Here is a 1,153,433-nt window from a genome sequence, read left to right as displayed (position 1 = left end):
GGCTCAGGATTGAGAGCGCACTATGTACATTTGAGGTCTAAATTCGTGATATTGTTGATTTTACAGCGGTTCTGACATAAATGCCCACATGTGACTCCATTTTGGAAACTACACCCCTCATGGAACGTAACAAGGGGTATAGTAAGCCTTAACATCCCACAGGTGTTTGATGAATTTTCGTTAATGTTGGATGGGAAAATTGGAAAATAATTTTTTTTACTAAAATGCTGGTGTTACCCAAAATTTTTCATTTTTACAAGGGAAAATAAGAAAAAATCACCCCAAATTTTGCAAAGCCATTTCTTCTGAGTAAGAACATACCCCATATGTGAATGTAAAGGGCTTTTGCGGGTAAACTACAATGCTCAGAAGAGGAGCGCCATTGTCCGGAAAATTTGTCTGGAATTGAAGGCCACGTGTGTTTACAAAGCCCCCATAATGCCAGAACAATGGACCCCCCCCACATGTGACCCCATTTTGGAAACTACATCCCTCACAGAATGTAATAAGGGGTGCAGTGAGCACTTACACCCCACTGGCGCTTGACAGATCTTGGAAACAGTGAGCTGTACAAATGAAAAATAAAATTTTTCATTTTCACGGACCACTGTTCCAAAAATCTGTCAGACACCTGTGGGGCATAAATGCTCACTGCACCCCTTATTACATTCCATGAGGGGTGTAGTTTCTAAAATTAGTTCTAAAATGTTGTTGGGGGGTCCATTGTTCTGGCACCACGGTGGGCTTTGTAAATGCACAAGGCCCCCGACTTCTATTCCAACCAAATTCTTTCTCCAAAAGCTCAATGGCGCTCTTTCTCTTCTGAGCATTGTAGTGCGCCAGAAGAGCACTTGATGTCCACACATGGGGTATTTTCATACTCAGAAGAATTGGGGTTACAAATTTTGGGGGGCATTTTCTCCTCTTCCTATTGGAAATTTTTTTATTTACACATCCGAATTTAACGAAAAGTCGTCAAACACGTGTGGGGTGTTAAGACTCACTGTACCCCTTGTTACGTTCCTTGAGGGGTGTAGTTTCCAAAATAGTAAGCCATGTGGGTTTTCTTTTTGCTGTTCTGGCACCATAGGGGCTTCCTAAATGTGACATGCCCCCAAAAACCATTTCAGCCAAATTTGTTTTCTAAAAGCCAAAAGTGACTCCTTCTCTTCTGAGCATTGTAGTGCACCCGCAGTGCACTTGACGTCCACACATGGGGCATTTCCATACTCAGAAGAGATGGGGTTACAAATTTTGGGGTCATTTTCTCCTATTACCGCTTGTAAATAATGTAAAATTTGGAGAAAAAACTGAATTTTTGTGAAAAAAATAGGGGCTCCCTAAATGTGACATGCCCCCCCAAAACCATTTCAGAAAAACTCACACTCAAAATCTCATTGTCGCTCTTTCCCATCTGAGCCCTCTAGTGCACCCACACATATGAGGTATTTCCTTACTCGAGTGAAATTGGGTTACAAATTTTAGGGGGATTTCTCTCCTTTTACCCCTTGTAAAAATTCAAAAACTGGGTATACGAGAACATGTGAGTGTAAAAAATGAAGATTTTGAATTTTCTCCTTCACTTTACTGCTATTCTTGTTAAACACCTAAAGGGTTAACACACTTACTGAATATCATTTTGAATACTTCGAGGGGTGCAGTTTTTATAACGGGATAATTTATGGGATATTTCTAACATGAAGGCCCCTCAAAATCCACTTCAAAACTGAACTGCTCCCTGAAAAATTCCGATTTTGAAAATTTTGTGAAAAATTGGAAAATTACTGCTGAACTTTGTAGCCCTCTGATGTCTTCCAAAAGTAAAAACATGTCAACTTTATGATGCAAACATAAAGTAGACATATTGTATATGTGAATCAATATGTAATTTATTTGGGATGTCCATTTTCCTTATAAGCAGAGAGTTTCAAAGTAAAAAAAAAAGCTAAATTTCAAATTTTTCATCAGATTTTGGATTTTTTCCAAATAATCAATGAAAATTTACCACTAACATAAACTGGAATATGTCACAAAAAAACATTCTCGGAATCAGAATGAAAAGTAAAGGCATCCCAGAGTAATTAATGCTTATGCTTGTACTTTTTGATCAAAAAAGTATACTAACTACCTGTTAGTTTTTGATATTATGCTGAGAAGCAAGCAGATCATTATACAAGATTGTAGATGTGCGACCATGCCTGTTTTTCAATTTTTGTTGTTTAAAAACGCCAGAAAAACTGCCACAGTTTTTCCCTGCGTTTTGGCGTTTTTTCTGCCGTTTTTACCTTTGTGTGGAATTTGCCGTTTTTGGCCCCTTTTTTTTTTTCAAAATAGTTGGGTACCAAAAAAATAAATAAAAAAAAGGATGCAGTAGGGCAGTAGGGATGTAAAAATGTATTTAACTAAATGTTTATTTTTTATAACAACATTTTAATAAAAAAAATTTATAAAGTGTGTGTGTGTGTTTAACTTTTTTTTCGCTTTTTCCCCAAATTTTTTATGTAGTACTACTACTCCCAGCATGGAACAAGACTGTTCCATGATGGGAGTAGTAGTACCTGTACTATAGACATATCGCCTCGGGTGTCAGTCTGACACCCGATGCGATTGTCCATAATATAGCAGTGATGTGGCTCTAAACAGAGCTCACATCTCTGCTCTATTCACATCACTGGCCATTCATATTTTCTGCCCAGAGCTGTGATTGGCTGGATGGTTTCAGCCAATCACAGCTCTGAGGAAAAGATGAATGAATGCGCGGCCGGCCCGGAGTACAGTGCAGAACAGGGATGCGAGCGATGTATACAGCCGCTCTGCATCTCTGCTATAGACAGGACGATCACATCGGGTGTCAGTAGTGACACCCGCTGTGATGTGTCCTTTAGCAGGCACTACTACTCCCAACATGGAGCACACTCTGCTCCATGCTGGGAGCTGTAGTACCTGCATTAATAAACAGATCTCAGTGAGTGTAACTTCTGACACCTGCTGTTATCTGTCTATTAATGCAGGTACTACAGCTCCCAGCATGGGGCAGAGTGTACTCCATGTTGGGAGTAGTAGTATTTGTAGTTAAGGAAAGATCACTCCTGACACCCGCTGTGATGCTCCTGTATAATGTATGGATGCAGCGGCCGGCACTCTCCTAGGGTCCCCTGCACGCCGTATATATACACATTCTGATTTCTCACAGAGAGCTGTGATTGGCTGGAACCATCTGACCAATCACAGCTCTCTGCGGGAAATATGAATATGTGTATATATACGGCAGTGCAGGGGACCAGAGAAGAGCGGCCGGGCCGCATCTGTACATTATACAGGAGGATCACAACGGGCATTCTGTCAATAAGTACAGGTAACTACCACTCCCATCATGGAACAGTGTGTTCCATGCCAGGAGTAGTAGTACTACCTAAAAAATGTTTTAAAAAAAGTGAAAAACACGCACAAACTGCATTTTTATTATTGTTGGATACATTTTTATTCCTTTACCCACTCACATAAATTGATCCCTGTTTAAAAATTTAACATTTCATAATAAAAAAGATACATTTTGTTAGGTACAATTTTTTCCATCACTACTGTATCTTTTTTTATAAATTTTTTTATGGTACCCTACGAAATTTTAATAAAAAGGTATCCCCATAATTTTTTGGGATCGCTAAAGTCCAAAAAAGAATAAAAAACGCCTGCTAAAATGCAAAATTTAAAACCAACATGGCGTTTTTCTTGGCGTTTTTGCTCTCCCATAGACTTCTATGGGAGGAAAATGCCATAATTTCAGGGCAAAAAACGCCAAACAAGGTTTTTGCAGGGTGTTTTGAAAATCCAGCCTCTGAGCCCGAAATTGCTGAAAAACGCCAAAAGGATTAAAAAACGCCAAACTGAAAAACGTCAAGTAAATCTAGCATTTTGCAGTTTACCATTGACTTGCAGCTAACATCTGGACGCTGCGTCTTTTCAATGAAAAAACGCAGTGCGGTAAAATTGGCGTTTTTAACGTTGTTTTTGCAAAAAAACCTCAGTTGAGTTCCAGCCTAAAGGTGTCGCTATTAGTATCACTGTCGCAGAGCAGCACAATGACAGAGCCTGGAGGTGGCATCAGTATGAGGAGACCATATAGTGGCTGAATGACACAGCGTGGAGGTGGCGGCAGCATGAGGAGACCATACAGTGCCTGAAAGACACAGCTTGGAGGTGGCAGCAGCATGAGGAGACCATATAGTGTCTGAATGACACATCGCGGAGGTGGTGGCAGCATGAGGAGACCATATAGTGGCTGAATGACACAGCGTGGAGTTGGCGGCATCAGTATGAGGAGACCATATAGTGGCTGAATGACACTGTCTGGAGGTGGCGCAAGCTTGAGGAGACCATTTAGTGGCTGAATGACACAGCCTGTAGTTGGCAGCAGCATAAGGAGACAATATAGTGGCTGAATGACACAGCCTGAAGTTGGCGGCAGCAAGACTAGACCACATAGTGGCTAAATGACACAGCCTGGAGTTGGAGGCAGCATGAGGAGGCCATATAGTGGCTGACTGACACAGCCTGCAGGTAGCGGAAGCATGAGGAGACCATATAGTGGCTAAATGACACAGCCTAGCATTGGCAGAAGCATGAGGAGACCATATAGTTGTAGAATGAGACAGCCTAGCTTTGGTAGAAGCTTGAGGAGACCATATAGTTGTAGAATGAGACAGCCTGGAGGTCGGAGCAGCATGAGTGTTACGCCGTGCGCTCCGGGTCCCCGCTCCTCCCCGGAGCGCTCACAGCGTTCTCCTATTCGCAGCGCCCCGGTCAGACCTGCCGACCGGGTGCGCTGCGATAATGTCCTCAGCCAGGATGCGATTCGCGATGCGGGACGCGCCCGCTCGCGATGCGCATCCCGACTCGCTTCCCGACTCGCTTACCAGACCCGTTCCCCGTCTCTGCTGTCCCGGCGCGCGCGGCCCCGCTTCCTAGGGCGCGCGCGCGCCGGGTCTTTGCGATTTAAAGGGCCGGTGCGCCACTGATTGGCGCATGAGGTTTTAATCAGTACCATCACCTGTGCACTTCCCTACTTATACCTCACTTCCCCTGCACTCCCTTGCCGGATCTTGTTGCCATTGTGTCAGTGAAAGCGTTTCCGTGTGTGTTCCTAGCCTGTGTTCCAGACCTCCTGCTGTTGCCCCTGACTACGATCCTTGCTGCCTGCCCTGACCTTCTGCTACGTCCGACCTTGCTCTTGTCTACTCCTTATCTCAGCAGTCAGAGAGGTTGAGCCGTTGCCAGTGGATACGACCTGGTTGCTACCGCCGCTGCAAGACCATCCCGCTTTGCGGCGGACTCTGGTGAATACCAGTAGCAACTTAGAACCGGTCCACCGACACGGTCCACGCCAATCCCTCTCTGGCACAGAGGATCCACCTCCAGCCAGCCGAATCGTGACAGTAGATCCGGCCATGGATCCCGCTGAGGTCCCGCTGCCAGTTGTCACTGACCTCACCACGGTGGTCGCCCAGCAGTCGCAACAGATAGCGCAACAAGGCCACCAGCTGTCTCAACTGACCGTGATGCTACAGCAGCTACTACCACAGCTTCAATAATCATCTCCTCCACCAGCTCCTGAACCTCATCCAGCCGCATCCAGCCTCCGTTTATCTTTGCCGGACAAATTTGATGGGGACTCTAAATTTTGCCGTGGCTTTCTTTCACAATGTTCCCTGCATTTGGAGATGATGTCAGACCAGTTTCCAACTGAAAGGTCAAAGGTGGCTTTCGTAGTCAGCCTTCTGTCTGGGAAAGCCCTGTCATGAGCCACACCGCTCTGGGACCGCAATGATCCTGTCACTGCCTCTGTACACTCTTTCTTCACGGAGATTCGAAGTGTCTTCGAGGAACCTGCCCGAGCCTCTTCTACCGAGACTGCCCTGCTGAACCTGGTCCAGGGTAATTCTTCTGTGGGCGAGTACGCTATCCAATTCCGTACTCTCGCCTCAGAATTGTCCTGGAATAACGAGGCCCTCTGCGCGACCTTTAAAAAAGGCCTATCCAGTAACATCAAAGATGTGCTGGCCGCACGAGAAATCCCTGCTAACCTGCATGAACTTATTCATCTTGCCACCCGCATTGACATGCGTTTTTCCGAAAGGCGTCAGGAGCTCCGCCAGGATATGGACTTTGTTCGCACAAGGCGGTTTCTCTCCCCGGCTCCCCTTTCCTCTGGTCCACTGCAATCCGTTCCTGTGCCTTCCGCCGTGGAGGCTATGCAAGTTGACCGATCTCGCTTGACACCTCAAGACAGGACACGACGCCGCATGGAGAACCTTTGCCTGTACTGTGCCAGCACCGAACATTTCTTGAAGGATTGTCCTATCCGGCCTCCACGTCAGGAAAGACACACTCTGACTCCGCACAAAGGTGAGACAGCTCTTGATGTGAACTCTGCTTCTCCACGTCTTACTGTGCCTGTGCGGATTTCTTCTTCTACCTTCTCCTTCTCAGCTGTGGCCTTCTTGGATTCCGGATCTGCAGGAAATTTTATTTTGGCCTCTTTCATCAACAGGTTCAACATCCCGGTGACCAGTCTCGCCAGACCCCTCTACATTGCCTCTGTTAATAATGAAAGATTGGACTGTACTGTGCGTTACCGCACGGAACCCCTCTTAATGTGCATCGGACCCCATCACGAAAAGATTAAAATTCTGGTCCTCACTAACTGCACTTCGGAAATTCTTCTTGGACTACCGTGGCTTCAACGCCATTCCCCAACCCATGATTGGACCACCGGGGAGATCAAGAATTGGGGTACTACTTGCCGCAAGAACTGTCTTAAGCCTGCTCCTTGTACTGTCAGTCAAGACCCTGTGGCCCCTCCAATATCTGGTCTCCCCAAAGCCTATCTGAATTATGCTGATGTTTTTTGCAAAAAACAAGCAGAGACTTTGCCTCCTCACAGGCCTTATGACTGTCCTATTGACCTCCTCCCTGGTACCACTCCACCCCGGGGCAGAATCTATCCTCTGTCTGCTCCGGAAACACAAGCCATGTCGGAGTACATCCAAGAGAATTTAAAAAAGGGGTTTATCCGCAAGTCTTCCTCCCCTGCCGGAGCTGGATTTTTCTTCGTTTCCAAAAAAGACGGCTCCTTACGTCCTTGAATTGATTACCGCGGACTTAATAAAATCACTGTAAAAAAACGCTATCCCCTACCTCTTATCTCGGAACTCTTTGATCGCCTACAAGGTGCCCACATCTTAAGAGGTGCATATAATCTCATCCGCATCAGGGAGGGGGACGAGTGGAAGACCGCGTTTAACACCAGAGATGGACACTTTGAATATCTGGTTATGCCCTTTGGGCTTCGCAACGCCCCTGCCGTCTTCCAAGACTTTGTAAATGAAATTTTTCGTGATCTTCTATATACCTGTGTTGTGGTCTACCTAGACGATATTTAGATTTTTTCTGCTAACCTAGAAGAACACCGCCAACATGTCCGCATGGTTCTTCAGAGACTTCGGGACAATCAATTATATGCCAAAATGGAAAAATGTCTCTTTGAATGTCCATCTCTTCCCTTCCTAGGATACTTAGTCTCTGGCCAAGGACTCCAAATGGACCCAGATAAAATATCAGTCGTATTGGATTGGCCACACCCCTCCGGACTCCGTGCTATCCAACGTTTTTTGGGGTTTGCCAGTTATTACAGACAATTTATTCCGCACTTTTCCACTATTGTGGCCCCTATCGTGGCCATAACCAAGAAAAACACCAACCCTAAGTCCTGGCCTCCTCAAGTGGAAGATGCATTCAATCATCTCAAAACTGCCTTTTCTTCTGCTCCCGTACTCTCCAGACCTGATCCATCTAAGCCCTTCTCGCTGGAGGTAGATGCCTCCTCGGCGGGAGCTGGAGCAGTACTCCTACAAAAAAATTCTTCCGGACATGCTGTTACTTGTGGTTTCTTTTCTAGGACCTTCTCTCCGGCGGAGAAAAACTACTCCATTGGTGATCGAGAACTACTGGCCATAAAATTGGCGCTTGAGGAATGGAGGCACCTGCTGGAGGGATCCAAATATCCAGTTGTTATATACACTGATCACAAGAACCTCTCTTATCTTCAGTCTGCCCAACGGCTGAACCCTCGCCAGGCTAGATGGTCGTTGTTCTTTGCCCGTTTTAACTTTGAAATTCATTTTCGCCCTGCTGACAAGAACATTAGGGCTGACGCCCTCTCTCGTTCATCGGATGCCTCTGAAGTGGAAGCTTCCCCGCAACACATTATTCCTCCGGACTGTCTGATCTCCACTTCTCCAGCCTCCATCAGACAAACTCCTCCAGGGAAGACCTTCGTCTCTCCACGCCAGTTCCTCAGGATTCTCAAGTGGAGACACTCCTCACACCTCGCAGGCCATGCTGGCATAAAAAAATCCATCCAGCTCATCTCTCTATTTTATTGGTGGCCTACCCTGGAAGCTGATGTTGTTGATTTCGTGCGGGCATGTACAGTCTGTGCCCGGGACAAGACCCCTCGCCAGAAGCCTGCTGGTCTCCTCCATCCTCTGCCTGTTCCTGAACGACAATGGTCTCAGATTGGTATGGACTTTATTACTGACTTACCTTTATCCCATGGTAACACAGTTGTTTGGGTGGTCGTTGATCGATTCTCTAAGATGGCACATTTTATCCCTCTTCCAGGTCTTCCTTCTGCGCCTCAGTTGGCGAAACAATTTTTTATACACATTTTTCGCCTTCACGGGCTTCCTACGCATATCGTCTCGGATAGAGGCGTTCAATTTGTGTCAAAATTCTGGAGGGCCCTCTGTAATCAACTCAAAATCAAATTAAACTTCTCGTCTTCTTATCATCCCCAATCCAATGGGCAAGTGGAAAGAATTAATCAGGTCCTGGCTGACTATTTGCGACATTTTGTTTCCTCCCGCCAGGATGACTGGGCAGATCTTCTACCATGGGCCGAATTCTCGTACAATTTCAGAGTCTCTGAGTCTTCCGCTAAATCCCCATTTTTTGTAGTGTACGGCCGTCACCCTCTTCCCCCCCTTCCCACTCCGATGCCTTCTGGTTTGCCCGCTGTTGATGAGGTGACCCGGGACTTCTCCACTATATGGAAAGAGACTCAAAATTCTCTCTTACAGGCCTCATCCCGGATGAAAAAACATGCCGAAAGGAAAAGAAGAATTCCCCCCATTTTTTGTATGGCTCTCCGCCAAGTATGTCTGCTTTCGTGTCCCCAGTTATAAACTGGGACCACGTTATCTTGGTCCTTTCAAAATCAAGTGCCAAATCAACCCTGTCTCTTACAAACTCCTTTTTCCTCCTTCTCTCCGTATTCCCAATGCTTTCCATGTCTCTCTCCTTAAACCACTCATCCTTAACCGCTTCTCTCCCAAGGTTGTTGCTCCCACTCCAGTTTCCGGGTCCTCTGACATCTTTTCGGTGAAAGAAATTCTGGCATCCAAGACAGTCAGAGGTAAAAAAAAAAAAAATTTGGGTTGATTGGGAGAATTGCGGCCCAGAGGAGAGGTCATGGGAACCTGAGGACAACATCCTGGACAAGAAACTTATCCTCAAATTCTCAGGTTCCAAAAAGAGGGGGAGACCCAAGGGGGGGGGGGGGTACTGTTACACCGTGCGCTCCGGGTCCCCGCTCCTCCCTGGAGCACTCACAGCGTTCTCCTATTCGCAGCGCCCCGGTCAGACCTGCCGACCGGGTGCGCTGCGATAATGTCCTCAGCCAGGATGCGATTCGCGATGCGGGACGCGCCCGCTCGCGATGCGCATCCCGACTCGCTTACCAGACCCGTTCCCGGTCTCTGCTGTCCCGGCGCGCGCGGCCCCGCTTCCTAGGGCTCGCGCGCGCCGGGTCTTTGCGATTTAAAGGGCCGGTGCGCCACTGATTGGCGCATGAGGTTTTAATCAGTACCGTCACCTGTGCACTTCCCTACTTATACCTCACTTACCCTGCACTCCCTTTCCGGATATTGTTGCCATTGTGCCAGTGAAAGCGTTTCCTTGTGTGTTCCTAGACTGTGTTCCAGACCTCCTGCTGTTGCCCCTGACTACGATCCTTGCTGCCTGTCCTGACCTTCTGCTACGTCCGACCTTGCTCTTGTCTACTCCCTTGTGCCGCGCTTATCTCAGCAGTCAGAGAGGTTGAGCCGTTGCCGGTGGATACGACCTGGTTGCTACCGCCGCTGCAAGACCATCCCGCTTTGCGGCGGGCTCTGGTGAATACCAGTAGCAACTTAGAACCGGTCCACCGACACGGTCCACGCCAATCCCTCTCTGGCACAGAGGATCCACCTCCAGCCAGCCGAATCGTGACAATGAGTAGAACATTTGGTGGCAGAATGAGACAGCCTGGAGCTGGCATCAGCATGAGGAGAGCATATGGTGGCAGTATGAGACAGCCTGGATGGTGGCATCAGCAGTATCAAAAGGCCTGAAAGTGACCCGGTGACATAGTGAGGAAGTAGGTGGCAATACCAGTACCTGGTGATGAAGGTTGGTGAAAAAAGGAGAACTTGGCATCAGAGGTGTGGCATCAGGTTCAGAATAGTAGCTGAGGATGGTAGGCAGAAGAAAATGGTCTCTTTTGTAAAAGTGTTAGTGTGCACAAGTAAGTATTAAGGATATGCATCACGTAAAACTTAACTTTAAATAATATTATTAGGATGAAATATATGTACCCCAATTTTTAAATCAAACAAAAGGAAAGGTGTGAACAAAACACCATGTGCCACCTACACCACCAAGTATTGATGTGATGCAAACACCTCTTAAAGGTAAAAGGGAAAAACGCATGGTCTATTGTAACGGGTGGGGGTAAAAACTTCCCCTGTGAGGCCCTACTCTTGCATTATTAATTCCCTTCTTGGCAAGTGTTACTTACCCTAAAAAGGGCAGCTCCACACAGGAACCTCTCCCTATTTCCACCTGCAAACACTGCCATTTCCCAGGGTTTTTAGGTGGAAATAAAGAGAGGTTCCTGTGTGGGCACACCACTGGCCAGGCAGGACAGCTTTTCCAGGGCAAACTCTGCAAGTTTGGCTGCCCAAAAGTCCAGCGGATCTTAAAGGTGTGTTGGCATGGTCATGTCAAGGTATCCCACCACTTGCTGGTTCAGGTCCTGCTCCAGGTCTACCTGCTGCTGATGAGTTGCTTCACTATGTGGGTGAAGAAAGTTATTCATCAGCGACTGTAGACTCAGGCTGCTGCTGATAGAGCTGATACTGCTCCTGCAAACCCACCCCTCCCCAGTAGCCATGGCAGTGCAAGGTGAGTGCAGAGGACCCCCCGAGTCAGACCTGCGAGAGGATGGACGATGGAGCAGATGGGCATCGGCCAACTGACTACGTAGGATGTCTCTGTAGTAGGTCAGTTTGTCCTCCCTATCAGTGGGTGCAAAAAAGTCCCCCATTTTGTGCAGGTAGCAAGGGTCCAATAAGGTGGAGAGCCAGAAGTCATCCAGCTGCTGAATGGTGACAATTCGCCGGTCACTACGCAAGCAAGTGAGCATGCATCGTGCCATATGTGCAAGTGACTCAAAGGTACTCCCTCCCTCCATCTCTGTTGCATACTGCCACGGTGTGTCTGGGTCCTCTGTCTCGCCTTCCTCATAACCCTCTAGCTCCTCTAGCTGCTCCTGCTCCTCCTCTCCTGTCAGATTACTAAAAAAACTGCCCATCTCGTGAAACCTAAACTGAACTCCACTGTGCCCCTCCCCCTCCTCCTCCTCCAGATCAGACACCACAGGGCTCATGTGGCAGTGAAATGTATGCCCCACGTCTCTAGTGCCCTGACCAGCCATCGTTTCCAACATGTGTTGTAGTAAATGAAGCAGTGGAATGACGTTGTTCATCCCGCAATCCTGATGACTGACTAATAAGGTGGCATCTTCAAAGGGCCTGAGCAAACGGCAGGTGTTACATATGAGCTGCCAATGGTTGACATTGAAGTTACACAGGGGAGTCAAAGGAGGGTGTGCTGCCCATTCCCATTGTTAGGATGTCTTGCAGATGGGGAAACACTTCAGGAACCGCTTGACAACCAGATTGAACACGTGACATGCACGGCACATGTCTCAGGCTTCCTTATCGCAGTGCAGACAAGATGTTCATCCTGTTGTCGGTCACCATGGTTCCCATTTCCATTTTTCATGTAGTAAGCCATGATTCGATTTCTTGATGAATGACTTTTAGCAGTTCCTCCCCTGTGTGACTCCGTTCGCAAATGCAATGCTCTGCACACAGACACTGCCATGCTCTGCACACATGGTGTGATGGAGGGGCAGTGAGACTTGTTCGTGCACTGGAGGCTGAGGAGGCAGAGTCGCACACTGTCACAGGACCAACGTCATAAGATCATGGAGGTGGAAGCGGCGTGACCTGTCCAAGTTACTGTTTTTGCTGTGCAGGAACCACATTCACCCAGTGGGCCGTGAAGAACATGCATTGTCCCTGACTGTAGTTACAACTTCACAAGTTGGCGCTGCCGTGCACTTTGGTACACACCGACAGGCTCAAGGACTGGCCCTACTTCTGTTCCACAAAATTCTGCAGGGCTGATACTGCCTTTTTTGCAAAGAAATGATGGCTTGGGACTCTCCACCTTGGCTCGGCACAAGCCATCATTTCTCTGAAAGGTGCAGAGTCCACCACTTGAAAAGGGATGGACTGCAGCACCAGCAACTTGGACAGGAGCACATTCAGCTTCTGCACGGTTGCATGAGTGGGCGCATACTGTTGTCTTTTGAACATGGCTTCACCGATGGATTGTTGGCGGAATGACTGACTCAAAGTAGGAGAAGCAGGAGCATCTGGAGCGACAGAAGATGGGTATGACACACAGGATGAGATGATAATGTAACTATAAATATTACACAATTCATACCAATAGTTGATATAGTAACCATAAATAATAATAAATATACCCATAATAAATGCCAAATGATAAATAATGACTCAAAAAAATCAATCAATCAAAATAAGTAATAAAAAGTAAAAATTAAAAAAAACTAATATGAATGAAAATAAAAATTATAATAAATGTAAAAATATAAAAATTAAACAAATACCATATTTATCGGCGTATAACACGCACTTTTTAGGCAAAAATGTTTTGCCTAAAGTCTGTGTGCGTGTTATACGCCGATACACCCCCAGGAAAGGCAGGGGGAGAGAGGCCGTCGCTGCCCGCTTCTCTCCCCCTACCTTTCCTGGGGTCTAGAGCGCTGCTGTAGGCCCTTTTCACCCCCTGGTTATCGGCGCCGCTGCCCGTTCTGTCCCCCTGACTATCGGTGCCGGCGCCGATAGCCAGGGGGAGAGAAGCGGCGCCGACAGCCAGGAGGAGAGAAGGGGCAGCGGTACCCATTGCCGGCGCCGCTGCCCCGTTGCCTCCCCCCATCCCCGGTGGCATAATTACCTGAGTCCGGTCCGCGCTGCTCCAGGCCTCCGTCGTGCGTCCCCGGCGTCATTGCTATGCGCTGAACGGCGCGGCGCATGACGTCAGAGCGCCGCGCCGTGCATAGCAACGACGCTGGGGACGCACGACGGAGGCCTGGAGCAGCGCGGACAGGACTCAGGTAATTATGCCACCGGGGATGGGGGGAGGCAACGGGGCTCTCCCCCGTGCTGTCGGCGCCGCTTCTCTCCCCCTGGCTATCGGCGCCGGCACCGATAGTCAGGGGGACAGAACGGGCAGCGGCGCCGATAACCAGGGGGTGAGAAGGGCCGGCAGCAGGGCTCTAGACCCCAGGAAAGGCAGGGGGAGAGAAGCAGGCAGCGACGGCCTCTCTCCCCCTGCCTTTCATGGGGGTATATCGGGGTATACACGCGCACACACGCACCCTCATTTTATCATGGATATTTGGGTAAAAAACTTTTTTTACCCAAATATCCTTGGTAAAATGAGGGTGCGTGTTATAGGCTGGTGCGTGGTATACCCCGATAAATACGGTAATAAAAATAAATATAAAAAATTAAACAGATAACAATAAAAAATTATAAAAATTGAAATTTCATTCAAAAATAAAAAATAATTAATAAATAAAATGAAGCCAATTCATAAGAAATATAGGTGCTAACACCCAAAAGTGACATGCTTAATGGAACATATAGTCTTCTGTCCACTCCTCAGACTCCTGGTGATTTATCCGGCTGAAAAAAAGATGTTCCACATCAGGCCAAGACAGAGCAATTTAAATATATGTCATATCTAATGATGAGCGAACTTACAGTAAATTTGATTCGTCACGAACTTCTCGGCTCGGCAGTTGATGTCTTATCCTGCCTAAATTAGTTCAGCTTTCAGGTGCTCCTGTGGGCTGGAAAAGGTGGATGCAGTCCTTGGAGACTCTTTCCTAGGACTGTACCCACCTTTTCCAGCCCACTGGAGCACCTGAAAGCTGAACTAATTTAGGCAGGATAAGTCATCAACTGCCGAGCCGAGAAGTTTGTGACAAATCGAATTTACTGTAAGTTCGCTCATCTCTAGTCATATTTATCAAGGCAGAAAAAAGAAAATAATTAATATCATGGATAATGGCAAGCTAGCTTCACAATAAAAATTAGCATTGCAAATATTCACATGCAACACTATCAGTCATAAGCATGGGGAAGGGGGGTGGTTTAAAGGCAAGGGCTGGGACAGGCGGTAGCTGCCCTCACAGCGGACCGCCAGCTCTATTTTAAGATGCAACTAGGAGCTTTTCCATAGTTTACACTGCAGTAATTACCGTATACACTATTGGAGCTGGAATTACAGTGGCTGCTGGCACCAGACTTGCCTCAAAAAAGTATTTAAAGTTTGCTCATTCCAATTACCAGGCTCTGTCATTGTGGCGCTGTGCAGCAGTGATTCTAATAGCGACACCTGTGATCTGCATGTCATATTGAATAACAGAATTATTTCACTAACATGGCATGTGTTCTACACCCCTACTGAGGCTCTCTGTAGCCCAGAAATAGCTGTTTTTAATATTGATTCGCCATAAATAAATTTGGACCGAACCAAATTTTTCAGCCGAATCAGCCGAATTGAATTTTTCAAAAATTCGCTCATCTCTAATTCGTAATGAATTTGGATTTGTCAGATTCGATTTGCTCATCCCTAATCACCATGTACCCATAGCCTAACTCAAATTTAGCCACAAAAAAGCAATGGTTAATAAAGAAAAGATTTATGCAGGGCATTTTAAGGCACTTTTTGGCTGGCAATAACACTTCCATGTACTGGGATATTATTTTTCTATTGCCTTCTTAAAAAAAAGAGTATTGGAAAAAAATATTGTATGCACTTCTATATAATCAGTGTTTTCATAGCAACGAATAACACATCCCACACATCCCAGAAAGTTATTCCTAGATGTTTAGTGGCAGTACAATTATTATAGCCATTTATATAAGATTTGCTGCAGACGAGACTGATTCAGACATCTGCAAAATTTCCACACTTGGCGTCTGAAGCATTGAAATTCACCCTGAATCAGCTGAGACCTCCAAGAATACAGGAACATGCCAACTGCAAATCTGCTTTGTGCAAAACCACACAGCTTCATTTGCATTTTTCAGAATTATAAATAGAGCTAAGTGAAAATTGGCACTAATAAGTATAATTTCCAAACAGTGAATAGCATGATTCAGACACAGCTTTTATCCTAGTCTAGGAAAATTAATATGTATTTTTTTTCTAAATTTGATTTCCATGTTTGCATGTTTGCATGTGTTGCACTGTCAACATTATTTTTAGGGATGAGCGAATCGAATCTGACGAATACGAATTAAACTCCTGTAGTGTGCTCCAGGCTCCAGGGCATCTAAAATGGCGGATCCACTTGTGAGGACATGGGGCAAGGAATCCTGGGATGGCGGGAACAAGGGTCAGTGGGATGACCCTGAATCACATGCAGGATGCAGCCTATCAGAAGCCAACCACCCCTGTGATGTAACAGCCCTATACAATCGGCAGCCATATTGCTGCCACTCACATCAGCATTCTATTGCAGAGAGAGGGACAGAGAGCAGTGTGTTGCACAGAAAAGCCTTTTTACAGCATCGATTCACCTCAAGCCCAAATCCATCCTAGAATCAGTGATAGGGAAGGGAGTGAGATTGAGAAACTGCAATTGTGGGTGTAGTACACAGCGACTGTGTGCTGCAGCACTGGTGTGTACAACAAATGAAAAGCTAATAGTAGCCAGCCAGTTAGGGTGAGCTGGAGGTAGGCAGGAAAAAAAAACTTGAAGTCGGCGCTGCTGGCTTTTGTAGGAAGGATGAGGTGGATGCCAGAGATAGTAAAAACAGTCCTCAGCAGGACATTTTACTTAAAGGTAATGATTACGCGTTTCAGGAGGATCCCTCCCTTTCTCAGATCAGGGTGAGTGAGTAACAGTAGTGTCTGGTTTAAATAGCCCAGAAGAGGGTGCCAAAAACAAAGGGGAGGGGTATACAGTAAAAATTTTAATCACAGTACAAAACAAAAAACTGTAAATTTACACAGTACATGTTGTAGACATACATAAAAATACATATTCATTAGGTACTAGTGGAGTACCCGGCATTGCCTGGTTTTTCCTTCCTAATCCTTGTTGGGGAGGAAAATCAACAAAGGAGGAAGCTTTTGACTTCATATCCCGTCCTCATATATTGTTGTCATATCCCAACCCCATATCCTGTCCTCATATCTCAACCTCATATCCCGTCCTCACATCCTGTCCTCATATCTCGACCTCCTATCCCGTCCTCCTATCCCGTCCTCATATCCCAATCTCATATATCGGCCTCCTATCCCGACCTCATATCCAGTCCTCCTATTTTGACTTCATATCCTGTCCTCATATCCCGTTCTCATACAGTATCCTGTCCTCCTATCCCGTGCTCCTATCGCGTCCTCATATCCCGACCTCCTATCTCGACCTTCTATCCCGTCCTCCTATCCCGACCTGCTATCCTGACCTCATATCCCGACCTCAAATCCCGTCCTCATATCCTGTCCTCACATCCCGACCTCACATCCTGACCTCAAATCTCTTCGCATTCGCATTTCAAATTTTGTCACGAATATCGCAAATTCGCGAATATTGCGAAAATATTCCCTATATATTCAAAATTACGAATATTCACTTTTTTCTGCATATTTGCATATTTCACTTGTGGGCCAACTAAAATGATGCAAATACACTTGTCAGAGGTTGTCGACAACATCCCTAGCAACCAATAGTAAAGTTGCCCACCCCCTCACTGTTTTCTTCCTCGAATACGCGAATAAGCGAATATGCGAAATTAGCGAATATAGAACGAATATTCGTCTATATATTTGCAAAATATCGCAAATTCGAATATGGGCAATGCCGCTCATCTCTAGTGGTTATGAGTATCCATCGGCGATTGTATAGGTGGATAATCAAGATGCAATATAGGTGGTATGTACACAGCATGAGGGTAACACATGAATAGGATTCTGGATATATAAATAGTAAGGCTGTAAAAATGGTTATTTAGGATTATGCTGTTGGTTAAGCTCCACTTTTTAGTGAGGACCAGCTACTAGAGGACAGTCAGCAACTACTGCGCAGCCAAGAAGTGTAGGAGACATTCGTCGCTTCCTCCACTAGGCGGGCAAGTAGTGATGAGAAGAGTAGCGTGGGAGGTGGTGTTGTGAGCATTCAGGCTCCTGAAGCAGACACTGTTGAGGAACCTGAGGAGATGTGCAGACACAACTTGATGATGGTGAAGCCGATCACACATGGGAGCCGAGTGCACAATTGGCTTCATCATCATCAGGAGAAGAGGGTTGCAGGTTGCCCGTGAGGCAGTACCTGAGCCAGCAAGGTGGTAGTATGGTTGGCAGTCAGTATGATGGCAGAAATGAAAAGTCTGGAGCCAAATGTGTCCGGGGTAGACCACCTGCTTCCCGGCAGCCTACCTTCCCAGTAGATAGTGGAACAGGGGTTCCTTGAGTTGGCATTCAATCAGTATGAAAATCAGCTACTTAGTAGTGTGGCAGTTTTTCATCAAACCTCCGGAGACTGTTAATCCGGCCACATGAAAGATGTGTCGGCAGAAGCTGAATGTGCTCCTGTCCAAGTTGCTGGTGCTACAGTCCCTCCCCTTTTCAAGTGGTGGACTCTGCACCCTTCAGAGAACTGATGGTTTGTGCCGAGCAGAGGTGGAGAATCCCAACCCGTAATTTATTTGCGAAAAAGGCAGTACCAGCCCTGCACAATTTTGTGAAAAAAAAGGTGGGCCAGTCCTTGAGCCTGTCGGTGTGTACCAAAGTGCATGGCAGTGCCGAAATGTGGAGCTGTAACTACGGTCAGAAACAATACATGTCCTTTACGGCCCACTGTGGGAATGTGGTTCCTGCACAGCGATAACAGTAACTTAAAAGTTCACGCCGCTACCGAATTCACTCTCTCAGGCCGTTGGTCCTGTGACAGTGTGCGACTCCGCCTTCTCATCCTCCACAATGTCCTCAGCCTCCACAATGTCTCAGTGCCCCTCCAGCATACCATGTGTGCAGGGAATGGCTGTGTCATGCTGATCTTCACATGGTTTGCCTTGGCGAACAGAGTCACACATAGGAGGAACTGCTAAAAGTCATTCATCAAGAAATCGAATTATGGCTTACTCCACGAAAACTGGAAATGGGAACCATGGTGACCGACAACGTGAAGAGCATTTTGTCTGCGCTGTGACAAGAAAGCCTGAGACATGCGTCCGGCATAGAACACGTGTTCAATCTGTTTGTCAAGCGGTTCCTGAAGTGTTCCCCACATTTGCAAGACATCCTAACAATGGGAAGGAAACTTTGCATGCACTTCAGCCACTCGTACACCGTAAAGCATAACCTCCTTAAGCTGCAGCGTCAGAACGGTATCCCGCAACATAGTCTTGTGTTGTGCATTTTGTTTGGATCAGAATTTAACAAAATTTAACCACTTAATTGTCATATTATGGTAACAGGCATGATTTGTGGTATGAATTTGTCACTACCCCGAAGGGGGTCTTTCTACGTCCATATTGGTCAAGAGTCTTCATACCCAGGGGCATATGTCACATTCATCGTCTCTTTCCTATTACTTAAAGTTAGAGGCCTCACATATATCTGGTAATGCACTAATACTTAATTGATTGTGCTCATTTTTACAATGTGGATGAAAATTATATCAATTAGTACGTACCATGTAAGATCCTTTCTAAACACCTAATAGAAGTGATGGGTATAGAAATAATAAATCATTGTGCATACCAACCCCAGTCAGCAGGGTTTGCATATTACACCCATATCGGTGAAGCTGGAAGGAAAATCAACATGGAAACACGCCCACACACTGCAAAAGGGTTCCTACACCATGTTCCTGATATATATATATATATATATATATATATATATATATATTTATAATTTTTTTAAAGTAAATAATGGCCTAATAAGTGACAAAATAGATAATTTCATGGGATAAAAGGTAATCAATATTTGCAGTAATGCCTTTAGTAAATGTAAAATATTGCTGTATTAATGAAAATTCTGGTGTATGTAAACCTGCTTATGTTTTTTTCAAGGATATGTAACGGGGGGAAGGGGGGGATAGCAGCCCACGTACCCAGCTGCAGCACTGAACTCCTGTTTATACGGGAACAATCAAAAGAGATAAACTCCAGTCTCTTCGGGGGTGTTTTTTAAATCCAGAGGGCTAGTAATCTTTGTCTTCTCTCTCTCTCTCTTGCTCTCTGTTTTTCTCAGTTAAGAGCACCATTCCTATTTTTTTTTCTCAGTATAGCTTATCTCTTTGGCTCACAGATACTGTTAAGTCACCTTTCGGTTTTGCATAATTTTGCTTTAACTACTTGTTATACTTGTTAGGCCCTCTAGAACATACTGTACTGTTTTTGTCAGTTTAAAAGTGCTGCTATTAAATCATTGTTGTCCCATTGGGTTAAATGTACATTGCATTCACTGACATGTAGCAGTGTTGGTGCTTATTAGTAGCACCAGCAGAGTAGGGCTAATATAGGAGTCCCAGGTGAAGTATCAGTCTGGGTACAAAGGGGGGTGGTTCATAAGGAGCCACTCGTCTCAAACCAGTGAAGCATGCCATACCCCTTTTTCCACCTGAACCTGAGACTATTAGGCGGAATATATTATAGTAGGGGAAGATTAAGTCAAATAATATTTTTCTAGGGGGGAATGATAAGGATGACCCTTATGATTCTGATTTCTGATCTATATATTAATACTTATATGCCATTGCTAATGCTGCAGAAAAACATTATTTTCCTTATGAGACATATCAGCTTGCTATTTGCTTGCAAATAGGATGAAGACCTTGGGATGATGCCAGAAGAAGCAAGATAAAGAAAAGATTGGAAGCAAGAATCAAAACATATGAAAAAATATAGACTGTGCAGAAGGACAGATACATCCGGAATTTTCTGGTAGAATCAGGAAAAGGCAACATAAGTGAACTATGGCCAAGAAAGAAATTAATGCTTAATATGCTAATATATACAGACTCAAATAACCAATCAAAATATAACATGAGGATTTTAACATGATAACTAACCTCCCCTTTTTGTCAAATGTAAAAACCAATGTGCTTCCATATAATAAACAGAACTCCTTGGGACAGCTCCTTAGCCAGTATACTGAGAAGGAGATATATACCAACATTTTGTCTGGTGTTTATTTCTTGTGTTGACACTCAGCAGTATATAGCGGCAGTCATGCACATTTTAAGGCCTCACCAGCAGCCAACCTTAACAGTCTGATTTGCGAAGTTTCCACACATTGGAATTTCACCCTCCACATGTTGGACTGACTATACGAACAGAGAAAAGCCATCTCCGATTTCTTGATGATCCAAGCGGTTAGGGAGACTCCCCTGTGTAACTTCAATGTCAACCAATGGCAGCTCATACGTGACACCTGCCATTTGCCCAGGCCCTTTGAGGAAGCCACATTATTAGTCAGTCACCAGGATTACGGTATGAACAACGTCATTCCACTGCTTCATCAACTACAACACGTGTTGGAAACCATGGCTGGTCAGGGCAATGGAGAGGTGGCGCCTACATCTCACGGCCACATGAGCCCTTTGGGTGCTGAACAGGAGGAGGAGGAGGAGGGGCACAGTGTAGCACAGTTTAGGTTTCGCAAGATGGGTGGTTTTTCTAGTCATCTGACAGGAGAGGAGGAGCAGCCAAAGGAGCTAGAGGGTTATGTGGAAGGCGAGACACAGGACCCAGACACACCGTGGCAGTATGCAGTTGAGATGGAGGCAGGGAGTGCCTCCGAGTCACTTGCACAAATGGCACGATGCATGCTCAGTTGCTTGCGTAGTGACCGCCGAATTGTCACCATTCGGCAGCTAGATGACTTCTGGCTCCCCACCTTATTGGTCCCTTACTAAAAGCACAAAATGGGGGCCTTTTTTACTCCCACTGAGAGGGAGGACAAACTGACCTACTACAGAGACATCCTACGTGGTCAGTTGTCTGATGCCTATCTGCACCATCGTCCACCCTCTTGCAGGTCTGACTCGGGGGGCCCTCTGCGCTCACCTTCTACTGCCATGGCTGCTGGGGAGGGGTAGGGTGACAGGAGCAGTACCAACTCCATCAGCAGCATCCTGAGTGGCTGTTACGCCGAGCGCTCCGGGTTCCCGCTCCTCCCCGGAGCGCTCGCTTCACCTCCTCCGCTGCAGCGCCCCGGTCACGTCCTCTGACCCGGGGCGCTGCGATCCTGCTGCTAGCCGGGATGCGATTCGCGATGCGGGTAGCGCCCGCTCGCGATGCGCACCCCGGCTCTCCTACCTGACTCGCTCCCCGTCTGTTCTGTCCCGGCGCGCGCGGCCCCGCTCCCTAGGGCGCGCGCGCGCCGGGTCTCTGCGATTTAAAGGGCCACTGCGCCGCTGATTGGCGCAGTGGTTCCAATTAGAGTTATCACCTGTGCACTCCCTATATTACCTCACTTCCCTTGCACTCCCTTGCCGGATCTTGTTGCCTTAGTGCCAGTGAAAGCGTTCCTTGTGTGTCCCTTGCCAGTGTTTCCAGACCTTCTGCCGTTGCCCCTGACTACGATCCTTGCTGCCTGCCCCGACCTTCTGCTACGTCCGACCTTGCTTCTGCCTACTCCCTTGTACCGCGCCTATCTTCAGCAGCCAGAGAGGTGAGCCGTTGCTAGTGGATACGACCTGGTCACTACCGCCGCAGCAAGACCATCCCGCTTTGCGGCGGGCTCTGGTGAAAACCAGTAGTGGCTTAGAACCGGTCCACTAGCACGGTCCACGCCAATCCCTCTCTGGCACAGAGGGTCCACTACCTGCCAGCCGGCATCGTGACAGTAGATCCGGCCATGGATCCCGCTGAAGTTCCTCTGCCAGTTGTCGCTGACCTCACCACGGTGGTCGCCCAGCAGTCACAACAGATTGCGCAACAAGGCCAACAGCTGTCTCAACTGACCGTTATGCTACAACAGTTGCTACCACAGCTTCAGCAGTCATCTCCTCCGCCAGCTCCTGCACCTCCTCCGCAGCGAGTGGCCGCTCCTGGGATACGCTTATCCTTGCCGGATAAGTTTGATGGGGACTCTAAGTTTTGCCGTGGCTTCCTTTCCCAATGTTCCCTGCATCTGGAGATGATGTCGGACCTGTTTCCCACTGAAAGGTCTAAGGTGGCTTTCGTAGTCAGTCTTCTGTCCGGAAAAGCCCTGTCATGGGCCACACCGCTCTGGGACCGCAATGACCCCGTCACTGCCTCAGTACACTCCTTCTTCTCGGAAATCCGAAGTGTCTTTGAGGAACCTGCCCGAGCCTCTTCTGCTGAGACTGCCCTGTTGAACCTGGTCCAGGGTAATTCTTCCGTTGGCGAGTATGCCGTACAATTCCGTACACTTGCTTCAGAATTGTCCTGGAATAATGAGGCCCTCTGCGCGACCTTCAAAAAAGGCCTATCCAGCAACATTAAAGATGTTCTGGCCGCACGAGAAATTCCTGCTAATCTACATGAACTTATTCACCTAGCCACTCGCATTGACATGCGTTTTTCTGAAAGGCGTCAGGAACTCCGCCAAGATATGGACTCTGTTCGCACGAGGCGTTTCGTCTCCTCGGCTCCTCTCTCCTCTGGTCCCCTGCAATCTGTTCCTGTGCCTCCCGCCGTGGAGGCTATGCAGGTCGACCGGTCTCGCCTGACACCTCAAGAGAGGACACGACGCCGTATGGAGAACCTCTGCCTGTACTGTGCTAGTACCGAACACTTCCTGAGGGATTGTCCTATCCGTCCTCCCCGCCTGGAAAGACGTACGCTGACTCCGCACAAAGGTGAGACAGTCCTTGATGTCTACTCTGCTTCTCCACGTCTTACTGTGCCTGTGCGGATGTCTGCTTCTGCCTTCTCCTTCTCTACAGTGGCCTTCTTGGACTCTGGTTCTGCAGGAAATTTTATTTTGGCCTCTCTCGTCAACAGGTTCAACATCCCTGTGACCAGTCTCGCCAGACCCCTCTACATCAATTGTGTAAATAATGAAAGATTGGACTGTACCATACGTTTCCGCACGGAGCCCCTTCTTATGAGCATCGGATCTCATCATGAGAGGATTGAACTTTTGGTCCTCCCCAATTGCACCTCGGAGATTCTCCTTGGACTTCCCTGGCTTCAACTTCATTCCCCAACCCTGGATTGGTCCACTGGGGAGATCAAGAGTTGGGGGTCCTCTTGTTCCAAGAACTGTCTAAAACCGGTTCCCAGTAACCCTTGCCGTAACTCTGTGGTTCCTCCAGTAACCGGTCTCCCCAAGGCCTATATGGACTTCGCGGATGTTTTCTGCAAAAAACAAGCTGAGACTCTACCTCCTCACAGGCCTTATGATTGCCCTATCGACCTCCTCCCGGGTACTACTCCACCCCGGGGCAGAATTTATCCTCTCTCTGCCCCAGAGACTCTTGCCATGTCCGAATACGTCCAGGAGAATCTAAAAAGGGGCTTTATCCGTAAATCCTCCTCTCCTGCCGGAGCCGGATTTTTCTTTGTCTCCAAAAAAGATGGCTCCCTACGTCCTTGCATTGACTACCGCGGTCTTAATAAAATCACGGTTAAGAACCGCTACCCCTTACCCCTCATCTCTGAACTCTTTGATCGCCTCCAAGGTGCCCACATCTTCACTAAATTGGACTTAAGAGGCGCCTATAACCTCATCCGCATCAGAGAGGGGGACGAGTGGAAAACGGCATTTAACACCAGAGATGGACACTTTGAGTATCTGGTCATGCCCTTTGGACTGTGCAATGCCCCTGCCGTCTTCCAAGACTTTGTCAATGAAATTTTTCGTGATCTATTATACTCCTGTGTTGTGGTATATCTGGACGATATCCTAATTTTTTCTGCCAATCTAGAGGAACACCGCCGGCATGTCCGTATGGTTCTTCAGAGACTTCGTGACAACCAACTCTATGCCAAAATTGAGAAATGTCTGTTTGAATGCCAATCTCTTCCTTTTCTAGGATATTTGGTCTCTGGCCAGGGACTACAGATGGATCCAGACAAACTCTCTGCCGTCTTAAATTGGCCACGCCCCTCCGGACTCCGTGCTATCCAACGCTTTTTGGGGTTCGCCAATTATTACAGGCAATTTATTCCACATTTTTCTACCATTGTGGCTCCTATCGTGGCTTTAACCAAGAAAAATGCTGATCCCAAGTCCTGGCCTCCTCAAGCAGAAGACTCCTTTAAACAACTCAAGTCTGCCTTTTCTTCGGCTCCCGTGCTCTCCAGACCTGACCCTTCCAAACCCTTCCTATTGGAGGTTGATGCCTCCTCAGTAGGAGCTGGAGCTGTTCTTCTACAAAAAAATCCTTCCGGGCATGCTGTCACTTGTGGTTTTTTCTCTAGGACCTTCTCTCCAGCGGAGAGGAACTACTCCATCGGGGATCGAGAACTTCTAGCCATTAAATTAGCACTTGAGGAATGGAGGCATCTGCTGGAGGGATCAAGATTTCCTGTTATTATCTACACCGACCACAAGAACCTCTCCTACCTCCAGTCGGCCCAACGGCTGAATCCTCGCCAGGCCCGGTGGTCTCTGTTCTTTGCCCGATTTAATTTTGAGATTCACTTTCGTCCTGCCGATAAGAACATTAGAGCCGATGCTCTCTCTCGTTCCTCGGATGCCTCAGAAGTTGATCTCCCTCCGCAACACATCATTCCACCTGACTGCCTGATCTCCACTTCTCCTGCCTCCATCAGACAGACTCCTCCAGGAAAGACCTTTGTTTCTCCACGCCAACGCCTCGGAATCCTCAAATGGGGTCACTCCTCCCATCTCGCAGGTCATGCGGGCATCAAGAAATCTGTGCAACTCATCTCCCGCTTCTATTGGTGGCCAACTCTGGAGACGGATGTTGGGGACTTTGTGCGAGCCTGCACTATCTGTGCCCGGGATAAGACTCCTCGCCAGAAGCCCGCTGGTTTTCTTCATCCTCTGCCTGTCCCCGAACAGCCTTGGTCTCTGATTGGTATGGATTTTATTACTGATTTACCCCCTTCCCGTGGCAACACCGTTATTTGGGTGGTCGTTGATCGATTCTCCAAAATGGCACATTTCATTCCTCTTCCTGGTCTTCCTTCTGCGCCTCAGTTGGCTAAACAATTTTTTGTACACATTTTTCGTCTTCACGGGTTGCCTACGCAGATTGTCTCGGATAGAGGGGTCCAATTCGTGTCTAAATTCTGGAGAGCTCTCTGTAAACAACTCAAGATTAAATTAAATTTTTCCTCTGCATATCATCCCCAGTCCAATGGACAAGTAGAAAGAATTAACCAGATCCTGGGTGATTATTTGCGACATTTTGTTTCCTCCCGCCAGGATGACTGGGCAGATCTCCTTCCATGGGCCGAATTCTCGTATAACTTCAGGGTCTCTGAATCTTCCTCCAAATCCCCATTTTTCGTGGTGTACGGCCGTCACCCTCTTCCCCCCCTCCCTACCCCCTTGCCCTCTGGTCTGCCCGCTGTGGATGAAATTTCTCGTGACCTTTCCATTATATGGAGAGAGACCCAAAATTCTCTCTTACAGGCTTCTTCACGCATGAAGAGGTTCGCGGATAAGAAAAGAAGAGCTCCCCCCGTTTTTTCCCCTGGAGACAAGGTATGGCTCTCCGCTAAATATGTCCGCTTCCGTGTCCCTAGCTACAAGTTGGGACCACGCTATCTTGGTCCTTTCAAAATTCTGTGTCAAATTAATCCTGTCTCTTATAAACTTCTTCTTCCTCCTTCTCTTCGTATCCCTAATGCCTTTCACGTCTCTCTTCTCAAACCACTCATCCTCAACCGTTTTTCTCCCAAATCTGTTCCTCCCACTCCTGTTTCCGGCTCCTCGGACGTCTTCTCGGTCAAGGAGATTTTGGCTGCCAAAAAGGTCAGAGGAAAAAATTTTTTTTTAGTAGACTGGGAGGGTTGTGGTCCTGAAGAGAGATCCTGGGAACCTGAGGACAACATCCTTGACAAAAGTCTGCTCCTCAGGTTCTCAGGCTCCAAGAAGAGGGGGAGACCCAAGGGGGGGGGTACTGTTACGCCGAGCGCTCCGGGTTCCCGCTCCTCCCCGGAGCGCTCGCTTCACCTCCTCCGCTGCAGCGCCCCGGTCACGTCCTCTGACCCGGGGCGCTGCGATCCTGCTGCTAGCCGGGATGCGATTCGCGATGCGGGTAGCGCCCGCTCGCGATGCGCACCCCGGCTCTCCTACCTGACTCGCTCCCCGTCTGTTCTGTCCCGGCGCGCGCGGCCCCGCTCCCTAGGGCGCGCGCGCGCCGGGTCTCTGCGATTTAAAGGGCCACTGCGCCGCTGATTGGCGCAGTGGTTCCAATTAGAGTTATCACCTGTGCACTCCCTATATTACCTCACTTCCCTTGCACTCCCTTGCCGGATCTTGTTGCCTTAGTGCCAGTGAAAGCGTTCCTTGTGTGTCCCTTGCCAGTGTTTCCAGACCTTCTGCCGTTGCCCCTGACTACGATCCTTGCTGCCTGCCCCGACCTTCTGCTACGTCCGACCTTGCTTCTGCCTACTCCCTTGTACCGCGCCTATCTTCAGCAGCCAGAGAGGTGAGCCGTTGCTAGTGGATACGACCTGGTCACTACCGCCGCAGCAAGACCATCCCGCTTTGCGGCGGGCTCTGGTGAAAACCAGTAGTGGCTTAGAACCGGTCCACTAGCACGGTCCACGCCAATCCCTCTCTGGCACAGAGGGTCCACTACCTGCCAGCCGGCATCGTGACAGTGGCCTAGTCTACAGTCCCTAATGAGTAGCTTTCTTCACCCGGGAAGTGAAGCAACTCATTAGCAGCAGATAGACCTGGATCAGGACCTGAACAAGCAGGTGGTGGCATACCTTGACATGACCATGCCAACACACCTTGAAGATCCGCTGGACTTCCGGGCAGCCAAACTTGTGTGGCCGCAACTAGCAGAGTTTGCCCTTGGAAAGCTGTCCTGCCTGACCAGTAGTGCGCCATCAGAGCAGGTGTTTAGTGCGGCGAGGGCCATAGTCACCCCAAGGAGAACTTGTCTGTCCACGAAAAATGGGGAGAGACTGACCTTTATGAAGATGAATCAGGCATGGATCAGCCAGGATTTCCACCCACCAATGCCTGATGCATCAGAGTAGACTGATCATGGTGTCACACCAACACTTAACAAATATAAATAGTGCAAAACCTATTTAATGCTGCTCCACAGTTACAGACATTCCTCTGCATCAGACCACAAGTAAGTATTGAGGATATGTATTAGCTAAAACTTAACTTTTCTTAGGATAAAATATATGTACCCAAAGTTTTTTTGAAATCAAACAAAAGGAAAGGTTTGCAAAAACACCATGTGCCACCTATACCACCAAGTATTGATGTGATGCCAAGACCTCTAAAAGGTGAAAGGGAACAACGTATGGTCCATTGTAATCGGTGTGGGTAACAACTTCCCCTGTAAGGCCTTACTCTCGCATTATTAACTTCTTAGCAAGTGTTACTCGCCCTAAAAAGGGCAGTCCCACAAAGGAACCTCTGCCTATTTCCACCTACTTACACTGCCATTTCACAGCATTTACAGGTGGATATAGGGAGAGGTTCCTGTGTGGGGTCTGCCCTTTTTAGGGTGAATAACACTTGCCAAGAAGGGAATTAACAGGGCAAGAGTAGGACCTTACAGGGGAATTTTTTACCCCTACCTGCTACAATGGGCAATATGTTGTTCCTTTACACCTTTTAGAGGTCTTTGCATCACATCAATACTTGGTGGTATAGGTGGCACATGGTGTTTTTCGCATACCTTTCCTTTTGTTTGATTAAAAAAATGTTTTGGGTACATATATTTTATCCTAAGGCTGTGTCACTAAGCCACTATATGGTCTCCTCATGCTTCCGCCACCTCCAGGCTGGGTCATTCAGCCACAATATGGTCTCCTTATGTTGCCGCCACCTCCACGCTATGTCAATAAGCTACTATATGGTCTACTCATACTGATGCTACCTCCAGGCTCTGTCATTGTGCAGCTCTGCAACAGTGATTCTAATAGCGACACCGCTAATCTGCATGTTATACTGAATAACAGTATTTTTTAATAACCCAGCCCACACCCTATGCATGTTACAGCAAGGCAAAGTGTTCTACACCCCTATTGAGGCTCTCTGTAGGCCAGAATAAGCTGTTTTTAATACAGATTCGCCGCAAATAAATTCAGACCGAACCAATATTTTTTCGGAAAAATCTAATTTTTCAAAAATTCTCTCATCTCCAAATATTTTCATTGTAAACCTCTTATTGTAAACCCAGGTCAAATGATCGGTAAGTGTATGTTCCTGACACTATGAAACAACTTAAAGAGTACCTTTTATGATCTTGTTAAATTTCCTAATCTTCTCAATTCACTGCCCCCATCATGATAAACCAGCCCCTGCCTTTATTTTTATTATTTTTTTAGTTTTCTACCTTGATATTGCTCGGTATTTTCTGCTGTCTCAATCAGATTCACAGACTGGGAAAGGGGCTTTACCCAGCAGGAGTGACATCATCTGAAGCCATACAGGGGAGAACTTCCTCCCTCACTGCTACACACAGCTGAGAGCAGTTCAGTGTGAGATGAGCTATGATTGGATAAGGCAGCACCCCCCCCCCCCTCTGAATTTCCTGATTTTGGACTTCTGCCAGGCAATCAGGAGTCCAAAGCCTGAGCAAGAGATGGGGGAAATGTGCTCAACACAAGTAGGGAGAAACCTAGTTGCAGCTTTTTAAAACACAAATTAAACATAGAAAACATATTTTTTTTTAAAACAAAGTACATTAGAAAGATTATTTTTATACCATAAGGAGTGCAATAGCAAAAATTTGTTTTAATGACAGTGCCCATTTAATATTAATTATTTTTAAAGTAGGTATTCTATGAAAATCAACTAAATATCTTCATTTACCCTGAAGTGCTTCTGATACAACTTATTGTTATTGGTATAAACAATGGCATAAATAGTTAAGTAATAGTTTACTTTAGTAAATGTGAACCAATATGTTTTAAAAATAAGTATGAATTACACTTTAAACTTTGTTTCAAACTTATGCAAACTTATTTTTTAGGGGTCATTTAAATTGTTACTCTGCTACCCAGCGTCTGGAACATTGAGTTCCGAACGCTGTATGCGGGCTTCCATGTTCACGCCCCCGCCCCCTTGTGATGTCACACCCCGTCATCTGACATCACCTCCCACCCCCTCAATGTAAGTCTATGGGAGGGGGCATGACGGTCGTTGCGCCCCCTTCCCATAGACTTTTGTGGTGTCCCAGTACCGCATTCTATACTGTACCTATTGATGTATGGGTCCCCATAGCCAGAGTCCCTAGGACGTAGGGATCCCTGTCATCCAGTCTACCCCTAGTCGCCTCTATTCCAGTGTATAAATCAGTAATTTATTCAAGGGTTAATGTAAATAAAATAACATGTGTAAATAAATGGTTAATTACTTGTTTCCATAGCGTTGCAGGACCTGCGGGTCATGTGACCAGGTGAACTCTATGGTATTAGGCTTAAGGACCTTTGGAGGCCCTGTGACATAAGCAATCCCATTACACCATGTAATGGTGAATGGCAGATGTTAGGACCAATCAGATTAGCCCCGCCCCCTGCCCATATAAGGGAGCAGCGGCCATCTTCTCGCTCTCTTGCTCCTGTGCTCTTGATGAGAGAAGACCTGTACAGCAGGTCTTCTAAATCCGGACAGATCCACGCACCAATTACCTTGATTCCATTAACCTGCAAAAGACGCAGGGTCCACAGCAACTGTCAGTCATTGAAGTCTATACAAGTGTATTACAGAGACTGTTACTGTATTCTGAATGTACCGCAAGTTCAAGAGTAAAGTTTACTTCAGTTCAAGTCTAACTCCAGTGTGGACCTTCAGTCATTATCTGCATACGCCTGTCGTTTCTGGGAAGGGCCGCGATAGGCCGAAGCTATACCTCAATAATACCAGCCCTCACCCTGGCGTCACGGGTGACAGGGTTAATATTAATCCCTCATATACCGTTACCATACCACCACTACCATACACCCCCCCCCCCAAGGGCTACCACACTTTCATTGAGGGGGCCGGCCGTGACATCACGAGGGGGCGAGCGTGAATACGGAAGCCCGCACACAGTGTTCAGAACTCAATGTTCTGGACGCTGGGGAGTGGAGTAACCCTAACCTCTCCATGCACACTGCAAATATTAGTTTCACAGCAACCAAATTATTATTATTATTGTTATTATTATTATTGTAACTGTTATCATTGTTCTATAATGCTAAATAAGACAACTTTTATTTCCTGGACCTGAAAATAGCAAAAGAAAATTTTATACACATAACCAAAACCTATTTCAACAAGGTTGCCTCTGGTAGCTTTAACCTCAATGCTGTAAATGAACGTATAACCTCCAATGTAGTGAGAAAGAACTGCACAAAACCCACTTACCTCACCACATAGTCCCAAACAATAAAGAGAAGATTCAAAGGAAAAAAGTATTCTGTAAAATTAAATCACTTGAGCCTTTGGAAAACAACCTAAGGCACTCACAGTAAGAGTGCCTGGGGGTAAAACAGAAAGGCTTTGTTGAACAAGAAGAATCATTTCATCACTACTCGTGTTAGCAGGTATAAGTAAAAATGGGAAAAGGCTTAATAAGCATGGGGGTATTTTGGCAAAAGACTCACAATAAGGAATTTGATGCTAAAACAACTATTACTTTCTGCAGAGCAACAATTGCATCAAGCAGAATGATAGAAATATCTAAATTTTTCACCTCTATCAGCTGAATGTTAACTTCATCAATTGGTTCATTAAGGAGACCAAACTCAGGAAGTGCTGTCTGGCCATAGGCAGTGAATAGCACACTCTGTTTGCCTATATATGAAACATCAAGTGCTATTCACTGCCTATGGCCAGACCGCAGTTCCTGATTTTGGTCTCCTGCAAGTCCACCAGGAGACAAAAGTCTGTGCCTTTGAGCTGACGGAATGCGGTCTGGACCAGAAGGGAGACCCCTAGTGGCAAGATTTATAAGGCCATGAGAGTGACATAATTGTTTTTATTTATTATTTTACAGGGAGTCAGTTACAAATCTTATTTATTTTACCTGTTGTATCTGCCAAAATATAATTTTAATGACTGTGCCCATTTAAGGGGTAATCTGGTGAACTAACCTTTTGTAAAAATCCACCCGAGGAGGGAGTCAGTAAAAAAAGAAAAAAAATCTGCTTCCTTACTCTGGGTTTGGTGACATAATGTCATATGGTCAGGCATCCAATCAGCTGATGATGCGGGATATTGCTGAAGTTGCTGATTAAATTATTGTCCCTGCGGTGTCACGTCATCAAACCTAAAAGTGCTGGACAAAAGGAACTGAGTTCTGTGATTTCCTTGGCAAAGCAAGAAGAGGACGTTGAGAGAATTTTTTTAAATCACCAGAGCACCCCCTGTAATGTGTGCATTTAGCCGTTTAGTGAAAATGAATCAATGTCTATATTTAAGTTACACATTAAAGTGAAACAATGAAAATGCTGATGACAAGAGCCAGAATACACAGTGCCCAGGCATGGAATAAGCTTTTCATATTAAGACTGAGGAGGTAAGTAGGCTTTGGAGAGCATCTTTGTTTGCTAATTATTATAATGATAATCAAAATAGTAAATAATGTTCCTAATCTCTTCGCAATTTGCTAAAATAGACTAAGAATAAATAAATATATTTACATGCAAACGACCCTTTAAGGCCAAATGTAGTTTGTCATTGGACTAACCTTAATGGCAGTAACTGTTTAGGAGTTATATAAAGACTCAGGATCACATACTCAAGATATGATTTATTTTTTTAAACGCCTTTGACCTACAAGTGAAGTTCACCCTATACCCAATGGTCCTATCAACCTCTAGAAATGCATGCAAGGTTGCTTAGGAGTCTCCCATGGATACTTATGCTTATTGCTCCATGCAGCATATTCCTCAGTTCACTGCATTTTCATTCCATCTATTTCAACCATTTAAATATTATATTCTAAGCTTTCTTTGTTTTATTGATATAACAGGATTCTGTAGACAACTATGCATCCAAATCACATTAAGTTATTAAGTCATTTATTTTCTATTGATAAAATAATGGACAGAGGGTAAAATTTATCATTATAAGGATTTTGTTGCAACATAAAGCTTATGTTGCCGTTCTGTTTACGCAAGATTACATTTAAAGGCTGGGCTCATGCATAGTATTTCGATCATTATTTTGGTCAGTATTTTAAGCCAAAACTAAGAGTGGAGCCTATAATGCAAAGATTTTAATATTTTTCTGTATTTTGGACCAACTCTTGGTTTTAACTAAAATACTGACCAAAATACTAACCAAAATAAGGACAAATACTGAACAAAAGACTATTAGTGAACCCAGCCTAAAAGTAACAACACGTTAATACATCAGCCACTGGTAAATTGGACCAATGTCTTAATGTTCTATTCACACGTACAGTATTCTGTGCAGATTTGATGCTCAGGATTTTCTGCGGCAGATTTCAATGTAAACTGAATAATTGAACACAGCTTGAAATCCTGCGCATCAAATCAGCGCATCAAATTTGTGCCAAATACTATACTCGTGAATAGACCCTAAATGCGCAAGTCAAGCGTTATGAAAGTATGCTATATGGCCAAAGCTATGTGACCTCCTGACCATCACACCTGTAATCATAAAAACAGGTTTATCAACTTATCAAAAAAAACTGTCTGATTTGTTCATACCAATCACAGCTCAGTTTTCTGTTCTAAAATTACTCTGGAAAAATTAAAGCTGAGATCTGATTGGTTGGTATGGACATAGGGGGAGATTCATCAAAACCTGTGCAGAGGAACAGTTGACCAGTTGCCAAAAGCAAAGACCTCTAAAAAATTAAAGAAGCAATCTGATTGGTTGCTATGGGGAATTGGTCAAATTTTCCTCAGTACAGGTCTTCATGTACTACTTTGAAAAATCTGCCTCTTACAATGAGTGTTCATATGGAGTTGGGCCCCCTTTTGTGGTTCCATTACTCTGGGGAAGCTTTGCATGAAAAGAGTTACTGTGTCAGTTGGCATCTGTGCTTATTTGACCTCTTGGGGATGCAGGGCGTAACTGTACGTCCTGAGCCTGCTCCCGCTATATAACGTATAACACGTCATATCAGGTCGGTCCGGGCAGCTAATGGTAGCCGGGACCCGGGGCCAATAGCGCGCATCACCGATTGGAGTGACGCATACTATAAACCCTTTCTAAAATGTAAAAAAAGCATTCCCGGCAGCTCAGTCAGGCTGATCGGGATCACCGCTGTGAAACCACTGTGTCCCGATAAGCTAGGATGCAGCAGGAGGGTCCCTTACCTGCCTCCGGCATGTCCGACCGGTGATTGATTGCTCAAAGCCTGAGATCCAGGCTTGAGCAATCGACCGCTGATAACACTGATCAATGCAATGCCATGGCATAGCATGGAACAGTGCTGGCAATCGATGTACTGCATGTTATAGTCCTCTATGGGGGCTATAACATTGCAAAAAAAAAAGTGTAAAAAAAAGTTAATTAATGTGATTTAACCCCTTCCCTAATAAGAGTTCAAATCACCCCTCATTTCCCATAAAAAAAACATGTAAATATAAACATATGTGGTATTGCCGCGTGCGTAAATGTCCAAACTATAAAAAATATATTGTTAATTAAACCGAATCGTCAATGGTGTACACATAAAAAAACATTGCAAAGTCCGATCAAAACAAAAATGGTACAAATAAAAACTTCAGATCACTTCAGCAAAAAATTATCCCTCATACCACCATGTACACAGAAAAATAAAATAGTTATAGGGGTCAGAAGATGACAATTTTAAACGTATACATTTTCCTGCATGTAATTATGATTTTTTTCAGAAGTAATACAAAATCAAACCTATATAAGTAGGGTATCATTTTAACCGTATGGACCTGCAGAATAAAGATAAGGTGTCATTTTTACCAAAAAAATTTACTGTATATAAACAGAAGCCCCCAAAAGTTAAAATGACTGACATCATTACAAAGTAGAATTGGTGATGCCATCATATGAGTCTGTAGGTGCAAAATTGAAAGGGTTAGTATTTTTAAAAGGTGAGGAGGAAAAGACAAAAGTGCAAAACGGAAAAACCCTGAGTCCCCAAGGGGGTTAAGTCTTAAGGGTATCAATAGATGAAGTACTGATAATCGACAAGAAAGTCTGGCTTACAATTGTTACTAGTGTTACTATTGTTATTATTTTTCCATAGGTGTTGAATGGGTCAGAGCCCTCTGCAGCCACTTGTGTTTATCCACATCACATTCATCAAGCCATGTAAGAACCTCTCATTGTGTACTAGAGCCATGCTTGAACAGAAAGTGACCTTCTCCAAACAGTTTCTACAACATTGGAGTCATAGTATTTATTTTAAATGTCTTTGTACTGGAAATAAGAAGCCAAAGCAAATCTCTAAAATGCAGTTCCATACTATTAAACCCATTTAAAAAAATGTTACAGTAGGCACTAGAGATGTGCAAATTTTTGAAAAAAAACAATGTTTCGGTCCGAATTTATTTCTGGTGAATAGCTATTATAAACGGCTATTTCTGGCCTACAGAGAGCCTCAAAAGGGGCATAGAACACTTTGATTTGCTGTAACACGCACAGGGTATGTGCTGAGTTAGTGAAAAAATACTTTCATTCAGTAAGACATGCAGATCAGAGGCATTGCTATAAGAATCACTGTCGCAGAGTGGCACAATGACAGAGCCTGGAGCTGGCATCAATATGAGGAGACCATATAGTGGCTGAATGACAGAGCATGGAGGTGTTGGCAGCATGAGGAGACCATATAGTGGCTGAATGACACAGCGTGGAGGTGGCGGCAGCATGAGGAGACCAAATACTGTATGATTTAGTTCCACCTTTTAGAAGTCATTGCATCACATCAATACTTGGTCGTGTAGGTGGCACATGGTGTTTTTTGCACACTTTCCTGTTTGATTTAAAAAAAAATTGGGGGTACATATATTTTATCCTAAGAATATTATTAACCCCTTAAGGACTCAGCATTTTTCCGTTTTTGCATTTTCATTTTTTCTTCATCACCTTCTAAAAATAATAATGCTTCCAATTTTGCACATAAAATTCCATATGATGGCTTATTTTTTGCGCCACCAATTATTTGCAGTAACATTAGGCATTTTACCAAAAAATCCACGGCGAAACGAAAAAAAAATTCATTGTGCGACAAAATTGAAGAAAAAATGTCATTTTGTAATTTTTGGGGCTTCGGTTTCTACACAGTGCATTTTTTGGTAAACATGACACCTTATTTTTATTCTGTAGGTCCATATGGTTAAAATAATAACCTACTTATATAGGTTTGATTTTGTTGTACTTCTGAAAAAAATCATAACTATACGCAGGAAAATTCATACATTTAAAATTGTCAATTTCTGACCACTATATCTTTTTGAATTTTCTGCGTATGTAACGGTACTAGGCTCATTTTTTTGCGCTGTATTCTGAAGTTTTTATCGGTAGCATTTTTTCATTGATCGGACTTTTAGATCGCTTTTTATAAATTTTTTTATGATATAAAAAGTGACCAAAAATACGCTATTTTGGACTTTTGAATTTTTTTGAGTGTACGCCATTGACCGTGCGGTCTAATTAACAATCTATTTTTATAGTTCGGACATTTATGCACGCGGCGATACCACATATGTTTATTTTTATTTATATAGTTTTTTTTTTATGGGAAAAGGGGGGTGATTCAAACTTTTATTATTGAAGGGGTTAACTGACCTTTGTTAACTTTTTTGTCACTTTTTTTTTTGCAGTGTTATAGCTCAAATAGGGGGCTATAACACTGCATACACTGATCTTTTACCCTGATCCCTGCAAAGCCATAGCTTTGCATGGATCAGTGAGATAGGGACTCGATTGCTCAAGCCTGTAGCTCAGGCTTGGAGCAATCAAACGCCAATGCGACAGAGCAAGGTAAGGGGACCTCCACTCGCGTCCTAGCTGATCAAGACATTGCGATTTTATCACCATAGTCACGATCAGCCCGGCTGAGCTGCCGGGAAGCATTTACTTTCATTTTCAGCGCGGAGATCAGCTTTGATTGCCGCGTCTGAAGGGTTAATAGCACACGGTACAATGGGGCCGCGCGCTATTAGCCCAGGGTCCCGGCTATGAATAGCAGCCGGGACCGACACCTGCTCTGATGGCACACTACTGGCCGGGCAGGACAGCTTTTCCAAGGCAAACTCTGTTAGTTGCGGCTACAAATCAAGTTTTGCTGCCATGAAGTCCAGCGGATCTTCAAGGTGTGTTGGCATGGTCATGTCAAGGTATGCCACCGCCTACTGGTCCAGGTACTGCTCCAGGTCAACCTGCTACTAATGAGTGGCTCCACTATGCGGGTGAATACAGTTACTCATCAGCAACTGTACACTCAGGCTGCTGCTGATTGAGCTGGTACTGCTCCTGGCACCCCACCCCTCCCCAGCAGCCATGGCAGTGGAAGGTGAGTGCAGAGGGACCCCCCAAGTTAGACCTGTGAGAGGATGAATGATGGCTCAGATAGGCATCGGCCAACTGACTATGTAGGATGTCTCTGTAGTAGGTCAGTTTGTCCTCCCTCTCAGTGGGTGTAAAAATAGCCCCCATTTTGTTCCGGTAGCAAGGGTCCAATAAGGTGGAGAGCCAGTAGTCATCCTGCTGCTGAATGGTGACAATTCTGCGGTCACTACGCAAGCAAGTGAGCATGCATCGTGCCATTTGTGCAAGTGACTCAGAGGCACTCCCTGCCTCCATCTCCACTGCATACTGCCACTGTGTCTGGGTCCTCTGTCTCGCCTTCCTCATAACCCTATAGCTCCTCTGGCTTCTCCTGCTCCTCCTGTCTTGTCAGATGACTAGAAAAACTGCCCATCTCATAAAATCTAAACTGTGTTTCACTGCGCCCCTTCCCCTCCTCCTTCTCCTCCAGTTCATCCCCCACAGGGCTCATATGACTGTGAGATGTAGGTGCCACATCTCCAGAGCCCTGACCAGCCATTGTTTCCAACACATGTTGTAGTAAATGAAACAGTACAATGATGTTGTTCATTCAGTAATCCTGGCGACTGACCAATAAGGTGGCTGCCTCAAAGGGCCTGATTAAATGGCAGGTGTCACGGATGAGCTGCCACTGGTTGACATTGAACTTACACAGGGGAGTTCCCCTATCCGCTTGAATCGTGAAGAAAATGGGGATGGCTTTTCTCTGTTCGTGTAGTCGTTCCAACATATGGAGGGTGGGATTCCAAAATGTGGAAACGTCGCAAATCAGACTAAGTTGGGGGATACTGTTCTGATGCTGAAGCTCAAGGAGGGTGTGCTTTGCGGTGTAGGAGTGGCTGAAGTACATTAAAAATTTTCTTCCCATTCTTAGGATGTCTTGCAGATGGGGGGAACACTTCAGGAACCACTTGATAACCACATTGAACATGTGTGCCATGCAGGGCGCATGCCTCAGGCTTCCTTGTCGCAGCACAGACAAGATATTCTTCCAGTTGTCGGTCACCATGGTTCTCATTGCCAGTTTTCGTGGAGTAAGCCATGATTTGATTTCTTGATGACTGTTAGCAGTTTCTCCCCTGTGTGACTCTGTTCACCAAGGCAAACCATACTGTTGTCTCTTGGACATGGCTTCGCCGATGGATTGCTGGCGGAATGACTGACTCAAAGTAGAAGGAGCAGGAGCATCTGGAGCGACAAAAGATGGGTATGACACACAGCTCCCTTTGGATGATGTGGTGGAGCTTTGGCTGGCTTAAATAGGGAGCGGCGTGCCCCTGGGTGATGCAGCAGGCTGGACCACCACATCGGAGCCACGGTTCTCCCAGGCCACTTTATGGTGACACTGCATATGTTGACGCAGGGCCGTGGTGCCAACATTGGGACCCTGGCCACACTTAACCTTCTGCTTACACATCATGCATGTTGCCAGGTTAACATTCTCCGGATGCTTGATAAAAAACTGCCACACCGCCGAGTAGTTGATTTTCCCATCAACAGTCTGCACTGATTGACTGCTACTGCTTCCGACTCCAGGAACCCCTGTTCCACTTCCACCCGGGAAGGTAGGCTGCTGCGAGAGGAAGCGCCTAAGGTTGTGTCTAATGAACCCACCGAATATTGACTGGGGGAGTCAGATATTACTTGTGATGAAGTGGACGACCGTTTTAACCATTCAATGACGGCAGATGGGTTGCTGATCGAGACACGACCGCTAGCTGATACTGGGAGCTCAGGCCTCTCGCTGCGACTCCTGCTGCCACTCGCACCTAGTCTGCTGCAATCTCTGCCTGATGAATTTAGGCCTCTGCCATTCCTCTGTGCACGTCAGGGCACTTATCTGCCTGACATACTTAGTGCGTATATGAGGGGAGTACAATACGCTTCACTACGCTTAAAACAGTATTTGTCTACAACACCAGCAGGTGTGTAATTTTCGTTGGTTTTTCACAGTATCTAGGCACTTAAGACTTTAACAGGAACAAAATAATACACCACTTAGATGTATGTATGTGGTATGCACGTATGAGGGGAGGACAATGCACTCCAGTACACTTAAAACAGTACACAACACCTGCAGGTGTGTACTTTTTGCTTGCCTTTCACAATATCTAGGCCTTTAACAGGAACAAAATAGTACACCACTTAGATGTATGTATGTGGTATGCACTTAGGTGGGAAATGATAATGTGGAGTCATTATGGGTAGAAATATATGAAGTTGAAAATAAATTTGCTATAAGCCACCAAACATAATGAAAGAGCCAGAAGATCAATTACTGAGGCAAATAAACAAGGCAGCAAATCAGAATGATGTGATAATAATGGGGGACTTGATATAAACTGGAAAACTGAGACCTGTGAATCTCATAAAGGAAACAGGTTTCTGACTATATCTAAAGACACTTATCTGTCCCAAATGGTGCAGGGCCCCGACCAGAGGGGGCGACCTACTAGACTTTATATTAACCAACAGACCTGACAGACTAACTAATGTGCAAATAAAAGGACACCTAGGAAATAGTGATCATAATATAATACATTATAGCTTGTTCTTCAATAAGGGAATCTCTCTGGGGGCCACAAAAACATTTAACTTTAGAAAGGCAAAGTTTGATCATCTCAGAGGAGCCCTTAACAATATAAATTGGGATAGTGTCTTCAAAAACAAGAATACTGACACTAAATGGGAGACTTTTAAAAATATCTTAAATTCTCACTGTAAGATGTATATAAACATTATGGGAATAAAAGGGTCAGAAATAAAAGAAAACCAATATGGATGAATAAGAACGTTAAGGGGGCAATAAATGACAAAAATAAAGCATTTAAACTACTAAAACAGGACGGCAGTGAAAATGCATTAAAAAGCTATAGAGAAAAATGTAAAATATGTAAAAAACTGATAAAAGCTGTAAATGTAAAAATGTATGTAAAAAATGATTAAAAAAATTGAGAGAGAAAGACTTATTGCCAAAGAGAGTAAAACTAACTCCAAAAGGTGTTTTAGCTATATAAATAGCAAAAAGGTTAAAAATGGCCCTTTAAAACAGGATGAGAAAGAAATTATAAACGGGGACCAGGAAAAGCTAATTTATTAAACAAATTCTTCTCCACTGTATTCACCGAGGAAATTGAATTGCCAGTACAGGTCACCTGTCTAACCCAGGAAGAAGTACAGCGCCGCCTACAAACATCAAAATAGACAAATCACCAGGTCCAGATGGCATTCACCTCCGGGTTCTAAAGGAATTAAGTAATGTAATAGACAGACCCCTATTTTTAATAATCAGGGACTCTATAGTAACAGGGACTGTTCCCCAGGACTGGCGCATGGCAAATGTGGTGCCAATATTTAAAAAGGGGTCAAAAGTTGACCAGTGGAATTATAGGCCTGTTAGTTTAACCTCCGTTGTATGTAAATGGTTTGAGGGTTTTCTAAGGGATGCTATTTTGGAGTATCTTGATAAAAATAAATGTATGACTCCATATCACCGTAGCTTTATGGGGGATCGGTCCTGTCAAACTAACCTGATCAGCTTTTATGAGGAGGTGATCTCCAGACTGGACCAGGGGTAATCGCTGGATGTCGTATATCTGGATTTTTCCAAAGCATTTAATACTGCTCCACATAAAAGGTTGGTGCATAAAATGAGAAGGATTGGGCTCGGGGAGAATGTGTGTAAGTAACTGGCTCAGTGATAGGAAACAGAGGGTGGTTATTAATGGTACTTATTCTGATTGGGTTACTAGTGGGGTACCACAGGGGTCAGTCTTGGGTCCTGTGCTATTTAATATATTAATTAATGACCTTGTAGAGGGGTTGAATAGTAAAGAAGCAATCTTTGCAGATGACACTAAACTCGGTAAATAGAAGATAGTGCACTGTTACAAATTGATCTGGATAGGTTGGAGATTTGGGCTGAGAAGTGGCAGGTGAGGTTCAACACTGATAAATATAAGGTAATGCACATGGGGAAGAAAAATCCGGGCTGGGATTATGTATTAAATGGGAAAACACTTGGGACGACTGATGTGGAAAAGGACTTGGGAGTCTTAGTTAAAAGTAAATTTAGCTGTAGTGACCAGTGTCGGGCAGCTGCTGCCATGACAAATAAAATCATGGGGCGCATCAATAGGGGCATAGATGCCCAGTCCACAACAAGGAAATAATTCTACCACTGTACAAATCACTAGTCAGACCACACATAGAATACTGTGTACAGTACTGGGCACCAGTGTACAAGAAAGATAAAGTGGAGCTGGAGAAAGTTCAAAGAGGGGCAACCAGAGTAATAAGGGGAATGGGAGGACTACAGTACCCAGAAAGATTATCAGATTTAGGGATATTTAGTTTAGAAAAAAGAAGGCTTAGGGGCAACCTAATAACTATGTATAAATATATCAGGAAACCTTGCAGAGCTCTCTCCCATGATCTATTTACACCCAGGACTGTATCTATAACAAGGGGGCATCCTCTACGTCTTGAGAAAAGAAGGTTTCTACACCAGCACAGACGGGGGTTCTTTACTGTAAGAGCAGTGAGACTGTGGAATTCTCTGCCAGAGGAGGTGGTCATGGTGAACTCTTTAAAAGAATTTAAAAGGGGTCTGGATGCATTTTTGGAGAGTAATAACATTACAAGTTATGGATTCTAGATCTATACCAACTCAGTAGGGACTCATTGGGTTATATGTTAAACTTGATAGACTCAGGTCTTTTTTCGACCTTATGAACTATGTTACTATGTTACTATGTGCAACACACTGCTCTCTGTCCTTCTCTGCAATAGAACGCTGACGTCATTAGGAGGTGAATTGCTGTTGTAAAAATGCTTTTCTGTGCAACACACACTGCTTTCTGTCCATCTCTCTCTCTCTGTAATAGAACACTGATGTGACTGGGAGGTGAATTGCTGCTGTAAAAATGCTTTTCTGTGCAACACACACTGCTCTCTGTCCTTTCACTGTAACAAAAGGCTGAAGTGACTGGCCGCAAGATGGCTGCCGATTATATAGGGCTGTGACATCACAGGGGTGGCTGGCTGCTGATAGGCTGCATGCTGCATGTGATTCAGGGAGGGGGCATGGCGGTCGTCACGCCCCTGCCATAGACTTGTATTAAGGGGGCGGGTCGTGATTTCACGAGGGGCGGAGCCATGACGTCACGCTGCTCCGTCCCCTGTATCACCCGTCATTACACACAGAGCGAACTTGCTCTGTGCAGTAATAACAGCGGGGTGCCGCAGCGGCAATTCCGGGGGTCCCCAGCAGCGGGACCGCGGCGATCTGACATCTTATCCCCTATCCTTTGGATATTTGGTATTACACCATTGACTTAAAAATAACTTGTACAGGTTGCTGAGGCTACCTGTGCAGATGGAGCACTAATCGGACATCCCAAACAACTCCACAAAGCAATCGGCAGCAGGCACAAGGCATGTGCCCTGTGTCCTCTAGGAGATCATTCTAACAACTTGGAGAAGATAGTGAAGAGTACAGAGAAACATGAGGGAAAAAAAGTAGAATACCAACCTTAACCTCTTCAGGACATAGGGCGTATGGTTACGCCCTGAATCCCGAGTCCTTAAGGACCGAGGGCGTATCCATACGCCCGTGGGAATTCCGGCCCCCACCGCTAGCCGGTTGGGGACTGGAGCCGGATGCCTGCTGAAATCGTTCAGCAGGAATCCCGGCATATCGCCCAGGGGGGTCATTATGCCCCCCCATGTCGGCGATCGCCGCAGATCGCTGGACATTTCAGTCCAGCGATCTGCGGCGATTCTGGGTCAATCGGGTCTCCAGTGACCCGGTGACCCGGAATTACTGGCTGTTCGGGGCCGTCTCTGACAGCCCCGAACAGCCAGAGCCTGCAGGGGTGAGGTGGCCCCTCTTCTGGAGGACATGAGCGGGTGCGGGACGTGCCCCCCGGGTGCTGGGGACCCCGATCCCCGGCGCCCCTGTTGGGATCGGGGCCCCAGGAGCAGCTGCGGCGGCGGGACTGACCTGCAGCGTCTGGATCGTTGGAGGTGAGTGACAGCCTCCTGCTGCTGCTTAGCAACAGCTCCCAGCATGCAAAAAGGGCATGCTGGGAGCTGTAGTTATGCAACAGCAGGAGGCAGACCACCACAACTCCCAGCATTCCCTTATGGGCATGCTGGGACTTATGGTTTTGCAACAGCTGGAGGCACATTCTTTCTATGGAAAAGTGTACCTTCAGCTGTTGTCTAACTACAACTCCCAGCTTGCACAAACAGCTAAAGTGCATGCTGGGAGTTGTAGTGGTGCATCTGCTGGTTGCATAACTACAACTCCCAGCATGCCCGTTGGCTGTCGGTGACTGCTGAGAGTTGTAGTTTTGCAACAGCTGAAGGCACACTGGTTGTGAAACTCAGAGTTTTTTTTTACCTAACTCAGTGTTTCACGACCGGTGTGCCTCCAGCTGTTGCAAACTACAACTCTCAGCAGTCACCGTACACCATGCACCGTACATGCTGGGAGTTGTAGTTTTGCAACAGCTGGAGGCACACTGGTTGTGAAACACTGAGTTAGGTCACAAACTCAGTGATACATAACCAGTGTGCCTACAGTTGTTGCAAAACTGCAACTCTCAGCAGTCACCGACAGCCAACGGGCATGCTGGGAGTTGTAGTTATGCAACAGCTGGATGTCCCCCCCCCCCAATGTGAACGTACAGGGTACACTCACATGGGCGGAGGATTACAGTAAGTATCTGGCTGCAAATTTGAGCTGCCGCAAACTTTCTGCTGCAGCTCAAATTGCCAGCGAGAAACTACTGTGAACCCCCGCCCGTGCGACTGTACCCTAAAAACACTACACTACACTACCACAAAAAATAAAAAGTAAAAAACACTACACATACACATACCCCTATACAGCCCCCCTCCCCTTCCCAATAAAAATGAAAAACGTCTGGTACGCCACTGTTTCCAGAAAGGAGCCTCCAGCTGTTGCAAAACAACTCCCAGTATTGTCGGACAGCCGTTGACTGTCCAGGCATGCTGGGAGTTTTGCAACAGCTGGAGGCACCCTGTTTGGGAATCACTGGCGTAGAATACCCCTATGTCCACCCCTATGCAATCCCTAATTTAGGCCTCAAATGCGCATGGCGCTCTCACTTTGGAGCCCTGTCGTATTTCAAGGCAACAGTTTAGGGTCACATATGGGGTATCGCCGTACTCGGGAGAAATTGTGTTACAAATTTTGGGGGGTATTTTCTGCTTTTACCCTTTTTAAAAATGTAAAATTTTTGGGAAAACAAGCATTTTAGGTAAAAAAAAAATTTTTTTTTTACATATGCAAAAGTCGTGAAACACCTGTGGGGTATAAAGGTTCACTTAACCTCTTGTTACGTTCCCCGAGGGGTCTAGTTTCCAAAATGGTATGCCATGTGGTTTTTTTTTTTTGCTGTTCTGGCACCATAGGGGCTTCCTAAATGCGGCATGCCCCCAGAGAAAAATTTGCGTTCAAAAAGCCAAATGTGACTCCTTCTCTTCCGAGACCTGTAGTGCGCCAGCAGAGCACTTTTCACCCCCATATGGGGTGTTTTCTGAATCGGGAGAAATTGGGCTTCAAATTTTTAGGGGTATTTTCTGCTATTACCCTTTTTAAAAATAAACATTTTTTGGGAAAACAAGCATTTTAGGTAAAAATTTTTTTTTTTTTTACATTTGCAAAAGTCGTGAAACACCTGTGGGGTATTAAGGTTCACTTTATCCCATGTTACATTCCACGAGGGGTCTAGTTTCCAAAATGGTATGCCATGTGTTTTATTTTTGCTGTTCTGGCACCATAAGGGCTTCCTAAAGGTAACATGCCCCCCAAAAACCATTTCAGAAAAACGTACTCTCCAAAATCCCCTTGTCGCTCCTTCCCTTCTGAGCCCTCTACTGCGCCCGCCGAACACTTTACATAGACGTATGAGGTATGTGCTTACTCGAGAGAAATTGGGCTACAAATACAAGTAAAAATTTTGTCCTTTTACCCCTTGTAAAAATTCAAAAATTGGGTCTACAAGAACATGTGAGTATAAAAAATGAAGATTGTGAATTTTCTCCTTCACTTTGCTGCTATTCGTGTGAAACACCTAAAGGGTTAAAACGCTGACTGAATGTCATTTTGAATACTTTGGGGGGTGTAGTTTTTATAATGGGGTCATTTATGGGGTATTTCTAATATGAAGACCCTTCAAATCCACTTCAAACCTGAACTGGTCCCTGAAAAATACTGAGTTTGAAAATTTTGTGAAAAATCGGAAAATTGCTGCTGACCGTTGAAGCCCTCTGGTATCTTCCAAAAGTAAAAACACGTCAATTTTATGATGCAAACATAAAGTAGACATATTGTATATGTGAACCAAAAAAAATTTATTCGTAATATCCATTTTCCTTACAAGCAGAGAGCTTCAAAGTTAGAAAAATGCTAAATTTTCTAATTTTTCATCAAATTTACGGATTTTTCACCAAGAAAGGATGCAAGTATCGACAAAAATTTACCACTATGTTAAAGTAGAATATGTCCCGAAAAAACAATCTCGGAATCAGAATGATAACTAAAAGCATTCCAGAGTTATTAATGTTTAAAGTGACAGTGGTCAGATGTGCAAAAAACGCTCCGGTCCTTAAGGCCAAAATGGGCTCCGTCCTGAAGGGGTTAAAGGGGTACTCCACTGTTCAGCGTTTGGAACAAACTGTTCCGAATGCTGGAGCCAGCACCAGGAGCTTGTGATGTCATAGCCCCGCCCCCTCATGACATCATTCCCCGCCCCCTAAATGCAAGTCTGAGTAGTAGTACTACCTAAAAAATTTAAAAAATTGAGAAAAAAAGTGAAACACACAAACATTTTATTAAATGCAATATTAAATGACATTACTAATAAAATAAATTTTAAACATTTATCATAAAAAATATATAATTTTTACATTTAAATGGCCATCTTTCTACATTTTTATTTTTGTCGGTTCCATTTTTAGGTCCCTGCCTGCCCACATAAATTGATCCCTGTTTAAAAATTAACATTAACATTTTTTCGTTTTTTTTGTCCTTCAATTTTAAAAATAAATGAGGAGTGCATTTCATAATTTTTTTTTTTCTAGTTTTCATTCTAAATCATAATTTTTTTTATTTTCCCTTTAATTTTTAGCCCCATTTTTAATATTGAGCGCTGAATTTTCTGGCCCCTGCCTGATCCCAAAAATTGAAAGACAAAAAAAAATTATGTTAATTTTTAAACAGGGATCAATTTATGCGGGCAGGCAGGGACCTAAAAATTTAGCCGACAATAATAAAAATGTAAAAAGGGGCCATTTAAATGTAAAAAAATATATTTCTTTTTATGATTAATTAAAAAAAAAATCTTATTAGTAATGTATTTTAATATTGTGTTTCATAAAGTGCGTGTGTGTTTCACTTTTTCTCTCTATTTTTTAAATTTTTTTAGGTTGTAATACTACTCCCAGCATGAAACAGACTGTTCCATGTTGGGAGCTGTAGTACCTGTACACCCGATGCGATTGTCCTTTCTATTGCAGAGATGGAGCGGCTTTTCCCTGCGCTCGCATCTCTGTACTCCGCTGGCCAAATTTGGTTTAGTCAGAATTCATTTGCGGCAAATCTGTATTAAAAACAGCTCTTTCTGGCCTACAGAGAGCCTGAATAGGGGTGTAGAACACTTTGCCTTGCTGTAACATGCAAAGGGTGTGTGCTGGGTTAGTGAAATAAAACTGTTCTGCAGTTTGACATGCAGATTAGAGGAGTCGCTGTTAGAATCACTGTCCCAGAGTGGCACAATGACAGAGCCTGGAGGTGGCACCAGTATAAGGAGACCATATAGTGGCTGAATGACACAGCGTGGAGGTGGCGGCAGCATGAGGAGACCATATAGTGCCTGAATGACAAAGTGTGGAGGTGGCGGCAGCATGAGAAGACCATATAGTGCCTGAATGGCAAAGTGTGGAGGTGGGGGCAGTATGAGGAGACCATACGTTTAAAACAGTATTTGTCTACAACAGGAGCAGGTGTGTACTTTTGGCTGGCCTTTCACTGTATCTAGGCCCTTGAGACTTTAACCTCTTAAGGACCAAGGATGTATGAGTACGTCCTTGGTCCCGGACCCGCTCCCGTGATATAACGCGGGGTCCACAGTGACCCTGCATCATATCACGGCAGGCCCGGCGTCATAGTGAAGCCGGGACTCGCCTGTAATAGCGCGCGGCACTGATCGCGGTGGAGCGCCCTATTAACCCTTTAGCCGCGCTCTCAAAACTGAGCCATGCAGCTAAAAGTGAAAGTAATAGTGCCCGGCTAGCTCAAGGAGCTGTTGGGGATCGCCGCGGTATAATCGCTGCATCCCGAACATCTGTACTACAGGAGGAAGGTCTCTTACCTTCCTTCCTGCAGTCCGATCACCAATTGAATGCTTCAAGCCTGAGATCCAGGCTTGAGCAATCAATCGCCAAAAACACTGATCATTGCATCTGTATGGAGATGCATTGAACAGTGTTAAAGATCATTAAATGCAATGTTAAAGCCCCCTATAGGGGCTATAATATTGCAAAAGAAAAGTGTAAAAAAATCATTTAACCTTTGAATTATCCCTTCCCCTAATAAAAGTTTGAATCACCCGGCATTTCCAATAATAAAAAAAAAAACTGTGTAAATAAAAACAAAAATAAACATATGTGGTATTGCCGCATGCAGAAACGTCCGAATTAAAAAAAAATATACTGCTAATTAAACCGCACGGTCAATGGCATACGCGCAAAAAAATTCCAAAGTCCAAAATAGCGTATTTTTGGTCACTTTTTATATCATGAAAAGATTAATAAAAAGCTATCAAAAAGTCATATCAATGCGCCCTGAACACGGAAAAATAAAAAAGTTATAGGGGTCAGAAGATGACAATTTTAAACATATAAATTTTCCGGCATGTAGTTATGATTTTTTTCTGAAGTAATACAAAAATCAAACCTATACAAGTAGGGTATGATTTTAACCATATGGACCTAGAGAATAAAGATAAGGTGTCATTTTTACCGAAAAATTTACTATGTAGAAACGGAAGCCCCCAAAAGTTACAAAATGGTTGTATTTTTTTCAATTTTGTCGCACAATGATTTTTGTTCCCATTTCGCCGTAGTTTTTTTGGGGTAAAATGACTGATATCATTACAAAGTAGAATTGGTGGCTCAAAAAATAAGCCATAATACAGATTTTTAGGTGCAAAATTTAAAGAGTTATGATTTTTTAAAGGTAAGGAAGAAAAAACGAAAGAACGAAAAGGGAAAACGCCCGGTCCTTAAGGGGTTAACAGGAACAAAATGGTACACCACTGAAATGTATGTATGTGGCAGTGGCGTACCAAGGGGGGGGCGGGGGGGGGGGGCCGCCCCGGGTGCCACTCTCAAGGGGGGTGCCACGGGCGGACTGACCCGCCGCTGCAACTACTGAGGATCTGGGACACTCGTCCCAGATCCCCAGCAGACAGCGCTACATTCTCCTGTATGCGCGAGACACGCACATACAGGAGAAGGCGGCCCCTCTGTGTGAGCCGCATCTGAAGCTTACACAGAGGAGACGTGACCTCCGCCCCCACGCAGCACGCAGTACAGGTGACGTCACTCATCCGGCGCCTGTACTGTGGAGGGGAGAAGACGCGGGCCCTGCTGCTGAGGAGATCGCTGCGTGGGACATCAGGTGATCATCCGTTTTATTTATTTTTTAACCCTGGGAAGGGGGGGGGGGTGCTCTGCATATACCTATGGGGAAGGAGGGGGTGCTCTGTATATACCTATGGGGAAGGGAGGGAGTGGGGGGTGCTCTGTATATACCTATGGGAAAGGGAGGGAGAGGGGGGTGCTCTGTATATACCTATGGGAGAGGGGGGTGCTCTGTATATACCTGTGGGAAAGGGAGGGAGAGGGGGGGTGCTCTGCATATACCTATGGGAAAGAGAGGGAGGGGGGAGCTCTGCATATACCTATGGGGAAGGGAGGGAGAGAGGGGGGTGCTCTGTATATACCTATGGGAAAGGGAGGGAGAGGGGGGGTGCTCTGCATATACCTATGGAAAAGAGAGGGAGAAAGGGGGGATGCTCTGTATATACCTATGGGAAAGGGAGGGAGAGGGGGGGTGCCTTGTATATTCCTATGGGAAAGGGAGGGAGAGGGGGGGGGGTGCTCAGCATATACCTATGGGAAAGGGAGGGAGAGGGGGGTGTAGCTCTGCATATACCTATGGGGAAGAGGGGGGGTGTAGCTCTGCATATACCTATGGGGAAGGGGGGTGTAGCTCTGCATATACCTATGGGGAAGAGGGGGGGTGTAGCTCTGCATATACCTATAGGAAAGATGGGGGGATGTAGCGTAGCTCTGCATATACCTATGGGAAAGAGAGGGGGTTGTAACTCTGCATATACCTATGAGAAATAGGGGGTTACCTGGCTACCTACCTACCTGCCCTTTTACTGTTCAGGACACCAAGGAGGGCATTATTACAGTTTGTGGGCCTATAGATGGGCAGATTGTGTATAGGAGGGGGAGGGCACTAAAAAATGCAGTCTGACATGTTTTTCCTGCAGATTTTAAGAGATCGACATGGCGGTCTTATCCGGACGGAGAAGAAAAGGAAAGAGGACACCGCTGATCAGAAAATACATAATTGTGAGTCCCAAAATGTAACTGCAATCACTTATATGGTGTACAGATCCTGTGTGAAGCTGAAATCTACCGCCATATGGTCCTGTATATAATCACTTATATTGTATACAGATTCTTTATAGTATACTGGTCTGTGTATAGTGGTTTTATTCAGTACAGTATGGCGGTATTATTCAGTTATTGTGTGGTGGTATATATTTACTTGGTCATTGAAATTTACCTACTTGAAAGTGTTTCTTACATACCGTATTTATCGGCATATAACACGCACTTTTAAAACATAAATTTAAGGCAAAAAGTCTGCCTGCGTGTTATACGCCGATAAGTCTTCTGGTCGCTGATTTAAAGCGGCCGCAGCAGCGTCTGCTTGTTAAGTATTAACAGCACGGCCGCGGCCACTTTAAATCAGTGACCAGCGGCGTCTCCTCCCCGCACTGTCACTTGTTTTCTCCCACGCTATTCACAGGTACTGGACTGGTGGATAGTGCGGGAGACGCTGATTAAAATAAGCCCTACCTTGTCCGGATCTGCCCTACCTTTTAATCAGCGTCTCCCGCACTATCCACCAGTACCTGTGTATAGTGCAGGAGAACCTCCCTCATCATTCCCCCTTTTCCTGCTTTTTATAGTTTTGTTTATTTTCCTTACCTGGTTGTGCTTTGGCAGGTCAGGTCAGGCGGAGGGTCTTGCGGGGTCAGTGAAGCAGATGAGTTACGTCCTCTGCCGGCTTCTCTGAGCGGCATCACTGACGTCACTTTTAATTTCCTGTAGTCGCCGCCGAAAAGTGACATCCCTGATGCCGCACAGAGAAGCCGGGAGAGGATGTAACTCATCTGCTTCACTGACCCCGCAGCCCGCAAGACAGCCGAAGCGCAGACAAATAAGGAAAGGGGAAGAGTGGTCTTCAACCTGCTGACCTCCAGATGTTGCAAATCTACAACTCCCAGCATGCCCGGACAGCCAACTGCTGTCCGGGCATGCTGGGAGTTGTAGTTTTGCAACATCTGGAGGTCCGCAGGTTGAAGACCACTGGATGCCATAGGAGGAACATGATGGGGGGATGATGAGACAGGGAAATTATGAGGGGGGGAATGATGGGGGGATGATGAGACGAGGAAATGATGAGGAGGGAATGATGGGGGGATGAGACGGGGGAAATGATGAGGGGGGATGATGAGGGACATGATGAGACAGGGTGGGGGGATGATGAGACAGGGTGGGGGGATGATGAGGGGGGAATGATGAGGGACATGATGAGACAGGGTGGGGACATGATGAGGGGGATTGATGGGGGACATGATGAGACAGGGTGGGGGGATGATGAGGGGGGAATGATGGGGGACATGATGAGACAGGGTAGGGGATGATGAGACAGGGTGGAAGGATGATGAGGGGGGAATGATGGGGGACATGATGAGACAGGGGGAAATGATGGTAGGGGAGGCACTAAATGCTTAATGTCTGTATGGCTAGTGGTGGTCTATGACAGGGGGAAATTATGAGACATGGGGGGATGATGAGACATGTGGGGTGGTGATGAGAGAGGTAAATGTGGCACAGGGACTGATAAAAGGGAAGGAATGATGTGGCACTGGAGGGGACGGGACCAAACAGGTGCAGTAGAAAATGAAGTAGGGGTGATGATGTAGCATTTAGTCCAAATCATTTATTTTACATTTTATTTTTTTAACTTAAATTTCCCTGTTAAAATGGGGGTGCGTGTTATACGCCAGTGCGTGTTATACGCCGATAAATACGGTATATCAATTTTTATTTATTGTGTGTGGGATTTGGGTGGAATAGGAGCGTGGCAGAAGATTGACGAGCTGCAGAGCCTAGCAGGGGCCCTTGCCTTTTTTTTGGTGTGGGGGCCCCGAGAGTTATCAGTCCGCCCCTTGGGGGAGGGCGTGTAATTAAGGGGGGGGGGTGCATGTGCGTGTGTGTGTGTGTGTGTGTGTGGGGGGGGGTGCCGAACAAAGGGTCCGCCCCGGGTGCCAAATGCTCTAGGTACGCCCCTGGTATGTGGTATGCACTTATGAGGGGAGGGCAAAGCGCTCCAGTACGCTTAAAAAACAGTATTTGTCTACAACACCAGCAGATGTGTACTTTTGGCTAGCCTTTCACAGTATCTAGGCCATTAAGACTTTAACAGGAACAAAATGGTACACCACTTAGATGTACGTATATGGTGTGCACTTATGAGGGGAGGACAATGCGCTCCAGTATGCTTAAAACAGCATTTGTTTACAACACCAGAAGGTGTGTACTTTTGGCTTGCCTTCCACAGTATCTAGGCCCTTAAGACTTTAAAAGAAAAAAATGGTACACCACTTAAATGTACGTATGTAATATGCACTTATGAGGGGAGGACAATGCGCTCCAGTACGCTTAAAAACAGTATTTGTCTACAACACAAGCAGGTGTGTACTTTTGGCTGGCCTTTCACAGTATCTAGGCCCTTAAGACTTTAACAGGAACAAAATGGTAAACCACTTAGATGTACGCACAGGTTTCACTTAATAGAGGACAATAAGCTTACAGTTCTCTGCTCACACTATCTGGCTTGCTACTATTAGGTTTTCTGTTGTTGTACACACCAGTGCTGCAGCACACAGTCGCTGTGTACTACACCCAAAATTGCACTTTCTCTCTCAATCTCACTCCCTTCCCTATCAGTGAGTCTAGGCTAGATTTGGGCTTGAGGTGAATCGCTGCTGCAATAAAGCTTTTCTGTGCAACACACTGCTCTCTGTCCCTCTCTGCAATAGAACGCTGATGTGGCTGGGAGGTGAATTGCTACTGTAAAAATGCTTTTCGATACAACACACACTGCTCTCTGTCCCTCTCTCTGCAATAGAACACTGATGTGGCTGGGAGATGAATTGCTGCTGTAAAATTGCTTATCTGTGCAACACACACTGCTGTCTGTCCCTCTCTGTATTAGAATGCTGATGTGACTGGCTGCAATATGGCTGACGATTATATGGGGCTTTGACATCACAGGGGCATGTGATTCAGGGTAATCCCACTTACCCACCGTCCCAGGATTCCTTGCCCCATGTCCTCACATGTGTATCCGTCATTTTTCATACCCTGGAGACTGGACTGCACTAAATGGAGTTTAATGAAGCGAATTGTGTGATTTAATCTCGGTGATATTCGCATTCATTCTGAATCAAAATTTTCCTGAAATTCGTAACGAATTCAGATTCCTGAGATTCGATTAGCTCATCCCTACCTGCAACCCATTTGTCTGCAAGTTAGGTGTGGTTTTGCAGCCTGGTTCCCTTTAACCCCTTAAGGACCAAGGGCGTACAGGTACGCCCTTGGTCCTGCTCTCCTGATATAACGCGGGGTTACACAGTAACCCCGCGTCATATCATGGCGGGCCCGGCGTCATAGTGAAGCCGGGACCCGCCTCTAATAGCGCGCAGCGCCGATCGCGGCGCCGCGCGCTATTAACCCTTTAGCCGCGCGCTCAAAGCTGAGCCGCGCGGCTAAAAGTGAAAGTGAAAGTTCCCGGCTAGCTCAGTCGGGCTGTTCGGGATAGCCGCGGTGAAATCGCGGCATCCCGAACAGCTGACAGGACAGCGGGAGGGCCCCTACCTGCCTCCTCGCTGTCCGATCGCCGAATGACTGCTCAGTGCCTGAGATCCAGGCATGAGCAGTCATCCGGCAGAATCGTTGATCACTGGTTTCTTATGAGAAACCAGTGATCAACATAGAAGATCAGTGTGTGCAGTGTTATAGGTCCCTATGGGACCTATAACACTGCAAAAAAAAAGTGAAAAAAAAAAGTGAATAAAGATCATTTAACTCCTCCCCTATTAAAAGTTTGAATCACCCCCCTTTTCCAATAAAAAAAAAAACACAGTGTAAATAAAAATAAAAATAAACATATATGGTATCACCGCGTGCGGAAATGTCCGAATTATAAAAATATATCATTAATTAAACCGCTCGGTCAATGGCGTGCGCGCAAAAAAATTCCAAAGTCCAAAATAGTGCATTTTTGGTCACTTTTTATATAATTTAAAAATGAATAAAAAGTGATCAATAAGTCCTATCAATGCAAAAATGGTACCGTTAAAAACTTCAGATCACGGCGCAAAAAATGAGCCCTCATACCGCCCCATATACGGAAAAATAAAAAAGTTATAGGGGTCAGAAGATGACAATTTTAAACGTATTAATTTTCCTGCATGTAGTTATGATTTTTTCCAGAAGTCCGACAAAATCAAACCTATATAAGTAGGGTATCATTTTAATCGTATGGACCTACAGAATACAAATCAGGTCTCATTTTTACCGAAAAATGTACTACGTAGAAACGGAAGCCCCCAAAAGTTACAAAACAGCGTTTTTTTTTTCAATTTTGTTGCACAATGATTTTTTTTCCCGCTTCACCATAGATTTTTGGGCAAAATGACTGACGTCATTACAAAGTAGAATTGGTGGCGCAAAAAATAAGCCATCATATGGATTTTTAGGTGTAAATTTGAAAGAGTTATGATTTTTTAAAGGCAAGGAGCAAAAAACGAAAATGCAAAAACGGAAAAACCTCCGGTCCTTAAGGGGTTAAATGAATGCAGACAGGTGTGGTGCTTTTTTTTTTTAAATAACTTAACTGTTTTTCTTTTGCTGGATAACCCCTTTAATTAATTTTTTGTAATCAGGAAGATGCATGCTGGCCAAGTAAGAGTTATATACTGTAGCTCTCTGGTATCTTTCAGCAACAAATACTGGTTTTGGTACAATATCTTAAGTGCCATTGTTTCATTTCTGTAGTTATGAGAAAATTTATGATCATGAGATAGGAGTGAACATTTGCTCCAAGAATAACTTCATATTTTTTGATGTCAATGAAAATGTTAACTTCAGGTTCACTTTAAGGGTACGTTCCCACCTGGAGTATACGGATCGTTTTTCACTCTACGCAAAATCTGCAGCAGCAGCGGGAAATACGCTGCGTATCCCTCGCTCACCATACACACAAGGCTTTCCGGCGGCAGCCCTATGTGTGTAGTGAGTTTTGGAGGTGGAGCCGCTCATCACAGTCATGCGGGCACACAGCCTTGCCTCCAAAACTCACTGCACACATACGGCTGCCGTCGGAAAGCCTTGTGTGTATGGTGAGCGAGGGATACACAGCGTATTTCCCGCTGCTGTTGCAGATTTTGCGTAGCGGGAAATATGTTGCGTATACGCCAATCTTTTTATTATATAGATTTATAGATAGAATAAAACTGTTTTCTGTATATAATGTCAACATTTTTGCTGTGGGTAATATTAGCTTCTTGTGGTAGCCTTTGAGCATATAATCCACATGAGCAGTTCATGCTATTTTTCATCAATGGAAATCTTTCATCTGCTATTTACATTGCCAGCTACTGACACTGTTATACAGCTGACCGGTCAAGCAGACAGATGGTATCTTTCATATATGTGTTTATACTTCCAGAATGTAGAATGCTTTCACTGTCTACTGTCAAGAGTCAAAAAGGTGTTTCCAAGGCCCTGAAGTGCTGAGGGCTAAAATGCCTCCTCTCTCCTCCCATCCCTGTCCCTGCATGATTGACATCCACCAAGAAGCTGATCCCTTTTTCCAAATCTTACACCTGCATGTGATTTCTATACACAGTACAGGGATGAGATTTGGAAACAAGGTTGAATTTCTAGCTGACTGTAAATCTGGGGTGAGAGGGGAGTGAATCGGCATTCCAGCACTTCAGGGTCTTGGGAAAGCCTCTTTGACTCTTTGCACCAGGGAATAAAAGCATTTTTCTACATTATGGAAGCGCAGACACATAAATAATGTACCATGTGTCTATTTATCTTATCTATCTGACAATATCAGCAGTTTGGAAAGTGAATTGCAGCTGACATATTTCCTTTAAATGTTGGATAACAGAGGATCTTGATGTTTAAGTGCTTTTTGTATTTGCAATTATATTGGATTGTGTAAAATAAATATGGACAGTGTCCAGAAAAGGATTAGCAGAATGTGACAAGTATTGTTTAATTTCCTAAGAGCCCTGGTAAAGCCTGTTATTTGCTTTCTGATAGAGAATAAGGCATGGGCAAGGAGGACTGCTGAAAGTTACACTAGCTATTTAGATTGATCTTTCACTACTTCCACATATCTAGAATTTTTTTTTATATTTTTTTTTATCTGGATCAGACATTTAAATTTAGCTGAAAACATTTATGTTGTGTTCTCATACAACCTCTCTACTGTTATACTAGGAATTCCTCACCTATAAAATAGGGAAGCTTGCATTTAGGACAGTACAGCTTTGGATTTGGATGCTTATGCTTTGTGTAAAATAATTGTCTTTAATAAGATTTCTCTTTTGTATCATTGTCATGATATTAGTCACTAAATTACCCACATATAAAACTATTGGAGGCTAACAATACAATCATTACTAAAGTTTTATATTAACCCCTTGGGGACGAAGCCCATTATGACCCTAAGGACGGGAGCATTTTTTTTTCAAATCTGACCTCTATCACTTTTTCCATTAATAACTCTGGGATGCTTTTACTTATAAATTTGATTCCGAGACAGTTTTTTCGTGACATATTCTACTTTATGTTAGTGGTAAATTTTCGTTGATACTTGCATCATTTCTTGGTGAAAAATGCCAAAATTTCAGAAAAAATTCAACTTTGAAGCTCTCTGCTTGTAAGGAGAAGGGACATGTCAAAGAAATTACATATTGATTCACATATACAATACGTTAACTTAATGTTGGCATCATAAAGTTGACATGTTTTTACTTTTTGAAGACATTAGAGGGCTTAAAAGTATAGCAGCAGTTTTAAAAATTTTCACAAATTTTTCAGGGACCAGTTAAGTTTAGAAGTGAATTTGAGGGTCTTTATGTTGGAAATCCCCTATGATGGACCCCATTATGAAAATTGCACCCCTAAAAGGATTCAAAATGACATTCAAAAAGTTTGTTAACCCTTTAGGAATAGCAGCAAAATGGAGGAGAAAATCTAAATCTCAATTTTTTACACTAACATGTTATTGTAGCCCCATTTTTTTCATTTTTACAAGGGTAAAAGGTAAAAAGGCCCCCAAATCTTGTAATTAATTTTCTCTCGAGTAAGGAAATACCTCATATGTGGATGTAAAGTCCTCTGTGGGTGCACTAGAGGGCTCAGAAGGGAAGGAGCGACAATGGGATTTTGGAGAGCAAATTTTGCTGAAATGGTTTTTGGGGGGCATGTCGCATTTAGGAAGCCCCCATGATGTCAGAACCGTAAAAAAAAACAACACATGGCATACTATTTTGAAAACTACACCCCTCAAGGAACGTAACAAGGGGTAGATTGAGTCGTTATACCCCACATGTGATTGACAAACTTTCGTTAAAGTGGGACGTGAAAATGAAAAATTTGATTTTTAACACTAAAATGCTGGTGTTACCCCAAACTTTTAATTTTCTCAAGGAGTAATAGGAGAAAATGCCCCTCAAAATTTGTAACCCCATTTCTTTAGAGTAAGGAAATACTACATATGTGGTTGTAAAGTGCTCTCTGGGTGCACTAGAGGGCTCAGAAGGGAAAGAGCGACATTGGGCTTTTGGGGAGCAAATTTTGCTGAAATGGTTTTGGGGGGGGGGGGCATGTCGCATTTAGGAAGCCCCCATGATGCCAGAACAGTAAAAAAAAAAAACAACAACAAAAAACACTATTTTGGAAACTACACCCCTCAAGGAATGTAACAAAGGGTAAAGTGATCCTTAACACCCCACAGGTGATTGAGAAACTTTCGTTAAAGTGGGACGTAAAAATAAAAAAATTTCAACAAAATGCTGGTGTTACTCAACATTTTTCATTTTCACAAGGGGTAATAGGAGAAAAAGCCCCCAAACATTTGTAACCCTGTTTCTTCTGAGTATGGAAGTACCTCTTATGTGGATATAAAGTGCTCTGCGGGCGAACTACAATTCTCAGAAGAGTTGGGTTGGAATGGAAGTCGGGAGCCATGTGCGTTTACAAAGCCCCCATGGTGCCAGAACAGTGGACCCCGCCACATTTTTGAAAATACACCCCTATTGGAATGTAATAAGGGGTGCAGTGAGCATTTATACCCCACTGGCGTTTGACAGATCTTTGGAACAGTGGGCTGCGCAAATGAAAAATTAATGTTTTCATTTCTACGGACCACTGTTCAAAAAAATCTGTCAGACACCAGTGGGGTGTAAATGCTCACTTCACCACTTATTACATTCCGTGAGGGGTGTAGTTTCCTAAATGGGGTCACATGTGGGGGGTCCACTGTTCTAGCACCATGGGGGCTTTGTAAACACACATGGCCTTCAATTCCAGCCTAAATCTCTCTCCAAAAGCCCAATGGCGCTCCTCCTCTTCTGAGCCCTGTAGAGCGCCAGCAGAGCACTTTACATCCACATATGGGGTATTTCCATACTCAGAATAAATTGTGTTCAACATTTTGAGAGGCTTTTTTCCTATTACAACTTGTGAAAATGAAAAATTTGGGGTAACACCAGCATTTCAGGGGGAAAAAAAAACAAATTTTTAATTTTCACGTCCAACTTTAAGAAAACTTTGTCAAAGACCAGTGAGGTTTTAAGGCTCACTATACCCCTTGTTACATTCCGTGAGGGGTGTAGTTTCCAAAATTGGTTCACATGTGGATGTTTTTTTTCTTTGCATTCATGTCAGAACTGCTGTAACTATCAGCCACCTCTGTGCAAATCACCAATTAAGGTCTCAAATGTACATGGCGCTTTCTCACTCCTGATCCCTGTTGTGTGTCCGAAGCATTTGAAGTCCACATATGGGGTATTTCTGTACTCGGAAGAAATTGTGTTACAAATTTTGGGGGTCTTTTTCTCCTTTTAACTCTTGTGAAAATGAAAAGTATTGGACAACACCAGCATGTTAGTGTAAAAATGTTTATTTTTTTACACTAACATGCTGGTGTAGCCCCTAACTTTTCCTTTTCATAAGGGGTAAGAGGAGAAAAATCCCCCCAAAATTTGTAACACAATTTCTGATGAGTACGGAGATACCTCATATGTGGCCCTAAACTGTTGCCTTGAAATACGAGAGGGCTCGGAGTGAGAGAGCACCATGCGCATTTGAGGCCTAAATTAGGAATTTGCAATAAGGGCGGACCCAGATACAAGGATGGGGCTTGTCTCCACCAAAACCCTACGGCAGTGTTTCCCAAACAGGGTGCCTCCAGCTGTTGCAAAGCTCCCATTCTGCCAGAATCGTCAATGACTGTCCAGCAATACGGTGAGTTGTTGTTTTGCAACAACTGGAGGCTCCGTTTAGGAAACACTGCCGTATGAGACATTTTTCATTTTTATTGGGTGGGTGGCGGGGGGGGGGGGGGGTACTGTGTACGGGTGTAGTGTCTATGTAGTGTTTTACTTTTTATTTTGTGTAGGTGTAGTGTAGTGTTTTCTGGGTACATTCACACAGGCAGGGTTTCACAGTGAGACTGTCTGGGCATGCTGGGAATTGTAGTTTTGCAACATCTGGAGGGCTACAGTTTGAAGACCACTGTATAGGGGTCTCCAAACTGTGCCACTTCAGATGTTGCAAAACTACAACTCCCAGAAAGCCCAGACAGTCAGTGCATGCTGAAAGTTGTAGTTTTGCAACATCTGGAGGACCACAGTTTGGAGACCACTACACAGTGATCTCCAAATGTGGCCCTCCAGATGTTGCAAAACTACAACTCCCAGCATGCTCAGACAGCCTTTGGCTGTCTGGGCATGCTGGGAGTTGTAGTTTTGCAACTTTTAGAAGTCCACAGTGAAGATCACTTACCAGCATTCTTCACTGCAGCCTCTTCCACTGGCGCACTTTACGGCCTGCCTCCTCCTGCCGTCCGACGAGATTTTTCAGAGATGAGTAGTGGCCCAAAGAAGACTTTGGCCCTCATTTACTATTGCAAACCTGCCAGAATTTGTGCCAGAATTTGCACCAGAATTGAGAAAACCTGACTACCTCTCCTTTTTACTGAGAAAAAGGGGCGTGCCCGTATGGGAAAGTGGGCGTGGCCCCCGAAAAGGGGCATGTTCCAGACATTTTCATAAAAACCCGACATATTTATTAAGGTTTCCACAGAAAATGTGGTGGATTTGAGCTGAGGTAAACCTGACAGATCATAGCATGTGTAAAAAAAGCTAAATGTAGGGAAAAGTGCAAAAGGTAGGGAAACCTTAGTAAATGCCGTGGAAAATCAGGGCTTTTATGATGGCCTGGGCTGGATAGAGAATAAAAGGAAAAGTGAACGACTCTCATCAGAGAAAAAACGCCATCTGTGTGTCATTGGATGTAACTGCAATCACTTTTGTCCAGGGTCCAATCATAATTAAATATAGCCCTGATGTTTTCTATATTGCTCCTCATTTCTTTTGATGTCCAGTGCTTTTTACTCATTATCCAACTCCTTCTTCAGCTTTCCTCTCCCAATATCCACAGTTAAGAGTGACCAGACCAATAGGTAAAGGTGAGTCCCCCTAACAAATTGATGGTTTCTTGTCAGGAAGGGACAGCAGTGCTCATGTGATTGTTGCAATGTATTTCATGTTTACAAGTGCTTGTACCTGTACTATTAGTAGTGCAAGATACTGCAATTTGGTCTCATTCAGTTTAAAAGTGAAAATAATAGAGAAAGTGCAAATGTAAGCACTTTTAATCAATAAAGAGGTTTTAACGCTGGTAAAAAAAAAGCTGGGGTGCCAGGGTATCTTAAGGATAGCTCATTCATTTTAAAGCCCGGATAACCCTTTTAATTGCTTGGCCCATGTATAGCTGCTATGCCTGCTGCCCAAGTACTTGACTTCAACTTTTTATTCAGATGTTAAAATAGAGATATTGATCACTATAGAAATCCAGATGTCAATATGTTCTGATAAGTTAATGCTTGAAAGAGCATGAACAACACTTGTTTCATGATCATGCTCTGTCAAGCATCCTGAAAACTGTCACTGTATATTAACATTCATTGCAAAGAGCAAAAATAAGGTTTTGTATGGTTCTAATTTTGCATAGAGTAAAACTGCAGCCTAAGCTGCAGTGTGTGTGTGTGTGTGTAGATATGAATACAGTATCTCCCATAAGTGATCCACCCCTCACATTTTTGTAAATATTTTATCTTTTGACATGACAACACTAAAGAAATCACACTCTTCTACAATGTAAAGTATAAGTGCACAGCCCATATAACAGTATTTAATGTTATGTCCCCTCTAAATAACTTAGCACGCAGCCATTAATGTCTAAACCTTGACAACAAAGTAAGGACACCCCTAAGTGGAAATGTCCAATTTGGGCCCGATTACCCATTTTCCCTCCACGGTATCATGTTACTCGTTAATGTTACAAGGTCTCAAGTGTGAATGGGGAGCAGATGGCTTAAATTTGGTGTTAACGCTCTTACACTGTCTAAGACTGATCACTGAAAGTTCAACCTGGCACCTCAAGAATATGTGAAAAAAAACAGTTGATCTACATAAAAAAAGAAGATTGATCTTTAAAATGAGCTGCAGCAGGATGGGCGAGACCAAACGGCAGTTTTACAGGACAGGTTCTACTCAGAACAGGCCTCGCCATGGTCGACCAAAAAAGTTGAGTGCATGTGCTCAGCTTCGTATTCAGAGGTTGTCTATGGGAAATAGAGTTATAAGTGCTGTCAACTTTGTTGCAGAGGTTAAAGGGGTAGGGGGGTCAGCCTGTCAATGCTCAGACCTTACACAGCAAACTGTGTCAAATTGGTCTGCATGGCTGTAATCCCAGAAGAAAGCCTCTTCTAAACATGAAGCACAAGAAAGTCTGCAAGCATAAGACAACCAGACTAAGGACATGGATTACTGAAATCATGTCCTGTGGAACTATTAGAATACAATAAACTTTGGTTCAGATGGTGTCAAGCGTGTGTGTCGGCAACCAGGTGAGAAGTACAAAGACAAGTGTGTCTTGTCTACAGCATGCTATGTGGGAGTGTCATAATCTGGGGCTGCACAAGTGTTGCTCACACAGTAAATAATATTGGAGCCTTCTTTGGACCACAAGCTGGAAGAAGGGAGGGATGATCACTTTTTTTTTTGCACAGTACACATCATTGTTGTGATTAGGGATGAGCGAATCGAATCAGACAAATCCGAGTTCGTTACAAATTTCAGGAAAAATTTGATTCACAGCGAATGTGAATATCGCCGCTATTCGATTGCACGAATCGCTTCATTAAACTCCATTTAGAGCAGTCCAGGCTCCAGAGCATCTAAAATGGCGGATCCACATGTGAGAACATGGGAAAAGGAATCCTGGGAAGGCGGGAACAAGGGTAGGCGGGATGACCCTGAATCACATGCAGCATGCAGCCTATCAGCAGCCAGCCACCCCTGTGATGTTACAGCTCTATATAATTAGCAGCCATCTTGCGGCATGTCACTTGAGCCTTCTATTGTAGAGAGAGAGTGAAGGATAGACAACGCTGTGTGTTTCACAGAAAAGCATTTTTCCAGCAGTGATTCACCTCCCAGTCACATCAGCTTTCTGTTGCACAGAGAAGGGGACAAAGAGCAGTGTGTGTTGCACATAAAAGCAATTTCACAGCAGCGATTCACATCCCAGTCACATCAGCGTTCTATTACAGAGAAGAACAGAAAGCAGTGTGTTGCACATAACAGCAGCGATTCACCTCAAGCCCAAATCCAGCTTATAAGCACTGATAGGGAAGGAAGTGAGAGAGAAAGTGCAATTTTGGGTGTAGTACACAGCGACTGTGTGCTGCAGCACTGGTGTGTACTGTTGGTGTCACACACAAATACTGTTTTAAGCGTACTGGAGTGCATTGTCCTCCCCTCAAAAGTGCATACCACATACGTACATCTAAGTGGTGTATTATTTTGTTCCTGTAAAAGTCTTAAGGGCCTAGATACTGAGAAAGGCCAGCCAAAAGTACACACAGGCTTATGTTGTACACAAATACTGTTTTAAGCATAGTGGAGTGTATTGTACTCCCCTCACATACGCACTTAGTATTTCAGGCAGATAAGTGCCAGGACATGCCCAGAGGAGTGCCAGAGGCCTAAATTCATAAGGCAGAGGTTGCAGCAGACTAGGGGCGAGAGGCAGGGGGAGTCGCAGCGAGAGTCCTTAGCTCCCAGTATCAGCTAGCGGTCGTGTCTCGATGCCTAGACTCCAGCCCAGTGGTGAGTGCATGCTATTGCTTCTTCGTGTTTTGTTATATGATACTTTATCTTGATTGCATGCACCCCACAGGTGTCACAGTTACACTGGTTCTTCACACTGCTCAGCGCATTTATCCTTTAGCTTGATCCAATTAGAGCAATCGAGCCCCTAGAACTCTGATGCATGCAAAGCTATGGCTTTGCAGCGATCAGGGTAAAAATCAGTGTTTGCAGTGTTATAGCCCCCTATGGGCGCTATAACACTGCAAAAAAAAAGTGAAAAAAAAAAGTTAATAAGGGTCATTTAACCCCTTCCCTAATAAAAGTTTGAACCACCCCACTTTTCCCATAAAAAAAAAAAAAACTGTATAAATAAAAATAAAAATAAACATATGTGGTATCGCCGCATGTGTAAATGTCCGAACTATAAAAACATATTGTTAATTAAACCGCTCGGTCAATGGTGTACGCGCAAACAAATTCCAAAGTCCAAAATAGTGTATTTTTTGTCAATTTTTACATCCTTAAAAAAAAAATTATAAAAAGCATGAAAAAGTCCAATAAATGCAAAAATGGCACTGATAAAAACTTCAGAACACGGCACAAAAAATGAACCCTCATACCGGCCCATACACGGAAAAATAAAAAAAGTTATAGGGGTCAGAAGATGACAATTTTAAACAAATACATTTTCCTGCATAAAGTTATGATTATTTTCATAAGTTCAACAAAATCAAATCTATATAGGCAGGGTATCATTTTAACCGTATGGACCTACAGAATAAAGATAAGGTGTCATTTTTACCAAAAAATGCACTGCGCAGAAATGGAAGCCCCCAAAAATTACAAAATTAAATTTTTTCTTCAATTTTGTCGCACAATTAATTTTTTTTTCCGTTTTGCTGTGGATTTTTGGGTAAAATGACTAATGTCACTGCAAAGTAGAATTGGTAGCGCAAAAATAAGCCATCATATGGAATTTTATGTGCAAAGTTAAAAGCGTTGTGATTTTTAGAAGGTGATGAGGAAAAATTGAAAATGCAAAAACGGAAAAACGATGAGTCCTTAAGGGGTTAATATTTCAGGTACAACTATTCCACCCAACGTTACCATGGTTTTGTCTAAGGGCCTTAATTATGGGCTTTAAGAAGATTTAAACTTCACTCAGTTTGAAGTTGATTTATTTAGAGCAGTTCAAAAAATTGTATTTGTATAAAATGTTTAAAAATAAGAATAAAGATCTTGTGCATGCAAATATCCCTGAGAGTGAATCCCCTTGCAATATAGGCCTACTGGGCTTTAGTGCAGTAGAGGGATTTAATAAGCTAGATAATCAATGCATAAGGGACCTCGCTAAATTAGCAGCTGAAGCAACTTTTATTACTGAGACAGAACCCATAGCAGATAGATTCACAGGAAGTAAGCCATTCTCTTACAATCCTCGAGTAATCCTAGGAACCCCCCCTTGATCTGTTTACTAAGGCAGTACTAAGGGATGTTAAATGTCTCATCTATCCAGAAAAAGATGCCAATTTGACAACAGGAGAGAAACGAGCTTTGGATTGGCTGGCAATGCAGGACAACCTTACAGTGACAAAAACAGATAAAGGAAGAGCAATAGTGGTGATGCGCACAGAACAATATGATAATGAACTAATAAACAACTTTCTGACTTGAATGTGTATGAACGTCTAGCTAGCCGCTGACCCATCCATGAAAATTCTTAATGCATTAAGGACAATGTTGAGATGTTATGCGGAGAAAGGAGTGTTGGATCGTCACACTGCAGAAAAATTGCTGCCTACTCACCGTAAAAAACTGACTTGTTACCTCCTTCCCAAAGTACATAAGTCGCAGTCCGATCCCCCAGGCCGCTCGATTGTGGCCGGGATCAGACCCGCGACTGAGTACCTGTTCAAATTTACGGCCTTTACTCCAAGCGGTTCCATCATATTTTAAAGATTCCAACGATGTTTTGAGTTTCTTTCATAATTTTTTCTGGCAAGACACATACTGTCTAGTATCAATTGATGTGGAGAGCCTGTACACCCACATCCCTCATGATGCAGGTGTACGGGCTATACGTCATTTTCTCGAATTCAGAGAAAAATCTGCAGATTATATCAATTTAATCATTAAAACCATTAATTTAATTCTCTCTAATAACACGTTTAAGTATAAGCAACAATGGTTCAAACAGAAAACTGGCACAGCAATGGGCACGCCCATCTCATGCATTGATGCAAATTGATTTTTAGCCATTTTTTTAAGTAAAATCAATTTTTTCAATTCATAAGACATTTGCAAAACATATTAAAGTGTATAAGAGGTACGTAGATGACATCTTGATGGTATGGGAAGGATTGGAGGAATTGTGTTTGGAGGTTTTCAGATAGATTTTCTAGACATGAGAATTTTAGCCACACCTGAAGGGATATTCATGGAAGGATATAGGAAAGATATTGCTAGAAATTCTCTCCTACACTATAATAGCTCACATCCAATATATATCAAAAGGGGTATTCCCTTCAGCCAATTTATTATCAAAAGGGGTATTCCCTACAGCCAACTTATTAGACTTAAAAGAATTAATAGCAATCCCGCTAGTTACGAATGACAGGCTGAAGAACTAAAAGTCTGGTTATTGGAAAGAGGATATCCTGTGTAATTGAATCAGCGTACGAGACCGAGACAAGTCAAAGCCACGTAACGAAAAGATGTGCTATATAATACTTGGAAGAGAATCCAGGCCAAGAGGTTTATTTTCTCCTTTATTAAAGGGGTACTGCTGTGGAAAACTTAATTTTTTTTAAATCAACTGGTGCCAGAAAGTTAAACAGATTTGTAAATTACTTCTATTAAAAAATCTTAATCCTTCCAGTACTTTTTAGGGGCTATATACTACAGAGGAAATGCTTTACTTTTTAGATTTCTCTGATGTCATGACCACAGTGCTCTCTGTTGACTTCTGCTGTCCATTTTAGGAACTGTCCAGAGCAGGAGAAAATCCCCATAGCAAACATATGCTGCTCTGGACAATTCCTAAAATGGACAGCAGAGGTCAGCAGAGAGCACTGTGGTCATGACATCAGAGAAATCTAAAAAGTAAAGCATTTCCTCTGTAGCATATAGCCCCTAAGAAGTACTGGAAGGATTAAGATCTTTTTAATAGAAGTAATTTGCAAATCTGTTCAACTTTCTGGCACCAGTTGATTTAAAAAAAAAAAGTTTTCCACGGGAGTACCCCTTTAATAGCCAAACAAACTTGCAAGTCAAGAATGCAGTGAGGCACCATTGGTATATTCTTGAAAAAGATAATGACTTAAAAGAAGTAGCTGATAAACAACCGGTAGCAATGTATAGGAAAAATAAAACAGTTTCTGATTGCATAAAGATCAAAAGGAAAAGAAGAGCGAATATCAAACCAGCAATTGGCTTACAGACCACAGCCTGGTAAACAATCATAAGTGCCAATTCAATACATGTGCAGAGTTCTACAGATTAGAAGGCATTTCGCACAATATTACCCAATGAATTACATGTAGGAGCACCTTTGTAGTGTACTATATAGTGTACCCGTGTAATATGTTTTATATTGGGAAAACCAAGCGCCAAATGTGCATATATGTTTCTGTAAACATCTGTATGCCCTGAAGACAGGGAAGGATATCCCTAGATTAGCCGAACATTTGACTATATGTTGTGCTAATGATACCAGTGTCCTCAGATTAGGATGTCTTGAACATGTGACACATCCATATGATGGGGGTGATAGACATGCTCTGCTAATGCAGAGAGAAGCTCAATGGATTCTAAGGGTGCGTTCCCACAGGGCGTATACGCAGCGTATTTGACGCTGCGCAAAATTTATGGCAGCAGCGGGAAATACGCTGCGTATCCCTTGCTCACTATACACACAGGGCTTTCCGGCGGCAGCCCTATGTGTGTAGTGAGTTTTGGAGGCGTCACAGACACGCCGGCATATGGCTCCGCCTCCAAAACTCACTACACACATAGGGCTGCCGCCGGAAAGCCCTGTGTGTATAGTGAGCAAGGGATACGCAGCGTATTTCCCGCTGCTGCCATAAATTTTGCGCAGTGTCAAATACGCTGCGTATACGCCCTGTGGGAACGCACCCTAAAATGTAATGCCCAAGGTCCCGCTGGTTTTAATGACCGCATAGATATGTCCCCGTTTCTATATAAAATCTGATCGTCTAGTTTCATTTCTATATAGCTCACCTTAGCTTCATTATGCTAATATGCTCCATATCTTTTGTTTTTAATTCACTCATTTTCTAGTTTGTTTATTTTAACTAGTACCTATGTTACGCATGAGCAGAGCATCATTGTCTATCTGCTGCCATGGTTACCTTTATAGTCACATGACATAAAAGACGCAGCGCGATGACTTAGTTGGAGAGGCCGGAACCTCTGAGCACTTTGGCGAGTCTTGCTATGCTGTCGCGTGATCCCGGACCTCCGGATGCCTAGACACCAGCCAAGTGGTGAGTGCATGCTATTGCTTCTTCGTGTTTTTTTTTTTATAGCTAACATTAATTTCTCAGCAAATATAGCTAACATTAATTTCAGGCAAATATTATGTCCACTGAATGTAGGGATCTTTCATCTCGTCAATCCACCTCCCCCAACCACAACCTACCCCCACCCCCACCGCCGAGCTTGTAAGTTACCAGCTGGGCTTGATTCCCTTTGTTGTTCAAGAAGGGCTTATATGAATCCGTAGGGCTAGCTTCTCTGTATAGGCGACTGAATGACTTGATTCTGTTCATGGTTGTATAATCAAGATTTTAAATACTTGCAGCTTCTGTCAGCCCACCTTTGGGATATCCGCTGTTGATTTCCTATTCCTTTCTGCGAACAATTGACCAGCGCACAATGTTTTAGGGTCACTTGCTCTTACTCAGGCATGAGCAAGGTGGAGAGACCCCATTTTGCTGGCTGTGTAAGGAGTATGAACTTTTGGCAGTCTTTATTTTAAGCCATATAAATCCACTCTGTGGATCTGAAATATAAAGATGTGCCTATAAATAAAGCATTACATATATGTTTAAGTTCCTGGAAGTTCACACTGCGTAATATTTCCTGACATATTTTATGCACACATTTTTATCCATAATCATTGACATGATGAACTTTTACGCAGTATGAACTTAACCTACAACAATTCTAAAAGATCTAAACTGTATTGTGAGGTCTAGCCATTAAGATGTATGCAATTGTTCTATCTAATGCACTACAGCTAGCCACTCAATAGGTAAAATGACTCAGTATTGGTGCAGAAAGTCTTTCTGTAGCCCAGGCTTTTCTGACATAGTCAGACTGTATAGTGACACAGCCCTTTGGCAAGGAGAATGAAAACTGCCAGATGTCAATTTATTCATAGATTTCAGTTTTAATAAGATGTTCTAGAATTGTTATCTCATGAGGAATACAAGTATTATATAAATCAGGTCAGGAGAGCAAACTGATCCTCTTCAATTCATTCATGCCTTTTGTCTGTAACTGATCAGTTATGTATTCTTTTGTATAGTTGGCAGCCTAGTATTAGTCTGCATAGTGTCTGTGTAGTCCTGGTATCCAATATATATGGTCAATTTACGGTGGCATAAGTGGTTATATTGGTGCTTGTAGAGGAGTGATGTACACTTGTCTCTTCCTGAAAAAGTGTATGCCTTAACGTGGTTAATATATTTAGGTCAGTGGTGACGCAGGGATTGTTGCTGGAACTTCACCCAATAAGGTGCTACAAGTGTGGCAGTCCCTATGTAACCCAACCCTGCAGGTGCTGATGGAAGTCCCTCGGGGCACATCCCTGTTTACTTTGTATTGATTATGTTGGTCAGCATGTCCTTGTTGTTATGGTTTATGCAGTTAACCAGGCACAGAGAGATGAGGAGCAAGGGCAACTGACAATTTCAATGTGGCCTTAAAAAGGAAGCTGTTAGCTGTTTTTGCTTGTAAGAGCTGCAGACACTGTTGGATAACTGTAAGGGTATAAAAGCAATCTGTTCCTTTCCTGGAGCTGATGGTGGTCATTAGGGATGAGAGAATCGAATCTGACGAATCCGAATTTCAGGAAAAATTTGATTCACAACTAATGTGAATATTGCCACAATTTGATCTCGCAAATCACTTCATTAACTCCATTTAGTGCGATCCAGGCTCCAGGGCATCTATAATGGTGGATCCACATGTGGGGACATGGGGCAAGGAATCCTGGGAAGGTAGGAACAAGGGTAGGCGGTATGACCCGAATCACATGCAGCATGCAGCCAGCCACCCCTGTAATGTAACAGCCCTATAAAATCGGCAGCCATCTTGCGGCCAGTCACTTCAGCATTTTATTGCAGATAGAGAGGGACAGACAGCAGTGTGTGTTGCACAGAAAAGCATTTTTCCAGCAGTGATTTACCTCCCAGTCACATCAGCGTTCTGTTCCACAGAGAGAGGGGGACAGAGAGCAGTGTGTGTTGCACAGAAAAGCATTTTTATAGCAGCGATTCACCTCCCAGTCATATCAGCGTTCTATTACAGAGAGGTACAGAGAGCAGTGTGTTGCACAGAAAAGCTTTTTTAATGCAGCGATTCACCTCAAGCCCAAATCCAGCTTAAAAGCACTATAGGGAAGGGAGTGAGATTGAGAAAGAAAGTGAAATTTTGGGTGTAGTCCACAGCAACAGTGTGCTGCACCACTGGTGTGTACAGTGGGTGTTGTACCCACATACTGTTTTAAGCGTACTGGAGCGCATTGTCATCCCTTCATAAGTGCATACCACATACGTACATCTAAGTGGTGTATTACTTGGTTCCTGTTAAAGTTTTAAGGGCCTAGATACTGTGAAAGACCAGCCAAAAGTACACAACTGCTGGTGTTGTAGACAAATACTGTTTTAAGCACAATGGAGCGCATTGTCCTCCCCTCATAAATGCATACCACATAGTACATCTCAGTGGACTACTATTTTGTTCCTGTTAAAGTCTTAAGGGCCTAGATACTGTGAAAGGCTAGGCAAAAGTACACACCGGCTGGTGTTATACACAAATACTGTTTTAAGCGTACTGGAGCTCATTGTCCTCCCCTCATATATGCGCTAAGTATGTCAGGCAGAGAACTGCCAGGAGTGGGTTCCTCAGACACAACCCTCAGTTGGCATGGCCCGGGAGCAGTCCCTGTCCTCCCATTGTCTCTGTCCTATGCTGTTCCCTCCCCCACAGAAGTATCTTCTGCAGTGGGGTCAGCTACACTATTTAGTGAGGACGATATACTAGAGGACAGTCTGCAGCCGCTGCCAAGACGAGAAATGGAGGAGACATCTGCCGTTTCCTCCGCTAGATGGGCAAGTAATGATGAGGAGAGTGGCGTGGGAGGTGGTGTTGCGAGCGTTCAGGCTCCTGAAGCAGACACTGTTTTGGAACCTGCAGACAAAACTCGATGATTATTAAGCCGATTGCACTTGGGAGCTGGATGCAGAAGGGGCTTCATCATCATCAGGAGAAGAGGGTTGCAAGTTGCCCTTGAGGCAGTAGCTGAGCCAGCAAGGGGGTAGCATGGTTGGCAGTCAGCACGGTGGCAGAAGTGGAAAGTCTGGAGCCAAACGTGCCCGAGGTAGACCACCTGCTTTCCTTGAAGGTAGTGGAACAGGGGTTCCTGGAGTCGGTGGCAGTAGCAGTCAATCAGTGCGGATTGTTGGTGGGAAAATTAGCTACTCAGCGGTTGGGCAGTTTTTCATCAAGCATCTGGAGGATGTTAACCTGGCCACATACAAGATGTGTCGGCAGAAGGTGAAGCGTGGCCAGGATCCCAATGTTGGCACCACGGCCCTGTGTCAACATATGCAGCATCACCATAAAGCGGCCTGGGAAAACTGTGGTTCTGATGTGGTGGTCCAGCCTGCTGCATCACCCAATGGAACGCAGCTCCCTGTTTCAGCCAGCAAAGCTAACCTTAGCCGAAGGGAGCTGTGTGTCATATCCATCTACTGTCGCTCCAGATGCTCCTGTTCCTCCTACTTCGAGTCATTCCGCCAGCAATCCATCGGCAAAGCCATGTCCAAGTGACAACTGTATGCACCCACTCATCCATAGGCACAGAAGCTGAATGTGCTCCTGTCCAATTTGCTGGTGCTGCAGTCCCTCCCTTTTTAAGTGGTGGACTCTGCACCTTTTAGAGAACTGATGGCTTTTGCCGAGCCAAGGTAGAGAGTCCAAAGCCATAATTTCTTTGCAAAAAAGTCAGTACCAGCCCTGTACAATTTTGTGGAACAGAAGGTGGGCCAGTCCTTGAGTCTGTTGGTGTGTGCTAAAGTGCACGGCAGCGCCAACGCGTGGTCAGGGACAGTACATGTCCTTTACGGCCCACTGGGTGAATGTGGTTCCTGCACAGCCTCAACAGCAACTTGGACAGGTCACACCACTTCTGCCTCTTCTTTCTTAGGCCATTGGTCCTGTGACAGTGTGCGACTCCAGCTCCCCATCCTCCATCATGTTCTCAGCCTCCACTGCACGGACAAGTCTCATTGGCCTTCCAGCATACCATATGTGTAGGGCACGGCGGTGTCATGCTGTTCTTCACATGGTTTGCCTTGGTGAACGGAGTCACATAGGGAAGGAACTGGTAAAAGTCATTCATCAAGAAATCGAATCATTGCTTACTTAACGAAAACTGGAAATGGGAACCATGGTGACCGACAACGGGAAGAACATCTTGTCTGCCCTGCTACAAGAAAGCCTGAAACATGGCACACATGTTCAATCTGGTTGTCAAGCGGTTCCTGAAGTGTTCCCCCATCTGCAAGACATCCTAATAATGGGAAGGAAACTTTGCATGAACTTCAGCCACTCATACACCGCACAGCACACCCTCCCTGAGCTGCAGCGTCACACCCTCCCCCAATATAGTCTGATTTGCGACGTTTCCACACGTTGGAATTCCACCCTCCATATGTTGGACCGACTATATGAACAGAAAAAAGCCATCACCAATTTCTTGATGATCCAAGCGGATAGGGGGACTCCCCTGTGTAACTTCAATGTCAACCAGTGGCAGCTCATACATGACACCTGCCGTTTTCTCAGGCCCTTTGAGGAAGCCACATTATTAGTCAGTCGCCAGGATTACGGGATGAACAATGTAATTCCACTGCTTCATCTACTACAACACGTGTTGGAAACGATGGCTGGCCAGGGCACTGGAGACATGGCGCCTACACCTCACGGCCACATGAGCCCTGTGGGGGCTGAACTGAAGGAGGAGGAGGAAGGGCACAGTGGAGCACAGTTTAGGTTTTGCAAGATGGGCGGTTTTTCTAGTAATCTGACAGGAGAACAGGAACAGGAGCAGCTAGAGGACCTAGAAGGTTATGAGGAAGGCGAGACAGAGGACCTAGACACACCATGGCAGTATGCAGTGAAAATGGAGGCAGGGAGTCCCTCCGAGTCACTTGCACAAATGGCACGATGCATGCTCACTTGCTTGCGTAGTGACCGCCAAGTTGTCACCATATTGCAGCAGAATTACTTCTGGCTCTCCACCTTATTAGACCCTTGCTACCGGCACAAAATGGGGGCCATTTTTACACCCACTGAGAGGGAGGACAAACTGACCTACTACAGAGACATCCTACATAGTCAGTTGGCCGATGCCTATTGGCACCATTGTCCATCCTCTCGCAGGTCTGACTCGGGGGGGCCCTCTGCGCTTACCTTCCACTGCCATGGCTGCTGGGGAGGGGTGGGGTGGCAGGAGCAGTACCAGCTCCATCACCAGCATCCTGAGTCTACAGTTGCTGATGAGTAGCTTTCTTCACCCTCATAGTGAAGCCCCTCATCAGCAGCGGGTAGACCTGGAGCAGGACCTGAACCAGCAGGGGGTGGCATACCTTGACATGACCATGCCAACACACCTTGAAGATCCGCTGGACTTCTGGGCAGCCAAACTTGTGGCCAGATTTGTGGCCAAAGCTAGCAGGGTTTGCCCTGGAAAAGCTGTCCTGCGCGGCCAGTAGTGTGCCATCAGAGCGGGAGTTTAGTGCAGGGGGGCCATGCCCCAAGGAGAACTCGTCTGTCCACAAAAATGTGGAGAGACTGACCTTTGTGAAGAGGAATCAGGCATGGATCAGCCAGGATTTCCACCCACCAATGCCTGATGCATCAGAGTAGATTAACCATGATGCCACACCAACACATCACAAATATAGATAGTGCAAAACATATTTATGGTGCTGCTTCCCAGTTACAGACATTCCTCAGCATCAGACAGCAAGTAAGTATTGAGGATATGCATTAGCTGAAATGTAATTTTTCTTAGGATAAAATATACGTACCCAACACTTTTTTTTAAATCAAACAAAAGGAAAGGTGTGCAAAAAACACCATGTGTCACCTATATCACCAGGTATTGATGTGATGCAAAGACCTCTAAAAGGTGAAAGGGAATAGCGTATGGTCCATTGTAACCGGTGGGGGTAAAAACTTCCCCTGTAAGGCCCTATTATCACATTATAAATTTCCTTCTTGGCAAGTGTTACTCACCCTAAAAAGGGCAGCCCCACACAGGAACCTCTCCCTACTTCCACCTACAAACACCATTTCCCAGGGTTTTAAGTTGGAAATAGGGGTTGGTTCCTGTCTGGGGCTGCCCTTTTAGGGGGAGTAACACGTGCCAAGAAGGGAATTAATAGGGCAAGAGTAGGGCCTTACAGAGGAAGTTTTTACCCCTACCTGCTACAATGGACAATACGTTGTTCCCTTCCACTTTTTCGAGGAAAGTGTTACTCGTCTTAAAAAGGGCAGCCCCACACTGGAACCAATCCCTATTTCCACCTAAAAACCCTTCGAAATGGCAGTGTTTGTAGGTGGAAATAGGGAGAGGTTCCTGTGTGGGGCTGCCCTTTTTAGAGCGAGTAACACTTGCCAAGAAGAAAATTGATAATGCGAGAGTAATAATTACAGGGGAAGTTTTTACCCCCACCGGTTACAATGGACCATACGTTGTTTACTTCCACCTTTTAGAGGTCTTTGCATCACATCAATACTTGGTGGTGTAGGTGACACATGGTGTTTTTTGCACACCTTTCCTTTTGTTTGATTTAAAAAATAAATTTTGGTCCATATATTTTATCCTAAGCATATTATTAAAAGTTACTTTTTACGTAATGCATATCATCAATATCTACTTGTGTACTGCCAAGCCGCCTGATGCCACACATCTGATGCCAATTTCTCCTTTTTTCACCCACCTGCATCACCGGGTTCTGGTATTGCCACCCACCGTGCCACTCTGTCACCTGGTCACTTTCAGGACTCCTGATGCTGCCACCTCCAGGCTGTCTCATTCTGCCACCATATGTTCTCCTCGTGCTAATGCCACCTGCAGACTGTCTCATTCTGCCACCATATGTTCTCCTCATGCTGATACCAGCTCCAAGCTGTTTCATACTGCCACTTTATGTTCTCCTCATGCTGCCGCCACCTCCAGGCTGTGTCATTCAGCCACTATATGTACTTCTCATGCTGCCACAAACTTCAGGCTGTGTCATTCAGCCACTATGTGCTTCCGCCAACTTCAGTCTGTGTCATTCAGCCACTCTGTGGTCTCCTCATGCTGCCACTAACTCCAGGCTGTGTCTTTCAGCCACTATATGGTCTCCTCATGATTTCTCCACCTCCACACTGTATCATTCAGCCCGCATACGTTCTCCTCATGCTGCCACAAACTCCAGGCTGTGTCATTCAACCACTATGCTTTCTCCTCATGCTGCCGCCACCTCCACGCTGTGTCATTCAGCCACTATATGGTCTCCTCATGCTGCCGCCATGTCCAAGCTGTGTCAATAAGCCGCTTCATGGTCTTCTCCGGCTTCCGCAAACTCCATGCTGTGTGATTCAGCCAGTATATGGTATCCTCATGCTGCTGCCACCTGCAAGCTGTGTCATTCAGCCACTATATGCTCTCCTCATGCTGCTACAAACTTCAGGCTGTGTCATTCCGCCACTATATGCTGCCACCAACTCCAGGCTGTGTCATTCAGCCACTATGTGGTCTCCCCATGCTGCTGCCAACTCCAGGCTGTGTTTTTAGCCACTATTGATTGATGTAATGGGCTTTATGTGGCACTTGAGCAATTTGGCTCTGCCTCTTTGACAGTTCACTGAGATATAAATAGATGTATTAATACGATTGGCAACCACCATCAGCTCCAGGAAAGGTACAGTTTCTTTTTTACCCAACAGTATCTGCAGCTCTTACTGCAAATACAGCTGACAGATTCCTTTTAAAGGTATAGTAAAGGGCATGACCAAATAAAGGAAATACATTTGCTTCCTCCCTGATTCTTGCTTTCAAACCTGGCCCCTTCCCTGTTAAGGCTGCACTGACTGCAGGGGCTCTAAGTTAAATGAAAAATTGAGAGGAACAAATTTTTTTGGGCTATGCCGGTTATTTCAGTGTAGCCCTTTTTAAACAGTACTGCAATACCAGTGACAATTTTCTAGAAATAAACTCACCCATATCAATAAAACCCTTTAACTCAATGTGCATCACACTGGAAACAAATTGATGACCTTATGCAAATGGTCATGTTCTGTATTACGGAGGAGCCCTGAGACACAAGGTCATTTCTTTACTGCATACTATAATTCCAAATTCATAAGACATGCCTTGTGTTCCATATTTTCCTGCACTTCTTCTTTTGTGACTGCTGACTTATTAAAACTTTGTCTATCAGGTGTTCAATCATTCAGCTGCAATGTTTTGCAAATCACATCAATTTTTTGTGTCATCGCACACCTGAGGATACTCTCAGACAAGATTTATTTCACAGGGTGTGCCACAATGAATTCACCACTCCAGAAGATTTGAAGTTTTAATTCAAACAATCTTTCATCTGTGTATGCTCTTGTAGGATGTTCAGAAGTGTCTCTGATCCAACACAGAATCATTGCTATCTGTACCCGCTTGTCATCCTGCGGACATCTCATTTTGCTGCAATATATGCCAGACTCTAAATCAACCAATGATTACAGACAGTTTTTTTTTTCTAAAAGCAATCAGACAAATTTCACAGCGGTATTTAACATTACTGGAATAGACACGTTGCGGTTGTTTTTGATGAATATAAACATTATATATATATATATATATATATATATATATATATATATATATTTCTACATTAACTTCTTTACTGCAAAACAACATGACTGTAAGTTGAGTTTTTAAGTGACTAGACACAACTCAATATACAGTTACACTGAGTGAATAACACATACACAGAATCTATGTCTGCGCCATCTGCAGCTGTATATAACAGCTGACACTGCTGCAATGGCTAGTATTGGGGCTACTGCTGATCATTGCTATTTAGCTCATTAGTTGCCATTTAGCTCAATAGCAACCACAACATTTGAGGGTAGGGATAAGCAAACTGATATGAAATCATTTGGATTTGTTCTGAATATTTCAAATAATTTGGATTCAATCAAACTAAAATTTTGTTTTTGCTTCTGGCAAATCTAGTATAGGAGCAAGGACTGTGAAAGTTAGGTATCTCTGCTCCTCTATGTACAGTAGGTACCATGGTGTAACAGGAGCCTTTACCTGCTGAGTGGCCATGCTATATGCCTGTGCGAAAGCAAAGAAAATTAACTTTTCGGTCCAGGTGCTCGGAATTGCAAAAGTTTAGAAATAACTTTAACTTGTATTCTACACACCAATAATTGGTGTAAGAATTAAATGGTAAAGTAATTTTTATACTTCCACGCTTCCTGCCAAGGTCAAATTCATCACTTTTTTGCAGTTTCACTACAGGACAACTAGCAGCTGTTCCTGGGACCGTCTGGCTTGAACAGATCCTTTTAATTTATCAAGTACCATTAATAAGCGTATTTTTTGTACACTTAAGATGAGAGGTCAATTTATAGAGCCCGCTAAGTCCCTACGTAGGGGACCTCTATATCCAGGGTAACACACGAGGGGGCATCCTCTGGTCTTTTTGTTTTTCAATTTACAGATCTGCTATATGCTTGATCCTTCAGCCCTATCAGATGTAGGGTAAAATACTCCCCCACTCCCAATCCTGTCTCTGGCCAGGCCTAGACCAGTGTTTTCCTCTGCAGTGCTCATGTGACCACTTTAGCCCATACTGATGATAAGTGGTCACGTGAGCAGTACAGCGTAAAATACTGGTCCAGACCTGGCTATAGAGAGAAGTGGAGTGCTGGTGAGTATTTATTTTTTTTTTACACTACAACCGATGGGGCTTCTTAAATAGTACTACATAACTAAAGAAGCAGGGACTCCAGTCAACATTAGAGTAATCCCTGCTTCTCTGCATAGTTTCTAGCTTCTGTGGTCCCTATTATGCTGTTTTTTATGTTCAGAATTGTTTCACTGTTTGGATTGAATTACCAGGAGAAGGTTTACAATTTGTTACTTGTTGTGCATTCTCATAAATGAGAAGTTGTTCCAAATAGAGGATTAACTAGTTAAATCCTGAAAACTATTGATCACAATAGGTGTGAAAAAGTGGTGGTGACACTTGCAGTTTACCAGAAAACAGCCCACTTGAAATTAATCGAGACATCACTGGCTCTTAGAAGATGGGTGTGGGACCTGTGAGAGCATGGAATAGGTGGAAATATTACTGAAAAGGGGACTTTTGAGATGCAATATAGTTTTGAAAGTCAAATTGTAAATTGGGTTTGGTATGGATTTGTTACAGATTTTTGGTACAGATTATGTAAAACGGAAACAATAATTGTTGAAAATCTATTAAGGAAACAATTGCAGCAACATAAATTGACATGCCAGAGATTTCAAATAGGGACTGCTGGTCAGTTTTGCATTATTTTTTTTTTTCTACATCATAAAAATAAGATTTCTTAAAATCTTGTCCCCATTGCTGCTACTGTAATATGCTATAGATTTTTCACATGCAATTCCACAGTTCATCCATAACATAGGGATATATCCTTAAAGTATAATTGTGCTCGAGGCTTTACACTCGTGCTCGTGATTACAACGATGCATACATACCTGTATGAAAAACATTAAACTTAACAAAGCGGTCATATTTGTGCCCATAACCGTGAACGGAGGGCACTCCATTAGAAAGCATATCCTGTAATAGATAAATTGAAAAAAGGGAGGGTCGGGAGAGGTCCGCAAAATGTCACGTATGCCCCACCAGTAGGTGCAGGGGCGATATATACCCCCGCCCCTACACAAAACTCCCTGATTCCCTCCCACAAATTCAGCCTGATAGGCTTAACACTAGTGCTCGGTGCTTCACACTCGTGCTCGTGATTACAACGATGCATACATACCTGTATGAAAGACATTACACTTAACAAAGCATTCAGATTTGTGCCCATAACCGCGAACGGTGGGCATGCCTTTAGAAGGCAAAAAGTTAACCTGATAGGATAAATTACAGAATTCCTAATCATAAACCAATATCACAACAACTACTGTATATCTTTAACAGAGAAAATTCCAGCATCTTTCCAACTTGCAAGATCCAACCCCGGTATACAGAGAGATAAATAATCTATCAGTATAGATCTGGGGGGACATCTGATGAGATTGGGGAATTCCTTAATACTGGACTTCCACACCTTTTCTGTCTTATCGATAGCAAAAAGATGTGTTTTGGCTAGGAGTCGATGGGGTAATGTAGCTATCATTCTGGATTTCAGAGAACATTCGGGGCTATAAGACTGTTCTAATTCAACCCATCACTTATCATCTTCACCCCACCACCAGTGTCTCATCTGATGTAAAATACAAGCTTTATAGTAACCCTCAATATCAGGCCTGCCTATCCCTCCTGAAAGTCTATTATGAGTCATGACCTTTCTGGAGATTCTAGGACGTTTCTGGTTCCAGAGAAAGTTATCCACTAATACGTCCACAGACCTAAAAAAGGATTTAGTTACCTCTATCAGGAGGGTGCAAAATAAGTACAATAATTTCAGAAGGAAAAGCATTGTAAATGCCACCTGTCTTCCAAACCAGGAGAGAATCTTCATCTCAAAAGCAGTGAGAGTTGAGGAAAGAGTAGATAACAGTGGAAGATAATTAGTCGGAAACAATAAATAAGAAGGATACGTGAGTTGTATTCCCAAATAGGAGATGGACCGATGCTGCCAATCCAGGGGAAATCTGGGTTTTAGAATATTCAATATTGGGGGATGGATGCCTACTGAAAGAGCCTGAGATTTAGTAACATTCAGCTTGTAGTAGGATAAATGACAAAAAGCAGGGAAGATTCAGGATTTGTTAATGATAAAAGTACATCATTGGCAAAGAGTGCCAGTTTATGTTCTACTCTTCCAATTGTAACTCCTGTGATAGTATCCTTCAAACGTATGGCCTGTGCCAGTGGTTCTATGGTGAGAAGAAAAATTTGCGGCAGGGGACAACCCTGCCTCGTGCCGTTTGACAGGGTGAACCGGCTTAAAAGTGCTCCATTAGTGAACACACTTACTGCTGGATTAGAATATAAGGCTTGTATTGCAGTAAGACTAGGGCCTTCAAAGCCAAAAGTCTTCAAAGCTGAAAAAGTATATTGCCAGTTAACCCTGTCAAAGGCTTTCTCAGGATCCAATGTTAAAAAAACGCAGGAATCTGGCCTCTCTCACATTGTTGCAATAAGGAGATAACTCTCCTCTTATTGTCTGGAGCCTGTCTCACCAGAGTAAAACCAACTTGCTCACGTCCCAATAGAGCAGGTATGTATGGGCATAAACGTGAAGCCAGGATCTTAGCATAGATCTTAGCATCTCCAGTTAAAAGAGACATCAGGCGATAACTCAAGGTTTGGTCAGTAGTGTTGCTCGCGAATATTCGCAATTCGAATATTATTCGCGAATATCGCATATTCGCGAATTCGCGAATTTCGCGAATATAGCGCTATATATTCGTAATTACGAATATTGTTTTTTTTTTTTTTTTTTTTTTCTCCACAGTACACATCACAGTGATCACCCCTCTCTGCTTCCAGCTTGTGTGGTGTAAAGAAGGCTCTAATACTACTGTGTGAGACTGGCGTGCGGAAATTCGCATATGCGAAAATTTAACATATGCTAATTTTCGCATATGCGAATTTACGCAAATGCGAAAATAAAACGAGAATATAACGAATATGCGAATATTCGCGAATATATGACGAATATTCGTCCATATATTCGCGAATATTCGCGAATTCGAATATGGCCTATGCCGCTCAACACTATTGGTCAGTAGGCTTACCCGGCTTGGGGATAGTCGTAATAAGGGCAGCTAACATGTCGGGGGTCAGAGAACCAGTCTCCATAGCCGTATTGAAGACGGGTAACATATGAGGAAGCAGTAATGGAAGAAAATGTTTATAGTACTCATTTGGGAGGCCATCAGGGCCAGGAACCTTTTGAGTTAGGAGGGACTTGACAGCATCGGTTATCTCCTGGGCATTAATAGGAGTATTCAAAGAGTCCAAAATAGAGAGGAAAGTCTAGAAAGGTGTAGAGTGGAAAGAAACCTATCAATGGCTTCTTGAGTAGGCTGGGGGCATGAAGGATCTGTGTTTAAATTATACAGAGAATCATAATAGTCCCTGAAAGCATTAGCGATATGTCGGGGAGGACATCTGAGGAGACTTTGTCTTAGAACTGAAATCCGCTGTTTAAAAAAAGCAGGTTTCAGTTTCTTAGCAAGAAGTGAGCACGCCTTATTATCATGTAGGTAGAGTGATAGTTTAGACTTCTTAATAGTTTTTTCCTAATCATATAAGAGCAATCTCCTCATATGCAGCCATTCAGAGTGTAAATGACGCTCGGTATCTTCAGAATAGTTTGTCTTTTATATGGCCTCCAAGGTAGCTATCTTATTCAAAGATTCAGTAAATGCCCGAGCTCTACGCTTTTTCAGGGTAGCTCCCAGTTGAATAAATGAGCCCTGAATCACTGCCTTGTGGGCCAGCCAAGTGGAAGTGGAGCTAACATAGATTGAATAATTTTATATGCATGGTAAACGATAAACGTGAATACCGTATGGTAATGTCTGTACGACAAGTGATTAACAAATGTATTGTGTTGGTGAATAGGGTTAAAGAGTTGTAAAGTAAGAATCCTTAGACGTTCCACGAGACTGCAGCATGTAATTTCAATAAAAACTGCGCCAATTCTCACATTAGAAAGTCTATTATGAGTCATGACCTTTCTGGAGATTCTAGGACGTTTCTGGTTCCAGAGAAAGATATCCACTAATACGTCCACAGACCTAAAAAAGGATTTAGTTACCTCTATCGGGAGGGTGCGAAATAAGTACAATAATTTCAGAAGGAAAAGCATTGTAAATGCCACCTGTCTTCCAAACCAGGAGAGAATCTTCATCTCAAAAGCAGTGAGAGTTGAGGAAAGAGTAGATAACAGTGGAAGATAATTAGTCGGAAACAATAAAGAAGAAGGATACGTGAGTTGTATTCCCAAATAGGAGATGGACCGATGCTGCCAATCCAGGGGAAATCTGGGTTTTAGAATATTCAATATTGGGGGATGGATGCCTACTGAAAGAGCCTGAGATTTAGTAACATTCAGCTTGTAGTAGGATAAATGACAAAAAGCAGGGAAGATTCAGGATTTGTTAATGATAAAAGTACATCATTGGCAAAGAGTGCCACATTAGATACCCTGACCACAGCCGAGGCTCGTTACAGTATTTTTGGTTTTGTTTAGGTCATTTGGGTCTAAACAAAAATTTGTTATGTGAGTAATGTGATTTCCTAATGCACATGGCAAACAGACACCACAAACATGGCATGAAATCAGTCTTAGGCAAGATAAAGGAGATCTAAGTTATGGAAGGAAAACTATTCACAACAAGATTACAATATAATTATTTATTTTTGGTAGAAGATTTATGGTTTTAAACCGGAGATTTAAAATACAATCTCTTGGCAGACAGAACCAGTAGTAGGCAGAAAATGAACTGGATGAAATAAATAGATTTCTCTTGGGAAACTCCTCCTTATATGTTTCTACAAAACCAAAACAAATTAAAATCTCCTAATTCACACAAGGGGTGAAACTGAGAAATACAGTGATCCCCCGACCTGTGATGGCCCCAACATAAGATAATTTCAACATACAATGGCCTCTCAGAGGCCATTGCATGTTGAAGGCAGCATCAACATACGATGCTTTTGTATGTCGGGGCCATCACATAAACTGCTTCAGCTGCCGCCGGATGGCCGTTTAAGGTGCCCCGTGTGGTCCGGTGATAATCAATCACCTGTCGCCCGGCGCTCCGGACCGTCCTCTTCGGGCTCCACTGCATCGCCATCGCTCTCCTTCATCGTCATCACGTCGCTGCGCACGCCATCCCATCATCCAATCGGAGCTGTGTGTGCAGCGACGTGATGACGGTGATGAAGAACGACCATCCTGGCCAACAGAGACGGTCCGGAGCGGCGGGAACAACCCCGGGGACGCGGTGACAGCGATGGAGGGCGACATCCAGGGCAGAGGTGACGGTCCGGAGTGGCGGGGACAGGTGTGTATAATTTCCTATACTTTACCTTGCACGGATCCTTTAACATACAATGGTTTCAACTAAGGATGGTTCATTTTGAATGAATTACCATCGTATGTTGAGGGACCACTGTACTTTTTGGAAATATTTCTTAATGATTTAACCTGACATGTTTGCATTTCCTCCAATAGGGCTAGTTCAGTTTCATTCTGTTGCCTTTATTATTATTTTTGTTAAAAGGAACCTGTTAACTGCAAGTTATGTTTTATATAGCTGACACTGTTAAATAGCTGAGATACATGATGCGGGATATTCATCAAGAGTGGTGTAGGTGAACATCTTTTTACACCATTAATTCATGTGGTAGAGAATGTGTACCTGCACCAAATGTATTACATGACGCAAGGCAAAAGATACATCTTGTTACGCCGAGCGCTCCGGGTCCCCGCTCCTCCCCGGAGCGCTCGCAACATCCTCGCCACTGCAGCGCCCCGGTCAGATCCACTGACCGGGTGCGCTGCGATACCGCCTCCAGCCGGGATGCGATTCGCGATGCGGGTGGCGCCCGCTCGCGATGCGCACCCCGGCTCCCGTACCTGACTCGCTCTCCGTCGGTCCTGTCCCGGCGCGCGCGGCCCCGCTCCCTAGGGCGCACGCGCGCCGGGTCTCTGCGATTTAAAGGGCCACTGCGCCACTGATTGGCGCAGTTGTTCTAATTAGTGTGTTCACCTGTGCACTCCCTATGTATACCTCACTTCCCCTGCACTCCCTCGCCGGATCTTGTTGCCATCGTGCCAGTGAAAGCGTTTCCTTGTGTGTTCCTAGCCTGTGTTCCAGACCTCCTGCCGTTGCCCCTGACTACGATCCTTGCTGCCTGCCCCGACCTTCTGCTACGTCCGACCTTGCTCTTGTCTACTCCCTTGTACCGCGCCTATCTTCAGCAGTCAGAGAGGTTGAGCCGTTGCTAGTGGATACGACCTGGTTACTACCGCCGCTGCAAGACCATCCCGCTTTGCGGCGGGCTCTGGTGAATACCAGTAGTGACTTAGAACCGGTCCACTAGCACGGTCCACGCCAATCCCTCCACCTCCTGCCAGCCGGCATCGTGACAGTAGATCCGGCCATGGATCCCGCTGAAGTTCCACTGCCAGTTGTCGCCGACCTCACCACGGTGGTCGCCCAGCAGTCACAACAGATAGCGCAACAAGGCCATCAGCTGTCTCAACTGACCGTGATGCTACAGCAGCTACTACCACAGCTTCAGCAATCATCTCCTCCGCCAGCTCCTGCACCTCCTCCGCAGCGAGTGGCCGCTTCCGGCCTACGACTATCCTTGCCGGATAAATTTGATGGGGACTCTAAGTTTTGCCGTGGCTTTCTTTCACAATGTTCCCTGCACTTGGAGATGATGTCGGACCAGTTTCCTACTGAAAGGTCTAAGGTGGCTTTCGTAGTCAGCCTTCTTTCTGGGAAAGCTCTGTCATGGGCCACACCGCTCTGGGACCGCAATGACCCCGTCACTGCCTCTGTACACTCCTTCTTCTCGGAAATTCGAAGTGTCTTTGAGGAACCTGCCCGAGCCTCTTCTGCTGAGACTGCCCTGCTGAACCTGGTCCAGGGTAATTCTTCCGTTGGCGAGTACGCCATACAATTCCGTACTCTTGCTTCCGAATTATCCTGGAATAATGAGGCCCTCTGCGCGACCTTTAAAAAAGGCCTATCCAGCAACATTAAAGATGTTCTGGCCGCACGAGAAATTCCTGCTAACCTGCATGAACTCATTCATCTAGCCACTCGCATTGACATGCGTTTTTCCGAAAGGCGTCAAGAACTCCGCCAGGATATGGACTTTGTTCGCACGAGGCGTTTTTTCTCCCCGGCTCCTCTCTCCTCTGGTCCTCTGCAATCCGTTCCTGTGCCTCCCGCCGTGGAGGCTATGCAAGTTGACCGGTCTCGCTTGACACCTCAAGAGAGGACACGACGCCGCATGGAGAATCTTTGCCTGTACTGTGCCGGTACCGAACACTTCCTGAAGGATTGTCCTATCCGTCCTCCCCGCCTGGAAAGACGTACGCTGACTCCGCACAAAGGTGAGACAGTTCTTGATGTCAACTCTGCTTCTCCACGCCTTACTGTGCCTGTGCGGATATCTGCCTCTACCTTCTCCTTCTCTACTATGGCCTTCTTGGATTCCGGATCTGCAGGAAATTTTATTTTGGCCTCTCTCATCAACAGGTTCAACATCCCGGTGACCAGTCTCGCCAGACCCCTCTACATCAATTGTGTTAACAATGAAAGATTGGACTGTACCGTACGTTACCGCACGGAGCCCCTCCTAATGTGCATCGGACCTCATCACGAAAAAATTGAGTTTTTGGTCCTCTCCAATTGCACTTCCGAAATTCTCCTTGGACTACCATGGCTTCAACGCCATTCCCCAACCCTTGATTGGTCCACAGGAGAGATCAAGGCCTGGGGTACTTCTTGTTTCAAGGACTGTCTTAAACCGGTTCCCAGTACTTCCTGCCGTGACCCTGTGGTTCCCCCTGTAACCGGTCTCCCTAAGGCTTATATGGACTATGCTGACGTATTTTGCAAAAAACAAGCTGAGACTTTACCTCCTCACAGGCCTTATGACTGTCCTATTGACCTCCTCCCGGGCACTACTCCACCCCGGGGCAGAATTTATCCTCTGTCCGCCCCAGAGACTCTTGCTATGTCTGAATACATCCAGGAAAATTTAAAAAAGGGGTTTATCCGCAAATCCTCCTCTCCTGCCGGAGCTGGATTTTTCTTTGTGTCCAAAAAAGATGGCTCCCTACGTCCTTGCATTGATTACCGCGGACTTAATAAAATCACGGTAAAAAACCGCTACCCCCTACCTCTTATTTCATAACTCTTTGATCGCCTTCAAGGTGCCCACATCTTTACCAAACTGGACTTAAGAGGTGCTTATAATCTCATCCGCATCAGGGAGGGGGACGAATGGAAAACTGCATTTAACACTAGAGATGGACACTTTGAGTATCTGGTCATGCCCTTTGGCCTGTGCAACGCTCCTGCCGTCTTCCAAGACTTTGTTAATGAAATTTTTCGTGATCTCTTATATTCCTGTGTTGTTGTGTATCTGGACGATATTCTGATTTTTTCTGCCAACTTAGAAGAACACCGCCAGCATGTCCGCATTGTTCTTCAGAGACTTCGAGACAATCAACTTTATGCCAAAATGGAGAAATGTCTGTTTGAATGTCAATCTCTTCCTTTCCTAGGATACTTGGTCTCTGGCCAGGGACTACAAATGGACCCAGATAAACTCTCTGCCGTCTTAGATTGGCCACGCCCCTCCGAACTCCGTGCTATCCAACGTTTTTTGGGGTTCGCCAATTATTACAGACAATTTATTCCACATTTTTCCACTATTGTGGCTCCTATCGTGGCTTTAACCAAGAAAAATGCCAATCCTAAGTCCTGGTCTCCTCAAGCGGAAGACGCATTCAAACGGCTCAAGTCTGCCTTTTCTTCTGCTCCCGTGCTCTCCAGACCTGACCCGTCTAAACCCTTCCTATTGGAGGTTGATGCCTCCTCAGTGGGAGCTGGAGCTGTCCTTCTACAAAAAAATTCTTCCGGGCATGCTGTTACTTGTGGTTTTTTTTCTAGGACCTTCTCTCCGGCGGAGAGGAACTACTCCATCGGGGATCGAGAACTACTGGCCATTAAATTGGCACTTGAGGAATGGAGGCATCTGCTGGAGGGATCAAAATTTCCAGTTATCATTTACACCGATCACAAGAATCTCTCCTATCTCCAGTCTGCCCAACGGCTGAATCCTCGCCAGGCCAGGTGGTCTTTGTTCTTTGCCCGTTTTAACTTTGAAATTCATTTTCGCCCTGCCGACAAGAACATTAGGGCCGATGCTCTCTCTCGTTCCTCGGATGCCTCGGAAGTAGAGCTCTCTCCGCAACACATCATTCCTCCTGACTGTCTGATCTCCACTTCTCCAGCCTCCATCAGGCAAACTCCCCCAGGGAAGACCTTCGTTTCCCCACGCCAACGCCTCGGGATTCTCAAATGGGGTCACTCCTCCCACCTCGCTGGCCATGCGGGCATCAAAAAGTCCTTGCAACTCATCTCTCGTTTCTATTGGTGGCCGACTCTGGAGACGGATGTTGTCGATTTTGTGCGGGCCTGTACTGTCTGTGCCCGGGATAAGACTCCTCGCCAGAAGCCTGCTGGTCTCCTTCATCCTCTGCCTGTCCCCGAACAGCCTTGGTCTCTGATTGGTATGGACTTTATTACAGACTTACCCCCATCCCATGGCAACACTGTTGTTTGGGTGGTCGTTGATCGATTTTCCAAGATGGCACATTTTATTCCTTTTCCTGGTCTCCCTTCAGCGCCTCAGTTGGCAAAACAATTTTTTGTACACATTTTTCGTCTTCACGGTTTGCCCACACAGATCGTCTCGGATAGAGGCGTCCAATTCGTGTCAAAATTCTGGAGGGCTCTCTGTAAACAACTCAAGATTAAATTAAACTTCTCTTCTGCTTATCATCCTCAATCCAATGGGCAAGTAGAAAGAATTAACCAGGTCCTGGGTGACTATTTACGGCATTTTGTTTCCTCCCGCCAGGATGACTGGGCAGATCTTCTACCATGGGCCGAATTCTCGTACAACTTCAGAGTCTCTGAATCTTCTTCCAAATCCCCATTTTTCGTGGTGTATGGCCGTCACCCTCTTCCCCCCCTCCCTACTCCCTTGCCCTCTGGTTTGCCCGCTGTGGATGAAGTAACTCGTGATCTTTCCACCATATGGAAAGAGACCCAAAATTCTCTTTTACAGGCTTCATCTCGCATGAAAAAGTTTGCCGATAAGAAAAGAAGAGCTCCCCCCATTTTTTCTCCCGGAGACAAGGTATGGCTCTCCGCTAAATATGTCCGCTTCCGTGTCCCCAGCTACAATCTGGGACCACGCTATCTTGGTCCTTTCAAAATCTTGTGCCAAATTAATCCTGTCTCTTACAAACTTCTTCTTCCTCCTTCTCTTTGTATTCCTAATGCCTTTCATGTCTCTCTTCTTAAACCACTCATCATCAACCGTTTCTCTCCCAAACTTGTTTCTCCCACTCCTGTTTCCGGTTCTTCTGACATCTTCTCCGTGAAGGAGATACTGGCCTCCAAGACGGTCAGAGGGAAAACATATTTCTTGGTTGATTGGGAGGGCTGTGGTCCTGAAGAGAGATCCTGGGAACCTGAGGACAATATCCTAGACAAAAGTCTGGTCCTCAGGTTCTCAGGCTCCAAGAAGAGGGGGAGACCCAAGGGGGGGGGGTACTGTTACGCCGAGCGCTCCGGGTCCCCGCTCCTCCCCGGAGCGCTCGCAACATCCTCGCCACTGCAGCGCCCCGGTCAGATCCACTGACCGGGTGCGCTGCGATACCGCCTCCAGCCGGGATGCGATTCGCGATGCGGGTGGCGCCCGCTCGCGATGCGCACCCCGGCTCCCGTACCTGACTCGCTCTCCGTCGGTCCTGTCCCGGCGCGCGCGGCCCCGCTCCCTAGGGCGCGCACGCGCCGGGTCTCTGCGATTTAAAGGGCCACTGCGCCACTGATTGGCGCAGTTGTTCTAATTAGTGTGTTCACCTGTGCACTCCCTATGTATACCTCACTTCCCCTGCACTCCCTCGCCGGATCTTGTTGCCATCGTGCCAGTGAAAGCGTTTCCTTGTGTGTTCCTAGCCTGTGTTCCAGACCTCCTGCCGTTGCCCCTGACTACGATCCTTGCTGCCTGCCCCGACCTTCTGCTACGTCCGACCTTGCTCTTGTCTACTCCCTTGTACCGCGCCTATCTTCAGCAGTCAGAGAGGTTGAGCCGTTGCTAGTGGATACGACCTGGTTACTACCGCCGCTGCAAGACCATCCCGCTTTGCGGCGGGCTCTGGTGAATACCAGTAGTGACTTAGAACCGGTCCACTAGCACGGTCCACGCCAATCCCTCTCTGGCACAGAGGATCCACCTCCTGCCAGCCGGCATCGTGACACATCTGGTGCTGATCACATTTCTTACTTCAGTACACCACTTGGGCCCTCATTTACTATTGCAAACCCGACATGTTTTGTCGGGTTATGCACCAGATTCTGTCTCATTGCGCCAGAAATTCTGTCTGTGCCAGAATATGCGCTAGAATTGAAAAAACCCCAACTAACTCTCCATTTTGCGAAGAAAACCCGATAAAGGGGCGTGGTCTCTGGGGAAAGGGTGCATGGTCTCCGAAAAGGGGCATGTTCCCAACATTTTCACACAAAAACCCAGCATATTTACTAAGGTTTCCACATAAAATGTGGTGGATTTGAGCCGAGGAAAACCAGACAGATCAAAGCATGTGTAAAAAAAAGCAAAGTGTAGGGAAAGTGGAAAATGTAGGGAAACCTTAGTAAATACCGTGGAAAATACATTGTAGGGAATTAAAACCCACAAAGAAACCTACACTCCACTCTTAGTAAATGAGGGCCTTTGTATGTTACCCCTCAGTTACTTTTTGTGCAACTTTTTATCCCGTTCTACAAAAAGTATGACTTTTTAATAATGCTGTTTGCAGTCAGTTTGTAAGCCAATTCAGGGCTGGTGTAGATTTCTGCCTAAGTTTGTGCAGTTGCGGCCAAAGGTGCAACAAAGTGAAAAGTCGCACATCATAAATTCCTTAGCACTTCATGATATCCACTTAAATAATGACTTGGTTCCTTTTGAAAAACTTTCTAAAGCAAAAGTTGCAATGAAAAGCCTCAAATCAGCATCTGAGACTGAAACTGTGCCACAAATGTACTCAACAAAACCCGAGTAAAATCAATGATATATATATATATATATATATAGACAAAGGATAAGTCAGCCAGCACTTTAGTTGATACCAAACTATTATATGGACCTGGCCTACAGGTGCACCCTACTAGGCTAGATATACAGCAACAGAAGAATGCAGCAGCACACTGCCAGCACAAAGATATAGGTGCAACATGAATATGCAGTTAAAACATGGAGAGCTATACAGCTATGGTGTAATAGATGCAAATGTGAAACTATGAAATAGTGAGGCACTTAGCTCGCAAATTTGTCTCCGCCGGCGGTCAAATAGCTTGGACCGTCCCACCGCGATAAGGTGGCCTCCAAGCTATTTGACCGCCAGCGGAGACAAATTTGCGAGCTAAGTGCCTCACTATTTCATAGTTTCACATTTGCATCTATTACACCATAGCTGTATAGCTCTCCATGTTTTAACTGCATATTCATGTTGCACCTACCGTATTTATCGGGGTATACCACGCACCGGCCTATAACACGCACCCTCATTTTACCAAGGATATTTGGGTAAAAAAAGTTTTTTACCCAAATATCCATGGTAAAATGAGGGTGCGTGAGTGCGCGTGTATACCCCGATACATCCCCAGGAAAGGCAGGGGGAGAGATGCCGTCGCTGCCCCCTTCTCTCTCCCTGCCTTTCCTGGGGTCTAGAGCGCTGCTGCTGGCCCTTCTCTCCCCCTGGTTATCAGCGCCGCTGCCCGTTCTGTCCCCCTGACTATCGGTGCCGGCGCCCCATTGCCGGCGCCGATAGCCAGGGGGAAAGAAGCGGCACCGACAGCCAGGGGGAAAGAAGGGGCAGCGGCACCCATTGCCGGCGCCGCTGCCCCGTTGCCTCCCCCCATCCCCGGTGGCATAATTACCTGGGTCGGGTCCGCGCTGCTCCAGGCCTCCGGCGTGCGTCCCCTGCGTCGTTGCTATGCACGGTGCGGCGCACTGACGTCATGCGCTGCACCGTGCAGCGCATAGCAACAACGAAGGGGACGCACGCCGGAGGCCTACCGCAGCGCGGACCCGACCCAGGTAATTATGCCACCGGGGATGGGGGGAGGCAACGGGGCAGCGGCGCCGGCAATGGGTGTCGCAGCCGCTTCTCTCCCCCTGGCTATCGGCGCTGGTACCGATAGTCAGGGGGACAGAACGGGCAGCGGCGCCGATAGCCAGGGGGTGAGAAGGGCCGGCAGCAGGGCTCTAGACCCCAGGGAAGGCAGGGGGAGAGAAGCGGGCAGCGACGGCCTCTCTCCCCCTGCCTTTCCTGGGGCGGTATCGGCGTATAACACGCACATAGACTTTAGGCTAAAAATTTTAGCCTAAAAAGTGGGTGTTATATGCCGATAAATACGGTATATCTTTGTGCTGGCAGTGTGCTGCTGCATTCTTCTGTTGCTGTATATCTAGCCTAGTAGCGTGCACCTGTAGCCCAGGTCCATATAATAGTTTGATATCAACTAAAGTGCTGGCTGACTTATTCTTTGTATTGCACATACAGGGGAGTGGCTACCTCCATGTTGGCCTTGCACCCCACCCACCTCTATCAAGTGTGTATATAAGGTGTCTTGGATGTTCCAGACCCTGCCATGCTTACTGAACTGTTCACACAGAGGCATATTCACAGTGTAGGGTCCGTCCCAAGGAGGCCACCTTATCGCGGTGGGACGGTCCAAGCTATTTGACCGCCGGCGGAGACAAATTTGCGAGCTAAGTGCCTCACTATTTCATAGTTTCACATTTGCATCTATTACACCATAGCTGTATAGCTCTCCATGTTTTAACTGCATATTCATGTTGTGTGTGTGTGTGTGTGTGTGTGTGTGTGCTTCCATAACATAGAAAAAAGCTTTTCTACTCTGCTGAAAATTGTCATAGAGGCATTCCTAAGTTCCTGATGTGCTGAGGGCTGGAACTTCTCCTCACTTCCTCTTCCTTCCTCTTACAGACAGTCAGGACTCAGCTTCCGGCACCCAGCCTTCTTTCTAAATATTGCCCCTGCGCTGTGCATGCAAATTGTGCTCAGGAGTGAAGTGTAGAATCAGTGTTCGACTTTCATCAATCAAGCTGGGATAGGGAATGGGAGGAAGAGTGAGGATGTGTTCCAGTCCTCAACACTTCAAGGGTCTGGATATGGCTCTTCCACATAGAACCAGAGCATAGATGCATTTTTGTACATACTTATAGCTATCTAACAGTGCCAGCAGTTTTGAATGTGAATTGCAGCTGATACATTTAAGTACAGTGTCGTCATTTAAGAATAGGGAAATATTTAGTGTGTGAGGGATTTGTAGGGTTGAAGTCTATTACTTGGTATATTGGTGGTATACTGGAGCGGAACACCACTGTCTACCTACTCTGTCAGGTGGATGTCATGATATGGTGCCTGCTTCTGCCACCAAAGCCTTTTGATTAATGCATTTTGTCATGAAAAAAATGCTTTAATGGTGTTTCTCATTTTTATTGTACCTTTAATATGTGAAAAGTTTAACTGTATTTCTTTGTAAGGATGAGTAAAGAAACCACAGGGGCAGTTGCAGCCAATCAGGGCCTTCCAGCCCTTCTTCCACCCTGGTCTGACCAGAGAGAAAGGAGTTTAAGCAAGTCAGTACAGAGTAATGTGGTGTAGAGAGAAGATCTCTTGTCTGTCACCTGTCCCATATCTCATGGGAACAGGCCTATAATCCACTTGCTAAGTATTGGTTGCAGAGTGACTACACACTTCTCACACGGATCCCGCTGACCAGAAGTGTCGGTCTATGCTTTGGAGACAATAGATACTGTCTGACGGCCCCATAGTGAAGTCAAGGATAAAAGTGTTAAGATCCTCAGGGCAGTGGCGTAGCGTGGATTGTCAGCACCCGGGGCAAGGCAAGTAATTTGCGCACCCTAGCCCGTGGATTTTAGCACTGGAGTCTCTTCCCCTAGATTAGTTAAAGAAACCCTTACCCCCTAAGCACATGTATTGTTTACCTCTGAATTACTATGCCTCTGAAATGCAAAACACTCTGTGCCCCGCACTTATAGTAATAATGCCCCATCCTGTGCCCCCACATATATGTGAGCCCCCTCAGGGGGCATTATATGTGAGGGGCACAGGACATTGGTAACAATAGAAAGAAAAAGTTTATCAGCTCACCCAGTTATCTCCAAGGTATATGGAACGTGGCACAATACACCTAGACCGACGGGAGCTTCGGATAATCTCTGAGGCCAAGTCCTCAGGTGAGGCAATCAGGAAGGAGACAAGGAAGTTCCAGCTCCCAAAGCTGGGTAAAAAATCCAAATTTTATTTCTTCATGTTAAAATCCAGTGCATGAGCAAGAATAAAAGCATGGAAAAGGTAGCACAACACAAAACGCACCGACGCGTTTCGACTTAACGCTAAGTCTTAATCATGGTTGCCACACATGGTTCTCCCCACAGGACATTGGGCATTATATGTGGAGGTACAGGACAGCCCCCTGTCATATGCCCATATAATGCACATATAATGCCCCCCTGACATATGTCCCTGACTTATAATGCCCCCTGTCCTTTGCCCCTCACATATAATGCCCCATGTCCTGTGCCCCTCACATATAATGCCCCCTGAGGGGGCAGGACAGGGGGCATTATATGTGAGGGGCACAGGACAGGGGGGCATTATATGTGAGGGGCACATGACTTTGGGTATTATAAGTAAGCGGCAAATGTCAGGGGGGCATTATATGTGCATTATATGGGCACATGACAGGGGGCCCCTGTCATGTGCCCCCACATATATTGCCCCCTGACATGTGCCCCTCACATATAATGCCCCCCTGTCATGTGCCCCCACATATAAGGCCCCCCTGACATGTGACCCTGACTTATAATGTCCTCTGTCCTGTGCCCCTCACATATAATGCCCCATGTCCTGTGCCCCTCACATATAATGCCCCCCTGACATTTGCCCCTCACATATAATGCCCCCTGAGGGGGCAGGACAGGGGGCATTATATGTGAAGGGCACATGTCAGGGGGGGGCATTATATGTGAGGGGCAAAGGCCATGGGGTATTATATATGAGGGGCACATGACAGGGGGGGGGGTCCTGTCATGTGCCCCCACATATAATGCCCCCCTGACATGTGCCCCTTACTCATCATTTGCCCCTCTCACTTATAATTTGCTCCCCTCTCCCCTTTCTCACGCCCGTCACCTTTCTCCAGCGCTGCGGCTGCTCCATTCCTGCAGTCAGTGAGAGCCGCGGGGACGTGATCTCTGGGCGCCAGCGCGATGATGTGATGTGATGTGATGATGTGATGGCCTGCCGTGATTGGCTCTAACTGACTGCAGGAATGGAGCAGCCGTGGCGTGTGATGGTGCAAGGTGACGGGCGTGAGAAAGGGGTGGTGGAGCGGGACAGCTGACAGCTCCCGCTCCACCATGCGATAGATCAGGAAGAGGGGCAACAATCTCGGGGGGGAGGGGGGGAGGGAAATTGCCCCGTTGCCCCCCCCCCTGGATCCACCACTGCCTCCACAGTGGGCGGCGACCCGACGGCTCGGATTGGATTCGCACAGCCAGCACTGCAGAGAGAGTGAGTGAGCCAGGCAGGGGCAGAGAGCTGCGTGTGCGAGCGTGCCCCCCAAGATGTTGTGCCCGATGCGGTCGGCCCCCCCTGCACCCCCCACGCTACCCCTCTGCCTCAGGGCACATCTGTCGGTTGGAGTCAACCCTAGCGATATGCACTAAATTGGTATTCCTATTGTGAAGAAGCTCAAGTCAGTGTTAGTCTGCTCCTCTAAAGTAAATTAAAGTCATGTCCTAGTCAAGTTAGTCAAGTCAGAGGGAACCATTAGTACAAGTTTCAGCAAGCCCATTAGAGCATCTGTGGTTTCCAGCTCATCCATTGCTGCTATTGTTATCCTGTCCGTAATTCATAGGTTCAATAATGGTTATCCTATACTCCAGCATTTGAACAGTTATTTATTTCCTGTGATCGGAGACAAATTACCTCTACATTGGAGTTGTGGTAAGTGATACCATCTTGCAGGACTATTATTTCATCATTCATTCACTCCATACTCCTGGTGTTACAAACATTTTCTCTAGCAACCATGTATCCAATCGGTCTACACCATTCATTCACGCCACCATATTACCAGCTGTATTAACTTTGTAAGACAAATCACTCATGTATTCTTTATTCTCTGAGTAGATTTCAGCTATACTTTAAAGTACGTTCAGGAGTAAATTATAGTAAATTTGTTGCCCCCCACACACTCGAACATTAAGTGTCACCAAGTTTGCAAAAAAGTTTTATAAGCTTGAATGTAAAGAATGTAAATAGGAAGAAATTTGTAGAATATTCTGAATTGTATTTATTTGCTAATGGTTTAGCGACTAGTAATATGGAACATGTGAGGTTTTAATGATTTGCTGGAAAAAAATTATAATAACAGACTTTTTTTTAACCCCTTCACGACAAGCGACGTACATGTACGGCGCCGCAAAGTGTCACTTGGCGCGCGGCGACGTACATGTACGTTGCGGGGTTCCGGGAGCGCCGTGTCACCAGTAGCGGTGATCGGACCGGGATGACTGCTGTTATCTAACAGCAGGCATCCCGGCACATCGCCGAGGGGGGTCGTGAGACCCCCCCATGACCGCGATGCGTGCAAATCGCAGGTCAATTCAGACCTGCGATCTGCGCGATTCCGGGTCATATGGGTCACTGCTGACCCAGTGACCCGGAAAATAAGAGGGATCGGGGGTGTCCGAGACACCCTCGATCCCCCTAAAGGGATAGGAGTTTGGTGGCAGGGGTGCCACCCCTCCTATCCCTGCTATTGGTCGGCCGAGCGACCGACCGATAGCAGACCGGGGGAGGGGGGGTTAATGTTCGGTTCCCCCGCTTTGCCCACCTGTCGGTGTCCGGGCAAAACGGGGGAACCGTCCAGGGAAGGTCGGCGCCGAAGGTCCCTACCTGGATCCCGGATCCCCATTCGCGATCCTCCCCCACGTGCGGCGGCGGCGGCAGCAATACTTCCGGGTCCTGCTAGGTGAGTTGTTGCCTAGCAACATCTGGAGGGCCACAGTTTACAGTGGTCTCTAAACCGTGGCCCTCCAGATGTTGCAAAACTACAACTCCCAGCATGCCCAGACAGCTGTTTGCTGTGTGGGCATGCTGGGACTTGTAGTTTTGCAATATTTAGAGGGGTTCAGGTTGTAGATCCCTAAGTGGTCTCAAACTGTAGCCCTCCAGATGTTGCAAAACTACAACTCTCAGCATGCCCAGACAGCAGTTTGCTGTCTGGGCATGCTGCAAGTTGTAGTTTTGCAACATCTGGAGGGCCACAGTTTTGAGACCACTGGACAGTGATTTACAACTTGAACCCCTCTAAATCTTGCAAAACTACAACTCCCAGCATTCAGGAACAGCATAAGGCTGTCTTGGCATGCTGGGAGTTGTACTTACGTGCCTCCCGCCATTGCATAACTACATCTCCCAGCATGCCCTTCTGCAATCAGTACATGCTGGGAGTTGTAGTTTTGCAACAGCTGGAGGCACACTGGTTGGAAAATACTGAGTTAGGTCATAGAACCTAACTCAAGGTTTTCCAGCCAGTGTGCTTCCAGCTGTTGCAAAACTACAACTCCCAGAATGCATGGTCTGTCAGTGCATGCTGGGAGTTGTAGTTTTGACCCCCCTCCCATGTGAATGTACAGGCTACATTCACACTGGCGGCAGATTACAGTGAGTTCCCCGCTACAAATTTGAGCTGTGGGAAATTTTTTGCCGCAGCTCAAACTCCTAGCGGGAGACTCAGTGTAATCCGCCGCCAGTGTGAATGTAACCTAAAAACACTACACTACACTAACCTAAAATAAAGAGTAAAACACTACATATACACACGTACACTGCCCCCCCACCACCCTCCTTCCCCAATAAAAATGAAAAACGTATTGTATGGCAGTGTTTCTAAGATGGAGCCTCCAGCTGTTGCAAAACAAAAACTCCCAGCATTTCTGGACAGCAATTGACTGTCCAAGCATGCTGGGAGTTTAGCAACAGCTGGAGGCACCCTGTTTGGGAATCAGTGGCATAGAATACCCCTATGTCCACCCCTATGCAAGTCCCTAATTTAGGCCTCAAATGCGCATGGCGCTCTCACTTTGGAGCACTGTCGTATTTCAAAGCAACATAATAGGGTCACATATGGGGTATCGCCGTACTCGGGAGAAATTGCCTAACACATTTTGGGGGGCTTTTTCTCCTTTTACCCCTTATGAAAAGGAACAGTTGGGGTCTACACCAGCATGTTAGTGTAAAAAAATAATTTTTACACTAACATGCTGGTGTTGCCCTATACTTTTCATTTTCACAAGAGGTAAAAGGGAAAAACGCCCCCCAAAATTTGTAACGCAATTCCTCCCGAGTACGGAGATACCCCATATGTGGGCGCAAAGTGCTCTGGGGGCGCACAACAAGGCCCAGAAGGGAGAGTGTGCCATGTACATTTGAGGTGATTTGCACAGGGGTGACCGATTGTTACAGCGGTTCTGACAAACGCAAAAAAAAAAACACACCGACATGTGACCCCATTTTGGAAACTACACCCCTCATGGAATGTAATAAGGGGTGCAGTGAGAATTTACACCCCACAGGTGTCTGACAGATCTTTGGAACAGTGGTCCGTGAAAATGAAAAATTTTGCACAGCCCACTGTTCCAAAGATCTGCCAGACACCAGTGGGGGGTAAATGCTCACTGTACCCCTCATTACATTCTGTGAGGGGTCTAGTTTCCAAAATGGTATGCCATGTGGGGGTTATTTTGCTATTCTGGCACCATAGGGGCTTCCTAAATGCGACATGCCCCCCGAGCAAAATGAAGATTTTGAATTTTCTCCTTCACTTTGCTGCTTTTCCTGTGAAACACCTAAAGGGTTAAAACATTTACTGAATGTCATTTTGAATACTTTGGGGCGTGCAGTTTTTATAATGGGGTCATTTATGGGGTATTTCTAATATGAAGACCCTTCAAATCCACTTCAAACCTGAACTGGTCCCTGAAAAATTGTGAGTTTGAAAATTTTGTGAAAAATTGAAAAATTGCTGCTGAACTTTGAAGCCCTCTGGTGTCTTCCAAAAGTAAAAACTCGTCAATTTTATGATGCAAACATAAAGTAGACATATTGTATATGTGAATCCAAAAAAAATTATTTGGAATATCCATTTTCCTTACAAGCAGAGAGCTTCAAAGTTAGAAAAATGCTAAATTTTACGTTTTTTCATCAAATGTTGGGATTTTTCACCAAGAAAGGATGCAAGTTTCCACAAAAATTTACCACTATGTTAAAGTAGAATATGTCACGAAAAAACAATCTCAGAATCAGAATGATAGCTAAAAGCATTCCAGAGTTATTAATGTTTAAAGTGACAGTGGTCAGATTTGCAAAAAAGGGCTTCGTCCTAGAGGTGAAAATGGGCTCCGTCCTTAAGGGGTTAAAATGTTGTTGACATTTTTATAGTTACTACTGCACTTTAAGTGAGAAACTTATTGTTATAATCATACAAAAAATGACATACTTGTCTATTGTGTATGTTATGCTAGGTATCTGTAAACCCTAATTTAAATTTTTATTTTACAGTTGTAACAATAGAGATATAGGATGCCTCTTACTAGTTTATTTAGAGAATCTCAATAACTTTTTGTTTATTTGAGATTGTACTTACTACAGATGGATGTAACGTCACTTATCAGTGCAGAAGATTATAGTAAAGTTAATATTCCAGGTAAAATCAGGTATAGTTTTTTTGGAGATCAGAAAGACTATAATTGTATTAGGAATAGAACAACACAGATAAAAAATGTTGTATTAGATTAGAGATGCTTATTCATATTTAGGCCTGTTTTTGGAACTCCATTCCCTATTTCTATGTGTTAATGGAAAGGAAACAGTGCTAAGCAGAGTGATAAGACATGGGAGGTTTTGTGCGTGAATCTGTAGCAGCCTTTAAAACAAGAGTAGACAAGAATAATAAATAATATAAACAAGTTGTCCAGTGTAGTAACAGATATTTGTCTTCTCATCCACTTTTTTTCGCTCTGTAAACTCACTCAACTCTCATTCTTCAGCATGCATGGCAAGGAATGCTTCAGTCACAAAAAAAGTATACAGAAAATAGCAGCACTAATTCTAAGTTACACCTAGTTAAAGCAATCTTGTACAATTGTACTTTGAAATGACACACTTACATTTTACTTTAATAATTTTTTTGTGGGGCCATACATTTTAATTGGGGTGGAAAATTGAAAAGAAAACCACAATTTAGTATTTTTTGGGGGATTTTGTTTTTACCCATTGTCAAGGACTATAGGCTCAAGCGATAGCTCATAGGGACAGTTATAGAATGTCCATTACAATCAGCAATACTGATATTCTCTGTGACAATATTTTCTAGCTACAAGAATGAGAATATTGGTGTTTATTCCCATAGAAGAATGTATTAACAGAGTATATTAGTCCTGAAAGGATCTGCTACTCCTCACTATACGCCCCTGGCATAAGTGCCCTGGTTCCACCTTGGTTTGTGTGACCCTCCCTGGTGCCAGGAGAGTGTCTCCCTCATGGGAAAAGATGACAGACAAGTAGGTATGAGGAAAACACTGTCTTTATTTTTGTCAAACATCAGTATATAAAAGCGAAGGGCGTATCTATCAATTTGGGGAGTTGACACAAATATATGGTTGGTACAATAGTTGTAGTTAACTAATAACAAAAAGTTTCAATTCTTCAGCAATCGAGGTCAGCTACGAAAAAAAACTTATTAAGAACAGGACCTTGAAAAAGACTGAGAACTTGGAAAAAGGGATAAGGAAAAAAAAAAAATTCCGAATGAGAGTTCTCCTCCAGCCTTTCAAGTTCCAACCTCTAGTTGTAGTGATTGTGGTTTTAGAGAGTCTTACACCAAGTAGTGTTTATTAACATTTTTTTCTAAGTGATCTAATAAAGATTAGATTTTAGGAGTGTCTCTAGTTAAGGGTTTACCCCACAGGAGTGACACTAAGGGGGTGGTTATTTCATCTTTAATGGTTAAAGACCCAGCCTTTCTCTCTCAAATAGTTACACATTTATCTGTGTAAAAGTCTTTTTCTTAATTAATCCTTTAAAATATGCCTCCGAAACTGCAAAAAGTGATGTGGTAACATGGAAGTACAGCATGAAGGAAGTCATTTTGGTCAAGGTGTTTGCCAATTGTGTCTTTTGCACGTACTACCAAAGGGCTTGTTGATGTTGTCACCATATGAACCTTTATTTAAAAATTATGAAGGTTGCATCCCAAGCAATTGCCAATGGCTCATGTTAAACATTTACTCTATTGATACATCTCCCTCAGGCAGATTTTCATAGCATGTTTACATGTGTTTTGGTGGGATTCTATATTTTTTTACATTACATAAATCTTGCACAACCTCTCTTCATAATCCAATTTACAGACACAAGTGGTGTATGAGAGTCACCCTTATTGCTCTCTTTCACTGTGTTTGTTTTAACTCAACTGTATATGTATATACCATTGTGGGAGAATAGGATGTTACCAAATATATTGATCAACCTTTAATGTGTCATTCAGCATACAGAATAATATCAAATAGACTTGTGCAATTCGTCTCTGCACGAATGTCTAATTTACCGAATGTTACCATTTTCGGGCATTCGGACCGATCCGAATGCACGAAAACATATTTTGAACATTCCCGAATAGCCACGATAATACGAATAGCAAAATAATGAATGCATTAGTTATTTATCGAATGCATGCGGTAAATAACGAATGCATTTGTTATCCATAAACTAACGTAAAGAATTCATTCTAATTGTTTTATTGGTCCTTGCGCTAACACTGTTGCGCTACACACTGCATCTGTTACTATTACCAGGCTTCCTCCAGCTGTTGCAAAACTACAACACCCACCCAGCATGCCCTGACAGCCAAAGGCTGTCTGGGCATGCTGGGAGTTGCAGTTTTGCAACAGCTGGAGGCACACTTTGGCAAACATGCACAAAGCTTTTTAATTCAGTTTCAAATTCCGCTCGCTTTTTTCAGAAATGGGTTAGTAGGTCTATGACATGCATAGTAATTGCCGTGGGAAAATTTTTCATTCATAAAACCACAGGCTTAATTGGATAATTGACGTGTAGAATGTTGCGACCCCAAACATTGTAAATGGCAATTATCCAATTAAGCCTGCCTGTCTTCCAATGTTCCGATCTCTGCGGCTGCCCTCTTTTCCAGCACAAACACGCTCCCGATAATGGTCCCCTGCTTAAAAAAGATTTACCCGAATGTACCCGAATACCAAATGTATCCAAAAGAAAATAAAAACCCGAATACCGAATGTATCCGAAAAATCAAACCGAACACCCGAATACCGAATGTATCCAAAAAATCAAAACCAAAAATATTACCGAACCGAAAATTTTATCCAAAACGAAAAGACGAAACTAAACGAAAATGTTTCTTGTGCACAAGTCTAATATCAAATGTGGATGAAATTTGATTTCAGAAGTATTTTTTTATTTTTTGCTTGACTCCATTTCAGAGTTTGCTATAGATTTTATTTGCATGTTCTGCAGCAAAGATCTGAAGCAAAGTATAGATGTATTAATTCTTACCTCAAAGAAACTCTATGGGTTCTTTTTAGTTATTAATTTTTTTTCTGTATAATGCACACTCGGCATTATTATTCCTACAGCACCATTAGTTTTATTCCAGTGCTTCTGCATCTGTGTGTTTTATTACTCTGATTTGGTCATGTGATCAAATCTTCCTGTGTCTAATGGTTACAACAGGATCTTAGAAACTGATTCTGTGGACTACAGGATGATCACCTACCAGATCCCTTCTATTAGCTCCCAGACCACTCCCCTCCCAGCTTTATCTGCTATATTTATGGGATCAGGATATATAGTAGTTAAACACCTCCTGTGAGTGTTTCTTGCTACTTTTTTTCTGTTTTTGTTGTGATTTTCCCCAAATCATAGCAAAAATGGAGATTGTACCATAATTGTGCAAAATATGGTAAAACATATAAGTGGGGAGTTTCTCACTGTAGGTGTGCTGTGGGCTGTTTTGTTTAAAAAACATTTTGTGCAAAAAGCTTTGTGCTGAGCTGCATCAAAATTATCAAAATAAAGTCCAATTGAAGAGTAAGCACAAGTCACCTCCCGCTTGTGCAGGTGACCCACCAGCATGCCAAAGCTGGAATAACAGACTCAGCAAAGTGTCTGTGGTCACAGCAAGACAGCAGAGACCTGGATTTTCAGAACAGGATTCAACTTAATTTGCATCACAAAGTGAACAAATGCAACCTTCTCAAGCATAACCAGATATGAATTGCAGCAATCTTAAAGGGGTTATCTACCATAAGGTTGATTTTAGTACATACCTGGCAGACAGTTATGGGCATGCTTAGGAAGGATCTGCTCTTGTCTAGGGGCTAAATTGCTATGTTCTGAGATTACCATAACACTGTGGCTAGCTTTTTGTGAACTGGTATTTCCTGTTTGATTTTTCTTTTTTTGACTACAAATCCCATAATTCCATTTTCCTCCCTCCCACGCATCAGCCACCCAACCCAATGAAACATAAATGAGCTGCACCCATTCAAAAGACCTGTGGTTTTCAATCAGGGTGCCTACAGCTGTTGCATTAGTTTCAGTTTGATTTCTCTCGATCGCTCCAGGTCTCGCCGCATTGCATCCAGGGAAATATCTGAGACAACAGTCATTTTGTATGCTGTTAAAAATAAATATTGGGGTGAAAATAACTTAAGAATTGTGAGAAAACCATCACACACAGGTACAGACACTGTATATTATGAACTACACTAACTTTACAGCCCCTGTAGCATAGTCGAATAAAAAAAAATTCCGGAATACCCCTTTAATGATAGCCAACTACTTGGTGATGGGCCATCAATTGTGTTATACATAGAATTTAATGAAAAGTTCATCTCACCAACTCTCATTGGTTAAATGTCACAAAATCATGTGATCAGTGCTTGTCAAAAAGTCATAACAATTTAATAAAGCGCAAATTCAGTGCATCCGTGTATCATATAATAACAGTGAAGACAGAAGGAGACAGGATTTACACATAGACAAGGCCAGTGGCCCTATTTTACTATTGTAATTCCCCACCTGTTTTGTCGGGTGTGCACCAAAATGTGTTGCATTGCGCCACAAATTGTGTCTGTGCCAGAATTTGCACCAGAATGTGCGGCAGAATTAAAAAAAAAAACCTGACCAACTTTCATTTTACTTGGAATACTCGAAAAAGAGGTGGGGCTTTCAGGGAAATGGGCCGTGGCCGTCTAAAAGGGGGCATATTCTTGACCTTTTCAAAAAATCTCAATATATTTACTAAGGATTCCACAGAAAATGTGGTGGATTTCAGTTGAGGAAAAATCCCACAGCTCAGAGCATGTGTAACAGAAATCAAAGTGTAGGGAAAGTGCAAAACGTAGGGAAACCTTAGTAAATACTGTGAAAAAATACCTGTCGGGAATTAAAACCCACAGATAACTCCACTCCACTCTTAGTAAATCAGGGCCAGTGTATATATAGCAGATGTCTGTAACTCATGTTGTTGTAAAAAGATTGTTATGTCATAACCTACATCTTTCCACCTTAACCTCTTGGGGAGGCAGGGTGTATGCATACGCCCTGCATCCCTGATCCTTAAGGACTCAGGGCATACCTGTACGCCCTGAGCATTTCCGGTCCTCGACGCTCACCGGATGGGGACCGGTCCAGGATGCCTGCTGTAATCATTCAGCAGGCATCCCGTGCAAATGCCGAGGGGAGTCCTGAGACCCCCCATGTCGGCGATCGTCGCAAATCTCCGATCAATTCAGATTGCCGGGTGCCACCTCCTCCTATCTCCTGCGATTGGCCGATTGGCAGACTGATCGGCGAATCAAATTGCAGGGCAGGGGTGGGGGAAATGCTAATTTCCCCCAGCTCTGCCCTCCCCTGGATGTCGGGGCAGAGCGGGGGAAGATGGCGGCAAGGTGCGGGGGCCGTTGATGCGGCGGGGACCGGTGGCAGTCACGCGGGGACCAGGATCGGCAGCAGGCAAATGGTGCGGGTGCGGTGACAGATGCTGCAGTGAAGACCGCCTTGATCTTCACTGCAGCTTCTAGGAGTTTCAAAACTACAACTCCTAGCATGCCCAGACAGCCTTTGGCTGTCTGGGCATGCTTTGAGTTGTAGTTTTGCAACATCTGGAGGGCCACAGTTTGGAGACCACTGTGCAGTGGTCTCCAAACTGTGTCCTTCCAGATGTTGCAAAACTACAACTCTCAGCATGCCCCGTCTGGGCCCAGGCATGCTGCGAGTTGTAGTTCTGTAACATATTTCCCTTCAGATGCTGCAGAACTACAACTCCCAGCATGCCTGGACAGTCTCAGCATGCTGGGAGTTGTAGTTTTGCAACATCTGTAAGAGCACAGTTTGGAGACAACTATACAGTGGTCTCCAAGCTGTAGACCTCCAGATGTTGCAAAACAACAATTCCCAGCATGCTGAGACTGTCCAGGCATGCTGGGAGTTGTAGTTCTGCAACATCTGAAGGGACAGTCTGGGCATGCTGAGAGTTGTAGTTTTGCAACATCTGGAGCGCTACTGTTTGGGCACCACTGTATAGTGGTCTCCAAACTGTGCTCTTCCAGATGTTGCAAAACTACAACTCCCAGCATGCCCGTAGGCAGTCTGGGCATACTGGGAGCTGTAGATTTGAACAACTGGATGCACAATGGTTGTGAAACATTGTCTATTTCCTAACTCGGTGTTTCCTAACCAGTGTGCCTACAGCTGTTGCAAAACTATAACTTCCAGCATGCACTGGCAGACCATGCATGCTGGGAGTTGTAGTTTTGCAAAAGCTGGAGGAACACTGGTTGGGAAACACTGAATTAGGAAACAGACAATGTTTCCCAACCTAACTCAGTGTTTTGCAACCAGTGCGCCTCCAGCTGTTGCATAACCACAACCCTCAGCATGCACGGACAGACAAAGGGCATGCTGGGAGCTGTAGTTTTTCCAACAGCTAGAGGTTTGCCCCCACCCCCCACCCCTCCCCATTCACACAGGTGGGGGTTTACAGTTAGACTCTCGCTGCAAGTTAGAGATGCAGGAAATTTTTCGCTGCAGCTCAAACTCCCAACGGGAAGCTCGCAGTAATCCCCCGGTAGTCTGAATGTACCCTAAAAACACTACACTACACTTACACATTATTTAATAAAATAATAATAATAATATATATATATTTCTTGTTTTCTGTTATTTCAATATATATATATATATATATATATATATATATATATATATATATATAACAGAAAGCAAGAAGCAGACATAAAAGTGTTTGTATAACTCAGTCTCCAGTAGCTTAGCATTTTTTTCTTAAAATTCGACTGAATACTTGACCTATTTGAATAAGCTTTGTTCATTTGAATAAGATTCTCATTAGTATTCATGAATTATGTCAGGTTCCTAGGTGTTCCAAGGCAAAAGCCTACAGTAGAAGGCACTGAGTAGGAAGATTTGATGAATAAACTGATAAGTTCCAGCTTCAGAATGAGTCACAAAACAGGAAACAAGCCAGACATTTATAATATTGGTCCAGTGCCATCATTTGCTGTATTGTAGCTAAGACATCAGGATTACAAGGAAACATGATGCTGATGTGTTCTTTTATGCTACATTGATTTTCATTTCTGCTACTTTCACCCAAGGCAAAAGAATAAAAGAGAACTCTATGATTGGAATAAACATTTTCCTCTACTCATTATGGTGCCCTTCATCAAACAGCTAAAATTCCTTTAAGTATTCTCTCCAGCCCCTTGGATATTGCTAATTGTTGATCATTTGCTGCAGTCTTATTAAGTACTCTCTCTTATCAAATTAAACTGGTGATACACTGAAGAAAAAATAATAAAAAAAACATTATTGATCTGGTTTTTAACTCAATATAGTCTTGATGCTTTGTTGTCAGCGTCTTAGTGAAGAGTGTTATAAGAACTGATCTTTATCAGGCTTATTTTGCATAATGTAGAGTGGTTTCCTTCCAGTCATTCATGAACAGCAAGAAGCAAAGATTTGTAATGCTTCAGATTGTGACTGTGTGATAATGTTTTTTATTGGGATTTGAGCAGAATTTGCTAGAAAAAAGAGAGCACATTAAAGCTATGATCCATATTATTTGTTTTTTCTTGGTCCCTCTATCCTTCTTTTAAAATGACATAATACTGTTCTCCCCCTGCTACCCTTCTTACCGGGCAGCTCTGTTTCCCTGATCCAGTACCATTCCCAGTCATTCTCCATCACTCTCCAGAATGACCAGAAATTTTTACACTGGGTTTTTTTTTAGGGACCAGAGGGGCCACTTTTTTTTCTTTAGAACTCTATGAGATTGACTGAGCATCTCACAGAGTTACATTAAGAAAGTTTCTTACAGTCTACACTACTTACGCAGCTGATTTTGCTACCCATTGACTTCAATGGGTAGGAAAATATGCAGCAGCAAATATGCAGCAAAATACAACGTGTGCTGAATTTACTGCTAACAGCTGCAGACATTGTTGGATAGCTGTTAGGGTATAAAAGCAAACTGTAGCTTTCTAGGAGCTAATGGTGGTCGAAACACATAGAAAACTGCCATTTTATGTATCAGCCAAGTGTCAAAGAGGTGGAGCCGAACTGCTCAACTGTGACAGCCTGGCACTCCTCATTTGCCATCACCTACCAGCTTCTTCTTAACTGACATACAGAGCCCTATAGATCAGTAAAGGAGGGGCTGGGAGGTAAGATGGAGTGACAAAGCATGCCAGGCAGCTCTTACCAGCAAATATAGCTGACAGACTCCCTTTAAGGTTTTTGTTGTTGGTGGTGGTGTGCAGAGAAGTAGGTGGTGGTGAAGGATCTTGACATAATGTACCAATAAATAATACATTGATGTTTATATTGTTAAAAATATGGACAGTTATTGGAGCAATTAAAAACTTGAATAATCCACATTATGATCAATGTTCCCTCTAAGCTCTTGCCGTTAGTAAGCAAGGCAGTAAGGAACCTGGATCCCTGTTTCCATATGAAAGAACAAAAAGAAGGAAACACAGGGGTACTAGGTAAAGCATCCATTAACATAAATATATGTAGTTACATCTGTATGCCTATATGCATCTAACAGTGTCTATAATATAAATGGGGATAATTCAAACCAGCAGACAAAGTAAAAGTACTGATAAAGAAAAAATAAAAAGTGCATAATAAATCAATCTGTATTATCAATTAAGGTATATACAGGATGGGTGAACACATTCCAGTAATCCATCAATCCTCCAACGCGTTTCACCAACAGGCTTTGTCAAGGCATGGTGGGCAACTAAACAACGACAGTGTTTATATGGTGGTAAGCCAAAGAAAATTGCAGCAACACACTTGGATGAGGGTAAGTAATAAGGCCACAAGAACAGCCCGATAGAGCAGATCTGACGCCAGATGCCAGGGGAGGAGTTATGACATAATGGATGCTGTATAGAGTTACACTGTGGACTTTGATAAAATGGCCACCGTTTCTTCACATCCACCATGGGTTGCCTAGGGGACAACAACTGGAATAGATACTAGCCAAACGTGGAAGTGCACTTGGGGTCTGCGCATGGCAAGGGGGACACAGACAGCAGAGGACCCCTGTGCAAAGAATGTGCCTGCCCCCCCACAAAAAAAAGAAAAAAAATATGCTACAAAACTGCACTGCAACTCACATTAATCTGCAGCATTAGGTAGGCAGCAGTTTCACCACATTAAGTAGCATAGTTTCCCCACATTAGGTAAATAGTTTCCCCACATTAGGTAGCAGTTTCCCCACATTAGGTAGCATAGTTTGCCCATATCAGGTAGCCTAGTTTCCCCACATTAGGTAGCCTAGTTTCCCACATTAGGTAGCATAGTTTCCTCACATTAGGTAGCATAGTTTCCTCACATTAGCTAGCATAGTTTCCTCACATTAGGTTGTATAGATTCCCAACATTAGGTAGCATAGCATCCCCACATTACATAGCATAGTTTCCCCACATTAGGTAGCAGTTTCCCCACATTGGGTAGCATAGAATTCCCAACATTAGGTAGCAGTTTCCTCACATTAGGTAGCATAGATTACCCACATTAGGTAGCATATATTCCCCACATAAGGTAGCATAGTTTCACCACATTTGGTAGCACACACAGACACACAGACACACACAGACACACACACAAAGACACAGAGACACACACACAGACACACACATAGACACACTTACCTGGCATGCGCAGCACTTCTCCTCTCTGGCGGCAGCCTGATTAATGATGTCACTGACGTCCTCCTGCTCGGGTCTGCGGAGACACATAATTTGCGCGATGTCCCTCATCAGACCCAGGTCGGTCGGCTGCAGACTCATTGTCTAAAGTGCCTGCTGCGCATAATAGCGCTAGAACAGTGAAATGGCGGCAGGCCTCCTCACACGCTGGAACCCTGTGCAGCTGAACCAGCGGCACAGGTGATATGTCCACCTCTGGCGCATGACCATATATATGTCTTTGCATTTAGACATGTGAAGAGTAAAACTACATTATCATATATTTTAGTAAATATTTACTGAGCTATTTACTGAGCTTTAGTTCTGCCTGTTACTGCCACAATGGAAGTTCTCTTTAACCCTTCAAGGACACAGCCAATTTTATTTTTGTATTTTTGTTTTTTCCTCTCCGCCTTTTAAAAATCATAGCTCTTTTATATTTTCATCCACAGACCCATATGAGGGCTTGTTTTTGTGTGACCAATTGTACTTTGTAATGACTAATTTTACCATAAAATGTATGGCGCAACCAAAAAAAATATTATTTGTGGCGGAAATTAAAAAGAAAAGAAAATTTTGGAAGGTTTCGGCTGGAGCAGGTAAGGGGACCTCTGGCCGCTATGCTGGACGATCGGATCCCTGTGGCGGTGACGCGGGTGATCTGATCATTACATGTAAACAACTGTCTTGTCCCAGATGCCGTGATCTATATTGATCACAGCATCTGAGGGGTTAATGGTAGACATCAGCAATATTGCTGATGTCCGCCATTGCCAGTGGGTCCCTGGCTGCTGATGGCCGCCAGGACCTGCCATGCATAATGCGAGCACCGCTCTGGTGCTTACGTCATGTACAGGACGTAAATGCACATCCTGATGCATTAACCCCTTGCCGCAAATAGACGTACATTCACGTCCATTTGTGGCTCCAGAGGTATGACACATACTCGTCAGGTGAGCGCGCATCATATCCGGTGTGGCCCGGTTGCTATAAGCAACCGGGACCCACGGCTAATGCTGGACATCACCGATCGGACAACTTGATCGCTGCTTCTAAAACAAAAGTAAACATTGCCGGTTAACTCAGTGGTGCTGTTCGGGACTGCCACAGTGAAATTGCAGAATCCCGAACAGCTTGCTGGAAGCGAGAAGGATCCCTATCAGCGTCCTCAGGGTCCGATCGCCTAATGACTGCTCCATGCCTGAGATCCAGGGAGGAGCAGTCAAGCGGCAGAAACACTGATCAATGCTATGCTATGACATAGCATTGATCAGTATGAGAGATCAATGTACTGCATGTTATAGTCCCCTATGAGGGCTATAACACTGCAAAAAAAAGTGCAAAAAAAGTTAATAAATGTGATCTAACCCCCTTCCCTAATAAAAGTTTGAATCACCCTCCTTTTCCCATTTAAAAAAAAACTGTGTAAATAAGAATTAAAATAAACATATGTCGTATCGCCGCGTGTGTAAATGTCCAAACCATAAAAATATATAAATAATTAAGCTGCACGGTCAATGGCGTACACGTAAAAAGTCCAAAACAGCGTATTTTGGTCACTTTTTATAAATGAATAAAAAGCGATCAAAAAGTCCGATCAGAACAAAAATAATACTGATAAAAACTTCAGATCACAGCACAAAAAATGAGCCCTCATACCGCCGGTACACAGAAAAATAAAAAAGTTATAGGGGTCAGAAGTGTTAATTTTTAAACGTATTAGTTTTCATGCATGCAGTTATGATATAAGTAGGGTATCATTTTAACCGTATGGACATACAGAATAAAGATAAGGTGTCATTTTTACCGAAAAATTTACTGCATAGAAACGGAAGCCCCCAAAAGTTACAAAAGTCACACAATGATTTTTTTTTGTTTTGCTGAAGATTTTTGGGTAAATTGACTGATGTCATTACAAAGAAGAATTGGTAGTGCAAAAAATAAGCCAGCATAAGAATTCTTAAGTGCAAAGTTGAAAGGGCTATGATTTTTAAAAGGTAAGGAGGAAAAAACGAAAGTGCAAAAACACAAAAATGCTTGGTCCTTAACGACGAAGGACGTATATTTATCTTCTGCGCCTGCTCCCACGATATGCCGCAGGGCCATATCGAGTTGGTCCCGGCGGCCATCAACGGCCGGGACCCATGGCTAATACAGGACATCACCGATCGCGGTGATGCCCTGTATTAACCCTTCAGACGTGGCGATCAAAGCTGACTGCCGCGTCTGAAGCGAAAGTGAAACTATCCCGGCTGTTCAGTCGGGCTGTTCGGGAACGCCCCAGTGAAATCGCGGTGTCCCGAACAGCTTACAGGACACCGGGAGGGCCCTTACCTGCCTCCTCGGTGTTCGATCCGTGAATGACTGCTCTGTGCCTGAGATCCAGGCAGGAGCAGTCAAGCACCGATAACACTGATCACAGGCGTGTTAATACATGCCAGTGATCTGTGTAAAAGATCAGTGTGTGCAGTGTTATAGGTCCCTATGGGGCTATAACATTGCAAACAAAAAGTTAAAAAAAAAGTGTTAATAAAGATCATTCAACCCCTTCCCTAATAAAAGTTTGAATCACCCCCCTTTTCCCATTAAAAAAATAAAACAGTGTTGATTAAAATAAAAATAAACATATGTGGTATCACTGCGTGCATAAATGTCCGAACTATAAAAATTAAACAGCACGGTCAAAGGCGTACACGTAAAAAAAATTCCAAAGTCCAAAAAAGCGTATTTTTGGTCATTTTTTATACCATTAAAAAATTTATAAAAAGTGATCAAAAAGTCCGATCAAAACAAATATGGTACCGATAAAAATTCAGATCATGGCGCAAAAAATGAGTAATCATATCGCCCTGTACGTGGAAAAATAAAAAAGTTATTGGGGTCAGAAGAGGACATTTTTAAACACATAACTTTTCCTTCATGTAGTTATGATTTTTTCCAAATGTACGACAAAATCAAACCTATATAATTAGGGTACCATTTTATCCATATGGACCTACAGAATAAAGATAAGATGTCATTTTTGCCGAAATATGCACTGCGTAGAAACGTAAACCCCCAAAATTAACAAAATGGAATTTTTTCTTCGATTTTGTTGCACAATGATTTTTTTTCCCCCTTTCGCCGTGGATTTTTGGGTAAAATGACTAATGTCACTGCAAAGTAGAAATGGTTCCGCAAAAAATAAGCCATAATATGGAAAATTTTAAGGGTTATGATTTTTAAAATATTAGGAAGAAAAAATTTAAATGCAAAAACTGAAAAAAAACCTGCGTAGTTAAAGGGGTACTTCACTGGAATTTTTTTTTTTTTTTTAAATCAACTGGTGCCAGAAAGTTAAACAAATTTGTAAATGACTGCTGCTGGATGTTCCAGAGGTTGTTCTTTTCTTTTTTAATTTCCTTTATGTCTGACCACAGTGTTCTCTGCTGACACTTCTGTCCATGTAAGAACTATCTCCATAGCAAACCTCTCCTGCTCCGGACAGATCCTAAAATGGACAGAGGTATCAGCATAGAGCACTGTGTTCCGATAGAAAGGAAATTAAAAAAGAAAATAACTTCCTGTGGAGCATATAGCAGCTGATAAGTACTGGAAGGATGAAGATTTTTAAGTAGAAGTAGTTTACAAATCTGTTTAACTTTCTGGCACCAGTTGATTAAGTACCAGGACACCAGGATGTACATTTACGTCCTATGTTGGTTAGGGGTTGAACATCTCCTAATTAAGTGGATGTCTACTGAGTGGTATACAAACTGGCCCCCTAGTGGTAGCAACAAACAGCTGAATAAGTGTATTTTTCCAAAGCATAGCCTATATATGAAATGTATTAGGAAAAAACTAATCTAATCTTCGATGATTCAGTTTGTATTTGTGAAGGTAAGAACGTACATTTTCAGGACTTCTCCGTGAGCATTTATTTGCTTTCCTAAACTTTTTATAACAGAAAGTAAATGGCAAAAGTATAATTAGAAAGAAAAATACAACTGGGTTCTGAAGTCTATCAGTCTAATAGCTGTCATCATATTTTTAGGGTAACTTAAAAATTCATTTTCAACTATTGAAAATTAATCAGATGTTCTTATTACTTCCAAACAAATGTGCTTGTTTGGGGAAACAACTCATTTCATCACATTAATGAAGTGTGACTCACAATGCCATGTTTATTTTCATTCAAAGAGATATGTCACTTATTTTTCTGCCTGCCAATTCTGAATGCATTTCCTTGAGACTTTTTGACAAAATGTACATACTCGCATGCATATCCAAAAGCTACGGAATAATTTCAGTATTTTTATCCTTTATTACGGCAGAGCAGAAAGAGCTGCATTTATGATAACTGAATATGAGAACTATAGAATGTTCTCTGTACACTTTTATTTTTTAAGAAAAAATATCTGAAGATTTATCATATTACGTAATGAGAAAATTGCATTGGCCTTTTGTCTAATTTAGTGGAAGCCTGAAGTTTATAGAAAACAAAGGACAAAGTTACTAGTTCTGATCCAAGCCGGCCTGTCATATTTGATTAATCTCTGAAATGTGGGGAAGAAAAGACCAGGTGAGATGTTCTCAAGGAAACAGCATACCTATCACACAATATGTATCAGCTGGATAAATGTGCTGCACATAGCCATACTAAGTTTCCAAGGAAACAACGGTGAGTGAAAAATTAGGTAGATAAGGTTCACGGTAACTAATCTCACAATACTATTTGTTATTATGATTAGCCTATTTTCTTCTTTGTCCTGTTGACATATTAACTTTCACACATTTTTATTATTATATTAAAGTAGACCTGTGATAATGGGTAAAAGTAATCAAGTGGGCAGATAGATCTTATCAGGATTCTGGACATACCTTTATAATGTCCATAGCCCTTTCCAACGCCAAGGGCCCAGGATACAGAATGGGCATCCAGGACTTGCCCTGTATCTGCTAGATACTGGAAGCGTAGTCCCTTTGATGATGTCACCATTTTGTGACCAGTGTGACCATTAACATGTTAGGGACAGAGCTTAACGGTGCAGGATAGTAGAGATTGTTACAGTATGCTAAGTCCCCCCAACAGTAAGGTCATTACATGAGAAGGAGGTTTGGTACAGGGAGTTATGTCCCCGTAGCAGTTAGGGAATTACACGAGGAGGCTTTTTACAGTGTGATATGTCCCTACAGCTGTTAGGTCATTACATAAGAAGGAGGTTTGTTACCATGTACTATGTCCCCCCAACAGTAAGGTCAGTGCATGAGCATGAGGTTTTTGTTACAGCATCTTATGTCCCTCCAGTATTAAAGAAAGTCTGTCATCAGTGTTACCTGCATTAACCTGTTGGCACAGACAAGTAGTGATGGTGACACTGATGACAATGGCACTAACCTTGTCCTGTTCCGTGCTGTGGTTCTCTGGATCCTCTTCGGTATCTTCAGCTCCAGGCCCGAATTGGAGCATGGGCGGAGCTTAGTGACATCACTGCTGCTGTTCTCTGCTGGGTCACGCTGCTAGAAAAAAGCAGCAGTGACATCACTAAACTCCACCCATGCTCCAATTCGGTCCAGGAGCTGAAGATACCGAAGAGGATTGCCAGAGAACCACAGCACGGAACTGGACACGGTAAGTACCATTGTCATCAGTGTCACCTGCACTACCCGTCTGTGCAGGTGACACTGATGACAGATTTCCTTTAAGGTCATTGCATGAGGAAGAGGTTTGTTACCGTGTGTGATGTCACATGTGAGTCACTAAATGTAACTGTAAACACTTGTGTGGTCTGCAAGGCCTGGGAAGAGCTGGTAGTTACCCAGTGTTGGGGGAGTTGTGGGATATTGGGCTGTATAATGGATGCAATTTCCTTGAAGTATAGCGGTATTATCCAGTCTCTAGTCACTTTGTGGTGTAATTTATGTCCCTTGTATATGGGTATAATTGGTAATATTGGTCTTGGTATACTGGAATTATTAGAAATATTGGTCTTAGTATACTAGATTTGATTAGGTTACAATAATGTAAGGTGGTATTTGCTCCTTATGTAGTGGCATGATTTGGTAAGTGTATGACTAGTATATTTAGGTATATGTATTGTCATGCATAGATCATGCCCCCTCTCCAAGGGTTGTTCCTTTGTTTATTAATGTTAGTTTGCACTTTTGATACTTCTGTCATATATTTACAACAGTGACCTTTAAAGGGGTACACCGGTGGAAAACTTTTTTTTTTTTTAAATCAATTGGTGCCAGAAAGTTAAACAGATGTAAATTACTTCTATTCATAAAATCTTAATCCTTCCAGTACTAATTAGCTGCTGAATAATACAGAGGAATTTATTTTCTTCTTGGAACACAGAGCTCTCTGCTGACATCATGACAACAGTGCTCTCTGCTGACATCTCTGTCCATTTTAAGAACTGTCCAGAGTAGAAGAAAATCCCCACAGCAAATACATGCTGCTCTGGACAGTTCCTAAAATGGACAGAGTGTCAGGATCCGGACTGGTGTACTGAAAGGACACGGGAGTGGATCCTCTGTGTCAGTGAGGCGATGGCGTGGGCCGTACCAGGGAAACGGAATCTAAGGGGTTACTGGTTTTCACCAGAGCCCGCTGCAAGTAACCTCCAGGTCGTTCTACCCGATAGCGACTTAACCTCACTGACAGCTGAGACAGGCGCGGTACACAAGGACTAGGCAAGGTGAGGTCAGACGTAGCAGAAGGTCAAGGCAGGCAGCAAGGTTCGTAGTCAGGGGCAACGGCAAGGGGTCTGGATACACAGGCTTGGGAACACACAGAAACGCTTTCTCAGGGCACAAGGCAACAAGATCCGGCAAGGGCAGTAAGGGGAAGTTGGTTTTTATAGTGTGGGAAGTGATTTTTACTGATTGGGCCAGGCACAAATTAATGGCGCACTGGCCCTTTAAATTTCAGAGAGCCGGCGCGCTCACGCCCTAGAGAGTGGGGCCGTGTGCGCTGGGACAGGACAGCAGGAGGACGGGGCAGGTGAGAAGATTGGGATGCGACCCGCGGTGATAGCAGAGCAGCGCTCCCGGTCAGCGGGTCTGACCGGGGCGCTGCACCCTGAAGAACGCCGCGAGCGCTCCATGGAGGAGCAGGGACCCGGAGCGCTCGGCGTAACACAGAGATGTCAGCAGAGAGCACTGTGGTCATGATGTAAGCAGAGAGCACTGTGTTCAAAGAAAAAATAATTTCCTTTGTAGTATTCAGCAGTTAATAAGTACTGGAAGTACTTACTTTTTTATAAAAGTAATTTACAAATCTGTTTAACTTTCTGGCACCAGTTGAATAAAAAAAAAAAAAGTTTTCCACCGGATTACCCCTTTAATGTGAAATTGTATCCCCGTATTTTTACTGCTCCCAATCCTGATAAAAAAGGCAGTGTAGCCATAGCAGTCGGAAACGTTGCTCTCACATGTTTTCTAAACAAGGTGTCTCACATGCTTCACATGTTATATATGCTCCCATTAGGTTATAATGCTGCTTTTTGAAAATGTTATTAACTAAACTGTTGCAAGATAGGAATGGTTACATCATTGTAGTTAATGTTTTCAATAATACTTCATGGCCTTCTGTTGATTCCACTTTAACACCACCTGTTGTGGAACCTACTAAAGCTTTCTCCCTTCTATCTAAGTGGAGGTTATACAATATATTGCATATACAGCACTATGGAAATTGACAAACTGTTTAAAGGAGTAGCCCAGTTTAAAAAAAAAACATATTCCTTTTCCCCTGATTGGACCTCGGTCTCTCCTCATGAATGAAGTGTGTCAACCAAGGCACAAAGTGATGGCCTACATGCCTCCTCCATGCATCTTTATGGGAGACCTGAAGATACATGAGCACTGTGCTCATGTATCTTTGGGTCTCCCATAGAAATGCATGGAGGGGACATGTAGGCCATGGCTTCGTGCTGAGGTTGACACACTTCATTCATGGGAAGAGACGTGGTGCCGAACAGGAGATCATGGGGAGTACCTGCGGTCGGACCCCGTCACAATCTGACACTTATCCCCTATCCGCACAATAAGTCTTTTATACTTGATAACTACTTGTATGTCTTTTGTTTGACTCCTGAATACTTTTAGCTGACATTACCCTTCATGTAAACAGCAGACGCAAGCATATCTGTTAGAGTATTTTCAAACTAGTGGTATTTGATGCCATCATGACTATACATGGGCACTTTGTTAGTTATGCCTCTTTTGATAAGAAATCAAGGCAGACTGAGCAACTGCAACTACAAAACCAACTAGCTGACTTACATAGACAAAACAAGCCTCCCTTCTCCCCACCATGAAAGCTGAAATCTTTTTCTAAATTTGGCTTTTTCCTGTTAGAAACAAGCTGAAAACCATGCAAAAGACCAGTGTTTTCTAACCAGGGTGCCTCCAGCTGTTGCAAAATCCCTGTGCTTACTCCACCCATTAAAGCAGAACAGGCTCCTTGTCATCACCTGACTAGTGAGGTAGTGTCTCAGTCACACTGCATTCTGGGAATACCTGAGACAGGTGTCATTTCGTATGCTGTTAAAAGTGAACATCCAGAGCAAAGATCACATAAGAATGCGAGACCAGCCGTTAGAGACAGGTACAGACACTATATTATGAACTACACTAACTTTACAGCCTCTGTAGCATAGTCAAATAAAAATAAATCCTGGAATAGTGTTGAGCGGCAAAAGCCATATTCGAATTCGCGATATTTCGCGAATATATGAACGAATATTCGTCATATATTCGCTAAAGACCCAGAAGAAGAGAGAAAGCTAGCAGCCATATATACATTGCACACCACAAATAGTCAATATGTTCCAAAAAATATATATAAATCTTTATTTCTCACAAAACAGACAGATGAGTACATACAATTAAAAACAGTTAAAAACACATAATCCAAAAGCGGAGGAATATAATCCTACTACGCCCACCCTGCAGTAGGTACACATAACCCTAAGATGTAAACCAGTCCCGGACAAATAGAACACAAACCAATCTATGCAGCAACTTCTAAAGATTGTACCAATAAGTAGAACCTGGCAAATGTAAATATAATATATAAAACGCCTAGCAGCCTGACCAATGTCAATATAATGAAAAATATATGTGAATCTCAGTGCATATAAATCTGACCAATATAAGGTGCAAAGAACTAAATCTCAGTGCATGTAATAAGTCTGACCAATGTAAAGTGCAATACTATGACCTGAGAAAAGTGCTGTATGTCCATCAAGTCTGGCTGTCAGGCTCAGTGCTAAAGTGCTGCTACCGGGACTCCTCACATCCAAAGCAGGGAGAAGCTGACCCCACGCGTTCCGCCTCCAGCTACGGAGGCTTCCTCAGGAAGCCTCCGTAGCTGGAGGCGGAACGCGTGGGGTCAGCTTCTCCCTGCTTTGGATGTGAGGAGTCCCGGTAGCAGCACTTTAGCACTGAGCCTGACAGCCAGACTTGATGGACATACAGCACTTTTCTCAGGTCATAGTATTGCACTTTACATTGGTCAGACTTATTACATGCACTGAGATTTAGTTCTTTGCACCTTATATTGGTCAGATTTATATGCACTGAGATTCACATATATTTTTCATTATATTGACATTGGTCAGGCTGCTAGGCGTTTTATATATTATATTTACATTTGCCAGGTGCTACTTATTGGTACAATCTTTAGAAGTTGCTGCATAGATTGGTTTGTGTTCTATTTGTCCGGGACTGGTTTACATCTTAGGGTTATGTGTACCTACTGCAGGGTGGGCGTAGTAGGATTATATTCCTCCGCTTTTGGATTATGTGTTTTTAACTGTTTTTAATTGTATGTACTCATCTGTCTGTTTTGTGAGAAATAAAGATTTATATATATTTTTTGGAACATATTGACTATTTGTGGTGTGCAATGTATATATGGCTGCTAGCTTTCTCTCTTCTTCTGGGTCTATAGTTAATTGCAGCCTATTGCACCCTTTCTTTATTGAGGTGGTGCCCATCGTTTTTTTTCTCTTTTTATATATTCGCTAAATTCGCATATTCGTAATATTCGTGTTTTATTTTCGCATATCCGAAAATTCGCGCATGCGAAAATTAGCATATGCGAAAATTAGCATATACAAAAATTAGCATAAGCGGAAATTTGCATATGCAAAAATTTGCATATGCTAATTTTCGCATGTGCGAAAATTCGCGCGCCAGTCTCAAACAGTAGTATTAGAGCCTTCTTTACATCACACAAGCTGGAAGCAGAGAGGGATGATCACTGTGATGTGTACTGTGAAAAAAAAATAAAAACGAATATTCGTAATTCCAAAAATATAGCGCTATATTTGCATTTCGAATATTCGCGAGCAACACTATCCTGGAATACCCCTTTAATCTACCTATTATTACTCTACATCAGGGGGATCTTCTTACTGCTAATTTAGTGTCTCTCTCTATTAAATGCCTTAAATCAGGGAAATCCTCTACCTCTGATGGCCCTGATAAATTATTTTTATAAACTATTTAGCCACCTCCTTACCGCTATCTAGCCAGAATATTCAGGGAACGTGCCAATAATAGTACCTAATAGCAAAACAATTCAGATGACCTAAACAAATCCGCTGCATGTGTATATACTCTTGATGGTGGCCATTCAAATGTATGGTCTTCCCAGTAATACATACGTATAAGAGTTTAGTGTCCCGCTTGAAGTGGCTCTTTCTGCTCTGGCTAATAGAAGGGATTCCCCTTCTATTATATCTATATGTCCCAGTGGGTTGTCTTTATTTGATAGTGCTTCTCAGTGGGAAAGCGGCCCAAGTTAAACCTTGTAAAAAGAGTTACTATAAATACCCCTTTTTACGTTTTCCAATGTGCAGGTTAGCTAATGTTTTAAAAGAATAGAAACATTGCAAGTGTTATTGTAAGACAAAAGCTTTCAATCAGGTTTTTAATAACTTTGTAGCTTAACATAGGAAAAAGACATTTTCTAGGAAGGTGGCACATAGCTATCTAATATCACTATTTTTCAAGCCAAGTTTTTGAATTTCCCTTTCTTGGTGGAAGAATTGCAGACAAATAAACCACAGTGTTTTTTTTTAAATACTTTCTATGATTCAAAGGAATGCTTTCTGAATAGCAGTATCATTCTTTTTAGTATAACTAAGCCCCTGTTGTTCTAATCAGCCTCTTCTTATCTGTTTCCATTCATCCACTGTCTCTCTGAGGTGCACAGGTAGAAACTTTTTCTCAATGTGGTCAGATCTGGTTCACAAAGCTCAGCAGAAGTCTACACATTTTTAGTAGCCTTAGCAACACACGACAAGACTTAATACATGCCACTCAGGAAACAAAGCATGATACTGACACAACTATCCTACGGTCCTTCCATGGTGACTGAATTGCTGATTTCCTCTTACTCATTTGTATTATTTTATATATAGCCCTGCATGACACCTTCACCACAGTTATTTTCCTTTCTGTTGAAGCATTTTTGTTACAAAACAGGAGCTTGAATTCTGAGAAGACAAAATACTTGTTTATCACTTTTTATATTACTATTATATATTATTTTATATAACTATTTTTTCCTTTATTTTCCTTTATTTCAACAACAATTACCGTATATACTCGAGTATAAGCCGACCCGAGTATAAGCCGAGACCCCTAATTTCAACCCAAAATCCCAGGAAAAGTTATTGACTCGAGTATAAGCCTAGGGTGGGAAATACCTCATCCCCCCCTGTCATCATCCAGACCCGTCATTAACATCCTCATCATCCCCTTGTCATCATCCCACACATCCCCCTTCATCATCCCCTTGTCATCATCCCACACATCCCCTTATCATCCCACACATCCCCCCTTCATCATCCCCTTGTCATCATCCCACACATCCCCTTATCATCCCACACATCCCCCCTTCATCATCCCCTTGTCATCATCCCACACATCCCCCCTTCATCATCCCCTTGTCATCATCCCACACATCCCCTTATCATCCCACACATCCCCCCTTCATCATCCCCTTGTCATCATCCCACACATCCCCCCTTCATCATCCCCTTGTCATCATCCCACACATCCCCCCTTCATCATCCCCTTGTCATCATCCCACACATCCCCTTATCCCACACATCCCCCCTTCATCATCCCCACACCCCCCCCCCTTCATCATCCTCTTCTCATCATTCGCCCTCAGTGGTCTTCAACCTGCGGACCTCCAGAGGTTTCAAAACTACAACTCCCAGCAAGCCCGGGCAGCCATCGGCTGTCCGGGCTTGCTGGGAGTTGTAGTTTTGAAACCTCCGGAGGTCTGCAGGTTGAAGACCACTGCGGCCTTCAACATGCGGACCTCCAGAGGTTTCAAAACTACAACTCCCAGCAAGCCCGGGCAGCCATCGGCTGTCCGGGCTTGCTGGGAGTTGTAGTTTTGAAACCTTCGGAGGTCCGCAGGTTGAAGACCACTGCGGCCTTCAACATCATCCAGCCCCCTCTCACCCCCTTTAGTTCTGTACAGTACTCACCTCCGCTCGGCGCTGGTCCGGTCCTGCAGGGCTGTCCGGTAAGGAGGTGGTCCGGTGAGGAGGTGGTCCGGGCTGCTATCTTCACCGGGGGCGCCTCTTCTCCGCGCTTCCGGCCCGGAATAGAGCCGTTGCCTTAACAACGACGCATCTGCGTCGTTGTCAAGGCAACGTGACTATTCTGAGGCCGGGCCCGAAGCGCTTAGAAGAGGCCTCCCCGGTGAAGATAGCAGCCCGGACCACCTCCTCACCGGACCACCTCCTTACCGGACAGCCCTGCAGGACCGGACCAGCGCCGAGCGGAGGTGAGTACTCAGAACTAAAGGGGGTGAGAGGGGGCTGGATGATGTTGAAGGCCGCAGTGGTCTTCAACCTGCGGACCTCCGGAGGTTTCAAAACTACAACTCCCAGCAAGCCCGGACAGCCGATGGCTGCCCTGGCTTGCTGGGAGTTGTAGTTTTGAAACCTCTGGAAGTCCGCAGGTTGAAGACCACTGCGGGTGGGGGAGTTCACTCGAGTATAAGCCGAGGGGGGTGTTTTCAGCACGAAAAATCTTATATATACTCGAGCTTATACTCGAGTATATACGGTATACATTTTATTTAAAATCACATTTCCATTTTTCTTTGTCTATTATCAACACTTTAACAAAATTTTCCCTTTTTACCCCCCCCCTATCCAGTTCCAGTGCCCTGTCAGACCCTCGCCATCTCAATATTACTTTTTCCTTATCTAATACTACCTCTCCTCCTCCTCCCCCTTTAATAGACCTTCCTATCGCTAAAACCAAACAAATAAGAAAGTAGCATTTGGCTCCTCCCCCTCTCAAAATCCACCTCTCACGCAAAGCCCATAGTATGACTAAGGCCCCTTGGTGAGCTGAAACGCGTCACCTACCTGTGACTACTGTGCCTTCTGTACCTGTTGGTGTCATGTTTGAATAAAGAATTCTACTTTTATACGGGAGCAGCGCTGGACATCAGTTTTTTTTCTTCATTGCATACACTTGGGTACGGTCCGTACCAGTCCGCGCGCAGCAGGACGTGGGAGGTGAGCTGAACACTTCTCTACACAGCTTCTATTTTTTTGACTGCCTCTCTTAACTGTGCATACCTAAATAGCGACATTATATTACTAGGAATTTTATACTGTGCGCTCAAATCCTCAAACGTTCTAAGTTTCTCTTCTTCAAAGAATTGTGCTACAAAATGTAAGTTATATTTACTCCAAAATCGCCATTCCTGTCCCTCTAATTCTTTAAGTCTTGTGTTATTAAATAACCTCGTGTATACAAATGAACCTTTCACCTTCATTACTTTTTTCATTTGTTCCCATACTTTACCCACCATTTCCTCTATGGGATCCTTTCTGCCCAACTTAGATTCATGGAATTCTCCCATATCCTCACATGCATCTTTTTTTTCTCCTTTTACCATATTCACAAAAACATCTATTTATTTCCATTTCTTTACATACCTCAACCTCTACTTAGATAACTTAATTTTATTCTTGTTTTTTTCCCTTTCCAGACAAGTTCTCTTTCCATGGTTTCAATTGTCTTAAATATTCGTTCTCCTAACCATATCGGACTATTGGTCAGCATTAACAATATCTGGGGTAAAATTATCATCTTCAATAGGCCAATCCTATCCGCCATACTAAGTGGTAGACCTAGCCAGATTTTTATTTTCACCCTTATTTTTCTTAGGGTGGGCCAGACATTTAGTTCCAGATATTTTTGGACTTGCCTTCCTACATTTATTCCTAAATACTTAAACGTCTCTACATCTCTTATTATCTTAAGTCTCTCATGGGACATTTTCTTATCTAATGGCATTAATACAGTTTTATTCCAGTTTATTCTTAATCCTGATTTATTCCCAAAATCCTCTATTACCTCTATAATCTCCTTCAATGTCTGCTATGTATTCCAAATAGAAAGCAATATATAATCCGCAAAGAGTTATATTCTCTCCTCTGTCCCCCCGACATCCAAACCACTCTAGCCTCTCATTATTCCTTATCCTTATTGGCAATGGCTCGATATATAGGGCAAAGATATGGGGGGACAGAGGGCAGCCTTGTCTAGCTCCTCTGGTCAGCTGGAATCCTTCCGATTGCACACCATTTATCAAAACCGCTGCCCTAGGGGAATCATACAGAATTCCCAGCCATTTCATAAACCATACCCCAAACCCATATCCACTCATTACCGTCCAGAGGTAGGACCACTCCACCCTGTCAAAGGCTTTAACAGCGTCCTATGACAGGATGGAGCGGTCCCCCTCCCCCTGTCTCATCTGCAGGTTCCCAAACAGTCTTCTCATATCATCTGCCGTAGTTCTTTCACTCATAAATCCACATTGATCTTTCGAAATTAATAAGGGCATTACCTTCACCAATCTCACCGCTTAAACCTTTGCCAATATCTCCGTGTCGGTATTAAGCAGCAAGATTGGCCTATAAACGTCTGTCTCGCATTCATCTTTTCCAGGTTTAAGAATTAGAATTATTACTGCTTCCTTCATTAAGGGGGGCAATATTCCTCTTTTTGGAATATCTTTAAATAATTTCACTAACCTAGGGACTAAAATACTTGCATACATTTTATACAGCTCGAATGGTATCCCATCCGGGCCCGGAGCCTTTGATCTGGGTGCTTCTTTTACCACCTTCCATACTTCACTTTCTGTAATCTCTCCCTCTAACATCTCTACAGCTTCTTTTGTTAGTTTTGGTAACTCACATTCCTCCACATAATTCCGCATTTCTTCTTTCCCTACTTTTACCTGTGATGTGTATAACTCTTTGTAGAATTCTGAAAATACTTTTATTGTTCCTTTCTGTTCTTTCACTATCCGCCCCTTTTTGTCTTTAACAGCTGCTATTAGCGTTTTTCCTTTTCCTTCTTCTATAAACCTAGCCCAACCACCTTCCTGGCTTCCCTCCTTCTAAATATTTCTTCTTTTCTGCCTGAAACAGTGTTTTCCTTGCTCCCTATGTTAATATTTCTTTATACCTCCCTACTACCTCCTCCCATTCTTTTTTATCCTTTTCCAACCCTGCTTGCTACAAAGCGCTGTTCTGCTACCTCTACTTTCCTTACCATCTCTTCTTCCTCTTTTTTTGATCTTTTCTTCATCCTTACTATCCTATTTTCTCCTTACAAATACCTCGAAATACCGCCTTGAAAGCATCCCGAACCATCCCCTCCAGAGCTATTCCATCGTTAATCTCAAAATATGCTTTCATTTTATCCCCTACCTCACTATCCTCCCCCCATACTTCTATCCAAAATGGATCTTTTCTCATACTTATCTGGTGTGTTTTTCTGCTCACCATTTGAAGCATTATCGGTGTATGATCGGATATGCTCCGCGACTCGTATTTTATACCCTTTACCCATGGCATGATCTCCCTATCTCCAATTATCATGTCTATGCGAATTCCCTTGGATTTATTATAGCACAAATATATTCTTAATTCTGGATTCCTCTCTCTCCAATAATCCACTCATCCTAATTCCTCCACCATTCTCTTTAGTTCCGTTATCCCGCCATTCGGATTTTGTTTTTCCTATCCTTAATCTATCTTTTCCTTCATCCATTACTGCATTAATATCCCCCATCACCATAATTGGGATACCTCCTTTATCATTGGCAAACCTGCATAATTCCTGAAATACTCCTAATGAAAAGGGGGGTGGCACATAGACGAAAGCGAACAGCAATCTTTTCCCCTCCCAATTTAACACCAAGAATACATACCTCCCTTCTTTATCTATTTTTGAATTTAACACCTCTACCTTCAACCCTTTATGTATTAACACACTTACCCCTCTGGAGTAACAAGTGTGTACTGAATGAAATTGTTTTACAACCCATTTCTTCTGCAAAATATGTATTTTATCTTTTGTTAAATGTGTCTCTATCAAACAAATAATACCTGGTAAGTGTTTCTCAATTACTTTATAGACTGCTGCTCGTCTCACCCTATCCGCCAGCCCCCTTACATTCCAAATCAGTACCTTCATTCAGGTGTCTGGAAAAGGAAAAGGATAGAAAACAACCAACAAAAAGAAAAAAAAAAAAAGGAAGAAAAACCCCACCCTTCTGCCAACCCTCCCCCCCCCCCCCCCTCGGCATTGCCTGCCAACCCTCCCCCCACCCCCTTCCTTGGCATTGCCAAAAACTTTTCCTGGCAATCCTCTATCTTGAGCCCCCCACACGGTCAGCCAGCCAGCTAATACCTTTTTCCCCTAAAATTACATCAATATTTAGCTTCCCTAGGGGGAACTAATACATTACATTTTAGTTGATCCCTTCCTTTTCCAGCCACTCATTTACTTCATCTACTCAGGCAAAGAAAACATGATTTATCTTTATATAACACCCTGAGTTTGGCCGGGAATAGTAATGAATACTTAATATTTGCTTCTCTTAGCCTCTTTTTAACATGTATGAAAGTTAATCTCTCCTGCTGTGTTTCCCTCGAATAATCTGCATAGAGCATTATTTTGTTACCATCAATTTTTTTGTCCACCCCTCTAGCTGCCCTCAAAATTACATCTCTGTCTGTCGCCGATAGCAACCTAACCAGAATAGTTCTAGGGTGGGCCCCTGGTAGGGGAGGTTTCGACGGGACCCTGTGCGCCCTCTCTACTTCAAAAAAAGCGGATAGACCTTGTCCATCAAAATTTTTTAGTATCCAATTTTTAACAAACCCTCGGCAATCTTCTTCTTCTAACTTCTCTGGGATCCCCACTATTCTTACATTTGATCGTCTTCCTCTAACTTCTAGATCTCTGAATTTAGCATTCAGTTCCTGACATATTCCTGATAGTTTACCCACCTTTCTCTCTAACTCATCTGTCTTGTGCTCTATCCCTTTAGTTTTGTCTTCTACCTCGTTCAAACGTTCTCTGATTTTCTTAAAATCCTGGCTTAACATTACAGTATCCTGTCTTACCTCCCCAATCTGGTTTTTAACCTTGCTTATTGCTTTGTTTGTTTTTTCTACTCCCTCAAATATTTTACTGAGCATTGCTTTAATTCCCTCTTCCTCCTCGATATCTTCTATCTCCTCCTCAGTATTTTCCGCTGTTGGTATTTTTCCTTTCCTTTCTAATTCCTGTTGGTTCAGTCGTCCCCCCCCCCCCCCTTTACCACCGATATCTGAAATTTTTTTCCATCGACCTTCCACCCACCACTCCTTCTCCTTCTGACGGCTCGATGTCCAGCCGCCTGATGTGGGGCTGGGTGCCGAATCATCTTTTTTCCTTTCAACCATTGTGTTCCCAAAAAGAAAAAAGAGGAGTACAATTCAAAAATTTAATTTAAGAAACGCAAAGTGGTCCATATAACCCATAAATACACCACCACTACACAGCCCCACACTTTAAATTCTAAGACACCCCAATCATCGTTCCACCACTCAAGGGCAATACAATAGTGGTGCTCCAAGGTCCATACAAATTTGGAATCAAACAGGAGTCTTATGTGTGCATCCAGAGAGTCCAGTATGGATCGACCTCGGCTCACTCTACTTTGTAGATGGGAAAACTTCTCCAATCAGTGCACCGATATAATCAAGCATTCTCCTCTCAAATGACACAAAAAATTGTCTCTTAGATGCAGGCCAAGCGACTCCAATTTGTAACTGGTAATTGGTTAATAACGGGTCAATAACAGTAGAGAGACAGGTCAATAACAATATTGAGAGCTTTTCTAAATGGTTAATGATAGGTTAGTAGCAATATTAAGTATGTTTCTTAATAGTAACTGGCAATAGAGAGGGCATTAATGGTGGGTTCGTAGCAGTATTGAAAGCGTTTTTTGATAGTCAATAACGGGTTAATAGCAATAGAAGAATGTCTCTTAATGATTCATGGCAGGTAGAGTGCTTCTTAATGATTAATGCAGATTATTAACAGTAGAGAGAGCTTCCCTTTGGGGGACTCAATCATAATTTTAAACCACAAAAATTGCTCAGCAAGATTCCATCCTAGTCCCAACACCTCAGAACAATGCAGCAAACAACCACAGGAGGGTTTTAGTATATATATAGTATCATCAAGCTCAGTTTATGATTAATAGCAGGTCAATAGCAGTATTGAGATAGCAGGTTAATGGTAATATTGCGTGCTTTTCTTAATGGTTAATAACAGTAGAGAGTACGTTCCTTAATGGTTAATAGCAGGTTAATAACAGTATTGAGAACCTTCCTTAATGGTTAATAACAGGTTAATGGCAGTAGAGAGAGAATGTCTTAATGGTTAATAGTAGCATTGAGCGCATTTCTTAAAGGTGTACTCCGGTGCTTACACATCTTATCCCCTATCCAAAGGATTTCAAACGGGGTGCCGTGTGCATGATCATGGGCGTCCCCATCTGCGGGACTCCCGCGATCAGGCATCTTATCCCCTATCCTTTGGATAGGGGATAAGATGTGTAAGCACCGGAGTACCCCTTTAATGGTTGATGCTAATTATTAGCAGTGGAGAGAGCATTTCTTTTGGGGACACAATCACAGTTTCGAACCAAAAAAATTGCTTAACAAGATCTCCTCACAGTTCAAATGACTCAGAACAAGGCAACAAACGAGCAGTCTCCCAAACCGTCCGATTTTCAATTACATTCACTTGTCTCAAGTCCCAGACGCCACTTCACTTTACTATTCCGTTGGAGCTCCGCTCCTCTCACCGTTTAACAGCAGAATTTTACACCATCCACTGATTCATAAAATACTCCCCAAAGTTCAAATTCCTCTACTTCAGTTAGATAGATAAACTATTTTGAATTATGAACTGGAGCTCAGCTCCTCTCACCACTCCCGTCTGCATACACTCTTCTCTGCTCTCCCACGCTCTGCATATCCTTCTGCTCCGAGAGACCCAGCGTAGAGACCCAGCGTCCTTCAGCGTCCCACGTGGGTCACAGCTCCCCCGGCCTGTTCCTCTCCCCTTCAGTTCTCCAGTACTTCACCGCAAATCATTAGTTCTCCTCTCCTGCTCTGATGGCATGGCCCCCCATCCTTCAATCCGACACCTGCCGGCTTGCTCCCACAGCTCTTAGGGGTTCAAAACAGCAGCAGCCCAACCGCAACAATCGCTTCACACGCAGCCTCCTCGTACTCCCCGCTTAGATGGCATCAGTTCACCGAATTCAGGCCTCAGGTACAAAATGGGATATCCATCTAGCAGCTGGATGTGCCGGGCCGGTTAGAGTGGCGCGTGTGCTCGCGTCTGCTCACATGCTTACCCCCCCCCCCCCCCTCTACAGTGTATTATTTATCACAATTCTGAAGCGAGCATATTGATAAATGATTGTTATAAACTATTTAGCCACCTCCTTACCGCTATCTAGCCAGAATATTCAGGGAATGTGCCAATAATAGTACCTAATAGCAAAACAATTCAGATGACCTAAACAAATCTGCTGCATGTGTATATACTCTTGATGGTGGCCATTCAAATGTATGGTCTTCCCAGTAATACATACGTATAAGAGTTTAGTGTAAAGCTTGAAGTGGCTCTTTCTGCTCTGGCTAATAGAAGGGATTCCCCTTCTATTATATCTATATGTCCCAGTGGGTTGTCTTTATCTGATAGTGCTTCTCAGTGGGAAAGCAACCCAAGTTAAACTTTGTAAAAAGAGTTACTATAAATACCCCTTTTTACGTTTTCCAATGTGCAGGTTAGCTAATGTTTTAAAAGAATAGAAACATTGCAAGTGTTATTGTAAGACAAAAGCTTTCAATCAGGATTTTAATAACTTTTGTAGCTTAATATGGGAAAAATACATTTTCTAGGAAGGTGGCACATAGCTATCTAATGTCACCATTTTTCAAGCCAAGTTTTTGAATTTCCCTTTCTTGGTGGAAGAATTGCAGACAAATAAACCACAGATTTTTTTTTATTTTTTTATACTTTCTATGATTCAAAGGAATGCTTTCTGAATAGCAGTATCATTCTTTTTAGTATCACTAAGCTCCTGTTGTTCTAATCAGCCTCTTCTTATCTGTTTCCATTCATCCACTGTCTCTCTGAGGTGCACAGGTAGAAACTTTTTCTCAATGTGGTCAGATTTGGTTCACAAAGCTCAGCAGAAGTCTACACATTTTTAGTAGCCTTAGCAACACACGACAAGACTTAATACATGCCACTCAGGAAACAAAGCATGATACTGACACAACTATCCTACGGTCCTTCCATGGTGACTGAATTGCTGATTTCCTCTTACTCATTTGTATTATTTTATATATAGCCCTGCATGACACCTTCACCACAGTTATTTTCCTTTCTGTTGAAGCATTTTTGTTACAAAACAGGAGCTTGAATTCTGAGAAGACAAAATACTTGCTTATCACTTTTTATATTACTATTTTATATTATTTTATTTTATATTCCTAATGCATCTATCTTTTATAGATTCATTCTTCCTGCTTTCTTCTTTTTTAGAATAATACTATCAATTAAAAAAATTATATAAAATAATACATACTAGAGATGGGAGAACCGAAGTTGATGAAGTCGAATTGGTACCGAATTTCATGAAAAATTAGATTCTGAACGAATCCGAATTTCCTTAAACTTCTTGGTAACGAATCGCTTCATTCACTACATTTTGTGCGGGCCAGGGGGCTAAAATGGTGGTTATACATGTGAGGACATGGAGCAAGAAAGTCTGGGAAGGCGGGTAAATGGGATCACCCTGAATCACATGACAGCATGCAGCCTATCAGCAGCCAGCCCTGTGATGTCACAGCCCTATATATTCGGCAGCCATTGCCGAAGGCGGGCATTTCTGGTATGTTTTGCTGAGAGAGCAGATACTGTGTGTGCGCACTAATCACCATTACTGACAATACAGATCTTTACAGCGGCAAATCCATTCACCTCAACCCTCATTCGTTCTTGCTAGACAAAGAGCAGACACTGAGTGGTCACTAATCAGCGTTACTGACAATACAGATCAGCACAGGGGAAATCCATTGACCTCAAGCTCACATCACTGCAGGCAGGCAGGCAGGGAGAGTTTAGAGGTCGTTTCATAGTCTGCCAATTGAGATCATCACAGGAAGTACTCCCCATTCATAGACTGCAAGCAACCATTGTGATTCCATATAGTCTCCCGACCCTGCTGCCACATCCAGACATTGTGCATCTCTGCAGCAGTGATTCTAATAGTGACGTCTGTAATCTGCATGTCATAATGAATAACAGTATTATTTCACTACCCCAGCACACTCCCTATGCGTGTTATGGCAAGGCAAAGTGTTCTACACCCCTATTGAGGCTCTCTGTAGCCTGGAAATAGCCATTTTTAATAGTGATTTGCCGCAAATATATATGAATCGAACCAAACTTTTTCTGAAAATTCGGCAAATCGGCCGAATCAAATTTATGAAAAAATGTGCCCATCTCTAATACATACTTGCCCCTGCCATCTAAATATCTGGTACATGGCTGTTTTTATATATAGAAATAGGACCACTCTTTCCATGGAACAATTCTGGTATTGCAGCTATGCTTATTCACTTGAATGTGGCTGAGCTAGATCCCTTTAAGGCTAAAGTTACAATTACAAGGCTAAAGTTACAAATACAATAGCTGTCTATAGGGATGTGTTCTTGCTAAAAAAAAATTCATTTGGAAATCACTACAGACAAGCAACTTGCTAGCATTTTCTGTTCAGGCATTACCTGATGAGAATGCGTCATTTATTTTAATGGTAGGAGCAATTTTTTCACTTTGTAGAGTAAGGGTGAATTCCACTTGTTTTTTTGAGGGGGGGAAACACCAAGAAAAACGCCAATTCTGCCGCATGAAGTTTTTTCGGCCAAAAAACGCTGCGGGCAGGTGTTAGCTGTAAATCAATGATAAATCGCTAAATTCTTATTCCACTTGGTGTTTTTCACTTTGGCGTTTTTTGTTTTTTTTATCCTTTTGGCGTTTTTTCACTTTTTTGGGCGTTTTTCAGATCGTTGGTAATCGCAGCATGTTAAGCCACTGGCAATTTTTTAGTCAAAATCATGGCGTTTTTCTCCCATAGAAGTCTATGGGAGTGAAAAAACGCCAAGAAAAACGATATGTGGGTTTTAACTTTGGCGTTTTTGCACGCGATTTTTATTCTTTTTTGGACTTTAGCGATCCAAAAAAGTGATGGAGATAAATAAAATTTCATATTGTACCATTAAAAAAAAAAAAAGATACAGTAGTTAAGAAAAAAATTGTATCTAACAAAATGTATCTTTTTTATAACAAAATTTTTATTACTTTTTAAACAGGGATCAATTTATGTGGGCGGGCGGGGACCTAAAAATGTAGCCGACAATAATAAAAATGTAGTGTGTGTATGTTTTTCACTTTTTTTCTTTATTTTTTAAATTTTTTTATTGTGTTCCATGCTGAGAGTAATAGTACCTGTACTAATTGACAGATCGCCCATTGCGATCCTCCTTTATAATGTATAGATGTGGCGGACGCTCTTCTATGGTCCCCTGTACTGACGTATATATACACATATTCCTATTTCTCACAGAGAGCTGTGATTGGCTGGAACAATCTGGCCAATCACAGCTCTATGGGAAATATGAATAGGTGTATATATACGGTGTGCAGGGGACCATAGAAGAGTGGCCGGATCTATACATTATACAGGAGGATCACAGGGGGTGACACCCAGGGCGATATGTCTGTTATAACAGGTACTACTCCCATCATGGAACAGTCTGTTCCATGCTGGGAGTAGTAGTACTACCTAAAAAATTTAAAAATAGAGAGAAAAAAAAGTGAAACACACACACTTTATTAAAAAACAATAAAAATGTTGTCATAAAATATATACATTTCGTTTAATTATTTTTTTTCCATCACTGCTGCATCCCCTTTTTTTTTTTTTTTTTTTTTTTGGTACCCAACATATTTTGGGTACCAAAAAAAAAAATTGTCAAGGTGCAATTTCCACACAAATGAAAAAATGCCAGAAAAAATGCAAAAAAAACCCCCGCCAGAATCAGGAAATTGCACTGGCGTTTTTTCAGGCGTTTTTTTCTACCCAAAAAATGCAGCACAAAAAAACAAGTAGAAACTTATCCTAATAAGGAAAATCTCTTGAAAATTATGTAATAATGTTCTTTTTGTGGGAAATAAGTTATAGCCTAACAAATCTGATCTATCGTTGTGTCTATTGGTTAAAATGGTAACATGACTAAGTAACATGGCAAGCTCTTTTGGTATAATGTATAGGGTAGAATGGGATGATGAATGTAGGGGCAGCAAGCAGCTTAGGTGAGGCAGAAATGGGAAGAAGGCAGGATAAAAAATTTTTGGGGAGATATAGAAAGCTGATTATTAAAAATAAAATATTGTAGTTCTGGACAACACCTATAAATTTCCAAAGAGGAAACATGGTTAAACTACACTGTTTTGGAAGTTTGCCAGATCATATTATACAGTAAATCTCTCTCAACCGGTTAAAGGAGAACTGTAGTGCTTACAACTTATACCCTATCAGAAGGATAGGGGATAAGTTATAGATTGCGGGGGTCCGAGCGCTGGGGCCCCCGCGATCTCCTGTACGGGGCAGCGGCAAAAAGCCACGTCAGGCACACCCCCTTCATGTATCTCTATGGGATTCATGGAGGGGGTGTGCCGGCTGCCGCTTCATGCAGGAACGGAACGCCCCCTTTTCTGTACATTGCCACGGCCCCATACAGGAGATCTCGGGGGGCCCCAGCGCTTGGACCCCCCGCAATCTATAACTCATCCCCTATCCTTCGCACCTTAAGCACCTATGGGAAAAGGGCATGAGGGAGGTATTTGTATACAGGTCCACAGAGCCCTTATGAACTGCAAGCATGTCCTTAGGCATTGGAGCTGGGAATAACTTAAAGAGTAGCTCCCACCATCCTTTTTTTTTCTGTCCCTGCCTATTGCCCATCTATACCTAACCACCTCCCTGCCTTAAATTTTTTTTTCTATATTAAAAATGGCTTTTCGTCTGCCTGGTAGTGTGCTCACTTACCAGGCAGACTTCCTCAGCAGGCATGAGGTCACTGATGCCTGCTGGGGGGGCCAACTTCCGCTTCAGGGCATGCTGGGAGTTGTAGTGGGGAAACAACTCGAGGGACCCTGCCGCACATCCCGCTCCCCCCAACCTCGCCACGCAACCCACTCCCCCCCACCTCCGCCCGCCCGTGCAGGGTGAAATTCTACCCCAGACGGGGCCGGCATGCAAGGCCAGGGAGCCTGCGCGTATCCTCATAGTTCAAAGCGCTCGCTGCCGCCTGTCTGATTGAAAGGCCGTGAGCGAGCGCTGCCTGACTGAATTCGGACTGATGCCCGACCAGGATCGGTCCGAATTCATCTGTGACGTCACAGCAGGCTACAGTCGGCCCCTAGGAGGGAGACCCGTGCTGGCCGGATTTCAACATTAAAATAAAGTATTTTAATTACAAAAAAAATAATTTAAGTATATTAGAAATATGAATTCGGGTAGAAAACAGACATGGTGCACATCTACAATCTTGTATAATGATCTGATTGCTTCTCAGCATGACTGGGAGAGCTTGGTAAGTGTGCTATTACACCTTGTTCACACTGGTGTGGTGCTGTGCGGCGTCCGTTGCTGCCGTGGCGCCGTGTCTGCGGGGGGGGGGTGCGGCCCATAGACTGGTTTGAGTGGCATTGGGGCCGCTCTGCCAGTGGGTCGTTCCCCCCCCGTGGGCACTGGTGTCACGGCGGTGGTGGTCGCCACCGGGTGCTACGCCATTTTATGCTAGGGACATTAGGGACCCACTCTAAATAGGTGGCCTTGACGTGGCGAGTGGGCTTGTACTTTTTGCTAAAAAATGTATACTAACAACCTGTTAGTTTTTGATATTATGCTGAGAAGCAATCAGATCATTATACAAGATTGTAGATGTGCACCATGTCTGTTTTCTACCCGAATTCACACTTTGTTTTCTATCCCCTCCTTTTTTTTTTCCATTTGAACATGTGTTTGCACTCTTCCCCACCCCCTTAGCCCAAACCTATATAAGTAGTAGTTAGCTACACAAGGGCCATTTCTTTCCTAGCAGCCTCCTCTAGATGTGCACCAAGTCTTTTTTCTAACCGAATTCCCATATTAGAAATATGTTGTAGTACATCAGTACTACAACATATATATATATATATATATATATATATATATATATAAAAAGTTCATGACATTTAAATGGGCACTGTCTAGAGATGAGCGAACTTACAGTAAATTTGATTCGTCACGAACTTCTCGGCGCAGTAATTGATTACTTATCCTGCATAAATTAGTTCAGCTTTTAGGTGCTCCCGTGGGCTGGAAAAGGTGGATACAGTCCTAGGAGACTCTTTCCTAGGACTGTATCCATCTTTTCCAGCCCTCCGGAGCACCTGAAAGCTGAACTAATTTATGCAGGATAAGTCATCATCTGGCGAGCCGAGAAGTTCGTAATGAATCGAATTTACTGTAAGTTCGCTCATCTCTAGCACTGTCAGATACCCAAAAAATTTATATGTTGTTCATCTTGGCAAAACATTGACCATTCCAATATACACTGCTCAAAAAAATAAAGGGAACACTAAGATAACACATCCTAGATCTGAATGACTGAACTAATCGTATGAAATGCTTTTGTCTTTACATAGTTGAATGCGCTGAAAACAAAATCAAACAAAAATTATCAATGTAAATCAAATTTATCAACCCATGGAGGTCTGGATATGGAGTCACACTCAAAATCAAAGTGGAAAACTACACTACAGGCTGATCCAACTTTGATATAATGTCCTTAAAACAAGTCAAAATGAGGCTCAGTAGTGTGTGTCCTCCACATGCCTGTATTACCTTTCTACAATGCCTGTGTATGCTCCTGACTAGATGGTTATGGTCTTCTGAGGCATGTCCTCCCAGACATGGACTAAAGCATCCTCCAACTCCTGGACAGTCTGTGGTGCAATGTGGTGTTGGTGGATGGATTGAGACATGATGTCCCAGATCTGCTCAATCGGATTCAGGTCTGGGGAACAGGTGGGTCAGTCCACAGCATCAATGCCTTCCTCTTGCAGGAACTGCTGACACACTCCTGCCACATGAGGTCTAGCATTGTCTTGCATTAGGAGGAACACAGGGCCAACTGCACCAGCATATGGTCTCACAAGGGGTCTGAGGATCTCATCTCGGTACCTATGGCAGTCAGGCTACCTCTGGCAAGCACATGGAGGGCTGTGCGGCCCCCCAAAGAAATGCCACCCCACACCATTACAGACCAACCGCCAAACCGGTCATGCTGGAGGACGTTGCAGGCATCAGAACGTACTTCACGGCCTCTCCAGACTCCAGTCACGTCTGTCACATGTGCTCAGTGTGAACCTGCTTTCATCTGTGAAGAGCACAGGGCGCCAGTGGCGAATTTGCAAATCTTGGTGTTTTCTGGCAACTGCCAAATGTCCTGAAAGATGTTGGGCTGTAACCACAACCCCCACCTGTGGACATCCGGCCCTCATACCACCCTCATGGAGTCTGTTTCTGACCGTTTGAGGGGACACATGCACATGCTGGAGGTCATTTTGCAGGGCTCTGGCAGTACTCCCCCTGCTCCTACTTGCATAAAGGCTTGGGTAGCAGTCCTGCTGCTCCTACAGCCTCCTCCACATCTCCTTATGAACTGGCCTGTCTCCTGGTAGCGCCTCCATGCTCTGGACACTACGCTGACAGACAGCAAACCTTCTTGCCGCAGCTCACATTGATGTGCCATCCTGGATGAGCTGCACTACCTGAGCCACTTGTGTGGGTTGTAGACTCCGTCTCATGCTACCACCAGAGTGAAAGCACCGACAGCATTCAAAAGTGACCAAAACATCAGCCAGGAAACATAGGAAGTGAGAAGTGGTCTGTGGTCACCACCTGCAGAACCACTCCTTTATTGGTGGTGTCTTGCTAATTGCCTATAATTTCCACCTATTGTCTGTTCTATGCACAAGAGCATGTGAAATTGATTGTCAATCAGTGTTGCTTCCTGAGTGGACAGTGTGATTTCACAGATGTGTGTTTGACTTGGAGTTACATTGTGTTTTTTAAGTGTCCCCTTAATTTTTTTGAGCAGTGTACTTCATAAGAAGTATGTTGGAATGCAATATTAATGATTTTATTTCCTTTTTATTTTTATATATATATATATTTTTTTTTTAGACATCATGGCTTATAAAACCATGGCTTTGTCCAAGCTGAAACAAAGGCATGGACAAAGTCCAGTAAGCGATGGTGTCTGTCTGATAGGACAGGAGAGAGCACAGAGGTGTCCTATCAGACAGGAGAGAGCACAGAGGAGTCCTATCAGAGAGAGGAGAGCACAGAAGAGTGCTGTCAGACAGGAGAGAGAACAGAGAAGTGTTATCAGACAGGAGAGAGCACAGGGGTCCTTTCAGACAGGAAAGAGCACATATGAGATCTATCAGACAGGAGAGAGCACAGAGAAGTACTATCAGACAGGAGAGAGCACAGAAGAGTACTCTCAGACAGTAGAGGGCACAGAGGAGTCCTTTCAGAAAGGAGAAGGCACAGAGGAGTCCTGTCAGTTAAGAGAGCACAGAGGAGTCCTGTCAGATAGGAGAGAACACAGAGGAGTCCTATCAGACAGGAGAGAGCACAGAGGAGTCCTATCAGACAGGAGAGAGTGCAGAGGCATACTATCAGACAGGAGAGAGCACAGAGGAGTCCTATCAGACAGGAGATGGCACAGATGAGTCCTATCAGACAGGAGAGAGCACAGAGGAGTCCTATAAGACAGGAGATGGCACAGATGAGTCCTATCAGACAGGAGAGAGCACAGAGGAGTACTATCAGACAGGAGAGAGCACAGAGGAGTCCTATAGATAGGAAAGAACACAGAGGAGTGCTATCAGACAGGAGAGAGCACAGAGGAGTCCTATCAGATAGGAGAGAGCACAAAGGAGTCCTATCAGACAGGAGAGAGCACAGGGGAGTCCTATCAGACAGGAGAGAGCACAGACAAGTGCTAACCCACTCTCACTTACTGTACTTCGTCCATGCCTGTGCTTCAGCTTGGTAAAAGTCATGATTTTATAATCCATGATTTCTATAAAAAGTTAATCAAATTTTCTTTTGAAGTATATTAGAAAGGTTAATGTTTTGCCAAGATGTACAACATATAAAAAATTGTTGTATCTGACATTGCCCATAAGTGAGTACGGTGGGGTTGCTTTAGTCTTTGTAATCTTGGCAAGGGGGGGCTGACTGATGAAGGAAACTACATACATGAGGATGTGGTTAATGGCAGAAACTACCTATAGAGAGGCCTGGCTAATGAGGAAAATTACCTATAAAAAGGCATCTACCTAATGGTAGACTCTTAGACTACTCACTTTCCCCTAAGTATTATAAACCGGACATGGGCAGAGAGAAAAGTTTTTACAGCACAGCCTTGGTGGGACCATCTGACCTTCCTCTTCCCAGAAAACAATTATAACCCTACCAGTGACAATAATATTGAAATTCTCATTTTTAACTAAAGAAGGGTCATTTCCACTACTAACAACAAGGATAGCAAGAATTTAACAGTATCCACCTCCTACTTTAAGTTTAAGTAACTTTCTGTTTCTAGCCTCTTAAGCTAAATAAAGTGTTTTGTCTGTATTTGCTGCTTTAGGGTGCATACACACTGCGGAGTGAACGATGAATCTCTGTTTGCGGAATTCAGTAAGCGGAGACTCAGCCTGGCAGACACCGTCAGCGGTAGGACTCCACGGCATTGCGCCGTCAACATTGACAGCTATGCATGGCTCGCTGAATTCCGCACAGAGAATGAACATGTTCATTCTCTGTGTGGAACAATTTCAGCGGTGGAATTTTCCGCCGTTGAAACTACTTACTATGAACGGGTCTCGTGGAAACCCATTCACACTGATGTAAAAGTTCACCGCGTGTAATTCCGCTAGCGGAATTCCGCCCGTGGAATTCCCCAGGAATTTCGTAGTGTGAGGGCACCCTAAGAAAAACTCTGAAGAGAGTGTAAACGTTGCTGCTGTTCACATTAGAGTATGTTCACACGAGCAAAACCACAGTGTATTTTATGCTGCGCATCTGCCGCTGAAGGACCGCTGCATGGTGGCTTTACATGTGCCTGCTCGGAGCGTCAATACTCCACTATGAGCAGACACACTGCGATGTGCAAGTTGCAGTGCGCATGAGTAGTATACTCACACATGTCGGGAGTGCTCAGCCTTGCTCATGGAAAAGGGGAGCCGCTGCGATGTGTGCGAGTACACCGCTTATGCTTGGCAACTCGCATATCGCTTCAGTGTGTCTGCTCGTAGCGGCGTATTGCCACTTCGAGCAAGCACAAGTAAAGCCACCATGCAGCAATCCTTCAGCGGTGGATCAGAAGCGTAAAATATGCTGTGGGTCCGCTTGTGTGAACGTATTCTAATGATATATTTTTTTCACATTTTTTTTCACCACACAAAAAAGCTGCATTGAATTTCATTTTTTTTCCTTTAATTTTATAGAGTGGTGTAGGGCCTCTTGTAATTTACTCATTTACTTCATCAGTCTTAGCCCTGGTTAGTGATAGCCCAGAAAAGCATGAACTATTATGTTTGTTTATCTTGTGTTTGCTTATTCCATTCCATTTATTGTAGCAATTTTGTTCTGTATGGTTTTCATAAAAAATGAATCAGATTACACAAACATTTGAGTTGCATAATTAATGGATATCACAGAGAATATTATTATGGCATTATGGAAAGATAGGTCATTAATCATTAGAAAATCTTATTGGAAGCTGTATGTGATAAGAATTGTGTAAATATGCTGCTACATTCCTTACTTAATTTACATAATTAAAATCTTCCCATCCATTACTACCTTTGTTTGCAGCCTGTGTTATGATATAAATAGGAAACCATCAATTATTTTGTTGAAAAAAACAGCAATTGTAAAATAATCACAAATCCTTTGTAAATTGTTTTTTTTTTCCCATCTATTAAATTTTATTTTATATAAATTTCAGGCAGTAAAATGCTAAATTTTCTTTTTATTTTTATAATGATAATAAGATCAAATAATGCATGAAAATTACTATCTTTGCACTCAACTGCACAGAATATATATATATATATATATATATATATATATATATATATATATATATATATAATGAGTTCAGACTAATTCAGGCTTCCCTGATGAACTTCAGTAGGAGAGGGGTACATTGCACTGGCCCTGATGACTGCTTCCATGTCCCTAGGTAGTGGAGTTGGTTAAAGGGTTATCCAGGAATAGAAAAACACAGCATTTTTTTTTTCAAAAACAGCTCCATTTCTATCTCCATGTTGGGTGTGGTTTTACAACTTGTCTCCATTCATTTCAATGGAAATGAGCTGCAGAAGTACACCGAACCTAGAGTCAGACTCCCCGTCTGTCTCCAGGTTCGGTGTAGTTCTGCAGTTCAGTTCCATTGAAGTGAATGGAGCCACTTCAGAAAGTAGCTCTTTTTGTCTATTCTTGGATAACCCCTTTAATGCCACTATTCTTACCTTTCTAAACACTTGAGGTAGTTCTGTTAACTTCCCTGTGAAGTTAAATAATGGAGTGGATAAAATCTGCTTTCATAGTTGTGTAGTGGCAGGGGCATAACTGTAGTGATGTTTTGGTAACAGTCACATCTAGGTCTTAGTGCCTTATGGTGCCTAAATGCTCCTCTGCCACATAAAAACATATAATTGTTATATATTAAGTATAATTGTTATATAATAGCTGGGAGCACTATTGCAGATCTTGCATTGGTGCCCAGAAGGTTCTACCTATAGGTAGTGAAAGGGCTAGTGTTTACTTCCTGGAAGTTTTTATGTTCCCTAGAGTAATGGAATTTAATGCCTTTTTAACTGACTGTATAGGGTAATTGGGTGGGGGGGGGGTGTTAATATTTGTAAGGTAAGGAGAGGATTAGAATTTATCTATAATGTTAAAGAGGCCTACATAAATATACAGTATGAGATTGCATTGTCATAAAAATCTTAGGTTGTCTTGAACAAACACACCTTTTTACAATTTTATTTGAAATGCCCTCCCATTCCTGAGATATGACAAGACAAGACCTGACTCACTGACTCATCAACGCCCAGCCTAAACTCTTGGACCTAGAAAGCTGAATTTTTTCACAGGTGTTGTTTTTAAGACGTTTTTAAGACCATTAGTAAAGCCCATACTATTTTATCAGGCGGGTTTCCCAGCATCTTATATGTGCACCCCACAAACCACTTACACCCAGGGCTCCCCAAGAAACACAATGCCAGGTCATGTAATAGTTGATATTTTGGCCAAGATACAGAAACTCTCAACCCCGTCAAGGGTCCTCAGTCGCTTGCAAGTCCCTACACTAACATTAAAGAAAAAAAATCCCAGAAAAAAGAAAACACTTATTGGTTACTGGCCTTGTACCAGAACCAGTAAGTCTGGTATACATGTCCCTCAATGAATATTCACACCACTTGACTATTTAACCACGTCCATTACTTGGTCACTGCCATTATTTAAAGGGGTTCTCCGGTGCTTAAACATCTCATCCCCTATTCAAAGGATAGGGGATAAGATGCCTGATCGCGGGAGTCCTGCCGCTGGGGACCCCCCGGGATCATGCACGCGGCACCCCATTTGTAATCAGTCCCCGAAGCGTGTTCGCTCCGGGACTGATTACCGGCGACTACAAGGCGGGCGGCGAGACATCGCATGCCGCCCGCCCTGTAGTCTCCGATAATCAGTCCCGGAGCGAACACGCTCCGGGGACTGATTACAAACGGGGTGCCGCGTGCATGATCCCGGGGGTCCCCAGCGGCGGGACTCCCGCGATCAGGCATCTTATCCCCTAACCTTTGAATAGAGGATGAGATGTTTAAGCACCGGAGAACCCCTTTAAAATAAGTGAGTGGTATTGACAAGGAATCCGGAGTCCATGCTACATGTACTAACCAGTAATAACGGAACAAACAAGCAGTGATTTAGGGACTACGCACTTCAGATTGGTTCTGTCTGTGGAAGAGAAACTTGAATTAACCTGTATCTCAGTAAAAAGATAAGCAAATGGCACACTAAAAGTGTCATCTTATTTCACTTTCTATTTAAGGGGTTATCCACCATAAGGTGATTTTAGTATGTTCCTGCCAGACAGTAATGGACATGCTTAGGAAGGATCTTCGCTTGTCTTGGGGCTAAATGGCTATATTGTGAGATTACCATAACACTGTGGCTAGCTTTTTGTGAACTGATATTTCCTGTTTTAGTTTTCTTTTTTTGACTACAAATCCCATAATTCCATTTTCCTCCCTCCCACACATCAGCTACGCCACCCATTGAAACATAAATGAGCTGCATCCATTCAAAAGACCTGTGGTTTTAAATCAGGGTGCCTACAGCTGTTGTATTAGTTGCAGATTGATCTCTCTCCCACCAAGCGATCTCTCCATCCATTGAAGCAGACAGGCTCCCTGTCATCAGCTGACTAGTGAGTCAGGTCTCGGCCGCATTGCATCCTGGGAAAAATCTGAGACAACAGTCATTTTGTATGCTGTTAAAAATAAATATTAGGGTGAAAATCACAGAAGAATTATCAGAAAACCGTCACACACATGTACAGACACTACTGTATATTATGAACTACACTAACTTAACAGCCCCTCTAACATAGTCACATAAAAAAAAATCCTGGAATACCCCTTTAATAAGCCACTAGTACTATTTGCTTTATTCCAACCAGAAATCTAAACTTTCAAGGTTATACAAGGGTTTACGGGTGGAAGAGGGGGTTATCATCAAGTGGTATGGATGCTTCTTCAACAGCCCAGGTGTGGTACTGTGATGTGGATTGCGGTTTCTGCCTCTGACAGTACTCATTTCGTTGAGTACTGCATTGATCACATAGTTGCACAGTTTTTTCTATGTATTACAGAGCACACTATGAGTTTAATACATTTAATATATAATATAATAATATAATAATTCTGCTCCAGTTGGTGAAAAAAAATTTCGAGGAAAAAAAGAAAAAAAAACTATACTCACCTTCTTTGCCGCAGCCTTCCTGGTGGAGCCAAGTCATATTGTACAGCACTTCCATGGAATTGCCCACTTACTAGCTTAGACAGGACACCACAGTGACCAGTGATTGGCTGAGTGGCAATTCCTTGTGATGTACCTGACACCAGGAAGAAATGTGCAGTGGAAGCTGGACTTCGCCAGAATGTTGGTTGTTGGCCAGCAGGGAAGGTGTGTATTATTTTTTCTTTTTCATATTACTCATATTTCATAAAAATATTTATCAAAATGCCCCTTTAAGTAGATGGTCATGGGTTTTGGCACTGTGCCTTCCCACTTTCTATAAGGGTTTTTTCTTGTACTTGTAAATAATTGGTATAAACTTCAAATGTAACAAATTATGTTATTTGGTATTTAATAGCTGTTTGTCTTTCTTTTGGTGTCAAGTGAATGGTTTATTTATCTTTAATAGTATATGCAGGGCTGTCATCAGGGGGGGGGGTACAGCCAGTACCCCAAGTCAGGGGCACGGGCACCCAGGGGGACCCGGGGCCCTAGGGCTGCAACATGCTGGGACCGGTGCTGGCACAGTCCCTGCATGTGCATAACCGGACCCTTCACGTGTGGGCCCCATCGTGCCCCCTGCAACTGGGCCAGCAGGTGAGGGGGGGCTGCGCCCGCTCATCTGGGACACCGAGCGACCACAGCTTTTAACACTGAGTGCGCCTTTAAGCCACACACAGCGTTGAGCATGCTCTCGGCTGCGACAGCTGACATAACAGGAAGGAGCCGGCGGCTCCGTCTTGCTACTCCATTCACTCCAGCTTCCTGTGCAGCAGCAGCTCTGCGGAGGCTGTCACCACAGGGAGAAGAGGAGAGAACAGGAGCTGCGGGGAAACAAGGCAGAGGTGAGTGTTTTTTTTTGTTAAATGCATTACTATATGGGGGCCATGTGAGGGGGCATTACTTATATGGGGGCAAAGTGAGGGGGCATTACTTATATGAGGGCAAAGGGAGGGGGCATTACTTATATGAGGGCAATGTGAGGGGGGCATTACTATATATATATATATATATATATATATATATATTTATATATATATGGGAGCCATGTGAGGGGGCATTATTATGTATGGGGGCCATGTGAGGGGGCATTACTATATATTGGGCAATGTGAGGGGGCATTTCTATACATGGGGGTCGTGTGAGGGGGCATTACTATAAAAGGGGTCATGTGATGGGACATTACTATATATGGAGGCAATTTGAGGGGGCATTACTTATATGGGCCAATGTGAGAGGGCATGATTATATATGAGGGCCATGTGAGGGGGCATTTTATGTGTGGGGCAATGTGAAGGGACATTATAATCTATGGGGGTACTGTAAGGAGGCATTGTTATGTATGGGGACAATGTGAGGGGGCATTATTATGTATGGGGGATATGTTTGGAAACATTATATTATATGGGGGCAATGTGAGGGGGCATTATAATGTATCAGAGCAATGTGCGGTGGCATTATAATGTATGAGGACAATGTTGGGGCCTAATACTATACAGGGGCACAGAAGGGACTACTATATGGAGCAATAAGACATATAGGGGGTTTGTATAGAAGTAAGGAATTTGCTGTAGCAAGAAGCCTAAAATGTTTGTCTGGCAGAAAGAGAAAAGCGAGCGACTCAGATCAGAGTCGACGCCAGGCCGCCATCAGGGGAGTACAACCCATACAACTGTACGAGGCCCGGAGCCTGGATTAAATTGGCCTGTCAGTGAGTGACTGCAACTGTCACTCACTGACCGCTGTGTGCCCCCCCACGACTATGACCGGGCCTCATAGTCCGGTGGGCACATTTCAATAAAATTACCTTTTTGTAGGGCGCGGGCCCCTTAAGAAACAAAGCAGGGCCGGACAGGTCAGGGGCTGATGGGAGTAGAGACGTCACGTGCCCCGTGCAGGCACGCACGTCCACTCCAATCACCTGACCTGTTCCTGCTTACGTCCCCACGCAATCTCCAGCATCTTCCCTGTGCAGTGACAGGAGCAGCAGCCTCACGCCGATGCATCGATCCCCGGCAGGGTAAGTAAACTGGCTTGGGGGGCCCGGGGGGAGGGGGGGTTATGGGGTGATGAGAGGTGCAGGGGGGGGTGATGAGAGGTGCAGGGGGGGTGATGAGAGGTGCAGGGGGGTTGATGAGAGGTGCAGGGGGGTGATGAGAGGTGCAGGGGGTGATGAGAGGTGCAGGGGGGTTGTTATGGGGGTGATGAGAGGTGTAGGGGGGTGTTATGGGGTGATGAGAGGTGCAGGGGGGTTATGGGAGTGATGAGAGGTGCAGAGGGGTTATGGGGGTGATGAGAGGTGCAGGGGGGTTATGGGGGTGATGAGAGGTGCAGGGGGGTTATGGGGGTCATAAGAGGTGCAGGGGGGTTAAGGGGGTCATAAGAGGTGCAGGGGGTGTTAAGGGGGTGATGAGAGGTGCAGGGGGGTGTTATGGGGGTGATGAGAGGTGCAGGGAGTTATGGAGGTTATAAGAGGTGCAGGGGGGTGTTATGGGGGTGATGAGAGGTGCAGGGGTGTTATGGGGGTGATGAGAGGTGTAGGGGGTTATGGGGTTGATGAGAGGTGCAGGGGGGTTATGGGGTTGATGAGAGGTGCAGGGGGTTATGGGGGTGATGAGAGGTGCAGGGGGGTTATGGGGGTTATAAGAGGTGCAGGGGGGTGTTATGGGGGTGATGAGAGGTGCAGGGGTGTTATGGGGGTGATGAGAGGTGTAGGGGGTTATGGGGGTGATGAGAGGTGCACCCCCCCGTAACCCCCCCCCCTGGTTATAGTAGTGATGAGGAGAGGTTTGGTGGGGGGTTATGGGGGTGATGAGGACACAGAGGATAAGAGGGGGTGTATATGTATATATGATGTGTATGCATGTGTGGCAGTATTATATTCAGTGGGTACAGTGTATGGCAGTATTATATTTAGTGGGTACAGTGGGCGGCAGTATTATATTTAGTTGGTACAGTGTGCGGCAGCATTATATTTAGTGGGTACAGTGTGTGGCAGTATTATATTTAGTGGGCACAGTGTGTGGCAGTATCATATTCAGTATGAGTGGTAGCGGGGAAAAAGGAATCCGATCCTGGCGCTCACCCGTGCGGCAGCTGAGGAAATGATGTCAGGAGCCGTGATGAGGTAAAAGATGCACTTTATTTTGTATAAAGCAGGGACTACGCGTTGCGAGGGGACAGGCTCCCCTCTTCCTCAGGTCCAATCATAAGGGCTAGGGGGTAGGGCTTGTGTTTTAAAGGGAAAAAAGCCCGCGAATTTGGGTGCTCATAATCACAGAATACACAATAATGCAAAAAATAGCAGACAAATACATAATATATAAGGATCGTGAGCGATACAAACATGTGGGGCACAGAATGTTACAAAGGCCCCATGTGAAAACAAAAGATAGGATACGTTCTATATTTAGTATAGTTTCATGCACCAAGTATTGGGCAGTGATACTATACGACATGGTGCACAGGAAGTCCCAGCGGTATGGGGCCATGGACAGATGGTGCACTTAGTCGCTGTTCAGGCATGGCAGGGACAAACCTCTGGATGGGAGACATAGGAACCGACAATCTAAGCCCTTCCATTGAATTCAGCTGATGGAGGTACATGGTTTAGGCAGAAAATAGGCTGGCAGACCTAAGGGGGGTGGTAATGTCTATAGCTTGATATTAGCAGATGAGCTCAGTTGCCTCATTCAGACCCCTAGGGTGAAGTGTCTGGAGGGAGTAAATCCAGAACATCTCTTTTTTGTTCAGTATTGCAGACCTGTTGTCCGCACCAATGGGGATCTGCTCAATTGGTGTGATGGTAATTGGGTTAGGGATGTCCTTATGATGAATACTGGTATGTCTGGATAAGCTGTGGAGGAGAAAACCTTTTCTTATATTCGTCCTGTGCTGGTTCAAGCGTATGTGAAGTGGTTGTGTGGTCCGACCAATGTATTGTTTGCCACATATACAGTTTATCAGGTAGACCACGTAAGATGATTGGCAGGTCATGCGGGATTTGAGGTGGAACGTGGCACCCGTTGCTGTGCTCGTAATGGTTGATTGCTTATGGCAGATGGTAGTGCAGCATAAACATCTGGGATGACCACATTTAAAGGCTCCATTCTTCGTGGTCATGGTATTGAAGGTACCCCTATGGTTAGATGTTTTTTCTTTTTCTTACCACGGCTAGGGGCGATCAGATTGCGTAAAGTAGGAGCCCTACGGTAGGTAAACCTAGGTTTATCTGGAATTATTCCAGAGAGATGGGGATCTGATTTCAGAACATTCCAGTGTTTGTTGATGATTTGTTGTATAATTCTGTGGCCTCCAGAGTATGTGGTAATAAAATTCAATGTTGGATTATTTCTGTCTGACTTTGCCTGTTTCCTTTTTCTGGGGCCAGGAGATATGGGTACTGGTGTTATTTCATTCCCCTTTGTTTCCAAGGGATGGACTAGGGAAACAACAGGATCCATCGCTGCTGGTTCCGGGAGAGCCACCCAAGCCGAGGATCCTGCTTCAGGAACCGGTAGGCAATCTTCCTGAGTCAATTTGAGGGTTGTCTGGTATGCATCCCTAACCAGCTGTTTGGGATAGCCCTTTTCGTGGAAGCGATCTTTCAAGATTCCTGCTTGTTCTTTGAATATTTTTTCTTCGGCACAGTTTTTTCTAATCCTGCGGAATTGGCCGTACGGAATATTCCGTTTCCATTTCTTGTGATGTCCACTCTGGAAAGGAATATAACTGTTTGAATCCACTGGTTTGAAAAACGTGGACGTAGTAATCCGATTCTCAGTGTGAGTTATCTGTAAATCCAGGAACTCTATGGATGTTCTGGAGATGTTGGGGGTCAGTTTGATACCCCAGGTGTTTTCGCAGCAAATCAACGAATGACTTCAATGGTCTGCAGCACCTGTGTACAGCTCAAATCTACTGCTATATAGGGGTTATTGATCTTTTGTATAGTGTTTTTTATCCAATAACATAGCAGTATTAGTCATTGGTAATGGTAGGGGTCTTGGTGTGGCGGAATTACTGTATATGTGCCTTGTATTGTGGTGCTATTAGTGATACTGGTCTGTGCATAGTGGCTTTTTATTTCCTTACAGTATGGTGGTATTATTTAGTCACTGCAGAATTAATTTGGAGTACCAATATTATTTTATGTTTCTAAGCTGGATACTAAAATAAAATCTAGCGTGTGATACAGTGAGGGGGGGGGGGGGGGCTTCAGACTACAAGCTGTGTAATGGGCCCCAAAATTTCTGATGGCAGCCCTGAGAATATGCAATATTTTTTGGAGACTTGGAATCAACTTGAGACCCAAGGGGCATCTTCTGCCTTTTTTGGTTACGTACTATCAGAGTTATATCAGTTCTTTTCAATACGATATTTATAGGTAGGTGACTGAATGAGTTGGCACTTTACAGTATTAACAATAGTGATTTATTGAATTAGATTAACGTTTCATTCCCTGAAGGGACTCCGGTCATGATATTTAGTCCTGTGAATCACTACAATGTTGATTGCTTTTAATAAATCAGCAATGGTTATAATTTAAATGTAGCAATCCATTCCCTTATCTGTAAATCAATCCTTGGCTTCATGTCATGAACACTACTGCATATCATCTCATTCAGAAGCCATCTTCACAGAATGAAGTAAGTACATATTATGTTACAGTATTCATAGTATTGGTATTTGTAAAGATGAGGAAACTTTGCTATCTTGTCCCAGGTAATATACTATGTAAACTAAGTAAGGAAAGTTGAGCAAACTTTTCAAAAGTTTCTGAAAAAGTTTGGTTTGTGACAAATAAGTCCTTCACTATTTGGCAATAACATTAAAGGGGTACTCCGGTGGAAAACGTTTCTTTTTTAAATCAACTGGTGCCAGAAAGTTAAAAAGATTTGTAAATTACTTCCAGTACTTATTTTCTTTTTGGATTTCTTTTCTGTCATGACCCCAGTGCTCTCTGCTGACACCTCTGTCCATTTTAGGAAATGTCCAGAGCAGCATATGTTTGCTAAGGGGATTTTCTCCTGCTCTGGACAGTTCCTAAAATGGGCAGAGGTGTCAGCAGAGAGAACTGTGGTTGTAACAGTAAAGAAATCCAAAAAGAAAATAATTTCCTTTGTAGTATACAGACCCTAATAAGTACTGGAAGGATTAAGATTTTTAATATAAATCATTTACAAATCTGTTCAACTTTCTGGCCTCAGTTGATTAAAAAAAAAAAAGTTTTCCACCTGAGTACCCCTTGTGTATAACACTGCCTAAGAGCTCAAGCCCTGTATAACACTACTAAGGTAACCTAGGAATGCATTAAAGTTGTTTTAAGTAGTTTTAAGGCTAAGTTAGGGTCAAAGTTACAGTAACATGCGATAACCCATTGTAACCAACAGCTTGTTTAAAAACAAACTGCACTAGCGGATTTTGTATACTTTTTAACACTAATATAAAATGCACACTGAAATATCGGAAGATGCAATGGCTTTTTCTAGGCGTTCAAAAAATTCGCCCGTTTTGGGAGTTGCAACAGGATTGGTGACGGCATCTCAAAATAGTGAATAATTGTATACAGTGAAGCAATAGTTTTTAACCCCTTAACAACCACGGACATAAATGTACGTCCTGGTTTGGCAGTGCTTAGCGCACCAGGACGTACATTCACGTCCTGTGTATGACCTCGTGCATCGGAGCATACTCTGCAGGTCCCGGCTGATATTAGCATCAGAGGACCCGCAGGTAATGGCCAATATCCGCGATCACGTGGATGTCCACCATTAACCCCTCAGATGCCGTTTTAAATACAGACCACGGCATCTGCGGCAATGAGCATGCTAAAATAGATGAACGGATTGCCCGCAGCGCTGCCACGGGGATCCGATCAGGATCCGATCATCTGTAATGGCAGCCGGTGGTCCCCTCCCCTGCCTCTGGCCGTATCCTGGCGTCTCCTGCTCTGGTCTGAAATCGAGCAGACCAGAGCAGAAGATAGCCGATAATACTGATCAGTGCTATGCCCTATGCATAGCACTGAACAGTATTAGCAATCAACTGATTGCTATTGATAGTCCCCTATGGGGACATAAAAAGTGTAAAAAAAAAAAAAAAAGCTGAAAAATCCCCTCCCCCCCCCAATAATTTTACCCCCAAAGCGTTAAAAAACATATTTGGTATCACCACATGCGTAAATGTCTGAGCTATCAAAATATAATGTTAATGATCCTGTACGGTGAGCGGTGTAAATGTAAAAAGTGGTCTAAAAGTTTTATATATGCAAATGTGGTATCAATAAAAAGTAAAGATGATTGCACAAAAAAAGGAGCCCTCATACCTCCCCATATATGGAAAAATGAAAAATTTATAGGTGGTCAAAATAGGGCGATTTTGTATTACTGATTTTGTACAAAAAGTTTGAGATTTTTTTAAGCCGTACAAAAATAAAAAAATATCTAGCCATGGGTATCATACTAATTGTATTGACCCACCGAATGAAGAACACATGTCATTTTTACTGTAAAATTTACAGTGTGAAAGCGAAACCCTCCAAAATGTGCAGAATTGTGTTTTTCATTTAAATTACCTCCCTAAAAAATTAATTATTTGTGTTCGCCATACATTTTTTGTTAAAATGAGGGTTTCATTACAAAGAACAATTGATCTAGCAAAAAACAAGCCCTTATATGGGTCTGTAGATGGAAATATAAAAGAGTTATGGATTTAGAAGGCAAGGAGAAAAAAAACAAAAACGCAAAAATAAAATTGGCCTGGCCCTTAAGGTCAAAATGGTCATTAAGGGGTAAAAATATTGAAAAGTTTAGAAAAATTATTTTAAAAAACTCCTTTTTTGGGAGTTGCATGAGGTTTTGCAATTTTGTTGGGATCATGGATTTTGTATGTGTAGGCGTGGCCGCTAATAGTAACAACAAGGGTGATGAAGAAAGCAAGCAGTGGTGGACTAGTGCTATTAGAAACCAACAGACAGCAGGCAGTTTTGGACTGTGCAAAATTGTAGTTTCCAGCGGAAAGCAGGCAGTGGTGGACTATTGCTAGTAGTGGCCAGCGAACATATGCTTACGTAGAGCCATAATTCCTAAATTCAGCTATCCCATACTTTTTATTTTTTTTTGCAGATACCACACTGTGCCTGGTTTTCTGTATATGGTAAGATTTTTTTAAAATTTAACATGGCAGAGATACACCCCCAACCAATTGTGCCAGTTCTCTGGAAGGCTTTTTATTTTTTTTTCAAGCCTAAAGATGCAGCAGAGTACCTGTCACCTGCTCCTAAACTTATCAGACCAACAGGCCTACGTCTGGTATGTTTGACAGATGTTTTGGCCCTACTTCGGCTCCGCTCTTAATCGCTTACTTCCTCATTTAATTCCTCATTGTCCCCACCACTCTTCTCAGTATGACCATCTAATGTCTGATCATGGGCTCCTTGCTTTTCCTCAGCATGTCCACTATGATGTCTTACAGCAAGCATGTCAAACTTAAAGGCTAACATGGGCCAAAAAAACAAGGTTTAAGTTTATGTGGGCCGCATCCAAAAAAGGACGTAGTAACGCCGGCCCTTGAATTCTGGGAGCGTGACATGAGCGAATGTCAATATGAGGCCCCCACATTAGGTGCCTTGTACAGTTCCCCCACATTAGGTGCCCAGTACAGTTCCCCCACATTAGGTGCCCAGTACAGTTCCTCCACATTAGGTGCCCAATACAGTTCCCCCTTAGTAGGTGCGCAGTACATTTCCCCCACATTAGGTGCACAGTACAGTTCCCCCACATTAGGTGCTCAGTATAGTTCCCCCACATTAGGTACAGTTCCCCCACATTAGTTGCAGTATAGTTCCCCCACATGAGGTGCAGTTCCCCCACATTAGGTGCAGTATAGTTCCCCCACATTAGGCACAGTTCCCCCACATTAGGGGCCCAGTACAGTTCCCCCACATTAGTTGCCCAGTACAGTTCCCCCACATTAGGTGCCCAGTACAGTTCCCCCACATTAGGTACAGTTCCCCCACATTAGGTGCCCAGTACAGTTCCCCCATATTAGGTGCCCAGTACAGTTCCTCCACTTTAGGTTCCCAGTACAGTTCCCCCACATTAGGTGCCCAGTACAGTTCCCCCACATTAGGTGCCCAGTACAGTTCCCCCACATTAGGTGCAGTACAGTTCCCCCACATTAGGTGCCCAGTACAGTTCCCCCACATTAGGTGCAGTATGTCCCCCCACAGACATACAGCCTCCAGCCATATACACTGTCTACCAACACCAGTCGCACTAGTGCTATGCTCAGCCACAGCTTCAACCACCACCTCTGCAACAAAGTGGGGGGAAGCAAAGACAGAGATGATGGAATAGACCATCTATTATGTACATTTTCACCATGCCATGTAACTGTAGACAATGAGGAATCCATTGACACCAATGAGTCAACCCGTCCACAAAGGCCTTATTAGAAATGAGTGAATCGAAGCAGAAGAACCCAAATTCGATATGAATTTCAGGATTTATTCAATTTGCAACGAATGCGAATATCGCCGCGATTCTATTGCGCAAATCGCTTAATTAAACTCCATTTTACTGTATTCAAGGCTCCAGGACACCTAAAATGGCGGATCCACATGTCAGTACATGGGGCAGGGGATGTTGGGAAGGCGGGAAGGCAAGGCGGGAAGCGAGGTAGGCGTGATGACCCTGAATCACATTCAGGATGCAGCCTATCAGCATTCATTGACCCCTGTGATGTCACAGCCCTATATAATCGGCAGCCATTTTGCGGCTGCTCATTTCTTGCCATGCACTGCAGATGGAGAGAGGATGGACTGCGTGTCTCTGTGTGTTACACAGACACGCTAAATTGATCATACCGCAGCGTTCCACTTCCAACTGCTAGTCACATCGGCATTGTGGACAGAGAGCAGTGCAGTGCTTTGCTTGTTCTCACTGCTAAGGATTTTTACGCTAGTCATTAACCTCCCAGTCACTTTATTCAGCATTTTATCAGAAAGGGGCAGCTTTTTGTTGCCTCATAGATATCAACTTTCTTAACTTCATGAACCGTATTACAGGAGGCAGGAATGATTTTTCAGCGCAATTCTGTGTATTTCTTCCACAAGAAATCATCTGCTGCTTATACTAGTCTGTAGATGGTATAATAACCAGCAGTTCACGCCGTTCTTAAGACTCTGTGACAGAGTGCAATTTTTTTTTTTTGTGCTGCACTGTTGTGTCCTGCTGCTGTGCAAAAATGTTTTTTCAGTGGACTTTAGTGCATTTTTCTGCTCTCATACGTGCATACCACATACACACATCAAAACAGTCTACTATTTTGTAGCTGTAAATCTGTAACAAGTCTAGATACTGGGAAAGTCCAGGCAAAAGTAATCACCGGCTGGTGTTTTACGAAAATAAGTTTTCCAAGTGAATTGCAGCGCATTTTTCTGCCCTCCTAAGTGCTTACCGCATACGTAAATCTAAATAGTGTTCTATTTTGTTTTAATTTTAATCTGTCAAGGGCCTACATACTGTGAAAGGACAGCCAAAAGTAATCACCGGATGGTGTTTTACAAAAATTACAGAGTTTTTAGGCTCATTGTAGCACATTTTTCTGCCCTCATAAGTGCATACCACATACCTTCTTCAAAGCAGTCTACTATTTTGTATCTGTAACAAGTCTAGATACTGGGAAAGTCCAGGCAAAAGTAATCACCGGCTGGTGTTTTACGAAAATACGTTTTCCAAGCTTACTGTAGCGCATTTTTCCCCCTCATACGTGTATACCACATACCTAAATCTAAGTAGTGTACCATTTTGTACATTTGTACCTGTTAATCTGTCAAGGGCCTACATACTGTGAAAGTCCAGCCAAAAGTACTCATCGGCTGGTGTTGTACTCAGATACTTTTTTAAGTGTACTGTAGAGCATTTTTCTGCCCTTTCTGCAACTCGATGATACCACATACCTATATATAAGTGGTGTACTATTTTGTTCCTGTTAATCTGTAAAGGGCCTACATACTGTGAAAGGACAGCCAAAAGTAATCACCTGCTGCTGTTCTAGACAAATACTGTTTTAAGAGTAGTGAAGCGTATTGTACTCCCCTCATATACGCACTAAGTATGTCAGGAAGAGAAGTCCCAGGACATGCACAGAGGAGTGGCAGAGGCCTAAATCCTTCAGGCAGAGGTCGCAGCAGACTAGGGGTGAGTGGCAGCAGGAGTCACACCGAGAGGCCCGAGCTCCCGTTATCAGCTAGGGGTCGTGTCTCGACCAGCAACCCATCTGCCGTTGTTGATTGGTTAACATGGTCATCCACTTCATTACAAGTAACATCTGACACCCCTAGTCAACAGTCGGGGGGTTCCTCAGACACAACCCTCAGTTGGCATGGCCCGGGGGCAGTCCCTGTCCTCCCATTGCCTGTGTCCCATACTGTTCCCTCTCCTACAGAAGTATCCTATGCTGTGGGTTCAGCTCCACTATTCACTGAGGAAGATCTAATAGAGGACAGTCAGCAGCTACTGCCCAGCCAAGAAGGGAAGGAGACATGCGCCGCTTCCTCCACTAGGCGGCCAAGTAGTGATGAGGAGAGGGACGTGACCTGGTGGTGTTGCCAGGGTTCAGGGTCCTGAAGCAGACACTGTTGAGGAACCTGAGGAGGACATCAGTGACGTACAGACACAACTCGATGATGATGAAGCCGATCGCAATTGGGAGCTGGGTGCAGAAGGGGCTTCATCATAATCAGGAGAAGAGAGTTGCAGGTTGCCCTTGAGGCAGCAGCTGAGCCAGCAAGGCAGTAGCTTGGTTGGCAGTCAACATGGTGGCAGAAGTGGAAATTCTGGAGCTAAACGTGCCCGGGGAGACCACCTGCTTTGCGGCAGCCTACCTTTCTGGGAGGTAGTGGGACAGGGATTCCTGGAGACGGCGGCAGTTGCAGACAATTAGTGCGGACTGTTGGTGGGAAAATCAGCTACACAGTGTTGTGGCAGTTTTTTATCAAGCATCCAGAGGAGGCTCACGTAGCCACATTCAAGATATGTCAGCAGAAGGTGAAGCGTGGCTAGGGTCAAAATTTTGGCACCATGGCCCTGCGTCAACACATGCTTCGCCACCATAAAGCAGCCTGGGAGAACTGTGGCTCCAATGTAGTGGTCCAGCCTGCTGCATCGCCCAGTTGCCATCCGCTCCCTCCTTCATCCAGCCAAGGCTCCACCACCTCAGGCGAAGGAAGCTGTGTGCCATACCCTCCTACTGTCCATCCGCGAAGCCATGTCCAGGAGACAACAGTATGCGTCGATTCATCCAATGTCGCAGAAGCTAAATGTGCTCCTGTCTAAGTTGCTGCTGCTGCAGTCCCTCCCTTTTTAAGTGGTGGACACCTTTCAGAGAACTAGGGGCTTGTGCCGAGCCGTGGTGGAGAGTACCAAGCCGTCATTTCTTTGCGAAGAAGGGATTACCAGCCCTGCACAATTTTGTGGAAGAGAAGGTGGGCCAGTCCTCGAGCCTGTCCGTGTGTACCAAACTGCATGGCAGTGACGAATTCTGGAGCTGTAACTACGTTCAGGGACAATACATGTCCTTTACGGATCACTGGGTGAATGAGGTTCCTGCAAAGCCACAATCCCAACTTGGACAGGTCACGCCAATTCCTCCTCCACACTGTCAGTCCTTTGGTCCTGTGACAGTGTGCGACTCCGCCTCCTCATCCTCCACTGCGTCCTCAGCCTCCACTGCCCTGACAAGTCTCTGTGGCCCTTGAGCATACCATGTGTGCAGGGCACGGCGGTGTCACGCTGTTCTTCACATGGATTGCCTTGGCTAAAAGAGTCACACAGGCGATGAACTGCTAAAAGTCATTCATAAAGAAATTGGAGCATGGATTACTCCACTAAATCTGGAAATGGGAATGATGGTGACCGACAACGGGAAGAACATCTTGGCCGGGCTGCAACAAGGAACGGTGAAACATGCACCCTGCATGACACACGTTAAAATTGATTGTCAAGCAGTTCCTGAAGTGTTCCCCCCATTTGCAAGACATCCTAAGAATGGGAAGGAAACTTTGCATGCTATTCAGCCACTCGTACACTGCAAAGCACACCCTCCTTGAGCTGCAGCGTCAGAATAGTATCCCCCCCAACATAGTCTGATTTGTGACGTTGCCACATGTTGGAATTCCACCCTGCATATGTTGGACCATCTGTACAAACAGAAAAAAGCCATCACTGATTTCTTGATGATTTCTTGATGATCCAAGCGGATAGGGGTAATCTCGTGTGTAACTTCAATGTGAACCAGTGGCAGCTTATACGTGACACCTGCCGTATGCTCATGCCCTTTGAGGAAGCCACATTATCCGTAAGTCGCCAAGTACGTGATGTATGACGTCATTCCACTGCTTCACATCCTACAACCAGTGTTGGAAAAGATGGCTGCTCAGGGCAATGGAGACGTTGCGTCTACATCTCGCGGCCACATGAGCCCTGTGGGGGCTGAACTGGAGGAGGGGGAGGCGGATGAGGGGCACAGTGGAGCACAGTTAAGTTTGATTAGATGGGCAGTATTTCTAGTCATCTGACAGGAGAGGAGGAGCATGATGAACTAGAGGAGCTAGAGGGTTATGAGGAAGGTGAGACAGAGGACCCAGACACACCGTGACAGTATGCAGTGGAGATGGAGGCAGTGAGTCCTTCCGAGTCACTTGCACAAATGGCACGATGCATGCTCACTTGCTTGCGCATTGACAGCCGAATTGTCACCATTCTACAGTAGGATGACTTCTGCGTCTCCACCTTATTGGACCCTTGCTACCGGCACAAAAGGGATGCCTTTTTTACACCCACTGAGAGGGAGGACAATCTGACCTTCTACAGAGAAATCCTAAGTATTCAGTTGGCTGATGCCTATTGGCACCATCGTCCATCCACTAGCAGGTCTTACTCGGGGGACCCTCTGCGCTCACCTTCCACTGCTATGGCTGCTGGGGAGGGGTGGGGTGGCAGGCGCAGTACCAGTCCCATCAGCAGCAGCCTGAGTCGCTGATGAGTACCTTTCTTTACCCACATAGTGAAGCAAATCATCAGCAGCAGGTAGACATGGAGCAGGACCTGAACCAGCAGGTGGTGGCATACCTTGACATGCCCATGCCAACACACCTTGAAAATCCGCTGGACTTCTGGCCAGCCAAACTTGATTTGTGGCCGCAACTTGCAGAGTTTGCCCTGGAAAAGCTGTCCTGCCTGGCCAGTAGTGTGGCATCAGAATGGGTGTTTAGTGTGGCGGGGGCCATAGTCACCCCAAGGAGAACTTGTCTGTCCACGAAAAATGTGGAGAGACTGACCTTTGTGAAGATGAATCTGGCCTGGATCAGCCAGGATTTCTACCCACCAATGCCAGATGCATCAGAGTAGATTGACCATGGTGCTACAGCAACACTTCACAAATATGGTTAGTGCCAAACAGATTTAGGGCACTGCTCCCCAGTTACAAACATTACAGCCACCTTCATCACCGGGTACTGGTATTGCCACCCACCGTACCACTCTGTCACTTTCAGGACTCCTGATGCTGCTGCTACCACCTCCAAGCTGTTTCATTCAGCCGCAATTTTGTCTCCTTATGCTTCTGCCAACTCCAGGCTATGCCATTCAGCCACTATATGATCTCTTTATGCTTCGGCCAACTCCAAGCTGTACCATTCAGACACTATATGGGCTCCTTATGCTTTCCCCACCTCCAGGCTGTGTCATTCGGCCAATATATTGATTTCTGATTCTGCTGGGACTGTCTTGGATAGTACAATTTTTTTTTATGTTAGCACTAGCAAACATACATGCTCAATCGAGATTTAGGGGTTGTGAAGCCCTCTTATGTACGCATCCTGCTGCCTGCTTCAGGCTGTGTGTTTCAGCAACTATATGGTTTAGTGATGCTGCTGGGCTTGTGCCTAAACATTTTTGAGGTTAGCACTAGCTAACATACATCTTGTATACAGATTTCAACATCAACATTTTAATGTTAGGAGTTGGGAAACCCTCTTGTAAACTCATGCTGATACCTACTCCAGGCTGTGTGTTTCAGCAACTATATGGTTTATTGATGCTGCTGGGCCTGTGCCTAAAATGTTTTGAGGTTAGCACTAGGTAACATACATCTTGTATACAGATTTGAACATTAACACTTTAATATTAGGGGTTGTGAAGCCCTCTTGTAAACTCATGCTGATGCCACCTCCAGGCTCTGTCATTGTACTTCCATGTAACATGTGACTCCTTGTTAGGTTTGGCCCTTTGTACCCACATGCTGGGGCCCGGGAGACTAAAGCTTGGGAGTTAAGAGTTCAATTTCAAAATCCTTAATTTAAATTTAAAAATAAATAAAATCATACATTTCAATGGTCTCCTCATGCTTAATCCAACTCCAGGCTGTGTCATTCAGGCAATATATGGTTTATTGATACTGCTGCTGGGCCTTGGTCTGGGAATAAAAATGTTGTTATGGTAGGTAGCACTAGCTATCCAAAATCTTCATTTTCAATTTCAAAAATTCTTCAGTTTTTTCTTTGGGATTGTGAAGCCTTGGTGTGTACTCATGCTTCAGACAACTCCAAACTGTGTCATTCAGGCAATATATACTCTCCCAGCATTATTGCCATGTTGATACCAGACCAGTATTAGTAATATTGCCAACGACAAGCAGAAACAAGGAACTGTGGACTGTTGGACTGACTATCCCAGGTGGTAGATTTACCATTTGGAAGTTCCTTAGTTCCAGTAGGCTTTAAGTCATTCATTCTTTGTTGTGGTTCTTCAGTTGCAGAACTAAGTTGTATCATGTTTTCCTGTTCCTCCTATGGAACACACAATACTTATATTGTCATCTAATGAAGGATCCTTTTCTATCATTTTATTATTTTGAATGTCAGGTGGTATTCTGACAATTTTTGTGAAGCCCTGGGGTCTCCTCATGCTTCAGCCAACTCCAGGCTGTGCCATTCATATGGTCTCCTCCTACTGATGCCACCTCTAGGCTCTGTCATTGTGCTGACATTGGACTCCGTGTTAGATTAGGTCCTTTGTACCCACACACCGGGGCCCGGGCCACTAAAACTTGGGAGTTAAAAGTTCCATTTGAAAATCCTCAATTTCAATTTCAAAATCTTAGATTTCTATTTAAAATTCTTGTATTTCAATGGTCTCCTTATGCTTCAGCCACCTTCAGGCTGTACCATTCAGACACTACATGGGCTCCTTATGCTTTCCCCACCTCCAGGCTGTGTTATTCAGCCAATATATAATTTTCTGATGCTACTGGGACTGGGGTATTATCTCTAAATATGTTCTGGTAGCACTAGCTAACATAAATGCTTAATTGAGATTTCAAGATTGATCTTTCAATGTAAGGGGATCTTTCATTTTTTGACCAAGTGTGCTGCTGCAACCTTCCTTTTTTTTGTTTACTCTGTATTTGCCACAGCAGCAAGCACCCGTGTATCAGGTAATTGTGCTGGCTATTTTTGTGTTTTTTTTTGTTTTGTGCAACTTAAGGGGAATGGCAACCTCTGTAGCCGTGCACCCCTCCCCTTTTTCACAGGAGTATTTTAAATTGATAATGGATTCAGCATGTCACCCAGTCAGAGGCTATATGCACAGCAGAGGGGGTGTTATGAGTTTTAGACTCATAATGTATGTTAGGGACCCATCCGAAATGAGGCCACCTCCACGTGGTGGATGGGGGGGACATGTTTTGATCAAAAAGTACGCTAAGAACCTCCATTTTTTGACCAAATATGCTGCTGCAACCTTCCTTTTTTTGTATACTCTGTATTTGCCACAGCAGCGTGCACCCGTGTATCAGGTAGTTGTGATGGGTATTTGTGTGTTTTTTTTGTAAGGGGTTATGAATCCTTCTGGTGTACTGCTGATGCTTGCTTCTGACTGCTCCTGTGTCTTTCCGGAATTACTTGGCTTACTGATGCTTCAGGGCTTGAGCCTTAAATTTTTGCATGTTTAGCACTAGCTAAATACATGCTTAATAGAAATTTCAACTTGATCTTTCATTGTAAAGGGTTATGAAACCCTCTGTTGTGCTGCTGATGTCTGCTCCTGACTTCATCTGTGTCTTTCAGGAATTACTTGGCTTACTGATGCTTCTGGGCTTGGGCCTCAAATTTTTTGATGTTTAGCACGAGCTAAATACATGCTTAATAGAAATTTCAACATTGATCTTTCAATGTAAAGGGGTTATGAAACCCTCGGGTGTACTGCTTCATTATTCATATCTTCCACAGAGAGCTGTGATTGGCCGGAACCATCTGGCCATTCACAGCTCTCTGCGGGAAATGGGAAATATGAATAAGTGATGTGAATTCTATTCACATCACTGGCCGGCCGGAGTATTGTGCAGGGATGCGAGGGCAGGAGAAAGCCGCTCCATCTCTGCAATAGACAGGATGACAAAAGGAAAGCAAAACAGCTCCAAAAAGAGTCACTTTGATGAAAGAGTAAAAACAAATTTTATTGGTATGCACTAAAATTAGATACACACAAAGAGGAAGACAATGCATCACAAAAAACGGCACCACCGGATATCCTGCAGGGGAGATGGTGGTATGGGGGTATTGCACATAAATCCATAATCAAGCTGTACATATAAATATATATATAAGCACCATTAAAAAGTAAAAGTAACATATATACAAACAGTATGAAAAGTGCAACACTGCAAGTCAATAAGGTGCTATATATTACGATGTATAGGCAATCTATACATCAGAATTGAAATATATAATAGTGCAAATAATCCTAGCAAGATACCCACAACAGATATGGCAGTCACTAAGAAGCTGCAGGAACCGGGGTGCCGCCACTCCAACGTGCGTTTCGGCACGCTGACCTTTGTCCGGGAGTGGCGGCAACCTCAGTTAAAAGACCTTATATAATACTGAGTACCCAATGGCAGGTCAAAACATAATCAAAAGTATGTGAAACACGTGTATGGGACTCACTGTGTAGCTGTTGATTGCGCGCGCCAAGCTGCTGACGCCATCTCCGGCGTCCGGAGAGGCCGCGTCACATGACCCGGCCATGTAAACAAAGGTCACATGTCCGGAAACACAAAGACGCGAACCCCCGGATGCCTGCGAGAGGCCGAAGCCAGACGCACGCCACAGCAACACATTGAGTACACAGTGACATCTAGTGGTTGGCGGACAAATTATCATACAAATACTCCCCATACCACCATCTCCCCTGCAGGATATCCGGTGGTGCCGTTTTTTGTGATGCATTGTCTTCCTCTCTGTGTGTATCTAATTTTAGTGCATACCAATAAAATTTTTTTTACTCTTTCATCAAAGTGACTCTTTTTGGAGCTGTTTTGCTTTCCTTTTGTTATGAGATACCAAAAGAAAAGATTCCCACACAGTAGGTCCTACGGGACAAGACATAGAATAATTCACAAAGAAAAAGGCGTCAAACAGGACATAGATATCACAAAGTATACTTTATTAACATGAATCCAAAATGACAAGACATTTAAAATAATTTAAAAGAATACATATATAGTAGTAAACATGAATCCAAAAAGTGCTGAGAGAGAAACGGGGGCTATGCTTGTCTGCCAGGGGAAGGGTTAAATAAATAGTGCACAATAAGTATTGACTCCCATGGATTAATGAGGGAGGCTACGGCTCATAGGTTGTGGATTAAATATTACAGTCGGATCCAGCAAATATGCTCGGATCGCAAGTAAGTACAAAAAATCAAAGAGCAGATAAGGGAGCCTCAGGGGATCAATAACGCATTATAGGTAGGACAAAACCTGAACTAGACAGAAATAACAAAATACTTTACCAAGTGGAGCAAGGAGTACAGCGCTACAGCCAACCGCCACCCAACGTTTCACCAATGAAGGCTTCTTCCGGGGTCGACCCCGGAAGAAGCCTTCATTGGTGAAACGTTGGGTGGCGGTTGGCTGTAGCGCTGTACTCCTTGCTCCACTTGGTAAAGTATTTTGTTATTTCTGTCTAGTTCAGGTTTTGTCCTACCTATAATGCGTTATTGATCCCCTGAGGCTCCCTTATCTGCTCTTTGATTTTTTGTACTTACTTGCGATCCGAGCATATTTGCTGGATCCGACTGTAATATTTAATCCACAACCTATGAGCCGTAGCCTCCCTCATTAATCCACGGGAGTCAATACTTATTGTGCACTATTTATTTAACCCTTCCCCTGGCAGACAAGCATAGCCCCCGTTTCTCTCTCAGCACTTTTTGGATTCATGTTTACTACTATATATGTATTCTTTTAAATTATTTTAAATGTCTTGTCATTTTGGATTCATGTTAATAAAGTATACTTTGTGATATCTATGTCCTGTTTGACGCCTTTTTCTTTATGAATTATTCTATTTCCTTTTGCTATATTTAGTTCTGAGTCACATTTAGGGGTTTAATATGTTTAGGGAGGGTGTTACAGTGGTACATTATTGATTTTTGTTATCACACACCTATTTTTCTCCCCCACCTTTTTTGGTCTGTCTTTTTCTTGCATTATTAATAGACAGGATGATCACATCGGGTGTCTGGAGTGACACCAAGGGCGATCTGTCTAATAGTACAGGTACTGCAGCTCCCATCATAGAACAGTCTGTTCCATGCTGGGAGTAGGAGTACTACAAAAAAAATGTAAAATATAGGGGAAAAAATAGTGAAACACACACAATGATAAAATACATTACTTATAAAAAAAATATATAATAATTATAAAAAATATATTATTTTTACATTTAAATGGCCCCTTTCTACATTTTTATTATTGTCGGCTACATTTTAGGTCCCTGCCCGTCCACATAATTTGATCCCTGTTTGAAAATTAACATTTTTTTTTTGTCTTTCAATTTACAGGAGCGGGCAGGGACCAGAAAATTCAGCGCTCAATATTATATTTGAATGAATAGTGCATTTTTTCTAGTTTTTGTTCTAAATCATATATTTTTTTATTTTTACTTAGCTTTTTTAGCCCCATTCATTTTTATTTTTTTAAGGCATTTAGATGTGCTGTCAGATAAACATATCTGTTTATGTGAAGTTCTGTGTTTTATATTTCTGTTTTCCTACTGGGCCAGCATCCTGGCCACACTGCGGTGTGTGTGTACCACTGGTCAGTAGTCTATTTGGATTTATTATTAATGGCTATTCCTATAGTGTCCAGTTTGTGTGTCCAGTGTGAACAGTGTCCTATGTTAGGCATCCCTGTTTTTGCTCCATGGGGACAATCCTGTCTACTGGAGGTTTTCTGAGGGATTGCGATTCCTGTCTTGCTCAGTGTGTACTGTGTTCTATAATTATATCCTGTGCATCTAGATATCACTGTTACCTGTCCATGGGGATTCCGGGGAATTGAGAATTAGTACAAGATATCTCCGTGCTCCAAGGTGGACTCTGGGAGTTTGCGTTCTGGTATCAAGACATTCCTGTTTCTACTGTGGGTTATCTGGGGGATTGCGACAATTCCTGTTTAGCTATTGATTCTGTTTCTGGTCCATTGGGACTTTGTATTCTGGATATTCTGGGGATAATGCTATATTCCTGTCTGTTCCTATAGTCTGTTGACTTATCTGTTTTCCTGTCTGGTGTTTTAAACTCTATTTGTTTTTTAGTTCTTTATTCAGATCTTTGGAGTTCTGTTCATGATCACTTATCTATGAGTCCTCTGTTCATGACCACTGATCTATAGAGTCCTCTGTTCACGGCCACTGAGCCCCCTGTTCATGTCCACTGATCTATGGTGTCCTCTGTTCACGACCGCTGATTTGTGTCCTCTGTACTGCTCTCTTATCTGTGTCCTCTGAACTTATATACTATAGAGTTGTATATTCCTTTTAGTTTTCTGGTTGGTGACCGACTATTTATTAGTGTGTTTTTTTATTAGGCCCTAGATTTGATAGTTGTCGATTCACCATTTAGGGTGGATGGGCAAGTAGGCAGGGAGAGATGGTTTTAGGGTCGGTTTAGGGCTCACTCTCCCTGTCCCCCAGTCGGTCCCTGACATGTACATTGTAAGGGAATATGTAATTGTAATTATACAGTATGAGCTGGTTTTAAATGACAAATTACTGTAAAACTCTTCTTGTAATTCCAATCTTCTTGTAGATATATATATATATATATATATATATATATATATATATATATATAGAAGAACAGATTTGCTGCAGCACACGAGATAGTGATAGTGACAAGTGGTTTATTTCATTCCAATTGCTACGTTTCAGCTGCACATGCGGCCTTTTTCAAGCACATGCTTGAAAAAGGCCGCAAGTGCGTCTGAAACGTAGCAATTGGAATGAAATAAACCACTTGTCACTATCTCGTCTGCTGCAGCAAATCTGTTCTTCTAGCATTACGGACCCGGGACCTGGGACCAGCTGCTGCGTGCACCCACCTCTTCATATTTCTGAGGTGCAGCCCACCCTGTATTTCCTATATATATATATATATATATATATATATATATATATATATATATATATAGTGACAGTGTAGCGAAGAAAGGGTGTATTTCCCTACTTGATCCTGGAGAAACCTCCCCCTGGGGCCTAATCAATGAGGCAGCAGTGAGGGGAAGTCTGTTTAAAAAGCAGAAAAACAGAATAGTCTGGGCTCTCCCTTAGACAGAAGTGGCTGTTAGAGGGGGAGACATCGTATCCATTGCCAGGCGGCACAGGAAGGGTTGCAAAGGACACAAGCGTGGACTCCCGGAGTGACTGTATGAATGGGACTTTATGTTCAGATGTGAACTGTATCTTATAAGGCTGCAGGACTTATTGTGTTTAAACTGGCAGGGAAAAGCCCCCCAGTTAATAGTCAGAACGTGCTACATGTGTAGTGAAGTGGCTAGATATTATTTTTATGTTTTGTTTCTTTTTGTTTATCCTGCAACCTGTTCAATAAACCTTGTAAAGAGCCAGAATTGCAGAAAGTACTTGCTGTTTGCCAGTTTATTTTGAAAAAAAATATGTCCTTTGGCTACAGCAAAGAATGATCCCAGAGTGAAACCTCTACAATTGGTGGAGGATGCAGGCATCACATTGGAGTTGTTGCTAGAGGCAACAATCCTGCTGACAAGTAGCTGTCAGTACTGCAGGAGTGTCTCACCAGTGTGTCAAAGCAGCGGTAAGCCGTGTAAGATTTTAAATTTTTTTGCAAAGATGAGCCAACCTCGCAAGGCCGTTGCTAGGAGCAACCGATATGGACAGCAACCAGTTGTAGCTAAGACAGATGGTATGGTGAGCACCTTAAAGAGATCAGCTGCAGCTCAGCAAATGGACCTCTTCACACCTGATAATCCTCTGGTCAGGAGGCCAGAAAAGATGGATGTGAGGACCCGTGAGTTACTGGTGCGTGGAATCCCACTGTTCGTGGATTTGGATTGTCACCAGGCTGTATCCAGAGTCATGCCGGACATAATACCCTTTTTGAAGATTGGACCAGAGCCTGGTAAGACTGTTCTGATTGACTTTGAAACCTGTTATGGGACAGTGTGCCTTGTTATGGAGATGTGTGCTGAGCTTGCGATAGAGATTATACTGGGCAGAGACTTCCAATATTTTTGGCAGTTGTGGCATGGGGAGAGTGTGCCAGAGAAATCACACACAAAGGTTCCTGAGGTAATGATGGGTGATATGTCGCTATTTGACTGTAGGAACTCTGTCCAAAGCGACTCCAATCAATGTCTAGTTGTGAAATCATGTGACGATGGGGGACCCCTCTTGAAGACTGATAGGAGAGTTCACTCTCTGCAGGTTGGACTAAAAAAGTCTGGTGAACAGAAAATGTTGAATGCAGGACTGGGAGAAAAGTTTACAAAAGGTACTTTGCATGAGTTAGGTCATGTTGCTATGAACTGTCCTGTAAATTTTGAATATGTGCAATGTGATACTGTTTTGTGTGAAAAATGCATGCCTATGTTTTCTAAAGTAATGTGTACTGCTGCCAACTCAGACGGGACAAAAGAAAACCGGTGTGAGCTAACAGTAGATTGTAAAAAGATGATTGTTTTGCTAGAGCCTAGGGTCCTATTAAAGGGGTATTCCAGGCAAAACCTTTTTTTTTATATATATATATATATATATATATATATATATATATATATATATATATATCAACTGGCTCCGGAAAGTTAAACAGATTTGTAAATTACTTTTATTAAAAAATCTTAATCCTTCCAATAGTTATTAGCTTCTGAAGTTTTCTGTCTAACCGCTCAATGATGATGTCACGTCCCAGGAGCTGTGCATGATGGGAGAATATCCCCATAGGAACTGCACAGCTCCCGGGACGTGAGTCATCAGAGAGCAGTTAGACAGAAAACAACAACTCAACTTCAGAAGCTAATAACTATTGGAAGGATTAAGATTTTGAATAGAAGTAATTTACAAATCTGTTTAACTTTCTGGAGCCAGTTGATATATAAAAAAAAGTTTTGGCCTGGAATACCCCTTTAAGTCTGGTAAAAACCAGTAGCAGAAAGCCGGACCTTGTCATAGTGTTTATACAGGCAGATATTTGGGGTTATAAAACTGTTAGTGTCTGTTTTTATACTTCCTATGGTACCGTGAGTCACAAGGTTGCAATAGAGCCCTCCTTGGAGTATGATGTAATACTGGGGACACGTCTTCTTTTTTTCAGCAATTATGGGAAGACTGTCAGGTAACTAGAGCGGGTACACCTAATAGGCCCACAACACTTACTGAAGATTCTGTTTCAGTCAAACCAGAAATGGAGCAGGTACAGGAACATGGGTTCCATCCGCCAGTTAAAGAGGAGCTCAATGGGGGGGGGGGGGGGGGGACTTAAATTGCATGGTCATCTGGAAGAGGTGATGTTGACCGAAAAAGAAGCTACAGTGGATGTGGATGATGAAGAAGTACTGAAGAGAATACATGTGATACGGGCGCTGCGCCTACTGTCACTGACATAGTCCTGAGTGAAGGATATGTGACATCTGGACCAGAGATGGATTGTTGTAGAATTGACTTTAAAGTCATTTTTTTTATGTATGAATTATCTGTTAAAGGTAAAAAAAAAATTAAAAAAAAATAAAAAAAAAGCTACTTGGGAAAAAATACTCTTATACTATTATATCAAACAAATACAGCACCCATTTTCACAATTCAGCATAAAATTTATAGAAAATGAATTAAACAAACTTTGACAATAGCAAAGGACAGGATTAGCTAAAGTAAGAATACAAATATATAAATATAAATACAAATATAAAGTAAGAATAATTCCTGTGTATCCATAGGGGTAATGTTATGTAATCTAAGTTGACAGCCCGACTTCAGAAAAATAGATGTATCATCTCTTTCCTTTTTACTTCTCTACTGCATAGATGAGTTAACTATGGGAATTTATGTGAATTATATGCTGTTAAATAGCTGATAAAACATTGCTGTTACATTTACAAGAAAAGCATAAAAAAAAATAAAAGAAAAAAAGCACTGAATGAAAAAGCATAGTGTGATACCTCAGCTCTTATATGTGCAATTGTAAAGAAAAGACACTCCAAATGAATGTGAGAGCTAAAAGCACAAAAAGTGTTGGAAAAAAAAATCACATGGAACAACTTATCTTGGAAACTGAGTTAAATTTGGAATAAAGATAGGCTTTATTGCTTCATAGCACTTTGCAAAGGTTTAGACATTGCTTATCTTGTATTGATCCTCGGTTATTGCACGTCTAGTTACATAATGTTAGTCTGAAATCTCCCAGCAGTCATTTCTTGTTCAGGAAATTTACTGAGTTTCTCCGATAATTAACATTGTAATAAATGTTGTCTTCATACAAATCGTGAAATAACTGCTGTAGGAAACAAAACTACCCAGAAGGCAGTTCAGCAGAGGGTCGTTATTTTACTAGTCGAGATATGTCTATAAACAACTTGTATGTCTGTAGCAAAAATAGAATTATGAATGCAGCTCTGAGACATTACGAATTTACTCTTCTTTTTGTACAAAAAAAAGTATCTACAGTATATATACAGTATGTTGTGAAAGAATAATAATCTACTTTAACCCTTAGAGGGCATTGGATGTAAATGTACATCCTGGTGCTCTGGTACCTAAAGTACCATTATTTACTGAGCAGTGGTCCGACTATGAAGCGAGTGCAGGAGCTGCGTTGTCTTCATAGACTGTAAGTGACTTTGATGGAGAATGACAATCATGCCCCTTAAGCACCACAATGACAGTCCCCCAACTGATCATCGCCCCCGCTACGTATATGCAAGTGTTCAATCAGTTTGTTTGCCCACTGAAGATCCTCTCACCTGCTCTGGGCAGGTCCCACTTTCAATCTGCTGATAAAGCCTGCTGAGGCTCTCATTTTTCAAATTAATTTTTCAAATTAAATAAAAAAAAAATTTTTTTCAAATAAAATAAATCGACAAACTACATATTTGGTATCACCACTGGCAGAAATGTTCAAACTATTAAAACAAATGTTTCTGATCCTGTACAGTAAATGGCATAAATATTAAAAAAAATTAATAAATAAATACATTCTGATAGGTAAGAAAGCTTTTCCAGTAGTTATGCAATTGGAGTCAGTAGTCAGTAATATTGTATTTGTAAACTCATTTTTTTATTGTTTAAACATTGGCATGTTACCTATTTCTATGACATTCTTCAGAACAAATTAGAAGATCATAATACAGAATGAAACAAAGACATTGTAAATTGCATTGTCATTAATCATATTGTAGTTATTCACAATGATGATGGTGATAAAATAAAAATATAATAAGCAGTAGAGATGAGCGGGCCCAGTTTGATGAACCTAGTCTCGCTAAGAACTTTAGGGTAACAGAACTTTTCAACTTTGCCAGGCTCAGCTTACGTGCGCCTGGTATTAGCACTATTAACATAAGGGATGAGGAACACATGGTGTTTTGTCACCTGAATGAATAGAGGAAGTATTAGGAACACTGAGATGATGTCAGGATAACCCAGAATACCTTGCAGCTTGCCACAAGAGCACACCCTTGGGCTAAGTTGAGGCCCAAAAAAACACAAAAAAAAAACGCCAGTAAAAATGCCAGAGCATTTTACCGTGTTTGTCTTTTTTTTCTTGCTTTTTTCTGGCGTTTTTTGCCTTGGAGTATATAGTGCATTTTTGGCCCCTTTGATGTTTTTTCAAAATTTGTTGGGTACCAAAAAAAAGAAATGCAGGAGTGATGGAAAAAAAATATTTAACGAAATATATATTTTTATAATGAAATTTTCATTCATTTTTAATAAAGTGTGTGTTTCACTTTTTTTTTCTTTTTTTTTTCTTTTTTTTTTTTTTACAATTTTTAGGTACTACTACTACTCCCAGCATAGAACAGACTGTTCCATGATGGGAGTAGTAGTTCTTTTACTAATAGACATATCGCCCCAGGTGTCACTCCTGACACCCGATGCGATCGTCCATAATATAGCAGAGATGCGGAGCGGCTCTATACAGCGCTCACATCTCTGCTCTCTACTCCAGCCCACCAGTGATGTGAATAGAACATTATTCATTCATATTTTCCGTCCAGAGTGGGGATTGGCCAGGTGGTGGCAGCCAATCACAGCTCTCAGAGGGAAATATGAATGAGTGAGGTGAATTTCTATTCACATCACTGGCCGGCTGGAGTACAGAGCAGAAATGCAAGCGCTGTAGAGAACCGCTCCACATCTCTGCAATAGATAGGATGATTGCATCGGGTGTCAGGAGTGACACCCGCTGTGATCTGTCCTTAACTGCAGGTACTACTACTCCCAACATGGAGCACACTCTGCTCCATGCTGGGAGCTGTAGTACCTACATTAATAGAAATATTGCAGCGAGTGTAACTTCTGACACCTGTTGCGATCTGTCTATTAATGTAGGTACTACAGCTCCCAGCATGGAGCAGAGTGTGCTCCATGTTGGGAGTTGTAGTACCTGCAGTTAAGGAAAGATCCCAGCGGGTGTCACTCCTGACACCCACTGTGATCCTTCTGTATGATGTATAGATGCGGGCGGCCGCTCTTCTATGGTCCCCTGCACTGACGTATATATACACCTATTCATATTTCCCACAGAGAGTTGTGATTGGCTGGAACCATCTGTCCAATCACAGCTCTCTGCGGGAAATATAAATAGGTGTATATATACGGCAGTACAGGGGACCATAGAAGAGTGGCCGGCCGCATCTATAAATTATACAGGAGGATCACAGGAGGTGTCAGAAATACAGGTACCACTACTCCCATCATGGAACAGTGTGTTCTATGCTGGGAGTACTAGCACTACTTAAAAAATGTAAAAATTAAAGAAACAAAAAGTGAAAAACACACACACACTAAATTTTTATTATTATTATCAGCTACATTTTTAGTGCCCTGCCCGCCCACATAAATTGATTCCTGTTTTAAAAATTTATAAAAATGTTGTTATAAAAAAGATGCATTTCGTTTTTCTCACGCTACTATATTTTTTATTTTTATTTTTTATGGTACCCTACGAAATCTTATTAAAAAAGGTATCTCCATCACTTTTTTGTGCAGAAAAGAATAAAAACCGCCTGCAAAAAAGCCAAAGTTAAAACTTACATGTCGTTTTTCTTGGTGTTTTTCTTACTCCCAAAGACTTCTCTGGGAGAAATCGCCATGATTTCAGGGAAAAAAAGCCATAGGCTCAACAGGATGCACCTTAGCAAAACCACCAAGGAGCTGAAAAAGAGTGAAAAAACGCCAAAAAGATAATAAAAAAAAAACACCAAACTGAAAAAGGTGGACATTTTTTTTTTCCGATTTCTCATTGGTTTACAGCTAACATCTGGCTGCAGCGTATTTTCAATAAAAAAATGCCATGGGGGCCATTTTGGCATTTTTTGGGGGAAAAACGCACACACAAAACAAAACAAGTAGAAACTTAGCCTTGATGTTTCAATTTTTTTCAACCTTTCAGCCCAGATTCACCTTCTCAGTTACTTCATAAATGAGACTTCCCCTGGTGTGTACAGTATGCACTAAAACTGGCAGGTTAAATTATATTTACATTAAAACAATTTTTTTAATGTTTTCCAAAGAGCATAGTGAGACTGGTGGTGGTAGATGTGATTGTGATAGTAAGGAATAATTGTGGCTATGCTGAGGGGGAGAAAGGAGCCCATGATCAGACATCAGAAGATTATGCTGGGAGGAATGGTGGAGATGATGATGAAGAGTTTGATATTGATGGTGTTGGACACGACGTGGGAACCAGGTGTGAAGGAGGAGGCATGTTTAAATAAGGATGAAAGTGATACAAAAAGCGTAGCCGAGGTACGGCAAAAACACCTGTCAAGCGTAACAGGCATAGTCCTGCTGGTCTGATCAGAATCAGGTGGCGGCTATGCTGCTAATCTATAGGCCCGAGAAAAAAAAGTAATTGAGGGAGATTTGTCAAAACCTGTCCAGAGGAAAAGTTGCTGAGTTGCCCATAGCAACCAATCAGATCCCTTCTTTCATTTTTCAGAGGCCTTTTCAAAAATGAAAGAAGCGATCTGATTGGTTGCTATCGGCAACCTGTCCTCTGGACAGGTTTTGATAAATCTCCCCCATTGTGTCTTCCAATACCTCCATGTGCATTTTAACACCAGTAGGCATCTGCCAATAAAAAGGGATACTTTATGCACCTTTATTTTAGGGTTAAAAAAGCCTACTAAATCTGCAAGTGCAGTGTGTTTTAAAACAAGCTTTTAGTTACCATGGGTTACAACATTCCGCCGTAACGTTGACATTAACCCCTTGAGGACGGAGGTCATTTACTGATTTTTAAACATGACATTTCAAAGAAAGGTACGCAAAAGAAGACGAATAAAAGTTTACCCCAAATTTCTGCACACATTCCGCAATATTTAAGCTTAAAAAGTGTCTTTGTGGTCTTCAGCATTTCTGTTCTAGTTATTTGGGTTTTACAGCTATATAAGTCTGAAAGATGATACTCGAAAAAAAAGTTCTCCGTTATTAAAGGGCATACCTAAGGCAAATAAATATGACTTTGCTGGTTATAAGCATCTTGAAATCCTTTTTCAGAGCTTCTGAAAAGTTCAGATTTGGAATAATGTAGTGGTAAGTATCTACATGGAAAAGTTTTCTTTCCTTTTTTATATTCTTGACATTTTAAAAGCTTTCCCATATTGTACTAATGCATTGCAGAGAAAATACTTCATTTTGTCTAACCTTTGTTATTCATGCTCATTGATTTTCCACCTTTGCTTCCATGTTCTCACTGTTTCCCTGAGGTTTTTTTTATCTGTGTCTCCTCTAATCTTAGCTTTGTGACTATCCCCTTGACTTCTTCTACGTGAACCTGCACTGTCTCGATTTGTACTACCTCTAGATCACTTCTCTATGGGTCAGTGCTGCCATGGCTGAACTTTAGTCAATGTTTTATCTGTATCTCTTTCTTTATTCTCCATCCTGTTCTAATTCCCCCAGTTACCTCTGTTCTTTCTAGTGTTTAATGTGGTATGTCTACAAGACCTATCCTGTGTCCATTCTGTTCTTCTTCTTGAGTATACGTAATAGCTTATAGATTGCTGTTCATACACTCACATTGTATTTTACAAGGGCCAGGGTAGCACAGTATTAAATTGCACAAAATACCAGTTGCCTAATGTAATATGACAGACATTTTTGCATAGATGGGTATAGTTTGTCACGTTTCATGTTATGTCCTTTTTTGTTTTGTCTTAAATTCTAGGAATACATAATTGTTATAGATCCATTGCCAGCAGACCAATGAAATAATCACATTTTTTTTACTTACAAGCTGGAAAAGAGTTAAAGGGGTACTCCCGTGGAGTAATCCTTCCAGTACTTATTAGCTGCTGAATACTACAGAGGAAATAGTTTTCTTTTTGGAACACAGAGCTCTCTGCTGACATCTCTGTCCATTTTAGGAACTGTCCAGAGCAGCATATGTTTTCTATGGAGATGTTCTCCTACTCTGGACAGCTCTTAAAATGGACAGAGATGTCAACAGAGAGCACTGTGGTCATGATGTCAGCAGAGAGCTCTGTGTTCCAAAAAGAAAACCATTTCCTCTGCAGTATTCAGCAGATAATAAGTACTGGAAGGATTAAGATTTTTTAATAGAAGTAATTTACTAATCTTTTTAACGTTCTGGCACCAGTTAATTTAAAAGAACAAAACCATTTTCCATGGGAGAACCCCTTTTTAAGAGGTTATCCAGGAATAGAAACACAGAGATTATTTTTTTTTTCAAAACAGCACCACCCCTGCCTAGACACAGGTTGTGTGTGGTATTATAACTTGATTCCATTCACCATAATAGAACTGAGCTGCAATACCACACACAACCTGAGGACAGAGGTGGTGTTGTTTTTGGTAAAAAAATAGTTAGGTGTTTCTATCCCTGGATAACCCCTTAAATAAGCAATTCCATGTATTGCTACTTAACTCTTTTGATGTTATGCAGTGACCTTTGATCTCTGTCCCCCCCCCTTCCTCCTTTACTGGCCTAAGCACTCTGCACTCTGCATGAGTTAACTTCTTGGGGGGCCATACAGTGTGTGGAAAGAACTTTAACCTGTCATGTTCCTGTCTGTCTATCTTCATCTGCAGTCCTATATCTAGGGACCAGAATGGACAGTCAGGATCAAGAAGAGGTGGTACTAAGGCTCTGTTCAGACATTGCATTTTATGCAACAAAAAAGCATTTTAAAAATATAAACATGCACCCCACAGGTGTACAATTGTTCCCCTTGTAGCACCCAAACTGACCTGATAATACATGACACCCAATTATTCTATATATTTACATAAGATTCTTTTTGACACAGCCTATTTAGCCTTTGCAGCTTCACGATGGCCAATTGTAGAGGTCTTTACAAATACATTATTATGAGCGGTCCAGCGCAATCTCAGGTGAATGCTTGTTTATTGGATTTTCAACCAGACGTTACAGATGTAAAAAGGTAACCTGTTTCAGCCACAGTATGTCATACATATTCATGCATTTCTTCGTTGGATTGTTGCTGCAGGATTGAAGTCCATCCTGGACCATGTAGCAAGGATGCTTTGGGGTGAGCTGGTATGTTTCGCTTTGATCAATATTATTAGTGGTAACAGAATAAAGCAGTGATATGAGAAGTACGATATGGTAGATTGCAGAAGAGCCCTGTGAATAAAGATCCTTGGGACTTTATTCTAGATGTCAGATTTTGGTAGATGCAGGTTAACATTGGGATGTGATTGTAGTGTTTTAGTGATATTAAATAGTGTGATGATATGGAATTTATGCATGTATGATTTGTTTGCTGTGTGATGTGTGTATTTAGGACATTATAATGATAATAGTTAATACTGAATATACTGAGAAGTGCTGCTATCAATTTAACAGTGCTATGAAAAATAATACTAGAAAAAGATCAGTGCAGGCAATATACATATTCTCAGAGATGAGCATGCTGAGCCCAGGGAACCCAGTCTTGCTCAGTACTTACGGGTGACAGCGGCTCACCAAACTTACCAACATTTCCAGGATCGGCTAGCGCAGAAAGGCGAAGGAACGCATGCTGTTTTGGTGCCTGAATGAAATTAGGAAGTAATGGAAACACTGAAATGAAGTCAGGGTATCTCAGTACACCTTAAAGCTATCAGAAAGAAAGCCAAGGGAGAGAACTACTGATCCCAGAAGGCCTGCACTAATCCAATAGAATTTTAAAGCAAGCTAAGCAAAGCATCAATCAGTGAGCTGACCTCAGACAGTGATTTTCTGTTATCTTATGTGCTGTGTCCAGTTGGTGCACTACAAATCCAAGCCAGCAGTGAACAAGCTCAAAAAAGCTATCACATTATAATACCAGTAAATACGCAGTAAAATAGTTGTGAACATGGAATATGTATTTTAGGCCAAGTTATGTGTATTTTCTGGGTTTAATTGAACATATAGCATTTCTACCTGGGTTGAGAGTGAACATGGAATAGCCAGCTAAGGATGATTAAGTGTATTTTCTGGGTTCCTTCAAACATATAGTCATATTTCTATCTAGAGTTTTCCAACATATACAGTAATATTTCTATCTGAGTTTAACACAACTATGCATTTAAAAGTGTTAAGAGTGAATGCAGCATATCCATCTAAGGAAAAGTTATTTCTATTTTCAGTTTTTTAAAACATTATATTTCTACCTGGGTTTAACATAACTATGCATTTAAAAGTTTTAAGAGTGAACATGGCATATTGATCTAAGACTAAGTTACGTATATTTTCTGGGTTTAATCGAACACAAAGTATTTTTACCTGGATTTAGCATAACTATACATTTAAGAGCAGGGCGGTTACTGCCCTGTCTGCAACAGATGGTTTCACTCTGCTTCTCTATTCATAATCTGACATTGGAAACCTTGTCACCAAAAAAAGAGGAAAAACATTGTAATAGCACTGACTCTAGGTGGCATGACAGATATACCCTGTTTGGCACATGTGCTAAATCTTGCCCTTAAGAAATGGTGTCAGTTTCAGTAATATGCTGGCTATGTACAGAAAAGTTTACTTTTGGTTTTGCCATTCTTATGCTTTAAAATATGCCCTCCTTGACCTATAGGGCCAAAATGGTCTTCATTAACACCATCTCATCTGCAATGTTCTAACACAGTGGAACTCAACATTACACATGTTTGAATGCTTGTTCCAGTAGAAAAAAACGGTGACAGACCTAATAATGCAGCAGATGGACAGTTTTGGAGCCTGTGGGTCTTTCAGCTAGGGCACTGGCAGTTAATTAGAGACACCTGTAGCTTTAAAGTGGTTTTAAGGATAAGTTGATGCCAAAGTTACAGTGACATGCAGTGACCCATGATATCTAACAGCTTGTTTAACTTGTTCAAGATGCAGGGCATATGGGTACGCCCTTGCGTCCTAGTATTTAAGGACATAGAGCGTACCTGTACGCCCTGGTCCCGTTATCGGTGTTTCAAGTGTGCTTATGAGCTGAGCATACTTCAAACTCGGTGGGTCCCGACTGCTTTCGGCAGCAAGAACCCAGAGTTAATGCCGGGTATTGCCGATTGGGCCAATGTCTGGCATTAACCCTTTAGACGTCACAATCAAAGCGGAGTGTGAGCGTGATGTTATACGGGCGCGGAGCCGTGACGTCACTATGCTCCATCCGCGTGAACGCCAGTAATCATACCCGGAGTGAGCATGCTCCGGGGGCTGATTCTAATGGGGTGCGGCGTGGAAGATCATGAGGGTCCCCAGCGGCGGGACCCCCGCAATCAGGCATCTTATCCCCTATCCTTTGGATAGGGGATAAGATGTCTTAGCGCCGGAGTACCCCTTTAAGGGGTTAAAAACATACTGCTATAGACAATTTGGTATGATTTTTAACATTAAAATAAAGGTGCATGAAGTATCCCTGTTTGTTGGCAGATGTTTTATGACAAGATTTAGCATGTGTACCTACAAGGATAGTGTGCAGAGTAGCCACAATATTTGTGCCATTATCCCAATCTCAGATTATGAGCAGAGAGCCGATGGAAAACTTCCTGCTACACACAGGAAAGCTGTGTGACATTTCTCTCCCAGGCTTAGCAGATGTAATACAGCATGGCAGCGCTTATAATTGCACTAGTGAAAGGAGGGATGAGTGTAAGCTATGCTCTGTCCTGGGGGAAACTGCAAGATTTCTGTGGGGGAAGACCTGGATGAGGATAGTACAGATGAGAGGAACTTGGAGGAGCAGCAACAGGGGCAATGTTTTCATCTCGACTGTCCAGCTTGACCTTGTGATGTTGCTGCACGTGCTTACGTGGAGACGTAATTCCTGGCCACTGCTTATTTTATGTTTGCAGAGATGACACTGTGCCATGTTCTCTGCACAGTGTCTGGCAAGGTAGTTTGTTTTTTGTTGAGCCTATAAAAGCAGCAGCATCGCTGTTACCTGTTCCTGAGCTGATCAGACCAGCAGGCCTATGTCTGGTATGTTTGATAGATGCTCTGGTCCTACCTCTGCTCTGCTCTGTATTGCTACCTTTGCTACCTCTGAACACATAACCTCCTCGTCACCTGGTTTCTATGTTCTGTCCAAAACAACATATTCATCATCAAATTCCTCCATATTATCCCCTTCATTCCTTCTAACATGAACTTCAGATGTCTGATCATGGGCTTCTTGCTCCCCCTCAGCCTATCCACCATGATGGCTTACAGTATCACCACTATGCCTACGCCCACCATCCCATTAGGGCTATGCTCACTTCTTCACCAACTCTGCAACACACTGCAAAGGCAGGACTGTCCTCACACAACTCTATCCCTTGGTTAATGCTATCCTTCTCCTCAGCCCTAGGGTATAAGCAAAAACGCGGATGATGGAACAGACTATCTAGGACTGACAATTCCACTGCACCATGTAAATGTAGATGATGAAGAATCCACTGATTCCTGGCTCAACGGCATGTTACCAGACTCTTCCTCTTCCTGAGATGACCTAGAAAGAGTCAAATAAGCAATGGCATGATAATTCTAAAAAATGTACAACTCCTGCTTGCTGCTGCTGCTGCTACTAGCACCAGATGCCTGGATGCTGCTGCTACCTATATTGGGTCTAAGAAAATAGGTTGTACCCACAGTGATGATACTGCCATCAACATTGTTACTGGCAGAGGACATGGCAGGGGTGCTCTTCCTTCTACCCCATTTTTGTTTAACCATTTCTTTACCAGACATTTATTTATATTTTTAATTGAATAGAAATGCTCTATATCTGATTAAATCCAGAAAACACAGGTAACATGGTCTAACAGGCCCAGTGAGATTTCACTCCCACAGCTAGAAATGTTTTAGTTTTTTTTTAATCCAGCTAAAAATGCTCTGTTTGGATAAACCCAGAAATTTTGGAAACATGGCATAACAGCCCAAGGGAACTTTCACTCTTACCACCAGAAATGTGTTTTTTATGTAACCCAGCTAAAAAAAAAAAAAAAAAAAAAAAAAGCTCTGTATTTGGTTAAAGAGATACTCTGCCGAAAAACATTGCAGGAACCCTGTATTTTCCGCTGTGACACCCCAGTCATCTGGTGCACGGAGCGAACTCCGAGATGGATGACTGACGACTACAGCCCCCTCCATTCATGTCTATGGGAGGAGGCATGACAGTTACGTACTAGCAGTCACACCCCCTTCTATAGACATGAATGGAGGGGGCGTGGCGTGACAACGAACACGGAAGCTCCAAGCTTCTGTGTTCCAGACGCCGCTGCTGCTGGCCCGGAGATCGCAAGGGTCCCCAGCTGCAGAACCTCCGTGATCAGACATCTTATCTCCTATCCTTTGGTTAGCGAAAAATATGTTTTCCGGTGGAGTAATCCTTTACACCCAGAAAATGCACATAACCTGGCGTAACAGGCCTAGTGAACATTACTTTTCAGGGGGTAATGTTTTTGTCAACCCCCTACAAGACCCTGCAAGATTAGATTTTTGGATCAGGTTTTCTTGCTTATCACCTTCTAAGACACTTAAAGGGGTACTCCGCCCCTAAACATCTTATCCCCTATCCATACAATCCACTGGGACCCCCCCCCCAGCCCGCAATCTCCCTGCAGCCCCTGTTTTTTTCTTTAGAATGCCGGCTGCTGCACCGGAAGTTTGGGACTTCATGGCCACGCCTGCCCAATGCAAGTCATGATGCCCCCTCCCATAGTTTTGCTTTGAGATGGAGGGCGTGAAGTCATGAAGGGGGCATGGCTGTGACGTCAGCGTGGTATAGCAATTTTTTAGGCACAGAGCGAAGTTCACTCCATGCACCGGGTGACTGCGGTGCTGCAGCAATGACAGCGGGGGTTCCCAGCGCCGGGACCCCCACGATTATTTGATTTTTCTACCAACAAAGTTTTATAATGGCTTTTTTTGTGTCTTTTCATTGGAACACTTTATTTTTATCATATAATGTATTACGAACCTAGAAACAAATTATATGTCGGGCAAAACTGGAAAACAAAATTGGAACTGCACAATTTTGTGGAGCAATAATTATCTCAGAGTTCCCAATACGGTAAGACCGACATGCAAATTTTATTCTATGGGTCAGTTTGATTCCAATGATATCACATTTTTGTTTTATCAGTTTTATGGTAAAAAAAATGGAAACTTGAAAAAAAAATGTTCATTGTCATATTCTGACCCTAATAATTTTTTTAGATTTCCTCCCACAGACCTTTTTATAGTTGTTTTTTTTTTTCACCATGAGTTTTAGTTCTGGTAACATTGTGTATGTTTGGCAATGGGAGGATGGGACTACTAGACACCAGGGATTACCTGCATTTAGTGTTTAAATGCTGTAATTGCAATTGATCATGTAATTTTAACAGTTAAATGACAGACATAGAGACATACTGTCCATCATTACCATCATAAGACAGCTGCTGATATTAGAAGGCATCTGCAGCTTGTGATTTTTACCGACTCACGGGCACGCTCCATATACTGTACCCGTCAATGGACCCATGAACTACATGTATGTCATGGGTTGGGTATGGATTAAATGGGTTCTGAGGGTTCTGCTTGCTCATTTCTACTAAAGTAGAAACATTTCTGTATTGAGCACAATGTTTGTCTGATAATCATCAACTTTGGTTTGGGTTCACATGTACTATTTTAGTCAGGATTCAGTTCTTATTTCAAGCTCATTATGGTCCAGTATTTTTAGAAACAAACAGGAGTAGAACCAACAGAGAGAAAAGTATATTAGTAATATTTTCCAACTAAAAAGCCTGTGTGAATCCAGCCTTATTTAAACTAGTATTATTTCATTTCCTTTTAAAATATCTAAGAATCTGAAACTGCTGCATATTCACCAACAGCATATATTACATTTTTGCCTTTGTCTTTTTACTGGCTTTCTTTTATTCATTTATATGGGAAACTGCTAATGACCTATGATGTGACATGTAATTATTGGTTCATTTGTAATTACAGGACTTTATTTCCCTGCATTATTTATGTCATTATGTGAATTATTATCAAGATGAAGAAAAATTGTAATGAGTTGTGTCTGTTGGCAGGATGGTCATAAAAACTGAGACACTAACCCATTAGGTAATGCTACAATGTCTAATCATAATGGATTAAGGACCATTTTATCAGCTCTATGGTCACTAATTAGAGGGGTTATGATTCCTCATGAAGAATATCTCTTTATTCTTTACATTTCTCTATAGCTGCTCTTTCTTCAATTTGCATATCTCCATCACTGAATGTCGCTGCCATCTAATGTTTCCTGTGGAGTGATAATTTTAAGTATCACTGGGCATTTAAAGAGAATCTGGGTTAGAGTGTGAATGAACAGCTTTACAAAGAGAGGTCACTTACCTAAATCAGGCCAGTATATTCTCCTTCAGTCCAGTCCCCTTCATTATTTTTCTAATGACGGTTGCGAGTGTGTGCACAGAGAACAGAACATTAACCTGTAGCTTTCATTAGCATAGTAATAAGGGGGCGGAAAGACCTAGAATATAGAGTAGGCAGGGGAGCTGGGTGAGCTGGCTCCCTGCCTCCATTGTGCCCTGGATAGCAATGCAGCAAAAAGTTTAAAGTTTACAGTGTCAGAACTCTTCATATGCTCAACAGATTTAAGTAAGTGATCCTCTTTGTAAAGCTGTTCACCTGCACTATAATGAGGTATATTGGGTTTAGTACAGGTGAACAGAGTGTCAGATTTTCTTTCTCACCTTTTTAAAATTGAACATTACCTTTCAAATTCTTCCTGGATTTATCAAAATTTTATATACACTGGGTTATAGTGTGGGTGAACAGGACTAGAAAGATGTAATACTTACTTAATTTCGTCCAGTAGTTTAGAAGATATTGTTCCCCGAGCTGTCCAGAGTATGAGCAAATCGCCATAGCAAACCTCTTCAGCTCTGGACAGTTCCTGACACAGACCAAACAGAGGTGTCAGCAGAGAGCACTGTGATCATATAGGAAAGAACTACACAACTTCCTCTGGAGCATACAGCAGCTTATCAGCACTAAAAGGGTTAATTTTAAAAAAAAAGTAAATAACTATTTTTTATAACTTGGCACTAGTTGATTTGAAAACATTTGTTTTCCTCCAGAGTACCCCTGAAATCTCAGGGTCCCTATTCCTGTAAATACAGAGCTAAAATGTTCTTTAAACCTTATATACAGAGACTGTATTGTCTACCTTATATAAAAGGAAGCTGTATAAACAATTAGAATTTCTACAGTACATACTTTGTTTTACAGGTAATCGACTGCTTTTCAGAATGCTCAATATATCCTAACTTTAAATAGTTTGATGCAAGAATATATTTACAGTACTAGCACTGACCATATTGGTAGTTACCCTTTGGGATAAATTCTGGCAGCTACATTTTTCTATGGTTATAACATTCACAGGGATATTCTTATAACTTTAGTCATATGAATAATTTTGTTCCGGTTTCCTGTGGTGTGTACCCTCTCATGGCATTGATAACACTACAAAAGCTTTAAAATGCAGCCCAGAATTTACTGATGCTAGCACAGAATGGAAGCAGTAAGGAACAATACAATGCTGTAATAATCATGCCTTTAGTTTCCTTTTGTCCTATAGAGAAATGCAGAACTTCAGTTTTTATTGAGTTTTGATGATGGTCACACTGCTCTTATATACTAGTAGAATTATAGATGCTATTCTGCTGTCATGCTCACTGAAAGTATTATTATTATTTTTTTGTTTTAAAGAACCTTTTTCCTTACTCCAAGTTTAATAACATTTCAGTACTACTAATATCAGCATATAAAGGTGGACAAAGAGGGCAGAGGGCCCCTGTATAAGCTTGGTAGATTGGACCTTTGATCTTGAACAGCATAGACTAGCCTGTTAAGGACCCAGGGCGTACCTGTATATCCTGAGTCCGCTCCCGTTCTATAACGCGGGGCCACGGCAACGGCCGGGACCCGTGGCTAATAGCGCGCGGCATTGATCGTGGTGCCGCGCGCTATTAACCCTTCAGATGCGGCGTTCAAAGTTGAACGCCACGTCTAAAGTGAAACAAAATCACTGCTGGTTAGCTCAGGGGGCTGTTCGGGATCGCTGTGGCGAAATCGCAGTGTCCCAAACAGCTGTAGGACACGAGGAGGGTCTCCTACCTTGCCTCCTGGTGTCCGATCGCCGAATGACTGCTCAGTGCCCGAGATCCCGGCATGAGCAGTCAAGCGGCAGAATAATCGATCAGTGGTTTCTTATGAGAAACCACTGATCAATGTAAAAGATCAGTGTGTGCAGTGTTATAGGTCCCTAAGGGAGCTATGACACTGCAAAAAAAAAGTGAAAAAAAGTGAATAAAGATCATTTAACCCCTCCCTAATAAAAGTTTGGATCACCCCCCTTTTCCCATAAAAAAAAAATAAACTGTAAAAAAAAAATATATAAACATATGTGGTATCGCCGCATGCTGAAATGTCCGAATTATAAAAATATATTATTAATTAAACTGCATGGTCAATGGTGTACGCGCAAAAAAATTCCAAAGTCCAAAATAGTGCATTTTTTGTAACTTTTATATCATGAAAAAATTTATAAAATGATCAATAAGTCCTATCAATGCAAAAATGGGACCGCTATAAAATTCAGATCACGGCGCAAAAAATGAGCCCTCATACCACCCCATATGCGTAAAAATAAAAAGTTATAGGGGTTAGAAGATGACAATTTTAAACGTATAAGTTTTCCTGCTGTACGACAGCATTTTTTCCAGAAGTACGACAAAATCAAACCTATATAAGTAAGGTATCATTTTAATTGTATGGGCCTACAGAATAAAGAGAAGGTGTAATTTTTTCCGAAAAATGTACTGTGTAGAAACGGAAGCCCCCAAAATTTACAAAATGGCATTTTATTTTCTGTTTCGCCGTAGATTTTTGGGTAAAATGACTGACGTCATTACAAAGTAGAATCAGTGGCGTAAAAAATAAGCCATCATATGCATCTTTAGTTGCAAAATTGAAAGAGTTATGATTTTTTAAAGGTAAGGAGGAAAAATTGAAAATGCAAAAACGGAAAAACCCCAGGTCCTTAAGGGGCTAGATCACTCTCACATGTCATCACTAGTCATACACCGCCATTTGTTTTATTCCAGTGCAGCTACATTTATAAGTTTCATTACTCTAACTTTATCATGTAATCACCAGTCAGTTCTGGGTCTGAGTTCCTGTTCATTACTAGATGACATCATCACCTACCAGATCCCTCCAAGCCCTCCAAGCAGCTCACAGATCACCTACCAGTTACATCTGCAATATCTTTGGTATCAGGTTTATAGTAGTTATACATCTCTAATGAGGCTGTGTTCACACATTGCATTTGTTGCAGCATTTTAATGTTTTTACCATGATTTTACTAAAATTGTGGCAAAAAAGGTGCTAATTTACAGCAGAAACTACCTAAATGCAGCAAAATCATGAAAAATGTAAACACAGTCTAAATACTTCACTAAACATCTCAATTGTGATAATGGGTTAAAAACACTTGTTGCTCTACATGAAGATGGCCTAGGCTATAATATTGCCAAGACCTTGAAACTGAGCTGCAGCACGATGAGCATACTGCAGTTTCACAGAACATGTTCAACTCAGAATAGGCATATCCAAAGATTGTCTTTGGAAATAGACATATGAGTTCTGCAGGTAGAAGGGGTGGTGGGGGTAAGGGGTCCTGTTAGTGCTCGGACTCTACGCCGCACTCTGAATCAAACTGGTCTGCATGGCTGTCATCCCAAAATAATGTCTCTTCTAAAGATGATGCATAAGGAAGCCTGCAAACAGTTTGCTGAAGACAAGCAGGCTAAGGACATGGATTACTGGAACCATGTCCTGTGGTCCGATGAGACAATTATATGTATGTTGTTTAGATGGTGTCAAGCGTGTGTGGTGGCAACCAGGTCAGGAGTACAAAGACAAATATGTTTTGCCTACAGTCAAGCATGTTGGTGGAGTGTCATGGTCTGGGCCTGCATGAATGCTGCTGGCACTGGGGAGATACAGTTCATTAAGGAACTATGAATGCCAGCATGTACTGTGACATACTGAAGCAGAGCATGATCCTCTCCCCTAGGAGAGAGGGCCGCAGGGCAGTATTCCAATATAACCCCAAACACACCTTCCAGACGACCACTGCCTTGCTAAAGACGCTGAGGATAAAGGTCCTGGAGATAGGTCCCGGCACTGCCGCCTGCTGCGGATCCAACTGCACTATGCACTTTGCACAGTCTCACGAATAAAGAGCAACGCTTATACAGCAGAAGCGTGGTGAATGCATTCCTTATTTTTCTCTTGGAATCATGGTAAAGGTGATGTACTGACCAAACATGTCTCCAGACCTAAACCCTTTTGAGCATCTGTGATCTTATCGTGGAGGAGTAGAAGAGGACTCCAGGGGACGTCTGTGAAGCTCTGGTGAACTCCATGCCCAAGAGGCTTAAGGTAGTGTTTAAAATAATGGTGGCCAATGTTGACACTATGGGGGAGATTTATCAAAACCTGTACAGAGGAAAAGTTTCTGAGTTGCCCATAGCAACCAATCAGATCACTTCTTTTATTTTTCAGAGGCCCTTTCAGAAATGAAAGAAGCAATCTGATTGGTTTCTATGGACAACTCAGCAACTTTTCCAGGTTTTGATAAATCTCTCCCTATTGGCCCAATTTGGACATTTCCACTTAGGGGTGTACTAACTTTTTAGCTAAGGTTTAGACATTAATGGCTGTGTTGAGCTATTTTTAGGGGACACAACATTAAACACTGTTATACAGGCTGCACACTCACTATTTTACATTATAGCAGTGTGTCATTTCTTTAGTGTTATCACATGAAAGAATATAAAAAATATTTACAATAATGTGAGGGGTGTACTCACTTATGTGAGATACCGTATATATTTTTTAGTGCTGTGCCATGCACTTTTGCTTCTTGTTGTTTGAGTCCTTTAAAGGCGTATTCCAGGATTTTTTTTATTTGACTATGTTTCAGGGGCTGTAAAGTTAGTGCAGTTCATAATAGTGTCTGTACCTGTGTGTGTCGTTTTCTCACAATTCTTCTGTGATTTTCACCCCAATATTTATTTTTATCAGCATACAAAATGACTGTTGTCCATTACTGTCGGCCAGGTACGTACTAAAATCACCTTATGATGGATAACCCCTTTAATTATGCCCCCTTTGAAATAATATTCCCCCTACATAAGGTAGATGGGTTAGTATTGCCCCTATTTATGCAATATTCTCCAATATCGTCTTCATATCTCTCATGTGCCCAAACACGCTAATAAAAAACAAAAGAAAAGCAGAAAAATTTGTAGTCATCTCTCTCGCTCCCATGCAAAACAGTAGGGTCCTTTTCTCCAGTGAAGGCGATGAATGGTGTGATCATACTGCCAGTGCCTGGATGCATACACTTAAAGCTGTTCTCACTTCTTGTAGGCTACAGTAAGAGACAAGGTAAGGAGCCAATAGGTTTCTGTTCCATTTCAGATTTTTACTGCCTGTGTATCCTAACAACACACATACAGTTAATTATGGCACTCGCTTGCACAGTGATAAGGGGCATATTTTCTGGGTTCACAGTGCAAGAAACCACTAGTATTTGTTATGCTCTCTTCTTTTATTTATGTTGGCACAGATAACTAATGTTTCCCTGTTCGCTCCTTCTGATTCAATATAATGTCTGTTCTATGTATGCATGTAAAAGACGTTCCGCAAGTGGGCCCTGCTACCAGTAGGCCTGATACATTAGAATTTGTACATTCCCATATGTTAAAGCAGCCCTAAAGTCAAAGCATACAGTATCATCACCAAGATGTAAATTAATGCCCTATTGGAACATTTATATTGAGTACAATAACTGATGGTTCTAGGTTTTTGTAGGTTTTTAGGTGACAATTTTAATATGGCTCCTACCTCTGCTTAACAAACAGGGAAACATTACTAAGATGTTCATGGGCCTCTAAGCCTAGTGGGCCCAGTTTTAACACTAACCCTAAGTATTTCGGATGCTATATATAACAATCACGAAAACTCTTGATTCTAAAACTGTGGCAACAGCAATGCTAGTTTTCCGGAAACAAAGTAAAGCCTTTAACATACATTGGCCCTGATTTACTATTGCAAACCCAACATGTTTTTTCAGGTTGTGCGCCAGATTCACATTGCGCCAATAATTTTGTCTGCGCCAGAATCTGTGCCAGAATTTGCCCAAGAATTGAAAAAAAAAAAAAAACAGACTAACTCTCCATTTTACTGAGAAAACCTTAAAAGGGGCATGGCCACAGTGAAAAGGGGCGTGTCCATTTTTGCAAAAACCCTACATATTTACTAAGGTTTCCACATAAAATGTAGTGGATTTGAGCTGAGGAAAACCCTACAGATCAGAACATGTATAAAAAAAGCAAAATGTAGGGAAAAGTTCAAAATGTAGGGGAACCTTAGTAAATTCCGTGGAAAAAATAAATAGTAGGGAAATGAATAAAACCCACAAGGAAACCTATACTTCATTCTTAGTAAATCAGGGCTATTGTGTGCAATGGTGCATTTAACAAAAAAGTGATAACCATCACAGAAAAATAATGAACCAGTGTTTTTTTCTGCACATACAATGTGTAATAATTGCTGCCTTCATATGTTGATTCCTTAAATGAGCCCAACTATTCCCTTGCAGCTTGCATAGGTTTTAATAAATCACTAGCATGTTAATTTTCTTATTGCCAGACCATAAAGTGCTAATTGCTTCATAATTGCCAAATATGCTAATTAATGCTTTCCTCGGGGCACTTTAAATAAACTAGCACTCTGAGAAAAAGGCAAAAGGAAACAGAAACAAACACAAAAAAATCAACAATGTCAGGCAGAATTGGCTCAATTTATATATTTAATAACCCTTTATTATTTCAGTCTTAAAACAAGTCGATTTATACAAAATACTCCAGAAAAATTAACAAAAGCGAACACAGATATTAGTTTGTTTATCATCGTTTCATTTTGCAGTTTAAGCCCTTTGTTGAAAAGGAGCATTTACTCTTAGTCAAAACCAGAAGCTGAATATCTCTGCCAGAGACTTCTAGTGGAAAAAGGAAGAGTAACAGGATAATTACTGAAAGCAAATGATCGCCATCCCTACAAGCATGCCTAGCTCTTGGGACATCACTCTTCACTGCTCTGCTGAGCTTTGGTTGACAAAAGAAAGATTCGGAATAAATACCAGTGCATGGGCACATACTCTAAAAAGAAATATATATACAGGGCTTATTGTGGTTGTTTTTGTAATGTATATTTCCTATGAAACAAATGATAGGAAGTCCACTCTAGGGAGTACCTCCACGTTACACAAGTATGCTGAGGCAATGCAAGATTTTAAAAAGTTACTGTCATTTAAAAATCTAGTTTTTGAAGTATAAATAACAGGAAATAAGATCTTCCATATGGACCCAGATTTTGGTGATAACAGCAAAACAATGGTACAAATGAAAGTAAACTTTAACATAAAATAAAGCATAGGGCTTTTACATTTACTATTATAGGCCCCATAAAAAGAGATCCCACCTCCTTGGCTGATGGGTGGCAAGTGGTTAGTTAGTTAGTTAGTTAGTTAGTTAGTGGGTGCAGTGCTTCCCTCTTTAGAAGATCTGCAGTTTTTGCAAACAAAAGCGAATTGGCAAAAGATCATAGTAAAGGCAAAAAACAAATACCAGGTCCTTTTCTTGGGTGTAAAAATCTTAGCACATAATAGGGCCCATTTGATCTTTGCTATGTATGCCACTGGATAACTTACCTTTGTTATTTTCTACAGAAACTGTTCTGGAGAGTATTTTTTATCTTATCAATTGAATTCAATTGATAAGGAATGTGCTATTTAACAGCTCTATTGGTGAACATATTAGTCGTCACCTTTATTTTGGCACAGTTTTACCATCCAGGTGACTTCATATAGTGTCTGAAAACTTAAAAGAAGAATATAGTTCTGGAACACAAATTTATATTACAGATGACCATTGTTGGTCCCAACAGCTCCCTTTGGTAATTTTTTTGTCTTTCAAATAAAAAGGGCTTGTCCAAAGAGCACACATTTTAAACTTTCTCTTGATGAATCTCATTCTCTGTTTTTTAGACTTACTGTAGTACAGGTTTATGGTGAAACTGGCAATATCTACCAGATGATGCACGAAGAGAAAGAAGTAAAGGGCTTGTAGATACTAGTGGCCATACACTATGGAACAACTGCTGACAGCATGTCCGGTCAGCTGACAGTTATCTCCCAACCTCCTCATACACTTGAATGTTTGGTACAGCTAAATGTTTAGGTTTACTTAAATGGGAGGGTTAAGCCACTTCCAGACAACTCAATCTCTGGTGCTGGCTTATCTTTCCAAGTACAATAGAGTAGGGTGGTGAAAACCCACATACCTAAACCATCCCACCATCAACAATTGGGTGGCCACCATACACCTTAGACAGTATCCTCCGAAGGTGGCTGGTTTTCTGACTTATGTCTTAGGTGTATGGGCACCTTAAGGTGTAAATAGACTGTCAACGTTGATAACTTCAAAGTCCAAAGCCTATATGGATAAAGTAGCCAATGGGAATTCTTCTCCAAAGATTGAACCACCCTGTTAGTTTCAGAGTACTCACTATTTGTCTATGCATTAGCAACTTGTCTTCTGAAAAGAAATTGTGCTTAAAATTAAAGTTAAAAGGACGAGGCAAATGTAACATTTTATAATTATTTTATGGTTCATTTAGATGATGTATTGACCTTTTCAGATGTTTTCAGAGTAAAACATAAAGGCATATTGTGTAGCAAATTGTTAGACTTGTAAACGGCTTTGATCTAAGAGTAAATGCATGACAAGTTGTTATTGGCTGTCACTGTCAATAAAACGGTTTAATGTTTTTCTGCTAATGCTATGCACTGTTTACCCTCACATTCAGGCTCCCACACTCATCAGAAAACATAGAAAAATATAGTCTTTTTTAAACTGTATATTTACATTATTTAACAATAAGGTTAATGCATATGTATATATATCATATAAAATGAATACAATTATCAAATATAGTATGAATGGAATAAGTTTTTAGGCATTTTAACACACAGTCTTTATTTGATACCACAGCTTGACCTGGAATTCCATAACTACAAATGTATTTTTTTCATTTTTTATTTCTTAACCAATTTGGAAGAGTAAATCTCTCAAGCATATTCCATTATAAGAACATTGGACAACTGTAAATAACATTGTTAATACTGAAGAGTATTTTTATTGACTGAGTGCTCTAAGACCTTATTCAGACAGGTGTATAATATTTGTTTTTAACTGTCCACATTCTAGATGTAACACCTGGACCAGTGGAGATTCTACTGATGAAAATTTACAGCACCATGGATCCTGATGGTACTATAAATCTGTTTCAGTAGAACCACAGTTGATCTGGGACTTGCATACAAATTACAGGCTGTGAAATGCAAGTACAATATTATCATCTAAATGAAGCCTAATGCTAAATGAAGCCTAATGCTAACTTCAGAGATCAATGTAAAATAACAAATAGATGGCATTAGGTCTCATCTCATCTGTGATACACTTTAGAGAATTCTTCAAATACTATGCAATGGCATTGTATGTAAACAACTTGTGTGGACAGGACAAGTGTTCCCCTACCACATTATGGCCCCCCTTTATATTTCCTCTGCAATGTAAAATAATACAGTATTAATACATTCTCCAATGTGCAAAACAGCATGAACTAGCACAGGTGCTTAAATCTTAGTCTGGGACACAGTTCTGAGCTTGCTTTATTTGAGCGTTTCTTTGAAAGATAGGCAACTGAAAGAGAGTTATAAAACAGGAGATATCTGCTGTGCGGAGTGACTTGTGTGAGTACTTACATTTGCACATAGAGGGATCACTGATAGAATTTTAAACAGCCTTTCACTTTTTTTTTCTCTACTCTACCTCTAGGGGGAGGGGTAGATTGGTCACAGGTGCTTAAATCTTAGTCTGGGACTCAGTTCTGAGCTTGTTCTGCCTGAGTGTTGCTTTGGAAGAGTGGCAGCTGAAAGAGAGTTGTAAAACATGAGTTTGAAAGTAGGAGTTTGTGATCGCTGTGAGTGTTACTTTCCTTACACTGTAGGGATTTTAAACTCACAAGGTCTACTGAGAATTTAATTGTAATATTTACTGTGAAATACCCATAGCTAAATTGCCTCCATGTTGGAAAATGCAGTCCGGTGAACATCTTGCGCGATGTATGCAATCCTTGAACAGCAGTGTGAGGGTGCATATTGCTGTGCAAGATGTGTATGAGTTTTTCATTTGGAATCCCAAATCCTGGATCTAGAGGAGCAACTGGCAACACTGAGACGCATTGACAACTTGGAGAGGAGTCTCCTGCTCACTGAACAAGTACACTCTGGGGTATAGGTTGGGGAGGATAGTGGGACGGAGGTGCAGGACAGTCAGGCAGCTAGCTGGGTTACAGTCAGAAAATGGGGTAGAGGGAAAAGTGTTAGGGAGGCTAGTCCTGATCTGACACACCCCAACAAGTTCGCCCGGTTGGCAGATGAGGGGTATGCCATTTCAGAGCTAGCAGTACTGCAGCAGGACTCTGCCTCTGACAGCCAGGGGGGGCGTGTCTGCTCCAGTAAGGAGGGAGGGAGGAGTGCAGGGCAGGCCAGACATATACTGGCAGTGGGGGAATTATAGGCCTGTTAGTTTCACCTCGGTTGTATGTAAATTGTTTGAGTGTTTTCTAAGAGATGCTATTTTGGAGTATCTTGATAAAAATACATGTATGACTCCATATCAGCATGGCTTTATGAGGGATCAGTCCTGTCAAACTAACATGATCAGTTTTTATGAGGAGGAGAGCTCCAGACTGGACCAGGGGGAATCACCGGATGTCGTTTTCCAAAGCATTTGATATGGTGCCACATAAAAGATTGGTGCGTAAAATTAGAAGGATGGGGCTGGGGGGAGAATGTGTGTAAGTAGGTAAGTAACTGGCTCAGTGATAGGAAACAGAGGGTGGTTATTAATGGTACTTATTCTGATTGAGTGACTGTTTCTAGTGGGGTACCACAGGGGTCAGTCTTGGGTCCTGTTCTATTTAATATATTCAGTAATGACCTTGTAGAGGGGTTGAATAGTAAAGTAGCAATCTTTGCAGATGATACTAAACTCTGTAAAGCGGTAAACACAATAGAGGACAGTGAACTGTTACAAATTGATCTGGATAGGTTGGAGATTTGGGCTGAGAAGGGGCAGATGATGTTCAACACTGATAAATGTAAGGTTATGCACATGGAGAAGAATAATCCGGGCTCGGATTATCTACTAAATGGGAGGGGAGCACACTTGGGATGACTGACGTGGAGTCTTAGTTAACAGTAAATTTAGCTGTAGCGACCAGTGTCGGGCAGCTACTGCCAAGGCAAATAAAATCATGGGGTGCATCAATGCCCACGACAAGGAAATAATTCTACTGCTGTACAAATTACTAGTCAGACCACACATAGAATACTGTGTACAGTACTGGGCACCAGTGTACAAGAAAGATATAGTGGAGCTGGAGAGGGTTCAAAGATGAGCAACCAGACTAATAAGGGGAATGGGATTACATTATATATATAATACAGTACCCAGAAAGATCAGAATTGGAGTTATTTAGTTTAGAAAAGTGAAAGCTTAGGGGCGACCTAATAACTATGTATAAATATATCAGGAAACCTTACAGAGCTCTCTACCATGATCTATTTATACTCACATTTAGAGGAAAGAAGGTTTCTACACCATCACAGACGGGGGTTCTTTACTGTAAGAGCATTGAGACTGTGGAACACCAGTCCTGCACATAGACTCGCCATGTGTTACTTATTCTAATATATTAAAATATTCACATTTAATACTCCTATAATAGCTTTTTTATGTCTCAATATTAATGGAAAATACTTGTATCAGATTATGCAAATACTTTAGGAAACTAACCCTGTTTGCCCAGAAAATAAGTGTTTTGTGCAGGGTACATTATCTTCCAATTTTAGCTAGATAAGTATGAAAGATTGTCTGTGTAAAAAGAAAAACAAAAAGGAAAAGAAAAAGAAATGAACTTTGAAATAAAAGCCTATGTGTATAAGTCATACAAAACAGAAATGATAGCTTATTACTCAAATGGAAAGGTGATAAAGGTTTACTGGGAGGTTCGTGGCTAATTGAAAGTAAATTTATAGCTGTCTTGAAGTGACAACTAGACTTCAAATTAAAAAATACTGTTTTAGGTTAGGTCAATATATGAGATCAATAAAATTACAGCACTGAGATGAGTATTATGCCCTTAATGACACAGCCAGTTTATATTTTTCCTTTTTCATTTTTTTCTCCTTGCCTTTTAATAGCCGTAACTTTTATTTAATTTTTTTCCATCTACAGATCCATGCCCTTTGTATTCATACCCTTTAATTTTCAATAAAATATGCTAAGGAACAAAAAAATTGAGATGAAAATCAGTTTAAAACAATTTATTAAATATGGGGGGCTGTTTGTTTTTTGCAGGTCACTGTGCAGTAAGGCTCACTTCACATCATGATTTGTGCCCCCATCGCACAGGTATGATGGCAGCTGATTTCAGCTTTAAAAATCATATCTATGCCACAGAGTTACTAATCGTGATGTGAACATAGCCTTAAACAAACATGTTATTTGTATTCTTCAGGTCAGTACAGTCACAATGAAACCTAATTTATGTACCGTAGTTTTCATTTTATTTTACTTAATGTTTTGTGTTTTTTTTTAGTTTTTTTACTGTTTTTTTTTTCAGTCTAGATGGAGTTTTTGATTACTTTTTATATTGTATTTATAATATATAAAAAATTAGCAGTTCTGCAGAATCCTAAAATTATATTTTATTAGTTCAGACAATTCCATACACAGCAATATCAAGCATTTTTTATTTTTTGTAAATTTTTTTTTTAATTAAAAACATATGTAAAGGTGGGTGATATTGATTTTTATGTTTTTTTGTTATATTTTTAAAAAACAACTTTTAACTTTGATTTAAGACTTATTTTAGTCCCTCTAGGGGATTTGTTTGCGCAGTTATTTGTTTACTATAGTATTACATTGATCCATTAGATCGGAACGCTATTGCTACAGCCTGCTGTAGACAGAAATTGGTCATGGCAGTATGTTTATGCTATTTGTTTACTTATTTAATGTTGGCTCTCCCATGTTGTGTATGTACATATGTATTTCTTCAGATATTCTGTAATATCATCTTGTCATGCCAGAAGAAGAACCCTAAGCAGGTTTGAAAGCTCACCATGTAACATTGTGTTAGCCATTAAAATATATCATATCTGCAAGACTGCTATTCTGACTCTCTCTTAGATAAATAGAAATTTTAGGGCAATTTACACTAAAATGAGAGTGTTTCTCTTCTATTATTATCATTTTTATTTTTTTATTTTTTATTTATTTTATTCTCTAAGTGTCTAGTAGCCTACAGTTTAATTTGCACACTGCCACAAAGGATTTTCCATCTATATAATACATTTCAGATAATAATAATAATAATAATAACGTAGCTACACAATGGAAACATTTCTTCTGAATAACAACTTAAACAATTGATGATGGCCACTTAATATGGTTTAAGCATTTGAATTAAGAACACAAATGTATATCGCAGTACATAATAAGACACTATAATTAAACAAGGGCGGCCTAAGCCATTTCAAATGTGCATAAAACAGTAAAAATGTTCAGATACATTAAGATGCCTAGCAGATTATTTCTCTAGAATTTCTAAAAGCAAGTGCCTGGAATGAGTTTACATCAGCTATGACTGATATTCTATTCCTTTCAAATCTTACCAAGCGAGGTGCTATGTTACATGAATAAAATTTATGTATTCTAAGTGTTTCTCAATACTTATCATAAATTTAAATGTCAACAGGCCAGAGAAGGGGGTTCTCTTTTATTAATTTAGTATGCAAATTTGAAAAGGAAATAAAGCAGTTGAGCAAACATGCTTTTGTAAGGTTAGCATCTTTCCCTAAGGTAAATGCAGATTACTTCTACTGAATGCATATAAAGCAGCTTTAAAGTATGTGCTGGGAATCTCAATTCTTTACACTCTATTATAATCTTGTTGAAAGCCTAATAATGGGCACCTGTAGAAATGTTAGATATGTGTGTATACTTTTGGAGCGGTTTTGGTGTCTCTCCTAGGTATTAATAACTTTCCGTACAGTATTTGAACGCACATTGCTCACTACACATGAGTTTAAGATATAGTGTATCCTTTAGCAAGTTATGCTTTGGAAATCAATTTGAATATTTGGGGGGGGGGGGGGAATAAAATAATATTTCAACCACCCAACAGAACTACCAAAATATCTAATTTAAAGCCATTCTAGCATGTTAAAACATACAGAAATGTTAAACTAATACTGAGCTGTTAGGGCAAAAAGGCAGGGAAAATTGTCATAGGATCCTAAGCATCAGCCTGTAGAATGTTTTAAGACTCCCATAATTATCTTCAAATATCATATGATCACAATACTCATTAATGTACAATATGTACAGTATGTGTGCTGGTAGTTTCAGAACATTTTACATATATGGTGCTGCTTTCCTGAAATTTCGAGTATATGCTGGTAGTTCTCACTTAAAGGAGTACTCTGGGATATGAAAACTTATCCCTTATCCTAAGGATAGGATAAGGGATAACCCACCACAACCTCCCTTATGGGGCCGTGGCAGTCAGCGGCAAGGGGACATGTCCGACCACCGCATGACACAGCGGCTAACAGGCCCCCTCAACACATGGCTCTGCCATAGAGATGTATTGAGGGGGCCTGTTGGCCGTTGCGTCATGCGGTGGTCAAAACGCGCTATTTCAGCAAAGAGCCGGGGGCCCCATATGGGGATCGCAGGGGGGGCTCAACGGTTGGACCCCCCCTGCGATCTGAAACTTATCCCCTATCCTTAGGATGGGGGATAAGTTATCACGTTTCGTAGTACTCCTTTAAGGAGTTCTATATAGATTGGTGATAAATGACTTAATATCCCAGGGCTACTTATCAGAACTCGAGAAGATTTACAAGAGTCCTTCATTAAAACTATATATAGCAGAACAGTTGAAGTTAAACCTTCCTAAGTCACATGGCAGAATTTCAAGCTGATTTTAGCATGGAATCCACATGTATTCTGTAATGAAATTTGCTCTGAAACAGCATACTATTATTTATGAGAATAATGTACAGTATGGATTTTACCAATGCATATTTGGAAATTGACTTGGAAATTCGCAAAAGTACTTGCCACTTATTGATGTTCTTATGTGCAGATTCTATGAGGAAACCATGTAGGGTAGCGAGTACGTGGATGAGCCTCATTGTATTTGGCTACTTTACTGTATTTTCAAAGCTGTGGAGGAATCTGTGGCATGCAAAGGAAAATTTAGATTTGCATCAGAAATCCAATGGTATGCCTTAGACTTCTGCTGTGGATTCTGTGGCACCTTGTGAACATGCCCTTAAAGTAAACATCTTAAAGGGGTTATCCAGGATTAGAAAAAACAAAGCCAATTACTTTGGGGGAAAAAACAAAAACAAAAAAACAGTATTGCACCTGTCCTTGGGTTGTGTGTGATACTGCAGCTAAGTTCCAATGAAATGAAGAGAACCAAGTTGTTATGCCATACACAACCTGAGGCTTTTTTTTTTTTTTTTAAATGGCCTTGTTATTCTATTCCTGGATACCCCCTATAAGAAAAATCCAGGATTGAAGCATCCTGAAATCCCAGTAAGATAGGTTTCACAAACAACTGCAATTTTATTGCTATTTTTGAAGCCAAAGCCAAAAATGAATTCAAAAGGAGTGAAACATATAAATGGACTTATGCTTCTCCTTAATGTTTGATGTAGTTCTCAAAGTCATTGCCATGATTCAATAATCAAGAGAGGAAAGATATACCAGAAGGATTCTGCTTATCCTGTTTTTTTTTATTTATTTATTTTTTAAATGCCCTTTTAGCTTTGGTTGTAAAACTGCATAAAATACTTACATTAAAAAGGCATGTGTGAAATCCTTCTAAGGCTGATGTCAAACACAGCATTTTGAGTAATTGTAATGGCATTTTAGGCAGTGTTCTGTGGCATCTTCTTCTGCAGCCAGATGGCACTCTAAAGTCTATAGTGAATTATGAAACACAATAAAATGTTTCCAATGCTATTCTTTTATTATTTAAAGGGGTACTCCGCCCCTAGACATCTTATCCCCTATCCAAAGGATAGGGGATAAGATGTCAGATCACCGGGGTCCCGCTGCTGGGGACCCCGGGGATCACTGCTTCAGCACCCCGCTATCATTACTTCACAGAGCGAGATCGATCTGCACGTAATGACGCGCAAAACAGGGGCCGGAGCATCGTTACGTCACGGCTCCGCCCCTCGTGACGTCACAACCCGCCCCCGTCAACACAAGTCTATGGGAAGTGGCGTGGAGGTCGTCACGCCCCCTGCCATAGACTTGCATTAAGGGGACGGGCCGTGATGTCATGAGGGGCGGAGCCATGATGTCACGCTGCTCCGGCCCCTGTATCGCCCGTCATTATGCACAGAGCGAACTCGCTCTGTGCAGTAATGATAGCGGGGTGCCACAGCGGCGATCCCTGGGGTCCCCAGCAGCGGGACCGCGGCGATCTAACATCTTATAGGGGATAGGGGATAAGATGCCAGGGGCAGAGTACCCCTTTAAGGGCTGCTTCCTCAAGGTATGGTGTTTATTTCAAATGTTTCTCCATTGGCTCCTCTATAGAAAATAAATGCCTGAAAAAAGCAAAACAAATCTTATCTTGTCTTTATTAAAAAAAAAACACTAAAATAACCTGGCAGTTTTATAAGCATAACAAAAACAAAAACTGTAAAAAAGTACCTAAAGATCAAATGTTAACCAAAAAGACTTCTCACATTTCATTCCACTACTCAGACACTGCTACAGTTTAAAATGTCCACATATTTAATATACTGAAATATTCAGTCAACCAAAGTTCTTCACAATTAAACTGGAATTTTTTTATTCTCGTCTCTGGTAATGAATTTGCCCATGCCTATGAAAAGAGACAAGCCTCTGATGCTACACTTGAAATATTCTTTTATCTATGGTAAAAGTTACATGACATTTATAGTAATGTTGCATTCCCACCATCGTAAAAGAAGATGAATTGTTGTTAATTATGTCTTCCATTGAGATTAGACTAAAAAAATAACTTAATTTCACAAGTTCCATTGTATTTTCTGATTTTAACAATTGCATTAGCAGGGAAAAGAGAAATATAATGTACTTTTAATGTTAAGTTTAATAACCCAAAACACTCTATCATTTGACTTTTGCTGGGAGTATAAAAGGTGCTGTTAAATATAATTAAACCCTAAATGAGATTTTCTTGCTAGAAGCTTAGCTTCAACAAAATACATGGTAAGGACAGACTTCAATTACAAGCCTACCTCTAAGGAAGGGAATTTAACAGAGATGGAAAACCTGGTTATGGCAGGCAAGTGCTTTTCTATAAGTGGCTTAGGACAGTCCTCTCCATAGAAGAAAGAGTAAGTTTGTAGGATCAATCAATGTTGAAAACTATTACGTTATTTTGACATGAGGCCAGAGCTAGATCAATTGATGTACATGGGTATATAACAAGGTCACACGGTTGCTGAACAAACACTTTTTCTACGGGAAATGTTGTTCCTAAAACACAGTACTATGTCAACATTTTACTGTTATTTGGTTAAAAATACAAAGTGGTCAGATGTTTGCTGGTAGTCCTTAAGAAAATATGAATGTTTCTACACAAATAGGGTATGTTTGTGGTTTTATAGAAACTTATTGTTTCCCCTACTATCATTTTGCTCCCTTTTCAGACCTCTGAAAGTCTTGGAGAAATCTAAATTGCCATATTCAGCAGTGTCCTCTAATGCTCAGGGCACTTCAGAAATTCAAAGATTAGTTGGGGACTGGTTCACCCACCTTTGTGTAACCTACTTTATTTATAAAACATGGCTAGACCATTTTACTAATAAAGCACTTTTTGCCTTTTGTCTCAACCCATTCCTCATAGACTTCAAACAATACCCTTACCCCTCCTATTTGAATACTTAGTGTATATTATTGTAATGTCTAATAATTGTCTTTATTTGTATCTTTGAACTTGTAAAGTGCTGCAGAATCTGTTGACACTATATATAAATAAATATTATTATTATTTATATTACTTTTATCCCTAGTTACATTTTTCTTTCGAAGACACAGCATGCTCTAGGTTTGGCATTTTTTAAGTTAATTTTCTTTAGGTTAGTTTTCTCAGAAATTGCTTAAAAAATGGAACCACTTGCCAGGGGTACTCTGCTGCTTAGCGTTTGTGTTCCGAATGCTGGAGCCGGGAGCTTGTGACATCATAACCCCTTCCCCTCATTACATCACGCCCCTCCCCCTTAATGAAAGACTATGGGAGGGGCATGAAAGTCATCACGACCCCTCCCATAGACTTGCATTGAGGGGGTGGGGAGTGACGTCATGAGGGGGAGCTATGACATCACAAGCTCCCAATGCCGGCTCCAGCATTCGGAACAGTTTGTTCCAAACGCTGAGCAGCAGAGTACCCCTTTAACCTTTGTTGCAATTTTTGGAGTCATTTTAGCACAGTAATTGCAAAATATACAGATGATTTAGAAGATGAATATAAGATTTCTTATGAGCTATTTGAAGCGCTCTAGTGACGCACCATAGTCGACTTGGTGGTCTAGTCTATGCCTTTACAAATTGCTTGACTTGCATGAATTCTCTGTTTCTGCAAATAATTTGAATTATCTTTGAAACTTCTACTTAACTGCAGGGAGCGTATCCATGTGAACAGAGAGAGACACACTGTGGCATATGTTTTTTGAAGACTGTAAGATTATAACAAGCACTCCCTATTCTTTGAAGTGCTATCAATCACTCTTACGCTCGGCTAAGAACAGGTACACTTTCTACATAATTATGAATCACAAGTGGCAGTCAGAAGAGGTGGCCAGTCAACCGGCACTTTCCTTGCACATAAAAGTAGATAGGTTAAAAACAACACGTTCCAAATTAAATTGAGTTATTGGCAGAAAGAAGAGAGGAGACCTTGACCCTAGGGGACATGGCTATTATCATTCATACAAGTAGGGACAAATCGGTTATGGAATGGCTTCAGGTAAATTTCTCATCACCAGCCACTTAATGATTGAATGAATGAATAAATGAATGAACAAACTAACTTTTTAAAGTTTTGCATTTTGCTTGTAGAGGTGAAATGGAGCATATGAAATACAATAGTGTTATGCATTAACACTTGGGTAAAAAGAAGTTATCTGGCATACCCTGTATGAAAAACCATTTGGCTGCAGCGCTATCTTCCTCCAGGTACAATGCCATACACTATAAATGTCAGACACACATATTTTGTAATTAATTTTCTCTCCCATCAACTACCGTATGTATGCTTAAAAGGCTTTCTAACTATATTATTGTCTTTTTTTTCCTGTTATGCTTGCCTTATTCTCCATTTCACCTCCCCGCTGATAGAAACTGTCAGACAAACCTTTGCAAAGTAAGCGATTGCTCACATTGAACTTCAACTACAAGACAAATTGCACCACTTCAGCTTCATTGCATTTGCCCCACGAGAGAGATGCCATCATTTCATGCCGCCGAGGAAAAAGTGCTTAGTAAGGAGGAGAAAAGAAAAAGACTAGCACTTTCTGCACCAAACACATATCACTTGGACACTTGATCTGGTATAAAAAAAGTCTTTTTTTTTCTTTTGCATCCTGTAAAAATAAAAGCTATTTATGGGAGTCAGTACAACACAGTTGCTGTTAGAAAAATACTTAAGTACTTAGAGTTAATGGAGTAGTTGGCATCACAATATTACAACAATGTACCCCATGTAAAAACAAGTGCACACGTTTCCAGCTCACCCTGTATGCCTAGGCGTCATACAGACAATTGGCCATGTTAAAGGCTGCTAAAATCTGCCTAGTCTGTGGCTGGTTTGTAGATACACAGCCAGATTGATTTCGCATCTTCTTGATGTAAGACATAAAATCTTCTTAGTGACTGTGCCATCTTCACCACATGGCGATTTTTGTAATTTCTTTCAAAAGTTTAGAAAGAATTTGACTCCAGTGTAATCCTAGATAGATTTGCCTCCTCTTGTATGTTGCCTTTTTCTGCTCATTTTTCTTGGCCAGATATGGGGGGCGGTACAGCTCTCCCTTTGGATTTTTCAGTTTTAGAGCTTGTTTTGTGACCTTGCATGTCACACCTGCACTCCCCGTCCATGCATTTGTATAACTTGAGCACGTAAGGTCTGAATGCCACTCAGAATAGTTTTCTGATGTTCCACTGAAGTGATTCCTAGACTCATGACATCCCTGCAAAAAAAGATGAAACAGGAAGCTTACAACCAGTACAATTGCTATGTTACAATTTAGGGTAATACAGTACTATACTTTATATGTTACATAATTCCAGTTTTTCATTTTTCACAATGTGCAAAGTCTTAATTTTCTCCTATGTGTACATTATGGGATATTTTATAGGATTGTAAATTCATCAATCATATGGGCACGGTTTTACTACATATTGCAGTTGTGGGGTATAGCAATAGACTCAAACCTAATGATTAGGGGAAAACAAGCTAAAGATTTCAGACAAGAATTGTTAGGCTGGTCAACTTAGTTCCTATGGGCTTGTATACCATAATAACTTGCACCCTTAGTACATACATAAGTAGTAATCCTAGCTTTTCCACATAGGCAAGTATTTATTGTATTGTTTAGCCCATCTACATGTGCAAAAAAACTACTATGTTGAGAAGGTCACCCTTTCTCTAGACTAGATTGTTTTATGACAGATCTTTTTTTTTTTATACTATACATAATGGCCCTCTTCTTTGGGTGAATGACCTCCCCAGATGACCCTCCTCCACTGCAATTTTACGGTGTCATTCCAAAGAGATGCAATGATGTTGAAGAAAAAGAGTAGACTACACCGTTTATTTTACATCATTGTTTTGTATGCCAACATCTTCTCATTGGCTGAGCAACACAGTGTACCCTTAATCCTTTGGTTCCCCAAACTGGACTTCATTGCAGTAGTGTCACTCTCTGCTTCTCTGTGCCAAGTGTTATTAATTACAAAAAGGTTTCACTAATTGTTGTGTCTATCTATCTCCTATCATCTATCTATCTATCTATCTATCTATCTATCTATCTCTCTCATATCTATCAATCTATCTAGTGTATCTATCTCATATCTATCTATCTATCTATCTATCTCATATCTATCTATCTTTCTATTTATCTATCTCATATCTATCTATCTCATATCTATCTATCTTTCTATTTATCTATCTCATATCTATCTAGCTCATATGTATCTAGCTCATATCTATCTGTCTATCTATCTATCTATATATCTATCTATTTATCTATTATTGAAATATTGTAATGGTCTACTGTTTAAAGTTCACAGTTGTCCATAATAAATTTGTCCATAATAAATCCATATATATTTATTTAGGTAAAGTCTTGAGTTTATGGATATTAGTACAACTTACTGAACTGTCATCCTGGCCACTGACTCCAGGTAGCAATACCCTGCTGCTGTGAAGTTATCCTTGTATCTCTCCATTTCAATGGCTTCCAGCCATTCTCCCACAGAACTAAATGAAGGGAATGATGTAAATGTCCGCTCAATTAATGGAATGGAAGTGCTCAGTGATCTACAAAATAAAGAGGAACAAATCAATTATACAGTTAGTTTTATCACCCAAAGCAGGAAACATTTAGAAAGTATTTTCATTTAACTTTTATTGATTTGTAATGTTTCAGACATCAAAATATCCCAATGACACAATCATAATACATACTCAAGCAGAAGGCCTCAGGGGACGGCTAGATAACTGGTTACAAGTACAGTACAATGTTAAACATAAACTAGATTTACTTATACAGTACATGTGCTATTTTTAAGCACAGGACAAAAAAGAGGACTATAGATTGTAATAGGTCTTTTGTATAGGAAACTAAGTGCTGCTTAAACAGCTCTGACTAGTTGAGGCATGGACTTAAAGGGGTACTCTTCTCTAGACATCTCATCCCCTATCCAAAGGATATCTGGACCAGCAGCGGCGATGTCCAGAACATGGAAGCTTGCAGCTTTCATGTTCGTGACGTCACGCCACGCCCTCTCCATGTTTATGGGAGGAGGTGTGACGGCTAGTACATAGCTGTCACACCTCCTCCCATAGACGTGAATGGAGGGGGTCTGGCGGTTGGCATCGCCAGTCATTGTGCACCAAATGACAGGGGTGCAGCAGCGGAGATCACAGGGGTCCCCAGCAGTGGGACCCCCGCAATCTAAAATCTTATCCCCTATCCTTTTTTTCAGCAGAGTACCCCTTTAACAACACCTCTAAAGGTGTCCTTTGGTATCTGGCAACAAATAGTTATAAAAAGTTAGTAGCAGATCCTGCTAGTCCTGTGGCTTGCAATTTAGGCCTCAGGGCATCAGATTTATTTTTCTAACACATTTCACAGATGCTCAGTCAAATAGTATCTCTAGAATTTGGGGGCCGAGTCAATACCTTTGACTCTTTGTCATGGTCTTCAAACCATCCCTGAATAAGTTTTGTGGCAGGGGGCATTACAGTTGACACAAAAGGATATTCTTGGTCTGCAACAACATCTTCCCACCCCATATATTGGGACTGATATCTTGGTACTGGAAAGAACTATGGAGAAAAAATATGTCTGGAATCATGATGGCTAGCCCTATGGAGCTATCTGCTTATTTATACCCCTATTTTGTGTTGACAGGTCTGCTTTAAACTTCAGACCACTGAGCTTTGGTGAGCAATTCATCTAACCTTGTCATAACTTACCAGTAATAAACCCTACATTTCTCCCTATGAATATTTCAGAAAGAAAAGAAAACTATGTAATTTTAGTTTCTTTCCAAAACACAGGACACATTTTTATTTTTATAGAGCTATAAATTTATATGAAGAAGAACCTTGTAAGGAAATGTTTTGTTATAAAGTTGGAGGATGAGAGAGAAAAAAAAACCTGAAATGATCAACTAGGATGCATAAGAGCTGTCGCAATCCACAAATTCATGTCCTTGGAAGGGTCAAACAGTTTGATGTAACAAATATTCTAACCATGTACTAGCTGACTTTCAAATTATATGTAATGTTTCATTTAAATAGTATAAGAAAAGAACAATGAAAATTTCCATTGCAAAACACGTCTGCCTCTTTTTGTCTGACATATTTTACAAGGTATTAAAGCCTAGTGACAATGAAAAATGATTTTTACATACGGGGCTGGTCACATTGAAGTTAAATAGTTGCACTAAGTTTAAGGGTGCAGTCTGTTTCTACAGCTCACAAGGGATCATTTCTTCCATGCCTCACCCAACAGAGTTGGTAAGAGCTTCATCTCTTTCATTTAAAAACGCCATTGTTATGCAGTGTGTCTTGTGTGTCATTTGCTCTGAAGATTGGGATGCTTCCCCACAACATACTTTGATTTACTATGCATAAACTCCTCCCATTATCTGGAGCTATATTTAAAGGGGTACTCCGATGGGAAAAAAATGTTTTCAAATCAACTGGTGCCAGAAAGTTATAGTAATTTGTAAATTACTTCTATTTAAATATCTTAATTCTTCCAGTACTTATCAGCTGCTGTATGCTACAGAAAAAAGTTAATTTCAGTTTGCACACAGTGCTCTCTGCTGACATATCTGCCTGTGTCAGGAATCGTCTGAGGTTTGCTATGGGGATTTGGAATCTGACACACTGGCCAGACTGGAAAGAACTACACAACTTCCTCTGGAACATACAGCAGCTGGTAAGTACTGGATGGATTAAGATTTTTAAATAGAGGTCATTCATAAATCTGTTTAACTTTCTGGCACCAGTTGATTTGAAAACATTTGTTTTACACCGGAATTCCCCTTTAACACTGGAAGGGAAAGAGAACTAACACAGCCAGCACATCAACCAACTAAGTGAATGATTAAGGGTGCATTCACGCTACGGAATTCTCGCGGCTGAATTCTGCGAGCGGAGATTCTGCCTGGCGGCCGCCGCCGTAGGTGCTCGGCGCTAGGGGGCACTGAGCCGTCACCATTGACGGCTATGGTCCGCTCGCGGATTCCACAGAAAGAATGAACATGTTCTTTCTTTGCGCGGAACACTTTCAGCGGCGGAAATGTCCGCCGCTGAAATTCCGCAGTGTGAACGGGTCTCGCGGAAACCCGTTCAGACTAATGTTAAAGTTCCCACCGCGAAATTGCGCCCTTGGAATTCCGCCTGGAAATTCCACGGCAATTCCTTAGTGTGAACGTACCCTAACACGGACTCTACAGCAGCAAAATGATAGAGTTTTTTTTAAATAAAAAAATTAGAAAGTTATTTAATATGATTTTTGTGAAATAAATGAATAATAAAAAAAACGTTTCCATTTCCATTAGCTGTCATATTTAGAATAAAAAATAAATAAATAAATAAATAAATAAATAAAACTTAAAACATCATCCATATTAAACCAGTTGTATATTTTAGCTCCTGGGCCTGAATATAAAATGTGTATCATGTCCCATGTACTAAACTAGTGTCTTGTTAAGTGACAAAGAAGCCTTTGGACCCACTCATGCACTGGGGACCCACCTAAATTAGTTTTAAGATTAGACCTTTTAGACTTGAATTTCTAGAAAACATGCTATAAAGCACAAAAGGCTTCAATATGATTACTCTGCAATTTGTTGATAGGTAAAGTTTGTTCAATGTAGAAGATGACACTTATAGATCCAGTTTGCTATGAATTCCTCAGGCAATTGATCATAGAGGACTGCATTGCTTATTTATTATCCATAGTGGTAATGTAGCTATATACTGGCTTTGAAACACAAGGTTATAAATTTACTAATCTAAACAAATGAATCTCATAACAACCATAAATATGCTGAGGGAGCCCGGCAGCTAAATTACAGTGTGGGGAAACAGCTGCCTCTTCTGCTGTTTTATGTTGCTACATAGCTCAGGAAGCTTTTTGTAAATGAATTACACTAAAAGGGGGCAACACTGTGACTTTCAAATAAAAAATTCCGAGAACACTGCCAGCTACACCTTACAGCAGATCACCCATATATCTACTAGCTGAGTGCCTGGTTTTTCCTTCATAATCCTTGTGGGGGAGGAAATGCACCATATCCTCTCCTCCATATCACCACCCCATATCCCCTCCTCATATCCTGACCTCATATCCTGTCCTCTTATCGCAGCCTCATATCCCGAACTTATATTCTGTCCTCATATCCTGACCTAATATCCCGACATTATACCCCATCCTTATATCCTGACTTCCCCTTATCCCCTCCTCATATCTCTTCCTAATATTTTGTCCTCATATCCTGACTGTTACGCCGAGCGCTCCGGATCCCTGCTCCTCCCCGAAGCGCTCTCGGCGTTCCTCTCTCTGCAGCGCCCCGGTCAGACCCACTGACCGGGAGCGCTGCAATGACTCTGCCGGCGGGGATGCGATTCGCATAGCGGGATGCGCCTGCTCGCGAATCGCATCCCAAGTCACTCACCTGTCCCGGTCCCCGGCTGTCACGTCCTGGCACGCGCGGCTCCGCTCCTTAGGGCGTGCGCGCACCAGCTCTCTAAGCTTTTTAAGGGCCAGTGCACCAATGATTGGTGCCTGGCCCAATCAGTCTAATTAGCCTCCACCTACTCCCTGTCTATTTAACCTCACTTCCCCCTCACTTCCTTGCCGGATCTTGTTGCCTTTGTGCCAGAGAAAGCGTTACAGTGTTTGCCTTACCAGTGTACCTGACCTCTTGCTTTTGCTATTGACTACGAACCTTGCCGCCTGCCCCGACCTTCTGCTACGTCTGACCTTGCCTCTGCCTAGTCCTTCTGTCCCACGCCTTCTCAGCAGTCAGCGAGGTTGAGCCGTTGCCGGTGGATACGACCTGGTTGCTACCGCCGCAGCAAGACCATCCCGCTTCTACCGACCGTGTCGGTAGAACCGGTCCACCGACACGGTCCACGCCAAACCCTCACTGACACAGAGGATCCACATCCAGCTAGCCGAATCATAACAATTTCTTGGTGGATTGCCCTATTCGTCCTCCACGTCTGGGAAACGCATGCACGCACCCAGCTCACGTGGGAGTGGCGTCTCTTGGTGTGAAGTCTGCTTCTCCACGTCTCACTGTGCCTGTACGGATTTCTCCTTCTGCCAACTCCTCCTTCTCAGCTATGGCCTTCTTGGACTCTGGTTCTGCGGGAAATTTCATTTTGGCCTCTTTTGTTAATAAGTTCAACATCGCTGTGACCCGTCTCTCCAAGCCGCTCTACATTTCCTCGGTCAACGGAGTGAAATTGGACTGCACTGTGTGTTACCGCACAGAACCCCAGCTCATGAGCATTGAACTGCATCACGAAAAAATTGAACTTTTTGTTTTGCCCAACTGCACCTCTGAAGTCCTCCTCTGTCTGCCGTGGCTTCAACGCCACTCTCCTACCCTTGACTGGACCACCGGGAAGATCAAGAGCTGGGGTGCTTCTTGCCACAAAAAATGCCTCACGTCTGCTCTCAGTCCTGCCTGTCAAACCCCTATGTATCCTCCTATACCTGGTCTCCCCAAGGCCTATCAGGACTATGCCGTGCCTTCTCATAGCCCCCGTCCTGGTATCACTCTGCCCCGTGCCAAGCTTCACCCTCTGCCCCCCCTCCCCATTCCCACTCCTTCTGAACTGCCTGCCGTTGATGAACATACCCAGGACTTCATTGTCCTCCAGAAGAAGACTCTACAACCGCTCCCAAAGTCCTTGTCCCTGGTGGAGCGACAACCGGACAAAAAGAAGGGGAAACCTAAGGGTACTGTTACGTCGAGCGCTCCGGGTCCCTGCTCCTCCCCGAAGCGCTCGCGGCGTTCCTCTCTCTGCAGCGCCCCGGTCAGACCCGCTGACCGGGAGCGCTGCAATGACTCTGCCGGCGGGGATGCGATTCGCATAGCGGGATGCGCCTGCTCGCGAATCGCATCCCAAGTCACTCACCTGTCCCGGTCCCCGGCTGTCACGTCCTGGCACGCGCGGCTCCGCTCCTTAGGGCGTGCGCGCACCAGCTCTCTAAGCTTTTTAAGGGCCAGTGCACCAATGATTGGTGCCTGGCCCAATCAGTCTAATTAGCCTCCACCTACTCCCTGTCTATTTAACCTCACTTCCCCCTCACTTCCTTGCCGGATCTTGTTGCCTTTGTGCCAGAGAAAGCGTTACAGTGTTTGCCTTACCAGTGTACCTGACCTCTTGCTTTTGCTATTGACTACGAACCTTGCCGCCTGCCCCGACCTTCTGCTACGTCTGACCTTGCCTCTGCCTAGTCCTTCTGTCCCACGCCTTCTCAGCAGTCAGCGAGGTTGAGCCGTTGCCGGTGGATACGACCTGGTTGCTACCGCCGCAGCAAGACCATCCCGCTTCTACCGACCGTGTCGGTAGAACCGGTCCACCGACACGGTCCACGCCAAACCCTCACTGACACAGAGGATCCACATCCAGCTAGCCGAATCATAACAATTTCTTGGTGGATTGCCCTATTCGTCCTCCACGTCTGGGAAACGCATGCACGCACCCAGCTCACGTGGGAGTGGCGTCTCTTGGTGTGAAGTCTGCTTCTCCACGTCTCACTGTGCCTGTACGGATTTCTCCTTCTGCCAACTCCTCCTTCTCAGCTATGGCCTTCTTGGACTCTGGTTCTGCGGGAAATTTCATTTTGGCCTCTTTTGTTAATAAGTTCAACATCGCTGTGACCCGTCTCTCCAAGCCGCTCTACATTTCCTCGGTCAACGGAGTGAAATTGGACTGCACTGTGTGTTACCGCACAGAACCCCAGCTCATGAGCATTGAACTGCATCACGAAAAAATTGAACTTTTTGTTTTGCCCAACTGCACCTCTGAAGTCCTCCTCTGTCTGCCGTGGCTTCAACGCCACTCTCCTACCCTTGACTGGACCACCGGGAAGATCAAGAGCTGGGGTGCTTCTTGCCACAAAAAATGCCTCACGTCTGCTCTCAGTCCTGCCTGTCAAACCCCTATGTATCCTCCTATACCTGGTCTCCCCAAGGCCTATCAGGACTATGCCGTGCCTTCTCATAGCCCCCGTCCTGGTATCACTCTGCCCCGTGCCAAGCTTCACCCTCTGCCCCCCCTCCCCATTCCCACTCCTTCTGAACTGCCTGCCGTTGATGAACATACCCAGGACTTCATTGTCCTCCAGAAGAAGACTCTACAACCGCTCCCAAAGTCCTTGTCCCTGGTGGAGCGACAACCGGACAAAAAGAAGGGGAAACCTAAGGGTACTGTTACGTCGAGCGCTCCGGGTCCCTGCTCCTCCCCGAAGCGCTCGCGGCGTTCCTCTCTCTGCAGCGCCCTGGTCAGACCCGCTGACCGGGAGCGCTGCAATGACTCTGCCGGCGGGGATGCGATTCGCATAGCGGGATGCGCCTGCTCGCGAATCGCATCCCAAGTCACTCACCTGTCCCGGTCCCCGGCTGTCACGTCCTGGCACGCGCGGTTCCGCTCCTTAGGGCGTGCGCGCACCAGCTCTCTAAGCTTTTTAAGGGCCAGTGCACCAATGATTGGTGCCTGGCCCAATCAGTCTAATTAGCCTCCACCTACTCCCTGTCTATTTAACCTCACTTCCCCCTCACTTCCTTGCCGGATCTTGTTGCCTTTGTGCCAGAGAAAGCGTTACAGTGTTTGCCTTACCAGTGTACCTGACCTCTTGCTTTTGCTATTGACTACGAACCTTGCCGCCTGCCCCGACCTTCTGCTACGTCTGACCTTGCCTCTGCCTAGTCCTTCTGTCCCACGCCTTCTCAGCAGTCAGCGAGGTTGAGCCGTTGCCGGTGGATACGACCTGGTTGCTACCGCCGCAGCAAGACCATCCCGCTTCTACCGACCGTGTCGGTAGAACCGGTCCACCGACACGGTCCACGCCAAACCCTCACTGACACAGAGGATCCACATCCAGCTAGCCGAATCATAACAATTTCTTGGTGGATTGCCCTATTCGTCCTCCACGTCTGGGAAACGCATGCACGCACCCAGCTCACGTGGGAGTGGCGTCTCTTGGTGTGAAGTCTGCTTCTCCACGTCTCACTGTGCCTGTACGGATTTCTCCTTCTGCCAACTCCTCCTTCTCAGCTATGGCCTTCTTGGACTCTGGTTCTGCGGGAAATTTCATTTTGGCCTCTTTTGTTAATAAGTTCAACATCGCTGTGACCCGTCTCTCCAAGCCGCTCTACATTTCCTCGGTCAACGGAGTGAAATTGGACTGCACTGTGTGTTACCGCACAGAACCCCAGCTCATGAGCATTGAACTGCATCACGAAAAAATTGAACTTTTTGTTTTGCCCAACTGCACCTCTGAAGTCCTCCTCTGTCTGCCGTGGCTTCAACGCCACTCTCCTACCCTTGACTGGACCACCGGGAAGATCAAGAGCTGGGGTGCTTCTTGCCACAAAAAATGCCTCACGTCTGCTCTCAGTCCTGCCTGTCAAACCCCTATGTATCCTCCTATACCTGGTCTCCCCAAGGCCTATCAGGACTATGCCGTGCCTTCTCATAGCCCCCGTCCTGGTATCACTCTGCCCCGTGCCAAGCTTCACCCTCTGCCCCCCCTCCCCATTCCCACTCCTTCTGAACTGCCTGCCGTTGATGAACATACCCAGGACTTCATTGTCCTCCAGAAGAAGACTCTACAACCGCTCCCAAAGTCCTTGTCCCTGGTGGAGCGACAACCGGACAAAAAGAAGGGGAAACCTAAGGGTACTGTTACGTCGAGCGCTCCGGGTCCCTGCTCCTCCCCGAAGCGCTCGCGGCGTTCCTCTCTCTGCAGCGCCCCGGTCAGACCCGCTGACCGGGAGCGCTGCAATGACTCTGCCGGCGGGGATGCGATTCGCATAGCGGGATGCGCCTGCTCGCGAATCGCATCCCAAGTCACTCACCTGTCCCGGTCCCCGGCTGTCATGTCCTGGCACGCGCGGCTCCGCTCCTTAGGGCGTGCGCGCACCAGCTCTCTAAGCTTTTTAAGGGCCAGTGCACCAATGATTGGTGCCTGGCCCAATCAGTCTAATTAGCCTCCACCTACTCCCTGTCTATTTAACCTCACTTCCCCCTCACTTCCTTGCCGGATCTTGTTGCCTTTGTGCCAGAGAAAGCGTTACAGTGTTTGCCTTACCAGTGTACCTGACCTCTTGCTTTTGCTATTGACTACGAACCTTGCCGCCTGCCCCGACCTTCTGCTACGTCTGACCTTGCCTCTGCCTAGTCCTTCTGTCCCACGCCTTCTCAGCAGTCAGCGAGGTTGAGCCGTTGCCGGTGGATACGACCTGGTTGCTACCGCCGCAGCAAGACCATCCCGCTTCTACCGACCGTGTCGGTAGAACCGGTCCACCGACACGGTCCACGCCAAACCCTCACTGACACAGAGGATCCACATCCAGCTAGCCGAATCATAACAATTTCTTGGTGGATTGCCCTATTCGTCCTCCACGTCTGGGAAACGCATGCACGCACCCAGCTCACGTGGGAGTGGCGTCTCTTGGTGTGAAGTCTGCTTCTCCACGTCTCACTGTGCCTGTACGGATTTCTCCTTCTGCCAACTCCTCCTTCTCAGCTATGGCCTTCTTGGACTCTGGTTCTGCGGGAAATTTCATTTTGGCCTCTTTTGTTAATAAGTTCAACATCGCTGTGACCCGTCTCTCCAAGCCGCTCTACATTTCCTCGGTCAACGGAGTGAAATTGGACTGCACTGTGTGTTACCGCACAGAACCCCAGCTCATGAGCATTGAACTGCATCACGAAAAAATTGAACTTTTTGTTTTGCCCAACTGCACCTCTGAAGTCCTCCTCTGTCTGCCGTGGCTTCAACGCCACTCTCCTACCCTTGACTGGACCACCGGGAAGATCAAGAGCTGGGGTGCTTCTTGCCACAAAAAATGCCTCACGTCTGCTCTCAGTCCTGCCTGTCAAACCCCTATGTATCCTCCTATACCTGGTCTCCCCAAGGCCTATCAGGACTATGCCGTGCCTTCTCATAGCCCCCGTCCTGGTATCACTCTGCCCCGTGCCAAGCTTCACCCTCTGCCCCCCCTCCCCATTCCCACTCCTTCTGAACTGCCTGCCGTTGATGAACATACCCAGGACTTCATTGTCCTCCAGAAGAAGACTCTACAACCGCTCCCAAAGTCCTTGTCCCTGGTGGAGCGACAACCGGACAAAAAGAAGGGGAAACCTAAGGGTACTGTTACGTCGAGCGCTCGGGGTCCCTGCTCCTCCCCGGAGCGCTCGCGGCGTTCCTCTCTCTGCAGCGCCCCGGTCAGACCCGCTGACCGGGAGCGCTGCAATGACTCTGCCGGCGGGGATGCGATTCGCATAGCGGGATGCGCCCGCTCGCGAATCGCATCCCAAGTCACTCACCTGTCCCGATCCCCGGCTGTCACGTCCTGGCGCGCGCGGCTCCTCTCCTTAGGGCGCGCGCGCGCCAGCTCTCTAAGATTTAAAGGGCCAGTGCACCTACTCCCTGTCTATTTAACCTCACTTACTCATGAAGAAATTGTAAGGGGTGTGGCTTTGTAATGGTGGGTGTGATTTGCAAGCTAGACCAATACACAGGCAGACTCTACTAGCAGAGCGCCAATTACAATAAGCAATGCTATGTATTGTTCAGTATTATAACTCTAATGATTGCTTATAAAATTCCTTCTATGTGGAGCATAAAGTATAATTAAAATAATAAACAAATGAAACATAAAAAATCCCATCTCCTAACAAAAATTTTAATCACTCCCCTTTTCCTATTTTTCAAACAAAAATAGTAAATAAAAAGAAACATATTTGATATCACTACATGCAAAATTGTCAAAATTGTTAAGATATAACAATATTTACCCTCAATTGTGAATGCCAAAAGCTCAAAACAATATCAAAAGTTCAAAATTGCTGATTCTTGGTCACATAACATCCAAGAAAATAATGAAAATAAAAAGTGATTAAAAAGTTTCTCATATACAAAAGTAGTACCAGTAAAAACATACAGTTCATGGTGGAAATAATTATCCCCTAAAGCAGCCCAATAGACAAAAAAATTAGGGGTCAGAATACTCCTATGAGTTTTTAAAAGTAGTACAATAATATAAAAACCATATAAAATTGGAATTATTATCATTATAATTGTTGTGAACAACAGAAAAATATAGCATGTTAGTTTGACTGTAAAGCACACTGTGTGGAAAAGAATACCCCTACCCTCAAAACTGCAAAATTGGGTGATTGGTTTTCAATTCCCCCACAAATATTTAAATTATTTTTTGCCGTACATTTTATAGTAAAATAAAATATGTCATTGCAAAGTATAATTGGTTGTGCAAAACCTAAGTTTTCATATGAGTTTGTAGATAAAAACATAAGAGTTATGTTTCTAAAAAGGAGAGGAGGAAAAAAACGAAAACACTATAATGAAATGTCCTCAAGGCAAAAACCTGCTAAGTCCTTAAATGGTTAAGAAACAATGACATATACAAACATGGAAAGATAGGTGAAGTCAAAGAATAGCGGTTACCAGTTCATTACAAAGTAATGAACACAAAATAAAAGCAAAGTCAACATTATAAGAGATGTGTGTCATTTCTACATTGTCACATTGCTCACCTTTTTGAGTGGACTGATTTTCTCTTTATTTTTCATGACTTCCATCTTCAGCCCTAATGCTTCTTTGGTCAATTCTATATAAGCAATCAAAGAGCAATTTGCACCCAGTCCACCCCAGTTTTTAAACACAGATCCCATACTTCTTAAAGCCATGACAAAAAAAAATATGGATATACCGTATTTTTCAACCTATAGGACGCACCGGCGTATAAGATGCACCCAATTTTTAGGTGCAAAATCTAAAAAATTAAAGATTTTGAACCCAATAGTGGTCTTCAACCTGCGGAACTCCAGATGTTGCAAAACTACAACTCCCAGCATGCCAGGCAGCCGTTGGCTGTCCAGGCATGCTGGGAGTTGTAGTTTTGCAACATCTGGAGGTCCGCAGATTGAAGACCACTAAGAGTCTTGTCTGTGCGATCTGCTGCTTGCATATTATACATTGTAGTACAGATCTGTACGTCAATGTATTATGCTTGTTGATGTCAAACTGATAGGCAAAGCAGATCAGACTCTGCCTTTAACCAGGAAACCAGAGGCCGTTCGCAGGTCCCTGGTTGCCATGGCTACCATCAGGACCCTGCAATCGCAATACGGGGTCCCGATGGAAAACAGAAGGAGCTCCCTCTATCTACCACCCTGATAAATACTGCAGTCACACTGACTGCTGCATTTACAGGGCTAACTGCCAGGGTCAGAGTGCAGCTTGCTCCTGACAATAGCGGCAGGTGCCCAGCAACACTTGGCAGCTGGCTCCCGCTGCTGATGACTCAAAGCATTGGGAGCCAGCTGCCACGTATTGCCGGGCACAAGCCACAAATGTCAGGAGCAGGACGCACCACTAAACTGTATATATATATATATATATATATATATATATATATACAAAGCAGCTCATCACACCACCCTTTCAGTGGACCACCCACCCTGAGATGCTTTGCATATTCCTTACCCAGAAAGCCAGCAGAGTGCTAATGGCTTATATATATATATATATATATATATATATATATATATATATATATATATATATATATTATATATATATATATATATATATATATATTTATATATATATATATATATATATATATATATATATATATATTTTTTTTTTTTTTTTTTTTCAGAAGGGATTAGAGCCCAGAATCTTCATTTTCAAATTATATCAGGCAGGGGCATAATTATAGAGATACAGAGGATATAGTTGTACCTATACCCATGAGTCTTAGGGGGAGTAACAAATCTTTATTTTCTTACATGAACAGAAGAGTTTTATAAGAAAAGAAAAAAAATGTATATAATTGTTGGCCCTGATACAGAGTTTGCATCGGGGTCCAACATCTTTAAGTTATGCCTCTCATACTAGGCAAAATATATTCTAGGTGTGCAGCCCTGATTTGAAGTCAGGAAGCAGATGAAACATTTTAATTCCTGGTTCTGTGTAAAGGCCCTAGTACAATGGGCAATTATTGATCACACAGACTGTAATAGGCACAGCAATTAACTAGCAAATGAGCGAATGCTTATTTGTCGGTCAACCAGACTGTGTTGTGTCTGGATTTGCACAGAAGGTTCTCTAAGTTTTAAGTTGTTTTCATGTTATTCAAGTGTCCTGAGTTCTCATTTCTGTACTTCCACTACTGGGACAACCTCACTGACAAAAGATTGTTTTGGCTCAAAGGGCAACATCAGGTTCACTACATTCCCCTGCCACTTGACATCATCACCATCTCCTACCTCCCCTGTGTGCTACACTAGTAAGATCTTTTGTGTGACAAAGCTATTCAGTCATCCCATTTCTCCTTGAACTGTCCCACTCCACATCCAAACTACCTTAGTGCTAGATAGGCTAACTATAATGATTAGAAATGAGCAAATTTTTAAAAAATTCGGTTCGGACGATTTGCCGAATTTCCTGAAAAAATTTGGTTTGGTCCGAATTTATTCGAGGTGAATCGCTATTAACCTCTTAAGGACTCAGGGTTTTTCCGTTTTTGCACTTTCGTTTTTTCCTCCTTACCTTTTAAAAATCATAACCCTTTCAATTTTCCACCTAAAAATCCATATTATGGCTTATTTTTTGTTTCGCCAACTCTACTTTGCAGTGACATTAGTCATTTTACCCAAAAATGTCCCCATCCCCTAGGGCGCACGCTCGCTGGAGAAATACTGTCAAACTACAGGATCAATATAACAAGGATATCACATGGCTGTACAATGACAGAACCTAGAGGTGGCAGCAGCATGACGAGACCATCGGGCGGCACTATGATAGAGCCTCGATGTGGCAGCAACATGAGGAAACCATTTGGCGGCACAATGACAGAGCCTGGAGGCGGCTGCAGCAGCATGAGAGCCATGCCAACTGAGGGATGAGTCTGAGTAACCCACCGACTGTTGACTGGGGGTGTTAGATGTCACTTGGGATGAAGTGGATGACAGAGTGAACCAATCAATCACGGCTGCTGGGTTGCTGGTTGAGACACGACTGCTAGCTTACACCGGGAGCTCAGACCTCTCGCTGCGACTTATGAGAGGAAGACTATACGCTCCTCTATAAACTGTATAATGCTACAAAAACAAGTGTGTAGCTTTGGCTGGCCTTTCACAGTAACTAGGCCCAAATTAGTTTAACAGGAAAAAAAATGTACACCACTTAGGTGTATATACAGTTTACAATTATGAGAGGTGGACAATATGCTCTGCTTAAAACTGTATTAGGCTACAAAAACAAGTGTGTAGCTTTGGCTGGCCTTTCACAGTAAGTGGGCCCAATTTAGTTTGACAGGAAAAAGAAAAATGTACACCACCTATGTACGCACAGGTTACATTTATGAGAGGACAACACACTCCGCTACTCAACCTGTATTAGGCACTGAAATCAGGTGACTATGGCTTTTCATGCTCACCCTAACTGGCCCCTGTTAGCTTTAGAGTTGTAGTACACACTAGTGCTGCAGCACAGAGTCGCTGTGTAGTACAGCCAAGTTCAGTATTTTTATGCAATAATAGCAGGTGACAATGGCTTTTAGTGCTCAGCCTAACTGGCCCCCATAAGCTTTAAAGTTGCTGTACACCACACTGCAGCAGTACAGAGTCGCTGTGTCGTACACCCAAGAGTGTACTTTCATTCTCTCTCCCTTCCTTGTCAGTGCTTTTCTACAGTGATTTGGGTTTGTGGTGAATCGCTGCTTTGAAGCTGTTTTTCTGTCCATCATACACACTGCTCTATCACTGTCTGCAATACAATGCTGGAATGGCTGGCCGCAAGATTGCTGCCGATTATATAGGGCTGTGACATCACAGGGCTGGCTGCTGATAGGCTGCATGCTGCATGTGATTCAGGGTCATCCCGCCTTCACCTTGCACATACAAACAACCCAACCCAGCCCCAACAACACCCTCCCCCAAACACACAATCCGTCTCTACCCCCCACTAAAAAATCATCAGACAGCTAAAGAGCAAAGAAATCATTAAGCAAAACATACGGCACTAAATGGAGTTTAATGAAGTGATTTGTTTCATCGAATTGCGGCAAAATTCGAATTTATTGAGAAGCAAATTTTTCCTGAAATTTGCAACATATTCGGGTTTGTCAGATTCGATTCGCTCATCTCTAATAATAATCACACCTGGCTAGGCATCACATATTGTGCTCTGAATACTCAGGATCTACAGGCACCGGGCAAATCAGCAGAGATAGATGGGGTATTTAAAACCCTGCAGTGTGTCCCAGCATTGCTTGTCATTGCAGTTTATCCTTGTTTATATTCTATCTGTCTTACTGGTTTCATTCTCTGTGTGTTTGCCTCTAGTTCTGTGCCTGTTAACCCTTTGTGTCCTTACCTCCTTTTCTGAATTGCCCGGTGTTTTGTTTTGTGTATTTTGCTATTCTCCTGGTACTGACCCTTTGAATTGTCTCTGGTTTATTCTTTGTTTACTGTATTTGTACTGTTTTGTCCATTTAATATTTATACAGACTGTCTGACACTTTTGAGGCTCCTGCATTTAGTTCAGTTAAGTTGGGGGGGGGGGGGGCGTCATTTAGGGTGGATCATCCAAGTAGTTAGGAAAAGTGGTTGGGGCAAGTTCTGGGTCTGTATTCTAGGTCTCATTTAATCCACTGGAAGTAATAAAGTTATTATTATATGAAACCTGTGTTTTACACATGGCAGGGGAAGACCTTCTGCATCTGTTTTTTATTGTGGAGTCGGTTGCTGGCAGCAGCCTCTGTTTATGCTGAAGTAATGGATCCATACGTATCGTTTGCTTTGTTTTAACCCATCAACATATTTCTTGGACATCAAAGTTTTTTTGAACACTGAAGTATTTTAAGCCTGCTAAGGGGGAAGCTGCGGCACGTATACTTATTTACACTTATATAACTTACATGAGTTCAATACCATGTGGTTCCTATATGAGATAATACACTTGGCTCTTATATAATACATTTCTAAGGGTGGTTTAATTTGTAGAATGGTCACACTTTATTCTGCTTTACTACAGACATAACATCCGGATCTCCCACTTTTTTACTTAATGGAAATCAAATCACCACAGGGTTCTATTGTGATCTAAGGTCAGTTTTGTAGAATTGTGGAGGGAACTAGGTGTTGCCGCTTTTTTTTTCCAGTTATCTGACATCTACATTAGATGTAGAAATACTTAAATTACATTTCATAGATAATAGTCTTTGTAACAAAATGATCCATGATAGGCAAAGACTTTTTCCACATCACTGATCTATATTTAATGATTAATTTGTGTATATAGCAGCTTTACTCTGTTCTATACATTTCATTTTTTTTTTTCCTTTTCTGTACGGTGATACACCACAGCCAAGTCCTGTTTTCCATTTCTTTTTTACTCCATGGTTGAAAAATCCCATTCCAGTAGCCAATCACTATGAAAATGATAAAGCTGTAATTATATTAAAAACTGCTATTATATTCCACTATATAGGAAGCATTTAAATATAATTATACATCAGTATAAAGAACACAGAAGCATTGTGAGGCAATCTATACAAACCAAACCAATTGCACAGCAAGAAAGGGAACATTTGAGAGGACTGAAGGAGAATGCAGGTATTGTAAAGATCGCAAGGTAATCAAAGTGTGAGGCATTTCGTGACTGTAAAATAGCATGGAAAATTGCATGTTTTAAAGCTGAAGATGCTATCTTGTTTAAATAGTAGAAAAGATTTATTATGAAAGGCTATGTAATAATCTAAAGTAAAAAAAACAATGTCTTGAAAGATGACAAATGTAACCACACTGCTCCATTATATAGGCAGACTAGAGGTAAAAGGTCAGTTCCTAAAACTGAGATCCGTCTATGTGTGTTAATTACTGTAAAGACACCAAAATGTAGACAAACCTCCAATTCTCTGGAAGTTAACAGAAAATGTTGACCGTGGTTTCCTGGAGAAGTGGTGTGCTGACATCCCTGTGTCCATTGCATTCAATCACTACCCTCCATTACACCAAAGCCTAGAGAATGATGTACAACTATTATTGTAATGTGTTAAATCTTTGCCCAGACACCATTAACGTCCAGGAAACAGAAGCTCAAGTTAGTACAGCTGAAGAAGAACAAAGATAGTCAAGATACCAAAGTGACACATAATAACCTGCTCCCATAAGAGTTATTGTGAGTTGACTTTAGAGCATGAGATTCCAGGTGGTGATTCCAAACTCAGCCTTACTGCCACATCTGCCCAGTCGACCTCCAGCAGATGAATGCTCTAGACTTGATGAATGTATGCTTTTTTTTATTCTTTCTTTACAAACTATGTTATTTTCATAACTCCAATGGGAATGTTTGTGGATTCCTATTGGCACAGTAATGCTTCTGCAATTTGTTCTGTGAATTGGTGAATAAAAGCACTACTTTTTTTTAACTACATATTAGGACGCTGTGGCTTCTAAACACTTTAGCTGAAGTTGACAGGTTCCATGAATAAGGGTTTTTTTCTGCTTAAACTTTTGTTTATGTTTTTTGAAGGCAATGATTTTGCTTTTCCTAAAAACTTTTCACAGACTGATGGAGTTATATCTAGAAAATCTGAATTTTGAGTTATTTTTTGATTTGCTTTCAAAACATCATAGTCTTCTAGGCAGCAATACCAGGGACACTGACGTAGACATTGTGCTAACTTGCTGAAACAGCATGGCTAGAATCAAAAGCTAAGAATATGTTATTTTTTTCAAGAAAAGCGACAAGTAAGTTGGACATGTTTTCACCTGAGATTGAGGAACATCTTGAATTTGGGCACCAAAAAAGGACTTTAAAAGGTTGCTTTTTAATGCTCTCATCTTGGCTTATGAAGACTGTACAAAGCTGGTAGAATACTAAGGAATTAAGATAACAATTCTCCAAAATTACAACTACTAGTTGTTATGTGGGCAGTCACCAAAAAGTTTGAAGGAGTTCCTAATGGGCTAAGAGTTTAAGTGGTAGACTGATAACAATCCCCTGGCTATTTGGATTTTGTCTAGTTTGGTGACTTAGAGCACAGATGGTAGCCAGGCTGGTTAAGTTCAATAATCTGTACGGACCTAGGTGCAGCAACAGAAACACTGATGCCCTGTCCTGCTACTAAGTAAAACCTGCAAGAGTCCCCACTGATAAGGCACTATAATAGACAGGAATAAGTGCAGGCTGCATGCCAAGAGATATAGTGGTGGTTTACAAGTTATGAAGTAAGCAGCAACAGAATTGTCAGCTAAAAACAGTCAATTGGCGGCTTGTAACTGTTGCCAACCTTGCCATTAAGAGGAACAGACGCTGTTAGTGATGGGGGTGGGTGTTTACTGCTCTCCAACATGGGACTGTTGGTGGTTCATGAGAGCATGCTGAGCTATTGGGTTAACCTTCAAAAATCTGACTTCTTGTCAGATTTTGTAGTCAGCAAAGAAGGTCAGAGAAGTGGTGGCATGAATGCATGGGAAAAATACATGAACTGAATGCAGAAATTGCACTGAATGCAGGAATTTGTTTGGCCATAGAGATTGGAGCAACATGCCCTATTAGGCCCCTGGTCTCCTATTATTTATAGTTGATGCTAATGATCCATCATCACCAGTTAAAGTTCTATGAGCTTTATACTGCCATATGGGAGCCCGGTACAGCCACATTAATGAGATCTGTTTGGAAGGTAACATTTTGGAAGAATTGTGCTGCCTCCTATCACTCACAAACACCTGATTGTACATTGGTGCTGCTGCTATAAACAACTGGAAACACAGATTGGAGATTTTTTTTAAGACTGGAAGTGGGTCAGTTGAAAGGCTTGGAAGAGAAAAAGAAGGAGCTATGAAGCAGTAGTGGAAAAAGTATAATATGAGTAGTAGACATGGAGTGTACTTTGGATTAGTGAAGTTGGATTAGAGGTATATCAGCAGTGTTAACCTTTTCAGAGCATGGGCACACCATTATGTGAATACCATATAGAAGATGGAATGAAATAGCATACCATATACATCTGTTCATTTTTCTTTATAGAAACATGTGCAGATGGACCATTAGACATTTCCTTCCCATTGTTTTACTTATTCATTCCTATGTTTATTCCCCCTTAAGGTCGAAGTCCTTTACTGTTTGCTGATACTGTCCTGATACTGATCTTCCAGAAAAAGTTTTATTCTATAGCCTATAAAAGTCAATTTCCTGTGCAGCGATTTTAGCTCTAAGAATAAATCAATTTAATAAAATCTTCTTAGTTCTTACATTTATTTATAAGTCATGAGATCTATCCCGATAGCATGGGCTCATTGAAAGAGTCTCAGCTTCATCTTTGTCCTGGATCGCTGCTTAGGTTGGCAACATTTTAAAAAGTGTTCTAACGTGTAATAACTTTATGTGTTTGTGCAATGAAACATGCATATTGATCAGTAACTTACAACATATTACAATACTTGATTTAGTACTTAATTTTGAAGTCAACTAGTGATATAGGATGTGGTAAGTTTACAGCTGATTTTGAGAAAACATTGCAATCATTTCACTTAGATCCGCAAAACATGTGTTACAAAAAGTTACATAGTTACATAGTATGTAAGGTTGAAAAAAGACAAGAGTCCATCAAGTTCAACCTAAAGCCCTACTGTGTTGATCCAGAGGAAGGAAAAAAAAACATGAGGCGGATGCCAATTGCCCCATCAGGGGTAAAATTCCTTCCAGCAATCAGAATAAGCCCCTGGATCGACGTTCTATCCACTTAAGTCTAGTATCCATAACCTCTAATAATTTATTTATCTAGAAAACCATCTAGCCCCCCCTTGAACTTGTTTATTGAGTCAGACATCACAACATCATGTCGCAGAAAGTTCCACAGTCTCACTTTACAGTAAAGAATATGTATGTGATGATGGTGAAACCTTCTTTCCTCTAGACATATAGGATGCCCTTTTGTCATGGTTACTGGCCTAGGTATAGAAAGGTCACTAGAAAGATCTTTGGAGTGTCCATTCATATATTTGTACATTGTGATCACATCACCCCTAAGACACCTTCTCGCCAAACTAAATAACCCCAAAGTTGATAACCTTTCTTGGTCCTGTAACCCTTCCATATTATTAGTCATCTTGGTCGCCCTCCTCTGCCTTCCTCTGTGATGTGTGAATGAGTCCGGTTTAATATAGTGAATCATGCCAACATAGCAGATCATATTTTCTGCTAGTCTTAGTTTTCCTTTTAATGCCAGTCATAGTGTTTCCAGTCACATTATTTAACAGATTGATTGGTCACTACATTTCTGCAATCTTGTGATATAGTTGATGTAGTAAAGGAGTTGAAAGGAACACATTACAAAGTAATAAAGTGCAGTCATTTGACATGCAAGGTTTATGCTAATGGTTTTCGGTAGAGTATGGCAATGATCTTTTGTACTGATGCATAAAAATGTAGTTGAACAATGCGTGGTATCTAAATGAAGGTTAAAAAGCCATGGAAGCCACAATATTAGCAGTATAAACATTTATCTAAAAACAGAGATATATGTAATTTCCTTTTTTTTCTGGGTGATGGATCAATAAAAGGCCTTGAAAAAAGTGTTTTGTCACTGCATCAATGCACCATCAGCAAAGTGTTAGGGATAATCACTTCAGTTTTTGCTTGTTCTGGAAATCTTACATTCTCTACTTAACTTGATAACCCTCCAGCTGGGAATAGGATTTGTGTATGGCAAGACCTCTGGGCCACTGAGGATGTACAGGCTGATGATGAATAAAATATCGAGCGGTGAAGAGAGCGAGACAGCACACAAAGCAACAGGCCAATATTAGACCACATAGAAACTAAGCCAATAAATGTTCCCATAACTGGTAAGATCTAGGCTCGTGAAATACCAACAACATAACAAGTCAGCAGGAATCTCAATTTTATAGAGAGTGAAATGTGAAAAGAAATTATCCTGTACAGCCTTATACTACATGGTCGGTTTCACATGAATGGCTTCACGGCAGTCTGCTGGACAGCTTATTTCTAGGAAAAATAGCCAAAACAATATCTCAGTGTGTATGTATAAGAGTATACAACTTAATTTAGGGAACCAGTTCTGTATCATTATTTGCAGATAAAGTAATGGAAAGTAAGATTGCCACCTTGCTCAATTAAAGGGAATGTCTTGTGTGCTTATTGTTAGGTCCATTCATTAGATGGAAGTCTGTTCAAGAGATATAATACACTGTTTTTTCATTTTTTTTATAAATACATTGTAACTTTTAAATACTTCCCTTGGCATGACATATTGAAAATACACACTTCATTCCTGTATTGTAAGCATAGACAATGCAGCAGCATGTGTGTGTGCTTTATGGCTGTAGAAATGAATGCAAATCAATTTACAGAGTACTTTTATAGATAGAATAGAGAAAGTGATGATGTACTGTACATCCTATGTTTGTAGAAAGTGACCTGTGTAGTTATCTGTGTTTATAGTATATTGTACATAAACAATATACTACATAGGGTGTAAACCCCCTAAATAAAGCAATTTTCATTTCTTTATGTCTCATTAAAATTCAAAAGTGACCTTTAAAAGCAAGGTGCCTGTAAACAGTGTGCATGCCCCTAGAAAGAGGTTCTATAGATCAGCATCTGCAGTATGCTACATAGACAAGACACCGGAGACCTAACTTAAACATCCACTTACACAGCCTCCCATGCATGTTTCATGGCACCAAACATGTCATCAGGGGCAATGAGGCTATAATGGCTGTTAGTAAACATCCACTGCCTCTTCCCCTATCAGTTGTGATGTTACTCTACATAAGGCAGCATAGCAATCAGAAAGCAGACGTCTCACACCGCAATAAAGATTTAAGTGCATTGGACTTACCGGATGCTATGGTTTCTCTACACTGAACTTATTGATTGCTGCTATTTCCCCGCTGAGCACCGGTCTACACCAATACTGTGAGGCATACCCCCCTGGAACTGCTACACAGTTAGAGTTAGTGCCGACCAACTACACCTCTATTTGCATTACTCTAGATAAGACCAAACATAAACACAAACACAAGTCTCTATTCTCTAGGTGTTTATGCCTTATCAAAAATCATTAACAATGGCCTATAAAAGATCTTTCTTGGAAGACAACATGAATGACCTCCTTGGAATGCATACTCAGTCCGTGCTTAGTGATGCACTAATTCTACATACTGGTCCGCGCATGTCATTCGTCTTAGAAAGAATCTTATTCCAGGATACCTATTGCCAATATCAATCCCTTGATAATAAGACCAATTGAACAATGATAATAAATGGAGTTGAGCGAACTCTCTGAAAATGTTTGATTCATGCCTGATTTGTTTTAACAAAAGTGAATCTTTCCATGTTGCTGGCAGACAATCTTGTTCGCTTAGGGTTGACAACTCTGCCTGCTGAGCTGAACACTCTCTCTGATGCTACATTAAAGGGTGTACAGGACAGAATGCCCATAACAAACTGGGAAAGTTCTGGCCAATGTTCTAATCTAGTGACCTAGAAGTCCATGGGGCAAAGCTTAGGTATGCATCAACCTGGTTGTTTAGATGTTTGCATAAATCCCTTTTATAGTCCTGTCTCTTCAAAAAGCCTTAGCATGTGAGAGGTGTCTGTGATTAGCTGAAAAATGCCTTGGCTGAAAGTCCCACTGGTTCCAAAAACTGTCTGTCTGCTGCATTAGGAAGTATGTCACTGCTTTGCGCTGATAGTACAGGCAGTCAAACATGTGCAATTGGAGCCTCACAAAATTAGCAGTGTTGAAAAAGACCATTTTGGCGCTGTAGGTCAAAGAGGGCATATTAAAAAGCATAAGAACAGCTAAACTGAAGGCAAACCTTCCTGCACATATCCAGCGCATCACTGAGACTACCACAATTTCTCAAGAAATATTAGAAAGATTTAGCACATGTGCCATACAGGGAGAGTTTGTGATGCTACCTAGATCAGCAACAATGGCCTTAGATGGCTATTCTGCACTTACTGACAATGCTTTCAATTCATATTTATGTTAAACCCAGGTAGAAATATTATATGTTTGATTAAACCAAGTAGATACAGGTAACTTAGCCTCAGATATTCTGCATGTACACTAACTGATTTATTCCATATTTATGTTAAACCCAGGTACAAATGATACATGATTATTTAAATCCAGGAAATGCATTTAACTTGGCCTTAAATACATCCTAAACACACCTTGAAATCCACGGGGGATTCCGTCAAGAGCCGTAAACTGAAGGTTTTGCCATGGCCTTCACAATCGCCTGACCTCAACATAATTGAAAATCTATGGATAGACCTTAAAAGAGCAGTGCGTGACAGACAGCCCAGAAATCTCAAAGAACTCGAAGACTTTTGTAAGGAAGAATGGGCAAAGAAGAATTGTAAGACTCTTGGTTGGCTACAAAAACCATTTACAAGCTGTGATACTTGCCATAGGGGGCAGTACAAGAGATTTTTTGTTTTCTGTTATTTTGAAAGTGTAAATGATGGAAATAAAATCTAACTTTTGTTGACATATTATAAGAATGTCTAATCTGTAATTTGATGCCTTTTGGAGATTTTTTCCATCTTTCCATGGCTTCTTTGTGCACATAATTACAAATTTTTACCTGGGGTGCCCAAACTTTTGATCCCCACTGTATAGAGCTATGTGTACTCCTAGCTAGCATTTATATTGTATCTGTTATATCTGGCATTTTGACCCTTTGGCTCCACTCTCTGACTCTTCTCCTGGCTTTGCGAATTTGCTTATCTGTAACCTCTTGGTATTGACTCTGACTGTGGACAGCCACTTATTGTGTGTATGTATAGTGTTTTTTCTGTTAGTCTGAGTGATTCCATTCCGTGTCCTGACCTCCGACTGCATTATAGTTTATTATTTTGAGTGGACTGCCCTCACTTATTGTAAGTAGGGACTGTCACGTAAGTAGGCAGGGTTAGGGGGTGTGGGCAAGTATAGTGTGCACTCCTTCCCTGCCCAGATGTGACACTATAGCTGACCCACATACCTGTATTTGCCTTGTTCCTGCATTATGGAAGCCATGTCTGCTTTGGTGGAGTAAATGCAGGGCTTGATTCTGCTTGTCCGTGATTTCGCTGAAAGACTTCAGCAATAAGAGTCTTCTCAGTCAGTATTAGTCCAGACCTTGACTCAGAGCTTGCAAGATCAGGAGCAGTTAGTTCAGAGCTTGCTAGCCATAATTCAGGAGCTGGAGTCTGCTCGAACTCATTTTTCATCTGTTCCTGTTTTAGCTCCTATGGAGCCACAAGTTAGTCTCCCTGACCAATTTTCTGGTAACCGCAAAATGTCCAAAACCTTTTTGTGAGAGCTACAAATTGTATTTCAGGTTAAGGTTTTACATATCTGGTACTGAAGCCCAGGGAGTGGGAATTATGTCTCTTTTGCTCGGGGGTCCCCAGAAATGGGTATTTTCCCTTGGTCCCGATGCTCCGGAGTTGTCCTCAGTGGATGCCTTATTTGCAGGATTGGGTCTCTTGTATGCTGAACCGGACCATGCTGCGTACGCTGAAAGTCAACTGCGTACATTAAAGCAAGGTCTCAGACCAGTAGAGGAGTACTGTGTGGATTTTAGAAAGTGGTGTGTGGTCTCCAACTGGAATACTACAGCCTTAATTTGACAGTTCAGACTAGGGTTATCTGACACCTTAACGACGCAGGACGTATATTTACGTCCTGCGCCGGCTCCCGCAATATGAAGCGCATCACATTGCGTCGGTCCTGGCGCTCATCAACGGCCGGGACCCGCGGCTAATACCACACATCGTTGATCGCGGCAATGTGTGGCATTAACCTTTTAGAAGCGGCGGTCAAAGCTGCTTCTAAAGTGAAAGTGAAACTATCCCGGCTAGTCAGTCGGGCTGTTTGGGACCGCCGTGGTGAAATCGCGGCATCCCGAACAGCTTACAGGACACCGGGAGGGCCCTTACCTGCCTCCTCGGTGTCCGATCGACGAATGACTGCTCCGTGCCTGAGATCCAGGCAGGAGCAGTCAAGCGCCGATAACACTGATCACAGGCGTGTTAATACACGCCAGTGATCAGCATGAGAGATCAGTGTGTGCAGTGTTATAGGTCCCTATGGGACCTATAACACTGCAAAAAAAAGTTAAAAAAAAAGTGTTAATAAAGGTCATTTAACCCCATCCCTAATAAAAGTTTGAATCACCCCCCTTTTCCCATAAAAAAAATAAAACAGTGTAAATAAAAAAAATAAACATGAGTGGTATCGCCACGTGTGTAAATGTCCGAACTATAACAATATATTATTAATTAAACCGCACGGTCAAAAATTCCAAAGTCCAAAAAAGCATATTTTTGGTCACTTTTTATACCATAAAAAAAATGAATAAAAAGTGATCAAAAAGTCCGATCAAAACTAAAATTGTACCGATAAAAACTTCAGATCACGGTGGAAAAAAAAGGAGTCCTCATACCGCCCTGTGCGTGGAAAAATTAAAAAGTTATAGGGGTCAGAAGATGACATTTTTAAACCTAAAAATGTCCTGCATGTAGTTATGATTTTTTCCAGATGTACGACAAAATCAAACCTATATAAGTAGGGTATCATTTTAACCATATGGACCTACAGAATAATGATAAGGTGTCATTTTTACTGAAATATGCACTGCGTAGAAACGGAAGCCCCCAAAATTACAAAATGGTGCTTTTTCTTCGATTTTGTCGCACAATGATTTTTTTGTTCCGTTTCGACGTGAATTTTCGAGTAAAATGACTAATGTCACTGCAAAGTAGAATTGGTGACGCAAAAAATAAGCCATAATATGGATTTTTAGGTGGAAAATTGAAAGGATTATGATTTTTAAAAGGTAAGGAGGAAAAAACGAAAGTGCAAAAACTGAAAAACCCTGAGTCCTTAAGGGGTTAAAGGACATGCTTGTAACTTATCCCTTTCCTGACACCCATGACCAAGCCATGACTTTAGCTGTGCATTTGGATAGACGTTTGGGAGAATGAAAATAGGAGTATTCTTCATCCTCTGTCTCTCCTGTCCTGCTTGATTCCTCTTCTGTCTTTAAATCTGTGCTGGAGGATGAACCTATGCAGATAGGGTCCATTAGTACTCCAGAAGAACACAGGAGGTTTCATCAACTCTATGGCCTGTGTTTTTACTGTGGAGAGGACACTCATTTCATCGGATTCTGTATCAATTGTCCGTGTCCAAGTGGTAATCGGGAAGGCTACTTAGGCACACAGATATGTCATGTCCCTCAGAGAACTACGCCTGACAAAGTTATTTTGGGGCATTGTTTCATCTTCAGTGCAAACTGGTGTTATACCTGAGACTGTCTTAGAACCAGTTTTGCAGCAGCCTCTGACTTAATCTGTGCGTTGTGATATCTTAAGCAATAAATGTTTGGAGAATAATCATGTGGATTTGGAGTCTGAAAAGAGTGAAGATGATTGTGAGGACACCAATGAGTGGAGTGACATTGAGGATGAGGATACTGATGTAGAAATTGATGATTCATCTGTACTTCTTTACTCTCAGATTCTGAAGGATCCAGTGGCCCCTCCTAAAGGGGGGGGGGGCTACTGTCAGAACCTGTGGGGTTAAATTATTCTGACTGCTCTCTCTGTTTTGTTTTGGTTTGGGCTACCCCTAGCTGTCTGGACTGGTCAGCTGACCTTGATTTTGAGCACCTAGTGTTGACCTATATAAGATGGCAGTCTACTCCCAATCCTTGGTAAGAAAAAAGAAAAGAGAAGGACCACGCCACATGTATTACCCAATGTACCAGGAGGGGTAGAGGGTGGACTGTATCAACCTTTCGGTTGGCCACTCACCTAATGGTAGAATTTCAGCGCTTTTCATCCCTGGAAGGGGGTATAGTCAAAGCCTGGAGTGAACTGAAAAGCTCAAAGGGTCACAGGGATGGAGGATCCGTTCCTGTTCAGTAGAGCAGTAGTAGTATAGTAGATGCCAATCTGAGGAAGGAGGGTTCTACCTCTGAAACAAGTCATTGGTGATTTCCTAAATAAACATAGCACCTAATGGCCCTTTAATGGACATACCTGCATTTGAATATTCATTCAACCAATGTAACTCTGAACAGCGCCTGAAGTATGGGTCATTTTACTTCCCTTACCTACTCTACTCCCAATCCTTGACCCTCTATAGAGCTCTATGTACTCCTAGCTAGCATTTATATTCTATCTGTTATATCTGGCATTTTGAGTCTTTGGCTCTACTTTCTGACTCTTCTCCTGGTTTTGGGAATTGGCTTATCTGTAACCTCTTGGTATCGACTGTGGACAGCGACTTATTGTGTGTATGTTTAGCTGTTTTGCTCTCAGTCTGAGTGATTCCATTCTGTGTCCCGACCTCCGTCTGCATTATAGTTTATTATTTTGACTGGACTGCCCTCACGTATTGTAAGTAGAGACCATCACCGTGGTCACAGACACGTTAACTAGGGCGGGTACATAAGTATGCAGGGATAGGGGGGTGTGGGCGAGTATAGTGTGCACTCCTTCCCTGCCCAGATGTGACAGAAACACTGTATGTTTAATTAAACCCAGGAAATACATGTGACTTGGCCTTAGATGACTATTCCGCTTTCACTATCAGCACTTTTATTTAATTTATTTATTTAATAATTTATTTATGTTAAACTCAGGTGGAAATATTGTTTTTGATTACACCCGCAAAAATAAAGGCAACGTGGATTAAAATGCATATTGCACGTTAACTCTCAATGCTTTCAACGATTTTTCATGGTACACCCAGGTAAAAATTTTATATGTTTGATTAACACCTCCAGGACATCAGGCCCACTGCTTTGCTCAGCTTGCTGGGTCACATTGCTGGCTGGGATTTGTAATGCACAAATTGCACCAACTGCAAGTAATTCGGGCAACAGATCACTATCTGAAGTCCGCCTACTGCTCAATGCTTTGCTCAGCTTGTAATGTGATAGATTTTATGAGATTATTCTGCTGCGACACTGCTAGGCTAGCTGGGATTTATAGTGCGCCAACTGTACACAATAATACAGGTGACTCAAGTCACTGTCTGAGATCAGCCTACTGCTCAATGCTTTACTCAGCTTACTTTTAAATTCTATTAGATTTGTAAAGGCAGTAGTTTCTGTGCACTGCTCTCTCAGCTCTCTCTGCACTGCTCTCTCTCCAAGATGGTGGTGCATAGGGCTTTATCGGTCTCTTAAACCTATCCTATGCTGTCTCCTGATTGGTCTGGGAGCTGTATGTAACATAAGTGCAAGCAATAACTGGATAACCTGGGGTCATATGATCTTGCTGCTAGCTAACCTGATGTCATCTCAGTGTTCCCAGAACTTCCTGCTTTCATCCGGTGCCAAAACGCCGAATGCTCCTCTTCCCTCGTTCAAATATTACTACCGTCGCCAGGCTTAGGTGAGCTGAGCCTGGCTAAGTTTGAAAGCTTGGCGATCTGCTGTCACCCCAAAGTTCAAAGCAAGACTGGGTCTGCCGAGCTCAGCTCGCTCACCTCTAATAATGGGATGATGCACGCGTTGTCTCCTTTAGCAAAACTATCCAGTGAGCTACAGAAGTCATCAAGTCTCTGCCTATTATGAAATATATATTTTTAATAAGGATAGAAACACGAGAAATAAGTTCACGAAAAAAAAATATGATTTAAATAAAATGCCACTGCTTAGTGATACATTATTGCCACATTGAACGTTAATGATAATGTTGTTCTCTTTGTATACTTTTTTGATATTTAAAGAACAAAGAGTCATGTACTATCAGGTCAATGAATTGCATGACACCTGTAAATGCCCTTCGTACCAGTCAGTCTTTCAAAAATAGCCCATGCCTAAAAGCATTAACTGAGAAAGGTCACTTCACATTTAATTTAGCAACAGTCCAAAGTTAGTGGACAATATCCAAACAATATACTTTATTTTTTCTGGTTGTAGTGCCAAGTCAGAGGACAAACAGAGGAAGAAGCAAACATAAAACCATTTTTTATGCAATCTTTTGAAAAAAATAAAATAAAATAGCAAAGGGCTTATGAAATTAATTAGTCAAAGTATATACAAATACAAAGAACAGTACAGGTGCCAAAACACCATGTGCAAAGCCAATGTGCAAAGCAGACCATACACATTAGATGTGTGTTGGCCAGACTTGCCAATCATCTAATAGTTTAATGTACTACATTACACCAACAAATGATGTAGGGGAGGCAAATGATAGGAAATTTTGGATTCACTATGCTGTTTGCGCAACCCCCAATAAAGTAATTGGGAGTTACACAAATTAAGTAACTTCCCTGCTTTGGCTGCTTTCGGCTTACCCAACAACCTCCGATGGCTGCAAACAGGGAAGGTGAATTGAAAAGATGAGAATAACCCTTTCGCAATAAATATTAACTTAATGTTTTGGTCATTCCTGCACTTTGTAACATTTGCCTTAACAACAGTATTATTTCACTTTATTTCTTTTAAAATCTACTTAAAATCTGTAACAATGTAAGGGTGGTTACTCACCTTGTTGATGTCAATGTTGCAGATTTGCTTTTTTCGGGGCTTTGGCCATGTTTGCTTAGTATATTGTGAATGTGAGTAAATTTCGGTCTGTCATTCCTGTCCTTCTGCCAACAATCTAACATCAACTGGTGTAGAGGAGGAGGACAGTTTATTGGGGCTGGAAGTCTGAACCCATCCTCTATAGCCTTGATGACCTACAGTTGGACAGAAAATAAAAGAAATGCTATTTATTATGAGAAAAACAGACAGAGTATATGAATTCACAAGTATATAAATATTTAAAAATATAAAATTTTAACTTATTTTTTAACCGTAGAAACATTAAGCATTGTTTATAAAACATTCAATTTCATTTTGGTTTAAAATATAAACCTAATAAGAATCAAAAATCATTACAAACTTACATCTTGATTGGACATATCCCAGTAAGGTCTTTCACCGTAGGACATGATTTCCCACATGACTATGCCAAAACTCCAGACATCACTAGCAGTGCTGTATCGGTGATACTGGATAGCTTCAGGTGCTGTCCATAAGACTGTGCTCTTGCCACCCTGAAATAAAATGCAGCCATAAATGCAAATTACATATATAAAATCTCCTATATGAGATTTCTCTGCATATGAAGATTTCTTTATATATCTCTTAATGTAATTAGAGATGTCTATTATCTCTCCTGACATGTCTGTTAGAAAATACTTTGAAAATATATTCGACCTGAAGAAAGAGTTCTGTAGCAATCTTTTTTAGTACTCTGCATTGTGCCATTTATTGTTACTTCTAGAAATCTATGAATATATTTACAGATATACTGCATATTTCCCTTGTCAATGTGGTATGTACAGGGCTCAAGTCCTGCAGGAACGCATGGGAACTGAGTTCCTGCACTTTTTCCACAGCAGGAACACCGTTCCCATTTGCAGGAGTCCTGTAGGACCAGCCCTTGAGTGGAAATATTGGGTGAGTTCCTGCACTTTTTTACCCAGGACTTGACCCCTGGATATGTACCTATACACACAGACACAGGTGGATCAATAAAAGGTGCAATGCAGAATTCATAAAGAAGCTACAGCATTGTTATTTTATGGTGTATAGAAGCATTCAGTAACCCAAAGATGTCAGCATGGTACCCCCAGAATAAGGAGTTTCCCTCTACTGAACATCTCATTTTGTGCTCATAACATGCTAAAAAGGTTCTTGTTTAAAGCAACAAAAAAAGCTCAAGCAACTAAATAGACTAGGCCTGAGGCCATGATTTTCACAAGTGTCTATAGCATATATATAGTATTATTATTTTTTTTTTTTTTAAGATACAGAGATACACATGAACTGGGGTGGAAAAAAAAAGTTTGGTCCCTAGGAGGAGGTGGGGCTGAAATCCAAGAAGTTTGCCCAAAGAGGAGCATTAATCCATTGGGGACAGAGCCCATTATGACCATAAGGACGGGAGCATTTTTTTCAAATCTGACCTCTATCACTTTATGCATTAATAACTCTGGGATGCTTTTACTTATAAAATTGATTCCGAGATTGTTTTTTTTCGTTATATATTCTACTTTATGTTAATGGTAAATTTTCGACGATACTTGCATCATTTCTTGGTGAAAAATTCCAAAATTTCAGGAAAAATTTGAAATTTAGCATTTTCCGAACTTTGAAGCTCTCTGCTTGTAAGGAAAAGGGACATCCCAAATAAATTATATATTGATTCACATATACAATATGTTAACTTTTATGTTGGCATCATAAAGTCGACATGTTTTTACTTTTTGAAGACATCAGAGGGCTTTAAAGTATAGAAGCAATTTTCAAATTTTTCACTAAAATATCAAAATCAGACTTTTTCAGGGACCAGTTAAGTTTTGAAGTGAATTTGAGGGTCTTTATGTTGGAAATCCCCTATAATGGACCCCATTATGAAAACTGCACCCCTCAAAGTATTCAAAATGACATTCAAAAAGTTTGTTAACCCTTTAGGAGTTTCACAGGAATAGCAGCAAAATGGAAGAGAACAATCAAAATCTCCATTTTGTAAACTAACATGTTATTTTTTCATTTTTACAAGGGGTAAAAGATAAAAAGGCCCCCCAAAACTTGTAAATAATTTACTCTTGAATAAGGAAATACCTCATATGTGAATGTAAAGGGCTCTGTGGGTGCACTAGGGGGCTCAGAAGGGAAGGAGCGACTTTGGAGAGCAAATTTTGCTGAAATGGTTTTTGGGGGGCATTTAGGAAGCCCCATTGTCAGGCCCAAGGCCTGATTATGGAAACATAGATGTGTTTTATAATTGCATCTATGTATAAACTAAGACCTGGGGGGTGAGGGGTCATTCAGACGGTGTATCCTTTGTTTTTGTGTATTGCAGTCAATTGGGGCCTGTCTGCTGTTTTCCTCTTTTGAATTCAAAGGCCCTTTGAAGCAGCAGGATGTAAGTGGTCTCTGGTCCCATATATGAGATAAGAGATGCCCCCACCTGGTGGGATCAGAGGGGGAAGGGGGAATGGAGTCCCCCCAAAAAGGAGATAGATATATTTAAAACAATGCTAGACTCAGGGAGTTCAATGCTGTGGCACAAGCTGACAAGACCATCCTAAGAACAGCTGGAACCTCACTCTCTCTCATGGACTGCTAATATCATTGTGCTGTAAGAACTTAATTTTTGCTTTCTGAACTTGTCTTGCTAAACTCTTTTATACATTTTTGGAACTGTATGTCATTTGTTTATTTTTATGCATAGCACTGTGATACCTTTTATCAGATTAAATGTTTAATTAATCAGCTCTGGTCTTTGATCTCTAAATATATGAGTTCACCTTTATGAAGGAGGCTCTGGTAAAACACGTTTATCTAAGGGTTAATTTGGGGACTTGCTGGGACTTGTAGTGGATACTCAGAGGTCTGGCGGCTTTAACCCTTGGACCATCACACTCTCTCTAGCGTCTTAGCTGGACCGATAGGGTGTAATCGTGACACCCATGATGCCAGAACAGTAAAAAAAAAAAAAAAAAACCATGGCACACTATTTTGGAAACTACACCCCTCAAGGAACGTAACAAGTGGTAAAGTGAGCCTTAGCACCCCACAGGTGATTGACGAACATGTTCGTTAAAGTGGGACATAAAAATAATAATTTTTTCAATAAAATGCTGGTGTTACCCCAAATTTTTCATTTTTACAAGGGGGTAATAGGAGAAAACGCCCCCAAAAATGTGTAACCCCAAAATACCTCATATGAGGATGTAAAGTGCTCTGCGAGTGAACTTCAATGCTTAGAAGAGATGGAGGGCAATTGGAGAATTTGGTTGGAACTCAGGGGCCATGTGCGTTTACAAAGCCCCTGTGGTGCCAGATCAGTGGAGCCCCTCCCCCACATGTGACCCCATTTTGGAAACTACACCCCTCACAGAATTTAATAAGGGGTGCAATGAGCATTTACACCCCACTGGTGTTTGACTGTGGACTTTGGAACAGTGGGCTGTGCAAATGAAAAATTTTATTTTTTATTTTTACGGACAACTGTTCAAAAAATCTGTCAGACAGCTGTGGGGTGTAAATGCTCACTTTACCCCTTGTTACATTCTGTGAGGGGTGTAGTTTCCAAAATGGGGTCACATGTGGGGGGGGGGTCCACTGTTCTGGCACCATGCGGGCTTTGTAAACACACATGGCATTCAATTCCAGCCTAATTATCTCTCCAAAAGCCCAATAGGGCTCCTCTTCTGAGTCCTGTAGCACTTTACATCCACATATGGGGTATTTCCGTTTTCAGGAGAAATTGCGTTACAAATTGTGTAGGTCTTTTTATACTTTTACCTCCTCTGAAAATGAAATGCATTTTTTTACATTTTAACTTTTCCTTTTCATAAGGGGTAAAAAGAGAAAAATCCCCCCAAAATTTGTAGCACAATTTCTCCTGAGTACAGAAATACCCCATATGTGGCCTAAACTGTTGCCTTGAAATATGACAGAGCTCTGAAGTGAGAGAGAGCCATGCGCATTTGAGGACTAAATTAGTAAATTTCAAAAGGGGCGGACCAGGAGACAAGGATGGGACTTGTCTCCACCAAAACCCTACGGCAGTGTTTCCCAAACAGGGTGCCTCCCTGTTGCAAAACTCCCAGCCCACCATGACAGTCAATGGCTGTCTGGCAATACTGGGAGTTGTTGTTTTGCTACAGCTGGAGGCTCCGTTTAGGAAACACTGCCATATGAGATGTTTTTCATTTTTATTGGGGGAGGGGGGGGCATGTAAGGGTGTGTATGTAGTCATTAACTTTTTATTTTGTGTAGGTGTAGTGTAGTGTTTTTAGGGTACATTCACACAGGCAAGGGTTCACAGGGAGTTTTCAACTGGGAGTTTGAGCTGTGGCAGAAATATTCCTGCAGCTCAAACTTGTAGAAGGAAACCCACTATAAACCCATTGCCTGTGTGAATGTACCCTGTACATTCACATTGGGGGGGGCACACCCCAAACCTTCAGCTCTTGCAAAACTAAACTACCAGCATGCACTGACAGACCGTACATGCTCGGAGTTGTAGTTTTGCAACCACTGTAGGCATACTGGTGGGAGTTAGGAAACAGACTCTAGCTTAGTATTTCCAACCCATGTGCCTCCAGCTGTTGCAAAACTACAACTCCCAGCATGTACGGTCTGTCAGTGCATTCTGGAAGTTTTAGTTTTTTAACAGCTGTAGGCACACTAGTGGGGAACCACTGAGTTAGGAAACAGACTCTAGCTCAGTGTTTCCCAACCAGTGTGCCTCCAGCTGTTGCAAAACTACAACTCTCAGCATGTACAGACAGCCAAAAGGCATGCTAGGAGTTGTAAATATGCAACAACTGGTAAGGAACAGTTTGGAGACGGCTAAGTAGTGGTCTCGAAACTGTAGCTCTCCAGACTACAACTGAAAGCATGATCAGACTGTCCAGGCATGCTGGGAGAAGTAGTTTTGCACCATCTAGAGGGCCACAGTTTGGAGACCACTGTGTAGTGGTCTCCAAACTGTGGTCCTCCAGATGTTGCAAAACTACAACTTTGAGCATGCACTGACTGTCTGGGTATGCTGGGCACTTTAGTTGTGCAACATCTGGAGGGCTACAGTTTGGACACCACCATATAGTGGTCATCAAGCTGTGCCACTTCAGATGTTGCAAAACTATAACTCCCAGCATACCCAGACAGTCAGTGCATGCTGAAAGTTGTAGTTTTGCAACATCTGGAGGACCACAGTTTGGAGACCACTACAGCCTTTGGCTGTCTGGGCATTCTGGGAGTTGTAGTTGTAGTTACTTCAATCCAAGGGCAGAGCGGGGGAAATGAAATTGCCTGCCTGATCGTCTCAGAGGCCATCGCATGTTGAAGGCAGCATCTACATACAATGCTTTTGTATGTCGGGGCCATCGCATAAACTGCTATCCGGCAGCGCAGACTGCTTCAGCTGCCACCGGATAGCTGTTTACGGCGCACCGTGTTGTCCGCTGACGATCACTTACCTGTCCTCGGGGCTCCAGCGCATTTCCACTTCCAGATCCCCTGCATCGTCGGCGCTCTCCATCGTCTCCATCACGTTGCTGCGCATGCCGTCCCGTCATCCAATAGGAGCGGCATGCGTAGTGACGTGATGGTGGCGATGGAGAGCGAGGATGCCGGGGAAGCAGAAGCCTTGCTGAACACCCCGGGGACACGGCAACAGGGATGGAAGGCGACAACCAGGGCAGCGGTGACGAGCGGTGATGGTCCGGAGCGGCGGGGACACGTGAGTATATCCTCCAATACCAGTGGTCTTCAACCTGCGGACCTCCAGATGTTGCAAAACTACAACTCCCAGCATGCTGGGTGTTGTAGTTTTGCAACATCTGGAAGTCTGCAGGTTGTAGACCACTGTCCTATACTTTACATTGCATGGATCCCTCAACATACGATGGTTTCAACAAACGATGGTCCATTTGGAACGGATTACCATCGTATGTTGAGGAACCACTGTATTAAGTTGGTGGCCCATCCATCTGAACTGTATATAGTGAAAAGAGGGACAAAGTTGAAGCAGAGATAAACCTGTGAAATGCAATGTGTCAGGTGAGCAGCACATACAAGTCCATCAATGAACTACTGCAAAAGTTAAAAGGATTAAGAAGGTATAAGGAATATGCAGATGAGTTGACATCTACCATTGAGGAGCATGAAGGCTCAAACGGAAATCTGTTCTACATTGGGATGCCAGGAGACACGATCATCTTGACAGCTCTAAATTATAATAATTGTTTCCTGGGCATATTGTATAGCTGATAAATTCTAAGCTGACAAGAATGGACATTAAGGAATGAAGAATTATTAAATAATATATGGTGCTTGTGGGGCACAATGATCATGAATATAGAGTACTTGGAAGACCAAGATTTTCAGTGATACTGTAAAAATAAAAGTATCAGGGTGTTCTACCAGTTCACCATTGTGAATAGAGCATTTATTGTAGTAATGTTTTAAAAAGGTAGTGTAATGTTGTTGTAGGAATACAAGTGACACAAAGGGAATTATTTGGGGATGTGGAATGCTATTCTTTATAGCTTTGTCTGTAGCCTCTGCCTTAATGGGGTTATCCACCATATGGTGATTTTAGAACGTACCTGGCAGACAGTAATGGACATGCTTAGGAAGGATCTGCGCTTGTCTTGGGGCTAAATGGCTATGTTGTGAGATTACCATAATACTGTGGCTAGCTTTTTGTGAACTGGTATTTCCTGTTTGAGTTTCCTTCTTTGCCTACAAATCCCATAATTCCCTTTTCCTCCCTCCCACACATCAGCCACCCCACCCATTGAAACATGAATTAGCTGCATCCATTCAAAAGACCTGTGTTTTTCAAATCAGGGTGCATGCACTATTCTTCCTGCTACTATCGCCCATCACAAAATAACGGCCATTATTAATAACGGGCAATAACTGGTAAAAACGGCTATTGGGAAAATCCCATATACTATAATGGGATTTTCTAACGGACATTTAACGGCCAATTTCCAGGGTTTTTATAACGGGTGTTTATAGCTGAGGTATTTTTATAGTGTGAAAGCAGCCTTAGTCTGCTCATGCTGCCTAGCACCTTGTTGTTGCAAGGCAGAGCATGATAAAATATAAGCAAGTCTTTGTTAAACATGTGTTGGCCAGACTTGCCTATTTCTAAGGGACTGGCCGGCAATCCGATATAATAGGAACGAAGTAAGGAAGAAAAGGATTAAGCACATTCGATTTCAACTGGCTAATCCTTTTGTTTTTGGCCAGATACACTACTTGCAGAGGAGTCTGCAGCAGTTTACCCCCTCCTCAATTCAGAAAATATATACATTTGGTAATGTGTATGGTGAGATTATATATATATAATTATATATAATTATATACATTAACTGTGTCCTTTGTTACACAGCCAGGTACACAAATTAATGGGGAGACTGCTGTGTTCCGGCCCCGTGACTGTATTATTGCAAGTGATAATTGTATGTATGTAGGGGTTTATTGGGAGTTACCTAATGTTCCTATGTTCACTTTATAAGTTAGAACATTTGAACCGGTCATGTATTAGTTTGCCAGTACCCGCACTTCTATATTGCCCTTTTCCAAAATGGCACCCGCAGCCTTAAAATAGCTAATGTACATGCGCAATAGAGTGCCATTGATTGGCTCTACACTACGATACACTTTAGCTAGACTCCTCCTGTTGAAGCCTAGCAACCATGACGCCACACTGTTATTGGTTAACATTCTCCTTACCCGGAAGTCCACATCCGGCGATGTTAGCCGGGGCTCCAAGGTTGCGGACAATGGCGGGGCACACAAGGTCAGTGGCGTGGTTGGCACCATGACAATTAATGTTTTTAATTTCCCACACCTGTACACTGTCACTGTTGACACTTATGTTACACTTTTTTATGTCGATCCATAGAAGTGTGTTGGTAGATCGACACATATAATAACGTGCTAAATGCATGTTTAGCGCACTAGGAATATTATGTATAGTCATTATACCATATATGACTGTATATCACGGTTTTTATACTTTGTTTATATTTTGATTTTGATTTTGATGTCACTGATTATGCTAATGTGTGATGATGTCATTAATTGGGGAAGTGTGTATTTAAACCTCTCTGTATCACTTGTATGCACTTGAAAATGGCGGTGAGAGATCGCCGAAACGTTGTTTTCTACATCATGGAATAAATTCACAGTTTTTGGATTACATCATCGTGGTGTGCTGTCTTTATCCATTGCATATATATATATATATGGAGAGATTTATAGGAAGCACAATCTGAACCATGTTTACATGTGAACAAGCCCACAACATTGACCAGACATAATAATGACTTAATAATGAATAGAACAGTATATTATTCATCCTCAGTTTTGCTTACATTTGAATTCCGTACCATGGTGGTAAACACTGTATCAAGTTTATCATCTTGAAATTGTCGAAATCCGGATATCTTACAGACTAGGTTAGAATTGACAAGGACTTTATGTGCAGCAAGACACTTGTGAATGTAACTCATCTCTGTCAGGTACTTCATTCCTGCTGCTATACCAGTTAACATTCCCACAAGTTGAGGTACTGAAAGTTGCCCCTCATTTTTCTGTAAAAACACAAAGATTTTTTTTACACAACCTTAATCACATATGGAAATATATGTTCATGTTTCATCATAATACAACATGTGTTTTTTTAATCAAAACTGTTTTGAATTATTGAATAAACTATATATATATATATATATATATATATATATATATATATATATATCTATATATATATATATATATAGATATAGATATCCTTTAATTAAAAAATAATTTTTGCTGCTATATATTTCTCCCTAAAATAAATTAAGCCATACTGACCGCAAAGTTTTTGATCATTTTTTATTTATTACATCCCAGGAGTTTTATAAATGTTTGCATTTTCAATGTGGGTAACACATGCACCCAGGTACTCTGCTTGCTTAACATGCACAGCCAAGAATGAATTAACTTGCTGAGGGTTTCAAGCTGAACTTTAATCTACCAGTACCAGAAAGGTTTACAACATGTGAGAAGGTAGTTTTACATTTGAATATGTCTTAATTTTGCATATGCTCTCATTTTTAGGAACAGTTGCCCCTAAGTAGAGCTTTATATCCGTTCTCTAGCTGCGCTTTTAACCTTTAGATGACGTAGGGCATTCATGCACACCCTGATCACAGTAGGTGTGTATTAAGCCCACTCACAAGCTGAGCAAGGTTCATACCAGTAAGTTCCAGCTGTTGTCAGCAGCTGAGATATATGGCTAATATGTGAGACATCAGTCAACTCAATGATGCCCGGCATTAACCTTTAAGATGCAGTGACCAAAGTTGATTGCAGCATCTAAAAGTAGAACAAAAATGTATCTGCCAGTTGCTCAGGGTAGCTGTTTGGCACCACGGTGGTAAAATCTTGGTGTCCTGATCATCTCAGAGGTCCCTTACAGTCCCATCGATTGGTGCTCCAAATGTGCAGGCAGCCTTGGCAGCCTCTACAAGTGGAACATCTATAACACTGATCAACGCTGTGCTATCGTGTGTAATAGAACCCTATGAGGACTAAAAAAAATAGCAAAAAGAATGTAAAAAAAGTTAATAAATGTCAATAACACCGTTTCTGGATTAAAGTTCAAATTACCCCCCTTTCCTATTTTTCAAATAAGGTAATGTTAACAAAAATAAGCATAAACATATGTGGTATCGCCATGTGTAGAAATGCATGAACTATTAAAATATCCCATTAATATAACCAAGCGGTAAATGATGCAAATGTAAGAAATACCAAAGTCCAGAACTGCTGGTTTTCGGTCCCTCAGTATACCAGAAAATAATTAATAAAAAGTGATCAAAAAGTCCCAGCAAAAATGATACTGATAAAAACAACAGATTACCATGCAAAGAAATCAAGCTTCAAAATGATTCATGCATGCAAAAATAAAAGTGCTATAGGGGTCAAATGGGGAACATTTTAAACATCCTTATTTTCTTATAAAAAAAAAATTAAAGTAGTAAAATACAACAAAACCTACATAACTTAGGTATTGTTGTAATTGTATTGACCTATAGAATAAAGATAGCATGTCACTTTAACCGTGTAACGAAGCACACTGTGTAGAAACGTTAACCCCCAAAATTTGCTAAATTGTGAGGGTTTTTTTCAATAGTGTCCCACAAATAATATTTTTAGCTACATCGTAGATCTTGTATTAAAATGAGTGTTGGCATTACATAGTACAATTGGTCCTGCATAAAACAAGCCCTTGTATGGAAAGACTTATGACTATTCAAATGCGAGAAGGAAAAAATAAAAACACAAAATAAAAAAACTATGTGTCCTCTAAGGGTTAAAATAGTAACAGAACTAAAATATTAAACTGAATCAGAAGTTGAGGTAGGAAGAGGAAGATAACAAGGCAAAATGAGAACAAACATTAATAAAAACAGTGTACAATTTACTCTTTTTGTTTTGACAGTTGGCCAATCGGACAAAAATATCTGTAAACCTTTAGAAATGGGACTCTATAGAAAGAATTACTGTGATACAAAAGTGTCTCCTGCACAATCTTGCACCCTGAAGCTTATATGCTAATGTGTGTTGTCTTGTAAAAGCTCTCTGTGTTCCGTCATAATCAGCTCACACAACATTCTCTAATGTTTTGCTTTTGTTTTCCCACCTCCAACCTTCTATTTTCTTTACACCTTTTATGTTTTCCTGGGCACAAAAATGCTATTGTCGATTGTCGTTTTCATGTTCTGTGTAAGTGCTGAAGGGGAGGCAATTTTAATTTCCTATCTTTAAATGAAATAATGCAACAAACCGAAGCAGCACACAAATATCCAGCTTAAAAGCTTCAAGATTTTGAGTGGACAACTGTCCTTGATGTATTCTACTTAGATAACAGCCATAAATTGATAAAAGATGCCTGTGTTCATCTACTGCTGGCACTATACACAGCTTAAACGAAAGATAGCTATGGGGTAGAAAATAAGAGGGAAAAAAGACATAAATTGGAAGAGAAATCATATATATTCCTTCCAGAAAATGTTTTAAACAATCTAAAATAAATATGTCATGTAAAAAAAAAAAGAAACATACTGTGAGCTTTTTTATATCATTTTAAAGCCTTGGGTGCCCTGATTCCAACAATATTTTTACTTTTTTGCTACATCTCCTTCCCATTCTTGAGATATAGAGCTTTTATTATTTGGTTGACTCTGTACTTTTTAGTGAATAGTCAGATGTGTGGGAACTTTATTGCAAAATGGTGTCCCCCCCCACCCCCTAAATCCTGATTTGAACCAGACTCTTAATAACACTCCATAAGCTTGGCATTCACACCCATTTTGCAATAAAGTTCCCACCTGTCTGACTATTTAGTGAAATGTATATACAGTGACCCCCCCGACCTACGATGGCCCCGACATACGATAATTTCAAGATACAATGGCCTCTCAGAGGCCATCGCATGTTGAAGGCAACATGAACATATGATGCTTTTGTATGTCGGGGCCATCGCACAAACGGCCACCCGGCACCGCAGACTGCTTCAGCTGCCACCGGATAGCCGCCCCGTGTGGTCCGCTGATGATCACTGACCTGTCCTCAGGGCTCCGGCGCGTCCTCTTCGGGATCCCTGCATCGTCGGCGCTCTCCATCGTCATCATCACATCGCTGTGCACGCCGTCCCGTCATCCAATAGGAGCGGCGTGCGTAGCAACGTGATGGCGGCGACGGAGAGCGAGGATGCTGGGGAAGCAGAGGCCTTGCTGGCCACGTGGCCAGCGGCGTATGACGTCACACCTCTGCCCCTGTGTGACATCACGCTCCGCCCCTCAATGCAAGCCTAGGGGAGGGGGCGTGACAGCTATCACGCCCCCTCCCGTAGGCTTGCATTGAGTGGCGGAGCATGACGTCAAACTGGGGCGGAGGCGTGACGCCACACGCCGCTGGCCGTGTGGTCGCCGGTAATCAGACCAGGAGCGAACACGCTCTGGGGACTGATTACAAACGGGGTACCGCGTGCAAAATCCCGGGGGTCCCCAGTGGCGGGACTCCCGCGATCAGGCATCTTATTATAAGATGTCTAAGCACCGGAGAACCCCTTTAATGTGACAACCTAAAATGCATATATATAATGTTTTTCTTTTGAGGTTCCAAATATACATACCCTCAAAAAGGAATCCAACACACCATTGCCCATATATTCCATAACCATCATCATCGTATTGCCTATAAAGTAGAAAGGCATTTTTATAAATGTCAAATAAATAGACATAATAACAGAGAGATGAAAGGGTGGGATCTAATAAAGCTAAAGATGACACTAGAGGATGATAGACTCAGGGGAGATATCAGGAAGAGCTATTTGGTGGAAATGGAGCCTGTAAAGAAAATTATTTGACATAAAGAATATGTGATGAGATATATAAAGTTTATAAAGCTACAAAAAAGAAAGCATGCCATATGTTGGTGCAATTATATGAAGTATAAAACAAAATAAAATAGAAAAAAAGAATAAAAGTTTGTAATTGGGAAGAATTTGTCCAATTGAAAGATCAAGGGAAACCTGTCATGGTGAAAGACCAAGGAGAATCTGTCCTATCATCATTTCATTCTTACCTCTAGTGATAACTCCTTCAAGACGTATGATGTTCGGATGATCAAACTGTCCCATGATGCACGCTTCTGCCAGAAATGAGCGCTTCTGTTTTTCTGAACAGCCTGCTCTTAGGGTCTGTATGGCTACAGGAAGCTCTCTTTTGCTTGGAAGTTTCAAACAGCCCTTGCATATTTCACCATATTCTCCTAAAAAGCATAGAATTAGTTGTAGGATGTTTATCTAGATAGAGTTGCGTCAAATATTTTATCACCAGTATGGATCTTGATATGAATTCAAGATATATGTCCCTCATCTTCATGGCTGTATCAGGCAGTGTAAACATTAGCCAAGAAATGAGTGTCTTTGTCACTTACTGGTTGTTCGATGATAATAAGCCCCTGTTCATACGCTTATCCCTGTACAAAATAAATTGTTGTAATATGCCTCTCCTTTTTTTCATTTTTTAATTATGATTTGTTATTGATGTAAGGGGGTAGGGAATCAGGAATATTAGATTATTAAAGGGTAAATAAACAATGGGATTAAGGATTAAAAGCTGACATAAATTGTGGTGGGAAAAGGCAAATTATTGATAGAATATTTTAGCTCTCAGCTTCCTGGCACCCTGCCCTCATTGTCGATTGATGATTGTAGGAAAGGGGTACTCTGCCTCTAGACATCTTATCCCCTATCCAAAGGATAGAGGATAAGATATCAAATCGTGGGGTTCCCGCCACTGGGGACCCCCGGGATCTCGGCTGCAGAACCCACCTGTTGCGGCTTCTGGAAACGCTGGAGGCTTCGGCTCCCGACCACGGCGATGTGAGCTCGTGACGTGGCGGCCATCAGAGCCACACGCACCTAAAGGAGTGATGAGGACACGTACCCGCAAGGAAAGCTCATAAATATCCCGGAGGAATCCAAATGGAAAAAACGCGTAGGATAGAGGGCCAAGACGTGTGAACACCCATCTGACCGAATGCAGTGTTCTTCACAACAGGATAAGCTAAGTGGATTTTACGCTTGTGGAATATGTGCAATATATTAAAACAGAGACTTTGTGCAATATATGAAGATACAATAGTGCAATAAGGCCAGTGTGCAATACTACAGTGTGCAATATATATATATATATATATATATATATATATATATATATATGTGTGTGTGTGTGCAATCAAATAAGGTGCAATATCATTGAAGTTAAGCACAATTGGGAACATGTGCTATAATAATAGGTACAATAAACCTAAAGTGCATTAAGTACGGACAGTGCAATATAAGTAACAGTTACGGGTTATGTGCAAATAGTAAGGAATAAATTACTAAGGAGACTATCCATAAGACACAATATTTATATCCCGAACATCACCAACATAACCGCACAGACTCAAGGTTACAGTTTGAACCAACACCTATGTATGTAAATTGATGCCATATAAAAGACGCACATGCACTTAAACACTGCCAACTGGACCGGAGCAATCATTGTACAGAGACACTATTTAGCACATTCCACTTTATCCACAGCCATTGCTATAATATAAAACTGGGCACCGCAGCAGTTATTAAAAAGGCTGAAGAGTTTGACAGTACAAGATATAATAACGCATGAGGATAAAAGAACCAGTGACACTGATGGGATATTAAGAAATTAATATGTGTGATATTTTAAACAGTGTATAAGTAAAATAATTTTTTTTAAAAGGTTCCCTACTCTCCATAAAAATTTGTGTGTATATATATATATATATATATATATATATATATATATATATATATATTAGTGAAGACAGATGTGACAAGGTCAGCGTCTAGATCACTGTTTCCCAACCAGGGTGCCTCCAGCTTTTGAGAAAGAGCAACTCCGGGCATGCTGGGAGTTGTAGTTTTCCAACGGCTGGTTGTTTATTTTGCATCATAAAGTATGTGGTGCGATTGATGCAGGAAATATCTTTTTTTATTTTTTCATTCTTGTCAGGTTCTATTTACATGAAGAAAAAAAAAAAAAAAAAAAAAAAAATATATATATATATATATATATGTATATACACCTCTCCTGAAACATTACGGTAGATTTGGCAATAATTTATTTCTTCTTATTAAAGATTACCTGTCATGATCTTGTTAAATTTTATAATCCTCCCAGTTCACTGCCCCCATCATGATAAACCACCCCCTGCCTTTAATTTTTTTATTTGATAGTTTTCTACCTTGATATTGCTCTATATTTTCTGCTCAGTCAGATTCACAGACAGGGAAGGGGTGTTACCCAGCAGATGTGACATCATCTGAAGCCATACAGGGGAGAACTTCTTCCCTCACCCTGCTACACACAGCCCAGGGCAATTCAGTGTCAGATGAGCTATGATTGGCTAAGGCTGCACAAACCCACTTCAGCACTCTAGACTGCATTTCCTGATTTATGACTTCTGCCAGGCCAGCTGGAGTCCAAAGTCTGAGCAAGAGATGGGAGCAGCTTTTTTAAACACAAATAAAACATAGAAAACTTCAATTTTTTTAAACAAAGTACATTAGAAAGTTTTTTTGTTTTTTTTTACCATAAGGAGTGCGATAGCAAACACATTTTAATGACAGTGCCCATTTAAAGTAAATATCAACAGCATTCCTATGTTGCTTCTGTCAAATAGTATAGATAGACTTGACACTCTTGCATTTGATCAATGCTTCAGATCTTTATGTGCAATCCACAATACAATTTGCAACTTTCTGGTCTGTGACTTTTATTGAACATTTGGATTGCAAAAGAGAATCAGTAAAACTGAACAGGAAAACGGCATTGTAGCCAAGCACAGGTAAGGCAACAGCATCGTTGCAGGAGATAAAGGAACAATGTTGCTCCTTAACAATCCAAATGTTTGAATGTCACTTACAGATATGTTACATAGGGGGAGATGTATCGAAAATTGTAAAGAGAAAGAGTGGTGCAGTTTCCTCTAGCAACCAATTAGGTTCCGTTTTTTATTTTTCAGAGGACTTTTTAACCCCTTAAGGACGGAGCCCATTTTCACCTCTAGGACGAAGCCCTTTTTTGCAAATCTGACCACTGTCACTTTAAACATTAATAACTCTGGAATGCTTTTAGTTATCATTCTGATTCTGAGAATGTTTTTTCGTGACGTATTCTACTTTAACAAAGTGGTAAAATTTTGTGGTAACTTGCATCCTTTCTTGGTGAAAAATTCCAAAATTTGATGAAAAAATTAAAAATTTTGCATTTTTCTAACTTTGAAGCTCTCTGCTTGTAAGGAAAATGGATATTCCAAATATTTTTTTTTTGGATTCACATATACAATATGTCTACTTTATGTTTACATCATAAAATTGACGAGTTTTTACTTTTGGAAGACACCAGAGGGCTTCAAAGTTCAGCAGCAATTTTCCAATTTTTCACAAAATTTTCAAACTCGCAATTTTTCAGGGACCAGTTCAGGTTTGAAGTGGATTTGAAGGGTCTTCATATTAGAAATACCCCATAAATGACCCCATTATAAAAACTGCACCCCCAAAGTATTCAAAATGACATTCAGTAAATGTTTTAACCCTTTAGGTGTTTCACAGGAAAAGCAGCAAAGTGAAGGAGAAAATTCAAAATCTTCATTTTTTACACTCGCATGTTCTTGTAGACCCAATTTTTGAATATTTACAAGGGGTAAAAGGAGAAAATGTATACTTATATTTGTAGCCCAATTTCTCTCGAGTAAGCACATACCTCATATGTCTATGTAAAGTGTTCGGCGGGCGCAGTAGAGGGCTCAGAAGCGAAGGAGCGACAAGGGGATTTTAGAGAAATGGTTTTTGGGGGCATGTCACCTTTAGGAAGCCCCTATGGTGCCAGAACAGCAAAAAAAAAACACATGGCATACCATTTTGGAAACTAGACCCCTTGAGGAACGTAACAAGGGATAAAGTGAGCCTTAATACCCCACAGGTGTTTCACGACTTTTGCATATGTAAAAAAAAAAAAAAAAATTTCACTAAAATGTGGGTTTCCCCCCAAATGTCACATTTTTGCAAGGGTTAATAGCAGAAAAGACCCCCCAAAATTTGTAACCCCACCTCTTCTGAGTATGGAGGTACCCCATAAGTGGACCTGAAGTGCACTATGGGCGAACTACAATGCTCAGAAGGGAAGGCGTCATATTTGGCTTTTTGAGAGCAAATTTTGCTCGGGGGGCATGTCGCATTTAGGAAGCCCCTATGGTGCCATAACAGCAAAATAACCCCCACATGGCATACCATTTTGGAAACTAGACCCCTCACAGAATGTAATGAGGGGTACAGTGAGCATTTACCCCCCACTGGTGTCTGACAGATCTTTGGAACAGTGGGCTGTGCAAAATTTTTCATTTTCACGGACCACTGTTCCAAAGATCCGTCAGACACCTGTGGGGTGTAAATTCTCACTGCACCCCTTATTACATTCCGTGATGGGTGTAGTTTTCAAAATGGGGTCACATGTGGGTGTGTTTTTTTTTTTGCGTTTGTCAGAACCGCTGTAACAATCAGCCACCTCTGTGCAAATCATCTCAAATGTACATGGCGCACTCTCCCTTCTGGGCCTTGTTGTGCGCCCCCAGAGCACTTTGCGCCCACATATGGGGTATCTCCGTACTCGGGAGAAATTGTGTTACAAATTTTGGGGGGCGTTTTTCCCTTTTACCTCTTGTGAAAATGAAAAGTATAGGGCAACACCAGCATGTTAGTGTAAAATTTTTAATTTTTTTACACTAACATGCTGGTGTAGACCCCAACTGTTCCTTTTCATAAGGGGTAAAAGGAGAAAAAGCCCCCCAAAATTTGTTAGGCAATTTCTCCCGAGTACGGCGATACCCCATATGTGACCCTATTCTGTTGCCTTGAAATACGACAGGGCTCCAAAGTGAGAGCGCCATGCGCATTTGAGGCCTAAACTAGGGACTTGAATAGGGGTGGACATAGGGGTATTCTATGCCAGTGATTCCCAAACAGGGTGCCTCCAGCTGTTGCTAAACTCCCTTCATGCTAGGACAGTCAATTGCTGTCCAGAAATGCTGGAAGTTTTTGTTTTGCAACAGCTGGAGGCTCCATCTTAGAAACACTGCCATACAATACGTTTTTCATTTTTCTTGGAGAAGGGGGGTGGGGGTGGGGGGGCAGTGTATGTGTGTATATGTAGTGTTTTACTCTTTATTTTATGTTAGTGTAGTGTAGTGTTTTTAGGTTACATTCACACTGGCGGCAGATTACACTGAGTCTCCCGCTAGGAGTTTGAGCTGCGGCGGAAAATTTGCCGCATCTCAAATTTGCAGCGGGGAACTCACTGTAATCTGCCGCCAGTGTGAATGTAGCCTGTACATTCACACGGGAGGGGGGTCAAAACTACAACTCCCAGCATGCACTGACAGACCATGCATGCTGGGAGTTGTAGTTTTGCAACAGCTGGAGGCACACTGGCTGGAAAACCTTGAGTTAGGTTCTATGACCTAACTCAGTATTTTCCAACCAGTGTGCCTCCAGCTGTTGCAAAACTGCAACTCCCAGCATGTACTGATTGCGGAAGGGCATGCTGGGAGATGTAGTTATGCAATGGCTGGAGGCACGCAAGTACAACTCCCAGCATGCCAAGACAGCCTTATGCTGTTCCTGAATGCTGGGAGTTGTAGTTTTGCAAGATTTAGAGGGGTTCAAGTTGTAAATCACTGTCCAGTGGTCTCAAAACTGTGGCCCTCCAGATGTTGCAAAACTACAACTCTCAGCATGCCCAGCCAGCAAACTGCTGTCTGGGCATGCTGAGAGTTGTAGTTTTGCAACATCTGGAGGGCTACAGTTTGAGACCACTTAGTGATCTACGACCTGAACCCCTCTAAATATTGCAAAACTACAAGTCCCAGCATGCCCACACAGCAAACAGCTGTCTGGGCATGCTGGGAGTTGTAGTTTTGCAACATCTGGAGGGCCACGGTTTAGAGACCACTGTAAACTGTGGCCCTCCGGATGTTGCTAGGCAACAACTCACCTAGCAGGACCCGGAAGCCGCCGCACGTGGGGGATCCCCGCATGGAGGATCGCGATCCGGGATCCAGGTAGGGACCTTCGGCGCCGACCCTCCCTGGACGGTTCCCCCGTTTTGCCCGGACACCGATAGGTGTGCAAAGCGGGAGAACCAAACTTTAACCCCCCCTCCCCCGGTCTGCTATCGGTTGGTCGCTCGGCCGACCAATAGCAGGGATAGGAGGGGTGGCAACCCTGCCACCAAACTCCTATTCCTTTAGGGGGATCTAGGGTGTCTCGGACACCTACGATCCCTCTTATTTTCCGGGTCACCGGGTCACCAGTGACCCGTATGACCCGGAATCGCGCAGATCGCAGGTCTGAATTGACCTGCGATTTGCGCGCATCGCGGTTATGAGGGGGTCTCAGGACCCCCCTCGGCGATGTGCCGGGATGCCTGCTGTTAGATAACAGCAGTCATCCCGGCCCGATCACCGCTACCGGTGACGCGGCGCTCCCGGAACCCCGCGACGTACATGTACGTCGCCGCGCGCCAAGTGACACTTCGCGGCGCCGTACATGTACGTCGCTCGTCGTGAAGGGGTTAAAATTGAAAGAAGCAATCTGATTGGTTTCTATGGGTAACTGTACTCTACTTTCATAGATTTTGCTAAATCTCCCCCATATTGTATTGTGGATTGCACACAAAAATGTGAAGCATTGAGTGCCAAGTCTTTCTTCTCCTACTTGATAGAATAATTGGAACCCTACTTGTACTCTGAAAAATCCCAAACGTATTATGTTGTCTTATGTTTAATTCGTCAGTGGCACCATATGTAAATTACTTTATATATCGAAATTATTTCTGTATTATCTGAATGTTCTGCCATTGGCATGTGATGAGTATAAAGACATGAGTGGCACTATATCAGAGTGTTGCTCACCTCTATACGAGGTGGGGGGAATTTATCATTTGTGGTGTTTTGGTGCACCACACATAAATAAATCTCCACCTGTTTTTTGTTTGCTGGTGCATGTCTCTAAGTAAATATAGCGACTCTGATGCACAAATTGCCCATAGCTGGTGTATATTTCTTTGTCTTTACATGTTGCAAGTCGGTCCTAAAGTCAACCCTAATGTGAAGTTGGTACACCACCTGCATGCCCCTCCATGCCTCTTTCCTGCCATCTTTACTCCCACATGGCATGAGCGGTGCAAAGTCTCAAAAGTCAAATGGCAACTTATTAGCAAAAAAAGTCCTTTCTCTGCAAAAATCTGTGACTTTCGAGGATGTGTGCTGCTGGTGCAGCTGGATAATATTTTTACCAAATGTTTTAGGCATATATAAATATATATATATATATATATATATATATATATATATATATATATATCTTAACGAGCAATGACCTGGCTAGTGCTGTGATTTCTGGTTTTGGTGTATGCTAACCCTGGGCTGGCTGCCTCGACCCTCAGTGCTGTCTTATCTTCCCTACTATAAATACATATATATATATATATATATATATATATATATATATATATATGCTACAGCTGAGGGACTGTGGTTGACACCTCCATAAATAAAATAAAAAACACTTGAACAATTCTATGTGATGAACTACAAACATAATATATTTAGTTAATCTCTAAATTGTATTTTTGTCTTTTAAGTTCTTTGGAAAAAAAAGAAAACCATCTAAAATCCCTTGCAATCATATGTACACCAGAAATTATATCAATGTAGTCCATACGAAAAGTCTATAGGAAACCTTTCATTTGGATCAAGATAAGTCTGCTCAGACTATTGACTATTTAACAATGAAAACCTCTGGTCCCAAAGGAGGACTAGGTGACTTCAACTTTTTGTGACCTCCTTACATGATGTGATCTGCTGACAGGTCTCTATGATAAGAAAAAGTATAGAAGATATCTCTTGAAGGAATGAACATGTTTAAAGGGGTATTCCAGGAAAAACTTTTTTTTTTATATCACCTGGCTCCAGAAAGTTAAACAGATTTGTAAATGACTTCTATTAAAATATCTTAATCCTTCCAATAATTATCAGCTGCTGAAGATGAGTTGTTCTTTTCTGTCTGGCAACAGTGCTGTCTGCTGACATCTCTGCTTGTCTCAGGTACTGCACAGAGTAGAAGAGGTTTGCTATGGGGATTTGCTTCTACTCTGGACAGTTCCAGAGACAGGTGTCATCAAAGATCACTTAGATAGAAAAGAACAACTCAACTTCAGCAGCTCATAAGTACTGAAAGGATTAAGATTTTTTAATAGAGGTACGGTAATTTACAAATCTGTTTAATTTTCTGGAGCCAGTTGATACATTGATGGTAAATCATTGATGTTCTTGTGGGTTATTGAACTTCAATCCCTGAAACAGGAGCAAACTTCATATCAACCCATACAGTTTTGGAATAAGCACGAGCACATAAATAATCACTTTTATCTTTACATACTGAAAGTATAAACAGATCACAAATGTACAAGAAATAAAGACCATATTTAGAAATAAAGTTCTATATTTATCAGATCTGCTCAATTACTCATAGACGTCCCCTTTTAGTGAAAGTCATGTAGTCATGCTTGCTGACCTGAACAAATCTATTGACAGCTCCAATATTCTCGAAACATTTGTCACTATCACCTTCTTTCATTCTATCACAGTTATCTGATTTCCTCACTCACTGTGAGGCCCACTAACTTAACCTTGTGTTCTGATGTCTTTATAGCCTCTGCTCCTCAATGTAACAGACTGCACACACTAATGCTTGCAGTCACAGAGATAGACATGGATCAATATTACATCTGTATTTTACCTGTCTATCTAGATATGGACAAACAACCAAGGTTTTATACTCAAGGAATCTTCTGACTGTATTTTGTACATGTGTTCTACCAATAATGGCCTATTGAGTCAGCTTTTGCCATGACATGACTTATCTATGGATATTTTACAGCAGAGCAATGCTATTTGTTTTATTAGTGCACCTACACATATGGCCTTTTCTTTTCTCCATATGGAGATCTGGGAACACCTCCTCTGTGTGATATTTTAATAGTTGTATTGCCATTTTGTCTTAGTCATGACTAATGGTGCAGTATAGAATTAGAAACATGTAACAGATAATATCATAGAAGAAACAGGTACCCGCACTCACCGCTAGGCTGCTGTAGCTCGCCCTGCTGCGAGTCTGACACCGGATCATCTGTACACGCCAGAAGAGTCGAGCTACAGAAGCCTAGCGGTGAGTGCAGGTACTTGTTTCTTTTATGATATTATCTGTTATGTGACTTTGGGCTTCTTGGTCCCAGCACCCCCAGACTCATAGGCACGAGGACCCCAATCTTCTGCAGTGACAGACCGCTATCTTCACCATTTTATACACAGTGACCTTATCACTTACAATACTGAGTAGAGAAAAGGAGATCACAGTCACCTGGAAAATTAAGATGTCCTCTTTATTCGATAACTTCCTTAAAACATTTCCAAGTGAGGGTAGAGAGATGCGGTCAGCAGATGATGACTGACCGGCCGAGGCGAGGCAGTGCTACTTTTGCAGTTCAACCCGCTTTCTCAAGCCTCTCTCTATCCTCACTTGGAAATGTTTTAAGGAAGTTATCGAATAAAGAAGACATCTTAATTTACTGGGTGACTGTGATCTCCTTTTCTCTACTCAGTATTGTGCTTTCTACAGTCTATTTACTGATCTGCACCCCCGGATGGTCGCTCACCTGCACATCCCTGTGCTACGTATATTTCTTCCCACACATCCTACTACCCTTATTTTTTAACCCCTAGCAGTCCAGCAATTGTGCCTGCCTAGCTTCTCTCAGCCTTGGACCTCATCACTTAGGTCTAGGTCCAGGACCACAACAGCGCCCTCATCTATTGTTTAGTAGTTTAGAAACATGTAAGTTTGTGCCGGGGTGTTCCTATAATGTATGAATTGTATGCTCTCATTCTATCAGCACTTCGATTAAAGTCTATTGTTCACTAGCCAATCCTGAATCATTATACTTTTTATTAAAGGGGTATTCCAGTTTTTTTTTCCATTTGACTATGCTACAGGGGCTGTAAACTTAGTGTAGTTTATAATATAGTGTCTATACCTGTGTGTGGCGGTGGTCTCGCAATTCTTTTATTTTCACCCCAATATTTTTAACGGCATTAAAAATTACTCAGGTTTTCACAGGTTGCAGTGCGGCCAAGACATGACATCACTATTCATGTGTGCAAAGGGAACCTGTCCTGCTTCAATGGGTGGAGCAACCGCTAGGTGGGAGAGAGATCATTTTGCATCTAATTGTATCTTTGCAACAGCTGTAGGCACCCTGGTTAGAAAACACTGGTATTTTGAATGGAATGCAGCTAATTTGTGTTTCAATGGGTAGAGTTGCTGATGTGTGGGAGGGAGGATAGTCACAAAAACAAAGAACTATGGGATTTATAGTTTGAGAGAACAAACAGAAAATACCCAGTTCACAGCCACAGCGTTATGATAATCTCAAAACATAGCCATTTAGCCCAATCATTTCATTCAGACTTAGACTAAACAAGACTATATAATAAAGAAGAAACCTTTAATAGTAATGTGGTTCTGGTTGAAGTAATCCTTTGTTCTACTGTGTACTAAAGGGTTTGTGTTTTTCTATATATTTTGCTGCGCATTTGCTGCTGCGTATTTTCCTACCCATTGAAGTCAATGAGTAGCAAAATTTGCAGCTGATTTTGATTCCCATTGACTCCAATGAGTAGGAAAATGTGCAACAGTAAAATACGCCATGCGTGACCATGCCCTAAAGGGCTATGCGGTAGGTATTTATTGTACCCACTAATATAATTGAAATTTTAGTAATACTAATACTTATAAATCTGTTTAGTGACAGTTTTTCTTTAAAACTGAAAGTTCAATAAACTTTACCAAAACTCTTGGTGGTTAAAGTTATGGAATGTGCTTCTGTTTTTGGTTAAAAAATATAGGTTATATGATTCTAAGAAATGTCTGTATATTGATTTACTCACCCAGCTAGACGTTGTTATCTTCTAGTTTCCTTTATATGTGCTTACAATAACATTTTCCAATAGAACAAGTAGAAAATGTATCAAGCCATCTTCGAAACCCACAAGAACTTTAAAAGAAATACTAATATTCTTAATTATGGTAATATAAACTTGGTTTATATTCAAACTTCTTCTACAGTATAAACCAGTGGTCTCAAATTGTGGCCCTCCAGATGATACAAAACTTCAACTCCCAGCATGCCCAGACAGCCGTTGGCTGTCTGGGCATGCTGGGAGTTGAAGTTTTGCAACATTTGGAGGGCTACAATTTGAGACCACTGGTATAAACAATACTGAGAGGTGCTTTGCTTTTTACTGCCCTGCCATTAAAGCTTCAGCTACCATAGAGCCCAATGAGCTATAATTAGACTCTATAACTCATTAAATATACACTATTATATAATAGAAACTTAATTAATAGACCATAATGAAGGGGAATGTACTAAGTAGCAATGATTAACATTAAGATGTTGTATTGATTGCTACTCTCATTAGTAGTGATGATTCTTTTAATATACAGTACTAATGCACTTATGAATATAATGCCAAAGGAAATTTTCATATAACAAGACCTATACATGTATACTTTTTTGTAGGTTATGTTAGCCGTGTATGTATATGGCCCCATTCACAAATACAGTAGGTTTTCTCTTAGACGTGTTTAGAAAATACAGAAAATACAGTAGGTTTTCTCTTACACGTGTTTAGAAAATACAGTAGGTTTTCTCTTACACGTGTTTAGAAAATACAGAAAATACAGTAGGTTTTGTCTTACACGTGTTTAGAAAATACTGTAGGTTTTCTGTTACACATGTTTAGAAAATACAGTAGGTTTTCTCTTACACGTGTTTAGAAAATACAGTAGGTTTTCTCTTACACGTGTTTAGAAAATACAGAAAATACAGTAGGTTTTCTCTTACACGTGTTTAGAAAATACAGTAGGTTTTCTCTTACACGTGTTTAGAAAATACAGTAGGTTTTCTCTTACATGTGTTTAGAAATTTAATTTTTGAATACATATTCACATTCTGAAAAGAAATGTGCAGTGATGAAACCATTTACTTGATAGTAGATTTAGCATTTTAAATTGTCATGCAGGTAAATATGCTTTACACCTTTAATATGTCTTAAAGGGATAGGTACTCTGGAAAAAAATGTTTTCTAATCAACTGGTGTTAGAAATTTATACAGATTTCTCTTTTATTTAAAATTTTAGACCTTCCAGTACTTATCAGCTACTGTATACTCCAGTGACAGTTGTGTAGTTCTTTCCAGTCTGGCCACACTGCTCTCTGCTGCCACCTTTCTCTTTTTTAGGAACTGTCCAGTGCAGGAGCAAATGCCTATAGCTAAACTCTCAAGTTCTGGAAAGTTCCTGATATAGACAGTGTTGGCAGCTGAGAGTACTGTGTTCAGACTGGAAAGATCTGCAAACCTCCTCTGGAGCATATGTGGGTGATAAGTACTGGAAGGTATAAGATTTTTAAATACATGTAATTTACAAATCTGTATACGTTTCCAGCATATGAAGTAAGTACCCCTTTAAAGCAACCTTGTAAGTATGAAAGTGATACTGTATCTCATCATTCAGTATCATTCAATAGCTCTAGGGATTCTGTGCTTATAGATGTTAGACAGCTATATTATTAATTGGGTAAAGTCCATTGTAGTCATAAGATATATCAGTAAAACCTTCCCCCTGCTGCCCCCTGTCTATGATGGATCGTTTTTGCACATCAGCTGTCGATCACAAGGTGATGAAAGGGAGAAGTAACTGTATCATATGAATACATCAATCTCCTGCTCCTCATGTCAGTAGAATACATACAGTGTAAAGCTGCAGATTAAAAAAAAAAATAACATTTGGGCACAATCTTTGCTTCTAACAGGTTTTGTTAAAAAATGGTTTAATGTCTGGCAAATTTGAACATAAAGGGAGAGATGCATCTATTTTTCAGCAATCTGATTGGTTGCTATGGGTAACTACACCCCTCTTCCTCTACACAGGTTTTAATAAATCCCCCACATAGTTTGCAGAGGCATACACAAGAAGGTGGGGGTTTAACATGGTTAAACTGCCCCCTTGCCTCCCTTTAAATTGTATTCACTTTTTTAGCTATTATCTCTCGGCTCTACTATAAACACTTCTAAACCCAAAGACACTTAAAGGGGTACTCTGCTGGAAAATATATGTTGTTTTTAAATCAACTGGTGCCAGAAAGTTATACAGATTTGTAAATTACTTCTATTTAAAAATCTTAATTCTTCCAGTACGTATCAGCTGCTGTATGCTCCACAGGAAGTTGTTTTCTTTTTAAATTTCCTTTCTGTCTGACCACCTCTGTCACCTGCTGACACCTCTGTCCATTTTAGGAACTATCCAGAGCAGGAGCAAATCCCCATAGCAAACCTATCCTGCTCTGGACAGTTCCTGACATGGACAGCAGAGAGCACTGTGGTCTGGCAGGCAGAAGAAATTCAAAAAGAAAAGAACTTCCTGTTTAGCATTCAGCAGCTGATAAGTACTTGGAGGATTAATATTTTTTAATAGAAGCAATTTACTTATCTGTTTAACTTTCTGGTATCAGTTGATTTAAAAAAAAAAAAAAAACATTCTTCCAGTGGAGTACCCCTTTAAGGCCTGTAGGCTATGAAACGCTAAAATCTCAATGTTGACCATTGCTTTGCAATAATATCATTGTGCCCACCAGCTCCATCCTTTAAAAAAAACACAGACTACAAGAAGAGATCTGTATCCTTAGCTGCTAAGTTCATTTTGGAAATGGGGTTAAGTATTTATTACATTTTTTATAGGGCACTTTACTGTGTTGAGATATCAAGGGGGCACTTTAACTGTGTAGTGGGGGTGAAGAAGCATTAATACTATGAGAAGGGCTTTAAAGGGGTACTCTGCCCCTAGACATCTTATCCCCTATCCAAAGGATAGGGGATAAGATGTCAGATCGCCGGGGTCCCGCTGCTGGGGACCCCGGGGATCGCTGCTGCAGCACCCCGCTATCATTACTGCGCAAAGCGAGATCGCTCTGCACGTAATGACGGGCAATACAGGGGCCGGAGCATTGTTACATCACGGCTCCGCCCCCGTCAATACAAGTCTATGGGAGGGGACGTGGCGGTCGTCACGCCCCCTGCCATAGACTTGCATTAAGGGGACGGGCCGTGATGTCATGAGGGGCGGAGCCATGACATAACGCTGCCCCGTCCCCTGTATCGCCGGTCATTATGCACAGAGCGAACTCGCTCTGCGCAGTAATGATAGCGGGGTGCTTCAGCAGCGATCCCCGGGGTCCCCAGCAGCGGGACCGTGGCGATCTAACATCTTATCCCCTATCCTTTTGATAGGAAATAAGATGCCAGGGGCGGAGTACCCCTTTAAACGGTACTATTTCTGTGTATGGGCATTGTGAGTAAGTACTGTTACTGCATAGAGATGCCAAGATAACAATAACCTTGTAGAGTGTACTCTTGCTGTGTAGGGTATAAGGGTGGGACTATTACTAAGTGGTGTACAAATAGTCGCACTATTAAAGTATGGGGCATTATGACCCTCTGCAGCACAGTGTGTTTAATTATTTTGGGGGGAATAACTATTACCATGTAGTAACTGAGGGAAGCTGCTGGCATAGTTTTGGGGGAAGCACCATGATACCGGTAGTACTGTTAAAGGGTCATCAGAATGGATAGTTTGTGTAGAGTGTGACAATGTTTTGTTTAATGTATCAGCAGTCTAGCTGTCGTACAGTCGCTTTGCAGTTGCAGTTTATGATTCTGGTGTGGGGACTTATAAAGGCAATAGTATGGAGATGTTATTCAGACACTGTGTGATGGTACAATAATATGTGGTCATAATTTGGATAATATTAGGCTCTTGTATACTGGTACAGCAGATTCTATAGAACAGAGCATATAGCTGATTTTCTCCCCAGTCACATCCACAGCCACATCAGCTGCTCCTCACTGTCTGCTGTACTGTACGCAAAGTCTTTTAATGGATCCATGTATGCTGAATAAAAGACAAAGGATGAAATCCTGAAAGATAGATCCCTCTTTCAGCCTCCATACGCAGCCACTATTATGTACTGTATGTATTTCTTGACTTGACGTTAACTGTCTACAACAGCTTTCTGATGGTGAATCCCATCAATAAACTAATACAAATTAAACCTTATGAAGCTTTGCAAAGCTGACTTTTGGAAAAAGAAGGATCCAACAACTGTCATGTCTGGAGATAAGTGATGTCCGATGGGAACATGCAAATTAATGGGGTAATTGGGGTGATAGCTTTCATCAATGTTATATTTATGACCGTATTAGGTGCCATTGTACTGAGAAGGATGACAATATGTTTCTGATGACTGATCGATATATTAATACTAATATGCCATTGCTGATGCTGGAGAAAGATATTTGTTAAACTACCCTTAACCCATAAGCCAGCTTGCTATCTGCTTGTGACTAAGATGGAGACCTTGGAATGATGCCAGGAGGCCCAAGATGAGACGTCAGAAGACAAAATAGATACAGATTGTATACAAGGACAAGGATCTGGGATTTTCCAGTATGAGAGCGAGAGGGCCGCATAAATGAACTTTGGCCAAGAAATAAATAAATGCTAAATATGCTAATATATACAGAGCTAAAGCTCAACTAACCAATCAAAATGTAACATGAGGATTTTGACGTCATAACTAAACCTCCCTTTTTTGTCAGATGTAAAAACAATGTACTTCCGTGTAATAAACAGAAACTCTTTGAGAACTCTCTGGGAACACTCTTGAGTTTCCTGCTGAGGAAATAGTTTTGATACCAACATTCTTTCTGGTGTGAATTTGCTTATGCCAGCCCTCAGCAATATGCAGCAGTGGTCACTCATATTTTAATATTTTTAACTCATATTTTCATCTCAAGCCATCCTTGACAGTACTGCACACTACCTATAATACCTTTACATTTAATTCTGTCGTAGTAAATACTGGCAGAGTGGTCCGATATTTTATACCCTGATGAGTAGTGCAGAGTTTTTCTAAATGGAAGCTTTTCATTTATAAACAGCACAGGCCTCTTAGTGGGGACTTGTATAATTCCCAGAACCACTGGTGTGCAAGTATTCTAGACCCCTTCACTTCAAGAGAAGTAATTAGCTCAGCTGGATCCCTTTATGGGAATTACTCTTCTTTCCATCACTTAGAATGTTCTGTGAATTTGTCTGACTCTTGTTAGAACACTGGATATCACTTATTCACTCTGATCCCTTTAGGATGCTTTAACTGCTAATTTACTTGGTGACTTTAAATAATATAAGATGCCTTCCATAATTATATATCCAGCGAGCATGTGCATTTCCTCCGCTGTCCATCCCTGTTCAAATGATGCATATAAATGATGCTCATAGGGGACATTTGGCATGGAAAAACTACTTGTTCATTTTATCTGGAATTGTAATAATAACCTGTCAGCTGTTATGTAAGCTTAAAGTTAAAATATATTTCTTTGCTCAACACATTTAGCTTTTTTTCCTCGTTTTTCTTAAATTACTTATAATCAAATTAAGAGCACACCTTTCACTATAAATTATAGTCATGAAATATACACAATATAGTTATTTTTTAAAGGGTGAAAGAAAATGGGGTTTTTAAAGTGTGTCAGGGTGGCTATAAAAGGACAAATAAGGAATCCCATGCTGTAATTGTTCTTATGGTTTACAAGGCAAGCAAGTCTTTATTGTGATTGGATACAAATATTTTTATACTTTTTGTGATATACAATGGCCCTTATTTACTATTGTAAACCTGACATGTTTTGTTGGGTTGTGAATCACATTCTGGCGCATTGCGCCAGATATTCTGTCTGCACCGGAGTGTGCGCCAGAATTAAAAAAAAACTCTCCATTTTACTAAGAAAACCCGAAAAAGGGCCGTGAACGTCAGAAAAAGGGGCAATGTCTGCCAAAAAGGGGGCGTGACCCTGATATTTTCACAAAAACACAGCATATTTACTAAGGTTTCCACAGAAAATGTAGTGGATTTGAGATGAGGAAAACCCCACAGATCAGGTGTCTCCACATGTGAGGACATGGGGCAAGGAACTCTGGGAAGGCTTGAAGGTGGGTAGGCGGGGTCACCCTGAATCACATGCAGCATGCAGCTTATCAGCAGCCAGGCCTGTGATGTCACAGCCCTATATAATCAGCAGCCTTTGCTGCAGCCTTCCATTTCAGCGTTTTATTACAGTAAGAGTGTTTTATTGCAGAGAGAGAGAGAGAGAGAGCAGTGTGTGTGTTGCACAGAAAAACTGCTTTACAGCAGCGATTCCCCACAAGCCCAAATCACTGCAGAAAAGCATTGACAGGGAAGGGAGAGAAAGTACACTTACGGGTATACTACACAGCGACTCTGTACTGCTGCAGTGGGGTGTACAACAACTCTAAAGGTAATAGGGGCCAGTTAGGGTGAGCAGTGCAATAAAAGCCATAGTCACCTGCTTTTAGTGCCTTATACAGGTTGCGTAGCAGAGCATATTGTCCTCTCATAAGTGTAACCTGTGAGTACATAGGTGGTGTACGATTTGTTTTCCTGTCAAACTAATTTTGGCCTAGTTACTGTGAAAGGCCAGCCAAAGCTACACACTTGTTTTTGTAGCCTAATACAGTTTAATCGGAGCGTATTGTCCTCCTCTCATAATTGTAAACTGTACGTACACCTATGTGGTGTATGTTTTTTTTCCTGTTAAACAAATTTGGGCCTATTTACTGTAAAAGGCCAGCCAAAGCTACACATTTGTTTTTGTAGCCTAATACAGTTTTAAGCATAGTGGAGCGTCTTGTCCTCCTCTCATGAGTGTTACATGTACGCACTCAGCTGGTGTATAAGTATGTCAGGCAGAAAAGTGACAGGAAGTGCACAGAGGAGTGGCAGAGGCCTAAATTCATCAGGCAGAGGTCACAGAAGACTAGGGGCAAGTGGCAGCAGGAGTCGCAGCGAGAAGCCTGAACTTCCGGTATCAGCTAACGGTCATATCTCGACCCTCAACCCATCTGCCATCATTGATTGGTTAAAGCGGTCATCCACTTCATCACAAGTGACATCTGATACCCCCAGTCAACAGTCGGTGGGTTCTTCAGACATCCGGAGGAGGTTAACATGGCCACATGCAAGATGTGTCTGCAGAAGGTGAACCATGGCCAGGGTCCCAATGTTGGCACCACAGCCCTGCGTTAACATACGCAGCATCACCATAAAGTGACCTGGGAGAACTGTGGCTCCAATGCAGTGGTCCAGCCTGATGCATCACCCAGTGGCACGCCGCTCCCTTTTTTCAGCCATCTAAGCCTCCACCACCTCATCCGAAGGGAGCTGTCTATCATACACATCTTCTGTCAGTCCAGATGCTCCTGCTTCTCCTACTTTGAGTCCGTCATTCCACCAGCAATCCATTGGCGAAGCCATGTCCAAGAGACAGCAGTAGGCACCCACTCATCCAACGGCGCAGAAGCTGAATGTGCTCCTTTCTAAGTTGCTGGTGCTGCAGTCCCACCTTTTTCAAGTGGTGGACTCTGCACCTTTCAGAGAACTGATGGCTTGTGCTGAGCCAAGGGGGAGAGTCCCAAGTCGTCATTTCTTTGCGAAAAAGGGAGTACCAGCCCTGCACAAATATATCGAGCAGAAGGTGGGCCAGTCCTTGAGTCTGTCGGTGTGTACCAAAATGCATGGCAGCGCTGATGTGTGGAGCTGCAACTATAGTCAGGGACAATACATGTCCTTTACGGCCCACTGGGCGAATGTGGCTCCTGCACAGCCACAATAGCAACTTGGACAGGTCATGCTGCTTCCACCTCCACGGTCTCAGGCAGTTTTTTTTTTTTTTTTAGAAAAAACATTCAAAAAGTATTTTATTAAGGCAACAAAATGAAAAAGACAAACAAACAAACAAGAAAACAAACTGTAATTGTCTTTAGTATGACGCATATGAAAAATGAATGTCTTATTTGTCCTCCATGATGAATGCCTTAAAAAAGAACCTCTAAAGATCAATGCCAGAACCACCGCAGTTTTTTTGTCTTTTGCGGTCCTATTAAAGGGAATAAAAGGGAATCAATAACTCATATATACGCCAAAATGGTACAACTAAAAATGACAATTCACCATACCAAAAAATGATAATCTCTCATGAAGCGTCCGTGATAAAAAAAAAAAAGTGGAATCTTTCTGCATTCTTCTAAAGCCTAAAATCTGAAGTTGGCACATTGCTGTTCTGTCTCAATCCTACAAGCTTGAATTAGTTACCGTTTTCATATCTTGCTATCTTGTCATTAAGGGAAAAAAACATAACCTTTCTGTGAACTTATCTTTAAAAAAATAAAAAGCCTGAAGACGCGAGCTTGAAGTTTAGGCGTGCTCAAGTGATTAAAGCTTCAGGGTTGTAAGAATAGAATTAATTTGCTTTAAAGTCTTCAGCGGCAAAGCGGATGAAAATCAATAAATCATTTAGTAACTTAGCATATTTCCAGACAGTTTTCTGCAAAGCCTCTGAGAACAGATGTTAGCTTGTGATGCCTTGCAGAGAGATCAGCAGCATCATTTAATGCTATCCTTGCTGCAGTTAAATGAGAATGTAAACTTAAAAAAAAACCGCAAATTCTGTTCACCGCTGAACATCAGACATTTTCAGAACTGAATCACCCTCTTCAAGAGGAGATATGTATTCAGCTCCAGAGTGGCGTGCCTAGAGAATTGACTTCTTTTTTTTCTGTCACATTTAAGAAAGGTATTTGCTTTTCTTCATACACTTGGTGTAGACCTTTTGGTCGAAGTAGGTTATAAAGCTTCAGAAGTGACAGATAAGAGACATCTCAACTGAAATAGTGTTGGCACAACCGTGTTGAAATATTGTTTGGCTACTGTTCTTCTAAAGCTAGTGACGTGTCAGAGGTTTTCAGACACATTTTAGAATGTCAGATTCAATTCACAATAATGTTGAGAAATTTGTATGGAAGTGAATTTTCAGATGATCACGGCAATTTGTTCCTGATACATAAAACCTCCAGAGATCCAGTCGGTCAAAAATCCTTTTCTTCCGACCCACGGGTATATGAACACAATCTTTCAGTCATCTGACACTGTATAACAATATTACTAGTGCAACTTACTACCCCATTGTAATTACATCTAGCCATGCGTGGTTTGTGGAGAATGACATGTGAATAATGCCATGGAATAGTTGTCATTAAGGTGTTCTGGATATGAATAGGACATACATTTTATTTGCTATATTTGTGTTTTTATGCCCATAAGCTTCACAGAGTTAAATGCCACCTTTTCAACACAGGGAAGAGTTCATTTCAATGTACATCCTGTCTTTTGTTAACACCTGCCTGACTGCTTCTAAGGGGTGCTTTATGGACAGGGAATAACCTGGAGGGAGTAGAATCTGGGAGGGGTTTCTTTTAGATAAAATATTTTGCTAAGCATTGTTGGGGGGTCTTTTTCACCTCTGGCTGTGGCTGTTGCTGGAACATTTTCCAAGCTGTAGGCTTCCAGGTTACAGGGCCTCATGGGTCACCAAAGACCGATCTATCCATCACAACAGCTAAAACTTTCATCTAACTTTTTATCTAAGATCCTGGAATGCTAAGTATAAAACTGTATCATGTGATATGTACTTAGTACTGCACAGATAATTGTCTAGTTAGTATTACAAGTGTTTAACTAAAATATGTTTATTATCTTATTAAACATTATTATCTTTTTCTGCATTCTGAGTGATTGTCAATATTGTTTGTTAACCGTTAAGATATAACTCTGCCAGAATTTCTCATATTAATAGGTTGGCTTTGGGTGCTTATGAATACACTCGCCAGGTGGTTGGCAGCTATTTTGTTAACCCCTGAGGCACATGGCTTACCCCAAGCCACCAAATACAACAAATGGCGACGAGGATGGGATTTTGCAGGAGTTATAAATATTAATAACCAATTGGCCAAATTAACACATTTCCCTAGCAATTATAATTATTAATTTATGAAATGTTTATATTAAGGAATTTTTTTCTGATCATTAAGATAATAGTCTTCAAGGGGCTTATTAACTAAAATGGTGATTTGTATGTTGGATATTTACAATGTTCTCTAATTAATGACACATATCTTTAACCCCTTAAGGACCGGAGGTTTTTCCGTTTTTGCATTTTCGTTTTTTGCTCCTTGCCTTTAAAAAATCATAACTCTTTCAAATTTACACCTAAAAATCCATATGATGGCTTATTTTTTGCGCCACCAATTCTACTTTGTAATGACGTCAGTCATTTTGCCCAAAAATCTATGGTGAAGCGGGAAAAAAAATCATTGTGCGACAAAATTGAAAAAAAAACGCTGTTTTGTAAATTTTGGGGGCTTCCGTTTCTACGTAGTACATTTTTCTGTAAAAATGACACCTGATATGTATTCTGTAGGTCCATACGATTAAAATGATACCCTACTTATATAGGTTTGATTTTGTCGGACTTTTGGAAAAAATCATAACTACATGCAGGAAAATTAATACGTTTAAAATTGTCATCTTCTGACCCCTATAACTTTTTTATTTTTCTGTGTATGGGGCGGTATGAGGGCTCATTTTTTGCGCCGTGATCTGGAGTTTTTAACGGTACCATTTTTGCATTGATAGGACTTATTGATCACTTATTGAGGACTTATTGATCAAATGCACTATTTTGGACTTTGGAATTTTTTTGCGCGCACGCCATTGACCGAGCGGTTTAATTACTGATATATTTTTATAATTCGGACATTTCCGCACGCGGTGATACCACATATGTTTATTTTTATTTTTATTTACACTGTGTTTTTTTTTTATTGGAAAAGGGGGGTGATTCAAACTTTTAATAGGGGAGGAGTTAAATGATCTTTATTCACTTTTTTTTTTCACTTTTTTTTTGCAGTGTTATAGGTCCCATAGGGACCTATAACACTGCACACACTGATCTTCTATGTTGATCACTGGTTTCTCATAAGAAACCAGTGATCAACGATTCTGCCGCATGACTGCTCATGCCTGGATCTCAGGCACTGAGCAGTCATTCGGCGATCGGACAGCGAGGAGGCAGGAAGGGGCCCTCCCGCTGTCCTGTCAGCTGTTCGGGATGCCGCGATTAGCCGCGGCTATCCCGAACAGCCCGACTGAGCTAGCCGGGAACTTTCACTTTCACTTTTAGCCGCGCGGCTCAGCTTTGAGCGCGCGGCTAAAGGGTTAATAGCGCGCGGCGCCGCGATCGGCGCTGCGCGCTATTAGAGGCGGGTCCCGGCTTCACTATGACGCCGGGCCCGCCATGATATGACGCGGGGTTACTGTGTAACCCCGCGTTATATCAGAAGAGCAGGACCAATGACGTACCGGTACGTCATTGGTCCTTAAGGGGTTAAATAAGTAAGGTGTGATAAGAGGGAACATTGAATATAATTCAGGGTCTTGTTGTAGCACAACATATTTCTGGGTGTGTCAAAGAGTATCACCTGTAGCACTGTGCTAGCTATACAGGATCTAAGACTGTTGCTTTTGTGTTCCTGTGTTGAAGGGTAACTTGTATTGCATTAGTGATTTGTCACTGGTAATCAACAGCAATGATTTTCTAGGTAATGGTTGGTTGTATTGCATACATGATAGTTATTAGACACAGATAAGCATATTGAAAGTCACCTATTGTACATGTGATGCTAGATTGTGATTGTACCCTTAGTTGTGTGAGCTGTAACTCTCCACTATATTCTGTGGTGTGAGGGGGCATACACACAAGTGCTTGTACGAGATACCCCAGTGTAACCTGTTTGTATATGTGTTGGTGGTATAATATATACTAGTTAGGCCTACTGTAAATACGTGCAATTGTCCTGTCATCTTACTGTGCTGGAGAGTCTGTTGTACAGAATGAGTTTCCCTAGGAAGAAGTTGAGTTCGCTGATGGAGGATAGAAGGCCCAAATTTGGGGATGTACCACATTGGGCTACCCCTATGGGCAGATGGAATGCCATAGCGGATGAGCTAACATGTTTTAGCTTACCTGTCTACCCAGAGGCAGGGCAAGAAATAGGAGGTATGGCATTAAAGTTGGATTTAGGGTCTTATCCTAAAAATGAGAGCCAAGCTGTGGCTGAAGTTGGTTGGATTCTTTTACATGCCCTAAAATGTGAGGTGCAGAGAAATGAGGCACTTGGGAAAGAGTAGCAGACAAAAACACAGAGTATGCTTGATAAAGATAGGCAGATACGCATGCTGGAATCAGAGTTACTAGAATGGGAAAACCAATGTATAGATACTGATAAAAAACTGTCTCAGTCTTATGCTGAGATTCAGGAGTTGAGGAATAAAATTGGTCCTAGGTCACAATTAAAGACTGGTATGAAAAGTGAGTCCCCCAAAATGGTATTAGATCTGACCTCTTCCCATAATTCACAGCCACATTCCACAGCAGGTTTACCCTCTGAAAAGGTCTGTGTTTTATCAAGTGCAAATAAGGGGGCGCTAGAGAGTGAGATTGTAGAAGTTCCCAGTGCTGGTTTTGAATCGTGTAAGGGAAAGAAATCAAATAGCAACAGTGGGAAGTAAAAAGTAAATTGGAGCAGATTAGGAGTTGTTAGAAGTGTGTATTTAGCAGTGAAACAGTATAGATCATCTATGAGGGATGAGACCCAGATAGTAAATATTGCTAAAAGGGTAAATACTTGTTTTGCATGTGGTGTTTCAGGCCATATTGCTAGATACTGTAAAGCACATGGTAACAAAACTCAAAGTAAATACTATTCAGCTAAAAGTAATAGATGTGGTCATAATGGCCATATCTCCACAAGTTGCTATTCTACTTGAAGAAATGAAGCAGAGGAAGCATGGTAACTTCAGACAGACTGGGAAAGGAAATATAAATTCTTCCTCCAAGCAACATTTTCCAGAGAAACCTCTCAGCTTCCCATATAAACCTAATCTGTTTATTCCCATGAAAAATATCACTAGTCATGTTTCTCAAACAGGTTCAAGGTAACCTGAAGGAGTTATGTGCACAGGTAGCAATACTCTTACAGAAACTGTATATACAGGTGGAGACTCCCATGCCCCCTGTTGGTCAAACAAAAGTCACCCAAGCTATTCCAGTAAAGGTAGATACTTAGGTATCTGTACGGTTAGCAAATGGGGGAAGGGAGATAACCAAAGAGTAAACATTTCTTCCTTTTGTATGTAAATAATGTAAATAATGTTTCACTTGTTTTGTCTTTAAGGAAGATCCTGACTCAGATTAGTGGCAGTGTAACCCCGATCAACCCATGGACCTCAACCTCATGGACCAACTCATTCATGAGAATCCAGACTCACCACACAGATGACCAGATGACCAACGCTTCTCATGGAGTGAAGAAGACTACCCATCCCTCGATGTCCCGTGGTTGGAATGTGACAAGGATCAAGTCGACAAGACTGGGTTTGGATAACATCGCGAGACAGGAGAACTCAGGAAATGCTTTGGACACCACAAATGGACGCTTTAGAGAAACTGTCTCAAGAGAAGCTAAAGAAAGTGGTCCCTATATAGGACTGAGGTGCCTTATTAAAATATAACTTTTAATAGTTAGTCGCTAAAATATGTTAGACTTATCAAATTATAGTGCTCTAATAGTGAAACCAAGCAAAAAGACAAGCAAATCAACACTTAAGAGCTACTAATTAGCATATGGCGCTCGTATATCGACCTAGTATCACAATCAAGTCTGTAACAAACAGTAATTGTCAACATGCCACCATATCGTGACTGATACTTTAGAAACGGAAAAACTCCATTCAGATATTGGTTAGAGTCCCTTGTCCCAACGCGTTTCCATAGGGGCAACTGGTAAATAACTTTGTTCCCCCCACTTCATCAGGGGACTATAAGTCAGCGTTATATGTTAGATAACAAGTATCAGAGAAGCAGTCTCTTATATGGAGACACAGATGTTCTGTACTCCAAATGAAAACAAATTATATACAAAAAAACAGTATGTCACTGCCAGTGTCTCTATAATAACTTATGCGGCCAGTTATCCACCGTTTGTCCCCAAAGGGTCCTGGTTGCAACCTAAAATAAACATAGAAATCTCCCTTAGCAACATGTTGTAACTCACCACAAATCATGCCTGACAAGGGTTTAGGGCTTGTACTCACGGTCATGTATGGATATTGGGCTAGCTTGAGAGACCACCAGATGCTGTAAAGGCAATATGCCCGCATTTAATACATATAAAGGCGCCATGCAAACAAGTATATGATGTGGAGACCATAGTTCTGGTCCGGATATACTTACAATTAGTTGATAAATGTGCACACAAAAACGCTGCAATGGCAGCGAGTACCGGAGCGGTGTCCGGAGCTGGTGCGTGTATAGTGAACACGCCGCGCGCACCCTATTTACGTCACCGGAGGGCGCTCCCTATGACTCCATCACTAGGGGCGCGGCCTCCCTGTCAATCATGAGAACGCCGTTCTAAGGATTGGAACATATTCAGACGTCGGGTGCGGTAGCTATCAGAGGTACAAATAGTAGAAAAAATTGACAATATTCCTGACTTAGGCTAAAGTATAAGACTATTAACTATGGGCAAATTAAGTCTCCACAAAAACACATGTATGGTTAATGAAACCTACATATATCAACCACCTCTCTATCCAAAGGTGTCAAGTGCCAGCCTTTTCATGATATAACTGGCTATAATCCAATCTAAAAGAGAAATAAAGAATAATATAATCATATTTCTTAGTTTTTTGTTGTATTGTTTATGTAATTTTTATATATTATTAACTGAGATGTTAAACTTAGAAGTGTTTATATGACAAGGTGATATTAGTATATTTAGCCTGGGAACAGAGGCATACGTAAAGAACAACAGAGGGGGCTACTAATGGAACATTGCCTGGAGCATAAGGTGGGGATCCTTCCGCAGGAATGGCGACACATCAGCAAAGAGGCAGTTGTGAGTTCTATTAAAAGATTATGTATATCCAGTTATGGATTATTTCAACAGTACTCAATACTGAAAAATATATAGAGAATGCTGGCTCACTGTATGGAAATTTGGGGGGGCTGGTATGCCCTAACAGGAGGGGATAGACATGTGAATGGGGCCTAGGGAAACCTAAGTATGCCCTATATGAACCTATTCTGTAGTACCTATACCTAATCGGCATGGACACCCTAAAAAGGGCGGTACCGGTTTCACAGGAACCTCCTATCTGCCCTAATTATCCCTGGCTATAGTGGTGGCCTCTAGATAACCCTTGTCAGGCATGATTTCTGGGGAGTTACAACATGTTACTAAGGGAGATTTCTATGTTTATTTTAGGTTGCACCCAGGACCTTTTGGGGACAAACGGTGGATAACTGGCCGCATAAGCTATTATAGAGACCCTGGCAGTGACATACTGTTTTTTTGTATATAATTTGTTTTCATTTGGAGTACAGATCATCTGTGTCTCCATATAAGAGATTGCTTCTCTGATACTCATTATCTAACATATAATGCTGACTTATAGTCCCCTGATGAAGTGGGGGGAACAAAGTTATTTACCAGTTCCCCCCATGGAAACGCGTTGGGACAAGGGACTCTAACCAATATCTGAATGGAGTTTTTCCGTTTCTAAAGTATCAGTCACGATATGGTGGCATGTTGACAATTACTGTTTGTTACAGTCTTGATTGTGATACTAGGTCGATATACGAGCGCCATATGCTAATTAGTAGCTCTTAAGTGTTGATTTGCTTGTCTTTTTGCTTGGTTGCACTATTAGAGCACTATAATTTGATAAGTCTAACATATTTTAGCGACTAACTATTAAAAGTTATATTTTAATAAGACACCTCAGTCCTATATAGGGACCACTTTCTTTACTTTCTGTTCTATTGCCGTGAGGTATTATTGAATTTGGGTAGATGTATAGCCCTCTATCTTATACATTTAAATTACTCTCAAGAGAAGCTACAAATAAGGGTGGTAGCTCAAACAATCGCCTAGCCCTAGATTCTTGCTGCACCTATATAGTGAACAATGAGGGCAACATTAACCAAGATCTATATCAGCTGACAGCAATAAATGGAAAAACTCCATGGAACACCGAAGACTGGACTGTTTGGGAAATATGTTTTCCTTAGGGATACCTGTTGCAAACTTAATAGCTTAAGTTACTGATCCAGAAAACAACTCTAATGTGGTTTTGTGGTATAGGACCAAGTGGTGGAATGTAATGGTGTCCTTTTTGTGTTCCTATACCAGAAAGCCACATGGTGTTAGTTTAGACAAAGACATCATAGAGTCTGTCCCAGAGCACAGGTAAAAAATGGTCTTTTGTAAACAAAGCCAACCCACAGGTGGGCTGGAAAAGGGGCAGAGAAAATACAATAAAAACCATTGCAAGGAGGAACGGGGTCTCTCTCTTCACTTCCTTCTCTGGTGGTGTGACAACAACACCTTCCATTCACCTTCCTGGTGGGACCTGATTATCAACAGAAGGAATGCAGCTATTTCACCACTGCTTTTGTTCCAGTCTCATACATGCCGTATTTGTTCCCCAAAGCTAAGTATTTCAGAATTATATTATTTTTTCTGTTTTATATTATAGTTGTACCTTTTGAGGAAAATCCACCAAAATAGCCAACAGATAGTGTTTCTACTATAATTGTTGAATATGTGTTCATTTACACTGCAGCTTTAAGGGTCTAACTATCTTAGTATTGTATGTTTCTTTTTTCTTAGTTAAAACATGTTTAGTTGATTGTTTATTTAACATTTTTATCTCTGCCAGTATTTAGGTGTGTAGTATTAATTTGTGCATTGGAAATTAGGATTTAACTCTTCCAAAATTCCTAACAAATAGGTTAGCCTGAGGGGTGTTTATTAATGCATTTGTGCTCCAGTAATACTGCTCAGTTAAGTGTCTAATGTACCTCGGCTATGTGAATATATTGTATTCACTGACCACATGGCTTGGTCGGCCATTTTGAGTATGCGCTGTTCACATGGTTTTGGGCAGCCATATTCATGACCTCAGATGCGCTGCTTAAGAAAACCTAGTTTTAAATAGCTTGCTAGGTCAGTTAGGAGTTGGGAATTTCCATTGGTAACCCAAAATAAGAAGTTCCAGTGAGCTAAATTACTCCTGAATAATCCAACATTTCCATGGGTTACATAGGCATCCTATTGATTTCAATCAACACTATATAATGTGTTATTTCCCCAGTGGTAAGAATGCAGGGGAAAGAAGTATTTTTTTATTTTTTTTTTGTTGGGGGGGGGGGGGGGGTTGTAAATTAATTAGCTAAAGTTGATAAACCCTTTACACTTCATGGCTTCCTTAAAAGTAATGTTGCCATAGTTGAGGGGGCATGTCTTTGATAATCTTGTGTAAAATACTGTTTATAATATTTAACTTCTACTTCCATGTTTTAACCCTTAAGGACATTGGATGTAAATGTACATGCCCTGGTACTTAACGCACAAGCATGTACATTTATGTCCTGAGCAGCATTCAGATTCTGAAGCAAGCACAGGAGCTGCACTCACTTCGCTCACAGTAAGTAACAGCTGCTGTTAACAGCCGTTCACTTACAGTCAATGACAGTCTCATTGATAAAAGTACTGTAATCAATAGCGATCACGGCACTTAAACACAGCCATCACTGTTACATGTATGCGGGGGGACCAATCAGTTTGTATGCCAACTGGAGGTCCCCTTAGGCTGGGGCATAGGTGAACTCAGCCTAGATCTGGACGCAACTGATGCCACAACTGATGACAAGTTGTATGGAATCCAGAGTCCATTGTTTCTGGCTAGCTGAGTTCTCCTGTCTGGTGCTCTCTGGCGTGTCCCACTATCAAATCTATACAAATATGGGTATTGTTTAAATCCTATTAAGCCACAGAATAGAAATAACATGTCAGTTTTACTGTAAAGTGAACTACGCAAAAAAGAAACCTCTTAAAATGTGCAAAATTGTGGGTTTTCTTTTCAATTTCCCCATGCAAATAATGTATTTTTGGTTGTGTTGTACATTCACTGGTAAAATGAACATTGTCATTAATAAGTACAAAAAAAAAACAAGCCAATATATAAATCTGTGGATGGAAAAATAAAATAGTTATGTTCCTTAGAAGATGAGGAGGAAAAAGCAAAAACACAAAAAAGGATATTTGCTATGTTTTCAAGGCCATTTTGGGATTAAATTTTAATGGCAGCTTTAAACGATAAAATGAGCATTAACAGGGGATAAGGCAGAAAGGGACATATACTTTACATACCTGTGCCAAGTATTCTTTCAATTTTTATGCTTGAATTGTCTAATTCTTTTGCAAACAAATGCACAGCTTGCATGGGATCTTCACATGTGTCTGGATCAATGTATGTCCTTCTTGTCGGTATTTTGACTGAAAGAAAAATACAAGAATAGGTCAGATGTTCAACTTAATTCTTATATTGTGAAATGTCAGACTCCTTTATTACCATTATAAGAGCTGACAGGGTGAGAACGATTATCTTTATTATTAGTATTGATTAAGGGATACGTTTGATTTCCATTGTTTGGATAAAGTGAATGTCAACACGGCGCTGATTAATTTCTTAATAAATATTTTGGATGCCTTTGCACGTGCAGGCTTGATAAGAATTCTGATGCAGTTTTCAAAGCCCAAACTAGGGATAGATTAAAAAAGAGAGCAGTAGAATAATTTCTATGCAATTCGCTTTCATTTACTACCCATTACTTACTTTGGCCCAAAAACTGCATCAAAATAGAACATTGAAAAGCTTCCTTATGACAGCTGGAGCTAGATATAACAACAACAACAACTCTTTTTAGCCACCACTAGGGTAAGCTGATAAGATTAATACCCACTAGGGAATATAGTCAAATGATTTTTTTGGTATATTTTGCACAAATTTTGAAGGTGCGCTACATTGAAATAGATAACAATCATATTTTGCTTTGTTTGCAACATGCTAAACAATTTTGAAAAAGGGTATGGCCTATGTTTTTTCCACATTTTGAGACATAATAACGTTTTCTTGTCACTTTGTGATGTAAAAAGTGTCACATTTGTGTTCATAGTAGTGTAAACTGGTTTAAACTTTGCCAAATTATAACAAAGGCCCTGTAAAACCATTCCTTCTTTTTCTTTTTCTTTTTTTTTTGGCACAACACTTCTCTCTTGTTGACTTTGACTGCTTGAGATGCATGAGTTTTCTGGTATTCCAACCATGTAAGTTGGAACAGATTGGTTAAAGGGGTGGTCTGGTGAAAAACAACTTATTCCCTATCCACAGACCAAGGAATAAACATCTGACCACGGGGGTCCAACTGGTGGGGCCCCCTCCGCAATCTCCTGAATGAGACCCAGCTCTCTGAAAAGAGAGCAGGCTGCAGACAGTACGTGCTCCATTCATTCTCTATTGGTGCGATGAAGAGACCCGAGTGCTCTACTCGGTTATCTCTGGCACTCCTGTAGAAATTAATGGAGTGCATGTCATCTGCAGCCCGCATTTCTCTCAGAGAGCTGGGTCCCATTTAGGAATTCCCTGGGGGTGGGGATAGTTTCCCAGCGGTTGGAACCCCTGCTATCAGACACGTATTCCCTAACCTGTGAATAGGGGATCCATTATTTTCCACCTGATCACCCTTTTAATTTGTGTCACTTTCCTCTACTGCTCCATGTTGCTGCATACCATGGCTCTTGTAAGGGTGTAGTTATATCTGTTTGGCATTGAACAATTAAAATGTTATTTTTTACATGTTTGGGCACTGCTCAATAATTGTGCTTGGTTTTTTAAGCAATGTGCTTCACTTTAAAAAATGGGGCACACCTTACTTTCGCTTAAACATTGAAAACCCTTGGAAATCACCAGTTTTTATAACCTCCTTCACTGTGATCTGTATTAAGAAATAATTCAGCCTAGAAGGAATATTGCACCTAACAAAGACATGGTGTTTAAACTGGACACTCACTTCAAACAGTATTCAAAAGAAAATGTTATAAAATACCCAACATGTACATTTACTTTATAATTAAAAACACTCTAAAGAAGCGATTGTTCTTCTAAAATGTTTAAAGGGAGTCTGTAAATGCAGTTCAATCTGCAGGCATCATGTTATAGAGTAGGAGGAGCTGAGATTTTGTGGGAGGCATTCCAGGATAACTTGTCATTTATTAATTGAAGCCTCAGCTCATTCGGGGGTTTGTAGTTATGTTGGCCGTCCTGCTCAGTGACTGACAGATATCTGTATATAAATGTGCATATAAAAAGAGCTGCCAGTTACCAAGTAGGATCAACTACATGACTACTTAGTCCAGAATGAACAGAGCAGAAATGACAAGTTATCCTTTAACCAAATGAAACATCAATATACTCAGCTCTTCCTGCTCTATAACATAATGCCTGCAGATTGGACTGCATGTTCACTATGATGGATTACCTTTATTACCAGTATTCCCTTCTTCAAGATTTCTATGGCAAAATATGTAAAAAAAAAAAAAAAAGTATGCCTAATTATTTGCTTTCCCTAAGAGTACCGTGTTCTACAGTGTAGATGTATCGACATAGTAAAACAGCCGTGTAACAATTACATGGGCTCACTAACTATTAAATGGACAGTAAACAATCCCCAGACAGTAAACACATGTGCTACTATTAACTCCTAGCTGACCACCACGGCTTACAAACACAACATGTAGAAAATGGCGGCAAAGTAATGTGATCCCTGAAGCAGTGGCTGCCTAGTTTCCATACACAATGTATCCTGTGTGATAGCAGAACTATCGCCCAGATTATAGTTTGCTCTGCATGACCAGCTCCGCACATTCAGGTGAAACTCATTTTAGATCGGCTCATCCATCCGAAACCTACAATTAAGTGAAACAAATGCATGTTCCCTGTCTATCAGGCAGCTATAGACATACACTAAGCGCTGGTGATTAGCAGGGCCATGACAAGGAGTGAATGTTAATGTTGTGTACAGGGCTCTCTATACCAGTTGTGAATCAAGGCTCCAAGGATAACGCTGCTACCGATCCAGGTATTCAGGTTTTTATTAAGTGGGGAAGAATGCAGCTCCCTTAAGGTTCCATCAGCAATTCATAACATGTTTTTGTATTTGAAAGGATGGCTCACAGCTTAGATTTATCATGTGTTAGGTATTTCATGAGCCATATTTTTTAATTCACAGATTTCACTCTTTATCAATCTTCCAGATATATTCCCTAAGCACCTTCTCGACAAACTTAATTTCCAAGAAAAGTTCATCAACAAAAAGCACAGTTATGCATCATGTAATGCAAAAGATTGATCCGCAGAATGAGAAGTTGGCTGTGTTCAGCTGGTAAAACTTTTCAGACTACTGTCTGTTTTTTATCATAACAATCAATTACAGCTTGGCTTTTATTTTACCAGAGCTTGTTGGGATATGAAAGCTGAGCTGTGATTGGTTTGTTATAGACAAAATCAGACCGTTTTGGTTTTAGGCAGATTGATAAATTAGAGAAAATGGGGGACATTCAGCAACACTTGTGCAAAAGAAAAGTTAACCAGTTGCCCATAGTCAACCAATCAGATCGCTTCCTTCATTTTTCAGAAAACTAAAAAGAAAAGGAAGAGCGCTCAGTAGCGTATTACTGCTGGTTTCAGGTTCAAACAGCCAATATAGGAATGACCCTTACCAAAGACGGTTGTGTGAGCTCACACACAACAATGGCCAGAAAGATGTGAGCAGAGGGCCTAGTCTGCAGCCTTCCCAACCAGATGAGCAATACCAAGAGGAAACTTTCAGGTTAGATGGGATTCAGCGGCGCTGACCAGGGGTAGACACGTGTAGTAAGTAAAGGAAAGATTTATTTTAAACAACACAACCCATTTCACCGCACTTGCGCGGCGAAACGCATTGCATTTAAAAAAAAAATCTTTCCTTTACTAACTACACGTGTCTACCCCTGGTCAGCGTCGCTGAATGCCATCTATCCTGGAAGTTTCATTTTTCAGAGGCCTTTTCAACACAATCTGATTGGTTGCTATGGGCAACTGGTCGACTATCCCTCTGCACAAGTTTTGATAAATCTCCCCCAATTATTGCAAACGCAAAATCAACAGAAAGGCATTACAGGGCTGAGGGTGCTATGTAGAATGGAGATCCTTCTGGTACCACACAACCACAACGACTGCAACCACTGATTTTTAACAGTAGAGGAGACTATGGGATACCAATGTATACCAGCTAAACATATAATGAAAGGACACATTTTTGGTATAATGATGCCAATGGACACTTTAGACATATACCTTAAGAAAATGTCCTGCTATGTATGCCAAACATAGGCCTCAAGTGCAATATGAATTAACCCTTTTAAAAAGATGATGCCAATCTAGATTACAACCTGTCATTGCAACAAGAATATGCAGCCACTTCAATAGCTGGTTCTACAGAACATACAATACATCAACAAAGGAACTTGACATTATACCATATGTGTGTCAACATGTGTTTTTGCATTTGAAGTACTGTATGATAGATATTGCAACATCATATTTTCCTTCTTAATACTGTTTTTTTTACCCATTTATGTATTAAATATACATACATATATGAGATAGATATGTAGATAGATAGTTGCACTGCAAGATTCTCCTATAAAATGTGCTGCAGATTCACTGTAGATTTCACTCCAATGCATTAACCTGTTGGGTACGGAGGGTTTAGAGGTTCTGGTACTTAAGGACGGAGGGCGTATTTCCAAACATCACCGCTTGCCAGGCGGTGATCAGAGCAGAATGACTGCTGAAATCTATCAGCAGGCATTTGGTGGCAATGTCTAGGGGGTCCTGAGACCCATGTCGGCGACCGTCGCAAATCGCCGGTCAATTTGGAATCGCGATTTGTGGCGTTTCTGGGCCAATCGGGTCACTGGTGACCCGATTGCCCGGAAAACAACAGTGATTGGAGCTGTTCTAAAGGATAGGAGCGAGGTGGCGAGGGGGGGGGGGGGGAGCATGGCATTACCGGCGGAGCTGCCGCAGCGGCAGCGGCTTGCAGCAGCGGCGGCAGCAGGGACATCGTGCGCAGCGCAGCAGCAGAAATGCATCCGGAAAGTGCAACGGTGGAGGAAGCTGCAGTGAAGATGGCTGGTAACTGATCTTCACTGTGGCTTTCTAAATGTTGCAAAACTACAACTCCCAGCATGCCCAGACAGCCTTTGGCATGCTGGGAGTTGTAGTTTTGCAACATCTGGAGGGCCACAGTTTGGAGACTACTGTGTAGTGGTCTTCAAACTGTGGTCCTCCAGATGTTGCAAAACTACAACTTTCATCATGCACTGACTGTCTGGGCATGCTGGGAGTTGTAGTTTTGCAACATCTGAAGTGGCACAGTTTGGAGACCATTATATGGTGGTCTCCAAACTGTAGCCCTCCAGATGTTGCAAAACTACAATTACCAGCATGCCCAGACAGCCAGGGATGCTGGGAGTTGAAGTTCTGCAATGTTTGGCCCCTCAGATGTTGCAGAACTACAACTCCCAGCATGCCAGGACAGTCTGGGCATGCTTGGAGTTGTAGTTTTGCAACATCTGGAGGGCTACAGTTTGGAGACCAGTACTTAGCGGTTTCCAAACTGTTCTTCCCCAGTTGCATAACTACAACTCCTAGCATGCCTTTCGGCCGTCAGTGCATGTTGGGAGTTGTAGTTTTGCAACAGCTGTAGGCACACTGGTTGGGAAATACTGAGCTAGAGTCTGTTTTCTAACTCAGTGGTTCCCCACCAGTGTGCCTACAGCTGTTGCAAAACTACAACTCCCAGCATGTACGGTCTGTCAGTGCATTTTGGGAGTTGTAGTTTGGCAACAGCTGGAGAATTGCCCCCCTCCCACCACCCATGAGAATGTTCAGGGTACATTCACACGGGCGGGGGTTTACAGTGAGTTTCCTTTTACAAGTTTGAGCTGTGGCAAATTTTTCCGCCGCAGCTCAAACTCCCAGCGCAAAACTCACTATGAACCCCCGCCCGTGTGAATGTACCCTAAAAACACTACACTAACACAAAATAAAAAGTAAAACACCACATATACACCCCCTTACACTGCCCCCCTCCCCCATTAAAAATTAAAAGCGTCTCATACAGCAGTGTTTCCTAAACAGAGCCTCCAGCTGTTGCAAAACAACATCTCCCAGTTTTGTAGGACAGCCATTCACTGTCCTGGCAGGCTGGGAGTTTTGCAACAGCTGGAGGCACCCTGTTTTGGAAACACTGCCATTGGGATTAGGTGGAGACAAGCGCCATCCTTGTATCTGGGTCTGGCCCTATTGCAAATTCCTAATTCAGGCCCCAAATGTGCATGGCGCTCTCTCACTTCGGAGCCCTGACGTATTTCAAGGCAACAGTTTAGGGCCACATATGGGGTATTTCCGCACTCGGGAGAAATTGCGTTACATATATTGGGGGGGGGGGATTTTATGAAAGGAAAAGTGTAAATGCTCACTGTACCCCTTATTACATTCCGTGAGAGGTGTAGTTTCCAAAATGGGGTCCCATGTAGGGGGGGGGTCCACTGTTCTGGCACCATGGAGACTTTGTAAACGCACATGACCCCAGACTTCCATTCTAACCAAATTCCTTCTCCAAAAGCCCAATGGAGCTCCTTCTCTTCTGAGCATTGTAATTCGCCCGCAGAGTACTTTTAATCCACATATGAGGTATTTCTATACTCAGAAGAAATGGAGTTTAAAATTTGCGTGGGCTTTTTCTCCTATTACCCCTTGTGAAAAGGAAAAATGTGGGGTAACAACAGCATTTTATTGAAAAAGATTTTTTTGTTATTTTTACGTCCCCCTTTAAAGAAAGTTTGTCAATCACCTGTGGGGTATTTAGGCTAATTTTACCCCTTGCTACAATCCTTCAGAGTTGTAGTTTCCAAAATAGTGTGCAATGTGTCTTTTTTTTTTTTTTTTTACTGCTCTGGCATCATACAGGCTTTCTATATGTGACATGCCCCCAAAAACCATTTCAGCAAAATTTGTTCTCCGAAAGCCCAATGTCGCTCCTTTCCTTCTGAGCCCTCTAGGGTATCCACAGAGCATTTTACATCCACATATGGAGTATTTCCTTACTCTAGAGGAATGGGGTTACAATTTTTTATTTTTTTTGGGGGGAGGGGGGCATTTTCTCCTATTAACCTTGTGAAAATGGAAAGTTTGAGATAACACCAGCATTTTAGTGTTAAAAATCTATTTTTTCATTTTCACATCCCACTTTAACAAAAGTTTGTCAATCACCTGTGGGGTATAAAGACTCAATTTACCCCTTGTTATGTTCCTTAAGGGGTGTAGTTTCCAAAATAGTGTGCCATGTTGGGGGGGGGGGACTTACTGTTCTGGCATCATGGGGGTTTCCTAAATGTGACATGCACCCCAAAAAACTATTTCAGCTAAATTTGCTCTCCAAAATGCCATTGTCGCTTCTTACCTCCTGAGCCCTCTAGTGTAACCCCGTAGAACTTTACATCCACATATGAGTTATTTCCTTACTCGAGAGAAAATGAATTACAAGTTTTGGAGGGCCTTTTTACCTTTTACCCCTTGTAAAAATGAAAAAAATGGGGCTACAATAACATGTTAATAAATCACAGAATTCTGTAGTAAATATCCAGTGTCATTAGCACATCGCTATTCCCTGCACTGTAACTTACTATTGAGGGGTGCTTATGCTTATGGGATGTAGTTGCGGTGTGCAGTATTGATTAATTCTATATGGTGCACTTTAATGTAACTGGTGCACCTTTTTGGCCTTGGCTTTTGTTTTGCACTCTGTGTTATCAAGCTGTAGATTATAATTGTCATATTGGTTGTCTTTGCTTTGTAGCCCCTGACGAACCCAATGACTTGGGGGAAACGTGTTGGGCGGGCTAATTATTCATATAGTGCAGGGTCTGACAAAGGGGTAGACCGGGGCAGGGGTTGTCCTTTGAGGACGAGTGCCCCGACAGTTCCCTGAGCGAGCAGGGTTAGTGGTACGACATCTCCCTGTTAGGGTATACTAGGGCCACAGCCCTACCCACCCTGGTCTTACAGTCTTCATCCCCTGTCACTCCCTGACCATTCTTTACCTTGGCCTCTGTGACTGACTCAGACTGCTGTTCACAATCTATGGTCTCTGGGTCCATTGTGACTATTTTTTTCTGTTGTTTTGTTGTCAGTCTTGTCTTTTAAATGGTCTTGTCTTTTAAATAGCACAATAAATGTTAACTTTTAAGTTGTTATATCCCTTCTGTGAATTCTACAATAACATGTTAGTGTAAAAAATTTAGATTTAGATTTTTCTCCTCCATTTTCCTGCTATTCCTGTAAAACACCTAACATACTTTGAGGGGTGCAGTTTTCATAATGGGGTCCATTATAGGGGATTTCCAACAAAAAGACCCTCATATTCACTTCAAAACTTAAAGGACATCTGTACTGCATGAATTTTACATATACCTGTGCCCTGGCTGCAAAAATAAACAAACTAAACTTAAACTCACCTTCCTACGTTCCCCCATCGCTCCGGTAGCGGCCTCGCAGTCCTTCGCTGAGATCCACTTGCTGCTTCCCTGCGACGTTAACGTCACAGAGTCATCAACGTATCACCGGCCGCAGCGATGTCCCGCCTCGGCCGGTGATAGGCTGAGCGCACTGTCATGTAAGGAGCCGGCCAGAGCTGGGAAAAGGGTGTGAGGGGGGTGTTAGTCTACAGGTCCACAGAGCCCTTATCACCTGCAAGCATGTACTTAGGCATTGGAGCTGGGAATAGATTAAATGAGCACTGTCAGATACCAACAAAATGTATATGTTGTTCATCTTGGCAAAACATTAACCATTCCAATATACACAGCTCAAAAAAACTAAGGGAACACTAAGATAACACATCCTAGATCTGAATGAATGAACTAATCATATGAGATACTTTTGTCTTTACATAGCTGAATGTGCTGACAAAAAAAACACACAAACATTATCAATGGAAATCAAATTTGTTACCCCTTGGAGGTCTGGATATGGAGTCACACTCAAAATCAAAGTGGAAAACCACCCTACAGGCTGATCCAACTTTGATGTAATGTCCTTAAAACAAGTAAAAATAAGGCTCAGTAGTGAGTGTTGCCTCCGCGTGCCCATATGACCTCTCTACAACACCTGAGCATGCTCCTGATGAGGAGGGAAGATGGTTGCCTGAGGGATGTCATCCCAGACCTGGACTAAAGCATCCGCGAACTCCTGGACAGTCTGTGGTGCAACGTGGCGTTGGTGGATGGAGCAAGACATGATGTCCCAGATGTGCTCAATCGGATTCAGGTCTGGGGAATGGGCGGGCCAGTTCATAGCATCAATGCCTTCCTCTTGCAGGAACTGCTGACACACTCCAGCCACATGAGGTGTAGCATTGTCTTGCATTAGGAGGAACCCAGGGCCAACCGCACCAGAACATGGTCTCATAAGGGGTCTGAGGATCTCGGTACCTAATGGCAGTCAGGCTACCTCTGGCAAGCACATGGAGGGCTGTGCGGCCCCCCAAAGAAATGCCACCTCACACCATTACTGACCCACCACCACACCGGTCATGCTGGAGGATGTTGCAGGCAGAAGAACATTCTCCATGGTGTCTCCAGAGTCTGTCACGTCTGTCACGTGCTCAGTGTGAACCTGCTTTCATCTGTGAAGAGCACAGGGCACCAGTGGCGAATTTGCCTGTCTTGGTGTTCTCTGTCAAATGCCAAACGTCCTGCACGGTGTTGGGCTGTAGGCACAACCCACACCTGTGGACATTGGACCCTCATACCACCCTCATGGAGTCTGTCTCTGACAATTTGAGTGGACCCATTTGTGGCCTGCTGGAGGTCATTTTGCAGGGCTCTGGCAGTGCTCCTCCTGCTCCTCCTTGCACAAAGGCGGAGGTAGCTGTCCTGCTGTTGGGTTGTTGTCCTCCAACAGCCTCCTCCACATCTCCTGATGTTCTGGCCTGTCTCCTGGTAGCACCTCTATTCTCTGGACACTACGCTGTCAAACACAGCTCGCATTGATGTGTCATTCTGGATGAGCTGCACTACCTGAGCCACTTGTGTGGGTTGTAGACTCCGTCTCATGCTACCACTAGATAGAAAGCACCGTCAGCATTCAAAAGTGACCAAAAAATCAGCCAGGAAGTATAGGAACTGAGAAGTGGTCTGTGGTCCCCACCTGCAGAACCACTCCTTTTATGGGGGGTGTCTTGCTAATTGCCTATAATTTTCACCTGTTGTCTTTTCCATTTGCACAACAGCATGTGAAATTGATTGTCAATCAGTGTTGCTTCCTGAGTGGACAGTGTGATTTCACAGAAGTGTGATTGACTTGGAGTTACATTGTGTTGTTTAAGTGTTCCCTTTATTTTTTTTAACAGTGTATTTACAAAACGTGTTTTTTTAATATTCAGAAGTAAAATAATTTTTAATCATCTCAGAGGCTTAACCAGATTTTGCTAATAAACAAAGCAGCACATCACATTTTATAATGCTAGGACTTAGGATTCTCAAGCAGCTCTAATAAGACTGTGTGCCTTGGAAATGGAATGAAGTAAGGACTGCTGGTGAAATGCTTCAGGGAGCAGAAGATGGCAAACTGACATGACATACGCCAAAAATCAAATCAAGTTATCGCCTCTCATATCAGGCCTATCTTTGACAAGTCCTGTCTGAAATCATAGTGTCTTGATAACCCAGAGATGTGCCACAAAGACCAAGCTTCATGCCGAGCAGTAAGAAAAGCTGACAGTACAAGAACACTGCATAGAATTCTAAAAACACAAGATGTCTTAAACACACTCTGATTGAGTGACTTTACTTTGTTTGGAAGGAAGACCGAGCAGACGGCTGCATATATCATGAATATATTGGATTCCAAATAGCAGAAATTCTCACAAGTCTCATTGCAACTCGAGCCAGCTAGCTTTGTTTACAGTCAATATTAAGTTATTTATTGAAAACTTTTTTTAATTACAAGTCAAAGAATTTTAGGCATTAGAATGTGTACTTTAAACTGATGGGATTTCCAAGATGAAAAGCAATCAATGGGGACATGATACTCTAAATATGTTTTGTTAATACAGTTGCGAAGACTTAATAAGATACATTTGGAGATACATTGGAATTCTCTTAGAATTGTTTAATTCACTGCTCCATGTGGCACTTCAACACCTTGACTGCGGCCACCAAAAGTCCGGACCAGAAAGCAGCATGTCTGCCCCACAGTCTCCTGCTGCCCCCAGCCGGTTCGGGGAACCGGTGAGAAAAGGGATCCAGTCTGCCTGCATTCAATTGTAATGGTGTCTTTAAGAAAGAGGCTGGAATGAGGGCATACTTTGCCACCTGCACAGCTGCACAACGCTTGGGAATAATGGGTAAGAAAACAATTAAGAGCACAATGGCAAGGTTGCACAGTTCTTTATGGGGTAATGGCACAGGTTTTTAGGGGAGCAGTGGCATAATTAATTAGGGGAAGCACTTGCACAGTTTATTAGGGGCATATTCCTTTAAAGGGCAAAGTGGTAGAGCTCATTAAAGGAGCAGTGGCACAGTTCGTGGGGCAGTAGTCCAAGCAGGAGATGATAGGGCATGCAGATTGTGTGGGGGTTAGGCTAGGTTCAGACTACGGAATCTCCGTGCAGAAAATTTCCACCCGGAGATTTAGAGTTCCGTCTATGCCGACTGAATAAGTCGGCGCTAGGACTGCGCTTACACTGCAGTCTCCCATAGACTGCAATGTGTTCCGCGAGGAATTCCGCATGAAGAAAGAGTACCGTCTTTCTTCAGGCGGAAATTTCTAAGCGGATTTACGAAGCGGATTTTCCGCTTTACAAATTCGGAAATGTGAATTTGTGAACGGAAAACCATTCACTACACTAGACATTTTAGCAAGCGGAATTTCTGACGGAAATTTTACGACTGAATTTCTGTCGGAAATTCCGTTGTCTGAACCTAGCCTTAAGGGGAATCTAAGGTGTTGCTTTTTGTAAAAGTTTAATAAAATCACAGTTAAGAAAAAAAGAAAAGTTTACACACCTAAACAGGACAATATAATAATATAAATGGGGTTTACGGTGAATTTACATGTAGCAGATTTGTTGAACACATTTCTGTCACTGAGCCATTTATCTGCAGAAAGCCACATGCTTCATGCCAAAAAGCAGATCAATGGAACACATTTTTACAACAAATCTTTCATGTATGAATATACCCTTTACGGAAAAGAAAAAAAATTCTAATATTCAAAAGAATTGTGTATAAATATTCTACTTTTTGTTGTCATTGTTTAGCCATTAGTCACAAGACATTAGCCATAATGAATAACTCAGGCTTTCAATTGATTGGTCAGCTTTGCATATGCTCCCTCCCTTCTTCTTTACCCTCCGCTTCCTTTCCATCTCCCTTCCATTCTCTCCTCCCACATCACCCCTCCTCTCCCCCCTCGGGATTGTACATCATTTTTTTTCCCTTAGGTTGTGGACTGTTTACAAATCTTCCATAGAACCTGACTTTGAATCTTTCATCACCTACCTTGGTCAACGCAGATTTCCAGTTCCTTCAACATTCTGGACATTTGATTTATGCGGACACACTTGTCTACTGGACATTGTTTATATATGGCTCCACCAATGTTTCTAACCATTTGGTTATATGTTATTCTCCTTTTATGTTATTCTGTGACACTACGTCTTGTCTCTTGTCTGGGACTCTTGTATTTTCTCTTATATAAAAAGTTGTTAATAAAAACTTAATGAAGCAGAAATAACTCAGGGTTTACTCACAATGAAAGTAGAGTTCTTCGTCTCCGTCCTGACTGGCTTTGCTGTAGCCACACTGCCTGTAGAAAGAGAGGACAATGTCTGCTTAAAATTACATATGATGAATGGTGAACATTATAACGTAGAACACATGATTAATTTGGCTGGGTTGAAAATGAAATAAAAAGGAATTGGTAGGAAAAGTTATGGAATGTACAATAATGCCTTTAGTATAACTTTTCAAATGACACAGAGAATTATATTGTTATTGCACACTGTATAAACAAGTAAACTGTGCATTATGAATATTTCGGTACTATCTGAATGTATTGCTACATGTATACCATGCAGATTTATCTCATGATGACATTTCTTGAAACACATCAATATTTGTATCAGAATACAGACATTCTACGGATTCAATAAGTTATCAGTTTAAACAGCCTTGCATTCACAGCTCTTTGCCTAAACATTTCTGCATGATGCATATAGCTTTAAGGAGACCAGATAATACCATACACGGCGGTGCTAGGACAATAAAAGCAGAAGTCAGCAATAAGAATACTATAGAAAAGGACAGGCGTCCTGCACTCACTGTGTGAGTTCTGGTCACTCGGCTCCCATCTCGGGCCGCTCCTCCGGCAGGGACTACAAGACAGCGTGGGGTGCTCAGAGGCGACTGCCGGCGGTTTCACGCAATTAATGCGCTTTATCCTGCCTCCTTGGAGGCCGGACAAAGCGCATTCATTGCATGAAACCGCTGACAGTCGCCTCTGAGCACCCCACGCTGAACCGGAGGAGCGGCCCGAGATGTGAGAAGAGTGACCAGAACTTACACGGTGAGTGCAGGACGCCTGTCCTTTTCTATAGTATTCTTATATCCTCATATGTATTGACAACAATTGAACAATAAATGTTAACACATAGATTTTCTCATCAGAAGTGAATGACTTCTACAAAAAATTGCAGGAACAGTTATGACCTATTTTGGCTGAATATGTCTCATGTCTACAAGGGTAATAATATTAGTAGACAATTGATTAGGCTATTATCTGTATCTGCCAACAGGGAATCTTACCTCCTCCATATCATGAGTCCTATTACCATTGACAGTAACACAATGAATCCTGCCACGGACACTATGACTATGACGATAAGCGGATTCTGTTCACTGGATGCTAGTGCCACTGTAAAGAAGATAAAAAGAGAATGAGGAATTTAGAAGAACTGGATTAAGCACCAATCAAAACTTAACTTAACCTTAACTAGTCAACACTTAAAAACACAATAATAATAATAATAATAATAATAATAATAATAATAATAATAATTATTATTATTATTATTATTATTATTATTGTTATTATTATTATTATTAACAATAATTATAATACAATTTTCACAAAGTTAATTGTAATTAGAGAAAAGCTACCATTATAAATTTAAGTGGGTATCCTAAGCATCAGAGTAATAACCTGATTAAAGAGATGAAGTAACTTGATTCATTAACCTTCTGTAACTAAACATAAAGCAATATGCTGTCCGCCTGACAGGGCCACTATAATGAAAGCTGTATTTCAAAATTACTCTCCTGAAATATTTAAGTGAATCCTTCTGGCTTCCTTAGTACTCACACATTCATATAAGATGACATAAGAGAAATATTCCTGTTTATCACAAAGCCATATTAAAATGATGACATCCGAATGCTTTTCTTATTCATTAATTTTCTGCCACCCAGTGTTTGCATGAGAAGGTTCTAGGCAGCTACACTTTTTTCCATAAAAATTTTATTGGATTCAATTCATTCTGAAAATGTCTCTTGAGCAGTAAACGGATGCAATTTAAGGCCCCGTTAAGCACAATCTGTAAAATTCATACTGAGCAAGTTATCATTCCAACCTTTCATTTATAACTGTGGTGTCTGTTTAAATGAAAATCATCCCTTTCTCAGATAACAATATTTTTGCCATGCGTGTCACTGCCATGGCTTTTTAACAAACTGTGTGTGAGCTGCTGCTGTCGCGGCTTTGGAACCTTTTAATGGAACAAAATGAGAGGTTTTCATACATACATACAATTTCTCAGCAGATAAAAACCACTTGCCCCAACTAATCTGCTCCTTTAGAAATTGGTATGAAATCCTTGCCCTAGTTAATCCATGACCCCATCTTGCGGTGTTAGTTCATACAACAAAGGCAACATCGGCTGTATCTGCCAAGTAAAAGGAAATCTGTCAGTTTCATTTGCTGCTTTGAGCTATAGACACTGTTGGATAGCTAGTGGGGTATGAAAGCAAAATGTATTTTTTCTGGTGATGATGCTGGATGCCAAACTGATAGAATCACTTTTTTTATTTTTTATTTCTCTGCCAAGTGTCAAAGAGGTGGGACTGAGTTGCTCAAGTGTCACAGCCTAGCAATTCTGTTAGCTCCCCCTCACCTCTGGGTCCTGTACAACAGTAAAGAAGGGGCTGAAGGGGTGGGGGGTAGCAAGAAGACATGCCAGGCTCTGACACTTAAGCAGCTAGACCCCGTTGACACTTGGATGATAAGTAAAAAAGGAGTTTTTATGAGTTTGGCAATAACCATCAGCTCCTGAAAGGTACAGTTTGGTTTTATACTTTAACACCTATCCAAAAGTTTCTGCAGCTCTAAGCAGGAACTATAGCTTACATGTTCCCTTTAAACTGGTAAAATTGCATACAAAAAAGGTATTTTATAAGTTTTGACAAATCACAGAGAAATGCAGCTGCAAAAAGACATATAGGTGGCTTCAGTTTGTGACATCTGAGACACATCTCAGGAAATGGAGAGCAAGGCACACACTATATGACAGCCACTGAGAGCAGTGAACTGCCAAATGTGCAGCTCTTTATGTGAACTTTCTTTGCTGGGACAAAAAGGACATTAGCTTGTGCACCAGTACCAGAATAGTGCATGTATTGAGAGACGAAGGCCTAGATTGTGTTGGACTTTAAAGGGGTACTCCGGTGCTTAGACATCTTATCCCCTATCCAAAGGATAGGGGATAAGATGCCTGATCGCGGGAGTCCCGCTGCTGGGGACCCCCCTGATCTTGCACGCGGCACCCTGTTTGTAATGAGTCCCCGGAGCGTGTTCGCTCCGGGTCTGATTACCGGTGACCACAGGGCCAACGGCGTGTGATGTCACGCCTCCGCCCCCGTGTGACGTCACGCTCCTCCCCTCAATGCAAGCCTATGAGAGGGGGCGTGATAGCTGTCACGCCCCTCCCATAGACTTGCATTGAGGGGCGGAGTGTGAGGTCACATGGGGGCGGAGGCGTGACGTCACACGCCGCCGGCCCCGTGATCGACAGTAATCAGACCCGGAGCGAACATGCTCCGGGGACTGATTACAAACAGGGTGCTGCGTGCAAGATCAGGGGGGTCCCCAGCAGCGGAACTCCCGCGATCTGGCATCTTATCCCCTATCCTTTGGATAGGTGATAAGATGTCTAAGCACCGAGGAACCCCTTTAAAGGGGTACTCCAGTGGAAAACAATGTTTTTCATATCAATTGGCTCCAAAAAGTTAAGCAGATTTGTAAGTTACTTCTATTAAAAATGTTAATCTTTCCAGTACTTAGCTGCATGGACTACAGAGAAAGTTGAGTTGAGTTGTGAGTCTTTTCAGTCTGACCACAGTGCTCTCTGCTAACACCTCTGTCTGTGTCAGGAACTGTCCAGAGTAGGAGCATTTCCCCATAGCAAACCCCTCCTGCTCCGGTCAGTTCCTGACATGGACAGAGGTGTCAGCAGAGAGCACTGTGGTCAGCCTGAAAAGAACAACTCAACTTCCTCTGTAGAATAAGCAGCTGATAAGTACTGGAAGGATTAAGATTTTTTAATAAAAGTAATTTACTAATCTGTTTATCCTTCTGGCTCCAGTATATTTGAAAAAAATAGCTTTCCACCGGAGTACCCGTTTAACCCCTTAAGGACCAGGCCATTTTACACCTTAGGACCGGAGCGTTTTTTGAACATCTGACCACTGTCACTTTAAGCATTAATAACTCTAAGAAGCTTTTACCTATCATTCTGATTCCAAGATTGTTTTTTCGTGACATATTCTACTTTATGTTATTGGTAAAATTTTGTCGATACTTGCATCGTTTCTTAGTGAAAAATTCCAAAATTTGCTGAAAAAATTGAAAATTTTGCATTTTTCTAACTTTGAAGCTCTCTGCTTGTAAGGAAAATGGATATTACAAATTAAAAAAAAATTTATTCACATATACAATATGTCTACTTTATGTTTGCATCATAAAATTGACGTGTTTTTACTTTTGGAAGACACCAGAGGGCTTCAAAGTTCCGCAGCAATTTTCCAATTTTTCACAAAATTTTCAAACTCACTATTTTTCAGGGACCAGTTCAGGTTTGAAGTGGATTTGCAGGGTCTTCATATTAGAAATACCCCACAAATGACCCCATTATAAAAACTGCACCCCCCAAAGTATTCAAAATGACATTCAGTCAGCGTTTTAACCCTTTAGGTGTTTCACAGGAATAGCAGCAAAGTGAAGGAGAAAATTCACCATCTTCATTTTTTACACTTGCATGTTCTTGTAGACCCAATTTTTGAATTTTTACAAGGGGTAAAAGGAGAAAATTTATAGTTATATTTGTAGCCCAATTTCTCTCGAGTAAGGACATACCTCATATGTCCATGAAAAGTGTTCGGCGGGCGCAGTAGAGGGCTCAGAAGCGAAGGAGCGACAAGGGGATTTTGGAGAGTATGTTTTTCTGAAATGGTTTTTGGGGGGCATGTTGCATTTAGGAAGCCCCTATGGTACCAGAACAGCAAAAAATCCCCACATGGCATACCATTTTGGAAACTAGACCCCTTGGGGGAACGTCACAAGGGGTAAAGTGAACCTTAATACCCCACAGGTGTTTCACGACTTTTGCATATGTAAAAAAAGATATATATTTTTTCACTAAAATGTGTGTTTCCCCCCAAATTTCACATTTTTGCAAGGGTTAATAGCAGAAAATACCCCCCAAAATTTGTAACCCCATCTCTTCTGAGTATGAAGGTACCCCATAAGTGGACCTGAAGTGCACTACGGGCGAACTACAATGCTCAGAAGAGAAGCAGTCATATTTGGCTTTTGGAGAGCAAATTTTGCTCGGGGGGCATGTCGCATTTAGGAAGCCCCTTTGGTGCCATAACAGCAAAAAACCCTCACATGGCATACCATTTTGGAATCTAGACCCCTTGAGGAACGTAACAAGGAATAAAGTGAGCCTTAATACCCCACAGGGGTTTTACGACTTTTGCATATGTAAAAAAATATATATATTTTTTCACTAAAATGTGTGTTTCCCCCCAAATTTCACATTTTTGAAAGGGTTAATAGCAGAAAATACCCCCCAAAATTTGTAACCCCATCTCTTCTGAGTATGAAGGTACGCCATAAGTGGACCTGAAGTGCACTACGGGCAAACTACAATGCTCAGAAGAGAAGGAGTCATATTTGGCTTTTGGAGAGCAAATTTTGCTCGGGGGGCATGTCGCATTTAGGAAGCCCCTATGGTGCCAGGACAGCAAAATAACCCCCACATGGCATACCATTTTGGAAACTAGACCCCTTGAGGAACGTAACAAGGGGTACAGTGAGCATTTACCCCCCACTGGTGTCTGTCAGAACTTTGGAACAGTGGGCTGTACAAATTTTTTTTATTTGCACAGCCCACTGTTCCAAAGATCTGTCAGACACCAGTGGGGGGTAAATTCTCACTGTACCACTCATTACATTCCGTGAGGGGTGTAGTTTCCGAAATGGGGTCACATGTGGTTTTTTTTTTTTTGCGTTTGTCAAAACCGCTGTAACAATCAGCCACCCCTGTGCAAATCACCTCAAATGTACATGGTGCACTCTCCCTTCTGGGCCTTGTTGTGCGCCCCCAGAGCACTTTGCGCCCACTTATGGGGTATCTCCGTAGTCGGGAGAAATTGCATTACAAATTTTGGGGGGCCTTTTTCCCTTTTACCTCTTGTCAAAATGAAAAGTATAGGGCAACACCAGCGTGTTAGTGTAAAAAATTTATTTTTTTACACTAACATGCTGGTGTAGACCCCAACTTCACCTTTTCATAAGGGGTTAAAGGAGAAAAAGCCCCCCAAAATTTGTAACACAATTTCTCCCGAGTACGGCGATACCCCATATGTGGCCGTAAACTGTTGCCTTGAAATACGACAGGGCTCCGAAGTGAGAGCGCCATGCGCATTTGAGGCCTGAATTAGGGATTTGCATAGGGGTGGACATAGGGGTATTCTACGCCAGTGATTCCCAAACAGGGTGCCTCCAGCTGTTGCAAAACTCCCAGCATGCTTGGACAGTCAACGTCTGTCCGGCAATACTGGGAGTTGTTGTTTTGCAACAGCTGGAGGCTCCATTTTGGAAACAGTGGCATACCGGACGTTTTTCATTTTTATTGGGGAGGGGAGGGGGGCTGTGTAGGGGTATGTGTATATGTAGTGTTTTTTTTACTTATTTTATTTTATGTTAGTGTAGTGTAGTGTTTTTAGGGTACAGTCACATGGGCAGGGGATTACAGCGAGTTCCCGCTGCGAGTTTGAGCTGCCGCGCAAAATTTGCTGCATCGCAAACTTGCAGCCTGATACTCACTGTAAGCCCCCTGCCCATGTGAATGTACCCTGTACATTCACAGGGGGGGTGGAGACCTCCAGCTGTTACAAAACTACAATTCCCAGCATGCACAGTTTATCAGTGCATGCTGGTAGTTATAGTTTTGCAACAGCTGGAGGCACACGGTTGGGAAACACTGAGTTAGGAAACAGACAATGTTTCCCAACCAGTGTGCCTCCTGTTGTTGCAAAACCACAACTCCCAGCATTCTCAGGCATGCTGGGAGTAGTAGTTCGGCAACATCTTTAGAGCCAGATGTTGCCGAACTACAACTCCCAGCATGCTGGGAGTTGTAGTTTTGCAACATCTGGAGGACTAGTTTGCAGACCACTAATACAGTGGTTCCCAATCTGTGCCCTTCCAGATGTTGCAAAACTACAACTCCCAGTATGCCAAAACTGTCCAGGCATGCTGGGAGTTGTAGTTCTGCAACATCTGAAGGGCCAAATGTTACAGAACTACAACTCCCAGCATGCCTGGACAGTAAGGGCATGCTGAGGATGTGTAGTTTTGCAACATCTAGAAGGGCACAGTGGTCTCCAAACTGTGGACCTCCAGATGTTGCAAAACTGCAACTCCCAGCATGCCCAGACGCCAAGGGCTGTCTGGGCATGCTGGGAGTTGTAGTATACAGGGTCCCATTACAGCAATGCATGTCGCTTTAGGGCGACGTGCATTGCTGTAAAGGGCCCAACCGCGGCTGAAGATCTACTCACCTGTCGCCGCCGCCGCCATCTTCCTCGCCGGGATCCGGGTCTTCAGGGACGAGGTAAGTACCGGGGCTGGTCCCCAGCACTCCCCCGTCCCCCGCCGCGTCCTCCGGTCTTCCTCCCGTCCTCTCCGGACTTTCAGGGGCCGGGCAGTACGGGAGGAAGTAACCGCCCCCCCTCCTGCGATTGGTCGGTTAGTAAACCGACGGATCGCAGGGGATCGGAGAAGGTGGCAGGCTTGCCACCTTGCTCCTAGTCTTCAGCATGGTCCTGACTGTCTGTGACAGCCGGGATCATGCGAAATTACCGGGCGGTCGGGTCCCAGAGACCCAATCAGCCCGGTATCGCCGCAGATCGCAAGGGCGATTTCCCTTGCGATTTGCGGCGATCGCCGACATGGGGGGCCTACATGGCCCCCCTCGGCGTTTGCCCTGGATGCCTGCTGAAGGATTTCAGCAGGCATCCAGTTCCGATCAGTGCCCGGCGAACGGCAGAGACCGGAAATACAACAGGACGTTCTCTAACGTCCTTGGGCATTAAAGCCCAGGTAGTGGGGACGTTAGAGAACGTCCTATGTCCTTAACAGGTTAAACTGCTGTAACCCACAGAGTCTCCACACCTCCTTGCATGTTGGGTAAGAACTGACAAATTGTTGTCATCAGCAGTGTTATTATCTCCAGTTCATAATCTCAAGTTCATGACACAGGAATCCCGGAATCTAGATTCCATCATGCAGAAGGAGCATAGTCTGAGGATCCTTATGAAACATGAAATGTTTTGTTCTACAACATGTCCAGGTGGTAAAAGACTATATATTGGCATCTGTAAGAGACTGTATATTAACACCTCAAATGTGAATGTGCACATGCATGCTATGGCACATGAAATGATGGAGAATGATAGAGATCATAAGAGAAGCTGTCAAGGTCTAGAAATCAGCCTTGGAAAAGTCTGGTGCATGCAAACTTTGTGTCAAAGTGGAATCAGGACAAAGAGTATGTAAATAGGAGAAAAAAGCTGGTTCTTAAAGGGGTTATCCACCATAAGCTGATTTTAGTACTTATCTGCCAGACAGTAATGGACATGCTTAGGAAGGATTTGTGCTTGTCTCAGGGCTGAATGGCTATGTTGTGAGATTACCATAACGCTGTGGCTAGCTTTTTATGAACTGGGTATTTCCTGTTGGATTTTGTTCTCAAACTACACATTCCATACTTCCTCGCTTGTAAGTTTGAGGTCACTTTCCTCCCTCCCATATATCAGCCACCCCACCCATTGAAACACAAATTAGTAGCATTCCATTCAAAAGACCAATGTTTTCTAACCAGGGTGCCCACAGCTGTTCCAAAATGATCTCTCTTTGGGGATTTGCCAGGACCAATATTTACAAGAAGCAGTGGCTATTCTATATATTATGTACTATATAATATAGTATGAAAAAGCCTCTCAGAGGCCCATAGGGGCATTGTTGTTTTAAGTAAAAGCTGTCAGCAATCGTGAGTGCAACCAGAAATTCTGAGGAATCAAAATTAGGTGCATGGTCCTTTAGTTCCCAGGTATAGACTTTCAACATCGGATACATATTGTACACTTGCTTTACTGCGGAAGAAAAAAAAACTTCTCCATGCCTCTGCATGAAATGAAAAGCACCAGGGGAGACAGTATTGTCCATATAATTATAGAAACAAAAATACTGCTAAGCATTACACTTGAGTCCGTAAAATAGTTGTATATATGATTCCTTAAGGTATACTTATTATTATAAACAGACATAGAGACATATCAAAGTTTTTATCAGTCAGTATCAGAACGGTTAGACCCCAACAGATCAGCAGAATAAAACGGGAGAAATGGGCTCTTAGCATTTTGCTCAAATACAGAAAGAGTGACCGCATGCTTCTTAACCCTATCCTTCTTTACCTGCTCATTCTACTGATCGGATGGGGTCTAAATACTCAGACCCCTAAACACTTTCATATCTCCTACCCTGAGGATAGTTATTTTTTTTTTAAGACAAAAAAAAAATGTTGTACATTTTCTGCTAACAGTCTTTTTTTTGGTAAGTAATTAACTTGTACATTAAATAGATAGGAAATGTTCAATTTGCAGAGCAGACCAAGAATAAAGGTGTATTAAATTATTTTGTGTTAATTGCCGTAATATATGAGATATAATTATGCATAGTCTATGAGAAAGTTATAGGATATAGTTATTGCTGTGGAGCTAAAGATACAACACGGTTCGTGAGATGAAAGCGACTTAATTAAAGTATTAGCAGAATAATTGTAGATTATTGCCATTATGGATTATTTTTTGATATTTATATTCTACATAAAACAAGAGGACTTCTGTGACTAAGGAAAAAAGAATAGAAATCAAAAACTGGTATTCTCAATCTTTTCTGTGAGAGCAGATCTGCGAGCTGAACATGCCTACCTATGTGAGGAAAGTCTTAGTAGCCAAATGGCACCGTTATTGTGCTGCTTGGCTGATAGGCAGTCTGAAAGAATACAGCAGAATTATTGCTATGAGTCTTCTGAATTCATTAAGAAAGAATTCCCCTGCCATCTATGCGTGCATACACAGCAACCTGTCAATCATGTAGTAGTTGTACCATGCTGCCCTTACACTGATATCTGCCCCAGTGCCATCACACATTGAGGTTTTTCAGAGAAAAGAAGGCTTTATTCATGGTCCCCCAATCTGTCTTGTCCCCCTTCCCGCTCCCTCCTGCAGGGTAATGCTCTGTTAAACTGCATAGCTCGCACATAGTTAAGGCTACAATGAATGAAAATTTTTTATGCACAATCTGTATCCATTACACTAGCTGTATATCAGGTAGGGGGAGATTACTATATTACTATAATTTATGAAACTCTTTGCGCTTGATTGATAAATTTAGCGATGCTGTGCATAATTTAGAATTCGGCATAAGGGGTTAACTGCTTCTACCATACACAAATAATGATACATGTCCCCCACTGAGTGTTCCGCAATTTTCTGTTGCAGCCGTATAGGGGTGTATATCTCTATAAAAAATAAAATATATACACACTCCTCTGTTTACGTGTTTTCTGTTTCAAGCGTATAGTGGCCTGTTAGTGTAAAAGCAGGGATCTATATAAAAACATTGAGTGTTCCGCAAGTTTCTGTTGCAGCCGTATATGGGTGTATTTCTCTATAAAAAGTAAAATATATCCACACACGACAGTTCTGCAAGTATGTCAGGAAGTGAAGTGCCAGGCCGTGCACAGAGGAGTGGCAGAGGCCTACATTTATCAGGCCCAGGCAGAGGTCACAGCAGAGATGGGGCACGTGGCAGCAGGAGTCACAGAAAGAGGTCTTAGCTTCCAGTGTCAGCTAGCGGTCGTGTCTCCACCAGCAATCCAGCAGCCGCCATTGATTGGTTAACTCAGTCATCCACTTCATCCCAAATGACATCCGACACCCCCAGTTAACAGTTGATGGGTTCCTCAGACTCAACCTTCAACTGCCCTATGCTGTTCCTTCATGCAGAGAAGTACTGCCCTATGCTGTTCCTTCACGCAGAGAAGTATTGTATGCTGTGGACTCAGCTCCACTATACAGCGAGGTTGATCAACTAGAGGACAGTCAGCAGCTACTGCCCAGCCAAGATTTGGAGGGGACATCTGCCGCTTCCTCCACTAGGCAGGCAAGTAGTGATGAGGCGAGTGGGAGGTGGTGTTCCAAGTGTTCAGGCTCCTGAAACAGACACCATTGAGATACTTGAGGATGATATCAGTGTGCAGACACAACTCCATGATGATGAAGCCGATTTCACTTGGGAGCTGTGTGCAGAAGGGGATTCGTCATCATCAGGAGAAGATGGCAGGTTGCCCGTAAGGCAGCAGCTGAGCCAGCAAGGTGGTGGCATGGTTAGGAGTCAGCAGGGTGGCAGGCTCTGTCATTGTGCCACTCTATGGTCTCGTCATGCTGCTGCCATCTCCAGGCTCTGTCATTGTGCCGCCATGTGATCTCCTTATGCGGCTGGCACATAAAACTTGTTAATCTCTTCAAAATCTTCAATTGACATTTAAAAATAATCTCTTTAATCTCTTCAATTGTGAGGCCCTATGGTCTCGTCAGGCTGCTGCCACATCCAGGCTCCAAGGAAATGGCTGGAGCACTTAAATTAAACCATAACATGGCACACGTGTTCAGTGTAGTTGTCAAGCGGTTCCTTAAGTTTTCCACCCATCTGCAAGACATCCTAAAAATGGCCAGGAAACTTTTTAATACACTTCAGCCACTGGTACACCGCACAGCACACCCTCCTTAAGCTGATCGTCATCATATATTAGGTCTGGAATTACCACAAGAATCCAAGAAACAGGTTGAAGCAATAAAAATTAACCATAACTGATTAAATTACACATTCACAATTTCATATGCAGGTTCACAGTAACAGCTGTGTTTACTTACACGTGCATGGCTTAATATTTTAGACAAGCATATGATACTGGGTCAGACCTGCACCACTGAGAGGGAGGAGAGACTGAGACACTACTCTGTCATTGTGGCTGCCGCCACCTCCAGACTGTGTCATTGTGCCACCATATGATCTCATGCTGCTGGTTGCACATTAAATGCGTTAATCTCTTTAAACTCTTCAATTGTGACGCCATATGGTCTCCCGACCCTGCTGCCACATCCAGACTCTGTCATTTTGCCGCTCTACGTCAGTGATTCTAATAGCGACGCCCATAATCTACATGTCATACTGAATAACAATATTATTTCACTACCCCAGCACAATCCATATGCATGTTTCGGCAAGGAAAAGTGTTCTACATCCTATTTAGGCTCTCTGTAGCTCGGAAATAGCGATTCTTAATAGCGATTCTCCACAAATATAATCGGATCAAACTGATCTTTTCGGAAAAGTTGGCAAATAGGCCAAATTTAATTTTTGAAAGATCCATCTCTAGTACTAATGTCCAGTCACTTTAGCAGAATCAGCGACTTGAGCTCCCTAATGTAGCTTCTTACCCTAATTTAGCTCATAACACTAATGTAGCTCCTAACACTAACATCATTTCGCATTACCGGTTCTTGAGGCAAGTGCAGGAGCTTTGCTCACTTCAGAAACAGTAAGAAATGGCTGTTTAAAGCATCAAGAAGTCCCCTTTAAAACTTGGCAGTGGCGATCATGCAATTTAGTTCACCCTATCAAAGCTGATCCCGGAATCTAAAGGGCAAAAAATCTGGGGACATTTGGTTCAAGGGGGCTGATTGGGACCACTGCAAAGTAATCTCAGGTCACTTATTTAAATTTGTGCTGACAAACATCACCCCAAGAATACAGACAGCCTCAGCAGCCTGTATAAGAGGAGTACTGGTAATATTGATCAATGTTAAAGCGGTACTGCAGCCAAAAGTAGCATATTCCCTATCCATAGGATAGTTGAACAGTGCCAGATGGGGGGGGGGGAGGGTATGACTGGGCCTGGCTCTCTGGAAGGAGCACGTGCTAGGGTCAGTAAACACTCCATTAATTTCTCTTGGAGGGCCAAAGATACCTGAGATACAGCACTCAGTTCTCTTTGGGGCTCCCATAGAGAATGGATAGACCCGACCCCAGCACGTACTTAGCTCAGAGAGCCAAGGCCTGTTCAGGAGATTGCAGGGGATTACAGCAGTCAGAATCCATGTGATTTGACCCTTATCTCCTATCCTGTGGGTAATACCCCTTTTAGCCTGTGGCATAGCAATGAATAGTGTATGCAATCCAATGATTGAATGATTGCATATAATAACCTCCTATGGGAAATAAAAAATTGTGAAATAATAATACAAATAATACAATTTAATAAATGTGTAAAAGCCCCTTACCTAATAAAAGATGAAATCACCTCCTTTATCTATTTTACATATAAAAAATGTAAACAAAATAAACATAGACATATGTAGTATAACCACACAAGGAAATGTACAAACTATTATAATATAATTCAACAATAGAAAAGCAGATGGCTGGCACTGGTATGTTGTGGATGGACGCGTCTGATCAGCAATCAGACATACCGGTCTCAGCAGTGAGGCTATAGTTCGGAGCCCTCTCTCCGTCGCACCTTGGTGCACAACCCACCAAAGGAAACAAAGTCCATGCATAGGTCACTTCTTCAGGGCACCCTGAAGAAGTGCCGGGAGCGGCACGAAATAGCTATCGTCCTCTGACGCCCCGCTATGCATTGGTTTTATATGCACTAAGAAAATAAAGAAGCCTACCTGATCACCTGAAACGTGAGTGCCCCCGCATTGTTTCTTTCTTGGTCTATTATAATATAATGATAAAGACATTCCATGGAGAATGGTATAAATGTAAAAAAATACCAGAGTCTAGAATTTCTAATTCCAGTGTGCGACATTGAAGAAAAAACGAATTTTTTTTAAACTTTTGGGGCTTCCGTTTCTACGCAGTACATTTTTTTGGGTAAAAATGAAACCTTTTCTTTATTCTGTAGGTCCATTTGATTAAAATGATACCCTACTTATATAGGTTTAATTTTGTCGTACTTCTGGAAATAATCATAACTACATGCAGTAAAATTTCTACTTTTAAAATTGTCATTTTCTGACCCCTATAACTTTTTTACTTTTCCACGCATGGGGCGGTACGAGGGCAAATTTTTTGTGCCATGATTCGAAGTTTTTAGCGGTACCATTTTTGTATTGATTGGACTTTTTGATCGCTTTTTATTCATATTTTCATTATAAAGTGACCAAAAATACGCTATTTTGGACTTTGAATTTTTTTGTGCTTACGCCTTAGACAGTGCAGTTTAATTAACAATATATTTATATAATTCGGACATTTCCACACGTGGTGATACCACATATGTTTATTTTTATTTACACAGTTTTTTTTTTTAAATGGGAAAAGGGGGTGATTCAAACTTTTATTAGGGAAGGGGTTAAATGATCTTTATTAACTTTTTTTCACTTTTTTTTGCAATGATTCTGCTGCTTGACTTCTCATGCCTGGATCTCAGGTATTGAGCAGTCATTCGGCGATTGGACACACAGGAGGAAGGTAGGGGGCCTCCTTGTGTCCTCCAGCTGTTTGGGATGCTGTATCTAAAGGATTAATAGTGCGACATCGTGATCAGTGTCGTGCGCTATTAGCCATAGGTCCCAGCTGTTGTTAGAGGCCAGGCCCGACCCGCTATGATGCGAAGCCCAGGCATGGCCCCGCGTTATAGAATGGGAGCGGACTCAGGGCATACAGGTACGCCCTTGGTCCTTAAGTGGTTAACTCTGCCTTATTATTTACTTTCTGATGTGATTTAGTATACTTTATAACCTTTAGCAACCCCCTTTCTCCCTCTTTATTTTGTCCCTCTTTGTTTAACCTGTTGGGGACTGTACGCCCTCAGCCCGCTCCCTGTCTGTAATGCGGGGCCATGCCGTGGCCCCGCATCCTAGTGGGTCGGGCCCGGAACCTAGCAATGACCGAGACCCGTGGCTAATAGCGCATTGCACCGATTGCGGTGCCACGCGCTATTAACCCTTTAGATGCAGCGTTCAAAGTTGAGCGCCGTGTCTAAAGTGAAAGTAAACCATTGCCGGTTAGCTCAGGGGGCTGTTCGGGATCGCCACGATGAAATCGCGGCACCCCGAATAGCTTACAGGAGAGCAGAAGGGTCCCCACCTGCCTCCTCGCTGTTCGATCGCCGAATTACTGCTCAGTGCCTGAGATCAAGGTATGAGCAGCCAAGTGGCAAAATCATTGATCAATGGTTTCCCATGAAAAATCATTGATCAATGTAAAAGATCAGTGTGTGCAGTGTTATAGCCCACTATGGGCCTATAGACTTTGTTACTTTGGTCCCAGTTCTCTGGAGGTCATTCACTAAGTCCCCCCGTGTGGTTCTGGGATTTTTGCTCACCGTTCTTGTGATCATTTTCACACTAGAGAGTGAGATCTTGCGTGAAGCCCCAGATTGAGGGAGATTACCAATGGTCTTGTATGGCTTCCATTTTCTAATAATTGCTTCCACAGTTGCCTCTTGCAGATTCAGCCTTCCAATTTGGGTGCAGGTCTACAATTTGGTTTCTGGTGTCCTTCGACAGCTCTTTAGTCTTGGCCTTAGTGGAGTTTGGAGTGTGACTGTTTGAAGTCGTGGACAGGTGTCTTTTATACTGATAACAAGTTCAAACAGGTGCCATTAATGCAGGTAACAAGTGGAGGACATAGGAGACTCTTGCACGCCCCCTTCCATAGACTTGCATTGAGGGGGAGGGGCGTGATGTCACAAGGGGGCGGCATCATGACATCACGAAATTCCGGCCCCGTAGTCGTGACCCTTCAGACACGGAGCGAACATTGCTCTGTGCAGCTGTCACAGGTAGGTGTCTGCATGAGAGATTGCGGGGATACACCACAATCAGACATCTTATCCCCTATCCTTTGGATAGGGGATAAGATGTCTTAGGGCCGGGGTACCCCTTTAAAGAAGAAATTACAGGTCTGTTAGGGACAGAAATCTTGCTTGTTTGTAGGTGACCAAATCCTTATTTTACCGAGGAATTTACCAATTAATTCATTAGAAATTCTAAAATGTGTTTTCCTGTATTCTTTTCCCCCCATTCTGTCCCTCATAGTTGAGGTATACCTATGATGAAAATTACAGACCTCTCTCATCTTTTTAAGTAGGAGAACTTGCACAATCGGTGGCTGAATAAATACTTATTTTTTTGCCCCACTGTATGTTAACACCAATACTTTTCCAAATATATTTTAAAGCTTATTCTTATCAATGGGAACAAAATTAATAAAAAAAAGCAATAAAGCTTTGGCACATAGAGATGGTGGGGCACTTTAAACAAGAGGGAAGAAGGCCAAAGTTTTATGTAAAATGGATGTGTTATAGCTTAGGGTGCCCACAAGCTCTAATAGTGTAAATCAAGAAAAGAAAGTTATATGCAAAGTAGTTGGCATACAACTATGGCCGAGTAATAGACATGAACTTTATGTCTGTGTTTACTCAGCATGATTCGCTTGTACTCTGCTAGAAAAGCTGCAGGGAATCAGACATCATCTGTGATAATGACCAAGATTAAGTGACATAAAGAGCAATGATGACATTTAAGTGTGATTTGGATAATTTTATTACAATATGAATAAAATGAACTGAGAAACATTTACAGAATAAAAAATGACCCATAACGCCATGCTATTTTGTCTCTGTACTGCAAAAGTAGTGTAAGCTATTTCTTTATAATAACAAAAGATTAAAATGGCACCAAATAAGTAATGTACTGTATGTTCCCATCTATCTTTATAATGCTGACATTAAGTAAGTGGCAATGAAAAAAGAAAATCTCACGTCATATGTGTTTTTTAAACAACAAAAAGAAAAAATTATAATTGTCCCAAGTGAGGGCAGTTTTTCCCAAAACTTCAGCCCTCATGGATAGTCGATACTTTACATTCCTGTGGTAACATATTAAAGGGATAATCCAGTGGAAAACTTTTTTTTTTTTTTTTTTATCAACTGGTGCCAGAAAGTTAAACAGATTTGTAAATTACTTCTATTAAAAAATCTTAATCCTTCCAGTACCTATTAGCTGCTAAATACTACACGGGAAATTATTTTCTTTTTGGAACACAGTGCTCTCTGCTGACATCATGACTACAGTGCTCTCTGCTGACATCTCTGTCCATTTTAGGAACTGTCAAGAGCAGCATATGTTTTCTATTGGGATTTTCTCCTACTCTGGACAGTTCCTAGTGTCAGCAGAGAGCACTGTGGTCATGATGTCAGCAGAGAGCTCTGTGTTCCGAAAAGAAAATAATTTCATCTGTAATATTCAACTGCAAATAAGTACTGGAAGGATTAAGATTTTTTAATAGAAGAAATTTACAAATCTGTTTAACTTTCTGGCACCAGTTGATTAAAAAAGCTAAAAGTTTCCACTGGAGTATGCCTTTAAGGAACATATGAGGATTTATTATTTACCATAAAAAAAAAAAAAAAAAAAAAAAAAAAAATATATATATATATATATATATATATATATATAGTATATCCACATACGAAAGAGTAGTTCATTGATCTGGACATTGCTGCTGGAATAGCCAAGGGCAGTACTTTAAGCACTAAAAACATTCAGAGGTTTTCTTTGGCAAAAGTGATAAGAATATACTCAAAATTATGTTGAAAAACAAAAAGCGCCTCCTTGCCTAGCACAACAGTAGAGATGAGCGAATCGTGTTACGAATTTCATGAAAAATTTGTAACGCAAAGAAACAGAATATCGCCGTGATTCCATCGCGCACATCGCTTCATTAATCTCCATTTACTGTGGTCCAGGCTCCAGGGCATCTAAAATGGCGAATCCCCATGTCAGTACAGGGGAAAGGAATGCTGGGAAGGCGGGAAGGGAAGTAGGCGGGATGATCCTGAATCAGATGCAGGATGCAGCCTATCAGCAGCCAGTGACCCCTGTGATGTCACAGCCCTATATATTTGGCAGCCATTTTTCGGCTAGTCATTTCTTCATTACACTGCAGAGAGATAGGAGGGACCTCGCTGTGTGTGTTACACAGAAAAACTTTTTGCAGCAGCGTTTCACCTCTTAGTCACCTCAGCCTTCTGTAGGACACAGCACAGCATTTTTGCACAGAAATGAATTCTTACTGCAGCGATTAACCCTTCAGTCACTGTGAATAGCATTGTATTACAGAGATGGGAAGAGAGCTGTGTGTTGCCTTAGCTGCAGAAACATTTTCATAGCAGGGAGAAATTATTTTTTAGGGCAAATCTGTGTATTTGTTCCACAACAACTGGTCTCCTGGTTATACTATCTTAAGATGGTATAATCCATACCCAGCAGTCCATTCCTAATAGTATTTGAGAGAGAGTCTTTTTGCAATTTTGGGTTTAGTACACAGTGACTGTGTGCTGCCGCATTGTAGTGTACTGCTGGTGTTATGTGCAATTTTTTTTTTAGCGTACTGTAGCGCATTTTTCTGCCCCCATAAGTGCATACCACATACCTATATCTAAGTGGTGTACTATTTTGTACCTGTTAATCTGTCAAGGGTCTAGACACTGTGAAAGTCCAGGCAAAAGTACTCACCGGCTGGTGTTTTTACTCAGATACTTTTTCAAGTGTACATACGTACGTACGTCTAAGTAGTGTACTATTTTGTACCTGTTACGTACGTACATCGAAGTAGTGTACTATTGTGTACCTGTTAATCTGTCAAGGGCCTAGATACTTTGAAAGGAAAGTCAAAAGCACACACCTGCTGCTGTTCTAGACAAATACTGTTTTAAGAATAGTGAAGCGTATTGTACCTCCCTCATATACGCACTAAGTATGTCTGGCAGAAAAGTGCCAGGACGTGCACAGAGGAGTGGCAGAGGGCTAAATTCATCAAGCAGAGATTGCAGCAGACTAGGGGCGAAGGGCAGAAGGGTAATAGCGAGAGGCCTGAGCTCCCGGTATGAGCTAGCGGTCATGTCTCGACCAACAACCCATCTGCCGTTATCGATTGGTTAACAACATGGTCATCCACTTCATCACAAGTAGTGATGAGCGGCATTGCCCATATCCGAATTCGCGATATTTCGCAAATATATAGATGAATATTCGTTCTATATTTGCAAATTTTGCGTTATCGTTATATTTGCATATGCGAATATTCGCATATGTTGATAACATCTGACAAGTGTATTTGCATCATTTTAGTTGGCCCACAAGTGAAAAGAAGGAATATGTGAATATTCACATATGCAAAAATGCGCATTTGCAAATATGCGCAAATGCGGGAAAAAGTAAATATTCGTAATTTCGAATATATAGCAAATTCGTGGTAAAAATTCAAAATGCAAATGTTTGCGCCCAACACTAATCACAAGTGATATCTTATACCCCCAGTCAACAGTCGCTCAGTTCCTCAGACACAACCCTCAGTTGGCATGGCCCGGGAGCAGTCCCTGTCCTCCCATTGCCTATGTCCTATGTTGTTCCCTCCCCTAAAGAAGTATCTTATGCTGTGGGTTCAGCTCCACTATTCAGTGAGGACGATCTAATAGAGGACAGTCAGCAGCTACTGCCCAGCCAAGAAGTGGAGGAGACATCCACCGCTTCCTCGCTAGGCAGACAAGTAGTGATGAGGAGAGTGACGTGGGAGGCGGTGTTGCCAGGGTTCAGGGTCCTGAAGCAGACAATGTTGAGGAACCTGAGGAGGAAATCAGTGACCTGCAGACACCTGTTGATGATGATGAAGCCGATCGCAATTGGGAGCCGAGTGCAGAAGGGGCTTAATCATCATCAGGAGAGGAGAGTTGCAGGTTGCCTGTAAGGCAGCAGCTGAGCCAGCAATGTGGTAGCATGGTTGGTAGTCAGCATGGTGACAGAAGTTGAAATTTTGGAGCCAAACGTGCCCGGGGGAGACCATCTGCTTCGCGGCAGCCTACCTTCCCGGGAGGTAGTGGAACAGGGGTTCCTGGAGACGGCTGCAGTAGCAGTCAATTAGACTGTTAGTGGGAAAATCAGCTACTCGGTGGTGTGGCAGTTTTTCACCAAGCATGAGAAGGAGGTTCACATAGCCACACTAAAGATATGTTGGCAGAAGGTGAAGCGTGGCTAGGAAGCCAATGTTGGCACCACGGCTCTGCGTCAACAAATGCTTTGCCACCATAAATCGGTCTGGCAGAACCGTGGCTCCGATGTAGTGGTCCAGCCTGCTGCATGACCCAGTGGCATGCCGCTCCCTCTTTCATCTAGCCAAGGCTCCACTACCTTAGCCAAAGGGAGCTGTGTGTCTACCCTCCTTCTGTCGTTTCAGATGCTCCTGCTCCTCCTACATTTAGTAAGCCATTCCTGCAACAATCCATCGGCGAAGCCATGTCCAAGAGACAACAGTATGCGCCCACTCATCCAACGATGCAGAAGCTGAATGTGCTCCTGTCTAAGTTGCTGGTGCGGCAGTCCCTCCCTATTCAAGTGATGGACTCTGCACCTTTCAGAGAATTGATAGCTCGTGCCGAGCAGAGGTGGAGAGTGCCAAGCTTTCATTTCTTTGCATAGAAGGCCATACCAGCCCTGCACAATTTTGTGGAACAGAAGGTGGGCCAGTCCTTGAGCCTGTCGGTGTGTACCAAAGTGCACGGCAGCGCCAACGTCTGGAGCTGTAACTATGGTCAGGGACAATACATGTCCTTTTCGGCCCACTGGGTTAGTGGGGTTCTTGTAAAGCCACAAAATCCAACTTGGACAGGTCACGCCGCTTCCTCCTCCATGCTCTCAAGCCGTTGGTCCTGTGATAGTGTGCGACTCCACCCCCCTCTCATCCTCCAATGTGTCCTCAGCCTCCACTGCCCAGACAAGTCTCAGTGGCCCTTCAGCATACCATTTGTGCAGGGCAGTGTCAAGCTGTGTCACGCTGTTCTTCACATAAAGAAATAAAGAAATCGAATCATGGCTTACTCCACGAAAACTGGAAATGGGAACCATTGTGACTGATAACGGGAAGAACAACTTGCAAGCACTGCAACTGGGAAGGCTGAGCCATGCGCCCTGCATGGCACATGTGTTCAATCTGGTTGTCAAGCGGTTCCTGATGTGTTCCCCCCATTTGCAAGACATCCTAACAATGGGAAGGTAAATTTGTCTGCACTTCAACCACTCGTACACCGCAAAGCACACCCTCCATGAGCTGCAGCGTCAGAACGATATCCCTTAACATAGTCTGATTTGTGACGTTGCCACGCATTGGAATTCCACCCTCCATATGCTGGACCGACTGTACGAACAGAGAAAAGCCATCACCAATTTCTTGGTAATCCAAGCGGATAGGGGGGACTCCCCTGTTTAACTTCATTGTTAACCAGTGGCAGCTCATACTTGACACGTCCCATTTGCTCAGGTCCTTTGAGGAAGCCACATTATTAGTAATTCGCCAGGATTACGGGATGAACAATGTCATTCCACTGCTTAATTTCTTACAACACGTTTTGGAAACGATGGCTGGTCAGGGCACTGGAAACATGGCACCCACAGCCACGTGGCAGCCACATGAGCCCTGTAGGGGCTGAACTGGAGGAGGAGGGGGAGGGGCACAGTTGAGCACAGTTTAGGTTTCGCCAAATGGGCGTTTTTTCTAGTAATCTAACAGGAGAGGAGGAGCAGGAGCAGCCAGTGGAGCTAGAGGGTTATGAGGAAGGCGAGACAGAGGACTCAGACACACCGTGGCAGTATGCAGTGGAGATGGAGGCAGGGTGTCCCTCAGAGTCACTTGCACAATTGGCACGATGCATGCTCACTTGCTTGCGTAGTGACAGACGAATTGTCACCATTCGGCAGTGGGATGACTTCTGGATCTCCACCTTATTGGATCCCGCTACCCCCACAAAATAGGGGCCTTTTTTACACCCACTGAGAGGGAGGACAAACTGACCTACTACAGAACCATCCTATGTAGTCAGTTGGCCGATGCCTATCGGCACCATCATCCATCCTCTCACAGGTCTGAAACAGGGGGCCCCCTCACTTTCCACTGCCATGGCTTGGGAGGGATGGGGTGGCTGGAGCAGTACCAGCTCCATCAGCAGCAGCCTGAGTCTACAGTCGCTGATGAGTAGCTTTCTTCACCCGCATAGTGAAGCAACTCATCAGCAGCAGGTAGACCTGAAGCAGGACCTGAACCAGCAGGTGGTGGCATACCTTGACATGACCATGCCAACACACCTTGAATATCCGCTGGACTTCTGGGCAGCCAAACTTGATTTGTGGCCGCAACTTGCAGAGTTTGCCCTGGAAAAGCTCTCCTGCCCAGCCAGTAGTGTGGCATAAGAGCAGGTCTTTAGGAGAACTCGTTTATCCACGAAAAATGTGGAGGACTGACCTTTGTGAAGATGAATCAGGCATGAATCAGCCAGGATTTCCACCCACCAATGCCTGATGCATCAGAGTAGATTGACCATGGTGCCACACCAACACTTCACAAATATGCATAGTGCCAAACAGATTTAGGGTGCTGCTCACCAGTTCCAAACATTCCTCCACTTCAGACCTTTTTTTTTTACTCACCTTCGTCACCGAGTACTGGTATTGCCACCCACCGCACCACTCTGACACCGGGTCACTTTCAGGACTCCTGATGCTGCTGCCACCCCCAGGCTGTGTCATTCAGCCCCTATATGGTCTCCTCATGCTTCAGCCAACTCCAGACTGTGCCATTCAGCCACTATATGGTCTACTCATGCTTCAGCCACCTCTAGGCTATGCCATTGAGACACTATACGGTCTCCTCATGCTTCAGCCAACTCTAGGCTGTGCCATTCAGACACTATTTGGTCTCCCCATGCTGCCACAAACTCCAGGCAGTCATTCAGCCACTATATATGGTTTCCTCACACTGATGCCACCTCCAGGCTCTGTCATAGTGCTGCCCTGTGACATGTGACTCCTTGTTAGATTTGGTCCTTTGTACCCACACGCCAGGGCCGGGACACAAAAACTTGGGACTTAACATTTCTGTTTTAAAATCTTACATTTAATTTTAAGAATCTTAAATTTAATTTTAAAAATCTTAAATTTCAATGGTCTCCTCAAGCTTCTGCCAACTCCAGGCTGTGCCATTCAGACACTATATGGTCTCCTCGTGCTTCAGCCAACTCCGGGCTGTGCCATTCAGACACTATATGGTCTCCCCATGCTGCCACAAACTCAAGGCAGTCATTCAGTGACTATACGGTCTCCTCATTCTGATGCCACCTCCAGGCTCTGTCATTGTGCTGCCATGTGAAATGTACTCCTTGTTAGATTTGATCCTTTGTACCCACACGCCGGGGCCTGGGACACTAAAACTTAGGAGTAAAAATTTCAATTTCAAAATCCTCAATTTCAATTTCAAAATCTAAAATTTTTAAATCTTAAATTTCAATGGTCTCCTCATGCTTCTGCCAACTCCAGGCTGTGTCATTCAGACACTATATGGTCTCCTCATGCTTCAGCCACATCCAAGCTGTGCCATTCAGCCACTATATGGTCTCCTCCACGCTGTGCCATTCAGCCACTTTATGGTCTCCTCATGCTGCCAACACCTCCACGCTGTGTCATTCAGCCACTTTATGGTCTCCTCATGCTGCCAACACCTCCATGCTGTGTCATTCAGCGACTATATGGTCTCCTCATGCTGCCAACACCTCCATGCTGTGTCATTCGGCCACTATATGGTCTCCTCATGCTGCCAACACCTCCAAGCTGTGTCATTCAGCCACTTTATGGTCTCCTCATACTGATGCCACCTCCAGACTCTGTCATTGTGCCGCTCTGCGGCAGTGATTCTAATAGAGACACCTGTAATCTGCATGTCATACTGAATGACAGTATTATTTCACTACCCTAGCACACTCCATATGCGTGTTAGAACAAAGCAAAGTGTTCTACACCCCTATTGAGGCTCTCTGTAGGCCAGAAATTGCTGTTTTTCATATAGGTTTGCAGCAAATAAATACGGAAAAATTTGCCGAATTGGCTGAATCAAATTTTTCAAAAGTTCGCTCATCTCTACACAATAGTTTCCGATTATACATAAACTAATGGGGGGTCTGGCGTTCCCAGATAGCCTCCACTATTACATGGCCTCGGTGTTGGCCAGGGTGGTAGACAGCTTTCACCATTCCATATCTAAGTTGCAGATCTCTTTAGCATTGCAGGTCCTTCTCATTACTCATTACTTCTCATTACTTGGCACACCCCCAGACCCTCTACCTGGTCTCCACAGACCGTCTGCCGAAGTGTATAGGTCATGACTACCGCAACTCTCCTTGTTTATTCATGATGGCCCTCTTACACCCATCATGCGCAATATGTCCCTTTCCTCCAGACTTGAACTCACCATACTTTCTCCCTAGACAGCAATTATCTCCCTTAACCTGCCTAAAATTGGTTAATGGGCCCTCCCTTCTACCTATGAAAGACACAGCTTTACAGTGGGACCTTACCCCATTCAAATCCCTGTATGCAGCTCCCCCTCTCCCCCCCCCAAAGACAGTCTGACATATGCCCTTTAACTATCCACTTAGTCTGACAAGTCTCTCCCATATGTAGCTGAATGGGAAAGGCAATTGGGTTGAACTTTTTTACCTGTGGGCTGGGCCAAGTCAGTGACGCTTTGCGACAAACTGTTGCTCTCCGACAGGACTCAGGAGACAAATTATAAAATTTTTACTCAATTATGTCAAGTCCCTTGTTTTATTAAATGTTTCCTCATGTCTCTGATTCCTTATGGAGATGTGGCAGGGATGTGGGCACAATATCACATTTGGTGGGGCTGTACCCCGCTCCAACAGTTTTGGACTACAGTAATTGACCTAATTTTCAAAATAATGGGGAATGGGCTAGATAATCATCCAGTTCCTTACTATTCTCTATTATTACGGGCTCTCTTTGCTCCACCTCCAAGTCACTATATCACTTTCTTTTGTTGCAAGGCAGGTGATACCCTGCCAGGGGAAGGATACTCTCCCTCCCTCCATAACAGATTGGTTTGCAGAGATAACTCATTTACACCTTTTAGCAGACTCCCACAAATGTTCTATTCAACATGAACTCCTCTGGAAGCTGTGGATTGATTTTACTTGCTAAGATACCTATAGAACAATTTCATCCTCCTAGGGGTCTTACCTGCCTTATTGCCCTTGCTTCTTCCTTAATTTCTTTAGCGCCTTGATGCTTGGGAAGGCGGGATCAGTCACTTTTAAGCTATTTTTAGTTCCTCTCAATTCATTTACCTCCCTGGGCTGAGTGTTTGACTTCAGTGATTCTATCTGGAGAGACTCTACTCACTTTAAGATGACCTGAGTTATATATAAGCTTATAGGATTGGCACAGAGGATACCATTTCTGTACTGTTATAACCCAGATGTTTGTTTCTGTTGATTGAGGCATTTGTCCTCCACTTCACTTTACTTTTTACTTTTCTGTACCTTCCTTCCCCTTTCTCCCTTTTTTTTATTCTTATCAAAAAATTTATAAAAAATTTAAATAAGAAAAACAAAAATTTAAAAGAATAGACGTAAACAACACCCCCAGGAAGGGGGTCAGAGGAGGATGGCAAGAATCATTCTGAAAAACCCCTGCAAGTAAACTGCAATGCTGGTGTTCCAACTAATGTGTTCAAATTGATTCTTTTTTTTCTCTTAAAGGAAATCTGTCATCAGTGCCACCTGCACTTACTTGTTAGTACAGACAGATAGTGCAGGTGATTCTGATGACAACGATACTTACCTGGTCCCATTCTGTACTCTGGTTCTCCTGAAATATTCTGCCCTTCTTCCGTTCTGGGGCCGTCTTGGAGCATGGGCGAAGCTTCATGACGTCACCGCTGCTGCTTCTCTGCTTAATCCGGCTGCTAGGAAACAGCAGCGCTGCCGTCACTAAGATCAACTCATGCTCCAAGTTGGCCCCCGAATTGGAAGATATAGCTTAAGATTGCGGGAGAACCAGAGCATGGAGCGGGGCCAGGTAAGTATGGTTGTCATCAGTGTCACCTGCAATACCTGTCTGTACTAATAGGTTAGTACAGGTGAACTAATGATATGTTTATTGCTTTAACAGGTATTTAGCAGAAGATGACCAGTTTGGGTCCCATAACTGACTTTTTTGGAAAAAAAAAAAAAACGGCAAAAGAAAACACAAATTTTTTTTTTGTAGATTTGTAAAACCAATGATGTCATTACAAAGTAAAATTGGTGGCACAAAAACAAGTCCTCATATGGGTCTGTAGATGAAAAATTGAAGAGGTTTTGGACATTAGAAGGAGAGGAGGAAAAAACATAAAAATATGGATGTTTTTAACGGGTTAAAAGAGAAATATATGTATGTTTGTGAAGGGCATGTACAATATGTGCTGAAAAATTTGCAAAATTTCAAGAAATATTATAAATGATAACACATGCATTACAGTTTTGAAAATGTATTTTCAATCAAGGTCCATAAATATTCATAGGTGAAATCACTTCCCACGTAATATGTAGTAGATTAGTTGCCCGTGAACAATATTTATGCTAGATCATCAAATCACAAGTATCTTTGTCTTTTGATTTCAATTACCCTTTGTGTTTTATTGCAGAGAACAACAATAAAATGTATACTTCTATTTTATTACAGTTCCTTGATATGTACTTTATTAATTCATGTCTTTACAATACATAACTTGTAAAAAAAAAAAAAAAAAACATATTGAGCAAATGCAAAATGTGAGTTTAATGGAAAATATAATTCTTCCTCCTATACTGTAAGTGACAAAGCCATCAAGCACCAAATTCCAACAAGTAACCTATTCACCACTTCCATTACAGTCCCAACCTTAATTGTCAAAATGCCCTTTTACAGTATGTGTGATGAAGGAACAGGTTCAGTTCTGAAATGCATTTCACATGTACACTTGAAATTAAAGATATCCTTAAAGGGATACTGGTGACCTACTGTTTGAATTTCCACTCACCAGAAATCAAATTCTGCCAAAATCAATTTGTCATCCACTTATCCATCCAATAACCTATAACCCACATTCTGCTGCTCTCGGTAGCTGCTATCAGCTTAAAGTGTTCTTGTTATTTAACAAAACTTTTCACATGTTACAAAGACATGCCAGGTTTTGATTGGTTAGGATCTGAGTATTTCAACCCAAATATTAATAGAATGAATTGGGGGAGAAAAGTGCAGCTCAAATTATATGCATAAAAGTCCAGAATCTCCCCCTCAATTACATAATAGTATAAATGTGCATCAGAGCAGTTACATAATTAATATCATGTATATACCATATTTTACAATGAAAGATTGTTATAGTAAGCCTATCTTAAAGAGGTTATCCGTGATTTTAGTACTTACTTGACAGAACTGGGTATTTCCTGTTTGATTTTGTTTTCTAAACTACACATCCCACAGTTCTATGCTTGAAATTTTGAGATCACTTTGCTTCCTCCCACACATCAGCAGCCCCACCCATTGAAGCATAGTGTTTTCTAACCTGGAGGCCTACAGCTGTTGCAAAATTGAAGCAGGACAGGCTCCCTCTGATCACCTGACTAGTGATGTCAGGTCTCGACGTACTGCAACCTGGGAAATCCCAAGACATGAGTAATTTTGTTTGATGTTAAAAATAAATATTGGGGCAATAAGCACAGAAGAATTGTGGGACCACTATCACACGCAAGTGCAGACAACATATTATGAATAGAGATGAGCAAATTTTTTGAAAAATCAGATTCCGCCGCTATTAAAAACGGCTATTTCTGGGCTACAAAGAGCCTCAATAGGGGTGTAGAACCCTTTGCCTTGTCGTAACATGCATAGAAAGTGTGCTGTGTTAGTTAAATAATACTGTTATTCAGTATGACATGCAGATTACAGGCATCATTATTAGAATCAGTACCACAGAGCGTCTGGATGTGGCCGCAGGGTTGGGAGATCATATGGCATCACAATTGAAGAGATTAAAGAGATTTTTTTATTTAATTTTTATTTAACTTAATTTGAATTAATTTACATTTAAAAAAATCCTTTTTTGAGGACCCATTCTGGTGAGCATCAAGATGGCGGTCCACCACAAGGCAAGCTACCACCTGTTCCAGGCCCTGCCTCTCAGCACCCCTGCCTCCCCCTCACCCCAGACTGTCTTACTCTGTGTGGAACTGCGAATGTTTCATTTAATCAGTTATGGGTCATTGTTATCGCTACAACCTGTTTCATTGGATTTTTGAGGTAATATATGATGATGACCATAGGGCCTCACAATTGAAAAGATTGAAGAGGTTTTTTTTAAATTTAAATTGAAGATTTTGATTAGATTCATAAGTTTAAAGGGGTACTCCACTGCTCAGCGTTTGGAACAAACAAAAAAAGTGGTGTACCCCTTTAATGTCCCGAGTGCCCGAAGTGTTTACTTTCAACTTATACTGTATGACCAAAAAAATAAAAAATAACAATATAACAAGGAGTCACATGGTGGCACAATGAAAGAGCCTAGAGGTGTTAGCAGCCCGATGAGTCCATAGGTACTCAAAATTGAAAAGATTAAAGATATTTTGTAAAATTTAAATTGAAGATTTTATAAAGATTTACAATTTAAAAGTTTCATTTAATGTGCCAACAGCATGAGGAGACCATATAATGGCACAATGACACAGCCTGGAGGCGGCAGCAGCATAGGGAGACCATAATGTGGCAGAATTACACAGCCTGGAGGTGGCAACTGCCTGATGAGACCATAGGGCCTCACAATTGAAAATAAAGGTATTTTGTAATGTTTAAATTGAAGATTTAAAATAGATTAAAATAAAGTTTCATTCAATGTGCCAGCAGCATGAGGATACCACATGGCCATGGTGTTTCTGAGTCCTCTGTCTCGTCTTCCTCACCACCCTGTAGCTCCACAGTCTGCTCCTGCTCCTCCTCTCCTGTCAGATAACTATAAAAATACCACCCATTTTGCAAAACCTTTCCTGTGCTCCACTGTCATCCTCCCCCTCCTCCTCCAGGTCAGCACTCACAGGGCTCATGTGGCCTCCAGATGTAGGCGCCATGTCTCCACAGCCATTATTTACAACACGTGTTGTAGGATTTGAAGCAGTGGAATGACATTGTTCATCCTATAATCCTGGCGACTGACTAATAATGTGCCTTCCTCAAAGGGCCTCATCAACGGCAGGTGTCACGTATGAGCTGCCATTTCCAGTTATCGTGGAGTAAGCCATGATTCGATTTCTTGATGAATCCCTTTTAGAAGTTCCTCCCCCTGTGTGATTCCATTCGCCAAGGCAAACCATGTGAAGAACAGCGTGATACCGCCGTGCCCTGCACACATGGTATGCTGGAGGGGCACTGAGACTTGACCGTGCAGTGGAGGCTGAGGACATGGTGGAGGATGAGGAGGCGGAGTCGCACACTGTCACAGGACCAAAGGCCTGAGAGTGTGGAAGCAGCGAGATCTGTCCAAGTTGCTGTTGAGGCTGTGCAGGAACCGCATTCACCCAGTGGGCCGTAGTTACAGCTCTACACGTCGGCACTGCAGTGCACTTTGGTACATTTTGGTAAAGTGGGGTGGTGGGTGTAAATACCAGTACCCGGTGACGAAGGTGAGTGAAAGAAGGAGAACTTGGCATCAGATGTCTGGCATCGATTAGAATAGTAGTTGAGGCAGGTAGGCAGAAGAAAACGGTCTCTTTTGGCAAAGTGTTAATGTGCACAAGTAAGTATTGAGGATATGCATTAGCTAAAACTTAACTTTCCTTAGGAAAAAATATATGGACCCAAAAATGTTTTGAAATCTAACAAAAGGAAATGTGTGCAAATGTGTGCCACCTGCACCACCAACTATTGATGTGATGCAAAGACCTCTAAAAGGTGGAAGGGAACAACGTATGGTCCATTGTAACAGGTGGGGGCAAAAATTTCCCCTGTAAGGCCCTACTTTCGCACTATTAACTCCCTTCTTGGCAAGTGTTACTCGCCCTTAAAAGGGCAGCCCTACACAGGAACCTCTCCTTATTTCCACCTACAAACACTGCCATTTCCGAAGGTTTTTAGGAAAAAGGGAGAGGTCCTTTTTAGGACAAGTAACACTTGCCTCCAAAAGGTGGAAGGGAACACAGAAACATGGCATGTGTCGGCAGATAAGAACCATTTGGCCCATCTAGTCTGCCCAATAATTTGAATCCAATCAATAGTCCCTGGCCCTATCTTATATGAAGGATAGCCTTATGCCTATCCCATGCATGTTTAAACTCCTTCACTGTATTTGCAGCGACCATTTCTACAGAAAGGCTATTCCATGCATCCACTACTCTCTCAGTAAAGTAATACTTCCTGATATTACTTTTAAACCTTTGCCCCTCTAATTTATTACTATGTCCTCTTGTGGTAGTTTTTCTTCTTTTAAGTCTGATCTCCTCCTTTTACCATGTTGATTCCCTTTATGTATTTAAAAGTCTCTATCATATCCCCTCTGTCTCTTCTTTCTTCCAAGATATCCATGCTAAGGTCCTATAACCTTTCTTGGTAAGTTTTGTCCTGCAATCCATGTTCTAGTTTAGTAGCTCTTCTCTGAACTCTCTCTAGAGTATCTATATCCTTTTGGAGATACAGCCTCCAGTACTGTGCACAATACTCCAAGTGAGGCCTCATCAGTGTTTTTTACAGCGGCATGAGCACTTCTCTATTTCTACTGCTTATACCTCTCCCTATACATCCAAGCATTCTGCTAGCATTTCCTGCTGCTCTATTACATTGTCTTCCTACCTTTAAATCTTCTGAAATAATTACTCCTAAATCCCATTCCTCAGATACTGAGGTCAGGACTGTGTCAAATATTCAATATTCTGCCCGAGGGTTTTTACACCCCAAGTGCATTATCTTGCACCTACAAATTTTCCATTGTAGCACGTGGGGATAAACACGTGGGGACAATGCGCTCCACTATGCTTAAAACTGTATTAGACTACAGAAACAAGGGTGTAGCTTTGGCTGGCCTTTCACAGTAACTAGGTCCAAATTAGTTTTTCAGGAAAAAATTAAATTACACCACGTAGGTGGACGTAGAGTTTAAAATTATGAGAGGAGGACTATGCGCTCTACTACAAACTTTATAAGGCTAAAGAAACAAGTGGGTAGCTTTGGCTGGCCTTTCACAGTAACTATGCCCAAATTAGTTTTTCAGGAAAAAAAAACATACACCACGTAGGAGTACCTACAATTTACACTTATGGGAGCTGGACAATACGCTCCGATTAAAACTGTATAAGGCTACAAAAACAAGGGTGTAGCTTCTTCAAGGGCCGGATTGTATGTGGCTACCAGTGGTACGTGTGGTGATGGTTGTATCTCTCTGTATTGTAGCAGGTGTTCCTGTGGTGTTTGAAGGGCGGAATGTATTTTCTTAATGATTATCCTTGGTTTGTATCCTTTTTGTTTGAATTTCTTAGACAGTGTTTGTATATGCAACTGATATTGGTGGAAGATGAGATGCTAAAAAAAAATCTTTCCTGGACCTCCCATCTTGGCCTTCAGACAACCACACAATTTAAAACAAAAGCTGGTCAGCAGAAAATTACCTACAGAAAGAACAGACACAGACAATGGGACCAAACCCAACAAAAGGATAATTCTACACAGACATTCAATCAACAGCCATAAAGAAAATGACTACTGCACCCCAGTTGGACACCATATTACCCAAACAGGCCACTCCATACATGGCCTTACCATCAAGATACTGAGAGGGAATTTCAAAAACACACAAGAGAGAAAGACATTTGAAGCAAAAATGATACTTTCTTTTTATTCCAGAAACAGGGGACTCAGTGTGGGTTTGAGCTTCTTTTCACATTATAAAAACTTCTTATAATCTGTGCTATACTATATTCTATTTTGCATCTCACTGTGTCCTGCTTAATTACCAGTCTCTCCCCTGCTCCCCCCTCCCTCCCCCTTTTTCTCATCCTTATCTATGAAGTCTATGTTCCTATAGCAGGACAATTTAATGGCCTATTTTAGTGTTAATTCTCCACATCTTTTGTCTTAACCCCTGCATATTTGTGAGATGTAACCTGTCTTCTGCTTGTGAGCTTAGATTTGCTTTTCTTGGTATTACAAGATACTGCAACATTTTTTGATTTATAGTTCTATTGGGGGAGGCGGGGAGGCACGAATGCTGCCTCCCCGCCTCTCCCATAGAGATGTATGGAGGAGACGTGCCGGCCGCAACAATGCCCCCTCCCATAGACTTGCATTAAGGGGACGGGTGTGACATCACACGGGGGCGGAGTCCTGACATCACGGACTTCCGTTCCAGTAGTCACCACTAAGACCCTCCAGCGCTTCCGCACAAAAAACAGGTGGGTGCCGCATGCAATACTGTGGGGGTCCCCAGCGGCGGGACCCCCAAGATCAGACATCTTATTCTCTATCCTTTGGATAGGGGATAAGATGTCTAGGGTGGGAGTACCCCTTTAAATAATTCCCTTGTGGCATTCGCTATTTTAAGACAACTTTTCATCATTTAAAAAAAAAAAAAAAAAGTGCAGCTCTAGGGTACTTAAACAGTTAAGGTAGGTTTACAGTTCCGGTGATTTAGGGCCCAGAGTGAGAAATACTCTTTGGAGCTGCTCCTCAGTAAAGAGACCTTTCATAAGCCATAAAAAGTTATCAACTACTAAAGACTCTCACTTTTTATCTTTTTTATTTATTGGCTAACATAGTACAAAGAAATTTATGTTATGACCTTAATACAATTTATTTTGGCAGCAGAAACATCGTCTTGCAGGAAATGACTTACATTCTCCTAGTGTTTCCACTTCAATGCTTGGACTATAGCTTCCATAATCTTGGGAAGATGATGATGTGCGGATTTGGAAGACATAGACAGTTCCTGGTTTCAGGTTATGAACAGTTACTGCTGTCAAGGGTGTCTTCAGTGTGGAGTAACTTTGGTCTCTTTGGTCCTATAAGAAAGCAAGATATTTTATGTTAAGAAAAAAACAATCTCCAAAAATTGTGCATCTGCCTGTACTACTGGGCTAGAAATCCTCACTGTTCTGCCTGGTCGCTCTTTAAATGTTCCTGCATAGTACAAGGTACTGAGCTAGATGCACATATTATGATGCCAAGACTCAAGCTAGCTGCAGGCCAAACTCATTTCTTCAATAGACAAATCCCTATTATGAGAAGGTGGGATAAATCTGTTATCTGAACACAAATGATTTTCAAGTTATATACTTGGTATTTTGATTACAAGATGAGGAAAGATCTATACTTCTCGGTTAAGAAAGCAATGAAACGCAAGGCGACTATCTATGGCTGTTATCAGTTATTATGGAATGAAATGCACCAAAGTGTGTTAGAGTTAAAAGAAGTCCATTAATCTGCCTAACATGGATTAACTTTAAGATACCTGCTTGCACTGAGCAGCCTATCACTTCTTAAGAATCAGAGTATACTATTAATATAGTTCAGCTCCTTATTCAGAAAATGGGCCGACCATTGTTAAAGGGGTACTCAATGTATTTTAAATCAACTGGTACCAGAAAGTTAAACAGATTTGTAAATTACTTCTATTTAAAAATATTAATCCTTCCAGTACTTTTCAGCTGCTGTATGCTCCACAGGAAGTTCTATTCTTTTTGAATTTATTTTCTGTCTGACCACAGTGCTTTCTGCTAACCCCTCTGTCCATTTTAGGAACTGTCCGGAGCAGGATAGGTTTGCTATGGAGATTTGCTTCTGCTCTGGACAGTTCCTGGACAAAGCCCCGCTGGGTGAAACGCGTTGGAGGTCTGGTGGGTAACTGGGGAGCGGAGGGAGTTCTATTGATTTATGCCACTATTACATGTGGTTCTCATTGCGATCCGCTTTTGTGTGCTTTTTTAAATATATTGGTCTTATCTATCTATTTTGCACGCTTTTGGCACTTTATTCATGTGAGTTGCACTGCAATTGACAAGTGCATATTTATAATTTTTTAATGAGGCAATGTTGCCCTTATATGTGCCTTATGTGTACATAATCTCTTCAATTTCACTTTGATATACGTGTCTCTTTGCACCATTGATTAGCACACCTGGACTATATATTTTTTACCTCCTTCTTTGTCTCCCCCTGCTCCCTGGTTCTCACTTTTGTTTGTCCACGCTGTGTGTGTATTTTTACATGTCTTTGAATTATCCTAAATAAATTGATTTTATTTTACACATGGTCCGTTTTCAAGTGGTTTATTTTCCCCTTTTTTGGTTCTACAGTTCCTGACATGGACAAAGGTGTAAGCAGAGAGCACTGGGGTCAGACAGAAATGAAATCCAAAAAGAAAAGAACTTCCTCTAGAGCATACAGCAGTTCATAAGTACTGGAAGGATTGAGTTTTCTTTTAAATAGAAGGCATTTACAAATCTGTTTAACTTTCTGGCACCAGTTGATTAAAAAAAAAAAAACAATATTTTCCACCAGAGAACCCATTTAACTCCTTAATGATGCAGGATGTATATTTATGTCCTGCGCTGGCTCCCGCAATATAACGCAGGGTCACACGGTGACCCCGCATCATATCTGGTCGGTCCCAACTGGGACCCGCGGTTAATACCCAACATCACAGATCGTGGCGATGCCCGGTATTAACCCTTCAGATGCAGCGATCAAAATTGATCACCGCATCTAAAGTGAAAGTAAAGCCTTCCTGGCAGCTCAGTCAGGCTGATCAGGTGTATGGACACAAGGAGGGTCCCTACCTGCCTCCTCGTTGTCCAATCGTCAATTCACTGCTCTGTGCCTGAGATCCAGGCATAGCATTGATCAGTGTATACAATCAATGTACTGCATGTTATAGTTCCCTATGGGGGCTATAACATTGCAAAAATAAAGTGTAAAAAAATTGTTAATAAATATGATTTAACCACTTCCCTAATAAAAGTTTGAATCACCCCCCTTTTCCCATAAAAAAAACTATGTAAATAAAAATAAACATATGTGCTATCAACACATGTGTAAATGTCCAAACTATAAAAATATATTGTTAATTAAACCCCACTGTCAATGGCGTACACATAAAAAAAATTCCAAAGTCCAAATTAGCATATTTTTTGTCACTTTTTATACCTTAAAAAATGAATAAAAAGCGATCAAAAAGTCAGATCAAAACAAAATGGTACCAATAAAAACGTGGATCGTGGTGCAAAAAAAAGAGCCCCCATCCATCCCTGTATGCGGAAAAATAAAAAAGTTATAGGGGTCAGAAGATGACATTTTTAAACGTATTAATTTTCATGCATATAGCTATGATTTTTTTTTTAAGTAATACAAAATCAAACCCATATAAGTAGGGATCATTTTAATCATATGGACCTACAGAATAAAGATAAGGTATAATTTTTACCAAAAAAATCACCGTGTAGAAACGGAAGCCCCCAAAATTCACAAAATTACTTTTTTTAAAAAAAAATTTTGTCGTACAATATATATTTTTTCTTTTGCTGTAGATTTTTGGTTACAATGACTAATGTTATTAGAAAGTAGAATTGGTGGTGCAAAAAAACAAACAAAAAAAAAACATCATATGAGTCTGTAGGTGCAAAATTGAAAGGGTTATGATTTTTAAAAGGTGAGGAGGAAAAAAAAACTAAATAGCAAAAATGGAAAAACCCTGAGTCCTTAGGGGTTAAGGACTCCTGAAATATACTGAATACTGCGATGGATCTTCAGGATGCAAAGTACACAAGGTGCAGAAAAGACAAACTGGTTCATTCCCCCTTCTGGAGGACAGATCTTGCTACATTATCACAATAATTAAATAGTGACTGCCTCTATCTTTATTTTGTGTTCCTGTTAATAAAGTTTTTTGATGTTTAGTTTTTCATAAATTTGCAAGAATGTGACTTTCACAGATGACCCTCTACAGTACCAGCTGGCTACAGAATCGTCATCCAAAAAATTTAAACTGTACGGCCACGCTTAGTATTCTCCATCATGCATAGCGATAATCACGGCAGAAAAATACTTGACAGTAATAATCAGCCAGGTATTTTGCAGTGTCAGATCGTGGTGTGTAAAGCATAGAAAATGGAGCCATGAGAGTCATTTAGCCATTTAATATAGTGCATTTGAGCACTCTCCCCTTACTTTCTCATTTACTAGTTGATCTTCTGCCAAAGTCAGAGAATGCATAATTTTAATTAAATTATCACATAGTTAAAAGAAACTGGTAATTAATAACTAACTCTTTGTCATAGAGTCTACTGATCAGGATAGATGGGAAACATTCTTACAGAATTCTTAATAATTATTTCAGCTATCCTCATTTGGGAAGTACAGTTTAATAGGGTGACTTACTCATCCCTACAAGGGGTATAACTGCAGAATGCATTTATCTTCTTGCCATATAGTGGTTCCACAATGTCAATAGACATTTCTTCAAACTGCACAGACAAGCTCATTCTCTATTAATATGTCTACATACATCCTTGCATGTAAAAGTAGGAACTTACCATAAGTGATCAGTTCTGCACTGGACTTATGTACATGGCATATATTATGGAAGATTCAAACATTTTCTAAAAATGTCATTTGAAATCCTATGAAATAAACTCTATGGCTTTGTTAAATATTCTATTTTATGCATCATTTATTATTGACATCATGTCCACAGGGGGAATGACCCAGTGGGCAGGCAGTCCCACTGCTACCCGACAAAGTCCTTGGACCACACAACTCTACAGACAAAGCCCCACAGCAGCAATCTTATAAATAGAGAAACAAAACATGACGCACATTGACAACAAGGCCCAGGTATTTTTAATCAGCAGAAGAAAGTAATGCTCTGTGCAGTGAGGACAAGCAGGGCTCTGTGCACTGAGGACAAGCAGGGCTCTGTACACTGAGGACAAGCAGGGCTCTGTGCACTGAGGACAAGCAGGGCTCTCTGCAGTGAGGACAAGCAGCGCTCTGTGCACTGAGGATAAGCAGGGCTCTGTTTACTAACGACAAGCAGGGTTCTGTGCACGGAGTACAAGCAGGGCTCTGTGCAGTGAGGGAATGCAGGGCTCTGTGCACTGAGGACAAGTGGGGCTCTGTGCACTAAGGACAAGCAGGACTCTGTGTACTGAAGACAATCAGGGTTCAGTATACTGAGGACAAGAAGGGCTCTGTGCACTGAGGAAAAGCAGGGCTCTGTACACTGAAGACAAGCAGGGCTCTGTGTAGTGAAGACAAGCAGGGCTCTGTACACTGAGGACAAGCAGGGCTCTGTGCACTGAGGACAAGCAGCGCTCTGTGCACTGAGGACAAGCAGGGCTCTGTGACACACTCCTGGCTCACACAGCAGACTGATTGACAAACCAGGAGGTTGCACAGAGCCCTGCTTGTCATGCCCATACTTCCTGTAAGTTTTTTTTATGCTGTAAAAGCAATTTTTGTGTATTTTCAAGCACCACTAGAACTTTATTATGTTACCATTTTACAAACAGTTTTATTTTTTCTATTTAGAATCCATCTTTTAATTTTCTTATATCATATTATACATTGTAGATTTAATCTTTTCGTGTGTAATGAAAACTAATGTAAACTTAAACTTGTATTTGGGGCCACTATTGTCCAACAAGTAATTTGATGTATACTGTATTACTCGGTTTAGTTAGGGGAAATATGCTTGGACTAAGCTATTCTTGACACACTGTTCTTGAGCCTTAGGCTGGGCTTACACAATGTAAACATTTTGGTGTGCATTTAAATTTATGTGCAAATTTTCAACATTTTATTTTGCAGCTCCATTTCACTGATTATGGCAATAAAATATGTGTGTACAATAAAATATGCACAACATTTTTAAACAGTTTAAACCCAGCCTAGTTTTCAACCAAATTTTCAGCATTTGTTCACACACAGTTTTTTGAGCAGTTTTATGTTTTTGGTCCCCTTTTTTTCCAGCCGTGTATGGCTCAAAATGAGGCTTAAAAACAGTGTGTGAACATAGCCTAAGAGTTTGGATAGTGCAAGGTTATTAGGATTATTTTCATAATTTTTTTAATATCTTTTGATAATACATTTTGTTTTATCTTGACGTTGCCAAAAGGCAATCCTTTTCTCAGCATATTTAGTCTATATGTAAGCCCAACTTGAGTTGTAGGTGAAGGGGTCCTTAAAGGGGTCATCTGCCCCAAGATATCTTATCCAAAGGATAGGGGACAAGATGTCTGATCGCAAAGGGTCCGGCTGCTGGGACCCCCAGTGATTTCCGGCACGGCACCCAGAAATCCGCTGCATGGGAGGGGGCATGGTGGCTGTGTACTAGCCGTCACACCCCCTCTCATAGACACAAATGGGGGGGGGGGCGAAACATCACATATACAAAAGCCCCAAGCTTACGTGTTCAGAATGCTGTGGTGCAGGCCCGGAGATCGTCGGGGTCCCAGTTGCCAGACCCCCCCACGATCGTACATCTGATCCCCTAACCTTTGGAAGTACCTCTTTAATGATACACTTATCAGGTCTATGCTTGATCTTTCTAGATCTTTTCTTATGTTAGTCTCTTGTAGCTCACTGGTGTTGTCTAGGAGATTATGTGATTGTTACACAGAGCAATAGTATATACATATTTTATTAAGTATACTGTATACATATTAAAGAGACCAGAAATGGTAATAACTGAAAAACAAATCCCAGGTGCCTATATTTTGCCATGTTTTTTTGTGCAGCTACTATTCTTATGGCACTGCAAAAAAAAAAAGTGCCTAATTGTCCCCATATTAGTGTGCATTGGCGATTGTTAGGGGTTGCAAGTAAGAATGTTGTCCAAAATGAGATTTGGGCACCCAACTGAGCCATGACAATAAAATATGAGCGCACATGTTATTGTGTGTATATTGCCTTAAAACGTCTTTCATTTGCAAGCAGTGCCACTTCTTTAATTCACTTTTGGCTATAGCTTTCAAGATTAGCTCAGAGAGGATTAAGTTATTCCTCAGGACAATATAAAAGTCAGCTTTTCACATGAATACTGAATGCTTCCTTGCCTGAGCAGACAATAAATGTGTTACAATAATATCTGAAGGACAGCAGCATTTATTCTGAATAATGCAAGTGCACAGCAAGCTGGATCATGTACCACAAGTGCATTATAGTAAATGAGGGGAAAATAGGAGACTTCAAAAGGTACAAATGAAGAAGGAATCCATAGTTCTGCTACCTATTTTTCTTAAACAAAGGCTTTGCTGCTTTGCTTATCCGGACTGATTTGTAATCTGTTGAAAAGCCGCATCCATAATTAATAGCAACTCACGGCCAACAAGATGTGACATCTCTCTAGCTTGGCTTGTAATTTATTTGGTGACCCTGGCGGAGGCAGGATGGGACCTCTCCCAAGTGAGAACTGATAAAACCAAAAGAGGTATGAGATTGCTTGTAATCTCAGCAACCACACATTTCTTGTCTTCTGCCCTATATCAGACCTGTGCAAATGACTCTGATTGCTTCAGCCACAAGATCTGTCCATTCTGCAATTTTAAGTATGAACCTTAAGCACAGGTCAAATGCTAGTGCTATTTTCCATGCTTTATGTGCTTTATAGTGTGAGATTTAAAATTACTGCATTATAAATATTGTGAACAGATTTATCATCAATTCAAATCTATACAATTGCCTGTTCTGTACATACTAACCAATCACAATGCAGCTGTCACTTTTCAAAATATCTGTAGGAAATTAAAGATGTGCCCTGATTGGTTGCTGTAGGCAGAGTTTTTTCTATTTAGAGAGAGTTTCCTAAATCTCTCTTTAAATCAAGTACCTCCACATGAGTTAGAAATGGCTGAGGAATTTTTACAAATCCACATCAAATCATGGCATTTTGGTATGAAATATATTTATAATGCACTTACCTGACCTGGCTCCAGTGCTGCCTCCGGTTCTCTCTCCAGTTTTAGGCGTCATTCCTTGATGTCCAAATGATGGCCCTGCATTTCACAAGGCCATCCTTTACTGTGTAACACGACCGGCCTAGCCAATGAGACGGGGTAAGCACTGGCCCAATAAGCTGCAGCACTGGTGCTCAAGCCTTCCAGTGATGGGACTGTTTCATGTCTCAGTCCTATGCCCTTGATTGAGGTTTCCTTCTGTCCCCCATGTTTCTGTTCCCTGTATTTCCTGTATTCCTGACCTCTACTAGTGACCTGACCCTTTTCCTCTTGGTTTTTACCCTTTAGTTTCTTTTGAATTAACCCCTTGTCTGCTGACTCGGTACCTTGCCTGCACGTTGCTTACCTTGTTTGTCTGACTTCTCTGACCCTCTATGTACTTAGTAAGCATAGGGACCGTCTCTCAGTTGGGGGCTTCCATTTAGGGCAGATAGTCCAAGTAGGTAGGGAAAGTGGTAGGGGCAATGTTTTGGCATACACTGGTCCCTACCTGAAATGTTGTCAGAAAAAAGTTATACATAATGAAAAACTGTCTAATCTTAGACAATTTGAACTTGGATTTTTAACACTGACTCATGCAGTCTGAAAGTCTGCACTTTTTTGTGTGTATTTAAGCCAGGTTCATTTAACCATATGCATGCCTTGTCAAACAAGGCCCAAAAATTCTCTGAAAACAGTGTCAAGTCTCTTATTATGTAGGTGTTTTTTTTTTGGGTGCTAATTTCACTAGATATTGGGTGCAAGCAACTTGGGGAATAGAGCCATGTGGACTGGGGTTGTCTTGATGGTATAATTCCTAAAATTGAAGTTAATTTTGCCAATGTTAATATATATATATATATATATATATATATATATATATATATATATATTGCATTAAGTCAACATTTTCTAGCTCTTAATTTATTTTTCTAATTTTACACTGCATATACTGTGCTGCTCACCGACAGCTGGATGGAGTTGCCCACCGTCTCTGCCACATGATTGCGCACAGTGGGGAGTAGTGGGCCAGCAGACAGCATGCAGTGGTGAAGTAACCAGTTCTTCGAAAACAACTTCATGTGCTTTTGTTGAGACCTTATTCTTGAAGTTGGACCCTGGCTATGCCTTACTTTCTCTGGGCATAGATTGCACTGTGTGATCAGACCAACAAGTCTGCTGAATTATTCATCCTAAAACTCCTCTTCATCATCTCCACTACTCTCTCAGTATGAACTTCTGATTTCTGATCATGGCCTCCTTGTTCCTTCTCAGCATATCCATCATGATGGCTTATAGTATCCCCACCAAGCCTACCACCACTAGTCCCACTAGTGTTATTCTTAACCACAACCTACAAGGGCTGATCATGACACAACCTCTACTTGTGGCTAATGCTATCCTTAGCTATATCCTTAGCTATGCTTAGCTGTGGGGGAGGGGGGGGAGAAAATACGGAAATTATGTAGCAGACAATCTGGGACGGACATTTCCACTGCGCCATGTAACTGTTGATGACAAGGAATCCACTGACAGCTGACTCACTGTCATATTGTCAAACTCTTCTTTCTCCTCCTGAGAAGACCTTGAATATTTAAACCAGTCCACAAAGACCACACTATCCTTTGAAATCACACAATTCCTGGAAGACAGTGAGGATTATGGATGGCTGACAAAGCTACTACTACTATCAGTAAGATCCTGGCTGCTGCTGCTACCGGTACTAGTGCTGGTACTGCTACCGACATTGTTACTGGCAGAGGACATGGCAGAGGTGTTCTGTCCTCCACCCCGTCCAACAATTACTTTACCAGACATAATTTTTGAGGTTAGTTTGATCTTTTTGGGGAGATTTTTCACTCACCTTACCTTAACTTTCAATGCTTTGAACTGCGCTGTTATCTTACAACTAGGTAGGTATACTGTTGGATTAAACCAAGAATATATACATAAAGGAGCTTTAGAAGGCTAATGCATGTATAGTGTGCACACAAGGTGTACAGTGAGCCTTTACACCCCACAGGTGTTTGACAACTTTTCATTAAAGTTGGACGTGAAAATGAAAAAAAAAATGTTTCACAAAAATGCTGGTGTTACCCCAAATTTTTCCTTTTAACAAGGGGTGATAGGAGAAAAAGCCTCCCAAAATTTTAACCCTGTTTCTTCTGAGTATGGAAATACCCCATATGTTTATGTAAAATGCTCTGCGGGCAAACTACAATGCTCAGAAGAGAAGGAGTGCCATTGGGCTTTTGGAGAGAGTACTTGTTTGGAATGGACATTCGGGGCATGTGCGTTTACAAAGCACCCGTGGCGCCAGAAAAGTGGACCCACCACATGTGACCCCCGAGCATTTACACCCCTGCATGTTAAAAAGATATGTATGAGCACAATGCACATTGCTGGATAGACTGCATGAAGTGCAGACTGAACATTGGTACAGAGGATAAACAAGCAGGCATCAACCAAATCTAATAGAGCACATGTATGGTTAAGGTATATATATGCATAAAGAGAGATGCTCAAGATATTGGAAACACATAAAATGGGAAACAAAAGACTATAAATGCAGAGCCATGCACCCCCTGCACTTACCCCAACGTACGATTTGCGCTATTGCGCTTCGTCAGGGGGTGTACGTTGGGGTAAGTGCAGGTGGTGCATGGCTCTGCATTTATAGTAGTTTGTTTCCCATTTTATGTGTTTCCAATATCTTGAGCATCTCTCTTTATGCATATATACCTTAACCATACATGTGCTTTATTAGATTTGGTTGATGCCTGCTTGTTTATCCTCTGTACCAATGTTCAGTCTGCACTTCATGCAGTCTATCCAGCAATGTGCATAGTGCTCATACATCCCTTTTTATATTATGTATTTATAAAAAAGATTTATACATTTTCTATACTTTGGTTGCTGCCAAATATATTTTCTTTATCGGTGGTGATATTTATGGGTTTCCAGCAACATATTCTTATTTTCTTATCAACCCTATACAAGTAGTAGTTAGCTACTAGTGTTGAGCGGCATAGGCCATATTCGAATTCGCGAATATTCGTGAATATATGGACGAATATTCATCATATATTCGCGAATATTCGCATAATCGTTATATTCTCGTTTTATTTTCGTATATGCGAATATTCGCGTGTGCGAAAATTAGCATATGCAAAATTTGCATATAAAAAATTAGCATAAGCGAAAATTAGCATATGCGAAAATTAGCATATGCTAATTTCCGCATATGCGAAAATTCTCACACCAGTAGTATTAGAGCCTTCTTTACACCACACAAGCTGGAAGCAGAGAGGGATGATCACTGTGATGTGTACTGTGAAAAAAAAAAATATTCGTAATTACGAATATATAGCGCTATATTCGCGAATATTCGCGAATATGCGATATTCGCGAATAAAATTCGAATTGCGAATATTCGCGAGCAACACTATTAGCTACACAAGGGCCATTTCTTTCCTAGCAGCCTCCCAGTCTGACTGGGAGAGCTTGGTAAGTGTGCTATTACACCTTGTTCACACTGGTGTGGTGCTGTGCGGCGTCCGTTGCTGCCTCCTTAGCGCCGTGTCTGCGAGGGGCGGCCCATAGACTGGTTTGAGTGGCAAGCCCCCCGTGGGCACTGGTGTCGCGGCGGTGGTGGTCGCCGCCAAGTGCTACACCATTTTATGCTAAGGATGTTAGGGACCCACTCTAAATAGGTGGCCTTGACGTGGCGAGTGGGCTTGTACTTTTTAATCAAAAATGTATACTAACAACCTGTTAGTTTTTGATATTATGCTGAGAAGCAATCAGATCATTATACAAGATTGTAGATGTGCACCATGTCTGTTTTCTACCTGAATTCACACTGTGTTTTCTATACGCTCCTTTTTTTTGTTTGAACATGTGTCTGCACTCTTCCCCACCCCCTCAGCCCAACCCTATATAAGTAATAGTTAGCTACACAAGGGCCATTTCTTTCCTAGCAGCCTCCCAGTCTGACTGGGAGAGCTTGGTAAGTGAGCTATTACACCTTGTTCACACTGGTGTGGTGCTGTGCGGCGCCGTGTCTGAGGGGGGTGCGGCCCATAGACTGGTTTGAGTGGCATTGGGGCCGCTCTGCCAGTGGGTCGTTCCCCCCCCCCCCCCTGTGGGCACTGGTGTCGCGGTGGTGCTAGGGACGTTAGGGACCCACGCTAAATAGGTGGCCTTGACGTGGCGAGTGGGCTTGTGCTTTTTGATCAAAAATGTATACTAACAACCTGTTAGTTTTTGATATTATGCTGAGAAGCATTCAGATCATTATACAAGATTGTAGATGTGCACCATGTCTGTTTTCTACCCAAATTCATATTCTTATTTGGATTCACTACAAACTACAACTCTCAGGAGGCAGTGACAGCTTAAGGGCATGCTGGGACCTGTGGTCTTGCGACAGCTGGAGGCATACTACTAACACTTGCCCTTTGGCTGTCCGTGCATGCTGGGGGTTGTAATTATGCAACAGCTGGAGGCACACTGGTTGCAAAACACTGAGAGTTTGTTAGTTAACTCAGTGTTTCCCAACCAGTGTGCCTCCAGTTGTTGCAAAACTACAACTCCCAGCATGCCCAGACAGCCGAAGGACATGTTGTGAGTTGTAGTTATGCAACAACTGGAGGAGAAATTTGGAGACCACTTTGTAGTGGTATCTAAACTGTAGCCCTCCAGATGTTGCAAAACTTTAACTCCAAGCATGCCCAGACTGTCTAGGCATGCTTGGAGTTGTAGTTCTACAACATTTGAAGGACCAGATTTTAAAGAACTACAACTCCCAGTATGCCTGGACTGTCTGGGCATGCTGGGAGTTATAGTTTTGCAACATCTGGAGGAGCTACAGTTTGGACACCACTGCACAGTGCTGGGAGTTGTAGTTTGGCAACTCCTAAAAGACAGCATTGAAAATCACTTACCACTGTTGCCTCCACCGCTGCCTCCGTCACTGTCGCTGATCCCGCCACTGCCTGCCGCCGGTCCCTCACCGCCCTGAAGTGCTCCGGCACCCGCTGCAATCTTCCCGCCAGGGGCAGGCAGAGCGGGGATTTCAACTTAACCCCCGTCCCCAACGACCAATGGCAGGGTTTAGGAGGAGGTGGCACTCCTGCCACCTCACTCCTATCCTTCAGGATGGTTGGAGCTGTCTCTAGCAGCTCCGATCATCCCTATTTTCCAGCGATCGGGTCAGACCTGATCAGCATGGAATTGCCGCAAATCGTTGATCTGAATTGATAGGCAACTTGCGGCGATCACCGACATGGGGGGACTCAGGACCCCCACAGGGTTTTGCACGGGGTGCCTGCTAAATGATTTCAGCAGGCATCCCGGTCCGGTCCCCACACGGGGAGCAGTGGGGACTGGAATTCACACTGCACTTTGAAACTTTGAAACCCCATTTCGGAAACGACACCCCACACGGAATATAATAAGGGCTGCAGTGAGCATTTACACCCGCTGGCGTTTGACAGATCTTTGGAACAGTGGGCTGTGCAAATGAAAAATTTAATTTTTAATTTTCACGGACCACTGTTCCAAAAATCTATCAGACATCTGTGGGGTGTAAATGTTCACTGCTCATTTGGTTACATTTCATGGGGGGTGTAGTTTCCGAAAAGGGGTCACATGTGGGGGGGGGGGGGTCCACTGTTCTGGCAGCATGGGGGCTTTGTAGACGCACATGGCCTTCAATTTCAGACAAATTCTCTCTCCTAAAGCCCAATGGCGCTCATTCTCTTCTGAGCACTGTAGTGCACCCGCAGAGCACTTTACATCCACATATGAGGTATTTCCTCACTCAGAAGAAATGGGGTTACAAATTTGGGGGGGCTTTTTTCCAATTGCCCCTTGTGAAATTGAAAACTTTGGGGTAACACCAGCAATTTAGTAAAAAAAAAAAACTTGTCAAATTCCTGTGGGGTGTTAGGGCTCATCATACCCCTTGTTACGTTCCGTGAGGCGTTTAGTTTCCAAAATGGGGTCACATGTGAGTGTTTTTTTTTTGCGTTTATGTCAGAACCGCTGTAACCAGCAGCCACCCCTGTCCAAATCACCAGTTTAGGCCTCAAATGTACATAGTGCGTTCTCATTCCTGAGCCCTGTTGTGCGCCCGCAAAGCATTTTACGCCCACATATGGGGTATTTCCGTACTCCGGATCATTTTTTTTCACACTAACAAGCTGGTATGGACCCCCAATTTTACCTTTTCATAGGGGGTAAAGGAGAAAAAGACCCCCAAAATTTGTTGCACAATTTCTCCTGAGTACCGAAATACCCCATATGTGGCCCTAAACTCCTAAAGGGAGTTGTTATTTTGCAGCTGGAGGCTCTGTTTTGGAAACAGTGCTATACGAGACGTATTTTATTTTTATTGGGGGGGGGGGGGGCAACAGTGTAAGCGTGTGTATACAGTATGTAGTGTTTTACTCTTTATTTTGTGTTAATGTAGTGTTTTTAAGGTACATTCACACGGGTGGGGGTACACAGCGAGTTTCCTGCTGGGAGTTTGAGCTGCAGCAGAAAACTTTACGCAGCGCAAACTTAAAGAAGCTGGAAACTTTCTGTAAACCCCCACCCTTGTGAATGTACCCTGAAAATTCACATGGGGGGGGGCAAACCTCCAGCTGTTTCAAAACTACAACTACAAGCATGCACTACACCCGGGTTGTGTATTGCATGGTCTGTCATTGCATGCTGGGAGTTGTAGTTTTGCAACAGCTGGAAGCACATGGGTTTGGAAACACTGAGTTAGGAAACAGACAATGTTTCCAAACTGGTGTGCCTCCAGTTGTTGCAAAACTACAACTCCCAGCATGCCCGGACAGCCAAAGGGCATGCTGGGAGTTGTAGTTATGCAACAACTGGAGAAGAACAGTTTGGAGACCACTGTGTAGTGTTCTCCAAACTGTGGCATTCCAGATGTTGCAAAACTTCAATTGCTAGCATGCCCAGGCATGCTGGGGATTGTAGTTCGGCAACATCTGTAGGGCCAGATGTTGCAGAACTACAACGCTCAACATGCCTGACTGTCTAGCTCAGCATGCCTCAGCATGCCTGACTGTAGCTATGAATCTCCTAGAAGGCAGCAGTGAAGATCACTTACCAGCGATGCTCCGATGACTCCTCCACAGCCGATCTCCTGCAGCCTGCCGCCAGTCCCCCAGCATCCTGCCACCAGTCCCCCCGTTGCCTGCTGCCGGTCCCCCAACGGTACCACAACGGCCCCCCGCAGCCGTTGCTGCCATCTTTCTCCCGGTCTGCCCAGACTTTTAGGGGTGGGAAGAGCGGGGCATCAGTCTTGATTGCCCAATCGCAGGGGATAGGAGGAGGTGGCACCCCTGCCACCTCACTCCTATCCTTCAGGCTGATTGGTCACCAGAGACCCGATTGGCCCTGAAATGCTGTGATTCGCCGATCTGAATTGACAGCGATTGCTGACAATGGGGGCGATATGCCAATTGGGCGATATGCCGGGATGGCCTGTCTGGATAGGTGGTGATCACGGAACACAGCGCTGTAAATGTACAGCGCTGTGCACTAAATGATGCTTAGCAGTGCCATACTTTCACAGCGCTCATCCTTAAGGAGTTAAGGATACAGGAACTTAAATATCTATGCCCACTAAGCAACAAAAATGTTCTACCACATTTTACAATTTAGGAACAAATGTTGTGTCAGATTCCAGCAGTGCTGAAAACTCTACATCCTATATTACAAATCTTGCTGTCAAAAGATGCCTTTCTAGTGGAAGGAATTATGGGAAAAAAGAAGTCATGAGGCAATGCTCGGTCGGTGGAAATTAGTATGATAAATGGCAGTGATCTTCAAAAATCATGTAAAACATTTATGGAAATGCGTATGTTGCATTTTTATGTAATAAACTAGCTTACAGTGAATACAATATACGTAGCATAAAGGCACATGAACCGTTTGTAAACAAGATTTGAAAATTCTATCTTGTAAAAATGAAGAAATGTATGAGGAATAAATGCTTCCTTCTACTAGGTTACAATATATCTTAATAATGCAGACTGCGAGCTCCAGTGAGAAAATGCATTTACTAGATGGGAACAGCTTTATTACCAGCCTCCTGCAGCAAGTCATGGGGTGGATAATACACAGGCATGCTATACAACGGCAGAGTGTATACAGCAACATGTCTTATTCTGTTAACTCACATTCCCATTATTCATGCTGTAAGTGGTGGTAAGTTCTGTATGGAATGTTTGTTGTGTTTTTGCAGTGCATTTAAAGAACATAGAGTCTAATAATAATAATATATGTGTATTATTATTATATTAAAAATGTATTATTATCATATTACCCCAAATTAAATCAGACCCCAGACTGCCACACAAAAAATGATTTTAGATCCCAGGGGAAGAAGCAAGCACAAATGGGGAGCTTAGTCTCTCCAGCTGACTATTATAACCTCCATGCCACAATGCAGGGGAACGCCACGATTCAATAGGTGTCAACCAGAATCAAACTGACACCTATTGAGGCTGACCGGCTGGAAATTCTTCATCAATGAGGCAGGAGAGCAGCCATATCTGATGAGAGAGAGTGCTACTGTACACATCTACTAGAAACCGGACCACCATCACTGCTCTAATCTTTATGATTTGCGCTGGTTGTCATAGACAGCACTGCATTTCCTTGAGACCCATTATATCCATTTTTCTGTTCATATTAAATCTGCTTGGTGTACACTATTTAAACTCTTGTGCCATATCATTTTACTCTTTAAGGGTACGTTCCCACCTGGTGCACGCTGCGCAAAATCTGCAGCAGCAGCGGGAAATACGCTGCGTATCGTTTGCTTTCCGGCGGCAGCCCTATGTGTGCAGTGAGTTTTGGAGGTGGGGCCGTGTGCCGGCATGACTGTGATGGGTGGCTCTGCCTCCAAAACCCACTGCACACATAGGGCTGCCGCCAGAAAGCCCTGTGTGAATGGTGAGCGAGGCATATGCATCATATTTCCCGCTGCTGCTGCAGATTTTGCGCAGTGTGAAATACGCTGCGTATACGCCAGGTGGGAGCGTACCCATACTGTGTCTTTTTCAGATTATTTCTCTAAAACATCTGATACACTAGATGGCAACTAAAATATATACCAAGCATTATTGCATATCAGTAGGAGATTGCAAATGTGCAGTATGCTATAATTATTTTAGATAGATTATGAGGGAGTTTATCTTGTACATCATGCTTGACATGAATAAAGACATCCATTGTGCCTGAAAAACTAATTTACAGAATGGGTTATAAAGGAGAGTAGAGTTCTGGGTAATATGCCAGTGTTTTATAAATAAAATATAATAGTAATGTTGTAAACTGCTTTGATTTCATGTTTTATGTAAGCCAAAAATTGACAAGTATATCATTCTGCTGCTTCATATCATATTGTTTAAGTTTGGATTTTTCTGACTGCAAAAAATTTAAAGCTGGAAATACAGGCAATATTGTGGTGCCAGGCCCTCTGATCTCTACTAACTGTATATATGACATCTAATGATAGCTTTTACTGTAAAGGTTGTGACAGTGTGGCAAGGAAAGGGTGTATTCCCCTACCTGATCCTGGAGAAACTTCCACCTGGGGCCTAATTAATGAGGCAGCAGCAGGGCCAGATTAAGGCTGCCTGGAAGACAGAGCACTTCATTACGATGCCCCCCCCCCCCGACAGTTCCCCCACATTAGGTGCAGTATAGTTCCCCCACACTAGGTTGCAGTATAGTTCCCATTACATTAGGTGTTGTATAGTTCCCCACATTAGGTGCAGTATAGTCTCCACAAATTAGGTGTGCAGTACAATTCCCCCCACGTTAGGTGTGCAGTACAGTTCCCCCACATTAGGGGTGCAGTACAGTTCCCCCAAGAGTTACCACAAATGTGTAATATCCTCACATATGGAGAAATATATAAGATAAAGCAGAGTAAAGTTATTGTACAGTATCATTTTATGTAAGCTGCATCTGTTTAGCTCAGTGAGAGCTCCTTTTTAACTCTTATGAAGTGTTTTTCACTGGCTGCTTCCAGCCCTTTTGCTGTCCAAGGCTTCTTATTCCTAATTGAAGATGTGAATTGCAGAGATAGAATGTACATCTGTCAAAATTATTGTTCATCTTTATCATCTTGTGTATGTGCATGGATAGACTAGCCTTGACCCTAACAAAAAAGACACTTTAATATGTAACAACACCTACTGACTGTCTTTTAGGGGATAAAGGGTTTACATGTATAATAATAATAAAAAAAAAAAATACAGACACTCTTATGTGGTGACCTAATCCACTGGTATACAAACACTTTTATGTAGTGACCCAATCCACTGGTGTTCAAACACTCTTATGTTGTGACCTAATCCACTGGTGTAGTGACCTAATCCACAAATGTACAAATACTCTTATGTGGTGACCTAATCCACAGGTGTATAAACGTTCTTATGTGGTGACCTAATCCACTGTGGTACAAACACTCTTATGTGGTGATCTAATCTTCTGGTGTACAAACACTCTTACATGGTGAACTAATCCACTGGTGTTTAGAAACTTTTATATGGAGACCTAATCCACTGTGGTACAAACACTCTTATATGGTGACCTAATCCACTGTGGTACAAATACTCTTATATGGTGACCTAATCCACTGTGGTACAAACACTCTTATGTGGTGACCTAATCCACTGGTGTTCAAACACTTACATAGTGACCTAATCCACAAGTGTACAAATACTCTTATGTGGTGACCTAATCCACAGGTGTATAAACGTTCTTATGTGGTGACCTAATCCACTATGGTACAAACACTCTTATATGGTGACCTAATCCACTGTGGTACAAATACTCTTATATGGTGACCTAATCCACTGTGGTACAAACACTTTTATGTGGTGACCTAATCCACTGTGGTAAAAACACTCTTATGTGGTGACCAAATCTATTTTTTTGTAGAGGTTTCCAAGTTTTAAATTAACTTTAGAGTGAGTGTATGAAGTTTTTGGAGTCAAGGTAAGATGCATATTACATTTGGCCCCTCCATTAATTTATTGCACTAATCTACAAAAAATGTCATACGATAATGTTAAGTAGAGATGAGTGAATTTTTGAAAAATTTGATTCAGCTGATTCACCCAATTTTCCCTAAAAAATTAGTTTGGTTTGAATTTATTTGCGGCGAATTGCTATTAAAAACGGCTATTTCTGGCCAACAGAGAGCATCAATTGGGGTATAGAACACTTTGATTTGCTGTAACACGCATAGGGAGTATGCTATGTTAGTGAAATGTGTCAGTATGACATGCAGATAAGAGGCGCCACTATTAGAATCACTGTCGCTGAGTTGCACAATGACAGAGCCTGGAGGTGGCATCAATATGAGGAGACCATATAGTGGCTGAAAGACCCAGCGTGCAGGTGGCAACAGCCTGACGAGACCATAAGGCCTCACAATTGAAAAGACGAAAGATATTTTTTTAACATTTAAATTGATGATTTCAAATAGATGAACCTAAAAAGTTTTATTTAATGTGCCAGCAGCATGAGGAGACCACATGGTGGCACAGTAACACAGCCTGGAGGTGGCAGCAGCATGAGGAGACCATAATCTGGCAGAATAACACAGCCTGGAGTTGGCGGCAGCAAGAGGAGACCATATAGTGGCTGAATGACACAGTCTGGAGGTATTTGTCTACAAAAGCAGCAGGTGTGTACTTTTGGCTGGCCTTTCACAGTAACTAGGCCATTAGGACTTTAACAGGAACAATATGGTACACCAAGTAGATGTACATTCGTGGTATGTACTATGAGGGGAGAACAATACGCTCCATTACACTTAAAACAGTATTTGTCTACAACACTAGTAGGTTTGTACTTTTGGCTGACCTTTCGCAGTAACTACCCCCTTAAAGGGCCAAAGGATAGGGGATATGATGTCTGATCACGGGGGGCCCGCCACTGGGACCCTCATGATCTCGGCATCACGGCTCAGACCCCTTGTGACATCACAGCTGCCCCCCTTAATGCAAGTCTATGGGAGGGGGCGTGATGACCGCCATGCCCCCTCCCATAGACTTGTATTGAGGGGGAGGAACATGACGTCATGATGGGGCGGAGCCGTGAGGTCACTATGCTCCTGCCCCTGTATCGCCCATTATTACGCACAGAGCGAGTTTGCTCTGTGCAGTGATGACAACGGGGTGCTTTAGCCGAGATCGCAGGGATCCCCAGCGGCGGGCCCCCCCATGATCAGACATCTTATCCCCTATTCTTTGGATAGGGGATAAGATGTCTAGGGGGCGGAGTAACCCTTTAAGACTTTAACAGGAACAAATTTTTACACCACCTATGTACGCACAGGTTACAAGGACAATATGCACCGCTACGCAACCTGTAATAGGCACTAATAGTAGGTGATTATGGCTTTTTGTGCTCTGCTCACCCTAACTGGCTACTATTAGCTTTTCAGTTGTACACACCAGTGCTGCAGCACACAGTCGCTGTGTAGTACACCCAAAATTGCACTTTCTCTCTCCCTTCCCTATCAGTCTTTCTAGGCTGGATTTGGGCTTGAGGTGAATCGCTGCTGTAAAAATGCTTTTCTGTGCAACACACACTGCTCTCTGTCCCTCTCTCTCTCTCTCTGCAATAAAATGCTGATGTGACTGGCTGCAAGATGGCTGCCGATTATATAGGGCTGTGACATCACAGGGGTGGCTGGCTGCTGATAGGCTGCATACTGCATGTGATTCAGGGTCATCCCGCCTACCCATCTTCCCGCCTTCCCAGAGTTCCTTGCCCCATGTAATGACATGTGGAGCTGTCATCTTAGATGCCCTGGAGCCTGGACCGCACTAAATGGAGTTTAATGAAGCGATTCATGCAATCGAATCGCGGCAATATTCGGATTTGTTGCAAAGCTAATTTTTCCTGAAATTCGTAACTAATACAGATTCGGCAGATTCGATTCGCTCATCCCTAATGTTGGGGCAAGGTAAAGGCCTAACAGTAAACTTCATTGCTTCTTAGTTAACGGTAAATATTGGAATAGGGCAGAAAAAGTTTTGTTTATCTTCGTGAAATGGACTTGCAGAAGATGAAAAGTCAAATATTATTTAGTTAGAAGATACCATTCAAACTGGCAGATCTGCAAACAGATCCAAGCTCTATACATATAGTAATAAACATAAAGTAGCCACAGTGAATCTAGATCTGATGGTTAAAGGGAACATGTCAACTATATTTGCTGCTAAAAGCTGCAGACATGGTTGGATAGCTGTTAGGGTATAAAAGCAACCTGCACCTTGAGCAGATGGTGGTTGCCAAATATACAATTGCCTTTTTATTGCTCAAGTGTCAAGCAGGTGGTGCCAAGCTGATAAAGTGCTGCTATTGGTTTCCATGACATAGGCATGAGGTTTAGAGACCGGGTTTGTTGCTGTATGCCGAGCCTTGTAGATCATTCAAGGAGTGGCTGGCGGATTAGGGCAAGCAAGCAAGAAAGGCTTGGGTACATGAACAGCTTTGCTCCACCTCATTGGCTGAAAAATAGGAGATTTTATAAATCCAAATACCACTTCATTGTGCTCTCCTAGTTGCCATATATACAGACCTTTCCATTTAGGTTACCTTTAAACTTCTTTTTAACTTATTTCAACATCTGAAATGTATGGACAGCTACAAGACTAATGTTAAGAAAAAAAATTATATCCTCTTTCATTGTCAGCACCGCCATTATCATTGTTTGCCATGCAGAGAGGGTTAAATGTCTGGAATCACAGTTTTCTCCAATCTCGGCCATTTGTGCTAGAGAGTGATTGTCAGTCAAAGCCATTGAGAGTTTAAGTGGTTATGCTGGAAACACATTTGTATCTGTTTTTGATCATGTATTGTCTATCATATTTTGAAATTGTTAGACATTGGAGACTGTAAAGTAGTAAGTGATATACAGTACCTGCTCCTTTAGTGTGTGTTACAATCTGGAAAATGATTGTCCTTAGATGTTTTAATATTGACTTTAACTTGTGGACAAAACTATTTTGCTAAATAAAAGGTTATAAAATCAATGTACAGAACCGCATTCCTCTGTAAATAAGGTTCTGACCTGCCAGCATTTCAATTTGTCACACGCCTATTTGACAAGCTGCGGATACAAAAAGTTTCTAAGCAACATGTAAGACAGAGGGCAAGGAATAAGATTGTGAAAATCCAAAGTGGCTGCCATCCAGCAGAAAATTCATTCATTTTCCAGGAAAACCCAGTTCGTGCCATCCATCAATTTCAAAAGTAGATACATTTATCTTTTATACACATGTTAAAATGATAATGGTTTCAGGAAATTGATTTACAAGTCATGCTTTCTGTCCTGGGGCAGGTGACCTTACTGCCATATTTTTGTCTAGAATGTTGGAAAAGAATATTTGATCTAATGGCTTTTAAATTACTTCTTTTACCACATCACATCAAGGTCAATGTCAATATTTTTTTACTAATAGTTTAGAAAAAAAAAAAGATATATCCAAGAAATATAAAAGCATCACTTGTGAAAATCTTGTCTGTCATTGTATATAATAATATGCATCAATCACATTCTGTATAGATAACTATTAGACACTGACTCATTAGCAGATAAAAGATTGCATGACCAATAGTTGTTTAGGCTGGGATGACACATTGTAACATTAAAATATGTGGCATTAAAACCAAAGTCAGTGTGCAATGATGACCATAGTCTTTCATAGAGCACATTATTTGATCGACATAACTGTTTTAAACCCAGCCTTAGGATAGGGTCACATGTAGCACATCTGCAGGGTTTAACGCTGTGGATGCACTACTGACTGTCTCTAGAGCAGTGGTTCTTAACCTGTGTTCGATCGAACCCCAGGGGTTCGGTGAGTCAATCTCGGGGGTTCGGCGGGGGAGGCCCGCCGAGTGTTTTTGCCTTGGTACATCCCTGTGTTCCGAAAGATGCTTTCAGAACACAGGGACACCTCTGTTAAGTCCCTACGGCCCCGCATTTACTTTAAAAATTCGGGGACCGCCGGGAACTAGCGCACGCAGGGACGTCACTCACGTCCCATGCGTGCACCCATGGCAATGGAGTGCGGAGGAGCGGGGAAGAAGCAAGAAGCATGCGCGCTGGCAGTTAGTGTTTACCAGTGGCGCGTCAGCTTCGGTGTTCCGACCAGTGATCCTCCGGTCCTGCTATGACCAGACCCGAGGAGCGGTGGTCGGAACACTGAAGTGGGGCAGTACACAGGCATACAGCCTCCAGCCATACTGTATGGCTGGAGGCTGTATGTCTGTGGGGGAACATACTGCACCTAATGTGGGGGGAACTATACTGCCAACATAATGTGGGGGACTATACTGCCAGCCTAATGTGGGGGAACATACTGCCAGCATAATGTGGGGGAGCATGCTGTCAGCCTAATGTGGGGGACTATATTGCACCTAATGTGGGGGAACATACTGCCAGCCTAATGTGGGGGGACTATATTGCACCTAATGTGGGGGAACATACTGCCAGCTTAATGTGGGGGACTATATTGCACCTAATGTGGGGGAACACACTGCCAGCCTAATGTGGCGGACTATATTGCACCTAATGTGGGGGAACATACTGCCAGCATAATGTGGGGGAGCATGCTGCCAGCCTAATGTGGGGGACTATATTGCACCTAATGTGGGGGAACATACTGCCAGCCTAATGTGGGGGGACTATATTGCACCTAATGTGGGGGAACATACTGCCAGCTTAATGTGGGGGACTATATTGCACCTAATGTGGGGGAACACACTGCCAGCCTAATGTGGCGGACTATATTGCACCTAATGTGGGGGGACTATATTGCACCTAATGTGGGGGGACTATATTGCACCTAATGTGGGGGAACATACTGCCAGCCTAATGTGGGGGACTATATTGCACCTAATGTGGGGGGGACTATATTGCACCTAATGTGGGGGAACATACTGCCAGCTTAATGTGGGGGACTATATTGCACCTAATGTGGGGGAACATACTACCAGCCTAATGTGGCAGACTATATTGCACCTAATGTGGGGGAACATACTGCCAGCCTAATGTGGGGGGAACTATATTGCACCTAATGTGGGGGAACATACTGCCAGCTTAATGTGGGGGACTATATTGCACCTAATGTGGGGGAACATACTGCCAGCCTAATGTGGGGGAACACTGCCTGCCTAATGTGGGGGAACACTGCCTGCCTAATGTGGGGGAACACTGTCTGCCTAATGTGGGGTAAACACTGCCTGCCTAATGTGGGGGAACACTGCCAACCTAATGGGGGGGAACGCTGCCTGCCTAATGTGGGGGAACACTGCCTGCCTAATGTGGGGGAACACTGCCTGCCTAATGTGGGGGAACACTGCCTGCCTAATGTGGGGGAACTCTGTCTGCCTAATGTGGGGGAACAATGTCTACCTAATGTGGGGGAACACTGCCATTGTTGCGAAAATGACATGAGAGTGGCACTTGCCAAGGTAAAGCCGCGCATTTCTGAACTGGTCTCTGAAAGACAACAGCAGAAGTCACACTGATTTGCAGTAAATATTCATTATGTTTTTGTGTGAAAATCATGTTTTCATGGTTTTGTTCTTTGTTCTTAATGGTTTTGTTCATTTTGTGCACTTTTCCAATTAAGAGGGGTTCGGTGAATGCGCATATGAAACTGGTGGGTTTAGTACCTCTAACAAGGTTAAGGACCACTGCTCTAGAGTGTGCCTTCTGCTGTGCCCATGGGTCCTGCTTTGTCTGCTCATAGCAGAAATTCGCTGCTACGAGCAGGCATTCTGATCTGTGAATCGCTGCACGATTGTGCAGCATATTCAGACATTGCTGCTGCTCTCTGCCTAGCTCAGGGAGCAAGGGGAGCAACTGTAATGGCTGTGTTTACACTGTGCATGCAAAGCCGGACTCATCTGCACAGAAGGAGCCATACTCTACGGATGTTCAGTATGGCACCCACAGCATCAGATGTGTGAATTAAATAAAAATAAATTACTTCTCATTGTAAGACTGCCATGAAGAAGAGTTTGAATGAGGTTATACTTTTCTGCATTGGCCAGTACAATAGACTTTGAAGGGAACATTCATATCTACTATTCCTGTTAAACCTGCCATATATTACCATACTTGTGTAATAGCCCTTTATGGCCCCGTTAGACAGCAAAAAAAGTTTTACCTTTCTCTGCTCCCCAGCAGTTCACTTCCACTGTGGTCTGGTTTTAGGACTATAACCTATCTCTAGTTGAGATGTTGGAGAATGTATTATAGAGAAAGAGTAATGCTTTTTCTACTCCCTGGTTAATCCCTTTAATAACTGTGTAAATAAAATGTTTCACAACCTTAAAGTGTCCCTATGTTCTAAAAAAAACTTTTGACATGTCTGAGGGACATGTCAAAAGTTTTGATTGATCAGGGTCTAAGTGATGAAACCCCACTGATCTCTATATTTAACCAGGAGAACTTACTCCCCAGCACCCGGCAATCTCACTGCACAAGATATTTTTTTCTTCGTGCAGTGGTCCACAGTCTCTTTGCATGGAGCAGAAATCACTTCATGCCCGAGGAACACTCCTTAAATATCTCACCATTTCTAAGATCTTTTAATGCTGTTAGTAAATGATAAGAATTGTTTATGACAGGCACCAAACCAGCATATAACTAATCTCCAAGACTCTATTGTCTTAGAAAATTGGTAGCTGTAGTCCTTAAGCCTGATTAAGGTACTCTGGTGAGACTAGATTTTAAAATATTAACACACCTAGCTCCCCTGCAATTAGCCCAGACTAGAGATGGGCAAATTTTCCAAAAACTTGATTAGGCCAATTTGCGGAATTTTCCCCCAAAAATTGGTTCGATCCGAATATATTTGCAGCGAATCGCTATTAAAAAGGCTATTTCCGGGCTACACCTCCATAGGGGTTGTCACGATTCGGCTGGCTGGTGGTGGATCCTCTGTGCCAGAGAGGGATTGGCGTGGACCGTGTCGGTGGACCGGTTCTAAGTTGCTACTGGTATTCACCAGAGCCCACCGCAAAGCGGGATGGTCTTGCAGCGGCGGTAGCAACCAGGTCGTATCCACCGGCAATGGCTCAACCTCTCTGACTGCTGAGATAAGCGCGGTACAAGGGAGTAGACAAGAGCAAGGTCGGACGTAGCAGAAGGTCAGGGCAGGCAGCAAGGATCGTAGTCAGGGGCAACGGCAGGAGGTCTGGAACACAGGCTAGGAACACACAAGGAAACGCTTTCACTGGCACAATGGCAACAAGATCCGGCGAGGGAGTGCAGGGGAAGTGAGGTATAAGTAGGGAGTGCACAGGTGAGGATACTGATTAGGCCTGCTGCGCCAATCAGTGGCGCAGTGGCCCTTTAAATCGCAGAGACCCGGCGCGCGCGCGCCCTATGGAGTGGGGCCGCGCGCGCTGGGACAACACAGACGGGGAACGGGTCAGGTACGGGAGCCGAGATGCGCATCGCGAGCGGGCGCGTCCCGCATCGCGAATCGCATCCCGGCTGGGAGTAATATCGCAGCGCACCCGGTCAGCAGGTCTGACCGGGGCGCTGCGAATGAGAGAACGCTGCGAGCGCTCCGGGGAGGAGCGGGGACCCGGAGCGCTCGGCGTAACAGGGGTGTAGAACACTTTGCCTTGTCATAACACGCATAGGGAATTTGCTGGAGTAGTGAAATAATACTGTTATTCAGTATGACATGCAGATTACAGGCATCACTATTAGAATCACTGCCGAAGAGCGGCACAATGACTGGATGTGGCAGCAGAGTCGGGAGACCATATGGCGTCACAATGGTTGCTTTCGGTCTTTGAATGGGGAGTGCTTCCTGTGATGATCTTAATTGGCAAACTATGAAATGACTTCTAAACTCTCCCTGCCTGCCTGCAGTGATGTGAGCTTGAGGTAAATGGATTTCCCCTGTGCAGATCTGTATTGTGAGTAATGCTGATTAGTGACCACACAGTGTCTGCTCTCTCTCTCTCTCTCTAGCCAGAATGAATACGGGCTAGAGGTGAATGGATTCGCCGCTGCAAAGATCTGTATTGTCAGTAACGGTGATTGGTGTGCACACACAGTCTCTGCTCTCTCAGCAAAATGGGAAAAGCCCGTCTTCAGCAATGGTTGACAAATATATAGGGCTGTGACATCACAGGGCTGGCTGCTAATAGGCTGAATGCCGCCATGTGATTCAGGGTGATCCTACCTACCCACCTTCCCGCCTTCCCAGACTTCCTTGTCCCATGTCCACATACATGTAGCCACCATTTTAGACCCACGACCCGCACAATATGTAGTGAATGAAGCGATTCGTTACCATGAAGTGCGAGGTAATTCGGATTTGTTCAGAATCAATTTTTTCATGTCGCATTTTTCATGAAATTTGGAATAAATTTGACTTTGTCAGCTTTGATTCGCCCATCTCTAGCCCAGTCCTTTGAAGATGTTCGGCTAAGCAAAACATGTTGAGGTGGGGGGAGTGCAAGGTGTGTTAATATTTTAAAGTCTAGTGTTACCAGAGTCCTTAAGCAGGCTGGTGGACTGCATCTACCAATTTGCTAAAACAATAAAAGAGGCTGATAGGGGTGTGCATTACAGTGTACAGTTATAATCACCATTGTGGTATACACTATTCAGCCTTGTGACACACATACATTTTTATAGGTATTTTTATATATATTTTTTGTGCTAGTATTTTTTAATAAATATCTAATAAAAGTTATGTTTAGGGGGGTTAAAAAAGAGGGTAGAGTGATATCATTTCACTGGGTTCTTGAGTTTGAAGTTGTTAACTTACCTGTGACCCCACTGGGATACGTTTTGTATTCTGATGTGAATAATGCGCTTTTCCTACATAATGCAGATAGCATCAGAAAAATAGATTTAAATGTCATTTAAACAAAAAAATCTGAATAACTTAACACTAAGCGGGAAATTTACCTTTGCAAATAATATCCAGGGGCATCAGTAAAGGGGGGGCAAGAGGGGTGCAGTTATAAATTGCAATTATAAAACACTATGTACATATAAATATATAATACACATAGCTAAAGTCGCCACTGTAGATATGCCAATGGCATTATGGGGGAGATTTATCAATGTGTGTTTGTTTAGCTACACATGTAAAATGTAATTTATTAGTTGCATGCAGTGTGATAAATTTGGGATTTTTGTTGTAGTAAACAACAAGTATTGTAAGTGAACAAATTGCTAGTATTGATTTGCGACATTTGGAGCACGGTGCTCTCTCATTTCGGAGCCCTGTTGTATTTCAAGGAAACGGTTTAGGGCCACATATGGGTTATTTCCGTACTCGGGAGCAATTGCATTACACATTTTGGGGGGCTTTTTCTCCTTTTACCCCATATGAAAAGGGAAATTTGGGGTCTTCACCAGCCTATTAGTGTAAAAAAATAAACAAAATTACACTAACATGCTGGTGTTGCACCATACTTTTCATTTTCACTAGAGGTAAAAGCAAAAACAAAAGACCCCCAAAATTTGTAAAGCAATTTCTCCCGATTACTGAAATACCCAATATGTGGACATAAAATGCTCTGCGGGCACACAACAAGGCTCAGGAGTGAGAGTGCACTATGTACACTTGAGTCCTAAATTGGTGATTTGCACAGGGGTGGCTTATTTTACAGTGGTTCTGACATAAATGTAAAAAAATAAATACCCACATGTGAACCCATTTTGGAACCTCCACCCCTCACGGAACATAACAAGGGGTTTAGTGAGCTTTAACACCCCACAGGTGTTTAACGGATTTTCGTTAAATTTAGACTGGAAAAAGAAAAAAAAAATTTCACTAAAATGCTGGTGTTACCCTAAATTTTTCATTTTCAAAAGGGAAAATAGGAAAAAAAGACCCCCAAAATTTGTAACCCCATTTCTTCTGAATAAGAAAATACCCCATATGTGGATGTAAAGTACTCTGCGGGCGCACTACAAAATTATAAATTTTGGGAGGCATTTTCCCCCATTTGCCTCTGCATTTTAGTGAAAAAAATTAATAACATTTTTCATTTTCACATCCGACTTTAACGAAAAGTCGTCAAACACCTGTGGGGTGTAAAGGCTCACTGTACCCCTTATTATGAGGGATGTAGTTTTCAAAATAGTATGCCATGTGGGAGGTTTTATGCTGTTCTGGCACCATAGGGGCTTCCTAAATGCGACATGCCCCCCCAAAAACCATTTCAGCAAAATTAGCTTTTTGACTCCTTCTCTTCTGAGCATTGTAGTGCGCCAGCAGAGCACTTGACGTCCACACACAACTTTTGGGGGTCATTTTCTCCTATTACCCCTTGTAAAATTTAAAATTTGGGGAAAAACCAGCATTTTAGTGAAAAAACTATTAATTTACACCTGTGGGGTGTTAAGGCTCACTGTACCCCTTGTTACATTCCTTGAGGGGTGAAGTTTCCAAAATAGTGTGCCATGTATTTATTTATTTATTTTTTGCTGTTCCGGCACCATAGGGGCTTCCTAAATGTGATATGCCCCCCCAAAACCATTTCAGCAAAACTCACTCTCCAAAATCCCATTGTTGTTCCTTCCCTTCTGAGCCCTCCACTGCACCCGCAGAAAACTTTACATCCACATATGAGATATTTCCTTACTCAAGAGAAATTGAGTTACAAATTTTGGGGGGATTTCTCTAATTTTACCCCCTTGAATAATTCCAAAAATGGCTCCACAAGAACATGCAAGTGTGACAAATTAAGATTTTTAATTTTCTCCTTCATTTGCTGCTATTCCTGTGAAACACCTAAGGGTTAACCAACTTTCTGAATGTCATTTTGAATACTTTGAGGGGTGCAGTTTCTATAATGGGGTAATTTATGGGGAATTTCTCACAGAAAGGCCCCTCAAATCCACTTCAAACTTTACTGGTCCCTGAAAAATTCAGATTTCAAATTTTTCATGAACATTTTAAAAATTGCTGCATACTTTGAAGCCCTCTAATGTCTTCAAAAAGTAAAAACATTTCATCTTTATGATGCCATCATAAAGTAAACATTGTATTTGTGAATCAATATATAATTTATTTGGAATATCCATTTTCCTTACAAGCAGAAAGTTTCAAAGTCAGATAAATGCAAAATGTTCCAAATTTTCATGACATTTTGGGATTTTTCACCAAGAAAGGATGCAAGTATTGACAAAAATTTACCACTATGATAAAATAAAATATGTCACGGAAAAAAACAATCTCGGAATCAGAATAAAAAGTAAAAGCATCTGAGAGTTATTAATGCATAAAGTGACAGTGGTCAGAATTGCAAAAACGGGCTGAGTCCTTAAGGTAAAAATGGGCTGAGTACTTAATTAGTACTTAAGTACTTATACCTATAGTATACAGAAGCAACAGCTCATATACATAACCTGACACCTTTAAGGTTTTCCCTGACTTTCATCTCCAAGTGTCATCAACAATATTTATCTGCTTGCACAATCCACTGAAAGGTTTGGCAGCACAATTTTCTTTTCCAAATTAAGTCCATCTCTTTTTCTAAATGATCCTCCATGATTAGACCTTTAGTTACGATATTTGATTTGTTCAACTCAAATTGGATATGCAGTTATGCCTTGGAAATACAATTATACATAATAGGAAAGGTTCAGTATTGATTTAGCTACAGCTTGTCACAGCTAATTAGTTTATTGTTCTGCATAACTAAAGGACTTATTCATATTGAGAGGCCCATGTTTCTGTCTTAATGTAATCATGTTGTGTTGATAGGATTCCAAATTTCACTGTTAGACTTGTTTATGAAATGTTTGTCCACTTCCCGGGAATTTTACAGGATACAGCACAGTGCTAGTAAACACTCCTAATTTCTGTTATGAATATTTTGGTTGGTTATATAGGGCATTTCTAAGAGGGACATTTCTATGTACTATGTTGGCTTAAAGCTTTAGGGTATTGTCTAACATAGTGCTTATGCAGTGTATTTCACGCTGTGCAAAATCTGCTGCGCAGCGGGAAATATGCTGCATATTCTCCATTGAGTATACACACAGGGCTACCCGGTGGCAGCCCTTTGTGTTTAGTAAGGTTTGAAGGCAGGGCAACACATCATAGTCATGCCGACACTTCCTTGCCTCCAAACCTCACTGAATACACAATGCTGCCACTGGATATTCCTGTGTGTGTGCTCATCGAAGAATTCTTTTTTCCCAGCTCAAATCCACCACATTTTCTGTGAAAATGTTATGTTGGGATTTTTCAAAATTGTCAGGGACATGCCCCCTTTCTCATGTGTCCATGCCCCCTTTAGATGATTTTTTTTTAAATGGAGGGTTTTGTTTTTTTTTGTCCGCAAATTGTGTCGCATGGAAAGTGCAACACAATTTGGGTGCAAAACCCAAGAAAAAAGAGTCGGGATCACGTGGGACCCTACCCTTACTTATATAAAAAAATAATTTTAAATTTTGATCTGTCATGCAGAAATGTCAAACATTTTGATTGATTGGGGTCTTAATACTCAGACCCCCACCGATTGCTAGATCTAACCGAGTGAAGTATGTTTGTGTACAAAGCCAGTCATCTGCAAAGAGAAAGATTAAGCACCAAGCCAGAATGCAGCCCAGTGCTATAAGTATGGATTAGTGGGGTCTCAGCACCCCCCCCCCCCCCCCCCGATCAAAGCGTATAAACATAGATTAAATGGATTTTCCAATGAATGAGTTTTACACGTAACTCCCGAAAACTCCTGAAATTTGTTTTGGGACATTTCAATGAAGTTGGCTTGCATCCTGTGGATATGCCATAAATGTCCGAGATAGGATTACTCCTTTTAGCCCCCAGCTGTAACATATCAATGAAGCTATGTAATGGAACAGCTAGGATTAAAAGAAAATATAACATAAAATAAATTTCTAAATGTATTCTATAATCCTTTATTTAGGATCAACAACTCATTTTTTTACCTAAATATGTCTAAAAAGCACATGTAGACTGAATAAAGAAGAGGGAAAGTTGCTCATACAGGTATGTATGTATTTTATCTGAATTTAAGATAGCCATAACATACAGGAGAGTTAAGATACAAGTGTGCCCATGATGTATAGTGTTTATGATGCCTGAAACTTATTCAGTCAGTTGATTCTTGAATGACTTGCTGAGAATGACCTTTTTTTCTGTCATAACTTAATGACTTATAAGTCTGCAGAGGACCATGTCTCGAGCTGTTAGGATTTAACAGCAATAAATACATTTTTCATAGCGTTTTTTACTTTTACACATTCTTCAGATGTAATGACTCTTTCCCGGCATCTGACTGCAAAGCATTGTTTTTATGCAACAATCAGACTCTAATAACAAGGTAATTATATGTGTAGGTTGTGTTATTCATTGCATGACAATATAATACTTTATGTCAAAAGCACTGCCTTACCCAGCATAGGAAAGGGATATTTCAGTCTGCATGAAAACATTTTAAAAATAACACAATATTTTAGAACACAATTCTAATTATATATACCTACAAGCTAGATCAGTGAATCTCCATTCCCATGCAGTGTCCTACTACACGGGTCTGCAGTGTCTTATCTGAGTTGTAGAACAAGTAACGCCAACACCAGTACTTTAAGGGTCCATTCACATCTACAGTATTCTGCGCAGATGTGATGCGCAGGATTTCAAGCTGTGTTCAGTTTACATTGAAATCTGCAGCATCAAATTTGCACAGAATACTGTACGTGTGAATAGACCATAATAGTTAAAGTGCCCCTGTCATCTACATAAACTTTTGATATATTGCACTAATGTGTTATTCCGTTTGTTTGTCTATGTGAATTACATAGTATAATGTATTTATTATACTTTATTGACATCTACTCATGAAAATGTGTAATGACAGAGCTAATAACCAAGGTCATACTGTTTAATGTATACTTGGTATATGGGTATGAAAGTTCTAGAAAATGTGTAGCCCCTATTGAGCCAACCAATGACCTTTACTTTGTGTCTTAAGCTATTGTCTGCATTCTACATGCTCTATTAGATTTTTTTTTCCACTTTCAGATATTGGTATTTGGTAAAGTCTCTTTTACTAACATTGAATTATACTTTACTGCAGAATTTTGGTGTGGATTTAGCAACTGAAACTCCATAGCAAGGATGCCATGTGTATATTTACCCCCAAAATAGCTTTCTCTATGGTTTGCTTTTCCTAAAACGTCAGCCACTAACAATACATTCTCATAGAAAATAACCAAGTTATGAGTTACCTTTTCATAGTACTTGATTTCATACTCTGTATTGTTGATGAACGGGAATGTCGGTTCCTGCCATGATAATGTGATGCTTTTCTGCTCTATTTTGTCCGCCCGAATGTCATTGATCAATGACAGTGCTAGAAAGACAGAAGCAAAAAACTATGTGTTACTAACAGAGGATTTTGATAACAATTTTTAATCATATTACATGTTACTCTTAGAATGCTTTTTTCATATAGTCCTAGATTTGAGTTACACATATATTTACTCCATGATATTGTTCACATCATTGTTAATCGCCATTATGATGGGTTTCCATTGTTTCTTTTTTATTCCATTTAAAAAAATAATTCTGCATAAGAAAATATTTTCATATTACAAAGTCATGGGCAGTGAAATATGAAGTGCAAAATAACTGGTGTTATAACAGTATAAATATGAGAGGAAATAGCATTAGAAATAGATGCAAATATCTTACATTTTCAAAATCGCAATCATATGCACACAAGAAAATACAATGATAAACAAATAAAGAATAATAAATATGTGGGTAAGCTATTATGACATGGGTTTTAGTGATATAAACTATTATGTTTCCACCAGATATTTTTAGTTAAACAAACTGCTGTGACATTTATACTAATCTGCCATGACATAACAAGTTAGTTTCATTCAGGTAAATGGCTTTCATCCTCTGTGACATCATAATTAACACCTTAAGGACCAAGGGTTCTTGGTCCTTAAGGACCAAGGGTGTACCTGTACGCCCTGGTCCTGTTACCGGTCTTTGAATTGTGCTCACGAGCTGAGCAAGCTTCATACCTGGTGAGTCCCAGTTGTTATCAGCAACATGGTGAATGCTAGGCATTGTCGATCAGGCTGATGCCCAGCATTAACCCTTTAGATGTCATGATCAAAGATGATTGCAGTGTCTAAACACTGGATTAATAGTGTCGGTTAGCTCAGCGGAGCTGATCGGGACCATTGTGGTGAAATCACGATGTCCCGGTCAGCTTAGTGGACAGCGAGAGAGGCCTTACCTGCCTCCTCACCATCCATTTGGTTGGCTAGAGCAGAAAAGCATTGATAACACTGATCAATGCTGAGCCAAAACTCAGCATTGAACAGTGTATGCACTGTTAAATAAATAAAGTGTAAAAAAAAAAAAAAAAAAAAGGTAATAAAAGTGAACTAACCCCTTCCTAATAATAGTTTGAATCCCCCCTTCATTTTTTCAATTTTTTAAATAAAATAAGGTAATAAAAAATAAAAATAATCCTATGTGGTACCCCCGCGTGCGTAAATGAATAAACAACAGTATACATCAGAATTCCTTTCTTGGTCGGATACAGACAGATAACAGTAGTGTATGGCATAAATTCAGTGTTAACTCACACTACGTTAAACCACAATGACATCACAAGTAGGTTTCAGATGATGACTGCCAGCCTGTGTGACATCAAAACTGAGGTAAAGTAAAGCAAACTCAAGTTGCAGCATAAGCCGGTTTCAGAGAGGTAACATACTAAGAAATCACAAATATGCATCACTCATGTAAGCTGCTTTGACCAGATACTGTCCATATAGTATTTTTACATAGCAGCTGTGAGTTGTCAATGTCAGGTAGAGTGCTGTAACATCACTACTATGCCATTATGACATCACAAGTAGGTTTTAATCAAATGTGCAATAGTTTGGTAAATGGATGTCTGTGACACCACAACCATGTTAACACGAGGTAAATGTCTGTGCCAATACAAGTAGATTTCAGATAAGGCTGTCCGGGAATCCTGAAGTTGTAGTTTTGCAACAGCTGGATACACTCAAGTTGTGAAACACTGCACAAAGGTAATTTTGTGTGTAAGTGAATTTCAGTCCTTTTACAGTTTTTGGAGAAGAAAGAAAAACACTAGAAATGGTGCACACCCAAATATTCAAAAATGTAGCAAGCTTTATTATGACCAAAGATACATAAATAGATACAAAGACATCTCCTTTTGAAAAAAAAAAAAAAAATACTTAAAGGGGTATTCCAGGAATTTTTATTTATTTGACTATGCTACAGGGGCTGTAAAGTTAGTGTAGTTCATAATATAGTGTCTGTATCTGTGTGTGACTGTTTTCTCACAATTCTTCTGTGATTTTCCTCCCAATATTTATTTTTAATATACAAATTGACTGTTGTCTCAGATTTTTCCCAGGTTGCAATGCAGACGAGACCTGACTCACTAGTCAGCTGATGACAGGAAGCCTGTCTGCTTCAATGGGTGGAGCGCTCGCTTGGTGGGAGAGAGATCAATCTGCAACTAATACAACAGCTGTAGGCACTCTGATTGGAAACCACAGGTCTTTTGAATGGATTCAGCTCATTTATGTTTCAATGGGTGGGGGGGGGGGCTGATGTGTGTGAGGGAGGAAAATGGAATTATGGGATTTGTAGTCAAAAAAAGAAAACTGAAACAGGAAATACCAGTTCACAAAAAGCTAGTCACAGTATTATGGTAATCTCACAACATTGCAATTTAGCCCCAAGACAAGCGGAGATCCTTCCTAAGCATGTCCATTACTGTCTGGCAGGTACGTACTGAATACACCTTATGGTGGATAACCTCTTTAAACTTTGATCGGACTCCACAACCAGGAGGTTGGGGCATGAATCCCTCCCAGGTGGCATTATTCCAACAATAAATATAGTTCACTTACCACCAGTATACAAGGTATATACTATAGAAACAAGAAATGAGCCCAAATGTACACAGTAATGCACTCCCTAGCTCAAATAAAGCATAAATCAAATAATAATGACCAAATACATACACTGACTTCTCTATGGATTGTATATAGTTTGCTTTGAACACTAGGGCTGCACCCGATGAAATATTGCAGGTTAAAATCACATCTAAGTTAGCTAAGCTTAGCAGCAGGTATATGCCAAATGCACCTTGGCCTTATTCCCCAAGGGCGTAAGTATCATCCATTTAGAGTTGACACTTCATTTTTGCCAAGTCTTTGGTGGTACAAATGATTCTTTTTTTTACAGTACACATCACAGTGATCATCCCTCGCTGCTTCCAGCTTGTGTGGTGTAATGAAGGCTCTAATACTACTGTGTGAGACTGGCGTGCGAATTTTCGCATATGCGAAAATGTGCATATGCTAATTTTCGCATATGCGAATTTTCACTTATGCTAACTTTTGTATATGCTAATTTTTGCATTCACGAATTTTCATATTCGCGAATTTTAGCATATGCGAAAATAGAACGCGACTATTACGAATATGCGAATTTAGCGAATATATGACGAATATTCGTCCATATATTCGCGAATATTCGCGAATTCGAATATGGCCTATGCCGCTCAACACTAATCATGACTGACATGTATTGCATTTGCCATCACTAAAATACATTACAATATATTTTTTGCATGACAGATATGTTAAAAAGAAATCAAAAAATTATAATTCTACAAATGTCTGTGACGCCACAAGTGCTGGCATTTATTTCTTTTTTATAATGAAAAAAATTCTGAAGCCATAGAGAAACTTTCCAAAATGTTTTGTCTGTTGAAAACTGAATGGTTATTTAATAACTCTAAATGTACATTTCCCTGCTAAATAGGTACTGCTAAAATATCATCTATTAGAACTGCAATGCAAAAGCTGTTAGTTCCACAATTTCTAGAGAAATCACACATACGGTGAAAAATAACATAATTAACATGTCAAAATATAAAATACAGCCATATGTCGTAATGTATTTTATATCTATATTGCTTTCCATTTCAGAAAGAATTCCCATTTCCATGGGTAGTAATACAAGTAATAGTTTAAAGAGAGTTTTTGTGAATTTTAGGATTCTAAGAAAGTAATGTGGATTTTTGCTTTGTGTTCTATTCTTATTATCTTAAAAATAAACAGTGTGGTTTATACTCTGTGATAATCTGTTTTTGTTATGCAATGGTCTAACTGAATATAATTTTTTTTTTCATATGATAGAACCAGTTGCTTGCCCTTTTTGTCTACATGTAGATACACATTCTCTCGTTATTGTGGTTCATTTCTAGTTCATCTATATAAATGTCCTTTAATACTCTATCCCCTACAGTCATTAGCTTTCCTGCTATATCCAACTGATATTAATAGGATTAATAAAGCATTTCATTGCTTTTAATGAAGGAGAAGGATTAGAATATCTGTAATTAGGCTATTTTAGACCAGAAAAGAATTAGCATTCCCATGTGTTAGGAGGTATTACCTGACCTGCCAGACCTGCTAAGTTGAGCATCGGGTCAAAAAGAGGGAAATAGTCTCTAACATTTCCCTTGAGTGAGATGTAACATTTCAATTCTCAGCAATAGGATCATTGAAAAGTAAAAAAAATAGAGAATCAGCAGATAAAGTGTCAATGTGATTAAGGGATATTAGAAAAGTGTTCACCAAGAAAACCATTTGGACTTTCCTCCTGTATAATAATAGATGTCCAAAAATCTCAGGTCTGATTTAATCAACTATTTGGGATTATTGGAAAGATGACAGTAACATTATTATTTAACACCCGTTCAATTTTCAATTACGTTTAGTGTTTAGACAGGTAAAATGATTCAAATGGACAGGTTGCCAATCCCTCTAAAAAATGGATAAAAAATTGCTTAGGGTGCCCTGATCACACAGCTTTTTAGGCTGGGTTTACATACATCAGTTGTCCGGCATAGTTTCCCTCCAGCGTGCACCGGCAGGAAACTAATGTTAGAATTGATCCCATTCCTTTGAAAGGGACAGTTCACAATCATCCAGCATCCCAATTTTGACGCCGGATGGTGGACAGCTGGACAGCACCGGACATGGGAACGCAGCTTGCTGCGTTCCCCTGTCCAGTGCCAAAAACAATGGACGCCGGCTGCCATACAACTGATGACAACTAATGCATGTTGTCATCAGTTGCGGCATCAGTTACATCGAGTTCACCTATGCCAGATTCCGGACATATGTGAACCCAGCCTTACAGTTTCTAGATACGCCCCCTCCTGATGTATGAGAGTTTGCAGACAATTTAGGGAATCAGTCAGATGGGAGTGAACTTAGTTTAAGTAATGTGAGTTAATATCAGGTGATAATATTCCCTCCTATTACTAAAACTAAGTTAGTTCATGCCAATCTGACTGATTCCCTGAATTGACAGACAAACAATAAACTGTAAAAAGGTGTGGGATCAGGGCACCATAAGATATTTAATGACAGTACCATCTTTTAATCAAGGAGGCTGGTTATATATATTTGGGGGATACAGGATCATTGGTTTAGATGCCCATACAGCTGGATATATCTGGTTGGTACAGGATCTTAGGGTGAAATGCCTATAGAAAGAAAAGTGAGACCAATATAGTAAGATAGGAAAAGGATATGGGAATCACTATAACTGAAAAAGATTGTTGAATGGCTTCATTCTATCATAACTTCAGTCTATGCTGTCTTTTTAAATAGTGTGGCAGAACTACTAAAGGTCCTTATACACATAATGTTGCTGAACCTTCTGTCTTATGTGTATGGTGGCCTTCTAACTCTCTTCCGACAGATGATGTCAGAGGACAGAAGGATTGAGCATGTTGGATTTCATCTGCCCAACTTCGTTGTTCTCAGAGCAATAAGATGCCAGAGGAGTCTGGCAGCAGCTAACCCTTCCTCTCTTCACTGAGAACACATTCATTTTCAGCCAAGCCAAATGTTCATGTGTATGTGGGGAACAGGACAGATAGCTGTCAGCCAAAAGAATATACTCTCGACAGCTACTGAAAGTGTATGGCGGTCTTTACCTAGATTATTTCATCCAATCACATTAATGGCTTCAATCCTCTCTAGAGACAGATATTTGCAACTTTTATATCTGACATAACCTGGTCACTTTAGTTGTTCAAAAAGATCCCTAATAAGAACATAGGAGGCCAGCTAAAAAGAGTAGAAAGAGCAGTCTTATTACCTTGTATATGACAGTTTTTGTCAGTAAAATGGAAACAAAGATCCTCTCAGTACTATGAATGTATCTTAGCACTATAGTTTGAATTTGATCTAAAACAGAAACCTGCTGTATACTGCCATGGGCATCTACAGAAATGTATCTGGGGGATATTTGAATGGGGTACTCCACTACTTTTATTTATCATTCCCTATCCAAAGCCCCTGTGATTTCCAGAACAGGGCCCCATCTCTCCCTGTGCATGAAGTGGTATGTCGGCATGCGCTCCATGCATTTTCCATAGGAGAGCCAGGGATACATGGGCACTGTACTCTGGTATCTCCAGCGCTTCCATAGACAATGGAAAGATAGAAGGAACAGATAGACATTCTCCTACCTGTCATGGATAAGCACACTAAGCACATGAGGGGAGGTTCAGCATGTAAAGACTCTGTGCCACACCTAAAACCTTCCTACAGGGAACTGATAGCAGGACAATGTGAGAGGAAATAAATAATGGTTCCTGTCACAGGAGACTGCACAGGGAGCCGGAGGAACAATCACAGTTGTCAGATTAAAGCCATTGAAGGCTCCTTGCTCCCTGTCTGTGTCATCAACAGTTCAAGGAGCATTTTCCCTTGACCCCCCACGGATGCCTATGTAGACTGCTGATCTAATATATCCAGTGAAGACACTAAAGAACACATTTCACTATTTTTATTATTGACTAAAAACAATAGAACAGTTTCTAAGAATATTACTGACCCACCGCTGAGTATAACTTGGAGTATATCTCTAATTATAGAGTATGATGGGAATTCTGTGTTTCCAAATCATTTTATTAGGATTCGATGCACAGAGCAGAAAAAAATCATGTCTAGAATGTGATAAGTTGCTGTGAGCATCTTTAATGTTATATCCTTTACTATCTGCACTCTGGTGCATTCTTGTTACTAAGGAAAAGTCTATTGAGCTCTTCAATATTCACTTATTCTCACTTACTGTACTTCTCCACCTAGCTCTGCAAAGAAATATGCTGCCCATTATCACTTGTCCTTGTCTGCTTAGCTATCTTTATCTACACTTGCCTAGTAGTGTTTTACAGTACTCATACAGTATCAGTTGCATCTAAAGTGGAAAGTATTGAAAATCTCTAAATTCTGTAAAGCATCTATTGGGCGCTGATTAAAAATATCCATTTAGTATAAAGAGACTTTCCGTTCATATATATTTTTAAATCTTAAAGTAGATCTGTACTAGGTATACAACTAGAGACAGTGACAGTGAGATTAAACATACCTTCAGGGGTGGCTGTTTGCACACTTTCCCTGTGTAGCTGAGATGTCATAAAGGTGGCGGTCTACCTTTTCCCTTGCACACCCCTTTCTGCTCTACAAGGCTAGGCTTTCAGTTTGCAGTGGGGAGGAAAGAGGCGTTCTATGTGCAAGGGATTTTCTACATGTGCTTTGTTTAAAGAAGCACTCCGGGTTTGTTTCTTGTCTACATCATGCCCACTCTCTATCTCTAATTGCATAGTACCATTTGTTTGATTCCAGCAGATATACATCTATATATTCCATTACAGTAAGGCTGGGTTTACATATATCAGGCATCCGGCACAGTTTTCCTCGACGTGCACCGGAGGGAAACTGATGCTAGAACTGATCCCATTCATTTCAATGGGACAGTTCACAATCATCCAGTGTCTCAATTTTGACGCCGGATGGTTGGAAACGCCGGAGGGCACCGGACAGGGAAATGCAGCTTTCTGCGTTCCCCTTTCCGCCGTGCAGAAACAATGGATGCCGGATGCCATACAAGATGTCATCAGTTGCATTGAGAACAGGGCACAGTTCATCAATGCTGGATACCGGACATATGTGAACTCAGCCTAACTTGGTCATGTGATCACCAGTCCAAACCTTCCCCAGTCTCAAAACCTTCTAGTGCTTAACCCCTTAAGGACGCAGGACGTAAATGTACGTCCTGGTGCGGTGGTACTTAACGCACCAGAACGTACATTTACGTCCTGTGCATAACCACGGGCATCGGAGCGATGCCCGTGTCATGCGCGGCTGATCCCGGCTGCTGATCGCAGCCAGGGACCCGCCGGCAATGGCTGACGCCCGCGATCTCGTGGGCGTCCGCCATTAACCCCTCAGGTGCCGGGATCAATACAGATCCCGGCATCTGCGGCAGTGCGCGATTTGAATGAATGATCGGATCGCCCGCAGCGCTGCTGCAGGGATCCGATCATTCAGAACGCCGCACGGAGGTCCCCTCACCTTCCTCTGTCCGGCTCCCGGCGTCTCCTGCTCTGGTCTGAGATCGAGCAGACCAGAACAGAAGATGACCGATAACACTGATCTGTTCTATGTCCTATACATAGAACAGATCAGTATTAGCAATCATGGTATTGCTATGAATAGTCCCCTATGGGGACTATTCAAGTGTAAAAAAAAAGTAAAAGTAAAAAAAAAGTGAAAAATTCCCTCCCCCAATAAAAAAGTAAAACGTCCGTTTTTTCCTATTTCACCACCAAAAAGCGTAAAAAATAAATTTTTAGACACATTTGGTATCGCCGCGTGCGTAAATGTCCAAACTATTAAAATAAAATGTTAATGATCCCGTACGGTGAACGGCGTGAACGAAAAAAAAAAAGTCCAAAATTGCTACTTTTTTAATACATTTTATTTAAAAAAAATTATTAAAAATGTATTAAAAGTTTTTTATATGCAAATGTGGTATCAAAAAAAAAGTACAGATCATGGTGCAAAAAATGAGCCCCCATACCGCCGGAAAAATAAAAAAGTTAGAGGTCATCAAAATAAAGGGATTATAAACGTACTAATTTGGTTAAAAAGTTTGTGATTTTTTTTTAAGCGCAACAATAATAGAAAAGTATGTAAAAATGGGTATCATTTTAATCGTATTGACCCTCAGAATAAAGAACACATATCATTTTTACCATAAATTGTACGGCGTGAAAACTAAACCTTCCAAAATTAGCAAAATTGCGTTTTTCGTTTTAATTTCCCCCAAAAATAGTGTTTTTTTGGTTTCGCATTTTATGATATAATGAGTGATGTCATTACAAAGGACAACTGGTCGCGCAAAAAACAAGCCCACATACTAGTCTGGCGATGAAAATATAAAAGTTATGATTTTTAGAAGGCGAGGAGGAAAAAATGAAAACGTAAAAATTAAATTGTCTGAGTCCTTAAGGCCAAAAGGGGCTGAGTCCTTAAGGGGTTAAAGGGGTACTCTGGTGGTCAACATGTTTTTCCATTTTTGACTTACCCTATTTGTTTTGTTTCATTTCTATTCTTGTTGTTTAGCCTACTCTATTTCTGTTCTTTGTTGTCTTTTTATCCCCCACTTTGTTTTCCTATCTTTGCTTCTATTTCCTGTTTCTTGCTGTGCTGAAAACTACAAATCCCAGCATGCCACATGCATTGCTGGTTTGGGGCGGCTCCTTTTTTTTTTTTTTTTTTCCCTCCCTTTACCCACCCTACTATTTTCCCGCGTCAGCCCCCTTATACACAGCACACTTATATAATCAGCCCTGGTTGGGATACACTGGCATACACACACAAAAGGGACTACAACTCCCAGCATGTGTCATTCAGGAGTCTTCAGCCTGTGGTATAACATCAGCATGCTGCCGCTGTAGTCTCCTGGGGTTGTAGTTCACCACACCTCTATAGGGCATACACCAGTGTTTCCCAACCAGGGTGCCTCCAGGTGTTGCAAAACTACAACTCCCAGCATGCCCGGACAGCCAAAAGCTGTCTGGTCATGTTGGGAGTTGTAGTTTTGATACTGCTAAATACACCCTGGTTGGGAAACAATGCACTTTGTTTGTAATATACTGAATAGGCTAGGACAGTGTTTCCCAATCAGTGTGCCTCCAGCTGTTGCAAAACTACAACTCCCAGCATGCTCAAAGGCTGTCAGGGAATGCTGGGAGTTGTAGTTTTACAACAGCTGGGGGCACACTGGTTTGGAAACACTGGTGTAACATGATGTGTACGCTGAATAGGCTAGGAGAGTGTTTCCCAACCAGTGTGCCTCTAGCTGTTGCAAAGCTACAACTCCCAGCAGGCCCAAAGTCTGCCCCGGCATGCTGGGAGTTGTAGTTTTGATACAGCTGGAGGCAGACTGGTTTGTAAACACTAGCATACATACACATAACAGGGACTACAACTCCCAGCAAGTGTCATTCAGGAGTCCCCCCTCCCCCTTCGCATTTAGAAATCCTCCCCAGTCCGAGATTTATTCCCCTGCAGTCTATACATCCCCAGCCCGTGCACCTTGTTCCCTTCACATAACACTCTGATCTTCTCTGTCTTCTTTCAGTGCAGACCTGCGTCCTCAAAAGGCAGAGCAGGGGGAGGGGAGATGAGGAACTGTGTAGGAGCTTCTTGCTCTCATGCACACCTGTGACCACCTGGAGGGGGAGATGAGGGGGCGTGGCCTATCTCTGTCATGCAGTTTTGAAAGAACAGAGAAAAAAAAAGCTATGACATCTTGTCCACAGCCTAATCCTAACCTGTGGACAACAGTCAGAGATCCAACACAGAACTACAGAACTTCCTGGCCCACAAACAGGTGAGAAAAAAAGACACATGCTACACAAACATATAACACATGTCAATTGCAAAAAACATGACCATTAAAAGAAGATGCAATATAGCCAAAAATCTTAACCACCGGAGTACCCCTTTAATGTGTCAGAACTGGATGTGAGTTCTGGGTTCTGATTTCCTTTGAACTATAGGATGACATAATTACCTACCAGATCTCCGCCTACTAGCTCTCAGACGACTCCTCTACCACCTCCATCTGCCACCTCTATGGGATCAGAATATGTAGAAGTTATACAACTCGCCTGAGGCTGTGTTCACACATTTTTGCTGCATTTAATTATGTTTTTTGCTGTAATTCTTTCAGAATAGTATTATTTTTTACCGTAATTGTTCAAAGTTGAAATTTTTAATGTGATTGTCTAAATACAATCTAAATGCAGACAAAAACAGAAATCCAATAAAAATGGAATGAGTGAACACAGCATAAAGGCTTCCGATCTGCCCAGTGTGAATTGACCTCAACTCATCCATGGGTCTAATGAGTTCACCTAGGTAAACTCCTGCACTAGCAACCTGATTAGATGAACCGATGCAATAATCAAATGCTACATCCAAAGCAAGTGGATTCATGGGAAATGAAAGATGCAATACAGAACAATGTCAGTGACTGATTGATATCCAAAAGGCTATCTTTTGGTGAACTGGCTATTTCCTGTTGGAGTTTGTTCCCTTAAAGGAGTAGTCCGGCGTGCACTTTTTTTCATTTTATCCTGCCCGGGCTGCAAAATAAAAGAAAACACACTTTCTCTTACCTGCCAACAAGCCCTTGGAGCTCCGGTACAGGTGTTCGGTCCCCAGGCTGTATTCTTCTTAGTTCCTGTTAGCCGGCACGTCACATGGAGCTTCAGCCTATCACCGGCCGCAACGATGTCCCGCCTCGGCCAGTGAAAGGCTGAAGCTCCGTGTGACGTGTTGGGCTAACAGGAAGTAAGAGGAATTCAGCAAGGGGACCGAACACCTGTATCAGAGTGTACCGGAGCTCCGGGGGGCTCGTTAGCAGGTAAGAGAAAGTGTGTTTTTTTTTATTTTGCAGCCCGGACAGGATAAAATGAAAAAAGTGTGCGCCGGACTACTCCTTTAAACTACAAATCCCATCATTCCTTGTTTGTAAGTGTGAGGTCCCTTTTCTCCCTCCCACACATTAGCAACCTCACCAATTGCAGCACACCTGTGATCTCCTCAATGCAATAGACCAGTGTTTTCTGACCACAGTGCCTCCAACTGTTGCAAAAACAGAATGATCTCCCTCCCACCCAGCGATCGCTCCACTCATTGAAGCAAACACAGGCTCCCTCTGATCACCTGACTATGTAATGTCTCAAGCCGCACTGAAACCTGAGACAACACTTATTTTGTATGCTGTTAAAAATAAACCTTGGAGCAAAAATCAGAGAAGAATTGTGAAACCACCGTCACACACAGGTACAGACTCTATATTAGGAACTACACTAACATTACAGCCCTGGTAGCATAGTCAAATAACCATTTAAATATTTATTTAGGGAGTCATTAATTTAGGTTACCCTTCCAACCATAAATGTTTAACCCCATAGCTTCATAAATATAAGCAACAGTTATTTAAAAGGATAAAATTGTTAAACATATTTAGACACATGTTAAAATTAATAAAAAAGGGCCCAAGTATAAAATGATACACATAATATTAGTGTATGTGATGTTTTTAAGCTCTGTCATTCCTAATGTTGCCATTTCATCTGCATTTTAAACCACGCCAAAAAATAAAAATGTAGTCAAGGTAATGCCTCACAAGAACATCACTCAATATTAACAAGCTTGTTAGATCTTTCAATGCCTCAGGTACATGTTAAAGCCCACTCATTTTTGCATTTGGAAATTGAAATGTGGTTTGAGGATAACATATTTTATGAACTCTCAAACAAAGTAGCAATAAATTCTGTGAGTTCCAGCGTTTGCCCTGAAACATCAGCGTCTGCACTAAACTCGAGTAAAACCAGCCAACTAAAATACTGATAAATTAACTTTGACAAGTAAAGGGGACGCTAGAGGGGTATTGCAAAAGTAAGCTTTCTGCTGTTGTGTTCTGCAACCTTTACTTCATACCAGTAACAGCAGAACTAATCATGCGAAGACTGAATAGTGTTTATCGACTCCTTGAATTTCATTGATTTGAACAAGCTCTATTTAAGCCATAAAAGTCACTTGTATTATTCATTTATGTGATTACAGCTCAATTGTTAAGTCATAAAGTATCCACTATTCTGCAGATAATGATCTTGTCGGCTGCATTTAAAACATTAGTTCCCAATTTTTTCGTAAATCATCAAATTCAGTTTTGCACACTAGTATAATACTCTCTAGCAACTTCTTAATTAACGTAAAACTCCAATGTTGGTTTGGTGACAGAATACACCAAGGCTTGCCAGCAAATATGTATACTGATCGCTTTAGTCTCAGGCAAGTCTCGGGCTTCTAAATTGCTACTGCCGGACCAACATCGGAGTTATATTTTAAGCCTTGGAAATATAACTTTTTTTAATTTGTCATGCAAATTTGGTGCAAGTTTGCTGCAAGTTTCACCTCACACAAACAAAATACTCACCAATCTTTATGAGGTTAAGAATTTGCCAAATCCCTAATCTCCTGAACCCTCACCTATTAGGTGTATACTAATGACTCTTGTTAGCAATACGCCTGATAAAGGGCCTTTGTCCAGTAACGCGTTACATGTTAAAAATCCAAAAAAGTAGTTTTGGATTACCCTGGTAGCACAGACAAAAATTTGCAATCACCCATGTCCAAAATCCATTGTCTTTTCTGTTACACGTTGAGGATCTGGCGTGGAAAGTTGCTTCAGCTGGGACACCTGACATGTGTTTTGAGTGTTGTGCCTCCAACTAGGACATAATACACAAAATAAGGTGAGTTTACAAATTTTCTATATACCATAGACTTCAATGGAAATGTGGATAAAACTTGCATGTGATACTTCTGTACAAACAAATATAAGGAATGTGAAGACTTAGAACTGGTGAAGATAGGTCAGTGAAACCTTGATCTTCCAGTGGTTGGCCCTCAAAACTGAAATTATTAGCTGGTCCTTGATGTCTGAAGCAGGCTGGGTATGCTGGAAGTAATAGTCCCCCTAGTCATCAAAGGCCCGAGGCTGCTTGGATCCACTGGGCTCTGTGAGCTATAATACTGCTGCTACTTTGTCTTGTCACTGCACTAAGAATGCAATATATGTTATGCCAGATTCTTGTTGCTACCTTTGTGAGCATGTGACAGGTAGAAAGGGTCCCTGTCGGGCCAAGAGAGGAAGAATACCAGGCCACCAACCTTTGACTACATGTCATTTCAGACAGCCTATAAGTCTGTATAATAAACTGGGGAGTTTATTTAATAAATTATACAGTTTATTAAATGGCCACATAACTGACTAAAATGTGTAGACTGTTGCTCCAGTAGGAGGTGTCAGGGTTCTTTGGGGGTGGGTTGGTTACTTAAAGGTCAACTTCTGGTTCAGGGGTCTACTGGGCATACATCAGCAACCTTATGGGGTCAGTTCAAACCTGATCTCCCATAAATCACCTCAAAATTGTTTCTAGACTTCTGATTAAACCCACAGTCTTTGTAATTGTATGAACTTATTGCACTTCTGTTCCCCTATATTATTTGATATTATTTGTTTTTCTCACAACTGGATATTCTACACACAATGTGCTAACATGCAACTGCTTTTTTAAGTTTTTGTCAATAAAATTGAGGTGCCAAACACTTTAAAGGAGTACGCCACTTCAAAACATTTTCAACTGGTGCCAGAAAGTTAAACAGATTTGTAAATGACTTCTATTTAAAAATCTTAATCCATCCAGTACTTATCAGCTGCTGTATTTTCCAAAGGAAGTTCTTTTCTTTTTGAATTTCCTTTCTGTCTCACCACAGTGCTCTATGCGGACACCTCTGTCCATTTTAGGAACTATCCAGAGTAGGAACAAATCTCCATAGTAAACCTATCCTTCTCTGGACAGTTCTTAAAAAGGACAGAGGGTTCAGCAGCACTGTGGTCAGACAGAAAGGAAATTCAAAAAAGAAAGAACTTCCTTTGGAAAATACAGCAGCTGATAAGTACTGTGTGGGTTAAGATTTTTTTTTTAAATAAAAGTGGATTACAAATCTGTTTAACTTTCTGGCACCAGTTGATAAAAAAAAAAAAGTTTTCCAGGGGAGTACCATTTTAAAGCCTTTTATATTCCGTGACTCTACTCTTGCTAGATGCATTTATATAAATAACAGGTATGTAGAATAGAACAAGTTTCCCTTCAGGAACACCAGACATCCAGATAATCACATTTGTATGCACAATAATGCTCACTTCTGGTCCCTGGTATGGTAGAATTATTCCTATATATTGTATAGAAGCTATTTATTACACCTAATTCCCTTTGTGGCAATGATTGGATTATTTAGCGACATCTACCTTAACTTTATTTCCTTATTGTGCTCCCTTGATGAGACCGATTGTGTATTTGACCTTCTAAATATTATTGATGGTTAACTGTTGAAATCTTTAATAGGAAGAATGTTGCGTTCAGTCATTTGTTTTTATGCTGATATACTCCTCCAAAAGAGATTTCTATTGTGTGGCCAAGATTGCAAGAGCTGTAAACTACAGAGGCTGAAGATAACAACAAAGCATTCCTTAGGAAAAAGAAAGAACAGAAGACTCTCTCTGCAGGTAGATCATTCTTGTTTTATAAGCATTAATGTGTTAAAGCTCCTATTTAAGAGAGAAAATTGAATTGCTTTTTTCACATGAACTTTGGGCATTCTGTAAAAGTCACTGAATTCATCTTTATGCATGCCAAGTGCAGTAAAACAGGCGGAGAAAATATAACTACCACCTTTTACCTTGGTGAATGGCGAAACAAGATTGATTTCTGGCAAACAGGTACCTTTTCCTACATTCTACAATAGTTTAACCCCATTTAGGCTATTGATATTCTAGGTTTGTCTATGCAAACTGAATATATCTATAAAAAGGCAGTCATAAAGACCAGAGATGAGCGGATTTTTGAAAAATTTGACACTGCCGATTCGCCGAATTTTCCCCCAAAATTTGTTTCGGTCTGAAATTATTTGCGGCAAATCGCTATTAAAAATGGCTATTTCTGGCCTACAGAGAGCCTCAATAGGGTTGTAGAACACTTTACCTTGCTGTAACAAACATAGGGTGTGTAATAATACGGTTATTCGGTATGACATGCAGATCAGAGGTGTCACTATTAGAAGAACTGTCGCAGAGCGGCACAATGACAGAGCCTGGAGGTTGCATCAGTATGAGGGGACCATATACTGTATATAGTGCTTGAATGACACAGTGTGGAGCTGGCGGCAGCATGTGGAGACCATATAGTGTCTGAATGACCCAGCGTGGAGGTGGCGGCAGCATGAGAAGAACAAATAGTGGCTGAATGACACAGCCTGGAGTTGGTGTCAGCACGAGGACCATATAGTGGCTGAATGACACAGCGTGGAAGTGGCGTCAACATGAGGAGACCATATAGTGCCTGAATGACACAGCGTTGAGGTGGCGGCAGCATGAGGAGACCATATAGTGGCTGAATGAAACAGCCTGGAGGTGGCAGCAGCATGAGGAGAACATATGGTGGCAGAATGAGATAGCCTGCAGGTGTCAGCAGCAGCATCAGGAGTGGTGCTGTGGATGGCAATACCAGTACCCGGTGACGAAAATGGGTGGAAAAAAGGAAAACTTGGCATCAGATGTGTGGCATCAGGCGGGTGGCAGAATAAGAATAGTAGCTGAGGCAGGTAGGCAGAAGAAAATGGTCTCTATTGTAAAAGTGTTAGTGTGCACAATTAAGTATTGAGGATATGCATTACGTAAAACTTAACTTTTAATAATATGCTTAGGATAAAATATATGGACCCAATTTTTTTTTTTTTATCAAACTAAAGGAAAGGTGTGTAAAAAACACCATGTGCCACCTACACCACCAAATATTGATGTGATGCAAAGACCTCTAAAAGGTGGAAGGAAACAATGTATGGTCTATTGTAACCGGTGGGGGTAAGAACTTTCCCTGTAAGACCCTACTCTCGCATTATTAATTCCCTTCTTGGCAAATGTTACTCACTCTAAAAAGGGCAGCCCCACACAGGAACCTATCCCTATTTCCACCTACAAACACTGCCCTTTCCCAGGGTTTTTAGGTGGAAATAGGGATTGGTTCCTGTGTGGGGCCTTCCTTTATAAGACGAGTAACACTTTCCTCGAAAAGGTGAAAGGGAGCAACGTATTGTCCACTGTAGCAGGTGGGGGTAAAAACTTCCCGTGTAAGGCACTACTCTCCCCCTATTAATTCCCTTCTTGGCAAGTGTTACTTACCCTAAGAAGGGCGGCCCCACACAGGAAACTCTCTGGGAAATTTAATTTTTTGTAGGGGGAAATAGGGAAAAGTTCCTGTGTGGTGCCGCCCTTATTAGGGCGAATGACACTTGCCAAGAAAGGAATTAATAATGTGAGAGTAGGGCCTTACAGGGGAAGTTTTTACCCCACAGGTTATAATGGACCATACGTTGTTCCCTTCCACCTTTTAGAGGTCTTTGCATCACATCAATACTTGGTGTTGTAGGTGGCACATGGTGTTTTTTACACACCTTTCCTTTTGTTTGATAAAAAAAAAAAATTGGGGTACATATATTTTATTTTTATCCTAAGAATATTTTTTAAAGTTGAGTTTTACGTAATGCATATCCTCAATACTTACTTGTGGTCTGATGCAGAGGAATGCGGGCACCATGGTCAATCTACTCTGATGCATCAGGCATTGGTGAGTGGAAATCCTGTCTGATCCATCCATGCCTGATTCATCTTCACAAAGGTCAGTCTCTCCATATTTTTCATGGACAGACGAGTTCTCTTTGGGGTTACTATAGCCCCCCGCAGTACTAAACACCTGCTCTGATGGAACACTACTGGCCAGGCAGGACAGCTTTTCCAGGGCAAACTCTGCTAGTTGCGGCCACAAATCAAGTTTGGCTGCCCAGATGTCCAGCGGATCTTCAAGGTGTGTTGGCATGGTCATGTCAAGGTATGCCACCACCTGCTGGTTCAGGTCCTGCTCCAGGTCTACCTGCTTCTGATAAGTTGCTTCACTATACGGGTGAAGAAAGCTACTCATCAGTGACTGTAGACTCAGGCTGCTGCTGATGGAGCTGGCACTTCTCCTTCCACCCCTCCACTACCCAGCAGCAATGGCAGTGGTAGGTGAGCGCAGGAAGCCCTCCCCCCGAGTCAGACCTGTGAGAGGATGGATGATGGCGCAGATCAGGCATCGGCCAACTGAATACGCAGGATGTCTCTGTAGTTGGTCAGTTTGTCTTCCCTCTCAGTGGGTTTAAAAAAAAGCCTCCATTTTGTGGGGGTAGCGAAGGTCCAATAAGGTGGAGAACCAGAAGTCATCCCGCTGCCGAATGGTGACAATTCAGCGGGTACTACACAAGCAAATGAACATGCATCGTGCCATTTGTGTAAGTGACTCAGATGGACTCCCTGCCTCCTTCTCCACTGCATACTGCCACGGTGTGTGTGAGTCCTCTGTCTCACCTTCCTCATAACCCTCTAGCTCCTCTAGCTGCTCCTGCTCCTCCTCTACTGTCAGAACAATGTCCATCTCGCGAAACCTAAACTGTGCTCCACTGTGCCCCTCCTCCTCCTTCAATTCAGCCCCCACAGGGCTCATGTGACCGTGAGGGCTCTTGTTACCAGTTGGGTACCTCAGGGATCTGTACTGGGACCAATTTTTTTTAATATCTTCATTAGTGATATCAGTGGTAAGATATGTCTTTTTGCTGATGACACAAAGATATGTAACAGGGTTCATGTTCCTGGAGGTATATGCCAAATGTAAAAGGATTTAGGCAAACTAGAAGAATGGTCAGAACTCCTGCAACTGAAATTTTATGTGGATAAGTGCTAGATAATGCTCCTGGGGTGTAAAAACCCTCGGGCAGAATATAGAATATTTGACAGAGTCCTGACCTCAGTATCTGAGGAAAGGGATTTAGGAGTAATTATTTCAGAAGAATTAACCCCTTAAGGACCAGGCCATTGTACACCTTAGAACCGGAGCGTTTTTTGAACATCTGACCACTGTCACTTTAAGCATTAATAACTCTAAGACGCTTTTACCTATAATTCTGATTCCAAGATTGTTTTTTCGTGACATATTCTACTTTATGTTATTGGTAAAAATTTTGTTGATACTTGCATCGTTTCTTAGTGAAAAATTCCAAAATTTGCTGAAAAAATTGAAAATTTTGCATTTTTCTAACTTTGAAGCTCTCTGCTTGTAAGGAAAATGGATATTCCAAATTAAAAAAATTTTTATTCACAAATACAATATGTCTACTTTATGTTTGCATCATAAAATTGACATGTTTTTACTTTTGGAAGACACCAGAGGGCTTCAAAGTTAAGCAGCAATTTTCCAATTTTTCACAAAATTTTCAAACTCACTATTTTTCAGGGACCAGTTCAGGTTTGAAGTGGATTTGCAGGGTCTTCATATTAGAAATACCCCACAAATGACCCCATTATAAAAACTGCACCCCCAAAGTATTCAAAATGACATTCAGTCAGCGTTTTAACCCTTTAGGTGTTTCACAGGAATAGCAGCAAAGTGAAGGAGAAAATTCACCATCTTCATTTTTTACACTCGCATGTTCTTGTAGACCCAATTTTTGAATTTTTACAAGGGGTAAAAGGAGAAAATTTATACTTAATTTTGTAGCCCAATTTCTCTCGAGTAAGCACATACCTCATATGTCCATGAAAAGTGTTCGGCGGGCGCAGTAGAGGGCTCAGAAGCGAAGGAGCGACAAGAGGATTTTGGAGAGTATGTTTTTCTGAAATGGTTTTTGGGGGGCATGTTGCATTTAGGAAGCCCCTATGGTACCAGAACAGCAAAAAATCCCCACATGGCATACCATTTTGGAAACTAGACCCCTTGGGGAACGTCACAAGGGGTAAAGTGAACCTTAATACCCCACAGGTGTTTCACGACTTTTGCATATGTAAAAAAATATATATATTTTTTCACTAAATTGTGTGTTTCCCCCCAAATTTCACATTTTTGCAAGGGTTAATAGCAGAAAATACCCCCCAAAATTTGTAACCCCATCTCTTCTGAGTATGAAGGTACCCCATAAGTAGACCTGAAGAGCACTACGGGCGAACTACAATGCTCAGAAGAGAAGGAGTCATATTTGGCTTTTGGAGAGCAAATTTTGGTCGGGGGGCATGTCGCATTTAGGTAGCCCCTATGGTGCCACAACAGCAAAAAACCCTCACATGGCATACCATTTTGGAAACTAGACCCCTTGAGGAACGTAACAAGGAATAAAGTGAGCCTTAATACCCCACAGGGGTTTTACGACTTTTGCATATGTAAAAAAATATATATATTTTTTTACTAAAATGTGTGTTTCCCCCCAAATTTCACATTTTTGCAAGGGTTAATAGCAGAAAATACCCCACAAAATTTGTAACCCCATCTCTTCTGAGTATGCAGGTACGCCATAAGTGGACCTGAAGTGCACTACGGGCAAACTACAATGCTCAGAAGAGAAGGAGTCATATTTGGCTTTTGGAGAGCAAATTTTTTTGGTCGCATTTAGGAAGCCCCTATGGTTCCAGAACAGCAAAATAACCCCCACATGGCATACCATTTTGGAAACTAGACCCCTTGAGGAATGTAACAAGGGGTACAGTAAGCATTTACCCCCCACTGGTGTCTGTCAGAACTTTGGAACAGTGGGCTGTACAATTTTTTTTTATTTGCACAGCCCACTGTTCCAAAGATCTGTCAGACAACAGTGGGGTGGAAATTCTCACTGCACCCCTCATTACATTCCATGAGGGGTGTAGTTTCCGAAATGGGGTCACATGTGTTTTTTTTTGCGTTTGTCAAAACCACTGTAACAATCAGCCACCCCTGTGCAAATCACCTCAAATGTACATGGTGCACTCTCCCTTCTGGGCCTTGTTGTGCGCCCCAGAGCACTTTGCGCCCACTTATGGGGTATCTCCGTAGTCGGGAGAAATTGCATTACAAATTTTGGGGGGCGTTTTTCCCTTTTACCTCTTGTCAAAATGAAAAGTATAGGGCAACACCAGCGTGTTAGTGTAAAAAATTTATTTTTTTACACTAACATGCTGTTGTAGACCCCAACTTTACCTTTTCATAAGGGGTTAAAGGAGAAAAAGCCCCCCAAAATTTGTAACACAATTTCTCCCGAGTACGGCGATACCCCATATGTGACCCTAAACTGTTGCCTTGAAATACGACAGGGCTCCAAAGTGAGAGCGCCATGTGCATTTGAGGCCTAAATTAGGGATTTGCATAGGGGTGGACATAGGGGTATTCTACGCCAGTGATTCCCAAACAGGGTGCCTCCAGCTGTTGCAAAACTCCCAGCATGCTTGGACAGTCAACGGCTGTCCGGCAATACTGGGAGTTGTTGTTTTGCAACAGCTGGAGGCTCCATTTTGGAAACAGTGGCATACCGGACGTTTTTCATTTTTATTGGGGAGGGGAGGGGGGCTGTGTAGGGTTATGTGTATATGTAGTGTTTTTTTTACTTTTTATTTTATTTTGTGTTAGTGTAGTGTAGTGTTTTTAGGGTACAGTCACACGGGCGGGGGATTACATCGAGTTCCCGCTGCGAGTTTGAGCTGCCGCGCAAAGGCATCTAATATCAGAAAAATACTTACTAAAAACAGGCCCATTATTCAAAATGATAAAATTCTAAACCAAATAATTCCCCCAGTTCCTAATGTCACCTACAGACGTTCCAAAAATCTCAGCAATTTATTAGCCCCCAGTAGATTTTCCGAACATCTTACACCACAGAATTCCTGTTCCATTAAACCATATTGTTTCCCTTGTAAAAAAAAGTCGCTGCCTTTGTTGTGAATGGATCATCCAAACTGATACTTTTTCTTCCTTTTTCACACAACAAACATTTAAAATAAAAGATTCATTAAATTGCGATACTACTTTCGCTATCTATTTATTAACCTGTGGTTGCGACCGCCAATACGTTGGCCGTACCACACAAACGGTGCGCTCCAGGATGAACAAACACAGATGGAACATAAAACATGTTTTTTTCTTGCATAGTTTGTCCCGACACTTCACTCATCATCAAAAAAACACCGAAACTTTGAAATTAATTATTCTAGAAACTATCCCCATTCATTTACCTAACAGAATACAAAGATTAAATAATCGTGAATCCTTCTGGATTCACAAACTACATACTTTGCACCCTCAAGGTTTTAATGAATGTATCGATACAGTTAAATAATTAGATAATTTTGGGTTTTAAAAAATTCCCCTTTTTTTCTTATGGATTAATCTCCAAAAATATTATACCTTGATCTATCTTTTTCTTCGTTCCTTCTGTGCTGTTCACCCTGGAGCGCCCCACTGTGTATTTATTATTCCTTATGTTTTATTATCTAAGTTCCGTTTGTTTTTTCCTTTCCTTTCTGCATATAGATACTTCTGTATTTTTATTTATTTAATTATTTATTGTTTGTAAATTTGGATTTCTTTACGAATATTCACACCCTGCGTTTTCGCCGGGTGCTGTATTCAATACCGCACTAGTCATTCTAGTTCATCTTTTTCACTTTTCTCCAAGTAGTGTTCATACATCCCCTTCTGGTCAGTTGTGATTTGGTTTACTGCACTGTTTATTATTTATTTTTTATTTTAATAAGACAGCGGTATACAATAAAAAAAAAAAAAAAAAAATGTATTCTTTGAATTGACATACATATCTTTTTATATCATATACATTTTTTGAAATAATATCCAACTTGCGTCGTTGAATGCAGCACCGGTGACTAAGCGGTGTGACTCCTTGAGTCGCTTGTGGTGTTATATTCACACCACATGCGATAATTATATTATATATATATATATATATATATATATATATATATATATGTTTATAAGATCGCATTGTGCTTTTATATTGCTGTTTTAATATTATTTTTGTGACTTCGGTTTGCCTATTTATATTTATTTATATTTATTTATATATATATATATTTTATTTTATTTTTTACATTGTCACATTTATATGTGGATATGTAATTCTATGTAACAATTCTTTCAAAAAGCACTCTAATGGTTAATTCCTGGAGGTATATATATCTGTTACCAGCCTTCCCTTGTCATGCCTGATGAAGCTGCGCATGCGCAGCGAAACGCGTTGCATCTAATAAATCCATTGATTTTACTTGGCGGCTTGATGGTTCCTCTCTGCGCCAGACAAACTCCTGACTCCCTGGTCATTCGGTTTTGATTTTACTCTTACCCATGAGGGCTGCAGTGGACCTTCTTCCATATCTCTTCTGCTCTTAATCTTGTTGTGTGTGGGCGCACAACCAACTTTGGTAAGCGGTTTGGGAATCACCGTCCCCTACCCCCACCTGCAAGACCTACTGATCCCGCACATGAGGCGCCTTCCTTCCTTTCTCTAGATTTTGGAAACAGTGGCATACCGGACGTTTTCATTTTTATTGGGGAGGGGAGGGGGGCTGTGTAGGGGTATGTGTATATGTAGTGTTTTTTTTACTTTTTATTTTATTTTGTGTTAGTGTAGTGTAGTGTAGTGTTTTTAGGGTACAGTCACACGGGCAGGGGAATTACAGCGAGTTCCCGCTGCGAGTTTGAGCTGCCGCGCAAAATTTGCTGCATCGCAAACTTGCAGCCTGATACTCACTGTAAGCCCCCTGCCCATGTGAATGTACCCTGTACATTCACAGGGGGGACCTCCAGCTGTTACAAAACTACAACTCCCAGCATGCACAGTTTATCAGTGCATGCTGGTAGTTATAGTTTTGCAACAGCTGGAGGCACACGGTTGGGAAACACTGAGTTAGGAAACAGACAATGTTTCCCAACCAGTGTGCCTCCTGTTGTTGCAAAACCACAACTCCCAGCATTCTCAGGCATGCTGGGAGTAGTAGTTCGGCAACATCTTTGGAGCCAGATGTTGCCGAACTACAACTCCCAGCATGCTGGGAGTTGTAGTTTTGCAACATCTGGAGGACTAGTTTGCAGACCACTAATACAGTGGTTCCCAATCTATGCCATTCCAGATGTTGCAAAACTACAACTCCCAGTATGCCAAAACTGTCCAGGCATGCTGGGAGTTGTAGTTCTGCAACATCTGAAGGGCCAGATGTTACAGAACTACAACTCCCAGCATGCCTGGACAGTAAGGGCATGCTGAGGATGTGTAGTTTTGCAACATCTGGAAGGGCACAGTGGTCTCCAAACTGTGGACCTCCAGATGTTGCAAAACTGCAACTCCCAGCATGCCCAGACGCCAAGGGCTGTCTGGGCATGCTGGGAGTTGTAGTATACAGGGTCCCATTACAGCAATGCATGTCGCTTTACGGCGACGTGCATTGCTGTAAAGGGCCCGACCGCGGCTGAAGATCAACTCACCTGTCGCCGCTGCCGCCGTCTGGATCCGGGTCTTCAAGGACGAGGTATGTACCGGGGCTGGTCCCCAGCACTCCCCCGTCCCCCGCCGCGTCCTCCGGTCTTCCTCCCGTCCTCTCCGGACTTCCAGGGGCCGGGCAGGATGGGAGGAAGTAACCGCCCCCCCTCCTGCAATTGGTCGGTTAGTAAACCGACGGATCGCAGGGGATCGGAGGAGGTGGCAGGCTTGCCACCTCGCTCCGATACTTCAGCATGGTCCTGGCTGTCTGTGACAGCCGGGATCATGCGAAATTACCGGGCGGTCGGGTCCTAGAGACTCGATCAGCCCGGTATCGCCGCAGATCGCAAGGGTGATTTCCCTTGCGATTTGCGGTGATCGCCGACATGGGGGGCCTACATGGCCCCCCTCGGCGTTTGCCCTGGATGCCTGCTGAAGGATTTCAGCAGGCATCCAGTTCCGATCTCTGCCCGGCGAGCGGCAGAGACCGGAAATACAACAGGACGTTCTCTAACGTCCTTGGGCATTAAAGCCCAGGTAGTGGGGACGTTAGAGAACGTCCTATATCCTTAACAGGTTAAAGGTAGGAATAAAATGTAATAGAGCAGCAGTAAATGCTAGCAGAATGCTTGGATGTATAGGGAGAGGTATAAGCAGTAGAAAGAGAGAAGTGCTCATGCCGCTGTAAAGAACACTGGTGAGACCTCACTTGGAGTATTGTGCGCAGTACTGGAGGCCGTATCTCCAAAAGGATATAGATACTCTAGAGACAGTTCAAAGAAGAGCGACTAAACTAGTACATGGATTGCAAGATAAAACTTACCAGGAAAGGTTAAAGGACCTTAACATGTATAGCTTGGAAGAAAGACTATACAGATGTGATATGATAGAGACTTTTAAATACATAAAGGGAATTAACACAGTAAAGGAGGAGAGCATATTTAAAAGACGAAAAACTACCACAAGAGGTCATAGGGGGAGATTTACCAAAACCTGTGCAGAGGAAAAGTTGCCCAGTTACCCATAGCAACCAATCAAATCGCTTCTTTCATTTTGCAGAGGCCTTGTTAAAAATGAAAGAAGCGATCTGATTGGTTGCTATGGGCAACTGGGCAACTTTTCCTCTGCACAGGTTTTTATAAATATCCCCCATAGTTTTAAATTAGAGGGGCAAAGGTTTGAAAATAATATCAGGAAGTATTACTTTACTGAGAGAGTAGTGGATGCATGGAATAGCCTTCCTACAGAAGTGGTCGCTGCAAATACAGTGAAGGAGTTTAAACATGCATGAGATAAGCATAAGGCTATCCTTCATATAAGATAGGGCCAGGGACTATTCATAGGATTCAGATTATTGGGCAGACTAGATGGGCCAAATGGTTCTTATCTGCCGACACATTCTATGTTTCTATGTGAGATGTAGGCGCCACGTCTCCAGCGCCCTGACCAGCCATTGTTTCCAACACGTGTTATAGTAGATGAAGCAGTGCAATGATGTTGTTCATCCGGTAATCCTGGAGACTGACTAATAATGTGGCTTCCCCAAAGGGCCTGAGCAAATTGCAGGTGACACGTATGAGCTGCCACTGGTTGACATTGAAGTTACACAGGGGAGTCCCCCTATGCGCTTGGATCATCAAGAAATTGGTGATGGCTTTTCTCTGTTCGCATAGTCGGTCCAACATATGGAGGGTGGAATTCCAATGTGTGGAAACATCACAAATCAGACTGGGGGATGTTGGGGGATACCGTTCTGATGCTGCAGCTCTAGGAGGATGTGCTTTGAGGTTTACGAGTGGCTGAAGTGCATGCAGTTTCTTTCCCATTGTTAGGATGTCTTGCAGATGGGGGGAACACTTCAGGAACCGCTTGACAACCAGTTTGAACACATTTGGCATGCAGGGCGCATGTCTCAGGCTTCCTTGTCGCAGCGCAAACAAGATGTTCTTCCCATTGTCGGTCACCCTGGTTCCCATTTCCAGTTTTCGTGGAGTAAGCCATGATTCGATTTCTTGATGAATGACTTTTAGCAGTTCCTCTCCTGTGCGACTCCGCTCGCCAAGGCAAACCATGTAAACAACAGAGTGACACCACCGTGCCCTGCACAGATGGTATGCTGGAGAGGCACTGAGACTTGTGCGTGCAGTGGAGGCTGAGGACAAGGTGGAGGATGAGGAGGCGGAGTCGCACACTTTCACTGGACCAACGGCCTGAGAGCATGGAAGCGGTGTGACTTGTCCAAGTTGCTGTTGTGGCTGTGCAAGAACCACATTTACCCAGTGGGCCGTAAAGGACATGTATTGTCCCTGACCGTAGTTACAGCTCCACACGTCGGCGCTGCCGTGCACTTCGGTACACACCGACAGGCTCAAGGACTGGCTCGCTTTCTGTTTGACAAAATTGTGCAGGGCTGGTACAGCCTTTTATAAAAAGAAATGTGGTGTCCCGGTGCCGTATTTCATACTGTGCCTTGGTTAGGGGGGTCCCCAAAGTCAGAGTCCCTAGGACTGTCGGGGGCCGCTTCCCTAGTTAGCCCCTAGTCACCCCTTAGTAACTTGATATTTATAAATGTTCTCATTGTAAATGTGTATATTGTGTTACTCACTTGTTTAGCATTGCGGGACCTGCGGGTCATGTTCAGAACTCTATGGTATGTTGAAGGACCTTAGGTGGTTCTTGAGTCACGTATTTCCCATAATGCCGTGTAACAGTTGTTTTGGACCAATCCAAAACGTCCAGCCCCTGCCCATATAACACCACCTCCCACGCCACTCTTCTCATCACTACTTGCCCGCCCACCGGAGGAAGTGGCGGATGTCTCCTCCATTTCTTGGTGGGAAGTAGCTGCTGACTGTACTCTAGTATATTGTCCTTACTAAATAGTGGAGCTGGACCCACAGCATAAGATACTTCTGTGAGGGAGGGAACAGCATAGGACAGAGGCAATGGGAGGACAGAGACTGCTCCCGGGTCATGCCAACTGAGGGCTGTGTCTGTGGAACCCACCGACAGTTGACTGGGGGTGTCAGATGTCACTTGTGATGAAGTGGATGACCGTGTTATCCAATCAATGACTGCAGATGGGTTGCTGGTCGAGACTCGACATCTAGCTGATACCAGGAGCTCAGGCCTCTGGGTGCAACTCCTGCTTCCACTCGCCTCTTGTCTGTGACCTCTGCCTGATGAATTTAGGCCTCTGCCACTCTTTTGTGCACGTCCTGGCACTTCTCTGCCTGATATACTTAGTGTGTATATGAGGGGAGTACAATACACTACACTACGTTTAAAACAGTATTTGTCTACAACACCAGCAGGTGTGTACTATTGGCTGGCCTTTCACCATTTCTAAGCCCTTAAGACTTTCACAGGAACAAAATAGTACACCACTTAGATGTACGGATGTGATATGCACTTAGGAGGGGAGGACAATGCACTCCAGTACGTTTAAAACAGTATTTGTCTGCAACATCAGCAGGTATGTACTTTTGCCTGTCCTTTCACAGTATCTAGCCCTTAAGAATTTAAGAGCAGCAACATTGTACACCACTTAGATGTATGTAGTATGCACTTATGAGGTGAGGACAATGCGGTCCAGTACGCTTAAAACAGTATTTGTCTACAACACCAGCAGGTGTGTACGTTTTCATTTCACAGTATCTAGGCCCTTAAGACTTTAACAGGAACAAAATAGTACACCACTTAGATGTACGTATGTGGTATGCACTTATGAGGGAAGGACATTGCACTCAGTACGCTTAAAACAGTATTTGTCCACAACACCAGCAGGTGTGTCCTTTTGGCTGGCCTTTCACAGTATCTAGGCCCCTAAGACTTTAACAGCAACAAAACGGTACACCATTTAGATGTATGCATAGGTTAAACTTAATAGAGGACAATATTCTTTTAGTGTTCTGCTCACCCTAACTGGCTGGCTACTATTAGCTTTTCAGGTGTTGTACACACCAGTGCTGCAGCACACAGTCGATGTGTACTAAACTCAAAATTGCACTTTCTCTCTCAATCTCACTCCCTTCCCTCTTAGTGCTTGTAGGCTGGATTTGGGCTTGAGGTGAATCGCTGCTGTAAAAAAAAAGCTTTTCTGTGTAACACACTGCTCTCTGACCCTCTCTGTGACTGTGAGGTGAATTGCTGCTGTAAAAATGCCTTTCTGTGCAACACACACACTGCTGTCGGTCCCCCTCTCTCTGCAATAAAAGAAGTGACTGGCCGCAAGATGGCTGCAGATTTTATAGGGCTGTGACATAACAGGGGTGGCTGGCTGCTGATAGGCTGCATGCTGTATGTGATTCAGGGTCATCAAGCCGACCCTTTTTCCCACCTTCCCAGAATTCCTTGCCCCATGTCCTCACAAGTGGATATGCCATTTTGATGCCCTGGAGCCCTGTCTACACTAAATGGAGTTTAATTAGGCGATTCGCGAATCGAATCGTGGCAATATTTGCATTCGTTGCAAATCAAATTTTTCCTGGAATTCGTAACAAATTCGGATTTGTCAGATTTGATTCACTCATCCCTAATTAAGACCCTACAGAATAAAATGCTCATAAAGGGGTACTCCTTTATGAGCATGCAATTTTGTAACTTCTACGCAGTGCATTTTTTTGGTAAAAATTACATCTCTCTCTATAGGTTTGATTTTGTATTACTTCTAAAAAAAATCATAACTACATGCAGGAAAATGTATACGTTTAAAATTGTCATCTTCTGACCCCCATAACTTTTAATCTTTTTTATCTTTCTGCGTACAGGCCAGTATGAGGGCTAATTTTTATCGGTACCATTTTCATATTGATCGGACTTTTTGATCGCTTTTTTATTAATTTTTTCATTATATAAAAAGTGAACACAAATATGCTATTTTGGACTTTGGAATTTTTGGGTGCATACGCCATTGGCCGTGCGGTTTAATTAATGATATATTTTTATAGTTCGGACATTTTCACAATACCACATATGTTTATTTTTATTTACACAGTTTTATTTTTTTAATGGAGGTGATTCTTACTTTTATTAGGGAAGGGGTTAAAGGGCACTGAACGTTGAATAACTTTCCAATAGCATGTTAATGAAAAATATGCTTCTTTCTATTGTATTTTTGCTGATCAGTCCCGTCAGCAAGCATTTCTGACTCATGCTGGAGTCCTAAACACTCAGAGCTGCCAGCCTGCTTTGTTCACAGCCAACAAGGCTGTGAACAAAGCAGGCTGGCAGCTCTAAGTGTTCTCCTTTGTGAACAAAGCAGACTGGCAGCTCGTAGTGTTTAGGACTCCAGCATGAGTCTGAAATGCTTGCTGCCAGGACTGGTAGGGAGACCCCTAGTGGTCATTTCTTCAAAGTGGAAAATTAAATAGAAAGAAGCATATTTTTTAATAACATGCAATTGTAAAGTTATTCTGCATACATTAATCTATAATATATCAAAAGTTTTTTTGATGAGAGGTACCCTTTAAATGATCGTTATTAACTTTTTTCACACTTATTTTTGCAGTGTTATATTGGCTATTACACTGCATACACTGATCTGCTACACAGATCATTGCTGTGCATTGACACGGCAAAGATCAGTGTTATCAGTGGTCGATTGCTTAAGCCTGGATTTCAGGCTTGGAGCGGACGTGAAGGAGGAAGGTAAGGTAAGGGGACCTCCACTCATGTTCTAGCTGATCGGGACATGGAGATTTTGCCGCGATGGTCCCGATCAGCTCACAAAAATCTGGAGAAAATAAAAAAGCCAGTCACTCACCAAATAGTTCTTTCTTCAGGCTTTATTTCATGCCGATGACAATACTCAAATATATGGGGATACAAAAGGGGAGAGCAGGGGGGGTACAGTGGCAACAAGCTCCGTTTCGCACACTTAAGTGCTTCGTCCGGCCATATGACCATAGCTCTGCAATTATACAGGTGTGTAAAAACAGGATTAACCAATCCTTTTCATTTTCACCTTCACACGTGACACTTGACCTATCAGGTGGATGCAACCTAGAAAGTCAAAAGCATACTGCTAAATCTGTCCGGTCATTTAACCCTATAGGGCCTGTAGCATTGGATCGAATTATTCAATGCGTTTCCCTTTTCAACAGTGTAGTGTCTGAATTCTCGCCTATGATCGATTCTCAATTTCAAGGCCTGTAAACCGCAGGACTTCTGGGTTTCTGTCGTGCGCCTCCTCTACATGTGACATTAGACGGTTGCGATCAACTTTGAACACCGTGTCTATAGGGATAATAGCACCCGGCACAACGATCGGTGCTGCACGCTATCAGCCCAGGGTCCCGGCTTTCATTCGCCAATGGGACCAACCCGGTATGACGCGGGGTCATGGCGTGACCCTGCGTTATATACCGGAACTGGGTGCAGGGCGTACAGGTACACCCTGCGTCCTTAAGAGGTTAAGTACCAGGGAGCAAGGGCGTGCAATGGAAGGATCTGCAATGGAAGAAAAGATATGCAGCAATGAACATGTGAAGTGGAGTATACTTGCACAAATAAATTATTTGCAAGTCTATGTGCATTTTGACACTGTATTTCTTGGCTCTATGCAGTGCCACATGGAGGAGAAGAACAACTTTAACCCCTTAATGACCACGGACATAAATGTACATCCTGGTGTGGAGGTACTTTGCACGCCAGGATGTACATTTATGTCCTGTACATGACCGCGAGCATCGGAGCAGTGTTCGCGTCATGCACTGCAGGTCCCGGCTGTTATCAGTAGGTGAGAACCCGCCAGTAATAGTGGATGTCAGCGATTGTGCTGATGTCCGCCATTAACCCCTCAGATGCTGTGATCAAAACAGATCATGGCATCTGCAACAATGTGTGTGTTTAAATGGATGAACAGATCGCACGCGGCGTTGCCGCGGGGATTCAATAATCTAAGACGTCTACAGGGGTCTTCTGCTCTGATTTGAAATCGCACTGCAGGTCATGCACTGCAGGTCCCGGCTGTTATCAGTAGGTGAGAACCCGACAGTAATGGTGAATGTCAGCGATTGTGCTGATGTCCGCCATTAACCCCTCAGATGCTATAATCAAAACAGATCATGGCATCTGCAACAATGTGTGTGTTTCAATGGATGAACAGATCGCACGTGGCGTTGCCGCGGGGATCCAATAATCTAAGACGTCTACAGGGGTCTTCTGCTCTGATCTGAAATCGAGCAGACCAGAGCAAAAGATCGCAGATAGCACTGATTAGTGCTATGCCATATGCATAGCACTGGACAGTAGGTGAATAAGTAGGTGAATAAGATTTATCGACTCAACATCAGGAACTGAGTTCCTGATGTTGGGTCAATAAATCTTATTCACCTATCCTTTGGAGTGCTGCGGTCTTTCATTTGTGGAGTGGCTATCTATGGGACCCCAGGCCGGGACCTCTCTACTGCTTGCACCCGCTATCATCAGCCAAGGTTGTGCTACTCGGTTTATATCTTTTGCTATCTATCTAACTATCTATCAATCTCATATCTATCTATCTCCTATCCATCTATCTCATATCTATCTATCCATCTATCTATTATCTATCTCCCTATCAATCCGTCTATCAATCTTCTATCTATCTATCTATCTAACTCATATCTATCTATGTATCATCTATCCTATATCTATCTATCTATCTCATATCTATCTATCTATGTATCTATCTATCTATCTATGTGTTTATCTATCTATCTATCTATCTATGTGTCTATTTATCTATCTATCTATCTATCTAGGTATCTCATATCTATCTATCTCTCTCATATCTATCTATCTATCTCATATCTATCTATCTATCTATCTCATATCTATCTATCTATCTATCTATCTATCCATCTATCTATGTATCTATCTATCTATTGCTCTAACTGTATCATGTCTTGACTCATTTGGCACGTCTGTGGAGACATAGACATGCTAGTGAGCTGCCATATTCAGTTAATACAGTTGCAGATCTGTGCATGCTCTGTGGTTTGTGGCAAGGGGGCTCAGATCATTTGCCTGGGAATATATTTGGGCTTTATCCAAGCAGCCTAAGACTTTCCAACCACTGACCCCTCAGTTTGGTGATATGTTAACCACCTGGACAAGTTACATGATACAGCCTCAGTGGGGATTCACTAAGCCGCAGGTTGAGCCTTATAAACACCACACTGGGAAAGCAGGCAACAAGGCACTTGGCCCCTTGAGTAATCCTGCACAAGACTTGTGCTGAACAAGCTATGTTGCCTCCTCTCCAGGCCTGATAATCTGCTGGAAGCTTGCCTTCTTGCCAATGATCCCCACGCTCACTGCTTCCCTGCTCTGATAATCTGTTCTAAATATATTTTCATGTTTACCTCTCCCTGCCACAATTCCTGTAACTTCCACCCTCTTCCTGCTTAAAGGAGTTCTCCGGTGCTTACACATCTTATCCCCTATCCAAAGGATAGGGGATAAGATGCCTGATCACGGGAGTCCCGCAGCTGGGGACGCCCGTGATCATGCACGCGGCACCCCGTTTGAAATTAGTCCCCGGAGCGTGTTCACTCCGGGTCTGATTACGGGCGACTACAGGGCCGGCGGCGTGTGACGTCACGCCTCCGCCCCCGTGTGACATCACGCTCCGCCCCTCAATGCAAGCCTACGGGAGGGGACATGATAGCTATGCATGCAGCCTACGGGAGGGGGCGCGTGCATGATCACGGGCGGCCCCAGCTGCGGGACTCCCGCGGTCAGGCATCTTATCCCCTATCCTTTGGATAGGGGATAAGTTGTCTAAGCACCGGAGAACCCCTTTAAACCTGTTCTCCCCGTTGGCAAATCGTCAAAATCGGCTGAATCAAATTTTTCGAAAATTCTCTCAACTCTACTTAAAGGGGTTTTCCGGTTCTTACACGTCTTATCCCCTATCCAAAGGATAGGGGATAAGATGCCTGATTGCGGGAGTCCCACCCCTGGGGACACCCTTGATCATGCCCCCTCCCATAGGCTTGCATTGAGTGGCGGAGCGTGACGTCACACAGGGGCGAAAGTGTGACGTCACACGCCGCCGGCCCTGTAGTCGCCCGTAGTCGGCCCTGTAGTCGCGAACATGCTCCGGGGTCTGATTACAAACGGGGTGCCGCGTGCATGATCACGGGCATCCCCAGCTGTAGGACTCCCGCGATCAGGCATCTTATCACCTATCCTTTGGATAGGGGATAAGATGTCTAAGCACCAGAGAACCCCTTTAAACCTGTTCGCCCCGTTGCTGTCCAGCCATACCACCCCCCCACCCCCACTGAGCTGTACACATAGCTGTACAAAGACTCTGCATTAAACCCTTTCACTGCTGTACCAAGACCCCACATTAACCCTTTAGGGTCAAGAAAGCTAAAGTGGGCTGAGACTGTGTGTATTTGTATCTATTTAGGTAAAGGTTAGCGGGGGGGGGATTGTACTGTAATTAGTATAATGTTAATATATTGAAGTTGTGTTAGCGAGTGTATTATGCACTGGGATATATTAGTATTATACTGTGGTACATATGTGTGGTAAGGTATATCTATTTTGTTAGATTATGAAACTTTTTATTATTAACACTGTGTTGGGAATCTATTCACACATTGCATAAGAAAATAAAGTAGAAATTGTTATGGGGAAAGTAGTTAGAAATATAATATAGTGTATTAATATATATTTGTAATATCCCTTTACTGTTACCATTATGAAATGTTTTCTTGGAATTACTGTATGTGAAGAGATTTCTATAAGCTTTGTATGTGAACATAGAAATTAGGATAAACTTGGCTATCTATTAACTGTTCCAGTTCCATCAAATGAATTCAAGGCAAAAAAAAATTGAACAGGTATTTTTGTTTATTCACAGTCTAAATGTGACTTAAAGGGGTTCTCCGCCCCTAGACATTTCATCCCCTACCCAAAGGATAGGGGATAAGATGTCAGATCGCAGGGGTCGCGCCGCTGGGGACCCCCGGGATCTCGGCTGCAGCACTCACATGCTGCGGCTTTCGGAAACGCTGGAGGCTTCGGCTCTCGACCACGGTGACGTGAGATCGTGATGTCACAACTCCGTCCCTGTGTGACGTCACGCCCCGCCCCTCAATGCAAGTTTATGGGAGGGGGCATTAAAGCCGTCAAACCCCCTCCCATAGACTTGCATTGAGGGGGTGGGGTGTGACGTCACATGGGGTCGGAGTCGTGATGTCACGATCTCCCGGTACCGTGGGCGTGAGGCGTTTGGATGAGAGCCTCCAGCGCTGCCGGAAGCCGCAACAGGTGGGTGCTGCAGCCGAGATCCCGGGGGTCCCCAGCGGCAGGACCCCCGCGATCTGGCATCTTATCCCCTATCCTTTGAATAGCGGAAAAGATGTCTAGGGGCGGAGTACCCCTTTAAACATCAGAATAAAACAGAACCATGTGCTTGGATCCTGTAAAGTCACTTTAGTATGATTCATCTGCACACCACTGTCTTATAAAGATAAATATTCTCCCCTAAAAGCATGGAGCATGGGATTATTTTGTCTATTTTGGCCGACATATAAAATAAAAGAGTCATACAGAGGTAAACTGAAGGATTATATGTTCTTATGTGTGTCATATTCTGACTCAGAACTTGTCTGGCCATAGATGGTGGCCATAGATGTGACTTGCACATATTTATGGAAATATACAGATATATATCAATTGGCAGTGTAATATTGCTTGAAATTGCATTTATGGTGTTGCACTGCGTCTTTCTCTATAACTTTCCGTAACATCCGAATATCATCCAGTAACACCAGGCTTTTTGCCAGACTCCACTTCAATCACCCAATCGTGTAGAATAGAATAAGTAGCTGTCGGGTATACATTTCATTTTTCTTGGAGTTTTATAGGCAGCAAAACCAGGCTTCTGTCCCTAGAAGAAGAGAAAGGGAGCTGCTCTCTATAATGATGAGTCTCTGTATAGTGAGAGAACCCGCCGAGTCTATCATCTAATTAGGAAGTGTGATTTCTCTGTAGATAATGAAAATGGGTGATGTCATTATGATGAATGAAAGGGAAGTGTGTAGACGGAATTCATTAGAAGAAGTGGAAGCGACAGAAATGCATGCGGAAAACAATCAACACATAATGAATGTAATGTCAGGAGGGTCAAGATGAAACTATACTGCAACATCTAAGCCAGAAGTCCACAATCTTTTAGTTTAATAACTGCATTGAAATATAACAGGAGGCGTTGAGCTACATTAGGTATTAAAGAAGACTGTCATGTGACAAGGATATACAGTAGCTCTGTGCATAAATAATATTTTGACAGTGCTGGTCGTAGTTCTGTTGACTTTTTATATGATATGTATCCTGTAGGCCAGAAACTGCAAATGTTTTGGTTCCGTTCATAGGATGAAATCGCAGCGGTGCTTTCCTGGTGTTATTTGCACAATACAGAACACTTGTGAAACCACATGAAAACAAAGCAAAATAGGTAAAAAAAAAATAGGTCAGGTAAAAGTCCAGATCTCCTGGTTGAAAACAATAATTTATTTGCTTAGATCATGACTATTTAATAAATAATAAACCAGATTAATAAGTATTTGTTATGTTTGAGTATATTTATCAGCATGAAACAGATACAATTTAAAGAGAACCTGTCAATCTGAACATAATAATAATAATAATAATTTTATTTATATAGCGCCTACAGATTCATGCATTCTAATCTGCAAGCATCATGTGATTAGAGCAGGAGGAGCTGAGCAGAATGATATATAGTTTTATGGGAAAAGTTTTAGTATAAGGCTTCTTCCACACTGCCAATAGGAGATGGTACCTGTACGTCCTGAGTCCGCTCCCGTTCTATAACGCGGGGCCGTGCGCTATTAACCCTTTAGACGTGTGTTCAAAGTTGAGCCGCATCTAAAGGGAAACTAAACTAATGCCGGTTAGCTCAGGGGGCTGTTCGGGAAAACCGCTGTGAAATCATGGCATCCCGAACAGCTGTAGGACACGAGGAGGGTCCGCTTCCCTGCCTCGTGGTGTCCGATCGCCGAATGACTGCTCAGTGCCTGAGATCCAGGCAAGAGCAGTCAAGCGGCAGGATAATCGATCAATGGTTTCCTATGAGAATTGATCAATGTAAAAGATCAGTGTGTGCAGTGTTATAGCTCCCTATGGGACCTATAACATTGCAAAAAAAAGTGAAAAAAAGTTAATAAAGATCATTTAACCCCTTCCCTAATATGTTTGAATCACCCCCCTTTTCCAATTAAAAAAAAAAACTGTGTAAATAAAAATAAACATATGTGGTATTGCTGTGTGCAGAAATGTCAAAATTATAAAAAGATTTCATTAATTAAACCGCACGGTCAATGGCGTATGCACAAAAAAATTCCAAAGTCCTTAATAGCGTAGTTTTGGTCACTTTTTTTATATCATGAAAAAATTTATAAAAAGCGATCAATAAGTCCGATCAATACAAAAATGTTAGCGCTAAAAACTTCAGATGACGGCGCAAAAAATTTGCCCTCATACTGCCCCATACGCGGAAAAATAAAAAAGTTATAGGGGTCAGAAAATGACAATTTTAAACGTATACATTTTCCTGCATGTGATTATGATTTTTTCCAGAAGTACGAGAAAATCAAACCTACATAAATAGGGTATCATTTTAATCATATGGACCTACAGAATAAAGAGAAGGTGTCATTTTTACTGAAAAATTTACTGTGTAGAAACAGAAGCCCCCAAAATTTACAAAATGGCATTTTTCCTTCAATTTTGTCGCACAATGATTTTTTGGTAAAATGACTGATGTCATTACAAAGTAGAATTGGTGGCACAAAAATAAGCCATCATATGGATTTTTAGGTGCAAAATTGAAAGAATTATGATTTTCTAAAGGGGTTAAGGTGCACAACATATCCCTTTTTTTGGCAGATGCCTGCTGGTGTTAAAATGCACACTGAAATATCGAAAGATGCAAAGGTTTTTTTTCAATTTGAGAGTTGAAACAGGATTAGTGACGATGTCTCCAAATAGTGAAGAACTTGTAGGTATTGTAGTGAAGAAGAAATAACTTTTATAAATGTTGAAAAGTAAAAAAAAAAAATCTCCCTTTTTGAGAATTGAATCAGGATTGATGACACTGTTTCAAAATAATAGTGAATTAAAGTGAAGAAATAGTTTCTGAGAATGTTAGAACATTTTTTTTTAATTCTCCCTTTTTGGGAATTGCAACAAGAACTTGTAGATAGTGAAGGAATAGCTTTTGCAGGCAGTGATAGACTAGTGCTAGTAACACAATTGCATCTAATATTGTCCCGGATCCACTGCACTAGGAGCGTACCTTTTTCTCTATTTTCTCCTAACCAGTAAAGGGACCTTGTTATCTTCTGAAACCACAGGATCCCTTGCAGACAATAAGAACTTTTGCCTACTACTGCTACCACTACCACCAGGCATCTGGCTGCTGCTGCTACCTGTACTGGTGCTGGTACTGCCACCAACATTTTTACTGGCAGAGGACATTGCAGGGGTGCTCTGTCCTTGCAGGGGTGCCCTACCCAACATTCCTTTAACAGACATATGTTTATTGAAATAGATTGGGAGGTTATTGTTATTATTGTTATGTTTTTGAGGATAATTTGTCACTCACCTATAGTCAAAGTTCATGGTCACATGACTTCCCTTCAGACTTGGTCCTTCAGAAGGTCTGAGGGATAAGTCTAAAACTCTTTCCAGAGTATACCTGTACACCTTCACTACAGTCAGCCAATCTGTGTATGCCCTCTGCCCTCCTTAATATATCTTGGAAAGTACCCATTATCCAGTATCCTTTACCCATGATCCAGCTGCCACACCGAAGAGGAAGGTGCAGATGTGCAAACAGGCCTGTCTTTCCCCTACACCTTCCTCCCTTGGCGTGTCAGCTATTGTGATCTTTCGTTTATGCCTTGATTCCACATTAAACATTACAAGATCTTAACATCACCAGGGTGAGGGCCATGTTTCATTTCTTTGCCTTTGGAATTATGTATGTTGCTACATGCGTTGTGATACCTGCTGCATATTCAGAGACTTTCCTTGGCAGTATTACTGCTAACAAAGCGACTGAGAGGGAACTGTGACCAATTTCTAACCATCCATCCATCCAAAAGGCTGTAATTTAGCAACCTTGTACTATAAGAAGACTATATAATGTTGGTTGTACCCAGTGGATGTAAGTTAAACCTTTTTGCAGATAACCTACCGTATTTTTCGCCGTATAAGACGCACTTTTTCTTCCCCAAAACTGGGGGGTAAAAGTTGGTGCGTCTTATACGGGAAATACACATTAAAACCGGCTGTCCCTGCCATCAACGGCCAGGACCCGCGGCTAATACAGGACATCACTGATCGTGGTGATGCCCTGAATTAACCCTTCAGATGCGGCAATCAAAGCTGACCGCCGCGTCTGAAGCGAAAGTGACACTAAACCGTCTGCTCAGTCGGGCTGTTTGGGACCGCCACGGTGAAATCGTGGCATCCAGAACAGCTTACAGGACACCGGGAGGGACCTTACCTGCCTCCTCTGTGTCTGCTCCATGCCTGGATCCCCAGCATGGCCGGCACTCTCCTTTGTCGTCATCACATTGTCACGCACGCCGTCCCTTCATCCAATAGGAGCGGCGTGCATAGCGGCATATTGGCGGCGACGGAGAGCGAGGATACCGGGCAGCAGAGACGGTCCGGAGTGACGGGGACACCCCGGGGACGCGGCGACAGCGATGGAGGGCAACATCCAGGGCAGCGGTGACGAGCGGTGACGGGTCCGGAGCGGCGGGGACATGTGAGTACTACCTACTATACCAGTGGTCTTCAACCTGCAGACCTCCAGATGTTGCAAAACTACAGCTCCCAGCATGCCCGGACAGCCAACGGCTGTCTGGGCATGCTGGGAGTTGTAGTTTTGCAACATCTAAAGGCCGGAGCGTCTTATATGTCGAAAAATACGGTACATATTCACTGTTCAGACATGCAAGTGTACCATTACTTTGCCTGTGGGACTAGTGCCTTCAGCTGCATCACACATCTGGTCTGCTCCACCCATCCTCACACTATTATACATGAATTCTCCAAAATGTAAATAACATATTCAGATACACTTAGAATATTAAACATGGTTAATGAATTCTATCATGTACAGTTATCCTACATTGTGTGCAGACAGGCTTTTGTTGAAAGCTTAGGAAAATATATGACCAAATAGTTCTTCAAATGGTCTTTTGTTTTTCTCCACATTTTTATATCAAATGTAAAATCTGACACCTAACAGCTAAAAATCAGCTAAAATGTAGAATTTCAGCCACAGACAACAGGTAGATGAAACACAAATAAATCAATTTCTCTCTAGAGACAGTACAAGCCCTCCTCGCCAAGTGACGTGCCCTGCACACTGAACATGGCACGATATCCAATTAGTATTCCATGCAAGACTAGTAATGAAAGGGTGAAATACAGTCTGAACTGGGAGAGTATGTGCTGCTGTCTAATCTACAACACATTGTTATTACCTCGCCTCCCATCTCTCTAACAGGATTCCACGTATCTGCTTAATTGAAAGAGTAGGAGGATTGTACTTTTTCATTAAAGAGATGAGAATACTCTACATTTGCTAGATGGATGCTCAGAAGGCAAACTCTTGGTATGTAAACCAGACACACTTCTCTGTAATACAAACAAACTAATATATTCTCGCGAAGAAAAAAAAATAGCATTTCACACGGTGGTATTAGAAAACCAGATGTTCTATCTGGTCAAATTCCTTTTTTTTTTTTTAAATAAAATTTATTTAAAAAAAATAAAAAATTAATCCAACCAGATGTTTTGTGATCTGTAGTATTGTGCTGTTTCTTATTGCAAGCATTGCAAGCAGAATAAAATGGGATTTTTTTTCATGAGTATATATAAAATGTTGAACTTATGGAGCAAAAAGTAATAAAGGACATCCGTTGTCTGCTATAATGTTTTATATAACAACTGTTCAACTGTTCAACTGGTGTACAGCTTTTAGATTTTTGTTTTTACATAAAATAACAAATACATTTTAAAGGGGTACTCCGGCGCTTAGACATCTTATCCTCTATCTGATCACGGGGGTCCCACCGCTGGGGTCACGAGTATTGTGATGTCACGGCCCCGCCCCCGTGTGACATCATGCTCCGCCCCTCAATGCAAGCCTATGGGAGGGGGTGTGACAGCTGCATTGAGGGGGCGGAGCGTGATGCCACATGGGGGCGTGGTCGTGACATCACAATGCTCTGGCCCCATGATCACCAGTAATCAGACCTGGAGCGAACATGCTCTGGGGACTGGTTGTAACGGGGTGAGGCGTGCAAGATCACGGGGGTCCCCAGCGGCTGGGCGTAAGCTGCTGACTGTCCTCTAGTAGATCATCCTCACTAAATAGTGGAGTTGAACCCACAGCATAAGATACTTCTGTGGGGGAGGGAACAGCATAGGACAGAGGCAATGGGAGGACAGGGACAGCTCCTGGGCCATGCCAACTGAAGGTTGTGTCTGAGGAACCCACCGACTGTTGGCTGGGGGTGTCAGATGTCACTTGTGATGAAGTGGATGACCGTGTTAACCAGTCGATGACGGCAGATGGGTTGGTGGTCGAGACACCACTGCTAGCTGATACCTGGAAGTCAGGCCTCTACCTGCGACTCCTTATGCCACTCTCCTCTAGTCTGCTGCGACCTTTTGCATGCAACTCTTTGCATGTCCTGGCACTTCTCTGCCTGACATACTTAGTGTGTATATGAGGGGAGTACAATACGCTCCAGTACGCTTAAAACAGTATTTGTCTACAATACCAGCAGGTGTGTACTTTTGGCTGGCCTTTCACAGTATCTAGGCCCTTAAGACTTTAACAGGAACAAAATGGTACACCACTTAGATGTACGCACAGGTTACACTTAATAAAGGACAATATGCTTTTAGTGCTCAGATCACCCTAAGTGGCTGGCAACTATTAGCTTTTCAGTTGTTGTAAACACCAGTGCTACAGCACACAGTCACTGTGTACTACACCCAAAATTGCACCCTCTCTCTCAATCTCACTCCCTTTCCTATCAGTGCTGATTTGGGCTTGAGTAGAATCACTGTTGTAAAAAAGCTTTTATGTGCAACACACTGCTCTCTGTCCCTCTCTGCAATAGAATGCTGATGGGACTGGGAGGTGAATCACTGAAATGTTCTTCTATGCATCACACACTGCTGTCTGTCCCTCTCTCTCTCTCTCTCTCTCTGCAATTAAAAGGCTGAAGTCACTGGCCGCAAGATGGCTGCCGATTATATAGGTCTGTGACATAACAGGGGTGGCTGGCTGCATGTTGCATGTGATTCAGGGTCATCCCGCCAACCCTTGTTCCCGCCTTCCCAGGATTATTTGCCCCATGTCCTCTCATGTGGATCCACCATTTTAGATGCCCTGGAGCCTGGACCGCACTAAATGGAGTTTAATGAACTGATTTGCGCGATTGAACCGTGGCGATATTCGCATTTGTTGCAAATCTCTTTTTTCCTGAAATTCGTAACAAATTCACATTAATGTTAATGTTAATGCTATGGCTGATCACATCTTCAGTAGGTAGCTTTGATATCTTTAAGAACTCCTGAATAGAGATGTCAGTGGATTTGCCTGGTTTTAGAGTTTTGTAGCGAATCAAACTGATTTCCATTTTTAAGATTCAGCAGAGATTTTCAAAGATTTGCTCTTCTTTACCTAACTCTACATGGGATTTTGCTTTTATATGGACTTGTGAATTCTTGTTCATTCCTAATACACAGTACTTGAATCCACAATTGGTTTTACATTATTTTATAGAAAACAATGAAAGGATTTGTATGGGGATGCATGAGTTTTGATTACAGCAAAAGCTAGCTGGCTGGAAGCAGCTGATGTATTGGAACATGAAATATCCACATAAGTGAACAGCACAGGGTAAGAAGACATTGTCTTCCTTGGCTGCCTCTAGCAGACAAGCATGCTAATATTTGGCAGGCCTCTATGTCTTGTTTATGGCTGATTGCAGAGTGGTCATGTTAATGAAAATTGAGGCCATCCTTCTGAACAAAGAAGCAGCCACATGGAATGGTTTAATCAGATGTCATTCAGCGCCGTGAAACTGTTTGTGGAAGCGATAAGTGAAGCGGAAAGGAAAAAAAAAAGCTTTGTCATGCTAACCATGTTAGACACTACATCCAATTATACAGCTGACTTCTAATTATGGAACAATAGTTTATTGATACTGTCTATGTTTGACATGAAATCGCTGGAATTCCCAAGGAAAGTGCAATACATTAGATTATCATACAGCCCATACAATTCTTACTTTATAGCAAAAATATTTAGTGCAAATTACTTGTCATAGTAAACTTGACAATGATTCGCCATGAAAGCCTAATATTTGAAGTTGTTCATCCTGTAATAGGATTCTACAAAAAGCTAGAGAAATGAGGGGAGATTTATCAAAACCTCTCCAGAGGAAAAGTTGCCCAGTTGTCCATAGCAACCAATCAGATCGCTTCTTTCATTTTGCAGAGGCCTTGTTAAAAATGAAAGAAGCGAGCTGATTGGTTGCTATGGGCAACTGGGCAACGTTTCCTCTAGACAGGTTTTGATAAATCTTCCCCATGGAGGTGACTTAGAATAGCAACTGTCCTTTCTCTGCCCTCAGCTAAGTGCCAATTTAAGACTTAGAATGCCAAGTAACCGAGTCCTGCACTGTAGATGGATTTATGAGGTCACAATCTTAAATACTCTTAGGCAACTTTAGACATGAATATTTCTGTCTATTGACTGACACTTGCACAGAACATAACTTCCATTGTGTCTTTAGAACAAATCTGTTTGACCAGCCCCTACCATTATTTTTGGCAGATCTAATGTGCATGGGGGCCTCTTGTCAGATGCCTGGAAAAATAGAATATTGCATTTCAAATTACTGACAGAAGTGTCTGGCAGGAGCTTGTCTCCTTCTCTCCACTGATATAAACATGCACCAGAAGGAGCTCAGAGGAGCTTTTATCTGACTTTTTGTACAGTATATAATCAGCAACATCACTCAGCACTGTCTCGATACCATGTTACCTACAAAAAAGTAGTAGCTTGGCAGTAGTTATGTTTTGTCATTACCTATCTTAGCCCATATTTTTGGGCTCTGCTCACCCTGTCATCAAATTCACCACAACAGATAACAGATCTGGCACTCAAACATGGCTTCTGTTATGACTGGGCATCATGATGGATTCGAAATTAGCACTGCTGCCTTGTAATGCTGTGGTCCTAGGTTTGGACCTAACCAAGGGCAATGTCTGCATGAAGCATTTAAGGGATAACAGTGGCTCACAGTGGCTATTTGGGGCTCTGCTTGGTATGGTGTTGTTCAACAATTTGTAGAAAAACATTTTTGGAAGTCATACATTGAAGTTCTAATATGACTGATGGATAAAAAGTTGGTGTTTGACTGATTTTAAAGTGTCTAAAATTTGTGAAACACACTAACAGTTTATATCAAAAGTAGTGATGTGGCGAACATAAAATTTTCGGTTCGCGAACATGAACTTCCGCATATGTTCGCGAACCGGGGCGAACCGCCATTGACTTCAATGGGCAGGGGAATTTTAAAACCCACAGGGACTCTTTCTGGCCACAATAGTGATTTAAAAGTTGTTTCAATGGGACTAATACCTGGACTGTGGCGTGCTGGAGGGGGATCCATGGCAAAACTCCCATGGAAAATTACATAGTTGATGCAGAGACTGGTTTTAATCCATAAAGGGCATAAATCACCTATTATTCCTAAATTCTTTGGAATAACATGCTTTAGCCCCCTTTAGGCAGCACATAGAGCCCCCCTTTAGGCATCACATAGTTAGATCCCCTCTTTAGGCAGCACATAGATTCCCCCATATTAGGAAGCACATAGTTAGAGCCCCCCTTTAGGCAGCACATAGGTAGAGCCTCCCTTTAGGCAGCACATAGAGCCCCCTTTAGGCAGCACATAGTTAGATCCCCCTTTAGGCATCACATAGTTAGATCACCCCTTTAGGCAGCACATAGATTCCCCATGTTAGGCAGCACATAGTTAGAGCCCCCCTTTAGGCAGCACATAGAGCCCCCCTTTAGGCAGCACATAGAGCCCCCCTTTAGGCAGCACATGGATTCCCCCATATTAGGCAGCACATAGTTAGAGCCTCCCTTCAGGCAGCACATAGAGCCCCCTTTAGGCAGCACATATTTAGATCCCCCTTTAGGCAGCACATAGATTTCCCCATAATAGGAAGCACATAGTTAGAGCCCCCTTTTAGGCAGCACATAGGTAGAGCCTCCCTTTAGGCAGCACATAGAGCCCCCTTTAGGCAGCACATAGTTAGATCCCCCCTTTAGGCATCACATAGTTAGATCACCCCTTTAGGCAGCACATAGATTCCCCCATGTTAGGCAGCACACAGTTAGAGCCCCCCTTTAGGCAGCACATAGAGCCCCCCTTTAGGCAGCACATGGATTCCCCCATATTAGGCAGCACATAGTTAGAGCCTCCCTTCAGGCAGCACATAGAGCCCCCTTTAGGCAAGATCCCCCCTTTAGGCAGCACATAGATTTCCCCATAATAGGAAGCACATAGTTAGAGCCCCCTTTTAGGCAGCACATAGGTAGAGCCTCCCTTTAGGCAGCACATAGAGCCCCCTTTAGGCAGCACATAGTTAGATCCCCCCTTTAGGCATCACATAGTTAGATCCCCCTTTAGGCAGCACATAGAGCCCCCCTTTAGGCAGCACATAGAGCCCCCCTTTAGGCAGCACATAGATTCCCCCATATTAGGCAGCACATAGTTAGAGCCTCCCTTCAGGCAGCACATAGAGCCCCCTTTAGGCAGCACATATTTAGATCCCCCTTTAGGCATCACATAGTTAGATCCCCCTTTAGGCAGCACATATAGCCCCCCTTTAGGCAGCACATAGAGCCCCCCTTTAGGCAGCACATAGATTCCCCCATATTAGGCAGCACATAGTTAGAGCCTCCCTTCAGGCAGCACATAGAGCCCCCTTTAGGCAGCACATATATAGATCCTCCCTTTAGGCAACACATATATTCCCCCATATTAGGCAGCACATAGTTAGATCTCCCCTTTAGGCAGCACTGGTTTTATTTCACAGCCAAGTATTTTTTTTAATTTGAACAACTGTCACACCAAATGTGATTTGCACTAGTGTGACAACGAGCAGAAAAGGTTGCCAGCGGAGTTCCCCTTTTAAGCAGAGGTCCCCAACCAGGGTGCCTCCAGCAGTTGCAAGACACATGGACTGAACTTATAGCCCTTTTAATACTGTAGTTAGTTGCTTGAAGGACATTAAGTTTTACACTAGAGTACCCCTTTTAACCAGCGGTTCCCTCCCAACCAAGGTGCCTCCAGCTATTGCAAGACACACGGACTGAACGTATAGCCCTTTTAATACTGTAGTTAGTTGCTTGAAGGAACTTAAGTTTTACACTGGAGTACCCCTTTTAACCAGCGGTCCCCTCCCAACCAGGGTGCCTTCAGCTGTTGCAAGACACATGGACTGAACTTATAGCCCTTTTAATACTTTAGTTAGTTGCTTGAAGGAACTTAAGTTTTACACTGGAGTACTCCTTTTAACCAGCGGTTCCCACCCAACCAGGGTGCCTCCAGCTGTTGCAAGACACACGGACTGAACTTATAGCCCTTTTAATACTGTAGTTAGTTGCTTGAAGGAACTTAAGTTTCACACTGGAGTACCCCTTTTAACCAGCGGTTCCCTCCCAACCAGGGTGCCTCCAGCTGTTGCAAGACACACGGACTGATATTTGAGCCCTAAAAAGGGCTTTTTTGGGTGATGTCCTTAAATCAGATGTTAGGCTAGTGCTTTAGGAGTAAACTGGACCCTGAATACACCACCTAGCAGCAACCTAGCTATCGCTTTCCCTATTACAAAAGGAGCAGCTTCTCTGTCCCTCCACTTTCTAAGCCTGCAGCATGCCGAATGAAGGTAAAATGGCGTCCGTGCAGGAGGTAGGAGGGTCTGGAAGGGAGGGACTGCTGCTGATTGGCTGTAATGTGTCTGCTTACTCTGACTCACAGGGTCAAAGTTTACCTCAATGTTAAAGTATAGGGGCGAATCGCACTTCACATATGTTTGCCCGGCGATGCAAACGCGAACATGCTAAGTTTGCCGGGAACTGTTCGCTGGCGAACAAATCACGACATCGCTAATCAAAAGTGTATTAACACTTTCATTCAATATATCTTGAATGAAATGACAACATATGCATGGACAAAATTACCAAGAAATACTACTCCCATATAGGTTCCAACACAATTTTTTCCAGCTCATCACAGTTCTGTGCCACCTTTTTTTGTAGTTCTCTGTTTTCCAGTGGGCATGAAGCTTTCTGCCAGCACTGCTCTTTGGTGTCCTTCCTGCCTTTACTTCCCTTACTGCCTGTAACTATAGTTCACGCAGAAATGTATGTGTTGCTTTGGCTTTTTACTTGCTATGAATGGCTCTGAGTTTTTTGATAGAATATAGTTTGAGCATGATGAAAAGAAAACAAACAATCTTTCTAGACACAAAGAGTCATCTTTGCAAGTGAAAAACGCAAATAACACCTATACTGAAAAATAACAGCACACACCAGTGTATATACACCTATGTATGAAGCATGGTAAAGCAGGAGCTGACTTATTTGCAGAGGCAGAAATTTCAAAGCTTGGTGCTAGGGCACAGAGGCGAGGGACTGGCTGTATGAGTAGACAGGAGCAGACAGGAATAAATATTGCCCCACCCTCACTTTCTGCAGTTTATCATTGTGTCTCTGTTACTCGAGGTGGACTGAGCCTAACCTCAGGAAGTGAACTGTAAATTCAGTGGAAATTAATTTTTGATGGCTGAAATTTTAGAAAGTGTTAGGGGTAAGAAATCAAAAGAAAATAAATTATAGATTTGTTTGTGAGCTCAGATGAAAACAAATTGTATGTAAATGAGTGGCAATTCAGCTATCGTCAATTAACGGGGTATTCCAGGCAAAAACTTTTTTTATATATATATCAACTGGCTCCAGAAAGTTAAACAGATTTGTAAAATACTTCTATTAAAAAATCTTAATCCTTCCAATAGTTATTAGCTTCTGAAGTTTTCTGTCTAACTGCTCAATGATGATGCCACATCCCGGGAGCTGTGCATGATGGGAAAATATCCCCATAGGAGCTGCACAGCTCCTGGGACGTGAGTCATCAGAAAGCAGTTAGATAGAAAACAGCAACTCAACTTCAGAAGCTAATAACTATTGGAAGGATTAAGATTTTTTAATAGAAGTAATTTACAAATCTGTTTAACTTTCTGGAGCCAGTTGATATATAAAAAAAAGTTTTGGCCTGGAATACCCCTTTAACTTCAATTGGGAGAATGGCTTTTGTAATATAAAAAATGGTTTAAACTACATCTACTAAAAATAAAACAACAGTGCCATTGAAGTACATGGATGTTAAGAAATAAAAAGAACATCATGGAAATGTCATTGCCCATAACTAACAACAAGAAGTGCAAAAGATTATAACGTGACTTATACCTCCCCATGTTGAGAGATCAGTTAATGCCCCTAATTGAACTGTTAGGTGAAGGGGTGAAGGACTACTTGAGCAGTTCCAGCAAGCTGGAGCCCCTGCTCATTGTGCAATGGTGGTAAGAGATGGAGGAATGAGTATTTCTCTAACTGGATTAAATGAGACTAAAGGAGAAAGTATGACCCTTGAAGGAAAACATCTTAAATAAATAAGCTCAAATTGATGATTTCACGTGAAGATGAAGGTGCTATAAATAATTAAAATTTTGTCTGATTTCTTTTTTTTAAATATGCATTTTGCATATGCGTCCGGACTGTTGGGACAACCCGTATAAAAGCAGGTTGTCAATCACTACTGAAAAGAGCAGGAAGAAGAGGTTGGGAGCATTGCTTCAATGAAAACCTTGTACCATGAGTTCATTGCATTCATGATGGTGCCTATTAGCAAACCAGCACACTACTTTTTGTTCTGTTGGGCTAATAGGGGAATGAACCATCTCCATTAAAGGGGTACTCCGGCCCTAAGACATCTCATCCTCTATCCAAAGGACCCCCGCAATCTCTCATGCAGCACACACCAGTCTCAGCTGCATGAAGCAATCATCGCTCCACATCTCAAGCCTCACAGCCATCACGCCCCCTCCCATAGACCGGTATTGAGGGGGGCGTGATGGGACTTTACAAGGGGTGGAGTCATGACATCACGATACTCCAGTCCCGTGGTCGTGAGGCTTCAGACACAGAGCGATTAGCTTCTTTGTGCTGCTGAGACAGATGGGTGCTGCATGAGAGATTGCGGGGGTCCCCAGTGGTGGGACCCCCACGATCAGACATCTTATCCCCTATCCTTTTGATAGGGGCTAAGATGTCTTAGCGCCGGAGTACCCCTTCCTTTATAAATGTCTTATAGATTCTGCTAAATGGTTTGAAATGACCCTATATGTTTTCAATGCAATCCGCATACTGTTAATTTTGCCATTTTTTTTATTTATTTTTTATTTTTGTTTAGCATTTTTTTGTTGTTTCTTTTAGCTTGCACTAATAATTACCTACTAAAAACTTTCAGCATCTCAAAATGTACAAAAGGTTCTAGAAAAGTTATTCTAAATGTCAACATTCTACAACTGAACAAAATAGAAAAGTAAAAACACATAAAGCTCTCCTAACTTAATTGTCTGTACTGGAACCTTGATTCTCTAGTAATCGGTGAGCTTCAAACACGTTGTTATAAACAGAGAAGAAGTGTCTTGGCAAAGTAAAGACAGATTCTCAGAAGTGTTTTGTAAAATAAATACCAAGCAAATTACAATATGTGTACTATTCTTCCAGCCTCTCCCCAAATAGCGGTAATTTATTCTTTGCGTACAGGCAAGTAGCAGAAAGGTTATGTCTGGTGCTCTCTGTAAACTCTCTGTTTGATCTCATTGGCACACTGCTGACTTCATTTCATCTTGTCTAGAAAGATATTTGTGCGGAGACAGAGCCTCTTTCATAATCAGGATTAATCCAGAGAGCAAACAAACATAACCTCTCATATACCCAGAAATCAATATGTGTGGTCATTATTGGGAACAACATAGGAGTATGAGCAGGTGGGGTTGTGCCGCTTCCTATAACCAGTTCACTGCTGGATTCAGCACCATGGACAGCAAATGAGCCAAGTTTCATCTGAGGTTATGTCGGCTTTTATCGGGTCATTTGCACATGGGGAAGGCAGCACTCGCATTAAACCTTGGCAGCGCTTTCTGAAAATGTTACTGCCATTTGTCAGAAGCAATTTGCTAATGGTAATCTTGTCATATTTTAAACACAATTTTGGGTTGTTATTTATCAAAGTCTGACAACTACAAAACTGTGATAATATTACAGCAAAACAAGCATCTGGTTTATCAAATGGGGAGAAACAAAGTGATTTTCAATCATTTTACCAGTTGCATTATTGTTTTGTTCTTGTTTGCTTTGTTTTTTTTTTTCTTTGTTATGTTTTAATAATTTTATGTAGTCAAGTGACAACGTTAAAAGGGGTGCGTATTGTCAATGATTTCCAAATAAACCAATCATGTTGGTTGCTTTCCACACAGACATGAATCATTCTGTCTCATTGTTTATGCTTCCATATATTATGATTTTGTTACACAGTTATCTAGTTTGTATTGTTGAAAAAATACATACCTCATCATATTTAAAGGGTACCTGTCATTTGAGTAAGCTGCCCTTTATGTGTACTTGAGGGGTACTACTATTTCTGACCATTATATAACTTAGAATATATGGCAGATTTCTGCTATGTTTACAGGCACTTTATCCTTCCATCTCTTGTTTGTATAACCTCCTGTAATGTGATGCCTGAGTAGCCTTATAGGATTGGACTTGTTTAATCAAATTTTTAGAGAGGAATGCATTCAGACAGTAGAGAGGGGAGAGGGATGAAACCTGATAACAGGAGAAACAAGCCTTTGTGTCAAATAAGATGTATTACAAACTTTCTTATATTCGCTTGTACCATTGATCAAACGACAGGTACGCTTTAACCCCTTAAGGACTCAGGGTTTTTCCGTTTTTGCACTTTCGTTTTTTCCTCCTTACCTTTAAAAAATCATAACCCTTTCAATCTTCCACCTAAAAATCCATATTATGGCTTATTTTTTGCGTCGCCAATTCTACTTTGCAGTGACATTAGTCATTTTACCCAAAAATGCACGGCGAAACAGAAAAAAAAATCATTGTGCGACAAAATCGAAAAAAAAACGCCATTTTGTAACTTTTGGGGGCTTCCGTTTCTAGGCAGTGCATATTTCGGTAAAAATCACACCTTATCGTTATTCTGTAGGTCCATACGGTTAAAATGATACCCTACTTATATAGGTTTGATTTTGTCGCACTTCTGGAAAAAATCATAACTACATGCAGGAAAATTTATACGTTTAAAAATGTCATCTTCTGACCCCTATAACTTTTTTATTTTTCCATGTACGGGGCGGTATGAGGACTCATTTTTTGCGCCGTGATCTGAAGTTTTTATTGGTATGATTTTTGTTTTGATCTGACTTTTTGATCACTTTTTATTCATTTTTTAATGTTATAAAAAGTTACCAAAATACGCTTTTTTGGACTTTGGAATTTTTTTGCGCGTACGCCATTGACCATACGGCTTAATTAATGATATATTTTTATAGTTTGGACATTTACGCACGCGGCGATACCACATATGTTTATTTTTTTTTTTACACTGTTTTATTTTTCTTATGGGATAAGGGGGGTGATTCAAACTTTTATTAGGGAAGGGGTTAAATGACCTTTATTAACACTTTTTTTTTACTTTTTTTTTGCAGTGTTATAGGTCCCATAGGGACCTATAACACTGCACACACTGATCTTTCATCCTGATCACAGGCGTGTATTAACACGCCTGTGATCAGCATTATCGACGCTTGACTGCTCCTGCCTGGATCTCAGGCACGGAGCAGTCATTCGTCGATCGGACACCAGGGAGGCAGGTAAGAGCCCTCCCGGTGTCCGATCAGCTGTTCGGGACGCCGCGATTTCACCGCGGCGGTCCCGAACAGCCCGACTGAGCAGCCGGGATACTTTCAGTTTCACTTTAGAAGCGGCGGTCAGCTTTGACCGCCGCTTCTAAAGGGTTAATACCGCACATCGCCGCGATCGGCGATGTGTGGTATTAGCCGCGGGTCCCGGCGCTAATCAGCGCGATCCCGCTTCATATCGCGGGAGCCGGCGCAGGACGTGAATATACGTCCTGCGTCGTTAAGGGGTTAAAGGGGTACTCCGGTGAAAAACTTTTTTTTTTTTCTTAATCAACTGGCTCCAGAAAGTTAAACAGATTTGTAAATTACTTCTATTAAAAAATCTTAATCCTTCCTGTACTTATTAGCTGCTGAATACTACAGTGGAAATTATTTTCTGTTTGAAACACAGTTCTCTCTGCTGACATCACGAGCACAGTGCTTTCTGCTGACATCTCTGTCCATTTTAGGAACTGTCCAGAGTAGGAGAAAATCCCCATAGCAAACATATGCTGTTCTGAACAATTCCTAAAATGGACAGAGATGTCAGTAGAGAGCACTGTGCTCATGATGTCAGCAGACAGCTCTGTGTTTCAAAAAGAATATTATTTCCGCTGTAGTATTCAGCAGCTAATAAGTAAAGGAAGGATTAAGATTTTTTAATAGTAATTTACAAATCTGTTTAACTTGCTGGCACCAGTTTATTAAAAAAAAAAAAAAAAAAAAGGTTTTTTACCGGAGTACCCCTTTAACCAAGGGTGGGGATAAGATGTGCATGGAGGGGTATAGTTTGGACTTCTTTACTGTACTAAATCGGCCTGACTACATAAAAATGGTGGTTGTTACCACCATTTACCTCCACAATATTTTTCTGCCTTGATTACACTATTACTGAAAGAATTAGTTACTGTATAACTAATGAATATTAAAGTATATTTAGGCCAGTAGAATTATGTAAAAAGAACGTTCCATAAGTAAAATGTGCAGTTCACTTTTATTGTTACTCTGAGTATCAGAGTACTAGCCATATCCTGAATAGTAGCACTGGTTTTCATGGGCTTAAGGTGGAATTAAATAAGTCAATTTTACTGCCCAATAAATAAACTAGTCATTCTTTAATTTATTTGTTTTTTAATGTTTTTTTTTTTTTTTTTTTTTTCACATTCAGTCACCTGAAAGCCATCTATTCCTATACATATCTAATACTCTGAGCATAATATATTCTGTGCCAGGTATACCAGATAATTCTTAACAACTTAATTTAAATTTCCATTGAACTAAAGTGAACACAAAATGTTTACCTTATCCTAAAATGGGAATTATATATGAGATGAATCTACATGGCACTTGGGATCTAATCTTTACTTTTCTAATCTCCACATTGTGGAGACTCTTTATTTGTAGTTTGTAGTTGACACAAAGTATAATCTGATTTTAAGAATGGTATGCATTGTGGACTAAAGGTTAATTATAAATACCTGATGTTATAGGAGGAGGTTAATTAGAATTGCTCAAGATTGAGAGTTTGTACAGCACATTAGGAAATTAAAAAGTCCTATCCAGTATGCATGTTAAATCACTTGTAAAGGTAACAACCTCATATTCTTCAGAGCATACAGAAAATTCACTTTCAATAGCTACATATTTCCCCTTTAGAAATAACATAGTTTGTGTTTCTTATATTAATCCCAATGGCTGGTTTATGTCCTAAAGGCATTTCCAGCTGTATAGACATATTGATGTTTATTCTTCACTTATTAAATATTAGCATTAGCAATAAGCATTTTGAACTCTTCAGCAACACCAAATTTATTTTTAACTCAATTTACATTAGTATCTAATTTCAGACTTTCCTCAGGACTTCACTCGGGGATACTTGTACCAATATGACCCTGTATAATTACCTTGCTTATATAATAAAAAATGACAAGTGTAATTGCCTCCATATATTGCAAACATTCATATACACTTATGTTTACGTTTTCAAAAATACATGTCATTTTTACATTATAAATCTATCAATTTATTTAAATGGGGTTTTCCACTAGTACATGTTATCATTTACTGATCAATGGGGGTCTGATTGTCTGACCCCCTTCAAAGCTGTAAAATCAAAAGGACACAGGGCTCTGTGCCCCCTTCAATTATTTGGACCACTCACTGTGCAAGAAACTTACAACCCAGCTCCATTCATTTTAGCAGGGCTGTGTCGCACAGCAGAAATTCATCAATTCCCTGGGGCTGGCCAGAGCAGGTAAAAACTAATACTGTATACTAAAAACCAGGGGGCCTCCAGCTGTTGTAAAACTGCAACTCCCAGCATGCCCGGAAAGCCTTTGCCGTGCTGGGAGTTGTAGTTTCACAACAGCTGGAGGCACCCTGGTTTTTAGTATACAGTATTAGTTTTTACTTGCTCTGGCCGGCCCCAGCCTTCAGCCACAAACGGGAGCCAGTCCTGGCAGATAATCAGAAGTTTTCCTATCCCGGACCTCAATACCCGGCGTATAAGACGACCCCCGACTTTTCAGAAGAAAATTCGGGGTTAAAATTCGGGGAATGGTAAGTGACCGGCGGACATACTTATGTCCCGAAAAGATTTTTCGGGACACAGGGATGTCCGGCATAGGAATACCTATGATTATCTGCCTGGGCCGGCTCCCGTGTGTGGCTGCAGGTGGGGGCTGGCCAGAGCAGGTAAAAACTAATACTGTATACTAAAAACCAGGGGGCCTCCAGCTGTTGTAAAACTACAACTCCCAGCATGCCCGGAAAGCCTTTGCCGTGCTGGGAGTTGTAGTTTCACAACAGCTGGAGGCACCCTGGTTTTTAGTATACAGTATTAGTTTTTACTTGCTCTCGCCAGCCCCCGCCTGCAGCCACACACGGGAGCCAGCCCTGGCAGATAATCAGAAGTTTTCCTATCCCGGACCTCAATACCTGGCGTATAAGACGACCCCCGACTTTTCAGAAGAAAATTTGGGGTTAAAAAGTCGTCTTATACCCCGGGATATACGGTAACTTATTCCCTATACACAGGATAGGGGATAAGTGTCTGATTGTTGGGGTGTCCGCAGCATGTGCTCCTCTCAGAGAGCCGGGGCCTGTCCAGGAGATCAAGTGGTCCCAGTGGTCAGACTTCCATCAATCAGACACTTATTCCATATCGTGTGGATAGGGGATAAGTTACTTTTCTCTGCATAACCCCTTTAAAGTGTACACCAAAAGTTTTAACATGTAACAGAGACATTAGCAGGGCAAAGCATACCCTTAAAAAGGGTACTCCAGGTGGAAAAAGTTTTTTTTCCTTTAAATCAACTGGTGCCAGAAAGTTAAACAGATTTGTAAATTACATCTATTAAAAATTCTTAATCCTTAAAGTACTTATTAGCTGCTGAATACTACAGAGGAAATAATTTTCTTTTTGGAACATAGTGCTCTCTGCTGACATCATGACCACAGTGCTCTCTGCTGACATCTCTGTCCATTTTAGGAACTGTCCAGAACCGCATATGTTTGCTATGTGGATTTTTTCCTACTCTGGACAGTTCTTAAAATGAACAGAGATGTCAGTAGAGAGCACTGTGCTTTTGATTCAGCAGAGAGCTCTGTGTTCCAAAAAGAAAATAATTTCCTCTGTAGTATTCAGCAGCTAATAAGTACTGGAAGGATTAAGATTCTTTAATAGATGTAGTTTACAAACCTGTTTAACTTTCTGGCACCAGTTGATTTAAAAAAAAAAGTTTTCCACCTGAGTACCCCTTTAACCCCTTCGGGACAGAGGGTTTTCCATTTTTTGCACTTTCGCTTTTTCCTCCTTACCTTTTAAAAATCATAACCCTTTCATTTTTGCTGGCTTATTTTTTGCACCACCAATTCTACTTTGTAATGACATCAGTCATTTTACCCAAAAATCTACGGCGAAACAGAAAAAAAAATAATTGTGCGACAAAATTGAAGAAAAAATGCCATTTTGTAATTTTGGGGGCTTCCGTTTCTATGCAGTACATTTTTCGGTAAAAAAATAACACCTTATCTTTATTCTGTAGGTCCATACGATAAAAATGATACCCTACCTATATAGGTTTGATTTTGTTGTACTTCTGGAAAAAATCATAACTACATGAGGGCTCATTTTTTGCGCCGTGATCTGAAGTTTTTAGCGGTACCATTTATGTATTGATCGGACTTTTTGATCTCTTTTTATTCATTTTTTCATTATATAAAAAGTGATCAAAAATATGCTATTTTGGACTTTGGAATTTTTTGCACTTACGCCATTGACCACGCGGTTTAATTAATGACATATTTTTATAGTTCGGACATTTACGCACGCGGCGATACCACATATGTTTATTTTTATTTTTTTTACACTGTTTTATTTTTTTTTATGGGAAAAGGGGGGTGATTCAAACTTTTATTAGGGAAGGGGTTAAAGGATCTTTATTCACTTTTTTTTTCACTTTTTTTTTGCTGTGTTATAGCTCCCATAGGGGGCTATAACACTGCACACACTGATCTATTACATTGTTCAATGGTTTCTCATAGGAAACCATTGATCAATGATTCTGCCGCTTGACTGCTCATGCCTGGATCTCAGGCACTGAGCAGTCATTCGGCGATCAGACAGCGAGGAAGCAGGTAGTGACCCTCCAGCTGTCCTGTAAGCGATTTCACCGTGGCGATCCCGAACAGCTCCCTAAAGTGCTTTACTTTAACTTTAAACGTGGCTTTAAACTTTGAACGCCACGTCTAAAGGGTTAATAACGTGCGGACCCACGATCAGTGTTGCGCCCTATTAGCCACGGGTCCCAGCCATTGTTAGAGGTGTGGCCCCGCATTATAGAAAGGGAGTGGTCTGAGGGCATATAGGTACACCCTCCATCCCCAAAGAGCTAAAGGGGTGCTCCACTGGAAAACATTTTCTTTTAAATTAACTGGTGCCAGAAAGTTAAACAGATTTGTAAATTACTTCTATTAAAAAATCCCAATCCTTCCAGTACTGATTAGCTGCTGTATAATACACAGGAAGTTCTTTTCTTTTTGAATTTCCATTCTGCCTGACCACAAGTGCCCTCTGCTGACACCTCTGTCCATGTCAGGACACTGTCCAGGGCAGAAGCAAATCCCCATAGCAAACCTCTTTTGCTCTGGACAGTTCCTGATATGAACAGAGGTGTCAGCAGAGAGCACTTTTGGTCAAGCAGAAAGGAAATTCAAAAAGAAAAACACTTCCTATGTATTATTCCCTTAACGACCACAGGCGTAAATGTACGTCCTGGTGTGGTGGTACTTAGCGCACCAGGATGTACATTTATGTCCTGTGTATGACTGCAAGCATCGGAGAGGTGCTCGCGTCATACACTGCAGGTCGCGGCTGCTATAAGCAGCCTGGGACCCACCGGTAATGGCAGACATCAGCGATCGTGCGGATGTCCGCCATTAACCCCTCAGATGTCGAGATCAATACAGATCACGGCATCTGCGGCAATGCACATGTTAAAATATATGATCGGATCACCCGCAGTGTTGCCACGGGGATCCGATCATCTGTAATGGTGGCCGGAGGTCACCTTACCTGCCTCCGGCCATCTCCCGGCGTCTTCTGCTATGGTCTGAGACCAGAGCAGAAGATGACTGATAATACTGATCAGTGCTATGTTCTATGTATAGCACTGAACAGTATTAGCAATCAACTCATTGCTATTGATAGTCCCCTATAGGGACATAAAGTATAAAAACAAAAGTTGGAAAATGTAAAATTAAAAGTAAAAAAAAGTGTAAAATCCCCTCCCCCCAATAAAAATGAAAATTGCCCCTTTTTTCCATTTTACCCCCAAAAAGCTTAATTTTTTTTAATAAACATATTTGGTATCTCCGCGTGCGTAAATGTCAAAAGTGTCAAAATATAATGTTATTGATCCCATACGGTGAACGGCGTAAATGTAAAAACTAAAAAAAGTTTAAAAATTCAGCTTTTTTGTCACATGTTATTCCCCAAAAATTTTTATAAAAAATGATCTAATAGTTTTATATATGCAAATGTGATTAGATTATAGGTGGTCAGTAGAGGGTGATTTTATATTACTGATTTTGTACAAAAAGTTTGAGATTTTTTTAAGCGGTACAAAAATATAAAAGTATCTGGCCATGGGTATTATTTTAATCGTATTGATCCATTTTTACCGTAAAGTGTACAGTGTGAAAATGAAACCCTCCAAAGTGTGTAAAATTGTGGTTTTCATAAAAATTTTTAAGAGGTTTCATTACCAAGTACAATTGGTCACGAAAAAAACAAGCCCTTATATGGGTCTGTAGATGAAAATGTAAAAGAGTTATGGATTTTAGAAGGCGAGGAGGAAGAAATGAAAATGCAAAAATGAAATTGGCTTGGTCCTTAACCCTTTAAGGACCAAGCCCATTTTAACCTTAACCCCTTAAGGACATAGGGCGTATCCATACGCCCCCGTTTCCAAGTCCTTAAGGACCGAGGGCGTATGGATACGCCCTGAGCATTTCCGGCCCCCACCGCTAGCCGGAGGGGAGCCGGGGCCGGATGCCTGCTGAAATCGTTTAGCAGGCATCCCGGCATTTCGCCCAGGGGGGTCATTATGTCCCCCCATGTCGGCGATTGCCGCAGATCGCCGGACAATTCAGTCCAGCGATCTGCGGTGGATTCCGGGTCAATCGGGTCTCCAGTGACCCGATGACCCGGAATTACTGGCTGATCGGGGCCGTCAGAGACAGGGACAGTCCTGCAGTGTGGATCATTGGAGGTGAGTGACAGCCTCCTGCTGTTGCTTAGCAACAGCTCCCAGCATGCAACAAGGACATGCTGGGAGCTGTAGTTATGCAACAGCAGGAGGCAGACAACCACAACTCCCATCATGCCCTTATGGGCATGCTGGGACTTGTAGTTTTGCAACAGCCGGAGGCACATTCTTTCTATGGAAAAGTGTTCCTTCAGCTGTTGTGTAACTACAACTCCCAGCTTGCACAATCAGCTAAAGTGCATGCTGGGAGTTGTAGTGGTGCATCTTGTGGTTGCATAACTACAACTCCCAGCATGCCCGTTGGCTGTCGGTGACTGCTGAGAGTTGTAGTTTTGCAACAGCTGAAGGCACACTGAGTTAAGTAGTAAACCAGTGTGTCTCCAGCTGTTGCATAACTACAATCCCCAGCATCCCCAGCCAATGTAGTATGCCTCCGGCTGTTGCATAACTACAAGACCCAGCATGCCCTTCCACTGTCCGTACATGCTGGGGGTTGTAGCTTTTGCAACAGCTGAAGGCACACTGGTTGCAAAACACTGAGTTTGTTACCAAACTCGGTGTTTCACAACCTGTGTGTCTCCAGCTGTTGCAAAACTACAACTCCCAGCATGCACTGATAGACCGTACATGCTGGGAGTTGTAGTTTTGCAACAGCTGGATGTTTCCCCCCCCAATGTGAACGTACAGGGTACACTCACATGGGCGGAGGATTACAGTAAGTATCCGGCTGCAAGTTTGAGCTGCGGCAAATTTTCTGCCGCTGCTCAAACTGCCAGCGAGAAACTACTGTGAACCCCCCGCCCGTGTGACTGTACCCTAAAAACACTACACTACCACAAAATAAAATAAAAAGTAAAAAACACTACATATACACATACCCTTACACAGCCCCCCTCCCCTCCCCAATAAAAATGAAAAACGTCTGGTACGTCACTGTTTCCAAAACGGAGCCTCCAGCGGTTGCAAAACTACAACTCCCAGCATGCACTGATAGACCGTCCATGCTGGGAGTTGTAGTTTTGCAACAGCTGGATGTTCCCCCCCCCCAATGTGAACGTACAGGGTACACTCACATGGGCGGAGGATTACAGTAAGTATCCGGCTGCAAGTTTGAGCTACGGCAAATTTTCTGCTGCAGCTGAAGCTGCCAGCGAGAAACTACTGTGAACCCCCGCCCGTGCGACTGTACCCTAAAAACATTACACTACACTAAACACAAAATAAAATAAAAAGTAAAAAACACTACATATACACATACCCCTACACAGGCCCCCTCCCCTCCCCAATAAAAATGAAAAACGTCTGGTACGCCACTGTTTCCAGAATGGAGCCTCCAGCTGTTGCAAAACAACTACTCCCAGTATTGCCAGATAGCCACTGACTGTCTAAGCATGCAGGGAGTTTTACAACAGCTGGAGGCCCCCTGTTTGAGAATCACTGGTGTAGAATTCCCCTATGTCCACCCCTATGCAATCCCTAATTTAGGCCTCAAATGTGCATGGCGCTCTCACTTTGGAGCCCTGTCGTATTTCAAGGCAACAGTTTAGGGACACATATGGGGTATCGCCGTACTCGGGAGAAATTGGGCTTCAAATTTTGGGGGGTATTTTCTGCTATTACCCTTTTTAAAAATGTAAAATTTTTGGGAAAACAAGCATTTTAGGTAAAATTTTTTTTATTTTTTTTACATATACAAAAGTCATGAAACACCTGTGGGGTATAAAGGTTCACTTAACCCCTTGTTAAGTTCCCCGAGGGGTCTAGTTTCCAAAATGGTATGCCATGTGTTTTTTTTTTTTTTTTTTTGCTGTCCTGGCACCATACGGGCTTCCTAAATGCGGCATGCCCCCAGAGCAAAATTTGCTTTCAAAAAGCCAAATGTGACTCCTTCTCTTCTGAGACCTGTAGTGCGCCAGCAGAGCACTTTTCACCCCCATATGGGGTGTTTTCTGAATCGGGAGAAATTGGGCTTCAAATTTTGGGGGGGTTTTCTGCTATTACCCTTTTTAAAAATGTAAAATTTTTGGGAAACCAAGTATTTTAGGTAAAAAAAAAAAAATTTCACATATGCAAAAGTCGTGATACACCTGTAGGGTATTAAGGTTCACATTACCCCTTGTTACGTTCCCCGAGGGGTCTAGTTTCCAAAATGGTATGCCATATGTTTTTTTTTTTTTGCTGTTCTGGCACCATAGGGGCTTCCTAAATGCGGCATGCCCCCAGAGCAAAATTTGCTTTCAAAAAGCCAAATGTGACTCCTTCTCTTCTGAGACCTGTAGTGCGCTAGCAGAGCACTTTTCACCCCCATATGGGGTGTTTTCTGAATCGGGAGAAATTGGGCTTCAAATTTTGGGGGGTGTTTTCTGCTATTACCCTTTTTAAAAATGTAAAATTTTTGGGAAACCAAGCATTTTAGGTAAAAAATTTTTTTTTTTTTTACATATGCAAAAGTCGTGAAACACCTGTTTCACTTTACCAAAGGTTCACTTTACCCCTTGTTACGTTCCCTGAGGGGTCTAGTTTCCAAAATGGTATGCCATGTGTGTTTTTTCGCTGTCCTGGCACCATAGGGGCTTCCTAAATGCGGCATGCCCCCAGAGCAAAATTTGCTTTCAAAAAGCCAAATGTGACTCCTTCTCTTCTGAGACCTGTAGTGCGCCAGCAGAGCAATTTTCACCCCCATATGGGGTGTTTTCTGAATCAGGAGAAATTGGGTTTCAAATTTTGGGGGATATTTTCTGCTATTACACTTTTTAAAAATTTAAAATTTTTGGGAAATCAAGCATTTTAGGTAAAAAAAAAATACTTTTTTTTACATATGCAAAAGTCGTGAAACACCTGTGGGGTATTAAGGTTCACTTTACCCCTTGTTACGTTCCCTGAGGGGTCTAGTTTCCAAAATGGTATGCCATGTGTGTTTTTTTGCTGTCCTGGCACCATAGGGGCTTCCTAAAGGTGACATGCCCCCCAAAAACCATTCGTCGCTCCTTCCCTTCTGAGCCCTCTACTGCGCCCGCCGAACAATTAACATAGACATATGAGGTATGTGCTTACTCGAGAGAAATTGGGTTTCAAATACAAGTAAAAATTTTCTCCTTTTTACCCCTTGCAAAAATTCAAAAATGAAGATTTTGAATTTTCTCCTTCACCTTGCTGCTATTCCTGTGAAACACCTAAAGGGTTAATACACTTACTGAATGTCATTTTGAATACTTTGGGGGGTAGTTTTTATAATGGGGTCTTTTATGGGGTATTTCTAATATGAAGACCCTTCAAATCCACTTCAAACCTGAACTGGTCCATGAAAAATTGCGAGTTTGAAAATTTTGAGAAAAATTTCTAAATTGCTGCTGAACTTTGAAGCCTCTGGTGTCTTCCAAAAGTAAAAACTCATAAATTTTATGATGCAAACATAAAGTAGACATATTGTATACGTGAACCCCCCAAAAAATTATTTTGAATATCCATTTTCCTTACAAGCAGAGAGCTTCAAAGTTAGAAAAATTCAAAATTTTCATTTTTTTCATAAAATTTGGGGATTTTTCACCAAGAAAGGATGCAAGTTACCATAAAATTTTACCACTAAGTTAAAGTAGAATATGTCATGAAAAAACAATCTCGGAATCAGAATGATAACTAAAAGCATTCCAGAGTTATTGATGTTTAAAGTGACAGTGGTCAGAATTGCAAAAAAACTCTCCGGTCCTTAAGGTGAAAAAGGGCTCGGTCTGTAAGGGGTTAAGGACCAGGCCAATTTTATTTTTTCCGTTTTAATTTTTTCCTCCTTGCCTTCTAAAATTCATAGCTCTTTTATATTTCCATTTACAGACCCATTTAAGGGCTTGTTTTTTGCATGACCAATTGTACTTTGTAATGAATCCTCTAATATCATTTTGCCATAAAATGTACGGCGAACCAAAAAACACTTTCTTACACAATTTTTCACATTTTGGAGGGTTTTGTTTTCACACTGTACACTTTATGGTAAATAGGACATGTGTTCTTTATTCTGTGGGTCAATACGATTAAAATAATACCCATGGCTAGATACTTTTATATTTTTGTACGGTTTAAAAAAAAATCGAAAACTTTTTGTACAAAATCAGTAATCTAAAATCGCCCTATTTTGACCACCTATAACTTTTTCATTTTTCCTTATATAGGGCGGTATGAAGGCTAATTTTTTGCGCCATCATCTGTACTTTTTATCAATACCACATTTGCATATATAAAACTTTTAGATCATTTTTTTATAATTTTTTTTTATAAAATGTGACAAAGAAGCAGCATTTTTGGACTTCTTTTTATTTTTTACCTTTAAGCCATTCACTGTACGGGATTATTAACATTATATTTGATAGTTTGGACATTTATGCAGGCCACAATACCAAATATGTTTATAAGAAACATTTACGCTTTTTGGGGGTAAAATGGGAAAAACTGACAATTTTAATTTTTATTGGGTGAGGGGATTTTTTACTTTTTTTTAACTTTTTATTTTTAAATTTTCCAACTTTTTTTTTTACACTTTTTATGTCCCCATAGGGCATAGGACATAGCACTGATCAGTATTATCCGTGATCTTCTGCTCTGGTCTGCTCGATCTTAGACCAGAGCAGAAGAACCCGGGAGATGGCCGGAGCCAGGTGAGGGGACCTCTGGCCGCCTTGCTGGATGACCAGATCGCAGCGGCAGTGCTGCGGGCGATCCGATCATCCATATAAAGTACCGCACTGACGCAGATGCTGTGATCTGTATTGATCACGGCATCTGAGGGGTTAATGGCGGACATCCACGCGATCATGGATGTCGGCCATTACGGATGGGTCCCCGGCTGCTGCTAGCAGCCGGACCTGCCGTGTATGATACGAGCAGCGTTCCAATGCTCGCGGTCATACACAGGACATAAATGTACATCCTGGTCTGCAAAGTACCGCCAAACCAGGACGTACATTTACGTCCGTGGTTGTTAAGGGGTTAAGGTCAACATTGGCACCCTTTGCCCACTCCCTTTCTATAACGTGGGGCCAAGCCGTGGCTCCGCATCATAGCGGGTCGGGCCTGATCTCTAACAATGGCCTGGACCCATGGCTAATAGCGTGCAGTACCACGATCAGTGGTCAGGTATTAACCCTTTAGATGCGGCATTCAAAGTCAATCGCTGCATCTAAAGTGAAACTAAACTGGTGCCGGTTAGCTCAGGGGTCTGTTCGGGATCGCTGCAGCGAAATTACGGCATCCCGAACAGCTGTAGGACATGAGGAAGGTCCCCCTACCTGCCTCCTGGTGTCCGATCAATGATGAGCACTCAAGCGGCAGAATCATTGATCAATGGTTTCCTATGAGAAACCATTGATCAATGTAAAAGATCAGTGTGTGCAGTGTTATAGCCCCCTATGGGAGCTATAACATTGCAAAAAAAAAGTGAAAAAAAAGTGAATAAAGATATAAAGATCATTTAACCCCTTCCCTAATAAAAGTTTAAATCTCCCCCCTTTTCCCATGCCCGAATTATAAAAATATTGTTAATTAAACCGCACGGTCAATGGCGTACACGCAAAAAAAAGTCCAAAATAGGGTATTTTTGGTCACTTTTTATAACATGACAAAAATGGTACTGCAAAAAACTTCAGATTGAAGCCCTCATACCGCCCTGTACGTGGAAAAATAAAAAAGTTATAGGAGTCAGAAGATGACAATTTTAATTGCATACATTTTCCTACATGTAGTTATGATTTGTTCCAGAAGTATGACAAAATCAAACCTATATAAGTAGAGTATCATTTTAATTGTATGGTATGGACCTACATAATAAAGAGAAGGTGTCATTTTTACAGAAAAATTTACTATGTAGAAACGGAAGCCCCCAAAAGTTACAAAATGGCATTTTTTCTTCAATTTTGTCACACAATGATTTTTTTTTTCCATTTCACTGTAGATTTTTGGGTAAACTGACTGATGTCATTACAAAGTAGAATTAGTGGCACAAAAAATAAGCCATCATATGGATTTTTAGGTGCAAAATTGAAAGGGTTATGATTTTTAAGAGGTAAGGAGGAAAAAACGAAAGTGCAAAAACAGAAAAACCCACCATCCCCAAGAGGTTAAGGGTTATACAACAGCTGATAAATACTGTAAGGATTGGGAATTTTTAATAGAAGTCATTTGCAAATCTATTTAACTTTCCGGCACCAGTTTATTTAAAAGAAAATGTTTTCCACTGGAGTACCCCTTTAAGTGCCCTACTCCCTGGCTCAGCCCATTAATTTTAGTGATAGTGGGAGGTCTTAGCATTCACGTTTCCACCAATTAAACCTCTTACATATCACAATAGAAGCTTTGTTAAGCCCTGTGCAAGTCTATCTACAAATTAAGCACTCAATGTCATGTAGCTGAAATTCTATTATGAGATAATATGGCACCATATGGAAAACAAGGAGTGTCTATGGGTTCATAATTTGGAATCATATGGTCTACTTATGCTTCTGTATGATTCAGTACAAATAGCTTTTCTGTGGCATTAAGGTCTTATAATGACAATGAAATAATCACCAAAAAGTTTCTACACAATAAAGGGTTGTTGAAATAAATTAGTCTACAAAAGATCTAAACAGCCTGCAAAACCATAGTGAGACGTATTGTCTCCAAATGGAAGGGACTTCTATCTTCTTAGAGGTTGCTAATTACTACAACATCTTTTTCATCTTTTAACAAAACATGCAATTTTAGGCTGCTGAAGTCTCAGCTAATGTAATGATTTTCTATTATTGTATTTTTATAGTTTTTTTTACTGTGAGACTATTTAAATCACTGCTAGAGGAAGCTGTGATGGTACATTTATTGAATGAAGTTAAAATGGACTCAAATGTCTTTTTTGAGCATTATAATATAACAGCACCACATAAATAAGTCACCCTTATCTTTCCCTTGTTTCCCCTAAACTAAATTAACACATCAATCTAAATCTCACTGTGTCCTTGTAATATCCCTGTAATAGTCCTAGACTAAACTATGTCAAAAGAAACAACACAAAGGTTCTATCCCCCCGCCCAGATTAAATAAATAAAATAAGGCATGACACTAAAGAATGTAGCGGAAATACACTAAATAAGACTCTATGATTTCAAAATACTAGTAGGATTACACAAACAGGATTAAAGAAATAAACAAGGAAATGAGGCATGACCGTGGAAGAAATTGATATCAACACTTGGCCAGGCTTAACTAGCACACACTCTGTAGTCTACAAAATTTACAAATATTCAGGATCTTCCAACTAATGGAAATCCACCCATAGGTACCAGGTAAATCAATAAAGTATAACTGGTTCAAAACTAGCAACTGCCTCACACAGCCTGATAAAAATTAAAAATAAATTAGGAGAAAATGAAACAGTAGGAAGTGTTATGATTCGGCAGGCTGGATGTGGATCCTCTGTGTCAGCGAGGGATTGGCGTGGACCATGTCGGTGGACCGGTTCTAGGTTGCTACTGGTATTCACCAGAGCCCGCCGCAAAGCGGGATGGTCTTGCTGCGGCGGTAGCAACCAGGTCGTATCCACCGGCAACGGCTCAACCTCGCTGACTGCTGAGAAGGCGCGGTACAAAAGGACAAGGCAAGAGCAAGGTCGGACGTAGCAGAAGGTCAGGGCAGGCAGCAAGGGTCGTAGTCAGGGGCAACAGCAGAAGGTCTGGAACACAGGCTTTGGACATACACTAAAAGCTTTCTCTGGCACAAGGCAACAAGATCCGGCAAGGAAAGGAAGGGGAAGTGAGGTTATATGGACAGGGAGCAGGTGGAAGCTAATTAGACTGATTGGGCCAGGCACCAATCATTGGTGCACTGGCCCTTTAAATCTTAGAGAGCTGGCGCGCACGCGCCCAAGGGAGCGGAGCCGCGCGCCAGAACGTGACATCCGGAGACCGGGACGGGTAAGTGGCTTGGGATGCGATAAGCGAGCGGGCGCGTCCCGCTATGTGAATCGCATCCCTGTCGTCAGTGTCAGTGCAGCTCTCCCGGTCAGCGGGTCTGACCGGGGCGCTGCAGAGAGGAGAACGCCATGAGCGCTACTGGGAGGAGCAGGGACCTGGAGCACTCGGCGTAACAGGAAGACTTCTGCTTTTCATAACACAGGGTTGCAGATCAAGTGGGAGGGGTGCCTTATTCTGAGTCAACATTGTAAAAGAATATGCTTAACTGGATAGACTTTCTTTTAGCCTTTCAAACTATTAAATGTTACTACAATCTTTTTCTTAGATTTGTAGGCAGAGAAAATAATTAATTTTGTTCCCTTAGGCAAGGATCTTAATACTTTATTAAAGCAGTTTGCACCCTACTGAAACAAATACCCCCTAAATGAGTAAGATAGGTTTGCTTGATCATTTGTGAGTGGGTGAATTATTATACACATTTAATTGTGTTTACGCCTTTTATGTCTGGAAAAATAGACGGTAAAAAATGCACCATCCAATGTCAAATTTGAACAAAGTGTACAAAAGAGAATATGTTTAAAAAATACATGTCACCTGGAGTGGAAAGATGGCTGATTCAAAGGATTAACTGTGCTACAATGAAATTTGGGAATAAAGTACATTTTGTAGCTCTCCCTGCAGTTCACATTCCATATCAGAATGTGAGAGCAATTAATTATGGCAACACGTACGTGCGGCTGTAATAGCATGTCACATTCTCTGCAATAGAGCAGAGATTTGCACACTCTCTGGGAGGGAAAATTGACTAAATAAGTTAAGTGAATGTAATTGTTCACAAATCATAAACCTCTTTCCTGACTCCATAAAGGTCTAAGAAGCTATAGAGAGACTTTAATCTTTCATTTCTTCTCTTAAAACCATTCTAAGATGATTTTTCACTTCTACTTTATCAATTTCACTGCCTTTTAAACTGTAAAAACTATAGGTTTTAAGAGTCTAAGACATTCTGTAGAAATAACCCAATTTATCATGCAGCCAAACTATCCGTACTATGTATAAAGCCTGATGGGCTGTATTTGTGTGAGGGGCAGAAGTAATTATCGCTCCCTGCACTTCCAGGTGGGGCTTATTGGGAACAGGTGGGGGCGTGTGTATATAACTTCCCCCTCTCCTACAGGGGCGGAGCACGTGACGTTTGTGGAACCCTCCCAACCCTCCCTTATATTTATTCCTTCACTATAGTGCATGCCCTCTATAGGAGTGCCCTCATTGCGCAGTTATGGCACAACTAAGACCGCTATGCTAGGGTAAGATCTTGTATAGGTATGTAGGCAATCTTTCCTGTCACTAGTGCACGTATGGAGCCCCGAACACAAATACTATAATATAGGTGATGTCCATGCTGTTTGGTGAGCAGGGTGGAAAGTTTATCTATTCTATCTAATAAATTAGTTTATATGGTTGCACTATGACTAAGCAAACTTAATCAAACTAGTTCACACATATTAAAGGGGTATTCTAGTGTAGCCAGAAAATTAACACATTACTGGGTCTGTAGAAAAATAATGATAAAAAAGACTATACTTACCTTTTTATGTTCCCCTGTTGGTCCTGCTGCAGCTCTTGCTCAGCTGTTTTTGGTCCCCTGCTTCTGTTTTTAGCCTGCTTATAACAAGTGGGTTCAGAGCAGGACCCGCCAACTCAACCAATCACTGACTGTAGCTGTTTCCTGTCTTGGCCAATGAGTGACTGAGTGGGCAGATCCTGCTACAGGCTCTTGTCTAAAAAGTAGGCAAAGAGATGAATGGCAAGGGACTGGAAGCAGAGCAATGGGAGCTGCAGCAGGACCAACAGTGGACCAAGGCCAGTTAAGTATGGCTTTTTGGTTCCCTACAGCCCCAGCAATATGTAATTTTTGGCCAGATTTTAATACTTCTTAAACCCGTTACTGGGTAATGTAAATTACTGAGGCAAAAAAATAAAAATAAATAAAGAACCTGAAAAAGGCAAAGAATAGTCAACTAGCCAATGTCAGAACCAGGAGGGCACAGATAAACCAAATTATCAGGCAAGATGTTAACCCAAAGACAGTCCAGAGTCAAGATTTCTAAATAGAAATAATTTAAAAATCTGTTTAACTTTCTGGCATCAGCTCATTTAAAAAAAAAATGTTTTCCACCAGAGTACCCCTTTAACCCTGGGCAAGTACTCAATTCATATATGGCACCTCAACCATGATGAGTCAGGACCCCGATTGGCTCAGCCTCCCGAAATGGTGATAGGCCAAATGTTCATACACAGCTTGAATGGTTGACAAGGCAACCCCATATGACTGCTTCTAACATTCCTACAGGATAAGGTGGAGAGAGAAGCTATATTTGCAGCCAAATTCTCCAATAGTAAACAACTTTCTTTTGCATTAGGAGATCATTTCTGTAGAAACCCTACACCATTACTGCACATTTTTGTTACATGTGACAAAGTATTCAGATCAATATTAACAGTATGTTACCATTAGATTACTATTATCATTAGCAAGAAATCAGACATACTTTAGAACAATTTGGGGTGAATATTGATCTGCTAACTGAGATGCAACACAAAATTAAGAAACATAAAAAAATGTTAATCTAAAAAAACATGGTACATACAATTATAAGATTCTAACCCACAAAACTTTGTACATTGGTCTTGTACATTATTCCATGTACCTTATTCCAGGGCAGCATATTTTTATTTCTTCAATAATTTCTCTACAATCAAGTAAAAGGCACATAAACTGAAATGATCGCTAGAAGGAAACTGTCTTTACAGTATAAAGAGTGTTGTGGTAAAAATCTGCAATTTTTAAATTCTCCATTGTTCCCCACAACCTTGGGAATCAATTGTCTGAATAGGCAGTCCATTAAGAAACTTTCTTCTAATTGGTCAATATAGCTTGCAAAGAGAACGTGTAGGTTAATAAAAGTGTGGAGCATTGTCTGTGCATCCTTCCTTTATATTTTTTTTAAGTAATTCCAAAGGTAGACTTATATTATTTTATTATATTCTTCCAAAATCTGTGCATTTTTTTAGTCTGAATAATTTAGCACATCTTAGTACTACCTAATACAGGGCCAACTAGATTTTTAGAGGCAAGGTTAAAGGGGTACTCCGGGGGTCAACGTGTTTTTCCATTTTTGACTTACCCTATTTGTTTTGTTTCATTTCTATTCTTGTTGTTTAGGCTACTCTATTTCCGTTCTTTGTTGTCTTTTTATCCCCCACTTTGTTTTCCTATCTTTGCTTCTATTTCCTGTTTCTTGCTGTGCTGAAAACTACAAATCCCAGCATGCCACATGCCTTGCTGGTTTGGGGCGGTTCCTTTTTTTTTTTGTTTGTCTGTTCCGCCCTTTACCCACCCTACTATTTTCCCGGGTCAGCCCCCTTATACACAGCCCACTAATATAATCAGCCTTGGTTGGGATACACTGGCATACACACACAAAAAGGACTACAACTCCCAGCATGTGTCATTCAGGAGTCTTCAGCCTGTGGTATAACACCAGCATGCTGCCTCTGTAGTCTCCTGGGGGTTGTAGTTCACCACACCTCTCTAGAGAATACACCAGTCTTTCCCAACCAGGGTGCCTTCAGGTGTTTCAAAACTACAACTCCCAGCATGCCCTGACATCCTTTGGGCATGCTAGGAGTTGTAGTTTTGCAACAGCTGGAGGCACACTGGTTGGGAAACACTGGTGTAATATGATTTGTATGCTGAATAGGCTAGAACAGTGTTTCCCAACCAGTGTGCCTCCAGCTGTTGCAAATCTACAACTCCCAGCATGCCCAAAGCCTGTCAGGGCATGCTGGGAGTTGTAGTTTTGCAATAGCTGGAGGCACACTGGTTTGTAAACACTAGCATACACACACAACAGGGACTACAACTCCCAGCATGTGTCATTCAGGAGTCCCCCCTCCCCCTTCACATATAGAGATCATTCCCAGTATGAGATTTATTCCCCTGCAGTCCATACATCCCCAGCCCGTGCACCTTCTCATCCTCCCCTTCAGATAAGACTTATCTTCTCTGTGTTCCTTCTGTGCAGACCTGTGTCCTTAGAATACAGAGCAGGGGGGAGGGGAGGTGAGGAGCTGTGTACTCAGCTGGATGAGATGAGGGGGTGTGGCTTATTCCTCTCATACAGACAGAGGGAAATTAAAAAAGCTGCGATATCTTGTCCACAACAGACTCAGAACTGTGGACAACAGTAAAAGAAAACCCTCTGAACTACATAACTTCCTGCCCAACAAACAGGTAAGCAAAACACATACATGCTGCCAAAACATATAACACATGTATATTGCAAAAAAAACTAAACTTACAAAGAAGATGCCATGTAGTCAAAAAAATTTACCACCGGAGTATCCCTTTAATAGTAAATTTTTTTTTATTGGTAATAAAAATAAAGTTAAAGGGGTTATCCAACATAAGATGACTAGTAATTAAGTGTCATACAGTAATGGATTGGACATGCTTATCAAGGATCTTTTTTTGGGAACTGGCAACTTGCTGTTTCTGTGGTCTCCTTCAGACTACAAACCTCAGTATCCTTTGTTTCAGGATGGGAGGTGATTTATTTCCCTCCCAAACATCGGTCGTCCCACCGGACACACAAGCTGTGGATCTGTGTGATGATGATTGCACACACATGGGCACCGGTAACGTCATCAGGGGGCTGGCTTCACACACAACAGCAGCCAAGCCCCCTTTTAGACCCTTGTGATGTATTGTCTCGGGCCGCACAGCAAGCTGGAAAAGCTGCCAAAACTTATTTTGTAGGTGCCAAAAAACTAACTGCCGAGGAAATGAAAGACAAAGAAATTCTAAACCAGCCACCAAACACAGGAAGTGAAGTATATTAGTAACTAGATTAACTTTGGTTGCTCCTGTCTTATATTCAAGGAACCAAAAATCCTGAAATACTCCTTAAATTGGAACACCTCTGGTGGTTTATGGAAGTAAATGGATATTTTTTTTTTAATTTTAAATCAGCTGCTTTTTCACCTTCTCAAATTTTAGTGTTATCTGGTCCCTCAATTACAGGCCCCCAACTAGGCTGCCAAAAGTACAGGCATCCTGCTATATAAACAACAAACATATACATTTTATTTTTGCATGGAAGTCTATGCTTTACATATGTCACTGCATGCATAACAGGAGCCTTCAAAATACTCAATTTTTACTTACGATAATTAGCTACATTTTTTTTTACAATAAAACAAACAAATATATTTAGTACTATTGTAGAACCCAGGGCCAGACTGGAACTAAAAAAAAACAGCCCTGGCATACAAACTCCACCAGTCCACATATAATATTGACTCTTCCCCAGTGTGTGGAAATATAACAATGCACTGTATGTTGATTTCAACATTCTCAGTCACTGTAGACCACGACTACACAAGTGCTAATAAAACCAATAATACCACTACAGTGGTCAGATACCGGGTCCATATTGCACTATTGCTCCTCCAATACATTGAGTGGTGCAATTTATCAACTAACATGTTTTAGAATACTGGCACCATGGCCCCTGGAGTTAGGACCATTTCTGTGTGGACCACAAACAGAAGTCTAGGAGATATGTAAAACAGTCTGATCTTATCAGGGGCAAGACGTTGACTGACAATCTGCCCTATGGACAGAGTAGCACAGCCCACCAGATTGTCAATTGAGGCATGGTAGTACTATATCGAGGGAACTGTATACAGTAGAAGGTGTTGTAGAGGCTTGTGCACTCTAATGCTAAAATAATACGAACAAATCTTAGATTTACGGCACACCTTTTCTCTTAATACAATATGCAATATATGTCTTACAATCTTTCTGAAGCCCAGTAGGTCTCTGACACCAAAACTACTAAACAAACATTTCAGGAAAACTTATACTCTGTATTATTTCTAGTGCCAGAGATAAGGGGACAATTTCATGATAAAATATAAAATAATATAAAATAATATTAATGATATTAATAATATTAACAGCAACAATAATATTATTTGTTCTCTCTTTTTGCTTTTTTGATTTGGCAAACTGGTGTCTTTACCTTTTAAAGTTAGACAAATGAATGGTTTAGAAATCTCTGTTGGATATTCTGCAAAGCAGTTAATAGGAACAATACAGTAGCCTTTAAATTATCTGCAGGAAAAATAGGATGTTACAAAAAAAAAAGTCACGCAACACATATTTTTCATTCTTTAAGTGCCCTAGTTCTGCATGGATTGTGCAAAATACACTATGCCAACTTTCTAAACACAAAACACGACTTTTCAAAGTTACGACAAGTCCCCAGGAAGTCAACTTAAGTGTCTGTGAAAATCCATATTTATTACGCTGCTCATTAATCTCAAGTGAAAAAAAAAACAAAAACAAAAAAAAAAACATCATGAATTATTCATGAATACTTTCTATAACTAACAATCCCTTTGGCCTACATTTTAGCAGCTGGGAAAGCCACGGGTAGTATCCAAGAGCAGAATATGTATGACATTGCAAGTTGGGTTGTTGATTTTGCTGCTAAAAAGCCCTGCATTTCCTTACATGGAAATAGAACCTGCAGCATCATTCAGCTGTTACTATATAATGCTTTATATCACCATTGTAGGGAGCATTCTTCCATTTTTAACCGCTGGCTCAAGAAATGTGAGGCCCAGCCACTGTACTGAAACCCATTCACACACAGATATATATATATATATATATATATATATATATATATATATATAGATATATATATATATATATATATATATATATATATATATGTACAGTGACCCCCCGACCTACGATGGCCCTAACATACGATAATTTCAAAATACGGTGGCTTCTCAGAGGCCATCGCATGTTGAAGGCAGCATCAACATACAATGCTTTTGTATGTCGGAGCCATTGCATAAACGGCTATCTGGCAGTGCAGACTGCTACAACTGCCACCGGATAGCTGTTTAAGGTGCCCCATGTGCTGTAGCGAAGATCACTCACCTGTTCCCGGTGCTCCGGACCGTCCTCTTCAGGATCCCATGCATGGCCGTCTCTCTGCTTCATCGTCATCATGTCGCCGTGAACGCCGCCACGTCATGCAATAGGAGCGGCGTGTGCAGCGACGTGATGATGGCGATGAAGAGCGATGATCCCGGGCAGCAGTGACGGTCTGGAGCGGCGGGGACACCTCAGGGACGTGGCGACAGCGATGGAGGGCGACATCCAGGGTAGCAATGATGGTCCGAAGCGGCAGGGACAAGTGAGTATAACTTCCTATACTTATCATTGCACGGATCCCTCAACATACGATGGTTTCAACTAACTATGGTTCATTTGGAACGAATTACCATCGTATGTTGAGTGATCACTGTATATGAATCCAACAATGGCACAGCACTCAGTATAAAAAAAATAGGTGAATTTATTATGCTTTAAATACATATAGAGTACATATAAAGTGCTTCTTAAGTGTTTTAAAGTAATAAAATATGCTTGAATAAATATGCTCCACATTAATTAATATCATATTACAGAATGTAGATCAGCTGCATATTATACAAAACAATATTATTCAATTAATGCACATGAGAGGAAGAGGGAGACACTTACCAGCTCTGTATGTGTATAATGGCGATGAGTGGCATGGGTAGACACTTCACTTTGCATGCGCTGCCTAGTACTCAGGGATCACATGATCCCATCACATGACTGAGTCAATGAACATGTCACTCCTCACTCTGGCTACTGCAGACATTATCAGCTGTCAGCGGGTGCTGAGGAGAGAGCGGAGCGATCGCTGTCACAGGAGACAAGATGTATGCCTGCTGGTGATGCCAGGGACTGTATTGGCATAAACAAAAAAGGGACACACTTATAGACATATTCTAACTATATACATGGGCTCCAGTTCTATGAAATCATATAAATACGTAACTTATAATCAAATGTATTAAAGCTCATCATATCATAAAAACTTAGCTTCTATATTTGTAGGACGGCTGCTCTTCTGAGACAAAAGAAGCAGCTGTCAATGGGGGACTGAGATACTTGAGGACTGTCAGGTCCCTATATGTCCCGATCTACCCACCTACATTCACTGGAGAGTGCTAACTTTTTCAGCAGCTGTCTGAGCTCAAAAAAATATATTTTTCATTAAGCAAATTAAAAAAAATATGTATATAGTAATAAAAAAAAATATATACAAATAAAATAAAAAATGGAAAACAAAATATCAAAAGAACTGGAGCACATATGTATCTCTCCACTATAGAGAACTGTATGCTAGAATCTAAATATAACAATAATGCATACATATAAATTGTCTCCAAACAAAAAATTTTTATTAACCATAAATCATACAAAATTGGCAACATGAAATTGTCATGACAACAGAGCAGATAATGTCTTCGCCTCTTCTCCTCCTCCAGATGTATATCTATAAAAATCAAACAAATATATGTAAATGTAAATATTCTAATTTTCATCAAAATATTAAATCCAAAATATACAAAAACCCAAAAAAGTATGTAATACTGCGTGTATCTTTGCTTTAGTGGGAAATCACGAACTCTTGGGGTAAAAATAGATCACTATAAAACTAGCCACAAATTCATACTATGTTAAATTGCATATTAAGAATGCTAGGCCGCAGTGAATACAACTGGTGGATCCACCACAGCTCTCTCCATCTAAATATTGCCAATCTGTCTCCCCCTCTCACTGGGACTGGCACAAAGTCAATAGCCATAAAGCATAAGTCTTTTTCATGATGTCCAGAGTCAATTAAATGTTTGGAAACTAGTAGATCCACTTTGCCCTTTACTATACTGTATCTTTGATTTTTTATTCTAGTTTTTAGGCTCCATGTAGTCTGGCCTACGTATAATTTTTTGCATGGGCAAGTAAATACGTATATAACCCACATGGAATCGCCCGTTAGATAATGTTTAAGAGTGTATTCATGTCACGCTTCTGAATGAATAAAAACTGATCCCTTAGTCATTAAATTATAATTCACACAAGAAAGACAGGGATAAGATCCCATCTTTTTTGTGGCTAAAAATGTTTGTCCACTCTTTTTTCTTGTTTTAACCTCTGTCCTTACCAAGTTATCTCTCAAATTATGTCCTCTTCAGTATACAGCTGTGTATGCAATTCCTCTCCAGTCTTAATCACTAATACATCCATAAAGCTCACTTCACTATTAGAATATGTAATTGTGAAATTTGTTTGGATCCATTCCATTCAAAAAGGAATGAAAGGTTTGTAATTCCTCCACTGATCCCTCCTATAGGAGGAAGATGTCATCTATAAATCTCCACCATCCAAGACAATGTCTGAAATGGTGGGACTGGTAGACTTCTTCCAGGGTGGTGACAAAAAAGTTTGAATACATTGGCACCACAATTGTCCCCATGGCGGTCCCGATTAACTGTAAATAATATTTGTCATCAAAAACAAAATAATTGTTTGTTAAAATTAAATCCAAAAGTACAGAAAAAAATATTGGGCCGCCATCTGAGGCTGCCATTTGAGGTCGCCAACGTCTTTTTTTACCGCCATTCCTCTCTCATTACAAATGGAGGTATACAGGCTAGATATATTCAAAGAAACAAGAATCTATCATCGTTTAATCTTACTGATATTGAATTGTCTGTGCTAACTAAGAGTCTCTCTTATTGTCCTACCGATACAGATTGGTTTAGTTTGGAATGTGATCTTCAAACATTCTTTAGAAGGTTAAAATAAAAAATCTGGTTTAATTCACAGCAAACAGGAGATTCATTAAAACCAATGGAAAGGAGGGAACAAATGTTGTATTTGAAGGATTTTGATTTGTATAATAGTAGTTATTTTAACCCAGTGATAGTTTCAAACCCATTAGAAACATACATGTATCTAGTTAGACAGGACATACAGAATCTTAAAGAGAATGACATGGGTATTAAAAGACACAATCTGACTAAAGGTGAGAAAAATGCATTAGATGTTTTAGCTTGTAACCATGACCTCACCATCAAACCTGCAGATAAAGGTGGTGGGGTTGTGGTAATAAACACATCTGACTATAAAAAAGAAGTATACAGGCAGTTGACTGAGGAACAGAGTGCAACCCCCTCTGCAATCTCCCTGGAAGACCTATAGTGTCTGGTCGAGATGATATTTTGCGTAAGGCTTCCATCTTTCTAGACAAAATTTTAAGACCCTTTGTCTTCCGCACTGCATTTTTGTTAAAAATACAAAATGTACAAATTGCACAACAAAACTTGTTCTTGTTTCTTTGGATATATCTAGCTTGTATACCTCCATTTGTAATAAGAGAGAAATGGCTTTGGTAAAAAAAAGGCCTTGGCGACCTCAGATTTCCCCATGGCGGCCCAAGATTTTTTTCTGCAACTTTTGGATTTAATTTTAACAAATAATTATTTTGTTTTTTTATGACAAATATTATTTACAGTTAATCAGACCGCCATAGGGACAAATGTAGTTACAATGTATGCAAACTTGTTTGTTGCCACCCTGGAGGAAGATGTTGTCTACCGGTCCCACCATTTCAGATATTGTCTGGGATGTTGGAGATTTATAGATATATCTTCCTCCTGTGGGAGGGATCAGTGGAGGAATTACAAACCTTCCATTCCTTTTTGAATGGAATGGATCCAAACATTAATTTCACAATGACATATTCTAATAGTGAAGTGAGCTTTTTGGATGCATTAGTGATTAAGACTGGAGAGGAATTACATATACTGCTGTACACTAAACCTACAGATAAAAATACATTGTTGCATTTCCGTAGCCATCATCCAAGAAGTATGGTTAACTCCTTGCCCTTTAGCCAAATGCTTAGGGCAAGGAGGGAAGTGGATGATGATTGTGTATTAACAGCATCATTGGAAGTTATGACAAAAAAATATTTGGACAGAGGGTATCCTAGTAAAACAGTGGAGGAACATAGGAAGAAAGTGGAAACTCTAGATAGAGAAATGATGCTTACCAAAAAAATCAGTTTTCATAATATAGAGGATTTTTCTACCAACCCACTTATGTCGTACAGAAGAGGCCATAATTTGAGAGATAACTTCGTAAGGACAGAGGTTAAAACAAGAAAAAAGAGTGGACAGACATTTTTAGCCACAAAAAAGATGGGATCTGATACCTGTCTTTCTTGTGTGAATTGTAATTCAATGACTAAGGGATCAGTTTTTATTCATCCATAAACGCGACATGAATACACTCTTAAACATTCTCTAATGTGCGATTTCACGAGTTATATACGTACTTACTTGCCCATGCAAAAAAATTATACGTAGGCAGGAGCCTAAAAACCAGAATCAACAATCATAGTTACAGTATAAGAAAGGGCAAAATGGACCTACTAGTGTCTAAACATTTTATTGACTCTGGACATCATGAAAAAGATTTACGTTTTATGGCTATTGACTTCCTGCCGGTCCCAGTGAGAGGGGGAGACAGATTGGCAATATTGAGATGGAGAGAGCTGTGGTGGATCAACCAGTTGGATTCATTGCGGCCTAGCATTCTTAATGTGAGGTTATAGTATGAATATTTGGCTAGTTTTATAGTGAACAATTTTTACCCCAGGAGATCGTGATTTTCCACTAAGGCAAAAATACACACAGTATTACATACTTTTTTGGGTTTTTGTATATTTTGTATTTAATATTTTGATGGAAATTAGAATATTTATATTTACATGTATTTTTCTTTTCTTTTATAGATATACATCTGGAGGAGGAGAGGAGGAGAAGACATTATCTGCTCTGTTTTCATGACAATTTCATCTTGCAAATTTTGTATGATTTGTAGTTAATAAAAACAAACTTTTGTTTGGAGACAATCTATATGTATGCATTATTGTTATATTTAGAATATGGAATATAGTTATCTATAGTGGATAATGACATATGTGCACCAGTTCTTTTGATATTTTTTTTCAATTTTTTATTTTATTTACCATATTTATAGGCGTATAAAACGCACTTTTAAAACTTAAATTTAAGGCACTTAAATTTCTGGTCACTGATTTAAAGCAGGCGCAGCAGCGTCTGCTTGTTAAGTATTAACAGCACGGCCGCAGCCACTTTAAATCAGTGACCAGCGGCGTCTCCTCCCCGCACTGTCACTTGTTTTCTCCCGCACTATACACAGGTACTGGTGTGGTGGATAGTGCGTGAGACGATGATTAAAATGAGCCCTACCTTGTCCGGATCTGCGCTACCTTTTAATCAGCATCTCCCGCACTATCCACCAGTTCCTGTGGATAGTGTGGGAGAAAACAAGTGAGTTTTACTTTTCATTTTCCCTCCCTCCCTCATCATTCCCTGCTTTTTATAGTTTTGTTTATTTTCCTTACCTGTCTGCGCTTCGGCAGATCAGGTCAGGCGGAGGGTCTTGCGGGGTCAGTGAAGCAGATGAGTTACGTCCCCTGCCGGCTCCTGTGTGCGGCATCACTTCATTTCCTGTAGTCGCCGCCGAAAAGTGACATCCGTGATGCCGTGCAGAGGAGCCGGGAGAGGACGTAACTCATCTGCTTCACTGACCCCGCAAGACATGTGACAACGTAGGGGGAAAAGTACTGAATCTAAATATTTTGCTTTTAAGGTGATAAACCACCAGAGAAGTCCTGAAGAAACTTTCTCTATTCATTCCACTAAAAAACAGGCATGCTGATCCAAAACAAATGTGCATGTTTATGAGGCATGTTTATGAGGAGGTTATAAAAAAATTGTTGCAATTAGCTGTCAATGCCAGATTGTGCAGCATTGTCTCATGTACCTGAAAGGAACAACACTGCAGTATCTTACATTGCTGCTTCTAACAGTATGATGCAAGAACAGCCAAAAGTAAGTATTTAACACAAGTGCTTTGGCCTCTCAAACAGCTGATCATAATTGGTGCCGGGAGTTGGACCCTCCATTGGTCAAATATTAATGGCCTGTGCTGAGGTTGACTGCAAATCCCTTTGCAGGTCACTGCACAGAGACCAGACAGAAAGCCATGTCTTCATGGACCTTGCTTTGTACACTGGAGCATAGTCATGCTGACATAGGAAAGGGCCTTGCTTAAATTGTCTCCAAAACTATTATAATACCACTTTGCAGACTTCCTATTATTATATCCTCTACCAATAATCCAAAATAGTTAATTATCTGGATTAATGCAATTTTACAGAACAACTACAATTGGCAAACACTCTGTTGTTAAATATGTTTTCTGTTTTCAGAAGGCAGACTGTAGAAGAACATCAGAGTGGTTGTGAAGCAGGTAAGCTAAGTTCTGGCTGCCATCTTGACTCATCGGAACCCTGTAATCTCACTGTGGGTGGTCTGATAATTCTCACATAAACCACAACTGCTTTAGGTGCTGAGATCAGTATTGATCATGGCATCTAAATGGTTCATGGAGGTGATCATGGGGATCACAGTACATGAAGAGAGCACAGCTCCTGTGACTGTTTTATGATCTTTATGTAAAACTATGTTCAAGGCACCATAAAAGTATACTTACATCATGGGTCCTATGGGGGTTAAAGAAATTATGTGGTAAGAAACTTTGCTTACATTTCCACAGTTTATATAAAAATAATCATTTTATCAATAGTAAGTTATATTTTTTTTTATCTGTTAGATGTCTCATATTGATGCAGGGGCAGTGCCCCTTGCTGTTCCTTGTTCTGTGATTACTGTGTCCTCCTTCTGCAGCCTCCAGTGGTAGACACAAGTATCATTTCTGACCTTCTCACTGCACATTGATACCAGTGTATAAATTTGTACATCATATATTTTCTTTATGTACTTCCATAAGTCTGAACATGTGAGAGAACTAATACTCTACATACATTCCTAAAATATATTTCTTTATTTCCACTTTACACATATTTGCTTATAGAATTGAATAAAGGCAGTAAATGAAGAATAAATAATAAATCAGAAAGATACATTCCTGGGCATCACGGACAACATAATTACTATAACAGCACTATATATTGGTAAGATCACTGCAGTTGTATGTGAAGAAATACATTCCATGCAGGCCAGTGAAGGAACACAAGAGAAGTGAGCTGTAGTAACTAGGGCAGCAGAGTGCAGACTGCAATGTGCTACTGGGAAATAGGCTAACAAGGGTAACCACACACTAAATGGATTACTCGCTGGAAAATTTCCACTAGAAAAGCATTCAAAATCCATTACTAAGATGCTGCAGATTTGCTGGGAATTTTACCTACCATTGATTCTAATATGGAAAATGGGCAACACATCCACAACATAAATTGGTGTGCAGGTCAATTTTAGTTAATAAAATATCCTGGAGTGTGGATTTACATTTTCTTTTCTGGTTCTCCAATTTCCTATTAAATTGCATTGTGAATGTCTGCTTGGCAATATATAGTGAAACAGACTAGTGTGCATTTACTCAATAGTGAAAATTACAGAGCATAACATTTTATATTGCATGGATAGTGTTAGAATAGTGATGCATATCACTACACAGTTCTATTAGTTATGTCTTCTATTTTATGGGATATCCCCTTTAACTATTTCCAATCATCCTGCATAATGTTGAGTAAATGCAGAATACAAAGAGATATTTTGCAGTGAATGGCTATAGGAATCAAATGCAGACAGACTGTCTAGAGCAATAAATGCTGTATTCTTATTGCTAGGATGATGCTAATGTACATTGTCAACCAATCTCATCCTTAGAAAGAAAAATTCAGGGACGGTAAGTAAATATGTCAATATGTGATAAAGTTAATTGTTGGAAGGCAATTACTGCTGACAGTTCTTAAACACGTATGGTCAGATTATGACAGGTCCCATATGCAGTGGTAAATCTAAGAGCTCTAAATGTGGTACTTACAATCAACCTTGGGAGGCTAATCCAGTGTTCTAAGGAACTTTAACCCCTTTCTACACTAGGAGATTCTATGACTGGTAAACACACACACACCAACACAGCAAAGGAAACTCTGACCATCGGCATTTAATCTCTAATTCATTACTATCAATGTTGATCGCAAAGAGGGTCCCTTTATCCAAGCTACTGCCCAATATGACAGCCACATTGCATATGATGTTTAAGCTTAATAGCCATGTTCAGCTTTGACATCCTTTTGTCAGTAGAGTTCTTTAGCCATGCCTGCCTGTAACTAAACGCAGTGTCAGTAAACAGAGTGGATGGGCACAGCGGGTGATGTCATTTACAAGTCTCTGCCTTCCTTTTTTAAGTTGAAGCCCTGAAAGTAGAAAAGATTTGGCCAGCTTGAGACTTTTTTGAGGAAACAGGAATTTGACATGTTAATGGATAAGAAGTTTCCTATACCCATTAACAACATGGTTTACTTCAAGGATAAGCACTTCTATGGGTAGCAACAACAATTTGCAGGTCTGCACCTCTATTGTCCCTAAAAAAGAAACACGAACATATCAACCTTCAGTGGTACAGCTCTAGAATAAGGGTAAAACGTATGTCTGAGATGTCCCTTATTGTTGCACAAACCTTTTATTTATTTTTGCATTTGTGGAAAAGTCTGGACATTAAAACAAACTGTTGCATATACAAAACGTTATACATTGCAATTAAGTACAATATAAGACCAATATTAGACCAGTGGGACATCATCACCCATCAGCTGTTTGAAGGCACTTTGATGCAAGTGCAGTAGACAAAAAAGTAGATACAGCACTTTCCTTCAGAAAAAAAATCGCACTGGAGCAGGACACTGGAGGCATTGCGGGAGCACTGGAGGTGGGTAGAGGTTTATATATTTATATACTACATAAAGTGTGTAGTTCACAAAACACCCCCTCCTGCCGGTTAACCACTTCATAGTTTTAAATGACTGAATTTCGATGCACTGGCATTGGACACATTCAACAGAAATATCCCCCCTCTATCCAAGAACAGTATGTTAACCTCTTTGCACTCCAATAGCTCTTCATAGAGTGTGACTTAAGCCTACTAAGTCAAGTGACCCCCATAAGCCAATTAAACCCAACCCTATACTTTTTTTTTCTTTTTGCTTGTTTGTACAACCCTATACTTGGTTTAATTATTAATTTAAAGCCTCTAAAAATGGGAAGGATTAAATGGCGCAAACACAGTTGTACTTACTGCAAGAAAACCTACTGAGCAATTACAAGCTTATGGTGAACTTTCATGAACATGTCAACTAGAACGGAAAATGGGGAATTTTCTACATTACACAAAGAGGAAGTAAATGCTCTCAATTTTGTTGAAGAAAAAGTGACTGACCTGGAAGGTATGTCACAGTAGAAAGCACAAAGGTCACTTTGGCTCTGCCAGTGATTGACAAGAAAACCGCTCCAGATCATAAGATACTTTATCCAAGGAAATCCCAGCATTTCAAAGGTCCAGGATATAAACTTGCTGCTTTTATTTAATCAAACAACAAGGTAACACTTCACCAGGATAAATCTGTCTTTATCACGAAAAGTATAAAATAAAAATAAATAACAAACAAACACCATACTATCATGCATCATCATGCATCCGAAGAACTGAAACACATCATGCATAGCATTTCTCTAGTTCTACTTTGCTGCTGATGTTTCTGAGACGTTCCAATGTCGATGTTTTAACTTGGATTATATTAGGAGAAGTCATTTTACCCCTGGCATCTGTCTTTCTATTCCAAACACCATACTATACTTAACATAGCATTCAACCTGAGAGTAGTGAAAAATAAGCTACAATTCCTCTTAGCAAGCTAATTGCTCCAACTCAGTCTGTATGCACACAATAAGAAACCTAAGCAAGACAGCTAAACAAAGACAAAAAGAAATAATATATAATTTCCTTTCAAATAATCTAAAAATGAATAATAACCGCAATATATTGTAGTGGTATGAATCCCTTTTTAATCTAAAAAATGATCAAAATTCAGAAAACACTTTTTAGGTGTCAAATGGTCATAGCCTTATTTAAACTACAGGACTAAAGCAGTGCTCGCCCTTTGGGATTAAAGAATACCTTAAAATCCCCAGCTATCTGACATATAGCACACTTTAAGGGCACCAATAACCTTACGGAAGATCCTCACATCTGTGCTTAAAAGAGTACTGCAGCCATATACAACGTATCCCCTATCTGCAGGAAGGGGAATAAGTGTCTGATTGCGGGGGGTCTGAACACTGGGACCCCCCCCTGTGATCTCCTGTACGAGGCCACGTGTACATACCTCCATGTATCTCTATGTGAGAGGTGAAGATGCACCGTTCGTGCATCACCGCCTATCCCATAGAGCTGAATGGAGGGGGCGTGTCTATTGACCTCTTAGTGTGGTCGGCAACACAAACATTAACCTTGCAGAGCAATGGCAGTTCCAGGGCCCCATACAGGAGATCATTGGGGGTTCAACCGCTGGGACACTTATCCCCTATCCTGTGCATAGGGGATAAGTTGTCTGTGGCTGCAGTACTCCTTTAATCGATATGCACGTAACTGGATAACATCAACAAAAATAAAAAAACTTTTCAAATGTCCTATGACCAATCATTAGAATGGGGAGGTAGAGAAGCACAGCAAGCATCTTTTTCTCCTGGCCCTTTTCTAGCGGTTGTTCATCTGAACACTCAGACCCCAACAGATCCTAACACTTGATATGTCTTTATGCCACATTAAAAGTTTTTTGTAATGACAGTGCCCATTTAAGGCGGACTACTTCCAAAGCTTAGCCTGTTCACCATCATCAGGTTTAACACCTTCTATTGATTAAAATTAGTTCACAATAACTTGTCTGCAACTTCCACCTGACTCCTGCAAAACCAAAGCTGTAATATGTCATGTATTTTCTATTTATTGATTAATTAATATATTTTTGCACATTTATTTCAATAGCAGGAACATATAATTTAAAACTATATGTCCAGATAAAAGTTATGAAAATAGTATAAACTCATTCTTTAGTATAAAGGGGTAAAGGAAACACCTACGCAACATTGACTGAGGATTGCACTTAACACCAACCTGTTACTTATCGAATTAAAATGAAATTTTACATGGTACCAGATATACAATGGCAACATCAAACATATAAATGCATGATTTTACTGGAAATCCATAAACTGTTGTAGAATTATTATTAAAACAAGGACGGTAGGAGGGAAATGTTCCCTTCAGTTCTTCTGGTTAGAGATAGAGAAATAAGACAGAAAGTTATATCTACAGTATTCCTAAACATCTCCCTCCTTATAGTAAAACAGTAGGAACCCACATGCTAAATATTATAAAGAAGAACTACCTGTGCTTAAAATGTCCGTGTCATTGAAAAATATATATATATATTGATTGTTCGGGGTCTCAGTGCTGAGATTCTATACAACATCCTCATAAGTGGGAAAAAGCCTGTGGCTGTGCGTTTCACTTCCCTGCTCACTGTGAACACCGCCTGTGATCTTCAATAAGGAAAGTTATATCTACAGTATTCCTGAACATCTCCCTACTTATAGTAAAACAGTAGACACCGACAGAACTACCTGTGCTTAAAATGTCCATGTCATTTAAAAAGAAAAAAAAAAGTATTGATTGTTCGGGTTTCAGTGTTGAGGCTCTATAAAACATCCCCATAAGTGGGAAAAAACATGTGGCTGTGCGTTTCACTTCCCTCCTCACTGTGATCACCGCCTGTGATCTTTAATAAGGTAAGTCAAAATCCCATCACTCACCAAGTTCTGCTATAAATGTTGTTTATTTAAGTTTCACATACAAGAGTATACAATATGAGGAAAGCAAGGTGTTTATTGAATCGCATACTGTATACTCTTGTATGTGAAACTTCAATAAACTTGATAATTGCTGGGACCTTACCTTTTTTTATTGAAGATCCTGGGTATACAGGGCAAGAAAGGGAGTACAAACAGTATGTGCATCACAGTGACATCTGTTTTGTGCTCTCAGCACTTCACCTGGCTGTGTAACTCATGACTTCAAGGAACCGCACTGATATAAGTGAATTCATAACAACAGAACACATTAAACCATTAACATCATTACAGAAAGATGTTCATTTGAAAGAGTTATCCATCATAGGTTTATTTTAGTATTTACCTGCCAGACAGTAATAGATATGCTTAAGAAGGATTTGTGCTTTTCTTGGGGCTAAATGGATATGTTGTGAGTACCATAATGCTGCTGCTTTCCTTTTGCGAAATGGCTATTTCTTGTTGGAGTTCCCTCCCCCCAACTACAAGCCCCCTGATCCCTTGTTTGTAATATCATTTTTCTACCTCTCACACATCAGTCCCCCTAGCCTTTGCAGCACACCTGAGCTTCCTTCCATGCTCCATGCTGTGGTGAAACTACAATTTCCTGCAGCTATCCCTCCACCAATTGAAGCAGACAGGCTCCCTTTCAACACCTGACAAGCAATGTAATGTCTAGGGCTGCACTGCAACCTGGGAAAACCTGAGACAACGCTCATTTTGTATGCTGCTAAAAATGATCGGGGCAAAGATCACATAATATTTGCGAGACCAGCCATCCAGACACTATATTATGAACTACACTAACTTTACAGCCCCTGTAGCATAGTCAAACAAAAAAAAAAATCCTGGAATACCCCTTTAATTCCTATCATTTAAACTAAGGGGACCAATAACTTCTAAGTGGGATATTGAAAACACTTTTCTCTGCAACTGTGTCTTCTGCCTGTTCCCTCCTTTCTTTACGGGATTAACTTATTTGTGAACATAAGAACCCTTGGAGCACCACGGTGTGCTTCCCTCCTCTGGATGCGCCCTTCCCAGTCTTCTTTCTAAAGGACAAAATTATGGCATTGACCTCTGCAAATCAGTTTGTAAGATTAGTCTTCATACCTTTTTCTCTGTCAATAAACCCACTGAAAAGTGCAAGAGGGAGAGATACCTCATGTTATAGAATCCTCAGGGTTTGGTGTCATAAAAGTTCTGAGTGATGAAAACAATTGCTTAAATATGTTGGGGGAGTTGTTTAATCTTTGTGGTCAGGATAAGCAGAGCATGGATGTAGAACTGGAGGTATAGGACTCTTCAGGAGGGAATAAATCTATATTCACTCCCCCAATTGAGCCAGAAGGTGCTATTGACCTTTTCTTTAAATGAGTGTTGAAAGATGTCAAATTCTTAGTTTATCCTAAGGCCAATAGCAATTTATCCCAAAGAGAACAGAGAGTTTTAAATTGGTTCACATCCAGAAAGGATCCTTTAATTAAAATAGGCAGACAAGGGAGGAAGCATGGTCTTTATTTCTACAATACACTATGAAGAAGAGGCAGAAAGGCAGTTGAGGGATGCTCATATCTATAAATTGCTTACTTGTAATACTACTAAAATCCTACATCGATATACAGAGGAAGGTGTATGGTTCACACAGGTAGATGAAAAAACTTTTCCTAAGTACCTGAAAAAACCTCACTGGTACTTCCTGCATAAAATTATCATATTGTTTAGCCATCTCCTTGCCTGCCGTTGTGGTCAGGATTGGCTTGGTGATAGTAGCTCTTTCTAAATACTGTATAATCATAATTACAAATTTTACTCCCTTCATATTTTAAAGACTCAAAGGATTTGTTACTGCCACTTTAGGCCATTGATTGGCATTATAGGTGCCATCTTGCTTCTGTGGACATCAAGAGCCTGTACATGGGCAGCTCTCATTGTGCAGGTTGACAAATTCCTCTGAAGCACTTAAAAATTGGATAACTTTAAATGTAATATATATATTTAAGGCTTAGGAATGTCGTGTTCATCGTCTGGGAGTTATCTAAACAGGAATTTTAAAGTTTTGTTACGTGTTCCTCCAACAGGTAAAATTTACATATGGAAGATGTAGGCTGTAGGGGCAGGTCAGAGGTGATAACATCACTCTAAGCTCAGAGATAAGATCGAGCCAAGCCTCTTAAGACTACAAAGGATGATGCATCGCCTTAGGAGAGACAATATCGGCAAACTGAATGGAAGGTCAGAAATTTGATTAAATGCAAAACTCCATGTTATATTTATGTTATGTTCACACAGGTAGATGAAAAAACTTTTCCTAAGTACCTGAAAAAACCTCAATGGTACTTCCTGCATAAAATTCTCATATTGTTTGGCTATCTCCTTGCTTGCCGTTGTGGTCAGGATTGGCTTGGTTACAGTAGCTCTTTCTAAATACTGTATAATGATATTACAAATTTTACTCCCTTCATATTTTAAAGACTCAAAGGATTTGTTACTGCCCCTTTAGGCCATTGATTGCCCATGTGGTTTATACTACAAAACTATATATATAGTAGATGTTGTCACTAGCGCTCTTATGGGTTGGGGAAGATATGTGAAAATGCTGCCTTGTATATTATTGGGTTCCTGCTTGTCCCCAAAGAATGGGTGAATTACCCGAATAAATATAAAATAAATATATACTGGCACAATAAAATAGGATAAAAGGTGCTAATTTATTGAAAATATAAAATGTTTCAGATGATATTGAAAAATTATAAAATATTGCACAAGACCCGATACTGTGATCACCCCTCTGCGGTGGGTTGGTGGGCCGGTCAATCAATAGGATCCATGTGTGCAAAGATATAATAAATAATTATTGTAAGGAAAAACTTGTAGAAAAAAGTGAAGAGGTATGTGTTTTTTTGTAGTATATAAAATTAATAGACCTATTGTAGCTGTGCAGTTGCTAGTAGTAACGATCTGTCTTTCGTTTCTATCTAGATGCACTTTATTTGATACACACTACCTCATTTTTTATTCTATTGTGGAAGCACAATACACTTCTATCAATACAGCTACAATAGGTACTTATAATACATAAATGTTATATACTACAAAAAAAAAACACATACCTCTTCACTTTTTTCTACAAGTTTTTCCTTACAATAATTATTTATTATATCTTTGGACTCACAGGGATCCTATTGATTGACCGGCCCACCAACCCACCACAGAGGGGTGATCACAGTATCGGGTCTTGTGCAATATTTCATGATTTTTTTTATATCATCTGAAACATTTTATATTTTCAATAAATTAGCACCTTTTATCCTATTTTATTGCGCCAGTATATATTTATTTTATGCTACAAAACTATTGGCAAGCTGTATATCAGGATTCAGGAGCGCTGTAGCTCCATATTCATTGGGAATGATGCACCAAGACTAACAAAGCACAAAGCATATTAGTAAAGTGGTGATCCAAAGGTTCTTAGGGTCACAGGGCTCAAAAGAATTAATCCCATAAAGGAAGGAAAGCAGAGAAAGGAGAATGTTTTCTGTATTCACTCTAAGTCTGTTAGTTAAGTACTTAACTGCCATGATTGCAGTGTGGATACCATTGTAAGGTGTTCTATTTCTATAACTCTCACTGCTGCTGATGAATTGTCTTAGGACAATGAAATGCTCTGAGCATCAGGATAGTTGGGGCAGAATCTCAGGAGTCCTGTATCTGCATCAAATAATCATTGAATGTATAGACTAGTTATGCATTGAAGACCTAGTGATATTCTTCTGATGTGAACTATACCCCAAGGAAACTGAGAGTAATGATGCATTAACAATCACTGTATTTCTTTAAAGTATGTGCACTGCATCTTATGAACACATGAACTGTTATTGTCATGAAGTTTCATATAGGGCAGGGAAGAGTGTGTCCTAAGCTTATCCCTGAACCCCTTTCCCTGGCTACTTGCATAGCCGCCGTAAGCAGTGGCTCTCAACTGGGTGCCAGTACCTCTGCTGAATAAAGTGCAGGGACGACATAGTCTAAACAATAAACTGAACTGTACAAGATTGGCAATAAGTCAGCATACGAAAGGTAACAAGCTAACAAAGGCAAGGAACCAGGATACTAAATAAAGGCTGTAATACAAAGTAAATACAAACAGATATCAGGAAAACATAGCATCAGGTGTATAGCCAACAGGCAACAGCTTAGGAACCAAAGCAGAATATGACAGGTATGATAACATAAAAAAACAAACAAACAAGATAACTAGAATTATTATGGCTAAACCAGGAATGCAGGGGATGGAAGGTTATCCGAAGTCTGAAATCTATATAGATAGGATAAACTAGAACTAATTCATACACAGGAACTAACATCAAAACCAAAATTTAACAATAGAGGAATACAAAAACCAAAAAGACTGAAGGTTAGGGACAAAAAGCAAGCTAAGAAACCAACCTAACCGTACCAAAATACAATCTGGTCTAAATACGGGTCAAGATACAGATTTCACAAAAACTAGTTCGCAATAGACACAACTAACAGACTTCAGATTGGGGACAAAGCTACAAGCTAAAGAACAGACCTAACCATAGGAGGAATACAAAATATGAACAGGCATAAATACAAGTTCAGAATAACACAGAAAAAAGTATGAGCACAAGCCAAAATTCAAGAACACAGAAACACACTAAGCTAAAAAGAAATAAAATAGACCATAGTACAGACAAACAACTAAACTAACAGGAACAAAGCTAATAGCTGCAGTCAGCTGTAGTCAAAACTATAAAGGTCATGGCTAAAGCAAAGTTAAACGTGTGCACAGACAGAGACGATCTCATTCAATTCTTGCAAAGGCAGTTGAGATTTTAGCAGATAAATAGAGGGTAAAGTCAACCTTACACCCAGTCTCTACCGAAGCGTCGATGTACTCCAACAAAGTCCAAGAGTACTCCCTTCAGTACCCCTTCCTCCCACTTCCACTTGTGATCTTGCTCTGGATGACTTCCTTAGTGGCTTCTCTTGATGGGCTGGTCTGTGATACATCTTCAACACCCAGCGCAATGAAGTACGTCATTCTTTCACCACTGAACCACTCATAAAGTAAAATATTGTGTTGAATAAAAATATTCTCCACTGCATCCGAGCCTTTGTCTGCTATTCTTCACAGATGTAGACGCATTAACACTTACACATCTTGGGGGTATTCCAGAACTGTGATTTTAATTACGTTCTCAAACCCCCACATACTGGCTGCTTCAAAGTAGACCACTATCCCGAAGACCTGTGTACAGAGTGGTGGCATCAAGGTGGCTACCCTGACATATGGGCTCTGTGAAAACAAAGACACCATAAGGAATTCTACTTGTGTTTACCGGAAACTAGTGTTAACACGGCTTTATTCCACAACCCTATGTTGTTATATTGTTCCTTTGGCGACTATTCAGTCTGCCATGTTGAGGATATCACAGCGGGAGTCTGTCTCCTATTATCGGTATCAAAGATTACATTCAAAGATCAATTAACCATCCAAGAATATGAAGAAAAGGAGATGGAAGGTATCTTACTCAGGTTCCCAAAACATGTCATGATCCCTGAGCTGCATGCATCCTTCCCCTTAGATGATACATCTAAGTTCCAAGATGACAAGTTTCACATTGATTGCAATAAAGAGAGAGGGAAACAGGACTTCAAACAGCAGTACATAGATGATTTGCTCCAGCTGATTTTAGACAATCTAACAATATCATCAACTATGTTGAATCTTTTGTACAGCATCATGTCATATCCCCCTTAGTTCAGAAGTTATTGCAATGCAACTATGTGGTAGGCCTTGTTAACAGGGACTTGATACTATACTGGTCCTGTGAGCAAGTAAGCTTTAAATTTCTCCCTTGGGCAAACGGGACAATATATTCGCCTGTACTGTAAAAGAACACCACTATGTATCTTAACCATTATACTCAAATCATCTATGCATCTTCCAATATGTATCTAACGCCCTTTATGTACTCATTTGGGTGGGTTGTGAGGTGTATCTTGGGGCTACAGGGTCAGATGCTCTGCCAAAATGGGTCACTGCATATGGACATTACCTGAACATATCAGCCAACTTCCCCACACTTGATGCACTCAACGACCTCAGGACCCATGCTCACCTTATTGACCCTACATTTATCGCAGTGGGACCACAATCCGATAGATATGCATTTAGATATGAAATCTTGGAAGAATCCTCCTCAATATCAGCTCTACACTCTGTTGGATGAGTTACCTCAACAGTTTTAGCAATCTGTTTTAACTTAAAGATTTGTATGTAAAGGTATCTCAGCTTGGGGGCTTCATATTTGTTTTAACTTCTATTTACTGGATTATTATTATCAAAGCACATAAGCTATAGAGAATTAAAATCAACCATAGTACAGACAAACAACTAAACTAACAGGAACAAAGCTAATAGCTGCATAAATGAGTCAAAACTGCAAAGGTCATGGCTAAAACAAAGTTAAATGTGTGCCCAGACAGAGACTACAGTGCAAAGTGAAATCAGCAGCAAGCCTATGAGGCTGAGAAGGTCAAAAATAAGCCCTCCCAGCTGCCTATTGGTCTAAGACTGTAACTCTTACCTAACCAGAGAGCAACATGCACAGCCTGGCCAGGTGCGATCATTACAGTTATTATCTAAGGAGTTGGCAGTACTGTACGGATCTGCTTTGATAAGTGCTACATTCTTGGCCATTCTGCTAAACAGTGCCAGCAGTATGGGCTGTACTGGACTATTATCACATGGATGTGAATATTTCCTTAGTAAGAACAAGTACACTGTTTGTTCACGTTGTTTGCGATATTATATTGAAATGAGTGCTCTATTATTAAAAATGGCAATCGCAATGTGCATATATGTTAAATGTTACATTGCGAACTATGCACACATATATGATAATTTATTTATATATGATTTTTAATGTTAAGTAAATGCCTCCAGAATTTACTTAGGGATGTGTATGACTTGTCTCAGTGATGTAACAAGTTGTATACCAGTTTAATCATCCAATGACAAAAACATATTATAACAAAGGCAGAGAAGTGGGAAAAGCCGGCACAGCTTGGCCCAATTAAAACAGCTCCATGCAGTAAACTGGCAGGTAAAAAACTGGTGTATCAAACTGCAAACCCCAGACGTACGTCCCGTATCGGGTGCTCAATCCTCTAAGGCAAAGTCCATATAGAAAAACACGTGCAAAAGATGTAGGAGGCACTCACCAATGGGGTAACGTGAAAATATTTCTTGACTTTATTAAGACATACAGGAGCAGGAACGGACAAATATGGACGCAGTTCACCAAGTGCAGCTAATAGCTATTTCACGCTGGTTAACAGCGCTTCATCAGACCACGCCTTTGCTCTTCCGTCCAGGTGGTTAAATACACCTACCTGTGTGACGTCAAAGCAAGTGGGCGTTTACTCATGACAATAATAAAAACATGTGAATAGGTGCAGTTAATAAAAAGTACAAAGATAAAAACAAGAATGGTAGACTTGAAAGGGAACAATAATTTTTTCCTCTTTTTTTCACATAAATAGCCTGCAAGAAAATCATTCTCTTTTTTCATGAAAAGAGATATAACACTATAGGAGAAATTAAAGTGCAACATATGTAAAAAGAAGGGAGTATACAAAGTATACTAAATGAACGGACTCAGATCAAGACGGTCATTGAGTCCTCTGTTCCCCTGTGCATTTGTTCTCAGTATCCATTTAGCTTCATGTTGAAGCTAAATTTTTCTTCTATCAGCATTACCCATAGTGTGAACACGCTTCAGACCACAGAAGGTGTCGCCTCCGTGTTCATCCAGAACGTGTTGAATTAACCTCGGGGAGCCCTTCTTGGTTTTTACAGAATGTATGTGCTCATGAAATCTCACATTGAGCGCATGAATCGTGCACCCAATGTAAAATCTCGAGCATCTACTTATAATAGCATACACGACAAAATTGGTTCTACAAAATATAAAGTCCTTAACCCCTTAAGGACCCAGCCAATTTTCACTGTAGGACACGGCCATTTTTTGCACATCTGACCACTGTCACTTTAAGCATTAATAACTCTGGAATGCTTTTACCTATCATTCTGATTCCGAGATTGTTTTTTCATGACATATTCTACTTTATGTAAGTGGTAAAATTTTGTCGATACTTGCATCACTTCTTTGATGAAAAAATTGAAAATGTAGCATTTTTTTTTTACTTTGAAGCTCTCTGCTTATAAGGAAAATGAATATTCCAAATAAATTATATATTGATTCACATACACAATATGTCTACTTTATGTTTCCATCATAAAGTTGACATGTTTTTACTTTTGGAAGACATCAGAGGGCTTCAAAGTATAGCAGCAATTTTCCAATTTTTCACAACATTTTCAAAATCGAAATTTTTCAGGGACCAGTTCTGTTTTGAAGTGGATTTGAAGGGCTTCTTATTAGAAATACCCCACAAATGACCCCATTATAAAAACTGCACCCCTCAAAGTATTCAAAATGACATTCAAAAGGTTTGTTAACCCTTTAGGTGTTTCACAGGAATAGCAGCAAATTGAAGGAGAAAATTCAAAATCTTCATTTTTTTACACTCGCATGTTCTTGTAGACCCAGTTATTGAATTTTTACAAGGGGTAAAAGGAGAGAAATCTTCCTAAAATGTGTAACCCAATTTCTATCGAGTAAGAAAATACCTCATATGTGTATGTCAAGTGTTCGGCGGGCGCAGAAGAGGGCTCAAAAGGGAAGGAGCGACAGTAGGATTTTGTAGAGTGAGTTTTTCTGAAATGGTTTTTGGGGGCATGTCACATTTAGGAAGCCACTATGGTTCCAGGACAGCAAACAAACCCCCACATGGCATACTATTTTGGAAACGACACCCCTCAAGGCACGTAACAAGGGGTCCAGTGAGCCTTAACACCCCACAGGTGTTTGACAACTTTTCGTGAAAGTTGGATGTGTAAATGATTTTTTTTTTTCACTAAAATGCTAGTTTTCCCTCAAATGTAAAATTTTTACAAGGGGTAATAGGACAAAATGCCCCCCAAAATTTGAAACCTCATCTCTTCTGAGTATTTAAATACCCCATGTGTGGACGTCAAGTGCTCTGCTGGTGCACTACAATGCTCAGAAGAGAAGGAGCGCCATTGAGCTTTTGGATTGTTTGGAATGGAATTCAGGGACCATGTATGTTTACAAAGCCCCCCGTGGTGCCAGAACAGTGGACCCCCCCACGTGACCATATTTTGGAAACTACACCCCTCACAGAATTTAATAAGGGGTGCAGTGAGTATTTACACCCCACTGGCGTTTGACAGATCTTTGGAACAGTGGGCTGTGCAAATGAAAAATAAAATTTTTCATTTTCACGTACCACTGTTCCAAAAATCTGTCAGACACCTGTGGGGTGTAAATGATCACTGTACCCCTTATTACATTACGTGAGGGGTGTAGTTTCCAAAATGGGATCACATCGGGGTATTTATTTTTTAGCGTTTATGTCAGAACCGCTGTAAAATCGGCCACCCCTGTGCAAATCACCAATTTAGGCCTCAAATGTACATGGTGCGCTCTCACTCCTGAGCCTTGTTGTGCTCATGCAGAGCATTTTACGCCCACATATGGGGTATTTCTGTACTCAGGAAAAATTGTGTGACAAATTTTGGGGGTCTTTTTTTCCTTTTAACGCTTATGAAAATAAAAAGTATGGGGCAACACCAGCATGTTAGTGTAATTTTTTGTATTTTTTTACACTAACAAGCTGGTGTAGCCCCCAACTTTTCCTTTTCATAAGGGGTCAAAAGAGAAAAAGCCCCCCAAAATTTGTAGTGCAATTTCTCCCGAGTACGGAAATACCCCATGTGTGGCCTTAAACTGTTTCCTTGAAATACGACAGGGCTCCGAAGTGAGAGAGCTCCATGCGCATTTGAGGACTAAATTAGGGATTGCATAGGGGTGGACATAGGGGTGTTCTACACCAGTGATTCCCAAACAGGATGCCTCCATCTGTTGCTAAATTCCCAGCATGCCTGGACAGTCAGTGGCTGTCCGGAAATGCTGGGAGTTGTTGTTTTGCAACAGCTGGAGGCTCCGTTTTGGAAACACTGCCATACAATATGTTTTTCATTTTTATTGGGGGGACAGTGTAAGGGGTGCATATGTAATGTTTTACTCTTTATTATGTGTTAGTGTAGTGTTTTTAGGGTACATTCGCACTGGCGTGTTACGGTGAGTTTCCTGCTAGGAGTTTGTGTTGCGGTGAAAAATTTGCCGCAGCCCAAATTCGAAGCAGGAAACTTACTGTAAACCTGCCCGTGTGAATGTACCCTGTACGTTCACATGGCGGGGCAAACCTCCAGCTGTTTCAAAACTACAACTCACAGCATGTACTGACAGACCGACAGACAAAACTACATATTCCAGCATGCCCAAACAGCTGTCTGGGCATGCTGGGAGTTGTAGTTTTCCAACATCTGGAGGGCTACAGTTAGAGACCACTGTATAATGGTCTCAAACTGTACCCTCCAGATGTTGCTAGGCAACTCACCGCTTCCGTCGGATCAAGCCGCACGTCATCGTCGCCCGCAGCCTCCGTCGCCCGCCAGGATGGGTAAGTGGATCTTCAGCGCCGGTCCCCGTCATTTCCCCGTCCTGCCCCGCCTATTGTGGGTGGGCAGGACGGGGAAAACGAAAGTTAACCCCCCCGCCCCCATCTGCTATTAGTGGTCGCGTCTAGACCACCATTAACAGGGATAGGAGGGGTGGCACCCCTGCCACCTCACTCCCATCTCTTCAGGGGGAATGTGGGTGTCTTAGACAAGCGCGATCCCCCTTATATTCCGGTTCACCGTGTCACTATAGACCCGTAGTGACCCGGAATTGCGCAAATCGCAAGTGTGATTTCACTTGCGATTTGCCGCGATCGCCGACATGGGGGGGTCTGATGACCCCCCCCCCCCTGGGCGTTTGCACGGGATGCCTGCTGAATGATTTCAGCAGGCATCCCGGTCCTATCCCCGCCCGGCGCGCGACAGGGGCCGGAATTCTCAATGACGTATGCGTACATCATGGGCCCTTAAGTACCAGGGTGTCATGACGTACGCGTACGCCAAGGGTCCTTAAGGGGTTAATCTTTATATCTTCACCACCTAGGGTCAAAAATGTATTGACAGATAAGAAGGGGCACCAGGAACAGTTACCACAGCGAAAGTTACCTATGGGACTGCATTTTTTAACCAATTGTTTTCTGGAGAATTTGTTGAACATTTGCTATGTACTAGCAGATCGTTAATATTTTTACACCTTTTGAATGTATTAAGTGGTGCGTTTTTTGTATAGTCAGCTAGGTCAGGATCCCTTTTCAGGACAGCCCAGTTGTCATAGATGGCTTTTTTCACCATAGAGGCCATTGGGCTGAACTGAAAAGAAAAACAGAACCGTTGCCCTTGGAGACCGCAAGACTTCTGCTGCGTTTCACTTTTTACGTTGTCTAGTTGGTATTTTTTGTTTTTCCTGTTTTTACGTAGCAAATCATGCCGACAGAGCATGACAGAGCTCTATCTAGAGCTCTATCTAGAGCTGCATCTAATAGGGGTTTTGGGTAACCTCTTTTTATTAATCGTTCTCGCAAGTCCCCCGCCTGCAACATAAAACCATCATCGGTACTATTGATTCTTCTTAGTCTTAAAAACTACCCATAAGGGACAGCCTTTTTTACATGATCAGGATGGTAGCTTTGGAAGTGAAGTAATGCGTTGCAGGAGGTGGGCTTGCGGTAACCTGTAGTTACCAACTTGCCCTTGCTTACCCTTACTTTAGTGTCTAGAAATTCAAGTTCGTCTACAGCAGTTTTGAAAGTAAACCTCAAGTTCATGGTATGTGTGTCATTGAGGGCAGACACGAAGTCACCAAAGGATGACTCCGTGTCTGTTCAGACGATGAACACATTATCAACAAAAACATATTATCACTCTTGGAACTCAAACAATAAACTTTCCAATTCAGTGTGCAAGAAGAGATCTGGAAATAAATTAAGAATTTCTAGACAATGTACAGAAAATTGCACGGCAACTTTGGAGAAAATCTAGAAAACCAACTATATCCATGCCTGTATTATTGAATTAAAGGGGTACTCAGGGGATAAGATGCCTGAATCATGGGGGTCACGCGCCCTCCCATAGGCTTGCATTGTGGGGGGCGGAGTGTGACATCACAAAACTCTGGCCCCATGATCGACAGTCATCAGACCCGGAGCGAACATGCTCCGGGGGCTGATGGTATCGTGGTGCTGCATGAAAGATCACGGGGGTCCCCAGTGGCAAAACCCCCTGCGATTAGGCATCTTATCCCTTATCCTTTGGATAAGGGGTATGATGTCTTAGCGCCGGAGTACCCCTTTAACTATCTAGTATGTCTACTGTTGTCTTCAGCACTAGTATCCCTTTTTCTTTAACTTAATTTTACTACAAACTATAAGTTCATAAGTTTACTTTACTGTGAATGACTTTAAAAATCTTTGAAGTATGTTACAAACTTGTGCTACTTTTGAAGCCGTGGCATTTGGCCAACTTGCTAATAAACAAGCTCTTGTAAAATCATATTCTTATTTCTTCTCCCAACCTTTCCTCTCTACTAAATAGGAAAATCCACTTTTCCGCTTAAATACATAATTGTCAAAATATAAAAATAGAAGATGACAGGCGTGAAAATTAGAGAGCATTACACATGGCTACTACAATTCATCCAAAGTTCACAAAAACAAAATCCAGGCAAAACTATTTCCTATTTATAGAAGTTGTTCAAGTGCATAGAATGGACATTTGAAAGGAAAGCGTAAAACTAGAATAGAGCAGTAATCCATGTCAACTTAGTACTGTGTTTAGGCATCTAGGACAATGAAGTACAATTGTACTATGATACTGGGTATTATAACACATTACATAAAGACCTATAAACTTCTAGCATAGCACAACATGATTCAAGTATGTTTATTAAAAGTTTGAACTTTGAAAAACATATATTTATAGGGGTATTCAAGGGGTATTTTTTTCTCCAGATTTTGAGCCCATGATGCCAAGTTCTAATTCTGTGTGATATCCTTCTGTTACCTCCGTGTACTGCTTTGTGCTATTTTCATGCACTGGACCCACACTCTGAAGTGCTGTAGTGCAAGTCTTTTAATTATACTATTATCTATGACCTTTCCTTGCAAGAGACAATGTCATAGGTCCCATGGTGTCCAGGGGGTGTGGTTATGATGCAGTGGGTTGGCTATGATGCAGTGGGTGGTTGGTTGAATAGCAGGGTGCAAAGGATTTACTGAAGTAATGCTATCCGTCCACCCACTCACTCCCTGAGTTTTCTGTGCTGGCCTGGGTATCTTCATGCATTCACTGCATGTTGCTCTGTAACCCCCTCCTCTCTGTTTTCAGACAGGAGTCTGATAGGACAAGAGTGAGCACTTCCTGGACCTTGTCACAACCTAGGCTTCAATTGGGACAAAAATAATGCTGCAGCCAGCAGGATTATGTTCTGGATGGTATGGAAACCCCTAGTGATCGTTTTTTATAAGCCAGGATTTTTATAAAATGGAGATCAAAAACATTATGAAGTATATTGGACAAATGAATGTTTTGCCAAGATGTAAATCATATATAATGTTTTTTTTAAATCTGACAATGCCCATTTAAAGAGGAAAAATAACAGTAGAACTCCAAGGTGTGGACTGGATACACGGGCGCTTGACAACCAGGTAGCAGGATAAAATGTTTATTCACCCATAATGCAACGCGTTTCACAGCTGTGAAGCAGCTGTGCTGTGAAACGCGTTGCATTATGGGTGAATAAACATCTTATCCTGCTACCTGGTTGTCGAGCGCCCGTGTATCCTGTCCACACCTTGGAGTTCTACTGTTATTTTGTCTATATCTGACAAGACGAGGAGTGGCTGCCGACACCTTATTCATTTTCTGCATCTTGTTCCATAGTTGCACTTGGTGAAGTGTAACCCACTGTGGTAAGAGCAATATCCACCTACATTAATCTCTCTGTGCAACAACGGTATCACACTATGGAGCGCTGTCTGCCTTTTGTTTAATTTAAAGAGGAATCTGATATACTGTATATGACAGCAGGGGGATCATCATGCCAGATACCATAAGTTAAGTATTTTAGCAGACTGAACAAGAGAAACTGTCAGTGATATTGATCTTAAAAGAATTCTTCTGTACTGACGTGCTGGAGAACCAAGATAATGCTCAAAGGTCATTACTGTGTAACGTACTGCAGACATGAAAACTCAAATACAACAGGCCATGTGCTTTTAAAGACTGCCGGGAACAGAAGAATAAACCTCTGTAAATACAATAAATCTGCCGTAAAATGAGTAACTGGGTTGTGATTTTACATAGTAAATGAATTCTGTAGCATGGCAGAACAAACAATAGTCTTATTATTCTGTTAATACAAGTGTCTGGGGCAGATCTAGAATGGGCGCAGGCACAATCCGTCTTACGCAAAGACTTCCATTTAACCCCATGCTGCTTACCGATTAGTAGAAGAGGTGAATCTATGAATGAATTTATACCTCCTGCTGTACCATAGCCAAGAGACGTCTGCATATAACTGCCTAGAAGAAAACTAATTAAATGTCCTGTGTATAAAAAAAAGAGGGAAATCTCAATTGTGTGAGCATTAAATGAATATTTGAAGCCTTCTCGGTTTCTTGGTTTGTCAATGTTTATTGAATTCTATGTAAAAAGAAATGCAATTATATTCTCTTACAGCTTTAGAGAAGGCATTGTAAAGGTTCAGAGATCTGTTTATTTTTCTATTGTTGTTTGTGAATACACTTTATTCATTCTATTCCGGATTCTACTTGTGATAGATATAGAATAATATGTTTTCAATGCTGCTCATCTTGGTTTCTTTAGATTCTCCTTAGTTTCTTTCTATTATCCTAAGGTATTCATTACCTGAAGATGAAGATGCTGAAAGCTCTGTGATGGTCTGTTTACAAAGTCTGCACATTGAAACTGTCATGCATTATAGATGCTGAGAGTGTTGAGTTCTATTCTGCATTTTACTAGAAGAAAAATATTAAAATGTAATACAGTAAAATCTTAATCTCACATCTGCAGGACGGAAATTTACAGGTCATTAATACCAAGTAACTCTGATGATAATTCTTTAGTAAGATGAACTATACAAATCTGATGGTGATTAAATGTTTAATCTGACATTGATGTCGTATCCTAAGGAAAACCTCCTTAATCCTTGATGTGATAACTTCTGCTATGGAATTATGATGGAGGTGCTAGATCAATGACCTTTAGCAAATCTTCTCATGGAGAGCAAGGGGCCCGCACTCTTTTCAAGTCCTTGCTTGTATATCTTGGTAATTGATAAACCTTGGTAATACCTTTCCTATATTTTTAGATTTGGATTTTAAATAAGTTTTCTTCTTTCTTTTATGTGTGTATATATTTAACCTGTTAACATCAATATAACATGCATATACATCATGTGGGTGTTAAGGGGAAACTCTGGTACTTTACTTCTCATTCCCTATGCTCAGGATAGGGAATAAGTGTCCAACTGCAGGGACCCTCTGCTGGGATCTACTGCTCGGCGCCCAGCTCTACTCATGCACGGAGCGACAAGCCCCCTCCATGCATCTCTATGGGAGCCGGAGATACAGCGCCCATTTATCTGGCTTTCCCATGGACATGGAGGGGGTATGTCAACCACCACCTCTCTGTGCATGAGAAGAGCCTGTGTTCTGAAAACATCAGCGTGCCAAGCAGGTGATTGCAGGGGGGTTCCAGCCCCCCAGTCAGACGCTTATCCTTTATCCTGTGGATAGGGGATAAACAGTTAAGTACCAGAGTTCCCCTTTAAGGAAGTTTGGAACAGTTTCAGGAGCTAAACCTACTTCCCATCCAACAGGTGCAGGCTGCTAATAGCTTAATAGTAACCACAAAATCTAGGTGGTTACATGCTGGGTGTTGTGCCTGTCAATCCTTCATTTGTCTCCTGATCCTCACCCTAAAGCAATTGCTTGGGGAACCATTTGGCAGCATTTTCATGGCCGCCAGGGGCCTACTGAAGACCTTTGTAGCTGCCATGATACAAGTTTTCTTACTTCTTGACAAAATAATAGCATGCTCTAATGCATTAATATTACAGTTTACTATACAAACAAACAATCAATCAAGTAATCAGTTATTTTCCCTTGGAAGACTTAAAAATGTAATAAATAAAAACATTTCTAAATATATATATATATATATATATATATATATATATATATATATATATATATATATCCAGTGCCACTTTAATTTTGTCAGGGTCCCCGCTGATCTCCACTTCCTACCATCCTGTTTTAATGCTTGTATCCTGTATCCTGTAATCCTGTATCAACACACCGGTAATGTGAAATGCCCCTTCATCAAACAGTGTTTGTTCACTAGTTATTTTTACACTTTTTCTTGTTTATATGAGCTGAATAAGTAGAGTATATTCCCAATTCATTTGCATACTACGTCAGCAGCTTTGCAGGTTGAAATTACCCTTTCCGTAGCAAGGCTTTGTACGACTTAACAAATGGCTTTACAGCGTAAAACATGTTGTCGTTTTAACCTCCGTCCACACCTCTACCTGCTGTGCATATGGACACACCATAAAATAAAGCATCTACTTCTATCTTCACGCAAATGGGTCAGTGCGGCTACTTCATTCCTTGGAATATATTCATAAAGTACTATTGGTCATGCAAGGGCTTAATATCTCTTAAAAAGCAACGAGGGGGAAAAAAGAAGTTGAACAAATGAAAATTGTCTGTATCATTAGGGCCAAAATGGGCTACCCTATTTGTTTTGTTTCATTTCTATTCTTGTTGTTTAGGTGACTCTATTTCAGTTCGTTGATGTCTTTTTATCCCCCACTTTGTTTTCCTATCTTTATTTCTATTTCCTGTTTCTTGCTGTGCTGAAAACTACAAATCCCAGCATGCCACATGCCTTGCTGGTTTGAGGCGGCTCCTTTTTTTTTGTTTGTTCCGCCCTTTACCCATCCTACTATTTTCCCGGGTCAGCCCCCTTATACACAGCACACTAATATAATCAGCCCTGGTTGGGATACACTGTCATACACACACAAAAGGGACTACAACTCCCAGCATGTGTCATTCAGGAGTCTTCAGTCTGTGGTATAACACCAGCATGCTGCCTCTGTAGTCTCCTGGGGGTTGTAGTTCACCACACCTCTGTAGGGGATACACCAGTGTTTCCCAACCAGGGTTCCTCCAGGTGTTGCAAAACTACAACTCCCAGCATGCCCTGACAGCCTTTGGGCATGCTAGCAGTTGTAGTTTTGCAACAGCTGGAGGCACACTGGTTGGGAAAGACTGGTGTAACATGATGTGTATGCTGAATAGGCTAGAACAGTGTTTCCCAACCAATCATTTTTATGAAGGCCTGTGGAAAATGAAAGAAGCAATCTGATTGGTTGCTATGGGCAACTGGGCACGTTTTCCTCTGCACAGGTTTTGATAAATCTCCCCCATAGAGATCATTCCCATTATGAGATTTATTCCCCTGCAGTCCATACATCCCCAGCCCGTGCACCTTCTCATCCTCCCCTTCAGATAACATTTATCTTCTCTGTGAGGTCCTTTTCTGTGTAGACCTGTGTCCTTAGAATACAGAGCAGGGGGGAGGGGAGGTGAGGAGCTGTATACTCAGCTGGATGATATCAGGGGGCGTGGCTTATTCCTCTCATGCAGACAGAGGAAGAAAAAAAAAAGCTGTGACATCTTGTCCACAACAGATTCAGAACTGTGGACAACTGTAAAAGAAAATCCTCTGAACTACAGAACTTCCTGCCCAAAAAACAGGTAAGAAAAACACACACATGCTGCCAAAACATATAACACATGTATATTGCAAAAAAACAAAACTTACAAAGAAGATGCCATATAGTCAAAAAAAATTACCATCTTTCATGATGTTTACTTCTACCAAGATTATTTTATAATATCAAGTACTTGATACCAACAGCTTTAATTAATATAAGTTGTATCTGCATGCTTCTTTTACTCCTGGATGACATCATCTAAACCTCCATCATTTTTAAAGCGTTATTGTCATTAGTTGTAATATCCGCATTAATGCTCCAGCTGGTGCAGTAATTAGTCCTTGATTATTCTGTACATTAATATGCAGATATATTTATATGCAAAATAACGTATTTTATTCCCTATAGGGCTGCTCACTCTCCCTGCAGTTATGCTAGAGACTAGGGTTGTTCCTTTAGAAGCATGACAACTTTCTATCCCCCTTCCCTCTCCCTTATCAAAACTGGTGGGTTCCATGTCCATGGAGAAACACAGAAGTGTGTTTAAAGAGAGAAAGGGGGATAAGACATTCTTCAGATATATAAATGAAAAAAGGTAATTAAAACAAGCAATAACTCAATTAAAAACAAAGGAAGGAAGGTATGTAGAAGATAATAAAGGGCTAGCCGACTGCCTTAATGAAAACTTCTGTTCAAGAAGGAAAAGGACCTCAATTAGGGAGGAAGACTAATAAATCGTTTGATGCATGTGTCTTTACACATAGGAAGAGGTTCTATGTTTGCTGTCTAAAGTGAAGACAAATAAGTCACAGGGGCCTGATGGGATAAACCCAAAATTATTCAAAGAGCTTAGTGGTGAGCTAGCAAAACCGTTAACAGATTTATTTAACCAATCACTGGTAACAGGAGTTGTCCCGAAAGATTGAAAATTAGCAAAGGTCGTGCCCATTCACAAGAAAGGTAGTAGGAAGGAATCAAGCAACTATAGGCCAATAAGTCTGACATAATTAGTGAAGAAATTAATGGAAACCCTACTAAAGGATAGGATTGTGGAACATCTAAAATCCCATGGATTGCAAGATGAAAAACAACATGGGTTTACTTCAGGGAGATCATGTCAAACAAATCTTATTGATTTTTTTGACTGGGTGACTAAAATAATAGATGGCGGAGGGTCCATAGACATTAAATATCTAGATTTTAGTAAGGCTTTTGACACTGTCCCACATAGAAGACTTAACAATAAACTGCAATCATTGAGCTTGGACTCCCATATTGTTGAGTGGATTAGGCAGTGGCTGAGTGACAGACAACAGAGGGTTGTAGTCAATGGAGAATATTCAGAGCAAGGTATTGTTACCAGTGGAGTACCTCAGGGATCTGTACCGGAACCAATTTTGTTTAATATCTTCATTAGTGATATTGCAAAAGGTCTCGATGGTAAGGTGTGTCTTTTTGCTGATGACACAAAGATATGTAACAGGGTTGATGTTCCTGGAGGGATACGCCAAATGGAAAAGGATTTAGGTGAACTAGAAGAATGGTCAGAACTCTGGCAACTGAAATTTAATGTGTATATGTGCAAGATAATGCACCTGGGACGTAAAAACCCTTGGGCAGAATATAGAATATTTGACACAGTCCTGACCTCAGTATCTGGGGAAAGGGATTTAGGGGTCATTATTTTGGAAGACTTAAAGGTAGGAAGACAATATAATAGAGCAGCAGGAAACACTAGCAGAATGCTTGGATGTATAGGGAGAGGTATAAGCAGTAGAAAGAGAGAAGTGCTCATGCCGCTGTTCAGAATACTGGTGAGGCCTCACTTGGGGTATTGTGCGCAGTAGAGGAGGCCGTATCTCCAGAAGGATATAGATACTCTAGAAAGAGTTCAGAGAAGAGCTACTAAACTAGTACATGGATTGCAGGACAAAACTTACCAGGAAAGATTAAAGGGTCTTAACATGTATAGCTTGGAAGAAAGAAGAGACAGAGCTGATATGATACAGACTTTAAATACATAAAGGGAATCAACACGGTAAAGGAGGAGAGCATATTTAAAAGAAGAAAAACTACTACAAGAGGACATATTTTTAACCCCTTAAGGACTCAGGGTTTTTCCGTTTTTGTACTTTCGTTTTTTCCTCCTTACCTTTTAAAAATCATAACCCTTTCAATTTTCCACCTAAAAATCCATATTATGGCTTATTTTTTGCGTCGCCAATTCTACTTTGCAGTGACATTAGTCATTTTACCCAAAAAATGATTTTGTCGCACTTCTGGAAAAAATCATAACTACATGCAGGAAAATTTATACGTTTAAAAATGTCATCTTCTGACCCCTATAACTTTTTTATTTTTCCACGTACAGGGCAGTATAAGGGCTAATTTTTTGCGCTGTGATCTGAAGTTTTTATTGGTATGATTTTTGTTTTGATCTGACTTTTTGATCACTTTTTATTCATTTTCGAATGGTATAAAAAGTGACCAAAATACGCTTTTTTGGACTTTGGAATTTTTTTGCGCGTACGCCATTGACCGTGCGTTTTAATTAATGATATATTTTTATATTTCGGACATTTACGCACGCGGAGATACCACATATGTTTATTTTTATTTTTTTTACACTGTTTTATTTTTTTTATGGGAAAAGGGGGGTGATTCAAACTTTTATTAGGGAAGGGGTTAAATGACCTTTATTAACACTTTTTTTTTAAATTTTTTTTGCAGTGTTATAGGTCCCATAGGGACCTATAACACTGCACACACTGATCTTTTACACAGATCACAGGCGTGTATTAACACGCCTGTGATCAGTGTCATCCGCACTTGACTGCTCCTGCCTGGATCTCAGACACGGAGCAGTCATTCGCCGATCGGACACCGAGGAGGCAGGTAAGGGCCCTCCTGGTGTCCTGTCAGCTGTTCGGGATACTGCGATTTCACCGCGGCAGTCCCGAACAGCCCGACTGAGCAGCCGGGTCACTTTCACTTTAGAAGCAGCGATCCGCCGCTTCTAAAGGGTTAATACCACACATCGCCGCGATCGGCGATGTGTGGTATTAGCCGCGGGTCCCGGCCGTTGATGAGCGCAGGTACCGACGCGATATGATGCGGGATTGCGGCGCGATCCCGCTTCATATCGCGGGAGCCGGCGCAGGACATAAATATATGTCCTGCGTCGTTAAGAGGTTAAATTAGAGGTGCAAAGGTTTAAAAGTAAAATCAGGAAGTATTACTGAGAGAGTAGTTGATGCATGGAATAGCCTTCCTGCAGAAGTGGTCACTGCAAATACAGTGAAGAAGTTTAAACATGCATGGGATAAGCATAAGGCTATCCTTCATATAAGACAGAGTTAGGCATAAGCCTTCATATAAGATAGGGATAGGCATTAGGCTATCCTTTATATAAGATAGGGCCAGGGACTATTTATAGGATTTCCATTATTGGGCAGACTAGATGGGTCAAATGGTTCTTATCTGCCGACACATCCTATGTTTTTATGTTTAATATAAACAATTAATTGAAGTAGTACCTTGAATTGGTGATCTGTGTGCCTGTCCTTATCTGTAAATGCTGGAGATGTTTGGCTCCTGTCTCTCTTTCACATGATTCAGCTGCCATTGCTAAGTTCAGTGAAGCACGGGGGTGAGCAGAAGAGGGAGATAACTCCGCCCCCTGTAAGCAAATCCATTCATAATTGCTGTTTCTAGGATGGATCAGACTAGAAAACCATGGTCTGATTACAAAATTAAGGAGATAGAGTTCCCCAGTGGCCATTTTTTTTTTTACGTTTTTCACACCTTTAGCAAACATTTTGTTTTAAGTATAATAAAAATGATTATCCTTTATGGCAGTATTACATTTAAATAATCTTTTTTTCTTTACAACAGTAACACTTTACGCATCTTGAAATGATTACTGAACTAAATGAAAGAAGAATATTGGCCACTTAATTCCTTTTTTCTTAGAATGTTTGCTTCAGACACAATCTAATTCTTGTAAGTTCAAACTTTACTTATATGTTATACCAATACCACCATGCTTCAAGAAAACTTGAAAGTAACAGGGCTGAAATATAATGTTAAAAAGTTGATGACAAATTTAAGAGAAAGAGAAACACAGCTGCTCTGTGTATGTGGTGGGCTTTACCAGATGGTGTTGATAATAAAATACAGTTTAAAATATGTAGTTTGTGAAATAAACAGGTGAGCAAGGTTCCCTACAGGGATACTAAATTCATCTGAACATAACTCAAATATACAGTGCTTGTTTTATTCATTTTGTATATAAACTTTATTTCTGAACTTACAATACATTATGAAGTTAAATCTATCAGTTTTGATGCCCCTGTTGGAGGGTCTCATAAAATGTTAGGGTCTGACCTTAACATAAAACTGCAGTAGCAGCAAAACAAATAGAACTATAATGATACCGATGGATGTTGCCATAACTATACAATACTGTGTGATGACAACAATTTTGTTAGTCTATGTAGACCACAAAGTGCAAGGACAGGTTTACATATGTCCTGTGTTCAGCATACGTGAACCTAGCCTAAATCTCGACACAACTGATGCCACAACTGATGACAACATGCATCAGTTGTGTAGCATATGGCATCCATTTTTTCTGTACCCGGACGGGGAATGCAGAAAGCTTTGTTTCCCTGTCCGATGCAGGTCTGGCAAGTCCAACTGAGATGCCGGATGAATGTGAACTGTCCCATTCAAATGAATGGGATCAGTTCTATCAGTATTAGTATAGCATCCCTCCGATGAATTTTCTACTCCACCAAAGGGAAAAGATGCCAGACGCTGGGCGAATGTAAAGGAGGCCTAATGCAGTAAATGTCACTAGCCACTCTATTCTTTGGTGTGAAAAGTGTTTTTTTTTTATTAGTTTAAAAAAAACAGCCAAAGAGTACACCAATCTGATCACATCAAAAGCATTTATCAAGACATTTGTCATACTCAGTTCTGCAAGTATTTATGCCCATGCTACATTTAGTAGCTTCTTAGCTGTCACATCTAAAAGATGAGTTATCTGTTGGATGTTGTCTTAAAGGGAATGTACCATCAAAATAATCTATTATTTCAAGTGAATTTTATGTGTAGTTCCCAATTTGGTCACTAGGTCTATTAATATGCTGAAACTGTCTGTTCTGTAAAGAAAACTATTCAGCAATCTCCTCCTTATCATCTCAGGCAGGATTACAGAAGGAAGTGACATCGGTACATGAATCAGATGGGAACAGATCTTCACAAATGGTGATGATCAGAGCTCACCCTCCCCTTTCCTGCACAATTACCTTTGCACAGGTTACATATCCTGCCTAGAAGTGTCCTATAGAAATGAATTGTGTAATTTCCAGTCTTTAATGCCTATATTATCTACAGGGCTTGCTATGGAGCATGTGCCTAAATGTTGCTTTAAAAAATACAAACTCAGATCAAAAAGTAAGTATGTCCCTAAAGACAAAGGTGCTGTAAAACTTAACTTTTACTAGTCAATTCTTATTTAAATTCACCAAATATACATAGTGAATCTGCCCGTGCAACAATCACCAAAAAACAACAAAATCCTGTCAAAGTCCTCTCACAATAGGGGAACAACACATTGATCCCTATGAAACAAATCATATAAAGGATGTATCACTAGAAGAGCATACACAACTGGTTAATAGTACAACAGGTATGTAAAAACACACACCGTATATACAGTTATTATAATCCCTTGCATAAAGCATGTACAGTATCACTGGAAGAGTATACACAACTGGTCAATAGCACCACATGTATGTAAAAAACACAGCATAGATACAATTTTCAAAATCCCAACACGTTTCTATTCAAACTGAGGATTAGAGAAGTAGCTGGATGTCCTCAGAGGGTAATTTAGAGAAAGGAAGGAAGGCGCCTCATGTGCGGGATCAGTAGATCTTGCAGGTGGGGGTAGGGGAAGGTAATTCCCAAGCCGCTTACCAAAGTTGGTTGTGCGCCCACACACAACAAGGTTAGAAGCAGAAGAGATATGAAGGCAGGTCCACTGCAGCCCTCCTGGATAAGTAAGAAATCAAAGGCGAATGACCAGGGAGTCAGGAGTTTGTCTGGCGCAGAGAGGAACCATCAGACAGCCAAGTAAAATCAATGGATTTATTAGATGCAACGCGTTTCGCTGCGCATGCGCAGCTTCATCAGGCATGACAAAAGGAGGCTGGTAACAGGTATATATACCTCCAGGAATTAACCATTAGAGTGCTTTTTGAAAAGAATTGTTACATAGAGTTACATATCTATATGACAATATATAAAAAAGATACATAAATGCATATAAACAGAAATCACAAAAGTGGTAATAAGACAGCAATATGAAAGCACAATGCAATCCTATAAATATATATCTAAATATATATAACATGATTATAATTAACGCATGTGATGTGAATATGACACCAAAACGACTCAAGAAATCGCTCCGCTAAATCGCCGGTGCGACACTCAACAACACAAGTTGGATATTATTTCAAAAAATATATATATGGTATAAAGAGTCATGTTAATTGGTTCAAAAGATAGAAAAATTATTATTTAATTGTATAACGCTACCTTATTAAAAAATAATAAAATAAAATAATAAAAAATAATAAATAAAAAGTAAGTGACAGTGCGATAAACCAAAACGCAACTGATCAGAGAGGAATGTATGAACACTACTTAGAGAATAAGATAGACTCAATTAACTAATGCGGTATTGAGTACAGCAACCGGCGAAGACGCAGGGTGTGAATATTCGTACAAGAATCCGGATTAACAAACAATAAATGAATTAAAAAATACAAAAATGTTTATATGTAAAAAAAAGGAAAAAGAAAGAGAAATCAACAAAACTTAGATAATAAAACATAAAAAATGCACCGTGGGGCGCTCCAGGGTGAACAGTACAGAAGGAGCAAGGCAAAATCAAGGTATGATGTTTTCAAAATTAATCCATATGGAACGATGGGAAATTTTTAAATCCCAAATTATCAAATTATTTAACTGTATCTATACATTCATTAAAACCTTGAGGGTGCAAAGTATGTAATTTGTGAATCCAAAAGGATTCGCGATTATTAAGTCTTTGTATTCTATTAGGTAAATGAATGGGGATAGTTTCTAAAATAATTAATTTTAGAGTTTCAGTGTTTTTTTGATGATAGAGAGTGAAATGACGGGAAAGACTATGCAACAAAAAACCATGTTTTATGTTCCATCTGTGTTTGTTCATCCTGGAGCGCACTGTTTGTGTGGTACGGCCAACATATTGGCGATCGCAACCACAGGTTAATAAATAAATAGCAAAGGTGGTGTCGCAATTTAATGAATCCTTAATTTTGAATGTTTGTTGTGTAAAAAAGGAAGAAAAGGTATCCGTTTGAATAATCCATTGACAACAGAGGCAGCGACTTTTTTTGCAAGGAAAACAATATGGTTTAATGGAACAGGAATTCTGTGGTATACGATATTCGGAAAATCTGCTAGGGGCTAATAGATTGCTGAGATTTTTGGAACGTCTGTAGGTGACATTAGGGACTGGGGGAATTAGTTGGTTTAAAATTTTATCATTTTGAATAATGGGCCAATTTTTAGTTAATATTTTTCTAATATTAGATGCCTCAATATTGAAATTCGTAACAAAATTGTATCTAAAGGGGTTAAGAAGCTGATTAGAGCTGGATTTTTTAGAAGTAGGTGTAACCAAATCAGATTGTTTTTTATCTTTCACCTTCAGATATGCCTTAGTAAGAAGCGATTTGGGATAGCCCTTTTGTATAAAGCGTTGTTTTAAAACCTCAGCTTGAGAGACAAAATCTGAATCAGAGGTGCAATTTCTACGAATTCGTAAATATTGGCCGAAAGGCACCCCTCGTAGCCAGCTTGGATAATGTGCACTGTCGAACTGTAAAAAACTATTAATATCGACAGATTTGAAAAAAGTCTTCGTCGAAATAGTGCCATCGACTGTTTTATGGATGTCAAGGTCTAAAATTGGATGGAATTTTCTGCATAATGCATAGTAAATTTAATACCCCATGTGTTAGTGTTCAACTCTTGGACAAAGAGGTCAGCTTCATGTTTGGTACCTACCCAGATCAAAAAAAGGTCGTCTATATAACGACGAAAGAAAAAAACGGACTTAAAGAACAGGGACTGTGCCATGACAAGGGACTCGAATCGCCCCATGAACAAATTAGCGTAACTAGGGGCGAATCGAGTCCCCATGGCACAGCCCCTACTCTGCCGATAAATGGTATGATTGAATTCGAAAACATTATTAAGAAGAATAAATCTAATGGACTCCAGTAAAAATTCTGACTGGCTGGGGTTAAGTGAAGGGTCCTCTTGTAAAAAATGTTTAATTGCCGGAACACCTAAATCTAACATCTCCACTGATTTAGGTGTTCCGGCAATTAAACATTTTTTACAAGAGGACCCTTCACTTAACCCCAGCCAGTCAGAATTTTTACTGGAGTCCATTAGATTTATTCTTCTTAATAATGTTTTCGAATTCAATCATACCATTTATCGGCAGAGTAGGGGCTGTGCCATGGGGACTCGATTCGCCCCTAGTTACGCTAATTTGTTCATGGGGCGATTCGAGTCCCTTGTCATGGCACAGTCCCTGTTCTTTAAGTCCGTTTTTTTCTTTCGTCGTTATATAGACGACCTTTTTTTGATCTGGGTAGGTACCAAACATGAAGCTGACCTCTTTGTCCAAGAGTTGAACACTAACACATGGGGTATTAAATTTACTATGCATTATGCAGAAAATTCCATCCAATTTTTAGACCTTGACATCCATAAAACAGTCGATGGCACTATTTCGACGAAGACTTTTTTCAAATCTGTCGATATTAATAGTTTTTTACAGTTCGACAGTGCACATTATCCAAGCTGGCTACGAGGGGTGCCTTTCGGCCAATATTTACGAATTCGTAGAAATTGCACCTCTGATTCAGATTTTGTCTCTCAAGCTGAGGTTTTAAAACAACGCTTTATACAAAAGGGCTATCCCAAATCGCTTCTTACTAAGGCATATCTGAAGGTGAAAGATAAAAAACAATCTGATTTGGTTACACCTACTTCTAAAAAATCCAGCTCTAATCAGCTTCTTAACCCCTTTAGATACAATTTTGTTACGAATTTCAATATTGAGGCATCTAATATTAGAAAAATATTAACTAAAAATTGGCCCATTATTCAAAATGATAACATTTTAAACCAACTAATTCCCCCAGTCCCTAATGTCACCTACAGACGTTCCAAAAATCTCAGCAATCTATTAGCCCCTAGCAGATTTTCCGAATATCGTATACCACAGAATTCCTGTTCCATTAAACCATATTGTTTTCCTTGCAAAAAAAGTCGCTGCCTCTGTTGTGAATGGATTATTCAAACGGATACCTTTTCTTCCTTTTTTACACAACAAACATTCAAAATTAAGGATTCATTAAATTGCGACACCACCTTTGCTATTTATTTATTAACCTGTGGTTGCGATCGCCAATATGTTGGCCGTACCACACAAACAGTGCGCTCCAGGATGAACAAACACAGATGGAACATAAAACATGGTTTTTTGTTGCATAGTCTTTCCCGTCATTTCACTCTCTATCATCAAAAAAACACTGAAACTCTAAAATTAATTATTTTAGAAACTATCCCCATTCATTTACCTAATAGAATACAAAGACTTAATAATCGCGAATCCTTTTGGATTCACAAATTACATACTTTGCACCCTCAAGGTTTTAATGAATGTATAGATACAGTTAAATAATTTGATAATTTGGGATTTAAAAATTTCCCATCGTTCCATATGGATTAATTTTGAAAACATCATACCTTGATTTTGCCTTGCTCCTTCTGTACTGTTCACCCTGGAGCGCCCCACGGTGCATTTTTTATGTTTTATTATCTAAGTTTTGTTGATTTCTCTTTCTTTTTCCTCTTTTTTACATATAAACATTTTTGTATTTTTTAATTCATTTATTGTTTGTTAATCCGGATTCTTGTACGAATATTCACACCCTGCGTCTTCGCCGGTTGCTGTACTCAATACCGCATTAGTTAATTGAGTCTATCTTATTCTCTAAGTAGTGTTCATACATTCCTCTCTGATCAGTTGCGTTTTGGTTTATCGCACTGTCACTTACTTTTTATTTATTATTTTTTATTATTTTATTTTATTATTTTTTAATAAGGTAGCGTTATACAATTAAATAATAATTTTTCTATCTTTTGAACCAATTAACATGACTCTTTATACCATATATATATTTTTTGAAATAATATCCAACTTGTGTTGTTGAGTGTCGCACCGGCGATTTAGCGGAGCGATTTCTTGAGTCGTTTTGGTGTCATATTCACATCACATGCGTTAATTATAATCATGTTATATATATTTAGATATATATTTATAGGATTGCATTGTGCTTTCATATTGCTGTCTTATTACCACTTTTGTGATTTCTGTTTATATGCATTTATGTATCTTTTTTTATATATTGTCATATAGATATGTAACTCTATGTAACAATTCTTTTCAAAAAGCACTCTAATGGTTAATTCCTGGAGGTATATATACCTGTTACCAGCCTCCTTTTGTCATGCCTGATGAAGCTGCGCATGCGCAGCGAAACGCGTTGCATCTAATAAATCCATTGATTTTACTTGGCTGTCTGATGGTTCCTCTCTGCGCCAGACAAACTCCTGACTCCCTGGTCATTCGCCTTTGATTTCTCAGAGGGTAATTATCAGTGTATTTCTAAAATCATACACTCAAAATACAGTGGGATCAAGGATAATTATGCAGTAACATCTGGTGTAATGTCCATTTATTTTGTTTTTTGTATTTTTCTGTTTAGGTGTGTATTCACACACTAGTTTGTTCAGAGCAATTTGCTATTCTACCTGGATAGGGAATAGTTAATGCTCTGAATGAATGAGAACTCGGGTGGAGAGTTCTCCTGCATTCTGGGGCTGGTTATTAGTTTTATGCCACTATGTCTGTTTATGCAATACAGCCATGTATGCTTGAGCTTGCACCTTGTATTTATCTGAGTCTTAGCCATGGTTAAATAGTCTTGTTCTTTGTAGACTTTAGTCTGTGTTACATTTGTCGGCTTTAGGATTTGTATATCTATTCTGTTATGTATCTGTTTACACTATGTCTTACTTGTTACCTGTGCCCTGAATGTTATATTCCTGTTTGGTATCCTGGAGCCTATTCAGACTCATTGGATTCTAGTTTAGTGTTTCATGTATTATATTTGTGTTTCCTACTGGGTCAGCATCTTGTACACATGGGGGAGTGGGTCTGTTGGCCAGTAGCCTATTTGGCTTTATTATTTATTGCTACTCCTTTTGTGGAGTGGGGTGTCCAGTTTGTTTGTTCTGTGTTCCAGTGTGAACAGTGTCCTATATTCCTGTATCAGTTTGCCTGTTTATATTCTTCCCTGTTAGTATTTGTATCCTGTTTGGTATTTCTGGTTGTCTCGTAGTTTTCCGTTTCTGTTCTGGCCTGTGACCGACTATGTATATTATGTGTTTTTATGCCACTGCACTTTAGCGCAGGAAGAGACCGGCGCCCAGTTGTCGATCCATCGTTTAGGATGGATTGGCAAGTAGACAGGGAGAGATGTTTTAGTGTCAGTTTAGGGCTCCCTCTCCCGGTCCTCCGGTCGATCCCTGACAGAATAACTAGCCAACCCACTAGCTCTGTTGCCATGTTCTTGATTCCATTTTCAAGTGGACCAGATGCAAGGACCTCTTTGGCCTGTCTGCTGCAGTATGGCGTTCCTCTGTTCCTGAGCCAAGCATCTGCGTCCAGGTGGCAACCGTGGAGCCATCTGGGTGCCTAGGTATTTTATATATATATATATATATATATATAAAAATATTGTATGTTTTTATGCTTGTTTTATGTTTTTTAAGAGGGTCCAGGGGCCCCTCTTTAAAGGGGGTACTGTAATATCCGTATATTTTGTTTTTGTATTTTTCTGTTTAGGTTTGTATTCACACGCTAGTTTGTTCAGAGCAGTTTGATATTCTACCTGGATAGGGAATAGTTAATGCTCTGAATGAATGAGAACTTGGGACGGCTCCCAGTTGTCGATCCATCGTTTAGGATGGATGGGCAAGTGGGCAGGGAGAGATGTTTTAGGGCCAGTTTAGGGCTCTCTCTCCCTGTCCCTCTGATCGGTCCATGACATCTGGGCACAGAAAAATTTGGAAAAGCAACTAAATTCCTGATAACCACATGGATTGTGTTAATAGTAATTGTTTCCATACAAAGAGGCCACCATAGTAAGGTGGCGGGGACATGTCCCATATGTCCTGTATGACATCAAGGCAATAGAGAGATTTTCCACTAATATAATAGCCATAGTCCAGTGTCAGTCAATGGCAGGAGAACCAGTGATGCTACAGATAAGTAGATCAGGGAACAGCATGATCCTGAAGTGGCAGGATGTCCTGCTTGTTCCAGGGGATTCAAAGTGTATTTCCATTATTATTGGAGGATTCCTGTAAGATTTACTTAATTTCTCTAAGATTAATTTATCAAATCGTGACATGATTTCATGTTTTTTTTTTTAATAGTGATTGTTGCATGAACAGATTCACTATGTTGATTTAGTGGATTTTATTAAGAACTAGCTGAGTATCCGTCGCTGCCCGTTTTTTTCTACCTTATCCTTGTGTGGGAGGAAAAACAACAAAGGAAGCTTTTGTCCTCATATCCCGTCCCGAAATCCTTAACCCATATCCCCTCCTCATATCCCGACCTCATATCCTGTCTTCATATTTTGTTCTCATATCTCAACCCCATATCCCATCCCCATATCCTGTCCTCATATCCCAACCTCATAACCCGTCCTTATATCCCTCCCTATATCCTGACCTCATATCCTGATCCCGCCCCCATATCCCATCCCATATCCCGACCTCATATCCCCACTTCATATCCCGTCCTCATTTCCCGTCCTCATATCCTGATCCCATAGTGAATCCTCATTTCTAATCCTCATACCCCATCCTCAGGTGGGGCTGCATTGTGGTAAAGATATTGTAAGCTGAAAATAAAAGGGGTGTGGCTTAAAAGGTGGGCATGTCTTTGTGATATGGGACAGCATGCAGGGAGGGTGTGGCTTACCAGCCAAACTGATGCATTCACCAGGAGAAGCAGAGCGGAGCTTGTGGAGTAAGGCACCAGAAGTTCTATATACTTGCATGGGACTTGAAACAAAACCCCCATCCTTCACATATGGGGGCAGGTTAGCAGTTAATTTAACTATTATATATTTTTATTTGACATATAAGTAACATGTGACCAAGTATTATCAAATTATTTCTCAAATTAGGGTGGGTAAGGGTTAAATTACCTATCCTATGTTTGTTGTTGACATGTAAGTAGCATGTGTACCAAGTTTCATGTCAATATCTTTAGCAGTTTGGAAGTAATGCTGGAACATACACACACACACACACACACACACACACACATATATAATATATATATATATATATATATATATATTACGGCACCTTGATATTTTGGGTCTTTTTTCAAAACTCTTGTTGAAATTCTTTTTAACCATTTAAACAACCATATTGTGAGGAATCAGGCTTGAGACATAAACACTTAATTATAAACACTTAATATTCAATATAGAGTTCCATGGTGAATCTAGCAACTTTCGAAAACGTAAATGGCAGCAAGCTGTCAACAACTCGATTCCCCTGTATATCTCAACCAATTTGATTAATTTAGGTATAATTTATTTAGTATCTTCATGTATTGATTGTATAATTGGTCAATATACTTGAATAGATTTGGATTTAAAATAAATGAAAGTCACACAAAACGTACTTCTAATGAAAAAAAAATAAGATAATGTCTATGTACAAAATAAAGACTTAACTCCCAGGAGGAGATGCATTAGCTATAATGAAAATCAAATCAAATCTGAAAGAATTCTACATCTAAATCAATTCAAGCCAAATGTATCAATCATGATGCCTTAGATTATACACAACGCTAGAGACACCAACTAAGTTTTCTTTTTATCTGTCCTTGTTGTATGTGATAGATTTTCAAAGTTGGTCAAATTTTTTTATAAATATACATGTACTACATTTTTAAGCACTACTTTATAAACACTACTTTATACATATTCATAGGACTATTATGTTACAAGACTTTTTATTTTAGTCTATATATATATATATATATTTATATATATATATATATATATATATATATATATATATATATATATATATATATATATATATATACAATGTATGTACCTTTAGGTTTTCCATATTAAGGTTTTTAACCTGAAATTCAGAAATCCTGCCACCGTGGGAAAAAAAAAAACTTCCATAAATAAAAATGGGTTATCACACACTAAAGGGTCATTTTCAAGTATTTGCCCAAAAAGGAAAGGTTTTCCTTCTTGCTTTTGCTGGGGCCCATTTATATTTTGGCAAAGAATATAGCAAGAAATATACCGTAAAGCTGTAATATTGTAATTTACTTATAATTTATATTTATATGCTATTTGCATTTAACAAAAAAAGGAGAGGAAACAACTATTAACACCAATGTGCTCTGTCTCATCCAGTTTAACCCCTTAAGGACAAGGCCAATTTTCACTGTAGGATCAGAGCATTTTTTGCACATCTGATCACTTTCACTTTAAGCATTAATAACTCTGGGATGCTTTTACCTTTCATTCTGATTCCGAGAATGTTTTTTCGTGACATATTCTACTTTATGTTATTGGCAAAATTTTGTCCATACTTGCACCATTTCTTAGTGAAAAATTCCAAAATTTTATGAAAAAATTGAAAATTTAGCATTTTTCTAACTTTGAAGCTCTCTGCTTGTAAGGAAAATAAACATTCTAAATAAATTATATTTTAATTCACATATACTTTATGTTTGCATTATAAAGTTGACATGTTTCTTACTTTTGGAAGACATCAGAGGGCTTCAAAGTTCAGCATCAATTTTCCAATATTTCACAAAATTTTCTAAATCGGTAGACCAGTTCAGTTTTGAAGCGGATTTGAAGGGCCTTCATATTAGAAATACACCACAAATGACCCCATTATAAAAACAGCACTCCTCAAAGTATTCAAAATGACATTCAGTAAGTGTGTTAACCCTTTAGGTGTTTCACAGGAATAGCAGCAAAGTGAAGGAGAAAATTCAAAATCTTCATTTTTTACACTCGCATGTTCTTGTAGACCCAGTTTTTGAATTTTTACAAGAGGTAAAAGGAAAAAAAAACCTCTAAAAATTTGTAACCCAATTTCTCACAAGTAAGAAAATACCTCATATGTGTATGTCAAGTGTTCGGTGGGCGCTGTAGAGGGCTCAGAAGGGAGGGAGCGACAATGGGATTTTGGAGAGTGAGTTTTTCTGAAATGGTTTTTGGGGGGCATGTCACATTTAGGAAGCCCTTATGAAGCAGGAACAGCAAAAAAAAAAAAAAAAAAAAACACATGGCATACTATTTTGGAAACTACACCCCTCAAGGAATGTAACGAGGGGTACAGGGAGCCTTAACACCTCACAGGTATTTCACGACTTTTTGTTAAAGTCGGATGTGTAAATGAAAAAAAAAATCACTAAAATGCAGTTTTTCCCCAAATTTTTCTTTTTACAAGGGGTAATAGGAGAAAATGACCCCCAAAGTTTGTAACCCCATTTCTTTTGAGTGTGGAAATACCCCATATGTGGACGTCAAGTGCTCTGCTGGCGCACTACAATGCTCAGAAGAGAAGGAGCGCCAGTAAGCTTGTGGATAAATGTAAAGTTATGCATCTGGGTACTAATAACCTGCATGCATCGTATGTCTTAGGGGGGATTAAACTGGCAGAGTCACTGGTAGAGAAGGATCTGGGTGTACTTGTAGATCACAGACTACAGAATAGCATGCAATGTCAGGCTGCTGCTTCCAAAGCCGGCAGGATATTGTCATGTATCAAAAGAGGCATGGACTCAAGGGACAGGGACATAATACTCCCCCTTTATAAAGCATTGGTACGGCCTCACCTGGAATATGCTGTTCAGTTTTGGTCACCTGTCCATAAAAGGGACACTGCGGAGTTGGAAAGGGTGCAGAGACGCGCGACTAAACTAATATGGGGCATGGAACATCTTAGCTATGAGGAGCGATTAAAGGAGTTACAATTGTTTAGTCTTGAGAAGAGACGTTTAAGGGGGGATATGATAAACGTATATAAGTATATTAATGGCCCATACAAAAAATATGGAGAAAAACTGTTCCAGGTTAAACCCCCCCAAAGGACAAGGGGGCACTCCCTCCGTCTGGAGAAGAAAAAGTTTAGTCGCAAGGCGCGACACGCCTTCTTTACCGTGAGGACTGTGAATTTATGGAACGGTCTACCTCAGGAACTGGTCACAGCAGGAACAATTAACAGCTTTAAAACAGGATTAGATACATTCCTGGAACAAAATAAGATTAATGCTTATGAAGAAATATAAAATCTCATCCCTTCCCCAATATCGCGCCACACCCCTACCCCTTAATTCCCTGGTTGAACTTGATGGACATATGTCTTTTTTCGACCGTACTAACTATGTAACTATGTAACTATGTAACTATGAAAAGGGAATTTGTTGGGAATGGAAGTTGGGGGCCATGTGTGTTTACAAAGCCCCCCGTGGTGCCAGAACAGTGGACCCCCCCCCCACATGTGACCCCATTTTGGAAACTACACCTCTCACAGAATTTAATAAGGGGTGCAGTGAGCATTTACATCCCACTGGCATTTGACAGATCTTTGGAACAGTGGGCTGTGCAAATGAAAAATTACAATTTTCATTTTCATGGATCACTGTTCCAAAAAATCTTTTAGACCCCTGTGGGACGTAAATGCTCACTGTACCCCTTATTACTTTACATGAGGGGTGTAGTTTCCAAAATGGGGTCACATGTGGGTATTTATTTTTTTGCATTTATGTCAGAACCGCTGTAAAATGAGCCACCCCTGTGCAAATCACAAATTTAGGCTTCAAATGTATATAGTGCGCTGTCACTCCTGAGCCTTGTTGTGCGCCCGCAGAGCATTTTACACCAATTTCTCCTGAGACCGGAAATACCCCATGTATTTCCGTACTCAGGAGAAATTGCGTTACAAATTTTGGGGGTCTTTTTTTCCTTTTACCTCTTGTGAAAATAAAAAGTTAAGGACAACACCAGTATGTTAGTGTAAAATTATTTTTTTTTACACTAACAGGCTGGTCTAGACCCCAACTTTTCTTTTCTCTCGAATTCCTTGAAATTCGACAGGGCTCCCAAGTGAGAGAGCGCCATGCGCATTTGAGGACTAAATTAGGGATTGCATAGGGGTGGACATAGGGGTATTCTACGCCAGTGATTCCTAAAAAGGGTGCCTCCAGCTGTTGCTAAACTCCCAGCATGCCCGGACAGTCAGTGGCTGTCCGGAAATGCTGGGAGTTGTTGTTTTGCAACAGCTGGAGGCTCCGTTTTGGAAACACTACCGTACAATACATTTTTCATTTTTATTGGGGGGACAGTGTGAAGGGTGTATATGTTGTGTTTTACCCTTTATTATGTGTTAGTGTAGTGCTTTTAGGGTACATTCACACTGGCAGCGGTTTACAGTGAGCTTACCGCTAGGAGTATGCGCTGCGGCGAAAAATTTGTCGCAGCTCATACTTGAAGCAGGAAACTTACTGTAAACCAGCCTATGTGAATGTACCCTGTACATTCACATGGGGGGGGGGGGAAACAAACCACCAGCTGTTTCAAAACTACAACTCCCAGCATGCACTGACAGACAGTGCATGCTGGGAGATGTATTTTTGCAACAGCTGGAGGCACACTGGTTGGAAAACCTTCAGTTAGGTTCTATTACCTAACTCATTATTTACCAGCCAGTGTGCCTCCAGCTGTTGCAAAACTACAACTCCCAGCATGTACTGATCGCCGAAGGGCATGCTGGGAGATGTAGTTATGCAACAGCTGCAGGTACACAACTACAACTCCCAGCATGCCGAGACAGCTGTTTGCTGTTAGGGCATGCAGGGATTTGCAGCTTTGCAACATCTGGAGAGCTACAATTTAGAGATCTCCAAACTGTGGACCTCCAGCTGTTGCAAAACTACAAATCCCAGCATGCCCTGACAGCAAACTGCTGTTTGGGCATGCTAGGAGTAGCAGTTTTGCAACATCTGGAGGGCCACAGTTAGAGATCACTGCCAGTGATCTCCAAACTGGGGCCCTCCAGCTGTTGCAAAACTACCAATCCCTGCATGCCTTAACAGCTGTCTGGGCATGCTGGGAGTTGTAGTTTTGCAACATCTGGAGGGTTACACTTTAGAGACCACTGTATAGTGGTCTCAAACTGTACCCTCCAGATGTTGCTAGGCAACTTACCGGCTTCCGTCGGATCCAGGGAGCCAGCCGCACGACATCACCGGACTCCGATCTCCTCCACCGATGGTCGCCCGCAGCCTCGCCCGCGGGGTAAGTGAACGTCGGCGCCGGTCCTCTGTTGGTTCCCCGTTCTGCCTCGCCTATTGTGAGTGGGCAGAACGGAGAAACCGAAAGTAAAGCCCCCGCCCCCGATCTGCTATTGGTGGTCATGTCTAGACCACCAATAGCAAGGATAGGAGGGGTGGCACCCCTGCCACCTCACTCCTATGCCTTCAGGGGGATCGTGGGTGTCATGGACAACCGCAATCCCCATTATATTCCGGGTCACCGGGTCACCATAGACCCGTATGACCCGGAATAGCCGCAAATCGCAAGTGTGAATTCTGATGACCCCCCCTTGGCATTTGCGTGGGGTGCCTGCTGATAGATATCAGCAGTCACCCCTGTCCGGTCCCCGCCCGGCCCGTGGCAGGGACCGAAATTCCCATGGGCATACAGGTACGCCCTTGGTCCTTAAGTACCAGGGAGCAAAGGCGTACCTGTACACCCTTGATCCTTAAGGGGTTAAAGTAAAATAGAGTCATCAGCACCCTGTTGATAAAACTAGCATAATCCGAACACTAATGACACATTCATGTAAAAATTTGCCAAAAAGTTCTATGTGTTATTCATTTCTTTATGGTATAAAAAGTGACCAGAAATATGCAATTTTGGACTTTGGAATTTCTTTAGCTGTACACCATTGACCATGCGGTTTAATTAACAATATATTTTTAAAGTTTACATTTATGCACGCGACAATACCACATATGTTTATTTTTCTTTACAGGTTTTTTTTTAAACGGGAAAAGGGGGGTGATTCAAACTTTTATTAGGGAAGGGGTTAAATAACACTTATTAAAATTTTATTTTCACTTTTTTTTGCAATGTTATAGCATACACTTATTTCCTACACTGATCACTGCCATGCAATAGCATGGCATTAATCAGTGTTATCGCCGCTTGACTTCTCCTGCCTTATCTCAGGCACGGAGCAGTCATTTGGCGATCAGACAGCTAGAAGGCAGGTAGGGATCCTCCTCGCATCCTGCAAGCTGTTCGGGATGCCGCAATTTTACCACGGCGGTCCCGAACAGCACCACTGAGCTAACCGGCAATGTTTACTTTAGTTTTAGACCCAGCGATCAAGTTTGATCACTGAGTCTTAAGGGTTAATGCTGGAAATCAGCCCGATCGGCGATGTCCAGTATTAGCGGTGGGTCTTGGTTGCCTATAGCAACTGGGACCCAAGGGGTATGATGCACGCTCAACTGCTGAGCGCACGTCACACCTCGGGAGCTGCAGATGGATGTTACTGAATGTCCATTTGCAGCAAGGGGTTAAACAACACAATGTGTCTCCAAGTCAATCACACTTCTGTGAAATCACACTGTCCACTCAGGAAGCAGCACTGATTGAATCAATTTCACATGCTGTTGTGCACATGGAAAAGACAACAGGTGGAAATTATAGGCAATTAGCAAGACACCCCCAATAAAGGATTGGTTCTTCAGGTGACCACAGACCCCTTCTCAGTTCCTATGCTTCCTGGCTCATGTTTGGTCACTTTTGAATGCTTTCACTCTAGTGGTAGCATGAGACAGAGTCTACAACCCACACAAGTGGCTCAGGTAGTGCAGCTCATTCAGCATGGCACATCAATGTGTGCTGTGGGAAGAAGGTTTGCTGTGTCTGTCAGCATAGTATCCAGAGCATGGAGGCGCTGCCAGGAGACAGGCCAGTACATCTGCAGATGCGGAGGAGGCTGTAGGAGGGCAATAACCCAGCAGCAGGACCGCTGCATCTGCCTTTGTGCAAGGAGAAGCAGGAGGAGCACTGCCAGAGCCCTGCAAAATGACTTCCAGCAGGCCACAAATGTGCATGTGTCCAAACGGTCAGAAACAGACTCCATTGGGGTGGTATGAGGGCCCCCTCCCATAAGCTTGCATTGAGGGGCGGAGCGTGACTGCACACGGGGGCGGAGGCGTGACGTCACACGCCGCCTGCCCTGCGGTCACCGGTAATCAGACTAATTACAAACGGGGTGCCCCATGCATGATCCCGGGCGTCCCCAGCTGTGGGACTCCCGCGATCAGGCATCTTACCCCCTATCCTTTGGATAGGGGATAAGATGTGTAAGCACCGGAATACCCCTTTAAGGACATTACATCAAAGTTGGATCAGCCTGTAGTGTGGTTTTCCACTTTGATTTTGAGTGTGACTCCATATCCAGACCTCCATGGATAGATAAATTTGTGTTCCCTTTATTTTTTTAAAGTGTTCCCTTTATTAGTGTTCCCTTCATTTTTTTGAGCAGTGTATTTATATTAATTTACATAGCAAACATTTGCAGCTTACGAAACTGTGGCGTGTACCCTACATTTAAACAGTTTACTTCAATAATATACTAACCTAGTCATATATATATATATATATATATATATATATATATATATATATATATACCTATCCCAAATTTTGGAGGGTTCAAAAACCCTTGACTGAAGAAATGATTTAAATGTCTTGGCCCCAAAGCAAATATGTGACAGGTTCACCCAAATACCCTGTGTCAGACTGGTTTCTACTTATGTCACACAAAGGACCCAGTATAACTGCTACCTATGCACCTTCTATAGCTAGACCCTGAATCTCCACATGATAACAGAAGCATAACATAGTAACTTATTTTTTAAGATTGAAAAAAGACCAGGGTCTTTTGAAGTTTCATTACTAATGAATATTATAGTTTTCTATAAGAATGTGTAATACAACAAATCTTTACTGATTTTGCTTCCCCTTAATACTGGTTAATGGTTATAAAGTATTGCTGCATATACATAAGAGATGCTTAACAAAGAGCAGTAATCCAAAGAGCACACTATGTCAAGTAGATAGGCAGAAAACTCACATTGACATGTACGCATGGCAAACACAAGGATCGTTCTCAAGAACAAGAGAAGTCTAAGATCCAGCAGTTGAGATTTTATGATCTAGAAATACCCATACGCTATACACCCACACCAGTGACATTTAATTTACAATGCACTAGGCTCTTTAGTACAGACATAGGCACACCATTTAATCCGGGTCACAGCACTACGTTAGCTCCTAGGAATTTACACTCACAGGAAATAATTGAAAGTGACAGTTCATTAAGTATGCTTCACTCCAAGTGCATTATGGTTTGAACTCACTGTTATTAAACCGCAGACTGATAATGGCCTGACTTATACATGAAGCAAATATCAAATAGCGTGACAACAGGTAGATATTAAATATGATAATCGCCTAATGTATTTACAGCAAATTCTAATTTCTTCTTTCTCATTTCATCCCAGCGGTAAGACATGCAAAGAAAATTGAAAGCTAAAAAACACCTGTGGTTAAAGGAGGCATAGCTGTGTTCAAAATTTCAAAGTATAAGCTAACAGTTCATAATAGTGCTTAATATTATTTTTTTTATTGTAAAGAGAAACTCTCACGTGTATAGTCTCTAGGAGTTATTAGTGATTCCTAAACTTTTTCAACCCCAAATCAGCTAGAGACTCTACTGTAGATTTGTAACCATTCCCTGGACAGACATTACATCAACAGACAGTGGCAGTTGCACCTACCCCCATGGGTGTAGAAACAGGGGGGGATGAGGGGGACGCATCCCCCCAGGAATTCAGGCAGGGGTACCAATGAGGAAGGGATCCCCCCACCAGCTGCCATGACTTTAAAAGCCCAGCACACGCTGGGAGCTCCCTGCACGCCAAAAAGGAGAAGCTGGCAGGGACAGTCACAGAAGACTTTAGAATGTGGCCAGTATTACGCTCATGGTAGGTGTTGGTGGGAGTAGAGTTAACCTGGGCAATCCAAAGGGGGCCTCCTGGACAGCTTTAGGTCCACACTTACACTTCCAAATTGTTACGCATAGCGCTCCGGGTCCCCGCTCCTCCCCGGAGCGCTCACGGCGTCTTTCTCCCTGCAGCTCCCCGGTCGGTCCCGCTGACCGGGAGCGCTGCACTGTCATGGCCGTCGGGGATGCGATTCGCACAGCGGGACGCGCCCGCTCGCGAGTCGCATCCCAGGTCACTTACCCGTCCCGGTCCCCTGCTGTCATGTGCTGGCGCGCGCGGCTCCGCTCTCTAGGGCGCGCGCGCGCCAGCTCTCTGAGACTTAAAGGGCCAGTGCACCAATGATTGGTGCCTGGCCCAATTAGCTTAATTGGCTTCCACCTGCTCCCTGACTATATCTGACCTCCTCCCATGCACTCCCTTGCCGGATCTTGTTGCCTTGTGCCAGTGAAAGCGTTTAGTGTGTCCAAAGCCTGTGTACCTGAACTTCTGCTATCCATCCTGACTACGAACCTTGCCGCCTGCCCCCGACCTTCTGCTACGTCTGACCTTGCCTCTGCCTTGTCCTTCTGTCCCACGCCTTCTCAGCAGTCAGCGAGGTAGAGCCGTTGCTAGTGGATACGACCTGGTTGCTACTGCCGCAGCAAGACCATCCCGCTTTGCGGCGGGCTCTGGTGAAAACCAGTAGCCTCTTAGAACCGGTCCACTAGCACGGTCCACGCCAATCCCTCGCTGACACAGCGGATCCACAACCCGTAAGCCGAATCGTGACAGTAGATCCGGCCATGGATCCCGCTGAGGTGCCGCTGCCAAGTCTCGCTGATCTTCCCACGGTGGTCGCTCAGCAATCGCAGCAGATTGCCCAACAAGGACAGCAGCTGTCGCAGTTGACCGCCATGTTACAGCAACTTCTGCCTCTGCTACAGCAGCAACCATCTCCTCCGCCAGCTCCTGCACCTCCTCCGCAGCGAGTGGCCGCTCCTAACCTACGCTTGTCCCTGCCGGACAAATTTGATGGGGACTCTAAACTCTGCCGTGGATTTTTGTCTCAGTGTTCCCTGCATATGGAGATGTTGTCGGACTTGTTTCCTACAGAACGGTCTAAGGTGGCCTTCGTAGTAAGCCTTCTTTCAGGAAAGGCCTTGTCTTGGGCCACACCGCTCTGGGACCGCAATGATCCTGCCACAGCCACAGTCCAGTCCTTCTTCGCTGAAGTCCGAAGTGTCTTCAAGGAACCTGCCCGAGCCTCTTCTGCTGAGACTGCCTTGCTGAACCTGGTCCAGGGTAATTCTTCCGTTGGCGAGTACGCCATACAATTCCGTACTTTTGCTTCTGAACTATCCTGGAATAATGAGGCTCTCTGCGCGACCTTTAAAAAAGGCCTATCCAGTCGCATCAAGGATGTGCTGGCCGCACGAGAGATTCCTGCCAACCTCCAAGAACTCATCCATTTGGCTACCCGCATTGACATGCGTTTTTCTGAGCGACACCAAGAGCTCCGCCAGGAAAAAGACTTCGATCTCTGGGCACCTCTCCCACAGCATCCTTTGCAGTCTTCGCCTGGGCCTCCCGCCGAAGAGGCCATGCAAGTGGATCGGTCTCGCCTGACCCAGGAAGAGAGGAATCGCCGTAGAGAAGAAAATCTCTGTCTGTACTGTGCCAGTACTGAGCATTTCTTGGTGGATTGCCCTATCCGTCCTCCACGCCTGGGAAACGCACGCACGCACCCAGCTCACATGGGTGTGGCATCTTTTGGTTCTAAGTCTTCTTCTCCACGTCTCACGGTGCCCGTGCGGATTTCTCCTACAGCCAACTCCTCCCTCTCAGCCGTGGCCTGCTTGGACTCTGGTGCCTCCGGGAATTTTATTTTGGAGTCCTTTGTTAATAAATTCAGCATCCCGGTGACCCGTCTCGTCAAGCCGCTCTACATTTCCGCGGTCAACGGAGCCAGATTGGACTGCACCGTGCGTTACCGCACAGAACCCCTCCTCATGTCTATTGGACCCCACCTCGAGAGGATTGAGCTATTCGTTCTCCCCGGCTGTACCTCTGAGGTCCTCCTCGGTCTGCCATGGCTCCGGCTTCATTCGCCCACCCTTGATTGGACCACCGGGGAGATCAAGTACTGGGACTCTGCCTGCCACAGGAAGTGCCTCTCCCCCCCTCCCAGTCCCGTCTGGCAAGCCTCTGTGCCTCCTCATGGCTCCCGTCCTTGTGTCTCCCTGCCCCGTGCCAAGCTTCACCCTCTGCCCCCCCTCCCCATTCCTACTCCTGCTGTACTGCCTGCCATTGAGGAAACCATCCATTCTTTCCCGGTGTCCTCATCCCAGGGGAGGCAGTCACCGGACAAAAAAAAGGGGAGACCTAAGGGGGGGGGTACTGTTACGCATAGCGCTCCGGGTCCCCGCTCCTCCCCGGAGCGCTCACGGCGTCTTTCTCCCTGCAGCTCCCCGGTCGGTCCCGCTGACCGGGAGCGCTGCACTGTCATGGCCGTCGGGGATGCGATTCGCACAGCGGGACGCGCCCGCTCGCGAGTCGCATCCCAGGTCACTTACCCGTCCCGGTCCCCTGCTGTCATGTGCTGGCGCGCGCGGCTCCGCTCTCTAGGGCGCGCGCGCGCCAGCTCTCTGAGACTTAAAGGGCCAGTGCACCAATGATTGGTGCCTGGCCCAATTAGCTTAATTGGCTTCCACCTGCTCCCTGACTATATCTGACCTCCTCCCATGCACTCCCTTGCCGGATCTTGTTGCCTTGTGCCAGTGAAAGCGTTTAGTGTGTCCAAAGCCTGTGTACCTGAACTTCTGCTATCCATCCTGACTACGAACCTTGCCGCCTGCCCCCGACCTTCTGCTACGTCTGACCTTGCCTCTGCCTTGTCCTTCTGTCCCACGCCTTCTCAGCAGTCAGCGAGGTAGAGCCGTTGCTAGTGGATACGACCTGGTTGCTACTGCCGCAGCAAGACCATCCCGCTTTGCGGCGGGCTCTGGTGAAAACCAGTAGCCTCTTAGAACCGGTCCACTAGCACGGTCCACGCCAATCCCTCGCTGACACAGCGGATCCACAACCCGTAAGCCGAATCGTGACACAAATTTTACATAAATCACAGTAAAATTTGTTTTGCCGCAATCTTACTGCTATTTTTACCCAAATCACTGCAAAATGTAGTTTTGTGAATGTGGACCTTAACCTGTCCATGCTGCACAAAGCCTATGGACAGTAGAGGAACTTACATTCTATCTGCCAAGACCTGTGATTACATCATTAGGAAGGTCCTGGCAGATAAAATGGACAGAGGGATCTGGAGTACTGAAGGGTCTGGGATACAGAGGGTCTAAAGAAGACAGAGTGATCTGGAGAGGACAGGGGTCTGGGGTACAAAGGGGCCTGGAGCCTACAGAGCAGTCTGGTAGAGAGGGTCTCGAGAGGACAGAGAGGCCTAGGGTACAGAAGGGTCTGGGGTACATTGGGGTCTGGGGAGGACAGAAGAGTCTGGAGTGTACAGAGGGGTCTGAGGTGAACAGAGTGGTCGGGAGTGAACAGAGTTGTCTGAAGAGGACAGAGTGGTCTGGCAAGTACAGAGAGGTCTGGGGAGGACAGAGTGGTCTGAAGTGTACAGTGTGGTCTGGGGAGGAAAGAGTGATCTGGGGAAGACAGGTGCCTTGAATACAGAGTGTTCTGGTGGTACAGAGGGGACCGAGGGGACTGGAGAAGACAGAGGGGGCTGGAGGTACAGAGGGTTCTGGGGGTACAGAGGGGACTGGAGAAGATAGATGGGGCTAGGGTATGGAGCGGTCTGAAGTGCAGAAGAGTCTGGGGTACAAAGCAGAAGTACAGAGGGGGTCTGGAGAGGATAGAGGGGTCTGGGGTACTGAGCGATCTGGGGGACTCTTATCAGGCAGAAAGACAGGAGCCTTATCTGTTTGTATTCCTGGCACGTTGTGATTATCTCTACCTGTATAGACAATAATGGGAGAAGATTTTAGAAGCCCAGCAACTGCCAGATGTGGAGCAGGAGCCATGTCCAAACTTTTGCCTCCGTCACAATGCTGGAGCCGCTGTCATGGTCGGAAGATAACCGGCTGTCAGTGAGCACCAGCAGTAACGTTACTGCTGGTGCACCGCAACAGTGTGCCCACCCCGCTCAAGACCTGCATACTCTGGGTGAGTCTACATGGTGCAGTATTGATAGGAGATACTAATTGATTGTACCAGATACAGTACTATCAATAATTAAGATATCACTCAGGATCAGTACAGGAATAGTAAAGTAATATATGTACACAGTGACCCCACCAGCAGAATAGTGAGTACAACTCTGGAGTATAATACAGGATATGACCAAGGATCAGTACAGGATAAGTAATGTATTTACACAGTGACCTCACCAGCAGAATAGTGAGTACAGCTCTGGAGTGTGAGCCAATCAGTTGTGGGTGTGGTTCTGCTTCAGCTATTTCCACCTATACCTCCCGGGTAAAAAATCACCTCCGTGAGTATGAAGACGCCTGTAAGGCCATCAGGAGGCTCCGAGAGGAACTGCGCTGTGCCCGTGCCAAGGCCAAGGTTACTCCAAAAAGGAAAAAGACAGAGATCCAGGGGCAGATAAAGAGACTCATGTCTGAAATACAAGTTTTGGAGGAGAGGAGAGCCAAATTATTGGAGAAGAGTGGTCCATTTAAAGAGAAACTGGAAAATGAGGAGCGCTTCAGGGTGACAGAAGAAAATAAAAATAAAAGGTTGATGGGGCTGCAACCTGAGAGCCAGGTGGATGATGTGGAGAAGATGGAGGAAGAACAACAGCCAGATCCACCTGGTGGCCTGCGGCAACAGCAGCAGGCCCCGTACAGTGGGCCCCCTGCACAGCAACCAGCGATGTCACCTGTCGACTCAGGGGAAGACAGGGACAGCAGCTACCAGGGAGGGGCGCAAATGGCCCAGATCCGCATGCTGGAATCCCCAGTGTGTCCTCAGAACCTGGTGTTTGGAGATGAGCTCCCAAATGAGGCACCTGGGGGTAAGAAGAAAAAGAAGACCGGTGTAGGGTCTGGTCCGGTTGCCCCCCCCCCCCCCCCAGTGGTGACAGACCATAGGAGTTATGCCAAACTCCTGGAGGCTCTGAAAAAGGGGGAAAGGTCGATTAACGTAGAGGGTTGAGCAGTTTATCTGTCCTTCTGGATAGAGAGACACGGTCCCTCTGCCTTCCGAGAGGAGAGAGGGGGCGATACTGTGTGGTCCCTCCCAACAGCTGGGGCAGGTAGTAACCGTAGGAATGTGGTCCGTCTTCGGTGGCAGGGCGAAGATATGTGTCCTTCAAGGACCAAAGTGGTTGAGCTCTTGCTAAAGATGGGCTTCAAGGCAGTTGATATCTGTGCCTTGATACATCCCTATGGTGCTCCTGAATTCGATATCAGTTTTGTTTGGCCAGAGGGGCTTGAGCTTTTCTGGTCGAATTATGAATTGGTAAACAATGAGCCCGGCTGGCGAGACTTTGCACATACAGGCATTGTCTCGTCAAAACGAAATCAAGAGAGTGACCGTTTTGACCCGTAACGAATCACTCTCTTGTGTTGACAGCATCACCTAGTTAGGACGGTATGGCGAGGTAATGGGGGTCCCGCAGAAGAACCGAGACGAGTTTGGCATCTGGTCAGGAGCCTGGACGTTTTTGGTAAAACTTAAGCGTTCAGGGACTACAGTTACCCATATTCCATCCTCTGCCTTTCTCGGTAGGGATCGTATCCAGATTTTCTACCGGGGTCAGCCGAAGCTCTGTCACAGATGTGGTGACCCCACACACTTCAGTGCAAACTGTACAGTACAGAAATGTGCCTTGTATGGTGGTGTAGGCCATCTTGCCGCATCTTGTGCAGAGATTAGGTGTCACCTGTGTGGTGACTTAGGTCACCCATGCATTCGTCGTCCTCGTTCTTTCGCTAATGCGGTCTTGTCCTCAGCGAGTGAAGATCACAATCCGTAATCTGCTGGGGAGGGTACTAGCAGAGATGGAGGAACTGAGGGGTCAGTGAGGAATAGCAAGAGAAAGACACCGGCCCAACTAAGACGTCTTGATAAACACCAAAGGGATAGGGTGATGGGGAAAGCCCGGGTTACCGGGACGACCTCTCATCCTGTCCCACAGGCCAACCTTGCTGCTGAGACCCTGAGGGATGGTGAGCTGAATGAGGAGGTCAGGAGGATCCAGAATGAGGAAGGTGCCATCTCCTCAGATAGCGTGGAGGAGGATTATGAGGGATGGCAGAAGGAGACACAAAAGCGGGGTACAAGTAGAAAAAAGGAAGATTTAAGATCTTCTCCCACCCTGGTCCAGGTGCCAAAGGAAGGCAAAACTGACTGCCCTCAGGTTGGCCTTTCCAATCGATTCCGACCCCTCAGGGACATCTCCTCCTCTTCTTCGGAAGGGGAGGATGAGAGGGAGGTGGGGGTGGGGCTTCCAGGGGACGTCGAGTGCTCTTCTCCTGGGGAGGTTATGTCCTCGGGGGAAGGGACTGGCCTAGAGTCCGTAGATGAAGAAAGTAAAACAACGTTTGGTGAGATGGACACTTCTGTTTCTCTAAAGATGGTGAAGAGTTGTTCTGATGTGGAGGGTGAGAAGGGGAGTGGGAAAAAGAAAGCTGTCTAACTTTATCACCCTCGATGGCGGCACCCTCTCCGTTGACGCTGGCGTCCATTAATGTCGCCAGCATTAAGTCAGATATGGCTCGTTTTGCTGCCTATGATTTTTTTGCCCATATTAATGCTGATATTTTATTTTTGCAGGAGACCGGTCTAACAGATATGTCATCTATCTACAAGGCTAAAAGAGAGTGGAGGAATGGGCCCTCTTACTGGTCTCTTGGGGCCGAGCCGTATAGCGGAGTGGCGGTCCTTTTTACCGCAGCGGTAGAATGCCAACGGGTTATCGAGTTAGAAATGGGGAGGTGCCTGATCTTAGATGTCCTCATGAGGGGACAATAACTTTGCTTTATTAAAGGGGTTCTCCGGTGCTTAGACATCTTATCCCCTATCCAAAGGATAGGGGATAAGATGCCTGATCGCGGGAGTCCTGCCGCTGGGGACCCCTGGGATCTTGCACGCGGCACCCCGTTTGTAATCAGTCCCAGGAGCATGTTCGCTCCAGGACTGATTACCGGCGACCACAGGGCGGGCGGTGTGATGTCACGCCTGCGCCCCCGTGTGACGTCACGCTCCGCCCCTCAATGCAAGCCTATGGGAGGGGGCGTGATAGCTATCAGAAACTTGAGAACCTTGTCTCGACTGGAGGTAGTCGTGATGATATCTCTAGAGTGAAGTCCTTGCTGATGAAGTGCCAGTATGATAGGCACGCATCTTTGGTTTTTGAGAGGGATTACGGGAAGTACCGCTCGCCTGACCCTTACAGAAACTGCAAGATGTCAGTGAATAGTAAAGTAGTCTCAGGACTGATTGATAGTACGGGATCCTTGAAAAGGTCCAGATCAGGGATCCTGGAGGTCGTCAGATCCTTCTACTCGCACCTCTTGGGAAGGAAGGATCTAGATCGAGATAAGGTGTCAGCTTTCTTGGCTGAAACCGTCCCTGAACCAGGAGTAGACCCCTCTCTTGACGTTTTGGGGATTACCCCGAACAAAACTGGGAGAGCAGGCTTAAGATCGCCGCTCAGAAGGTGGATCAGTGGAAGGGTTGGTCTTTGACCCTCAGGGAAAGGGTTAACCTGATCAAAACTTTCCTGCTCCCTCTGCTGATATATCTGGGCAGTGTGTGCATATTGCTAGAGACTCTCTGGACCCGGGTCTACAGTGTGTTCTTCCAAATGTTATGGAGGAATAGATTGAACCTAGTGAAGAGGGAGGTTACTTACCGTACGAGGAGACCAGGGGGGTTGTGTATGGTCAACCCCGTGGTATTCCTAGTGAATACCTTTCTTAAGACCAATATAGCAAACCTCTGGTCAGAGAGGGCTCCTCCGTGGGTATCCTACTGGAGGGGATGGTTTCGGCCTTTCTTCCAGGAATGGGAGACAGGAGGGCAAGTGAAGGATCTTCGCACACCACACAGACATTTCCCGGCTTATGCTACCCCGGTTCTGAATGTTAATCGTCAGTGGGGTCTGGGGATGGGGGAGATTAGGACTCTGTCGAGAAAATTCCTTGACAAAAGGGTCCTGTCTTCTCATTTTCAGAGGCCATTGGCTCCCAAGGACTGCCCAAGTCGGGATCTGGAGGTAGGTTTAGAGCTTTTGAATTCTATCAGGATCCCCTTGAAGTTTTGGGACTTGACTTGGTGCTGCTTCCATGGGAAACTGTGTGTGAGGGACAATCTGAAGTGCAGGAGCTCTGATGACCGGGCATGTCCCCGCGAAGAGTGTGGAGGCATGCTGGAAAGCATGGAGAATTTTCTGCTTCATTGTCCCTTTAACACAGAGGTTTACACCAGGGTGGGCGCTTCCATTGGTTGGCCTCGGCTGGCCAGTCTCTCCTATGCGGAATGGGCCTATGGGGCATTGAGAAACCTTGGAGGCTAAGACCGGTGCACTTTATTCCTCGTCAGCTCAGTGATCAGGTACTACACGTGGCACGCGCGGTGTTTAGTGTCGACACAACGTAAAATCCTCCCTGTGGGTGAGGTGGTTAGGAACATTCTCGGAGACCTGGTGAAGGTGCGTTCTCTGAAGTACGAGAGGATGGGTGCTGGCAGGGCCTCTCGTCTGTGGAGGGGCTCTGCTTCTAAAGTGCCTTAGCCTGTTGTCTCCCCCTGGTGGTGGGCTGATGCTGGCACATTAGTCTTTTTGTTTTGTGCTGTAGATATATGTTGATATAGGGCTTGCAGGCACTGAACTTGAGCTTTAGGGGTTTGTGTGATTGAAAAGCCTTGTTGTTTGTTGTTTGGTTTGTATAGTTTGTATTATTTTGTATATATTGGTTGTTTGTACATATGTATATATTGTTTTTTTTCTAGGGGTTGTGTTGGGGTTTAGTGTTAGGTTGGGTGGCGGGTAAACGGGGGGAGGGGGGTTTCTGTGTGGGAGTTTGTATTTTAAAAAATTCCTGGACTGGTTCATGGACGTCTGTTATCATGTACTGGGGGCATGGGATGTGGGACCAGCGCAGGGCCAAAAAAAAAAAAATGTGATCTGGGGGACTCTTATCAGGCAGAAAGACAGGAGCCTTATCTGTTTGTATTCCTGGCACGTTGTGATTATCTCTACCTGTATAGACAATAATGGGAGAAGATTTTAGAAGCCCAGCAACTGCCAGATGTGGAGCAGGAGCCATGTCCAAACTTTTGCCTCCGTCACAATGCTGGAGCCGCTGTCATGGTCGGAAGATAACCGGCTGTCAGTGAGCACCAGCAGTAACGTTACTGCTGGTGCACCGCAACAGTGTGCCCACCCCGCTCAAGACCTGCATACTCTGGGTGAGTCTACATGGTGCAGTATTGATAGGAGATACTAATTGATTGTACCAGATACAGTACTATCAATAATTAAGATATCACTCAGGATCAGTACAGGAATAGTAAAGTAATATATGTACACAGTGACCCCACCAGCAGAATAGTGAGTACAACTCTGGAGTATAATACAGGATATGACCAAGGATCAGTACAGGATAAGTAATGTATTTACACAGTGACCTCACCAGCAGAATAGTGAGTACAGCTCTGGAGTGTGAGCCAATCAGTTGTGGGTGTGGTTCTGCTTCAGCTATTTCCACCTATACCTCCCGGGTAAAAAATCACCTCCGTGAGTATGAAGACGCCTGTAAGGCCATCAGGAGGCTCCGAGAGGAACTGCGCTGTGCCCGTGCCAAGGCCAAGGTTACTCCAAAAAGGAAAAAGACAGAGATCCAGGGGCAGATAAAGAGACTCATGTCTGAAATACAAGTTTTGGAGGAGAGGAGAGCCAAATTATTGGAGAAGAGTGGTCCATTTAAAGAGAAACTGGAAAATGAGGAGCGCTTCAGGGTGACAGAAGAAAATAAAAATAAAAGGTTGATGGGGCTGCAACCTGAGAGCCAGGTGGATGATGTGGAGAAGATGGAGGAAGAACAACAGCCAGATCCACCTGGTGGCCTGCGGCAACAGCAGCAGGCCCCGTACAGTGGGCCCCCTGCACAGCAACCAGCGATGTCACCTGTCGACTCAGGGGAAGACAGGGACAGCAGCTACCAGGGAGGGGCGCAAATGGCCCAGATCCGCATGCTGGAATCCCCAGTGTGTCCTCAGAACCTGGTGTTTGGAGATGAGCTCCCAAATGAGGCACCTGGGGGTAAGAAGAAAAAGAAGACCGGTGTAGGGTCTGGTCCGGTTGCCCCCCCCCCCCCCCCAGTGGTGACAGACCATAGGAGTTATGCCAAACTCCTGGAGGCTCTGAAAAAGGGGGAAAGGTCGATTAACGTAGAGGGTTGAGCAGTTTATCTGTCCTTCTGGATAGAGAGACACGGTCCCTCTGCCTTCCGAGAGGAGAGAGGGGGCGATACTGTGTGGTCCCTCCCAACAGCTGGGGCAGGTAGTAACCGTAGGAATGTGGTCCGTCTTCGGTGGCAGGGCGAAGATATGTGTCCTTCAAGGACCAAAGTGGTTGAGCTCTTGCTAAAGATGGGCTTCAAGGCAGTTGATATCTGTGCCTTGATACATCCCTATGGTGCTCCTGAATTCGATATCAGTTTTGTTTGGCCAGAGGGGCTTGAGCTTTTCTGGTCGAATTATGAATTGGTAAACAATGAGCCCGGCTGGCGAGACTTTGCACATACAGGCATTGTCTCGTCAAAACGAAATCAAGAGAGTGACCGTTTTGACCCGTAACGAATCACTCTCTTGTGTTGACAGCATCACCTAGTTAGGACGGTATGGCGAGGTAATGGGGGTCCCGCAGAAGAACCGAGACGAGTTTGGCATCTGGTCAGGAGCCTGGACGTTTTTGGTAAAACTTAAGCGTTCAGGGACTACAGTTACCCATATTCCATCCTCTGCCTTTCTCGGTAGGGATCGTATCCAGATTTTCTACCGGGGTCAGCCGAAGCTCTGTCACAGATGTGGTGACCCCACACACTTCAGTGCAAACTGTACAGTACAGAAATGTGCCTTGTATGGTGGTGTAGGCCATCTTGCCGCATCTTGTGCAGAGATTAGGTGTCACCTGTGTGGTGACTTAGGTCACCCATGCATTCGTCGTCCTCGTTCTTTCGCTAATGCGGTCTTGTCCTCAGCGAGTGAAGATCACAATCCGTAATCTGCTGGGGAGGGTACTAGCAGAGATGGAGGAACTGAGGGGTCAGTGAGGAATAGCAAGAGAAAGACACCGGCCCAACTAAGACGTCTTGATAAACACCAAAGGGATAGGGTGATGGGGAAAGCCCGGGTTACCGGGACGACCTCTCATCCTGTCCCACAGGCCAACCTTGCTGCTGAGACCCTGAGGGATGGTGAGCTGAATGAGGAGGTCAGGAGGATCCAGAATGAGGAAGGTGCCATCTCCTCAGATAGCGTGGAGGAGGATTATGAGGGATGGCAGAAGGAGACACAAAAGCGGGGTACAAGTAGAAAAAAGGAAGATTTAAGATCTTCTCCCACCCTGGTCCAGGTGCCAAAGGAAGGCAAAACTGACTGCCCTCAGGTTGGCCTTTCCAATCGATTCCGACCCCTCAGGGACATCTCCTCCTCTTCTTCGGAAGGGGAGGATGAGAGGGAGGTGGGGGTGGGGCTTCCAGGGGACGTCAAGTGCTCTTCTCCTGGGGAGGTTATGTCCTCGGGGGAAGGGACTGGCCTAGAGTCCGTAGATGAAGAAAGTAAAACAACGTTTGGTGAGATGGACACTTCTGTTTCTCTAAAGATGGTGAAGAGTTGTTCTGATGTGGAGGGTGAGAAGGGGAGTGGGAAAAAGAAAGCTGTCTAACTTTATCACCCTCGATGGCGGCACCCTCTCCGTTGACGCTGGCGTCCATTAATGTCGCCAGCATTAAGTCAGATATGGCTCGTTTTGCTGCCTATGATTTTTTTGCCCATATTAATGCTGATATTTTATTTTTGCAGGAGACCGGTCTAACAGATATGTCATCTATCTACAAGGCTAAAAGAGAGTGGAGGAATGGGCCCTCTTACTGGTCTCTTGGGGCCGAGCCGTATAGCGGAGTGGCGGTCCTTTTTACCGCAGCGGTAGAATGCCAACGGGTTATCGAGTTAGAAATGGGGAGGTGCCTGATCTTAGATGTCCTCATGAGGGGACAATAACTTTGCTTTATTAAAGGGGTTCTCCGGTGCTTAGACATCTTATCCCCTATCCAAAGGATAGGGGATAAGATGCCTGATCGCGGGAGTCCTGCCGCTGGGGACCCCTGGGATCTTGCACGCGGCACCCCGTTTGTAATCAGTCCCAGGAGCATGTTCGCTCCAGGACTGATTACCGGCGACCACAGGGCGGGCGGTGTGATGTCACGCCTGCGCCCCCGTGTGACGTCACGCTCCGCCCCTCAATGCAAGCCTATGGGAGGGGGCGTGATAGCTATCAGAAACTTGAGAACCTTGTCTCGACTGGAGGTAGTCGTGATGATATCTCTAGAGTGAAGTCCTTGCTGATGAAGTGCCAGTATGATAGGCACGCATCTTTGGTTTTTGAGAGGGATTACGGGAAGTACCGCTCGCCTGACCCTTACAGAAACTGCAAGATGTCAGTGAATAGTAAAGTAGTCTCAGGACTGATTGATAGTACGGGATCCTTGAAAAGGTCCAGATCAGGGATCCTGGAGGTCGTCAGATCCTTCTACTCGCACCTCTTGGGAAGGAAGGATCTAGATCGAGATAAGGTGTCAGCTTTCTTGGCTGAAACCGTCCCTGAACCAGGAGTAGACCCCTCTCTTGACGTTTTGGGGATTACCCCGAACAAAACTGGGAGAGCAGGCTTAAGATCGCCGCTCAGAAGGTGGATCAGTGGAAGGGTTGGTCTTTGACCCTCAGGGAAAGGGTTAACCTGATCAAAACTTTCCTGCTCCCTCTGCTGATATATCTGGGCAGTGTGTGCATATTGCTAGAGACTCTCTGGACCCGGGTCTACAGTGTGTTCTTCCAAATGTTATGGAGGAATAGATTGAACCTAGTGAAGAGGGAGGTTACTTACCGTACGAGGAGACCAGGGGGGTTGTGTATGGTCAACCCCGTGGTATTCCTAGTGAATACCTTTCTTAAGACCAATATAGCAAACCTCTGGTCAGAGAGGGCTCCTCCGTGGGTATCCTACTGGAGGGGATGGTTTCGGCCTTTCTTCCAGGAATGGGAGACAGGAGGGCAAGTGAAGGATCTTCGCACACCACACAGACATTTCCCGGCTTATGCTACCCCGGTTCTGAATGTTAATCGTCAGTGGGGTCTGGGGATGGGGGAGATTAGGACTCTGTCGAGAAAATTCCTTGACAAAAGGGTCCTGTCTTCTCATTTTCAGAGGCCATTGGCTCCCAAGGACTGCCCAAGTCGGGATCTGGAGGTAGGTTTAGAGCTTTTGAATTCTATCAGGATCCCCTTGAAGTTTTGGGACTTGACTTGGTGCTGCTTCCATGGGAAACTGTGTGTGAGGGACAATCTGAAGTGCAGGAGCTCTGATGACCGGGCATGTCCCCGCGAAGAGTGTGGAGGCATGCTGGAAAGCATGGAGAATTTTCTGCTTCATTGTCCCTTTAACACAGAGGTTTACACCAGGGTGGGCGCTTCCATTGGTTGGCCTCGGCTGGCCAGTCTCTCCTATGCGGAATGGGCCTATGGGGCATTGAGAAACCTTGGAGGCTAAGACCGGTGCACTTTATTCCTCGTCAGCTCAGTGATCAGGTACTACACGTGGCACGCGCGGTGTTTAGTGTCGACACAACGTAAAATCCTCCCTGTGGGTGAGGTGGTTAGGAACATTCTCGGAGACCTGGTGAAGGTGCGTTCTCTGAAGTACGAGAGGATGGGTGCTGGCAGGGCCTCTCGTCTGTGGAGGGGCTCTGCTTCTAAAGTGCCTTAGCCTGTTGTCTCCCCCTGGTGGTGGGCTGATGCTGGCACATTAGTCTTTTTGTTTTGTGCTGTAGATATATGTTGATATAGGGCTTGCAGGCACTGAACTTGAGCTTTAGGGGTTTGTGTGATTGAAAAGCCTTGTTGTTTGTTGTTTGGTTTGTATAGTTTGTATTATTTTGTATATATTGGTTGTTTGTACATATGTATATATTGTTTTTTTTCTAGGGGTTGTGTTGGGGTTTAGTGTTAGGTTGGGTGGCGGGTAAACGGGGGGAGGGGGGTTTCTGTGTGGGAGTTTGTATTTTAAAAAATTCCTGGACTGGTTCATGGACGTCTGTTATCATGTACTGGGGGCATGGGATGTGGGACCAGCGCAGGGCCAAAAAAAAAAAAATGTGTACATTTTATATTCTGTTTTCTGTTTGTGGTGTTTGTTGGTTTGACACATATTTATTTTTTATTATTTTGGGTGAGGAAATGCAACCGGACCAGTTTTTAGTTATTATTGTTGTTATTATTATTACTGTAAGTAGTATTATTGTAGAGTAGTGTTTAGTAGTTGTTCTTATTATAGCGGTGTGTTTGGTGAGAATGAGGCTGGACCAGAAGATACTTGGTTGGACATTTATGGACTAATATGGACTCCTTTTTTGTGTATGTTGTTTGTATTATTGTTATGGTGATGTTTATTCTTTTTGTAATGTTTTATATTGTTAAATAAAAGATCTACAGGATATAACTCAGGATCAGTACAGGATTAGTTATGGAATGTATGTACACAGTGACTGCACCAGCAGAATAGTGAGTGCAGCTCTGAAGTATAATACAGGATATAACTTAGGATCAGTACAGGATAAGCACTGCATGACTTAATGGCACCTACACAGGCTGTAGAGAGCCTGACCTCCCACAGTCCTGCCTGAATTGCTGTCTCCTGAATTCACTGCTCTCCAATGGTGCCTTTAATGGGCAGCCGAAAGCTCAATTTTACAGCAAAACAGTCTTCCTGTTCACCCACACTAAACTCAATAAACTGGGTTATAGTGCAGGTGAACAGGAGAGCGATGAAGGACACTGACTCTTTTACGTACCTGCATTCCGGAGATCTGATTCCGTTGTCTGTGAATTGTGCACTGGTGGCAGGCCCATCGGCTCATTTTGAATATTCATTCTCGCGGGTCACCTGAGCGTTCAGTTGGCACAGCTCTTTAATGATCCGCAACAATTAATATTCAAACTGAGCCCAGCCTCCAGCACGCAATTCACGGAAGATGGAAGCAGATCTCCAGAGTGCAGGTATGTAAAGGAGTCAGTGACCCCTCATTGGTCTCCTGTTTATCCACACTATAACCCAGTGTATTGGGTTTAGTGTGGGTGAACAGGATGACTGTTTTCCTTTAATAGAATTATGCAACATTGAATGATCATGCCCCTTTGTAGCTCCACCCTCACATGACCACACCCACTTAAATCCCCCCCCCCCCCCAAAAAGTTGTAGGGGTTCCTACACCCCTGCCACCACCACTTAAGTAGTCCCCTCAGGGTGATTGATGTCACTGCTCTGCTCTGTCTGCTTAGGGAGCAGAGCTATGATGCGGGCCCTCAACCACGCTGAGAAGGGGCCACTATGGCCCCAGTGATGGGACCTGGTAAGTATGACTTCCTGCCCAGGAGACTACCTATGGGGTGGTGGGGGAAACTTAATAACTTAATATCCTCACCATCCCTAGGGAAAAAGTGTCACCCAGGGATGGTGAGGATAAAGATTTTGCCAAGCGTTATATATGCTAATGCTTAGTTAACTTTAAACATCTCTATTTATTGACTGTTAACATTGGAAAGAAGAAGTTCTAACAGTTCTGCAAGAATAGTGTGTGATGATGAAAGTAAATTTCAGAGGTAATGGAAAAAAAAATCAGTAAAGGTTTGTAATTTCCAAGGTTCTAGGACTGGATCAGACCTTAGTGACACCCAGTACTTCTCAATGGATAACCTACATTAACTGAATTCTCTAGCTGGTTTCATGGTCTAGTATCAGAGGTTTCAGGTCACCACAATATATTACAAAAATATTGTATAGTTGACGAAAGTTGACCTCATGATAAAAATGTGGTATGTTCTTCTAGATGGGGGCAGAACAACTTAATGACTAATAACTCTGCACTTGAAAATAAGTGCGGTTATTCGGTAACTCTCATGGCAGATTTACTAGAGTAAATCTAATTTATTTGCAAACAGGAATAACACGATTTAAGATTATCACATTCCAGTAGAATTTTAAATTGAATCACTCAATATGCCTTACAGTGCTGTTGTGGAACCCTTTTTTCAATTGTAGCTACACTAAATTTATGTATGCTAGAACCAATGTGTACAATCATAAGTAATTTCTTATTTCATTCAATGTATTACTATAATAACATCTGTCTCTTTCCTAGATCATTGTAGGACATGCTTTATTTTGTTGGCCCATTTTTTTTTTGTGTCCCTTCTTTGTACATCTTCTAAAGAAGACACATATCCTAGTAACAACATGCCGAATCCCTGCTATCCATTGCTTTCTGTTCCCATCTGGACATGCAGAAAAAATCCATTCAGCCAATCATGGCCACAGTTGGTACCCATCTCACCCTCTGATTGGTTGAGCAGCCATTTCTTACTTTGAGATTGTTAATAGGATTTACTGATCAGCAGCACCTGAAATAAAAATTAAATATATGGGAGACGGAAGCCTGGGCTCCATATACTGTTCATACTGACCACAGTTACCCAGCATCGCCAATACAAGCAGTATATGCAAAGCAGCAGCCTCTAATTTATTGTTTATTGACGGCACAGTGGCTGTGATGATCAGAGGATTGGATGGATGGATGGATTGGGGGGGGGGGGGGGGACAGGACGGGATGTTTATTAGCCATAAACTTTTAATGGCCTTTCCTGTTTTAGGCTGGAAAACTACTTTAAGAAGTTCTATAATTTTTCATAAATCCTAACCATATCTTGAGCTGACTTTTCATACTGTTCAATGAAAACTGGGCTGATGTTACATATTTTGTATATTTTATGTATTTAAAATTGATGAAATTATATCTAAAAAAATTGTATCATCTATAAACATGGTGTTACGCTATGCGCTCCGGCCTCATACGTTGGCTGTAAGCGCATGGTCCCCTTACCTTCTGCTGCCGACGGGGCTGGGACTCGAATTGCAGGACGCACCCGCATGCGAGCCCCAGTCCGTCACTCTCCGGGTGTTTCCCCTGCCTCTGCTTCCGCCTCTCTGCTCCGGCGCGTGTGTCCCCATCCCTTAGGGCGTGCGCGTGGCGGAGCTTTAAGATTTAAAGGGCCAGTACGCTCATTAGTGTAACCACCTGTGTCTTGTTGATAAATTCCTCCACCCTCCTTTGTTCTCTGCCGGATCTTTGTTGTCTTGTGCCTAGTGAAAGCCTTCCATAGTATTGCCTTGCCGTGTACCAGATCTGCTCTTGGGACCTTGACCTTGCTTCTCTGCCACCTGCCTACTGAACTTCTGCTATGTCCCGACTACGCTATTGTGCCGCCTGCTCTGACCTACAGCTATACTGACTGTGAGTTGTCTCATCTCGTCTGTGCTTCTTATCTCCTCAGCATCCTGTGTGGTCGAGCCGTTCCGGGGGTAGCGATCTGGGTGTCGCCTGCAGCTGCAAGCCCATCCTGCTTTGCGGCGGGCTCTGGTAAAGACCAGCGGCACCTTAGACTCCGCTCCCTGGCATGGTCCGAGTAATCTGCTACACAGGTCCAGCGGATCCACATACAACAGAGTTCCTGTCTTCAGAAACGTGAGTGTTACACATGGTCCACAGGACTAATATATTCCATAGCATCGTATTAATTTACATAAGCCATTACCTCAATGTAGTTTACACATGGATCGTAGTATAGTCATTATATCACTAGGGTCTACATGGAAAGATGGATAATAACAATACATATTAAAGTGAGGAAACAATTTAGGGCTTTCAAAGAAAACCCATGAAAACATGCAGGAAACACACTAGCTATGATCAGACAGTGCCCTACCTGGAACAACGAAACCAAATAAGTCAATTTCTAATTCAAAAGAAGACCAAGTATTCCCTTTTTTATACTCATTTTCAAGACCTTTCTAGCTTAGAACTATCTCCTGTTTTTTTCAAATGTGGATGTAGGTCTACAGAATAGCAGGTTATTGTGAGGGTAAAGAATAATTACTTATGGGACAGTTGGGGGCTGTCAGATGATCAGGATTTCTGAAATGATGACTAGGAAAACTGGACATTTGCCCTCCTGATATCAAGAAGAGACAAAATGATTATTGATACATCCATATAAAATGTATCTCAAGAAGGACAGGGTCGAACATAATTTCAAGAGCTTGTTCTGTAGCTTTCTATTGTTAAGATTCTACTTACGTTAAGATTCAGTAGAAGCGACCAGCTGACAGGATGCTGATTGATTATAACTATTTGTGTGTCATATTCAACAGGATGTATGCTCTGTTTTTCTAAGAAATAAATTTGTTGAGAACTTTGAGTTGTCACATTGATTTATTAATAGCCCATCTTCACTTTTACATTCACTTACAATGTGATTGGGAATAATATCTGGGTAAACTGCAGCCGTAACCGTTAGGACAATTTTTTAGATGAATGAGTAGGTGGCTATGGGCAATTGGAGTACACTAAATCTTGACTGTGTAAAGTTCACATAACAATAAGTACTATTTTGGAGAGTGAAGCAACAGAAAATAGCTATAGTGGCCTAACTCCTGATATTCTTTACATGGCTTATCTGAGCAATCAAAACACAGTATGCTTGCAGTTCCATAAGAAAAAAACAAAAAAAAGACTTGTACCTCTTATGACTTAGTTCAATACTACTGTACTACTTGTCTGTCTAGACCTTTGTGGGCCACGTCAGACCCAGTGAATTATGCCTGTCTTAACACAGAACATGCAACGTTGCAAGGTGATATTTCCTGTTGCTTCACAATAAATTCTCTGTACAGTGCTGGTTTTAAATATAGCTGTGTTCTTAAAATCTACTGAGCTCTACTGTGTTTCAAGGTGGAACCTTTAAAGACACAAAACTTATTAAAAATCGTAGGGATTTCCTTTTATATTCCTAGACTGGAAAATAAGGTCTGGCTCTGGATCTGCTACAGTACTGGGACCATGAAAAACAGGGATCCTAACCCTGGTAAAACTCATAATGTGGTGCAAGTTAGTTTTAGGTGACATTGTGGCAGAATTCTGGTGCATGTGCTGAGGTACATCTCACCTACAATTCTTGTCCATGTGTGGGTTCCTAACAATAAAGCTGAAAGGATACTTTGACAAATATCATGATATTAAGTGATTTTCCAACTGGCAACATTTATGGTCTATTTATAGCATATATTTAAAGGGGTATTAAGGGATTAGACATCTTATCCCCTTTACAAAGTATAGGGGAGGCCTGACATCACGTCTCCGTCTCAGGAACAGTCTACATATAGATCATAGCATAGTCATTATATCGCTAGGGTCAACGTCATGGAAATATGGATAAACAAATACATATTAAAGTGAGGAAACAAGTTAGAACTTTCAAAGGAAATCCATGAAAACATGCAGGAAACACACCAGTTATGATCAGACAGTGACTTAACTGGAACAACAAAACCAAATAAGTAAATTTCTAGTTCAAAAGGAGGCCAAGTATTCCTTTTTTTTATACTCACTTTCAAGACCTTTCTATCTTAGAACTGTCTCCTGTTATTTCTCAATTGTGGATGTAGGTCTACAGAATAGCAGATTATTGTGAGGGTATAGAATAAATACTCGTAGGACAGTTGGGGATAATTTGACAAAGGGATATTATGGGATATTCTGGTATTAGACATCTTATCCCCTATCCAAAGGATAGGAGCGTGGAGTGACATCACGTCTCCGTCTCGGGAGCAGTGCCCGGCACGGAATGATAGGTGCTGCATGAGGATCGTGGGGGGTCCCACATGACCTCTGCAATCAGACATCTTATACCCTCTTAACATGTATGCTCAATTGGAGACCAATTACTGGAGCCTATAACTCACAGGAATTATAGGGATTTTTTTTATCATACAGTGGGGATCAAAAGTTTGGGCACCCCAGGTAAAAATTTGTATTAATGTGCATAAAGAAATAAAGAAGCCAAGGAAAGATGGAAAAATCTCCAGAAGGCATCAAATTGCAGATTGGACATTCTTAAAATATGTCAACAAAAGTTAAATTTTATTTCCATGATTTACACTTTCAAAATAACAGAAAACAAAAAAATGGCGTCTGCAAAAGTTTGGGCACCCAGCAGAGTTAATATCTTGTACTGCCCCCTTTTGCAAGTATCACAGCTTTTAAACAATTTTTGTAGCCAGCCAAGAGTCTTTCAATTCTTGTTTGAGGTATCTTTGCCCATTCTTCCTTACAAAAGTCTTCCAGTTCTTTGAGATTTCTGGGCTGTCTGTCACGCGCTGCTCTTATATGGTCTATCCATAGATTTTCAATTATGTTGAGGTCAAGAGATTGTGAAGGCCATGGCATAACCTTCAGTTTAAGCCTCTTGATGTAATCCCCCGTGGATTTCAAGGTGTGTTTAGAATCGTTATTCATTTGTAGAGGCCATCCTCTCTTTAACTTCAGCTTTGTCACAGATGGCATCAAGTTAGCATCCAAAATTTGCTGATATTTTATTGAATCCAGCTTTGGCTGCAATACAACCCCAAAGCATGATTGATCCACCCACATGCTTAACAGTTGGACAGAGGTTCTTTTCATTAAATTCTGTTGCCCTACTTCTGCCAACATACCTTTGCTCATTCCGGCCAAAAAGTTAAATTTTAACCTCATCGGTCCACAGAACTTGTTTCCAAAATGCATCAGGCTTGTCTATATGTTCATTTGCAGAGTTCAAACGCTGATTTTTGTGGTGAGGACGTAGAAGAGGTTTTCTTCTGATGACACTTCCATCAAGATCATATTTGTACAAGTATCTCTTTATAGTGGAATAGTGTACCACAACTCCAGTGTCTGCCAGATCTTTCTGGAGGGATTGTGCATTCAAACTTGGGTTTTGAATAGTTTTTCTCACAATCCCTTCGAGCTGTTCTGTCTGATATTTTTCTTGGTCTTCCAGATCTTGCTTTAACTTCCACTGTTCCTGATGACTGCCATTTCTTAACTACATTCAATAACAGAGGATATTGACATCTGAAAACATTTTGCTATCTTCTTATAGCCTTCTCCAGCTTTGTGAGCGTCAACTATTTTCAGTTTCAGATTTCTAGACAACTGCTTAAAAGAACCCATGGTGCTGATTGTTGGGGCAAGGTCAGATGAGTCTGGGCATTTAAAACCTTTGAGATTGACATCACCTGGTCTTCATAGATGAAGATTGAGAACAATCCATGACACTGGCAGGTCTCAACTTTGCAAAGCGGGCAGTGCATGCTATAAATTCTGCAGGGTGCCGAAACTTTTGCAGATGCCATTTTTTTGTTTTCTGTTAATTTGAAAGTGTAAATGATGGAAATAAAATCTAACTTTTGTTGACATATTATAAGAATGTCTAATCTGTAATTTGATGCTTTTTGGAGATTTTTCCATCTTTCCTTGGCTTCTTTATGCACATTAATACAAATGTTTACCTGGGGTGCCCAAACTTTTGATCCCTACTGTATATAGTCTAAAAATTGACCTATCACCATAAAAAAGCCAAATGTAGCTTTTGAGGGTCAAAAGAACAACCCTCTGATTAGATCCCCACCCCATCCCAATGTATTGTCCTAACTATAAATTCTATGAAAATGAGTTCACAGGTTTATCACAATAGCTTTATAGATGAAAACATAAATAGATGAAGACTTATTGAAGCAGAGGAATCTGTCATTGCTCTTGTGTGACAAAATGCAATATTTGTAACAAAATTCCACCCTCTACCTGGCACCATTTAAATTACAGGTGTGTCAATGATGCCTTTAGGGGGCAGCAGAGCAAGGGCTGGCCTTTGGATCCCATCTAGCTACACCTAGGACAGAAATAAGCCATGTGCTCATTTGTGTTGGGTACAGTACTGTATCCCATTAAATGATGTGGTCATTTTTACTGGCATTGATGCCAAGGTCTTTTCATTGCCTAATGGTATGCATATTAACGCTTAAATGTTTGTAAAGTGCCTGCTTGGTCATTTTCTTTTGCTGCATTATCCAATGCCCCCCATTGATCCCTGTGGTATATTGAGCTGCATTCTGGGAAACGGTTATTTCACATTTGCAAAGAGTTCATCTCTGTGGCTGGGGATTGCTTACTGCATTAAACCTTCTCTGCCAAGCAAGCTGCATTATATTACAGAGGAATATAATGTATGAATTGTTGTCAGCCCAAAGGGTTAATACATTTGTCTTATCCCACAATGGCCTACAGAAAGACATCATTTCTGTGTCTATTGGGTATTTATCTTCTTGAAAGGTTGCATTTAGGTGCTTGGTAATGGAGGGCTTCCATGATGAATGTGACTGCATCAAGGAAACTGAAAAGAGATGGAGGAAATAGGGTTGTATTCTAACTAATTGCTTTATAACTGAAGAAAAAGCCAAGTGACCTGTGGTATTTGATCAAACGGCTAAAAAATGTTTTTGAGCAGGATCAAAGTTTAATCTCCTAAAATTAAATTGCTTGTGAATTCCTTTGGAGAGGTGCATGAAAATCATTTGTCTCCATTAACCTGAACTACTTGAATGGACTTTTATGCAAATGAATAATAACATAATAGTACAGCAAGACAGATAAGAATTTGTGAAGATGGCATTCACAAGTATGGGTCTCAAACTCAGTAATGAGGCAATGCAAAGAAGTATCAGCAAGTCTTACAAATCTTTTCTCCGTTTCCATTCTAAATCCAATTAGTTGGAGCAGATACAACACACTTATTAATTAAAAGACCCGTCTGATCATTACGGGGATGTCCATTTCTTATTGTTGAATCAAGGTGCTCTGGAGATAGGTTGACTGCTAGGGGAGATTGTGAGTTCTTAAGAAATTAACCTGCCACCTAAAAATACATTTATCTTACTTGAGAGAACTAATTATTCTGTCCGGGGTTTGTTTAAAATAGATTGATGTAAAATAAAGACTTTGCTGGATATTCCCACTTTCCTTATTATTCCGAAAGCTAAACTCCACTGAGCTCTCAATGAGCAAATAAACCACAGCCAACTTTAAACTATAACTCATTTATTTTTTATGTATAGTGAATAACTAGCTGATTTTATCCAATTTTGAACTTTCTATATGGGAATCAAAGCGTAAATTGACGGTTTGTCTGTTTCAGCATCTAGGGATTTCCATAAGAAACACTTCTCCTCTCACTGCTTTTGCACTGATCATTTACTCGCTCTCACCAGTGGCGTAGCTATAGAGGTTGCAAGGGTCGCAATTGCAACCGGGCCTCATAGCCACTACACTATATGCTGCAGCAGGTCCGGCTGACCGGAGCACTCAAGGGCCGGGGCCTGAGGAAGAGGTGGGGGGAGGTCCGTCGCTGGGGAATTTTTTTTTCCCCAAAAAACTTTAATACCGGGAGCTGGCCCTTTAAAAAATATTGCAGGACGGGACAGGACAGGGACTGCTGGAAATAGACATGCCCCACGTAGGCATGGCATGCACGTCTGCTCCAAGCTCTTGACCTGTCCCTGCCTCCGACCCTGCTACTCCATTCCAGACAGTGACAGTGGCCTCTTCATGCTTTTCCAGCACCGCAGAAGGTGAGTAGACTGGCAGCGGAGTGAGTAGATGAAGTATGGGTGAGGGAGGGGGTGGGGGTCTTGTGGACATATGTGTGAGGAGAACGTGGGAAGGGTGGGGGTTGCAGAGATCTGAGTGAGGAGGATGATGACACAGCATGAATTTGAACATTCCTGGACAGTCCATAAATAATATATATATATATATATATATATATATATATATATATATATATATATATATATTGGAGGAAGTTGTACAGGACATTGTTGCAGAAATCCAGAGGACAGTGTAAAATGAGATTCTAGCTGGGGAAAAATCACCTGAGGACCAGTGGTTCCACATCCCTGTAGCTTATGGTTCTGTAAGGAAGAATAAAAACTTTGCAGAACAATCTTATGTTCTCAAAGATGGCACAGAGAAACATCATCCAATACATGGAGGCACAGTCTCTTCATAATAACCTTGCAGGTGGTTACCTGTGGTGGGGGGTGCGGAAATGTGTGTGTGAGAAGAACGAGAATGGTGGTGTAGATGTGTGTATGATGTGTGTATGCATAATATGTAATATGTCTATGATAAATGTGTGTATGTATAATATGTGTATGATAGATGTGTGTATGTATCATATGTGTATGTTAGATGTGTGTAAAAATATGTATAAAAGATGTGTGTGTATGATAGATGTGTGTATGTATGATAGATGTATGATAGATGTGTGTAGGTATGATAGCTGTATGATAGATGTGTGTATGTAAGATAGATGTGTGTATATTATAGATGTGTATGTATGAAATATGTGTATGTATGTACATACGATGTGTGTATGTATGATAGATGTATAATAGGTGTATGTATGATAGATGTGTATATGTATGATAGATAGATAGATAGATAGATAGATAGATAGAGGATACAGTGGGGCAAAAAAAAGTATTTAGTCAGCCACCACTTGTGCAATTTCTCCCACTTAAAAAGATGAGAGGCCTGTAATTGTCATCATAGGTATACCTCAACTATGAGAGACATAATAAGTAAAAAAACATCCATAAATTCACATTGTCTGATTTGTAAAGAATTTATTTGCAAAATATGGTGGAAAATAACTATTTGGTAACCTACAAACAAGCAAGATTTCTGGCTCTCACAGACCTATAACTTCTTCTTTAAGAGTTTCCTCTGTCCTCCACTCATTACCTGTATTAATGGCACCTGTTTGAACTTGTTATCAGTATAAAAGACACCTGTCCACAACCTCAAACAGTCACACTCCAAACTCCACTATGGCCAAGACCAAAGAGCTGTCGAAAGACACCAGAAACAAAATTGTAGAACTGCACCAGACTTGGAAGACTGAATGTGCAATAGGCAAGCAGCTTGGTGAGAAGAAATCAACTGTGGGAGCAATTATTAGAAAATGGAAGACATACAAGACCACTGATAATCTCCTTCGATCTGGGGCTCCATGCAAGATCTCACCCCATGTCAAAATGATTACAAGAACAGTGAGCAAAAATCCCAGAACCACACGGGAGGACCTAGTGAATGACCTGCAGAGAGCTGGGACCAAAGTAACAAAGGCTATCATCAGTAACACACTACGCCGCCAGTGACTCAAATCATGCAGTGCCAGACTTGTTTCCCTGCTTAAGCCAGTACATGTCCGGGCCCATCTGAAGTTTTCTAGAGAGCATTTGGATGATCCACAGTATTGGGAGAATATCATATGGTCAGATGAAACCAAAGTAGAACTTTTTGGTAAAAACTCAACTCGTCATGTTTGGAGGAGAAAGAATGCTGAGTTGCATCCAAAGAATACCATACCTTCTGTGAAGCATGGGAGTGGAAACATCATTTTTTGGGGCTGTTTTTCTGCTAAGGGACCATTACAACTGATCCTTGTAAAGGAAAGAATGAATGGGGCCATGTATCATGAAATTTTGAGTGAAAATCTCCTTCCATCAGCAAGGGCATTGCAGATGAAACGTGGCAAGGTCTTTCAGCATGACAATGATCCCAAACACACCGCCCGGGTAAGGAAGGGGTGGCTTTGTAAGAAGCATTTCAAGGTCCTAGCCAGTCTCCAGATCGCCTCTGACTCACTCAATAGTGCATTTTTAGAAATAAGGCAGATTATAAACTCACTGAGGGATTAGGTTCCATGCTGCTAATAGAAACCTCTAGAGAGGGGAGGGGGATAGCGACAGATATAGTTTGCTGACTCTAGTAAAGTGTTTTACTGTCTCATTAAATTTATGAATTCACAGCTACACTGATCTTTACTGCCTTATAATGCCCTCCATGCTGCTTTTGATGAGTGGCTTCAAAGAGATAGAGGAGCGGAATCTAATTTTATCTCTGTGTTCATGGTAGGGGAGTCATTATAGGAGCTTGTCTCTATAGACTCTGGAACTGAGATCATGGAAAACTGGTGAGGATGGCAAATGAAAGTTATAATGCCCAAAATAATGCTGTTTCCCATGTACACACACTTTACATATTGTTATGAAAAGTCACCGGAAACCACAGCTACACTTAAAAGGCATACATACTACATACTAAGTATTTTTGTTTTTGGCATTTTGTGGCATTTTTTTTTCAAAATACAGCATGCTCAAGGTAGGATATTTTTCTGGTGTTTTCTCCTATCATTTTCAGAAAAAAACAAGTTAAAGGTGCTTGTAAAAAACACCATAATAAGTGCTGGAAATACATGGCATTTTTTACTAGCCATTAGAAACACTGCAAAATAGTGTTTGTGAAAGAGTCCTAATGGTGATACTGCTATCAATGAACACAAATTATAGCATTAGGCCTAGTATAGTTCATTTGTGATATAATGGGGCCAATAGAATAATGTCATGTATGGGTGGTTGAGGTCCGCTATCATTCCCTAAGTTATCTGCTATGTGTAGCTAACAGGTTTTGGGAAGCACATATTTCATGAAGGGAAAGCTGTGCAAAATATTGGAAATCCATAAGTAGTAAAAACCTCAACCAAGACTTGCTAGGAGTTTAATAAGTTCTCTTTTTGGGCCTAAATATTTATATGATGAAAGGCAGGTTGGTAGTGGGGCATTTCTTTCTTTCTTTTTTTTTTTTTTTTTTTATAGTAAAGTTTATTAGGGTTTACAAGTCATTAAAACAACCAGCAGCTTACATCAGTACATAAGGCACAAAAGTAACAGAAACCCTCATGACAAAAAATAGACCACCTGGGCAGAGAAGGGGGGAGTATATTGAGTAGGAGGCGGACGACTCCATAGGAAGCCGAATAGAGGTTAGCTGATGGATGATGTCAAGGACCTGGGTCCATAACAAAGATAATCTAGAGCATGTCAACCATGTGAGACATGGTGCCACCCGGCTCACCACATCTCCAGCAAGAATTAGGAACCCAAGGATACAATTTAGATAGGAGGGCCGGAAATTGGTACCACCTTGTCAAAATCTTATAATTCATTTCCTGGGCCTTGCAGGAGATGGACAGTTTATGGCACAGAGTGATAGATTCCCCCATTCCTCATCTGTAAACTCCAGATTCAGCTCCCATTCCCAACCACCACAAAACAGTAATGGATCATTCCAGAGGGAGTCGAGAAAGAGAGCATAAACAGCATTTAATGGGCGGTAGGTCTGGGAGGGTAGTGGGGCATTTCATTCCCTTTCTGGGTCAGTCAAGGCTTTCAGTGTGGCCCAGTTCTGCACAAATGCTGAAGACAGCTGTTTACTGGGTTTTTAAAACAAGACATAAGTCAGTCTGTAGGCTGAGGCTGTAAGGAACCTCTGATGAGAGTTAGAGTTCTGGGGTGGGCATTTGTCCACTCAAAGGGGATATTTACCTTGTGTGAGTAACCCATTTTCGATAACTGTTTTGTTGGATGGCTGGTTGTAAGTTTTCTATGTAGTTGGCATTGGACAAGCAGGATTTATTTTTTATTTGTTTATACCTTAAGCTAAAGGCTGTATTTTGTTTTGCGCTGGAAGAATAAAGACAGAAAATCCCTGTTTGAACTTTACTTCTGTGCCACTGTCACTGACTGCTGTTTAACTGTTATTTTCCTGGTTCTATGGGGTTAACCTCCCATACTGGGTAAAGAGCCTGTATACTAAAGAACAGCATACTGCCCCAGGGAAGACATAGTTATCCCCATAATCTGTTAAGCTTAGCTTCTTAAAAACAGTGACTTTTTATTCAATACACTGTAGGGGCGATCAAAATGTAAATGTTTTCATGTACTATGGATTTATGGACAGGAAGCAACATGCACCCTGTCGCCAGATGACATTCTTACACAGGTGAAAGGTAAAGAATCATTTTTGTTGTCTAGTAAGGGAGAATGGCTAGAACTACCTTAGGGGTACATTCAGAAAAGCGGATTTACAGCGTATTTTACGCTGCGGATCCGCCGCTGGAGGACCTCTGTATGCTGCCTTTACATGTGGCTGCTCGGAGCTGCAATACGCCGCTACGTACAGACACACTGAAGCAAAGTGCGAGTCGCTGAGCATGCGCGGTGTACTCGCACACAATGCAGACGCTCCCCTTGCTCACTGAGCCAGTCCAAGAGCTGCTGCAATGTGTGAGTATACTGCGCATACACGACTGCGACTTGCACATCGCAGTGTGTCTGCTCATAGCAGTGTATTGCCACTCTGAGCAGGCACATGTAAAGGCAGCATATAGAGGTCCTTCAGCGGCGGATCAACAGCGAAATATGCGTGAGAATTTTGCTCGTCTGAACGTACCCTTAGTAAGGTTTAAAAAAAATTACAGAAACAATGAAAGAAAGTGATTAGATAATATTTTTACTTTTCGTATATAGGATATAAATGGCACAGTAATACAAAGTTCATTTTTTCAGCTGCCTAACTACTACTACTAGTACAAGTAGAAGTCTTATGAATTTGATCCATTCTTGTTCTTCACCAGTTAATATTGATTGGTTTACTGGGATGTGTATTTAACAAATCTAAGCTGTTAATAAAAGTAAACCATTAAAAGGGAATAAACAGTCAGGACTGAATATATTCCAACCTAAATGTGTCACTGGCTAAACTTGGCATTTTACTTTTAACATATCTACAAAACGTAGGGGTTGGTCAAATGTAGTAAATACTTCTGAAATGCTGCTGTTAACTTGTGGTTTTTAAAGGGGTACTCCGGCCCCAAGGCATCTTATCCCCTATCCAAAGGATAGGGGATAAGATTTCTGATTGCAGGGGTCCCGCCACTGGGGACTCTCGCAATCTAGCATGCAGCACCCATGGCTGTCATGTCCCCTCCCATAGACTTGCATTGAGGGGGGTGCGTGACATCACACGGGGGCGGAGTCATGACGTCACGATACTCCGTCCCCCTGGTCTGGAGGCAAAAAACAGAGAACCTCCAGCACTTCCGGCAGTACTTACAGGTGGGTGCTGCATGCTAGGGGATAAGATGTCTTGTGGTCGGAGTACCCCTTTAATACTTGCCAGTTTTTGCTATTTAGCAATTTTCCCAAAGTATTTGCTACATGGCTCATCGTTGCACAACCGAAACACAACTGCATTTTGTGTTTTCACCCTAACAATAACTTTTTATAGTTTTTGAAATTCACTGGGCATTTTAGGATGTATGACGCTCTGTACAAGACTTGCTGCCAATACTTGTGTATCATCACAGAACATCTGATATACTCAGCTTGTGTAAAATTAAATACAATCTGTCAGAAAAGAAGCTATACATAACTTTTACATATACCTTTAAAACATTTACTTCTAGGACAAACAAATATCAGAAAAATTGGATGCTTATAAAGTTAAGTCGCATTAGAAGAAATGAGGTCTGGCCCAAAAGGAAATCCTAATTTGGCTGGGGGAAGTCGATGCCACATCTCGGGATCAGATTCTGTCCCTGGTACTCCCTATAACACTATACCCTATGCTGAGTTGGAGTTATTGTATTGAAAGGGCAGTCCTGCTCCTGAACCTAACCCTCAGGGCCTTGTTAACGGCCTTGGCACTGTGGTGAGCCCTACTTCCAATCTGCCACCAGATGAAACATGCATTGAAGATGGAAACAAACAGGCACAAATTATAGTCCTGTAGTTCAGCAATCATAACCACCCTACCAATTTAAAAAGACCAGTGACATCACATCATCTTCAAAGAGGAAATATGTCACAAGAATAGGCTTCTTGTCACATCACATGATTTAAAAACAGGAAGCCACAGGACTTTCTCCCACAGGCACATTATAGGCAAAAAAGAAAGTTCATACCTGGGTTTCCTTCTCGTGCAATGAGTGCTCCATTCTATAATACACAAAAGCATACAACTAATTACCAATTACAATGTAAACCCCATAATGAGTCAGTTGTAGGAGCACCAATTGCGGGTATCAGTGATTCGCCTCTCTGCTGAACCAGTGACCTAGAGATTTGGAGAACATGACGGACCTCAGTGAGTGGATTTAAATTATTCATGAATATAAAAGCCATGCACCACACTACTAGAAATTTCCGACAGGGCATAAAACATATACCTTCCCTGTCAAGTAGCAAACAAATACATGGGTTATTATTAACCATATGTGGATGTCAAACATATCTCCGATAAACTGGAGATTTTAAAACAAACACTCTACATAGGAATAGGGAGTAGTGGAATAAGGAGTATGAGGCATGCAGCTTCTTATTGCTCCAGACAAAAAGGGCTTGTTCAATAGTCATAGGTAAGTGTTCTCACTGATCTAAGTTATTTACCTAGCTAAACACTCATGTAACTAGAAATGCACATGTGGTCATCTGCGCTCATAGTCATTGACACTACAGATATTCACTCACACAAAATATTGATTCCTATGCTTACATACATTGACCTAGGCACATATAGCTTTTCTCATTTTCATATAGATGTAAGCCAACTGAAAATAAGTGAAATTTAACCATTTTTTTTCTGAGTACAAGGCTGAAATACAAGTGGCACTATGGCATTTATCCCCCAAACCATTTATAAAGGAAATTGATAGGCCCGACAGGGTGAAATTCCAGAGTCTTTCCACTTTTATTCTACTTTAACTTAAGATTTGTGATCGGTTTCAAGTGGGAAAATAGGTTCTTGGGTGATAAACATTCTAGGTCACTTGTGGAGGGAAATGCAAGTCCACTTTGGAGTAAAACAATAATTAAACCTATTTCTCATGAGAGAGAAAAGCCAGGTAACTGCTTCTACAACATATAAAAAACAATGCCGATCACCTTGCTAGGAGCTCAATAGCTCTTTGGTATGCCTTCTGTTAACTTTATAAGCTAAGATACTTTCTTTAGGCTTTCCAACACAACAAATTGTGACATCAAATAGATTTTCGACACATGACACAAGCTGTTGATTATTGAAACTAGACACATAACACATGATAAATTGTATTAGATGATAAATTGTATTATTTCTAGAGACAATTGTCTCTACATCTATTGAAGGTGTTTGCAGAACTAAATATAAGAATGTAAAGTGTCCTTTATCCACAGGTGAGTTTAAAGAACCCCAGTTCTCTATAATAGTGTATGTAAATTGTCACTTGGGACACTTGTAATTCATTTTTCTGCCCTCCAAGAATTTTAGGAGCCATTTTTAGCTTCCCCTTTATGTAATTTGCCATTAGGGTAAAAAAGAAGTAAAAAGTATTCATAAGCTAAAGAAAAACATAATAAAACATGCTTAAAAAGGGCTCTATTGGTGAGCAGAAATGTTGCTTTGTATACAGATATGTGAATAAAAATCCACGGTTGCGAAATTTCATAACCGGGCGCTCCTGTATCTCAGCCGAACCCGCACAGCTTCTCATTCACTTTAACCCCTTAAGGACGCAGGACGTAAATGTACGTCCTGGTGAGGTGGTATTTAATGCACCAAGACGTACATTTACGTCCTGTGCATAACCGCGGGCATCGGAGCGATGCCCGTGTCATGCGCGGCTGATCCCGGCTGCTAATCGCAGCCAGGGACCCGCCGGCAATGGCCGACGCCCGCGATCTCGCGGGCGTCCGCCATTAACCCCTCAGGTGCCGGGATCAATACAGATCCCGGCATCTGCGGCAGTTCGCGATTTAAATGAACGATCGGATCGCACGCAGCGCTGCTGCGGGGATCCGATCATTCATAACGCCGGACGGAGGTCCCCTCTCCTTCCTCCGTCTGGCTACCGGCGTCTCCTGCTCTGGTCTGTGATCGAGCAGACCAGAGCAGGAGATGACCGATAATACTGATCTGTTCTATGTCCTATACATAGAACAGATCAGTATTAGCAATCATGGTATTGCTATGAATAATCCCCTATGGGGACTATTCAAGTGTAAAAAAAATTTAAAAAAATGTAAAAGTAAAAAAAAGTGAAAAATCCCCTCCCCCAATAAAAAAGTAAAACGTCCGTTTTTTCCTATTTTACCCCCAAAAAGCGTAAAAAACATTTTTTATAGACATATTTGGTATCGCCGCGTGGGTAAATGTCCGAACTATTAAAATAAAATGTTAATGATCCCGTACGGTGAACGGCGTGAACGAAAAAAAAAAAAGTCCAAAATTCCTACTTTTTTAATACATTTTATTTAAAAAAATTATAAAAAATGCATTAAAAGTTTTTTATATGCAAATGTGGTATCAAAAAAAAGTACAGATCATGGCGCAAAAAATGAGCCCCCATACCGCCACTTATACGGAAAAATAAAAAAGTTAGAGGTCATCAAAATAAAGGGATTATAAACATACTAATTTGGTTAAAAAGTTTTAAGTTCATTTTAATCGTATTGACCCTTAGAATAAAGAACACATGTCATTTTTACCATAAATTGTACGGCGTGAAAATAAAACCTTCCAAAATTAGCAAAATTGCGTTTTTCGTTTTAATTTCCCCACAAAAATAGTGTTTTTTGATTGCGCCATACATTTTATGATATAATGAGTGATGTCATTACAAAGGACAACTGGTCGCGCAAAAAACAAGCCCTCATACTAGTCTGTGGATGAAAATATAAAAGAGTTATGATTTTTAGAAGGCGAGGAGGAAAAAATGAAAACGTAAAAATTAAATTGTCTGAGTCCTTAAGGCCAAAATGGGCTGAGTCCTTAAGGGGTTAATAAGCTGACCAGAGTCAGATAGTGACCTGGGTTGGCAAATTTTTTCCCTGTATCTGGTTTTGTGACTGGACCTAAAACCGTGGTATACTATGGTTTTAGGTCAGGTCACAAACCGGATACAGGGCAAAAATTTGCCTACTGGAGTCACTGTCTTACTCCGGTCGGCTAATTAAAGTGAATGGGTTTCCGCGCCAGTCCAGCTGGGATACGGGAGCTACAGGTTTTGAAATTTCCCAGCCGGATCCGACAGCTGTAGGCTGCAAACATAGTATGAATGCAGCCTTACTGCAAATCCCAGTACAAGACACTATTATAAAATACATTCATATTTCATATTTAAATTGGCTGAACAAGTTAAAACCTGCAAGCATTATATACTAGTGTCTTGAGTTTGAGTATTAGACTATAGATTTGCCGGTTTCCCTAGTGGAGTATAATCTTCCTATAGTACCAAAATAAGGCCTGGATACAGTAGTCAAAGCACAGAGCTTTGCTATGCCAAAGTAATAGCTCACTACAGTGCCATACAGTTCCAAAATGACATTACATTGTGTAGATTTGGTTTCTCAAAATTTAGCAAATACATATATTAGGTATTTAGAAAACAAATGAGCCTCCATAGTTCAGTTCAATGCTTTCATGTGTAAATAACAGTGAATATTTGTATTTGGATAAATTGTTACTTCTTGTTGTTACTGGTGAGATTTTTTACTTGTAGTCATAGAGATGACCTGTAGGAATATCTTGCAGTATATAAGCTAGATTTGAATATATTAAAACTGTAACAGTAACCTTGCTGCCCATTTATTTTTCTTCCAGAAAAATAAACCATACAAAGGCAAGTTCAATATTGCTGCTCTTTTCGAATGTTTTCTACCCCGTATAAGCAGCCAAGGAAAGTCCTAGAATCTTTGGAATAACATATTCTACCACAATGAGAAAACTATATAATGATGATACCATAAACTTACTGAGCCTAGAGCAAGACGTTTTACATATGATGAGATTTACCTAGACAATACCACCAAGACTCACTCAATAAATAAACCATCACTATCACCATGCAACCCCACTCAACTTTTAACCCTAAAGCTCTAACATAAGGATATCAGGGATTTTACATGGAATCATTACTACTTTATACATGGTCTGCTATTTCCATCAATATAATTCTGTCATTGATAAGGGGATTGTATGGAGGATTGTATGGCAGTTTGTGTTATGAGTAGAAAGTGATGGATGAGTATACACAACACCTTACAGCATTTGTTTTGCAATCTCATTAAGTGTAACCGAATGGCAGTGCAGGGCCAAAGAGTAAAATCTACTGCCTGTATTATGTCTCCTTATGTGTAGTTTTCATGTTTCTAACACTCCAGGCAACAAGACCTCCCGTAATGTATATAAACTTCATCTATGTATTTCTCCATTATTGAGCTATCATATTTAGTTGAACCCAAATAGACATGTCGGGTACTGTAAGAAGCCACCACAATTCATGAAAGAGATTGGCACTAGGAATGGCTTTTATTGAAACTCTCTTATATATTAGCATCAACATCTTCCTTACTTACCTACGATTTTGATGATTGCACTATTATAGTACCCTAGGAGGGAGATGCTTAAGTTCTACTAAGCAGGTACTTAATGCAATTCAAAAGTGGAGGAAATGACAAGGTGACAAAGGAAGTCGTGCATGTCACAAAATGATGCATTTCCAACAAATGCGTATGTACTCCACAGAATTGCTTTTACTATTAGGGAAAAGCAATCAAAATGAAGTGCACCAATTTCAAACAAGAGAAAAAATGTATTTCACACAAAATTATTGCTTGTATTGTGGAAGCTTAATCTTTCTATCAAGCTCAAAAAAGAATATAAGTAGAGATGAGCGAATTTTTTAAAAATTCCATTCGGCCGATTCGTCAAATTTTCCCCCAAAATTTGGTTCGGTCCAAATTAATTTGTGGTTAATCTGTATTAAAAAAAAGTCTATTTCTGGCCTACAGAGAGCCTCAATAGGGGTGTAGAACACTTTGCCTTGCTGTAACACGCATAGGGTGTGTGCTGGGTGAGTGAACTAATACTGTTATTCAGTATGACATGCAGATTAGAGGCATGGCTATTAAAATCACTGTCACAGAGCAGCACAATGACACAGCCTGGAGGTGGCATCAGTATGAGGAGACCATATAGTGGCTGAATGACCCAGCCTGGAGGTGGCAACAGCCTGATGAGACCATAGGGCCTCACAATTGAAAAGATTAAAGATATTTTTAACATTTAAATTCAAGATTTCAAATAGATGAACCTGAAAAGTTTTATTTAATGTGCCAGCACCATGAAGAGACCACATGGCAGTACAGTGACACAGCCTGGAGGTGGCGGAAGCATGAGGGGACCATATAGTGGCTGAATGACACAGCCTGTAGTTGGCAGCAGCATGAGGAGACCATATAGTAGCTGAATGACACAGTCTGGAATTGGCGGCAGCAAGAGCAGACCATATAGTGGCTGAATGGCACAGCCTGGAGTTGGCGGCAACATGAGGAGACCATATAGTGGCTGAATGACACAGCCTGGAGGTAGCGGAAGCATGAGGAGAACATTTGGTGGCAGAATGAGACAGTCTGAAGATGGCATTAGCAGCATCAGGAGTCCTGAAAGTGACCCAGTGACATAGCGGGGCTGTTCGTGGCAATACCAGTACCTGGTGATGAAGGTGGGTGAAAATAGAAGAACTTAGCATCAGATGTGTGGCATCAGGTGGGTGGCAGGATCAGAATAGTAGCTGAGGCAGGTAGGCAGAAGAAAACGGTCTCTTTTGTATAAGTGTTAGTGTGCACAAGTAAGTATTGAGGATGTGCATTAAGTTAAACTCAACTTTTAATTATATTCTTAAGATAAAATATATGTACCCAAATTTTGTTTTTAAATCAAATAAAAGGAAAGGTGTGCAAAAAACACCATGTGCCACCTACACTACCAAGTATTGATGTGATGCAAAGACCTCTAAAAGGAGTAAGGGAACGTGTGGTTCATTGTAACCGGTGGGGGTAAAAACTTCCCCTGTAAGGCCCCACCCTAGCATTATTAATTCCCTTCATGGCAAGTGTTACTAGCTCTAAAAAGGGCGGCCAACACAGGAACCTCTCCCTATTTCCACCTGCAAACATTGCTATTTCCCAGGGTTTTTATGGGGAAATAGAGAGAGGTTCCTGTGTGGACCGCCCTTTTCAAACAGAGTAACACTTTCCTTGAAAAGGTGGAAGGGAACAACGTATTGTCCATTGTAGCAGGTGGGGGTAAAAAATTCCCCTGTAAGGCCCTACTCTCGCCCTATAAATTTTTTTCTTGGCAAGTGTTACTCGCCCTAAAAAGGGCAGCCCCACATAGGAAACTCTCCTTATATCCACTTAAAAACCCTGTGAAATGGCAGTGTTTGTAGGTGGAAATAGGGAGATGTTCCTTTGTGGGGCCACCCTTTTCAGGGCGAGTAACACTTGCCAAGAAGGGAATTAATAATGCGAGAGTAGGGCCTTACACACCGCGTTGTTCCCTTCTACCTTTTAGAGGTCTTTGCATCACATCAATACTTGGTGGTGTATGTGGCACATGGTGTTTTTCCACACGTTTTTGTTTGATTTAAAAAAAATTGGGTACATACATTTTATCCTAAGAAAAGTTAAGTTTCAGCTAATGCATATCCTCAATACTTACTTGTGGTCTGATGCGGTGGAATGTCTGGTGAAGTGTTGGTGTCGCACCATGGTCAATTTACTCTGATGCATCAAGCATTGGAGGGTGGAAATCCTGGCTGATCCATGCCTGATTTCTCTTAACAAAGATCAGTCTCTTCACATTTTTTGTGGACAGACAAGTTCTCATTGGGGTTACTATGGCCCGTGCCGCACTAAACACCCGCTCTGATGGCACACTACTGGCCAGGCAGGACAGCTTTTACAGGGCAAGTTTGGCTGCCCGGAAGTCCAGAGGATCTTCAAGGTGTGTTGGCATGGGCATGTCAAGGTATGCCACCACCTGCTGGTTCAGGTTTACCTGCTGCTGATGAGTTGCTTCACTATGCGAGTGAAGAAAGCTACTCACCAGCGACTGTAGACTCAGCCATGGCAGTGGAAGGTGAGTGTAGAGGGTCCCCCCGAGTCAGACCTGCGAGAAGATGGCGGATGGTGCAGATAGGCATCGTCCAATTGACTATGTAGGATGTCTCTGTATTAGCTCAGTTTTTCCTCCCTCTCAATGAGTGTGAAAAAGGCCCCCATTTTGTGTCGGTAGTGAGGGTCCAATAAGGTGGAGAGCAAGAAGTCATCCCACTGCCAATTGGTGACAATTTGGCGGTCACTACGCAAGCAAGTGAGCATGCATCATGCCATTTGTGCAAGTGACTTGGAGGGACTCCCTGCCTCCATCTCCACTGCATACTGCCACGATCTTTCTATAACCCTCTAGCTTCTCTAGCTGCTCCTCCTCTCCTGTCAGATGACTAGAAAAAACGCCCGTCTTGTGAAACCTAAACGGTGCTCCACTGTGCCCCTCCCCCTCCTCCAGTTCAGCCCCCACAGGGCTCATGTGGCAGTGAGATGTAGGCACCACATCTACATTGCCCTTACTAGCAATCGTTTCCAACATGTGTTGTAGTAAATGAAGCAGTGGTATGACATCGTTCATCCCGTAATCCTGGTGACTTACGTATAATGTGGCTTCCTCAAAGGGCCTGAGCAAACGGCAGGAGTCTCGTAAGAGCTGCCACTGGTTCACATTGAAGTTACACCGGGGAAGTCCCCCTATCCGCTTTCATCATTAAGAAATAGGTGATGATTCGTATACTCAATCCAGCATATGGAGGGTGGAATTCCAACGTGTGGAAAAGTCGCAAATCAGACTATGTTTGGGGATACCGTTCTGACCCTGCAGCTCAAGGAGGGTGTACTTTGCGGTGTACGAGTGGCTGAAGTGCATGCAAAGTTACCTTCCCATCGTAAGGATGTCTTGCAGATGGGGGAAACACTTCAGGAACCACTTGACAACCAGATTGAACATGTGTGCCATGCATTGCGCTTGTCTCAGGCTTCCTTGTCGCAGCGCAGATAAGATGTTCTTCCCAATGTCGGTCACCATGGTACCCATTTCCAGTTTTCGTGGAGTAAGCCATGATTTGATTTCTTGTTGAATGACTTTTAGCAGTTTCTCCCCTGTGTGACTCCGTTCACCAAGGCAAACCATATGAAGAACAGTGTGACACCGCCGTGCCCTGCATACATGGTATGCTGGAGGGGCACTGAGACTTGTCCGTGCAGTGGAGGCTGAGAACACGGTGAAGGATGAGGAGGCAAAGTCGCGCACTGTCACAGGACCAAGGGCCTGAGAGCGTGGATGCGGAAGCGGTGTGACCTGTCCAAGTTGCTGTTGCGGCTGTGCAGTAACCACATTTCCCCAGTGGGCCGTAAAGGACATGTATTGTCACTGACCACAGTTACAGCTGTACACGTCGGTGCTACCGTGCACTTTGGTGCACACTGACAGGCTCAAGGACTGGCCCACCTTCTGTTCCACAAAATTTTGCAGGGCTGGTACTGGTTTTTTGCAAAGAAATGATGGCTTGGGATGCTCCACCTCGGCTGGGCACAAGCCATCAGTTCTCTGAAAGGTGAAAAGGGAAGGACTGCAGCACCAGCAACTTGGACAGGAACACATTCAGCTTCTGTGCCGTTGGATGAGTGGGTGCATACTGTTGTCTCTTGGACATGGCTTCACCGATGGATTGCTGGCGGAATGACTGACTCAAAGAAGGAGGAGTAGGAGCATCTGGAGCGAAAGAGGTTGGGTATGACACACAGCTCCGATCAGCTGAGGTGGTGGAGCCTTAGCTGGCTGAAACAGGGAGCGGCTTACCACTGGGTGATGCAGCAGGCTGGACCACAACAACGGAGCCACAGTTCTTCCAGGCCGCTTTATGATAATGCTGCATATGGTGACACAGGGCTGTGGTGCCAAAATTAGGAACCTGGCCACGCTTCACCTTCTGCCGACACATCTTGCATGTGGCCATGTTAACCTCCTCTGGATGCTTGATGAAAAACTGCCACACTGCCGAGTAGCTGATTTTCCCACACAACAGTCCACACTGATTGACTGCTATTGCCGCCGACTTTAGGAACCCTTGTTTCACTACATCCCGGGAAGGTAGGCTGACGCAAAGCAGGTGGTCTACCCCGGGCACGTTTTGCTTCAGACCATCCACTTCTGCCACTATGCTGACTGCCAACCATGCTACCACCTTGCTGGCTCAGCTGCTGCCTCACGGGCAACATGCAACCCTCTTCTCCTGATGATGATGAAGACCCTTCTGCACCCGGCTCCCAAGTGTGATCAGCTTCATCATCATCGAGTTGTGTCTGCACGTAACTGATATCCTCCTCAGGTTCCTCAACAGTGTTTGCTTCAGGAGCTTTAACTACTGGATGAAGTAGCAGATGTCTCCTCCACTTCTTGGCTGGACAGTAGCTGCTGACTGTCCTCTAGATTGTTCTCACTAAATAGTGGAGCTGAACCCACAGCATAAGATACTTTTGTAGGAGAGGGAACAGCATAGGACATGGTGCCATGGGAGGACAGGGACTGCTCCCGGGCCATGCCAACTGAGGGTTGTGTCTGAGGAACACACCGACTATTGACTAGGGGTGTCAGATGTCACTTGGGATGAAGTGGATGACCATGTTAACCGATCGATGATTGCAGATGGGTTGCTGGTCGAAACATAACCACTAGCTGATACCTGGAGCTCAGACCTCTCGCTGCGCCTCCTGCTGCCACTCGCCGCTAGTCTGCTGTGATCTCTGCCTGATGAATTTAGGGCTCTGCCACTCCTCTGTGCATGGCTTTGCACTTCTCTGCCTGACATACTTAGTGCATATGAGGGGAGTAAAATACGCTCCACTACACTTAAAACAGTATTTGTCCACAGCACCAGCAAGTGTGTACTTTTGGGCGGCCTGTCACAGTATCTAGGTCCTTGAGACTTTAAAAGGAACAAAATGGTACACCACTTAGATGTACGTATGTGGTATGCACTTATGTGGGGAGGACAATGTACTCCAGTATGCTTAAAACAGTATTTGTCTACAACACCAGCAGGTGTATACTTTTGCCTGGCCTTTCACAGTGTCTAAGCCCTTAAGACTTTAACAGGAACAAAATGGTACACCATTTAGATGTACACACACGTTACACTTAATAAAGGACAATATGCTTTTAATGCTCCGCTCACCCTAACTGGCTGGCTACTATTTAGCTTTTCAGTTGCTGTACACACCAGTGCTGCAGCACACAGTCACTGTGTGCTACACCCAAAAATGCACGTTCTCTTTCAATCTCACTCCCTTCCCTAACAGTGCTTCTATGCTTAATTTGGGCTTGAGGTGAATCGCTGCTGTAAAAAAAGCATTGCTGTGTAACACACTGCTCTCAATCCCTCTCTGCAATAGAACAGTGATGTGACTGGAAGGTGAATCGCTGCTATAAAAATGCTTTTCTGTGCAACACACACTGCTTTCTATCCCTTTCTCTCTGTAATAGAATGCTGATGTGACTGGCCGCAAGATGGCTGCTGATTATATAGGGCTGTGACATGACAGGGGTGGCTGGCTGCTGATAGACTGCATGCTGCAGGTGATTGAGGGTCATCCCGCCAAGCCTTTTTCCCACCTTCCCAGGATTCCTTTCCCCATATCCTCACATGTGGATTTGTCATTTTAGATGCCCTGGAGCCTGAACCGCACTAAATGAAGTTAAATGAAGCGATTTGCGCAATCAAATCGCGGCGATATTCGCATTCATTACTAATCAAATGTTTCCTGAAATTCGTAATGAATTTGGATTCATCAGATTCAATTCGCTCATCCCTAAATATAAGTATCTGAAAAAAATGCTAATTGTTTTTTATAATGTATTATTTATCAATGTGATCTGTGCTTGAAGTTAAAGGTGAACTTGCAGCATTTCCGCCTTTTGTATTCCCATGATTAGTTATGTTTTTCTATATTTTCGGCATGTTTCAATGTTATCACCAGGACATTATTTAGACACTAATAATGTCACCAGTATACTACCTTCCTAACTGGCTTCACCAGCCACATATATGACCAGCAGCCCCATCAGGAAGTGTCATAACACTACAAGAGTGAGTTTATAAATCTCTTAACATTGTTACCAGGGCTTAAGTCCTGCAGGAATGCATGGGAACTGAGTTCTTGCACTTTTTCCACAGCAGAAACACCGTTCCCATTAGCAGGAGTCCTGCAGGACCAGCCCTTATGTGGAAGAGTCACACACTTTTTTTTTCCAGGACTTGACCCCTGATTGTAACCCATATATTCTAAATAATTTAAGGTCTGCCACTGCTCTCGCCCACACACCTGACCTGAAGCACTAACTTGGTATAAACTTCACATTCTTTCAGACTCAACAGAAATACTGGAGCACTTGCTAAAAGGGGCTGCAACTATTTGGCCTATGGGGAAGATTTACTAAGATCTGCATTGTGTGTGCTGGTGTTATGTAGAACTCTGCCAGTGTTTGCTACGATGGATTTAATGAGAGGTAAACTCATTAAGTCCTGCACCCGGTGCTGGCAATTCACCAGCATCAGAAACTTATGTACTTTCACTACAATGTGTAGTATATTCTACAATGTACTAGCCAGGAGTTTACAGGGAAAAAAAATCTGTGCAACGGGACACTAATAAACCCACCCCTATGTGTTAAAAGGGGTTGTCCAGTGAAAAATAACCTATCCCCTATTAACAGGATAGGGGGTAAATGTCTGATCGCAGCAGGTCTGACCAGTGGGTTTCCCTGCTATCTCCATAATGGGGCCTGGCTGTTAGAGAAAGTGCATGCTGCAGACAATGTGCTTCATTAATTTCTATTAAAGAAAACCAAGTACAATACTTTGGTATCTCTGGCACTCTCTGGTACAAATAAATAAAGTACATGCCTTCTACAGCACATGCTCCAGATGGAGGCCCGTTCTGGATATTGCAGGGTATCCCAGCGGTTGGACCCCAATCAGACACTGATCCCATATCCTGTGGAAAGTTAATTTTCACTATACAATCCCTTTAATTCTGCACTTTGGAACATCTACATTTTCTTGTGCATGAAAGGTCCAATGGCCCATAATGACTCACCCCTGAGTATCCCAAGAGTTTACACTGTCATTATGGAGGTTCTTTACTGGTAAGTTGTATATACTTTTCTATAACTATCCAATAATCAAGTATATTTCATACACTGGTTCCTGGTAGAAACCAAAGGTATGGCCTTGAGACTTAATCGATGGCTGTTTATTAGCCCCTTCTCCAGTCATCACCGTGAAGGGTCCATGGAGCATACTTGGTACTGTAACTCAGACTCAAATATTTAAGTAAGCTGAGCTGTACTGAATGCCAGGGTCAGTGGGGGAGATTCATCATGACCTGTGCCGAAGAATAGTCAACCAGTTGACCATAGCAACCCATCAGATCACTTGTTTCATTTTTTACAGCCCTTTTTAAAAATGACAGAAGTGATATTATTGGTTGCTATGGGCTACTGGTCAACTTTCCTCTTTAGAGGTTTTGATGAATCTCCCCCACTGAGTATCTCTGTGTAAACCGGACCATTTATGTCAGTTATGTGGGATGCTATGGCCTGGTCCTGAAGATAGGCCATACATTTAAAGTCCATTTCAGTCTGATTCATCCTTCTAGTAAATTATATATATAATACATCATCTTAGCTTCCGACAGTTGTTTAGGTATAAAGGTAATAGCTTAGATCTTGGAATTGTAGCTTTCAAATTACACCAAGTGCTTCAACTGCAGTAACGGTGACAACAGTTTAAAGATGGGGATGAGGATTTAAAGTTTGACTTCCTGGTTGCGTGTTCAGGGGCGGAATGACAACACTCAGGGCCCCCTGCGATATTCTGCTGGTGATCACACTTCTGCCCCTATTCTACTCAAATCCCTCCACCAGCCCTACACACAAAATAAACAAAATTTTATATATAAGAAACAGTAGGTAAAATGAATTTCCATGACGAATAATGCCAGTATACAAGGAGTAAATATATACCACAACACAAAAACTGGATAATACCGCCATTCTGTACTGAATAAAACCACTATACACAGACCAGTTTACTATACAGCATGGGTGTCAAACATACGGCCCACAATTAATATATTTGCGGCCCGGACATCCCTGTGTCCCGAAAGATGTTTTCGGGACACAGGGATGCCCCCGTCAACTCTCTGCGGCCCCGTGTTAAGTTTAAAAATGCCGCTGGGAGATAGCACACGCCGGGATGTCACTGACGTCCCCTGCGTGCGCCCATAGCAACGGAGGCGCGGAGGAGCGGAACATGGAGGTGGAAAATGCGCGCTGGCAAGCATGGTAAGTGACCAGCGGCATGTCAGCTTCAGTGCTCAGACCACCGATCCTCCGGTCCCGGGGCCTACTGCTATGACCGGACCGGAGGAGTGGTGGTCAGAGCACTGAAGTGGGGCAGTACACAGGCATACAACCTCCAGCCATTCACTGTATATGGCTGCAGGCTGTATGTCTGTGGGGAAACTTACTGCACCTAATGTGGGGAACTATACTGCACCTAATGTGGGGAACTATACTGCACCAAATGTGAAGGAACTATACTGCACCTAATGTGGGGGAACTATACTGCACCTAATGTGGGGGAACTATATTGCACCTAATGTGGGGGAACTATACTGCTCCTAATGTGGGGGAACTATACTGCACCTAATGTGGGGAACTATACAGCACCTAATGTGGGGAACTATGCTGCACCTAATGTGGGGAACTATACTACCAACCTAAGGTTGAGAACTATACTGCTAACCTAATGTGGGGAACTATACTGCACCTAATGTGGGGGAACTATACTGCACCTAATGTGGGGAACTATACTGCACCTAATGTGCAGAACTATACTGCACCTAATGTGGGGGAACTATACTGCACCTAATGTGGGGGAACTATACAGCACCTAATGTGCAGAACTATACTGCACCTAATGTGGGAAACTATGCTGCACCTAATGTGGGGGACTATACTGCCAACCTAATGTGGGAAACTATACTTCACCTAATGTGGGGAACTATACAGCACCTAATGTGGGGAACTATACTGCCAACCTAATGTGGGGAACTATACTGCACCTAATGTGGGGGAACTATACTGCACCTAATGTGGGGAACTATACAGCACCTAATGTGGGGAACTATGCTGCACCTAATGTGGGGAACTATACTACCAACCTAAGGTTGAGAACTATACTGCCAACCTAATGTGGGGAACTATACTGCACCTAATGTGGGGGAACTATACAGCACCTAATGTGCAAAACTATACTGCACCTAATGTGGGAAACTATGCTGCACCTAATGTGGGGGACTATACTGCCAACCTAATGTGGGAAACTATACTTCACCTAATGTGGGGAACTATACTGCACCTAATGTGGGGAACTATACTGCCAACCTAATGTGGGGAACTATACTGCACCTAATGTGGGGGAAATATACTGCACCTAATGTGGGGGAACTATACTGCACCTAATGTGGGGGAACTATATTGCACCTAATGTGGGGGAACTATACTGCACCTAATGTGGGGGAACTATACAGCACCTAATGTGCAGAACTATACTGCACCTAATGTGGGAAACTATGCTGCACCTAATGTGGGGGACTATACTGCCAACCTAATGTGGGAAACTATACTTCACCTAATGTGGGGAACTATACAGCACCTAATGTGGGGAACTATACTGCCAACCTAATGTGGGGAACTATACTGCACCTAATGTGGGGGAACTATACTGCACCTAATGTGGGGAACTATACAGCACCTAATGTGGGGAACTATGCTGCACCTAATGTGGGGAACTATACTACCAACCTAAGGTTGAGAACTATACTGCCAACCTAATGTGGGGAACTATACTGCACCTAATGTGGGGGAACTATACAGCACCTAATGTGCAGAACTATACTGCACTTAATGTGGGAAACTATGCTGCACCTAATGTGGGGGACTATACTGCCAACCTAATGTGGGAAACTATACTTCACCTAATGTGGGGAACTATACTGCACCTAATGTGGGGAACTATACTGCCAACCTAATGTGGGGAACTATACTGCACCTAATGTGGGGGAAATATACTGCACCTAATGTGGGGGAACTATACTGCACCTAATGTGGGGGAACTATATTGCACCTAATGTGGGGGAACTATACTGCACCTAATGTGGGGAACTATACTGCACCTAATGTGGGAAACTATACTGCACCAAATGTGAAGGAACTATACTGCACCTAATGTGGGGGAACTATACTATACCTAATGTGGGGGAACTATATTGCACCTAATGTGGGGAACTATACAGCACCTAATGTGGGGGACTTTGCTGCACCTAAGGTTGAGAACTATACTGCCAACCTAATGTGGGGAACTATACTGCACCTAATGTGGGGGAACTATACTGCACCTAATGTGGGGAACTATACTGCACCTAATGTGCGGAACTATACTGCACCTAATGTGGGGGAACTATACTGCACCTAATGTGGGGGAACTATACAGCACCTAATATGCAGAACTATACTGCACCTAATGTGGGAAACTATGCTGCACCTAATGTGGGGGACTATACTGCCAACCTAATGTGGGAAACTATACTTCACCTAATGTGGGGAACTATACAGCACCTAATGTGGGGAACTATACTGCCAACCTAATGTGGGGAACTATACTGCATCTAATGTGGGGGAACTATACTGCACCTAATGTGGGGAACTATACAGCACCTAATGTGCAGAACTATACTGCACCTAATGTGGGAAACTATGCTGCACCTAATGTGGGGGAATATACTGCCAACCTAATGTGGGAAACTATACTTCACCTAATGTGGGGAACTATACTGCACCTAATGTGGGGAACTATACTGCACCAAATGTGAAGGAACTATACTGCACCTAATGTGGGGGAACTATACTGCACCTAATGTGGGGGAACTATATTGCACCTAATGTGGGGGAACTATACTGCACCTAATGTGGGGGAACTATACTGCACCTAATGTGGGGAACTATACAGCACCTAATGTGGGGAACTATGCTGCACCTAATGTTGGGAACTATACTACCAACCTAAGGTTGAGAACTATACTGCCAACCTAATGTGGGGAACTATACTGCACCTAATGTGGGGGAACTATACTGCACCTAATGTGGGGAACTATACTGCACCTAATGTGCAGAACTATACTGCACCTAATGTGGGGGAACTATACTGCACCTAATGTGGGGGAACTATACAGCACCTAATGTGCAGAACTATACTGCACCTAATGTGGGAAACTATGCTGCACCTAATGTGGGGGACTATACTGCCAACCTAATGTGGGAAACTATACTTCACCTAATGTGGGGAACTATACAGCACCTAATGTGGGGAACTATACTGCCAACCTAATGTGGGGAACTATACTGCACCTAATGTGGGGGAACTATACTGCACCTAATGTGGGGAACTATACAGCACCTAATGTGGGGAACTATGCTGCACCTAATGTGGGGAACTATACTACCAACCTAAGGTTGAGAACTATACTGCCAACCTAATGTGGGGAACTATACTGCACCTAATGTGGGGGAACTATACAGCACCTAATGTGCAGAACTATACTGCACCTAATGTGGGAAACTATGCTGCACCTAATGTGGGGGACTATACTGCCAACCTAATGTGGGAAACTATACTTCACCTAATGTGGGGAACTATACTGCACCTAATGTGGGGAACTATACTGCCAACCTAATGTGGGGAACTATACTGCACCTAATGTGGGGGAACTATACTGCACCTAATGTGGGGGAACTATACTGCACCTAATGTGGGGGAACTATATTGCACCTAATGTGGGGGAACTATACTGCACCTAATGTGGGGAACTATACTGCACCTAATGTGGGGAACTATACTGCACCAAATGTGAAGGAACTATACTGCACCTAATGTGGGGGAACTATACTGCACCTAATGTGGGGGAACTATATTGCACCTAATGTGGGGAACTATACAGCACCTAATGTGGGGAACTTTGCTGCACCTAATGTGGGGAACTATACTACCAACCTAAGGTTGAGAACTATACTGCCAACCTAATGTGGGGAACTATACTGCACCTAATGTGGGGGAACTATACTGCACCTAATGTGGGGAACTATACTGCACCTAATGTGCGGAACTATACTGCACCTAATGTGGGGGAACTATACTGCACCTAATGTGGGGGAACTATACAGCACCTAATATGCAGAACTATACTGCACCTAATGTGGGAAACTATGCTGCACCTAATGTGGGGGACTATACTGCCAACCTAATGTGGGAAACTATACTTCACCTAATGTGGGGAACTATACAGCACCTAATGTGGGGAACTATACTGCCAACCTAATGTGGGGAACTATACTGCACCTAATGTGGGGGAACTATACTGCACCTAATGTGGGGAACTATACAGCACCTAATGTGGGGAACTATGCTGCACCTAATGTGGGGAACTATACTACCAACCTAAGGTTGAGAACTATACTGCCAACCTAATGTGGGGAACTATACTGCACCTAATGTGGGGGAACTATACAGCACCTAATGTGCAGAACTATACTGCACCTAATGTGGGAAACTATGCTGCACCTAATGTGGGGGACTATACTGCCAACCTAATGTGGGAAACTATACTTCACCTAATGTGGGGAACTATACTGCACCTAATGTGGGGAACTATACTGCCAACCTAATGTGGGAAACTATACTGCACCTAATGTGGGGGAACTATACTGCACCTAATGTGGGGGAACTATACAGCACCTAATGTGCAGAACTATACTGCACCTAATGTGGGAAACTATGCTGCACCTAATGTGGGGGACTATACTGCCAACCTAATGTGGGAAACTATACTTCACCTAATGTGGGGAACTATACTGCACCTAATGTGGGGAACTATACTGCCAACCTAATGTGGGGAACTATACTGCACCTAATGTGGGGAACTATACTGCACCCAATGTGGGGGAACTATACAGTATCTAATGTGCGAAACTTTACTGCACCTAATGTGGGGAACTATACTGCACCTAACGTGGGGAACTATAATTCCAACCTAATGTGGGGAACTATACAGCACCTAATGTGGGGAACTATACTGCACCTAATGTGGGGAATTATACTGCCAACCTAATGTGGGGAACTATTCTGCCAACCTAATGTGGGGAACTGTACTGCCAACCTAATGTGGGGGAACTATACTGCACCTAATGTGGGGGAACTATACAGCACCTAATGTGCGGAACTATATTGCCAACCTAATGTGGGGAACTATACTGCACCTAATGTGGGGAACTATACTGCCAACCTAATGTGGGGAACTATACTGCACCAAATGTGGGGGAACTATACTGCACCTAATGTGGGGAACTATACTGCCAACCTAATGTGGGGGAACTATACAGTATCTAATGTGCGAAACTTTACTGCACCTAATGTGGGGAACTATACTGCACCTAACGTGGGGAACTATAATTCCAACCTAATGTGGGGAACTATACAGCACCTAATGTGGGGAACTATACTGCACCTAATGTGGGGAATTATACTGCCAACCTAATGTGGGGAACTATTCTGCCAACCTAATGTGGGGAACTGTACTGCCAACCTAATGTGGGGGAACTATACTGCACCTAATGTGGGGGAACTATACAGCACCTAATGTGCGGAACTATATTGCCAACCTAATGTGGGGAACTATACTGCACCTAATGTGGGGAACTATACTGCCAACCTAATGTGGGGAACTATACTGCACCAAATGTGGGGGAACTATACTGCACCTAATATGGGGAACTATACTGCCAACCTAATGTGGGGAACTATACTGCACCTAATGTGGGGAACTATACTGCCAACCTAATGTGGGGAACTATACTGCACCTAATGTGGGGAACTATACTGCCAACCTAATGTGGGGAACTATACTGCCAACCTAATGTGGGGAACTATACTGCCAACCTAATGTGGGGAACTATACTGCCAACCTAATGTGGGGAACTATACTGTCATCCTAATGTGGGGAACTATACTGCCAACCTAATGTAGGGAACTATACTGCCAACCTAATGGGGGGAACTATACTGCACCTAATGGGGGGAACTATACTGCCAACCTAATGTGGGGGGCTCGTATTGACGTTCGCTCACGTCACGCTCCCAGAATTCACGGGCTGGTGTTACTACGTCCTTTTTTGGATGCGGTCCACATAAATTTAAACCTTGTTTTTTGGCCCATGTTAGCCTTTGAGTTTGACATGCTTGCTATACAGGATCTGTATACAATATAAGTGATCATATATAGGACCATATGGAGGTAGATACCAGCTGTACAGAGATCTGTATACAATATGTGATTATATACAGGACCATATGGTGGTAGATATCAGCTGTACACAGGATGTGTACACCATATAAGTGATTTCAGTTACAGCAAGGGACTCACAATTAAGTCTTTTCTGATCGGCGGCGTCCTCTTTCCTTTCCTTCTCTGTCTGGATCAGAACGCCATGTCGATATGTTATCATCTGAAGGACAAACGTGTTAGACAATTTTCTAGTGCACCTCTCTCCTCTACACAATCTTTCCATCTATAAGCCCACACACTGTAATAATGCCCTCCTTGGTGTCCTGCACAGTAAAAGGGCAGATAAGTAGGTAGGTAGCCATGTAAATAGTTAACTAGGTATGTAGATCAGGAAGCCAGATATGTAGTTAGGTGACTAGCCACGTAGGTTGCTAGCTAGGTAGTTAGGCAGCCATGTAGGAAGGCCAGGTATGTACATAGTTAGATAGCCAGGTATGCAGATAGGTAGCAAAATATGTAGGTAGACAGTTAGGCAGCCAGGTATGTCGGTAGTTAGCTAGCCAGGTATGTAGGTAAGTATTTAAGCATTCAGATAAAAAGTTAGGTAGCCAGGGAGTTAGTCAAGTAGGTAGCCAGCACCCCCTCCACCCAGTGGCGGATCCACAGTCTTGTTTTTGGAGGAGCACTGTGAAGACCCCCTGTGTAGTTAGTAGGTATCCCTTGTATTAGTTTGGTAGTTTATCCCCATGTTAGCTAAGCAGGAACATAGTAGATAGTCCCTCACATTAGGTGTAGGCATCAGAGTTCCCCCATAGTGGGTGTAGGCAGCAGAGTTCCCCCACATTAGGTGTAGGCAGCAGAGTTGCCCCACAGTGGATGTAGGCAACACAGTTCCCCCACAGTAGGTGTAGGCAGCAGGGTCCCTCGACAGTAGGTGTATGCAGCAGGGTCCCCCCATAGTAGGTGTAGGCAGCAGAGTTCCCCCACAGTGGGTGTAGGCAGCAGAGGTCCCCCACATTAGGTGTAGGCAGCAGAGTTGCCCCACAGTGGGTGTAGGCAGCACAGTTCCCCCACAGTAGGTGTAGGCAGCAGGGTCCCTCGACAGTAGGTGTATGCAGCAGGGTCCCCCCATAGTAGGTGTATGCAGCAGGGTCCCCCCATAGTAGGTGTAGGGAGCAGAGTTCCCCCATAGTGGGTGTAGGCAGCAGAGTTCCCCCACAGTGGGTGTAGGCAGCAGAGGTCCCCCACATTAGGTGTAGGCAGCAGAGTTGCCCCACAGTGGGTGTAGGCAGCACAGTTCCCCCACAGTAGGTGTAGGCAGCAGGGTCCCTCGACAGTAGGTGTAGGCAGCAGGTTCCCCCAATAGTAGGTGTAGACAGCAGGGTTTAACCACAGTAGGTGTAGGCAACAGGGCCCCCCACAGTAGGTGTAGGCAGCAGGGTCCCCCACAGTAGGTGTAGGCAGAAGAGTCCCCCCACAGTAGTTGTAGGTAGAATGATCCCACCCTACAGCAGATGTAGGCAGCAGAGTCCCCCCACTAGGTGTAGGCAGCAGAGTTAGAGTTCCCACCCTACCAGTAGGTGTGGACAGCTGAGTTAGAGTACCCCCACCCCAGTAGGTGTGGGCAGCAGAGCTAGAGTCCAACCCAGTAGGTATAGGCAGCAGAGCTAGAGTTCCCCCCAGTAGGAGTAGGCAGCACAGCTAGAGTCCCCCCCCCCACCATTAGGTGCAGGCGGTAGAGTTAGAGTCCCCCCCCCCCCCCCGCCACAGCAGGTGCAGGCAAAAAATAAATAAAATGATGCTCACCTGAAGACGCGTGCAGCAATCTTCTCCTCCGGAGCGCAGCAGGGACCCGCGTCTTTCTTCCTCCATAGTGCAGGTGCAGATGAGTTACGTCACTCATGATGAGTGCACTGCGTGTGGGCGGAGGTCATGTCTCCTCTGTGTAGGCGCAGATATGACTCACACAGAGGGGACGCCTTCTCCTGTATGTGCATGTAACGCACATACAGGAGAGAAGGCAGCATTGTCTGCTGGGGATCCGGGAAAAGCGTCCTGGATCCTCAGGAGTAGCGGCAGCAGCGGGCTCTGTACCCGGCAAGGCCCTCGGACAACGTTCCGATCAGACCGGACAGCCAGTCCGCACCTTTGCGTGATACAGAGGGGTTGGAGGGAGGGAAGCTACCATAAGATGAAATCAGGAGGACAGCTCATATCCTGTTTAGCTCTGTTTACATTATGTATTAGACTCTTGTTAGTCTCAATGGGATCCTGCTGTGCAGGTCATCCTACTAAAGTTTCATAGTGGAACTTCCACCATGGAATCTGATTCTGGTGGAAGATTGATTATGCACTGCACTGTAGTGAATGAGACAGTGCTTACTGTTTGCAGCAGATTCCTGCAAACAGTTAGGCGGAATCTGCCCAGAAATTCTTCATGGAAGTTCCGGGCAGTTACTCTCATCATTCTCCTGCATAGCTCTTAGGCAGCTAACCAGGACTCTTATGTCATCTTAGATGCAGATCTTTAGTCTAGTGATTATGTTCATGTAACCAAGGCATATGGGGGAGATTTATCAAAACCTGTGCAAAGGAAAATTGCCCAGTTGCCCATAGCAACCAATCAGATTGCTCACTTCATTTTGCAGAGGCCTTGTTAAAAATGAAAGAAGCGAGCTGGTTGGTTGCTATGAGCAACTCAGCAACTTTTCCTCTGGACAGGTTTTAATAAATCTCCCCCATGATACTTTTATTTTTATAGGGTTATCGCCTGTCTAATGTTCTATTTTGGTCACATCCTAAGCCACAAACATCATTTATGCATATTTTGCACACATTGTCACTCTCTGGGCTGGCCTTAGGGATGTGTGACTGCACAGGAAGGGGTGTCATGCTGATATATCTGGTCAGCAGTGCACAATAGCAATCTGTAGGGAGAATACTGTCAGAATGTGATGGTGAATCTCCTTACCCAAAACCAGATTTTTTATCTTTCTGGTAACTGCAATGAGTCTAGTGCACTCATCCAGAATGCTTCGCTCAGCAATTTATACACTTCCTTTAGAAAATGTGAGCTGCAACTGTCAGTTTCAGACTTCCTTCTTACCAATACACCTTTCTCTGGTTCTTTGCATCTACTTCTCGTCTAGATCATTAGTGATGAGCGGCAGGGGCCATATTTAAATTTGCAATATTTTGCGAATATATGGAAGAAAATTTGTCCTATGTTCGTGACATTCGCATATTCGCTTTGCTCATTCCCCTTTTTTTTCATGCAAAAATCGATATAAAATTCGTATAGTGCACATGTGCGATTATATGTTTCAACTAACACTATACCCTACACTAGAACCTATCTGCTAAATTAACCTACCCTATCTAAAGTTAAAAGAAGGGAGGGATCAGTGTCCTCTGGAAGTGTCAATATTTGTGAATATTTGCATATTTGAATGTACAAAATATTTGCGCTCCTTTGGACCACAAGCTGGAAGCAGGGAGGGATGATCACTTTTTTTTTTACACAGTACACATCATTGTTGTAATTGTTGTGTACTGTGAAGAAAAAAAAACTAATTTTGGTCATTGCGAATATATAGTTCTATATTCTGCATATTCGCGAAATTGCAAAGTGCCGATATTCGGGGTAAAAATTTGCCTTTCGAATATTCACGCTTAACACTACAGCTCATACTAAAGAGTGTTACACCATTCATTCTCTGTATGGTACTAGACAGTAGTAATACACACTGAAGTGTCTAGAGAAGTAACACACACTGAATTGTCCAGCCTTTTACTACTCGGTTGAATGTGGTCAGAAGGCTTACCAACAGACTGGCATGCGGAAGTAAGTATGAAATATCCAACTTAAGCCCAGCCATAAATGTTTATTTATTAAATTGAGTGACTACTTTAAAGATCCATAAGATCTGCTATGATTGTCTGATGATCCCAGGAAGGCTATTCCATGCATCCACTACTCTCTTAGTAAAGTAATACTTCCTAATATTACTGCAGAAACCTTTGCCCCTGTAATTTAAAGGAGTAGTCCAGTGGTGAACCCAGTGGTGAACAACTTATCAACTATCCTAAGGATAGGGGATAAGTTTGAGATCGCGGGGGTCCGACCGCTGGGCCTGGGGCTGAGCGCTGCCTTCGGCAATCTCCGGCTCTGCCATAGAGATGTATTGAGGGGGCGTGTCGGCCGCCGCTTTGTGCACACCCACTATCTGGCTGGAGAGCCTGGCCCCCGTACAGAGAGATCGCAGGGGGTCCCAGCGGTCGGACCCCCCGCGATCTCAAACTTATCCCCTATCCTTAGGATAGGGGATACGTTTTTCACCACTGGACTACCCCTTTAAAACTATTAAAACTATGTCCTCTTGTGGTAGATTTTCTTCTTTTAAATATGCTCTCCACCTTTACCATGTTGATTCCCTTTATGTATATAAAACTTACTATCATATTCCCTCTCCTATCTTTCTTTCTTCCAAGCTATACATGTCAAGGTCATTTAATCTTTCCTGATAAATTTTAGGAGCACTTTCCTCTTTCTACTGCTTATACCTCTCCCTATACATCCAAGCATTCTGCTAGCATTTCCTGCTGCTCTATTAGATTGTCTTCCTACCTTTAAGTCTTCCGAAATAATTACTAGTAAATCACTTTCCTCAAATACTGGTACCCACTGGTAACAACACCTTGGTCTGAATATCTGAATATACCCCATTAACTACAACCTGTTTTCTGAAGTTCCATTCCACCATCACAGACGAGAGTGACAACACCAACAGCCAACACCCCCCCCCCCCCCCCCCGGCATCTGCTTGAACTTGGCACAAGCACAGTAAAAACCCACAGCTGTTGCAATTGCAGTCATGTGATTGTAGTGTTGACCACATGCTTGTAGTGTACCATAAGGAGCTCTTTTTTCTGCATCTTTTTGTATTTTGATTTAACTCTACATGGAATATTTCAGGATGGTTTTCCAATCTGATTGCTGATGCAGGTAACATAGCTGCATATTAACATAAGTATTATTATACTATTTACATAAGTATTATTGAAGCAGTAGTCAAACCTTTAGAGATTCAGCTTTTATGGTGAACCTTTCATGTTAGATTTTATACGGATCTAAGTGCGTTAGTAAAATATGCGGTGGTCTGGGTATTTCGGCCATAACATAGATGTTATAATGTAATGTATAATCACCGTTATAAACCAGCCTTACTCTTGACAGGCTTATATACAACACTGCACCAACACAAAATTCCTAGAATGTACCATAAAATATGGGAAACTGTAATTCTGTCACTATACATAGAGCTCACTTATATTTATTTGCTGTCAGTTTTCCTCTTTTATTTGAAGGAAAATAATGACAAAATAATGGTAGATTTGTGTATCAGATATCTGATGTGATGCCTAATGCATATTAAGATTTTATAAGAGTAAATAAAATAATACATAAATGACAACAAAAATATGTAATGAAATACTGCAACAAGTTCGATGTTTTGCTTTTTTTTTTTTTAATAAACCCCCTATACACCATTGTCTATTGGAGCTGTGTCTTCTATAAACCCATGCCCAGATCAATTGTGCTAGAACTTTATTCAGCATGAAGAGTCTTAGCTGTATATCTAAAGGAATTCAACGAGGTGGCTTATACTCTACTTTTATGTCATGTAATGACCATATTGACTGCTGTGCTCTATGACTGCACAAGATAAATACACTTGAATCCTCTTTGTCCTTCTGATTAAATGCGTATTAAAAAAGGTAAATGAAATGAAGCTAAAGGGATTTACTAGACACCAGGGAAATTACATTTTATGGGTAATGAAAACAAATGTTTCCTTTCACCATAGAGTTACAAAATTTTAGTTTATTTTATATAAAATTAGAAACAATTATTTGTCTAAAATTAGAAATCATAACTGCAGATATGTGAACTATATGGCTATATTGAACTCAGTATGTATCGTACATTATAAAATGGGAATTTCCAGTCCCTTTATAAAAGAAGATCAAAAATAACATAGAAATTGAAAAATAAATAAATAATTAAAACAATATTGTACATCTGCAAAACTAAGGGCAAAAACACACAATGCAGTTGTGTTGTGGTTGCATACCAGTTGCATGGCAGTTGGCTGAATGCATAAAAGGGGTAATGCAGCTCAAGAAAAACAGAGCTAATTTCTTTCAAAAACAGATCCACCCCTGTCCACAGGTTGTGTGTGGTATTACAACATGGATTCTCTCACTTCAGTTGAACTGAGTTGCAATATCACACACAACCTGAGGACAAGTAGAGATCTAAAACTGAGAGAAATATTTGGGAATTATTCATCAAATTATTTTTTTATAGCACTTGTACATTGATGGTCACTGCTACGATACCCCTGATGATCAGCTGATGTAAGGAGCCACAGCTCTGTACATTAAGTTGAGACTATAAATCGTAAAAAACAACTTTCAACCATTTCTGTAAATTTAAAAAGCTGCAATACCAGCTTCAACTGTTACTAAACCTATGGTACTCTGCCTGGTAAGTTTTAAAGAGTCCATAGCGCTTACACAAGTGTTTTGGTACCTTCAATCGGCTGATTTGCAGTGGCGCTGGTAGTCGGACCACCACTGATCTCACACTGATGTACCATGCATAGGGAAATGAAAATTACTCTAATATAATAAAATGAAATATTTTTTAAAAAACTTATAAATACAGCATATTGATTTTTGAGGCTTTTGGGGTAGGTTCTGGCAATAGGTTCTTACTTGAGATAATTGTTCATGTCAAAATTATTTTATTTCATTATTTATATTTTCCAGAAGTAAATAAATACAAAATGATGTTGCATAATCCCAAATAATTGCAGAAAGAGAAAAATGTGCAGTATTAGATAACTGAATATGATCACTCCTACCAAAACTGCCTCCCCTGTTGTGCCTGACCAACAATTGGGGTGGCATCTAACTAGTGACTGCCACAAGTTGAGAACTACTGACCTGGAGAAAATGTTGATATTATTTAAGCCAGTGGAAATAGAGAAGTCAAAACATGACAGGAAATACACTGTAGTTGCAAACAAAAAAACATGTTCACTTAAAGAGCAAAAAAAAATATATATATATATTAATATTTTGCTCAGTACCTAATCCTGTCCATGTACATCTAATTCTATTCCTCTAAGACCTATATGTATTATAAAAATACCTCTTTTCATTAGCTCACAGTGCTAGAAATCCTCTCAGGAGGAAGGGGCGTGTCACTCCCTTGTGGTGGTGGAAGGTGATTGGTGGATCTGCTCATGCAACATTGCCTAATGAGATGCTAACTGGCACCGGCCAGGCTAACTGGCACGCTGACGTCAGCGCCGCTGGCAACAGCGCCGCCCAGCTCATCAATATACCTCTCCTCTCTCTTTATTACAGAGCGGGGAGAAGAGGGAGAGGCGGAGGGAGGGGTGGAATATTGATGAGTCGGGTGCTGTTGCGGCAGGCGGCACTGACATCAGAGTGCCAGTTAGCCTGGCCAGCTGCAGTTAGCACCTCATTAGCATATCCTGAAAATAGAAGATTAGGGCCGAACAACGAGGTGGATCCGGGCACGGTCGGCATCAAACTGATCAGCGTCCCCCGCACTACGAGCTATTACCGCTGGTTAGTGCGGGGGGGGGGGGAGAAAGCTGACAGTTTTCCTTTAAAGTTATTGTTCGAGAGTTTTACAAAATGTACTAACCCAATAAGTCCCCTGCCTCCTTGTTCTTGATGCTCCAGTTTTCACTATCGGTCATAGTTGACGTTTCTGGCAGTGGTGATGTTCTATACATCCACATGACCATTGCAGACAATCACTTGCTTCAGCATTGATGTTAGCATTTATGGCATGTGACAGCTGTAACCAGTGTCAGCCGAAGTGGTCACACAGGTGTATGCAACATCAGAGCTGCAGAAAGATCAATGGGACCACAGCAGCATTAGTGTTGGAATGGTGGATGAATAAACTTTTCTCTTTTTTTTTTACCATTTACCGCAGTTGATTTAATCTTTTAATACTTTTGGACAATGAATTGTTGTTGTACTACTTCAACCTTTCCAATGCCCATAAAGGAATCACTTTTATTTAAAGCCTTGCAGGATAAAAACAGCAAAGAAAGAAAACCCTACACAAGCATCAACATCTCTAATAAAGCAGTTGATGCTTCACATTAGCTGTCTGAACTTTTCAGAATGTTGTCTTAAAAAATTGAGTGCATCTGTACCATCAGATGTTATTCTGTTTTCCTAGTGACTTCCATCTGTTGCGATCAAATATGGAACAAACGAGGCATTCTCGTCTCTGATTACTTTTCTGTGAATCCAGCTCCATCAGGGACTGTTTTCCGAGGCAAGTGTGGAAGTTAAAAATGTTCTGCACATGCTTCTCGATTTCACATCAGCTGCTGACATACGTCTTGTTAGTTGTGTTAAAAATGACACTTGATTATGTTTTTAATGGGCGCAGTCTATTTACAACAGAGAAGTGCATATCATTATAATATTTAGATTCATCTCTGCTTGTTTAAAGGCGTTGTCCCAAAGACGTATTTGTCATTTTTTACAATGGGCAAGCTAGGGTAAAAATGTAAAAGCAAAGAGTTAACAACAAAATAACCTGTAATGACCTGCCACCGATCACCCGCCACTGCCATTCTTGGTCATAGTTGCTTAGCACTGCCTGGTGTCCTCTGGATACTCAGAAATGCCGCACAATAGATAATGATGGACTGTGCAGGTCTTTCCTCATGTCAAGAGGAGACAACTGGAACTTGATACCCTGACATATCCAGCTTTTGCTCACCATCCAGGTTTCAAAAGCAACCTGAAAACTTATCATTTGCTCTATGGTTTGTTCATGCTATGTATTTTAACCCTATCATATGTACTGAACCCTGGAGCCAAGGGCACTATAAAAATAAATAATAATAATTAACAGTGCAGACTGAGTGACACTAGAATGGTGGCATCTGGGATTGGTGGCAGGTGAATATTTTTTTTTACTTTAGCCAAACTGTAAAAATGTATCAAAAATAAGTTTCATACAACTCCTGGAAGTATTGACCTTGACAAAACGTATTATTGTGAATTATTAAGAAGGAAATAGAATTAAAAGGAGCTTTCAAAGTGTTTTAGAAGATGTAAATATCAAAGTACAGTATTTTTAAGGGTATCCTCCTATAAAAACAATGATTCTGTTCTTTACAATATGGCAACCAAAGGAATAATTCTAAAGACACACAATAGTATTAACAACTTCGGTTGATACCCATTTTTGAGCCACATTAATGCCACTTCTTAGTAATTTCTATGTAAAAACTTAAAGAACTTTGTTTCAGATTCAGAATGCCAGCTTGTTGTACAAGCCATACTCTTTTTCTATGTCATTTACAATGCTACAGACTGCTGAGCTCTACTCTGCCAGCATACCTAGCTTGTTTAATGTCCTAGCTAAGCTTCTTCTTGGGATCTGTATTTTTGACTGTGTAGTTTTAACACCTGGCATTGTGCAGCAGTTTGATGTAAGAAAAACTAAAATTGGCCATATATGAGATATTTGTCAGCCAAATACTTGTACAGCAGACTGCTTGCTGTCTTTCCTAAGTCCCACATAAGCAAATGTACACAGATCAGCAGAGCATGCATGTTTTCTTCAATAGTTAGAGGGGAATGAGACAGTTTGGTCAAGGCTTATGTCCCAGGGAGAAATGGAAAGCTAACAAGCCCAATCATTTTTATTCACAGCAGGTATCAGTGGACTATACCAAAAACATTCCAAGAGATACCAGTCCTGTTCTCTATATCACACAGCAACTAGCTTACTTGGCAAAACATTCACTGTCTCCCTGAAAAGTCTGTCTGAAAGAGGTGTGCTTCACATTAAGGCCAACAGCATAATGGACAAAGTTTCCCACGTAGAAAGAAAATTGAGCACTCACCTGGGCAGGCTTCATAAATCTGGCTTTATTTCTTCACAAAATGAATGAAAGCATAAGTGATACAGGTTAAGCGAGGGACGAATAAGGGCAGGCTACAATTGTTTCACGCCCCTACCTCAACTGTATCACCACTCCCGTACGGGCCTGAGGAAGCACTAGTCTGGTGTGAAACAATTGTAGCTTGCCCTTGTTGATCCCCCGCCTTAACTGTATCACCACATTACTGTAGGTCCCCCTGTATGCTTTTATTTGTTTAATGAAGAAATTAAGCCAGACTTTTGAAGGCTACCTGGGTGAGTGCTCTATTTTCTTTCTATGTTGGAGAGATTTCAGTGGACTGTTGCCTACTCCCCACACCCATTAGATTGTTGGACTAAATTACAGTTTTTGGATGACAATTAATGAATAAAAACTGTTAAAACAGGGAGATGTACAGGGTAGAAGGGGGGGACGGGGACAAACAAGGGCGACCTTCAATTGTTTCCCGCCAGACTGGTGCGCCTCCCACGAGGACCAGAGGATGCGCCAGTCCGGTGTAAAACATATGTAGCTCTTGTTTGTCCCCAGCCTCCTATGTATCACCGCTAAATGTTCTTTCTACGTTGGATTCCAGTGGACTGTTACCTGCCCCCACACCCATTAGATTGTTGGACTAAATTAGAGGTTTTGGATGACAGTTATTTTATGTGACCCTACTGGGCATCTCAGGTACCAGTATTCTGGTGTGACTACTATCTCTGTACCCTTTATAGCTGTGCTCTATGGTAGCTATTGTAAAAAACTAAACATGTGGTTTAACATAAATCTATTTATAGAATTTTTTTTTTCAGATGCACTCTTCTCTCCATCAACCTTCCTAGACAAGTTTCCATAGCTAGTTGAAGTGAATTCATGCTATGTACATTGTAAATTTTAGTGTTATACATAGACATAATTAAGTAGAGTTAGACATTGTGAAGAAGTCATTGAATGCATCGGGGAAGACATTATCATGCCATGCGCGCTTCTTCAGCCTCCTGATCAGGCATCTCAGTTACAACAAGCCCAGAGATTAAGACTAATTAGTTTAGCTGGTGGTGGGGATTTCATCGGGGAACAGCATTTTGAAGAGCCGCAGCTCGAAAACCAAACATCCAATGATCCTTAACATTCACCGTGAAGCTATGTCAGCTGGGTTCATCATAGCTCTGTATACCAATAGAGCACATGCCAATTTAAAATAGGCAGTTGGAGCATGCACCATATTACAGAACATCCTTTAATCTTTGTCTTCATAAAAGTGATTACTGTTACATATGAATTAAAAGATTAATGGTATTAGTACCAAAACTAATAGTAATGTGCTCAAAAAATATATGATCATAAGGGCATGCATAAATTCACATCATATGGCTTATACATTAATATAATTTCCGGGCATTAGATTACAGAGGTTGACACAGATTTTACCTGCCAAAAAAATTTCTTGCAGGTTTATACAAAATCCAAAATAAATCTAAAGCACACAGAAGCTTAGTACAGAGCCATAGGAGATTATTGCCTAAGATGTTTATATATGTAGTTGCCTTCTTCCATGTTAGTTCTGGTATATAGTTTGCTAGAATATGGTCGATGCTGGAACATAATGGGACATATGAGGGTGTTGCTGCAGTAGACACGATTGGGCCCTGATGCCTTCCGAAGCCTAAAAGCCACACTACCGTATAAAACTATGGCAGTATGTAAATGGAATATGGTAAATGAGGGGCCCTATTACAGAGTTAGCATAGTGGTATAAGACATATTTATACTGTTGTGTAATAATAATAATAAAATGAAGAAGAACATAACCATAAAAGTATGCTAAAGCTTTCGCAATATATGTTAGTAAATGTAAGAAATTATTGTGTGACTTTTGGTAGGGGCTTGTTCTTGTACGTTGACTTCTGTATTGTATGTACTGTAAGATTCTTATGTAAGTGCATATAATTGTATATGTGTGATGGGAAAGAACTGCCATCTTAAATGCAGAAGCTCAAGATAAAGAGATGTTTCTGTAAGGCCACATGTACATAACTGCATTGAAGCTCCTTTTAAGTTACAAGTATGAATCTGTATCTCTATGGGGGACATTTATCAAAGCATTTAATAGATTTTTTTTTTGCTTAACCCCTTAACGATGCAGGATGTATATTTACGTCCTGCGCCGGCTCCCGCGATATGAAGCGGGGTCGCAGCGCGTCGGTCCCGGGGCTCATCAACGGCCAGGACCCGTGGCTAATACCACACATCGCCGATCGCGGCAATGTGCGGTATTAACCCTTTAGAAGCAGCGGTCAAAGCTGACCGCCGTTTCTAATGCGAAAGTATCCCGGCTAGTAAGTCGGGCTGTTCGGGACTGCCGCGGTGAAATCGTGGTGTCCCGAACAGCTTGCAGGACACCAGGAGGGCCCTTACCTGCCTCCTCGGTGTCCGATCGACGAATGACTGCTCCGTGCCTGAGATCCAGGCAGGAGCAGTCAAGCGCCGATGACGCTGATCACAGGCGTGTTAATACATGCCAGTGATCAGCATGAGAGATCAGTGTGTGCAGTGTTATAGGTCCCTATGGGACCTATAACACTGCAAAAAAAAGTTAAAAAAAAGTGTTAATAAAGGTCATTTAACCCCTTCCCTAATAAAAGTTGTAATCACCCCCCTTTTCCCATAAAAAAAAATCAAACAGTGTAAATAAAAATAAACATATGTGGTATCGCCGCGTGAGTAAATGTCCAAACTATAAAAATTTATTGTTAATTAAACCGCACAATCAATGGCGTACGCGCAAAAAAAATTCCAAAGTCCAAAAAAGAGTATTTTGGTCACTTTTTATACCATTAAAAAATGAATAAAAAGGGATCAAAAAGTCCAATCAAAACAAAAATCATACCGATAAAAACTTCAGATCATGGCGCAAAAAATGAGCCCTCATATCGTGGAAAAATAAAAAAGTTATAGGGGTCAGAAAAGGACATTTTTAAACGTATAAATTTTCCTGCATGTAGTTATGATATTTTCCAGAAGTACGACAAAATCAAACCTATATAAGTAGGGTATCATTTTAACCGTATGGACCTACAGAATAATGATAAGGTGTAATTTTTACCAAAATATGCACTGCGTAGAAACGGAATCCCCCAAAAGTTACAAAACTGCATTTCTTCTACGATTTTGTCGCACAATGATTTTTTTTTCCTTTTCGTTGTGAATTTTTGGGTAAAATCACTAATGTCACTGCAAAGTAGAATTGGTGACGCAAAAAATAAGCCATAATATAGATTTTTAGGTGGAAAATTGAAAGGGTTATGATTTTTAAAAGGTAAGGAGGAAAAAACGAAAGTGCAAAAACGGAAAAACCCTGAGTCCTTAAGGGGTTAAAATTGTCGCAAAAAAGTTGGAAGTGCGACTATTCTTTTTTCTGCGACTTTTTGCTTGTTCAGTGTCCTAAGCAAAAAATAAAAATCTTGCTTACCAAAGCAAGATTTTGACTTGCAGTGGTCAGAGATTTCGCATGGCATGAAGTCGCATGGCATGAAAAAACTTACTAAATTTACTCCAGCTAGGACATGGAGCAGAAAAAGCCACTACCAAAGCAAAAAAAATAAAATAAATAAATTGCTTATGGGAAAGAAATTTATCAACAGGCTGAAACCAGTAGAAAAATAAGCAATAAATTTGTAAGAAAAAAATTACTAAAAAAAAGGAATACATAAGCAAACATTGATAAATGTCCCCCCAATATGTCCTGTTAGACTCATGCTCTCCTTTGCAAATTAAAACAGAATCCAAACCTTGCTCCACCAGATACCATATCGTCCATATGTACCTTCTAGCAATAAAGGAGAAAACATTAGAAAGAAACACATTAAGGCCCTATGGCTCCATAATTTGGTGAAACTGTTGAAACTTTCTGTGTTGCAATACCCCATGCACATGGCTCCCAAGAATAAGTTGTGTAACCATATAAAATTGGCCATATACAAAGTTGTCAGCCAATAGCTATCTCACCCAATATACCCATACACATACATGTGGTCAAAGGTGCTTATACTTTTAGTGAAAAAACTATTTGACATGTCATAGAGACATCTGAAAAGTCATGATCGGTGAAAGTTTGGCTGCTGAGACCTCCACCAATTGTTAGAACAAGTAAGGAGAAAAGCTTAGTTAAGCGCTTGTCTCCCCATTTCTCCCTTAAAAGGGGTACTCCGGTGGAAAACTATTTTTCTTAAATCAACTGGTGCCAGAAAGTTAAAAATATTTGTAAATGACTTCTATTTAAAAAATCTTAACCCTTCCTGTTATACTGCTGCATACTTCAGAGGAAGTTCTTCTCTTTTTGATTTTTTTTTTTCTGTCTGACCACAGTGCTCTTTGCTGACACCTCTATCCATGTCAGGAACTGTCTAGAGTGGGGGCAAATCCCCATAGCAAACCTCTCCTGCTCTGGACAGTTCCTGACATTGACAGAGGTGTCAGCAGAGAGCACTGTGGTCAGACAGAAAATAAATTAAAAAAGAAAAGAACTTTCTGGCACCAGTTGATTTAAATTTTTTTCCACTGGAGTACCCTTTTAATGTAATAGATGGGCTCAACAGAATTTATGTAGAATCTGTCTCCTGCAGCAAGTTGGTGAAGAGAGCAACATTCGGCTGGGTATTTCTTCTCGTTGGCAATTAGTGAGGTCTTAGCACCCAAACCCCGACTGATCAAAACTTTTGACATATGTCAATGACAGAGACACTAAACTAAAAAGAAAAAAAAATTGGACTTCACTCACTAAAGTGTGTATAAATGTAAAGATTTTCTTTGCAATACAATATTTACCACAATTCAGCAATTTTTTCCACATCCCATGCATACCAATTGGATTTCCACAAACTCATTCACATGCTATGGAAAATATTGGTACAGAAAAATCATTGAGAATAAGAAGAGTGCATTAATGGAGTTGTCAAACCTTTCTAATTTGGAAAATTGAAAAAAACACATATACCCACCCAGCACCAGTCCAATAGCCCAATTCTTATCTCTTTACGATATCTTTTGGGATGACCACCATAAAAATTAAACTGGTCAGCCGGTTCAAACTTTGGCCGACATTTATCAAGTGTGTACTCCAAACTCTAGGGATGTACGGTAATTCTACACCACACATTCACACAGCTATTCAATTAGAAGACTCCTTAGCAATCCATAATTCAATGTGAGGCTGTTTACAACTAAAGCTCAATAGCGGGAAGTGAATGTTACTCTGATGGTGGCTATTCCAAGGATTTAATTACATTAAATGTTATGACAATAATAATAGTAATCGAGAAAGATTAAGCAGATGGTGGCTATTGACCAAGATAATAAAGAAGGCAATAATTTACTACTTTTAATGGGCTTATCTAAACCAATTGAGGCTCTAAACATTCATTACAACACCAATCAGGAGAAAGCGTTCAATCACAGCTCTTTTTTTTAGAAAAGCACTTAGCACCCTCTCCTATGGTATCTCCAAAGATGAAATGATCTCATCATGTTTCATTATGACAGGACGGTAAAACAGCTCATACAATAATGAATAATTATTGAGGCCATCTTGAAAACATGTTTGGAGGTGTCTGGGTGGTAAACCTTCATGTATATGATAATGATAATAATACACCACTATGGTCAATGGCTAATTCATTTATAGAAGTTACTAAACAGACAGGAAAGGAGCATGATGGAGACTATGTTTTACCCCAAAAAATTTAATATCTCCCTGCAATGTTTACGAATTAGAATTTAAAAGACTATACAAAATCCCTGTTTAGTTAGAAAAGGAAATTCCCCAGTGACTCTTCTGTTTTCTCATTATCATTTGGCAGCCACAGAGGCAGCTAAAGCAGTTCTCTAATTTGATAGGATCCTGCCAAAAAAAATAAAAAGTTCATACCTTCCAAGACTCCTGCAAGTAGACTTGGTGACTGGAGATAAGAGAATAGGATAACTGCCCAAATTTTTTTTTTAAGGCTTTTGGTAAAATGAGGGCTCATTCACACTATGAATTCTCTGCCTAGAGATATTCCAAGCAAAAATGTAATCTCTAGTGGGTGCCAGCAGAACAAGCCGGCACTAGGACCACTTCCGAGCAGTTTCCAAATTCTGCTTAAAAAATATGTATTGTGAATGGGCCCCTTTATCCCCAGATTGCTCTTAACCATAAGTTTTTAGCAAGTTTTAACAAAGATAAGATTAATGATTTCTACAAGAAAAAAAATGGCAACTGTATAATAAAGTACATATATGAAAGGACAGGAAATGTCCGCTATGGCTTAATTCTTTTAGATGAGATCTTTCAGGGTCCCCCAAAATGAAGGCTGTTCATGGTAAAAAAAAAATTAGATTAATCGTGTTGATTATAAAACAAGTATGGTTCCCCTACTAGAATGGTTCTCCAAGATGCAATGATATCAAATCATACTCACATTGTCTTTCCTGTGGCATCCATAATTTCAGTTCAAATTCAACTAAAAGTGTTTTATGCAGTGTATCACATTTGGGGTAAATATGGCTATATAGTACCACTGATGGGCATATATTATTGGCTATTTAGCACAGTATTGTGAGGTGTGCATAGTACTATTTTCTATGCCTACTATATGTACTGTATACTATTTACCTGTACTAATCTACTACATATACTATATTGCATATATTGTATTGCTCTCTACATATACTACATCTATTATTCTGCTAACTACTGACACTGCCTCTAAAATACTGCCCTCTACCTGTACTACATATAGTGTCCTGACTATCAACAACTCTACAATGAAGTTTGTTAATGGAGATATGGAGCGGGCATGTTGTAACCTATGAATCTAAACTAGTAAAAAGAAATAGGAGCCTGGGTAGCATTAAATGCATACCCAAGGCATTGTTCTTCTGTAAGGTTTTAGTTTTATACATTTTATATATAAATAAGAAAATGCTTTGTTCTAAAGGTGAATTCCTGAAGAAAATAAAGGAATGTCTTACAGCAGGGGTCCTCAAACTACAGCCCGCGGGCCACATGCGGCCCGCCGAGGACATTTATCTGGCCCGCCGCTGCCTGGGACATCCCTGTGTATCGAAAGATGTTTTCGGGACACAGGGATGCGCTTCGGAGACCCCCTGTTTACTTTAAAAACACAGGGGCCGCCGGGAAGGTGGCGCACACATGGACGTCACTGACGCTGTGCGTGCGCCCATAGCAACTGAGCGCGGAGGAGTAGGGCAGCGATGAGGACGTGCGCTGGCCAGCTGGGTAAGTGTTACCAGCGGCACGCCAGCTTCGGTGCTCCGACCACCGCTCCTTCGGTCCTGGGACTTACTTCTATGTCTGGACGGGAGGAGCGGTGGTAGGAGCACTGAAGTGGGGGCAGAACACAGGCATACAGCCTCCAGCCATACACTTTATTGCTGGAGGCTGTATGTCTGTGGGGGAACACACTGCACCTAATGTGGGGAGCTATACTGCACCTAATATGGGGAACTGTACTGCACCTAATGTGGGGGAACTATACTGCACCTAATGTGGGGGAACATGCTGCACCTAATGTGGGGAGCCATACTGCACCTAATTTTGGGGATCTATACTGCACCTAATGTGGGGGTACATGCTGCACATAATGGGAGCTATACTGCCCCTAATGTGGGGGAACATTATACTGCACCGAATGTGGGGAGCTATACTGCACCTAATGTGGGGAGCTATACTGCACCTAATGTGGGGGAACATTATACTGCACCTAATGTGGGGCAACATTATACTGCACCTAATGTGGGGGAACATTATACTGCACCTAATGTGGGGGAACATTATACTGCACCTAATGTGGGGGAACATTATACTGCACCTAATGTGGGGGAACTATATTGCATCTAATGTGGGGGAATTGTACTGCACCTAATGTGGGGGAATTGTACTGCACCTAATGTGGGGGAATTGTACTGCACCTAATGTGGGGGGATTGTACTGCACCTAATGTGGGGGAATTGTACTGCACCTAATGTGGAGGAATTGTTCTGCACCTAATGTGGGGGAATTGTACTGCACCTAATGTGGGGGAACTGTACTGCCAACCCTAATGTGGGGGGACTGTACTGCCAACCCTAATATGTGGGAATTACAACCTAATGTGGGGGGAACTATACTGCCATCCTAATGTGGGGGGGGGGGATGTGCTGCATACTTGAAGTGGTAGTCCACTAATAAGATATATAAGTGTGCATAGGAATTTGTTCATGTTTTGATATCTGTAGTCCGGCCCTCCAACGGTCTGAGGGACCGTGAACTGGCCCCCAGTTTAAAAAGTTTAAGGACCCCTGTCTTACAGTGTAATAAAATAGGGTGAAAGTGAAAAAAGCCCTTAACTCTTCTATACTAGAATGAGAAAAGGGAGGGTAATGCAATTGACCTGCACTAGATTTATTTTAGTACCATGATTTTTGTCACAGAATTAATTACATAAGCCACAAATTGCATTGATTACAAAGTATATTTACAAATGAATGTAAATATAAATATTGTCATCACTGGCTGTTACAAGTGTTTTGAATATTTTTTTAGCACCATATATTTGTAATATATTAAACTAAAATGTTTATTTTTGCATGTCACAGAGGTGGTCATCATAATTCTGAAATCATTTACTTATTGTACATCATCTTGCTATCAACTATGTCAAGTTATGATAGCTGCCGTCAAAGTCTAACGCCCACTGATCAGTTTGTACTAGCAAAGTAGATTTTGTTCTGTGGTCTTGCATATAACTTTGAATTTCAACATTTCAATGTGTATTCAATTATGGAAGAAAAATAAACACATTCTAGAATATGCAAAGAGACATTTTATGTTGAAGCCATAATTTCTACAGTACCTGCAGTATTTGTGAAGATGTTAATTTCGGCAAACTGTTTGGTGTACATACTAAAATCTGAAACTCCATTCACAGATTCCACCCGGATGGTGTAATTCATGTGAGGCAACAGGTTGACCAATGTCACTGTCCGGTCCACTAATCCAATCTGTTGAGGAACATAACCAATGCTGCTCCCACAGGGTTCACATTGCTGGAAAACCATTGAACAACGGTCACAGAAGACATTGTAGGTAAGATCACCCCGGCCTCCTGTATCCAGCGGCACATTCCATTCTAAAACTAGTGTTGTTTGTTTCATTAGATAAATCAGGTCTCTTGGTGCAGAGGGCGGTCCTAGAATAAGAAATAGGAAATAAGAAAACATGGATATAAAAGATTATGGGGGAGGGGATGTAATTTATAAAACCATGTGGGAAAAAATTATGAAGACTGGAGTTTCACATGCGGTTCTCAATACAAAGATGCACTGTAACAAGATACCCAAAGGAGTTTTTCCGGCTATAGACATTGTGATGTCTGATCATGGGGGTCACGTCTGCGGGGGTCATGCAGTCACGCCCCCTCCCATAGGCATGAATAGAGGGGCGTGGCGTCACATCTCCAGTCCTGGAAACACAGAGGTTTCCGAGACTGGAGCAGCAGCCCGGCATAGAATGCAGGTGCTGCACGGAGATTGCGGAGGGTCCCGCCAGCACCCCCCCCCCTCAATCAGACATCTTATAAGGGATTGGATATCTATGGCTGGAATTCCCCTTTAAGGGAGTTTGACAAAGAAAAGTTGGTCAAATCAGATGTGCACCACATATATGTAAAAGAGGACTGATGTGCTGTTGTTAAGTAAAGTAACTTACTTCATTGTAGAGTTTTTCTCTTCCCCTGGATCTGATCACTTCCTGTTTTCCTCCCTGAACTGTGACCCTACTGTCGCCTTGCAAAAGATCACACACTTTCTCACTATCCTGTTACTTGCATGTGCAGTGAAGACTAAGCCAGTACTTCCTGAAGAGACCAGGAGACTTCAGTTGAACTGAGTCTGTCTGACCAACTTAATGGGTCATAACTAAAGGCAGCAGATTATCAAAACAAAGTAGGTATGAGGGGGGGGGTATTAGTATGTATATATTTCTCTCAAATAGTTCATTTTTGGAAATGCTTGTACATTTGAAGAATTGTTTATTTCACAAAATTTATCAATTAAGATCTATTTAGGTTTGTAAAACAAACACTATGAGGGAGATTCATCAAAAGTTGTGCAGAGGAAAAGTTGCCCAGTTGCCCATAGTAACCAATCAGATGAATAATGGCATCAGTAAGCGTGGGGTAATCTCTACTGCGCAGATGCAGAGAGTCATGACCGAATCCGTGCGGGGAAGTCTATCCATGACAGAATTCCTGAGTCCGCCCAGAAATATATGATAAATAGACACTCATTAAATTTATTATTTATTATTCTTTATTTTTCACATTTTTTAATATATGTTTTTATTTTTTTTTACTTATTTTCTTATTTGTTCTGTTTTATTTTAGGTAGAATAAGAAATTGAACTTGGATGGAGGAGAAGGAACATTTCATTTGCCTGAATATTATTATTAAATTAATGTAATTTGACATCAGATTTTTATAATAATCTTTGTGTTCAGGGGTGAATTGTCATTTTCACCTTATTATAGATGAATAAAAATATAAATATTTTTGTTCTATTCCTTTAGTCATGATGTACTTGACGGGCCATTAGGAGATAACCTGATGACACATCTTGGGAGATTATTTATTATTATAATTTTTTTATTTTATTTTTTATTATTTTCATAATATACCATTATTTTTATGTTTTGGTTTGATTTTATTTATAATAAAAAAGAAGGACCCATACAGTTTGATACGCCGCTGCTGAAAAAGCAGGCGCGCTCCAATATTAAGCTATGGTGGTTAGAGTCCCTGGACAGGTGTCGAGGGGTATATTGATAGTGTGCCCCTTGGCACAGGTCCCATGGCACTAGGAGTAGTTATTAGGGAGTTTTTCATATGGGTCCCCTGAGAAAAATTTGAGAGACCCATGTTCTAGAGGGTTACTATACTGTTACCCATGACCAAGAGGGTCTATACTATATTTATTTTATATTTATTTATGTAATTTTTTATTTCTTATTTTTATATTCTCATATAATTATTTTCTTATTTTTGTAATTTTTTTATTTTTTTTTTATTTATTTTTTATTTTCTGATTTTTTCATTTTTTCATTTTTTTATTTCTTCAGGCTTTATTTTATTTGTTAATATTTTTCTTACTTTTCTGTTTTTATATTTATTACCCCCTTTTGGTATATTTTTATACCCTCGATGTGCACAGTGTTACTCAGATAGGTCCGGTCTTTTACATCCTGACATTTTTCACATAATTATAATATATATGTATATAGTATTGCACATAATTAAATGCACTTTGTTATTTTATCATAATAAATAATATAGATGTGGCATATCCCCTTGTACACAATGTATTGGTTATAATGCTTTGACCGAGAATCATGGAGAGAGCGAGCTCTGGCGTCGCTTCTCACCATGACAACGGTCAGGTGATTTAGAATAGCTCAATGACGCAGGTCACGTGACCGGTAGAGTCAGCTGACTTCCCCGCACGGACTCCGTCATGACTCTCTGCATCTGCGCAGTAGAGATTCCCCCACGCTTACTGATGCCATTATTCAACAGGACAGGTGAGCGTTCCTCCCTCTCATTAAATGTTGTTTATGATCTATGTCCTTAGCACATGAGTACAATTATGTATCAGGAAACATGTGTGTATATTTAATGATATTTGTATTGATTTTTTAATTGATTTTAATACTCAAGAGAGCACTTTACTTGTACTGTTCACTATTGTCTTATATTCATAATATGGTTCACTAGATATACACTATTTGTAAACTTTTTTGCTAATTGACACTATGATTATTGTATTATGATTGGATTGTTTCACATGGGTATATATTACCCCTTAATGTGTGTTTGTGTTAGCTTGAAAAAGGTTCCTGTGTGATCTGAAACGTTGCTATGCTATTGATATGAAGTAAATAAACATTTCACAATATTCTAAATATTTACGAAATCCCAAATTGCTGATATCTGCGTTAAAATTTGCTATTTCAATATTTCTGATCAACACTAACGACAACATTAAAGTGTTTCTGCAATAAAAAAAAATTACATGTTTGACATATAGTCAGGGTCTCAAGATTGAGATCCTCACCAATTAGAAGAAAGAGCGGGAGAGGTACATATGAGTGCGATTCGTTCTCCGGCTCTCGATGATCTCTGTCCTATAAGGGTCATGGAGAGAAGCGGGACAGAGATCGATTCAACCTTCTCCCTGCCTGTTCTCCTGATCGGTGGAGGTCTCTGCATTGAGACTTCCCACCATCAAAACTTTTGCACATGCTGATGTGACATGTCAAAAGTTTTTTTCTTTAAATGACAGATACATTTTATGGATGGGTTCAACCTTCTCTCTGTGTTGGTTCAACTGCTCATTTTGGCTAAAAATACTGATCAAATGCTGACTAAAAGACTAATAGGAGCCCAGTCTTATATTTTATCTATATGGCCAATATCATAACAACTTACTTGTACAAGACGTAGAGGGAGAGTCCAAAGGAGATCGGTAGAAGTTTTTCTCACAGGTACAAACAGTGGATGACTCCTGATTGGTATAGCTATGTTGAGGACAAGGAGCACAGGTCTGGAGTCGACTGGACATCTTATAAAACCCAGGGGGACAAGCTGTCATGAGAGAGAAAAACATAGACAAGTATAATAAAAACTTATTGCAAACAATATATCAAACATTTTCACATAGATATACAATGCATTAGGAAAGTTTTCACACCCTTTCACTTTTCTAAGATCATTTTTGTAACTGTTTTTGCCCATAATTCTGTATTCAATACTCTAAAATAAGAATGTGAAAATTGAATTTTAGATATTTTTTCAAATTTGTATTGAAAAGGTAAAACAAAAACTTGGCAGCATGGACATTGTGATACTTGAAATCTAGCTCTGGCTCCTCCCATTTCTCTTGATCATCTCTGAGATGCTTCTACACCTTCATTGGGATAACCTGTGGTAAATTCAGTTGCTTGTACAGGATTTGGAAAGACACAGCCCCTGTCTATATAAGGTCTCACAGCTTACAATCCATATCAGAGCAAAGACCAAGTCATGAGGAGAAAAAACTGCTGGTAGAGCTCTGTAGAGATTGGATTGTGTAAAGGCCTAAGTAGAAAGCCAAGATAACACAGGAGTGGCTTAGGGACAACTCTGTGAATGTCCTTGAGTGGCCCAGCCAGAGCCCTGGCTTGAACTCAATCGAACATCTCTGAGAAGACCTATGAATGATTGTCCACCAAAAGTCACCATCCAACCTGACAGAGCTACGAAGGATCTGCAGAAAACTCTTTTTCAATAAATTGGCAATAATGTGTAACATTCTGTTTTGACTTTGTCATTACAAGGTATTGAGTGCAGAATGAAAGAGAAAAACATACTTTTTAATTTTAATTCAATTTTATTTTATTTCAGCACAAACCTGCAACATAACAAAATGTGAAAAAGTAAAAATAAGGTCTCAATGTTGACTTGTGTTTCCTTAAATTCAATAAAAATTATTGAAACGAAAAAGGTCTCAATATGTTTCAAATGCAATGTTTAGTATTAGTTTCTGTTCATAATTTTTTTTTAACTAGAATTACTAAAGTTTTGCATTCAGAAGAGTGATCAATTAATAGGTATCCTTTCAATCTGTAAGATCAAACACAGTAATATTTATCAACTAAAAGGGATTTTCTCATTCAATTTGAATATTTATGTCATGTAATGTTTTGCAACTTTCATAGGCAACCTCCTTATATGTCTATAGCGCAGAAACACCAAGTAGAAGCCAGTGCCAGAACTGATGCCATACTTTCCCATTGGAGCAGATTGATCATCCGTTGCATCAGATGTGATGCCAAACATCTACCTAAGCCAGACAGAATCTTTCTGGCTATGAAACCTAGACTAATATACATAGTGCAAGAAAATGCCATCTGCTTTGTGTTTTTATTTCTCACCATTATCAAGATTTCAATGAATGGAAACATTATTGCTCACGCTGAGAGCCTGAAAACCAAGCTTTATCTTTCATACTGCTGTAGGTTATTAAAGTTCATCGATGTAGACAAGCACTGTCAGCCTCAAGTCCTATGTTTACCTCTCAGAAGATGGCCTTAACAGATACACTGTGACAACCCATCAAAATAAACAGACTTGTGAATGTAGGACTAGATCTGTAAATGAGTATAATAATATGAATATTCCATTTATAAATAGAGATCTAGAAATGGTAATGAATAGCACAGCATATTTTAAAATATTTGTAAACCTTTCCTGGTACAATGACTAAAGGGGAATCTGTCTGCTGTATTTGCTACTATAAGATGCAAACACTATGGGATAGCTGTTAGGGTATAAAAGCAAACTGTTCCTTTCCTAGAGCCAATGATGATTGCCAAACTTATAAACTCACCTTTTTATTTATCATCAAGTGTCAAGGAGGCAGAGCTGAGCTTTTCAAGTGCCACAACCTTACTCTCACCAGACCTTCCTTGATTGATGTTCAGAACACTATACACTAGTCAAGGAGGGTCTTGGAATGGAGAGCAAGTGAAGAGCCGTGTCAGGCTATGGCACGTGAACCCTTCAGCACTGCCTCCTTGACACTAACAGCTATTAAACAGTGTATGTAGCTTTTGACAACAAATAGAGCTGATAGATTTTCTTTTAAGGCTTACAGTACAATAATCAATGGGGTATCAATGGGCAGTCTAGACAGGACAGGGAAAGGAAGCAAGCTGAGGGATTAGTATAGTTTTTTTTTTTTTTTTGCTCTATTCACTCATCACCCGCACCATGATCAATTTTGCTAATAGCTTTGCAAACTCTTTTAAGCATTGTTTAGTACTGCATTGAAAGTTGACCATTCTGTTGGCCAACAGCACTGGTAAATTCACTGTTTAAGAGGATTACCGCAGTAAGTGTCAGCTTAACATAACAATGAACTCTAATAAAGCTTGTGGCTAATGTTAATGCCAGGCATGCCAAACTCATCCAGAGCAGCAGCTTTATACATTTTATATATCCACTTTCCACATTTCTACTAGAAATGTTTCCACTAGATATGATCTCCAACTAAGACACAAACTGTAGTGTAAATAGGTTATAACTTACTTCCTATACAATTTCTCTAGAAGCATGTTTGTAATTGAGAATTGAAAAGCAGATTTTGAAATATTGATCACACTGCTCCGAATACCAGAACTTCTCAATCTTTATTTTTATTGATAGTATATGAATTGGCTAAAATAGTGTGAAATATGCAGGAAGCATTTTACTTTATATGGTTTATTTTAAATAAAATATACTGTATTTAAAGAAAAAATATATATTTGTGCCATTTCTCTTTGCAATTAAAAAGTTTGCAGCCATTTTTCAACAATTAAAAAAGAGGTTAAAGGGGTACTCCGGTGAAAACCTTTTTTCTTTTAAATCAACTGGTGGCAGAAATTTAAAGGGGTACTCCGGTGCTTACACATCTTATCCCCTATCCAAAGGATAGGGGATAAGATGCCTGATCACGGGAGTCCCGCAGCTGGGGACGTCCCGCGATCATGCACTCGGCACCCCGTTTGCAATCAGTCCACGGAGCGTGTTCGCTCCGTGGACTGATTACCGGCGACCTCAGGGCCGGCGGCGTGTGACGTCACACCCCCGCCCCCATGTGACGTCATGCTCTGCCCCTCAATGCAAGCCTACGGGAGGGGGCGTGACAGCTATCATGCCCCCTCCCTGCGGTCGACCGTAATCAGACCTGGAGCGAACACGCTCCGGGGACTGATTACAAACGCGGTGCCGCGTGCATGATCGCGGGCGTCCCCAGCTGCGGGACTCCTGCAATCAGGCATCTTATCCCCTATCCTTTGGATAGGGGATAAGATGTGTAACCACCGGAGTACCCCTTTAAACATATTTGTAAATTACTTCTATTAAAAAATCTTAATCCGTCCAGTACTTATGAATGCTACAGAGGAAATTCCTTTCTTTTTGGAACACTGATGACATCATGAGCACAGTGCTCTCTGCTGACATCTCTGTCCATTTTAGCAACCATGCATAGCAGATGCATAGCAGATGTATGCTAAGGGCAGCATGGTGGCTCAGTGGTTAGCACTGGGGCCTTGGGTTCAAATCCCACTAAGGACAACAATAAAAAAGCGTTATTATTATTATAATAATGTCAGCAGAGAGAAATGTGCTTGTGATGTCATCAGAGAGCATTCCAAAAAGAAAAGTATTTCCTCTGTAGTATTCAGCAGCTAATAAGTACAGGAAGGATTGCAATTTTTTAATAGAAGTAATTTACTAATATGTTTAATTTTCTGCCACCAGTTTATTTAAAATAAAAAAGGTTTTCACCGGAGTACCCCTTTAATTAAAAGAGAAAAATAGGATAAATGCTCTCACAGAGTAAGCAGGAATCAGAAAATAGGGAATAAACCAAAGATTGACAGACATGATACGATGTTGTGCGGGGAAAAAATACTTTCTACTATCTTACCTTCAATTAGTTAATGTGCATCTTTTGTGAATTATGTCCTAGAGACAGAGACATGCCCTGCACTTTTCTATGAGACCAAGATGGTCCCAGAGAACTACACTGCTCAAAAAAAATTAAGGGAATATTAAGATGACACATCTTAGATCTGAATGAATGAACTAATCGTATGAAATACTTTCGTCTTTACATAGTTGAATGTGCTGATAACAAAATTGCACCAAAAATATCAATGGAAATCAAATTTATCAACACATGGAGGTCTGGATATGGAGTCACACATAAAAAACAAAGTGGAAAACCGCACTACAGGCTTATCCAACTTTGATGTAATGTCCTTAAAACAAGTCAAAATGAGGCTCAGTAGTGTGTGTGGCCTCCACGTGACGGTATGACCTCCCTACAACACCTGGGCATGCTCCTGATGAGGTGGTGGATGGTCTCCTGAGGGATGTCCTCCCAGACCTGGACTAACGCACCTGCCAACTCCTGGACAGTCTGTGGTGCAACGTGGCATTGGTGGATGGAGCAAGACATGATGTCCCAGATGTGCTCAATCGGATTCAGGTCTGGGGAACGGGCGGGCCAGTCCATAGCATCAATGCCTTCCTCTTGCAGGAACTGCTGATACACTCCAACCACATGAGGTCTAGCATTGTCTTGAATTAGGAGGAACCCAGGGCCCTCCTACCTCCTCCTTCACATCTCCTGACGTACTGGCCTGTCTCCTGGTAGTGCCTCCATGCTCTTGACACTACACTGACAGACACAGCAAACCTTCTTGCCACAGCTCACGTTGATGTGCCATCCTGGATGAGCTGCACTACCTGAGCCACTCGTGTAGGTTGTAGACTCCACCTCATGCTACCACTAGAGTGAAAGCACCGCCAGCTTCCAAAAGTGACCAAAACATCAGCCAGGAAGCATAGGAACTGAGAAGTGGTCTGTGGTCACCACCTGCAGAACCACTCCTTTATTGGGGGGTGTCTTGCTAATTGCTATCATTTCCACCTGTTATTTGTTCCATTTGCACAACAGCATGTGAAATTGATTGTCAATCAGTGTTGCTTCCTGAGTGGACAGTGTGATTTCACAGAAGTGTAATTGACTTGGAGTTACATTGTGGTGTTTAAGTGTTCCCTTCATTTTTTGGAGCAGTGTATACTATATAACTGTCTCAGGCACATAACACAGAGATGGGAGAGAATTCTCTAAGCACTCTCTAATTCTCTAATTCTCTAAGTACTTCTCCCAGCTTGTTCTACTGATCGATCAAGGTCTAAACATTCTATGACATAAATTTTTTTTTTATTTAAACAAATTTAAAAGGAACAACCGTATTATTCTTGTCAGTTTCCATAGTAATGCCCACCCTGTAGATCACTGGATCACCTGTACAAGGGGGATCTCCCACTTGTAAAGTGCCGCAATGAGGTTTTATCATGCACTGAAGGAGTTAAAGGGGTATTCCAGGAATTTTTTTATTCGACTGTGCTACAGGGGCTGTAAAGTGTTAGTGTAGTTCATAATATAGTGTCTGTACCTGTGTGTTACAGTTTTCACACAATTATTTTCACTCCAATATATATATATATATATATATATATATATATATATATATATATATATATAAATTATTATTATTATTTTTTTTTTACCAGCATACAAAATTATTGTTGTCTAACATTTTTCCCAGGTTGCAATGCGGCCGAGACCTGACTCACTAGTCAGCTGATGACAGGGAGCCTGTCTGCTTAAATGAGTGGAGGGATCACTTGGTTAGAGAGAGATTAATATGCAACAGCTGTAGGCACCCTGATTGAAAACCACACTGATTTGAATGGATGCAGCTCATTTATGTTTCAATTGGTGGGGTGGCTAATGTGTGGGAGGGAGGAAGATGGAATTGTGGGATATGTAGTCAGAAAAAGAAAAGTCAAACAGTAGATACCAGTTCACAAAAAGCTAGCCACAGTATTATGGTAATCTCACAACATAGCCATTTAGCCCCAAGACAAGCGCAAATCCTTCCTAAGCATGTCCAATACTGTCTGCCAGGTACGCACTAAAATCACCTTATGGTGGATAACCCCTTTAACTGCATGAATCAGTGTTTTCTCCAATCTTGGCAACTGTGGCAGAAGTGAGGCTGTTTCACACCTTGGGTAGTTATGTGGGCAGAATGACAGTGCCTGTGCCATCACCATGATATATTACTGAGCTAAATGGGTATTCAAAGTTAAAACTTTGAATTTCCTATCCACAGTCGATTATTGTCTATGGAGCTGCTGGAGGTAGCCGAGCACTGTACTGTGCTATCTCCAGCAGGTGTACAGATAATTAATGGAACTCTATAGAATCTGCTTTCATACTGCATATGTTAAAGCCTCCATTGCAGATTCCTTAAGTGGAATACTAATACTATTTTTCCTTACAAAAGGCACCAAAATTAAAGGGGTATTCCGGGCAAAAATATTTTATCCCCTATCCAAAGTACGCCCCCTCCATTCATGTCTATGGGAGGGGGCGTGACCGCCATTACGCCCCCTCCCATAGACATGAATGGAGGGGGCTTGGCGTGACATCATGTCCCCAGTCCCGGAAACCTGGAGGTTTCCGAAACTGGAGATTCAGACCCGCATAGAATGTGGGTTCTACAGGGAGATCGCGGGGGGTCACAGCAGCGGGCCCCCCGGTGGATAGGGGATAAAATATTTTTGCCCGGAATACCCCTTTAAGGCTGATGGACTCTATTATAAGTCAAATGAATGGTGTCTTTTGCAGGATGGATCTTGCACAGCTTCTTGGTTTCCATTAAAGAGAACAGAGCGTAAAGCTGACAGAGGACTTTGATGGACCACAATGGGGTGAATCAATCATCTGTGGAATCGTTCACAAGAGCAATCCTACTACCAACATGCAAAGGTAAACTGGCAGATCTGAATGATTAAAAAAAAATCCCAGCTTGCACTTAAAGTGGCAAACGATTAGCCAAATTTGGCCAATCATGATCAAAGCCAAAAAAATTCAACATGGCAGATGCTTTGCATTTAGTTTTGAAATAATATTTCAATTGTCAATTTTGGCTGCCTTCATTTTCATGTGCATCACCAGCTTTAGTAATGCTACACTGTACTGTTTAAAAGTATTAAGGCTCAGAGTAATTATTTTTACCTATACTGAGAATTACTCGATATTCAGTCAGTATTCTGCAGTAAAAATAGGTAGTCTTTAGTATTTATTAATAGTATACAATTAAATACTGGCAGTTAACCAATGTTTTCTGCTATCACGTTCAGCCAAAGGCAGTGTGTGAATGCTGCTCATTTCAAGTTACAAAGGCCCGTTCTTTCAGGGATAGCAAGAATAATGGTTATGCTTTACGAAAGAAAGAGCCCAAGATAAATCAGGAATTACCTAGACATGCAACAGGTGCTCAACAAACAACTCTCCATATTTCTTGGGTTAAAAGCAGTCTTCATGTTGCTGTTGTAAAATATTCTCTTTATCTCTGCACTTCTGTGAAGGTGCACACTATTACAGTAATGGACATATATAGTGAATATCCACTGGGAACATATTTATCTGCGCAGCAGAAATTCTTTTGTCTATTTGTCAGCAGGGCATTTCCACAAAGAACATGTCTACTTTCATCTATTACAAGAGCATAAAATGAGACATGAAATCCACTTTGCTTAGCATTCCAAACAAAAGTTACTTCTATTATACTAGAGTATGACAGTATGTTAAAGCCTTGGACAAGGTCAGGGTGATACACACAGAATGCTTAGATCTCTTTCTGGTATACTGTAGGCCATAAACTGCTCACCCAGCATGTAGCATGTAGTAGGCCATTAGGCTTCTTCGATTGTCAGGCTAAGTAGACAACACCGTGGTAGGTAAATTCAATTAATAAAAGTGTTTACAGATTGTTATATCCTTTGAAAACACTTTCAACATTAACATTATAATATTTGTATAGAAACAAAACTTTTTCAATTAAAGGGGTATTCCGCCCCTAGACATTTTATCCCCTATCCTATCACCCCGCCACTGGGACCCCCGTGATCTCTGTGCAGCACCCAGTGTTTGTTTAGAATGCTGGGTGCGGGCGGCGGGGTCGTGACATCACTGCCATGCCCCTCGTGACGTCACGCCGCTTCCCCTGAATGAAAGTCTATGGGAGGCGCGTGGAGGCCGCTTTCACAAAGGGTGTGGCTGCGATGACACGACCCCGTCGCTCGGTTGCCGATACATCTGTAAATGCTAATCATAGGCCTCTACTAGCTACTGAAAAGTAGCAGCTACTGCTGGGGTTTACTTGAGCTGTCCTTATATTACATAGATGACAATTCATCTTTATGGCTGCCATATAACATTACATTTCCCCTGCAGAAGCTGCGTTTGCCTGGGGTCTCAGAAGCCAGGCCCTAAGCGGTTCTCAGAATAAAGAAGTTGTCCATCATAAACCACCGCTTTATATATTTGACAATTCATTGCAGTAGCAGATATTATGCCTTTTACTGTTAGTACAATTAAATGTTATTGATAGAGAAAACCTTATTTCTTGTAATTTCATCAAGACTGTTTTAAAAGCTATGTATGTACACAGCAAGTGCAGGAAGAGGAAGAAAGATTTTCGTAAAAAATAAGACTATATATAAAACGTAAATTTGAAGGGGTGCTCTGGTGCAAAACATTTTTTTTTTAAATCAACTGGTGCCAGAAAGTTAAACAGATTTGTAAATTCCTTCTATCTAAAAATTCCTTCTAGTACTTGTCAGCTGCTGTATGCTCCAAAGGAAGTTCTTTTCTTTTGAATTTCTTTTCTCTCTGCTCTCTGCTGACACCTCTGTCCAATTCAGGAACTGTCCTGAGCAGGATAGATTTGTTATGGGGATTTGCTCCTGCTCTGGACAGTTCCTGACATGGACAAAGGTGTCAGTAGAGAGCACTGTGGTCAAACAGAAAATAAATTCAAAAAGAAAAGAACTTCCTGTGGAGCATAAAGCAGCTGATAAGTACTGGAAGGGTTAAGATTTTTAAATAGAAGTTATTTACAAAACTGTTTGACTTTCTGGCATCAGTTGATTTGAAATAAAATTGTTTTCCACCGGAATACACCTTTTTTGCCTGTTTTGTTTGTTGATGTGAAAATATGGATATTCACAGACCTCTGCTACCTTTTGAAATGGAATCTGACATTAAATATGTGTTTTGTACTGATTTGTTCACTAACATTAATGGTAAGTGGTTAAAAGGGTGCTCTTAGAAGTCTAAATGTGAAAAGCCTTGGAGAAAACTTGCATTTATCCTGTTCAAAGAACAATTTTATACACACTTGACCCAAGCTTTTAGAGAATCAAATGCATTGTGGACAGGGTACCATATTGTTTGTACTGCTTCATGGTAGAAAAGATTGCTATATGAAACACACTAAAACCAACAACTTTAAATAAGGGATTTGCACATACGCTTAACTCTTCAAATTTTTGTGACAATTCTACAATTACAAATAAGGCAGCCTTTAGAAACTCTGGCTTGGAAAATATAAAAGATCTAAGAGCATCACAAAAAATATATTTTCATGTAATCTCTCGTTGTCTATGTAAAATATGAATATCTTATTTAGCTAAGAATGCAACAGTTACTCAAGAAGACAATAAAGACCTACATTAAAATTTTACCTCTTAAAAGTTCACACCCTGGTTAAAATCCCAGCCATTTGGCCCTAGACATATTGTGGTATTTAAAGCAGTGATCATTATCAAGTAATCAATCTAGTGATAACTATTTCAGGACCCTAGGGAGGAAAACATTAAATAAAAAAAGGATTGAAAATTAAAAAGACCCCTCTTTCTCATTTATACCCTTAAAAATGAAACATTATAGGAGATCCTTTGCTCTGCCACAGCTGATTTTTAACCCCCTTAAGGACTCAGGGTTTTTCCGTTCTTGAACTTTCGTTTTTTCCTCCTCAACAAAACAAAAAAAAAACAAAAAAAAAAAAATCATTGTGCGACAAAATTGAAAAAAAAAACGCTTCCGTTTCTACGCAGTTTAGTTTTCTGTAAAAATGACACCTTCTCTTTATTCTGTAGGTCCATATGATTAAAATGATACCCTACTTATATAGGATTACTTTTGTATTACTAAATGCAGGAAAATGTATACGTTTAAAAATGTCATCTTCTGACCACTATAACTTTTTTTTATTTTTCTGCATACAAAGATGTAAGAGGGCTAATTTTTTGCACTGTGATCTGAAGTTTTAATTGGTACCAGTTTTGTTTTGATCGGATTTTTTGATCGCTTTCTATTCATTTTCTTATGGTACAAAAAGTGACCAAAAATACGCTATTTTGGTATTTTTTTAATGTGTACGCCATTGATTGTGCAGTTTAATTAACAATATATTTTTATAGTTTGGACATTTACACGTGCGACGATACCACATATGTTTATATATTTTTTTTATTTACATCGTTTTTTTTTAAACAGGAAAAGGGGGTGATTCAAACTTTTATTAGGGAAGGGGTTAAATCCCATTTATTAAAATTGTTTTTACAATTTTTTTTGTAATGTTATAGCTCCCATAGGGGACTATAACATGCAATTCATTGATTGCCAGCACTGATCGATGCTATGCCATAGCATTGCATTGATCAGTGCTATCGGCGCTACACTGCTCCTGCCTGGATCTCAGGCACGGAGCAGTGAATCGACGATCAGACAAGGAGGAGGCAGGTAGGGACCCTCCTCGTGTCCGTATAGCTTATCGGGACACCGCGGTTTCACAGAGGGGGTCCCGATCAACTCATCTGAGCTCCGAGAAGGATTTACATTCACTTTAGACGAATGGTTATTACCGGGCATCACCGCAATTGGTGATGTCCGGTATTAGCCGCGGGTCCCGGTCGTTGATAGCCGCCAAGACTGACCCGATATGACACGGGGTCACTGTGTGACCCTGTGTTATATCACAGGAGCCTTCACAGGACGTAAATATACATCCTACGTCATTAAGGGGTAAATAAATAATCAGCCGAGAATTGAACATTTTATTATATAATGAAATCAAATGTTAAAGGTAATACAAAATGTGTTTTTTTTCTTTTTTAAATAGTGCATATGATCAAAGGAAAACTATAATAACATCAATAAAATACATCATCATCAACATCATTGAAGCAAGCTTTCCAAAAGTTCAGCTTGCCAGAGAAAGGGTTCAGCAAAACTTGTTAACTGTATCATCTTGCTAAGTACAATGTGCTGGCCCAGCAAGGAAGGAGTTAACATCTTGGAGAGGGAGGAGGGGGTATACATTATACAGCCATCTATATGGTTTCATAATGTATGCAGTGAAGAGATATACTTGTTTTCTTTTTGCTGGTCCAGATCTCTTCTTGTGTAGCCCCACCTCTATCAATGCTGTCATGAGGGGAGGAGCTACAGAAAAATAAGAATTGGACCAGCAACAAAATGATGAATATCACACTCTTCACTGAGAACATTTTACAGCCATATAGATGGCTGTATAACGTATACCCCCCCAAGAAGTTAACTAGTGATGCTCAGCAGCTCTAATTAACTCCTTCCTTGCTGGGATGAGTTGTGCTTGTGGCAATGTTCAAAGGTTTGGCAAACCACAAACCACCAAAGCTTGGATGATGAAATTTGGGTTTAGGGTGCTTGGCTCACTCAACTCTTATCATCATCATCCACATAATGCCAATATAATGCACAGTGGTTCACAGAGGAAAAATAAACAGAGAAAATCAGACATTACATTAGTTTAAAAAAATAAGATAAGTGAGGGCCCTGCTCACAAGAGGTTACAATCTACGAATAACTGATGGACTTATCTGACAAGATATATAAAATAAAGTGGGAATCCTAAAAATGTATTGCTACTTAGTGCAAACATGCACGCAGCTTTACTAGCAGAGTATTAGTTCTATTAATACAGAGAAGTCAGTCCTACATCATTTCCATGTAGAGAGTCTCTCATACAGACAACATTCTGTAGAAAACAGTCGGGAGCCATTCAGTCACACAGTTGTAAAGAAGCATGTGATGGCAAGGCTAACTCATTTTCTTGGTGTTTTTATCCAAATGAATGACTAAAGTGATAATGTATGCAAGTTATTTCTAGAGAAACAGCACAGACCCCATTCTCCTCATACATAAACACAGCACCATATGCTGCATTCACAAGACACTAGGAAGTGGCCAAGCACACACAATGCGACCAAGAAAACACAAACGTTTCATTTCTCTCCGTATGCTGGTGTTGCTTTGGGATAGATATTTCTGAACACTTCCTATGAGAAATATTAACTGTTTATTAACTAGATCATGGACAAACATTATTCTAGTTGGTTTCTTGGAAATGAAAACATATCCCTAAGGAGAAGCTTGGACAAAAGAAATGAATTTAACTGTGCATGAAGCTTCTACTGACCGAAGTCATTGGTAAGGTTTCATGCTATCTATATTATTTGTAGGAGCTAAAAAAGAAGAGTTCACAGACCCCTAAAAGTTAAAAGTCTATGCCAGAGGAATTACCATGGTCCCAACTACCAAAGTCTGGAGGGCTAGGCTAGATATACTAGTACTATCTGATTGATCTGGTCTTCCTGCTTCCTCAGGAAGAACAGAGATAATATGGAGGAAGGGGGATGTGTATAGGGAATCATACAGGTTTTTTTTTTCACTGTAAAAGATCATTCACTTTGCATTGTTCTTGAGACCAAGTCCTGGCTACAAATGTGAAAGTTAAATAGTTATTTCTAATGCAAAAAGATCTATATTTCTCTCCTCAAAATTCTGGACAATTTCTGGGATTTCAGTGTCACTGTCTACAGTGTTGTATTTTCACTAATTTAAGTGGCCAGCAACACATTAGGCGTTCAAATCCATCTTGTCTGTTGTCAATTTTAACAATTCTTGCACTTTTCTGCAAAGATTCTTAGATATTGTACCACCTACTTCATTGACAAACATTACTGCATAAGCATCCAGTAGAGAAAGGTTATAAAGAAATGGACCTTTGCAACCTCAACCTCGCAAGTCCCTGATGGTCACAACTTTCTGTTCGCATCTCAATACACAGGAAATGCCCAGTAATCCAGTCGATGGCTACAGCAGTAACAAGCCCCAGCCAATGACTAAATGCTTGATTCCTTGTTTTGAGAAGGAACAGGAAGTGGTAATCATTGGGTACTCAATCAGAACATAGGTTGTGAGGAATTGGCAAAGTAAGTAATGCCTTTGTTTTAATTTGCTTTACCTTTATTTTTTAGCCTAAGTGCTTAAGAAATAAAACACCGAAAAGACCCTTTTAGACCGAAAATGCTCCTTATCTCTTTAGCAACATTGTTGTGAAGTGGTTTGTGAGGGCATTTAAGGCACCAAAATCTACATGAAAAAACCTCTGTATGATTATCATCTTAAAGAAAAAAAAAATAAAGAAAAAACGTCTACAGTGAAACAAACAAACAGAAAAATGTGTGGCAAAATAAAAAAAAATGTAATATTGTAACTTTTGTAGGTGTTAAAAATATGTAAAATAACAACAAACCATTCTGCAAAAAAGAGTACCCTCAACTACCGGCATCCTCACTGATAACAAGAATGAGGATCCCATGTACACTCCTTATTTTGGGGTGTGGGGTACAGCTCTTTAAGGGTATGTTCACACTGCGGAATTCCCGCAGAATTCAATGAGCAGAATTTCACAAGTGGATTTCGTGCACTGAACATTACCATCAGTGTGAATGACCTGTTAACACTGAGGAATCTTTCCACGCAAAGTAGGAACATGTTCATTCTTTGCGTTGAAGTCTGCAAGCACCAAATAGCCATCAATTGTGATTGCGCAATGCCGCGCGGTCCTATCGCTGAAGTATTTTTGGCGGCGGCCATCAGATTTAATCTCTGCTCACGGAATTCTGCGAGTGGAGATTCCATAGTGTGAACATACCCTAAGGCTGAAAGTAGAATGCTTACTAAGTGGTTACAACTGATTTAGTAGCTAAATTAAGAATGGAATTAGAACTTCTAAAGCTGTGTACAGTATCAGAAATTCTAAGAGAATCCCACTAGCGGGTTCTTCATAAGGCCATTTACGCCCTCAGTTTTACTCCTCGCTCCGGGAGGCATGATTACCTGACTGCTTGTCCAAAGTATCAATTGGCAAAAGCCTGTGGCAGTCCCCATCCTTGCAAGTTTAGTGGTTGCTAGTAAAGACAGCTATCCAGAGTATATGGAATGTTGATATTACTTTGGGACCTATTGCCTATATTTTCCATTATGTCCCGAACAGGGAACATGATACACCTAGTAGAGGAAGGGGTATGATGGGGGTGCACTTGTTCTTGCTGGTGGCTTAAGGGTACATTCACACATACGCAGATTTGATGCGCAGGATTTGATGTGCAGGATTTTCTGCTGCAGATTTCAATGTAAACTAAATGACTGAGCACAGATTCTAATCTTCAGTTACAAATCCTGTGCATCAAATCTACACAGGATCCTGTATTTGTGAACGATCCCTTAAAGTGTTTATTAGTGGTTACTACATTACACGCCTTTAACTGATTTTATACAAGACATTTTTCAGGTACTCAGATCTGAATTATTAATAGAAAAATGCAGAAAAGTCAGCAAAGAACTTCTTTGGGAAATGGAAAAGGTTTCTTCACTCATTGCTGGATGCTAACGAACGGCTCATGGTCATGAAACATTTAACGTCAACAACCTGGTATTCTCTAGACTGTCTAAAAAGACACTTTAGGTAACTCAGAATGTGACCTTGGCCATATAAATACTCCACCCTGTCCATCCCAAGACTCGCAGACAATGTAGGTCCAGACCTGTAAAGTGCCCTCTTGTGTCCGTATGCGGAGTATTAACTGAGTTAATATTAAGCTGTTCAAGAGGTGTCCATTTAGTCGCAAAATTAATCTTACATCCTATATGTTTTTGTATGATATATGTAGATAGGATTTAAAGACGGAGGAGATGGTCTTTTATTTGCCCTTTTCGCTTGAGGCTCTTGGTTGGTTAGTATTTATCTTTGATTGTATTGATGTTTTGTCATTTATTGATATAATATGGACACCCAGCTGCCCATACAGAAAATAGAAAATACGATGTGTATCTGTATCCTTTTGTTTTCTATGAGACTTATACTTACTGATGTATTTGTTTTTGCCTTCAATGTCTCTTTATAATGTCTGTATTTTGTATGCACATTGTTAATAAAATATGTTAAAAAAAAAGTGGTCATAACTGAAATTCCTGTTATACATATTAGATGTATACACAAAGAGCAAAATAGCATAACGCAGCATAGAAGTGAAGTATTCAGTGATTGCAGATTACAAAGGATATTATCGACTGCAACAATTCTATGGAAGTCCTTCCACTATCTCTTCAAGTGTCCTAGTGTAGAAATATATTTCAGTTGAGTCCCTGTCAAGAAGGTCTTGAATCACTTCAGCATTGTAACTTGTAAACCATAAAATTCTTTTAGGGCTCTATTAAAGTTTCATAGACCAAAGTATTAAATTCAGCAGAAAGGTGAAAGGCAGGACACTTAACTTTGTCTAAAGCCATTAGCAGGCCATTCATTATTCAAAAATATTTATTGTACACACAATCTTTGAGCATATTTATTACATTAGTTTTATACAGTCATTGTTATCTCATCTGTGTCATCTCTTATATACTTTAGTGGATGAACTTTATATCATATCTATGCATCATTAAAAAGAAAAAGAAAAAAACAACTTCATTTCAAGTGAATTTTTGAAAGATTTAGCACTTATTCTCAAGTCAGCAGTTAGTGGCATAAGCTTTTCTATTATCAATGTTTTATAAGGTAACAATTTACCATAGACAAAACTGGGATGTTTATAAAACACTATAGAAAAAATTGATTTTGTGCTTTCATTCCATACAGGCAGATACATAATATGTGCAACCTTTGAATCTGAAGCCACTAACAGATAGCAGTTTTGTACTGTCTATTAGATTAGCTGTAAGGGACTGAGCTGATGAATTTTATTGCTCGTATTTATTGGAAGATTAATAGAGAGACCTAAGGGGATGTTCCATGCTGAGTTATATCAGTGCAAGGAACCAAAACACTGTTCTTCCATAGGGGGGAGCCTCTGTAATGTTCCTTTATTCTAAGTAAAGCACATGACACTATTACAAAGATGTGTTTACGCATTTGCTGCAATCCAGGCATCCCATGATCTTATGCCCCGTATATAAAGGATATCAAAGATGAATTGTAAATTTAATGTATAGTAAAGTATAACAAGTATAACAAGAACTTCCTGTACTCACTCTAAAATACAGACAGGAACAAATTAATTCACCCTTTAGATATTTGTGACAATAAGAGATTCATGATCTTTAATCCCCCAGAAATACAATTACTTTACACCTTGAGGACACAGTTTTTTTTTCTTCCATCACATTCATCGCTTTATTTATTAATTAATTATTATTTTTTCTACATAAGGTCACCATGCACTTTAATGAGAAGTTGGCCAACCCTTTGATGCCATTATTTTGGGGTGTAGACATGATGTATTGAAAATATATTTTTTCTTTCCATGCTGGTAGTGAAAAAAAAGGGGTTGTCTCTTGGGTTATGACAATGAGATCATTTAATAATTTCTATCACACACTATGATGCTTCTATAAAGTGGTCTACAAACATCTTCTCTAGGCCTATGTTATGAGACTCTGCCTGCCGAGATCCTGGCAGTTGTGGGAGTAGAGAAGTGTATAACAGCCATGCTCATGCTGTATGTTTTAGAGTGTGGATAATCCCTTACTAATGCTTAATCTATGGATCAAGTAATGCAATCTATTGAAAATTACAGTCAAACAGCAGTTAGCGATGGTGACACAGCAACTTTGTTTAAAGGGGTTATGCAGGATTAGAAATACAGCGTTAAAGGGGTTATCCAGCATAAGGTGATTTTAGTACGTACCTGGCAGGCAGTAATGGACATGTTTTGGAGGGATCTGCGCTTGTCTTGGGGCTAAATGGCTATGTTGTGAGATTACCATAACACTGTGGATAGCTGTTTGTGAACCAGTATTTCCTGTTTGACTTTTCTTTTTTTGACTACAAATCCCACAATTCCATCTTCCTCCCTCCCACACATCAGCCACCCTAGCCATTGAAACATAAATGAGCGGCATCCATTCAAATCAGTGCGGTTTTCAATCAGGGTGCCTTCAGCTGCTGCATTAGTTGCAGACTGAACCCTCCACCCATTGAAGCAGACAGGCTCCCTGTCATCAGCTGACTAGTGAGTCAGGTCTCGGCCGCATTGCAAGCTGGGAAAAATCTGAGACAAAAGTAATTTTGTATGCTGGTAAAAATAAATATTGGAGTGAAAATCCCAGAAGAATTGTGAGAAAACCGTCACACACAGGTACAGACACTATATTATGAACTACACTAGCTTCACAGCCCCTGTAGCATAGTCAAATAAAAAAAAAATCCTGGAATGCCCCTTTAATTTCTTCCAGAACAGCACATACCTGTACTCAGGTTGTATGTGGTATTGCATCTTAGTTACATTGACGTGAATGGCGAAAAGTTGTAATATCATACAACCTGAGGACAGGTGTACTGCTGTTTTTAGAAGAAATTAGCTTTGTTTTACTATTCTGGGACAACCCCTTTAAATAGGGCTTCTCCTATTCTTTATTTGCACATCAAATATAAAAAATACAACCATTCAGGCATAAAAATCAACATAAAATCACTAGCTAAATGTAATATTATTTTGCTTTTCAGATGACTTCCTACTAGTCACCCTACCAAACAATAGAAATAAAGATGTGTTACCTCACACCAGTATTAACTGTCCAACTGCCAACAAAATTACAGTTTCCTCAAAGCCTTTCATTGCAGACTGTGTAAAACCCTTTGAAGAGGCAGTAATAAGCGGCCTCCAGCATCTGGGCTAACTTAGGCTAAAATAAGAACCTGTACCTGCCTGGAAGGAAATGATAGGCCCCACTATCAACCTGTCTGTCATCCATTAAAAATCCAGGCCCATAAAAAGATGTTACCGAAGTTCCTTAGAAACTATGTTTTGATCGGAATTTCTAACTACTCCTGGATTTCTCATATCTCACCCAGCTTTCCCTGGATGAGATTTACACTTCCTGAAACCATATATAGACATAGGACAGGTATCTTGGGGAAATGTAAAAATCCCTGCTTTCCTTTCCACTGCCTCACAGATATTAAACGATTAATACATTAGATAAGGAACCAAATTCATTTGATATTTAGAACACCCTGTAGGGGGATTTTATCCCACTCTTCATTGTAGAACAACTTCAATTCAGGCCCATTGGTTCTTTGTTGGATACACGACTTGGACTAGGTCAATAAGAAATGTTTAATTTGACCTTCCTGTAGCCACTTAGATATAGACTTTTTGTTTCGCAGTCTTGCTGTGAAATCCAATTACTCTTCAGCTTACAGTCAAATGACCATATGTTTTCTTTTAGAATTTTATGGTACATGATAGTTTCTTCAATAATGGCAAGTTGTACAGGTGCTCTGACAACAATGTATTTCCACATCATTGCACTTCTATCCTCATGTTTTAGTGTTCAAATAGTGTTGTTACTTTACATTGTTATTTTACATGTTGTCACTTATTTCAAATTTCACTAGAAAATGGCTTTTCACTTGGATAACATTAAAGTAAGAGTATTCAATATTGTACCTCTTTTCTTATAGTGGAAAAAAAAAGTAAAAAAAAATTCAGAATTTTTGCATTTTTTGAGCAGTTAAAACAGGCAGAAATATGTTGTGTGAAAAAGACATGAGTCAGTAGTGGCACAAAACATTACTGAGCAGCAACAACTACTCTAGTTCCTTTAAAGGGGTTATCCAGGAATAAAAAAAACAGACTTATTTTCTTTTAAAGACCGCTCCCTGTCTGTCTCCACTTTGGGTGTGGTATCACAACTTGGCTCTATTTACTTCAGTAGAACTGAGCTGCAAAACCACACCCAACCTGGAAACAGACAGGAAAAGGTCTTTCAAAGAAATTATCTCTGTTTTTGATTCCTGGGTAACCCTTTAATTGGTGGCTACAAGCAGTCAGACTGATATTATTTTATTGAACTTTGTATAAAAAAAATTGAGCTCTATAAAGATTTATTATATAATTAATGAGAAAATGAGGGTTTATTTATTCTTAAGAAAGGAAGAAAAGGTTGTTCACTTTAAGGGGTAGTTTCCCCTAACGTTATTTCCTTTATCTTCTTTAATATTTTTTTTTAGATCAGAAACCATTCAATGTGACAAATATAAAATAATATATATGTTTCTTGATCCTGTGAATGTAGAAGAACAAGGACCCATATCTAGATGCCCTAAAGGTGACATTATCAATGAATTATTAAGTTTATGGTGTGTGTCTGAAAGGTTATTGATCATAGATTAAGCATTTAGCAAGGGCATTCATTAAAAAATTTATCTAATTACAGTTTATTTTTCTAAACAAAATATTTAATCTAATAGATGTAGATTATAGTTTATCAATACATCTGAATGAGGGTTTGGTTTTTCTGATTCAGAACTTTAAATAAACTATTTTGACAAAAAGTTAAAAGATGGAATCCTGGGTTGCATGTAGTCACCACTAGAGGGCACTCTGGAGCATTTTACTCATTGGGGAAGATTTACTCGAATTCTTTAAAGGGGTTATCCAGGATAAAAACTTTTTTTTACATATCACCTGGTAAATTACTTGTATTAAAAAATCTCAATCCTTTCAGTACTTATGAGCTGCTGAAGTTGAGTTGTTCTTTTCTGTCTAAGTGCTCTCTGATGACACGTGTCTCGGGAACCACCCAGTTTAGAAACAAATCCCCATAGCAAACCTCTTCTACTCTGTGCAGTTCCCGAGACAAGCAAAGATGTCAGCAGAGAGCACTGTTGCCAGACAGAAAACAACAACTCAACTTCAGCAGCTGCTAATTATTAAAAGGATTAAGATTTTTTAATAGAAGTAATTTACAAATCTGTTTAACTTTCTGGAGCTAGTTGATATAACATTTTTTTTTCCTGGAATACCCCTTTAACTTTGCATTGTCTTTTAGATTGGTTGTCTTAGTCTTGGTTGTCTTAGTCTGCACATGCATTCACTATTTTGGCACGTGGGGGGAGATTTTTAAAAACCTGTGCAGAGGAAAAGCTGTACAGTTGTCCCTAGCAACCAATCAGATTGCTTCTTTCATTTTAAAAATGAAGAGGCCCTTTTAAAAATGAAAGAAGCGATCTGATTGGTCAGCTTTTCCTCTGCACAGATTTTCATCAATCTCCCCAATGGTCTGTATGAAATTTGTCAGACATGAGCCCAAAAAGTGTACCAATTATGACATAATATTATTATTATTATTATTATTAAATTGGTACAACAATTAAGGAAACTTTTAGGTATATCAGGCATAATAAATGTGGACAACAGTTTATACATTAAGTAAGTGCCAAAATTCCCCCTGTTTATGATTGTATTCAGCCAGATTCTTATTTAAGTTTGTGTCTATGCAAGAAATTTGGAGCATTCATTGAGATAAATGTTGCAAAGATACCAGCTCAACATTTGGTCCTTATGTGGTATCAAAATGTTTATCTTCACTCAAAAATAACACAGGCCACTTGTCAGGAAAGGCATACATGGGATGCTTTTGTTCTTTCATGTGGATTCATGCAGAGAAGTCTTTCTATACAACATTTTGGTGTTCAGCATCTTTTTTTATGTTTTGGAAATGAGCGGTGCTTTTTTTGTTTTTTACATCAGTTTTGCTAAAGAATTTAAAGAAAAGGAGAAAAAAGATGCTTGGTACAAAAAACATCACCAAAAACTTAAATGTTAAACTTAAATGGTTATTTATTTATTTTTAAATACTTTTAAAGTCACCTTTACACAATAGTTCAACAAGCAAGTTTTCAATTTTCTTTTTAAATCTAATGACATTTGTATTGTTGCATTGGTTTATTTAGGTGTTAAAATTACGAATAATTAACACATCAGCAGCTAAATGTATTTAAGATAGAACAGCTTTTGGGAAAGTGATTTCCTTACAGAAAATATTCATATTCACAAGAAACTGTAACCGTCCTTGACAAGGCTGTCCTGCATCACTCCAGGGACGTCTTTCATTATCTTTTCAATATGGCAGCTCTCAAGCAGTTCCAGGCTGGCGTGCAAATATTACAGGCTTGAAAATAAATTACAAGCGGGAAAAAAATAATTGAATTCTGCACACCCATCCATTCCACACTCACAATGTATCATCTTTCCACCTGCGACTGCTTAATAACACAGCAAATCTAAATTATTAAACACTTGTGAAAAAAGGTTTGGCATACTAATGCTTTGCCTTTTTTTCCTCCACAATTCTATTTAGAGTGCAAGGTCTGAATGTGGAATTTTAGTAAATGCATTCGTTAAAGTCAAGTAAGTAGTCTATGAATATTTGATGTACCAGCTGCAGTAAAGTGCAAACTTAAGGTAATAACTGACTGTGTAGGGGGCTGATTGAAAATATTTCTCTCGCTGTTTGTTCAGCGTTGCTCCTCCTGTGAGTTGTCTGAGTATTTTTTTTTTTTTATCAACATCAAAGTTTATCAGATGGTGCAAAAGAAAAACAATGGACTTTGGTTATTAATTTGCAAATACAAATTGTCATAAAATATGAATACAATAAGATCTTTACAGAATAAGAAAAAAAAAATAGAAACATACTTGTACTGGGAATGGACAAGAATCACAAGTGCTACGAGCCATATCATGTATTGTGGGCAAGAAGAGAAAGGAATGTATAAATATAGAGCTTATAAAAGTTTAGGCAACAAACGTCTTGTCTAAAATGATTGGGAAGAGGATTCTGAAGATACTTAAAGCGTATCTGTTAGATGCCACAAAAAAAAAATTCACATATATATATATATATATATATATATATATATATATATATTTATATTGTAGGAGACCAGCAGGCAAAGTGGTGGAAGGTAGATATCTGCCAATTAGATTTCTGTATTCACTACTAAACTTCCAGGGTTGTCAAAGAGGCTGATCCGGCAATCTGTTTCAGTGTTGCCGTGCAGCTAAGTTAAAGCAGGGAAGCTGCAGTGTATGTGCCACCGAAGTACCGGGGCTCGGTGGGGGAAAAGAGCATTTTTTGTAATCAGTAACAGTAGGTTACTGATATGTGCATAGCTAGGATAACTGCCATGCAGTTTTAGTGGGCTCTTTTCCTGGAATGGCTTTAGTGTGGGTGGGAGGCCTTTCCCACAGTTCGGTCTGGGCTTTACTCGACTTAGTCTGTATTAAAACTGCTGCTCCTAGACCTCAGGTGAGGAGAGTGTGGACTAAAGAGTGTGGTTGCCATGTTTTTGCTCTGCAGTGAGCTACAGACTGGAGCAGTCACAGCAGTGCCCTGAGAACAGGACTGAGAGAGCCTTGCTGCCCTGCACTTGGAGTAACCACCACTACAAGGTCATGTATGGATGTTTAGGAGGGAGCAACCTTCTATTTTTTTGTTGTTGTATGGACTGAGTTAACCGGCTGCTGAGAAGGCTTCTGCTGAACTGTTATGTTCCTGCTTGTTTTTTTAAATAAACCCTTTTGTTTTGCACCGGCCTTCTGCCTGTCAGCTTACCATTTGTTCAGCTAATTCCCACAATATATTAATAATAATAATAATAATAATAATAATTAATGTTACTCAGTACCCAATCCTGAACCTATACATTTAACTTGAATATCTCTATTGAAAAGGATGACCATTATGATTTTGATTACTGATCAATATATATGTTAAAAATAGATATATATGCAAATGTTAATCAAGTGCTGCAGAAAAACATTATTATCCTTATGAGACATATCAGCTTGCTATTTGCTTGAAACTAAGATGAAGACATTGGGACGACACCCAAAGACGCAAGATAAAGAAGAATTTGGAGACAAAACATTTGAGAAATATGTGCAGACTGTGCTGAGTGACGGATACATCTGGAGTTTTCTGTTGGAATAGGGAGGTTGCAGCATGGTGACCTATCATTGAGAAGCAACCAGGTGCTTAGAATGAAAGTTTACATATTATATAGACGTACAAACCTAAACAACCAATCAAAACATAACACAATTATTTTGATGTGATAACTAATCTCCCCTTTTTGTCAACTGTAAAAAACAATGTATTTCCGTATAATAAACAGAACTCCTTGGGACAGCTCTTTAGCTAGTGTGAGCTAAACTTCTGCTGAGAATTAGATTTATACCAACTTTTTGTCTGGTGTTTATTTCTTATGTCGACACTCAGAAATTTGAACAGTGGCAGTCACTCACATTTCATGGCCTAACCAGCAGCCAACCTTAACACTATTATTTATATTTATAATAAAAAATACCTCTTTTTATTAGCACACAGTGTTAGAAATCCTCTCAGGGGAAGGGGGTATGGGTTATGTCTACCTACTTACTGAAACTTGTATGTTTAGAGTGGATGAATGAAAAAGAATCTAAGTATGAAACAACTGGATCTGGAATAGGTATGTTAGACATTTATTCAAACAGCTTAGCACTGTATTAGGGGCTACTCTGATGTCATGACCACAGTGCTCTCTGCTGACCTCTGCTGTCCATTTTAGGAACTGTCCAGAGCAGAAGAAAATCCCCATAGCAAACATATACTGCTCTGGACAGTTCCTAAAATGGACAGCATAGGTCAACAGAGAGCACTGTGGTCATGACATCACAGGAAATCTTTTTTGGATTTTTCTTTAGTATGCAGCCCCTAAAAAGTACTGAAATGATTAATATTTTTTAATAGAAATTATTTACAAATCTGTTTAACTTTCTGGCTCCAGTTGATTTAAGAAAAAAAAAAAAAAAGTTTTCCACGGGATTACCTCTTTAAGCACTCAGCAAATTTTTGTTTTTGCTTTTTCGTTTTTTTCCTCCTTCCTTTTACTTTGCAGCGTCTAAAGGGTTAATGCCAGGAATCAGCCTGATTGGCCGTGCCCAGCATTAGCTTTGGGTCCTGGCTGCCCGTATCAACTGGGACCCACCAGGTTTAACCCGTTCTCTACTGGTGAGAGCGGTTTTAGCCCGGTAAATGGGACTAGGGCGTACAGGTGTGCATATGCCCTGAATCCAAGAGGTTAAGCTGCATTATTCCCAAATATTCAAAGACCTGATGGATAATGATAAATTACATTTTTCTATGTTTGGCTGGATAAACTAAATAAATATGGATATTATCTATAAATTTTTGTATGTGTTTCAAGTACTTCCTGTTACAGTACCCTTAGCTTAGCATAACTCTATAAGCCAGTTTGTATGGGGATCTAGTAAACTGAGAATGTGCAGATCCACTTTTGCAGACCAAAGTTGCCGTCATGCCCCCTCCCATAGACTTGCATTGAGGTGGTGGGGCGTGATGTCACACTGGGCGGAGTCATGAAGTCATGATACTCCAGCCCCATGGTCGTCACGAGACCCCCATAATATACTTTGGATATGGGATAAGATGTATTAGGGCCGGAGTACCCCTTTAAGATCCAAATTCTATTTGCTATGTTGCTTTAATTTATGTGTCAGTGAACAAGGGACTATTTTCAAAAGAATCATTCAGATATAAGCAATGCAATATTACTTCCCCTGGTTATAAAAACACTGATGTCTACATATACTATGAATAAACAAGTTTTGAAAAAAGCTATTAAAAAAAAGCTGTGAATGATAGAATATTTAAAACATATTTTTCCCTTTTGTTTATGAAAACATAAAAAGAAGGGTCAAAGCTTTAGTTAGCTTTGAAATTGATAAAACAGAAAATAAAATCAGACCATGACTTGTTTTTTTTTTGGTGTGCTGTTCATTTTCCTTTTCTAATTCTCCATTCCACTATCTGTGTTAAAATATTCTTAGAACCTTGCAGTTTTTTTTGCAGGTGTAATGAAGAAAACCATGTCCCTGTAGCCTAATGTGACCATTGCAGTGATTGGTTGAGGTGTGCGCACATCCTCCGCTCACCCTCGAGACATAGTTCTCTTCTTTAGAGCCAGACACAGTTTTCACCATCTCTGATCCCTCTCACTCCATCCCCACTACCCTCTCTCATGGGGACAGGAACACAGTTTCTCCATACATCTGCCAACATTTTTCCCACCCATCCGCATATCTACCACCCGCCCATGCTGCACATGTACCATCTGCCCGCTAGCTGTTGCAAGACTACAACCCTTAAAGGGGTACTCCGGTGGTCAACGTGTTTTTCTGTTTTTGACTCACCCTATTTGTTTTGTTTCATTTCTATTCTTGTTGTTTAGCCTACTAGCGTTCTTTGTTGTCTTTCCATCCCCCACTTTGTTTTCCTATCTTTGCTTCTATTTCCTGTTTCTTGCTGTGCTGAAAACTACAAATCCCAGCATGCCACATGCCTTGCTGGTTTGGGGCGGCTCCTTTTTTTGTTTGTTTGTTTGTTCCGCCCTTTACCCACCCTACTATTTTCCTGTGTCAGCCACCTTATACACAGCACACTAATATAATCAGCCTTAGTTGGTATACACTGTCATACACACACAAAAGGGACTACAACTCCCAGCATGAGTCATTCAGTAGTCTTCAGTCTGTGGTATAACACCAGCATGCTGCCTCTGTAGTCTCCTGGGGGTTGTAGTTCACCACACCTCTGTAGGGCATACACCAGTGTTTCCCAACCAGGGTGCCTCCAGGTGTTGCAAAACTACAACTCCCAGCATGCCCTGACAGCCTTTTGGCATGCTAGGAGTTGTAGTTTTGCAAGAGCTGGAGGCACACTGGTTGGGAAACACTGGTGTAACATGATGTGTATGCTTAATAGGCTAGAACAGTGTTTCCCAACCAGTGTGCCTCCAGCTGTTGCAAATCTACAACTCCCAGCATGCCCAAAGTCTGACAGGGCATGCAGGGAGTTGTAGTTTTACAACAGCTGGAGGCACAATGGTTTGTAAACACTAGCATACACACAGACAACAGGAACTACAACTCCCAGCATGTGTCATTCAGGAGTCCCGCCCTCCCCTTTCACATATAGAGATCATTCCCAGTATGAGATTTATTCCCCTGCAGTCCATACATCCCCAGCCCGTGCACCTTCTCATCCTCCCCTTCAGATAACACTTATCTTCTCTGTGTTCCTTTTCCTGTGCAGACCTGTGTCCTTAGAATACAGAGCAGGGGAGGGGAGGTGAGGAGCTGTGTACTCAGCTGGATGAGATGAAGGGGCGTGGCTTATTTTTCTCATGCAGACAGAAAAAAAAAAAAGCTGTGACATCTTGTCCACAACAGACTCATAACTGTGGACAACAGTAAAAGAAAACCCTCTGAACTACAGAACTTCCTGCCCAACAACAGGTAAGAAAAACACACACTTGCTGCCAAAACATATAACACATGTATATTGCAAAAAAAACTAAACTTACAAAGAAGATGCCATATAGTAAAAAAAAATTAACCACCGGAGTAGCCCTTTAACATGTCCTCACTGTAAAAGCATGCTGGAAGTTGTAATCTTGCAACAGGTAGGAGGCAAATGGTAGATGTGTGACACAGGTGAGTGGTAGATGTGCAGGCAGGTGGGAGAACAGCTGTGGAAGGTTCATCTGGCTGTGCTCCACAATGTGTCTAAGTGGCCGGGAGATGTGGAGAGAAACAGTGTCCTTGTATCCATGAGAGAGGGTGCCAGGATGGAAAGAGAGGGATCGGAGATGGTGAAAACTGTGTCCCGCTGTAAAGAAGAAAACTGTGTCCCTGTAGCCAAAGTTGTGCGAAGAGTGTGCACTTGCCTTAGCCAATCACTACATGGGTCACATTTGGCTACAGGGACATTAAAACGGCTGTTGAGCTTTACGATAGGTTGAAATGTCCTGTTCTGTCCAGATCCTTTTTGGCATAGATCTCATTATCATTACAGACAGGATTACAATCATTGGTATCCTCTCTATCATAAAACTGGATGTGGTACAAACCATGTCATAAATCATTTTTTTTTTATGTCACAGGCCAACAGCTACAGTTTAACACCAACATGAAGTGATACAATAATATGTAATGTCCCACTAGGCCAAATACTTTATACAGGCAATGTGAAGGCTGGGAAAGAGGTTTCCCATCACTAGAACTGTAGAATTTACTAAATGGGAGACAGAGCTAAGCCACCCAGCTGGGTGTTAGTCATTAGCTGGGCTAAAAGAAATTTGGTAAAAAGGAATGAAGTTTAGAGAACAGTGTATGTGGAGGCAACCAAGGAGAAGCCTATACGGAGATGTAGCCTAGGATTGCACAGACATGGACTAGGACACAGTCCTGAAACTTGGCAAAGCACTTAGGCAGCTAAAAATGTATATTTTGAGGATCACTAAGGATTAGTTTGCCTAAGTATGTGCATTCCACAGTTGGGAATTGCATTATGGAAACTAACTGAAGAGGAATTACATGTGAAGCAGTTGTCTGCCTGCATATAGAGACCTGACCACTGAACAGAATTTAGAAAATTGAAAAACAGTTTCCAACTTTAACAAAGCCTGCTTGAGACCTTGTTAAAGATTGCCCCATTATCAATGTGCTCTGGAACTATGACCTGACTGTGACTAAACCATGTCACCAGAGGACTACTACCTTCATCATAATCCATCCCTGTAGGCATCTCCCATCACACACTTTCCCCTGAGCTGTTGCACATATTCAATTTCTTCTCATTCCAATCAGCATCATTGTACAGTCTACCATAACTTACAGATAAAATATGCAGCTTTCCAGTGCTATTTTACATATGTATCTACTTTGTCCAAATCGCTCTTTTACTTCAAACAATGTAGCAATGCCTTGCTTGTCTAATAAGCATTATGAGTTAAAGCCACTTGATCTTGTAATGTGGACTCTAGTTCATAACATGAATATATAGACCATACAGAAGTCACTGAAGGCATATGGTGGTATCAGTGCACCTAAATGGTCTGACTAGTGCAAATCTATTCCTATGCATGACATTGAGAGAGAAAACATAGGTGCACACTGTTCACTCAGCCCTTCAAAGGTATACATCGACATCTTACCAAAAAAGGATTCTGACAAATACCATAGCATATTGACAAAGGGCCCATATAGTTTAATGGCCTAAACATGGCCCAGTCAGCTAGTGATTGTGCTTGGGCCATTTTCCTCATGTATATGTTTATTAAGCAGGATTCATAAGTTTAGCCCCCCATACTTTTTTGACTCTTTCTAAATGAATTTATATTTGCTGACTACGCTCAGGCCATTTAAAATGAATGGGCCAGCTGCCAGTACACTGAGGTATATGTTGGCATACCTTTTTGAAGAGATGCAGATGGAAACCTCTAAAAGACTAAGTAAACAAAATGTGGACCCATTCTTGAAACATCTAAAGTTTTAAATATTAGACCTGGTTCTTAAAAAAATATCTCCTTTGTTTCTATGTTTTGCTTTATTTATTTGTTTTGAACACATTGCGTGAATGACTTTTCCTGGAACTTTTGTAAAATCTTGGTATTAGTACCTAAGGAGGGATAAAGTACAAGTACTCCTGCACCCCAGGAGTTAATGGCAATTTCAGTGGTAATAACAGGGGCACAGTATGCCTCTTACCTTACATTATAAAATAAAATAACACCTCTAAAACATGATAATACATACATACATGATAACATTGAAACTAACTTCCTGACATTTGTTACATTTTTGTTGATCAAACATACATTGAAAAGAAAGCAAAGGATATCATGATGTCACTTTCTCAAAAAACATAACACCCGGTTCGCACTTGTTTTTCACCTGCCTAAACTCATTCTCTGGAGTTAACTATTTATTAATGTGAGTTGTCAAATGCATCTTAGATTATAGTAACTGGAAAATTAGTGTGAAAAACAGAAACAAATGATCATGTTGTAAAACTAAGTGGTTTGGGATTGTGATTCATGTAGCACAAATAGCATGAAAGCAGGGGATGCATATGTGCATTATAAGTCTGGGGAAGTGGAGAGATAGATTTTCTAAATATAGAAATACCTGATACAGTTAAAGGGGTATTTTAGGTTTTAGAAAAAAAATGATATGCTGTTGGGGGCTGCAATGACAACAATACAATAATAAAATATTTTTTTTTATTTATTAAAAAACACATAATTACCTACCTTGCTGCCTCAGGATTCCTCTTGGGAAGTCTTCCTGTTCTCCACTAAACTCCCTGGCTGTTATTTCCGAAACAGACTTAGTCAATCATAGGCTGAAGCAGTGTCCTGCCTCAGTTCGTGATTGGCTGAATGAACTGTCACTGCTCAAGATGACTCTTGGAAATAGCAGCCATGGCGTTCAGCAGGGACCTGGAAGACTTCACAAGGGATCTTAGGTAGTGATTAAGGTTAGCATGCAGCCCAAGCAGCATACATACATATATAAAACATTTTTGGAAAACTAGAATATCCGGCTTACAAATATGGTCCCACACTGATCTCTATGTTTTAGCCCTGCCTCAAAACAATACCCATTCATCAGTCAAATAGGCATTTTCAGTGTGTTGAGACTGAACCAGGACATTGAGATCAGTATGGACTGTGCGGATGTGAATTACAGTGGTAGGGTCTTAATAAGGTAAACCCCTTTATTGGTTATTATGAGTGTTCTCGATTTTTTAAGTACATTGTCATTCTAAGGATACTATCCCAATTTACAGTTAAAGTTAAACATAGTATGATACATTTTCCGAGGATATTAAAAAACTGTTTTTATAATCAGAATTATTAATATTTGATTTCCTTGGCTACTTCAGTCTATTGCTCCAACCATACTTACCTAAAAGGTTAAAACATGAATAATAAGAGTATTTGAGGTTCCATTTACTTATAAGGCCAGCATATTCGATAAGAGTCATCACTCACATCAATCAGTCTCCAAATTTCAGAATTATACACAGATTATATGAAGTGATCCAACCTATCAGTTACTGACGTGTGAGAGGAAACCAGAATATCCCAAGAAAACCACACAAACATTAGGAAAACACACAACTAAAAACAGGCAGTGACAGCATATAAAAAGATTTATATACAAGCCCATAATTTGCTAGTGTTTATAAAAAAAATCTCTGCATCTAAAGGGTAACCCCAGCTCTGACATCACCAATTACCTCTCTAATAATGTTTGTAACATCTGATGATTGTCCACTGTCTATGAAAAATCATTAGATTTTCAGCCGAGCAAACTTTATTGTGCTTTTTAGAGAAGTGTATGTATATAAAAGGATACAGTACCCTAGTAAATGCTAGTTAATATGTATTTTAAGTTATTTACTGTAGCAAAAACACATTCTGTAGCACTGTACAATGAATGCCTTCACTCATATCAGTTTCTATCTCAAACATACATACTGGAGCCAATTTCAAAGGACACCAGTTTTCATTTGGAATTAAATTAAAATCAATAAATGCATGCTGGTGAATACGTAGTAATAAGCCTGTTAGATATTAAATTTAGAGGTCACTAACTATATGTATCAGTTGCAGGAAACATACAGCATGGAGTGACTATTATAAAGCATGAACAATCTATCCAGTCTAGTGTCATCAATACATATTCTTACGATATTTGCCAAACTATCAATGTGATGTTCTATGAACATTCCTGGGTAAGGTCTCCTTAAGCACGCTGACTCAAGAAAGCTGTAAACAAGTACTGATTTCATAGATCGGCGCTCATTTAAAGAACCTATCACGAGGCTCTTTGGTCACTGGATGATCCATGCAACACTTTGCTTCTATCATTCATCATTTGGCCAATGAACTATGAGACCAAAGCCAAGCGGTGCCAAAGAAACACAACCAAGCAGAGTTCTGGTGATGGTTAATTTTAGAGTTTGTGAGGGTTTCAGAAATGAGACCCCCAGAAATCAAAACTACTGACATGTCAGAGAAGGGCATCCTTTAACTATAACATGTGATAATATTACACTCCAAAATGTATCCAGACCCCTTATAACATCCAGACACACCTTGTTAACCTCTTAAGGACGCAGGGTGTATGGATACGCCCTGCATTCCCAGTCCTTAAGGACGCAGGGCGTATCCATACGCCCGTGGGAATTCCGGTCCCCAACGCTAGCCGGTTGGGGACCGGAGCCGGATGCCTGCTGAAATCATTTAGCAGGCATCCCGGCATATCGCCCAGGGGGGTCATTATGCCCCCCCCCCATGTTGGCGATGGCCGCAGATCGCTGGACAATTCAGTCCAGCGATCTGCGGCGATTTCGGGTCAATCAGGTCTCCAGTGACCCGGTGACCCTGAATTACTGGCTGATCGGGGCCGTCTCTGACGGCCCTGAACAGCCAGAGCCTGCAGGGGTGAGGTGGTACTGGTGCCACCTCATGATCGCCCTGATTCATCGGCCGGATTACCGGCCGACCAATCAGGGCGCCTGCTGCGGGTGTCACTCCCGCACCCGCTCCGCCCCTCTTCCGGAGGACATGAGCAGGTGCGGGAAGACAACCCCGGGTGCTGGGGACCCCGATCCCCAGCGTCCATGTTGGGATCGGGGCCCCAAGAGCGACGACGGCGGCAAGGGACTGTCCTGCGACGGAGCAGCAGCAGGAGGTGAGTGACAGCCTCCTGCTGTTGCTTAGCAACAGCTCCCAGCATGCAAAAAGGGCATGCTGGGAGCTGTAGTTATGCAAGAGCAGGAGGCAGACCACCACAACTCCCAGCATTCCCTTATGGGCATGCTGGGATTTATGGTTTTGCAACAGCTGGAGGCACATTTTTTCTATGGAAAAGTGTACCTTCAGCTGTTGTATAACTACAACTCCCAGCTTGCACAAACAGCTAAAGTGCATGCTGGGAGTTGTAGTGGTGCATCTGCTGGTTGCATAACTACAACTCCCAGCATGCCCATTGGCTGTCGGTGACTGCTGAGAGTTGTAGTTTTGCAACAGCTGAAGGCACACTGGTTGTGAAACTCATTTTTTTTTTTACCTAACTCAGTGTTTCACGACCGGTGTGCCTCTAGCTGTTGCAAACTACAACTCCCAGCAGTCACCTTACACCATGCACCGTACATGCTGGGAGTTGTAGTTTTGCAACAGCTGGAGGCACACTGGTTTTGAAACACTGAGTAAGGTCACAAACTCAGTGATACATAACCAGTGTGCCTACAGCTGTTGCAAAACTAAAATTCTCAGCTTGTACAGTCTGTCGGCGCATGCTGGGAGTTGTAGTTTTGCAACAGCTGGATGCCCCCCCCCCAATGTGAATGTACAGGGTACACCCCCCTCCCAAATAAAAATGAAAAACGTCTGGTACGCCACGGTTTCCAAAACGGAGCCTCCAGCTGTTGCAAAACAACTACTCCCAGTATTGCCAGATAGCCACTGACTGTCCAGGCATGCTGGGAGTTTTACAACAGCTGGAGGCAACCTGTTTGGGAATCACTGGCATAGAATTCCACTATGTCCACCCCTATGCAATCCCTAATTTAGGCCTCAAATGCGCATGGCGCTCTCACTTTGGGGCCCTGTCGTATTTCAAGGCAACAGTTTAGGGTCACATATGGGGTATCGCCGTACTCGGGAGAAATTGTGTTACAAATTTTGGGGGGTATTTTCTGCTTTTACCCTTTTTAAAAATGTAAAATTTTTGGGAAAAGAAGCATTTTAGGTAAAAAAAATATTTATTTTTTTACATATGCAATAGTCGTGAAACGCCTGTAGGGTATTAAGGTTCAATTAACCCCTTGTTACATTCCCTGAGGGGTCTAGTTTCCGAAATGGTATGCCATGTGGTTTTTTTTTTGCTGTCCTGGCACCATAGGGGCTTCCTAAATGCGGCATGCCCCCAGAGCAAAATTTGCTTTCAAAAAGCCAAATGTGACTCCTTCTCTTCTGAGACCTGTAGTGCGCCAGCAGAGCACTTTTCACCCCCATATGGGGTGTTTTCTGAATCGGGAGAAATTTGGCTTCAAATTTTGGAGGGTATTTTCTGCTTTAACCCTTTATAAAAATGTAAATTTTTTGGGAAACCAAGCATTTTAGGTAAAATGTTTTTTTTTTTTTACATATGCAAAAGTCGTGAAACACCTGTAGGGTATTAAGGTTCACTTTACCCCTTGTTACGTTCCCCGAGGGGTGTAGTTTCCAAAATGGTATGCCATGTGTTTTTTTTTTTTTGCTGTCCTGGCACCATAGGGGCTTCCTAAATGCGGCATGCCCCAGAGCAAAATTTCCTTCAAAAAAGCCAAATGTGACTCCTTCTCTTCTGAGACCTGTAGTGCGCCAGCAGAGCACTTTTCACCCCCATATGGGGTGTTTTCTGAATCGGGAGAAATTGGGCTTCAAATTTTGGGGGGTATTTTCTGCTATTACCCTTTTTAAAAATGTAAAACTTTTGGGAAACCAAGCATTTTAGGTAAAAATTATATATATTTTTTTACATATGCAAAAGTCGTGAATCACCTGTGGGGTATTAAGGTTCACTTTACCCCTTGTTATGTTCTTCGTGGGGTCTAGTTTCCAAAATGGTATGCCATGTGTTTTTTTTTGCTGTTCTGGCACCATAGGGGCTTCCTAAATGTGACATGCCCCCCAAAAACCATTTGACGCTCCTTCCCTTCTGAGCCCTCTACTGCGCCCGCCGAACCCTTTACATAGACATATGACGTATGTGCTTACTCGAGAGAAATTGGGTTTCAAATACAAGTATACATTTTCTCTTTTTACCCCTTGCAAAAATTCAAAAATTGGGTCTACAAGAACATGCGAGTGTAAAAAATGAAGATTGTGAATTTTCTCCTTCACTTTGCTGCTATTCCTGTGAAACCTCTAAAGGGTTAAAACGCTTACTGAATGTCATTTTGAATACTTTGGGGGGTGCAGTTTTTATAATGGGGTAATTTATGGGGTATTTCTAATATGAAGACCCTTCAAATCCACTTCAAACCTGAACTGGTCCCTGAAAAAAATCAAGTTTCAAAATTTTGTGAAAAATTGAAAAATTGCTGCTGAACTTTGAAGCCCTCTGGTGTGTTCCAAAAGTAAAAACACATCAATTTTATGATGCAAACATAAAGAAGACATATTGTATATGTGAATAAAAATTTTTTTTTGGGAATATCCTTTTTCCTTACGAGCAGAGAGCTTCAAAGTTAGAAAAATGCTACATTTTCAAATTTTTCTTAAAATTTTGGGATTTTTCGCCAAGAAAGGATGCAAGTTACCACAAAATGTTACCATTATGTTAAAGTAGAATATGTCACGAAAAAACAATCTCGGAATCAGAATGATAACTAAAAGCATTCCAGAGTTATTAATGTTTAAAGTGACAGTGGTCAGATTTGCAAAAAATGGCCGAGTCCTTAAGGTGAAAAAGGGCTCAGTCCTTAAGGGGTTAAAGATAAAGCTCTGGGTATAAATAGATCATAGGAAAAGTATCTGTATTGATATTTTTATATTGATATAGTAAATACACACTTTAAGGTCCTGCTGAGGCAGCTCTTACCTCTTACTTAGGGAGATTTATCAAAACTTGTTTAGAGGTAAAGATGACCAGTTGCCCATGGCAACTGATCAGATCAGTTATTTTATTTTTCAGAGGCCCTTTTCAAAATAAAAGAACCAATCTGATTGGTTGCTATGGGTAACCTGTCAACTTTTCCTTTGCACAGCTAAATCTCCCCCACTGTGTCTAAATCAGGTTAGTAAGTCATTTATTGTGTATGTCCTATTCTGCTTGTTACAGTATTTAATGGCTAACACTTTACATTCAATAGTGGTGATAAGTAATGTATGTCTTAGTTTTTCTGCAGTATATTTTACATGTAAAAATACACACACATACATACATACATACACACACACACAGACACACACACACACATATATGTAATTGTTTTTTGATTATTGATGCTCTAGAGAAATTGGGGGTTCAGTAATTTCAGTATACTTTGTTTGCAATAAAATAAAATTGTAAAAATATGCTGGTAAATATTCATGAAACTCTTATCTCTCTGCCAGAATTTAGAGGTCAGCTACTGTACTGACATTATGTGACAGTGTCAGGAAACCTACAGCATGTAGTAGGTTTTCTAAAGCTTGAGGAATCAGTCGCTGGCATCAAAATGTATCCTAAGGATATCTACCAGAATGTCAGTGTGATGATCTATGGATCTGCCACATTGTTTTAATTTTAAAGCTGAATCCCCCTTCCAGCCTTCCATTTATGTTGCTGAGTCTTAGTAAAGCCTCTGTAAATATACAGCAACCTGGTCATGGACTATTGAGGACACTGCAGACATCCCACTGTATAACTTTTGCACAAAGGTATTAGAAAACAGACTGCCATATCATGATATTGGGCCAATATACAGTATGTATAATAAGTTAAAAAATGATGAAGTGGTGTTAACAGAATAAAGGGTGAAAATAAGGCTGAAGGGTGTTAAGGCCTGTTTTCATGTAACAGTGCCATAGGTATCTCCAAACTAGAGCATTTGAAGTATTTATAACAATAGTTAAGCAATTTAAATCACAAATGATCAATGATAAACTATTCAATGCATTTTTGTAAAGGATGACAAAACAAATGGTACCCCCTGCCTTTCTGCATCTATTTCCAATTATACTCACTTCTAAAACTGGATACAATCAGTGCTGTAATGGTTGAGGGTCACAAATGGGCCCACTTTCTGGCCCTAAACAACTGGGCCAATTATTTGCTGATGGGCCATTATCTATATTGGATTTATGATTATATTTACCTTCCTTGCTCATTCACCATTGCACATAAATATTTGTTTTTCATTTAACTAAAATTTTTCTCCTGAATTTCACATAGATAGGTTTTCAGATATTCAGGACTCCTAATCCCAGTAATTTAGCTCATGCTGATGAAAACTGCTTGTCCAGATATAAAAATGATGATTATTCAGTGACAGAACTAGAGTCCTCTGGCCCAAATTTCCCCCCACCCCCAACCCTACTAATAACATATATAACTAAAAATGACACACAAATACACGAGACAAAATACAGAGTGAACATTCAGTTATATTACCACTGACCTAATCCAGTATACTGAGACCAAAAATATCAATTATACCAGTATACAAGAGACACATAATGTCGCCATACCATAACCACTACCATTACACACATAATGACTGAATAATACCACTATACAGTTAATGATATGAACTATATACAGGCCAATAGTCCCAAGTGCCAGAAAACTACCAAGTGGAATCAAGCATAAACCAAATGTTTTCAAAGTTTTCCCACTGAGACATTTAAAGGGGTACTCCACTGCTCAGCGTTTGGAACAAACCATTCCGAACGCTGGATCCGGCACCAGTAGCTAATAATGTCATAGCCCCACCCCCTCATGACATCACGTCGTGCCCCCTCAATGCAAGTCTATGGGAGGGGGTGTGACATCAAGATGGGGCAGGGCTAAGATGTCACGAGCTCCCGGCGGAGAACCCCTTTAATGCCTAAGGCCTTGGCCTCACAATGGATAAAATTTACAGTATTCTCTTGCAAACTGCGATGACTTTGCCGTTATAACACCGATTACTCACATTGGAAACCGCAGCTGCTATAGACCACAATTCTATAAACCCAACCTTGGTAATATACAACTGTTATAAAAGAATGTTGTGTTATTCCTACATATTTTGCATTTGATCATCAATCCATTTTTTTAGATTAGTGCCTGTGAAAAAAAAGTAAATAGACAAAAAAGTGAAAATACTAAAACCTATTTTTGTTTATAAATCCCATTCAACATCCAATAAATATTTAGCCATCATTTTTCCTATCTGGTGGTTGGAAACAGTCCCCTGTGTATTCAATGAGCTGATATTTGTTTGTAACATAAGGTTATGATCTTGAAGATACATTTACTTCCAGTGGTTGTATACTAAGGTACTTAGCCTTCATTTGCATACCCAACTATGTGATTATTGGATATCTTTTGGTGTTCATGCGGAGAAAGCAATATACTCAATGTAAAACATTTATAGTTTAGTACACAAGCTACAATGTGAAATTGGTGAATGAGAATTTCTTTATAGCAGCCAGTAGGTTGACTTATAGATTTATCATGTACAGAGGCGGAGCTTGTAGCTTTTGGGCCACGATGCAACATCTGCAACAGGGTCCTATATGTCAAATATAGTACTGGTCTCTTATAGGGCAGTTGTGCTTTGGGGCCCCCTTAGGCACCAGGACCCCAGTGCAACTGCTACCTCTGCTCCTTCTATAGCTACGCCCCTGATCATGTATACTGTATATGGTCTATAACAAATAGATTATCTAAGTCTGTACAGCCAGTGAGCATTGCTACCACAATATAGAAGAAATAAGATGTTAGAAATCTATTATAATGGTGTAGTACCTGATGTCTGATTTTATGAGCAAACAAGCAGCACAAGATATATAAACAACACATGCAGCACAAATGATAAATCACTGGTAAATTCCCTTTTATATAAGCAACACTGTACATCGCCTTTTGTACTTCTTATATGGCTGTACAATGCATTCACTTCCATTTCATAGTGTTTTACAGAAAAACGTATTATTTTATAAATAAGAAACATAGCTTATAGGTACTCCAGTGGGGGAAAAAATGTTTCCAAATCAACTGGTGCCAGAAAGTTATGCAGATTTGTAAATTACTTCTATTAAATAATCTTAATCCTTCCAGTATTTATCAGCTGCTGAATGCTCCAGAGGAAGTTGAGTAGTACTTTCCAGTCTGACCACAGTGCTCTCTGCTGACATCTCTGTCCATGTCAGGAAATGTTTGCTATGGGAATTTTCTCCTACTCTGAACAGTTCCTGACATGGACAGAGGTGGCAGCAGAGAGCACTGTGGTCAGACAGAAAAAAACAACTCAACTTCCTCTCCAGTGTAAAGCTGCTGATAAGTACTGGAAGGGTTAATATGTTTTAATAGCAGTAATTTACTAATCTGTTTAACTTCCTGAAGCCAGTTGACATGAAAAAAAAAATGTTTTCCATCGGAGTACCCTTTAATAAGAAGAAATTGGACCATCAACAAAATGCAGAAAATTCTCTTTTTTCTGGGTAAGATAAAATTTACTTTTTGGGATTTATGCAAAGAATAGTCAGTAGGCACACTGGTGTCAGGTATATCACAGCATACAGTAGATTTGACTTTGAACTTGGGCAACCAATGACCTTTTATGTTCTTTAATATGCTAGAAAAACTAAACATTCACTTTTGAAATTATTTGAAGATAAGTTCCTCTGTGTTCCAGAGAACGAAGACTAATGGATAAGCAACATAAAAGGACAGAACTCTAGAATCATGATGGACATTTGGCAGGAAATTTATGGTTGACTCGAGTTAAGATAGTTACATAGTTAGTACGGTCGAAAAAAGACATATGTCCATCAAGTTCAACCAAGGAATTGAAGGGTAGGGGTGTGGCGCGATATTGGGGAAGGGATGGGATTTTATATTTCTTCATAAGCATTAATGTTATTTTGTTCCAGGAATGTATCTAATCCTGTTTTAAAGTTGTAAATTTTTCCTGCTGTGACCAGTTCCTGAGGTAGACTGTTCCATAAGTTCCCAGTTCTCATGGTAAAGAAGGTCAAATAGGAAAGCTGTGTTAGCAAAGTTTCTGAAAATACACAACAATTGTATCCATCAAACTATGAAGTATTTCTGGCTAGTGGTTGGTACAGTGTTTGGTTACAAATTAACCCCTTCCCTCTTGGGCCATTTTTCATTTTTGCACTTTTGTTTTTTCCACCGCTCCTTCCAAAATCATAACACTTTCAATTTTCCACCTACAGACTCATATGAGGGTTTGTTTTTTGTGCTGTCATACTTATTGTAGGCCCAAAAATGAATCACTATGTTTAATAGAATAGCATAAAGTGTCTGTCATGTTGAAAGAAGGCCTAAACAGAGTTCATTGAAAGATTACAGACCTTTAAATGCTTGTTAAGGTGTAGAATGTTAGACAAAATCCGAAAAAAAATATTTGTGGATAATTATTTTTTTTTTTAAACGCCATTTTGAAAATTTTGGTGGCTTCTGGTTTTGTAGGTCCATATGGTTACAGGGATACCTAATTTATATTGGTTTGATTTTATTTTACTACTTAAAAAAAATTATAGCTACATGCACCAAAATTTGCATGTTTAAAATTGTCATCTTCTGACCCCTATAACTTTTTTATTTTTCAGTATGAGGGATAATTTTTTTACGCTATGATCTGAAGTTTTTATTGGTATCATTTTTGTTTTGATGAGACTTTTTGACAGGTTTTTACACATTCTTTTTAGAGTATACAAAGTGACCAAAAATACACAATTTTAGACTTTGGAATTTTTTTACGTGCATGCCATTGACCGTGTGGTTGAATTAACATTATACTGGTTGATACTACATATGTTTATTTTAAATTTTTTTGGAATATTTTTATTTTTTAAATGGGAAAACTTTTATTAGGGAAGAGGTTGAATCACATTTATTAACTTTTTTTTTCCACTTTCACATGCAATACTTTGATCGCATACACTGAACAATGCTATGCCATGGAATAGCATTGATCAGTGTTATCTGTGCTTGATTGCTCAAGCCTAGATCTCAGGCTTGGAGCAATTAAGTGATGATCAAACAACGGGAAGGAAGGTAAGTACCCTCCTGCTGTCCTCTCAGCTTTTCTGGATGCCGCAATTTCACAGTGACAGTCCAGAACAGCCCACTGAGCTAACTGGCAATAGCAATCTCCCATTTTAGGTGCCACAATCAGCATTAGGTGGCGCAATCAGCACTTTGATAGCAGCATCTAAAGGGTTATACCGGACATCAGCCCGATCGGCCATGTCTGGTATTGGCCGTGGGTCCTGATTGCTGATAGTGCGCATCATACCGCTGGAGCCCACAGTGGACCTCTATATATACGTCCAATTGTGGGAAGGGGTTAATACCATAGGAGATTGTCAAACATTCTCAGGTTATAACATTCTAGTTGATATCCATATAGGTTATAATGGTACAGTGGGTGAGACTTTGAAATGTTGGAGAAATAACTTTTAGACTAGATGAAGAAGAGTGAGGGTCTCAGAAAAAAGCCTTTAGGGACTCAACAGAGAGACGAAGAGGTAAGGAGGTGGTGTGTGAGTGGGAGATGCTACATGTTAAGTTGATGGGGTTCATGGGACTCTGGGAGAGGACAAATTCTGTGATGATTTTGTAACTGGAGAGAGTGATCACATGTGTCAAAGGCACAGCAGAGTGAGAAGGTTAAGAACAGTGGTGGGGTCGCAGACCAGACTGCATCTGGCTATAAAGGAGTTGGATGAGAGGTGAGAAGACAGTTTCATAAATACTTTTTTTTTAAGAAGTTCAAAACAAATGGTAGTAGTGAGATTGAACAGTAGCTGAACAGATGGGATGGGTCAAGGGAAGGCATTGCATATGTACAGTGAGTTTTTCCTCTTTACAAGTTTACACTGTTAAAATAGCAAAACATTTAATAATTGTCAGTATATGCCAGTGGTGAAATTGTCTTGTTGTAACCAATAAATAGAAGCTATAGAATGTCACATTAAATGTAGGAGACATTAGATTCAGGCAACACAATAAAAATGTTGTGTTCATCTCAAAACCCAAATTAGTTGAAATTTACAGTACAATACACAGTATGCAAGGTTCAAAATACTGTCTCTTTTTTACATTTTGCAAATTACCCAAGACACATTTACTTCAGATGGGCATTTAAGCCAGATCCCTCATTCTTATCTAACTTTAAAAAAAATCCTAAATGCTTACCTGTTAGGCTGGGTTCACATACACTGCTCAAAAAAATAAAGGGAATATTAAGATAACACATCCTAGATCTGAATGAACGAACTAATCATATGAAATATTTTCGTCTTTACATAGTTGAATGTTCTGACAACAAAATCACACAACAATTATCAATCGAAATCAAATTTATTAATCCATGGAAGTCTGGATATGGAGTCACACTCAAAATCAAAGTGGAAAACCACACTACAGGCTGATCCAACTTTGATGTAATGTCCTTAAAACAAGCCAAAATGAGGCTCAGTAGTGTGTGTGGCCTCCGCGTGCCCATATGACCTCCCTGCAATGCCTAGGCATGCTCCTGATGAGGTGGCTCCTGGACAGTCTGTGGTGCAACGTGGGATTGGTGGATGGAGCGAGACATGATGTCCCAGATGTGCTCATTCGGATTCAAGTCTGGGGAACGGGCATAGTTCATAGCATTAATGAAGTTCATAGCATTAATGCTTCCTCTTGCAGGAACTGCTGCCACACTCCAGCCACATGAGGTCTTGCTTTGTATTACATTAGGAGGAACCCAGGGCCAACCACACCAGCATATGGTCTCACAAGGGGTCTGAGGATCTCATCTCAGTTCCTGATAGCAGTTAGGCTACCTCTGGCAAGCACATGGGGGGCTGTGCGGCCCCCAAAAAAATGCCACCCCACACCATAACTGACCCACCGCCAAACCGGTCATGCTGGAGGATGTTGCAGGCAGTTGAACATTCTCCACGGCGTCTCCAGACTCTGTCACGTCTGTCACAACCTGCTTTCATTTCTAAAGAGCACAGGACACCAGTGGCGAATTTGCCAATCTTGGTGTTCTCTTACAAAAGCGAAACCTCCTGCACGTTGTTGGGCTGTAAGCACAACCCTCACCTGTGGATGTCAGGCCCTCATACCACCCTCATGGAGTCTGTTTCTGACTGTTTGAGTTGACACATGCACATTTGTGGCCTGCGGGAGTTCATTTAGCGGGCTCTGGCAGTGTTCCTCCTTGTTGTTGCTGTTACGCCGAGCGCTCCGGGTCCCTGCTCCTCCCCGGAGCGCTCACGGCGTCTCTCTCTCTGCAGCCCCCCGGTCAGACCCGCTGACCGGGAGCGCTGCACTGACATTGCCGGCGGGGATGCGATTCGCATAGCGGGACGCGCCTGCTCGCGAATCGCATCCCAAGTCACTTACCCGTCCCGGTCCCCGGCTGTCATGTGCTGGCGCGCGCGGCTCCGCTCTCTAGGGCGCGTGCGCGCCAGCTCTCTGAGACTTAAAGGGCCAGTGCACCAATGATTGGTGCCTGGCCCAATCAGCCTAATTAGCTTCCACCTGCTCCCTGGCTATATTACCTCACTATCCCTACACTTACTTGCCGGATCTTGTTGCCTTGTGCCAGTGAAAGCGTTTAGTGTTGTCCAAAGCCTGTGTTTCCAGATCTTCTGCTATCCACATTCACTACGAACCTTGCCGCCTGCCCCGACCTTCTGCTACATCTGACCTTGCCTCTGCCTAGTCCTTCTGTCCCACGCCTTCTCAGCAGTCAGCGAGGTTGAGCCGTTGCCGGTGGATACGACCTGGTTGCCACCGCCGCAGCAAGACCATCCCACTTTGCGGCGGGCTCTGGTGAATACCAGTAGCATCTTAGAACCGGTCCACCGACATGGTCCACGCCAATCCCTCGCTGACACAGAGGATCCACATCCAGCTAGCTGAATCGTGACAGTAGATCCGGCCATGGATCCCGCTGGGGTGCCACTGCCAAGTCTCGCTGACCTACCCACGGTGGTCGCTCAGCAATCGCAGCAAATTGCCCAACAAGGACAGCAGCTGTCGCAGTTGACCGCCACGTTACAGCAACTTCTGCCACTGCTACAGCAGCAACCATCTCCTCCGCCAGCTCCTGCACCTCCTCCGCAGCGAGTGGGCGCTCCTAGCCTCCGCTTGTCCCTGCCAGACAAATTTGATGGGGACTCTAGACTCTGCCGTGGATTTTTGTCTCAATGTTCCCTGCATATGGAGATGTTGTCGGACCAATTTCCTACAGAACGGTCTAAGGTGGCGTTCGTAGTGAGTCTTATATCTGGAAAGGCTTTGTCTTGGGCCACACCGCTCTGGGACCGCAATGATCCTGCCACAGCCACAGTCCAGTCCTTCTTCGCTGAAGTCCGTAGTGTCTTCAAAGAACCAGCCCGAGCTTCTTCTGCCGAGACTGCCCTGCTGAACCTGGTCCAGGGTAATTCTTCAGTAGGCGAGTACGCCATCCAATTTCGTACTCTCACTTCCGAATTATCTTGGAATAACGAGGCTCTCTGCGCGACCTTTAAAAAATGCCTATCCAGTAACATCAAGGATGTGCTGGCCGCACGAGAGATTCCTGCCAACCTGCAAGAACTTATCCATTTGGCCACCCGCATTGACATGCGATTTTTCTGAGAGACACCAGGAGCTCCGCCAGGAAAAAGACCTTGATCTCTGGGCAGCTCTCTCACAGTATCCTTTGCAATCTATCCCTGTGCCTCCCGCCGAGGAGGCTATGCAAGTGGATCGGTCTCGCCTGACCCATGAAGAGAGGACTCGCCGTAGGGAAAAAATCTATGTCTGTACTGCGCTAGTACTGAACATTTCTTGGTGGATTGCTCTATTTGTCCTCCACGTCTAGGAAACGCACGCACCCAGCTCACGTGGGTGTGGCGTCCCTTGGTACGAAGTCTGCTTCTCCACGTCTCACTGTGCCCGTGCGGATTTCTCTTTCTGCCAACTCCTCCCTCTCAGCCGTGGCCTGCTTGGACTCTGGTGCTTCTGGAAATTTTATTCTGGACTCTTTGGTGAATAAGTTCTGCATCCCGCTGTCCCGTCTCGTCAAGCCGCTCTACATTTCTTCGGTCAACGGAGTGAAGTTGGACTGTACTGTGCGTTACCGCACTGAACCACTCTTAATGTGCATTGGTACCCATCACGAAAAGATTGAATTTTTCGTCCTTCCCAACTGCACCTCTGAAGTCCTCCTCGGTCTGCCATGGCTCCAGCATCATTCTCCCACCCTTGACTGGACCACCGGGGAGATCAAGAATTGGGGCCCTGCTTGCCGTAAGAGATGCCTCACATCGGCTCCCAGTCCCGTCTGTCGGGCCTCAGTGTCTCCTCCTGTGCCTGGCCTCCCCAAGGCCTAGCTGGACTGTGCCGTGCCTCCTCATAGCCCCCGTCCTGGTGACACTCTGCCCCGTGATAAGCTTCACCCTCTGCCCCCCTCCCCATTCCCACTTCTTCTGAACTACCTGCCGCTGGTATAGCTACCCAGGACTTCTTTTTTCAGAAGGGGACTCAAGAGGCGTCCCCTATGTTGTCGTCTCTTTTGAAGGGACAAGGAGACAAAAAGAGGGGGAGACCTAAGGGGGGGGGGTACTGTTATGCCGAGCGCTCCGGGTCCCTGCTCCTCCCTGGAGCGCTCACGACTTCTCTCTCTGCAGCGCCCCGGTCAGACCCGCTGACCGGGAGCGCTGCACTGACATTGCCGGCGGGGATGCGATTCGCATAGCGGGACGCGCCTGCTCGCGAATCGCATCCCAAGTCACTTACCCGTCCCGGTCCCCGGCTGTCATGTGCTGGCGCACGCGGCTCCGCTCTCTAGGGCGCGCGCGCGTCAGCTCTCTGAGACTTAAAGGGCCAGTGCACCAATGATTGGTGCCTGGCCCAATCAGCCTAATTAGCTTCCACCTGCTCCCTGGCTATATTACCTCACTTCCCATACACTTCCTTGCCGGATCTTGTTGCCTTGTGCCAGTGAAAGCGTTTAGTGTTGTCCAAAGCCTGTGTTTCCAGATCTTCTGCTATCCACATTGACTACGAACCTTGCTGCCTGCCCCGACCTTCTGCTACGTCTGACCTTGCCTCTGCCTAGTCCTTCTGTCCCACGCCTTCTCAGCAATCAGCGAGGTTGAGCCGTTGCCGGTGGATACGACCTGGTTGCTACCGCCGCAGCAAGACCATCCCGCTTTGCGGCGGGCTCTGGTGAATATCAGTAGCATCTTAGAACCGGTCCACCGACACGGTCCACGCCAATCCCTCGCTGACACAGAGGATCCACATCCAGCTAGCCGAATTGTGACAGTTGCCCTCCTACAGACTCCTCCATGTCTCCTGATGTACTAGCCTGTCTCCTGGTAGCGCCTCCATGCTCTGGACACTATGCTGACAGACACAGCAAACCTTCCTGCCACAGCTCACATTGATGTACCATCCTGGATCAGCTGCACTACCTGAGCCACTTGTGGGGGTTGTAGACTCTGTCTCATGCTACCAATAGAGTGAAAGCACCGCCAGCATTCAAAAGTGACCAAAACATCAGCAAGGAAGCATAGGAACTGAGAAGTGGTCTGTGGTCACCACCTGCAGAACCACTTCTTTATTGGGGGTGTCTTGATAATTGCCTATAATTTCCACCTGTTGTCTGTTTCATTTGCACAACTGCATGTGAAATGCATTGTCAATCAATGTTGCTTCCTGAGTGGACAGTGTGATTTCACAGAAGTGTGATTAACTTGGAGTTACATTGTGTTGTTTAAGTGTTCCCTTTATTTTTTTTTTTGAGCAGTGTATGTCCAGCATCTGGCATAGGTGAACTTAGCTTAGATCTCGATGCAACTGACGCCATAACTGAGGACAACGTGCATCAGTTATCATCAGTTATATGGCATTTGGTGTCCATTGTTTCTGGACCCAGGAGGCTGGATGCAAGCTGAGTTCCCATGTCCGGTGCCATACCGGCATTTGCAACCATCCGGCGTCAAAATTGAGACACTGGATGATTGTGAACTGTCCCATTCAAATGAATGAGATCAGTTCTAGCATCCATTTCTCTTTGGTGCACACCAAGGGAACTGTGCCAAACACCAGACATATGTGAATTAAGCCTTTCTTATACATGAGAAATCTCTCTTTAGGCAAGTGACATGGAATGAAATCTAATAAAGACTGTTCTGTGAGCATAGATATAACAACAACAAAAACTAGCTTGACAATATATACACACTTATGGAGCTTTTAATGTGCCATACTTTCATATAAGTGACCTCACAGTGCAAGATGCAACACCTACACAGTTACAGCTGAATACAAAGCACATCACACACAAAAGCAGCTCTTTACAACATAATCTATGATGTTATTCAATTAAAAGAAGACACAAAAGACAAAACAAGCCAATGTGTTTTCCCCTTAGAAGGTCATAATTTCATATATAATGCACATGATGTGATCTTTGATGTGTAATGGACAGAGTTCCTCCAATAAATAACACTTTTCATTGTATGAAGAATCTCTATTCTCCCACCATTACCCTTGCGAGACTTTCTGCTTCTCTCCTACGACATCTTAAATGATTGTCACTTACTATATAAGTATATAAAGAAGGATGAAACACCTTGAAGGCATTTGACAATATGAGTAGTGAAGGCTTTGTTTAATGAAGGTTTAAATGGGCTGTCGTTCCTTCCCCTGGCATTCATGTCATCTTCTAGCTAGCTTGGTAGGTTGGCATCGCTCTTAGACTGCATGTAGTTCATCAACTGTTAATGATATTTCTATTACAGGAATCCTGCAGCAAAGTTGGCAGCTGAAGAATCTATTTTTCATGTAGCGATATGAATTGTCAAATATACATTAACTTTTATGTCCTAACATTGCCATATATCACAGGTAGTATAACATTAGGGAAATGCATCTTGTATATGTCTTGTCAAGTGAGTTTGATGTGAAAAAGTTATGTCATATGCTTGTACCCAGAGCAACAGAAATGGAGTTTATAATAACAAGGGCAAAAGTCGGCCCTGGCCTTCTAGTACCTGACATTTTTACAGAAATTCATGCCTGTTTATTTTTATTTTTTTCATACTATATTTTGAAAACCAGTAAAGATGTAGTTTCAATCCTCCATCTAAAGCTGTTTTCTCACAGTAATAAATTTGGCGCAGATTTTATTTTACACACCGACTATCTTGAAAAATGCGGCCATAATAAGTGTAAATGCAGCCACATTTTCCAAGAAAATTGGTGTGTAAATTGAAATAAATGCCAAAATGTTTTACATGTGTATAATCTCAGCCTAAGGTAGTAAACTTTGAGAATCATGAAAATAGAAATATTAATTTCTGATATCAAGTAACTGTAAGCAATTTATAGAGTTCTTATATTTTTAACATATTCCCATAGCCCCAGTATCTATTTAAATTGTATTGCTTGTAAACTTCATGGCTAACAATAAATGTCAAAACAAGGCTTAGAGAAAAACTGATTGTAAGTGGCTTAAAATTAGTTTAAATGAAATAATGTATAATATATGTAATATATCATTCAGTAAGTTTTTTCATGCTTTTCATGTCTCAGGTATTGGATATACAGGCCGCTGTAAGGCATGGCAGAAATTCTTTTGCAACTACCATTTCTGTCGGATGTTCACTGTATACTTTCCTAATGGTGTACACTTTTCCACAGTGCGGTTGGCAACATGGCAGTGAAGAATTACCACCCCCATGTGCCATGCTGCCAGGTTGGAAACAAAGGGACTACCAACAGAAACCCTGTAGGTATATGAGTTTCTCCCTATGAGAGGGGCTTTTTTACTAAAAGGAAAACTGTCACCCTGATCACCCACACTAAACCCAATACACGGCGTTATAGTGTGGGTGACCAGGAATGCAAAGAGGTGTCACTTACCAAATTCTGTCCAGTGGATATTGCCCAACAAAAGTCCCGTGCTAAATTCAGTTAACTGCGCTGGAGGTGGGGCCCTGATGGCTGTCCTTCCCCTGCTTCTTTCTGCCTCCTGAAACAATCTGTCTCTATTAGCATAATCAAATTCTGCACTGTGCTCTGAGGCAGGTGCGCAAGCACAGTAAGTTTACAGACAGCTCTCACGCGATTGCTGTGCTCCGAGGCTGAAGAGTTGCTGTGCTCTTCTGGCAAGAAGAGTTCTCACGTCACTAGGACATGAGAGCTGTCTGTAAACTAACTGCGCTTGCGCTCCTACCTCAGAGTGCAGCACATAATTTGAATATGCTAATAGAAGCAGATTGTTTCAGGAGGCAGAAAGAAGCAGGGGGCGAGCAGCCGATGGGGCCCCGCATCCTGTGCGCAGTTAACAGAACTGAGCACGGGACGTTCGTTGGGCAATATCAGGAGCCACTGGACAGAATTTAGTAAGTGACACCTCTTTGCATTCCTGGTTACCCACACTATGACCCTTTGTATTGGGTTTAGTGTGGGTGACCAGGTTGACAGATTTCCTTTAAAATATTGGTAGGTTTAATCAGCATTACTGTGCTGACAAGTTGCTGAAATGTTTGCTGATATGGATGTGGTGTCCCGGTACCGTATTTTATACTTAACCTTTGCAGAGGTTCCCATAGTCAGAGTCCCTAGGACGTCGGGGTCCCTCTTCTGTAGTTATCCCCTTGTCATCCCTCAGTTAGTCAATAACTGTATAGAAGTTCTTATAAATATAAGTATAAATGTGTATATATTTAATTGCCTACCTGTTCAGCGTAGCAGGACCTGTGGGTTACGCGATTAGGTTAGAACTCTATGGTTTTGTTAAAGGACCTTTGGTAGTTTAGTCATGTGATCACCCACAATCCATTGTAACAGTGAGTGACAGCTGTATGAACCAATCTAAAACGGCTCAGCCCCCTGCCCATATAAGGGAGCTGCAGCCATTAATCTCTCTCTTGTTCCTGTGCTGCCAAGCAAGCAGCATCTCTCTTGGGTTGCTGACTCTGGAAGAGGTAGGACCTCCACAGCTTACAAAGCCTTTCGGCCTCGGCCTCTAACATAGCAGATAGACTAAACAATTCCCCGCTACTCACCGCAAGATCACTGGACCTAAACGCAACCTTAAATCCAGCAGATCTCTGCTATACAAACCCTAAGAAGCTAAATTGAGCTTATCTGATCCCAACCAACTGTCAATCGCTGCTCAGCTATATGCATATCGACTCTGTTATCTGGACTGTTACTATTGCTGCATGTACAGAAATTCTTCAGTAAAAGTTCCTGCAAGTTTTCAGTTAACAGTGATTGTGGACAATCCTTTATTTCTGCATCACCTATTGCTCTTGGGAAGGGTGGCAATAGGCCTGTCAAGAATTACAGAATTTAACCCTCACCCTGGTGTCACGAGTGACAAGGGTTAACAGGGCCCTTAACTATCCTGAGCAGCAACACCCTAGTTTCCCTACACCCCCACAAGGCTTGATCCCAAATCCGCCACCACATGGAGGAACCCCGAAACCTTCAGGAGCACTACACATGGGATTTTAATTATTTGGTCATTTCTGAATTAAATGGTTAATAAAGTGACAGTGGCATTACTTTTACCTCCACTAAGTGTCCTTTTTTCCATTCACCTTGTAATAGCTATGATTATTTTGATTATTTGTTATTTTATTTTAGCAATTGTAATCTCATGAAACAGTGCTGCTAACAATGCTGATCCTGTTGTCCTTGGTTTTGGCTTTTCCCTGTTGTCCTTGGTTATGATCATCTTAGGGCATGAACTGAGACAGTTGAGAATGATCAGTATGACTGCACATTGCTTATTAGTCTTTTATACAAGCAAGGGGGATTGTGGGAAAGTGTCTGCTCTGTTGCTCTATTTTTTTTCAAAGTCGCTTGGTGTGCTGGCAATATGGTTGTGGTTTATTGTGGGTGTGGCTTATTGTGGGTGTGGCTTATTGTGGTTGGGGTTCGCAGGATGTTGCTTGTCACAGGGTGCTTTTTTTTTTTTTTTTAGAATTGTCCCTATATATTGTTCTCGCTGCAAGGACCTTACAATGAGAACAACCATTTTAACTGTATTATACAATCCCCAGAATCAGTCCCCACCACAATACAGACCCCACAATCATTCTGCACCATAATACAGACCAAAGAATCACCACCCACCATAATTCAGACCCCAGAATCAGACCCCACCATAATTCAGACCCCAGAATCACCACCCACTTCTTCCATCCAAAGCCCATTACTGCAGCATCTGCCTGACAAACATCTTAGTTTCTGCATTTTTTCAGTGCAGTCCCTAGAAGTGCAGAATTCAGTGCAGTTTATTCCATTTCAAACAGTTTTACAGAACAGGCTACATTTCAGCGACCTGTCCTTGTCTTTGTAAAGTTAGAGAGGCGACGAAACATAGCCTGCTCTGTAACACTGTTTGAAATGGAATAAACAGCACTGAATTCTGCACTTTATACTTTGATGAGCTACAATTTTCCTTGGATATGAGTAGGTAGGTAGGTAGCTATGCAGGTAAGTAAGTAGATATGGAGGTAAGTTCATAGGTAGGTAGCAAGGTAGGTAAATGGGTAGCTATGTATGTATCTAGGTAGGTAGGTACTTAGGTTGCTATGTAAGTAAGTAGCTATGTAGGTAGGTAGCCAGGTGGCTAAGTAGGTGGGTATGTAACCAGGAAATTAATAAGGTAGGTAGCCAGGCAGGTAATCGTGTAGGTAGCCAGGTAGGGAAGTAGGCAATGCTTCTTCAAATCCTCATCCCTTCCCCGTCACTTGCACTCCCCTACCCCCATCACTTGCACCATCACTTGCACCCCCCTCCCCATCACTTGAACCCACCATCACTTACACCACCACCCCCTTCACTTGCACCCCCATCATTACTTGCACCCCTCATAATAATTTGCACCACCCATCATCACTTGCACCACTCATCATTACTTGCACCCCCATCATCACTTGCACCCCATCATCACTTGCACCCCCATCATCACTTGCACCCCCCCATTATCACTTGTACCCCCATCATCACTTGCACCCCCATCATCACTTGCACCCCCATCATCATCACTTTTCACCCCCTCATCATCATCACTTTGCACCCCCCTTCCCCATCATCATCATCACTTTGCACCCCCTTCCCCTCATCATCACCACTTTGCACCTCCCCTCCCCTCATCATCACAACTTTGCACCAACCTCCCCCATCATCATCACTTTGGACCCCCCTCCCCTCATCATCACAACTTTGCACCCCCCTCCCCCATCATCATCACTTTGCACCCCCCTCCCCCATCATCATCACTTTGCACCTCCCCTCCCCCATCATTATCACTTTGCCCCCCTCCCCATCATAATCACTTTGCACCCCCCTCCCCTCATCATCATCACTTTGCAAACCCCCATCCCCCTCCTGTCACCTTGCCTCCCCTGCTCTGCTAATGCCAGGATGATAAAAAAAAAATAAAAAATTACTCACCTATTTCCCACGCAGGGATCTCCTCAGCAGCACAAGCTGGCTGCTTTCCTCTCCCGCTACAGTGCAGTTGCAGAGGAGTGACATCATCGGTGCCTGCACTGCATGGGGGCAGAGTTCACAGGTCTCCTCTCAGTGAAGCCACAGGGCCTGCGGCTCACACTGAGAGGAGGCTTAAGCTGTGTGTGCATGTGCGCACACAGCTGAAAATGGCACTTGCTCACCTGGGGATCCGAGACAAGTGTCCTGGATCCCCATTAGAGAGTGAGCGCCTCTCTGCCCGGAGCTAGCCCTGCGTGCCACTCAAAAGCACCCTGTGTGACCCCTGCTCTAGACAAATGTAGATACAGGCAAGAATAAAAAAAATTAAAAAATTTAAACTTGCCAGCACCAGGAGAGTCTTTATGAGGGTAGGGTCACATGGAACGGATCCGCAGCATATTTTACGCTGAAGATCCGCTGATGATAGACCCTACAGTGTGCCTCCAGCTGTGCCTGCCTGCTCGTAGCAACAATCCGCCGCTAAGAGCAGACACACAGCGATCTGCTAGTTGCCGCGCACATGCCACTTCACCTACTCCTTGGTGGTGGTTACTTCGCCGTGGTGAAATTGCAGCATCCCCGAACAGCTTGCAGGACACAAGGAGGATCCCTACCTGCCTACTGTGTGTCTGATCGCCAAATGACTGCTCCATGCCTGAGATCCAGCAGTCAAGCGGCGATAACAGCGATCACTGTTATGCTATTGCATAACAGTGATCAGTGTATTCAATCAGTGTGTGTAATGTCATATCCCCCTATGGGAGCTATCACACTGCAAAAAAAAAAGCGTGAAAAAAAAAAGTTAATAAAGATCATTTAACCCCTTCCCTATTAAAAGTTTGAATCACCCCCCTTTTCCCATTAAAAACAAAACAGTGTAAATAAAAATAAACATTTGTGGCATCGCCACATGCGTAAATGTCCGTACTATAAAAAATATATTGTTAATTAAACTGCACGGTCAATGGCGTATTCGCAAAAAAATTCCAAAGTCCAAAATAGCGTGGTTTTGGTCACTTTTTAAACCATTAAAAAAATGAATAAAAAGTGATCAATTTTGCCCCACAAATATTTTTTGTCTGGTTTCGTCGTAGATTTTGTGGTGAAATTATTAATGGTATTACAAAGTAAAAATGTTGGCGCAAAGAACAAGCTCTCATATGGATTTTTAGGTGGAAAATTGAAAGTGTTATGATTTTTAGAAGGTGAGGAAGAAAAAATAAAAGTGCAAAAATGAAAAATCGCCAAAGAGGGAAGGGGATGCTGTAAATTCATATTTCCTCTATTTCATATTTAAGGGTACTCCCCTGAAAAACATTTTTTTTTAAAATCACCTGGTACCAAAAAGTTTAACGATTTGTAATTCTATTTAAAAATCTTTATTTTTCCAGTACTTTATCAGCTGTTGTATGCTCCACAGGAAATTATTTTCTTTTTGAATTTCCTTTCTGCCTGACCACAGTGCTCTTTGCTGGCACCTCTGTCCATTTTAGGAACTGTCCAGAGCAGAAGAGGTTTGCTATGGGGATATGCTCCTACTCTGGAAAGTTCCTGACATGGACACAGGTGTCAGCAGAGAGCACTGTGTCCAGACAGAAAGGAAATTCCAAAAGAAAATAACTTCCTGTGGAGCACGCAGCAGCTGATAAGCACTGGAAGGATTAAGATTTTTAAATAGAAGTCATGTTTAAAGGGGTATTCCAGGCCAAAACTTTTTTTTATATATCAACGGGCTCCAGAAAGTTAAACAGATTTGTAAATTAATAGTAGTAAGAGAGGAGTGGGTGGGCACTGCTGAAAAACCACTATGCAGACATCTAATCAGTATTCCCGGGTGTGGCTGGATAAGGTGCTGGACATACACAGGTAACAGTCCTGATAAAATCGCAATAGAAGAAGGAAATGATGTCCGCACTCACCATGCCATAGAAAATTGGATATGCTTTATTAGCGTCTTCAGAGTTCCATAAGAAACAATATCAAAAACACCCGGGTGCAGGGAATGGGAGCTGCTCCTGGCAAGGACATCATTTCCTTCTTCTATTGAGATTTGTAAATTATTTCTATTAAAAAATATTAATCCTTCCAATAGTTATTAGCTTCTGAAGTTGAGTTGTTGTTTTCTGTCTAACTGTTCTCTGATGAATCACGTCCCGGGAGCTGTGCAGTACCTATAGGGATATTCTCCCATCATGCACAGCTCCCGGGACGTGACATCATCATTGAGCAGTTAGACAGAAAACTTCAGAAGCTAATAACTATTGGAAGGATTAAGATTTTTTTAATAGAAGTAATTTACAAATCTGTTTAACTTTCCGGAGCCTGTTGATATATAAAAAAAAGTTTTTGCCTGGAATACCCCTTTAACTTTCTGGCACCAGTTGATTTAAAAAATAAAAAAAATGTTTTCCAGGGGTCTACCCCTTTAAGGGTCCATTCACATTTCACAATATCCGATCACAACTAATCCTTTTCTCTTTATGCAATTACCTATCAGTTGTCTCACCAGCTAGAGATGTAGGGCTCTATCCATAGGCACATGAGCAGTCAGGTACTCATCTGGACACCAAGCAGCGTAAAGTGTCATTTGACTAATGCTGTCAATTGCTTCTTGTCCTGCTATAAGAAAGTAAATTAACCCCTGTCCTGCTGAAGGTCAACCGGCTGTGAGGATGCATATAGCAGTTTCAATTCATCTAAGGTATAAAAAAGAAATAAGGCAGCATGGAAGCTACTAGATCTACTCTTAGTCCTCATAACTTTGCAGTGTGGGTTATAATCTCAGCGGGCAAGACATTTTCTCAGTGGTTAGCGCTGGCAGCTACCAAAGGCTGAGAGGAACATCATTTTATCCGAATTGCTGAGCTATGAAGGAGGGCTGATTAGTGCGGGAGACCTTTTTGTCGCTGTTTAATGACATATTGATTCCTCGCAGCCGGCAGGTGCTCAATACTGACCTTCACCTGTTTACAAATGTGTTTGGTTAAAAGAAATAAAAGGAATTCCATTATAAATATGCCGCAGAGAGTGAGGGCTCAGACGGAGGGTTTATATTGAGAAATTGTTTGGTTAAAATGCAGCATCATGGCCCATTCGTGGTCCAGAGACATGGCCATGTGACTATCCATCTGAAATGCTCATTGAGATTTGTCTTATTGTGTGTATTAAAAATGATTTTGTCAACTTTACTCCATCTGCATCTGGTAAAGTTGTGTAACAAAAAAAATAGCTACCATTATTGTTCCCACAGTATAAAATCTACTAACAGTATACAAGTAACCAGGCAGACTTTTAGATTCAGGAGTCTGGGAAAGCTGGGTAGCATCTGGGAGTTCAGTGTGGGGGTGTGAGAGTAGGGATGTTGCGTGTCGTAGACCACTTCTTTGGGTTGGTTCTGCAACCAACACCAATACACATTAGATAGGTGATTCAGCAGCTTGAGTTTTATTCCCTCTAAGGGTAGGGTCACATGTGGCGTATTTTTCTACGTATTTACTGCTGCGTATTTTTCTAACCATTAAAGTCAATGGGTTGTAAAATACATGGCTGATTTTGCTACCCTACCCATCAACTACATTATGTAGGAAAATATGCAGCATGCGTAACCCTACCCTTAAAAGTGATTTGCAGACACATGACTTTTACAACACATGCATGTGGATTGCCATAAAGTGTGAACCAAGCAATGAGATTAACACAGATTCTGACAATAGAGAAGCCTGATCGCTACTTCCTGGGAAAAAAAAAGTTGAGAGAGTGTACTTGGCTCTTTCTATCATTTCTATTCCACATTTATTCACCAAGTGCAGGGGTCAAGTATGGCCTTTTTTAAGTATTGGCATGTGCCCTGTATTTGAGATTCTTAATGGTTAACCTCCCTCCAATCAGACTTTTATGGCATATACACTGGATCTTGTTTCTACAGTAGACTCATGTGTATGAGTTTATTCAGATACCACTAACTTTCCGGTAATGACAATACTGTTTTTAGTAGCCAAATTCAGAGATACATTTAAAAGTTCTACAAAATAACAGAGTAGTAAAAAAAAAAAAAAAAAAAAGATTTTTAAGGACCAGGCCAATTTTATTTTTGGATTTTCGTTTTTTTCTCTCCTTACCTTCTAAAAATCATAGCTCTTTCATATTTCCACTCACAGACCCATATGAGGGCTTGTTTTTTGTGTCATCAATTTTACTTTGTAATGACAATGCTCCTTTTACCAAAAAAACTAAAAATACATTATTTATGTGGGGAAATTGAAAAGAAAACCACAATTCATGAAAGGTTTTGTTTTCACGCTGTACACTTTATGGTAAAAATGGCCTTATTTTGATCACCTATAACTTTCTCATTTCTCTGTATACAGGGCGGTATGAGGGCTCATTTTTTGCACCATGGTGTGCAATTTTTACTGGTACCAATTTTGCTTATCTTTAACTTTTTAATCACTTTTTATGAAAAAAATTGGGGAATAAAATGTGACAAAAAAGCAGCAATTTTGGACATTTTTTTAAATGTTTACGCCGTTCCCCGTACAGGATGATTAACATTATATTTTGATATTTTGGACATTTACGCATTCGGCAATACCAAATATGTTTATTCGTTTTTTTTTTTACGCTTTTTGTTTGGGGGTAAAATAGGAAAAAGGGACAATTTACATTTTTAGTGGGGGAGGGGATTTTGCAACTTTTGCAACTTTTTACACTTTTTAACTTTTCTTTTTACACTTTTTATGTCCCCATACGGGACTATTTATAGCAATCACTTGATTACTAATACTGTTCAAAGCTATGCATAGGGCATAGCAATGATCTGTATTATCGGTGATCTTTTCCTCTGGTCTGCTCGATCTCAGACCTGAGCAGAAGACACCAGGAGACGGACAGAGGCAGGTGAGGGGACCTCCGGCCACCATGCTGGATGATTGGATCCACGTGGCAGAGGGCGAACCGATCATCCATTTTAAGTGCCGCACTGCCGCAGATGCCGTGATCTGTATTGATCACGGCATCTGAGGGGTTAATGACGGACATCGGCATGATTGTTGATGTCCGCCATTACCGGCGGGTCCCTGGCTGCTGTTAGCAGCCGGTACCTGCTGTGCATGACGCGAGTATCCGTCTGGTGCTCGCGGTCATCATGGAGCGTAAATGTATGTCATGGTGCGTTAAGTACCAGGGCACCATGACATACATTTACGTCCATTGTTGTTAAGGGGTTAATGGGGAATGTCCACTAAGACAAAAGGGCAACAGAAATACCCAACAGGATGATCTAGATTTTGAACTAGCTTTCTCAAAAAGGTAAAAAGGGGTTTTCATTGTATATCGTTGATCCATATGACTAAGCTGCACCATACTGAATCTATATTAGTTATGCCTGCACTTTGTTTAGCATTGTGATTTAACTATTGTATTTTTTTTCCACATCTGTGGAATTGAAGCTGAGTGACTTCTGACATACTTCAAGGTCAGGGATGTACAGGAAGCACCATTTCAACCACAGTAGCTGCTGAAGTCATGGCACCAGTCTTGATCCTGCCATCGCATCTCTACTTTTGTCAGGGATTTCACACTATTTGATGAATGTTGAACTCTGAATGAGGCCGAGTTTTGTCAGAGATAACAGAATCAGACAAGAATGAAAACATGTACTCTTTTCAGTTGATTGGCTTGTCAGACCTGCAATGAAGATTGCGCTAAAGAAATCGTTTTGAGTTCAAGCTCTGCTTCTAAGACGTCTAATAAAAACTAGCACAGCTATTCTGACAGTATGAAACCTTTTAGTGTAGTAACCTGTAATAGTAGGTAAGTCACAAAATTGTAACAATTTAACTCCTGGTACAATAAATTACTTGATTTATCTGTATAATAACAATTAAGGTGGACATCAAGGTAAGAACCCAGGCATGGTAGGCAGAAGGAGAGGGAGATACTGCACATTGAAACTTGGGAAAATTCCCCTAATGATTATTGTTCCCCTACTAGGGTTATTTGTGATAGCAACAGGGCTATTATTTATTTCACCCGGTCTCTTAAATTCCATCTTCCGAGGTGCTCTGTACACTGTAGGTCCTTTACAAAGATATGGCAAAACAATGTTCGCCCTTTGATATCAATCAGGTATTAGTCAAAGTTATATCCACAGCCTTCGGTTTTGATCTGACTAAGCGACATTTTGGAAATCTGGTATGCTATAATAATCCCCCTATAAATTACCCAATTATTTCTGTGCTCATAAATACCACCAGTGTGGCTCTAATTTGCTTATTGGACACATGGCTAGGCTTAGGGAGTACCTTTTGGCTTCAAGATACAATGTAGGCTAAAAGGAATATAAATGTCACATATGGGCAGGTATACAGTGCTTTCTAGTTTGCACCCAGAACCCCTGTCCCTACCTATTGCGTAATTGCCCTAAGCAGCGATTCCACAACTATAAGCCCAACCCTACTGTGGAATAGGTGCAGGGTCATCACATGTCAAACCAATAAACTATAGAAATACAGTAAGGTCAGGGAGAAACAGGCAGAACAAAATGGGTTAATATGCACTAACAGGGAGACAAACAAACAGAAAGGATGATCAGCAAGCCAGATCAGAAAGCCAAGAGGACAGCAAAAGTACAGAGTCGAGTATCAAAGGGTTAACCAATTTCAGAGCCAAAGTCACAAAACCAAGAAGACAGAATCAGATGCAGGTAATTTCTAGCTCCAGAGAAAAAACACTCTATCACAGGGAAGTCTAAGAGACAACTGAGAGGAAAAAAACAGACAGGATAGGCCAGGGCGTCATCACAGTAACCACAAGCTTTGCCACAGACTAGAAAAGTTTAACCCTTCAGGCAAAACTAGGTTGAATCATTACAGTAAGGCCCTACTAAATCAAAAGGAATGGGAAAAATAAAGGAATCCACTTCTGACTTTGGCTTAAAGGGGTTATCCAGGAAAAAACTTAATATATATATATATATATATATATATATATATATGTATATATATATATATATATATATATATATATATATATATATATATATATCAACTGGCTCTGGAAAGTTAAACAGATTTGTAAATTACTTCTATTAAAAAATCTTAATCCGTTCAGTACTTATGAGCTTCTGAAGTTAAGGTTGTTCTTTTCTGTCTAAGTGCTCTCTGATGACACGTGTTTCGGGAAACGCCCAGTTTAGAAGCAAATCCCCATAGCAAACCTCTTCTAAACTGGGAGGTTCCCGAGACACGTGTCATCAGAGAGCACTTAGACAGAAAAGAACAACCTTAACTTCAGAAGCTCATAAGTACTGATAGGATTACAATTTTTTAATAGAAGTAATTTACTAATCTGTTTAACTTTCTGGAGCCAGTTGATATATAAAAAAAAGTTTTTTTCCTGGATAACCCCTTTAAAAGCTGCAGTGCCAGTTTTAAAAAAAATAAAACACCAGAAAAAAACTGTGTGAAAACCTAGTCTCAGAATCAAAACCTAATCTCAAAATGTATGGTCAGAAATCTTGGAATGTATTTCTTTTTGACAACCAGTTGTGGCCAATTGCACTTGTGCCAGACTAATTTCACATCTTGCTTGTAGGTCATTCCTGTCACTGGAGGATGACAGCGCATCTTTGTTAACTTTGATTGAAGCGTTGCATGCTGGACCTCATGTTTCCTTCCACATAGTCAGCTAGTGACTAGTAACTTTTTTTAGTCTTAGCCAAATTCATATATGACAACCAGTCTGTTAGTGACAGGGTAAAGGTAAGTCTGATCTAACATAAAAGTTACCATATCACAAATTGCTCAACAAGTTCTAGCTGGCCATAATACAAAGATGTCAGACACACAGAGCATCACAGGTTGTTGCACATAGGGCTGCATAGCCACAGACCAGTCACAGCACCTATGCTGACCCCTGTTCACCAGTGACAGTGCCTACAATGGGCAAATGAGCATCAGAACTGGACAATGGAACAATGAAAGTAGGTGTCACATTTTATTTTACATTATGTGCATTGTGCTGCCTTCGGAAAAGATATCAAACTTCTGTGGGAAAACCTTAAGTCCTGACGTGTTTCGGCAGCAAACCGCGGCCGAAACACGTCACCTGTACATCCTGTATGTCTGTGTTGTTTCCATAATAAACAAACATCAGTTGGAGAGTGTGCTGGACATCTCTTCTGTTTATTAAGATCACAAGTATGGGACATTGATCCCGGTCCGTGTCACAGGGGCAAGAGGGTGAGCTGAACACTACTACATGTCAATTACCAATATAAATGATGCCCTTCATTATCATATCTGGCACTAAAGCTAATGGCATCGATTAATAAATGGGGGCCTAAAAAAAAAGTGCTCAAATTTGCACAAACAATACAGATCACGACATCTGCGACAGTGCTGCACTTATAATGGCTGATCTGATCGCCCGCAGCACTGCCGTGGGGATCGGATCAGCCAAGATGGCGGACGGAGGTCCCCTCACCTGCCTCTGTCTGTCTCCCGGGGTCTTCTGCACTGATCTGCCTTCCAGCAGACCAGAGCAGAAGATAGCCGATAATACTGATCAGTGCTATAAATAGTCCCCTATGGGGATTTAAAAAGTGTAAAATAAATGTAAAAAAAAAAGTAAAAAAAAATACAAAAAAAAGTGCTCAAATTTGTGGAGCAGCAGCTTCATTGTTTTTTTTTACAGTAGCCACTGGTCCCCTTTAAAAGTGACATAAAGTTTTGTGGTTTGTTTGATCACAGCCTCCAAACTGACTGTACATCTTGGTAATAACATTTTTGGGATCTGTAAGCAACCATAAGTTATGTAGACTCAATTTGTGACACTGATGACCTTGTTGAGGTCATTCCTCCAACCTATCCATACAATATTGACTAAATCTGTCCTTGGATTGTGCTGTGAAATGAGAATTGATGACATCAGATTAAACAAGTCTACACCAGAAAATACGGATGAACCTGTTCTAGAGAAGAATGTCCTTGAAAAGTGCACGTCATGCAGATGCAAGAAATTTGATACAAGCTTTATCAATGTTGGCCCAGCTAGAAATATGTATAACAATATAAAAGTTTATGTACATTTCGTATTTACCCTATAGTATACATAATCAACATATACATCCTATTTAATATACTTCTTTTTAAAACATACAAAAGTGGCATGCCTGCACATAGTTCACAGGGTTCTGCATCATTACTGTATAAGATTGCTGGAAAAGTCCTTGCTGCAGTATTGTGCTGTGTGTGTGTGTGTGGGGGTATTTATTGGGCCCTGTAAATCAGTTTTCTGTCATAGAAAAGTCACTGTCCGGCATTGTCATTGTAGGTGTAAGTGAAGCATTTCTCTACACCTTTTTTTTTGTGTGCTGGTAATGTGTAGGAGCGCCAAATTTATTAAAAGGTCACAAAGCATTTGATAAATATTGTGCAGGTAACATTTTTAAAAATTTCTCTCTTCACCTACACCAAAAAGTTAAGCTAAGTCTGGGCTGGTGTAGTTTTAGAGACTTTTCAGTGGCTTTGCGCCTTTTTTGCGCCTTTTCACAAAAAGGTGTAGTTCATAAAACCCGTCCATATCATGTGTATTGCCAAAATCAGTGGATTGCAACTCAAAATCAGCAGAAATGTGTAAACAAAAAGGCGCGAAAAAGGAGCAAATAAACCCTGCTTGCGCCTTTTTGTGCCTTTTGTAGACACAAAAAACTGTCTAAAGACAATGATAAATGTCGGCCACAATTTTTTGCGCACATCTTGATATTCTTATGAATTTTTTCAATTCTGTGCTACTCATGCCACTTTCTGGAAAATGGGTCTTAAGTGGGTTCTGTCATTATAAAAAGCATTTGATATTCCAGAGACATATTAAAAGTTTTGATTGGTCGGAGTCTCAGTGTGATCAGTACAAACAACCGGTCTAGTAATGAAAGTCAATGGGGCCGTCTTGCTCACATACACACAGAACGAGAAGAGGAGCATGTGGACAAGTCATATTTGTAATGACAGGTATAGCATGCACTGGCGTATAACTTGCACCCTCATTTTCACAGAAAAATTTGAAAAAAAAAAATGAATGTAAAATAAATGACTTAGAAGCTATCAACTATATACCTCATCATCCCCTTCAACTTTGATTATCTCTGCTCCTCAGTTTAACCCCCCTTTCCATGCCACAACATTCCTCCCCTTTTATCAGCCCCTCTGCCACATATACCCCCACCCTCCGATCCCCTCTGTGCCTCCTTTCCCTTGTGGTTCTCATCATCATTCCCCTCCAGCGGATAATCCCCCCCCCCCTGCTCATTATTTCGCCCCTCTGACTCATCATCACCCCCCCTGACTCATCATTCTCCCCTGCTCATAATCCCCCCCACTCGTTAATTCCCCCTTGCTCATAATCCACCCTGCTCATAATTACCCCCCTCTGCCTCCTCATCCCCCCTCTGCCTCATCATCCACCCCCCCTGCTCAACTTCCCCTCCTGCTCATAATCCTCCCTTGCTCATTGTTCCCCCTCTCTCCCACTGCTTTTTCAATTTTTCACATATCCTTACCTGGCCACCCTCCTGCAGGCTAAGTAATATGGCCGGAGGAAGCACGGTGGTCCGTGCGAAATGGAGTCTGTTGCCTGTTTATCCCCCCACTGCACGTCCTGATCCCCCAAGTTTGTGAGTATATGTCTATGATTTGCTGACGCAAATAAAGAAGAAGAGAATCGTGGTGAGTCTGCTGGTCTGATCTTTTTCCTTCATTCTTCAAGGCTAAGTAATATGGCGGGTCTTGTGGGCTGTGTAGATAGTATGATGGGTAACATCCCCTGCCAGCTCCTCTGCACGGTGTCAGGGACATCACTCCTCATACTCTGCAGCCGCTGCTGGTCAGAGTGGCCACAGCGCTGGCTGCTTGTATAAAAGGGGTGCTCCAGTGGAAAACTTTTTATTTTTAAATCAACTGGTGCCAGAAAGTTAAACAGATTTATAAATTCTTAATCCTTCCAGTACTTATTAGCGGCCCTTTACTACAGAGGAAATTTTTTTCTTTTGGGATTTCTTTTCTGTCATGACCACAGTGCTGCTGACACCTCTATCCATTTTAAGAACTGTCCAGAGCAGCATATGTTTGCTATGGGGATTATTTTCTGTTCTGGACAGTTCATGACATGGAAAGAGGTGTCAGCAGAGAACACTGTGGTCGTGACAGAAAAGAAATCCAAAAGGAAGCATCACTTAGCGCACATTGCCGTACATTTATGGCGCGGCTAAGACACGAGCGCAGGAGCTGCGCTCTGTTCATTCCCAGCGGGTCCCGGAGGCTGTCAGCAGCCGCGGACCCGCCGGTAATGGCTGACATCAGCGATTGCGCTGATGTCTGTCATTAACCCCTCAGGTGCCTTTATCAATACAGATGATAAATTTAATACAAAGTGTTTTGGTTTACAGCATCTTTTGGATCAGTGGCAGTTCTAAAAACTTACAATGCTCTGCATATAGCATTTTTACTCGTGTTTTTCCTATCTTTTCTAATACTCTAAAACCACCAGCAAAAATTCATATACAAAATGGCACGTAAATAAAACGTAGCTCTAAACACCCCCCCAAAAAATCAAGAAAATCAATGTTACATTGAAAAACACTGGCATTTCAATCTTATTTATATATATAAATATTTTTTTTTTTAAATGCCAGAAAAGAACACTGCATGAGGTCTGAAAACTCCAATATTTATTCTGAGAGCCTTACTGAATGTCTCCAATTAATTTGTCAGTCGTAGATAAAATTTTTCCTACAATATGAATTATGGTCTGAACAAACAGGTGTATAAATGGACCTAAAAAGGTGGCGGCTTAGTGCATAGACCCTCACTGTCAGAATGTAAAGCATTTTCCTCCTTCCCCTTCTGATAATGGAAGGTTTATCTGCCGCGTGTAGTACAAACAGGATAATTATATTTTAATAGAGTAGGAGACAACACAGAGGTCTAATTGTAGGTATCCAGATGAGCAACTGTACCTCATCCGAAGGTAATGACCCTGCTTTACTAAATGTATAGATCTCATTATCTCTGCTAACACACACAACGAGAAAGTGCAAAACTGTATGGAACTCATTAGTTCTTCTATTATTACCACAGCAAAACACATTACAAGTATTATTGGTTTACTTTGATAAAATTTAAAAAAACAAAAACTATGAATATTTCACATATTTCTTGTTTATATAACTAGCATTAGCTCTTATTATGGTTGCAATTCCCTTAGAGGGCATATAGATGTCACAATGAGGGCAGGGTCACCTGCTCAGAACTTTTCTTCATTATCCTAACAAGAAGAAATTGTGGCTTCCTTGAGACCATTTAGAGGTAGAGCATCAGCAGGTGGAACGGCTAGTAAATTGACTTGCAGAGTGGCAGGGCAGTGGGGTGACACCATGACGCCGGTGCGTCCGTCTCATACCTGTCACACACTGTGCAACTTCAGTCAGGGGCCGGACAGCTGCACAGTGAGTGACACTAGACAACTAAATATGGACTGGAGGTGCACAGTACTTACATGTACCTCTATGCTGTGCATCTCCAGTCTTCTTACTGCATGGAGTATGGGTGAAAGCAGCATGGCAGCCTGGAGAGGGCAAAGGCTATCAAAGCCAGGTAGCGGCCTGTGCCGTTCATCTGTGCCCTTCCACTCTTCATCACCTCTGCTGCTCTTCTCCCAGCTGCAGACCCCCTTTGCAGCTGTCCCTGAATGGAGGGAGTGACAAATGTAAGGAGACTGCAAGAGGTTAGTGTATTACAGTGGTCTTCAAACTATGGAACTCCTGCTGTTGCAGACTACAACACCCAGCATGCCTAGAAAGCCTTTTGCTCTCTAGGAATGCTGGGAGTTGCAGTTTTGCAACATCAGGAGGTTCATAGTTTGGAGACCACTGGTGTATTATGTGAGAATGTGTTAGCCTCTTAACCCCCCGTTAACTCCTATGGGGACATAAAAAGTCCAAAATTGCTGCTTTTTTGGTCACATCATATCCTAAAAATTTAAAAAGAAGTGATCAAAAAGTCAAATATACCCAAAAGTGGTACCAATAAAATCTACAGGTCACAGCGCAAAAAATGACTGTCATACAGCCCTGTATACAGAAAAATGAGAGAGTTAGAGGGATCGGAATAGGGCGATTTAAAGCATGCTAATTTTGTTTTAAAAATATATTTTTTTTTAAAGTGGTAAAATAATAGAAAAGTGTGTTAACATGGGGATCATTTTAATCGTATTGACCCACAGAATTGTCTGTGTTCTTAAGGCCAAAATCTGCTGAGTCGCTAAGGAGTTAATGGGGTTATAATGGGGAGGGGGGGGTGACACCATTTTCGAATGCATCAGGTGACACCGGCCCTAGCAACCCACTGTGGCAGGACCTTGTAGTGCACCACAACCAAGTCACAATGTTATCACAGACTTGAAGGTCTTCACAACTGTCTCCCACACTTTCTAACTCACAAGGGTTTAGACTTTAAGAAAATGTCCTGTGTCTGCAAGACCAGCCAACACAAGTCTATGGAGGGGGAGGAAAGAGCTCTGCCCACCAGCTCTGGGAGCACTGTAAATTGGAGATGAAGCCTTCAGAGCATAAATAAGGTAAAGAATGCCATATACAAGTTATATAATGGCCATAAATAGTGCTGTTCCTCATGTACATACTCAAGACAGCCTATCCTGAAAAAACCCCTGAAATGAAAGGTATGTGTTAGGATGGATGGGAATCTTTTCACAGGTTTACCAATGTCTTAACCAGTTAAGGACGCTGGACGTACAGGTATGCCCTCGTTCCCAAGTCCTTAAGGACTCATAGCATACCTGTACGTCCTGAGTCTCATTACCGAGGTTTAAAGCTTTCTCACGAGTGGAGAATCTTTCAAACCCCGTGGGTCCCAACTACTATCAGCAGCCAGGATCCAGGGTTAATGCCAGGCACTGCCGATCAGGCCGATGCCCGGCATTAACCGTTTAGTCGCCCTCCCCTACTAAAAGTTAGAATCACCCCCATTTCCAATTTTTAAATAAAATAGTGTACTAAAAATAATCATATGTGGTACCGCCATGTGCGTAAATGTCCGAACAATTAAAATATAAAGGTAGCTAAACCACGCAGTCAATGACGTACACGCAAAAAAATACCAAAGTCCAAAATTGTGCACTTTGGTCACTTCATATACCATAAAAATGTTAATAGAAAGCGATCAAAAAGTCCTGACAAAACACAAATGGCACCAATAAAAACTGCAGACCATGGCACAAAAAATGAGCCCTCATATATCTCCATTCTTGGAAAAATAAAAAAGTTATAGGGGTCAAAATATGACAATTTTAAAAATGCTAATTTTGGTGCATGTAGTTATATTTTTTTAAAGTAGTAAAATAAAATAAAACCTACATAAATTGAGTATCCTTGTTACCATATGGACCTATAGAATAAATATAAGGTGTCATTTTTACTGAAGCATAGAAAGGGAAACTCTAGAAAGTTGCAAAATGGCGTTTTTTTTTTATTTTAAAAAATGTTTCTTTGTTTTACCGCAGATTCTTATTAATGTCATTACAAAGTACAATTGGTGACGCAAAAAACAAGCCCTTATATGGGTCTGTAGGTACAAAATTGAACGTATTATGATTTTTAGAAGGGGAGGAGGAAACAAAAAGTGCAAAAAGTGTCCTTAAGGTGAAAATAGTCCTTAAATGAATAAATAATAATAGTGTTGCTATGGGACCCCCTCTTCTGTTTGTTTGCCCCTGGTCAGCCATTATAAATGCTTTTATTGTTAGTACAGCTGTACCCAATACTTGATGGGAGAAGAAATGGTTGTGTGTCTGTCTGAATAATCGACGTCAAGAAGTTTTAACATAATTGATATCCCCTTTAAAGGGGTACTCCGCTGCTCAGCATTTGGAACAAACTGTTCCAAATGCTGGAGCTGGCACCGGGAATTTGTGACTTCATAGCCCCACCCCTTCATGATGTCATGCCCCACCCCCTCAATGAAAGTCTACAGGAGGGGGCATGACAGCCATCACACCCACTCCCATAGACTTACATTGAGGGGGTGGGCGTGGCGTCATGAGGGGGCGGGGCTATGACATCACAAGCTCCCAGCACTGGCTCCAGCATTTGGAACAGTTTGTTCCAAACGCTGAGCAGCGGAGTACCCCTTTAATAGACCATTTGAGTAAGAGAGTCATAGGCATCTTTTAAGGTCTCTGACAAATGCCCATATTAAAGAGTTGTACAAAGCTGTAATATGGCACCCACTGAAGCCTGCCTCCAATATACAGTGGGATGTACAGAATGAAACAGAAAAGAAATTGAAGCATATTCCATCAGATGCTGGATCATGAATGTGTTCTCCTCTAGCTGGTTGATGTATGGAGGCAACATAATACAAAGCCATGGGACTCCGTGTGTTGCAGAGCAGAATATGTGCAAATATCTGTGAGCATGCACCTAAATTTATTGTCTTTACTAAGATATAGTCATGATTTATGTAAATTACAGTACAATTCTCTAGTTGCAATTTGTGCTTTGTAATGGTATCCTGTGCTAACCAATCTCCATTTCTGTAGGGTGAGCACATAATGTACAGAACCTGCTTTGGCTGCTCGAAAGGAGATACATATACATTACACTCATTTAAATGAATCACAACCATATAATAAATGCTTGCATTCACTCCGCCAGCGCAGAAGCCACTCTCTCTAAGATGTTAATAAAAAAAGTTATGCACTACTACCATTTACTGCACATACAGCCTAAAGGAAATATATATCCAATACAGAATTCTGTAATACAAAATTGGGGACTTACCATATATACTCGAGTATAAGCCGGCCTGAATATAAGCCGAGGCCCCTAATTTTACCCCAAAAACCCAGGAAAAGTTATTCACTCGACTATATGCCTAGGGTGGGAAAGACATCATCCCCCCATGTAATAATCCAGACCCTTCATCATCACCGCCTGTCAATCCCTTCATCAGTGGTCTTCAACCTGCGGACCTCCAGAGGTTGCAAAACTACAACTCCCAGCATGCCCGGACAGCCATCGGCTGTCGGGCATGCTGGGTGTTGTAGTTTTGAAACCCCTGGAGGTCCGCAGGTTGAAGACCATTGCGGCCTTCGTCATCATCCAGCCCCCCCCCTTTTGTTTTGTACTCACCTCCCCTCAGCGGGAAGATAGGGTGAGCTGGTCCAGGCCATCTATGCTGCAATGACCGTCCGGTGGGGATGGTTAGTCGTTGCGGGCTGTCCATTTTCACCAGGGGGGCCTCTTCTCCGCGCTTCGGGCCCGGCCCCGGACTAGTGACGTTGCCTTGACAACGACGCACAGGGACGTTGCGCATGATGGTCCCTGTGTGGCGTCGTCAAGGCAACGTCACTAGTTTAGGGCCGGGTGCGGAGAAGAGCCCTCCCGGTGAAAATGGACAGCGCGCAACGACTAATCCTCCCCACCGGACGGTCCCTGCAGCATAGATGGCCCGGACCAGCTCACCCCAACTTCCCGCCGAGGGGAGGTGAGTACAAAACAAAGGGAGGGCGGGGGGGCTGGATGATGATGAAGGCCACAGTGGTCTTCAACCTGCGGACCTCCAGAGGTTTCAAAACTACAACACCCAGCATGCCAGGACAGCCGTGGAGAAGATGCCGTGGGGACAGCCGACCGTCGATGACATCAGCGGAGATCAGCGACGCAGGAAGGGAGGCGACGGTGTGGAGCATGAAGGCCAAACTGCAACTCCCAGCATGCCCAGACAGCCAAAGGCTGTCTGGGCATGCTGGGAGTTGTAGTTTTGCAACATCTGGAGGTCCGCAGGTTGAAGACCACTGATGAAGGGATTGACAGGCAGAGAGTTCACTTGAGTATAAGCCAAGCGGGGCATTTTCAGCACGAAAAATCATGCTGAAAAACTTGGCTTATACTCGAGTATATACGGTATGTTCATTTTGATAAGAAATAGTCAACACAAAACCCCTGATAAACCTGATTATAAAGTGTTATTTTTTTCTTCTGCTTGTAAACCAGCATCAGCATTCCAACAGATTGCAAAAGGTTATATGCAGAATGCCAGAGACATTTACTGAAATAATGTCCAACCTTCCCACCAAGATAACTGCTACTTCAAAACCATGGCCATGTGAAGGGGCTATACTTATTTATGTTTGCATTTGCTCAGGGGTATGGTAAACTCAGCAGGAGTAAGATAAAACGTAAGAAATCATAGGATCTGACAGCATATGTGTGACTTGCAACCGTCTGACAAGAATTTTTCTGTCCTTTAAGCACATACAGGCCAATCTGGAATCTCTGCATGCAGTCATGTCACATTAACTTATTCCTGCTGCGACTTGGGCATGGACCATCAAGTTTTACCTCGACGGAAGAGCTGACATCCGAAGCTTAAAAATTGCCATACTTCAGTAGAAAAGACTGCCTTCATATTTCAGAGAAGAGCTGCACCCCACTAGTTGATATATGATGACAAAATAGGTGTGCAAGTGCTACAGGCCATTCTTAGGTAGGAAACAACAGGGGAGATATGAATTTGACAATTGTAGCTGCACATCTAATTCCGACTGTCAGCTTGCTGCTCACATGTGATTATATGGGATGTATGCCGGGTGGCTGCTCTGTAATCTTAGTAATGTCTTACATTTGCTTTCAGCTGCCTTAGATTTTCAAAATGAAGCCATTTATTAATCATCCTCTCCTACAGACATATTCCTGTCTTTGAAAGGTACTTAAAGATTCCTCCTGTTAATGCCTAACAGAATCAAAGGAAACACCTTTCCTAAAGCGCAGACAAAATACTGTTTTGCATTATTAAAATATCAGCTGAATCTGTCACCTTGCTTTTCCCGTTACTATGGTGAGAAAGCAGGTAATAAAGAACAAAAAGATTGAAAGGGTTACTCAACCTGTCCTATTGCCCTCTCCTCCAATAGATTGGCGGAGTCTGACTGACATCCCTCTAAATCAGCTGAAGGGGCCATGGTACTTGTGTGAATGCCACAGTCTCTTCATTGTTTTACTGCTACTTGTGTCTCATTTTAGTAATGATGGTGCAAGGAATATTATTGGCACCCAAACAAAAAAGTATCATGCATATACAAACGCACATCCTAAAATGTATGTAGCATAACTATATAGCTTTATTTAATGCCTGAATATACAAAGCAATTGTAAGAACCCGAAGAGTTAAACATCCCTGAGCTTTTGTTATTTTGGTTGCTGGGCTATGCCTGGCTGGTCAGCTGACCTTGTTTGCTTTGCACCTGTCTTGCTGGCTACATAAACCTGCAGTGTAATCTCAGACCTCACCAGCGAAAGAGCTCTTCTCCTGTAGCTAGCATTATATCCTGTGATTCCAGTTATCCTGTTATTTGATCTTGGCTTTGCTTCTTGACCCTTCTCAAGTATTTGCGTATTTGTACCTCGACTTTTCCTGATACCGACTAGGCTAGTAGACTCTGACTTATTTGCCCTCATTTACTATTGCAAACCCGACATATTTTGTCGGGTTGTGCGCCAGAATCTAACGCAATGCGCCAGAAATTCTGTCTGCGCCATATTTTGCGCCTGAATTGAAAAAGCACTACTAACTCTCCATTTTGCTAAGAAAACCCGGAAAATGGGCGTGGCTGTGGGGAAAAGGTGGTGTGGTCTCAGAAAAGGGGCGTGTTCCTGACATTTTCACAAAAACCCAACATATTTACTAAGGTTTCCACATTAATTGTGGTGGAGTTTTCTTCCATGGTCTCTCTTTTTGCTGGTTTAGGTCTTTTGTATACATAGCCTTTATGAGCTGCGTATGCAGAGTCTCAGCTACGTACATTAAAACAAGGACATAGACCTGTAGAGGAATATTGTGCAGACTTTATGAAGTGGTGTGTGGCTTCCAAATGGCACACCCCAACCTTGATTTGCCAGTTCAGACTGGGTTTTTCTGATGTCCTAGAGGATTTGCATATACCTATCCCTCTCCTGACACTTTAGACCAAGCCATGACTTTAGCAGTACGATTGGATAGACTTTTGCGTGAACGCAGATGAGAATGTAGTTCTTGCTCTGTCTCTCCATCTTCTGTTTCAAATCACCAACCTATGCCTGAGGAGGAACTCATGCAGTTAGGGTCCATTCGTACCCCGTTGTAGCGCAGGAGATTTCGCCAATTCAACGGCCTGAGTTTCTACTGTGGGGAGGATACACATTTCATCGGTTCCTGTGTCAAGCATCCGCGTCCAAGTGGCAATTGTGAAGGCCACCTGGGCGCACAGGTATGTCATGCCTCACAGAGAACTATGCCTGACAAAGTTTATCTGGGGGGGGGGCATTGTCCCATCTTCTGTTCATTCTGATTTGTCATCTGGGGCAGTTAAGAAGCCAGTCAATATTGTAACTTCTGAATCTGTGATAAGCAAAGATGATTGTGAAGACACCAATGAGTGGGGGGACATAGAGAATGAGGATACAGATGAGGAGATTGATGGTCCATATGTGTCTAAGCTGGTACCTCTGTACTCTCAGGTAGTTAAGGGTCCAGTGGCCCCTCTTGGTTGCTGGGCTATGCCTAGCTGTCTGGCTGGTCAGCTGACCTTGTTTGCTTTGCACCTGTCTTGCTGGCTATATAAACCTGCAGTGTACTCTCAGACCTCGCCTGTAAGAGTTCTTCTCCTGTAGCTATGATTCCAGTTATCCTGTTATTTGATCTCGACTTTGTTTCTTGACCCTTCTCCTGTATTTGCATATTTGTACCTCAACTTTTCCTGATACTGACTCAGCTAGTGGACTGTATGTTTGTATGTTTGGTATTATTTCTGTTAGTTTGTGTGCCTTCTGACTGTTTCCCGACCTGTGTCTGTTTTTGTGGTAAATTTTGTTGACGGTGACCCATCACTTACTTAGGTAGGGACCGGCACTGTGGTTGTCAATCCGTTGTTTATGGCAGATAGGCAAGTAGGCAGGGCCGGAGGGAGTGAGTGAGATCAGGGCTGCACTCCTTCCCTGCCCAGACGTGACAGCAATTACATAAAACATATAAGCATATACAGGACCAAAGTAGGAACAAAGGCCCAAGAGAAGCAAAAAACACTAAAACAGCATATTACCCCTATATACACCATCTTATATACAATCTGGTCAGGTCCTGTGTTCAATGCCATGACCCCACACCCACTGGACTAAGCCACTATGCTGGATAGTAAGATGTAGATAAAAGCCTTAGAACAATAAATACAATCATCTAATAGTAAAAAGACAAGTAAAGCATAACCTGGAAAAAGGGACAGACACCTGAAGACTCCCACTGAAGCCACTGGTGGATTGCACATGTGGTCCCCCCCAGCACACACACACCTTTTTTTGGCAGCATATTTATTTGTCTCTTTTTTATGGATATGCTTTACTAGCCTTATTGTATCAGATGGATGCATTAATTATTCTAAGGTTTATAAGTAAATCCTGCTATCAAGCTAAGGGACTTAGGGCCCAGTGAGAATTATGGCCCTGAACAAAGGACCTGACCATATGGTGTATATATCCTAAGAGAGTATATGGTTTTTAGTGTTTCTGTTCTTTTTCTGCATGTATTAGACCACATTCATTGCTTCTTATGGCCTCTGATTTGGTTCTGTATTTGCATGTATTTTCTTTATATTAAGGCATTTAATAACCTGTTTACATTTTGGAATGTGAGTTTGTATGTGTGTTACTTATTTCTCTGTATTGTTATCTGAACTTTTCATGCAAACTTGCACTTCCATTATTTGAGGTGGTGGCCACCCTAGCTTTTAACATAAGGAATATTATAAAGACAATTCTAAGGAAGAATATCAGCAAATAATAAAGAGGCTACAGCACTTGCACAAGCGCCATGGTCCATTGAAAGCTGCTTGTTTTTTTTGAAAGGCTAGATAACCACTTGAACCTTTTCATTTACTATTATTTTATCTGTCTTCTTATCACAGTAACTACAAAAGCAAGGTGAGAGGTTTGACTGATATTTTAATAATGTAAAACAATATTTTGTGTGAGCTTTAGGAAAGGCCATCCGTTTTGACAGGCTAGCTAATCTCTTTCAACAAAACAAGAAAATGTAAAAGAAAAACATGGTGAAAAGTATATGGCCCAGTTATAACTTTTCACAACCATTGACATTAAAGGGAACTCTTTGAAAATTGCAAGTTTGGTTCAGGTCAGTTCGTAATAAGCTGCTAAACACGTTTAAAACACTGCCTAACAGCTCTAAACCCCTGTCTAACACTGTTATTAATGTATTCAAGTAGTTTTAAAGTTTTTTTTTTAAGGCTCAGTTATGGTGACATGCGGTAACCTATGGAAACTTTTCCAGCTCACCCATTTTTTAGGCTTATTCACACCAACATAAAGCGGCATAAAGTATCCCTGGTTGTCAGTAGATGCCTTTTAGTGTGAATATGCACACGGAGGCTTGGGGAGATGTTGTGGCTTTATTCCAGTGTGCCAAAAATGATCCCTTTTTTCGTAATAGTAACAGGTTCTTAGTCTAGCAAGTGAAGAAGACGGCATGGATTTTTCCCAGCGTGCCAAAAATTATCCTTTTTTTGAGAGTAGTAAACGGTTCTTAAAGGGGTACTCCACTGGAAAACATATATATTTTTTAATCAACTGGTGCCAGAAAGTTAAAGGGGTACTCCGCTGCCCTACTTCTGGAGCTCCTCTCCCCAGTGTCCGGAAGTTTATTGTTCCGAACGCTGTGTGCAGGCTTCCGTGTTCAGGGCCGCCCCTCGTGATGTCAGCCCGCCCCCTTGTGATCTCACGCCCGCCCCCTCAACGAAAGTCTATGGGTAGGGGGCCGTCGTGCCCCTTCCTATAGACTTTTGCTGAGGGGGCGGAGCGTAATATCACGAGGGGGCAGGCTGACATCACAAGGGGTGACCCTGAACACGGAAGCCCGCACACAGCGTTTGGAACAATAAACTTCCGGACGCTGGGGAGCGGAGCTCCGGAAGCAGGGCAGCGGAGTGCCCCTTTAAACAGTTTTTAAATTACTTCTACTAAAAAATCTTAATCCTTCCAGTACTTATCAGCTGCTGTTATGATCCACAGGCAGTTATTTTCTTTTTGAATTTCCTTTCAGTCTGACCACAGTGCTCTCTGCTATCACCTCTGTCCATTTTAGGAACTATCCAGAGCTGCATATGTTTTCTATGGGGATTTGCTCCTACTCTGGACGGTTCCTAAATTGGACAGAGGTGTCAGCAGAGAGCACTGTGGTCATGCAGAAAGGAAATTCAAAAAGAAAAGAACTACCTGTGGAGCATACGGCAGCTGATAAGTACTGGAAGGATTACAATTTCTTAATAGAAGTAATCTGTATCTGTATCTGTATCTATTTCTTAATAGAAGTAATCAGTATCTGTTTAACTTTCTGGCACCAGTTGATTAAAAAAAAAATGTTTTCCAGTGGAGTACCCCTTTAAATCTAGCAAGGGAATAAGACGGCATGGATTTTCCCAGCGTGCCAAACCTATTTACAACAACTTATTTACTATGGTTTCCACAGAAAATTTGATGGATTTGACCTGAGGAAAACCAGACGGATCAGAGCAGGTGTAAAAAAAAAGCTAAATGTAGGGAAAAGTGCAAAATGTAGGGAAACCTTAGTAAATAAGGGAATTAAAGGAATTTAAAACCCACAAAGAAAACTACACTCCACTCTTAGTAAATCAGGGCCCTTGACTGGTAGTGTACTGACAGTGTTTGCGGAAATATGAAATCCACCAGAACTACAGGCTTAACACAGATCATGGCACTGGCTACTGTAGCTGGTTGATGAACACTATTCACTTCAGGAATTTGCAGTTATTAGTCTTGAAAAAGGCTTTGGATTTTTGGTAGCAAAAGTTAAGTCCTTCAGAGGCTGGGAGAAGTATGTCCCCTTATCTGCTGTATAGGAGCCCCCATAGGTTTCTTGTATGGGGATTGACTCCTGTTCTCACACACACACACAAGGTCTCTCTTTTAATCTGCACCTAATTTTCTCTCTCTTTCTAATCTGTATCTCTATCTTTCTAACCACTAACTGTCCCTATGTCTGGCTCTTCCCCTCTCTCTGTCTGCTCTCTGAAGAAGTTCCCAGCGCTCTGAATGCTGTGAATGACGTCAGTGGCCTTTTATCTGTGCCTCTGGCTGTGTCCTATTGGCCTTTGTGCTAGATTGACACAGTAAGCAGCAATTCACATGATAGACCTGGGTTATCGTGTGATCTGCTGCTTTCCTTATGTCATCTCACCGCCCCCTGCCCGCCCTGCTTGTTCCACCTGTCAAATAGTTTTGCTGGTTTTTCGTGCAATTTATCGGCTCATGCGAGCTGAACCGGTAAAAGCTCGAGTGTTTACCGAGCAGAAAAAATCCAAATGTTCGGGTCGAATCCAAGTTTGCCAAATTTGGCTCGCTCATCTCTAATAGAGTTATTAGACATATTTGTTATATGCAAATTTTTAACATGTCTCTAAATAGTTGTGTGACTCCACTCTCCTCCATGAGTGGCATAAAAATCCACAAGACAAAAACCATGTTAAAAATGATGCAAATTCATCAAGCATTGCGTGACAATATGATCAATTTTGAGCAATTGAAATTGTATGCTTTGAAAGTAGAGTGAAAAAGTTCCAAATGATCAAGTCTCCCCATAATCTGTTTTCACAAAACTGTATATTAATTTGCTCAGCTCTTCTGTTTAGTAATAAAAATTCCCCATAAAACGTTAACTTTTTTAGCCATACAGTATCACAGGTTTCTACAAGGAAAGCTTTCCTCTATATTCTAGGACACAACTAAAGGGTTTTCCACCAATAAACCTAAATAGTTGGTTATGAAAATTCTGTTTACAGTCCGCTCTGTGCTTAAGGTTGTACTTGTATGCAAATCTGTCAAATCCTCCCACATCATTCTAGACAAAGCCATTTTAATACAGAATTTATTTGTGCACAGTGGTTTTGTCATGTAAATTCTGGAAAGAACTTTCCAAAAATTATGGCTGCAAAATTTAAATCACACATTTCTCAAATTGTCACTCATCTAGTCTATTGATCTTTAGTGGCCTGTAGGATATGTAATGAGGTTGAATGAGATTAGAAAAGAGTACATTTTAGTTCACCACAAGCGGTGGTACTCTTGTCAGTGTATTGTGTCTCTTACGGTGGCTTAGCTCATTGCTTGCATAAGCTATACTTCAATTTCAGGCATAATTCATAGACGGCTCTTTCTATAAAATAATAATAAATTCTGCTAGGTTTTGTTATTTATTGAATTTTTATGATAGATAGAGTTTCGCTTTTTGTAAAACAGAATGTTAACTCCCCTGATCCTTTTCACAATGGCAAATAAATAATACCATTCTAGCTAACAACAGCTGCCATGTATTTATGTAGTTACTTCTATGAATGCTAGAGATCCCTTCTATTTTAGGAGACTTTCAGCCGTTCCAACTATTATTTTACTTTACTTTGATCGAATGTACTTTCTCTCTGTTCCTAAACTGTATTCTGCACTGGAGAAGTACATACATTGCAGGGGGATTCATCATGACTAGCATTTCAAACACTGGTCTAATGTAAACTCCCGCCACTGTAGGACTGTAGCCGATTTATATAAGAGGTGCACACCAATTGATAGATCCAAATGCTTCTGAGGCTGCCTCTTGTAACAGCCTCAGAAATCTATGTCAGCTTGTAGCTGGCGAACACTTCAACCACAATTTATGACTGTTATATATATTTGTGGTGACCGCCCCCCCCCCTTTACATGAAACCACACCCAGATGTGCCAATCCCCACCCACTTGGAGATTGCAGTGCAGATCAGGGAAAAAGTCACAACTTTTTTGTGAAAAACAAAAATATGTGAATTTTCTACAATCTGCACCTGGCACAGACTTTAACCCCTTAAGAACCAAGCCCATTTTCACCTTAAGGACCAGGCCAATTTTATTTTTCTGTTTCCTTTTTTTCCTCCTCGCCTTCTAAAATCCATAACTCTTTCATATTCCCATCTACAGACCCATATAAGGGCTTGTTTTTTGCATGACCAATTGTACTTTATAATGAATCCTCTCATTTTACCATAAAATGTACGGCAAACCCCCCAAAAAAAATTTAGGTGTTACGCCGAGCGCTCCGGGTCCCCGCTCCTCCCCGGAGCGCTCGCTACACTCCTCTCACTGCAGCGCTCCGGTCGGTTCCACGGACCCGGGGCGCTGCGATACCGCCTCTGGCCGGGATGCGATTCGCGATGCGGGTAGCGCCCGCTCGCGATGCGCACCCCGGCTCCCGTACCTGACTCGCTCTCCGTCAGTTCTGTCCCGGCGCGCGCGGCCCCGCTCCCTAGGGCGCGCGCGCGCCGGGTCTTTGCGATTTAAAGGGCCACTGCGCCGCTGATTGGCGCAGTGGTTCCAATTAGTGTTTACACCTGTGCACTTCCCTATATCACCTCACTTCCCCTTCACTCCCTCGCCGGATCTTGTTGCCTTAGTGCCAGTGAAAGCGTTTCCTTGTGTGTTCCTAGCCTGTGTTCCAGACCTCCTGCCGTTGCCCCTGACTACGATCCTTGCTGCCTGCCCCGACCTTCTGCTACGTCCGACCTTGCTTCTGTCTACTCCCTTGTACCGCGCCTATCTTCAGCAGCCAGAGAGGTTGAGCCGTTGCTAGGGGATACGACCTGGTCACTACCGCCGCAGCAAGACCATCCCGCTTTGCGGCGGGCTCTGGTGAAAACCAGTAGTGACTTAGAACCGATCCTCTAGCACGGTCCACGCCAATCCCTCTCTGGCACAGAGGATCCACTACCTGCCAGCCGGCATCGTGACAGTAGATCCGGCCATGGATCCCGCTGAAGTTCCTCTGCCTGTTGTCGCTGACCTCACCACGGTGGTCGCCCAGCAGTCACAACAGATTGCGCAACAAGGCCAACAGCTGTCTCAACTGACTGTTATGCTACAACAGTTACTACCACAGCTCCAGCAACCATCTCCTCCGCCAGCTCCTGTACCTCCTCCGCAGCGAGTGGCCGCTTCTGGACTACGACTATCCTTGCCGGATAAATTTGATGGGGACTCTAAGTTTTGCCGTGGCTTCCTTTCCCAATGTTCATTACACTTGGAGATGATGTCGGACCAGTTCCCCACTGAAAGGTCTAAGGTGGCTTTCGTAGTCAGCCTGCTGTCTGGAAAAGCCCTGGCTTGGGCCACACCGCTCTGGGACCGCAATGACCCCGTCACTGCCTCTGTACACTCCTTCTTCTCGGAAATTCGAAGTGTCTTTGAGGAACCTGCCCGAGCCTCTTCTGCTGAGACTGCCCTGTTGAACCTGGTCCAGGGTAATTCTTCCGTTGGCGAGTATGCCGTACAATTCCGTACTCTTGCTTCTGAATTATCCTGGAACAATGAGGCCCTCTGCGCGACCTTTAAAAAAGGCCTATCCAGCAACATTAAAGATGTTCTGGCCGCACGAGAAATGCCTGCTAATCTTCATGAACTTATTCACCTAGCCACTCGCATTGACATGCGTTTTTCCGAAAGGCGTCAGGAGCTCCGCCAAGATATGGACTCTGTTCGCACGAGGCGTTTCTTCTCCTCGGCTCCTCTCTCCTCTGGTTCCCTGCAATCTGTTCCTGTGCCTCCCGCCGTGGAGGCTATGCAGGTCGACCGGTCTCGCCTGACATCTCAAGAGAGGACACGACGCCGCATGGAGAACCTCTGCCTGTACTGTGCTAGTACCGAACACTTCCTGAGGGATTGTCCTATCCGCCCTCCCCGCCTGGAAAGACGTACCCTGACTCCGCACAAAGGTGAGACAATCCTTGATGTCCACTCTGCTTCTCCACGTCTTACTGTGCCTGTGCGGATGTCTGCCTCTGCCTTCTCCTTCTCTTCTGTGGCCTTCTTGGACTCTGGATCTGCAGGAAATTTTATTTTGGCCTCTCTCGTCAACAGGTTCAACATCCCAGTGACCAGTCTCACCAGACCCCTTTACATCAATTGTATAAACAATGAAAGATTGGACTGTTCCATACGTTTCCGCACGGAGCCCCTTCTAATGAGCATCGGATCTCATCACGAGAGGATTGAACTTTTGGTCCTCCCCAATTGCACCTCGGAAATTCTCCTTGGACTTCCCTGGCTTCAACTTCATTCCCCAACCCTGGATTGGTCCACTGGGGAGATCAAGAGTTGGGGGCCCTCTTGTTCCAAGGACTGTCTAAAACCGGTTCCCAGTAACCCTTGCCGTAACTCTGTGCTTCCTCCAGTAACCGGTCTCCCTAAGGCCTATATGGACTTCGCGGATGTTTTCTGCAAAAAACAAGCGGAGACTCTACCTCCTCACAGGCCTTATGATTGTCCTATCGACCTCCTTCCGGGCACTACTCCACCCCGGGGCAGAATTTATCCTCTCTCTGCCCCAGAGACTCTTGCCATGTCTGAATACGTCCAGGAGAATCTAAAAAAGGGCTTTATCCGTAAATCCTCCTCTCCTGCCGGAGCCGGATTTTTCTTTGTGTCCAAAAAAGATGGCTCTCTACGTCCTTGCATTGACTACCGCGGACTTAATAAAATCACGGTTAAGAACCGCTACCCCTTACCCCTCATCTCTGAACTCTTTGATCGCCTCCAAGGTGCCCACATCTTTACTAAATTGGACTTAAGAGGCGCCTATAACCTCATCCGCATCAGAGAGGGGGATGAGTGGAAAACAGCATTTAACACCAGAGATGGACACTTTGAGTATCTGGTCATGCCCTTTGGCCTGTGCAACGCCCCTGCTGTCTTCCAAGACTTTGTTAATGAAATTTTTCGTGATCTGTTATACTCCTGTGTTGTTGTATATCTTGATGATATCCTAATTTTTTCGGCCAATCTAGAAGAACACCGCCAGCATGTCCGTATGGTTCTTCAGAGACTTCGTGACAATCAACTCTATGCTAAAATTGAGAAATGTCTGTTTGAATGCCAATCTCTTCCTTTTCTAGGATACTTGGTCTCTGGCCAGGGACTACAAATGGATCCAGATAAACTCTCTGCCGTCTTAGATTGGCCACGCCCCTCCGGACTCCGTGCCATCCAACGTTTTTTGGGGTTCGCCAATTATTACAGGCAATTTATTCCACATTTTTCTACCATTGTGGCTCCTATTGTGGCTTTAACCAAAAAAATGCCGATCCCAAGTCTTGGCCTCCTCAAGCGGAAGACGCCTTTAAACGACTCAAGTCTGCCTTCTCTTCGGCTCCCGTGCTCTCCAGACCTGACCCATCTAAACCCTTCCTATTGGAGGTTGATGCCTCCTCAGTGGGAGCTGGAGCTGTCCTTCTACAAAAAAACTCTTCCGGGCATGCTGTTACTTGTGGGTTTTTTTCTAGGACCTTCTCTCCGGCGGAGAGGAACTACTCCATCGGGGATCGAGAGCTTCTAGCCATTAAATTAGCACTTGAGGAATGGAGGCATCTGCTGGAGGGATCAAGATTTCCAGTTATTATTTACACCGATCACAAGAACCTCTCATACCTCGAGTCTGCCCAACGGCTGAATCCTCGTCAGGCCAGGTGGTCTCTGTTCTTTGCCCGATTTAATTTTGAAATTCACTTTCGGCCTGCTGATAAGAACATTAGGGCCGATGCTCTCTCTCGTTCCTCAGATGCTTCTGAAATTGAACTCTCTCCTCAACACATCATTCCTCCTGACTGCCTGATTTCCACTTCTCCAGCCTCCATCAGGCAAACTCCTCCAGGAAAGACCTTTGTTTCTCCACGCCAACGCCTCGGAATCCTCAAATGGGGTCACTCCTCCCATCTCGCAGGTCATGCGGGCATCAAGAAATCTGTGCAACTCATCTCTCGCTTCTATTGGTGGCCGACTCTAGAGACTGATGTGGTGGACTTTGTGCGAGCCTGCACTATCTGTGCCCGGGATAAGACTCCTCGCCAGAAGCCCGCTGGTTTTCTTCTTCCTCTGCCTGTTCCCGAACAACCTTGGTCTCTGATTGGTATGGATTTTATTACTGACTTACCCCCATCCCATGGCAACACTGTTATTTGGGTGGTCGTTGATCGATTCTCCAAAATGGCACATTTCATCCCTCTTCCTGGTCTTCCTTCAGCGCCTCAGTTGGCTAAACAATTTTTTGTACACATTTTTCGTCTTCACGGGTTGCCTACGCAGATCGTCTCGGATAGAGGCGTCCAATTTGTGTCTAAATTCTGGAGGGCTCTCTGTAAACAACTCAAGATTAAATTAAATTTTTCTTCTGCATACCATCCTCAATCCAATGGACAAGTAGAAAGAATTAACCAGATCTTGGGTGACTATTTACGACATTTTGTTTCCTCCCGCCAGGATGACTGGGCAGATCTTCTACCTTGGGCCGAATTCTCGTATAATTTCAGAATCTCTGAATCTTCCTCCAAATCCCCGTTTTTCGTGGTGTACGGCCGTCACCCTCTTCCCCCCCTCCCTACCCCCTTGCCCTCTGGTCTGCCCGCTGTGGATGAAATTTCTCGTGATCTTTCCATCATATGGAGAGAGACCCAAAATTCTCTCTTACAGGCTTCTTCACGCATGAAGAGATTCGCGGATAAGAAAAGAAGAGCTCCTCCCATTTTTTCCCCTGGAGACAAGGTATGGCTCTCCGCTAAATATGTCCGCTTCCGTGTCCCTAGCTATAAGTTGGGACCACGCTATCTTGGTCCTTTCAAGATTTTGCGCCAGATTAATCCTGTCTCTTACAAACTTCTTCTTCCTCCTTCTCTTCGTATTCCTAATGCCTTTCATGTTTCTCTTCTTAAACCACTTATCATTAACCGTTTCTCTCCCAAATCTGTTCCCCCCACTCCTGTCTCCGGCTCCTCGGACATCTTCTCCGTCAAAGAAATTTTAGCATCTAAAAAGGTCAGAGGGAAAACCTTCTTTTTAGTGGATTGGGAGGGTTGTGGTCCAGAAGAGAGGTCCTGGGAACCTGAGGACAATATCCTGGACAAAAGTCTGGTCCTCAGGTTCTCAGGCTCCAAGAAGAGGGGGAGACCCAAGGGGGGGGGTACTGTTACGCCGAGCGCTCCGGGTCCCCGCTCCTCCCCGGAGCGCTCGCTACACTCCTCTCACTGCAGCGCTCCGGTCGGTTCCACGGACCCGGGGCGCTGCGATACCGCCTCTGGCCGGGATGCGATTCGCGATGCGGGTAGCGCCCGCTCGCGATGCGCACCCCGGCTCCCGTACCTGACTCGCTCTCCGTCAGTTCTGTCCCGGCGCGCGCGGCCCCGCTCCCTAGGGCGCGCGCGCGCCGGGTCTTTGCGATTTAAAGGGCCACTGCGCCGCTGATTGGCGCAGTGGTTCCAATTAGTGTTTACACCTGTGCACTTCCCTATATCACCTCACTTCCCCTTCACTCCCTCGCCGGATCTTGTTGCCTTAGTGCCAGTGAAAGCGTTTCCTTGTGTGTTCCTAGCCTGTGTTCCAGACCTCCTGCCGTTGCCCCTGACTACGATCCTTGCTGCCTGCCCCGACCTTCTGCTACGTCCGACCTTGCTTCTGTCTACTCCCTTGTACCGCGCCTATCTTCAGCAGCCAGAGAGGTTGAGCCGTTGCTAGGGGATACGACCTGGTCACTACCGCCGCAGCAAGACCATCCCGCTTTGCGGCGGGCTCTGGTGAAAACCAGTAGTGACTTAGAACCGATCCTCTAGCACGGTCCACGCCAATCCCTCTCTGGCACAGAGGATCCACTACCTGCCAGCCGGCATCGTGACATTAGGGAGGAAATTTTAATGAAAATCACAATTTTGCACATTTTGGAGGGTTTTGTTTTCACACTTTACGGTAAAAATGACATGTGTTCTTTATTCTGTGGGTCAATGCGATTAAAATGATACTCATGGCTAGATACCTTTATATTTTTGTAAAGCTTTAAAAAAATCTAAAACTTTTTGTACAAAATCAGTAATCTAAAATCGCCCTATTTTGACCACCTATAACTTTTTCATTTTTCCGTATATAGGGTATTATGAGGGCTCATTTTTTGTGCCATCATTTTTACTTTTTATCAATACCACATTTGCATATATAAAACTTTTAGATAATTTTTTATAATTTTTTTAATACAATGTGGCAAAAAAGCTGCATTTTTGGACTTTTTTTTTTTTATGTTTACGCCATTCACCGTATGGTATCATTAACATTATACTTTGATAGTTCAGACATTTATGCATGCGGTGATACCAAATATGTTTATAAAAAAATTAACGCTTTTTGGGGTAAAATGGGAAAAACTGACAATTTAAATTTTTATTGGGGGAGGGGATTTTTCACAATTTTTTTATTTATTTTTTTAAATTTTTCAACTTTTTTTTAAAATTTTTATGTTCCCATAGGGGACTATCTATAGCAATCATTTGATTGCTAATACTGTTCAGTGCTATGCATAGGACATAGCACCGATCAGTATTATTGGTGATCTTCTGCTCTGGTCTGCTCATTCTCAGACCAGAGCAGAAGACCCTGGGAGATGCCGAAGCCAGGTGAGGGGACCTCCGGTCGCCATGCTGGATGATCGGATCGCCGCAGATGCTGTGATCTGTATTGATCACGGCATCTGAGGGGTTAATGGGGGACATCCGCGCGATTGCGGATGTCGGCCATTACCGGCGGGTCCCCGGCTGCTGCTAGCACCCGGAACCGTGTATGACGCAAGCACCGTTCCGATGCTCGTGGTCATACAAAGGATGTAAATGTACGTCTTGGTGCGCGAAGTACCACCAAACCAGGACGTACATTTACGTCCGTGGTCGTTAAGGGGTTAATAAATTCCTCCTATTGTTTCTTCCTTGTGATATACTTTGAGGATATATATATATATATATATATATATATATATATATATATATATATATATATGATGTTACAAGGCCAAAATTTATTAACCAGTTTCTAATAAACAATGAGCATAAAACATCAATGTAAGTCATTGGGGCATTGAAGATGTTGTTAAATTCAACCAAGCATAAGTTGATAAAGATAGGGACAGGTAATCTAGAATGCGCAACATTTTATGGAAAAAAAGTAATGGCTTCATCCCAGTTTATGCTTTCATGCCAGGTAATTTACAGGACCCAGTAAAAGAGGAAGCCTTCAGGAAATAAGCCATAATATTTATATTGTATATGTTGCTGTTTTGTAGATTTGTAGTGGTATGGATGTTCAGTTACTGTGCTATCATATGAACGGATAGTACAATTATTCAAATTATTCATCATACCAGTGTGTCAGCTTTACAGATCTTTTTAGATTTGTATTACATTACAATTTGAAAATGAAAACGCCAATATATAGACTCAGGGGCCTATGTCTGTAAAGAGAGATAATTATTAAACCTACCTTTTAGTGGATAAAAATCTATGTTGAATATTATTTCTTTTATACTGTATATTTATTTCTTTTACACTTTCTATAACATTGTTTTTAATAGCTTTTCTTTTTATTAGTGAACTTTTAAATTTGGGATTTGCATATATAGTCTATATAATATACCTCTTTTACTAAAAGCTTTTATGATTTTATTAAAACATCTTAATCTTTCTTTATGTTTGTATGTTCCAGAGGTAGTTCTTTTCTTTTCTTGCATTTCCCTTCTGTCTGGCAACAGTGCTCTCTGCTAACACCTCTGTCCATGTCAGGAACTGTCCAGAGTAGAAGCAAATCCCCATAGCAAACTTTTCCTTCTCTGGACAGTTCCTGACGTGTGGTCAGAGCACTGTGGTCAGACAGAAAGGAAATTCAAAAAGAAAACAACTTCCTGTGGAGCATGCAGAAGCTAATAAGTACTAGAAAGATTAAGATTTTGTAATAGAAGTAATTTACAAATCTGTTTAACTTTCTGCCACCAGTTCATTAAAAAAAAAATGTTTTTCCAATGGAGTACCCCTTTAATCCCTTAAGGACCCATGAAGTACTGGTACGTCATAAATCCGCTCCCATTCTATAACGAGGGGCCAAGGCGTGGGCTAATAGCGCACAGCACTGATCGTGGTGTAGTGCTCTATTAACCCTTAAGACGCGTTGTTCAAAGTTGAACGCCGTGTCTAAAGTGAAAGTAAAACAATGCCGGTTAGCGCAGGGAGCTGTTCGGGATGGCCGCGGTGAAATCACGGCATCCCGAACAGCTTACAGGACAGCGGGAGGGCCCCTACCTGCTTCCATGCTGTCCGATCGCCGAATGACTGCTCAGTGCCTGAGTTCCAGGCATGAGCAGTCAAGTAGCAGAATCATCAATCAGTGGTTTCTTATGAGAAACCACTGATCAATGTAAAAGATCATTGTGTGCAGTGTTATAGGTCCCTATGGGACCTATAACATTGCAAAAAAATGTGGAAAAAAAAGTGAATAAAGATCATTTAACCCCTTCCCTAATAAAAGTTTGAATCACCCCCTTTTTCCCATAAAAAAAAAAAAAAACTGTGTAAATAAAATAAAAATAAACATGTGGTATCGCTGCATGTGGAAATGTCCAAATTATAAAAATATATAATTAATTAAACCAAACAGTCAATGGCGTAAGCGCAAAAAAATTCCAAAGTCCAAAATAGTGTATTTTTGTTCACTTTTTATATCATGAAAAAATGAATAAAAAGCGATCAAAAAGTCAGATCAATACAAGCATGGTACCGCTAAAAACTTCAGATCATTGTGCAAAAAATTAGCCCTCATACCGCCCCATACACAGAAAAATAAAAAAGTTATAGGGATCAGAAGATGACAATTTTAAACGTATACATTTTCCTGCATGTAGTTATGATTTTTTCCAGAAGTAATACAAAATCAAACCTACCAAAATCAAACCAAAGTAGGGTATCATTTTAATCTTATGGACCTACAGAATAAAGAGAAGGTGTCATTATCACCGGAAAATTTACTGTGTAGAAACGGAAGCCCCCAAAAGTTAAAAGATGGCATTTTTTTTTTCAATTTTGTCTAACAATGATTTTTTTTCTGTTTTGCCGTCGATTTTTGGATAAAATGACTGATGTCATTACAAAGTAGAATTGGTGGCACAAAAAATAAACCATCATGTGGATTTTTAGGTGCAAAATTGAAAGAGTTATGATTTTTTTAAGGTAAGGAGGAAAAAACGAAAATGCTAAAACGGAAAAACCCCAGGTCCCTAAGGGGTTAAGGTAGATAAATGACACACACAAAGAGATATGGTGTAGGCTAGTCTGCATAAAGTGCTTCTTTATATACACATGTGCCACCAATAACACAGCGACTATATCCCCACCACAAAAATAGTAATACAAATCATAGTGGGAAATAAGCAAGTATACAAGGACAAGTATATGCAAGGATAATAGTATCAAAGAGGAGAGTATATTAAAGCAGTAAAACCATTGATCATCCACCGGACTAAGCCATACCAACATGGTATGGTTCTTTGTTACATTGTGCTATTCATTGAATAAAGCAATTTTGGTGTTACTCTACAATAAAAGTCAATCATTTAGCTTCAATCTACTGGCTTCTATGGTCCATGTTGCGGCTGTTAAACATCTCTAAAAGTTGTTAAAGCAGGCAAGGTGACTGCCCCATGACCAAGAATAGAAAACAAAAATCAACAATTGGGAAATAAAAACAATAAAATTTGAATATGTATCCCAGTATCTGGCTTTAATTTGTAAAGAAAATATTTATATGATGCATTGTCTTTAAGGAGTAAATGTGAATGTGTTTCATCCTTTCCTTTGTCTCGTTTAGGGAGTTGCAGTCAGTTACTTGTCTCTTAGACTTATGTAATGAAAAGTGACATTCTATTTTGATCTCATTCCTTCTCTATCTGTGATATAAAATTAGCTTGTCTTCCTAAACTCAGATTCTTATGTTGTAATAGATTTTGTAGGTCAATGTCATAATGCCCTTGAGGAAATAAAGAAAAAAAAAAAGATATAACGTAGATCTTCACGTTACCGATTCTATTACCCAGAATGCCTAGGAGACTGATTACAAAGGAGCACTATTTGCTGTCTAAGGCTGCATTCATACTTTGTTTTTACATTACGGGTGGCAGATCCGGATGGGGAGGGGAAAACCGGGCTCTCCCGTACCCCAGCCAGACCAGCGCTGAACTCCATTTACCTTAATGAGCCGACCAGAGTCAAACGATAACTCCGGTCGGCTCATTTTTGACCCGTATGCGGTTTCCTGACCAGACCTAAAACTGTAGTATACTTTTAGGTGTTAGGTATTACATAAAATCGTGTAATATACCCTTTTAAGAATCAGTTTCCCTCCAGCACTTTTCTATAGTGCTGAAGGTTAAATGAGCTGAATCACCAGACGTAAGCGATGGCCCACTTATATGTCAGCATTAGAGATGATCAAGCCAAGCATGGTAAAGTCAGTATCGCACAGTATTTTAGGGTAAATTTGTCTCGCAGAACTTTCAAACTTTGCCAGAAATGAAGTTTTGGTGCCAAAATGAATGGGGGAAGTACTAGGAACACTGAGATGACATCATAGTAGCCCAGTATACCTGGCAGCTAACAGCAAAATCACATGACCCCAGGTTATCCAATTAGGGGCCACCATCTTGATGGAAAACTGGCGGCCCAATGGTTAAAGGTTACAAGGTTACTAATACAAGTGTAGGCTAGGCTCCTATTCACATTATGATGTAGATTAGCCACAATGCTATATGGAGAAGATCGCACACATGGGTAATACTGATGAACAACCACTCACACCATTTCTATTCATGAGGGGGTAGTTGCCTAGCATTATGGTTGCACACAGATAAGGTATACATGGTGCCAGTAAATATGATAACGTGTAGTGCATCATGGTGGCTCACAATCTATTAGTGACACCCATGCTATTTGATCAGGCGGGTTTCCCAGAATCTTCTATGTGCACCCCACAGAGCACTGACACCCCGGGCTTCACCAGCATCACAAGGCCAGACCACATCACAAGCAATATATATATATATATATATATATATATATATATATATATATATATATATATATTTGCAACATGTGGAGGTCTGCAGGTTGAAGACCACTGACCTAGACAATGCCCGGGCTGCAAATATTTAAAAAAAAACTTTAACTTACCTTCGTCCTCCATTCCCCCATTGCTAAGGAACCGGCCTCACTGTCCTCCGCTGTTCTTGCTGCTTCCTGGTGTTGTGACGTCACAGAGCCTTCAACCTATCACCGGCCACTGCGATGTCCCGCCTCGGCCAATGATAGGCTGAGCCCACTGTGATGTAAGAAGCAGGCCGGCTTCTTACATGACAGTCGGCTAAGCCTATCATCGGTAGAGGCGGGAAATCGCTGCGGCCGGTGATAGGCTGAAGGCTCTGTGACGTCCCAACAACAGGAAGCAGCAAGAACAGCAGAGGACAGTGAGGCCGGTTCCTTAGCAACAGGGTATCGGAGGACCAAGGTAAGTTAAAGTTTGTTTTTTAATATTTGCAGCCCGGGCACAGGAATACAAAGTACAGCGCAGCGGCTGATAATTATTTGGCAGGGGGGGAGAGAAGCTGCGCTCGCGGGTGACATACGATTAGTCCCCCGATGTGGGGTGCAGCGCTGGGCTGATAAACGTTGGGGGGAAGAGCTGCGCCCATCACATGATGATAATGGTGGGGTGTAAATACCGTTAAATACTTTGGAACCGCCATGTTGTCCAATGTAAATACCGTACCGTAAATAAATTAAACCCTACCCTGAAAATAAGCCCTAGTGTGTTTTTTTGTGACTAAAATTAATATTAGACCCGGTCTTATTTTCGGAGAAACACGGTATGAGTATATATAAATTGTTTGTGATGTGGGGCCTTGTGATGCTGGGGGAGTCCAGGGTGTTAGTGCTTTGTGGGGTGCACATAGAAGATGCTGGGTAACCCACCTGATCGAATAGTATGGGCGTCACTAATAGGTTGTAAGCCAGCATGGTGCACTAAACGCCATCATATTTACTGGCATCCTGTATTAGGAATTGACCGATATAGATTCTTTAGGGCTGATACCGATAATATGTTTACTTTGAGGCCTATAGCCGATAACTCATACCGGAATATCGGTATAAGTTATCTGCTATCCCCCCCCCCTTCCCCAGCCCCACAGAGGCCGCTGCAGAACAATGATTTAAAGCAGGCGCTTTAAATCAATGAACTGCAGTGGCTTTTGCGGGGCTAGAGACCACCGCCACCTCCCACTACTCTGCCCCTGCCTGTCCTGGGGTCCTCCCTAGTCCAACCACCGCCGCTGCCCCATTGCCTCCCCCCATCCCCGGTTTTATAATTACCTGTTCCCGAGGTCCGCGCTACTTCTGGCTCCAGCGGCGTCCTGAGCTGTCACTGTGCTCACTGACAGTGATGTCGCGTTGAGGACGTCACTCATCATTGCGCAGCGCACAGCAATAGCGCAGGAAATCGCAGAAGCCAGAAGTAGCGCGGACCCCGGGCCCAAGGAACAGGTAATTATAAAACCGGGAATGGGGGAGGCAATGGGGCAGCGGTCTCTCGGCGGGGGGCGGGGCATTATCGGCATATAGGCGAGGTAATTGCCGATACAGATAATGTCAAAAATCATGAATATCAGTGTGAGTATGAGCAGCTGGCAGTATTTAACGGCTCACCGCCACTGTGGGTGCACATAGGAACCTAATGGGACGCTGAACTGTAAGTAGGAGTTGAGCCTTCTCTGCTTTACAGGATCTTCTGCCCAGAGTGCGAAACACATTTTGTTTATTTGCACAATATGATTTTTTTCTAGGGTCAACCAGGATCCGGATGCCGGCTTACTCCTGATTACTTATCCAGCTCTGTGCTTCTTATCATATGGGGTACAGTGGTTCCCTAACTGTATTATTGTAGGGGACTGTTTTTGTATCGGTAGCGTCTACTGTGGATACATTTGTTCATGTGTTGTGATCTATTTGCATATATTGGCTACAACACGTTATTTATATCCATGCTTGTACCCAGTGTAGCCCCAGAGGAGATCACGTGTATCAGTGACCGAAATGCGTCAAGCAAGACTAGGGATTACTTTATGGGAAAGCTAGTGATGCTTGTGATATATGGTGTGCCAAGGCAAAGTTTTTTGCATTTAACAATGAGTCCTATACTAATTTGCGTCTTTTAATAGTTTGGAAACCCACATCAATGGTTCCCACGGCACATTCACATTTGTATTATAGTATATTTTAATGCACTTTATTAAAAGCTAAGTTTTATTCACTCCCATTTCCGTCTGTTGTTCACCTACAAACAAGCAAGATTTTTTGCTCTCACAGACCTGTATCTTCTTCTTTAACAGTCTCCTCTGTCCTCCACTCGTCACATGTATTAATGGCACCTGTTTGAACTTGTTATCAGTATAAAAGACACCTGTCCACAACCTCCAACAGTCACACTCCAAACTCCACTATGGTCATGACCAAAGAGCTGTCGAGGGACTCCAGAAACAAAATTGTAGACCTGCACCAGGCTGGGAAGACGGAATCTGCAATAGGCAAGAAGCTTGGTGTGAAGAAATCAACCATGGGAGCAATAATTGGAAAATGAAAGACATCCAAGACCACTGATAATCTCCCTCGCTCTGGGGCTCCATGCAAGATCTCACTCTGTGGTGTCAAAATGATCACAAGAACGGTGAGCAAAAATCCCAGAACCACACGGGGGACCTAGTGAATGACCTGCAGAGAGCTGGAACCAAAGTAACAAAGGGTACCATCAGTAACACACTACGCCACCAGGGACTCAAATCATGCAGTGCCAGACGTGTCCACCTGCTTAAGCCAGTACATGTCCGGGCCTGTCTGAAGTTTGCTAGAGAGCATTTGGATGATCCAGTAGAGTATTGGGAGAATGTCATAAGGTCAGATTAAACCAAAGTAGAACTTTTTGGTAAAAACTTATCTCGTCGTATTTGGAGGAGAAAGAATGCTGAGTTCCATCCAACGAACACCATACCTACTATAAAGCATGGGGGTGGAAACATCATGCTTTGGGGCTGTTTTTCTGCTAATGGACCAGGACGACTGATCCGTGCAAAGGAAAGAATGAATGGGGCCATGTATCGTGGGATTTTGAGTGAAAACCTCCTTCCATCAGCAAGGACATTGAAGATGAAACATGGCTGGGTCTTTCAGCATGACATTGATCCCAAACACACCTCCTGGGCAATGAAGGAGTGGCTTCATAAGCAGCATTTCAAGGTCCTGGAGTGGCCTAGCCAGTCTCCAGATCTCAACCCCATAGAAAACCTTTGGAGGGGGTTGAAAGTCTGTGTTGCCCAGCGACAGCCCCAAAACATCACTGTTCTAGAGGAGTTCTGCATGGAGGAATGGTCCAAAATACCAGCAACAGTGTGTGAAAACCTTGTGAAGACTTACAGAATATGTTTGACCTCTGTCATTGCCAACAAAAGGGTATATAACAAAGTATTGAGATGAGCTTTTGTTATTAACCAAATACTTATTTGCCACCATAATTTGCCAAAAAAATCTTAAAAAATTAGACAATGTGATTTTATGGATTTTTTTCTCATTATGTCTCTCATAGTTGAGGTATACCTATGATGAAAGTTACAGGCCTCTCTCATCTTTTTTAGTGGGAGAACTTGCACAATTTGTGGCTTACTAAATACTTTTTTGCCCCACTGTAGAAAACGCACAGGAACTCCTGATCCCAGAAAGTCTTTATCCAATACAAAACAAGCTGAGCAAAGCACTGAGCAATGGGCTGACCTCAGACAATAAACTCCTGTCTCCTCCCTGCATTACTGTGTTCCCTTGATGCATTGCAGATCCGAGCCCATAAAAGCTATCGCATTACATTACCTATCACATTGAGCAAAACATTGAGCAGAGGGCTGACCTGTATTTTAAAATAAATGTGCATAAAATGCATTTATAGTAAACCTGATATGCACATTTTAGGCCAAGTTACATGTATTCTGTTTCTGGGTTTAATCAAACATAATGCATTTTTACCTGGGTTGAGCATAAATATGCATAAAAAAACCTTTTCAGAACCTTTTGGCAAGACCGCCAAGCTGAAATTTTGAAAAGTTTTATCAGCTCTTTTCAGAATCATTTTTGAAATTTTGCAGCCAGCCAGATATAGAGCTAGAAACATGGTCTGAATGCAGCATTAAAAGTTGTTTTCTGTCTTTGAATTTCAGATTATCAGCTGATAAAATTAAAAGCACAAGAGAATAGATCATCCACAGCATTAAATGCTGCAGCCTTGATTAAAAAATAAATAAATAAAATAAAATAAGAATGGGCAAGTGGATAAAGATGCAGGCCCAAAAAAAGGACTTTACCTCATGTCCTATGTGTGCCTTTGCCTTCCAGGTAATTCTCTCTGCTTCTGGTCCTCTTTTAAACATTATGATCTTTAAATGACCCCCATTATGGCTTTTTTCCCCTTCTACTCGGTTAAATGATAATTAAATCCCTGATACTTTTCCTATCTCTCTAAGCACTATGTTGTGGTTTTATGACCCATTTCTAAATGATCGGGAAGTAACAGACCATTATTATGTTATTTAATAGCAGGCAGGAGTCCTTGAGGATAATTCAGTCTTCATGAGGTCAATGGTTAAGGTCATCAAAGAAGGTTTTGGTTGAAAAATTTAATAGTATAGGCATGGTATAAATAAAGTGAGCAGGGATCTTCTGGTGCACTTTACCATCGCCTAAGAGGAAATATAAAGTCCAATTATACCTTTCTGCAGTGTATACTAAGAAGGGTTCATCATCAATATTCTACAAATATGCTGACTACAATGTAAATGAGTTAACAATTCTATATATATGTGTGTGTGTATGTATACCTTTAGTATAAAAAAAATATAAATTAGTAAGAGCAGTTAAAAAAAAATATTAACATTAAACCACTATTCTCCCACCCTTGCTTTGTACTGGTTTCCAAAATAAATTCAATAGACTTCATGACTAAAATCTGTCTCAGGAATAATGGTTCATGTCCACATTTAATACTGTATTTTCAGTATCATGACATTTGACATGAGAAAGCTTGCTGTAAGATTTGTTAAAGGGGTACTCCGGTGCTAAGACATCTTATCGCGGGGGTCCCTGCCGCTGGGACCCCCCGTGATCTTCCACGCCGCACCCCGTTAGAATCAGTCCCCGGAGCGTGCTCGCTCCGGGTCTGAATACTGGCGATCACGGGGACGGAGCATAGCTGTCACGCCCCTCCAATAGACTTGCATTGAGGGGGCGGAGCCGTAATGTCACTATACTCCGTCCTCGTGGTCGAGATGGACTCAGTCTTAGGACCTCCAGCGGTTCCAGGAGCCGCTAAAGGGGGGTGCTGCATGGTAGATCCTGGGGGTCCCCAGCAGAGGGACCCCGGCGATCTGACATCTTATCCCCTATCCTTTGGATAGGGATAAGATGTCTAAGGGCGGAGTACCCCTTTAAGCTAGTGGTCAAGCATAGCAGGATATGACAAACAGAGAGACCAGTTCCGCTATATTAGTCATATATTTTAGTTTTTTTTACATAAAGAGATCTACTGTGCCGATCATACTAAAGCAATGTCCCAAGTATTTCACAAAAACAGCAGGAGATGACAGATTTTTTGTTAAGGTGGTGTTTTCTCATTTTTCTGGTGATTGGCTGAACGGGTTGTCACTCCTGCTTGTCTCTGAGGGTGGGGGCTGCAGTGCTCCGAGGGCGGGTGAGTTGCCAGGCCCCGTAGAGGATATTGCGGGGGGTCCCAGCAGTCAGATCCCTCACAATCAGATACTTATTCTGTGGATAGGGGATCAGATCAGTTTCCCAGAATACCCCATTAATTATGTACTGTATGTATTGAGGTTCTTCACATAGATTTCACTCAGATGCTGATTATCTAATTTTGTTTTTATCAAATATATTTTTTATTATTAATATTATTAATAATAATAACAACAACAAGTAACTTAAAAGCCACAAAGCCACATAGCATTTGAAAAATGCTATTTAGTTCAAAGTACACTCATTTAAAACCTCTATAATATTGTAGGAGCGCTGCAGATGTTATGTAGAAGATAGGGCCCTATGCAAAAAACATTTCACAAAAAACAATGCAAATCAGTAACTACTTTCGCCTGTGTCTGTGTCTATGGTTGTAAGATTTTTCCCTAATAGCCTTGTATATCTTTTTGTTTTATTTCTTCTTACTTTTTGTATCTTGTTACTTTGTGTTTTTACCAGTTATATAAACTAGATAAGATCAGAGTAATCTAGAGATTGAACAAATGAGCTGTTGTAGGCTATATAAAGTAGGTTATATTAGGGAAAAATGTAATTAAAACCTCATTAAATGATATGGACTGAACTTTAGATAACTGCAGCTACAAGCACAGCCCCTACTAAATGAATCGTAATGTTAAAGAGTACCTGTCACCAAATAAACTGTTCAGACTAACTCAGGCAATGTTCCCTAACTACTCCCAACACTCCTCCCACCTAGAGATGAGCGTTTTGGTCCGAATTTATTTGCCGTGAATCGCTATTAAAAACAGCTATTTCTGGCCTACAGAGAGGCTCAATAGGGGTGTAGAACACTTTGCCTTGCTGTAAAACGCATAGGGAGTGTGCTGGGTTAGTGAAATAATTCAGTTTTTCCGTATGGCATAGAGATTAGAGTTGTCGCCATTAAGATCACTGTCGCAAAGCGGCACAATGACAGAGCCTGGAGGTGGCATCAGTATAAGGAGACCAGATAGTGGCAAAATGACACAGTGTTGAGGGGGCCGCAGCGTGAGGAGACCATATAGTGCCTGAATGACACAGCTTGGAGGTGGCGGCAGCATGAGGAGACCATATAGTGCCTGAATGACACAGCTTGGAGGTGGCGGCAGCATGAGGAGACCATATAGGCCCAGATTTATCAAACTGTGTGAGAGAAAAAAATAGAGCGACTTTCCCGACAATATGAAAGATAGCATAGGCACTGCAAGATGTGATATGCTGTATTCAACAGATGTATGGTACAACCGCTATACCTTGCTGGGGGGGGGTGCTTCTGGGTGTATGTGTATGTCCACATTTAGGTAACCAACAAAAAGGTAATGGAAAAAACGCAATGCAATGTTTTTTTATTCTTGTATGAAGCTGGATATCCCCCCCTGATGGGAGAAACAAATCCACAAATAGGTAAGCGGTGCGGCGGGGAGGCTTGCAGGGGGGTGGAGACAACAGTCTGTTTCACAGGAGCTTCTTCTGGTCTCTTGTCTTCATACAAGAATAAAAACATGAAGATAACTACTGGGTGAGTGCATTGCGTTTTTTCCATTACCTTTTTGTTGGTTGCTTCATACATTACCATTTGTTGGTGATACCTACAATATTAGCAGTTTCAGAATTAATGTAATAATTGTTGGACCCACCTAGATATCTGGAGTGGCACATGAGATAAGTAATGGTTCCCTAGCGCTGCATGCATTGCAATATATTACTATTTTATTTCATGACAATTCATGGAATTGCCAGAGAAAATGAATATTCAGAATCAATTACAAAAAAGTTTGACCCTCATTCCATATATTGAACAATATCTACAAACCTGTGACATCACTCTGTAAGACAAAAGATATCCTGAAAGTTCAATTTGCTGAATACATTGGAGCGATGCCCAGGAACAGCATTATGGCATTTGTTAATAACACTGTTATTGTGTATCCTTGTATGCTAGAAAATTAATGAATTAAAGTAACTCAGCCCGAACAACACTAAAATAGAAATGTGCTCACCTATAGAACTGAATGGATTCCAAAAGCTCTGTGTCAGCAAACAGACTGATATTCAGATATTTACCATTACTGTTAGGCTTCATTTAGACAGTATACTGAAGTACTTTGGACAGGCATACTGTAGAAGTGTTTAACTGTCCATATTCTGGAAGTGACACCCAGACTTCTCAATGATTCTTCTAAACTAATATTACTAGGGATTGATGGTGCTGGATTTACAACATTGGCCCTCATTTACTATTCCAAACCCGACCTCTTTTGTCGGGTTTTTTTGGCGCATCTTTGTATGCGCCATGTCGCAGACATCGTGCGCCAGTCTGCGACACTATGCGACATTTTTTCCCGACGGACTCGATGTGGATTCTCCCAAACTCGAAAAAGGGGCGTAACCCGACATTTCTGAGCTTTCCCACATATTTATTAAGGTTTCCAACCCGAATTTGTTGAATTGTTGTGGATTTTTTCCCGACAGCTCAGAGGAGTTGGAAACCAAAACCTACAAAACCCACGTGCGACAAACAGGATGCGACATAATAATAAATACCAGGGGAAAAAAAGCAATCGGGTAAGAAAGCAACATAGACTTACAACCCGATTTTCTTAGTAAATGAGGGCCATTGTGTTGTTACCTGAACTATGGACTGTTAAAATTTACCTTAAAGTGGTACTCCGGTGGAAAATCTGTGAAATCAACTTGTGGCAGAAAGTTAAACAGATTTGTAAATTAATTCTATAAAAAAAACATAATCCTTCCTGTACTTATTAGCTGCTGAATACAACAGAGGGAATTCTTTTCTTTTTGGAACACAGAGCTCTCTGCTGAATCACGAGCACAGTACTCTCTGCTGACATCTCTGTCCATTTTAAGAACTCTGGACAGTTCCGAAAATGGACACAGATGTCAGCAGTGTAGTCATGATGTGAGCAGAGAGCACTGTCTTCCAAAATTTAAATAATTTCCTCTGTAGTATTCAGCAGCTAATAAGTACTGGAAGGATTAAGATTTTTTTAATAGAAGTAATTTACAAATATGTTTAACTTTCTGGCACCAGTTGATAAAAAAATAAAAATAAAAGTTTTCCACCGGAGTACACCTTTAACTAAATAAGACCTTAGTCAGTCTTAATACAGAGCTGTTTTTATGAAATAACAAGTTCAGCATAAGAGTGGTTTGTACAAGGCCTAGATGGTAAAAAGTAGTTACACAACTTAAATGTGTGAAAGTTAGCTGGGAGTAGTAGTCCCTTGTGGAGGCAGAGGTTGTTGATGTCATGTGGCAGGGTGGTATAGATAACCAGAGGGTGCCTTGTACACCCAACAATGATTTTGTCATTCCCTCTGGTTGTTCCCCCTAGTTTGAAGTGCTGGAGTGATAAATATGGACACTTGGATAACATGGAAAAAACTTAAAAACTTTACTGGATGTACTGTGCATATTCAAGCCAAGTACAGACTTTTTAGCAGAGCATAGAATGGTACAATTTTTTAGCTGATGATTTAATAGTTGATCACTGTCCCTTAAAGAGTTGCTTTCACAGCAGATATACTGACTGAAAAATCTCTGATGTGCTTGTCGCATGTATGTTTAAGTGAAGACAGATAAATGAAAGCTGGCCACTCACCAATTAGTTCCTTCTTCAAGCTTTTATTGTGGCAGCATAATACTCACATAGTAGACGGGGGTGTACAAAAGGGAAGAGCAGGGGGTACAGAGGCGACAAGCTCTGTTTCGCACACTCACTTGCTTTGTCCGGCCATTCAACCATTTCTGACTCTGCTCTACAAATATACCGGTGTGTGCTACAGGTAAACCAATCCCTAACATTTTCACCTTCACATGTGATATCTGACCTCTGAGATGGGTGTCACTACAAATTAGAAGCCTACTGCTAGGTCTGTTCGGTCATTTAACCCTAAAGGGCCCGTGGCACTGGAACAGATTATCCAGTGTGTTTCCCTTCTGAGGAGTGTTGTATCAAGATTTTCACCTGGCATCGGTACAACGACTTCTAAGCCTGCAAAACGCAGGACTTCAGGGTTATTGCATACACGTCTTTGTGCCATTAATTGTGTATGGCGTGGACTCCCGACGCGAGCTCGCACCATGCTCAGCTGATTTTTGTAGCTGAGGGCCGGTGTTAATAGCCGACGTGCAGTGATTGCTGTGGCCGGCTATTAACCCTTTAGATCACCGCTGTCAGCGGCGTCTAAAGGGACCATTAAAAATAATCATATTTTTGGTAAATTTGTATACCCTAAAAAAAATGTATAAAACCGATCAAAAAGTCCCATGAAAACTAAAATGGTACAAATAAAAACTACACATCATGGCGCAAAAAATTAGCTCTTACACATCCCTGTATATGGAAAAATAAAAAAGTTACAGGGATCAGAAGAGGACATTTTTAAACATACAAATTTTCGTGCAAAAAGTTATAATTTTTTTAACAGAATTAAAACAAAATCAAACCTATATAAGTTGGGTATCATTTTAATCTTATGGACCTACAGAATAAAGATAAAGTGTTGTTTTTTTTTTTTTTTTTTTAAAGAGCCCTGCGTAAAATCGGAAGCCCACAAAAGCTACAAAATGCAATTTTTTTTTCCAATTTAGCCTCGCAAATATATTTTTTCAGGTGTTGCTGTAGATTTTGTGATGAAATTATTGACATTGGCATATTGGTGGCGCACAAAACAAGCCCTTATGTGGGTCTGTGGGTAGAAAATTGAAAGAGTGAGGAGGAAAAAATGAAAGTGCAAAAATGAAAGAGCCTGTGAGGGGTTAAGCATGATGCCTTCATAGTATGGAAGTGAGATGACCTTTTGGGTGAAATCCTCCAAACTTAGTACAGTACCTTGAACAGTGAACAAATGGCCCAGACCTGCCTCAGGTGTGATGTAACATAAATTGGAACAGAACTTGTGACTAACTTGAAGCGGGCTTTATCTTGTACAGAATGCAGGACACTAAAGAGGTGTGAACTTGTCACCGGAGGCACACTTAACTATGAGTTCTCCCTCTCTTCTGATCTGAACTTTACTGGACAAATACAATACACTCTATACTAGATACTAACACTGTTCTCTGACTGGCTATACTCACTGACTAGTCTTCCCAGCACAGTGTTTCTCAAGCGCGGTCCTCAAGTCCCCCCAACAGGTCGTGTTTTCTGGATTTCCTTAGTCTTTCACAGGTGATATTATTCAGGTCAGTGAATCAGGCATCACCACAGTTATATCACCTGTGAATGACATCGAAATCCTTAAAACATGACCTGTTGGGGTTACATGAGGACCGAGCTTGAGAAACATTGTCCTAGCAGGAGCAGAGCTTTGGCAAGTCCTATGGCAAGTGGTTTTTGGGTCCAGTCCTATGAGGCGAGGGTGATTGGATTAAGGATTCTTTCCACGGCCTTCCAGAAACTTCTGAATTGAATGTGCAAAAAAGTTATGCAGGTCACCTCACAGTACCTCATACACAGATTTAAGGTTAACAGAGGGTTTTCTTTACAGCAGCACTCCTCCGTAAAAAAAAAAAAAAAAAAAAAAAAGCTAAAAGAAACGTGTTGGATGCTAGTGTGTTTGCTGTATTCAGTGCAATGCCACATAAAGTCCACAAAAATATAATGTTCCCAAGAGATAGGAATGAAGCTGCACTCACCAAATCTTCTTAAAAGTGCTTTGATTTTCATCTCTGAACAAAAAAAGGGTACAGGTCACAGGTGCAGATGCATGTAAGAGCGACACGTGTTTCACGCTAGTCACGTATCTTCTAGCTCAGAAGATGTGCAACTAGCGTGAAACGCATGTCGCTTTTACACGCACCTGCACCTGTGACCTGCACCCCTGTTTTGTTCAGAGACGGAAAAAAAAGCACTTTTAAGAAGATTTGGTGAGTGCAGCTTCATTCCTATCTCTTGGGACCATTGTTTTTTTGCAGACTTTATGTGGCATTGCACTGAATACAGCAAACACACTAGCGTCCAATGCGTTATACAGGACTGATAGTCTCTAGTGCCAGTCCAACTTCTCTTGTTTTTGAATATATATATATAGATATATATATATATATATATATATATATATCCACAAAAAGAAAACTTATATAGTGGCACCGATACCTGAATGATTCCAGCTCCACGAGATGGATAGTATCACACCTGAACGCGCACCAGAATAAGTCAGCTGACGGCGGTGCTAGGGCGATAGGAAACCCAGTCAATGCAATGAATAATACAAAGAAAAACAGGCGTCCTGCACTCACCGTCCAGATTCTGATCAAACAGCTCCCATCTCGGGCTGGTTCGTCCGGCACATCACGCACTATCCTTGCCTGATGTGCCGGACGAACCAGCCCGAGATGGGAGCTGTTTGATCAGAATCTGGATGGTGAGTGCAGGACGCCTGTTTTTCTTTGTATTATTCATATATATATATATATATATATATATATATATATATATATATATATATACACACACACAGCCCAAAAAAAAAAAACTAAGAGAATACTTAAAGGGGTATTCCGGTGAAAACTTTTTTTCTTTTAAATCAACTGGTGGCAGAAAGTTAAACATATTTGTAAATTACTTCTATTAAAAAAATCTTAATCCTTCCAGTACTTATTAGCTGCTGAATGCTACAGAGAAAATTCCTTTCTTTTTGGAACACTGATGACATCACGAACACAGTGCTCTCTGCTGACATCTCTGTCCATTTTAGCAACCATGCATAGCAGATGTATGCTAAGGGCAGCATGGTGGCTCAGTGGTTAGCACTGCTGCCTTGCAGTGCTGTGGACTTGGGTTCAACAACAATAAATAAAGTATTATTATTATTATTATTATAATAACGTCAGCAGAGAGAACTGTGCTCGTGGTGTCATCAGAGAGCATTCCAAAAAGAAAAGAATTCCCTCTGTAATATTCAGCAGCTAATAAGTACAGGAAGGATTAAGATTTTTTAATAGAAGTAATTTACAAATATGTTTAACTTTCTGCCACCAGTTGATTTAAAAGAAAAAAGGTTTTCACCGGAGTAACCCTTTAAACAACACAATGTAACTCCAAGTCAATCACACTTCTGTGAATTCACACTGTCCACTCAGGAAGCAACACTGATTGACAATCAATTTCACATGCTGTTGTGCAAATGGAACAGACAACAGGTGGAAATGATAGGCAATTAGCAAGACACCCCCAATAAAGCAGGGGTTCTGCAGGTGGTGACCACAGACCCCTTCTCAGTTCCTACGCTTCCTGGCTGATGTTTTGCTCACTTTTGAATGCTGGCGGTGCTTTCAATCTGGTGGTAGCATGAGACGGAGTCTACAACCCACACAAGTGGCTCAGATAGTGCAGCTCATACAGGATGGCACATCAATGCGAGCTGTGGCAAGAAGGTTTGCTGTGTCTGTCAGCATAGTGTCCAGAGCATGGAAGCACTACCAGTACAGGCCAGTACATCAGGAGATGTGGAGGAGGGCAACATCCCAGCAGCAGGACTGCTACGTTTGCCTTTGTGCAAGTAGGAGGAGCACTGCCAGAGCCCTGAAAATGACCTCTCGCAGGCCACAAATGTGCATGTGTCCACTTAAACGGTCATAAACAGACTCCATGAGGGTGGTATGAGAGCCCTTCGTCCACAGATGGGGGTTGTGCTTACAGCCCAACACTGTGCCGGACGTTTGACATTTGCCAGAGAATACCAAGATTGGCAAATTTGCCACTGGCGCCCTATGCTCTTCACAGATGAAAGCAGGTTCACACTGAGAACATGAGACAGACGTGACAGAGTCTGGAGATGCTGTGGAGAATGTTTTGCTGCTTGCAACATCTTCCAGCATGACCAGTTTGGCGGTGGGTCAGTAATAGTGTGGGGTGGCATTTCTTTGGGGAGGCCGCACATCCCTCCATGTGCTTGCCAGAAGTAGCCTGTCTGCCATTAGGTACCAAGATGAGATCCTCAGACCCCTTGTGGGACCATATGCTTGTGCGGTTGGCCCTGGGTTCCTCCTAATGTAAGACAATGCTAGACCTCATGTGGCTGGAGTGTGTCAGCAGTTCCTGCAAGAGGAAGGCATTGATGCTATGGACTGGCCCGCACGTTCGCCAGACCTGAATCCAATTGAGCACATCTGGGACATCATATCTCGCTTCATCCACCAACGCCACGTTGCACCACAGACTGTCCAGGGGTTGGCGGATGCTTTAGTCTAGGTCTTGGAGGACATCCCTCAGGAGACCATCCGCCACCTCATCAGGAGCATGCCCAGGCATTGTAGGGAGGTCATATAGGCACGTGGAGGCCAAACACACTACAGAGCCTCATTTTGATTGTTTTAATTACATTACTTCAAAGTTGGATCAGCCTTTTTTTTTAAGTGTATATTCTTGTCTCTTTAAAGATAGCATGACCATCGGTAGAGTAAAACGAGATTAGCCAAAGCTAACTAGTCAGAGGATGGCAGTGGCTGTTTTCTTGGTTCCCTGCTTTCTCCGGTGAGAATTTATACGTAGTCCAAAATATTGATGTTCACTTTTGCATTTGATACTTAAGAAGCAAGTATATGATACTTCCTTGGTGCATGTATACAGTATATATGCATGTAGATGTATGAATAGATATATGGTATAAAGAGGATTAAATTCTCAGTAGAGATGCATGCCCATTTCTCAATCATTATTCCTCACACATACGTTTGGAGGATTTAGCATCTATTTTGCATTCATTATAGGAGTTTGATACATTGCCATTTTGCATAGCGCCTATATATCCATACTCACCTCTATAGGAGTTTCCAACAAGGAAAATATCCTGCTCGGCAGTGTTACTAAAAGCTTGAAGACATTTATTTCAAAATCGACATGAATGCACAGAATTGTAGACATGAAAGGATGTGTTTTAGATGCAACTAACCCTTAGTCGTAGTAATACGACTAGGGGTGCGCTGCACCAGAAACTCATCATTTCCTCTCCATTATCCTTTGTATTTATGTTGATTATGGAATATATGTTTCTAGGATTTTAGTAACAATGCAGTGCAGGGGGGGGGGGGGGATTTCTTCTGTGTTCATGATTGCTGGTGTTGTTTTACACATAGCCAAGCTGCGGCTTACCCGTGGGGGGTGAGCTGATGTGCTACCTTTCTATAGGAGTTTGATACACTGCTATTTTGTCAACTTCTATATTTTTTTGTAGTGCAGTATATATGTTGGATCACTTATTATTTATGTGTGGAGAGTCATTTGGTGATGAGTATTTTTATTGCTGTGTATCTTGGAGTATTTTAAGTTTGGATCTATTACATATATATAGAGTTTTGATATGATACATTTAATTAAAGCTATGTTTCTTTGTTACCCGATAGTGGAGGGTAAAGGGGCATTATTAACCCTTCAATCGGTGTCTATATTTGATAAATATCTGAGAAAACAGGGTTTGAGAGGATTTGCTTGAGAGGCTGAAGCTAGCCATCTGATGATATTGAGCCATAATCTACGTGTTGATAGGCCTAGTTTTCTACAAATGTCTGCATGCAGTAGTTATGTAAATTCATTTCAAGGTAATAGCTTGTGTATGACTTACATAGGAAGAATCCACTGGAGGTCATAGCAGCTCAGCTGTAAAAATCTGCCATGCTTCTGTGGTACAAAAATATATAACCAAGAAACGTGCCGACATTTCATTATTTATCATTATTATCGTAATGTGAGGTTGCTGAGGCATCTCGTTTTAATCAGGTATGATTGAGTACTTTTTAATATATACAGTTCTAAGAGACTGAATTTCTTTTCCTCTGTGACTTGTGACTTACTGAGAAAACATAGACCATTTATCATTAATATGAGCTTTGTTTAAAATATTGTACTTTTGTTAATTAGAAGAAGCGTTACTTTGTCCATAGATGTCAAAAAGACTACGATATTTCATAACTTTAGATCTCAGCTGTAACATATTTCAGCATTGTACAAAGAGTTATTTCACTTATATTCCTAATGAGTTTTCCTGCTATTAAGCCATTTTCAACTTGCCCACCTTCAAAAGTCTTGTGACAATAGCTTCTTTTTAAGGCTCCATTCACATCACATTTTAGGGCTTCACCACCAATCAGGATACTGTCAAACAGGTGTTTTGACATGTACTGCAGCATATCTGCAGCATACCCTTAGGCTTTAAAGGGGTAGCCCAGTGGTGAAAAACGTATCCCCTATGCTAGGATAGGGGATAAGTTTGAGATTGCGGGGGGTCCGACCGCTGGGGCCCAGTGCAGTCTCTCTGTACGGGGGCCAGGCTCTCTGGCCAGATAGCGGGTGTCGACCACCACACGAAACGATGGCCGACACACCCCCTCAATACATCGCTATGGCAGAGCCGGAGATTGCCGAAGGCAGCGCTCTGGCTCTGCCATAGAGTTGTATTGAGGGGACGTGTCGGCTGCCTCTTCGTGCGGAGGTCAACACGCCCCCTTCCCACGGGCTGTCGGGGCCCCGTACAGGAGATTGCGGGGGGGGGGGGGGGGCTCCAGCAGTCGGACCCCCCGCGATCTGGGGATAAGTTGTTCACCACTGGACTACTCCTTTAATAAACTGTGCATTGTCTTTTGACAACATTTGGTTGGCCTGATGGATGCTTTATTTGTGTAGCCTACCAATCATTTGGTTCCCCAAAGTAAACCTTTACCAGTATATAGCTGATCAAATGGTGTCACTAGCTATTTTTGATTTATAAAAGCGTGCTGCAGGCACACCTTGATATTTTTCGGGGGAAGGGAGAGGTAGCATATAGTAACCCCTTAACCAATCCCACCTTCCACATTCCCCTCCCAGATATCTTACATGCAAGGGTATGGCACGCTTCCACTTTCACTTCCACCCTTATTGGCCCCAGTGGTTTTTCCCACCCTCCCATCCTTTCTTTCATCTGCCATCATATAGTTTTTTCTTGTGTTTTTAATTTTCAGCACTAATATTTGCTTTTTGCACTTCTGTACGGGTGGTTGTCTACATTCAAACCACAGTGGAGCGTCAGTAAAGATTTTAATGGGGTTGTTGTGGTTTGATGGCAGACTTGCTCACCCAGAGTCCAATAAAAGCAGAAAGCTTGGACCATTATTTAAGCACTGTTATGAAATTTGTGCCTTATTTTTATGCTATTTGTAAATAAAATGCTGTGATCAACCCCCATCCATTCAAAGTTAAATAAAAAGGGTTTGTGATTGTAATATTGGGCATAGGCAGTCTGACAATATTCTAGAGGCTGAAATCTGAAACATGATGTGAGTGGGGCCTAACAAGCTATCAACTATCCTTTATATGATAGCAATGCAGATATTATAGTCATATCTTAACCCTGATACCTGAGGGTGAAAAGGCAACAATTGCTTTGCTTTTTATGGACAGAATATGCAATATGTCTTTTTTTTCCCTCTCCTCAGGACAGAAAGGTTTAGTGTTAATTTCCCCTTGCTTTCCATTACCCATTGATAAATACTTCCTCATTTAATTTTCTGTCAATGCAGCATAATGGAGAGAGGAGTTCTGCATAGTTTCTTACCAATAGAAAAATAAATTCAACCAACCAGAACAAGTCTCCCTCTCTCCAATGGCACTATAGGAGGTGCTTGGTCTGCCACTAAGGTACATGTGCCCTTGGGGCTGATACATATATATTTTTTTAAAGTTCCTCTCTTAGAAACAAATACAGAGGGTTTCACATTATCAGGGCTGGATTTTTAGGCTGATGTGGCCTGTATATATCACATCCAAGGATCACGTCCAGACAACAGTACATGTATTGAAAATTTGTGCAAAATCTTAAATAAACAGTCCCTAATTTTATCCAAATTCATAAGTGCCTCTTTGCCATTGAAATTACCTTTTTTCTGAATGGATAGAATTGTATTTTTAAAGTAGCCTCTTCATAACTGCTGCCTTTGAAAGGTTTTGTCTATCCCCAAATGTTCTGTTTCTTTTTTTGTGGGACACATTGGGCTTTTTTTCTGAATATTTAACATTGGAGCAGATATCAGTGTATTCTTAAGTCTTGTCAGGGGAAAATAGTGAGAAATTAGAAGAAAAAAAATACTTTTGCCCAGATTTTTTTGTGAGGTTAAAGAAGTATGCACTTCTGGAAGCAATGTTTTCCTTTGGGAAGCAATTTTTCCTCTTTCATGGAGCAATTGGCCTCAAGCTCATGAGGAGCGGTTGCCTTCCTCTGGATCAACACAGTAGGGTTTTAGATTGAACTTTTTTTTTAACCTTACAAACTATGTATTATGTACATAAATGTTATTGATCTGTATAGTCAGATGCAGAATCAATCTTCTCTACTTGCTTCCATGCCCAATCTACTGGCTGAAGACCTATGATGTCATTAATGCCATCACTTTCCTCCCTAGCAGCTACTTAATGTAAAAAGTTGAGCTTCAGTATTTAAGAGTGAAGCACTTGATATGCACAGAGTACAGCACTTGATAGTGCTTGAGGGCTGAATGGCGGTGGGTATTGTACCGGATCGAGCTGACAGACAAACTCAACACATACACTTGACATGCAGAAGAACCATTCATTTATGTGGGGGTGGGGGGGCTATCTTGGGGTTGATATATTGTTCTTGAAATAATTTAAATGATTCCTAACTGATTATTAGAATAGTTCATAGTTCAGTACAGTGGTTGGAATCCTTGACTCTATTGTACTGCCAGTAACAATTGGTTCTAAACGAACAATTATCTTCAGGAAATAAAACTGAACAGAATAAACTATTTTAAAATCTCAAAAGCACAAAAATGATACAAATGGTTTGAAGGAACTAATATTTTGGGGATGTAAAAATAAACATTCATTTGGAGAATTACTGTCACGTATGGGCAGGGAAGCCCATACGTGACAGTAATTCTCCAAATGAATGCAGCCCTGATCTCACCCACTCCCTTTTATCCTGCCTATTTGCCTATAAACCCTAAACAGCAGATCGACAACCACGGTGACAGTCCCATCCAAAATAAGGGATGGGAGTCACTGTAAACAAAATAAACTACAAAAACATACACAGGTTGGGAGAACGTCAGGAAGCATGCAAACTAACAGAAAATAAACTAAACAAACACACACACAATTAGTCAAAATCCACTTGCCTAGTCAGTAACAGGATATCTCAAAGTACAAATACTCTCATACCAGAGAAGAGTCAGGAAGCCAAGCCAAAAGTCACAAATACCGGGTAAAATGGAAAAGCAGGGTAAATACATTAGCTACTGGAGGAACTCTTTCGCAGGCGAAGTCTGATACCACACTGCAGATTTATAAAGCCAGCCAGATGTAATTAGCAAGGTCAGCTGCCCAGCCAGAAAGCTTGGCATAGCCCACAACCAAAATTGACAAAAGAAGCCTAGAGCAGATTAACCCTAAGGGTTCTGACAGTACACCCCTCCCTTTTAGGAGGGGCCACCGGACCCATAAGTTGGGGTCTGGGTTTGTCCAGATGAGAGTCATGGAATTTCTTAACCAAGGTGGGAGCATGAATAAAAGATGCTGGAACCCATAACCTCTCCTCCAGACCATACCCAGGGCCAGCGTTAGGGCAGGGCAATATACTGCACCTAATGTGGGGAACTATACTGCACCTAATGTGGGAAACTATACTGCACCTAATGGGAGAAACTATACTGCACCTAATGTGGGGGAACTATACTGCACCTATTGTGGGGGAACTATACTGCCAGCCTACTGTGGGGTAACTATACTGCCAACCTAATGTGGGGGGGGGAACTATGCTGCCAACCTAATGTGGGGGAACTACAACCTAATGTGGGGGAACTATACTGCAAGCCTAATGTGGAGGAACTACAACCTAATGTGGGGGGAACTACACTGCCAACCGAATGTGGTTGAACTACAACCTAATGTGGGGGGACTTATACTGCCAGCCTAATGTGGGGGGACTGTGCTGCCAATCTAATGTGGGGAACTACAACCTAATGTGGGGGAACTACAACCTAATGTAGGGGAACTATACTGCCAACCTATTGTGGGGGAACTACAACCTAATGTGGTTGAACTACAACCTAATGTGGGGGGACTTATACTGCCAGCCTAATGTGGGGGGACTGTGCTGCCAATCTAATGTGGGGAACTACAACCTAATGTGGGGGAACTACAACCTAATGTAGGGGAACTATACTGACAACCTAATTTGGGGGAACTATACTGACAACCTAAAGTGGGGGGAACTATACTGACAACCTAATGTGGGGGGAACTATACTGACAACCTAATGTAAGGGGACCTATACTGCCAGCCTAATGTGGGGGAACTATACTGACCACCTAATGTGGAAGAACTAAACTGCCAACCTAATATGGGGAAACTACAACCTAATGTGGGGGAACTACACTGCCAACCTAATGTTGGGAAACTATGCTGCCATGCTAATGTGGGGGAACTATACACAATTATTAAATTGTACTATTCTGATCCCTATAGCTCTTTTATTTTTCTGTATATGGGGATGTATGAGAGTCATTTTTCCGCTGTGATTTGTAGTTTTTATCGGTACCATTTTTGTTTTGGTGGGACTTTTCAATTGCTTTTTAGATACTTTTTTATGGTAAGTGACCAAATATGTGCAAATCTGGTTACTGCACTATTACGACTTTTGGGGCCCCACTTTTGATTTTGCCCAGTTTTACACCCAAAGACTGTCCAATATTTTGGGGACTTCATACTCCAGTGCCCCATCAATTTCAACTGGAGGAGGAGGATCAGAAACAAGAGATTTAAATAAGAAGCATTAACCTTTAATGAACTAGGCAATTTCAATCTATAACAGACCAGATTAATGACTTCTGTTATCTCATAAGGTCCAATAAAACGTGAAGCCAACTTTTCAGACAGATCCTTGAGACATACATTTTTTGTAGAAACCACACCTTATCACCTACTTTAGATTTGATGCCACAAGTACGTCTCTTGTTGGCAAATTTACTTTGTACCTCTTGGGCTTTCCTCAGGTTTTCCTGAACCTGGGCCCAAACTGTGCACAATTTACTCATAGTAGTTTTGACCTCAGGTTATTACTAATGGTATTAGTACAGGAAGAAAACCGTGGATGGAACCCATATACACAGAAGAATGGTGACATACAGTAGAGGAATTATCTCAATTATTCAAAGCAAACTCAGTAAGAGACAAAAAAGAATCCCATTTATCTTGTCTATCTGCTACATAACATTTAAGGTACTGTTCAACATTCTGATTCATTCTTTCTGTCTGACCATTAGATTGTGGATGAAAAAGCAGAAGAAAAAGGACAGTTCAACTCCCAAATATTTACAAAAAGCTTGCCAAAATTTTGAAATAAATTGTACACCTCGATCAGATACCATATTCTCTCGAACCCCTAACCTTAAAAACAAATTAGCAAGAATTTTGACTGAAGGGAGATTCTTCAGAGTTACAAGATGACACTGTTAACTGACCCTGTCCACCACCACCCATAGAACAGTATTTCCCTCAGATGGAGGCAGATCAGTCATAAAATCCACAGAAATATGAGTCCGTGGCCTCTTAGGAATAAACAATGGATACAACTCTTCTGCGGGACGTGTCCAATGAGTCTTTGCTCGAGCACAAATTTAACAAGCAACAAGAAAAGCCTCCACATCCCTGTTGAGAGTTGGCCACCAGAACTTCCCTTTAAGCAGTCTCCTTGTACCTTGAATACCAGGATGACATGCCTACGGGGAACAATGACATTCCTCAAGATTCGGAGACTAAGCTTACTTGGGTACAAAGTTCTTGCCTCTGGGAGGCTCTGGAGGAACCAAACCTTGATTGTTCAAGATCTCAGAAGTTAAATCTGAGGACACTGCTGAAATTACCACACCTTCTGAGAGAATTGTCTCAGGATTAGAATCAATAGACTGAGAAGCATTGGAACTCTAATATAAGGCATCAGACTTGACATTAATTAATTTCTAGCTATTGCAACTCACAGCAAATCATAAACGATCAGTCCACCATACGGACACACTTCTGGCAGATAAGAAGATTAGAATACTAGAATAGTGGGATTTTTATATTCCATGTACAGTTTCATGCTTCTTTACACTCTACATAAGCAAATGGTATTTTGACCTAGGATACCAGTGCAGCTAGAACATGTAATAAGTATCATTAAAATCCCACCACCTCACAGTTCACAAAAGAGCGTTATGAAATAGCTAGACATCTGACCTTCTACAGAATATTCTATGGAATGAGTGAAAAAAAATCTAAAATGAGCTTTAAAAAGTAATACCAAGAAATACTTTGAGTTAATAAGGAAATTTTGTACAGGAAATGATGTTCTTTTTTTGCTACCTGCTGGTGTGTGGGTTACAGAGGATGCATTGACCTGTAGGAGTTCTGCCCAGTAATTTAACTGGCTCTATTTTAATAGATTAGAATAAAATACATAAGTTTCCCAGCTCAAAGCCCATGAACTCTTCACAAAGTACATCTTGCCTTGCTTGTTATTACTGCTCAGTGAAATAATAAAAGTACATTGTGATCCGTAAATTCCAGCATGGAAAAAAGGAAAGCCTTTTCAATTTAGCTTCTTGTTCCTCTAACTTCTGATAATGTAAAACTAAGCAATGTATGATGTAACTAATCTATCGTTTCATGGAGACTGCTGCATAATCCCAGATGACCTTGTATGATTTGTCATTTCCCTATTTCACCAAGTGTTTCCCATGTTCTAACCATATGACACTTTTAACAAACAGATGGCAGTGGTTTGAAATAACAGAAATCGCACCTTACTAGTCTCCTGATACTCCGGTTCTGATGCTTCCCTGTTCCCCTTCCTGTTTGTTTACCCATCCCTGCTAGAGTCTGGAAAACAAAGACTGGCGGGGGACCAGGGAATCATTGGCATAGGAGTAGTACTTGTTTTGTTATTTTATACCATTTTGAGCTGTTTGTAAAAGATTTCATGGGGCTGGAAATAAGCAAACTGCTTTGTACTACATTGGAGCTGGCAGCAAGTATAGATTTATCAGAGATGAATATATTATTCAGATTTTCTTTTCATAATGCAACTGTTTCCAAACAAACAAGTTCACTTGCATCCTATCAAATATGTCTAGCAACTAGTCCCTGGACAATAAGTACCAGGATCCCCAGTACTCCCTCAAAATAAAATTGCTAAGAGAACAAACAAACAAAAAAGTCCCTGGATCGGTGCATTTGTGTTTCTCGTCCAACAACTACCCCCCACCACCAGTTGTTAACTTTCAATTCTGAGATGGAGATCACTCAAGTTCACATTAAAATGAGAACTGAGTGTCAGCGACCACCCAGCTGAAAGTGTATGCACTCCTTTGTATATCATGTGCTGCTTTCATATCTGGGGAATGGGATGGGGACTGAATCCATAGTGTACAGGCTACATAGGCACAATGAGAGGGTGACAGATGACCCTATAAGAATGCACCTGCCACATTGGAAATGTTTTTTAAATTTCATTTTTTGATTCTCCAGAACTTGACACCGAAAAGTAATTATTGGGGGTTAATAACAAGTATTACATCTCCTGATAATTGTAAAAGTGGCAATGTCTAGGTTAAAACTGAGCTGGGTATTTCCTTGGCACAGTACAAAATAGAATAGATTAAAGAAGCATTATTGCTTTTATTATTTCATGTAGGATGCTTTAAAGGTCCTCTACCTCCATGACCATGTTTCATTTATTTACTCCTTCAGGCAGAAATAACCATTAATGTGTTGTTGAGGTTTCAGAGAACATTTTTAGCCCATGTCACACAAGTGCTTATTGCTTTCCTATGGCACTATACCAACAAGAAATAATAATAGGTGTAGGTTACTAAGGTTTTCATAAACGCTGTATGATCCTTCTGAGGCAGATGTTGATCTCCTCACCTGTTAGCATCTCGTCATTCAAGTAATTTGAGTAGAGCAAAGTCCTCTGCATTTACAAGGCAATGCCTCCATACAGCAGCATGTCATCATTGTTTCTGCTATATTCATACAGAATCCCAAATAAATAAATAAAAATGAAAAATAATAAAAAAATTAATTAAATAGAAAAAAATATAAGGTAACAATTAGATATACAGTTAAGTTGGCTACATAAATCTGTACAGAAATGTACTACAGCCAAGTAAATAATTTGTGTGTAAAGTTGTGTGTTCATATGTGCATCAAACACTAAAATAAACTTTTTGCCCACAACTGACATAACATTTTAAATATATTAAAGATGTTTCCAAAACTTAAAAAGGGAATATCCTGGGACCGAAAAGGTATTACCTTTTCTCCTATACTGGTTTTTACCTTTCAGCTTTGTGCAGTCTTTTGTGGCTTGAAGGGGTCAGGCTGTGACTGTGGGACAGGCACTATGTTAAAATGGCCAAATGTTGCCAATGTACACAGGAACATTGTGTAATCATTGACAACTACAGTGGGAGTGGTTTTACCAGCATGCAGTTGTCATAAATAACTACCTGCCAAACTTGTCATGTCTGTATTGGCATGTGTTCACACACAGCTATTGGTTTGGTTGTGTGTGAACAGTTTTATGTTCCCTGGTCAGGGAATAGTTAATAGCCTTTTGCTTGGAAGACAATAGCTCCTAGGGTGTGTCTATTTAATATCAGCCCAGTCTAGCCTCTGGGCTGGTGATTGACTTCATGATATCCTGACTTGCTAAGATTCTGGACATGCTGCATGGAGCTCTTAATGTACTATTTCTGTTTTAGCATGCACTTTGTATTTTATGGTTTTAGCGTATGTTAGGTGGCATGCTCTTAGTAGATTTTAAGCTGTAAATGTTTTGTCGGTTTAAGTACTTGTATATCTTTTCTGCTATTTTTCTGTTCACACTGTTTTCTCTTGTATCAGTTTATATGAAGTTCTGTGTTTTATATTTATGTTTTCCTACTGGGCCAGCATCTTGTCCACACTGGTGAGTGTGCCGCTGGCCAGTAGTCTATGTGGATTTATTATTAATGGCTACTTCACTAGTGGAGTGGAGTGCCCAGTTTGTGTGTCCAGTGTGAACAGTGTTCTGTGTATTTAGGCATTAGTGTTGAGCGGCATAGGCCATATTCGAATTCGCGAATATTCGCGAATATATGGACGAATATTCGTCATATATTCTCTAAATTTGCATATTCTTAATATTCTCATTTTATTTTCGCATATGCGAAAATTTGCGTATGTGAAAATTAACATATGCAAAAATTAGCGTATACAAAAATTAGCATAAGTGAAAATTCGCATATGTGAAAATTTGAATATGCAAATTTTTGCATATGCGAAAATTTACACGCCAGTCTCACACAGTAGTATTAGAGCCTTCTTTACACCACACAAGCTGGAAGCAGAGAGGGGTGATCACTGTGATGTGTACTGTGAAAAAAATAAAAAAAAGAATATTCGTAATTACGAATATATAGTGATATTGTGAATAACATTTGCATTGCAAATATTCGTGAGCAACACTATTAGGCATCCCTGTTATCTGTCCATGGGGAGTATTGTTATTCTTGCGTCTACTAGAGGTGTTCTGAAGGGATTGCGATTATTCCTGTCTTGGGTTCATTGTGAACAGTGTTCTACAATTATATCCTGTTGTATCCGTTTTTCTGAGTTGTAACTTGGCATCCTTGTTACCTGTCCATAGGAACTCTGTGTCTAGTGGAGGTGTTCAGAGGGATTGCGATAATGTCTGTTTAGCAATAGATCCCGTTTACTTGTCCATGGGGACTCAGAGTGTATCGTCATTCCTGTGTCTACCAGAGGTTTTCTAGGGGATTAAGCTTTTTCCTGTTTGTTCCCATAGTCTGTTCAGACTCATTCGTTTTCCTGTCTGGTGTTTTGAACTCTATACGTTTATTAGTCTTTTATTCAGATATTTAGAGTTCTGTTCATGACCGCTTATCTATATTGTCCTCTGTTCACGACCACTGAGTCCTCTGTTCATGTCCGCAGATAGTGTCCTCTGTGCTAACTCTCTGATCTGTGTCCTCTGAACTTTATGCTATAGAGTTCTATGTTCCTGCTATGTTTCTGGTTTGTGACCGACTATCTATTAGTATGTGTTTTTATTAGGCCCCTGAACTTTAGTTCAGGGAGGGACCGGCACCCAGTTGTCAGGTGGATGGGCAAGTAGGCAGGGAGAGTGGTTTTAGGGTCAGTTTAGGGCTCACTCTCCCTGTTCCCTGGTCGGTCCCTGACACATTGTCACAGCCTGACCCATTCAATCTAGGGGAAAAGGTATCTGGTTGAGATAGCATAAAGCCAAAGTCATCTGCCAGGGGGCAAGGAAAGGTAAAAACTTTTCATCTCCAGAATATTGATGGCCTATCCTTAGAATATGCCATTCATTTTAGATTGGTAGGAATCCAACTCCCAGCACCCCCATGATGAGCTGATTGAAATGGCTGTGGGGCTGCAATTGAGTTCTGTGATCTCATCATTGTTTACCAGACACAGCTCCATTCATTTTGTACCCCCGTTATTGTAGCTGTAATGTACATTGAGATTGGTAAAAACCAAAGAGGCATCAACGCTTGTAGCACCCTAAATCAGTTGACCATGGAGGCTAGGTGGTGGACCATCAAGTCGCAGAAAATCCTTTTCAACATATTATTAAGTATTTTGTGTGTTGAAAAGGACTTAATATTCATTACATGACTCAAAATATTTTGTGCTACTGAACATTTAAAAATGATTAAAAAGCTACTTGTGCAATTCAATTAACCTGTTAGATACATTCAAGTCAAATTAATTTTCATATCTTAAAGTTATATCCAGATCATTTTCTCCGGGCTTTAAACAAGCGTGTCTGAGTAGGTTATTGAAACTTCTAAAAACTGATTTCTACAAAGTCTATTTAATGCTGTAAAATATAACAATCTGATGAAAATACTTAGATAAAATTCTATAAATGTATTTAAGCAGTCATATGTAGTCATCTTCAGCTAAAAATATTACATACAATGCTTTCTGAATATCTTCAGACAGTTTCACTGTTCTCACATTTATTTAACTTGTGGACATACAGTACATATTGGTGACGCTTTAAATTTAGCATCTTTTGATCATCTTTCAAATGTTTCTAAACTTTGATTGAAGTCACCTGTGGTGAATTCAGTTAATTGGACATGATTTGGAAAGACACAGGCCTGTCTATATACTGCAAGGTATCATATCTGACAATACATATCAGAGCAAAAAACAAGCCATGAGGTGGAAATATCTACCTGTAGAGCTCAAACAGGATTGGGTGGAGCCACAGATCTGGAGAAGGGTACAAAAAAAAAAAATGTCTGCTGCACTGTAAGTTCCCAGAAACACAGTGGCCTCCATAATTCTTAAATGGAAAAAATTTGGAACAGCCAGGACTACTGTTAGAGCTAGCCGCCCAACCAAATTAAGTAATATCTGTTGAAAAGGGCCTTGGTAACAGAGATGACCAATAACCTAAGGTTTAACCTGGCTTAGCCCCAAAAATCTTATGTGTGTATGGGATAAACTTTCAGAATGTCAACCATCACAGCAGCACTCTACCAATCTGACATTTATAGCCAGAAAGAAGCTTCTCTTAAGTAAAAGGCACAAATGCCTTTGTTAAAAAACCAAACAAACAAAAAATAAAAACAGATATTCCATCTCAAAACGCGTCTGTAGTGCCAGATAATCCTACGGATTTCTACACTATACACTCTCGAGTTTTTCCTGACATACAGTTGCTGCCAGCAATCCCTGGGATTTTTTCCTCTCCTTTTCCAAATATCTGCTTGACTGTCCTGGGAAGCACACCAAGCCGGCATCCAGGTGGCTGCACCATAAAACCACTGACTACAAATTATAGGTGGCTACAGTTGTTTCGGCTTGTACACAACAACCAAAGGTGGGCAAATTTCCATTACCTATATTGTGAGCATTTGTTCCAGAGCAGGCGTACTGTCCTATGGGAAGCTCTGCATTTTTCTATATCCACAGATGTAAGTAAAAAGGCACATGAAAGCCGACCCAGAGTTTGCAAAAAGATTGAACTTTTTGGCTTCAATTCTAAGCCTCATGTTTGGACGAAATCATATCACAGGGAGACCAGTCAGTGTTGATGACCAAAAAGATTGGAGGTATAAAAACTACGAAAGGTTCTTCAAGTGAGTACTTAGTAAAGGGTTGAAATACTTATGTCAAAAACATTTTAGATTTTCCTTTTCAATAATTTGGAAAAGATTTCTAACATTTTGTTTTCACTGTTGCCATTTTGGGGCACTGAGTGCAGAATGAGGAGATGAACTTTTCATCTTTTTTCTTTTTTTAGCACAAACCTGCAAAATGTGAAAAAGAAATAAAAAGGGCTAACATTATCAAAAGCACTGTAGAACTAATCCAACAAATTTGCTCACTTGCTTACACTTGTCCATATATCCCTTCTATAAAATCCATCAAAAAAAAAAAGTATTGACTGGTCACATACTGCCTAATATGTCACATCCACATCACATCTTCACTCGTCAATGGTTTTAATGTTATGACTGATCCCTGTTTATACACACAGGATGTCCTGTTAGTAGTCTAGCAGCTATATAACATAATTAGTTACTCTGTGCAGTATTAATGGTTTTTCACAGCATCTTATCTTTCCTGCTCCCCTGAGGTTAATGAAAATTCTGCAGCAACAGTAAAACTCTCATCCACTTGCACTAATGCTATTAATCAATAAACAAGAGGCGCATCATATTTATGCTGTAAAATCAATGCCTTGATGTGCTGCTTTCAGTATCTATAAAAAAATCTGCTTTATAGTGTTGGTCGTAAAGTTTCATTCTTTATCATGTTATCTGTTTGTATCATTTTACACAACTAGAAAGAACACTTCAGCAAATTGAACCAGTAGTAAAATACTTGTATTAAGGTTGTGTTAGGAACTGCTGTCCAAAAACAAACCCCCAGGTGTTTATTTTGTAAAAATGATTGCTTGCCGAAGGAAATTTAGATCTTTAGAGTTAAATATAACACTAGAAATGGAGACAGAAAAAAAAAAAACCTATAGGGTGTAGAAAAATCATTTTCATATCAATTGCTTAAAGGGATACTCCGGCGCTAAGACATCTTATCCCCTATCCAAAGGATAGGGGATAAGATGCCTGATCGCGGGGGTCCCAGCTGTCATGCCCCCTCCCATAGGCTTGCATTGGGGGGGCGGAACGTGATGTTGCATGGGGGCGGAGCTGTGACATCACAATACTCCGGCTCCGTGATCGGCAGACATCAGACGCGGAGCGAACATGCTCCAAGGGCTGATGGTAAAGGGGTGCTGCTTGAAATCCCCACGATCAGGCATCCTTTGGATAGGGGACAAGATGTCTTAGCGCTGGAGCACCCTTTAAATAAGTCCCTGCTTCTGTACGTAGTGAGGATTACACAATATCACTAGCTGCACAGTGAATGTGTTAGGCCTCCAAGAGGTGGTGATTCTGTTTGTATAACTGCTTACATTTTACATTTGCTGACCCAGGTGCAATGTATGCCTCACCACTCAGTATGTACAGGAGCAGGGTCTCCTGTCTTTGATAGGAGTCCTTGCTCCTGCACAACAGCACAGAGGTAAGCAATGATGCATAGCACTTACTAGTATACTGGCCAGGCAGTAGCAGTCAGAATACATAAAGGCTGACGAATTAGAACAAAACTGACAACTGTTTGCAGCAGATTTTCCTGAAACAAAAAGAATCACTCAGTACTCACAGACTAATCAAAAGGGGCCCTAAATCTTAGATAGTAGTTGACTGAGCACTCATAGTAGTGGGGCCTGGTAGTGGGGCTTATACGTTGGTAACTAGGACATAATTTTATTTCTTAAGACAAGGTTGTGACTTTAGGACAAAAAGGGCTTGACGCTTTACTGCAATTCCTGAATGATTGTGATATATGAAAGAAATCAGCTCATTGCTAAAGGATTTGTTAGAGAGTCGAGAGAGGTCCATATAGAGTTCTCTTCTGTGGACATCCACAACTATTATGAAGATTCTTATTCATGCATTGCTGTAATCTTTTCTTCTGAATACCTGCTTAGAATCATTGTTATTAGGCAAGCCATACCCTAACCTAACTAACATTAGAGAATATTTTATTTGCATACTTAATGAAAAGTTGCAGACAGTCACAGTCAGCATAAAGTCTATTTTCTCCTTCTTGAAGTCTGATACAAAAAATAAATAAATAAATGATGCGCAATGAACGGCTAAAACTCTTGGCGGAAATCATTAAAACAAATGGAGTTTCTCTTTGTAAATTGGAGTTAAACATATTCTCCCTGATTAAACCACATTTTGTTTTATGAAGAGAAATCGACAAAACCACCAAGTTTTTTTTATTGTATTTGTTTGTGGGAGAAAACTTTCCTGGAACTTGACCCTTTAAATCCATTAAAGCTTTACAGAATAATCCATGGTACTAAAGGTAGCCAGGGCAAAGCATTAATCAGCCATATAGACAAAGTCATTATGGGATACTTTGTCTGCCTCAAGTGCTTTGCTGAAATCATTTTAATTCTTTAATTATTCTTTAGTAAGCAGACTTTCTGAAAGTTCTTGGTGTGAGACGAAATATCATTACTCTTCTATTTAAAGTTTCACTGTCATTTAAAAAACTTTTGACATGTGAAAAGTTTTGATCGGTCGGGGTCTCAGTGCTGAGATCCTCACCATTCAAGAAAATGAGCAGGGATAAGCGCGCAGTAGCACACATTACGTCTCTCAGCTATCTTTGTCTCGCTGCTCAGTGATGTACGCTGCTGCCGCACACTTATTACTGGCCATTCTCCTGACTGGTAAGGGTCTTTGCAGGGGTAAGACCCCAACTAATCAAACTTCTGACATGTCTCAATCAGAACCTGAACCTTAGTTTTACCAATTTCTACTAGATAATCATGCATGAGTATACCTCTTGAGGGCCATGTGTTCTACCTTGAGGGTATGTTTACATGTGCATATGTTCTGCTGCAGATCTGCTGTGACAGATTTTGCTACCCATTGAAGTCAATGGACAACAAAATCTGCAGCATATCTGCAGCAAAAGTTTTGCAAGTGTGAACGTATATGTCTTTTTCATTCATTATTTGAATTTGTACCATTATCATCCGGTACTTATTTTTGTGTTATATTCTTATATATTCCCCTTTTGCTCTGAAGCCATGATGTACTCTTCACTTACAATATATCAACCAATACGTATTGTCCTATTACCTATAAACATACCCTCTTTATATTAATTGTTCAGTGATATTTTTAGTAACCTCTCACATGTTTAGTCAATAGTGGCTTGCTGTGATTATTATTAATACAGTATATGGTTTCGGTGTGCTTAACCCAACTCATATGTTGCCATTCCATTAGCCTAAATCAGTTTCTGCATGTATTAGCTATACGCCTTGTCAACGTATCTGCCGTCTAAGGGTTAATTCTCCGAGACTGGTATGCTCGGTTGCAGTGGGAATCCACCCCCAGGGGGCTGCTGTGCCTCTATGATGGGAACAGGTAGCGCTGACTTGTCATATGGACACCGGTGTGCACACTGAGCATGCTATCCCAGTCACCGGACCGGAAAACTTTGCCACTGCAGGGTTGCCGTTCTAATAGCCTACCATGGTCTTTGTAAGTATGCAGTAATGGTATTTTATCCTTTACTGGCGCATACGCATGAAGCTAATAGTTGCTTAGTATGGGTTTACTTATCTATTCCACAGAGCATCATCCTCCACTTGTTACATGCTATATAGGACTGCGAGTATTGCTTCCTCCCCTTGCTTATGACAATTATCTTGGGGGTAAATCAGGCATTTATTAGTAGTGTGTTGTTTTCTTTTTATTTCAGGTCATCATACACCAGACAGTTTTGGGCTAACCTGCCTAGTAGCGTGTACCTTGGGGATGTTATTCACCATAAGAGTGCTGTCAATATTTGCACATAGATAATAGCTGACTGAATCTCGCATCAGCGTTATCACTCCATTTATGTGTTTAGTAATGGAGTTGGCTCTTCTCCTTTTATCCAATAACTTTTTGCACTAATTTATTGCATAATTGCACGTCTTTATATTAAAATGATGCTTGAACCCTGATGAAGTGCAGGTAACTGTTGTAATTGGGTCCCTTGCATGGAAACACATTGGGACAGGGACAGTGATACATTATCTTCGAATGTGAGAAGAGCATATATTGAATAGCTGCATTGGTGTGGCACCTTATCATACTTGGCAGATATTGCTAATTTTACTTTTTACTAATTTAGTATTCTCACTTGGGAATAATGACATTGTTTTTGGTGTATATTTTTTAGTAACTAGAATTAAAAGTTATGTTTTAAAATGCACCTCTGTTATGTTTTTAAAGGCACTACTGATGCCGAAAGTTTTTTTTTTCATCAGGTTTGTGTATGGCCAAATCAAGATACATAGCTGGTGTCAAGTGTGAACATACCCATAGGATGTGTTATTATAATAGCCAGTGCTTGTAAAGTAAAAAAAAAAAAAAAAAAAAAAAAAAAAAAAATATATATATATATATATATATATATGACTCTGGAAAAAATACATACACTAAGTTATTTCTAGGGCAGAGCCCAATGCAAGAGAGAGAACCAGAGACTTTACCATTAACCTCTTAATGTTTTATGCAGTATATCTCTGTCATAAATGAGGATAAGAGTAGGTTCACACTGTGTAAATGCAGCATGTCTTAGCTATATGTTGGCATGCCATCAATAAAGGAATAGCAAAATACACTGTGGTGCACTACAGTGAGCTATCTTTCCTTCAATTGGGATTTAATAGTGCTGGGGACCTCTTAAAGGGGACCTAAGGGGGAAAAAAGTACCCGCCATTGTGTAAAATGTACTTATATACTTCAACAATCTTAATTTGCCCCAAGGTGGGGAAAGGTGCTAGGGTGCTACTAGAATCCAACAACAAAGTTGTGCACAGTCTCAAAGGTGTTCAATGGGGTTTGGGGGTTAGGGCTCTCTATACAGGCCAGTCATGTTCTTTCCCACCAAAAACCTCCTTGCCTTGGTGGACCTTACTTTGTATACTGGGGCGCAGCTAATGCTGAGTCAGCACAGCATTAGGTACTTTAATGCACTATAGGGGGGAATTTACTAAGACCAACAATTCACATTGATTTTAAAGTAATTATTCGGAAAAGTACTTTCAATAAATAAAACTTGCCTTGAATGCTGGTATTAAAAAAAAAAAAAAATTACCTCCTGCCTTTCCCCGTTGCCCCCAGTTTCCTGCTTCTCGTGGTCGACTCATCTCACTATAGCTCAGCTAAATCACCAGCCACAGTGATGTCCCGCTTTGGCCAGTGATTGACTGAGCAGCAGCCGGACATATTAGGCTTGGACACCAGTAAGAAGGCCAGGGCTTCATCACTCTGCTGCTCACTCAGGCTATCGCTGGCTGAGGTAAAATATTGTTGAGGCTTGTGATTAGCTGAGCAGCAGTATGTCAAGTCAACCACAATAAGCAGAAAGAAGACAGCAGCAAAAGCTGAGAGCAGGATACAGGAGACATCAGGGAAGAAGTGGGAGGAAAACTCTGGCAAAAATGTTTATATTGCCATTATGTCTGGGCTGTCGCAACTAAAATAATAGACCATAACTTACCTTCTGCCGCTCCCGTGGTGCTGCTGTAATCTCTCGTTCTTCAGCTCAGGTCTTCTTCCTGCTTTTGGTGTCCTACATGTCAAACTGCTCTAGGCTAAACATCGACCGCAGTGATGTATCGTCTTGGCCGGTGATAAGCTAAGTGGCAGTATAATGTTACAGGCTTGGGGACGGCCTTCTTTCTAGTGCCCAGGCCCATTACATCACACTGCCACTGAGGCTATCAATAACTGAGGAAGAACATTGCTGTGGCTGTCAATTAGCCATAGGATGGGAGAGCAATTCCAGCAACATAGGGAAAGAAATGGAAGGTAAGTTAAAGGTTATTTTTTTCAGTTGTGGCCGCCTGGGAAGAATGGCAAATTAAATATTTTTGCCAGAGTTCTCCTTTAAGTTGCGACTGTGGTAAGAGCGACAATTGATTTCTTATTCTTATTTGTGGTTGATAGAAAGCGATATAGCCAAGAATATAGCCTAGAATATTACTGCATGGAAATAGCAAAGGTCAGTTCAGAAATCTGTCTAATGTTCTTTTTACAGCCAAGCTAAATGGTTTTGTACTAAACTATTTTAAATCAGTGATTGATCCAGGAATGTATTCCTACTATCATACTTCGAGGTTTGGAGGTTACCCCAACTAGATAAGTCATTGGTCTGCACTGCAATATTCTCTTTGGCCTGTCACTCCTGTTATAGGGATATGAATTTAAAGAAATTATTGGGTCTTCTTGTTCACAAAACACTACCAAAACCCCTATCAACATGTTTGGATTTGCCCACTTTTTTTTAAAGGGAAATAATGGGTTGAGAGACACAGTACATATTTTCATAGATGGAAACCTAACCTTCACCAGTGACAAACCAACACGTAGAAGTAAAATTTTTTAACTATTTCAAAAACTGACTTAAACATGATTGTCTCATGAACTTTTAACTTCTTAAATGAAATACATCTTCTCTAGCATCTGTCACCCTATTATTGCCTACAAAACTTGCACCAAAATTTTTTCTTCAGCATTCTATCTATCTATCTATCTATCATCACATACAGGTATCTGTCTATCTATCTATATCATATATATCTATCTATATAATATATCTCTCTTATCTACAGTGCATAGTGAAAGTTTTCGGCCCCCTTGAACTTTTCGATCTTTTGCCACATTTCAGGCTTCAAACATAAAGATATAAAACTGTAATTTTTTCGTGAAGAATCAAAAACAAGTGGGACACAATCATGAAGTGCAATTACATTTATTGGATATTTCAAATTTGTTAACAAATGAAAAACTGAAAAATTGGGTGTGCAAAATTATTCAGCCCCTTTACTTTCAGTGCAGCAAACGCTCTCCAGAAGTTCAGTGAGGATCTCTGAATGATCCAATGTTGACCTAAATGACTAATGATGATAAATAGAATCCACCTGTGTGTAATCAAGTCTCCGTATAAATGCACCTGCACTGTGAAAGGCTCAGAGGTCCGTTTTAAGTGCAGAGAGCATCATGAAGAACAAGGAACACACCAGGCAGGTCCGAGATACTGTTGTGGAGAAGTTTAAAGCCAGATTTGGACACAAAAAGATTTCCCAAGCTTTAAACATCCCAAGGAGCACTGTGCAAGCGATAATATTGAAATGGAAGGAGTATCAGACCACTGCAAATCTATGAAGACCTGGCCGTCCCTCTAAACTTTTAGCTCATACAAGGAGAAGACTGATCAGAGATGCAGCCAAGAGGCCCATGATCACTCTGGATGAACTGCAGAGATCTACAGCTGAGGTGGGAGACTCTGTCCATAGGACAACAATCAGTAGTATACTGCAAAAATCTGGCCTTTATGGAAGAGTGGCAAGAAGAAAGCCATTTCTTAAAGATATCCATAAAAAGTGTCATTTAAAGTTTGCCACAAGCCACCTGGGAGACACACCAAACATGTGGAAGAAGGTGCTCTGGTCAGGTGAAACCAAAATTGAACTTTTTGGCAACAATGCAAAACGTTATGTTTGGCGTAAAAGCAACACAGCTCATAACCCTGAACACACCATCCCCACTGTCAAACATGGTGGTGGCAGCATCATGGTTTGGGCCTGCTTTTCTTCTGTAGGGACAGGGAAGATGGTTAAAATTGATGGGAAGATGGATGGATCCAAATACAGGACCATTCTGGAAGAAAACCTGATGGAGTCTGCAAAAGACCTGAGACTGGGACGGAGATTTGTCTTCCAACAAGACAATGATCCAAAACATAAAGCAAAATCTACAATGGAATGGTTCACAAATAAACATATCCAGGTGTTAGAATGGCCAAGTCAAAGTCCAGACCTGAATCCAATCGAGAATCTGTGGAAAGAACTGAAAACTGCTGTTCACAAACGCTTTCCATCCAACCTCACTGAGCTCGAGCTGTTTGCAAGGAGGAATGGGCAAAAATGTCAGTCTCTCGATGTGCAAAACTGATAGAGACATACCCCCAAGCAACTTACAGCCTTAATCACAGCAAAAGGTGGCACTACAAAGTATTAACTTAAGGGGGCTGAATAATTTTGAACGCCCAATTTTTCTGTTTTTTATTTGTTAAAAAAGTTTGAGATATCCAATACATTTTATTCCACTTCATTATTGTGTCCCGCTTGTTGATTCTTCACAAAAAATTACAGTTTTATATCTTTATGTTTGAAGCCTGAAATGTGGCAACAGGTCGAAAAGTTCAAGGGGGCCGAATACTTTCACTATGCACTGTATCTATCTATCTATCTATCTATCTATCTGTCTGTCTATCATCACATACAGGTATCTATCTATCTACATATCCAAAATAGATGTAGCAAAACACCGGATTCAATACAAAGTGAGGAAGTCTATTCCATGATGTATTACAGACAACGTTTCACCAGCCTCACGCTGGCTTTTTCAAGTGTGAGGCTGGTGAAACGTTGTCTGTAATACATCATGGAATAAACTTCCTCACTTTGTATTGAATCCGGTGGTATGCTGCATCTATTTTGGATATGTGGATGAAGGAGCTAGCCGGCCGAGGCTCTAGTTTGCTTGCACCCCAACATCATCTTTTCTGGCTACTTGGTGTGCTGCTCATATTGGATTTTTATCTATCTATCTATCTGTCTCATATCTATCTATCTATCTATCTTATATCTTTCTCATATCTATCTCATATCTATCTATGTATCTATCTATCTCTCAATCATCTATCTATCGCATACAGGTATCTATCTATCTCATATCTATCTATCTCTCATATATGTATGTATATCTATCTATATCATATCTATCTCATATGTATCTATATCATATCTATCTATCTCTCTATCTATCTATCTCATATCTATCTATCTCAAATCTATCTATCTCATATCTAAGCGCTGCGGAATCTGTAGGCGCTATATAAATAAATAATAATTATTATTATCTATAATTCTATCTATCTATCTATCTCACATCTATCTATATATCTATCTATCTATCTCATATCTTTCTCATATCTATCTATCTATCTGTCAATCATCTATCTATCTATCGCATACAGGTATCTATCTATCTATTTCATATCTATCTATCTATCTCTCATATATGTATGTATATCTATCTATTATCTATCTATATCATATCTATCTATATCATATCTATCTTATATCTATCTATATCATATCTATCTATCTATCTATCTCATATCTATCTATCTCAAATCTATCTATCTCATATCTAAGCACTGCAGAATCTGTAGGCGCTATATAAATAAATTATTATTATTATTATTATCTATAATTCTATCTATCTCATGTCTATCTATCTATCTATCTATCTATCTATCTCATATCTATGTATTTATCTATATCATATCTATCTCAAATCTATCTATCTCATATCTATCTATCTATTTATCTCATATCTATCTATATCATACCTATCTCTCATATCTATCTATCTATATATCTCATATCTACCTATATCATATCTATCTATCTATGCATTATATCTGTCTATTTCTCTATGTTTCTCTATTCTTTTCCTTCTTTACTATTATACTAACATACTCAGTATATCTGGCTATTTGTCACTGAAGCGTAAAGTTGCGTTGTAAGCATGAGCTTTCTGATAATATCTATTATTATTGATTTCAGCTTCCATATCAATCAATAATAAATTACAAAGACAAAACACTGCGCAGATTCACACCTGCATTGCAATCTGTCTTAATATCGATGTCTGCATCACAGATATTACATGACTCTTCCAAGAGACCTGGTTTGCCCTTTGAGACAAGGTGGTGATTAAAGTGTATTTCAAGTTAAAAGGGTCATGGGGTCCGTTTTAGGGTTAAATTGTCTTTTCAAACAAAAAAACAATCATTTGTCTTGCTCAACTAAAAGACACAGAGCTGTTTCATAATAAGCACAGTCCTATCAAATAGGTAAAACGTACATCTTTCAGCAACCTAAAAAGAAAAGTCCCTGCTGTCATTTAGAACAGGACTATATGGCAAATTAGTCACATTGGCAAATTACTGATCAGAATGCAACTATAAGGGAAAACGTTACAAGCAATTGTGTTGGAAATGCTGCAGATATTAAAGGGTTACTCCTCGCCTGTTTTCCAAGACTGTAATAATGATGACATCTAATTAGTGGACACACTGCACATCTGACAGCCCCAACAATAAGCTGGATGAGGGGAGCTCAGTGCGCCAGCAAGCACGGCATCTCCTCTTTTGTTTACACCGGCACAATGCCTGTCTTGGTTGAACTGTGTTGGTTTCCACAATGGGACTGTAACGCTGTGAGCTTTAGTACCAGGCAGAGCCCCAATCTAGTGTATTTTAGGTACCTAAGTAAACAAAGAAGGCAACACAAAATTACAGTGTGGTGGCCTTTATGGAGCTAATTGATAGCATACACGCATACCTAGAGTGTACCTGATACAAGTTACCAAACTTAATCAACCTCCTCTTTATCTCTAAAGTGTTAAAGGGGTACTCCGGTGCTAAGACATCTTATCCCTTATCCGAAGGATAGGGGATAAGATGCCTGATCGCGGGGTTCCCGCCGCTGGGGACCCCCTTGATCTTCCACGCCGCACCCCGTTAGAATCAGCCCCCGGAGCGTGCTCGCTCCGGGTCTGATTACTGTCAATCACGGGGACGGAGCATAGTGACTTCACAGCTCTGCCCCCGTGTGACATCACGCTCCGCCCCCTCAATGCAAGCCTATGGAGGGGGCGTGACAGCTGGTTTACTTGTATACCCTAACAGCTATTCATCAGTGTCTCTACAGCCCTTAGCGTCAAAGACAGATACAGACTTTGTTAGGTTTTGTGTGACAGTCGTTTTGAGCAAATCTACACAACATGTCCAAGCTGTTTCCACAGGAGTCTGTCAACAGAATGCTGGTCTGTATACTGTCTATGCAACAGCAGGCACCGACTTCCCCCAACAGCCTAAATCTATTAATGGGCCTTTAAAACAGTTGTACGGAATTTGATATTCTTGCTGCTGCTGATCTACTTTACAAATAGATCCTATTACTCATTAATTCATATAACATAAATATAATTGACATATTATTGTATAGGAAATTCCCTAATATAAAAATAGAAAATTGGCATAAATAGAAGAGAGGAGTTCATGTAACAAAGAGAAATATTAGCCCTCTCTAACAAAACCATGTGCAACTCTCCACTTCCTTGCTTGTTAAAGGGGTACTCTGGCAGAAAAAAAATCTTTTTAAATCAACTGTTGCCATAAACCTAAACAAATTTGTAAATTCAAATGTAAATATCACAATCCTTATAGCACTTATCTTAAAATTGTGAAGTTCTTTTCAGTGTGACCACAGTGCTCTCTGCTGACACCTCTGTACATGTCAGGAACTGTACAGAGCAGAAAAGGTTTTCTATGGGGATTTGCTTCAACTCTGGACAAAAAGAACGACACAACTTCCTCTGGAGTATACAGCAGCTGATAAATACTGGAAGGATTAAGGATTTTAAATAGAAGTCATTTACAAATTTGTTTAACTCTATGGCTCTCGTTGATTTGAAAACATTTGTTTTTCACCAGATTACCCTTTTAACAATGCAATTTATCTATAGTGGGGAGTCAATTTTTGTCAGCATTAGCAGTATAGGGGGGCCCCTATTAGCAGCATTAGCAGTATTGCCCCCCGCAGGGTTGGACTTCTTCTCAAAGGGGACCACATAGCAGCTTCATGATCTATGGTATGTGCGCCCTTGTGTATATTTAAGTGGATAGAAGAAATGTAACTAGCTCACACCATGTAGTGCTATAAAGGTGCAATAGTTTAACTAGTGCTCATACCAGAATTGGACTGTACATTTTACAGCACAGCACTGAAGTAGGTTGTTGAAAATCAGCATCATTTTCATCCAGCAGAGTCTAAAAATCGGTAAACACTTTGAGAGTCTCAATCCATCCAATATGCATGATAAGAGTCATTATTGATTCCCAGCAGCTGACTTTAGTCCAGTGTCTCATAAGAGAGTGTATGCCGCTTTTGTGCTCGTCCTCGCAGTGGGGACTTTGTAGCAAAGTCTCTCTCAGCCTGCCACTTATTGATTACAGTTTTTGCAATCAGACCAGCAGTGAAGGTAGAAACAGCATGTGCTGGAAGATATCAGATTCTTACAGACTCTCTTATTTCACCAGCAGCTTGCTGTAAAACAAGTCCATTAGAATTCAGCCATGGATTGCTCAAGTGACAAGTCTGCGTTGGTCCCCAAATTGCTGCCCTTATACAACACTCAAATCTGCCATCATTCTCTACCTACAGAGGTCATTTCATTTTCAAGCTTCAAAGAAAAGTTTTAAGTCAAAAATACCTGTAAATCCTTGATAAATGTATCGTCTGGCTAGAAGTCATTTTAGTTATTGAAAGACTTATTGCACTGGTTAATTTCTATACCTTGTTTTAGAGTTTAAAGTCATACTAGCAATGTTTAAAGACTTATTGGATTGGTTTTTCTCTAAACCTTGTTTTAGAGGTTAAAGTCATACTAGCAATGTTTAACATTTTTATAATATGCTTGCTATGATCCTGCTATTGGTCCTTAAAGGGGTATTCCAGGTCAAAACTTTTTTTTTATATATCAACTGGCTCAGGAAAATTAAACAGATTTTCAAATTACTTCTATTTAAAAAATCTTAATCCTTCCAATAGTTATTAGCTTCTGAAGTTGAGTTCTTGTTGTTTTCTGTCTAACTTCTCTCTGATGACTCACGTCCCGGGAGCTGTGCAATTCCTATGGGGATATTCTCCCATCATGCACAGCTCCCGGGACGTGACATCATCATTGAGCAGTTAGACAGAAAACTTCAGAAGCTAATAACTATTGGAAGGATTAAGATTTTTTAATAGAAGTAATTTACGAATCTGTTTAACTTTCCGGAGCCAGTTGATATATATATATAAAAAAAAGGTTTTGCCTGGAATACCCCTTTAAGACTTTTGCCCATAGAAAACCTTAAAAGTAATGCACTAAAAGTTAATCGATTCTTTAAATGGTCACTGTCACTTTGACAAACTTTCCATAAATTAATAGTCAAAGTGAATGTAAGAAAGTACAACATCAAGCTTTATTGAATCATGTATATAAGTTGTTCCATGCAGGGAACTATTCCACATAGCTTCAGTAAATACCTTTTCAAAGCAATAAATAAAGTTTTTCCTGAAGTATGCTAGCTGTGTGGATACGGTTCCCTGTGTTGAACCCATTTAATGTATGATTTAATAAAGCTAGAGTTTTTAACTACACTGCTCAAAAAAAATAAAGGGAACACTAAGATAACACATCCTAGATCTGAATGAATTGTAATTGTATGAAATACTTTCCTCTTTACATAATTGAATGTGCTGACAACAAAATCACACCAAAATTATCAATGGAAATCAAATTTATCAACCCATGGAGGTCTGGATATGGAGTCACACTCAGAATCAAAGTGGAAAACCACACTACAGGCTGATCCAACTTTGATGTTATGACCCTAAAACAAGTCAAAATGAGGCTCAGTAGTGTGTGTGTCCTCCACGTGCAGGCATGACCTCCATACAACCCCAGGGCATGCTCCTGATGAAGTGGCGGTGCAATGTGGCATTGGTGGATGGAGCGAGACATGATGTCCCAGATGTGCTCAATCGGATTCAAGTCTGGTGAATGGGCGAGCCAGTCCATAGCATCAATGCCTTCCTCTTGCAGGAACTGCTGACACACTCCAGCCACATGAGGTCTAGCATTGTCTTGCATTAGGAGGAGCCAAGGACCAACTGCACCATCATATGGTCTCACAAGGGGTCTGAGGATCTCATCTCAGTACCCAATGGCAGTCAGGCTACCTCTGGAAAGCACATAGAGGGCTGTGCGGCCCCCCAAAGAAATGCCACCCCACACCATTATTGACCCGCCAAACCAGTCATGCTGGAGGATGTTGCAGGCAGCAGAATGTTCTTCACGGCATCTCCAGACTCTGTCACGTCTGTCACATGTGCTCAGTGTGAACCTGCTTTCATCTGTGAAGAGCACAGGGCGCCAGTGGCAAATTTGCCAATCTTGGTGTTCTCTGGCAAATGTCAAACATCCTGCAGGGTGTTGGGCTGTAAGCACAACCCCTACCTGTGGATGTCGGACCCTCATACTACCCTCATGGAGTCTGTTTCCGACCGTTTTAGAGGACACATGCACATTTGTGGCCTGCTGGAGGCCATTTTGCAGGGCTCTGGCAGTGCTCCTTCTGCTCCTCCTTGCACAAAGGCGGAGGCAGTGGTCCTGCTGCTCGGTTGTTGCCCTCCTATGGCCTCCTCCATGTCTCCTGATGTACTGGCTTGTCTCCTGGTAGTGCCTCCATGCTCTGAACACTACGCTGACAGACACAGCAAACCTTCTTGCCACAGCTCGCATTGATGTGCCATCCTTGATAAGCTGCACTACCTGAGCCACTTGTGTGGGTTGTAGACTCCGTTTCATGCTACCACTAGAGTGAACGCACCACCAGCAAAGTGACCAAAACATCATCCAGGAAGCATAGGAACTAAGAAGTGGTCTGTGGTCACCACCTGCAGAACCACTCCTTTATTGGGGGTATTTTGCTAATTGTCTATAATTTTCTCCTGTTTTCTGTTCCATTTGCACAACAGCATGTGAAATTGATTGTCTTGCTTCCTGAGTGGACAGTGTGATTTCAAAGAAGTATGATTGACTTGGAGTTACATTGTGTTGCTTAAGTGTTTCCTTTATTATTATTTTTTGAGCAGTGTAATAAGTTTAACTATGATTAAAAAAAAATCAATTTGAATTTATAAATATATTGTTTTGTGATGTCTGATTTTTGTTTGTATATGTATATTTGGGAATGTAAATTATTATTTATTATTATTATTATTTATTTATTATTTATCGGCATATAACACGCACTTTTTAGGCTAAATTTTTTTGCCTAAAGTCTATGTGCGTGTTATACGCCGATACACCCCCAGGAAAGGCAGGGGGAGAGAGGCTGTCGCTGCCGTATTCTCTCCCCCTGCCTTTCCTGGGGTCTAGAGCCCTGCTGCCAGCCCTTCTGTCCCCCTGGCTATCGGCGCCGCTGCCCGTTCTGTCCCCCTGACTATCGGTGCCGACAGCCAGGGGGAGAGAAGGGGCAGCGGCACCCATTGCCGGCGCCGCTGCCCCGTTGCCTCCCCCCATCCCCGGTGGCATAATTACCTGTTGCCGAGGTCGGGTCTGTGCTGCTGCAGGCCTCCGGCGTGCGTCCCCTGCGTCATTGCTATGCACGGCACGGCGCACTGACATCATGCGCCGTGCAGCGCATAGCAACGACGCAGGGGACGCTTGCCGGAGGCCTGCAGCAGCGCGGACCCGACCCCGGCAACAGGTAATTATGCCACCGGGGATGGGGGGAGGCAACGGGGCAGCGGCGCCGGCAATGGGTGCCGCTGCCCCTTCTCTCCCCCTGGCTGTCGGCGCCGCTTCTCTCCCCCTGGCTGTCGGCGCCGGCAATGGGGCGCCGGCACCGATAGTCAGGGGGACAGAACGGGCAGCGGCGCCGATAGCCAGGGGGAGAGAAGGGCCGGCAGCAGGGCTCTAGACCCCAGGAAAGGCAGGGGGAGAGAAGCGGGCAGCGACGGCCTCTCCCCCCCTGCCTTTCCAGGGGGTGTATCGGGGTATACACGCGCACACACGCACCCTCATTTTACCATGGATATTTGGGTAAAAAACTTTTTTTACCCAAATATCCTTGGTAAAATGAGGGTGCGTGTTATAGGCCGGTGTGTGGTATACCCCTATAAATACGGTAATAATAATAATTATAATAATCATTTACAAAGATACATATAAAAATCTAAGTAATAATGAAAACAAAAATAATAATAATAACTACAACAACAAAGAAAATAATAATAATAACACTTAAAAATTATAATACTGTTATTAATATTATTATTATTTATATTACTCTGGATTTTCTACTTTTCTTAAAATGTTAAGAGCATCCATGCACCCATGTGACATATTTTATTGTAACATATTTCAGTTCCATATATCAGTCTCCATCGTTCTATTTTACACCACTAAATGGATTTGATGTTCAGATCTGGCAGATCTGATTTATCCTGAAGGATGTTCCGGTTATGTAATAAACTGGTACACCTAGGGAATATGCCAGAATTATTCTATGTATTCTACTGTATTTATTTGTGTAGTAGCTAAATTATAAGCTAAAAAAAAAATCATCAAAAATATGGACACAGAGATGAGCATTAAAAGGGCGGTGGGACAGCTGAATGGCTAAAAGAATACTTTCTGGAAGTGAAGGTGTGCTGATACACATAAGATTATTATGAGACAAACCTGATTATTTTGACAGGACTGGATTACCATCAAATAAATAGGGGGACATACAGTATAAGTGTTTAATGTGGGCCCATGGTGTTGTCAAGTTTCCCCAGTTTTGTTTCTTGGTGACCTCTATTCTTTGGACTACTTTGTGGAGTTGGTAGTGCTTTCTCCTACCTTGGAGTCATAAATATCCATTGGTTCTTTTGGTTGCTTAACAGTACCCAGTGTGTAGCTAGAAACATAAGGAGCCTTCTCACAACAATGGATTATATTGATGCCAGATGTGGAAGGAATTCTTTAAGGACATCACCACTTTTTGTTTAAAATGCAAAAAAAAAAATATTTATTCCTCCTTTATGAAACAGTACAAACATACATAATTGTTAAAACCCCTCCTGGGGTCTATAACAAGTACTCGGTAAAGACCTCAGGAGGTGTTGAAATGCCATAATTTCTTCTATGAAAGAGATAAAAAGTTGCACATTTATTTTTCTGCTTTGCTGATATTATCTTGCCAGTAAAGCCTCGTTTACAGGGCAGAATTTCCGGGCGGAATCCGGGAAAATGTCCGTCATGTAAACATACCCTAAGGATCCAGGAGCTGTTAAATGTGCATCCAGTGTCCATTTGGATTACTGTGAAGTATGCCGCCATCTTTTTCTTTTTTTTTTTGGCATTATTATCATGAAATTATTAAAATGAATAGTGTTTTGGTATTGAAAGTTTTATCTTATTGTAATTTAATCCTTTTGTAAAGACAGACTTCGATCCTTCCATTATTATTTATCTTGGTATTGTTGGGGTAACTTGTGAGACACCATTGTGGCATCTTGACTTTTCCCAGGGATAAGGTTAGGAAGAAGAAGCATCAGGAAACTGGATTTGAACATCCAAACCAATTGTTCCCAGGAGAGCCTACTTGCAGTGGCTTACTTTTTTTTACTCTCCATTGAGTCAAGTATATATGAGTATTGAGGGTTCAAGAGAGATAGAGGTCAGATAAAAGATCAAACCTGTATAGCCAACTTCTGACTTTGAATTCAGCACCTTTCCCAAATTGCTTCTCAATGGACACTTTAGTGGGAATGATTGGGTCCCAATATTTAATTTTGATAGGACTTTCTAGAAAAAAAAAAACACCCTCAAAATAACATGTTTGCCTCTGAAACACTCACGTTTCAGAAGACAGGAACTCCGTTGTATGTGGATCTGCTGGCCCTGTGTGGCAGATGACTTTGACCGAACCAGGGAGCGGAGTCTAAGGTGGTGCTGGTTTTCACCAGAGCCTGCCGCAAAGCGGGATGGACTTGCTTCGGCAGGCGGCACCCAGGTCGCTACCACTGGCACGGCTCAACCACACAGGCGGCTGAGGAGATGTGAGGCACAGTAGGGATAAGGCAGCTCATAGTCAGGATAGCAGAAGGTCAAGCCAGGAGGCAAAGTAGTGTAGTCAGGACATAGCAGGAGGTCATTAGGCAGGTGTCAAAGGAGCAAGGTCAAGTCACAGAGAAAAGGATTATATACACGGTAAGGCAACTCTCAGGAATGCTTTCTCTCAGGCACAAGGCAACAAAGATCCAGCAGGGAAGGGAGGAGGGTAGAGGAATTTATCAATGAGCCCCAGGTGAATTACACTAATGAGCGCACTGGCCCTAGGGGACGGGGACAAGTGCGCCGGGGAAGAGAGGCAGAGGCTGGGGCAGAAGAAGCACCGGGTGAGTGACGGACCTGGGCTCCCATGCGGGCGCTTCCCTCGATGCGAGTACCAGCCCCTCCGGCAGCAGCATGTAACGGGACCATGCGCTCATGGCCAGCGTGTGTGCGGCCGGAGCGCATAACTTAACAGCCTCTTCATACCTATTTTTATTTATCAAATAATACCAACACTTTCCTTGCTACTAATTATTTATTTCTTAATCTATGTATCTACAGAAGATGCGGCCTAATCATTATTTTACATACATTTCAATATCTTTTAAATAGTTGAAACCATCAGATAAATACTAAATGCAGGAGTTTGCATCAACAGTGTTCTATATTTGTGCTCAATAATCTCCAATATCTTTTCATCATTTCCATTTCACCATATCTAATCTGATGGAGCCTTTTAAAAGTAAGGCACTTAGAAAACTCCGACAATTAGATTAACTTGCCGGCCTTGCTTCTGTGGTCTTTAATTGACTCTCGGAAATGTTTTACCTAATAAGCTTCTGGTCTATTCAATGATATTACACAGGTTTGTACTTGACTCAGTTTTACTGTGGATGTTGATTGCTTAGTAAAGAGAGAAAAATCACCACAATATGATAATATATGGATTAGATTTAATCAAGCATAGCCATCATATGTAGAAGTGGTCAAGTCCCAATGTTCCTCAAATCACAAGGAAACCCGCCTACAGCTCCTTCAGAAGCAATTAAGACAAAAATAAGAATCAGCTGTGTTGTTCTTCTCAAACTATATTGAAGATTACAAGTTAATGCTTCCTTACTTTGTATTCAAAAAGTCATAAGAACTAGTTTTCATATTGTAGTTAAAGAATACTGCACAACTGATAGACTCAAATTATTATATTTTTACATGTGTTAATTTCATATATTTCATAGCAAAATGTAGATTTATTAAAGAAGCTTTACGTGTTACAGTCACTTTAACCCCTTAAGGACCCAGCCCAAATATACCTTAAGAACCCGGCCATTTTTTGAACATCTGACCACTGTCACTTCAAGCATTAATAACTCTGGGATGCTTTTACCTTTCATTCTGATTCCGAGATTGTTTTTTTGTGACATATTCTACTTTATGTTAGTGGTAAAATTTTGTCGATACTTGCATCATTTCTTGGTAAAAAATTCCAAAATTTGATGAAAAATTGAAAATTTGGCATTTTTTTTAACTTTGAAGCTCACTGCTTGCAAGGAAAATGGATATTTCAAATAAATTATACATTGATTCACATATACAATATGTCTACTTTATGTTTGCATCATAAAATTGACGTGTTTTTACTTTTGGAAGACATCAGAGGGCTTCAAAGTTCAGCAGCAATTTTCCAATTTTTCACAAAATTTTCAAAATCAGAATTTTTCAGGGACCAGTTCAGTTTTGAAGTGGATTTGAAGGGCCTTCATATTAGAAATACCCCACAAATGACCCCATTATAAAAACTGCACCCCTCAAAGTATTCAAAATGACATTCAGTAAGTGTGTTAACCCTTTAGGTGTTTCACAGGAATAGCAGCAAATTGAAGGAGAAAATTCAAAATCTTCATTTTTTACACTCGCATGTTCTTGTAGACCCAGTTTTTGAATTTTTACAAGGGGTAATAGATGAAAAATCCCCCCAAAATTTGTAACCCAATTCCTCTCGAGTAAGGAAATACCTCATATGTGTATGTCAAGTGTTCGGCGGGTGCACTAGAGGGCTCAGAAGGGAAGGACCAACAATAGGATTTTGGAGAGGGAATTTTGCTGAAATGGTTTTTGGGGGGCATGTCACATTTAGGAAGCCCCTTTGGTGCCAGAACAGCAGAAAACCCCAACATGGCATACCATTTTGGAAACTAGACCCCTCAAGACACGTAACAAGGGGTCCAGTGAGCCTTATCACCCCACAGGTGTTTGACGACTTTTCGTTAAAGTCGGATGTGTAAATGAAAAAAACATTTTTTTCACTTAAGTGCAGTTTTTCCCCCAAATTTACCATTTTTACAAAGGGTAATGGGAGAAAATGCCTCCCCAAATTTGTAACCCCATCTCTTCTGAGTAAGGAAATACCACATGTTAGGACATAACATGCTTTGCGGGCGAAGTACAATGCTCAGAAGAGAAGGAGTCACATTTGGCTATTTGAACGCAACTTTTGCTGAAATGTTTTTTTGGGGGCATGTCGCATTTAGGAAGCCCCTGTGGTGCCAGAACGGCAAAAAATACCCACATGGCATACTATTTTGGAAACTACACCCCTCAAGGAACGTAACAAGGGGTCCGCTGAGCCTTAACACCCCACAGATGTTTGACGACTTTTCGTTAAAGTTGGATGTGTAAATGAAAATTATTATTTTTTTACTAAAATGCAGTTTTCCCCCTAAATTTTACATTTTTACAAGGGGTAATAGGAGAAAATGACCCCCAAAATGTGTAACCCCATTTCTTCTGAATATGGAAATACCCCATGTTAGGACGTAAAATGCTCTGCTGGCGAACTACAATGCTCAGAAGGAGGAGCGCCATTGAGCTTTTGGAAAGAAAATTAGTTTGGAATGGTAGTCAGGGGCCATGTGCGTTTACAAAGCTCCCCGTGGTGCCAGAACAGTGGAACCCCCCCACATGTGACCCCATTTTGGAAACTACACCCCTCACAGAATTTAATAAGGGGTGCAGTGAGTATTTACACCCCACAGATCTTTGGAACAGTGGGCTGTGCAAATTAAAAATTTTATTTTTCATTTTTACGGACCACTGTTCCAAAAATCTGTCAGACACCTGTGGGGCGTAAATTCTCAATGTACCCTTTATTACATTACGTGAGGGGTGTAGTTTCCAAAATGGGGTCACATGTGTCGGGGGTCCATTGTTCTGGCACTATGGGGGCTTTGTAAACACATGTGGCCTTCAATTCCGGACAAATTTTCTCTACAAAATCCCAATGGCGCTCCTTCTCTTCTGAGCATTGTAGTTCGCCCCAGAGCACTTTAAATTCACATATGGGGTATGTTCTTACTCAGAAGAGATGGGTTTACAAATTTGGGGGGGCTTTTTTCCTATTTCCCAATGTGAAAATGAAAAATTTAGGGTAACACCAGCATTTTAGTGAAAAAATAGAATTTTTTTCATTTTCCCATCCAACTTTAATGAAAATTCGTCAAACACCTGTGGGGTGTTCAGGCTCACTATACCCCTTGTCACGTTTGGTGAGGGGTGTAGTTTCCAAAATGGGGTCACCAATTTAGGCCTCAAATGTACTTGGTGCACTCTCACTCCTGAGCCTTGTTGTGCGCCGGCAGAGCATTTTACGCCCACATATGGGGTATTTCCGTACTCAGGAGAAATTTTGGGGGTCTTTTATTTCCTTTTACCGCTTGTGGAAATAAAAAGTATGGGGCAACACCAGCATGTTAGTGTAAAATTTTTTATTTTTTTACACTAACAGGCTGGTGTAGCCCCCACCTTTTCCTTTTCACAAGCGGTAAAAGGAAAAAAAGCCCCCAAAATTTGTAGTGTAATTTCTCCCGAGTACGGAAATACCCCATATGTGGCCCTAAACTGTTTCCTTGAAATACGACAGGGCTCCGAAGTAAGAGAGCGCCATGCGCATTTGAGGACTAAATTAGGGATTGCATAGGGGTGGACATAGGGGTATTCTACGCCAGTGATTCCCAAACAGGGTGCCTCCAGCTGTTGCTAAACTCCCAGCATGCCTGGACAGTCAGTAGCTGTCCAGAAATGCTTGGAGTTGTTGTTTTGCAACAGCTGGAGGCTCCGTTTTGGAATCCCTGCCATACAAGACGTTTTAAATTGTTTATTGGGGGGGGGGGGGCAGTGTAAGGGGTGTATATGTAGTGTTTTACCCTTTATTAGGTGTTAGTGTAGTGTAGTGTTTTTAGGGTACATTCGCACTGGCGTGTTACGGTGAATTTCCCGCTAGGAGTTTGCACTGTGGCAAAAAATTTGCCGCAGCCCAAACTTGAAGCAGGAAATTTACTGTAAACCCGCCTATGTGAATGTACCCTGTATGTTCACATGGGGGGGGCAAACCTCCAGCTGTTTCAAAACTACAACTCCCAGCAGCATGTACTGACAGACCATGCATGCTGGCAATTGTAGTTTTGCAACAGCTGGAGGCACACTGGTTGGAAAACCTTCAGTTAGGTTCTGTTACCTAACTCAATATTTTCCAACCAGTGTGCCTCCAGCTGTTGCAAAACTACAATTCCCAGCATGTACTAATCACCGAAGGGCATGCTGGGAGATGTAGTTATGCAACAGCTGGAAGTACACAACTACAACTCCCAGCATGCCGAGACAGCTGTTTGCTTTCTGGGCATGCTGGGAATTGCAGTTTTGCAACATCTGGAGAGCTACAGTTTTTAGACCAGTGCACAGTGATCTCCAAACTGTGGACCTCCAGATGTTGCAAAACTACAACTCCCAGCATGTCCAGACAACAAACAGCTATGTTGGCATGCTAGGAGTTGTAGTTTTGCAACATCTGGAGGGATATAGTTTAGAGACCACTGTATAGTGGTCTCAAACTGCAGCCCTCCAGCTGTTGCAAAACTACATATTCCAGCATGCCCAAACAGCTGTCTGGGCATGCTGGGAGTTGTAGTTTTGCAACATCTGGAGGGCTACAGTTAGAGACCACGGTCTCAGACTGTAGCCCTCCAGATCTACTTACCGGCTTCCGTAGGATCCCGGCAGCCGTCCTCTTCAGAAGCACGTGACGCCGCCCGCCTATCAACGTCGCCGCAGCCTCCGGACGGGTAAGTGGACGTCGGCGCCCGGTCCCCTTCGGTTCCCCGTTCTGCCCCGCCTATTGTGGGTGGGCAGGACGGGGAAAACGAAAGTTAACCCCCCCGCCCCCGGTCTGCTATTGGTCGTCGCCTCTGACGATCAATAGCAGACCAATAGCAGGGATAGGAGGGGTGGCAACCCTGCCACCTCACTCCTATGCCTACAGGGGGATCGTGGGTGTCTTAGACAACCGCGATCCCCCTTCTATTTCGGGTCACCGGGTCACAATAGACCCGTATGACCCGGAATCGGAGCAAATCGCAAGTGTGAATTCACGTGGGGGGGTCAGATGACCCCCCTGGGCATTTGCACGGGGTGCCTGCTGATTGATATCAGCAGTCACCCCGGCCCGGTCCCCGCCCAGCGCACGGCGGGGACCGAAATTCCCACGGGCGTATGGATACGCCCTGGGTCCTTAAGTACCAGGACGTCAAGGCGTATCCATACGCCCTAGGTCCTTAAGTGGTTAACCCCCAAGTGACTAAGCCAATTTGGAACTTGGCCCTTATTGCCTGAACAGTTTAATAGTTTTTTTTTTTCCATTGTTGCATCCTAAGTGTCACGATGCCGGCTGGCAGGAGGTGGATCCTCTGTGCCAGAGAGGGATTGGCGTGGACCGTGCTAGTGGACCGGTTCTAAGTCACTACTGGTATTCACCAGAGCCCGCCGCACGTAACACTAAGGCGTAACACTAAGGTTCACACAGCGTCAAATGTCCTGGCCTATTTTAGTATGGTTACATATTTTTGCTCTTAGTCAGATTTTTTATTTATTTTTTCTGCCGTAAAATATGTACTATAAAAAAATATATACTCTTGGAGTTGCATTTTTTTCATCTACATAGCTGTTTTTTTGCAGGCCAAGTTCTTTTAATTTTGTGTAACAATTTTTTACCATTTCTTTTGAGGCAATAATAAAAAAAGGGATTTTGTCTTTTACTTTTTCCCATTTAAAATTTACGCAATTCCAGTTTTATTCTCTGGGTCAGTACAATACAGCAGTTTTATTCGTTTGGCACAATAAAAATTGTTTTAATATTTTTTTTTAATTGCTGTCACATTCCAAGACTCATAACTATAATTTTTTTATTAGTGCTTTCTTTTTTTTATTAAGTACTTTTTATTTGTATCATGTCATCTAAGACATGTCAAAGGTTTTTTGCAGTGATAGTAACACTTTCAGGGTACGGTCCCACATAGCACTTATGCAGTGTATTTCACACTTCGCAAAATGTGCTGCACAACAGGAAACATGCTTCATATTTACCGATCAGCATACACTCAGGGCTACCCAGTGGCAGCCCCGTGTGTTCGGTGGGGTTTGGGGGCAGGCCATGCACCAGCTTGATTTTGATGCACGGCCCCGCCCCCAAACCTCACTGAATAAACAGGGCTGCCACCAGGTAGCCCTGTGTGTATGCTTATGCAGAATGCGCAGCATATTTCAGTGGGAACGTACCCTAAATACAAAGTTTTACTAAAGTTATTCATTACATATTGCTAGGATATACAATCCACTCATCACTAAAATTATGTGGCAGAGGTTTGTAGGAAAGTACAATGCCCCTAAGCTCCACTCAGCTTTTCAGTCTGGTGCATGTTCTATGAATTACTAAAAAGATCAAATGAATGCCCACTTGGCCTCTAAAAATGTGAAATGGCACTTACTTTCTGCTCCACTTACACCTATTAAAAAATATAGGCATAGTCTATTGTTACTAAAGCAATATCTACAGTGGAATAGTCCCGTTAAGTCCCGAGGGTTTCCTAAACCGGAACGTGGATTAGTATTTATACATCAGAGCATGTTGAGTATGTTTTTTATTCATTCAAAATATATCTTTATATAATTAAATTCCAGCTGAATTGCTATAATTTATCAGGACCTTTATCAGGAGGCAAGGAACAAGGTTGTAAATCAAACTTCAATGTTTTATTCGCACTCGGCAAAACATAACAGTCTTGGTGCTTGTCCATACACAGCAAAGCAAAGCCGTCCCGGATCAGCTTTTCAGCCATACTAAACAGCTAAAGTGTCAGACTGCTATTTGCAACACTGACACTTGAGAAAAACCGTCTCTTACCTCACTGAGGCCAGGAACCTCGGTGACACATACCGACCATCAATGACGGCCCTTTGTCCCTTGCTACACAATCTACACCCTTTTGTAGGTTAGGATGTAAGTAAAAGGGGTATACCATGGCAAAAAATATTTTCAAATCAACTGGTGCCAGAAAGTTACATAGATTTGTAAATGACATCTATTTAAAGATCTTAGTCCTTCCAGTACTTATCAGCGGCTGTATGCTACAGAGGAACTGTTGAGTGTCTCAGCACCAGGACCCCAACCGCTGAAAACTTCTGACAAGTCTTTATAACCTCAATTTTTTTTAAATGAAATTATGAAGCAATTTACTTTATTATACAGAGCAGCAAAGAATATTACAAAGATATTGTTGAAACTCAATGAAGCATGAAGGATTATGCTACTTGACTGAACAAAAACTGATCAACTGTAAAGTGTTTTTTTTCCCCGTTTCTTCTTACATTTAATGGTACAATAAATTGTACTTATAAGGGTATTTGTACATATTGCCATTTGTGCGGCACAGCTAAAAACACACCTAGAAATCAACATGCAGTTTTACTGCAAATAGACCACAGTTTTGTCAATGTGCAAAACCTATATTGAAAACTTCATTGCAAAATTGCAACACTTAGCTGTTAAACTTTATGTAGCTTTGTCATGCTGTTCACAACTATGCATCATGATTTAATGTGTACAGGCGCCCTTACTGTTTCTACTTAAAAGTTACCTATACATCTTCAGTAGCTGTTGGCTGGACATTCATTCGTCCGACAGCTAGATCTCCTAATCTCCCCATGCACATCAACATGGGCAAATGTTTATGTTCTCAATGGAGAGAGGGGGTAAGTCCATACCAGGTAGCTCTAGCCATGACTTATCTTTCTGAGAACAACATTGTTGGGCAGTTGAAATTCAACATGTCCAGTTCTTCTCTCCCCCAACATAATCAATTGTAAGTTGAGATTAATAGACTAGGTTGATGTCTTGGCCAGGGTAAGATGTTTATGTGTGCTTCCATAGCTTTCTAAGTTATACTTGCATTTCACTTGCCATACTAAGAGCTGACCCTTGTATGCATGTATGTGTCTAAACTATAGACCACGATAAAAAATCTCCTTCATGCAAACAGGATGCTGTGATCCCCAGAAGGGATACATCTTCACATGGGGTTTACATGGATCTTTATTCAATTTTTATTCTTGTTGATACCATAAAACACTTTTTTGGCACAGGCCCAGTATCTGAAAATAGTCCAGACAGGGAAATGGGTGTGCAATGAAGATGCCACCTGTGTCTTGATGGTGGGCAAGAAAGTGTGGGAGTAGCTTGTGTTTGTCAGTGGATGAAATAATCCTCTGTACTTGTGGTCTTTCTGAGCTGTCTTTAACCTGTTCACTGTATGTGGGTGTGTATGAGCCCTTCTATAACCACTGCTCTCAAATCAACGGCTTGGAAAGAATGGCCTAAAGGGTCAGCAATTCATAAAAACGACAAACCTGCTCTCTCAGTTTAATAATGTTCCCCCATTTCAAAGTACAAAGGTACACTACCCAAAAGTAGCACTTGAGAGTCTTTTATGTGGAAGTGGGGAAATCATTTTACACCCTCTTGTTACAAGACCCAATACACTGGTCCCTCAACATACGATGGTAATCCGTTTGAAACGGACCATCGTTTGTTGAAACCATCGCATGTTGAGGGATCCGTGCAATGTAAAGTATAGAACAGTGGTCTACAACCTGCAGACCTCCAGATGTTGCAAAACTACAACACCCAGCATGCCCGGACATCCGTTGGCTGTCCGAGCATGCTGAGTGTTGTAGTTTTGCAACATCTGGAGGTCCGCAGGTAGTAGACCACTGTTAGAGAAAGTTGTACTCACCTGTCCCCGATGCTCCGGTAAGGCCTCTTCTTCCCCAACATCCTCGCTCTCCGTCGCCGCCATCACATCGCTACGCATACCGCTCCTATTGGATAACGGGACGGCATGCACAGCGACGTGATAACGTTGATGGAGAGCACCAACGATGCAGAGGATCCCAAAGAGCACCCGCCCCGAGGACAGGTAAGTGATCATCAGCAAAGGGCACGGGGTACCGTAAACGGCTATCCGGTGGAAGCTGAAGCAGTCAGCGCTGCCGGATAGCTGTTTATGCGATGGCCCCGACATACAAAAGCATCGTATGTTGATGCTGCCTTCAACATGCGATGGCCATCGTAGGTCGAGGGGTCACTGTATCTAATCAGACCACACTTAATGGTTAATACATAAATGCATGTCGAGTTTTGCTGCAATCCAAAATGTCTATCTGGGAATTGGTGAATTTTATTCCCTAATGTGAAGGGGCCTATCTTACATAATGTGAGAAACAAAAACTTCACAGACCTTTCATATCCTCATGTATAGAATCCTTGTGCTTTGTTCTTGCTGTTTGGGCAGCAGATGTCTTAATATACAGGAAGTTGTTACTATTGTCTTCTATATTAGAGAAATAGTGAGAAAGCAGCCTGGTCCTGCTCATCCTGACTGCAGGGATGCTAACCCCCATTATAGCTCTCCCTCCTTCCTCTCCAATTTACACTGCAGACCGAGAGACTGCCTGCTTGAATCCGTGCCAGTGATACTGTGAGGAGAGAACTTTATTAGCTAGCGAGTTCCCTCTACAGACATGCAGACAGCTTGCTATTCCCTGTTAGGGTCACATATTCAAGTTATTTCAGCTTACTGTCTCCTGTTCTCTATTTATTTAGCCATTTATTTCTCTCTCGGAGAGGAGAAAGTAGAGGACTGCAGTCTTTTAAGTCTCCTTCTACTCTCCTCATATTGAAATGAATGAGTTTATTTTAGCTATATGTCTCTCATTTTCTATATATTCAGCCATCTATTTCTCTCTCACACAGTCGTAGCCAGGAGAAAGTAGAGGACTGCAGTCATTTCCCCTCTTCTTCATATTGATAATGTGTCGGCCTGGGAAAAAAACAAGAACTATTTTTTTTCTTCAAAATTCTAGATTAGAAACTTGAATTTACACATTGACATTTCAATTGGATCCTTGGAGTTGCATGCAGAGATTGCAAATGGTATATGATCACCTGTAAGCACAGATGGAATGATATTCTATTTTTTTTCTTTTGAAGACCATAGAATGCACAGTAGCTTTCCCACTCCAAAGGAAAAGTTACCTATTTCTCCAAGTTTCTGGAAGAAATTCTCACTTTATATATAAACCCCTGTTTTATATTTCAGTGCTCTTTATCGGTCAAACCACCAATGGAAGGAGCAAGCTTTTTTCCCTTTTGGATATGTGTTACTTTGCTTACTTTTTGCCATGGAGTATTGTATGACTCAATAAACTCTATATACCTGTTTGGCAGTTCCCTCAAGGACACACACTACCCCCTAAGTCACATGTGGTTCTTAATCCATTGCAGCAACCTAATAAATACCAATAGTAATCAGACCTAACCATTACAATTCTATGTCAACCTATATTTGCACTTCTACATCTACCTTTTTATGCAGGGGTAAACCACCCATTTCATTTCACCATTACATTTTTGCTACATCTATTAACTTTTAGAATTCAGTTTTACCAAAACAGATATATATATATATATATATATATATATATATATATATATATATATGCCAATAAAGAGCAGCACATCCAATGAGAAAAATCCTGGGGTGCCAGCCAATTGAATCTCGGTGCTCCGATCCTCGTTTTAAATGTAATTGATAGTAGGCAGCACAGGCAATGAAATCAGTTAAATCAAGTGTTCTTTATTCCATATAAGAGAGACAACGTTTCAGCCTGAAAAAGGCGATGTGAGATCGCTGAAACGTTGTCTCTCTTACATGGAATAAAGAATACTTGATTTCACTAAAGTTGGTGCGCTGCCTACTATCAATTATATATATATATATATATATATATATATATATATATATATATATATATATATATACATATTGCTGTTTTGGTAAAACTGAATTTAGATACATGAGTTTATTACTAAATTACCGCCTAGGGACAAAGTTCTAATGAATAAAGCAGCCATGTGACATGGTCACATGTTCAATGTATTGGGCTGAACACTTCCATGCTCTTTCATATCTTAAAATGGTACTCCGGTGGAAAACTATTTATTTAAAATCAACTGGTGCCAGAAAGTTATACAGATTTGTAAATTACTTCTATAAAAAAAATATATATATTAATCCTTCCATTACTTATGAGCTGCTGTATACTCCACAGGAGGGTTATTTTCTTTTTGAATTTCTTTTTTGTCTGACCACCGTGCTCTCTGCTGACACCTCTATTCATGTCAGGAACTATTCAGAGCAGAATAGGTTTGCTGTGAGGATTTGTTCTTGCTCTGGACAGTTCCTGACATGGACAAAGGTGTCAGCAGAGAGCACTGTGGTCAGACAAAAGAAACCCCCCCCAAAAAAAGAACTTTCTCTATAGTAAACAGCAGCTGAAAAGTACTGGAAGGATTAAGATTTTGTAATAGAAGTAAGTTACCAATCTGTTTAACTTTCTGGCACCAGGTGATTTAAAATAAATAGTTTTCCACCATTGTACCCCTTTAATCTACCTCCTTCTACCTGTGTATGCCATGGATGTGATGCTGAGTTTTGGTTGTTATGTACCCTGTTTAAACAATCAATAAAAACTCTCGACATTTCCGAAATTTGGAGGGTTAAAGGGGTAGCCCAGAAAATTTACTATAATTTAATCATGAAATTGAAGTAAATTGTAGTGGAAATCTATGAGATCTCATTGCTGCTGTAAATTTCAGTTTGTGGACCAGGAAAAGACCAAAATAAGCCACATTTATTTAGAATCTATTTGGAATATGGTTTTACAGCTGACTTCTGTTTAAGACTTGGATACAAAATGCCGGATTAAGAAAATTGCCCCATAGAAATTTTTTGAACCAATTCCATTGTAAGTGACCAGTTCTTTATCATTACACCATATAAATATCTGAAGGCTTCATAAGCAGCTGTAATTTATTTACATTTATTTCCAATAAATATTGCTATAAATCTAGAATGATTCTCCTTCACTGATCTATATAAGTCTGCTATAAGTTCCCGAAATCATCTCTGCAGTCAAAGTTCCAGGACAACCACCTTGGCCTGTGCAGATATTCCGCCAGCACTATCCCTACTGAATCACGTGTCAAATCTCATTTGAAAGAGGTATCAAATGTGCTTTGCTGTCTGATTTATCTATTAAATTCTGAACCGTCAAGGGAGCCAGTAATGTATTGTAGAGACAGAGATCTATATCTGAATATAGAACAATGCCTTTGTGGAATCTCCCGCTGTGAAAGAATTATCTCTTTTTTTACTGCAAATCCCTCATACAGTATAGCACACATCTGGGTCATCAAGTTGCTTTAGGGTATATCAAATACAGAGACATTATGGGCTGAGAAATAAAAGTCATAATTGAAATGTCTCCAATAATTTTTCAAACTATAACTAATACTATGTTGGGGCCAAAACACCTCTTTATGTCTGATTGTTGCTTAGTCTTTAGCACACACTTATCTTTGTACACAAAAAGAAACTTTATAAAAACATTTGAATGCCATGTCAGTTCCTTTAAAAGGGTAGTCCAGGGAAAAACTTTTTTTTTCAACTGGCTCCAGAAAGTTAAACAGATTTGTAAATTAATTCTATTAAAAAATCTTAATCCTTCCAATAATTATCAGCTGCTGAAGTTGAGTTGTTCTTTTCTGTCTGGCAACAGTGCTCTCTGCTGATATATCTGCTTGTCTCGGGAACTGCACAGAGTAAGAGAAGTTTGCTATGGGGATTTGCTTCTACTCTGGACAGTTCCCGAGGCAGGTGTCATGAGAGAGCACTTAGACAGAAAAGAATAACTCAGCTTCAGCAGCTCATAAGTACTGAAAGTATTAGGATTTTTTTATAGAAGTAATTTATAAATCTGTTTAACTTTATGGAGCAAGTTGATACATAAAAAAAAGTTTTTTTCCTGGATAACCCCTTTAACATCCTCACTGTTCTGCTACTCTGTTTGCACAGCATCTCCTGAATGCCTGAAGTCTAATGGCCACAAGAGATATCTATTCACTATATAATAACATTGGATCGTTGCAAAACAAATGACGCAGGGAATTGCCTTAAAGAGGTTCTCCCGTGGAAAACATTTCTTCTTTTTTTTTTTAAATCAACTGGTGCCAGAAAGTTAAACAGATTTGTAAATTACTTCTATTAAAAACCATTTACCCTTCCAGTACTTTTTAGAGGCTGTATGCAACAGAGGAAATTCTTTTCTTTTTGAATTTCTTTTTTGTCTTGTCCACAGTGCTCTCTGCTGACACCTCTCTCCATGTCAGGAACTGTCCAGAGCAGCCTAGGTTTGCAGTGGGGATTTTCTCCTGCTCTGGACAGTTCCTGACATGGAGAGAGGCGTCAGCAGAGAGCACTGTGGACAAGACAAAAAAGAAATTCAAAAGGAAAATAATTTCCTCTGTAGCATACAGCTGCTAAAAAAAAGTACTGGTGACCCGCGAGACCCGTTCACACCTCGGAATTTCCGCGGCGGACAATTCCGCCGCTGAAATAGTTCCGCGCAGAGAAAGAACATGTTCATTATTTGAGCGGATTCCGCAAGCACTGAGCCGTCAATGGTGACGGCTCAGTGCCCCGTGGCCCTAGCGCCGAAGTACCTTCGGCGGCAGCCGCCAGGCAGAATCTCCGCTCGCGGAATTCAGCCGCAAAAATTCCGTAGTGTGAACGGGGCCTTAAAGTATAGATAATAGAATAATTTGTCACATAATCAGAAATCAATGAAATAATATTTTCTGTTCTTTAGCCCCAATCTGTAATTTAGTTAGTTCATTGGACTGATTAGATGATAAAATCTACAGATGTTAGGCAAAATCATTCCGCTCCAGAAGAAAGTGCTGCAGCAGCAACATAATTGTTGTCCATATGCGGACTCTCAAAATGAAGGATTATTCTGATTTTAGCAAATAAATGCTATTAATTTTATAACCAAATGTAATACAGTGTTCCTTTTTAAACTTCTCATGGTTTAAAGGGAACCTGTTAGGAGTTTTAGGGTAGAGTCACATGTAGTGCATAGGCAGCGTGTTTCATGCTGTGCGAAATCTGCTGCACAGCGGGAAGCATTCCCCTCTGAGCAACACACACGGCTACCTGGTGGCACCTCTGTGTGGTTAGTCACGTTGGCACTCTGGTCCCACCTCCAAACCTTACTGCATGCACAGGGCTGCCCCCAGATAACCTTGTGTGTCTGCTCACAGCAGAATATGCAGCATATTTCCTGCTTTAAAATGGATTTTGCGCATATGCTGCACATACGCTATGTGGGAACCTACCCTTATGCTGCTTAAGCCACAGACAGCATGAAACAGGCATGGTTTACTATGAAATGCTGCAGCAGCTGCTGACTAATAGTGGGGCTTTGAGTCCTTTGTGTGGTCCCAGCCAGCCTATTTCTGCCCGAGCTTGATTGACAGATATCTCCCTATTTGTATACCAACCCACAGACTCAAAGTCCTGTTCCCTGTTGGGTTTAAAATAATGATTTCTCTGGGACGTGGTAGTGTTTCAGAACCTAGGTTTGTTGAAATAAGGAAGCCCGTTTTCGTTTCATGCTCCCCATGGTTAAGGCAGCATGAAACCACTGCAGAAAAAAAAAAACTATTTGTTGAAACTGAAATATCCCTTTAAATGCAAACAAGGTTGAAAATATCAATATTAAAATTTCCATTATTGAAATTAATTTTAGGATTATTTGTATTTTCTAAAATTGCTGGTAATACGGAGCACTCTAAGAATCACATATCCTTGGGGATTGGTGCATGTTTTTTTTTATAACCTTTTAGTGCTTTTGAAGAGGATATGATTTTATAATTTCTTCCCTTAGACCTTATTGCTCCCCAAGCTCTGAATTGCCATAAGAACGATTATTATTTCTATATACAGTATTCTTGGCTTTCTATAGCAATATGTTGTAATTATTATCAGCATCATCGTCATTATTGCCATTTATTTCATTTCCTCATCTGCTTTTATAATACTTTGAATTCCTAAAACCTGGTGTGCTTTGATGGCATTCTAGGCAGCCCATACATAATTGATAGGTTTTACTCCCAACTTGATTGTTTTTAATCTCAATATTATCTCTAGGACCTGATTAAATATATGACTTTGTACGCTGGGGATTTCCAATGGTGTGTATCTATAAAAAGCATAAAAAAAAAAAAACTTTGTGCACATAATCCTGAATAATTGAAGCACAATGGTGTTTAGTGATTTCAGCACTAACATTAGTAAACAGCAATTCAACATTAAACTTTAAAGGGCATGGAGCGCTTTGCTATGCGGGTCGTTTAGCAGATAGCAGAAGATAAGCAAACAGCGGTTTCAGACTTCCAAAAACGGAGAGGCACTGAGCGGCACAGCTTCAGCAAACAAGCTGATGTTCTACAGCTAATGAGTGTCTACTACTGAAGGTGAAAATAAGGTCACAGATACATTCAGCTCTTTTATAATGTTTTTCCTGTACTTTTGTATCGCAGATAGATTCTTTCAGATAATAGTGCCTGTTTTTTGTTAAGTTATTATGTTAGAGTAAAAGCTTATTTAGAGTCAACGTGCATCGTTTTTGATGCTTGTTTTGCCTTTTTTGCTTATTTAAATGGGACTACTTTCTTTTGTCTAAAGTATAAAGTTATCAGAAACCGTCCTCTTAAAAAAAAAATAATAATAATAAAACATATATACACACACATGTACAGTATATATATACAGTAACCCCCCGACATACGATGGCCCCGACATATGATCAAATCGACATACCATGGCCTCTCAAAGGCCATCGCATGTCGATGTCAGCATCGACATACGATGCTTTTATATGTCGGGGCCATCACATTAACTGCTATCCAGCAGCGCAAAATCCTTAAGCTGCTGTCGGATAGCAGTGTAATGTGCCCCAGCAGGTTCACTTACCTATCCCTGCTGCTCCGGGTCCTCTCCGGGGTCCGAGCCTCGCTTTCCGGTGTCGTTATTAAGTAGCTGTGCACGCCGTCCCGGCGCAACAACATAATAACATCACCAGAAAGCGAGGCCCGGACACCGGTGAAGATGCGGAAGATGCCGGAGGACCCAGAAGAAGACGCCGGAGCAGCGGGACCTCATTGGGAGCCCCTGGGAGACCATCGGGAGCGGTGAGGACGCGGTCCGGAGGGGCGGGGACAGGTGAGTATTTAATGCACTTTTACATTGCACCAATCCCTCAACATACGATGGATTCGACAAACGATGGGTCGTTTGGAACGAATTACTATCGTATGTTGAGGGACCACTGTGTATATATATATATATATATATATATATATATATATATATATATATATAAAGATTGATAGATAAACAGTTATAGTCAATAATGATTTTTAAGTATTTTATTACTAAAACTAAAATATAAACTGCAGATTAAAAAAACTTTACAGGTGTGCCGCGTGGCAGCCGCATGCAAACAAAACCACACCTCCATGGAGCGGCCAAGGACCACATCATTTTGCTGGTAATCCTTGCAACATCGCACAGCCATTTGTCACTGCATATGGGCATGGTTGTGTTCGCATGTGGCTGCTGGGAGGTTACAACATACTCATAGGTTAGGTTCACATGTGGAATGTCTGCCATTTGCAGGTGGACATTCCACAGACTGTGGGCATCGGCAGAACATGTTGGTGCTAGAATCGTTTGGAAATGTGCTGTCTTCATAGACAGTAATGCATTTCTGAGTGGGTTCCACAGGAAGAATTGATATGCCAATTCTTTCTACGGAGGTTGGAATCTGAATTTTGGCAGCAGTATTTCTGCTTTGTGCACAGTGCAGCCTAATCCCATTGAATACAATAGGACTGATTTCCACTTGGAAATCCCGCCTAAAGGAGAGCACTGAAAATGTTGCAATGCTGCATGTTATAAATTATATATATATATATATATATATATATATATATATATATATATATATATCAAATATTACTTACAAATACTTTGTGAGACATATGTCGACTAGTTAAAACCATTAGATTAAGTTCTGTTGAAGCTAGTCTTATCGGTTTAAACATAGCAAAAAAAAAAGTGCTGTATAAAAGTCAACCTAGAGTGACCCAAAAATTACCCTTTTCCCATATATAACAAACTATCTTTATTAATGTTCAAAAAAAAAATCCTAGTGTAACTCACTCCATATAATAATAGTCACACAGGAGTGCCAACCTGGCCACTCTCACTCAATATTTGTTAATTCCCCTGTGCATCTGCAGTATACACTGAGGATATAGGAGTGAACACTGCATTAAAATCAATCACTCGACCCCCCCTCGACATGTTTCGGTGCTAGACGCAGCTTTGTCAAGAGGGCAGCGGGCACTGAGTGCCCGCTGCCTTCTTGACAAAGCTGCGTCTAGCAGCGAAACATGTCAAGGGGGGCCAAGTGATTGGAAGGCACTCCTGTGTGACTATTATTATATGGAGTGAGTTACACTGGGATTTTAATCATTTATGTAAGGTGTTTTTTTTGAACATTAATAAAGATAGTTTGTTACATATGGGAAAAGGGTAATTTTTGGGTCACCCTAGTGACCTATAGGTTGTAATTGATCAATTCACCCGCCATATATCAGTCTTTAATAAATTGTACTGTATAAAAGTCATACACAACTTTTTCCCTTTTTCCCAAGTACAAGTGCTGGCTGTAATTGTCATTGATATTACAATGCTTAAAATTAAATTGTGGTTTATTGATATATAGGTATTAAATTCCCAGCCACATTAATTCGCTGTTAAAAAGACATGGTGAGCTTGGCGTACTATATGCATGGCCCTGCGCCAACAAATCAATAAAATTTCAATCAGCTTTTGGAGAAAAGAATCAAATAAACCACAAAGTCTCCAAATGCATTATGTGACCTCTGAGATTTATGAAATCTATAGATTTATCATAGGAGCTGTTATCATTCTTTACTATGACACACCAGGCTAGTTTAATAGATGTACTCGTGTTAACCGTGCTTTTGTACCAGCCCAATTACACATGAAGGAGACACTTGTGAGGTGTAAAAAAAAACTACATGGCTGGGAAACAAATTTGTTTGCCTGTTAGAAGTCTTCACAGCAAGTGACAAACCATCTCTCCAGGACAAACAGTTCACACCACATGAACAGTCGGTAGTCTCCAGCAACCAAAGCATCCAAGTTATTTTCTTCCTTTCTTCATTATCTCATTTCTTTTTTAATAATTGCTCAAGTTCTACGAAAAAGAATATAATTATCTATTAGTCAGAGCTGGAAAATGTTCATCTTATTATTTATTTGTTCTTTATACATAAATACCATTGATCTATTATTGCCTATGGTTCTCAAGGTTAAGCTCCTTTTGCCTTTGCCTGGATCTTTTACATATAAAAGTTTGAACTTCTCTACAACCCCTCTTCTGCTCTTTTTCCTCCTTCTTCCTACTAGTGTTGGGCGCGAATATTCGCATGTTGAATTTTTATTGCAAATATCGCGAATATTGCGAATATACCCCAGGTGGCGGTCTCTTTCGGTAAGGGTTCTCCCATATCACGCTGACACTGTGCTGCATCCTACCTACCAGTGCTTTTGGATTTCAGCAAATGGGCGTTTTGCTTTGGCTGGCAGTTAGCCTGATGCACTTTGTCCCCTGCTTGCATTCCGCTGATATTGGCTTGGTGATGCAGCACCGTGTCCAGCATGTGAGTACATATCCCTCCCTTCTGTGTGTGACCCCAGAATAGTGTTTTAGTGGTACCCTTTATTGTTCTGTCCATACCCAGGTGTGTCAGTGCTATTTATTCTTTAGCTAGTATATTTATACAGCATTTTGGCCTGTGATTCATACCTGGCAGGACAGGTTTATTGTGGTTTTCCCTCACTGTCTTCTTCTTTTATATGCCGAGTTGAGATGCCTGTTTGTCCACCTGTACCTGTTCCCATTTTAAAGGTTTTTATGATTGTGTGTGTCTTTTTGTAAACACTTTAATAAAGTTTGTACACTTTTGCATTTATATTATTGTCTTAGTGCTTCTTGATAGGTCCTTCCTAAGCATGTCCATTACTGTCTGCCAGGTATGTACTAAAATCACCTTATAGTGGATAACCCCTTTAAAGGGGTATTTAAATATTTTTTTTTATTTGACAATGCTACAGGGGTTATAAAGTTAGTGTAGTTCATAATATAGTGTCTGTACGTGTGTGATGGTGGTCTCGCAATTCTTCTGTGATTTTTGGCCCAATGTTTATTTTTAACGGCATGCAAAATGAGTATCATCTCAGGTTTTCCCAGGTTGCAATGTGGTCAGAGACATTATATCACTGGTCAGGAGATCATAGGGAGCCTGTGCTTCATTGGTTGGAGCGACCGCTGGGTGGGAAGTAGATCATTTTGCAGTCAATTGTAGGTTTGCAATAGTTGGAGGCACCCTGGTTAGAAAACACTGATCTATTGCATTGAAAGCAGCACAGGTGTGTTGGCTGATGTATAGGAGGGAGAAAAAAGACCACACACTGGCAAAAAAAAGGAATTATGGGACATGTAGATCGAGGGAGGGAAGTCCTAGAGGAAATAACCAGTTCATAAAAATAAAAAAAAGCCACAGAGCTTTGGTTGATTCAGAAAGGCGCCAGGGTGGTAAGTCTGAGGCATTGTGCGTTTTGTATAATATAAACAGACCCTTCTGGCAGTGACTTTCCAGACAGGGAGACTCCAGCTAAACTACAATTCTCAGTTGTAGTTTTGCAACAAATTGAGGCTCCCTGTTTGGGAAGACATTGCATTATGGGTACTCTCCCCAGTGGAGAGCGGCTAAAATGTACTAACCAATTCTTCTTCTTCTTTTTTTTCTTCTTGTTTCAAATCAGTGTATGAAGCGGATTACGGCAGATTCGTTGCACTACGGCAAATAACTGAATTTTTTAAATAAAGTGGCTAAAGAGCGTTGTGGGGGGTGATTTTATTAAATAAAATTTTTCCAACGTGTTATTTTTTTTTTTTAGTGTTTACGTGTTTAGTAGTGGAAGCCACCTTATAAGACGGCTAACGCTAAGCCGCGGCTTAGCATTAGCCCCCAAAACAGCTAGCCCTTACCCCCAAATATTACCCCGGTAATAAAGGGGTATCAGGAAGAGCAGATACCAACAGACCTGGAGCGTAAAAAATGGCGCTCCTGGGCCTAGGCGGTAACATACTTGCGTTATTTTGTCCAGGAAGGGCCAGTAACTATGGTTATAGTCCACCCTGGTAACATAAATAGCTGTATATACAGGTCAAACTAGAAAAATTGGAATATCTTGCAAAAGTTCATTTCTTTCAGTGATGCAACTTTTTTACGGAAAGAAGAATGAAGTGCTCCAAAATCTCCTGGTAGACGGATGCATTGACCCTGGTCTTAACCCCTTAAGGAACATGCCCATTTTGGCCTTAAGGACTAGACCAATTTGATTTTTGCATTTTCGTTTTTTCCTCCCGGCCTTCTAAAAATCATAACACTCTTATATTTCCATCCACAGACCCATATGAGGGCTTGTTTTTTGCATCACCAATTGTACTTTGTAGTTACATCACTTATTTTACCATAAAATTTACGGCACAACCAGACAAATATTATTTATGTGGGAAAATTGAAAAGAAAACCACATTTTTTTTTTACACTTTTTATGTCCCCATAGGGGACTATTCAATAGCAATCAGTTGATTGCTAATACTGTTCAGTGCTATGTATAGGACATAGCACTACTCAGTATTATCGGTGATCTTCTGCTCTGGTCTGCTCGATCTCAGCAGAAGACCCCGGGAGACGGCCGGAGCCAGGTGAGGGGACCTCCGGCCGCCATGCTGGATGCTCGGATCCCCGCAGAAGCGCTGCGGGCGATCCGATCATCCATTCAAAGTACCGCACTGCCGCAGATGCCGTGATCTGTATTGATCAAGGTATCTGAGGGGTTAATGGTGGACATCCGCGCGATCGCGGATGTCCGCCATTACCACCGGGTCCCTGGCTGCTGATAGCGGTGCTCGCCATCATGGCAGCATGTAAATGTATGTCATGGTGCGCTAAGTACCACGTCGCCATGACGCACATTTACGTCCATTGTCATTAAGGGGTTAATGAACCACAGTGGACCAACAACAGCAGATGACATGGCTCCTCAAATCATATGATATATTGGGGCTTTGGGGTTTTCATGAGCTGTAAGCCATATTCATCGCAATTAGGACAAACCACGGCTTGAACTATTTTGATTTGCATGGAATTATTAGTTACACCCTTTAAGTTGCATTACTGAAATAAATAGATATTCAAAGAAATAGATAGTCATATATTAGTTTCACCTTTTAAGTGGCATTACTGAAAGAAAAAGATATTCACATTTTTGTTTCACCTGTATTGCATACCACACAAAGGGTTAACCTACACTGTCCAGCAGTGTAAGTTAACTCTATCCTTGCTGGGCTGGTGCATAGTGCTCAGCTCAGTAGGGGGTTAAGTAAACCAGCAGCAGAGTGCATACTGTATACACATCTCAGGCTCACTGTAAGTTCTTGCTGGGCAGTAGATATACGACAAATATCTACTGCTCGGCATCAGCTGTTCTCCTGGCTCTGTAGCCGCGGCACAGCTGAAGTTTTGATCTATGCAGGGACATACAGCATGCTGCGCTGGAAAATACTGTATGGCTGCCGAGGGAAGTAGGGATGCTAGGCATCCCTACTTCCCTCCATAGATGCTGAAACTGGCGTTTTTGCTTAAAAAAATGCCATTGTCTTGACACGCTGTTCATATTATACAAAACGCACAATGTGAACAGAGCCTCAGACTTACCACCCTGGCGCCTTTCTGAATCAACCAAAGCTCTGTGGCTTTTTTTTTTTTTTTTTTATGAACTGGCTATTTCCTCTAGGACTTCCCTCCTTCAATCTACATGTCCCATAATTCCTTTTTTGCCAGTGTGAGGTCTTTTTTCTCCCTCATATACATCAGCCAACACACCTGTGCTGCCTTCAATGCAATAGATCAGTGTTTTCTAACCAGGGTGTCTCCAACTATTGCAAACCTACAATTCACTGCAGAATGATCTACTTCCCATCCAGCGGTCACTCCAACCATTGAAGCACAGGCTCCCTATGATCTCCTGACCACTGATATAATGTCTCAAACCACATTGCAACCTGGGAAAACCTGAGATGATACTCATTTTGTATGCCGTTAAAAATAAACAAGAATAAACAAGAATTGCGAGACCACCATCACACACAGGTACAGACATTATATTATGAACTTCACTAACTTTATAACCCCTGTAGCATTGTCAAATAAAAAAATAAATACCCCTTTAAAGGGGTTATCCACCATAAGGTGATTTTAGTGCATACCTGGCAGACAGTATTGGACATGCTTAGGAAGGACCAGCGCTTGTGTTGGGGATAAATGGCTATGTTGTGAGATTACCATAATACTGTGGCAAGCTTTTTGTGAACTGGTATTTCCTGTTTGACTTTTCTTTTTTTGACTGCAAATCCCGCAATTCCATTTTCATCCCTCCCACCCATCAGCCACCCCAGCCATTGGAACATAAATGAGCTGCATCCATTCAAAGATCTGTGGTTTTCAATCAGGGTGCCTACAGCTGTTGCAAAGTGCGTTTGGCATTTTTCTTTTCCCTACTAACTCCCTGCTAACATCTGGCTGTGGCGTTTTTCCCAAGGAGGGCAAAACGGTAAAAAATAAATAAAAGATTAAAAAAACAAGTGGAACCTTAGCCTCAGTGTGTGACTACTTTGTGCTGATGATGGGTAAAAACATAAGCCAACTATATAAAACTGGCAGTATTCACTTATATTTATATAGTAGGTAGATTTTATTAATTTATGTACAGAATATTATACGGTATCTTTGTAAGATTCAGATTTACATGCCTTTACCTTGAAGGCATAGTATAGCCCCTGTAAGGGCTCGTTCACATATGTATGGTGTCTAGCTCAGTTTCCCTCTGGCATACTATTACAAATACCAGAAGGAAACTGATGCCAGAAACAATCCAATTATTATCAATGAGGTCGTTCCTGGCATCTGTCATGTCAGGTTGTAACGCTGGATCAGTGCAAGTTCTGGATAGAAAAATGCAAATAGTGTGAAAAGACCAGATGACAGCTGATAATTTGTTGCATTAGTTGTGGCATGAGGCATGGTCAGTTTTTGAATAAATACATGAGGCTGATGTTGTGGACATATGTGGACATACAGGGGAAGCCCTAGCACACCAGATTTAACATGAATGGCCGATTATAGTACACCTAAATAATACTATGTAAGTACTTTCAGTATACATCTATATTATATGAAAGAAGTACTAAATACAGTGAACTCCTATAGAGTGAACAAAAATCAGGCCATAACCCTGAGAAAAATGTCCTTTCCTATAGTGTTACCCTATGCACTGATCTCCTATTCCTAAAATCTGGTCTTCAGGAGTACATATGTGGGAGGTGGAAATCCTGGCAAGGGTTTCCTTTTCCTTGCAGTGAAGATTCGACTGCGGCACTGTAGCACTACATCGGCGTGATGACACAGAAGTCGGGTGTGAAGTAGTAGTACTCTTTATTAGTAATCTGTAGCGCTACACCTGCGTGATGACACAGAAGTTGGGTGTAAAGTAGTAGTACCTTTTATTAGTAATCATAAAAAGTGGCATACAGGGTTTTACTACGCGTTTCGGAGGGGCTTCCTCCTTCCTCAGAACCTGGACCTGAGGAAGGAAGCCCCTCTGAAATACGTAGTCCAACCCTGAATGTCACTTTGTATGATTACTAATTAAAAGTACCACTACTTTATACCCGACTTCTGTTTCATCACACCAGTGTAGCGCTACAGTGCAGTCGGATCCTCAGTCGGGATTTCCACCTCCCATATATGTACTCCTGTATTCTTCACTGTCCTCGACGGGACTGATGGCCAGCTGCTCCCGACACACCAGCGATCAGTGACCTGCCCAAAGCGATTATCAGTGTTGTGCCTGTAATTTAGCGCAACTTGTAAATGAGAGTAGGTCCGTTACTTTTCTGTTTTGCTCTCTGCAAATACTGCGGATAACCGGCATTATAAAGCGCCATCTCTATCTTTTTTCTCCTACATTTCCTATTAATAAAATCTGGTCTTGGAATTTATAAATATGTTCTTCCATGGTTTGGTCAAAGTTGTTACAACATTTTGACTTACGTTACATAACAGTATAATTCTATATTATAAAGTCCTTTTTTAACTATAACAAAAATTATAAAAATGCAAAAATGTCCTGTGGATGTAAAGTCCAAATAAATGGGCATTTTAACCATAGAAATCACAAGCACATACTGTATGTGTGGTGTATTGATTTTTGTTGGTGTGTAGAGACAAGCCCATTCATTGTAATCCATTAACAATGTGATCTAAGCACTGATCTAGCTTTACTCCATGAGCAAGGAAATTCAAAGTCACCGATTAAGAAGAAATCAATAAACCATCTGCTTAAACTGAATGTCATACTCATTCTAATCAGTGGCATATTGCTGCACATAATACCTTATGGATTTAGTTTGAAGGTATATTTACAGGCAGAATATTTTGTGCAGGGATTTCTGCACCTGTCCTATTCATTTGAAGCATACAGAGCATGTTTTTTAAAAAAAAAAGCTATAAAGAACTGGTAAATAATCAATGCATTGTTTTCTATAATAAAAATATGTAGAACACTATAACCAAAATCAACAGTAGATTCATAAAAGCTGTAAAACAGTAAAGAATGTCCAGCACACCCTCAACTTCCCACTGCGTCCCTGACTGGTGCAGGGCAACAACAACGGCAAAGCACAATATAGGAAGATATTGTCCAGGGCAGACCATGTTGTCTTTATTAGTTTATTGATTAAAAATGACATTAGGCCAAAGAAAATCATATGACGCGTTTCAGGTGTCGGCCTACACCCTTAGTCATGTATGAATGCAAATCTTTGAAGCCCCGTTCTTTAAAAGGTAAAATAAATGTTTATTGCAACATACAGACAACATGTTTCGAGGAACAATCTGATCCCTTCATCAGGACTTAACTATGAGGGCATATTACTTTCAAAACATGGTGGCAAGGCAAGGATATTAACACCTTCTGCTAGATTTCCCCATAGGTCCCAACAGGAGGGCACATTGTGAAAGGTTTATACGTTTGTAACAAGTAGGGAGTTTTCAAAGTGGAGAAGCCACCCCTTTAAGGACCATATAGAAATTGTGGCAACCTTTAATCATTTGTCTTCGTATCCATCATCTATATTTTAATTATGGTGCATTCAAACCGCATTTTGGGTATGCAGTTTTGTTCGTGGACTGAAAATCATGGTCTGCCATGGTTTTTATTTAGTCCGGCAACAAAACTAATACTGTTCAAAAATGAGCCGACCAGAGTCCCTATGTGACTATGTCTGGTTTATTGATGTGAATGGTGAATGGGGTATGGTGCGGACCAAGCGGGGATACGGCAGCGGATATTTTTTTAATTCTCCTAACGATCTAGCTGCTGTATAGCCAAAATATGGAGTTAATGCACCCTTATACAGTGGTCCCTCAACATAAGATGGTAATTTGTTCCAAACGAGCCATCGTTTGTCGAATCCATCGTATGTTGAGGGATTTGTGTAATGTAAAGTATAGTAAGCTGTACTCACCTGTCCCCGCCGCTCGCGATGGTGTCCCCCCTGCTTCCGATGGTGAACCCGGGCCTCCGCTGGGCTCTCCGTTGTCTTCTCCGGTCCTCCGCTGTCTTCTCCGGTCCTCTGCTGTCTTCTCCGGTCCTCTGCTGTCTTCTGCAAGGCCTTACTGGGCCTGTGTAGCGATGTCATTACGCCGCTGCGTACGCCATTCCTATTGGATGACGTGCACAGCAGCGCATTGACGTCATCGGAGAGGGCCGAGAAGACACCGGAAGACCAGCGCTGGACCCGGAGGGCACCCCGGAGCATCGTGGAGGCTTAAGTAATACTTACCGCACCACACGGGGAACATTAAGCTGCTATCCGGCAGCAGCTTAAGCATTTTGCGCTGCCGGATAGCACTTAATGCGATTGCCCCGACATAAAAAAGCATCGTATGTTGATGCTGACATCGACATGCAATGGCCTCTGAGAGGCCATCGTATGTCGATTTGATCATATGCAGGGGGGTCACTGTACAGTCATGCCCGTAAATGTTGGCACCCCTAAAATTGTTTTTTTTTTTTAAAAAGGAGGAATTCTCACAGAAAAGCATTGCAGTAATACACGTTTTGCTTTACATATGTTTATTCCCTTTGTGCATATTGGAACTATACCAAAAAGGAGGAAAAAAAGCAAATTGGACATGATGTCACACCAAACTCCAAAAATGGGCTGGACAAAATTATTGGCACCCTTTCAAAATTGTGGAAAAATAAGATTGTTTCAAGCATGTGATGCTTCTGTAAACTCACCTGGGGCAAGTAACAGGTGTGGGCAACATAAGAATCACACCTGAATTCAGATAAAAAGGAGAGAAGTTCACTTAGTCTTTGCATTGTGTGTCTGTGTGTACCACACTAAGCATGGATAACAGAAAGAGGAGAAGAGAACTGTCTGAGGACTTGAGAACCAAAATTGTGGAAGAATATCAACAATCTCAAGGCTACAAGTCCATATCCGGAGATCTAGATTTGCCTTTGTCCACAGTGCGCAACATTATCAAGAAGTTTGCAACCCACTGCACTGTAGCTAATCTCTCTGGGCGTGGACGGAAGAGAAGAATTGATGAAAGGTGTCAATGCAGGATAGTCCAGGTGGTGGATAAGCAGCCCCAAACAAGTTCCAAAGATATTCAAGCTGTCCAGCAGGCTCAGGAAGCATCAGTGTCAGTGCGAACTATCCGTCGACATTGAAATTAAATGAAATGCTATGACAGGAGACCAAGGAGGACCCCACTGCTGACACAGAGACATAAAAAAGCAAGACTACATTTTGCCAAAATGAATTTGAGTAAGCCAAAATCCTTCTGGGAAAACATCTTGTGGACAGATGAGACCAAGACAGAGCTTTTTGGTAAAGCACATGATTCTACTGTTTACTGAAAATGGAATGAGGCCTACAAATAAAAGAGCACAGTACCTACAGTGAAATATGGTGGAGGTTCAATGATGATTTGCGGTTGTATTGCAGCCTCTTTCACTGGGTGCCTTGAATGTGTGCAAGGCATCATGAAATCTAGGATTACCAACGGATTTTGGGGCGCACTGTACAGCCCAGTGTCAAAAAGCTGGGTTTGCGACCGAGATCTTGGGTCTTCCAGCAGGACAATGACCCCAAACATACATCAAAAAGCACTCAGAAATGGATTGCAACAAAGTGCTTGACAAATCTGAAGTGGCCAACAATGTGTCCAGATCTAAATCCCATTGAACACCTGTGGAGAGATCTTAACCCCTTAAGGACTGAGCCCTTTTTCACCTTAAGGACTCGGCCATTTTTTGCAAATCTGACCAATGTCACTTTAAACATTAATAACTCTGGAATGCTTTTAGTTATCATTCTGATTCCGAGATTGTTTTTTCGTGACATATTCTACTTTAACGTAGTGGTAAAATTTTTTGGTAACTTGCATCCTTTGTTGGTGAAAAATCCCCAAATTTGATGAAAAATTTGAAAATTTTGCATTTTTCTAACTTTGAAGCTCTCTGCTTGTAAGGAAAATGGATATTCCAAATACATTTTTTTTTTATTCACATATACAATATGTCCACTTTATGTTTGCATCATAAAATTGATGAGTTTTTACTTTTGGAAGACACCAGAGGGCTTCAAAGTTCCGCAGCAATTTTCCAATTTTTCACAAAATTTTGAAACTCGCTTTTTTTCAGGGACCAGTTCAGGTTTGAAGTGGATTTGAAGGGTCTTCATATTAGAAATACCCCATAAATGACCCCATTATAAAAACTGCACCCCCGAAAGTATTCAAAATGACATTCAGTAAGCGTTTTAACCCTTTAGGGGTTTCACAGGAATAGCAGCAAAGTGAAGGAGAAAATTCACAATCTTCATTTTTTACACTCGCATGTTCTTGTAGAGAAAATGTATACTTGTATTTGAAACCTAATTTCTCTTGAGTAAGTACATACGTCATATGTCTATGTAAAGTGTTCGGTGGGCGCAGTAGAGGGCTCAGAAGGGAAGGAGCATCAAATGGTTTTTGGGGGCATGTCACCTTTAGGAAGCCCCTATGGTGTCAGAACAGCAAAAAACCCCACATGGCATACCATTTTGGAAACTAGACCCCTCGGGGAACGTAACAAGTGGTAATGTGAACCTTAATACCCCACAGGTGATTCACGACTTTTGCATATGTAAAAAAAAAAAAAAAAAAAAAATTACCTAAAATGCTTGGTTTCCCTAAAGTTTTACATTTTTAAAAAGGGTAATAGCAGAAAATACCCCCAAAATTTGAAGCCCAATTTCTCCCGATTCAGAAAACACCCCATATGGGGGTGAAAAGTGCTCTGCTGGCGCACTACAGGTCTCAGAAGAGAAGGAGTCATATTTGGCTTTTTTGAAGGAAATTTTGCTCTGGGGGCATGCCGCATTTAGGAAGCCCCTATGGTGCCAGGACAGCAAAAAAAAAAAACACATGGCATACCATTTTGGAAACTAGACCCCTCGGGGAACGTAACAAGGGGTAAAGTGAACCTTAATACCCTACAGGTGTTTCACGACTTTTGGATATGTAAAAAAAAAATAAAATTTACCTAAAATGCTTGGTTTCCCAAAAAATTGACATTTATACAAAGGGTTAAAGCAGAAAATACCCCCCAAAATTTGAAGCACAATTTCTCCCGATTCAGAAAACACCCCATATGGGGGTGAAAAGTGCTCTGCTGGCGCACTACAGGTCTCAGAAGAGAAGGAGTCATATTTGGCTTTTTTGAAGGAAATTTTGCTCTGGGGGCATGCCGCATTTAGGAAGCCCCTATGGTGCCAGGACAGCAAAAAAAAAAACACATGACATACCATTTTGGAAACTAGACCCCTCGGGGAACGTAACAAGGGGTAAAATGAACCTTAATACCCTACAGGTGTTTCACGACTTTTGCATATGTAAAAAAAAAAAAAAATGTACCTAAAATGCTTGGTTTCCCAAAAAATTGACATTTATACAAAGGGTTAAAGCAGAAAATACCCCCCAAAATTTTAAGCCCAATTTCTTCCGATTCAGAAAACACCCCATATGGGGGTGAAAAGTGCTCTGTTGGCGCACTACAGGTCTCAGAAGAGAAGGAGTCACATTTGGCTTTTTGAAAGCAAATTTTGCTCTGGGGGCATTCCGCATTTAGGAAGCCCCTATGGTGCCAGGACCGCAAAAAAAAAAACACATGGCATACCATTTTGGAAACTAGAGCCCTCGGGGAATGTAACAAGGGGTTAAGTGAACCTTAATACCCCACAGGCGTTTCACGACTATTGCATATGTAAAAAAAATAAAAAAAATGTTACCTAAAATGCTTCTTTTCCCAAAAACTTTACATTTTTAAAAAGGGTAAAAGCAGAAAATACCCCCCAAAATTTGAAGCCCAATTTCTCCCGAGTACGGCGATACCCCATATGTGACCCTTAACTGTTGCCTTGAAATACGACAGGGCTCCAAAGTGAGAGCGTCATGCGCATTTGAGGCCTAAATTATGGATTGCATAGGGGTGGACATAGGGGTATTCTACGCCAGTGATTCCCAAACAGGGTGCCTCCAGCTGTTGCAAAACTCCCAGCATGCCTGGTCAGTCAACGGCTGTCCGACAATACTGGGAGTTGTTGTTTTGCAACAGCTGGAGGCACCGTTTTGGAAACCGTGATTCATTACAGTAAAAGATCTGAATAAACAATATAGAATATAGAATTTCTAATAGAATATCTAAAAACGATTTTATTTCAAGAGGGAAACATTCTTGAACGTTCAAATTCAAAGCTTTTCTTGATGTGTATCAAATGTTATAAATCTAGAGGCAAAGAATCATGTGTGTGTGTTATTGACATATACATGTTTTCAAGACTACAAATTTCAGTCTTAACTTTAAGTTTGCTTGTAATTGTGAGCAGGCCTGATACAAAACAAGGGCAGAGTGACCTGAAGAAGTATTTTCCAATTAAGTCGAATAATAAGATGTTAACTTCTTATCTAGTGGGAGATATGATGGTTCAGGAAAACTCCCTTCACCTGACCGATAGAGAAAAAAAAAATAGTTAATGAAAAGACTTTAATAAGCAAGTCTGTCCTTGGACATGATGGAAAGCAGACAAGGAATTATCTCATCAAATTCAAAAGACAATTCAAGTTACAAAAGAATTGTTACTTCTCTTCAAAGGAATACGGAGATTGGTCCTATGTCCAAACAAAATAGCTTAAACGTGACTCATTTTGAAGTAGATTATTTTTTATGACTATTTAGTTTCCAGACAAAGCGTTATATTGTTATTTTAGCTCATGTTAGACTCCATATCAAAACCTGATCTGACTAATCATGTAAGATTGACATAGCAAAAAATATATCTTGACTTTTCTACCAAAACCTCTTTGCCTATACATCTTTAGGCATCCAAAGGATAGGGGATATCTGTTGCAGCACCCCAGTCATCCGGTGCACAGAGCGTTCTTCACTCCGTGCCTGATGACTAGCAATGTGGTGACGGAGGCTCGTGACATCATGGCCATGCCCACCTCATGACGTCATGCACTCCTCCAATAGACTTGCATTGAGGGGGACTCCAGCATCACAGCTGGTATTCCTAACGATTGCCGGGTGCTGCAGGGAGATCGCGGGAGTCTCAGCGGTGAAGGGGCGGATGTATAGGGGCGAAGTCCTCTTTAATTATAGAATAGTATATGTACTAGTTCTATATGAAATTCTATATGAAATGGCAGTCGTAATGTTCTCCCAAGTTTTATATGGATCACTGTTCCTAAGAAAGGACCACTTGAATGGCAGTCACGGATTACCATTGATAGATTATTAACATGTAAAGTCCAAAGTATATATATATATATATATATATATATATATATATACATACAGTGAGGCAAAAAATATTAAGTCAGCCAGAAATTGTGCAAGTTCTCCCACCTAAAAAAATGAGACAGGCCTGTAATCTTCATCATAGGTATATCTCAATTATGAGAGACATAATGAAAAAAAAAATCCATAAAATCACATTGTCTTATTTTCAAAGAGTTTATTTGCAAATTATGGTGGAAAATAAGTATTTGGTCACCTACAAACAAGCAAGATTTCTGGCTCTCACAGACCTGTAACTTCTTCTTTGAGAGTCTCCTCTGTCCTCCACTCGGTACCTGTATTAATGGCACCTGTTTGAACTTGTTATCAGTATAAAAGACACCTGTCCACAACCTCAAACAGTCACACTCCAAACTCCACTATGGACAAGACCAAAGAACTGTCGAAGGACACCAGAAACAATATTGTAGACCTGTACCGGGTTGGGAAGACTGAATCTACAAAAGCAGTTTGGTGTGAAGAACTGTGGGAGCAATTATTAGAAAATGGAAGACATACAAGTCCACTGATAATCTCCCTCGATCTGGGGCTCCACTCAAGATCTCACCCTGTGGTGTCAAAATGATCACAAGAACAGTGAGCAAAAATCCCAGAACCATATTGGGGGGACCTGGTGAAGGACCTGCAGAACACACTACACCATCAGGGACTCAAATCATGCAGTGCCAAACGTGTCCCCCTGCTTAAGCCATGTCCGGGCCTGTCTGAAGTTTGATAGAGAGCATTTGGATGATCCAGAAGAGTATTGGGAGAATGTCATATGGTCAGATGAAACCAAAGTAGAACTTTTTGGTAAAAACTCAACTCGTAGTGTTTGAGGGAGAAAGAATGCTGAGTTGCATCCAAAGAATGGAGATACAGTATCTCCTTGCTTTAACTACTTTACAGAACCCTTAGGCACTTTGGGTATTCAGTGCCCCATGGTTAATATCAGCACCCCCTTTAGCCTTTGTGAGCTGCACTTTCTTTTTCTGGTTTTGCATCCAAAGAACACTATACCTACTGTGAAGCATAGGGGTGGAAACATCATACATTGTGCCTGTTTTTCTGCTATTGGACCAGGTCGACTGATCCGTGTAAAGGAAATAATAAATGGGGCCATGTATCATGAGATTTTGAGTGAAAACCTCCTTCCATCAGCAAGGGCATTGAAGATGAAACGTGGCTGGGTCTGACAATGATCCCAAACTCACCGCCCGGGCAAATAAGGAGTAGCTTCATAAGAAGCATTTCAAGGTCCTGGAGTGGCCCAGCCAGTCTCCAGATCCCAACCCCATAGAAAACCTTTGGAGGGAGTTGAAAGTCCATGTTGCCCAGCGACAGCCTCAAAACATCACTGCTCTAGAGGAGATCTGCATGGAGGAATGGGCCAAAAAACCAGCAACAGTGTGTGAAAACCTTGTGAAGACTTACAGAAAACGTTTGACCTCTGTCTTTGCCAACAAAGGGTATATAACACAGTATTGAGATGAACTTTTTTTTATTGACCAAATACTTATTTTCCACCATAACTTGCAAAAAAATTCTTTAAGAATCAGACAATGTGATTTTATGGATTTATTCTCTCATTATGTTTCTCATAGTTGAGGTGTACCTATGATGAAAATTACAGGCCTCTCTCATCTTTTTAAGTGGGAGAATGTGCACAATTGGTGGCTGACTAAATACTTTTTTGCCCCACTGTGTGTATATATATATATATATATATATATATATATATATATATATATATATATTGACACACAAAAAATTAAGGTGTAATACAGAAAAGCAATGCCGTGTTTTGGGAATCTACCTTCCACAGATTGCATGTGCATGGTTATATCAAATACAGTATGATTTAAATCTTGCCTTTCAGATCCCACAAAATAGCATATTACAGCCGCTTAATGTCTTTTCCATCTTGTCAAAGGGAGGGGATGTGTCCCTTCTACCTGCAGTGTGATGACTCCTCCCCTTTCCTCTCTCTCTATTGCCTCACTGTTCTGGGGAGCCTGGCAGCCTGGCTGCTCTATAACCCTTTCCTCTCTGGTTTCATGGTATACACACACACACACACACACTCACACTCACACACACACACACACACACACACACATACACAATGATTATTGGGGTTTGCCTTTATTCTACCACCAAAGACAATATGGTGAGTGTATAACTTACATATTTCTAAATTAGTGCAAAGGTTTAGTGCTAAAACTACAGTGGTTTGTTATGCATATATTTTATATATGTTTCTTTGTCATTTATGTGTATCATTCTTTGCCAGTCCTGTAATGGAAGGACTTGGACTACTGGTAGTTTTGGAATAGTTGGAGGTACAGTGTTTGCAGCTGTGTTGCTTTCGGATCTGTGTTTACAGCTTTTGCAAGATTAAAACTCCCAGCATGCCCAGACATTATTTGCTGTTTGAAGTTGTAGTTTTGCACAGCTGGAGGAACATGTTTAGTAAAACTCTGTGCTACAGCAGTGTTGCTGCAGGCTCTGTTCCTCCTGCAGCCTTGTCAATCAGCCATCTTGTGTCCATGACTTTTGGAAACCCTCATGCTGCTGTGAGACTCATTAGTGTCCCAGGAGGTATGGGGACCCCTAGCAGTGGGATTTTTAAAGACAGTTTTTTTTTTTTTTAAAGAAAATTAGATTTTTTTTTTAACACATCTTAGATCTGAATGAATGAACTAATGAATGAACTAATCATATGAAAGACTTTGGTCTTTACATAGCTGAATGTGCTAACAACAAAATCACACCAAAATTATCAATGGAAATCAAATGTATCAACCCATGGAGGTCTGGACATGGAGTCACACTTAAAATCAAAGTGGAAAACCACACTACAGGCTGATCCAACTTTGATGTAATGTCCTTAAAACAAGTAAAAATTGTCTCAGTAGTGTGCGTAGCCTCCACATGCCCGTATGACCTCCCTACAATGCCTGGGCATGCTCCTGAAGAGGTGGCGGATGGTCTCCTGAGGGATGTCCTCCCAGACCTGGACTAAAGCATCCACCAACTTCTGGACAGTTTTTGGTGCTATGTGGTGTTGGTGGATAGAGCGAGACGTGATGTCCCAGATGTGATCAATCCAATTCAGGTCTGGGGAATGAGCGGGCCACTCCATAGCATCAATGCCTTCCTCTTGCAGGAACTGCTGACACACTCCAGCCACATGAGGTCTAGCATTGTCTTGCATTAGAAGGAACCCAGAGCCAACCGCACAAGCATATGGTCTCACAAGGGGTCTGAGGATCTCATCTCAGTACCTAATGGCAGTCAGGCTACCTCTGGCAAGAACATGTGCGGCCCCCCAAAGAAATGTCTCACTCCACACCATTACTGACCTACCACCAAACCAGTCATGCTGGAGGATGTTGCAGGCAGAAGAATGTTCTCCACGGCATCTCCAGACTCTGTCACGTCTGTCACATTTGCTCAGTGTGAACCTGTTTTTGAAGAGCACAGGGCGCCAGTGGCTAATTTCCCACTCTTGCTGTTCTTTGGCAAATGCCAAACATCCTGCACGGTGTTGGGCTGTAAGCACAACCCCCACCTGTGGACGTCGAGTCCTCATACCACCCTCATAGAGTCTGTTTCTGACCGTTTGAGTGGACACATGCACATTTGTGGCCTGCTGGAGGTCATGTTGCAGGGCTCTGGCAGTGTTCCTCCTGCTCCTCCTTGCACAAAGGCAGAGGTAGCAGTCCTGTTGCTGGGTTGTTGCCCTCCTTTGGCCTCCTGATGTACTGGCCTGTCTCCTGGTAGCATCTCCATGCTCTGGACACTACACTGACAGACACAGCAAACCTTCTTGCCACAGCTCGCATTGATGTGCCATCCTGGATGAGCTGCACTACCTGAGCCACTTGTGTCGGTTGTAAACTCCTTCTCATGCTACCAGTAGAGTGAAAGCACCACCTGCATTCAAAAGTGACCAAAACATCAGCCAGGAAGCATAGGAACTGAGAAGTGGTCTGTGGTCCCCACCTGCAGAAACACTTCTTTATTGGGGGTGTCTTGCTAATTGCCTATAATTTCCACCTGTTGTCTATTCTATTTGCACAACAACATGTGAAATTGATTGCCAATCAGTGTTGCTTCCTGAGTGGACAGTGTGATTTCACAGAAGTGTGATTGACTTGGAGTTACATTGTGTTGTTTAAGTGTTCCCTTTAGTTTTTTGAGCAGTGTATATTAGAAAAACTATTGTTTTGCAAAAATGTACAACATATAAAACTCTTTATATCTGGCAGTGCCCATTTAAATACATTAAATGTTTCTCTGCTCTGCTTCTATAAAGGTTTATGCATTGGATATCAGTCTTTGCACAGGAAGGCTTCACCTCATTGACCCAAATCTATCCCAGAATCTTGGTGATATGCAAGATACCAAGGTGATAGCAGATGTGTGTTCACTTTTTCTGGGGATCTCATTGCTTCTTGCCATTTATCTTTATACACAGTATTACACAGGGTGCTGCCCTCTTTGTTTTTTAATCTTTTTTTTTTGACAGCTATATGGTGACTCAATACCACAATAAAACTGTGAAATTAGATTTCTAACTTCATGCATAGTTGCCGCAATGCCTGGTCTTATCAGGGGGCTTGGAGCCAAACACATCTGCCCCCTTTATCTAAATCCTTCTTGGGTGCATATAAATTTCTAGTCAGCCTGCCATCCATTGCTGAGGTTTGTTTGTCTTTATCAGCACTCGCTCTTGTCTTGCTCCTGCTTTGCTATATTGTGCATATTTGACCCTCGTCTATTGTCTCCTGACCATTCTCCTGTCTTCTACTTTGGTACTGCACTGCTTTCTCTTGTAAAGACCTGGCCTTTTTGACTCCAATATTATAATTATTTGTCTGTCTTTCCTGGTTATTCTGACCTTTGTACAGTTTAATTTATTGCTTTGACCTATGACACCTTTGCGTTGTGGATCTGCTATTAAGGGCAGATACCCAAATAGGCAGAGAAAGTGGTTCTGGCTGAGCTCAAGAATGCACTATTACCTGCCTTATGTGACATTTTTTACTGTGATTTACAGGTAACTCCTTGTTGCGGCAGAGCCCTAGCTTTATAAACGAAAGACATGGAAGCTCCTAGAGTTCAAAGTCCATTAAGCAACAACAGCAGCTACAATAAACCACCCCTGGACTATCTATTCTCAGCAGTGGAAGAGGAAATATTTCTTATTCATATAGATAGCCCAGTGATTATTACACTCATACTTATTACAGTAGGGTAAAGTAGGGAATTTTAAGGCACTATGTCATGAAAGGGTTAGGAGACAGAAACAATGGATAGGTCTTATATAACATTGTATTCCACCTAAATAGAAGAGAGCAAATGGTATGCAAAGAAAATACAGCTTGGTTTTCAGCAAGTTGAGGGTGTCTTTATTTCATTCCTCAGTTCTGATTAATACTGTAAAGAATACTGCATGTTTAGAATTCCATTTTATAGTGCCACATAACACACCATTGTGGTCAGAACAAGCTTTTTTTCCCCCTCAAACTGAATAAGAATAAATAAAAGGTTTGACTTCTTACAGATAATAAATATTTAAAAGGAAAGCAATAATAATAAATCTATTTACTACAGTTCTGCAGCATTGAATGCCATTCCATAACGCATCTAAATTCCAGGGGGCTACATATTAAAGTATCCTTTCATTGGTTCCTAAATGAAAACTATGAAGCACACACTGGTGGGACTTAGTAGCAATATAATAAAGCTAATACATCAGTTCTTTCAAGATATTCAAAAATGCCAGGTTCTGCTTATCTTCTGTATACCTGCCGCGTTGCTTTACCTTCCCATGGAACTATGGCAAAAGGACGCGGTTTTATTCGACATCCCATACTGTTTATTGCACAATTAGGAGACCAATTAGCAGCTAACAAGTCGCTTAGACACCCAGTTAGCACAGCTATAATTCAGCCTTTCTAATATGTTTATAATTGTTTCGCGCATTCTCTGCGAAAAGCAAAGCCGATGTAAGTGAGGTAAATGTATGCAAATGGCAGTCTAATAAGTTTTAGCTATGGGCAGTCTGATTGTCAGGCCTCCCTCTGCTTTCAGACCACCCTTTGTGTAAGCAGATGCCAGAGTCTCAATTTTCAACAGCTTCATAATGTCATTGTTTGCACATCTCATATACAGTTCACTGGCGAGAAATTACGAAGCTGGCATGTATTACTTGGTCAATGATACCAACTCTATTCATCTCCCCTGGCTGCAACATTTGCCTGAACAGCTTTCAGGATTTCCAAACTAGGAGCAAATATGTCCGCCTCAGGCTTTGAGTCCTCCGGTGGCTTTCTCCTACAATACAGGATAGGCCGGCAGCTGAATAAAAAAAAAAAAATAAATCATCAGCGGAGAATGTCTTAGAGGATGTGGAGAATTGGCATTTGGTAAATGCTTTGTTTTAGAAAAGCTGCTTCGGGCTCTGCTAATTTCAGAACAGGTTGGATGCAGTACATACACCTATAACTGAAGCTCCTGCTGGCATAATAAAATGTGTGCATACTTAAAGCTAATAAAAAAGCTCTTGGGGTTGTGTATGCAAAACTATTATCAACACATTGTATCATTGTTCCCAACAGTATCTGTGTTATGGCATCTCATTTATATACAAAGCTCTTGAACTGCAGGAATAGATTTTGCTATAGCCAAATGAGGCCCGCTACAGTAGATGGCCCTGCTACATGGACATCCGAAATGTAGGCAAGTCTTAGTCACCAGCTTCCAATAAAAAGCAAAATAATTTTTAAAGACATAGACATATTTGAAAAACACAAGAATAAACATGGATGGAAAGGAAGCTAAGGCTGCTTTCACACTGTGAAATAGTTCCGTTTAGGAACTTCCGCCAGAAGTTCCGTCACTATATTGGCGAAACCCGGCCGTTGCAAAACCCCTGACGGCCGTGACTAAATTGCATTGCAGCCTATGGGGTTTTGTAACTGCCTGTTTGCACCCGCATATGCCCGTAATTCATTATGGGCGTTATATAGTGACGGGACATCGTGGCGGAAAAATTACTGCATGCAGTAATTTTTCCGCCACGATGTCCCGTCACTATATAACGCCCATAATGAATTATGGGCATATGCGGGTGCAAACGGGCAGTTACAAAACCCCATAGGCTGCAATGCAATTTAGTCACAGCCGTCAGGGGTTTTGTAACGGCTGGGTTTTGCAGCTGTAGTGACGGAACATGTGACGGAAGTTTGTAAACGGAAAATTCATAGTGTGAAAGGAGCCTTACTGCCAACATTTCTGCTACATGAACACCTGCTAGACTGGTTTGTTGTTATTTTATACTTCTTCCTAATATTCTATATTTTTTTTACTGTCTAAATCACACAGGAAATCCTGTTTTCTAATAAAAACTATGTTTGCTGAAGCTTCTTACTATAGTTTACTATAAATGGGCCACTAACCTAAAGAGAGCTTATCACAGTGTGAAGCGGTCTGAGCTGCAAATATCATGTTATAGAGCAGGGAAAGCTGAGAAGATTGATATATATTGTGGAGAACAATTTATTTTAACTTGAAGTTAAGTCATAAAAATCTCTGCTTATCTTGGATTTAGGAGTCTAGTGGGTGGTCCTAATCAGTGACTGACAGCTGTCTTTGTATGCACTAAAACACAGAAGCTGCCAATGACTGTTAGGACCACCCACTGGGCAAAATGGGCTCAGAGATAAAATAACAAGTAATACTGATGCTTTTCCTACAAAACTATATGGGGTGATCAAAAAAATGGTGCAAAAGTAAAGGCCAGTAGTTAAAGTAACATCAAGGTATATGACCAGTGACTGACAAGAAAAGCAAAACCTATAACAACCAATCATATCCCAGCTTTTATTTTACAGAGCCAAATTTAACATGTGTTTACATAGTGTGATATAAGATGGTGATATGGAAGAAGGAGGAAACATGAATACTAAGGCTATAATTCTGCCCCATCCTTTTTGAATCCCCCTTTATATAAATTTGCTCAGCTCCTCCTGCTTTATAGCATACTAATGATATATTGGACTGCATTTTTATGGTGACAGGTTCCCTTTAAAGGGGTACTCCAGTGGAACTATTTTTTAAAATCGTGTGTGTGAAAAATAGAAGATGAGCACTCGGCACTGGGGTCCTGCTAATAGAGATTGGACATATAAAAAACAGGAGCCTGTACTGTACACTGGGCGGTGCAAAGCAGCAATAGACAAAAAATTGATGATGTAGATGCAGAGAGAAATATGACAGCGCAGCACTCACCCTTAATAATGGTTTATTCAGATCAAACGGTGCACATGAAGTGATGATCCACAGTACAGTGGGGTCCGGGGGGAGAACAGGAAAGAGGACTCAGGGGAGTCCTTGCAGCAACGTTTCGCGGCAAAAAACGCTTGGTCACCTTGGTCACCAAAAAACGCTTGGTCACGCCTAATCAACTGGTGACAGAAAGTTAAACAGATTTGTAAATTCTATTTAAAAATCTTAATCCTACCAGTACTTATTAGCTTCTGTATACTGCAGCGGAAGTTGTATTTCAGTCTAACCACAGTGCTCTCTGTTGACACCTCTATGCTGACAGTTCCTTATACGAGATGTCAGCAGAGAGCACTGTGGTCAGACTGAAAAGAACTCCAGAAAGAAATACAACTTCCTGTGGAGCATGCATATAAGGATAAGTACTGGAAGGATTAAGATTTCTAAATAGAAGTCATTTACAAATCAGTAATTTACAAATCTGTTTAACTTTCTGGCGCCAGTTGATTACATTTTTTTCCCCACTGAAGTACCCCTTTAACCCCTTAAGTACCCCTTTAACCATCCACAGACCCATATGAGAGCATGTTTTTTGCATCACCAATTTTACTGTGTAATGAGATCACTCATTTTACCATAAAATGTACGGCACAAAAAAACAAAAAAAACATTATTTATTATTTTTTTGGAACAAAATGTGACAAAAAAGCAGCAATTTTGTATTTAAATTTTTTTTGTGTTTACGCTGTTCACCATACGGGATAATTAACAAAAATTTTGATAGTTCAGACTTTTATGCACGTGGCGATACCAAATATGCTTATTACTATTTTTTTTTACACTTTTTGGGGGTAAAATGGGGAAAACTGATGATTTACATTTTTATTGGGGAGGGGAGTTTAAAAATCTTTGTAACTTTTTTTTTACATTTTACATTTTTTTTTACACTTTAATAGTCCCTATAGAGAACTATTCATAGCATAGGGCATAGCACTAATCAGTGTTATCGGTGATCTTCTGCTCTGGTCTGCTCGATCGCAGACCAGAGCAGAAGACCCCTGGAGATGGACAGAGGCAGGTGAACGGACCTCGATCCGAAAATAAGGAATATCGGATCCCTGCAGCAGCACTGCGGGCGATCCGATCATCCATTTAAAGCACTGGTGCAGATGACGTGATCTGTAATGAACACGGCATCTGAGGGGTTAACGGTGGACATCCGCACTTTCGTGAATGTCTGCCATTACCGGCGGGTCCCTGGCTGCTGATAGCAGCTGGGACCTGCCGTACATAACGCGAGCACCAGTCCGGTGCTCATGGTCATGGCGGAGCGTAAATGTACGTCATAGTACGTTAAGTACCACGGCACCATGACGTACATTTACATCCATTGTCATTAAAGGGTAGCTCTCACCATCCTATTTTTTTTCTCTGTCTCTGCCTATTGCCAATCTATCCCTAACCCCCTCCCTGCTTTTAATTTTTATTTTTACTATATTAAAAATGCATTTTGTCTGCCTGGCAGTGTGCTCACTACCAGGCAGACTTCCCCAGCAGGCACCACGTCACTGATGCCTGCTGGGGGGGACTTCCCCCCTTAGTTCATCTACACAGGGTGCCTCCAGCTGTTTCACCACTACAACTCCCAGCTTGCCCTGACATCTATTGGCTGTCAGGGCATGCTGGGAGTTGTGGTATTGAAACTGCTGGAGGCGCCCTGTGTAGATAAACTATTAGTTAGTTACATGCGGCGCTGCGGTGCTAGCCCGTCCCTTCCGTCTCCCTCCACCCCGCGCCATACCCCGTTCCCTCCATCACAAACCCCCTCCCCGCATACCCTGTTCCCTCCATCACAAACCCCCCTCCCGCATACCCCGTTCCCTCATTACACTTACTGCAGAGTCCGGCAGCGGGTGTGCAGGGACAGCAGCGGCGGCCACGAAGCGGCGATGTGTGGGAGGAGTGGCCTCCCAGCCAGTGGCCAGGGAGCCAATGCGCTTGCTCCCTGCCTGTCTGATTGACAGGCAAGGAGCGAGTGCAGCCTAACTGAAAAAGGAATGATTGCCAGGCCAAAATCAGTCCTTTTTCAGGCGTGACATCATGCCAGGCTGCAGCCGGCCACTAGGAGGGAGACCCCTAGTGGCCGTTTTTTAAATGTAAATTAAACCATTTTAACAAAAAAAAATTATAATAAAAGTATATTAGAGATATGTTGTAGTACATAAGTACTACAACATATCAAAAAATCAAGTTGGTGACAGTGCCCATTTAAGGGGTTAAAGGAGATCTGCAATGTTAGACACATATCCCCTATCCGCAGGACAGGGGATAAGTGTCTGATCGCATGGGGTCCAAACACTGGGACTCCTTGCCATCTCCTATATGGGGCTCCAGCTCCGTGCAGGAGGCGTGTGTCGGCCGCAGCATGGCGTTCGTGCATCCCCGCCTCTCCCATAGAACTGTATGGAGGGGACATGCCCTCATCCTCAATAAGGTCGATAACATACGCATTAGCACCACAGAGCTGTGGCAATGCCGGGTCCCCGTACGGGAGATCGCGGGGGTCCCAGTGGTTTGACCCGGCGATCAGACACTTATCCCCTATCCTGCGAATCGGGGATAAGTGTCTAACACTGCAGTACTCATTTAATATGTAAGTTTAAAATGACCATTTTAAGAGGTATTCATTTTTTTATCAAGGGTCATCATCTATTTGTTTATCGAAGCGTTTATCATTGATATATGAAGATAACAGCAACAGCCGGAGGCACATTGTTTTGAAAACACAGTTTCATTGACAATAATTAAAGATATTCTAAATAAAAACAGTTGTTGTTAGGATCCAAATAAACTTATAGATCGTCTTTATTCAATGGACTCAATTATGCCTAAAAAAGACTTCAACTTGATTAATGTGAACACATCTATTTTATTTAGAAACAACGAGTTAAACATCCTCTTAAATACACAGCGGAGTACAATGCCTATGGGGCTAACTAATCCTGTTTACTTGCAAAGGATTATGTATTTGTTTACCACACACAATAGATCAATCTACATATCATATTTGGTTATTTGTGAGTCAAGGAAAGCTGCCAAATGTTTGACTGATCCTACAGCAAATGTTGATTCTTTTGGTCACTGTGCACCTGAGTTTGTGACCAAAATGTAGAATCATTCTGCCACAGACTCTTATTGTGAGTGTAAAACATGATATCTCCATGCTATAGGAGGGACGACAGTGAAGCACTTCTGTCCACCAGGTCTGGCTAACTTATTAACCCTTCCAACTGCCAACTGGTTGTCAGGAGTAAAAAAAAATATATATTTTCAAATGAACTGGTGCCACTAAGTTACACACATTTGTCAACCTTCAGGACTTATCAACTGCTGTATGCTCCTCAGGAAGTTGTGTCGTCCCTTCCAGTCTGACCACATGCTCTTTGCTGATGCCTCTGTCTGTGTCAGGAACTGTCCAGAGCAGGAGAGGTTTGCTTTGGGTATTTGGTCCTGCTCTGGACAGTTCCTGACATGGATAGAGGTGTAGAGAGATCTGTCCGGTCATCAGAACTTTCTCTGTAGTATACAGCAGCTGATAAGTACTTTGGGGTTAAGATTTTTAAATAGAAGTAATTTACAAATCTGTCAACAATTATTTTTTTCTTTCTGGAAACCATTTTTTTCCCCTCCAGAGTTCTCCTTTAATTCTGGGGTCACATGACTGATACCTTGTTTTCGTTTTATTCAGATGGCAGATAGTTTCTGCAGAGACAGAGGTTTATGAACTGGTATAAGAAAGGTAAGAATGTAGAATTTTAAATAGATTTATATTTACAAATCAGGTAATAAGGTTATTTTCTATAAAGAAGTTACTTTACAAGACAAAAAACAAAATACTCCTCTTAATAACTAGCTTTAGTTGACCTATTTGGCCATGTACAACCTGCCACTATCAATCTGCATGTGCATTCAGCCTGAAATGTATAAATCGTGCACTCTCCTCAGGTAAAATCTGTTTTTCCTTCTCCTCTACCAACCTATCACGCTCTGTTGCATTCCATCTATATAAGTGAGTAGGCAGAATCATGGGCACGATTGTCCCAATAGACACATACCCCTTTATGAACGATATAGTGTATTATAGGTAGATATATGAAAACTGACTTGGCCATTTATATTTTAGTTTGAAGATGGCACACAAAGAAGTACAGTGTGGGTGAGCAATTTACCAGGCAACAACCGGGCATAACTTAGCAGTTGTAAAGCACGTTTTAGAAGAAACTCCAGGTTCCCGTCTTCAGATATACTCCCATCCATTCTGAAGATGAGATGTAGTCAGGAAACATGATCAGAGAATTGTAACAGCCAATTAAAGTCATTAATAACACACTGTAAACTAATTAAATTCAATGTAATGCCTTTGCTGGGAGTTACAAAACAAATTCTGTAATGTATCGAGAATATGCCTCTAATTACCTTTAATCAAAACATGCTAATGTGGTTTTCAGGAAAACAGAGCATGTCGCTGCAAACGTTTCAAGGATTTGAGATCTATTTTCTCAGTCACCTTTAAAGAAACATTCAGACTCTTCTAATTTACAGATAATTACACCGCTACTTGTTTGCTTGTTGACACAGCTGCCATAAGCTTTCTGTGTATACGTACCCCTGCCTCTGTACGCTACTGTCATAGAAGTTATGAACTGTTGGAATTTATTGTTCTATAAATTCCTACACATTTTAGTAATAAAGAAAAGATGAGTAAGGGGGCGTTCACACCACGATTTTGGAATAAAGCAGGGATAATGTAAAAACCGGTTGCTGCTGTATCTCTGCCAGACCCATGCCACACCCCATTCAATTCAATGCGCCGGACGGAGTCACTAAGCTCATTTTTGAACTGTATCAGTTTTTGATGCTGGACTGAAAGCGCAGCAGACCACTGTTTTCTGTCCAGCAACAAAAATTAATTTGGTCCAATGAGCCAACTGGAGTCACTAGCTGATTCCTTCTGGCTAATTGACATGAATAGGGTGCAGCATGGGTCTGGCAGGGATACATCAGCAGCTGTTTTCAAATTATCCTGCTGGATCCTGATACCGTATCCCTAAAAAGTGATGTAAATGTAGCCTAACTCCTTATGCCATCTAGGGTATTTCCTACAATTCTTAAGATGATTGTCCAGTTTTGATAACACATTTTCTCTTAACAGATATTTGGGATGCTTAAGGTCACCATATCTTAAGACAGAGGAAACTTGCACTATAACGGGTATGGTGCTAACTTAAGCAAGATATGGATCTAAGGGATGTTTGTGGTCTTTTCCTGGGACCCTTGCAAGAAAGTTTACATTTAAACCATAAGATGATTAGGACATCATCCTTGTCGGCAAGAGGAAGAAACGACAATAACAGAACTGATGCGTGAGTCAGAAGAGTACAACAATGCAGAAAGAGCAAACAAAAGCACAAAGGCAGAGTCAAAGATCAGGCTAGGAGTACAAACCTGGGAATATACTAAAGATTGACACATGGAAGAGCAGGGTCAGACAGAGGAAGTCACTTTAGGTTTAAAACGGGCATAAGGCGGTGACTATACAACAAATTATTTATCTTGGTTTCTTCTGTTCTGCTTCTATTAGTCTAAACTCCTCTTAATATTAATAAAATGTTATTAGTGTTTTATTTAGTCCAGCTTAACAAAGGGCAAAAACACAGAAACAGCTGTCTACAAATGGGTAATCTTCCCTTCTGGAAAGATTTCTGGTATGACACACATTCCCGGTCAGTTTCTTATAATTTTAGTTGGAGTGAAACACTGACTTTAAGGGAAAGCTACCTTGAAAAGGTGGTGTAAGAGAACTGCTTGGCATATCCTATCTTAACTGGATAAAATAAAAGATATAGGATGTTACGTTTTTTAAAAACTGCCGTTGACCCTTAAAACAAAAGTGAGAAAAAACACAAACAAAAAGCCAGAAGAAAAAAATATTATAGGTATAGCAGTTTATATTTGCCTATTGACTTTAGCTATCATGGGGTTTGCAGTGTTTTTGCACTTAAAAATTCAATACATTTTTATATCATGTATTTTGGAAAAACACCAAATGTGAAACTGCAGTTATGCTACAGAAAAGGAGAAATTTCCTATTTACTGAGTATATGGGTAATTCATTTCATAAACCATGTAAATAGAGGGAATAATGTGAGCTTTTCTAAACTCTATATAATGTCAACTTTTAGTTTAGGTTCATAAAGGTTAATGTTGAGGGTTTCTGACTTTAAATAATTCACCCTGAGCCAAATCTCCCCAAAGGCTGATGACCTGTTTAATGGTCCAAATGATAATGATAGTAATTAATTGGAATATTTTTTATTTATTTTTAGCAATTAGAACATTTAATAGATTTTATCTAAATTATTTATTAGTCCTTAAAGGTTAACGTTAAGTTACGCATTTTAGATTAGTCAAAGCATTTACATGCAGGAAAGGGTACCAGAATGATACTTGAAATTGTGGCAACAATATTTAAATGTAAAATGAATATTGCTGCATGTGTGCACTAAATAAATAAAGAATATTGGAGAACCTTATACATTCGGGAGGAGGGAAGGAGAGTCATAGGGGGAGATTTAGCAAAACCAGTGCAGAGGAAAAGTTTACCAGTTGTCCATAGCAACCACTCAGATCAATTTTTTTATTTTTAAAAAGACCTCTAAAAAAATTAAAGAGGCAATCTGATTGTTTACTATGGGGAATTGGTAAACTTTTCATCTGCACAGTTTTTGATAAATCTCTCCCATACTGTTTATGGCTGGATGTATCTTTTTTGCATGCCAATAAAAATTATGTTTTCTTCACAGATGTTTTTGCAGATGCAGTCAGCGTAAAGACTTTGACACACATGGGTACAGCATCTGTACATCTAATCTTTATAATCAATTTAATTATTTCCAGTGTCCATTCTCTTAACATCTGCTCAGTGGACCTTGACTGAAATTAGAGATCCCCCTCTGCTTTAAGTAGTAGTGCCTCCAAGAGGGGAAGACTTTTACGAATGCAAACTATTATGGCTATGGGTCTTGGTTGGGTCTTATGGCTATGGGTCTTATGGCACAACCCAGTACCTATCATCAAAAGATGGCACAGTAAGGCTTCTTTCACACTATAGAATTCTCCATTTCAAAGATCCATTATAATGACCCGTTAACAAAACCATTAAAATCAGCCATTAAGCGGATGTTACAAAACCCCATTATAGTCTAGGGGATTTTTACATTACCCATTTTAACCAGTCATAGCCCTTTATTAGTAACGGACATAACTTTGTGACTGGAGAAAGTAACGAGAAAAATAGTGCATGCACTATTTCTCCTGTTACTTTCTCCCTTCACAAAATAATGGCCATTATTAATAATGGGCTATGAAGGGGTTAAAACGAGTAATGTAAAAATCCCATAGACTTTAATGGGATTTTGTAACTGCCGTTTTTAATGGTTTTGTTAACGGGTCATTATAATGGATCTTTAAAATGAAAACTTCTATAGTATGAAAGCAGCCTAACTCCTTCTATATGTTAGGGTCTAGGGTTTTAATTGGGGCTTATAAACAGTGTTCAGAAACAGTCACTGTGTTGGTTAAGTAACAGGTATACAAAGTATGCTTCACTGTAAGTACCTGCTGCTGAACCAATTCCCTTGACACATTTTATTTATTTATTTATTTGCAATTATTTTTTTTTTAAATTTGTAATGCTTTCAATTCTGTCCAAGTTGATGAGCTCATCTCTAATAGGAAGGTGCTGCTACTCATTGACTGAGTGACTAAGTTAGGCTGGGTTCACATATGTCCGGCATCTCGCATAGGTGAACTCAGCCTAGATCTCGAGGCAACTGATGAAAAATTGTATGGTATCCGACGTCCATTATTTCTGCTGCTTTCCCATGTTCGATGCTGTCCGGCGTGTCCAACCATCTGCCATCAAAATTGAGACGCTGGATGATTGTGAACTGTCCCATTCAAATGAATGGGATCGGTTCAAGAATCAGTTTCCCTCCAGTGCACGCCGGAGGGAAACTGTGCCGGACAACTGACATATGTGAACCCAGCCTAAGGGACTTGCTTTCATGAACCAACCAAGCTGATTGATGTTAGCCCTTGAATAGGCAAAGCACTGTCAACGATGTCGGGATTGAGAACCATGGCTTCCCAAGTATTGACTTATTGAGTGCCACCACTGGTTAGGTTGTAAATTTAAAACTAAATGTAAAATTAATTTAAATCTATAAGTACAGAAGAAGATAGGCTATTTGAATTGTTCTTAGAAATTATAATAAATGGATATAGTATAAGTAGTATGCACATATTAAGCAGGCTTTCCTTCTGTTAAATGTAATATGTAGTTGAATATGTGTGTGAAACCCTTTATGACGAGTCTGTGTTATCAAGGGAAGGAATAAACAGCAGGATTTTGATGGGAATTTGCTTTTTTTTCTGTAATGACTTGGATCTTCTTACCACTAGGATGTCTTGAAGCCATGCAGGTCAAGTAGCCTATAAAGCCATTATGGTTCCTTCTAAGTGAATGAAATGCTGCGCAGACATTGCCTTGGAGTTTGGTAGGAGATAAAACTCCATGTGGTTTTGGAAATACAGGATTCCATTAAGGAAACATTGAGTGCTAAAAAAAAAAGACAACAACTGTATATTGCAGGGAACTATATATATCTGAATTTATTCATTAGATCTTGCAAGTGAAAGAAAAAAGGAACTTATCCTTTTAAAAAGGCAATGTCTACAGGCTTCATGCAATCCATAAAGATACATAAAGTTAAACAATATATTGTTCTTAAATCTACAGCTACTACAAACACATTTATTTCAGCACATAAAAATCCATTGTTTGTTGGCATGTTTGCCATACTATATTTACTTAAAAAAAAAATCTAAACTGTATATATTTCAGAGTACCATCCTAACGTGGCTGTAAGTTAAATTGTGGCTTTTACCATAAGTAAAATTGAATATATTACTTAAAGGGGAACTCAGGTAGAAAATAATCAACTGGTGCCAGAAAGTTAAACAGATTTGTAAATTACTCCTATTTAAAAATCTTAAGCATTCCAGTACTTATTAGCTGTTGTATATCACAGAGGAAGTTGCATAGTTCTTTCCAGTGTGACCACAGTGCCCTCTGCTGCCATCTCTGTCCATATCAGGAACTGTCCAGAGCAGGAGAGGTTTACTATGGGATTTGCTCCTGCTCTGGACAGTTCCTGACACAAGACAAAAACTACACAACTTCCTCTGGAGCATAGAACAGCTGACAAATACTGAAAGGATTAAGAATTTTAAATACAAGTAATTTACAAACCTGTAAACTTTCTAGCACCAGTTGATTTGAAAACATTTTTTTTTTTACCGGAGTACCCCTTTAAAATAATTTATGGTGTGGAAAATGGTTACCTGGTACAGCAGTTATAAGCTATATTAGGGCATAGGTAGATAGTAGATTAAGTAAAGATCAACTAAAGCTCAGAACTATTGATTTCTGTTGATTCTGTTGAGAATCTGCAAAGCAGTTTTCATGCTTTCCTCAGTAAGAGATTTATTAAGGCTACACCAAACAAACAATAAGTCCCAGTTGCTATACAGCGCTCACCAAGTGGGCAGGCAGAGAGTACATGGCATGGTGTGAAGGGGGTGTGGCCTCCCCTTGCACCGAATTCACTAAAATTTGTTAAAAATCTAAAAGGGTAAGAAAAGAGTGTCACTCACATTGCTTGTTCCTTTTACTTCATTGAATTAAGATGCAGACAAACATATCCCATACCTCACCAGTCATGGGTACCAGTGTGCATCTGTGGTAGCTGTCTCCCACTAGATTGCTCTCCTACAGACCCAGAATCTAAGTCTGGAATGGAATGAGCAATGATGAGTGCCAATAATAATATACAGCAGCTCAAAGCTGGCATACATTTCTAAAGCTACTGCACAGGCAGCCTCCGAAATGCCAGATTTATTGAGAGGCATGTGCCTCTCAATAAATCCTGTGTAGGTTAGAGGGGCGGCAATTTACCTAATAATAATTGAATAATAATTTTATTTATATAGCACCAACAGATTCCGCAGCACTTTACAGTTTTAGGGTACAAATAAAGACAAGTATCAGACATAACAATATTACACACTAACTATTCAAACAGGAAGAGTGAGGGCCCTGCTCGTGAGAGCTTACAGACTACGAGGAATGGGGTTGAGACAGAAGGCATAAAGGGCTTTTATTGATGCTATGGTCCAGCCATATTTTATATGACTGGCATATGAATGCACTGGTCTTGGTACATTTGCCCTTTAAGATTCATAACATTTGTCCAAACTAACAAACAGGCCTCTTACAGATGACTAGACATATTAGATTTTTGTTGTGCTCACATCAGATTCTGTTACAAATATGAGACAAAATAGCAAAGCTTGCAGAATACTGGACTGGAAACCTGATGGACCCTATTAAGGTTGCTGAAGTCCATAGGGTGCGACCAGTGTCCGTTATGCAATGGACCCAGCATCAGCATTATTTTCATTGCCTTATTACAATGATGGGTCAGAACACTGGAAATAACTAGTGCTGATTTGAGCAAAACCACAGTATATTTAGCATAAGTAACCTTTGCATAAAACTTTAGCTAATAACATCTGATCAACTGGGAATTTAATAATCCCAATTCTTGTCATTAGTAGAAACAAGAATAATACAGGGTGGCTTGTCCTGACCAATTCTTTTGTTTTCCCTGGAGATAAATAGCACCAAAGGTTTTTGAAACTATTCCCTTTTTACTCTAATAAAATACCCAGCTTGGGATTGGTTATCATCTATTGACTTGCATGGTTGTCCCATTCACATTGATAGAGATGAACATCAATATTAGACACAACCTATGAAAAGGTGGGGATGTTTTTGCAAAAAAAAAAAAAACATCCCCACTTTAATTAATCATAGCACTTTAATGACATTAACACTTAATGTTACAAAGTTTGTCTTTAAAGGGGTACTCCGGTGCTTAGACATCTTATCCCCTATCCAAAGGATAGGGGATAAGATGCCTGATCGCGGGAGTCCCGCCGCTGGGGACCCCCGTGATCTTGCACGCGGCACCCCGTCTGTAATCAGTCCCCGGAGCGTGTTCGCTCCGGGTCTGATTACCGGCGACTACAGGGTGAGCGGCGTGTGACATCACGCCTCCGCCCCCGTGTGACATCACGCCCCTCAATGCAAATCTATGGGAGGGGGCATGACAGCTATCACGCCCCCTCCCGTAGGCTTGCATTGAGGGGCGGAGCGTGACGTCACACGGGGGCGGAGGCATGACGTCACATGCCGCCCGCCCTGTAGTCGCCGGTAATCAGACCCGGATCAAACACGCTCCGGGGACTGATAACAAATGGGGTGCCGCATGCAAGATCACGGGGGTCCCCAGCGGCGGGACTCCCGCGATCAGGCGTCTTATCCCCTATCCTTTGGATAGGGGATAAGATGTCTAAGCACCGGAGTACCCCTTTAAAGGGGTACTCCGGCGCTTAGACATCTTATCCCTTATCCAAAGGATAGGGGATAAGATGCCTGATCGCGAGGGGCGCGCCGCTGAGGACCACTGTGATCTTGCACGCAGCACCCCATTAAAATCTGTCCCCGGAGAACATTCGCTCCGGGTCTCATTTCTGGCGATCACGGGGCCAGAGCATTGTGACATCACACTCCGCTCCCTCAATGCAAGCCTGTGGGAGGGGGCGTGACAGCAAACATGCTTCGGGGACTGATTTTAATGGGGTGCTGCATGCAAGATCACATGGTTCCCCAATGGTGGGACCCCCGCGATCAGGCATCTTATCCCCCATACTTTGGATAGGGGATAAGATGTCTAAGTGCCGGAGTACCCCTTTAAGGCTAATTCTTTGCCATAGTAAGTATTTCTTAGGACTGAACAACGTAAACCTAGGCAAAATCACTATAATAACAGTGACAACGAACACTTAGGGGGAGATTCTCAAAGAATTTTGTTCCCCAAAAAATCTATTTGGTGCCCAAATTTTCGGGCGAAAAGTATCGACCACATTTTCAAAGAGCTTTGTGCCGCGGTTTACGCTGTTCACGTCAGCTTTGTAAGTGGGCGTGTCCACGTATATTGTCTGCTTTACATGATATTTTCAAAAAGGTGAGAATCCAGTTTACATCAAAAATTTCACACCGGCTTTTTGATAGTGTAAAAATCACAGAAATTGTTGTAGTTTTATTGTTTTTGTTTTATTTTCTTAGTTTTTTTTGGAAAAGGTGTTATTTAAGTAATTATGAAAAAAAAAAAAAGAAATCATTATTGTTTAAAAATTTTATTAACCCCTTAAGGACCAAGGACGTACCGGTACGTCCTTGGTCCTGCTCTTCTGATATAACGCGGGGTTACACAGTAACCCCGCGTCATATCATGGCGGGCCCGGCGTCATAGTGAAGCCGAGACCCGCCTCTAATAGCGCGCAGCGCCGATCGCGGCGCCGCGCGCTATTAACCCTTTAGCCGCGCGCTCAGAGCTGAGCCGCGCGGCTAAAAGTGAAAGTGAAAGTTTCCGACTAGCTCAGTCGGGCTGTTCGGGATAGCTGACAGGACAGCGGGAGGGCCCCTTCCTGCCTCCTCGCTGTCCGATCGCCGAATGACTGCTCAGTGCCTGAGATCCAGGCATGAGCAGTCATGCGGCAGAATCGTTGATCACTGGTTTCTTATGAGAAACCAGTGATCAACATAGAAGATCAGTGTGTGCAGTGTTATAGGTCCCTATGGGACCTATAACACTGCAAAAAAAAAGTGAAAAAAAAAAAGTGAATAAAGATCATTTAACTCCTCCCCTATTAAAAGTTTGAATCACCCCCCTTTTCCAATAAAAAAAAAAACACAGTGTAAATAAAAATAAAAATAAACATATGTGGTATCATCGCGTGCGGAAATGTCCGAATTATAAAAATATATCATTAATTAAACCGCTCGGTCAATGGCGTGCGCGCAAAAAAATTCCAAAGTCCAAAATAGTGCATTTTTGGTCACTTTTTATATCATTTAAAAATGAATAAAAAGTGATCAATAAGTCCTATCAATGCAAAAATGGTACCGTTAAAAACTTCAGATCACGGCGCAAAAAATGAGCCCTCATACACGGAAAAATAAAAAAGTTATAGGGGTCAGAAGATGACAATTTTAAACATATTAATTTTCCTGCATGTAGTTATGATTTTTTCCAGAAGTCCGACAAAATCAAACCTATATAAGTAGGGTATCATTTTAATTGTATGGACCTACAGAATACATATCAGGTGTCATTTTTACCGAAAAATGTACTACGTAGAAACGGAAGCCCCCAAAAGTTACAAAACAGCGTGTTTTTTTTTCAATTTTGTCGCACAATGATTTTTTTTCCCGCTTCACCATAGATTTTTGGGCAAAATGACTGACGTCATTACAAAGTAGAATTGGTGGCGCAAAAAATAAGCCATCATATGGATTTTTAGGTGTAAATTTGAAAGAGTTATGATTTTTTAAAGGCAAGGAGCAAAAAACGAAAATGCAAAAACGGAAAAACCTCCGGTCCTTAAGGGGTTAAAAAAATATTTTTAATTGTATTTATTTATTTTCTTGGTTACTGCACCTCACATTTATGCTCAAAAATGTTTTATTTATACAGTTATCGCTTGTCTGGACCCTGGTAACCATGGAATATTTTGTGAGATGTTTCTGCCAGAATTTTCTGGGATGTAAAATTTGGCACAAAAATCTACAAATTTGGCACCAAAATTGCAAATTTTGGCACCAAGCTGTGCAATTTGGGTGCAAAACAATCAGATATGGCTGAAACAAGAAAAATTGGGCGTGAAAAAAACAAAAGCGGCGCGGAAATACATTTTCACATATTTTCATATTTTCAAATCAGCACAAAAGTCCTTTGAAAATGTGAGGAGAAAAAAAAAGATGTGAATAATATCGCTGGAACAGAAGTTACAGTAGTTTTTGAGAATCTCCCCCTCTTTATAGGTATCTCCTATTTATTAGTATCATACAAATCATAATTGTAGCTCCACCTCTGCAAAAGGTTTGATAAATATCCATTTTTCTTACTATAGATATAGTTCAATGGTCCAACATCCACAGTTTTAAATATACCATGGAAATTACCATAATTATAAAAGAAGATTAGACCAAGGTATATATAAAGCATTTTCTTCCTTTTGTCTCAACCCTATTTCTCATAGATTGTAAGCTCTATGGATTGTAAACTCTATCGGCCATCACATCTCGTTTGAGTAATTAGAGTGTAATATTGCTGTTTGCTTTTTAGCTGTATATATGCTGAGGAATATGTTAGTGCTCTAGAAATAAAAAAAAAAATAATAATAGTAATTATTATTATTATTATTGTTTTGACATAAAATTAGTGTTTTGACATAAAAATCTGCATTTATAAATGTGTATTTTGTTTCTATTACTTGTTAGATTATTCTAAACTATAAACAGAATGATCTCTTCAGTAGACATTATTTTTGTGTGTTTTCAGTATCAAGCTCATGTTGTGTTATCTGGATATATATTTTTTGCATGTCAGCACAAGTGCTTAAAGTATCCATAGATAGAGGAAATAAATCCAACAAAAAGCACATGACCAGACTCGAAGGATGGAAACTTTGACCTTGCTTGACTAAAGGCAGAAATCTGCACTGTCGTATGATAGTTCCTCAGTCAAAGGAGACAATGGTTATTTCCAAACACAGGGCTAAAAAGCATTGACTCCCAAACCTGACGTCGTCTCATTTGTGACCAATCAGGTCGGAAAACATTAACCTTGGGCCTTGTTTAAATTCTCCTTGTAGAGCTGGACAGCCGTGCGAGGAGGTGATGGGAATTTGATAGCAGAGCTTCAACTGATCTAGAGTAGCATTTACATGAAGGTGTCAATCATATTGAGGAATACACAGCAAGGTATAAATTGAAAAATAGTTAGGCAGTAGACTTCTAAATATATATATTATATATATATATTTTTTTTTTTTAAATGACCAAATCAAAGTAAAAATTCCAATAAATGGTAGCTCTGGTGAGGTAGCTGAAATGTTTCCCTCTGTGATGCAGAATATAATGCTAGTGTGCTATGGAAGAATTCTGTTTCAATGACATATTGTATTAATAATTATAATGTATTTGTATAGCATGGAGATATGATACAATGCAGGAATACATTAATACTCATAAGGATCACTGTCATATGAAGTAGATGAGCCAAGAAATGAGTTTTAAGGGCTCTAAGTAGTGAATGAGCTTCCCAGTGCAGATGCATGGCTATAGTTGTTCCTTGAAAAAGACATTTATCTATGTTCTTTGTTTATATATCTGTGCCCCCCAAGATCTACTCTTAGGAATCTGGAGTAGAAATCCACTACATGATGCAAAGTATAAGTTTAAACAAAGTAAGGTGTTTTATAACATTAACACATGAAGTCAGCGCCCCCATGTAAGACCAGCGTGTTGTCACTCCGGGTACTTAAAACTGCTGGGTCCTGTTTGCTCCATGCCAACAGACCTACGCTCTCTTCTTCTATTCCTGCTTTCTTCTTTGCTGCTACATTTTCCATACTGGCTCTTAGGGTATATTCACATACTCTCCTTGCCATTAAAAAAGCTATGGCACTCAATTTTAATGTGTTCTCACCCACACTTGCCTGGCACTACCTATTTAAAGCTGATTTACCCACTTACCTTTGCTGGAGAAATAGTGTTGTGTCACCTTAGCAAAATTGTTCTGTTGCTGATTTGTTATTCTTTGTCTGACCTGTGCCTCTGCCTGACGCTTGTGTACTATGCTGACCCTCCTATGCTTGACCCAGACTGCTGCCTCTTCTGCCAAAATCTCATTCTGCTACTTAGCTGCCATCCTAATCCTCACACCAGCACAGCACAAAAATGTGATTCTGGCTTTTACCTTGTTGTCTGATACCGGGGCTGTCTGGTCCACTAGGTCTGCTGCCACCAAGACCAAGAGCACTCTAGGAAAGCAACATGGTACTCTCTAGCAGCTTCCACATCCCTGGGATAAAGGTGAAAACCTAGATGGTGCTTAGATTTTGCTCCCAGGTTTCATCCTAAGTCAAGCTGGATGGATATCACAGTAAATCTACACCCATTAGGGTCCATCATACCCTATATGTATCTTAACATCAACTTAGACTCATTTTACTTGATTTGGAATTTAAAAGAATGTACATTTAAGCATGCCCAATGTGTAATAAAAAAGAAATCATGTAGGGTCACTCTAGACGGACCATGTGTTCTTCTTTTCCAATGCCAGTCTTCATTGTTTCAATATTAAAGGGGTATTCCAAGCAAAAACTTTTTTTATATATATCAACTGGCTCCGGAAAGTTAAACAGATTTGTAAATTACTTCTATTAAAAAATCTTAATTCTTCCAATAGTTATTAGCTTCTGAAGTTTTCTGTCTAACTGCTCAATGACGGGAGAATATCCCCATAGGAACTGCACAGCTCCCGGGATGTGAGTCATCAGAAAGCAGTTAGACAGAAAACAGCAACTCAACTTCAGAAGCTAATAACTATTGGAAGGATTAAGATTTTTTAATAGAAGTAATTTACAAATCTGTTTAACTTTCCGGAGCCAGTTGATATATAAAAAAAAGTTTTGGCCTGAAATACCCCTTTTATTTATCATATTTAGAAAAAAATGTAGATAAAGCACTCACCGCAGCCAGAGTTGCAACAGCAAAATATAGATCTATTCCAGTGCTTGAATACATATAGCAGGACGGACAGACACACAGGGAGCAATGGATGGAACAGGTGGGACGTGGCGGAACGAAGGGGCGGCAAACGGTTTCACGCACTGAGGCGCTTCCTCTGGCCCACACCAGAGCAAGCGCCTCAGTGCGTGAGGGCCAGAAAAAGCGCCTCAGTGCGTGAAACCGGTTGCCTCCCCTTCGTTCTGCCCCCACCTCACCTGTTCCATCCATTGCTCCCTGTGTGTCTGTCTGTCCTGCTATATGTATCCAAGCACTGGAATAAATCTATATTTTGCTGTTGCAACTCCGGCGGCGGTGAGTGCTTTATCTAAATTTTTTTCTACATATGATGAATGTGCTGCATTTCTGGACTTTCTTAGAGCACCACTGTTACCTACAGCAACCACTGCCCAGACAGACACATTTACTAGCTGTGTTTTATTTCTCACATCTATGCTCTCATATACCCATTTACATTAGTGGTGCCAGACTTCCACTGCTCTTGTGTCAATATTAATTTAATTGATTCATTGAATATGAATTGAGTTGTGCTTAATATAGTTCAGAGATCATGTCTACATTCTTGCACATGCATTTGTGGTTTAGGCTTCATAGATATGGTCTTCATGCAGTAATATGGACTGTATGGTAGTTATCAGAAAACTGGCATATATACACAGTAAAATGTGGTGTGAAAACTCCAACTCGTCATGACCCTGACAATGCAACAAAAATGATGTCATCTAATTCCAATAAAGAAAGGTGGGGTGGAATCTAGGATCATTTCTTTACTGGAGAAATGTGTAAAGAAGAAATTTTCCAATCTAGAGCATAGAAGTTGGTTCATCTAAAAAGCTATCAAATTTAGTTTTAGTTTATTTTGTGCCAAAACTGAACTGTGCTCATTTTGTTTGCTTTGGTTTATTGATGCGTACTTCTGCAAAACACAATCATAATATGCCGAAGACACAGATATAAACAGCTAACAGAATGAATGAAACCTGCTTCTTTTCAGTAGGGGTTGTAAATATGAGCTATCGATTGCCTGTGCAGTTAATGTAAATGTAATTGATGTTTGATAAAGTGACTGTGAGATGCAGCGAGGGTTTGATTTGCTTGAGTGACAGTGATGCGGATTAGACATAAAGTGTTTATCAATCAGGTTGAGGAATGCATTGCATTCATTTCTAAGCACACATAGCATGAGGTGACTTCTTGTGTTGGTTGAAGGCATCCTTTACATTCAGATATACTTGCTTGGCTTTAAGTAAAAAAATGCTGTAGAAAAGCATGAAGATGTCTTCTTACAGGTAAAGATCTTTTCACCCAGGACGATTATTAACCAAAAGAGACGATTCTTGCCTTGTCCAAAACACCAAGCCATCAGCTGGCATACAAGGAAACACTCAATTCCGAGCTGATCATTTTGTTTTTTGGACGCACATCTTCATTGATTGTTTTTTCGGATGTTGACTCCTAAAAATTGGGATGGTGATGATTTGAACACATGCAGATCCACTACTATATGGTATCTTTTTTTTTTTTTACCACCGACAGGTTCAGATTACTTTTTAAGGTGTATGATGGCCTCCTGACTCTTCACCAATGGTAGGGTTGCATGTGCTGGATTTTTGCCCCCGACCCTTTTGTTCAGGAAGGTATAGGCCACATAGGTGTCTGGCTGTGGCATAGCATTTTCACCCCATAGAGGACACATGAACATTAGGCTGTTTGTTATTGAAATGTATGCCCACCTTAACGGTCCTACTCTGCTGATTTAAGGTAGCTATAAGGCTTGCTTATTGGGACATCTGAAGATATCAGAGATACTTTAAACACTTGTTAAAGGTGTACTCCACTGGCCAGCATTCAGAACATTTAGTTCCGATAGCTGTGTGCGCACTGTAGGGTTCCCTCGTGACGTCACGCTACGGTCCCTCAATGCAGGTCTATGGGGGGCGTGGCTGCCACCACGCCCCCTTCTGAACGCTGGCCAGTGGAGTACCCCTTTAAAACAAATAGCAATGATCATAACAGCAGCGTAAATGAGCTCATCTCCCTCTTTTGCAAGAACAAACTGCACGGATAGCTGCAGAGGAGCAGATGTAGTTTGTAGAAACAAGTGAAGAAATTCAGCACAGATGTTTTTCTTGTTTTTCGTGTGTTTTTTATTTAAAAACTAAAAACAGCATCCATATAATGCATGGTTACAGGATACAGGATATTCTTTTGGCTTCTCATATCTAAGACAAAGGCTGAGTAAACCAAAGCGCATTCAATCTTATCTTGTAACCATGCATTATATGAATGCTGTTTTTAGCATTGAAATAAACCACACAAAGAGCAAGAAATAGATATGTGCTGTTTTCCTTCCCATGTGCTTCTACAAATAGCAATAAATGATCAGCCACTTTTTTAACCAAAATACGTTTACTTAATCCCTTAAGGACCAAGACAATTGGGCATGTATGCCACTTAAAGACCAAGTCTGTTTTTTTAAATCGGGGATGTATGACTTATTAGAGAAAAACTTTGGTAATGTTTTGCCAATCATGATAATTCTGATATTTTTTTCTCACAAGTTGTACTTCATGTACATAGTAAAAGCTATTTTTCTTGGAATTTAGAAAATTTTAAAATTTGAAAAGTACATATTTTTTATGTGCTATGCAAGGTTCACAGAAACTTAGAGGTGGTAGAATATAGGACCCCCCCCAAATGACCCCATTTTAAAAACTAGACCCTTCAGGGTATTCACTAGGGGGTATGGTGAATATTTTATATATTTAACCATTGTTTTTTGGCAGGACTTATTACAAAGTCATTGTTAAAAATTTTAAATGAGCTTTTTTTTCACAATAGCATCATTTGTGGGTCATATTTTTGTAAATTACTTCTGATATTGAAAGAAATGCACCCTGTATTTTATTGTGCTGCTTGTCCCATGTTTGGAAATACCCCTGCTTAGGCCATATTTGGTTCCGTTGCTGCATGGCAGGACCCAGAAGGAGAGCAGCGCCATTTGGCTGGGCATCATTTTTTTCACAAATACATAATTGGTGAAACACTTTTTGTGTACATTGCCTCTGAAAAGGAAGAAATGCATCCCAGATTTTATTGAGTTGCTTGTGCTGTGTTCGGAAATACTCCCGTTAAGGCCATTTTTAGTCCCTTGGCTGCGTGGCAGGACTGAGAAGGAGAGGAGTGCCATTTGGCTTTAAGGTCATCATTTTAGCCCAAAAGGATTATAGGCTGCACTTCATGACTGCAATGGCTTTTAGCTGCCAGAACCATACAGAACCCCCACAAGTGACCCCATTTTGGAAACTACACCCCCTAAAGTATTCATCTAGACCAAAAGTGATTATTTTGAGTCCCTTTTTGTCTGGCTGGAATGGTTACAAAGTCAGTGGAAAAAAATGTGTTTGCTTTTTTTTCACAAATGCATCATTTGTGGGACGTAATTTTTGTACATTGCATCTGAAAAGGAGGAAATGTACCCCATATTTCATTACGCTGTTTGTTCCGTATTCAGCAATACCACTGCATAGGCCATATTTGGTTGCTTTGCTACATGGTGGGACCCAAAAGAGAGGAGCGCCATTTGGATTTCAGGACACCATTATAAAAAATATAGGTCCCACTCCATGCCTGCAAAGGATTCAAGTTGGCAGAACTATACTGCAACCAAACAAGTGATCACTATTCTTTTAGGCCTTTTTGTGTTGATGGTGTTAGCATAGGTCAGTGTAAAATATTTAAATGAGCTTTTTTCACATTTGCATCATTTGTGGGATACATTATTTTAAAATAGCTTCTGAAATTAATGCACCCCAAATAGTATTATGCTGCTTGTCCCATGTTAGGGAGTACCCCCCAATTAGGCCATATTTGGTTGCATGGCTACATGGTAGAACCCAAAAGGAGAGGAGCACATTTGGCTTTCAGGATATCATTATACAAATTATAGGCTGCACTTCATATTGCAAAGCATTCTAGCTGTCAGCACAATACTGCATACCCAGAAGTGACCCCATTTTTTAAACTAACTCCCCCTAAAGTATTCACCTATGGCAAAATATAGTACATTGAGCCCTCATTGTGGGGCTATAATTATTTCAAAGTCAGTGGAAAACATTTGAATTTTTCATATATGCTTTATTTGTGGGACATCATTTTGGTACATCGCTTTTGAAATGGAGGAAATACACCCCATATTTTATTACACTATTAGTCCCGGGCTAGGCAGTACCCCCACTTAGGCCATATCTGGCCTGGTAGAACAGAGAAGGAGAGGAGCCCCCTTTGGCTTTCAGGACATCAATATATGAATAATAGACTCCACTCCATGCCTGCAAAGGATCGGAGCTGGCAGAATGATGGGCATGAAATACGCTGTGGATGCGCTCTGTGTGACCTTATATGTTGTGTATTTTTTATAATTTTTTTTATATAAATAGAATGTATTTTTATGTTTTTATATTATTTTTATACTTTTTTTTGCACTTTTTTTTTTACATTTTTTTTGTTACACTTTTTTTTAAATGCTTTAGAATACTTTGTATTCCAAAGCATTGTAGTAATATAGTGCCTGCCAGTTTAACACTCTGGTACGTCCTGACAGGCAGTTAGTGGGGCAGACCTTGAGGTCTTTCTCAGACCCCTGGCTGCCAAGGTAATATGCAGGATACCGCGATCATTGTGGGTTGCTGCAGGAGAGAGACAGAGGGAGCCCCCTTCCTCTGTCAAACTCCTTACAGCTCACGGTCGCTTCTGATCGTGGTTGTAAGGGTTAAACTGCTGGGACCGAAGTTTTCTTTGGTCCCGGCAGTGCGGCATTCTCCCATCTGCTCGGGGATCACACGCAGCACCCTGCTATCGCGTTGCGGGGTACGGCAGGGGAGACAGAGGGATCCCCCTCCCTCTGTCAAAACGCAGACCACGGTTTCTTCCGACCGTGACTGTAAGGGTAAAAACTGCCAGGACCGAAGTTTACAGTGTGGCAGTAATACAGCTGAGTCCCTGCCGCAATCTCATGGGTACACTGGGCAGTACCCACGAGAGCCATGGACGTGTATACTATTATGAGACATGTTGGCTATACAAGCTATCATTTTATAATTTAGAAGAACAAAACAACATTCTTTTTCCTGCCAGCCCCTGCTAGCTTATCACCAGCTTTATCTTTATTGTTAGAACAAGGCAGAGAAAATTGTGGATATACTTTTCTTTGTGGACACTAAACTTACAGTATTGTATTATCCATTTAGTTGTTACAACTTGTTTTATAGGCCATAGGTGACTGAGCCTAATGTGAACAATGAAATTTCAAAATATCTTGTTTCTGGCATACTTCTTGCTCCCACAATGCATCATTTGCCAGTACTAAATATTTTAATAAATGTGATATTAGGTTGGTCAGTGAAATGTTAGAGTACATTTATTGTTTAGAGGGTGAAATAAATCGTCCTACTAGTACAGAGGTGTTTCATGTAACCTGTAAATGTTGGGCCATGACTAAAGGCAGAACAGCAACAGAGGGAGATGAAGTATTCATCATCTACAGTTGTGTAATTCAGTTCATTTCTCTACAGGTGCCAGGAACAGAATGAGATAAGGTCATAGCAAGAGCTACTTGAGTTAATACACTGGAATGTTGTTTGCCCTGCCTGCATCTGATTTTATACTAGATCTTATACTTTCTGCGCTGTTTCGTTTTTTACTGTTCTTTCTCTTTGGAGGGATGAGGGGAAAACATTACATGGGTAATTCTAGTTATAAAATAAATATATTTTAGTGTCTTTAGGTAAGCATTTATCGTTTTAGTAAGCAAATCTATTATGACAAAACATTACAATTAAACAAACAATAGCCATATTTATATTATATGCATAAATAGAAGTATGGGCGACACCACAGAAATATTTCCAGACACTAGTATGCAGTAATGGAACACCAGGCAGGAAAGTGGGAGATGATCCTTAGTAAACAAAGTTTGTGCTAGGAAACATCAGTAATGTAAATGAATGAACAGCAAACCAAAAGAAAAAAAATTACCTGCACTCACCCTCAATACTCCTAACTGGAATAGCTGGAACGCAGGTTGGTCAGATACAGTGTGAGGAGATCAGAGGCGACTGCTGGCGGCATCGAGCAGAGGTTTCACGGCTGGAAGAAGAACACATCTCTGCAGGAAACTTCAGGCAGTCGCTTCTGAGCACCTAACGCTGTATTTGACCAACCTGCATTCTGGCTATTCCAGTTAAAGGGGTACTCCGCCTCTAGACATCTTATCCCCTATCCAAAGGATAGGGGATAAGATGTCTGATTGCGGGGGTCCCGCCGCTGGAAACCCCTGCAATCTCTTCTGTATCCCCCGTGTCATCTGCTATATGGAGCGAAGTTCGCTCCATGCCTGATGTTGGTCGCCACATCCCCTCCCATAGACTTGCATTGAGGGGGGAAGGTTGAGGCGTGATATCACAGGGGCAGAGCCGTGACATCACGATACTGCGGCCCCTGTATCATCCATCATCAGACACGGAACGGACTTCGCTCCATGCAGCAGATGACAGGGGGTGCTGCAGGTGAGATCGCGGGGGTTCCCAGTGGCGGGACCCCTGCGGTCAGACATCTTATCCTCTATCCTTTGGATAGGGGATAAGATGTCTAGGAGCAGACTACCTATTTAAGAGTATTGAGTCATCTTCTTAGCGGTGAGTGCAGGTGAACGCTTTTCTTGGGGTTTGCTTAAAATATATTATATCATTACTTGGATCTACTTTTAACTATTAATGATCAGCCACCATTTCTACAAACGATCAAAAGCATCTTATACTATTATATTACTGCATTTGTTACACCTTCAAAACGTCTTGTTTCAGGTGAAGTTTCTTGCCTCTTTTTTGACAAAGACATAAGAAAGAATTGACCAAGACCGCATATTCATATGCTAGTCTTAGGTAAAATGCTGCCCCTTTCACGGCCGTGACCCTGTGATAAAGTGTAACGTGAAACTCTTGTTAGGGTGGCGTTCTGTGTCATCTACAGGTAATGAATGTGTTGCTGGTGGGTATATTTACCATGGGGGGAGGCATATTCTGTTGGGCCCTGCATTGTCTCTCTATTTCTCCATATAGTCTATGTTGAAAGGTGAATTTTTTGGTCAAGTGACTTCTGTGTAATTTTTACATGTGTACAAAACAAAGACCATATACATTTATTAGTGTGCACTTAGGCACCTTTTTGCCGGGAGTGATATATTGCAAAGCACATATGGTTGCTTTGACCCTCCTTTTTGCATTTTCCACTTTACCCCCACCTACTGTTTACATTTTGTCCAGGGAGGAAAACGTATTTTCTCCAGCCAGCAGATTTCATCATTATCATTTACTACAAATGAAAGGTTTCTATTAGGATTACACTCTCTTTGCTCATTTGTATTCAGGAATTTTAATTTTGTAAGTACCCTGGCTTAACAAGGTTGTATGGAGAGTAGTACCACATTGATTTGCTGCATATTAACTCTTTCAGTCCACCTCAGTTAAACCGAAAGGGTTAATTGTTGACATTTAATAATTTCTCCTTATGTGTCCTAGGAGAACATAAATTATTCACACTCAACATAAAGAAAACCTGAAAACATTAGTGAAAAACTCTTCAGGGACTCAGTATGTAAATGCTCTGCAGCAAGCAGATGGCTGATAATGGCTAGCTGCCACAGAGGTAGTGAAGCGTGCAACAATAGCAAGATTGCAATATGATTTTAACTGTGTCTCTTTACTCTGTGATTTAAAGAGAACAAATAGAAGTTAGAGTGCTTTTCAAAGTTCTCCCTTTCTTTCTTGAATCCTAGGGAAAAAAATGATAATATTGCAAAAGACAGCAGTACTGAAGTGCGGTTGAATTCCTTTCAGTTTGATGAAAGTACTTGATGCTGTGCTAGATAAAATTGAGGATTTCCACAAGGGCCATTATAGCTTTCAAACAGCAAAGGGCAACATGGTATCAACAGGAAATACAAGGAGATGAAATGTAGTGGTAATGGAGTTCTAATGACGTGAGCCGATATTGTCTTCAGACATGCTAGCTGTCTAGAAGGAACAGAATATGTATTCTATTCATTCACTAAAGACATGCGTTGGTACATTTGTATATTGGAAACTCAGCAGGAGAACCTGACAATGTATTTCCATAAATCAAAACTTTTAATATTCAGAATATATTGAGAGTAATGGGATTGACCACCAAGGAGACAAGTGAGAGGTTGGAGGTTAATGATTCTAAGTGATTGGATAACAGAGAAATAAGCCACATAAGAACCAATATGGCTGACAGGAAGTAAATTATATCAGCTGTCTCGCTGTCCTACAAAGCAAAGGCCTGTGAAGCCTGGGCCATAATGGCTGTGCTTAATATAGACCTCATACAGTTTGTGTACATAAGGATTTATAAGCACACTTTGGATTTTTATTTATTTATGTTTGAAGGAAACATTTTACAATATTATTGTGCCAATAATCTTATTTTCTGCTGGGTAGAGTTACAGTCACATCATATTTACTGCCTCTATCAGCCGGATACAGCAGGAACATCTCAAAATTGTCTCCTGCTATATTTCCATTGGATCCATGTCATACCCCATTCAATTCAATAATCTAGTGACTAGCAGTCGGGTCATTCTCCACCCGTATCAAGTTTTTGAAGAGGACTGAAAACTGCGGCAGACCATGGTTTTCAGTCCAAGCTAAAAATTGATACGTTGGAAGATGATTGAATTGATTGGGCTATGGCACAAGTCTGGTAGGGATATGGCTGGCAGAGGCTGAAAACATGATATTTATGTACCCTAAATTAAATGGTTAGTACTAGGGTTCTAACAGATAATAGATGACTGTTCATCAACACCGATTTATCTAACCCTTTTTTCTAGATAAAACTTTTGATGGAATGTTAACTTATTATATATTTTAACTGAAAGAGGTACTCCAAATTTCCTATCTCTATCCTACCTCTGGGGTGCCCCTAAGATCTCCAAAATGGGACTTGAATCTCTCCGCTGCATGGACCATGGGATCAGCATGCATTATATGTATTCTATAAGGTAGAACTGCAGATACAGTACTTAAAAGCACAGTACTCGTGTATCTATGGTATCTATATTAAGGAATACATTTTTGAATAGTACACCTTTAAAATGGCAGTTGAATGCATTAAAAACATGTAAGTGCTCCTTTGAAACTCCATAGACCTTTCCCAGACCCATGCCCGATATGATCATCAATCTTGGAGAATATTACTTGTTTAAGGAGCCTTGACTTGGCTAAAATATTGTATAAGCAGGGTCGATGGATCATTTGTCCGGCCCTCAATTACATCATTGTTGGTCGCACATTCACTGTTTAAACAGGGAGTCGTGCAGCTGACTAACGTTTTTTAGGCTTGCCAGTGAACGAGCTGACTGCTGAGTTTTTTACACAGAGCAATATCAGTAAGTTTGACTGTCAATCTCCCTGTGTAGTAGGGTAGACCGGATTACTGTACATTGTCCAAACATTTCCCAGAAAGTACAGCACAACTACTGTATAGACAAAGATGAACTCATAACCCGGAAAAAATTAAGAATGCAAATGTAGATCATCTGTAGAGGAAAAGTAATGTGCTTGAAAATTTGCTCAAAGGATGTTCAAAGGTTAACAATGAACATATGCTTTAAGTGCACCTATTAGCAAATTACATTCTATATTTGTCAAATGGCTTCTACAATGCATTTCAAGTGCCTTGTCCCTTTCCTGGCTGTTACTACTAGTGACCTGTAAGGGAGGGACCATATGTTCTCAATTTTCATAGAACATGGGAGTGCTGATGTCTCGTTGATTAAAGGTTGCATGTTTCTTTAAGCTTAAAGGGGTACTCTGGTGGAATTTTTTTTTTTTTTTTATCAACTGGCGCCAGAAAGTTAAACAGAGTTGTAAATTACTTCTATTTACAAATTGTAATCCTTCCAGTACTTTTCAGCTGCTGTATGCTCCACAATAATGTTTTTTTGCTCCTGCTCTGGACAGTTCCTGACATGGACAGAGGTGTCAGCAGAGAGCACTGTGGTCAGACAAAAGGGAAATTCGAAAAGAAAATAACTTCCTGTGAAGCATACAGCAGCTGAGTACTGGAAGGATTAAAATTTTTAAATAGAAGTAGTTTACAAATCTGTTTAATGTTCTGGCACCAGTTGATTAAAAAAAATAATAATAATTTCCACCGGAGTACCACTTTCAAATCAACTGGTGCCAGAAAGTTATACAAATTAGTAAATTGATTTTATTTAAAAATCTTAATCCTTCCAGTACTTATCATCTGCTGCATACTCCAGAGGAAGTTGTGTAGTTCTATCCAGTCTGGCCACAGTGCTCTCTGCTGACACCTCTGTCCGTGTCAGGAATTTTTCCCATAAAAAAAAAAACACTGTGTAAATAAAAATAAACATATGTGGTATCGCCGCATGCAGAAATGTCCGAATTATAAAAATATATTGTTAATTAAACCACAGGGTCAATGGCGTGCGCGCAAAAAAATTCCAAAGGCCAAAATAGTGCATTTTGGGTCATTTTGAATATTATGAAAAAATTAATAAAAAGTGATAAAAAAGTCTGGTCAATGCAAAAATTGTACCACTAAAAACTTCAGATCACAGCGCAAAAAATGAGCCCTCATACCCCCTCATACGCAGAAAAATAAAAAAGTTATAGGGGTCAGAAAATGACAATTTTAAACATCTAAATTTTTCTAGACGTACGACAAAATCAAACTTATATAAGTAGCGTATCATTTTAATAGTATGGACCTACAGAATAAAGAGAAGGTGTCATTTTTACCAAAAAAATGTTCTGTGTAGAAACGGAAGTAAAAAAAATTGTGTTTTTTCTTCAATTTTGTCGCACAATGATTTTGTTTTCTGTTTTGTCGTAGATTTGTTGGGTAAAATGACTGATGTCATTACAAAGTAGAATTAGTGGCACAAAAAATAAGCCATCATTTGGATTTTTAGGTGCAAAATTGAAATTTTTAAAGGTAAGGAGGAAAAAATGAAGATCCCCTGGTCCTTAAGGGGTTAAATATATATATTTGCTATTTTTGCTTATGTTCTTCAGGGGTTAACACCATTAGGGTATATAACCCTGGATGTTGCTCCCAATTGCTATGCCTGATGAAGCTGCACATGTGCAGCGAAACGCGTTGCATCAATGTTAATAAACCAGTTGAAGGAAACTTTCCTGCTTGCAGCTTCTTGCCTGGTCAGCACCGTGATTCCTGTACTTACAAAGTCCTACTTTACTTTAAGACCACCCACGAGAAACCCGACTGTGCCAATATTTTTACTTTATAGCTTATCGCAAAAAGGGAAAAGAAAAGGGAAAAAAAGTAAAAGCTTTTCCCCCGAGGCATCTCTCAAGGCTCTTTAACATCGTATTCCTGAAAAAGTGTTCATCTATACCAGGTCTGTATGAATCTTGCATCTTGCCCCTACAGGTGAGCTGTTAAGTCTTCCATTTGTTTTATCTCCTCCACTTTTCAAATCCACAGCCCTATTGTCGGGGGTTCAGGATATCTTTACAGTATCGGAATACAGGCCCTTGCTGCATTTATCAAATGTCAAATTAACAAAATGTTATATTTCTTGACTAGAATTGGGGAAAGGGGAAGGAGAATAACTTAAGGAGCCATTTTTGTGGCTTGCTATAACAATTAAAAGAATTGAGAAGACAAATTGCATATTACTAAAAGCATGTGGTTCTCCTTTTATAGTTCATATAAATAAATAATCCTACTTAGGGACAGGGTTTTATGGTCCCCAGTTAGAGCATCCTGTTGCAAAAATAGCAACTTTCCAGATATTAGCGGTACATCACTACTACAATTTGTTTCCAATGTTTAATGGCTGAGGGTCTAACCACTGTGATCGTTTCAGTCACTAGAAAATTGTTGTGAAACTAAAAACAAAAAGATCTAGTTCTGACCAAGCTAGATCTGTCTGAACCTATACTTCATCAATAGCCCCAAACAGGGGTGTATAACACTCTCTAAGTTCCCTAAAAGCCCTGTATAAAGCCCTGTACAACACTGTTAGGTCACCTAGGAGTGTACCTCTGAAGTATTTTTAAGGCAAACCTAATAAGTTACAGCAACGTGTATGGCTATGGGAAAATAGAAACAGATTTAAAAAAAAAAAAAAAGCAAAAACATATTTTATCTGGCTCTAATCTGTAAAAAAAATAAATAAATAAAAAGGTGTTACATTTCTCTTAAATGGGCACTGTCTTTAAGAAAAAAAAACTTTTGATATGTTATAGAGACATCATAGTTTTTGATTGGTCAGAGTCTAAGTTATGGGTAGAGATGAGCGAAATTTCAGTAAATTTGATTCGTCACGAACTTCTCGGCTCGGCATTTGATGACTTTAGTCTGCATAAATGAGTTCAGCTTTCAGGTGCTCCCGTGGGCTGGAAAAGGTGGATACAGTCCTAGGAGACTCTTTCCTAGGACTGTATCCACCTTTTCCAGTCCACCAGAGAACCTGAAAGCTGAACTCATTTATGCAGGATAAGTCATCAACTGCAGAGCCGAGAAGTTCGTGACGAATCAAATTTACTGTAAGTTCGCTCATCTCTAGTTATGGGTGCAAGCTTTTTTCTGCAAAATCTTTCATGCAAAGTGATGACTTACGCAAAAGAGCTTCTGATAAAATGTTGACACTCTGCGTTGGCACAGGGAATAATAAATGCTCTCCATTTTTCAAACAAAATAAATAATCATCTTCTCCAAGCTCACTCATTTCAGTTTCTAATCTCAACAAGTGTCCCTAGCTAAGTCAGCCTATTATCAGTTGTACATTGGCTGCCCCATGTGAGAGAAACATTGTGCCCTCCCCACCATCACCGGAAATGGAAAAAAATATGTACTGAAGCAGTAAAGATAAAAAAAAATAACAACAAAAAAAGTAAAAAAGATCCACCCTATTTATCGGAGTATACCACGCACTGGCCTATAACACGCACCCTCATTTTTCCAAGGATATTTGGGTAAAAAAGTTTTTTACCCAAATATCCTTGGTAAAATGAGGGTGTAAATGAGGGTGTGTGTGTGCATGTGTATACCCTGATAGATTGTTTCTGACCCGACAGAAGCGCGGCTTTTGCGGGGTCAGAGACCACCGACGCTGCCCGTTTCTCTCCCCCTGCTTTCCCTGGGGTCTAGAGTCCTGCTGCCGCCATTTCTCTCCCCCTGACTATCCAGAGACTAATGCCGCTGCCCCATTACCTCCCCCATCCCCGGTTTTATAATTACCTGTTCCCGGGGTCCACGCTGCTTCTTGCTCCAGATGCGTCCTTAACTGTCACTGTGCACCGCGCCACTGACGGTGACGTCGCGTTGAAGACGTCACTCGTCATTGCGCAGCGCATAGCAACAACGTAGGACACCGCCGGAGCCAGAAGCAGCACGGACGCCGGGAACAGGTACCGTAATTATAAAACCGGGGATGAGGGGAGGCAATGGGGCAGCGGAGCCGGCAGTCTCTGGACCCCAGGATAGGCAGGGGCAGAGAATCGGGCAGCAACAGCAGGTCTCTGGCCCCGCAAAAGCCGCTGCAGTTAATTGAAAAGCGCCCTCTTTAAATCATGGAACTGCAGTGGCTTATCTGCGTATAACACGCAGATAGGCTTTAGGCTAAAAAATTTTGCCTAAAAAATGTGTGTTACACGCCGATAAATACAGTATTTAAAATGTGCAAGATATTTGCATTTTATCTGGCAGCTATATAGCTAAAGGTTATTGAAACCGAAGTGTTAAAAGGGTTTAGACTCTTATTTTCTATTACATTTTATAGTTTCCTGCTTGTGTTGTTTTTGAAGAGTAGATATATTGTATATAATCAGACCTACGTATGTCCATTAACCTCTTGATGACCCCTAAAATTATACAATTTTAATTTTGATGTGACCAAAAATCTAAATTTTTATCAAAATATGTAACATTTTAATAGTTTGGACAATTAGACACGTGGTGATACCAAATAGGGTTTTTATTTTTATTTTTTATTTACAGTGTTTTATTTTAAAAATGGAAAAGGGGGTGATTACATTTTTAGTAGGCAGGATTTTTTTTTACACATTTTATGACCCCCCTTAGGGGCCTAATATAAGTCATCAGTAAATGGCTTATACAGATCAATGTAATACTATTGCATCACATTGATCTGTGTTATCAGCGCTTGATTGCTTAAGCCTTCCTAAGGCAGGATTTAACAATCACCAATAAATGGAAGACGCAAAGGCCAAGAAAAGGCCCTGGGCTTCTCCAGCAACTCATAAGGGCTGACAGGACCACTAGGCACCAGGGATTACTGGCATTTAATGTATAAATCATTATTGATCCTGACATTTAACCATTCAAATGACAGAAATTGGAGCGGGCATTTGCCAGTTATGATGTGGACCTAACTCACAGACCCATGCAATATTCCCCTCACCCGGCCCTTGACCTAAAGACACGTCAAGGGACGGTAATTGGTTAATAAGATCTAATCAGATGAAGATTGAATTGGCATGCAATACATGGTATAAAACAACCGAGTACAGGGCAGAGTATTTTAGTCATTTAAGTGGAGGAACAATTTCTTATGCCTGGCAGTGTAAGCTATTGATCAGCATGTGCTATTCAATTTAACAGCACGCATGTTGTTATCACATTAGTAACACTAGCGTACACCAGTGTCAGGGCTCTATGAATTCAGTTGTTTTCTTTTTGTTTTTTTATTTCCTAGAATTACAGTATGCAGTAAATCTTTACATGGTCAATCAATTCCAAATTACATAGATATGCAGGAATACTACAAACTTTTAGATTTTGTGCAAATGGCAATTGTTATTGTTTTGTTAGATTTTTTTTATGTAAAAACTATTAATAGGACTACATTCACTGCTGTTGATTACGTAAGATGTGTTTCACTGACCCATTTACATAAACATGTGCGCTGAACTGCTATAGCATTACAACTGCCTGTCTAATATTGTGTAGGTTGCTCTTGTGCCACTAATACAGCTTAGACTCATAAAGGCATAGGGGGAGATTTGCTGAGTTGCCCATAGCAACCAAACAGATGGCTTTTTTCATTTTTTTAAAGGCCCGTGAAAAAGGAAAGAAGTAATTTGATTGGTTGCTATGGGCAACTCAGCAACTTTTCCTCTGGACAGGTTTTGATAAATCTCCCCCATAGACTCCACAAGACTATATGTAGTATCCCAGAGCAGTAACACCTTCGCTACTTGAACTATGTTCAGGGGGTTAAAGTCCCCTGAGATGCCTAGCTCTATTATAAGTCCTAATGTAGTTCTGATATAAATTGTGTAGAGGAAAAGTTGACCAGTTGCCCATAGCAACCAATCGGATTGATTCTTTTATTTTTAAAGAGGTCTGTAAAAATGAATTAAGTAATCTGGTCTTATTTTTCTCCGCACAGGTTTTGATAAATCTCAGCCACTGTTATGATGGAAAACAATTTTTTTTTAATTAATTGGTGCCAGAAAGTTAAACAGATTTGTAAAATCCTTCCAGTACTTATCAGCTGCTGTATACTGCACAGGTAGTTCATTTCTTTTTCAATTTCTTTCCTGTCTGACCACAGTGCTCTCTACTGACACCTCTGCTCATGTCAGGAACTGTTCAGAGCAGGTTAGGTTTGCTATGGGCATTTGCTCCTGCTCTGGACAGTTCCTGACATGGATAGAGGTGACAGCAGAGAGCACTGTGGTAAGACAGAAATGAAAAAAAAAAAAAGAAAAGCACTTCCTCTGGAGCATACAGCAGCTGACAAGTACTGGGAGGATTACAATTTTTTTTTGTAGAAGTAATTTACAAATCTGTTTAACTTTCTGGCACCAGTTGATTGGAAAAAAAATAAATAGTTTTCTACCCCTTTAACTGTTTTCAACTGTAAGAGCTGGTTGAGGGTGCATTCACACCACGTTATGTACATACGGGTGCCGGATTTGGCGGGGGGAGGGGCAAACCGGGCGCTCCCATACCCCGGCCAAATCAGCCCGTGACTCCATTTACTTTAATGATCCGACCAGAGCCAAACGGTGACTGCGGTCGGCTCAGTTTTGACCCGTACGTGGTTTTGGACCAGACCTTAAACCGTAGTATACTACGGTTTTAGGTCCGGTCAGGAAACCGCATACGGGTCAAAACTGAGCTGACCGCAGTCACCGTTTGGCTCCGGTCGGATCATTAAAGTAAATGGAGTCACGGGCTGATCCGGCTGGGGTATGGGAGCGCCCGGTTTGCCCCTCCCCCTGCTGGATCCGGCAACCGTATGTACAAAACGTGGTGTGAATGCACCCTGATAGCCACTTGTCTTCTGCAGGCAATCAGGGAAGCCATCCTTGTTGCCACTCTATTCCTCTAGGATAGGGAAGAAAATCCCAACTGTCAGTCACCTGTTCTTTGCAACCAATCAGAGAAGCCATCCTTGTTGCTGTCCTTCCCCTCTGGGATAGGGAAGAAATCCTAACAGTCAGTGTAGAGTCTGGTTCTGGTCAGTACATTTGTAACAGCTCCTGTGTCCCTCTCCTCTTACCTCACTGAGAGGTTTGCATTGCCACACCCTGTTCTAATACCTTAAATGAGTATAGGCTCAAATAACACCATTGCTGATCTAGACAAAGCTGAAGTCCTCTCTGTCAGATCCCGCTGCCAAAAAAGTAACCACAACTCAAGCAGTGTTTTGGAGACAAATAGCATAGATGACTGGCCCTATCGCTTTTTGATAAAGGTATGGGTTATCCTCCAAGCTGTACTTATCCCTTTGATGGACTAGCATCTGATATCCTTCTCACAGATGCTCTCTAGTCAGTGTCATATTGACTATACCCCAAGAAACATAGGTGAGGGAGAGGAACTTTTATTGTTGACACGGACTGCCCCCGTGAGGATCTCAGTGGTGCGCACTTAAATTGGAACCCCACCAGATAGAGCCAAGTCTAGAGTCTGAAATTCCCAGGAATAATGAATGAGTCAATCAAGTCAAAAATCCAGTCTAAAGTCTTATTTAGTCCAAGTCTTCAGTCAGCATCAGCATAAGTCAAGTCAGGTCTAAAGGAAAGTAAGGGTGCAATCACACCATGTTTTGGGAATGCGGCAGCCAGATCTGGTGGGAGAATTTAAAAACCACCTGCTGCCACCGGACCCGAGCCATACCCCTTTTACTTAACTAAGCTGGGCAGAGTCAGCTAGTGACGCTGATCAGCACATTTTTGAATCTTAATCTGTTTGTTGCAGGACTAAAAAATTGTGGTCTGCTGCGGTTTTAGTATGGCAACAAAATCTGATTAACATAAAAAATGGGCTGATTCCGCCCGGCTCATTGAAGTGAATGCAGTGTGGCATGGTGGGGATATGGCAGAAGACTTTTTTTTATTCTCCTACCAGATCCAGCTGCCATATACCCAAAATATGGTGTGAATGCACCCTAACAAGTGCACTACAAGTCCCACAATTGTCTTGAAGTCAATGATAGTGACTATTCACCAGGTTCAGTGTGCATCAAGTTTGTACCAAGTGATTTGTTTATTGTATGTTACTGATCTACAATCATTTTAGTAAAGTTTAGGTGGTTCTCCAAATTCATGGCTTTTGAGGATTTATTTCCTGACACCCCAATACAGATGACTACTTTATTGGAGTCGAGGTAAGTGGAGTTCACACAGTACTACAACAACCACCATCATTACCGCAGATCCACACCACCACCATACTCCTGGTGTCACAAAAGGAATCACTGCTATCCCAGTATTCCACACATAGTGACTCTTCAGTATTCAACCTCAGCTCACATACAACTTTGGCATCGCCACAACTTTAGTATCTCATGACAACCTTGGTGCCTCACTACACATTAAAAAGGACATGTGGTATCCAGCACCAAAAGTCCAGCAAAAGAGCTTTTAAGAGTCATGGGATGAGGCCATTGTCGGCCAGAGCTGTCTTTCCAACACATCTCACAGATGCCCAATTGAATTGAGATGTGCAAAAAAAAAAAAGAAAAAAGACCACCTAGAACTTTGTCATGTTCCTCAAACCATTTCTGAACAATTTTTGCTGTGGGGCCAAGCACATTATTCTGCTAAAAGAAGACACTGTTGTTAAAAATACCATTGCCATGAAGTAGCGTACTTGGTCTGAACAAATGAACAGGTGTCAAACTCACCTGAACATGACTGCCAGAACTCAAGGTTTCTGAACATTGCCAAGAGCATTACACTGCCTCCTCTGGTTTATGTTTTTTTACATGACTCATAAATGTGGGATCTCTTCCCCAGAAAAGTGATGAACATGCACCTAGGTGTCCACATGATGTAAAAGAAAACAGAATTCATCAGACCAGAATGCCAGTCTGATCGCTCCAGCTTTGATGCTTATGTGCCCATTGTAGGTGTTTTTTGACAGTGGACAGGGGTGCACTGACCAGTATGTGAAATGCAGTCTGATATAAAGCAAGATACACTATTTTATTCAACAGCTTGTGCTATAGTTTCTCATGGAAGTGGACCAGATAGGTTAGCCTTTGCTCACTGTGCAATGGTGCAATGAGTCTTTGGTGCCAATGACTTTCTCCAGTTCAACAATTGTTCTTCCTTGGTCTGCTTTTGGTAGGTAGCAACTGCTGCAAGGTGGAAACAGACCACAAAAGCTGCCCTTTTGGATTTGTTCTGATCCAGTTGTCAAACCATCACAATGTGTATGGTCTGTATCAGAGTTGATCACATCCTTAAACTTTCCCATTTTTCCTGCTCTCAAGTCATCAATGTCAAGAACTGACTGGTCTTGTGCTTTTTTTATATATCTCACTGCTTGACAGGTGCCGTTGTCATGCAATAGTGTTGTTGCAGTTTAAGTGTTATGGCTATGAGTAAATGAATGTTACAGGGTGGCATCTAGCAGGTTACATTAAAACCCACTCCACTAGCAGATTGTTTAGCCAAAAATTATTACTTTTTGAATGTATTGAAAGAAGCAATAGCTTTTTACTAGTATTTTAAAATATATCCATTTTTGGGAGGAGTAACAGGTTTTGTGCCTAAAAGCTGAAGAAGCAGTGTCTTTTTTACAAGCTATGAAAAATATGGGCCTACTCCAATTTGTGTTGTTCACTTCTTAGTGTCCCTTACAGAGATCTTCACCTAACAACTGCTTTCTCTAAAATGGCTACTAAAGCTATGTGCATAGGCTTTTATAGTGACTTTGACATCACCCCTATATTGACATTTGAATGGCTTAAAGAGCTGTTTGAAATGCATTTTGGGATTCCCTGAGATCATGTGATCTTTCATTCTTCTGCATTCTTCCATGTTACTGATAGAATTTTAGCAGGTTCTCCCAAACTGAATTGCCAAAAGTTTCAGTTCTAGCTGAACCGAACTGTTAGCAAAGTTCTGACAGAGCATGGGTTCTATGGGTTTAGTTCCCTCGTCTCTATACATAAAGACAGCTGAGAGATGACTGTCAGACACCATGGCAGCAATCACCCAGCATTTAAGGTTTGATAAAGGCAGGGAAAGATTTCCCCTCATTAAAAAGGTCTTCTGAGGTAAATAAAAAACAATGACAGCCTGTTAGGGATTTAACAAATGGCATACAACATACTCACCTTGCTAAATCCAGTGCAGGGCCCTTCAGTGTGCCACCCAACCTCAGTTCAATGCCCCTGATGATGCCTTCTTTATGTTTATCTGATGATGTTCCATATAAACTGCAGCCCATCACTGAGGCTACAATGGATCAAGAATCTCATAAGGTGAACCAGACCTCTTACACACAATTTATATTTTTATAATGTTTGGATTCATCACCAGGTCCAGGAAAGGTATCATTCATTTCATTAGTCTAAAGGCTATCTAGCACAATGGTCAGTTCTATGCCTCATTCACAGCTGACAGAGAGTCCTTCTAAGCCAGCAAAAAATGCATCATCCTGAAATAAGACCAAATCAGGTAATACCTTTTCTGCATCCCTGAATCTCCATCTTAATAAGCAGATATTGGGGAATATTTACTAAAGATAGTGTCCATGGTAACCAGTCAAACTGCTGTTTATATTTCCATATGTTATATTGTTATTTTAATGGGATTTGATCAGAATGCAGAACACATTTAAGCAAATAAAAAATGTTAGGTACCTCAGGGTTCATTTGTTATTCTGGGTAAAGATTTCCTTTGATGGGAAAATGACTCTGCTATTTCCCACATAATAAATTTCTCATGTGTACTGGGAGGTTGAGTTTCTTGACTGTTTACTGATTATATTGAATTAAGTCTAACACTGTAAAGGGGCATTGTTTGCTACTAATCAATAGTTACTGTACAATCAATGGAAGCATGGAATGACTAAGGGCAATGCATCGAACCCCACCATCTGATCCAGCTCCATGTTTATGGAAGAAAGTTATACCATTCAGAAATTTTGTGTTTCACCTGAAACAACCCAACTTAAGTGAACCTGATAATGGCCACCACCAAAAATAAACCACGCCATCTATCACTACAAGTTATAGTTACAATCTTCTGTTCATAGATGGACTGCAGGTTACATTGTTTGTAGCTGGAATTATAGAGAACCAGTTGCTTTTCCTGATCTGCCTGTTTTAGTACTTACATGTACTAAATAACCCTATGAAATAACCATTCTGGAATGTCTTTTTGTATACCTCTGTATCGTGTCATTCATCTGTTATTCTTTCTAGAAATGTATAAATAAATAAATTGCCGAATAGGTGTTTACAGCTGGGGACTATCACATACTCTGTCTTAACTATCAAAACAATACTGGCAGTGCCAGACAGCGGTAACACCCAGTTTTTTGTTTTTTTATTGATACATTTCTAGTAAAAATAGTACAATACAATGGTACAACACAGAGAGAGAGAAGAAAGTTATTCCTGAATAGTTACTTCATAGAACATGTCAAGAGAGCCTACAGGCTCTTTAGGATTTTTCTTCAGATTTTTTTACTCTAACTAAATTACCTATAACACAAAGTCTTCAAATTGGTTGATTTTCCATATGATCTGCCAGGACACATGGACATCCTAGAAAGAGGTCCTTCTCTTGTATTAGCCAAAGCAGATAGCCTAACTTTAGCTCTGGTGAACCCAGTAAATCCAAGTAATAAATAACCAATCATTATTTTGAAGGACTAACACAAAATACAATATTTTGGCTGCTTTAGTAAAAATGTATGGCTGGTCGCAATCTTGATATTTATCTGTTATTACTTCACATATTGATGGAATGTGTCTGTTTTTTAGACATATATCATGTACATATTATACTGGTTGAGAAATCACTGTACAATATTATGTTTTTATGTTTATATTTTCACTTTTTTCACAATATGTTTATGCTGTGGTCTTGTTTTTAAATAGAATATGAAAATCAATTTTTCCCCATCATTATGTTCTCAATAACCTAAAATGAGAAGGTGAAAATAGCATTTTATAAATTTTTATTCATGTTTACAACTATATTTAAAAATGAAAAACTAAAATTTTATTATTTAGCTCTAGGGGTCTCCCATTTGTCGTGATCATCTTTGAAATGTTTCAACACCTTGTTCGGAGTCACCTATGGTTAATTCTGCTGACTGGGCTTAATTTGGAAAGACAGAGTCCTGTCTATATAAGGTCTCACAGCTGACTATGCATATGAGGACAAAAACCAAGCCATGAGGTAGAAAGAACTGCCTATTGAGATCAGAGACAGGATTGTGTGGCGAAGGGAACAAAAATATCACAGTGGTCTCTATAATTCCTAACTGGAAGAAGTTTGGAACAACCAGGACTCTTCCAAGAGCTGGCTACCACACCAAGGTATGTAATCAGGAGGAAAGGGCCTTGGTAAGAGAAATGACCAAAAACCCAATGGTCACTCTGGTTGAGCTCCAAAGATACTGTGTACATTAGCACTCCATCAATCTGGGCTTTATGATAAAGTGGACAGAAAAAAACCTCTCCTTGCATAAAAGGAGATGCATAAAAGGAGATGCATAAAAGCCTGCCTGGTGTTTGCAAAAAAAAAAAAAAAAACCCCTAATGGACTCTCAGACTGTGTGAAACCAACATTGAACTTTTTGGCCTTAATTTTAGGCATCAGGAACTGCTCATCACCTGCTTATACCATCCTTACAGGGAAGCATTCTGGTGGCAGCATTATACTTTGGGCACTTTTTCAGCAGCTGGGACAAAGACAATGTTAAGGGTTGAGGGAAAGCTGTATGAATGAAAGTAATATAGAGAAATGATTGATACAAACCGAATTTAGAGTGCTCTGGACCTCGGCTGAAGGTTTACCTTCCAACAAGACAATGACCTTAGGCAAACAGCAAAGACAATCAGGAGTGGCCCAATCAGAGCCCTGACTTGAACTCAGTCAGACTTTTTCAGAAAGACCTGATAATGGCTATTCACAAATAGTTCCCTTCCAACTTGAAAAAGCTTGAGAGGATCTGCAGAAAATCTCCAAATCACGGCATGCAAACCTTGTGGCAGCATACCCAAGAAGACTGGAGGCTGTAATTGCTTTGAAAGGTGCTTCAACTAAGTACTGAGTAAAGAGTCTAAATACTTATGTTGATAATATTGTAATATTTTAGTTTTAATAAATTAGCAAAGATTTCTAAAATTCTAAATTTTCCATTAAGGGAATATTGGATGAAGAATAATGGGGGAAAGCTTGATTTATATTTAATTATAACAAAAATCTGGTGCATTACACAATGTGAAAAAAGTGATGAAGGTCTGGAAACTTTCCGAATGCACTGTATAACCAACACAAAAATGAACATACTTTTTAACTTTGATTAACATGTTATTTTTAAATTCCCTATTGCTTCATAAACAACCTGCTATTTGATTGTAGTAATTTCATATGCAATAGATTCTTGTTACTTCCAATCTACAACAAAGCGATATACTAATTCAATTTAAACTATTGATTTAAAAAAATAAAGTTTCCTAGAATACAACTTCTGTGCTTTATACAGAATTTTTAGGGGCAATTTCCCAGCCTAGTCAAGGGAAACAACAAAACTTGTTGAAGGTCATACCTACAAACCCGCTCACAGAGATTTTCTCAGTGTCATGATTATATAGTAATTGCCCTAATCAGCCTAATACATCCATGCAGTCTACCATCCATGCAGTCTACCAGTTATAAAGAAGAATGGATAACTCTCAGACACTACTCTGTCTTCTCCATCACCGGAATGAGACCTGGCTGGTGGCACCCCGTGTTTGCACTCGCGGAGGATGCGGTCTGCGGCAGCTGGAGGATTTGGGCGGTGGTGGCTGTGTTGGACCGGCCAGCGGGATTACTGGTCTGGCAGTTGGGCCCATGGTGGTGCTGGTTTGGTGGAGCAAGCAGTAGAGTTCCCTGGGAGGGGCGAGCTTGGTCTGGGCCAGCCGGCTCTCCCTGGCCCAAAGATGGATGGCAGGTTTGGAAGGGGTTAAAGTTGCGGCTCCTCCTAGCCCGGCCCATTTAAAGCTCCTCTTGCTTCTGCCTGCTGCATTGCTGGGGCACGTGAATACTGGAGGAGGTGCTCCCATCTCCTCTCCCTTCCCTGATTTTGCTTATAGTTCAATGCAACCTGGAAAATTGACCCAGCGGCAGGTAATGAGGAAGCAAACTATATATTGACTTGTACCGCTTTGCATTCCTATCTGGCAAGAAATTAGTTATGGGGGCTGATACTCACTATTCCGCTCCTTCTTCTTTTATATACATTTTCTGTATGAATTAGGAGGTTTGCTGCGGATCGGGCTGTCTGGGCTAAGTCTCGCCTATACATAAGCTGAGTGCAAAATTTCCTCAGAGTGTAAAATCGTCCACAGACTCAGGTTAGCTCAGTCTAAATAGCCGTAGGGACCTGAGTTGAAAAGTATACTTTATGCTTTTTTTGTGGTTCTTTGGTGTTCTCGTCTGATTTGTGCTCCTCCTCTCCCTTTCTACAGATTTAGGTAGTCAAAATTGTTTACCTCCCTAACCTAATGCCAGCTGGAGGGTAGTGGACTTATATATACATTGTACTCCAGTTCAAGTCTTTGAACCTGCTAGATTACTTTTTCACTGTCTTTGATGGTCTGTCTGCCTGGGAAATTCGGACAGGAGAGTAATATTAACATTGTAACATAATAGCACTGTTCCCTGTTGCAATATGGAATGAAGTAAGTTGATGAAGATGGCCCCCAAGAAAGCCCCACTAACATCGCCTAACAAGGATAAGCCATTGGCTGGGAAAATTGATAAATATATCAGCTCACCGGGGAGCAGAGGCTAAGGATAATAAAGAGAATAATAATAATAATAAAAATAATAAAGATCTCTCATTTAATGAAAAAAAAAAAAGACTATCAAATGCAGCTGATAAGTCAAGCTTGGGGGAGGAGATTATGGACTTGGAAAAAAATAAACACATATTAATTAATATTCTAAAGGAAACTCACTTATGTAACTCAGGCCTGAAGGACTAAAAATACAAGTTAGACTGCCCTCAGATATTATGCATATAAGGGACGATATTAATAATTTGCGAGCTAGACTTGCAGAGACTGAGAAATGCATCCCAATAATGTCCCAAGATGTGACTAAACTTAAAGAGGAGGTGCAGGAGGTCAAGCAGGAGAATATTTTATTAAAGCAGAAGATCGCTCTAGAAGATCGAATATACGGATTGTGGGTCTCCCAGAAGGAGCTGAGGGAGTAGATGCGGTCACATTTATTCAGAAGTGGCTGCTGGAGAGATTTAATCATCTGGGCCTATCCCCTTGTTAGAGAGGGCACATCGTATTCCAGGGAGAGACCCACCTCCTGGTTCCCTGCCTTGCACAATGTTAATTAAAGTACATTTGTCATCAGATAGGGATAAAATTCTGAGAAGTGCTAGGTCCATGTCTGAATTAAAATGTAATACTGTAGTTCAAAAATTGCTTTGTTCCCAGATTTAGCAAGTGACACCCAAATAAAGCGTGCAGGGTTTAAGTCGGTTAAGAAGAGCTAAATGATGCAACTATTACGTTTTTGTTTAATGAGAAGGGGCTGTTTTTCCAGACAGCGTTCTCGCTGCGCAGTGGTTAGACCAGCAAGGGTAATAAAAAAAGTGTCATTCATATTGAAGGGACTATTAAGTTTTGTATAATATTTATTATTATTAAAATGTTGTGAGGGAGGGGAGCGGGGTGGCATCCCTCGCTGTGTTCAAGAGTCTCGGAGGTAGTTGTTCTATGTCTGAGACAGGTGGGGGATAAGGGGGGTAAGGGGAGAGTTGATTTTGGGAGGGGTTCAGCACAGCATACTGGGGAGAATTTTTTTTTTATTCTCCCTTTCTTCTCTTCTTAAATGATAACATTTATTTCCTGGAACGTGAAAGGGCTGGGAGATAGGTTTAAAAGGTTTGCCGTATGTCAACCAATATAGCAACATTTACCAGCAGTGGTGGGTCTGATGGAGACCAACTTTTCTGTGAAAATGTGTCAAACAGTTTAAAATAAAAGGGCCAGTTCACAATTTCATGCACTATATTCCTCTTATTCAAGGGAGTCTATTTTTATATTCATAAGCAAATTGGGTTTACACTTGTGAGGAAATGTATAGATAAATTTGGGAGATACATTTTTGTACAGGGAGTGCTGGATCATGTCGAAGTTGTTGTTGCGTGTGTTTACATCCTGCCGCCTTTATCTTTAGATGTCCTAGTTGCTCTTCTGGAATTTATTGGGGTTCGCCATGAGGTGCAGTTGTTCCTTATGGGGGACTTTAATGCAGTAATAAATGTTAGCCTGGATAGAACTGCAAGCGCAAATGGTAAGATTTCCTAATACTCAATTAGCAAAAAATTTTGGGAGATCGGGTGGATGGACATCTGGAGAGAGAGGTATGGTCTATTGAATGGGTTCACATCCTTTAATAAGGCAAATAACTCGGCTTCCAGGATTAATCTGTTTCACCAATAGGTCTGGCAGTAAAATGGTAACCAATATGAAAAATGAACCACGCTCAATATCAGATCATGTAATGCAACACTTGGAGGTGAAGCTGGGGTTTACTTCCTCCCTAGGACCTAGAATTTTTAGATTGAATACCTATTGGTTAACGATTTTGAATAGGGATGAGGGACTATCCGTTGAAATATCACAGTTTTGGACGAGACATTTAGGCACAGCAAGTACAATGGTGGTGTGGGATACTCTGAAAGCCTTTATGAGGGAAGTTTTGTTCAAAGAAATATGCCATCTTAAAAAAGAGTTCAGAACCAGGGAAAAAAATATTGGTAGATTATGTCATATCCAAAATGCAGGAATATAGAAATATAAAAAAATGTGGAAAATGTTGAGCCATTGAGTACAGCACAGGACGAATTAACAAAATATCAAACTAAGAAGGAGCAAAATCGGCTGTTTTTTGGGGGGCATAAACAATTTACTGAAAACGGTAAGCCCTTGGGATTACTTATTGATGTACTAAAAGCCTAAACGGATAGACCAATATTAAATAGTTTCTGGGACCAACAGAGACAGGTCGTTAATGAAACTCAGCAAGCAACAAATTTGTGTTACCTATTTTTCTAAATTGTATACTTCAGAGCTGGATGTGTCAAAAATTTAAGTTTATGCTTATTTAGACCAAATTGCTTTACCCATATTGACGAGATCTGAGAGATAATACATGGACTTACCCATAGCATTAGAGGAAATACAGGAGGTTATATGATCGGCCCCATCAGGTTCTGCTGCTGGACTGGAAGGGCTATCTTTTGAGTGGTATAAAAGGCTGGAGAAGGTCCTTGCCCCATTGTTATGGGAGACCTTTAGTGAAGACAATTTTGAAGGGAGACTGATTAAAATAAATAAATAAATCCCTTGATGATAGATAGCTATAGGCTGATTTCTCTGTTGAATGCAAATATTAAAATCTTAGCAAAAATTTTGGAAAATAGATTAAAGAGAGTAGTAGATAGGCTGGTTCACCGCGACCAAACTGGTTTTGTGCCTGGAAGACGGCATTTTGATAATATCGAGCAAACATTTGTTAATCCAAAGATGAAGAATAGAAATCACACTAACCGCTCCGGTATGGACAAAAGCCGGTTTATTTCAACTATTCATAGACAAGGTGCAGGGTGCATACACAGACGAGACGTAGTCCAGCCTTTCATTTAATCTGAGACTACCGTAAGCATTCATTTTAATGATCCATTTTGCCTCAGCGCGGAGTAGTGCTTTTTGCCTATCTACACCCGCTTTCACATTAACTCTTTCAATTCCATGAAAGGCTAGATCACTCAGAGAATTGTGATGACGTTCCTTAACATGTTGAATAAATTTTGGAGACTCCTTTTCTGACTTAAGCGAATACAGATGTTCTCGAAAACATATATTCATGCTTCTTTTGGTGCTGACTATATAAAAACAGCCACATGTACAGATGATAGAATAAACTACCCATTGGGTTCTGCAAGTGATTAGATCTTTAACAAAAAAAATGATGATTAAATTGATGATTCTTGATTAAAAATTATCCTACACTAGGACCTCTAGTGGACAATAATCTGTTTTTTGTTTTTAGGAGATGCAAGAATCTAAGAGACATTATAACTAGAAGTTTAGCCCTACCGGTAATCATAAATGTGGATCATGCTCCTGGTGCAGCTATTTTTCATGTAGAAAATATTTCTGAATAGGAGGTGTAGATTTTTTTGTTAAAGATCTAATCACTTGCAGAACCCAATGGGTAGTTTATGCTATCATCTGTACATGTGGCTGTTCTTATATAGGCAGCACCAAAAGAAGCATGAATATACGTTTCGAGAACATCTTTATTCGCTTAAGTCAGAAAAGGGGTCTCCAAGATTTATTCAACATGTTAAGGAACGTCATCACAATTCTCTGTGTGATCTAGCCTTTCATGGAATCGAAAGAGTCAATGTAAAAGCGGGTGTAGATAGGCGAAAGGCACTACTCCGCACCAAAGCAAAATGGATCATTAAAATGAATGCTTACGGCAATCTCGGATTAAATGAAAGGCTGGACTACAGTGTTTTTGCATAAAGTTAAGATATTTAAAAGTTTTTGCATGTTTTTATTTTTGCACTCACTTTTGGTTGCCACCTCCTTGGACACACGTCATCCCGTTGGGCTTCTTAAGGAGATGCCAGTGTGTCAAGGGATAGGGTCTGAGGAAGCGTGCCTGTGCGCACGTGCAACAGCTGTCACCCATTCAGTGAAAGAAGCCGCATCTCGTCTGTGTATACACCCTGCACCTAGTCTATGAATATTTGAAATAAACCGGCTTTTGTCCATACCGGAGCGGTGAGTGCGATTTCTATTCTTCATCTTTGGATTTCTCTGAACTGTATTTCTTGAATATGCACCCTGCATCCAGTTACCTGATGCCGTTATCTACACTGCAAACGATCATCAGGTTTGTGTTGTGAGTGATGACTCCTTTGTTTGTGAGCAAACATTTGTTAATGTCCAGTCTGCCCGGGGCCAGCGGGATCTCTGCTCCATTCTGTCGCTGGATGCCACAAAGGCTTTCAACAGGGTGGAGGTTCCTCTGGGCTTTGCTGGAAAGGTATGGGTTTGGTCCGATACATATTGGTCTGATAAAACTTATGTATGCTCAACCCTCAGCTAAATTTTCACTGGGAAATGTAATAACGAGATCTTTTGGATTGACTAGATGCACTCGCCAGGGTTGTCCTCTCTCCCCCCTGCTCTTCGCCCTCTATAGAGAGCCTCTTGCGATATTATTAAGGGAAATTACAGATCTGAGGGGGTTTGGGAGTGGGGGGGGGGGAGGGAGGAGGACAAGATAGCGCTGTATGCAGATGATCTTCTCCTGTATGTACAAGATCCAGTGGGGTTGGTCCCTAAATTGAAGTCTGTTTTTAAGGAGTTTGGCATTAAATTGGTTGAAATCATGCACCCTTTCGATAGAGTTCAGGTTAGATCAAACAGTGTTGGGTATGCAAGTAGGGGAGGAAGGGGGGTTCCTGGAATATTTGGGAATAAAAGTACATTATAGGAAAGAAAATTTTAATACATTGTTAAATAAAATGGAAAAAAAATTGAGATTTGGAAAAGATTGCCATTGAGTATGGCAGATAGGGTGACAGTTTTGAAGATGGTGGTTTCACCACTAGTTCTGTTTTTTCTAAATGTATTGGGATTGCGGAAAAATGGTTTTCTAAACTTGAAAGAATGTTGAATAAGTTTTTGTGGGGGAGAAAGAGAGCTAGACTTGAATACTTAGAGTTTGTTGCCCCTAACGAGTTAGGGGTGTGTGCATTACCTGCGTTCAAGTTATATTTTATTGCCAGAATATTGACCGCTATAAAACAGAGGAAGGGGAATTGGATTAGAAAATTAAATTAAATCAACGTGCTTGCAATAGAGGATTTGCCTGCCCTGTTAGAAATAGACAGTCTTTGTTCTGTATTTTCACATTCTAATATGCTGAAGAAGGGTTGGAAGTTTGTGAAAGTTTTTTTGGGGGATAACTGGGGCAATGGAGTTTACTCATATTTGGCACAATTCAAGGGTGAATGAATTTTTGACGGTACTGGATCCGATATTTTGGATAGTTAGAAGGATCAAGGACGTTGGGCACATTGTGGGGGATAAGACTCTTAAATCTTTTAAAGAGTTACAGAATGAATTTGGGTTAAAAGAGATGGATACATTTAGATATTTTCAAATACAGAATGCATATAGGGCAACAGAAGACCCATCTTTTTTCACAATTAAGCAACATGGTGTTCTTGATGAGGTAAGGACACTGGAGGGGGTGGGAAATAAAAATATGGTTAGATTTTATAAACAACTTTGTCTTTAGGTGACTAAAAACTTAAAATTTAAATATAAAAGAAATGGGAGGTGGCACTTGGGGTAATCAAGGACACACAATGGAAGTTAGCTTTAAGGAATGTGAATATAGTGTCGATAAATAGTTCGGATAGATTAATACATTTAAAAATGTTATACGGTGCATATCTAACCCCAGTTAAACTTAAAAAAAATGAGTTACTGGATAGACGATAGGTGTCTTAGATGTAAGTTGGAGGGAGGGGACCTTTTGCATATCTTTTGGTCCTGTTCAAAGATTAATAAATTCTTGCAGGAAATTTTGGTAGAAATTAAGTCAAGACTTCAAGATGAAATTAATGTGTCTCCGCTTCAAGTTCTATTGGGAATCCAGGAAGGGAATGCAGTTTGGGGTACACTTCTCATGAAACTTTCTTTTTGTGCGAAGTTATTGATTGTACGGAATTGGTTATCAACTAACGTCCCGTTTTTAGCATTGGTATAATTGATTGTTGAACAAATTATTCATTATGAGAAATTATCGGTCAAGGGTAATAAGAAACAAGAATGATGGGTAGATAAGATCTGGGGAGTTTGGAAGAGAGGTCTATAAAAAATGAATCCTGATAGTAATAATTATATATATTTTTCTTTTTTTTTCTTCTTCTTTCTCCCCGGATGTCGGATCGAATTTAGTGGGGGTGGTTGGGATGGGTTATTCATGTGATTTTGTACTGTTGGTGGAACTTATTTTTTGTGGATGTTATGTGAAAATAAAAAATAAATAAATAAGGGGAAGAATGGATAACTATTAATAAAAAAAGTATCTAATGATTTTCGAGATGTGAATCATAATTATTTGATGCTAACCTTGAAGTGGGCGAATCAGTTTTTCCATCTGTAATTGTTGGAGGTGGAGTTCCCTGTGTCATTGCAACCTACTTGATTCCAACCCCCTCTTCAAATTTTTTTTTTCTGGAGCACTCACTAGAAAAGTTATTTATTCTGAATCCCAAACCCTAACGTGCCTTTTTTAGCCACTTGGCAATGAGGACACCTAAAAGACTGCAAAATGATATGGAATTATTAATGGGCTATAACGACTCCTATAGTGTTGTATTCAACTCATTTTAGTGAGTAAAAAATAAAGGTATGTGACAGTTTTTAAGAAATGATTCTTAGGAAAGCTTTTCTCACCATTTTTAGGGTCATTTGGATCTAAAAGAGGGGGGAGAGGGTTGACGCAAAAGAGTAACCATTCTAAATAGAAAGGGATTATCCTTTCCTCTGTAATGTAAAGGATAATTAGTTATTCTGTTTTCATTTGACAATCACAATCGTGTCATAAAGAAATCATAACAGAGGATAATTGTACACTTCATTGTGCTTCAGAAGACTAGTTCCACAGTATTTATGTAATGTAACTAGAAGGCTTAAGAGGAAATTCTAAGGACTAATTCTTGTTTTCACCATGTGGAAAGATCCAGTTATTCTTGCTTAGTGGGTCATTGGTTACCGTCAAATCCAAACCAATGTTCCACAAATAAATTTAGATAATATCTTGTTAAGCAAAATATTTTGCCCATTTTCTCTGATACTACATTTCATTTAAAGATGCAAAGTCATTAAATGTGACAGACACATAATATTAGAAAACAACCAGAAGTGGTAAAAAAATTTCACAGCACTGTATAAGTTCCAGAGGTCCCGGAACTTTAGAACATAACCATCACTGTAATTCACACAGTTATATAGCAGTTATATGCCTCATGCATCATTCACTAAACTTGGTTTGTAAAAAGAGTTATCTGATCTTTTAAAATTGATGGCTCATAAAATAGGTAACAAATATTAGATCAGTGAGAGTCCAATATGCTATGTTACATTTAATTCTGCTCGTTCATACTTTTAGTAGTGGTGGTGCAAGTAACTTCAGTTTTGTCATGCTTACTTGAATGAGACAACACTGCAATTGTTTGCACTACCATTTCTTAAAGGGGTACTCTGCTGAAAACATCTCATCCCCTATTCAAAGGATAGGGGATAAGATGACTAATCGAGGGGGTCCCGAAGCAGCACTCGCTCCGTGGACCGAAAGACATGGGTGCAGCAGCAGAGATTGCGAGGGTCCTCAGTGGCGGGACCCCCGCTGTTAGACATGTTATCCCCTATCCTTTGGAAAGGGGATAAGATGTTTTCAGCTTAGTACCCCTTTAAGGTATGTTCAATACGGACGAGCAGCAGTAAACATTGAAGAGGCTTCAGTACTCACTGAAGTGCCATGGTTTCTCCACACAGCTGATTGGCAGGGTTGGCAGTTGTTGGATCACCATCATTCTGATACTGATGCCTATCCAGAGGATAGGCCATCAACTTTAAAAGGCAAGATCATCTGCCATCCAATTTGAATCTACGTGATATGTCAGCTGAAATATGTATAGGTATTCTTCCTCTTCTTTTTCTTCCTTACATTTGATATTATACAAAGCCTCCCTTCTGACCACTTCAGTTCCCACTTATTTCTCCCTCTTCAAGGTTCACGTCTCCTTTAGTGGATTTTTTGATCATTGGCTCTGTTTTACCTTCTGTTTAACGTATAGGAAAAATATATAGATTCATTTGTAAATCTGATTATTTTGGGTTATTTACATGGATGTCCTTAAAGGTTCAGCTGAGGATATCATGGACATATCTGGACATATCATGTGAAGATAAATATTTTTAGAGAAAGAAACCATGCTGGGAAATACACACGGCTATAATAAGGGTTAGATTGAAATCAAAACAAATGATTCAGAAATTCAGCTAACATTGCTCAGTCATCTGATCTTTAACTCAACACACAATGGGCATGGCTGTATTTGCCAATATGCACCAGTGGGTCTGTGCCTAAGGGCAGCACTTCATTGTGTTTAAAAAAAAAATAAAAATAAAAAAAAATTCCACCATACTGTAGCCTGGAGAAATTAAAATCTATATCCCCCTTTGGGTAAATCCCCATAGGTCAGAACATCTGCAAACTTCACCTTTAGATTTGCAGCCATAGCTGATCATTATTCTGTGGATTTATGATTTCACAACATACTGTGTATAGAGGAGTGATCAACGGTAAATATGCAGCCAAATCCACATGCAACCCATGCGTTTTTGCTGCATGTTTGTGGCAGATATGCATGAAAAAGATTCAAAACAAACAAACTGAGCAATTTTTAATAAAGATATATGAATGAGGAAGTTGTAGCATATCTAAATCTACGATACTTTAGGCCTCTTATGCATGGCTATAATAAAGATCTATTTTATAATGACCCTTAAAATGGTTCCCATTGTCTGTAGGCATATGCTATACATGTGTCTCTAAATTCTGGCATACTTTGGTCACTTCTGTATTATTGTTTTAGTTTGTCCTGTAGAACAACAAAAATAACATAGCCAGACACCAATTACTTTATTGACGTCTGGCAGGTTTCCGTAATTATGACTATAATTTTTTACTGTTATGCTATTTTTTACTGTATTTTTTAACAAAGCCTCAAAGATGTTGCTTCACGGAAGTGCTATACTGTGGCACGTTTATTGCCTTTGGGCAGAGGTGTAACAAGTAATCAGGTATAAAAATTGGTATGGACCCTTCTCCACTAGAACATAAAAGGCTTGTGATTATTTCGGTCTCCATTCTCTCCCCTGTGTCATCCTCCCCTTTGGTAATTTGGCTTTTGCTTTTCACATCTTGAAAACAGAATGAAGCATCTCAACATCAAAACAACACAAACTGCATAGGAATTGCAAGACGTAAATTAAGAATCATCCATATTAATTATCTCTGTTGATCAATACAGTGTCTCGGTTTTAATCATCACTTCTTACCAGAATTTAATATCTTTGATAACTTTAATTATACGTCTACACTCCATTAATTAAACTGACATTAACTTATGCAAACTGTATATAAATATTTCAGGAGCATGTATTACATTTCATTACTTCACAACATTGGATTAACACCTTCCCTGTTCAACAATGCCCAGAATGGCATAGGTTTGTTTTCCTAAACAGATCAACCACTTATTGCATTAATATTGATATACTTAATGCAATTATTTTTCCTAAATTTTTTTGACAAATCTTACTCTGCCCCAACATAATACCTCTATTAATAGAAAAAATTAATATTGTTGTAAATATCCCAAAATGTTTATAATATATAGAAAAATGCAGTTTACTATATAAAATTATATATATATATATATATATATATATATATATATATTCCATAACATATCCAATGGAATGTAAGGCTTATAAATCAGTTGTTCATGCATTACAACCACGGATGCCATATTTCTCTGGTGCTTTTTTAGCCCAAATTATATATTATTTTTCAGTTCCTAAATTGGGTCTTATGTATTGTAAATTACAGTATTTATCACTGTTCCCAAGATTCATTTTGTATGTAAGATTTAAATAAGGTATTCTTTGGAACAATAGATTGCTTTTACTTTCAACATGGAATCATGGAAACAGGAATACTTTGCAGGTGATTCATATACAAGATATGGGAGAAGGAAGATCTTAAAGTATCTTCTACAATATAAAAATTATTTGCATAACTGCAACTGGGTATGTACACATTAATGCAGAACAGGGGTTCCCTTTTAGTATAACAAAACCCCTATATATCTGTTGGCTAACTTGAAAGAGTACCTGTCATCAAACTATATTTTCTAAACTAACTCAGATAATATTCGCTATCTACTCCTTATACCCCTCCTGCTTTTCCATTTTTTTCCAAGCTTAAAACGCTGGGTATCATACCTTTCCCTTTGCTCACATTGTGTGAGCTCCAAGCAGAAGAAAGTGGGCGTTCCCCAGCAGGCGTGACATCACTGAAGCCTGCGAGAGCTGTGCCTCCCCATGCCCCGCACACACTTCCCGAGTTTGATCTCCTGCCAGGCCGGGAGGAGACCAAACTAACTGACTTGCAGCGGGGAACAGAACAGAGCCACCTAGTGGCCATTTAACTCCAAACCATTTAACTCCAAACCATTGGTTTAGTCAAAAAAAGTCTAGTTTGTTTTCAATTCTGAAAATTATTTTGCAGTCACTACCATAAGTTTTAGAGTGCTCCAAAATTTGTCTACTACTCCTTCCTATACACATAATGGTGATTAAACATTTTCATATGCAAATTATTTCCTCCAGCACTTTGGAAGAAAATGTTTATGTTCAAATGCATTATCTCTATATTAACGTTTGTATTTTCCTAATCTATCTCTAAAATCGACATATCCTTAGATATAACAGGTGAGATTAATGGCTTTTCACAACAACATGATTTGGTGACACTTTATCATGAGATGAATACAATGGCCCTGATTTACTAAGCATTGAATGTAAATTTTCTTTTGTGGGTTTTAATTCCCTACATTTTTTTCCAAGGTATTTACTAAGGTTTCCCTAAATTTTGCACTTTCCCTACATTTTGCTTTTTTTTTTTTTTACACATGCTCTACACTGTCGTGTTTTCCTCAGCTCAAATCCAACAAGTTTTCTGTGGAAACCTTAGTAAATATGTTGGGTTTTTGTGAAAATGCCAGGGACACGCCCCCTTTTTGGCAGCCATGCCCACTTTTCTCAGTAAAATGGAGAGTTAGTCATTTTTTTTTTCAATTCTGGCGCAAATTCTGGTGCAGACAGAATTTCTGGGGCAATACTATCGCAATTTCTGGTTTGCAATAGTAAATGAGGGCCAATGTGTTTGTCTATGTGTAGAAACCTGGTACTTGCTATGTAAAGGAAGTATTTTGATAGCATGCTGTGATATTGCAGCCAGCGATAGGCTGAGCCCCATGTGACGCTTCGTCACACCCGGAAGTATGAAGGAGATGGACCGGAGGACCGATCAGCTCTAGTGGCGCTCCGCGGGAACCCAGGGAGGTGAGTGATGGTTCATTTTCATTTATTTTGCAGCCTGGGCAGGACGGAGCAGGAATACTCTGCACTAGAGTACTCCTTTAATAAAATGGGAATGGTTGGTGATATTAACTTCCTATTTGTGGCACATTATTATATGTGAGGGGGGAACTTTTCAAGAAGGGTGGTGACTAGAGATGAGTGAACTTACAATAAATTTGATTCGTCACAAACTTCTCGGCTCGGCAGTTGTTGACTTATCCTGCATAAATTAGTTCAGCTTTCAGGTGCTCCGGTGGGCTGGAAAAGGTGGATACGTTCCTAGGAAAGAGTCTCCTAGGACTGTATCCACCTTTTTTAGCCCACAGGAGCACCTGAAAGCTGAACTAATTCATACAAGATAAGTCATCAAATGCCGAGCCGAGAAGTTCGTGACAAATCAAATTTACTGTAAGTTCGCTCATTTTTAGTGGTGACCATTTAAGTCGGCCATTTTGAATCTAACTTTAGTTTTTTTTCAATAGGAAGACGGACATGTAACACATCAATCTTATTGGGAATTTAACAATAAAAACAATGATGTGCTTGGTTTTAACATAACTTTATTATTTCGTGAGTTATTTACAAGTTTCTGACCACTTATAAAATGTGTTCAATGTGCTGCCCATCGTGTTGGATTGTCAATGCAACCCTCTTCTCCCACTCTTCACACACTGATAGCAACACCGCAGGAGAAATGCTAGCACAGGCTTCCAGTATCCATAGTTTCAGGTGCTGCACATCTTGTATCTTCACAGCATAGACAATTGCCTTCAGATGACCCCAAAGATAAAAGTCTCAGGGGGTCAGATGGGAGCCATTCAACTGGTCCACGGTGTTGCTACCAGTGTGTGAAGAGTGGGAGAAGAGGGTTGCGTTGACAATCCAACACAAATGGCAGCACATTGAACACATTTTATAAGTGGTCAGAAACTTGTAAATTACTCATGAAAGAATAAAGTTACCTTAAAACCAAGCACATCATTGTTTTTCTTGTGAAATTCCCAATAAGTTTGATGTGTTACATGTCCGTCTTCCTATTGAAAAAAACAAAAGTTGTATTCAAAATGTCCGACTTCAAAATGGCCACCATGGTCACTACCCATCTTGAAAAGTTTCCCTCCTCACATATACTAATGTGCCACAAACAGGAAGTTAATATCACCAGCCATTCTCATTTTATTAAGGTGTTTCCATATAATTGGCCCACCCTGTACTGAACAAATTTTAATTTCTCTAAATTTATAAACTAAGTGGCATACATTTGAATGTTTTTTTAATTCATCCCTTTGTCTTATCTTTCTTATTATGCTTCATAAAATTGTATTTGCTTTTGTTGCCTCAGCCTGGCATTGAATGTTGTTATTTACAGTATTTCACAACATGTTGTTCCCTTGTTCTGTTTTATTAACTATACTGTCTACAAGGCCGGCATTAACATTATTAAAAATAATAACAGTTCCAGTACAGAGCCTTGTGCTATACCATTACTACCATCATTCCTTTTTGCAATGTAAACTTTAAAACTAAGACCATGTTTACACACGAGAAGAAAGTGCCTTTTTTTTGTGATTTGCAGACTTATTTACTGAGAGTAAATTAGGCCTAATATTTTTGGAATATTGTCATTACGTAAAAATGGAAGCCAGTTTCAAAGTTCACTGCTTGTTAGAAACAATGGACTAATAATAAAGCTAAGGTACAATACTATAAGACATGATCTTATGACATGTCAATTTATTTTTCCCCATTTTTCCTTATCACAGTGCCTACTCTGCTATGAGACAGTCTTGTTGTTAGTGATGCACTGCATAAACACTACAGCCTTTATAATGAGGTTTTCAAGGAAACTGCTCAGGTCTTCAAAGCAAGGCTTAATTCAGATAAGGAGAGAGACTAGGTAAGACGTCTTGGCAGGACTCAGACTACACTTTTCCTGATTTCACTGTGCTAATAATCAGATTTAATGCATCATATGTAAATACTGAAAACTGACAAATTAACTTTTTGAACTCAGACCATGTTTATATTTACCACCGAAGAATACCAAGGGATCTCTTCTATAGGTCACAGAACTCTGCAGTATCATTCTTACTTGCTATATTACTATTCTTTGTTCGAGAAGCATTGTATTTTCCCATGAGCACTCATGAGTCAGGCAAGCCAAAATGACTGGGAAAATGCCTTCTCTTGTTTCTTACAGTACATTGTTTGTTTTGGTTTAAATATTAACAAAAGAACACAGACATTTAATTATATTTGGATTATGTAAGAACACCATTTATTTTCAAATGTAAAAAAGATAAAATAAAGACAAATTTTGTACACATGAAAATGGTTATTTTTTCCAGTCTGTTTAAGCTCATTGTATGAGAATTGGTAATTTAAATTACAATCGCAATATTGGCTGGTTTTCATGATGTAGACTAGAGTTATGACCAAAGCTGGGAACTTTGTGAAGAAGTTGACCCTGAGATGCTCTGATAAAAACACCTTTAAAGTAGTAGAGTCTTATTGATTTAAGATATCAAATTGTAATATCACAATAAATGTGCTTTATCTTTATATTCCTTGTTGACAAATTCAGCTCTGCTACATCTGTGTTTTCTAGGAGAGATAGCAAACAGTTGCTAAAAGAGACTGTGAGGAAACATATACATTTAATTGGCTATACATAAATCAGAATGTTTTATGTTTATTTATAAATAATAATTTTTAGTGATTGAAAAAAATGTATGTATTTGTAGGAGATAAAGCATGTTATCCCCTGCAAAAGGAGAAAAATAGAATTCTGATCTACATGACCCTGATATAGGGCCCAAAAGAGATGTAAAAGCTAATACAATTAAAAACTGAGCAGTTATTCATATTGTAGTGTGTGATAAAGTAAATTAATACAGAGATCTCAGTGGATATTCAACTGAGTTCAATTTTAATAAAATATTATAGATGAGGACCAATAAGGACACTAGGATATAGCCAACTACACTGAGTCTCCTGGTCAGACTTTGAGAGGTCCCGGGAAGGGTCATAACAGAATGAGTTATTTGTGTTAATAAAGGCAAGTCAACATATAGAGGTCAAATATTCCTGTCAGAGGTTGTCTAAGATCTATTTGCAAGTGAGGTAGAGTCAACTAACAACAGGATAGAGTTCATAATCCATGATCTAAAACATAAAGCCGAGACTCGGAGACTGTGAAATTTCTATTCACAACATGAAAGCTGTTCTTACACAGGAATTTTACTAGACATTCTTAGTAAATATTGCTTACATGGATTGAATGCAATACTAGAAAATCACATTATATACAGTGGTATTAATAAGAAAGGTCAAGTCACTTAGTACTATTGCATTACTATTGAAACACCATATGCATATTCATAATAGATATTAATGTAAAACTGTACCCTAGAACCACTTAGAAGAAATTATTTGGGAGCTGTCAACTCCTTATTATAAAGTTATAATCAAAATGTTACCTGGAGAATATTACAATATAGAATTTATGGTGAACAAATTGTACAAATTGTCTAAAATTCTGTCATTACTAAATAAATCCTTTATAACAGCTAAAGCTTTGGTTTGAATTCCCTACATAAACATATAGTTAAAGGAGAAAATTCTAGCTACCTGTACTCACCCCAAGAGGGAGCTAAAGAGCTCACTGAACACTGTCATACATTGAAAGTTATAATAAAATAGTATGCATTAAGCTTCTTAGAGCCTTCTATGGATAATATCAGGCAGTCAAAATTGTTTGTTTTAAATCTATTTATAAAGTGCTTCAATTGCTGAGAAAGTGCTTATAATATGGAATCAAATTGTGGTAAAAGGTAAACATTAGCTTTAAGAGATATGGGAACTGAAAAAGTCCCTGTTACAGCCTTGATTTCCATTTAGCAGACTAAACATAAAATTCTTAAGGTTGACAGATCTGCAAGTAAATGGGACTAAGCTGTAATACCAGACACATTCACTACAAAAGGTATGGAGCAGTGTCTGGTAAATAATGAAGGCATGGCACCTGCTCATTGAGGGATCTAATATTGATAGTCTACCCCAGTCTTTCTCCAGATTTAGAAGAATTATAACTCCCAACATGCCTGGACGGCCAACCATTGATGTTATGATGTGCTGGAAAATATATTTTCCCCAGCATTCATATCACTTAAATGGAGTGTTTTCATTTACATTGTTAAAGTACTGAATTATTTAAGCAGCTTCCCAATATTTCCTTACGTGGCTCTGAAGTACATAGTCACATATATGACATGAGGCATTACTGGCATGAACATACTCAATCAACTATTAATGGGGTTGTGCAGCATTCTTCTGCCACCTGAATTTGGGCATTATTTGCTGCAGCACGCTGGCCAGGACAGGTAACAAAGTATTACATACATATCCTATTTATTTGAATTTCACAATACATGCTGGGTGTCAAATGGCTGCTTGGGCAACTGTCCCATCCTTGTGTAGCAGTGCCTACTGCCCAACGTCAGACTTAGTGAAAGAGAGGCACTGCACAACCCCCTTGTGTAGGTAACGTTCTACCTCTGCCTTGGTTATACTGGCACTTAAGCTACCTGACATGCTAACTATTTGGCTCTACACAATGATAAGGGACACAATTTTCTATATACTAAAATACTGAGAGACTGAATTATCTCAGCTACTCAAGAGAACAGTATATAGCGCTTTACAAAATAAGGCCAAACTACTTGAAATGAATAGTAAACTATGAATAGAAAAGGCAGAACTACCACTTAGAATAAAGGTAGTTTAACAGTGGGTGCTTAAGCTAACAACATTTCCCATCCAGCCTTGCGGAGTGCATTTTAATTGTCCGACATCATAAGGCAGTCATTGTCAGTTTATTTGTAATAATGTAACTATGGTTCTGCTAGATTTAGCTAGAAAGCGAAGTAGATATATCTTGGCATATGTATAGTGAAACGAGAATCTGCTACAGAACAAAACGCCCCTGTTTGTATGCCCTATCATAGCTGCCTCTAAGTGATGTTAATGTAGATTTAATGATACTAAGGATTATTAATCGCCACCGCTATACAGAGCAGATGTATTCTGTAGTAAATAATCAGTTTTACAAGCTAATTTAACTTTATAGACTATAAATCAACTACCAAAGTTTAACATTCACTTGCAATTTGTCTCTTGTAATAGAATTACATTTAACACAATTAAGTATTAATCAAGCAAATCTATAGAGACTGTAAACTGAGTTTTACCTGTACAGCTACCTTCCTTTTCTTCAAAGCCAGCACTACAAGTACATTTTCCAATAGGGACCAGCCATTCCCCCTCTGCACTGCAATGCATCCTTGGTGGGTTATCCAAGTCTACTTCAGAGTTATTCACGCAAGTCCCCCTAACTTCCACTAAAGTCGAGAAGGCAGCCTCTGCCACTGTGTCCGGAAAGATTGCAAGGTTCTGCACTGTGGAGAGGCACTTTTTATAATAGACACGCACAGAGACAAGGGCAACACAGGCCCCTACATCCTGAAATCCCAAATGGAAGCCCCTCTTGTTCAGATGTCCAATCTCTCTGACTTCTGTATTTAACTTCATTTTGCGTTCTCCTAGATCCCCTTGTGTGAAGCTCTCATCAGCTGCTATAGTATCAATCTTAAGGTATTTGCTTTCCTTGATGTTTTTCCCCAGATCATAATCAGATTCAATGTAATAAAGATTAAATGTCTCCTTGCATGTCCCCACTACTCCTGGAATGCTGTTGCAGTCCCTCAGAGTGAACTTCAACTCAATAAAGATCCTTTGTCCGTTACGTCTTAAGATCCAGCCGGTCTGCAGCCAATTGTTCTGACTGGGCTCCATGACGTTACATACTTGATAAGTACGGATGGGTTTGTAATTCTCGTCGACACCGCTAATTTCTTCCCACTAGGGTGACAATAATAGAATAAGACAATGTGTTAATGTTATTTTTATCATTTACAATATTTGTACAAAATAACATCCACTATAAATGATACGGTACAATATGCTTACAGTGGATTCGAGCTTTGCTAGAATTACCATATAACTGCACTAGATCTTAGTGAAATCATTTACAGTAAATCATCCGTTAACAGTATGAAACACTGATGACTCATAAGGTCATTATTGGAGGTATAAATTATGTGCTAGTGTTCTAAGGATTAGCATTTCATTTAGAACTGTGGAAGGCCAAGCCTTCATTTCTGTTTAAATCACTAGTAAAGCAATGACTGCATGACAAATACCCTAACTTTTTACTCTTTTAATGGAAAAGACTCAAAGTACAAAAATAAATAAAATACTTCAATGATCATGCAGGATTTCTTGACATCTGAAGATCTGAAGATCTGAAGATTAAAGAGGTCATCCAAGACTTTCAAATTGATTGCTTACCCTTACAATATTAGATCAGTGGGCGCTCACTCTTGACTTGAGGAACTACAGCCATCAATTTTAAAGTACTGGATAACTATTTCAACTATTTACAAAGATCCACATTTTTTGATGAACTGTTAATACACTATGACAAATCTATTCGGCTTGTAGTAAAACCTACAATCCTTTCTATATTGACAATATTTATTTATTTATTTTAATGGGCACTGTTATTGTGGGGAAAAAATATGTCATTGGTTAGGGTCTGAATGTTTAGACCCCAACCAATTTCTAGATACATTGGGGAGAAGTGCACCCATAGATGATCACATAATGTAAGTCTATAAGACTGTAATGGTCACATAGACAACGAGCAGGGAGACGAGCATGGCATTTTAACTCTTAAAGTAGTTATCTCACCAATGAAATTATAGAATGTATTGTAGACAAAAATTGATTTTCTATATTCTTTTTCGAAATATTATTTACATTATTTGTAACCTACTCACTTAGAAATCAAAACTAGCCACATTCCTTTCCATTATAAATACTGTCCCTATCCAGTTTTCTATAAAATGTTTTCTCTAGTGGATGCTTCCTGCTGAACTTTATGTATACCCTGGAGGCATCTCAAAGTATTTGTCATAACCCTCTGTCTGTGTAGACTATAAAAAGAAGCTTATCCTGGGAGGAAGAGATTCAAGAGCAGCTCAGGTTCATCTAGGTTAATGGTGACAAGTACAAGCAGAACTACACACATTGACTGAGCTCAGTGTAACCAGGAAATTTAACTCTACACATTTTGAATTGTGTTCTGAGGTCAAGGTCTATCTGCTCATTCTATGATATTAGATGAGATGCTTGTATCTATAGCTCTACAAAAATTCTTGAAAAACATCAAGCCAAAAGAACATGTGAAAAATGATAAATTTTATTGTAAAACTGTAAAATTACTTCAGTCTGAATGTTCCAAAAAAGCTATATCAAGTACCATCAACAATAGTCCCAATGGTACTTTTAATACTAGACACATTCATAGATACATAACATTTGCAGTTTCTGGAAAAAGAAACTACATTATTCCGACCTTGTGAAACCTAAGTTGATATCTACTCAGAGAGGCAACCTGGGTTTTACTTAAAACTTCTTTCAGCTACACTTCACTGACTAAATCTAGGCCTCAGGAGAAACCAAATTCCTATTGGTTTTGCAAAAGTTCCACGTAGGTCTAACTAGTAGGTATAACAAGAAAAAGTGCAACTTTTCTTCATATTGCTGTTCCTCTAACAAAATCTTAGATGTTAAAGAGAACTATTATCACTTTCATGCTGCCTGAACCACGAGTCATCAGGGCAGTCCCCATCAGCTTCTCCCTGCCTTACCGGCCTTAAATGATAGATCTATCCCTGTCTGGGTGTAAGGAGAGATTTTTTGAAAGTGTGTATATTACCAGCTCCTATTTTGATAGTATTGTTGTAATTATTTTATATACCATCTGCTAGTGTGCCACTATATAAACACTTACTCCATTGGATGGGTGTGAAGTCCAGCCCAGCTCTGCCTGCGATTCTTTGGAATCCAACAGAATAACTGAAATAAAACAGATTGGGAGAGATGACATCATTTTGAACATCTTTTACCATGTGTTTTAAAGAAGCAGACTTTCTAAAGTGTGAATTTCATTGAGGCATAAGATAAAAGTATAATGTCAAAAAAGTGCATAAACTGGTAACAGCTTTCTAATTAGTATAACTATTTATATATCAAGAAATAATATTAGCCCTTTATATATTATCACATCATTCCCCCATTTATGGAGAGGTAAAATCGGTTGCAATCACATTGGAGTTTTATTTTAGCTTCCTCTGGACCAGCTAGATATATGAGATGTATAAACGTGCAATGGGCCTCAGTTAAGACAAATGTTTATATATGTTAAAAATATAGTTTAAAGAGGGTGTCTAGGGGGTACATTTTTTATGAAATATGTAAACTCCCCTCTCACCCACTGTTCCCCCTACTCTACTGTTCTGATTTAATTCCTGTTTTTTTCCAACACATATATGTATATATATATATATATATATATATATATACCTATGAATAACTGAAACATATCTTTATATATATATATATATATATATATATATATATATATATATATACGTGTGTGTGTGTGTATATATATATATATATATATATATATATATATATATATATATATGGGTAACTGTATATAAGCAAATATCAATAAAGGGTCTTTTATCTTAAACTATCTTATCTTATTACCACCTTTACTAGAGCGAAAACACAAACTGATAAATGGGAGGTGCTGGGAGGCGCTGCTCACACAGTGGTCAGGCTAGCACAGGAAAACATATCATTTATTTTATACAGTAAGGATGATGCGTTTCGGCACTGGCTCATGCCTTCCTCAGGTCCAGGTATTTTCCCCAGTGTAATGATAGAATCAGTCAAGGCTACCGGTTATGAGATCCTGCTGTGCGCTGTGCTGCTGTGGTCTGACCCGGTGCACCAGCAGGATCTCATAACAAGTACCCTTGACTGATTCTATCATTACACTAGGGAAAATACTTGGTGGACCTGAGGAAGGCACAAGCCATTGCCGAAATGCATTGTCCTTACTGTATGAAATAAAGGTTACAGTATGTTGTCCTGTGCTAGCCTGGGTCGTTTTTGTCCACTGTGTGAGCAGTGCCTCCAAGACCATTTTTCAGTTTGTGTTTCTGCTATTACTTATCAGCTCCTTCTAGGAGTTTGGTTTTGGTCAGAGGACAGCAGCCATTGAGACAGAGTTGCACACATCAGTGTGACAACTCAGCAGGTCAGTATATCACTTTAGTGTGGTGGAGGGTCAACACCAATTGATATACAATACCAGGGAGCGCCCCCTGTTTTTCTTTTTCTTTTTACTCTCTCCCATACTTTTTACTTGAGCGGCAACCACAGAAAGGAAAGTTGTGAAAAATTTGACAAGCCATATAGTTAAGCTAGCCAACAAAAGCATTTTTTAGCCCATAAACTTTTGGCCTTGAAATGACTCCTTCACTGTAATTCCACGAGAATATCTAACTGTGTAACAGTGTACAAGGGAAATATAAGTAGTTTCATATATTCTGAAACATGGCATTAATGTAAACTTGCATTTTGAGGTTGAATATCTTGAATGTAATGTGCAGAGCAAATGCACAACACATGGCTTTTTACCTGCTGCTATAAAACATTTCAATGGGAGAGTTGACCTCACACTTGTATCCTTTCTGTAGCAGGCACTAAAATGAAATCTGAATTCAAATCTGAAAGTAAAATCATTTCAGAGGTAGTTCTATTATGGAGAGTGCAGTGCTCCGTATAGAATGTGTGTTATCTAACAAAGAAATTATTAGCCATAAAATATTCTAAACACTGCCTCCAAGATTGCAGGCTATTTTGCACCTCAGTGGTTGCAAATGACACCTCACCGAGCATACCTCTTTTACTGTTCTGAATTCATATTCTCTCTATCTCAGAGATTATACACAAAAAAGGAAATGCAACATCTTCTTTTATTGCACTAATGAGATATGGATTGTTTGCTTAGCTCCCGTCTAGCTATGCCTCATTTTGACAGAAGAACCATGTAAGTTCTAAGTAAGCAATAAAGCAGGAGGGATGCTCCCTGTGTGCACAGGATGGTTTCAGTCAATGCGTCTGTAGAAGAAAAAGCCTTTAAAAGGATACACAATTCCATCCATTATTAAGATAGGCTCCATGTCTGCTGCAAAAGACTAATAAGTAGAGTATACTGTATTACATAAAATCTATAAGAGTATATGCCAGGACCTATCTGATTCCTGAGTTTGAAGTATCCTGAATTGAAATGGAAAAATGCATTGATCTCATTTGTAAAAAAACACCAATCTGTAGAGAACAAAGTAAAGAAGTATGTGTGTGTGTATATATATATATATATATATATATATATATATATATTTGTGTGTGTGTTGACATTTTATACAGAAAACAACAATTGTCGTAACATAGCAATGTGCTTGAACATAGAAACAACCTATAACATTTATGACACAGATCTATGAAGTGAAACCGCTATGGGATTAATAACTGTCAGATATGGTTCACATGTACAACTGTCCAGTATCATGATGAAACATGCTTCTAAACATTAAAAAACGTATAGTTATTAATACTGGAAATAAATCTGCCTGCATCACTGATTTGTTTTGCTAATGTTCCGAACTAAAGAATACAACAAAAGGATCAATTCACCTATTATAAGTGAAAATGTAACCTGGTAAATCAATGTTGTACTGTATCTTATTGATCAGTGAATAGATAGATAATAGATAGATATGACATGGATATACAGACATTAGATAGGTAGATAGATACATAGATAGATAGTTAAATAGAAAGATAGATAGACATTAGATAGATAAATAGATAATAAATAATACATGAATCACAATGAAAGGTTAGCAGAAGAAGACTCAACAAAATCACTGAAAAGCAGAATGCAGTTTTTTAGAGCAAAGTTAATGGCAATATAATGTTATCCAAAGTTCTATAAAGGATTGCTGATAATTCTATGGCATTACCTTTAAATGGTTGTCTGCCACTTTAGGTCTTCTGATGATCAGCTGATCATAGGGTATACTACTTAAATGGGCACTGTCAGATACAAAAACTTTTGATATGTTGTAAAGCATGTATAACCAATAGGTTTTGCAATTGCTTTCACTAAGAAATGTTCACTATTTCATACTGAAAAAGTCAGTCAAACAATTGCCCCCCGCCTGCTTGGACACATACTAGTCCTGCTGTGTCCATGCATCATCACCTATGTCATGGACACACTTCCTTGATTGACAGCTGTGAGTGCAGGGCTCATAGTTGGAGGAAAAATCTTCCCACTGTCAGCTTGTGTCCCGCTACTGTCAGTGAGGACAAGCTGGGAATAGTAGTTTTGCTAATGCTAGGGGAGATCTGAGCAGACAGCATACTTAGGGAGGGGGCGGAGACCTGCACAGTGAGGCAACGCCCCCTCCCTTTGAGAGGAATTCAGACTGCTGAGCTAAATTAAAAGACACATAAAAATTAGATGTTCATGGTCAGAATTAGGTACTGAGTGATATATTAAAAAAAAAAAGTTTTTATTGTTGTATCTGACAGGTAAGTTTTAAGCAATCGTCTGATATCTTTAGCGAACCCAGCAGTAAATGTTGAAATGCCAAGTAGATCAATAGACTGCTCTTGTAATACCTGGACATAATGGGGGACATTTATCAATGTTTGCTTATGTATTCCTTTTTTTAGTTATTTTTTTCTTACAATTTTTTTTGCTAATGTGCGACTTATTTATCAACTGCTTTAAGCCTGTTGATAAATGTCCTTCATGTAAGCAATCTTAGTTTTTTTGCTTTGGTAGTGGCTTTTTCTGCTCCATGTCTGAGCTGGAGTAAATTTAGTAGGTTTTTTTCATGTGATGCAACTTTTTTGCGACTTTCACACTTGATAAATCTCTGACCACTGCAAGTCAAAAATCACTTTTTGCTTTGGTAAGCAAGATATTTATTTTTTGCTTAGGACACTGAACAAGCAAAAAGTCACAGAAAAAAGAGCGTAGGCAGACGTGCAACTTTTTTGCGACAATTTTAAGCAAAAAAAACCTACTAAATGCTTTGATAAATGTCCCCCAATACGTTCTCCAGAGAGAGATTATCTTTGTAACTGCATAATAGGTGATGGTCCTTCACTTTAGTAAAGGTACTTTTATTATTAATAATAATAATAAAAAATTTATATATATATATATATATATATATATATATATATATATATCATATTGTATGTAAGAGGATTGATCAGTGGGGTTAGATACTGAGACTCCCACCAATCACTAAATTGAAGGATCAGAAATTCTTAGCTGAATATTCTGCCCCTTTATTTCCAACTGGTTCTACTCGGTTCTACTTTCCACAGACAGCAAAGCATGAGGTGTGCACGTTTATAGAAAGTCTATGGGGGCAATTAATCATTCTGCCTGCTAATGTAATGTGGCAAAATTGTGAAATTTTTTTTGACTGGGCTTGCGCAAATTTGCCACTCTAAACTGGTGCAGGGAATCATAAATTCCACCCTATGAGTCTATAAAGTACTCGATTAGCCTTCTTAGTAAAGCCAAGCAGAGCTAATAAGAAGGGCAGATGATGGGAATGTCAAAAACAAAGATCAAAAGTTTGACCAGAGACTATGACAGGTTTATCAAAATAATATGTATATTCTAACTTAATGACTCAATAGGGTATTTGATCCCCATTGAGTGTAATAATAAATTCTGCTCAGGTACATATGTATATCAATCTATTAGGATTCACTATGTTATTTTGAAAAATTATTCATTTTTTGAATATCATGGTTAATCGTACATTTAAGGTTTGAATTTTTTTACACTCAGAATCTGTGGTAATAAAATATTATTCACCAGGTAATGTCTCTGAGATAACGCAGAGGGAGAAAGAAGCTATACTAGAGGAGTTCAGTACCACGGAGAGCAATCACACGAGAGCAGTTTCAGCATGTTATTTCCCTTATCCGACTGGTCACAGCATAGTGTTGAGAGATTACCATTGCTTTATCCTATTAGGATATATAATTGCATTGAGCTGAAAGAGGTTAGCTTATTAAGGCATATTAATTCTACACCTACTAAAATCCCAAATTCAATGAATTTATATAAATCTAAACCAGAAATGTAACCGTGCATACTTTCATACCACTTACACTTCTCACAGCATTAATAATCAGAACCCAAAATGAAATGCTTAAATTAAATTGGCAAAAACTTGCAAACTCAATAGGCTAATTCTTTGAAAGGGGGGGGGGGTTGCTATTTAGAAATGGAAATAATTGGAGATCTCTAATTACATATGAATTTGTCTCTTTCCATCAGTCGAGCCCATGTCGGGGCAGTGAATCATAGAATATGACTTTTGGTCTTGGCTGGTTTTCTTTCTATCTAACTTTCTAACTTTCTGTTCTATTCATACATAGATATGGCCAACCAATGACATCAAATCTATCAAGTAAGGATATACAACTGAATGTTGCATCTATAGACAAGGGTGGTGCTGATTCTTAAAAAACAAACCATTTTCTCTACAGCTGCAGGAGAAAAAAAAAACACTCTTTATGTTTGGTGCCACTTTATTGTTTGGGTGTATTGGATGGGTCATTGCTTTCTAAAGGTTAAGTTTTAAAAGGAAAGAATTATGTCCTTAATTCAGAAATCAGTGTTATTTTTCTAATGCTTTCCACCCTGCCATACGCTGCCTGTTATAAATAACTCTGATTAATGTTTTTATTTAAGAAAGCCGGAGTTCTGTTGTTGTGCAGGTTGAGGTGCGAAACTCTGGTTAGAAAGCAGATGGTAAGAAATACATCAAATTAAAAGACTTACAAAAAGATCACGTTTTTCCATAAATAACTCTGGATACTTTTTCACTTTCCATCAAAGTTTGACTTCCGAACACCATTTTGAAGTTGACATGCCAATAATTTAAAAGGGATATTGATATAAAATATTTCTTGTTTTATGTTCAATTAAAATTGTTTAGCAGATAGTTAGTCTTAAAACTGTAAAGTAAAAAAGGATGAGAATGTAAACTACAAGATGTTTTTTAAACCCAGAAACTTCCAAATAATATATTATGATTTATTATCCACATGCCTTCCTAAGAGGTGTCTGTTATTGCCAGATGCTCCACTAAATTGCAAAATTATTTGCATAATAATATATTCCATGCTCCCAGATATAATGACATTGATTTTCTAGTAGATGAAGGAAACTTTAATATAAAACGCAGGTTTGCCGAACCCAAAAAGTGTACCAAAACTTTCAAACAACTTCTGACATTTCATAAAGACATGTCAGAAATTGCGATTGGGGGGGGGGGGGGGGGGGGGGTGGGGGGGGGTCCGACTGCAAAGACTGGTCACCAAATTATAGAACAAAGGGACAAAAATGTTCTTCTACGCACTGGGTCATTTCATTTCTACTTGGATTTCCTCAGAAAGCTGAATGCACACTGACTGAAAGCCTTAAAGGGGTACTCCGGCACTAAGGATAGGGGATAAGATGCCTGATCGTGGGGGTCCCGCTGCTGGGGACCCCCGTGATCTTGCACGCAGCACCCCATTATATTCAGTCCCCGGAGCATGTTCCCTCCGGGTCTTATTACTGGTGATCATGGGGGCCGGAGCATTGTGATGTCACGGCCCCACCCCCTTGTGACATCACGCTCCGCCCCCTCAATTCAAGCCTATGGGAGGGTATGTGACAGCTTTAAAGACTTCTATTGCATCCATAAACCGCACACTTGACTTCCATGGAAAGCAAAGCACAATTAATTGGATACACACAGCCTTTTAGGGGAGCAATTCTGTCTCTTAATTCTAGCGATCTTTGGAAATATCAGCAGCCAGACCTCCACCAATCACAACTTGTGACATGTCTCTGTGATATGTCAGAAGGTGTTTAAACGTTTAGGTACATTAGTTCTTTTTACACTGCTTTCACAGTGTCCATTAGAGTTATATGTCTGTTTTTTTTTTCTGACATACAGTATACTGTACATACATAGACACCAATGTAAAAAAAAAAGTGTATACTGTATTTATTATTATTTTTTTTTTTACTGGACATTTCTGTATGGAATTGCAATAACTGATATCCTATTCTATGTAATGAAAATACACTATACCCAATGTACACCAGCTCAATGGAAGTCAAAAGGATACTCTGTTTGACATTGTGCCTGGAGCCTTACTGGTATATATGGCAAATATTTAGGATTTGATAAGAGCCTTATCCTTTTTCTACTGCAGTGACCCGGTCCCAACCAAGAGAGGAGTCTAAAAGTGAAACTATTGATCAATAAGTCATAACAATGTTTTTTAGGAATTCAAGAACTCTCTCTCCTTGAGAGAAAAGTACTTATCAACAGAAGTATTTTATACTGTATATACTTATATGTACCTCCTCATCAACATGTAGCAGTCATTTTATTGCAGATAGGAACATTAGAAATATAACAGTAATTTGAGCAAAGGTTTGGATTTCTGTAAAGGAAGGTTCATGTAGACTATAACCAGTCATACATATCAGTCAATTATGAGTTAATGACTTAGGGCATGTTCACATATGTCTTGCATAAGTCAACTTTTCCCTCCATTGCTTGCTAAAAAGCATCAGAGGGAAACTGATGCTAGAACTGATCCTATTTATTTGAACAGGACAGTTCACAACCAGCTTCAGTTTTCATCCTGGATGGTTGGACATGCTGGACTATCAGCAGCAGGGGAATGAATCTTGCTGCGTTCCCCTGACATTTAGAAATAATGGACAACGGATGCTAAACAACTGATGGCAACTGATGCACACTGTCATTAGTTGTAGCATCAGCTGAGATAAGTTTTAGGCTGGGTTCATGCTGGACATATGTGAATCAAGCCTTACTCAGCTGAGAGCTATTTTCCCTCCCAATCAACAAACACATCAGTGCAATAGAGAGCATTTGCTAAAAGGGAACTCCTGTGAAATTTTTTTTTTTTTTTTTTATCAACTGGTGCCAGAAAGTTAAACAGATCTGTAAATTACTTCTATTTAAAAATCTTAATCCTCCTAGTACTTATCAGCTGCTGTAGACTACAGAGGAAATTGTATAGTTTTGTCCAGTCTGACCACAGTGCTCTCTGCTGACACCTATGTTTGCGTCAGGAACTATCCAGAGCTGAACTGAAACTGAAAAACCCCTTGTCCTTAAGGAGTTAAATAGAACCGATTTACAAATCTGTTTAAATTTCTAGCACCAGTCGATTTCAAACCATTTGTTTTCCACTTGTTTTCCATTGGAGTTTCCCTTTAAAGGGTTATCCAGAAATGAAAAAAAAACAAACTGCTAAGTTCTTTCAAAAACAGCTCCACATCTGTTCCCAGGTTGTGTGTGCTATTACAACTTGGCTCCATGGACTTAAATGGAACTGAGCTACAACATCACACCTAACTTGGAGACAGACAGGGAAATAAATTAGCTCTGTTTTTCTATTCCTGGATAACCTCTTTAACTTCAATAGGGAAAGGAGGATGAGCTTTTCTTGTTTGAATGCCAACATGCCCAATGTCTGCATCAATAAATTTCAGATTTCCCTCTACATTTATTTGTTGGCTGATTCTCTTAACCTCCCTGGCGGTATGATTCTGTCTGGAAATTTGTACCAAAAGTGGTACAATTTTTTTAACTGAATTTCACATCTCCCTCCGCCCATTTCACATCTCCCCTGTCACATTCCCCCTCTCCCTTGTCACATCCCCCGTCACATTCTCCCCCCTCCTTGTCACATTCTTCCCCCTGTCACATTCCCCCCCTTGTCACATTCCCCCCCCGTCACATTCCCCCCCCTGACACATTCCCCCCCTTGTCACATTCCCCCCCCGTCACATTCCCCCCCCTGACACATTCCCCCCCTTGTCACATTCCCCCCCTTATCACATTCCCCCCCTTGTCACATTCCCCCCCCTGTCACATTCCCCCGCCCTGACACATTCCCCCCCTTGTCACATTCCCCCCCTGTCACATTCCCCCCCCTGACACATTCCCCCCCTTGTCACATCCCCCCCCCCTGTCACATTCCCCCCCCTGACACATTCCCCCCCTTGTCACATTCCCCCCTTGTCACATTCCCCCCCTTGTCACATTCCCCCCCCTGACACATTCCCCCCCTTGTCACATTCCCCCCCTTATCACATTCCCCCCCTTGTCACATTCCCCCCCCCTGTCACATTCCCCCCCTCTGACACATTCCCCCCCTTGTCACATTCCCCCCCTGTCACATTCCCCCCCCTGACACATTCCCCCCCTTGTCACATCCCCCCCCTGTCACATTCCCCCCCCTGACACATTCCCCCCCTTGTCACATTCCCCCCTTGTCACATTCCCCCCCTTGTCACATTCCCCCCGCCTGACACATTCCCCCCTTGTCACATTCCCCCCCTTGTCACATTCCCCCCGCCTGACACATTCCCCCCTTGTCACATTCCCCCCCCTGACACATTCCCCCCCTGTCACATTCCCCCCCCCCTGTTACATTCCCCCCTTTGTCACATCCCCCCCCCTCTTGTCACCTTGTCTTGTCCTGCAGCAAATACACTAGGTTTGCCGGGCAGATTTCAAACCTAGTGTATTTGCTGCAGAACAAGTCCTTTCCCCTTCAGCCAATCACAGGCTTTACACCACTGCGGCCTGTGATTGGCTGAAAAGTGAAAGGTCCTAGAAGATGAATAGTGAAGAGAGGACACCCCGGGCTGCACGGAGGGGAACGGCATCTGCAGGGACCGGGACTAGGTGAGCAAAAGTTTTTTTTATTTTACTACTTCATCCTTTTACACTTAGCTCAGTGTTTTTCTACCAGGGGGCCTCCAGCTGTTGTGAAACTACTACTCCCAGCATGCCCAGACAGCCTTTGGCTGTTCGGGCATGCTGAGAGTTGTAGTTTTGCAACAGCTGGAGGCCCCCTGGTAGGGAAACACTGACTTTTAGTATTTTTCTTTACCTGCTCTGGCCGGCCCCACAACGGGAGCCGACCTGAGCAGATAATCGCATGTTTTCCCGGGGGCCGCATCACTATATCGCATTGCTTTTGCGATATATCGTGCAGCCCGGCCGGGAACTCTGCAATTCTACCCCGAGCGTGACTCGGGGTTACCGATCCTGGCAGGGAAAATTAACCCCGAGTCACGCTCGGGAATACCGCTCAGGAGGTTAAAATCTGCAGGTTCAGCTGACTTAAATTTAATGTGTATGCCAGTTGAAGAATAAGGATTATAATTTTTTTTTAATTAAAAGAATTGAGGTATATCTTCTATCTGTTTCGTTATGCAAAAAGAAAAAAAAAACTGCTGACAGAATTTACTGCTTTTCATATAAAACACAACACAACATCTTTCCTAATTCTGCTAACTTCCGTTACAGATGTTCCAAATCATAACTTAAAAAATCCCTGGGGAGTTTTTTATTTTTTTCTAATGTCTTAAGGATGTTGGTTACTGCCAGCAGATATTGTTGTCAAGATGTTGTGTTAAATCTTAGACATAGCCATAAATAGTACAAGTTAAGAAAGAAATAAAAAAGAAGAAAAATGCCGACAGTTTAATGAAGAGACCATTCGGGTTTGTCTAATTGAAACTGCAAAGTAATAGAACTTATCCTCTAGCCAAGAATAGTTGGAAAATGAGTAAGGGCTAACCAGCAACAAGAAAAAGGCTCATAATACGGAAACCATAATCCTGCCATATAGAAACTGAAACAGCAGATGACAGCACCGTGATCAATAGGAGTCACAGCTGACTTGACGACAGTTTAAATCCTGCTCCAGTATGACACACTTCTGGCCAGGGTGCTTGCCCCAATATTTCATTTACCAAAACAGATACATTCGAGAGATTCTCTACTACGAAGTAACTCAAGCATGACCTGGTCTTGACAATGGCGCATCTTGAGCTGTCATAAGTCAGTATAGTAAATTCTATCACTGCCAACTTTGTCATACACTGACAATGGAATGACAGAGCAGTGGACAAGAATATTGTCTAGTACATTTTTAGTGAGTGTGGTCACTAATGCAGGAAATCAACTGGGGGAAAGAAGGAATTGAATTTTGCAAAAATGTACCAAATTATTTCTTATCATTAAATTACAGAAATATGTTTTACAAGTGGATTATACTCTAAAAGAATTATCCCATGTTGCCTTTTCAGGGAGGATACCAATCTGAGGAGGTGGTAAGTGCACCCCAAAAAGCGTCATTGATCCTTTTATTATTTTATTGGAATGCAAATAAATGAGTCCAGTTTGGATTTGAACTCCTAACAGGTTGCCCCTCTCCTGTGACCCCTGGGCTGAGCAGCTTTTGACCAGCATTAGGTATTAAATAAGGGAAAGCGACCATCTTACAAAGACTTCTATCTGTGTGGATCCCTGAGCAGGGATTTTGAACACTGGGGTAATACGAGAGATTCTGTCCTCCAATTTTTCTTCTTCTATTCTCATACAGTTTCAGGGGAAATGGCTGGCCAGAGAGGAATTCAACCTCCAAAATCAGCTGTTTGTTGGAGTACAGGGTTCTGAGCACATTTCTGACTACTCCTCTATTAAGAAAGTGGACATGGGATTATGTTCTCATTGTTATGTTCAGTGCCTCGACCGCACACGCTGGCCGTGAGCGCATGGCCCTGTTACATCCTGATGCCGGTATGGCTGGGATTCACATTGCGGGATGCACCTGGTGCACCTGGTGCTTCTCCTGTCTCCTCCTCTGCCTCTTTGCTCTGGCGCACATGTCCCAGTCCCCTAGGGTGTGCACGTGCCGGAGCTTGGAGATTTAAAGGGCCAGTAGGCCCAAAAATTAAGTGTACACCTGTGGCTCAGTTATAAGTTCCTCCACCTCCCACACTTCCCTGCTGGATCTTTGTTGCCCCAGTGCTGAAGAGAAAGCGTACCTGTTAGTTGTCTTGCTGTGTTCCTGACCCTTAGCTCCGTGACCTGACCTTGCTCCTTTGCCGCCTGCCTTTTGACCTCCTGCTTCGTCCCTGACTACGCACCTGTGCCACCTGCCCTGACCTTCAACTATCCTGGCCAAGAGTTGCTGTAACCTACCTGTGCCTCGAAACTCCTCAGCTGCCTGTGTGTTCGAGCAGTGCCAGGGGTAGCGACCTAGGTGCCGCCTGTCGCAGCAAGTCTATCCTGCTTAGCGGCGAGCTCTGTTGAAAACCAGCGGCACCTAAGACTCAGCTCCCTGGTGCGATCTGAGTCATCTGCCACACAGGTCCAGTGGATCCACTACTACCAGCTTTCCTGTCTACAGAAACATGAGTGTTACACTCATGATCTCATGATCTATAGTCTCTGCAGCAGGGTCCGAGTGATCAGAAGCTTGTCACCTATCCTGTGCATAAGTGATGTACTCTTCTTTGGAAAACCCTTTAGCATTCACTTCCAGGTCATTTAGGGTGAATGTTTACATCAGCATAGACATAATAGGAAATCCAATTAGAAACCAGAGAGAAACTAATAAAAAAAATGTCATTCTGCTATTATCCCTGAAATTATTGTTTTTTGGGTTGCTTAACAGTACCCATGAATGTCTCTTAATCCTGCTGGAATTATCATAAATCTGTAAGTATTTATTTTTAATAAACTAATTTATGACATGGCATTTACACAACTATATAGGCCTATGCAGTACACCACATGTCTACTGGATTTTTTGATACGCTATTTAAAGAGCTTCATAATAAAGAGCTTTATAATGTATAGAACACTATTTAAAAGTCTTAATAGATAATCAGTAAATAACATTCTATAGAATTTTAGCAGCGCAAGTTCTATCACTAAAAAGTGTCTCAGCAAACTCACTGTCACTTCCCATTGCTTAGAGTCTAGGCGCTGCTGAAAGTGACAAAGAAAGACTCACAGAGCACTGAACACCATCACTCTTACTACTAAATCTTTCTACTTTGAAAGCAAACAAGAACAAGATAGTTTAGAATTTCATTAAATTGTCAATACTATTATTTACTTCAGCTTAAAGGCTACAAATGCCTTTGCACTAAAATCATTTTCATTGTTTATTTGCTTTCTAAATACAAAAGTTAGCAACTTACTGAGCAGACTTTATTACACATTTCTTACCATTTTTGAGCAAGTCCTTTAGATAGCTAGTTGCCCTCCTTATTCTGACATAAATCTGAGAGCAAGCTGTTCCTGGTTCAGATGGCTGCTCTGACCCTTCCTCTCAATGTGAGAAATATTAGAAGTGAGTTGGATGAGGGTGTATGCAAGGAACCAAAGGGTTAACTTCACTGGGAGCTTTTGTTTGGTCTTCTCGCTTTGGTTAAGCCGGTCTGCTGAGACTGGTCAGCTGACCTTGATTGAAAACCTGGTCTGGATCTATTTAAACTGCCAGTCTACTCCCCGTTTTTGCTTGCTAAAGAGTTTTGTTTGTCTCCTAGCTAGCTTTATAGTTCATCTGTCATATCTGGCATTTTGACCCTTTGGCTCTGCTCTCTAACGCTTCTCTCTGGTATTAGCATTTTTTGTACTTCGTGCTCTCCAGGTTAAGACTCGGCCCTCTCACTATGTATTTTTGTGTGTGCGTGTTTTGATATGTTTTCTGTTAGTTGTGTGCCTCCAGACTTTCATGACATTTTGTCAGTTTTGTAGTTTATTGTTTTGACCTTTTGACTGCCCCTCACTTATTTAGAAAGGGACCATCACCGTGGTTACGGACCTTTCGCTTAGGGCGGGTATGTAAGTAGGTAGTGATAGGTGAGTGGGCGAGAATAGTGTGCACTCCTTCCCTGCCATTACGTGACATTGTACAGGCAGATTCAAACATGGAAAAGGGAATCAATCAGGTTTTCAGGGAGGTAATTTACATAGACTGTAAATAGCGAAGAAAACACTCTTAAGACAGTTTGCTGGAGAGAGACTGTGTATGAGGTAAAAGAGAAAGATGAGTACCCACAGCAAACTCTACATGATGGAGAAAACTCACACACTGCTCAGGATCAGCCTCTATTAACTTAAGCAATGATTTCCAAATTTTTTTTTTTTTTTGTCGTCCAGGTAACCCTTGGCAGCCCATTTCCACAAATTGTACATGTTAGTGACATATTTTTTATGAATAAAGGTGCTGTTATTTCAATTTTATATGCTTTTCCTTTATGTCATATCCTCTACCCAGACCCCCTGATTCTCTTTGTATCTCCCCAGACCCCCTGACCCTCTCCGTATCTCCCCAGGCCCCCTTCTCTACTTCCTACAGCTCTGAAGTATACAAGATGTAATTCCTTATATAGAGTTACATCCTATATCAAATAGGAGCTGGGGCCTCCCCAGTGAACAGGCCCCAAATGCCATCATCCAGCATCTCTCCTGACATCACAGCACTCCCTTACTGACACAGGCTTCCTTCTTACCATGCACTCTATCCTGTCCTGCAGTATCCCACCCTCATTATCCTCCCACATCCCCACAAGCCCCCTTGCATCACCCTGCATGGTCCAGGTCACAGAGCAGTGCATGACTTAAATGATACATGAGCCAGTGAAGACTGCAGTATCCTGGAAAATACAGACCTCACATCCATTATTACTGGAAGGGACATGACCACATGAGAAGAGTCTAAATCCACTAGTTGCAAACTAAAAATTGCAGCTTTAAATATTGTGCAGCTTTTAAACTCAAGGTAACCTTCTAGCTTGCCAGCTGTCTGTAAATCCCATCAAAAGAGGGGACTTTTCCATAGTGTCCATAAATAAATAATAAATCTGTGATTTTTTTTGAAGCTAGAAGAGCTTGTGCGGGTAACTTCAATTGTAATTATCATCAATCTACAGTTCACAGTAAATACTGTTACTGTGTTTATGACAGTATTCTGAGCTGTAGACATATCAGTTATCATCTTTATGATCCATTAGGGTTTTCTAATGTGTTCATAAAAAGTGCTGGCTGGCTGTGATTTCTGGGTAATTTGTCCAGGAAAAAATAAAAAATAAAACAGGTGACAAGCCTTGTAAACATTTACATATGTAAAACATGTCATAAGAGTTCATTTCTTTGTAGTTAAATCTTTTCATTTATTTATTTTTATTTATTTTTTATTCAGAGTGCTCATTGCAGTTCTTTTTGTTCTGCCTTATGGTAACTGCACCAGCCTGCCTTCTGTAATAGCTAACAGTAATTCAGTTTACAATCCTGGCACTTAGGGTTTTCCCTATTAGTTTATCATAGAACTTAATAAAGTATTTCACTGTAATTAGTTTCAATAAAATCCATAGTTGTTGCAGTTATCGGAGACCTGTCACCCTGTTTTGGGACTGCCTTTAGTTACTTTGGTCCCCCAAGTTTTTTTTATTTTTTATTTGATCACCTGGAGCGGAGTCTTAGACTACCTGATGCAGTCACATTGTGCTGGTGAAGCTGAGAAGAATACATCTTAGGCTGGGTTCACAAATAGCTGTCTGGCACAGTTTCCCTCCGGCATGCACTGGAGGGAAACTGATGGTAGAACTGATCCCATTAATTTGAATGGGATAGTTCACAATCATCCAGCATCTCAATTTTGACACCGGATGGTGAGAAACGCCGGAGGGCACCAGATTGGGGAATGCAGCTTGCTGCGTTCCTCTGTATGCTGTGCAAAAACAATTGGCACCGGATGCAATACAACTGATGACAACTTGTCATCAGTTGTGGCATCAGTTGAGTCTAGATTTAGGCTGAGTTCACATCTGCCGGATGCCCGACATATGTGAACCCAGCCTTTCTTCTTTGCACATATGCACAGCTGCATATAGACATGCTGAGGTTTTAATGTTCTAAAACTTGGTGACAGGTTTGATTCAAATGGTGCAACCTGCTAGAGTGTTCCTTAAACAATACACATAAATGCTCAACTTAGCCAAGTATAAATATGTTTAGAATGGAGAAAAGGGGGAATAAGGTTGGGTTCACATATGTTTGGCATTCGGCATACGGGAACTTAGCTTAGATCTTGACGCAACTGATGCCATAACTAATAACAACGTGCATCAGTTGTAATCAGTTGAATGGCATCAGGCATCCATTGTTTCTGGACACCGAACAGAGGCACCCTGTCTGGTGCTGTTCGGCGTGTCCAACCATACGGCATCTAAATTGAGATGCTGGATGCTTGTGAACTGTCCCATTGAAATGAATGTGATCAGTTCTAGCATCAGTTTCCCTCTGGTGCACGCCGGGGGGAAACCATGCCTGATGCCTGATATATGTGAACCCAGCCTCAGATCCAACAACCAAAACTCTGGCAAAAATATCCCCTTAGAAAAATCTCCCTAAAACTTTACTTTTATTGTATCCCTGTATAAAATAGGATGATTGGTGCAGTGTCACAAAAGTGATCTAAAAACTTGCTGTCATCACAGTCATTTGTCAGTATAATAGATCAATTGACACAAAGTCAAATTGAAAAAGTAAACATTGGGGTTTGCAGTACTCCAATGCAATCAGCTGTGATAATTTGCTCCCCTCCTCCTCTACATGTTTTGGTAAAACACTCCTAAATATGTCCGACTGCCATATTTATAGACTTCTGTCTAGTGTCATCAAAGGGCGTCCCATTAAGGACTGCCAATGCCAGATCTTTTGACAACTCACCTATGGTATTGCTGGAACTTAGGGAATAAAGGTTAACCCATTGCCGACATCCGATTCGGACATGCGCATGGAAACAATTTGCTGATAGATATTAGTTAAAACCCGTGGACATGCGCGGCACAGTTTAATCACGTAACAGCAAGTTCCAGATGGTATGTGATGGATGCGCAGTCCTAATTGGATGTCGGCAATGGCTCCCTACCTCCATTGCGTGCAGCAGTGCATAAGGAATAGAGGATTAAACGGCCATAACTCTGCAACTGCACCAGATATCAATGTGACAACTGTTTGAAAGCTGTTCACATGCACTATAACCCAGCATACTGAGTTAAGTGCAGGTGAACAGTCTGTCAGTATCTCTTAAGTGTTATGAGTCTTTATTTATTTTTTGCTATATAACCTATTAGTGCTGTTGTGAGGGGAGTTGCTGGTCAAAATATATGTTCACATTATATTCATATCGTTGTGCTTGCAGTGTTGCAGTTTATTGCTGTAATTTTTGTGCTTGTTCTTGTATTTCAGCCATGGCAGTGTGCTGCACCTGCATATTTATAATAGTCCTTTGGATGTGCTGACCAATTTTTTTTTTTAAGAGGTATAGAAACATCGGAAAGATACATAGAAGGAGGTAAAATAACCTAGAAAAATAATACAATAATAGTTTTTGCTATAATCGGAATAATCTCAACCTACTTTCTGGCTTTAGGCATAACTAAGTGTCCTATTACAATAAATTGCAATGGGCCTCCATGAATACTAGATACCAGGGGTGTAGCTAGAAACCATGGGGCCCCAGTGCGAAAAATTGCCATGGGCCCCCCTACCACATGACGACCCTCTTCCCCAATCCCGGGCTACCCCTTACTCGGCTGCACAAAGATACTGCATGGGACACAGTCAGGAGAATACACAACTATAGAAGTGACTAACAGGCAGGGCCAGACAGGCAAAACAAGCATTGAAGAATAAGAAGCCCATTTTTCTGATGGGGATCCAACTGCTGGGACCCCACCAATCACCAATTAGCTGTTATAAAGCTATAACTCCCATCATGTCTGGAGAGCCTCAGGCATTATAGGAGTTGTAGTTTTTCAACAGCTGGAGAGCCATAGATTAGGGTACATCGTCACCCATCATCACTGCAGAACTTACAAGTGACTCCAGCTGATGGGACAGTCAGGAGAATACACAATGATATCTGTGACGTCTTCTCTGTTATCTTTTCTTTCCTTCTTCAGCTGGTCCAGATGTCAGGACGTCTTCCCACTCCATCTTCACTGCAGAGTCTGACATCCAGACACCATAGGTTCTCACTTTGTCAGTAGGTCCTCATCCTCTGTATGAAGACAATAATCATTATTATGCTGCTAAATACTGTGCCCCCTGAATATAATGCTGTCACACACTTTATTCCCTGAATATAAAATTACCATCCACTGTACCCTTTGAATATAATGCTGCCTCCTTCTGTTCCCCCTGAATATAACACTGCCTCCTTCTGTTCCCCCTGAATATAATACTGCCTCCTTCTGTACCCCTGAATATAATATTGCCACCTACTGTCCCCTGAATATAATACTGTGACACACTGTATTCCCTGAATATAAAATTACCATCCACTGTACCCTTTGAATATAATACTGCCTCCGTCTGTTCCCCCTGAATATAATAATGCCTCCTTCTGTACCCCTGAATATAATATTGCCACCTACTGTCCCCCTGAATATAATACTGTGACACATTGTATCCCCTGAATATAAAATTACCATCCACTGTACCCCTTGAAAATAATACTGCCACCCATTGCACCCCCTGAATATAATAATGCCACCTACTGTACCCCCCACTATAATACTGCCACCTACTGTTCCCCCTGAATGTAATTCTGCCACCTACTGTTCACCCTGAATATAATTCTGCCACACACTGTGCCCCTGAATATAAACCCTCAAAAATAACCATGCTATATGCTGTACCCCCCACACATCATACATACATACATATATCTTGCTTACACACATCTATCATTCATACACACACATCATTCATACACACATCATACATACACACATAATTCATACACACACGCCACCTCCGGACCCCCCCCCCAACACATGCATAATATATACACATACATACAGCCGCCTCCAGATCCCTCTGCATTATTAATCTCCACACATCATACATACATCCTTCTAGCTTACACACATCTCCACACATCATACATATACATCTTGCTTACACACATCTATCATTTATACACACATATCATACTTACAGTACACATACATCATTCATACAAACACCGCCTCTGGACCCCCCCACACATGCATAATACATACACATCATACAAACACATACATAAACTCATATCATACATATCAAAATACATGTCCACACATCATACATATATCCTTCTAGCTTACACACATCATACATACATCTTGATTACACAAAATGTATCATTCATACATACACACACACACACACACACACACATCACTCATACACCCGCTTCCTCCAGACCCCAAATCCCCCCCCTCTGGACCCCAAATCTCATATCATCCCTCCCCCTACCCCCTCCTCTGGACCCCAAATCTCATATCCTCACCCCCCCTCCTCTGGACCCCAAATCTCATATCATTCCCCCCCCCCCGCCTCCTCTGCACCCCAAATCTCATATCATTCCCCCCTCCTCTGGACCCCAAATCTCATATCATTCCCCCCCCCCTCCTCTGGACCCCAAATCTCATATCATCTCCCCCCCTCCTCTGGACCCCAAATCTCATTTCACCCCCCCCCTCCTCTGGATCCCAAATCTCATATCATTTCCCCCCCCCCTCCCTCCTCTGGACCCCAAATCTCATATAATTCCCCCCCCCCCTCTCCTCTGGACCCCAAATCTCATATCATTCCACTCCTCCTCTCAGATTAGACCTCCAATCTCATATCACCCCCCCTCAGATTAGACCCCCCAGTAGACAGTCCCCTTCACTTACCATGTAGCTGCACCAAAAGTGCACCACTTTTCATCGAGGACGATGCTGCTGCTGCCGCTGCTGTAGGAGTCGGAGGTAAAAGCTAAAGTTGTACCGCCTCTGGCTTTCATTCAATACTCCGGTCCCCGTTCCATTCACATTGGAGTTGAGATACCTTGGAAGCTGGGCAGAGGCTCCTCCCCCAGATGAAGAGCGGTGCGCGGCCATACAGAAACGGCGGCCGCGTAATGACGTAGAGCGTTGTGACGCACCCTTACTGTGATTTTGGAAACGTCATTACGTGCCCACCGTATCTGTATGGCCGCGCACCGCTCGTAAGCTGGGGGAGGAGCCTCTGCACAGCAGTGAAAGGTATTTCATGCTCTCATGCAAACGGACTGGGGATGCTAGGTGGGCACAATGAACGAGAGCCAGAGCGACTTGCAGCGGCGGGCCCAGGCAACTTGCTGGCAACGGCAGGCCCGGGACCTGTTGCTGTAGCATAGTATAGTGAAGTGGCAGGGGGGCCCTGCGGGTCCCCAGGGCTATGGGGCCCGGTCGCGATTGCGACCCTTGCAACCTCTATAGCTACGCCACTGCTAGCTACCCTGTATCAGTCTTAGATTATGTTCAAAGAGTTACCCAAAATAAGAATAAAGGCTGCTTTTTTTATTAGAGACAAAGCACATCTTTTTCCCTTGTCCCTTGCCTGTCTCTGGTATTGCTTAGCCTTTTTTTACTTTACTTTTAGGGAGAAATAAATACATTATATATGTTGCCCTGTGCACTCAAACTAAAAAAGCCCACATACAGCTCCCCTGCTGCTGCATAGGGTCCTACATAGCATATATGCTGCATATTTTCTGCAGCTGATTTTGCTTGTCATTGACTTCAAAGGGAAAGAAAATACACAATAGCAATTATGCATCAAAATATGCAGCATATACACTTCCTCGGACCCTACCCTTAAAATGACTTTTCATGCCAGCGTGATTTGGCCACCCAACTAACTGAATGGAGGAATGGGAGTACCGCAGCAGAGACCAAAAGACTTAGGTGTGGCAATGGTGGGGGATTGGTGGAGGTAAATAAGTAGGCTTTTTAATTTTAGTGAACAGGGAGACATTTAACATAACTTTATTTTTCCCTTGAAAACATCTTTGTCAAAAACCAGCTCCGATCTATTCATAAGTGTGTAGATAGACCTCTCCTAAGGTTTTGTGAGCAGAATGTTTCCATCTTTCTCACAAAAGGATCCTATGGAGGTGAATATGCCACTTCGTGGTAATAGTACTATCATTGGCAAGGTAATGCAGATTGAAAAACAATCTGTGTAAAATGATATTTGTTGTCTGGGACTGATTCTATATACTGCTATTACAGCAGAAAGCCAATGCACTCTATGATCAATAAAGGGACTTCTATGATCATGAGACCAGCAATGAACAGCCACCAGCCAACAGCTCTTCCATATGTCTTACATAAGCTTAATAGTTGTTTTAGCTGGAGACTGGGTAAACTGAAGGTAAATTGAAGTTGTAATCATCCAGAACACTATTTGAGGAGAAGAAAGCAGAGCCTCAAATGTGCTTGGAATCAAAACACACAATATGTTTCATGGCCAATTCTGATATCATAATAAGCTTTCTCATCCGACTCGCAATTTCTCTGCTCATACACTCACACATCTGGTCAGGAAATGGTAGCTGGAGATTGCATTATGCTTTTCTATCTGCTATTACACAAGGTTATCTCTGCATCACTGGCCCTGCCTTGCCTTTAAATGATTTATACCTGCACAATGTGATTGATACCAGCTATTTAACAATGCTCCCGTAGGAGATGAATTACGTGCAACTCCTGCACAGGAAAGACAAAGCAGGAATAGCACAATCTAAAGGTATTTCCAATGTGAACATCATCTAATAAATAACATAAAGGCAGTGCTGGTACTGGTTTATTGAGTGAGAAAAAGAAAAAAGAGATTTTTTTTTGCTTAGGGAAAATATGGTCTTTCTATTGTTGTTTGTACTTTAAAGTTATTTATTATTAAAAATACATAAATATACGGCACACCTTATAAATACCTATAATAGAAATCTAAAAGGATCAATTCTATAACTTGTTTTGTTTCATAAAACGAATTAATTGGATTCCTGACCTTATTTTCTAACCAGAAAGAAATAACATCTCGAAATAACATCTCGAAATAAGACATTTGTCATTGTTTCTGTGGGTAACCAAGACTAAATGTACATATATATATATATATATATATATATATATATATATATATATATATACAATGGTTTATAGGTGTATGAAGGTAAAAAAGAACTTGCAAACTCACCACTGCTGCAACAACACTGCTCACCACTGCCGCAACAACACTGCTCACCATTGCCCCTGTGGACTATTTTATCTCCTTAATGACGCAGGACGTATATTTACTTTGTGCGCCGGCTCCCGCGATATAACGCGCAATCACGCGGTGACCCCACGTCATATTGGGTCGGTCCCTGCGGCCATCAACGGACGGGACCCGCGGCTCATACCAGGCATCACCGATCGCGGTGATGCCCGTTATTAACCCTTCAAACCCGGCGCTCAAAGTTGACCAACTGCCTGAACTGAAACTGAAAGCATCCCGGCAGCTCAGTCGGGCTGATTGGGACCGCCGCTGTGAAATCGCGGCGTCCCGAACAGCTTGCTGGACACCAGGAGGGTCCCTACCTGCCTCCTGCATGTACGATTGCCAAATAACTGCTCCGTGCCTAAGATCCAGGCAGGAGCAGTCAAGCGCCGGCAACACTGATCAATGTCATGCTATTTCATGGCAGTGAACAGTGTAAGAGATCAGTGTGTGCAATGTTATATCCCCCTAAGGGGAAAAAAAGGGTTAATGTGATTTAACCCCTTCCCTAATAAAAGTCAGAATCCCCCTCCTTTCCTTTTCCCAAAGGACTTATGTGATATCGCCCTGTGTGTAAATGTCCAAACTATAAAAATATATTGTTAATTAAACCGCACGGTCAATGCGTACACTTAAAAAAAATCCAAAGTCCACAATAGCGTATTTTTGGTCACTTTTTATACCATTAAAAAATGAATAAAAGCAATCAAAAAGCCAGATAAAAAAAAAATGGTACGTATAAAAACTTCAGATCATGGCGCAAAAAATGAGCCCTCATACCGCCCCATATGCGGAAAAAATTAAAAAGTTTTAGGGGTCAGAAGAGGAAATTTTTTTACGTATAAATTTTCCTGCATGTAGTTATGATTTTTTCCAGAAGTACGAAAAAAGTAGGGTATCATTTTAACCATATGGACCTACAAAATAATGATAAGGTATCATTTTTACCAAAAAATGCACTGCGTAGAAACAAAAAGATGTCAAAATTGCGTTAAACTAAAAGATGTTTGTTTATCAGAATAAGAGAACATATACGCTCCATTGCCACAGGACATGGAGCACCAAGATTTATATCCCACATAAAAGAAGTCCACAGGGGGAATGGCAGATCTGTCAGTCTGGAAACAGTTAAGATTCCGAGACGAAGAGGGGATAGACATTGTATGCTATTGCAAAAGTAATCTCGGTGGATTATGAAGCTGAATGCCTTGGGACCAGCCAGTCACAATGATAGGCACAATTTATGTGTCTTTTTATAATGTTTTGTATACGTATCTCTGCTATTTGTTATGTGTTTGTACACCGGTATGTGGCTCTGCCCTGTCCTCGCCCCAGAATCCCTGCTCAACTGGTTGTTAGCAGGTGAGTCTGTTGGATCTAGCATCTGCGTGGCTTGAAGAAGTGCCAGCAAGGCACGAAACTGCGCTGTTCCATGGGTACCCCCTGCCTCCTTCCATACCCTTCCTGGCCACAATGTGTGCCATGAACTAAGCTTTGGAATAAAGCCTTTTGTTGTTGCCGCAGTGGTGAGTTCTTTTTTACCTTCATACACCTGTAAATGGATTCTGCTTTGCTCTGAGCATCGCCAGGCTGCCTTTTAGGATCCGGTCCCCTATACTTCCTAGACTTACAGGCAGGAAAATAGGTTCAGGAGTGCCAGTCTGCATTTTTTCTTTACGTATAATACAATGGTTTATTTTAACAGGTTTTTTTTTTGCCCTCTTTTTGTGTCCATTTATGACTCTCTCAAGAAAAACGTCTGAAGAATAAACAGTGCAAATGCTACTGATAAATCTTTTGCATGTTAAATGCTTACATGGCTGTGACTTGATGGATATACAGATGTTCCTTAATTACATTTAACCAATAGTTTCTCTTAAAATCAATATTTATTGTGTATTATACACATCAAGCTGAAAGCCTTGCAAATTTAGCATCCACATATTTTACTCAAAGCAGTAGATGAGCGATTCATTTCATTCTGTTCAATGTAGCAATGGTTTTTGGAGAATAGCTCACTTATAACACGTGTTTGGGAATCTGGAATAAATAAATTTATGGGTGCCAATTTATAAAATTGGTTTCTGAAGGAATCTATGGACAACACATTATAGATCCCTATGGGTTCTTATGGATTTAAAATACTTTAGTGTGCATGAGACCTTAGGATTTAGACCTATAGTATTAAATCAACACACAAAAAAAACTAAAGCAAAACACTAAAAAAGAATCAACTAGATAAAGTATGAAATATTAGAATGTTATCCTGATTTCCAATGACAGCCACACACCAATAAAAAATTGGTACAAAAGCAGTCCCCCAAAAAAGGTCCCCCGGTAGCTTAATTACCATGTACTTATTGTCCAAGCTTCATTCATAAATATGTAGATGGAGGTATAAAACAGGTTCAAAATTTGCAAGCCAAAGCAGAAATATGCATATAGAGAAAATACCAAATTACAAACTGCATAGAAAGGCAGGATAAGTGACTAGGAGGAGACCAAGTGAGCACGGGTAAGTAAATCCCAAAGTTTTGGGAGGATTTTTCATTTTTAGTAAGGTTAAACTAAAAAACACATCTGCCTCACTAAAATGGATTTATGAATCTTAAATATTCCTCTTGAACGTGTATACATGAGGTGTATAATTTAATCCATAACAATTTACAATTTATTCTATACTATCTTTATATTGCACGGACGTTTAATAATACCATAACTAGTCCCTATTTCCCTATTTTAGCATGATGCCACATTATTCCAGTAACAAGATCCTTTTATATTAATTAGAATATGTTAATATGTAAAAAATAAACATGTTCTTTTTACAAAATATTTCAAATATTTATTTTATGTCTTATTTAGGTTATTCATTGTTCTCTTGCAATCTATGTAAAAGCATGACTATAAGATCTTTTGTATTATGCATCAGCTATAGGCAATTTTGTCACCTTTATGTCTTTGCCCTTCAGATAAGTTACCCTATGATGTGGATTCAGCAAGCAATGATGTAAAAGACATAAAAGGACATTATATATCACTTTTATATTCATGATATATTGCTATGAGTAGGAAAAGGGCAGCTCACTACCTTTCAAATTTTACACTTCCATGTTTGATCCGCGGAACATGCCCTCATTTACCGCTAGCATTCAAATATGGACATTTCAGCCCGAACAAGAGAGATAATTGATCTGACTCTATTATATCCTAGAGATTGTTTGGTCCTCATGTGATAGATGTGATACAGAGAATCCCTGCATGCTCTCCAGTTCCTTTTACACCTATTAGCTGAATGGTTATTAATAAAGAACAGCGCTGACAGTGCCTTCGAATACCCATAAAATGCATCCATTGCTAATCTGACAAAAGTAATGCCAGTACATGTATAATTCAGGCGGCTTTCCTGTGGTTTCTAGCTGTTGGTTCATTTTTCACTTCTGCAAGTCTGCCAAACGGTGTACACCTTGTTATATATAGTAAAGACAGGAGGCAGATTGATTTAGAAATGTATTTGTAATCTTTCACTCCTGAATTGTAATTTATTTGAGTATGAAAAAAATATCTGGTATTCCTGGTGGGGTTATTTGTTTAGTGAAGAAGTAAATCAAGATGGACCCATTCTTACTTTTTCAGGATCCTGTCTCCATCAATGGCTTTCTGGAAGGTCTGGTATCCGGGATGGGTGAACTCAGCCTAAATCTCAACGCAACTGAGGACAACTTGTCATTAGTTGTATGGCATCCGGCATCCATTGTTTCTGGGCAACCATCTGGAGTCAAAATTGAGGTGCTGGATGATTGTGAACTGTTCCATTCAAATGAATGGGATCAGTTCTAGCATCATTTTCCTTCCAATGCACGCCGAAGGGAAACTGTGCCGGATGCCACACATATGTGAACCCAGCCTTACTCTTCTGGCATCAGCCTTCTGTCTTCTAGTATGTCTGAACCTCAGGTTTGCATGTGTCTGCTATGTTACTTGTTATGCATGGGTGGGCTTGGAAGCAGGCGGTATGGGGAAGCAGCTAGTCTCCCACAGAACCATTAAAGGAGGGGCACAAATTAGTTTTAAACTAGTTTTAATTTTCTTTTTTTTTTTTTTTAACCAATCAGGGTTTGTAGATTAACACTAGGAATTTTTGGGGAAATATATAACATGATAACTAAAAGAATCAATGCCCATCCATGAAATATTTTGCTTATCTAAAGATAGCAAAGTTGATGGGGCCTGGCTCATTTTCCTGTCCGACCACAATATCAATGTCTCCTCCTTGTGCCAATCACTGCACTGCTTACCCATACCCACTCTTACCCACAATGTTTCTTAAAGGGGTTATCCAGGAAGGAAAAAAAAAATTTATATATCAACTGGCTCCAGAAAGTTAAACAGATTTGTAAATTACTTCTATTAAAAAATCTTAAGTTTAGGTTGTTCTTTTCTGTCTAAGTAATCTCTGATGACACGTGTCTCGGGAACCGCCCAGTTTAGAAGAGGTTTGCTATGGGAATTTGCTCCTAAACTGGGCGTTTCCCGAGACACGTGTCATCAGAGATTACTTAGACAGAAAAGAACAACCTTAACTTCAGAAGCTCATAAGTACTGAAAGGATTAAGATTTTTTAATAGAAGTAATTTACAAATCTGTTTAACTTTCTGTAACCAGTTGATATATAAAAAAAAAGTTTTTTTCCTGGAATACCCCTTTAACAGTGCTGCCTCCCTCCCATCTCCTCCCTTATCTGTGTCTACCAGCCTACCCTAGATATACATTCTACCAATTATCTAAGCTAATGTCTTCTGTAATCCAAACCTCTCACTCTTGTGCTGCACTAGTTCCCTGGAATGCGCTATCCCAGACAGTCTTATTCATTCCTCCCATCCTTAGTTTTAAGCATTCCCTAAAAACCTACCCTACACTTCCTCTCACTTAGTATGGACCCACTATGCTCTATGCCCTTTATACATACAACAAGAGAATGGCTGCTGACTGGCTCCTCCACTGCCATGTGCACTTTCTTACCGATAAAGTGGTCTGGGCCATATAAATAAATCACTTTCTACCTTCTGCCTTTTATCATAACCCTGTTCCTCAAAGATTGTAAGCTCTCGTGAGCAGGGCCCTTTTTCCTCTTGTTTATTTTGATAATTAATATGAAATTCTGCAATGTTACATTTTTTGTCTTTATATGCATCCTCTGAATTGTAAATTGCTGCAAATTATGCTGGTGCTCAATAAATATATATTTATGTAATTATTTATTTGCTTATTTATTTATTTATTTATGTATTTATGATATAAGTCTTTACAGAGACCTCCTATCAGTTTTCTGACTATGGCTTGCTCATCCACAGTACTTCTTTGCAACTTCTGTCCATTGACCATTGTATTATTTTTTTCTCCTGGCAATATAAATTATTATTTAAATAAATAAAAAGTAATGTCCATTTACGTAGTCGCTTAGTGCAAAAAAATATCACGTAATAAGGGAACTATATTGTTGTGCATGAACATTTACTTCATGTGGTATTAAAAACCAACACAGAAATATCCCCGGTCACAAGTTAAATACGATCCTGGTGATCCACAGAGATATGCTTTTATTTCCCCTATTTATTATGACACTAGTAGCAAATGTCATGTCCAGATAAAAGGCCCAGTAAAGAGATTAGCTGAGTCAGAGTTCACTGCAGTATGCTGTAAATATTCCAGATGATGTTGAGCTTTAAATATGCCTTCTGCAAAGTGATTGAGCGGACACACTACTGGTAAAGCCTTATCTATGGTGTGGTGACCACAGACTGTGAATAAAGGGGTGTTTGATGGGTTCATATGCTGAGCTGACCAATGATGCAATAAATTTCCAATGACTCGAGTATTAAAGGGGTACTCCGGTGGAAAACTTTATTTTATTTCTTTTAATCAACTGGTGCCAGAAAGTTAAACAGATTTGTAAATTACTTCAATTAAAAAATCTTAATCCTTCCAGTACTTATTAGCTGCTGAATACTACAGAAGAAATTATTTCCTTTTTGGAACACAGTGCTCTCTGCTGACATCATGACCACAGTACTCTCTGCTGACATCTCTGTCCATTTTAGGAACTGTCCAGAGTAGCATATGTTTTCTATGGGGATTTTTTTCCTACTCTGGAGTCAGTAGAGAGCACTGTAGTCATGATGTCAGCAGAAAGCTCTGTGTTCCAAAAAGAAAATAATTTCCTCTGTAGTATTTAGCAGCTAATAAGTACTGGAAGGATAAAAAATTTTATTAATAGAAGTAATTTACAAATCTGTTTAACTTTCTGCCACCAGTTGATTAAAAAAATAAAAAACTTTCCACCGGAGTACCCCTTTAACTTTCTGACTTGCATTGCCTAAAACATACGCTTTATTGCATTTAAAAACTAAATTAGCAGTAATTTACAGTATTGTATTGTACCTTTGCATCTGCTGTATGAATAGTATAGAGTCTGTCTTATTTTTGGACATTTACAAAAAAAAATTGGATTTTTACAAAAAATGGTGCATAGATGTAGATGAACTTTGTGCAGATGTTATATATGCATTTGCATTCATCAGAAAAGACAGGCATAAAATCTGCCAAAATCCCAGAGGACACGTGGCAATGATGTTAACGCTGATATTTAATATGTACATCCATGAAGAACACTGGATTGATCTCTGGCAGACATTCTGCATAATACCGATTAAACTGTGACAAGAAGCCAAGTATTAATTAAATGTAGAGGTGTTTGGGCCTTGAGAGCAGCTATTTAAGAACTGTTTCCAGTGTCTAGAGAGCACTATATATTGAAAATGAAGGCATGTTTAAGGTAAAACAAGTGCAATACTTTCCTGATTAAAACAAAAATGTCCTTACTGTTGACATTTGTGATATCTGTCTTTCATTTCATGTTGGGAGCTGGCAGTAGAGATTTTGTTCTGATAATCTACAGTCTCTGCTTTAGGAAAAATGATGTTTGGGACACATACATTATTTATCATAGGTTTAATGGTTGTGGCATTGAAACCAATTCTCCTTCTGTCCACATCATTCCTTTCAACAGCAAGAGACATCAAATGCCCCATAGTTCTTGCTTACCTCCCAGAACAGAATGCAGGACACCGCTTACATTTTTAGTATTTTCTGGGTGAAAAGACGAAGGTGATGCTTGGATAACTTTTCTGACACTCTGGGTATGCAGTGTCCCAGTACCTTTGTCCCAACTATAAATATATGAAGTTGTCTGGCTGAGGAATCTCTTGCATAATGCCTTAATCTATGTTTGGGGTATTGTTGATTCACTTATATAACTGTTTCTGTGTATTGCACTGCCATTACAGTATACACTGAGGTATTGCAGATACATAAGGGTTAAAGGGGTACGCAGCTGCTAGACATGTTATCCCCTTTAGAAAGGGTAGGGGATAACATGTCTGATCGCGGGGATCTCTGCCGCAGCACCTCAGTCATCCGGTGCACAGAAGGAACTCAGTGCAGTGCCAGATGACTGGCAAACATAGCCGCCACACCCCCTCCATTATGTCTATGGGATGAGATCATTTTTCCTATATCTGGTTTTCCAGCTCCAAGAAGAAGAATTTATTAGCCCGAAGTAGAGAACCAGCAGAGCAAGGACTCTTCTGCAAAACATTAACCGCTTTCTGGACCTACGGTCAAAGTTAGCGCTGTGTAGCTTATAGGTTTCATGGTGCACAACTGTAAATAAAGTTTGAGAATATGCACCACAATAAATCAACCTTTATAGGCCCTTGACAGCAGAAGTAATCTTCATCACACACTCCTCTCAGAGAGCCAGGTCCTATTAAGAACATTGCAGGGGGGACCTTCCATGATCAGACACTTATCCCTTATCCTTTTGATAGGGGATAAATTGTTTTTCACTGAACCACCCCTTAAAAAGTATTCTTAAAGAGACAGTGACCAACTCTTTACACATCTGCTCTAAAAAGTGTTACTTTTACAACACTTTGCTAAATAGACTACATTTTCTCTGATTTGCACAGAACATGAACAAAAAAATACATTGTTTGCACAAGTGTCCATATTTCCTATTCCTGCACCATGTGGCATTACAGATTATTTCTACTAATAGATAATTACTCCTATCAAAACTGCACTACAACACCTATTTCCCTTATGGGTACCAAAGGTATCTTGAATTTCTCTCAGTTGGTCCTCCCTATAACACAAATCATTTTTGGTGTGAAAAAGGAATTCCCAATATTCCCAAAAAAGTATAGTTTAATGTAGATTCACTGCAAAATTTCATGGGAATGAAAACAAGATTGAAAGGAGATCATAGTGAAGCCAGGGGTTTACAGGAATTTTTTAGTTGTCTTTACTTAATCCACTATTGTTAAACACCCCATTTTTCAAGCAGTTTTGGTACATAAATATATACATCAAGTCCCATATCACTGGTACAAACACAGAAGCATTATATCATACAATTAATGTAAATTCTATTAACATTTACCCTTGATTATTACTGGCTGAATAGAACAAGCCAAACCCACTGAAAAATGTTAATGTTATCATAGATAAATATATTTTAGTAAAAACATGATCTAACATGACAGATGCTACCATGTGTTTCCTGGAGGTCTGTGTGCTTTGCCTAATCACGTGAAGAACTACTGTATTTTTCGTCATATAAGACGCTCCGGGATATAAGACGCACTCAATTTTAAAGGAGAAAAATCTAGAAAAAACGTGATGACGACGAAGGACAGCGCCGGCCATGCAGGGGATCCCGGCATGGAGCAGACACCAAGGAGGCAAGTAAGGTCCCTCCCGGTGTCCTGTAAGCTGTTCGAGACGCCGTGATTTCACCGCGGAGGTCCCGAACAGCCCGACTGAGCAGCCGGGTTAGTGTCACTTTCGCTTCAGACGTGGCGGTCAGCTTTGATCGTCGCGTATGAAGGGTCAATACAGGGCATCACCGTGATAGGTGATGTCCAGTATTAGCCGCGGGTCCCGCCCGTTGATGGCCGCAGGGACCGCCGCGATAGGACAGGGTTTTAATGTATAGTTGCCGTCTAAGATGAACCAACTTCCCCCCCCCCCCCAGAAAAAGTGCGTCATATACTGCGAAAAATACGGTATGCTGCAAAATTTATGATAAGCCCAGCTGCATCCATTTGTAAACAATGCTTGTACGCCTGCGCCAAACCCTTAGGACAACCCTTCACCGTCTGTGAAACAGTTCCTTCGTGTGCGATGTGTGGGAAATAAAACCTCATTGATGTGAAAGGAAATCTCTGGCGCATGACAAAGAGGCATGGTGCTTGGTGGTCTGTAATAAAACTATGTTCATTTGGCAATTTATTGTTAAAAATAAAACATTAAACAGTATTAGCCCCAGTGCTACATCAAGACAATAGGGAGGAGTGTTGTAAACAGATGTTTGCTGTCGATACACTGGAGATAGTGTAAAATATCCCTTAGATAGTAATGTAAAGTAATTTATTAGGTCTAATTTTATTGAAACCACTAAGTATACTGAGCATTCTCTTTCATTTTGCACTCTCGTCACTGAATCTCCAAAGTATTCAAAACAAGTTATATACGTAAGCCCATTCTATACCAATTTAAGGGTTGGGAAGTAGATTGATGGCAGTGCCTACTAATAAGATGTAATATATGTCAGAAGAGATGAGAGTGTTTATGGTAAAAGTTTGATTTTCCTTAATCTCAGGTGTCTTTCTTTACTTCTTCTGCTAAAGTACACACAAAGCATAGTAGTTGAGCCATCTGGATGGAAAGCCCTGAGAATAGAAATAATGAGTTTTGAAAGATTTCCACACGTTTTTCTTACAGCATAGGGCATTGCAAGCTATTTACTATAGCATCTGCTATATACACTCTGTACCAAAGACTTGCAGCCCAGTCATTCTGTTCCCGTTACATATCCTAAATTCTTAACCATAAAGTGTACGTTTCCTCAATAACAAAGACGATCACACCCCATGGGACTGGTTTACATGTCTTACACTGCATCAATTCATTGCTCTTGTTATTTGTAATTTTAAACTTCTAGACTTTGTTTGCAATTTTCGATGAGACTGAAACTAGCCATTTACTATGATATTGAGCTATACTATTATACCGCAGTATTTACTTGCCACAAAAGGTTCCAGCATAACAGTTATGTGAAATGATAACCCTCTTGACCCTCCAGAGTGTAGAGGTAGATTAGGAAAATAAGAAATCCTGTTACATTCTAATTGGGAAATTGAAAGCCAAGCTTCTACAACCAGAGTGAATTTAAATGGGCACTGTCACCAACTTTATTTTTTGATATATTGTAGTACTTATGTACTACAACATATCTCTAATATACTTTTATTTATTTTTTTTCATTAAAAAGGTTTAATTTACATTTAAAAACCGGCTACTGAAAAAGGACTGATTTTGGAGGGGCAATCAGTCCTTTTTCAGTTAGGCTGCACTCGCTCCCTGCCTGTCAATCAGACAGACGGGAGCGAGTGCATTGGCTCCCCGGCCACCGGCTGGGAGGCCACTCCTCCCGCACATCGCCGCCGCCGCCTCGTTGCCGCCGCTGTCCCTGCACACCCGCTGCCGGACTCTGCCGTAACTGCAAGTGTAATGAGGGAACGGGGTAGGCGGGGCGGGGGGGGGGGGGGTTAGGAGGGAACGTGCTAGTGCCGTAGTCGGGGGGGGGGGGGAGAACGGGCTAGCAAAAAATTTTTTAAAAAAAGGATGGTGGGAGCTACCCTTTAAATTGTAGGATCTTCACTGCATTGAACAGTACATAGGAAAGTTATATGACACTTTCTTATAGTATTCTAACAATAGGTGCTTTTTTTGCTTTAAAAAATACACATCTTCCTGTTACGTATACATAAAAAGCTAAAGATGTCCCAAAAAATGCCACAAAAACATGATATTTAAGCATATCTGGTGTTATTGTTTTGGGTTCCCCTATGACAGGGAAATTCAAACTGGTTTCCAAGGATGTGGTCGGTTCGAATTGCTGCTTTACCATTACAGTAGTATTAGTATCTACCCTTTTAGGAATGTATGCCCCCTTGTCAGACAAGGTAAAAAATTGTAGAGCTGACATATTCCCTTTAAAGGAGAACTCTGGAAGCTACAGCATGATGCGTTGACCACGGGTTACTCAAAAAAGGACCACAGAGGGACAACAAAGGCACCTGTCAAAGTATGCCTGACAGAATATAACATTTTCTTAAACACATCCCTATCCCGGAGTTCTCTTTTAAAGGGAATATGTCAGCTCTACATTATGCTCAGAGCTCAAAGAGGCAGTATCAAATCTCGGCATACTTGATTCATCCCCCCATTCCAGGTACAGTGGGGGAAGTCAAGAAGGAGGCATGCATCCTGTGGCTCACACAGCCTCCTTGACACTTAAGCTCTGAGCATATGTAAAGCTCACTGTTTTCTGTTAACAGCAGCTCAGGCAAGATGGCTAGAAAATAATATAGATAAGAAGAGATAAAGGTTCTTGTTTTAGCCCATAGGGGGCTATAAATCTGCACACACTGATCTTTTACACTGATCATTGCTATCCCATAAGATAACATTGATCAATGATTCTGCCGCTTGACTGCTCATGCCTGGATCTCAGGCACTGCTCAGCATTCATTCACGATTGGACACACAGGAGGCAGGTAGGGACCCTCCTTGTGTGTTCCAGCTGTTCGGGACCCGAACAGCCAACTGAGCTAGCCGGGATACGTTTACTTTCACTTTTGATGCGGCGATCAACTTTGAATGCCGCGTCCAAAGGGTTAATAGCATGTGACACCGCGATCAGTGCTGAGCGCTATTAGCCACGGGTCCCAGCCATTGTTAGAGGCCAGGCCCAACCTGCTATGATCATGCCGTGGCCCTGCGTTATAGAACGGGAGCAGACTCAGGCCGTACAGGTACGCCATGAGTCCTTAGGTGGCTAATCCAGGAAAGTCACATGTGTTCCAAAATTTTACCAATAAAAACTGCTTGTTTTTCTTTTAATAACTAACCCTAACATAGCACCATCATAAATAATAATAATAAGTTGCTGGTTTTGGAAGGAAAAAATTGAATTTTTTTATATTTCCTTCACAAAATAATAAAAAAAAATTATAACAATTTAACTAATAAGATGTACGAACCCCAAAATGATGGCACCCAAAAATACAAAATGTCCCACAAAAAAAATAAGCCTTTACATGGTTACATTGATTGAAAAATTTTGAAGTTAGGCTCTTGGAGAGCAATAATGGAAAAATGCATGCCGGAGAAAGGGATTGATTCTTAAAAATATTTATGATATTTTTCCTTTAGTCTAATTTTCTTTTATGTTGAACATACATGTTTTATATTGACTATACTCCTATCAAGTAATGCAATTGCATTAACCATTGTTGTCTGCAAATGTATGTGTCACGATGCCGGCTGGCAGGTAGTGGATCCTCTGTGCCAGAGAGGGATTGGCGTGGACCGTGCTAGTGGACCGGTTCTAAGCCACTACTGGTTTTCACCAGAGCCCGCCGCAAAGCGGGATGGTCTTGCTGCGGCGGTAGTGACCAGGTCGTATCCACTAGCAACGGCTCACCTCTCTGGCTGCTGAAGATAGGCGCGGTACAAGGGAGTAGGCAGAAGCAAGGTCGGACGTAGCAGAAGGTCGGGGCAGGCAGCAAGGATCGTAGTCAGGGGCAACGGCAGAAGGTCTGGAAACACAGGCAAGGAACACACAAGGAACGCTTTCACTGGCACTAAGGCAACAAGATCCGGCAAGGGAGTGCAAGGGAAGTGAGGTAATATAGGGAAGTGCACAGGTGATTACCCTAATTGGAACCACTGCGCCAATCAGCGGCGCAGTGGCCCTTTAAATCGCAGAGACCCGGCGCGCGCGCGCCCTAGGGAGCGGGGCCGCGCGCGCCGGGACAGAACAGACGGGGAGCGAGTCAGGTAGGGGAGCCGGGGTGCGCATCGCGAGCGGGCGCTACCCGCATCGCGAATCGCATCCCGGCTGGCAGCGGGATCGCAGCGCCCCGGGTCAGAGGACGTGACCGGAGCGCTGCAGCGGAGAGAGTGAAGCGAGCGCTCCGGGGAGGAGCGGGGACCCGGAGCGCTCGGCGTAACAGTACCCCCCCCCTTGGGTCTCCCCCTCTTCTTGGAGCCTGAGAACCTGAGGAGCAGACTTTTGTCAAGGATGTTGTCCTCAGGTTCCCAGGATCTCTCTTCAGGACCACAACCCTCCCAGTCTACTAAAAAAAAATTTTTCCCTCTGACCTTTTTGGCAGCCAAAATTTCCTTGACCGAGAAGACGTCCGAGGAGCCGGAAACAGGAGTGGGAGGAACAGATTTGGGAGAAAAACGGTTGAGGATGAGTGGTTTGAGAAGAGAGACGTGAAAGGCATTAGGGATACGAAGAGAAGGAGGAAGAAGAAGTTTATAAGAGACAGGATTAATTTGACACAAAATTTTGAAAGGACCAAGATAGCGTGGTCCCAACTTGTAGCTAGGGACACGGAAGCGGACATATTTAGCGGAGAGCCATACCTTGTCTCCAGGGGAAAAAACGGGGGGAGCTCTTCTTTTCTTATCCGCGAACCTCTTCATGCGTGAAGAAGCCTGTAAGAGAGAATTTTGGGTCTCTCTCCATATAATGGAAAGGTCACGAGAAATTTCATCCACAGCGGGCAGACCAGAGGGCAAGGGGGTAGGGAGGGGAGGAAGAGGGTGACGGCCGTACACCACGAAAAATGGGGATTTGGAGGAAGATTCAGAGACCCTGAAGTTATACGAGAATTCGGCCCATGGAAGGAGATCTGCCCAGTCATCCTGGCGGGAGGAAACAAAATGTCGCACATAATCACCCAAGATCTGGTTAATTCTTTCTACTTGTCCATTGGACTGGGGATGATATGCAGAGGAAAAATTTAATTTAATCTTGAGTTGTTTACAGAGAGCCCTCCAGAATTTAGACACGAATTGGACACCTCTATCCGAGACAATCTGCGTAGGCAACCCGTGAAGACGAAAAATGTGTACAAAAAATTGTTTAGCCAACTGAGGCGCAGAAGGAAGACCAGGAAGAGGGATGAAATGTGCCATTTTGGAGAATCGATCAACGACCACCCAAATAACAGTGTTGCCACGGGAAGGGGGTAAATCAGTAATAAAATCCATACCAATCAGAGACCAAGGCTGTTCGGGGACAGGCAGAGGATGAAGAAAACCAGCGGGCTTCTGGCGAGGAGTCTTATCCCGGGCACAGATAGTGCAGGCTCGCACAAAGTCCCCAACATCCGTCTCCAGAGTCGGCCACCAATAGAAGCGGGAGATGAGTTGCACAGATTTCTTGATGCCCGCATGACCTGCGAGATGGGAGGAGTGACCCCATTTGAGGATTCCGAGGCGTTGGCGTGGAGAAACAAAGGTCTTCCCTGGAGGAGTCTGCCTGATGGAGGCAGGAGAAGTGGAGATCAGGCAGTCAGGTGGAATGATGTGTTGCGGAGGGAGATCAACTTCTGAGGCATCCGAGGAACGAGAGAGAGCATCGGCCCTAATGTTCTTATCGGCAGGACGAAAGTGAATCTCAAAATTAAATCGGGCAAAGAACAGAGACCACCGGGCCTGGCGAGGATTCAGCCGTTGGGCAGACTGGAGGTAGGAGAGGTTCTTGTGGTCGGTGTAGATAATAACAGGAGAACTTGATCCCTCCAGCAGATGTCTCCATTCCTCAAGTGCTAATTTAATGGCTAGAAGCTCTCGATCCCCGATGGAGTAGTTCCTCTCCGCTGGAGAGAAGGTCCTAGAGAAAAAACCACAAGTGACAGCATGCCCGGAAGAATTTTTTTGTAGAAGAACAGCTCCAGCTCCCACTGAGGAGGCATCAACCTCCAATAGGAAGGGTTTGGAAGGGTCAGGTCTGGAGAGGACGGGAGCCGAAGAAAAGGCAGACTTGAGTCGTTTAAAGGCGTCTTCTGCTTGAGGAGGCCAGGACTTGGGATCAGCACTTTTTTTGGTTAAAGCCACGATAGGAGCCACAATGGTAGAAAAATGTGGAATAAATTGCCTGTAATAATTGGCGAACCCCAAAAAGCGTTGGATAGCACGGAGTCCGGAGGGGCGTGGCCAATCTAAGACGGCAGAGAGTTTGTCTGGATCCATCTGTAGTCCCTGGCCAGAGACCAAATATCCTAGAAAAGGAAGAGATTGGCATTCAAACAGACATTTCTCAATTTTGGCATAGAGTTGGTTGTCACGAAGTCTCTGAAGAACCATACGGACATGCTGGCGGTGTTCTTCTAGATTGGCAGAAAAAATTAGGATATCGTCCAGATATACAACAACACAGGAGTATAACAGATCACGAAAAATTTCATTGACAAAGTCTTGGAAGACGGCAGGGGCGTTGCACAGTCCAAAGGGCATGACCAGATACTCAAAGTGTCCATCTCTGGTGTTAAATGCCGTTTTCCACTCGTCCCCCTCTCTGATGCGGATGAGGTTATAGGCGCCTCTTAAGTCCAATTTAGTGAAGATGTGGGCACCTTGGAGGCGATCAAAGAGTTCAGAGATGAGGGGTAAGGGGTAGCGGTTCTTAACCGTGATTTTATTAAGACCGCGGTAGTCAATGCAAGGACGTAGGGAGCCATCTTTTTTGGACACAAAGAAAAATCCGGCTCCGGCAGGAGAGGAGGATTTACGGATAAAGCCCTTCTTTAGATTCTCCTGGACGTATTCGGACATGGCAAGAGTCTCTGGGGCAGAGAGAGGATAAATTCTGCCCCGGGGTGGAGTAGTGCCCGGGAGGAGGTCGATAGGGCAATCATAAGGCCTGTGAGGAGGTAGTGTCTCAGCTTGTTTTTTGCAGAAAACATCCGCGAAGTCCATATAGGCCTTAGGGAGACCGGTTACTGGAGGAACCACAGAGTTACGGCAAGGGTTACTGGGAAGCGGTTTTAGACAGTTCTTGGAACAAGAGGACCCCCAACTCTTGATCTCCCCAGTGGACCAATCCAGGGTAGGGGAATGAAGTTGAAGCCAGGGAAGTCCAAGGAGAATTTCCGAGGTGCAATTGGGGAGGACCAAAAGTTCAATCCTCTCATGATGAGATCCGATGCTCATAAGAAGGGGCTCCGTGCGGAAACGTATGGTACAGTCCAATCTTTCATTATTTACACAATTGATGTAGAGGGGTCTGGCGAGACTGGTCACCGGGATGTTGAACCTGTTGACGAGAGAGGCCAAAATAAAATTTCCTGCAGATCCAGAGTCCAAGAAGGCCACAGCAGGGAAGGAGAAGGCAGAGGCAGACATCCGCACAGGCACAGTAAGACGTGGAGAAGCAGAGTAGACATCAAGGACTGTCTCACCTTTGTGCGGAGTCAGCGTACGTCTTTCCAGGCGGGGAGGACGGATAGGACAATCCCTCAGGAAGTGTTCGGTACTAGCACAGTACAGGCAGAGGTTCTCCATACGGCGTCGTGTCCTCTCTTGAGGTGTCAGGCGAGACCGGTCGACCTGCATAGCCTCCACGGCGGGAGGCACAGGAACAGATTGCAGGGGACCAGAGGAGAGAGGAGCCGAGGAGACGAAACGCCTCGTGCGAACAGAGTCCATATCTTGGCGGAGTTCCTGGCGCCTTTCAGAAAAACGCATGTCAATGCGAGTGGCTAGGTGAATGAGTTCATGTAGATTAGCAGGGATTTCTCGTGCGGCCAGAACATCTTTAATGTTGCTGGATAGGCCTTTTTTGAAGGTCGCGCAGAGGGCCTCATTATTCCAGGACAATTCTGAAGCAAGTGTACGGAATTGTACGGCATACTCGCCAACGGAAGAATTACCCTGGACCAGGTTCAACAGGGCAGTCTCAGCAGAAGAGGCTCGGGCAGGTTCCTCAAAGACACTTCGGATTTCCGAGAAGAAGGAGTGTACAGAGGCAGTGACGGGGTCATTGCGGTCCCAGAGCGGTGTGGCCCATGACAGGGCTTTTCCGGACAGAAGACTGACTACGAAAGCCACCTTAGACCTTTCAGTGGGAAACAGGTCCGACATCATCTCCAGATGCAGGGAACATTGGGAAAGAAAGCCACGGCAAAACTTAGAGTCCCCATCAAATTTATCCGGCAAGGATAAGCGTATCCCAGGAGCGGCCACTCGCTGCGGAGGAGGTGCAGGAGCTGGCGGAGGAGATGACTGCTGAAGCTGTGGTAGTAACTGTTGTAGCATAACGGTCAGTTGAGACAGCTGTTGGCCTTGTTGCGCTATCTGTTGTGACTGCTGGGCGACCACCGTGGTGAGGTCAGCGACAACTGGCAGAGGAACTTCAGCGGGATCCATGGCCGGATCTACTGTCACGATGCCGGCTGGCAGGTAGTGGATCCTCTGTGCCAGAGAGGGATTGGCGTGGACCGTGCTAGTGGACCGGTTCTAAGCCACTACTGGTTTTCACCAGAGCCCGCCGCAAAGCGGGATGGTCTTGCTGCGGCGGTAGTGACCAGGTCGTATCCACTAGCAACGGCTCACCTCTCTGGCTGCTGAAGATAGGCGCGGTACAAGGGAGTAGGCAGAAGCAAGGTCGGACGTAGCAGAAGGTCGGGGCAGGCAGCAAGGATCGTAGTCAGGGGCAACGGCAGAAGGTCTGGAAACACAGGCAAGGAACACACAAGGAACGCTTTCACTGGCACTAAGGCAACAAGATCCGGCAAGGGAGTGCAAGGGAAGTGAGGTAATATAGGGAAGTGCACAGGTGATTACCCTAATTGGAACCACTGCGCCAATCAGCGGCGCAGTGGCCCTTTAAATCGCAGAGACCCGGCGCGCGCGCGCCCTAGGGAGCGGGGCCGCGCGCGCCGGGACAGAACAGACGGGGAGCGAGTCAGGTAGGGGAGCCGGGGTGCGCATCGCGAGCGGGCGCTACCCGCATCGCGAATCGCATCCCGGCTGGCAGCGGGATCGCAGCGCCCCGGGTCAGAGGACGTGACCGGAGCGCTGCAGCGGAGAGAGTGAAGCGAGCGCTCCGGGGAGGAGCGGGGACCCGGAGCGCTCGGCGTAACAGTATGATAATGATAATGGTCTCCTTATGTTGTGCTTTCTGCATATTTTAGTATGTTTTACAATACTCTGAATACTTTGTATCCTGGTTGGTTTTCCCTATTGATCTATGATGGGATGAAAAAATAAATATCTTTAAAACCTAAAGGGCAGCCTGGATTAAAAAAAAATGAAAACAAGCCTTACCTTCCCATTCCCCCACCACTGCCTTTCTGACATGGCCTAGGTCTCCACTCATTTCCACTCCCTGGTACCTCGCCTTTTTATTTAACCAGATCGCTGATTTTAAATACAAAATACAGCCAAACAACTTTTTATTTTTATTTTAATTCTGCTGAAAAGTGGATAAACGTATCTAATAGTGATAAAACAGTCAAAAAACTTACATGACAAACTGCCCTTTAGACATAGTTGAGCATATTTGCAATCTCAACATGCCTATGCATGCTAAACTAAAGTATTTCACTGATTTTCCATTTAGTTTGCATGGTGTCATTTTTTGAATCCTTATATATTTTATGTACACAAAGAAAAATAGATACCAGTCTTGGAGCCACAGGTTGTCCAATTCTGTTTTCATAACTAAGTATCATGTAAGGACAGAAAGGATAGACATCTAAATGAGGTAACAGAAACAAAGGGAAAAGATTCATAAAGCTGCAGAGAGGCCATCTATCAGACAGGCATCATACTTGGTAGACTTTGATGAAAGCAGCATGTAAATAGATGGTGCTGAATTCAGGACCACACAGTGATACAAGGGAAAGATTCGGAGCTTCTCCCAGCAATATAAAGCTACATTAAATGACAATATCAATCTAAGATGCCATAAAAAAGGTTCTGTCTGCGGTGCTGCATGAAATGAAATCTGCTGCATGAAAAAAATACCGAACAGATATTAAAAGACATATACAGAAATGTTCCAACATACATCTCTGGATAAGGATAGTTTTATCCTGTATGGTTTAGCTGATCTTTAGGAGGACTAGGACTGTGTCCATTGTAACTATATAACATATAAAATTATATATATTAAAGTCTCTTTAACCCCTTTTGCATTTTCATTTTTTCCTCATCACCTTCTAATAATCATAACACTTTCAATTTTGCACCTAAAATTCCATATTATGACTTAGTTTTTGTGCCACCAATTCTACTTTGCAGTGACATTAGTCATTTTACCCAAAAATCTACGATAAAACTGAAAAAAAATTCATTGTGGGACAAAATTGTAGAAAAAAAATGCCATTTTGTAACTTTTGGGGGCTTCCGTTTCTACACAGTAAATTTTTCGGTAAAAATTACACCTTATATTTATTCTGTAGGTCCATAGAGTTAAAATTATACTCTACTTATATAGGTTTGATTTTGTATTACTTCTAAAAAAAATCATAACTACATGCAGGAAAATGTATACGTTTAAAGTTGGCATTTTTGACCCCTATAACTTTTTTATTTTTCCGCGTACGGGCCGATATGAGGGCTAATTTTTTTGTGCCGTGATCCGAAGTTTTTATCGGTACTATTTTTGTATTGATCAGACTTTTTGATCGCTTTTTATTCATTTTTTCATGATATAAAAAGTGACCAAAAATACGCTATTTTGGACTTTGGAATTTTTTTGTGCGTACGCCATTGACCGTGTGATTTAATTAACAATATATTTTTATAGTTTGGACATTACCACATATGTTTATTTTTATTTACACAGTTTTTTTTTTTAATGGGAAAAGAGGGGTGATTCTTACTTTTATTAGGGAAGGGGTTAAATGGTCTTTATTAACTTTTTTTCACACTTTTTTTTGCAGTGTTATAGCCCTCTCTAGTGGCTATAGCACTGCACATACCGATCTTATACACAGAACAGCCCCATGCATTAACATGGAGATGATCAGCGTTATCGATGGTCAATTGCTCATGCCTGGATCTCAGGCTTGGAGCAATTATTCGCCAATTGGACGCTATGGAAGCAGGTAAGGCACCCTCTGCTTGCGTTCTAGATGATTGGGACATCCCGATTTCACTGCCATGGTCCCGATCAGTGCAACTGAGCTGCCAGGATGTTTTCACTTTCATTTTAGACGCGGTGATCAACTTTGAACACCATGTCTAAAGGGTTAATAGTGCGCAGCCCAACGATCAGTGATGCACACTATTAGCCCAGGGTCCCGGCTTTCATTAGCCCCTGGGACCAGGCGCAGGAGGCACAGGTGCGCCCTGCATCCTTAAGAGGTTAAAGTGTACCTGTCATCAACAAAAACTTTCTATATAATGTAGATAATACTATTATAAGTATATTTGTAATATACATTGGTTAAAAAAAGATGTATATTTTTGTCCCTGCAGCTATTGCCTGTGTGTCTATGAGGAGTCCAAATACAGGAAGTGATGTGGACAAGCAGGGCTCTGTGCACTGAAGACAAACAGGGCTCTGTGTGTAATGTCTATTTTTGTTTTTGCATTTTTCCATTTTAGGCCCTGTTCAGACTTGTTTTTCATGCTTTTTCTGTTTTCTGTGCTTTTATTCCAGGCGTGGAAGAGTTAATCCTTTCAACCAATTGCAAGGCGGGTGAGTCTATATAACTCCAGCTCAGTATATTCTGCCCTGTTAGTATTTGTATCCTGCATGGTATATCTGGTTGTCTGGTATTATTCCTGCTCTTTTTCTGGCCTGTAACGACGATGTATGTTATATGTTTATACACCACTGCACTGTAGCGTAGGGAGGGACCGGCTCCAAGTTGTCGATCCATTGCTTAGGATGGATGGGCAAGTAAACAGGGAGAGGGTTTTTAGGGTCAGTTTAGGACTCACTCTCCCTGTCTCCCCCAGTCGGTCATGACACTGGGCTCTGAGGACAAGCAGAGTTCTGTGCACTGAGGACAAGCAGGGCTCTGTACACTGAGGACAAGCAGGGCTCTGTACACTGAGGACAAGCAGGGCTCTGTGCACTGAGGACAAGCAGGGCTCTGTACACTGAGGACAAGCAGGGCTCTGTACACTGAGGACAAGCAGGGCTCTGTGCAGTAAGGCTTTGTGACTTGCTATGGGCTCACACATCAGAATAATTGACAAACTAGCAGCCTGCACAGAGCCCTGCTTGTCCTACTCTCACTTCCCGTATTTGGACTCCTCATAGAGACACAGGCAATAGCTGCAAGGATATCACTTTTTTACATACAATTTTTTTAACCAATGTATATTGCAAATATACATATAATGGTATTATCTACATTATTTAAAAAGTTTTTGTTGACGACAGGTATACTTTAATATTACAACAAATTTACAAAAAGTGGTAGTGGTCTTCTCAAAGAGTAGTGATCTTCTCAAAGAGTGAATAATAAATGTTAAAACTGAAAATCTGTAACAGGAAATCTGGTCTGGATAAGGTAGTGGTGTTTTCACAAAAGTGGCACTATGCAATGCAAATGTAATGATGATATCTTTACACAGTTGTGCTCAAAATTTGTATACCCCTGGAGAATTGGTAATATGTGTACCATTTTTAAAGAAAGCATTTCTTATATGTCTTATGGGATTCATATTGAACTCTAGGTTATACCAGATGGGTATAATCATAAAACAAAACAATGACCCATGTTCAAAAATCTGTATACCCTTAATTCTTAATTCTTTGTATTGTCTCCATTGATACCAATGACACCATGCAGTCTCTTGCAATAGTTGCCTATTTGTCTTGATAAAATGACTCCAGGTCATGCAAAGTATTTGGTCGTCTTGCATAAACTATATGGTGGAGATGTTCCCAGAGTGGCTCGCTGATATTAAAGGGGAATTTTTTTTTTACTATGTTACAGGGGCTGTAAAGTTACTGTAGTTCATAATATAGTGTCTGTACCTGTGCGTGATGGTTGTCTCACAATTCTTCTGTGGTTTTTGCCCCAATATTTAATTTTAACAACATACATAATTACTCATGTCTCAGGATTTCCCAGGTTGCAGTACGTCGAGACCTGACATCACTAGTCAGATGATCAGAGGGAGCCTGTCCTGCTTCAATTTTGCAACAGCTGTAGGCCCCCTGGTTAGAAAACACTGTGTTTCAATGGGATCTCAAACTTTCAAGCATGGAACTGTGGGATGTGTAGTTTAGAGAACAAAATCAAACAGGAAATACCTAATTCTGGCAGGTAAGTACTAAAATTACCTTATAGTTGATAACCCCTTTAACACCTTAACCTCCCTGGCGGTATGATTCTGTCTGGAAATGTGTACCAAAAGCGGTACAATTTTTTTTAACTCAATTTCACATCTCCCTCCACCCATTTCACATCTCCCCTGTCACATTCCCCTCTCCCTTGTCACATCCCCCGTCACATTCTCCCCCCTCCTTGTCACATTCTCCCCCCTCCTTGTCACATTCTTCCCCCACCTTGTCACATTCCCCCCCTTGTCACATTCTCCCCCTTCATGTTACATTCCCCTCCCCCCCTGTCACATCCCCCCTTCATGTCACATTCCCCTCCCCCCCTGTCACATCCCCCCTTCATGTCACATTCCCCTCCCCCCGTCACATCCCCCCTTCATGTCACATTCCCCTCCCCCCCTGTCACATCCCCCCCCAGTCACATTCCCCCCTTTGTCACATTCCCCCCCTTGTCACATTCTCCCCCTTCATGTTACATTCCCCTCCCCCCCTGTCACATTCCCCCTTCATGTCACATTCCCCTCCCCCCCTGTCACATCCCCCCTTCATGTCACATTCCCCTCCCCCCCGTCACATCCCCCCTTCATGTCACATTCCCCTCCCCCCCTGTCACATCCCCCCCAGTCACATTCCCCCCCTTGTCACATTCCCCCCCAGTCACATTCCCCCCCAGTCACATTCCCCCCAGTCACATTTCCCCCCAGTCACATTCCCCCCCAGTCACATTCCCCCCCAGTCACATTCCACCTCACTCACATTCCCCCCTTGTCACATTCCCCCCCAGTCACATTCCCCCCCAGTCACATTCCCCCCCAGTCACATTCCACCTCACTCACATTCCCCCCTTGTCACATTCCCCCCCTGTCACATTCCCCCCTTGTCACATCCCCCCCTCTGTCACATTCATCCCCCCCCCCTTGTCATCTTCTTGTCCTGCAGCAGAATACGCTAGGTTTGCCGGCAGATTTCAAACCTAGTGTATTCGCTGCAGAACAAGCCCTTTCCCCTTCAGCCAATCACGGGCTTTACACCACTGCGGCCTGTGATTGGCTGAAAAGTGAAAGGTCCTAGAAGATGAATAGTGAAGAGAGGACACCCCGGACCGCACGGAGGGGAACGGCATCTGCAGGGACCGGGACTAGGTGAGCAAAAGTATTTTTTATTTTACTACTTCTTCCCTTTACACTTAGCTCAGTGTTTTTCTACCAGGGGGCCTCCAGCTGTTGTGAAACTACTATTCCCAGCATGCCCGGACAGCCTTTGGCTGTTCGGGCATGCTGAGAGTTGTAGTTTTGGAACAGCTGGAGGCCCCCTGGTAGGGAAACACTGACTTTTAGTATTTTTCTTTACCTGCTCTGGCCGGCCCCCGCAACGGGAGCCGACCAGAGCAGATAATCGCATGTTTTCCCGGGGGGCCGCATCGCTATATCGCATTGCTTTTGCGATATATCGTGCAGCCCGGCCGGGAACTCTGCAATTCTACCCCGAGCGTGACTCGGGGTTACCGATCCTGGCAGGGAAAATTAACCCCGAGTCACGCTCGGGAATACCGCTCAGGAGGTTAAGGACCCAGCCAATTTTCACTGTAGGACACGGCCATTTTTTGCACATCTGACCACTGTCACTTTAAACATTAATAATTCTGGGATACTTTTAGCTTTCATTCTGATTCCAAGATAGTTTTTTCGTGACATATTATACTTTATGTTAGTGGTAAAATTTTGTTGATACTTGCATCATTTCTTGGTGAAAAATTCCAAAATTTGATGAAAGAAGTGAAAATTTAGCATTTTTTTAACTTTGAAGCTCTCTGCTTATAAGGAAAATGAATATTCCAAATAAATTATATATTGATTCACATATACAATATGTCTACTTTATGTTTGCATCATAAAGTTGACATGTTTTTACTTTTGGAAGACATCAGAGGGCTTCAAAGTATAGAAGCAATTTTCCAATTTTTCGCAAAATTTTCTAAATCGAAATTTTTCAGGGAACAGTTCTGTTTTGAAGTGAATTTGAAGGGCCTTTCTTATTAGAAATACCCCACAAATGACCCCATTATAAAAACTGCACCCCTCAAAGTATTCAAAATTACATTCAAAAGGTTTGTTAACCCTTTAGGTGTTTCACAGGAATAGCAGCAAATTGAAGGAGAAAATTCAAAATCTCCATTTTTTACACTGGCATGTTCTTGTAGACCCAGTTATTGAATTTTTACAAGGGGTAAAAGGAGAGAAATCTTCCTAAAATGTGTAACCCAATTTCTCTCGAGTAAGAAAATACCTCATATGTGTCAAGTGTTCGGCGGGCGCAGTAGAGGGCTCAAAAGGGAAGGAGCGACAGTGGGATTTTGGAGAGTGAATTTTTCGGAAATGGTTTTTGGGGGGCATGTCACATTTAGGAAGCCCCTATGGTGCCAGAACAGCAAAAAAAACAAACAAAAAAAAAACACATGGCATACTATTTTGGAAACTACACCCCTCAAGGCACGTAACAAGGGGTCCAGTGAGCCTTAACACCCCACAAGTGTTTGACGACTTTTCGTTAAAATTGGATGGGAAAAGGTTTTTTTTTTCACTAAAATGCTAGTTTTCCCTCAAATTTAAAATTTTTACAAGGTATAATAGGACAAAATGACCCCCAAAATCTGTAACCCCAACTCTTCTGAATATGTAAATACCCCATGTTAGGACGTAAAATGCTTTGCGGGCAAACTACAATGCTCAGAAGAGAAGGAGTCACATTTAGCTTTTGAAAAGCAAAATTTGCTGAAATGTTTTTTGGGGGGCATGTCCCATTTAGGAAGCCACTATGGTACCAGGACAGCAACCCCCCCCCCCCACATGGCATACTATTTTGGAAACTACACCCCTGAAGGCACGTAGCAAGGGGTCCAGTGAGCCTTAACACCTCACAGGTGTTTGACGACTTCGTGAAAGTTGGATGTGTAAATGATTTTTTTTCACTAAAATGCTAGTTTTCCCTCAAAAAAATTTTGTTTACAAGAGGTAATAGGACAAAATGCCCCCCAAAATTTGAAACCCCATCTCTTCTGGGTATGAAAATACCCCATGTGTGGACATCAAGTGCTTTGCTGGCACACTACAATGTTCAGAAGAGAAGGAGCGCCATTGAGCTTTTGGGAAAAAAAATTTTGGAATGGAAGTCAGGGGCCATGTGCGTTTACAAAGCCCCCCGTGGTGCCAGAACAGTGCCCCCCCCCCACATGTGACCCTATTTTGGAAACTACACCCCTCACAGAATTTAATAAGGGGTGCAGTGAGTATTTACACCCCACTGGCGTTTGACAGATCTTTGGAACAGTGGGCTGTGCAAATGAAAAATTAAAATTTTCATTTTCACGGACCACTGTTCCAAAAATCTGCCAGACACCTGTGGGGCATAAATGCTCACTGTACCCCATATTACATTACGTGAGGGGTGTAGTTTCCAAAATGAGATCACATGTGGGTGTTTATTTTTTTGCATTTATGTCAGAACCGCTGTAAAATCGGCCACCCCTGTGCAAATCACCAATTTAGGCCTCAAATGTACATGGTGCGCTCTCACTCTTGAGCCTTGTTGTGGGCCTGCAGGGCATTTTACACCCACATATGGGGTATTTCTGTACTCAGGAGAAATAGCGTTACAAATTTTGGGGGTCTTTTTTTCCTTTTAACGCTTGTGAAAATGAAAAGTATGTGGCAACACCAGCATGTTAGTGTAAAATATTTTCTTTTTTTACACTAACAAGCTGGTGTAGACCCCAACTTTTCCTTTTCATAAGGGGTAAAAGTAGAAAAAGCCCCCAAAATTTGTAGTGCAATTTCTCCCCAATATGTGGCCCTAAACTGTTTCCTTGAAATATAACAGGGCTCCAAAGTGAGAGCTCCATGCGCATTTGAGGACTAAGTTAGGGATTGCATAGAGGTGGACATAGGGGTATTCTACACCAGTGATTCCCAAACAGGGTGCCTCCAGCTGTTGCTAAATTCCCAGCATGCCTGGACAGTCAGTTGCTGTCAGGAAATGCTGGGAGTTGTTGTTTTGCAACAGCTGGAGGCTCCGTTTTGGAAACAGTACGATACCATACATTTTTCATTTTTATTGGGGGGGGGGGGGACAGTGTAAGGGGTGTATATGTAGTGTTTTACTCTTTATTATGTGTTAGTGTAGTGTTTTTAGGGTACATTCGCACTGGTGTGTTACAGTAAGTTTCCCGCTAGGAATTTGCGCTGCGGTGAAAAATTTGCCACAGCCCAAACTTGAAGCAGGAAACTTACTGTAAACCTGCCTGTGTGAATGCACCCTGTACGTTCACATGGGGGGGGGGGGGGGGGGAACCTCCAGCTGTTTCAAAACAACAACTCCCAGCATGTACTGACAGACAGTTCTGTTACCTAACTCAGTATTTTCCAACCAGTCTGCCTCCAGCTGTTGCAAAACTACAACTCTCGGCATGTACTGATCGCCAAAGGGCATGCTGGGAGATGTAGTTATGCAATAGCTGGAGGTACACAACTACAACTCCCAGCATGCCGAGACAGCTGTTTGCTGTTTGGGCATGCTGGGATTTGCAGTTTTGCAACATCTGGAGGGCTACAGTTTTAGAGAACCAGCATGCTCAGACAGCAAACAGTTATTTGGGCATGCTAGGAGTTGTAGTTTTGCAAGATCTGCAGGGCTACATTTTAGGGACCACTATATAGTGGTCTCAAACTGCAGCCCTCCAGCTATTGCAAAACTACATATTCCAGCATGCCCAAACAGCTGTCTGGGCATGCTGTGAGCTGGAGTTTTGCAACATCTGGAGGACCACAGTTAGAGACCACTGTATAGAGGTCTCAAACTGTACCCTCCTGATGTTGCTAGGCAATTCACCATCTTCCGTCGGATCCACCCACACGTCATCGCTGCCCACCGATCTCCGTCGCCTGACCGGATGGGTAAGTGGATCTTTGGCGCCGGTCCCCGTCGTTTCTCCGTCCTGCTCCGCCTATTGTGGGTGGACGGGTAAAACGAAGGTTAACCGCCCCGCCCCTGAACTGCTATTGGTGGTCGCGTCTAGACCAACCACCAATAGCAGGGATAGGAGGGGTGACACCCCTGCCACCTCACTCCTATCGCTTCAGGGGGATCCTGGGTGTCTTAGACAACCGCAATCCCCCTTATATTCCGGGTCACCGGGCCACTATAGACCCGTAATGACCCGGAATCGCGCAAATCGCACAAATCGCAAGTGTGAATTCACTTGCGATTTGTCGCGATCACCGACATGGGGGGGTCTGATGACCCCCCTGGGCGTTTGCACAGGATGCCTGCTGAACGATTTCAGCAGGCATCCCGGTCCAATCCCCGCCCGGCACGCGGCAGGGGCCGGAATTCTCCATGACGTACGCATACGTCATGGGTTCTTAAGTACCAGGGTGTCATGACGTACGCGTACATTAATGGTCCTTAAGGGGTTAACCCCTTAAGGACTGAGCAATTTCACGTTTTTGCATTTTCGTTTTTTCCTCTTTGCCTTTAAAAAATCATAACCCTTTCAATTTTGCATCTAACAATCTGTATTATGGCTAATTGTTTGCGTCACCAATTCTACTTTACAATGAAATTAGCCATTTTACCGAAAAATCCACGCCGAAATGGAAAAAAAATTAATTGTGCGACAAACTTGAAGAAAATGCCATTTTGTAAATTTTGGGGGCTTCCGTTTCTACGCAGTACATTTTTCGGTAAAAATTACACCTTGTCTTTATTCTGTAGGTCCATACGGTTAAAATGATACCCTACTTACATACGTTTGATTTTGTATTACTTCAGAAAAAAATCATAAATACATGCAGGAAAATTTATACGTTTAAAATTGTCATTTTCTGAGCCCTATAACTTTTTTATTTTTCTGTGTTCAGGATGCTTTGAGGGCTCATTTTTTGCGCAGTACCATTTTTGTTCTGATCAGACTTTTTGATCACTTTTTATTCACTTTTATGTTGTATAAAAAGTGATCCAAAATGCGCTATTTTGGACTTTGGAATTTTTTTGCGCATACGCCATTGAACATGCGGTTTTAAAAGCAGTATATTTTTATAATTTGGACATTTCCGCACGCAGTGATACCACATATGTTTATTTTTATTTACACTGTTTTATTTTGTTACTAGGAAATGCCGGGTGATTTAAACTTTTAATTCAGAAGGGAATACCTGAAAGGTACTTTTTTTTTTACACTTTTTTTTTGTGAGCTCATAGCTCCTATAGGGACCTATGAGCTTGCAATGGCTGATTGCATACACAGATTGTTGCCTTGCCGTTGCATGGCAACAAGCTGTGTAATCGGCGGTTGATTGCTCCAGCCTGTAACTCAGGCATGGAGCAATCAATCAGAGCCGGGACGCCGACGGAAGAAGGTAGGGCCTTCTTCTCTCCGTGTAGCTGATCGGGGCATCGCAATTTTATCGCGATGACCCCGATAAGCCCGACTGAGCAGCCGGGAAGCATTTACTTTCACTTTCGATGCGGCGCTCGGAAGGGTTATTAGCGCGTGGCCGAACTATCGCGGCCGCGCGCTATTAGCCGCGTGTCTCGGCTGTGAATAGGCGCCGGAACCATCCCGCTATGATTCGGGGTCCCGCCGGGAACCCGCGATATAGACAGGGACCGGACTTAGGACGTACGATGCTCGGCGCGCGGCAGGGGCCGGAATTCTCCATGACGTATGCGTACGTCATGGGTCCTTAAGTACTAGGGTGTCATGACGTACGCGTACGTCAAGGGTCCTTAAGGGGTTAAAGGGGTACTCCACTGAAAAACTTTTTTTTTAAATCAACTGATGCCAGAAAATTTTAACAGATTTGTAAATGACTTCTATTAAAAAAAATCTTAATCCTCCCAGTAATTATCAGCTGCTGTTATGATCCACAGGAAGTTCTTTTCTTTTTGAATTTCCTTTCTGTCTGACCCCAGTGCTCTCTTCTGACACCTCTGTGCATTTTAGGAACTGTCCAGAGCAAGATAGGTTTTCTATGGGGATTTGCTCCTACTCTGGATATCTGGAAGAAATCTTTCTTGATCTACCTGACCTTGGCTTAGAATCAAGTGATCCTCACATTTTTCACGTCTTTATAAGAGACTGAACAGTACTGACTGGCATTTTTAAGGCATGGATATATTTTTATATACTTGTTCATCTTTAGAAAGTGCCATTGCCTTGTTATGAAGTTTTTTTTTTTGACAGTTACTTTCTGCTCTCCTTGGCTCAGTGTCTAACCTGCTCACTGCATCAACCTGAGAGCTACCAAATTTATTGACTATTTATAAATAGATACTAATTGCTTAAATTAATCTTCACTTGCCATTGTAACCTGTGTGTCTCATAGTGAGTCTTTAAACATTCAAAGATATGTTAACTTTTGATCAGGGCCTTTGGGAAATTTCTGTAATTATTATAATTTAAAAAGGATACAATTGACTATGTGACTATAAATGGTTTAATCACTATCTTTAAGTAAAATGTATATATATATATATATATATATATATATATATATATATATATATATATTTTTGCATGAACATTCATATTTTTTTAATTAAATATTTTTTTTAATGAATGCCAAAATGTCCCAGTTGCTGCCGGGCTATGCAAACTTTTGAGCACAACTGTACATATATATGTGTGTTTGTATATATATATATATATATATATATATATATATATATATATATATAGTGATTACAATATTAGAGCAAAAGGATAAGTTTATTTGGAAAAACTGTACAATTGAAACACGTATAAATTGAAAAACATACTATACTGTAAAGTACTTTTTTATAGATTTATCGTAGCCAAAGACACGCCCTGTCTGTTATTAAGGTCTTCATAGACTTTCTGGTTTATATCTAAAGTTTAGTAGTTTGAATGACATCATCCATTGTTATGTCTGTAAAGGAAGATATGTTCCTGGATTGTCCAGACTTCATTGTCAGTAATTCCATTAAAAATACACTACAGCCTGACTGCAGATGATGTAGAACAGTAATGTTTATTCGGCTACGTAATATATGTGAAAACAAGTCTGTCTCTGATTCACTGGATTTGCTATAGAAGTCACAGTCATCTCAATGGTCCAGCTCCATACACTAAACATGACATGCTGTATCTTCAAGCATCTGACAAAGAGGATCCCAGATGGCATGATGCTCTTTTACAACCTACTCAACCACATACAGTATCTCTGCCATAAATACGTCAAACAGAAAAGCTCTGAGTTCCAACCTATGTTACTGAATTCACAGTTCATCAAGACAATATAAAATATTCCAGCATTATTTGCTGTTCCAAAGTCAGCATAGGGCTTTCCCTGGTGAATTGGATTCTAAAAGTTGTGTTTTTATTTATTAACTTTTTTTTTTTTTTTTTACCTTACACCTGACTTTTCAAATATAAGAAAAACTAACTCTTTTGCATTGGAAACCAGCTAAATTGCTAGGTAAGTACCTGACTGTTTTCAATGAAGACCATCAGAGATGTGAATGCAGGCTGTAATTTAGAATCAGTGAAAGGTAGTAAAAGGTAAGTAATACAATAAGCAATAAACAATATGTATGGTGCGCAACAGGATGCACATAATTGATGCATCTGGTATTGACGTAAAATTACAACAACAAAATAAGTCACACCTAGTCCATTTGACACGTTTCCTAAAAAAACAGTTGCTTGGTACACCTGTCTACTTTTTCTGATGCATTTAGAAAGTGGTTTAACCCCTTAAGGACGCAGCCCTTTTTCACCTTAAGGACTGAGCCCTTTTTCGCAATTCTGACCACCGTCACTTTACAAATTAATAACGCGAAAACGCTTTTACCCAATATTCTGATTCTGAGATTGTTTTTTCGTGACATATTCTACTTTATTTTGGTGGTAAATTTTCGGCGTTACTTGCATCCTTTTTTGGTGAAAAATCCCAAAATTTCATGAAAATTTAGAAAATTTTGCATTTTTCTAACTTTGAAGCTCTCTAATTGTAAGGAAAATGGATATTCCAAATAAATTTTATTTTTCTTCGCAAACACAATATGTCTACTTTATGTTGGCATCATAAAATGGACATACTTTTGCTTTTTGAAAAAATTAGAGGGCTTCAAAGTAGAGCAGCAATTTTCAAAAATGTTATGAAAATTGCTAAATCTGAAGGGACAGATGTTACAGAACTACAACTCCCAGCATGCCTGGGCAGTCGAGGCATGATGAGAGTTGTAGTTTGGCAACATCTGGAGGGCTACTGTTTGGGCACCACTGTAACAGTGGTCTCCAAACTGTGACCCTCCAGATGTTGCAAAACTACAACTCCCAGCATGCCCAGACAGCCTTTGGCTCTCTGGGCATGCTGGAAGTCGCAGTTTGGCCCCCTAATGGTTGCCACAGTAAAGATCGATTTACTTTCACTTTCAATTCCCCCCCCCACTGTGGATTCCCTACCTGATCAGGATCCTGCAGGCTCCAGCGCAGATCCGAGGTCCCCAGGCATCTTCTCCTGCAGGTACGGCCTCCATCTTCTTTCCAGAGCCCCTTGACATCCAGGGGCGGGCAGAACGGGGGGTTGCCATGGCAACCCCCTGTCCTGCGCTGCCATTGGTCAGAACTCCGTTCTGAGTAATGGCAGGGGATAGGAGGAGATCGCAGCTTTGCGATCTCACTCCAATCCTTTAGGCTGATCTGGGTTGTTGCTGACAACTCTGATCAGCCCTATTTTCCGGGTGATCAGGTCACCAGAGACCCGATCAGCCCGGAATTGGAGAAAATCGCATGTCTGAATTGACATGCGATTTTCTCCGATCGCCGACATGGGGGGGTCTCAGGACCCCCCTGGGCGATGTGCCAGGGTGCCTGCTGAATGATTTCAGCAGGCATCCGGCTCCGGTCCCCAACCGGCTAGCGGTGGGGACCGGAATTCCCAGGGGCGTATGGATACGCCCTCGGTCCTTAAGGACTCGGAATGCAGGGCGTATCCATACGCCCTGCGTCCTTAAGAGGTTAAATATACCGTATTTATATTTTCTTTTTACATTTTTACACCAGAAAACTGGCATATCTGAGCCACCTTTAACACTTATGGACCAAACTATTTAGGAATGCATAACCACATTCAAGGTGCCATAACGTCTTTTATTTCCCTCAACACATTTAAAGGTTTGTTTTTGCGGAATAAGTCATCTTTTTTAATGGCACTATTTTGAGATGCATCTCTTTTATTGATTAATTTACTGCCTTGTGGCTTTTATTGTAAGGCATAAAACATATGTTCCATTCTATTGGTTGGTATGCTCCCAGTTGTTTTTTGTGGGTTATCCATGGAACATTATTTTTTCAGTTATTTATTTATTTGATGGAGATGTGGAAAAACAGTAATGTCATTGTTTTATACAGTATACCAAAGCAGTGTTGCTTTTCAATAATAAACTAAGGGATAATCAATTAAGCCATGCTTTGGTCTAATAGAAATACAACTGTGGCAGGCCTGATCCCCTCTGTTAGGCCCCTTTCTATCAGGACAAGCCCACTGGCACCCTGCAATCTTTTTGCAAGTGTATGGGTGACAGACAGCACCCCTTTTGTCTAAGGACCTAGAGGGCATAGTCACTTTTAACTGCAACTTTTATGGGGTTAAATGGCAGGATCTGAGATTCCTCTTAATCTGGCCATTTAAATCAGGAGGCTGGCTGTCAATCTCAGCTTTTAAAGGGTACCTCTCATCAAAAAAAACTTTTGATATATTATAGATTAATGTATGCAGAATAACTTCACAATTGCATGTTATTAAAAAAATATGCTTCTTTCTATTTAAGTTTCCACTTTGAAGAAATGACCACTAGGGGTCTCCCTACCAGTCCTGGCTGCAAGCATTTCAGACTCATGCTGGAGTCCTAAACACTACGAGCTGCCAGTCTGCTTTGTTCACAAAGGAGAACACTCAGAGCTGCCAGCCTGCTTTGTTCACAGCCTGTTTGTCTGTGAACAAAGCAGGCTGGCAGCTCTGAGTGTTTAGGACTCCAGCATGAGTCAGAAATGCTTGCTGACAGGATTGATCGGGAAAAATACAATAGAAAGAAGCATATGTTTCATTAACATGCTATTGGAAAGTTATTCAATATTCATTAATCTAAAATATATCAAAAGTTTATTTGATGAGAGGTACCCTTTAATTTGATGTACCGATGTATCCTTCCATAAGTTATCTCTTCTTATTCAACATATCCAGACATTTATTGAGTGTGATTACCAACTTTTCACAACAACATGATTTGGTGACACTCTGTACAAGATGTATATATAGTGTTAGTTTGCATTTACACGCAGTGACTATTATGTTAATAAAGCCTTTTGAGTGTTCTGATAGAATGTCATGATATTGGGCTTATTTGGCTTCATGAGAAATTGAAGTCTTTCTCATGGTGCAGTTAAAGATGTTTCCTCCCCTATCTTTCCAAATCTCAGATCTCAAGATATGTGGCATGAGATTACTAGCTTAGAAACAGTGGGGATATTACAATATTTTTTTAGGGATCGCCTATGCTATATGTGTGGTATTTTAGCATGTGGCAATATTTTCATGAATTTTCATCATGAAAAGTTTACATTTTTTACTAAATTCATGGAAAGTTAAGGTTGGAGGCATCTGTAAGGGGTTAATGTAATTAAGTGATTTTGGAAGTAAATTGTGTTAGGTGTAGCCTGTGTCATATGACATAAAATAAAGTAAGGCTGGGTTCACATATGTCCGGTATCCGGCACAGTTGAACTAGCCTAGATCTTGATGCAACTGATGCCATAACTGATGACAGCATGCATCAGTTGTCATCAGTTGTATGGTATCCGGCATCCATTGTTTCTGGATGACTGAGATGCTGGATCATTGTAAACTGTCCCATTGAAATGAATGGGATCAGTTTTGACATCAGTTTCCCTCCTGTGCATGCCGGAGGGAAACTATGCCTGACATATATGAACCCAGTCTTAGTGTTGTCCTCCTAGTTTGGAGTCCAGAATAAAGTGGAACTGTTAAGGAAGAGGAGCAAGAATACAATGATATTACAATATAGAAACCATACTACATCCCATTTTTCATATCATGGTTGCTGAAATATAACCAAAAAGTTATATATAACCCTTATTTACTCATTGAAATTCACAGCAACTTTCAGAAAGCAATGTAGCAACCTGTGATGTCAGCAGTGATTTTATTTTACCTTAATGAAAAGTGTCATAAAACAAATATGGGATCCACACAATGAGTCAATGAGTTTGCTTTCTTTAAATATAACTAAATAAATGGAAACGATAAAATAGAATGAGATTTTGCTATCATGAGCCACAGTTCTAGAAAATGTTCCAGTTAATTTGCTGATGCAGATATTTTGATTCTCCTAACTTGCAGTCCTATCATTGCTGAAAAAGTTTCTTAAATGTGTTCTGCTGTCAGATACTTCTTTAAAATGCTGCATATTTAAACAAGAGATATATTTCTTTTACAGAATGTAAAATAATATGTCACAAAGTATTACATCTGCTTCACAGTCAGTGAAAGTTAATAGTTGCTACTGGGTATTTTACTTTGCACTAGATGATCAGTTACAAGATATTTTTATTAAATTTTTTATGCCATTTTACGCCTCAAAAAATGCATCTTTTTTCACAAATTGTCTGAAACTTTTTGCTTTTGGACTGTTTATAAGATGTATAATTTTATGGAATATATTAGAATTTTTTATATACTTTTTTTTTTTTTTTGCTCTAGCAATGTTCAGGTGGAATATATTTTGGACTGTTCTTGGCACATCTACATCCTAAAATAGGTGCTGTATTTTTACACATAAATTTTACAGCTGTAATAATAATAAAACCTTTTTTTGGGGCATTGTGAAGACATCAATAAGCTATTTGTTCACAAAATGACCTTGAAAACTTAAAGGGAATCTGACATCACGGTCAGTTGAACTAACCTGAATATACAGTCAGGGTAGGGTCACACAAGTGTGCAACTTTTTGAAATCTAGTTTTGTAAGCCAGGTCTGTTTTGATGTAGGTTTTTTTGTGTAATTGAAGGTTCTAAGTCAAATCTGTGTCTTTTTTAGAAAAGTCACACGTCGTAAATCACTGACCACTGCAAAGTAACAAGCAGATCTCGTGTAAACTATCTGTTCAGTGAGAAATCATGCAGGTTAACGTACCACTAAGGCTGCATTCGCACCACGTTTTTGCAATACAGTTCCCGTATACGTTTTCAATGTGAAAACCGTATGGAACCGTATTGAAAACCGTTTGCATTGACTCTCCATTGAAAACCGTATGCCAAAAGATGAATCCGATTGTGTCCGTTTTGCATCCCATACGGTTTTGAACAGTTTTTTTTTACCAGTACCCAAAACCGTAGTCTACCATGGTTTTTGGTCCGGGTGAAAAACTGCATTAAACCGTATACGTTTTTTTATTTAACATGGGAGTCAATGGGAACCGTACAGAACTGTATGTGCATACGGTTGCATCCTGTTTTCACCATACGGTTTTTGACTTTGCACAGTTTTTTTCTTGTAATTTCAATCAAACAAGTGAAACTTTATTCAAAATGGAGTGGAAATTTAAAAACGTATACTTTTTTTCTTACAAAACGGATGCAACCGGACATCATTTTGCAAACCGTATACGGTTTTTAACTGTATATGGGTTGAAATTTGTACACACGTTTTGATACAGTTTAATCAGGTTTTGAGGAATCCGTTTTTCATCAAAAACCTGATATGGCAACTGTATTGCAAAAATGTGGTGTGAATGCAGTGGCGTTGCGACCCGGGTGCGGGGGGTGCGGCCCGCACCGGGTGACACCAACCTAATGAGGTGACACCAAGACGCTCCACAGCACCCACACCCCCTCCCCAGCTACACTGACACCCCACTATGTGCCCGACCGGCCTCCCATCCGTAAGCACCCCCCCCCTGTGCTGTGTGTGCGGTGCGCCCGTCCGTTTGCAACCCCTCCCCTTTCAGTGCGCCCGTCCGTCATCACGCCCCCCCCCCCTCTCACCTTCACCAGTACTGTGCCCGGCCTCCGCTCCCACGTCTGCGCCGGCCTGACGTCACACCGCATGGCCGCGCAGGGGGACGTTAGTTACGTCACTCGCATTGCGCTCGGTGAGAAGGATCGCTGCGCTGGATGGGTGAGTGTGTGTGTCTGTCTCTATCTATGTTTGTGTGTGTGTGTGTGTGTGTGACTGTGTGTGCTTGTGTGACTCTCTGAGTGTGTGTGTGACTCTGTGTATTTGTGTGACTCTGTGTGTGACTGTGTGTTTGTGTGACTCTGTGTGTGTGTGTGACTCTGTGTGTCTGTGAGTGTGTGTCTCTCTGACTGTGTGTGTTTGTGTGTGTGTCTCTCTGTGTTGTATGTGTTTTTTTTTGTGTGTGTGCATGTGTGTGTGTGTGTGTGTGTGTGTGTGTGTGTGGGGAGACTTTGACGCATTGTGGGGAACCTGCAAGGGAACCTGCGGCCTAATGTGGGGAGTCTATGCTACCTAATGTGCGGAGTCTATGATACCTAATGTGCGGAGTCTATGCTACCTAATGTGGGGAGTCTATGCTAGCTAATGTGGGGAATCTGTGCTACCGAATGTGGGGAAACTGCTACCTAATGTGGGGAATCTGTGCTACCTAATATGGGGAAATTGCTACCTAATGTGGGGTAACTGGTACCTACCTAATATGGGGAAACTGGTACCAAATGTGGGGAATCTATGCTACCTAATGTGGGGAAAAGATGCTACCTAATGTGGGGAAACTGCTACCTACCTAATGTGGGGGAACTGCTGCCTATATAATGCTCCCCCCTGGCAGTAGCACCCTCATTATCCGCCAGCAACTACCCCCCCCCCCCAGCAGCACCTCCATCAGCAGATCCTGATGGTGGATGATGGCGGTGCTCCTGCCAGGAGGATGATCCTGCCGATGGATGATTGGGGTGATACTGCCAGGGGGGATGGCCAGTAGCACCCTCATCATCCTTCAGCAACACCCCCCCCAGTAGTAGCACCCCGATCATCCACTAGCAACACCACCAATACCCCCCTCCCGTGGTAATAGCATCAGCTAACGGATGTTGAGGGGTGTTACTGCGGTTGTGGTATTATAGTCAGAGGGTGCACTGTATGGCAACGTTATATTCAGAGGGCGCAGTTTGTGGTAGTGTTATATTCAGAGGGCACAGTGGGTGGTAGTATTATATTCAGAGGGCGCAGTTTGTGGTAGTATTATTAGAGATGAGCGAACTAACAGTAAATTCGATTCGTCACGAACTTGTCGGCTCAGCAGTTGATGGCTTATCCTGCGTAAATTAGTTCAGCCTTCAGGTGCTCCGGTGGGCTGGAAAAGGTGGATACATTACTAGGAAAGAGTCTCCTAGGACAATATCCACCTTTTCCAGCCCACGGGAGCACCTGAAAGCTGAACTAATTTATGCAGGAAAAGCCATCAACTGCCGAGCCGAGAAGTTTGTGACGAGTTGAATTTACTGTAGTTTGCTCATCTCTAAGTATTATATTCAGAGGGCGCAGTGGGTGGTAGTAATATATTCAGAGTGTACAGTATGTGTTGGTATTATATTCAGAGGGTACAGTATGTGGTAGTATTATATTCAGGGGTACAGTATGTGGCAGATTTGTATTCAGAGGGTACAGTATGTGATGGTATTATATTCAGAATGTACAGTGTGTGGTATTATTATATTCAGTGGGTACGGTGTATGGAAGGTTTATAATCAAAGAGTATAGTGTATAGTAGTATTATATTTAGAGGATATAGTGTCTGGCAGGTTTATAATAATAATTGTTTTCATATAGAGGATGAGAATGCACTGACATAGTGAGGAGATGTCTGGGTGTCACATTCTACAGACAGAAGTTTTAGCTGGACCAGGTGGTATATACCATCTGAATTAGATAAGGGAAGACTATAGAGAAGACGTCACTGATATCATTGTACATTCTCCTCTCTATGTCCTATCAGAGGTGTAGTCGCTTGTCAGTTCTACAGTTATGGTCAGTGAAACTACAACTCCCAGCATAACCTCACCACTGCATAAAGGGGTACTCTACTGGAAAAAAAAATTTTTTAATCAACTGGTGCTACAAAGTTAAACAGATTTGTAAATTACTTCTATTTAAAAATCTTAATCCTTCCAGTACTTATTAGCTGCTGTATAAGCGATTCACAGGAAGTTATTTTCTTTTTTAATTTCTTTTCTGTCTGACCACAGTGCTCTGTGCTGACACCTCTGTCCATGTCAAGAACTGTCCATAGTAGGAGCAAATCCCCATAGCAAACCTATCCTGCTCTGGACAGTTCCTGACATGGACAGAGGTGTCAGCAAATAGCACTGTGGTCAGATTGGAAAGAACTACGCAACTTCCTGTGGAGCATACACCAGCTTATAAGTACTGTAAGTATTAAGATTTTAAATAGAAGTCATTTAAAAATCTGTTTAACTTTCTGGCACCAGTTGATATAAAAGTAAATGTTTTCCAGTGGAGTACCCCTTTAAGTAATTCTGGGAGCTGTATATTTAAATGGTGAAAACTTCTTTAACACTTTCCTATTCTGTGGCAACTGGTATATCTGATTATTATACTGGAATTTCTCACAATGCGCTACAACAGTGGTGTCTGTCACAACAGGCTAAAAACTTACTGGGGGGAGGGGGGAGGTACGGGGGTGACACCATTTTCTACTGCACCGGGTGACACCAACCCTAGCAACGCCACTGTGTGAATGCACCCTAAAAGTCACACAAAAAATCGCACATGCAACATTTTTGCGACAAATAGACACAAAAAATTGTGTAAATCCCTTAATAGATCCCCCCATATTGTTTGTTTTCCTGCATAATATTAGGAAATTTATGGAACGTTGACGTCTATTATCAGCAACAATGGAAACCCAGGAATTTTTTTTATTTGACTATGCTACAGGGGTTGTAAAGTTAGTGTAATTCATAATATAGTGTCTTTACCTGTGTGTGATGGTTTTCTCACAATCCTTATGTGATTTTCAGTCCAATATTTATTTTTAACAGCATACATAATGACTGTAGTCTCAGATTTTTCCCAGGTTGCAATGCGGCAGAGACCTGACTCACTAGTCAGCTGATGACAGGGTGCCTGTCTGCTTCAATGGGTGGAGCGATCACTTGGTGGGAGAGAGATCAATCTGCAACTTATGCAACAGCTGTAGCACCCTGATTGAAAACCACAGGCCTTTTGAATGGATGCAGCTCATTTATGTTTTAATTGGTGGGGTGGCTCATATGTGTGGGAGGGAGGAAAATGGAATTATGGAATTTGTAGGCAAAGAAGAAAACTAAAACAGGAAATACCAGTTCACAAAAAGCTAGCCACAGTGTTATGGTAATCTCACAACATAGCCATTTAGCCCCAAGACAAGCGCAGATTGTTCCTAAGCATGTCCATTACTGCCTGCCAGGTACATACTAAAATCATCTTATGGTGGATAACCCCTTTAAATATCCACACAACTTTACTTTTTCACTTCTAGAAAGAATTCACCATATTTGTTAAATGATATAAATGATAAATACCAATAATCTCATTTACTGTACTGTGCTATCTATTGTAATTATCAAACATGTAACATTGATAAATATCCTAATGTTATATGCAATGGTAAAATTTACATACAAACGTAATTTGTTAACATCTATCCTCAGGATAGGTAATCAATTTTTTGTGAAAATTGGTCAGAGTCATTTTTCATCTTCTCCTATCTGGGATGTACTTTTAATTGTATGTATAATTACAATGACTGCTTCTAAAATGCTCATTAAATGTACCAACAGGGAGGGATTGCCATTCATTATTCACAGCTGAAAAATTAGAAGAGATTTATGAACATTTTTCATGTCATCAAAATGAAACAATATCTATAGTTCACAGAAAAAATGGATTCATTCAAAACCATGGCTACATTTAGTGGTGGTCTACCTAAAGAACCACCTAGAGGACTCCTCAGAGGTGGCCTTTGGCTCAATCCTAGGGCTGCACATTACATCCAATGGGCTATTGTGCCAGGGGCCATATAGCATGCACCCGATAGTAGTATATGCACCCAACATGGGTGTATTTTTTTGATTATTTATAATTTTACAGGTGCCTAATTGGCTGCTAATGGTTACCATTGCCAGTCTACCACTATTTGATTTGTGGACTGTATATTGTGCAGATTTTCAAATATCCATTGCTCATGGCCTTCTAAATTTTGTGTATGTATATTTCTTAAGAGTTGAAAATTTCCAGTTCTATTTTTACCCCTTAAGGACTCAGCCCATTTGGGCCTTAAGGCCTTTTTTCCTCCTCACCTTCAAAAAATCATAACTCTTTTATATTTTCATCCACAGACTAGAATGAGGGCTTGTTTTTTGCATGACCAGTTGTCCATTGTAATGCCATCACTCACTTTACCATAAAATGTATGGCACAACCAATAAAATACTATTTGTGTGGGGAAATTAAAAAGAAAACCACAATTTTGCAAATTTTGGAAGGTTTCGTTTTCACGCAGTACAATTTATGGTAAAAATGATGTGTTCTTTATTCTTTGGGTCAATACGATTAAAATGATACCCATGATAATATACTTTTCTATTAATGTTGCAGTTAAAATTGGGGGAGGAGGTTTTTCAAATTTTTTTACTTTTATTTTTACATTTTAATAGTCCGCATAGGGGACTATTTATAGCAATCATTTGATTGCTAATACTGTTCAGTGCTATGTATAGGACATAGCACTGATCAGTGTTATCCATCATCTTCTGCTCTGGTCTGCTCGATCGCAGACCAGAGCAGAAGACCTGTGGAAGGCAGCGGAGGCAGGTGAGGGGACCTCTGGCTGCCATGCTGGATGATCGGATCCCCGCGGCAGCGCTGCGGGCGATCCGATCATCCATTCAAAGTACCGTGATGCTGCAGATGCCATGATCTGTATTGATCACGGCATCTGAGGGGTTAATGGCGGACATCCGCACGATCGCGGATGTCCGCCATTACGGGCAGGTCCCTGGCTGCTATCAGCAGCCGGGACCTGCCGCGCATGAAGCGAGCATCGCTCCGATACTCGCAGTTATGCATAGGATGTAAATGTACGTCCTGGTGCGTTAAGTACCAGCTAACCAAGACGTACATTTATGTCTTGCTTCGTTAAGGAGTTAATACTCTTTGTGCTATCGCTAATATTTTAAATCTCTAATGCCAATAGATTTTGGACACCAAAGACATTGTTCTAAAAACAGCACCATGCCTTTCTTTAGGTTATCTGTGATATTACAACTCAGCTCTATTTACTTCAGTGGCACTGTGCTGCAATACCACATACAAACCGAGGACAAGAGTGGTGCTGTTTCTGGAAGAAAGCGCCTATATTTTTGTAAATATACAATATAAAGACAGGGGACACTTGCCTCAAATTTGGTCTTTCATAAGCTCACTAATAGGAGCTTAAGCAGTATTATGATATTGAATGTTCACAGTTGGATATACAAATTTTTGCAACTCTGGATAACTCCTTTAAGTTGTGCCATTTCTGGATACATATTTTGTAGTATATGCAGTGTAGTATATATATATATATATATATATATATATATATATATATACTGCAGTATATGGATACCAGTGTTCCATGGCAAAAATAAATAAATAAATAAATATATATATATATATATATATATATATATATATATATATATATATGTGTGTGTGTGTGCTTAGCTTTAATACATTTGGTGCATTGTTTGTCTACTTTACTGACCCATTTTCTAAACTTTTTTTAAAGGCATGAATTGTAATGTAAAGTGTCTTGTGATATTGTTAAATATTTAGTTTACTCTTCTCATCAGATTCTTTTAGTAAAGGATAAGCTAAGTGATACATTTAATTTATATCACAAAACACAAAAAATGCTTTGATATCATGTCCCTGTCTGATCTACAGGGCTTTTTTTTTTTTTTAAAGTAGAATTTAATCTTACATTATTGCATTTGCTCAGTCGGTAGTGGAGTGAAATATCTAAGGGAATACAGTTCTTTGATTCAGTCCTTTTAAGGTCACTGTATATCCCAGAGCTGGTGGCAAAGGCGACGTTTTAATGCATACCTTGGTTCTTTGCGAGTAAAAGTCACCTTACGCAGGAAAAAAGAGGTAATTTTAGGGAGCACTATGAAATGTGCTATATTATGTGCTCCTAATACATGACTAGAGGCATAAAGTAAGAGCACTGTTCCAAGATCCCAGCTCAGTGTGAGGTACGGGATACATCCTATTTCTACAACCAGCATCTGTCACTACAGATCTCTTTCAAGCCTCTGCTCCATTTCCCCTTTTATCAGCCTTTATCCTGTGCACTACTACCTAGTCACCCTACACAACCTGCTTTAGATAAAAAATATGGATTCCTAAGCTGTGATTTTTTTTTATTATTGCTATTATTATTATTTTTCTATTTTACCTGAGGTATAACTTGATTTTTCAAAGCCATAGGGCACCAACTAGCACGTACTATTTACAATTAGAGATGTCGCGAATTGTTCTTCGGCGAACAGTTCCCGGCGAATTTAGCATGTTCGCATTCGCATCGCAGGGCGAACATATGTGAAGTTCGATCCGCCCCCTATACTTTAACATTGCAGTAAACTTTGACCCTGTGAGTCAGAGTCAGCAGACACATTACAGCCAATCAGCTGCAGTCCCTCCCTTCCAGACCCTCTTACCTTTTGCACGGACGCCATTTTAGCCTCATTCAGCATGCTGCAGGCTTAGGAAGTGGAGGGTTAGAGAAGCTGCTCCTGCTGTATAGGGAAAGCGATAGCTAGGTTGCTGCTAGGTGGGGTATTCAGGGTCCAGTTTACTCCTAAAGCACTAGTCTAACATCTGCTTTAAGGACAGCACCCAAAAAAGCCCTTATTAGGGCTGAAAGATATCAGTCCTGGTTGGGAGGGAACCGCTGGTTAAAAGGGGTACTCCAGAATCAAACTTAAGTTTCTTCAAGCAACTAACTACTACAGTATTCAAAGGGCTGAAAGATATCAGTCCATGTGTTTTGCAACCACTGGATGCACCCTGCTTTTTTGCTCGTTGTCACACTTGTGCAAATCACATTAGGTGTGACAGTTGTGCAAATTTAAAAAAAAATCTTTTTTGGCTGTTAAATAAAATCAGTCGTCACTGTCATTTCATGTCACAGTTGCCATTTTGTTTTGCCTGCAGGGAAAATTGTGTCACCCTAGTGCGAATCACATTAGGTGTGACAGTTGTGCAAATTAAAAAAAAAAAAAAAAAACCTTGTTTGGCTGTTAAATAAAATCAGTCGTCACTGTCAGTTCACGTCACAGTTGCCAGTTTTTTTGCCTGCAGGGCAAATTGCGTCACCCTAGTGCAAATCACATTTGGGGTGACACTTGTGCAAATTTAACCAAAAAAATTACAGGCAGAGGAAGGCCACCCCGCAGGGGCCGTCGTGGTGCTGGGATTCCCTTTGGCCCTAGAATGGCCAGTGTTCAGAGGCCACATACCCTGAACCCCCAAAGTTCTGAGGACTTAGTTGACTGGCTATCACAAGACACCCAATCTACTACAGCTTCCGCTCGGAACCTTGACGCACAGTCCTTCTCCTCCTCTAGCTTAGCTTCGGGCAACTCTCATGCTCTCATGCTCTCCAACTCTTCGGGCAACCATTATTGCCAGAGGATGTAGTTAACAGGGATATGTCTCAGTCAGGCAGTATTACACACGTGGACGTACGGTGTGATGATGATGTTGTACCCGCTGCTGCTTCCTTTCTTGAGGTGTCAGATAGCGGTGAAGGTGTTGATGATGACGATGTGTCCGTGGATGCTACCTGGGTACCCGCTAGAAGAGAAGAAGAGGGGGAAAGTTCAGATGGGGAGACAGAGAGTAGGAGGAGACGAGTTGGAAGCAGGGGGAGGTCGTCGCAAGGAGCTAGTGGCACAGTCAGAGAGCATGCATCGGCACTCAGGGTCGGCCAGAAGGGACGCCAATCAACGCATGCTGTTGCCACCACCAGAATGCCATCATCGCAGAGCTCAGCAGTGTGGCATTTTTTTGTGTGTGTCTGCCTCTGACAACAGCAAGGCCATTTGCAACCTGTGCCAGAAGAAACTGAATTGTAGGAAGTCCAACACCCACCTAGGCACAACTGCTTTGCGAAGGCACATGATGTCACATCACAAACGCCTATGGGATCAACACATCAGTACAAGCAGCACACAAAGTCAAAGCCGCCATCCTCCTCCTGGTCCAGCATCTTCAGCCAGGTCAACCACTGCTGCCCTCCTTGCCCCCTCTCAACCATCCACCTCTCCGTCTCTCGCTTTGAGCAGTTCCTGCTCATCTGCCCACAGTCAGGTGTCTGTCAAGGAGATGTTTGAGCGCAAGAAGACAATGTCTCAAAGTCACCCCCTAGCCCGGCGTCTGACAGCTGGCTTGTCGTAACTGCTAGCCCGCCAACTTTTACCATACAAGCTGGTGGAGTCTGAGGCCTTTAAAAAATTTGTAGCCATTGGGACACCACAGTGGAAGGTACCCGGACGAAATTTTTTTGCACAAAAGGCAATCCCCAACCTTTACTCCACTGTGCAAAAGGAAATTGTGGCATGTCTGGCACACACTGTAGGGGCAGGGGTCCATCTGACCACTGATACCTGGTCTGCAAAGCATGGTAAGGTCAGGTATATCACCTACACTGTGCATTGGGTAAACCTGGTGATGGCTGCCAAGCATTGAATGCGTGGCTCTACAGTGGAGTTGGTGACACCGCCACGACTTGCAGGCAGGCCTGCTGCCACCTCCTCTACTCCTCCTACTCCATCCTCTTCCATAACGTCCTAAACGTCATAAAGTCCTCTTCCACTGCTGCATCTTGCTCCACATCACCAGCAACCCCCCCCCCCCCCCCAGCTCCCCAGGTGCTATTCCACATCCCGGATACGGCAGTGTCACGCTATCTTGGGGTTGACTTGCCTCAAAGCGGAGAGTCACACCGCACCACCGTCCTGCATTATAGAGTCTTTTGGACTTTATTATAATTTAAACTTGAATTTTCAATATTACTAACCATTACACAAAGGAACGCTTGTTGCGTGTGATTTTTTAACTTAAATTTTCAAAAGTAAAATACAGAGAGGGAAGAACTCTGTTTCTTTATTTGATGACAAATTGTATTTAGAAAATAATTTCTTTGTCTGTTTCTCCATCCTGCATTATAGAGTCTTCTGGACTCTTGGATATGCGCTTGTTCTCATATTTCAGCCATGTGTACATGCCTAATTTTTCTGGCCCCCGGTGCTGCACTTTTTCTGCTGCTGCAATTTTTCTGGCCGCTGCTTTCATCTTGATTTGATGAAAAATTTTATTTGGAAAAGGATTTCTCTGTGATTTTCACCATCCTGCATCATAGAGTCTTCTGGGCTTTCTGATAATTTAAACTTGAATTTTCCACAGTACTAACCATTACGCCAAGGAACGCTTGTTGCGTGTGATTTTTAAACTTAAATTTTCAAAAATAAAATACAGAGAGGAATGAACTCTGTTTCTTTATTTGATGAAAATTTTTATTTAGAAAATAATTTCTTTGTCTGTTTCTCCATCCTGCATTATAGAGTCTTCTGGACTCTTGGATATGCGCTTGTTCTTATTTTTCAGCCATGTGTACATGCCTAATTTTTCTGGCCTCCGGTGCTGCACTTTTTATGCTGCCGCAATTTTTCTGGGCGCTGCTACAGCTGCGGCTGCAACAATACCACATTTTTGAGCCATGTGTACATGCCTAATTTTTCTGGTACTCTCTGCTGACATCTCTGTCCATTTTAGCAACCGTGCATATTAGATGTATGGGAAGGGTAGCATGGTGGCTCAGAGGTTAGCACCTAAAGGGGGGCTCTAAATATGTGCTGCCTAAAGTTGGCATCTAAATATGTTCTGCCTAATATGGGGGAATCTATGTGCTGCCTAAAGGGGTGATGTAACTATGTGATGCCTAAAGGGAGGCTCTAACTATGTGCTGCCTAATATGAGGGAATCTATGTGCTGTCTAAAGGGGGGATCTAAATATGTGATGCCTAAAGGGGGCTAAAGCACGTTATTCCAAACCATTTAGGAATGTTAGGTGATTTATGCTCGTTATGGATTTAAACCAGACTCTGCATCAACTATGTAATTTTCCATGGGAGTTTTGCCATGGATCCCCCTCCAGCACGCCACAGTCCAGGTGTTAGTCCCCTTGAAACAACTTTTAAATCACTATTGTGACCAGAAAGAGTCCCTGTGGGTTTTAAAATTCGCCTGCCCATTGAAGTAAGGAAAGGGGGGGGGGGGGGCGTGTCCTTTGAAATGTCAGAAGTGTCCGGCAAACACTCACCTGTCTACCCCTCTGTGAGAGGAAGGAAGACCAGCTCCGATATGCCTTTGGAAGGGTGAAATTACACCGGCTGCTGGATCAGGATTGTCGGACGTTTATTAGTGAGCACTGTGGGTGAAGTAACTTTTGTACCTTTGTATCTTCAAATAATGGAGATTGCTCCGATTTTGTACTAAGAAGTTGAAACTGTTTAAAGCATTTCTTAAAAACGCATATTGTTGTCAAGTGTGAATTACTTCTTATGTCAGATACTGCTTTAGATGGAGTGGAGCCTCCGGTCACTCACACTTACCAACCCAGTGCTAAAAATGAGGTTTATCACTTTATCTAAGTAATACATTTTGCCTCTATTTTCGACAAGTAGCTTCATGTATTATTCTCGTCTTCACACTCAATGAACATGTACTGTATAGAAAAGCATTCAAACACAGCTGGTCAAAATCCTCTAGTGTTTGCAAACAATGCTGTATGGACGCATTAATGTGCTTTATTCAATCTATTCAGTGAGATCGTAGACTATGCTAGCAGCGAGTGCTATAGCTTATCTTCTGTATATCACAGTACGGGTCACAGATGAAAATGTTAATGATATTAGAGCCTGTTATATGGAAGCCAAGGTGACGACTTTGCGGAGCAGATAAGTTAATTAGAGTCCCTGTGAAACTCTCCCCTCCCCCAACCCCCCTAGCTCTACATTACATTACTTTCTTCATGCTGTAGACTCCTCACCAATTAAATGCCTGGTTGTTAAAAACCAACGAGCGTCTTAAAAGCATAATAAACAAACATCACAAAATCTATACTGCTGCGGATTAGCACAATGCACCATATGTTTGCGGCTGCACAAACACCCTTGTATACCGCTGAACTCACCGAGCTGTCTAAGGTTTAAATAATAAGTGCACTCATTATGGAAACTATTTTGTTTGAAATGAAAATGTTTTCGCTAAAGAGGGAATTGTGGGAAGGCGTAGATTGCCTGTAATGATCTCATAATTGCTTTTGTGTTCATGAGGAACATACAGGTTCATATTAAGTGTTTTTTTTCCCCTCTATTCATTTTGAGATTATTGTGAGGAAATTATAAATCTATTGAACACACCAAAAATGAGTACATTGCAATGCAGACAGATTTATCAAAGTCTTACACCAGAAAGAATGCCTTTTTTCAACACGTTAAACAGTTTTCAATTTCTGCCCAAAAAGGGGATGTGACGTGCAATGTCTAAGTCTAAGGGTCTATTCACATGGCAGAATTTCCGCTTGCGGAATTCCGCCTCAAATTAAAGCCTATAGACTTCTATAGGATTCCGCTCTCCCATTCATACTTCGGAATTTCTGCTTGCGGAATTCCGCAAGCGGAAATTCAGAAGTATGAATGGGAGTGCGGAATCCTATAGAAGTCTATAGGCTTTAATTTGAGGCGGAATTTCGCCATGTGAATAGACCCTTAGACTTAGACACATTTATCATCGACAAAAAACTCACTTCTTGGTTATCCCTTGTTACGCCGAGCGCTCCGGGTCCCCGCTCCTCCCCGGAGCGCTCGCTTCACTCTCTCCGCTGCAGCGCTCCGGTCACGTCCTCTGACCCGGGGCGCTGCGATCCCGCTGCCAGCCGGGATGCGATTCGCGATGCGGGTAGCGCCCGCTCGCGATGCGCACCCCGGCTCCCCTACCTGACTCGCTCCCCGTCTGTTCTGTCCCGGCGCGCGCGGCCCCGCTCCCTAGGGCGCGCGCGCGCCGGGTCTCTGCGATTTAAAGGGCCACTGCGCCGCTGATTGGCGCAGTGGTTCCAATTAGGGTAATCACCTGTGCACTTCCCTATATTACCTCACTTCCCTTGCACTCCCTTGCCGGATCTTGTTGCCTTAGTGCCAGTGAAAGCGTTCCTTGTGTGTTCCTTGCCTGTGTTTCCAGACCTTCTGCCGTTGCCCCTGACTACGATCCTTGCTGCCTGCCCCGACCTTCTGCTACGTCCGACCTTGCTTCTGCCTACTCCCTTGTACCGCGCCTATCTTCAGCAGCCAGAGAGGTGAGCCGTTGCTAGTGGATACGACCTGGTCACTACCGCCGCAGCAAGACCATCCCGCTTTGCGGCGGGCTCTGGTGAAAACCAGTAGTGGCTTAGAACCGGTCCACTAGCACGGTCCACGCCAATCCCTCTCTGGCACAGAGGATCCACTACCTGCCAGCCGGCATCGTGACAGTAGATCCGGCCATGGATCCCGCTGAAGTTCCTCTGCCAGTTGTCGCTGACCTCACCACGGTGGTCGCCCAGCAGTCACAACAGATAGCGCAACAAGGCCAACAGCTGTCTCAACTGACCGTTATGCTACAACAGTTACTATCACAGCTTCAGCAGTCATCTCCTCCGCCAGCTCCTGCACCTCCTCCGCAGCGAGTGGCCGCTCCTGGGATACGCTTATCCTTGCCGGATAAATTTGATGGGGACTCTAAGTTTTGCCGTGGCTTTCTTTCCCAATGTTCCCTGCATCTGGAGATGATGTCGGACCTGTTTCCCACTGAAAGGTCTAAGGTGGCTTTCGTAGTCAGTCTTCTGTCCGGAAAAGCCCTGTCATGGGCCACACCGCTCTGGGACCGCAATGACCCCGTCACTGCCTCTGTACACTCCTTCTTCTCGGAAATCCGAAGTGTCTTTGAGGAACCTGCCCGAGCCTCTTCTGCTGAGACTGCCCTGTTGAACCTGGTCCAGGGTAATTCTTCCGTTGGCGAGTATGCCGTACAATTCCGTACACTTGCTTCAGAATTGTCCTGGAATAATGAGGCCCTCTGCGCGACCTTCAAAAAAGGCCTATCCAGCAACATTAAAGATGTTCTGGCCGCACGAGAAATCCCTGCTAATCTACATGAACTCATTCACCTAGCCACTCGCATTGACATGCGTTTTTCTGAAAGGCGCCAGGAACTCCGCCAAGATATGGACTCTGTTCGCACGAGGCGTTTCGTCTCCTCGGCTCCTCTCTCCTCTGGTCCCCTGCAATCTGTTCCTGTGCCTCCCGCCGTGGAGGCTATGCAGGTCGACCGGTCTCGCCTGACACCTCAAGAGAGGACACGACGCCGTATGGAGAACCTCTGCCTGTACTGTGCTAGTACCGAACACTTCCTGAGGGATTGTCCTATCCGTCCTCCCCGCCTGGAAAGACGTACGCTGACTCCACACAAAGGTGAGACAGTCCTTGATGTCTACTCTGCTTCTCCACGTCTTACTGTGCCTGTGCGGATGTCTGCCTCTGCCTTCTCCTTCCCTGCTGTGGCCTTCTTGGACTCTGGATCTGCAGGAAATTTTATTTTGGCCTCTCTCGTCAACAGGTTCAACATCCCGGTGACCAGTCTCGCCAGACCCCTCTACATCAATTGTGTAAATAATGAAAGATTGGACTGTACCATACGTTTCCGCACGGAGCCCCTTCTTATGAGCATCGGATCTCATCATGAGAGGATAGAACTTTTGGTCCTCCCCAATTGCACCTCGGAAATTCTCCTTGGACTTCCCTGGCTTCAACTTCATTCCCCTACCCTGGATTGGTCCACTGGGGAGATCAAGAGTTGGGGGTCCTCTTGTTCCAAGAACTGTCTAAAACCGGTTCCCAGTAACCCTTGCCGTAACTCTGTGGTTCCTCCAGTAACCGGTCTCCCTAAGGCCTATATGGACTTCGCGGATGTTTTCTGCAAAAAACAAGCTGAGACACTACCTCCTCACAGGCCTTATGATTGCCCTATCGACCTCCTCCCGGGCACTACTCCACCCCGGGGCAGAATTTATCCTCTCTCTGCCCCAGAGACTCTTGCCATGTCCGAATACGTCCAGGAGAATCTAAAGAAGGGCTTTATCCGTAAATCCTCCTCTCCTGCCGGAGCCGGATTTTTCTTTGTGTCCAAAAAAGATGGCTCCCTACGTCCTTGCATTGACTACCGCGGTCTTAATAAAATCACGGTTAAGAACCGCTACCCCTTACCCCTCATCTCTGAACTCTTTGATCGCCTCCAAGGTGCCCACATCTTCACTAAATTGGACTTAAGAGGCGCCTATAACCTCATCCGCATCAGAGAGGGGGACGAGTGGAAAACGGCATTTAACACCAGAGATGGACACTTTGAGTATCTGGTCATGCCCTTTGGACTGTGCAACGCCCCTGCCGTCTTCCAAGACTTTGTCAATGAAATTTTTCGTGATCTGTTATACTCCTGTGTTGTTGTATATCTGGACGATATCCTAATTTTTTCTGCCAATCTAGTAGAACACCGCCAGCATGTCCGTATGGTTCTTCAGAGACTTCGTGACAACCAACTCTATGCCAAAATTGAGAAATGTCTGTTTGAATGCCAATCTCTTCCTTTTCTAGGATATTTGGTCTCTGGCCAGGGACTACAGATGGATCCAGACAAACTCTCTGCCGTCTTAGATTGGCCACGCCCCTCCGGACTCCGTGCTATCCAACGCTTTTTGGGGTTCGCCAATTATTACAGGCAATTTATTCCACATTTTTCTACCATTGTGGCTCCTATCGTGGCTTTAACCAAAAAAAGTGCTGATCCCAAGTCCTGGCCTCCTCAAGCAGAAGACGCCTTTAAACGACTCAAGTCTGCCTTTTCTTCGGCTCCCGTCCTCTCCAGACCTGACCCTTCCAAACCCTTCCTTTTGGAGGTTGATGCCTCCTCAGTGGGAGCTGGAGCTGTTCTTCTACAAAAAAATTCTTCCGGGCATGCTGTCACTTGTGGTTTTTTCTCTAGGACCTTCTCTCCAGCGGAGAGGAACTACTCCATCGGGGATCGAGAGCTTCTAGCCATTAAATTAGCACTTGAGGAATGGAGGCATCTGCTGGAGGGATCAAGTTCTCCTGTTATTATCTACACCGACCACAAGAACCTCTCCTACCTCCAGTCTGCCCAACGGCTGAATCCTCGCCAGGCCCGGTGGTCTCTGTTCTTTGCCCGATTTAATTTTGAGATTCACTTTCGTCCTGCTGATAAGAACATTAGGGCCGATGCTCTCTCTCGTTCCTCGGATGCCTCAGAAGTTGATCTCCCTCCGCAACACATCATTCCACCTGACTGCCTGATCTCCACTTCTCCTGCCTCCATCAGGCAGACTCCTCCAGGGAAGACCTTTGTTTCTCCACGCCAACGCCTCGGAATCCTCAAATGGGGTCACTCCTCCCATCTCGCAGGTCATGCGGGCATCAAGAAATCTGTGCAACTCATCTCCCGCTTCTATTGGTGGCCGACTCTGGAGACGGATGTTGGGGACTTTGTGCGAGCCTGCACTATCTGTGCCCGGGATAAGACTCCTCGCCAGAAGCCCGCTGGTTTTCTTCATCCTCTGCCTGTCCCCGAACAGCCTTGGTCTCTGATTGGTATGGATTTTATTACTGATTTACCCCCTTCCCGTGGCAATACTGTTATTTGGGTGGTCGTTGATCGATTCTCCAAAATGGCACATTTCATCCCTCTTCCTGGTCTTCCTTCTGCGCCTCAGTTGGCTAAACAATTTTTTGTACACATTTTTCGTCTTCACGGGTTGCCTACGCAGATTGTCTCGGATAGAGGTGTCCAATTCGTGTCTAAATTCTGGAGGGCTCTCTGTAAACAACTCAAGATTAAATTAAATTTTTCCTCTGCATATCATCCCCAGTCCAATGGACAAGTAGAAAGAATTAACCAGATCTTGGGTGATTATTTGCGACATTTTGTTTCCTCCCGCCAGGATGACTGGGCAGATCTCCTTCCATGGGCCGAATTCTCGTATAACTTCAGGGTCTCTGAATCTTCCTCCAAATCCCCATTTTTCGTGGTGTACGGCCGTCACCCTCTTCCCCCCCTCCCTACCCCCTTGCCCTCTGGTCTGCCCGCTGTGGATGAAATTTCTCGTGACCTTTCCATTATATGGAGAGAGACCCAAAATTCTCTCTTACAGGCTTCTTCACGCATGAAGAGGTTCGCGGATAAGAAAAGAAGAGCTCCCCCCGTTTTTTCCCCTGGAGACAAGGTATGGCTCTCCGCTAAATATGTCCGCTTCCGTGTCCCTAGCTACAAGTTGGGACCACGCTATCTTGGTCCTTTCAAAATTTTGTGTCAAATTAATCCTGTCTCTTATAAACTTCTTCTTCCTCCTTCTCTTCGTATCCCTAATGCCTTTCACGTCTCTCTTCTCAAACCACTCATCCTCAACCGTTTTTCTCCCAAATCTGTTCCTCCCACTCCTGTTTCCGGCTCCTCGGACGTCTTCTCGGTCAAGGAAATTTTGGCTGCCAAAAAGGTCAGAGGGAAAAATTTTTTTTTAGTAGACTGGGAGGGTTGTGGTCCTGAAGAGAGATCCTGGGAACCTGAGGACAACATCCTTGACAAAAGTCTGCTCCTCAGGTTCTCAGGCTCCAAGAAGAGGGGGAGACCCAAGGGGGGGGGTACTGTTACGCCGAGCGCTCCGGGTCCCCGCTCCTCCCCGGAGCGCTCGCTTCACTCTCTCCGCTGCAGCGCTCCGGTCACGTCCTCTGACCCGGGGCGCTGCGATCCCGCTGCCAGCCGGGATGCGATTCGCGATGCGGGTAGCGCCCGCTCGCGATGCGCACCCCGGCTCCCCTACCTGACTCGCTCCCCGTCTGTTCTGTCCCGGCGCGCGCGGCCCTGCTCCCTAGGGCGCGCGCGCGCCGGGTCTCTGCGATTTAAAGGGCCACTGCGCCGCTGATTGGCGCAGTGGTTCCAATTAGGGTAATCACCTGTGCACTTCCCTATATTACCTCACTTCCCTTGCACTCCCTTGCCGGATCTTGTTGCCTTAGTGCCAGTGAAAGCGTTCCTTGTGTGTTCCTTGCCTGTGTTTCCAGACCTTCTGCCGTTGCCCCTGACTACGATCCTTGCTGCCTGCCCCGACCTTCTGCTACGTCCGACCTTGCTTCTGCCTACTCCCTTGTACCGCGCCTATCTTCAGCAGCCAGAGAGGTGAGCCGTTGCTAGTGGATACGACCTGGTCACTACCGCCGCAGCAAGACCATCCCGCTTTGCGGCGGGCTCTGGTGAAAACCAGTAGTGGCTTAGAACCGGTCCACTAGCACGGTCCACGCCAATCCCTCTCTGGCACAGAGGATCCACTACCTGCCAGCCGGCATCGTGACATCCCTGATGCTCCTATGGACAATGCCCGTGCCAATACACTGCTCCACGCAGCAGAGAGAGCTAGAGCCCTGTTTTTGAGATTGTGGGGGAGGGGTTCCAGTGATCAGAGCCCCCCCCCCCCCCCCCCCCACACACACACACCACGATCAAATAATTATCCCCTACCCTGTGATTTTTAGGTGCTGAAATACTCCATTAATAAATATATGATGAAAAGTCCTGCAACTTGGACATATTCTTGTTTACAGTAGATTCATAGGCTGAAAATCTGTACAGGCTGAATTCTAGCTAAATATACAATATACAGTGTAGACAATCCTCAGCATGCATAGTAAACCTACATGAACCTCTCAATGCTACAGTATCATTGTAGAAATTTAGCAAATTAAAGTATATATGCTACAACAAGTCATCCTTGAGAAACATTTGGGCTGACATTAATCATTGTCTTTAGACAATGCAGGGTTTATTTGCATCTTTTTTGCACTTTTTGGTTTACACATTTCTGCTGATTTTGAGTTGCAATACACTGATTTTGGCAATACACATGATATGGACGGGTTTTATGAACTGCGCCTTTTTGTGATAAGGCGCAAAGAAGGCGTAAAGCCACTGAAAAGTCTCCAAAACTACACCAGCCCAGACTTAGCTTAGCTTTTTAGTGTATGTGAAGAGGGAAATTTCAGAAAATGCGACCTGCACAAAATTTATCAAATTCTCTGTGACCATGTAAGAAATTTGGTGCTCCTACACATTACCAGTACACAAAAATAAACAAGTAGAAAAATGCTTCACTTACATCTACAATGATAAATGCCGGCCTTGATGCGCAAGATTTAAAGCTGCAGTTTTTAGTGCAAACTAAAATACTAAACACAGCTTCAAATCTGCAACTTCAAATCCTGTGCCTCCAATTTGGGCAGTATACTGTGCGTGTGAATATAACCTTAAAGTGTACCTGTCATCAAACTAAACGTTTATTATATTGTCCCTTATGTAATTATAAGACCCTTTGCTATTTACTTGCTGTTAAAATTTTCAACCTTTATATGTTTTTAATGTGATTGACAAAATGGCCACTAAGTGACTCTGTTCTGTTCTCTGCACAAGTCAAACAGTTAGTTTGGTCTCCACCCGGCCTGGCAGGAGACCAAACTCAGGAAGTGTGTGTGGGGCATGGCGAGACACAGCTCTTGCAGGCTTCAGTGATGTTGTGCCTGCTGGGGAACGCCCCACTTTCTCCTGCCAGGAGCTCACACAATGTGAGCAAGGGGAAAGGTATGATACACAGCTTTTTAAATCTTGAAAAAAAATTTAAGAGAATATAATCTGAGTTAGAATTCAAGTAGAGGAAACAGACATGTTGCACATCCACATTTTGTATTTTAATCTACTTGCTTTTCAGCATAAATTCAAAAACGCACAGGTTGTTAGTATACATTTTGATCAAAAAGTACAAGCCCACTCGCCACATCAAGGCCACCTATTTAAAGTGGGTCCCTAACATCCCTAGCATAAAATTGCGTAACACTGGGCTCCGAACACCACCACCGCAACACCAGTGCCCACAGAGGGAACAACCCACTGGCAGAGTAGCCCCAATGCCACTCTAACCAGTCCCTGGGCCGCACCTCCCCACAGACACGACGCAATGGACACCGCACAGCACCACACCAGTGTGAACAAGGTGTAAAAGCTCGCCTACCATATGCTCCCAGTCAGACTGGGAGGCTACCAGAAAAGAAAAGGTCCCTGTGTAGCTACCTGCTACTTTATATAGGGTTGGACTGAGGGGGTGGGGCAGAGTGCAGACCAAGAAAAAAAAACTAATAATAAAAAAAAAAAAATGATTTAGTTTAGAAAATATAGTTTGATGACAGGTACTCTTTAAAACAAATGCATCACTTTTTTTCATATTTTTTTATTGATTAGAGCCAGATACTGAAACATATTTTTTTTCTAATCCTTTTCTATTTTCTCATTGTATTTAATTAATATATATATATATATATATATATATATATATATATATATATATATATATTATTTTTTTTGTACACTATTATGGGGGCAGCCATCTTGCCTTGGCTGTTTAAACAACATATATGCTTAACAGCCATCACCTTAGGCAATGATATGCAGCAACTGTCCCATTGACAAAAATGGGAAAGGTTACTAGGCATGATCTGTGACCTTTGCAAGGAGAATGTGAGGGTGAGCTGTGAACTCCATATATTCTCCTCTCCATCTACTGGTGTCACCATTATATTGGTGTCAGCTGTAGCGCTGTAGACATCACTTCACAGCCTTTTCCTATCATCACAGACAGAACAAGACATCTCACAACAAAGGCTTTAAGTTGTTGGAAATAAAAACTGTTGTTGAAAGATTTTAGGATTATTTTAAAATATAGATTATAAAAATGAAAAAAAGAAAATAAAAGATAAGTTAAACATAAAAACTTGATTTAAACAATAGGTCTTTTTCTCATAACACATTCCCAAGATGCAGACTTCTAATATATCTAGAGTCTAGAGACTCTTTTGCCCTAATAAAAGGAAGACGAATCCCATGATATCAGGTGTATATCACATATGCACATGTATGTTGTGGAGCTCTAGAGAATAAAAAGTACAGACATCTATTTGAAAGATATAAAGGAGTTCATAATAAAACTGGATATTGTGATAATCTCTGATTTAAGTGAATTAATTTGGAGTTTTTGGCAGAAGATCATTAATTAGATAAAACATAGATAAAAGATAAATGCTAAATAAAAAAGATCAAGGAATAAGAAAACACAGGAGGTATGGTAACAGAATTGTTAGAATCTGTCAGCTATATAGAGGTTGTAGACATTTGCTCCTTTAGTATTACAGAGAGTATTTGAAAGTCACAATTATGACTTCAAAGAATGTGTCCAGAGACTCTAGAACAAATTCACTAAAACTGGGTGCATTCACACAACGTTTTAGCCATCCAACTGCCAGATCCGGTGGGGAAATTTCCAAACCAGCTGCTGCCATATGTCCTCCGGACCCGCGCCACATCTCATTTACTTAAAGGAGTACTCCGCCGCACACTTTTTTCCTTTTATCCCGTCCGGGCTGCAAAATAAAAGAAAACTCACTTTTTCTTACCTGCCAAGAGCCCCGGAGCTCCGGTACCGTTACCGGAGCTCCGGGGGCTTGTTGGCAGGTAAGAGAAAGTGTGTTTTCTTTTATTTTGTAGCCTGGATGGGATAAAAGGAAAAAAGTGCGCGCCGGAGTACTCCTTTAAATGCGATCGGCTCATTTTTGCACCACATCAGTTTTATTGTCAGACTTAAAGGGGTACTCCGGTGAAAAACTTTTATCTTTTAAATCAATTGGTGGCAGAAAGTTAAACATATTTATAAATTACTTCTATTAAAAAAATATTAATCCTTCCAGTACTTATTAGCTGCTGAATGCTACAGAGGAAATTCCTTTCTTTTTGGAGCACTGATGACATCACAAGCACAGTGCTCTCTGCTGACATTTCTGTCCATTTTGGCAACCATGCATAGCAGATGTATGCTAAGGGCAGCATGGTGGCTCAGTGGTTAGCACTGCTGCCTTGCAGTGCTGGGGACTTGGGTTCAAATCCCACTAAGGACAACAATAAATAAAGCGTTATTATTATTATAATAACATCAGCAGAGAGAACTGTGCTCGTGATGTCATCAGAGAGCATTCCAAAAATAAAATAATTTCCTCTGTAGTATTCAGCAGCTAATAAGTACAGGAAGGATTAAGATTTTTTAATAGAAGTAATTTACAAATATGTTTAACTTTCTGCCACCAGTTTATTTAAAAGAAAAAAGGTTTTCACCGGACTACCCCTTTAAAACCACGGCATAACATTATTTTCAGTCCAGCCGCAAAACCGGATACAGTGATAGAATGAGGCAACCAGAGTCACTATCTGACTCCGGTAGGCACATTTAAATGAGATGCGGAGTAGAATATGGCAGTGACCGGTTTAGAAATTTTCCCGCCGGATCTGACAGCCAGATGGCTAAAATGTGGTCATGATGATTCATAAATTAGACTTAATTTTAGATTCTGGGAAAGATTTGCTATTCCAGATTAGGCTCGTCCACACTGCGAACATTTAGCCAGACAAATTCCACTTGTCGCAGAGTCCAATAGTTTTCGATGGGATTTTGCTACTCTGGGCAAACTGCAGGATTCCACTGGTGAAAGGACATCCACTCAAATAATGAAAACTTTCATTCTTTTGGCGAAATCCCATTGGACTGCACTGCCATTTATAGAGATTGCTCACGTTCGCAAGGTCCTGCTGCCGATGCTTTTGGCAGCACCTGCTGCAGATGGAATTCTGCAACGGAAATTTGCCTTCTTAATTTCAGCAGTGTGAACTTGGCCTTACAGTATCTTGTATGCCCTTTCTGCCTCTATGGGTATGTTCACACAGCCGAATTTATGTGGAATGTCCACATGTAATATTCTGTATGGACATTCCACTGCAGCAGAGTTCCATTGATTTCAATGGGATTCTGCTGTACTGTTAACATGACAGAATGTTTTGTGCCAGATATTTCTGCCTTGAAAATTCAGATTCTGGAGTCCGCAGAAAGAACAGACATGTCCATTCTTTCTGCAGACTCTGCAAGTAAATGCATTTCCGTCTATGAGATGTTGTAATGGCGAGATTTCCATGCGGTCCGGCGGATTGGGCAAATATGTAGAATGTGTTTTCCGGTTTAAGTCATACTATCCTGTAAAATGAAGAACAAATAAAATGTCGAAAACAAATACGATGCAAGGCATAAATGGCAAATGACAAATAGAGAAACATAGCCGCACATCCACCATTTGTATTTTGATCTACTTGCTTCTCAGCATAATTTCAAAAACTAACAGGTTGTTAGTATACATTTTAATCAAAAAGTACAAGCCCACTCGCCATGTCAAGGCTACCTTGTCAGATTAGGGCCATGTCAAGGCCACCTAGTCAGAGTGGGTCCCTAACCTTACACTGGCGTAGTGCCCGGCGGTGACTACTGCCTCCGAGACACCATGCCCACAGGGGGGATGACCCAGTGGGCAGGCAGCCCCACTGCTGCCCAACCAAGCCCCTGGCTGTGGGTCGCACCACCACACAGACGAAGCATCAAAGAAACAATGGCCGCCAAAGATAAGGGAGTGGTCTTCTCAAAGAGGTTTCAATGAACATTAGAAATGTATGTGACTTCATTATATCAAGATTAAGCTTTAATTGGAGACAATTCACCAGTGACAGAGTTCTCCTTCCGGCATCTTGCACAGTAAACAACTTCCATATAATTTCTTAAGGGAAAAGTGAAGATCATGTTTATTATCTTGTCCAGCATTCTGATTAATATAGTCTTTTGCTCGTTCATATCGTCATACTGAGCTGTAAATCCGGGAAGTCTTTAGAGGTCTCAGTTTACTGTAATTGAGATAACGCAATAAAAACTAGACTGGGTGTAAGCATACAACGCAAGAAATCTAATTTCCTTTTTAAATAAGGAAAATGAATGACACATGGAGCATGTTTCATATCAGACATTCCGAAAATGATAATCAAATCCCAATATGCTTGAATATTCTGAGGTAAAAGTCTAATCTATTTATCCTACCTAAAACCGAACACAGTCCAATAAGCATTCAGACAAAATTGCCTGTTGCAAGAAGTGTTGAGCGCAGGCCTCTGTTGGAGCAGATTGGCATCTCAAACACAGTACATGCCCTGGATGGCACTGCCACCTGTTCTAATTGTTATTTTCATACCATGCCAGCTTGGGATTGTACACTCATTAAATAACAGAACTAGGCATTTCTAGTAGCAACTGTGTGCACGCTACTTCCTCGAGAAATGCTAATGCCCTCAAAATCAAAAGTCACACAAGGACATGAGAGACATGAGAGGCAAAATAACAAAAATAATGTGATATATGTGCAGAAATTGAACAGAATTACTTATATCTGAAGATCATAAATAGCTGATACTGTATGCCATGGGAGAATGATATATATATATATATATATATATATATATATATATATATATATATAATCCCAAAATAAAGCAGCACTACTTATCCAGTCCAACCAAAAAATTGGTGCCAGCGTCCCAAAGGACTTGATCAGAGTCCATCCAGGATAAGAACCAGATACAGGCGCAGCACTCCAACAAAATAAGTGATTTAATATCTCATGTCAGCATTACATGCTGACATGAGATATTAAATCACTTATTTTGTTGGAGTGCTGCGCCTGTATCTGGTTTATATATATATATATATATATATATATATATATATATATATATATATACCGTATTTATCGGGGTATACCACGCACCGGCCTATAACACGCACCCTCATTTTACCAAGGATATTTGGGTAAAAAAAGTTTTTTACCCAAATATCCATGAAAAAATGAGTGTGCGTGTGTGCGCGTGTATACCCCGATATACCCCCAGGAAAGGCAGGGGGAGAGAGGCCGTCGCTGCCCGCTTCTCTCCCCCTGCCTTTCCTGGGGTCTAGAGCGCTGCTGTCGGCCCTTTTCACCCCCTGGTTATCGGCGCCGCTGCCCGTTCTGTCCCCCTGACTATCGGTGCCGGCGCCGACAGCCAGGGGGAGAGAAGGGGCAGCGGCACCCATTGCCGGCGCCGCTGCCCCGTTGCCTCCCCCCATCCCCGGTGGCATAATTACCTGAGTCCGGTCCGCGCTGCTCCAGGCCTCCGTCGTGCGTCCCCAGCGTCGTTGCTATGCACGGCGCGGCGCTCTGACGTCATGCGCCGCGCCGTTCAGCGCATAGCAATGACGCCGGGGACGCAAGACGGAGGCCTGGAGCAGCGCGGACCGGACTCAGGTAATTATAACCAGGGGGTGAAAAGGGCCGACAGCAGCGCTCTAGACCCCAGGAAAGGCAGGGGGAGAGAAGCGGGCAGCGACGGCCTCTCTCCCCCTGCCTTTCCTGGGGGTGTATCGACGTATAACACGCACACAGACTTTAGGCTAAAAATTTTAGCCTAAAAAGTGCGTGTTATACGCCGATAAATACGGTATATATATATATATATATATATATATATATATATATATATATACATTTTTTTTTTTATTATTATTTTTTTAAAACATCATAAAACAAGCACTTTAATTTTATAGTATACATAGATAAAAATAGCACTTTAATTTTATAGTATACATAGATGTGTTTGCTTCAGCCATTTTTTTGTTTGTTTTGAAGGACCCAAAAACTTTTTCATTGAGCTGGCCCACTGGCCCTTATTGACAAATCTTTCCCTTTTTGCATATAGGGAGAAATGTATATCATTGTGATAAGGGAGACTATTATTGCTTCCTGTTGACCGTTATTCAGGCAGCATGAAACCATTGAGATTTTTTCTTTGAGATCAAAGTTTAACTGATGAACCACCAAAAAAGAATGCTTGAGTCACTGAGAAAACAAAAAAATATATTTTGTCAGGAATCACATACATTTCCATGGAATGGAAGAATCTGTATTTGAGCCCCTTAAGGAACACAGGTTTTTCCGTTTTTGCACTTTCGTTTTTTCCTCCTCTTAAAAAATCCTAACCCTTTTAATTTTGCACCTAAATATCCATATGATGGCTTATTTTTTGCGCCACCAATTCTACTTTGCAGTGACATCAGTCATATTACCCAAAAATCTAAGGCAAAACAGGAAAAAAAAATTATTGTGCAACGAAATTGAAGAAAAAATTTAATTTTGTAACTTTTGAAGGCTTCCGTTTCAATGCAGTACATTTTTCGGTAAAAATGACATCTTATCGTTTCTCTGTAGGTCGATTCAAATGATAAAGTGGGGAGACCCACGAAACGACGTACGTTGAGGGTGCACGGGGTCCCTGTATGGCCACTGGAAGTATGCCTGCTATAGGTAATGTAGTAGCTTGATGTTCTTCATTTTGTAATATTGTGTATTTATGTATTGCGGACATTACCACTATTTTGCTGTATGGAGGATTTACTAGCTATTTGGCATACTCCATTATTATATTTGATGTGACCGGGGATCCCATGCTATTTGTGGGCTATATGTATTTTATGGCTTAGGGGTGTCTGGCCAGTTGTATTTTGTTTTTTCTATGCTTGTGATATAATAAAGTTTATAGATTTTTGATATTATATGGTGGTGATTATTGTGGTGACAATTATAGGTGCATATACTGTGAGTAATTATTGTTACCAGGTATATGATTGATACCAGATAGTTTTCCTAGGAGGATTGTAGGTGTTATATTCGATTAAAATGATACCCTACCTCTATAGGTTAGATTTTTTTGTACTTCTGAAAAAAAATCATAACTACATGCAGGAAAATTTATACGTTTAAAATTGATTTATTTTACCGCGTATGGGGCGGTATGAGGGCTAATTTTTTGCGCCGTGATCTGAAGTTTTTAGCGGTACCATTTTTGTATTGATCGGACGTTTTGATCACTTTTTATACATTTTTTCATGGTATAAAAAGTTACCAAAAATACGTTATTTTGGACTTTGGAATTTTTTGTGCGTACACCATTGACCATGCGGTTTAATTAGCGATATATTTTTACATTTCAGACATTTACGCACGCGTGCGATACCACATATGTTTATATTTATTTTTATTTGAATGTTTATTTTTTTATGGGAAAAGGGGGGTGATTTGGACTTTTAGTAGGGAAAGGGTAAAATGACATTTATAAACTTTTTTTTACACTTTTTTTTGCAGTGTTATAGCTCCCATACACTGTTCAGTGCAAAGCCATAGCTTTGCATTAATCAGTGTTATTGGCGGTCGATTGCTCAAGCCTGCATCTCAGGCTTGGAGCAATCAATCGCCAAAGGGTCACGCTGGAGGAAAGTAAGAGGACCTCCGCTCGTGTCCCAGCTGATCGGGACACCGCATTTTCACTGCGGTGGTCCCGATCAGCCCCACAGAGCAGCCGGGAAGCTTTCACTTTCATTTTTGTCGCGGCATTCAACTTTGACCGCCACGTCTGAAGGGTTAATAGCGCGCGACACCGCGATCACTGCTGCGCGCTATTTGAGTCCCGGCTTCAGTTACATGCCGAGACCGACCCGATATGACACAGGGTCACCGTGTGACTCTGCGTTATATCACGGGAGCAAGCCAAGGACGTAAATATAAGGGGTTAAAGGATAGAAAACTGTCATATGACTTTTATGGTTTGGACACAATTTATTCCTATGTCACAGGGTCACCAGAAAATGAAAGCAATGTAAGTGCATATTTCACCAGAGACTTTAAAGGAAATCTATCATCAGTTTCACCTGCACTAACCTGTCGGTACACACAGATGCAGGTGATACTGATGAAAACCACACTTACCTGATCCTGTTCCGTGCTCCGGTTCTCCCACTATCTTCTTCAATATCTCCCATACCCTTTTGATATATTATAGATTAATGTATGCAGAATAACTTTCCAATAGCATGTTGTAAAAAAAATATGCAACTTTGTATTTAATTTTCCACTTTGAAAAAATGACCACTAGGGGTCTCCCTACCAGTCCTGGCTGCAAGCCTTTTTTTTTTTTTTTTATAGATTTCAGACTCATGCTGGAGTCCTAAATCTCAGACTGCAGCTGGGACACAGACAAGCTCAGCACTGCTCCCTGGCAAACTCACACATTGAATGGGTTAAAATAATCTTCTCTTATTCCAAATAGACCTAGTCATCCCATCTGGCCTCCTCCTTAACTCAAGTACAGGATTATTAGACCTAAAGAAGATTGTCCTGAAAATGTGTTATCTGCTTGGAATAAAGGAAGATGATTTAAACTCATATGATATGTGGAACTCTTCCATGATCTATATTTCTCTTATAGTCTATGTGCTGTTGACAACTCTTACACATTGGTTTGGCCAACTCAGCAACTGCTGGGGCATTACAAGGACTACCGAGTTCAAGAGGCTGTTATAACCAACAAATGCATCTAGCAATGATGTAAAACGTAACTTTCATTTTACAGTCCACAACAGGTTATGCCCGCCACTGCTACACCACTATATAATGATTCCGCTAGGCTTATCCAGCATTGCGACCTTCCCGGTGCTCACATAAAATAGATGATGCATATGTACCAAGCAAAAGAAGACAAGAATGAAGCACTCACAAGGTCAGGAGTGTAATCGCCAGCTTCTTTATTTCATTTCAAGTTGCAGCGAGGTGGTATGTGCAGGGGAGTGCGGACAGGTGTTGCAGCCTGACGGGGGCCTGACGTAGCGCGCAAGCACGAATACGGACCGTCGCCCATTCCTCTTCCCCCACCTGCAACACCTGTCCGCTCTCCCCTGCACATACCACCTCGCTGCAACTTGAAATGAAATAAAGAAGCTGGCGATTACACTCCTGTCATGGTGAGTGCTTCATTCTTGTCTTCTTTTGCTTGGTACGTAACTTTCATTTAACTTATTTAAAAGACCATACACAATAGCTCACAGAACAAGTCTCCTACCGTGGCCAGTGCATTTTCTCATAGCTATTAGTTGACCACAACATGAATCCATTTCCTGGGCACAGCACACAACAAGTACTCAAGAATGCAAGTCTATAATTTTCAACCCTGCGTGTTGGCACTGCACTTCTAAAATCCTTAAAGGGGTACTCCACCCCTAGACATCTTATCCCCTATCCAAAGGATAGGGGATACGATGTCTGATCATGGGGGTCCTGTCACAGGGGACCCCTGTAATCTCGGCTGCAGCACCCCACAGTCATTACTGCACAGAGGAAACTCGCTCTGTGCGTAATGACAGGCAATACATGGGCCAGAGCATTGTGACATCATGGCTCCGTCCCTCATAATGTCACGGCCTGCCCCCTCAATAAAAGTCTATGTGAGGGGGCGTGGTGGATGTCAAGCCCCTTTGGATAGGGGATAAGATGCCTAGGGGCGGAGTACCCCTTTAACCCCTTAAGGACGCAGGACGTAAATGTACGTCCTGGTGCGGTGGTACTTAACACACCAGGACGTACATTTACGTCCCGTGCATAACCGCGGGCATCGGAGCGATGCCCGTGTCATGCGTGGCTGATCCCGGCTGCTGATCGCAGCCAGGGACCCGCCGGCAATGGCCGACGCCCGCGATCTCATGGGCGTCCGCCATTAACCCCTCAGGTGCCGGGATCAATACAGATCCCGGCATCTGCGGCAGTACGCGATTTCAATGAATGATCGGATCGCCCGCAGCACTGCTGCTGGGATCCGATCATTCAGAACGCCGCATGGAGGTCCCCTCACCTTCCTCCTTCCGGCTCCCGGCGTCTCCTGCTCTGGTCTGAGATCGAGCAGACCAGAGCAGAAGATGACCGATAACACTGATCTGTTCTATGTCCTATACATAGAACAGATCAGTATTAGCAATCATGGTATTGCTATGAATAGTCCCCTATGGGGACTATTCAAGTGTAAAAAAAAAAATTTAAAAGTAAAAGTAAAAAAAAGTGAAAAATTCTCTCCCCCAATAAAAAAGAAAAACGTCCGTTTTTTCCTATTTTACCCCCAAAAAGCGTAAAAAATAAATTTAATAGACATATTTGGTATTGCCGCATGTGTAAATTTCCGAACTATTAAAATAAAATGTTAATGATCCTGTACGGTGAACGGCGTGAACGTAAAAAAAAAAAAAGTCCAAAATTGCTACTTTTTTATACATTTTATTTAAAAAAAATGCTAAAAAATGTATTAAAAGTTTTTTAAATACAAATGTGGTATCAAAAAAAAGTACAGATCATGGCGCAAAAAATGAGCCCTCATACCGCCGCTTATACGGAAAAATAAAAAAGTTAGAGGTCATCAAAATAAAGGGATTATGAATTCACTAATTTGGTTAAAAGTTTGTGATTTTTTTTAAGCACAACAATAATAGAAAAGTATGTAATAATGGGTATAATTTTAATCGTATTGACCCTCAGAATAAATAACACACGTCATTTTTACCGCAAATTGTACGACGTGAAAACGAAACCTTCCAAAATTAGCAAAATTGTGTTTTTCTGTTTAATTTCCCCATAAAAATAGTGTTTTTGGTTGCGCCATACATTTTATGATATAATGAGTTATGTCATTACAAAGGATAACTGGTCACGCAAAAAACAAGCCCTCCTACTAGTCTGTGGATGAAAATATAACAGAGTTATGATTTTTAGAAGGCGAGGAGGAAAAAATGAAAACGTAAAAATTTAATTGTCTGAGTCCTTAAGGTTAAATTGTCCCTAAGTCCTTAAGGGGTTAAACACCCAACCAGGTATGTTTTTGTTTTTTCGGTGGTGACCATAGAGAATGACACCATATGGCAAATAGGGTTCTTGCCTTCTTAGGAATAACATCACACCCATTTTTAGTATTTCCTTTAATATAGTCTCTTTATACAAAATTGAGCAATATCTTATTCATTATGCCCTTGTTTGCATTAAACTGGAGGGGGGGGGGGCTATCTTGTCTAGCACCCTACTGTCCCCTGGAGTGAATAAGCATGTGTGATGGGGAAAAGTACTGGTAAGCGGACTTTACTAATGTTAGCTTGAAGGTGGATAGGAGAATACCTCCTATAGCTTTAACAAACTCTTGCTTTTCTGTGTTAAATAACATTTTATGGTGTAAGTGGCTCCAGGTTATTTCCACATATTTCAATGCTGAGCACACAGAAAAGATCAGAAGATGGTGAATGAATGCCAAAAGAATTTCAGCCTGAATGTTCCTAATAAATGTTACCTATGGTTACCCCATTTTATTAGCTCCCTGTTGCAATAAAGAAGTTCTTCTTAACATGTGAAAAAATCTCCCACACAATGATGATTAAACAAGAAACTCGGATCCCGGAGTATGTGAAACCTTGAAGGCCTCTCTTTTGGCTGGTGCATATTTTATTTTATAAAGAAAGCCCTGAAGGAATATTTCAGTTCTTTAAACAAGACAAAACAGTTTAAGGTTGTAAATGTGGTAGAAGGGAAGATCTGCGATTTATCTCTCCATCTTACAATAAAATAGAAGCGGGGTGAAATATTACTGTAGAGGTTTGTAAATAGCCCATGTCTCATTTTTCTCTCTGAAGTTATGCGCTGAACCTCTTACAATGACTGTCACGGTGGAGATGAGAACAGACAGCACAATGTAATGTGCTACGGAGTTTATAAAGAAATAAAGCAAGAGAGAGAATGTAATGGCTTGATTTACATTCTAGGCAAACAACGCTAGCCAATTCCCCAGTGTATTGTCCTAGGGACCATAAATACATATCAAAATGCAGTATGACCCCTTCAGCAAGGCCCACCCATTACCTCATGTTAGTATGCACTGTCTGATCTCACCCGCTGCTGTCTAGGGCTGTACTTTTTCTTATTTATCTCTGAAACTCTTTCATGATCTTCGCTGCACTGTTCCGAAGTGCCGTAAATTGTGGCACATACTGTAAGCGCAATCTAAATATCAATAAAACAGCATTTTAACACTGAATAAAACAAATCTCCTGCTAAACCAAGGTTATTAGTCTTTTGGCTCATAATGTTTCGGCTATTTTATGTAACCAATTAAACCTTGATGTATGGTATTTTAATATTTTCTTCCCTACGTATAAACAATCTGTTACATGTAAAACGGGATATTTCAAGATTTACGTGGTTATTGATTAGTAACAGCTGCCAAGTGTTCCGTTCGCTTATAACACTGTCTGACAAATGTTTATTGGTCAATTGTTGGTGCTTTTAGAAAGCATGATACCGAATGGTAATATAACCTGCAATATATACTCTGACCCTTGCAAATGCATTGTTTTCCCTTCAACAATCTATGAATCACATATTTTGCCACCTTAGGTCAAGATGTTAAAATGTTTCTCCACCTTCTGTATATTTATTTTTAGAAAATAACAAAGGCTGATTCAGAATGGCATTCTATTTATACCATTACACTTATTTTCCCATTCTCTGCTGCCAGAACAATGCCAATCCATCTTTGAGCATAATAACTTAGTCATTTGTGATACACCGCAGCCTAACAGCTATAGCCTTTGATATAAGGAAGTCAGGAAACAAATCCGCAGCAGTCGGTCAGGCTATGAAAATGTTCAACACAAAGTTGAATTGTCATTAATCTTGGAATAGGGTCAAGGAGACTTGTAGATAGAACAATCCTCTCAGATAGTTGACTTGAGACCAGCTACAGCAGAGGAGCCACATCTTACAAATTACGTGATACCTAGGGATATCATCAATAGTCATTGAATGTTTCAGCTAATGTTGGAAGTTTTCAGATTGAAAGAAACTATCTTAATGTGGCTCTTAGCTGGCCAAGGCCAGAATATAGGAGATACAGAAGAGGAAATTGCTGCAGGACCCACATCCCTGCAAGGATCATATTCTGCAATCAGCCTATGAAGCCCAGCATTAGTAAACTCTACCTAAACGTACTACTGGAGGCTATATCAAGGAAGATCTCTGACATTCTTTATATGACATTAATATGAACAGTATATTGTTGTGATGGTACTATTAAAAAGCAACATTATTTCCAGGGATTTTTGGAGCTGGCATTTTAAGTTTTACCTCCTTGCCTTCACAGCCATGTGGGGGCTTATTTTCGTCAGTCAAAGTTGTACTTTTTAAAGACAGCTTTCATTTTATCATATAATGTATTGCAAAAACAAAAACCTTTTTGAGGTAAATGGATAAAAAAAACATGATTCTATGGGGAGAATTTATCACCGGTTTTGGTCTTAATTTTGTTGTATATTTTTTTGCATATTTTCATTTCGTTGTGCAGTTTTGTGCATATTTTCTGCAAACTTTGGCAACACCAACCTCCACCACGATGTCTACGAAACTGGCTAGCTAGACAGTTTTCTCCAGATGTGCTTGTAGTGGTCATGAATGCATCAACTTGCTAAATTTATGAAAATACACAAAAACATGCCACAAATGGTCTGAAAATCACATATCTACACCATCCCAAGCAGTGCTCTAGAAAATAGCTTCCCTTCACATTTTTTATCTCATCTTCTTTAGCGTACTTGCATGATATTAAAGGGTACTCTGGTGGAAAACGAATGTTTTCAAATCAACTGGTGCCAGAAAGTTATACAGATTTATAAATGACTTCTATGTAAAAATCTTAATCTTTCCAGTAATTATGAGCTGCTGCATACTACACAGGAAGTTACAGAGTACCCCTTTAACCACACATTGTTCAACTTTTCAAAAATAGCAACTACACACAGGGACTTAAAATAACCTCCCCCCCCCCCCCCCCCCCCACAATGTAATTTTTTAGAAAGGTTAGTTTTCATGGCATAACTTGAAACTTTTATTGCCGGAGGAAGCACTTGCTGGCGCGAAACGGAACTTGTTGCCTGTCTGTACCCCCCACCCCCTCTGTCCTTTATCCCTCTCCTGACAAGTTATGTGAGTATAACTTTGCACAAAAAAGAAGCTTGAAGATGACTTGTGGCGAGTGGCAGACTATGTTCTTTTCAAGTTATGTCTGTTGATCTACAGTACGTTAAAGGGGTACTCCGGCGCTAAAACATCTTATCCCCTGTCCAAAGGATAGGGGATAAGATGCCTGATCGCGGGGGTCCCCTGATCATTGGCGATCACGGGGGCCCCCTGAATGCAAGTCGTCACACGGGGGCGGGTCCGTGATGTCACAATGCTCCGGCCCCCATGATCGTCAGTAATCAGACCCGGAGCGAACGCGCTCCGGGGACTGCTTCTAATGAGGTGCTGCGTGCAAGATCACGGGGGTCCCCAGCGGCGGATAGGGGATAAGATGTCTTAGCACCGCAGTACCCCTTTAACTGCAGTCAGAGCACTGCCATACATCTTGTCAGCAATATCAGCCTGTATACCCCTACACCTTCTCCTACATTACCGCAGTGCCAAATGTCTCTTGTTTGTTAGTTTTCATGGCATTGACTCTCCAGTTTAAATGATATACTAATTTTATTCTTAAAGTGTACCTGTCATCAACAAAAACGTTTTATATAATGTAGATAATACCATTAAATGTATATTTGTAATATACATTGGTTAAAAATTGTGTATATTTTTGGGTGAAAAAATGCTGTCCCTGCAGCTATTGTCTGTGTGTATCCATGATGAGTCCAAAAACAGGAAGTGAGGGTAGGACAAGCAGAGAACTGTGCAGGCTCCTGGCTTGTCAATCGTCCTGATGTATGAGCCAGGAGCATGTTACAGAGTCTCAGCGCACACTGTCCTGCTTTTCTTACTGCACAGAGCCCTGCTTGTCCACCCTCACTTCCTGTATTTGGACTCCTCATAAAGACACACAGACAATAGCTGCAGGGACAAATAATATACATATTATTTAACCAATGTATATTACAAATATATATATATATATATATATATATATATATATATATATAATGGCATTATCTACACTGTATAAAAAGTTTTTTGTAACACTATTATCGGACAAGGAGGGACAGCTTACACCTGAACCGACCCCTGACCAAGCTTGAACAATTATGTGTGTCTTCTACTCGGGTGGCTCACACTATTAGCTATTTGTATGCTATTCTCTTAGAAGAAGTAACCTCTCAGCCTCTTCCGTACATGAAAAAATGAGAAGAGGAGATAGAACATCTCAAACCCGAAGAAGACAGATTGAAAGCAATACAGCGCTGTCATAAAGCCTCCCTGTCCTGTTAAGCGCAGGAAACTAATTATAAAATACTAACACGTTGGTACAGAGTTCCCTCACTATTGGCATCCTTCTATCCAGGAGTCTCAGACAGGTGTTGGCGCTGCAATACAGAAAAGGGTACGATGCTTCATGTGTGGCTCACCGGTCCCTTGCTGTCCGATTTTTGGGCAAACGTACTCAACATCATCCATCACATAACTTCGATACAACTCCGACCTACTCCAGAGATCACCTTACTATCTATTCTTCCTCCCTCCCTGCCCAAACACATTTCCAGATTAATTGTGCATCTCTTGTTGACCGCCAGAACAGTGATACCACGGTTGTGGAAAACAACAGTCTCTCCTATGGTTTTGTCCTGGTTTCAGGAAGTATCCCACATACACAGGATGGAGGAACTGACGGCTGACACGAGAGACACGTTGACTGGTTACACTCTCATCTGGAGCTCTTGGCTAGCCTTCCTACATTCCCCAGAGTTCACATAATTGCACCTTATACCATAACACCATCTGTATTGCAGTTGAAGACACAGATCCACCCCCCTGTATCCTATTAAGCCATGCTTCTACTATCTACTCCGAAGATCTCACCAGCCCCCATTTGATCACCTTGCCAAGAGATGCTGGAGACCGTCCGTCCTGTGAGGTAATTGACACTACACAACCTCCTTACCCCTACCATCTACCCCTCTCTTTCCCTACATCCTCCTTTCTCCCTCCTCCCCCCTTCTCTCTCCCTTCTCTTCTCCACCTCCTTTTCATCCCCTTCCTCTCACTCATCTTCTTTCTTTCTATCTTTCCTTCTTTTTCTCCTCTCTCCCTTATTGCCACTTTTTAGTTTTACGTAATGTTTTTATGGGTTGTATAACAGATTAAGTGTATGAGTTTATTGCCTATTTTCTGATGTTTAATGTACTCCTCTCACTATAAGATCTCAGGACTTTCTGCCAGTCTAGCCTTTGAGCTATATTCTTTCCTATAAGGAGCGGAGCTGCAATACTCCAGGCTACACCTCACCTACAACTTAAATTGTTTGTACTACATGTTCCCTTAACGCGGAATTTTCTTTTTTTTTTTTTTTTTTTTATTGATTGTCCTGTTGTGCTTTTCTAAAGAAAACAATAAAACATTTTGAATTTAAAAAAAAGTTTTTTGTTGACGACAGGTACACTTTAAGATCACTATAACTAGAATAATACCAAGTGCATATAGTTTTTGACATGTTTTACAAAAAAAATACAAAAAAATGCTGTTGAATTGTCATGTTTTTATGTAGATGTGACTTTTTGATGGATTTTTTTTTAAATCCATGTTTTTCAGGGGTCCACCAGCTGCCATCTTAACTTCTTGGCACTTCATGATTGTGTCGCAGTGAGATTGATTGGCGGTCTCGTCTTCCAACCCCCTTGAAGGTTTCTAATGAACATGGCATTAAGGAGGCTATAAATCTTGGATCAAAGTTATTAAATAAATTATCCAATACTGCAAATAATGCAGCCAGCACCTGAAGTCTATGCTCCTGAACTTGCTGCATACAATCTCCCAACATCTTGATTTAATACTTTAGGGCCTCAAAGCAACATCAGAAATAAAGCAGCTGCCATTGTCATAATAAAATGAACTGCAGCAGCACAACTACTTTTACTTGACAAGCTATCATGACCTTATGGCCTTGCTCGAAGTCTTACTCAGTCTTGGTTCCTGTCTTGTATACTGTATCATCTTATAGTTTAATATATATTTCAATATAAGTTTAATTTAAATTTAGGCTTAGGATATCTTTAATTCTTAAGTTATTGTAGTTAACTATATGATACCTGACACATTTTAAGAGATAATGAACATTGTCAAAAACATTTTGACATTGTATCGGAAGATGCTGTTATCACATTTTATAATCCATATACGGAGTTCCTATAAGAGTTCCTATATTCCAGCCAGCTATTGTCCATCATATTGCAGAATGTGTCCTTATAATTCAACCATTGTCTTTTTTTATATAGACCTGTTTACAAGAAGCTTCCTGTTTGTGCCCTGACATAACTTGTAAGGAAGTGACCCCTATAACCACACTATGAATTACATCTGCTGCCAGTAACTGATTGAACTAATGCCGGGGTTTAGTGCTATTGGGCCCAGGTTTATAGTTTGTTGTATTGCAGTCAAAGTGTTCATTGTCTGGAAGTATACAGAGGTATCTCTGCTTCCAGTGGAAAAAAGAGAAATATAGAAATTGTGTCAGGGAGACAATATTTATGGCATGTGACAAACGAGAACATTTTAAGTGTGTTTGCAATTCAAATAGATTTGTTATCCATACAGCAATTAAAGGGGTACTCCGGGGGAAACCTTTTTTTTTTTTTTTTTATCAACTCGTGCCAGAAAGTTAAACAGATTTGTAAATCACTTTTATTAAAAAATCTTAAAAACACAACAGTTTTTTCCCCATAAACAGCATTTTATGTGCTCAATTCTTTTTTCTTTTTTTGATTCTTTATTGTACAATTCCATTCTCACAATTCCCGTTAAGAGCCTTTCTATCACCTTGGTATACTGTACAAGATGACAAATCCAGGCTGATCTGTTCATACCAGAATGGTGATCCTGAAATATTGCCAAGTTATATCAAACAGGCGAAAGATATTAGTAGGTATTATAAAGGTCTATTGGAATAAACTTGTACATACAGTACAACATACAGTAGTTGGGTTTACTACATCTAGCTTCCCCATACAATAGATACCTAAAAATATCAACACTTCTTATATCTCCTATGCAATAGTGACATAAGTAGAGACCATATCTAAGGCTTCTTTCACACTTCCATTAGGATACGGCAGTGTGATGGCCATCGGGGGAGCCAGGTAGAATAGCGGGAGAAAAAATATTGCTTGCACCGTCTTTTGCTCCCACTATTCCCATCATAATAGTAAATGGGAGCCGTCGGGACCCATTTTTGCCCATTGTTCCCCGTCACGAGAATGGCCGTTCTTGACGGGGAGCAATGACCGTGTGGAAGAGGCCTAAGACATAGATATCAGCAGTTTGACTGAGAGCTAAAAGCCCCAGTTGCCTCTAACCTGAATGAGAGGTTAAACATGAATGCAAGCTCAAGAAAGGGAAGTATATAATTGGCTGCCAGACACCTGGATGTGAGTTAGAGTCAATAGTTTAAGTTTGCTGTAAAGTACCATATTTATCGGGGTATACCACGCACCGGCCTATAACACGCACCCTCATTTTACCAAGGATATTTGGGTAAAAAAAGTTTTTTACCCAAATATCCATAGTAAAATGAGGGTGCCTGTGTGCGCGTTTATACCCCGATACACCCCCAGGAATGGGGGAGAGAGGCCGTTGCTGCCCGCTTCTCTCCCCCTGCCTTTCCTGGAGTCTAGAGCCCTGCTGCCGCCGCTTCTCTCCCGCTGGCTATCGGCGCCGGCAATGGGGCGCCGGCACCCATAGTCAGGGGGAGAGAACGGGCAGCGGCGCCTATAGCCAGGGGGAGAGAAGGGCCGGCAGCAGGGCTCTAGACCCCAGGGCAGGCAGGGGCAGAGAAGCCGGCAGCGCTGGCTGTCTCTGCACCTGCAAAGCCACTGCAGTTCATTGATTTAAAGCACCCGCTTTAAATCATTGAACTGCAGTGGCTTATCGGCGTATAACACGCACATAGATTTTAGGCTAAAAATTTTAGCCTAAAAAGTGCGTGTTATACGCCGATTAATACGGTAAATATAACATAGTGTAAAAGGCTGTCTGGGCACATAGTTTTTCAACAGCTGGAGGCACATTGCTTAGAAGAATGTAGTGTCTTACATCATCTAAAAGCAGGGCTCTTAAAGGGGTACTCCGGTGGAAAACTTTTTTTTTTTTTTATGAACTTCTGCCAGAAAGTTAAACAGATTTGTAAATTGCTTCTATTAAAAAACCTTTACCCTTCCAGTCCTTTTTAGCGGCTGTATGCTACAGAGGAAATTATTTTCTTTTTGAATTTCTTTTTTGTCTTGTCCACAGTGATCTCTGCTGACACCTCTGCATGTCAGGAACTGTCCAGAGCTGCATAGGTTTGCAATGGGGATTTTCTCCTGCTCTGGACAGTTCCTAATATGGGCATCAGGTGTCAGCAGAGAGCACTGTGGACAAGACAAAAAAGAAATTCAAAAAGAAAAGAATTGCATCTGTAGCACACAGCTGCTAAAAAGTACTGGATGGGTAAAGATTTTTTTAATAGAAGTAATTTACAAATCCGTTTAACTTTCTAGCACCAGTTGATAAAATAAAAATGTTTTCCACCGGAGTACCCCTTTAATATATTGCGTACAGTACTTCTGTGGCCTTCTGTCAATAGTACTTAAAGAACAGAACAAATATACATATTGGCCCTTATTTACTAAGAGTGGAGTGTAGGTTTCTTTGTGGGTTTTAATTCCCTACAATTTATTTTCCACAGTATTTACTAAGGTTTCCCTACATTTTGCACCTTTCCCTACACTTTGCTTTTTTTACACCTGCTCTGATCTGTGGGGTTTTCCTCAGCACAAATCCACCATATTTTATGTGGAAACCTTACTAAATATGTTGTTTTTTTTGTGAAAATGTCGGGAACACGCCCCTTTTCGGAGGACATGCCCCCTTTTGCCAATGGCCACGCTGCCTTTTTGGGTTTTCTTAGCAAAATGGAGAGTTATTCGGGTTTTTTTCAATTCTGGCGCAAATTCTGGGGCAGACATAATTTCTGGCGCAATGCGACAGAATCTGGCATACAACCCGACAAAACATGTTGGATTTGCAATAGTAAATGAGGGCCATTGTCTAAGAGCTGACATACACTAAATTGTTGTCCATAGAGGTGGCACAATTGACATAAAGAGGAGAATTTACCAACTCTAGTACCGTGTTTCCCTGAAAATAAGACACTGTCTTATTTTTCCTCAAGAAGACACACTATGGCTAATTTTCAAGGGATGTCTTATCTTTATTAAGTATGGTACAACAATACAGAGAGCCACAGACTTTTGCTGGTTGGTGCTAGGTGAGAGAGACCCACAGTGAGTAAAACGGCAGCCACAGCTTTATTCTTCCCCCTGAGGACCCACAAAGCAGAACTTTCTGTTCCTCACTTTACTGAGGAGACTTTTACTTTCACTTTCTGTCTCCCTCAATGCCGCGGCTGGTAGCACGAATAAAATAACCGGGACCTGACAGGGGGAGCTGACCTTGTAGATGGGGCTTCCGGCACCTCTTCGGTCACCTCCTAGAGAACAGCTGTCATGATTGGCCAGATTAGAAGGGCTGCCCGTCTTCTTTACTTCTCCGCCTCGGTACGCTTAGCCACACTTACCACCATGTATTATTTTTGGGGTACAGCTTATTTAATGCCAATGCTTATAAATTCTGCTATGGCTTATTTTATGGATATGTCTTATTTTTGGGGAAACAGGGTGTGTCACAACAGACAGATTTAATATGTTTGTGTGCTAGGAAATCATTGCTTTTGCCCCACCTACAAGTTCATGTTGTGGACAGATTTATGAAGTTTGTGGACAAATATTTTTGGTGCATAAACCACTAAAATAGATCTGGTCTGAAATTTTGCCTGTATTTGTCACCATGCTGTGTTTACTTTAGTCTTTCTTTTTTTTCATTTGAAATATTATAACAAACTTGATATAACAGTGATTTGGATGTAAAGTTTGGGTATGTGTGGGTTCCGAGACAAGGTGTCGCTGTATAAGGGGTTTCCCCATCAAAAGTAGAAGGTGCACACCTGATCTTCAGCTGGCCCCCTAAATATACAGCTGTGGGTCCAGCTTTAAATAAGCAGGATATATATATATATATATATATATATATATATATATATGTTATATGCCTTCGGCCCAGTTGCCATGCTAGTAGTTAAGTGTCAATGCACAGCATCGGCACATAATTGCTTCGAACACATAGCAGTTTTTCTTTTCCTGCACGAAACATGCTCAAGCTGGGGTAAAACTTTGCCTGGGTAAGTACCCGTTCTTTCAGCTGAAACTGCATTGACAGGCTGAACATTCATCTGCAAGATATTGTCGCTTTAGTAGATTGTAGGCTAAAGGACTATACTGGCTATAGGTGAAATCAATCCTGCCAACTGGTAAAAATGATTAAAGGCTATAGGTGGTGTTTATCATGGATACAGGGTGCCATTATTACTGGCTGCATAAGCCATTTATTTTGGCTACATTATTACAGGGTATATAGGGTATTTATTCTGGCTGCAAGGAGCAATTAAAACGTACCAAAAAGGGTCAATAGTATTTGCTATAGGGTTGCATATTACTGCTAATATGACATATGGACAAATATTACTGCACAATTTTATTTGCAAGATAGTATAACTTTTCAGCACACAATGGGACACAGTTTGACACACAATCCGATGAGACAAATTTACCAAAGTGATATCACCTTGTTAATACATTTGTCCAGAAGAAAGATTGGTGTGTCAGAAACACTACCAAGTACAAGCAGACGGTATTGCTCAATTCCTCCCATTATATTCAATGAAATTTCATGATTCTTATCTAAATAGATCTCCTATATAAATGAAATACATATAAATAGTTACCCCCTTCTCTTTGGATCAGTGATCCCCTCTCCTTTGTGATCAGCTCTTTGTGACCAAATGTTAGTGTTCTTGACTGTAGTTGGAGCACTCCTGTACTTTTATTTGAGTCTATAGTATTCTGTACCATCAATTTGTTAAATATAAGTCAAACTATTATCAAGGACAAATGGATCAGACTATAGGAATAATACACTACCGGGCTTCTCCATATAGAACAAGACAAAATATGCATTGATCTGGGTCATGAAATCACAGTTTTTTTTGTTTTGTCATATACATATTCATATTTTTAGTTCATCATAATAGATGTATAACTCGTTAACGACCATGGACGTGTATACACGTACAGGCAGGATGCACATTCCCGCACCAGGACGAGTATACATGTCCATGGTTCTCGTGGGTGCTGCCCAGTGCACCCACGAGATTGCAGCAGGGACTCGGCTGAAACACACAGCTGGGACCCTGCCGCACTGCCAGGACCGAAGAAAACTTCGAGTCCCGGCAGTTTAACCCTTACAGCCGTGGTTGGAAGCGACCGTGAGCTGTAAGGAGTTTTGACAGAGGAAGGGGGCTCCCTCTGTCTATCTCCTGTAGCACCCCACAATGATCGCGGGGAGCTGCTAGTTACCTGGGCAGCCGGGGGTCTTTACAATGTGCCAGAGGCAGGTCCTGATACGCTGCCTGCCAGTGTAAAACTAGCAGGCAGCATATAACTCCAATGCTTTGGAATACTAAGTATTCCAAAGCATAAAAAAAAAGTGTAAAAAAAAAATGATATAAAATAGATGAAAATGTAAAAACAATAAGTGTAAAAAAGTAAAAAAATGTTAGAGTGTAAAAAAAAGCATTTATTAAATAAATATAATGAAAAACAAAAAAGGCATAATGTGTAGGATCACACAGCGCACATTCGCAGCATATCACAATAATGAGCTCCCTGCTGCGGCTGGGTAGCTTTGTGTGTCCACTCATAGTGGTGGATGTCCCACTGGCAGTCATGAGCGGACACACTGAGCTACCCAGCCACAGCAGTGATCTTGCCCTTGTTACTGCCAGGAGCATCCGTGGTGTGAAATATGCTGCGGATGGGCTCTATATGACCCTACACTGCATCCCATTCATACTGCATTTCAGCAGTATGCTAGAGGTATCCTTCAGCATCACGTCAAAAAAAGTGATGCTGATGTATACTGTAGCAGCTACATTCATTTCTGAATGAGACTGCTACAGTATACATTGGCATCCCTTTTTTGACATGACAACGGACACCTATACTGCAGAAATGCAGTATGAATGGGGACTATCACCCCCCCCCCCCCAACAAAATCAGTTTTTTCAAGATTTTTTTTTTTAATGCTCAGTGATGGATTTATTGGCCATGAGTGGGTGCTTATTCCCACAGCATGGCGGATATATTCGTTAGGAACTTTAACTGTCACAGACAGCCACACGTCACTGCTAGCTGACCAAGGACTGATCAGAGCGGTCCCTAGTCCAGCCAATACACTTGTTGGGGTGCGGTATTGTTCTGCCAGCTCTGATCCTTTGCTGGCATGGAGTGGGGTCTTTAATTCATATTATGATGCCCAGAAAGCCAAAGGGGGCTTCTCTCCTGGGTTGCCTACCAGGGAGTCAGGAAACCAGATATGGCCTAAGTAGGGGTACTGCCCAGCCTGGGACAAACGGGGTGATAAAATATGGGTGCATTTCCTCCATTTCAAAATCGACTTACCAAATTGATGTCCCACAAATAATTTGTGGGGGGAAAAAAGCCAAATGCTATTTTTTTCCACTGACTTTGAAATAATTCTAGCCACACAATAAGGGCTCAACATACTCACTTTTGCCCTAGGTGAATACTTTAGTGAATACTCACTTCTGGGGGTGCGGTATTGTTCTGACAGCTTTTCAGATGCAATGTACAAAAAAATATGTCCCACAAATGATGCTTTTGTGGAAAAAAAGAGAAAATTAAAATTTTTCCACTGAATTTGTAACCATAACACAAAAAGGACTCAAAGTAATCACTTTTGGTCTAGGTGAATACTTTAGGGGGTGTAGTTTCCAAAATGGGGTCACTTGTGGGGGTTCTATATGGTTCTGGCAGCGAAAACCTTTTGCAGGCATGAAGTGCGGCCTATAATCCATTCGGCCTAAAATGATGCCCTGAAAGCCAAATGGCGCTCCTCTCCTTCTGGGTCCTACCACGCGGCCAAGGAAACAAATATGGCCTAAGCGGGGGAATTTCCAAATACGGGCCAAGCAGCTCAATAAAATATAGGGTGCACTTCTTTCAATATCAGAAGCGATGTACAAAATAAATGTCCCACAAATGATGCATTTGTGAAAAAAAAGTTCGAATTTTTAACACTGACTTTGTAATAATTCCTGCCAAAAAACTATGGTGTTAAAATACTCACTGTACCCCCTAGGGAATACCTTGAGGGGTCTAGTTTTTAAAATGGGGTAATTTGGGGGTATGTTCAAAGTTCTGCAAACCTTGCAAAGCACAGAAAAAAATATGTACTTTTCAAATTTTCTAAATTTTTAAAATTTCAAGTTAAATTGTTAGGCTTCTAATTAATTTAAAATGTTAAAGGGATATTCCAGAAAAAAACTTTTTTTATATATATCAACTGGTTCCAGAAAGTTAAACAGATTTGTAAATTACTTCTATTAAAAAATCTTAATCCTTTCAGTACTTATGAGCTTCTGAAGTTAAGGTTGTTCTTTTCTGTCTAAATCCTCTCTGATGACACCTGTCTCGGGAAACGCCCAGTTTAGAAGAGGTTTGCTATGGAAATTTGCTTCTAAACTGGGCGTTTCCCGAGACAGGTGTCATCAGTGAGGATTTAGACAGAAAAGAACAACCTTAACTTCAGAAGCTCATAAGTACTGAAAGGATTAAGATTGTTTAATAGAAGTAATTTACAAATCTGTTTAACTTTCTGGAGCCAGTTGATATATAAAAAAAAGTTTTTTCCTGGATAACCCCTTTAATTAAAAACAAAATAAATTATTTCAAAATAAAGTAGACATCTGAAAGTATAAGTTTCATAAACTATTTGGTCAGGAAGTATAAATATATGCAACCTATTAGTGTTAAAATAGCAAAAAATCTAAATTTTTTACATTTCAGGATTTACATTGTAAAAAAACTACAAATTATATCAGCTTCCTTTTACTATGTACATGAAGGACAACTTGTGACAAAAAAAAATAAAATCAGAATTATTGTGATTGACAAAACGTTACCAGAGTTGTTCTCTAATAAAGTCAGACATCCCCGATTTGAAAAAGCAGGCCTGGTCTTTCAGGGGCGTACAGGTTTACTTGTATTTGTCCTTAAGGTGATAATAGGCAAATCCTTGCAAATTTCTTGAAAAGGAAAAACTAAAATATTACATTGACATGAGTATTGAGACCCTTTTACTCAGTAATAAGTTGAAGCTCCAGTATTCCTAGGTTTAATGCCGCAAGATTTGCACCCATGAATTTCTGCCATTCTTCTCTCCCGATTCTGCCAAGCCCCGTCAGGTTGGATGGGGACCTAGGAGGAAGCACTTTAAGGTCTCTTCAGAGATATTCCATTGGGTTCAAGTCATGGTTCTGGCTTGGCCACTCAAGGACATTAACAAAGTTATAACCAAGCCACTTCCGTCTTGTCTTGGCTGTGTGCTTAGGGTCATTGTCCTGTTGTAAGCTGAACCTTTGGCCCAGTCTGAGGTCCAAAGACCTCTGGATCAGGTTTTCATTAAGAATATCTCTGTACATTGCTCTTGCATTCATCTTTACCTCAACCCTGATCAGTCTTCCTTTCCTAGCTGCTAAAAACAGCATAATGTCACCACTGCCACCACTATGCTTTACTGTGGAGATGGACAGGGGATGAACTTTGCCTGGTTTCCTTTAGACATGACACTTGAGGTTCAGTTCAAAAGGTCAATATTGTTTTTTTTTTTTTTTTGCTAACTTTAGGTGGAGTTTTATGTGTCTTTTACTGAGAAGGAGGTTCTTTCTGGCCTCTCTACCATAAAGTCCAGAATGGTGGAGGTATGAGTGACCTTCTGGAAGTTTCTCCTTTCTACACACAGAACCTTTAGAGCTCAGCCAAAATGACCATGGGGTTTTCTTCCCCATTACTTAATTTGGTGGGGTGGCAAACTCTAAGAAGAGTCTTGGTTATTCCAACCTTCCTCCATTTAAGAATTATGGAGGCCTATATGCTCTTGGAAACTTTCATTAAACCAAATGTTTTTGTTCCCCTCTCTAGATCTGTGCCTCTGCAAAATCAGTTCATTCCACCTTAAAGCTTGATTTTTGCTCTGATATGTGTTGTCAGCAATTAGATCTTATATAGACAGTATTGTGACTTTACTCATTGGGGGCGATTCATCAAAACCTGTCCAGAGGAGATGTTGCCCAGTTGCTTATAGCAACCAATCAGCTCGCTTCTTTCATTTTTAACAAGGCTTCTGCAAAATGAAAGAAGCAGTCTGATTTGTTGCTATGGGCAACTTTTCCTCAGTGCAGGTTTGGAAAAATCTCCCCCATTATGTCCAGTTAACTGATATTACATGTGATTAAGGCATAAAGAAATCTAAAGGATGAAGAGAATTAGGAGGGGCCAAGAACTAAATTGCAAGTGGCATGACAAATGGTCTGAATACTTATGTGCAGGCAACATTTTAGTTTTTTTTAAACTTTTAGTACATCTTCTTCAATATTTGTATCCATGTAGAATATTATTTGCACTGATGCAGAAATGTAGAAAATGGAATTCTGTTTTAACTTACCTTACTGCCTAAACCACAAGCAGGTCTGAACGGGAAACAGCTCTGGGGTCAGCACACCCTCCATTTATCTCTATGGGAGAACCAAAGATACACAAGCGCTGTATTTGTGTATCTCTGTCTCTCCTATAGAGATGAATGAAGGGTGCCTGCTGGCCTCTGACCCAATGTAGGACTAGGCAGCATGGGCCCACAGGAGTTATTTGGGTCTCTTTGTTGTTTGGGTAGGGGAATAGATCTGTCAATGAAGGCTGGTAGGGTCAGGAGAAGCCGCCAAGTACCACTCAGATGACTTGTGGTTAAGGTAAAATAAAAGTAATGGCAGGCAGCCTTTAAAGGTGTCAAATGGCAAACCCTTTTTAAACTTATAATTTTAATTTAGCTATTCAATAAAAGTAAGAACTATCAGCATTTATAATAGTAGGACATGTATGCATATTGGTTAGTACTTCAGGCTACTTTAGAAGCATCCCACCATTTCACCATTAACCTTGACATCATCCAGTCAATGTAATATGTCATAGATGCATATGAGAGGATCACTTGGGTGAAATCTGCCATGTAGGACTATCACTGATTTGGAGAATGGAAGAGCTCCATAGGGAGTTTAAACTCTTGTCACCGCTCAGTGATTTCTGTTACTGGAAATCTGACACATCATTCTAAGCAAACTGTTATTGATCTGAATGGACATTTTCTTACAACGTTATGGCAGATTTCCAGTTATAGAAATCACCAAGCTTTGTCAAAGAGGGGTTTGTTCTGGAAATCAGACTTCCCCAATTTACTTTTCATGTGTTGTTATGACAAATGATTTGACTGTCTTTCCCACTTAAAAGATACGATGACTAGAGATGGAATGTCACCACTGGTCACAATGGCTTGGGACATGATACATAATGGATGTCCCTTTATTATGCAGTTTTTATTCCAAAGAGGGGGATAGAAGGACAGTATTACTGTATATGTTTTTTATTTTATTTTATTTATGTATGGGGTACTACTTTAGGAGGTATGAGATAAACATGAATAATGTTTCAGGCAAATACTACATAAAAAAAACAAAAAAAATGAACTTGCATACTAGTATGTATACAGGAAAATCTAGCATGTATGTCAGTCAAGAAAATGGACTAGTTTAGATTAAAATTGTATCCACGCCTAATAGATCAAAATCCTATTGAGGTGCTATGTAAGGACTAGAAGAATAAAACAACAGTATGAGGTTTCAGCTTGGATTTACACCTATTGAACCTCTTGTAGCCTTTTGTCAGCTCTGCCATGTGATGATAGCTTTTATATTGAGAATCAGAGAGGTACAGGTATAGCAAGCTTCACATGACAGGTCCAGGATTGTATTTTGCAAAGCAAATAGATTTAGGTACCATGGAAGAGCTAGAATCCGTCAAAGAGGCATTAAAAAAAGGAGCAAGAACAATATTTCATGACAAAAGAAAGCTTGACAAGGTAAAGTAAACAAAGAGATGGATGGGGTTAAGGTTTCACAGCAGAAATGTAAGGTACTGGCAAGCAGAGGACAAGTTTATCTTAGGTACCGTCCTCTCTCCCAGACGATACAGTAATGAACAGACAGGCTATTTAAGCCTCTGTCAGAGACTACCAGACATTATCTTCTTCATCTTAACAGATACAATGACATTTTTCATTATCAGCCTCGCTTTGTGTTCCAGTTTTGCAGTATAATCCAAATTATGCACAGTAAAAGCACTCTTACAGAAGCAAAGCAATAAACACAACTTGTCTTTGTCTATAGGATGGAACCCTGGCATTGCCAACATTGCCGTCACTGGCACATAGGTGGCACCTGTAATTGTCATTGTCCTATATACTAATGAAGGAGGGCGAACTGCAACATTTATGCACTACTACGGTAATCTTACCCTATAACAAAAAAAAACAGCTGACCCATTCTGAAATCGTACTAAGCTGAATCGATGACAGTCATTGTTAAATCTATGCAGAGGTATTTCAAAATGAGACCAATGATCTTGATGTGAAAAGTATGATATACCTAGGCAGTAAAAACATATTAAATAAAAAAAAAAATATCCTAATAAAATGTAAGAGGTAATATTTGTGTCAGGGTAAAATGTGAGGATTTCTACACACAAGGGGGAGCTGTTTATTAAAGTCCAGGAATTCACAGATAAGGATAGGACAGTTGCAGCGGCAAAAGCCTGGCAGGTGTAACAGTGAAAAATTGCCTTAGATATGGGCTTCTTTGATGGACTATATATGGTAGGAGGAGTATCATAAATACATCAATTCAGGTCATTGCACATAAGTGTAATGTGGAATGACACAGCAATCTAGAAGGCTTTGCATGGCAGTGTTGTCACCCTGGGGTGCTGGAGGTCACCTGCTATTAGTACAGGACATACAGGCATATAGTATGTTTACACACCATTTATATTCTATTTTAAATGATATCACATCTATCTTTCTATATATCTATCTATCTATCTATCTATCTATCTATATAGATAGATGTATCTCATATCTATCTACCTATTTCATATCTATCTCTCTATCTATTGTCAAACATGTCAATTATAGTTATTATGTAAATCAAGTACATATATTTATTAAACACAGCCTGAATGTATGTACTTGTAATCCTAATGTACATAGCAATTGTAAGTAATACTTTTTTATAACCCTACAGTATAATAATAATAATACTAATTATTATTATTATTATTATTATTATTATTGTTTATGTGTTGTAGAATATGTTCATAAAACTTTGCCCCACAGCTTCAATCCGATATAACCACATAAACAGTTATGAAAAGTCAAACTCACATCTTTTTTTCAGTCTTTGTAAAAGAAAATGCCTTCTATTAATATCTATAAATTCTACACTTTTTCTGGTTCTCTACAAGGCTTAACACTGCTTGGCACATCCATGTGTATCAGCTTCAATATCTGGTTCCATCACTATGGGCCTCTTATACCAAGCTCGGAATTGCCTCATCTTTGAACTGTGTATATCTACAACACTCACTCCTAAATCTCTCTCTCATCTCTCTGCAACTCTGGCCTTCAACTTCTCACAACCCATCAGAAGCTTTCCTCTGAATTCTAGGTATTAACAGACTTCTAGAAACAAGCTGTTTCCTTACAACATGTTACAGATATAGAAGTTCATTGATGGGCATCATCTTACACTGTACTTCAGTGGCTTATGACTAGAGTGCATGCTCTTCAGAATACATTGGATACATTGGATTGAATTGCATATGCAAGTATGTACACTTATATTTACATAACATGTCTGAAGCAAAAGAGTTAATAACCACTGTCATAATATATCGTACTAAACTATAATATTCCAATATTTAATCAATAATAAAGACCATGAAGTCCAATATACAGAAACATTTGGGAGATAGATGGATAGATAGATAGATATGAGATAGATGATAGATAGATAGATAGATTGCTAATAAAAAGATAGATAAATAGATAAATAGATAGATAGATATGATGCTCATAAATAGTAAACAGAAAGACAGATAGATAAATGTCAGATAAATAATAAATAGATCTTTAGATGTTGGGTAAATAGATAGATAGATTAATAGATAATATAGATAGATCAATAGATAATAGATATTACATAAATATGAGATAGATAGATAGATAGACGATAGATAGATAGATAGATAGATAGATAGATAGATAGACGATAGATAGATAGATAGATAGATAGATAGACGATAGATAGATAGAAGATAGATAGATAGATAGATAGGAGATAGATAGATAGATATGAGATAGATAGGAGATAGATAGATAGATAGATAAATAGATAGAAAGATAGATATTACTCTTTAACTTGTAATGAAGTATACATATATCCTATTCTCCTTGTATTCCTGACCTGCTGATACACCCATCTTAAAAAATATAAAAGCATCTCTACATAGCTTCACAGATTCAATAAACTTCTCCTTAGATACTTATGGGTTTAAGCCAGAAGGAAAAACGCATAACCTTAAAAATCATAAAGCCTATGGTAGTAATCTAAGGTAAACTGTATTTTCGGAGGGAGGAATACTGGCCATACTGTGTTTTGTCACCAGGAAGTAATTATGCCATCTTGTGCCAATAGTCAAGTGCTAGATACAGTAAATAGCTGTCATTGTTGAGATATGCAGCTTCCCTACTGGCTTGCTCTGTTAAGATACTAAGAGTTCAGTCAATTAGAAATCATTCATGCACCATTGAGCAATGATTTTCCATACTGCTGTGAAACTCAGCCCTAGGATCCTAAATATCCTACGCAAAATATACCCATTGTTTCCCAACTCCTCCACTACCACCCACTTCCCAGGCATGCCAATTACTCAGTAGCCATACACTGTAAAATATCAGGGCTACAGACAATGACAATAAGGGGTGGATTTTAAGTACTGTCCCGGTACTCTAGAAAGAACAACTTTGTCTGTGCTCATAAGGCACAACAGGTGCAATTAACCCTATCCCAGCCAATGGAAAGAACAGCATCTTCTTACATATGGATGGATAAAAGGTAAATCATGGCTATAAGAGTGGACACAGACATACCTGCGATTCACATTTACACCACCCAGGACAATACATTCATTGTTCAGAGATCAAGAAGACAATAGGAAATGGTATTCTATACTAGGCTTATAGAAATTCATGCAATGTGCAGAATGCTGTTTGCCATTTCACATCCAAAGAGTGAAAACATTTCAAGGATAATATTAGTAATCAGACAGCACATACAATATGAATCATTACTTCCTTGAATGACACCCTGTAATTCATTGAAATGAGAGATATCAATATCATGTATACCCTGCTGAGTAAATGCCACCACTGAGATAAGGCAAAACACTTAACAATACAAAATAAAAACCATCATAGTAATGAGAAATCAATGGGCATAGTATGCTAGTATTTTTATTACCATTACATTATAAAGACTTAGAGGCATAATGCATTTGGAGACTCAACACTGACATGATAAGTGACTAATGAGCATAAATATATATATATATATATATATATATATATATATATATATATATATATATGTAAATATAGTTAACCTCAGTCATATATTGGAAGGTTATAGAGATCACAAAGCACAAAGATATTGCTATTAATGCCAACAAACAATTAATGACACATTAGAAAACCTACTGACACACTGTGCACATACTGTATATAACATGCATTAATATCAAGTTAATAGACTGTGGTCTCCAGTTCTATAAATATTGATTTTATTTATTAATATGAATCCATGGTTTTGTCATTTAACATGCAAACACCTGCACAGTCTCGTAGATGCATGACTTCACTCTTAGAACAAACATGCCTTATTGAGAGAAAAGGTAAATCACTACAGTATCTCACACAAAGAGCACTTTGTCATTCATTGACTAGGCTTGTGCATGGCTGAAGCCAGCCCTCTGGTGGCAGTACCTACCTTGCTCTGCAGAGAGGTACCAGGGCAGAGTGAGGCAGATGAGGCAGGTGAGGGTGCTGCAGAGCCCCATGCTGTGTGGACTGTAGATACCCAGAGATGCTGATACTGATGCTGCTCCTGCTGCTGTTTGTAGCTCCCAGTTTGGATTCAGGCTGCTCCATAATAGGAATAGGAAGGCGGATCAGAGCCTAGAGCACAGGCCAATGAGAGGGCGGACAGGGAGGGAGCACACACGTGTTGGGTTTTTATGAGGAAGGGGGGTGTTGAAGCTGCAGAGTGAGCAGAGAATGGAAATTTGGACACATTAGAGAAAAGACGTGATCAAGCCCAGACCGAATGCAATGGGAGGACGTGCATTAAGCATGTTTTTATGAGTGCATTGTTCGATATAGCGTTTAGTGACAAGCTCTGCTATATCATATATATTGAGTTTGTCATTTTGCACAGCTCAGCATGTGCTCTGTGCTTTACATTGTACTGCAGGTAAACAAACTGTGTCATTTTATGTCAGTGAGATGCACAAAGTAACAGATGATATTAACTTTACTACTCATGTAGTTAAAAGATAAAGACGGCAACGAAAACAGGTTTATTTAGAATATACCGGGGATTTATTTACAAACATCAAAAAGACATTGGGATGACAAGTTCTTATAGATATTATAACTGGAGATTGCACTGTACTAGAAAGTAGTAACATTCTATTATTGTCTTCTGATTCTATTTATATACAGTGTAGCACATTTACAATATAACTGGAATAATTTGATGAATCAATTGAAGACAGAACAAATAGGAGATAAAACAAAAAAAAATTATAAGATAAGACGCCAAAATGTACAATTGGTGAATAACTTTCATAAGGCTTTCCTACCAATCTATCACATATGCCACCACTGTAAGATTGGCAGACCCCCACCAATCTTACCACTGGGACCCCCACCTCTGGGACCTCTACCAGTCCCAATACAACCTAGAGAAATTGCACTGCAGCTCCATATAATTTCAGCAGCATTTTCTTTCTTTAGGTTCTGCATGTCCAATCTTAATCTATTGTATATCAGTATTAGGGTGCATTCCCTCGTGCCGTATTTTGCTGCGTATTTGCTGCTGCATATTTTATTTTCCCGTTGAAGTCAATGGGTAGGAAAATACGCAGCAGCAAATACGCAGCAAAATACGCCACGTGGGAATCAATATTAATAGTGAAAAAGGGTTGTAGAGTTCCAGAATTGTTTTAAAAGACCTGAGCTTGTTCCTTCATCTCTTCAACTCACATTGTGCCTATGCTTACCTAACACACTAGCTACTTATTCATAGGTAGATATATGTTGTCATTCTCATGTGTATGAAGGTAAAAAGGGTAAGAGTATACAATTTAGCTTATCTATGGACATGGATGTCCATCTTCTTACTAAAATTACTGTAACTAAAGGTCATTTTTACACAGGGGCTGGGATCAGAGGGAATTGATAGTTTACCCAATGTCTGTTTTATGTATATGACCACATTTTCACTAAGAAAGCGATGGGTTCAGGCTTTAATTTCCAATTTTATCTACATTCTGTCAAGAGAGAGTTTGTGCCTTTTAGTAGATGTGAAGGTTAAAAGGTGTAAATGCTTATATTCATCTCAAGAGACCTACAGTATATATGGAGAAAAATCTGTTACTTTGGATGAAGAAGGAAATGACATTTAGAAAGAGAGCAAGCTTTGGTTAGGCTACTTTCCACAGCAAATCTGATCCATAATGTACAGCGAAATTCTTTCTGCAGAATCCACTCAGAAATGTATTACTGTCTATGGAGATGTTCATTTCCGATCGGTCCTCGAGCCGGTGTAATAAAAAAAACTGTGTCCCTGTAGCGGAATGTGACCCTCCGCACAGGGACACACTTTTCTGCTTTACAGCCATCTCCCTCTCACTCTCTAACCCCTAAACCTAATCCTAACCCCTAAACTCTAATGTTAACTCCTACTCTTAATCCTAACCCCTAAATCTAACCCCTAATCCTAACCCTTAACCCTAATCCTAACCCTAATCCATAGCCATAATCCCCCTAATCCTGACCCTTACCCTAATCCTAACCCTTACCCATAATCCTAATCCCGAACCCTATCCCCTAATCCTTACCCCTAATCCAAACCCTAACCCTTACCCCTAATCCTAACCTCTAACTCTAATCCTAACCCCTAATCCTAACCCCTAACAGCGATCAGCACTGAGAAGGGCTGAGAGTGCTGAGCTCAGGAGATCAGGTCACATTCGGCTACATGTCAGTTTTTATCTTATCACCGGCATGGCACAGGGCACCTTCGGTAATGCTCTGTCTTGGAATCCGCAATGTGTACCTAGTTTTAAAGGAATATGGGGGTCTTTTGGGACACTTGGGACTTCTTTTTTTCCCCTTGTGTGAGGCACTAGTGTGCACCCCATGCAGCTAGTGGACATTTATCAAGATGCCCACGCCTTTTGATATATATGTGTCAGTCAGCCAGGAGAAGCTGCCAACACCTGGTCATGACTATTGCGCAAAACTGTGCGACTTTTGCAGAAATCAGTACTTAAATGTACGCCTAGGAAACCACGCCCATAAAATGTCCTCTGGAGTTGCCTGAAAAGAAAGCTATATACACCAGCAAGCCCCATGATATATGCAGTGAATGTTGTGTGACACAACTTTTAAAAGATATTGGTCAAATAGGGCCCCTTAAATGACCCCTGTGTCTCTACCAAATAGCTTAATTAGTTCTGGGCTGATCAAGCCTAAGGGCAAGAGGAAAGAAAATACCTTTTTTCAGATAAACCCTGTCAAAAGTGTTTCACAGGTGACATTTTCTACAGAATTTTTTTATTGCAGACCTTGCAAAAACACATCCAATACTGTGTTCTTTGCTAAATACTATTATTTTCTGCACAACCTTTAAATGACTGGTCTACACTTTTATTTATCTTTTCCACCTGGATTCCTGTTACCTTCAGACTTCTAGGAATAAGCAAAATACAGACGTGTCAAGGCAAAATAAATACCAAGCAATTTGGTATTGGATGCATGGACTTGAGATAGAAGGTATCCTTAAAGAGGACCCGTGACCTCCCCTGATCTAGTGGTTCCCATGAAATAATTGTGAAACATCTTTTTTGTAGCTGTGTGCTCTACCATTTTGCTATTATTCTTACTAGGAATGTATTGCCAAATAGGCAACTAGGCATTCCTATTTGAGGTGATGTCCCTTCACTGTCTGACCCTATCCAAACAAAGCTGACAGTAAGAATACAGACATTCCACAGACAGCAGAGCGCCGACAGAACATGCCGGGCTAGGACCACTTGGAAATGCAACGTCTCTTAGACGGCAATGCATTTCTGAGCAGAATCCACAAAAATGCTGAACAAGTGAAGTGTTTTTGCGGATGCTGGAATTAGGATTTCTGCGGTAGATGTTGTTGCCACAGAAATTCTGCCATGTTAACAGAGCAGGAAAATCCAATTAAAACCAATGGGACTCTGCTGCTGCCATGTGACCATGCCCTAGTTAACAGCCAGTTGGCTATTTATCTGTAAAGTTGTAGAAAAGTTGTAGGTTATTGTCTTATAAATTAATTTATTATTTATCCTGCATGCTGAATGCCATAAATGAGAGCAAAAAGCAATAAACAATTCCAGAGTTACTGTTTTTCGTTACCTTGCCTCCAAAAAAGTAAAATAAAAAATTAAGAGATAAAACATACCCCAAAAATGGTAATAAAATCTAATTATTTTTTACTCATACTTTCACAAAAAATTTCATAAAAATAGTTTGAAATGTGTACTCCAAAATGATACCAATCTAAACTCAAAGCTCCAGCAAAAAGCAAAACCTTAAAGGGGTTCTCCGGTGCTTAGACATCTTATCCCCTATCCAAAGGATAGGGGATAAGATGCCTGATCGCGGGAGTCCCGCCGCTGGGGACCCCCGGGATCTTGCATGCGGCACCCCGTTTGTAATCAGTCCCCGGAGCGTGTTCGCTCCGGGTCTGATTACGGACAACCACCGGGCCGGCGGCGTGTGACGTCACGCCTCCGCCCCCGTGTGACGTCACGCTCTGACCCTCAATGCAAGCCTACGGGAGGGGGCGTGATAGCTGTCAAGCCCCCTCCCATAGGCTTGCATTGAGGGGCGGAGCGTGATGTCGCACGGGGGCAGAGGCGTGACGTCACACGCCGCCGGCCCGGTGGTCGTCCGTAATCAGACCCGGAGCAAACACGCTCCGGGGACTGATTACAAACGGGGTGCCGCGTGCAAGATCCCGGGGGTCCCCAGCGACGGGACTCCCGCGATCAGGCATCTTATCCCCTATCCTTTGGATAGGGGATAAGATGTGTAAGGACCGGAGAACCCCTTTAAACAGCTCCAATGACAGAAAAATGAGTAAAACATATGGCTGCCTCAATATATTGACACAGAAACTATTTTTTTTTACAATTTTCCCAAGATTACAATGAATCACATATCCACAGACAAAGGATAGGTGAGGATCAGAGAGGATAGGTGATAATTAATCGTTAGGGTTTGACTAATGGGGCCCACTTTGATCATCAGAATGGGGGTTTCAAGTGTCCCTTTTTGGCTGACTTAGATGTCCATTATGAATACTGCTGTTCAATTCGTGCATTACAGGATTGCTTGAGGTATCCAAGGGCTGCACTGCACTTTTTTCTGCAGTTCTAAGAGTATTAATGGAGTGACAGCAGGCTCAAGTCCTGCAGGAACTCATGGGAACGAAGTTCCTGCACTTTTACCACAGCAGGAACGCAGTTCCCATTAGCAGGAGTCCTGCAGGACCAGCCCTTAAAGGGTTACTCCGCCCCTAGACATGTTATCCCCTATCCAAAGGATAAGGGATAAGATGTCTGATTGCGGGGGTCCCCGCGATCTTGGCTGCGGAACCCCAGACATCCGGTGCACGGAGCGAACTTCGCTCTATGCAGGATGACTGGTGATGCAGGGCAGAGACTCGTGATGTCACAGTAATGCCCCCTCAATGCAATTGAGGGGCCGTGACTGTGACGTCATGAGCCTCAACCCAACGCTTCACCCAACGCTCTAAATGAATGCCTGGAGCAACAGGAAGAACATGGGGGTCCCCAGCGGCGGGTACCCCCGGATCAGACATCTTATCCCCTATCCTTTGGATAGGTATTAAGATGTCTAGTACCCCTTAAAGTGGAAATCTAAGGTGAGTTCACACACTTTTTTCCCCAGGACTTGACCCCTGAGTGACAGTGTGCATACATGATTTCCACTCTATTGAAACCGGGGCACTCAGGACACCCACTCTTGTGATCAGTAAGCTTACGGCAGTTCGGACCCCACGATCACTTATCACTTATGCTATAGATGTGTGTTAAGTTGTTATCTTGGAATGATAAAAAGTAAGTAATCAAAATGGCAAGAAAATATAAGCTATATTGATGTGATATTGCTCTTGTTTTGATTTCAAATGAAAGGGGTATTCCAGTTTTTTTTTTATTTGACTATGCTACAGGGGCTCTAAATTGAGTGTAGTTCATAATATAGTGTCTGTACCTGTATTTGATGGCTGTTCTTGCATTCTTATGTGATCTTTTCTCCAATGTTTATGTTTAGCAGCATACAAAATTTGTGGTGCCTGAGGTTTTCTCAGGTTGCAGTGCAACCGAGACATTACATAACTAGTAAGGTATGAAAGGGAGCCTGTCTGCTTCAATTGGGGGAGCAACCACTGGTTGGCCAGAAGATCATTCTCTACTGGGCTGCAGGGAATTGTAGTTTCATGAACAGCATGCATAGCTCAGCTGTGCTGCAACGGGTGAGGTGACTGATGTATGGAAGAGAGAAAAGTATCCTCACACTTACAAACAAGAGATCCTGGGACTTGTAGTTGGAGGGAGGGAATGTCAACAGAAAATAGCCATTTTACATAAAGAAAGCAGCAGTGTTATGATGGACTCAACACAACCATTTAGCCCTAGGACAAGCACAGATCCTTCTTAAGCATGTCCATTACTGACTGGCAGGTAAGTACTAAATCCACCCCTTTAAGTTGACATATAACATACTGTGCATCACAAAAAGATATAATTTTAACTTCCACAAAAAAGATGATAAAAGTTTCTCAGAATGCATTATGCACCTAAAAATGTGTAATAAATAAAAAATGCTTGGCCCACAACTACATGGATAGAAAAATGTATGGATGTTAGAAGGTGGTAATAAAAAAGCAAAAATTATCACTGTGTATGAAAGGTTAAAATTCGGCCAGTGATTGATCATTTTAGAGCCAACGTTTCCCAAGAATACCCGAGAACAGCATTTACATACACAAATCTCTAATACATTTTCGGAATTTAGAGTGTATGGCTTTGGTTGCACAAGCTAGTCACAACATATGATAAACTGATAATGCAGGTACATATAGCAGTCGACACAATCAATCCACACCGGAATCACTGCAATTAGGAAGCACTGAGCTTCATGAACAACAGATGGGAGGGGTGGAATCCCTTTTGAGCAGTGCCAAGAGCCCACACGGTCACATGGGTTATTTTCGTACTCAGGAGAAATTGTGTGAAACTTTTTGAGGTGCTAGTTCTTATTCTTCTGGATTCATTTTCACTTAGAAGGCATCATCCTCTTCATCCTATCTCACAATTCAAATAAGCTACATTGACCTCTAGCCTACCAGTACTTCCCAAATAAGCAAGCCACTTCTTCCGACAGCCCACCAACAAGCCTAATAGTCTCAAAGGCCAATGGCAAGTTTTCCAGATCCCTTACATGGGCCAAGCAGCAATTCCCTCAGTCAGATCATTGTATGTTCCCCAGGAACATTCTTCAGATATTTCTTGTAGATGGTATGACGGCATCTCTTGCATATGGGTCCTTCAAAATCACACTAGTTAACCCATTATGTAGCATCTCTATAGGCTCTTCATCCTTAACTCCTGTGTCCAGCCTAACACCTCTCTTCTAATGAACAAACCACCACAGTCACCAGTTCACCAACAGGTCAGTGATGGACAATAGTCTCACAGGCTAACTGCATGCCTTCAAGGCACCTCATGCAGATTATGCTCAATCTGTCCTTTGGTGCCAAACCACTCCTTTTTATTTACTCCTGTCTACCCCTTCTATCTATGTTTTGTTCCAGTGTTCCAGTATTGCAATCCACACTTCAAGCTTCTTCTGGGCCCATGTTAACATTGGCACTTCTTCTTCTTTACCTTGGCCTGCTAATCTAAATAACCAAAGACCTCATGAAGCGCAGCCAGTGCTTATCTCATCATCACATTAAAATAGTTTTAAATACCTATATAAATGACATTTAACTACCATGTACCAATCCACCAATATAGTGAAGCAGAGTCTTAAATTAAAACACAATAGGGAGGAATTTATTATTGATGCAGTGGTGTATTTTGCTTTAGATTGTTGCAAATTTTTTCGCAGCATGCAAACTGCTTAAAAATGTGCAATATTTTAGAAATGTATGCAACTCATGATCACTTTTGCTTTTTCACAGAATCTATATGATTATTTTCATCACGTTGTGACGCCACCCAGTACTATCAGGGGCGCAGACCATGAAATAACTGATGCATACAACTTATGATAAATTACACGCTGGGAAAACCAGTCTATCAATAGCTTTAGCAACATATGTGTAACACAAGAACCTAAGCAAATGATAAATTCCCCCCAAAGTCTTTGTGTCTTAATGACTGCGTTCTTTATATGCTTATCTTTTAGAATACAAAGAGTCAGGTAGGTTGAAATCCATCACTGGAGGACAGTAAGCAGAGACCACTGACAATAATCCAATTTGCATGGGTAGCTTTAGATCTATACTCCATAAATGGGGAGCATAGTGTCTCAATGGTTAGGCCTGTTTACCTGCAGCAATAGGGCAATATCTACATAGAGTTGTACATGGAGTTGTATGATGTCAATTTCTATACAGTAATATAAAAAGAGTAAAATAATTGTGAAGGATGCATTTTTATATGTTGTAAATGTACTGAGGTAATAGACATTCTAAGTGGCCTTTCATTCTGCAGCCAATCTGGTCAATTTAGGTTATCGGGATTAGTTGTTGGTAGTGGAATTACATGAGTTAATAAAGAACATTTACCTAAGGTTATGTTCACACAGTGTCATTCCAGGCATATTTATTTTAAATGGAAAAGTGGTTGTCTGTGTATGGGAAAGTGGTTGTCTGTGCAAACAGCATATAAAAAGTGATTATATATTTTTGCATCTGTAAAGATGTAAGTTACTTATTTATGAACACCTTTTTTTATGTGCTTGGTTTTTGTAATGGTGTATGGGGGAAGCACAGGAGAATTGCAAATGAGGTGAGAATGCAGGTGGTGGTCTTGAGAAGAAAGGAGATTACGTGAGGCGCGGTATCGGGAGATCAGTTCAGAAATGTATGGGGATTGTGGAAGGCCTTGTGGGCTGTGGTTAGCAGTTTAAACTGAATTTGTTGGGCAATAGGTAGCCAGTAGAGATGGGCAAATTTTTCAAAAATTAGATTTTGCAAATTTTCCGAAAAAATTTGGTTTGATTCAAATATATTTGCAGCGAATTGCTATTAAAAATGTCTATTTCCGGGCTACAGAGAGCTTTTACACTTACTGCCCCCTAATAGCTTTAACCAGAAAAAAAAAAAAAAACAAAGAACTGTGGAGTGAGTATATTTTTAACTTTTTTTTTGAGTAATATGCCCCAGTACGGTACCACCAGAAATAAGCGTAACAATCTAGTGCGTAAGTCTTTTAGTGCTTTTACACTAACTGCCCCCTATTAGCTTTAACCAGAAAAAAAAAAGTAGAACTGTGGAGTGCTTATATTTTTCACTTTTTTACAGTAATACACTCCAGTACGGTTGCAACAGAAAAAAGTGTACTCTCTCTCTCTCTCTCTCTCTCTCTCTCTCTCTCTCTCTCTCTCTCTCTCTCTCTCTCTCTCTCTCTCTCTCTGAACTGTCCCTGCCTGCACTATGGTTGCTTGCAGTCTTTGAATGGGGAGTGCTTCCTGTGAGGATCTCAATTGGCAGACTATGAAACGACTTCTAAACTCTCCCTGCCTGCCTGCAGTGATGCGGGCTTGAGGTCAATGGATTTCCCCTTTGCTGATCTATATTGTCAGTAAAGCTGATTAGTGATCACTCAGTGTCTGCTCTCTCTCTCTCTCTCTCTCTCTCTCTCTCTCTCTCTAGCCAGAACAAATGCGGGCTTGAAGTGAATGGATTTGGCGATGTAAAGATCTGTATTGTTAGTAACGGTGATTGGTGCGCACACACAGTCTCTGCTCTCTCAGCAAAACGGGAAATGCCCGTCTTCGGCAATGGCTGCCGAATATATAGGGCTGTGACATCACAGGGCTGGCTGCTGATTCAGGGTGATCCTGCCTACCCACCTTCCCGCCTTCCTTGCCCCATGTCCTCACACATGTAACCGCCATTTTAGCCTCGGCCCACACAAAATGTAGTGAAGCGATTCGTTACCATGAAGTGCAAGGATATTCAGATTCATTCAGAATCAAATTTTTCATGAAATTCAGAACAAATTCGACTTCATCAGCTTCGATTCGGCCATCTCTAGTAGCCAGTAAAGAGATTGACAAAGAGGGGAGGCAAGGGAGAAATGAGGAGAGAGACGGATTAGTAGGGTAGCCGAGTTGAGGATAGGTTGGAGGGGAGCAAGAGTGTTTTTAGGAAGGCCAGAGAGGAGGATTTTGCAGTAGTCCAGGAGGGAGATGATGTCCAAGGTAACCCCAAAATTTATTTCATACCCCAGAGAAGAATCCTGACCCCTCCATACTAATAATAATAATAATAATAATAATAATAAAAATAGACACACCGAGGCACATTGTGGGGTAGCACAAGATATAACTAGAGGGGATACAATTTAATTTCATCTCCCAAAATTACTCCATAGCTACAAAAGTAGTGGAATGATAACAAGTCTGACATATGCAATTTATCTAAGCTAACTTAACACCAACTTACAAAAATTATTGCAACAGACGTCATCTCAAGGTACAAAACAGAATTTCCCGGCATTTGGGCGTTTTTTGTGGTGTTTTTTTTTTGTTTTTTTTCTGGCATTTTTACCTTTGTTTGGAAATTTTTTTTTTTTTTTTTTTTGTCTGCTTGGCAATGTTTCCCTGTGGGTGTTTTTTTCTTTTCTTTTTTTTTTTAATTTCTTTTTTTATGGCTACCCCACAAAAAAAAAGGAAAAAAAAAAAAGATCCAGGAGAGATGCAGTAGGGATGCCGGAATTTGCAGGGAACTATATTTATATTTTTTAAAACATAATTTTTTTTTTATTTTAAAGCAGGGAATTTTTTTTAGGAGCGAGCAGGGACCGGAGCCATGTCTGGTATTAACATTGGAAACCATGGTAAGATAATGTATGAATGGAAATGATAGCTTGGACCATGAATGAATGAAGAATGAATAAAGGATGACTGATGAATGACTGATTGATTTGTTTGCTTTGTGTTATTCACGTTTAATATGCATCTTTTTTTTTTAACATCTTTATTTATATATAGTTTGTTTTACTATGCATGTTAATGTACGGTATTAATGATTCTTAGGCTAAACATTTTTTTCCAGGTTTTTTTCCTATATTTTTTTTTACAATATGTGAGTATATTTTTATATTTTGCGCTAACATTCTTTCCTTTCAGTATTTCAAATTCTAGCGCCAAAAACTGTGCAGGATAAAGTATGTTAACTAGATGCAAATAGGTCAATTGACGGATTGCAAACTAATTGAATTGAGCCCCCCAACATTCTAAAGCCAATTACGTTGCTGTCAGACCAATTTGCATCTAGATGACATATTCTCTCCTGTACAGTTTTTGGGGCTAGAATTAGAAATACTGAAAGGAAAGAATGTTAGTGCAATATATACTGAACCCAAAAATGAAGAGAAATGCCAAGTTAATATGGCATTTTGTAAATCCCTATTAAATTGCAGCTAACATCTGGCCATGCAGCAGATTTGTCATTTTTTAGGGCATTTTTGCAGACAGCCTAGCCTTAAAGTAATTTCTTTTTGATCTTGTTTTTCCTTACATGCAACATATTTATCATATACGGTAATTGCAGGTAGGTTGATAAATTTGGCGCATGTAAGAAAAAAAAAACTTTTTGAGGCTAGGTTTCCACACAGGTTTTTCTGCCATTTTTTTTTAGGAAAACTGTCACTGCAGTTTTTTAGCCAAAGTCAGAAGTGGATCCAGTAGGAAGAAGTATAAATCCTTCCTTTATATTCCCCATTTCTTATTAATACACTTATGACTTTGGCTCAGAAACTGCAGTGGCAGTTAAAAAAATATATATATATGAATAAATAAATAAATAAACTCCAGAAAAAAACCTGTGTGGAAACCTAGCCTTAAAGGGGGAGGTTTATCAAAACCTGTGTAGGGGAAAAGTTGCCCATAGCAACCAATCAGCTTGCTTCTTTCATTTTTAACAAGGCCTCTGCAAAATGAAAGAAGCAATCTGATTGGTTGCTATGGGCAACTGGGCAACTTTTCCTTTGCACAGGTTTTTCATTTTTAGCTTTTTTCTTACAGCCAAAAGTCGCAAAGAAAGTACTTAGGCACACATATGACATTTCATGTGCCAAATATGAGCAATAAAAAAAAAAACTTCCAAAGACAATAATAAATCTTCTCCATAATCTTTATTGATATCCAAGAAAACAAACAAAAAAATAAATAAAATACAGTGTTTTAAATAGAGACAAGCAGCAATCTATAATGGACATTCCTGATTACATATCATATGAGCTGCACCACTAAGACCGGATTCACATGGCAGAATTTTTCATGCAGAATTCAGCGCAGAAATTCTGCCGGCCTAAGGTTTTGTTCACATGCTAGAATGTCTGCATTGAATTCTGCATTAAAATTCAGCATGCATTTATAGCCAATTCACTTCAATGAAATTCCTGCAGTGGAAATTCTGTAGCAGAATTTCTGCTCTGTGAATGGGACAGCGGAATCCCGTTGAAGTGTATTGGCTATAAATTCATGCATAATTTTCATGCTGAATTCAATGCAGAATTTCTGCTGTGTGAATCCAGCCTTAGGCCGGAAGTATATTGGCTATAAATTAATGCAGAATTTTCATGCATAATTCCATGCAGAAATGTTAACATTTAAACATAGCCTTAGGGTACATTCACACAAGCAGATTTTTGCAGTGGATTTCGCTGCGGATCTGCTGCTGAAGGACCCTCTGTATTCTGCCTTCACATGTGCCTGCTCGTAGCGGCAATACACCGCTACATGCAGACACACTGAAGTGATGTGTGAGTCACCGCACACATCGCGGCCGCTCCACCTGCTCAATGAGCTAGGCCGAGAGCTGCCGCAAAGTGCGAGTATAATGCGCATGCGCGCGGTGACTCGCACATCACACTGTGTCTGCTCGTATCGGCGTATTGCTACTCCGAGCAGGCACATGTAAAGGCAGAATACAGAGGGTCCTTCAATGGCAGATCTGCAGAGTAAAATACGCTGCAACTCTGCTCATGTGAACGTACTCTTAGGGTACGTTCACACGGGCGGATTACCTGCAGAATTTCCACAGGATATTTGCTGCTGAAAATCCGCAGCAGATTTTTGCTACCACTGACTTCAATGGGTCCAAAGGGAATTCTGCAAATCTGCCTCTATTGCAGATTCTCTGATGACCCATTGAAGTCAATGGTAGCGAAATCTGCTGCGGATAATCCGCATTAAATACGCTGCAGATACTCGGCAGGTAATCTGCCCATGTGAACATACCCTTAGGGCCCATTGACATGTGCATATTTTTTCTGCAGATCTGCTGCAGATTTGCTGCTGCAGAATTTTCTGCCCATTGACTTCAATGGGTAGGAAAATCAACTACAGAAAATCTGCAGCAGATCTGCAGCAGAAAATGCACGTGTGAATGGGCCCTTTGGCCAGATTTACATGGCAGAATTTCTGCGCTGAATTCTGCATGAAAATTCTGCATGAATTTATAGCCCATTCATTTCAATAGAATTCCTGTAGCAGAAATTCTGCACCAAAAATTCTGCTGTGTGAATGGGACAGCGGAATCCCATTGAAATGTATTGGCTATAAATTCATGTAGAATTTTCATGCAGAATTCAGTGCAGAAATTCTGCCGTGTGAAACCGGCCTAAGGGTACATTCACACGAGCAGATTTACAGCGTATTTTACACTGCGGATCCGCTGGTGAAGGCCCGCTCTATGCTGTCTTTACATGTGCCTGCTCGTAGTGGCAATACGTCGCTACGAGCAGACACCCTGCAGTGATGTGCGCGGCGTACTCGCACATCGCGGCCACTCTCCCTGCTCTGAGCAAGGCAGAGACCTCCCACGATATGCGAGTATACTGCGACTCACACATCGCAGTGTGTCTGCTCGAGCGAAATCCGCTGCAAAAATCCGCTAGTGTGAACGTACCCTTATGTCGCGTTCACATGGTGGAAATTCTGCATATCTGCATCAATTGTTTGTGCAGATTAACCAAAGCATTTACGCATTTGCGGAATTTATGCAGAATTTGTGCAGAAATGTCTGCACCGATTCCTTGCAAATTCTGCAGGATACCTCAATCCACTTTAAAAGCTGTGTACCTAGTGTTAATAAACATGCAAAACCAGTCCCTTTTTGGCCAGACTGGTCACATGTTCTGACCCAGACTTGACATAGCTAAAAGCACACTGAGCCACTATGTCCTGAACAGTACAAGGTGCATGCAGCTCTGTGTTTACTTACCTCAGTACTCTCCAGCTTCACCAAACATCAGTACAATATACCACCGTACGACAGAGGATGAGATTGAAAAGGTACCTGTGTAAATGTTTATTTAACTTTATAGTGTTGTTTTTACTCTGTGTTAAACAACTCCATGCATTTCTATGCTTTCATGCTTGTTTATTCTTTGCTATGTCCCATGGCACGTGTCCAGCCTGTAGTCACAAAGCATGTGTGTGTTTGCTACTCCCTTTTCATATAAAAAAAAAGGCATGCTTGTGTTTTTACTGTTAAAACTCAACTATGTTTTTGGTTTTAAAAATACTTTTGTATTTCCTAAATAAAGATAGAAAAGTACCCCTGTCCTTGGATCAAAGATGCCCCTGTATACTCTAGTAGGCTCAAACGTGCTGATGCCTGGATGTTGGTAGCTCAGGCCCTAATAGAGGACTACGATAACCTTGCTGACGCTGAGCAGGAGTCACTTAGTAATTTGTATTTTTTATTTATTTTTTTGTAATTTAATTTGCTCAAATTTTGATATGTAAAGACACTTTTTTTGTTCCAGGATGTTTTTTGATCCATGACTAACAAATGTGATTAGCTTTCGCCATGTCTGTGTCTTGTGCATGTAAATTAAATTTTTTATGTTAGTTAATTTTCCCATTACAGTGAAAGACATCCAGAAGCAGTGGCGTTCTGCTAAAGATTATTTCGTCAAGGGTCTTAGCAAGTGGAAGCTGACTGGGTCCTCCGCAGTTGAGGAACATCGTATTCCATACTTTAACCAGCTACAGTTTTTGCATCCCACCTGCTGCCTCAGACAGTATGTTACACCTGTTTAGGACTCATATATGGTGTTCCAGTCTTTGTTTTGAGTAGACTTTTGAAGCAATCCTTGACCTATTTTTTTTCTTTTCTTTACAGGCCCAGTGGCGATTTTGCTTCACCAAGTGGGTGAGGGCCACAGCGGAACCAACCGCAGATATGGCAGAGGAGGAAGAAGGCCCATCTGCTGGTTGGGTGATCCTTGATTGGATCCTGTGGGAAGCCCCCCACTCACTGCTCCATCCAGCCCCCCTGCTACTGCCGGTACCACCAGTGCAGCTTCTGGCAGGGACTCTGACCGTGGACCCTACCTCCCTCCTTCCCCACCCACCTGTCCTCCCCCAACTCAGCAGAGATGAAGAACCTTCCACATAACAGATAGACAGCTTGAGGTTGAGTCCCAAGCCCTATCTTTTATGCAGAGGGTAGGCAGCAATGACGTCAGTGCTTACTTCGGCCAACAGATGGGATGCTTATGCTGCCAGATCCCTCTCGTTTACCAATATTATTTTACAGCATACTGTCAAGTTGTGGTGACATCCTCTGTCTCCAATGATCCCTTTCCCCTCCATAGATGTTATGATTTCTATTTACAAAATTCCATTTCCCGTGGCCTCGGTCAGTGGGACAGTGTTGATGATAAGATATTTACTGGTTTGTACCTGCTTCATGGCCACAATATGTCAATCAACATCATCAGCTTATCTTATTGGTACACACAAAACTTTACACCAAGCCAGTTGCCTGCCTGCTGTTTCAGGCATGAACAGCCATGCTGTAGCTAAAAGCATGCACTCAGCGCCTCACTATTCTTGTTGTGAGCTTGCTAGGGATAACAAAATATAAAACACACAGTGAGATATTGTAGCCAAAAAGTTGGAAAGATACCATTAAACATAAAACAAACAGTGCCCCAACTTTGTCCCAAAAACGGAACACTAGCAGGAGAATTTACTACACAGGAGTGTTTTGGGTTTAGAATGGCTTTTCAGGACCATGGAGAGTGTATTTTGGTTTAAAGGTGTGTTTAAAGCCCTCACAAATATTGCCCTGTTTTAAATCTAACAATCTTAGAGGATGCCTGGTATATGAGATTGACTCACACACTGTAAAACACACCATGGTCTCATTTTCAACATACATTGTTAATTTAAAAATGTTGTTAGCAATTTGTCTTAGGCTGCATTCACATCTCGTTTTTCACACATGGGCACCGGATCCGACTGGGGGAGGGGCAAACCGGGCGCTTCCGTACCCTAGCTGGATCAGCCCGTGACTCCATTTACTTTAATGAGCCGACCGGAGTCAAACGGTGACTCCGGTCAGCTCAGTTTTGACCCGTATGCATGTCATGATCACACCCTATCGGTCCAGCCAAGACGCTAGAGAGAGTGTGATGGTGCAAGGGTTAAAGCCGCCAGACCTCTGGGTATCCACTACTAGTCCCAGCAAGTCACCAAATTAACCCTCAGATAAACGTGTTTCACCCGAGCTGCCTTCAGAAAGGTGAACTCATATATTTAGAGATCAAAGACCAGAGCTGATCAATTAAACATTTAATCTGATAAAAGGTATCACAGTGCTGACTATATAAAAATACAGAAACAAATGACATACAGGTACAAAAATATATAAAAGAGTTTAGCAAGTTCAGAAAGCAAAAATGAAGTTCTTACAGCGTAATAGTATAGCAGTCTATGGGAGTGAGTCTACAGCTGTCCTTAGGATGGTCTTGTCAGCTTGGGGCACAGATCTTAACACCCTCACTCTAGCATTGTTAAATATTATATATCTCCTTTTTGGAGGGACTCCATTCCCCCCTCCCCTCTGATCCCACCAGGGGGGCATCTCTCTTCCTGGCCCTCTTATCTGGTTGATTATATGATGGGACCAGCGTGCAGGACTTCAAAGACGATGTAAACATACAGCCAGACCTCCCCAATAAACTGCAATACACAAAAGACACAGGATACACCGTCTGAATGACCCCTCACCCCCCAGGTCTTAGTTTATACACAGATGCAATAATAAAACACATGTATGATTTAATACTGTGCGGACAATGCGGTTTCCTGACCGGACCTAAAACCGTAGTATACGGGTCAAAACTGAGCTGACCGGAGTCACCGTTTGACTCCGGTCGGCTCATTTTAGTAAATGGAGTCACGGGCTGATCCGGCTGGGGTACGGGAGCACCCGGTTTGCCCCTCCCCCAGCCGGATCCGGCACCCGTATGTGAAAAAACGAGATGTGAATGCAACCTTAGTATGTTTTCCCTTGAGTAAGTCCACAATGCATTATTCACAACAATTCACACACAAATTTTCATAAAAAAATATACAAATTTGTGTTTTAACTGAAATATATATTCTGGCCACAACAACCCAACAACAACCCAGCCCAAATAAGATGACGGGTCAAGTCATTGCCAAATCATGATTACAAATATCAAATTGTTAATGTTTGGTCATAACTTAACCTCTCGGGGACGCAGGGCATATGCATACGCCCTGCATCCCTGATCCTTAAGGACTCAGGGCATACCTGTACGCCCTGAGTATTTCCGGTCCTCGCTGCTCACCGGGTGGGGACCAGACTGGGATGCCTGCTGAAATCATTCAGCAGGCATCCCGTGACAACACCTGGGGGGTACCGAGACCCCCCATGTCAACGATTTGCGGTGATTTGGGTCAATTGGGTCCCGGTGACCCCGAAAAAAAGGATGATAGGTGCCGTTCAAGATGGCACCTATCATCCTTTAGCAGTAGGAGTGAGGTGGCACTGGTGTCACCTCACGATCGTCCTGATTAGTCGGCCATTACCAGCCGATGAATCAGGACGCCTGCTGTGGGGGTGTCCCTAAGAGCACCCGCTCCGCCCCTATTCCGGAGGGTGAGAGCGGGTGCCGGAAGCCCTCATCTGAGGCTGGGGCCCCCAATCCCCGGCATCTGCAGTGCGATCGAGGCCCCAGCAGCGGTGGCAGCGACAGCGATGGCAGGTGGATCTTCACTGTGCAGCAGCAGGAGGTTAGGCTGGCCTCCTGTTGTTGCTAAGCAACAACTCCCAGCATGCACACAAGGGCATGCTGGAAGTTGTTGTTATGCAACAGTAGAAGGCACAACTACAACTCCCAGCATGCTCTTTGGTAGTTTGTGCATGCTGAGGTGTGTAGTCATGCAACAGCTGGAGTCTCATTTTTGTGCCTCCAGCTGCTGCATAACTACAAACCCCAGCATGCACGGACAGCCAAAGGGCATGCTGGAAGTTTCAGTAGTGTGCCTCCAGCTGTTACATAGCTACAAGTCCCAGCATGTCCTTCGGCTGTAAATGCATGCTGAGAGTTGTAGTTTTGCAACAGCTGAAGGAACACTGGTTGCAAAACACTGAGTTAGTTACCTCAGTGTTACCTCAGTGTTTCACAACCAGTGTGCCTCCACCTGTTGCAAGCTAGACCGTACATACAGGGAGTTGTAGTTTTGCAACAGCTGGAGGCACAATGGATGTGAAACACTGAGTTAAGTAACAAACTCTCTGTTTTGCACACTGTCCAGCTGTTGCATAACTACAACCCCCAGCATGCACGACAGTCAAAGGGTATACTAGGAGTTGTAGTTTTGCAACAGCTGGAGGTTTGCTCCCCCCCCATGTGAAAGTACAGGGTACATTCACACAGGGTGGTTTACAGTGAATTTCTTGCCTCAAGATTGAGATGCAGCAAATTTTCCGCTCCAGCTCAAACTCCCAGCAGGAAACTTGCTGTAAACCTCCGCCTGTGTGAATGTACTCTAAAAACACTATATTACACCTACACAAAATAAAAAGTAAAACATTACATATTAATATTCCCCTGCACAGTCCCCCCCACCCGACCAATAAAAATTAGAATTTTCTGGTACGCCACTGTTTCCAAAACCGAGCCTCCAGCTGTTGCAAAACAACAACTCCCAGTATTGCCGGGCACTCTGTTTGGGAAACACTGCCGTAGGGTAATTTTGGTATCGGAGGCAAGTGTAATTCTTATATATGGGTCTGTCCCTATGCAAATCCCTAATGTAGGCCTCAAATGCGCATGGCGCTCTATCACTTTGGAGCCCTGTCGTATTTCAAGGCAACAATTAAGTGCCACACATGGGGTATTTCCGTACTTGGCAGAAATAGCGTAACACATTTTGGGGGCTTTTTCTCCTTTTACTCCTTATGAAGAGGTAAAGTTGGGGTCTACACTTGCATGTTATTGTAAAAAAAATATATATATATTTTACACTAACATGCTGGTGTTGCCCCATACTTTACATTTTCACAAGAGGTAAAAGGAAAAAAGACCCCAAAAATATGTAACCCAATTTCTCCTGAGTACAAAAATACCCCATATGTGGGCATAAAATGTTCTGCGGGTGCACAACAAGGCTCAGGAGCTAGAGCGCACTTTGTAAATTTGAGGCCTAAATTAGTGATTTGCACAGGGGTGGCTGATTTTACAGCGGTTCTGACATAAACGCAAAAAAAGAAATACTCACATGTGACCCCATTTTGGAAACTACCACCCCTGTGAGCCTTAACAGTGAGCCTTAACACCCCACAGGTGTTTGACAATTTTCATTAAAGTTGGATAGGAAAATGAAAAAACCATATTTTTTCACTAAAATGCTGGTGTTACCCTAAATTTTTCATTTTCACAAGGGAAATAGGGGGAAAAAAAGCCCCCCAAAATGTGTAACCCCATTTCTTCTGAGTATGGACATACCCCATATGTGGATATAAGGTGCTCTGCTGGCACAATACAGGGCTCAGAAGAGAAGGAGCGCCATTGGGCTTTTGGAGAGAAAATTTGTCTGGAAATGAAGGCCACGTGTGTTTACAAAGCCCCCATGGTGCCAGAACAATGGACCCCCCCCACCCCACATGTGACCCCATTTTGGAAACTTCACCCCTCACGGAATGTAATTAGTGTTGGGCGCAATATTTATTGCGAATATCGCAAATTCGCGAATATAGTGCTAAATATTTGCAATTACAAATATTCAAATTTTTTCACAGTACACATCACAGTGATCATCCCTTCCTGCTTCCAGCGTGAATTTTCACGCATATTGATCCCTCCCTTCTATTAGCTCTTTTATCACGCAATAACGAACATACGCATGCAAATTTTATGGTGAATGCGCATGCACATGCAAATTTTTATGTGCATAGTAAAAAAAAAGGCCACGAATATTGCAAATATGCAAATTTTGCTAAATATCGCAAATTCGAATATGGCTTATGCCGCTAGACACTAGTCCAGAACAGAGTTGTTGTCAGGATCCGGACTGGTATGAGGAGAGGACACGGGTGGTGGTGGATCCTCTGTGTCAGTGAGGTGATGGCGTGGGCCGTACCAGGGGAACAGAATCTAAGGAGTTACTGGTTTTCACCAGAGCCCGCTGCAAAGCGGGATGGACTTGCAGCGGCAGGTAACCCCCAGGTCGTTCCACCCGATAGCGACTCAACCTCACTGACAGCTTTGACAGGCTCGGTACACAAGGACAAGGCAAGAGCAAGGTCGGACGTAGCAGAAGGTCTGGGCAAGCAGCAATGGTTCGTACTCAGGGGCAACGGCAAGGGTCTGGATACACAGGCAATGGAACACACAGAAATGCTTTCTCAGGGCACAAGGCAACAAGATCCGGCAGCGACAGGAAGGGAAAGTGGGTTTATATAGTGTAGGGAGTGTTAGGAACTAATTGGGCCAGGCACCAATTAATCGTGCACTGGCCCTTTAAATCTGAGAGACCCGGCGCGCCGGGACTGAGAAGAAGGACGGGGCCGGTGAGTGACACGGGATGCGACCCTCGGGCGGGCATGTCCCGCCACGGGGATCACATACCCGCCGAGGGACACAGAGCAGCGCTCCTGGTCAGACTCGCTGACCGTGGCACGGCAAGCAGGGAAGTTACACCGCGAGCGCACCGCGAGCGCTCAGCGTTACAGTTGTGAAGGGCACATGCAGCTTTGATGATGGTGTCATCTGTGTCAACATCCAGTTGTATTGCAGTGGTGAAGACCTGCCACCTTCTTGTCATGATCCCGGAGGCACACTTCACAAAGGGCCATGGCCAGCTGAGCCTTTTGTTAACCCCTTAAGGACTCAGGGTTTTTCCGTTTTTGCACTTTCGTTTTTTCCTCCTTACCTTTTAAAAATCATAACCCTTTCAATTTTCCACTTAAAAATCCATATTATGGCTTATTTTTTGCGTCGCCAATTCTACTTTGCAGTGACATTAGTCATTTTACCCAAGAATGCACGGCGAAACGGAAAAAAAATCATTGTGCGACAAAATCGAAAAAAAAACGCCATTTTGTAACTTTTGGGGGCTTTTGTTTCTACGCAGTGCATATTTCGGTAAAAATTACACCTTATCATTATTCTGTAGGTCCATACGGTTAAAATGATACCCTACTTATATAGGTTTGATTTTGTCGCACTTCTGGAAAAAATCATAACTACATGCAGGAAAATTTATACGTTTAAAAATGTCATCTTCTGACCCCTATAACTTTTTTATTTTTCCACGTATGGAGTGGTATGAGGACTCATTTTTTGTGCCGTGATCTGAAGTTTTTATCGGTATGATTTTTGTTTTGATCGGACTTTTTGATCACTTTTTATTCATTTTTTAATGGTATAAAAAGTGACCAAAATACGCTTTTTTGGACTTTGGAATTTTTTTGCGCTTACGCCATTGACCGTACGGCTTAATTAATGATATATTTTTATAGTTCGGACATTTACGCACGCGGCGATACCACATATGTTTATTTTTTTTTTTTTTTACACTGTTTTATTTTTTTTATGGGAAAAGGGGGGTGATTCAAACTTTTATTAGGGAAGGGGTTAAATGACCTTTATTAACACTTTTTTTTTACATTTTTTTTGCAGTGTTATAGGTCCCATAGGGACCTATAACACTGCACACACTGATCTCCTATGCTGATCACTGGCGTGCATTAACACGCCTGTGATCAGCATTATCGGCGCTTGACTGCTCCTGCCTGGATCTCAGGCACGGAGCAGTCATTCGTCGATCGGACACCGGGGAGGCAGATAAGAGCCCTCCCGGTGTCCGATCAGCTGTTCGGGACGCCGCGATTTCACCGCGGCGGTCCCGAACAGCCCGACTGAGCAGCCGGGTCACTTTCACTTTAGAAGCGGCGGTCAGCTTTGACCGCCGCTTCTAAAGGGTTAATACCGCACATCGCCGCGATCGGCGATGTGTGGTATTAGCCGCGGGTCCCGGCCGTTGATTAGTGCCGGGACCGACGCGATATGATGCGGGATCGCGGCACGATCCCGCTTTATATCGCGGGAGCCGGCGCAGGACGTAAATATACGTCCTGCGTCGTTAAGGGGTTAAAGACTCTCTTATTGGGCATTCAGCAGGTTCGGCGCAGCAGGTTCGGCAATAGTGGAAAGACCTCATCCAAAACCAGGACGAGGGGAATTTGGATGCGTGGTAACCAGAAGAGGTCTTGGAGGAGGCAGAGTCACATGATTTTGCAGCACTTGATGTCCAAATTCAGATGTCCTGTATAGAAAGTGAGTAAAAGACCCGCCGGTAATGGCGGACATCAGTGATCGCTGTGATACCCTCCATGAACTTCACAGATGCCGTGATCTATAATGATCACAGCATCTGCTGCATTTTCGGGGAGACTCATCGGACCACCCACAGCATAATATAAGTCATTATGGCCATAGGAGGTCCACCTACCTGTCTCTTAATGCAATGATGATCTTCTCTTATGGTCTCCCTTTTAGAGAAGTAGATGGCCAATATTATTGGTTAGGGCTATGTTTATACATAACACTGATCTGTAATAGCAATCTAGTGATTGCTATAGATAGTTCTCTATGAGAGCATAAAAAGTAAACTTCACTGACAGAACAGATGCAGAACGATCTCTGCTGCTTTACTACAACTATTAAAAATGTGTGGTCCCACACACATTTGTTGTTCACTGCTTAGTGTCCCTCACCTAGATTTTCACTTAACACCTGCAATCTCAAAAATGGCTGCTGAAGCTATGTGTATAGGTTTTTATAGTGCTCTGACATTACCTCAATACTGCCTCCTGGTTGGCTGAAAGAACTGTTTGCAAAGTATTATGGGCTATTATGGGCTCCAAAGTTAAACGCCGCGTCTAAAATGAAAGTGAAACCATGCCGGTTAGCTCAGGGAGCTGTTCGAGATCGCAGCGACGAAATCGTGGCATCCCAAACAGCTTATATGACAGCCGGAGGATCCCTACCTGCCTCCTCGCTGTCCGATCGCCGAATGACTGCTCAGTTCCTGAGATCCAGGCAGGAGCAGTCAAGCGGCAAAATCATCGATCAGTGGTTTCTTATGAGAAACCACTGATCAATGTAAAAGATCAGTGTGTGCAGTGTTATAGGTCCCTATGGGAGCTATAACACTGCAAAAAAAAAGTGGAAAAAAAAGTGAATAAAGATCATTTAACCCCTCCCCATATAGAAGTTTGAATCACCCCCTTTTCCCATAAAAAAACAGTGTAAATAAAAATAAACATATGTGGTATCGCTGCGTGCGGAAATGTCCGAATTATAAAAATATATTGCTAATTAAACCGCACTGTCAATGGCGAACGCGCAAAAAATTTCAAAAGTCCAAAATAGTGCATTTTTGGTCACTTTTTATATCATAGAAAAATGAATAAAAATCAATAAGTCCTATAAATTCAACAATGATACCGCTAAAAACTTCAGATCACAGTGCAAAAAATTAGCCCTCATACCACCCCATATGCGGAAAAATAAAAAAGTTATAGGGGTCAGAAAATGACAATTTTAAATGTCAAAATTTTCCTGCATGTAGTTTTTATTTTTTCCAGAAGTACTACAAAATAAAACCTAAATAAGTATGGTATCATTTTAACCGTATAGACCTACAGAATAAAAAGATGGTGTCATTTTTACCAAAAAGTTTACTGTGTAGAAACGGAAGCCCCCAAAAGTTGCAAAATGGCGTTTTTTTTTTTCAATTTTGTCTCACAATGTTTTTTTTTCCGTTTCACTGTAGATTTTTGGGTAAAATGACTGATGTCATTATAAAGTAGAATTGGTGGCGCAAAAAATAAGCCATCATATAGATTTTTAGCTGAAAAATTGAGAGAGTTATGATTTTTTAAAAGTAAGGAGGAAAAAACGAAAATGCAAAAACGGAAAAACCCCGGGTCCTTAACCTCTTCAGGACCCATTACGTATGCATACTTCATCACACCCTGGGTCTTAAGGACCCATGACGTATGCATACATCATGTCTTTTCCTGGTCTCCGCCGCTCACCCGGCGGAGATCGGAAGCGGATCCCTGCTGAAATCCTTCAGCAGAGATCCAGAGCAAAGGTCGAGGGGGGCCATGTAGCCCCCCCCCATGTCGGCGATCGCCGCAAATCGCAAGGAAAATCGCCCTTGCGATCTGCGGCGATACCGGGCTGATCGGGTCTCTGGGACCCGACCGCCCGGTAATTTCGCATGATCCCGGCTGTCACAGACAGCCAGGACCATGCTAAAGCATAGAAGCGAGGTGGCAACCCTGCCACCTCCTCTGATCCCCTGCGATCCGTTGGTTAGTTAACCGACCAATCGCAGGGGGTGGGCGGTTACTTCCTCCCGCCCTGCCCGGCCCCTGGAAGTCCGGAGAGGACGGGAGGAAGACCGGAGGACGCGGCGGGGGACGGGGGAGTGCTGGGGACCGGCCCCGGTACTTACCTCGTCCCTGAAGACCCAGATCCTGGCGAGGAAGACGGCTGCGGCGTCGACAGGTGAGTAGATCTTCAGCCGCGGTCGGGCCCTTTACAGCAATGCACGTCGCCGTAAAGCGACATGCATTGCTGTATTGGGACCCTATATACTACAACTCCCAGCATGCCCAGACAGCCCTTGGCATCTGGGCATGCTGGGAGTTGCAGTTTTGCAACATCTGGAGGTCCACAGTTTGGAGACCACTGTGCCCTTCCAGATGTTGCAAAACTACACATTCTCAGCATGCCCTTACTGTCCAGGCATGCTGGGAGTTGTAGTTCTGTAACATCTGGCCCTTCAGATGCTGCAGAACTACAACTCTCAGCATGCCTGGACAGTTTTGGCATACTGGGAGTTGTAGTTTTGCAACATCTGGAAGGGCACAGATTGGGAACCACTGTATTAGTGGTCTGCAAACTGTAGTTCTCCAGATGTTGCAAACTACAACTCCAAGCATGCTGGGAGTTGTAGTTCGGCAACATCTGGCTCTAAAGATGTTGCCGAGCTACTACTCCCAGCATGCCTGAGAATGTTTGGGAGTTGTGGTTTTGCAACAACAGGAGGCACACTGGTTGGGAAACATTGCCTGTTTCCTAACTCAGTGTTTCCCAACCCGTGTGCCTCCAGCTGTTGCAAAACTATAACTACCAGCATGCACTGATAGACTATGCATGCTGGGAGTTGTAGTTTTGCAACAGCTGGAGGTCCCCCCTTGTGAATGTACAGGGTACATTCACATGGGCAGGGGGCTTACAGTGAGTATCAGGCTGCAAGTTTGCGATGCAGCAAATTTTGCGCGGCAGCTCAAACTCGCAGCGGGAAAATCGCTGTAACCCCCCGCCTGTGTGACTGTACCCTAAAAACACTACACTACACTAACACAAAATAAAATAAAAAGTAAAAAACATTACATATACACATACCCCTACACAGCCCCCCTCCCCAATAAAAATGAAAAACGTCTGGTACGCCACTGTTTTCAAAATGGAGCCTCCAGCTGTTGCAAAACAACAACTCCCAGTATTGCCGGACAGCCGTTGACTGTCCAAGCATGCTGGGAGTTTTGCAACAGCTGGAGGCACCCTGTTTGGGAATCACTGGGGTAGAATACCCCCATGTCCACCCCTATGCAAATCCCTAATTCAGGCCTCAAATGCGCATGGCGCTCTCACTTCGGAGCCCTGTCGTATTTCAAGGCAACAGTTTAGGGTCACATATGGGGTATCGCCGTACTCGGGAGAAATTGCCTTACAAATTTTGGGGGGCTTTTTCTCCTTTCACCCCTTATGAAAAGGGGAAGTTGGGGTCTACACCAGCATGTTAGTGTAAAAAAATAAATTTTTTAGACTAACATGCTGGTGTTGCCCTATACTTTTCATTTTGACAAGAGATAAAAGGGAAAAAACAAAACAAAAATTGTAATGCAACTTCTCCCGACTACGGAGATACCCCATATGTGGGTGCAAAGTGCTCTGGGGGCGCACAACAAGGCTCAGAAGGGAGAGTGCACCATGTACATTTGAGGTGATTTGCACAGGGGTGGCTGATTGTTACAGCGGTTTTGACAAACGCAAAACAAAAAAAACCACATGTGACCCCATTTTGGAAACTACACCCCTCACGGAATGTAATGAGGGGTGCAGTGAGAATTTACACCCCACTGGTGTCTGACAGATCTTTGGAACAGTGGGCTACGCAAATTAAAAATTTTGTACAGCCCATTGTTCCAAAGATCTGACAGACACCAGTGGGGGGTAAATGCTCACTGTACCCCTTGTTATGTTCCTCAAGGGGTCTAGTTTCCAAAATGGTATACCATGTGGGGGTTATTTTGCGGTTCTGGCACCATTGGGGCTTCCTAAATGCGACAAGCCCCCCGAGCAAAATTTGCTCTCAAAAAGCCAAATATGACTCCTTCTCTTCTGAGCATTGTAGTTCGCCCGTAGTGCGCTTCAGGTCAACTTATGGGGTACCTCCATACTTGGAAGAGATGGGGTTACAAATTTTTTTTTGGGGGGGGGGTATTTTCTGCTATTAACCCTTGCAAAAATGTGAAATTTGGGGGGGAAACACACATTTTAGTGAAATTCTTTTTTTTTTTTTTTTTTACGTATGCAAAAGTCGTGAAATCCCTGTGGGGTATTAAGGCTCACTTTATTCCTTGTTACGTTCCTCAAGGGGTCTAGTTTCCAAAATGGTATGGCATGTGGGTATTTTTTGCTGTCCTGGCACCATAGGGGCTTCCTAAATGCGACATGCCCCCGAGCAAAATTTGCTCTCAAAAAGCCAAATATGACTCCTTCTCTTCTGAGTATTGTAGTTCGCCCGTAGTGCACTTCATGACAACTTATGGGTTACCTCCATACTCAGAAGAGATGGGGTTACAAATTTTGGGGGGTATTTTCTGCTATTAACCCTTGCAAAAATGTGAAATTTGGGGGGAAACACATTTTATTGAATTTTTTTTTACATTTTTTTACATATGCAAAAGTTGTGAAACACCTGTGGGGTATTAAGGCTCACTTTATTCCTTGTTACGTTCCTCAAGGGGTCTAGTTTCAAAATGGTATGCCATGTGTTTTTTTTTTCCTGTTCTGGCACCATAGGGGCTTCCTAAATGCAACATGCCCCCCAAAAACCATTTCAGAAAAACGTATGCTCCAAAATCCCCTTGTCGCTCCTTCCCTTCTGAGCCCTCTACTGTGCCCGCCGAACACTTTACATAGACATATGAGGTATGTGCTTACTCGAGAGAAATTGGGCTACAAAAATAAGTATACATTTCCCTTGTAAAAATTCAAGTGTAAAAAATGAAGATTGTGAATTTTCTCCTTCACTTTGCTGCTATTCCTGTGAAACACCTAAAGGGTTAAAATGCTGACTGAATGTCATTTTGAATACTTTGGGGGGTTCATTTTTTATAATGGTGTCATTTGTGGGGTATTTCTAAGATGAAGACCCTTCAAATCCACTTCAAACCTGAACTGGTCCCTGAAATATTGTGATTTTGGAAATTTTGTGAAAAATTGGAAAATTGCTGCTGAACTTTGAAGCCCTCTGATGTCTTCCAAAAGTAAAAATTTGTCAATTTTATGATGCAAATATAAAGTAGACATATTGTCTATGTGAATAAAATTAAATAATATTTGGAATATCCATTTTCATTACAAGCAGAGAGCTTCAAAGTTAGAAAAATGCAAAATTTTCTAATTTTTCATCAAATTTTGGGATTTTTCACCAAGAAAGGATGCAAGTTACCAAAAAATGTTACGACTAAGTTAAAGTAGAATATGTCACGAAAAAACTGTCTCGGAATCAGAATGATAACTAAAAGCATTCCAGAGTTATTAATGTTTAAAGTGACAGTGGTCAGATGTGCAAAAAATGGCCGGGTCCTAAGGTGTAAAATGGCTGGGTCCTTAAGGGGTTAATGTAATTTTTATTTTATTTATTTTGAATTTGTTTACATTTTTTGAGGACTGGTGAGCATCGAGCTGGCGGTCCTCCACCAGGTGAGATACCACATGTTCCAGCCCCTGCCTCTCAGCACCCCCCTGACTGTGAAAGTGCGAATGTTTCATTTAATCAGTTATGGTTCATTGTTATCGCTCTATCGATTTTTTGAAATTTAAATTTAAGATTTAATAATAAAATGCATGGTTACAAAAGACCAAATCCAACAAGGAGTTACATGTCATATGGCGGCACAATGACAGAGCCTAGAGGTGGCAGCAGCATGAGGAGACCATAATCTGGCAGAATGACAAATCCTGGAATTGGCAGCAGCAAGAGTAGACCATATAGTGGCTGTATGATACAACCTGGAGTTAGCGGCAGCAAGAGCAGACCATATGGTGGCTGAATGACACAGCCTGGAGATTTTGGCAGCATGAGGAGACCATATGGTGACTGAATGACACAGCCTGTAGTTTGCGGCAGCATGAGGAGATTATATAGTGGATGAATGACACAGCCTGTAGTTTGTGGCAGCATGAGGAGACAATATGGTGGCTGAATGACACAGCCTGGAGTTTGCGGCAGCATGAGGAGACAATAGGGCTTCACAATCCCGAAGATTAACCCCTTAAGGACTCAGCCCATTTTGGCCTTAAGGACTCAGACAATTAAATTTTTACGTTTTCATTTTTTCCTCCTCGCCTTCTAAAAATCATAACTCTTTTATATTTTCATCCACAGACTAGTATGAGGGCTTGTTTTTTGCGCGACCAGTTGTCCTTTGTAATCACATCCCTCATTATATCATAAAATGTATGGTGCAACCAAAACACACTATTTTTGTGGGGAAATTAAAACGAAAAACGCAATTTTGCTAATTTTGGAAGGTTTTGTTTTCACGCCGTACAATTTATGGTAAAAATGACATGTGTTCTTTATTCTGAGGGTCAATACGATTAAAATGATACCCATTATTATAAACTTTTATATTATTGTTGCGCTTAAAAAAATCACAAACTTTTTAACCAAATTAGTACGTTTATAATCCCTTTATTTTGATGACCTCTAACTTTTTTATTTTTCCGTATAAGTGGTGGTATGGGGGCTCATTTTTTGCGCCATGATCTGTACTTTTTTTTGATACCACATTTGCATATAAAAAACTTTTAATAAATTTTTTATAATTTTTTTTTAATAAAATGTATTAAAAAAGTAGGAATTTTGGACTTTTTTTTATTTTTTTTCGTTCACGCCGTTCACCGTACGGGATCATTAACATTTTATTTTAATATTTCGGACATTTACGCATGCGGCGATACCAAATATGTCTATAAAAAATGTTTTTTACGCTTTTTGGGGGTAAAATAGGAAAAAACGGACGTTTTACTTTTTTATTGGGGGAGGGGATTTTTCACTTTTTTTTAACTTTTACTTTTACATTTTTTTTTATTTTTTTTTACACTTGAATAGTCCCCATAGGGGACTATTCATAGCAATACCATGATTGCTAATACTGATCTGTTCTATGTATAGGACATAGAACAGATCAGTATTATCGGTCATCTCCTGCTCTGGTCTGCTCGATCACAGACCAGAGCAGGAGACGCCGGGAGCCGCACGGAGGAAGGAGAGGGGACCTCCGTGCGGCGTTATGAATCATCGGATCCCCGCTGCAGCGCTGCGGGCGATCCGATCGTTCATTTAAATGGCGAACTGCCGCAGATGCCGGGATCTGTATTGATCCCGGCACCTGAGGGGTTAATGGCGGACGCCCGCGAGATCGCGGGCGTCGGCCATTGCCGGCGGGTCCCTGGCTGTGATCAGCAGCCGGGATCAGCCGCGCATGACACGGGCATCGCTCCGATGCCCGCGGTTATGCTTAGGACGTAAATGTACGTCCTGGTGCGTTAAGTACCACCTCACCAGGACGTACATTTACGTCCTGCGTCCTTAAGGGGTTAAAAGATGAATTTTCAATTTTAAATTGAAGTTTTCTGGTAGCTAGTTCTACCTTAAAAAATGTTAAGTAATGTACAAGCAGCATGAGGAGACCATATAGTGGCTGAATGACACAGTCTAGTGTTTGCTGCAGCATGAGGAGACCATATAGTGGCTGAATGACACAGCCTGAAGTTTGCGGCAGCATGAGGAGACCATATAGTGGCTGAATGACACAGCCTAGAGTTTGCGGCAGCATGAGGATAACATATGGTGGCAGTATGAGGAGAACATATGGTGGCAGAATGAGACAGCCTGGAAATTGCAGCAGCATCAGGAGTCCTGAAAGTGACCCGGCGACAATAACAGTACTTGGTGATGAAGGTGAGTGAAAAAAGGTCTGATGCAGAGAAATGTTTGTAACTGGGGAGCAGCACCTTAAATCTGTTTTGTACTATCCATATTTGTGGAGTGTTGGTGTGGCACCATGGTCAATCTACTCTGATGCATCAGGCATTGGTGGGTGGAAATCCTGGCTGATTCATCCCATTCTTCATCATTCATCTTCACAAAAGTCAGTCTCTCCACATTTTTCATGGAAAGACGAGTTCTGCTTGGAGTGACTATGGCCGTGACCAGCAAACGTTTCCAACACGTGTTGTAGGAAATAAAGCAGTGGAATGACTATCTTGGTGACTGACTAATAATGTGGCTTCCTCAAAGGGCCAGAGAAAATGACAGGTGTCACGTATGAGCTGCCACTGGTTCACATTGAAGTTAAACAGGGGAGTACCCCTATCAGCTTGGATCATCAAGAAATCGGGGATTGCTTTTCTCTGTTCGTATAGTCGGTCAAACATATGGAGGGTGGAGTTCCAATGTGTGGCAACGTTGCAAATCAGACTATATTGGGGGATATCGTTCTGACGCTGCAGCTCAAGCAGGAAGTGCTTTGCAGTGTACGAGTGGCTGAAGTGCATGCAAAGTTTCCTTCCCATTCTTAGACTGTCTTGCACATGACAGGAACACTTCAAGAACTGCTTGACAACCAAATTGAACACGTGTGCCCTGCAGGGCGCATGGCTTAGCCTTTATTGTTGCAGCGCAGACAAGATGTTCTTTCCGTTGTCAGTCACCATGGTTCCCATTTCCAGTTTTTTGGAGTAAGCTTTGCGCTGATTTCTTTATGAATGACTTTTAGCAGTTCCTACCCTGTGTGACTCCGTTCGCCAAGGTAAACCATATGAAGAACAGCGTGACACCGCCGCGCCCTGCACACATGGTATGCTGAAGGACTACTGAGACTTGTCTGTGCAGTGGAGGCTGAGGACACAGTGGAGGAAGAGAAGGCAGAGTTCGCCACTGTCACAGGACCAACGGCCTGAGAGCATGGAGGAGAAAACGGCATGACCTATCCAAGTTGCTGTTGTGGCTGTGCATGAACCACATTCACCCAGTGGGCTGTAAAGGACATGTATTGTCCCTGACCATAGTTACAGCTCCACATGTCAGCGCTGCCATGCACTTTGGTACACACTAACAGGCTTAAGGACTGGCCCACCTTCTCTTCGACAAAATTGTGCAAGGCTGGTACTGCCTTCTTCGCAAAGAAATGACGGCTTGGCACTCTCCACCTCGGCTCGGCACAAGCCATCAGTTCTCTGAAAGGTGCAGAGTCCACCACTTGAAAACAGCACCAGCAACTTAGACAGGAGCACATTCAACTTCTGCACCGTTGGATGAGTGGGCGCATACTGTTGTCTCTTGGACATAGCTACGACGATGGATTGTTGGCAGAATGATTGACTCGAAGTCGGAGGAGCATCTGGAGTGACAGATGATGGGTATGACACACAGATCCCTTCGGCTGAGATGGTGGAGCCTTGTCCTGCTGAAACAGAGCGGCATGCCACTGGGTGATGCAGCAGGCTGGACAACCACAATGGAGCCACAGTTCTCCCAGGCCATTTTATGTTTGCGCAGTATATGTTGACGCAGGGCCGTGGTGCCAACATTGGGACCCTGGCCACGCTTCACCTTCTGCCGACACATCTTGCATGTGGCTATGTTAACCTCCTCCGGATGCTTGATAAAAAACTGTCACACCACCAAGTAGATTTTCCCATCAACAGTCTGCACTAATTGACTGCTACTGCCGCCGTCTCCAGGAACCCCTGTTCCACTACCTCCCGGGAAGGTAGGCTGCCGCAAAGCAGGTGGCCTCCCCCGGGAACGTTTGGCTCCAGAATTTCCACTTCTGCCACCAAGCTGACTGCCAACCATGCCACCACCTTGCTGGCTCAGCTGCTGCCTCGCGGGCAACCTGCAACCCTCTTCTCCTGATAATGATGAAGACCCTTCTGCACCCGGCTCCCAATTGCAATTGGCTTCATAATCATCAACAAGTATCTGCACGTCACTGATGTCCTCCCCAAGTTCCTCAACAGTGTCTCCTTCAGGACCCTGAATGCTGGCAATACCACCTCCCACATCACTCTCCTCATCACTACTTGCCCGCCTAGCGAAGGAAGCGGTGCATGTCTCCTCCACTTCTTGGCTGGGCAGTAGCTGACTGTCTCTATTAGATCATCCTTACTGAATAGTGGAGCTGAACCCACAGCATAATATACTACTGTAAGGTAGGGAAGAGCATAGGACAGAGGCAATGGGAGGACAGGGACTGCTCCTGGGCCATACCAACTGAGGGTTGTGTCTGAAGAACCCACCAACTGTTGACTGGGGGTATCAGATGTCACTTTTGATGAATTGGATGACGGTGTTATCCAATCGATGACGGCAAATGGGTTGTTAGTTGAGACATGACCGCTAGCTGATATCAGGAGATCAGGCCTCTCGCTGCAACTCCTGCTGCCACTTGTCCCTAGTATGCTGCAACCTCTGCCTGTGCCTGATGAATTTAGGCTTCTTCCACTCCTCTGTGCATGTCCTGGCACTTCTCTGTCTGACATACTTAGTGAGTATATGAGGGGAGTATAATACGCTTCACTACACTTAAAACAGTATTTGTCTAGAACAGCAGCAGGTGTGTACTTTTGGCTGGCCTTTCACAGTAACTAGACCTTTCAGACTATATCAGGAACAAAATGGTACAACACTGAGATGTATGTATGTGATATGCACTTAGAAGGGCAGTAAAATGCGCTCCCCTTTGCTTAACAGTATTTGTCTAGAACAGGAGCAGGTGTGTACTTTTGGCTGTCATTTCACATTATCTAGGCCCTTAAGACTTTAACAGGAACAAAATAGTACACCACTTAGATGTACGTATGTGTTATGCATTTATGAGGGCAGAAAATTTTGCAACAGTACACTGTAAAAAGTATTTGTGTATAACACTAGCCGGTGAGTACTTTTGGCTGGCCTTTCACAGTATCTAGGCCCTTGAGACTTTAACAGGAACAAAATAGTACACCTCATAGATGTATGTATGTAGTATGCACTTATTGGGTCTTCCGTTTCTAGGCAGTGCATTTTTCGGTAAAATTGACACTTTCTCTTTATTCTGTAGGTCCATACGGTTAAAATAATATCCTACTCATATAGGTTTGATTTTGTCGTACTTCTGGAAAAAATCATAACTGCATGCAGAAAAATGTATACGTTTAAAAATGTCCTCTTCTGACCTCTATAACTTTTATTTTTCCACATATGGGGATGTATGAGGGCTAATTTTTTGCACCGGGATCTGACATTTTTATTGGTATCATTTTTGTTTTGATTGGACTTTTTATTCACTTTTTTATGGCATTAAAAGTGACCAAAAATACGCTATCTTGGACTTTGGAATATTTTTTACCTGTACGTCATAGACCGCGTGGTTTCATTAATGATATATTTTTATAGTTCGGACATTTATGCATTAGGCGATACCACATATGTTTATTTTTATTTACACAGTTTTTTTTTTATTGGGAAAAGGGGGGTGATTCAGACTTGTATTATGGAAGGGGTTAAATGATCTTTATAAACACTTTTTTTTTGCTTTGTTATAGCCCCCATAGGAGACTATAACACTGCACACACTGATCTTCTACACTGATCACTACCAGGCAATAGCTCGACTCTCGCTCGATTGCTCCTTCCTGGATCTCAGGCATGGAGCAGTCATTCGACGATCGGACAGCGAGCTGTTCGGGGCATCGAGATTTCATTGCAGCGATCCCAAACAGCTCCACTGAGTTAACCAGCAAAGTTTACTTTCATTTTAGATGACTTTAGCTGCGTCTGAAGGGTTAATACCGGGAATCACCGTGATCGGTGATGTCCGGTATTAGCCCCGGGTGTCCCGGCCATTGATGGCCGCCGGTACCGACGCGATATGACGCGGGGTCAGCGAGTGACCCCGCGTTCTATCGCGGGAGCCCGCGTAGGACGTATGCATACATCCTGTAGCGGGAAGGGGTTAACAGGAACAAAATAGTACACCACATAGATGTACGTATGTGGTATGCACTTATGAGGGCAGAAAAATGCGCTACAGTATGCTTAAAAAGGTATTTTTTTACAACACCAGCCGGTAAGTACTTATGCCAGGCCTTTCACAGTATCTAGGCCCTTGAGACTTTAACAGTAACAAAATAGTACACCACTTCAATATACGTGGATACACTTATGAGAGAAGAAAAATGCACTACAGTACACTTAAAAAAGTATTTGTGCACAAACAGCAGTACACACCAGTGCTGCAGCACACAGTCGCTGTGTACTACACCCAAAATTGCACTTTCTCTCTCAAACTCACTCCATTCCCAATGAGTGCTTCTAGGCATGATTTGTGCTTGAGCTGAATCGCTGCTGTTCTTGTGTGCAACAAACTGCTCTCTGTAACAGAAAGCTGTAGACAGTGACTGGAAGGTGAATCCCTGCAGTAAGAATGCTTTTCTGTGAAACTTACACTGTTCTCTGTCCCTCTCTGTGCAACAGAACGCTGACTTGACTAGGAGGTGAATCGCTGCTGGAAAAAGCTTTTGGGTACAAATAACAGCGCTGTCTGTCCCTATTTCCCTATCTATCTCTCTGTAGTGAAAGGCTGAAGTGACTGGCCACAATATGGCTGCTGATTATATATGGCTGTGACATCACAGGGGTGACTGGCTGCTGATAGGCTGCATGCTGCATGTGATTCAGGGTCATCCCACCTACCTTTATTCCCGCCTTCCCAGGATTCCTTGCCCCATGTCCTCACATGTGGATCCGCCATTTTAGATGCCCTGAAGCCTGGACCGCACTAAATGGAGTTTAATGAAGCAATTTGCACAATAGAATCGAGGCGATATTTGCATTAGTTTGTAATCAAATGTTTCCTGAAATTCATGAAGAATTTGGATTCGTCAGATTCGATTTGCTCATGCCTAATTACAAAGGACAATTGGTGTTGAAATAAAATAAACGTATGGCTCTGTGGAGAGAGAGAGGAAGAAAAAATGAAAGTATTCAGCATTATTTTTATCACAGTTATATTATCACATATCCTCATGGAGGCTTACTTTTTATTTTTTATGATCCATTTATCATGATATTTTATGTAGAAATGAATGGTTCTTAAGGCCCATACAAGTTGGTTTGACCATAATGACTTGTTTGAGGTTGTAATATGGCACCAAACAACTTTGATTTGCTCAGGCTCATTTGGGGAATCTTGTGTTTTGTGATACAAATGCAGGAATATGTAAAGGGATCCACCATACTTGCATAGTAAAATGATACATGCAGTTATACACATGTATACACACACAAACATTTAACATATCTGCAGGATTTTTCTCACAGGGGCCTGAGCACAGTAGGACATGAGTGCTTCAGCCAGCATGCTGATTCTACTTCTATCTGTATGTACTGCTGTCTGCCATCTGCTGGTGAAATATCACTCATATACAGTAAAGATCACTTTTCTGTAGCAGATGGCAGACAGCTTTTCATACAGACTAGCTTACAACAGAAAGGTTTTATCCTGATAACTTTACTTCTATGTAGGATCCAGGGTCTGTGGAATAAAGGCATTTTGGATTCTGGAGTAAATCTAGGGTCTGTTCTGTAAATGTATTTTGTGGTCCATACTTCTCTGAATTATCTGAAGTGTATGAATTGATGCCAGTTAGGATATTCTACAAACCAACTGCATAGTGCTAGAATCAAACAACTCAATGGTCACTTTATAATGGTATTAGGTTTTTTGTATTTGCATAGTGGTTGTACACTTTTCCCTGACTGACAAGCTTTACTGTGTGATTATGTTTCCTTTTTTGTTGTTTTGTTTTTTATTCTGTCAGCTTGCTCCCTCAGCACTAACCAGCGGTACTGGCTGGTAGTGCGGGGGACACTGATCAGTTTGATGCTTGCCGTGCCCAGATCCGCCCCGCCGTTCGGCCGTAATCTTCTATTTTCGGTATGTGCTAATTAGGTGCTAACTTACACCTGCCAGGCTAACTGTCACTCTGACGTCAGCGTTTTTGGCTGCAGCGACGCTCAGCTCATCAATATTCCTCCCCTCCCTCCGCCTCTCCCTCTTCATTACAGAGCAGGGAGAAGACGGAGAGGCGGAAGGAGGGGAGGAATATTGAAGAGCTGGGGGGCGCTGCGGCCAAAAACGCTGACGTCAGAGTGCCAGTTAGCCTGGCCGGTGCAAGTTAGCACCTAATTAGCAGATACCGAAAATGGAATCCGGGCACGGTAAGCATCAAACTGATCAGCGTCCTCCGCACTACCAGCCAGTACCGCTGGTTAGTGCAGGGGAGCAAGCTGACAGTTTTCATTTAACATAACAAGGGGCATGTCTAAACAAAGAAAAGTTTACCACTTATCGCTGCCTTTACCCTCCCATCAGATATCAATCCTCAATCCACACCTATACATATAAATTGTACAAGGCTGTAATATCTTGAAGTATAAAAATTGATTTAGTTTTTCTCAAATCAAATTTTTAGTTTTAGAAAAGAAAACAAACAAAAGTAAACATTACAGTAAGCATAAAGGAATATGTGCTTGTAGCAGAGTATTAAAATGGACTGAAATCTCTTTCATACTTCTGAATGGGTTTTGTTTTGGTGACACAATTCATTGAGATTTAGGAAATAGTGATGAGCGGCATTGGCCATATTTGAATTTGGGATATTTCACGAATATATAGACAAATATTCGTCCTATATTCGTGAATTTCGCGTATTCGTTATATTCGTATATTCGAGGAAGAAAACAGTGATGGGGTGGGCAACTTTACTATTGGTTGTGTAAAGGGTTTCACTCTGGGATCGTCCTTTGCCGTAGCCAAAGGACACGTTTTTCCACAATAAACCGGCAAACAGCGAGTCCTTTCTGCAATTCTGGCTCCTCGCCAGGTTTATTAAACGGGGTGCAGGATAAACAAAATAAACAAAACATAAAAATAACTCCTAGGCCGTCTAGCCACTCACTACACATGTAGCATGCCCTGACTAATAACTGATGGGCTTTTCCCTGCCAGTTTAAACACAATAAGTCCTGCAGCCTTATAAGACACAGTTCACATTTGAACATAAAGTCCCATTCGTACAGCCACCTGCTATATGTTACAGGAGCCGCGTCTCTCACTCCGGGAGTCCATGCTTGTGTCCTCAGCAGCCCTTGCTGTGCCCGCCTGGCACTGGACACGGTGTCGCCCCCCTCTAACAGCCACTTCTGTCTAGGGTAGAGCCCAGATTATTCTGTTTCTCTTGCTTTTAAGGACACTTCCCCTTTCTGCTGCCTCATTGATTAGTCCACAGGTGGAGATTTCTGCAGGATCAGTGTGGGAAATGCACCCTTTCCTTGCCACACTGTCACATATCCCCCCCCCCCTCTGCTCAGACCACCGGGGATGAGCACTTGTCTTCAAAAGACAGTGAACACACGACCATGCATCTGTCCTTCTCTTTGGTCGAGTTAGCTGAAGTTGGTCCACTTTCTTCAACCTTTTGAGGTGGTAGTCCAGTAGAATGGTTGCTTTAGTAACACTGTCCTTTGTGCCCAGGAATACAAAGGGGACCATTCCCTCGTCTTGGGAGCTCTTCTTATCACTCTCAACTCTCACTCTAACAACCGCTGACTGGTCGACAACCTTCTGAATGTGTCTTCCTTTCTTCCCAATGACTTTTCCCACCAAGTTTGGGGGAACCAAGATTACCTTCTCAGCCAACTCCAGGCAACTTCTTGCCTTCTTCACAGCAACTTGGTTCTCACCATACACATGACACGTACATGTAACTTTATCAAGAACAACAGCAGTCACCCAAGGGATTCTCCTTGCTTGTTGTATATTTGTGCCACAAGTGCCGATTACTGAGCGCATCAAGTCTTTTCATACATCAAATTGCACATGGAATCTAGACACTGACAGACATAAGCTTTCCAGATTCTTTCTGGCTTCTTTGATCCTCAATATCACAGACAATTTTGTCTGAAGACTTCGGAAATGGATGTTACCCAACATGTTCACCCTCTTAATGGTAACTTCATTGGCAGACAAGATGACCAGCTGGGTATTCTCTGAGTCATAAGACACCGAAAAGGCTTCCACTGTCTTTGAAAAGACTTTATGAGCCCATTCCTTTACGCACATCTGCTGTAAGTCTTCAGGAACTTTCAGATTCACTTTATAGAAACTGTTCTTCACAACTGGTGTTCCAAAGACTTCCTTGGAGCCTCCTACCTTCTTCATGTTGCTCAAGGCAACGCCCTGGACACTGGCTGCAAACAAGGTAGTCCTTTCAGGCCTCTGCCTTCTCTCACCAAAGGCTGGACTGTAGTGTGAGCTTCTCTGGCCCCGACCATCCAAGTCTGTACTGCCTTTATTTTTCTGATCACGGACTCTGCATCCAGACTCCGGAGCTTCTTGTGAGACTTGCTTCAGATGCTTTGTTTCTTGAGCCCTTCGCTCAGACTTTGAAGAGGCATCCCATCTCCAGCAGCTTCTTCTGTAGACTTTCGGTTTTCATTCTGAGTTCTTCATACAACTGAGCAATTTGTGCTTCAAGTCTCCCAACGGCAAGTTTCTCTTTGTGCAGTTCTGCTGCAGCCTGGTCACTGCTTTCTTTTAGGACCTTCATGTCCCCTTCCAGCTTTAAGTTTTTCTGCTGCTCACTCTTGAGTTTAGAGGAGTTCACCTTCTCTCTTTCTAACAATTATGTCAAGTTATTGACAGTATCTTCCAGGGACAGCAGTTGTTGTCTCATCTGCTCATTGTCTTCACTCAGTAGTTCCATCTCGGACACTTTCTGCGCATAGATTTTTAGCTGAGCCTCTTGTTCGGAGATCTGCCTTCCCAGCAAATCCGAGGTAGCTGCATGAGACTTAATGTGCATTTCGGTCTGCGCCTCCAGGCTCTGCACCTTATGAGCCATTACCACTTTCTCCTTCTCGAGCTCTTCCATGGCTACCAACCTAACCTGGTGATCACTTTGTAGAGCCCGATATGCCTCAGACAGAACATTCACTTCTTCCTCCTTGAGTGACAACTGCTGGACCAGACTCTCCAATTCGCTCTCCTTGCTGGTCACATGACCCTGGGAGTGGAACAGTTCATCCTGCAGAGCCACAAGCTCACTTTGGCGGATCTCCATATCTTTCTGCATCTGAAGCTTCGCTTCTTTCTCTTTCTTCAAGTCTACAAGCGATTTTTCTTTGTCCTCCATCAGGTAATACACCTCTTCTTCTTTTTGTGCCAATTTCGAAGAAACCATCTGTAAGGTTTCTTCAAGATTCTGGATCTGCTCTCTTTTCTTACAAAGTCCAGCTCGGTTTTTCCGAGATCTCTTACTTACAGCGGTCTCTTCACTCTCGCTGCAGGAACTTGAGACATTCTCTTGTCTTCTGACCATCACCTGTCCTTGGCCTGTCTTTTCCTTTGAGCCAACTTGATCCAGCTCTTTTCCTCCTTTAGGAGTTGTCTTCCCATTTGCAAGGGACTTGGTCCCATGGGCCTTAGGGTAGTTCCCGGACAGTTTCTCGCTGTTTCTCTGCTCACTCGCAGACTTCTCTTTCACTTCAACATTATCTCTCTGCTGTCCATCAGAGACATCAAGGGCCTTGGGGTCTGCAACAACATCTGGTTTAGTGGTTCTACCTTCCCAGTCAGGATCCATCTCTGGTCCAGATGTCACATTTCCTTCACTCAGGACTCTGTCAGTGACAGTAAGCGCAGCACCCGTCTCCACGTGTACTTTCTTCAGCACTTTTGCTTTATCCACAGCCATCACTGTAGCTTCCTTTTCGGCCACCATCTTCCCTTCTAGATGACCACGCAATTTCAGCCCCCCTTTTGGCTCATCTTTAACTTGAGGATGGAGCCTATGTTCCAGAACCTGCTCCGTTTCTGTTTTTTGACAGGATCCGGACTGGTATGCAGAGACGACACTGGTGGTGGATCCTCTGTGTCAGTGAGGTGATGGCGTGGGCCGTACCAGGGGAACGGAATCTAAGGGGTTACTGGTCTTCACCAGAGCCCGCCGCAAAGCGGGATGGACTTGCAGCGGCAGGTAACCCCCAGGTCGGTCCTCCCAATAGCGACTCAACCTCACTGACAGCTGAGACAGGCGCGGTACACAAGGACTAGACAGAGGCGAGGTCAGACGTAGCAGAAGGTCAGGGCAGGCAGCGAGGTTCGTAGTCAGGGTCAACAGCAGGCGATCTGGGTACACAGGCTTGGGAACACACTAAAACGCTTTCACAGGGCACAAGGCAACAAGATCCGGTGAGGACAGGAAGGGGAAGTGGGTTTATGTAGTGTTTGGTGGTAATACACTGTTTGGGCCAGATACCAATTAGTGGTGCACTGGCCCTTTAAATTTCATAGAGCCGGCGAGCGTGCGCCCTAGAGAGCGGGGCCGCGCGTGCCGGGACCGAGCCGAAAGAGGTTGGGGCAGGTGAGCAGAACGGGATGCGACCCGCGGGCAGGCACGCCCCGCCGCGCGGATCGCATCCCCGCCGGGGGAATCAGAGCAGTGCTCCCGGTCAGCGAGTCTGACCTGGGCGCTGCGAACAGGAGATAAACGCCACGAGCGCTCCGGGGAGGAGCAGGGACCCGGAGCGCTCTGCGTAACAGTTTTATAGAAGACTCTGTTTCAGTAAGAGGCAAACTCTTCACTTGACTTCCCGGATCCTCTTGGACTTGACTCACAGTCTGTTCTTCAGCTCTCCCAGCAATCTAGCAGACCCCTATCTGACATGTGTCTAGTGACTGCTGATACTCCCCATCCTCAGCCTCTGCTGAGTGACTCTCAACTAGTGTGTGATGCAAGTCAAGTGTTTCTGTCTGGGCATGCTGGGATTTGTAGTTTTGCAACATCTGGAGGGCCAAAGATTGGAGAACACTGTGCGCTGGTTTCTAAACCATGGCCATCTAAGCCTACAACTACAACTACAACTCCCAGCATGCACAAAGATCAAACGACTGTCTCAGCATGCTGGGAGTTGTAGTTGTGTGCCTCCAGCTGTTGCATAACTACAACTCCTATCATGCCCTTCATCGATCAGTACATGCTGGGGGTTGTAGTTTTGCAACAGCGGGCGGTACACTGGTTGAAAAATACTGAATTAGGTAACAGAACCTGACTCAAGGATTTCCAACCAGTGTGCCACCAGCTGTTGCAAAAGTAAAACTCCCAGCATGCACGGTTTGTCAGTGCATGCTGTGAGTTATAGTTTTACAAAAGCTGGAGGTCCCCCCCCCCCCATGTGAATGTACAGGGTACAATCACACAGGCGGGGGTTTACAGTGAGTCTCCTGCTTCAAGTTTGAGCTGTGGCAAATTTTCCACCACAGCTCAAACTCCTAGCGGGAAACTCACAGTGATTCCCCACCCATGTAAATGTACCCTAAAAACACTACACTCCCTTCTCCTCCCCCAATAAAAATGAAAAACGTATCATACGGCAGTGTTTCCAAAACAGAGCCTCCAACTGGTGCAAAACAACAATTCCCAGCATTTCCGGACAGCCACTGACTGTCCAGGCATGCTGGGAGTGTAGCAACAGCGGTGGCACCCTGTTTGGGAATCACTGGCGTAGAATATTTTTGGTAGCAGAGGCCATTGTAATACTTGCACCCCCATGCAAATCCCTAATATAGGCCTCAAATGGGCATGGCGCTCTCTCACTTTGGAGCCCTGTTGTATTTTATGGGGAATTTCCGTACTCGGGTGCAATTGCATTACAAATTTTGCGGAGCTTTTTCTCCTTTTACCCCATATGAAAAGGAAAAGTTGGGGTCTACACCAGCCTGTTAGTGTAAAAAAAATATAATAATAAATACATTAACATGCTGGTGTTTCCCCATACTTTTCATTTTCACAAGAGGTAAAAGGAGAAAAAGACCTCCAAAATTTGTAACGCAATTTATCCTGAGTACAGAAATACCCCATAAGTGGACTTGAAATGCTCTGCAGGCGCACAACATGGCTCAGGAGTGACACCACACTATGTACATTTGAGGCCTAAATTGGTGAATTGCACAGGGGTGGCTGATTTTACAGCAAAAAAAAAATAATATCCACGTGTGACCCCATTTTGGAAACTACACCCCTCATTAAACATAACAAAGGGTATAGTGAGCCTTAACACCCCACAGGTGTTCGACGAATTTTCGTTAAATTTGGATGGGAAAATGGAAAGAAAAAATTCACAAAAATTCTGGTGTAACCCTAAATGTTTCATTTAGAGTAAGAACATACGCCAGATGTGGATGAAAAGTGCTCTGCGGGCACACTACAATGCCCAGAAGAGAAGGAGCTCCATTGGGCTTTTGGAGAGAGAATGTGTCCAGAATTTAGGCCATGTGTGTTTACAAACAGCCCCCCCCCCCCACATGTGACCTCATTTTGCAAACGACACCCCTCAAGTAATTTGAGCATTTGTGCGTAAAGTGAGAATTTGCGCCCCACAGGTGTCTGACAGATTTTTGGAACAGTGGTCTGTGAAAATGATTTTTTTTTTCATTTGCACAGCCCACTGTTCAAAAGATCTGGCAAATGCCAGTGGGGTTTAAATGCTCACTGCACCCCTTAATAAATGATGTGAGGGGTGTAGTTTCCAAAATGGGGTCACATGTGGAGGGTCCACAGTTCTGGCACCATGGGGGCTTTGTAAATGCACAAGCCCCCCGACTTCCATTCCAAACAAATTCTCTCTCCAAAAGCTCAATGGCGCTCCTTCTCCTCTGAGCATTGTAGTGCACCAACAGAGCACTTGACGTCCACACATGGGGTATTTCCATACTCATAAGAAATGGGGTTACAAATTTTGGGGGGCAATTTCTCCTATTACCCCTTGTAAAAATGTAAAATTTGGGGGAAAACCAGCATTTTAGTGAAAAAAAAATTAATTTACACATAATCTTTAACGGAAAAGTCGTTAAACACCTGTTAAGTTACTTGAAAGGTGTAGTTTCTAAAGTAATATGCCATGTGTTTTTTTTTTTTTTTGCTCTTCTGGCGCCATAGGGGCTTCCTAAATGTGACATGCCCTGCAAAAACCATTTCAGCGAAATTCCCTCTCTAAAATCCCATTGTCCTCTGAGCACTCTACTGCACCTGCAGAACATTTTACATCCACATATGAGGTATTCCTTATTCGAGAGAATTTGGATTACAAATTTTGGGGGGATTCCTCTGCTTTTACCCATTGTAAAAATTCAAAAAATGGCTCTACAAGAACATGCGAGGGTAAAAAATTAATATTTAGAATTTTCTCCTTCACTTTGCTGCTATTCCTGTGAAACAACTAAAGGGTTAACAAACTTGTCATTTTGAATTCTTTGAGGGGTGAAGTTTTTATAATGAGGTCATTTATGGTGTATTTCTAACATGAAAGCCCCTCAAATCCACTTCAAACAGAACTGAACTGAAAAATTCTGATTTTGAAATTTTCGTGAAAAATTGGAAAATTGCTGCAATACTTTGAAGCCCTCTTATGACTTCAAAAAGTAAAAACATGTCAACTTTATGATGCCAACATAAAGTAGACATATTGTATATGTGAATCAATATATCATTTATTTGGGATGTACATTTTTCTTATAAGCAGAGAGTTTCAAAGTAAAAAAAAAAATTCTACATTTTAAAATTTTTCATAAAATTTTTGAATTTTTCACCAAGAAATTATACAAGCTTCGCCAAATATTTACCACTAACATAAAGTCGAATATGTCATGAAAAAAACATTCTCGGAATCAGAAGGATTAGGAAAAGCATCCAAAAGTTAATAATGCTTAAAATGACAGTGGTCAGATGCGCAAAAAATGCTCTGGTCTTTAATGGGTAGCTCCCACCATCCTATATATTTTTTTTCTGTCCCTGCCTATTTCCCATTTCTCCCTAACCCCCTCCCTGCTTTAATTTTTTTTTACTATATTAAAAAAGGTATTTTTGTCTGCCTGGTAGTGTGCTCACTACCAGGCAGACTTTCCCAGCAGGCAGACGTCACTGATGCCTGCTGGGACCGACCCCTTCTGCCCTTAGTTCACTATACAGGGTGCCTCCAGCTGTTTCACCACTACAACTCCCAGCTTGCCCTGACATCTATTGGCTCTCAGGGCATGCTGGGAGTTGTTGTGGGGAAACAGCTGGAGGCACCCTGTGTTGAAAACAATAAGTTAGGGCCATGGGCGCAGCGTGGCGCTACCCCGTTCCCTCCAGCACTAAGTTGCCCCCCTGTGTTGACACCCCGATCCCCACAACCCCCGTGTTGAAACCCCGATCCCTGCAACCCCCGTGTTGAAACCCCGATCCCCGCAACCCCCGTGTTGAAACCCCGATCCCCATATGTACAAACTGCAGAGTCCAGCAGCATCAGCGGCGTGCAGGGGCAGTATCAGCGGCGTGGTGCGGGAGGAGTGGCCGGCGCCTGAGGCCAGGGAGCCAATGCGCTCGCTCCCTGCCTGACAGGCAGGCAGGGAGCGAGCGCAGGCTGACAGGCAGGCAGGGAGCGAGCACAGGCTGAATGAATTAGGACCGATGCCCGGCTGGCATCAGTCTGAATTCAGGCGTGACATCATGCCAGCCTGCAGCCAGCCACTAGGAGGGAGACCCCCTAGTGGCCGGTTTTCAAATGTTAATTTAAACATTTTAATAAAAAAAAAATAATTATGAAAATATATTAGAGATATGTTGTAGTACATATGTACTACAACATATAAAAAAAAAATGTTTAGGACAGTGCCCATTTAAGGTCATAATCGGCTGTGTCCTTAAGGGGTTAAAGGTACAGTGCAACATAACATAAATTAACAGACAAAGATTATAATGAATATTACAGCATCGCCTGAGCAGCAGTGCCCATCATAGACAACTGAAGCAATGCTTACCTGACAGGACGGTACTGGAACACCATATTTTGGTATAAAATAAGTCATGTCATTACAAAGTACAATTGGTGACACAAGAAACAAGCCCTTATATGGGTCTGTAGGTGCAAAATTGAAAGCTTTATGATTTTTAGAAGGGAAGGAGGAAAAAACTAAAGTTACAAAAATGAAAATTAGCCTCGCCCTTAAAAGGGTACTCCGGTGGTTAATTTTTTTTTTACTATATGGCATCTTTGTAAGTTTTGCTTACTGGGAGTTGTAGATTTGCAACAGCTGGAGGCACACTGGTTGGGAAACACTGTTCTAGCCTATTCAGCATTCACATCATGTTACACCAGTGTTTCCCAGCCAGTGTGCCTCCAGCTGTTGCAAAACTACAACTCCTAGCATGCCCAAAGGCTGTCAGGGCATGCTGGGAGTTGTAGTTTTGCAACACCTGGAGGCAACCTGGTTGGGAAACACTGGTGTATGCCCTACAGAGGTGTGGTGAACTACAACCCCCAGGAGACTACAGTGATAGCATGCTGGTGTTATACCACAGACTGAAGACTCCTGAATGACACATGCTGGGAGTTGTAGTACCTTTTGTGTGTGTATGACAGTGTATCCCAACCAGGGCTGATTATATTAGTGTGCTGTGTATAAGGGGGCTGACCCGGGAAAATAGTAAGATGGGTAAAGGGTGGAACAAACAAACACAAAAAAAAAGGTGCCGCCCCAAACCAGCAAGGCATATGGCATGCTGGGATTTGTAGTTTTCTGCACAGCAAGAAACAGGAAATAGAAGCAAAGATGGGAAAACAAAGTGAGGGATAAAAAGACAACAAAGAACAGAAATAGAGTAGGCTAAACAACAAGAATAGAAATGAAACAAAACAAATAGGGTAAGTCAAAAACGGAAAAACATGTTGACCACCAGAGTACCCCTTTATGGTCAAAATGGACTTGGTCCTTAAGGGGGTAAATGCTAAATCCCAGGTGGCAAGGGTGTACATGTATGTCTGATGTTGTTTAAAGGTTAGGAGAGTTCTGCTGTAAGGTTGGGATTAAAGGGCAGCCAGCACAGAACACACTACAATCAGCTCCCCAAGAATGATCCTAACAAACATTAGTTTCTACAGCAACTCAGACACAGCATATGACAATCACCCCTGCTAGCAATGTCAGCCATTTTGGCTCACATAACTAGCACCTCTGAAACCAAGAACATGAGAAAATTTTGGTATCCACACAAATGCAATAATCTGTACAATACACTTTTTTTTTCTTAAAAAATACATTATTTGAATGTTATTGTTTGCATACAAGATAATACCACTTAAAAAACAAAAAAAATCTTGTTTTCAAAACAAAATAGCATAGTTTTCAGAATAGTAAAAAGTATACTGAGTGTTTTTAATTCAAAGAGGTTGTCTGGAATTAGGAACAATCAACTATTTTTTTCCCTTAAAGATTACCTGTCATGATCTTGTTACGTTTTATAATCCTCCCAGTTAACTGCACCCATCATGATAAACCCCCCCCCCGCCTTTATTTTTATTATTTGTTAGTTTTCTACCTTGATATTTCTCTGTATTTTCTGCTCCGTCTCAGTTACATTCACAGACAGGGAAGGGGTATTACCGAGCAGATGTGACATCATCTGAAGCCATACAGGGGAGAACTTCCTCCCTCACTCTGCTACACACAGCCGAGAGCAGTTTAGTGTGTGAGATGAGCTCTAATTGGATAAGGTTGCACCCCCCCCCCCCCATCAGGATTTCCGGTTTTTGGATTTCTGCCAGGTCAGCAGGAGTCCAAAGTTTGTACAAGAGATAGGGGAAATGTGCTTTGGATAGGTAGGCAGACACCTAGTGGCAGCTTTTTTAAACACAATTAAAACATAGAAAACTTCATTTTTTTAAAACAAAGTACATTAGATTTTTCATTGGCCATAAGGAGTGCAATAGCAAAAAAATTTTTAATGAGAGTGCCCATTTAAACAATGGCTCAGCTTTAACACAAGTTTCAATACAAGACACAGGTCCCCCAATCTTCTCTCATCTTTCCTGCTTACAAAAGATGGCCATGGACCTTCCGGCTCAGCCGGTCAATGGCCAAGATAAGTAACAGCAGACTGAAAGGGCAGGTCCTGAACTAAGAATTCCTCCACAACCCCCAACCTAGCAGTATATTATTAAAATGAAAGGCTGGAAAAACCCTTTAAATGTTATGACAATGTAGTTGGAGTCAATACAACTCTTCTGTTAACTAAATAATTATGTAATGTTTTCTTTTCTTTAATTAAAAAAATGTCAGCATTTGTGAGCAAACACAGAATCAAAAATCACCGGCTTTAAATACAGAATACAAACAGTAGGTTGCTTTTACTACATTTTTTGCTCTAAAGTTGCTATTTCCCTTATTGTACATCAAATGAAATTTAAGTTGCTCTGAAGAATCGAGGTTTTGTTTCTCTGAATTTTTCTGCCTGTAGTAAATTGACTATAATGTTTCCATATCTTAGCTGACTCAGAAGAACATCCAACAACATTAGACCAATGTACTCTCATAGCACGAGAGAATAATAGCTGAATAAATAGAGTTTGCCTCTCAGAATGCCACAGATACAAACACAAAATCAAATAACTTAGTTGTATATTAACAGTATGTGCTTGAGCCCAGCTGTATGTACTTCAGATTGAGCGGCTCTTTTTATTTTATTTTTATTGAAAATATACAATAATTTCAGATTTGCCAATTTTCACATAAGGTTGAATACAATGAAATGATAAAGACTATTAACCCCTTTTCAACACATGTATACTGTACAGGGTTTCCTTGGTTTACCACAGTGCCTAAATTAATCTCGGTATTTAGTGTCAAACTAAATAGTTTATTGAAGGTACAGAACATAGGTGCAAGCAACAAACATAACGTACCCAAGCCGAGGCGCGGTGAGTGTAATCATTAAGCATTAAAGGGGTACTCCGGTGAAAACCTTTTTTCTTTTAAATCAACTGGTGGCAGAAAGTTAAACATATCTGTAAATTACTTCTATTAAAAAATCTTAAACCTTCCTGTACTTATTAGCTGCTGAATACTACAGAGGAAATTCTTTTCTTTTTGGAATGCTCTCTGATGACATCACGAGCACAGTTCTCTCTGCTGACGTTATTATAATAATAATAACGCTTTATTTATTGTTGTCCTTAGTGGGATTTGAACCCAAGTACCCAGCACTCCAAGGCAACAGTGCTAACCACTGAGCCACCATGCTGCCCTTAGCATACATCTGCTATGCATGATTGCTAAAATGGACAGAGATGTCAGCAGAGAGCACTGTGCTCGTGATGTCATCAGTGTTCCAAAAAGAAAGGAATTTCCTCTGTAGCATTCAGCAGCTAATAAGTACTGGAAGGATTAAGACTTTTTTAATAGAAGTAATTTACAAATATGTTTAACTTTCCGCCACCAGTTGATTTAAAAGAAAAAAGGTTTTCACCGGAGTACCCCTTTAAATACAAAAATAAATAAAATAAAGAAATAAAGAAATAATAAACCAGGGAGTTCATCTCGATATTTATGTGGTCATGCTGTAAAAAATTTTTAGTACTTAAATTGTTATATACAAGTAATAGAAGAGTGGATGGGCCTAGTGGAGAGCACTTTGTCAATAGGCAAAGGGGTTCTAATAATTTTTTTATTGCTTATATTTGTTAAATATACGTATTTATGTGATGTTAATAGTGATTTTTATCTTATTTGTATCTCATAAGCTGATACAAAATGATGTATAATATTTATGGTAATACCTGTGCCTATGTATATTGAGATGTGTCCGGCTATGTGTATTTGAAAGTCTTCTTTGGTGTTCTCTGGACTTTGTGCCCTGCCGGATAGGGAATTGCGCTTTTATTTATTAATCAAATAATACCCAATTATCCTTTATGCCCCAGGTTTAGTTGTGTATCTAGATTACAGTGTCTGATCACTCATGCTGCCATCCCGCTTGCTCTGACCTCAAGTCTACATTCTGCCGGCGTAACTTCTCTCAGCAACCAATCACATGAACAAGAGCTTAACATGACTTCTGGGTATTGCGACTTTACAGAGTAAACGAACATACTCGCTGAATTATTAGCTTGAAACACAGGTGTTTCAGTGACCACACGTTCTAGGTGTATGATTGTGATTGGTTAAGGTTTTACAAATATACCCTGACCTATTTGAAGGATGCTACACCCTAAACAATGTACATGATTTTGATTGCTTAACCCCTTAAGGACCCAGCCATTTTACACCTTAGGACCCGGCCATTTTTTGCACATCTGACCACTGTCACTTTAAACATTAATAACTCTGGAATGCTTTTAGTTATCATTCTGATTCCGAGATTGTTTTTTCGTGACATATTCTACTTTAACTTAGTGGTAAAATGTTTTGGTAACTTGCATTCTTTCTTGGTAAAAAATCCCCAAATTTGATGAAAAATTTGAAAATTTTGCATTTTTCTAACTTTGAAGCTCTCTGCTTGTAATGAAAATGGATATTCCAAATATTATTTTATTCACATATACAATATGTCTACTTTATATTTGCATCATAAAGTTGACGAGTTTTTACTTTTGGAAGACACCAGAGGGCTTCAAAGTATAGCAGCAATTTTCCAATTTTTCACAAAATTTCCAAAATCACAATTTTTCAGGGACCAGTTCAGGTTTGAAGTGGATTTGAAGGGTCTTCATCTTAGAAATACCCCAAAAATGACCCCATAATAAAAACTGCACCCCCCAAAGTATTCAAAATGACATTCAGTCAGCATTTTAACCCTTTAGGTGTTTCACAGGAATAGCAGCAAAGTGAAGGAGAAAATTCACAATCTTCATTTTTTACACTCGCATGTTCTTGTAGACCCAATTTTTGAATTTTTACAAGGGGTAAAAGGAGAAAATGTATACTTATATTTGTAGCCCAATTTCTCTCGGGTAAGCACATACCTCATATGTCTATGTAAACTGTTCGGCGGGCGCAGTAGAGGGCTCAGAAGGGAAGGAGCGACAAGGGGATTTTGGAGCGTACGTTTCTCTGAAATGGTTTTTGGGGGGCATGTTGCATTTAGGAAGCCCCTATGGTGCCAGAACAGGAAAGAAAAACACATGGCATACCATTTTGGAAACTAGACCCCTTGAGGAACGTAACAAGGAATAAAGTGAGCCTTAATACCCCACAGGTGTTTCACGACTTTTGCATATGTAAATTTTTTTTTTTTTAAATTCAATAAAATGTGTGTTTCCCCCCAAATTTCACATTTTTGCAAGGGTTAATAGCAGAAAATACCCCCCCAAAATTTGTAACCCCATCTCTTCTGAGTATGGAGGTACCCCATAAGTTGACATGAAGTGCACTATGGGCGAACTACAATGCTCAGAAGAGAAGGAGTCATATTTGGCTTTTTGAGAGCAAATTTTTCTCGGGGGCATGTCGCATTTAGGAAGCCCCAATGGTGCCAGAACAGCAAAATAACCCCCACATGGCATACCATTTTGGAAACTAGATCCCTTGAGGAACGTAACAAGGGGTACAGAGAACATTTACCCCCCACTGGTGTCTGTCAGATCTTTGGAACAGTGGGCTGTACAAAATTTTTCATTTGCGCAGCCCACTGTTCCAAAGATCTGTCAGACACCAGTGGGGTGTAAATTCTCACTGCACCCCTCATTACATTCCGTGAGGGGTGTAGTTTCCGAAATGGGGTCACATGTGTTTTTTTTTTTTTTGCGTATGTCAAAACTGCTGTAACAATCAGCCACCCCTGTGCAAATCACCTCAAATGTACATGGTGCACTCTCCCTTCTGAGCCTTGTTGTGCGCCCCCAGAGCACTTTGCGCCCACATATGGGGTATCTCCGTAGTCGGGAGAAGTTGTATTACAAATTTTGGGGGCTTTTTTTTCCCTTTTACCTCTTGTCAAAATGAAAAGTATAGGGCAACACCAGCATGTTAGTGTAAAAAATTTATTTTTTTACACTAACATGCTGGTGTAGACCCCAACTTCACCTTTTCATAAGGGGTGAAAGGAGAAAAAGCCCCCCAAAATTTGTAAGGCAATTTCTCCCGAGTATGGCGATACCCCATATGTGGCCCTAAACTGTTGCCTTGAAATACGACAGGGCTCCGAAGTGAGAGCGCCATGTGCATTTGAGGCCTGAATTAGGGATTTGCATAGGGGTGGACATAGGGGTATTCTATGCCAGTGATTCCCAAACAGGGTGCCTCCAGCTGTTGCAAAACTCCCAGCATGCTTGGACAGTCAACGGCTGTCCGGCAATACTGGGAGTTGTTGTTTTGCAACAGCTGGAGGCTCCATTTTGAAAACAGTGGCGTACCAGACGTTTTTCATTTTTATTGGGGAGGGGAGGGGGGCTGTGTAGGGGTATGTGTATATGTAGTGTTTTTTTACTTTTTATTTTATTTTGTGTTAGTGTAGTGTAGTGTAGTGTTTTTAGGGTATAGTCACACGGGCAGGGGGGGTTACAGCGATTTTCCCGCTGCGAGTTTGAGCTGCCGGGCAAAATTTGCTGCATCGCAAACTTGCAGCCTGATACTCACTGTAAGCCCCCTGCCCATGTGAATGTACCCTGTACATTCACAAGGGGGGGCCTCCAGCTGTTACAAAACTACAACTCCCAGCATGCACAGTCTATCAGTGCATGCTGGTAGTTATAGTTTTGCAACAGCTGAAGGCACACGGGTTGGGAAACACTGAGTTAGGAAACAGACAATGTTTCCCAACCAGTGTGCCTCCTGTTGTTGCAAAACCACAACTCCCAAACATTCTCAGGCATGCTGGGAGTAGTAGTTTGCAACATCTGGAGGACTACAGTTTGCAGACCACTAATACAGTGGTTCCCAATCTGTGCCCTTCCAGATGTTGCAAAACTACAACTCCCAGTATGCCAAAACTGTCCAGGCATGCTGGGAGTTGTAGTTCTGCAACATCTGAAGGGCCAGATGTTACAGAACTACAACTCCCAGCATGCCTGGACAGTAAGGGCATCCTGAGGATGTGTAGTTTTGCAACATCTGGAAGGGCACAGTGGTCTCCAAACTGTGGACCTCCAGATGTTGCAAAACTGCAACTCCCAGCATGCCCAGATGCCAAGGGCTGTCTGGGCATGCTGGGAGTTGTAGTATATAGGGTCCCAATACAGCAATGCATGTCGCTTTACGGCGACGTGCATTGCTGTAAAGGGCCCGACCGCGGCTGAAGATCTACTCACCTGTCGCCGCCGCCGCCATCTTCCTCGCCGGGATCCGGGATGAGGTATCCGGTCCCCAGCACTCCCCCTTCCCCGCCGCATCCTCCGGTCTTCCTCCCGTCCTCTCCGGACTTCAAGGGTCCGGGCAGGATGGGAGGAAGTAACCGCCCCCCCCCCCCCTGCGATTGGTCGGTTAACTAACCGACAGATCGCAGGATATAGGAGGAGGTGGCCGGCTTGCCACCTCGCTCCTATGCTTTAGCATGGTCCTGGCTGTCTGCGAAGCCGGGATCATGCGAAATTACCGGGCGGTCGGGTCCCAGAGACCCGATCAGCCCGGTATCGCCGCAGATCGCAAGGGCGATTTCCCTTGCGATTTGCGGCGATCGCCGACATGGGGGGCCTACATGGCCCCCCTCGGCATTTGCCCTGGATCCCTGCTGAAGGATTTCAGCAGTGATCCGCTTCCGATCTCCGCCGGGTGAGCGGCGGAGACCGGGAAAAGACATGACGTATGCATACGTCATGGGTCCTTAAGACCCAGGGTGTGATGACGTATGCATACGTCATGGGTCCTGAAGAGGTGAAATAAGTGTTATGGTATTTTATTATATTCAGTTAAGTGTATCCATTTTTTCAGTAGTTTATATGTATTGCATTTAAAAAACTCTGCTCTGCAACCTTGTACTGAAATGTAGCATATTGGATATTATACTATTGGGTGATAATTGATCCTCCTACATGGGAGTCCGTTTGGGAAGTATAATGCAACTCTTAGACAGGATCTGTGCCAATTAAAGAATGTGTAAGTGTTTCTGTATTACACATTATACTCTGTTAAAAAAATAAGTTGTATACAGTAGATCATGGCCAACCTGTGGTGTGGGTGCAAAAAGATTACTATGTTTGATGGCTACTTTGCTGTGACGACCTGTTTATTGGAATAGCCTCCAGACTTTAATCTACACGCGAGATCTCTCAACTGATTTTAATATATTTCTTGGTAAGTACAATTTTGTTATACATATATCATTTTAAAAAAAAATTGTTTAATGCAGCAGTACATCTTGCAGTAAAACATGCACATATGTCCAAACACACAGTCAGCTTTAGGGGGCAAAAAGATCTACATGAAAAACAGGTAATGAATTGTTATTTTGACAATGTTAACATTATTGTATACTCCACATGAATTAAAAAATAATTAGGTTGCACCACATGCAGGCTTAATGTGAGGGCACTCCATCACCTTAACAATATCAGTAACACTTCCCTTACAAATAAATGCGGTGCATCACTTTACTTTCTAAATGTGCATGATGGTCAAGTACAGTAAGTACCTTTAAAATCTATGCCATCAAAAATATAAGGTTTAACCCCTTAATGACCACGGACGTATATTTACGTCTGTAAAATAGACAGGTGAGATCGGCACTACTCAGTCTGTGATCGTGGGACTCGTGGAAAAAGGGTAACTGGTTGGGCTGCTTCTGTGAAACCTTAGTGGTGCTCTGACTGAACGTGAAGCTGTAGTCTTATAACAATAGAATAAGAAAGAAGTCGGCGACTCACCGGAGCTGATTTTCAAGCAGTTTCTTCTTTATTGGTACTCACATACATGGGGAGAGAAAGATGTACAGGGGGTACAGCTGTCTGGCTACGGGACCGTTTCACATGTTCCACATGCTTCGTCTGGCCTAAGCTGAGTAACTAACACGTGACTCTAAATACAGGTAAGGACCTCCTATTATCACCTGGTGACACATAGTCAGTGACGGAAAAGATGGGTGGTAACTATAATAGTATTAATCCATCTATAGAAGTTAAAATCATGTAATACAAAACTGTGTAGAAAAGTAACTTTAAAAGCATGGGGCTAGATCAACTCGATCATTCAGATCCAGAGGGCCAGTTGCTTCCATTTTTAAAATCCAATAGGTTTCTCTCTGAAGTAAATACTTGTCACGTGATATACCTGGTCTATGCTCCACTCTTTCTATTCCTGCAAAGGATATGGCTTCTGGATTTGCTCCGTGCGCTTCGACTATGTGGTTAATCAGACGCGGCGCACCTTTTCGGGTGCGTAAAGAATAAATATGTTCGCGTATGCGATTAAATAGAGGTCTGATGATAATAATTACAACTTTTGCATTGGTAGTTACCTACAGGGACATAATATAAAAAAAATAAAACACTGGGTGATGCTTTGAAAAATCACACAAAAAAATCCAGAATTACAAAAGGATCTTGGTTTAATGATATTGTCCCTGTAGGTAACTACCAATGCAAAAGTTGTAATTATTGTAAACTGAACAAAGGTATAAAAACTATGCGCATAGGATCCGTAACACACACGGTAAATACCCTCATTACTTGTAGCACAAAATATGTTGTGTATGTAATATTCTGCCCGTGCGGCTTTTTCTATGTGGGAAAAACTATCAGACCTCTATTTAATCGCATACGCGAACATATTTATTCTTTACGCACCCGAAAAGGTGCGCCGCGTCTGATTAACCACATAGTCGAAGCGCACGGAGCAAATCCAGAAGCCATATCCTTTGCAGGAATAGAAAGAGTGGAGCATAGACCAGGTATATCACGTGACAAGTATTTACTTTAGAGAGAAACCTATTGGATTTTAAAAACGGAAGCAACTGGCCCTCTGGGTCTGAATGATCGAGTTGATCTAGCCCCATGTTTTTAAAGTTACTTTTCTACACAGTTTTGTATTACATGATTTTAACTTCTATAGATGGATTAATACTATTATAGTTACCACCCATCTTTTCCGTCACTGACTACGTGTCACCAGGTGATAGGTTAATAGGAGGTCCTTACCTGTATTTAGAGTCACGTGTTAGTTACTCAGCTTAGGCCAGACGAAGCATGTGGAACATGTGAAACGGTCCCGTAGCCAGACAGCTGTATCCCCTGTACGTCTTTCTCTCCCCATGTATGTGAGTACCAATAAAGAAGAAACTGCTTGAAAATCAGCTCCGGTGAGTCGCCAACTTCTTTCTTATTCTATTGGTATATTTACGTCTGTGGCCGGCTCCCGCGATATAACGCGTGGTCACGCGGATACCACATGTCATATCGGGTCGATCTCAGTATGTAACTGAAGCCGGGACCCGGGGCTAATAGAGCGCAGCAGCGATTGTGGTGCCGCACACTATTAACCCTTTAGACAAAGTTGAACGCCACATCTAAAACAAAAGTAAAACCTTCCCGGCTGCTCAGTGGGGCTGATTGGGACCACCGCAGTGAAAATGTGGTGTCCCGAACAGCTAGGACGCGAGCGGAGGGTCACTCACCTTCCTCCGGCATGTCCGATCGGCGATTGATAGCTCCAAGCCTGAGATTCAGGCTTGAGCCATCGACTGTCGATAACACTGATCAATGCAAAGCTATGGCTTTGCAGTGAACAGTTCCGGCAATCATTGTATGCTATAACATTGCAAAAAAAAAGTGTAAAAAAAAAAAGTTAATAAATGTGATTTAACCCTTTCCCTAATAAAAGTCCAAATCACCCCCCTTTTCCCATTTAAAAAAAAAACAACATGTAAATAAAAATAAATATAAACATGTGGTATCGCCGCATGCATAAATGTCCGAACTATAAAAAAAATACCATTAATTTAACCTCAGGGTCAATGGCATACACACAAAAAAATTACAAAGTCCAAAATAGTGTATTTTTTTATTTTAAATTTCTCTGCATGTAGTTATGATTTTTTCCAGAAGTAATACAAAATCAAACCTATATAAGTAGGGTATCATTTTAATCGTATGGACCTACAGAATAAAGATTAGGTTTCATTTTTACTGAAAAATTCACTGTGTGGAAATGGAGGCCCCCAAAATTTACAAAATTGTGTTTTTTCTTCAATTTCGTCGCACAATAATTTTTTTCTGTTTCGCCCTAGATTTTGATTCTATTATATGGTAGTCTTGATAAATACAATGGCCCTTATTTACTAAGAGTGAAGTGTAGGTTTCTTTGTGGGTTTTGATTCCCTACAATTTATTTTCCACGGTATTTACTAAGGTTTCCCTACATTTTCCACTTTCCCTACACTTTGCTTTTTTTTACACATGCTTTGATCTATCTGGTTTTCCTCATCTCAAATCCACCACATTTTATGTGGAAACCTAAGTAAATATGTAGTTTTCTTTGTGAAAATATCGGGAACACGCCCCTTTTCGGAGACCACACTACCTTTCCTGGCGGTCACGCCCCATTTTCAGGTTTTCTTACCAAAATGGAGAGTTAGTCGGCGTGTTTTCAATTCTGGCGCAAAATCTGGAGCAGACAGAATTTCTGGCGCAACACGACAAAATCTGGTGCACAACCCGACAAAACATGTCGGGTTTGCAATACTAAATGATGGCCAATGTCTCAGTGTATACAGTGTTACACTATAATGTATGATGGTTTTAACTTACAAATGCTTTTAAATTACAATTATTGGTATCAAAATGTTTTCTCATGAATTTTACTCAGTCTTATGATGAGAGTATTTTAGCAATGATGTCATGGGGGTATCTGTGAAAAAGCGCAGATACACTCAGAACACCATGATTCTGCAAATTCTTTCAAATCCTGTAAGGAAAAAACATCTCTAAAAGACAGCCGATCAGCCATTTTTTTTTTACCCTTAAAAGAGTACTCCACTGGAAAACATTTTCTTCTAAATCAACTGGTGTCAGAAAGTTAAACAGATTTGTAAATTACTTCTATTAAAAAATCTAAATCCTTCCCGTACTTATTAGCTGCTTATTGCTCCAGAGAAAGTTCTTTCCTTTTTAATTTATTTTCTGTCTGACCATAGTGCTCTCTGCTGACACTTCTGTCCATTTCAGGAACTGTCCGTAGCAGGATAGGTTTACTATGGAGATTTTCTCCTACTTTAGACAGTTTTTAGAATAGACAGATGTGTCATCAGAGAGCACTGTGGTCAGACAGTAAGGAAGTTCAAAAACAAAAGAACTTCCTCAGTTGTACACAGCAGCTGATAAGTACTGGAAGGGTTAAGATTTTTTTTATAGAAGTCAATTACAAATCTGGTAAACTTTCTGACACCAGTTGATTTAAAAGAAAATGTTTTCCAGTGTAGTACCCCTTTAAGCTCACAGCCTGTTTTAGCTTTGAGGACACAGCCATTCTTATTTTTCATCGTCACCTATTAACCTCTTAACCCCTTAAGGACCGGAGGTTTTTCCGTTTTTGCATTTTCGTTTTTTGCTCCTTGCCTTTAAAAAATCATAACTCTTTCAAATTTACACCTAAAAATCCATATGATGGCTTATTTTTTGCGCCACCAATTCTACTTTGTAATGACGTCAGTCATTTTGCCCAAAAATCTATGGTGAAGCGGGAAAAAAAATCATTGTGCGACAAAATTGAAAAAAAAAAACGCTGTTTTGTAACTTTTGGGGGCTTCCGTTTCTACGTAGTACATTTTTCGGTAAAAATGACACCTGATATGTATTCTGTAGGTCCATACGATTAAAATGATACCCTACTTATATAGGTTTGATTTTGTCGGACTTCTGGAAAAAATCATAACTACATGCAGGAAAATTAATACGTTTAAAATTGTCATCTTCTGACCCCTATAACTTTTTTATTTTTCCGTGTATGGGGCGGTATGAGGGCTCATTTTTTGCGCCGTGATCTGAAGTTTTTAACGGTACCATTTTTGCATTGATAGGACTTATTGATCACTTTTTATTCATTTTTAAATGATATAAAAAGTGACCAAAAATGCACTATTTTGGACTTTGGAATTTTTTTGCGCGCACGCCATTGACCGAGCGGTTTAATTAATGATATATTTTTATAATTCGGACATTTCCGCACGCGGTGATACCACATATGTTTATTTTTATTTTTATTTACACTGTGTTTTTTTTTTTATTGGAAAAGGGGGGTGATTCAAACTTTTAATAGGGGAGGAGTTAAATGATCTTTATTCACTTTTTTTTTGCACTTTTTTTTTGCAGTGTTATAGGTCCCATAGGGACCTATAACACTGCACACACTGATCTTCTATGTTGATCACTGGTTTCTCATAAGAAACCAGTGATCAACGATTCTGCCGGATGACTGCTCATGCCTGGATCTCAGGCACTGAGCAGTCATTCGGCGATCGGACAGCGAGGAGGCAGGTAGGGGCCCTCCCGCTGTCCTGTCAGCTGTTCGGGATGCCGCGATTTCACCGCGGCTATCCCGAACAGCCCACTGAGCTAGCCGGGATGCTTTCGGTTTCACTTTAGACGCGGCGTTCAACTTTGAACGCCGCGTCTAAAGGGTTAATAGCGCGCGGCACAGCGATCAATGCCGCGCGCTATTAGCCACGGGTCCCGGCCGTTGTTAGAGGCCGGGCCCGACCCGCTATGACGCGGGGCCACGCCGTGGCCCCGCGTTATAGATCGGGAGTGGACACATGACGTTCCAGTACGTCATGTGTCCTTAAGGGGTTAAGGACGCAGAGTGTACCTGTACGCCCTGCGCCCGGTCCAGGTATATAAGGCAGGGTCACGCCGTGGCAACATCATAGCGGGTCGGTCCGGGTGGCTAATGAAAGCTTAGACCCTGGGCTAATAGCGTGCAACACCGATTGTTGTGCAGCATGCTATTAACCCTTAAGACGCGGCATTCAAAGTTGATCACCATGTCTAAAGTAACAAAAATACACTACCGGCAGCTCAGTCGGGCTGATCGGGACCATCGCTGTGAAATCGCGATGTCCCGTTCAGCTAGAAAGTGAGCGGAGGGTGCCTTACCTTCCTCCATCAGGTCTGATCGGCGATTGATTGCTCCAAGCCTAAAATCCAGGCTTGAGCAATCGACCGCCGATAACACTGATCATTGCCCTATTAATGCACAGCAATGATTTGTGTAGCAGATCAGTGTGTGCAATGCTATAGCCACTAGAGGGGGCTTTGACACTGCAAAAAAAAAAGTGTGGAAAAAAAAGTTAAAGGGGTACTCTGGTGGAAAACTTTTTTTTTTTTTAAATCAACTGGTGCCAGAAAGTTAAACAGATTTGTAAATAGGTATATAAAAATTGATACAAGCGCAATATATACGATCTAATGGTGGGGAGCTGAAAACAGATATTGGAGAAAAAGGACAAAAAGAAGAATACGGATAAAATGGATGCAAATCAAACAGAAAAATAAATTATAGATATACCAGTAATAACCACTTATTCAAATCAAAGCCATAAAATGAAAAGGATAATTAAAAAACACTGGTATCTGCTAAAAGATGACAAAGTGATAGGGGAAAAACTAACATCAAAACCAAAATTCATTTTTAAAAAAGCTAACAATTTAGGCAATTTAATCGCACCAACAATCAAACAGAAATATAGGAGAGCTCCCACACCAATGCAATTAACGGGAGGTATAAAATTAAATCCTCTACCTAATGGTTTTTTTCCGTGCAAAAATTGCAATGCATGTAAAAGCATGATAGCCAAATCAATGCAAAGCATCAATAATTTAGGAACTAATAAAAAGATCTCTCAACATATACATTGCAAAACTAGAGGGGTAATTTATGGCATCCGATGCCCCTGTGAGAAATTGTACATAGGCTGTACAAAGAGATCCCTAATCCAGCGTTTAAAAGAACATATGTATAATATAAAAAGGAGTTTTGAGGGACATCCCCTCTCTAATCATTTCAGAGACAAACATAATTCAGAAATAAAAGATGCCCAATTCTTTGGCCTAGAAATAATTACCCCCAACTGGAGAGGAGGAAACATCATTGCCCAAATGTCTAGAATATAGGCCAAATGGATCTTTGAATTAAACACAGGAGCACCCCATGGTTTAAACATAGATTTCGAAATGTTCGGGTTCTTGGAAGAATCATAAACTACTCACCGGCATTGAAGCGGTTAATGAGAGACGATCATAAGAAGCGGAGAATCCAGGCAGGAAGCTATCCCAGAGGAAGGAGACAGTACGTCCCCGAAACTAGTCGGAAGTTCCTTCTTTGGATTCCAAAATTTTCTGTAGTGATGTCACGCAGGAAAAAACAGCTAATCGACTCTCTCAGGTAGCGAGGAAGGTAGAGACGCCACCGGCCGGGGCTCTCTTCCACCCCGCCCTGCACCTTCAAGCCAAACCGGACTGCAGTACAGCGAGTATTCCAAGGGAGCACCGAACGGAACCCCCGGAAACCACAACTGAACGCGGTAAAACACATGTATATCAGTGGACAGAAATATATAGAAAAAGACAGAGGAGACACAATGCGCATCTAAGCGTAGTAAAAAAAAAAATATATCTATATATATATATATATATATATATATATATATAGATAATCTGAGTGTAAAAGAAAATAATTAAATTAAATTAAAAATGGATGTCGGCTCCAAGGAAGGGGGGGAGCAGCCGTTTCCAGATTCGTGTTTTCAGTTGTTATGTTAGGTTTGCTCACCTTTCTGTGTTGTACCGTGGGCACAACACCAGTAGACGCTTGTTTCCCACTATTCGGGGGGACACAGATTGGAGGAGTGCAGCCGGCACTAGACCCGTTCTCACCGGCGGAGGACGGTCACTGGAATGGAAGAATATCGGTCCCATGGTCCCGAGAAAAAAGAAAAGTGCTTCTGTGGGCGCTCACCTCCGTCACAGATGTAGTCCGTCACAGGTATGTGGAAGTTTCCGAGAACTTGGTAAAATAAAACCGCTTGGACACGGATGTATTTTGGAAAATAAAAAGAAGGTTTATTCCTTCAGCATGCAATACAGCCGTAATACAGCTGTATTGCATGCTGAAGGAATAAACCTTCTTTTTATTTTCCAAAATACATCCGTGTCCAAGCGGTTTTATTTTACCAAGTTCTCGGAAACTTCCACATACCTGTGACGGACTACATCTGTGACGGAGGTGAGCGCCCACAGAAGCACTTCTCTTTTTTCTCGGGACCACGGGACCGATATTCTTCCATGTATATCAGTGGAACATATGTATATATATTTTTTTTAAAGTAACTGTTGCTAAAACAGGACCACCTATTCCAGTACAGGAAACACATTTTCTCTTTTTCTACCTCCTATTTGAAAGCATCATTCACCACTATCTAACTACCGTCTCAAGGGGAATGAATACAAATATATATTTTTTCTCTCTGCAATATTAGGTAGGCATCTCAGAATATACATTGTACCACAGTGTAAATATCAAATCACCTATATTGAATACCCTTCAGCACAACCTAAATATTACTACATTGTTATATCCTTTCAGTAATCTAGTTCATCTCCTCTCCAACACCTCCAATCAGAAGTAAATTGGATAATTGACACAGCAAGACTCATTGATACCAGTCAACTCCCCAGTTTGCAGGAACTTTAAATTGAAATCCACAGATATAATTACACCACTCAGCACTTTTTTGGTGGGTGACACAATACTATTTCTGATTTCCCTTTTTTATTAACATTATTATACCATTACATTAACCACGCATTTGCAACTTTTGCAGATCATCTGTGAAACTTAGACTACATCAGACAGATCTATTGTAAGAGACACACTGCACTTTGTATTTTATACTCAATAAATACTATTTAATAAAAAAATGTATATTCTGTCATTTTATTAAGCGCCAGCACTTTATATTTTTTTAGATTTGTAAATAACTTCTATAAGAAAAAATCTTAATCCTTCCAGTACTTAATATCTGCTGAATACTACAGAAGAAATAATTTTCTTTTTGGAACACAGAGCTCTCTGCTGAATCATGAGCACAGTGCTCTCTGCGGACATCTCTGCCCATTTTAACCCCTTAAGGATGCAGTCCATTTGGGCCTTAAGGACGCAGACAATTTTATTTTTACGTTTTCGTTTTTTCCTCTTCACCTTCAAAAAATCATAACTCTTTTAAATATTCATCCACAGACTAGTATGAGGGCTTGTTTTTTGTGTGACCAGTTGTCCGTTGTAATGCCATCACTCACTTTACCATAAAATGTATGGTGCAACCAAAAAAATACTATTTGTGTGGGGAAATTAAAAAGAAAACCACAATTTTGCTCATTTTGGAAGATTTCGTTTTCACGTCGTACAATTTACGGCAAAAATGACATGTGTTCTTTATTCTTTGGGTCAATACGATTAAAATGATGCCCATGATAATATACTTTTCTATTACTGTTGCGCTTAGAAAAAATCACAAACTTTTTAACCAAATTAGTACGTTTAAGATCCCCCTATTTTGAAGACCTATAACTTTTTCATTTTTCCGTATAAATGGCAGTATGAGGGCTCATTTTTTGCGCAGTGATCTGTACTTTTTATTGATACCATATTTGCTTATATAAAACTTTGAATACATTTAAAAAAAAATTTGGGGAATAAAATGTTCTAAAAAGCAGCTATTTGGACTTTTTTTTTTTTAACGCTCACGCCGTTCACCGTACGGCATCATTAACATTTTATTTTAAAAATTCAGATATTTACGCACACGGCGATACAAAATATGTATATACAATATTTTTTAACACTTTTTGGGGGTGAAATAGGGAAAATGGGCCAATTTACGTTTTTATTGGGGGAGGGGGTTTTTCACATTTTTTTTACTTTATTTTTTTACTTTTATTTTTACACTTAAATAGTCCCCATAGGGGACTATTTATAGCAATCATTCGATTGCTAATCCTGTTCAGTGCTATGTATAGGACATAGAACTGATCAGCAGTATCGGTCATCTTCTGCTCTGGTCTGCGGGAAGGTAGATAAGAGCAGAAGACTCCCGGAAGGCAGTGGAGCCAGGTGAGGGGACCTGGATGATCAGATCGCCGCGACAGCGCTGCGGGCGATCCGATCATCCATTTAAGTTACCGCGATGCTGCAGATGCTGTGATCTGTATTGATCACGGCATCTGAGGGCTTAATGGTGGACATCCGCGGGATCGCCGGTGTCCGCCATTACCGGCGGGTGCCTGGCTGCGATCAACAGCCAGGACCTGCCGCGCATGATCCGGGCATCACTCCGATGCCCGCGGTTATGCTTAGGACGTAAATGTACGTCCTGGTGCGTTAAGTACCACCTCGCCAGGACGTACATTTACGTCCTACGTCGTTAAGGGGTTAAGAACTGTCCAGAGCAGGAGAAAATCCCCATAGCAAACATATGCTGCTCTTGACAGTTCATAAAATGGACAGAGATGTCAGCAGAGAGCACTGTGTTTTGAATGTCAGCAGAGAGCACTGTGTTCCAAAAAGAAAATAATTTCCACTGTAGTATTAAGCAGCTAATAAGTCCTGAAAGGATTAAGATTTTTTAATAGAAATTATTTACAAATCTGTTTAACTTTCTGGCACCAGATGATTTAAAAAAGAAAAGTTTTCCAACGGCGTATCCCTTTAATAAAGATCCTTTCCTAATAAAAGTAAGAATCCTCCCTTTTTCCATTTAACCCCTTAAGAACTCAGCATTTTGCAATTTTTGCATTTAAATTTTTTCCTCATCACCTTCTAAAAATCATAACACTTTCAATTTGGCACATAAAATTCCATATGATGGCTTATTTTTTGCGCCACCAATTCTACTTAGCAGTGACATTAGTCATTTTACCCAAAAATCCACGGTGAAACTGAAAAAAAAAATTAATTGTGCTACAAAATTGAAGAAAAAAATTCATTTTGTAAGTTCTGGGGGCTTCCGTTTCTACGCAGTGCATTTTTCGGTAAAAATAACACCTGATCTTTACTCTGTAAAGAATACGGTTAAAATGATACCCTACTTATATAGGTTGGATATTGTCATACTTCGATAAAAAAATCATAACTACATGCAGGAAAATGTATATGTTTAAAATTGTCATCTTCTGACCCATATAACTTTTTTAATTTTTCCACGTACTGGGCAGTATGAGGGCTCATTTTTTGCGCCGTGTTCTGAAGTTTTTTCGGTACCATTTTTGCATTGATAGGACTTATTGATCATGAATTTTTTTCGCGCGTACGCCATTGACCGTGCGATTTAATTAACAATATATTTTTATAGTTCGGACATTTTCGTACGCGGCGATACCACATATGTTTATTTTTATTTTTATTTACATTGTTTTTTTTTTTTTATGGGAAAAGGGGGGTGATTCTAACTTTTATTAGGGAAGGGGTTAAATGACCTTTGTTAACTTTTTTGCACTTTTTTTTTTTGCAGTGCTATAGCGCCCATAGGGACCTATAACACTGAACACACTGATCTCTTATGCTGATCCCTGCAAAGCCATAGCTTTGCACGGATCAGTGAGATAGGGGCTCGATTGCTCAAGCCTGTAGCTCAGGCTTGGAGCAATCAAACCCTGATCGGACGCCACGGAGACAGGTAAGGAGACCTCCGCTTGCGTCCCAGCTGATCGGAACATCGCGATTTTATAGCAATGTCCCGATCAGCCCGACTGAGCTGCCGGGAAGCGTTTACTTTCACTTTCAGACACGGCGGTCAACTTTGACTGCCGCGCCTGAAGGGTTAATAGTGCGGCACAACGATTGGTGCCATGCGCTGTTAGCCCAGGGTCCCGGCTATGAATAGCAGCCGGGACTGCCCCGGGGTGATGCGGGGTCACGGGGTGACCCCTTTTTAAACACCGGGACCGGGTTCAGGGCGTACAGATACGCCCTGAGTCCTTAAGAGGTTAAAAAAAAACAGTGTAAAGAAAAATAAACATATGTGGTGTCGCTGAGTGCAGGAATGTCCGAACTATGAAAATATATCGCTAATTAAACTGCACAATCAATGGCGTATGCGCAAAAAAATAGCAAAGTCCAAAATAGCGTATTTTTGGTCACTTTTTATTTCATGAAAAAATTTATAAAAAGCTATCAAAAGGTCTGATCAATACAAAAATGATACGGATAAAAACTATAAGAAAAATAAAAAAGTGATAGTGGGTCAGAAGATGACAATTTTAAACGTATAAATTTTCCTGCATGTAGTTATGATTTTTTTCAGAAGTAATACAAAATCAAACCAATATAAGTAGGGGATCATTTTAACTGTATGGACATACAGAATAAAGATAAGGTGTCATTCTTACCGAGAAATGTACTGCGTAGAAACAGAAGCCCCCAAAATTTACAAAATGTCATTTTTTTCTTCAATTTTGTCGGACAATTAATATTTTTTCCATTTTGCCTTGGATATTTTGGTAAAATGACTGATGCAACTGCAAAGTAGGATTGGTGCGCAAAAATATGCCATAATATGGATTTTTAGGTGCAAAATTGAAAGTGTTATGATTTTTAGAAGGTGATGAGGAAAAAATGAAAATGCAAAAACAGAAAAACCCTCAGTCCTTAAGGGATTAATTGGGTTATCCACCATGAGGTGATTTTAGTACATACCCGGCAGACAGTAATGGACATGCTTAAGAAGGATCTGCGCTTGTCTTGGGGCTAAATGGCTATGTTGTGAGATTACCATAATGCTGTGGCTAGCTTTTTGTGAACTGTTATTTCCTGTTTGACTTTTCTTTTTTTGACTATAAATCCCACAATTCAATGTTCCTCCCTCCCACACATCAGCCACCCCACCCATTAAAGCATAAATGAGCTGCAGACCTGTGGTTTTCAATCAAGGTGCCTACAGCTGTACATTAGTTGCAGATTGATCCCTCCACCCATTGAAGCAGACAGGCTCCCTGTCATCAGCTGACTAGTGAGTCAGGTCTCGGCTACATTGCAAGCTGGGAAAAATCTGAGACAACAGTAATTTTGTATGCTGTTAAAAATAAATAGTGGGGTGAAAATCACATAAGAATTGTGTGAAAACTGTCACACACAGGTACAGACACTATATTATGAACTGCACTAACTTTATAGCCCCTGTAGCATAGTCAAATAAAAAAAAATCCTGGAATACCCCATTAAGGAAATGTTCACACTGTGGACATTCAGCCAGTGGATACTTACGGGCACAGCATGTGGCAATATTGTACTCAAGGTACAATTTATGGCAGTATTGTATTTAGGGTACATTATATGGCATAATTATTTTAAGCACCACAGCATGATGTAGTATTACATTTGGGGGCAGTTTATCAAAGTATTATATTCACAGGCATAATATGTGGAATTATTATATTAGAGGCACAGTGTGTGGCAGTATTATATTCAGGGGCAAAATATTTGGCAGAATATGAAAAATACACAATGTGTGACAGTATTATACACAAGGGCACAGTTTTGGCAGCTTTCTAGTCAAAGACACAGTATATGGCAGTGTTGCTTTCAGGGACACAGTATGTGTCAGTATTGTATACAGGAGTCACAGTATGTGACAGTATTATATTAGGAGCACAGTATGTGACAGCATTATATTAGGAGCACAGTATGTGACAGTATTATATTAGGGGCACAGTGTGTGACACTATTATATTCAGGAGCACAGTGTGTGACACTATTATATTAGGGGCACGGTGTGACACTATTATATTCAGGGGCACAGTGTGTGACACTATTATATTAGGGGCACGGTGTGTGACACTATTATATTCAGGGGCACAGTGTGTGACAGTAATATATTTAGGGGCAATGTCTGTAGCAGCAACATATTCCGGGGCGCTGTGTATGGCAGTGTATCATACTGAGAACAGTAGATTTACATCCTCCGCACTCCAGTGACTCATTTAACCCTTTCAATTTTTATCAGGGTGATAACAGTGTTCTGCAACATGCACCACCTCCTTATGGCATGGCAGTGTAGCCACTAGGTGTAAACCAGATCTAGATTAGATGACCCTTACAAAAAGTAGTTGACTACCCCTGACATAAACAGAAGACAGCCTATTAATCTAAAAAAAAAAAGGGATACCTCGCAAAAATAAACAAATAAAAGAGCAACACATCTTTCCAGATCTTATTGCAGCTTTTGTTGTTTTTCGTTTCAAATAAAACTTTGTATCACAGAAATTAGTACTGTGAAGTTACCTGAAAGAAAGGATGTAATAAAAAAAGAAATGCTTTTTATATATTATCAAGAAGGAGGTAACCACAGGGAGCGGAGATAAGACATTTCTTGACATGGACAGAAATAGCACACTACCTACAGCCTTGATTCTCAGTGCTGAGTGCTATGGCAACTCTCTTTGCATTGTTATACAATTATATGCTTTCACATATTACACAAAAGCCATACACAGAACCAGCTTTTGAAACCTAAACAGCTAAAAAGGTTTACAAATCAAAAGTTCTAATTATGTACCACATGCCAGAATGATAATGCAATAAGGCACTCTATTATGGAACACCATCTGATGCTAACAGCCAAAGGCAGCAATTAGCTAATCCTTCGAGTCGTTTGCTATGCAAATTAAATTATTGTAATTGTGCAAGGTTTTCCATTTATTACATTAGCATCAGGTTTTATCAGTCCATCTGCACTGAGAGTTTGTTAGGGGCCCTTTCAGATAACAGGTATGGGTTTGGTTTTGCAATTACTTAAATTAAATTAGTCTGAAAAGATAAATAATTCGTCACAGGGCAGGTTATGAAAATATTTTAAAAATGTCTTAAAGGTACAGTTTAAAATTTTGATTAAAGCCGTGAGGTAAGGAAATGATCAAAGTTTTGCAACTGCTTAGATATCAACCTAATTCTAGACGTCCTTCTAATAAAGCAATAGTTCTTATGAAATAATAATCAAATTACCAAAAACTGTTTACAGCATTGGTGCCTGGCTGCACATTATTATTATGTAGAGCTTATAACTTTTTAGTGACTTTTTTGGGCTTCCTACCCTACCATGTACAGAATAAGACAAGCCTTGAAGCAATCTGAATAACAAGGTCGTGGCAAAAATATAAGGTTCACAAACAGATTTACTCCATTTTAACTCCAAATGTGCAGCAATTAAAATACACTTATGTTGCACATTCCGCCAAAAAGAAAAGTAAAATGTGCTCAGCCCTACAAGGGTAATAGTAAATCAACCCCGTCACTTACTAAATGCTAATAACGTTTGAGGTTATTCTTTGCAGAATTAGGAAACGGTATAAAGGACACATTTTGGCATAAAGCTATCTAATAACTACTAATAAATTGTTGTTAATTACTCTACAATAAAGTCAGTTCCTCCAACCTGGGGATTAGTATGTTCCTCTTAAAATTTACAAGATCAACCCCCAAAACAGGATTAAAAAAAAACATTCAAATGCATTCTTTAATTTTAATCAAGAATGACTGGATAGGTACTAAAAGAAGTACTAAAAGTACTACCTGAACAACCAAAATAGGTATATATTATAAAGATATCTCAGAAATAACCAAAAGATCTACATGTATTTTGCAACTTTTTACTATGTTTCACAAAAAAAAATCTACTTTTTTAAATGGTCTCCACAGCCAGTTTGGTAAGCCACTCATCTTGCCATAGAATCTACAGTAGTAAGAAAAGAAGAAAATATTTGGAGGGCCAATTTGAAAAAAAAAAAAAACCCTCTTGCAAATTGTGAGGGATTTAGTTTCTACCCAGTGCACTTTTTGGTAAACATGAGACATTAACTCTATTCTCTAGGTCTAAACCATTAAAATGATATCCAACTTAAATTGGTATTATTTTATTTAACTAGTTTTAAGAAAAATTTACTTTTTGTTTGAAAATTAGTATGTTTAAAATTGTATTTTTCTGACCCCTATAACTCTTTAATTTTTACACAAATAGGGATGTATAAGGGCAAATTTTTGTACCATGATCTGTATTTCCTATTGGTACCATTTTTGCTTTGCTAGACCTTTTAAATAGCTTTTTATTCATTTTTTCTGTATATGAAGTTCAGTACTTTTACATTCTTTTATGTTTACGCCATTGACTGTGTGGTTTAATTAGTGTAATATATAAATTTGTTATACTTTTTTAAATATCTCTTTATTGTACAATTAATAGATAATCCAATTTACATTCCATATCAAAAACCAATCCTATCCCCCACCTCGCACCCGAAAAAAAAGTCCAGACCAGAACGTCTGTGTTTTTAAACCACAAGTCTTTTTTTCTAGACTCTATACTTCTCCATTTTTTTGTATGCCTTCATCTTATTAACCCATGCCTCTTTGTCTAGAATATTTTGGTTAAACCATCCTCCCAAGATTAACAATCTTGCGAGAAAAAATAAATTAAGTAATAAACAATTTGATTTCTCTTCAATCCCCATGTCCCCTAAAATAATCTTTCTCTCCACACCATGGGCACTCGCTCTTACTCCCATAGCCTATTAGCTCCAGCTGTTTAGGAGAGTAATATAACCTGTAAATTAGCCTAAATTGGCTAAATTGATATTGATTATTGGATGTACATAATTTCAAATTTTTAAAGATCTGAGACCAGGATCTTTATATTTTAATAGTTCAGAAATTTATATATGCAGCAGCGCCACATATGTTTAGGTTTATTGTTGGCATTTTACTTTTATTAGGGAAGGGGCTTATTTACATTTATTCAAGTTTTTTTAATTATTTGCATAGAACAGCAATGATCAGTATTATTGGCACTCTATTACAACAGGCTAAAGAGGCTTCCTGCTGTAAGAAAGAACCGATTGGACAGCAAGGAGGTTAGTAAGGGACCTCCTGATATATTCTCAACCGATAGGTACCCCACAATTATGACATTGTGATTCCGACCAGCCCACTAAGCTAGCCGGGGTAAGTTTTTTGCCATTTTTAGACGCCCCAATCAACTTTGATTGACGTTGACATTGGCCAGATCGGTGATGTTCTGCTTTAGCCATGGGTATCGGCTGCTAATAGCAACTGGGTCCCACCCTGTATGAAGTGCACTCAGCTCTTAAGCGTGCTTTATACCACAGGAGTGGGCACAGGATATACATGTTCATCCTGCACCTTTGAGAGATTAAGAAAAGTGGCACATTTATAAACCATAAATCATAAACCACTGGGAAAAACCAAAAGAGTGTACCAAAGCAATTTTAGTCAAAATCACTTTAACAAAAAGTCACACAAATTTAAGCACAACACATATATTTTTATGACTTTGTGGTGAAGTATTGTAAGACAAATTTGACTTTGAAAATGCCATCATTTAAATTTTCTTCTTATTTGTATGCTGTTTTTTTTAAATTTATTTAAGCTTTCACCTCAAATGTTGATTTCTATGATAACATTTTCATTTTTGTTCTTTTGGAATTTGTGTAGAAACCAGCATATTATTGCATTGTAGCCTGTTTCAGGGGAGTCTTGTAATTTGATTAAAGATCTTTGGACTGAATCCTGTACTAGTTAATTGTGTAACATGTCATGGCATATAAACAATCTTTTCATTTTAAACACTTGTTTAATAGGAATCTCGTCCAAAATGTGAACACGTGCAGAATACAGTGGGAATTAGTGTTTATCCCTCATAGTAAGTAATGTGCTAAGTCAAGCATGTTAAGTGTGTATTATGCCGCAACACTTGACTGATCAAAGATTGTAAAGCTTTGTATTAAGAAAATATTTTGCCTTTGTTATTTTTTTAAATATGAAAAATAAAAGTATAGTATGTAACACATTTCTCTATGTTTAGTCTTATATTACTTAACATACTCATCCATATTTCTTATGTAAGGACAAATCATTTGTTGTATTAAGTTTAATAATTACCTTTCACATAGCTCTTACTTCAAATGAGCCTTTATTCCAGTATGTGCCTTTAGAAAATAATGCACTGCGATAAGAAATCAATGCACCACTTTCTTTTTAGAACTATATAAAAGTAGAATTCACTTCACCATTTCTGCATCTGTAAAAGGATTTTTCTACTGCTGATAAATAGTGCAAGTTTACAGTAAAGTTATATAGGCAAATTTAGGAGCTTAAAGGGTACCTCTCATCAAATAAACGTTTGATATATTTTAGATTAATGAATGTTGAATAACTTTCCAATAGCATGTTAATGAAAAATATGTTTCTTTCTATTGTATTTTTCCCGATCAGTCCTGTCAGCAAGCATTTCTGACTCATGCTGGAGTCCTAAACACTCAGAGCTGCCAGCCTGCTTTGTTCACAGCCAAACAGACTGTGAACAAAGCAGGCTGGCAGCTCTGAGTGTTCTCCTTTGTGAACAAAGCAGACTGGCAGCTCGTAGTGTTTAGGACTTCAGCATGAGTCTGAAATGCTTGCTGCCAGGACTGGTAGGGAGACCTCTATTGGTCATTTCTTCAAACTGGAAAATTAAATAGAAAGAAGCATATTTTTTAATAACATGCAATTGTAAAGTTATTCTGCATACATTAATATATAATATATCAAAAGTTTTTTTTGATGAGAGGTACCCTTTAAATTGTAGCTCCAGCTGTTGTGGACACTTTTATGAAAAATAGTGGAGCACTGTGCACTATAGCAATTTTTCTATTTCATTGAATTTGGTGCCTGAATACCTTTACCACACCCATTTCTCCAGTCCTTATACATTGCTCAAAAAAATAAAGGGAACACTTAAACAACACAATGTTACTCCAAGTCAATCAAAGTTCTGTGAAATCACACTGTCCACTCAGGAAGTAATACTGATTGACAATCAATTTCACATGTTATTGTGCAAATGGAACAGACAACAGGTGGAAATTATAGGCAATTAGCCAGACACCCCCAATAAACGAGTGGTTCTGCAGGTGGTGACCACAGACCACTTCTCAGTTCCTATGCTTCCTGGCTGATGTTTTGGTCACTTTTGAATGCTGGCAGTGCTTTCACTTTAGTGGTAGCGCGATACGGAGTCTACAACCCAAACAAGTGGCTCAGGTAGGGCAGTTCATACAAAATGGCACATCAATGCGAGATATGGCAAAAAAGTTTGATGTGTCTGGCAGCGTAGTGTCCAGAGCATGGAGGCGCTACCAGAAGACAGGCCAGTACATCAGCAGATGTTGAGGAGTCTGTAGGAGGGCAACAACCCAGCAGCAGGACTGCTACCCCCGCCTTTGTGCAAGGAGGAGCAGAAGGAGCACCGCCAGAGCCCTTCAAAATAACCTCCAGCAGGCCACAAATGTGCATGTGTCCACTCAAAAGGTCAGAAACAGAGGGTGGTATGAGGGCCTGAATTGCAGGACATTTGGCATTCGCCAGAGAACACCAAGATTGGCAAATTTGCCACTGGCAAAAAAGACCGGAAAAAGCGTGCTTAGTCGAGTGAAATGACCTGCGTAGCCTCTGAGCACTTCTGTTCTTACTTGATGCTCTCCTGAGATCCAGGGCCACCGAACACATAGACACAGTTTCTGTGGTGAGTGCATGCTATTGTTCTTCATTTGCGCTTTCACTTTAGTGGTAGCATGATACGGAGTCTACAACCCACACAAATGGCTCAGGTAGGGCAGCTCATCCAAAATGGCACATCAATGCGAGTTGTGGCTAAAAGGTTTGATGTGTCTGGCAGCATGGTGTCCAGAGCATGGAGGCACTACCAGGAGACAGGCCAGTACATCAGCAGACGTGGTGGAGTCTGTAGGAGGGCAACAACCCAGCAGCAGGACTGCTACTTCCACCTTTGTGCAAGGAGGAGCAGAAGGAGCACTGCCAGGGCCCTGCAAAATGACCTCCAGCAGGCCACAAATGTGCATGTGTTCATTCAAAAGGTCACAAACAGAGGATGGTATGAGGGCTCAACGTGCAGGACATTTGGCATTTGCCAGAGAACACCAAGATTGGCAAATTTGCCACTGGCACCCTGTGATCTTCACAGATGAAAGCGGGTTCAAACTGAGCACATGTGACAGATGTGACAGAGTCTGGAGACGCTATGGAGAATGTTCTGCTGCCTGTAACATCCTCCAGCATGACCAGTTTGGAGATGGGTCAGTAATGGTGTGGACATCACTGGCTGCTGAAGCAAGGAATTATGGGATACCTTTAGGCCATGTGATCCATGTGATCCTTCTTCCTCTTTTATGCCATGTGTTATTATAGTAGGTTCGACTGAACCGTCTGAAGTTCAAATCCAAAAATCAAAACCCAAAATTTTTGCAAAGTTTTGACCAATCCTGGGTTCCACCAGTTAGGGTAACTCATCTGTAATCTTTAACCGTATCTAGTTCCCTTGCAGGGGTGCTTATTAAAATAAGTCCTGTAAGAATTGTATTTTTCAGGTTATATTATATTTGTCAACTCACTCTTATTACCAAGACAGTTTCTCAATTAGGTAAGTATTTTGAAGACATCAAGGCACACTACAATCGCTCTCTTTATTGGAGAAAGAAATTCAATATTAACTATGCGAAACTATGGCAATTTAATATCCCATGCTTTTCTTCTATAAGTCCATCGGCAAAACAAATGGTATGTTCTTTGGCCTTCCTGCTCTTTTGTGGAAATGTGAAATATTCATTTTTAAAACAAACAAATAAGCTGGTTTAACAAAGGTCATATGGGATTATATTTATAAAAGGATTTCCCTGTAAAAGTATGTATCCATGTAAAAACATACGGATGTCCCATGTAGTGTTTTTGTTTTTTTTTTGTTTTTTTTACATATGTGAAAATGTCGTACAGTGAAGAAAAAAAGAGAAATGGATCCACTGCTGATTTCATGCGTTTTCCCACTGACAAATGAATGATCAGTCTATAATTTAAATGGTAGGTTTATTTGAACAATAAGATACAGAATAATAACAAAAAAATTCCAAAAAATGCATTTCAAATATGTTGGATTTGCATTTGATCCCCTATCAACAAGAATTTGGCACCCAGATGTCCTTTATACAGGTTATAAGTAGTGTTGAGCGGCATAGGCTATATTCGAATTTGCGATATTTCGCGAATATATGGACGAATATTAGTCATATATTCGCTAAATTCGCATATTCGTAATATTCGCAGTATATTTTCGCATATGCAAAAAATCGCATATGGGAAAATTCGCATATACAAAAATTTGCATATGCGAAAATTAGAATATGCGAAAATTAACATATGCTAATTTTCGCATATGCGAAAATGCGCACGCCAGTCTCACACAGCAGTATTAGAGCCTTCTTTACACCACACAAGCCGGAAGCAGAGAGGGATGATCACTGTGATGTGTACTGTGAAAAAAAAGACATATTAAAAAAAAAAAAATAACGAATATTCGTAATTGCAAATATATAGTGCTATATTCGCAAATTCGCGAATATGCGATATTCGAGAATAAAATTTGCATTGCGAATATTCGCGAGCAACACTAGTTATAAGCTGATATTAGGAGCATTCTCTTAAAGGTGTTTCTTCTAATCTCAGCTAGACATCTGTCCACCGAGACAGTTAAACAATCAGATTCCAAACTCTCCACTATGGTCTCCCCCAAGACCAAAGAGCTGTCCAAGGATGTTAGGGAAACAATTGTAGACCTACACAAGTCTGAAATGGGCTACAAGACCATCTCCAAACTGTTTCTTCGATTATTTGCAAATGGAAGGAACACAAAATGACTGTCAATTTCCCTCAATTGGGGGCTTCATGCAAGATCTCACCTCGTGGAGCTTTAATTCTCATAAGAAATGGGAGGAAACAGTACAGAATGACACAGTAGGATCTTGTCAATGGTCTCCAAGGAAACAATTGGTAACACATTAAACCATTGTTCCCCTTCTCAAGAAAGCACAGGTACAGGCCTGTTTGAAGTTTGCCAATGAATCTCTGAGTCATTCATATGACAATACCAAATGTATATCATTTTGCTATTTTTTGCTGAACACACTGCTTGTATTTACACAACTTTAGGATACATATGACTTTTCTGCCAATAGAGCTGTAAAATGACTTATTTTTTGTAAAGATAAGTAATTTTAATTGGTACTATTTTGCATTACAATTGACACTTTGAACACTTTATTATCCTTATTTTTGTGATGTGGATGAGCAAAAAACAGTAAAATTTATCCATTGATGTTTACAACAAAGTATCAAATATGTAATAAATATGGCAACATCAATAAGATGTATGCTGTTGTAGTTGCAGGGTCCAATAGCCTTCCATACATAGACCTAGCAGCTATTTTGAGGCCCCATCGCTGACAATGTATCAGCATTCATGATCATATTGTGTGTCTATGAGCTTAAAGGGATTATCCACCATAAAGTGATTTTAGTACGTACCTGCCAGAACTGGGTATTTCCTGTTGGATTTCATTCTCAAACTACAAATCCCATAGTTCCATAGTTTGTAAATATGAGGTCACTTTCCTCCCTCCCACACATCAGCCACCTCACCCATTGAAAGACAAATGAGTTGCATTCAATTCAATAGACCAGTGTTTTCGAACCAAGGTGTTTTACTCATTTTTGTTTTTATCCTTTCCTTGTTACAGTGATTCATGTGATGTTGCCTTGCTTTGTATGTACAGCCATTCCCGGAACACATGCATCCATGAATAGCTATGTCTATGCTTGGAGGAAATCCGTTATCTATTTTAACTTTTTTTATCTGGTGTATGTCAGTGTATGTCACCATTCACTTAATTGGTGTGTTAGAATTCACTTAATTATCCTATAGGTAGCTTTTCTTTCTCCACTTTTTTTTGTTACATTAATTATTACTATTCATTTTAGTATTTATGCTTTTGGCGCCATACTTTACTATGTGGCTACATAGCGTTCTACTGGTGACCTGTTATTATTATTTTTCTTTTTAATTATCCTCATTTTTATTTGTTATTCTCTCTGTGTCTTTCTTTTCTTTGTGTTTCACAGCTAGCATCATTGATTTTGGTGTGTTTAGTATCATGCTACCAGTATGCACTCCTTTTTCCATGACACTTAACATAGTATCAGCTTGCGTATTTGTAGTGGTATTTTTATTTGCAAGCTCCCACCTCACTGCCCATTTCCGATATCGTTGACATACTCTTTTGAGTGCTGTGTTCACATTTCACTGAATCTTTGCAGTCCACCAGGAACTTATTTTAGAATGGGTGGAAGTTTGTTTTTCTGGCTTCTTTCTTCATGCTTTCACTACTTGGTAATGGCTTTCCTGCCATGTTATTTTATTTCATCACTGCCTTACCAGGCTACTTGTTCTCACCTATCTTTCACAATACACGCATTTTTCCTTTAGGTATCTCACACCATTCACTTCACAATTGTTCATCCCTCCACTGATGTCTTCTTTCACACCTATTTGCTCAATGCTCAAGGTACACAATAGGGCATCCCATCTACCTACTTAGTGCTTCAGGTACACATCATCTCATTACACACTAGGTACTGTTATTTTTATTTCATATTATTATTAGTTATATTTTTTTTCCACAGGTGTACTGCAGTTATTTGCACCCATAACATGCACCATAGAGAGCACCCATAACATGCACAATAGTGGATTTTGCTTTATATTCCTGTTTAACATATATAGTTTGGGTACTGTATTTTGTGGTGTATGGTTTTGACTATATACTACTCCTGGTTCTGATGTACCCTTGATATTCGGCACTTTTAATTCATCACGTGTACTATATTCCAATATCACCATTACATAATATATGTTCCCTTTTTGTAATTTTTTTTGTGTTTATGTCTTATTATTTTTACTTCAATAGTTATAAGTAAGGGGTATATATGCCTCTGACTACACGCTTTAATCCACTATCCATGCACTCACTGGGATACACCTACTCTTTGTAGTTGGAATATGTATGTACTATTCAATATCTTTCTCGGATTCAACCAGTAGGTGGTGCTAATCCTCTTGGCAAACCTATTCAGCCACTGCATTTTTTATGTGCTGGCTGTCCCCGTCCCTAATGCGCATGTCTGCTCGTGTCCTCTCGCGGTGCCGAGTCACTTCATGATGCGTGTGCTTTAACGTTGGGCAGTCATGTGACTCGACCTTCCGCATGCTGGTGGAAGTGGCTCCTGCAGCATTCATGGGCCATACCACGCCACTGGGGAGTGTGTTTTTCACACACCTGGATGCTGCTTAGGTAATTACTTCTAAGATACGGTGGCAACATTCTGATTGGCTCACTAGGCTTATTTAAAGATGGGCGTGCTGGGGCCTCTCTGGATGAAGGTTAGCGTGGCGAAACACACGTTGGACTGGTGCCATCCCGGTCCTTCCATGCAATTCCTAGCTACCTTTTAGTGGGTATTATTCACTGCATCCTATACATTGCCATAGTTTGATGTCTCTTATGTAACTTTATTTGCATGGCACTTTAAACCTGTTTACTGTGTATGTATGTTTACATTTGTTATATAGTGTGCCATTTGCTGCTCTTTTTCTGCACTTTAATGTATATTAGAGATACGTTTACCCACACATTACCATTTTGTTCTTCAGCAGATGTACCGGTGATATTGCTGTTACGTTTTTTGAGATGCTGTTTCTGCTTTTTATCATGAAATACTATTGTTTTTAATGCATACCAATACATCATAAAATTTTATTGTATCTAAGTGACTCCAATTTTCCTTTTCTTTGGTTTATGCCTACAGCTGTTGTAAAATGACACAGCAGTCACCCAATGAAGCAGACAGGCTCCCTGTCATCACCTGACTAGTCTCGACGCACTGCAACCTGGGAAAATCCAAGACCTAAGTAAATTTGTATGCTGTTAAAAATGAATAGAAAAAAACCATAGAAGAATTGCGAGACCATGGTCACAAAGGTACTGTACAGACACTATACTTTGAACTACACTAACTTTACAGCCCCTAAAGCATAGTCAAATATAAAAAAAAATCCTGAAATACCCCTTTAATATAAAAGCTACTTAACACATACAGATCCAAAAATAAATATTCACAAATTGTATACCACATCCAGTTTATTGGAGCTAAAAACAATTTAAAAGAAACAACCAGGCAGAGCAGAATAGAGGGCTTGTGATATTGATCCATGTGTAAGAGTAACACTTTCTATTTTATAATCTCGTCACATCTTTCCTTAATCAGCACTAATAAATTCATAAATATGCTTTATGTTTAAGATACATAAATTAAAGTGGAATGAGCATATATTTTTAACCTTTCCCCACTGTGTGTCGTATTAGTACATCATGTCATAAAATCCTATTATGTCGCAGTAAGGGTGCCAGCTGTGCTGTGCTGTTGTCAACAGTGACTGGGGCACCTTAGTGGTTTTACGTGAGGCCCCGATAAACTGTCTGACAGAATAAAAAACTGACAGGCTTAATATATTATATTATGGAATAGATAAGGGGATCACATGTTCAAGTCCCATAAAGCAAATAAACTATTTTTGCTATGTTGGATTTATACTGTGAGAATAATTAGGCTCACATATCATAACTAAGGGAATTGAAATCAATAAGAAATAAAACAATAATGCCTCGGAGCGCTCCTAGAAGACGCCGACTCTACCCGTGTCCCCGGACTCCATAGATTGACGACCATAGCCTAGCGGTGAGTGCATATTGCTTTTCTTTTTTATATCATTCATAAAACAATAAGATACACAAAAGTAAACAGGTAATACACTTAATTTACATAATCTGGGGGAGCCCGCTGTTGGTCTTCCAACACCCAGAATTAAGAGTAGCTTCAGGCCGGAACACTTGCACAGTTCAGTTACCAGTGGGCTACCCAATGAGGACTTTCATTAAGCTTTAATACCTATTGGAGCTTCATATGTGTCTGTGGGCTAATAATAAACAGGTGATCCCTCTGTATCAAGCACGTGAAACTGCTGTGAGTGAAAAACACTGAAACCAACATTATTTACACATCTATTAGCATTACACCCCTAGTAAAGTTCTTTTTCTAAAACACAGACTTCTCTTATCCATGAAAGTGCACTTGTGTATGTTATGCTCTTTCACTTAGGAATTAAAGACACATTTACATTTCAAAAACAAAAGATTGTTACTGCTAACTAAAGGTTAAGCCAATTAAAATTTTTACATTTTTGTTTTTTTTCCCCCTTCAGTTTTTGCCTTCTCAGAGCCATATCTAATTTCATTTTTGTCGCATTCCAAGTGCCATGTCTTTCTTATTTTTCTGTTCACAGAGCCATATGAGAGTTTGTTATTTTGCAAAACAAGTTTTACTTTTTAATTGTTTTGGGTTTCATAATTATTTTTGGTCAACTATTATTAACTCTTTTTTGCAGGGAGAAATTGAAATAGTGTGTTTTTTTTTCTTCCTTTTTTTTTGCACTTTAAATTAACAACATTTACCATATGATAAAAACAATATTACAGCTTTATTTTGTGGGTCAGTACGGGTACGGTGATAACAAATTTATATAGGTTTGTGGCCACAATAGAAACATTGAAAAAAAAAAATATTTAGTGTCTTCTCATTTCAAGATCCATAAATTATGTTTGGAATACATATGACTTTGCAATCATTTATTTATTTATTTATTTATTGCTATTTTCTGGGAGACAAATTTACAAAATATAAACATTTTTGTGCAATATGAATAATAAAAATATTTTATTGTTTTGGGAGTTACAGAAGTGGCAATACCAAATATGTTTTTTACTAGTCCCTAAAAGGTACTGACAATGATCAGCAGTTCACTGTTGTAATATACTGCACTAATGCTCTAGTACAGTGTATTCAGCCTGAATCATAATGCTGGCAGGCAATGGTCCCCTATGCTATGCAGCTAAGCCAGGCACTCAGGCATTCATTACAGACTTAGGAGCCTTCCCAAGACCAAGTATATCATGTAGAACATTCTTCGGAAAGCTAGTGAGGCAAACTGCACAAAGACAATCCACACATGCAGCAGTAAACTAACCAAGCGGAGGTTTCTCCACTCCAAGTAGTAACAGGGGGAGCCCAGCTGTCATACTCATGGTCGAGCTCCCGCCATCTCTGCACAAGAAAGCCTTGCAGCCTTATTCTAGCACCATCATGAAAACATTACAATTTAAGGTAGGGATCGACCGATTATCGGTTTGGCCGATATTATCAGCCGATATTCACGATTTTGGACATTATCGGTATCGGCAATTACCTTGCTGATAATGCCACGCCCCCGCCCCCCGGCCAGAGACGACCACTGCCCCATTGCCTCCCCCTTCCCCAGTTTTATAATTACCTGTTCCTGGAGTCCGCGCTACTTCTGGCTCCTGTGCCGTCCTGCGCTGTTGCGGTGTGCTGTGCAATGACAAGTGATGTCCTCAACGCAGCTCAGTGACAGCTCAGGATGCCATCAGAGCCAGAAGTAGCGTGGACAGCGGGAGCGTGGGGGTTGGACTCGAGAGGACCCCAGGACAGGCAGGGGGAGAGAAGCGGGTGGCGGTGGCGGGCTCTGGCCCCACAAAAGCTGCTGCAGTTCATTTATTTAAAGTGCCCACTTTAAATAATTGATCTGCAGCGTCTTCTGCAGGGCCGGGGGGGGGGGGGGGGTAGAAATAGCCGATAACTTATACCGGAATATCGGTATAAATTATCGGCTATTGGCCTCAAAGTTCACAGATTATCGGTATCGGCCCTAAAAAATCTATATTGGTCGATCCCTAGTTTAAGGTGACATCTCTGGGCTCCATTCTTGTGTGTACAGCATTAGTATTTCAGGTTTTATAGATGATACTGTACACCTCTGAACTACTCTGAACTCCCAGTATACTTTGTAGTTCTTTTCAATAAACAGGATATATACTTAATTCTTTGGACTGTTGTGATGACCTGGTCATGAAATTGATCAAAGAAAAAATAAACAAAAACAACCAGGGAGCGCTCCTTTCAAAAAACCAAATTAAATATTGTAATCAGAATTGGGGAATAGAATGTGACTCACCTGGTGTAGGTGGTGATCCTTGTATTAAAAGACCACCACTAACACCTCCAGAGCCACGTTCGCGTTGTATAATAATATATCACTCCTCCACCGAAACGGTATCCATATAGGAGATCGCAGGGATATCCAGATATACCTCAGGTAGATCCATAGAGATTATGCATGAAGAAAAATTTAGGGGAAAAAAGTTTTTCCAAGCGCTCAGAAAAGTGATAAATGATCTTACACAATATATTATGGATAGGAACTTACTCCACAGTGGGGGGGGGAATGTAATTAAACGTATCCCCCCTCCTAGTAGGCACATCAAGCAGATACAGGACCAATGGCAGTCACAAGTTTCCACCCAGGTTACTGACCGATTCCGGACCGAGGTGAGCAGACCAATAAGTCGGCAGGTAGTAGATTCTTAAAAGTTTATTTAACACATGCGACATGTTTCTGAGGTATTTTTATGGCTTGCGCCACCTCCTTCATCAGGCAGATGCCTGATGAAGGAGGTGGCGCAAGCCATAAAAATACCTCAGAAACGCGTTGCATGTGTTAAATAAACTTTATATACGCGTATATTGTGTAAGATCATTCATCACTTCCCTGAGCGCTTGGAAAAACTTTTTTCCCCAAAATTTTTCTTCATGCATGAAATTGATCAAGGGTGCTCAAATATTAATTGCTTCTGACAGCCTGAAAGACTTATTATTTGATATTGCTTATGGGAAGCATCTTTTTGTTATTATTTGACCCTTCCTTCTCTCATGAAATACAAAGGACCACATGCCCGCTGTGCTGAAGACATCTTAGAAGGCTGGAAAATGAGAGATATCTCATGGTATCTTTTAGACTTACATCTATAGCCATCTAAAAAAAAAAAAAAAAAAAAAAAGTCTACACACATAATACTTTTATGATTTATTTGATGTGATTTCATTTTTTATTTTTTTGTTTTAATGTTTTTTGTATTAATATATCTTTATATTGTGACCTTTATAGCCACTGGGGGCTTTATATACAGCTTCAAATTGCCTGCATATATGAGGATTTAGAAGCTAACAAGAAGTGTTATTAGTAGCAGGAGGCATGGCATGAAACACAATTCTTCTCAAGATTATGATGTTTACCAAGCTACAAAAGCTATAAAGTTGTAGTTTTATTTTATTTGTATTGCATTGTCATCATTGTTTAGTGAAACTATGGGATGTTCCAATTTAGATATGAGTTCATATAAAAAAAAAAAAAAAAAAAAAAAAAAAATTTATATATATATATATATATATATATATATATATATATATATATATATATCCAAAAGACAACCCCTTTGAGAAAAGCAGACCATTTTGTTTGATGGATTTTAGGATTTTTATGACACTATACACCATGCATAGAGGCCATTTTGATTAAGAAGACCAGCCTATAGAAGACCACTATTTTATACAATTTCAGGTTGTTTTCTTGAAATGTTTTCATTGTAAATACATTTTATTAATACTTTTTTGATGTAATAAGAATTTCTCCCTTACTCTGATAGATGATTAAAGTATGTTTCACAACTCGAGTATATTTTGCCTGCGGTCCCAAATTCTTCTAATGCAATATATGAAAGCAAACAGCGAATTGCTTCCTTTTAATTTGAATCCAAGACTTGGGATGATAGCCAATGTCATTGCTTCTACCTGCATGTGTCTAATATAAACCAGGTGGTAGCAGCTGTTCTTCCTCCATGTAGCCAAAGCCAGTTTAGAAAGTCAGAAAAGCAATCTGCTATCCACTGATAGTTTAGACTTATTTATTGACCAGCAATATATCTGTTTTTTTTTCTCCAAAATGTATCAGAAAAGTAAAATAAAGGATGTAATGCAAAGTATATCTTGAAGTTTACAAAAAATGTTATCTATGTAGATAGGCAATTTATATGAAAATGCATTTGTTGTGTCACAAAAATCCTAATCTACCATTTTAGGACATTTAGTACATTTATTTAAGCTATCACATTCCTGGTATGCAGTTGGTTTATGCATTCTTTATTCCAAATCACGTTTTAAAGATTTTCTCATGTTGAATAGCCTGTTGTAGGTCATTGGGTGTCAACTAACTTTAACTTATTTGCCTGGGCTTCTCCATTAACCCCGCCGCAAAGTGTCACTTGGCGGGCGGCGACGTACATGTACGTCGCGGGGTTCCAGGAGCGCCACGTCACTGGTAGTGGTGATCGGACCGGGATGACTGCTGTTATCTAACAGCAGGCATCCCGGCACATCGCCGAGGGGGGTCCTGAGACCGCAATGGGCGCAAATCGCAGGTCAATTCAGACCTGCGATCTGCACGATTCCGGGTCATACGGGTCACTGGTGACCCGGTGACCAGGAATATAAGCAGGATCGGGGGTGTCTGAGACACCCTCGATCCCCCTGAAGGGATAGGAGTTTGGTGGCAGGGGTGCCACCCCTCCTATCCCTGCTATTGTTCGGCCGGAGCGACCGACCGATAGCAGACTGGGGAGGGGGGGTTAAAGTTCGGTTCCCCGGCTTTGCCCACCTATCGGTGTCCGGGCAAAACGGTGGAACTGTCCAGGGACCAGCACCGAAGGTCCCTTGCATGGATCCCGGATCCCGGAGCACGATCCTCCATGCGGGGATCCCACATGTGCGGTGGCGGCAGCAATTTATCCGGGTCCTGCCACGTGAGTTGTTGCCTTGCAACATCTGGAGGGCCACAGTTTACAGTGGTCTCTTAACCGTGGCCCTCCAGATGTTGCAAAACTACAACTCCCAGCATGCCCAGACAGCTGTTTGCTGTGTGGGCATGCTGGGACTTGTAGTTTTGCAATATTTAGAGGGGTTCAGGTTGTAGATCACTATGAAGTGGTCTCAAACTGTAGCCCTCCAGGTGTTGCAAAACTACAACTCTCAGCATGCCTAGACAGCAGTTTGCTGTCTGGGCATGCTGCGAGTTGTAGTTTTGCAACATCTGGAGGGCCACAGTTTTGAGACCACTGGACAGTGATTTACAACCTGAACCCCTCTAAATCTTGCAAAACTACAACTCCCAGCATTCAGGAACAGCATAAGGCTGTCTTGGCATGCTGGGAGTTGTACTTGTGTGCCTCCAGCCGTTGCATAACTACATCTCCCAGCATGCCCTTCCGCAATCAGTACATGCTGGGAGTTGTAGTTTTGCAACAGCTGGATGCACACTGGTTGGAAAATACTGAGTTAGGTCATAGAACCTAACTCAAGGTTTTCCAACCAGTGTGCCTCCAGCTGTTGCAAAACTACAACTCCCAGCATGTACTGATTGCGGAAGGGCATGCTGAGAGATGTAGTTTTGACCCCCCCCCCCCCACATGTGAATGTACAGGCTACATTCACACTGGCGGCAGATTACAGTGAGTTTCCCGCTTCAAGTTTGAGCTGCGGCAAATTTTCCGCCGCAGCTCAAACTCCTAGCGGGAGACTGTGTGTATTGAAAGGCTTAATGACTTTTTTAAACTTTTCTTATGCCATATTATATATAACATTGCATGTACTGATCTTTACCACTGATTGATTCATCTCCATAGGAATGCATCAATCAGTGTTTTCGGCGATTGAATGCTCAAGCCTGGATCTCAGGCTTGAAGCATTCATTCGGCGATCGGACTGCAGGAAGGAAGGTAAGAGACCTTCCTCCTGAAGTACAGCTGTTCGGGATGCCGCAATTATACCGCGGCGATCCCGAACAGCTCCCTGAGCTAACCGGCACATTTTACTTTCACTTTTAGCCACGCGGCTCAGCTTTGAGTGCGTGGTTAAAGGGTTAATAGGGCGCGGCACCGCGATCAGTGTCGTGCGCTCTTAGCGGCGGGTCCCAGCTTCACTATGACGCCGGGCCTGCCTTGATATGATGCAGGGTTACCCCGCGTTATATCACGGGAGCGGGACTAGGGGCGTAAGTTTACGCCCTTGGTCCTTAACAGGTTAAGGGGTTAAAGGGGTACTCCGGTGGAAAACTTTTAATTTATTTTTTTAAATGAACTGGTGCCAGAGGGTTAAACAGATTTGTAAATTACTTCTATTAAAAAATCTTAATCCTTTCAGTACTTTTTAGCAGCTGTTTGCTACAGAGGAAAATCTTAAATTTTTTTATTTATTTTTTGTGTTGTCCACAGTGCTCTCTGCTGACACCTGATGCCCATATCAGGAACTGTCCAGAGCAGGAGAAAATCTCCATAGGAAACCTTTTCTGCTCTGGACAATTCCTGACAGGGACAGAGGTGTCAGCAGAGAGCACTGTGGGCAACACAAAAAAATAATTCAAAAAGTTAAGAATTTCCTCTGTAGCATACAGCTGCTAAAAAGTACTAAAAGGATTAAGATTTTTAAAAAGAAGTAATTTACAAATCTGTTTAACTTTCTGGTACCAGTTCATATAAAAAAAAAAAAAAGTTTGCCACCAGAGTACCCCTTTAATGAATACAGCAGTTTTCTAGGAGGAAAATATGACTCAAAAAGTGAAGCACAAGGCATATTGGAGATCATATATAAACACTGGTATACTTGCTTATATTAGCTTAGTGTTATGTTAGTTTGAGGAAGCAGGGTAGTTTATATTGTATTCCCCAACATAGTGCAATCCAGCTCATCCTGCCTGTTGGGCATCCAGTACATCGGGCAAAGAATACATCAGTAACATGAAAGCATGGTCCTTGGAGAATTCTTCTATATACCGTATATGCCGGCGTATAAGACGACTTTGCGTATAAGACGACCCCCAGCTTTTACAGTTAAAATATAGAGTTTGGGATATACTCGTCATATAAGACTACCCCTCCTACCGCGATGTACGGTACCTTGTAGTTCCCCCCACATTAGGTAGGCATCATGTTCCCCCACATTAGGTAGGCAGTATAGTTCCCCCACAATAGTAGGCAGCTCCCCCACAATATGTCGGGAGTTACCCCACATTAGGTCCGCAGTTACCCCACATTAGTAGGCAGCTCCCCCACATTAGTAGCAGTTCCCCCACATTAGTAGGCAGCTCCCCCACATTTGTAGGCAGCTCCCCTCACATTTCTAGGCAGCCCCCCCCCACATTAGGTCAGCAGTTCCCCCACAATAGTAGGCAGCTCCCCCACATTTGTAGGCAATTCCCCCACAATAGTAGGCATTTTCCCCACAATATAGGCAGCTCCCCTCACATTTGTAGGCAGCTCCCCCCACATTTGTAGGCAGCTCCCCCCACATTTATAGGCAGCTCCTCCCACAATAGTAGGCAGCTCCCCCCACATTTGTAGGCAGCTCCCCCCACATTTGTAGGCAGCTCCCCCACATTAGGTCAGCAGTTCCCCCACAATAGTAGGCAGCTCCCCCCGCATTTGTAGGCAATTCCCCCACATTACGTCAGCATTTCCCCCACAATAGTAGGCAGTTCCCCCACATTTGTAGGCAGCTCCCCCAACAATAGTAGGCAGCTCCCCCCACATTAGGTCAGCAGTTCCCCCACAATAGTAGTCAGCTCCCCCCACATTAGATTGGCAGCTCCCCCCGACAGACATACAGCTTCCAGCAATATACAGTGTATGGCTGCAGGCTGTATGTCTGTACTGGTCTGCCCCCACAGTGTTCCGATCACTGCTCCTCAGGCCTGGGTCACCATCTACTGCTATGGCCTATGGACCATAGCAGTAGGTGCCGGGACCGGGGAGTGGTGACCGGATCACTTAAGATAGCACGGCCGGTCACTCACCAGGCCCCAGTCGGCGCGTCCTCCTGCGGTCCTCCTGGTCCTGCGCTCCTCTGCCTCTATGGTTGTACGCACGTGACGTCACTGACGTCCCGTGCGTACAACCATAGAGACGGAGGACCGGACCGCAGGAGGACCAAAGGAGGATCGCAGGAGGACGCCGAGGAATGGTAAGTGAACGACGGACATCCTTATGTCCCGAAAAGATTTTTTGGGACACAGGGATGTTCGGCATAGGAATACCTATGATTATCTGCCCGGGCTGGCTTCTGTGTGTGGCTGCAGGCAGGGGCCGGCAGAGCAAGTAAAAACTAATACTGTATACTAAAAACCAGGGGGCCTCCAGCTGTTGTAAAACTACAACTCCAAGCATGCCTGGACAGCCTTTGCCGTGCTGGGAGTTGTAGTTTCACAACAGCTGGAGGCACCCTGGTTTTTAGTATACAGTATTAGTTTTTACTTGCTCTGGCCGACCCCCGCCTGCAGCCACACACGGGAGCCGGCCTGGGCAGATAATCAGAAGTTTTCCTATTCTGGACCTCAATACCCGGCGTATAAGACGACCCCCGACTTTTCAGAAGAAAATTCGGGGTTAAAAAGTCGGCTTATACGCCGGGATATATGGTAGGTGAAAGGGGTACTCCGCTGGAAAACTTTTTTTTTTTTTATCAACTTGTGCCAGAAAGTTAAACAGATTTGTATATTACTTTTATTAAAAAATCTTAATTCTTCAAGAATTTATCAACTTCTGTATGCTCCACAGGAAGTTATTTTCTTTTTGAATGTCCTTTCTGTCTGACCACAGTGCTTTCTGCTGACACTTTTGTCCATGTCAGGAACTGTCCAGAGTAGGAGCAAATCCCCATAGCAAACCTATCTTGATCTGGATCGTTCCTAACATGAACAGAGGTGTCAGCAGAGAGCACTGTGGTCAGACAGAAAGGAAATTCAAAAAGAAAATAATTTCCTGTGGAGCATAAAGCAGCTTATAAGTACTAGAAGGATTAAAAAAATGTAATAGAAGTAATTTACAAATCTGTTTAAACTTGTTATCAGTTGAGTAAAAAAATGTTTTCCAGTGGAGTACCCATTTAAAGGGGTACTCCCACCCTAAACATCTTATTCCCTATCCAAAGAATAGGGGATAAGATGTCTGACCGCAGGGGTCCTGCCGCTGGGGACCTCCGCAATGTTGCATGCGGCACCCACCTGTTTCTTGTCCGGAAGCGCTGGAGGGTCTCGGTCGCGACCTCTGGAATGGAAGTCTGTGACATCATGCCCCGTCCCCTCAATGCAAGTCTATGGGAGGGGGCGTGATGGCCACCATAGACTTGCATTGAGGGGACAGGCGTGATGTCACACGGGGACAGGCGTGATGTCACACAGGAGTCCTGTCGTCACGGTCTTCCGTTCCCGTGGTCACGACCGAGACCCTCCAGCACTTCCGGACAAGAAACAGGTGAGCGCCGCATGCAACATTGTGGGGGTCCTCAGCGGCGGGACCCCCGCGGTCAGACATCTGATCCCCTATCCTTTGGATAGGGGATAAGATGTCTAGGGTGGGAGTACCCCTTTAATTGCATTTATACATGTTTGCATGACTCCTGCAGAAGGAGTCTAAAGACACAAAGACAAGAATATAAATACATTGAAGATCCTAGACAAGCTTCATACCTATATAATTTGGTAACTTTGTTCTCCCATTGACTCAACCACCATTCCCACATATAAGAGTCTATCTTTTGCTGATCTTTTTGGTTTCATTTTTTATTATACTTTTGATGCAGATCATTCTCAGTTTTGTTTTCAACTAAGAGTGTATCTTTTAGCTCTAATGTCTATTTTATTACTGTAATAACTAGAAGCATTTAAGAGAAAAGACAAATAAATACATCACTAAAAATCTATATATTTTACCATCGGTAAACCAATGCTCTTAAAAAGCATTTTATTGCTGTCATATATTATTTAGGCTGAAATAAATGACAGCATTCTATTGTCATAATCTTAAAAATGTGTGTGTGTGACAACCATTAACAATAGCTCTTAAATACGGTACTGGTGAGATCTATGGGGCACTTTAACTGCAGATACTTTATACTCTTTCAACTTTTCCACTTGGTAAGGAGAATTCATTTAAAGAAAAATGATCCATGAATATGTATTTCTGTTTATCTGATTCAATAAAAGAAAGTCATTTTAAGGAGTCTTGAGCCACAGGAAAATCAGGGCTATCAGTAATATACATATTATACATGCTATAATACATAGTATGCACAATATAAAGATCACTAGTGAATTAATAAGTTCTTTAGCCTTGCTAATGAGAATGCCCACAGAGGCAGAAAGACATAATTATATTAATGTCATTAATGTGAATACCAGAGTACGTGGATCTTTTGTCACCGAGTTCATTATTAAGTGCAAATTCTTGTTAACTTACAACAATTCATCTAAGGCAAGTGAATGGGCAAATTAAAAGGGGATAAAACAATTTAGATTGCAGCATTTTACTGAACATTTTCCTATTTTGTGTCTCATCCGCAAACATAATAGTAAAACGATAAATGGTAAAATGCCATGCATTTCATATAACATTTTTCAGAATTAACGTTCATATTCTTGCATTCGAAATACTATTTCAATAAATTTGACTGATTGAAGGACTAAGACCCAGTTCTCCTTTTGAAGTTCACAAAATTCTCTTTGTGGCCAATATATATGTTTAAAGTCACAGACACAACGCTTGGCCCATTGTCACTGTTTGCCATATCCTCTTTTTCTAACCACTGACCAGCTCTTACCACATATTATCTGCAGCAGGAGGAAAATCTTGAGTAGATACAGCACTGTTGTCAACATAATGTATAGAGGAATACCTTTAATAATATGTACCACTTTAAACTGGTCTTCTAATATCAGACCTACATAATGGTTCTGCTTGCCCCCAAATCTTACTAACATCTGCTCCTGACGGTGACAGAACATGACTTAAGTTTATATTTGCAATTCTGCAGTCAGGTGACCTCCCAAGGTTCCCCTCTTTCAGTGCTGACCTGTGCTCTGGAGGCGGGCCAGCTGGCTGGATTTAAATATTCCTGAGCATTGTCTCAGCGCATAGGAATATTTGCTGTTTCAGTGCTTAGGAATATTTAAATCCAGCTGGTGGGCCCACCTCCAGATCGCAAGTCAGCGCTGAAAAATGGGGACCTTTGGGGATCGAGGTTCCGGACTACAGCTAGGTATAGCAGTCCGGGACCCCACATCGGTCTTCTGTTCACCCACACTATACCCCGGGTTATAAGGTTATAGTGCAGGTGAACGGGTGACCATTTTCCTTGAAGCTAAACTTAAACCAGTCACAACCTTCTATTTACACTCTATGCATTTCATCAGATACATAAGTAGGAAGCCTCAGAAGGCTGAGATGCAGATAGCACCTCCGACATCACAGAAGGCTATTAGTTTCTCTTGATATCTAGGGGTTTCACAAAGAGCTGTGAGCCAGGCTCTTACACAACTTGCCAAATATGTATCTTTTTCAAATTGGGGGAAGGTATAGTCCTTAGAGCAGTCATAAGGCATAGTGAAGTTTAAGGGTCTATTCACGCGTACAGTATTCTGCACAGATTTGATGCGCAGGATTTGAAGCTGTGTTCAGTCATTTAGTTTACATTGACATCTGCAGCAGAAAATTCTTCTCATTAAATCTGCGCAGAGTACTGTACGTGTGAATAGACCATAAGGATGCTCTAAAGGTGTAACACTCATGTTTCAGAAGACAGGAACTTCGGTGTATGTGGATCCGCTGGACCTGTGTGGCAGATGACTCGGACCGTACCAGGGAGTGGAGTCTAAGGTGCTGCTGGTTTTCACCATAGCCCGCCACAAAGCGGGATTGACTAGCTGTGGCAGGTGGCACCCAGGTCGCTACCCTTGGCACGGCTCGACCACACAGGCGGCTGAGGAGAGGCGAGGCACAGGAGGGATAAGGCAGCTCGTAGTCAGGATAGCAGAAGGTCAAGGCAGGTGGCAAAGTAGCGTAGTCAGGACTTAGCAGGAAGGTCAGTAGGCAGGCGGCAGAGGAGCAAGGTCAAGTCACAGAGTAAAGGATCAGATACACGGTAAGGCAACTCTCAGGAATGCATTCTCTCAGGCACAAGGCAACAAATATCCGGCAGGGAAGTGAGGAGGGTGGAGGAATTTATCAATGAGCCACAGGTGAATTACACTAATGAGCGCACTGGCCCTTTAAATCTTAAAGCTCTAGCGCGCGTGCCCTAGGGGACAGGGACACACGCGCTGGAGCAGAGAGGCTTGGGCAGGAGAAGCACCAGGTGAGTGGCGGACTGGGGCTCGCATGCGGGCGGGTCCCACGATGCGAGTCCCAGCCCCACCGGCAGCAGCAGGTAACAGGACCATGTACTCACGGCCAGAGTGTGCGGCCGGAGTGCATAACGTAACAAAAGGCTGATGGACTCATGCAACACACTCAACTTAACCAGGCATTTCTCTTTCAGTATGACAAGAAAAATCTAAGCAATAAAAAGAACATTGGTATCAAAGGACTTTCACACTCCATTCCTAAAACGATGTCACATATCAGAAAGGAATATAAATTATAATAAAACAACCCCCATTTTATTATGAGGCATTAAAATGAAAAAAAAAATGATACCATTTCTTGTGCCATCTCAGCCTCCCCTCTCTAATGAAAAAGGAGAGGGACCACTGACTACCTAAGTCCTTTCATTCTGACATCCATTTACTATAGGTGACTTGTTTAAGGAGCAAACTTTCTTCCCTTAAAGAGTTACTATTTCTATTATTGAAATTTTTTTTTACATGTCAGGCAGACTAGTCCCTATCACAAAATCCCAATTGTTGACCAGTATTACACCTGATGAAACTCACTTCTTAGGTCTCGTTCACATCTATACCACAGCAGTATTCCAGGAGATATGTATAAACAGTACCTAAACATACAGTATGCTGTGGTATAGCCATAGACTTCAAGAATGTAAAATTTGCCAAAAATATGCCAGTTTGGACCTGTTTTTGTCCCCTGTACATTTGTGTTTATTTTTTTGTGTTGTTGTTGTTTTACAGCTGTTACATAGTTTAACTCATTAACAAAAGAACAACATTTATGTTTAAAATGCATGCAAATTGATACAACGGATACCACAAAAAAATGTATACCATATAAAATGTATGCAACATTGTGTAAAATTGGTCTTATTTAGGTACATCTGTTTGTGGCATACCGCACATGGATGTGTGTGGTATAGATGTGAACCTACCCTAATACTTCTGGGAGAATGATTTCTGCACCTCACTATCTACCTTCATTGTCAAACAGATACTGAAGCATTCATACTCCTTTTACACATTCGTAAGGATTCAGGAAAATTAATTTAAGTTGATTTCTTGATGCTATTTTTCACCTCACATTGTGGCTAAACCACAGCCTTGTTCCCCCAATGGATGCTGGAGATTCAGTTACTGCTCAAGCTCCCTCATTGACATTTGTTGGGCTTGTTCCTTAAAATGCATATGAACAAAATCTGCTTCTCTTTTATTATTATCCCAAATTCATAAATTAGTCTTACGGAGATGGATTGCAATCTCTTTGAGAAGAACTTACCCAGCATATTGTTATGTCTACACAATTATTATTTTGTCTACCATGGGTCAATAAGCAGCCATCCCACTATATGTTAAAGGTTTTGAGAGACTGCTATCAATGAGTTTAAGTTACATTAAAAGTGGGTGAACTTTTGGTTCCCCTGGATAGCCTGGGTATCCATGTTCTCCCCTTAATTTTTCCTGTCTTCCCTAGGTCTTCCTAAACTTAATTTACTGCCTTTTGTTCAGTATATCCATTCCTGGCTAAAAAATTTAAAAAATGCAGTAAATAAAGAAATAATTTTATCTGACTTTCTGAAATACCCTTTATAAATAGTTTGGTCTCAAGCTATTTTTGTAAACGTTCTATAAATGATGAATCCACTTAAAAGAGTACTCCGCCCCTAGACATCTTATCCTCTATCCAAGGGGGCGTGGATGACCAGCACTACATCTCTACTCATCACTGGATGACTGCGGTGCGGCAGCAGAGATCGCCGGAGGTCCCAGTGGCAAACCCCAAGCAATCAGACATCTCAATTTGCTAAATACTTAAGACTGTATGAGCATTTGACTTCCAGTTGAAATGCTTTACAACTCCTCACATTGCATAAGTTTCACTGTGTATATGTCATTTTATGCCAATAAAAAGAAACTAGACAAAAAAAATTACATCATCAAAGAATTTACACTTGGCATTTAACTCTCCGTTTTTAAACATATTCAGGAAAAATGGAAAACAGTTTTTCGGTTGCTTAGAAGAAAAGTACATATACTGTAATTCAGCTATTTTACCAGCTGTAAAGACAAATGGGGGGAAATCTAACTCAGATATGAGCTTATATGGTATTCTGCTTTAATCTACACCAGTTTTATGGTATATATTATAGTAAAAATTATATATATTTTTCCATTATAGTTTCTCTCTGTTTGTAAAACTATTGAGCAAAATAAAGCCCAAAATACTGTGTGTGTGTGTGTGTGTGTGTGTGTGACAAAGGAGAGGCAAACCAGTACATTTCTGAACAAATGAAGCCTACATAAAAAATTACTTCTTTTGTATGCCAGAAATCTAGAGAACATGCCTTTTCCCCACAATTTGTAAAGAAGGATTTCCTTCTATATTCTTAATAATGAACAGAAAAATTATTGTGTGGCAGCTAAAGGGGTTATCCTGGAATAGAAAAACAGAGAAGACTTCATTCAAAATAGCTCCCCGTCTGTCTCCAGGTTGGGTGTGGTTCTGCAGCTCAGTTCTATTCAAGTGAATGGAGCCAAGTTGTAATACCACACACAATCTGGGTATAGACGTGGTGCTGTTTTTGAAAGAAACTAGCTCTGTTTTTCTATGCCTGGATAATCCCTTTAACCCCTTGGTTCTATATATCTGTCATCAAGCAACTTCACCAGCCTATTAATTACAGCAGCAAAACTACAAATTTATGGCCAGAATGTAAAATATCAAAAATTGCTATAATCATATCGGCCTATAGAATAAAAATAAAATGTCAATGATATTTCATGGTGAATGGCAACATTTTTTTATTAATGACGGAATTATTGTTGATGTATTTTATTTATTTTTTTGTCATTGCATGATCTGAAAAAAAATATATAAAAATTGATCAACCTGTCCTACATACTCCAAAATAGTACCCACAAAAAAAAAACTCATATGGCTACATAGAAAAAATTAACAAGGTATGGCTCACATAAGGCAGGGGCGGGGGGGGGGATGAAAAAGAAAAAGCACTATGGGTCAAATGCAACATAGTGCCCTAAAACCATCTCCGCAAACTCTGAACTAACAATTGTACTATTTCCCTTGGGAGCCACCCATGCCGACTCTAAATATGCCGGTATAAATCTTGTATCCATAATAATGTTATTATAAGACTATGAATTATACAACCCAATAGTATAAAATGACCCAGACCTCAAGGACGTAACCAGACCTAAAATATCTGGTACATGACCCAATAGTGAATATATGGTAAGGAGACCGTGCTTCAAATATAGATGATTTGGTTAAAACTTTAAAATATGAATAATAGTATCTCAACACAGGGCCCTTGTGAGGAGAATAGTTAGATGTAAATACATATAAAACACCTAGTATATACGCTGTAATGCAATTAGAAGAGAATGATATATAAACATAGCTCCATACACATTTATGTATAACTGTTGCCAATATATATATATATATATATATATATATATATATATATATATATACAATAAAAATTATCTGATTAGTGTAATAAACATGTAAATGGCAGTTCAAAAATTGGTCCTAAGCATAGATCCCGGCAGATTTAAAAAATAAAACCGTGTAAGATGTATATATGATTGACCGGCATCTGATAGTCCGCTATGAGTGTGTAAACATTGGACTTCAATAGTATTACTATGCCAAATTCCCCAAAAATGTTTTCGTAACTAGTTCTGATTAACCCCTTAAGGACACAGCTCATTTTCACCTTAAGGATGCAGCCCTTTAAAATCTAGCCACTGTCACTTTAAGCATTAATAACTCTGGGATGCTTTTACTTTTCATTCTGATTCCGAGATTGTTTTTTTCGTGACATATTCTACTTCATGTTAGTGGTAAATTTTTGTCGATACTTGCATCATTTCTAGGTGAAAAATTCAAAAATGTGATGAAAAATTTGATAATTTGACACCCCAAATAAATGATATATTGTTTCACAAATACAATATGTCTACTTTATGTTGGCATCATAAAGTTGACATGTTTTTACTTTTGGAAGACATCAGAGGGCTTCAAGGTTCAGCAGCAATTTTCCAATTTTTCACGAAATTTTCGAAATCGGAATTTTTCAGGGACCAGTTCAGTTTTGAAGTGGATTTGAAGGGCCTTCACATTAGAAATACTCCATAAATGACCCCATTATAAAAACTTCACCCCTCAAAGTATTAAAAATGACCTTCAGTAATTCTGTTAACCCTTTAGGTGTTTCACAGGAATAGCAGCAAAGTGAAGGAGAAAATTCTAAATCTTCATTTTTTACACTTGCATGTTCTTGTAGAACCAGTTTTTGAATTTTTACAAGGGGTAAAAGGAGAGAAATCTTCCTAAAATTTGTAACCCAATTTCTCTCGAGTAAGGAAATACCTCATATGTGTATGTCAAGTGCTCTGTGGGTGCACTAGAGGGCCCAGAAGGGAAGGAGCGACAATAGGATTTTGGAGAGTGAGATTTCTGAAATGGTTTTTGGGGGGTATGTCACATTTAGGAAGCCCCTATGATGCCAGCAGAGCAAAAAAAAAACACATGGCATACTATTTTGGAAACTACACCCCTCAAGGAATATAAAAAGGGGTACAGTGAGCCTTAACACCTCATAGGTGTTTGACGACTTTTCGTTAAAGTTGGATATGTAAATGAAAATTATAAATTTTTTTACTAAAATGCAGGTTTTTCCCCAAATTTTAAATTTTTACGAGGGGTAATAGGAGGAAATTTCCATCAACATTTGTAATCCCATTTCTTAGTATGAAAATACCCCATGTGTGGATGTCAAGTGCTCTGCTGGCGCACTACAATACTCAGAAGAGAAGGAGCGCCATTGGGCTTTTGGAGAGAGAATTTGGTTGGAAAAGAAGTCCCCCATGGTGCCAGAACAGTGGACATGTGACTCCATCACAGAATGTAATAAGGGGTGTAGTGAGCATTTACACCCCACTGGCGTTAGACAGATCTTTGGAACAGTGGGCTGAGCAAATGAAAAATTAAAATTTTTGTTGCAACGGACCAATGGGGGGGGGGGGGGCAAACATCCAGCTTTTGCAAAATTACAACTCCCAGCATGCACTGACAGACTGTGCATGCTGTGCATGCTGGGAGTTGTACTTTTGCAACAGCTGGAGGCACACTAGTTGGAAAACCTTCAGTTAGGTTCCATTAATTAACTCAGTATTTTCCAACCAGTGTGTCTCCAGCTGTTGCAAAACTACAACTCCCAGCATGTACTGACTGCCAAAGGGCATACAGGGAGATGTAGTTGTACAACAGCTGGAGGTACACAACTACAACTCCCAGCATGGCGAGGCAGCTGTTTGCTGTTCATGCATGCTGGGAGATTCACAGGTCTGAGTTGTCCAGTTTATATCAGGATAGTTAAAGTCACCCATAATAACCACCTCATTGGGATTTACTGCCTTATTTATTTCCCTTAAAAATTGGTCTTCTATCACCTCCATTATATTTGGCCACCCTTAGCAAATGTCGATCAGTACTTTTATTTCTCTCCATATATTTCTACCTACAGTTGCATGCAAAAGTTTTGGCACTCCTGATATTTTTCCATGATTTTCATTTAAAAATAATTGGGTGTTTGGATCATAAATAAAATTTTGAGCTATCAAGTATCTGAACGACACAGTAATATTACAGTAGGGAAATAGGTTTGTTGTATGAACAGAAAATGCACAGTATGCATCAAAACGAAAGTAGACAGATGCATAAATTTGGCGGCACTGATTGGTATATCCTCAACAAAATCATGGGTCCTGATCAGCTGAGTGGACAGCGAGAGGGCCCTTACCTCTGATGTCCCCAGATGACACTGATCAATGCTAAGACAAAGCTCTGCATTGAATAGTGTATGCAACCAAAAGATTTCATGTTATAGCCCCCTATTGGGGAAAAAAAAGTAAAAAGTATAAAAAAAAGAGGTAATAAAAGTGAATTCCTTTTCCCTATTTTCCCTATAAATAAAATAATGTAATTAAAAATTAACATAATAATATGTGGTACCAATACGTGTGTAAATGTCTGAACTAGTAAAATATACGGTTATTAAAACCACACAGTCGATGGCGTACATTTCAAAAGTTGTTCATTTTTGGTCACTTCATATACCTTAAAAAATGATAAAAACCGATTAAAAAGTCCCATCAAAACAAAAATGGTACTGATAAAAACTACAGATTAATGTGCAAAATAAATGAGCCTCATATGGCCCTGTATGTGGAAAAATAAAAAAGTTCCAGGGGTCAGAAGAAATTTTTTGAGCATACTAATTTTGTTGCATGTAGATATAATTTCTTAAAAGTAGTAAAATAAAATAAAACCTACATATATTAGGTATTCTTATGACCATATGGACCTACAGAATAAAGATAAGGTGTTATTTTTACAGAAAAATGCACTGTGCAGCAACGGAAGCCCCCTAAAGTTAAAAAAATTGTATATATTTTTTGGAATTTCACCCCGCAAATGATTATTTTTGTGGTGAAATGATTGTCATTACAAAGTACAATTGTTGACACAAGCAACAAGCCCTTATATGTGGGAGGAAAAATGAAAATTGGCCTGATCCTTAAGGCCAAAATGGGCTTAGTCCATAAGGGATTAATGTGGTCAATTGCAAGTAGTTGTTCTCACGAGGGACTCAAAACAACTCTCAAATGACCTGAAAACAAAGACTTTTCAATATTATGGGCTAGGGGAAGGCTACAAAAAGCTATCACAGAGATTTAAGCTGTCAGGTTACAGACCAAAGGCACAGTTCATGTTAAGACCAGAAGTGGCAGACCAAGTAAAATAGGCAAAAGTAAAGGATGGGGAAAATTAGCAGCATGAGGAGAACATATAGTGGCTGAATGACACAGCATGGAGGTGGCGACAGAATGAGGAGACCATATAGTGCCTGAATGACACAGCGTGTAGGTGGCTGAAGCATGAGGAGAACATATAGTGGCTGAATGACACAGCCTGGAGTTGGTGGCAGCATATAGTGGCTAAATGACAAAGCATGAAGTTTGGGCAACATGAGGAGAACATATAGTGGCTAAATGACACAGCCTGGAGGTGGCGGAAGCATGAGGAGACCACATAGTGGCTGAATGACACAGCCTGGAGTTGGCGGCAGCATATAGTGGCTGAATGACAGCCTGAAGTTTGCGGCAGCCTGAGGGGAATATATAATGCCTGAATGACACAGCGTGGAGGTGGCTGCAGCATGAGGAGATCATATAGTGGCTTAATGACCCAGAATGGAGGTGGCGGCATCATGAGGAGACCGTATAGTGGCTGAATGACACAGCATGGAGGTGGCGGCAGCATGAGGAGACCATATAGTCACTGAATGACATAGCGTGGTGGTGGTGGCAGCATGAGGAGAACATATAGTGGCTGAATGACACAGCCTGGAGTTGGTGGCAGCATGAGGAGATCACAAAATGGCTGAATGGCACAACCTGGAGTTGGCAGCAGCATATAGTGGCTGAATGACACAGCCTAGAGTTTTCGGGAGCATCAGGAGAACTTATAGTGGCTGAATGACACAGCCTGAAAGTGGCGGAAGCATGAGGAGACCATTTAGTGCCTGAATGACACAGCGTGGAGGTGGCGGGTGCATGAAGAGACCATACAGTGGCTGAATGGCATAGCGTGGAGGTGGCAGCAGCTTGAGGAGAACATATAGTGGGTGAAGGACACAGCCTGGAGTTGGCGGCAGCATATAGTGGCTGAATGACACAGCCTGGAGTTTTCGGCAGCATGAGGAGAACATATAGTGGCTGAATGACCCAGCCTGGAGGTGGCGGAAGCATGAGAAGACCATATAGTGCCTGAATGACACAGCATGGAGGTGGCGGAAGCATGAGGAGACCATATAGTGGCTGAATGACCCAGTGTGGAGGTGGCGGCAGCATGAGGAGACCATATTGTGGCTGAATGACACAGTATGGAGGTGGCGGCAACATGAGGAAAACATTTAGCGGCTGAATGACACAGCCTGGAGGTGGTGGAAGCATGAGGAAACCATATAGTTACTGAATGACACAGCCTGGAGTTGGCGGCAGCATGAGGAGACCATATAGTGGCTTAATGACACAGCCTGGAGTTGGCGGCATCATCAGGTGAACATATAGTGGCTGAATGACACAGCCTGGAGGTGGCGGAAGCATGAGGAGGCCATATAGTGCCAGAATAATATAGTGTGGAGGTGGCAGCAGCATGAGGAGACCATATGGTGGCCGAATGAGACAGCCTGGAGGTAGCAGCAGCATCAGGAGTCCTAAAAGTGACCCGGTGACAGAGTGGTGTGGTGGGTGGCAATACCAGTACCCGGTGACAAAGGCAGGGGAAAAAAGGAGAACTTGGCATCAAATGTGTGCATCAGGTGGGTGGCAGGATTAGAATATTAGCTGAGGCAGGTAGGTAGAAGAAAACAGTTTTTTTTTTTTTTTGTAAAAGTGTTAGTGTGCACAAGTAAGTATTGAGGATATGCATTATGTAAAACTTCACTTTTAATAATATGCTTAGGATAAAATATATGGCCCAATTTTTATTTTTTTATTTTAATCAAACAAAAGTAAAGGTGGGCAAAAAACACCATGTGCCACCTACACCACCAAGTATTGATGTGATGCAAAGTCCTCTAAAATGTAGAAGGGAACAAAGTATGGTCCATTGTAACTGGTGGGGGTAAAAACTCCCCCTATAAGGCCCTACTCTCGCATTATTAATTCCCTTCTTGGCAAGTGTTACTCGCCCTAAAAAGTGCAGCCCCACACAGGAACCTCTCACTATTTCCACCTACAAACACTGCTATTTCCCAGGGTTTTTAGGTGGAAATAGGGATTGGTTCCTGTGGGGGCTGCCCTTTTTAAGACGAATAACACTTTCCTCGAAAAGGTGGAAGGGAACAACATATTTTCCATTGTAGCAGGTGGGGATAAAAACTTCCCATGTAAGGCCCTACTCTCGCCCTATTAATTCCCTTCTTGGCAAGTGTTACTCATAAAGGGAGGCCTAACACAGTTAACTCTCGCTATTTTCACCTAAAAACCCTGGGAAATGTCAGTGTTTGTAGGAGGAACTAGGGAGAGGTTCCTGTGTGGGGCTGCCCTTTCCAGGGCGAGTAACACTTGCCAAGAAGGGAATTAATAATGCGAGAGGAGGGCCTTACAGGGGAAGTCTTTACCCCACCAGTTACAATAAACCATACGTTGTTCCCTTCCACCTTTTAGAGGTCTTTGCATCTCATCAATAATTGGTGGTGTAGGTGGCACATGGTGTTTTTTTGCACACCTTTCCTTTTGTTTGATTTCAAAAAACATTTTGCGTACATATATTTTATCCTAAAAATATTATTAAAAGTTACGTTTTACATAATGCATATCCTCAATATTTACATGTGACCTGATGCGGAGGGATGACTGTAACTGGGAGCAGCGCCTTAAATATGTTTAGCACTATCCATATTTGTGAAGTGTCGGTGTGGCACCATGGTCAATCTTACTCTGATGCATCTGGCATTGGTGGGTGGAAATCCTGGCTGATCCATGCCTGATTCATCTTCACAAAGGTCACAGTCTCTTCACATTTTTCGTGGACAGATGAGTTCTCCTTGGGGTAACTATGGCCCCCGGAATACTAAACACTAGCTCTGATAGCACACTACTGGCCGGGCAGGACAGCTTTTTCAGGGCAAATTCTGCTAGTTTAGCTGCCCAGAATTCCAGCGAATCTTCAAGGTGTGTTGGCATGGTCTTTGCAAGCTATGCCCCAACCTGCTGGTTCAAGTCCGGCTCTAGGTCTACCTGCTGTTGATCAGTTGCTTCACTATGTGGGTGAAGAAAGATACTCATCAGCAACTGTAGACTCAGGCTGCTGTTGATGGAGCTGGTACTGCTCCTGCCACCCCACCCCTCCCCAGCAGCCATGTCAGAGGAAGGTGAGCACAGAGGGTCCCATGAGTCAGAAAAGGAAGAGGATGGATGATGGTGCAGATAGGCCAACTGACTATGTAGGATGTCTCTGTAGTAGGTCAGTTTGTCCTCCCTCTCAGTGGGTGTAAAAAAGGCCCCTATGTTATGCCGGTAGCAAGGGTCCAACAAGGTTGAGAGCCAGAAGTCATCCTGCTGCCGAATGGTGACAATACGGCAGTCACTACGCAAGCGAGCATGCATTGTGCCATTTGTCCAAGTGACTCAGAGGGACTCCCTGCCTCCATCTCCACTGCATACTGTGTGTCTGGGTCTTCTGTCTCGCATTCCTCATAACCCTCTAGCTCCTCTAGCTGCTCCTGCTCCTCCTCTCCTGTCAGATGACTAGAAAAACTGCCCATCTTGCGAAACCTAAACTGTGCTCCACTGTGCCCCTCCCCCTCCTCCTCCAATTCAGCCCCCACAGGGCTCATGTTACTGTAAGATGTAGACGCCATGTCTCCAGTGCCCTGACCAGCAATTGTTTCCAATATTGTTGTAGTAGATGAAGCAGTGAAATTACATTATTCATCCCATAATCCTGGCAGCTGACTAATAATGTGGCTTCCTCAAAGGGCCTGAGCAAATGGCAGGTGTCACGTATGAGCTGCCACTGGTAGAAATTGAAGTTATACAGGGGAGTCCCCCTTACTGCTTGGATCATCAAAAAATTGGTGATGGCTTTTCCCTGTTCGTATAGTCAGTCCAACATATGGAGGGTGGAATTCCAACGTGTGGAAACGTCGCAAATCAGACTATGTTGGGGGATACCATTCTGACGCTGCAGCTCAAGGAGGGTGTGCTTTGCGGTGTACGAGTGGCTAAAGTGCATGCAAAGTTTCCTTCCCGTTGTTAGGATGTCTTGCAGAGGGGGGGAACACTTCAGAAACAGCTTGACAACCAGTTTGAACACGTGCCAGGGCGCATGTCTCAGGCTTCTTTGTCGCAGTTTAGACAAGATGTTCTTCCCATTGTCGGTCACCATGGTTCCCATTTCCAGTTTTTGTGAAGTAAGCCATGATTCGATTTCTTGATTAATTACTTTTAGCAGTTCCTTCTCTGTGTGATTGTTTGCCAAGGCAAACCATGTGAAGGACAGCGTGACACCGCCGTGCCCTGCACACATGGTATGCTGGAGGGACACTAAGATTTGTCCGTGCAGTGAAGGCTGAGGACATGGTAGAGGATGAGGAGGCGGAGTGGCACACTGTCACCGGACCAATGGCCTGAGAGCATGGAGGCGGAAGTGGTGTTGCCCGTCCAAGTTGCTGTTGTGGCTGTGCAGGAACCACATTTACCCAAACGGCCGTAACAGACATGTATTTTCCCTTACTTCCCTTACTCCCTTACTGCACTGCCGTGTACAACAACAGGCTCAAGGACCGGCCCACCTTCTCTTCCACAAAATTGTGCAGGGCTGGTACTGCCTTCGCAAAGAAATAACGGCTTGGAACTCTCCACCTCAGCTTGGCACAAGCCATCAGTTCTCTGAAAGTCCACCACTTGAAAAGGGAGGGACTGCAGCACCAGCAACTTGGAAAGGAGGACATTCAGCTTCTGTGCCGTTGGATGAGTGGGTGCATATTGTTGTCTCTTGGATATGGCTTTGCACTTGTAGTTATGCAACAGCTGAATGTACACTGGTTGCAAAACACTGAGTTTGTTACCTAACTCAGTGTTTCACAACCAGTGTGCCTCCAGTTGTTGCAAACTACAACTCCCAGCATGCACTGATAGACCGTACATGCTGGGAGTTATAGTTTTGCAAAAGCTGGAGGCACATTGGTTGCGAAACACTGAGTTCAGTAACAAACTCCCAATGTTTTGCAACCAGTGTGCCTCCAAGTGTTGCATAACTTCAACCCCCAGCATGCACAGGCAACCAAAGGGCATGCTGGGAGTTTTAGCAGTACGCTTCCAGCTGTTGCATAACTACAAGTCCCAGCATGGCCTTTGGCTGTCACTGCATGCTTAGAGTTGTAGCTATTTGCAACAGCTGAAGGCACACTGGTTGCAAAACACTGAGTTTGTTACCTAAATCAGTGTTTCGCAACCAGTGTCCCTCAAGCTGTTGCAAACTACAACTCCCAGCATGCACAGATAGACCGTACATGCTGGGAGTTGTAGTTTTGCACCAGCTGAAGGCACACTGGTTGCGAAACACTGAGTTAAGTAACAAACTCTCAGTGTTTTGCAACCAGTGTGCCTCCAGCTGTTGCATAACTACAACCCCCAGAATGCACGACAGCTAAAGGGCATGCTGGGAGTTGTAGTTTTGCAACAGCTGGAGGTTTTCACCCCCCCTACCCCATGTGAATGTACAGGGTACATTCACATGGGCGGGTTTACAGGGAGTTTCTCGCTGCAAGTTTAAGATGCAGAAAATTTTCAGCTGCAGCTCCAACTCACAGCGGGGAATTTGCTTTACACCTCGGCCAGTGTGAATGTACCCTAAAAACACTACACAAAATAATAATGTCACCAAAGGTAAATACAACCCTACATATATAGTAGGTAAAGGTATGTAATTGTAATTATGACACCAAAAAGAGAACCATACCACAGAATACACAGCAAAGTAATAGAATATACAAAATCAACTTTATTAATACAATTTAGTAATAAAAATTTCAGATATTAAAATTGGAAAAAAGAATAAATAGGCACTGGTGAACATACAAAGATATAGGAAAATGGTAGGACACAAATACATCAAAATATGCAAATAATAAGTAAAACACTACATATACATAAACCCCTACACAGTTACCCCCCTACCCAATAACATCAAAAATGTCTGGTGCGGCACTGTTACCAAAACCAGCGGTTGCAAAACAACAACTCCCAATATTGCCGGACAGCTATTGACTGTCCTGGCAGGCTGGGAGTTATGCAACAGCTGGAGGCACCCTGTTTGGGAAACACTGCCGTAGGGTCATTTTGGTATCGGAGGCAAGTGTAATGCTTGCATCCGGGTCCGTCCCCATGCAAATCCCTAATGTAGGCCTCAAATGTGCATGGCGCTCTCTCACTTCGAAGCCCGGTCGTATTTCAAGGCAGCAATTTAGTGCCACATATGGGGTATTTCCGTACTCGGGAGACATTGCCTAACAAAATTTGGGATGGCTTTTTTTCCTTTTACCCCTTATGAAAAGGTAAAGTTGGGGTCTACACTTGAATGTTATTGTAAAAAAATGAATTTTTGTGTTGCCCCATACTTAACATTTTCACAAGATGTAAAAGGAAAAAATTTGTAACACAATTTCTACGAAAATACCCCATATGTGGGTGTAAAATGCTCTGCGGGCGCACAACAAGGCTCAGAAGTGAGAGGGCACTATATAAATTTGAGGCCAAAATTGGTGATTTGCACAGGGGTGACTGATTTGACAGCAGTTCTGACATAAACGCAAAAAAATAAATACAAACATGTGACCCCATTTTGGAAACTACACCCTTCGCTGAATGTAACAAGGGGTATAGTGAACCTTAACACCCCACAGGTGTTTGACAATTGTCGTAAAAGTTGGATGGGAAAATGAAAAAAAAAATGTTTTCACTAAAATGCTGGTGCTACCCTAAATTTTTCATTTTTCAGAAGGGAAAATAGGGAAAAAAGCCCCCCAAAATGTGTATCACCATTTCTTCTGAGTATATAAATACCCCATATGTGGAAGTAAAGTGCTCTGTTGGCGCACTACAATGCTCAGAAGAGAAGGAGCGCCAATGGGCTTTTGATGATAAAATTTGTCCAAAATTGAAGGCCACGTGTGTTTACAAACCCCTCATGGTTTCAGAACAGTGGACCCCCCCACATGTAACCCCATTTTGGAAACTACACCCCTCACGGAACGTAATATGGGGTGCAGTGAGCATTTACGCCCAAAAGGTGTATGACAGATTTTTGGAACAGTGGTCCGTGAAAATGAAAAATTGTATTTTTAATTTGCACAGCCTACTGTTCCAAAGATCTGTCAAATGCCAGTGTGGTATAAATACTCACTGCACCCCTTATTAAATTCTGTGAGGAGTGTAGTTTCCAAAATGGAGTCACATATGGGGGGGTCCACTGTTCTGGCACCATGGGGGCTTTGTAAACGCACATGGCCCCCAACTTCCATTCCAAAAAAATTTTCTTTTCAAAAGCTCAATGGCACTCCTTCTCTTCTGAGCATTGTTGTTTGCCTGCAGAGCACTTTACAACCACACATGGGGTATTTCCATACTCAGAAGAGATGGGGTTACAAATTTTGGGGGCAATTTCTCCTATTACCCCTTGTAAAAATTTAAAACTTTGGGGAAAAATAGCATTTTTGTAAAAAAAAAAAAAAAATTCCATCTGCACATCCGACTTTAATGAAAAGTTGTCAAACACCTGTGGGGTGTTAAGGCTGACTGTACCCCTTATTTCGTTCCTTGAGGTGTGTAGTTTCCAAAATAGTGTGCCATGTTTTTTTTTTTTTTGCTGTCCGGGCACCATAGGGGCTTCCTAAATGTGACATGCCCCCCAAAAACCATTTCAGCAAAATTTGCTTTCCAAAAGACAAATGTGACTGCTTCTCTTCAGAGCATTGTAGCGCACCAGCAGAGCACTTGATGTCCACACATGGGGTATTTCCATACTCAGAAGAGATGGGGTTACCCAGTGTATTACCCCTTGTAAAAATGTAAAATTTGGGGAAAAAACTGCATTTTAGTGGATAAAAAAATATCATTTACACATCTGAATTTAACAAAAAGTTGTCAAACACCTGTGGGGTGTTAAGGTTCACTGGACCCCTTGTTACGTTCTTTGAGGGGTGGGGTTACAAATTTTGGGGGGCATTTTCTCCTATTACCCCTTGTAAAAATGTAAAATTTGGTGAAAAAACTGCATTTAAAATTTTTTTTCATTTACACATCTGACTTTAACGAAAAGTCGTCAAAAGCCTGTGGGGTGTTAAGGCTCACTGTACCCTTTGTTACGTTCCTTGGGGGGTGTAGTTTCCAAAGTAGAATGCCATGTGTTTTTTTTGCTGTTATGGCACCATAGGGGCTTCCTAAATGCGACATGCCCCCTAAAAACCATTTCAGCAAAATTAATTGTCCAAAATCCCATTGTCGCTCCTTCCCTTCTGAGCCCTCTAGTGCACCCACATATGAGGTATTTCCTTACTCAAGAGAAATTGGGTTACACATTTTGGGGGGGATTTCTCTCCCTTTACCCCTTGTAAAAATTACACTACTACAAGAACATGCGAGTGTAAAAAATGAAGATATTGAATTTTCTCCTTCACTTTGCTGCTATTCCTGTGAAACACCTAAAGGGTTAGCAAACTTTCTGAATGTCAATTTGAATACTTTGAGGCGTGCAGTTTCTATAATTGGGTCATTTATGGGGTATTTCTCACAGAAAAGCCTCTCAAATCCACTTCAAACTGAACTGGTCCCTGAAAAATTCAGATTTTAAATTTTTCGTGAAAATTTTGAGAATTGCTGCTATATTTTGAAGCCCCTAATGTCTTCAAAAAGTAAAAACATGTCAACTTTATGATGCCAACATAAAGTAGACATATTGTATTTGTGAATTAATATATAATTTATTTGGAATGTCCATTTTCCTTACAAGCAGAAAGTTAGAAAAATGCTAAATTTTCTAAATTTTCATCAAATTTGGGGATTTTTCACCAAGAAAAGATGCAAATAATGACAAGATTTACCAGTATGTTAAAATGTCACACAAAAACTATCTCGGATTCAGAATAAAAGGTAAAAGCATCTCAGAGTTATTAATGCATAAAGTGAGAGTGGTCAGAATTGCAAAAAGGGCGGAGTCCTTAAAGGGGTTAGCCAGGAACAAACATTTTTTTATACATCAACTGGCTCCAGAAAGTTAAACAGATTTGTAAATTACTTCTATTAAAAAATCTTAATCCTTTCAGTACTTATGATCTGCCGAAGTTGAGTTGTTCTTTTCCGTCTAAGTGCTCTCTGATGACACGTGTCTCAGGAGCTGTCTAGAATACAGGGTGGGCCATTTATATGGATACACCTTAATAAAATGGGAATGGTTGGTGATATTAACTTCCTGTTTGTGGCACATTAGTATATGTGAGGGAGGAAACTTTTCAAGATGGGTGGTGACCATGGTGGCCATTTTGAAGTCGGCCATTTTGAATCCAACTTTTGTTTTTTCAATAGGAAGAGGGTCATGTGACACATCAAACTTATTGGGGACTTCACAAGAAAAACAATGATGTGCTTGGTTTTAACGTAACAATTATTTCATGAGTTATTTACAAGTTTCTGACCACTTATAAAATGTGTTCAAAACTTTTATGTGAATGGTGAAGTTAACAAACAAAACCACCGCTATTGGTCTGACACTAACCCACATTGGATAGATCCCTCCAAGACTGTTGGAATACAAAAATTGATGGTATGGTGTGGTATATGGGGTACAAAGATAGTGGGGCCATTCTTCATCAATGAAAACCTCAAGGCCACTGGATATGCAAAATTGCTACATGATGATGTGTTTCGCTCTTTATGCACTGAAGCTGGCACATTCCCTGAGTTTTTCCAGCAAGATGGTGCACCACCACATTATGGGTGTCAGGTCCGAGCATTCCTAGATGAACAGTTTCCTGGAAAGTGGATTGGTCGTCGTGGGAAAGTTGAATGGCCCCCAAGGTCTCCCGATCTGACCCCCTTAGACTTTTATCTTTGGGGTCATCTGAAGGCAATTGTCTATGCTGTGAAGATGCGAGATGTGCAGCACCTGAAACTATGGATACTGGAAGCCTGTGCTAGCATTTCTCCTGCGGTGTTGCTATCAGCGTGTGAAGAGTGGGAGAAGAGGGTTGCATTGACAATCCAACACAATGGGCAGCACATTGAACACATGCTAAAGTTACGTTAAAACCAAGCACATCATTGTTTTTCTTGTGAAATTCCCAATAAGTTTTATTTGTCACATGACCTTCTTCCTATTGAAAAAACAAAAGTTGGATTAAAAATGTCCGACTTCAAAATGGCCCCCATGGTCACCACCCTTCTTGAAAAGTTTCCCCCCTCACATATACTAATGTGCCACAAACAGGAAATTAATTTCACCAACCATACCGCAACATTTTTTGATTTGCATATCTATCTATCTATATATATATATATATATATATATATATATATATATATATATATATATATATATATACACACACCAACATGGCATAAAGCACCTATTCTAACCTAAAAATGTGCATATAATGAGTTAAATGCTGCAATAACACTGACAGGGATCCTGGTTCAATGCCATCCCAACACATGGCTTGATTCCAAACCTTCTTCTTATAGATGTTTCTCTGCAGAAATATAGGCCAGGGAGCATCACCTGATCAAGGCATTATTCATCTGAAATACCAGTATGTGAATGTTTACCCTTATACTTTCAATTTACCCCTGTGTACGTTATTAATGTAGTGCAATGCACAGTTTTGTTAGTAAACTCACAATATCCTAAACAGATTTATGTAATTTGAGAAAAGTTCTCACACACCAACACAACAACCAACCAAATATAAAGCTTTTATGGAGTTATGTCTCGTCATCTAGCAGCTTGTTAGTCATCCCAATACTGTTATAGCAAGTGCAATGTGTATGAGTAGCTGTCCATTAATAGTTGGCACCTATGCAACCTCTGTCATATAACATTGCGACTTGTCTACCTCCTGCTGGGAAGTGGTATTGTAATCTGCCCTTGTATCATGCTTCATTAAGTATGGCATTTTTGATGATGTTCACTCAATTTGGAAAGTACCTAAGAAGTAGGAGGATGGCGATAAGATATGTTTGATACAATTCTGTGCATGGTTCATCCATTTCAATGATGAATTATAAGTGTCATAGTGTGAAGGTAAGTGATGATGAAGCAAAGAGATGCTGAGGCAGCTGAATAATTTCCTACAGAGTTATAAACCATTTTATAGGAGGGTAATTATTCTCCTTGGCTCATTTTAATGTTGACAATACAGGGAGTGAGGGTGAAAGTCGCCAGGAAGATGATATCCATTGTTGAAGAAATAACATAGAAATCTCACCAATGAACAGTGCTTTGATTTCTTCATGACAAGGGAATATCCCAGTTCAAGGACTCCACAAAAACATGTCTTCATTGCCGATCTTTGAGAACGTGAGGGGGGAGCAACACATAAAAGACTATGGATATCCACATTTAACTGGCATTCAAATAATGTATTTGATTGTATTACACACTGCACCACACATCTAAAAAAAAAAAAAAAAAAAAAATATATATATATATATATATATATATATATATATATATATATATATATATAGTGCAGGTAAACCAGAAAACCATGAGGTATCACTTACCCAGATCCACGGTCCAGTTCGAGTTAGGCTGGGTTCACATATATCAGTCGTCCGGCAAAGTTTCCCTCCGGCGTGCACCGGAGGGTAACTGATGCTAGAACTGATCCCATTCATTTGAATGGGACAGTTCACAATCATCCAGCGTCTCAATTTTGACGCCGGATGGTTGGACATGCCGGAGGGCACCGGACAGGGGAACGCAGCTTGCTGTGTTCCCTTGTCCGTTGCCCAGAAACAATGGACGCTGCATGCCATACAACTGATGACAAGTTGTCATCAGTTGTGGCATCAGTTGCGTCGAGATTTAGGCTGAGTTCACATATGCCGGATGCCGGATATATGTGAACCCAGCCTTACCTGTTATATTAGCCGACATACCCAGTAAGGCTGGGTTCACATATGTCCGGCATCCGGCATAGGTGAACTCAGCCTAAATCTCAACGCAACTGATGCCACAACTGATGACAACTTGTCATCAGTTGTATGGCATGCGGCGTCCATTGTTTCCGGACAGGGGAACACAGCTTGCTGCATTCCCCTGTCCGGTACCCTCCGGCATGTCCAACCTTCCGGCGTCAAAATTGAGACGCTGGATGATTGTGAACTGTCCCATTAAAATGAATGGGATCAGTTCTAGCATCAGTTTCCCTCCGGTGCACGCAGGAGGGGAACTGTGCCGGATGACTGATATATGTGAACCCAGCCTTACATTGCCTTCATCCCATCTGTACTGATATGTCTGCCCCCCTCGTGCTCACATGGGTGAAGGGGTCCCCTAAAGGCTCATGAGGAGGATGGGCATATCAGTGCAGAGAGGTGAAAGCACGGAAGCTAAGTATGCCAGGTCCTGCCTCCATTGCGCAAAGCCATCCATTTCCAGATTAGCAATGCCGGCTAATACAAGGGGGGGGGGAGGACATTTTTCCCTATAATAACACTGTATGCTGTGTGAGGAGAGAAAAGAGAATGTTACTATTATGAAGACTGCATTCTCCTGATGGACGAGTCTTGCTGTGCAGTACAGGAATGAACATCTGCACTAATGACTGCTGGGAAATGAAGTTCAAAACAAATCATGTGATAATCAGAAGCTCCGCCCACCACACAGATTTTCATATTAAAACGGGAAAAACAAGGAAGGCATAAAAAAAGGTCACGTCTGCATTATTTTTCATAGGCAGACAATTCAATTGTATTCAACATCACAAAATATTAAGTTTGCTTTGGAAAGTGAATCATTGTAAAACCCTTTTCTCACAGATGTCATTCTCTATAGTTCTGATCTCAACATTACCTCTAGAATTTATTTTCCCCTCTAACATACTTTATCATGGAAAATGCTGCCATCAATTGTATACAAGATTTACTAATATGACAAATTCATTGAATTTCATTCTTAGACAAACAATTTCCAGTAGAGGAAAAAAGCATGTCTGCACTCACCATACTGTAGTGTAAAATCTGGACTGTATTGCAGCATTGTCCATATACAAAAAAACAGAAGTCACCCGGTGCTGGGAGGGAAGGCAGCTCCAAGCCTGAAGCCGGAGCGTATCAATGGAACGACAGCACCGTTTCGTGTCACTGAGGCATCCTCCAGTTCCTGATCCTTTGAATTCACTGACTAGGTAGATTTGGGAAAAGGGGGAGGAGTGACCCAACACCAAAGATATACATAGCATATAAAACATTTATATATAGTAAAAACAAAAGAAAAAAATATAATATGCAATATCATAGGAATGAGCTAAGATAATTTCTTTCGTTAAGACCTAAAGGGCCCAGTGCTTTTAGTTTCGTAATCCAATTTGCTTCACATTGTAATAATTTCACGTGCCTATCTACACCTTGCGGTCGTTGGGGAATGTGCTGTAAACCTGCAAAGCGGATACCTTCATATTCACCTCCATGGCACTTATCTATGTGGGTAATAAAACGAGTAGCACATATTTTTGTGAGCAGAGAAAAAATATGCTCGCAGAATCTGACTTTTAGGTTTCTTTTCGTTTTTCCCACATATAAATGCCCGCATGTACAAATTAAACAATAAACAATAAATTGTGATCTGCAGGAAATAAATTGATTTACTAGTACTGCATAACCGCCTAGCTGAAGGTGTTTTTTCCTGAGGATATATTTGCAATAGTTGCATTGTCTGCGGGAAAGATTACCATGAGGTATATTTTTTCTAAGCCAGTCTGAATTGGAGTTGTTTGTCTTTTTTTATGTAGTCATGAATAGTGTTGAGCGGCAGTGGCGTTGCTAGGGTTGGTGTCACCCGGTGCGGTAGAAAATGGTGTCACCCCCATACCTCCCCCCTCCCCCCAGTAAGTTTTTAGCCTGTTGTGACAGACACCACTGTTGTAGCGCATTGTGAGAAATTCCAGTATAATAATCAGATATAACAGTTGCCACAGAATGGGAAAGTGTTAAAGAAGTTTTCACCATTGAAATATACAGCTCCCAGAATTACTTAAAGGGGTACTCCACTGGAAAACATTTACTTTTATATCAACTGGTGCCAGAAAGTTAAACAGATTTTTAAATTACTTCTATTTAAAATCTTAATACTTACAGTACTTATAAGCTTGTGTATGCTCCACAGGAAGTTGTGTAGTTCTTTCCAGTCTGACCACAGTGCTATTTGCTGACACCACTGTCCATGTCAGGAACTGTCCAGAGCAGGATAGGTTTGCTATGGGGATTTGCTCCTACTATGGACAGTTCTTGACATGGACAGAGGTGTCAGCAGAGCACTGTGGTCAGGCAGAAAATAAATTAAAAAGGAAAATAACTTACTGTGAATCGCTTATACAGCAGCTAATAAGTACTGGAAGGATTAAGATTTTTAAATAGAAGTAATTTACAAATCTGTTTAACTTTGTAGCACCAGCTGATTTAAAAAAATGTTTTCCAGTAGAGTACCCCTTTGAGCAGTGGTGAGGTTATGCTGGGAGTTGTAGTTTCACTGACCTAACTGTAGAACTGACAAGTGACTACAGCTCTGATGTAGAGAGGAGAATGTACAATGGTATCAGTGACTACAGGTGACATCTCTATAGTGAGGAGAATACACAATGATATCTGACTACAGGTGACGTCTTCTCTATAGTGAGGAGAATGTACAATGATATCAGTGACTACAGGTGACGTCTTCTTTATAGTGAGGAGAATACACAATGATATCAGTGACTACAGGTGACGTCTTCTCTATAGTGAGGAGAATACACAATGACATCAGTGACTACAGGTGACGTCTTCTCTATAGTGAGGAGAATGTACAATGATATCAGTGACTACAGGTGACGTCTTCTCTATAGTCTTCCCTTATCTAATTCAGATGGTACATACCGGCAGGACTTGTTCCAGCTAAAACTTCTCTCTGCAGAATGTGACGCCCAGACGTCTCCTCACTATGTCAGCGCATTCTCATCTTCTATATGAAAACAAGTATTATTATAAACCTGAGAGACACTGTATCTTCTAAATATAATACTACTATACACTACACTCTTTGATTATAAACCTTCCATACACTGTACCCTCTGAATATAATACTACCACACACTGTACATTCTGAATATAATACCAACACATACTGTACCCTCTGAATATAAATCTGCCACATACTGTACCCCTGAATATAAATCTGTCACATACTTTACCCCTGAATATAAATTTGCCACATACTGTACCCCTGAATATAATACCGCCACATACTGTACCCTCTGAATATAATACTACCACCCACTGCGCCTTCTGAATATAATAATTAGAGATGAGCAAACTACAGTAAATTCAACTCGTTACAAACTTCTCTGCTCGGCAGTTGATGTCTTTTCCTGCATAAATTAGTTCAGCTTTCAGGTGCTCCCATGGGCTGGAAAAGGTGGATACAGTCCTAGGAGACTCTTTCCTAGGAATGTATCCACCTTTTCCAGCCCACCGGAGCACCTGAAGGCTGAACTAATTTACGCAGGATAAGTCATCAACTGCCGAGCCGAGAAGTTTGTGACGAATCGAATTTACTGTAAGTTCGCTCATCTCTAATAATACTACCACAAACTGCGCCCTCTGAATATAATACTACCACAAACTGCGCCCTCTGAATATAATACTACCACAAACTGCGCCCTCTGAATATAATACTACCACAAACTGCGTCCTCTGAATATAACACTACCACAAACTGCGCCCTCTGAATATAACGTTGCCATACAGTGCACCCTCTGAATATAATACCACAACCGCAGTAACACCCCTCAACATCCGTTAGCTGATGCTATTACGACGGGAGGGGGGTATTGGTGGTGTTGCTAGTGGATGATGGGGGTGCTACTACTCGGGGGGTGTTGCTGGAGGATGATGAGGGTGCTACTAGCCATCCCCCCTGGCAGTATCATCCCCATCATCCATCGGCAGGATCATCCTCCTGGCAGGAGCACCGCCATCATCCACCATCAGGATCTGCTGATGGAGGTGCTGCTGGGGGGGGGGGGGGTGTTGCTGGTGGATGATGAGGGTGCTACTGCCAGGGGGGGAGCATTAGGTAGGCAGTAGTTCCCCCACATTAGGTAGGTCGCAGTTTCCCCACATTAGGTAGCATCTATTCCCCACATTAGGCAGCATAGATTCCCCACATTAGGTAGGTCGCAGTTTCCCCACATTAGGTAGCATCTATTCCCCACATTAGGCAGCATAGATTCCCCACATTTGGTACCAGTTCCCCCACATTAGGTAGGTACCAGTTACCCCACATTAGGTAGCAATTTCCCCACATTAGGTAGCACAGATTCCCCACATAAGGTAGCACAGACTCCCCACACTTGGTAGTAGTTTCCCCACATTAGGCCGCAGGTTCCCCACAATGGGTCAAAGTCTCCCCACAATAGATCGCTGGTTATACCCCCCCCCCCCCCCCACACACACACACACACACAAAAACACATACAACACAGAGAGACACACACACAAACACACACAGTCAGAGAGACACACACACACACACACAGTCATGCACACAGTCACACACACACAGAGTCTCACACACACAAACATAGATAGAGACAGACACACACACTCACCCATCCAGCGCAGCGCTCCTTCTCACCGGGCGCCGTGCGAGTGACGTAACTGACGTCCTCCTGCGCGGCCATACGGTGTGACGTCAGGCCGGCGCAGACGTGGGAGCGCAGGCCGGGCACAATGCTGGAGAAGGTGAGGGGGGTGTGATGATGGACGGGCGCACAGTGCAGGAGAAAGAGGGGGGTTGCTGATGGACGGGCACACACAGCGGGGGGGGGGGGGGGGGGTTGTGCTGACGGATGGGAGGCCGGTCGGGCACAGATGGGGGAGGTGGTGTCTGTGTAGCTTGGGGGGGGGGGGGGTGCGGCTACGGAGCGTCTTGGTGTCACCCCATTAGGTTGGTGTCACCCGGTGCGGGCCGCACCCCCCGCACCCGGGTCGCAACGCCACTGTTGAGCGGCATAGGCCATATTCGAATTCGCGAATATTCGCGAATATATGGGCGAATATTCGTCATATATTCGCGAATATTCGCATATTCGTAATATTCTCGTTTTATTTTCGCATATGCGAACATTCACATATGCGAAAATTACCATATACAAAATTATCATACGCGAAAATTCGCATATACGAAAATTTGCATATGCTAATTTTCGCATATGCGAATTTTCGTTCGGCAGTCTCACACAGTAGTATTAGAGCCTTCTTTACACCACACAAGCTGGAAGCAGAGAGGGGTGATCACTGTGATGTGTGCTGTGAAAAAAATAAAAAAAAATAAACGAATATTCGTAATTACGAATATATAGCGCTATATTCGCGAAATTCGCGAATTCGCGAATATGCGATATTCGCGAATAATATTCGAATTGCGAATATTCGCGAGCAACACTAGTCATGAATAGTTTAATTTTTCCTGAAAGTTATTTTAGGTAATTTTTTTGCTGTATCAGTAATCAAGGGGTCTTGTTCTAACATAAACCAGTTGGACAATATAGCATTTTTTATTATGCTATTCGTGGGATTATTGTCAAAAGAACAAATAAATATTTTTCTTTTTAAGTCTACTGGGGATGAGAAGTTCTTTCCTTTCTCAATGTTCCAATGCTTTTTCAATTATCCACTCAGGATAACTTCTTTCTCTTAACAGTTTTTTTTTTTTTTTTTTAGTTCTTCTGCCTGTGTATAATAAGTGTTTTTATTACTGTTGCTCCTTTTTAATCTGACAAATTGTGAATATGTGAGGAGAAAGAAGCAAAAAATATAGAGGACAGTGCCTCGTGTAATTCTGTGGATCCTAATGGCTATTTTGTGAGGGTCTGTGATGGGACTCTCACCTGGATAAAGCCTTGAGGTAAAGCATATCACCCCTGTAAGTGGGGTACTCTGGGAGACTTGCATGCCACCTGGGATTCGATGCCAACTGTGTGGAACCAGTAGGGAAGATGCAGAGAGATGTGGTAGAAAAAACTAACCCCGCTAGGCGCTATCTCCAGAGGAACAAATAAAAGTGAGGGGAATCCTCTAAGTAACAATAAAACTTGTTTATTGAATAAACAAAAAAAATAATATAAAATTTACAGGCTACCACCCTTCCTCAGTTGCAGATGTGTGAATATGGTATGTTATCCTTTACATAGAACGGGTGTGAACTTTGGCAATGTAATAATGAGTTTTCTGCTGTGTTTTTTTTCTATATCCTGAAGTTTCCAAAGTTTGTCCGTCAATGCAAAGGTTAACATCTAAAAAATTCTGAGATTTTCCCCCATATTCATATGTAAACAGCATATTCATGTCATTGGTATTTAGTTACCGCACAAATTCTTCAAACTCTCTTTTAGTGCCGTCCCACACAATCAGAATGTCGTCCACATATCTCAGGAATAGCTTCACACATCGGGTGAAGGGGTTCCTGAGAGTGTGGACGTAGAACTGTTTGAAAATTGCCAAATAAATATTGGCTAACGTGCATGACAGAGGGGCCCCATAGGGGTCCCGTGTATCTGCTTGTACTATTCATTGTCATAAATGAGTGTGTTGTTACCCAGCACAAAGCTTAATGCTTCAGTGACAAATCCAATGAACTCCATAGATTTTCCTGAAAAGGAGAGAAAATGAGACATAGCCCGTACACCCGCATCCCAAGGGAATGCCGGTGTATAGACTTTCAACGTCCAATGATTCCAAATTGTAGGAATCCTGCTAAATAAAGTCGTCTAGTGCACCTAACAGATCACTGGTATCCCTAACAAAGGATGGTATAGCAGGGAGTAAAGGGGATATGAGTCACTCAAGGTAGCTCGACAAAGCCTCGGTCGCTAATCCGATCCCTGCCACAATGGGGCATCCAGGGGGTTGTGTCAGCGACTTATGGACTTTTGGGAGTATATACCACTTTGCAGGTTTTGGGTTTTCAGGGTGGAGTTTAACATCTATGTTTTCGGTGAGTATATATTTTTTTTTACAGCAGTCCTTAGCAAGGAATGAAGTTTTTCTAGAATTTCTCTTGTAGAATTTTTCTAGTTTGTCTAGAATTTTTCTAGCTGAGCTGCCCAAGGGCTTTGCAGCCATGGCCGCCCTTATCAGCCCTAGTGATCAGCACATTGTCTCTCGAGGTAAGCCATTTTAGAGCCTCTAATTTTTCCATAGGTAGATTAGCTGTGGCTTTGAAGTAGCAGAGAGCAATAACATATTTTTTCACTGCCTGGCAAAAGAGATCAATACTGCTGCCTGGAGGAATAGGGGTGCAGAATTTAGATTTATTGCCACCTTTAAACAATGTAATTGCATCATAATCCCCTATATTTTCTTTTACAGGTATTTCCCCAAAAACATTAGATCAGGAAGAATGGCCACACTTCTATTGTACTCCTCATCAAACTCTTTAACCGCAGGAAAATCTTTAAAGCTTTCCTTATAGCCTCATGATCTGGTAATTTGTTTAGCCCATAGATGCAGTATTGAAAATAAAGCAAATAATGTTAAAGGTAGAAAGAGGTCTTCTTCTCTGTTATAAGAACGGTATGTGGTCAGAATTGTAATGTATATTTTAAAAATGATATTATTGTATTTCATCATTAATTACATTAAAAGCGTATTCCAGGAATTTTTTTTCATATATCAACTGGCTCCAGAGAGTTAAACAGATTTTTGGATTACTTATATTAAACAATCTTAATCGTTCCAGTAGTTATCAGCTGCTGAAGTTGAGTTGTTCTTTTCTTTCTGACAACAGTGCTCTCTGCTGACACCTCTGCTTGTCTCAGGAACTGTCTGAAGCATTAGAGGTTTGCTATGGGGATTTGCTCCTACTCTGGACAGTTCCCGAGACAAGCAGAGGTGTCAGCAGAGAGCTCTGGGGTCAGACAGAAAAGAACAACACATTTTGTTTATTCACAAAGCTTAATGCTTCAGTGACAAATCCAATGAACTCCATAGATTTTCCTGAAAAGGAGAGAAAATGAGACATAGCCCGTACACCCGCATCCCAAGGGAATGCCGGTGTATAGACTTTCAACGTCCAATGATTCCAAATTGTAGGAATCCTGCTAAATAAAGTCGTCTAGTGCACCTAACAGATCACTGGTATCCCTAACAAAGGATGGTATAGCAGGGAGTAAAGGGGATATGAGTCACTCAAGGTAGCTCGACAAAGCCTCGGTCGCTAATCCGATCCCTGCCACAATGGGGCATCCAGGGGGTTGTGTCAGCGACTTATGGACTTTTGGGAGTATATACCACTTTGCAGGTTTTGGGTTTTCAGGGTGGAGTTTAACATCTATGTTTTCGGTGAGTATATATTTTTTTTTACAGCAGTCCTTAGCAAGGAATGAAGTTTTTCTAGAATTTCTCTTGTAGAATTTTTCTAGTTTGTCTAGAATTTTTCTAGCTGAGCTGCCCAAGGGCTTTGCAGCCATGGCCGCCCTTATCAGCCCTAGTGATCAGCACATTGTCTCTCGAGGTAAGCCATTTTAGAGCCTCTAATTTTTCCATAGGTAGATTAGCTGTGGCTTTGAAGTAGCAGAGAGCAATAACATATTTTTTCACTGCCTGGCAAAAGAGATCAATACTGCTGCCTGGAGGAATAGGGGTGCAGAATTTAGATTTATTGCCACCTTTAAACAATGTAATTGCATCATAATCCCCTATATTTTCTTTTACAGGTATTTCCCCAAAAACATTAGATCAGGAAGAATGGCCACACTTCTATTGTACTCCTCATCAAACTCTTTAACCGCAGGAAAATCTTTAAAGCTTTCCTTATAGCCTCATGATCTGGTAATTTGTTTAGCCCATAGATGCAGTATTGAAAATAAAGCAAATAATGTTAAAGGTAGAAAGAGGTCTTCTTCTCTGTTATAAGAACGGTATGTGGTCAGAATTGTAATGTATATTTTAAAAATGATATTATTGTATTTCATCATTAATTACATTAAAAGCGTATTCCAGGAATTTTTTTTCATATATCAACTGGCTCCAGAGAGTTAAACAGATTTTTGGATTACTTATATTAAACAATCTTAATCGTTCCAGTAGTTATCAGCTGCTGAAGTTGAGTTGTTCTTTTCTTTCTGACAACAGTGCTCTCTGCTGACACCTCTGCTTGTCTCAGGAACTGTCTGAAGCATTAGAGGTTTGCTATGGGGATTTGCTCCTACTCTGGACAGTTCCCGAGACAAGCAGAGGTGTCAGCAGAGAGCTCTGGGGTCAGACAGAAAAGAACAACACAACTTCAGTAGCTGATAACTACTGGTAGGAATAAGATTTTTTAAATACAAGTCATTTAAAAATCTGTTTACCTTTCTGGAGCCAGTTGATATATAATTTATTTTTTTCCTGGAATACCTCTTTAAATATAAAACCAAATTAGTCGTTGAACGCACTTTATATATATATATATATATATATATATATATATATATATACATAAATAATTTTTTGATGCAAGGTTAATGTTTCTCAGCAGTCTAAAAGCATATTAATTAGCACTTACCTTCCAAAAGTAAAGACACTTATGTTTTCTTTGGGTGATGGAATTGAACGCTAGACTCGGCCTAAATTGTGCTGCATTTCAGCTAATGTAAGGGAATGGAGCTGCTTTACAAACCACAGGTGGCTGTGACCGCAACTTGACAAATATTATAAATCCATCCTGGCTGGATTTCTCCTTGCAGCAATTTGTGGGCAGCAACACAACCTCATTCACTTACATTAATTGAGATGCAGAACAATTCAGGGACCGCAACACTGAAATCTTTCATTTTGTGTCTCATGTCATGGCCAAAGTTGTCATGTAGCCCTAGCCTTATAGCAATTTTTCCCAACCAACGTTCCTTCAGCTGTTGCAAAATTACAACCCCCAGGATGCTTGGACAAGGCATGCTGGGAGTTGTAGTTTTGCAACAGCTGGAGACACACTGGCTGGGAAACACTGTATTATTTTGACACTTTTTGTTCTTCATACAGTTATAGTACACACACACACACAGAAAACAGTGATCTGCTCAGTGCAACTAATCTGTAAGGCTGGCTTCACACTACAGAATTCCAGTGCAGCCTGGCAATGGGATGATTCCGCTGCACAGTGCAAACTGTGAAGTTTTGGAGGTGGATTTTCCGCTCGGAAAGATTTTCCGTTCTGCAGACATTGCCATCTATGGTGACAGCCACATCTGCATGGTCCTAGCGCTGACTGATTCAGACAGTGCTGGATTTTGTATGGCCAGAGATTCTGTAGTGCGAAACCGGCCTAAGAGGAGGTTCACACTACCAAGTTTACTCACATAATTTCCTCACTTAAAAATAATCCTGGTCAGGACCTTCCATTGACACCAATAGAGTTTTGATTCCACAAAGAAATACTAGCAGAATTTCCACATGGAAACTCTGCTTGAATCTGCCTCAAATTCCTTGTGGGCCATGGTTTTTGCATGGAAAAGAAGAGGAAATTCAGTTAGGAAAGTCTGCCATGTGAACCCAGCCTTATAGTGTACCTTTTAAACCTCACATAGTAATAGTCCTCCTCTTAATGTCCAACACTGTAATAATGCCCACCTCTGTGGCCCATCTGTGTCCCACAATGCATAATAATTTCCACTTTGTGCCTCTTTCAGCATAATAATGCCCCCTTTATCTGATACCTTTTTATATCTGTATTTCACATTACTGTATTGTTCTCATATATATTATTTCATATTTTTCACATATTTTATACTGAAAACATTAAAAACAATCAGCAAGACTACATTTCTCAAAACTTTCCACTGGGGACAGTTTTCCTGGTTTCCTCCTACAGTTTCAATTATGTGATACATAATATTCAGCACTTAGTTACTGATCCCAGAGTCATATAAATATACCGTATATACTCGAGTATATGCCGACCCGAGTATAAGCCGAGGCCCCTAATTTCACCCCAAAATCCCAGGAAAAGTTATTGACTCGAGTATAAGCCCAGGGTGGGAAATACATCATCCCCCCCTGTCATCATCCAGACCCCCGTCATTAACATCCTCATCATTATCACCCTGTCATCATCCAGACCCTCATCATCACCTGTCATCATCCCCTTGTCATCATCCCACACCCCCCCCCTTCATCATCCCCTTGTCATCATCCCCTCCCCCCCTTCATCATCCCCTTGTCATCATCCCACACCCCCCCTTCATCATGCTCTTGTTATCATCCCCTTGTCATCATCCCCACCCCCCTTCATCATCCCATTGTCATCATCCCACACCCCCCTCTTCATCATCCTCTTGTGAACTATCCGCCCTCAGTGGTCTTCAACCTGCGGACCTCCAGAGGTTTCAAAACTACAACTCCCAGCAAGCCCGGGCAGCCATTGGCTGTCCGGGCTTGCTGGGAGTTGTAGTTTTGAAACCTCTGGAGGTCCGCAGGTTGAAGACCACTGCGGCCTTCGACATCATCCAGCCCCCTCTCACCCCCTTTAGTTCTGTACTCACCTCCGTTCAGCGCTGGTCCGGTGCTGCAGGACTGTCCGGTGAGGAGTTCGTCCGTTGGGATAGTGGTTCCGGGCTGCTATCTTCACCAGGGAGGCCTCTTCTAAGCACTTTGGGCCCAGAATAGAGGCGTTGCCTTGACGATGACGCAGAGGTACGTTGGTAATGAACGTACCTCTGTGTCGTCGTCAAGGCAACGTGACTATTCTGGGGCCGGGCCCGAAGCACTTAGAAGAGGCCTCCCCGGTGAAGATAGCAGCCCGGAACCACTATCCCACCGGACGACCACCCCACCGGACAGTCCTGCAGCACCGAACCAGCGCCGAGCGGAGGCGAGTACTGTACAGAACTAAAGGGGGTGAGAGGGGGCTGGATGATGTCGAAGGCCGCAGTGGTCTTCAACCTGCGGACCTCCAGAGGTTTCAAAACTACAACTCCCAGCAAGCCCGGACTGCCGATGGCTGCCCGGGCTTGCTGGGAGTTGTAGTTTTGAAACCTCTGGAGGTCCGCAGGTTGAAGACCACTGCGGGTGGAGAGTTCACTCGAGTATAAGCCGAGGGGGGTGTTTTCAGCACGAAAAATCGTGCTGAAAAACTCGGCTTATACTCGAGTATATACGGTAGTCTGAAGTCTCAATAATGAGAAATGCATCAATACATACAGTGCTGCCTAATTCCCCCAAATACTATACTTCAGATATAATGGTTCCTGTAGACATGGATAGGGATAACGGCAGGGGGTAACTATACAATAATGGGCCAAAAACCAAACTGCTAAATTACAGGATTATCCCAAGATTTAAATGTATGACCTACCCACAGGATAGGGGATACTGTGCATATTTCATTGGTGGGAGTGTAACCACTGGAACCCCTTTTGATCACAAGAATAGAGGTCAAATGATCTTCCCGCCACTTTGTTCATTGTGTATGAGATATTCATATATTGACATGTTCAGTGCATAGCAATATTTATAAGTCCCATAGGGAAATATTGAAGTGTTGAGTGATCTCCATTGACCTGGAGAACAAGGGATCTATTTTCTCAGAATTGATGGGGGTCTCTGTGGTCATATGTTTCACTTATCCCATGTTTGGAGGATGACTATGAATCTTGAAATAAAGACCCTAGATCTTAAACCAACAAATCTCATTCCCAGGATCAAAAATACCCTTATTATGATCCCACCCTAAAACATCACTTTTATTAGCGTGTTTATTCAAAGGTATAACCAAAAAAAATATTTGAAAACACCAGTCTAACTGTAATAGGTATACGTTACTGTGACATGAGGGCATGCCCACACAGACGTATAACACTGGGAGTATCACATGGCTGCAGTCCTAACAACTAGTATAATAAAAATATGACCGGTGACGAAGGCTTATGAAAAACTCTGACAAATAGCACCCCTGACATGTTTCAGAGGTTCATCAGAGGGCCGGGCTAATGGCTTTCAAAATGGATACTGTTTGGCATTATATATCCTTTGTCAATGACTTCACAGATTAAGGGAGAGAAGAATCATATTCAATAGTTACTGATATAGTAGAAGTGTTGCCAGACCCAGTCAACCTTAAAGGTAACTAAGCATGACATCACCCACATGATCCAATAACATTCCATACTTATGATGGACAGTGATTCTCTCCAATTCCCAAAGATAATCATTCAAAGAGATTGACTGACTGACAGTTATTCTCACCAATCATTGTTTCTTGCCACTTAGAGCTACTCCTATTACTGGATCTCCTGCCTCTCATAATCCTTATTATTCACATTTCCCCATTTAAATCTTTTTTTGTTATACCTTTGAATAAACATGCTAATAATTGAAGTTTTAGGATGGGGTTAATAATAAGAATATTTTTGATCCCTGAAATAGCATTTGTTTAAAGGAGTACTCAGGAGTTTTCAATCAACTGGTGGCAGAAAGTTAAACAGATTTATAAATTACTTTTATTAAAAAATCTTAATTCTTCCAGTACTTATTAGCGGCTGTATACTATAGAGGGAATGCTTTTCTTTTTGGATTTATCTTCTGTCATGACCACAGTGCTCTCTCCTGACATCTGCTGTCCATTTTAGGAACTGTCCAGAGCAGGAGAAAATCCCCATAGCAAACATATGCTGCTCTGGACAGTTCCTAAAATGGACAGCAGAGGTCATCAGAGAGCACTGTGGTCGTGAGAAAATAGAATTCCAAAAAGAAAAGCATTTCCTCTGTAGTATACAGCTCCTAAAAAGTACTGGAAGGATTAAGATTTTTTAATAGAGGTCATTTACAAATCTGTTTAACTTTCTGGCACCAGTTGATTTAAAAAAAAAAAAAGTTTTTCACCGAAGTACCCCTTTAAATTGTAACTTACCCTTGTCCCCACTGGGGCATTATTTTATAGTTGCAGACCAAAAGACTCCTCTTCTCCACACACTGCTCCATATGGCCCTCTTTTTGACATATACTAATCACTTTGACATCCCTCCCATATACAATGCCCTATGTGGCAACCCCCACATTTGCTGCTCCCTATATCCCATCTCTCACAAACACAGCTGCCTATTGTACAGCTTACATATGTTACTCCATATGGCCCCCCACATATACTGCTCCCTATGGTACCCACCCACAAATACTGCTTTCTATGGCCATCTCAGATAGGTCCTTGCAGATACAGTAAGTGTATTTGGCCGGTCTATGGACGCAGTGCTGCACGAGCAGCTATGGGATAGCTTGCACAGTACTTTAAGCTGAAACTACATTTTTGCTGTAAATTTGTGCAAATTGCAAAAAAAAAAAAAATTTTTAAAATGAGCATGTGCTTCTCTAGCTGTTCTGTACGCTATCTTGGGGATAGTGGCCCTGGGCAATTGCACAGGTTACCCCCCCCCCCCCCCCCATCCTCAATGCCAGTTCTGTTGCTAGATAAATTACATGGCTGAAGCCCCATTGCAATTGCAAGAATTGTTTGTATAATGTATTTTTACTATGAGAAAATATAAATGTCTTAATATATCATGGCTTTTGTCCCTAAGGGAAAAGTCATTTCTCACCATCTCAATGTTCTCCCTGGTACGTTTAGCACGGTGGTGTCTTTTGTTTTTAAATAACTCTCTATTTTCCATTATCAGGTTGATGAAAGATCATTTTATTTTGCTGTGGGATAAAATTTGGATTCGATCAGGAGAACCTTCCAGGAAAGAGCCAGCTAATGAAGCATTAGAGAGCGAAGTGTCTGCACTGCAGGGAATCCTGGAGCTGCAGACACTCGGGATGCTGAAAGCTTACATCAAGGCTTTATTTTTTCTCATATCTTTCTTAAAGTGCTCTCTACTCTGATATAGACATAGAAACATATAAACACTAAGCAAGTAGCAGAAATGCTAAACGAATGCTTGTAATTTACAGTGAGGCAAGAAAGTATTTAGTCAGTCAACAATTGTGCAAGTTCTCCCTCTTAAAAAGATGAAAGAGAGGCCTGTAATTGTCATTAGAGATGAGCGAATTTTTGAATAATTCGATTCGGCTGATTCGCTGAATTCTCTGAAAAAATTAGTTTCGGTCCGAATTTATTTGCGGCGAATGGCTATAAAAAAAACTGCTATTTCCAGACTACAGAGAGCCTCAATAGGGGGTGTAGAACACTTTGCCTTGTCATACCACGCATAGGGAGCGTGCTGGGGTAGTGAAATAATACTGTTATTCAGCATGACATGCAGATCACAGGTGTCGCTATTAGAATCACTGCTGCCCAGCTGCACAATAACAAAGCCTGGTAATTGGAATGAGCAAACTTTAAATCCTTTTTTGAGGACCCATTGTAGGGCAAGTCTGGTGCCAGCACCTGCAGCAATTCCAGCTCCAATAGTGTATAATTGCTGCAGTGTATAAGTTGCTTGAGTGAAAAGGCTCATACTTAATCTTAAAATCGAGCTGGCGATCCGCTGGCAGCCCCTGCCTCTCAGCGAAACCCCATGCTCATGACTGAGTGTCCACTCCAAAAGGGAGGGACTGCAGCCCCAGCAAAATGGACAGGAGCATATTCAGCTTTGCACCGTTGGATGAGTGGGCGCATACTGCTAGAGCCGGAGATTGCCAAAGGCAGCGCTCCGGCTCTGCCATAGAGTGGTATTGAGGAGGCGTGTCTGCCACCGGTTTGTGTGGTGGACAACATGCCCCCTTCCGCGGGCTGCCTGGGCCCCGTACAGGAGATATGTTTAGATAAGGATAGGGGACACGTTTTTCAGGACTGCACTATTCCTTTAACATAACATTTTTTATGTAATATGCCAGCAGCATGAGGAGACCACATGGCAGCACAATGACACAGCCTGGAGGTGGCACAAGCAACAGGAGACCAAAATGTGGCAGAATGACCAAGCCTGGAGGTGGCAGCAGCCTGACATGACCATAGGGCCTCACAATTGAAAAGATTAAAGATATATTTTAAAATTTGAAGAAAAACTGTCATATGTTTTCTCCCGCACTATCCACAGGTACCGATGGATAGTGCGGGAGACGCTGAACATTATGAGTCCTACCTTGCCCAGATGTGCTGTGCCGTCCGCCCGTTATAGCAGTTTTTCTGTATATTTAAATTAGCTGCTAACTGGCACGGGCGGGGTTACTGCCTTCATCTGGCACTGTGACGTAACCGCCACCTGGCCCGCAGCACCGCCCCCGGCTAATGAATATTCATATAATGTCTTAAACTCTCCTTCCTACTATACCCGGAAGCGGTCTTCAGCGCTGCTTCATTATATTGCTAACAGATGCTTACAACCTTACTCCAGCGCTGCTCCAGACTAATGAAGTAGCGCTGAAGACCGCTTCCGAGTATAGTAGGAAATCCCACACATGCGCAGTATCGGCCAGGATGAGAAGGAGAGTGTAAGACATTATATGAATTATCATTAGCTGGGCGGTGTTGCCAGCCGGGCGGCGGTTACTTCACAGTGCCAGATGAAGGCAGTAACCCCGCCCGTGCCAGTTAGCAGCTAATTTAAATATACAGAAAAATTGCTATAATGGGTGAACGGCGCAGCACATCTGGGCAAGGTAGGACTCAAAATGTTCAGCATCAATGTTCAGGTACCAATGGATAGTGCGGGAGAAAACATATCACAGTTTTCCTTTAAATTGAATATTTTAAGAAGAGTAACATAAACACTTTTTATGTAATGTGCCAGCAGCATGAAGAGACCACATGGTGGCACAATGACACAGCCTGGAGGTGGCACCAGCATGAGGAAACCAAAATGTGGCAGAATGACCAAGCCTGAAGTTGGCAGCAGCAAGCGGAAACCATATGGTGACAGAATGACACAGCCTGGAGGTGGTGACAGCCTGACGAGGCCAAAGGGACTCACAATTGAAAAGATTAAAGATATTTTTTTAAATTGCATGTGGCCATCTTAATATTCTCCGGATACATGATGAAAAACTGCCACACTGCAGAGTAGCTAATTTTCCCCCCAACAGTCCGCACTGACTGACTGCTACTGCTCCCGACTCCAGGGACCCCTGTTCCACTACCTCCCGTGCAGGTAGGCTGTAACCATGCTGACTCCAAACTATGCTACCACCTTGCTGGCTCAACTGCTGCCTCACGGGCAACCTGCCACCCTCTTCTCCTGATGATGATGAAGCCACTACTGCACCCGGCTCCCAAGTGCGATCAACTTCATCATCATCGGATTGTGTCTGCACGTCATTGATGTCCTCCTCAGGTTTCTCAACAGTGTGTGCTTCAGGAGCCTGAATGCTCCTAACACCACCTCCCACACCACTCTCCTGATCACTACTTGCCCACCTAGCGAAGGAAGTGGGGATGTCTCCTTCCCTTTTTGGCTGGGAAGTAGCTGCTGACTGTCCTCTATTAGATCGTCCTGACTAAAAAGCGGTGCGGAACCCACAGCATAGGTTACTTCTATGGGGGAGGGAACAGCATAGAACACAGGCAATTGGAGGACAGGGACTGCTCCTGGGCCATGCCAACTGAGGGTTGTGTCTGAGGAACCCACCGACTGTTCACTGGGGGTGTCAGATGTCACTTGTGATGAAGTGGATGACCGAATTAACCAGTCAATGACGGCAGATGGGTTTCTGGTCGAGACACGACCGCTTGCTGATACCAGGAGCTCAGGCCTCTCGCTGCGTCTCCTGCTGCCACTCACCCCTAGTCTGCTGCCACCTCTGCCTGCGCCTGACTAATTTAGGCCTCTGCCACTCCTCTGTGCACGTCCTGGCACATCTATGTCTGAAATACTTAGTGCGTATATGAGGCGTGGACTACACTTAAAACAATATTTGTCTAGAACAGCAGCAGGTGTGTTGTTTTGGCTGGCCTTTCACAGTAACTAGGCCCTTAAGACTTTAAAGGGGTTATCCAGGAAAAAAACACTTTTTTTTCTATATCAACTTGCTCCAGAAAGTTAAACAGATTTGTAAATTACTTCTATAAAAAAAATCTTAATCCTTTCAGTACTTATGAGCTGCTGAAGTTGAGTTGTTCTTTTCCGTCCAAGTGCTCTCTGATGACACGTGGCTCAGGAAACAGCCAGTGTAGAAGCAAATCCCCTTAGCAAACCTCTTCTACTCTGTGCAGTTCCCGAGACAAACAGAGATGTCAGCAGAGAGCACTGTTGCCAGACAGAAAACAACAACTCAACTTCAGAAGCTGATAATTATTGAAAGGATTAAGATTTTTTAATAGAAGTAATTTACAAATCTGTTTAACTTTCTGGAGCCAGTTGATATCAAAAAAAGTTTTTTTTCCTGGAATACCCCTTTAACAGGAACAGAATGGTACACCACGTAGATGTACGTATGAGGTATGCACTTATGAGGGGAGGACAATACGCTCCACTATAATTAAAGGGGTACTCCGGCCCTGAGTCATCTTATCCCCTATCCAAAGGATAGGAGATAAGATGTCTCACCGCGGGGGTCCCGCCGCTGGGGACCCCCACAATCTTGTATTTGCCACCCAGCTGTTTGAGCTGCACGCCACAGTGCCAGCTCACAAACAACCGGGTGGCGACCACGGGGCTGGAGTATCGTCATGACTCCGCCCTCGTGTGACATCACCCCCTGCCCCCGCTATGCAAGTCTATGGGAGGGGGTGTGACGGCAGGTGGGTGGCGAATACAAACAGGTGGGTGGCATATACAAGATTGCGGGGGTCCCCAGCGGCTGGACCCCCGCAGTGAGACATATTATCCCCTATCCTTTGGAAGGGGATAAGATGTCTCATGGCCGGAGTACCCCTTTAAAACAGTATTTGTCTAGAACAGCAGCAGGTGTGTACTTTTGGCTGGCCTTTCACAGTTACTAGGCCCTTAAGATTTTAACAGGAACAAAATGGTACACCACGTAGATGTACACACGTGGTATGCACTTATGAGGGGAGTACAATACGCTCCAATACGCTTAAAGCAGTATTTGTCTAGAACACCAGTAGGTGTGTACTTTTGGCTGGCCTTTCACAGTAACTAGGACCTTAGGACTATAACAGGAACAAAATGGTACACCACATAGATGTACATACATGGTATACACTTATGAGGGGAGTACAATACGCTCCACTACACTTGAAACAGTATTTGTCTAGAACAGGAACAGGTGTGTTCTTTTGGCTGGCCTTCCACAGTAACTAGGCCCTAAAGATTTTAACAGGAACACAATGATACACCACGTAGATGTACGTACGTGGTAACTACTTATGAGGGGAGGACAATGCACTCCACTATGCTTAAAACAGTATTTGTCTAGAACACCAGCAGGCGTGTACTTTTGACTGGCCTTTCACAGTAACTAGACCCTTAGGGCTATAACAGGAACAAAATGGTACACCACATAGATGTACATACATGGTATGCACTTATGAGGGGAGTACAATACGCTCCACTACACTTAGAACAGTATTTGTCTGGAACAGCAGCAGGTGTGTACTTTTGGCTGGCCTTTCACAGTAACTAGGCCCTTAAGACTTTAACAGGAACAAAATCGTACACTACCTATGTAGGAATAGGTTACACTTAATAGAGAACTAATAGCCGGTGATTATGGCTTTTAGTGCTCTGCTCACACTAACTGGCTGGCTACTATTAGCTTTTCAGTTGTTGTACACATCAGTGCTGCAGCACACAGTCGCTGTGTAGTACACCCAAAATTGCACTCTCTCTATAAATCTCTCTCCCTTCCCTATCGGTGCTTCTAGGATGGATTTGGGCTTGAGGTGAATCACTGCTGTAAAAATGCTTTTCTGTGCAACACACTGCTCTCTGTCCCTCTCTCTCTCTCTCTGCAATAAAACGCTGAAGTGACTGGCCGCAAGATGGCTGCCAATTATATAGGGCTGTGACATCGCAGGGGGGGCTTGCTGCTGATAGGCTGCATGCTGCATGTGATTCAGGGTTAACCCCCCTACCCGTCTTCCCGCCTTCCCAGGGTTCCATGCCTGTCCTAACATGTGGAGCCGCCATCTTAGATGCCCTGGAGCCTGGACTGCACTAAATGGAATTTAACAAAGTGTTGTGTGCGATCGAATTGCGTCGATATTCGGATTCGTTGTGAAGCAAATTTTTCCTGAAATTCGTAACAAATTCTGATTCATCAGATTTGATTTGCTCATCCCTAATTTTCATCATAGGTTCATCTCAACTATTAGAGACATAATGAGAAAAAAAATCCATAAAATCACATTATCTGATTTTTAAAGAATTTATTTGCAAATTATGGTGGAAAAATAAGTATTTGGTCAATAACAAAAGTACATCTCAATACTTTGGTATATATACCCTTTGTTGGCTATGGCCGAGGTCAAACGCTTTCTGTAAGTCTTCACAAGGTTTTCACACCTTTTGGGGCTGTTGCTGGGCAACACAGACTTTCAACTCCCTCCAAAGGTTTTCTATGGGGTTGAGATCTGGAGACTGGCTAGGCCACACCAGGACCTTGAAATGCTTCTTACGAAGCCACTCCGTCATTGCCCGGGCAGTGTGTTTCAGATCATTGTCATGCTGAAAGACCCAGCCACGTTTCATCTTCAATGCCCTTGCTGATGGAAGGAGGTTTTACCTCTAAATCTCACAATACGTGGCCTCATTCATTATTTTCTTTACACAATTCAGTCATCCTGGTCCCTTAGAAGAAAAATTGCCTCAAATCATAATGTTTCCACCCCATGCTTCACTGTAGGTATTGTGTTCTTTGGATGCAACTCAGCATTCTTTCTCCTCCAAACACGATGAGTTGAGTTTTTACCAAAAAGTTCTACTTTGATTTCATCTGGCCATATGACATTCTCCCAATACTCTTCTGGATCATCCAAATGCTCTCTAGTAAACTTCAGAGGGGCTCGGACATGTACTGGCTTAAGCAGGGGGACAGGTGTGGCACTGCATGACTTCAGTCCCTGGCGGCATAGTGTGTTACTGATGGTAGCCTTTGTTACTTTGGTCCCAGCTCTCTGCAGGTCACTCACTAGGCCCCCCCTTGTGGTTCTGGGATTTTTTTCACCGCTCTTGTGATCATTTTTACACCATGGGATGAGATCTTGCGTGGAGCCCCAGATCGAGGGAGGTTCTCAATTGTCATGTATGTATTCCATTTTCTTATAATTGCTTCCACAGTTGATTTCTTCACACCAAGCTGCTTGCCTATTGCAGAATCAGTCTTCCCAGCCTGGTGCAGGTCTACAATTTTGTTTCTGGTGTACTTCAACAGCTCTTTGGTCTTGGCCATAGTGGAGTTTGGAGTGTGACTGAGGTTGTGGACAGGTGTCTTTTATACTGATAACAAGTTCAAACAGGTGCCATTAATACACGTAACGAGTGGAGGACAGAGGAGACTCTTAAAGAAGAAGTTACAGGTCTGAAATCTTGCTTGTTTGTTGGTGACAAAATACTTATTTTCCACCATAATTTGCAAATACATTCTTTAAAAGTCAGACAATGTGATCTTATGGATTTTTTTTCTCACCAAACCTATGATGAAAATTACAGGCCACTCTCTCATCTTTTTAAGTGGGAGAACTTGCACAATTGGTGGCTGACTAAATACTTTTTTGCCCCATTGTGTTCATATATATATATATATATATATATATATATATATATATATATATATACACACAGTGGGGCAAAAAAGTACTTAGTCAGCCATATATATATATATATATATATATATATATATATATATATATATATGCAATGACAAATTCTGTTTGTTTTGTAAAGAAAGGATGACATCTCTCATAGGGCGATATAAAGAATTAAAGCAAATATGGGTCCAACAAAAAGGAAAAATAATAGTCTTACCTTATTTAAGAAAAAACCTACTGCTGTACTGTATATCTTTTTTTTATAATCATCAAGTAAGTATTGAAAATAATAAGGTTGTGACAAAAATTTGCATACTTCAAAAACAATGCCCAAAACAAACCCCACAGCTACAACATCAAACAGAAGGGCTCTCCTTAAAGATAAAAGCATAGAAGAACTGCCCATAAGCAACTCCTTCATGTACCAATCGATAGAGGGAGTTGATTAATATAAAATGACCATGTGGTAAAGAATCTCTTCGTAAGTCTCTCCTTTTTGGTAATGATTTCAACACAGTTCATTTGATGCTAAAAGTTCACTTTACTAGTGAACAAAGAAAGTGAAGGAACAGAATCCTGCACCCATATTTGCAGAAAACTCTTCCGTACAGCTGCCGTATGTACATGGGAAAGCCGTTTAACCCCTTAAGGATGCAGGACGTAAATGTACGTCCTGGTGAGGTGGTACTTAACGCACCAGGACGTACATTTACGTCCTGTGCATAACCGCGGGCATCGGAGCAATGCCCGTGTCATGCGTGGCTGATCCCAGCTGCTGATCGCAGCCAGGGACCCGCCGGCAATGGCCGACGCCCGCGATCTCGCGGGCGTCCGCCATTAACCCCTCAGGTGCCGGCATCAATACAGATCCCAGCATCTGCGGCAGTTCGCAATTTAAATGAACGATTGTCCGGCTCCCGGCGTCTCCTGCTCTGGTCTGTGATCGAGCAGACCAGAGCAGTAGATGACCGACAATACTGATCTGTTCTATGTCCTATACATAGAACAGATCAGTATTAGCAATCATGGTATTGCTATGAATAGTCCCCTATGGGGACTATTCAAGTGTAAAAAAATGTAAAAAAATGTAAAAGTAAAAGTAAAAAAAAAGTGAAAAATCCCCTCCCCCAATAAAAAAGTAAAACGTCCGTTTTTTCCTATTTTACCCCCAAAAAGCGTAAAAAACATTTTTTATAGACATATTTGGAATCGCCACGTGCGTAAATGTCCGAACTATTAAAATAAAATGTTAATGATCCCGTACGGTGAACGGCGTGAACGAAAAAAAAAAAATCCAAAATTCCCACTTTTTTAATACATTTTATTAAAAAAAAAATTATAAAAAATGTATTAAAAGTTTTTTATATGCAAATGTGGTATCAAAAAAAGTACAGATCATGGCGCAAAAAATGAGCCCCCATACCGCCACTTATACGGAAAAATAAAAAAGTTAGAGGTCATCAAAATAAAGGGATTATAAACGTACTAATTTGGTTAAAAAGTTTGTGATTTTTTTAAGCGCACTAATAATATAAAAATATATAATAATGGGTATCATTTTAATCGTATTGACCCTCAGAATAAAGAACACACGTCATTTTTACCATAAATTGTACGGCGTGAAAACAAAACCTTCCAAAATTAGCAAAATTGCGTTTTTCGTTTTAATTTCCCCACAAAAATAGTGTTTTTTGGTTGCGCCATACATTTTATGATATAATGAGTGATGTTATTACAAAGGACAACTGGTCTCGCAAAAAAAAGCCCTCATACTAGTCTGGCAATGAAAATATAAAAGAGTTATGATTTTTAGAAGGCGAGGAGGAAAAAATGAAAACGTAAAAATTTAATTGTCTGAGTCCTTAAGGCCAAAATGGGCTGAGTCCTTAAGGGGTTAAGTAGGAAAAGACAGTCGGTCAGAATCAGAATCCCCAAAATATATGAAATAAGGATCACTCCGGAGTCTGGGGTAAATGCACTCCATATGTAGATAAGATGTGCAATGCAAGAGTAGCTCACATATCTATGGAGTAGGATTAAGATTTTTTAAGAGTAATTAACAAATCAGTTTAACTTTCTGGAGCCAGTTGACGTGAATTTTTTTTTTTTTCACTGTAATACCCCTTTATATACAGGTAAACTGTCTAATACTCATAGAAGGGGATCTAGGGTCAGGTTTAATAATAACGGGGACAGAAGACAAACTTGCCTTGTACCCCAATGTATCTCTAAAGAAGCAGACTGATCCCAAGTAAACCACATGGTGAGCATTTGCATAAGTAGTTTGAACTAGGTTCTTGTCAGTCTCAGAGAAAGCCTTAAAAATGATATTTAAGGGTCTGAATACGATAGGCCAAAAAGACCTGATCAAATGGCTAGTCAGCATCAAGACTGACAAGGATGTGATCTTTGGCCTTTATCAGTCTGCTATGATGCAAGCCTTCTAGAGCCATATTAATACTGTAGGTAATATATTTCATTGTGCAAAAGATAGACCTTTCCCACACAGTTGGTCACTGCGAAATAGTATTTTGTATAGTATAAATATTTTGAACAATCTGGCCAGTGGTTGACCTAATTTATGGTTATACAGAGGAACACTTCTGAATCTTACGTCAATTCTTCCTGACGTATTTTTTCAACAAAGCTCTTATATGCATTATGCACAGAGCATTACAATAAAGAAAAAGAATGCTGTGTCAAGGCAAACTATATTTCTATTTTCTATGTGCCATGTTTATTGCTGTTATGTCCTCCCTATTCAGCTATGATTGTAATATATTTCTTTCATGCTGAGTAAATGTTAAGACGCGTTAAAAGTGAGCAAAGTATAAAATTTTGAAAAGAAATTACATCATCTCAGGAGTAACTTAAATTTTACTGGGGATATCTGCAGCACCGACATATGCTAGTTTAATAATCCTTCCTGGATTCATAGCTCGCTATAAATCTTCATCATTCTATTATATATTGTGTAGGCAGATATGCTAAATGAGTTCCTGTGTTATAGCAACCTCTGACTTCTGAAAAAGTGGCAGCTAAACTATATTGGTGAATGACTTGCAGTCCATTTGTCTCTTTCGTAGTAATGTGCCCTCATCAGACCACAAAATGATAATGGTTCTACTGGCTTACTCCTACCAGCATCCCCATCATGCCACGTATAATATATCTGCCTACCCGTTCAGTGTCTGTATGAAGAGCTGCTAGCACTCTCATACACATCTATGGAACACTACAGTCTGTCTACTGCCCTTGAGAAGAGCTCCAAGGAGAACACTGAACATTAACCTTCGGATGACAGCTTGTTACTGGTAAGGCATAGTTTCCCCCATGAATTCATTAGTATTTTAAACGGCATTATATTGCTTACAGGGCTATATTTGCTATTAGGCACCCATAAGTCTGTTCCTAGGGCAGCACTTCATTGAGTATTAAATAAATAAATAGTTCTATGTCCTGGAAAACAACAATCATTTTTCCTTTTTTGGGTGAATACACGAATCAGAATTCCAGTGAATATACCTGCAGTTTTGTAGTCTCAGCCACTTATTGTGTTGTGAATGTGTGATTGATTTCACTATGTTTTGTGATATCAAAACTGTATTCTTTAAATACAGTACTGACTGCTTAGGAATTACAGGCTCAGTGACCAGCTCATAAGAAGTCTAAGGTGTAATAATGTCAAACATGACATTGAAATAGACATACAGTGACCCCCCCAACCTACGATGGCCCCGACATATGATAATTTCAACATGCGATGGCCTCTCAGAGGCCATCGCATGTTGTAGGCAGCATCAACATACAATGCTGTTGTATGTCGTACTGTAGTGCATTTTTCTGCCCCCAGAAGTGCATAGCACATTCCTAAATCTAAGTAGTATACTATTTCGTACCTGTTAAACTCTCAAGGACCTAGATACTGTGAAAGGCCAGGGAAAAGTAATCACTAGCTAGTGTTTTACTAAAATAAATTTTTTTAAGCATACTGTAGCACAATTTTGTGCCCTCATAAGTGCATATCAAATGCCTACATCTAAGTAGTGTACTATTTTGTACCTGTTAATCTTTCAAGTGCCTAGATTCTGTGAAAGTCCAGGCAAAAGTAATCACAGGCTGGTGTTTTACTCCAATACATTTTTAAGTGTACTGTAGCACATTGTTATGCCCTCATAAGTGCATACCACATACCTACATCTAAGCAGTGCACTATTTTGTACCTGTTAAACTGGCAAGGGCTTAGATATGGTGAAAGGCCAGGGGAAAGTAAACACTGGCTGGTGTTTTACTAAAATACTTTTTTAAGTGTACTGTGGTGCATATTTCTGCCCTCAGAAGTGTATACCACATACCTACATCTAAGTAGTGTATTATTTTGTACCTATTAATCTGTCAAGGGCCTAGATACTGTGAAAGTCCAGGCAAAAGTAAACACCGGCTGGCATACCACATATGTACTTCTAAGTAGTATATTATTTTCTGCCTGTTAAACTCTCAAGGGCCTAGATACTGTAAAAAGCCAGGGAAAAGAAATCACGGGCTAGTGTTTTACTCAAGTACTTTTTTTAACGTACTGTAGCGCATTTTTCTGCCCTCACAAGTGCATACCACATACCTACATCTAAGTAGTGTACTATTTTGTACCTGTTAATCTGTCAAGGGCCTACATACTGGGAAAGGAAAGCCAAAAGTACACATCTGCTGCTGTTCTAGACAAAAACTGTTTTAAGCGTAGTGAAGCGTATTGTACTCCCCTCACATACGCACTAAGTATGTAAGGCAGAGATGTGCCAGGACATGCCCAGAGGAGTGGCAGAGGCCTAAATTCATCAGGCGCAGACAAAGGTCGCAGCAGACTAGTGGCGAGTGGCGGCAGGAGTCGCAGCGAAAGGCCTGAGCTTCCTGTATCAGCTAAAGGTTGTGTCTCCATAAGCAATCACTCTGCCATCATCAATTGGTTAACATGGTCATCTACTTCATCACATGTGACATCTGATACCCCCAGTCAACAGTCGGTGGGTTCCTCAGAAACGGTGGGTTCCTCAGTTGGCATGGCCCAGGAGCAGTCCCTGTCCTCTCATTGCCTCTGTCCTATGATGTTCCCTCCCCTAAGTATCTTATGTTGTTGTTTCAGCTCCACTATTTAGTGAGGATGATGTAGCAGAGGACAGTGAGAAGCTACTGCCCAGCCAAGAAGGGGCGGAGACATCTCCCGCTACCTCCGCTAGGTGAGCAAGTAGTGATGAGGAGAGTGACGTGGGAGGCGGTGTTCAGGTCCAGAAGCAGACACTGTTGAGGAACCTGAGGAGGACATCAGTGACGTGCATACACTTGTTAATGATGATGAAGCCGATCGCAATTGGGAGCTGGGTGCAGAAGGGGCTTCATCATCATCTGGAGAAGAGGGTTGCAGGTTGCCCGTGAGGCAACAGCTGAGCCAGCAAAGTGATAGCATGGTTGGCAGTCAGCATGGTGGCAGAAGTGGAAATTCTGGAGCCAAACATGCCCGGGGCAGACCATCTGCTTTGCAGGCAGCCTACCTTCCCGGGAAGTACTGGAGATGGCAGTAGTAGCAGTCAATTAGTGCAGACTGTTGATGGAAAAATCAGCTACTCAGCAATGTGGCAGTTTTTCATTAGGCATCCGGAGGAGGTTAACATAGCCACATGCAAGATCTGTCGGCAGAAGGTGAAGTGTGGCCAGGGTCCCAATGTTGGCAACACGGCCCTGCGTCAACACATGCTTCGCCACCATAAAGCGGCCTGGGAGAACCGTGGCTCCGATGTAGTGGTCCAGCCTGCTGTATTATCCAGTGGCACGCCGCTACCTCTTTCAGCCAGCCAAGGCTCCACCACCTCAGCCGAAGGGAGCTGTGTGCCAAACCCTCCATCTGTCGCTCCAGATGCTCCTCCTACTTTGAGTCAGTCATTCTGCCAACAATCCATCGGCAAAGCCATGTCCAAGAGACAACAGTATGCGCCCACTCATTCAACAGCGCAGAAGCTGAATGTGGTCCTGTTCAAGTTGCGGGTGCTGCAGTCCCTCCCTTTTCAAGTGGTGGACTCTGCACCTTTCAAAGAACTGATGGCTTTTGCCGAGCCGAGGTGGAGAGTGCCGAGCCGTCATTTCTTTGTGAAGAAGGCAGTAGTATTGGGCGCGAATATTTGCATTTCAAATTTTTTTCTGCGAATATCGCACATTCGTGAATTCGCGAATATTGCGGATGTATTGCCAATATATTTGAAATTGCGAATATTCGCTTTTTTTTTCAAATATGCGCATATGCGCATATTCACATATGTGAATATTTGCATTTTCCTTCTTTTCACTTGTGGGCCAATTAGAATGATGCAAATACACTTGTCAGATGTTATCAACAACATCCCTAGAAACTAATAGTAAAGTTGCCCACCCCCTCACTGTTTTCTTCCTCGAATACGCGAATATTCGCACATGCGAATATTCGCATATGCGAATATGCAAATATAACCAATAAGCAAAATTTGCGAATATAGGATGAATATTCGTCTATATATTCGCGAAATATCGCAAATTCGAATATGGGCAATGTTGCTCATCACCAGAAAGCAGTACCATCCCTGCACAATTTTGTGGAAGAGAAGGTGAGCCAATCCTTGAGCCTGTCATTGTGTACCAAAGTGCACTGCAGCGCCAACGTCTGGAGCTGTAACTATTGTCAAGGACAATACATGTCCTTTACGGCCCACTGGGTGAATGTGGTTCCTACACAGCCACAACAGCAACTTGGACAGGTCACGCCGCTTTCTCCTCCACGCTCTCAGGCCGTTGGTCTTGTGACAGTGTGTGACTTCGCCTCCTCATCCTCCACCGTATCCTTATCCTCCACTGCACAATAGTGTTGGGCGCGAATATTCAAATTTCAAATTTTTATCGCGAATATCGCAAATTTCGCGAATTTGTGAATATTGCAAATAGATTCGCTATATATTTGAAATTGTGAATATTCTAAATTTTTTCCGCATATGCGCATATGTGAATATTCGCATATTCCTTCTTTTCACTTGTGGGCCAATTATAATGATGCAAATACACTTCTCAGAGGTTATCAACAACATCCCTTCCAGCCAATAGTAAAGTTGCCCACCCCCTCACTGTTTTCTTCCTTGAATACGCAAATATGCAAATATTCACATATATGAATTTAACGAATACGCGAAATTCACGAATATAGGACGAATATTCGTCTATATATTCACAAAATATCGCGAATTGGAATATGGGCAATGCCGCTCATCACTACTGCACAGACAAGTCTCAGTGCCCCTTCAGCATACCATGTGTGCAGGGCAAGGCGGTGTCACTCTGTTCTACATCTCACGGCCACATGAGCCCTGTGGAGGCTGAACTGGAGGAAGAGGAGGAGGAGCACAGTGGAAACAGTTTTGGTTTCGCAAAATGGGCAGTTTTTCTAGTCATCTGACAGGAGAGGAGGAGCAGGAGCAGCCAGAGGAGCAAGAGGGTTATGAGGAAGGTGAGACAGAGTACCCAGACACACAGTGGAAGTATGCAGTGGAGATGGAGTAAGGAAGTCACCTGCACAAATGGCACGATGCATGCTCACTTGGTTGCGTAGAGACCGCCGAATTGTCATCATTCGGTAGCAGGATGACTTCTGGCTCTCCACATTATTGTACCCTCGCTACCGGCACAAAATTGGGGCCTTTTTTACACCCACTGAGAGGGAGGACAAACTGACCTACTACAGAGTCATCCTATGTAGTCAGTTGGCCAATGCCTATCTCGCAGATCTGACTCGGGGGGCTCTCTGCGCTCACCTTCCACTGCCATGGCTGCTGGGGAGAGGTGGGGTGTTATGAGCAGTACCAGCTCCATCAGCAGCAGCCTGAGTCTACAGTTGCTGATGAGTACCTTTCTTCACCCGCATAGTGAAGCAACTCATCAGCAGCAGGTAGACCTGGAGCAGGACCTGAACCAGCAGGTGGTGGCATACCTCGACATGACCATGCCAACACACCTTGAAGATCTGCTGGACTTCTGGGCAGCCAAACTTGATTTGTGGCTGCAACTAGCAGAGTTTGCCCTGGAAAAGCTGTCCTGTCCATCCAGTAGTGCGCCATCAGAGTGAGGTGTTTAGTGCGGCAGGGGGCCATAGTCACCCCAAGGAGAACTCGACTGTCCATGAAAAATGTGGAGAGACTGACCTTTTGTGAAGATGAATCAGGCATGGATCAGCCAAGAGTAGATTGACCATGGTGCCACACCAACACTTCATAAATATGGATAGTGCCAAACAGATTTCCCAGTTGCTGCTCCTCAGTTACAAACATTCCTCGGCATTAGACTTTTTTTTCACACACCTTCGCCACCGGGTACTGGTATTGTGAACCACCGCGCCACTCGGTCACCGGGTCACTTTCAGGACTCCTGATGCTGCTGCCACCTCCAGGCTGTCTCATTCAGCCACTATATTGTCTCCTCATGCTTCCGCCACCTCCAGACTGTGCCATTCAGTCACTATATGGTCTCCTCATGCTTCCGCCACCTCCAGGCTGTGCGTTTCAGCCACCATATGGTCTCCTCATATGCTGCCAACTCCAGGCTGTGCCATTCAGCCACTATATGCTCTCCTCATATGCTGCCAACTTTAGACTTTGCCATTCAGCCACTATATGTTTTACTCATGCTGCCGCCAGCTCCAGGATGTGCCATTCAGCCACTATATGTTCTAATCATGCTGCAGCCAACTCCAGGCTGTGTAATTCAGCCACTATATGTTCTCCTTATGCTTCTGTCAACTCCAGGCTGGGCCATTAAGCTACTATATGGTCTCCTCATGCTTCTGCCAACTCCAGGCTGTGCCATTCAGCCACTATATGGTGTACTTATGCTGCTGGGCCTGGGACAATACCTACAAATTTTCATGGTAGAACTAACTACCATAAGTCTTCAATTTTAATTTTAAAATAATCTTTAAAGCATACCCGTCAGAGCCAACATTTTTTTTTTAAATATATCACTCAGTACCTAATCCTGACCATGTACATCAAATTTTGATGTGTCTATAACCTTTATTTATTTATTTGTTACACTTTTAATTTAGCTTACTAGTCTGAATTCCTCTCAAAGGGAGGGGGCATGGCCTCACTATGCAGGTCTCTCCCCCCTCCCACAGTATGCTGTCTGCTCACATCTCCCCTAGCATTAGCAAAACTACAACTCCCAGCTTGTCCTCACTGACAGTAGCAGGACACAAGATAACAGTGGGAGGATTTTTCCTCCAGCTGTGAGCCCAGCACTCACAGCTGTCAATCAAAGACGTGTGTCCATGATATAGTTGAAGATGCATGGACACAGCAGGATTAGTATGTGTTCAAGCAGGCAGGGGGCAGTTGTTTGACTCTCTTTTTCAGTATGAAATACTGAAATTTTTCTAATGAAAGTAATTGCAAAACCTATTGGTTTTGCATACTTTACAACATATCAAAAGTTTTTGTATCTGACAGTGCCCATTTGAATGTTAGGGATTGTGAGGCCCTATGGTCTCCTCATGCTGCCACGAGCTGCAGGCTGTGTCATTCAGCTACTATATGGTGTACTGAAGCTGCTGGGCCTGGGACATTACCTACAAATTTTCATGGTAGAACTAGCTACCATACGTCTTCAACGTAAATTTTTTAAATTCATCTTTAAATCTTAGGGATTGTGAGGCCCTATGGTCTCCTCATACTGCTGCAAACTGTGTTATTCAGCCACTATATGGTTTCACATGATGCCACCAACTCCAGGCTGTGTCACTCAGCCACTATATGTTCTCCTCATGTTCTTTCAACTCCAGGCTGTGCCATTCAGCCATTATATGGTGTACTGATGCTGCTGGGCCTGGGACATTACCTACACATTTTCATGGTAGAGCTAGCTACCATAAATCTTCAATTTAAATTTTAAAATTTATCTTTACATCTTAGGGATTGTGAGGCCCTATGGTCTCTTCATGCTGCCACGAGCTACAAGCTATGTCATTCAGCCACTATATGGTTTCCTCATGGTGTCACCAACTCCAGGCTGTGTCGTTGAACCACTATATGTTCTCCTCATGTTCCTGCCAACTCCAGGCTGTGCCATTCAGCCACTATATGGTCTCCTCATGCTTCAGCCACCTCCAGGCTGTGCCATTCAGCCACAATTTGGTCACTGCATGCCACAAACTCCAGGCGGTCATTTAGACACTATACAGTCTCCTAATAATGATGCCACCTCCAGACTCTGTCATTGTGCCGCCATGTGACATGTGACTCCTTGTTAGACTTGGTCCTTTGTAACCACACGCCGGGGCCCAGGACATTAAAACTTGGCAGTGTAATCAAAATCTAAAATTTCAATTTAAAAAAATCAATGTAATCTTTTCAAGACTTAGGCCCTATTGTTGTCGACGACAAATAGTAGCTGTGGAATTACCACAAGAATCCAATGAAACAGGTTGGAGAGATCACAATGAACCATAACTGATTAAATGAAACATTTGCAGGTACACAAAAGAGTATGACAGTGGGAGGGGGTGAGAACGGGGGATGGTAAGAGGCACGGGCTGGAACAGGTGGTAGCTCACGTCGCGGCGAACCGCCAGCTCGATGCTCACCAGAATGGGTACTCAAAAAATGTAAATAAATTCAGATTAAGTTAAATAAAAATTACCCTGCCGCAGTGATTGCTCTGCCGCAGTGATTCTAATAGTGATGACTGCAATCTGCATGTCATACTGAATAACATATTATTTCACTAACACAGCACACTCCCTATGTGTGTTAGAACAAAGAAAACTGTTCTATACCCCTATTGAGGCTCTCTGTAGGCCAGAAATAGCCGTTTTTAATATAGATTTGCTGCAAATTAATTTAGATTGAACCGATTTTTTTCAGAATTTTTCAAAAGTTTGCTCATCTCTAAATATATGTATATTTGTAGTATACATTTGTTAAAAAAATGTGTATATTTTGTCCCTGCAGCTATTGCCTGTGTGTCTCTGAGAGGAGTCCAAATACAGTGTGTGTGGATAAGCAGGGCTCTGTGCTGTGAGGACAAGCAGGGCTCTGTAAACTGAGGACAAGCAGGGTTCTGTACACTGAGGACAAGCAGGGCTCTGTAAACTGAGGACAAGCAGGGCTCTGTACACTGAGGCTCTGTGACATGCTCCGAGCTCACACATTAGGATGATTGACAAACCAGGAGCCTGCACAGAGCCCTGCTTGTCCCACCCTCACTTCCTGTATTCAGACTCATAGACTTAGGCTAGGTTTCCACTTGTTTTTTTTTTTACAAAAACGCCAATTAAAACGCCCATTCTGCCGCATGGCGTTTTTTTGGGGGGGAAAAAACGCTGCAGCCAGATGTTAGCTGCAAGTCAATAGTAAACTGCAAAATGCCAAATCCACTTGGCGTTTTTCAGTTTGGCGTTTTTTAATCCTTTTGGCGTTTTTGGGCTCCTTGGCAGTTTTTAAAAAACGACCTCTTGTCGAGACTTTGGCGTTTTTTTGGGAAAATCTTGGCGTTTTTCTCCCATAGAAGTCTATGAGAGTGAAAAAACGCCAAGAAAAACGCCATGTGGGTTTTAAATTTGGCATTTTTTCAGGTGGTTTTTATTCTCTTTTGGACTTCAGCGATCCAAAAAAGTGTTGGAGATACCTTTTTTATTAAAATTTAGTAGGGTACCATTAAAAAATAATAATAAAAAAGATATGTTACGCCTAGCGCTCCGGGTCCCCGCTCCTCCCCGGAGCGCCCACGGCGTCTCTCTCTCCGCAGCGCCCCGGTCAGTCCCGCTGACCGGGAGCGCTGCACTGTCATGGCCGTCGGGGATGCGATTCGCACAGCGGGACGCGCCCGCTCGCGAATCGCATCCCAGGTCACTTACCCGTCCCGGTCCCCTGCTGTCATGTGCTGGCGCGCACGGCTCCGCTCTCTAGGGCGCGCGCGCGCCAGCTCTCTGAGATTTAAAGGGCCAGTGCACCAATGATTGGTGCCTGGCCCAATTAGCTTAATTGGCTTCCACCTGCTCCCAGACTATATCTGATCACTGCCCCTGCACTCCCCTGCCGGATCTTGTTGCCTTGGAGCCTAGTGAAAGCGTTACTGTGTTTGTCCATACTGTGTACTTGACCTCCTGCTATTGCCGTATTGACTACAATTCTTGCTGCCTGCCCCGACCTTCTGCTACGTCCGACCTTGCTCTTGTCTACTCCCTTGTACCGCGCCTATCTTCAGCAGTCAGAGAGGTTGAGCCGTTGCTAGTGGATACGACCTGGTTGCTACCGCCGCTGCAAGACCATCCCGCTTTGCGGCGGGCTCTGGTGAAAACCAGTAGCAGCTTAGAACCGGTCCACTAGCACGGTCCACGCCTATCCCTCTCTGGCACAGAGGATCCACATCCAGCCTGCCGAATCGTGACAGTAGATCCGACCATGGATCCCGCTGAGGTTCCCCTGCCAGTTGTCTCTGACCTCTCTACACTGGTCGCCCAGCAAGCCCGACAGATCGCCCAACAAGATCACCAGCTGTCGTACTTGACCACCATGACACAGCAACTCCAGTCGCAGCTACAGCAGCTTCAGTCACAGCTACAGCAATTTCAGTCTCAGCTACAGCAGCAACAACCATCTCCTCCGCCAGCTCCTGCACCTCTTCCGCAGCGAGTGGCCACTCCTAGCCTCCGCTTGTCCCTGCCGGACAAATTTGATGGGGACTCTAAGTTTTGCCGTGGCTTTCTTTCACAATGTTCCCTGCACTTGGAGATGATGTCGGACCAGTTTCCTACTGAAAGGTCTAAGGTGGCTTTCGTAGTCAGCCTTCTGTCTGGGAAAGCTCTGTCTTGGGCCACACCGCTCTGGGACCGCAATGACACCGTCACTGCCTCTGTACACTCCTTCTTCTCGGAAATTCGAAGTGTCTTTGAGGAACCTGCCCGAGCCTCTTCTGCTGAGACTGCCCTGCTGAACCTGGTCCAGGGTAATTCTTCCGTTGGCGAGTACGCCATACAATTCCGTACTCTTGCTTCTGAACTATCCTGGAATAATGAGGCCCTCTGCGCGACCTTTAAAAAAGGCCTATCCAGCAACATTAAAGATGTTCTGGCCGCACGAGAAATTCCTGCTAACCTGCATGAACTCATTCATCTAGCCACTCGCATTGACATGCGTTTTTCTGAGAGACATCAAGAGCTCCGCCAGGAAAAAGACTTAGATCTCTGGGCACCTCTCCCACAGTCTCCGTTGCAATCTACGCCTAGGCCTCCCGCCGAGGAGGCCATGCAAGTGGATCGGTCTCGCCTGACCCAGGAAGAGAGGAATCGCCGTAGGGAAGAAAATCTTTGTCTGTACTGTGCCAGTACCGAACATTTCTTGGTGGATTGCCCTATTCGTCCTCCACGTCTGGGAAACGCACGCTCGCACCCAGCTCTCGTGGGTGTGGCGTCTCTTGATTCAAAGTCGGCTTCTCCACGTCTCACGGTGCCCGTACGGATTTCTCCTTCAGCCAACTCCTCCCTTTCAGCCGTGGCCTGCTTGGACTCCGGTGCCTCTGGGAATTTTATTCTGGATTCCTTGGTGAATAAATTCCGCATCCCGGTGACCCGTCTCGTCAAGCCACTCTACATTTCCGCGGTCAACGGAGTCAGGTTGGATTGCACCATGCGTTACCGCACGGAGCCCCTCCTAATGTGCATCGGACCTCATCACGAAAAAATTGAGTTTTTGGTCCTCTCCAATTGCACTTCCGAAATTCTCCTTGGACTACCATGGCTTCAACGCCATTCCCCAACCCTTGATTGGTCCACAGGAGAGATCAAGAACTGGGACTCTGCCTGCCATAGGAAGTGCCTCTCCCCCCCTCCCAGTCCCGTCAGGCAAGCCTCAGTGCCTCCTCATGGCCCCCATCCTGGTGCCACACTGCCCCGTGCCAGGCTTCGCCCTCTGCCCTCCCTCCCCATTCCCACTCCTGCTGTACTGCCTGCCGTTGAGGAAACCCTCCATTCTTTCCCGGTGTCCTCATCCCTGGGGAGGCAGTTACCGGACAAAGAAAAGGGGAGACCTAAGGGGGGGGGTACTGTTACGCCTAGCGCTCCGGGTCCCCGCTCCTCCCCGGAGCGCCCACGGCGTCTCTCTCTCCGCAGCGCCCCGGTCAGTCCCGCTGACCGGGAGCGCTGCACTGTCATGGCCGTCGGGGATGCGATTCGCACAGCGGGACGCGCCCGCTCGCGAATCGCATCCCAGGTCACTTACCCGTCCCGGTCCCCTGCTGTCATGTGCTGGCGCGCGCGGCTCCGCTCTCTAGGGCGCGCGCGCCAGCTCTCTGAGATTTAAAGGGCCAGTGCACCAATGATTGGTGCCTGGCCCAATTAGCTTAATTGGCTTCCACCTGCTCCCAGACTATATCTGATCACTGCCCCTGCACTCCCCTGCCGGATCTTGTTACCTTAGAGCCTAGTGAAAGCGTTACTGTGTTTGTCCATACTGTGTACTTGACCTCCTGCTATTGCCTTATTGACTACGATTCTTGCTGCCTGCCCCGACCTTCTGCTACGTCCGACCTTGCTCTTGTCTACTCCCTTGTACCGCGCCTATCTTCAGCAGTCAGAGAGGTTGAGCCGTTGCTAGTGGATACGACCTTGTTGCTACCGCCGCTGCAAGACCATCCCGCTTTGCGGCGGGCTCTGGTGAAAACCAGTAGCAGCTTAGAACCGGTCCACTAGCACGGTCCACGCCTATCCCTCTCTGGCACAGAGGATCCACATCCAGCCTGCCGAATCGTGACAAGATACAGTAGTCATGGAAAAAAATTGTATCTAACAAAATGTATCTTTTTTATAACAAAATGTTTATTAATTTTTAAACAGGGATCAATTTATGTGCGCGGGTAGGGCACTAAAAATGTAGCCGACAATAATGAAAATGTAGTGTGTGTGTATGTTTCACTTTTTTTTTAAAGTTTTTTAGGTAGTACTACTACACCCAGTATGGAACACACTGTTCCATGATAGGAGTAGTAGTTACCTGTACTAATTGAAAGATAGCCGGGGTCCGTTGCGATCCTCTTGTATAATGTATAGATGCAGCGGCTGCTCTTCTATGGTCCCCTGCACTGCCATATATATACACCTATTCATATTTCCCACAGAGCGTGATTGGTCAGATGGTTCCAGTCAATCACAACTTTGTGGGAAATAGGAATATGTGTATATATACGGCAGTGCAGGGGACCATAGAAGAGCCGCATCTATACATTATACTGGAGGATCGCAACGGGTGTCAGGAGGAGTGACACCTGCTGCCATCTGTCTATTAATGCAGGTACTACAGCTCCCAGCATGGAGAAGAGTGTGCTCCATGTTGGGACTATTAGTATCTGCAGTAAGGGACAGATCCCAGGGATGTCACTTCTCCTGACACCCGCTGCAATCAAAGTGACTGTCGGGATCAGCTGTTCTCAGGGCTACAGAGCCGGGAGATCAGCTGATCCTGAGCAGAAGGTATACATCGTGCAATTCAGGCTGGCAAGGGTATAAGGCTCTGTTAACATTGTCCATATTGGATAATGGGAACAGACCCTTCTGCCAGTGTCTACCCAGACAGGGAGACTCCAGCTGTTGCTAAACTACAACTCCCAGCATGCCCAGACAGCCAAAGGCTGTCTGGGCATGCTGGGAGTTGTAGTTTTGCACCAATTGGAGGCTCACTGTTTAGGTAGACATTGCATTATGGGCGCTCTCCCCTGCAGAGAGCACAAAAAATGTCCTAACCTATTTTTTTTTTGTTTTTTTCTTTCTTCTCGTTTCAGATCCATGTATGCAGAGGATTACGACAGATTCGATGGATTACCACGGATTAACAGGATTTTTTTAAATATTTTAATAAAATGGTTAACGAGGGCTGTGGGGGAGTGTTTTTTAAAATAAAATAATTTTTCCAATGTGTTGTGTTTTCTTTTTTATTGAATATTCAGGCTTAGTTATGGAGGCTGTCTAATAGACAGAATCCATTACTAAGTCAGGGCTTAGCGCTAGCCCCAAAAACAGCTAGCGCTAACCCCCAATTATTACCCCGGTACCCACCGCAACAGGGGTGCCGGGAAGAGCCGGTACCAACGGGCCCGGAGCGTCAAAAGTAGCGCTCCTGGGCCTAGGCGATAACAGGCTGGCGTTATTTAGGCTGGGGAGGGCCAGTAACAATGGTCCTCGCCCACCCTGGTAACGTCACGCTGTTGCTGCTTGGTTGGTATCTGGCTGATACTGAAAATAGGGGGAACCCTATGCGTTTTTTTTAAATTTTTTATTTATGAAAAAAAAAAGCATAGGGTTCCCTGTATATTCAGTATCAGCACGATACCAACAAAGCAGCAACAGCCTGACATTACCAGGGTGGGAGAGGACCATTGTTACTGGCCCTCCCCAGCCTAAATAACGCCAGCCTGTTACCGCCTAGGCCCAGGAGCGCCATTTTTGATGCTCCGGGCCTGTTGGTACCAGCTCCCAACACTCCCCCACAGCCCCCGTTAACCATTTTATTAAAATAAAAAAAGAAAGTTCATCCGTCGTAATCCATCGAATCCGTCGTAATCCTCTGCATACACGGATCTGAAACGAGAAGAAAAAAAACACAAAAAAATAGGTTAGGACATTTTTTGTGCTCTCTGCAGGGGAGAGCGCCCATAATGCAATGTCTACCTAAACAGTGAGCCTCCAATTGGTGCAAAACTACAACTCCCAGCATGCCCAGACAGCCTTTGGCTGTCTGGGTGTGCTGGGAGTTGTAGTTTAGCAACAGTTAAGTGACAGAGAGAAGGGAGGTAAGTAGACCTCCTGTTCTGTATACACTATATACAGCTATCTATAGATAGCTGTATATTCTGTATACCGCCCAAAGGGGCTATAGGAGCAGGGAGTCCTGTCAGTCTGGTGACAGGATTCCCGGCTCCTGTATAGTATACACGGGTACACTATGCCCCCCTGTATACTATACTGCCGGGGAGGTGAGTAGTGATGCTGTATATCACTCCTCATCTCCTTACACTCTGTGGACCGGGCGCTCAGCATCCGACCGACAGAGTGGTACCCAGAAGGCAGTGAGAAAACTGCAACAGGGGACAAATTTGCACACACCAGGGAAAACGCCAGAAAAAACGCCAGAAAAACTGCCAAAACCCAGGAAAAAACTGTGGCAGTTTTTCTGGCGTTTTTGCTGGCGTTTTTTTAGGTGTACAAAAAAAAAACAAGTGGAAACCTAGCCTAATAGAGACATACAGACAGCAGCTGCAGGGGCAGCATTTTTTCACCCAATAATATATATTTTTTTTTTTAAATGTATATTACAAATGTACATATAATGGTATTTTCTATATTATAAAAAAGTTTTTGCTAATGGCAGGTACACCTTAATACCCACCTACATTATACACACTTTTTTCTTTTACTTTTTATTTTTTTTATTTTGTATACTTTCATTTCAAACCATTTTGGAGTACATATAATTGATTAGATATCTTTTAATAATGGGGTCAGTATGATTACAGGGACATTAAATTAATATAGTCTTTTTATGTTATACTACTTTTGCTGAATAAAAACCATAAAAAAAATATAAGTAAATACATAAAAAGGGAACAGAGCTGATTTTTCCATTGGTGCCATTTTGGGATACACATAGCTTTTCAATAACTTTTTATTCTATTTTGTTAGGAGGTGAGTTGACCAATATACAACTTTTTAGCATTAATTGTGAAGGAGTAACAGTATAATTTTACAGATCGGGTCATTTTGTAGACAAATGATACAAATGATATGTAGCTTTATAGCTATTCAGTTACATCATGCTTCTATTCTTGTATCTTGAATCTATACAGATTCTGCTCTGAATTAACATCCTGAACTTTTAAAAGAGCAATTCTCCCTAAAAGTTTATCCTAGATCAGGAGATACTAATCCTGCCAGGAAGCACAATGTGGCAATAGGATGGATGCATTTCTCAAATCTCCAACTAACAGCATAAAGTGTAAAAATGTTCATAAAAAAAATGCGGTTACCTAACATCTGTGATAAGACTGCAAGCGGTTCCCGTTATTCAAGATTGGAGGTGGACAAAACTGACAGACAAGGGAAAGACTGTGAGTTAATATCATCCTCAATGCTGAGAAAAATATTAGCAGTTGTTCAAAAATGCAATAAATTCCTAGCAGATTTGACAACACAGATGGGAACCACCTCGACAGATATTATGCTGATGAAAGATGACCTTAATAAAATCAAAGATTCTCTCGAATTGAATTTAAAGTTCTCCAAATGTAAGAAAAAATCTTACTGCCTCTTAAGCAGTAGTGAGTGAGTGAAGAATAAGCTTCAAGGTCTTGAGAATACATCCTTGAACATGTACTGTATTTATCGGTGTATAACACGCACTTTTTAGGCTAAAATTTTTAGCCTAAAGTCTACCTGCGTGTTATACGCCGATAAGCCACTGCAGTTCAATGATTTAAAGCGGGCACTTTAAATCAATGAACTGCAGCGGCATTGCAGATGCAGAGACCTGCCGTCGCTGCCGGGCTTCTCTGCCCCGGCCGGTCCTGGGGTCTAGAGCCCTGCTGCCCGCCCTTCTCTCCCCCTGGCTATCGGTGCCGCTGCCCGTTCTCTCCCCCTGGCTATCGGTGCCGCTGCCCGTTCTCTCCCCCATTGCCGGCACCTATAGCCAGGGGGAGAGAAGCGGCGCCGGCAATGGGGCAGAGGCGCCGAAAGACAGGGGGAGAGAAGGGGCAGCGTCAACCATTGCCGGCGCCGCTGCCCCGTTGCCTCTCCAATCCCCGGTTGTATAATTATCTGTTGCCGAGGTCGGGTCCGCGCTGCTTCAGGCCTCCGGTGTGCGTCCCCTGCGTCATTGCTATGCGCTGCGAGACGCAATGACGTCACTCGTCATTGCGCCGCGGCGTGCAGCGCATAGCAACGACGCATGAGACGCACACCGGAGGCCTGAAGCAGCGCGGACCCGACCCCGGCAACAGGTAATTATACAACCGGGGATGGGGGAGGCAACAGGGCAGCAGCGCCGGCAATGGGTGCCGCTGCCCCTTCTGCGGCACAGATAGCCAGCGGGAGAGAAGCGGCGGCAGCAGGGCTCTAGACCCCAGGAAAGGCAGGGGAGAGAAGCGGGCAGCGACGGCCTCTCTCCCCCTGCCTTTCCTGGGGGTGTATCGGGGTATACGCAGGCACACACGCACCCTCATTTTACCAAGGATATTTGGGTAAAAAACTTTTTTTTACCAAAATATCCTTGGTAAAATGAGGGTGCATGTTATAGGCCGGTGCGTGATATACCCCGATAAATACAGTATTTATTGGCTTTTCTGAGGACTTCGAGAAGAACTATCTGGTGTCATTTCTTGAAAAATGGCTCAGCAATAATTTCAGTATCTAGCATTTTTTAGCACATTTCTGGGGTTGAAAGGGCCCACTGTGTCCCGACTAAAAAGCTTTTCCTTAGAGTACTGCTAGTTAAGATTCTATGCTCTAAGAATGGAAACTCTTGGGTATGGCTAGGGAACTAAAAGACTTTTCCAATAAATGGGCAAAAAATTCACTCTTCCCTGATTCCCCTGTTGGGGAAACCCAACAAAGCAGGGCATAGGAATACAATTTTCTTTACTGTTTCCAGCCAAACTTAAGGTTATATACAGTATATAAAAATAAAGTAATGTTTTTTTGTCCTCCTTATAGGAGGTTGCAAAATGGCCGGAGCAGGAAGGACATTTATAGCTTATAAAGGTAATTTAGAATGTTTAATCTAGGAGGTAGGAGAGGGGTATGGAAGAAGTTTTTGACTAGCTCAGAGTCATATAAACTAGTTTCAGGGACACTGTGAAGGTTTGGGTTACTTGAAATAGAGAACAATATGCACAAAATATGGCACTCCCTTTTCGTTGGTGCCCAAGTAGGAATCCCAATTCTCTTAAATATAAGAAAAGACTTGGCACTCAAGATGCAAGATGCAAAAAGGATTTAATATTTACAGTCCATACAGAATTGACGTTTCGGTACCACCAGGACCTTCCTCAGAATTTAACAGGACTGGTGCGGAGGAGAATACAGAGAAAGCTCCTCCGCACCAGTCCTGTGATTGCCGCTTCTAAAAATGAAAGTAAACGCTCCCCGGCAGCTCAGTTGGGCTGATCGGGACTATCGCGATGTCCTGATCAGCTAGGATGCGAGTGGAGGTCCCCTTACCTTGCTCCGTCGCGCCCGATCGGCATTTGATTGCTCCTAGCCTGATCTACAGGCTTGAGCAATTGAGCCCCTATCTCGCTGATCCATGCAAAGCTATGGCTTTGCAGGGATCAGGGTAAGAGATCAGTGTATGCAGTGTATGCAGTGTTATAGCCCCCTAATAAAAGTTTGAATCACCCCCTTTTCCCATAAAAAAACTGTGTAAATTAAAATAAAAATAAATATATGTGGTATCGCCACATGCGGAAATGTCCGATCTATAAAAATATATTGTTAATTTAACCGCACGGTCAATGGCGTACGCGCAAAAAAATTCCAAAGTCCAAAATAGTGTATTTTTGGTCCCTCTTTGCATCATGAAAAAATGAATAAAAAGTGATCAAAAAGTCCAATCAATACAAAAATAGTACTAATAAAAACTTCAGAACACGGTGCAAAATATCTGCCCTCATATCACCCCATACGCGGAAAAATAAAAAAAGTTATAGGGGTCAGAAAATGACAATTTTTAATGCATGTAGTTATGATTTTTTTTCCGAAGTACGACAATATCCAACCTATATGAGTAGGGTATCATTTTAACCGTATGGACTTACAGAATAAAGATAAGGTGTTATTTTTACCGAAAAATGCACTGCGTAGAAACAGAAGCCACCAAAATTTTACAAAATTTAATTTTTTCTTCAATTTTGTCGCACAATAAATTTTTATTCTGTTTCGCCGTGGATTTTTTGGTAAAATGACTAATACAATACAGGAATTTAGGTGCACTACTGTGGTAGATGTATACAGTGACATTGGCTATCCCTCAACACTGATGTTAAAATTGAGACATTCAAACACATATTTGGACCTAGGTGTGCACATATAGGGTGGCTTCCCAATGTCTGTCTAAGGGCTCCATCACCTATTCAACCGTATTAATCACAAAAAAGACATATAGCCGGGAATTGCACTTAAAAGTTCCTTTTTATTTCAATTTTCATTCAATACAAAAATGTTGTGAGAATTAGAACATATTCACCCAGTGCATAGAAACTGTCCAGAGATCTATCATACAGTGTCTTCAGAACTATCCATCCGGAGCTTGCTGTCTGTAGGACGGTATGTTCCTGGCCGCATGACCGCTGATTCTGAGGGGGTGAAGATAAGTTCGCTGGCGTGCGAGCCGCTGGAGAACGTTTCAGGAGTCTCCTCCCTTTGTCAACTCAATCTCCGTGAACCCCTTGTGGCCGTGACAGTATTTTAAAAGCAGCAGATAATGCTGGACTTAACTTAAAAGACAAGTGATGTGTAATGATACGGTCAAAATAAATACTGGTCAGTCCTTGGGCTCTGCAGGGCCCAGCCAGCCCAGTCTGACCTTTCACCTAGGGTGCGCATAAGAGTAACACCACAGGGTGAGCAATTTCATATACCACAACGCGTTTCTACCTACTGGTTTATAGCAGGTGTCATCAGGAGGTATCAACAATAATAGCAAGTATAGAGACCGACATATGTAGGTCTCTATACTTGCTATTATTGTTGATACCTCCTGATGACACCTGCTATAAACCAGTAGGTAGAAACGCGTTGTGGTATATGAAATTGCTCACCCTGTGGTGTTACTCTTATGCGCACCCTAGGTGAAAGGTCAGACTGGGCTGGCTGGGCCCTGCAGAGCCCAAGGACTGACCAGTATTTATTTTGACCGTGTCATTACACATCACTTGTCTTCTAGTATTTTATTAACTTTAATTAATTAAAAGTTAAGTTTTACTGCACATCCTGAGCTTGGCTTTCGCTCATATTTTTCTGAATTTGATGCTGGATGCTCCTTATAACCTGGGGAATGTGTGGACCCCAATAATAATTTTTTGCGCTATAATCATATTTTGAATTATTATATATCAATGGCAGGGTTTATTACTACGGATTTAGACACTAACAGTTGGGCAACTGAAGCGAGGGACGTATTTTCGGAAAATAATTTTTCCCAACCTAAGTTTACCCCATCAATGCGGTCAGCCTTCAAAGAGCTGACGAACCTATACAAACAACACATTACATCCTTTTGGGAAATCCAGGGGTTTGAAAGCTATTTGAAGAACAATATAGTCCCCAGAGGTTTGAGGTTCCCAATTTTACCATCTAAGAGATTGAGAACCCCCACAGTCTTGAAAAAGTGGGAGGCTGAGGCCACGGCCTCATCCCTACGCTTCATGACCATCCTTCTGGAGGCTGAAAAATTAAATCTTGAACACGTATCCAATAAATTGCATGAACAGAAAGAAATAGTCTTACGTTTCAAAACAGATCCTGAATTCACTAACAAAGAGGCACAACTGCAAAATCAGATAGAAAAGCATCAATACATACTAAAACAACGTAAACATTCCCAGTTTATCCGAGACCTAGCCGACTTTAAAGAAAACAAAGCCTACAGTGTCCTTGAGAAAAACACTCAATCCAGGGACACTGAAACTGATATCACCTCTTCAGATACAGACCAGTCCAAGGGAGGCTCCCAAACACATAGGCGGGGACCATATCGGGGCAACGGGAAGAATAGAAGGGGGAGAGGTAGGGGAGAACCTAGGGGAACACACAACAACCAAACATGTGGCCCAATGCAACCATCCTCATCATCCTCCTCTCCTTTTTTAGAACACAATCAGAGGGACCCCTACCAGCTACGTCAACCACCCCCACGCAGGCCCCAATATCGCCAGTAGGAACCTCCAAACAGACTCAAGTAATCAATCTATCTAGTATCACCCTAACAGAACTCCAAACTAAGGTCCTCCTAAAAGGTCCTCGGTCAGCCATGATCCATTTGAGTGGACTAAGGATCTCCACCTCTTTGTCCGTAAGTTGAAATGGCACAAGTTTTTTAAAATCAAGGACAGGAGAACTTGCCTTGATCATGGTCTGACTGAAGAGGAATTAGTGGTAGCTAGGCAACTGACTGGACTCCTAGATGAGGGTGAACAGATAGAAGGTGAAGGACCCTTTACGGAACTTAGACTTAAAAGTAAAACCTTTCCACCGATCTCGGACACGTCCTGTATTGATGTTTACCTGCAGTTGGTGCAGAGGGATCTGAGGGAAATGCCTACCAATATGGGACACAGGGATAACCTGTCACACTCAGAAAAACGGGCTTTGTTTGAATTACAAAAAAATGATCATTTGGTCATCAAAGCATCAGATAAAGGGGGCAACATTGTCCTCATGGACAAACCCAAGTACATACGAATGGTAAAGAGATTACTTGATGATCGAGATACCTATGAGATTGTTCCCTCTGATCCCACACTGCCTTACTGCAGGGAACTTATAGAAATCCTCAATACCGCTTTACATAAAAAATTGATTGATAAAAAAGAGTTTGATTTCTTGTACCCTAGTACACCAACGATCCCAACGTTCTACGCGCTCCCCAAAGTCCATAAAGGCCTAATTCCACTTAAGGGTCGACCCATTGTGTCTGGGGTGGGGAGTTTGACGCAGAACGTTGGGATCTACCTCGACAAAATACTGCGTCAATTTGTCTTCAGCCTCCCGTCATATCTCAGGGACACTATGGACCTGTTAAAAAGAATTGAAGGCATTGTGGTAAATGAGACCACCGTCTTGGCTAGTCTTGATGTCGAGGCACTATACTCATCAATCCACCATACGATAGGTTTGCGGGCTGTAGAATACTATTTAAGTACACGAGGTTCTCAATACCAGGAGCATAACCAGCTGGTCATTCAGCTACTCCAATTCACTTTAACTAGGAATTACTTTCTTTTTCAGGGACGCTTCTACCACCAGCTCAGGGGAACCGCGATGGGGAGCCCCTGTGCCCCCAGTTACGCAAACCTTACCCTGGGCTGGTGGGAGGCAACCACCCTGTTCCAGGACGAGCGGGAGCACTTCTGTGAATCTGCCATGATGTGGCTAAGGTTTATAGATGATGTTTTCGTTCTGTGGAATGACACGGCAGAAAAATTTGGCCACTTGGTTGAAGCCCTTAATAAAAATAATCTAGGACTGTTTTTTACTTATGAAACACAGACAAAAGAACTGGCGTTTTTGGATATCAAGATCTTTATTGACTCTGACTTTACACTACAAAGTACTATCCACAGGAAAAAGACATCAACTAACAGTCTCCTGAGGTGGGAGAGCTGCCACCCGGGCCCCCTCAAGAGGGGGATCCCGAAGGGGCAGTTCTTCCGCCTCAGGAGAAACTGTTCTAAAATAACTGAGTTTAGGACAGAAGCAAAGGATATGATGTCACGATTTAGAGAAAGGGGTTATCCCCAGTACATTCTCAATCAAGCATATAGGGACGCAGCATCCAGGCCGAGATCCGAGCTTCTCACCCCAAGACCAGGTGCCTCAACTGAACGACAACCAGCTAGGATCATTGCCACTTATGATAAATGTGCAATTCCAATAAGGGAAATTATTAACCGTCACTGGGAAGTTCTCAGAATGGATCCTGACCTCCATGACATAGTGGGAATTACACCAGAGATAACGTACAGACGAGGAAAAAGTCTGGGTGACTTGTTGGTCCACAGCCATCTGCAAAACCAAAACCCACAGGGACAAACATGGTTGGGGAAACATCAAACCCCACAGGGATGTTTTCAGTGCGGACACTGCCGCGCTTGTCAATACATCTTAAAAACATCAGTAGTCCCATCGTCGTCCCCCCCCACAAGGTTAAACAATTTATTAATTGCTCCACTCCATATGTAATCTATGTAGCAGTATGTACATGCCCTTTGCTCTACGTAGGCAAAACCATCCCTCCCCTCAAAAAGAGAGTTTTAGAACATGTAGGCGACATACGCAATATGCGAGATACATCGGTAGCACTACATATTAACTCAGTACATGGAGGGGCAATGAGTGAAATTAAATTTGTGGGGATAGAGAGAGTGATACCATCAGATAGAAGGGGCAATACGGATAGGCTCCTTCTACAAAAAGAGTGCAGATGGATCTACCTCTTGGACTCTGTTGCACCTAGGGGTCTAAATGAGCAGCTACAATTCTCATGTTTTTTATAATGCGATCTGGCAATAATGTTTGGGGTGATTATCTAGGCAGTCAGGGACGACCTTAGTTGGTCGATGAAGAGTTATCATCACCTCCACCCCTCGACAGGGTATAATAGGACAGTGTAGGAGGTTCCTGTGCGGGACCGCCCTTTTTAGGGCGGCCACCCCGCCTAGGCTTTAGGTCCCCATAATAGGGTTAATTAGGGACAGAGCAGGTTCCCTAGGGCCATGATATATCCCTCCCTCTTATCTAATAGGGAACCCCCCCCCCTCCTGCTATTGCCACATCGCATGCACTACATATTTCTTTATATCTTTATATATTTTACATTTTTGTACTATTAACACCTGTCTTGGGGCCGGTGGACATTAAGGATCTCCTGGATGTTTGCTTTATCTCTATTTAGAGCTGTCTCCTTGCTTGTTCGGGATTACATCCCTGATCAACTAACGAATCCCTACTTAAATCCCTAGGACCGGAAATACACACCATTGCCGATCCTATCAGATTTGAGCAACTGATGTGAGAATTATCACTCCATCAGCTTTATAAGTCCCACTATTATAAGGTTGTCCGGCCTCTGTTGAAGAGTCTCTAGTCTATGATACTTACCATTGTGCCATAAAACAATGCCGATATCCTTAAACCGGCACCGTACCAGCATCTGCTAAGTATTAATGACAGCGCGTGTATCTGTTTACTTACTGATACGCACGCCTCCCTTCGGCGTCACGGGGGGCGGGGCGCGCCGCGCTGTATAAAGCAGCACTGCTGGCGGAAGTGACGTCAGACGCCAGCTTTCGCCGCAGTAGGCGAAAGGACCCGGACACCTCCGGTACCCTGTTACAGACAGGGAAGCGTCTACACGCCACACAGACCAGCTAACCGTGAGTCCCTCAGTCTGTCTCTGTACAGCACTGAACTTTTCTCCACAGGCATAGATCTCAATATCAGTATTTCTATATCTCTTTTCCACAGGTGGAAATCGGGAACTCTGCTGAGATCTGCTACAGACCATGTGTGACATATTAGTGACCATTAGGGATAGCCTTTCTCCCCCACAGGATTCACGGATATGATCTCATGTCACATTGTGAATTAGCTCAAACTGAGCAACATAGTAGGGAGAGTTATGTGCTTTTTCTTTTGCAGGCTCCCTGATCACTAAAAACTGTGTCACTTATCCTATTAGAGGTCTGGTTCTTAACAGTATGTTAGTTCTATATAGGACCATACACTATAAGTCCTAGTATGTCGGTCTCTATACTTGCTATTATTGTTGATACCTCCTGATGACACCTGCTATAAACCAGTAGGTAGAAACGCGTTGTGGTATATGAAATTGCTCACCCTGTGGTGTTACTCTTATGCGCACCCTAGGTGAAAGGTCAGACTGGGCTGGCTGGGCCCTGCAGAGCCCAAGGACTGACCAGTATTTATTTTGACCGTATCATTACACATCACTTGTCTTCTAGTATTTTATTAACTTTAATTAATTAAAAGTTAAGTTTTACTGCACATCCTGAGCTTGGCTTTCGCTCATATTTTTCTGAATTTGATGCTGGATGCTCCTTATAACCTGGGGAATGCGTGGACCCCAATAATAATTTTTTGTGCTATATTCATACTTAACTTAAAAGAAACAAGTGTGAACATAAAGCTAAATCATGCCAAGAAGTTGAATCAGCTGAGTAAGAAAGAGGCTAGCTTAACCCTTCATGCCTCGACATTAACAGAGTACCTTAAAGTGCAAAGGATACCGCGCAGACTTAGGAGCCCAATCACACCAGTATTGCTACAAGATGATTTGACTTACCAACAAAGTGGTTTGCATTGTGTAATCAGAATTCCCTGGATTTGAAGTACCTCACAGTACAACATTTACAACAGGCTATTAAAGAGGCGCCAAAGGAAATAAGTGCAGTACAGGAGGAGTATAAAAAGCAAGAGAAACAAGAAATTATTGAAAAAACGCAACAAGAAATTAAAAATAATGTGGATAAGTTAAAATCATCTATTCTACAAGTAAAATTATCGAAATTTGAAAGGGATACTAAGGATTATATGATGGATGGATTATACACCTGGGCGGATGAAAGGAGAAAATATTGCCGCACACAAAGAGAACAACGAGGAGAATTTAACGCATTTGACTACGGATCAACAGATAGTACGTCTGAACAAGAGGCTAGACAAGATTTTTTAGAAAAGCAACAAAAAATACAAAGAAAAGAAAAAAGAGATACTGGAAATATAGAAGGGGTATACACCAGAGCCCGCAATAAGAAACAATACCAGAAAATGGTGAGCTATTAGTTAACATCTCATCCGTAGAATTGACCACTGCCCAACAGAATGTTATCAACAAAGGACTTGAGTTCGTTCCTTCTGAAAATATTAATAATTTTGATTTCTTGATTGATTTTCATAAGTTTTGCAGGTTACTTTGGCTCAGAATGTACTTTGGTATTAATGAAAAAGAAAGAGAGTTAAATATGACTGATGTTTTGAAAAGTAAATTGAATAAGAGAAGTACATTCGACCCGAACATAAACTGCAATACTTTAGACACATTTCAAAAGGTGGTTATTAAAGAGATTACAGAGGAATGGAATAAAGAAAAATATAAAGTAAAATTTAATATGTCTAAAGAGGAAAAAAACACACTACAAGAGTTGAAACAAGAAGCTGCAGTAGTAATTAAGAAAGCGGATAAAGGAGGGGCAACAGTTGTGCAGGATAAAGATATGTATATGTCAGAAGCGTCAAAGCAACTTAGTGTTGATACGGTATACAAAAAGTTACAAAATGATCCAACAAGGGAGGTTAAAAAAGAAGTTGATAGTGTGATAGATGAAGCATTTAATGAAGGTATAATAACTAAGGAAAATAAAGATTTGTTGATAAATAACTATCCTCGTGTACCCCTTATGTACTTGCTAGCAAAAATTCACTAAGACATGAGTCGACCCCCGGGACGACCTATCGTCTCGGGGGTCGACTCAGTCTTACACCCACTAGCAGTATATGTGGATACATTTCTTCAAAAGATTGTTAAAAAATTGCCAAACTGTCTGCAGGACACAAATGAGTTTTTAGATCATATCAATGAGAATATAATGGAAGAAAAAATTCTATTGTGTACATTGGATATTAAAAGTCTATATACGAACATCCCCACAGATGGGGGGATATTAGCCATAAAGGAAGAATTAATTAAAGATGTCTCGCTAAGCAATGCCCAAATACAATTTATAGTGGATCGCCTCGAATTGATTTTGTATAAAAATTATTTTAGGTTTGGACAAGAATTTTTTTTGCAACAACAGGGGACTTTGATGGGGTCCCCTGTCGCACCCAGTCTAGCAAATATATTTATGGGCAAGATTGAAGAAAAGTATGTTCGAGCACATCCACTATCAATTCATGTAAAAAAAATTGGCTGAGGTATGTTGATGACTGTTTTGTTATATGGACAGGGACCCCTAAAGAGTTAATGACATATATTCAATATCTTAACAGTTGTCATCCTTTGATTGAGTTCACATGTGAACATAGCCCTAGTTTGATCCATTATTTGGACGTGGAAGTATGTTATGAAAATGGAAGGTTTGAAACTACTTTATACTCTAAGGAAAGTGACAGGAATAACCTGCTACACAAAAATAGTGGGCATGCCCCACAAGTATTCAGAGGAATACCAAAAGGGCAGATAATAAGAGCCAAAAGGATTTGTAGCTCAGAAAATGAGTATATTAAGAACAAAGAGAAGATAATTAAAAAATGTGTTCAAAGGGGTTATGATGAAAAAGAATTGATAAAAGTAGCAGAAGAAGTAGATCAAATTCCAAGGGAAGAGTTAAGGAAGAAAAATAAAATTAAAAAGAAGGAGAAACACAGAGGTTTTACATATCTGTCTACATATGATGGTCATGCAAAATTAATAAGAAAAGTAGTCAATAAATATTAGGGCTTGCTTAAGGCTGATGAAAAGTATGGGAAATTATTTAAACAGAAACCAAGATTTATTTATCAGAAAAATAGGTCTATTGCTAATCACTTGATTCGGGCAGACATTGCAGAGAAAAAAGAATCTAGACAGTCTTTTCTAAAAACACAAAAAATAGGGACATTCCCATGCAGATCTTGCCAAAATTGTAGCAGTATAATTAAAGGCGACAACGTCATCCATCCTACACGTGGCAATAAAATTACCGTATATACTCGAGTATAAGCCGACCCGAGTATAAGCCGAGACCCCTAATTTCAACCCAAAATCCCAGGAAAAGTTATTGACTCGAGTATAAGCCTAGGGTGGGAAATACATCATCCCCCCCTGTCATCATCCAGACCCGTCATTAACATCCTCATCATCATCACCGCCTGTCATCATCCAGACCCTCATCATCATCACCTGTCATCATCCCCTTGTCATCATCCCACACATCCCCCCTTCATCATCCCCTTGTCATCATCCCACACATCCCCCCTTCATCATCCCCTTGTCATCATCCCACACATCCCCCCTTCATCATCCCCTTGTCATCATCCCCACCCCCCTTCATCATCCCCTTGTCATCATCCCCACCCCCCTTCATCATCCCCTTGTCATCATCCCCACCCCCCTTCATCATCCCCTTGTCATCATCCCCCCCCTTCATCATCCCCTTGTCATCATCCCCCCCTTCATCATCCCACACCCCCCCTTAATCATCCCACACCCCCCTTCATCATCCCACACCCCCCCTTCATCATCCCACCCCCCCCTTCATCATCCCACCCCCCCCCCTTCATCATCCTCTTCTCATCATCCGCCATCGGCTGTCCGGGCTTGCTGGGAGTTGTAGTTTTGAAACCTCCAGAGGTCCGCAGGTTGAAGACCACTGCGGCCTTCGACATCATCCAGCCCCCTCTCACCCCCCTTTAGTTCTGTACAGTACTCACCTCCGCTCGGTGCTGGTCCTTTGCTGCAGGGCTGTCCGGAGAGGAGGTGGTCCGGTGGGATAGTGGTTCCGGGCTGCTATCTTCACTGGGGGCGCCTCTTCTCCGCTCTTCCGGCCCGGAATAGAGGCGTTGCCTTGACAATGACGCAGAAGTACGTTGGCAATGAACGTACCTCTGCGCCGTTGTCAAGGCAACGTGACTATTCTGAGGCCGGGCCCGAAGCGCTTAGAAGAGGCCTCCCCGGTGAAGATAGCAGCCCGGAACCACTATCCCACTGGACCACCTCCTCTCCGGACAGTCCTGCAGCACCGGACCAGCGCCGAGCGGAGGTGAGTACTGTACAGAACTAAAGGGGGGTGAGAGGGGGATGGATGATGTTGAAGGCCGCAGTGGTCTTCAACCTGCTGACCTCCGGAGGTTTCAAAACTACAACTCCCAGCAAGCCCGGACAGTCGATGGCTGCCCGGGCTTGCTGGGAGTTGTACTTTTGAAACCTCTGGAGGTCCGCAGGTTGAAGACCACTGCGGGTGGAGAGTTCACTCGAGTATAAGCCGAGGGGGGTGTTTTCAGCACGAAAAATCGTGCTGAAAAACTCGGCTTATACTCGAGTATATACGGTAGGTTAAAAGGATTTCATACCTGTGATTCAAAACAGGTTATTTACATGTTAAAATGTCCCTGCGGAATGTCATATGTCGGGCAGACAGTTTGTGCAATAAAAATGAGATTGAATGAACACAGAAGTACGATTAGGACATATAAAAAGAAAGTCGAAGAAAAAGACAATGTATCCAGAGAAAAATATGGTGAAACCAGCTTAGCTAGACACTTTATAGAAAATAGACATCAAATCAATGAATTAAGGTGGCAAATATTCAAAGAGATTGAGGGCACTAACAACGAACAAATAAAGAAGAGATTAGATCAAAGGGAAGTATTTTGGATACATTGTCTTGATTCTTTGGCACCAAAAGGGATTAATGAGAGTTGTAATTTTAATGTTTTTCTATAAGTACTGTCCGGTCAGGAACCTGTTTTAATGATTTTATGTCATTTTGTATATAGAAGTAAGAAATCTCGCGAGAGGAATACCTGTATTAGTATGTGGTGATGGGTTCACGGAGATTGAGTTGAGAAAGGGAGGAGATTCCTGAAATGTTCTCCAGCGGCTCGCACGCCAGCGAGCTTGTCTTCACCCCCTCAGAATCAGCGGTCATGGGGCCAGGAACATACCGTCCTACAGACAGCAAGCTCCGGATGCATAGTTCTGAAGACACCGTATGATAGATCTCTGGATAGTGAATATGTTCTAATTCTCACAACATTTTTGTATTGAATGAAAATTGAGATAAAAAGGAACTCTTAAGTGCAATTCCCAGCTATATGTCTTTTTTGTGATTAACCCCTTAAGGACTCAGGGTTTTTCCGTTTTTGCACTTTCGTTTTTTCCTCCTTACCTTTTAAAAATCATAACCCTTTCAATTTTCCACCTAAAAATCCATATTATGGCTTATTTTTTGCGTCGACAATTCTACTTTGCAGTGACATTAGTCATTTTACCCAAAAATGCACGGCGAAACGGAAAAAAAATCATTGTGCGACAAAATCGAAAAAAAAAACGCCATTTTGTAACTTTTGGGGGCTTCCGTTTCTACGCAGTGCATATTTCGGTAAAAATTACACCTTATCATTATTCTGTAGGTCCATACGGTTAAAATGATACCCTACTTATATAGGTTTGATTTTGTCGCACTTCTGGAAAAAATCATAACTACATGCAGGAAAATTTTTACGTTTAAAAATTTCATCTTCTGACCCCTATAACTTTTTTATTTTTCCACGTACGGGGCGGTATGAGGACTCATTTTTTGCGCCGTGATCTGAAGTTTTTATTGGTATGATTTTTGTTTTGATATGACTTTTTGATCACTTTTTATTCATTTTTTAATGTTATAAAAAGTGACCAAAATACGCTTTTTTGGACTTTGGAATTTTTTTGCGCGTACGCCATTGACCGTACGGCTTAATTAATGATATATTTTTATAGTTCGGACATTTACGCACGCGGAGATACCACATATGTTTATTTATTTATTTTTTTACACTGTTTTATTTTTTTTATGGGAAAAGGGGGGTGATTCAAACTTTTATTAGGGAAGGGGTTAAATGACCTTTATTAACACTTTTTTTTACTTTTTTTTTGCAGTGTTATAGGTCCCATAGGGACCTATAACACTGCACACACTGATCTCTCATCCTGATCACAGGCGTGTATTAACACGCCTGTGATCAGCATTATCGGCGCTTGACTGCTCCTGCCTGGATCTCAGGCACGGAGCAGTCATTCGTCGATCGGACACTGAGGAGGCAGGTAAGAGCCCTCCCGGTGTCCGATCAGCTGTTCGGGACGCCGCGATTTCACCGCGGCGGTCCCGAACAGCCCGACTGAGCAGCCGGGATACTTTCAGTTTCACTTTAGAAGCGGCGGTCAGCTTTGACCGCCGCTTCCAAAGGGTTAATACCGCACATCGCCGCGATCGGCGATGTGTGGTATTAGCCGCGGGTCCCGACCGTTGATTAGCGCCGGGACCCACGCGATATGATGCGGGATTGCGGCGCGATCCCGCTTCATATCACGGGAGCCGGCGCAGGACGTAAATATACGTCCTGCGTCGTTAAGGGGTTAATAGGGGTAAAATTGAGACATTCGCCAGTATATCCTTATATGAAGGACATACCAGAACCCGCATATCAACGCCAAGGTTTCTCAAATGGCACGGGACCTAGCGCTAAACCTACCTGTGCATGATAAGCAAAACAGGGGCCAGTGGGCAATTACGGCAGCATTAGGTCGACTCAGAGTCCTCCCAGGTACCCTACAGCGTGACTAAGCACACATACAATGGGAGGAGGGAGGCAGACTGCAAGCCTAATATAGGTGCATGGCCTCACAGGTGCTACCTTAATTCTGCCTGGAAAATGTTCAAGGCGCATTACATATTGAGTTTACACACCTCCAAGTATAAAATTTGAACAACAACAAAAAACGTGGTCTCAAATGGCTGGAGGTGCTCAACCCCAAATGCGGTTGTGAATTTATACTGGGGGAGCAGATCCTGCCCTTGTAGTCCGTTGCTAGGGGCGATCCCCAGCATAAAAATGCATACAATGGAGGATGCCTGCAATGGACTACAAGTGCCACAATAGAATCCTACACAAGATAGACAGTGTGGATGTGTAACAATTAGAACAATACAATACAGGAATTTAGGTGCACTACTGTGGTAGATGTATACAGTGACATTGGCTATCCCTCAACACTTTTTTTTGTTGTTCAAATTTTATACTTGGAGGTGTCTAAACTCCATATGTAATGCACCTTGAACATTTTCCAGGCAGCATTAAGGTAGCATCTGTGAGGCCATGCACCTATATTAGCCAACTTAGGTGGGGCTTGCAGTTTGCCTCCCTCCTCCCATTGTATGTGTGCTTAGGACTCTGTGAGTCGACCTAATGCTGCTGTAATTGCCCACTGGCCCCTTTTTTGCTTATCACGCACAGGTAGGTTTAGTGCTAGGTTCCGTGCCATTTGAGAAACCTTGGCATTGGTGTGCAGGCTCTGGTATGTCCTTCATATAAGGCTATACTAGCGAATGTCTCAATTTTAAAATCAGTGTTGAGGGATAGCCAATGTCACTGTATACATCTACCATGGTAGTGCACCTAAATTCCTGTATTGTGTTGTTCTAATTGTTACACATCCACACCGTCTATCTGGTGTAGGATTCTATTGTGGCACTTGCAGGCATCCTCCATTGTATGCATTTTTATGCTGGGAATAACCCCTAGCAACGGACTACAAGGGCAGGATCTGCTCCCCCAGTATAAATGCACAACCGCATTTGGGGTTGAGCACCTCCAGCCATTTGAGACCACATTTTTTATTGTTGGTAAAATGACTAATGTCACTGCAAAGTAAAATTGATGGCACAAAAAATAAGCCATCATATGGAATTTTATGTGCAAAATTGAAAGCGTTATGATTTTTAGAAGGTGATGAGGAAAAATGAAAATGCAAAAACAGAAAAACCCTGCGTCCTTAACCCCTTAAGGACCCAGCCAATTTTCAGTGTAGGACACGACCATTTTTTGCACATCTGACCACTGTCACTTTAAGCATTAATAACTCTGGGATGCTTTTACCTTTCATTCTGATTCTGAAAATATTTTTTCGTGACATATTCTACTTTATATTAGTGGTAAAATTTTGTCCATACTTTCATCATTTCTTGGTGAAAAATTCCAAAATTTGATGAAAAAATTGAAAATGTAGCATTTTTTTAAATTTGAAACTCTCTGCTTATAAGGAAAATGGATATTCCAAATAAATTATATATTGATTCACATATACAATTTGTCTACTTTATATTTACATCATAAAGTTGACATGTTTTTACTTTTGGAAGACATCAGAGGGCTTCAAAGTATAACAGCAATTTTTCACTAAATTATCAAAATTGTTCAGGGACCAGTTCAGTTCTGAAGAGGATTTTAGGTGCCTTCTTATTAGAAATACCCCATATATGACCCCATTATAAAAACTGCACCCCTCAAAGTATTCAAAATGACATTCAAAAGTTTTGTTAACCCTTTAGGTATTTTACAGGAATAGCAGCAAATTGAAGGATAAAATTCTATATCTTCATTTTTTACACTGGCATGTTCTTGCAGACCCAGGTTTTGAATTTTTGCAAGGGGTAATAGGAGAAAAAGCACCCCAAAATGTGTAACCCAATTTCTCTTGAGTAAGGAAATACCTCATATGTGTATGTCAAGTGTTCGGCGGGCACACTAGAGGGCTCAGAAGGGAAGGAGCGACAATGGGATTTTGGAGAGTGACTTTTGCTGAAATGGTTTTTGGGGGGCATGTCACATTTAGGAAGCCGCTATGGTGCCAGAACAGCAGAAAACTTCCCACAAGGCATACCATTTTGGAAACTACACCCCTCATGGCACGTGACAAGGGGTACAGTGAGCCTTAGCACCCCCCAGGTGTTTGACGACTTTTCGTTAAAGTCGGATGTGTAAATGAAAACATTTTTTTTCACTAAAGTGTTTTTCCCCAAATTTACCATTTTTACAAAATGTAATGGGAGAAAATGTCCCCCAAAATTTGTAACCCCATCTCTACTGAGCATGCAAATACCCCGTGTTAGGATGTAAAATGCTCTGTGGGCAAACTACAATGCTCAGAAGAGAAGGAGTCACATTTGGCTCTTGGAAAGCAAATTTTGCTGAAATGGTTTTTGGTGGGCATGTCTCATTTAGGAAGCCCCTATGGTGCCAGCACAAAAAAAAAACACAGGGCATGCTATTTTGGAAACTACACCCCTCAAGGAACGTAACAAGGGGTATAGTGAGCCTTAACACCTCACAGGTATTTCACAACTTTTTGTTAAATTTGGATGTGTAAATGGAAAAAAAAATTTCACTAAAATGCTGGTTTTCCCCCAAATTTTTCATTTTTACAAGCGGTAATACGAGAAATTGACCACCAAAATTTGTAACCCCATTTCTTCTGAGTATGGAAATACCCCATGTGTGGACGTCAAGTGCTCTGCTGGCGAACTACAATGCTCAGAAGAGAAGGAGCGCCATTGAGTTTTTAAATAGTGAATTTGTTAGGAGTCAGGGGCCATGTGTGTTTACAAAGCCCCTCGTGGTGCCAGAACAGTGGACCCCCACATGTGACCCCATTTTGGAAACTACACTCCTCACAGAATTTAATAAGGGATGCAGTGAGTATTTACAACCCACTGGCGTTTGACAGATCTTTGGAACAGTGGGCTGTGCAAATGAAAAATTATTTTTTTCATTTTCACTGACCACTGTTCAAAAATCTACCAGACACCTGTGGGGCGTAAATGCTCACTGCACCCCTTATCACATTCTGTGAGGGGTGTAGTTTTCAAAATGGGGTCCCATGCGGGGGGGGGGGGGTCCATTGTTCTGGCACTATGGGTGCTTTGTAAACACACGTGGCCTTCAATTCCGGAGAAATTTTCTCTTCAAAAGCCCAATGGTGCCTCCTCTCTTCTGAGCATTGTAGTTCACCAGCAGAGCACTTTACATCCACATATGGGGTATGTTCTTACTCAAAAGAAATGGGGCTACAAAATTTGAGGGTCTTTTTTCCTATTTTCCCTTGTGAAAATGAAAAATGTAGCGTAACACCACCATTTTAGTGAATTCTTTTTTTTTTTCATTTTCCCATCCAACTTTAACGAAAATTCGTCAAACACCTGTGGGGTGTTAAGGCTCACTATACCCCTTGTTACGTACCGTGAGGGGTGTAGTTTCCAAAATGGGGGTCACATGTGGGTATTTATTTTTTTGTGTTTATGTCAGAACCGCTGTAAAATCAGCCACCCCTGTGAAAATCATCAATTTAGGCCTCAAATGTACATAGTGCACTCTCACTCCTGAGCCTTGTTGTGCGCCCCCAGAGCATTTTACATATGGGCCCACATATGGGGTATTTCCATACTCAGGAGAAATTGCGTTACAAATTTTGGGGGTCTTTTTTTCCTTTTACCGCTTGTGAAAACAAAAAGTATGGGGCAACATCAGCATGTTAGTGTAAACATTTTTATTTTTTTACACTAACAGGCTGATGTAGCCCCCAACTTTTCCTTTTCGTAAGGGGTAAAAGGAGAAAAAGCCCCCCGAAATTTGTAGTGCAATTTCTCCCGAGTACTGAAATACCGCATATGTGGCCCTAAACTGTTTCCTTAAAATACGACAGGGCTTTTAAAGTGAGAGAGCGCCGTGCATATTTGAGGACTAAATTAGGGATTGCATAGGGATGGACACAGGGGTATTCTACGCCAGTGATTCCCAAACAGGGTGCCTCCAGCTGTTGCTAAACTCCCAGCATGTCTGGACAGTCAGTGCCTGTCCGGAAATGCTGGGAGTTGTTGTTTTGCAACAGCTGGAGGCTCCATTTTGGAAACACTGCCGTACAATTCGTTTTTAATTTTTATTGGGGGGACAGTGTAAGGGGGTGTATATGTAATGTTTTACATTTTATTATGTGTACTGACAGACCGTGCATGCTGCGAGTTGTACTTTTGCAACAGCTGGAGGCACACTGGTTCAGTTTGGTTCTGTTATCTAACTCAGTATTTTCAAACCAGTGTGCCTCCAGCTGTTGCAAAACTACAACTCGCAGCATGTACTGATGTCCAAAGGGCATGCTGGGAGATGTAGTTATGCAACAGCTGGAGCTATGCAACTACAACTCCCAGCATGCCGAGAAAGCTGTTTGGGCATGCTGGGATTTGCAGTTTTGCAATATCTGGATGGCTACAGTTTGGAGATCACTGTATAGTGGTTTCAAACTGTAGCCCTCCAGCTGTTGCAAAACTACAAATCCCAGCATGCCCAAACAGCTGTATGGGGATGCTGGGAGTTGGAGTTTTGCAAGTGTAGTTTTGCAAGTGGACTTCGTCCCCGGTCCTCTGTCATTTCCCCATTCTGCCCCGCCTACTGTGGATGGGCAGAATGGGGAAATTGAAAGTTAACCCCCTCGCCCCCGATCTGCTATTGGTCATCACGTCTATACAACCAATAGCAGGAATAGGAGGGGTGACACCCCTGCCACCTCACTCCTGTCCCTTCAGGGGGATCGTAGGTGTCTTAGACAACCCCAATCCCCCTGATTTTCCTGGTCACCATAGACCCGGAATTGCGCAAATTGTAGGTGTGCCGACATGGAGGGGTCTGATGACCCCCCCTGGGCATTTGCACGGGATGTCTGCTGAATAATTTCAGCAGGCATCCCGGTCCGATCCCCGCCCGGCACGCGGCGGGGACCGGAATTCTCCATGACGTACGCATATGTCGGGGGTCCTTAAGCACCAGGGTGTCATGACGTACGCGTACGTCAAGGGTCCTTAAGAGGTTAAGGGGTTAGGGAATTCCAAATGAAGGAAATTACCTCCTGACCCTAAATCAACAAAGGCCCGTGAAAGACTTACCTTGGTAGATAACACTCACCGGAAGAAATAACTCAGTAGAGATTTGGCAAATACCTGTGCACCAAAGTGGCCTCACCAATTACCAGCCAAACCAGAATGCAAAACAGAACCAGAATCAGAGTCCGAGAAAGCACGGGTTAAACCAAGAGAGTAGTAAATTATAAAATCAGCAGGAAAAGGCTAGGTCAGGTCATAAGCAGAAGTCAGATAATAGAACAGAGACACAATGCTAGTGAAGGGCTCACAAGCTACTGAGTTAGTGAACTGCCCATTTAAATAACTCACCACAGGAAGGTGTGAATGCTGACTAGAGATGAGCGAATCGAAGCTGACAAACCCAAATCCCTCACGAATTTCAGAAAATATTTGATTCGTAATGAATGCGAATATCGCCTCGATTTTATCACGAGAATCGATTCATTAAACTCCATTTACGGTGGTGCAGGCACCAGGGCATCTAAAATGGCGGATCCACAAGTCAGTACATTGGACAAGGAACGCTGGGAAGGCAGGAAGGCAAGGCGGGAAAGGAAGTAGGCGGGATGTCCCTGAATAACATGCAGGATGCAGCGTATCAGCAGCCAGTCACCCTTGTGATGTCACAGACCTATATAATCGGCAGCTATAAATCTGGCTCCACACTTCATTGCAATAAACTGCAGAAGGATCATAGGATGCAGAGCATGTGTGTGTTACAGCAGAAAAGGATGCTTACTGCAGCTGAAGGCATTAGCCTGACTTCTTCAGCATAGTATTACAGAGAGGGGCAGATAGCTTTGTGTTGTCTCATACATTTCAACAAGCTGCCTCAACTTCATAAACCTTAGCAGAGGAGGCAGGAATAATTTTTCAGTGCAATTCAGTGTCTTTTTTCCACAAAAAAATCATCTACTGGTTATACTAGTCTGTAAATGGTATAATACACAGCAGTCCATTCCTAATAGTCTTTGACAGAGTGCAATGCTGTGTTTAGTACACAGTTTTTTTTGGCTGCAGTACTGCTGATTACTGCTAGTGTAGTGTATTTTATGCCCTCATCAGTGCATACCGCATACGTACATCTAAGTAGTATACTATTTTGTACCTGTTAATCTGTCAAGGGCCTACATACTGTGAAAGGACAGACAAAGGTAATTAAGGGCTGGTGTTTTACACAAATACAGTAGCGCATTTTTCTGCCCTCATAAGAACATACCACATAGTTACATCTAAGTACTGTACTATTTTTACCTGTTAATCTGTCAAGGGCCTACATAGTGTGAAAGTCCAGGCAAAAGTACTCATCGGCTGGTGTTCTAGACAAATACTGTTTTAAGCATAGTGAAGTGTATTGTACTCCCCTCTTATACGCACTAAGTATGTCAGGCAGAGAAGTGCCAGGACATGCACAGAGGAGTGACAGAGGCCTAAATCCTTCAAGCAGAAGTTGCAGCAGACTAGGGGCGTGTGGCAGCAGGAGTCGCAGCGAGAGGCCTGAGCTCCTCTTATCAGCTAGCGGTCGTGTCTCGACGAGCAACCCATCGGCCATCGGCGATTGGTTAACACGGTCATCCACTTCATCACAAGTGACATCTGACACCCCCAGTCAACAGTCGGTGGGTTCCTCAGACACAACCCTCAGTTGGCATGGCCCGGGAACAGTCCCTGTCCTCCCATTTCCTCTGTCCTATGCTGTTCCCTCTCCTACAAAAGTATCTTATGCTGTGGGTTCAGCTCCACTGTTCACTGAGGAAATCTAATAGAGGACAATCAGCAGCTACTGCCCAGCCAAGAAGTAGATGAGACATCCACCGCTTCCTCCACTAGCAAGTAGTGATGAGGAGAGTGACGTGGGAGGCAGTGTTGCCAGGGTATAGGGTCCTGAAGCAGACACTGTTGAGGAACCTGAGGAGGACATCAGTGACGTGCAGACACTTGCTGATGATGATGAAGCCGATCACAATTGGAGCCTGGTGCAGAAGGGGCTTCATCATGATCAGGAGAAGAGCGTTGCAGGTTGCCCGTGTCAGCAAGATGGTAGCATGGTTGGCAGTCAGAATGGTGGCAGAAGTAGAAATTCTGGAGCCAAAAGTGCCCGGGGGAGATCACCTGTTGCTCGGCAGCCTACCTTCCCATGAAGTAGTGTAACAGGGGTTCCTGGAGACGGTGGCAGTAGCAGTCAATTAGTGCGGACAGTTGGTGGGAAAATCAGCTGCGGTGTGGCAGTTTTTCATCAAGGAGGAGGTTCACATAGCTACATGCATGCAAGGCCAGGTCCCAATGTTGGCACAACGGTCCTGCATCAACATATGCTTCACCACCATAAAGCGGCCCTGGAGAACCGTGGCTCTGATGTAGTGGTCCAGCCTGCTGCATCACCCAGTGGCACTCCCTCTTTCAGCCAGCCAAGGTTCCACCATCTCAGCCAAAGGGAGTTGTGTGTCATACCCTCCTTCTATCACTCCAGATGCTCCTGCTCTTCCAATTTTAGTCAGCCATTCCGCCAACAATCAATCCACGAAGCCATGTCCAAGAGACAACAGTATGCGCCCACTCATCCAACGGCGCAGAAGCTGAATGTGCTCCGGTATAAGTTGCTGGTGCTGAAGTCCCTCCCTTTTCAAGAACTGGTGGCTTGTGCCGAGCCGAGGTGGAAAGTGCCAAGCCAACATTTCTTTGCGAAGAGAAGGTGGTCCAGCCCTTGAGCCTGTCGATGTGTACCAAAGCCCACGGCAGTGTTGACGTCTGGAGCTGTAACTACAGTCAGGGACATTACATGTACTTTAGGGCTCATTGGGTGAATGTGGTTCCTGCACAGCCACAACCCCAACTTGGACAGGTCACGCTGCTTCCTCCTCCACAATGTCAGCCCGTTAGTCCTGTGACTGTGTAACTCCGCCTCCTCATCCTCCACCGTGTCCTCAGCCTCCACTGCCCAGACAAGTCACAGTGGTCCTTTAGCATACCATGTGTGCAGGGCACGGCGGTGTCACAGTGTTCTTCACATGGTTTGCCTTGTTGAAAAGAGTCACACAGGGGAGGAACTGCTAAAAGTCATTCGTAAAGAAATCGGTGCATGGCTTTCTCCACAAAAAATGGAAATGGGAACCATGGTGACCGACAACGGTAAGAACATCTTGGCCGCGCTGCAACAAGGAAGGGTGCATCCTGCATGGCACACGTGTTTAATCTGGTTATCAAGCAGTTCCTGAAGTATTCCCGAATTTGCAAGACATCCTAACAATGGGAAAGAAACTTTGCATGCACTTCAGCTACTCGTACACCTCAAAGCACACCCTCCTTCAGCTGCAGCATCAGAACGGTATCCCACAACATTGTCTGATTTGTGACGCTGCCACACGTTGGAATTCCACCCTTCATATGTTGGACCAACTGTATGAACAGATAAAAGCCATCACCAATTTATTGATGATCCAAGCTGATAGTGGGACTCCCCTGTGTAACTTCAATGTGAACCAGTGGCAGCTCTGACACCTGCCGTTTGCTCAGGCCCTTTGAGGAAGGCACATTATTTGTAATCGCCAGGATTACGGGATGAACAACGTCATTCCACTGCTTAATTTCTTACAACACGTGTTGGAAACGATGGCTGATCAGGGCAATGGAGACATTGCGCCTTCATCTCATGGCCACATGAGCCCTGTGGGGGCTGGACTGGAGGAGGAGGATGAGGGGCACAATGGAGCATAGTTTAGGTTTCATCAGATGGGGGAAGCTTCTAGTCATCTGACAGGAGAGGAGGAGCATGATCAACTAGAGGAGCTAGAGGGTCATAAGGAAGGTGAGACAGAGGACCCAGACACACCGTTGTAGTATGCAGTGGAGATGGAGGCAGAGTTACTTGATCAAAATGGCACGATGCATGTTCAATTGCTTAAAGTGACCGTCAAACTGTCAATATTCGGCAGGGGGATGACTTCTGGCTCTCCACCTTATTGGACCCTCGCTACCCGCACAAAATGGGGGCCTTTTTTACACCCACTGAGAGGGAGGACAAACTGACCTACTACAGAGAGATCCTACGTAGTCAGTTGCCCGATGCCTATTGGCGCCATCGTCCATCCAGTCGCAGGTCTTACTCGGGGGGCCCTCTGCGCTCACCTTCCACTGCAATGGCTGTTGGGGAGGGGTGGCAGGAGCAGTACCAGCTCCATCAGCAGCAGCCTATGTCACTGATGAGTACCTTTCTTGACCTGCATAGTGAAGCAACTCTTCAGTAGTAGGTAGACATGGAGCAGGACCTGAACCCGCAGGTGGTGGCATACCTTGACAGGGCCATGCCAACAAACCTTGAAGAATCGCTGGACTTCTGGGCAGCCAAACTTGATTTATGGCTGCAACTAGCAGAGTTTGCCTTGGAAAAGCTGTCCTGCCCGGCCAGTAGTGTGCCATCAGAGCATGTCTTTAGTGCGGTGGGGGCCATAGTCAACCCAAGGAGAACTCGTCTGTCCATGAAAAATGTGGAGAGACAGACCTTTGTGAAGAGGAATCAGGCATGGATCAGCCAGGATTTCCACCCACCAATGCCAGATGCATCAGAGTAGATTGACCATGGTGCTACACCAACACTTTTCAAATATGGATAGTGCCAAACAGATTTAAGGCGCTGCTTCTCAGTTACAAACATTCCAGCCACCTTCATCACCGGGTACTGGTATTGCCACCCACCGTACCACTCTGTCACGGGTCACTTTCAGGACTCCTTCTGCCACCACTATTTTGTCTCCTCATGCTTTAGCAAACTTTAGGCTGTACCATTCAGACACTATATGGGCTCCTTTTGCTTTCCCCACCTCCAGGCTGTGTCATTCAGCCAATATATTGTTTTCTGATGCTGCTGGGACTGTCTTGGATTTTACCTGCAAATTTTTTTTACGGTAGCACTAGCAAACATACATGCTCAATAGAGATTTCAACATTGATCTTTTAATGTTAGGGGTTGTGACGCCCTCTTATGTATGCATCCTGCTGCCTGATCCAGGCTGTGTGTTTCCGGAACTACTTGGCTTACTGATGCTCCTGTGTCTGTGCCTAATTTTTGATGTTCAATATTAGGAGGAAAACTCTCACTAAACATCATGAGAGTGTTCTCCAGAAAGGTTTGTCTTTTTGCCCATCAGCCAGACCAAATGACTTTACCCTGTTCCTGGACCTCAATGCCTACTTCAGGAAATTAACTCTTTTAACCTACCCAGTCACTACGCCAAAGAAACACCTGCAGCTGCACAGACATTGGTACCTGCAACACCGATTGATCCTCCACCACATCACAGCGGACTCAAACCCAAGTCCCAGTTTTTTCCAGCCCACCATAAAGGCAACTTCATCGACACCTTCGCCGCCGGAGTATCCACTGATTTTGAGAGACTCTGCAAACCCTCCAACAAACCAAAGGGCTCCATCAACCTCACATCTCAACAGAAAAAAGCCATCAAAGAACTGGCAGATGAACCCGACATCGTCATTAAATCGGCTGACAAAGGCGGCGGTATCGTCCTACTCAACAGAACAGACTACCTGAAGGAATCACAAAGGCTCCTCTCCGACCGCACCTTCTACAGCAAGTTGGCAAGAAACCCCATCGCCGACCAACAGAAAAAGCTCAGCAAACTACTCAACCATGGTCTGACAGAGGGCATCATCACCAAGCAGGAGTACAATTATATTAACATCACGGAGCCGGACACCCCGTTGTTCTACTACCTGCCCAAAGTCCACAAAGACCAAAAGAATCCACCCAGCAGACCAATCATCGCCGGCATCAACCCCTTGACTTCGAATCTGTCACAATATGTGGACATCATTCTACAGCCATACATCCAAGCGCTACCTTCTTACACCAGGGACACCACAGACTTCATCAACTCCATCCTCGATGTAAAGTTGGAAAGTCACTACAGCCTCCTGACTATGGACATTACCTCCCTGTACACCATCATTGACCACCACCTGGGCATCGCCTCAGTATCCCACTTTCTTCAAAGTGATCCCACCATGCCACTTCTCCAGCGCCAATACATCTAGGACAGCATCCTCTTCATCTTGCTGAACAATACGTTCCAGTTCAACGGCAGCATCTACCACCAATGCTGTGGCACAGCGATGGGGAGCCGATTTCGCACCTAGTCTAGCTAACCTCTTCATGGGACACTTCGAAGAGACTGTACTGTACAGACATGAACTGTTCAAACACTGTATACTGTAGAAAAGATACATAGTTGACATCTTCATCATCTGGACAGCTCTAAGGATAACCTCAACAACTTCCTCACGTCCCTCAATGAAAACTCCTGGAACATCCAATTCACCTCTAACCACTCAGAGAACTCCATTGAATACCTGGATGTCATTGTCTACCACACCGAGGACAACCGGGTCCAGACCAAAACCTACTTCAAGTCAGTGGATGGGAACAGCTACCTCAACTATGAAAGCTGCCACTTTAAGAAGTGGACACATAACATTCCCTTTGGTCAGTACAAAAGAATCAGAAGAAACTGCACCGGACCCTCAGACTTTGTGGACCAAAGTAGAATCCTGGACCAGCGCTTCAAATCCAAAGGCTACCCCACCTCACTCATTAACCAGAGCAAACTCAAGGCTAGTAAATTCTCACAGGAAGAGTGCTTTAAATTTAAGGTCACCAACAATGACCCACCTGAACATACCCACTCCTTCAACTTCATCACTACCTACAATGATGACCACAAAAACATCAAGATCATCACAGACCACTGGAAGACTCTCCTGCTGGACCCCTTCCTTAAAGACATTTTTCCACCCAGACCTAACATCACTTTCAGAAAAAAACAGATCTCGCAAAAATATGCTGGCACCAAGTAAGCTCAAAGCACCAAAGAGACAGACTACCCTGCTGGACACCCCACCTGTCACCGGCTCATACAAGTGCAGCAAACCCCTTTGCAAATGCTGCAACAACATGGCAAACAGATGCACCAAGTTCACCTGCAGGATCACCAACATCACTTACCCCATCAAGAGCTTCATCAACTGCAGCACCTCTTACGTGATCTACCTCCTCGAGTGTCCCTGTGGTCTCCAATACGTCAGATGTACAATCCAACCACTGAATCAGCGCATCAACAAGCACAGATCCAATGTCCCCAAGGGGTACCAACTCCACAGTGTCTCCACGCATGCACGGCAGCGATTTCAGCAGCGATTTCAGGTGTCACACCATCACACCTATCGAACGCATCTCCGTTGACACTGCCCACCGCTTTGCAGTACTGAGGAAATGTGAGAATTTCTGGATCTTCACCCTCAAAACTTTGACACCCTCGGGCCTGAATGAATACATCGAAAATGTCACGTAATTCACACCCTCGGTCCACCCACTGATGCCAGCTAATGATAGCGCAAGGTCCCGATGACATTGTGACATCCACACCAGATGCCTCCTCACTGCGGGACAAGCTGACACCGAGCCGCCATCAAAACCACCTGTCTCTCCCCTCCCCTTCTAACTCTTCTTTCCCTTACAGGTTTACATCTCCTCCATGACAAGTTCCGAGTGTGATCCGGACTTCAATGACCTCCAGATGAGATGACCCGATGAGATGCCCGCCCGGACGACGATAAAGTCTGACACCGTCCTCCTGACAGCACTACAACACTTCTCTTTATGATTGGTCGCCGCCGGGACCTGCCCAGCAGCTATTGGTCGTATTCTTCTAAATGGATTTGCCGCCGATGCCTCTAGGGATCACCCACAGAGGATATACACGTCTTCATTCTGATTGGCCACCACCCGGACCGGCCCACCAGCGATTGGCTGACACCTTTGAACTTTTTTCTTCCGCCACCAGCGGCAAGGACTTGCAACCCGGACTTATACGTCCCCCCTTACGTCCCCCCTCTGATTGGCTCATCTAACATCATGGACAGCCAACCAGCATCCCGCCCACTATCTTTTTTGGACTATATCCCCATACGGCCTATGTTCCCCTATGACAGCGTAACTGTACACAGCCATGTACGGCTCACTCCTGATTGGCCACCTCTACAGCAAGCAGCCAACCAGCTTCGAGAGGCTCGTCTCCATTCATTTCCCACAGCGGCAACCTTGCACAGCGATGACAGCCTCCTCCTACTGCCTCCTGATTGGTCCCACGGACGCCAGCAGCTTCCTGATTGTTCGCCACTACGGACATTTCTCGCGGTTCAGTTTGAACATTTAAATACTCCTGTAAAAGACTATACCTATGCATTTTTACATGTTTTATGTGGGTTTCATGCTCCTTCATTGATTATGTTTTATTATGTAGGTCTTTAGTGCCCGGCCCTTACCTGGCCCCGGCATATACCCCATATGACGTCACCAGCTCACCTGGTTTTGGCACCATTTTCTTATGTATTTAAACACATATACCTGTCACCTTGCCATACAGTAATCACCTGCAATTGAGGAAGGGAGCTGTGACTCCTGAAACACGTCTTGCTTTATTTTATTATTTTCTTTGATGTCTTATGCTGTAAAAATTAATTAATTATGTTTCACCAATACCCACGACTTGGGGTAACTTCCTTGGGAGCGCCATCACAGCTTTTTCTCCTAAACTTCTGCTAATTTTTGATGTTAGCACTAGCTAACATACATCTTCTATAGTGTTGAGCGGCATATGCCATATTCAAATTCGCGACATTTCACGAATATATATATACGGATATTCGTCATATATTCGCAAAATTTGCATATTCGCAATATTTGCGGCCTCTTTTACTATGCGCCATACAATTTGCTTGTGCATGCGCATTCACCATAAAATTTGCATGTGCATGCGCAATATCGCGTGATAAAAGAAGGGAGGGATCAATATGCGCGAAAATTTGCATATGCACAAATCTTCTATACAGATTTCAATATTCACCTTTTAATGTTAGGGGTTATTAAGCCCTCTTGTATACTTTTGCTGCTGCCTGATTCAGGCTCTGTGTTTCAGCAACTATATGGTTAGTGATGCTGCTGGGCCTGTGCCTAAATTTTTTTGATGTTAGCACTAGCTAACATTCTTTGTTGATAGCACGAGGTAACATACCTCTTCAATATAGATATCAACATTGATCTTTCAATCTTAGGGGTTATGAAACCCTCTTGAGTGCTGCTGCCTGCTCCTGACTGTGTCTTTCAGGAACTACTTGGCTTACTGATGCTGCTGGGCTTGGTCCTTAAATATGTGTATGTTAGCCCTAGCTTACATACATGCTTAATTGAGATTTCAACATTGATCTTTCTATGTAAGGGGTTATGAAACACTCTGGTGTACTGCTGATGCCTTCTCCTGACTGTGTGTTTCAGGAACTACTTGGCTTACTGATGCTGCTGGGCTTGGGCCTTACATTTTTGGATGTTAGCACTAGCTTACATACATGCTTAATTGAGATTCCAACATTGATCTTTCAATGTAAGGGGTTATGAAACCCTCTTGTGTACTCCTGCTACCGACTGCTCCTGTCTGTGTCATGCAGCAACTATATGGTTTAGGGATGCTGCTGGGCCTAGGACATTTGCTATATATGTTTATGGTAGCACTAGGCACCATACATCTTCAATGGAAATTTAAAAATTCATCTTTTATTCTTAGAGATTGGGAGGCCCTATAGTCTCCTGAAATGCCGCCAACTCCAGGCTGTGCCATTCAGACACTGTATGGTCTCCTCATGCTTCAGCCAACTCAAGGCTGTGCCATTCAGCCTCTATATGGTCTCCCCCTACTGATGCCACATCCAGGCTCTGTCATTGTGCTGACAGGTTTAAAATTCTTAAATTTCAATGGTCTCCTCATGCTTCTGCCAACTCCCAGCTGTGCCATTCAGACACTATATGGTCTCCTCATGCATCAGCCACCTCAAGGCTGTGCCATTCAGATACTATATGATCACTTCTCATCCTTCAGCCAACTCCAGACTGTGCCATTCAGCCACTATATGGCCTCCTCCTACTGATGCCACCTCCAGGCTCTGTCATTGTGCTGCCAGGTGACATGTGACTCCTTGTTAGATTTGGTCCTTTGTACCCACGCGATGGGGCCCAGGACACTAAAACTTGGGAGTTAAAAGTTCAGTTTCAAAATCCTTTATTTAAATTTCAAAATCTTAAATTTAAATTTCAAAATCATACATTTCAATGGTCTCCTCATGCTTCTGCCAACTTCAGGCTGTGTCATTCAGCCAATACATGGTTTACTGATGCTGCTGGCCCTTGGTCTGGGAATAAAAACTTTTGTTATGGTAGCACTAGCTACCCAAAATCTTCAGTTTAAATTTCAAACTTTGTCTTTTTTTTCTTAGGGATTGTGAAGCCCTGGGGTCTCCTCATGCTTCAGCCAACTCCAGGCTGTGGGATGCAGCCAATATATGGTTTACTGATGCTGCTGGGCCTGGGTCTGGGAATAAAAATGTTGTTATCACAGCATTAGCTACCCAAAATCTTCGGTTTAAATTTCAGAAGTCATCTTATAATCTTAGGGATTGTGAAGGCCTAGTGTCTACTCATGTTGCTGCCAACTCCTGGCTGTGCCATTCAACCACTATTTGGTCTCCTCATGCTCTCAACACCTCCACACTGTGTCATTCAGCCACTATACGATCTCATCATGCTGCCAACACCTCCACGCTGTGTCATTCAGCCACTATATGGTCTCCTCATGCTTCAGCCTCATCCAAGCTGTGTCATTCAGGCACTATATGGTCTCCTCATGCTGCCAACACCTCCACGCTGTGTCATTCAGCCACTATATGGTCTCTTCATGCTGCCAACACCTCCAGTCTGTGCCATTCAGCCACTATATGGTCTCCTCATGCTGCCAAGTCCTCCACGCTGTGCCATTCAGCCACTATATGGTCTCCTCATGCTGCCAACACCTCCACGCTGTGTCATTCAGACACTATATGATCTCCTCATGCTGTAAACACCTCCACGCTGTGTCATTCTGCCACTATATGGTCTCCTCATGCTTCAGCCTCACCCAAGCTGTGCCATTCAGCCACTGTATGATCTCCTCATACTGATGCCACCTCCAGGCTCTTTCATTGTGCTGCTCTGCGGCAGTGATTCTTAAAGCAATGCCTGTAATCTGCATGTCATACTGAATAATAGTATTATTTCACTACCCCAGCACACTCCATATGCGTGTTAGAACAAAGCAAAGTGTTCTACACCCCTATTGAGGCTTTCTGTCGGACAGAAATAGCCGTTTTTAATATAGATTCACCGGAAATAAATTTGTATCAAACCAAGTTTTTTCGAAAAATTCGGCGAATCAGCCGAATCTAATTTTTCAAAAGTTTGCTCATCTCTAATGCTGACGCCACAGCTGATTGACCCAGCACTCCCATCTTCTGATAGGCCATGAGTCAGCCATGTCATACAGTGAAGAACTAATCTGGAACATGCAGGTCTATCGCCAAGACGATAGGATACTACCAGATGCACTGGAGATGCACTGGAACCTGGCAAGGTAAGTTCATAACAGCAGGATTTAGCCAAAAAGAGGATGTTTCATATCATAGTTTACAAATATCTATAGTTTAAAGATACAGCAACAGGAGAATACAGCAGCACACTGCCAGCACATAGACACAGACGAAACATGAGTATATAGATAAAACATGAGCATATAGATAGAACATGAAAAGCTATACAGCTGTAATGCAACAAATGAAGATATGAAACTATGAAAAAATGAGGTACTTAGGTTGCAAATTTGGCGCCAAATAGCGTGGACCGTCCCACCACGGTAAGGTGACCTCATTCTGGACGGACCCTACACTGTGTATATGCCTCTGTGTGAACAGTACAACAGGCATTGCAAGGTCTCAAACATCCAAGGCACCTTATATACACCTAATAGAGGTGGGTAGGGTGCAGGAGCCAACATGGAGGTAGCCACCCCCCGTATGTGTAATACAACCAAAGGATAAATTGGCCAGAACTATTGATCCAAACTATTGTAAAAACCTGGCTTGCAGGTGCAAGCTGCTGGGCTAAATATACAGCAACAGGAGAATACAGCAGCACACTGCCAGCACAAAGACACAGACGAAACATTAGTATATAGATAAAACATGAGTATATAGATAGAACATGAAAAGCTTTACAGCTGTAATGCAACAAATGAAGATATGAAACTATGAAAAAATGAGGTACTTAGCTTGCAAATTTGGTGCCAAATAGCGTGGACCGTACAGTGTGCTGCTGTATTCTCATGTTGCTGTATATTTAGCCCAGCAGCTTGCACCTGCAAGCCAGGTTTTTACAATAGTTTGGATCAATAATGCTGGCCAATTTATCCTTTGGTTGTATTACACATACGGGGAGTGGCTACCTCCATGTTGGCTCCTGCACCCCACCCACCTCTATTAGGTGTATATAAGGTGCCTTGGATGTTTCAGACCTTGCAATGCCTGTTGTACTGTTCACACAGAGGCATATACACAGTGTAGGGTCCGTCCCAGAATGAGGTCACCTTACCGTGGTGGGACGGTCCATGCTATTTGGCGCCAAATTTGCAAGCTAAGTACCTCATTTTTTCATAGTTTCATATATTCATTTGTTGCATTACAGCTGTATAGCTTTTCATGTTCTATCTATATACTCATGTTTTATCTATATACTCATGTTTCGTCTGTGTCTTTGTGCTGGCAGTGTGCTGCTGTATTCTCCTGTTGCTGTATATTTAGCCCAGCAGCTTGCACCTGCAAGCCAGGTTTTTACAATAGTTTGGATCAATAGTGCTGGCCAATTTATCCTTTGGTTTTATAGTTTAAATATACATAAAAGGAAGGCTGTAAATTACTTTTTCTTAGAAGGGCCAGAAATTTCAAGACTGGCAGTTCAGAGGATAGAGCTTGCAGCTCCTATAACGCTTAAAAAGTTGAAAGATAATTAAAATCTTTTATTACTCTGGAAATACTCTACCTAAATATGTAAGTAACTTTTTTTTCACAGCTATTTACCTGCACTATAACTCAGTATATTGAGTTTAGTGCATGTCAGATTCTCTTTAAATCTTTTTGGGAGGCAGTAAGCAATAAGATTTGAAAATGTTTTTTTTATTAAGTCCTGTTTATATCAGAAATATTATTCCAGGTGATCTTTTAGAAGTTTACCATCAAAAATAGAAAGATTATAGAGAAACGTAAATTTAACGTAAAGTTAAAATTGTTTGAAAATTTAAAATATACAAATTGCTTATCTTTGAAAGTAGACATACAATTGAGGCTTGAAAAGTCTAAGGGGCCATTAGAAGAAAGGTTTTTTTCTTCTCTGTTCATTTGGGGGCTGTTAATATGGGTTGATGGGAAGATATAATATTATACTTCATTTTTATATGAGGAAATATATATATATATATATATATATATATATATATATATATATATATATGTTAATTATAAACATTTTAAAAGTTCAATTGAAATAAATAATGCCAAATTACAGGCCCCATATTTTAAATAACCTAGGAGACATTTAAAAACTTGCTGGCCATTTATCTGCTTGAAAAATACCTTCCAGGAGAGTTGAACTAGATATCTCTTGACTATAATCACAGGACAACACTAAACTGGATGAATAGTCTTTTCTCAGGTGTGTCTCTGGATAGGATAAAGAATGAGCATGCCAGTGACTTTATAACTTACTGCTCTCAACTACTGCCCTGCTCCAAAGATGAACTCATTGATGCCTCACCAGCAAAAGTTCAAAGACTTGGCATTATCACCTTTGCTTTTCCCGAGATGCATCTAAAAAACATGCTACCCTTGAGTTGATTCTCTAAACTATTGATGCAGATTGTCCTTTCTAACCCCTGTCCTATGCTGATCCTTAACTAAATGCAAAATGTTCCTGATGCCTAAAGCAATAAAGGGGCTTTGTGACATTGCAAAAGGTGATGTCTAAACCTACAAGATGCACATATTTCATACAGTGACAGAAACTAACACCAAGCTGTGCTAATAAATGCAGAGTTTTACAGAGGTTGTGATGCTTTTTTTAAAGCCCTATAAATATTGTAGCCACTAGTTATATTAAAGGGGTACTCCGGTGGTTAAGATTTTTGGCTATATTGCATCTTCTTTTAATGTTCATGTTTTTTACAATTGACATGTATTATATGTTTGTGTAGCATGTGTCTTTTTTTCTTACCTGTTTGTGTGCCAGGAAGTTATGTAGTTCTGTGTTGGATCTCTTACTGTTGTCCACATGTTAGGATTAGGCTGTGGACAACATGTCATGGCTTTTATTTTCTCTGTTCTTTCAGAACTGTATCAGAGAGATAGGCCACACCCCCTCATCTCCCCCTACTGGAGGTCAGAGGTGTGCATGAGAGCAAGAAGCCAGAGCAGGGGAGAGAGAGGACATACACAGCTCCTCATATCCCCTCCCCCTGCTCTGCCTTTTGAGGATGCAGGTCTGCACTGAAAGAAAATAGAGAAGATCAGAGTGTTATGTGAAGGGGAGGATAACAAAGTGCACAGGCTGGGGATGTATAGACTGCAGGGGAATAAATCTCGGACTGGGGAGGATTTTTATGTGTGAAGGAGGGGGTGGACTCCTGAATGACACATGCTGGGAGTTGTAGTCCCTGTTATGTGTGTGTATGCTAGTGTTTACAAACCAGTGTGCCTCCATCTGTTTCAAAACTACAACTCCCAGCATTCCCTGACCGACTTTGAGCATGCTGGGAGTTGTAGTCTTGCAACAGCTGGGGGCACACTGATTGGGATACACTGGCCTAGCCTATTCAGTATATTACAAACAAAGTGCATTGTTTCCCAACCAGGGTATCTTCAGCTGTGTAAAAACTACAACTCCCAGCATACCCGGACAGCTTTTGGCTGTCCAGGCATGCTGCTAGTAGTTGTTTTGCAACACCAGGAGGCATCCTGGTTGGGAAACACTGGTGTATGCCCTATAGAGTTGTGGTGAACTACAACCCCCAGGAGACTACAGAGGCAGCATGCTGGTGTTATACCACAGACTGAAGACTCCTGAATGACACATGCTGGGAGTTGTAGTCCATTTTGTGTGTGTATGCCAGTGTATCCCAACCAGGGCTGATTATATTAGTGTGCTGTGAATAAGGGGGCCGACCCAGGAAAATTGTAGGGTGGGTAAAGGGCAGGAAAAAAAAAAAAGGAGCTGCCTCAAACCAGCAAGGCATGTGGCGTGCTGGGATTTGTAGTTTTCATCACAGCAAGAAACAGGAAATAGAAGCAAAGATAGGAAAACAAAGTGGGGGATAAAAAGGCAACAAAGAACGGAAATAGAGTAGCTTAAACAACAAGAATAGAAATGAAATAAAACAAATAGGGTAAGTCAAAAACGGAAAAACACGTTGACCACCGGAGTACCCCTTTAAGACTTTATGTAATTGGAACGCTAAAATGTTTAAATTATCATTGCAGAATGCATTCTATTTCACATATGAAAAAAATATGTTAAGATTATTATTATTCAAAAACCCATCACTTAAAAGCATTTGAGATACAATATATCACACTAGAACATCGTGCATTTCTATTACCTTTGATTCTGGGTAAATACCCTTGACATTTGCTTCAAAAGTGATAAGCCTATCTGGCTGTATTTGTGGGAGGGGCGTTGAATGTTTAACGTCGCCGAGCGTGCCGTCCCGTCATCCAATAGGAGCGGCGTGCGTAGTGAAGTGATGGCGGCAACGGAGAGCGAGGATCCCGGGAAAGCAGAGACGTCCGAAGTGTCAGGGACACCCTGAGGACGCGGCAACAGCAATGGAGGGCGACATCCAGGGCAGCGGTGGCGAGCGGTGACGGTCGGGAGCGGCGGGGACAGGTGAGTATAACTTAATATTCTTTCCATTGCACGGATCCCTCAACATACGATGGTATATATAGATATATATAATAAGGGAAATTACATAGTGGTATTACATTCAATAGTATGTGGTGTTGATATGGGTTTTTCACAGGCTGTGGTCACTATTTTAAATGCATTCTACCTGGTGAAAAAAAAAAATATATATATATATATATTTTTTTTTTTATATATATATATATATATATATATATATATATATATATATATATATATATATATAAATTTTGTGTGCTGTGTTAGGTTTTGCAATTGTGTTTGGAAATAAAAAAAAAATAGAAAGGGAAAAAAAAAAAGAAGAAAAAAAATAATTATAATATATTGCAATTGCACTCCAAGGTACAAGGTGAATAGGATTTATTGACCCAAAATCAGGAACAACGTTTCAACTGCCCAATAGCAGTCTTTCTCATGCTCAACAACCAGTGCAAATAACAAGATATTTATACAAATGGGTGTATACAATATTGATTGGTTAACAAGGTGAATAAACTGCTTACAGTATCAAAAAAAAAGAAATAAAAACTATCATAACGTGCATCTGTGTACAGTGCATTAAGAAACATACATGCTTCACACTGATGACAGTGTTCCGCATATGTTACCTTAAAATATCAAAGTGTGTGACATTTAAATATTATAAGAGAGGCAATTCATACTTAATTAGATAAATTAGATGAATAATAACTGTATATTTTACCATGCAGGACGGCTGTATCATGTTGGCGTGGAACGCTGCCCGTACTTCCGATGCGCCGCGCCATGACAAAAGTCAGGGCACATGCGTATGGAGGAAGTCACTGGACCAAAGGCCAATAGTGGGCCAGCGTCACTGTAGCCATGGAGACTAAGCTCTGCGTGACAGCGTGCAAGCGCAGTGTATATCACTGAGTCCTACAATGCCATAGGGAGGTCTGGCATTCCTGCATACAATGAATACAATGTGGATTAACGCTGGGGAGATATGTACTGAGGACTCGCCACCCTCGTGTATGCAAAGGTGGGGAGACCCCTGTGCACACATGGGGACCCCCGGATTAGCGGTTGGTCCCCATAAGCACAACAGCACGAACCTCACTGCCGCAAGTCCAAGAGCATGTAGTAAAAATGGCAAGAGGACAAAATAATGCATATTCAGACGTCTATCATGGTATCTTTCTTGTTTCGTATGTTGCCTTCTCTTGTACATGATCTAAAATAATAAAAAGATAACATGAGATACAAAATCCATTATACTATCAATATATACAGATCACATCAAATTCAAGTAATATCAAGATGATTGATAACGGTAACAGACACTTCAATAGCTTATTCATTCATGTTATATTTAGAATGCCTGGGGTAACCACAAATTCCACAATAACACCGTGGGGTCGTAGGGAGTTGAGTGTGTGGATCCACTGCAACTCCCATTTTTTTTTAAAAGACTCTTACATTCTCCACCATATTTCAAAAGGGGAATATGATCAAGAAGTGTGAATTTGAGGTCTTTCTCTGTATGTCCAGCCTCCAAAAAATGCTTGGAGACTGGAAGGTCAATCTGTTGTTTTCTTATTGAATACCGATGTTGGTTAATGCGATTTTTGAAAGACAGGTGTCATCAGAGAGGATTTAGACAGAAAAGAACAACCTTAACTTCAGAAGCTCATAAGTACTGAAAGGATTAATATTTTTTAATAGAAGTAATTTACAAATCTGTTTAACTTTCTGGAGCCAGTTGATATATATGAAAAAAAGTTTTTTCCTGGATAACCCCTTTAATGGTAATGTTTGGAATTCCTGTATGTCAGGGAAGCTCTTCTGAATTATATGCCAATACCTGGGTACCGTGCTTGCTATGTTGTTCGCACTGGGAATATAGGTGGTAACAAAAGGGATGCGTGTTAGAGAGTTGGTAGGACTTGTGGTGGAAAGTAAATTATTCCTATCCAAATTTTTGACTTCCTGTTTGCTTTGTTCTATGAGTAAAGGGGAAAACCCCTATCTCTAAAGTTTTGAGCCATGCAATCCAGAGTTGGTGAGATGTTATCCTTTCTGCTTCCTATGCGTTGTACTCTCATCATTTGGCTCTTAGGTAGAGAGCGAGCCACATGTTTGGGATGAAAACTATTGTACTTAAGAATGGAATTACAATCAGTACTCTTAGTGAAGAGATCTGTGTGTAATTGATTATTTGAAAGAGAAACTGTGGTGTCGAGAAAATCAACACAAGTATGAGACCAGGTAAGTGTAAATTGGATATGTGGATTGAGGTGGGAGTGGAATGAGTGCAGTTCCTCTTCACTTCCCCTCCAGATCAAAAAAACATCATCAATATATCGCCACCACTTTAGTACGTGGCCAAAGTGTTATGTAGGAGAAACAACCCTCTCTTTCACAAATCGCATTAACCGGTATTCAATAAGAAAACAACTGATTGACCTTCCAGTCAAAACATTTTTTGGAGGCTGGACATACAGAAAAGGTCCTCAAATTCACACTTCTTGATCATATTCCCCCTTTGAAATATGGTGGAGACCGTAAGAGTCTTTTAAAAAAAAATGGGAGTTGCGGTGGATCCACACACTCAACTCCCTACAACCCCATGGTCTTAATGTGGAATTTGCGGTTACCTCAGGCATTCTAAATATAACATGAATGAATAAGCTACCAAACCTACCAAATAAGTAGTGTATCATTTTGAATGTAAGGACCTACAGGATAAAGATAAGGTGTCATTTTTACCGAAAAATTTACTACGTAGAAACGGAGGCCTCCAGAATTTATGAAATGCATTTTTTTCTTCAATTTTGTGGTACAATGATTTTTCTTCCATTTCGCCGTAGATTTTTGCTTAAAATGACTGATGTCATTACAAGAAGAATTGGTGGCACAAAAAAGCCATAATATGGATTTTTAGGTGCAAAATTGAAAGGGTTATGATTTTTAACAGGGGTTAAGATATTTAAAAAGGCTTGATAGGAATTTGCACTCCTTAAGGCAACCTTTGTTGAATAGTCATCAAATGTGCATTTATTAGCCATTGAATAAAGAAAACTGCTGTTGTCAGGAGACATGGAGGAAAAAGGGAAGAGAAAAAACAACGGGGCGCTCCCTGTGTAGTATTTCTTGGAAAATGGATGGTGAAAATACAGTTATATGTAGCATGAAATAGGGTCAAATATTCACTGCAGAAAATAATTGGGTCATCCCCTCTCTTTAATTTAGCATTCTCTAGGACAATGGTAACTCTGGTATCTCTTCCTCCCATCCCTCTCTGCAACTCTTTCAGCCCATCATTTGCATTTCCCCAGTTGGGGTTGAGTTCCGCAGATAATCGTTTGTGAGTGCCCACAGGATGCTGTAACTTCTCACAAAGCTGAGATGGGAGCATACGCGGAATAAGGCACATGCATCCCTATTGTTGAGATTATACTGTTTAACTACCGGTTACAAACTATTGAAAAGACTAATGGCTTATATCTAATCTAATTTCCCCAAAATTAGGCATAGGTTTGTTTTGCCCTGTATAGAGAGTGTTGTGGATTGGACACGATTGCTACCATGAATATGCAAACTATCCCTTTTTTTGTCTACTTCCATCTGACACAAGAGTAAAGAGAAAGGAAATATGATCCAGGGTTGATTGTGGATCATCTGCAGTGCAAATAGGTTTCTCCTCCCCCATTTCCTATCTCTATCCTTCAGGGGAACCATACATTAACCATACTATTAACTTTTGCATTGTGTTGAGGTCTCAAGGTCCTACTGCAATGCTCTTTATGAACCAATGATTTATTAGCATCATGCAACTGATTCTTAAGTGCTCTTGCATCATCATTCTACGCTTCTTTCTCTTCTAATGAAAGCCTACATTTTTCCTCATATTCCTGTATTTCATCCTCCAAATAACAATTCTGTTGAACCAGTCTGTCCACTTCCTCTCTGAGCTCTTCACACTCATAACCATCACTTCCAGCACTAGCAATAGCCACAGTAATTTCTTGTTCAACCTTATCCAGCTCACCCCTTAACTGAGCCTTTTCAGAATACCACTCCAATTCTTTTTGCTCTGCAATCTCTTTCATTTTCATTAACATGCACAAAATATTAAAGGGGTATTCCAGGCCAAAACTTTTTTTTTATATATCAACTGGCTCCAGAAAGTTAAACAGATTTGTAAATTACTTCTATTAAAAAAATCTTAATCCTTCCAATAGTTATTAGCTTCTGAAGTTGAGTTGTTGTTTTCTGTCTAACTGCTCTCTGATGACTTGTCTTGCCTTATGTCAGGCCCAAGGCCTGATTATGGAATCATACATGTGTATTATAATTGCATTTGTGTATAATGTATAATCTGTATTTGTTTTTGTGTATTCCAGTTTTATTGGGGGGGTCTGTCTGCCTGTGTTATACTTCTTTTGAAGTCAAAAGCCTTCGTAGCAGCATATGAGATGTCTTTGGTCCCATCATGAGATAAGGGACCCGGAAGAGAGATGCCCCCACCTAGTGGGATCAGAGGGGAGGGGGTGGAGTTTTTTCCCTCCTAAAGAGCCACTATAAAACTGAGATGCTGGGCAAAACCTTTGTTCAAGCCTGTGGCCAAAAGCTGGACAAAGACCCTGAGCAACAGCTGGAGATTCACTCACAAGGACTACTTGCTATACCGTTATGCTGTAATGACTTTTCTTTATGTTTTCTGAACTTGTCTTGCTGAACTCTTTTATATATTTTTGTGCCTGTATGTCATTTGTTTATTTTATACGTAGCACTCTGATACCTTTTTTTCGGATTAAATGTTTCATTAATCAGCTCTGGTATTTGATCTCTAACTATAGGATCTCACCTTTCTGAAGGAAGCTCTGGTGAAACACTTTTATCCAAGGGTTAATTTGGTGACTTGCTTGGACTAGTAGTGGATACCCAGAGGTCTGGTTGCTTTAACCCTTGCACCATCACACTCTCTAGCATCTTGGCTGGACCGATAGGGTGTGATCGTGACACCTTATACGTCTGCAAAGGGATGTACTGTATAGTCATTGTTATTGACATGTTTTTAGAGCAAGGTTCTGTCACACAGATGGTTGGATACCAGTCATTTCTGCCCCGTCTGCAGGGGTTGCAATGTCTCAGAGCAATAACATCACGACTGATAGGTGGTTGTTTATGCCACGTTTGCAGGGGGAATGCACTACTTAGGTTTTTGTTAATGACACATTTTCAGAGCAGTAAAAACATCTCGTCATGTAGGTGATTGTATATACTTGTGCATGCGATACACACGTCATTCTTTATTGGCAAAATATCAGTGGGTTCACATGTCGCAGCTAAGGGTATGTCTGTCTGTGTGTAGTCTGCTTAAATTTACAGGTAAGGTGATGATACAAGTCTCATTAGTCTACAGGCGCATTTGTGTTGTGAGATCCTCTTTGTCAAAAGCCTGTCATGTCATCAGGTTCTCGTATATCATTTCTCTAACAGTTTTTTTTTTTGCCTCTTTAATATAAGGAACAAGGGATAGCATGTTTATGCCTGTCAAGTATCTAACAGTTCCATCTTGCTATGCTAACAAAGGTAAGTTGGTTGACATGGGTATGTCAGCTAGCATGTCTGCCTGATCAGGTTTCTGTGCCGGGTTGAGCATTCTGAGTGAGCATGACTACCACACCTTCTAGGTACCAGGTACTGGCTCATGTGCTTGTCCAAATTGTTTGGAGGATAAAGCTAATTTTATACATTTGATATGGAGCTGTAGGAAGGTGAGGGGTTTTTGGGCGTATATAGAGGATTGTCTGGGGAAAAAATTTAAGAAGACAATAAATTTGGATATCAGATCAGCTATTTTGGGAGATATGAATCATTTTGGGAATTTGAAGGATCTTTTGTTGAAAGTAGTAATGCTGGCTAAATATTTTATAGTACGGAAATGGTTTGATCATAACCCCCCACATATTGAACAGTGGTTAGGTTTGGTGGAGAGGATTAAAACTTATGAAATTTAGAATAGGGAAGCCAAAGAATAAACAAAGAGAATTTGATAAAGTATGGGGTAAGTGGTAGTTTGGTGGGGGACATGAGAATAATAATTTGGCCATTTACAGTATGTATTTTGGTTTGTGTTGTTCCTTTTTTTTTTTTTTTTTTTTCTCCACACAGGATGGGGAGGGGGCAATGACTTTGTGCTGTAATTTCGCTGCACAAAGACAAGCTGTTTGGAGCTTTTTAAAGCAGGTGGATGTTACACTATTATCGACAGTCTATATACAGTCTGCTATAAAATATACTACATATGCTGCATTTTGGCTTGTGGCGTTTTTATTGATTTTTGTGGTTAGTTTAAATTTAAAATAAAAATGGAGGTGTTTTTCTGCAGTTTTAGTGCCAATTCTTTTTTTTCTATTAGTTAAAGACAAGAATCGAAAAGGATAGAGAATTAGAAATGAAATATTTATGTTTCTGCTTCCTATTAAATCCACTTCTGACTTTGGATCTGAACACTGCATTTAAAACATCTCAAACTGCAGCAAACTTTGCATGTGTGTCTCCAGCCCAATGTTTTCCTATGATGGTGCACCCAGCTGTTGAAAATTTACGACTCCCAACATGCCCAGACTGCTGAAGGCTGGAAGCACCTTGATTGGAAAACACTGCTGCATCCTAAAGCCAGCCATACACAATAGATAGTTATCAGACTGTTTGGTCAACAGCTTATCTTCCATTGCCTCCATACACAAACATGGTTAGCTTGGCATGTATACATTTTTAATCTTTCTCTTCCTTAAAAACATTTTTTTGCACATAGTTGGGAAACCACCATAACCATTAGATGGTTGACCGCTTCTGCTGAAATGGGCCACTTTGATTGACATGCCTCTGATTGGTCACAGATCATTTTCATATTTCCCAATTTGGATTATAGAATCTGGGACAAAATAAGGATCCCATAAGTAATCATTACCTGCATATACAGTTTTTACGTTATGTACAAAAAGCAGTAACTAGTGTCTTTTGCTGTATCAGCACCGAACCCCCCCCCCACTCCCAGCAGCGATGCACCAATTCCAAACCACCCCAAAAAATGTCACATCATGCAGTAATACCTTCAGTCAATTCAAGTGACTCTCAATTGACATCTTCTTTGATTGGAGCCATCCTCTTTTCTTCTCAATCTGGCTCAAACCCCCATGATGACTTCTTCCAGCCAAAATGTATCTCTTCAACATCTGCAGGACAAAAATCTTAGACGCAGTTTTCTACACCTCTATACAATCTCCCCTTATATAGGCCCCCAAACTGAAATAATGTCCCCCTTGGTGTGCGGCACAGTAAAAGTGTGTAGGTTGGTAGGTCCCCTATTAAGAAGATATATCCCCCACAGTAGGGAGGTAGTTTGGCCATTAGGTAGGTATCTCCCACAGTAGTTAGGTAGCCCACCCCCCTCATATGCAGGTAGATAATTCCCCCACTAGGTAAACACATATTTACCTTGGTAGATCAATCCCTCATCCTCCAGTAGGTAAAATTGTTAATAGGTAGAAAGGTACGTAGGTATGCAGGCAGCCAGCCAGGTAGGTAAGGAGGTAGCCAGTTAGGTAGATAGCCAAATAGATAGGTAGGCAGTTAGCTTTGTAGGTAGGTAGATAGCCAGGTAGATAGCTAAGTATATATGTAAGTAGGCAGGTATGATGTTACTTAGGTAAGAAGGTAACTAAATAACTGTGTAGTTAGTTAGCTAGGTAGGTATTTATGTAAGTGGCTAGCTAGGTAGAAATGTTAACAGGTAGCTAGATAAATAAATAAATAAATACATAAATAAATCGGTAGGTTGGTAAGTAGACAAGTAGAGAAATAGCTAGATAAATTGGTAGGTTGCTATTTAGGTAGGTAGCCAGTAGGTAGCTATATAAGTAGGAAGCTAGGCAGCTAAGTAGGTAGCTATTATGCGTACCTCATTATCAACGCAGCAATCTCCTCCACAGTACAGCCTGGCAATGTCTTTCTTTCTCCACAATGCAGGCACTTATGAATGGTGTCTTTACTTCTTAATTGAGTTGGAGCGCAGGTGACAGGTCTTTTCTGTAGGTTGCAGGTCCTGTGGCTAACACTGAAAGGCAGCTTTCAACAGTATGTGCATGTGTATAGCTGAATGTGGTGTTTACTTTTTCTGGGATCGAGTCAAGTGTCCTGGACTCTGCATTAGCGAGCGAGCACCTGTGCCAGCCCCCTCTCTGTCTTGGACCCCTGGCAGTGCCTGACATGGGAACTACTGCAGACAGTGGCCTATCTAAGCTTTGGTAGCCTGAGCAACCCCCCCCCCCCCCCACCATGGTGTGCGCCCCCCAGTGGGGTCTGAGTTTGCAAGAGCATGGGCATGCCACTGACTAATAAAGTAAATTGAGGATGAAATGTAATACCATTTTTCTCAGTTTTTGAGTTTCTATACATTCAGGACATGCACCTGTAGTGATGAAATGCTTTCTGTAAAGCTCTGCAGCTTAATAAATGTGTGGTATTACTGTAACTGTTATGTCTTGATTTCCAGAAAGCAGAAAGAAAATCTGTAAAAGTATGTTCACTGAGGGAAGCCTAAAAGCTGAATGAGTTAAAAGCAATTTCACTTGTCCAAACCACAATGGGATGTTCTCAGCTACTATATTAGCTAAAACGAGGACTAATTCTAATTCTGCAATTGTTAAAAGTGTTTAGTGGTAGGATAACATTGTTACTGTAACAATAACCAGTGCTGCTATGTACTTTGTTTAAGAATAGTGGTCCCCGGAGGAAGAATATAACCTTTCTGCAGCTGCTGTTTGTAGGGGAACATCCAAAACAATTCAAGACACATTTGGGGCAGCTTGAATGTTCTGAGCTAATTCTGCCACATGCTATAAAACTAAATGCAAATCAAGTGTGTGGTTGTAGTATGGGCACCACTGACCAATTGTGTCTAGAAAATCCACCAATAAGATTTGTAATAGTGTATTGAGTGCATTGGAATGTTTTTCTTTCCTAGTACATGACACTATGAGGGTGGGGTAATAAAGTAGGCACAATTTTCACATATATCAATGGCTGTTTGGGTGTGACCTTAAGTTTACATTTAAAATCCCAAAACCTTCAGCAAACAATACAGTATTTTGCCACAATTTCATGGTAATAATGTCAAAATGTGGAACTTTGCAGCACTGTGTAAGACTCTGTAAACCCAGCCCATGGCTGATGCCAAAACTGATGTCAAAGTGTATCAGTTGTCTAGGAGCCGGCAGTCATTATTTGTGCAGGCTGGGTGGGGGATCACAGGAAGATGCATTCCTCCGTCCGGAGACATGCAGTGTGTCCGATAATCCAGCATCCAAATTGAGGCGCTGGATGAATGCAAACTATCCCATTCAAATGATTGGGATCACCGACAAATATATTTAAAAGGGGCCTACATGTTTTACACTTTGGCTATGTTCTCACATAGTTTTTGGGTCATCTTTTGAAATGTAAAATAGTCTTAGAAATGATTTTTTTTCCCAGTGGGGCAAAAAAGTATTTAGTCAGCCACCAATTGTGCAAGTCACTTAAAAAGAAGAGAGAGACCCTGTAATTTTTATCACAGGTATACCTCAACTATGAGAGACATAATCAGAAAAAAAATCCATAAAATCCGATTGTCTGATTTTTAAAGAATTTTTTTGCAAATTATAGTGGAAAATAAGTATTTGGTCAATAACAAAAGTTCCTCTCAATACTGTGTTATATACCCTTTCTTGGCAATGACAGAGGTAAAACGTTTTCTGTAAGTCTTCACAAGGTTTTCATACACTGTTGCTGGTATGTTGGCCCATTCCATTGAACAGCATTTATTCGTTAGTTAAGATTAATTGTGAAAAGTTTTATTGTATTGTAGAAAGGAGAGTGCAACGCATCGGTTTTTATACATGTACAGTCCGCTTGGATGTTTTATCTTTATTAAATAAATAAAGGATTATTTTCATGATTTTTTCACATCTCCGGAGTGCGGAATATTTTTCTTGTTTTGATCCCTTCCTTCAGATTTTTCTGTCTATCCATCCTGTACCATACTACGGCTATGTGTTATCCCGTGCACCTGGAGCTGGTAGTTTGCAGGGACTGAAGCTTCATGAAATAGCGATCTGTATCTAATTCTGTTGTTTCTGTTTGCAATGCTTATAACCACTTTGGAGCCGCTGCTCCTGTTTAGTGGCTCTGGCCCAATCTTGCTTTCAGTCTCTCTTACCCACATACATACTTAGACAAGGGATAAGAGACAACCCACACTCAAAGACAGATGGGGAAGACATGGACAGATACACAAGGAGCACAACAAATGTCTGGAAAGTGGCAAAAGGATAGAGGAAGGGGGCAGTTAAGAACCACAGAGACATCTGTGACACCAGTAACAGGTATTTTGACCCCCGAAAAGCTCTGTGCAGCAATCTTAATGCCCTGTATAAATGAATATAATGTCATGTCTTCATATTCCCTATATACCTTTTAATATGCTATTCTACAGAAACATTTAATATCTACTCAAAAGAATAGAAATGTCTACAGGATTCTAGTGTTATTCTTGACTACAATGAGTTTTTTCATGTGTCCGTAGAGTGTATCTTGTGATTAACGGAAAATATATAAAACAAACAAAAAAAAAAAAAAGATTTCAAGTCACATTGGTGAAAGGCTAGAGAACATTACTTTTCTTTGGTCCTGTGTGGCTTTCTGCAGCCTCTTCGCTGACAGTGCATGGAAATTTCAGCCAGAACTGCCAGAGCTGAACATGTAGTGTAGATAAATGGAGGATTTCCTTTCTCATCAGAAAACACAGCAGGAGCCAAAAACACAAGACAATAGTCAAGCATTTATTATAGGCTGATTGTGCAAATACAATACGGCTTGGCACTTAAGCTCTGAGCTTTGAGAGCTACATTAAAGAAGTTCCACTCAATAAATCTCTTAAATGATAACAGAAAACTGCCAAGGTACCTTTTGGCTGTGCATCTCTGCTGTTGAAAAATGAGTGTTTGTTGCAGAGAGAAGGATGTAAGGACAAGCAGAGAATGAGCATTACTCATGGAGTGATTAATACATAATCACACTCAACATTTGCTAACATTGGAACTCCTTGGGACGGCTAAGAAAAAAGCAATAGGTGGTAAAATGTGAGCACAATCATCTAAAATGAGTTCCCTGGCCCCACGGTAAGCAAGGACACGTTCCTTTGTCTTGCTCCCTGGCTGACGGCTGTAGACTGGTGCTAGGGGCTTTCTGAGTTGATAAGTTGTGTCCTTATAAAGTCTCAAAGATTCTGTAACACTGGTATTACATTTTTTTGTAAAGTCAATAGTTTTTTTTCTTTAGTTCTATATAGTTAAAAAAAAGAATTTAGATCCAAGACAAAGGATGTTGTTATAACAAACTGACATGTAACAGTTCAGTAGAAAGTACAGCTGCTTTACAGCACTCCATATTGCAAAAAATAGTTTGCAGTATTTTATTGCATCCTTTTGTGCTACTGAACTAAACCACTACAGTATGGAAAATAATTGGATCATATACATAGATAACCACATAGTCAAGGACCCTCACTTTTCACTAGGAATAGCATACATTAGCATTATACAAGTACTAATATAACCAATATTTTCTCCACAAAGTGACCATATAGAGTACAGTACAGTTATATTCAGTGACTTACAGGTGATCTCTTCTCTAATCACAACCATTTTCATTTCTATTACTTTTTTCTCCGGTGAAGATCCCCATGAAGACTTCTTCCAGCCAAGACCTGTCAAAATCTCTCAAAAAACAACTTAGCGTCCTTTACAGAATATCCTTAGCTTTTCTCCCAGTAATAGCTCAAACTGTAACAAAAATTGTTGTAGTCTTATTTTGTGCCCCCAAACAATAGTTAGGTGGAACACCCATTTGGTAGATAGGTTGAACCATTATCAGCTATGACTCCCATTTAGTCTAAAGTAGACTCCTGTTTAATAGATAGGAAAGCTCCCAGTAGGTATGTGGGTATGCAAGAAAGTGAACCCCCTATTGATTAGGTAAAATAGTTTGGTGGTCCCATTATGCTAGGTAGGTGAGTAGCACCCCATATTGGCTAGGTAGGTAGCCTCCCACATAAGGTAGAAGTAGATTGATCTTATTACCTGCCCAGTTAACCCACTGCCCATATTATCTTATATTACCTAGTTATCTACTGTATAATAGCTAAGTAGGTTCTCGGAAGTCCCCCTGCTTTAGCTAGGCTAGTATGATGTAGCTTCCTATTTTAGGTAGGCAGGTAGATAAGTATTATGCCATATGGACAGTCCAGCCTTGGTGGGGAGACCTTTGGAGACAGTGGGAAAGATTTAGCAAAAAGTTGCTGTGTTGCTCATAGCAACCAATCAGATCCCTTTTTTTATTTTTCAGAGGCCTTTTCAAAAATGAAAGAATCAATTTGATTGGTTGCTATGGGCAACTTAGGGATTTTTCCTCTGGACAGGTTTTGATAAATCTCCCCCATTGAATAGATACCTTTCTTCTATTTACAACCTTCAAAATCCAGGGCTTTGCAGCACTGCCCCCCATTCTTGAAACACTTATTAGCAGATATGGCCCCAGAAGTTGTACTTTGCCAGCTGAAAATGCTGGGAACTTGCTTTTTCCTGTAGGCAGTTGTTACGCCGAGCGGTCCGGGTCCCCGCTCCTCCCCGGAGCGCTCACAGCGTTCTCCTGTTCGCAGCGCCCCGGTCAGACCCGCTGACCCGGTGCGCTGCGATAATGTCCCTAGCCGGGATGTGATTTGCGATGCGGGACGCACCTGCTCGCGGTGCGCATCCCGACCCGCTTACCAGACTCGCTCCCCGATGTGCTCTCCCGACGCGCACGGCCCCGCTCCCTAGGGGGCGCGCGCGCCTGTTCTTTGCGATTTAAAGGGCCGGTGCGCCACTGATTGGCGCACAGTTTTTATTAGTGTGTTCACCTGTGCACTTCCATATATTACCTCACTTCCTCTGCACTTCCTTGCCGGATCTTGTTGCCATTGTGCCAGTGAAAGCGTTCCTTGTGTATCCCTAGCCAGTGTTCCAGACCTCTTGCCGTTGCCCCTGACTACGATCCTTGCTGCCTGCCCTGACCTTCTGCTACGTCCGACCTTGCTCTTGTCTAATCCCTTGTACCGCGGCTATCTCAGCAGTCAGAGAGGTTGAGCCGTTGCCGGTGGATACGACCTGGTTGCTAACGCTGCTGCAAGACCATCCCGCTTTGCAGTGGGCTCTGGTGAAAACCAGTAGCAACTTAGAACCGGTCCACCGACACGGTCCACGCCAATCCCTCTCTGACACAGAGGATCCACCTCCAGCCTGCCGAATACTGACAGCAGTTTTGTAAAGTTGAATCTATTATATTAAAGTTGCACTGGTCATCTATCTATTTTTTAATGACCCAAATTTAGAGATTTTTTTTTAGCTATGTTTTTTTTATTAAACATTTTGGTAATAGATCCTATTTAACCCCTTAAAGGCTCAGGTTTTTTCCGTGTTTGCACTTTCGTTTTTTCCTCCTCACCTTTTAAAAATAATAAACCTTTCAATTTTGCACCTACAGACTCATATGAGTGCTTTTTGCGCCACCAATTCTGCTTTGTAATGACACCAGTCATTTTACACAAAAATCTATGTCGAAACAAAAAAAAAGCATTGCATTGATCAGTGTTTTCGGGGGTTGATTGCTCAAGCCTGGATCTCAGGCTTGGAGCAATCAATTACCAATCGGACGCCGAGGATGTATTTTTTTTTACATTTTAGACGCAGCAATCAGTGATGTCCTTTATTAGCCACGGGTCCCGGCTACCCTTAGTCGCTGGGACCGACCTAATATGATGCAGGGTCACCGTGGGACCCAGCATTATATCACGGGAGTGGGTGCAGGCCGTACCTGTATGCCTTAAGAGTCCTTAAGAGGTTAAAGGGGCTGTTTAGGAGTTTAAAGAAATAATTTAACTGCAAGAAATGTGATAAGTTAAAAAAAAATCATTAATCATCTGAAACATTACATTCATTTAACCCAACAGCCAATTTTCATTTTTGCAACAAACTTTGTATCAGTTTACTGTATAATGTACAGTAAAACCTCAAAATATTATTTAAACGGGAGGGAGGGATTGAAGAAAAAAAATTTTAACTTTTGGGGATTTCCTTTTTACGCAGTGTACTTTACGATAAAACTGACATGCTATTTTTGTTCTGTGAGTCAATATAATTATAATGATACTCAAGTGTTCATAGCTTTTGTATTATTGTACTACTTGGAAAAAGTGTGCTTAAAATCACTCATTTTGACCGCTATAATTATTTATTTTTGTGTTTAAGGGACTGTATATGGACTCATTTTTGCATCATCATCTGTAGTACTGTTGCTTACATCTGACTATATTTTATATATCTGAGTTATATAATGTGATGAAAAATCAGTAATTTCATTCCATAACATTTTGTATTTTATTTGAAAAATTTGAAAACTGTTTTTTTTTTTATATTTTCATTAAGGCAGAGGATAAATATTTTTTATTATTTTATTCACACTTTTTCATAGGGCACTACTTTAAATTGCTAATACTGAGCATATTGCAGTTGCATAGCATTGTCTCACTTCCTGAGGCAGACAATATGAGGGGATAACCCTGGAACTAGAACAAAGATATTCAGGGGGACTCTGGCTGGCAATCATACCCTGCATATATGTTGTGGAGGTGACAATTAGGCAGTGGGGCTGTCATTCATATTTCTAAGTCCATTATTGCTATTGAGCACAGAACTTAAGTGGTTAATGGTAGACTTTTTCATGATTGCCGAAGTCTGCCATTGACTGTGAGTGCATGGCTGTTGCACTCACTTCATACACCTGTATTAAGTATCCGGGCACCAGGATTAATTATCCGGGCACCAGGACATACATTTACATTCATTGTTGTCAAGGGTTAACAAAAAATTTTGACATGTCAAGCAAGCATGCAAAAAGTTTTTGATCAGTCAAGATTTCTCAGTACTGAATCCCACAGGAATCTACAGACATAGCCGGGAGGAGAGTGCAGCAGTGCACTTCACTCTCTAGCTCAGTGCTCAATTTGTCTTATTGTGGGGGATGGGTTTCTTAGACTTACTATGGAGCTTATCTACTTCTGTGTGACGTGTCAAAAGTTTTTTGTTTTTTTATCGCAGTAATGTTTTAGTGTGTATAGGGGTATACGGAACATCAATGCATCAACATCAAATAACAGTTGTTGTTTTTTTTAATCATACTTTTTGTTATTAGTATATTTACAACATACCATCCAATCTGGCCATTTGTAAAGTACCTTGGATCTGGTTAATGCCGAGACATCTCTGTAAATTTTTAATGAAAAAAATAAAACACCAAACAATCTAGGTTTTAAGGTTACTGAAGTGTGTAGACGCACAACCTTTAGCGCCTCTAGTCCTATGTTATTCATAGGAATCAGTGGTTACACAAAGCAATATGTACCATTTGCCAATCCATCACAGAAGTAACAACAGATTCATTATTGTAGTCAAATCCTCCCAGGCTACAATATTTATGCATTTTTTCTTTGTAGATGAAAAACAAGAGTTTAAAGATACTGTGTTCAGAGAAGGATGTATCTTCCAGCATCTGCTGCCTGAAGGCACAGTCTTGCTGTGCCTAATGTTCTATCCGGTTATAGCTGAACGAGACTGCTCTTCCGTGAATGTCTTGTATTCAAGTTCCCTATGCGACATATTGGAATAAAGATAGTACCTCAAAATAAAGGCTTTGAAAGGCAAGGGAACTTGGCTTAACCCCAGTGGAGAGATAACATACTAAATTTTTTGCAGTTTGATGTCATGAATGTCAGGCATGCAAAATCTGTCCTAACTGTATAGTAACATACAGCACATGGTTCACGCCAAAGATTTCAAACAAATACAATGCTTTTACTGCAAAAGTCTATAGAGCGAAAGAGCCGGACGGAGTTGCCAGCCTGGGAGTGAAGAGTGCTGCTGTGCACTTCACCAACTCATAGGGGGAGATTAATCGGCAATCAGATTGCTTCTTTCATTTTTGAAAAAGACCCTGAAAAAGAAAAGAAGAAGCCATCTGATTGGTTGTTGTAGGCAACTGGTAAACTTTTCCTCAGCACAGGTCTTGATGAATTTCCCCCATGGTTCTCAGGAGTGAGACCTGGTGCGATATACACTTTTGACATGTCTTGACAAATTGAATGTTTTAGGGGCCTGAAGACAGGGGTAATGTTTTCTTGAAACTCTTTGATTAATTTAAGACAAATGTGAAGGTTGCAGTGTTTGTTGCATCACCAATTGTACTTTGCAATGACTTTACTTCTTTTACCATGAAATCTACAGTGAAACACACAAAAAATATTAGTGGGACAAAATGGAAAAAAAATGCAAATTTGAGGGGCTTTCTACACAATGCACTTTTTGCAACCAGGGACACATTGGGAGAGAATTATCAAAACCTGTGTTGAAAAGACGTGCAGTTGCCTATAGCAACCAATTAGGTCCCTTCTTTAATTTTTCAGAGGCCTTTTTAAAAAAAATAAAGAAGCACTCTGATTGGTTGCAATAGGCAACTGCACCTCTTTTCAACACAGGTTTTGATAAATCTCTCCCATTAGCTTTATTCTGTAGGTCCATACGATTACAACAATACCCACATTAGGCCATTGACCATGCGGATTACTCAACATTATAGTTTAATATTTTGAACATTTACTTACGTGGCACTAGCACATATGTTTTTTTTTTTTGTTTACATTTTTTCTTTAAAACATGAGAAGGGAGATGATTCAGACTTTTATTAGGGAAGGGGTTAATTCAATTGCATTACTTTTTTATTTTTATAAATAAGGGGTTAAGCACATTTGTCGATAACTTCTAGGCAAATATGTCTATAATAGCTGAGCTATTATAAGCAGATATCACCTAGCTTTTCCATGCTTCTGAATGCCATTGCTGCTTATATCCTAGAACAGTGATGGCGAACCTATGGCACGCGTGCCACAGGTGGCACGCCGAGCCCCCTCTGTGGGCATGCGGCCACAGGCCCCCGTCACATTGCGGACATCCCTGTGTCCCGAAAGGTTATTTCGTGACACAAGGATGTCCCGGATACCTCTCTGCGGTCCCGCATTAGCTTTAAAAACGCAGGGACTGCCGGGAGGTAGAGCACGCAGGGACATCACGTCACTGACGTCCCATGTGTGCGCCCGTAAAGCATAGCAGAGCGGAACATCGGGGAGGACCGAGGATGGCGCGCGCATGGTAAGTGACCAGCGGGAAGTCATCTTCGGTGTTCCGACACAGACATACAGCCTCCAACCATATACTGTATATGGCTGGAGGCTGTATGTCTGTGGGGGGACACTGCCTGTCTAATGTGGGGCACTATACTGCACCTAATGTGGGGCACTATACTGCACCTAATGTGGGGCAACTATACTGCACCTAATGTGGGGCAGCTATACTGCACCTAATGAGGGGCAACTATACTGCCAACCCTAATGTGTATTCTGATTTAATTGCTGTGCTGGCACTTTGAGGGGAAAAAGTTGGCGTGCATTACGGTTCGGGCACTCGGGCTCAAAAAGGTTTGCCATCACTGTTCTAGAAGGATAACTTACTATAGGCAAATCTGTCTATAATAGCTTAACTAATATAAGCAGAAATTACACTAAGGAGCACAGAGAAGCTGCGTGACAATTTCTCACCTATATTTTTCATGCTACTGAATAGCATGTCTGCTTATCATAGCTCAGCTATTATAGATAGATTTACCTATAACTTTTAGTCAAATCTGTCTACAACAGCTAAGCTACTATGAGCAGATATGCCATTCAGTAGCATGAAAACGCTCAGTTAGAAATTGTCACCTAGCTTTTCTGGGATCCTGAATGGCATATCTGCTTATCATAGTTCAGCTATTATAGATAGATTTACCTATAACTTTTAGTAAAATCTGTATATAATAGCTGAGCTATGATAAGCAGATATGCCATTTAGGAGCCCAGAAAAGCTAGGTGGCAATTTCTCACCTAGCTTCTCCATGGTATGTCTACTTATACTCAAGGGACCTCAGGCAGGCGGCAGCCACAATGTGGGGTAATATTTAAAACTTGGCAGACACGGGTTGGCTAGGGCGAGGAGCCTCCGACACTACCCTGACATCATGTGGGGCATGCAGCAGGGATGTGCACACACAGGTGAGGAGGTTACACAGCCCACGTCATCACCCAGAGCCTAGGTAAGGAAACAGTGCTGGCCAGGGACATCGCAGGGCAGACCCTCATTTTCTGCAAATGTAGCTGCCGCGGGCACCGTGGGGCTAAAGAGCTAGCAGCTTTGGGGCCCCAGGAATGACAAGGCCCAGGGCAGCTGCCCTTTTGCCCCGTGTTAAAGACGGCCCTGACTCTCATTATGGGAGTTGTAGTTTAGGAACAGCTGAGGGCTGTAGTGGTGCAATGGTGATCTCCTATACTGAATGCCAACACACTTTATGGCCGGTGTCCAGTATGCTGCATAATACAGAGTAGTCTGACTACATAAAGATAGATGACCCCTAGTGGTGGCTATTTTCATTTTTGATTATTCAGCAAAAAATGAATTTTTTGAATAAATGTATATTTTAAAAAGTTATCTTATCAGTAGTACTACAAAATATAAAAAGTTTTTCATAATGACAGTGCCTCTTTAAGATTGTTGGGTTTGAGCTCCTAGGTCCTTGCTGAGGGTTAATGGGTGGTCTCTTCTTTTATAACTCCTTGTCTGTTTCCTGGCAATAGAATGGGAAGCAGTCTCTCCAGGGATGCCGTTATGGTCTACAAGAAAAATTACTGGTGAATGTAATTTATGTTGTTTTTACAACATCTTTTGGCCCGTTTCCATTCCAAAAAATGGCTGGTTTGCAAATTGAACAAAATAATTTGCAGATTCAATATTATTAAAGAAAAAGTGCTGTATGTATTTTGTCTTGTGTGGTAAATCCATTTTACTTTAATATTTCTGGATTAATATCCATTCCAAAACTTTCAATTCCTAGGATCAATGCATAGCCAACAAGATAACTGTATCATTCTACATCCTTCTCATTACCATTCATTGCATTAAGATTCATAGGCTACCTGGCTTAATGTTCAAATCTGTTTATTTTACATCCCTGTATGTTATAGTTTTGTTCCTTCAGGTATTGTTAAGGCAAATCTTTTATAATCTACTTAAGAAAACTACAAGGACTTCCAAATCTGCTTACTGTGTTTTCCGCCTGAGCCACGGCTGTTGAGTTTGGGCAGTTCAATGTTGGCTTATAAAGATGTCAGATTGTATTAATTGTGCTTCCTCTGGGGAGATGATTTACCAGCGTATGCCTATAATTAATAAATCTGCATGTTAGTGCTGGACTCCAGAGAGTTAACAATGTGCTGTATAGATATAAGAGGCCTAAATAAAACACTTTCTACAGACATTAAAACCACTCATGCTGTGTGAGCATTAGTCCTTTAATAAACAGAAGAAAATTAGCTTCTTTTGTATTTCTCAGATTTGTGTAGAGTCCTTAAAACTGCTCTGAACTGGATAGGTGATGATATATTAATTACACATACTGTATCCCCTCTCTTCAGAGACTGGGCCACAGGACAGTATACCAACATGTTAACAACCTCAAATGCACCTCTAAGACCACCACTGCCTTTCTAAAGAAGCTGTCGGTAAAGGTGATGAGCTGGCCAAGCTTAACCCTATTAAGCATATGTTTGGGCCATTCTGAAATGGAAGGTGGGGCAACCCAAGGTTTCTAATCCCAGTTTGGAAATTTTCATTTAGGGATGTCCTAATTTTTGTTGCCAAAATTTAGACGTTAATGACTGTGTTGAGTTATTTTGAGGGAACAGCAACATGAAACACTGTTATACAGGCTGTACACTCACTACTTTACATTGTAGCAGGGTGTCATTTGTTCTGTGTTACATGAAAAGATATAATAAAATATTTACACAAATGTGAGGGTAGTGCACTCACATATGTGAGATACTGTATAATCATTTCCTAATTTGTTGGGGTCTTACTGCCAGAAGCCTCATGATACTCAGAATGATGGGGTTGTAGCACTAGTTGGGTTCTAGGCCTCCTTTAGCTTTCCACTTGAAAGAACCTACACTGCAGTTTCTTACATAGCTTGCCGCTTCAATGCTGTAAAAAGAAACTACTGAAGGTGCTTCTGTTCTTAGAATTGGTAGAAGGTCCTAAAATACAATATGCCATTGCTACACAAGAAAAGAATAGCCCTATTATATGTTCATATTGATAAGTCCCCTCTGTTATACAAGATTTAACTAATTATTTAAATTTAATAAAAAATAAAAAATATATATGTTCAAATGCATTTCTACTTTAATGTTAAAATTAAGCTTAAAGTCTTAGGGCATGAGTAAGAGGGAAAAATGCCCAAAATACTGAGGCAGTTGGGAGAAACACCGTTACACTTTCAATGAAAGTGGGCACATCCAAATGACACACTGCATTGTGTTGTTCTATACAGAGGCCCAAATCAGATTTTTTGATTTAAACAGCCTTACACCGAGTCATGGCCCAGATTTACTTAAACTGTCTGAGATGAAAAAATGTCTGGTTTTGCCCATAGTGCATAGCGATTGGTTGCAAAACCAGACAGCTTTTGTCTAAGAAAGTTTTAGTAAATTTAGACCCCAAAAATTATGTGATCTTTTACGTGGTAATTACTATTTTTTATTGTGTCCTTCAGCAATATCCCATTTTTTGTAACTTTCTAGCAATAACCATATTCGAATCCTTTAATAATACCTGACAAATTCAGATGTCATTTCATATAGGGTTGAGGATTTTTCTCTGTGAAGAATTGCATATTTTCTAAAAAAGCAAGATATAATGTTAAAGCTATGCACAGCACAATAAATAAAAAAGCCTAATCTGCCTTTATTGATTAAAAAAAATATATTGAAGAAGTATAGAGATGGTTAGAGCTTCTAATTTTGTTAATTGAAATCAATTAGAAATTTTTCCAGAAGGAGACAATTTTTGGGGGGTGATTGCCCCTCATAGGTATAGAGAAGAGTGTGCTGGCTTGGATGGTGAGTGGCCTTTCTTCTTGAGTAGAGCACCAGAAATGTGTAAATATGTATAGGCTGTTTATATAGGCTGTATAGCACTCTATTTGGAATTCTCGGGAACGCTACCTCAAAAGGTGGTATAACTGAACTGCTTCGCATGTGCTTTCTTTCTAGAATTCTCAGTGAAGTGCTTATGGCCCAGAAATCCATACACTGTTATAGAGCTCTCCTCAATGGAAAACCTATGGGGTTCTTAGTAAATATATAGTGTCCTTTCTAGGCATTGTGCTGGATCACCAATAGGCTAGTTCAATATGATTATACTTACCATACTTACCTATCCCGGACCTCTACAGCTCCCATTCAATAAACTTCTGGCCTCCCGCTGCTCACTGTTTCTCCATTTTTTAAAGGTCATTTATCAGAGCACAACCTGCTAGCTCAACCTATAACTGGCTGCAGTGGTGTCCCTCCTCAGCTTGTGATTGGATGAACAGGCAGTTCCTGCTCCATCAACCAGATCCAGAGCAGATATTGGCATTAAGCAGCAGGGGACTGGAAGTGTGTGGAACAGGAGCTGCTGAGGACCAGGGTAGGTAAGTATAGACAGAAGTATAGAAAGGTTAGTAAGACAAAAGAACAAGGTGAGGAAATGAAGCCAAGTTGTAACAAAAAAAAAAAACATAGGATTAAACCAAAGCTGAAGGGAGCCAAATGAACATTATTGCTCAGGCATAGAGCAATGTGGGAATTATCCATATAAATCCAAGTATACATTGGTCCGGGCTGAGGACATTAAGCATGGACATGTCTATGGAAGACTCTGAGAGTTAGCATATTGCATCACCCAAAAGCAAAGGGGGACAATGTAAGTGGAGAATGGTGGTTGGTAAAAGAACAATTGTTACACTTTTTTGTGCTTCTCTAATATTTTTAAAGTAATATCAAGACAATCAAGTCCTCTTATTACTAGAATATTCTAATTACTAAACTAAATTGATACCCATGAATGCAGAGTAAATGGTACAAACATCATTATGCAATAACAAAGTATGGCAACACGGCTATGAAAAAGCTTTCCTGCTTATTCCTATCACTAATCTAACTATCATTTTAATTACTGCGTAGATCTTTACATACTTTACTTCTTTAATAAATTACATACTTCCTTTTCTGTTCAGTCATCACCATTCCCCAAACACCTATTCTGTACAATCTTGCCATCCTCAGGGAGAATTAGTCTTTTTTTTCTTCTGTATTCTCAGGAGAAGCAGGCTGCTGGGATAGCAATGGCATCCATCTTGCTAAGTATTTTCTTTGTTAAGATGCATGATCTGCTCTTTATAGTATGACATCTTTCTCTTGGGAGCAGGAAGAGCAAGAATCTATGTTCTTATCCTATACCTGAGGAATAGGCAATCATTTTATGACAAATGGAGAGATTTATGCTGTGGGTTCCAATTTAGATAATAAGTATACAGCTAGGTATTGTAAATATACTTGCACTAGAAATAGGGATAACCTAAGGCCAGACAGGCTACTCCAGAACCTAATAGCTTTTTGTGTTTACCTTTCTACAAAGAAGGAGAACATGCTTGCCATAAATTTAAAAGTGAATTCCTGGCATAAAATCTGTTAAAGGGCAAATACTCCAAATAGTATAAGTTAGTTGTTTTGAAAAGTGAATTGCCTATTTTGAAAATATTACTTATGAAATAGTAATTAGACTATTTGCTCTTAGTACCTTCTCTTCCAGGTAACTGTACCACCTGGAATTACAGCCAATTACTGTACATGGAAATAGTAACTGATCACTTTAGGTCTCATACACAAACACATGTTCTTACTATTGTTGATTGAATGGAAAAAGAGGCAATAACCATGTGATCACCGTGATGTAATAGTAAGTCGTGATGCGCTTACTATTTAAGGCCCTTGTGGCACTGTTATGTTAAAGTGAGGCAATGGGTTAACCCTTGTTACAGCCAATTTTAGTTTTTTCTTTGCAGGACCAGTTGTACTTTTGAATGGCATGTTTAATTTTACCATATAATGTATTGTGGAACCAATTTATTACTTGATCTAGCTGTAGACTTATGAGAAAAACATGTTTGGTGTCATGGTAAGTTTAGGATAGAGGCGGATAGAGGTATAGGCCTGCTCTTACACTGACACAGGACGCAAGTAGCAAGAAGACTTGACATTTTGTCATTTTGCCCCTTGCATAGCCAATCAGCCACATACACATAGTGAGTGACTGTGTATATGTTAAACAAGAGGAGGCCCTCCCTATCTCATAAGCCTATTGAGAGACGCACATTTTCCCTGTGAGCCAATCCAAGCCTAAAGGACACTACATCAGAAACTTTTCCCATAAGCTTCCTCACTGGAATGGAAGCCCATGGGCATGCTGCCGATTGGACCTCTTACAATGCTATGTAACATCATGTATACCTGTAAAACAAATGAGTTGGCTAAGACATGTAATAGTAGGATTACTGATTGAATATTCAAGCTGTACAGCCAGGGAGTCCTATAACTTCATGATATCCGTGAAGAGAAATGAAAATATCGGCACTCACCAGTGTGGCTGCAGGGTCTTCTTTATTGAGACATACTCACATGCGGGGTACAGAAGAGAGGGGAGTGGGGTGACAAGTGGTGGCGACCGACCTTATATATAAGTGAACCTAGTGCTTCACCTATCATGCACCTGAACATCTCTCACATGATCAGGTGACATGGTAGGGGGGAGGTGTGTTAAAAGCAAAGATAGTTAGAAGCATGCTTCTAACTATCTTTGCTTTTAACACACCTCCCCCCTACCATGTCACCTGATCATGTGAGAGATGTTCAGGTGCATGATAGGTGAAGCACTAGGTTCACTTATATATAAGGCAGTCATCGGCAGTATGGGTCATGGCCGGACGAAGCACACCAAGTGTGCGAAACTAGAGCTCGGTCGCCACCACTTGTCCCCCACTCCCCTCTCTTCTATACCCCGCATGTGAGTATGTCTCAATAAAGAAGACCCTGCAGCCACACTGGTGAGTGCCGATATTTTCATTTCTCTTCACGAATATCATGAACTTTGCTTATTATAGTATCTGAGCACCACCAGAGGCATTACAGCTACACCAACTCCCACCTGCCATTCCTAATCCAGCACACTCACGCAGTGCAGCACTACCTCCTTTGTGAATTGCAGTCCTATAACTTCATTTAGCAAAAACTACAGAATACTTGATGGTGGCTCACAGAAATTATAATTCCCAGATGCAAAGCTTACATTAAAGGGGCACTCCGGTGCTAAGACATCTTATCCGCTATCCAAAGGATAGGGGAAAAGATGTCTGATCGCGGGGGTCCCGCCGCTGGGGACCCCCGTGATCTTCGACGCCGAACCCCGTTAGAATCAGCCCCCGGAGCGTGCTCACTCCGGGTCTGATTACTGGCGTTCACGGGCATGGAGCATAGTGACATCACGGCTCTGCCCCCGTGTGACATCATGCTCCGCCCCCTCAATGCAAGCCTATGGAGGGGGCATGACAGCTGTCACGCCCCTTCCCATAGGCTTGCATTGAGGGGTGGGGCGTGACGTCACACGGGGGGCGGAGCCGTGACATCACTATGCTCCATCCCCATGATCGCCAGTAATCAGACCCGGAGAGAGCACGCTCCGGGGGCTGATTCTAACGGGGTTCGGCGTGGAAGATCACGGGGGTCCCCAGCGGCGGGACCCCCGCGATCAGACATCTTTTCCCCTATCCTTTGGATAGGGGAAAAGATGTCTTAGAGCTGGAGTACCCCTTTAAACATTCAGATGCCTGTTGTATGTAAAGGGCATATTCTTGATGCATATGTGCTAAAATCTAAATTGTGTATTGTTTTTAGGATTTACCAGATGCACATTACAAGTACAAGTAGAAGAAGAGGCTATGAAATATAACACATGGTACATAAGGGTTAGTACTATATTAGAACTAGTAAGGAGGACCATTGTTAACATCACAGATCATATAAGGCGAAGTTCAGATCTACGTCGAGCTCCACTCAGGGGAGTCTGTTGAAGCAGTGGGACATGAGCGGAGAAAAATATCAAATCCTACAAAACTACACCCCCGAACCCCCCCCCCCCCCCCCGATGGATCCGATTAAAGTCGATAGGATCCTGTGGGTGCCCATTGTGAAATGGATCGTTCAGCTCAGTTTTTTCACTCTTTAATGGAAACCCGAATGGAGCCCCTTAACTAAGCTCAAATACAAATGTCAATGAGCCCTAAGATCCCAACAGTCTTTCTACTAGAAGAATTGATGACCCTAGTTAAAATAGAAAGGGACAATTCCATTAATATAAAAAAATTAGATAAGGGTGTGAATGTGGAAAACGGGTGGGTAATAGATGTGAAGGATTATGTTAAACATCTTGTATAAAAAATAAAAAAAGCATAAAGATCTTTTTACAGTCTCCCTAAAATCCAAAAGAAAACAAGTCCTCTTAGAGGAAGATCAGTTGAATCGAGTTTTGAGACATTTTGCTGTATCCTTACCTTCCAGTTTATTTAACACATTCATTGATGTACAAATCAATAATACAATATTTTTAAATAAAACCTGTTAGTTATGTTCTTAGGCTGTTTAAACTATTTTAAAAAATATACTCTGCAACTTCCGTTCTATAAATTCCCAGATCCTGCTGCTTACTTTACTCCCTTTTTGCACTTGACATGGGCATGTGACCACTGCAGTCAATCACTGGTCATTGTAGCCTTTATTACACAATCCTCTATCTGTCCTTACCTTTTCTAGGTACTTAGCAGTAGAAACGTATTACTTATTCTTCCATTGACAACCATCATTGCTTCCGTTTGCATTGGTGTCATGAACATGAAACCTGGACTGAGATTTATCATTCTTTTCAAACATATGGCTTTTATATGACAATTTTTTTATTTATTTACTTTTGCTTACATGCCACCTATTTATCAAATAGTTGCATGACCTTGATAAATAAATCCCACGTGAGCAAAACCCGGGAAAAACATTCCCTTATGTTAATAGCCAAAGTTCCTCATCTATCCTTTATTTACCAGTAGTATTGCTAGAGAGTGATGGGGGGGGGGGGGGGGGGTGTGAAACCTTGACTAGCCTGCCTGGAACTAAATAGCTGCACTCCAGCTATCCACCCTCCTCAGAAATTAAAAAATATTAAAAACATACTATGCCGCACCATGAATATCCGTACTCTGGAGGCTTTTTTGTTTAATTTTGAGCCTGCATTTTGTGATGTTGGTGAGTGGAGTCTTGGAGGCCGGAGTTTATGTCAAGAAGGAAGACAACGCAGCACCAACAGGCACATAAACAATAGTAAAGTCACAAAAAAAAAAAAGAAAAGCTTGGTACGTTACCCATCCCGAAATGTGCATGAAGCTGTATTACTATGCATGTTTCTTTTTTTTTTAAGGAAAATTTTTTGTGCCACATATGGGTTATTTACGTAGTCTATAAAAATTCGTACACAATTATTTTGTGCCTTATTTTTAACACAACATAAATTTTACAATTTAGGGGGTATGTCAGCATGTACGTGTCCTAAAATTAACAAGGTGTGCAGTGTGTATTTTCAATCTTAAAATTAATAGAGTTATTAATTATATAATACATTTTTTCTACAATTAACATTAAAATTAATGTAGTAGCTTTGTTTCATGATGCAGAACAAGAAGAGTTGTTAAAATGGGTGTTAATGTCCTTTTCTGCAGACGTAATGCACTTTCTGTAAGCCAGGTTGGACCTAGAATACATATGCGACTTTTAAATGGAGATGCAACTTTTTTCCTTCATAAATAGCGACTATCACATTTGATAAATACATGACCACTGCAAAGTAAAAAAGAAATATAAAAATTACTACGTGAACACATTTTAGAAATGTGCTTTGGAATAAGCGAAAATCTAAAAGTCACAGCATGTATAGAAAAGTCGCAAGTGCGCAAGTACGTGCAACTTTTTTACGCAAACAAAATCTACTACGGAGCTTGATAAATCTCCTTCATTGTCTTTAGCAACAAATAAGGTTCTGCTCAGGATTTGTAGTGAGGGCTTCAATCCTGCCTTTGCTGTAAAATGACACACTGTCCCAACTGCTAGTGTGATGATCTGGGCAGTCGGTCACCCCTAGTAGTGATATAAAGGCAACTAACAGATTGACAATATGTGCAGGACATCCTGCGGATACATGTTCTCTCTCATGGCAATGCCTTTAACTGGCCTTTTTCAGGATAATGCTTGTCCACGCACATCAAGGGCTTCCTAGAAATGTCTCTGCCAGGTTGCAACACAGATTCATCATCAAAAGATCGCTTATGTGAACAGCTGGCAAGCCAGCTTTGGTAATCTATGAGTGTGCAGGATCTGCAGGCCCAGCTGCAACATCTATGGGCAAAGTTTCATTCAATTCCAACAATTTATTTTTATTGAGTATTTTTTTTAATTTTTTTAGCATTCTGAACTTTTTTTTTTTTTTAATAAGCACATGGCCAGAGAACCAAGTTTATTCTCTTATTAAAGCAAAACTCCAGAATACAAAAATTGTCCTCCATACTGCCGGCAGTAAAAAAAATCAGGTGCATACCTTCCTTCGCTCCCCAGGGGACTCCGTTAACCCGCTCTGGCCTCCACCGCGATCCTCTTCCTGGTTGCCGGTGGTCAGCGAGTCATACTGCTGCTCAGCCAATCACCGGCCGCAGCGAAGTCCTGACTCGGCCGGCGATAGGCTGAGCGTCAGTGTGAGAACGCTTCAAGATACAAAATTCTTCACTACACCGTCACCTGCTGCCGAGGCCGAAAACGTCATACTGCTGCCCAGCCTATCGCCGGCCGAGTCGAGACTTCGCTGTGGCCGGTGATTGGTTGAGTGCAGTATGACTTGCCGACCACCGGCAACCAGGAAGAGGATCGCAGCGGAGGCCAGAGCCGGTTACCGGAGGCACTGGGGGAGCGAAGAAAGGTATGTATCTATTTATTTTTTTATTGCCGTCAGTATGGGGGAAAATTTTTGTATTCTGGAGTTCTCCTTTAAAGGGGTTATCCACCATAAGGTGATTTTACTACGTACCAGGCAGGCAGTAATGGACATGCTTAGGAAGGATCTCCGCTTGTCTTAGGGCTAAATGGCTATGTTGTGAGATAACCATAACACTGTGGCTAGCTTTTTGTGAACTGGTATTTCCTGTTCGAGTTTCCTTCTTTGCCTACAAATCCCATCATTCCATTTTCCTTCCTCCCACACATCAGCCACTGCACCCATTGAAACATAAGGGCCTATAGCTGTTGCATTAGTTGCAGATTGATCTCTCTCCCACCAAGCGATCCCTCCACCCATTGAAGCAGACAGGCTCCCTGTCATCAGCTGACTAGTGAGTCAGGTCTCGGCCGCATTGCAACCTGGGAAAATCAACAGTCATTTTGCATGCTGTTAAAAATAAATATTGGGGAGAAAATCACAGAGTAATTGTGAGAAAACTGTCACATACAGGTACAGTATATTATATTACAGTATATTATGAACTATACTAACTTTACAACCCCTGTAGCATAGTCAAATAAAAAAAAAATTTAGCTGTGAAAATGAATAATGTTGATATTTATAATGATAGATCAATAGATAAATAGATAGATTTTAGTAAACATTAGCTATTGCAGAATTTATTTTACCTTCAAAAGTTTATGTTATCAATATAACTAATATACAAATTATTGAAATTTTGGCGACATTATATCGTTGTGTGGGCTCATGTTTACATAGAGAAAGGTTTTACAAAAAGTAAGGGTGCATTCCCACCAGCAGTATTTTGCTGCATATTTGCTGCTGCACATTTTCTTTCCTATTGAAGTCAATTTGTAGCAAAATATGTAGCTAATTTTTCTTCCTATTGACTTTTAATGAGAAAGAAAATACGCAGCAGCAAATATGCCGCAATTTACCCTTAAACAGCAAGTAAAGTGGACAATATCAGCCTGGTAGATCATACAAAAACAAAGTCATATAACAAAAAACAAAGTACCTTAATAATCTGGTAGCATAAACACTATTGAAGTCCACAACAAAACACATTTTTTGTTTTTATGGTGAAAATGTAAGTGTTTTTCTCTAATATGTACCTGTCAGTTTTCACAGTAATATTATGTAATTATTCTTATACTCAACATATAGTTTTGCTTCATATACATTTTAAAAAGTTTATCCAATCCATTGTGTAACAGGGAGCCATGCGGTCATAAAAGAGACTGAACACATTCAATCTGGACCCAATATGGCCGTTGCTCCCCTTCCAATGTAATTCTATCATCTGAGTCATTTGGCTTACTGAGTGGGAATTAATTACACTTGGCAGTCCATGAACTCCCTGCTGTTGATCTGTATTCAAAATCCATTTGAGTATTCTTTATACTTTGTAAGCTAATTTCTGCTAACAGAATCACCCTCTGAAGACCAAGAAATTTGGAATTGTTACTAAACTCTGTTACATTATTTCAAGCAGGGACATCTTTTGTTTATTTTATTTCTCGATAGCTCCATAACTTCCCTGCACTATTGTAGCAGGAGTTACAAAAGATTATCTGCACATACGTCAACAACTACACCTACCTGAATGGCATTTTCGTAAAATTTCTTTAGTATATCAAACCGACCCAAGTGGAGATGTATAGAAACAGGTGCTTTGGAAATAAAAAGTAATGCATGTTGCTCTAACAGCTGCTGTTTTTACATCATGCATCTAGTTTAGGCAATTCTTATTTAGGTAGAAACAACAGCACAAATTTCTTTACTGAGTCCTAAACCTTTGACTGATACTACTAGTACTTTCCCACACTAATACAATAAAATAACCCATATCTGTGTAATGAGATCAAAATGTGATCTGTCAACAAACTACGGACATGTCTTATTTATTGTTTACCTACATTAAGGACTTCAGTGTCTTATAGTCAACATAGAATGTGTCAGCAGATAAGAACCATTTGGCCGATCTAGTCTGCCCAATAATCCGAATTCCATCAATAGTCCCTGGCCCTATCTTATATGAAGGATAGTCTTATGCCTATCCCATGCATGTTTAAACTCCTTCACTGTATTTGCAGCGACCACTTCTGAGGGAAGGCTATTCCATGCATCCACTACTCTCTCAGTAAAGTAATATTTCCGGATATTGGGGGAGATTTATCAAAACCTGTTCAGAGGAAAAGTTGCCTAGTTGCCCATAGCAACCAATCAGATTACTTCTTTAATTTTGCAGAGGCCTTGTTAAAAATGAAAGAAATAATCTGATTGGTTGCTATGGGCAACTGGACAACTTTTCTTTGCACAGGTTTTGATAAATCTTCCCCATTACTTTTAAACCTTTTCCCCTCTAATTTAAAACTATGTCCTCTTGTGGTAGTTTTTCTTCTTTTAAATATGCTCTCCTCCTTTACCGTGGTGTTTCCCTTTATGTATTTAAAAGTCTCTATCATATCCCCTCTGTCTCTTCTTTCTTCCAAGCTATACATGTTAAGGTCCTTTAACCTTTCCTGGTAAGTTTTATCCTGCAATCCATGTACTAGTTTAGTAGCTCTTCTTTGAACTGTCTCTAGAGTATCTTTATCCTTTTGGAGATACGGCCTCCAGTACTGCACACAATAGTCCAAGTGAGGTCTCACCAGTGTTCTGTACAGCGGCATGAGCACTTCTCTCTTTCTACTGTTTATACCTCTCCCTATACATCCAAGCATTCTGCTAGCATTTCCTGCTGCTCTATTACATTGTCTTCCTACCTTTAAGTCTTCTGAAATAATTACTCCTAAATCCCTCTCCTTAGATACTGAGGTCAGGACTGTGTCAAATATTTTACATTCTGCCCGAGGGTTTTTACGCCCGAGGTGCATTATCTTGCACTTGTCCACATTAAATTTCAGTTGCCAGAGTTCTGATCATTCTTCTATAGAAACATGATATTATTGCAATCATCTGCAGTAATTACTTGCTTTGCTCATCCTATGACTGCTTTACTTTTATCTGCTGCAAATATTGCGGTAGGTAATAACAATTTTTTTTTCTGACTTTGATACAAGTTTGTATTTATTTCTTGTGTGATTTCTGACTGGTCTTCCTACCCTGCCCTGCCCTACCACAAATCCTAGGAGAATCTGAGTATGGAAAGCTATTATTTGGAATATGTAAAAGTGGCTGCTATAGGTGAAGACCTGGTTCTGAAGCTTAGCAACCTACAAAATCATTACAAGAAATGTACACCCATCATTTCTTTTTCTAAGTAGTTCCTCTCATGACACTCATCTAAGAATATATTAAGCAAGAAAAAACTGTAATGGAGGGACAAATTATCTATGTAAGGACAGCATAGTATGGAAACAGGGGAGACATGGAACAAAAAAATTATCATTCTGATCATAAAAATAATCAAAGCATACACTGAACCGGTAATTATAAGCCTGATGTACTCATGAGTAGTGTTGAGCACAAATATTTGAAATGCAAATTTTTACAGCGAATATCGGCAGCGGCACTTCGCGATTTTGCAAATATTTATAATATAGCGCTATATATTCATTATGAAGAATATTTGTTTTTTTTTCTTTTCTTCACAGCATACATCACAACAATGATGTGTACTGTGTAAAAAAAAAGTGGTCATCCCTCCCTGTGTAATGTCCCAGTACAGTGTCTCCCCATTAAAAAGTTGGTATTACTATCTCTAGCCATTACAAGGTTCTGTACTATGTGTGTAGTCAGTATAAAGTTATATATTTTGTGTATAAGGTGTTAAGGACCTGTGGAGTTCACATGATATGTTCACATGATGTTATCACATGTTACACAGAGAGCACCAGCTTAACACATAACCTGCAGCCTGACCTTTGGGCTTCTAGTACAGCCCCCCCTTTATAAGGAAGGGAGGTGCTGCAATCTGCCTCTTTTGCTCTTCTACCATCATTACTTCTGAGGAATAGTGGAGACCAGATGTCTCAGTGCTAGTGCCCCGCTACCTGGAAGGCCTCAAATGTACCGTCACTTCCAGTAAGTCAAGTCTATGTCTACTGTCGCTACCTACAGTCCAGGCAAGCCTAAAGTCATTTATCTAAAGTCCATTACAAGTACAATTAGTCCCAGCAAGCTGGCCACCTCTCTGGGTTTCTGGCCCAACTGTAGAGACTATAACAACTGTCTGACCTCAGTAATGCCTCCTTTAAATCATAACCTGGTCGTGGACTGTCATTTCATTGCCTAGCCATTGGGATAGTGGAGATATTGTTTGGTTGGTTTCCGATACCCAAAAACCACTCTAGCATCCCGATCATTAGGGGTTAATAACACCTTGTCCCTGGGGTTAATACCATCTGCCCCAACCACCTACACCGCTGCCCCCCCTGGTCCCACCATTCACCGTGGCTCACAACACCTGCTTCCAGCTTGTGATCCAAAGAAGGCTCCAATATTATTTACTGTGTGGTCGGTGTGGAGCGTGAATATTTAGTATATGCAAATGTTCACGAATATCTGCACTTCCAGAGGACACTGATCCCTCCCTTCTTTTAGCTTGTGGGCCAATGAGAAGAATGCAAATACAGTTGTCAGAGGTTAGCAACATCCCTAGCAACCAATAGGAAAGTTGTCCACCCCTTCCCTATATAAGGTTCTTCTAAGCAGTGTTTTTTCGCTGTTTCATGTGGTTGTGAGAAGAGATTGAACACTGTCTGTCCTGTGCTGTGCTTTTTTTTTTAAAAGCAAATCAAATTATATGCTGAATTGATAGTTATTGTTAGATAGGCTAGGTTAGTTTAGCAGATAGGTTCTAGTGTTGGGTATAGTGTCAGTTAGTTGAAAGATACTGTATAATCGTGCATGCACACTATACGAATTTCATTTCAATTTCCGCATGGAAAAAAAAGTGAACAAACGTAGCGAATATGGGAATTTCGTGAACGTAGGACGAATATTCATCCATATATTCACAAAATATTGTGAATTCTAATATGGCCCCTGCCGCTCATCACTTTTCATGAGTAGTGTGTTTGCCTCCCTGCCACTCTCAGTGGTTATTGCCAGATGGCTCCAAGGTATCTGCATACACAAGGTATCTGTATCTGTTCTCATTCATTATTGCCATCATATAGTTACATAGTTAAGGTTGAAAAGACCAGAGTCCATTAAAGGGGTACCCCACTGCCTCAGCATTCGGAACAATTTGTTCCGAATGCTGAGTGCGGGCGCCGGGGCTTGTGACATCACGGCCACACACCCTAAATGCAGTCATGCCCCCTCTCATAGACTTAATTTGAAGGGTTGTGGCATGACGTCCCAAGGGGCATGGTCACGACGTTATAAGCCCCGGCACTCGCACTCAGCATTCAGAACAAAATATTCCAAAATGCTGAGGCAATGGAGTACCCCTTTAAGTTCAAACTATATCCCTATTGTGTCATACTGTGTTGATCCAGAAGAAGGCAAAAAAAAAAAAAAAAAACATGAGGCTGAGGACAATTACCCCATATCAGAAGGAAAAATTCCTTCCCAGCTCCAAATATGACAGAATAAATCCCTTGATTAACATTCTGTCCATATCCATAACCTGTAATGTTATTACTCTTCGGAAACGTGTCCAGGCCCCTTTAGACCACTTTTATTGAGTTCACCATGACCACCTCCTCCGAAAGAGAGTTACATAGAACAGCATACTCTGAAGACGGATTCAGTTTAACCCCTTAAGGAAAGAACCTTTCTTTTTTAAAGAGGTACTCCGGACCAAGATATCTAAACCCCTATCCAAAAGATAGGGGCTAAGATCCCTGATCGCAGGGGTCCCGCTGCTGGGGACCCCCACAATCTTTCATGCAGCACCCCGCTGTCATCAGCCTCCAGAGTGAACATCGCTCCGGGTCTGATGAATCACTATCACGGGGCCGGAGTATTGGGATGTCACAGCTCCGCCCCATGTGATGTCACGCTCCTCCCCCTTAATGCAAGCCCATGGGAGGGGGCATGACAGCCACCACGCCCCCTCCCATAGGCTTACATTGAGGGGGCAGAGAGTGACGTCACACGGGGGCAGAGCCGTGACGACACGAATAAGATGTCTTAGGGCCAGAGTACCCCTTTAATGACCAGGCTTTTTTTTTTTTTTTTTTTTTTTTATTTGACTGGGTTTCTTTAAATGGTAATAACTTTAGAACGCTTTTTCTGAATGGAACGATTCTGAGATGGCTTTTTTTTTTTACACTTCATACTTTTTATTTTTTACACTTTTTACAGGTTATACTATGCTGCAATACATTTGTACTGCAGCACAGTATGACCTGATCAGCTGCACACAGTTGGATATCACAGGCTTCTCAATAACAACCAACGGTGACCCATGATCATATTGTGGCGCCTTCGTTGGTGAACAGGGGGAGCGTGCGGCGGGACCCCGGCTGTGTTTGACAGCTGGCTCCCACTGCCGATCTCACCGCAGTGAAGGAGATCAGCAGGACGTATGCATACATCCAAGTGCACAAACGTGTTGGGTGTGGGGACATATGCATACGTCCTATAGCGGGAAGGGGTTAAGGGGGTACTACAGTGGAAAAGTATTTTTTTTAAATCAACTTGTGCCAGAAAGTTTAAAACATTTGTAAATGACTTCTATTCAAAAATATTAACTCTTTCACTGTTATATGCTCCAGAGGAAGTTCTTTTATTTTTGAATTTTGTTTTCTGTCTAACCACAGTGTTCTCTGCTGACACTTCTGTCCATGTCAGCAACAGTCCAGAGCAGGAACAAATCTCCATAGCAAATCTATCCTGCTCTGGACAGTTCCTGACAAGGACAGATGTGTCAACAGAGAGCACTGTGGTAAGACAGAAAAGAAAATGTAAAAATAACTTCTTTTGGAGCATACAGCAGCTGATAAGTACTGGAAGGATTAAGATTTTTTAATATAAGTAATTTACAAATCAATTTAACTTTCTGGCACCAGTTGATTTAAAAAAAAAATCAAATCAAATAAATAGTTTTCCACCGAAGTACCCCTTTAATGAACAACCTATAATGTCAACTTTAAAATTATTTATAAAACAACTAGAATACTCCCAATGTAAATGTGAATTATTTGGATTTATAAATCAATGCTTTCTTCATTGACCATGGACCCAGAAATGTCTATTGATCTCCTATTATATTTTCTTCAGACCAATGACTGGAGTTTATTACTACATCTCCATCCAGCAGTTGCAGATTTTCTCAGTGAAACATATTTTAAAACACAGTAATGAAAATATACGATACAAATCTCCAACATATTCACACTATTACCTTTTTATTGAAGTGTAATGAATATGGTAACATTCGTTAGTCCCTTTAAATTTCGCTAAATTGACAATAAAATACTCTTTTCAGTTCCCTGCTAATGGCGTTCTTCTGATACATTTACAGCCAGTGAGGCAGATGGTGCGTGAGAGGATTAAGTTCTATAGCCTTTTAGTATGATACTCTTTTATTGTATATTGTTCTGTAGGCATTTTGCATTAGGCAAAGTCCAGAGTTCAATAGTGATGGAAGATTTATTGAGTGTACAATCAACTTTACGAATAATATACAGTCTTCTATGATGAGTTACAAGATATCTGAAATATAGTCAAGACAATTCTTTACAGCCACTATATTTAGTACACAAGTAACTTATTCATTATGAGAGATCCAATAAATGTCACTGGTTAAAATGCCCTCCATTAGATGGTGCTATAAAACTCTTTCTGTCTAGGTAAAAGCCAATCTAGCTTATAAGAAAGATTCCTCCAACTTAGCCAAACAGTACTTGAATTATATTTAAAATTCTATCCTTTTGTATTTGTAGGAAACTTCCTGAATTGTTCTGTTGGTATCTCAGCAGTTACTTACTATAAACACAATTCTCCAATTATCTGATATATCTATTGGTGGAATTTGAACCTAGTATTTAATAAGAAGAATATTTTTAGAAGTGTATGTTTTCTAGGGCGTGCAGTCATGGTCTAAGGCTTTGGGGAAGGATTATCAAGGCTGCACCTGACTCAGACCTGACAGAAAGTTGCAGATTTTTGCACAAACAAAAAACTTTTCGCTGTGGTTGCCAAGTGAGTGGATGGGTGCCAAATGGCGTAAAGAGGGTGTGGTCTCCCGCCAACTTTATTACAATTTACACCTGTAAGCAGGTGCCAACTGTAAAGATCAAAGCCAGCCTAAGTGGCATTTAGCTGGTGAAGTAAGCACTGGAGCTTCACTCACTTTATAGACAGAGGCCTCATTTACTAAGCCAAACCCAACAGTTTTTATCAGGTTTTATTGAATAAATTTAGGCGCACACCTTTGCGACACTTTTTGCGACATTTGAGTTTGAGAAAACCCTACAAAGGGGTGGGGCTTATCAAAAATAGGCGTACCCCAATATTTTTCAAAAATCACTCAGTTTTTATGTCCAAAACCCTACAAAAAAAATGCGGAGAAGAGTGAATTTTGAAAAACCGATTGCCAGTTTTTTCAGTTTTTTCCCCAGCATGGTTCTTATGGGCAATATGCATAATCACTTTACTCTAATTTCATCGGAATTTATATTCCTAACTGGATAGGACATAATTTTTATACCTTAATTGTGTGGAAATTTTTTATGTTTACTTTGATGTTTGCATTGTTACATGGCACAGTAGCACTTTCTAACTTCATCTGTAATTTATTCAATATTTATTGCACAACTTTATTTGTAGGATTGCTAACAATCCACTTTCAGCCTTTTCTTCCATCTGGTCTGTAGAATATTGTCGCTATGGCTCGCAGCCTCAGTGTCAAAATGCATGCTCAAATGGTATTCCCAAATTGTGAAAGTGTGTTATCTCTTAAATAAAGATCATTATGGTTCACAGAGCAGATTTTACACCCAACTCGATTTCTCCGGAATTCGGAAAATGCTTTGGAAATGTCATGCTTTTGCATGGCTGGTTTTTGGGGTGGTGTCTCTTGCCTCAAATTTTCACAGACCTGAAGAGCCACTGTTGTTTATCCCCACATTTTTTTGTACCTTCCGGTGTGGACAAATAAAACCATTGTGTGCCAAAAAAAAAGGACATCTTAGTATATAACACACCAAATAAGAAGAGGACTAAAAAAAAAAAAAAAAACGACAGACAAAAACCCTACACTCTTAGTAAATCATGGCCATTGTGTGTACCACCTCTTCCGTTGGTATCATTGGGCTAATAAAGAAAATAATGTTTATATTGTAGGTTACATAAGATATTTAAAGGGGTATTCTGGATTTATATATCTTATCCTCTAGCCAAAGGATAGGGGATAAGATGTATGATCGCAAGGGTCCGGCCACATCCTGTACCGGGCATTGCCTCCGAGACGGGGACGTGACATCACGGCCATGCCCCCTAGTGACGTATAGGGGATAAGATGTGTAAAGCCGGAATACACCTTTTAGAGTGAAAAGGATTATTGTGGATAATCTGGTGGATCACTTACCTCTCAAGACTTCTTACTGCCCATACAGCCTGTGACAGGGGGTTGAAAGCTGTCTTCATCTCCCAGGATGATCTAATTTAGTTTAATGTGAAATAGAGAACTTTGCAGGTGTAATGGAATTTTTACAGTTTTCAAGGCCATTAGCATTGACCCCTTAGCCCCCTGACACAAATCTATACTATCTTACCACTTTTAGGTCCTGTCCACACAGTTCAATATCTGTCTGCGGAATTCCACTTGCAGCAGAGTCCCATTCTATTCAATGGTGTTCTGCTACAACATTCACACTGCAGATTTCAAAGTTTAAAGATTCAGGACCCTGCATTGACGTCTATGGAGACAGCATACATGCTCAAGGCCGGCTCCTTCCTCTCTCACTAGTGTATGGTTACCATATATGCCTTTCTAGTGCTTAGGAGTAGGTCAGGAGACAGAAAGAGGCAGAAAGAAGTAGTACACAACCAGATTACATAGTAGGATTACTTGTAGTCAGTATGTCAACCTAATTTACAAACAATACTCTTATATTGAAGCTACATACTACCAGATGGTTGTATATTTTTAATTGATTATTTACTGCTCAAAGTTGTTTAGTTTATTATTTTAGATACATGATTACGAAGATGAACCTGTTCCAATGGTGAACATACAGTTAATAAAAAAAAAATAATAAAGTTTAAAAGAACAGGATTCCAGCTTTTTGTTATCACTGTTTTAAAAGTAACCATGCAACTCTAAAATATGAAAAGTGTTAAAAAAGTCAAACAGATACATTATTGGTACTGCCTAGAAAGGATTACTGCTACACAAATACATAAATTATCTGATGCGTCTCTTAGACACTGCATGACAAAGAAGCTAAAAATACCAGAGCAGCGAAACTAGACTTGTAAGAAGTAATTTTTTTAAATATGACAAGATGATAAATGGATTACTTTATGGACAAGTACCTATTGCCTCCTCTGTCACTAATCTGTCATGCTCTTTTATGTATACACATTTTCCCAGAACTCTCCTTTGTAATACAATTACAGTTTTGCTGTATTATGTAATAAAGACTATAATAAAGAAGTTTTTTCTTCTCTGTATAATTGCTAGAATATTGAATGTGCATATGTTAAGCTTTCATTCAAGTCTGTCAAGTGTTCGTTATGTACTATAACCTCGGAAAGTACAGTATACAGTATAACTTATTCTATATATGGTTGGAGATATATTCTAATATACTTTATAATTCCTATCGGAAAGGCATGTGCTTAAATAATGTGTATAAATGATGAAGCGTCCACCATGGGTTGGCCCAAGAAGGAGAAGAATCAGCCATTTTACCCATTTCCTTGCAGAAGGGTACTTAAATATATTTCCATTTACACTACAATGACATAAGTTGGGGATTCAAGCCAATTGGATTTGTTTACACTTTTTGCCAGGTGTTCTTAAAATGGAAAAATGACTTGAAATGTCACATAAAATCTAAAAAGTATTGAACTTTGAAGTATTTTTTTTCTATTTTTATACCAGTCTTTATATGTTTCACATATGTTCTTTAGTGCTTTATTTTATATATATATATATATATATATATATATATATATAAAAACTCTACATTTTTGCCTTGTTACCGTAGAGAACTTAAGCGTCGTATTACAATACAAGTTGTGGATTACAATGCATTTTGAATGTCTTCAGATTTTTTTACTTTTTAATTTTAATTATGTTGCGGCCTTCTGCTATCAAAAAATAAATAAATAAATAAATAAATACTCTTTAATTCTGCACTCAACACCCTATAATGACAAAGTGAACATAGAAAGTCAACACGGATTATAAACTCCAGTCTTCTTGAGTATGATGCCACAATGTTTCCAGATCTACTTATCACCAAAACCCGTGCTCATCTGTGAAAACAAATCAGGAAAACATTTCCTTATCCACTTATCTGGAAAAGCCTGAAATGTACTTCATACAAATAATTATTTGTCAGCCATGCTATACAATTTCCCAGTATATTATGCAGCCCAGCTAAAAGAGGAGAACAAAGTTGCTTGTAAAGGGTTTTTCCACTAGAGCAGGGGTACTCAACTGGCGGACTGCGGTCCAGACCGGACCGCGGCCGCCAGCAATGTGAACTGCCCCCCGACTTCCTCCTCCTTCACTTGTATAGGCTTTCCAGTGGACCGTCCATCTGCCCAGACACAATTTTTTAAACAAAACAAATGCGTCTCAGGCCACTCTCAACAACTCCCCCTCTTGAGTAATGCCCCCCCCCCCTTTGGCTGGTCCCCCAAATTAATTGAGCAGGGGCAGAGACGATGTCGCTTTAAAACGGACGTGTCCCTGCCCCGGCTGCTAAGCAGCAGCAGCAGGAGATCCCGCCGCTGCCGAGAGCTGCAGCTCCTACAAGGTGAGGACGCTATGGAGGTGGGGAATGGCTGGTTTCGGCTGGGGATGAAATGTGTTGTTTAGGATGGCAGAGGGGTGGGAGGGCACTGTAGGAGTGTGGAGGATGACGGGGAAGGGGAGGATGGGGTCTGTAGGAGTGTGGAGGATGGGGGGCTGTAGCAGTGTGGAGGATGGGGGGGCTGTAGGAGTGTGGAGTCTGGGGGCTCAGTAACATTATGTATTCTGGGGGCACAATGACATTATGTATTCTGGGGGCACAGTGACATTATGTATTCTGGGGGCACAGTGGCATTATGTATTCTGGGGGCAAAGTGACATTGTGTATTCTGGGGGCACAGTGTCGACATGTATTCTAGGGCCACAGTGACATTATGTATTCTGGCGGCACAGTGATATTATGTATTCTGGGGTCTCAGTAACATTATGTATTCTGGGGGCACAGTGACATTATGTATTCTGGGGGCACAGTGACATTATGTATTCTGGGGGCACAGTGACATTATGTATTCTGGGGGCACAGTGACATTATGTATTCTGGGGGCACAGTGACATTATGTATTCTGGGGCACAGTGACGACATGTATTCTGGGGGCACAGTGACATTATGTATTCTGGGGGCACAGTGACGACATGTATTCTGGGGGCACAGTGACGACGTGTATTCTGGGGGCACAGTGACATTATGTATTCTGGGTGAACAGAGGCATTATGTATTCTGGGGGCACAGAGGTATTATGTATTCTGGGGGCACAGTGACATTATGTATTCTGGGGGCACAGTGACATTATGTATTCTGGGGGCACAGCTGCTTCGTGTATTCTGGGGGCACAGCGGCATTGTGCATTCTGGGGGCACAGTGGCATTGTGTAATCTGAGGGCACAGTGGAATCATTTTTTAGGGGCAAAATGTGTGGCAGTACTATACCAGGGACATACTGTGTGGCAGAAATATGCCAGGGGCACAGTGTGTGGCAGTAATATATTCAAGGGAATAGCACGCGCCAGTAATATACCAGGGGCACAGTGAGTAGCAGTAATTAATATATTCATGGGTATAGTATGTGGCAGCAAGATATTCAGGGGCACAACATGTGGCAGTTATATTCAGGGGTACAGCATGTGGTAGAATTATATTAAGGGGCACAGCATGTGGCATTATATTGAGGGGTACACAATGCGGCAGTATTTTATTCAGGGGTACACAATGCGGCAGTATTTTATTCAGGGGTACACAATGCAGCAGTATTTTATTCAGGGGTACACAATGCGGCAGTATTTTATTCAGGGGTACACAATGCGGCAGTATTTTATTCAGGGGTACACGATGCGGCAGTATTTTATTCAGGCGTACATATTGCAGGAGTATTTTATTCAGGAGTACAGCATGCAGCAGTATTATTTTCAGGGGTACAGTATTCAGAAAATACAGGTAACTGTAGATTTACATCCTTTTACCTATTTCCTTCATGGCACTGCGGCGAAATACTTCCTTCATGGCACTGAATCAGGCCTCAGTGCTTTGCTCAGACCTTTACCAGTGGCAGACCTGGATAAGCGGACCCTCACTAAGAATAGTTGAGTACCCCTGCACTAGAGGATGGTTTGTCTGCTAGTAAAAGGTTAATCTAATTATCTAACTACATACTGTACACACACTTCAAGTACCCATACCACACTGAAAGCTGTAACAGGTTTTATCTCTGCACCTGCTGTTTATAGCCTCCTTCTCCTGCTTCTTTAATTGATGTTCGTACTATACTATCAGCATGAAAAATATAGCATTACAGATTACCTCTCTTGTTACAATTTTGCATACAGTACACATACCATCCCCTCCACCACCACCCCAACACAGTGGGTTCTTCCAGCTAACAAACAGGAAGTCTCACAGAGCTGTGAAGCAGTGGTCCCTCACTGCTATTGACTTCAGTTGGCACAAGTCTCTTTTTCTTAAAGTGCTAGAGCTTTAATTACAAATTACAAAGAAAATACTCTCTCTCTCTCTCTCTCTCTCTCTATATATATATATATATATATATATATATATATATATATACAGTCATGGCAGTAAATGTTGGCACCCTTGAAAATTTTTCTAGAAAATGAAGTATTTCTCACAGAAAAGGCTTTCAGTAATAGTTGTTTTGCTATACACACGTTTATTCCCTTTGTGTGTAATGGAATCAAATCAAAAAGGGAGGAAAAAAAGAAAATTGGACATAATGTTACACCAAACTCCAAAAATGGTCTGGACAAAATTATACGTACCCTTAAAGGGGTATTCCAGGCAAACACTTTTTTTTATATATATATATCAACTGGCTCCGGAAAGTTAAACGGATGTGTAAACTATTTCTATTAAAAAATCTTAATCCTTCCAATAGTTATTAGCTTCTGAAGTTTTCTGTCTAACTGTTCAATGATGATGTCACGTCCCGGGAGCTGTGCATGATGGGAGTATATCCCCATAGGAACTGCACAGCTCCCGGGACGTGACATCATCATTGAGCAGTTAGACAGAAAACAACAACTCAACTTCAGAAGCTAATAACTATTGGAAGGATTAATATTTTTTAATAGAAATAATTTAAAAATCTAAGTAGAAGTAGAAAAATGGGTGTGCACTGCTAGAGAACCACTATGCAGGTGTAACAATCAATGTGTTCGGGTGTATGGCTGGTATATGGTGCTGGACAATTAAAGAAACAGTCTTTCATATGCAGTAGAATGAAAATAGAAATATGTCTGCACTCACCATGCCATTTCAAGTGGTTTGCTTTATTGGATTCTTCAAATTTCCATTATAACAATAACACCCGAGTGAAGGGAGGGGGAGCTGCTCCGGGCAAGGAGACTAGGAGCGGCTGTCAGGAACAACAGCACCGTTTCGCGTTATTCACGTATCTTCCGGTTCCGGAACCGAAAGATGCGTGAATAACGCGAAATGGTGCTGTTGTTCATGACAACCGCTCCTAGTCTCCTTGCACGGAGCAGCTCCCCCTCCCTTCACTCGGGTGTTTTTATTACATGCTTTTTAATGGAAATTTGAAGAATCCAATAAAGCAAACCACTTGCAATGGCATGGTGAGTGCGGACATATTTCTATCTTCATTCTACTACATAATTTACAAATCTGTTTAACTTTCCAGAGCCAGTTGATATATAAAAAAAAGTTTTGGCCTGAAATACCCCTTTAACTTAATATTTGGTTGCACACCCTTTGGAAAAAATAACTGAAATCAGTTGCTTCCTATAAACATCAATAAGCTTCTTACACCTCTCAGCAAACTGCTCCAGGTTTCTCTTATTGGAAGGGCGCCTTTTCCCAACAGCAATTTTAAGATCTCTCCACAGGTGTTCAATGGTATTTAGATCTGGAGTCATTACTGGCCACTTCAGAATATAATATGGTAAAACTGCTACCTAATGTGGGGAAGCTATGCTACCTAATGTGGGGAATCTATGCAACCTAATGTGGGGAATATATGCTACATAATGTGGGGAATATATGCTACCTGATGTGGGGTAACTGCTACCTAATGTGGGGTAACTACTACCTAATGTAGGGTAACTGCTACCTAATGTGGGGTAACTGCTACCTAATGTGGGGAAATTATGCTACCTAATGTGGGGAAACTATTCTACCTAATGTGGGGAAACTATGCTCCCTAATGTGGGGAAACTATGCTACCTAATGTTGGGAAATTATGCTACCTAATGTGGGGGAACTGCTGCCTGCCTAATTCTGCAGATTAAAGGGGTTATCCACCATAAGGGGATTTTAGTACGTACCTGGCAGACAGTAATGGGCATGCTTAGGAAGTATCTGCACTTGTCTTGGGGCTAAATGGCTATGTCATGAGATTACCATAACACTGTGGCTAGGTTTTTGTGAACTTGTATTTCCTGTTTGAGTTTTCTTTTTTTGACTAAAAATCCCAGAATTCTATTTTCCTCCTTCCCACACATCAGCCACCCCACCCATTGAAACATAAATGAGCTACAGACCTGTGGTCTTCAATCAGGGTGCCTAGAGCTGTTGCATTAGTTGCAGATTGATCCCTCCACCCATTGAAGCAGACAGGCTACCTGGCATCAGCTGACTAGTGAGTCAGGTCTCGGCCGCATTGCAAGCTGGGAAAAATCCGAGACAACAGTAATTTTGTATGCTGGTAAAAATAAATAGTGAGGTGAAAATCACAGAAGAATTGTGAGAAAACCGTCACACACAGGTACAGACACTATATTATAAACTACACTAACTTTACAGCCCCTGTAGCATAGTCAAAAAAAAAAAAAATAATCCCGGAATACTCCTTTAATGTGATTTGCAGTGCAATTTTATGGCATAGTACCTTATTATTATAATTTTTTTTTTTTGGGGGGGGGGGCAGGCACATTCTTTGCACAGGGGTCCTCTGCTGTCTGTGTCGGCCCCTGGACAGGTAAGAACAGTTTTGTAAACAAATATATATGGAGATTGGGGCAAATTTACTATTGTAAGTATGTCAGAATTCCGGAATAATTTGTGCCAAAGAACTGTCTTACATTACTTTTAAATACATTTTCCCAAGTGGCTGGCAAAAGGTTCTTGGACTTTTGAAAAACATGTATAGCTTTGGGAAAAGGGAAACAGCTTAAGATGCAACCCTGTGTGGCCAAAAAAATTTAACCATAGTCTGGCACAAGGTTCTAGTGTTGTTTAATACAATAGTTGGTCTTCACTTAGGCTAGAAAAGTTGATTAAGGGATTGCTAACAAGAATCCAGGCGCTTGAGTCAGCCCGTACTCAGGTATCATCTGTTTCAGCTCCTATGGGACCTCCGGTAAATCTTCCTGAGCATTTTTCTGGGAACCCGAAAGCTTTTAGAGAGTTTTGTAAAAGTTTGAGACCTTACTCTTCTGGTACCCAGGCTCAAAGAGTTGGAATTATTATGTCTCTTCCACAAGGTCGGTATTTTCCCTTGACCCTGACATTCCGATTTGTCTTGGATTCTTTGCTTGCTGGAAGAATTTAGAAAGTAGAAAACATGTATGTGGAGCTCAAAGTAAAAGTACGAGGTTAAAAGTAAAAATAGCAATAATATAAAAAATTCAGTCCTCAGTAACTCACTACTAAAAAGAAGTGTGTGAAGGACACATGGGAACTGGACTAATATATGGTGTAACACTCGATCGTCAGTATCCCCCCCACAATAGTAGGTAATACTCAAAAGTATGTCAAATTCATAATATCAAACCAGCATCAATAAAATATTATTTATTATATTAAAATGGTAGTCTATACCTCCAATTATTCACCACCGCAGGGCCCTTGCGGTTATTGGTGAATATCAGAGCTGGTAGTAAAAATTTTTAAATTGTTCACGACGATATGAGGATGTATATATTGCGATTCATTTACTATATTAATTGTGATTCCCTTTCTATAAATAGGTGTGAGAAATACAATATAATGATAAAGTTCTATAAATCACAATAAAAGTCCTGTGAAAATAATAAACCTGTTAGAGAGGAAAATCCTGCTGGAAAAAAGTCCTGTTGTAATAAAGAGAATGTCTCCACTCCTATAACTCTGTGAAGGGGGAAAAAAGTTTCACTTTTGATCTGTGTCCACAAATAGTCTGTGATTATGTATCACTTTGTAATAGACCTTTCACAACTGTTTCTCAGCATTTTTCCTGTTTGAAAAAAGTTATTGTTTGGCACTATGTGCCACTCACCGCCCTCGACCAGTGTTTGTTGGGATTTTCAGATGTTCACCACTTGTTACTTTGTACACCACTGAGGAAGGGGTCAGGACATCACCTATGTGTACCCCGAAACGCGTTTGGTTGGATTGACTATTGCTACGTGTTCACACGGATGTGCAGTTCACCTACGTTTTTTACTAATTTGCCTACATTGGACTTAAATATCTATCAGACTATTTCACATATGGGAAAGAGTGTTCTCCCTATCAGGATTACATCTATTGCATCTTTGAAGGACTTAAATCTGGACTACATATTCCAGCAGACCTTGCTATCCATTTGCTAACACAGCCTAAACCTCTGAATCTTCCTACCTCCCCTCCGGCACCTGGGTGTTCTAAACTCCGGTATTCATCGGGACTCCTAACAACTAGACCGGGATCCTGCCTCTTAGGTCAGCTGACCTGCAACCAGTTAAGGTCCTTTAACCTTTCCTAGTAAGTTTTATCCTGCAATCCATGTACTAGTTTAGTAGCTCTTCTCTGAACTCTCTCTAGAGTATCTATATCCTTCTGGAGATACGGCCTTCAGTACTGCACGCAATACTCCAAGTGAGGTCTCACCAGTGTTCTGTACAGCGGCATGAGCACTTCTCTCTTTCTACTGCTTATACCTCTCCCTATACATCCAAGCATTCTACTAGCATTTCATGCTGCTCTATTACATTGTCTTCCTACCTTTAAGTCTTCTGAAATAATTAATCCTAAATCCCTCTCCTCAGATACTGAGGTCAGGATTGTGTCAAATATTCTATATTCTGCCCGAGGGTTTTTACGCCCCAGGTGCATTATCTTGCACTTGTCCACATTAAATTTCAGTTGCCAGAGTTCTGACCATTCTTCTAGTTTTTCTAAATTCTTTTCCATTTGGTGTATCCCTCCAGGAACATCAACCCTGTTACATATCTTTGTGTCATCAGCAAAAAGACACACCTTACCATCAAGAACTTTTGCAATATCACTAATGAAGATATTATACAATATTGGTCCCAGTACAGATTCCTGAGGTACCCCACTGGTAACAAGACCTTGCTCTGAATATACTCCATTGACTACAACCCTCTGTTTTCTGTCATTCAGCCACTATCTAATCCACTCAACAATAAGGAAGTCCAATCTCAATGACTGTAGTTTATTGATAAGTCTTCTATGTGGGACAGTGCCAAAAAGCCTTACTGAAATCTAGATATGCAATGTCTACTGCCCCTCCGCCATTTATTATTTTAGTCACCCAATCAAAAAAATCAATAAGATTTGTTTGACATGATCTCCCTGAAGTAAACCCATGTTGTTTTTCATCTTGCAATCCATGGGATTTTAGATGTTCCACAATCCTATCTTTTAGTAGGGTTTCCATTAATTTCCCCACTATTGATGTCAGACTTACTGGCCTATAGTTGCTTGATTCCTCCCTACTACCTTTCTTATGAATGGGCACGACATTTGCTAATTTCCAATCTTCTGGGACGACTCCTTTTACCAGAGATTGGTTAAATAAAACTGTTAACGGCTTTGCTAGCTCACCACTAAGCTCCCGAGGTGGAGCCCATGAAGATATTGTCAGGATTCGGCAGGCTGGAGGTGGATCCTCTGTGTCAGAGAGGGATTGGCGTGGACCGTATCGGTGGACCGGTTCTAAGTTGCTACTGTTATTCACCAGAGCCCGCCGCAAAGCGGGATGGTCTTGCAGCGGCGGTAGCAACCAAGTCGTATCCACCGGTAAGGGCTCAACCTCTCTGACTGCTGAGATAGGCGTGGTACAAGGGATTAGGCAAGAGCAAGGTCGGACATAGCAGAAGGTCAGGGCAGGCAGCAAGGATCGTAGTCAGGGGCAACGGCAGGAGGTCTGGAACACTGGCTTGGGACATACAAAGAACGCTTTCACTGGCACAATGGCAACAAGATCCAGCAAGGAAGGGAAGGGGAAGTGAGGTTATATAGGGAAGTGCACAGGTGAACTCACTAATTAGAACCAGGCGCCAATCAGCGGCGCACTGGCCCTTTAAATCGCAGAGAGCCGGCGCGCGCGCACCCTAGGGAGCGGGGCCGCGCGCGCCGGGACAGTACAGATGGGGAACGAGTCTGGTAAGCAGGCTGGGATGCGAACCGCGAGCGGGCGCGTCCCGCATCGCGGATCGCATCCCTGCTAGGGACATTATCGCAGCGCTCCCGGTCAGCGGGTCTGACCGGGGCGCTGCGAACAGGAAAACGCTCGGCGTAACAGTACCCCCCCTTGGGTCTCTTTTTGTGAATGAGGTCCTTGTTGAGGATGTTATCCTCGGGTTCCCACGACCTCTCCTCAGGACCGCAATTCTCCCAATCTACGAGAATTTTTTTTTTACCTCTGACCGTCTTAGACGCGAGAATTTCTTTAACCGAGAAGATATCTGAGGACCCGGAGACAGGAGTAGGAGCGACAACCTTGGGAGAGAAGCGGTTAAGGATAAGCGGTTTAAGGAGAGTAACATGAAAAGCGTTAGGAATACGGAGAGAAGGGGGAAGAAGGAGTTTGTAGGAGACAGGATTGATTTGACACTTGATTTTAAAGGGTCCAAGATAACGTGGTCCCAGTTTATAACTGGGGACACGGAAGCGGATATACTTGGCGGAGAGCCACACTTTGTCTCCCGGAGCAAAGACAGGAGGAGTTCTTCTCTTTTTGTCGGCATGCTTCTTCATCCTGGATGAGGCCTGTAGGAGGGATTTTTGAGTCTCCTTCCAGATGGTGGAGAAGTCCCGGGTAACTTCGTCAACAGCGGGCAAACCAGAAGGCGTGGGAGTGGGGAGGGGGGGAAGAGGGTGACGGCCGTACACCACAAAGAACGGGGATTTAGCGGAGGATTCAGAGTCTTTGAAATTGTACGAGAATTCAGCCCAGGGTAGAAGATCGTCCCAATCATTCTTGCGGGAGGAAACAAAATGTCGCAAATAGTCACCAAGAACCTGGTTAACTCTCTCTACTTGCCCATTGGATTGGGGATGATAGGAAGACGAGAAATTTAATTTGATTTTTAGTTGATTACAGAGAGCTCTCCAGAATTTCGACACAAATTGAACGCCATTGAACGCCATCCGAGACGATATGCGTGGGAAGCCCGTGAAGGCGAAAAATGTGCACAAAAAATTGTTTCGCCAACTGTGGCGCAGAAGGAAGGCCTGGAAGTGGAATAAAATGTGCCATCTTGGAGAAACGATCAACGACCACCCAAATGACTGTGTTGCCATGGGATAAAGGCAGGTCCGTTATAAAGTCCATGGCAATCTGAGACCATGGTAGCTCAGGGACAGGCAGAGGATGAAGGAGGCCAGCAGGCTTCTGGCAAGGAGTCTTGTCCCGGGCACAGACTGTACAAGCCCGAACAAAATCAGCAACATCTGCTTCCAGGGTAGGCCACCAATAAAATCGAGAGATGAGTTGGATGGACTTCTTGACGCCAGCATGGGCGGCGAGGTGCGAGGAGTGTCCCCACCTGAGGATCTTGAGGCGCTGGCGTGGAAGGACGAAAGTCTTTCCAGGAGGTGTTTGTCTGATGGAAGCTGGGGAAGAGGAGATCAGACACTCAGGAGGAACAATGTGTTGCAGGGGGGCTTCCGTTTCGGAGGCATCAGAGGAACGAGAGAGGGCGTCAGCCTTGATGTTTTTGTCAGCAGGGCGAAAATGAATCTCAAAGTTAAAAAGGGCAAAAAACAACGACCACCTAGCCTGGCGTGGGTTCAGCCGTTGGGCAGACTGAAGATAAGAGAGATTCTTGTGATCTGTGTAGATGATAATTGGGTATTTGGAACCCTCCAGCAGGTGCCTCCATTCCTCGAGGGCTAGTTTTATGGCCAGCAGTTCTCGATCACCAATGGAGTAATTTTTCTCCGCCGGAGAGAAGGTCTTAGAAAGGAAACCACAAGTAATGTTATGTCCAGAAGAGTTTTTTTTGTAGGAGTACAGCTCCGGCTCCCACCGAGGAGGCGTCTACCTCCAGTAAGAAGGGTTTAGATGGATCAGGTCTGGAGAGTACAGGAGCAGAAGAAAAGGCAGTTTTGAGATGGTTGAATGCCTCGTCCGCTTGGGGAGGCCAGGACTTAGGGTTGGCGTTTTTCTTGGTTAGGGCCACAATTGGAGCCACAATGGTGGACAAATGTGGAATAAATTGTCGGTAGTAATTGGCAAACCCCAAGAAGCGTTGGATAGCTCGGAGTCCGGAGGGGCGTGGCCAATCTAACACGGCTGACAGTTTGTCTGGGTCCATTTAAAGTCCCTGGCCAGAGACGAAATATCCTAGGAAGGGAAGAGATTGGCATTCAAAGAGACATTTCTCCATTTTGGCATATAATTGATTGTCACGGATTCTCTGGAGCACAAGATGGACATGACGGCGGTGTTCTTCGATGTTAGAAGAGAAAATCAAAATGTCGTCCAAGTAAACCAAAAAAAACAGGTATATAACAGATCTCGAAAAATTTCATTCACAAAGTCCTGGAAGACAGCAGGGGCGTTGCAGAGCCCAAAGGGCATAACCAGATATTCAAAGTGTCCATCTCTTGTATTAAATGCGGTCTTCCACTCATCCCCTTCCCTGATGCGGATGAGATTATATGCACCTCTTAAATTCAATTTGGTGAAGATGTTAGCGCCACGTAGGCGGTTAAAGAGTTCCGAGATAAGAGGCAGGGGATAGCGTTTTTTTATAGTGATCTTATTAAGACCGCAGTAATCGATGCAAGGCCGTAAGGAACCGTCTTTTTTGGAGACAAAGAAGAACCCCGCTCCGGCAGGGGAGGAAGGCTTGCGGATGAATCCCCTCTTTAAATTTTCTTGGATGTAATCCGACATGGCTTGTGTCTCAGGAGCTGACATAGGATAGATCCTGCCCCGGGGTGGAGTAGTACCAGGAAGGAGATCAATAGGGCAGTCATAATGCCTGTGAGGAGGAAAAGTCTCTGCTTGTTTATTGCAAAAAACATCGGCATAGTCCAAAAAGGCCTTGGGGAGACCTGGTATAGGAGGAGCCACAGGGGTTTGACTGGCGGGACTGGGAGCAGACATGAGGCATTTTTTGTGGCAAGAAGCACCCAAGTTCTTGATCTCCCCGGTGGTCCAGTCAAGGGTAGGAGAATGGCGTTGGAGCCAAGGCAGTCCGAGAAGAATTTCAGAAGTGCAGTTAGAGAGGATCAGAAATTAAATTTTTTGGTGATGAGGTCCAATGCACATTAACAGGGGTTCTGTGCGGTAAAGCACAGTACAGTCCAATCTTTCTCCATTAACTGAAGCGATGTAGAGAGGACTGGCGAGACTGGTCACTGGGATGTTGAACCTGTTAACGAAAGAGGCCAAAATAAAATTGTAATGACTCATCCCAGTCTGATTCGAGAGGTTAAACTTTTCTGAGTTTCTGGCTTTGCTTTAATTGTTGTAGTGAAGCCCTGGCCTATTCCCTCTGCTGTCTATTTAGCAATTCAGATACCTTGTGTGACCACACCTGTTTAGCTGGCTACATAATTCTGAAGTGTGCTTCTAGACCTACTCAGTGAAATAACTGTGTTCTGATACTAGTTTCCCAATCCTTCTTTCTGTATTCCTCTGATTTATCTGGTACTCTGTGACCTCGGCTTTTGTCTTTGGATTTTCCCTCTGGTTTTGTGTCTTGACTAGAGATGAGCAAATTGAAGCTGACAAACCCAAATTTGTTTCGAATTTCATGAAAAATTTGATTCATTAAACTTTATTTAGTGATGTCCAGGCTCCCGGGAATCTAAAATGGTGGTTCCACTTGTCAGTACATGGGGCAAGGAATGCTGGGAAGGCAGAAGGCAAGGCGGGAAGGCAGGTAGGTGGGATGACCCTGAATCCCATACAGGATGCAGCCTATCAGCAGCCAGTAACCCCTGTGATGTCAAATCCCTATATAATCGGCAGCCATAACTCCGACTCCTCACTTAATTCATTACACTGCAGAGAGATAGGATGGACATCGCAGTGTGTGTTTTACACAGAAAAGCTTATTACAGCACCGTTTCACCTCCTAGTCACATCAGCATTCTGGTGTACAGAGAGCAGTGCTTTCTTTTCACTGAAAAGGATTTTTACTGCAGCCATAAACCTACCAGTCACTTTCTACAGCATTGTATTACAGAGAGGGGCAGAGAGCTGTGTGTTGCCTCATACATTTCAACAAGCTGCCTCAACTTCCTAAACCTTAGCAGAGGAGGCAGGAATAATTTTTCTGCGCAATTCTGTGTTCCACAACAAATCTGCTTGTTATACTAGACTGTAGATGGTATAATACCGAGCAGTCCATTCCTAATAGTCTGTGAGAGAGTGCAATTTTGGGTTTAGTAGACAGCAACTGTGTACCTCTGGTGTCGTGCAAAAATATGCATTTTTAAGCGTACTGTACCACATTTTTCTGCCCTCATAAATGCATACCACATACATACATATAAATGGTTTACTATTTTGTACCTGTTAATCTGTCAAGGGCCTTAGATATTGTGAAAGAACAGACATAAGTAATCACCAGCTAATGTTTTACTCAATTACTTTTTGAAGCGGTAGCACATTTTTCAGCCCTCATAAGTGCATACCACAAACCTATGTCAAAGCAGTGTACTATTTTGTACCTGTTAATTCATCAAGGGCCTACATACTGTGAAAGGACAGCCTAAAGTAATAACCGGCTGGTGTTTTACTCAACAGCAACTGTGTGCTGCAGCACTGTTGTGTGCTGCTGGTGTTGTGCAAAAATGTTTTTTTAAGCGTACTGTAGCGTATTTTTCTGCCCTCATAAGTTCATATTACATACATACATCTAGCTAGTGTACTATTTTGTACCTATTAATCTGTCAAGGGCCTAGATACTGTGAAAGTCAGGGCAAAAGTACTCACTGGCTGGTGTTGTACTCAGATACTTTTTTAAGTGTACTGTAGCACATTTTTCTTCCCTCATAAGGGCATACCACATAGCTACATCTAAGTAGTGTACTATTTTTTACCTGTTAATCTGTCAAGGGCCTAGATACTGTCAAAGCCCAGGCAAAAGTAATCACCAGCTGGTGTTTTACCCCAGTGCTTTTTTAAGCGTAATGTAGAGCATTTTTCTCAGCAAAGAAAAAAAAAATAATGAAAATGTAGCCAGCACCTAAACCCAATACACGGGTGCACGCTGCTGTGGCAAGTACAAAACATATAAAAAAAGAGCATTTTTCTGCCCTCATAAGTGCAAACCACATATCTACATCTAAGTAGTATACAATATTTAACCTGTTAATCTGCAAAGGGCCGAGATACTGGAAAAGTGCATGCAAAAGTACTCACTGGCTGGTGTTGTACTCAGATACTTTTTTACGTGTACTGTAGCGCATTTTTCTTCCCTCATAAGTGCATACCACATACCTACATTTAAGTTAATTTTTTATCTGTTAATCTGTCAAGAGCCTAGATACTGTGAAAGGCCAGCCAAATTAATCATGGGCTGGTGTTTTATCCCAGTGCTTTTTTAAGCGTACTGTAGAGCATTTTTCTGCCCTCTTTAGTGGATGTGAACAGAGGAGTTGCAGAAGCCTACATTGATCAGGCAGAGGTCTCAGCCAACTAGGAGCGAGTTGAAGCAGGAGTCACAGCGAGAGCCCTTAGCTCCCGGTATCAGCTAGCGATCGTGTCTCGACTAGCAACGCATCTGCCGTCATCGATTGGTTAACACGGTCATCCCCTTCATCACAAGTGACATCTGATACCCCCAGTCAACAGTTTGTGGGTTCCTCAGACACAACCCTCAGTTGGCATGGCCAGGGAGCAGTCCCTGTCCTCCCATTGCCTCTGTCCTATGCTGTTCCCTCCCCCAAAGAAGTATCTTATGCTGTGGGTTCAGCTCCACTATTCAATGAGGACGATCTAATAGAGGACAGTCAGCAGCTATTGCCAAGCCAAGAAGGGGAAGAGACTTCTGCTGCTTACCCTGCTAGGTGGGTAAGTAGTGATGAGGGAAGAGGGAGGTGGTGTTCAGGTTCCTGAAGCAAACACTGTTGAGGAACTTGACAAGAACATCAGTAGGCTTCTGCTGATGATGATGAAGCCGATCACAACTGGGAGCCTGGTGAAGAAGGGACTTCATCATCATCAGGAGAAGAGATTTGCAGTTTGCCCGTGAGGCAGCAGCTGAGTCAGCAAGGTGGTAGCATGGTTGGCAGTCAGAATGGTGGCAGAAGTACAAATTCTGGAGCCAAACGAGCCCGGGGAGACCACCTGGGAGTAGCAGTCAATTAGTGCGGACTGTTGGTGGGAAAATCCGCTACTTGGCGGTGTGGCAGTTTTTCATCAAGCATCCTGAGGAGGTTCACATAGCCACATGCAAGATGTGTCAGCAGAAGGTGAAGTGTGGCCAGGGTCCCAATATTGGCACCACGACCCTGCGTCAACATATGCTTCGCCACCATAAAGCGGCATGGGAGAACCATGGCTCCTATGTAATGGTAGAGCCTGCTGTATCACCCAGTGGCACGCCGCTACCTCTTTCAGCCAGCAAAGGCTCCACCACCTCAGCCGAAGGGAGCTGTGTGTCATACCCTCCTTCTGGTGCTCCAGATGCTCCTGCTCCTCCTACTTTTAGTCAGCCATTCTGCCAGCAATTCATCGGCGAAGCCATGTCCTAGAGACAACAGTATGCGCCCACTCATCCAACGGCGCTGAAGCTGAATGTGCTCCTGTCCATGCTGCTGGTGCTGCAGTCTCTCCCTTTTCAAGTGGTGGACTCTGCACCTTTAAGAGAACTAATGGCTTGTGCCGAGCCAAGGTGGAGAGTGCAAAGCCGTAATTTCTTTGCGAAGAAGGCAGTACCAGCCCTGCACACATGTGTGGAGGAGAAGGTGGGCCAGTCCTTGAGCCTGTCGGTGTGTACCAAAGTGCACTGCAGTGCAGATGTTTGGAGCTGTAACTATGGTCAGGGACAATACATGTCCTTTACAGCTCAATGGGTAAATGTGGTTCCTGCACAGCCACAACAGCATCTTGGACTGGTCATGCCGCTTCCTCCTCCGCGCTCTCCCATTGGTCCTGTGACAGTATGCGACTCTGCCTCCTTATCCTCCACCGTGTCCTCAGCCTCCACTGCCCAGCCAAGTCCCAGTGGCCCTTCAGCATACCATGTGTGCAGCGCACACATGGTGTTACATTGTTCTTCACATGGTTTGCCTTGGCGAACGGAGTCACACAGGGGAGGAACTGCTAAAAATCATTCATAAAGAAATAAGAGTATGGCTTACTCTATGAAAACTGGAAATGGGAACCATGGTGACTGACAACGGGAAGAACATCTTGCATGCGCTGTGACTGGGAAGGCTGAGCCATTCACCCTGCATGGCACACGTGTTTAATCTGGTTGTGAATCAATTCCTGAAGTGTTCCCCCCATTTGCAAGACATCCTAACAATGGGAAGGAAACTTTGCATGCACTTCAGCCACTCGTAAACCGCAAAAGCACACGCTCCTTGAGCTGTAGCTTCAGAACGGTATCCCCCAACATAGTCTGATTTGTGATGTTGCCACACGTTGGAATTCCACCCTCCATATGTTGGACCGACTATACAAACAGAGAAAAGCCATCACCGATTTCTTGATGATCCAAGTGGATAGGGGTACTCTCCTGTAACTTCAATGTGAACCAGTAGCAGCTCATATATGACACCTGCAGTTTGTTCAGGCCCTTTTAGGAAGCCACATTATTAGTAAATCGCCAGGATTATGGGATTGACAACGTCATTCCACTTCTTCATTTATTACAACACTTGTTGGAAACGATGGCTGGTCAGGGCACTGGAGATGTGGCGCCTACATCTCACGGCCTTATGAGCCCTGTGGGGGCAGATCTGGCCAAATGGGTGATTTTTCTAGAAATCTGACAGGAGAGTAGTGTTGAGCGGCATAGGCCATATTCGAATTCGCGAATATTCGCGAATATATGGACGAATATTCGCCATATATTCGCGTATATTCGCATATTCGTAATATTCTCATTTTATTTTCGCATATGCGAAACTTAGCATATAAAAAAATTAGCATAAGCAAAAAATTTGCATATGCTAATTTTCTCATATGCGAAAATTCGCACACCAGTCTCACACAGTAGTATAAGAGCCTTCTTTACACCACACAAGCTGGAAGCAGAGAGGGATGATCACTATGATGTGTACTGTGAAAAAAAACAAAAAAACGAATATTCGTAATTACGAATATATAGCGCTATATTCGCGAATATTCGCGAATTCGCGAATATGCGATATTCGCGAATAAAATTCGTATTGCAAATATTCGCGAGCAACACTACAAGAGAGAACGAGTAGGAGAAGCCAGAGGAGCTAGAGGGTTATGAGGAAGGCGGGCAGGAAGTCCCTCCGAGTCACTTGCACTAATGGCACGATGCATGCTCACTTGCAAATACAGTAACAGCTGAATTGTCACCATTCGGCAGCAGGATGACTTCTGGCTTTACCTTATTGGACCCTCGCCACCGCCACAAAATAGGGGCCTTTTTTACACCCACTGAGAGGGAGGACAAACTGACCTACTACAGAGGCATCCTATGTAGTCAGTATTCCGATGCCTATCATCGCCATCATCCATGCTCTCGCAGGTTTTAATAGGGGGGCCCCCTGCGCTCACCTTCCACTGCCATGGCTGCTGGGCCGGGGTGGGGTGGCAGGAGCAGTACCATCTCCATCAGCAGCAGCCTGAGTCTACAGTCGCTGATGAGTACCTTTCTTCACCCGCATAGTCAAGCAACTCATCAGCAGCAGGTTGACTTGGAGCAGAACCTGAACCAGCAGGTGGTGGCACACCTTGACATGCCCACGCCAACACACCTTGAAGATCCGCTGGACTTTTGGGCAGCCAAACTTGATTTGTGGCCGCAACTAGCAGAGTTTGCCCTGGAAAACCTGTTCTGCCAGGCCAGTAGTGTGCCATTAGAGTGGGTGTTTAGTGCGGCCGGGGCCATAGTCACCCCAAGGAGAATTTATCTGTCCATGAAAAATGTGGAGAGACTGATCTTTGTGAAGATAAATCAGGCATGAATCAGCCAGAATTTCCCCCCACCAATGCCTGATGCATCAGAGTAGATTGACCATGGTGGCACACCAACACCTCCCAAATATGTATAGGGCCAAACAGATTTAGGGTGCTTCTCCCCAGTTACAAACATTCCTCTGCATCAGACCTTTTTTTTCACCCACCTTCGTCACTAGGTACTGGTATTGCCACCCACCACACCCATCTATCACCGGGTCACTTTCAGGACTCCTGATGCTGCTGCTGCCACCTCCAGGCTGTGCCATTCAGCCACTATATGGTCTCTTCATGCTGCCACAAACTCCAGGCTGTGCCATTCAGCCACTATATGGTCTCCTCATGCTTCTGGCACCTCCAGGCTATGCCATTCAGACACTCTATGGTCTCCTCATACTGCCACATACTCCAGGCTGTGCCATTCAGCCACTATATGGTCTCCTCATGCTTCAGCCACCTCCCGGCTGTGCCATTCAGCCACTATATGGTTTCCTCATGCTTCAGCCACCTCCAGGCTGTGCAATTCAGCCACTATATGGTCTCCTCATACTTCAGCCACCTCCCGGCTGTGCCATTCAGCCACTATATGGTCTCCTCATGCTGCCACAAACTCCAGGCTGTGCCATTCAGCCACTATATGGTCTCCTCATGCTTCAGCCACCTTAAGGCTGTGCCATTCACCCACTATATGGTCTCCTCATGTTGCCACAAACTTCAGGCTGTGTCATTCAGTCACTATATGGTCTCCTCATGCTTCAGCCACCTCCAACCTGTGCCATTCAGACAATATATGGTCTCCTCATGCTGCCACAAACTCCAGGCAGTCATTCAGCCACTATATGGTCTCCTCATACAGATGCCACCTCCAGGCTATGTCACCATGTGACTCTTTGTTAGATTTGGTCCTTGTAACCACATGCTGGGGCCTGGGACACTAAAATTTGGGAGTGTTAGCTAAAATTTTTATTTCAAAATCTTAAATTTCTATTTCAAAATCTTAAATTTCAATGGTCTCCTCATGCTTCTGCCAACTTCAGGCTGTGCCATTAAGCCACTATATGTTTTAGTCATGCTTCAGCCAACTCAAGTCTGTGCCATTCCGTCACTATATGGTCTCCTCATGCTTCAGCCAACTCCAAGCTGTACCATTCAGCCACTATATGGTCTCCTCATACTGATGCCATCTCCAGGCTCTGTCATTGTGCCGCCATATGACATGTGACTCCTTGTTAGATTTGGTCCTTTGTACACACACGCCGGGGCCCACGCCCTAAAACTTGGGAGTGTTAGCTAAAATTTCATTTTCCAAATCTTAAATTTCAATTTCAAAATATTAAAGTTACATTTCAAAATATAAAATTTCAATGGTCTCCTCATGCTGCCACAAACTCCAAGCTGTGCCATTCAGCCACTATATGGTCTCCTCATGCTGCCACAAACTCCAGGTGGTCATTCGCCACTATTTGGTCTCCTCATACTGATGCCACCTAAAGACTCTGTCATTGTGCTGCCATGTGACATGTGACTCCTTGTTAGATTTGGTCCTTTGTAACCACATGCCTGGACCCGGGAAACTAAAACTTGGCAGAAGCATGGTCTCCTCATGCTTCTGCCAACTCCAGGCTGTGCCATATAGACACTATATGGTCTCCTTATGCTTCAGCCAACTCCAGGCTGTGTCATTCAGCCACTATATGGTCTCCTCATGCTTCTGTCACCTCCAGGCTGTGCCATTAACACCTTAAGGACGCAGCTCATTTTCACCTTAAGGACGCAGGCCTTTTTTGCAAATCTGACCACTGTCACTTTAAGTATTAATAACTCTGGGATGCTTTTACTTTTCATTCTGATTCAAAGATAGTTTTTTCGTGACATATTCTACTTTATGTTAGTGGTAAAATGTTGTCGATACTTGCATCATTCCTTGGTAAAAAATTCCCAAATTTGATGAAAAATTAGAATATTTAGCATTTTTTAGCTATGAAACTCTTTGCTCAAAAGGAAAATGGACATCCCAAATAAATGTTATATTGATTCACATGTACAATATGTCTACTTTATGACTGCATCATAAAGTTGACATGTTTTTACTTTTTGAAGACATTAGAGGGCTTCAAAGTATAGCAGCAATTTTCAAATTTTTCACAAAATTTTCAAAATTAGAATTTTTCAGGGACCAGTTCAGTTTTGAAATGGATTTGAGGGGCCTTCATATTAGAAATACCCCACAAAAGACCCCATTATAAAAACTGCACCCCTCAGAGTATTCAAAATGACATTCAGTAAGTGTGTTAACCCTCTAGGTGTTTCACAGGAATAGCAGCAAAGTGAAGGAGAAAATTCAAAATCTTCATTTTTTACACTCGCATGTTCTTGTAGACCCAGTTTTTGAATTTTTACAAGGGGTAAAAGGAGAAAAATCTTCCTAAAATTTGTAACCCAATTTCTCTCGAGTAAGGAAATACCTCATATGTGTATGTTAAGTGTTCGGCGGGCGCAGTAGAGGGCTCAGAAGGGAAGGATCGACAATGGGATTTTAGAGTGAGTTTTTCTGAAATGGTTTTTTGGGGGCACAACAGAACAGAACAGCAAGAAAACCCCCACATGGCATATTATTTTGGAAACTAAACCCCTCAGGGAATGTAACAAGGGGTACAGTGAGCCTTAACACCCCACAGGTGTTTGAAGACTTTTCGTTAAAGTTGGAGGTGTAAATTAATTTTTTTTTCACTAAAATGCTGATTTTCCCCAAAATTTTACATTTCTACAAGGGGTAATAGGAGAAAATGCCCCCCAAAATTTGTAACCCCATTTCTTCTAAGTATGGAAATACCCCATGTGTGTACGTCAAGTGCTCTACTGGTGAACTACAATGCTCAGAAGAGAAGGAGCGCCATTGAGATTATGGAGAGAGAATTTGGTTGGAATAGAAGTCGGGGGCCTTGTGCATTTACAAAGCCCCTTGTGGTGCTAGAACAGTGGACCCCCCCACATGTGACCCCATTTTGGAAACTACATCCCTCACGGAATTTAACAAGGGGTGCAGTGAGTGTTTACACCCCACTGGCATTTGACAGACCGTTGGAACAGTGGGCTGTGCAAATGAAAAATTACATTTTTCATTTTCACAGACCACTGTTCCAAAAATCTGTCAGACACCTGTGGGGGTAAATGCTCACTGCACCCCTTATTACATTACATGAGGGGTGTAGTTTCCAAAATGGGGTCACATGTGGGTATTTATTTTTTTGTGTTTATGTCAGAACCGCTGTAAAATCAGCCACCCCTGTGCAAATCACCAATTTAGGCCTCAAATGTACATAGTGCGCTCTCACTCCTGAGCCTTGTTGTGCACCCGCAGAGCATTTTACGCCCACATATGGGGTATTTTCGTTCTCAGGAGAAATCGCGTTACAAATTTTATGGGTCTTTTTTTCCTTTTACCTCTTGTGAAAATAAAAAATATGGGCCAACACCAGCATGTTAGTGTAAAAATAAATATTTTTTTACACTAACCGGCTGATGTAGACCCCAACTTTTCTTTTTCATAAGGGGTAAAAGGAGAAAAAGTCCCCCAAAATTTGTAGTGCAATTTCTCCCATATGTGGCCCTAAACTGTTTCCTTAAAATACGACAAGGCTCCGAAGTGAGAGAGAGCAGCATGCGCATTTGAGGACTAAATTAGGGATTGCATAGGGGTGGACATAGGGGTATTCTACGCCAGTGATTCCCAAACAGGGTGCCTCCAGCTGTTCCTAAACTCCCAGCATGCCTGGACAGTCAGTGGCTGTCCGGAAATGCTGGGAGTTGTTGTTTTGCAACAGCTGGAGGCTCCGTTTTGGAAACACTGCCGTACAATATTTTTTATTTTTATTGGGGCGGGGAGTGGGACAGTGTAAGGGGGTGTATATGTAGTGTTCTACCCTTTATTTTGTGTTAGTGTAGTGTTTTTAGGGTACATTCCCACTGGCGCAGGTTTGCAGTGAGTTTACCGCTAGGAGTTTGTGCTGCGGCAGAAAATTTGCCGCAGCCCAAACTTGAAGCAGGAAGCTTATTGTAAACCTACCTGTGTGAATATACCCTGTACATGCACATGGGGGGGAGGGGCAAACCTCCAGCTGTTGCAAAACTAAAACTCCCAGCATGTACTGACGGAACGTGCATGCTGGGAGTTGTACTTTTGCAACAGCTGGAGGCACACTGGTTGGAAAACCTTCAGTTAGGTTCTGTTACCTAACTCAGTATTTTCCAACCAGGGTGCCTCCAGCTGTTGCAAAACTACAACTCCCAGCATGTACTGATCAGCGAAGTGCATGCTGGGAGATGTAGTTATGCAACAGTTCGAGGTGTGCAACTACAACTCCCAGCATGGCGAGACAGCTGTTTGCTGTTTGGGCATTCTGGGATTTGCACTTTTGCAACATCTGCAGTTCAGAGACCACTGCAGCGTGATTTCCAAGCTGTGCCCCTTCAGATGTTGCAAAACTACAAATCACAGCATGCCCAGACAGCAAACTGCTGTGTGGGCATGCTGGGAGTTGTAGTTTTGCAAGAGCTAGAGGACTACAGTTTATAGATCACTGCAAAGTCATTTCCAAACTGTAGCCCTCCAAATCTTGCAAAACTACAAATCCCAGCATGCCCAAACGGCTGTCTGGGCATGCTGGGAGTTGTAGTTTTGCAACATCTGGGGGGGCTACAGTTTAGAGAGCACTGTATGTGGTCTCCAAAGTTAAGCCCCCCACCCAAATGTTGCTAGGCAACTACTCACCGGCTTCCGTAGTCTTCATCAGGGAGCCACGAGGGAGCCACACGTCATCGCCGCCCGCCGCCGCCGATCAGGTAAGGGACCTCCACTGTCGCCGCCGCCGGTCACGCTACAGTTCTCCCGTTCTGCCCGGAGTACCGTCGGTGGGCAGGACCGGGGAACCGAACTTTAACTCCCCCCGCCCCCGATCTGCTATTGGTCACCTAACTCCTATCCCTTCATGGGGACCGGGGGTGTCTTGGACACCCCCGATCCCCCTGATTTTCCGGGTCACCGGACACCAGTATGACCCGGTTCCGCTGAAAATCGTCGATCTGAATTGACCCCCCTGGGCATATGCACGGGATGCCTGCTGGTAGATTTCAGCAGTCATCCCGGTCCCGTCTCCAACTGGCTAGCGGCAGGGACCGGAATTCCCACGGGGGTATGCATACGCCCCACGTCCTTAAGGACACGGGATGCAGGGCGTATGCATACACCATACGTCCTTAAGAGGTTAAGACACTATATGGTCTCCCCATGCTTTCGACACCTCCAGACTGTGTCATTCAGCCAATATATGGTTTACTAATGCTGCTGGGCCCAGGACATTACCTACAAATATTTTATGGTAGTCCTAGCGAACACAATTCTTCAATTTCAATTTTAAAATTGTGAAGCCCTAGTGTCTACTCATACTGCCGCCTGCTCCAGGCTGTGTCATTCAGCAACTATATAGTTTAGTTATGCTGCTGGGCCTGGGACATTACCTTACATTCCAACTCCAGGCTGTGTCATTCTGCCAGATTATGGTCTCCTCATGCTGCTGCCACCTTTAGGCTCTGTCATTGTGCCGCCATGTGACTACTTGTTAGATTGTTGTTGTTTTTTTTTGTCATACAGTTTTAGTTCAAAGTAAACACCGGGACATTAAACTTTGTAATCTAATATAAATCTTAAATTTAAATTTAAAAAAATCAATGTCATCTTTTCAAGACTGAGGCCCTATGGTCGTCGACGTCATATTACCTGTGGAATTATCACAAGAATTCAATGAAACAGCTTGGAGCGATAACAATGAACCATAAGTGATTAAATGAAACATTTGCACTTTCACACTTTCATAGTCAGGGGGTGCTGAGAGGTAGGGACTGGAACAGGTGGTATCTCGCCTGGCGGAGGACCACCAGCTCGATGCTCACCAAAATGAGTACTCAAAACATTGAAATAAATTCTAATTAAATTAAATAAAAATGATATGAAAAAATCACTTTATCCTCTTCAATTTTGACACTATATGGTCTCCCTGCTGCCACATCCACGCTCTGCAGCAGTGATTCTAATAGCAATGCCTGTAATCTGCAAGTCATACTGAATTACAGTATAATTTCACTTACACAGCACACCCCCTATGCAAGTTAGAACAAAGCAAACTGTTCTACACCCCTATTGAGGCTCTCTGTAGGCCAGAAATAGCCGTTTTTTAATACAGATTCATCGCAAAAGTATTCGACCCGAATGTGTTTGTTTGTATTTACCATTTTTTGTATTCCTGACATTACCTGACCTTTTGAGTTTTCTGTAGTTTATTATTTTGCCTCTTAAGTCCCAGCACATAGATAGACATGGACTGTCTTCGTGGTTGTAGGTCCATTGCATAGGGTGGATATGCAATAGGAAGTGACAGGGGCTGTGGGTGAGATTAGGGTTTTACTTCTTTTCATACATGACATATCTCACTTAATTGCTAATTTTCCACAGTGTTATTGGTCTCCTATTACACAATTTTATGTTACAATGCTTATCCTGAAATCTTTTAATATTGTAACTGAAGTAATCACTGTATTTGTACTTAATTTATCTCCAATAATACATGCTTATTCAACACTACAACCCTGTCAAACTCATCACCAAACAAATCAGATAACATTTTCATAACAAACTGGATGAGAACATCATTAGTTCCAAATGGAGGAAGATGTATCAAGCTTATTAAAATCTTTACTGATTAAACAAAGACCTTTAAAGTATAAGGGAAAATAATTGCCCAAGAATTACAAACAAAACTAAAACAAATTTCAAGACTGTAAAATAAATTCAATACAAATTACACATTCTTAACCATTTTTTGCACCGTATGTAGCTGGTGATGATAGCATATAACAAAATAAGTTATTCCATAATTATGTAATTTACTTTGTATAAAAGTGCAGTAACCATGGAGTTTTTAGGTTGTGTTGGGCAAGACACAGAGAATGGGGAGGACCATTAGCAAAGATAAAAATGAAGGCATTTCAGCTAATGCTTGATACCATCAAACCTGTCCACTCACAACTGGTCATCTTAAGACCCAACTGGAATGGGAACCCTCTTTCTTGGAGATCTATAGTAGCGACTTGGACAAGTTACATGGCACAAGCACCCTTGTGTGTGTGTGTAAATTTTGCAAGGCTATTATGGGGAATATTTCATTAGGTAGACAATTCCAAAGCAAGTGGAGCCATATAAGAAATCCTTGATAGAAGAATGTGCAGAGACGGTTAGGGTGATAAAAAGGAAATCTATGCTTTTGTTCATCCTAGTCCAAAGCGTCCTGTCATTTGTTAGATTGGTCCTTGAAACAACAAATTATTACTTGTAGCTATTCTCATCCCCCATAGAGATTTTTATTTTGTATGACCTTAGAGCTTGCAGTATTTGGACCTCGTTCTATACATTTAATCTGAAGCACTTGTAAGCTATTAAATGGGGTAGATACATTTCATTCTACCTCTAAGACTTCAAACACAAAAGTGACATATAGATGTAGTTGGCCCTTTATTATCATGCAGGCATGTGTCTGTATTGCCTTATTATGCAAGTCCAAGTTCTACTAGCATAGTGCGTCCATGATTGAGATGTCCAGAAACTGCATTGAGAAATGGTCTACAGAGTACATCACATTTTATATCACTGCATGCTGTTTCTGTGAATTATAATAATGCCAGATAGAATGATCCTTCAGTCTAGCGCGAGAAATGAGCAATGCTTTAAGACGCAGCCTTCGGTACTTTTGAAAGAAATATATTCACGTTAAAAAACTGGCATTTATATGTCAGTGATGTTATCTCAGATATGTGAGTTATTGGTCAAATTGGTGATAGTAATCTAGATATTTGGTTTAAACTGCACCTTTTGTAATCAAAATAATATGCACTCATTGTAGATCATCGACTTTAGAAGAATGTAACTGCCCTGTTCTTTTATACTGTCTCATGATGAGAATATCCTCTACACTACTATCACTGGTTTTGATCTAGAATAATTCTGCCTTATTTTCAAAAGAGGATGAGTTTTCACTTGTATGATTTTATACTACCTAAAGTTTGCCTGCACTTGATGGCTATGATTGTACTCTTGGTTTCTCTCACTATCTGTTTTCAATTACGCTCATGGATTGTTACTATTTGTATATATATATATATATATATATATATATATATATATATATATATATATATATTCTACACTGTATATGTAGCACAGTAGTAGCTGTTTGTTCTCCAAAGTATTGTTTATATTAAAATAACATACTTCAGACTTTCTTATATCGTCAATACAGAGGTAATAGATCAGCAGAAGAGATGAACGAATTTTTGAAAAATTCGATTCGGCTAATTCTCAGAATTTTTGGAAAAAAATGGTTTCGGTCTGAATTTATTCACGGCAAATCGCTATTAAAAACGGGTATTTCTGGCCTACAAAGAGATTCAATAGTGGTGTAGAACACTTTGCCCTGCTGTAACACGCATAGGGTGTGTGCTGGGTTAGTGAAATAATACTGCTATTCAGTATGATATGCAGATCAGAGGCGTCACTATTAGAATCACTGTCGCAGAGCGGCACAATGATAGAGCCTGGAGGTAGCATCAGTATGAGGAGACCATTTAGTGGCACAGTGCTCTCTTTTGACCTCTGCTGTCCATTTTTGGAACTGTCCAGAGCAGGAGAAAATCCCATAGCAAACATATGCTGCTCTGGACAGTTCCTAAAATGGACAGCAGAAGTCAGCAGAGAGCACTGTGGTCGTGACATCAGAGAAATCCAAAAAGAAAATAATTTCCTCTGTAGTATACAGCCCATAAAATGTATTGGAAGGATTAAGATTTTTAATAGAAGTAATTTACAAATCTGTTTAACTTTATGGCACCAGTTTATTTAAGCCCTTAACGACAATGGACGTAAATGTACGTCATGGTGACGTGGTGTGTAGCGCACCATAACGTACATTTACGCGCCACCATGATCGCGAGCACCGGAGTGGTGCTCGCGTCTTGCCCGCCAGGTCCCGGCTGCAATCAGCAGCCAGGGACCCGCCGGTAATGGAGGATATCCGTGATCGCGCGGATGTCTGCCATTAACCCCTCAGATTCTGTGATCAATACAGATCACGGCATCTGCTGCAGTGCGGTACTTTGAATGGATGATCGGATCGCCCGCAGCACTGCCGCGGGGATCCGATCATGCAGCATGGCGGCCGGAGGTCCCTTCACCTGGCTCCAGCCGTCTCCCGGGGTCTTCTGCTCTGAGATCGAGCAGACCAGAGCAGAAGATGACCGATAATACTGAGCAGTGTTACATAGCACTGAACAGTATTAGCAATCAACTGATTGCAATGTATAGTCCCCTATGGGGACATAAAAAGTGTAAAAAAAAACAAAAAAGTTAAAAAATGTAAATCTACTCTGATGCATCAGGCATTGGTGGTTGGAAATCTTGGCTGATCCATGCCTGATTTATCTTCACAAAGGTCAGTTTGTCCCCATTTTTCGTGGACGGACAAGTTATCCTTGGGGTGACTATGGCACCTGCCGCACTAAACACCCGCTTTAATGGCACACTACTGGCCACGCAGGACAGCTTTTCCAGGGCAAACTCTGCTAGTAGCGGCCACAAATCAAGTTTCGCTGCCCAGAAGTCCAGCGGCTCTTCAATGTGTGTTTGCATGGTCATGAAAAGGTATGCCACCACCTTCTGGTTCAGGTTCTGCTCCAGGTCTACCTGTTGCTGATAAGTTGCTTCACTATGTGGGTGAAGAAAGCTACTCATCAGCAACTGTAGACTCAGGCTGCTGCTGATGGAGCTGGTACTGCTCCTTCCACCCCACCCCTCCCCAGAAGCCATGGCAGTAGAAGGTGAGCGCAGAGGGCCCCCTGAGTCAGACAATGGCGCAGATAGGAATCAGCCAACTGACTATATAGGATTTTTCTGTTGTAGGTCAGTTTTTTTTCCCTCTCAGTGGGTGTAAAAAAAGGCCCCAATTTTGTGTTGATAGCGAGGGTCCAACAAGGAGGAGAGCCAGAATTCATCCCACTGCTGAATGGTGACAATTTAGGGGTCAAGCAAGTGAGCATGTATTGTGCCATTTGTGCATTTGACACGGATGGACTCCCTGCCTCCATCTCCACTGCATACTGCCATGGTGTGTCTGGGTCCTCTGTCTCGCCTTCCTCATAACCCTCTAGCTCCTCTGGCTTTTCCTGCTCCTCCTCTCCTGTCAGAGGACTAGAAAAATGTGAGGCATGTGGTCAGGTTAACATCCTCCAGATGCTTGATGAAAAACTGCCACACCGCCAAGAAGCTGATTTTCCCACCAACAGTCCGCACTGATTGACTGCTACTGCCGCCGTCTCCAGGAACCCCTGTTCCAGTACCTCCCGGGAAGGTAGGCTGCCGTGAAGCAGGTGGTCTACCCCCGGCACATTTGGCTCCACTTATGCCACCATGCTGATTGCCAACCATGCTACCACCTTGCTGGCTCAGCTGCTGCCTCATGGCCAACCTGCAACCCTCTTCTCTTGATGATGATGAAGCCCCTTCTGCACCCAGCTATCAAGTGCGATCGGCTTCATCATCATCGAGTTATGTCTGCACGTCACTGATGTCCTCCTCAGGTTCTTCAACAGTGTTTGCTTAATGAGCCTGAACGCTCGCAACAACACCTCCCACACCTCTCTCCTCATCACTACTTGCCCACTTAGCGGAAGAAGCGGCAGATGTCTCTTCCACTTCTTAGCTGGGCAGTAACTACTGACTGTCCTCTAGTAGATCATGCTCACTAAAGAGTGGAGCTCAACTCACAGCATAAGATACTTCTGTGGGGGAGGGAAGAGCATAGGACAGAGACAATGGGAGGACAGGGACTGCTCACGGGCCACGTCAACTATGGGTTGTGTCTGAGGAACCCACCAACTGTTGACTGGGGGTAGTAGATGTCACTTGCAATTAAGTGGATGACCGTGTTAACCAATCAATGACAGCAGATGGGTTGCTGGTCGAGACATGGCCGCTAGCTGATACCGGTTGCTCAGGTCTCTTGCTGCGACTCCAACTGCCACTTGCTGCTAGTCTGCTGCGACCTCTGCCTGATAAATTTTGGATTTGTCTATAACACCAGCTGGTGTGTACTTTTGGCTGGCCTTTCACACTATCTAGGCCCTTAAGACTTTAACAGGAATAAATAGTACACCCCTTAGATGAACATATGTGGTATGCACTTATGAGGGGAGGATAATGTTCTCCAGTATGCTTAAAACAGTATTTGTCTACAACACCAGCAGGTGTGTACTTTTGGCTGGCTTTTCACAGTATCTAGGCACTTAAGACTTTAACAGGAACAAAATGGTACACCACTTTAATGTATGCATGTGGTTTGCACTATGGGGGAGGACAATGCGCTCCAGTATGCTTAAAACAGTATTTGTCTACAAAACCAGCAAGTGTGTACTTTTGCATTGCGTTTCACAGTATTTAGGCCCTTAAGACTTCAACAGGAACAAAATAGTACACCACTCAGATATACATATGTAGTATGCACTTATGGGGGCAGGACAATGCGCTCCAGTTCCCTTAAAAGAGTATTTGTCTACTACACCAGCAGGAGTGTACTTTTGGCTTGCCTCTCACAGTATTTAGGCCCTTAAGACTTTAACAGAATCAAAAGGGTACACCACTTAGGTGTACGTATGTGGTATGCACTTATGATGGGAGGGCAATGTGCTCCAGTACGCTTAAAACAGTATTTGTGTACAACACTAGCCGGTGTATACTTTTGGCTGGCCTTTCACAGTATCTAGGCCCTTAAGACTTTAACAGAAACAAAATGGTACACTACTGAAATGTACGCACAGGTTACACTCAATAGAGGACAACATGCTTTTAGTGCTCTGCTCATCCTAACTGGCTGGTTACTATTAGCTTTTCAGTTGTTGTACACACCAGTGCTGCAGCACACATGTGGTAGCCCTTGGGGGATGTATGGTAGTGGTGGTATGGTGTCGGTATATGAGGGGTTAATGTTAACCCTATAGTTTGTGATGCCAGGCTGAGGGCTGGTATGCTGAATCAATGTTCCGGCCTGAAAGAAACTATCTATCCTTTAAAGAAACTATCTATCCTTTAGTTCCTAGCTTCCTATACAACTTTATAAAACTTATTATACATTTTGAAGCTTACTAGACAATTAAATAGCTACCTAAGACATTAGTACAGCTCTCTATACAGTTAGCTTCAAGCTGACTAGACATTTGTATTATCTCACACATTTTATTCGCCAAACAATAAGTTACCTGTTAGTTAGTACACGAAAGGTATACTGGCTAGCCGAAAGCTAGGTCACAGTAAGGGTGGCTGCTAGGGACTATCGACTACATGCTACTTACCCCTAGAGCGCTTTCAAAACAACCTATTAGGTCATTCTTAGGATTACGTGTTTAATTCTGTATTTGCAAGAGCACCTATTGGCCAGGCAGAGCATCTCACACACGCAATGAAAGGAGAAAAGAAGTGTACCTAACAGTGACAGGAACTGGGTATCAATATGCTACAATTTCTTAAGTGTTTTTCTTTAAGTGAGATATTTATTTTGATTTATGTACTAGAGACATTTTGAGGTAGTACATTAAGTGAGTAATCTAGGGTACTATGTGCAAGTACTAGTTGAAAGGGAATCCTCCCCATCCTTTTTGATTGAGACAGGTGCTAGCGATGGGCAACAACAATAATACTACCCTCGGAGGAGGCAAGGTGTCCCCTGTTGAGTGACCTACTAAACACCTTTAGTTTATTATACATTTGTATGTACAAGAATTAGTTATGTTTTTAGTGTTGAGTGTACACGTCGATATTTTCCATGTACAACTCTGAGTTATTTTAATGTCTATAGACATTTGACTATATTTTCTATGTACAAACCTTACCTACTATTTATGTACACAGACACAAGGACATCTTTCTGTGTACGGAACCATATACAAATTTACTATACATTTATCACAAGAGTTCTGATGAAGTTGGTGGTATATACAGGAAGCAGGCGTGTAAGAATCAGCAGTCCACCTACCCTAGGAGTCCAAAGAAAATATACAAATTGGCGTGTAAGGATCAGCAGTCCACCTACACTAGGAGTTAAATTGAAAAGGGAACACGGCCTTAACCACAACTCAGCCAGGTACAGTCCTTGATGAATCTCCAACAGGCTAGGAGTCTCTTGACTTAATAGTCAGGCACAAGCTTAGTGGTTACATTGCTGAACTTTAAACTGAAACAAACTTAGCACAGTCCTGCTAGGCACTTTTCTTGAACTTGGTTACTGTAAGACAAAATGGTTAGACAGCAAAAACAACAATACGACATTACTTTAGAGTCTCTTTATAAGATGTTCTTCTTCACTCTTGTAGTGCCTCTCTTGGTTCCCCTATATCTACCAACATCAGGGGCAGGATAAGACTTGAGATAGCTTTGCCACACCACATTGGTGAGAATGGAGTTGTGGAAGGCAGCTTGAGAAGGGGTTATAGGCTTACTAGCCGGGATCACAGTGGGACAATATGGTTTGAGCACCATCTCCAAATTAGGAGCAACCCATGACCCTTTTGTTGGTACCTTAGGAACTGGCAAACTCTCACTGCTCCGAGAGGGCCTTAGTACATCTGTGGGTACCCCAGGGTTAGACAAACTCTCACTGCTCCGAGAGGGTCTAGGTACCGACTTGGGTGGCCGCAACTTTGGCCTGTTTTCTTCACCCTGTGCAGAACTTGACTCTCAACGGTATGAAGAAGATGATGATCTTGACTCTTTACTGTACATAGAAGATGATGAACTTGACTCTTTAGGCTCCTCCTCCTTGGGTACACTGGTGGAGGCTTTAGGAGCAGACCTTTTCGGCCTCAAGTTGAAGGGATCGGACTCCCAATCCATTGACAGGAAATATTTGTAAAGAATATTGGGGCTGTTGGTCTGGTGACCGCTGCAGCCCATTCTCCACGAAGGCTCTGGACGGGGGTGTACGCCACAATTTCACCCACCTCCAAGGTGTTGAACTTCTTATGGAGATATGGCCTTTGCACTGCTCGCCGGTTTACGAGGATGGTCTGCCCAGTGTGGCAGTCAAGGAGTGTCCCATAACCTCTGACCTTGTCGAACTTGGCCACAGTTGCTCTTCTCCTTTCCAATGGCTCCTCCCCTTCTCGGTGGTGATCCCATTTAGGGATGTACAATGCCTCCATTTCTTTGGTATTTTCTTGATACCGCACTCTTTCGTCATAAGGCAAATGCACATGCTTTGGAGCGTAGAGTTCTTTGTATCAGGCCTTTAGCTTTTCCATCAATTCAGCCAGCTCGGCTTCTTGACGGGCCCTTTCCCTTTCTGCAGTTGGGATTGGTGGGAGTGTCATGCCAGGTAACGGTTGAAGTACTCCGTGCTTGTACTCGATCAGCTCCGACTCATCTCCGAACACCCATTGCGGCAATTTTGATGAGCACAGTCATGCACTTGGCAAACTTGATCGAGGAATGACCTCAGGGCTGGAGGAGGAAGAATAGGCCACCTCTGGCGGGGTACTCACAGCAGCTTCCTCTGACGGGATCTCGTCCCACGAGACCCAGGTCCTGTGGTGAGGGGACAATCTCACCGGTGACGCACCTCCAGGTGTCCCTGCACTGCTCGCTGGAGGTGTCTCTGGCCAATCGTCATCATCATCAGGCAGTGGGGGAAGATTGCAGGCCCCCTCTTCGTCTAATGACAACCGCTGCAGACGGTCAGCAAGCTCTTGAAAAAGTTGGGCTGCGACTGCCACAACTTTCCGTGTTTCCGCCGCCATTTTGCCAACTTGACCACGTGGTACGCTACTCTTCGCCATGTCTGTACTCTCCGGCTCTCTCTGCAGATTGAAGAGGTTGTTCTGCGTGGCGTCTTTTATAGTAGGCTTCTCCAAAATGGCGCTGGGCAGGAAGGACGCTATCGGGGCAGCCCAACTTCCGGTCGCTCCAGAAACGGCTCCTGCATCTCTGAGTTCCCTTTCGGCTGGGATACAGCAACTTGGCATCCACGCCCAGGGGCGGGGCGTGGCGCAGCGCGGGCTTTCTTCGCGCGCTTTTCCGGCAGCAGTTCGGCTCCGACTGTGCTGACCGGACCAGAGGATCGCAGCATGAACTCATTGTGCAGTTTACACATTTCAACTGTAGACAAATCTTCGTCTCTCCCCTTACTTTTCTCTTGGCCCCCTTGTATGGTGCACCAAGAGCACCATTCTTGTACACAGCAGCACATGAATAAAGTTCGCTTTCTGGGAGGGAGTACACTTTCACTAGTGGCAATAGTAGGCACACACCCGAATCCTGTTCGTGATGCCAAAAAGGCTTTGTGGTAGCCCTTGGGGGGTGTATGGTAGTGGTGGTATGGTATCGGTATATGAGGGGTTAATGTTAACCCTAGAGTTCGTGATGCCAGGCTGAGGGCTGGTATGCTGAATCAATGTTCCGGCCTATCGCCACCCTTCCCAGTAACGATAGGTGCATGAAATGACTGAAGGTCCACAAAGAGATTGAACTTGAACGTGAACAACTTTACTGAGGTGCTTGCAATATCCACTGCACAGTAACAGTCTCATATAAACAGTCCTTAGGTTACTTAGTGACTGACAGTTGTTGCGGACCCTGAGTTAGTAATACAGTCTCTGAATTTAGGGAAAGATTTGCAGATCCGTACGGATTTATGGGGAGTTATTAGGTCCGGTGATGCTGCAGAGTGTTTGGGAATTGATACACTCTATAATTAGATTGTTCAGCCGTCGCCGCAAGGCTCGGGCCTAACTCACTGCGTTAGTTGCTGTACAGGTCTTGCTTGCTTGCTTGCTTGCTTGCCCAGGAACAAGAGAGCGAAACATGGCCACCGCTCCCTTATATGGGCAGGGGACAGGGCGAATCTGATTGGTTCGAACATCTGCCATTCACCATTACATGGTGTAATGGGATTGCTTATGTCACAGGGCCTCCAAAGGTCCTTAAGCTTAATACCATAGAGTTCACTGAGTCACATGACCCGTAGGTCCTGCAACGCTATGGAAACAAGTAGTTAACCATTTATTTGCATATATGTTATCCTATTTACATTAATCTTTGCATAAAATACCGATCTATAAACTGAAATAGAGGCGACTAGGGGTAGACTGGATGACAGGGATCCCTACGTCCTAGGGACTCTGGCTATGGGGACCCATACATAAATAGGTACCATATAGAATGCGGTACCGGGATACCACACACAGTCGCTGTGTACTACACCCAAAATTGCTCTTTCTCTCTCAATCTCACTCCCTTCCCTGTCAGTGCTTCTATGCTGGATTTGAGCTTGAGATGAATCTCTGCTGTACAAAAGCTTTTCTGTGCAACACACTGCTCTCTGTCCCTCTCTGCAATAGAATGCTGATGTGACTGGGAGGTGAATCGTTGCTGTAAAAATGCTTTTCTGTGCAACACACACTGCTGTCTGTCCCTCTCTCTCTCTCTCTGCAAGAAAAGGCTGAAGTGACTGGCCGCAAGATGGCTGTGACATCAGGGCTGTGACATCACAGGGGTGGCTGGCTGCTGATAGGCTGCATGCTTCATGTGCTTCAGGGTCATCCCGCCTACACTTGTTCCCGCCTTCTCAGGATTCCTTGCCCCATGTCCTCACATGTGGATCTGCCATTTTAGATGCCCTGGAGCCTGGACCGCACTAAATTGTGTTTAATGAAGCAATTCGCACAATCGAATCGTGGCGATATTCGCGTTAGTTGCAAATCTAATTTTCCCTGAAATTTATATCTAATTCGGATACCTCAGATTCGATTCGCTCATCCCTATTGAACGGGTTAAATCACGTTTATTAACTATTTTTTAAGATATTTTTTTATTCCCCATAGGCGACTATTATATGCAATATTTGATTGCATACACTGAACAATGATATGCCATAGCATAGCATTGATCAGTGTTATCTGTTGTCACGATGCCGGCTGGCAGGTAGTGGGTCCTCTGTGCCAGAGAGGGATTGGCGTGGACCGTGCTAGTGGATCGGTTCTAAGTCACTACTGGTTTTCACCAGAGCCCGCCGCAAAGCGGGATGGTCTTGCTGCGGCGGTAGTGACCAGGTCGTATCCACTAGCAACGGCTCAACCTCTCTGGCTGCTGAAGATAGGCGCGGTACAAGGGAGTAGACAGAAGCAAGGTCGGACGTAGCAGAAGGTCGGGGCAGGCAGCAAGGATCGTAGTCAGGGGCAACGGCAGGAGGTCTGGAACACAGGCTAGGAACACACAAGGAAACGCTTTCACTGGCACGATGGCAACAAGATCCGGCAAGGAAGTGCAGGGGAAGTGAGGTGATATAGGGAAGTGCACAGGTGATAACACTAATTGGAACCACTGCGCCAATCAGCGGCGCAGTGGCCCTTTAAATCGCAAAGACCCGGCGCGCGCGCGCCCTAGGGAGCGGGGCCGCGCGCGCCGGGACAGGACTGACGGAGAGCGAGTCAGGTACGGGAGCCGGGGTGCGCATCGCGAGCGGGCGCTACCCGCATCGCGAATCGCATCCCGGCTGGAGGCGGTATCGCAGCGCCCCGGGTCAGTGGATCTGACCGGAGCGCTGCAGTGAGGAGCGGGGACCCGGAGCGCTCGGCGTAACAGTACCCCCCCCCTTGGGTCTCCCCCTCTTCTTAGAGCCTGAGAACCTGAGGAGCAGACTTTTGTCTAGGATATTGTCCTCAGGTTCCCAGGATCTCTCTTCTGGACCACAACCCTCCCAATCCACTAAAAAAAAGGTTTTCCCTCTGACCTTTTTGGATGCCAGAATCTCTTTGACGGAGAAGATGTCCGAGGAGCCGGAAACAGGAGTGGGAGGAACAGATTTGGGAGAGAAACGGTTAATGATAAGTGGTTTAAGAAGAGAAACGTGAAAGGCATTAGGAATACGAAGAGAAGGAGGAAGAAGAAGTTTGTAAGAGACAGGATTAATCTGGCACAAAATTTTGAAAGGACCAAGATAGCGTGGTCTCAACTTATAGCTAGGGACACGGAAGCGGACATATTTAGCGGAGAGCCATACCTTGTCTCCAGGGGAAAAAATGGGAGGAGCTCTTCTTTTCTTATCCGCGAACTTCTTCATGCGTGATGAAGCCTGTAAGAGAGAATTTTGGGTCTCTCTCCATATGATGGAAAGATCACGAGAAATTTCATCCACAGCGGGCAGACCAGAGGGCAAGGGGGTAGGGAGGGGGGGAAGAGGGTGACGGCCGTACACCACGAAAAATGGGGATTTGGAGGAAGATTCAGAGACTCTGAAGTTATACGAGAATTCGGCCCATGGTAGAAGATCTGCCCAGTCATCCTGGCGGGAGGAAACAAAATGTCGTAAATAATCACCCAAGACCTGGTTAATTCTTTCTACTTGTCCATTGGATTGAGGATGATATGCAGAAGAAAAATTTAATTTAATCTTGAGTTGTTTACAGAGAGCCCTCCAGAATTTAGACACGAATTGGACGCCTCTATCCGAGACGATCTGCGTGGGCAACCCGTGAAGACGAAAAATGTGTACAAAAAATTGTTTAGCCAACTGAGGCGCTGAAGGAAGACCAGGAAGAGGGATGAAATGTGCCATTTTGGAGAATCGATCAACGACCACCCAAATAACAGTGTTGCCACGGGAAGGGGGTAAGTTAGTAATAAAATCCATACCAATCAGAGACCAAGGCTGTTCGGGGACAGGCAGAGGATGAAGAAAACCAGCGGGCTTCTGGCGAGGAGTCTTATCCCGGGCACAGATAGTGCAGGCTCGCACAAAGTCCACAACATCCGTCTCCAGAGTCGGCCACCAATAGAAGCGAGAGATGAGTTGCACAGATTTCTTGATGCCCGCATGACCTGCGAGATGGGAGGAGTGACCCCATTTGAGGATTCCGAGGCGTTGGCGTGGAGAAACAAAGGTCTTTCCTGGAGGAGTTTGCCTGATGGAGGCTGGAGAAGTGGAAATCAGGCAGTCAGGAGGAATGATGTGTTGCGGAGAGAGTTCAACTTCAGAAGCATCCGAGGAACGAGAGAGAGCATCGGCCCTAATGTTCTTATCGGCAGGCCGAAAGTGAATTTCAAAATTAAATCGGGCAAAGAACAGAGACCACCTGGCCTGGCGAGGATTCAGCCGTTGGGCAGACTGGAGGTAGGAGAGGTTCTTGTGATCGGTGTAAATAATAACTGGAAATCTTGATCCCTCCAGCAGATGCCTCCATTCCTCAAGTGCTAATTTAATGGCTAGAAGCTCTCGATCCCCGATGGGGTAGTTCCTCTCCGCCGGAGAGAAGGTCCTAGAAAAAAAACCACAAGTAACAGCATGCCCGGAAGAATTTTTTTGTAGAAGGACAACTCCAGCTCCCACAGAGGAGGCATCAACCTCCAATAGGAAGGGTTTAGATGGGTCAGGTCTGGAGAGCACGGGAGCCGAAGAAAAGGCAGACTTGAGCCGTTTAAAGGCGTCTTCCGCTTGAGGAGGCCAAGACTTGGGATCGGCATTTTTTTTGGTTAAAGCCACGATAGGAGCCACAACGGTAGAAAAATGTGGAATAAATTGCCTGTAATAATTGGCGAACCCCAAAAAACGTTGGATAGCACGGAGTCCGGAGGGGCGTGGCCAATCTAAGACGGCAGAGAGTTTGTCTGGATCCATTTGTAGTCCCTGGCCAGAGACCAAGTATCCTAGGAAAGGAAGAGATTGGCATTCAAACAGACATTTCTCTATTTTGGCATAGAGTTGATTGTCACGAAGTCTCTGAAGAACCATACGGACATGCTGGCGGTGTTCTTCTAGATTGGCAGAAAAAATCAGGATATCGTCCAGATATACAACAACACAGGAGTATAAGAGATCACGAAAAATTTCATTAACAAAGTCTTGGAAGACGGCAGGGGCGTTGCACAGGCCAAAGGGCATGACCAGATACTCAAAGTGTCCATCTCTGGTGTTAAATGCCGTTTTCCATTCATCCCCCTCTCTGATGCGGATGAGATTATAAGCACCTCTTAAGTCCAGTTTGGTAAAGATGTGGGCACCTTGGAGGCGATCAAAGAGTTCAGAGATGAGGGGTAGGGGGTAGCGGTTCTTAACCGTGATTTTATTAAGACCCGGTAGTCAATGCAAGGACGTAGAGAGCCATCTTTTTTGGACACAAAGAAAAATCCGGCTCCGGCAGGAGAGGAGGATTTACGGATAAAGCCCTTTTTTAAATTTTCCTGGACATATTCAGACATGGCAAGAGTCTCTGGGGCGGACAGAGGATAAATTCTGCCCCGGGGTGGAGTAGTGCCCGGGAGGAGGTCGATAGGACAATCATAAGGCCTGTGAGGAGGTAGAGTCTCAGCTTGTTTTTTGCAAAAAACATCCGCAAAGTCCATATAGGCCTTAGGGAGACCGGTTACAGGAGGAACCACAGAGTCACGGCAAGGGTTACTGGGAACCGGTTTTAGGCAGTCCTTGGAACAAGAGGGCCCCCAACTCTTGATCTCCCCAGTGGACCAATCCAGGGTTGGGGAATGAAGTTGAAGCCAGGGAAGTCCAAGGAGAATTTCAGAAGTGCAATTGGGGAGGACCAAAAGTTCAATCCTCTCGTGATGAGGTCCGATGCACATTAGAAGGGGCTCCGTGCGGAAACGTATGGTACAGTCCAATCTTTCATTGTTTACACAATTGATGTAGAGGGGTCTGGCGAGACTGGTCACCGGGATGTTGAACCTGTTGACGAGAGAGGCCAAAATAAAATTTCCTGCAGATCCGGAGTCCAAGAAGGCCACAGCAGAGAAGGAGAAGGCAGAGGCAGACATCCGCACAGGCACAGTAAGAAGTGGAGAAGCAGAGTAGACATCAAGGACTGTCTCACCTTTGTGCGGAGTCAGCGTACGTCTTTCCAGGCGGGGAGGACAGATAGGACAATCCTTCAGGAAGTGTTCGGTACTAGCACAGTACAGGCAGAGATTCTCCATGCGGCGTCGTGTCCTCTCTTGAGGTGTCAGGCGAGACCGGTCGACCTGCATAGCCTCCACGGCGGGAGGCACAGGAACAGATTGCAGGGGACCAGAGGAGAGAGGAGCCGGGGAGAAGAAACGCCTCGTGCGAACAGAGTCCATATCCTGGCGGAGCTCCTGACGCCTTTCGGAAAAACGCATGTCAATGCGAGTGGCTAGGTGAATGAGTTCATGTAGATTAGCAGGGATTTCTCGTGCGGCCAGAACATCTTTAATGTTGCTGGATAGGCCTTTTTTAAAGGTCGCGCAGAGGGCCTCATTATTCCAGGATAATTCTGAAGCAAGAGTACGGAATTGTACGGCATACTCGCCAACGGAAGAATTACCCTGGACCAGGTTCAACAGGGCAGTCTCAGCAGAAGAGGCTCGGGCAGGTTCCTCAAAGACACTTCGGATTTCCGAGAAGAAGGAGTGTACAGAGGCAGTGACGGGGTCATTGCGGTCCCAGAGCGGTGTGGCCCAAGACAGGGCTTTTCCAGACAGAAGGCTGACTACGAAAGCCACCTTAGACCTTTCAGTGGGAAACTGGTCCGACATCATCTCCAAGTGCAGGGAACATTGTGAAAGAAACCCACGGCAAAACTTAGAGTCCCCATCAAATTTATCCGGCAAGGATAGTCGTAGACCAGAAGCGGCCACTCGCTGCGGAGGAGGTGCAGGAGCTGGCGGAGGAGATGATTGCTGAACCTGTGGTAGTAACTGCTGTAGCATAACGGTCAGTTGAGACAGCTGTTGGCCTTGTTGCGCTATCTGTTGTGACTGCTGGGCGACCAGCGTGGTGAGGTCAG

General features: G+C 41.8%; 1 protein-coding gene, 1 long non-coding RNA gene and 1 pseudogene across 3 annotated transcripts; 1 reads left to right on the top strand and 2 right to left on the bottom strand.

The window, feature by feature from the left end:
• Nucleotides 1–197,037: 197,037 nt before the first annotated feature.
• On the bottom strand, nt 197,038–888,953 carry EPHA10 (EPH receptor A10). 2 transcript variants are annotated; one of them, XM_056557121.1, is made up of 17 exons: nt 888,820–888,953; nt 779,195–779,259; nt 776,529–777,198; nt 545,859–546,014; nt 542,231–542,566; nt 348,990–349,114; nt 316,582–316,747; nt 284,952–285,060; nt 283,898–283,953; nt 271,347–271,472; nt 241,970–242,155; nt 241,518–241,579; nt 237,706–237,924; nt 229,699–229,848; nt 229,295–229,488; nt 200,111–200,275; nt 197,038–198,923 (listed from the first exon to the last, which is right to left on the bottom strand). In XM_056557121.1, the coding sequence occupies exons 1-17, from the start codon at nt 888,887–888,889 to the stop codon at nt 198,809–198,811; spliced, it is 2,970 nt and encodes a 989-aa protein (XP_056413096.1). In that variant the 5' UTR covers nt 888,890–888,953; the 3' UTR covers nt 197,038–198,808. The 2 variants fall into 2 exon arrangements, with proteins under 2 accessions (XP_056413096.1, XP_056413097.1); XM_056557122.1 differs by lacking the exons at nt 197,038–198,923; nt 200,111–200,275; nt 229,295–229,488; ... (9 more) ...; nt 542,231–542,566; nt 545,859–546,014 and adding an exon at nt 716,565–716,668.
• On the top strand, nt 863,035–873,487 carry LOC130356087 (uncharacterized). Its single transcript, XR_008888775.1, has 3 exons — nt 863,035–863,132; nt 872,453–872,577; nt 873,252–873,487. It is a non-coding gene; the product is annotated as an uncharacterized LOC130356087 (long non-coding RNA).
• Nucleotides 888,954–924,610: 35,657 nt separating the features above from the next.
• On the bottom strand, nt 924,611–927,336 carry LOC130357435 (fragile X messenger ribonucleoprotein 1 homolog; annotated as a pseudogene).
• Between the last annotated feature and the right edge of the window lie 226,097 nt (nt 927,337–1,153,433).

This window comes from Hyla sarda, chromosome 2 (assembly GCF_029499605.1).
Source record: "Hyla sarda isolate aHylSar1 chromosome 2, aHylSar1.hap1, whole genome shotgun sequence".
Taxonomy (NCBI): domain Eukaryota; kingdom Metazoa; phylum Chordata; class Amphibia; order Anura; family Hylidae; genus Hyla; species Hyla sarda.
This window is presented reverse-complemented; position numbering and strand designations above follow the sequence as displayed.

Excerpts from the sequence above, each read along its gene's own strand:
- EPHA10 (XM_056557121.1), bottom strand. The coding sequence starts at position 888,889 with ATGGGGCTCTGCAGCACCCTCACCTGCCTCATCTGCCTCACTCTGCCC. Across the intron at positions 237,925-241,517 it reads TGTTGGATTCCTTTTTGAGG|AAAAATGAGGGGCAACTTTC; the intron begins GTATGTATATTT and ends GTGTTTTTACAG. Across the intron at positions 229,849-237,705 it reads CCATGGTACGGAATTCAAAT|GGTGGCAAGAGCACAGTCTT; the intron begins GTAAGCAAAACT and ends ATTTTATTTCAG.